The following is a 1,131,311-nucleotide window of genomic DNA, read 5'->3' as shown; positions in this document are numbered from 1 at the left end:
CTACAGAGATGGAAGCTGGGATCTGTGCTGTGCAAATAAGAGAGATTTAACAGAAAGTAAGCATATGCTAATCTTGTATAATACAGTGGAATTTATGAAGCCAGAATGCTGTTAAATTTTCTAGAGCAGTGGACTTCAAGGGCCTATTTTCACTACTGATTCTCTGCATGACTTTGGTGGACTAGGGTGGGAAAGATCAAAAGAACCTGGGGAACCTATATTCAAGCCTAACCTAACATGATAGTTTGCCCAGGCATGTCTACTCAGAAGTCAGTCCCATTTGTTAAGTGGGCCATATTACCTGAAAAGTGTACTTAGGATTGCAGCACTAGTCAACTGTGTCCAAAAGTGCCTTTCTAGATAAAGCTAAACTGCACCAGACCCAATGCAGTAAGATGCACAATATAAAGCATAGAAGTTGCATCTGTAACAAATGAGAAAGACCTTTTTCAAGAACACATTATGTAGGCTATGCATCTTGAGTGCTAGAAAGACATGTCTATGTTAAATCTCCCATCCTGACAGGTGTTTAATTTTGTTTTGTTGTGATTGGTTTTACTGGCTATTTCTAAAGATGATGGGTTTTTATCTTTCAGTGTCTCTTTGCTAAAAAAGAAAGGTAGGGTATGAAATTTAATACAGAATCTGTGGCCTAGGGACTTAAAGCAACTTGCAGCACAGTCCTGTGCAGTAGAGCTTACTCCCAGGAAAATGAACATAGGATTGCAGTCTTACTGATATCCGAGTCTTGCCAAGGCTGAGGGGTATCAAAACTGCTGTAAATCCACAGACAATACATGAAAAGAACAGAATCAAGGTTTAATGGCAAAGATGGAGAAAAAACAAGCTTAGTTCCTGTTTTTACCAAATGTTGTCATTTTACCAAATACTTAACACCATCATTTTTTAAAACCCAGTACTAAAAATAAAATGTGACTGTTTCCATAGTAACATCTTGCTCATGAACAGGCACAAAATGAATCAGGATTTTAAATCCCACATTGTATGTTTTCAGATTTGAAAACCTGACAGAAAATCACAGGTTGAAGATCATGGCTTGTGGCTGGAGGAGGGTAACCTGTAATTCCAATCTGAAACCCTCACCATACAGATGAAGTGTGACCACTTTTTATATTCTCTAGATAATGGTATAGATCTGGAAGTGCATTTGTTGTATAGCCTAATCTTTCTATGGACAAGCTTTAATAGTGTGCAGAACCTAGCAGTTTCAGCTTCATGGTTATGGAGACATGTCACTGGTCAGCATTGTTAACTTAGAAATCTGGTGGGTGGTGACCCAAGGCCCAATCCTATCCAAATTTCTAGTGCTGGTGCAGTTGTGACAGTGGAATGTGTGCTACATCTTCTTAAGGTATGGGAACATGTGTTCTCTTTCCACGGAGCTGCATTGTGACTATGCCAGAGCTGGAAAGTTTGATAGGATTGGGCCCCCAGTCCTTGACCCAAGCAATGCAATAGCAAAGTGAAACTTGGCATTTCTGTTTGACTTTAGTCAAAAGGAGGTTGAAAGTTTGTTAATTACAGATCCTAATAATTAACATTCTTCTACTAATAGACCAAACTAGTATTCACATAGCAAAACCAAGAGGACTGTCTTGGGCACCAAAACTTCTGTAAGAGTGGCCAGTTCAATCTCTTTGCAATCAGAATGTTTGCAAAGCACCAGTTACTCCCAGTCTTTGGATTACAAAGATGAACTGATTTTAGAGACCTCTGTAATAGTGTGTCTTCTGAATTGGTTCATACTGATTCTGATCCAATATTTACCATAAGTGGATTTTATTATACATTGGCAGCCTCTTCCCTTAATTTGCTAAATTAATTGAAGCATTTTGGTTTGCGCAAAGACTTAGGGCTGCTAAGTACTAATATTGCTAAATAAGCATCTTATTTAACTTCTTTCACCTTAGTGAGCAAAGCATCCTGTCTGAATTCTTGCAAGCTGCATGTGCTGACACATTGTCTAATGCTGAAGACAGAAGGGTTCCTATAATTTAACTGCTGAGTACAGCATGTTTTCACTTTCTGACTGCATTTGTCATTTCAGTTCCAACCAGTTTCAAATTGGCAAATAATATCTGCGGTATCTAAATGCTTGTTTCCTGTTTCGTTTGTTTTTTTGTAATGGTCTGCTGATAGTTCTGTTGGGTTGCAGGGACAGCAAAATGCAAAAAAAAGGGAAGCAGAGCTGGCTCCAGATTTGAAGTGATCCTGGGCAAAGTGTCCTCCAGTTACCTCTTTCTTGGGGCCCAATCCTATAACCTCCCAGTTCTGGTGCTGAGCTCCAGCGCTGGCACTGGGTGTCATAAATGTGATGATAGCAGACTTATAGCACTGAGAGAGCAAGGAGCACCAATGCTGGACCTGTACCAGGTGGTGCTGGACCCAGCATTGGGAGACTGATGCTGGGAGAGTGCCCTCAGTAAGGTGAAGCACTTGGTGGCAGTGTGGGGTTTTTGGGTGGAAGGAGAATCATTCTGGGGTAGGGCGAGTGCAGGAGGGAGGAACTGGCAGACCAGGGCTTTGCCGAATCCTATGCTCTGTGTTGGGCTGAAAAGCCCAACATCCTATGCTCTGTTTGTTCTGCCAGATATCCCAACTTCCTTCTAATGCCCGCTTTTTGGCTAATTAACACCCTCTTTATCTCTAGGAACAACAGCTGTGGTGTGCAAAGGAATGAACAGAACTTATCTATAGCAATTAACAAGACTTTATTGCTACAGACACATACACTCCCTGCAAGTCCTCTTGTCCAGAGGCTTTCCCTCCCCAAAACTCCACTTAACTTAGTGGGTAGAGGTCTGAAGCCTCCAGTCAAAGTCCAATCCCGTCTCCAAAGCACAGTTCAGTCTTCCCAGTCCAGTATTCCCAGTCCAATCTTCTGCAGTAGAGTTCCTCCTCTCCAGCAGTGTTCTCTCCAGCAGAGTGTCTCCTCCAGCAGAGTCCCCGTCCGGGTTTCCCTCTGGGTCAGCATCCCGCTTCTGGCTCTGGGTCAGGGTCCTCCCTCTGGTCAGCATCCTGCTCCTTGCTCTAGGTCAGGGTCCAGCTGGGTCAGGGTCCCATTCTTGGTCCTGGGTCAGGGTAGCTCTGTTTCCTTCCAAAGCTGCCTTTTATCCTTGGATGTCTCATGATCCAAATGCAGCTCAGCTGTGAGCTACCTCATTAGCTCCAAATTAGGCTCAGATGAGCCATCCCTTCAGTCCATGTCCATTCAGAGTCCCATCAAGGTCAAATGAAGCTCAGGTGTCCTTCCAGGTCTCCATTGGCCTTGATTGATTACAGCTGTGGAGCCAGCCCTGCCCTTCCCAGAGCTGTCAAACAGCTGTCAAAACAGGGAATCGCTGTCAACACCACATCATCCACCTGATGATCTTCTGATCTTCCATTACACTGTTGGGCTGAAAAGCCCAACATCCTATGCTCCGTGTTGGGCTGCAAAGCCCGACGTATCCCCTCCAGTCTGTGCTGGCAAAATAGCCAGTGCAGACTGGAGGAGACCCATTGCAGCCTCTGTGCCCTTACTCGGGGAAGGGGATGAAAGCTTGCACTCTACATGCAGTCCTGCCTTCTGTAGACAAGCGCCAAATGTGCAGAGGGCTAAAGACATGACCAGCAAGCATAGGGTCATGGCTAGCTAGAGTACTCCCTTCTCATGCATCAGTATCCCTATCACCGATAAAGTCTGAAGAGGGCTTCTGTCTTTTTCAAACCTTCTTTATTAATGAACTGTTGTTGCCCAGATCTGTACAGCTTTAGTGATTTGTGAAGATGACATAGACAATATGCCACAAGTCAAATCAGCCTTCCTGTCTGATTTGCTCCATGCGTTTAATGATATGTATGCTCACAGTGTGTACACCTCTAGGTCTCTCTCCTTATCCCAGGCCACATTTTTCAGCTCCTATGGGGATGGTTTAAAATAATGACTTGTCTCCCTCCCCATGTTTGAGAAAACATACCTGGGAATGAGCGGATGGTCCAGGAGATGTATGCAGTGGCATCACTATGGGGATGCAGGCAGCACCAGTGATGCGCACAATGGGAGTGACACCACTATGGGCCAAAATGATTAAAATTGCAGTTTTTAGGAATACCATCTTGTTTATGTATGATTTGATGCGTAATTTCATGCAAAATGCAATGAAACAAACTGCGTTGAAATATCTCTATTCCATCAAAACTGATAGCCAAAAAACCAGTGGGTGATGATGCGCTGCCACACCCACCACCCAGGGTGTTTCTACACCCACTGTATGGGAGGAAGTCCATCATGGGGGTGACATTCCGCCTCCTGCACTAGGTGACACAAACCCTAGTGATGCCACTGGATGTATGTACTGTGAGCGCATATATCTTCAAATGCCTGCTGCTCTTCCAGCAGGAAAGTACTATCTGAACTGGTCCACAATGTGAGGGAACCCCTAGAATTTAGAGTGTTTGAATCTATCCAGAACCCCGTTTGGGCCTTGCTGTGAGCAGAAGCAGGGTGCTTGGCCAAAGTAGGCCCTATGCTTAGCTGCTTAGGTCAGCAAGATATTTTTGAAAATGCCCCTTGAATGCTTTTGTGTGTCTGTGTAAAAGGGGAAAGGGTGTTGCTGACTAGGCTTGGCAGTCAGTACCTCAATAACAGGAAACTGCTGGCTTAACCGCAACTGGGCAGGAGGTCGGAGAAGAACAGGGACTTTTTGCAAGTGTGCTATTAGCCTATGCAGGGAGGAAGAGATGGGACTTTTTGCAGCTTAGAAAGATTTCACATATTTTAAAGTGCCATATTTAAATGGCATAAAACACTATATGGTTTTAAATGGCATAAAATACCATATGCTAGTAAGAACATGCTAAGCAGAATTTGAGTAGTGGGATATGAAGGCAAGGACAAAGCCTCATGTGATTTGCTGTTTGCCAATCAAGAATGTATCCAAGGCTTTGCAAATTTTGCCAATCAGAAGTCTGACCAATGCTTTGCAATGAAAGTTTGTTCTGTATATCAGCTCACAGCCCCTAGAAATTGGGTGTCACAGCTTGTGGAAGCTATTCCTCTGTGACCAGCAGCCGGCTGAGAATAAAAGCTTGTTTTCCTTGAATCTCCTTGGTGTCCGCTTCCATCCTTGCCTGAACCTGCAACAACTAGAGTGAATTTGGGCCTAATTTTTGAAACATTTAGAGAAATATGTGCAAATTTAGAGATGATAGTAGCATTAATTCTACCTTGATTTCCTCTTTTGGCTCATAAGCTTGTAAAATATACTGTTTTGCATGAGAATTTTGTAACCCTGTAGAAATATATTCTTAGGAATTCTTTAATTTTTTAAAGTTAATTCTGTGTCTTCTTGGATTTTTTTTTTTAATATGGCACCACGCTTCAGTTCTACAGTTAAAAGGCTGGCTATGCATTATTACCAAAATGTACAACTTATTATTTGAGAACTGATTGAATACCTTTTTATCATAGAGACTAGTTATCTATAATAAAATTGAACTGATTCCTTTGTTCATACATACATGTAATAAAATATGTCCCAGTCTCCCATACCAATCCTGCTGGTCTGTCCACCTAAAATGTCCAAAATGATCTTTGTCTCCCCATAAGAAGCAGGGGGAGAAAACAGACTTAGCACTGTGGTTACTTTGCTGTACATATTTAGAATATCAGGTTCCTATAGGCTTCAAGCCTCACTTAAGTGTGGAAGTGGTGCACTGGGTGGGAGAGGGAAGAGTTAACAGATGTATTGCACTGACTTCCAGTATGTTTCCAAGCACAATTCAAGGTACTTGTTTTCCACAAAGCCCTACATGGTTTGAGTCCTGTATACCTGAAGGACTGCATTCTCTCACATGAGCCTGCTTGCATACTCTAACTATCAGTTACTCTGTTGCACATTTGGTTTTAGTTTTGCAAATGTAAGCCACCTTGGTGACTCCTTTATTAGTGCAGAAAGTGTGTATAGGACTGCAGCCTTAGCCATCTTCCAGGTTAGATTACTTGAACATGCTTTGTGGGGATGGTGTCTGCTACTGAAGATTGTCTGGAAGCTTTAATTGATATGGAACGCAGCTGTTAATCTTCTGACTCAAGACTGGTAGATAGGAGCACATGGACTGATCCATTACCAAGTCCTCTGATTGTATCCAAGTTGACCTTCCAAGCCTTAAAAACTCTAGGTTCAGACTATTTCAAAAGTTGCCTGCCTGAGCACTTTGTTCTACTTCAGAGCAAACCCTTCTCTGGGTTCCCCTGCTGTTTGGAGTACAGTGGATGGGAACCAGAAATAAGGCCTTTGGAGTTGTGGGACTCATAACCTGGAGCAGCCTCCCAGGTGTGCCTGGCCCCATCACTATGTGCTTTTGGGTGAGCAGCAAAGATAATTATTTCCAAAGGCTTTTGGGGGGGTTTCTGTTTTTAATGAGGTTACTGCATCTGCTTTCTTAATTTGTTTACATGTTTTAGATTATAAATTACTACTGTTTTACAGTATAAAGTGCCTTGCTTATTTTTAATAGAAAGGCAGAGCATAAACCCTAGAAATAGATCTATAATATTAATATTCAGAAACCAGTGTAGGAACATTTCAGGCTCCCTGAAACGTCTATATGTTAAAAGTTGACATTCTTAAAAACAAAAGTTTCAAAGTGAGAATCCAATATGAAGCTGCTGAAGTTGAGGCACGGTGACCTTTGACCTTAGACTGTAAAGTCATTGGATAGCCCAGTAAAGTATAAGCAAAGACAAAATAATTTTAAAAGTCTGGCTAAAGCATAAAGGCATATAGAATAATAAAGCATAGTAAAAGCTTGGGAGTCTCACAAAAGGTTGTGTTAATAAGGTTATTTAGAGGCTGTTTTGCTAGTTTCACAGAAGCTGGGATTTTGGGGCCTCAAAGGTTGTGTTGATACACTTTGGAATTTGGAAAAGGGAGTCGTATCTAAGGCAAAGATAGATAGGCTTCATCACTGGCAGAAGCACACGTCTCACCAAGGACATTACAATGCTAAGAAGACACATATATGGAAACATTGTAGACAGTAGAAGTAAGTTTTAACTGCTTGATTTTAGAAAAGCCTTAAAATAGACAAAAGCTTTAACATTGCAAGGAAGGCTTATCGGTTGGCAATGTTTCTTGGCAAACTAACAAAGCATCTAAGCTAGCTAACCACAGACACCTGCAAGGGATGAATTCTAGAAGACAGAGGACAACACAAACTTCTGCTTTTAGAGTCTTTTTGTTTGAATTGCAACTGAAATGGAGAAATGTATGTTTAGAGGGATTGGTGCAGGTTTGTTAGGAAGGTGCAGAGAGAGGGGGGGCCTAGTGCATGTAATGTAAGGAAATCTAACTTGTTTGAAGGTAAATGGGAGAAGGATTTGTTAAAAAGGAAAATGTGATGCAGTGAAAGTTTGATATATGAAGAATCAAGCAGGGAAGGTGATGTTGTGATGCTTCAAGGATATAAGAGAGCAAAGAGCTGAAACCTTAGCTTAAAAAGATTACACTTTAGCAAGTGCTAGGAAAAGGGAAAGAGGTCACTTCTTAACAAGGATATACACCACTATAGATCCCTCAATACCAACTAACTGGTCACAATAGTCATATAGAATTATGTTAGTGAAACTGTTAAAGGAAGTTTAAAGGACTTTGCTTCGCAGAGGTTTGCAAAGGGACCAACAGTGTTTTACTAAAACCAGGAGAAGAAATGCAGAAGAGATGAGATAGGAGGCTCAAGCAAGACCATCCTAATTAGGAAGGGTCTGAAGGGAATATATGCCAATAAATGGGTCAGAAATTCTGCCAAATTGCAGTCTCCACAGCTGTGTTTGTATCCTCTTTAATGAGGATGTTACAGCGAACCCTACTGGTTTTTGAAAACTTTTGGAAATTGTGCAATTTTGGCTAAGTTTTAAGGTGAAACCCCACCCTTATGTAAATCAGAGCCAATCAATGGTTTTGCTCACTTGTTGCCCACCTATTTTCTATCTTCTATGTAAATAGTATTTTATCTATATCATATTAGGAATTAGCCCCATTTATTATGTCAAACTTTCAGCAAATGGGAAGTTTAGATTTTCAGACAAAGGGCCAAGAGTCGTATAAGAGTTCTGGACACAATCAAACCAGGACCCATGCTTTGGACATGAGTCCGTGGACCAATTGTATACAATTCAAATAAAAGCCTGTGAACCTTCAACCCTGTGTACTGAGTACTTCTGAGTTCCTTATCTGAGTTGCTTATCTGCCTTGCAACAAAGTCACTCATATGTAGCTTTGACACAGATTGCATAGAGACCTGAGTTACTGGCCCACTACAGAATCATCCTGCCATTTGTGCTATTCATCTTTCTCTGCCCATTCATCATCTGTTGGGCATGTTGGGTCACACCAACTCTATTGTATTTTTCACTATATCTCCTTTTCATTTAGGATGGCCATGGAAATGTAGCACACTTATCTCTTGCAGGGTGTGGCTTATTTTGTACTTGCTTCCCTCCCTTTTTCTCTTATTGTACTTTGCCATTGAGATTATCACTTTGTGCATGTGACAAAATGGGCCTTGGTTCATGAAAAGTAATGAAACCTTATGCCACTGTAATTGAGTTAGTCTTTAATAAGGTGCTAGTAGACTCTTGCATTCAGGGGTATTTGGTACTATCCTTCACAAGTCTGGGTTCACCCATTTAGGCTGTAATAGATAGCCATTGTTCCTGCCTTACTACTTTTGTTAATTGCAGTTTTCCAGGCTACAATGCATGAGTCATTTATCTACTGTTACTGCTGTTGTGATTGTCACTGTAGTCATCTGTACCATTTTAACTTTACATAATAACAGTCAGTGATGATCCCTGTCAGTATAGTTTTTTGACCCTATCTTTTACTATTTCTTGTCTTTGCATTGTATTGGCAACCTTCAGTCTCGAAAGACTATGGTATCGCGCTCTGAAAGGTGGTTCTGGCACAGCGTCTAGTGTGGCTGAAAAGGCCAATCCGGGAGTGACAATCCCTTCCACACTGGGAGCAAGTGCAGTCTGTCCCTGGTCTGTCTCCCTGGCTATGGGCCTTCCTTCTTTGCCTCTTAGCCTCAGACTGTTGGCAAAGTGTCTCTTCAAACTGGGAAAGGCCATGCTGCACAGCCTGCCTCCAAGCGGGCTGCTCAGAGGCCAGGGTTTCCCACTTGTTGAGGTCCATCCCTAAGGCCTTCAGATCCCTCTTGCAGATGTCCTTGTATCGCAGCTGTGGTCTACCTGTAGGGCACTTTCCTTGCACGAGTTCTCCATAGAGGAGATCCTTTGGGATCCGGCCATCATCCATTCTCACGACATGACCAAGCCAACGCAGGCGTCTCTGTTTCAGCAGTGAATACATGCTAGGGATTCCAGCATGTTCCAGGACTGTGTTGTTTGGAACTTTGTCCTGCCAGGTGATGCCGAGGATGCGTCGGAGGCAGCGCATGTGGAAAGCGCTCAGTTTCCTCTCCTGTTGTGAGCGAAGAGTCCATGACTTGCTGCAGTACAGAAGTGTACTCAGGACGCAAGCTCTGTAGACCTGGATCTTGGTATGTTCCATCAGCTTCTTGTTGGACCAGACTCTCTTTGTGAGTCTGGAAAATGTGGTAGCTGCTTTACCGATGCGCTTGTTTAGCTCGGTATCGAGAGAAAGAGTGTCGGAGATCGTTGAGCCAAGGTACACAAAGTCATGGACAACCTCCAGTTCATGCTCAGAGATTGTAATGCAGGGAGGTGAGTATGCTGCTGTCTTTGCATACAAGTGGACTTTAGTCCATGAAAGCTTGCGCTGAAATATAAATGTGTTGGTCTTTAAGTTATTTGAAGATTCAATATTTGTTTTTGCTGGTGCAGTCAGCACAATTCTATGCATGACCACTCAGAAGGAGGCCTCACTGAATTCAGTTGAACTTGCTGTCTGGAAAGTGTGTCCCCATTATAGTGAATGGGGCTTACTCTCAGGAAAATTTGGTTAGGACTGTAGCCTCAGAGCCCAATCCTATGCATGCCTACTCAGAAGTCCCATTGTAGTCAATGGGGCTAACTCCCAGGTAAGTGTGGATAGGATTGTAGCCTCAGAGTCCAATCCTACGAATGCCTACTTACAAGTCCCACTGTAGGGTCCCAGCCTACAGGTAAGGCCTCAAAAAGGACTATGGAATTTCAGCGTCTGGACCTGAAGTCGACAGGCCTGTCTGGCTAGGACCCAGGCAACTGGTTTCTGTTCTTTCTGGTGCACTATGAAGACAGGCTGATAAATTATTGACTAATGTTTAAATTTAAAATTAAACTCTGTAGTTGAAAAGTTAGTGTTTGGCCTTCTCTACCAGAGTGGTGTCACATCCCTGAACTAGCTGGTCCTTCCTAAGCATTCAGTGGCTGGCTTCTCCAGATTCAGGACAGGTTGTGGGGCTGGAGGCCCTTCCTGGAAATCTCTGGGAGGAATCCTCAGGCCAAGTGGCAAGGAGGTCTCAGACACCATATGGGGGAAGGGGTTTTCTAACCCTTTTGTCCTCCTCTTGGGCCAGGAGTCTTGGCCCTCCTGGCCTTTCACAGGGTGTTCCAGCAGCCTCTAGACAGAGGATTCAATTTTTTCTCCAGGTCCATTGATTCCTCATTGGGCTCCCTCAGCCCAACTATACCCCCTGGGCCATAGCTTGGCCCACCTCTTCTGGCCAGTTGCTAGGCATTAAAACAGTGATTTTCAACCTTTTTTGTCTCACGGCACACAGACAAGGCACTAAAATTGTCAAGGCACGCCATCAGTTTTTTGACAATTTACAAGGCACACCATGCTGTTGGTTAGGGGCTCATATCCCCCAATGGCCCTACTAATAAATGACCCTCCCCCAAACTCCCATGGCACACCTGCAGACCATTCATGGCACACCAGTATGCCATGGCACAGTGGTTGAAAATGGCTGCCTTAAAGCCTTTGGGACATGCTCTCTGTCCTTTCACCTGCCCTGTGTTCCCACCTGCACTATCTGGGATGCAGCCTAACACCCCACTGCAGCAGTGGGGTTTGGGAGGCTGCCCCTCACAAGTCTGCCCACCAGAATTGGACTCTTCATGGTCTCCTTAGTTGTGGTCTGCAGTGCGCCTGTGATGGACGCAGCCGGCTGGCCTGCCTCAATCATAGTTAACAGCGCACCTCTGCCTGCATTCTTGCAAGCCAGACCACACTCCAAGCAGATAGGTTTCATGGGGCCTGAAGTGCTTGCAGCTCAGCCTGTGTCAGCCTCCTGTTTCAATGTCTGGCCCTGCTAGATGTTTCCCTGAACAGTGGGATAAAAACAACAACACAAACTTAAGTAATACTGAAGCGTGTTTTTTAAAGTGGTAACCATTTTGCTTTGCTGTAAGACAAAGGGTGGCCAAACTTGCTTAATGTTAAGAGCTGCATATGATAAACTTCAGATGTTTGAGAGCCACAAGAGAGATGTCTGAGAGCCGAAATACTTAAGAAGCACTTAAATTCTTAAATATATTTACTTGCCATGAACATTGAACTTATGCTTTAATCAAGTGGACTCTCGGTTTATACCTGGCAAATAATTATTATGCTTGAAATTTTTTTATTTACCTTTTATATTAAATTGTGATGCAAAAAAGGAACTCAGCCAACATAGTTTTGAGAGCTGCACATTATATGTCAAAGGGCACAATCCTAACCAACTTTCCAGCACTGACTTAGCTGTGCCAATGTGGCATGCACTGCATCCTGCAGTGGGGAGGCAGTCAAGGGGGCCTCCTCAAGGTAAGGGCATGCTTGATACCTTACCTTGGGGGCTGCATTGCAGCTAAGTCAGTGCTGGAAAGTTGGTTAGGATTGCGCCCAAAGAGACACATGTGGCTCATGATAAGCAGAGGTTTGGCCATCTGGTATAAGAGCATAGCTTGATCGACACATAAACGTCTGAATGATAATACGTATATGGATAATCTATATACCTGATGGATAGAGAACCAGTATGGTGTAGTGATTCGGGAGTTGGATTTAGACCTGGAGATCCCAGTTCAAATCCCCCTGCTCAGCCACAAAGCTTCTTGGGTGACCTTGGGCCCGTCACTGTCTCTGAGCCTAACCTACCTCACAGGGTTATTGTGAGGACAAAAGAAGGGGAGGAACCATGTACACCACCCTGAGCTCTTTGGAGGGAGGGTAGTATAAAAATGTGAAACATTAAACATAATGATAACATTGTGGTATAGTATTTGCCCCACCTTCTTTATGTACAAAAAAGTATGTCTATTCATTGGGGTGTACTCTGTGTTAGCAGGGTGAGTAGACGTCCTCTTTTTCCAAGACATGTCCTCTTTTTTAGCCTCATGTCCTGGAAAATAACTTGAAGTTGCAATCCTATTCACACTTTCCTGGGAGTAAGTCCCATTGAACACACTAGGACTTACTTCTGAGTAGACATGCATAGGATTGTAACCTAAATGTCCTTTTCCCTGCGAGTGAGCCGCTGCAGGCAATGCATAACCTTCTCTAATTAATAAATTATATGTAGCAAATGATATGTAATATAATTTTAAAATTAATAACAAGTAATATAGTGTTTAAATTAACCACATGAAAGCAATATATGTGTTTTTCAGCTTTTATTTTGTCATGTCCTATATTTTTTTTTTGATGTCCTATGTTTTCAGATGCCTTGTTGTCTTTTGTGGTTATGATATCTGGTCACCCTGGTGCTAACCATTCTAAGCAAAGGAAGTTGTTTTTTAATTTGACTAGCAATGCTATGCAGAATGTCATAGGAAATAAAGGAAACAGTGTTTGTCTAGTGCAGTGTTTCTCAGCATTTGTTCATGTGGTCCACGCCCACCTATTCAAAGTACCACCAGAAGTAACTGGCTATGCCATCATCATGTTACTTCTGGGTTGGGAGAGCAGATGCGATGTGACAAACACCAGTAAGAGGCTTAGGGTGGACAGGAGAGCTTTTTTGAGCATGGAAAAGCATGCTTTGGAACTCTGCCCACTGAGCCGAGCCTCCTACCGCTGTTTGTTGTCTTGCATTCCTGGTCTCACTGCCAGGAGGCAGGTGTTCAGGGAGTACCACCAGACACCATTTCAAGTACCACTGGTTGTACCCATACTACTGGTTGAGAAACACTGGTCTAGTGCTTGCTGAATGAATTCCTTGGAGTAGGTGGGTGTGCTGGTCCAGGGTGATCAGGCTATGGCCAGGTACAGCGATGATATGGCTGGAACCTGCAGTGGGACATGTATAGCAGGGACATGCAGTGGATGGGGAGGCAGGTGAGGCAGAGCCTCCCCACCAGAGCCCTTCTCGTGGGTTGTTAGTGCTTGGGTGCCTCAAAGGTGGTGGTGTTTTTCAAAGGGCTCTGGTGGGGAGGCTCTGCCTCACCTGCCTCCCCACCCATCACATGTGGGTTGCGAGTGCTTGAGCGCCTCACACGTTGGCAGCAGCGTTCAAAGGACTCCACGCACCGCACGTCTTACAGACAGTCACAGCATGCCGCATGCAAGCACCTTGGGAGGCCAAGCAACGATGAGCCTCCAGCACCCTGCTCAGCCCCTGCCAAAGCCCCAAAGGTAGCTCTTGGTCACGTGTCCCCTCGCCCCACCCCTTGGATGAATGACAAGGCGAGCCCCCAATGGCGCTCCAGCACCAGGAGCGGGGGCAGAACCTGGCGAAAGGGAGGAATGGGATTCAGGAGGTGTGCGTGACGGACGGCGCCGCGGCTCAATAGGCGGGCGCGGTCCCTCGGCCTTCCCGCCCCCCTCCAACCAAGGGCGGGGGAGGAACAATGGGTGGAAAGGGAGGTGGAGGCAGGAAAATGGCAGCAGCGACGACCGCGGTGTTGGCGGCTCCAACGGCGGCGGGGCCAGGCGGCGCGCGGCGCCCGCAGCTCGCGCTCTTGCTGGCGGCGGTTCTTAGCCTGGGTGAGCGGGGGGGGGGGAGGCGACGGTTCTCGGGGACGAGCCGCTTCGTGGTGTCTGGCTGGCTGTGAGGAGCCTCGGGGGACGACCTGAGGGAGACCGCAGGCGGGCGTGAGAGAGGAGAGACCGCAGTGGGTGATGCGCGGCTGTTGCGCCAGTGGAGCCTCCCTCAGAGTCTGTGAGGCGCGTAAGGCTGCGACCCTCTCCACAGCCACCTGGGAGTAAGTCCATTGACTACAGTGGATTTACTTCTGAGGAGGCACGCATGGGATTGGGCTCTGAGGCTACAACCCTCTGCACACTAACCTGGGAGTAAGTCCATTGACTACAGTGGACTTACTTCTGAGGAGGCACGCATAGGATTGGGCTCTGAGGCTACAATCCTAACCACACTTACCTGGGAGTAAGTCCATTGACTACAGTGGAACTTCTGAGTAGGCATGCATAGGGTTGGTCTCTGAGGCTTGCAACCCTAACCACATTTTCTTGAGAGTAAGCCCCATTGACTATAATGGAACATACTTCTTAGTATGATACATGCATAGGATTGAGCTCTAAAGTGGTCCAGGGTGGGAGATTTCCAGCCTCTTCATGGCTCCTCTCTGTTTGTGATGCAACTGAGGGCCTCCCTTTCCCCCCTCCTTTAAGGAAGATGGGTGTGGGTTACAATGTACGTGTCATGATGGTGGCTGCTGTATGTGTGAATCGCCATTGACTATTATGGAACCTGTGTAGATATGCATAGGATTGGGCTCTCATTTTGTTTATATGGCTCTGCACAGTCAGATATGCATAGATGCTTGCTGAGCAAGGGAAGAAAGAATGGGGGTGGTGGTGGGAGAAATCACTTTGTCCTTGAGCTAGCCTCTCTTTTCTGGTTGGTAGATAAGCGGCAAAGTCCTTGTAGGCTGCTGATAGGAGTGGGAGAGTCTTATCTTTTTTGTGTGTTTTGCTTTGCTTTTAAAAAAATTTCCTGTATCAAAACAAATTACTTCGGAAGCACTGCCCCAAATATAATCTGAGGGTGGATGGGATGAGGAAGTGTGGCCATGAGAATAATCTCACAAACCAGCATGGCAAATAAGGGGTGAGTTAATCGAAGCTGATTTGGAACCTGTAATGGTGGAGTTGTTTTTTTTTTGTGAGCACACAACCAGATTTTATCTATGTGCAAAAACACCATATTCTAGCTATTGCAAATTTTTGGTACTGGAAGCTTTTGGGGTGTTTGAATAGAATCTGAATTTCTTCACTGCATAGGCTCAAAGGCAGCAGCTCAGTTTGTGTTGTCTTACAGCAGTTTTTCACTAAGAGTTGATGTATGAAAACCAATTGGAAAAGTTATTGCATTGCAGCTGGATTTTAGACAACCTGGTCAAATTGAAACCTTCATCCAAAAGTCATGATATCACCAGAGCACTATCCCGTTGTGAACCAACAAGATAGTTTCTAATTGTAGTTCTCTTAACCTATATTCCCTTACCTATGTAAATGGATTTCTTTTTTTTTCAGAACTGCTCTATATTGCCTTGAACATATCCCTATTAGGGCCTGTGTCCACAGTATACAGTATGTAACATAACTAGAATGCAAAATGGTTACTCTCATGGCCATCTACATTTAAAGTCCTATTATTCACAGAAATGGTTGATTTTTGTATCAGTCTTTCTATTCATTAGCTGGGAAGTGGATTTCTGTATGAAGCAGCTGTTTCTACAGAGGTCTGTGCTCTGGGCCTATATTCATCTGGTGTAAAGCTGTACAGTATTATCATCTGGAAGCTGCTTGTTATTCTGCTCTGTTAGAAAGAGGGAAGTGCATGCTATTAAATAGACACTTCCACATAGCTGTTCTCTGGCTTGGCTCAGAATTAGAACCATTTCAAGATGAGCAATTACACAGGCCTACAAAATTGAGGGTCAGAAAAGTTTTTCCCAAACTTTATGGTGGTTTGCTATAAATTTGGGGTGCTGATTCCAAAGATTGCATCCGTTTTGCCCTGTCACATCTAGTTTTGGAGATATAGTATAGCCTCATCAGTGAATGGTTCAAGCAGCTTCCTCATGAGGAAGCTGCTTGAACCATTCACTAAAGAGGCCATGCCGTGTTTCCAAAACTAGATGTGATAGGGCAAAATGGATGACATTTTTGGAATCAGCACCCCAAATATACCCAGGAATTGGTGTAACATTTAAAGAAGCAAAATGTGTGTTGGCCTGTGTTATTGATCTATGAGTTAAGACTCAAACTAAGGAACTAGTTGCATGTGAAGGATGGTTTAGAGTTAGACTTAACCAATATAGCCTTTTACGTATTTGAGCTGTGCTGTCTGATCGACTTGTTTGGTTTCCTTGCTTTTAATATGCTTGTGAGTACCTACACTGGTAAAGGTTTTACTGTTTTTATAATGGAAGCAGTTATTTCAAACAAAATATTTATGTTCTCAGGCTTATTGCTAGTCACAACAAGTTTTGTAAAGCTTGCATATCTGGTGTATTGTTTGTCTGATCAGAATTCAAACTTCTGCCTCAACAAGATCACAGAAAGAGAAATTGCAACTCAAATACTATTGGTATTATTGGGAGTGGTAGTTAGTAAAAGGAAAACAGTTTGTTTGTGGTTTAATGTAATCTCTTGCCCTGAGAAAATGGTTATGAAGTTGGATGGATTGTTCTTTTTGTAGGCAAGGCATGGCATGTGTTGAAATAGATTTGTCATCTCTTAGAAGGTCTTTTGGAGATCACTTTTAGGATTACTAAGCTCCAATACTAGAGTTTAAAAGTCAAATTTTAAACGTTCTTTGCATTCCTGCTTGATATGCTTCAGAATTTAGAGGTCAGTATTATTTCCATAACATGGAAGGGAAATGATGCCACAGAAAAACTGTGATATTTTGAAAGTTAATTTTATTTGCAAAATGGGAGTCATTTTTCTGGGCCTACATTTTAAGGACCAGACCCGTATTATCCTAGTACATGGGTTCTCAAATGCCTTCCCTTTGTAACCCACTTTATCATCTGTGGTGGGTCCTGGGCCTGCCATGACCAAGAAATTGCAGGCAATATGACCTGTGACTCAGAAGCTGCTTCTGGGTCATGCCAAATCACGTTATTGGGTGCATCACTTCCACAAGGCATTCTGGGATGTGGTGCGATGTGACTGGTGATGTGGGTTGCAGGCCAGCACAACCTGGAAGTAGCTTCTGGATAGCACATCATATTGCCTTGCAGCTTCCTGGTCATAGCAGACCCTTGACCCATCAAAAATTGGATTGTGACACATTGATGGGTTGCAACCCAGTTTCAGAAACTGCCAGAGTAGATGTTAACTCATCAGAAACGTAACTAATGGCACAATCCTATCCGGCCTTGTGCTGGTGGAACAAGCACATATGCCAGCACCATGCAGTGTCTGGAGAAGATAAGGTCTCTACAATCAGGCAGAAGGGTGGGGGAGGGTGGAATGGAAGTGAGGAGGGGGCATAACTGGGTGAGGGGAAGGCGGGGTCAATGGCAGTGGCTACTGCCTTATCCTATCCACCATCTTGGGCCTGATTTCCCAACATAGGGCTGCTTGGACTTGCTCCAATGATTTTGCTGGTGAAAGCCCTAATAAGCCCAAAGTGGCTGCTGGGGCTTACCTCAGGGGCAAGGGAAGAATGTTCCCTGTCCTCAGGGAGACCTCCAGCAGCCTCTGTTCTGCACTGGATGCAGTGGAGGCTGCATCAATGCTACTGCATCCCAGCACTGGACTTATTGGTCCACCCATGTTCTGTTCCATGCCATTTGTTTGGAACCATTGTTCCAAACTGTTTGGAACTATTGTTAAAGGCTTCACTCTGAGCCAGCGACCCCTCCCTTCACCCAGAGCAAAATAATCACTTTCAAAGTGATTAGGGGGAAGGGAGGGGTCAGGTCAGGTAGCTTGCTTTGGAGTGAAGCTAAGTGCCTGGAGAAAGAATGATTGATGGTCAGCTGGCTGCCCTCTCACATTAAGGAGGCTATTGTTAAATGACTGTTTTCCTTTAATTTAAAGGGCCCTTCAGAAAAATCATGTTGAGACTTCATATCAGTGGAAAAATCCATGGATTTTTCCATAATCCATGGATCCATGGATTAGGTTATACCTGTAATCACTTGCGTGACTGTCTCTCTACAACAGTAAGAAAAGCAGTTTTTTAAACTGATTTTAAAGGGATGCATTTTTCCCCCTTCTCCAGGGATCAGCATGTTCCTTCTCATCTGCAGTGGCCATTCCTGTTGAGTCAAATCCATATATAACAAGGTTGGACTGGTATTGTTAGTAACTTGATTTAAATTTAATGAAATGAGATCATAACATTTACACACACCGTTTTGGAAGAACAGTAGCATTATTTCCCACTATCTGTTCAATGTATTTTTGGTTTTATAAATCTAGGTTTCCTTCCCCCCTCCCCCAATATCAAATTTGGTAGCTAAATATTTGGAAATCCAGGTAGTATGATAGCTGTTGTTGCTAATTATGTCAAAACTGGAGGAAAGGGAATTTGCTCATAAACCAACAATTGAAACATGTGCATGCATATGCTTGCCTGGTTGGTCTGTCTTTGTATCTGTATATATACAGATGGTTACAGATAGATACAGATATTTACAGATATAGATGGTTGGTCTGTCTTTGTATCTGTATCTTTATTTTTTTATCTGTATAGGCATATAATTTGGGTTGGGCTGTTTTATGTAGTGAGAAGATGATTTTTTTAGTCTGATACTAATTCTGCAAGTTGAGGAACAGTTGGACAGTGGATGTATGCACTGAAAAAGACAATTGTTTCCTTTTTAGCTGGCTAATTATGAGTGTCTGTAGTATGACTGGGTGTCTAGTCATACTACAGTGAGTTAAAAGGGACTTGCTCCTCAGTATTTTTTTCAGTCTGGATGTCTATGTGAAAGAGGTGTATGGGGTTTTAAGGGGAATTGGAAGCATAAGGGATTATTTAATATATAAGATGGTGATGGGACAGGTTAGAGTAAGTAACTGAGGGAGAGTACTTGACATAGAGGGTAAACATGGGAAAGGAAGCTATGCCTTTGAAGTTAGAACTGCATAGTTAGGCAGAGTGATGGAGTGGAAAAAGTGTGAAGCAGCAGGAAGGGGGAGGAAGAGTTAACTTTGAAGTGGAAAGTAGAAGAAATTCAGGAGGCCAGATGGCCTTGGGAAGAAGAAGGGCAGCACCAGAGCTGGAGATAACACACAGGTGCAATTGATGAGATCACACTCTGGAAGAGAAGTACATGCAGGGGTTCTGATTGGACTGATGGCAAAAGTGGACTCAAGTGTATGATTGGTTGAACAGCAATGGGACAAGCATGACTCAGCAAGATTAGGAAATGATGATTGGCGGGTGTGTGTGTGTGTGTGTGTGTGTGTGTGTGTGAGAGAGATAAAGCTGCGCTGAGGCTGAGCTCTTGGTCCCCTCTGGGGTTGGCGAATGCCAAGTAAAAACTCTGAATACAACGATGAAAGGAGTATGTAAGTGTATATAGGCATGTGTAGAGTAGAACTAGTGAGGTTTGTTATTTTCTCTGTAGCTATGTATGTACTGACATCTCCAGTTGCCCTTGAGGAGCCCACTGTATTGGGTGGCAGCTGCTTAAGTTACTAACCTTAGTTACAATAAAGAACTTTTTACTCTGATTCAGGTGGGTGAATGTGTGTTCAAAGGTGGGATTGGATGGCTCAGGAGAACCCAGGGGTTTGCAAGGGCAAGCAGCGAAGGGAGCTGGGGCGACCCAAGCTCTTCACAGTCTATACAACAAATGCCTACAAAGATTATTTATAGTGAAAGCAGGACACAGTAAAGATAGCTTTTTAAAGGAATGATAGCAGTTTGGTGAAGGGAAAGGTTAATTGGTTATATTAAAACTGGTGGTGCAATTTAGAAATACTATACAAGTCTGTGTTGATTCAGGAAAAGCTTCATTGTGAAAAGAAAAGAGACTTCTGACTGTTGATTCTTCACTTGTATGTATGGAAGTCAACAAAAACTTGTCTTACTGTGATTTCGGCTTACGTGGAGGCATTAAGTGATTTAAAATGTCTTGCTTAGTTTGTATTGTGGTTGTGTGCTAGATTAGACTATTCTCCATAATTTTGCAGCAGTACCTTCATAGGCACTGGGTAGTACTTAAAAAATGTAAAGAACTTTCCAATTGATGATGATTTTAACATCACTTCTAACTCTCCATGATGCAACTCCTTATTGAAGAAGTTCCATCTTGTCAGAGGCAAACAGGCTGTTTGCACAAGAAGTTTCTTATACACGACTGACTATATTCATATTATTGAGTTTCTATTAGCAGCTGATCTAGAAGGGGAACTTTTTGCTATTACAATTATACACTTGATAAAAATTATTATGAATGGAATGTAGTCTGTATGGAATGTAGCCTGTATTTCTAAATTGCCTGAAATAAAATGCCTCTTTTTGGAAAATAATTTTACTGGCTAAGAAAAACTTTTATTTGGGGTTTAATTTGATGGAAATCTATACTGTATATATTTTCTAACTGTCCATGGTAGAACAAAGTACAGGTGCAACCTATTCACAGACTTTTTATCTTCAGATTTGTCTCAATGCGAATTGGGTGGGGGGAACTGAAAGGCAACACACCATTGCCTCCTTTGCCCTGTGCTGGCGTCTCACTCAGTTTCAAGGCAGCCCAAAACACTGCAAAAAGGCTCTGCCTCAAACAGGCAGGGAATAGCCCTGGAGCCCTGGAAGAGGTTCCCCTTGTGAAGAAACAGTAAGGCTCCTGGAGCCCCTGAGGCAGCAAAGAGGCTGAAGAGGGGAAGTGGGGGCGGAAAACCTCTGTAGCCAGAACACATGCTGCAAGGTGGAGCAAGCTCTCTCTCTCTCTCTCTCAAGCACACGCACACACACGGATAGGTGCGGTAGTAACAGAGGGGATTGCTTTAAAAAACCCAGGCAGTGTTTGCCCAATCCCCCCCTTCAGACTGAGATGGTGCAGGCTGTCCATGCTTCAGCCTACACAAACAAAATGGCCCAGCAAGCAGGTCTTCCCAGCAAGCCAAAGCATGAGATTTAGGCTAAAATCCTCTCCACACTTTCCTGGGAGTAAGCCCCTTGACTACAATGGGGCTTACTTCTGAGTAGAAATGCATAGGACTGGACTCTTAAAAGCTCAACATCCCACCTGTGAAAGAAGCTGAGAAAGCTGGCAATGGAGAGGGCTGAGTACAGAGCGGAGGAAGGGGAGGTAATTGAGAACAGCTGCCTTAGTTTCCTTCCATCCCCAAGTGTCAGGCTGTAGCATATTTGCGTAATTCTATGCAATTTAGCACAACACGTTTTTCTTAATCACGGTGGGTCAGGGAGCACATAAATAGGCTCCACCTGTATATTCTATTTTGCAGTGAGACGGTCCCCTCACTTAGAATCTTCAAGTCTACTGCTAGCACCACACTTAGACTTGAAGATTCTTGTTGGGGAGATTGTTTAGTTGCATAATAGAGGGCATAATTTGTACTAACATAGATTGTTGCTATATGTGCACATTGTGTTTGCCTTCTCTGGTATCTTTATTCTTGGTGTCTGTTGGGTCTGCTGTCAGGAAAAAAAAGGCTTTGTAATGTGAACTTAGAAACAAAATTGGACCCTACTTTGTGCTTATTTCTATTTAGGAATTCTAGTATTCATAACATAAAATATTTGCTTGGTATCCTGGAATAAGCAGCAATAATTCTATATTCCTTTTGTATGCATTACCGGTAGTTCTGATAAATCTTTCCTTTGGGAAATATCCTTATTTTAAGAGAACCTCTAGGTTTACGATGAAGCTGAAGTGACTTGTTTTTTCTTAACTAAGGTTAAGAAAAATAGTGAACTATCAAACTGTTGGTTCCAAAATGAGGCGAATTGGAGATCATGGGGAGAATTTCCATATGATCATTTAGAAACAAATTCTTGTTCTTAGATGATCAGATCGTGGAGGTCTGCAAGGAACCTGTTTTGTTTGGAAATGAAGGTAACTTAGGGCCAAATCCTATCCAACTTTTGAGCGCTGATGTAGCTATTCCAAGGGGGTGTACACTGCATCCTACAGTGGGGATCAGTCAGGTAGTCTTCCTTAAGGATTGTTTGTTCACTTACCTTGGAGCTGCATTGAGGCTACATCGGGCACTGGAATAATGGATAGGATTGGGCCCTTAAGCTATTGTTTCCATTAGCTGCAACACATCCATTTGGAAGAGGGTAATCTATTTGCATTAGAACTTTGAGAGGTTGAGGGATGCCTTAATATCCTGGTTTGTGAAGAGAACTCAAGAGTTTGGAAATACTATATATTATATATATTTCCATGGCACAAATACCCACGCTGGTCTCTGTGGTTTGGTAGGATAATATGTTTAAAGAAAACACAAAATAGTAATAGTGAACTAAAAACTTATGTTAACCTGTTTAAAAGGTGGGTGTATGCTGTTCATTTTATAGTAGTCTTTTGGTGTTTCATATGAAAGTGTACACCATAAAATATCAGAAGTTCATATTCCAGTGTATATGAAATCATACAGATTATGCCACTGGGATTTAGCACCTTCATAAATTTAACTTCTGAGTAAAGCATATACTTGGTTCTTGTGAAATGGATCATGTTGGATTTCTTTTGAATTTGTGAAATCAAGCTCTGTTGAAAGTTGGGTCATATTGGCTGCTACAGACAGTTCTTTCAATAACTAAGTTTAGGATCATAAGAAGAGCCTTACTGGATCAGGTCAAAGGCCCATCTAGTCGAGCTTCTTGTATCTCATAGTGGCCCACCAGATGCCTCAGGAAGCACACAAGACAACCGGAGACCTGCATCCTTGTGCCTCCCATGCACCTGGCATTCTGAGGTAGCCTACTTCTAAAATCAGGAGGTTGTACATACCTATCATGGCACCCCCCTATTCACTCTGTCCATCTCCTGCATAATTTTGTATGTCTCAATCATGTCCCCTCTCAGGCACCTTTTTTCTAGACTGAAGAGCCCCAAATGCTATAGCTTTTCCTTGTAAGGGAGATGCCCCAGCCCAGTAATCATTTTGGTTGCTCTCTTCTGCACCTTTCCATTTCCACTATATCCTTTTTGAGATGTGGCAACCAGAAGTAGACACAATACTCCAGGGGTGCTTTACCATCTATTTGTACAGTGGTATTGTAATACTAGCTGTTTTATTCTCAATACCTTTTCTAATGATCCCAAGAATGGAATTAACCTTCTTCACTGCTGCCACACATTGGGTCGACCAGCACTCCAAGATCCCTCTCCTGATCCATCACAGACCGCTCAGAACCCATTAGCCTATATGTGAAGTTTTGGTTTTTTGCCCCAGTGTGCACTTACTTACATTGAAACGCATCTGCCATTTTTGTTGCCCATTCTCCCAGTTTGGAGAGATCCTTCTGGAGCTCCTTACAATCCCTTTTTAAATTAAGAAGGTGGCAGAGCAGCTTTTAAACTGAACTCTGAGGGAAAGACAACAGGAGCCAAGGGTCGTCCGGTTCGAGACTCCTCATCCCTATGGAATGAGGATGGGGAGGTTAAAGAACAACAAGGTAGTGAGAGAATAGGAATTGGGAGTGGAAGTATGATGGGAAGTGATCATTATGATGGGAAGTGATTGTCCAGCAGAATGGGAGGCTGCAGGGAGAAAGGAGCAAATAAACAGACCATCTTGGGGGCTCTGTATAAAAGTGCTTTTATACAAATACTTGATGTCTTCAAGCAAAAATGGGGGACCTGGAATGTTTGGTGGCTAGGGAAAACATTGATATAGTGGGCATAATGGAAACCTGGTGGAATGAGGAGAATCAGTGGGATACCGCAATCCCAGGCTATAAACTCTATAGAAGGGACAGAGAGGGGCATGTTGGAGGTAGAGTGGCCATCTGTGTTAAAGAAGGGATAAAGTCCAGCAAAGTAGAGAATGACAGTGGATCTGACTCCACCATAGAACTGCTGTGGATTAAATTACCAGGCTCTAGGAGTGATGTAATACTGAGGGCATGCTATTGTTATCTGGGCCAAATACCTGAAGAGGACCTTGAAATGAGGAAACATTTCAGAAATGAGAGGCCTCTAAGAGAGAGAGGGTTGTAATCATGAGGGACTTCAATTGTCCTCGTATTGGCTGGGTCAATTTGTGCTCTGGTCATGGGAGACCAGATTTCTTGACTTACTACATGACTGTGCTTTAGAGCAGTTAGTCATGGAGCCCACCAGAGAACAGGTGACTCTGGATTTAATATTGTGCGGTATTCAGAATCTGGTTAGAAATGTAAATGTAACTGAACCATTGGGCAAATGTCACACTGATCTTTAAAAAAGAAAAGAGAGGGGACCCAGTTCCAGGTCAGATGGTGGAATACCTCATCAAAGATTAAAATCTTCAAACACATAGACAAACAAGCCTTGCTGAGGGAGAATCTACATGGGTTCTAGTAAGGGCAAGTCGTGCCTCACAAACCTTTTAGTTGGATGTGGGGGAACCTGTGAACGTTATATATCTGGATTTTCAGAAGTCGTTTGACTTGGTCCCTCACCAAAGGCTGCTGAGAAAACTCTAGTCAGGGAATAAGAGGGCAGGTCCTCTCCTGGATTAGGAACTAGTTGAGGACCAGGAAACAGAGAGTGGGTGTCAGTGAGCAATTTTCACAGTGAAGAGTTGAAAAGTGCCTTAAGGATCTGTCCTGGGATTGGTGCTTTTCAACCTGTTCTTAAATGACCTGGAGACAGGGATGGCCAAGTTTGTGGATGGCACCAAACTTTTCTGAGTGGTGAAGACCAGAAGCTTGTAAAAACCAGAAGCTTGTTAAAACCCATTTGGGAAAAAAATTGGGTTTAGGGTCAGCCTTTGTATGTAAATAGCACTGAATCTACTGAACTCAAGTCAGTAAATACTGTAACAAACAACTGAGTTTTGGTATCCATGCGGGAATTGATTGCCCCCCCCCCACACTGATACTAAGGTCCAACTGTATAAGCTAGGATTCACAACTTAAATGTTAAGCTTGATTAATGCAGTCTTTCTAAAATCTCGGGGTTGGATGTTCCATGGATGCTGTCAACACCAACTACCAGTACAGTAAAGAGATGACATCAGATGTCATTATGAAATGTACATGTGGAGTCTCTTGCTTCATTTGTTTAGCATCATTTGAAGTGGAAGCAAATTCTTAATTACATAATGTTTGAGGTGAAAAAATACTCAAATACAAAAGAAGTTTCTGTCTTTGGCCCGAAGTGGAATCAATACAAGTGTATCCTGGTATCCATGGGGCATACGTTCCTGCCCCCTGTGGGTACTGGAAACTGCAGATAAAAGGGAAGCCTATTTCCATGTGCCCCCGCACCCATTACTATTGCGTCAAGTAAAAATGTCTCTTCTTTTACAGACGCTATAAGCATGCAAGCTTATAGAAAGATAAGTGGTGGGCAGGAAGCCTGAACAGTAAGAACACAGGCAGTACATTAAAAGGAAGCCTGTTGCTCTTAACAGGAACAGCTTCCTATTAATAGGAAGTTCAGACCTTTTGCCTGCTTGTCTTTCTATATAAAATTGCATGCTTATAGCATCTGTAAAAGGAAGAGACATCTTTGTTTGGTGTGACAGAAACAAAGGTAATGGGTGCGCAGGACCAGATCTGTGGCTATGGGGGGGGAGGGGGGATTTTTGTAATTTTAGATAGTCTGGAAGTGGCTGTTACCATAGTAGAACAACACAAGTTCCTGGACAAGAAATATGTAAGCTTGGGAAGTGTCGACAAATTATATAAGACAAATTTATTTCAAGATGAGCTGCTGTTCTTAGTAATAAAAAATGTTCTGTGGCATTTTTTCATAGAGAAAAAAAATAACATTTTACATTTATCTTATTCCAACAGATTTCATCAGGCTAACCAGAAATACATAGTTTCTTCTATTTTACACCATCAAATATGCTAACTAATTGTAATGTTTGTGATGAACAGCATCTTGGCCACTAAATCAATGCAGGCCAAATCTCAGGTGGATAAATTGCAGAAATTAGGTACTCCTAATTTTCAGTATATGATGTGCAAGTTTAGAAACCAACCAGGTTCCATTCAGGCTCCCTTTCCTGGCCTATGACAATCCTTGCACTAAAAAAAGGATTTTTGTCTTTTTTTTTTCATAGCATCACTTGAAGCGCAGGTTCTAACTATTAAAACAGTTGCTTGGGTTGCAGGCTAAAAAGAACTAGTCAGTCACTTGAATATTCATATGTTGATATTCATATAACCGTTTTAGAAATTTGTGAAACGACTAACTTGTGTTTCAGTCATAGTTATGTTAAATATTGTGACTGCTTAATTGCCCTGTGGATTGGAAGATGACTGTGGTGTATGTTGGGGATGACTTATTTGGAAATAGTTACTCAAGTGAACTGTGGTTTCCTCTAGAAATTTGATAAGGAGGGTCAGACACACATGTGATCAGACACATGTGTGACACGCCTCCCTGGATTCCTTTCTGTCTTTCTGTGTTAAAAGCCTGTTCAGGATTCATACACTGCCATTGTATTGGCTCTGCTGGAAAAGGCCTACTGGTTCAGACCACAGGTCCATCTAGCCCAGCATTCTATTTTTCGTAGTGACCCACCATCCACCTCTGGGGAACCCACAAGCTGGAGAGAAGGCATGCTTCTCTTCTACTATTTCTTCTCTGCAACTGGTATGCAGTTGCATTCTGTAGCTAAACAGGAGGTATTGTGTAGTCATCATTACCAGTAGCCACTGATAGACCTTGGTGAACTTGTTCAATCCCCTGTTAAATTCTTCTAAGCTAATGGTGGTTACTAAATCTTGTGGCAATGAATTCCACAGACAGGTTATATACTGTGTGGAGACGTACCTTCTTTTCTCTGTCCTGGGTCTCCTGGTAATCAGTTTTGTTGAATGAATACATTCCTGGTTCTGGTATTTTGAGAGATAACTTTTTATCTAGCCACCCTCAGCTGCAACTTCCTTTGAGTCCTTTTAAAATACTGGGTACATTGTCTACCTTCCAGTTCTCTGGCACAGAGATTGATTTAAAGGACAAGTTACACATTTTTGTGCAAAGTAGGGGTGTGTTTTTGTTAAAAACGCATAAAAACACACCACCACCTTTTTGGTGTTTAAGATACTATCCAGAAATTAAAATAGATTACATTACCAGTTAGAAATAATACTATGGCTGCATCTGCTAACAGTATATCACCTACCTAGTACCTTTTTAACCCATATCTGCCAAGCCCACAGGTGTTCACATTTGATCCCTGTTGGGTATATGCAATGTTGGGCAGAAATGGCTTAAAGCGTTTTTAATTAAAATGTACCCTTGGAATAAAAACACATGATACCACAATTTGCTATTTTAATCAAAAAAATTTGGGGAAAAAATCACCAAAAAACATTTCACATTTAAGTTACTTAAGCACTCTTGGGCGGATGCCACCTGGACCTACTGATTTGTTAATCTTTGTTGGTATGCTCTAGAACAGGGGTGTCCAAAGTTTTTGGTAAGAGGACCATATCATCTCTCTGACACTGTGTCGGGGACCAGGGAAAAAAGAATTAATTTACACTTAAAATTTGAATACATTTACATAAATATGCATAAATGAATATATTAAAGATGAACTTATATGAATGAATGAAGAAGGTCTTGCAATAGCTCAAGGCCTATAAAAGGCCTTGCACAAAGCAAGACTGGCCTTTCCTTTTCTGCTGCTACTGCATCACAGACATGAAACAGCAAGCAGTGGAGGAAGCCCTCATCGCACAGCTCACGTGAGAGATCAAACAGTCGCCCTCACGCTGAGAGCAGTTGCATCGGGCCAGTGTGGGCTCCAACAAATCTCCAGAGGGCCAGAGGCTCATTGGAGACTGGGGTATCCTTGACTGCCGCATTGAGAGGCCTTGAGGGCCGCATGTGGCCCCAGGGCTGGGGTTTGGGCACCCCTGCTCTAGAACTGCATTCCTTGTTGCTCCTATTTGACTTATTTCATCACACTCCCTACTGAGGAGATCACTTCAGGCCCAGTTATCTATCTTTCATCTTCTGTTGCTGAAGACAGATGCAAAGAATTGTTCAGCTTCTATGCAATATCCATATCCTCTTTAAGCTTTCCTGTTGTTCCTGTGTAATCTAACTGTCCAACTGCCTCCCTGACAAACTTCTTTCTTTTGATGTATTTAAAAAAGTGTTTGTTTGGTTTGCTGTTTTTAGCCAAGCACTCCTCGTATCCTTTTGTTTCCCCCTTGTTCCACCTCCTCTCAAGGGGGTAGAGCAACATCTTAAAGGATGGGGAGGGATGTGATGGGGCTTCAGGGTATGGTTGGATAGAATAAATAACACATTTACTGTGACAAGTTGTTGCTCAGTGTGGGATTCAGGGATTTTAGTTGTATGGTTTCTTATGGTTCCCAAGATAGTTCTGCAGGCGCCCATCTGTCTTTGGGTTCCACAGGTTTCCTAGCGACCTCACTTTATCCCTGAAGAGAATTCCTTCACTTCAGGTGTACAGCTGGTGGGTTTAGGGGCCTTCTGGGCTTAACTAATGCGACCTGAGTATGATCTTGCACTTGGACTTCGGGATACAAAGAACTGGAAGTAGGTTGAGGCTCCTGGCAGCAGGGGGTTCACCACAGCCTTCTAACCCGTGCCCAGAGACAAGCTGTAGCCAGAGAGGAGCTGCTTCCTTCCTTTCTCACCCATCCTACCTTTTGATTGCTGTAGCATCCATGCGCTTTGCTGTCGTCTTCTGGTTCCTTTTTTATCCCTTTCTGGTTGTGTTTCCCCTCCTTTTGTCTTCTGCCCACTGTCCTGCCTCCAATTCCTCCCCCCTCAGCCCCAGTGTTCTGGCTTATCACCTTGTATTCTGCTGTCTCCTGTCTTGGTTCCTTCAGCCTTCTCCTTTTGGCCTTATACTCTGCTTCTCCTTCTCTTCCATTCTTTGTTTTCTCCCCTGCTCTCAGCTCTCGCCATGCTCACCTCTCTCATTCATTCTGTCCTTCTTTCCTTAATTCCATTTCCTTTCTCTGCACTCTCCCTCCTGTTCCTCCTTGCTCACCTCCCCATCTGCGTTTCTTGCTATTCTTAAATTCCTTGGTCTTCCAAAGCCTTGCCTCATCCTTCTACAGGGGCTGGGGTGGGGTCCCCTGCCTCAGCCTCCTTCCCTTGGCACTCAGCAATCCAATTGCAGAGCTGCTGGGGATAGAAGACCAGCTTCTCTTAGTACCCTGGGCTGCAGCAGGACACTGAGGTGCCTTGAGGCCTCATAGAGCCATATTAATCTCTTCCTAGACTTGGTACTGCCTTTCCTACTGGGCAATATTCATTTTAGTTAGGTTTCTGTTGCAGTTTTAAATAACCTTCATGTATTCTGAAGAGAGTTGATTCTCTTCACTTCCTCTTTCAGCTTCCTTTTCATTTGTCCCCTCATTTTTGAAAAGTCCTTTCTTCTGAAGTCAGATGTTGCACTTCCTTGGAAATCTTTCAGTTAAATGAGGGTTGAACTGGATAGCGTGGTGGTCACAGTTCTCTCTCACTTCAGCAGTACTTGCATCTTCTACTAGGTCCTGGATGTCACATAGAATTGAGTGTAATTTCCTCCCTTCTGGTCAGTTGTAAAACCAACTGCTCCAAGACACAAACATTTAGTATATCTAAACATCTCACTTTGTCATGGCCTGAACACAATTTTACTTGGTCTATATTAGGGTGTTTGAAGCAATTCATTTCTACTTTCTCCTCATGCTTTTCTGATTTTTCTTCAAGTCAAAATCACCCTCAATATTTTGATCAGGATGGTAAGAGCATGTTCCCTGTACTAAATTATTATTGTGGCTGGAAGTAGTAGGCTCAGATGATTCTATGGAGGAGCCCAGTTCCTTAAAGTTTTTGTAATTGGAATCTATACTAGCTTTGATAATAGAAAGCTACAGCATTTCCGATATGCCCCCTTTCTTTCCATAGAATTTGTATAACCATATCCCACTGGTTCTGTCTGTTCCACCAGGTTTCTGTTAGCCCTTGCAATCGAACACTCTAGCTCCTCTTTATTGGTTTAAACTAGAGGCTTTTGGCATTTACCATATAAACACCTATAAATTGTGTCACCTTTTTTGTCAGTTTGGATGTGTGTCTTTTCCTCTGCAATCTTTTATTCTCTCTAACCTGTTATCCTGTCCCTATTTTACTCTCATTTCCAAATCATTCCTTTTTTCTAGATGATTTGGAACATTTATGTATTCATCTTTTAGGGATGCTTTAGCCCAAATTAGATGCTGCTGCTTTCTCCTAGCAGTCAGTTTAGAAAGGTGGCAGAGCAGTTTTTAGTGTTAAGTGCTAGCAGTCTAATTCTGTTTTGGTTCAAGTGGAACCTGTCCTCTTTGTACAGGCTCAGATTGTCCCTAAATGGTATCCCATGCCTATAAATCCAAACCCCCTCCTCCATGTTCTTACCAGTGCTTTGAGACCTGTCAGCTCCACTTGCCTAACTGACCCTGTGCATGGAACAGGTAGCATTTCTGAAATAGCCACCCTAGGGTTTCAGGGGCTTAGCATTTGGAAGCAACCTAAATTTGGCTTCCAGGACCACCAACTACATTTCTCAGTGTAATTGGTGCTATTATACACTATGACTGTTGCCTCATCCCCTGCAGAGTCTGCCATCCTATGTAGATGCGCCTGACATCCACAATCTTTGTACCTGGCAGGCAAGTTACATATAGATTGCAAAGTATTTTTTTGTCTTCCTGTGGATTGAATTGCTTGTTAGTAGAAGTCTCCCTACCCAAGAGAACTGAGTTAGCATAAGAAGAGAGAGTTTTAAAGGAAACCATTCCTTGAATGATGAACCTATCATTTCCTTCTTCAGAATGGCATTGTCTTTCTCTGAGACTCATGAGTCTTCATGATAGCACAGCAAATGTCAACCTGGGAATATGCCCCCCTTTATCACATCCCTGAATGTCTTCTCCATGTACCTCTGATTCTCTCAGTTTCTTCAGGTCACCTTCCTTGGTTTTAGTGGAACAGACTTGTTTGCTGAGAACCACATGCTCATTGTTGCACTCAACATGGATTCATTTGTCACTTCTGCATAGTAGGAAGATAGTCATGAGTCACACTCTATGTAGTTACATGACAGCACCTATCCTCTTATTGATTTACAACTTTTGTAACATGTTCTGTTTGTGTTTTGATATTGTTGGGGGCTTTTATTTTAAAAAAAATGGCTGGTTTGCTTGGAAAGCCAGTACTAAGTATTTTATTTCTGTGTTTTGTTCTAGAGAGTTTGGTTTTTTTGGGGGGGGGGTGGTGGCTTAGTGCCCTGATCTGCTCACTCTACTGTGCTACTGGCCCAAATGGTTAATTCACTTGTTTCCCATTTACCTTGATGCTTTGTTGAGAAGCTTCATTGCTGGGGTTGCCTCATGCCTGTAGAGCTGGCTCCTTTGCAAGTTGGCTCCAGACTTATTCATCTAGGTCAGTGGTATTCAAACTGGGGCGTTGTGACGCCCCAGCCTGTGGGTCCTGGCCTCTGCCCCCCTAAGGGGTGGGGGCAGCCAGGAGACAGGGGGAAGGCAGCAGTGCTCAGGGGGGCTTCAGGGGCTTGGGTGCACTTGCCCAAGCCTGCAGCCTCCCAGGGGTGCAGGGAGCCCTGCGCAACCTTTGGCAGGGCTCCCCAGGTCAGGAAAAGTAAAAGCGGAGCAATTGCGCCCTGCTCCGCAAAACTGGAAGCGGAGCATGATAGCTCCGCTTTCCCTTTTGACCGGGCTGCAGGGACTGGGGTGCACCCTCCAGTCCCTGCAGCAGCTGTCCCTGTGTGTGGGAAGCCCTGCGTGAGTGCCTGCAGGGCTCCCCAGGTCAGGGAAAGGGAGAGTGGGGTGATCACGCTCTGCTTCCGCTTTTGCAGAGGCAGAGCAGATCGCTCCACTCTCCCTTTCCCTGACCTGGGGCGCCCTGCAGGCGCTCACTCAGGGCTCCCCGCGCACAGGGACAGCTGCTGCAGGGACTGGTGAGTGCAACCCAGTCCCTGCAGCCCCCTGAGGATTGTGTCGCTGCCTTCCCCCTGCCCTTTCCTCTGGGGAATGGACAGTGAATACTGATCAATGGCAAGATTAAGGCAGTATTGTCCTCCAGGGAATAAAAAGGTCTGGTTTACTTTTAGTCTGCCTGCAAATATTCCTGTTTCTGAATCTTCACTCTAGTATTTAAACTTTTAAAAAGTGGTCTAAGAGCTAAATATAACTTTAGTTACCTTTATGCGTAAATTGAGCTTGACCTCAAGTTGAAGTCTTCATTTACTTTTTTAAATTAACTTTTCTATAGCTCAGTGGTTCTCAAATTTTTTAGCATCAGGACCCACTTTTTAGAATGACAATCTGTCAGGACCCACTGGAAGTGATGTCATTAACCTAGAAGGGATGTCATGGCTGGAAGTAATACCATCCATTTAGGCTTCAAACTTAAGCTGTGATCAACCAAAGGTCCCATTACAGAGTGTACTTGTGCTGTTATTTTGCAGCACCCGGAATTCAAATATTCCAGCTCGGAAATCAAAACAGAAGACAGATTTGGGTCCTTCTCCAACCACACAGCCCTTCCCAGTGTCCCATTCTATTCAGGGCAAAGCACTAGGCTTCTCGCCCATCAGAAGCCCACCCTGCCCAGCAGTTCTGTACCCTGTATTTTCAGATCTGTCTTTTCATTGGTGGCTGAGCTAGGTGCTACGTGACCCACCTCAAATTGGCTTGTGACCCACCTGGTGGGTCCCGATCACAGTTAGAGAGAGACACTGCTCTAGCTAAGATGGCTCTATAACATTTCTCAGTTTACTATAGCTGTGTATAAAAAGTTTGCTTAACTGGTTTTTTTCCCCTCCAAACTCGCATCTTTACCCACTCTGAGGGTGATGAGTGAAGATGCCTATTAACCAAGTTTGCTGCTTCACAAGCTGCCTGCCAGCCTGGTACCTTGCTTACTAGACATCTTTTGTGATGCTGCTCTGTCCTCTTTCCTCTCTCACAGCAGGCCGTGTGAGGAAGGCAAGAGGGTAGAGTGCCATTGCATAGGGAGCCCTGTCCTATAAGCAATGGGGGAGGGGCGGCATCTCCATAGATGCAGCATGAGCTTTGTTCACTGGTACTAATGTCCCCTCCAAGCATGCAATTAGTGTGGGTTTCTGCTTCTCTGGCAGCCAGCCAAGCCTTAACTGCTCCTGCAGAGCTGAAAAGCTGGATATTTCTACAGAAAACTCCCTAGGTTTCAGTTCCTATCTTGCTTGCTGTGTCCTTACAAAACATTGATTTAAACAAATGCTAGTAAGGTTGGGCATCCCTTATCTGGAATTCTGATATCCAAAGTATTCCAAAAACAGCAACTCTTTTGAACGCCAACATGATGCCACAAGTGGAAATTTCCACACCTGATGGTTTGCACAAAATGCACACTATTATTAAAAAATATTGTATAAAATTACCTTCAGGCTTTGTGTGTAAGGTGTATATGAAATAAATGAATTTCATGTTTGGAGTTGGGCCCCATCTCCAAGATATTTCATTATGTATATGCAATTATTCTAAAATATGGAAAATCACATATCCAAAATGCTTCTGGGCCCAAGCACTTCAGATAAGGGATGCTCAACCTGTACTTTTCCTTGTACAGAAGTCTAACTTGCCTGCTTTCTTCATTGATGTTCCTTTATGTTCTAGAGCTGGTAACCTAAGCATATTAAGAATTGTTACTTAGTCTAACTGCCTTGGTGAATGAGCTCCATGTACTGATCTACCATTCAAGTCCAGTGTCTCTATTTGTATCTGCCTCCTTCAAGTCCTATTGCTTCTATTGACCAGCAGTACCTTCATCCAGGCACAGTGTTGTCTTGGATACATGGTGACTGGGACTGATCATCAACAGTCTGTGGAAGGAACTGAAAATACTCAGTTTAATGGGCTTGTTGGGAGAGGCTAATAGTACTGATGTGACCTCTGATTTACTGTTGAGAACCTTCTATAAGCCAGTCTTCCTTGTTTGTCTTGTCACTATCTCTTATAAACTCCTGATTAGTGCAATAACACGTACAGACACTGAAACATTGCAACTTTTCCTCTCACAGATTTCCGTTGTAGTTGCCCATAACCAGATAGAACAGCCATTTTCAACCACTGTGCTGTGGCACACTGGTGTGCCACGAATGGTTCCAAGGTGTGCCGCCGGAGTTTGGTGGAGGGTCATTTATTAATAGGACCATTGGGGAATATGGGCTCCCCCACCAACAGCATGGTGTACCTTGTCAATTGTCTAAAAACTGATGGTGTGCCTTGACAATTTTAGTACCTTGTCAGTGTGCTGTGAAACAAAAAAGGTTGAAAATCACTGAGATAGAAGAGCCAAAGCATTTTTAAAAGCTTGCTTTTGTGAAAGTACAAGATAATGATGGAGAAAGAGGCACTGACCATCTTTCCACTACAGCGCAGTCTTTTAAGGATAATGGGTCTAATCAAAGTTTAAACATGAAACATCAGTGATATTTGGGAACTGTGTCCTCCAGCTGGATGACCAGTCTTCAGTTACTACAGTAATAAGTCTGTTTTTGTCTTGGGATTTGATGCATTCTCTCACTTTTCTAGCATACACAGAGAGTGGAGAGATTGCAGAGAACTGTTTTGGCAAATGTGCTTATGGGGAAATTGTGGTGGTGTTTTGCAATCTTATTTGGCTGACGTCCAACTTGGACAGGCTTCTTCTGGAAAGCTTACTTGAGCATCTGCCTACATTGTTGCTTGAAGCCAAATCTGATGTCTTTAACTCCAGCTCTTTAGAATATTCACTTAGAGAGCCTTTTTATTCTACAAATTAACTTGCTCTTTAGATGGTCATAATAAATTGCATTTACTATGAGGCTGTACTGTGGCTTGGAGCCTGTACAACTCTAGTCTTTGCTGTAGTGGCAGATGAAAAACCTTGATGTGGCTGTGCTCAATTTACTAAGATTCACATTTTCAGTGTCTTTTGTGCTGTGAGTCCATTAATGTTCCAAGCCTTCCAGTTTTATGGAAGAGATTTGTGAGTAGGCTTGTACAGTATGTAGCTTTTTGCACCTTTTCCCTTTCTAGTCTGGACATCAGACAACCCCTGGCAGTCAGGTAGAGGATAGTAATGTGTGCTGCTCATGCAGTGATGGAGGCAAGGAGCTAATTTTCTGGGGAGGTGGGAGGTGGGAGGGACTTGGGGGAGGTGGCAGAATGGAGGAGCGGGCGGGCTTAGGTTGCCCCTACAGCAGGCACATCAATACAAGTTTAGAAGGTTGAGAAAGAATGCTGCAGTGCATTTTTAACAAAAGCTGGGCTGTTTGAAAACTGGGTTCTGTGCTTTGCTACTGGGCTATATGTGGAAAAAACTTGCTTCTGACCCTAAAATGCTGTTTTTATGTGCCTGTAATCGCTTTAACCAACAGTGCTGTTCTGTGCATGTCTGCCTCAAAAAGTAAGCCCCATTGGTTTCAGCAAGACATCTTCCTAGGAAAGTGTGTACAGGATTGCATCCTAAGTCACCTTGAAAGCTATAGAAAACCTCCAGGAAATAACTTGACTTAGTATGGTGAAAAATAAAATGCGTGGCTACAATGTGGAACAGTGTTTGAGCAAGCTACAGATCTATTCTGTTAGGTGCATGGGCTTGGGACTTTCATGTATGATCCTTTGAAAAACATTCTGAATTTTCAAGTCCTTCTCTTTAGTATCTCCTGCTCCCGTTAATTTGTTTTAGTTTTGCAATGGAAGTCGTTAAGAAAAAACACAATTTTTCTTTGTGTAAATTTACTAGAATTTATTGGGGTTGTGTGATCTTGTTTTGTGACTTAAATGACTCTTGTAGTGATGCAGTGTTGAGGCAGACTTTGCCCACACAGTTCACAAAAGTCTGAGAGCTACTTCCTTTCAGACGAATGGAACTGTAACTTCAGTCTGTTGAATGTTATATGTGAATTTTGGGACTGCTCACTGAAACAAACTTAACTGAAGGTGAAGGGACAAAATACGAGATTCTAATAGTTAAGTGTGTGTACTGGTTCTTAGGCAGAACTTGATGTTGGTATGTGTGAAGGAAGCTCTGTATAGATTGGGGGTGAGGACAACTCTTCAAAGCAACTAAGAAAAAGCATTCTGTGCAGTATGTTCACATCCTTGCAACACAGGAAAGCGTTGGAAATGAAGATGCAGACAGGAAACATCTGGCTGGCAAGCAGAAGCTGAGAATGGCAGTGGTCATTGTTGGCCAGTCAGGATGGAAGTATGCAGGTCTACAAGGTGCTTTAGGCTACAGCAGTTTGAAAAGGTTGTGGTTCATCTACTTGTCACCCAATTTTCATCATCTACTGACCCCTTTAAATTGCATGAAGACTGTGCACTCTCTGAAGCACTCATGTTTCATAGACTTGGGGACCAATCCTGTCCAACTTCCCAGTGCCAATGCAGCCCTGAGGTAGGTGAACATTTGTTCCCTTACGTTGATGAGACCTCTGTGACAGCCCCCCCCCCCGCAAGATGCAGCGCACATCTGTTGGCATGGCTGCATCAGTGCTACAAAGTTGGATAGGATTGGGCCCTAAACAGGAAACATACAGTATGGGTAGGGGTGTTACCAGGAGCTCAGGAGCTCACAGAGTGAAGTGACCTCTTTGTCCAATATGGATGCGCTGATTACATTTTCTGAATTAACTAGTCTAAATGATGTAAGATTTGTCTCATCTTTTTTGCATCTGTTGGAGGCATATGGATTAGTTTGCATATAGAATACCACAGTGTGTGCTATGGAGCTGCCCATAAAGAGCCTCTAGAAACTTCAGCTCATGCAAAATATAGTCCCTGGGTACTGCCCTCAGTGATCTTGTTAACACCATTGATACAACTACTTTGTTTTATCATTCAAGATTTTGTATCAAAAAAGATTTTGTTTTGTGATTCAAGATTGTAGTCTTTAGTTCTAAGCTATGTAGGGCTTCCAAGATATCTCAGGGACCACCGCCACCCACATGAATCTTTCTGAAGTGCATTTTATGATGACTTGAAAGAGGATGGTCTCTGTGATAGCTTTTGTGCTGTGAGGTGCATTAGATATCTGCCATTGCCAGTGTTTGGTGATTGCTGAAAACCTATTTCCTTTAGTAGGCCTTTAGGCTGCTAAAACGCCATCTAGATCTATCCTTTGAGCTGTCTGCTGTTCTATTCTGTTTATGCTCATCTTTGCATAGCAAACTGATATATCAATAGTATATTGTTTCTACATTGCTTGTAAAGTGCCCTGTATTCTGACTCTTGTGGTGGTATTGTTTTTGATAGTCCAGGTTTCAGCAGTGGAAGTATACACACCTTCTGAACTCTCTGTGGAGAATGGGACAGAAGCAAAACTTCCATGTACATTCACATCCTCAGAAGTGATCAGCAGTGCAGCTTCTGTTACCTGGAGCTTTCAAGCAGAGGGATCCAGTACTACGGTTTCGGTAAGCGGTGATGTTGGAAACAAAACTAGCTTTGAGTAACATCCTGTGACAATAGTGGATTCTGTATTTTGCTGATATCTTTACCACCTTCACTATTTTCACTTGTAGTAAGAATATTATTGTTACTGCTGTGCTGTCTGGTCAGAAATGATGGCAAATGATGATCATACTATGCTTATCCTTAATAATCTTAATGTTTATTCTCTGGGGCAAACGTTTTATTTAGGTTAAAGTGGTGCCACTTGTACAAATTGTATATTACATTCTTCTATATGTGTTGGGTAGCATAAAAAGAATATGAGAATTGATGATGAGAATGAGAATGTGTGTGAAGGTGACATGGTAAGCAAGATGAAGCCTTCCCTTGACTACATACTGTGTTTCCCCAAAAATAAGACATTGTCTTATTTTTTTTTGGCTCAAAAAACACACTAGGTCTTATTTTCGGGGTAGGTCTTATTTTTTAATGTATAACAATCCATAGCCATTCATGTACAAAAATATACCATATAAAAAATTCCCCCAGCACCCAGGAGGATGCCTGCCTACTCAGAAGTCAGTCCCTTGATAGTTAATGGAACTTACTCCCTGGAAAGTGTGGAGAGCCTCAGAGCCCGGTAGGCAGGGTTGCCTTGCTTACTGCTTCCCACCTCAGCTCTTCCCCAGCGTCCTCTGCCCAAAGCAGCACAGCAGGTGCTTTCTAGGGGGCATGCACAGAGTGCAGCGTTCCCGGTCACACTGTCCACCCGCCCTGCCTGAGGACCCCTTCCGCCCCCTCGTCCTGGCCCTGATCACAACTAGGTCTTATTTTCGGGGTAGGTTTTATTTTCGGGAAAACACGGTAACTATTCTCAGACCTTTCCTTATATATCACCATATGGTAGTGGTAGTAGAAGTGGTAACTGTAATCTAAGCCATACTAGTTGCTTCCTTGGCCTTTTCAAGGGGCTACAAAAACAGTTCCATAGAACATGGAATTCGAATTCAGATGCAGTAATATAGCACAGAACAATTGTTTGAATGTTGCATAATGTTTTGTGTTATTGGTTACAGTTCTTCTATTATTCTAATGGGAAAGCATATCCTGGGAAGGATGTACCATTTAAGGACAGAATCAGCTGGGCTGGAGACCTCAACAAGAAGGATGCATCTATCAGTATAGCAAATATGCGGTTTCTAGACAACGGCACTTACACCTGTGATGTCAAGAACCCTCCTGACATAGTTGTTGTACCAGGAGAAATTAAACTGAGAGTTGTGGAGAGAGGTACAGTAGTTTCTGGATAAGTGTGCTGGTAATGAGGCTTAATGGAGTGCCTCAGCTTTGTGATGAGTTATTTCACTGATATTGTTTTGTTTATCAAAATGTTTTACTTAAAGGAGTGTTACTTTGGTTGCTCTTGCATAAGATCCATTGCATTTTATTCATACTCTTATTTCTGAAAATCAAGGCCATTTTCAGTCAACTAAAAAGTGAAATAAATTTTGTTCTTAGGCAAGAGCTTAGGTCTGGCCACCAAATTAAAATCTGACCAGAGAAGCCAAAAATGGTGCAATCCTAACTTGTGCTGGAGCAGGCAGGGCAGTGGGCCTGCAAGTTTTGCACCAGAAACAGTGCAATCTGAGGCAAGGGGAAAACTCTCCCCTTACCCTGTGTCGTGCTGCACTGGCCCTAATGGGTCTACTCCGTAGCAGCCAGAGACTGCTGCATGCCATTTGGCAATGGGGTCAGGACCTGGCATAACCACTGGATCCTGGCCCCGCCTTCCACTCTCTGCCTGCCCATTCCCAGGAATGTCTGCTGCCTGCCCTCCCTTCCTATGCCCCTCCAAACCTCTGCATTGACTGAGCTCGGCTGATGCAAACTTGCCTTTCTGGGCCTGGATCTGGTGTGGAGAGGCCAGTGCAACTCCTTTTGCTGGCCTTTTCAACTCCTGAGTCTATGCCAATATGCCTTATGGCATATTTGCAACACCCTTGGGTTGGCTGTGCCGTGGGAGTTTGGGGAAAGGTATTAGTAGGGCCATTGGGGGATGTGAGCCCCCCACCAACAACATGGTGTGCCTTGTCAGTTGTCAAAAAACTGATGGCGTGCCTTGACAATCTTGGTACCTTGTCAGTGTGCTGTGAGACAAAAAGGGTTGAAAATCACTGACGTGGTAGATGTGGCAACTTGCCCTCTCTTCTTGATCCTGTGCCTATTTAAAATGTATCACTTATTGCAGCATTCTAAGCAAAATCTTGCCAAGAAGCAACACATAATTTGATTGTTACTAATGCAAGATCTAATTTGCAAAATACTAGACTAAGGGCGTAATCCAAACCCTGTGTTCACGTCATAAAGCACATTTGCGCCTCTTCGGGAGGAAGCCAGGCCGGTGCTCCCAGAAGCGCCAACCTGTGGAGGCCGATGGAGGGCTCCGTGCTGGCTTCCTTCCAGCTCCTTGTGTTGGCTTGGATGAGCCGACGCAAGGGTGACAGGCAGGCGTGGGGGAGGCAGGGAGGCATTCTTGGGTGTGGGGAGGGAGAGGGAGGGCGATGGGTAGCTGGAGGTGGCAGTTATGCCGGATCCCAATCCCCGTAACTGGGGAGAACAGAGCGGCTTTGAGCTGCTCTGCTCTCCTCAGGCTTGCACCACCTCAGGAGGTGGTGCAAGTCCAAGGAGACCCATTGATGCCAGTAGCCCTTACCCAGGGGTAAGGGGAAAAGTTTTCCCTTGCCTCTGGCTAAGCCGCTGCTGGCCACAATCCTGCGCTGGATATAGTGCAAGCCTCCTGGCTTGCCTGTTCCAGCACAAGTTAGGATTGCGCCCTAAATTATTAGACTAGCTTTAGCTTACCTTTGTTATTGCTGTGTTTTCAATTTTTTTCTTCAGAAAGCCAGTGCAATAACCTGATCAGTCCACATTTTAATTTGATTTTCAGTAGATATGATTAATGTGTTATATTTCTATTAAATCTGTAGTATCGATGAGATTTTGCTCTTAGTGTTGTGCACTTGCAATATATTTGTGGACAAAATTTGGCAAATTATGTAATAGGAGTGGTTGTCATCTGCTTTATATTAATATTATTAATAGTATTTATATACTGTTTTTCAACAAAAAGTTCATAAAGCGGTTTACAGAAAAGAAACTCAAATAATGGCTCTCTGTCCCAGAAGGGCTTACAATCTAAAAAGATACAACACCATCCGACAGCCATAAGAAAAGACACTGCTGGGGTGAGGTGGGCCAGTTACTTGCTGAAAATGCTGAGGCCTTCCTTGTTGGATGTATATTTGTCAACAGAGTGATACTAAGATCAAACTCTTCAGGCTTTTATTTGAAATGCAGCTTCTGGGGTGTTTCTGCTGGACACTGATTTTCCTTTGAGAAAGGGGAGTGCCCTTATGAGAGGCAGCGCTTGGAGAAGGGGCCTTGTGAGGGTTGCCAGTTAGATAGGGAGGTTACCCCTAGAAATTGTGGGTTACTTCAAAAGCAAGAAGGGCTGTTAACTTTTGCCCTGGCACTATCAGCTGTCTTAAGAGTTGTGTGACTTCTTTGAATGGAGATAAACACAGCACCTTTCCTAAATCTAGCAGCCTATGCAGGCTAGCACTTTACCAATAGGGAACAAAAGGTAGGCAAGTGAAAAAGGTTAGGCTACCCCATTCCCTTTGAAGTTAATTGTCAGAGTGGATGAGACTCTCCTTTAGACTGAGGGGTTCAATAGGAAAAGTGGTGGCAGCAGATTACCCAGACCAGCTGAGTACATCTTTGGAGGTAAGAAGATGTGGAGTGAGGTTTTCAGGTGCAAGGTCCCCAGGGGGAACAGAGCCATGGGCTCAGTTTTACATGTGCACACACTGATCCATCTGCTGATGTAGTTGCCCAGTAGTGTAACGGGGGGGGGGGCAAAACAGTAAGTACTGCAGGTGTACTGCAGTATGACATGCTGTGGAAGTGGCCCTTCCCACTCATCATTGCAACCATTCCAGGCAGTAACACAAAGAAGATGCCATTTAGTTCAGCAAGCGTCCATGCGTTGCTATTGCTATCTGGAATAGTTCAGATGGCAAATGGGAGGGGCCACTTACATGGCACATTGCAGTGCCTGCAGTACTTATCATTTTGCTCCCCCTCGCTATGCTACTGTAGATGCCGCCTACTTGTGAATTTGTACATATCTCTATGATATGGAAGTCAGTGGGGAAGCCAACTAAGGCAGTAGATCAATGTATCCTTCAGAGCCATGGTGTACATGTCATCCTTGGCACCCTCTTCTCTGAATTGGCTCACGCCTCACAATCTATCTTTTATTAGCAATATATTTGCCTGTCTGCAGTGCTCTGTACTAAGTAATGTCCTGCCTTTTGACAATCTGTTCCCATGATGTCAGGCCTTAAGTGGTGAGGCATGTTTGCATGTGCTTCATAAAAATACTCAGAAAGAGCAATCAGGTCCTGCTTCCAAGTATTTTCAGAATGTGTTACCTTGTACTGTTACCCATGGTGATTTTCTTCAATTTTTTATTTGTATTGCTTTTAATATAATGCATATAAGTTTATATGTGACCATGATGCAATGCTGCATCACTGAAGCCAAACTGCTTGCTTTTGCCAACCCCACACTATATTCTGGACTAGATGAATCAATGGACACTGTGTAAGAAACATGAGGCCTAATATTCAAGGCCTGTTGCTATCCTGTGAGTCCTATATCCTTAGAAGGAACGTGGGGGAGGGGTTAAGAGCACTGTGAGGCAGAGGTTGCTAGTTTGCTTCTTTTCTGTTTGGAGATTTGGGAAAGTGAAACATCTTTCACACAGGCAATCATGTTCCCCCTCCCTAAAAAGAACAGCGGATATACAACTAGCTAGGACTCTCCAACCTGCCCAGCCTCATTCTGGCCCATATATTGCAAGGCTCCTCTAGGGTTTTGGGAGGGTAACATCTTGCAATAAGGCAGAGACTCCCTGGCAACATCTTTGGGAGCACCACATGGTATTCTGCACCAGGAATTAGTCCAGCTGTCTACAGGTAGTTATCTATTATTACATCATGTTTGTTTTCCCTACTGCAAGTTTTCTTCCTTCTGCCCATCCTTCCCTTCTCACCAGCCCAGGGAAAGGGACCAGAGAGAAGAGCATCCCTATCCCCCTTTTTCCTTATACTTACCCCTTTACCCTTCTTATGGTGCACTACTACTAATGCAGATGCACGTCACAACCCAACCATGCATATAATTGTTAGGGTTCATATTTCTTGCTGTAGTTTTGATGTTTGTTCCTTCACAATAAATCTTCAGTGTTTGACTGGAAGCCATTGGTCTGTCTCAATTTATTTTTTTAAACAAAATTGGTCTTTCTTTCTCTGTATTGTACCAACTTGTAACCAGTAAAAAGAGTTTTTATCAGAGAGCAGTCTAACTAGTTCCCTTCACATTTCCCTTGATAACAGTATGCGTGCATGCCTTTTGCATTTGACACAAGAGGCGTATATATTTATAAGCCCATATGCCCATTGGCACCATATGTATATGCCCATTGGCACCAAGACCCCTTTTGAAGGGTCCAGTTGAACATGACCCTTCTTGCCCCATCCCTCTTTGCCCTGGCACTAGCCCAAGCTTCTCCTTGTTTTCTCCTATTCCTCATTCCTGCTGTTCCATCCCCTCTCTCTCCTTGGGAGCGTCAAGTGGCATAGCTTGCTGACTACAGCGGAGGGCATGGGTGGCCCTGCAGAGCTGGGAGTTTCTGTGCTTGTGAGCGGGCTGCAGTTGGTGTGAAGGTACAAGCAGCCTCAACAAGTGTCCGGGCATGCATTCTTGGGCTCCTCACCCTGTCCTGTGGAACGACCTGTGGACGGCAGGCAGCGTGCCATTTCCGCCCTTTGTTGACCTTGGAATGCTCAGTAAGTCCACGAACCAACATGTATATTTTGTACTCGGGTATGTATGGCAGAGTACAAAATTTAAAATGAGAATTAATCTAGAGTGGGATGCCTTATGTTTAGGCTGATAAATGACTTTATTTTCTCATGGGGCTGCTGTTGAGATGAACACGAAATAAACTGTAAAGTGTTTTCTATAATGAAGAAAATGTTCAAATTTAATAATAAACAAAGCAGAACCTGTCCATGACTCTGCATGCAGCTTATGCACTTTCACATTTTGTGAAGTGTAAAAGAGAAACAAATATATTTATGTAAATGCATCTTTTAACTTATGGATTTAAAACCCAAAATGTATGTAAATTTTAAAGATGAAGCAAACTGAGCTGAAATTTTTATTCTGTCCTCAGGTAACCTGCCTGTGTTTCCCATTGCCCTTGTGGCAGGGGTAGCCGTTCTTGGAGTTGTGGTTTTATTTTTGCTCATCGGTCTTATTCTGTGTGTCGTGTACAGAAAGAAGAATTCGAAAAAGCATTACTCTGGGTAAGGTTCTCCTCTGCTCATTTCTTTAGGAGTTGTTAAGGTTGCATTACTAAATTATTAATGACAGCTGGGAAACATCCCTTTTTAGTCCCCTGAAGGACTATTAATTTTTATATGTGGGTCTCACCTGGTACCCTTGTACATACTAGAAGGGCAAAACTTTGCACAAAGCTGTCAAGAGAGGCAGTTTTACCCTCTGTCTTACAAAAGTAACGGCTCTTGCAGTTTTCATGATGAAGTTAAAAGGTGAAAGCTGGATGTTCTCTACATCTTGGTTTGCGCAACTTTTATTGAGTTTGGGGTGTGGCTGCCAACTCCTTTACAACAGTCTGCTTGCCAGAGGTTTCCATCCTAGCTTTCAGAAAATAGTCCCTCTATTATCTTCACTGGCTTCACCATCTGCATGACTTTTTTTTTTTGTTGCTGCACTTGGGGTACATTTTAAATTTTGCTTTAAGAAACTTTTCTTATAAATGTGTTCAGAATACCAAGCAATTTTTTTGTTTGTTTTTGGAATGTTCTGAACTGTTTTGCAGGTGGATACCTGTGTGAAGTGGTGGTGGGACTTTATCTCCTGTATTGTTTGACTCCAACAGAATACAACCCTTGTGCACAAAAAACTGAACACGCATATGCACATTTTGGGGGGAATTTGTCATTTCACTTCCCAACTCTTTCCTGCTTCTTGTAGATCCAGTGATTGCCATCAATACAACCTTAAATTTTAATTCTTGTTGGGTGTATTTTGATTGGCAACTTCTCCCACTCTACCTTCTCTTCAGCTGGAAACTTTAGAGAAGGGTTTCGCTAGAGATCAGCGGTAAGATTTAATGCACTGCAGTTTGCTTTGTAAGCTCAGAATTCACTATGGAAAGCTTGGTTTCCTTTCTGCATGTGCTCTTTCTGTAACATCTTGAAGGCAGTTTACACTGATCTGCTCCCAGAGATCCCAAAACCTAATACAGTACATGAGTAAATAATTCTGTCTCATATTATTGCTGAAAGCTACTTTGAGATACTGGGTTTTGGACAATGACATCCTTCTCTCCCAGCAATGTAGTAATTGATACTGTTGCTTTGACTATTCCAACCCCTTTTGAAATGGTTACTAAATGATGAGGGGAGGGGAGATAACTACTCTAGCTGTGGATAAAGACCAAAGATATTTTTTGTCTTGATTTCTAAATGGTACTAACATTAGTGGTATAATGGATTGATTTGGGTGGTGCTGGGAACCCTTGCATGGCAGTACTGCAGCTTCTGTTCTTATTCTGACATTTTGGTTTTTTCTTTCCTGCTTTGGTGTGCTGGGATCGTATCCTGCTCTTATCTTCCTCTCCTTGCAGAGATCCTGATATAGACGCAAGATTGGGAATGTAACAGGGCTGGGTCTCCTCTTCCAGTCCCACTATATACCATGGTAACTAATCACATTGGTGGTTGCTCTTTGGTACTTTGTGTGTGTGTGTGTGTTCACATTTCTGCCTCCCTTGCTGACTACCCAGCTAACATAACTCCATCACTTGTGCTGGAATCCTGTTTTGTAGACTGTTGGTGAAGGGGCAGCGCATCTCATTTATTGCTTGAGTTTTGTTGTCTCATTTCTTCAATTGATGGCAGTGCTACTTCAGAACTAGTATCCCATCTCTTGGCAGCAAACTTAGGTGCATGAAAGAATTTGGACTCTGTACACTGTAAGGGGAGAAAATAATATACTAGGGCAGGATCTGTTGTGGTCAGCAGAGAATGGAAATTTCTCTATGCACAGAGCTTTGTTGCAGTGTTGCTTTTAGATTGCTACTAAGTTCCATGAATTGTTTACAATTCCTGGGATTTTACTTGTCCTTTGGCAACTTTTTAATGGTAAGTTTCAATCCCAGTAAGAATAGTAGCCCATTTACTGGTCTTGAAACAGCTTTTTCTCAATACTGTATTTCCTTGTGTGCTGTTGCATATCTTCATGTCTGCTTTTTTGAATGTTTAAATATTCCTTTTTGATAAATGGCAAATTTTTTGCAGAGAACTGCAGTCTGCTTAATGTCATTGTAACAGTATCATGATCCATGTGTACTTATACATGCTGTGTTTGTGATGTGATGTGTAGGGTGCAAAAACTATAGGAAAAGGTAGTAGAATCTGTATTCGTCTTAGAGCCAGACTGTATGGCAGATGTGTGTAACATCACCCTAACAATCTCTTGATAAACAAGAAAAACCACTTTTGAAGGGTTGAGGGGTCTTAATTGAGAAATAGAAGTTTCTGAAGTGTTTAAACCGTGTTAAGGAACAGATGTAATTTAAGACCCACACACATTTATCACAGGAATAATTCCTGCTTTCTTATATGTGAGAGATCATATGCTGGAAGACAAGGCCTTCTGCATAAATAAGAACCTAATAAGAGTCCTCTAGCTTCAGACTAAAGCTCCATCTAGTTCAGCATCCAGTTTCCTCCAGTGGCCAACCAGATTGCCCTCTAGCAAGGCCCAAATGTAAGCAAATGATTCTTGCCCATTGTTAGCAACTAGTATTCATTGGCATATTGCCTCTGAAATAACTTGTTCAAATTCTTTAAACAATAACAAAAACTAACCACTCTATAGTTCACTTTTATGCATGTGTTTTTTGGATGTAGGTCTCATGATGCTTACTCCTCCTCATGAGGCTTACTCCTAAGAAAAATGTGTGTAAGATTGCAGCAGTAGCCCTTTAACCAGATCTGTTTATTAGCAGACAGATTTCTGCAAGCATGCAGGCTGGTATTCCACTTATTAAAAATACGAAAAGCTTTGAAAGTCAAGTCATTCTCTTGGCTGAAGCTTCCCTGGAGGCACAATACAGTTGATTCAGTGACATGTCTTGCAGCTGGCCCACTCTGTTCTGGAAGAGTGCTTACAACACAAGTTGTAGTCAATAGGAAGGACACTTTCAAATGTGCATGTATCTGTTTGTGGTACAAATGAATTCTGATGCCTCAGGCAGATAAAGCAAGGATCTAGATTTTGATTCATATGGCTGAAGACCATAGGGCACACTAGCAAAAATTCTGTAATTGTGAAAGCTATGGGCCTCTAGCAGGGTAGCTTTCTTTTCTTCTAAGCCTATTTTAGGTGCACGTGAGAGAGGAGAGATATGGAAGACTATATTGAGCAGAGATGAGGAGAGAATGTTTGAGACATCTTCCACTGAGGTCATCCATTTTACTTTGGCATAAGCTGCCACGTCACCCTGCCATCACTTGCTTTTGTTTTTGTTTTGTGTTTTGTTTGGTGTTTTCCTCTTGAACATTGCCTGCAAACTCTGCTCTGCCACGTCATCAGCTGCAGTACCTCTGAGAGCTTGGTGTCTCCAGTTAAGCAGGCTCCACGGAAGTCTCCCTCCGACACTGAGGGTCTGGTAAACAGCGTGCCGATTCGATCACACCAGGTAAATGGCATCAAGCTGCTTTGAAAACTAACTTGGAGACCTTCCAGGAGACAGGCAAGGTGGTATCCTTGTTGTGGGGGAGGGAGAGGTGTCACTTGCCTGTGTTCATATTTCAAGAAGAAAAGGCTTTCTCCAGAAAGTGGATATAAGGCATGTAGCTCTTCAGTCCTACTAAAATACGCTGTTCAGTTCTTTGAAGAAACTGAAAAGATTTCATTGGTAAGGAGACTTAATCCCTTGCAAACTCATTAAGCCATTTCTGCCCAATATTCCATATTTGCAACAGGGATCAAATCTGTATGCCTGAAGGCTGTGCAGAAATGGATTAATCTTAGGTGAAGTGATGTTTCAGTGAAAGTAATCTGCTATAATACAGTGAGCTCTTGTTATCCTCAGGGATCTGTTCCCTAACCCCCCCCCCAGGTGGGTGCTGAATTCTGTGGATAATTAAATCTTCTGGGGGACCACACCGGCAACTGAAGTGCCTCTCCAAAGCATCCAGGAGACCTTCTGAGGTGTGGAGAGGCTGCACTCAACTTCCCTGCTCCTCAGAACGCCTCCTCAATGTGACCAGAAGGTGCATCTGAGAGGTTCTTGTGGCCTTCCATATCTGGGCTCAGCACCTATGTTGAGTGAAATCCATGGGTGCCAAGCCCGCAGATAAGGAGGGCCCACTGTAATGTCCCTCTTATATAATTCTCTACATCTTTCTCCGGAAGGTTAAGTGGGTTGTCCTAGGTTGCAGAGATTTGAACTAAGTGACTTTCTTTGCACTTCTGTGATCTCTGCAATGCTGAATATTTATAGTTCTAGACCAGTGGTTCTCAAACTCCCAGGGAGTCCCACAGAGCCCTTTGCAGGGCCCCCTTAGACTCAAAACAATGAAAAAATGCAATCATGACCCACTTTCAGATTGCGAAACCTGAAGTGGGTTGCAATAGCATTTTTTCATTGTTTTGAGGTGTGGGGAAGTCTGCAGAGTGCTCTGCAGGGCACTCTGCACTTTCCCAGAGGAGGTACAAGAAGGGGTAAGTTGGAAAAGTCCCTTGTCCCTGGCAGTGGTGTGATCCTGGGAATTGTGTTGCTGCCTTCCTACCTTTCCTGCCCCTTAAAGGGAAAGGGACAGTGCTTCCCAGGCTGATGGATTGTGACCCACCAGTTTGAGAACCACTATTCTAGACTATTACAATTAATGTTTATCTGAATAGCTAATATTAGTATTTGGGCTTCATTGTCTCCAGCTTCTGTGTTGGGATGACCTATTTAGACAAATGTTGCGTATTGATCCACTGTTTGAAAATACTGTTCCTAAAGTATTGCCCAACAAGAAATTAACCCTGTTTTAGCAGATTGCATGGAAATGTAGTGAAAACATAGAGGTTGTATCTAGAGTTGTGTGAGTATAAGGGAATGTCCCAGCCCCTCCCTCACAGCCTCCAGCCCCCCCCCCCCAAGCCTGTCCTCAGGGTTGAGACCCATCTGGAAGGGAATGAGAAACTGTGCAGTGGGAGAGGGAATTGCTGAATGTCGTGTGAATACATCTTCTGCTAGCAGAGCTCCACTTGCAGATTGGCTTCCACTCAGATATTTTCCCCTGCCCCAAGCTTCCTGTACCCCATATTACACTCTTCTGGAAGGTTTCCTAATCTGTAGGAGTGCCTCTTCAGGGGAGGGGGGAGTACAATTCTCTTACATAAATTTCTTCTGGCTCACTCATTGCTGATATAACTATGTGGTTCTTCTGTTTTGGAAGCAAGGGCATGGCTGTGTGATAGTGAATTTTAACTGAAACTGGGACAGGAATTGCCAGGTTTCTTTTCTTTAACACTGAATCATTAAATATAAAAATTGATTGGAAAAATTAAAGTATAACATCTTGTCTAAATTACATGATGACTAGTGCTTATTTACTGCTGTATTGCTGGATCTCTGTGATGAGATTTGAAATTTCTGTGGAAAAGAACCTTTAGTTCTCTTGGCAAACATTTATGAAATTGTCTATTGAAAATGAGTTGGAGGTTACATGAATTTCTGTAAATCTTTTGTTGGGATAGTGTGAGTCACACTTTGCATGATGATCATGAAGTCATAATAGAAAAGATCCTAGGCATCACTGCCTTGTAAGTTATGGCTCATTCCTGGTTGCCCTCCTCACTTTTTTTCTGCTTGGCCAAGCAAGCGTTGGCTGTCAGGTGAAGTAGGTTCAGGTTCAGATAATCCTTTGCCTGATCTCTACAATAATAAAATCATGGGATTTTGAACTTAGGACTGTTTCCTCCTTTTTGGGGGGATGTTGTATCCCAAATGGCTGTACGGTGTCTACACACTTAACAGGTTACATTGAATCTATTTCCTAGTAAAAATATGCATTTGGATGCATACCCTTTCTTTCCTCAGCATATAACGCTATTTGCACATATTTCAAGACATGGGTGTGGGTAACTACAGGCTGCTTCCTCAGTCTCTTTCATTAGGAATTTGAGAGAAGACCCAGTGAACAGTTTGTGCAAATGGAAATTTTAATGTTCTTTTAGCCCAAACAAGAATCAACAGATTCCCATGCCTAATTTATTAGCCTGTCTGCTTGGGATAGATCTGTCTGGAAAATATGGAACTGCAAATTGTTTTGCTATGGTACTCTTTTTAAAGAATACAGTATTATAAGAACTTTTAATAATTTAATTAAGAATCAAAGCTTCTGTTTCTTTTCTTACTGTGACAGTCATGCTGCTCTTATGACATATTAAAATATAGGAGATAGTGGAACTGGGACACTCCTCATTAACTGTGTTCTGTTTCCAGTTAATGTTCATGGTGTGCTGCAAATCATTATTGGTTAAAGCTTCAATATTGTCTTAACAATGTCTGTACTGCATTCTTATAAAAACTAAGGAAACAAACTGGAATGCACGGAAGGGTAATCTCTAAAGGAAAAAAAAACTTTTTTAGTACAATATTTTACTACCAAATCTTAGACTGGGTAGTAACTCATGCACTACCTTGCCCACTTTCTGTATATTTAAGTCCTGAATTTACTAGTAGCTGCTGGAAGTGGGAAGTTTGTTGCCTGAGCTTACATTTCAAATGGGATGCGCAGAATTCGTATCTTTTTGTTCATTGCATCTTCAGCTTGGCTTGATTATTCTCATCTGGTTTTCTTTCACTCTCATTCTTCTCAATAAAGTCACTAGAGGCATCATCTTCTCACAACTTTGCTTGTTTGTCTTGTATCTGGGTATCTTGTGGGCTTCATTCTTCTCTGTCTGATTGTGTGGTGTTTTGTTCATTTTGAATATAATTGTCCTTGATTTCTAGATCTAATGCTTAGTTGACTGTCTAGGTTCTTATATGCATAATGGATACTTTATAAAACTGTGTCCCAGTTATGAACTGTCTCCTTTTGAACTCCTTTTCCCTATATGATCCAACCTTCTGATAAGCAGATACAATGTCTGCAATCTAAGTTTCCACTTGTATCTTCTCAAGTCACACAGGTGTCCTTCTTATTAAGACATTGAAACTTCTGCATACCACTCCTCACTCTGTTTTTGTGCAGGATACATACATCTGGCAAAGTCTGAATAGTGTGCTAACATTGAGCTGTAAGGGTAGGCTTCCAATGCCTTGAGGACATTTAAATTAAAGACAAGGGTCCTTCATAATGAGGAACTCTTCAAAGGGATGCTTCCAGGGGAATTTTTGGAACCAAAGTAGAAACCCTCTATGGACTAGAGATTATTACAATTGGGCTCAAAGTAGTTTTAATTTCTATATAAAGTTGTAACATTTGTCTCAGACAAATAGATATACTGCTCTTTTTTGAAAGTTTCTTGTTATGTGAATGCTCTGTAATTTAGTGGACTCTAGCAGTGTGCCTCTCAGGAGACTTGCATAACTCAAAGGAAAACAATTTTTGTAGATACAAAAAATGCTAGTACTTTGATATAGAAGAAAAGAGTGATCGTTGTTAGTGTCTTGGTGGAGTTACAGGCACACATATTAGCCTTTGAGCGAGAAGTAGTTGATGTGAGTGATTCATAGTCTTTTATAGAAAAACAAATTTGTTTCAACAGCATATAAGAAGGTACATGTGCAGATCATGACTTGCTCATGTGATTTCTGTAAAAAAAACCTTCTTGGATTACTTATTCGTGCTGAAAACTACTGGTGAATTGAACAATTAATGAAAAAGGAAGTTTACTAGATAACAATTCTTTAAGAACATTAAAGTTCTTTATTCTCTTACCATTTCACCCCTTTTGAGGAGCACATCTTTGTCTTCAGTTGACTGTCTGTGAGTTCTGCTCCTTAGCCATATATTCCTGGCTAGTTCCTGCTTCAAAAATATTTTTAGTTGCCCTGTTGGTCCTTCAAGCAGCCCTTTACTCCAGTGGTTTTCCTCAAGAGACAGTGTTACTTTTCTCTTGCAGATACTACAATAAGGTCTACTGTGAAATTTTAATTGGTGAAAGTAATCCTAGGTTCTAGTGTTGTCGAACAAGCCCCCTTAAGCTGTGATTCATTTTGGACCTCATGATCTTATTAAACCTAAATGCTTATGGGTTATTCTGTGATGCTTTGCTTTCTCTTATAATGAGTATTGCTGCCATCTAGAGGAGTTAAGACAAAGTTGTTAAGCAGGTATTTGTGGTAAAGAAGCTTCCTTTTGTTGACATCTCATGCAGAGCCAAAAGACATTTAATTGTATCCTTGCCTTCTGTGAACAGAAGCAGTTTCTATTTGCACAGGAAATGTGTATTTGTGTCTTTCCTAGCCCCCCTCCAAACTATTTTGGAGGGGACTTCCAACCCTTAGGGCTGAGAGTGTGCAGGGGGGCTCAAAGTTACGGGGATAGTAAAAAAAACAGCTTCCCTTGAGTCAATGGAACTGGCTTCTGCCCATGGAAGAACTTGTGATACAACCTGTTAAACCATAAAACTACATATTATTTTAGAAAGCAATGATGTACTTGGACCACAGTTTGAATATTCCCATTTTGACGTCAAGATCATGGTGAAACTTAAAATGCACAGTTGAAATTGGTATGTAAGAACTGGTACTGTGAGTAACACAACTTGATGGAAATCTGTCTGATACTGCGTAGGTGGACAAATGAAACTTATTGAACTAGTTGACTTTTAGCAGGACTGTGACTTAGATGTGCTGTCTTGAATACTCGTCCATTCTCTGCTCTGTTGCAGCCTCCAGTCACAGTGCAGTCAACATGTAATTCCATTTATCTGAAGAATAAAATGCCTCAATAATATGTGCTGATGATATTGCATGATTTTATTATTTTAACAGGTTATTTCAAGACAAGCCAACCTAATACACATACTTTAAGTAGACCCAAACACTTTTAGATCAGTGGTTCCCAACTCCTTATGAGGAGGGTACCACTTAGTCTTCGTGGAGGTGGGGGGATTGTAGCAATGTGATCCCCAGCTCTGCTACCATGGAAAAGGGGGATTTCTGATTTACCTGAAACCAGTGCCAGCCCTGGGGTGGATGCAGGGAGCCCCATGGATACCTCTTCAGGGCTCCCCAAGCCTTGAAAGTAGTAAATATGGTGATCAGAAGCCATGATTGGAAGTGGCTTCTGATCACCATTTTTACTATTTTCAAGGCTTGGAGTCCTGCAGAGGTGTCCATGGGGCTCCCTGCATTCCTCAGAGGCTAGTGCTGTTTTCAGGTAAGCCAGAATCCCCCTTGCAGGCAGGGCGATTCTGGGGATCACATTGCTGCAATCCCCCTGCCCTTTAAGAGACCAGAACTGAGTGCTTCCCTGGCTTGTGGATTGTGACCCACCAGTTTGGGTACCATTGTTTTAGATGGAGAAAAAAAGTTGTGTCAAACATGACTTCATATGAATACAGTATTTTGACTACTTACAGTGTGGTCTGATGTATCACGAGGCCTAAGCTCTTGATCAACTTTGGCTTTATGGTATACTTAGTAGAGCCTACCTGCCTGCAGTGCAGTGAAAGAACCATGCGCTCTTCTCAGCTTGTTTATTCTGTATTTCTTTTTTTAGGGCCCAGTAATTTATGCACAGTTAGATCACTCCGGAGGGCATTACAGTGACAAGATCAACAAATCAGAGTCTGTGGTCTATGCTGACATTCGGAAGAACTGAGGAGATCCCAACCTACCCAAAGTTAAACACAAATTCAAACTGGAATCGCTTGAAGAAATTTGACCCAGAGAACTCACATGTGGCCTTTGATGCCTAGGCTAGGACCAATGCATGTGCATACAGAGAGAAAGAGATTATATATGTATTGTGTGTAAATAGTCTATTTAATCGTACAGAAATGAGACCAATGTTGCATGTTGAAATATGGTAAAAATCCTGCTTATAAATTGCAATTTTTTTGTATGTAGGGTAAAGGGAAGAAAGTAATTCATATTACAGCTTTAGAGAATTGTCTTAATTGTTTTATGGAAAAACTGGAAAATTCCTGGATGTTCTAAAGCAGTGTTTCCCAAACACATCAGTGTTTCCCAAAGAAAACTGTTAGCTGGAATGCTAACCTATGGTGTGAGGTAATCGTATCCCCAAATTAAAATGTCAATTTTCTGGTATCTTCTAGCAATTGGAGTGCGCTAGATCATGTGTGAACCCAGTTCTAACCTTTTGTTTGACCTGGAAGTCCCTAACTACAATTCAGCCTTCTGGGTTCATTGGAATGACTATAAAGGTTTGGGGGAATAGTCCTTGAACTCCATTTCTAGGGAGAGTCTAGCAAATGTCTACACACATGCTATATGTAAGGCCTCTAGCGGCTTTGGGACACAGGACCCCGAACATTAAATTACCGCAGATACTCAAGTATAAGTTGAGATAAATCACAGATAAATCGAGGGCAGGTTTTGAGCCATAAATCATGGAATTTTCTATGACTTATCTTTTCTATGAAAAGATAAGTTGGGGGTTAAACTTAGGGGGGTGACTGACTCAGTGGCATGCAAAGGTCATTTGGCATCTGGGGCCCATTAATTTTTGGAATGTCCCATATAATGAAATAAAAATTAAATAATCTACAATTAATTCAAATATATTATTAAGAAGCATTAATACACTATCAATCTCTTGCTGTGAAATTCAGCATGCTCTGACCTCACAATTTAGTCCAGTTATATCCACTTTTGACTATTGAAAGAGGGTGAGGTGAAGGAAGACCACTGGAAATATGGCAAAAATCAGGGATGGCAATTAATCCCTTACTCCTCCCCCAGGAGGGTTTCAGTGGCTCCTGCATGGGCACAGAACATTGCAATGGGATCTCAGAGGCAGCTAAACTTTGCTGCATAAATGCCTGATTGCCTGGAGATACTGCAGAAGCAAGTATGCTTTCCTCAAAGCTAACAACATAAGCAACAGTTGCAAGTGCTTCATAGCTCCTGTCAGCATACAGTGAGGATTTCTGGCTAAAATACCTGTTGCTGCAGAATAATTCTACTTTAAATTCTACTCAATGCTTTTCCTGTGTTTTTCATCTTTGCAATGTCTCCAGGACTCTTCCAGGGAAACACACACACACAGGGAGATTGCTTTTCTCTCTCTCTCTCTCTCTCTCTTTCTTTCACAGTTGCTCCCACCACATACACAAATGCAGGTACTTTTCCCCTCCAGTCCAACTTCATTGGTGAGGATAGGCGAAATGAGGTTAGCAAGGAGGTTTACAAAAAGTTTTGCAAGGGAGAGATTGAAGTGTGATTGTATACAGTAAGGGGGTGGAGGTGGAGAGGAAAACAAGAAGAGGGAATAGACTGGGAGCCCAATCCTAGGCATGCCTACTCAGAAGCAAGTCCCTTAATAGCCAGTGGGGCTTACTCCATGAAAGTGAGGATAGGATTGTAGCCTTAACTGTTTTAAGTTATACCTGTATAAATAAGTGCGCTCTCTCTCTCTCTCTCTCTCTCTCTCTCTCTCTCTCTCTCTCCCTTTTATAAAAGTTAACTCTTCCCCCCCCCCCACTACAACTTCATCAGTGGTGAATGATTATGGGGAGAGCGGTTAGCAAGCCTCAGCTTTGCAACAGAAGAGTTTAAAGTTTGGATTCAATAAGGGGGGGAGGGGGCAGAAACAAGAAGGAAAGAGGAGATTGACTTAACCCTTTCAGTGGCTTCTGCAGGCTGCCTCTCTCTCTCTCTCTCTCTCTCTCTTTATTTTTTAAAAAAAAGATAACTCTCCCCCCTTCCCAGCTTCATCTGTGGGGAGATGGAAAGGGGGTTAGCAAGTTGAGCTTTCCAACTTGCTTGAACTTTCCAATGGAGTGCTTGAAGTTTATGTACAGTAGGAAGTGGGGGAAGGGGGAACAAGAAGGAAAGAGGAGATGGACTCAGCCCTTTCAAATGACTGCTTCTCCCTTGCTCAGACGCCCCCTCCCACCACAGCTCATTGTCTCCTGCACATCCTGCTCTGTCTTGGGTGCCTCTCCAGCGATGCCTCCGTGAGCGATGCCTCCGTGAGCGCTGGTGCTGAGCGAGGGGGGGCTGCTGATGGCAGATGTGGCAGATGCCCCTGCTCTGCGCTGCCCAACCCAGCACATAGAGCTCCTGCAACTGGGCAACAGCCTGAAGGAGCACGTGGAGCGCACCCGCAGGCAGCTGCAAACACTCAGCAGTAGCCCCAGCCTGTACAATGCCTCCTCTTAGCAGATCACTTTCTTTCTCCCTGCTCCCTCCCTCCCCCCTCCCACAATAGAGATTGACTGACTGACTCACTCGCTCCCCCCCCTTGCTGCTTGCCTGCCCAGGAGATAAGGTGAGGCAATGATTCAGGCTGGGTTTCTGGGAAGAAATTTTTCGCCTTATAGGCGAGTATCTACGGTAATTAATTGTTATTAATTAAAAAAATGATACTTTCTATATATTTTTCTAGTGGATAGCGATAGTTTGTTTAAAAAAGTGGATCCTGGTGCTAAAAAGTTTGGGAAGCACTGTTCAAAATAGATTTGATATTGTTTTTACAGCTTTTCTCTTGATGAAACGGACATGACAAAAACTGTTAATGCATGATTCCTTTTTCTAATCTGGTGCTTTCCACACTCCAGTTTTCATATGACTTGACATTTGTCCTCTCACTCCAGCATCTAGCTAATCTCATTCCCCAAAGGAAAAAAGCCTTTGCCCTTCCTCAACTTCCAGTCTGTTCTTTTATTGGCTGAGGCCAAAGTTCTACAGGGCATTACACAAATATCTGTCTTTTAATGCAGTTGCTCATAAACAAAATAGCATTTAGATGTTCATAAATTTTCATGAGGCAACTTCAATAATGCACATGAACAATCTCTTTATTCTCTTTATTTGCTAAAATTAACTCTTTATGGATCTACTGCGGTTTTAGCGACAGAGGTGAATTTCATTCTTTGAGCAAATTAGGGTAGCAAATGATGGGTAAACCTCTTCAGTTAGATCTTGGTATGACTTTCTGTGAAATTTGCATTCGTTTGCATTAATTAGGCAGAAATGGGCTTGTTGGAGGTACTGCAGTTTGTGGAAAACAAAATGGTAAGAATTTAACAGCAATCACTTACTGCTTCATCTAACCCCATAGTTGTAGAGGGGGCACTTATGGAAGCCATGAGATGTGATCAGATCAGGAAAACAGCAGGCTGTCTACTTCAGAGATGGTTCTGGTGTTCTGTTGTCCTTAGGCATGTCTGAACACATGTTCAACAGGAATGGGTTTCTCTGCAGTGGGGAGTTGAATGTTCCCTCAGCTTCTGTAATGACATGCACATAACCTCCAAATCCAATACCGTTCTCTCCTCTCCCTTCCTATCCTAGGTGTTTCAGGCCGACTATTTGCTTTCCCCCCCAAACATCTTGTATGTATCTGCTTAAACACTTGTGCAGTGCTTGGTTTCTTACATTTTAAAAACTGTCCCAAGAGAAGGAGGTAGTTCTGTGCTATACACAAGGGTCAGGTAGTCAGCGCTAACTGACTAAGCCAGAACACAATTCTTGCCCAGATCATGCTCAGAAATGTGGTGAGTGCATTTTCATATCAGGCTTGCTGCAAAATGTGAATGTGTACCCTTAATATCTTGTTTGTTAACAGGTCTTTAAAAATGGAATAATGAGATAAAACTGTGTAGAGAGTCTTACATTGAAGTGTGAACTTCCTGCTTTCTCGACAGAGCTAAGCAAAATAAAACTCAGGGGCTGCATCTGGCCCTAGACCATCTCCAGTCGACAGATAACATTTCAGTTCTTGCTCATGTCTTGTGTATGTACACTCAAATGGTATAGATGACTTTCCAAATGTAGCAGCCTTATTTCCAGAGACATCACTGGGGGGGGGGGGGATGCATGAAGTAAAGGGCTGTTATAATGGTCTTTAGTGTTTGTCCCGTGTGGTGGTGGGGTCCGCTATTCTGGATCGGAGTCACCATTTCTCTGTGTCGCAGCTTAGTCCAGGTGTATGCAGGTGATCTTCATGTCGCCGTGCAGTGTATCAAGCCATCGTTGCTTTGGTCGGCTCTTCTGTTGTTTGCTGTTGACCTCCAACTGAAGGCCCTTCTGCACCAGTGTGTGTGCAGAACATGGCCATACCATTGAAGCCGGGCTTCTCTCAACTTGTCGGCGATTAGACCGACGCCATACCGCTGCCAGATGACAACATTGCGGACATGGTCAAAAAGAGTGATACCACTGATCCAACACAGCATCTTTGTTTCCATGATGCCAAGGTGACATTCGGCTTCTCTCGTTGCTGGCCAGCATTCAGCTCCGTAGAGTGCGATCATCCGGATGACCATCTGGTTGATCTTTGACTTGAGATGGTCACTGCCTTTCTTGTTGCAAAGAGAACTGGTCATTGTACGCCACTTTGTCCACGCTGCATTTACTCACGCAGTGGTGTCATGACTTAGGCTGCCATTAGCTGCAATTGTCAAGCTGAAGTATCGGAACACCTCAGTACATGGCAGGTCGATGCCATTTATTTGGATTGTCTTGCGCTCACTGGGGTCCATTGTCATTTACTCCATCTTGACGTTGAGGTGGAGGCCAAACATGCGAAACAATAACTTGTACTCATTGCTCGAGGTCTACCTTGTTGTCAGATGCAAGAAGAACATCATCCGCATAGAGAAGTGTTCATGGCACCAGCTCTTGCAGATCGCGGGTAATGACGTCCATCCTGTTTCTCTTTAGCATTGCTTTTCTCAAAGGGTACAAACACAGTAGCTTCCTGTAACTGGATGACACGTGCTGTTGTTCGTTCTTTCATTTCTAGTCATTGTCTTGAATTTCCTTCATTGTTGCAACAATTTATCTTTATGGTGGATGTGTGTCATTCTATCCATGTAGTCATCATCCACTCCAGTTAGATCATGTTGTGGTCCCCTATTTCCATTCCTGCTGGCTTGTGAAGGTTGCATTTAATTAATTGGGTTAGTAGGAGTAATGGTTACAACTTCAAGAATTCAACATTAATCTGGGAAAGAAACTATCTTATGGAAGAAGTCTTAACACATGAATGAGAAACTTGTGAATATTCGTTCTAGGACAGTGAAGGACAGAAGTGAATGAACTGTTAGTCTGCCAAACGCATTTCAGAGGCCTAATTTGTTATGCTTTTTTAACATTCCTGAAACTTTTATCTGTTAGGAATATATCCCCTTGACTTTCTTTCACTTACTGGGGGGGGGGGGGGAGAATGTAAAATCTTCAGGTGCTTTTTACAGCTTCTCTAGGGCTGCACCAAGTCATCTGTTGTTGTTTTTTATACTGCTGTATCTTATTGTCTTTGGAAAAGAGATAGTCGGAAGGAACAGCTTAGTCTACTGTTGGCATACTTCATGTAGACCTCATACATCCCAGCTGCTGGGATTCTTGCAAAAGACTGCTCGTCTGATCTGAAACATTACTCCTTATGCTCTTAAGCAAGATCACATAGCACAGGTGTGTTATATCTTAACTAGTATGAGGACCTGAGTGTACATTTCTGTTTTAGAAATATAAAATTGGTGGACTGTCAGGGGGATTTTTGATAACAAAGAAAAATGTGTACCATGCAAGACACTAGTTGAACCACTCCTGCTTTGGAACTATCTCTTGTGACATGTCTGTGTTTTTTGGAGTGAGTCTTGCAATATTTGTATGAGAGGAAGCCACATAAGATATTTGTTAGCAGGAGCAACAAAGGCAACAAAAGTTTAATGCAAGTGTTTTTAAGTCACAGTTGTTCTGTATCACTGTCTTGCTGCTTGATAAATACAAACTGAATTCTAGTAGAATTATTAAAGAAGGAAAACTTGTTTTAAATTTAGAGTATTAATCACTACTCTCCACATCAATTAGGTGCTAGTCACAATGATTGTGAATGATTGCTATCAAGTAATTCATTGTCACAGGAGGAAATTGCTTCTTTTCCCAGGCTTTTCCCTTTGTAGAATCTAGAATCTTCTGTAGAATAGAGAATCCTTTGGTTCCAACATCTTTTATTACAGTAATTGATTGGTATATTTTTTTCTTGACCCTGCCTTAACTCGGCGGTGTGTGTCTTGATACTTTGTATCCTGTTGCACCTAGTAACATGAGGATCCAGAATACCTCAGCAATTCCCCAAGCATTCTTTACAGATTGGATCCAAAGCTATTCTTGGGCACATCTAGTTGAAACTTTGTTGTCTTTTAGAGTGACATCTTGTGTTGTATCACAAACTGCTTTTGCATGGGGATCTGTCAATCAAAAAGAAGGTAAAGGTTCCACTGGTTGTACCACAACTTTGCATTCAGACTCTCTTCTGTGAGCTTCAAAACTATCTAGTTTATATCTTACCTCTATTTTAGAGAAGTTTGAGTATTTCTTGGTAAGCAAGGCAATGTCATTGTTGTTCTGTCCCCTCTTAACTGTGGAGATGATAAAGTGGTAAACTCATTCATGAACCAAAACATTCAGTGGCATGGGTACTGTTTGACAGACAAAATTGCAATGAGTGTAACTTCTGTTAGTTGTCTGAGAGCCCAATCCTAACCAAATTCTTGCACTATGGTGCAGTAAGGCCTGTATCTGGTGCAAATAGAGACTGCTGGAGGTCTCCTTTGTTCCCTACCCCCCCTCGGGTAAAGCCCCAGCAACCTCTGAGACTATTTGGATCTGCACAAGCAAAATCACTGGCACAAGTCCAAGCAGCTCCATGTCAGGCTTTCAGACTTGGGAGGAGGGAATAGGATATGGTGGAGAACTCCTCTGCTGTCCCTGCCCTCTCCCAGGCCTGATCTGTCTTTCCCCCAGTCTTGCAAAGTGCCTACCTGCTCCAGTGGGTGCTGGCCTTTGACTGGCAGTGGGAGACTGGTGCAGGCCCTTCTGCCAGCAGGATGGGCCTTTGCACTGATGCAGCAAGCCTTATGGCACTTTTGCACTAGTGCACATGCTTCTCTGGCTGGCAGAGGCTGGCATAGGATTGGGCTGCCGGCACAGAACTTCAGTTGGGAGGGGTGATAGCAGTGAATGGCAGCACTCTAAGGACTGATAACCTTTAACTGTTCATCTTTCTGAAATGTGTTCCATGCGCTATGCAGGCCAAACCCATTTCAAATCAGCTTGCCATCCCATTCAGTATAAATGGCTTGTCTCCTGTCTGGAGAAATAAAGAGGGCAGGTGTTGCTGCTGGGTCTTGAATTAATATCTGTGTCCTTCACATTGTATCCAAATAGCTTTTAGGATGGTGTGTGTTAGAACAGCACGGCAGTTGGTCGTGTCTGAGTGGATAGAATGATGTTGTAATGCAATGACATTCAGGGAAGGAATTCAGCATCTTTCAGACCATAGTAATGATCTTATTTGTGCATGAGGCTTTTGTCTCTTTATTGAGTGCTTTGTGTCTCTGCAGTAACAACATTTCAGTTTGACTATGGAAACTGGAATTTGTCTTAATTTTTGAAGTAGATTGGGTGACATCTGCTTGTGTATAACAGAGCACGTTAGAACTCAAACATTTTCCTTTTTCTATACTGTTAGTTGATTTGGAGGTGTTTAATCAATAGATAAGCCTCAATAGATAAGTCTCAAGTCCAGAGTTTACGGTATTCTTGTATCTCCTCAACCATATAAAACCCAAGATTTTGGATATGATGGGTGGTAGTGTTTTCTTCTTTGTGGTCCCTGTGCAGTCACACTAATGAGATCTCTGCCTGTGCAGAACAACCTTTGGAAAATTTTAAATTTCTAGCTGACAGTTTTGGTTACAGCTATCTCCAACTTTGAAGGAAGACCTTAGCATGCCCCCTGCTCAGTTTTCTGCCATTCTTACAGCAGCCTTCAGTTCTCCATTCTGAGGGAAAATTTCTTCAGGACACAGCCTGGTCAAGCCAGAATAAAATTGCCCTCTCTCTGTTACATCACCCTTGCTTCACCTCTTTTTCTTTGTAAAGATATACCGCTGCATAGGCAGCTATGCAACTTACAGCTAACTGGCATCTGGCACCATGTGAATGCATGCAATCTATTTTTTTCCCACTAGACAGGCATGTTAAAAGTTGACCCTATAACCTTTAGAACTGCTCTCTGGAAACAATCAAACATCCCACGATGATGGCTTCTTCAACCCACTCTTTAACTGCCTCAGCAGGACGGGAGATGGTCGTCTTTTTCTTCACTTCCATAGCTTTCTTTACATCCTGTATGATTGCCTTTCAGTTTTGTACTTGATAGGAAAACCTTTTTGAGTCACATGTCTTATATTCCCTGCCTCAGTTGACCTGTCTCTTTCTGAACCATCACCATATTTAAGGGACTAGCAGATTGTGTATTTTTCTGTGCAGATCACCCTTAACCTTACTTTGGTGGAACGACCAGTATCTTGCTATCTCGTCTCTTATGTTCTTGCAAGGTGTTCTCAGTGTCTCACCCAAGTCATGGTCATGTCTTTCCGTCACCTTTTAATGACATGGAGGAATCTTCTGTGCCTTAGATGTTTAAAGGGACTCTCCCCTTTTGTATCCCCCCAACTAGTCATAGCTTTGTTTACCTGCTCTACAAGACAGTAAAATAGTGTTAAGACACTCTCCTTAATGAACAAAATAGCTCAACCCCTTTGCAATCACTGCTGTGTTAAGAGCATTCATAACATGTGGCCATTCCAAAAGGTTTGCTTTTGCAAGAACAGGGCAGAACTGTTTATAACAACCCCTATTGCCCCTAGAACGTAGCAGTTTGTAGCTAACTGCTGCCATGACGAGAAGTCTACTTCTGGAAGAACAATGCAAAGCTGCTGTGTGGGTTATTCCTAACTACATCAACAGAATACTGTTTGGATGTATACTTGAGAATAGGACTATATTGCAGGGACTCTTCACATGACAACTCTGCATCCCCTTCCAAGTGTATCAGCTTACTAATCTCTCATTCCTTCAACTGTGCAGACCACAATGCTGCTTACCTATAATTGATCTTTCAGTGGTCATTGTGCCGTTACATAGTGCCCCCTACCCCACTGTCACTTGTTAGTGTTCTCATTTCAGTTTGTATATTCAGGGATGGTTGGAAGGAAATGAGCAGGAAGGCATTGGCTATGCCCTAAGCATGTCCATTACCATGGCCCTTGACTTAAAGATAGTTGCTCCAAATAGCTTCAATTGGTGCCTATTCCTCGTTATCGTGTGAAAACCGGAAGCGGGCTCCAGTTGCCAATCAGCTATTTGGACCAGTGGGTAGGCCCACAGAGGGGGCTACCAGCCTCCTGGAGGCCAGCATACCCCCCATAAGTTTTAAAAAAACAAACCTTGTTTGCTGTGACACTGTTGGGACCTCCCCTTGCCAATAGGACTTTGGGAGCCACTGGTATAGAATTTTCAGCAAGTAGCTCTGTGCAGATCCCATTAAATTGACTGCACAGATGACCACTCAAAAATCAGTTGGAAATAAGAATCCTGTTTTCCTTTCTTGAAACCTGTTTCCTAGTTAGAATCTACAGAATGCCTTAGCATGTGTAAGGGTAACTTTTCTATGGTGCTGTACTTCAAATGCCCTTTTTTGTGAAAGGCAATCATCATCTGATAAGACTCCCAGCTGTGAAACTTTACTCCCCAAACCTCAGACCAACTTCTCAAGGTCTCCCTTTACTCTGTAGAATTCTATATAATGCAGTTATTGAGCCCTTTTCTACTTTTATTTCTGCACTTTTGAAAAACTGGAATTGAACTTTGTATGAAGTTGTATAGTCTTGTTTCTTCCCTTATCACTTCCTCAAAAGCAGCTGTTGTACGGAAAAGACTCCTTAAGCAGTTTGCTCCTTTTTGGAAAGCACCACTACAAGGGCACCATACTACAATGCTGCTAGATTGGTGGGGTGGGGGAGAAAGGGGTAAACACCTATTAAATGGGTGTATAATTGGGGGGAATGGATTTATTCTACATGGTCTTTGTAAAATTAAAGCAGAAATCATTGGTAGCATACTCTGTTATGACTTGCTTTTAAGTTGGACACACATCATGTTGGATATTTACATGTTTTCTATTGTACTCTTGTGAACATTTTAATACACTTTTTTCATTAGTGGTCTGTGTGTTTCCTATATTTCATATTTGATGGGGGGGAAAGGATTCACTCTGAATCGGATATTGATATTGCCCTGGGGGTGGTGGTAAGTACATGGTTTTCTATAGATCTGTACTACAGAGAAAAGTATGGGAGCAATAAGTAGTCACCCTTATTACTGCCTTGCTACTGTTTAAGACAGTGAAGACTACTTCTGTCTAGTTCTTAAAGGTTCAGTAGCACTCATACTGCTTAGAATGGGAAGCAGTGATTAACTCTTGGCCTGTACAAGAAGTTACTGTAACAGCTTGCAAGAGTATAGAAGATGTTTTCAGTTAATCAAGGTTCAGGCAAAAGTCCTCAAGTGCACGCATTTATCTTCTCATATCTACAGGGAAGGAAACTACAGTAGGTAACTACAAGCTGAAGTTGAATAGATTCTGACATCTACTATATTCCAAGTATAAGTTTTCTTACAACATAAGTGTTATTTAGAAATAAGACTTCTGACCTCAGTTGCTTGTGATTTGGAAAAAAGGTCTGCATAATAGGGAATTTAGCAGCAGTTCTTCTGCTCCTTAACAGATAATGGTTATGAACTTATGAGATTTTTGGGTGCTGCCATGTTGGAGCTCATGAGAATTCACGAGAACCAAGATGGTGGTGCCCAGCTGAGCTGCAAAAAGGCTGCAGGGGTGTCATAAGCCAGGTAAGCTGGGAACCACTGGGATAAGGTATTGTTTAATATGAGGGCCCCCATATCCATGCTTTGAGTTAACCATGGATTGGGTCTGTGGGCCCCCAGTGGCAAGCAGAACTCCCCTTGTCACCAGATGGTTTTCTGAGCCCAGCAGAGGCTGCATGCATCTGCCTGTTACCTCTGCTGGCCTATGAATGACTGTAGGAGGTGAAAAGTCTTTTTTTTTTCCCCTGAAAAAAGCCAAAGTGACTTTTTATGCTTTTAAAAGACTTTGAGGGTGAGGGAAGTGCAGGAGGTGTTATGCCTTTTAAAGGCATAAAAATGTCACTTGTGTTTTTCAAAACTGGAAGTGACTTTTCACCTCCTACAATCATACTGAACCCTTAGAAGCTGCAGACAGATGTATATGGCCTCTGGTGGCTCAGAAGCCCCTTTGGAGGTAAGGGGAGCAGAGGTCCCATTACCTGTGCAGGGTGGGGTTTCTGGAACAGAACCCCCATAGATATAGGGACATACCTGTAAGTGGGGAAACTCCTCTTGTGGAAAAGTAATTTTTAATGAATCTGCTTGAAGGGGGTTTCCCCTTTTAGTCAGATTTTATTCTAACATCTGCAACTCTTGCTATAGCCAGTTTGCTGAGGCTAATCTGCACTCAGTGCCTAGACTGAATACCTGGCAACATGTATAGGCTGCCCTGCATTCTATCATAGCAGAAAGGCATGGTGTAAGTGATGGAACTATTAGCTACACCATGGAAGGGGCTTACAGGCCCAGTATATATTTGTGTCATTTTTATATAGCATTGGCCACCTATAATTGGCTACTGTATGTATTTTACATCTGAAGATGCTGATTTTGATGCCAGAGGCTTTGAAGTTTCCCTAAACTAAAATATTTGCTTGCTCCAAGCCCCCTTTCTTAATTCTACAATTTTTTGACCACAGTGAAGTCCCTACTGCAGTGGGAGGGACCTTTACACATCTTCATCTACCTTATATATTCATGTATAAGTAAAAATGTATGCCTTAAAACTGATCCTGAAAATAGGGGTTGACTTATACACAATATGGCAACTGCTTGGTGACATGGGGGTGGGACTAGGCTGAGAAGCAGGATGCAGCAACAGCAAACAAAAAACAATAGCAATTTTAACTTCTCCAAAGTGGAAGAGAAGGTACTTAAGGGAACTGTAGTCTGAGGGCTGCTGCTATGGAAGTGTAGCACTGTACTCCTCACAAACCCTACAATTTTTATAAACACTGTCATCTTTCTTCCTGTTTGGAGAAGGTAAATGGCTTTTTTGGCTTTTTGCTGCTGCAGAAACAGTAAGCTGTTTTCAACTAATTTCACACACCCTTAAATTTTATCCCCTACCCCACTTATCAGAGGGTGAGATCTATCTGAATTAGATATCAAAATACCAAAATCCAGCACAGCGTGAGTCAAGTCACACATCTTCCCCCCCAACTCATTAAAAATGAATCCTAATGGGGGAAATTTCCACATCACTTGGAGCGTTTTCATGACTCAGCCTTGAGTATCTGTTCCCTTGGAAAAAAAAAACTCAGCAATGGGGGAAAAAAGGCTGGTGCCTGTGTGTGTCAGAGTTCTCTTTAAATACTCTTGTGCTGCCCTGACCCATCTGTAAACAAGGCAGGAGGGGGTGGGATGGACTGTGAGAGCAGGGCCAGAAACAGCCAGAGCAAGGAGGGTCTCACACAGCAGTTGCAAGGCTTAGCAGGACAACCCAGTCCTTTGTAGCTCTACTCAGTAGTCCCACTGCCACCTGTCATTCGATGTGGCTTTCCTCCCCCCCCCCCAATATGGAGCTCACAGCAGCCATGAGGTTGGAAAGTATGATTGCTATAAACCTCTACTACTCTACCCTGGGCCTCTCCAGTCAATTTCAAGGCAAAAATCCCCTCTCTCTTCCAAAAAGAAAAACCAGACCACCTATCCTTCATCCAGTGATCATCATTTCCTTTAGAGATGGGCAAGAGAACACCCTCCCACCTGATGCAAAAGTAAACATGAACCCTGCCACTCATAGGGCCTCACTAGGTTTTTCACACTGTGAAAATAGTAAGCAAGCACAGACAGACTCAAGTCTGCAGGTGTGGGGACTGAGTACAAAGTCAGGGCCCTTGACATGAGAGTTTTTCCTGAGTCTTCCACATGAGTCAGCAAAAAAATGCTGATTTTTGCAACTTGAACTCAAGTCACATGAGTTGAGTTCCCATTTCTGCAAAATACCTCTAAAATATGTATTCTATGGAGCTGTGACAGATGCAGACCTGAGTATGTATCAATATAAAGGTGAAATAATAAAATCAAACCTTAACCAGAATTCTATCAGCTGCTGAGATCTGAAGATGCTGATTTTGATCTACTAGTATAGTCTTCTGTATTTCAATTGGACTGATTACTCCAGTTAAAAATCCTCCGAGAATGTAAATATGTCTGACTCCAGTAAGGCACAATTTAGCTGTAACAAACAAGCAGCTAGTATCTCTCTGCATATGATACCCTTTAACTAAATTGTACTCAGCACTTAAGTTCTGCCTCAACATACCTGCCATTGCAGTACATTAGAAGATCCAGTCTCTGCTTTATTATACAGCTTTTATTTCTCCAAAGGCAAGATACTGTTGTTGGAACCTATAGTCAAATTCTTCTATCAACTATTAAGGTTTCAGGGCCTTAATTGCTGTCCAAATGTAAATAGCTTTAGGAAACACTGTGTGTGCCCATGCCATAGTAGCATTAAAAAAATACAGCATTTTATTGTATTTGTTCAGTTGAATGGTTTATTTTAATGTAAAGAGACAGTTTTCCAAATTCCTAGAAAACCATACATTAGCAATTTAGTAAAAATTTATGCTGGCCACCAAGATTAAAACTAGGTCCCTTGGGAAGTTATGTTTACAGCTGAGATTAGAAGAGTTAAGCTATGATAACCCAGTATCTTCTGCTGATCCTTGGCTTAGCTATGATTGTTCCTTGGCTTTCAGTTCTTGGTTATACCTATTAAAAGAAAACAATTACTATCTTCTGCAGAAGTATTAAAGCAACAATAGGTAAAGTCACAAGCTTAAAATCTATCTAAATATATTTATCTAAATATCTACAAGATCTTCTAGCTGCCCCAGCATTTTTGGTTGTGCAAGTGTACTATCTGAAGCCAAGAACTTTTGTTGCAATTGGCAGGGTCCATGTCTAGCTTCTGGTACAAAGACATATTTTAGCTGTTTTCTATAGCTGAAGATGCTCCTTTCCCTCTTTTCCATGTGCAGTTAAGAGAGTTGCAGCAGCCTTAGAGCCATTATCAGTTTATAAATGCATAAAAGCAGAGGAGTAGTATATACAAATAGGAATAAGTATGGGTGGTTATTTAAGAAGTTATAGCTGTGACCACTGGTGGTTTTTTGCTTGTCTGCACATGCAATTCATGTCAGTGTCCCCTCTACATCAGCACTCAACTCTCAAATTAATAGACGACATTCCTAACGGCTGTCTTAAAAATGTCTGCTAGAAACTACTGAAATGGTTAGTGGTGTCTGTCTACTTTATCTTTAAGAAAATCCTCTCTCCCCATATTGCATTAATATTGAAGGTAAGCATATGAAAACAATTCCAAATAGTAAACCTTAGAACTGGTAGTTTAAATTACCATAGTTACAGATGATGCTAATTCCTTATAAGTGACCCAACAAAATAACTGATATCGTTTGTGACAACACCTGCAGCAGTTTCAGTGTCCATCCTTGGAATATGCGACTAAAGAGACCAATGTAGCAGCTGAAGTACAGCATGACTTCAAACACTGATCCATCATACCAAAAAGTCCAGTATAGCAATTGGTAGAACAAACCAATAAGGGAAGAGGGTTTTTTTGGCTGCCTCAGCAACAAAAGGAAGGTGCAACAAAGCAGTAGATGAGGGCATCTACCATGAAGCCCTGTTAGGCCAATGTAGCACTTGTGTTATGCACTTGCATGATCTTATAAGAGTGGCTGTTCTTCCTGCTACAGGGGCTTGACAGTAGCCAAAGAACTCACTTTGTATAGTTTACTAAACTGTCAAAGCTCAGGCTTTAAGGGCCGAGTGACCCTCCCCAAAGAGTTGCAAAAATGGAATGTGTGAAAGTTCCTGACTCATTAATGCAGGTGCTACATACAAAAGTAGAGAGAAAGGCACAGAAAGGTGAGAGTTGGATAGATACAGCTAGTCAGGTTTCTAAGTTTACGTAGCAGAGAACAAGATCTAAATTTGACCATTTAATAAAGCTTAAAGCTTCTACTAAAGTGGAAGCTGAGCATGATCGCTCCACTTTCACTTCTGAAGCTGTGGGGAGCCCTGCAGGAGGCTCAGGTATGTGCAGCCAAGCCCCTGCAGCCCCCTGAGTGATGTGATCCTGGGGATTGCACCACTGCCTTCCCTGCCCCTGCAAGGATTTACAGCGGTTTACAAACTCCCTGAGAGTTTGTAAACTGCTGGTGTAGGGGGTTGTAAGATTGCCAACCTTTCCCTTATTATGGTTACTGTACCTTTTAATAGCATAATGAGAAACCCAGCAATTATTTTCCCCCTAACCTTTCTCCCTGGAACAAATATCCTGACTTTTTAGTGTTAAGGCACATAGACTATACTAGGAAAAAAGTTGGCTTATCTTAGTGGGAAAATGACTTAAAATAAGCCATAACTGAAATTTTACCCACCTGCTTGTAATACCTACCTCCATATGCGATATAGCTGGGAGCCACCAGCACAGCCAACAAAGAAGTTAACAGTAAATAGACCCCAGTTTTTAGGAATAATAACTAGAGAGTATCTTGACCAGATAAGACCTGTTGGATTATGAAGAAAATTGAAATTTAACATAAAATGCAGTTAATACCTCAGGTTCAGCACTGATTATTGTATCAGAATTCAAGATAAGGAGCCGCAAATTATACTGTGATCCACGTCCTTGTGCATATGCCATTCTGTTTGAGAACATGCTCTTAGTGAGTGATGATGCTATTATACAATTTGTCATTTTCCCCCTGCTGAGAACTAGCATTATAATCCAAAATTCAAGGATTATGTTGGAACAAGTCCCAGTAAAATTATTGGGACTTACCTCCATGTAAATATTGTGATAAGCAAATTAGATCTACAAGTACAAGCAGTTCCTCTAATGTTTGGATGGATGGGGGAAAAGGGCCATGTTCTTGATGGGTTCTTCCAACCAGCATTGACCAATGCACTCCCTGTGTAGTGGATTTTAATTAAGTGTTTCTCATTGTGTGTCCACCACCATATCACTTCAGATGGTCCATCTATTTGAAGTACCACCAGAAGGAACTGGTGATGACATCACTGCCAGTTACTTCTCGGTTGGGAGGCCAGATGTGATGCGACCAACATCAATAAGAGGTTCAGGTGAACAGGAAGGCTTTTTTGAGCATGGAAAGTATGCTTTGGAGCTCAGCCCACCAAGCTGAACCTCCTACTGCTGTTTTCTGTATCACATTCCTGATCTTGGTGCTGAGTAGCAAATGTCCAGTGGTCCTGTGAGTATCATCAGACATCACCTCAAGTATCACTGGTGCTACCCATATCACTGGTTGAGAAACATTGCTTTAATTCATAATCTGAACAAGATAAAACAGAAGGAAGCACATGTTTGAATGCCCATCATGCAGCTAGAAACTTGGGCCCTCTAGCCTTTACTATAGATATGTTTAGCACAGTTTATCAGCAACAGTGCTGGGGTGTTGCACAGCCTAGCCTAAGAAAATCTTTAATATCTACTGGAAGACTAAGTTGATTAATAGTAGAACAAATGAAGACCTGTGCATGCAAAACTTATGTAGTTTGCTACCTATATATAGTACATTAGTGATCATAAGTTTCACAGTGCAGGTTAGGAACATGGCTTATTCATTCAATTCAATTTTTTTATTTGTCAGATTTATTTATTTAGCATATGGCATGTAATACATGTACTTATATATCAGTAATTTATGACTTTCATATTACCAGTGGAAAACACCTTTCTAAATTATGTATATTGACCTTCCCCCATCAAGCAAATCAACATTTATGGATTCGCGTTAAAGGTAGGTAGAAAATTGTGTTGATTATACATTTCCAAAACTGCATCAGCAAGCATGTGGTTGGAAAAACTTAGAAACAAATGGTAAAGGCTGCAAATTCAAATCCATCTTTAATTTAAAACACGCACTTTAAACTGCAAGGTGAGAATATACCTGTAGCCGTTAGCACCGCTGATTGTGATGTGCTCAGTTTTTCTGCTGGCCTGGTCATGTCAGCCATTCCAGCGCATACCAATCCCTGTAAAGAGAAGTAGGAATCTTTTAAGAGAGAGAATTCAAAAATGATAGCAATTTCTTCATATTCCAGTCAGGATTCAGACAACTTTTTCACTTTTAAACTATGAATACAATCCGTAGCCATGGCTATAGTTGTAGACACATTACATGTTCCAATGCATTTTGAGGAGTAGGTTTGTGGAAAAGCAATAGAAAGTCAGTTCCAATAAGTTTAATGGTGCAATGCTGACCATCTAGATCAGAGGTCTCCAAACTTCTTGGCCAGGGGGCCGCATGAAATACCTGGCTGGAAAAAAATTTAAATATAAAATTTAAATAAATAAATTAGAGATGGAACTTAGATAAATGAATGAGTGGGCTCATTCACTCAGCCTCTCCGGCCCTCCAAATGCAATCAGAGCACAGCTCTGGTCATGTTCAGTCGAGTGGGCCAGAGGCTTTCAGGGGACAAGAGGCTGGCCGGGGGCTGGATAGAGGCTCGCTGTGGGCCACATCTGGCCCCCGGGCCGGGGTTTGGAGACCCCTGCTCTAGATTGAGTTATACAAATAGTGCCTTCTGTCACTGCAACCGAGATAATAAGTAGCACTACTGTGAGTAATTCCAAAGTTTAAAATGATTTTAGGGATAAAGACCCATCCTTCCCCTATGCTACAATGGCATATCCCCTTGTATTGCTGGCCTAACAATTCTGTTAGGAAGGCAGAGATTGACCAAGGGGAGTGGGGCTTAGTGCATAGAACTTTGTACTCCCCTTTCTGCTTCATTAATTTATTGGGTCACTGACTGAAGGGAGAAAGGAGTTGGTAGATATCTGCTGCCACTATCCCATGCTCAGGACACCAGACAGAGGGAGCCCATTTGGGAAAAACCTCTGACCACAGAACCCCATGGTTCTTGTTTAAAATCCAATTGCAGTAGTGCCCAAGATCTGTCAGGCATCAGAACCCACCAAATTACCAGTGTACATTAACTAGGCAGGCAAGGTGCCTTTTTAAACTCAAAAGGAGATAATTTTTTTAAAATGAGGAAGGAGCGATGAGGAATGCAACAAGGAGGCTGCTGAGAAGTGTATGGACTTGGTTGGGTGGATACACAGAGAGACCTCTTAACACTTAGCAGGGTGTTACTGTTATCTGGCAACTACTTGAGAAATGCACAGAAAATCCCAACACTATTGCTGCACCTGCAAAGAAGTTTGTAGGCTGGCTTGGAAGTGAATGAGCAAGCAAAACAAATTCCCTAAATGTCTTTAGAAATACAGTTCCTATTGCTAGCTGCTACCAACCCAGGTATACTGACCTTCTAGTTTACTGGGCAGTAAATGGATTAAGATTAAAAATTAGAAGTAAGGAAAAATAGACCAAAATAGGAACATGTAGGGCATGTATCTCAAGTTCAAGAAAGCCGTGCAAGAATTGCCATTGCTTCAGATGTTTTGCACCTTAATGCGGTTTTAATTAATAAAATGCAAGAGATTCTGTGGAGAAAAAAAGCAACACTCATACAAGACAAATTTCAAAGAAGTCTCAAACTCGGCTAAAGATTTTTAGATATGTTTACTTGAGTTGAAGATGATATATAAACCATTTGGTGTTATATAAAACTTGCTATACAGTATATGGTTTATCTATTTAATATCAAAGCCAGCACAGTTTAGTCTACTGGAGCTTTAAAAAGGAACATTTTCATGTTTAGACTTAAAATTCCAATTGCATATTTAAACACATCTAGCCAAGATTATCAACATACAGATAAAAAAAATAAAGCTATGGTAGCTCAAAGTGAAGATATGCAGTGTATGATAGGGCAATGTGTGATATCTTCAGATTTTATAGCCACTAAAAAGTGACCTGCAAACAAAAGGGGTCATAGTTTAACCAATATATAATGCAAACATTGAAAGGATGGATTAGGGGAGATACTAATAATATACATGCATTGTTTCCACGAAGCTGTTGGATAACACAACAGCTGGTCATAAACCAGTAGAGAGCAGATGCCATTTCAACAGTGAACAGAGAGCATTTTTGTTCAACTAATATTTGACACATCTTTCTTTGTAATATTCTAGACCTGCCCATGAGCCAGCCACACTGAGACAGCACTAAGAAGCAACCTAGCTATTACACACCACACACTTCTTACCCATTCAAATATTTGTCACTTGCAATGCAAATATTTCAATAACACACTGCTATGTTAACTGTGGCCCAGACATAACAAACCACTACAGAGAACTACACACATTTTCTACTGGTCCCAGAGATCAACTTACCCATTTCATAATAGGTGCCCAGAAAAATACTGTTTTCGGACCTGTAAAAGAAGATTTTAGTGAGTGCATTAAGCTACAGCACTATAGCAAAATTAGCTGGAGTTACACGTATTAAGCCTATGGATCAGGCAGCAAACAAGGTACAGTATGTTCAAATTGTTCTGATACTAACTACTTATAACAGAGGGTGGTCCAACTTTCATCACTAAGGGGGCTGCAGTACCCTGGCCCCACCCTCCTGAGAACACAAATGAAGGAATAATTGATGATGTCACCACCAATTAGGAATAATTGATGATGTCACCACCAATTACTTCCAGGTTCTGAGCCACTTAAGTCACTCAGAAGGAGGCAGCAGCAGGAGAAGCAGGTGGTGCAATGAGTGCAATCGAAAAGTCACTGGAGGAGGAGGTGGGTGTGGCATGGCCACCAAATGTTGGACCACCATGGTATAAAGGCACAAAGTTACCAATTATGCAAATTATTCAAATAGCTAGTAGCCTTGCTGTGCTTGCCACATAAGTTTAAAAAGGTGTTATGTTTTGCAAATTCATTACAGCACAGGTCATACACTAAAAAAGGGCCTTGCTAGTCATGGGCTCTAGCTGCCAACTGCAAACAGGAATTCCTTGTCACCAAGCTTTTCCACAGTGAGGAGGAAATTGCAAATGGCCCCTCCCTCCACACACTGAAATGGTGTTCTTTGCCTGACATTGCTGTAGTATTTCCAAGCAGTGGTAAGAAAGGATGGAACCAGAGAGCACCCTTCTACCACAAGAGGGTTGGACAGTAGTTGCAATCCCTCGCATGGTCTAAAACAGATTCACACAGAAGCTTTATCACTACCAAACAATATTTACAGTCACATGATAGCCAGTTACTCCTTATGTGTAGAGGTGAGATTATTGGTTTTATGTGATTATTGTTAAGTGCTTATTAAAATTAAAACACATAACATTGCTTTCTGCACTTCTCATTTTTGGAAAAAAAAGAAACAAACCAAAATCTGAACAAGTAAAAAGATAATGGGCTGGACTGAGAGGTGGATGGGTAATGACTATGGCTGTGTTTGCTGACAATATACCACCTATATCACTTACCTAGTTCACTTTTAAAGCAATTATAATTTATAAAAATGTGCCCTTGGAATAAGAAAACATAACACTGCCTCCTGCAATTTTCCTCCTTGGGGGAAAAACAAAATCTGTGGGGAAAAAAGCTTATGAACACCTCTACTTATGTGCAATACTAATCCTTATTTTATGACACTCAACTGTTAAACACTCCATATGAAAAACTTAAAGATGTCAAACAACTATTTCTGGCTTGCAGTGTTGGACCTGTTTAAACTGCTTTCATACTTCCATTTCTTTTTGGCTATGCCAAAAACTTGGCAATCAATCAATTTAGGTTGCAGATCAAGCATACAAAATCAAACTGAATAGGTCATAAATGCTTACAGGTGTAAGCAAAAGAACCTAAATATTTTATTACAGTGATGACCAATTTCTGCCATCTCAAGAGCCACTATACTCCAGAGGGCAGTCCAAGGGTTAGAAAAATATTTTGTAGTTCTGTAGAAATTCTGTAGAAAGTGGCAGCGCCTAGCAGTAATGTTTCACAGTTATGCCCAGGGCATAGTTATGTACAATACATACAAAATCCAAGTGACTAAATGCATGACATAAATAAAATCTATTCAAACAAAAACTGGTTGGGTGTGTTTCACAAGCTGCAGTATGCAAAGTACATCTGTATTCTTGTTGGCAACCTTCAGTCTCAAAAGACTATGGTATTGCGCTCTGAATGGTGGTTCTGGAACAGCGTTTAGTGTGGCTGAAAAGGCTGATTCAGGAGTGACAATCCCTTCCACACTGGGAGCAAGTGCAGTCTGTCCCTGGTCTGTCTCCCTGGCTATGGGCCTTCTTTCTTTGCCTCAGTCTGTTGGCCAAGTGTCTCTTCAAACTGGGAAAGGCCATGCTGCACAGCCTGCCTCCAAGCGGTCCGCTCAGAGGCCAGGGTTTCCAACTTGTTGAGGTCCACTCCTAAGGCTTTCAGATCCCTCTTGCAGATGTCCTTGTATCGCAGCTGTGGTCTACCTGTAGGGCACTTTCCTTGCACGAGTTCTCCATAGAGGAGATCTTTTGGGATCCGGCCATCATCCATTCTCACGACATGACCGAGCCAACGCAGGCGTCTCTGTTTCAGCAGTGCATGCATGCTAGGGATTCCAGCACATTCCAGGACTGTGTTGTTTGGAACTTTGTCCTGCCAGGTGATGCCGAGAATGCGTTGGAGGCAGTGCATGTGGAAAGCTTTCAGCCTTAAGAAAACACAGGTCATGGTTCAGGATGTGGACTCACCTCCCTGCATTACAATCTCTGCGCGTGAACTGGAGGTTGGCCATGACTTTGTGTACCTCGGCTCAACGATCTCCGACACTCTTTCTCTTGATACCGAGCTAAACAGACGCATCGGTAAAGCAGCTACCACATTTTCCAGACTCACAAAGAGAGTCTGGTCCAACAAGAAGCTGATGGAACATACCAAGATCCAGGTCTACAGAGCTTGCGTCCTGAGTACACTTCTGTACTGCAGCGAGTCATGGATCTGTATTACCACTTGCTAAATAAATCACTAAACAATAGCTGCATCTGGAAAAAAACTAACTAAAGCTATCATCTGTTGGGATGTGTAGTATAGCATGGTGGAATGAATAAATAATAATAATAATACAGGTATTTATATACCGCCTTTTTTGGTCTTTATTCAAGACTTTATTCAAGGCGGTTCACATAGGCAGGCTTCTTGAAATCCCTGTAGGGATTTTTACAATTGAAAGAAGGCTCTATTTTTCAAGAGCCACAACAATTCAGATGTTTCGTTCTGATCTGGCCTCCATCCTCCCACGCTCAGAGCAGATGGAATAGCTCCGCTTCAGCTTGTCAGCTGCTTCAAGGTCGCATGGTGCCGGAGGCCTCGAACTGGTGACCTTGTGGATGTTATCTTAGACAAATGGAGGCTCTACCCTCTAGACTAGACCTCCTGCCCTTACTACAAGGACTCCCACAAAGAGTTAATTAGATTAAATAAGATCAACTGCTTATTGGAAAAGAAGCAAGAACCTTTTTCTGAAAACCATTTTAATCCACAAAATGTCAGTGAAATTAGCTGGAGAGTCAGGAGGTAAAGGGAAGTAGCACCTAGTACACTCTTTCCTGCTCTCCACTTTCCTTTTTTCTGGGTCAGTGGCTGAATGGGAAGAGAAACTAGTTATTTCGAAGTTAACTTACCATTTACATGTTTGCTTTTTTTTTTTTAATGACCTGGTCTGGTGCTCAATATATTGTTTTCCATGTGTAAATGTGGAAGAAAACAGGGCTTTACTGTGCTCTCCCACGGACCAATGCACACAGGCACTATGCCTATGGTGTAAATAGCTCATGCCTTTGATAAAAACAGCTCAAAAACCTTTCCACACTCATTAACAAGCTCTCAACAGAACAGAGTGGAGGAAAGAGGGTCTCTGAAAGATGGAGCAAACATTTCTTATATTCACTGGTTTTATATAACCTTTTATAATTGCTCCAACATCAATTGCACTAGAATGAATTCATAAGTAAAAGAAACATTGTGGAATTAGAAGATAAATTACTTGCTCTATTCAAACAATATAAAATTATTTCAAACCTCACCCTTCTTAAGTATACTGGATGCAAGTTACATATGCCTTTCAAGAAGTCAGTTCAGTTATTTGTGATGCCTTTCATGAATTCTAAAGAGCTTTCTATTCAGAGTAGCTACACAAAGAACGAATTGGAAGCACCAAGTCATAGGTTTCTGCTGCCAGCATCAGCTTTCTACTGCATGGCAACAATTACAAAAATGGGGGTTGACCTCTGGTCCCAACTTTTCATGTCCTTTAGCAAGACTGAAGAATGTAGGAAATTATGACAAGAACAAGAACTTTAAGTTGCAGTATGTTTCACAAACAAGAAGTAAAAAGAGAGCTGCCTCAGATACTGAAGCCTGAATTCTAGGTGAAATGTCACTTATCAAATTAGGTCATCAACCAACCTGTACCAAGGACAGAAACACAAACTTGTGTATTTCACATGGCACAGATTTCAAAAACATGCACAGGGAAGACTTGTACACTCAATTGAACTGATACAAACAAAACTGATCAGTATCAATACTCTCACAGCCTTGTAAAGAGCCAGTAGCTCTACAAACACTGCATTTTGGAAGGGAGCTTTTCAAAGATGCAAACTGTAATCTAAAAAGGAAAAAGCATTAGTCTTTCCTGTCTCGCACTCTTAACTTCCATGATAACACCACATGCACATGGCACTCTTCAAAGTCATATCCAGTTCTCAGAAGAACCTAATAAATAAGGCTGGTATTATATCCATATTGTACATATATGCAATATGAAGCCAAGAGCAAAAATCATGCTAAAGACTATCTTCAGGGTTCATGGCAGGGCCAAGCTTTGAATCAGGAATCTCCTGAAGTGTGGACTATAACACAGAAGTTATGAGACACTGTACCACTCCAAAATTTTGGATGTTCAAGATTAGGGTCCCAGCATTTTTAACCTCAACATTTTTTAAAGGAGACTGGCAAATTTGGCACTGCATTCACACAACTCTGCCAGTAACGTACATCACGGAAGGCACTAGCTTGATGTTTATTCCTTAAGGGTCTTTTCATAGGACATTTTTTCCCCTGTCACCAGGTCTTTAGTTCATTTAAATCACCTTTTCTGTTCCTCACTGTGTTCCTTGCTTAAGATAGCATAAAAGTGCAATACAATTTCTGCACAAATAACATCCACAATTAAACTATGCAAGTCATGATGTACAGATTTGCTGTTGCAGCAGCCCCCAGTTCACGTTCTGATGAACAATTTGTGTACATCATAACCCAGTTTACATCTTAAGAGATTTAACAAATTTTGTTACTGATTATTTTCCTTTTATATAGCCAGCTACAACTGGTCTCAAAGGTTTTACCCAGGTCAGAAACTGAAGCTGCAGAAGCCAGTTTCAGATAAAACAAGAAAGATAAACAGCACTTTTGTTTTAGAATGGATTATGGTTAAAGATTACTTCTAGTTTTCTCTTTCCCCCAGTGTGTAAGTCTAAGGCAGATCACAGATAACAAATTCAGCTCAGTGAAGGTGTCAGCAGGAGTTCAGGAGTTAGGATTAGCCAAACTATAACCATCCTGACATCTGTGTTGTAACCAAAGATAACACCACACAGTTTTGTTACAGGTATCTTATTGCAGATTTCCTAATGTATAGGTGTGCTTTAAGATACTGTTGAGAAAGAAAAGCTATGAGCACATTTCAATGATTAAAAAACCCAACAGTGAACTGCAGTTGCTTAAGAGCTGCTCACAACCAAACATTGTACCATGGAGCAGATATGAGGTGGGAGAGAAATCACTTCCCACAACTCACAATTTCTCATTCAACATACCAGTGAGCAGAGTAAAGCAGTGGTTTACTTATCTTTCAGGCCTCCAATACTAAGAATACGGCTCTGGGGTCATCTCCAGGTTTTGATGGGCCTGGGCAAAAAATCTGCAGTGACCCCTGGCTAGACAACAGTGACCTTCTAAGTAGTTTGCACACTCTAAAGGAGAATTTATTTACTAGAATGAGAAAATAGTTGTAAATTTGACTGAGAATAACCGCTCTGTACCAACTAGGCTGACCAGTTATAATGCAGGACCGGTCTCCTGTATTTCTAATAGTTGCAGAGGAGGAGCAATTTCAGCAGGTGCCATTTTTACCACTTCTGCATGATAACTTCTGTCTGCATCTGGGTCACTCTAGCAGGAACATGCGGTTTAGGGACAGCAGGTGAGGCAGAACTGCCCCATAGTAGTCCATGGAAAAACACTGTAGCTACCCCACTTGCTTACACCCAAGTAATTTCTCCTTACACCCATTTTCTCAGGTGTAAGGAGAGCCTCCTCAGGTTTAAGTGGGTGGGGCAGTTGCAGTGCTTTTCCATGGACTATGATGGGACGGTTCTGCCTCACCTGCCACCCCCATGCTGCACATCCCTGCACTCTAGTGTACTCTGATCCTAACACTTCTATAAAGCTAAAAAGGTTCCAGCTTCCTCCAAGTGCTTATGTCAGCGTATATAATAATACGTGTATACAATAATAAACTACACTTGCTTTACAATGGTAATCCAGTTCATAGACACCATTGTATTTTTGGCAATTCATTCTAAGACCTTGGAAATTGAATTTTCTGCCACAGAACTAAGCTATTTCCTTCTCTAAAAGGTGATTTAATGGTGCCTACTGGCAGAGAAGCTACAAAATATATGTGCATCACTGATTGACTTATCACAAGGTCCTGTTGACCTTGAGGGCATTGTCAAGCAATCTGATTGTAAAGTGACCCATTGTAAAGTGTGGATCTACAGTACAGGAGCAGGAACAAGAGGCAGCATCACAGAGAAACAATGTGCATCATACAAGCCAATCTTCTTGGACTCAGTCAAGCAAGTGGAGAAAACGCTGACAGAAAAATAACCCTCTCTTACAGGTTTATGACCACCATCCCAACAGCCATTTTAAACATGCCAAAATTTCACCACTCGTTTCAAGAATTCTCAAGGAGACCTTTATTGTATTGTTGCTTTGGCACTCATAAAAGCCCCAGCACCTGGGGAAGTGAGATTGTGAGGTCACAAGACATCATGATGTCACTTCCGAGTTCTCCCTGGAGGAGGTGCTGGTAGCTTCATGCCCTGTTTCCTCTCAAAGGGGAGCCTCCACAGGAGAAGGAATGGGTGTGTGTGTATGAAGTTACCACCTCCAACTTCAGGGAAAACCAGGAAGTGACTGCTTTACACAGACACGTGTAAGTGTATGGTGGATGGATTTACTAGGCATTATGTATACCAGTGAAGGTTACTGGAGTGCTTTACACTTTGCCCCCACCAGCGTAGCACCTGGGGCAGGTGCCCCTCAAAGCTCCACCCTAGTTACAGTACTGGTCTGACCAAAAACCTTATATGAGGGCAACAGGACAGGAGGACTAGATGCATACAGAGGCTTGGAGTTTTTTCTATAACTACAGCAGCATTCCTCATCGTTTGTCCCCTTTGCATGGTCCACCTATTGGAAGTACCACCAAAAGTAACTGGCAATAATGTCATCGGTTACTTTTGGGTTGGGAGGCCAGATATGACACAAAAAACACTAGTAGGACCTCAGGGTGGATGGGAGGGCTTTTTCAAGCATGCAGAAACCCTGCTTTGTGGCTCTGCCCGCCAAGCCAAGCATCCTACTGTTGCTTCATGTCAGTGGTCTTGCTGCTGAGTGGCAAGTGCCTGGGGGTCCAGGGGGTACCACCAGGCACCACCTCAGGTACCACTGGTGGTACCTGTACCACTGGCTGAGAAACTGCTCTAGGCAGCAGGTGTCAAGGGGTCTCAAGGACCACCAGTGGTGCCCACACCACTGGCTGAGAAGCCCTGGACTACAGGGATGTGACTTCACCCTGCTCAAGTGCCTTCCAGGTCCTCTCTGCCCCGACACGTGAGTGTTCTGCGGTCCCTTCCCACGTGCACACACCCCCGTGTCAGCCGGCCAGCCCTCCCCCTCCCTACCTGCTGGGTGGTTGTACAAGGGACGCAGCCGAGGCGGCAGCATGTGCTCGATCCTGTCCAAGAAGCGGTGGTAGGAGGCGCGGAAGCCCGCAACGGCGGCCGCCATTGTGCGTGCGGTGACGGCGGCGGTTGAGGATCGCGACGTCGCCCCTGCTCACCCCTGCGTCCTTCTCTGCTCCCGCAGCCTCCCCGAAGCAAGAGGCCCGCCTGGCGCGCGTTAACAGCTGGTGGGACGAGCCCGCTTTGCCGCTTCCTCATTGGTCGGCGGAGGCAGAGGGGGCGGGGCTAACAGCTGACCTTCGCCTTATTGGGTAACTCTCCCTAGTGCCGCTGCCGGCTTACTTTCCGGCGCCGAGGACTTTATTGCGGTCAACCGCTGTCCATTTTTTATGACGATATAGCAGCGGGCGACTAAAAATGACCTCATCGGTGTTTGCGCGAGTTCTCGCTCGGTTTCCCAAACCAACGTGTCCGCCGTGGGCCTCGTTCCACCCAACCCGCAACGGAAGCCGGGCAGAGGGCTCCGTGGCTGGCCCGCTTGCCTCGGCCATTGACCTCCCACGCCCCGACCCTTTGCGACGGCTGAGGGAAAAATGTGGTTGCCCCATTCAAAGATGGTTGCCCTGCTTTGACCCACGGTCACTACGTACGACGACGGCTCTGCGGCCATTTTGTTGACCGGGTGGGCGGGACGAAACGACAACTAGAGTTCTGGCGATAATGCTCCTTCGCCGCCCATTGGCTCCGGGGATGTGGGCGGAGCGAGGGCGGAGTTGCGGGACCTGGCCAGTGAGTGTGGTGCTTCCGCGCGTGCGCGCCGTCTCCATGGTGAGGGCGGAGGAGGGGGCTGCTGCTGCTGGGCGAGTGGCAGCGACTGATGTCGCTGGCGGCGGAGGGTCAGAGCGCGGTCCTCCCCGCCCGCGCGCGGTGCCATGTCCCGGAGCTGCTGCACCCACCTGCTGTGGGACGTGAGGAAGCGCGGCCTGGGGCTGGAGGACCCCGGCCTGCTGCGGAGGCGCTACCTAGGTGAGGCGCTGGAGGCCGCGGCCATGGTGGTCGCCGTCGCCGTGTCTCCAGGCGGTCCCAACGCCGTCCGGGCTGAGGGGACGGGGCACCCCACGCGGCGGGTAGGGCGCTCTGTTTGACGCCCCCCCGCCACCCGCCGCGCTGTTCTCTGGGGGGCTGGAGGTGGCCGGGGGGGGGCTGGAGGCTGCCAGCATAGGCCGGCCTCGACAGGGAGCGCCCTTTGCGTGACCGGCGCCCCTCGCCGGGGAAAGCGGCTCGCCGCAGGAGAGGACACGCGCGCCCCTCCCCCGCCTCCCTCAGGGACCGTTAAACTTGGGGGGGTGCTCTCCCCCCTCCCCACACGCAGCACACTGTTGAGCCTGGGCAGCGGGACAGTCTTGGCAGCGGCGCTCGGGGAGCAAATGGTCGCCGCTGTGCTTCCGAGAGGGCCCTGCAAGGCGAACTGACACAGGCACCGGGACAGGCTGCAGTCCCGTCCACGCTTTCCTGGGAGAAGCCCCACTGAGTTCAGTGGACTTACTTCTGAGTAGACATGCGTAGGGTTGGGCTCTCAGGCCTCAGTCCTGTACACACCTGGGCGTAAGACCCATTGAACGCAGTGGGGCTCAGTTCTGAGTAGACATGTGTAGGGTTGGCCCCTCATACCACAGTCCTGTACACCAGCCCTTTTCAACCACTGCGCGCACAGTGGTGTGCTGCGAATGGTCTGCAAGTGTGCCTTGGAGTTTGGGGGAGGGCCATTTTTTAGTTGGGCTCTTGGGGATGTGAGGCCCCCACAAACAGCATGGTCTGCCTTGACACTTTTAGTATCTTGTCAGTGTGTTGTGAGACAAAGAAGGTTGAAAATCACTGTTGTGCACACTTACCTGGGAGTGAAGGTCCATTGGAAGCAGTGGGGCTTAATTCTGCATAGACATACATAGGATTGTGTGTTAGCGTCTTTCTGTGCCAGAGTCGTTGTGTGCCAAATAGGCTCAGGAGGTGCTTAACTCGTCCTTGGGCTGTGGCTCTCCTACCCTTCTAGGGCAGCCGTTTTCAACCACTGTGATGTGGCACACAGGTGCCCCGCGAATAGTGCCAGGGCAATTTGGGAGAGGGTCATTTATCAATAGGACCATTGGGGGATGTGAGCCCCTATTGATAGCACAGTGTGCCTTGTCAATTGTCAAAAAGCTGATGGTGTGCCTTGACCATTTTAGTGCCTTGCCAGTGTGCTGCAAGATGAAGAAGGTTGAAAATCAGTGTTCTAGGGGTTCCCCACACCTGCTGATGACGAATGTGAAACAAATTGTTTCTGGAATAATGATCTATAGAAAAGTTTGCTGAATGGTTTTTGTTTGACTTAACCCATTTTTGCCCAGCCCACAGGTGTACACATTTGATCCCTGTTGTATATATGCAATGTTGGGCAGAAATGGTTTAACTCACCTTTTCGTACAGACTCATTTCTGACTGCAGCATCCCCTTGCCTTAGGCATTGATTGCAACTTAAATGTTTGGTTTTTATTTTTTATTTTTATTTTTAAAGGGGTTGTTTTATTGTGTGAGTTATTTTTCAATAATTATAGAAAGGTATAAATCAGTTTTAGAATGTTACCTGTAACTTGCTTGTATTTTATGTGTTCTTATTACATTTTTAATCCACAAACTTCAGTGTTCTTTGGGTGAAGGGCATTTTGGTAGATGTGCATCTTATTCCAGTCCCATTTGTTGGGTGCATCAGAAATAGTTGGCAATGGACAGGTTCTGCTCATGAACACTAAAGTGCAGCTGGAGCTCAGTTACGATCAGGATAAGAACATAAGAACAGCCCCACCGGATCAGGCCATATGCCCATCTAGTCCAGCTTCCTGTATCTCACAGCGGCCCACCAAATGCCCCAGGGAGCACACCAGATAACAAGAGACCTCATCCTGGTGCCCTCCCTTGCTTCTGGCATTCTGACATAGCCCATTTCTAAAATCAGGAGGTTGCGCATACACATCATGGCTTGTACCCCTTAATGGATTTTTCCTCCAGAAACTTGTCCAATCCCCTTTTAAAGGCGTCCCGGCCAGATGCCGTCACCAAATCCTGTGGCAAGGAGTTCCACAAACCAACCACACGTTGAGTAAAGAAATATTTATTTCTTTAAAGTAAAGAGAGGATTTATTTTCTTATATTTTATAGCTATTTCTAGAAGTGCGTTTTTCAAAAGAAATTGCAAGTAAAATTGAATATGGTTTAAACAAATTTTCAGATACTTTTTTTCTCTGTCTCTTACTCCTTGTCAAAATTATGTGTCCCAAAGCCCAATGAAACCAATAAACTTAAGTATAACTGTATAGGATTGCAGTGCAACTGACCCAAGTTCATATGGGTGCTGCATTTATAATGTGAATATATTGCCTTTTAATAAAAGTTCTGAAAGCTTGTAAAAACAGATGTGAAAAGTGGGTTTCATTGAAAAGAGGAGGGCAGCAAAAAACAAGCACACAAGAGGAAAGCAGGAGCCTCAAATTGTTACTCAAAGTTGCTACATGCAAATAATTCAACACTTTTTGAAAAGCCTTCCTATGGTTATAAGCCATTAGTTCTTTGATTTTCTTTTTTTGTGAACTTTTGTTGAAAAGCAGTGTATAAATACTGTTAGTAACAATAATAATATGCTGCAAGCGCTCTTCATCTGAAATAGCTCACTTGAAGAATACTCTTTCCTTTTGGTTTTTAATCTTACAGGGCACAGGAGCAATGGTAACTATTTTCTTTTAAAGAGTGATCTGTTGAGAAGCTTTCTTTTTCATTGCAATTTGAATTGGAGGTTTCATGACATTCTTCAGAGTTTGATTACTGTTTGAGGGTTTAGTTGAATTTAGATATGACTGTGTTAAGGTACAAGAACTCTGATGAACTTTGAGCCAACATAATTTTTAGATGGGGTTTCAAGATATTGATTTCTATCTCCCAATTAAACGTTAAATGTGTTTCTTTAGAGGAATAGTAAATAATTCATTGTAGCTACAGTCTTTTGTGTTAGTACTGTATCTGTAATGACTAGCATTCTTTAAAGCTAGCCTTTGCAAGGATTTACAGACTGTTTAAATGCTGAACTTTTATATTTTAAAACTGTCCTAATGGTAAGCAGCATCAATCTGGTAATTACAATACTTCTGAAATTGTTAAGTCACTGTGCTTGAGTGTGATGTTAGAAGGTACCATGTATTGACTTGTTTACATTTTGAAGGAATTGACCTTTCCCCTAAAGAACATCCCATCCTAGAGATAAGTACTGTATTGACAATATTGGATCAGAGCCTATCCAGTTAAAATGTCTGAATCTTTGGGGGGGAAAAAAAGATTTGAAGATTTTTGGGAGTTACCTTTGGGAAAAGGAAATACTAGAAATATTAGTACTTCTTTTTAAGTGGGAGTTGGGATGGTGATCCAAGGTGACCTAAGCAAGTGCAGATTAGTGAACCATAATTTACTATTGGATTGTTAAAGGTTTCAGTGTTTGTTTTAAGTGTCATGTTTTCTGTTAAGGAACATTATGTGTAATTGTTAATGAAAGTGGTATGTGATGCAGTACATTTGGTTTCTGAAAGAGAAATGTCTATGTTCAGTATGTTCAGAATAACTGATTAATTAGAACACCAACCAACATTCTAGCTTGGAACTGGCTTGGAATTTTGTTCATATTTTCTGTTTGTGCCTTTTCTTTATTTCCAGAAAAGATATAGGGGAACTGGAAAAGCTGCAGAAGGGAGTGACCAAAATGATTAGTGGACTGGGACATTTTCCTTACAAGGAAAGTCTACAGTGTTTGGTGCTCTTTGGTCTAGAAAGAAAGCGTCTGAAGGGAGACATGATCGAGACATATAAAAATATGCATGGGGTGGATAGAGAGAAATTCTTATCCATCTTACACAACCAGGGTGACCACTAAAATAGAACCAGGGGACCACTAAAAATGGCTGGTGAGAAAGTTAGAACAGACAAAAGAAAATATTTCTTTACCTAGCAAGAGCCAAGAGGGTGTCATGGTTCAGGAGTTGGATTTAGGCCTTCCAGTTTCAAATCCCTGCTCAGCCATGACACTTTCTGGGTGACCTTGGGCCAGTCACTATCTCTCAGCCTTGCCTACCTCAGAGGGTTGTTGTGAAGACAAAAGGAGGGGAGAAACCATGTACACTCATCTTGAGCATCCTGGAGGAAGAGGGAGCATAAAAATGTGAAAAACAAGCACAAACACAAAGTAATGCACTCACCTATAAGTCGACCCACATATGTCGAAGGGCAGGTTTTGAGCCAAAATCATGGAATGCTCTGTGACCCCCAGATAAGTCGGGGGTGGCGGTGGCTTTAAACTTAGTGGGGTGTCTGACTATAGTATTTTCTGATTTTTATCCGAGGCCAGATCCTGAAAAATAACTTACCAGTAATCGTTACCTTAGAACTGGACAGTTCCTAATTTATTAAAAATTTGTTGTTGTTGTTAACAGTATTTATATACCGCTTTTCAACGGAAACTTTACAAAGCGGTTTACAGAGAAAATCAAACAAGCAACTAATGGCTTACTGTCCCAAAAGAGCTCACAATCTAAAAACCCAATTCCTAAAGGTCCTGTTGAGTGCCCCTGTGGGTACATGTACCCCAAGTTGGGAATCACTATTCTGCTGGTATGTTGTTTACAGTGCACTTACTCTGACAGTGTTTACAAAAAGGTTGTGAAAACAAGAATTTAAACAGTTAAAGAATAAAAATGTATCATATGATCTTTTACTGCCAAGGGGTATGCAAGTGAAAAAGGTTGGGAACCACTGCAGGAAAACCATGAATCAAATCCTTCTTTAAGGTGCCTGGTGTGTTAAACCAGAGGCTCCACATACAACATACAACTTATAACACATAACTGGGAGTGTGCAATTCAATTCACAGCAGAAAGACAAGCAACAAGGAATTATTGTTAGTGCAGCTGCACATAGTTGCAACCCTATTTACTCATATGTGGACCCATTGCTTTCCATGGGTGTTATTCTTAAGTAATACTGCCCTGAATTGTAGCCTGGGACTTTGTTTCATATGGAAAGGAGGATTACATCCTGGTGTTTAAAAAAACAGAACTCTGCAAAGTATTTCCTGAGGCTGCAGCAGCATTTGCAAAATGGAACGAGATGTGCTTGATTTAAAATGAAACCTTTAGCAGGAGAATACAAAGTTAATTTTGGCTGAAGCTTTGCCCTGGAGATTGCCTTGGAGATTGACAGCCCTCTAATTATCTCTGCATTGCTTTTGCAGCTTTGCTTTCAGAAGTTGCTTGAAAAGCCTTGATGCAAAGCACTGACCCCTGAGTAATCTCCTAGATAAGGCGAGGTGATAATCTATGGCCTTGGGCATAGATAGGTGATATTGGGCAGGAGGTCTGGTCTAGAGGGTAGAGCCTCCATTTGCCTGAAGACAACATCCACAAGGTCGCCAGTTCGACGCCACCGGCACCGTGCGACCTTGAAGCAGCTGTCAAGCTGAGCCGAGTTATTCTATCTGCTCTGAGCATGGGAGGATGGAGGCCAGAATGTGAAACCAGATCAGAAAGAAACATCTGAATGTTGTGGTTCTTGTAAGATAGAACCTTCTTTCAATTGTAAAAATCCCTATGGGGATTTAAACAGCCTGCCTATGTAAACTGCCTTGAATAAAGTCTTGAATAAAGACCAAGAAAGGCGGTATATAAATACCTGTATTATTATTATTATTAATCTAAACTTGATTTATTGGAAAAATATTTTGCTCTGTAGGCGCGTATCTACAGCAGGGGTGTTAAACATAAGGCCCGGGGGCCAGATGTGGCCTGCAGAAGCTTTTTATCTGGCCCTCAGGCTTTCAGCTGCTGAGCAATGCTGAGGTGTTACTGCTGAAAGGGCAGCCCACATGAAAATTGCACTCTCCTGTATCTTGAAATATGATCAAGTTTTGTGTATTTTTTTTTGTCATTTGCAGCTAATGAGTTCCTAAGTGAGAAAAAGTGCTTGTTTTTGGTTATGACCTATTTAATGACATCACTTCTTGCCTAATGACATCACTTCCGACCCTCAGCAGGCATCATAAATGCTATTCGGCCCTCGATATGAAGCGGGTTTAACACCCCTGATCTACAGTAATCTGTGCAACACCTTACCTCAGGATGCTGTGGTGGCACCTGGACAAGATACTTTTAATAGGAGACTCACTCACTGTATCCTGCCTTTTCCCCCTGGATTGGACAGATTTATGGAAGAAAAGCCTATCATAGGTTACAAGCCTTAATGACTATATGCAGTCTCTGTGTATTGGAGGGACATTATCTCCAAATGCCAGATTCTTGGGAATAGAACACAATACAAGTATCTTGTTGTTTTGAGTGTTCCTTGAGGCATCTAGTAGGCCACTCTGAGATGCATATGTGAGATACCGGAAGGTATATACAGATTTATTGTATGTGTGAGATACACTGTAAGAAACAGGAAGCTGGACTAGATGAACCTTTGGGCTGATCCAGGAAGACTCTTCTAACTTTCTTACTTGCTGCATTTGTAATAGGCTATTCAAGCAACATTGTTTCAAGTTCCACCCTTCCCTGTGAACATTGGTTCTCTATGAGAAGTTCCAGGACAACTTTAGAGTCACTAGGAGATGAGAGCATGAGATTACTGAAGAACTGTAATGTTTTGTAATATATATTTGTAAATAAGCAGATAGGTAGAGAAGATGACAAGAATGCAGGCTCATAAACAGGCAGTGATAGTTGCCAATTAACCCTACCTGTGAAGTCTTAAGACGGTTTCTGCCAACCAGCTCCAAAAAATTAGAACTGCATTGTTTTTTTTGTGGCCAACTTCAAATGTCTTGTATAGTTGCTGAGGCATGCACATACACAGTTTGACCCAAAACTGGCTTTGGACCCCACCTTCACTGGTAGGCATGACTTGCTTTCTGTGTACATGGGGTAGCTGTGAACAATAACTCAGCTGTGTTAATAGTAACAGTGTGAACAATAATAACAGCTGTAAATAACACATTATTCATAATGAATAACCATTATGAAGATGAAGTTATGCTAGCTTTTTTGATAGAGCTATGTTTGCTTAAGACATCTTTAACCAGGGTATGGTTCAACTGTGAGGCCACCTGAAGTGTTCACATGGAGCTGCACCCTTGAAAGGGTGGGAAGTCTGCTGCCTTCTTCAGCCTGCTGCTCCATTGGGCGCTTCAGTTGTCTTACAGTTCGTTTCCTGCAAGTTGGAAGAGGATCACAGCAGCAGAAAAAAAAAGTTTTCATGCAGTGATAATGAGCTTGTGCTGACTGTGGGCAAAAGAGGGGCAGAGTGGGAAAGATGCATGCAGTGATCTGTAAGTGCAAGGAAATAACAGACCGGCTTAAAATCTCCTTTCTTTGCCTACTTGGTGCACCAAGTAGTTGGGGGAAAGTAATTTGGAGCTGGCCCACCCCTTCCCTGCACTTAGGAAATCATTGCATGTATCTTCCCCACTTTGCCCCTCCTCTGCAGTGAGTACAAGTTCATTCTGCCTGTTCATTTCAAACAGAAGTGCAAACCTAGAGGGTGCATGGCACATGCTTTGTAAGTAAAGAGAAGGGGGATGGAAACACACCTGCTAGTTTGCTGACCCACTCACAAGAGGAGGGAGTATGCACATGTGTGAGCAGAGGAGGCAGCGGGTGGTATATTCACATGACGTGGAGGCTTGTGTTGTCCCTGTCTGTGACGGTATTTATACAATGCAATAGCTTGTGTGGTGTTTACTGTGCAGTTAAGACTCAGGATCTCATGCTGTATTTGAGTTGAAATTGTCAAAACTAATATTTTGAACTCTGAAATCATGGAATAGTGAGCTAAAGTAGCACTGTTCTCGATTCTTCAGTGAGACAGAATTAGAGTTACTACTGCCTAATAGTATTAAAAAAGCAAAACTGATACCAAAGTAAAAAGTGTGTGTGTGTGTGTGTGTGTGTATGTATGTATGCATGTGTACATATAATTTACTTGAATTTACCTATTTAAATTGTGCAAATGCATGTATGGCATTTGCTTTTGGTAAAGTGGAAATTTTTAGTGATTCCACTCATATTTGCTTGATGTATCTTTATGTTCGGTTGTATCCTAAAGTTTCTTTCCTCCTGCAGTTGTGTGTGATAAAGAAAATATCATGATCAAAGTAATTAAAAGGGTATGTTCCGGAATGATCATTGACTTGTCTATCTTTTCACAGAGCAATCATAAAATTCTTCTAACGAAGCTAAAGCTTTTAGTTGTCTTGCCATAGATTTCATTATTAATGCAGTGACATTAGTTTGAAAGTAGCTCTCTAATGTAGTTTATAGGTCTTCTGAAAGTTCGTTGCTGAACATTTCATTTCTTTTAGTATGACACAACTGTTTGTTCAGCACACTTGGGATTCAGACTAGATTCACGTTAATATATTTTTGCTAGTCTCATATCTACTAATACTTTATTTGGGAGTTAGGGTATTGGTTTGAAGAAGGCATTGGGGTACTCCATTCAGTTTATGTACATAAACATGAGACTGTGTTGAAAAGGAATAAATTATATCAGTATCTTTGCCACATAGTTCTGTATATTTTACCCCAAACTGATTATTACCTGGGAGGTCCACTTATCTCTGAGGTTGATCAGAGGGCAGAGCAGTGCAGAGATCATTAGAGGGCTGTTAATTTCTATGGTAACCTCTCTAGGAAATTCCAACCAAAGTCAACCTTTTATTTTTCTCCAGAGAAAGTGCTCAACCTCTTTCCATTTTGTAAATGCTGCTGCAGCCTGGTTTTGCAAATGCTTGCATTTGGCAGAGGTCTGTTTCTTTAGACACCAGGATGTCACCCTCCTTTCCATTTGAAACAAAGTCCCAGGCTACAATTCAGTGCACCATTACTTAAGAATAACACCAATGGAAAGCAGTGGGTCTACTTCTAAGTAAAAAGTGTGGCAACTATATGTAGCTGCACTTGCTCATCTCTCTGCTGTGAATTGAATTGCACATTCCCAGTTATATGTTACAGGTTGTATGTCAGTGTTTCTCAAACTGTGGGTCGGGACCCACTAGGTGGGTTGTGAGCCAATTTCAGGTGGGTCTCCATTCATTTTAATGTTTTGTTTTTATTATATTAAACTTGATACTATCATGGTATGTGACTGAATTTGGGGAAATGTTACCGACCTGTACGTCTTACAAGCTACTATGTATATTCTTTTAACAATGACAGTAAATGGGACTTACTCCTGGGTAAGTGCAGGTAGAATTGCAGTTCCTGCTTGATGATGTCACTTCCGGTCATGACATCACTTCTGGTGGGTCCTGACAGATTCTCATTCTAGAAAGTGTGTCCCAGTGCTAAATGCGTGAGAACCACTGTTGTATGTTATATGCAGAGCTTCTGACTTAACATACAAGACACCTTAAAGAAGGATTTGATTCATGGTTCTCCTGCAGTGGTTCCCAACCCTTTTCACTTGCATATCCCTTGACAGCCTATTTCCATAGATTGTAGTATTATTGTTATTATTGTTATTGTTATTGTTATTATTATTATTAACAGTATTGTAAATTGTACCCTTCAAATTCGCAAAATGTTTGTAATTAATAATACAAACCCTCTTCTTCCCTATATGAAAACCCATACTTCATGTATTCATCACAGTATTTTCTCCTTTTTATCTGTTTGAAGAACAGAAGACTATGCCTTTGCACTGTTTTGCACCAGACGTGTCCTGAGAAATTCTGGGTTATTGATCACTTTCCATATTATGTTTCAACTTTTTCCTGTGCTTGTTTTCAATCACTGGTTCATACGTAAATTAATGACCAAAAACTAGCTATTGGTGGGGCTTTCACAACCAACTAGCTATCTCCCTTCCTTGCTGGCCCTGCAACGCATTGTGGAGCACTACCTGCCTTTTTCTGCCATTATTAAATTCTTTTTTTAAGTACCCTTAAAGGTCCTGTTGAGTGCCCCTGTGAGTACATGAATACCAGGTTGGGAACCACTGTTTTACTGGTATGTTGTTTACAGTGCACTTACTCTGATAGTGTTTACTAAAGGTGGTGAAGACCAGAATTTAAAAAAGAATAAAACTGTATCTTATGGTCCTTTACTATGATTTTAATGAATTAGAGACTGTACAGTTCTTGGGTAACAGTTACTGGTAGGTTATTTTTCAGGATCTGTCCTCATGTAAAATCAGACAAAACTATAGTCAGACACCCCTGTAAGTTCAACCCCTGACATATCTGAGGGTCATAGAAAATTCCATGATTTTTTTACTCAAAACCTACTCTCGACTTATCTATGAGATCGACCTATGGGTGGGCGTCTGCGGTATATTAATAATCTTAAACATCATCTTCACCCCAGAGCATGGTTTAAAGACACCTGATTCAGCAACCCTGCTGAAGGTAAGGAAGTCTTAGTCGGGTCTGTGCCTTAGTGGTAAACTGTGACTCTGATATGTGGTGCCTTGAGTTCCATCATGGTAGAAAGGCAATATATAAATGTAATAAATAGCATTGCTACAATATAGTAGACGATCCTGTGGATAAATGCAGATGGCATACCAGCTTGCAGTCATTACTAATGCTGAGGAGAATAGTGCCATACATGTTGCATCAAGTACATTTCTAGACTCTTATCAAATTTCAGGCATTGCTCTGCTGCTTTCATGGCTGAGGTAATCATTATACTGCATCTGCAATTATCTGAACTGTGCCATGCATCTGTGAATAAGATAATGTATTTGGCATTCATATCTAAACACCTTTTGACAGGATGGTAATGTGACTAAGGCCAGTGTATGAGTGATAAATCCTTTCTTAGTAGTATAATTTGACCTTTGTTACACAAAAGGGAGTAATAGGGAGAAAAGATGGGGCTGAAGGTGAAAAGAGTTATGGTGCTGCAAGATACATACAGATAATGATTCCTAAGCAAAGAATATAGAGAAGAGGGAAGTAGGTCTGTCTTCTCACTGAAGTAGTGAACATGTGTCAATGCTGTGCTAGTCCAGGTTGGGTTTCCTATGTTTAAATGACTGTGCCTTAGACTGTGCCTTAGAGCAGCTAGTCATGGAGCCCACCAGAGGACAGGTGACTCTGGATTTAATATTGTGCAGTACTCAGGACCTGGTTAGAGATATCAATGTTACGGAGCCGTTGGGGAACAGTGATCGTGCTGCGATCTGTTTCGACGTGCACGTCGGGGGAAGAATACCGGGCAAATCTCTCACAAAAACCCTTGACTTCCGACGGGCGGACTTCCCTCAAATGAGGAGGCTGGTTAGAAGGAGGTTGAAAGGAAAGGTAAAAAGAGTCCAATCTCTCCAGAGTGCATGGAGGCTGCTTAAAACAACAGTAATAGAAGCCCAGCAGAGGTGTATACCACAAAGAAAGAAGGGTTCCACTAAATCCAGGAGGGTGCCCGCATGGCCAATGAGCCAAGTTAGAGAGGCTGTAAAGGGCAAGGAAGCTTCCTTCCGTAAATGGAAGTCTTGCCCTAATGAGGAGAATAAAAAGGAACATAAACTGTGGCAAAAGAAATGTAAGAAGGTGATACGGGAGGCCAAGCGAGACTATGAGGAACGCATGGCCAGCAACATTAAGGGGAATAATAAAAGCTTCTTCAAATGTGTTAGAAACAGGAAACCTGCCAGAGAACCGGTTGGCCCTCTGGATGGTGAGGGAGGGAAAGGGGAGATAAAAGGAGACTTAGAGATGGCAGAAAAATTAAATGAGTTCTTTGCCTCTGTCTTCACGGCAGAAGACCTCAGGCAGATACTGCTGCCTGAATGGCCCCTCCTGACCAAGGAATTAAGTCAGATAGTGCTTAAAAGAGAAGATATTTCAGACCTCATTGATAAATTAAAGATCAATAAGTCACCGGGCCCTGGTGGCATCCACCCAAGACTTATTAAGGAATTGAAGAATGAAGTTGCTGATCTTTTGACTGAAATATGCGACTTGTCCCTCAAAACAGCCATGGTGCCAGAAGATTGGAGGACAGCAAATGTCACGCCTGTCTTTAAAAAGGGAAAGGGGGGACCTGGGAAACTATAGGCCACTCAGCGTAACATCTATACCGGGTAAGATGGTGAAATGTCTCATCAAAGATAGAATCTCAAAACACATAGACGAACAGGCCTTGCTGAGGGAGAATCAGCATGGCTTCTGTAAGGGTAAGTCTTGCCTCACGAACCTTATAGAATTCTTTGAAAAGGTCAACAGGCATGTGGATGCGGGAGAACCCGTAGACATTATATATCTGGACTTTTAGAAGGCGTTCCACACGGTCCCTCACCAAAGGCTATTAAAAAAACTCCACAGTCGGGAATTAGAGGACAGGTCCTCTCCTGGATTGAGAACTGGTTGGAGGCCAGGAAACAGAGAGTGGATGTCAATAAGCAGTTTTCACAATGGAGAGAAGTGAAAAGCGGTGTGCCCCAAGGATCTGTCCTGGGACCGGTGCTTTTCAACCTCTTCATAAATGACCTGGGGACAGGATGAGGTCTCTTGTTATCTGGTGTGCTCCCTGGGGCATTTGGTGGGCCGCTGTGAGATACAGGAAGCTGGACTAGATGGGCCTATGGCCTGATCCAGTGGGGCTGTTCTTATGTTTTTCCAATCCCAGCCAATCATAAGGTAAGAACCCCCTTGGGCTCCTCCTCCTGACCTCCCTCAGCCAATGGAAATACGAAAATGCCATCCTCAGTCCAAAGATCATCTGTTCCTTCCTTCCTATCAGAGTTGGGAAAACAAAGACCAGTCCCGCCTCCCCGGTCCTGCTCACATTAACCCTTTTCTGCCTCCCAGCTGGAACTTCCCTGCTGCTCACCCATCAGAATGCTGGCCCCACTAGGTTTTTCATGTGGTGAAGTAAGCATACCCCGACACAGGCAGACTCAAGTCTGCATGCGAGGGGATGAGTGCTGAGGCAGAGGCCCCTGACTTGAGTCCTTTTCAGAGTCTTCCACAAGGCAATGGAATTTGCTCAGCAGTGTGCAAGTTCTTTCTAGCCCAGGGGTGGGCAAACATTTTGGCAGGAGGGTCATGTCATCTCTGAATCAATTTACATTGCAAATTTGAATAAATTTACATAAATGAATACATTAGAGACGAAACTTGAATGAATTTTACTGAGCTTATTTATAATACACATGAGAAATAATACAAGCTTGTAGAACCACATGAGAGCTACAAACTGCCACACATCTCTTGCACACTGAAAACACGCAGACCAAGCCAGAACCACATGGAGACATAAGTTGTTCAGAGACAGTGGGCGGGTGTGTGTGTTAAAATACTGCCCAGGGAAAAGCAGAAAAAAATGGAGACTATAAAAAGGCCTTCTCTAGCTTGTATCTGGCAGTCATGATGGCAGTTGCAGGCCACTGCAGGCTCCAACCGTCTCCGATAGGTCAGAGGCTCACTGGAGATTGGGTGCTCTCAAGGGCTGTAAATGGCCCTTGGGCCGGGATTTGCCCACTCCTGTTCTAGACAACTGTGTTCTGGGCAACCCAAAAAAGGATCCAGATAGGAAAGCCATAGTGCACAATCACCCAATCAGTACACTGTTGCAGGCATACATACCCGTCCCCAAACATGAGCAGATTGCCCTACTGGTTTCACAGCACTTAAATTGTTCTAGTTTTCCCCTTGTGTCCCTTTCTTGAGGAATATCACATTCCACTGTGTCATCAGCAAGGACAAGAGTGAACACTTCCAGATGAGTTGTCTGTTTTAAGTAAAATATCCTTTTATAGAGTAACTTAACACACTAGATTTACTATGATACAAAAAGTGAAGATTATGACTTAAACAACAATATTAATTGTTCTATATCAACCTATTGGTAAGGATCGGTTCCAGCTATTTCTCATTTTCACCATAATCAGTTTATTTTTAGAGCAAATATTCATCATAAGTCCTAATTCAGATATCCATACTTTCTTCAATATGCAAATAGTTCTCTTTTGCATGGGGATCTCAAAGATAAGTGAATATATTTCAGTAAAGTGAGCTTAAACTTTCTACCCTCACATAACAGACTGAAAACACACCAATTCGTATGAGATTTGATATATTTGATTTGAGATTTGAGCCATTAATTATTTGATTTTTTCTGTAAACCGCTTTGTGAAATTTTTGTTGAAAAGTGATATATAAATACGTACTATTATTATTATTAATAAATTGTTCTAGTTTTCCCCTTGTGTCCTTGAGGAATATAACATTCCACTTGCTTTCACATTCCATCACATTCCACTTGGATTCCACATATTCAATAATAATAATAATAATAATACATCATTAGAAGTATTTATGCTGCTGGAACAAGATTTTCTATGGACACACAGACCCTTGTAATATAATATCAAACTGTAAGTCAAATAATCCTGCAGGTTGGACCTTCAGACTTTCTCATTAGAATCCACAAAATATTTACTTAATAAACTGAACAACATAAAAGAAATAGTTTCTGTAAACACAGGAATTGCTTAAATCAGACACATCTGTTCCTGTCATACCATTCCATTTTACTTTCGATGCACTGTTACCATCACTGACCAAACAGTTTCATTACCTGATTAACCATGAACACTTTATACTTGCCATAGGGAACATTTTGATCTCTGGGGATCCATCCTATCCATAATGGTGGGAAGTTTGTCTGCTGTGTTTTCCTAGCGAATTATTTAGTTGACCCAACTACATTATACATTGTAGACCACCTGCATCATATCTCATTTCTTCATTTGATACAATGCCACAAAGTGATTTTACACAAACTGTTCCATGTCTCTTTGGATTACTAGATAATTTTTCTTCACCATCTAGCACTGATGACTGATATGTAGCTGATATAATTCACAACAAACACGATGGCTGAGCTATAAAGGTCTTAGTTTTCATTGACAGTTCACTGAGTAATGAAATTATAATAGTATTGAATAGATTATATTCTATTCAAGCTGCTCATGCTGCCTTTTCTGAAGAACTCACCCCCAAAAATATTAGCCGAAACAGACTAAGCTTCTCAGTTTCTTCGCTACTGTACTGATTTTAACAGAACCTTCTAAGAAATAGTCAGTAGCATCCATTTTATTTTCAAGATACACATTGCCAGTCTAGTCATATAATTTTTTTTACTCTAGCTGTTGCACTTTTTTTCCAATTCCAGTGCCCCATTATTAAGTTAAATACAGTCACAGGCAAAAAAATAAACATGCTATTACAGTACTGGACCTCAACAAGTGGGAAACCCTGGCCTCTGAGCGGCCCTCTTGGAGGCAGGCTGTGCAGCATTGCCTTTCCCAGTTTGAAGAGACACTTTGCCAGCAGTCTGAGGCAAAGAGGTAAAGAAGGAAGGCCCATAGCCAGGGAGACAGACCAGGGACAGACTGCACTTGCTCCCGGTGTGGAAGGGATTGTCACTCCGGGATTGGCCTTTTCAGCCCCACTAGACGCTGTGCCAGAACCACCTTTCAGAGCGCGATACCATAGTCTTTCGAGACTGAAGGTTGCCAATACAATACAGTACTTTAATAGATTTTTACACTCTCTCTCCATAAAATGTCCGCTGGCTAGCTGCTCACTGTCAATGTTGACATTGTAAAACTCCCAGTTTGTTGTACTGAACAGTGATTCCAGAACTGTAGTACTTTCAGAAAAATTGTACCATCTTGTTTCACTGCTTTGCAAAATGGATCACTGAATAATGATATTTCTGTAATACAGACAATGTTGATTCATTCAGGCAGGTCAATCCCCATGTTTAACATACTGATGAAAACAAGGGGAATACCCCAAATAGAATTCAGACATAGTACCTAAGATATATTGGCCATTGTTTGGCAACCTTCAGTCTCGAAAGACTATGGTATAAGCCTACAGCACCTGGTACTCCCTGGTGGTCTCCCATCCAAGTACCAACCAGGCCTGACTCTGCTTAGTTTCCAAGATCAGACAAGATCAGGCATCTGCAGGGTAACAGTTGGCCATTATGAGACATTGAAAGGAAGAGGCGAGCTCTCAAGATGCAAAAAAAAAAAAAAACAAATTCTAAAAGATCTTTTAAATCGTAAGATAAATCACAATAAGTTTCATTTTGTCCATTTTAACTGTTGAGACACACTTCTTTCTCTCATTCCAGTGCAGAAAATAAAACCCTTTTCTGTAAACAGAGGCAATTTTGTTTGCAGAAATCTTGATATATTTATTACACCTTCAGGAATACCGCAGATCCTAAATGTGACCATGCTAAATATAACTTTCCTGTTTAGTAGCTGATAATGTTACAGGCACTTGAGCTACCAACCAAAGTAAACAATGATACAGCAACAAACCAAATGAAACTTTTAAAATGTAAACATACTTGAAAATAAAATTATTTTCACTATAAAGAGAAAAGTGCTTTTTGCCTAAAAAAAAGTTTGCCTTAAAAATGTTTTATAGGATTAAGGGATCTTGAAAACATGTATTTTATTTGAACATATAAAACATGATCAAAATAGCATATCGTTTCCAACACTAGCACAGTAATTTTCAACCTTTTCCTTCTCACGGCACACTGAGAAGGTGCTAAAATTGACAAGACACACCATTGGCAGCAGGGGCTCACAACCCCCAGTGGCCCTACTAACAAATGACCCTCCCCCAAACTCTCATGGTACACCTGCAGACTATCCATAGCACACCAGCGTGCCATGGCATAGTGGTTGAAAATGGCTGTTCAGCAGCTAGCCAAAACATAAGCAATCAAGCTTCCTGCAGTAGGTCATGGGCAAGCCTAAGAACCGAGTCCAAGTTCTGACTGAAGTGAAAAATTTGTGCTTGGATGTACTATCCTAAGACCGCATGGGTGCTTGCAAAACTAAGTAGTCTTCCATTTTAACACACACACACACACACACACAAACCCCTTCCACATTAAAAAATGTTCTGTGCTAGGCTCTTGCCTGACACTTCTACTTCTGAGAATTTACTTGTATGGAGGACCATTTAAGAACATAAGAACAGCCCCACTGGATCAGGCCATAGGCCCATCTAGTCCAGCTTCCTGTATCTCACAGCGGCCCACCAAATGCCCCAGGGAGCACACCAGATAACAAGAGATCTCATTCTGGTGCCCTCCCTTGCATCTGGCATTCTGACATAGCCCATTTCTAAAATCAGGAGGTTGTACATGCACATCATAGCTTGTAACCCGTAATGGATTTTTCTTCCAGAAACTTGTCCAATCCCCTTTTAAAGGCATCCAGGCCAGACGCCATCACCACATCCTGTGGCAAGAAGTTCCACAGACCAACCACACGCTGAGTAAAGAAATATTTTCTTTTGTCTGTTCTAACTTTCCCAACACTCAATTTTAGTGGATGTCCCCTGGTTCTGGTGTTACGTGAGAGTGTAAAGAGCATCTCCCTATCCACTCTGTCCATCCCCTGCATAATTTTGTATGTCTCAATCATGTCCGCCCTCAGGCGTCTCTTTTCCAGGCTGAAGAGGCCCAAACGCCGTAGCCTTTCCTCATAAGGAAGGTGCCCCAGCTCCGTAATCATCTTAGTCACTCTCTTTTGCACCTTTTCCATTTCCACTATGTCTTTTTTGAGATGCGGCAACTAGAACTGGACACAATACTCCAGGTGTGACCTTACCATAGATTTGTACAATGGCATTATATTAGCCGTTTTGTTCTCAATACCCTTCCTAATGATCCCAAGCATAGAATTGGCCTTCTTTACTGCTACCGCACATTGGGTCGACACTTTCATCGACCTGTCCACCACTACCCCAAGATCTCTCTCCTGATCTGTCACAGGCAGCTCAGAACCCATCAGCCTATATCTAAAGTTTTGATTTTTTGCCCCAATGTGCATGACTTTACACTTACTGACATTGAAGCGCATCTGCCATTTTGTTGCCCATTCTGCCAGTCTGGAGAGATCCTTCTGGAGCTCCTCACAATCACTTCTGGTCTTCACCACTCAGAAAAGTTTGGTGTCGTCTGCAAACTTAGCCACCTCACTGCTCAATCCTGTCTCCAGGTCATTTATGAAGAGGTTGAAAAGCACCAGTCCCAGGACAGATCCTTGGGGCACACCGCTTTTCACTTCTCTCCATTGTGAAAATTGCCCATTGACACCCACTCTCTGTTTCCTGGCCTTCAAGCAGTTCTCAATCCATGAGAGGACCTGTCCTCTAATTTCCTGACTGTGGAGTTTTTTCAGTAACCTTTGGTGAGGGACCGTGTCGAATGCCTTCTGAAAGTTCAGATATATATTGTCCATGGGTTCTCCCGCATCCACATGCCTGTTGACCTTTTCAAAGAATTCTATAAGGTTCGTGAGGCAAGACTTACCCTTACAGAAGCCATGCTGATTCTCCCTTAGCAAGGCCTGTTCATCTATGTGTTTTGAGATTCTATCTTTGATGAGGCATTCCACCATCTTACCCGGTATAGATGTTAGACTGAGCGGCCTATAGTTTCCCAGGTCCCCCCTCTTTCCCTTTGTAAAGACAGGCGTGACATTTGCTGTCCTCCAATCTTCTGGCACCGTGGCCGTTTTGAGGGACAAGTTGCATATCTTAGTCAAGAGATCTGCAACTTCAGTCTTCAATTCCTTAGTAAGTCTTGGGTGGATGCCATCAGGGCCCGGTGACTTATTGATCTTTAATTTATCAATGAGGTAAATTAAAGGGAGGCAGGGAAGGGAGGCAGAGAAGGCGGTTCATAGTGTTCACGCTTTCCACCGTGGCTGTCAGGGAGCGGGAACCTCATTGAATGATTGACTGCAGCGGGATACTTCTGAGTAGGGTTGGGTCACCCTGGTAAGCCTCCCAGCTGCGCGTGACCCTCCTCCCTCTTGCTGTTTCTGTCTCGGTTTTCTCGCAGTCCCACTCATTCCTCCTAATATCTGGGGAGTGTTGAAAGAAAACTCCAACACGCACACAGAGCCCGGCAGCAGCCTCATTTTCTCTGCAGTAGGCTTTTTAAAGGGGGGGCAACTCGATTCAAGTCGTTTAGAGTCATTAAGGGGTGATTCGGAGACTTGGAAAGTGCCCCTGTTAGGACTCTTTTTGAGTTGATTCACGGGGGATGGTGACATGGCAACTTGACTTGAGTTGAGCTGCGTTGGATTTTCCCATCTGTTTTAGATGCAATGCAATAAATGTTGTAGAAAGAAAGATTAGAGCAATGCATTCAAGATAAACAGTTAAAATGTAGTTTGTGCTGTAAGTACTAAAATGTGTTTGCTGATTTTGTTTGCAGGAAGAAGAGAATTTATCCAAAGATTAAAACTTGAAGCAACACTGAATGTGCATGATGGCTGTGTAAGTGACTACTTATGTGTATATGTGTAATTTGTTTTTAGAAACAGTGCTTAAACAAGATTAAATATTCTTGAGCTGTACTTTCCATGGCAAAATGAGTATGTTTTTGCAGTATACTTCGTGGTTTTATTTTATTGTAGCTGAACTAAAGATTCAGTGGCTTAAAATACAAGCAACTGAATCTTCAGTTCAGCAACAATAAAAATCAAAAAGTATACTGCAAACACATGCTCGTTTTGTCATGGATAAAATTACAATAAATGTGGTCACTTAAAATAGGTCTTTCTTCCACGAGATCAAGTTGCTTGTAAGTTTCATCTTAAAAGTACAGTATAGTAAAGCTGCAATACTACAGACACACCTGTGGGAGAAAGTTCTATTGAACTGAATGGGACCCACTTCTGATTAGACATGCCAAGGATTTAACTATAAGGGGTGGTAAAACTTTCAACTTTAGGGATCCTGGACATTTAACAATTGTATAGAGGTGGGAATTTCAGCAGGTGCAGCTTGCTATGTCGCAGATGACAAGCTGTACCTGCTGAAATTCTCTCTCCTACACAATTGTTAAAGGTCCTGGATCTCTAAAGTTGAAAGTTTGCCCACTCCTGCGTTATAAGATCGTGAATTAAAAATAATCCATGATCTTATAATACAATCCTAGGCATGTCTACTCGGAGGTAGGTCCCATTCAGTTCAATAGAATTTTTTCCCACCAGTGTGTCTGTAGGTTTGCAACTTTACTATACTGGTACTTTTAAGATGACCTTACAGGCAGCTTGATCATGTGGAAGAAAAACCTATTCTAAATGATCACATTTATAGTGAAAAAACGTCTGTTAAAAACCCTGACCGCTTATCTTCAAGGGTGTTTTAGAGCAGGAGTCTCCAAACATTTCAACAGGAGGGCCACATCATATACCTGACAAGGTGTTGAGGGCCAGAAAAATAAATAAATAACTTTACAATTTAAATTTAAATAAATAAATACATTAGAGAGAGAAGGGGGGGAGGAAAAGATCTCCTTGCAAACCAGTTCAAAGCACTTTCAAAGTAACGGAAGGAAAGGGGGGGAAGAAAATATATCTTTGCAAATGGGGGAGCTGATGGATCTCTGGGGCCAGGTGGACTGTCTCCACGGGCAAGATGTGGCCAGCGGGCTATACTTTGGAGACCCATGTTTTAAAATATCAGACCTGGTACAGGGGTTGCCACAAAGTCACTGTGTAGGATTCAATTCCAGATCCACACAATCTCATGCATAGGAACTTTGTGGCTGCTCAGTAGTTAGTGCACGTTATTATCTCTTAACATTTTTTCTTCTTAAAATTACTTTTTGTGTTAAATATTTGCCACAGGTGAATACAATTTGCTGGAATGATACTGGTGAATATATTTTATCTGGCTCCGATGATACAAATCTTGTAATTACTAATCCATATAGCAGAAAGGTAAGATGGTTTCCTTTCTTCTCACACATTATTGCATATGAAATTGCATGTATTGTAGTAAGGTTCTGCATGTATTATAGTAAGGGTTTCTTTTTCATGTGTGGCATCCATAGGGTTACCAGGTACAAAGTGGGACAGAGTGCCAGTACCTTTAACCATTGTATAGAAGAGGGAATTTTGGCATGTGCAGCTTTTTAAACCCTTCCATGTTGAGCTGTGCTGCCAAAATTCCCTCTTCTATATAATGGCTAATATGCACTCTGTCCCACTTAATATCTGGTAACCCTATGTATCCATGGATGTCTCTGTTACACTTTTAGTCTATTCTGCTATAACTAGAGGTATTTTTTGGTGTTATTTTTTCACAAATTTCAGTAAATAAAAAAATTAGAAAATGCAAAAAGTGGGTTGCCTTTATTTCAAGTTAACATTTCTTAAAATTTTACTTGTTGTGTTCAGATAGTGTATACATGCACTGGGAAGGTGATATACTGAAAGCAGGTGAAGACATTCAGGTGAAAGCATTCCAGAGTTCCTGGCAGGGTGTTTTAGGAAGCAAGGACGATGGCATTTAAAACAGCACAGGAAAAAATGCAGCTGCTTCAATGCAGAAGGGGGGGCATGCAAAATAGCGCAAAAAAACCCCCATGCAAAATCATACAAATGTAGAATATCCTTGCAGGGTCCAGGACAGTGGCATAGACCAATATTTACAGGAGGGAATCCATAGCATACATCAATAGGCAATTTTACTTGACCAGCCAAGAATTCTTTTAGCACAAAGTGGTAGGAACAACCTTTCATCACACAACCTCAGCTTGTGTGCTTGCGTGCAACACCCAGCACCTCATCTTCTTGCAGTTGGATGATGGGGCTATGAGAATAAGCCCCTAGGAGAGGAATGGTGCCTTCTGAAAGCCATGGTTTACTTGCTTGAGGTAGATATTGCTGAATGAAAGCTGAAGCCATCTAGCAGTGGAGACTTGTGAGCTGCCAATAAGATAAATGAACCCCTGATGCCTTGCTGAATTTTTCTGGCCTTCAGAGGCTCTGAAGAAGCATCTGTGACTCATTTGTAAAGGAACTAGGACCATGAGGCAATGCTGAGAGGGGTAAAATTGGGGTTATTTCGTTTTATTAGTAAAAATCATTTTATTTCGTGTTTTGATGCTAATTTTGCATTATAGTGTTACTTCAAATTTTAAAAAAATAACTAGCTGTAACACAGTAGTTGTAATCCTAAGGAACCTAGTGTTATAAAAACAATTTTTTAAATGGAAAGAAAAGGAGGTATGGGCACTGTTTCCTATAAGGGGTCCATGCTGGTGTGCGAACTCTTATGCTGCATGACATTGGGTCATGATGCCATCTTCAGATGACACTTGGTGATGATGGCCATGCGTCATTGCTGAGCTGCATGGAACAATGTTTATGTTGACCATTGACTTTCAGTTGACTGAGAATGTGCATGATGCCAGCCTTTGTCTTTATCTGTAAAAGCACTCAAGGGTTTATGGATTGTGGCCAATATTCCCAATCTCAGAAAGCACCTTCAGCTTTCTCCTTGAGGGAAGTGAACGTATGTGATTGTAAACGTGACAAATTATCCTTAACACATTTACTGAGGACTGAACCAAGAGGGCTTAGTCCCATGCGAGCAAGCAAGCAAGGGGTGGGAAGAGCAAGACTTGTTTGCCAAGCAGCATCACAGACTGGGTGGCATGGAGATTGCATCAGAGAGCCCGTGGCGAGGAAGAAGCTGGCCCTAGTGGGAGCCCTTCCTGTTTCCCTGTTCTGCCTGCAGCTGTTAAAGCTGATGGCAGCTCAAGTGCGCCAGTAGAGGTGGCTGGATCAAGAAAAACTGGCGTCACCTGCAATTTCTGCTGCCAGCTTCTTTCCTTTGCTCTTCCTGTTTCCAGCTCTGCTGTCACCCCAATTCTCCCACTTCTCTCTCTTGAGACAGTCAACAATAAACAAAAGAACTATCACATTATAACTGATACCAGTTTGCATGGTACAAATCATGTTCCCTAATCAGTCATCTTGTATCCATTTTGAATTATGAAAGCTTGTTCTGTAGGAGAAATGACTCAATCTGTCTTACGTGAGAGAGTTGTTGATTTCACAAAACACATATGGTTATTTGCTAAAGAGCACAAGCAGAAATGAGATTACGTTTTCAGCTGTTCCATATGTGGAAACACATATGAGGTCCTGATAATTTTCTGTATGACATCTTATGCAACCTACTGCACAAGTACCAAACAAAGTTAGGATTCAGTTCATATTTCTGTGTGTAAGACCTTCGCACTATCATTTCCAGGTGAACAAGCCTCCTTATATGAGTTGAATGAGAACTCAGGGTACAACCAATAAGGCCTACCAGGATGATATCTCATTATTCCTGGATGGCAAAAAAACCTAAAGCAAATCAATTTAAAACACAAAGTTCCTTTGCTCAGGTGATTGAAAAACAACCTTGTTGACCTTTTGAAATGCACACAGAGGCAGTCAGTCTCTCTCTAGTCACTTAGGTTTCCCTAGGAGGCAGCAATCCCTCCCTTCACCAGGAGCCCAGTGTTAATCACTGCCATTTAGCCTTCTTTCATGTGCTCAGGGGGAAGGGAGGAGTGAAGCCCAGAAAGAGAATGATTGATGGATTGTCACCAGGCTGCCATCTCTCTCATTAAGGAGGCTATTGTTAAACTACTTTTTCTTTTGTTTAAAGGGTACTTCTCATCAGCTTTAAGATAGAAAAATCTGTGGATAATTAGGTTATACTCGTAATCACTTGCATGACTGTCTCTCTACAACAGTAAAAAGCAGTTTTTTAAACTGTGATTTTAAAATTTAAAAATAATTTTAAAGCATTTTTTCAAGTCAGTGTGTAACAAGGTTGACCTGTACTTACAAATGAGTTTTACTAGTTCGATGCAAGATTCAAAAATCTGCTCTGAGGGTGCTTGTTGGAGTGATTCTAAACAAATATTCACATTTCAATTTGATCGACTTCAGATATAGTGAGTTTCTGAAGATAATGTGAAATACAAATTTTTTTATTTCACATTTTATACTGCCCTTTTCTTTCTTTTGTCTTCACAACAGCCCTGTTAGGTAGGTGTGGCTGAGTAACTAACCCAAGGTCACCCAGGAAGCTTCATGGCTGAGCAGCAGTTTGAACCTAGTCCAACTTCCGAACCATTACACCATTCTAGTTATTATGGTAGCCTGCTTCATGCTTTTTTGGAATAAGATGGAAGAGATGCATTTCCATTTTTAAACTATTATGAAAAATGTTGATCTCGTATCCCTTGTTTTCTAGGTTTTAACCACCATTCGCTCAGGACACAGGGCAAATATTTTTAGTGCAAAATTCTTACCGTGTACCAATGATAAACAGATTGTGTCCTGTTCTGGAGATGGGGTCATTTTTTATACTAATGTAGAGCAAGATGTTGAAACAAACAGACAGTGCCAATTTACATGCCACTATGGAACTACTTATGAGGTACAGCAACTTAATCTATATTCTGTTTTATTGTTATAAAGTTATGAATTACTTCAACTTTTGATAATTGTACAATCTAAAGATAAAGCAAATGAATCATCTTCTAGTCCAGATAAAATTATCTTTGTCTTCATTATTTAAGGAGACTGCATAAGTCTGATTTTGTAATTGCTTTAACTTTTCTATTTATATCTTGCCTTTAGATCCTTAAGAACCATCCCCCTTTAGACTTTGCAGTATAGTTGTAATGTAATGCAGTCTTGTCATTCTTTATATAAACTTTTAAAATATTTTCTATGTTTAAGCCTCTTGTGCCTTTAAAAGGGGATTGGACAAGTTTCTGGAGGAAAAATCCATTACAGGTTACAAACCATGATGTGTATGTGCAACCTCCTGATTTTAGAAATGGGCTATGTCAGATGCAAGGGAGGGCACCAGGATGCAGGTCTCTTGTTATCAGGTGTGCTCCCTGGGGCATTTGGTGAGGGTGCTGTGAGATACAGGAAGCTGGACTAGATGGGCCTATGGCCTGATCCAGTGGGGCTGTTCTTATGTTTTTAGAGGCTGATTCAATTAAAGTAATTCATAAACATTTTTAGAATTAGATAAGTCATTGTAAAGCAATACTTCTCAATGTGCATAGAAACTGATTTGATCTTGAAAAGTGCTTGTGCCAAGATCTAAAGAGACCCATCAGACTTTCTCAAAGGCTGCCATATACTGTATTATGTGGATTTGTTTTTACTTTGAGCTAGCTAACCGTCATGCCCTTGGCACAGCTTCCCTACTGTAACTAAACTTGCTATGTGTAACTGAAACAATCACCTGTTTTCTCTTTCTTCCCTTGTCTGCACTTCTCTCCCCTTCATCTGTTGTTCTCCTTCTCTATCTGGTTTGTCATCCCCCTGGGGAGAGCAAAGTGCCACGTACATTGATGGCACTGTATAAATAATGAATTAGTAATATCAAGAACAGCTCAAGAAAAATAAATCTCAAACCAGCTAGGTCTACAGAAGTAGTTACACAGTTTAAGATCCTGGCTTTTATTTCATAAGCAACTACTAGTTTGTGCCATATTAAATATACGTTTTTTATGTTGCAGATAATGACGGTCCCAAATGATCCCTATACTTTCCTGTCTTGTGGGGAAGATGGCACTGTAAGATGGTTTGATACTAGAATCAAGACAAATTGCACAAAAGAAGATTGTAAAGATGTAAGAGATGATTCTATAAAAGAGTGTGAATAAAGAGCCATAGTGTATATAGTCTGAGATCTAATAGTCATGACTGATTAGATTAAAGATTCTAGGGTGATGACCTAGATACAAGAGGATGCAGCTATATAAAAGGAAGAAAATTGTTTTTTTTTTTAAATAGGTTCAGTTTTGCTTGGGATACTTGTGAAACTATTTGGCAGGGTTTTTTACATTTGGTTTTTTTTCCATAGGTCTGGATTCACACTTGCCTTTAATAAATTTTATTTCAGAGGTGAACAGCTTCATAATAAATACAGTTACAGAACCACCATCTATTTCAGTGTATGAAAACAGTGTAGGAATTACTTAGATATGAGAGAAATCTGCCAAGTTCACTTTAGTAATTATAGTCCAACTTGTAAAAATATTCACTTTGATGGTCAAGTGTTACTTCCAAGTATGCATTTTTCTCATCTATACTTTGTCCCATCTTATACTCTGTCATTAGTATTGTTCCCTTTTATGTTGAAACTATTTTTGGTTCTTAATCTCATTGCATTGCTTTTACATCCAATTACCTGTACATACATCTGATCTAGCTCAATCCTCATAAAACAGCTTAGGCAATACCTTACTATTCATATTCTGACCTGTTTTCTTCAGGAAAGTCTAAACGTTTGCCAGATAATTGTTGATACATTTGGAAGTTGTTGGTCATGCATGCTTCTTGTTAACACCATTGTAGTCGTCTTTCATGTATGCCTTTAAGTAGCATGCTTAAAATCTATGTTAATGAGGGCTAAATTTAGTTCTTTAAAAAAAATGACCTTGATTTTACTTGGTAGGCTTAATGCTGCTGTTGTGCTTTTTAAACAAGTGCAGTATTTTCCTTTTGTTTTAGGATATTTTAATAAACTGTAGGAGGGCTGCCACTTCTGTAGCTATTTGTCCTTCAATACCATATTATCTTGCAGTCGGTTGCTCTGATAGCTCGGTAAGGATATATGATCGGCGGATGCTTGGTACAAGAGCAACAGGTAGGAGCATAGTTATGATATTATAAAATAACCTGCTTTTGGATAGGTACCATGAGTTTTGTATAGGTCATGAACTTCAATGAGGCCTTTTATTGAAAGTATATTTCTTTAAAAAAAAAAGCCTATGGCTATTTTATTTATAATAATGTCTTTCACCCTTTAGTTGAATAGTTAGTTCAGGGTTACTCAATCTGTGGTCACAACTGATTATGGGTGTGTTGCAAAGCTGATAGCAGACAAGCAAAATGCATTGAGCGCTAATGGAAAGTGAAACTGAATGACATCGTGTGTTTAGGCAAACATGCCTTGGTCCATTGCGAAGGGCAAACTGAGTGGTCCGGATCCAATGAACACAGCCCCCTGGGGAAAGCCTCAAGTCCTGCAGTGGGGTTTCTCAAATCTGCGCCAGTTATTTTGTCGACGCAGGGTTGAGAACTCGGTCGGCACTTCCGGTCTGACATAGAGGTCAGGATACTGTGGAGCAGAGCTCTGCTAATCTTACCCCCACCGCCCTGGTCCCTCCCTCCCCATGCCCTGCTTCTGCCCTCTTACTGCCCCCCAGAGGCTGTACCGCTGTCCGGCGGTTGAACTTGCCCCCAGTGGTGGTGTGTCCTCTTCCCGCACCTGACTGGTGCGGTCCTAGTGCTGGCACTCTATGGGTGCTGGAAATGTGCTTTACGGCACATTTATAGCACCCAACACTGGTGCTACCCAACACATTTATAGCTACCCAACACTCGGCACCAGCACTGGCCAAGTTGAGGATTGGGCCCTTTGCCTGTAAAGTGAGATATCATTTTAATAAAGCCAAGAGCTCAGAAGGCTTGTCTAAACAAAAGTGTCTTCAGAACTTGCTGGAAGTCTCCAAAGAGTGAGCAGTTCTTAAATCAAGAGGGATGGAGTGCCATAGGGTTGGTGCTACTACGGAGAAGGCTCTGTTTCTTGCCACCGCCCCTTGCACCTCCCTAGGTGATGGCACTTGTAAAAGGAAATTCTCCCATGACCTAAGGAGATGAGCCAGATTGTACAGAAGTAGGTGTACCTTCATAGCTGTTTGACATTTGCTGCCTGATCAATAGCTGTTTTGGTAATACCCTTCCAGGATATTTGATCCCAGCCAATTGGGGATTATGTAGCTGGTGCGATGATGTAACAACATAAGCACTTAGCCAGTTGGATGTGTGAATGTGTCATGAGGTCAATTCAAAATGAGGGCAGGAAGCATTTCCCTCACACTGAATGAGCAAAACCGTTTGTGACCCCTGTGAAAGATAATGAAGAGCAGAGGTGAAGTTTGCAGCTCCCGAATACCCTTCTCCCATTGTTGCAACTCAGTGCTAGATGGGATTATATTATATGTGTGCAATGGAAATGTAATTTATACTTTTTTATGCAGGTAATTATTCAGGCCGGGGTACTACGGGATTGGTGGCACGTTTTGTTCCTCCCCATCTTAGCAACAAATCCTGCAGGGTAACATCTTTGTGCTACAGTGAAGATGGCCAAGAAATTCTAGTGAGCTACTCTTCAGACTACATTTATTTGTTTGATCCTAAGGACGATACTGCTAGAGAACTTAAAACTCCTTCTGCAGAAGAGAGAAGAGAAGAGGTGCGTGTTCAAGGGTGACTGTTGCAATCACAAATATTAACATTGGATAGTAGCGGTGAAAACGTTCTTAAGAAATATTTTTAAAATAGCAGGTGCTATATGATTTTTATGCGATTATTTTAATATAAATTTAATCTAGTTAATTAGATGTTTCATTATCAGAGGAGGATTTACTTTATGATTCTGATCCTACCTAGAGAAGTAAATAGGCAAAAATATATGCTGTAAGACTAACTTCTGTGATAAAAAAGAATGAATTAACTATGTTCTTATCTGAACTATGTTCTTATCTGAAAGTTGATCTGAAGGTTCCCTCTTGAATGAATTAATGTATATACTTCTGTGTTATTTCGCATATAACATCAAACCATGTTAATACAACCAGGAAGCATCTGTTCAAAGGAGTAATTGCTTATAGAACATCCCAAACTTAGATGTTTGTGAATGGTCTTGGTTGGGGCTTTGGAACAAATGCAGTTGCGAAGACTTCAGTAAAGCAAAAAGCTGCTTTGAGACAACCAGCTCAATAACATTGAAAATCTGGGGATTCCTGTGGGTAGAAGGGAGAGAGAGAATGTAGGAAACACTCAGCTTAGCCAAGACTGATTGGGCCCAGAGAGAGCTGAGATAATGCGGGATGAAGGGGAGAATTAACACTATATGAGAAAAAGTGGATCCTGAATGGAAGTGATTCCAACAACAGAACAACAAATCACAACTACCATTTACCACTATCAAGTTGAAGGGGGGAGGATTAGAGCTGAATTTGATCAAGGCCTCCTACAGCTGCTATCTACTCTCTTTAAAAAAGCAAACAAAATTTTAGTCTAAATCTTATAATAATGATTGTGACTGAAAATTAAGACCGAAGGAATATTTTTTATGACAGTACCCTTCTGTGTTGTAATTGCTTTGACTCAGTGGAAACCCAACAGTTATGCTTTTGCCCACAGACAAGTCTTTGGAATTACACTGGCTTCCTGAATTATGGGCAGATGCATTTGCATTGGTGTGGTATCTATTTTGGTGGTGCTTTCACACAGGCACAATGATGCTAGGCTGGCAAGAACCTTATGTTTTCACTTAAGTTAGATACCAGGAACCTAACCTGTACTTAAGTAGGGCACTCAGTGTGTTAGAAATACGCTATAATTATTTTAGACACTCAAAATTTTTTAACAAAATTTTTTAATATTTAAACATGTACAAGAAGGAACTCTTCCTATACACTTAGAGTCTACGGATCAAATGTGAAAAAGTGAGAAGAGGAAAAGAAATATGGGGGTGACTGACGTGAAAATTTTCTGTTTTGTGCAGATTGTTTACCCAAGTAAATGAAGCAACTATGAATTATATTGCAATAAAAATTTCTTTAAACAATATCACATGTATAATTAATGTTTGAATAACACTATGAAATATACTCTTTTGGCTGCAACGGACACACAGCCATGTAAGTGACATATAGGCAACCAAATTTGTTCACATCAGGTGGCTATCAAAAAGGCCAAATAAGATGTGACTGGCTTTCCTTCTTATCTTTTCAACACAATTTTAGTGCTCTGTTGTTCTTAGTTGATTGCCTGTATCACTCAAGAAAGAACATTCTTAATATTAAATCATGAGTCGTAAGCTTAGGAAATGTCTGATATGCCATGATGAATAGGTATTCCGAGTGTCTTCATATCTAAACTGACTATCCAGAGTTACCAGTCTGTTCCGTGCTATGACTGCAGAACCTTTCTGGATTAGTTTACCAATATGAAATTCTACTCTAGATATAGAAGCAGCCATGTGTTGATAACATCATGTTTTCTTGAAGACAGAAATAGCAACTTGAAGAGTTCATCTGGCATTATTTGTAAGAATCCCTCAATACTACTTTCCCAAAAATGTGTTGTACCCTACATATGATAGAAAAAGGAAAATTAAGGGCACAATCCTAACCAGGTCTACTCAGAAATAAGTCCTATTTTGTTCAATGGGGCTTACTCTCAGTAAAGTGTGGTTAGGATTGCAGCCTAAGATGTTAACAAGCTACATGTAAACTCTGTAATAGTTTCTTCAGATATAATATACAATATTACGTAGCTAGATTGTAGAACCTGACATTTATTGATACGATTATAGCTATAAATTCTACAAAATTTATTTATTTATTTATTTATTTATGGGCACCCAAGGTGGCTAGAATGGTTAGAATTGCTCTAGTTTCTCACATGCCTAAACGCTTGTTTGCTGAAAAGCAGCCCCTTCTATATCTAAGTATCTTATGGCAAATCCCTTTTGAAACTGTGGAAATCTTCTGAAGCATTTGAAAAATGTTTTCACCCTCAAAACATGTATTGAAAGAGTTGGAAAACTTAAAATATTGGTCAACAGTGCCATGTTGCTTTGGTTGTCTTGCTAATGATTCTGGAATTATGCTAATGATTTGGAATGATTGCTAATGATTTGGAATAATGATTGCTTGCTAATGATTTGGAATTATGAAAGGAGTCACTCTTTCACTATTCATTTTTGACTGTAATGAGAGTACTTTTTTAAAGTGCGAACTGTAATACGATTTTAGTAAAACAGTTAACTCTGTGTTTCTATAGATATTAGTGTCTCGTAGAGTTTTCTAGTGGCAGAGTTTGAATAATTACTAAAATTACCCAAGTGTGTCATTTTTCTGTGGTGGACAATATAGCTAGGCACATTTACCATATAGCTGTTAAACAATCCAAAAAGGAGTGACTTTAAGCAAGGAACCTGTTTTAACCGCAATTAACATCTGTACTGATGTTTTCCTTAACCCAGGTCAAGAGGTTCCTAGCAATTCAGTTGGCTGCAAGGAGGGAACATACAGCCCTGCAGCCTGCTCCTGATCTTTAATTTGACCTGGATCTAAAGAACTCTGTGGCTAGTTCTGTGCACCAAGGAAGCTTTGGACATCTGTTGATTGAACAATAGTCCATTATGCTACATGGCAAATTTCTTTTGAGAAAAAGCAGTGTGAAAAGCAGTTTGTGATATGGCATAAGGGTTTGGTGCTCAAAGTAAAAAATCCCATTGGCTGAACCCTATGATGTTCCCAGTTAGTTCGTTCCATCCAAGGCCGTGGAGAAGAGATCAATCCCATGATATCCATATTGGCTCTGTAGGTCTTCTTTGCAAGTTGAATTAATTTTAAAACCAGGGTTTCCAGTTCATTTTATTTGATAGGAATTTTAAAAATATACATGCAATAAAAGTATCAGGGCATTTGGGCAATTTGGCCAAAATGGACCACGTGCCTCAAGGGGTCATGCACTGAGGCGGAGTGGAGCAGCTGGCACCTACCTCTGTAGCTGACGCTCTGGCATGGAATGTTCCGTGCCATGGCGTTGCAAGGAGAGCGCAATGAGCAGACAATTACCACTGGGCGGCCCTCGCTCCTGCCTGTCCCTGGAGCTGATTGGCTTGAAATTGGAGCCCCCAGAAGCTGTTGGCGGTGATGCCACTGCCAGATGCCTTGTCACTGCCTCTCATTCTGATGGGTTGGGGCCCCTGTGGAATAGGGAGTCCCACAAACATGTTTTGCATTGGGCCTCACATCTCCTGCTTTTGCTTTCTCAACATTTGTTGTTAGTAATGGAATAAAACAAGTACATTTTCAATGTTCTTGCTTGTCCTTGTTTCTCTAGTTAAGGCAGCCTCCTGTCAAACGTTTGCGACTAAGAGGAGATTGGTCAGATACCGGACCAAGAGCAAGGCCTGAAAGTGAACGAGAAAGAGATGGTAACTTTGTTTTGTTTTACAAGATCCTTGTTTCTTATCCAAAACACAGGCGAACACACATTTTGCTTCCTTAAATGTTACACCAATTCCTGGGTATATTTGGGGTACTGATTCCAAATATGGCATCCATTTTGCCCTGTCACATCTAGTTTTGGAGACATGGCATAGCCTCTTTAATGAATGGTTCAAGCAGCTTCCTCATGAGGAAACCTACACCATGGCTTCCTCATGAGGAAGCTGCTTGAACCATTCACTATTGAGGCAATACTATATCTTTAAAACTAGACGTGATAGGGCAAAACGGATGCCATTTTTGGAATTGGCACCCCAAATTCATATCAAACCACCATAAAGTTTGGGGAAAAACCTTTTTGACCCTCAATTTTGTAGGCCTGTGAAATTGTTCCAAAATTTGTCCAATATCACTAACATTAGAATATAATCCTGTAATGTTGTGAATTTTAGGCACTGTTAAAGTCAAATTAAAATGTGTAAATGCAAATGTGCCTAAAGTAGATGTCCTGCAGTGCCTTATGAATCACAGAAGGAGGAGTTAGAATATAGCCCTACATGATAATTATAGAGGTGTTTGGAAACAGTGTTATTTATTTTACTCAGAAGTAAGCCCATTGTGTTAATTAAGATTTAGACTTACTCTTAATTAAGATTTAGACTGTCTTACTCACAGGAAAAGCACTCTGACAATATTTGATAGCTACTTTATGAATTGTGACACATTCTTCTGTGACTGGAAGGCACTTTGTGCAGGGAGGGATTGTTGCCTATGTCCCTTAATCCTACAGGCTTCTGTACCCCATCTAGTCCTGTTCTGGAGAATCCCCTTAATGTTTTGGGGGCTGCTGTTCTGAGAAGGAAGTGGGGAAGTTCAGGTGCTTCCATTTCCTTACACTTCTTAGGATACAACCCATAATGTAATTGTATCTATTAAAATGTATTGTGGCATCTATGAAGTCAGAACCTTATTTTTTGTCTTAGCTATAAAATAGAAGAGTTTGGGTGGTATCCCAGCTAGCACTTTCGCTGTCACAATCTCTATGAATGGAACCTCCCTTCATGAAAGGAAGGACCCCTTCTGTGATCAGAACACTCCTTCTATTCACAGAGAGTACTCTGTGTTTATGGAGGGAGCTCTGAGCAGTGGAAGCACTAGCTGAGATGCCACCCATTGTATAACAGTCCAAGCATACTTATTTCTATAAATAAAGATAACAGAAATAAGAATGCTTGGACTGTTATACAATCCAATAAATAAATAAACCTGCTGGTCAGTCTCACTGTGTGTGTGTGTATATGTAAGAATATCTTGTGCTTTAAAGTGACCTTTTAAAGTCCATATTTACAAATTCCAACTTTCAGGCTTTTCTAGTAGAACCTTTTCTGACCAGTTCTGACTAGCATCAAATGAGCTTGAGATCTTTCAAATCAGTAAAGTTATAGGCCTTTACTAGAATGTATGTGGTAAGTTACTATTGAGCCATATTTTGGCATTATGGCCCTTATTTCCAGTGTATTAGAGCATTTTACTACGAAAGCTGTCCAACTGTTCTATCATACATTTGCATTCCATATTCACATGTTCTGTGGCTTACTTTACAGTCAAATGTGCAACTGTTATGCTGTTAGTGCTGAGTTCCTGCATTTAACCTGAAGTTAGACAGTAGGCTGCTACAGTTCTTCCTACCCAGTGGGCAAGTCCTTCTAAGTTGAGTTTCCACTGCTTTATTAAGAATGTCTCAATGTATGGGGAGCAATCAGTTATGCAGCCCACATGTGTAATTGGAAGTAATGTGACCCAGGAGTAGTTTTTACCATGTGATGAACTGTTTATCTTGTTTTTTTCATCTCATGGCACACTGACAAGGCACTAAAATTGTCAAGGCACACCATCAATTTTTTAAGAATATATTTTATCCCTTTAAAAACGAGTATTAAGATATATAAATAACAAACAAAAATATTGCACTAATGCATATAGAGAATAACACACCCGATCCAAACAATAGCTTACTGAAGAATGTCATGCGTTCTGCCCTCTCTAAATTCCAGTGGTCCAATTAATAAATGACCACTCCCCCAAACTCCCAGAGTGCCAGCACAGCAGTTGAAAATTGCTGATTTAGATACTTAAAGAGAATAAGCAGGACTTTGAATTGGGCTCAGAAGCAAATCAGATACCAGTGCAGATCAAATAATGTGCCCCTGACAGTATTCTTTCTGCATCCACCTGTATGAAGTAGCTGACATAGCAGGTGTTGCAGTGTTCCTGATTGATATGGTCATGGCATGTGTGAAAATGGTCAGCTCTTCCCCAGAAAAGGTTGCAGCTGGTACAGCAGCCAAAGCTATTCAAAAGTATTCCTGACCACAACTCACAAGAGCCAAGATGAATCCAAGAATACTCCCAGGCTGCAGAACTGGTCTTTTGGTGAGAATGCTATTCCATCCTAGACTAGATTTCAGTCTGACCAAAAATTTCAGATTGCATCTCAATTTAGTGTCTTCTTAATAAATTATTTTCACTCTATAGGGATGTAAATGTTCCATCTTTTCACTGCTTTTTCATTAAGTGAAAGTATACCGTGCGACTTTGCAGAGTAGGCTTTACCTAATCTCCTTTATATACAGGGGAACAGAGCCCGAACATCTCATTAATGCAAAGGATGTCCGACATGTTGTCAAGATGGTTTGAAGAAGCAAGTGAAGTTGCACAAAGCAACAGAGGAAGAGGACGGTCTCGGTCTAGAGGTGAGCTTTCTCTGGCTGCTGTCTATGGCTGAAGCTTGATTGGTGGCAATAGTGGGAACGTCCTTCTCTGTAGCAGCAGTGATATGGAACTCCCAGAGGAGTTGAGCTCTGAGCCTTCTCTGTTGGCCTTCTGCTTGAGGTTGAAAACTGTTGTTTTAGTTAGCCTTCCTACCTTAGTTTTTATCATTTGCTCTTCCTGTACTTTTGTTTGAATAGTCTACTCTGCTGTTAATGGAATTTTTGTATAGTAAAAGCTGCTCTTTAATAGATTTTTCAACTGCAGTCTGTGGAGCTGCATTCTGTCAGTGAACTGTGTTGAGCACATTTCTTGTTCTGAATAAATTGGGGTAGCGTAAGAACCTCCCATTAATTCTTTTATAAGTTATTGTTTACTTTTCAAAGGTGGGACCAGTAGATCAGATCTCTCTGCTGCTGGCAGTGCCTTAGCAGGTGCTGAAACAGATGCCACAATGGAAGTGGATGGTCCTGAACAGCTTCAGTCATCATCATCTACAATGTCTGCTCAAGCTCCCTCAACATCTTCTTCAACAGAAAGCCCCCCATCTACTTCTTTACTATCCTCTCCTGACAATGAACAAAGACCCTCCTTGGAAACCTCTGCACCTCCTACACTCCGTCAGTCTGGTATGCTGTAACTAAGCTCCCCTTTAGAACACTTAGAGTAGCTTATCTTTATCAGCTTGTTGAATGTGTGGTGGATTTATAGACTTGGTGAATGTGTGGAATATGAATTTAATGTACCAGTATCCAACAAAGTTGTGTGTGTGACTGTTGAAGAATATTTGTCCCCTGAGAGAAGCTCAGATGGAATTACTTTTTGTTATGAAGTTTATCAGAGTTTTTATCATTCTTTCACTAGATGCTCTGCCAGAATGGAGTTTGTCTGTAACTTGCTACAACACAGTCAAGTTATCTGTTGTGGTCTACCCCAGAAGTAATGGGGTAATATTTCTGCTTCTCTGTGCTCTGTCACTAGAGTACTTCTCCATCTCACTTTTTGGATATTATTGGCCCATTGATAACTGAATCCTTTGTCCAAATATTTGAATGAGATATCCATAGGTTTTCATGGCCAGCAACAATTCAACATATCTGGATGGGAAGACCATGGTTGTGTTAAAAGATTAAAATCCATGTAGTTGAAACAGTCCAACATTTTATTCTGTAACTCTTTCATCAGAGAAGTTAGCCTGGATAGGGTATGTTGCTAGAGAGAAAGCCAGAAACAGCAGTTAAAAAGCAGCACCCTCTGGGTGTTTGATAAGGAGTTAATTTCTTAGCTGTAGAGTTCCATTTTGCTGGCCGCATTCTTAGAAAACTCAGCCTAATTGCAGTATTCCATAATAGATTTTATTTCCCAAGACTTTACAGAGAAGCTAGAATAGCAACCAAAAAGAAGAGGTTCTACGTATCAGCAATACCTGGTTTCCAGTCTTAAAAAGAACAGATATTAAAGAGCTTTATAACGAAGAGATTTCCATCAGAAATGAAATACTGTGATTAGACTGAGTTTGCTTTAAGAATGCAGTCAGCAAAATGAAACTCTACAACTAAGCAATTAACTCCTTGTCAAGAACCTGGAGGATGCTGCTTTTTAACTGCTGTTTCTGGCTTTCTCTCTAGCAGCATGTCCTATCCAGGCTCGTTTCCCTGATGAAATTCTGAAAAAGTTACAGAATGAAATGTTGTACCTTTTTAATCACATGGATTTTAATCTTTTAACACAACCATGATCTTTCCACCCAGATATGTTGAATTATTTGAATGAGAGTTTTCCTATATGACTGGAACTTGTCGTAAAGCTACTCTGACCATACTCTGGTCATTTCAGCTAAAATCCTTTTTGCATGGGTACTGTATTAAATCTGAAGTAACTCCATTTTATAACTTTAATTAACAAGACTGTGCATGAAGATGGTTTTCTAGCACCGTAAGCAGAAATGTGACTGGAATCGAAAGAACTGCTATCAGTGTGCGCAAGGGCTGGAGCATGCTTGATTATTATTTTTTGTACTTTGAACATCTGTCCCCAGTGCCACATCACAAACTGCTTTTGAAGTCCTTTTTCAAAAGCTGCTTGCTATGTGAAATTGGGGTGTGTGTGTTACTATTTGAGAAGCACAAGCATAAAGATCTCTTGCATGTACATTAAACTATTTTGCAATCCTTCGAATCCTAGTCATTACTAAAGTTTGTTTAGTAACATTAAGTAATCTGACAAACAGCTTTTATCTTTTAATCATTCATTGTTTCTCCAACTACAGCATAAGCAAAAATTAAACTGCACATATTGGTAAAGTTGTAGTAGACTTTCATTTAGTGCCATTTCTTCACCTATATTCAATCTATTTGGTGTATTCGCTATCAAGATATAAATGAAAAGTGCTGTACCCCCCCCATATCTTTTGTACTTCCTTGTGCCAGGCCTTTCCACCTATAACTATAAAGCAGGTTACCCTTACTCCTGTCTCCAAGATCTTCAGCAGTAGCAGGTACAGATTCTCAAGTACCAAAATCAGATGCTCAGTCAATGTACTGTATCTCCCATTAAAGCTGACATTTCATGGTCTGAACATGAACCCCACTCTTTGTACTGCACAGGGAAGAATTTGTGCTGGGTAACAAGGAACTTTTGCTTCTAATGTGTGGCTTACCTCACTTTCTCAGCCTCTATATGTTGTCATCAATGATTATTCCATTATTCAATTGAATCAGCTTTCTGTGATCTGGATAGCGGAAAGCAGACGCAATATTGAATTTTTTCTGACCATGGAAGTACAGTTATAGAAGATGAGGAAGAATGTGGGCTTTAGTTTAAACAAATATATGGAAAAGAGGTTTAAAAGACCATAATTTCTGGCAAGCAGGAAATCCCAGCAGGGAAAGTGGTCTTGTTTAGTTTCATTAAGCTTTTCCACTCTTTACAGTTCGTTTTATAGTGTCATTCCATTGTTTTAATTTCAATTTACACTGCTTTAATTGTTTCAAATTATTGTGAGCCACCTTAAGGGCAGAAGGTGGTATAGACGTTCATTTTTTTCATACATAGAGATAACTTCTGCATAATGGAAAATGTGCATAGTCATATGCATGTGAGAAGATTATGCAAATATCTTATTTGCTGAAATTGTCTCTTTGGAATTTACTGCATGCAAGGGTATTTCTGTGTAGGAAAAATATTCTGCATTTAGAAGTTTCATCTATTGAAGCCCTGCAGTTGCTTGACTCCAGGAATGAAACTGAAAATGGTCTGAGAGCCACTTCACACTTAACAAGGCAGTATGTCATGTTAAGTGTGTATGTATCTCCATCATGTGTGCACAACAAACGAGTCAAAATGAATCTCAAGACCCCTTGTCTCACACAACTAGGTGCTTGGTGGTTTGAATCCTGACACCAAATTTCTTCAGTGTTTTCAGAGGAAAAATATTTAAAATACAGCTGTAAAAAGTTTCACTTGTGCTTGTGCAGTTTCACTTGTGCAAATGTATACATCCCTTTAGCTGCTCAAAATAACCAATTTCAGAGTTTTCTCTAAATACTCAGACTTGTAGGGTGCCATCCCCTTATGTCAGTACTTTCCAGCACTGGCATAGCAGTGCCAATGGGACGTGTGCTGCATCCTGCAGTTGGGTGTCACTCACAGAGGCCTCCTCAAAGTAAGGGAATGTTTGTTCCCTTACCTCGGAGCTGCATTGCCCTTATGTCAGTGCTGGAAAGCACTAACATAAGGGGTTAGGATTCCGCCTGTAGCTGTCTTTATGACTTGTTCAGTTATAACATGGAGTTACTCCAGATGAACATTATATTTGTGAATGTGATATACAGTTAAATGGTTATCTGGTTGAGAAGAAAATAACTATTGTGTACTCAAGGCTTTTTACCCAAGTGACACTAATGAGAGTTTTGGAATTCCAGAGGATTTAGTACCTTTTTAAGCACTAAAAGACACACATTGTCTCTATCAGAGGGGTAGTCAGAGGGGATTGCCTCAGAATTGTGGTCTGAACTAAGTAATGTAATGCAACTGACAGGACACAATTCTTATTTAGCTTATTCAGTGTGTGGATAGTATGTATTGTCGTCAGGGCATTGTTGCAATTCTCTGTTCTGATGCCCAGTATGGCTTTACTTCATTTTTTGGACACACTCTCATGAAAAAGCACATCTTCCAAATACGTTTAAAAATTAGCAATAATAATAGTCAACAGTTACTGTTTTTCACTGTGTTGTGGCCGTTGCAGTCAAACTTCTCTTGGGTTATGTAGCCCATGCAAACAATTATATAAATCTGTTTAATTCTTTGTTTCAAATGAAATTGGCTTGCATTTTGCCCTTTCAGCTTAAATGGGTTGTCACTGATTACCGATCTACATGTGACATCAAGCACGTTATTGAACCTAGCATGTATGTATGTATTCTCCAAAATAAAAGCTTTGGGCGTGGAATCTGAAATAGGACCATAGCAGGACAAAAGATTTAACACATACATGCCAATTGTGGTCCCTATCTTAACTGCCCTCCCCTATTTAAGAAAATACCCAGGGCTAATAACATGCTTCATATAATGTGTAGTTTGATTCTCAACCAAAATCAGTTAATGAGAATAATTCATTGCAATTTAAAGAGATCTCTTAATTAGCAATTCATTAATGAGAAACATATATACCTATATTAGTCAAACTCCTGGTCTTCTCTAACAAAAAAAAGTTTTAAAAATCTAATCACTTGAGCCAGTGATTTAAAAAGGGAGGATTATCACATTTTTTTTCTACATTTGAGTTTTAAGCTCCCCTTTTTTATACTCTCATTTTCAATCCATATTTCTTGGAAGCAGTGTTTTGACCAGTTTCACACAAATAATATTGGAGTTTGCAAGTAAAGTAGGCCATATTATTAACTCTGGTCTGCGTAATGTCAGCTTTGTTACAGAAGATACATTGCTGCTTTTTAGTAGTCTTCCAGAACAGTTGCCTTTTAACATTGTCACTAAGAGGTATTTTCTATATTATTTTCTATCTGTCCCTGAGATCCTCTACATGAAGGGAAATGTATCTGTAACATGGGAAGAACAAGGCAAGTGTGGAGTTCTTTTCTACAGGTGCACAGACTAGGCCACTGATTCAAGCAACTGTTACCCAGTCTAAGTATCTACACTATGGGGAAAAATGGGCCATTCTTCCATGTATTTATAATATACGCATCTTCCTACATCAAGGTTCTCTCCCTATATGTGTGGAAAATAAAGCATCCTTCATCTGAATCTGAGTAAAGGTTTCCCATTTCAGCATTAGTAGTCTTCAGGCTGCTTCCCAGTCTGTTTCATCACATCCCTACTCTATTTGCCTCAAATTTTTGATTTGTTAAATAGGGACTATAAATGCCAACCTTTTGGTTTGAAAATGTTTTCTGTTAAGGTTTTAAAGACTTTGATGGCAACAGTCAGTTAAAAAAATATAAAAACTAACCCCATTCTGTCAGGCTCTCAGTTTTCAAACCTTCCTAATTCGATGCTGATATTTTCATTCAAATGAAGATTTTAAGAGAAGTTGCCGTCCATTGAGTCACAGTTGCCAATTCTATAGGAAAGCTTCATGTGTATGTATTTCATACTTTCATTTTTTTGTTTTTGGACATATTTTGTTACATTTTTCTTCATTTAATTGTTTGGGCACTAGGTGGAGATATGAAGTATAAATAATGAGCTTCATAATGTATGCATTTTAGAAAAAGAAAAATCCAAGTGAAACCCATTTTATTTCCGTGCTGCATATTACCAATCTGCTTTTTAAAAACCAAATTTGCTGCTTTTATTCCTTTACACAGTATCTATTACCTCGCTCTTAGTCTTTATGTTCTTTTTATCCTATGTTCTATGCCTGTTTCTTTTTACACCCTTTTTTTCCTGTCTGTCAGAATTAATGGCGCCTGAGTTAGCTATACTCCGTAGGGGCCTGCAGCGGCTGAGGCTTAAGAAGGCTGAACAGCAGAGACAGCGAGAGCTAGCTGAGGGTTCAGCACAACAGTCCTCCAGCTCTGATCAGTCTTCCCCTAAGGGCTCCTCACAGGACCCTCAACCTACAGGTTGTCATCTGTCAAGGTTTATTAAGCAGCTGGTGTAGTTAAATAGTTTGTGCTGCTGTTGTTTGCTCAGATGCTTCCCCCTCAAGAACAAAAGAATGCAGTTGCTGCTTGCCTGTTCTTTACATTTAGTGGTGTTTATCATCACACTTGGCGGTATCATTCCTTATTTCTTTAACACTTTTAGTTGTAGTCTACAAACAGATAAAATGTTGTCAATAACAGGCTGTTCCAGTGTACACAGTCCTAAAATTGAAGGTCATCTCTCTCAGCCTAATGCAATGGCATAGAATGAACTAACTCTTTTAATGTTCAACGTTAACTTAAGTCATATCTGACTAGGGTCTCCTTTGCTTGCTCCCTGCAACCATATTAGCAACTTTCCTGGAAGAAATGAACAGCTTTTCCTTAAATGAAGTAAGGCACTTTAAGCAGTCCTTTCACATCATCCAGAGAGCAAAGACCTTCCTCCAGATGAAGGAAGGCATAATATTAGATCTTATTAGGTATCTCTGTTCTGGGCCACTTCATAATAATCCAGGGGTGTCCAGATATTTTGGCAGGAGGACCACATCATCTCTCTGACACTGTGTCAGTGGCCCGGAAGAAAATGAATTAATTTACATTTCAAATTTGAATAAGTTTACATAAATGAATTTATTAGAGATGGAACTTGTATGAATGAATGAAGGTCTTGCAGTAGCTCAAGGCCTATAAAAGGCCTTGCACAAAGCAAGGCTAGCCTTTCCTTTGCTGCCACTGCAGCATCACAGATGTGAAACAGCAAGCAGTGGAGGGAGCCCTTGTCCCACAGCTCAGGTGAGAGGTCGAACAGTCGTCCTCATGTTGAGAGCAGTTTCGTTGGCCAGCACAGGCTCCAGCAAGTCTCCGGAGGACCAGAGGCTCATTGGGGGCTCCCCAAGGGCCGGATTGGGAGCCCCTAAAGGCCACAAGTGCACCCCTATAATAATATAGCACAGGGAAATCTGTTTTTGGAACTGAAGTGTTTCTGGCCACACGTATATGGCTATACTTATTTATAACTAGAGATTATGCATTTATCTTCTAGCTACCTTTTGCTGTGACACCACAATTCAGTTTTGAATAGGTTAATCTGGTAGAACAGGATGACTTCTATTTTGAGGAAAAAACCAAAACCTTGTTGGTTTATGGGTTTAAAACCCACTTTTTAGAATGACAATATGGTCCTACTGGAAGTGATGTCATGGCTGGAAGTTACATCATCAAGCAGGACAATTTTTAACACCTCCATATGATAAAATCAAATCACTTAATTAAGTAAATTAAAAGTTTACAGTAAGTATTAAAATTTATTTAAAATGAAGAACCCTCCTGACCCTCCCAAGCAGTTGATCAGTTTAAAAAATTTCCCCAAACATTCCAAAGGCTGCAATCCTATCCACACTTATGTGGGAGTAAGCCTCACTGACTATCATTGTTAAAAGCATATAAATAGTAGCCTGATCTGTTACAGATCTGTAACAATAGTTATAGTTCTGTAACATTCCCTAAATGCAGTCATATACTATGGTAGCATCAAGTCTAATATATTACAGATTGCAATAAATGGGGACCCACCTGAAATTTGCTCACAACCAGCCTAGTGTCCCGACCCACAGTTTGAGAAACTGCTTTAAAGCATGTAGACTACAGTTCATGCTGATGATTCTATGTGTGATCAGGGAGGGTTATATGAGCAAGGCTTCACACCTTGCTGTGAAGCATGTACTAGGGCATGTATGAACTATGCAGTGTGTGCCTTAGGTATATTTATTCAGAAGCAAGTTTAATTGAGTTCCCTACAGAAGGTCCAATCCTATCCAGTTTTCCAGGGCTGGTCCAGTCATGCTAATTGGATGTGTGCTGCATCCTTTGGTGAGGAGGCAGTCACAGAGGCCTCATCAACGTTAGGGAATGTTTGTTCCCTTACCTCTGGGCTGCATTGCGGCTGCACTGTTGCTGGAAAGTTAGATAGGATTGGGCCCTAAGTGTGTTTGCGTACAGCTGTGTACAACCCCATTGCTACAGCTGTGTCAGTGCTGGAAAGTTGGTTAGGATTTGGGCCTCAGTAGGATAGATGAGTTTCTCTTTCCTTACAGAGCAGTATTTCCTAATGTTACTGATTGGCTTGCATAATCCAGTAGTAATTAAACAAGCCTGAAATATGCCTGAACTAAACCTTTTAAGTGCTTTATATATTTCTTAGGAGCTGGTTATTCCTGCCCCAGTGTTTTGTCTGGCATACTGCTATGCAAATGCAAGCATCTGTCATTAGCCTCGTCTACCATGCATAGTTTTGCTCCTTTGTTGCCTATGAATTGCTTTGCCCTCTTGTTTTTGTCTATCTTAGTGCAATCAGTACAAGTACACTATTCAAAAATTGGTTTTAAATTTTCCCAAATTCCTGATGCTTTTCCTCAGGGGAAACAGAAAAATGCAGTTTACTAAACAAATCAGTTCACAAAATGAAAATACAGTGTACCCTTCTGCAATGGTCAGTGTAAAAATATTAGAAAAAGATGAACACTTAAACCAAAAAATCCTGGTTAGGTATTCACAATTTTAAACTTAGTAGCATATGCAAACTTTACCATTATGTTATTACATATATTGTAGATACCTCCCAACTACAAGAAACAGTAAAAGAAAACTCTGTTTAGGGATAAGGCCGGCCAGCTTACAGTGCAACATGAAAGTGTAGTGTTAAGCGAAAGCCTTGGGGGAGGTGATTAATAGATGAATATGCTCCTATCTTTCTACTGCCGTTCTCTAGCCTGCTGATGAGGGAGAAAAGAGGAAAAGTGTTGTGGATACCTCATTGTTTCCCCCTCGCTCTGTCTGCCCATTTGGTGTAGCTGAATGGGCAGAGATGTGGGACACAACAATCCCTTCCCTTACATGCTGTCTCCTTACTTGTTCTGTTAAATTTTTGCTCAGTGCACAGCATCTAGCAGAAAGAGGAAATGCTTTTGAAGCTATACCTTTCTGTTTACAAAGATAGTCCTTCTATCCAAAAGAAAGGCCTATTCAGGAAACTTGTGTTACGGAATTGTGTGTGCAGCAGCTCATGATTAATCGAATTTTTTGTATATGCATTATGATACAGACTTAGTTCAGAAATCATACCAAACAATGGTTTGTAGAACTTAACAGTGCTTGTCATAACATGTGAAACTATGGTTTGAAGTGGGTTTGTAAACTGCAGTTTCCATGAAATCTTTGGTTTACTGTGATGCATGTTGTCAAACCATGGTTTTGGCTGTTGCTCTGTTTCCCTGAAGTTGCCATACTGCAGAAAACAAAGTCACTGAATTGGCTCTGATTCCCTAAGTACACCTCCCTCCCTCTCTCCCACTTGTCTGTACAGAGCCTTTTGTCTCCTCACCCACTGCCATGTTATGTATGTTTTGCTATATCCCACTTCCTAAAACAGTTCACAGTTTAAGAGCAATAGAAGGCTAAGGGCGCAATCCAGAGCACCCCTTCGGCTGGTGCAAGTCCCTTGCACTGGCAGAAGAGTGTCGCAAAAGAGCCGTAAAGCACTTTCATGCCACTCTTGAGGGAGATAGGCTGGTGCACAGACATATAGTATATACTAAATCAACCTGTAGATTCCTAAGCAGAAAGTCTTTGGCTACACCACTACTTTGTGATAGCCATCCAGTAGTAGTGATGTAGCATATGTGCTGTAACTTTGCGGGCAGGTAAGGCAATGGTAAGCAGTTTGGAATACTATCTGGGGATTCTTGGCAGAGGCAGGTGGGGGAAGGGCTTTAAGCCATCATTTGCTTCTATGCTTGGAACTAATATTTGAACTGAACCCAAGTGTTCACTGAAAGAGTTTCAAAAAACACGCAGATGTTTTTCTGTAAGAACCAATTTATGGGCAACCCAATCCTGTCCTGCACTGGAACTGGCAGGCTGGCTGTCCTGCGTTGTATCCAGTGCAGGTTAGGAGGTGGGTTCTGTGCAACTTGGAGTAAGGGAATTTATTTTCCCTTACCTCGTGTCATCTGGCAGCCACCAGCAATGGGGCTACTCAGATCTGCGCCAATTAAATTGCTGGTTCAGATCTGAGCAGCCCAGTGTAATGCCGGTCTGCTTGGGTGGAGGATTCGGATACAGTCTAACTGCCAGAGACAGGTCCCACTTCCCTTCCGGGTCTGTTCTGCCCTCCCCAGCTCTCTGGCCCCAAATGCTCCCGTTCCGCTCTCCAACCATCCACACCGACCTGTTTAGGCTGGCACAAACTTGCCTTTTGTTGGGCTGCAGCTGGCACTGGCACACTTTCTTGCACTGGCCTTACGGCATATTTGTGACACTCCTGGGCCAGCCCAGCCAGCACTCTGAATCATTTCGGCTTAAACTATTTTAATTTATGTAATCTTATAATTTTGAGGCAAGTATGGCTAGATAAAATTAATCAAGGACAAATGTAAAGTTCCGAATGCAACCAAATGGTGGTGTAAGCGGAGGATAATTGCCTAGATAGCAGCACTCTGGAGAAGATTTTAGGAGTCTTAGTGTATGGTAGGAGTCTATAATATGTTGTTGTCTTATAATAGGGCAGTGACACTTTTATTTGAGTAGACAGGAATGATGTTTCCAAAAGCTAAAAATTAGTAGAACTATTCTATTTAAAGCATGGCCAGCTGGTCCACCCTGCACAGTATTGTAATCTCTGACTGGCAGCAGCTCTTGAGGGTCAGAGTCATCAGCTGCTTCTTTGTCATTTTGGTTGGAAATGTCAGGGATTGAACCCAAACTATTCTGCCTGCAAAGCATACGTGAACTATGAACTGAGCTATGCCCTCTCCCCAGTTTTCTGGGTCTAATATTGAAAAGCAAAAACTTTAACAAAAACTTTAGGAATTGTTTGTGCCCATCTGACCACTGGTGCGACTGAATGTGTAGCCAGAAGTATTTAAAGTTGCCTCTTGCCTTATGTAGTTTCAGCTTATTAGCACGTTCTGTGCAGGAATCTGGTGTGGAGTATTGCAGATTTCTGATATTTGCTTTTTGGTCAACTTGTGAAAGACTGAAGAAAGTTCCAGGATGTTCTTACTACAACTTGTCCCACTATCCCAAGAACTCTTGGGAGAGGGTGCTAGCTATCTATTATATCTTTCTGGGATTACTATTGTTTATATATTGCTTTTCAGCAAAAAGTAATTCTTTACCTTGGTGCATACAGATTTAGCAGTTTGCATGCTGCTACATATTTGTAAGCTACTTATCTTGGACACAAGTCAGAGGGGGAATAGCCAAAACTTTGTGCAGCTATTTATCTCCTGTCTTGTACATGCAACCTATTGGTCATTTTGTATTCTATGAAATGTAATAATTGTGCTCTTCTGCAATTCCTCATATAAAGTAGGTTTTGATGCTCAGAGGACTGACTAGAGTCTTTGTCTTCAGAATATATTCAGCACCTAGTCTAGGAGGGTACCGTTCAGTGCCATTTCTGATTTGTATATTAAATGGAGTAAACAAAGACTGCATGAGAATTCTGCCAAAAAAGAAAAGTAATATGCATTCCTATGCTTTGTTTTTACCCTCCCTTTTATTTCTGGTACTTTTAGACCTCCTTACCAGAGTTGCAAAGTGATCATAACTAATATGCAGACATTTAATTTTGCACTGACCCCTTCTGATTAAATTGTATTAGAGCAAGAGCTGTGCTTTTTAATGAAAATATGAAGATAAACCAACTTGCTTTCAGAGTGATATGTAAATTCTCCCATGATATGTTCACACTTACCAATATTTTGTTTTCAGATGATGAAAAGGTGAGTCCACGATCAGGAACAGGTGAACCTGTTTTAAGTTTACATTACAGTACTGAAGGAACAACTACAAGCACAATAAAATTGGACTTCACTGATGAGTGGTAAGAGCTTACTGCTTTTTCCAGTGTAAGCCATGTCCCCCATTGGATTAGCATTCTTAGGGCGCAGTCCTGAATGAGTTCGGCCAGCGCAAGCCTTGCTCCAGCCCAGGAGGGTCACAAATGTGCCATAAAGCATGTTTGCGCCTCCTCAGGAGTAAGCCGCGTCAGCGCACAGAGGTGCGCAAACACGGAGGCTGAATCCAGCCTCCGTGGCAGCTTACTCCATGAACCTTGCATCGGCCTGGCTGGGCCGATGCAAGGCTCTGGGGTGGGCGGGAGGGAGGCATTCCTAGGCAGGGGGAAGACTGGGGGGGTGCAGGCGAGTGGGGAGCGGGAAGCGGGGCTGGGATCCAGCAGTCATACTGGATCCCAACCCCCGTTCCTGGGGAGATTGGTGTGGCTTCAAGCTGTTCCGCTCTCCTCAGACTTGTGCCACCTCAGGAGGTGGTGCAAGTCCAAGGAGACCCATAGGGGCAAGGGCGTCTTACCCAGGAGTAAGGGGAAAAGTTTCCCCTTGCCTTTGGCTGAGCCGCTTTGGGCCCCTATCCTGCGCTGGATACATCACAAGCCTCTCGGCTTGCCTGTTTTAGCACAGGGTGGGATTGCGCCCTTAGTTTTTTATTATATTTTATAGTGTTCGTGTAGTATATTATAGAAATAATCTCATTTGGAAACTGGACAGTGCATACATTAAAAATCTTTTAGAAAATAACTCTGTGAACAAAAGGTTGGAATTATTATTTAAAGAATTAGTGAGAGGTCTTTAACTTATTAGTTTGTTTTGTTAACTAGTATAGTTTGGTTTTGGGCAAGGAACATAATCTTTAGTCTGAAATATATTTCTTAGGCTTAAAAGTAAACCTTTTTAAATATTTTCTATAATAATTATATATATATATATATATATATATATATATATATATATATATATATATATATATATATATATATATGATTTTATAATTATGAATTTAAAATGTAGTAAAAATATATAAATGGTCTGAAGCTATGATTAGTCAGTATTTACTATATGCTTGTATGTATTTTAGCTTATAAATACAAGCCTGAATAGTGATTAGAGAGGCATAGTTTGTAGCAGCAGACTAACATCGCTACCTTTTGCAAGATTTTGCAAGAAATGTCTAATAAAAACTTAACAGTTGTAAAGTGAGGCAAGCAAAAGCAATATAACCATCAAAAATCACATCATTATTAAAGAAAATGGGCAACCCAGTCTTAACCTGCTCTGGAAGAGGACAGCCAAGTGGCTGCCTTGTATCCAGAGTTGGTAAGGAGGTGGCTGGAGCACAACTCATAATAAGGAACTATTTATTCCCTTACTCTGTGTTGTGCCTCAGCCACCCCTATAGGGCTACTCGAATCTGCACCAGCTAAATCACTGGTACAAATCCAAGCATTCACTGTTATGCCAGGCTGGTGGAGGGTGTTAGGATCCGGTTTAAGGTGTTGAGGCCATTCCCACCCCCTTCCAGGCCTGATTTTCCCACTGGCCCACCCTCCCCTTGCCCTGTTCCACCTTCCCATCACCCTCTCCAACCTCCCATGTCAACCTCCCTTGGCCAGCATGAACTCACCAGGTCTGCTGCTGGATCAGGCACTGGATTGTGCACTAGTCTGCCCAGCTCATGAATCATTGCAAATGTGCTTTATGGCACATTCATGACAGTCCTGAGCCAGCGCAGGGGACTTGTGCTAGCCAAGTGCACAGTTTGGATTGCACTCTTGGGAGTATTAAGAGTCTGTAAAAGATTGTTCCAAAATGATTTGTGGAAAAAAAGGTCCTTTACCTAGATGAACGGATACCATACTGTGATACCAATGTCTGATTTGTTAAACTTTTGAATAGCTGCATCTGCAGTACTAACTATTCTAAAAAAGCAAGTTGCCAAATATGTTGGTACATGATTATGTATGAAATGGTCCTGTAAGTTTTAAATTCTGAGTACTGTCCATATGGGTAACAGGAAGAAGGAAGTTTTACAAGAGTTTACTCAGAATTTGTCCTAAAATAATTTTTGGATTTTTTAATGACAGCCTAAAAAGTATTTAAAAGTTAAGATTATATATAAACTACAGTTCCTGTTGTGTTGTTTCATGTGTTTCCATGTTCTTGATACTAGGAGCAGCACAGCTTCAAGTTCCAGAGCGAGTGGAAGTCACAGCAAACATGAAGGTCAGGATGAGTCTCTAAGAACTCAGAGCTCAGAAGCACCAACACCAGAGAGTGAAGAATCAAGTAAGATGTCATTGCTGTTACAGCAAGGTCCATAATCAACATTAGTAACTTAGTTTATGTGGATGATATTGAACTTCACATAAACATTTGCACCTGTATCATGAACAGAATATCAGCCTGACTAAATTTTGGCTGGTATCCAAAGAACTACTTAGGCCCAAAAGGGGACTTGCATTGACCCAGTGAAATTGTTTGTTTCATAAACAGCTGTTTCAAAAGTAGGTTTCTATGTGTCATGAAGAATTGTTCTTTGAGGAGAAGCACTTCAAAAAGCACAACCTTGGACGCCTGGAATTAGTTTTATCGTTTCTTTACATTTTGACTTCAGTGTCTCTTTTGTATCCAGAAGCATGCATAAAATCATTCCATATAGGTTACAAAATATATTTGTTTATTGATATCTTACATGAATTTTTAAAGTTGTAATAGTTCTTGATAGATGTTTAATAGTAGTAAGATAAAGACCGAAAAAAATTATTATGCCTAAGCCATGTAAACTGGTCTACTGCTAAGGATTATTGAATTGTATGAGTCATATGAAAGTAACATTGCCAGTAATTTAGTTTGTGAACATTAAATTTTAAGAAGTGTGTTTGGATTTGATTTTATGATTAAGATTGAAGAAAAAATTACAAAACAATGCTATCTAATATGATCGGCCTAAGTAATTAGAATCTGCAACTACACTAATAATAAGAAATTGCAGTAAGACCACCTTCTTTTTTCTTTTCTCAGCTGCATGCGTTTAACCATGTAATGGTTTAACCATTTAATGCAGTGGTTCCAAAACTTTTTCAACTGGCAGCTCCCTCCCTCCCTCCTCACTAGGGCAGCTCCCTGTTGTATACGGCAGCAGGTTTTTCATGAGGATTCTGAGGCTCCCTGGATGTTTTTTGTGGCTCCCTGGGGAGCCGCAGCTCACAGTTTGAGAACTACTGATTTAATGAGATAACCATAAGCTATGAATAATTGGTAAATTGACAAATATTATAGTAATTCCTGTTACTATGTGAAATATGGTGGGCTTACAAGATCTTAAGATAGGAATGGCGATGTACCATGGGATCATTGCTACATGAACAGTGCCCATCTGCAAATTTTATAATAATTTAAATGCTGAATTTCAGGAATCCCTGGTGAATCACAAGAGGAAATTACAAATGTTGAAGAGTTGATACCTACAAATGAAAATGTTGGATCACCACTTTCAAGTACGTAACAAAATATTATACACAGGTATTTTCAAAGGACCTGAGGAACTGTAATTTCCTAATGTAAACTGAGCATGTATACTTCAGGAATATAGCTATTTATCTATGAACAAGTTATAGCTATGTAATGTATTTTTATACTGTGACTCTGTGAAAGTTTTCAAACGTGCAAAACTTCATTAGTGTGGTAACTGACCAATTTATTATTCCATCTGTTGATGCAGCTGAGCAGTCTGAATCTACTATGGAACAAGGAAATGATTTGCATCTTGACCGAGCCTGTCAGATTCCAGGGGAAGGTTTATCAAACAAAGACATGGAAGAGCAAGAAAACTTGAACCAGCGAAGTACAGAATCCACTGCCAACACAAATAATGAACCTCAGTCCCAACCAGATTCCTCAGGGCTTGCCTCTCATGAAGAATCATCTACAAGGACTTCTGCTTTTCAGGAAACAGATGATAGTGATGATGATCCAGTCTTGATACCTGGTGCACGGTATCGTGGAGGAGTAGGACATAGGTTTGTATTGTGGTTTTTTTCTCCACCTGTCCCCAAGTGCTTGATAGTTTGTTTAATTGGCAACCTTGTAGCAAACTAATTCAAACCTCAGGTGTATCTTGCTGGCAATTTGTAGACACTATAGCAGGGGTTAGCTACCTTCTGCATAGGGGCCAGAGGCCATATCAGCAAGTGGATTGTGGGCCACATTCACCTCTAGCTAGATTTTACATTTATCTCATGGAACAACATTGATATGGTAGCATGATCACTATGGCAATGCATGGAAAGTGGATAGAGTGATGCGATTTGTTTCCAGGGAGAGTGCAGTATGTGTGGACAACATAGCTGGTGCAGGTTGTCAGTGCAGTGTTGGCAGCAGTGTGCCTGCTGAGCAGCAGTACCAGTTCTGTGTGTGTGTGTGTGTGTGTGTGTGTGTGTGTGTGTGTGTGTGAGAGAGAGAGAGAGAGAGAGATGTTTCTATGTATGTAGATGCCAGTAGCAGAGAAGCCAGGCAGCTCCAGGGCCTGCTGCAGACAGTGTCGGCTGCTTTTCCTGACCCCTAAGTCTGACTGAGCCCCCTTCCTCCTCACCTTCCTTCTCATAGGCAGCACTGGCGAGCAGCCCAAGCATTACCAGCTGGGGAAGGAGGTGAGCTTTGGGGCAAACAAAGAGCAGTAGGAGCTGGGCTAAGTGGGCGATGGACCCAAACAGTTCCCATCCCTGTAGCCCCTCTCCAGAGTGGGGCTTACAAAGCTGGATTGGGCAGAGACAGTTCCTGACTGACTCTGAATGCTGTTGGCTGCCAACTCACACCCCCTCGCTGTGCAGCAGCAGCCCAACTCCTGCTTCTACCCTGATTCCTCCTACCTCCGGGAACAGGATTCCTGGGTCAGATTATTTTAGGTTCTGGACTGGATCCAGCCCACGGGTTGTAGGTTGCTACACTGTAGGCATGGGGACTTATTCCTTTATTTCACCACTTACCTCTACTGTCTCGACAGTTGTGGTTTGATATTTAAATTGTCTCTCCTTGAAGCTTGTACTACTCTGAGCTAGATTTGCATAAATTTTTGCACAGTTTTGTCACTTAGTGTGAGACTTAAATGGCTCGGACTAGGATTCCTTAAGAAGGGTCTCCTCTGCTGTGTATCATCCACATGCTATGTTTCTATGACCAGTGTGTACAGAGAACTTCTTCACAATTTTAGAATTTTCTCCCCTTGGACTTAACAGAGCTTGAGTATCTCCCAGAAGACTTCTGAAGCTTTTTCTAGTTGAGCCTACTTTTTGTGACTCATAAAAAATCTCCCCCAGAATGATGGTTCAGATTATAGGAATTTTAAGGTTTTGTGGTTCTTGCATTACTTGTGGGTGTGTATATATCATTTTTCTGCCATTTTCTCTATCTTTTAATCTGTTTGTTGCTCTGACAACTTCTTAGTTGTATGCTCCCCCTAACAATGTACATTAAAAGAGTAGTTCCCAAACTTTGGAATGTTGCAACCCACCTCATGCTTTGTGGTGGGTTGCAACACAGTGATTAAATCTGCACCAATCTGCCTTATCTGGTGTTCACAGAGACTTCTTCTGAGTCATGCTGGCCCGCTGCTGGCTTCCAATGCCCTCTGGGGACCTCAGAATGTGTACTGGACATGAGAGGAAGTCACAGAAGCAAATTGAAAGTAAACTAGAAGTAGCGTCCGCAAACCATGGGTCTGGGAGGCATTCTGAGACCCCAGAAGCTAGTGGAGGCCCACAGTGGGTCAGTGCAACTCAGAAGCAGCCTCAGGGACTCCAAGTAAGACTTTTTAGTGCAGATTTGAGCATTGGGTCACGATCCACCACACAAAAGGTTGTGACATACCAGTGGGTCACAACCCACAGTTTGGAAAACATTGCATTAAAGTAGATATATACCTCTAAAGCAAACTGGGATACAATTTTTAGGCTAAATGATCAAGTCTGGAGAATAGGAAATAATTGTTTTCCTGGAGAACAGATAAAATGTCAATAGGTGTTTCCTTTTTTCACTAACTTACTCTTTATCTCCCTCATATATTATAATCCTGAATGAGACTACATATGCCATTCTGCAATGGTGAATTGGATCTCTTCACCAACTTTAAATAGGACTATGTGTTTGACAAACTATGTGTGTGACAAAGGCCTTGCGGCTATTTTACTGAATGATAATTTATATTGTACAGATTGCAGGGCTGAAATACAACAAATAAATACATCAAGAAAACACTTGATATGTTTTCTCCAATCATGTAGATATTTTTCACTTTTCTAGAGATATGCTGGAGGAAATAGTTCTTGAGTTGCTTTTTATGGATAACTGTGGTTCATTTGCTGTTGGAATTTCTCTTCTGCAAATAACTTCCTCTGTGAACACTACTTTCATTCACAAAAGACACTTCTGTTTGTGGAGGGAGCTCCTGAAAGTGCTAGTCAGCATGCTACCTGTTCTTTGTAGGCCATTTTTTTTCAGCCAAGATTGGCTACCACAGCCAGGGGCAACTCGTCCGTTAAGTGAGGTTATACAGGTTGCATAAGCGGTGGATTGCAGGGGAGGGGGGATGAAGCAGATTTGGAGTGCCCTTCAGACTGCCACTACAACTACCTCCCTCCAGTCTGCCACAGATGCAAGTCATGCTGATCCACTTTCTGGCTGCTAAAAAAGCAAGCAAAAAGCAGATGACTTGCGTCCTTACTGTGTTCCTTGAGTGTTTTTTCCAGTTGTGGTAATACAGGACTTCCAGTTTCATTAACACAGGGACCGCACAAACGAAAGAGCTTTTTTATTCACTTGGTCTTTTAAAATATCCATAAATTCTGCACTTCCTCAATTGAAGAAACCACGAGAGGAACATAATAAGGGGCTATGGTTTTTTAATTGTGCAGAAGTGGCAGCAGAGGACTAGACCTGGCATCTGATAGCATTCTGGATAGTGCCACTCCTGCCCACAATTACTTCTAGAAATTAAGATCCATATAAGCTACTTATACAAGCTACTAGATATGCATGGATGAGTATGGCAAAATCTTTTGACCCTGGCATTTGATGACATAGTCGCCTCTAGAGGGATGGGCAGAAAGAGCTTCAACTCTGAGTGTGACAATAAAAGGCTATCCTCTTTTTGAATTGTTGAGAGAGCAATCCAGAGTACTTTTTGGGCCAGTGCGAGTCGCTTGCAGCGGCCCAGGAGTGTTGCAAATGTGCCCCAAGGCATGTCTGCAATGACTTGGGTATTGGCAGAGCTGGTGCAAGGATGTGCACTGGCCTGCAGAGGCCAGATCCGACCTCCACAGCACCCAGAAAGGTAAGGTTGCACCAACCTAGGGTGGCCAGTGTGGCAGATTGGGGAGAGCAGAACTGGGGTGTTTTTGGGGTGGGGGGAGGGCCAGTGGCAGACTGGACCCAGGAGGTGGGTGGGACCAGCCTCTGACAGTTAGACTGGATCCTAACCCCCTGAGCAGCCCAGCATTACACCAGGCTGCTCAGATCTGTGCCAGTGATTTAACTGGTGCAGATCCAAGTACTCCCATTGTGGCTGGGGCATTACTTGGGATAAGGGGACATAAGTGACTTGCACTCCATCCACTTCCAGTGTTGCGCTGGACACAGTGCAGACCAGCTGGCCTGCCTGTTTCAGTGAAGGTAAGGATTGGGCTGTGGTTCTGTAAGTAATTGAATTACAGGCGTGCACCATTTAACAACTGTTTGCTTAACAATGGACCACATATATAACAGTGATCAAAGCACAACAAAGATGCTCTTAATGAGGCAACTGCATCTCCCATAGCCTGCAGCAGACTGTCTGTTTACACAACAGAGAGGCTCTTAATGCAAAGAAGAGGCAATCTATGTCCAGTAGCCTGTGCAGCCAGCAAGTGTCTGGCAGGGAGTGTCTGTTTACACATCAAAGGCAATAGATTGGACCAAATGTTCACTTAATGGCCTAATCACATAACAACAGGAATAGGAGAACATATCCCTCCTGTTAAGTGGTGCATGCATGTACTATTAAGATGGTTCCCTCTTCAAGAAGTGACTTGCTAAATGTAAAATACACAAATGGTTCAGTTTTCAAAGTTTTGTGTGTTTATATGCAAGCTCAGTTTTGAACCTTTATGTTCAAATGCCCCATTCTTGTTAATAAGTATTAAGTTGAGAAAAGTGTGCTACAGTATTGTGATGGTATTGATTTAATGGTTTTGATGTGTTTGGGACTATTAGCAGACCAAGGGTAAATAAGACAAGAGGAATGCAGGATATACCAAAAATAATGTGGAAAATACCCTGTAACTCCCATCCTCTGCTCAGAAATAATTAGGAAATTATAATTGAAATCAAATTGTTAGATATACGATACATTCTTTATTTAACTCTTTATTTAAAAGCAATTTATGCACAATTTTGATTTGAATGACTTCAGCTATTATTCCTTTCACTAGATATATCAGAGGAACAGCAGTAGGTGATAGAATAATGAGGTAATTCAAAATCCCCATTCCATATGGAATTCTGATTTACTAGATTATTAGTGCAGTATCTAACCACCTTTTCTACTGGTTTACATTGCCAGTTTTAAATCTACTAAACTTCATATAGAGAGGGTTGCAGAGCAGAGTGATCTTAGCTGCATGTTGTGCACAGAAATAGTGAGAGAGAAATGTTGTGTCAAATTTTAACAACTTTATTAACCACTTTAATGTGTTCATTAAAGATGAATGCAGTGTAAAACGTATACAGTGAAACTGAAATCGAGCTACTTCTATCTCTTTTTGTTAAAGCACGTAGTGTATTTTGCATGTGCCATTGTTTATGTGGTTTATTAATTACTATTTTTTGTGAAATAAATCTTTGAACACAAGTGATTTAATTTTATTTTTGAGTGCTATCAGTTGACAGACTTAGATGTATGAATCAGGAACTGGGCACTAAATGTGAGTTCATGAGCGCATTCCACATATGGCTTTCTCCTCTGAGTTCCTTGCTTTAGTCAGGGGTCTCCAAACCCTGGCCTGTGGGCCAGATGCAGCCCGCAGCGAGCCTCTATCTGACCCACGGCCAGCCTCTTGTCCCCTGAAAGCCCTGGCCCACTCGACTGAACATGACCAGAGCTGTGCTCTGATTGCACCTGGAGGGTATTGTGAGGGCTGGAGAAGCTGATTGAATGAGCCCACTCATTCATTTATTCATTCATCTAAGTTCTGTCTCTAATTTATTTATTTAAATTTTATATTTAAAATTTTTTTCCAACCCTCAGCACTGTGCCAGATATTTCATGCGGCCCTCTGGCCAAAATGTTTGGAGACCCCTGCTTTAGATGATTAGTCCTTATTTTAGCTGTTTAAATTTCCCAAATTCAATATTCAGTTCTGTGATGAGACAGATTTTCTTTTTAATTGCCCTCTCTTCTAATTCTCAAACTCTGTTTTGAGCTTTGGGAAATGTAAAGAACAGTTTAGGAGTTGCGGAGAGGGTCACCTTTGAACAAGAAACTTGGAGAGGAAAGTCTAAGTGTGCATGGAGAATGTGCACATGTGCCTCTTGGATCCTGGCCATAGTGAAAATTTTGATGAGAATTTCTCTTGATCCTGAAAATGGGAAAGTGATCATTAGGGATGTATTTGCATCAAATAATGAAATGTCTGACCATGCTAAAGGGTTTTTTAATCAGTCACGTAAAATGAATGTTGGTAAGGATAAGTTTAATGAACCTAGTTAAACTTCATATATTGCTTTAATAATGTTACCAGTGACCATTTTTATCATGGAGAAGACAAATGCGAATTACCATCTTAGATGACTTACAGCCCAATCCTAACCAACTTACCAGCACCAATGCAGCTGTGCCAATGGATCAGAGGTCTCTCACTTGTGATTTTCTCAAAACTCATGACTTTTTATCAGCATAATTACTAGAATAACATCTTTCCTTCATCCTCACAACAAATGTGAGCCACATCCAGCCCTCCTCCCTGCATACAATATACAGAAGTGTGTTAAGGGTTATCAGATTGTTTAATGGCTCTCTTTCAAATCTACTTACACTTAACCTAAATCAAAAGCTCCCATTCAAGATCACCCACTGATTAAAGTTAAAAATACATTCATGCTTTGTTTTCCACTGCAACATGTTTTTGTGCCAATTCAAATTAGCAAAGACAGACATGGTATAGCACTTGCAAGTAACACTTAGTTCCCCAGTTTTAAATTGGAATTGCGTATTTGAAAGCACTTGCAACATACAAAAAATGTACTTTAGAATAGACATTTGAACTGGTCTTTTTATGCTAAGCTGGAAGCCAAGATACGTATGATTAAAGGTTGTGACGTCCCATATTTGTCTGTCAGTGCTTATGAAGTTGTCACATACTTGTTCTGCTGTTGGCACTACTTGTAACAGTCAAAGGAGAACGCACACAGACTGTCTTTATAGTCTCTAGTCTTGCTACCGCCACACCCTAGAGAGAGAGACAACTCGGTCAGTGGCAGACTTACCCTTCTCTGCTCCCCCAGCAAGGTTGATACAGCTGCCCCTACCATTCAAGCGTGATGCCTCGCATGATGTTAGGGTCGACTGGGGAAGCCTTCTTAGGCTTCGCTGCAATCTTAACTGTACTTCCAGAAAACTGGAAGTACACTTTCCCATCACGTCAGGAGCCTCAGTGAGGCTTCCCGCGCGGTCCTAGAATCGTGCAGGCTCAGTGCCCAGGGCATTTGCCCTGTTTGTCTAGCGCTAGGTCTACTGTTGAACTCAGCTGCTTCATCTAGCAAAGATTTTTTTCCATAGAGGCGGAGTTCCAACTTTGCAGATGTGCAACCTGCTTACATCCCACTGAAGTAATTGAGAGTTAAGAAGTCTAACTACACATGTTTACAGACCAAAGATTCTGATAGTGGTGATCTTTCTGTTCATAATTCTTAGACGATCTGCTGTTGCTCGTATCCAGGAACTCTTCAGAAGGAGGAAAGAGAGGAAAGAAATGGAGGAATTAGAAACTTTGAATATCAGGCGTCCTTTAATTAAAATGGTTTATAAAGGTCACCGGAACTCTCGGACAATGGTATGTTATTTGTTTCTAAGGTTCTATTTCAGTTAAAAATCTACTACAGTAATATGCTTCAGAGAGATTATAATGATATTTAAAGTATACACACTTAGATCGCAGTGCATTGACTATACAACATAATAATTTTTGAGACACTTTATAAAATAGCTTTGCAATCTAAAAGAAAAATAAGTGATAATGTTCCAATATCTGTGTACATCATCTTAAACTTATTGTAGATCAGAATATTTATAATCTATCAATAGTGTGTGAGGTCATGGGACACAAATAGTATCATTTGAGAAAATCCTTTAAAAATTGTTTTAAGAAAACAGTATGCACAAGTCTGCTCCAATCAATAGCATGAGTAGAAGTGTGTCTTGGATCCAGATTCTTCCTTTCTCATCATACATAAGTAGCATATTACAAGCGGGGCCTCCATATTTGTGGATTCTGTATCCGTGGATCTTACTCATCGTAGATCCCCCCAAGCTGTATTGAGCCAGACTTGGCCCAACCTGAGCCCTCCGGAGGAGACGAGAGCACAGCTCCAGTCGCTTCCAGAGGGCTTTCTGAAGCCCACAGAGGTCGTGCGCATCCTCTGTGAGCTTCAGAATGGCCGAAAAGGCAGAAAAAATGCAATGTCTGGTTTCCAGTGGGCAGAAAGTCAGAAAAAAACCGCAACTTCTGGTTTCTGGAGGGAAACTGGAAGTTGCTGGTTTTTCAGCCATTTTGAAGCCCACAGATGCCACAGGCTGTGTTCCAGTCACCTCCAGGGGCTTAAAGGTGCCACAACTGCAGATTTCATTATCCACAGTTTTCAGTATCCATGGGGGGGAGGGGGGAATGGATCCCCACAGATATTGATGCCCCACCTGTAGCTTAAAATGTAACCATTTCCTCTGATTTGTATACCAGTCTGAATTTCAAGAACCTGAAATTTAGGACTGACATGATTGGAAAAGTGGGTCCCTTTATATTAAACCTGATTTACTGAATGAATGTACCGTCTTTCATATTTTCCAATTAGGTATACCACAATAATAAAAATGTGTGTGAGATTTCTTAACTTATTTTCCCTGCAGATAAAAGAAGCCAACTTTTGGGGTTCTAACTTTGTTATGAGTGGTTCAGATTGTGGCCATATCTTCATTTGGGATCGACACACTTCTGAGCATTTGATGCTCCTGGAAGCAGATAACCATGTGGTAAACTGTCTACAGCCACATCCATTTGACCCAAGTAAGGTTTTTCTATCTATGTTACACACATTGTCTTGCATAGTTTGTAGAGAAGTCCTTAAAGCTGGCTGCTTCATATGTTTCACTAAAATGCTGGCCAGTTTTCAAATTGCTTGCAATCAAAAGAGTGTTGAGGTTCTGCCTTGCCACCCTAAATCTAGAAAGAGATCTCTTACTGACTTCTTTTGTGTTTCCCTCAATGCATCCTCATCCTGAATACAACCTTTCCTGAACACAGTGACCACATGCTCTGACTTGGGGTGTAGTTTCAGAACACCCAGTTTAAAGACAAACTGTGATCATTTACTAGGGCTATTCTGAAATTAAGTACTGCTTGGCTGTTAAAAAAACAAGGCTTAAGGAAAACAATTTAATACAGTTCAGAAGGTAAATACCATGACCACACTAAGTCTCCATGCAATCTTCATCTGAATTGAGGACTTTATCCCCTGTACAAAGACTCAGGCAGGCTCAGCCAGCTGGTAACCTGTTCTGCAGGTAGCTGTGTGTGCCTGCATTGTCATGCAGAAGAAACAGCCCATTCCATCTTTTGTTCCTGATTTCCTACCTCCTAGGCGATTATTCTTCCTTTAAGGTTCCAGAACACAATGGCCGTTCCTTTCTTGTTGGAGAAAGTTTGTTTGAACTGCAGTTGTCTTACAGCCTCCAGACAAACTTTATCTGTTTGGCCACTGTGTTCTGGGCCTTAAAGGATGACAATCACCTGGGAGGTAGGAGATCAATTAGGAATCAAAGGAGAGGAGAGGAGAGGTAGGATCTCAAAACACATAGACAAACAGGCCTTGCCGAGGGAGAGTCAGCATGGCTTCCGTAAGGGTAAATCTTGCTTCACGAACCTTATAGAATTCTTAGAAAAGGTCAACAGGCATGTGGATGTGGGAGAACCCATGGACATTATATATCTGGACTTTCAGAAGGCATTCGACACAGTCCCTCACCAAAGGCTACTGAAAAAACTCCACAGTCAGGGAATTAGAGGACAGGTCCTCTCCTGGATTGAGAACTGGTTGGAGGCCAGGAAGCAGAGAGTGGATGTCAATGGGCAGTTTTCACAATGGAGAGAGGTGAAAAGCGATGTGCCCCAAGGATCTGTCCTGGGACCAGTGCCTTTCAACCTCTTCATAAATGACCTGGAGACAGGGTTGAGCAGTGAGGTGGCTATGTTTGCAGACGACACCAAACTTTTCTGAGTGGTGAAGACCAGAAGTGATTGTGAGGAGCTCCAGAAAGATCTCCAGACTGGCAGAATGGGCAGCAAAATGGCAGATGCGCTTCAATGTCAGTAAGTGTAAAGTCATGCACATTGGGGCAAAAAATCAAAACTTTAGATATAGGCTGATGGGTTCTGAGCTGTCTGTGACAGATCAGGAGAGAGATCTTGGGGTAGTAGCGGACAGGTCGATGAAAGTGTCGACCCAATGTGCGGCGGCAGTGAAGAAGGCCAATTCTATGCTTGGGATCATTAGGAAGGGTATTGAGAACAAAATGGCTAATAATGCCGTTGTACAAATCTATGGTAAGGCCACACCTGGAGTATTGTGTCCAGTTCTGGTCACCGCATCTCAAAAAAGACATAGTGGAAATGGAAAAGGTGCAAAAGAGAGTGACTAAGATGATTACGGGGCTGGGGCACCTTCCTTACGAGGAAAGGCTACGGCGTTTGGGCCTCTTCAGCCTAGAAAAGAGACGCCTGAGGGAGGACATGATTGAGACATACAAAATTATGCAGGGGATGGACAGAGTGGATAGGGAGATGCTCTTTACACTCTCACATAATACCAGAACCAGGGGACATCCACTAAAATTGAGTGTTGGGCGGGTTAGGACAGACAAAAGAAAATATTTCTTTACTCAGCGTGTGGTCGGTCTGTGGAACTCCTTGCCACAGGATGTGGTGCTGGCGTCTAGCCTAGACGCCTTTAAAAGGGGATTGGACGAGTTTCTGGAGGAAAAATCCATTACGGGGTACAAGCCATGATGTGTATGCGCAACCTCCTGATTTTAGAAATGGGCTATGTCAGATGCAAGGGAGGGTACCAGGATGAGGTCTCTTGTTATCTGGTGTGCTCCCTGGGGCATTTGGTGGGCTGCTGTGAGATACAGGAAGCTGGACTAGATGGGCCTATGGCCTGATGCAGTGGGGCTGTTCTTATGTTCTTATGCTGCTTCTGCATGACAATGCACGCAAACATACAGGGACCTGCAGAACAGGTTACCAGCTGGCTGAGCCTGGAAAGTTGTGCAGGGGGCTTGTCCCAGGACATAACAAATGTCTCAATTCAGATGTCGATTGCATGGAGATGTAGTGTGGCCATTGTATTTAACTTCTGAGCTGCATTAAATTGTTTTCCTTAAGTCTTTTTTTTAACAGCCAAGCAGTACTTAAGTTTCACATATTTCATGCACTACTCTCTTTTGTCTGGATCACAACTGCTCATGGGCATCTTTGGTGCTTGGGTTTTCCAACCATGGATTGGAAGGCCTAAATTTAACAAGGTAATGGATTAAATAATGAAATGTTCTAATTTAATGGAGGGAATGTCATAATTGCTTCTATCAAATGCCATTTGCATTTGCAAATGTAAAAGTGAAGAAATCTTTTAAATCTACAACTGTATCAAAATTTAAAATAGATGTTTTAATTTTTAATTGAAACAATTGTTTAGTTTTAGCCTCATCAGGAATTGATTATGATATAAAAATCTGGTCACCACTAGAAGAATCCAAGATCTTTAATCGAAAGCTTGCTGATGAGGTAAGGACCTTTTTTCGGTAACTGCGTATTTTTAAACATTTCTTCCCTGATAATCACCTTGATGGTGCTGAAGTTGCCTATGTTTGAGAAAGCCAATATTTTCTCCCAAGCTATCCATGTGCAGCTGGAAAGGAAATACATAGATACGTAGCTATAAGAGTCTTATTTAACAGAGTGAAACTTGTCATTATTGAAGCATAGAGTTGGAATCTAAGGCAATGTGAACTGAGTAGAAATACTATTACGTGCAAATAATGTTTTAGAAATAGAACTGTTTTTCCTTGAACTAGTATTTAAACATGATGCATAACCTCAAATTGGCAAAGTGTGGGGGGGGGGGAAGCATAACTTGTGCAAAAAGAAATTACTAGCAGAGTATCTTTGTCAGCCATTAATACAGTGCTGAGACCATGCCTCAGAGGACCAACCGGATACAACCAGAAGTCACTTCAGGTACATGCCAGCAACTTCCTGTCACATCCAGGAGGTGTTCTGAGGTGTGAGGATGCTGCGTGCGACTTCCCACACTCAGAACACCTCCCGGACACAACCAGAAGTTGCCAGCACATACCAGAAGTGACTTCCAGTCACATACAGGAGGCATTCCAAGTTGGCTGTCAGACTGGTATGAGTTCTGGAGGACCTGCTGCAGCCTCCAGATTGGCTTTTGTGGCACCAGCGCCCTCCTCCCCTGTGGATTTCAGTATTTGGCAGGGCAGGGGTGTGGAATTGATCCACCACAGATACCAAGGGCCCACTCACTGTATACTGATGGCTATAAGATCTACTCTGATAAGCTTTTGCACAGTGATCATTTCACTTTCCCACTTCCCTGTAGGTTATAACTCGAAATGAATTAATGCTGGAAGAGACTAGAAACACAATCACTGTTCCAGCTTCTTTCATGTTAAGGATGTTGGCTTCTCTGAATCACATAAGAGCAGGTAAGAGGATTTTACACACACTTCTAGCCAGATTTGTTGTGCATGACTCTTCTATGTACTTTTCTAACCATTAAAAAACACCACTATTTACTTCCCTCATATTTGTATAAATGTGTGGGTCCTGTACATAGTAGGGAAAAGCCTTTGTAATCTAGGGATGGTCTACAGATCTTACACTTCGTTCTGAATAAGTCAAATGTTTTACTGATTATCCATACCTCCTATGTAAAATCCTGTTAAGCTCATGACCAATTTGCTGCCTGAGGTTTTCTGCTCAGTTATTTGTAATGCTATGTCTTTTTCCGGTCGTTTTCCCCATTGTAATATTTGTAGGACAATATTTTCCAGCAGTCTATTCTAAGTATTTCTGTTGGTTAATCACCAGGTACTGTACATGAGAGTGGTTTCGCAAAATGTTATGCAGTTTTTTATTCTAAATTGGAAAACTACTTCTTAATGTATTTGGTTGTTAAAAATTACTCTTGTATCTTTTAGACCGCTTGGAAGGAGACAGATCTGAAGGTTCTGGGCAAGAGAATGAAAACGAAGATGAAGAGTAATCGGCCCTTCTCTGAGAGCACCTAGATGTCATGAAATTTATATAAGTCATGAATTATATTTTTCCTTACAAAGCTTTAGTGCAATTTTAAGGTTTTGCTTTTGGGTAACCTAACATTTTGATTTTGAATGAATGTGTGCATGACTTGCGAGAGTGCACAAGTAAAATAAGCAAAATGTTTTTAAAATGTTTTGCCATGTATGAGGGGTGCTAGAAATGCAAAGTGCAATATTTTCCCTTAACTTACAAACATGGGAACTTGGATCAATGTTTAAAATAACTTACCGTATGGTAAAAACATTGGTTCAAATAAATTTCTATACCTGCTATTTGCATGTTTGTTGCTTTCTATTAAACGATGTGGTTGTTTTACATTTGTGTCTGTGTTTTCAGTACAGCAATTTCATAAAACAGACATATTCGTCTTTTGGGACACATCACATTTTTCATTTACTATATGAATGTTCTTTCTTTATGGTGACTGTTTTTGGACTTGCTATAGCTTCCAATTAGTCTAGAAATGTTCAGTCTTTAAAAGACAATTAAGTTTGGAATCTCAACTTTGTTCTGTTAAGTTTATATGTTCAGCTTTAGGTGCTTGTGCTAGATATTTTGGGAACTGCTTTTTCAGCTTATTTTAAAAGCAGTCGATCATGCAGTGCAAGGGGTATTGTTAGGGCAGTAACATGTCAGTTACATGTAACTCTTATTTCTGGGCCTGTAATAATTAATAAGGAATCTATAAAAAGGCCTTCAGATCACTGGTTTTCTTCTAGCTACTAAGTCATGGTCCACCACTCTGCTTCCTCAAGATGTACTTCTTTCCAAATCCTTGTGTTTGAGTATTCTAGAATAGTTTTCTGCCAGACACTTTAGTTCCATGTATCTGCCTTTTATATTTTCCAGTTTAAAATTCCAAGCCCTTTACATTTCGTAAGTTATGACAATTCTTGTTTGTTTCACAAAGTATCAGGTGCCAAGCATTCGTTTTCTGTGTAACTTAAAAAATGTAAATGACTGGCAAACATTATTGAAGCAGAAAAACTTCAAAAGAGTGAAATAGATTTCAGAATCAGGAACTATCGCTGTGACACCACCACTCCCTAGCACAGCATACTTGAATGAAAATTTTATTTAAATATATGGAGCACTGATATTACCATAATTTGATCATCTGTTGGTGTTGCAGTATGATCACACTTTAGCCTTTCCTTCTGGTTATATGCATGATGATTTGTAGAAAATAATCCTGTGCTCTTTAGGTCATTTTGGTGTTTTGTACAGTGTAAGAAAAGGTGCAGAGCAAAATGAGATGGTGTCTAATGTTTAGAGATGACACCTTTCCCCCTTGCTTTTTGCTTCACACTCTTACTGGGTGAACTGGGATTACACTGGAAACTCATAACGTTCCTGGATGCTAGTTGCTTCATTCACACATACAGATGATCTTTTCACAAAGCAGCAGCTACTTTCAACAACAGACCTGGGTATCATGCAACAGGATTGCATGTGCTTCCTCTTTCTATAACCAATAGACAATAACCCTGCTTTACTTGGAGGATTGGTCATTTGGGGTCACCTGGATTTCTGATACTTTGCTCTTGGGCATCAGATGAATTTCATGGTTTATTGAACTGGCTCAAATTCCTTTGTTTTACCAATTAAGAGAAGATAAAGCTGTCAAAACAAAGGGCAGTATCTCAGGATAATTTACTTCATTAGGATGACCCAGCACGCGTCTTATGATGTGGAGGCCATGGTGCCTTATGATGTGGACGGCCATGGTGCCAGAAGATTGGAGGATAGCAAATGTCACGCCTATTTTTAAAAAAGGAAAGAGGGGGGACCCGGGAAACTATAGGCCAGTCAGCCTAACATCCATACCGGGTAAGATGGTGGAATGCCTCATCAATTAAGAGAAGATAAAGCTGTCAAAACAAAGGGCAGTATCTCAGGATAATTTACTTCATTAGGATGACCCAACACGCGTCTTATGATGTGGAGGCCATGGTGTCTTATGATGTGGACGGCCATGGTGCCAGAAGATTGGAGGATAGCAAATGTCACGCCTATTTTTAAAAAAGGAAAGAGGGGGGACCCGGGAAACTATAGGCCAGTCAGCCTAACATCCATACCGGGTAAGATGGTGGAATGCCTCATCAATTAAGAGAAGATAAAGCTGTCAAAACAAAGGGCAGTATCTCAGGATAATTTACTTCATTAGGATGACCCAACACGCGTCTTATGATGTGGAGGCCATGGTGTCTTATGATGTGGACGGCCATGGTGCCAGAAGATTGGAGGATAGCAAATGTCACGCCTATTTTTAAAAAGGGAAAGAGGGGGGACCCGGGAAACTATAGGCCGGTCAGCCTAACATTCATACCGGGTAAGATGGTGGAATGCCTCATCAAAGATAGAATCTCAGAACACATAGACGAACAGGCCTTGCTGAGGGAGAGTCATGGCTTCTGTAAGGGTAAGTCTTGCCTCACCAACCTTATAGAATTCTTTGAAAAGATCAACAGGCATGTGGATGCAGGAGAACCCGTGGACATTATATATCTGGACTTTCAGAAGGCGTTTGACATGGTCCCTCACCAAAGGCTACTGAAAAAACTCCACAGTCAGGGAATTAGAGGACAGGTCCTCTCCTGGATTGAGAACTGGTTGGAGGCCAGGAAGCAGAGAGTGGGTGTCAATGGGCAATTTTCACAATGGAGAGAGGTGAAAAGTGGTGTGCCCCAAGGATCTGTCCTGGGACTGGTGCTTTTCAACCTCTTCATAAATGACCTGGAGACAGGATTGAGCAGTGAAGTGGCTAAGTTTGCAGACGACACCAAACTTTTCCGAGTGGTAAAGACCAGAAGTGATTGTGAGGAGCTCCAGAAGGATCTCTCCAGACTGGCAGAATGGGCAGCAAAATGGCAGATGCGCTTCAATGTCAGTAAGTGTAAAGTCATGCACATTGGGGCAAAAAATCAAAACTTTAGATATAGGCTGATGGGTTCTGAGCTGTCTGTGACAGATCAGGAGAGAGATCTTGGGGTGGTGGTGGACAGGTCGATGAAAGTGTCGACCCAATGTGCGGTGGCAGTGAAGAAGGCCAATTCTATGCTTGGGATCATTAGGAAGGGTATTGAGAACAAAACGGCTAGTATTATAATGCCGTTGTACAAATCTATGGTAAGGCCACACCTGGAGTATTGTGTCCAGTTCTGGTCGCCGCATCTCAAAAAAGACATAGTGGAAATGGAAAAGATGCAAAAGAGAGCGACTGAGATGATTACGGGGCTGGGGCACCTTCCTTATGAGGAAAGGCTACGGTGTTTGGGCCTCTTCAGCCTAGAAAAGAGACGCTTGAGGGGGGAAATGATTGAGACATACAAAATTATGCAGGGGATGGACAGAGTGGATAGGGAGATGCTCTTTACACTCTCACATAATACCAGAACCAGGGGACATCCACTAAAATTGAGTGTTGGGCGGGTTAGGACAGACAAAAGAAAATATTTCTTTACTCAGCGTGTGGTCGGTCTGTGGAACTCCTTGCCACAGGATGTGGTGCTGGCGTCTAGCCTAGACGCCTTTAAAAGGGGATTGGACAAGTTTCTGGAGGAAAAATCCATTATGGGGTACAAGCCATGATGTGTATGCGCAACCTCCTGATTTTAGAAATGGGTTATGTCAGAATGCCAGATGCAAGGGAGGGCACCAGGATGAGGTCTCTTGTTATCTGGTGTGCTCCCTGGGGCATTTGGTGGGCCACTGTGAGATACAGGAAGCTGGACTAGATGGGCCTATGGCCTGATCCAGTGGGGCTGTTCTTATGGAGGCATCACATAAGTCTTTGGTGAATTTGGAGAATCCAAAGTAGAAGAAAATAGGCAAAGAATAAAGGATTTTCAAGTCAGCACGTCTGCAGCCTCTGAGTCTGCATTTGTTCAGAACATTCAATAACTGTATAAAGTTGCCTTTAGCCTCTTGTTTCCTTCTTCCTTTTCTGTATCTTTTTTAAAAAAATTCAATTTTATTTGGTTAGGGCCTTGCCACTCTGTTAGGCTCCAGGCATGGGCTCTAAACTGTCAACTAGACTTTAGTCAAAGGTTACATTGTCAGGTAGTCAAGCAAGAACAAGGCACTACAATCCATGTCTTTCCACAGGTCTGAGCCAAGGATCCTTGTGTGAGATTCTTGCTTTTTGTTTTCACTTTCACCTAGAGCAGGGGTGCTCAAACTTTCAACTTTAGGGATGCTGGACCTTTAACAAGTGTATAGAAGAGAGAATTTCAGCAGGTGCAGATCTGTGCAAATCTGTGGGATGACAAGTTGCACCTGCTGCAATTCTCTCTTCTATACACTTGTTAAAGGTCCAGCATCCCTAAAGTTGAAAGTTTGGGCACCCCTGACCTAGAGGGTAAGCAGGGCAGCCCTCTGATTCCCTTTAACTAAGACATTTAAGCAGATTGGTGTAATTATGTTGCTGCTCTCTACTAACAATAAGAAGCATGCAGACTGCTTCCCAGACTGAAAAAGAGCCAAACAGCTCAAAATCTAAAGTTCATAAGTTGGTTGTCTGTCTTGGGGTTTCTGAGGAGTTATAGGCAGATCTCCCTTTCTATCCCATAATACTAGAACTTCACCATAGGGCAGTGGTTCTCAAACTGGGACATTGCCCTGGCCTCTTAAGGGGTGGGGTGGGAGGGAGGCAGCAATGTGATCACCAGTAAGTTCTTGCAGGGGAAGGGGAAGGCAGCAACGAGATCACCAGGATTGCATCACTTTGAAAGGGTGCAAGGATTTGGTTGGACTTACCACAGCCTCTTGCAGCCTCCTGGGGGTGCAGGGAGCCCCATGCGAGCCTCTGCAGGGCTCCCTAACATGCGGAGAATGTAAAACTAATGATCATGACCTGGTCTGCAATTGCAAAACCAGAAGTGGGTCACGATAGTTATTTTCACAGTCTCCGCATGTTTGGGAGCCCTGTGGAGGCTGGTCCGGGCCTCCCCGCACCCCCAGGAGGCTGCAGCAGGCTGTGGTAAGTCCAGCCAAGCCCCTGTGTCCCTTCGAAGCAATGCGATCCTGGCGATCGTGTGGCCTTCCCCTGCAAGGACTTACTGCCGAGCTCAAACTCCCTGCAAGTTTGGGAACTGCTGCCATAGGAGACAGCTGATAGCCTTCACCTCTGGAGCAGCTTAGAAATGCGTTTCCACCATGATAAAGGTTTCTCTTTAGTTGATAACAGTGCTCTGCAATTGTGCTGTTTTGGACTTCTTGCTTAAAGTCCTGTAACATTGCAGAAGGATGTGAACTAAAGTGCACTCAATTGTCTCCCCATTTTATATAAGTACTATGAAGAGTGTCTTGGTATGTTCAGTGAAAGGGTACCAGGGAAAAGTCCTGCTCTGTTCCATAAGGCCTGTATACATATTAAACTTAACCATCTCAGAGATGGTTGTTTTACATGAAGTGATTGTTTCAAACTTTTCTTCTTTTGAGGATGAGTGTTTCAGACTGCTCTAAAGCTTCCTTTTCTATTGTATGTCTTAGTACCGATTATGCCAGTTATCTGTCCCAGCTGTTCTTAAACATAGTTCCAGGAGAAGCCATTATTCTGCCGCCGCCCCCCCCCCGCCAACTCTGAAGGGGCCTTGGAGTATGATGCAATTGTAAGATATCCACTGTGCTGGGAGCTGCACATGTTGGGAGTACTATGTTGCCTGATAAGAACTTCAGGTTGAGACAGTACAGAACTTATGCTGGGAGTTTTATTAGAATTAGATTCCTTACTTTGGGAAAATGTCACTGGGATGGTGGGGCTGTTGACACAAAGCATTGGTTTGACACAAAGGCCCTGACAACTCATAATAAAAGTGCTACAGACCATGTTCACCTAAAGTTGCAGCCATGAGCCCAGTTGGGGACACAAAGAATGGACAGTCTTTCCTCTATGTGGACCATGTAGTACAGGGAGTCTTAACTGGGAGTTTCCATACCCCCTGAGGGTATGGGAAACAGATAATGGCAATATGGGTCTCAATGTCTGAACAGTTTAAAAAAAGTTAAATTATCACCCTTATCAATATAGGTTCAGGAATTCTGTTCCTAGCTATCTATGTAAAAAGTAAAACCAAGCTATTGACATATTTTGAAGTCATACTTGTAGCTAATAGGACTGGCACTTAAGATTTTGACAGCCTGGTGTATGGGGATGTATCGGGCAATCTGTTGAGGGTCTGTAATCATAAAAAGGTTAAGAACCCTGGTCTAGTAAGAAGTAACCACTGTGGTGGCTCCATGATCCTTCATAGACTTTTTTGTTCTTTCTCCCTAAGATCACATGCATGTAAAAAGCATGTGGAAAAAAGGAACATCTTCCTCAACTTCCAATCTAAATTATAATGTATCAGTGAATTCTTAAAAAAAATATGAGGCATAAATAGTAACTGCAGAACTTTAAATTTGGGGCCAGGAAAATAGGGGGGACAAATGTTGTACGAGCTGAAGGAACTATCATACCATACAAATGCTTCAGTCTCTGGCCTGGGAAATGGCTTCCTATCCAACAGTTTTCCTGCATTCAGTGGCCTGATGTTGATGTAAACTGGAATCCAAGTTTCAGCAAAAGGGGCCTTTACCCTCTTCTTGGATCAAAAGGTATCAACTGATGCTTCAAACAACATGGTGGATTTTCAGCAAGGTAATGTCACTTTATCAATACAGCTTTAAGTAAATTGGTTATTTGTAGGTAAGATCCTTCTTAAACTCAGATACAGTCTGTCTCTAAAAGGGCTGGAAGATGGAACTTGAAACAGTCTGTCATTCTGCCTCATGCACTCTGGTGTGGCTCAAAGATCCCACTGTTGTCCTAAAGCTTTTCTCCAGACTGCAGCAAACTGCTGCAGTAAATGTTTGTTTTTGCATAATGGAAGACAAACCATGAGCTGGAGGCTTGTCCAGCATACAGCACACAGTGAACCTCTACATGGAGCAACTGTGACTCAAAAGCAATTTTGGGGTGCCTACTAGATGGCTGCTTTATGTGAAATGACAAAGGCTGTAGACCAGCGATTTTCAACCAGTGTGCCATGGCTCACTGGTGTGCTGCAAATGATCCGATGTGCCATGGGTGTTTGGAGGGGGGGTCATTTATTAGTAGGGCCGATGGGGGTGCGAGTCTCCCACGGGCAGTGTGGTGTGCCTTGTCAATGTTAGAATAGTCAATTGTCAAGAAACTGATGGCGCACCTTGACAATTTTAGCACCTTGTCAGTGTGCCATCAGACGAAAAAGGTTGAAAACCACTGCTATCAGCAAACCTTTGAATTCCCCTCACAGATTCAAAGCTTCCTCTCTGACTGTTTAGTTCTCTTATCTTTTAAGAAGAGGCAGTCTCTCACCCTTTCATTTGCCGTTATGCAAGAGAAAGTATGCAGAACATATTCTACCCAGAATGCTGCTCAGAAAGAAGTAAAGAAAGTGAGCTAGTGTGTGATTTAGTGATTTAGATCCTGGTATGAATCTCTATCATGAATTTACAAGGTAGCCTTAGGCAAGCCACTCCCTATGAATCTCAGCCCCCTTCTGCAATAGGTCAAGGGGCAAGGTTTTGAGAGTTCCTGTATTTATTTATTTTAGCTCTTCACAGTCTGCTGCTTGGTTACCTAACTGTTTCCCCTGACTCCAGATCAAAAAATTTAATCCAGTATACTTGATTTTACTTTTTTACATAGATAGCTAGGAACAGAATTCCTGAACCTATATTGATAAGGGTGATAATCTAACTTTTTTTAAACTGTTCAGACATTGAGACCCATATTGCCATTATCTGTTTCCCATACCCTCAGATTTATTCCTGCCTACCTTCAGTTTTTTAAAGCAGGTACTGATCCATAAGATGGCCCATCCATTTGCTGATTTGCACATGATATCCTTGTAATACATGTGGAGTACACACTTCATTGAAGCGTTTGTGCTTGGAATATAGAGCTGTGGATACAGTTGCGTTTGTGCTCTGGTTGTAAGCATTTTCTCTGGCTCTGTACTGCTGCCTCCTGGCCTCTACTGCAGAGATTTTAACCAGCTTTATACAACCTCCCCTGTATTAGCTTTTCTTTTCCAAATTAATGTTTGACTTTCTAATGTATTACTTCCCCTTTAAAAAAAAAAAAAAAAAAAGCAATCACCGCACATGGCAAAAAGGCTTACAAAATTATTTTTGTACTCTGGCCCAGCCAACTTGATCGCAATTTTAAAAACACGTTCATATTTAGAATACTTACATTTATTAAACAGTGGACTGTTAACTTTCATTCTTTCAATGCATGTATGTGTTGATTAGTGATGCTACTGTTTGTGAATCAAATGGTGGTAGTTACCACTAGAATATTGGTTTTAAAACAAAAGGGAGGGGCCTTCTATATGCTTACAAATAATTAGTCTGTGGAACTCCTTGCCACAGGAAGTAGTGATGGCATCTTGCCTAGATGTCTTTAAGAGGGGATAGGACAAATTTCTGGAGGAAAAGTTCATTACGGGTTACAAGTCATAGTAGGTATGTGCAAGCTCTTGGTTTTAGAGGCAAGCTGTCTCTGATTGCCAGATGCAGGGGAGGGCACCAGGACGCAGGTTGTGTCTGTTGTCTTGTGTGTTCTCTGAAGCATTGGTGGGCCACTGTGAGATACAAGAAGCTGGACTAGATGGGCCTTTGGTCTGATCCAGCAGGGCTCTTCTTATGTTCTAATGCTTAAACCGCTTCCAAATGGGGAGGAAAGATCATTTGAAATGTATATGCAGTATTTGTGTTTCCATAGTAACACTCTTAAGATTACATAGCCAAATTCAGCTGCATCAGACACTAACTCTTTACAATCATGGTTCATGTTAATCCATTTATGTTTATTTCAAGGTCACAGAATACACCTTGAAGATTTAGATGAACTGAAGGGAATGTAAACTGGAGTTGAATTTCACACACATCACCATGTGCTAGCCCACCTCCATGTAAAAACTTTGCCTTAAAACAGCGGATGTTAGAAATGGTGTCCCCCCATTATGCTTGGTGTAGAAAATAAGTGAGGGGATTTAGGGATGAAATTAATTCAGAGATTGAATTTGCAAAGGCAGAATGGTGAAGCATCTTGGATTTCAAGGCAAAGCAGTTACGCAAAATTCTTGCTCTGTTCAAGTGATTTACACCTTCACACTGTTGTGCTAGTTTTGTATATTGTATAGGGATGGGTTTTCTTTAAATGTAAGGAAGCATTGAACAAAAGTAGCTTCCTCCCCACCCTGCTCTCACCTCCCACAGTCTGAGTGATGCTGCCCACTTAACACTCATTCTACTGTATGAGACCAGGCCCATTTCTCTCAGGTTTGTCAGAAATCACCAAGTGGGTAAGAAATATTCCTTTGAACTTGGAAGAACTCATGGTTCCCTTAATTGTGTATTAGAAGGCTATATCCACAGCATCAAAATGTGTTTTTCTTAAGAGATCTGGGAAGATAGCGTTTTCTACCATTAACATAATTATTTGACTTGCATCATAGCATACATTATTGGTTGACTATTGGTTTGTGGTGGAAATATGAGACAAAAAGGGTAACCCTCTTATCCAAAATACAGACAAGCAGGCTGGCTCTTTGGCAAAAGAGAAGCCAGTTTCTCAGGTTGACCAACCTTCATAATGTGGAAATTCATAATAAGCTTGTTCTTGGGTTAAATCTTTTGTTGTTTCCTCATAGAAGGATATTAAGACAATACAAAGAGGGGAGAATTTGTCTTAACGGGTACATATATGGAAGCATTCAGTGTGCCATTGGGCTCCTATGTTGAATGGCCTTTTATTTTCATTATTTTTAAATAAAATGCTCATGTGGCAAGAAGCTCAGACAGAAGGTACCTCTTAGGGCGTAATCCTAACCCCTGATGTCAATGCTTTCCAGCACTGGCATAGCGGTGTCAATGGGACATGTGCTGCATCCTGCAGTTGGGTGGCACTCTCGGAGGCCTCCTCAAACGGAATGTTTGTTCCCTTACCTCAGAGCTGCATTGCCCTTATGTCAGTGCTGGAAAGCACAGGCATAAGGGGTTAGGATTGCGCCCTTAGTTTCTGTGAGCAAAAAAATAAACTGTAGAAGAGGAGAGACAAGTGCAGTATAGGAAGTGCAGCTCAGAGAAGAGAGCCAGTAATTTCAGCTTACTTGCATTTTCTTATAATAGTATTATTATAATAGCATTATTATAGTATAATAGTATAATAGTATTATTATTATATATATATAGTATAATAGTATATATATTATATATATATACTATATATAATATATACTATATAATACTATATATATATATATACTATATATATATACTATAGTATATAGTATTATATACTATAATACTATATATATACTATAATACTATATATATATATATATATATATATACTATATAATATATACTATATATATTATAGATAGATAGATAGATAGTATAATAGTATAATAGTATTATTATAATAGTATTATTATTAGGAATACATACTGTACTGCTTTTCAATTTAAAAAAAAGTGGTTCACATAGCAAATAAATGGTTCCCTGTCCCAGAAGTGCTCACGATTGAAAAAAAGATGCAGAAGCACAGCAGGAAACAGCCTCCAGAAAATACTTCTGGGTTGAAGAGGACAGTTGCTCTAACCTCCCCACCCCCAACTAAATATGAGATGAGTACCACTATGAAAGTGCCAGCAAAGATAGGATCTTCCCTCAACCCCTTTCCCCCACACTTCCTGGGCACCATTTGGCATAACTAGCAGGCACTACGGCTTTGCTAATGATATGAATGTCAACCTCATTGAAAGGTTAATACATGGTGCAGAGAAACCAAATTTAGAAGCTCAGCCCTTTCTCCATATTCTGAAGAAAGAACCTAAAAGTATTTGGCTGTGCATTTTATTAGGCTGTCTTTGTGAACCTTCCAAAGATAAGGGTTTTAGCTCATGCGTGTCCACCACAAGATATCTCTATGAAGAGAACAGTATTTGTATAGAAGTCTTCTTCTAAGCCGAGTTTGCTGCTCTATTCTCAGATTTCTGATATACCTGTATTTGATTTGTAAAGGGACCACATCTCAGAAGTAGAGCACCATCCTTTGCATGCAGAAGGCCCCATATTTAATTCTGACACATCTGGTTCATACTAGCTACTAGAAGTTCTGTGCAAGTAGAGCCATTTCATCTGGTCAACATAGATAGACCCTGACCTGTAGTTCTTGAATGGGACCTTCCCATACCTCAACACCGGCTTAGCAGGTTCTGCAAAGCTCACAGACTGTGTGTGATAGTATGCTAATTGTTCTGAGTACAGTACCAGAAATTACAAGTAGGTTTTGGAACTATGCCAGACATTCAGAGGCAATACAAGCTAAGAAATCTAGTTCCGCCAAACACCTACCAAAGCAGAATCCAATGGTTCTTTCATGTTATTTTGATCATTTTAAGCCCCTTGTATTAGGACTAGCTTTTGATGTTCATAGTCAAACCAATAAAGGGTTATATGTGGCGTGGGATCTTAACATATCTTTTATTTTCTGTCTGTTTTTAATAGTTATTTTATAAATATGCTTGCTTTTAAATTCTTGACTTGTTGCATATTCTAGGCATAGGGAAAGCTACAAATCAAGCAAAGTGATTGTTTTTGGAATGAATTTCAATCTTTATTTTTATTCCCTACCCCCAACTGTGGATGTTTTGGTCTGTTATTTCCATTTGTAGGATGGCCACAGTCTATTACGTCACCCTTAAAAGCTAAGCATTAGGAGCTTTGCATGAGTAAAGAGTGAAGGGATAAAGTTAAGAAAACATTTAATGGCAGCACAAAGCCAGATGTTCAGTTTTAATTGTTTATGTTGTAAGCAGAGAAAAGAACTTCCCATGATAAACATTGTCCATTAATTCGCTTTTATTTCTCAGCACAGAAAATTTCTCTTAGGAATAATTACAGCACAAAGCTTAACCTGTTTTCTTAATGGCAGTTTATAATGATATTATATTCTGCTCTAACTAATACTCTGCTATTGTCTCTCCAGAGAAAAAGGAGAATAAGTCTATACCAGAGTCAGTTTGTTGTTGATTACCATGTCTGATTTAGTGTGATACTTTTTGAAAATGGAAGCTCTGTTGAAGACGAGCTGGCACTACTGAACTCTTTGTAAACATAATAAACATTTGAAATGAAATAGTGGGATAGTTCACACAGCCAATTTTTTTCGCTTCACCCAAGCACTTGTGACCTCCTTTGGGCATTAGCTAACACGGAAAAATGGAACACATGAACAGAACAGTCATAACTAAGGTGAGCACAAATGAGCACAGCTACTCCTTGATAACAATGGCTGGAAAGATATCGCTGTGATTTGCTGCTGCCCATATCTGCAATCATTTAACTCGCACGAGTTTGTCCAAATGACTTCATGGTCCTAGAACGGGTATCAAATTCGTTTCATGTTCTTCTTCTTGTTGGCAACCTTCAGTCTCGAAAGACTATGGTATTGCGCTCTGAAAGGTGGTTCTGGAACAGTGTCTAGTGTGGCTGAAAAGGCCAATTCGGGAGTGACAATCCCTTCCACACTGGGAGCAAGTGCAGTCTGTCCCTGGTCTGTCTCCCTGGCTATGGGCCTTCCTTCTTTGCCTCAGACTGTTGGCCAAGTGTCTCTTCAAATTGGGAAAGGGCATGCTGCACAGCCTGCCTCCAAGCGGTCCGCTCAGAGGCCAGGGTTTCCCACTTGTTGAGGTCCACTCCTAAGGCCTTCAGATCTCTCTTGCAGATGTCCTTGTATCGCAGCTGTGGTCTACCTGTAGGGCGCTTTCCTTGCACGAGTTCTCCATAGAGGAGATCCTTTGGGATCCGGCCATCACCCATTCTCACGACATGACTGAGCCAACGCAGGCGTCTCTGTTTCAGCAGCATACCAAATAGCATTAATGACACCTGCTAGGGGCCAGAAATTGCATCATTAAGCAGACAGTGATGTTAAGCAGAAGATGGCCAGAAATAAACACTTTGTTCTCAAATGACAGAAGAGAAAACATGCAAGATTTGATAATATTTTCAAGATATGAGAGAGCCACCCTTTCAGCAGCAGCAGTTCTGCTGAGTTCAGCTCAGCAACTGAGAGGTGCTCTGTGAAGTGATGCCTTGGCAGAAGCGGTGCTGCTGAATGGCAGCCTGCGTGATAACTGTACTCTCAGTGCCCTTAGGAGCATCTTCCTCTCTCAACCCTCTTGGTCTGCGCCTTCCCCCATAGTGTTTCTTGCCTTCTGATATCTCCTTCCATCTTTCCCTCCCAGCACCTCAGCAGAAGCGGCACTGCTAAAGGGTTGCTGGGACAGCCCAATTATCACATGAACAGGATAAAGAGCTTCTGTGGGACAGATACAGCCCACAGGCCTTATGTTTGATGCCTTATGAAGATTGGCTTTGCCTACCTGGAGAAAAAAAGGTTGTGTGAACAATACCATAGATGAAAAGAGACTCTTCTGATTTTTTTTTTTGGCTTTACTGTACTTTTGCTCCTGTGCAAATCAGGGCTATAATTTCTACTTGCTCCAACACCAAGAAAAATCCAGTTCTGATCTCTGTGAAAGTATACAAAAAGAAAATCAGGGTAACTAACGGAATCAAACATTGACTGAGAGCCTGGCGTCTGAGTTGAATTCAGTGCTGTATTGGGGCAAAAGTAGGTGTATGAAATAGTGTGGAAAGTTCTCCTGTTTTTTTTCTTCCTTAGAAGATTGCTGTTTCTTTGGTTCCATAATTGTTGTATCTAGTGGTTAGAAGGCCACAATATCCCAGTACTATGTTGCAGCCTGGTTTGGAAATCGCATTTTCTGTCATAGTAGGAACTCATGAAGGTGATGTGATGATGATGATTTATTACTGTGGTTCAACAGGAGAAGTTCACAAAGCAATTTACATAGTAAAATCAATAAATGGTTCCCTATTCCCAAAGGGCTCACAATTAAAAAAAACAAAACAGAACAGACACAAGAAACAGCCACTGGAAAAGATGCCATGCTGGGGTTAAGACGGGCAATTGCTGTCTCCCTGCTAAATGTAAGAGGATACCACTTTGAAAGGTGCTGCTTTACCCAGTTAGCAAGGGTTATGTGATATTATAAGCATTGTTGAATGGATGTTTGAGGAATCCTTCCTGAAGTGCAAGCATTTGCTCATGGGGAAATTGATATCCAGCACAAAATGCACTAGAACAGGGACCTTCGAACTATGGCTCATGGGCCAGATTTGGTGCACCAAGAAAGAAAATCCTCTTGGGTGCAGCAGTGGTGCACCTGTCTTCATGCCCAGTCTTTGTAGAAGTTTGTGCCAGGCTGCTGCTTCCCCCAGGAAATGGGGGTACAGAGTTCTCTGGGGTGAACAGCAGCAGAAGCAGCTCCCTGGTGCACGTTTCTACAAAGATTGGGTGCGAAGATGGAAGGCGGTGGAGCAGAATGGTAAGGCCTCTCCGCCTCTATGCCTAAGAGGATTTTCTTGGTGCACTGCGGGCTGTAGTTTGGCACCCCCTGCAAGTAGAGGAAGGAAAGCCACTAGTATGGGATAACTTCAAAGCAATTCAGTAAGGTGCACTTTTCTGGAATTTTGAGTTTTTCATTGTAATTTCGGTGAGGAACTGTGACATTTAACAAAATGGCTAATATGATCACATACTGTCACTTAGAAATGAGAATGTCATGCTTGTATTCAGAACCTTATTCATTCTCACTGAACGAGAAAGTGTACTGATTAACTATACAGGCATGCCCCCATATCCAAGGAGGTTCTGTTCCAGAGGGGGGTCCCCCCGCAGTTAAATGAAACCACAGATATGAGCGAACGCCTCCCCCCACCCTCCGAAGCTGAGGGGAGCTCCACTCCCCTTGCCTCCAGAGGGTCCTCTGAACCCAGTACAGTCTGCAGATGGATGTCTGCAGCCTTTGCCAAGCTCAGATTGAGCCTGACGGTAGAAAAAACAGTCATTTCTGGTGTCTCCAGTTTCACGGAGACACCAGAAATGACGGTTTTTCTACTGTTGGGCTCAGAGGACCCTCTGGAGGCAAGAACATAAGAACAGCCCCACTGGATCAGGCCACAGGCCCATCTAGTCCAGCTTCCTGTATCTCACAGCGGCCCACCAAATGCACCAGGGAGCACACCAGATAACAAGAGACCTCATTCTGGTGCCCTCCCTTGCATGTGGGTGCTCCCCTTGCCTCTGGAGGGAGGGGGTGCGCAGGGGAGGAAGAACCAGATCCATGGATGTGGCCTCTCCTGTACTGTCAGCTGATGCAGTTGAACACATGAAGCTGTTGTTCTGAGTCAGGCCACTACTCTGTCTAGTGCTATCGCTTCTGACTACTGGTGCTCGTGAAGATTATGGACTATCTTTCCCAGTCTTGCTGCCAGGGTCTGAACTTAGGACTTTCTGCAGGCAAAGTGTGTGCACACATACCTGTGGCACGCACTTGCCCCCCAAATTCTACTTCGTCACATAAGGTTGTTACAGCAAATAATGGAACATATTGATTAAATGAAGCTTTTAAAAATGATTTGGATTAAATGCACCATAACCTAAGATCACAGCTTTTCCTTTAAACTGTTTCATAAATACCTTACTATTTAATCAGAAATGCTTGCTATTTTTTCTCTACAATATATACCATAATTCCATTTTCCTCAACAAAAACAAATTCCTATATTGTATCAACAGCTCTGCCATATACATCTTGCAGGCAAGGAAACTTTGATATTTTCAAGCTGCAGATGAAATGCGAAATACATTGGCACCAGCTAGTTCTTCCACTCAAAAGTGATACTAGTTATCCCATAATGCAGCTAGAAATCATTTTCAGGTACCGTGAAGCAGAAATGCTACTTACCCAATTTAAGCGTTTTTATTTATGTGCTCAAAATGATTTTCTACATATGCAGTAAGTAAGATTAATTTCCTGACCTTTTCTCATTAATCACAGATTTTCATAGCGTAATCAGAGACTTTTTTTTTAACATGGTGTTGTACAGGATTAAGGGGATTAGATGTTTTGACATCACTCTTTTGTCTGTGCAAGAGCTCCATTGAAGAGCTCCCTGAGCGGATGATAAAGCACTGAACTAGGAATGGACTCAGAGACAACGAAAGAATGGATGAAAATGGGAAAAAGCCAAATATGCTGTTTTAGTTAGAAGATTTTTAAAGGTAAACACTGCAGCATCTGGACAACATAACCATATGATGTGGATTTTAAGGAACCTTAAAACTGCTAGGATAAGACAAAGGCCAAAGAAGAATGAAAACTGGAGTGCTTTTGCCTCTTCTAATCTGCGGTGCCTCATGTTACTTGCCATCCCCTTCATCACGCAATGTTCCTCAATAACCAGAGTGCTAGAATGAGAAGTTACTAATGTGGGTTGATTGAATCGGTTTTTATATCTGTGACGGGAAGACATGGTCCTTGCAATAAAACTGTTGCTCTTCACCTGTATCTGGCCCACAGCTCTTTTAATCAGTCACAGTGATCATCACCATTGCTACCACCACCATCATCCTCAAAGGTCGTTCATGAAAAGGCATAACAAGTGAGTAAGATGTGCATTGAATATCATGGCTGCCATTTTGTTTATATACTCTGTCTGCTTGTTGCCATCCCAAAGATGAGAATATGAAAAGAGCCCTTCGGGTTAAACCAAAAGTAAGTCAAGTAAAAGAGTAAGAGCTCTTCTTATGTGTTCATCTAGTTCTACTGCCAGAAATATAACAGATCAATTAGAGAGAGGGGACCAAGTGCCCCTACAGAAGCAGAACTTAAGCCAGTTCCATTTCCTTTTCCAAATGCGTTGGTATTTTTATAATCATAATATATGTGAAGTATGTACATATCCATACATAACAATCAAGATAAAAATTTAGTTATAATAAAGAAGTAAACTTGTAGAAAAATTGCTTCCCTGCTTCATTTCTTGCATAGGAAGAAAGAAATGAATAGGAAGAAATGCAAGGAAGCTGCATTTTGTAGGAAGCTGCTTTATACCAAATCAGACTATTGATATTCTTTTCCAAGGTAATTAGGTATTCATTTCAAAGTCAGTGCTATAATGGCTATATATGTTATCCTAAGCACCAGCCTCATAGCAGCCGTATACTGAGAGGGGGGAGAGAATATCATTAGGGCTTTTTTTTAAATCAGACTAAAATCTCATGGTAATCATGTTATAGGAGGTTTGCCCTTGGAATATAGTTCACTGTGCTTTAATGTGTGGAATTATTTTATCAGCATCTCTAAATCCCAGCCTTTAAGCTAGTTAATATATTTTATTTAGTTTCTAGTGGAGCTCATGAACTTAATGGAAATAATACTGTGCATTGTAGCTTTTGGAAACTTCTCATAGTCAGGCCATGGTGAGCTGGAGTTGTGCAAGAGCAAATGCTGGCGTTTTGAAGGAGATGTTCCCAAAAGATCATTCTCCTCAAAGACCCCAATTCATTGACAGGGATCAGTTTGCTGAAATAGGTTACTAACTGCAGCTTGCTTCTATTCTTCCCTCCCCCCCCCCCCCACACACACACATTTCAAAGGGTGGCAGCAGGTGAGAAAAGAGATTATCATTCTTTCCCTTCTGAGAGCTGATAGGGATGTGAGGAAGGGGACATACAACCCAATCCCAAGAAACTTTCCAGTGTTGATGCAGCTGTGCCAATGGGGTGCACACTGCTGAGGTGGGGAAGGAAGGAAGGGAATGTTTGTTTTTTTACCTTGGGACTGAATTGTGGCTACATCGGTGTTGGAAAGGTGGTTAGGATTGGGCTGATAGTCTTACTGATCCGTTTGTGAGAGAAGTTCTCCATACACATGTCAGTGGACCTACACACTTTTCTGCAGCTGCAGCTGTCTGGATTGAAGGGATGGGGTTTTGGACACTGAAAGAGAAGCAAACAAATCTTTCATAATAATGGATGTGTTTGCGGAGATTGACTTTGGGCCCAATCCTAAACAGGCCCAACGCCAGTGCTGGGTGCCATAAATGTGCCGAAAAGCATGTTTATGGTATCCAGTGAGCAGGGAGTGCTGGCGCTGGGCCCATGCCATTCAGGTGCTGGGCCCAGTGCTGGCAGGAAGAGGATGTACCAGGGGTAAGTGCAATTGCTGGGCGGTGATGCAGCCTCTGGGTGTCTCTGGGGCCAGGGGACAGCAGGGTGGGGGAAGAAACTGGGACAGGAGGGGGATGGGATTGGCAGAGCTCTGCTCTGCTGTACCCTGACCTCTGTGTCAGGCCAGAAGGCCTGACATTAAGTCTCTCAAGTCTGTGCTGGCAAAATAGGTGGCACAGACTTGAGAAGCCCCATTGCAGGACTTGAGGCTTTTCCCGGAGGCAGGGGACAAAAGTTCCCAGCACTCTGCTTCCCAGGCATCCACTGGATACAATGTAGCCATTTTGGCACTGTGGCTCCAGCAGGTGCCAGGAAGTTTAGGACTGGGATGCCCCTCAGGGGCTTGTAATGACTCCAAAGGCTGTGCATTCACTTCCAACCCAAAGGTTACTTATTTTATTTCTTCTATGGGCTAAATTAGGTATCTTGGATTTGTTGCCAATGGAGAAGAGACTCTAAAGTTAAAAGGCAATCAAAGTTATGGTATATTGGCAGACTAGTTAAATATGTATAATAACATTGTTCCCTATGAATTTTGCTTTGCAAATAATAGACTATTTTCTGAGCTGTTAAAGCCAACATTCGTTGTTTATATAGGTGTTCCTTTTGATAAATTCTGATGCTGAATTAGGCCACTGTAGTGGAAATAGTTTAATAATAGTTTAATAATAGTTCAACAACAACAACAATAGCAGCAACAACAACGTATTTATATACTGCCTTTCTGGTTATCGGATTACTCCTCTGACTTTATTCATGGCGATTTACATAGGCAGGCGTTCCTAAATCACTCAAGGGGATTTTTACAATCATAGAGGTTCTCTCTTTCAAGAACCAACAACATTTCAGAATGGATCTTCCTGGTTTGGTCTCACTTCTGGCCTCTAGTTCTCCCACGCAGGCTGACAAGTAGCTCCATCTCTAAGAGCGCTTAGCACCTTACTAGCATGGGGTGGTGGTGGTTCCTAGTTAGTCCTGAGCCTCCTATGTTGATCCTGCTAGTCTATATGAAGTAGCAGTTTTCAGTTTTCAGTGATAGTGTTCAGATTGAACACTCCATATACTGGCAAACTTTTGATTGAATTCAATCAAACTTCAGATTGAACACTCCATATACTGGCAAACTTTTCAATCAGCTCTGATAAACCCAAATAAAACAAGCCAGGACTGCTCCTTCAGGTGCTGTGTTCATCCAATGAGTTCAATATATTAGTCCCCTAGAGATGAACAGGATGCATGGAAAGAAGAGGGAGAACAGGTATATTACAGTGCTAGAATGTTTGAAGGTATATGCTGGTTCAAAGCAAGTCTAGCGTTAAAAAAAAGTAGGGGGAGGGATTTGAATCTCTGGCTGCAGTCTTATACTCTCTTACCTAGGAACAAGCCTCATGGAATACATTGGGACTTACTTTTGAATAAACATGTGTAGCATTAAGACATTTGAAGCTGATTTGTATTGTGTCAAGACTATTGGCCCACTTACCCCAGCATTTGTATACTTTACACTGACTAGCAGTGCCTCTCCATGATTTTGAATGGGCAGGTCTTTCCTAGCCCTACCTAGAGATGCCAGGGGTTGAACCTGGGACGTCCTGCCTGCAGTGTCACTGAACCACTGCAGTATCACTGAACCACAGCTTCTCCTATTTATATCCCATGAAGATGGTGCTGTCTGACTGTCTGCTATACACATTCTGATAACAATTCCACTGCACAGGATAGCACCTAAGCAGTGTTACTGTCAGTTAAAAAAAAAAAATTTACCTATGATTCCTTTTAGGAGAAATCCTAGAAAGGAGGCATTTACAAAGGTCTGACTTTTCTTCTATCTTTTAATTTTAGTTGTAGTGGGAATTACTATTAACTAGCACTAGATCGTTAACTGGTATGTAGCCTTTTTAAAAAGAGAAAACTCTGCAGAATTACTGTGTCTAACCTGCAGCTTCCACTGGTTTAACAGTGTAACCCAATTCCCTCTCTCAAAGCTGTTTCTCTGCATTCTCTGGCAAAGAAGATTTTAAAGCATTAACCAAAAGTACATGAGAGAGATTATTTTCCTGGTCCATTTCCTACAACAAAAAACAAAATGTTCTGGATGTTAACATGTAATGTGTTCAGACATCAGTCCCTTTTACTAAATATATTGTGCTGTCCACATGTGCATGGCCTATTAATGTGACTAACATTAAGATTCTATATACTAAACTAATGTTTTGGCTATTGACATCCCCTCATATCCATATCTTGGTGGGCAGCACTAGGAGCTTGAGCCACCATTGAAAAATTTGTAGGCAAATCCAGAGATATGTGAAATTGATAAGAAAAGGAGACTAATTTTAAAGTTTAAAATTTTTAAATGTTAGACTCAAGTCAATAATACATCTGACTGGGATATCTGATACTTTAAATGCTGCAGTATTGTACCATTATTGTCAATATTGCCAGTCTGCACTTACAGCCCAATGCTATCCTCCCCCCGCCCCCGCTGATGAAGCAGTAACAGAATGGCTACTGCTACTTCCTGCGGGGGGGGGGGGAGGTGGATTGCAGAGGTCTCCTCTAGGTAAGGGAACATTAATTCCCATATCCGCACTCCCCTCCCACTGTTGCTGCCCCATTCCACTCGCCTCCATTCTGTCCTTCTCCCTTCCTTACTATCCTACCTGTGTTATGGGTCTTTGTGAATTCACCAGTGTAAATGTTTACTACACCTCTTAAAACTTTCACAGTGTACTATTAAAATCCATGTTTGGAGCAAACAGTCTGGGGTATAATTTGGTTCCTCCCACCTTACATTTTCTCCAAATTTATAAATTAGTGAAGATGATTTTTATTAGAATTTATAGTTTGTTGTTGGTTCAGCTTGGTAGTACTTACAATATTTGAATTTGAAGAAATCTTTTAGCTCTTGTAATACCTTGTAAATGTGTAATACCTCACACATTTAGTACTGGGTCTCACTTTTTAGAATGAGAATCTCTATCAGGACCCACAGGAAGCGATGTCATGAGCAGAAGTGACATCATCAAGTAGGAAAAAATTAAACAACCCTAGGCTGCAATCCTACCCAGGAGGAAGTCCCATTTACTATCATTGTTAAAAGCGTATACATAGTAGCCTGTTAAAAGTACAGATTTGTCACATTTCTCCCAGTGCAGTCACATACCAAGGTAGCATCAGGTCTAGTATATTAAAAATAAAATATTGAAATGAATGGGGACCCACCTGAAATTAGCTCATGACCCACCCAATGGGTCCCGACCCATGGTAGTGTCAAGTATAATACTTTAAAAATAAAACATTAAAATAAATGGGGACCCACCTGATCTTATTAAATCATCTATCCTAACCTAAGACACAGCAGTGAGCTTCAAAAACATTTTAGCCAACTAATGCTTCATGGTAGAATCTCTAAAGTCCACATTCTGCCACTTTTGACAAGTCTTTACTGAGAGTAATACACTGATTCCTTAGACTGTAATGGTAAACCAAAATGGTCAGGCCATTCATAATTTTTTTTCCTAAAAGAGCCACAGCAGATCTGATTACATAAAGCAAATACTCTGCTTAACTCTGGATTTGCAGTGTAAGTTGAACCATAAATAAAGAAAGCAATTTCTAAGTACTCATTATATTAACAGTCAGTTAAATGTGACCAGGAATGACCTTTTGTGGGTGAGTGTCTGATTTTAAAAGGTTTTAATGCAGCACAGCTAGGACTAGCCACTTGGGATAAAGAATCCAAGTGATTGGATTGCTAGCAAAATTTTAAAGGCACAATTCTGTACAAGTGTCTGCTCCTGAGCAAACTCCATTTAAGTGACTTGAAATTATACAAGAGCCAGTCAATATGAAAGTAGCTGGGAGTTCAAGGTGGAAATTGAATGGCTCTAATCAAACTCCAACACAGTGGCATAGCTAATGATCATGTAGCCCAGTGCCAAGCTCAGAATGTTGCCCCGGAAGTGATGTCACAACCGGAAGTGATGTCACACCCGGGCTTTTTTAAAAGTGAAAATTGGGAGGAACCCACCTCCTTCCCCCAGCAACTTGCCACCTAATTGTTCTGCTGCCTCCCCCCAATCAGTGGCATAGCTAAGGCATCAGTCTGCTACCCGGGGTCAAAGAAGATTTGTAGCCCCCCCAGACCAAATCAAATTAATTAAGTAAATAAATAAAAAGTGTGCCCCTGATAGGTTTGAGACACTGTGCTGGGGTGAAAAGGGATGGTTATTCTCCCCTTGCTAAATATAAGATGAGCACCACTTGAAAAAGTGCCTTTTACCCAGTTAGCAGGGATAACTGTATTATGATACATGGAAATGAGAGCTGACTCATATTAACACCTTATTGGTTTCATGTTATATTATGATAACATGTCATTGCAACATGTCAATAACATGATAATATGTCACTGGCTCTCAGAGCAATCTGTCTCATAGGTCTGTTTGAGTTCAGAAAATCCACTTTTTTTCCATAAGGCAATTGTGTTTTAATTTTCTGCTTAATTGGTCAAAACTTTGATAGAATACAGATATTCCAATGCAGTTTGTTTCATTTCATTCTGCATTAAATTACCTTTCCAATGATATATAACATGATGGTATTATTCATTCATACCAAAATTTTAACAATTTTGGTCACTAGTGTCAAGCTCAGCTTGTTGTACCCCTAAAGCTTGATGCCAGGTACAACTGCTACCCCTTGCACCCCCTTAGCTACGCCACTGCTCCAGCAACTTTTCCAAACATACAATAAATGTTCAGATGATACTGATTTGCTTCAGGAGATTTAGAGGTAACTCTTATAAGTCAAACCAGGTAACTCTTGTTTGCTGAAAATCCAGGGCAAGACTTAAATCTAGTACCATAAATGTCTTGAAGAAAGACCTACTGCCTGCATTTTTGGAGGTGTCACACAGAGGCAATTTAGCAGCTATTTGGTGAGGGGATATTCCCATGCATTCCAAGGACTTGTCTGAGAATCCTCTGATTTCTATTTGCTGCTCAGGGTATAAAAGAGAAAGAAGTGAATAAGTGACAGACTCTAAAAATGAAAATGAGAAAATAATATATCGGCCATTTTCTTACAGCACAACCCTAGTCTTGTCTGCTCTCACAAGTTAGTCCCATTGTATTCAGTGGGGCTTACTCCCAGGAAAGTGTATAGATGATTGCAGCTGAGCAGCCCAATCCAAAACTATGCTGGCACGGGCAGGCCACATAGCTTGAGATACATTCTATGCAGTTTAGGAGGCAGCTGGGGGGCCTCCTCCTTGGGTATTTTTCTCCTTACCCAAATAAAACTCCAGCCATCTTCATGGAGTTTCTCAGATCCGTGCCAGCTATGCAGCTGGCAAAAATTCAGCTGAATAGGGCTGCCAGGCCTGGGATTAGGATGTAGGCCTGGGATTAGGATGTAGTTTGCACCACCATTGCCAATCCCACCCCCACCCAGGCCTGATCCTCCCGCCTTTCCACTCTGCCCCTCCCAGAAACACACCCTCCCTACCACCCTTTCCCATTCCCCATACTGCCTGGCACAAACTCACCTACGCCAGCTAGTGCAGGGTCAGGATCAGGTTCTGCTGAGCTTCTGTGGGCCTTTGTGCCAGCCTAGCCAGCTTTTGAGGTGCCACATTTGTTATTTTAAACGAATCCATATCACTCATTTCTGTTTTTTTTGTTGTTTTAGCAGGCTGCAGTGTGATTTCATTGTTTTGTTTTAAAGAGTATCTTAATTTAATTTTAACTCTTAATTTTTTAAAACTTTGTAGGCCTTCCTAAAGGCTTACTTGTACTATGTTGTGAGGTATATATATACAAGGTAATAATCATTTGTTTTTTAATGTAGCAAACGAGAACTTAAGATGCGAAAACTAGATAGCACCAAAGTACGACCTGTAAAATCTGAGCAGCTTCTCCGGATAGAGGACCATGATTTTGCAATGAGACCTAGTTTTGGAGGTAAGAGCAGTTGCATTTGCTTTTCCATAAGAATCAGTTGTTTCTTTGTGTATATTAAGCTGCTAAAGCCTGAGCCAACAGGTCATTTAAAAACTAAATTGCATGTTTTAACTGTGCCCCCGCTTGAAATTTAAACTGAAAACAACATGAGACAAAACACACTTTTGGTATTTAATGCATAGGACTAGCACATATTCAGAAGGCACACTGTTCTGAGCTCCTTAGAGGAAGGTGGTATGTAAATTAGTTAGATAAATAATTTTGTAATATAAGGGGATGACAAAAATTTATGGGCCCCAGGAGTCAATGACCTAGCTACATCACTGTCAGTATGTGCATAGATCTCAGAAATCCAAGTACAATCAGGATTGCCAAACCTATGTAAGAACATAAGAGCAACCCTGCTATATCGTACTACAGGTTCAACTAGCCAGCACCCTGCTTCCCATATTGGCCAGCTGGATGCCTCTGGAAAGTCCGTACAGAGGGTCTTAAGACAATAGCCATCTATTGTTTTTGCTTCCCAGCAACTGGCACGCAGAGGCATATTGCCTCTGAACGTAAAATTTCCATTTTGGCATTATGGTCACTATTATTGTTTTCTGTGGCACCTTCTATGCACATGGTACTTTATTAGTAATGAGAAGACAGGAACCTGTCTAAGGGCGCAGTCCTAATCCCTTATGTCAGTGCTTTCCAGCACTGACATAAGGGCAATGCAGCTCTGAAGTAAGGGAACAAACATTCCCTTACTTTGAGGAGGACTCTGTGAGTGACACCCAACTGCAGGATGCAGCACATGTCCCATTGGCACTGCTATGCCAGTGCTGGAAAGCACTGAAATAAGGGGTTAGGATTGTGCCCTAATTGAATTTGTTCAATTTCTCTCTAAAGCCATCTAGGCTAGCTGCCACCATCACATCTTGTGGCAGTGAATTTCATAGACTCAATTATACATTGTACAAAGATGTGGACATATCACTCATAATTTATAGATTTGTCACAGGAAATAACATTGTGTCTGCTAACATATAAAGCAGGGGTTCTCAATAGGTGGATCGCGATCTACTGGTAGATCGCGAGGCAAAATGAGTAGATCGCGGAGTGCCGACCCCCCCCTTCAGGTGCCTTTGGGAGGAAACGCCGGGAGTAAGGCCCATTGTACTCAATGGGGCTTACTCCCAGGTAAGTGTGGCTAGGATTGCAGCCTCACAGCCTAATCCAAGGCATGTCTACTCAGGAGTAAGTTCTGTTATACTCAGTGGGGCTCAAGGTACACCAACATACATTGTACACATAAATGTTATATGTTATGATGGCGCGAACATTGTAAAAAAAACTCTGGTAGATCTCCGGGCCTTGCTGGGTTTCAAAGTAGCTCTCGAGCCAAAAAAGTGTGAGCACCCCTGATATAAAGTATAGGGCTGTCTTATGTTTGGACTGTTTTACATGTGCTTTAGCATTGAGCTGTGACTTCTCCCTATAAACTCTGCAGCTTTCTTTCCCTTGGTTTGTTTCTTTATAAGGTTTATATTCGTCTCCATCTATGGAGCTCCGAGCAACTGACAAAGATGTTCACCATATTTATTTGAATTTTGATTCAAATGTTTCCCCACTTGCTAGGGAACTCAAAACAGAAGAGAGGTGTAATACAGAATTAAAGCAAATTAATAAAGTAATCAAATAAATCAATCATTCCCCAAAGGCCTTTTTAAAGAGCCAGGCCGTGATTTGGTGCCAGGCAACATTTAGTGTTGAAATTATATGGGCCTTCCTAGGAATGATGTTCAAAGTTTGTGATGGCATTATTTGTCTGATTGAAGTTACTCATGAGAAGGGAAAACACATAGCAAATACATTTTCCTAAATTTTCCTTGAGTGTTCCCTGCAAAGGGTACTGCCCAGTGCCAGTAAATCAGAGTATTTGGCAGATGTGAAGTATGTGTCATACTGTGGGAAAGGAGACCCAGACTTGTAGTAGCTCTTAGGGCCACACTACATGTTACTTTAAACATATAGTTTGCGCTCTCTCTCTCTCTCTCTCTCTCTCTCTCTCTCTCTCTCTGTGTGTTTTAAACTGTAAATAGCTATAGAGAGGTAACTATCAGGTTGGGACCATGTTATGTAGGCAGAAGGTGTTTAACCTTACTCTTCACATCTTGATCTCAATAAAAATGCCCCCTTTCTATTAGCTCCAGGAGATAAATTTCTTTTGGTGTCCACTGGGATGGCACAATCTTTTTGTGTGTGTTCAATCTAATACAGGGGTGCCCAAACTTTTTGGCAGGAGGGCCACATCATCTCTCTGACACTGTCATGGGCTGGGGAAAAAAAGAATTAATTTACATTTCAAATTTGAATAAATTTACATAAATGAATATATTAGAGATGGAACTTGTATGAATGAATGAAGGTCTTGCAATAGCTCAAGACCTATAAAAGGCCTTGCACAAAACAAGGCCGGCCTTTCCTTCCCTGCCACTGCTGCATCACAGGTGTGAAACAGCAAGCAGTGGAGGGAGCCCTTATATCACAACTCACATGACGGGCCGAAGAGTCTCCCTGAGAGCAGTTGTGTCGGGTCAGCATGCTCTCCAGCAAGTCTCTGGAGGACCAGAGGTTTATGGGAGACTAGGAGCTTCCTGTGGGCCAGTTTGGGAGACCTGAGGGCTGCAAATGGTCCTTGGGCTGGGGTTTGGGCATCCCCGATCTAGTACAACAATTCAGTTTAATTCTGTTAAACAATTTCAGTAGATGACCTGACTACAGTATCAGAATTCTCAGGCACAATATGATTTAAGTAATCTAATAGGAAAAAAAGAGATGCACATTTGCTCCAGTGCTAGAGTGGAGTAATTGAGTTAGAACCAAAGCAGTGTGACTAGCAATAGAGGGGGGTGCGTGCGTGTGGTGGCTTGTCTTGTGTAGTAATGGAATTATGAGTGTGAATAATTAATTGTTGCCCAACTTTAAACAACCCCCAAATGGCTAAGATAAAAAAATATCACCATCTGTATGTGACCTGATTTAAAAGCTTATGTAACACCCACATACAGTCATTACCTTCCTTCCAGACCATCTGAGAAAACAAGCTGAATTGTGTTAAGAGGTTTTAAGTGTAGAAAGCAGTGAAACAAGTTTGGTTTGTATTTCCAAGTCTTCAAAAATAGTGTGTGTAAATAAATGAATGATAAAATAGAGATGAGTTAAAACAGTTCAGTTTTTAGCTTTAAAATGTTGGTTTTCATCTTTCTCAGTAAGCCAGCTGGGATTACAAATGAATGCTGGGAACATCTGAAGAGGGAATATCTAGAGGAATGAGGAGTGAATAGGCAAAAATAGAGGAGCTATTACTGGAAGCTGCAGAAAAGGGAGAGGTTTGAAATTCACATTTTAATCGGGAGTAACCATGCAGAACTTTGTTTGGCTTTCTGAACTATAAGTTCTACTCTGAAATCTAAAGGTAACTCCTTCCAGTTCACACCATCTTAAGATAATTTTCTTCTGTTTCAAAACATCCACCAGAAAGCCATATTCTTTCCTTTTCTTTAGAATTCTAAGTGGAACCTCCTTCATCACAATATAGAACTTTGTTTGGATTGACTCAGGGAAGTGGGTTTCCTTTTGAGATGCTAGATTGCTATTTAACCTTTTCTTTATCTGAAGTACCTGACTCTTTTATTCACAGGGCATAGCAGGTCCCCCCCCCCACTTCACATGTTTAAAATTGAATATCTGAACACGTGTCCCCACTTTTCTCCATGCCATACATATATTCAATGCTCACACTAGGTTTTTGGGACCCCGCGTCAAAGCCCTCCACTATGCCTCCATGGTGCTCCATAACAAGACCTTGGGCATTACCATTGCATCAGAGAGGTTGGCCCAGCCAGGTGGGCCTGGGCCTATGACGGGCTTGGGCCTTGGGTTCAACCTGGCTGATCTTGGACTCTGCAAGTGAATAAAAGGAAGGCTTGGCTACAAACTTTGCTGATGATTATCAGGGTCAATGTTGTGCACTTACACTAATGCAGTGGTTCCCAAACATTTAGCACTGGGACCTACTTTATAAAATGACTCTATTGGAACCCATCTAAGTTTATCAGAGTTTTAAAAAAGAAGAACTTTATAAAATAGAAACAATAATTTCTTAATAATATTTATTTATTAGTAATAACAATAGGAAAAAAGACCCTCAAACATTTATCTCCCTTTACAGTTGTGTGCCACTTAATGACAGGAATTGGTATGGCAATCTCTGTCATCAAGCGGCACTTGATGCAATCCCCATCCTCTGCAGCGAAGGGGAGGGAGCGGAGCTGTCCTCGCTTTCGGGGGGGGGGTTGGGGTGTGCACCCCTGACAACCACGTGACCACATGTGGTTGCCGGTTATGCGATCATAAGCAGGTAGGTGGCAAAGTGGCACACACCTGAATTTACACATGCTTGCAAACTGCAGGAGCTGAGTTCTTTGCAGGGTTACAGCATCAGTTATAGTATCTGATTTTTGAACAGCCTCAGGGCTATTATTAGTTATCTGATCTTTCCAGCATCCTTTGGCAACCCATCAGTGGGTCTGTGCCCACAGTTTGGGAACCACTGCACTAATGTGTTTTCATGTGGCCTCCAAAGTAATGACCTGGATTTCAGAGATGACTCTAAAGTTTGATGAAGCTGTACACTTAACCTGTCCCCAACTGCTTCTGGATTTCTCTGCTCTCAATTGCTATCTCCTGAGGTATTCATTAAAAAGAAAGGAGTGGGCTGTTTGCTGATTGCTAAATGTGTTTGGCCTTATATGACTGCAACTTGCTGTAAAAGGGTTTATTATGTAACAAAGGACACAATCATAACCCCTTATGTCAGTGCTTTCCAGCACTGACATAAGGGCAATGCAGCTCTGAGGTAAGGGAACAAACATTCCCTTACTTTGAGGAGACCTTCGTGAGTGACACCCAACTGCAGGATGCAGCACATGTCCTATTGGCATCACTATGCCAGTGCTGGAAGGCACTGACTTAAGGGGTTACGATTGCACCCAAAATTATTTTAAATTACAGCAATACCTTGCACTTTCATCTGATTAGGGACCAGAGCATGGACCAAAGTCAAAAATGGGTGAATGTCAAAGCATAGCCTTATTTAGCTTGCACATTTATTTTGGCTGATGAAAAATGTAAATAAGTATATAACACTTGCAAATGCATGGAAACCTAAATAAGCAGAAATAAAAGAAATATAAACATAAGAATGTCAGCGAACGTTGTGGAAGGCTGAATGATATTGGACTATAGATAAAATCATGTGGATGAATTTGAAATATCATTAAAGTTGAAACAGCTTAAAGAGCAAAGCAACAAAGATCAAGTGGATGAAAGTCAAGGTACTGTGGTACTTAATATAATTTCAATAATCCCATGTAGGTCATTTCTACTGTTGATAGTCATTTTGTCCTAATTTTTTAAAAGTTTATCATTAACATACCTAATAATCACTTATCTGCTATTTTAAAGGTTCGCCCATACCAGTGGGTATTGACGTGCAGGTGGAAAGTATTGACAGCATTTCAGAAGTTGACATGGTAAGCTTTTCATCATTTAACTATAGCAGTAGCATCAGAACTAAAATTAGGGCATAATTCTATCCTGCGCTGGAACAGGCAAGCCAAGAGGCTTGTGCTGTATTCAGCGCAGGATAGGGGCCCAAAGTGATTCAGCCAGAGGTAAAGGAAAGCTTTTCCCCTTACTCCTGGGTAAGGCACCCTTACCCCTGCCCTCCGGAGGGCCCCAATGTGTCTCCTCAGACTTGCGCCACCTCCTGAGGTGGCGCTAGTCCGAGGGGAGCAGAACGGCTTGAAACTGCTCCAAACTCCCTGGGAATGGGGGTTGGGGTCCAGTATAACTGCCGAATCCCAGCCCCACCTCCTGCTCCTCACTCACCTGCCCCTGGGGCCACCTACCACCTGCCCTCCCCCCACCCCGGAACGCCTCCCCCTGCCTACCTCAGAGTGTTGCGTCGACCGAGCTCGACCAACGCAAGACTCAGAGCCTCCATCAGTGTGGAGACTTATTCCAGCCTCCACAGGCCGGCGTGCCTCTGCATGCTGGCCTAGCCGACTCCAGAGAAGGAGTTGTGCTGGCCCAAGTGCAGCTCAGGATTCTGCTGCAAGAACATAAGCCTGCTGGAACAGGCCAAAGAACCATGTAGTCCTGCATCCTGTTCCCCAGTCTCAGCAAGGGGATTGGCCAGAATACTTTGTCTCAGGGGAACTCCAGAAGACAGGGAATCCACAAAATACTTGCCTGGGATGCATGTGGCCCATGTAAAATGGTGCTAAAGTTGAAAAAGACAAGTCTATTGTAAGAAGTTGTCTCATCTGCTTTTAGATTGCAAAGACATCTCAGAAACCTCTGGGAGGTTAGAAAGGTCTGAAAATTAGGGGACACTCAAGGATTTTTTGCACAAAAACAGAGAGTGGGGGAATAATAAAAACGAAGAAGACAGGGAAGGTGGTACAAGAGAAAAGATGATACTATTGATGCTAAGATTATGCTAAGAGAAGGGCAAATGCTATTGACATTTGATTACAGAAAGCAAAATAATACAGTTAGCTCAAAGTCTGAATTAATGAAATCTTGTCTGCTGAATTTTTATTCACTTCTACTCTTCATTTCCTTATTTTTTTTTTTTCATGAAGGACTTCACAATGACTTTATATCTCAGACATTACTGGAAAGATGAGAGACTCTCATTTCCTAGTACCAGAAACAGAAGCATGACCTTTGATGGAAGACTAATAAAAAAGATCTGGGTACCTGATATATTTTTTGTTCACTCCAAAAGATCTTTCATTCATGATACAACTATGGAGAATGTTATGTTGCGTGTCTATCCAGATGGCAATATTCTCTTCAGTTTACGGTAAGCACAATGTTCTCTTATTATCCAATCATAAGAGACTAAACTTAGAAGAAGGGGGTATGCCAAGGGCTGTATTAACACACTGAGGAATATATGTAATATGTCAAACTTTCTCTTAAAGCTATATCAATGTAAACAGTTTGATACACTGAATCATAATCATTTGTAGTAGGACTTCTGCCTGGGGTACTGGTATAATGCTGTTGGAGTACTGGCACAAGGTCATGCAATCTTGACACACCTCATGCCTAAGCACTGACATACTGATACTTAGCCAGGGGTACAACTAAGGTAGGAAGCGTTAGTCTGTACTCTTCTGGTCCATGTTATCTGTCAGAAGGTTCCCTGATCAGTTACCCTCTTAAATTCCAGAGTGGGTCTGCCTATCCAGGTGGTCATTTTTCGTGTCTTGGTTATAAAATCATCCTGGTCAGGCATGGTTTGCCTCATCTACAGTTGTGATTATGCCTGCCTGTACCTGGTGGTATTTTTTTTTATTTATCAGACACTAGTCTTGGGGACTTGTGCCTCCTGCTGGTTCGCTAAGGTTGTCCAAGGCCCACTGTTATCACTGTACCAAATTTGAACTCATTTTGTCTGTATGAAATAATTACTTATAATAATAAACAGCCCTGTCATCCCATCCAAAGCATAACTGCACTGAAATTCCAGTTTGGGATTCTCAGAATGAGAGGAAAGATTAAACAGTGCACTATAGAATTGCATTTGTTTCCAAAGATAACTGGGGGTGCGTGACTGGGAGAGATCCTCTACTTACCCTTCCTCTGAAAAACTAAATCAGGCGTTAGGACCCATCTTTCCACCACCTGTTCTAAACCGCAGCAGGCAAGAGTTGTGCTTGCATGCTTCCCTTATGCTGCCAGGCAAATTGCTTGCCTTTACCTGCTAAGGCAGGTAAAGGGTCACAGAGAGCAGAAGAATAGAGTTCCAGGGACATGTGCCCTGTAGAATTCCTTCTTCCTCAGAATCCTTTGGGCGGTGAACAAGGTCTGTCCTATGTTGCCAAAAGAATCATGAGAGGGGAAAAATTGGGCTTCTCCATTAATTTCTTAGGGCCCGTCTTGGTATGGTCTACTTCTCTGGATTAAACCATGATGTAAAAGGTGCTATGAAACTTGCCCAAAAGAATAAATAGCCAGTGGCATTGCTAGAGGGGTGCAAAGAGTGCGGTTTGCACTGGGTAATGCACACGGGGGGGGGGTGACACCACTATTGGCCAAAATTTTTAAAATCTTGGTATTTTCGAATAGTACCATCATGTTATATATCATTCAATGTGTATTTTTATTCAGAAAGTAATGAAATAAATCATGTTGAAATATCTATTCTTTCAAAAGTTATAGCCAAAAAACCAGTGGGGGCAGGGCAATAGTGCATCACCACACCCACTGCCTGAGGCACTGCCCCACCCACTGGATGGAAGGTGATCCATCATGGGGGTGATGTACTGGCCTCCTGTCTGCGGTGATGCAAACCCCAGTGATACCGCTATAAATAGCTGCAGTCCTTTGAAATCCCTTTATCGACTGTTATACTCTAATACACAACAGAAACATTATTGTGAACAGTAAAGATTATCCTTAATTTTTTTCTGTGTTTCCTTTGTGACAGGATAACAGTTTCAGCCATGTGCTTCATGGACTTCAGTAGGTTCCCACTAGACACTCAGAACTGCTCTCTAGAATTAGAAAGCTGTAAGTTTTGCTTGGCGGATTTCTTTTAAGTATAACTTTGCATATCTTTAATTTTAACCAATGTAGTAGATGTCATAGCCTCAGGGCCCAGTTCTAGCCAACTTTCCAGCACTGATGCAGCAGTGCCATCGGGGCGTGTTCTGTATCCTGTGGTGGGGAGGCAGTCATGGAAGCTTCCTCAAGGTAAAAGAATGTTTGTTCCCTTACCTCAGGACTGCATTGCAGCTACATCAGTGTTGGAAAGTTGGGTAGGATTGAGCCCTTGGTTTAGTATTACTTGTGTATCTGTCAACTGAGGAGTGGATTGCTGTCATTTACAGCAACTTTGTGTCTAGTTGAGGGAAGTACAGGTGTCCCCCTGTGTCTGCAGATCCTGTATCTGTGGTTCTGCTTATCCACGGTTCTCCATGCTCCTGGTGCCCTTTACCTTCATTTTTATTCTTACAGGTAGTGCCAAGAATGAATGTCTCTTGTTTTTACAGAACACTATAAGCATGAAGCTTATATATGACAAGCAGGCATGTAGCTTTAAAGCTAGGGGACACAGGCAGAACATTAACAAGTAGCAGCAAGCTTCCTGTTAAAATTTGCTGAGACGTCCCCTCTAGCATGAAAGCTGCCTCCCTGCCTGCCTGAGTGGGAGGTGTGGAGATAGGGTTCTCCCATATCCATAATTTCCATATCCCTGGGGGACCCTGGAACATATCCCCTGCAGATAAAGGGGGACACCTGTAATAGAGGGCAAACTAGCCTAAAGGTTTTTGAAGGGCAAGCTGTCAGTCAGCTGTATGCCTTCCTCCCTCTGACCAGAACTTCTCTTCCTTTGACATTAGGGGCATAATTGAAATCCATGCTACAGCCTCACATTGTAACCCCTTTGGGCTCCCACAGGAAATTTTTTTTTTTTTTTTAAGAACAACATTTCTCTGGTGGGACTGTTCTGTCAAGACAGAACAAGGGAGTCTGGCTTACTTCTGATTGTTAAAAACCATTTGGGAGATAGAACTATCTCTCTCCATGTTAAAGACTGATCCACCAGTATGGGCTTCACTTATAAGGATTGGGTCAAGCAGACAGGATTTGAGTTTGGTATTTGGAAATTATTTATAATGTCATTAGAGTGAATGAGAGTGTATGCATTGACAAATAGTAAGTCCTTGTAAGTCTGAATAAGATAGTTCATTCAGCTTTGCTCTTTCACAGATGCCTACAATGAAGAAGATTTGATGCTGTATTGGAAGCATGGAAATCAATCACTCAGCACAGATGAACACATATCCCTTTCCCAGTTCTTCATTGAAGAATTCAGTGCTTCTAGTGGATTAGCATTCTACAGCAGTACAGGTATAGTGCCTAGTTCACAGGTGATAATAGATTTTTTAAAAATCTTAACATAATAGCAGCCTGCCTGCTGCCATACCACTAAATTGCCAAGAACACTTAAAACTCAAATATTTACTATAGTTAGTTAAAACGGTACTTTTTGCTTCATACAGGACTTTCTAGATTGTTTTGAAGAACTGATATCTAGAAAATCAGTTGATATTTGTGTACCAAACAGCTAGAAGTCAAAAAATCTTTTTGTCATTATGGTTAGGAGAAATTATTGCACGTGCTCACGTACACACACACAAATATGCAGCAATGGGACCACACTTTGCAACAGGCCCTGCTGTGACATGGAAGTGGGGGCACTGGAGGCGAAGGGTTGTAATAAGGAGGGAATCTGAAGGACAGGGAGGCAGAGTTTTGGAACCTGAGAAAAGGTCTGCATCGGGAGGGTGAGGACTCAGTGAGAAACGGGTGGAAGATCCTTGATTAAAGAGAAGGGACAAACAAAGTCTTGGGTCTGTTGTTACATAGGCTGTGCTGGGGAAGCTTTGGAAAATAGGGGGCAGATATGCCAGTGTACCTGTGAGGCCTTCTGCTAGGTTGGCAACCACAGAGGCCTGGCTAATGACTTTTTCTAACCACCCTTTTTGGATCCTGTGCTTATGTGTGTCCCCCAGGAGATTGCAAGCTTCCCTGTCTTGCCTACCCTATTAAACCATCTGTTGTTATAAGCCAGGTGTCAGTGTGATTGCTGGAACCCACCAGTGCTATAGCATAGGCTGCTATTTGGAAGCTAATTGTACAGCACACTGCTAATTCACCCTTACATTGCAATGCAAACTGTAGTTGGCAATAAACAGTGTTGCTTGGATAGCAATATGTAGCAGGCATATAATGTCAGACTCACATTAGTTTTTGCTGTGATATAATGTGGTTTGATTTCTACTATAACAGCTGGTTCCTAGTTTTGCAGCAGTATTTTTTGTCCTGTAATCTCATAGTATGCTGTGATTGCTACAGAATTATTATGCTGGTTCGCTAGATGGCACTGTCCTCTATGCAGTGTTCCTGATCTGCTGGTCAAATGCTTGGTTTAACAGCAAAGTAGAGCTGTCAACTAGTGAGAAACAACAAATAAAATCTAAGAATTTTTGATTATGAAATAACCCAGAAGACTTTTCACACAAGCAGGAGCACTAATCTTGCATGACACAGCTAAATTCAATATGGATTAATTGAAATTCTGTGTAGTTATGTTCTGCTTGTATGTGGATCGTGTTTTCTTTACTCTCCATTATTTAGTGGTACATTTTTTGCTGTTCCACATTGCTGTGATACTGTAATTTAGAACTGGGATCATTTTGTTAATGGGCATATGATATGATTTACAAAGTAGAGATACTGTAGATTGAAAATGGTGCACACATTGTTGGCCGGTCTCTGTGGTATTAAAGAGACTCCCTTTCTGACTCCCTTCTGAAAGTCTTACCAACAGCACACATTCCCACTCCCATAAATTCTTATTGACATTGCTTAAGGCATGCTGGCATGCTTCAAGAGGCCACCCATGTGTGACAAATCATAGATGGTAGTGCCTGTAAACTTTTGCATATTCAGTTCAAGATTTTTGTGTCTATGGCACTGTCCTCCTTTTGGCTTTGCCATGTTTTTGCTGTAATGCTGTCATATATTCATGCATAGACAAGATCAAAAGAACTGTGCATCTAGTTCAGCGAGCCCAAGGGGACTCACTGAGATTTCTCTACCAGTACCCTGTCAAATTTAATGACAAACTGCTTTTGAGCCTGCAGGGATTTCAGAAGCAGTTTGTAGTATGACATGGTGAATTGCTAGAAATGAGACAAAAATTCCACTGGATGTGCACAAGGCTTTCAGTATGCCTAAAGCAGCACTTTGGATCCCAACCACAGGGTGCAGGTAACCCCCAATTTAAGGGCATCCAATTTACAGATGCCCCAATTTAAGGACAGCTGTGCCAAGCTTTTGCACAGGCAATCTGTCTACTCTGCTGTTTCATGCAGGTGCAACAGTGCTGGTTTTGGAGATGGAGAGAGATGAGTTTTTGGATTGAGAGAGATGCTGTGTTTTTGAGCTAGAGGAGCAGTGGGTAAAGGAGATCCAAGTGCAGTGCTTGATAGAACTGTGCTTGTAGTCCCTTTCCAACTAACACAAATGCAAATTGTAACTTCTTATGAAATGCTGTTTTTAAAATGCAACTAATACAAAAGCAGCCACCTTCAGCTAAGTCGCACTAAGGCCCATTTTGTGCATTATGCAACAAAAACAGAAGGGTTACTACAGAGTGTATGTTCACTGGGGAGGTGAATTATTATCTACTTTATGGATTATTTATAGAAATAAATTTTTCTATATTGTTTTTCAGCTACTATAGAAGGTTGTTCACAATTTTTGTTTATGTTGCATAAATAAATAAATAATGCTTCATCTGAAACCAAACCTTATACTTAAGTTGGGGACTACCTGTATTTAGAAGTGACTGTGATCTAACAGGTTAGTGAGATCTCAAAAGAGCACAAAGTAAATAGAAATAGGGAAATGCTGCCTTTGAAGGCAATCCCAAATAATGAATTAGGTTATTAGCTGATTCCTATTCAAAAAAATCACAGTATCAAGGAGAGATATTTAAGAAATAAAGGACATGGGAACTTGTATCTCTGATGTGGCACAGTTTAATGCAGGGTGTCAGACCTGTTTCATACAGTGGGCTGAACAGCATTCATGGTGCCTACTGAGAGACGGAGATGATGTAATTAAGCAGGAAGTGATGTCATTAAGCAGATAACCAGATATAAGCACTTTTTCCACTTTAGAAGTGATTAACTACAAATAACAGAAGATAAAATATGCAAATCTTGATCATATTTTCAAGATATGGGGGCATTATCATGCTGGCTGCCCTTTCAGCAGCACTGCTTCTGCCAGTGCATCACTTTGCAGCTCAGCAGCTGAGAGCAGCTGATGGTGGTGCTGGGGGAGCACAGTTATCATGTAGGCCAAATTAAAAGCTTCCATGGGCAGTATCTGACCCATGGGCCTTCTGTTTGACACCTCTGGTTTGTTGGAAGGAGTACAAGAGCATGTATTAGGCTTATTAACTAACATATTTACAATTTTCAACAGGTTGGTACAATCGACTTTTCATAAACTTTGCTCTGAGGAGGCATATTTTCTTTTTTGTTCTACAATCCTATTTTCCATCTATGCTGATGGTGATGCTGTCGTGGGTTTCATTTTGGATTGACCGAAGAGCTGTTCCTGCTAGAGTATCACTAGGTATGTGTTCATCTAGAGCTGTTTTGGGATGATAAGACAAGTGTCAGAATCATAGGTTTTATTGGCCTTCTAGCTAGTGTTTAGAAGCTATATATCTGTTGATAAGTATCAGTCATAATCTATCATATTTGTCCTGTGATTATCTTTAACACTTTTCAATTAAATTGATAAAAGGAATGTAACCTTTGTCTGTTCTTGCTGAAATACCTTGTTATCCTGATTTTTTTCTAATAGACCAACACACTAACTACAAGTTTTCTGTGTTGAACAATACTGAATTCAGCCATCAAGGAGAGGATGAATGAAGTTGGACTGACAATGGCTAGAGTTTGAAAGGATGAGAAGAGAGAAAGAGGAAGTTAGGGCTGAAAGATAAAAAATGGTACAAAGCCTGCTGGGAAGGGAACTTAAGGCTGGCACTCACCCAGATCCAGACATCTCCATGGGTCCATTTTCAGACATATTCCCATCATCTGGTGACCATCTTGCTAATATACCATCTGAAACTCATCAGAGCTTGTGTTTTAAAAACCCATTTAAGATCATTAATGGTAATAGTTTTCCATTCAAATAAAGGTAGGGAAGAATATTCTTCAAGCAGTAAATAGACGAATGCATTTTAAGAAGCCAACAAATATATATAATTTTCTTAAATTATTCATTGTCTCAGTACATAGGAACCATGCTGCTTAACCCCTTTCTACCTTTTCCTCCTCAGGGATCAATAAGGTTAAAGTTAAAAAGCACTGTCTTTAATGGATATCTATTCCCAATCCTGTGAGTCACTGTTTCAACATAGCTGTTCATAGGAACAGGCCATGTTTAACTGCTGAAGATTTAAAAATGGATGGTAATTTCCTATTACTCATCCAAACTAACACAGCAACATTCCCAGAAGTGGAGCATATGTAGTCCTACTTCTTGTTAAGGGATACCCTTGAGAGACATAGGTTAAAGAGTCAAAAGCATGTGGTGTTTAACAGCACAAAAACCATGCTCTTAAAGTGGAAAGTAACATTTCTTATTAAATGGGAATTTAAAAGAAGTACTGTAGAATTTTACATGAAATACAAACAGAATGCTGAGTAGGAATGTGTATGTGTATATGACCATAAAGATGGATGTAGCCAATCCCAATATCCCCATCCTATTTTGCTAACCTCTTTCTCCTTTAGCCTTTTGCGTTCTTTCTGTCTATCGGTGTCTTAGGATACTAGACATTGTCTGCTGTGTCATGTGTACCATTACTTCAGCTGCTGCCGTCTCCGTTCAGTTTTATTCTGTTGTAGCCCATCTTTATGTTAGCAAGATGCCCACCAAATAATGAAGGTGGGTATGGAAATATGGTCTTAAAAAGGGAGATCTTGTATAATGAACAGAGTTTTTGTTGGGCCCCAAATCTTAAAAAAAAAGAAAGTCTCCCTATTTTCTGCAACTTTCAGACATTACCAACTTGCCTGTGCCAGGCAAGCTGTTAAGACAGTTCTGCAGAGGATTAGAATTACAGAAGATACTAATGCTAACAAGCATGTACCCTTTAGTAGTTTTACTGGACTGAATTCTTGGTTGTTGAAAGATGAGACAACTAGATACAAAGTGGAACAGAGTGCTTGTACCTTTAACCATCTTATAGAAGGGGGAATTTTGGCAGGTGCAGCTTTTCAAACCCTTCCATATTGAACTGCACCTGTCAAAATTCCCTCTTCTATACTGTGGTTAAAGGTATAGGCACTCTGTCCCACTTTGTATCTGGTAACACCATCTAAAGACCCTATCCTGTGAAAATAGGAGGGAAAATCTACAATTATTCAGGAACAATCTGTGGTAGATAACTGAAGTGAGATCTTATTGCAATGCCTTCTCCTGCTCCAGGAGTTAGTCCACAGTGTGCAGTGCCTCAGAGAGGCAACAGCAGAAGTACTATTCCCCTGAAATGTAAACAGAGAAGAAAGCAAGGTCCCAGATTGGTCATTTCAGTACAATTGTAATATTTTTGGCCACCATGGAGCCATTGCACTGGCAAAATGCTATGTATTTGGAATATGAATCTATTACACTAAAAAAAAAAAAAAGGATAAAATCAGTTTAGCATTGCTGCTTCAAACATTTGTCAGAACTAAATGTTGTTGAAAAGGGGCCCCACATTTTCTGATCTCTCTCCCATAGTATATCTACATTATTTCTTTTCGACTAGAAGAAATATCCAAATGTGGACATTTTGGATGAAAATGTGCAACTAGTGAAAATGATTTTTTTTTCCTGTCCAATATTGCCCAGCATATTATTTCCCAAAATTCTGGGCCTTGTAATGTGATAATATAATCTTGGAACCAGAATATATAGTTTTTGGTTCTGTTTAAATGTGTCTGGAAGAACAATAAAAATTAGCTCCTTTATGAGAAATGAGTTTGAGGAAATAGCTCTTCAAAGTAGTGACTGTTGGACATAAATTTTTTAAGATAGTGGCTGTTTGCACCTATCAACCAGTTATATTTCTAAACACTTACTGTCTAAGGTTCTTTGTATTCCAAAAGGTAACATGAAAAATGCAAATAGTATGGTCTCCAGTGCAGGGCCTCTGAGAAGAATTTTATCAGGGGGTACAAAGTTTCTTTTGGGCCCCTTTGCAAAGTGGGAGGGTGGTGACGGGTGGGCAGAATAGGGACAGGGAGGGGCAAAACAGGGTGGGGGGAGGGTAGAGACAGCTGGAAAAGTCTTTGGAGCCCAGGTCTACTAACCCATGTGGCATCAGTAGTGTCCCCAGCATCCCCCGTCATGGTCATGTCCCCAGCATCCCATGCCGGCAACAAGTCTGAGTAAATAGGAAAATGTCAGATCCCAGGAAATTTCTGGGCCCACTCCTTTGGCTCCTAGGCTTCCCTTTTGACCCTGGGCCTGGGTACAAATTACCCCCTATACCCCTCTCTCCTAGGCCCTGCTCCACTGCACCTTTCTTTAGGTTTTCCCCTCAACGAGCAAACCTAGTCCTTCTGAATGACAAGATTTCCTGGATTCTTCCATCTGGTCCACTGAGAACAACGGAGCTGTGTAGGGAATACTTTATAAAGGTAGTCATCTGGATGGCTCAGGTGCAGCTCTGGTGTTAACAGTAAAATAGCCGAGATGGCTTGGGAAAAACCAGTGGTTCTACTGAGCTGGTGTTGCCCCTGATTGTTGGACATTAGTTGAAAAAAACTTGGCGACAACATCACAAACCCAACTTCAATTCAGTGATTTGTCTTAGTGCATGCTGGGTATTTTCTGTCACTAAAAAGAGAGAAAGGACAGAGGCGCCAATCAACTGCACACACAGAGCTAGTATTATTGTGCATATTTTAGCAAAATGCAAGAACTAACAGGTGTTACCCTTTGATCTTCTCTCTCCCCCCCCCTTTTGCAGGTATAACTACTGTGCTGACAATGTCAACCATAATCACAGGAGTAAGTGCCTCAATGCCTCAGGTGTCTTACATAAAAGCTGTGGATGTATACTTATGGATCAGTTTTCTCTTTGTCTTCCTGTCTGTCATTGAATATGCAGCTGTTAATTATCTCACCACGGTGGAAGAGCGAAAGCAGCTGAAAAAAAGAGGGAAGGTATAAACCTGCATGTATTTTAGCCATACAGAACCTTTAGTAAATTGTGTACAATTGTCTAGTCTTGCTCTGTGATGTCTGTACTGTGACTTTATTGGGCAGTCCTTAGGCATTTTGATCCCCAGGGAACTGTGTTAAAATGGGGCAGCTTCTTACACTGGGTCCCAGAGCTCTTCAGCAGACATCTCAACAAACCCTGTAAGTTAGTTTTCTCAAACTGTTGGTCAGGACCCACTGAGCCAGTTTTAGATGGGTCCCCATTCATTTCAATATTTTATTTTTAATATATTAGACTTGATGCTACCATGATATGTGACTGCATTTGGGAAAATGTGACAGATCTGTACTTTTAAGAGGCTACTATGTATATGCTTTTAACAATGATAGTCAGTGAGGCTTACTCCTGGGTAAGTAGGGGGTAGGATTGCATCCTAGGATAGTTAAAAATTTTCCTGCTTGATGATGTCACTTCCAGTCATGATATCACTTCCAGTGGGTCCTGACAGATTCTCATTCTAAAAATGAGTCCTGGTGTTAAAAGTTTGAGAACCACTGCTGTAAGTTCTTGAACCTCAAGAGGGCTGCTTCATGAACCCTATTCTACTTGCTATCCCCCATTAATAACATTCACAAGGAATGTGTTCTAGATGTAAAAATGTTACGTTTAACAATAGCCTTGTTAATGTGAGAGAGGGCAGCTAGCTGACAGTCCAGACAATCATTCTCTCTCCAGGCATTTAGAACACTCCAAGGCAAGCAACCCCTCCTTTCCCCCTGAGCACCTGAAAGAAAGTTAATCACTTTGCATTCTTTCCCAGTGCTGTGCTCTGGGTGAAGGGAGGATCACTGGCTCAGAATGAAGCCTTTCTAAGTGCCCAGAGGAAGACTGATTGATGGATTGTCTGCCTAATATATCTGTCTTACATCACAAAGGTCAGCAAGGCTAGCAAAGGGACATTGTTTTTTAAATTGATTTGCTTTAATGTGATTTTTGCCATCCACATGAGTTCTGGGAATGGAACCCTGTGAATACCAAGACCTGTATTTTTAAAACCTGAGTTTTAATTGCAGCGGTTCTTCAGTTATACAGGCTGATCTAATGATCTCTTTTACTTTCAGGGTGCTGGATTGTATAATATTGATGCAGTGCAAGCAATGGCTTTTGATGGCTGTTATCATGACACAGACACTGACATTGACCTGACCACTTTTTCAGTACATTCTGAAGAGAGTTCAACACGAGGGCGAGCACCCAGTATCACCAATCTAGATACAACTCGTATAAAGAGGAAGAGATCCTTGAAAGGAAATGTGGGCAGGATTATTCTGCAGAACAATCATGTCATTGACACATATTCTAGGATTATATTTCCTGCTGTATATATTTTATTCAATTTTTTTTACTGGGGTTTATATATGTGAATGAAGAGAACTATAATTGATATATCTTGCATCTGGGCACACTAGAAGTATGTACTGAAATGAATATACACACAAACCCTAATCAATATAGAAGATGATTGTGATAACAGAGACTTTTTTCCCTGACTATAAAAGCTATTAACTTAAAAAAACAACAAAAAACCCCAGTAACTGGGTTTTTCATGTTCTTTACATTTTTATTTCTAAAACATAATTTTTAAAAACTGCTTTGCATAGATTTGCATATTCAGTGACATGATTATGTCAAATATTACAATTATAGGGTTTCCCATAATGCAGCTATATAGTTTACAGAACAATTTATAAAGCTGCCTGTAGTTGCTGTTTTAAGCATGCAGCTTAAATCTTCCCCCATGTGTGATAGATTATTAGTGTGATATAATCAACACTATGTTTTTTTCCACTTTTCACTCAGCTTATTGCCTTTTTAGAGCCTTTCAAATATATTTACACACATTTGAGAAGTCTGTGGAATTCCCGGGAGGAATTTGGATTGTCCAGTAGATTAGAGACTGGTTGTATTTAGGAAGGACACTGGGCCAGACTGAACATGTTGTGCAAGATCCTGTTTATGGATCACCTGTGATTTTTAAATATAATGAGCAGGTATGGAAATTTGGATCAGGAGAACTGTATGCTGGTGGGAGGATTACTCTCTCAGCTGTTATGAACCTGATCCAAGTCACCCCCTCTGTGCAATTAAATATATATTTTAAAAACAGAAGATACTGGTCACACAACTGCGTCAAGTCTAGTTTGGCTCTGAGTTACTGTGCATGGCACATCAGTAAAAATGCAGAATTTAGGCTACGCTGTGAGAATCTGTCCAGCTTTTAATAGATGCACATTGTGGGCTATAGTGGATACAACTATAGCGATGTGTAGTGATTGTTAAACTGTCATATTCCCCAAAGTTTCAAAACGACATACATTTTGGTGGAAATTATCCTTTGAATGGATGAGTTATAAATGAGCCCTAGTTTGCCCAAAATCAAAATTTCTTCAAGTAATACAAATCAATTAATGCGATATATGCCAAAATTTGCTGGCAACCCAAATCCTATGAGTGTTCAGAAATGTTTCACTAGTTTCAGTGAGAATTACAGGTGGTTATAAACAAGGCTGCACCCAAACTATATGCAGCTCCAGTTGCTTGCATCTTTTTCCCAGACTTTTTTTTTTTTTTAAACTAAAAGCAGTCTTGTGGGGCTGTGAATTTGGCAGAGGAATGATGGGCTTGGAAGTATAGAAATTGCTTAACTTTTCCCCCTAAAGTCAGTCTCTCTCTCTCTCTCTCTCTCTCTCTCTCTCTCTCTCTCTCTGCTTTTTGTGGAGAAAAAACGTCAAGGGGAAGATATGTGAATGCATGTTCCGTCTAGTTTGGCATCTGGGCTCCGGCACTCTCTCATTATGCTTCAAGACGAATTGACAGGCTGTAAAGGTGCAGTTAGATAGGATGGTGGGAGATGTGTTATTGGATGTCCCTAAGTTTTGTGGATGACAAATAGGTGCCTTTATATTTTATACTGCAGGGCAAATAGTAGTGTGGGAGTGAGGGGGGAGGAGCCGCTGCTCCCTGCACTGCAGTCCTACCCAGTCCCATTCTCTTTTAGCTTTGCCATTTTTAAAAATTGGGAGATCTAATTACAGATCTTTCACTGTCTTGTTTCATTGCTCTAAGTTGCTTATATCAAGTTATGACTTGATGTAGGGTCCTAAGCAGAAAGCACTCAGCCCCTGTTATGTGAGATACAATTTCAAAGGGCATTGGTGCAATAACAGAACACCTGTTTGGTGTTGAAATTTTGCGTGGGCTTGCTTCTGGGGCAGGTCAAGAATCCAATGTAAGATATTAATCATATTTACATACCTTCCTTTTAAAAAACAGAATTGTTTGTTGTGTCTACCCAAATGAATTGTGTCTTCCTGATATATTCTTGGTTGTAACAATCATATCTCAAACACTAGAGTGATACTGTTGACTGTAATGGAACCTCCTAGAAACTCACAGGTAGAGCAGGTGTTCTGGCAGCCAAAATTTTTCACTCTGCCAAAAAATTATCTATGCTAATGTGGTTTGGGATAATTGGAAAATATAACTTTGTGGGGGTTGATTGTGATATGAAGTTAGTACCGAGTTTCTTTTTGCACACACCACAGCAACACAATAATTGTACCAAGATTAGAAAATATTTAATACAACTTATAACCAAGTTTAAAATTGTTATATTCTGCATGTGTAGTAAATCTGTCTTGGAACCAACTATACATATAACGAACTGTAAAAGAATCAAGCTGTAAATGACTTGACTTTACATGTTATATTCATTTAGGGCAGGGGTTTCCAAATAAGAATAGGCCCTCAGTTTGGCTGTACTTGTCGTAAGAGGCGACTAAACAGCCACTGGGTAGATGGGACTCGATAGCCTGGGAAGGCAGCTCATCTGAGAGAAGGAAAACTCTGATTCCAAACCTCCACTGTCTTGTGGCTACATCCAGTTATGGAAAAGGCTTCAGGAGTCAACCTCGAGGCAAAATCCGGAGCCGGAGTCCCTGAGGCAGTTCATGGCTGAACACAGTCACGTTCTGGCAACTCCTGCGACGCCGCTGGAACCAACCGTATTGGCCTCTGCCTTTCCATTGGACCATTTCAGCGACGTGGAGAGGGGGGATTTGCTGCATGGGTAACAGCCTATCCTCCATACCTACTTTATCCAGGCTTCGCGCACTGGAGCGGACTCTGTTCCAGAACCACCATTCAGAGCGTGACACCATAGTCTTCCGAGACTGAAGGATGCCAACTTAAAATTGCGATGCCTTAGGGCATCATGGCACACTCACAGGGGTGCCATGGGATGTTCCTGGTGGCCCCACCTACCTGGTCCCCTGGGCACCACCATCTTGGATCTCATGAAATCTGGCGAGATTTGGGTGTTGACATCTTGGATCTTGCAAGATTTCATGAGATCCAAGATGGCAGTGCCTAGCTGAGCTGGGAAGAAGAGGCTGCAGGGGTATCGTGACCCAGTTAAGTTTGGGAACCGCTGATTTAAGGTATTATGTTTAATAATGATTTATTATAATCACACACATCTCTTACCCTTCTGGTTACAAGCCTGGTTGAGCAAGCAGATGCCTTAGCAAATGGTGCTATTGTTCTGGCCTTAAGCAGCATCTAAAAGTAATACCAGCACCTGCCTTCAAGTTATGCCCAACGGAAGGACACAAAGAACAGGATGGAATGGCAGCCCATAATAATATTGTTTTATTTGTTTGCTCTATGGCATTTTCTGTGCAATGAGTCAAAACATGTCTCAACTGCAAACTGAACTTTGCGTGATGTTCCTGCACGTCCATTTTTTTCAATGTCAATATTGTAATAGTTTATCTAGATGTAATAAGTATGTGTGTAGTATAGGTTGACATTAGGACTTGGCCAGATCAGAGATGCTCTTGAGGATCTTTGCCAGTGGAAAATCACAGTGAACTCCTGCCTCCACTGCCTGCTGTCCTGGCTTCCTTTGTGATGGTGGGTGGCAACATGGATGCCTCCTATCCACAATGGCCACCATTTTAAAATGTCCATGCCTCCTCCTCTTCTGCTGCTATGAACCAATGCAAGCCTGCATACTGGGTAGCAGCAGAGAGTGGAGGGAGGGGAGAATGCAAGTGGCAGTCACAGGGCTTTTTGGCCTTCCCCTGTCTAAACATTGGGTTAATGTACTAAACTTGTAACTATTACATACCCACAAAAAGAATCTAGGTGCTTTATTTTCTCTAGTGCTCAACCATGTAATAGTCTTGTTCCTGTGTCTGTCTCAACAGTTTTGAGGAGCTTGGCTAGGACAGGTGCAACTATTTTAAATTAGCTGTAAATAATTTTTTAGTTGAATGGAACTGTTCATACTTTTCTCTCACTGGGTTATAGTACCCCCCCCCCCCCCAGCCTGCTTGCAGACTTCTGGTTTTTAACAACTGATGTTGGCATCCTTCAGTCTCGGAAGACTATGGTATTGTGCTCTGAATGGTGGTTCTGGAACAGAGTGTCCTCTCCAGTGCGCGAAGCCTGGGTAAAGTAGATATGGAGGATAGACTGTGACCCATGCAGCAAATCCCCCCTCTCCATGTCGCTGAAATGGTCCAATGGAAAGGCAGAGGCCAATACGGTTGGTTCCAGCGGCGTCGCAGGAGTTGCCAGAACATGACTTCGTTCAGCCATGAACTGTTCCAGGGACTTTGGCTCCAGATTTTGCCTCGAGGTTGACTCCTAAAGCCTTTTCCATAACTGGATGTAGCCACAAGGCAGTGGTTTGGGATCAGAGTTTTCCTTCTCTCAGATGAGCTGCCTTCCCAGGCTGACGAGTCCCATCTACCTGGTGGCTGTCTAGTCGCCTCTTAGGACAAGTACAGCCAAACTGAGGGCCTATTCTTATCCCTAGCCCCCAGGGGATTTTAATAACTATATGGCAGGTAAAACTTCAAAAAGATGCAGAATGGCCCAGCATCATGCAAGAGCTGTGATGGTTTCAAGAAGACCTGAAAATGGTTTAGGAAACTATTCTTCAGATGTATGGAAGAAGCAGGCCTTTTGTTCTCAAAGAGCTTTTAATGATGCTCAAAGCACAATAAACAGACCTTATTTTATGAAACAATAATCCCTATAATGTTAATAATTATATGTTGAGACTAGATAAGCTGCTGAAAAGTCTGTGACCAGCTGAATTTTTGCACATCATACAGTGATTGGAAGCAGAACAGCACTGCAACCAAAAGAGTTCAACAAAGAGTGCTGTGGCACTTTAAACACTATAGATTTACAGTGCAATCCAATGTACGTTTACTGAGATGTATGCCCCATTGGGTTCAATAGGACATACAACTAGCCTGGCTGGACCAGGCCAAAGGCCTCACCACTCCAGCTTCCTGCATCTCACAGTGGCCCACCAGAGGCTTCAGGGAACACACAAGACAACCAAGATACCCACATCTTGTTGGCACTCCCTTGCACCTGACATTCTGAAGTAGCCTACTTCTAAAACCAGGCGGCTGCACATACCCATCCTGGCTTGTAACCTGTGATGGCGCTTTCCTCTAGAAGTATGTCCAATCCCCTTTTAAAGGCATCTAGGCCAGATGCCATCACCACATACTGTGGCAAGGAGTTCCATGGACTAACTACATGCTGGGAAAATATTTTCTTTTGTCTGTCCTAACTCTCAACTTTAGCAGGTATCCCTTGGTTCTGGTGTTGTGGGAGAGGCAGAAGAGCGTGTCTTTATCCACCCCCTGCTGTGTGTTGTATGTCTCAAACATGTGTCTCCTCCAGACTTTTTTTGAGGCTAAAGAGCTCCTACCACGTTCCCTTCCTCCGAAGGGAGATGCCCCCAGCAGCCCGGTCATCATTTGGGTCTCTGTCTTCCCAGGAAAGTGCACGCAGTGGCTGCGGCCTTAGTGGGGGCCAAGAACCCAACCCGAGCCGCATTTACCTGGGAGTAAGTCCCACTGACCCTCATGGGGCTTACTTCTGCGTGGACCTGCCTGGGATTGGGCTCTAAGACTTCGTGGGCTGAAGGCCCTGTGAGCCCGGTGCTATGCCTGTCTACTCAGAAGTAAGTCCCATTATGGTCAACGGGGTTTACTCCCAGGGTTGCAGCCTCGCACGTCAACGAGAGGGCCGTGCAGCGCGAGGGGACCCCAGCCTGCCTGCCCGCCTGCGCCGCGCAAGCCCTGCAGCTGACTCCGCACTGATTGGCGCAGAGAGCGCCCCGCCCGGCCGCTTCGGGAGGCGGGCGAAAGCAGCAACAAGTCCTGCTCGTCCGCCGAGTGGGGCCAGAGGGAAGACCCTCCCCTTTCCACGCCTTGCAGGAAGCGCCTGGTCCCTGCTCGTGCTGCAGCCCACGTGCGGAGCTTCGCCAGGTGGGTCTGCGAGGTGCGCCCCTCCAGGGGCCGGGCGCGCCTTGGCTGCCGGCAGCCCTCCCCGCCCCGCCCCGCCCCCGGGGGTCAGAGCAGGACCTGGGCAGCGCAAAGGCCGCGCAGCGCAGCCCGGAGCCGCGAGTGGGGGGCAGCTGCAGCAGCACCCCTTTCCAGCCTCCGCGTGGGGGGCCTCGCATGCCCATGAACTCCCCTCCTGGCGCCGTCTGCGCTGCCCACCACGCGCCCCCTGCTCCAGAGTGCACTAGAGCCCCCCTGCTACTCTGGTCCAGCAGCGACCCAAATGCCTGCTGGGCACCTCCCTTGGGGCTCCTCCGTCTAGAAAAAAGGTGCCTGGCGGAGGCGCACGATTGAAATGCACACAGTTATGCAGGGGATGCTCTTTTCCCCGCCACACAACACCAGAACCAATGAATGCTGGGAGAGTTAGGGCAGACAAAGGGAAATATTTCTTGACCCAGTGTGAGATGAGTCTGTGGAACTCCTTGCCACAGGATGTGGTGATGGCATCTGGCGTGGACAAACTTCTAGAGGAAAACTCAGTCACAGGTTACAAGCCAGGATGGGTGTGTGCAAGCTCCTGATTTTGGCTACCTCAGAATGCCAAATGCAAGGGAGTGGCAACAGGATGCGGGTATCTTGGTTGTCTTGTGTGCTCCCTGAAACCTCTGGTGGGCTACTATGAGATACTAGGGTGGCCTTTGGCCTGATCTAGCCGGGCTGTTCTTATGTTCTTACGTACGCTAGGCTTCTTGTTATGACAAATAATAGTGTTGTGGGCCATTTATTTGAGACATACAGGGGGTAGTTACGGGAAGCTGGACTAGATGGGTCTTTGGCCTGATACCAGGATACCTTTTGTTTCTAGGGCTGTGCTTTATGCTATATAGGGAAGCACCCTGGTTCAGCCCCTCGAAATATCTTTTGGATAAGAGTCTTCAATAGACTGTAGGATGGACAATACTTCTGTGAGATTTGCTGATTTGTGTGTGTGGGAGAAATGAAGAGATGCCATTGGGAAATACAACCTTTCATGGTGGAGGGAATTTACCTTTTGGTACTGTGGCCTCCCAGCAAGGGCTTTCCAGATAACAGCTCCTTTGCTTCCTGAATACAAGTGGTTGCAATCTATTAACTTCATAATGAACAATGATTTAGGTTTCTATGGAGAATTTCAGGACTGTTTAGGTATTTGTGTCGATCCATACAAGTTTTTTTATGCATCCTCTGTTCTTGCGCTAAAAAACCCAGAATTTGCTCTGTCTTTTATTTATGAACTTCTGTATTACCTCAGAAGCTTCTGTTATGTGTCAGTATCCTGAAGAAACTATCCTTCATGTGCGGTAGCCATCAGTTTGTTCTTTCTCTCCCACACTAACCAATAAACCAAGACTTTAGCTTTGGCCCACGTTGTTGTGCCATGAACCTGATCCCAAAGTATGTGAAAGTCAAGGGGCTCAGATGATTCTGGGTAATCAATCCCTCAGATAAGTCTGGGTTAACACTTGCAGGTTATAAAAAGAGAGGGAAATTTTCCTGAATTTGCCATCTTCTGTTTGATTTCCCTTGGACCTGGATGGTGGCAGTGATCTACTATCCTGGTTGAAATCTACTACAGGATGAGATGGTCTGGAAGTGGATTGTGGTTGTGCACCTGGCTGCACTTGGCTATTTGTGACCACAGATCTTAACTCCAGCAGAGGCTCATTAGGTTTGTTTGGAAAGAGAGCCTTGTATAAGTGCTCTATTTCCATCTCCAGTCTGGTAATTTATATAGAGCCATGAATGTTCATGTTACTTTACACAGAACAAGAGACTTGAACCCTGCTTTGAAGGACTTGCTGTCAAGATAGACACAAAGCAAAAAACAAAAGCAGAGGATGGAAATTGAGACCTGGATAAGGAGGGGAAGCCCATGCAGTTGTTTACTTGAGCTTAGTTAAAATATGGAAAGAATAAACATACATACAGGATTTTTTTTTAAAGGATTACTGAGATCATTTGTACAGATCATGTGTACAGAGTGCTTTGGGCTGCATTCCTAAACATGCTAGAGAGACAGCCCCACTGAACACAGTGGAACCTACTTTGAAGGAAACACACACACTTACTCTTGAATACTCAGAAATGCCATAAAAATGCAAAGACTGAAGTGCTGCTATTTTTGGAAAGGGTTGTTTATATTTCATAATGCAGATTTTCTTTTGAAAATGTTGGTCGCTGCTTACTTTCAAAAATCCAGTTTCCAGAGATGAACACTGCAGATGTACAATACCTTTTATTGGTCAGTGTTCTGATCTGGCAGCTCTAAAATATATAAAGGGGAACAAAATTCTTGCATGCTTTTTTCTTCACCATTTCACATCTGCATCTGTTGGTGTCTCTTAGCACAGTTTTCCTGTACCTGTAAGTAGGTTTAAATGGGGGGGGGGTTTTGAGGGCATAAAGTGGTCTCTATTAAAATATTTAGTTTTCAGATGTAGCAGACAGGAAAGGGAACTAATGTTTTATGAATTACTTTCCGACCCAGGGGGTCTGCACAAGTTGTTAAATGGCATGATGGTGACGTGTGCCTAATATCCTTGAGGTCCTTGTTTTAAAAATAAGTACTCTCAAAATGTTTTACATGATGTGTTTCTGTGGCACTGTTAATGCATCTTTGTTGGGTGAAACCAGCTGCTAACAGAGCGTTCTCCTTACAGAGAGAATGGGTAGGTGGATTGAGGACACCAAGCAGTTGCTATTGTTGCAGTAAATGCCATAGGCTCTAAGAGAACCAGAAAGAACAGTGTCTTAAAAGCTTTACTGCAAAACCAATATGTGTATGATCTGAAGATAGAGCTTGAGGAGCTGAAGTGACTCTGCTGAGATGCAGTTTTAGTTTTCCCAGACATCCCCTCTCAAACTTAGAATAGAAGTGGGTGTGTAACAGAAAAAAGGTCTGTGGACTCAAAAGTAGTCAAGCAGCAGTAAACCATTTAAGGCGTATTCAGACATGCATGTGCATTGCTCAGTGTCTCATCTTTCTGCATTTTTTTAATGTTGGGGAGAATGACTGGAGGAAGCAAGTCCTGCTACTCTTCCCTCCCTCCTCATGTGTTTATCTGAAACAAGATACTGTTGGCTAACTATGTAGTGAAACTGAACTGCACTTCAGTCTTAGACACAAATACTGTATTTGGAGTTCCATTTTTCCTGAAATGCATTTGGGGTTTTGGCTGTGCAGCGCATGTGTGTTCACTTGAAAGTAAGCCTTGCTGAATTCGGTTGGACCTACTGTCTAGACATCATGCATAGGACCATAATAAATACTGGCCATTAATTAGTTAATATGCATAGTTAATGCAGCCTGATCCTAAGCAGGCTTATACACAAGTAATCCCAAAATAGTTTGCATCCTTTGAAAGCCTGCTTTGGAGTATAAAAACAAAGGGTTTTATGTTATCTTAAAGGCTGGCAGGCTGCAGTCCTGTACAGACTCTCCTGGGAATAAGTCTTGCTAAATCCAATGAGACTTACTTCTGAGTACATATGTATAGGATTGTTCTGTAATTGCATAAGAATCAAACTAAAAGTTTTTTTAAAACAATAAATAGCATGGGGTTAACACTCTCTCTCTCTCTCAGACTAGAAACTGCAGTGGGAGTTAAGTGCTAAAGTCTCCCTACTCCATATTGTGTTTTCTGGCTGATTTATAATTCCCCCTCCTCCAGTCTATTTCATTTGCAGAAATAGAAAAGAATTAATAAATTGAATTCATTGTTTTGTGCCTGCATCTCATTTGATCTTAAGCCTTCTTAGACTACAGTATACTTACTCAGATGCATGAAGTGTTTTCTTCATCACTGAAAACATGTAAAGAGTAGGGCTGAATGACCATGAAATTCAGTAGGGCTGAATGACCATGAAGTTATGGATTGTAAAAGGTTACAGGATAGTTTTAAATGGAATCTGTGTGTGAATGACACACCCACTCCATCTGTGTCAACCTAGGAAAATGCATCATGTGTCTGAGAATTGGAACTGTAATCTATTAAAGCTTATGCTTCTGTTAGTCTTAAAGTGCCAAAAAACCTGTTGTTTTTATTGCAACAGACATGGCTTCTCCTCTGGAAATGGTTAGTTTGTACTGCTGAACTTGATGGGGCTTATCTCTCAGTAAACATGTAGTGGGTGGGGGACAGTGCAATCTTACACATGCCTTCTATGAAATAAGGCCTTTTCAGTTCAGTGCAGTTGACCATCAGGTAAGTGTGGCTAGAATGGCAACCTTAATTTTTTACTTACACAGGATCATGCCCAAGAAAGGAGGAAGACGGACTGGAACAGAGAAGGAACAATATATACCATGCAAACAAGCAAAACTGGAAATATACTACCCTTTGTTTCTGAAGAGTGATGGCCACCCAGAGAGTGTGTTTGAAGGTTTGATCTTTCCTATAAAACAAGATGAATTTTTCAGAGACTACTGGGAGCAGAAGCCACTGCTTCTTCAAAGAGATGACCCTGGCGTGGCATCATACTACCAGTCTCTGTTTCAATTAGCTGATCTAAAAGAGTTGGTCAATAAGGGCTTGTATTATGGAAGGGACATTAATATTTGCAGATGTGTGAATGGGAGAAAAAAGATTTTTAACAAAGACGGTAAAGTCAACTATGTGCAGTTGAAGAAAGACTTTGATCAGAAAAAGACTACAATACAATTTCACCAGCCTCAGAGATTTAAGGTAAGACTCAGAAGATGTTTGAAGTCTCTGGTTGCATTAGCAGTTGCAGTTCTTGACTGATGCAGACATGTAATTAATTAGGAGTTTACGCAGTAGACCGTGGGACAGAGCATGGCTGGCCCTCCTCCTGGGCTCAGTGTTATGTGCGGCTGACACCACTTTGGAGTGGCAATAGTTTAGGAGCACTTTTAAACTAAGAAGACACTAGTTGCTCAGTTTCTATATTGTATTCCATTGATTTAGTCGTAGTGGATACACCAGAATATGATATTATGTGCATTCGTTTATTGATAGGCTTTGACTCATTGAACTATGCAGTATCAACATAATCTTGTAATGCAGCATTTCTGCAGACCAGCTGTTCCCAAATTGTGGTTCTGTAGACAACCAGTGGGTCACAACCCAATTTGTGGTGGTTCACAAAACTGACAGGGTAGATTAAGCTATGTCAGAGGCTCTCAAACTGCGACGTTGCAATGGCCCAGCCTGAGGACCTTTGTCTTTGCCCCTTTAAAGAGGCAGGGAGGGGAAAATACAGTGACATAATCCCTGGGATAGTGCCACTGGCAGGGGTGCAAGGGACTTTCTTTCACTTACTTGGATGTAGGAGCAGCCTCCTGGGAGTGCGGGAGCCCCGCAGAAGCCTCTGCAGGGCTCCCAAAGCTGCGGAGAATGTCGAAATAACACTTGCGACCCAATTCTAGTTTGTGATTGTGAAACTGGAAGTGGATTGTGATCGTTATTTTGACATTCTCCACAGCTTTGGGAGTCCTGCAAAGGCTCCATACCCCCGGGAGGCTGTTGCTGCATCCAAGTAAGTGAAAGAAAGCCTCTTGCGCCCCTGGTAGTGGCGCAGTCCTGGGGATCGCATTGCTGCATTTCCCTCTCCCCTGCAACGACTTTTTGCAGCTCCCAAACTCTGGAAGAGTTTGAGAACCACAGGGCTATGTGAATCAAGGGTTAAACAAGCTGCTGCTTGAAAGGAGCACTGCTGCCCTGTCATAGTCACAGAGGCTTGAGTGGTTGGAGAAGTCAAACTTTTTTTTTTTAGGTGGGGTCCTGATGCTAAAAGTTTGGGAACCACTGCGATAGACAAATTTTTATGTTATGTAGAATTATCTACACTGCAGAATTTTGAGATATTGACCTAAAGCAAGGGTGGCCAGCCTTTCAACTTTAGGGCTCCTGGACCTTTAAAAATAGTGTCAAAGAGGAAATTTGTTGGAGATGACAAGCTGCACCTGCTGAAATTCCTTGCTCTACACAGGGGGTGCCCAAACCCCGGCCCTGGGGCCAGTTGCGGCCTGTGAGGACTCCCAATGCGGCCCTCAGGGAGACCCCAGCCTCCAGTGAGCTTCTGGCCCTCTGGAAACTTACTGGAGCCCGCACTGGCCTGATGCAACAACTCTCAGCATGAGGACGACTGTTTGACCTCTCACGTTAGCTGTGGGATAAGGGCTCCCTCCACTGCTTGCTGTTTCATGTCTGTGATGCAGTACCGGCAGCAAAGGAAAGGCCAGCCTTGCTTTGTGCAAGGCCTTTTATAGGCCTTGAGCTATTGCAAGACCTTCATTCATTCATATAAGTTCATCTTTAATATATTTATTTATGTAAAATTATGTAAATTTACTCAAATTTTAAATGTAAATTAATTATTTTCTTACCTGGCCCCTGACACAGTGTCAGAGAGATGATGTGGTCCTCCTGCGGAAAACTTTGGACACCCCTGCTCTACACAATTGTTAAAGGTTCAAGAGCCCTAAAGTTGAGAAGTTGACCACCCGTGACCTAAAGTTATTTTTAACTCACACCAAAATTAATAGCTATTCATTTTTCTATGTATTTTTTTGGATAGTTATGAGAGCTGTTTCAAACACTGTCTTGTATGCTGATGTGAATATTGTTGGACATCAGTATTTCATTTAATCTTGGATTGGCATTAGACATTTTGGAAAATAGTAAAGCGTGTACTGTACTGAACAGATCAGATGTATGTTTGTTGTGTTGTAAATGAACATTTAGAACACAAGAATGAATAGGTGGTCAGTATTTGTAGTGCAGAAGGAAGAATAATTCAGGATATCCTCTGAATTTTTGGAAGAAAAAGTCAACAAGAATTAATTGGAATATTGATCAGAAATTAGTACAGCTTCTTTTCTATATTTGTATGAAAGAATTTTTTCCAGAAGAAAGCATGCACAACTCATGATGAAAGCATAATTTTGAAAAGTTTGAATAAACTGACCTGCCTAAAGTGGAGAAGGAATGCTGTGGATTTACAATCACTTATGTCCATCTGTGATAACCGGTCTGATGATTTTGAGAGTATTGATGGCATCTTTTGCATTTCTACTCTCTTCTTCCAGAGATTGATTTGGTACAGCTTCAAAATTTGGGCTTAGTTTGCTCAAATAATGTAGCTATGTATATATTAGTATGGCACTAGGCATTCTTTCTGTGAGACTCCTTTCTGCACTTTTGTGCTTCTTTTCTACCACATTCTTTTGTGTTTTTGCTTTTTTTCCTACAGGTCTCCTGATGGTATATTTAACCCATTTCTGCCCAGCCCACAGGTGTACACATTTGATCTCTCTTTGCGTATATGCAACGTTAGGCAGAAATGGCTTAAAGTGATAATATGCATTTGGGACAATAGAATGCAAATACACTGGGGATGAGAGGAGACAGCAATGCTAAGGTACCTGTCCTACTTCTCCCATTCTTCCTTTTTGTTCTATTTTATTTTTTTAAAGGATGAATTCTGGAAGATCCAGGAGAAGTTGGAATGCTACTTTGGGTCATTGGTTGGATCTAATGTTTACATTACCCCTCCAGGGTCCCAAGGCTTGCCTCCGCACTACGATGATGTTGAAGTAAGAGAACTCACAATTGCCTATATGTTTCCTGATCACAATTGTTTTGAAATAAAGTGACTTTCTAGAAGTCATGTGTCCACACAATGACACATTATGTACAGGGGGATTCAGTTTCTAAAGTAAATCAATTATGCTGAGTCCTGTATTTGAATATGTGTTAGGTTCTAGGGATCTGTATTGAAGTCAAAATGTACTTAAGTTGAAACATCTGGTTCTTGCTGGTCTAGTGCTATCATGACTGCACTAAAGCACCACTGAAGGTCAAGCTGTGTCTGCACAAAACTGCCAACACATCTTTCCATAACTTGGACGTCCATAAGTTGGGAGGCCAGTTTACTTCCAGTGTTACAAGAATTATTGCCAAAAAGAGAGCTAGCTTGCAGCAACTGCTTGTTAGGTTAGGTAAAAGCCTGAAGAACTGTGGGGCTTTATGATGTTCATTGACTTGTGGTCCTTGCAGGTGTTTATCCTACAGCTGGAAGGAGAGAAGCACTGGAGGCTGTATAGACCTACTGTGCAATTGGCTCAAGAATACAATGCTGAACCTGAGGACCGGATTGGGACTCCAACACATGATTTCTTATTAAAGGTACTTGTGCCAAAAGCATCTCTTCTGTTCGGATTGTCTGAGTCATAGAGGAAGGTAGATTTCTTGTACCATCTAATTTAATTTGTTCAGTGCTGATGAAGAAATTTGCCTCTGAATCTTAAAAGAATGGATTAGTCACCTTACTTGACAGGGTTTATCCTTGCTTTCCAAAGAGGAAGCAGTTCTTAATTCCATGGGGAAAGTTTGATAGATGAGGTGCCACCACTGAGAATGCCCTGTTCTTGTCACCATCACCTCACTTCCATTAATTGCAACACAGCTAAAAGAGCTCTCTCTGATGATCTCAGATGGAGGGACGGATTATATGGAAGAAGGCAGTCCTTTGAAGTACCTTTGTTGCTTTTTTTATTCGTAAGAAGTAGCTTTTAGGTTGGTGTCCTTCTCCCAATTTTATGCAGAACTTGTACTGTAGGATTGCATGACATGGCAGAATTGTATAGTCAGCTGTTTGTTGGAAGAGAGTAATTTTTCTTCTATTTGCAAGCCCAGCAGTATAGCTCTTTAAAATTAATTATTTTAACCATCTAACCTCTTTTCTCCCTCTGTGTGTCCTTGCAGCCAGGAGATTTACTGTATTTCCCAAGGGGGACCATTCATCAAGCTGACACCCCTCCTGGGGTATCTCATTCTACTCATGTGACCATCAGCACGTATCAGAATAAGTAAGCATCCAGCATGGCCTTTGTGGTATTGTTTTCTTGCTGGTAGCTTTTATTTCTTCTTTGTCATGTTCTACCACCAGAAAGCTAGTTTTGGTGGCAGACCACAAAGATAGGATTGGGCCATTAGAGTGATAATTCAGGATGAGAACATAACTGGTACAACATTAAAGCAGTCTGAAGTAGCTGATGTTAGAGGTAGGATGTTGGGCTTAGATAGGCTTCAAGACAGTCATGACAATTGCCTATTTTTATGTTCATGAAAATTATCACTCTGGACTGATTTGCTTGTGACTTATATGTCTTGGTTTGTCTTCTACTTAATAGCTCTTGGAGAGATTTCATGTTGGATGTGATACCTCAGCTGGTTTTGGATACTGCAAAAAATGATGTTGAGTTTCGGAAGAGCATACCAAGGCAATTACTAATGGTAAAGATGCAAAGCTAAGAGGCAAAAAAAAAAAAATAGTCTGCTTTTGGAGGAAAGATTGCAGAGTTTTGTTAGAGGTGTTTAGTAAAGAAAGCCAATTTTCTCGCTCTCAAGATCACACATGTCTCTCACCATGAGAGTGACAAATAATAAAGGCTTAGAAATAGCAAGCCTAAATTTAGTATTATCTCATGAATTCTTAGCTCATTTCAATAATAATATGAAGGGGTTGAGTCCAGGATTTGCAAATTTAGATTGCACCATCCCAGAATAATTGTAACTTGTCCGTCACCCTCCTTGACTACAGTCACGTTCCTGGTAATAGGCAAATGTTATATGTGAGAGAAGAGCAAATTAAATGCAGTTCTCTCTCACCCAGTATATTTCACTGTGACACTTGAGTCCATGTAACTTGGTCACCCTTGCCTATGTCCACAGGAAGAAAAGCTTAAAGGAAATCATTGCTAGTTCCAGAAATAACTAGATTACTTTATTGTCGTATTTAATGCACAACAAAATTCAGTGCACCATCGAGATATGGACTTAAAGAAACTATATACGAGTACAATGATCACTCACATCAGCCACACTCCACACACTCACTACAATTCAGTGCTAGTGCAGCAGGCTTCACAGTAGCTTGGGAGCTAGCGTCTTAGTGGATTTGAACGTTAACATAAATTCTGCTTCTTCTTTATTTAGAAGGTGGATTTATCTGATTCATCCAGGCAGTTAAGTGACTTCCTGAGATGCCTTGCAGATCACGTGGAAAATGGCAAAGAACCGAGATCATCTGACATGAAGAAGGATTTCATTATGAACCGGTTACCTCCTTTTTTGGAGACTAGCTTGGACTCCTTGGCTCCAGGTGACTCTTGTTTATTGTGGGTGAGGGCAGGGAGGGGATTTATAGAAGGTAGGCAGACAATTTTATTTTGTTCAATGAATTTCTAGCCCACCTTTTGTTAAAGTGACTTGCAGATATAAAACATAGTCATAAAAATACAGCAACCAATAGAACAGAAACCAGCAGTTAAGAACAGAAGTACCTAAAAATAATTGAAAGGGAGACAACATAGCACATTAAAATGTGTTCTGTTTGGAAACATTAAGTGAAGGAGCCATATTAATCTCCCGAAGAAGGGAGTTTGAATCTTTTGGGGCTCTTGCCAAGAAGGCCCTGTCCCAGGGAGGGGCGGATCTGTGTTGGGGGGGGGCATGAGTAGTACCTTAACTCCAGAACCCAGGTCAACCAAGCTGGTAGACCTGGGCTCCTGGCTGAACTTTGGCCTCCCTGGCGAGGTTTACTGGGCAGGTAGATCTGGGCTACCACCCAGACTTGGAGCCCAGATCTACCTGCTGGGTAGATCTGGGCTCCTGTTCTTACTCGGCCCTCTGGAGCAACCTCTTCCAGCTGTGCTTGGGCTGCTCCCTGTCCCGATGGGCGCCCTTCCCTGCTGGCATGAGTTTGGGGGCACGCACCCATGGCCCCCCCAGATCCATCCAGTCCCAGGTTTCTGCTACTTGGAAGTATGGAATTGACTTGCCACAGATGACATGACGTATAGAGTCAGTACTGATGATACATTCTGAAGATTCTCTTTTTGTGTGTGTGTCTGTCATGATGGAATTGACCCATGGAGGATCTCAGCAGCTCCTTTGGCAGTAATCCCTTATGGGTTTTAACTTCAAATGTTACACTGCTTGTACAAGTAGACTACTTGTGTAAGTAACTATTTTCAGGTGCTAGCCGGCTGCAGTGACATCTGCACTAGCTCTTAGAGATGAGCAGCAAAGGATGGTTGTCTTTCTCTGATGTAATTGCTTCTCCTTTCTTTCTGTAGATGGAACACTACCAAAAGTAGACAGCACAATCAGATTACAGTTTAGAAACTACACGGTAATTACAGTGGAACCAGAACAAGATCCCCTGGTGAGTGCAGAGCAAATGTCTGGAGATACTGGCTTTACTGTGATGTTTTTGTGTTGCTACATGGGTTGTGTGTTGTTTTTAGATGGTTTTCTCTGACCTACCTCACAATTCCAGGGATTGGATCTGAGTACTTTGTGCAGACAAAGCATCCCACAGCACATTATTAGAATTGGTTATGACATTACTGTTCATTACTGTTCTGTAAAGGAAAGATGGTAGTATTTTGGTGAAGTTTAAAAATTAGACTCTGTAACTGTTTTTTAATATAACCTCATGCTGGTCTCTCCTCAGGAATTTACAAAAATTTGGTAAGAAAAGATAGTCAAACCATTAATCCATCTGGCTAAGGATAGAAGCTCTGTGGTTCCCTCCTGTTTCATATCCCCACACTAACTTGAAAAAACAAAAAACCCAAAAGAAACTAGGCCACATCATGATGTCCGTGTAATGTGTGGTATTGTCTGCAGACTCTCCAGGATGTCAGGCAAGCATCTTTCTCTGTCCTACCTGACGATTCCAGGGATTGAATCCAAGTATTTTCTGCAGACAGAGCATGTGCACTCAGCTACAGCAACATCTCTGAACTACTATGCATAAAGAGAGTGAATAGTGAAGTTTCTGGATGTGTCTTACAATGGAGGAATTATTTTGTGCTTTTATGTTGCTTGCTTGATAATGCATACAGTAACTATTTCTGTTGTTTCCCAGGATGATACCATTAAACAAATGGTTTATGTTTATCACTCTTTAAAAAACAAAAGGCAAGCCCATATGATGGGGGATGAGGATAAGAATGAGGAAGGAGTAACAGAGGTTGGTTCTTCATTCTGTTCCTGGGACTTGTGGTTTGTTGTCTGTGTTGAAGTTTCTTTTTCTCAGACTGCATTATGAAGATCTTTCCCTGTCCATCTGTCTGGTTTGGCCAGCAGTATGCTTAACTTTTGTCATGACCTTTTCTTCCTGTGTTCTTCAGAAAAGGCCTGCTGGATCAGGCCAAGGCTCCAACAACTGGTTTGTAACAGTGGCCAACCAAGAAGCCCAGAACCATGGTTTGAAGATAGTGCCTGCTTGCCCCTCTCTCAACAGTTGGTATTCAAACTACCACTGAATCAGCAAATTCCATATACTGTAATTTCATGAATAAGACTATTGTCTTCAATAGTGTCTTGAATCAGTTGCCCAGGAATTTTGTTGAGTGACCCTGAGTTCTATTATGAGGAAAATATTTCTCCATGAGCTTTCTCCACACCATTCATACCTGTATAAATCAGGATCATGTCCTCTCTCTCCTGCCCCTCTGCTAATCTTTTAAAACTAAAAGTCCCCAAAATGTTTATCTTTCCACGTAGGAGATGTATTCCAACCCATTGATGGTCACCTTTCCATCCAGCTCTGTGATATGCTTGTGTCTATGTCCAAAACAGCACACAGTATTCTAAATGAACCTTCAAGTAGGTTCCATGATTGTTTCTCATGCAGACATTTGAATTGTGTCTGCAGTAGAATCTCTCTGTACAGGTACAGTCATTAAGCTTGAGAGCCACAGGTCTTGCTTTCAAAACCCAATACTTGTACAGTTCAAATAAGACCTTTTTCAGTGGTAGTGCTGCAAATGTAAAATACCTTCCCCATGAAGTTCCTGGGTTCAATTTAAATGCTCAGTTAATTCTTTTTTCTTTTATCAGAATTGTTTAAAAAATAGTTGCATAGGTGGGTGTTTGTTATCTCTGCTGTAGTCTGCATGTGGTGTTTGCAATTGTCAACTTCCTTATAAACTGTCAATTAAAAATATATATGGCTATATACACATCCCTGCCTATCAGAGGGTCCCATTCCACAGTTCACCATTTCCACCATCGCCAAATGACTGTTCTGTCTGATTGCAGACAGGAACCAAGCAGGTTGGAGGGGTGAAAATGATCATAGAGATGCTAATCTCTATGAACTCTATGATAAGCATTGCTTTGTTTACAGCCCTCCAGAGACCTTCCTGTTAGCTTTTCTTGCTTCCTGTGAGTGTTTGCAGGCAACAGAGACACAGGAGATAGTGACAGGAGGATTGCAATCAAGCAAAGATAAGTAATTTGAACAGCTTGCTGTAGGGTTTGTTACTGTCCATGGATTCTGTTATCTGTGGTAACAGCAGGAACCTATCCCACAGGGATACAGGGTGATGCTTGCACATAATCTTTAGTATGTTTTTGTGGAAGCATGTTAGTAAATTTTTGAATTAAAAAATGAGGAACAAAAGTAATTAAACACATTATAAAATGTGTTTAATTTTGGATATGCCAAAGGAATTCACTTGCAAATTGCTTATTTGCATATAACCTCCAAATAAGGCTTAACATGAGGCTTTCTCTTTGGAGAGAGGGCATTTCTGCTGCTTTTAAAGTTAACAGCTTTTGTTCTACATACTCAAAAGGAGGAATGTGGTTTTATAGTGTGGTGCTGTGACTTGTACCTGCCTTGTGAACATAAAGGTTTTGTTTGGAATGTGCTGGAGTCAAGCTTATGTAAATGCAATATATTTGAAGTGCTAGCCCAAACATAATTGAGTTGCAAAAGTTGCCTTTCAGCTGGTATTTGGGATTTTTTAAAAATATCCCACTTTGCATTCTCATTTTGCTGCAAAGTTGCTCAGAATAACAAATTTCAGAAAATACACTTGGCTATATATTAGGAGGAGAAATATGAGCTAGCTCTTAAACACTCAGCAAAAGTTCATGCACAAATCTGTACCCCCTGTGTGAAGAAATTTGTAGATTTGAAGTTCTGTAAGTACTTCTCTGCAAGGGTATTTAATTGACCATAGGAAGCTGTCTTACACTGTGTCAGACCATTGGTCCATCTAGCTCAGTTTTGTCTACACACTAACAGGCAGTGATTGTCCAAGGTTTGGAATGGGAATTTTTTCCAGCCAACCTGGAGATGTCAGGGGTTGTGTCTGGGACCTTCTCCATGCGAAGCAGATATTCAAGCTGATCTATGTAATTTTTCTTTTTTTTTTTAAAAAAAGCCACATGGGTTACGCTTTCCCCTCTCCCATATGGATGCACTGAAGCAAATTTGGAGTGGAGAGAATATCCTTGTCAGGGAACTGAATCTTGCATCAGATGCAGAGAAAGAAAACTTGGCACTATCATTGTGGAGTGAATGGCTAATTGAAGTAATCTGACGAAAGAGTCCTGGAAAAGTGGATCCTCTGGATTTCAGTGGGTGAGCTACGCAGCATTATTTTCTCCACTGGAATAAAAGGAGAAGCCCTACTTTTGTACATGGAGTAACATCTGAAAGATTGATTTATTTGTCCTAAAATGCTACCTATTCTCAGGGTTTATTTTATTGACTGACCTATAAACACACACATCCAGTTCAAACATGCTGTACTTGATTTTAAATATAAAATAAGAACACACATTGGATTGTGAAATGAAGTACATCTCATAGTGTTTAAGGTCTCTCTCCTATACAGCAGCATTGGAACTTTATTGGGATGCCTGGCATGAGAGGAAGGCAATTACAGTGGGGTGGGAAGGAGAGCCTGGATGCTGTTGTGATTTGGGAGTTGGACTTGGAAGAACTCTGTTAAGCCATGAAGCTTCCTGGGTGACAATGGGCCAGTGCTATTGGCTTAGCCTCACCTACTTCACAGCTTGTTGTGAGAACAGAAGGAGCCATGTACTCTACCCTGCGCTTCTTGGAGAACGGCAGTATAACAGTGTGAAAAAAGATCCTCGTGATTAGCGCTACATGCCATAGAAGCATCTCCACTGGCACTGCAAGAGTGGGTCTTTGATTAATCATTCTTACAGGTGTAATGCCATGTTAGTCTGCTTTACCTCTCAACATCTGTAGTTATAACTAGCAGGGTCAACTGTATTATTGTTTGGCCTCTATGGTGCTGCCCAGCGCTCACCTGTAGTTCTTTCAGTGACTGGCTTGATCTAGCTTTTGTTTAAACTTTCTGTGATTCCTGCAAAGGGCTGTAGCTGCTACAGACCGTGATGACAAGAATCCACACCAACTCTTCCTTCTCAAGCACAATATTTACTAGTACATGTTCACCCCCCCCCCCATCAGTCACTAAGGCACAAAAAAGTCTTGTGGCTAATACCAAGTCACCTAGCCCTATAAGAACACCTGCATACATTTCCCCCCAATGGAGGAGCTAAATGGACAATAAACTTGCCCTTCATTACTGTTTACTTCAGAGTAATCCTACTGTAAGATATACCTTAGGAGGTCAGACAAAAACAGGATTGTCAAACTCATTTCATCCTGGGGACCATATTGGATTCATGGCACCTGCTGAGGCCCACACTCCAAATGTGGCATCTGGAAGTGACCTGAATACAGGAAGTGATATCACTTCCTGCTTTCTTTGAAGAAGCTGAGGCTTCCCCGTTGCTCTGCTACCTCACCCCACCCCAGACCCTCTCCTGTCCGCGCCAATCAAGAACCCTTTCTCTTCTGCCTAAGCCCACCAGCCAGCCCAGCTCCCTGGTTGCTCCCCAGCCCCCACCTACCTGCCACTGTAGTCACAGCTGGAGGGAGTTTCAGGGCTGGGGATGTCATTCCCAGCACCTCTGGCACTCAGAGGCCTCTGCTGGCTGCAACCAAAGCCCTGGCAAGCTTCTGTCACGCTCACAGGGAGGTCCAGGGCTGGAAATGTGCAACAGCTTCAGCCCTCAGAACGAGGTTCTGTGGCCCTATAAGACCTTGAAAGGTCATTTTTGGGTTTTCCAAAAACGCGGCAGTGACATTTCAAGGCCGTATACAGTCTCAGAATGTCATGCTGCGCATGGCGTTCCCAGCCCTCAGAATTTTCCTCTAGCTGCGACTGGAGCAGAGCTCCAATCATGGGCAGAGCAAGCAGGAATGCGGCAGCCCCAGAACACCCCCAGAGCACAGGGACACCCACAATGGCTCTGCGGGTCGTATGCAGCCTGTGGACCCTGGGCTAAAATCACTTCAGTCAGTGTGCTAAATTTTCCATAGACAGTTTTTTTTTAAATGCACAGAATGTTTTTTAACCCTAATTCTGTTCCTGTGGTTTGGTTTTTCCTGCATGCATAAACCACATTTGTAAAGTAGGGGCTAGGGGAGAGCATTCTAGTGATTGTAATTTACAGAATATAATGCAAGTGCATACTGTATTTGGAATACCTTGTGCAAATAAAAGAGAAAACATGGTTGTATCTTAAAAGTGTTTAATCCAGTGGCACTGAGGAGTCTCTTATCTATGTACAATATGTATAAGGTCACTTTTGGACAATGTGATACCTAGAATTATATAAAAAGACTGCCTTTGGGACCAGTACAAAATGAACCAGATAAAAACAAACCTTCCTGTCCCAGCAACATTTTATAAAATATAATCTACATACAGTGTTCCAATTACAAGGTTTCATTCAACTGCAGAAACATAATCCTGTGCCAGTGTTATGTACAGCAATTGTGCATAGGGCAGTGCAGCCCTGTTTTGCCCTCTTCCCCCACTCCCAATGCTGCCTGAAGTACCAGTTAATAAGGACTAGGGCAGTGGTTTTTCTGGTAATGATCCATTGTGCTGCCTGCATGTGTGTAAGGGACAAACAGGATTCTTTGTATGTACAAATCCTCTGCAGTTGCAAGCTGTGCCTGCAGTGGGGCTGCTTCATACCCCAAGAGTCTTGCTGTACTTAGTTACATAACACAGATACACGAGATGAAATTTACTCCTTATTTAAGGTTGACTAGATTTTACCTAGGCTTTACAGAACACATTTTACAGGAGTTGTATTAAATGTACTTCAAAGAAGTTATCATACAGAAAAATCTTTTTAAAAACAAGTGCTTTAGAGGAAAATATTCAGGTACTCTAGTTACATTTAATAAAAAACAAATGCAAAAGTAAAAACATGAATTTTACAATTTAAAGTGCCATTAGGATGCACTCCACACACCTATGCAACACTGTGTGGCTCCCTTAGCTCTGGAACATTCTGGAGACTGGTGCTTGCAGGCTGTGCAGCAGTGAATGACACCCTTACAAACAACCCCAGGAGCTGCACATTAAGTGGGACCTGCTTCTCTAGAATGTGTTCGTGCCTGGGGTTTGCTGGGTTGTGGATCAAGCCCTTAGGTAGATTATGTGAGGATATGGCATTCTTAATATATTAAAGAGACATTTTGCAAGTATTTACTTTTACCTGGTGGTAAACTTACAGCTTTGATGATTATAATTTTTTTTTACTCCTGAACAGAAGAAATTGTGCAGCTTTAGAAATCTAGGCTTGCACCTTTTGGTTTTAGCTTGTCAATCTTTTTCAGTCACTTACAAAATGACATTTTAAGGTTCACCTGAAACCAAACTTCACTGATGCAGCTTGGGGTACTAGGTGATCCAGTTTGCTAGTGCAGATCCCCAGCTAGATAGAGAACTGCTTGTGCAAACAGATCCTGAGCACATAGTTTTTCCTTCCAGTGCAATAGCTAGTGCTGCATGTAGAAGGAACGTGGAGTGGGGATTCATCTCCCCTTCCACCTCTTTACTGCCAAAACACTGCAGCAGTGGAATTTTGAACTGACTGACTCACTCATGCTGCTTTGGATTAGGGTAAACAGCTGCAAGAAACACACCTTACATTTGAGGTGTGTGAAGCAGTGTCTATCATGGGTAAAATTACTAATGAATGAAGAGCAAAAGGACCTCTTTTGACTTTTAATGGAGTTCTCACTTCCCTTTACACCACTAGGTAGGAATGGCTTCTTTTGCATATTTTTTGAAAATCCATTAAAAAAAAACCTGCAACCATTTTTTAAAATAATGCTTGAGAGACAAACTTGCATAGCTTAAAACTGTCTAGTGAATGTGATTTACAGTGCTGAAGCTTACCTGAGGTCGGAGCTTAGGATTTTCCAGAAGTGTGAGACATCTAAGCATAACAAAATAGTGCAATAATCAGTAACACCTGCAGAAGACAGGATGTAGTTCTCAACCCAAGCTGCTTAACTTAAGATAGTAAGTTGTCCTAACTATCTTAAATATTGAGGAAAAAGGGTTAAAGGACTAGAAAATGTTATAGGAAAACACCATTATTAAGCAGGGAAAAAAATTTGTAAAGTCACCACTGTAGCATTTTGTATTGGTCACTGCTTAGCAGGACAGTGTGCTGCTCTAATCTACACAAGAGAACATATGGTTAGTTATTCACAACCTATTTAAAGCTTTAACCTTGATAATTTTTTTTTACTCTCTGGCAGACGTTATATAATGTGCTCCAGTGCTGTGTGACTTCAGTAGTTTATTCAACAATGTTCTGTGCCCACATTGGTTCATATTTTTAGATGTATTTCCAGTTGTAAGGTGGACTCACAATATTTCAAAGTCCCATCTCTGTGTGCATTCACCAGTGTGGAACTGGTTTATAATTACATGGTTCCTGTCATAATAATATCCTCCTAAAATAAAAAAGTGAGAGACTGATGGTTAACACAGTACTTATAAGCATATTTTTGTTCAATGCAGTACATGCTACATATACATACCAATTTTTTTAAAATAATCACTTTGATGTGAACCCCTTGAAGTACACTGAAAACAAGCAGGTGACAATGTACAGGGGGTTCCCGTGTCTGCAGTTTCCACTTATCTGTGGATCGGGTCTGCATACCCCCCAGAGGGTGGTCTTAGCCTAGCAGAGGCTGCACACCCCTGCCCGCGGCCTCTGCGGAGCTCAAAATGATAGTCACAGACCAAAAACCAGAAGTGATGTTTTTATGCCTTTAAAGGCATTTTATGCCCTTAAAAACTCCTCTGGGGTTCCCCAGTCCTCATGTCTTTTAAAGGCATAAAAACAACACTTGTTTTCAGCCGAATCACAAATTAATGAATATACCATTTTAGTTTCTCATGTTTAGCAACAAAAGTTTGGCAGTGCTTAATTCAGAAAGTTACTGACTGAACCCAAAACTAATTTTGGCACAACTAAGTAAACAGCCAGAACCAACCAGGTAAGTACCTTTCTGAGTTAGATTTGTTAGTACCTTTGATATCAAGAACAAGCTGGTCACTGAGGTAGGAGCTGATGGTTCCATCCTTGTTAAATGTCCACTTCTGCCTTGCTTTCCCATGTTCTACCCACAATGCTACTTTAGCTCCAGGTGCATCTCTGCCTCCAATCACATCAAGACAGGCATCATTGACCTAGATGTTTTGGGCAAGAAAATAATGTCTTTCTAGTTTTGGTAGAGATACATTTATAGCCAAGTACAGAAATCAAGCTACAGCCTCCAGCTCATGTTCTTGTCTCATAGACCTGACAGAGAGTGAACAGAACCATGAGCGCAGGGGTTTCTGACCTTTTGTGAGTTACTGGAAAGGGTGCCCATCTGCATATGGCTATACACCTGTAGGCAGGTGATGCAAACAGGAATTCTGCTCATGCAGGCTCCCAGCCACATGGAGTGCATGTGCTTTGAGTATACAGCTATACATGTATAGCATATCTTTTCAAATCTTCAGCTTTAAGTGCAGAGGTGGGAAACGAGACCAGCTGAAAATATGCCAGGGCCAGTGGTATGCTATTCCTCCATGTGTAGACCACACACATAGACAAGATCTGAAAAGTCCTATGAGTAGATTGTCAATTATATATCTTGATACAATGGATACAAACTCAGAACAGTACAGGCTATCATTTTTAGAACTATTCAGTGTAACACTGAATTTTTAGAACTATTCAGTGTAACACACAACTTATCCCCCTTATTTTGCTGCTGAAAAGGGATCTATAAATAATACTACAAGATTGATACAGGGTAACATTGCAGTTCTAACAGCTAGCAAGGCACCTTGGATTTGATGAGTCCACAACTATAGCACCAGATCTGAGTATCCTTGCCATTTAATGGAGAAAGACACACTGATGTAGCTCTTGCATCCATTAGATTTCCAGCAACTGTCAAGTATTTGTCTTGGGATCTATTCTTTATTCTGAAGTATGCTGCTGGCTGAAATTGAAAAGAATAATGATCTCATACTTGGTGTATTGTATAATACATATATATATATAAAATATACATCCCCTCATAGGACCTACAACACCTATTCACATTTCAGTTGCCTATTGTGCTATCAAAATGATTATGGCATTTCCCATAACTTACAAAAAGCTGAGGGTAGGCACACTACATGTATACAAAAATTGGACCTTGTCCAAGGTCAATTTAGCAGGAAAGCTCCAATATCAAAACATTTGAGTGTTGGCATCCTTCAATCTCGGAAGACCATGGTGTCACGCTCTGAATGGTGGCTCTGGAACAGAGTGTCCTCTCCAGTGCGCGAAGCCTGGGTAAAGTAGGTATGGAGGATAGGCTGTTACCCATGCAGCAAATCCCCCCTCTCCACGTCGCTGAAATGGTCCAATGGAAAGGCAGAGGCCAATACGGTTGGTTCCAGCGGCGTCGCAGGAGTTGCCAGAACGTGACTGTGTTCAGCCATGAACTGCCTCAGGATCATGATTAAATATATCTATTTAGTCCCTTGGAAGAGACAGACAACTATTTCAAGATACTTTTCTACTGTACCTGCTTTACTGGCCGAAGAGAGCCAATTGCTTTCCAGCCACTAAACTGAGTCCAGTTTGAAATCTTGCTGGGTTCAAGGAGAAACTGTTTCCCTAAGAAATTACTTCCTTCATAGGCGATCCACCTGTTCAAAACAGAACACAAACTACGTTTGTGCAATTCTACAAAATAAGATCCAAGTAATACTTTTATCCTTAAAATAATATTCATGATTTCCGTGATAAAATGCCAAGATGTAAGCCACTGCTGAACAAAAATTGAACTATAAAAGCGGAGGTCTGGAAGGACCAAAAACAATTTAGTTGAACTCTTTTAACCCACATACTGCAAACATTTCTGTTCAAATTGGGTAGCCTGTTGGGAACAAGATGACAACCAAGGCCCATCTGAATCATAACTGAACAAGCAAGTTAAAGCACGCCAAACATTCACATAAGCCACAAAGAGCGTTACCTTTCAGTTCGTATAGGGCTGCTCTTATTTTAACAAATGAACAATTCCTACCCTGGAGGTATAGGCACATGGAAGCTGTCATGAGTCAGATTACTGGCCCAGTTTGCTCAATATTATCTATGCTGGGGTCTCTTTCAGCCTTATCTGGAGAGCGTAAGGATTAAACTTGGGACTATCTGCATGCAAAGCATATGCTCTACCACTGAACTACAGCTCATCCTCTAAGCCTTGCCAGCAGGTCATTACTGGTTGGCAACCTTCAGTCTCGGAAGACTATGGTATAAGCCTACAGCACCTGGTATTCCCCGGCAGTCTCCCATCCAAGTACTAACCAGGCCTGACCCTGCTTAGCTTCTGAGATCAGACAGTAAGGTCATTGCAGGTCATTGCATTGCCCCATGTAGGCATATGGGGAGAGAAGAGGAAAGCAAATAACTTGAACTTGAAATATTTGTTTCAGATTCACGAACTCCAAACAAAACTCCTCTGCGACAATCTCTTTTCTGAGCACCAAAGTCCTGCATGTGTCCAGCAGACTTTGATTCTTCTTTTCTTGGGAGAAGAGACTTCCCATTCCTTTACCTCAGTTGCTTTTAGAACAGAATCACAAGCTCTGCTCAGGATATGGAGTTTGTCATGTGGTTTTCTGTATTGCAGTTATCTATAACTTAGAAAACCACCTTGGTAAGAATGCATCAGTTCGTATCAATTATACTTTATTCATGCATTTTGTTTTGCTTATGATAGCATGTTAGCAGGCAATTCCATGCTTCTATTATTTCAAAAGGGTGGTACACCAATAGTAAAATACAGTTTGCCCATATCTTACATGAGGGTTACATTCTGAGGTCAGCATGTAAAGCCAAAATCATGTATAGTTGAAACACCCTTAAAGCCAACACATATGCACTGTCTCTTTAAGAACTGAGATGCTGGCATCCTTCAGTCTCGGAAGACTATGGTATCGCACTCTGAATAGTGGTTCTGGAACAGAGTGTCTTCTCCAGCACTCGAAGCCTGGGTAAAGTAGAGATACACTGTTACCCATGCAGCAAATCCCCCCTCTCCACATTGCTGAAATGGTCCAATGCAAAGGCAAAAGCCAATACGGTTGGTTCTAGTGGCATCACAGGAGTTGCCAGAACGTGACTGTGTTCAGCCATGAACTGCGTCAGGGACTCCGGCTCCGGATTTTGCCTCAAGGTCAACTCCTAAAGCCTTTTCCATAACTGGATGTAGCCACAAGGCAGTGGAGGTTTGGGATCAGAGTTTTCCTTCTCTCAGATGAGCTGCCTTCCCAGGCTGACGAGTCCCATCTACCTGGTGGCTGTCTAGTCGCCTCTTACGACAAGTACAGCCAAACTGAGGGCCTATTCTTATCCCCCAGCCCCTAGGGGAATTTTAAGAACTACAAGCACAGTATGATAGCCAAATGGGAACTGAGAGAACAGCAGCTTTATTCTCCTATTTCAGGCTCGCTCCAGAACATAAACAAAGTTCTAGGTGGGTGGAATTGCCTGCATTTTTTAAACCTGTTTTTCTCTTTCAGGAGGGGTGAGCACATATACTTGAATTCACACATGCAATAGACTGGTAAGATGCGGGCCAACTGTATTTTACTATTGGTGTACCACCTTTTTGAAATAGTATGTGCTTGCAATATACATACATAATAATTGTGTGCCCCATGTGAGCATTTCAGTGGAGCATGGAGTTTCTTCTTAAAGAAATACTTAACATTGCAATCAAAGCCTTTATAAAGAGCACTATGTCAAATACCAACACAAACCATTATTCAAATGAGCTCTGATCACTCACATTTTTAAAATTACATTGGTCAAGAAGCCTTTCTCCAAAACAAAATAGTGTAAGATTTTGAAACTGAAACTTTGCAATAAGTATTACCCGGAAGCAACTGTTTCTTTAAAATTTTCTTTTAATACAAACAGATAATGGTAATTTTATCACAAAGAAAAGTCTAATCTGAACTTGATGTGCATACTAACCGAAAGAAAATGTGGGTTGCAAGTAAACATGGCTTAGAATCAACTGAAAAGAAGACTAGAAGTAAGATAAAATCTGGAAATCTGTTCATTACAAATACTGGGTAAATCACAACAAACAACAGCATAAAGACTGAATAAAGGAGTAGATTCAAGTAAGATTTAATGAGGCCACAGATACAATTTTTTTTGCACTCAAAATGACTTACAGTGGCCCTAATATACTCTGAACTAGTGTATATGTAAGTCAGTTAAAAGTTACTACAGGATCTCCCTACAGAACAGTGAAGTCAGCAAAACAGGCTTTTAGATACAATATGTTCTTGGAAATGAAAGCATGGGATTTTAAACTAGGCAATTACAGCATACAAATTCATACAACAGATTCAAAGCATAGAGCAACATCTCATTAGCTTTGTGACACTTGGTATACTGCAAGCTTTATTATCAATAGTCAGTTTCAGAATGGATATTGTTGAAGAGTGTCTCAGAATTTATGAAGCATTTCATTTTTAACATATATACCCTGTATTAATTACTACCTGTTTTCATGTTAGCCAGGCTGAAGTTAAACTCCAGCTGATTCTCAGTTAACTCCAGCCATTTCTGAGAGGCAGTCATATAGCTACTTACATGTAAACAAAGGTTACCTTTGGCTCACCTGCTAAGGCAGTGATTTTTAACTGCAGTGCCTTAGCACACTGCTGCACTGCAAATAGTCCACAGGTGTGCAGCAGGAGTTTGGAGGAGGGTCATTTATTACTAAGGTCATTGGGGGACTTTGAGGGAGGGCAGAACCAGTGTAATTCTTCCATCAGCTGTTATTCGGTCAAATGTTTTATTCCATGTAAGCTTTTGCTTACACATTTTGCTTGTTATTTCTATTCTTTTTCATACAGAATATTCATTCCATTCATTTTTACATCATAAGATATATGCTTTAAAAACTGATGGTGTGCCTTGACCATTTTGGCACCTTGTCAGTGAAAAAGGTTGAGGAACATTGTAAACTAAGGAATAAGCAAATTCTGTATCTCAGTCTCTCAAAAATGTGATATTACACTGGAAACTGGGCTCGCATATAAACTTTGCTAACTCTAAAGTCTTAATTCTTTCTCTATTACCTTTGGTAAGATTCTCTACAGCAGCTCACTGGAAATTTCCAAAAGCCCTGCTAAATTGGTACAATGTTTGATCCATAACTCGAACATCAAAGCTTATTTATTATAAAAGGTTAGTTCATTTATAAATAAGGGTAGATTCCCTGAAAAAGTGCTTTATTTGTTAATCATTTGCATATGGAATTTCAGGCTGTTTACTCATAGGTAGAAGTGTTTCCGGTGAGCAAGATAGGGCTACAGTCTTACTGGACACATTGGGCTGAATAAATTAAATAGCACTGTTTTCAAACACCTCTACTAATATTTACTGTTCTCTCCTATAAGGTTATTGTGTTTTTCTACTTTTTGTTGGTACATTTTGATATTTTATAACAATACTCAAGAAACACAGTTCTTATCCCATATGTAAGACTGCTACTAGATTTCAGCTACATAATTCATTCAGAGTTTCCATAGGTAGGGGTACATCTTAGGTACATCTACATTATTATTAAGACTATTTATGTACTGTTTCAACAAAAAAGTTCAGAAGAAGGTTTAGAGAAAAATCAGATAAATAAATATGAGCTACTAAAAGTTGGGAGCTAAGTTAAGATGCAATTCCATAACTGGAGCTCCTTGCATCTTTTTCTTTTCCTAAAAACTGCTGCTCCAATTTGGATAGAGCCATGGCATAGGGAGGGTTTATAAGGGTAAACTTTGGGGGGAGGGAGCGATTCACTTCAGAGACTCAGAATGGAAACAAAGGAGCAGCACTACCTGGTCCAAACTAGTAGGCTCATGCTGCTTTTTGAAAATAATGAGGGGAGCTCCATTTGCAAAACATAATGCCTGGTTTGGCCCTGAGAGGCATTTTAATTACTAACTGGAGGCATTTAAATTCCTTAGAATGTATAGATAATATTCACTGTTATAATCTGAGACTATTTGGAGTTTATAGCTTTGCATCCCAAGTTAAAGTTACAGAAAGAGGGTAAGCAGCAAGAGTTCATTCTGTTGTAGAGAAAATAAAAGGAATTCCATTCTCAAAATTTACTTTATTTTAGAAAGTAGTTCATGATACTTACAGTCCGCTTCTCACCCACAAAGACCGGGTAAGAAAGTGAAGATCCTTGTTTAGAACTGAACTGTAAGCTTCTTGCACATTCAGCTCTCTGCCTTCACAATTCTCCAAAGTAAAAAGGCTGATGAATGGCTCAGCAAAAACCTAGGAGGAAGGAAAGGTCAAAAAATAAGTAACTAATGAGCAAGGTATTTCCCCCTCTCCAGCCTCTGCTTGCAAGGTAACAAGCAGATCTCAATGTTTTCTCCACATACACACCTTCCATAGTAGGGCTAAGCAATGTAAGCTAAACCATGATTGCACTTGAGGTCTGAAATCCTCACCTTTATCTTCATCTTTAGGGCAATAATTAAAATTACTACTATTTATATTTAAGCATTGAATCTGCACCAGACCACTTTAAGGGTAGTAGAAATAGGATCTCAAAGTTCTGAAAGCGGAAATAAATAAGTATATTCCCTTCATTTTCAGAGGTGTTCTCTAATCAGAACATCTCTCACAATCTGGCTGAACGTAGATGAAGTGGTTTTACAAAGTTAAAACTTTTGTGAAGAAGGAGAAACAGACAGACAAGAGCTCCTTGGTTATCGTTAGAGGGCAAGTAAAAGCATATGTGAAAAAACATGAAGAGATATACCGAGATGGGTTACCATGGATTCTGATCACTAAGCTAAGTCTCTGACTCAGTGGAGAATTCTGAATTCCAAGATCTCTGATCAAATTCATGTATACTTCCCTTAAGAATGTGATAACTTCCTTCCTTGCTCCTATTGATGATTCTGTTTCCTTTCAGGAAAGATGAAGGAAGGGCCTGGTCATCCTCACATTACCATCATGAATTGTATTGGTAAATTCCTTTACTATGATCTTGTGTATTACAAGGAATCTGCTTTACACAAGCAAAACTCAGAGAAAACTGCCTTTTATAATACCAGTATTTAGAGAGAATGTTGGAGGAACAAGGAGATCAAAGGCACAACTCGATAAGAAATGGAGAAAACATTCACCCACAATTTCTATTTAGGAAGCAATAATTGCAAAGTGTATTAAGATATACTTATCTTTATTTAGTAGGAGCTATTTGTAATATGATATAGTAATACAATATGAAACAGCATTGACAAAGCTGTATTTTCCTCAGCTGAGCTAAAGTTGCCAGCTAATAAGAGCTGCCAACTTTTGGGCCAGTTACTGTCCCTATGCTTTTAACAGCTGTTTGATCTGCAGACATTATTATCTCTAAGATGTGAAAGCCTATTTTATAATTCCTGCTCATCAAGCTGCCATTTCAGACATAATAATTTCAGGCCAGTTTATCCCAGTTCTACAAAACACTCTCTTAAACTTCAACAGAGAAGACCTTTCACACAGCTAAAGCATAACTCAAACTGTCACTTTGTTCCTGATAAGACTATGTTCAGAATGCGGAGGTGGTTTATGCTCTAGCAGACAAAGTAAGCCAAATAAAATTGGATTGGATTGATAAGAACTGATAAAGCAGCATCAATTGAGGATTCTACATAATTGGAAGTTAATAGGTTAATCATCCATCTATCAGGGATTGTTTAAATATAATTAACCTTGGTTTACTTAAAAGGGATTAGCAACTTTCCAAATGCCTTCCAGGTCAACAATGCTATACATTCTAGCAGTCAGTTGTACCAAATTGTGTAACCTTTTATACACGTGCAAAGGTACCGATTCAGCAATGGCTGCAAAAATGAGCACTACATAAACTAGTATAAATGGAGCCTCAAAATAACTGCACAGAAATAATAAATTAAGTCCCTCCCATTATTATGTTCTTGAGTATTTGGATCAACACATAATAGCATTACCAGAACAGCTTTCTAGAACAGCAAGTGCAGCACACTGATAAACTGAATGGTATTTGGAAATTAAATCTGGACAAATGCCTCCTTGCACAGAGGTCTTTATTTCTTGCCATGAATTCCCCCGTGAACTCACTATATAATGTTCTTAGCATTGCCAAGTGTCACTGGCAGCTATTAAATACTCCAAAGAATTTCAAATTAGCTAGATTCTTACTGTATGAATTTAACAAGAACCAAATGACACAACAAACACATTCACACCTAAAAGTTCATTTTCAGAGGAAACATGGATAATTAGGTAGTCTCCAGGGGCATACCAAGAATTGGGTTGGAAAGAAAGAGACTGACTCTTAAACTTTATGTCATACACTTTATGACATGTGTCCCCAAGGGGAACATGCAACCACATATAGACAAGCAATAAGATGAAAAGAACTAGGCTGCTCTGCTGTGCAGGCTATAAAACTATTTCAAACCATTTTTAAGCTCTTGTAAGACAGCAATACTAAGGCACAATGCTGAACAGAAAGGAAATTGCTAATTTGCTCTAAGTTGTAATGAGGGGTTTGTTAAAAATGTATAAGCAATATACATACTGCTAAAGCTAATGTCCATCCACCACGGTAAACAGTAAGGGCAAATTACCCCCAGTAGTGTTGTGAAGTTCGTTGTGTTGCATCTTTCACCCTCACTTTCCTGTTTGCTGAACAACTGAATTATGCCATTAGCCACTACACTGGATCTCTGCACATGAATTAGCTGTTCTCTATGTGTGAATGTTATGTACAACTCAATGCACATCTACGAACAACAAATAGGTGCTTTATGAGCTTCTCCAAACACTGCTGCTACTCCAGTGCAAGCCCTCTACTGAGCCTTCCTGAAATGCTCTGAAGGACTGTGGGCATTTTCCTTTTAGGATAATTAATCCTATGCATGTCTACTCATCTTATTGAATGGGAAAGCCTTAGTTTTCCTCTAATATCTGAACACATAATTGGTCTATCAAAACTTGTGAATTTAGACAACAATATCATTTTTCTCAGGATTGATTTCTGGAATTTAATAGACCTGAATGTAGCTGGATACGAAAATAGGCCTTTTAATAAAGTTCTTACATATTCAACTGGCTTCAGGGACTTGATAGCAGCTACTGGACAGCCACAAGAAGCAAGGTCATTGTAGAGGTCTTCTTCTAGCACACATTGATCATCAGTAGTTTCTCCCTGATAGTGTAGCAACCAACTAGAAGAATAACCCCCCCCCAAAAGCAGAATATTAAATGTGTTTCCCAAATTAAGCATTTATAAAACAGAAATCAGTAAATATAGGCAGCAGTAAATATAGGCAAACAGTGGGCCAGGACCCACCAAGTGGGTCACAAAATAGTTTTTGGTGGGTTGTGAAATGGACAAGTGGACAGTGACAAGGAAAATTTACTGAGCCCAATGGAAAGTGAAATTGAGCCACACATGCACATTTACTAATGAGTAGCCGAAAATGCCTTAGTCCAATTCAAAGTGCAGGCTGAAAGGAATGTAACACCACCAGAACGGTCCTGGTCTGATGAACTCAGGCACCAAAAAAACTCTTAGGAAGGAAGCTTCCTTGTCTGACAAGAAAAATGTATGAGCCCTAAGGAAAATGAAACAGTCACATGTGTGTTTACTCATGATTAAACACAACCTGTAAACAAAGACCATGCCTCAGCTCTCATCGAAAGCCAGGCAAAGGGTAAAGCAAGGCCACCAGAATGGTCCTGATCCACTGAATGTGGAGCTCAACAAATGCACCAGAAGGTGCCCCCCACCACAGCAAAAAGAATAAAGACAGGCTTGAGCAGCGGATGAAGTGAAAGTTTTTTTTAAGAAGTCTTGAAAAGCTAGATGGGTCCTGACAGACTGTCATGGGTCCTGGTGCTGAAAAGTTTGAGAACCACTGCTCTAAACTATTTCAAACTATTTCAAACATTAGCTGGAAAATCGATGCACATGCTGTAAAAATCATAAATAAGAACCTTACACAATTTCTGCAACATGACAAAAATTAGTTGTGTGCTGTTTTCATATGGGTGTGAACAGCTAATTATACCTGAGAAGTAAAATAATTTCAAATAAGTAAAACAACAACAAATGCCCATAATATAGATTAAAAAGGTTTTCTAAGCTGCTTTAAAAACGATGAAGAATAAATCAACTCACCATCCCCGCAGAACCTTAAAAGAACATGGTGTGAACGATGCAAAATCAGTAACTTCCGTTGTAAAATCCATGCACAATCCCTGGAAGTGCGTATTACTGAAAGCTTTAAGCTGTAAAGCAGCATAACAATTGTAACAGAATGAGTAAAAGGTAGCTAGAAAACTACAAATGGTGGTTTTAGGGAAGCAATGTTCTAACTATACATTCTAAAGCTGGGGGATAGGAGGAAGCAATATTTAAAAAATTCTGGATAGGATTGTGTCAATTTTGTCACTTATGTGATTATTCTGTTAATAGCAGAGATGGCAGTGTTGAGCTGATCGGAAGTATCTGTGTTAACAGTCTGTTTTACAGTATTGGCTACATTTTTGTTTATATTTATGGAATGCAGTAAACAGTACAGTGGTGCCTCGCAAGACGAAATTAATTCGTTCCGCGAGTCCTTTTGTATTGCGAAAATTTCGTCTTGCGAAGCGCAGTTTCCCATAGGAATGCATTGAAATTTAATTAATGCATTCCTATGGGCAAAAAAAGCCAGAACAAAGTCAAATTTGGTTTACAAAGAGTTTATTAAGTGCTCTTTAAAGGCATACCGTATTTTTCGCTCCATGTAAAGTGAACAGCAGTCAACAGTGGCATTAAGAACCATTATCACTGCCATTAACAAATGGAGAGACTTAAAGGTTTGAGTACTCTAGTTTTCTGGAAACCCCAAGAACTCATCATTGCTAGAGTCAGAATTTATGAAGCTCATTTGCTCACAATCACTGACATCACGTTCTTCACTGTCTTCCTCCCCCTTCCTTAGGGTGAATGTGAGCAAAAACTGGCATGAAGATCCTCCCTCTTCCTTAGGGTGAATGTGAGCATAAACTGGCATGAAGATCTCCCACTCCCTTAGGGTGAATGTGAGCATAAACTGGCATGAAGATCCTCCCCCTTCCTTAGGGTGAATGTGAGCATAAACAGGCGAGAAGATCTCCCGCTCCTTAGGGTGAATGTGATCATAAACTGGCATGAAGATCTCCCGCTCCGTAGGGTGAATGTGATCATAAACTGGCATGAAGATCCTCCCCCTTCCTTAGGGTGAATGTGAGCATAAACTGGCATGAAGACCCCCCCGCTCCTTAGGGTGAATGTGAGCATAAACTGCCATGAAGAACCTCCCCCTTCCTTAGGGTGAATGTGAGCATAAACAGGCATGAAGATCCTCCCCCTTCCTTAGGGTGAATGTGATCATAAACTGGCATGAAGATCCTCCCCCTTCCTTAGGGTGAATGTGAGCATAAACTGCCATGAAGATCCTCCCCCTTCCTTAGGGTGAATGTGAGCATAAACAGGCATGAAGATCCTCTCCCTTCCTTAGGGTGAATGTGAGCATAAACAGGCATGAAGATCACCCCCCTTCCTTAGGGTGAATGTGAGCATAAACAGGCATGAAGATCACCCCCCTTCCTTAGGGTGAATGTGAGCATAAACTGGCATGAAGCATAAAAAAAAATTCGTCTTGCGAAACATGGTCATTAAAATTTGTCTTGCAAGTCACCCAAAAATCGCTAAACGCTTTTGTCTTGCGAGTGTTTCGTTGTGCAAGGCATTCGTCTTGCGAGGCACCACTGTATGTGATAAAATACTGCTGAGGAAGTAAAGTGGCAACGCAAGTCCTAAAAGGGTTAAGGCCTTAGAGCGTAATCCCAAACAATTTTCCAGCACTGGCATAGCTGTGCCAGTGGGGCATGTGCTGCATCTTGAAGTTGAGGGGCAGTTACAGAGGCCTCTTCAAGGTATGGCATTGTTTGTTCCCTTACCTTGAAGTTGCATTACCCTTATGTCAGTGTGGGGAAATGGGTTAGGATTGCACCCTTAGTTGCTTTTGTATTTGATTAGCTATGACAATTGCTTTGTGAACTCCTTTTTGTGGAAAGCAGTATATAAATATTCTTAATAATAATGAGAATGTACAAGTGCTTAAACCCATTTATGACGTTATTTATGACTGATTCCCATGGATACCAATGGAACAAGTTAATAACTTGTTAATAAGTTTAAAAAGTTGACTCAAAGCCCAATGAGATTTAAATCATGGCTAACTTTAGCTGGATAGGAGCCCAAGTCTTAAACTTACAAAAGTTCATAAAATTATAAGGGAGGAAGGCTAAAATGTAAGCTTTTGAAGAGGAGAATTATTTGCTAGAAATTATGCTTTTTATGAAACTTACCCAATGTGTGGGTTCATGATTTCCCAATGGCTCCTGAAAAAGAAAGTTATGAACATAGCATTGAGTTCAGATCATGGAAAATGTGTAACTTGATTTTACACGTGCACATGAACCAGTAATGACGACTTTGTAGATACAAATAAAATGTACAGATTTAGAAATTCTGTATACAAATATGCCCTGGTATCCACAGGGGTTCCATTCTAAGACCTCCTGTGGTTAACTAAAACCATGGATAAACGGGAACATCCCTCCGAAGGTGAGGAGAGCTCTGCTCCCTTCGCCTCCGGAGGATCTTTTGAGCCTGGCAGAGGCTGTGTGCATCTGCTCGCAGCCTCTGCCAGGCTCAGAATGACTGAAAATATAGAAAAAAGTGCTACTTCCGTTTTTGACAGAGAAACCGGAAGTAACATTTTTAATGCCTCATAAGGCACTGGGAAACCCAGGGGGCATGCGGGAGAGGTTGTGGATCCAATACATGGTTAACTGAAACCACCCATATGGGATCAGCAGATATGCGGCCCGCTGTATTAGTACCTTAACACAAAAGAGAGATAGCTGTGTCACTGAAGCTGCAAAAACAATAAAACTTATGTTTGTTAGTCTTTAAGGTGCCACAAGACTCCCTGCTTTAATGTGATAAGAAAACTTTGGATTTCAAAATGGGAAGCTAGCCGAGAACTTTATGCATGACAGAAGGTCTTTTGTTTCACTGTTTGCATGGAACATTCTTAGCGCTTCTGGCTTTGATTCTGATATAAGAGGGTTTTTGTTTTGTTTTTAAGTACACATTTTATTGGCATGAGCATAATAAAACAACTTATTGCATTTTTAGCTTACAGTATGCCATTTCCTACCAACTCCCATAACTCACCAACTTAATGGGCCGAATTGACATGATGGTTTCACTGGATCCTCCCCAATCAAAAAAACATTTATATTTTCCTTTCTCCAATATGTACTTGTCTCCACAAAAGTACTTCTGCTGATAGGCAACCCACCTAGATATGACACACAAGATAAACCCTGAGGCATAAACTCATAAGACAACTAGTTACATTTATGCAAATAATTTACAGGACACTGCAGAAAAATTTTCAAGTGCTTTAACCAATATGCATTTAAAAGAGGCATTGAAAGGTGCATTGTTTGGCAGTTTAGTAAGCAATTGATACTGAACTGCTTGGTTCAGTTTTTCCTATACAAGTCAAAAGAAGTGATGTCATTTTGCTAAAGCTCCTAGCTAATGCTATGCTGTGCTGACACTGAGCCGGTTCCATGCACCTTACAATGGGATAATAGGTGGCCACTTGCTGGGACCCTACCTTAAACAAATTTTGTGCATCATGATCCTGTGCTGCTTAAAGGCTTCCCCATGAGCTGGAGGAGAAGCAGTGGCTGCTCCCAGCATTAGAGAAAAGGTCCACGTGTACCAGTGATAGAAGTTCATTATTAGAGGGTAGGATCAGACTTTTTAAGTTTCTAAGCATGAAGTTATATTTTGTCCTGTCATGGAGACAAATATTTCACAAACACTTCAGTACCACCTCTGAAGTCACTACAGGCATCCCCCGATATCCACAAATCTGGTATTCACGGATTCAGTTAGCCACAGTTCTTCATGGCCCCCTGCCCCCCCCAATCACATGTTTTCTTCATGAGCAAGCAGGCATATCTCTTGCTTTTACAGAAGCTAGAACATGAACTTGACAAGCAGTCAGGCAGCCTGTACTTTCCAGGAATACAGTCTTGTTAACAGGAAGTTTCCACATTCGTGGAGGGGGGGGAGGGATGGAATGAATCCACTGCAGATATGGGGAGATGCCTGTATTTATCTGCTCAAAGCACATCTTCAGATGTGACAGCTGGCAGTCTTAAAAGAAAAATTCATTGAAACACTACAGTGCATGTAAAATGAATGGCAACTAAAATTCCAATTATTATCTGAAGAATCTGAGTGCTTGATTTCAGGAAGCTTTTGCTAAACTGGGCCATAGCAATAGTTCTTACAGTAAGATAGACTGATTTCAAACTACTGGTTTTCTCTATCCCAAAATATGCATTTTTATCAGCTTATTTTACTATAGCCATGGCTGAAGGCCTGAAGTTGATTATGTATCACTATTTTCAATCTCATGTCACTTAGAGTTACCTTTTCATTTAGCTTTCCTAGAAGATTAAGCAGAGAAAGACAACAGAGAGAAAAATTAAAATATGGAATCCAAGCAAGTAAATTATTTCTCATTGCACAAAAATCTGAAGCAGAACTTACACCCCACTCTTCACGGTAACCGATCTTGTCACTAAACCAAAACCAGCCTGTTCTAAATCAGGAATTTCTTGATTTACAATATTCAGAAATTTTCCATTTTCCTCATCCATTTCAAAAAGTGTGATTTCAGACTTCATAAAATCCTGCAATTTAAAAATGAAAATTAGAAAACATTTGAAGCAGGTTTGATCTGTTGACACATAAACACAACGCTGTGAGCCTTTTGGAGACAGGGAACCATTTATTTATTTACTTATGTAAACTGCTTTGTGAACTACTTTTATATAAATATTCTTAATAATAATCATATATTAACACAGTGGTTCCCAAATTGCTGGTGGGTCCTGACCTGATTTTTGGTGGGTCACCAAAGGGTGATGGAAAGATCTGATAACTAATTGCCTCAAGTCCTGAGGCTATTCAAAAATCAGATACTGTAACTGCTAATTACCCTGCAAAGATCTCAGCTCCTGCAGTTAGCAAGCATGTGTAAATATATGGGAAGATAAATGTTTAAGGGTCTTTTTTCTTGTTATTACTTATAAATAAATAAATATTTCTTTCTAGATCACACAGGTGGGTCCCAACCCAGCATCATTTTAAAGAGAATTCCAGTGCTAAAAAGTTTGGGAACCACTGTATTAACAGAATCCTGTAAGAATTACAGGCGCCTTTATGGCTGACTTTGTTCTGAAATAAGGGCAGTATCTTCATCAAGTTGTTTGAATGAATCCCCTCCCTGCCCAGAAACTCCCCTGTTCCTCCAACTCCCCATCTTGTTCTGCCCACCACTGTTTTATCTTTGCTGCCAGAAGTAGCTGGCAGGGGCAGTGGGCCTCTTGCTCTGCCACTGTTTCTGGCAGTGGCCCCAAATTGGTCATTGCGTGGCCATTTACAACAGTGGAGCTGTTGTAAAGGGCAGCACGGGCCAAGTTTGGATTAGCCAATCTTATAATTTAATTGTTGGCATCCTTCAGTCTCGGAAGACTATGGTGTCACACTCTGAATGGTGGTTCTGGAACAGAGTGTCCTCTCCAGTGCGCGAAGCCTGGATAAAGTAGGTATGGAGGATAGGCTGTTACCCATGCAGCAAATCCCCCCTCTCCACGTCGCTGAAATGGTCCAATGGAAAGGCAGAGACCAATACGGTTGGTTCCAGCGGCATTGCAGGAGTTACCAGAACGTGACTGTGTTCAGCCATGAACTGCCTCAGGGACTCCGGCTCCGGATTTTGCCTCGAGGTTGACTCCTGAAGCCTTTTCCATAACTGGATGTAGCCACAAGGCAGTGGAGGTTTGGGATCAGAGTTTTCCTTCTCTCAGATGAACTGCCTTCCCAGGCTGATGAGTCCCATCTACCCGGTGGCTGTTTAGTCGCCTCTTACGACAAGTACAGCCAAACTGAGGGCCTATTCTTATCCCCAGCCCCCAGGGAATTTAATTATAATTTAATTAATCTTATAATTTAATTTGAATAATATGACCAAATATTAAGACCAAATATACATTCTTATGACAGCACCCTTTTGTGTTGCAATTGCTTTGGTTCAGTGGACACCCAAGAGTCGTACTTTTCCCCACATGCCAGTCTTTGTAATTACACTGGCTCTCCGAGTTACAGATAGCTGGGTTGTATGCAGGTACAGTATATCCTTCAGTGATGCTTTTGCAGAGGTACAATAGTGCTGCACTAGCAAAACTGGATGTTTAGACTTAAAATATATTTTGACAGATATAGACTCTTGGAACCTAACCTGTGCTTACGTAGGGGCCTTTCCGTCCAGTCATATTCTCCACCAGACTGTGCGATGCAGCGGTGCAGATGGAGTGCATGCTGCATGCTGAGTAGTGGTGGGGGACGACAAGATGGCCTCGGAGAGGTAAATAAAATCATTTGTACTTACTTCTTCAGAAGCCCTGTAAGTCGCCTGGCCTCTGAAGAGCCTCAGGGGGCATGTCGGGCAGGGAAAATGGAGAGGATCTTGGCATGCACAGCTGATCCTTCCCCCACCCCGTGCGTTCCGTTTGGCCAGCTATTTGGCATGATCCTTTCCTAAACCATCCCTGCTGCCATCCTACATGCTTTGGTGCAGGCTGGGTGAGCCAGTGGCACACATGTAGAGTATCTGGCCTTTTGTGCTGGTGGCCCTAAACAGAATAGTGGTCTGGCTTTTGCAGTGCCACACTAGGATTTACAACAGCGGATAGCGAGATCTGCTGCTATAGGCTTTGCATAAAATTAGACCATTACGTACTTAATTCACACCTCTGAAAAGCTCTTAGTAGATCGGGTTCAGGCCACATGAACTCATCGCTTACAAGAAAAACTGGTATGTCCAAACTGTCTCCAGAACAGCCAAGCACAAATGTAGCACAAATAATTATTTTCCTCACAGGAGCATGCTGTTCATTCTGGTTTTCCTGCAGTAGAAACTGCAGGCAGGACATTCAGAAATTCATTTTTAGAGAGATAAATTTCCGCCAACACACTCCCAACACTTCTACTTTAAATCGTTATAATTTCTCTATCAATAATACAGAAGTCCTGCATCCTATTCAGAGAAGGCAAACCATGAACAGAAACAGGTTTCTGCATGCCTATCAGGAATTGTACATGTAAGTCAGATGTTCAACTAAATGAATATCCAAATGTGGGGGTACTTCATCTAGTCTGCACTGCTTTCAGTGGGATGTTCATTGGATTAACATCCCCATACCGATGTACAAACGCACATTCAAGTGTGCATTAGAATTTACGACCACTAAAAGAAAGGACTTTCACAGTAAACAAATGCTACCAAAATAAAGGCACAATCATATCTATCAGTTAGGCTGACCCAGGAGGGTTGTGCTCATAGTGCTGGCCCAGGAGGGTTGCAAACGTGGCTTAAATCATGTTTGCGCCTCCTCGTGTTTCGGCTGGGCTGGTGCAGGGACCCACGCCAGCCCATGGAGGCTACATCCAGCGCCAACGTGGGGAGGGAAGGTTGTGTCGGCCAAGCTCAGCTGATGGAGGGGTCTGGGGATGTTGGGGAGGAGGTGGGAGGGAGGCGTTCAGAGGGAGGGGGAGGGCTGGTGGAGGGCGTTCCAGGGGGTGGGCGGGCAGGGAACAGGAAGGGGGGCTTGGACCCAGCAGTTATGCTGGATCCCAACCCTGTTCCCTGAGCAGCGTGGAGTGGCTCCAACCCACTCTGTTCTCCTTGGACTTGCATCACCTCCTGAGGTGGTGCAGGTCTGAGGAGGCCCATTAGGGTTGTGGTGGCTTATACGAGGGTAAAGGGAAGAACTTCCCTTTGCCTCCAGCTGAGCCAGTTCTGGTCCCAATCTTGAGCTGGATGCAGCACAGGCCTCCTGGCCTGCCTGTTCCAGCACAAGATAGGATTGTGCTGCAAATAACTAAAGGGAACCTAACTTCCTCGTGGGAAAATTAGTTTAAAGACTCTTTTTAACCCTTTGAACAAAAATCATGTAGCAAGCAATTCTTACTTTACACACAGGGGAAAAGAACTCTAATGCAAATTTCTCACGTGGAAGTCCCATGCAAATGAATGTGAATGTAAGTTGCTATGCTCTTCACAACTCCTAAAAGCACTTTAATCAGATGTGTGTGGGAGGAGGGTTAGCACACTGAATGTGACAAAGTAGTAAAGGAGAAGCATAAAGAAGAAAGTTTGGTCTGCAAATGTGGAAGTGCAAAGTTCAGATCTGGAAGTACTTACAGCCTGCAGAAATCGAAAAGACAGTAAGACACTATTCACTCCACCCCACGACTGCCAATCTTCATACTCTCCTTCCTCCAACAGGTACTGTTTGCCTTTATATCGCTCCTTCTCATATCCAACCCATCTGAATTAGTTACAAAACACAATGAAAAAAGTATTGGATTTTCCTAACTAGATTTAAGTAAGTGTAGCAGTTGCATTAAGTATCTCACTGAATATTCAGTTTTGACATACCACATTGCAATATGTTGAGTAGCCTCCGTTTTAATAGGTTATGCAATTGTCAGTGGTAAAACATGCATGTATTTCAAACATCTTTTCCTTAATCCAAAGAGATCAGGGCAGCGCACATGAGATTTACCTATTTTATCTTCATAGCACTGCTATGAGCACAGGTGTTTTTTTTTATGTGATAACAAAATAAAAACGCATAACACCTCTTTCTGCACTTCTCAATTTTGTTAAAAAAAACATCCTCCCAAAATCTGCTAAAAATTAAAACCATTTTCTAACACCTAATTGACTGTGTAATGTGGCTGCATCTGCTGATCACCTTTATCACCTACTTAGTACAATTTTAAAGCTACTATAACTTATAATAATTTATAAAAATGCACCCTTGGAATAAAGACACATAACACTAATTTCTGCACTTTTCCCTTGGGAAAAAACAAAATATGCAAAAAAAAGAAAATGTTTGAGAACACCTCTAGCTATGAGTTATGCTGGACAAATCACACTCTCTCTCTGTTAAAGAGCACCCAGTGAGCTTCATAGCTTTGCAGTCCAATACAGAGGATGGGATATGATGGAGCATAGCTCCACCAGTCCCATGTCCTCCTGCCCCAGTATCTCCACCTGCCCTGACCTCCCCCACCCCAGAATGCCTTCTCCTGTCCCCAAGACCCTCACTGCTGCCCAGAGCTCTTACTGTGTTCTAGGAGGTATCTGTCTGGTACTGGGCCAGTGCCAGCACTCACACCTCTCTGGGTGCTGCAGACATGCCTTATGGCATGTTTGTGACACCCAGCGCAGGAGCTCAGCACTGGTGCTGGGCCCACCATAGGATCGGGGCCTTAGGTGGTTGGCAACCTTCAGTCTCGAAAGACTATGGTATAAGCCTACAGCACCCGGTATTCCCAGGCGGTCTCCCATCCAAGTACTAACCAGGCCTGACCCTGCTTAGCTTCTGAGATCAGACAAGATCAGGCATGTGCAATGTTACAGTTGCTGCCGGGGCCTCAGGTAGGAGTTAGAGATTATGTTAGTTATATGCTCTGTGACATAATTAGTTGTCTCTGGACTAGTTTTCTTCTAACTTCCATGAGTTTTCTACAAACTATAAGGTGTGCTTAAGTGGTCCTGTTACTCATTTTCTTTTTGGATGTCCATTTCTAAATTTGGGTTATAACTATGAGCTGTATTCTACCTCCACACCCCTCACAGGGCGCTTGTTAACATATAACTGTGAGGTTCTTCAAATATTGTTTTGTTCTCAATCCAAGGACAGCCCCAAGAGAAAGTTTAATGACACCCAACAGTAATGACAAAGGTTTTTTTGGCTGAACTAACAAGTGCAAAATGTGCAGTTTTCCCTGTTAAATCCGCCTATAGCTTATGATTACAATGACTAAAACTTGTGGGAAAATCCCTTTGATTAAATGGAATCTTTGGGGAATTTTATTAGTGCACAAATTCTGCAAATAATGGAATCTGGCAAATAGATTTTAATAGTTGTCTTAAATTACTCCAGTCGTGGAAGTTATTGAAATTTAAAAACAAAACCCACCTCAAATGAAGGAATTACTATTTTTAAGATCTGATTTACTGTAATACCAAGCCCACAAGGACACAAAGCAGTGATATCTTTTTTTTCCTGCAGCTTAATATTTGTGAAGGTCTGCCGAAAGCCCAAAAATAATATAGAAAGCTATGTCTGACTCCAATAATTTTATTTTCTATCATTTGAAGTCCTGCCATGAATTCTAGTCATAGTCTTAACCACAGGATTTCTGATATCCTCATGAGGATTACCAGTTTTTTATGTTCAAATGATACTTCATGGGAAAATGTTAAAAGGAAGTACTCTAGGGCAGGGGTGCTCACACTTTTTTGGCTCGAGAGCTACTTTGAAACCCAGCAAGGCCCGGAGATCTACCAGTTTTTTTTACAATGTTCGCGCCATCATAACATATAACATTTATGTGTACAATGTATGTTGGTGTACCTTGAGCCCCACTGAGTATAACAGGACTTACTTCTGAGTAGACATGCCTAGGATTAGGCTGTGAGGCTGCAATCCTAGCCACACTTACCTGGGAGTAAGCCCCATTGAGTACAATGGGCCTTACTCCCGGCGTTTCCTCCCAGAGGCACCTGAAGGGGGGGGGTCGGCACTCCACGATCTACTCATTTTGCCTCGCGATCTACCGGTAGATCGCGATCCATCTATTGAGCACCCCTGCTCTAGGGGCATCAGGGAATAGGGATGCACACTAGCTCCAATGTCCAGATTCAGAATCCAAATCTAGAATTATGAGTCTTTGAATTTGAAATTTAAAAAATCCAGAATTTCTGAATATCCAGAACTCCTTGAAAATGGATATGAAAAGCCATTTTCATCTTAAACACATATACGCTCACACGTGCACCACTTCTTAGAAGGTTTTCCTCTGACTTCTTCAGGTTGCCAACTCCAAAGAGTTAATTCTTTTCTCTCACCTTTTCAGTGCTTGAGCTACAGACAGATAGGTAGCAAAGTCCTGAATGAAACCCACAATGCTAACTTCTTGCTCTCCCAATTTTAGCCAAAACAGGTGCCCATCTAGATTTTGATGGGAGCTAAAGGGAATGCCCTAAGGGAGACCACCCTCTGCCCCCTCCATGAGAACTCTTTTTCATATTCTGTTCTCTTCATTTCCCCCCTTAACCAGTGGGGAAAATGGGGCTAGCTGTTAGCAGAATACACATCAATTGCTTCCATACAACCTCACAGACACATGGAGAAAGTATAGAGTGGATGAATATATAGATGGTTGAATTGATGGGACTTGCCATCTCAAGCCATTACCCAAACTTTTCAAAAGAAACAAAACAGGTACCAATACTGGGATCAAAAGATTAATTAATTAATGACTATTGTAAGCTGTTTGACAGGGCATATGTTGACCAGGGTATAGAGCTAGGTATATCTATCTCAAATGCCATTAGAATGATTGATAGCATGAGAGGCTTTGAGCTTGCAAAAGGCTCAAGAGAGTCCTTGGAAGGAAATTTGAAAGTGGGAACTAAATCATACTTACATTCCACCAATGACACGTATTGATCCAATCCCCTGGAAAACATCAGCATTTCTGAAGAGTGTTGGAACACAATCAATATTTTCAGAAAGTTCTTTACACCTTCCTCCAAACTGTGGTCTTTCATATATTATAATCTGCAAAATACACAGAGCCTCAATCTATGTGCTGTTGGTCTTTTGTTTTTATTTTTAAAAATACACACATAAAGTTCTCCTGCACTGCATGACTTAGTTCAGAGGTGACAAAAAACCATAGTTGTCACTGGTATAAACCTGTGGATTCTATGTTGCGCTTCCCCTTTATGACTGACAGGAGAGAATAGAAAGCTTCCTTTCATGGTTTGCAAAAGACTGCAGCCTCCCAAATTTGGACACAATGAGCAACTGCAATCTGTAACAAATAAGACTGGGGGGAAAAACCTTTCAATCTCCTCCGCTCAACTGAAGAGTCCAAGCTCTGTGCTCACAACAACAAACTACTTGAATTGAACTAACACTTTGGCTTTTAATTATTTGACACTTTTCTCTGCAAGTACATTGCACTGTTCCTGTGCTCTAGTGAAGGACATGGGTAAGATCTGTAGGGAGCTTCAAAATGGCTTAGCTTGTCTTTGGGAAAGGGGTCAAACTGAAGTATTAGTGATTGAATTCAACTCTGATTCTAAAAAAAAAGAATAGCAAAAATAGAAATATGTAACAGCCTAAACTTTCCTGAATTTTCTTCTACTCTGCACTTAGGAGATATTTTCCTAAAATAAGTTTAAGAGATACTGGAAGGATGCAAAGGAGATAGTAGAGACTGATTCATGTACAACATGTTCTACTGTCTGCCCACCTCATTGGTAATTTCTAAACACACACACAAAGGCCTGTTTCAGATAACTGGGTAAACCACTCCACTCTCAACCATGGTCAGTCCTGGTTTGTTTTTGCAAATCACACTTAAAACAAACCATGAAATCATTGAGTTTGGATATAACAAGAAATTGCGGTTTGTTAAAAAAAACAGAAGAGGCAGCTATAAATCTCCTCCTGAGCATGAACAACTTTGTAAACCTAAGGTTCACGCAGAGATGTTTATGATAATCTAAACCATTTTTAAGACTATTTTCTGTATTGGGTCAGAGAAGATAAAGAGATAGCAGGGTCAGCCTGTCCATGATGCAAATGACCCCATGGTGGATTGGGCCTCCGAGTGGAGAGGTAGAGAACAGACAACTGCCATCAACCCCCCAACCCAACCCCCCCCCCGCAAATGGAGGCTGCCGCCTTACCAGCTCCTTCTTCCACACAGCTCTTTAATAAAAGCAGGCAATGCAGAGGACACTCCCAGCTCAATGTGCATTGCTTGTTTTTTGTCAGAGCCTGTGCAGAGGAAGGAGTGAAACAGCTGCAGTCCAGTCCTTGGAGAGCAGCAGTCTGGCTTCTTCACCTTCCTCCACTAGGTGCTTTAAAGGAGGTCAGTGGCTCTTCCATGAGGGTTCTTTAAGGAAATGTAGATCAATCCAGTCCTGGCATACATCACGTATCCTGCTTTGATTCAAGATTCCACATGGAAGAAGGAGGTCTGGTGGAGCTGGCAGGAGGTGGCAGAACTATGTGCTGCCTCAAATAGCTAGCCCTAAAAGATGGATTGTTTTAAAAACTTCAAGATGCTGTTTTCTGTAAGGGAATAACATGTTCTATACTTACCTTAATATTCATAGGCATCTGTACCTTTAGGCCACCCTAAAGTATAAAACAAAATAAAAATGATAAAATACGTAACATCTGTTTAGATGTTTTGACTTCTATTAATTCTATGCAAACATGAATAAACGTATTACACGAGTGATGATCTGGCCTATACTCGAATATCACTGTGATTTACAAGGCTTGATACACTTCATGTCTGAATTAATTTGTTCTCTAAAGGTCAAATTAGATGCGACCCTAAGCATGTCACTGGAGCTTCTGTGCTGTGTTTTTATTAAATAGCATGGGGGGGATGACAAATGGCCTAAAACTGCAGTAGGCAGTGAGAAGGGCTTTAGTATGTTGTGCCACTGTGGCTTCAATCCAGATCACAGCCCCTTCACATGCTTATTATTTAAAAAACCCTTTCATTGAACAAAATGAAAGCCTTTTTATTCAGGAAAACCTTTGAGGTACTATAAGGGCTGTTTTTATAAATTTATAACTTATAAGTAAAATTTCTTTTACTGCTTGCTTTCAGTCTGCTGCTATGTATTTTATCTTGTTTTAATTGTTTTTAAGTGTTTTGTATTTTTAATGTTTATCTGCCTTGTATTTTTTAACTTGGTTGTTAGCCGCCTTGGGTGCCCTTTGGGGAGAAAGGTGGAATACAAATCCAATCAATCAATCAATCAATCAATCAATCAATCAATCAATCAATCAATCAATCAATCAATCAATCAATGTTTATTGTTCGCAAGTGATTGAACATGGGGGCACATATGATCAGAATTGAAATCATCCTCCCATGCACTATTTAATTAATAAATAAATGTACAAGAGAAACACTCTAGTAACATGTTTAGGGTCATGTATAATTTGACTCCAATGCCTAAAATTATTTACATAAAGCCAAAAACTGGTTAGAGTACATAAGACTATTTCAGTGACTCATGCCATCAACCAGTAGCTTTTAAAACTACAGTACACAGTGATCCCCAAATGAGAAGCACTAGTTGTTCCAGAAAAATCCAAAAATTTTCAGCTGGTTTAAAATAATGAATGGGAACATTCTGAAGGAATGTGGGGTGGATCTGCGTAAAACTGAACAAACAGACTTAAAACAATGGACTGTACATTAGCATCTTCTGAAGTGTTCTCTATCTTTCATCAATTTTTTAGGCAGGAAGGGCTGCAAACATGGGCAAAATGTTGATAGGACACATGATTCAGGCACTAGACTTCAGCTGCCTCTGAAAAAACTGTATGGGGTATCTAATTCAGTTTTGGACCCCAGCAAATCCACTTCTTAAAAACTGAAAATGTAAAACAGAGTCAGGTTATAAGCAGCTCCTTTACACATTCATTTTATTCAGATGAAGGCAAAAGATAAGACAGCTTTAATTATGATGCCTTATACAGTGATGTTGTACAAGAGCTACTGAGTACTGGTAATTTCTGATTTGAACAATACCTCTGAATGAAGATATTGTAAATCCCTTCTAATCAGTTTTGATCATTTCAGAGAGCACCACACAAACTTGATTTCACTGAATGTTTCTTTCAACCTGGAGAAGTTCTTGACTGAACTGTTAACTCCATTCCTTATTTCATGACTTTAATACGGTGTCCTGAGCAGATCCATCCTTTGAGTCATTCAGTCAATGTGAATACCGAAACATGAAAAAGCTTCAGATCTAGATGAAGGACTGTGTGGGTGGAGAGGATGGTGTAGAACTGATTGGAAAATTAATACTTCCTCACCATTTTCAATGGATGAAGGGATTTTACATCAGCTGCTGAAATTTCACATGGGTTGTGATTTTCTTCCAAAATCATCACCTCTCCTTTGTAATTAACGTCTGAATAGGCAAGCCATCTATTACAGCGAGGAGAAAATGGCTTATTAACCCCATTAAATTAAATACTCAGTGTTGATTCATGTGCACTTTCACTCATAAAAACAGACCTTTAGTCTGAACTAGCAGGACTACTTAATCTAGCATTCTGTTTCAAGGTGCCAGCAGACACCTTGGGAAGTCTACAAGCAAAGCATTAATGCAACAATCCTCTCCAGTTGTTTTCCCCAAACATATGTTATTTAATGGGAAACTACCTCTGAATACAGAGGTTCCATTGAGCCATCATGGCTAATAGCTATTGCCCTGGTCTGACTGCTAGCATTAGAATCCTTCTTGTAATGTTTTGACCTTCTAAAGAGGTATTAGGCTCATGGTCCTATATATATATCATAGCGCTACTTCACAGCTGGTACTACTGACAAAAATTCAAGGAGTTGCAAAAGAGAGCAGAGTTTTTAAATTGTAGCTCATTCAGATTTAACAGGCCAAAATTTCCCTCTTAATGAATTCAAGGTATGTTCTCCTTCTAATACCTTTAAATACAACAACAGGAAGCCACCAACTGATTACAGCTTTTGATAATATAGGGAGCTGCATGTAAGGCAGCTTTTGGAAAACATTTTCATTCCCTGAATAACACGGCTTCCTTTTCCAGTGTTTATCTTCGGCCTTTGACAGCCCCTCCAAAAAAAAAGAAAGGCAAAAGTGATCACAGCACTTTTCTTCTCTGAAACACACTCACAATGAGAGTAATGCATTGCTTTCACTCTGAATTGGCTTTGTGACATCATCATGAAGTCAAATCAAGTGGATACATGGTCCACTTGCATCACCATGCTGAGAATGTTATCCTGTATTTTCTGACAACATGATCCCAGTCAAGCAATGAACACCTTTTGTTTTTAAATGGTGCAGCTTCTGAAAATTGTCACAAAGCCAACTGGTGTAAAAAACCCCAGAAGTAAACACAAAAGGTTGGCATTTAGGCCCAAATCCTAACCAACATTCCAGCACTGACATAGCGGTGCCAATGGGACGTGTGCTGCATCCTACAGTTTGGTGGCACTCATGGAGGCCTCCTCAAAGTAAGGGAATGTTTGTTCCCTTACCTCAGAGCTGCGTTGCCCTTATGTCGGTGCTGGAAAGTGGGTTAGGATTGTGCCCTTAGAGCAGTGGTTCTTGAACTTTTCCAACCCACGGCTCCCCTGATCCTTGCGACCATTGGCCACGGCACCCCATTACAACACCTCACCTCAGTTACCCCCAAAATGGGAATGAAGGTATTATAATTATACACTAGAAACAAAAAAACAGCTTCCAGCACTCTGAGGCTGCAATCCTAACCACACTTACCTGAAAGTAAGCCCCATTGAACAAAATAGGACTTACTTCTGAGCAGACCTGGTTAGGATTGTGCCCTGAGTTTGTTAGCAGCACACCTGGAGGGTTTTGGAAAGGAGGGGGGAAGTGATGAATTTGCTGGGGGAGGGGAAGACTTTGTTTTGTGTGTATCTACTAATTGCAAACTGATGCAAACTGAGACCTAGGGACTGTTTGGCTGGAATCCTAACCCCACTTTCCTGGGAGTAAGTCCCATTGAACACAACAGGACTTACCTCTGAGTTGACCTAGCTAGGATTGTGCTTTTTTGTCTTACAACAGCAGCCAACATGGGAAGTACCCCCCTCCTCTCAGGAGGCTGGGGGAAAAAGGGGGGATGGCTGAAAAGGAATTGGTATTTTTATTTTTTAATCGATTTTTGGAGGCAAAGCCATCAAGAGTGGCTTTTTTTTTTCTTTTTTGAAGGGGGAGGCAAAAGAGAAAGGTGAGATCCTTGGTTAACCTGACAGAGACCCCAAGCTTATGTAGGTCTACTCAGAAGTAAGTCCCATTTGAATCAATGGGGCTTACTCCCAGGAAAGTGCGGAAAGGACTGCAGCCACGCAGAGCAAGATTACAACTCACCCCCAAAGTAGATGGGGGCTGCTCACACACATACACCCCAACATGCAGATGCCACCCCTGTTCCCCCCTGGCAAGACGGAGGAATGGAGGCTGGGCATTTGGACACCCCCCCCCAGAGCAGGCTGGGGGGCTCTCTCCTTTCCAAGCAGAGGAAAGCACTGGGCTGCCTGTACTTACTCTTCCCTCCCAGTTTGAAGCCTGCCAGGAGTGGACCCTGTGCTGATGAGATGCAGCACCTCTACCTGCCCAGCCAGCCTTCTCTCCCACCTCCCCCCACCATGTTTCACAGCCTCACACTGCCCCACCCACCTCATTCACAGCTGCAGAAAAGCAGCAAGTCAGCAGGCAGCTGAGTAGCTGAGTAGAGCAGTGCAGCGCAGCTAAGGCCACCTCTCCCCAAGATGCCTCAGCCCCAGGCAGCTAGCCACGCCTCCCTAGGGAACCCTAGGGACCCTCCCTAGGGACGCACAGATTAATTCCCCAGCCTTAGAGGAACAATTGAGGGCCCCTAAAAGTCTCCACTGTGCCAGGCTGTTTGCTTTATGAAATTTTTGAGCCATGCTGTGCTCAATACAAGAGGAGTCTTGGCAAACAACATTAACTCTGGTAAAACATCACATTGGTGGCTCAAGGAAAGACCTATAAAAATACAGATCCTTCATAATTAAGACAATATATTTTGGAAGGTAAATTCTTCACTTTTAACTGAATTTGAGGGTTTTCTTCCAGAAAGTAATAGCAAAATGGTTGCCCACGTTCAATGTTGAAAATTACCACTGCTTTCGGAAACTCTTGTTTTGCTTCCTCTTTTAGCCTTATAAACAGCCAGCAACTGTTGATTGCAGTTGCTTTACTTGCTTTGTCTTTTCACAGGATTGAAAATAAGTATTTATAAAGCTGGTACTCACACCCCTGCTGTCACAGAAAGAGTAGGATTCATGACTTCCAGTTCTTCTAAATTAGCAACTGCACTCTGAATGCAGATAGGAAAGTGATCTGTGTAAATTTGTGAGTAAAGCACAACCTCAGGAACACAGCAATTCTGAAAAACAAATCAGACAGAAAAAAACATAGAAATTGGGAAACACTTTCTGCATGCATTTGGACAGACTTTGCTTTTTTTTGCTTATATATTTACTTGAAAGAAAGTAAAAAGGATGGAAGAGGCCTAAGATGGACAAGACCCAAGATGGACAAGAGGCCTAAGATAGAAGAGTTTAGAGTGCAGAAGTAGGAAGATATACTGAATGACTGAGAAAATGTATAAAGTTTGGGGTTCTAATACAGAGTTTCATAGACTAGTAAGCTACAGCATATGAGAAAGGGAAGGCAATTTAAAAAGGAGGAGGAAAGCTAGGGAAATGAAAATATCGTTATAGTACAACTAGGTTGCATTCCTTCTAATGTACAGCAAAATACTCACCTTTATTACTTGCCTGATTGAACCAATTGTGAAATGTCCCGGATGTCTCTCACAGTTAGGATTCCAGATATCATTTGTCACCTCCTCTCCATCTTCTAGAACATATTTCTGACCTTTGAATTCTGGTTCTTCATATAAAATCCAGCTATATTAATAAAGTAAACACAAAAACGGTTACCACTCTGCTCAAGAACAGCTAACACAGCACAAATAGTATTACGAAGCCATTGTATTTTTGAAAAGCCAGAAGCACCTTTTTAAAGCTATTTGGAGGCCTTAGAACAATGGTTCCCAATCTTTTTTCACTTGTGTACCCCTTGGCAGCCAATTCCCATAAATTGTACCCGTCATATTAGCCCCACAAGGCATTTTAATACAGACCTGCCTTTTTCGTCATTATTCAATTATTTTTCATGTACCCCTAAAGGTCCTGGCAAGTACCCCTGGGGCTACACGTACTCCAGGATGGGAATCATTGCCTTAGAAGACCTCCAGACATGACCCAATGGGTGGCCCTTGGATCCACCCGGGAGCACTTGCACCCAATGCCCCCCCCCCCGGTATGCCAGTACAAAGAAGCAAATTATTTTATTCCCTATACCAAGATGGTATACTCTGTCATGTACACACAAAAAACCCAGATGTGCAGTTGCATGTGCATGCACACACATGGTTTTTTAAATTCATTTTTGAAAATTTTGTTTTTCATGATGAACAGTTACTATTTACAGTAAATAGTACTATTTACTATTTACAGTTACTATTTAGAAATTTAATTTCTAAAAATAGTATGAAATATGTATGCTAGAGTATATATTAGCAAAGTTGCTGTCAATATGGTATTCCCTATTCAGCCTCTCTATTCAATCTCTTAAGGCTAAAATAGGTAGTGCCAGCAGCCTCTTGCGGAGCCCCAGTGCAGGTAGATCAGCACAGGGGGTGGGTGGGTGGAATGGGGCAGGGAGGAGAGGGGGAAGATCAGGGAGGGAGGAAGATCAAGGGCAAAAAAAGAGGTTGATAACAGCAGCAATGGCACAGCCAATATCCTATCACCTTTCCCAGCCTTGATCCCTTCCTGGATCTACTTGGACTTGCGCTAGAAGTAGACTCAGCAGAGCAGTGAAGGCTTACTTGGTGCAAGGGAACAAATGTTCCCTTACCTCAAGGAGGCCTTTGCAACTTGAAACTCACTCATGGGATGCACAACACGCTCCACTGGTGCAGCTGCATTGGTGTGCGGGCAGTTAGGTAGGTTTGGACTGCCCAAGACAGTATCTGAAATAGATATGGGGTGCCACAGAGCTGTCCTCCATTTTATTCAATATGAAATCCATGGGGGGGTCATCTGAGGGTTTTTAGTTGGGTGTCATTAATGTAAAGCTGATATGTGGCTCGACCTTTCTTTGTCATCTAATGCTCAAGAAGTAGTTGAAACCCTGGAGCACTGCCTGGCAGTAGTGAGGATCTGTATATCAGCTAACAAGTTGAGATTAAGTCTGGACAAAACAGAGGGTTTGGAAATCGATGATGCAGGTATTTGGAACACTGGCATGTTCCAAGAGGGGTTGCATTGACTTTGCAGGAACAGCTCCGATGGTGTCACCGTGCTGCTCCTGGGTGGCAGGAGGCAGTGGTAGCCAGGAAGGCCTTTGCCCCAATTACAACTCAATTCTATACAGGACTGGTCTGCTGGCAGTAGAACTTTGCAACAGTGGAACAGAGTTCCGCTGTCACAAAATGGCTGCCGATGGAATGCAGAACATTCTGGTGGTAGTTTTGGTGGCAGGCAGTCCAATCCTGAGTGCCCAACGTGTGCGGCTGCAGCGGCACTAAAAATGGTTGCCACTTTATCCAGCATGCCCCAGGCAGCCACTGCTGCCTCTTCGGGAGAAGGTGACTTTTGTTCCCTTCCCCCAGGTAAAGCAAGTAGCCTTGCAATGGCTGCAGTGACCTAAGGATTGATATAGAAATAAGAGCCCCCTTGTCAGGTGTCAGCCTCCTGAGCACCCTGACAGAGGCTCAGGATTTGCTCCATCAGTGCCACCTTCTTCCCACCCCATTCCCTCTTCTGGCATACCTCCTCCCCACCCTCTCCCCAACCCCAGAACGCCACCTCCCCCTACACCTGCTTCTCTGCTGTCCAGCAGTCCGTGTGACTGCTGAGTGGCAGAGCTCTGGCGCTCCACCGGTGCTAGGCCAATGCCAGCCAACGCTGGGCTAGCACCAGAACTCCACTGGTGCTGAGCACTGCAAATGTGCCTTATGGCATGTTTGTGACAACGCACACTGGCGCTGAGCTGGTGTGCACTGCATAGGATTGGGCCCTAAGTAGCCTGACACAGCCCACCTGCTGCTCCTGCAATTGCTCTGGCTGCCGATCTTTTTCAGGGCCTTTTTCAGTGGAGCCTCTCTTAAAGAATTCCCTTAAATGGGATTAAGAACTGCTGAAGGCTTCTTTTTCTCCCTGGCTTTTCTATCTTCATTAGTTGCTTTGGAGTTTTGTGCTTGTATTTTGTTTTAGTTTTCTTTTAATTTTTTTTGTGATTATTGCACTTTATATTCCTATTTTGGCGTTCTACAGTTTTTCTCAATATGCTGCATGCCAGCTTGGGTGCTTCATTTACTCAGAGGGATAGGAATTGTACGTATAAATAAAATTCCCCTAAGATATTCACATGCACTTCTTATATTGATAGAAAGAATGCCCCAATATCAACTTTTGGAAATATAGACTACGCCTTTGGCTACATTTCCCAAAGAAATTTCCTTTAGCATTAATGCTAGCAGAATAACAAAATCAATTTGTTCAGTTTCTAATAGATCCACTATGAGCTATCATGCAGTGGTGTTAAGTAAGGACCTATAAGTCAGGCTGATAGCATAAAGAGTGTTTCTTACCACCCTCTAACAACTTTGATCAAGACTCTGTTTGAAAAGACCCATTCTGTAGCATCTAGAACATCATGGTAAATTTCACGTTTATTTCTGTTGCCACGAACATCACAAATAACCACCTGAAACAACATGCAATGATGTTAAGTAAATACAAACACATTCCATTTCTGTTTTTTATCTGAACTATACCAATCCAATTTATATACATTCATAAGAACATAAGAACATAAGTACAGCCCCACTGGATCAGGCCATAGGCCCATCTAGTCCAGCTTTCTGTATCTCACAGCGGCCCACCAAATGCCCCAGGGAGCACACCAGATAATAAGAGACCTCATCCTGGTGCCCTCCCCTACATCTGGCATTCTGACTTAACCCATTTCTAAAATCAGGAGGTTGCGCATACACATCATGGCTTGTACCCCATAATGGATTTTTCCTCCAGAAACTCGTCCAATCCCCTTTTAAAGGCGTCTAGGCTAGACGCCAGCACCACATCCTGTGGCAAGGAGTTCCACAGACCGACCACACGCTGAGTAAAGAAATATTTTCTTTTGTCTGTCCTAACCCGCCCAACACTCAATTTTAGTGGATGTCCCCTGGTTCTGGTATTATGTGAGAGTGTAAAGAGCATCTCCCTATCCACTCTGTCCATTCCCTGCATAATTTTGTATGTCTCAATCATGTCCCCCCTCAAGCGTCTCTTTTCTAGGCTGAAGAGGCCCAAACGCCGTAGCCTTTCCTCATAAGGAAGGTGCCCCAGCCCCGTAATCATCTTAGTTGCTCTCTTTTGCACCTTTTCCATTTCCACTATGTCTTTTTTGAGATGCGGCGACCAGAACTGGACACAATACTCCAGGTGTGGCCTTACCATAGATTCAAGTCACTGTCTTTAGTTTAACAGAGGCTTTAAGATCCTATGCATGTTTACTTAGCATTAACTTCCACCAAGTTCACTGGAACTTACTCCAAAACAAGTGTGCATAGAAGCACTGCCTATACCAAAAATTTACAGGGGTCATCCACATAACATTTGCAGAAGTATAGTGCCACTGGTTTAAAGGGGTCAAAACCAGCATTTAGCAGGGATGTAATCTGCCCCCTAAGCAAACAACTCATTTAACAACATGCCCAGGCAAACGTAGTTAAATATGATTTGTTTTCAAGACTTAACTGCGTCGTTCAAATGTTTCTCCCTTCCTGAACACGTTTATGGCAAAACATTTAATACTCCATATTTACGTACAGTGAAAATGTCACACTTACTTTTCCAGGCCTTGGATTGCATTTGAGTTCCTCCCTGTCAACAGGACACTGAAATTAAAATGAAGAGAGGAATAATTTTACAATGAACCAGCAAGAGATATTTTAAGCCAATAGGCTTTTGTGCAGTGTGACAAGGATTTTTGGAGAAGGTGGTACGCCAGTGGGTGGGTGAGGAGTAAGCAGTTTTCAATTTCTTCTGTCCCATCCATATTTTATTACTGACAGAGAGGAGTGTAATCAAAATTTCCTGACCATAGTGAGTGTTGTTCCCTCAGGCTGGGGCAAAAGTAGCAGCAAGGATGCACAGAAGCTTAGGAAGGGATGTGTGTCTACCCAAGCAAGTATGGCCTCCTAAAATTTTTAGCTGTCATGTAATGTTCAACCAATGTATCAGGTTAACATGCAGGTAGTGTGATAATATGGCTGATATTTAAATCCCCTTCCAAAGCCTTCTGTTCTGTATATTCTTAACAACAACAACAACGTATCTCTTGTCATTTCACCTGTCTGGTGTACTACAGATTCCTCCACAGTGTGCTTGTAACAGCTCACATTCCATTTGCAGAATGAATGCAACAAAATCAAGCTTCTTCCCAGGGACAATAACCCATGAAAAGAATTCCTCCATCTCCACAATGACTTCAATCCAAATGCATGTGTTCATTTCTAATAATCAACTGTGAAACTGGTTCTGCTATGTTTGAATTAGTGCAAAAGCCAGAAATGCAACAGGTTCATTACACATGTAAAATTAAGGAGAAGCACCTACCATCCCAGATGTTCCCAATTTTTGTAACCCTTCATCTTCAGACTGTTGATCCTCTGGCAACAGAGTGCTTCCAAATCTGGTTCCCTTCTCACCGGAGTATCTTCTTGAACTCTGCAAGCATTCATAATACAAACTCCTGGAGAACGTCTTTGTGCTAGGGTACGATTTTTGCAAATGCAGTGTGTTAAACGATAAGGCTTCATCTGTGCTAAATGCTGTTTTAGGAAAAAGAGGCGAGTGTCTGGAAAGCAAAGTCTTCTCATGAATGTTTTCTGAGATTGCCACGCTTAAGTTATGTGACCAGTGACTAGAAATGTGCCTTCCTTTCTCATCCTCTAGTTGGTTTTCTTCACCTAACTCCTCTTCACTGCAATGCTCACTGGATTTTAACCGTTCCGAAACTGACTGCAGAAGTGATAAGACAGACAAGGACTGGTTACCGCAATCTCTCGACTTTTCACTAGGGCACCTTGGTGAGATGTCAGCAGACAGCAAGTCCTCTTGTGAACTGTCATCCTCATATATAGGAGACAAGGAGAAGGGATAAACCTTGAACCTCTTTGCCTCCACTGTCATGAATGATTCTGAAAGAGCATTATCAAACTTTGAATTAAATTGGTTGATTTCTTCAAAAGGCTGAACAGATTGAAGCTTGCCTTTTGCTGTCTCAGACATCAGAAGATGCTTAATATTATCCAGAGAGAGGTCAGGAAGGGATGATAAGGGATGCTCTGAGTCTTCTGTTAAAGAAGGAATGCTTTCATTTTGAAGAGTGCCTTCATATAAAATGGTGAATGAAGAATTGCCTTCCCACTCCTCTTCTGAAGAGGAGGCAAAACATTGGGAGGATTTCCTTCTACCATCATCATCATCGTCATTATCACCACCTTCCTTGAGCACAGTAGCCATTGTTAAACCTGGCCCTATTATTGCTGCCTCTTCACAAGTAAAATCTGAGTTCAAGCCAATCTTTGCTGAGCTTCTCATTACAGAAGATTCAGATATATGGAACTGGGAACTGAAACTATTTTTATCTTGTAGCACTGTGCAAGCTTTCTCCACTTTGCCACCGCCCCTTTCATTGTCTGTTTCATCATACTTCTCATGCAGTTCCTCTGGTACAAATGCAGCAGTCTTACTCTCTTTGCAAATGTACTTAGGCAGTTCTGTCTCTTCATTACTTCCAACTAAATCTAAAAGCCCATAATCATCTTTGGCTTTGCTACAAAGACAGGTATACGAGTTAACATTTGAGTTAAAGGGTAGCATATTACCTGGCACAGATGAGCATGATGGCAACTGCTCTTCTATCACAACAGCCTCTCCATTTACTACATATAAAGAATGCTCAGATTCACTGTCACCTGTCCAGTTACTAGCTTTGTCACTAACGTCCATCACGTGTGTATCACAGATGCTTTTCCCCTTCCCTCTTTCGGCAGGGTTGGATTCTAGCCTGGTTGCAGAATCAAACCATTCATCTCCTTCCTTTGAGGCAGGAACTAAATTACTTGGTGCCATTTCTCCCGTTGTGATCCCTTTACTGTCATTTTTAGGGTTAATATAGAAAAGCGCTGAGGAATTTGCAACCTCATGCTCACTGATTATGGTGTGTACAACAGCTGGCAATTCTGGACTTAAATTCAGAGGATGCTCAATTATTTTGGGAGGTTTAACAGTCAATTCACTAGCAGTGGACAGCCTTTCTAAGGCATCAGTCTGAGACCTAAATCCTGTATTTTGAAAAAGGTCCATGCCCACATGGTGCTCAGATTGATTATATGTCAGTTTTTGCTTGGCTCTAATAAGAACATCATCAACTATTTCTTTTGCTTGTTGTACTATTGAACTATGTAGGTCAATTTTATCATTAGTGTCAAAAGGAATGGTCTCATCCTGAATATCTGTGCTAACTGTGCCTTCCCCTTTAACTCCAGAAAGCGTTTCAATACTATTCTCATTAAAATGTTTTAATGACAAGTTCCTTAACCTAATTTCTTTTGATTTCAACAGCATTTCTTGAGTTTTCTGATCTTTTTGAAGGCTGGGTCCTAATAAACAGTCCTTAAAATCATTAGTCTGGCAGACGCCAGCTGCTTGCTTTGATCTTATTTCTTCTATGGCTAAAAGCAGAACTGCATCAACTATTTCATCAGCCTTTTTCAACAAAACAGTTAAATCTTGGGATTTAATATGTACTTGTTTTCCGGTTTCAACATCTTTCAGTATTTCTCCAGAAAACTGACTGCTTGGTTTTGTAAACAGTGGACTAATTGCTTGATCATCTGTTTCAACAGGGTTTTCTGAAATAACAGCAGCAAGGTAGTGATGATTGGTTTGCCCTGAAGCGATCAGGCACTCCTCTTTCCCCTCCTCTGCCATTTCTAATACCTTCTTCACAGGTTCTCCAGCTTCATGGGCAACTGAACCAGAAAATGGAGCTGTATAAGCAAGTTCAGATGTCAATTCAGAGGCTAAATTATTGGATTTATGTTTAGGAGGCATCTTGCCCTTATTATCAGAATTAATACTAAGATAATTAATTTTGTCCAAAGCAGCATCTGTTGGTTCACAGGCAGGAAAACAAAGTTCTGAGGTGTCTTTAAAGTAAGTAATAGGAGAAGTAGGTTGGCTAGAGTGCACATCATCAGATGCAGAAACAGTGACGTTCTCTCTTATTAGGTTGGACCCAGAGCCCAGTGGACATATTCCTATTGTATCCTTACTTTCTTCAGAGCAAGGCAAAGTTCTAATATCAGCACGAGTGTCAAAAATAACCTTATTTTCATCTCCAGATTCCAGAAAGGGATTAGAAATTTGATCCACACCGACTGATTCAGCAGCTGTAAGAGGTACGTAGACCTCTGAGTTTTTGATAGCTTGGCCTGTTTCATATACAGAGGCAGAACAATGTATGTTGCTGTAGCACACCTCTGCAGAATCAATTGCCCTCAGGTATTCAGCTCTGTTAGTGTCTTCCTGTTTATCAGACAAACATGAAGTTTTCCACAAACTCTGATCTTCAGAATTCGGCACAAGTTTAGCCATATTGTCCAAACCGATGATCTTATCTTCAAAGATGAAAGAATTATTGGCCAAGTAAGATGTTGAAGGAGAAGAAAAAGCTGAAGAACTATTATTCTCTGGCTTTGCAGCAGGACAGAAGACTTTGGGCAAGCACGTAACTTCAGGAGTGATGGGAGATAGGTCAATTGTGCTGAGTTCTTTAATTTCAAAAACAGCAGGTGCCATCTCCACTTCAGAATGATTTTTTACTTCAAGAACTAATGGATCATTTATTTCTGCAGATGTAACTGGACTCTTAACCACAAAAGCTTCTGTCATTTTAAGAGATGAAGGAATAGTTTTGGTCATGCCTGTGTTGCTTACAAGTCTTGTTTTTTCAAATTCAAGTAGCATGTCCTTGTTTTCAAGGGGAGGAAGAGAATCATCTAAACTGTTGAAGGTTTTATCCTCATCTCTATGAGTAAGATGATGGTAGCTGCCATCTTTAGCCTCAAGGATTAGTGGGCCATCATTCACAGTCAGTGCTTTGTCAGTGTGGACACCTTCCGTTTCTAAGGAAGACGTACATACCGCATGGGTCTCCACATTTTCAGATTCAACAGCTGATGAAGATGTGCTGACATTGATCTCCGTAGCATTAGGCAAAATGTTTGTCATTTCAACATGACTGAATTCAGTCAAGGGCACAGAACAATTCTCAATGGTAACATTCTTAATTTTCATCTCTGAAATCATAGCGAAGCTATGAGTGTCGTGTGTACCTCCATGTATCACTGATTCTGTGGCTTTTTCACTCGCTGAATCATTCTTGTATTCCATGTCTAACCCGTGAACAGTTTCTGTGGACTGGGCTGAAGTAGGTAGATCAACATCAGCCATTATGTTACTGACTGCAGTGCATTCCATGCCCTGCGAGGTCAACAGCAACTCTTCTCTTTGTTTGTAGGGAGGTACGCATGTTTCTGATGAAATAACTTTTGGGACTTGCTCCTTCTGCTCAGTTACCACATTTTTAAGTGCATCTTTATTTCCATTCACAGTCCTGCCAGCTGCCTGCCCACTACACCCACTGCTATTCCAATACAATGTCTGGTCATCTGATTTTAGCTGGAACGGATCCTCAGAGCATCTATTACAGGAACATTGATCTTGCAGCAGCTGCCTCTCATTAGGAGTAGAGTCTGGTTTGGGATAAGAGGAAAACTCACTTTGCATGGTTGCTTTTGTTTCTGTGTTAAAAAAGGCACCCAAATGCATTCCTTTTTCAGAGCCAACAATGGTAGCATTGTTTGACTGAAGCTCCAGTTGTATTTCCCCCAGCTCTTCCCTCTCCTTTTCAGCCAATCTGCTATTTGCTGAATATATTTTAACGGGATCTATATTCTGGCAACTGGAAGTGGCTTCTTTTGGCAACAATATTGGCTCTACGGGAAGGTTCTTATTAACTTCTGGTGTATTGGAAATTGATACATGTTTCACAGAGACTACTTCTTCACTGAAATTTTTAATAGTTTCCATTTCAGGCAACAATGTAATTGAGTTCCTTAGTTCTGTGAGCTCACTGCTGTCCAAGACATTCTGAGAATTTTGGTCCAGGCCCATTTCTGCCAAAAAGATGTTTGCTTGTATATCTTTTTTATCATCTTTAATCTCGGGTTTTGAATTCCCTTTCAACGAGCATCCTGTTTTTGTTGCAGCCGTTTCTGAGTTTGGACTGCTTACAGTCTGATTTTCTTTGTTTTTGATGTGAGAATCATTGATGCTGGATGAAGATTCTTCTGTTTGTTCCAATTCTGCTTGCTTCTTAAGCAACTGCTTAATTCTTGCAGAGCCTCGATAAGTTGAATAAGTAACTGAAGGTGCAGCCAACTCACATTCTGTTTTTCTGGAAGAATACAAAACATTATTGGTATGTTAGCAAAACTTGCTAGATACACAAAGCTATAATGTCATATTTTTATAAATAACACTACAGTACATTTTACGTCTGTGTACCATCGTAACTGTAATTAATGGTACTTTTTTTGCATGGTTATCTTCTTATGAATTGTAGAACCACTGAGAGGGGGGAGATCTTGTGGGCATTGAAGCCCATGCCAGAAACAGGAATTTATTCAATAATTATGCACCCTACTTCCCATGACAGACACCCAGTTCCAATGGATGTGGTTTGCAGAGGGAAAAAATTAGAAACTCAAAAGCATTTACTTTTATCCCACAAAATTCTCACAATCCCTGTTTTAATACATATGATATAATACATGTATTTAATACAAATAAGGGCAAAAAATTCTCTAAAGTTTTCATGTTGCTGAATTACTTGGTTTTAATGGACTATCATGAGACTTCAGGGTTAATCGATGGATCTTAACTATTGTTCTGATGTTAGGCATTAATCATTATTATTGAGAGGTTCCCAGGTCCTAACTGAGAAATTTTTTCCTTTGGAGCTAAAGAGAGTACTAAGACTTGGTCACATGCAAAATTCAGCCTGTGCGCACACATGCATTTATGATTCATTAACATTTTAATTTTTAATATGTTAAACTATGTGTCAAAAAATAAATCTTCTCTCTATTACCGTTGCTTCAGAATGTTATTTCTCCCATACAGACATACACCATGTAGCATTATCATTTATTACTCTCCAGATTAAGAGCCCAATCCTATCCACACTTACTTGGAAGTAAGTCAAGGAGGAAGTAAGCCATTGAGTAAACCATTGGAAGTAAGGCATAGAGTAGGATGAGACTTACTTCCGAGTAGACATGCATAGAATTGGGCTCCCAAGTCATTTTGTACAATCATTTTTAAATACATCAGGACAATACTTAAAGTTGTGGACAGGGTGGGATCAAAGGTTAGGTCTTGGTCAATGATCCATACCCATGAGAGGGCCCATCTGGCCAGGCTGACCTTCAAATCCTCAGTACTGGTGACAGAAGTAGCACCCAATATGTCATTATCACCCAATATGGCAGCCTGGTGCCACTAGTGCTGAATAGTGACTGCTTCCGCATGGATTAATACAAGAAGTTGATCCTGAGTACGAACTGTGGCCCTTTATGCCACAACACAACTCAAGTTCATAACTTTTATGCACAGTCCAATGCTACGAATCCCCCACCACAGATGCACCCATGTCACTGGAGCACATGCTGCATCCTGTGGGGGAAAGCATCCCAGAAGTCTTATCTGGGTAAGGAAACATTTGTTCGCCTGCTTGGGAGTAAGCCGAAATGGGCCTACTCAGAGCTGTGCCAGTGATTTTGCTGGTGCAAGTCCAAATGGACGTGGGCAAGCAGATTGAGGCTGGAAAAGGGGAAATCAGTGGTGTCTCTGCCGCTGATGCTGCCCCCTTCCCAACCCTTATCTGCCCTCCTCCCTGACCTGGTCTCCATGCCCAGCCTCCCACCCTACCCCCTACTGACTTAACACTGCTGGAACTTGTTGGGAGGCCACTGAAGCATGGCCATCTGCAGTAGTAGCCTAGCTGTGAAAACTGCGTGTTGCCATTTGCAACAACTGTAAAGCATAATGTGCCACCAGAACATGAGTTTCAGTGGCACAATATGGCCACAAAATTGGGCTGTGTGTTACCATTTGGACCTGTGTTAAAATAATCAGTATTCATCATAAACTCAATGACCCATATTGCGGCGTGTTAGAAGTGTCACATACATAAACTCTATGGGGACTACAGAGGGCCAGCAGCTCTCCCATTAGGTATACTTACCATCTGGATGTAAAAATTAAAAAGGAAAGATGTACAGTCTATCTGCAGGACTCAATGTCATTTAAAGCCAGTAAATCTCTCACTCTCAAGATAAAGAATTTTTTAAAGAGATCAAACACAGTCTAGACTAAAATAAATATGATAAATTATCCTTGCACAAACACTTGAAACCCTAGTTTATGCTAATGGGAGCTTTACAAATGCAGCAGGGACAGATTATCTGTACATAATTCAGGTGCCATTCTCAGTCTCCAGAGGGGGAAAAAAAGCAGATTATGTATTCCAACAGCTCCATCTGCCTATCCACTTCAAAGCTGCTAAGATGGTAAGTCTCCTGTGGCCCATGTTTTGTCATCCCCATGAGGGTCATAACACAGATACCAAAAGGCTAACATCTGGGGGGAGGGGGGCAGAATTTAATGCCTATAAAATGAGGATTTGCAAAAAAAATGAGAATGAACTTTTTGATTTTATTATTATTCCAAAAATGTTTGCATTGATTAAACAATTCAATCACAACCAAATTTCAAAACATTAATTTGAAATGCACAATCAGAAAGAGTTGAGCTTATTCTAGTTTCACTTTTTTTCTCCTGTAACATATCACATAAAGCCTTTTTTAAAAACTGCATTCCATATATTTAAACTGAAATTGTTGGAACTCCTGGAAAACATTATTATCAGTCTGCATCAGAACAATAAGCAAAACCAAAAGCAAGCCAAGATGCTCCACACCTATTTTTTAGCTCTCTGATGCTGTAGTAGTTCAATACGTGAACTACTTATTTTGCTTGTTCACTGCACTATTGACAAATATACCCAGAGAGGAGACAACAGTCTTTCACTGCAGAGATGATGTAACCAGTTTGCACAGAACAATGCTAAGGATATCTATGCAGAAGTAAGTGTTCAGTGGGGCTTACTCCCAAGAAAGTGTGCATAGGATTGCAACCATAGTTTCGTACTAAAATGATACAAACTGAACTCTAACCCTGAACTTCAAGTGGTTGCAGAAGGTGGAGGCAGGCTCTGGCTCACGGGTCAAAATAACTTTGTCCACCTCACCTTATGACTCTCAGCTGGGCTTCAAGTTGCTTTTAGTCTAACCATATTTCCATGTGTCATTTAGGTAATGGACTCTGTTGGGCCAGCGGACAATACCAGTGCCAGTTAGTTGGAGAGGGGGTGGTGGGAGAAATGGGGGTGCTTCTGGGAAGGCATGGCGGAGAGAAACTGCGGGCGGGGATATAGTGGCAAGGATGCACACTGGATTTTATCCCTTCCTTTGTAAACCTCTTTGCTCCTTTCCCCTCCTTAGATGTATGCCACCAAAACTGGTGACCGTATTGTTTATCATCTGAATACACTTCTGAGAGTGAAAGAGGACACTAAAATCATTAATCAGAAGTATATTTTTTTGAAATATTTATTAGTTCACAAACAAATTGGTCTTTTATTTAGATCTTTATATTGATTGCCTGACCATTAAAAAATAACATAAGCAGAATCATTCTTCTTGGTACATATTCATGTACTTTAAACCAATTAATGCATATCACGAAATGCTTACAATCCTCCCTTTAAGATACTCAAGCTTAATCAACCTAGTATTTTAAATTAAGGACCAAATAAACTGCCTTTATGAAGAGGTAAAAAGCAATGTAACAGATATGAGTGTAATAGGACAACCAAAAAGAGAGAGCAACCAGACTGAAGACACAACAGAAAGAGAAATAGAATGAAGGAAAAAAAGGGAGAAGACATACCTTTATGAAGAGGCAGACATAAAAGTACTAGTGTTATGACACAACCAACCAAGAGGAGAGAACAACCAGAATGAAGACACAAAACACAGGAAGTGGGGGACTGCAAAAAGTGAAAGGAAATGGCAAACTTCCCCCCTTCAAAAAGGGAGGGGGGTAGGAGACTAAACAAGTAGGAAAATGGAACTGTGAAATGCTAATAAAGGGAACACAAAGAGGCTAGAGCAGTGATTTTCAACCTTTGTCATCTCATGGCACACTGACAAGGTACTAAAATGGTCAAGGCACACCATCAGTTTTTGGACAATGGACAAGGCACACCATGCCAATGGTGGGCGGCTCACATCCCCCAACGGCCCTACTACTAAACGACCTTCCTCCAAACTCCTGCAGCACACCTGCGGGCCATTCGCAGCACACCAGTGTGCCACAGCACAGTGGTTGAAAATGGCTGGGCTAGAGGAACATGAAAATTAAAGGAAATAATACAAGAAAAAGGGGACGGGATGAACTGCAAAAAGTGAAAGGACTTCATAAATGGAATGAAGAAAACCATGCTGCTTCAACTGGCAAGGGCTGAAAATGAGGTTGCAACGAGGAAGTCCAAATACAGTGGTTCTCAAACTTTTCAGCACCTCTCCCCCTTTCCAAATCCCATCTTCCCACCTATTCAGGACAAAGCATCATGCCTCCCTCCCCAGCAGCTCTGTACCCTGTACTTTTCAGCTCTGTATTTTCAATGGCGGCTGAGCTAGGTGCTACATGACCCACCTAGTGGGTCCCAAGCAAGGGTCTGAGAAATTCTGCTCTACCAAAATTGTGATAAAAGAAAGCACTGGCAGTCTCCAGAAATTGAAAAAGCAGGATGAAAGTCATAAGACCAAGAAAACACTACGGCTCTTTTAAGCCAGGCACCAGTCAGGTACAACACTTGTCACTTCAGCCAATTCTGGGACAAAAGAGACACCAGAGGGGATACCAAGACAACATGCAGAATCTGGGATTTTCCCGGGCAAACAGGGAATCTGGGCACCCTACCCATAGGCAACCTGAGGGTTTACATGGATTTAAGTACAATATTTTAAAAACTTACCTCCAGTTTGCCCCCCTCCCACTACAGGATGCAGTACCTGCCCCTTTGGTATGGTTGTATTGGTACTGCTGGTGGGGTATAAGATTAGGATGTTAGTGTTAGGTTCACATGCCATGTATTCAGAGAGAAAGGCACAAAAAAGAATATCAGACTTTATATCAAAGTCTATCACACCAAAAACATTTTTGATAATTTTATACATTTTCTGTATTTATTGTTTACTGTTTTATAAGCTGCCTTGAGTACTCCTTTTGGGAGCAAGAGGCAGCGTAAACATTGACTAAATAAATACATTCCATAAAGGGAGTGAAACTGCTTGAAATCCAGGTTGACCTATTCTATTTGAATTCTGAATATAAGAAAATTGGGTTGTAAATTTTGCTCTGTATCATTGCTCTTGGTATCCCGGTCTCTGCTGCTGAGCTGCAACCATTCCCAGAGCCATGGCAGACATAAACTAAAGATATGACATGGCCCAGAATATCCTGATCATGCAGAAAACATTGCTCACAATGTCCGACTCAGATGCTTCACAACATAATATAAGTACAATTGTGGAATATTTTTATAATAAGCTACATCCAGTTATTGTTAATTGACCTTACAGAACTGTAATAAAGAATAGGCATAGTCAAAGAGGCAGTAATAAATGCTCTGAGTCATACGGTTTATTGAATATATACTGTTTAATGACAATGTCTTTACAACTGCAGTTCTACAAACAGAAAAAAGACCTGAATTTGAAACAAAAATAATTGTATTTATTAAAGTTTAGGAATATAAACAAGAACTGCTGGATTAGGCACAAGGTCCACCTAATCCAGCTTCCTGTTTCCCACAGTTGCTAACCAGTTGTCCCTTTTTTTGTATTGGCAACCTTCAGTCTCGAAAGACTATGGTATCGCGCTCTGAAAGGTGGTTCTGGCACAGCGTCTAGTGTGGCTGAAAAGGCCAATCCGGGAGTGACAATTCCTTCCACACCGGGAGCAAGTGCAGTCTGTCCCTGGTCTGTCTCCCTGGCTATGGGCCTTCCTTCTTTGCCTCTTAGCCTCAGACTGTTGGCAAAGTGTCTCTTCAAACTGGGAAAGGCCATGCTGCACAGCCTGCCTCCAAGTGGGCCGCTCAGAGGCCAGGGTTTCCCACTTGTTGAGGTCCATCCCTAAGGCCTTCAGATCCCTCTTGCAGATGTCCTTGTATCGCAGCTGTGGTCTACCTGTAGGGCGCTTTCCTTGCACGAGTTCTCCATAGAGGAGATCCTTTGGGATCCGGCCATCATCCATTCTCTAGGAAGCCCATAAATGAGAAAGAAAGCCATATGCCTCTTTTGTCATTGTTTTCCTGCAACTGATATTCAGAGGCATATTGAATATTAGGGGAGGGCACCAGGATGAGGTCTCTTGTTATCTGGTGTGCTCCCTGGGGCATTTGGTGGGCCGCTGTGAGATACAGGAAGCTGGACTAGATGGGCCTATGGCCTGATCCAGTGGGGCTGTTCTTATGTTCTTATGTTCTTATTGCTGCTACCTGGAGGTAGTGTGTACAGTCATCATTTGACAGACCTGTCCTTCGTGAATTTGTACAAAGCCCCTTAAAGCCATCTATCACCACATCTTGTGGCAATGAATTCCACAAACTAATTATGAACTGGGTGAAGTAGGTCCTTGTGGCTGCAATCCTATCTACACTTACCTGGGAGTAAGACCCACTGACTATAATGGAGCAGACATGAATAGGATTGGGCTCTGTGTCTACTAAATCTCTTGCCAAACAGTTTCATCAGATGACTTCTAGTTCTAGTATTATGAGAAAGAGAAGCATCTTCCCCTTTCTCCACACCAAGCATAATTTCACAAGTCACAGTCATGTCTTGATCACCTCTTCCTCAAGCGGAGAAGCCCCAAATGTCATATCTTCCTCATAAGAAAGGTCCAGTGATACTTCTGGATGCCTTCTTTTACAACCTTTGCAGCTCTACAATATAACTCTTGAGGTGTGGTGACCAGAACTACACAAAATTCCAAACATGGCTAGACCACAGATTAGACCACACCTTCTAATATTATAGGGGCACTATAATATTAGACGTCTAATTTTCAAATCCTTTCCTAATGACCCCCTAGCATGAGATTTCCTTCTTCACATTTGATACTCACCAGGTTGACATTTTCATCAAGCTGATTACCACAATCACAAGATCTCTTTCCTGGTTTATCACCAACAGCCCAGACCCTCATTAGCGTATATGTGCAGTTGAGATTTTTTGCCTCAAGGTGCATCACCTTATACTTATATACACTGATTTTCAACTGCCATTTGTTTGCCATTCACGCAGTTTGGAGAGATCCTTTTGGAACACTTCATATTCTGTTTTGATTTTGAATACAGGTATAACCTAATTATCCACAGATTTTTCATTCATGGTTTTATCTCAATGCAATGAGAAGGGCCCTTTAAAGAAAAAAAGTTGTTTAACAATAGCCTATTAATGCAAGAGAGGGCAGATTTTTTTAGATTTAGTGCTACACTAGACTACAGAGTGCTAATTTGAAAATCAGTAGAATGACAGCCCTTGGGAAAGGGGTTTCTCAAGAGAGTGGACAATGTGCTAATCAAAGAGGGGATATAGGCAGAGACAATCCCCAGAAAATTAAAAGGTCTGGCCTACATTTAGTTTGCCTTTCTCTTCAACTGTACTCTGGTTTTTAAACTCAATGAAGACCTAAGCCCACAACTTTAGCTAGCTATAGACAGTGGTTCTCAAATGTTTTAGCACCAAGATCCACTTTTTAGAATGACAATCTGTCTGGAATGTGCCAAAAGTGATGTCATGACTGGAAGTGACATCATCAAGCAAATTAAAATAAATTATTACAAATAATTAAAGTAAAACAAATAATTAAAAAGGGGGAGATGAGATAGGGAAGCCAGTCCTGTTCCACCAAGTGAATTCTCTCTGTAGCCTGTCTGTTCCCCAAAGTTTGGGAAACACTGCTATATAAGTGAGTACAGAACTAGACTAAACTTGACATGAAGACTGACAGCCTAATCCTAACCAAATTCCTGTGCTATGGTGCAGTGGAGCCAATGTAGCCTCCGTCATACCCAGCACAAGGATTGTGGCTGCTGGAGGTTGAGGTAAGGAGGGGTGGGCTAGATAAGGGGAGACCTTGGGTAAAGCCTCAGAAGCCTCTATGGGCTAATCAGATTCACCAGAAGCTAAACATTTACTTACAAAGTACAGGTAGGTCCCTATATCTGGTATCCATGGATTCAATGAACCATTGATCCAGGGGAGCCCCCCCCAATTACATTACCTTTTTGGGGGGGTAGAGGAGCTTGCAGCACGGGTGCTACTTGTTAACTGCCTGCATGTTGGCCCTACAATCAAGCTGTATGCTAAAGAACAGCTAATAGGAAGCAGGAGTTCCCACTTTATGCTAGTCTTTCTGTAGCATGCAAGCTAGTTGCCTGTATGTTTGGCTCATGCTCTCTGGTAAAATTGAAAGTGGAATCCACATCTGTGAAATGCACAAAACTTTCTTTGCTTTAGGAGCATGCACACTATTGTAGGGACACAGCAAAAGACATACAAAAATTCCACTTTAAACATTACAAAGAAGTCCATGAGTCACTCTTTTCTGATCCTTGCAACATATAACATCTAAACACCCTCTCAGGTCGTTAGTGCAAAGCAATTACAAAACACATGGTATGTTTTAGCACTGTAAAAACATGTACATCTTCCATTTGCAAAAAGTACTACACAAAAGATGTGACAAATCTGGATTTTTTTGTATCTTGATTGCGATGAAGTAAACATGCATCTCTAAACATCTGGAGATTGAAAAAGCAATAAACTTTACTTGGTAGAACCTCAGCAAATTAACTCATTTTCTAAGAACTGCACTATAAAAAGTGTTTCCCAAAACACTATACATATCTACTTTGTGCTTTTAAAGCAATACACTGTTGAACTAAGAATGCTTAATAAAAAGTGTCAAATATTCATCAGGGATGACTGCTTCTAAGAATCAGCCAGCCTGGTTTGCCCTCTGAAAATATGCTGCAGGCTGAACTCATAAATTTCACCATTCTTGGCTCAAGGCCTGGAAAATTGAGTCTTTTCCGAAAGCACGTTCTCCTCCTTCAGGCTGAGAAATTAAGATCAACTGTATAGGTCACACAGTAGTTTGACTTCCTTGTTTTGTCAAGAAAAGATTGCTACAAGAGCAAAGGTGTTAAACAGATGGCTTACTGCTTATTTTGAACATCAAAATTGCAAATGAAAACCACACATACAACCCCATAGCAATTTCAGTGCTGATTATCCTTTCATAAGTTGTCTGTTATTTGCCATCCTCTTCTTTTCCGCAAATTAGTCTAAACCGAGCTTTAATATTTTAGAATTCCTATTTAAATATATGCAACAGGAAGCCTATTAGAATTAGAAACAAATGTACAGAACAACCTATTACAAATATCTAAGCTCAGTAAGAGTTTGACTTTCAGCTGCACAACATGACTAGATTTCCAGATTTTTCCAGTGATCTTTCCAAAGCACTTCCTTGAGGGCCTTAGAGAACTGAAAGGTAGTTCTATATTTATAATATACATATGTGTATATTTAATACACATAAAAGGCCATGTCTCACCAAGATTCATTATCATCACGAAATGTGGATGGCAGCATTCCACTTCCACCTAAATCTAAAGTCACGCTGTGATTTTAAAAAATGGCATAGATATGTGGATTTATTACAGACTTTAAGGTCTTCACAGAAGAGAACATGGAGAAGTGAAACCAATTAAGAATAGGGAACTGGTCAATATGATCCCAACATTCCTGTGCCTGTGCTCTTCATGTATCAATGTTATTCTAGTCCAAAACCCTGGAAAGCAAGCCAGTTTATTAGGGAAAACCTCTTAACTTCCTTAGGAAGTGCCCTCAGGCAAGTCCACCTAATGGTATGCAACTATGATCTTGTAGAAATCTATAACAATTATGCTTCAGAGCAAGTGAAACCCCAAGTTTCAAGAGTTACGACCATGACTATCACACTGAGGCATCCTGGGAAGGATCTGCACAGGGAACAAGTTCAGCCAGCATGGGGCTCCCCAATATAGCCTTCTTTCCATGCCCCTCTGTTCACACCTGACATTATCCCTGTTCTTAAACCCCTTTGTCTTTTCCTTCTCACACAAAAACTTTGGACTACTTTCATTTCCCTTTTAATCGGTTTCCACTTTTTCGCTTTGCTATAATGCGGAGAAAGGATTTAATTTACCTTTGCAGTTAAGTTTCTTTATATGATAACACTGATGGGAGTGTGATATGTACTTTCAGATTAAATAAAAACTAACTTGTATAGTCATCAGCATGGCATGAAAATCTGTCATAAATTCCATACTAATGTGGCATGCAAGGTTGCCAAACTAGTTTTCATACTTGGCAGTCTGATGCAGTAAAAACTTGTCTCCTAAAACATTTATTCAAATGGTAAGAATTAGGGCTGCCTAATGTTTTAACTATACTTAGCTACAGGGTGCGGTAGGACAGAAATACTGTATTTTCAAGAAATGCACTAATTGAAAACACACAGCTATGATCCAAATACACTTATAGGAGTAAATACTTCAATACTCTGTCTATGCCCTTAGAGCAGTGGTTCTCAAACTGTGGGTTGGGACCCACTTGGTGGGTCGCAATCCGATTTCTGGTGGGTCGCGAGAAGCTAGCAGCAGCCATCTTGGAAGATGGCAAAAGACCTAGGTGGCACCATTTTGGAAGTGGGCAAAGCCTGGGCGTTGCCATTTTAAGCTTCCCAGCATTGAGACGTAACTGAGAGCGGCTTGCACATGTGCAAAGAAAGCAGTATGCCGCTTTTCTCCAGAAAGCGTGCTGCTGCCTTCCAGCTGGACCTCCCTCTGCACTTGGAGGCTTCCCTCAGCGGGGCCAATCGAGGAGTGCAGGCTTGGATTTCAGGCAAAGAAGGACTGGGAGAGATGTAGACAAGCCAGCCAGGCTTCTCCCTACCAACCTTTGTCATCTTGGCTGCCTTGATGGGATGGGCTGCCTTGGGGTTGCAAGACAGAGCAGCCCCTCCCCTGCAGCTGAACTGGGCTGGAGAGTGTAGGCAGAGACCTGAACACAGGGCTTGGGTGAGTAGAGGCAGACCTGTGTGATCTCCCCTCTTGTGAGCCTGCCTTGAAAGCAGCATCGCCGCCGCCACCACCCCACTGCTGTTCTCGTCCTCTGCATCACAACCTCTCTCCCTCTCTGAAATCGCCTGGAAGCCATGATCCTTTCCTGCCCTGGCTTGCACGTCCTCTCTTTGCTGGGTTAAGGGGGGGGTCCCTGGCTGCCTGGCTGCCAAGAGAGCAGCCGGGGGGGGGGGAGAAGGGCAAGCCTGGCATGGGGGGAGCACCCAGGGAGAGTGCTGCTTCCCCAGCCACTTCTCTGATGTGCACCTCCCCCTCTTCTTACTTCTCTCTTAGGCTGCAATTCTGTCTACTCTTACCTGGGAGTAAGCCCCATTGCCAATAATGGGAGTCAATTCTGAGTAGACGTGCTTAGGCTAGGGAGATGAGGGGAAGCTTCCCTGCTTATGTTCCTTCTGAGGGGGATACTACTGTTTTTATTTCCTTTATTTACAAAAGCTGAAGCTACTTCTTGTATTGAGGTGCATGAGTAGGGTGCGCTTATTTCTGGCTAGTGCTGAGCACAGTATCAATAGCCACATCAATGTTTGTTAGTTTCAAGCGCAATGCAAGAAGTAGCTTGAGATTTTGTAAATAAAGACAGAAATAAAAACAGTAGTAAATAAATACACAGATATCTTATTCCAGATGTTTTATTTTTTGCTTGATAGCAATGGTAGCGAGGGCAGGGAGAATTGGAAGAAGCTTCTGAGCTGGAATACTGTCTCTTGTCATTTACAGTTTGAGTTTCTAGATAATAACTTCCTGCTTGATGACATCCCTTCAGGCTCTGACATCACAGTGATGTCACTTCCTGTTTGATGATGTCATTTCTAGCTATGACATCACTTCCAGGTTGCTGACATCACTTCTGGTGGATCCCAGACAGATTGTCATTCTCAGAAATGGGTCCTGGGCTAAAAAGGGTGAGAACCACTGCCTTAGAGAATTTATAAAAGTGCAAAATTTTAACGTCACTGTCTATGTACTATAACAGCAGTTTACAAAATGTTTTAGGAAGTATTTCAACATCAATGTTGCAATAAGAACTGTTTGGGTTTATTGGCCATGGTCTGTGAAGATTTTCATTTCATAATGTTTCATCCACAACTATGGTGGGCATTTCCAAAGGACTAGAGGTTAGACCCACATGCAGTTCATCTCACCCCAGAACAACTGACAGTAACTGTCTACTGATCTTTTTTACCATGTGTTCCTTAAAGAACTATGCTGGCTTCCAGCATTTCTAAGGGCTTTCCTTAGGAGGAGGAGGAAGGAGGAGACTTTGAGCATCAGCAGTGCTTGGTTACCTGTCCTCAGAAACGCTAGGATCCAGAAATTTGGAAGAGAAAAAGAACTGGGCTGTGGAGAGAAAGCTCATAGTCCTTTAAGGAACACACAGTGAACAAGATCAGTGGACAGTTACTGTCAGTTGCTCTGGGGTGAGAAACGGTATGTGGACCTTAAAGGACTATGTGCTTTCTCTCCACAAACCAGTTCTTTTCCTGCAAAAACTTAGTGCTGTGACCTCCCCAGCTATGCTACTGAGAAAGGCTGGTATAAAAATGTAAAAAATAAAATAAACTGCTGTTAACAGCGATGCAAGTGCACAACATTAAGTACTAGGATCTGGACTTCTACTACAACGTAAGCCTGTCCCAATGGATTTGCGAATGAAAGGGATGCCACTGTAACCCAATGACTATGCTGCAGCTACAGCAGATTGAGCTGTAACTTTTTCCATTACCCAAGCCAAAACAAATCTTGTACTAGTGAAGCATGCAAAAAGCTTCAATCCTCCAGAGTGCAGAAAATCTGATCCAATAGCTCAGTGACCTCACAGCAAGGATGAAATCCTATACACACTTTTCTGGAAGTAAGCCCCACTGAACATACTTCTGAATGGACACACATAAGATTGCTGTAAAGCTTCTTTCCCTTATTGCTGTTGATGAGAACCAAGGACACTTAGATGATTTGTTTTTGTTTTTTTTAATGGAAAATGGATGTTTCAGCAGATAGCCTTTTTGATACTAAAGAAGCCAATGTGGTATAATGAGTAAAATGTAGTACAAAGAGTTCAGTGTGAAATGAAACATTATTAAAGGGTTGTTAATAGATAAGACATCCGGTCTGAACTGTTGTCTGTTAACTATTAACAACCTAGTATTTAGTAGAATATTGGCCTAAAGGCAGCAAGAAGATGAGGGTTTTCCCCACTGAGTTTCCCCACCAAGTAAACACATAGACGAACAGGCCTTGCTGAGGGAGAGTCAGCATGGCTTCTGTAAGGGTAAGTCTTGCCTCACGAACCTTATAGAATTCTTTGAAAAGGTCAACAGGCATGTGGATGTGGGAGAACCCGTGGACATTATATATCTGGACTTTCAGAAGGCGTTTGACACGATCCCTCACCAAAGGCTACTGAAAAAACTCCACAGTCAGGGAATTAGAGGACAGGTTCTCTCGTGGATTGAGAACTGGTTGGAGGCCAGGAAGCAGAGAGTGGGTGTCAATGGGCAATTTTCACAATGGAGAGAGGTGAAAAGCGGTGTGCCCCAAGGATCTGTCTTGGGACCGGTGCTTTTCAACCTCTTCATAAATGACCTGCAGACAGGGTTGAGCAGTGAAGTGGCTAAGTTTGCAGACGACACCAAACTTTTCCGAGTGGTGAAGACCAGAAGTGATTGTGAGGAGCTCCAGAAGATCTCTCCAGACTGGCAGAATGGGCAGCAAAATGGCAGATGTGCTTCAATGTCAGTAAGTGTAAAGTCATGCACATTGGGGCAAAAAATCAAAACTTTAGATATAGGCTGATGGGTTCTGAGCTGTCTGTGACAGATCAGGAGAGAGATCTTGGGGTGGTGGTGGACAGCTCGATGAAAGTGTCAACCCAATGTGCGGCGGCAGTGAAGAAGGCCAATTCTATGCTTGGGATCATTAGGAAGGGTATTGAGAACAAAACGGCTAGTATTATAATGCTGCTGTACAAAACTATGGTAAGGCCACACCTGGAGTATTGTGTCCAGTTCTGGTCGCCGCATCTCAAAAAAGACATAGTGGAAATGGAAAAGGTGCAAAAGAGAGCAACTAAGTTGATTACGGGGCTGGGGCACCTTCCTTATGAGGAAAGGCTACGGCGTTTGGGCCTCTTCAGCCTAGAAAAGAGACGCCTGAGGGGGGACATGATTGAGACATACAAAATTATGCAGGGGATGGACAGAGTGGATAGGGAGATGCTCTTTACACTCTCACATAATACCAGAACCAGGGGACATCCACTAAAATTGAGTGTTGGGCAGGTTAGGACAGACAAAAGAAAATATTTCTTTACTCAGCGTGTGGTCGGTCTGTGGAACTCCTTGCCACAGGATGTGGTGATGGCGTCTAGCCTAGACACCTTTAAAAGGGGATTGGACAAGTTTCTGGAGGAAAAATCCATTATGGGGTACAAGCCATGATGTGTATGCGCAACCTCCTGATTTTAGAAATGGGTTATGTCAGAATGCCAGATGCAAGGGAGGGCACCGGGATGAGGTCTCTTGTTATCTGGTGTGCTCCCTGGGGCATTTGGTGGGCCGCTGTGAGATACAGGAAGCTGGACTAGATGGGCCTATGGCCTGATCCAGTGGGGCTGTTCTTATGTTCTTTTGAGTTTACTCCTGTTGATTTGGACACTGGAAAAGGACACTGTTGTCTTATGTTGCTGAGGGCCCAATCCTAGCCAACTCTCCAAAGCCAATGCAGCTGTAATGCAATGCCGAACTAAGGGAACAAAGGTTCCCTTACATTGAGAAGGCCTCTGTGACTGCCCATCCACTGCAGGATGCATTGCACATTCCATTGTTATGGCATCCCATTGGCACTGGTATGGCTGTGAGCTGGAAAGTGGGATAGGATTGGACCCTAAGGATCAGAATGGAGATACTTGGTTTGGTATCTCTCCAGACAGAAACTGTATGCCACATTTGGGATTTCTGTACCTTTCCCTGCACCCAATTTTACAGGACTGTTAGAAAAATAGTTAAGATTACAATATTACGTACAAAAAATCTTTGTCCTTCTCAGAAACACAAAGCAGAAAACTCATGTAAAGGGGGGTAAGCGGTATATACAGAGTTAAATTCTTCTCATCTGCCCCTCCCAGTTGATAGTTGGGTGACAATTAAGCAGATGAGCCATAAGGGGAGTGAACCGATTGGCTGCTCTGCTGAAGGTTCTGTGGGGCCAGAATATGAAAAGAGGAGCAAACTGCAGCTCAAGGTGGACAGATCTCTGTTGGTCTGGGGGCTGAGAGTTCTAACAGTTGGTTCCCTGAGCACAAAAGGAAGGAGCCTCCAGCCAAGACCCAGACTTCCATCCATCAGTGGTCCCATGTGTCCACCAGAGACTGTTCCAGTGTGGAGATCTAGCTTTAGCTTTGTAGCAGCTGAACACCCCATTTACCCCTTCCCTTCCAATAACCTGCTCAGCTGTGGTTCAAGGAGGGAAAGATTTGCTTAGGGGAATTTCATTAATGTAACAAACAGAGCTTTACTGTTATCTCTTTACAAAATAAACATCCTTGACCTTGTTCAATTTCATTCTGGTGTCTGTGTGTAATCATGTCATTTCTCTATCCATGGCTGTTTAACAGTGGCTCTCCCTGGTGGAGCGGAGTTCAGCAGTCAGTGAACAGAGGGGCCATCGAAAAATTTGGCTAACACTACTATAGTATTTCCCCCCCCCCCCACTGCTTTGTGGAAATTGAACTCTGAACCATTCTACTGAAGTAACACTATACTATTGTTTTGACAGAAATAAAATAACTTCTTCAAACCATATTGCTCCTTAAGTTCTTCCCTTCCTTAAGTCTTTTCTCACACCCCATATTCTAACTCTCCTATCCCAACTGCCACTAACTGTCATTTCTAAAGAACCATACTCCCTAACTTCTAAGATCCAATCAACTCTCTAGTCCAGTGATTCCCAACATTTTTACACTTGCATACCCCTTGAAAGCCCATTTTCATAAAATGTACCCCTCATATTAGCCCCACAGAGCATTCTAATACCAGCCCTGCAAGGTATTCCAATACAGACATGCCCTTTTCTGCCAAGTACCCCTAAAGGATCTGGCAAATACCCCAGGTTGGGAACCACTACATCTAGTCCAATCCCTAAGCAGTTCTAATTCCTAGGAGCCAATGAGAATGTTGCATTTTTTGTAGCTCTTCTTCAGCCTGGTCAGCAGAGACGGCCTCTTCAAGATTCTCCCCAAGATTGGATGTCCACCCAGGCTCCTCAGCATCATCAGATCTTTCCACAAGGACATGAAGGGCACTGTTGTCTTCGATGGCTCCACATCAGACCCTTTTGACATCCGAAGCGGAGTGAAGCAGGGCTGTGTTCTTGCACCAACCTTGTTTGGGATTTTCTTCGCTGTCCTGCTGAAGCAGGCCTTTGGAACTGCAACAGAAGGCATCTATCTCCGGACCAGATCAGACGGAAAGCTCTTCAACCTCTCCAGACTGAGAGCAAAATCCAAAGTCCAGCTGAAATGTCTGCGTGACTTCCTCTTTGCCGACGATGCAGCTGTCACTACCCACTCTGCCAAAGATCTCCAGCAGCTCATGGATCGTTTTAGCAAGGCCTGCCAAGATTTTGGACTGACAATCAGCCTGAAGAAAACACAGGTCATGGTTCAGGATGTGGACTCACCTCCCTGCATTACAATCTCTGAGCATGAACTGGAGGTTGTCCATGACTTTGTGTACCTTGGCTCAACGATCTCCGACACTCTTTCTCTCGATACCGAGCTAAACAAGCGCATCGGTAAAGCAGCTACCACGTTTTCCAGACTCACAAAGAGAGTCTGGACCAACAAGAAGCTGACGGAACATACCAAGATCCAGGTCTACAGAGCTTGCGTCCTGAGTACACTTCTGTACTGCAGCGAGTCATGGACTCTTCGCTCACAACAGGAGAGGAAACTGAGCGCTTTCCACATGCGCTGCCTCCGACGCATCCTCGGCATCACCTGGCAGGACAAAGTTCCAAACAACACAGTCCTGGAACGTGCTGGAATCCCTAGCATGTATTCACTGCTGAAACAGAGACGCCTGCGTTGGCTTGGTCATGTCGTGAGAATGGATGATGGCCGGATCCCAAAGGATCTCCTCTATGGAGAACTCGTGCAAGGAAAGCGCCCTACAGGTAGACCACAGCTGCGATACAAGGACATCTGCAAGAGGGATCTGAAGGCCTTAGGGATGGACCTCAACAAGTGGGAAACTCTGGCCTCTGAGCGGCCCGCTTGGAGGCAGGCTGTGCAGCATGGCCTTTCCCAGTTTGAAGAGACACTTGGCCAACAGTCTGAGGCTAAGAGGCAAAGAAGGAAGGCCCATAGCCAGGGAGACAGACCAGGGACAGACTGCACTTGCTCCCGGTGTGGAAGGGATTGTCACTCCCGGATTGGCCTTTTCAGCCACACTAGACGCTGTGCCAGAACCACCTTTCAGAGCGCGATACCATAGTCTTTCGAGACTGAAGGTTGCCAATACAAATCTTCAGCCTTAACCTATCACACCTCTGTTTCTTTTGAAAACATCAGTATGAATATTAATACCAAGACCACATTAAATAACTTTCAAAATAAATCTACGTTAACGTTCAACATTTTACTCTGTTTTGCCACACTTGGGCATGACGATAAAGAGACACTCAAAGGCTGCTAGTTAGATTAAGGCTGAGGAATACAGGCATTAAAAAGCTGGACTGAAGAAATTTCATCTTGACTGCCACCATTCAGTCTCGACAGACAGTTTGTGAAGAACTGCTCTAAACAATGTGGTGTGCAGACCAGCAATTTTCCCCCCTAAATGTCAGGGACTGGTACCATATCTGTGCCATATTATTATTGTATTCATATACAGACACTTACCACATCAGATCAGGAAAAACTAACATTCTGAGGGCCCAATCCATCCAACTTGCCAGTGCAGATGCAGCCCTGAGGTAAGGGAACAAATGTTCCCTTGCCTTAAGGAGGCCTCCATGACTTGCCCTCCACCTCAGGGTGCAGCACATGCCCCATCTGAACAGCTGGATCAGTGCTGAAAAGTTGGTTAGGATTGGGCCTTCTCTGTAATAATTGGAATGGGAGTGCAGATATTAAGTGTAGTGTACTCATGGACTGTGGAGGATAGGATTGGGCCATAAGATACGTTCATATCGTATTTAGGTGTAGCTGATAAGTGTTGTTAACATTATTAGATGTTATCTTTGATTGGGTTATTTTTCTGTTACTGTTCTCTAATGAATAAAAATTAAAGTTCTCCTACATGAACTCATAAACCAAAGGGCAGTGATTCTCAAACTGAGGCATCACGATGCCCCAGCCCAAGGAGCTCTGCCTTTCCCCCTTTAAGGGGCAGGGGGATGGTGGCAACATGATTGGACCGATCACACTGCCAGTGGGGAACCAGGGGTTTGGTTTCTACTCACCTGTCTGCTGCAGCATCCAGGGGGTGTGGGGAGCCCTGCTGAGTCCTCTGCAGGGTTCTCCACATCTCAAAAACGAAGAAATGCAATTGTGACCCACTTCTGGATTGTGATCACAAAACTGAAAGTGGATCGCAATTGCATTTCTTCAACAATTTGAGGTGTGGGGAGCCCTTTAGAGGGGTTCCCCGCACTCCCTGGATACTGTAGAAAACAGAGTAGAAACCAAGTCCCTTGGTCCCCATTGGCAGTACAATCATTCTGATCAGGTCGCCGCCGCCGCCACCCCCCCCGCCCCCGCAGACACTTAGAACAGCTCAAACTCTGTACAAGATTTCAAGAACCGCTGCCACAGGGTGCGAAAAAACTTCTAAGTAAACATGCTTATGAACACACTACAAACTCAGCTGAGTCCAGTGGGGCTTGTTATTTTGACCTGGCTGGTTTTCCTTATAACATTTAAGAAAGCACAAAAGGTGTGTCTACAGTTCCTATTGGGAGGGAACTGTAAATGAATATCAATGAATATTTAAGGCTCAGAACTGCAGTAATTCAACACTGTGAACAGTTGTCAACATCCTTCAGGACTGAAAAATACGTAAACTCAAGGGAATCTTCACATGCACAGTGCTGAACACAACTTTCTCTTAAGTTTCCACATGTACAAATGAGAACACATATTTTTAGATATCACATTTGAACTTACTTTGGTGCTCCATCAGGTTGCTCCTGTACTTTCTGCGATCCAGAACTGGTACTTTTAATTAAGCCAGTCTCTTCATTTTTGTTCAGTGCTCCCTGTGCACATCCAGAAGTCGAAATGACAAATATTTCTTGTTTAGGATGCTCAGTATGTCTATTTTCATGGTGATCAACTGGACTTTTAGAGTCCTTTTCAGTTCTGTTGAGTCCAGCTCTGAGGGAGGACTGCTCCGTTTCTTTCCAGGATGATTTTGAAGGAATACCAAATAAACTTCCAAGATACTGGAAAAATCCTTCTTTGATCTGTCTGTCATTACTGGCAGTTTTTTCCTCATGAGCCAAACTAGGAAGGCTATTAGCTTTCTTTAATTCTTCCTGAGTGATGGAGATATTCAGGTCTTCTGTTGAAAGGTTCTTATTTTCACATAGTGGAATCTGTGAGGAAAGGAAGAGATGGTTTTATAAATACTAAGAATGTCACACTACACAGGATTTATTGTATTTGCATCTCTGCAAGCAGCTCAGGTCAGCTTTTTATCATTACAATAGCTTGATGGCATAGATTATTAAAATGAAATGGAATGGACAGACTGAAAGTAACCAAGAAAGCTTCATATATGAGTGAGATTTGAACCTGTCCAGTCAACACGCTTAACCATAACACTAGTGGTTCCCAAACTGAGACCATGGCCCACCAGTGGGTCATTTCTAGTGGTTTGCAAAACTGGCAGGGTAGATTAGGCTATGTGCATCAGGGGTTAAACAACCTCTTACTTGGAGGGAGTACTGCTGCCCAATCACCATTACAGCCACAGAGACTTGAGTGGCTAGTAAAGTGAAACTTTTTTTAGGTGGGTTCCAATGCTAAAACATTTGGGAACAACTGCACTATCCAATATTAGCTGTCTTATAAGTGAGACAGAACGCAATCATATACAGTACACACTGTTTTAATACATGGGCTTTACCTACTGCATCCTAGTGGCATATCTAGGGAAAATGGTGTCCATGGCAAGCACTGAAATTGCGACCGTCTAAACAGAAAAAGGGGCCAGCCCTGTCCATCTCACCAAATGAATTTATTCAGCAAGCTACACAGAGAAGGGGTGATGGGGAAAAACCCAGCTTTATTCCATGGAGTGAATTTATGCAAAAATTTGTGGATGCTAAACCGACCCTAAAAAAAGCAATGAAAAATAGCGTTCATTTACCTCTTTTTAAAGGTTCCCTGAAACTGATGCAAAAAAATGCACAATTGGTTGTGGTGCGGAAACACACCATCAGTAGAATATGATTAAGTCTGTGCCTAGCCTGTGCCCTTCAAGTGCAGGGCAGACACCCCCACTTGCCACACCCAAGATATGCCACTGCTGCATCTGTACCATGAGTCATAATCTGATTCAATTAGTGGTACAAACTTTATGGAAGACTTACAAGATGCCTTTAGAGTTGCTTTGAAAAAACATCAGATAGTTTTTCAGGATCAACAGATATAGCACTGCATAAACTCTTGTGAAAGCTCTTGCACAGTGCAAGCTGTTGCAGAACAGTGTGAACAGCTGTTTTCTTTTCAGTCAAAGTTTTTTGGACCCAATCCTTAAAATTAATTCCATACTTGATGACTTATGACAAATGTGTTGTATCATGCTAAGGCTTAAAAACATTCAACCATGAATTTTGTAACTTTCCAGGAAAAAAATCACATTTTAGAAGCCAGTGCATTCAATTGTAAACGTTTGTTAGTGGTTCTTAACCATTTCTGGGTCACAAACCTCTCTGAGAATCTGATGAAAGCCACTCGCCTCTTCCCCAGGAAAAGGTCCAGGGTGAAGAAACCATCAGATCCTTTTATCAGGGGACACTGGACTATTGTTGCCCCAATAAACCCAAACTTTAATACACCTTAAATCCAAGGTGAATCCAGCTCCTTCATCATGAATGAGATGTTGTACCCTGCCCTCCAGGTTGTGGGCTCTCCCACCCCCCACCCCCAGTGAGGGAGAGGAGGGCTGCCTGCCTGCAATAACATGGAACACATTTAAGTTGAACAAGACGAACACTGAACTTGTGGGAGGCAGGGATGGGGTTTGGGGAGCATGTTGGTAATGAGGCTTGCCAGCACACTCCCAGTGAGTTTGCAACCACTGACAGTCACCACAGTTGCAAATGTCTGAAGAGCACTAGTGAATTGAGAGCATCAAGCAATAATTAACAGTATTTATATTATTAACAGTATTTATATACCGCTTTTCAACCAAAGTTCACAGAGCGGTTTACAGAGAAAAATCAAATAACTAAATGGCTCCCTGTCCCAAAAGGGCTCACAATCTAAAAAGATGCAAATGAATACCAGCAGTCAGCCACTAGAACAGACAGTGCTGGGGTGAGGTGGACCAGTTACTCTCCCCCTGCTAAAAAAAAGGAGCACCCACTTGAAAAAGTGCCTCTTACCCAATTAGCAGGGGTTAAATGCAATAATGCATTTAAATTTCTTACTGATCCACAAACTTAAAATAATAATTTGCACATAACATTGATTCTCTGGTCACAACCTTCTTACTAGCTGTTCATCTTCTACCTGTTCTTTTTTAAATGCTAGGTTAATAGCTTGCTGCTGTTCCATAATGGTCTAATACTTTCTGGGATAAAAGCCTACCTGTTTTATCATTGAAAGAGGCACTTTCAGGATATATTTAATCACATGTATACTTACATGTGTACAGTTTCCTGCATCACCTCCTTCACCATGGCCTCTTCAACTAGTAATCATTTAAAAATGGGAAGTAATCAATACCAGCCCCTTTAAAAGTAGCAAATAAAAAGATACCTTTAACAGTACAGGGTTGATTTCCTTTCTCTGACATATCACACTTGTAGATTCATTTTCCTTAGTTTCACAGCTAAAAAAGAGAAAACAAAAAGTAGATGTTTTGAAAGTTCAAGTTTATTTGGACCAGTGCTGATACCAGACATAAGACATCAACCGGTTCCCACCCTTTTCTCATTCTGGTCATTATCTCACTTGCTTTGGTCTGAACATCTTTCCCTAATCTTTCCTCAACTTTCCCCAATCTTTTTCACCTTCAATCATTTATCCAAACTCACTATTTAAAGAAAAGCCTTCCTTGTACCAATGCTTCTCCTTTCTGCATTCCCTTCTGCTAGTGAACAGTTCCCTAAATCAGTACATCCTCAGAATTGCTTTATCAACTCTTGTCTCTCACTTCTTCTTTGTTCTGCCTGTTCAACTTGGTTTTTCAAATAATAATACAATGACACATGGAAAATAATTCTGCACAGGCAGATTTCTGATGCATATATGTTCCTAGGGAAGCTGTTTTGGGTCACGGTTTTCCAGTACATGTACATCTTCTATAAAAGGAGACAGTTACATGTAGAATAATTACAATTTACACACTAACTTCATATTAGTTCCATGCTAAATTCATACTAGAACTGAAAAAAGATTGCCTGTGATGAAATATATCCATTATCTTAAGCTGTATGAAATTTAAGGATAATATACAAAGGCTGGTTAATCTACTGCATTTGTAGAGACATATGAGAAGTTTTTCTATCCTATAGTATACTGGAGAATGACATTATCTCCTGCACCTTTTCCCACTGTAAGTTGATTAGGACAGAAATGAGCTTGAATCCTTCACAACAGATAGCTTACTCCAATATAGGAACTGAAGTTCTGTGGTTAGAGTGATCAGGGAGTAAAAAATTCTTTCCATAGGCTTTAAGACCACATTCAGCTCTCCTAAGGGAGAGTTAAACTAGTTGAATGTGGTCTTAAAAGCCCATGAAAAGGATTTTTTACTCCCTGGTCTACTCCAGTATTACCATCAGAACAGTGGTTCTCACACATTTAGCACCAGGACCCAATTTTTAGAATGAGAATCTGTCAGGGCCCACTGGAAGTGATGTTTTGACAGGAAGTGACATCAAGCAGAAAACTTTTTAACAATCCTAGGATGCAATCCTACCCACACTTACCCAGGAACAAATCCCATTTACTATCATTGTTAAAAGAATATACGTAGTAGCTTGTTAAAAGTGCAGGTCTGTCACATTTCCCCAAATGCAGTCACATACCATGGTAGCATCAAGTCTAATATATTAAAAAAGAAAACATTGAAATGAATGGGGACCTACCTGAAACTGGCTCGCAACCCACCTAGTGGATCCCGACCCACAGTTTGAGAAACACTATATTTGAAGATTAGAGTAAAATTGATGCACGCAGAATGATTCAATTAATAAATCTTTTCCACATTTACTAGTTCAGTACATTAACCCTGCTACTGATGTTGCCAAAAGGGTATAGATGTGCAGAAAAATCCTATGCGTGTTAAATTGGAATCAAGCTCCATTTTATTCACTGTAGCTTACTTCCAAATAACTCTTTAGTATTACTGCTTTAGAGATTCTGAAAAGGTTTTCATATTAGTGCAGCTTTTATGCGACTGAACTGAAAGTAGCTACTTATTCTATTGCCTAAAAGGCAATTTTTAAACTAAAAAGAAAAGAAAGGAAATGAAGGATTAATTCAGATTCTAAAAAAACAATATTTGAAAAATTTATAACCCGCCTTTCCCATGCCAAAACAAATGCCCATTACAAAGCTCTATAATAAATTTATCACAACAATAGGTAAAAACGTCAGAGCACGAAAACATTAATCTTAACATGAATACAACAAAGCAAAACTCAACAAACAACATTGAGCCATGGGTGGGGGGCGGGCAAATCAGTCTGGGAATGCAGTCAACCAACAGCACCATTACAGAGTGTAGAAGTAAACATCTTCCCATCAACCAAAAGCCAGACAAAACTGGTATGTTCTCAGCAGCGGCATAACTAGGGTTTGCATCACCTAGTACAACACCTAGTGCATCACCTAGTACCCATGCGTCACCCCTATGATGGACCTCCTCCCATGCAGTAGATGGGGCACTGCCCCAGGCAGTGGGTGTGGTGATGCACCACTGCCCCATCCCACAGGTTTTTTGGTTATAACATTTGATAGAATTGAGATATTTCAATGTGGTTTCTTTCATTGCATTCTGTGTGGAATTTCGCATCAAATGATGTATAACATGGTGGTATTATTCAAAAATACCAAGATTTAAAAAATTAAGGCCACTAGTGAAATTTTGGCCACTCATTTTAAGATGAACTGAAAATAGGAAGATGCATGTACAGATGTAAGCAAAAGGTTTAGTAACATTGTACATCAATAGCAAATTGACGTAAATTTGCTCCAATAAATTTGACATTTGTTGCCTGAAAGCGAGTTTTGCATTTTTGCCTGCTTTATAACTCATTACCAAATTGGTACACCAACACAGTTCCCATTTTCATGAATAGAATTTGTTCCTGAAAAACACTTTTGAAAGTTGGCCTGCCAACTTTTTAGAGGCTAAAAACAACAACTGTGAGGTGTACTTAAGTGCATGCAACTCTGTGCTGGATTTTGATCATTATTTGTACAAGGCCCTTAGTGTGTTATTAGATGACTCACAGTATGTAAATAAATAACTGAAAATCCAAGATATTTCTTTGCAGAAAAAAGCTATCAGCTTTGTCCCCAAACTGTACTTTTTCCAGTTAACTGAAGTTACCTTCCAGGGCAGAAAACATTAAAAAGACAACTGTTGATACCAACATTATAGGCAAATTGTTGAACAGATTCTTCATGACCTAGATTAACATTGCAGTACAAAAAAAAATAGGACAGTTTACAGCTCCTGTTACAAAATGTTCCATAAGCAAAACATTTGCAAATACTGGAACCATTTCTGCAGTTTTAAAAAGGAAAAAAAATCTGGCTATTAATCATTATTTTTGTTCTTACAGGGTATCTACAAAACCCTGTTCTACAATGTTGAAGCCCGAAGACAGCAAATGGGATATGGTGTAAGGTAGCTCTCTTTCATAAAAGTTTGTCCACTCACAAGGAACTATACAAAACAAACTGTGCACTGGCAGGGACACAATAAATGGGAATAATTACAATATAAACAACTTTATCACTACACAATCTCAGTTTCTTATAGAAAATGTAATTAACATTGCTTCTGTAAAATCACTTCTGACATTTCCATCATGTTTGAGCATCTTAGTTATTCATTCTCTAATTCACCAGACTGTAGTCATTTGGGTGACTAACCTTATTTGTTGCTCATTATAACAATGACTGCATCAATCTATAACAATGTTTCACAAACTGTGGGTCACTACCACATTGTTGGTGGGCTGTGAAACTGACAAGCTGATAGCTGGCAAGGAAAATATATTGAGCCCTATGGAAAGTGAAACTGCCGCATGTGTGAATTTACTCATGAGTAGGCAAGCATGCTTCCGTTCACTTAGAAGGGCATGCCAAGAGAAATGCAATGCCAACAAAGTGGTCCCGTCTTGCTGACCATAGGCCCCCCCAAAAAACAGACAAGAAGGTCAGATCCCCCAAGCTGATAAAGAAAATGCATTAAGTCCTATGCAAAGTGAAACTGAGACACATGTGCATTTACTCATAAGTAGGCAACCATGCCTCACTTCCTATCAAATGCCAGGTAATGAGGAATACAAGGCCACCAGAATAGTCCCAATCTGATGAACATGGAGCCCAAACACACACTTCAGAAGGCAGTCTCCCCACCATAGTAAGAAAGATAAAAACAGATGCTTGGGCAGCTGGTAAAAGGAAACTTGTGTTTTTTTTTCCCGTTAGGTGGGTCCCCATAGAATGTCATTTGTAAGAGTGGGTCCCTATGCTAAAAAGTTTGGGAATGACATTATAATACACAAAGACAACATTGCATATTATAAGTTGAACTAAACTTAAATGCCAAGGGAGGCTTTCTATGTAGAAGGAAACACCTTGTTAAACACCAAACCACAATACATATTCCTATAATTATTATTTCACATTTATTTATTTATTCCCTTTCTCAAAGCTGTGCTCAAAGTACAACTCAGTGCAATGATTCTGTCACTCTGGTATATTTCAACCTGGCATCTTGATAACTCAAATGTGATCAAACAGCACTTGTGGTTCTACCCTAGCCGTTTTGTAACATTTAGAGCAACTCTCTGCAATTTCCTGAACATGGAGTCTAGCTCAATGTTGACAAAACTTAAGAAAGTCACTTATGCGCTCTCTCAAATGAATTAAGTCCTGAAAAATGAAACGATAACCTGCTTATCCAGAAAAAATTGATGGATTTGACAAGTTGTTTCTTTAACTGAAACGGATCCAGGAATTCCTTAAGCACACCCTTCCCATCAGATGAATATCAGTATTGTGACATTCACAATACAATTTTTCCTTGCAAACGTCCACTCACTACTATTTATCAGCAACCCATATTTGGGAAACTTAGGTTCACAAGTAAACAAGACAGAAAGACAGAAATCTATAAAGATAGATTATTGTTCATCTTCTGCAGCATTGGGCATTTTTTTTAAGCGTTGAAGGTCCCAATATGAAATATATAGACTGAGGCAGAAATCTGGTCACAATCTGCAAGTTTATTAATATAATTTGCATATCAATGTCATAAAGATCAAAGAAACTAAATTAGTATGAAATTTTACTACTTAAATGCAAGTAACATGAAATCAGTCTTTGAAAAGTCTTAACGCATTGACAGAAAAAACTCATTAGGAAAAATGAGATTAAATGAAAACACAAAAACATAATCATTCTAGCTTGATGGAACATTCATAAGAACATAAGAACATAAGAACAGCCCCACTGGATCAGGCCATAGGCCCATCTAGTCCAGCTTCCTGTATCTCACAGCGGCCCACCAAATGCCCCAGATTCAGAAGCAACTCAGTTCCGTTACAAAACTTTTCTAGAGTTCTCTGCAAAACATGTACACAACTATACGACTAAATCTTCAAAGCCAGTCCAAGCATCTGACCATCTGTATTTCCCCTTCTTTGTTCTTTGTAACAATCACTTGGAAGTACTGTATAAAGAAAAAGCCCATCCCATTTCTTCCTTTATTAAGCCACTCCACCCACAATACATACACAAAAGTTTGTTTGCAATGCTGGGCACAAATGCTTGGAATGTAGAAGGAAACAGCACTGGCAGAAAAACTGAGATGTATTGGTTTTGACAACACAACTGGGTAGATCTGGGAAGAATAAGGCAGAAGACAAAAGTTCTACAGACTATGTTCACTTCAAGACTGAAGCTGGACCACAGTCTATTCTAGCCACACTATTAACTGTGCAGAGTACAGGTGTCAGTGTTCCAAATTAACACAGGTAGGACAGTGAGTAAGGAAAGGGGGCTGATAGTAAGTAAAAGGGGAGATGTTCAAATGATAGAAGTCAGTGCAGCATGGAAGTATGCCGGCCAGCTGATGCATACGTGCAATTAAGAATATATTCATCTCTGTTAGCTACTATGGAACTTATCCCAATTCAGGTATATTTACTCACATTCTGTAATAAGCTACTCCTTAGAGCATTTTAAAGTCCTCTGACTGTTGAATTATTTGAAATTTTATGAAATGGTTCTCAGGCTCTTTGCAAAGAAAATTTAACAGGCCAGGCAACCAGCTACATGAGATACTTAGTTGCACCAGAGTTATGTACTGCATTGGTGTGATTTATAAGAACTGTATTTCTATAGCTATAAGCCATTTCTGCCCAACATTGCATATACACAACAGGAATCTAATGCGTACACCTATGGGCTGGGGTGTTAAGGGTCTTTTTAACTTTACGGAATGACGTGGACAGTGTTAATTTTGATCTTTTAGTTATTACTAATTTTCTTTTTGTATACAATATGTTTAATTCTTGAATTCCATTCTTTGATGTTTTATTTTTTGGATTCATGCTCTGATTCATTCATTCATTCATTCATTCATGCACCATTCCTTATTTCCAGCTCACCTTCCCCAATGACTACATTTAATACGAACAGAGAATTAAGAAAAAGGAGTTAAACAGAGTGGTAGGCGATACTGGCTTCTCCATCAACACTTGGAAATGAAAAGGAGCTAATAGACAGAGCTAGTAACAGGACATCTACATTAGAAGGTGGTAAATGACGGCAGTTTAAAGGAGGCAATAGTTTTGTACTGCAATGCAAACACCTGACCTGATATAATGTCCTGCTCCAATGCAACTGTCATTTGTAACTGAAACATAGCTAAAATAGGATATAGAAGGTATAGGTATAGAAGTGCTTTGAACTGCCATGTGACCAATTTAAAATTTATCAGAAAAGAAGTGAAAAAGATAAAAGTGGATTGCCTCTCTCAGACACATAATGCAGGCAAGGCAACACTCATGTAAATTGTGGTAATTTATCAAAAGTGGCTTACACTGGTGTAGGGATGGCCAACATTTCAACTTCAGGGTTTCTAGACCTTTGTGTAGAGGATGGAATTCCAGTAGGGGCAGCCTGTCCCCCCATAGATGACACAGATGCACCTGCTGAAATTCCCACCTCTACACCAGTGGTACTCAAACTTTGAGGGAGCTTTACTCCCTCAGTAAGTCTTTGTGGGGGAGGGGCTAGGGTAGCAACTTGATACCCAGGATCGAGCTGCTGAGGGGGGGGCGAGGGGGGTGCTTGTGACTTACTTTTAGAAGGCAGGGCTGCAGCAGGCTGCAGGAGGTGTGGGGAGCCCTGCGCAGCACTCCCTGAGGCTTGGAACTTTCACTGAAAGCGGGTGCAAAGCGCCTCCTGCAAAACGAGAGTGCTTTGCACCTGCCTTCAGGGAATGTTCCAAGCCTTGGGGAGCGCTGTGCAGGGCTATGCAGGGCTCCCCGCACCTCCTGCAGCCCTGCCTTCTAAAAGTAAGTCACAAGCACCCCCCTTTGTCCCCCTCCAAACGGACACAATCCTGGGGATCACTTCCCTACCTCTCCCCTTCACCTGCCCCTTAAAGGGAAAGGGGAACCTTTACACTAACTGGTGGGTCGCGACCCACCAGTTTGAGAACCACTGCTCTACACAATAGTTAAAGGTCCAGGAGCCCTGAAGTTGACAAGCTGACCACTCCTGGTGTACACACAGCAACTGTCTTCACCATGTCTATTGCTCCTCTGAAACTTTGTCGTACTAATAATGACTCTAGGCTAAGCAGATGCTAAGCCCTGATCACACCATTCCATGGTCTTCAGGGAAAGAAGGGAAGAAATGAGAATCCAAGACCAGTAGCTGCTGACTGTGTTGTCTCACTTCAGGCAGTGGCCCAGAGGCAATGAAAACATATGCTCCCCCTTCTAGTTTATGAAGTTGGTCATATTAAATTTAGAGAGGTGAATAGGAGGCTTACAGAGGGGTGAGGGGAAATAATACCCCCTTCCCCTCTAGAGCCTCCCCATCCGTCCCCTGCTGAATACAGCATCATCTTTCTGGCACAGATGTGGGGGGGAGGGGAGGATATGATTGGGCCCTTAATCTGCATTACACAGGAACACCAGAATTTCTGGTTTTTGTGTATAGTTGTGGGTCAATACCATGCCCCAGGATTATTGCAGATTACACTGAGATTTTTCTTCTAGCATCTGTCAGGCATAGTAACTAATATTAATATAGCCCTTGCATTAGACAAATAGGTCAGATGAAGTTCTCAACATGCTTTCCATAACAGAAGTTATGCTGCGGGTACCAAAGTATAGGGCTTTAGAATAATAACTTTGAGAGTATTTAGCTTTGATGAAGTTTAAACAATAACATTTCAGAGCAAGCAGGAGCAATAATCTATGAGTATTTGAAAACAAGATACGGACCTTAATTTCCTACAAATAATGATATTCAGCTCTAGGTTAAAACAAGATTGTGTAAGTGCTTAAAGTGTCTGTGATATTTATAAAGTTCACTATTTAAAGAGACGTTTATGCAAAAATCATGATTTTTTGCATAATTTAAAATAACAATTTTAAATATATAGCAATTTTATTTCTTCCATAAAATAGTGACAAACAATATTCTAGGTTACACTTTAAAGTCAAATTTTCAAAAAATGTATCTGAATTGTTTAAAGAAACTGTAATTTGTTACTCCCATGGTCAAAGTAAATTCTAGGTTTTCACTTCTTTATCCTGTACAAGACTCGTGGCCCAATTCTATCCACCATTTATGCTGACATAACAGCTTTATGGCTGTCACAACTAGCTGCACTGAGACTAAGTCAGTGTGTGGGGTATGGCCACCACTGCAAACAGCTGGCTCCCCATGAAGCCAGATGCCTACTGGTGCAGGTAAGTCAGCACAGGGAGTTGGAGGGAGGTGGCAGAGGGGTTAAACAGGCATGGGTTAGCAGAATGGGGCAGATCAAGCCACAGAGAGGGGACAGTTCTGAGGCAGAGGCGCACACTGAATCCTGACCCCCTTCCCTGGTCTGATCCGCCTTCACAGATCAACCCAAACTTCCTGGCTCAGGTCCAAGTTGCTCTGTAGTGGCTGCTAGGGCTTACCCTGGGGCAAGGGGACTAATATTCTCGTACCCCAAGGAGGCCACCAGTGGCCAAAACTCCCCCAGCAACAATGCTGCTGCATCGCTGCACAGGGATTTAATTAGGATTGGGCTATCAATCCCTTATTTTCATAGGGATCAGCATCATGTTTATTCACATTTATCTGTTGCCTTTTTAAAAAAAGAACAAAATGACTTACAGAAGCACAGACCTTTTGCAACCCTGGTTTCATCTGTACATAAGTAGAGGGAACATGCAACACAGGAGATGATTTTCACCAATGAAGTCCTCCTCAAATTGCTCAAAACAATAGAGCTGAAACCAAGTTCTCACTTTTACCTAGCATACATGGCCAGGGCCTTTGTTAATCTCTGGCTGACAGGAGATACATCCAGCTAGGAACTGAAAGGGTAAAAAAAGCTGGGATAGAGGAAGTCTTCCATTGACTTCTCACAGTAATACGGTAAAACTTTGCCTGTCTTCTCCTGGTAAGGGCACGCTTATGGCACTTTTCACAAGACTGCTACACTTTGGGATCTCCTAGGGCTCAGAAGACTCAGAGCACATGGTACTTCGGACATATGACATACAACATGGTACATAAACGGACATACGACAACAGTCACTATTGCAGATCACCTGCTGTTGGATCTCCTTGGGGGACAGCAGCCACTAGACTCTTTGTCCGGGGATTCTATGAAGTTGGTAAGAAAAGGGGCTGATCACTGTTGCATGTTTGGCAACTATTTCATTTTTGGGTTTCTGTTTCCCAATCTATACATTTCAATTTCACCCACATGTGGACCAATATTTATGTTACTTCTTCTATAAGCACAGCCTAGAGAGCTGTGCTTTTAAATAAAAAACATATTCAAGGTAAGAAATAGCAAAATTGGAAGGAATTGTTCGATCCAATGGATGTGGTTTTAACATGATTATGGTGCTAGTTTATATGGCACATCAGTGTACATGTGCTTTTTAAAAAAATGCAGGACTCTGCCCTTAGAGAGCTTACAGCCTAAAATAGACAAAGAAGAAAATAATAGAAGGCATGGAAGAAAAAGACATGGGTAGCAAGATATAAATGCCAGCATTTAAATATGGTGGCAACATTAAAATAATCATTAATGAAATGATTATTTAAATATAATCATTAATGAAAATACCCAATTAAAATATAATTGTTAACTGTAAGCGAATACTAACATAGGGAGATTTTAAGAAGTTAATACCAATCTTTCAAAATTAGATGAATGCACCAGTTCTTAAACGCATATACCTGGATAGTTTTTGTGTTTAAGAGTGCATATGACAATGCTATTTTTAATCAAAATCACAAAATTAGTTCACATTAGCTATATGCTACAACAACATTGCTAAGTATGTGACATCGGTTTATTGCATCCAAGGTTGCTATACAGTGAAATCTGTTAACATAATCTGAATCAAATGACACACTCTCACAAGACTGTGAAGGGCTCAATTAACACTGTGCATATTGTCTTAACACTTTCCTCATTAATCCACAGGCCTGGGAAAAAAATGTTCCAGAGTCATTGCTTCCACTGTGTTACTCCCTAGTATTCATACACACTAGGCCGTTATTTTATGAACGAAAGTCATGGCCAGAAACTGTTCAAAGTCATTCAATGGTCTCCAACGGTCTCCACTACAAAGCAGTTAGATGCAGGAATAATAATAATAATACATGTATTTATATACTGCCTTTCTTGGTCCTCAGATTTCTCTTCAGACTTTATTCAAGGCGGTTTACATGGGCAGGCTGTTCTAAATCCCCGTAGGGATTTTTACAATTGAAGAAAGGTTCTATCTTTCAAGAACCACAACATTTCAGATGGATCTTTTTGATCTGGTATCACATTCTGGCCTCCAATTTCCTCCCACGCAAGGAAGGTGTTAGAATTATATTTATTCCTGACAAAAGGAAGGTATTCACTCCTATCAAATAAGAGAGGTCCACACATGTAGCTTAGATCTAGTTCAGTCCTTACTGAACTTGATCCCTGTATCCAAAACAGATGCATATCCCAACCTAGACTCTATTCTCATATCGTGTGTGAGCACAGCTGGACAGCAGAGTTAATAATATCTACAGAATATTTTGCTTCAACATGCATTTTCATTTGACCTATGAGTGGAATACATAATAGGTTTCTTAAGAATATTCAGCAATTTCCTTCTATTTTACACCCAGGGAAGAATATTCCACTTACGGCAATCAGACAAAAACATTAACCATATTCTGAAGTTTTATTATTTTTATCTATTGTACTTATAATAAAAAATGTATAAGTACAAATTCTATAAATCAATGTGAGCTGACTCCTAAACAAACAGCATTTCAGTCTACATAATTTAATAAACTAGGTCTAGGAAATATTTTTGTCATCCCTTAGCCATGCTTACTGAGCAACAACAAAAATCAACAAGATGCCAAGTTGCTGTACAACTTCCTGTGCAGTAATGGAAATTAAAATGCATTTGTTTTTGGAGATTTCTTCATCTTAATCTACAAAAAAAAACTTGATTTCATTTGTTTTTGCAAAGAACCAAACACAGTGTATTAGAAAATCCACTGTAAGATTCACAGTCTGTTGATCAGATGAAGCACTAACCAATAAGAAAAGTTTCCTTGCTTTAAAAATGGGACCTATTTCGACTAACGGATATTTACAGTTCTTACTAAACAAATAAAATGGATTATAGATCAGGGATTGGCATAATTTAATGTTTTTGTTTTGCCACAGGCGTATGTGAATGGCCAAATCTACAGCAAGTACTTGGCAATCTAAGCCACAATTTCTTAGATTTGGACTACTAAATTAACATTTGGCACTGAAATAATTTCACGTATAACTTCCTATTATACCCAAATTATGCAACTTCATGGTACAGTATAGTGTTCTACAGGCTTGTCCAGAAGACTGTAACAGTGCAAAGATAACAGCCAACACAAACAATACCAAGTTAATTCAATAATTAGTTGCTAAGAGAATCTCAAACAGGTCTATGAGTAAGTTTGGGAAAGCACCATCCTGTGTCAGAAATAGAATTATGTTGCTTTCCTGTTCTCCTTTGCCCCAGCCATCCTGTTGGAAGAATATCTGCCTCTACAGAAACTTCACTGCCCACATGGAATAGCAAAGTCTTTAATTTAAATGATACACTTACTCACTCTTAACTGCTTATATCAACACACAAGACAGAATTTGCCCTGCCATGCCCTCTAATTCTGTTTCTCCTATAATCACAACTCACTGAGGCTGCAATCCTATCCACATTTACCTGGAAGTAAGCACTATTGACTATAATGGGACTTCTGAATAGTCATGGACAGGACTGGGCTCTAAACTTCACTTATTTGTAACTCCATTACACACATGCTAAGGCTTTTCTTTTTTAAATAATCACCTTCAAACTGGAGTTCAGGACTTTATTATCTCCATGATGTGTTAGCAAATTGCATGCTGATAGATGAGGCAATCATCTCATCATATAGATGCCAATGGATTAGACTGCTTGAAATCTGAAATAGTTGGGGGGGGGGAGGGAAGAGGACATAATTCACCAGGTCCTTGTGACCAAGACAGATTTCAGACAGTCCCTCTCACAAGGTATTGACCAAGGGCCCAATCCTATACAACTTTCCAGTGCTGATGCAGCCATGCCAAGGGTGAGGAGACATCCTCTTTTTCCAGGACATGCCCTCTTTTTAAAGTCTTGGGTCCTGGAAAAGAACTTAAATGTCCTCCTTTTCCCTGTGAGCAGGCAGCACATAGCCTTCTTGGAATTAATGCTTTATATGTAATAAAGTACAGAGTTTTAAATTCAATAAACTATGTGCAATATAGTTTTAAATTCAGTAAGTAATATAGTGTTTAAATATGAAATCAATAGGCAAGTGTCTTTTTTAAGCTTCTATTTTGTCAAGCCCTACATTCTCCTTGGATGCCCTACATTTTGGGGTGCTTCGTCCTCTTTGGTGGTGATGAGCCCAAGCCTATGCATGTCTACTCAAAAGTGCTCCGCTATAGTCAATGGGGCATACCCTCTGGTAAGTGGGGAAGCCTCTGGCACCCGGGCACCCTAGCTCTGCCAACAGGACACGCACGCAGGCTGGTGGTGGAGGGCAGCGGCGGGGACGCTGCTCCCCTGACCCAGAGGCTTCCTCGGTGCTGCAAGGCTGGACGGGGCAGGAGTGGGACCCCACCGCTGGCTGCGCGGTGCCACCTGGAGGCGCCTGTGCTGCGCCCCGCGTGCTCTCCCCCGCTGGGGGCGAGGAAGTTGGGAAAGCAGGGCGCAGAGGAGCGCTCCAGCGACTGCGGCCAGCCGGGGACAAGCGGGGGGCACCCGCTCCCTGCCCTGCCTCCTGGCCCTACCTGCGTGCGCTCGGCGGAGCTGCTGCGCCCGCGTCCTCCTGCTGCTCCTTGGACGCGCTCCTGGAGAAGAACCGCGAGAGGCTGCTGTGCCAGGGGGAGCCCGCTCTCCTCCGGCCGCTCCCGCCAGACATCGCCGGTGCTGCTGCGGTGCAAGTCCCGCTCCTCTTCCAGGGCTCCACGGGGCACTGGAGCGTCCGCCCCCTCCGCTCTGGAGGCAGCGGGGACGAGGAAGAGCCGCCGCCCCCTTCCTCGCGCCTCGTCCAGGGCACGCCCGCCTCCGCCCTCCCTCGGCGCAGCCAAGAACTTCAGGTCGGTCGAGTTTCGCCGCGCCGCGCCGCAGACAAACAAGGAGCGCCCGGCCGGCGAGCGCGGCTTCCTCGGCAGGAGGAGGAGCCTCGCCCTGGAACGCCGAGGGCGCCTGCTGACCCGCCAAGCCAGCGCGCGGGGAGCCCCGGCTGTGGTCTGCCCGCGGGCTGCGACCCGGGACCCTTCAGAGCCCAAGCCTAGGCGGGTCTGCTCGGAAGGAAGTCCCATTAGAGTCAATAGGGCTTACTCCCAGGAAAGTGTGGGTGGGAGTGCAGCCTAAGAGCCCAAGCCTATGTATGTCTACTCAGAAGTAAGTTCCATCATAGTCAATGGAGCTTACTCCTGGGTGAGTGTGGAGAGGATTGTAGCCTAAGAGTCCAATCCTAGGCATGTCTACCCAGAAGCTTACTCCTAGGTAAGTATGGATAGGAGTGCAGCCTAAGAGCCCAAGCCTAGGCTTGTCTGCTCAGAAGTAAGTTCCATTATAGTAAATGGGGCTTCCTCGCAAGTAATTATGGATGAGATTGCAGCCTGACAGCCCAATCCTATCCACACTTTCATGGGAGTAAGTCCCATTAACTCTAGTGGGACTTACTTCTGAGTAGACACGCATAGGATTGGGCTGTTAGGCTGCAATCCTATGCACTCTTACCTGGGAGTAAGTCTAATTGAACTCAGTGAGTTCAATGCATAGGATTGGACTGTAAGTTGCATTAAACTGAATAGGGCATACATCTGAGTGGGCCTGCATAGGATTGCACTCTTGGTGTACTAGAAACGGGAAGAGGGGAAACAAAGGGGGCTTCTTCTTGTGGGAACTTACAAACTTGAGGCTACAATCTTGTGCACACTTACACAGTGCAATTTGCTTCTGAATAACGCATTCACAGAAATGGGTTTGAAGAGGTTTATTATGGCATAGAGGTGGCCCTCAGGCTTGTGCCTGAGGGGACATGCCAGATGTTGTCTCCTTTTACCTCATGATGCCCCAGTGTCTCCTCCTCCTGGGATTGAAAAAGAAAATGGAAAAGCAAGTGTGGAGGAGACAACCAGCACATGCTTCTCCTGCACACTTCCTGTTCTGCTCTGCCTTCTCTTCCAATCCAGAAAAGAGGTGCTATGGAGAATCTATAAAAATAGGTCTCCAAAATGTGATTTGTCAATAAAGGTTTGATATGCTTAATTGTCCCTATTATAGAATTAACTATCATTGTTTCTACTTTCTACTTAAAAGAGGAAGGTATTATTGAAAGAAATAAAATGCAGGGAGTAAACTAAAGTCTACTGGGCAGTGTGTGTGTTTTTTTAAGCATTTTACTTCCTTGATTATTGTAAATAACTAATAGCTGAAGCAAGAACTACACCCATTCATTTTTTTTATCATCATGCCTCCCTGAATGACATTGTTTTATTGAATTTTAATGAAAGGTTCTTTGGCGATAATAGGACAATGAAAGCATTAACTATCATGTTTGAGTGCACTCGATTGACAACTTGTAGTTCTGCTTTTTCAGTTCTTGTAATTTCTGGAACTAGAACTGCTTCTAACTGCTCCAATATTTCCAAAATCTTAAGCTGTAGAGGCATGGGGTAGTAGTTACAGATTGTAGGCATGAATATATGTAAATGTCATAGTGATCCTGGAACATATACACTAAGCAGAGAATATTGCTGTGTCCAGATTCTGTTAAGTGTACTCCACATTGCTTAGAAAGGTCATTGGAAGGGAGCATGAGCCAGTAGTCTTGCTGTTGGCCCAAGAGCAAAGTAATCAGACTCAAATATGGAAATCTGATTACTCATGTGGAAACAATTCCATACAAACCTCATTTTGGGGACTGGACAAAAGTTTTCCTTGTGTCCTTGTTGGGTAAACACACACACAACCCACTAAGAAGCAGTATTAACTTGCGTAGAACACCAGTTCTGCTTTTGAGGTACAGTACATGAGTCACAGTTTTACTCAAAGCAGAAGGGTTGTAGTCCTTGAACTACACAGTTTGGAATAATGAGAGACTTACAGCCTAAAATAGTTCATATTGCTTCTGTGTTCTCTGCTGTAGGTAAGCTAGATAATGTCAGATTCACAAGAAATATGTTGATGAAAGTGGGCTATCAGATAGTGGGTGATCAGATTTGTTTTTGTGCTACCTAACAGGTTTCTTTTCCTCTGTTCAGGTTTTTTTAAAAGCTGTTTCTTTTATTGTGTATTTTTGTTTGCTGTTAGATGCCCTGAATCAGTAACAGAATAGCAGAGTAGCAGAATACTATATAACAGAGACACTCAGACCCTGGCCTGATCTAGGATTCGGACAGATTGGTCTGCCCGGTGAGTAGACCTTTAAGTTCCGCCTCCATGCAGCTCCTCTGCTGGGTAGATCTGGGCTCTGGGACACTCTGGGCAGTTACGTCTGCCCAGACATCCTGTTGCGCTGCCTTCTGTGACACTGGGCAACAGATGCGACTGCCCAGAGTATCCCAGAGCCCAGGAAAAACACAGAGGTGGAATGAAATGCTGTGGTTTGAATGGGGATCACATTTTCATCAGCAGTTGTGACAGCAGTTGTGACTTTGAGCACCACTATAATATAATAAAGGACACCACCACTCAGTAGAGTTATTTTAATTCAGCCTTGGATACAGATTTTTTCTGTATCCGTAATCTGGACTTTTTAGTATTCCAAGTGTGTGCACATGTGGGTAAAGCTTGAGGTAGGTGTCCAAAATAAGAATTAAGATTGGGCACCCTTTTGGATGGTTCCCCAGAGTGTTATCATAGTCACTAAAAGACTGAAACAAAGGCAGATGTAGCAATATAAATGTATCTATTAACTATCCATTCATATTTTCTACATAAGAGGATATTTATCATGTGGCAGGTGGCAGTGCCCTCTGAACACAGCTGTCAACATTAAGAACCATGACAATGCATGCAAACCAAGCAGATGGTAATGAGGCCTTAAGGTGACGTGCAGATAATATGATGCAACAGCATATGGGCTGGCAACCAGCAAGTCCCTAAAAGAGTTACTAAAGAGGATAGGGATGAATCTTATACTTAAGGTCATTTTGCCAAAGTTTTCACTAGAGTCACTCTCTCAAATGATAAAGAACATTAAATTCACATGACAAGCTATTTTCTGCAGTCATTCAGTCTAGAATGGTTTGCATACATGGGGAATCTCCTAGCTGATTGCCATTTCACTATGAACAGATGGTAGAATTAAATAATTCTGGTGTTGTTTTTTTTAATTTTTATGTCACATGGGACCTTTGAAATGTTTTATTACATCTGCCCAAAGATGAATAGGAAAACATTGTAAACTGCCTTCTGACAAAATGCATTGAGGTTTTTCCATTTATCTAATTTTGATTAAAATACAGAGTGGCATAATTTAGCACCAAATTTTTTTTTTAAAATCCACAATGTATAATTGGAAAATGCATTTTAAAGGCTGAAAAAATGTATACATATTTGGAATAAATCTGACTGAACTCTCATGCCTCAATCCAGCTACAGGCACCATGCATGAAGAAGCAGACTTTCATGTATATATCCCCTAGCTGGATAGGAACCATATGTGCATTAAATGTTGTGGAAAGGAAGCCCTAAAAGCTAAATTCCCAACAATCAGCTGTTTGAGGGGAAAAAAACGGTGTGTGTGTGTGGGGGGGGGAGAGACCTAGATTTAGCCTTCCCTCACCAAATGGCTGATTGGCTTAAAAACAGATCTGTGTACTGGATCAGAGCAAGAGTGTTTAGTTTTTAAGAAACATGTTTAGAATTTTACCTTATGAAAGGCTAAATTTGAGCTAATTCCTATCCTGTATTTTTCACATTTGAACTGCCCTTTCTCCAAGGAATACAGGGTGGTATACTTCCCTACTTTTGTCCTTAACACCCTGTGTGGTAAGTTAGGCTGCCAGATAGTGATTGGCCCAAGGTCACACAAGAAGCTTCATGGCTGGGCAGGGATTTGAACCCACATCTAACACCAGTACCACTGTATACCATCATTGATCTCAATCTTGTGTTATATAGCAGTAGCAAAGCATAAAATAAGGCATTAGGTCTCCAGCACAACACAGAGGGACATCTTGTACCACATTTTGGTATCAGAAGGTATCAGCAAAGCAGTCGGAAATCCCTAGATGTGACACACAGGGCTTTTTGGAGGCAGAAAGAGGCTAGGAACGAACACGGATGAAATCTTACCCTGTGGGTGGTTATAGCAGTAGAACAAGTTCCAAGGCATAATAGCAGTTTAACTGTCAGTTTCCTCTCAAAAATCTTTGGCAATTATATTTTTGGGAAGCACTGAGAATTTGATATTAGGTATCCCCTGTGAAAAGCTCCTTGATGACAAAACAAACTTGAAGCTGATGCAAGTTCATGGTGTAGACATATCCATCACCTCTGTTAAGCTATTCGGGATAAAGCTCAATTCAATCATTTTATTGAGCACAGCCACTAACATATTGATATGTGCAGAACATGGGCTCAGGACTGCTGTAAATTGGCCTGAGGGGATCATAGCCTGTGCCTTTCATGAGCCAATAGACAGTCAGTCTGAGTTTGTCTGAGCCAATCATTATAAAGCTTTGTTTGAGCCAATGGGCTCACTGTTGAGGAAAGTGAACTGAGTACCTAGTAACAAGTCCTTGAGAGTTGGAGGACCAAATGGAAAACTGTTGCAGGAGTACCACTGGAGGAAAGGTAGAGGCTGCTGTGTGCAGAGCCACTGAGGCTAAAAAAGGGGCTGCACCAGCACAGAGAGCTCAGAGACCACCAGGGAAGAGCTGCCAAGAGGAGCTTCAAGCTGCAGGACAAGAGACCACCAGGGAAAAGCTGCCAAGAGGAGCTTCAAGATTGAGCTGCAGGATGAGAGACCACCAGGGAAGAGCTGCAGAAAGGAGCTGAACTCTGCGGGAGAGCTGCTAGAAGGAGCCCTGGGATAGAGAGCCTCTTGCTGGAGCTGAGAACCAGAGGGGAACTTCCATCAAGCCTCCAGCCCTTGGCCTGCCTCAAGTCCTGCTACTTCCTGCCTGTCTAGTGCCTGCCTGCCTGCCTGAGGTCCTCTCTCAATTGGGGGAATTTGAAAAAAGGTCTTTCCATTTGTTTTGTTCAGGTTCCTCCTAATAAAAAGCCTTAAACTTAGCTTGGTGTCAGTGATCTCTTTCAATCCTGCATAACAATATCATATTTGTATATCTATGAACACACCAATAAAACTGGGCCAGTGGGCTTTGGCCAATTGGCCAGTGGGTTTTGGAAACTCCCCCCCCCCATGAGCAGCACTTACCATTCTACATTTCTGTGCCCAGATCAGCTTGAAAGAAACATGGCACTGCAGTAGAACTAAGTGCCGTTTGGGATGGGGAGGGCTTTTTTGGGACACAGCGGTTTCCAGTTTGGAGATCTCTGTCCTAGAATTATGTTTCAGAAAATTGGAAAGGTTGGAAAATTGGAGTACTAAGGCTCACCAAGTCTTAACACACCATGTGCAGGTTTAACAAAGTATCAGTGCACTGGTTATTAGAAGTGCATAAGAGCATAAAGTGTTGAAGCCATATGAGTAGGCTTTAACCAAGTCTTTGCACTGCTCTTACCCAGATATCTGAAAATTGTTTTGCATTATTACAATAAACTGATAACATACAGTTGTGCTGCACAGCTCAACTGATGCATTTAAATAATGTGAGGATGAAAGTGGGTACAAATGTGGACAAGACAGGAGTGTCAGAGGTGTGGCCAGTTTAGTCAGCATCCTATCCATTATGCACCCTTAAATATTGGGTGTAGAACACTGCAATGCCTCAGTGACAAGGTAAACTTGGGGACAGGCAAGAGAAAAAATGTTCTCTTAAGGAGGCCTCCAGGACCCAAAACACCCCTGGGGGAGGCAGCACATGCCACCTTAGCACAGCTGTTTCTGTTGAAAGCTGTGAGCAATTCTCTGACATTTCACTTGTTTTAACATTTTTCCCATGATTTTTTTTGTCTTCTGTTCTTTAAGACACATATTCACATAACTCATAGAAACATAGCACAAAAACAGCTACATTGTAAACGTGTGTAATGCACATGCCTTGAAAGCGTGAGTATATGCTAGCTCATGTGTGGGGCAGTGTATCTCATGCGGAACTGCTGTGCTTGGTTCTCCTTCAGGGTCCTGAAAAGCGCTTCCCCTAAAAGCCCACAGGTATTCACCTGAGGAGGAGGTGGACCTCCTTCTGGACCTCTGTCCTACCAGGGAGAGAAATCCAAAATTTGATCCGACCTCCTGGAAGTCTTTCTTGGGCATGTGAGGCAAATGCATATCATAAGAACATAAGAACAGCCCCACTGGATCAGGCCATAGGCCCATCTAGTCCAGCTTCCTGTATCTCACAGCGGCCCACCAAATGCCCCAGGGAGCACACCAGATAACAAGGGACTTCATTCTGGTGCCCTCCCTTGCATCTGGCATTCAGACGTAGCCTGTTTCTAAAATCAGGAGGTTGCACATGTACATCATGGCTTGTAACCCGTAATGGATTTTTCCTCCAGAAACTTGTCCAATCCCCTTTTAAAGGCGTCCAGGCCAGACGCCATCACCACATCCTGTGGCAAGGAGTCCCACAGACCACCCTTCTCTGTCTCTGGAGCTAAAAGCAGGTAGGAGGTGGGAGAGAGGTGCAGTCATTTTTCTTTTCCACCATTCCTGGACCTTATATCAAAAACCTTGGTATAGGTAAAGAGGGATAGCCTTAATATGTGTAATATGGATGAGGGAAAACCTGTATTGTGAGAATACTTATAAAGAAGAAGGAGTGTAAGTTGCTATACAGATTAATTTGGTCTAGTGTAGGTTGCTGTGAAATTTGAGAATGGACTTCTGTACTCATGTGAAATAGTAAAAGTATATTCAATCTCCAGATAAAAGATTAACGTAAAATGGATGATATGCAAAGTTTTAAACAAAAAGAGACTTAAAAAGTTCACGAAAGTGTAAAAAAGTCAGACTGTGCATCTCCTAGGATTCCACTGCACATAATACAAATACAACCACTTTGTTAATCATATGCTGTATTTTATTTACCAAAATATTGTTTCAGTTGTTACAGAACAGAAATTATAATTAGGTCATAGCAACAGCAAATTACATCCACAACTGCTTATTAAAAAAAGAGAATCAGTATATCTCCAGAGATGGTATGGAAAAATGAAATGGTATAGATGGTTTTTGTGGAAGATAAAATTAAAATTCTGAAACAAATACATTCCAACATGGGTTTCTTATAAACCATATCCAGGCAATCAAAGTACTAAAGTTCTATAGTATCTCTTCTTGGGTGTCTACTTAAAAACACCAGAATTTTTAGATTTGTATACAGTGATTTCTATGTTCTATCCAACCACACCCAAATTTTTGATCAGTATCACGACTATGCATATAAGGAACTGTTTTCTTATAATTTTTTTATACTCTTAATGGGCTTTTATAAAAGCCAACAGAAGGAAGCAAACAGACCTAAAAAAGTCTTTATCTTCAAGGCTCATCACGTACTTCTACAAATGATCTTTTTATGCAATGTTCATAGCTTATTGACTTTTCATGTCTTCAGTACTTGAATCTGATCTATGTAAAACAAGAAAATTCATATTAAAATGTTTTCTTCCATTACATAATAGAAAAAAATTACAGTACTATAGAAGCTTCTGAACAATTTTAGAGACTTGGATAAGCACCATATTGAGAAAGCATAGCTTTTTCACAGAAAATCTGTAAAATCTTCAGGCTAAGATCAGATGTAATTAAATCATCATTTGGTGATAAGAGGGCTTTAGCAAGATCACACACATGCTTTCTCTCCCCCCCCCCCCAGTTTTTGCTAACCATAGTTTGCCATGGCATTTGAACTGGCGTTTGAATGTTTTGCAAACTGCAAACCAAATTGCAGTTTGAAGTGCATTTGCAAATTGTGCTTGGAGACAAAGCACAAATACACAGTTGATCAATTCAGGTATAATTGCAAACTATATGGTTTATAAAAATCAGGAAATGAAGGAAGGAGGAAACCATGCACAAGAGAGGAGGAAGGCAGTAGTGATCTTTTGTTGCCAACAAACTGATCCTTTGTTTCTTTTTTCACCTTTGTAGTTAGAAAACTTCACTTGAAACGTCTTGTAACTTAACTTTATACTTTAAATTACTGCACTATAAAGGCCTTTCCTCAAGCTGAAAACATTTAACAGAGTTACAAATGTATTTTTAAAGTTTAGAAATGCTTTCAACCTTGCTTAGGCCAGAAAACAAACAGAATAGGGTTTCCTCTGCTTTTTGAGGTTCTGCTGCCACCTAGTGGTTTCATGAATGAAATACTGAAATGACGCCAACACACCAATGTAAAACCTCTTTTAAAGTGCTGGGCATGTCAACAGTGTAACACCTACATTTGCTATAGAATGACAATGACTATTCCACTGCAAAACAGCTAGTGCTGGGATGAAACTGCACTCTGCCCCAAAGATCAATGCGGATGTGGCCTACTTATCTGTATTCTGCTTCTACATTTACACAAACCTGTAAAGTCTGATTTCCCAAATTAGACCAAGCCCTGCAAGTGTAAATTAAAATGTTATCTTCTAACTAACTGAAAAACAGATTGAGCCATTGTCTAGTAATTTCAAGAGTTCTCTGGTATATCTTGAACAAAAGCTATCACTGAAGAGATTTACAAACTGCTCAGCTCTAATTTTCTCATGAAGTACAAGAACATATGTTCTCATATATAGAACAGTAGTTCTCAAACTCCTACAGGGGAGTTGGGAACCATCTAAGTCTCTGCGGGGGAGCGGCATGGCCTCTGAAAGTGTAAAAAAAGCAATCAGAAGCCACTTCTGGTTTTGTGACTGAAAACCAAAAGTGGCTTCTGATTGCTTTTTTTACACATGGAGGCTTGGGAATCCTGCAGAGGCATCTGCGGGTTCCCTGCACGCCCCAGGAGGCCTGCCCTGGTAGAGGTAAGTACTTAAAAAGCCCCTTTGTCCCTGGGAGCGATGTGATCCTAGAGATGTGTCACTGCCATCTGACAGGTACTCACCTTAAGGGAGAATGCCTTGCTTTCAGTTCCCTGGTGGGTCACAACCCACCTGTTTGGGAACCTCTGATATAGAAGAACAAAGCATACCTTCAATAGTAATTTGCTTCTATGATAACAAATGATTGTATATTCCATACTATAAATACTGTCTTCAGACCATGAAGGTGTTTAACTGGTTTACATATTTTAGGAGTGAAAGTATTCTCTATCCACTTGCTTAATTTAAATGCATATTTCAAAGGGAAAATTCTTCGTTGGAATGATAAAAGAAAGAATGATTAACAAAGGGTGAAATAACTGAGTGTGATATGGGTACTCACTGTGTAATTTGATCTGATAGCAGAAATAGGCAGAAATAAAATAAAATTGTGAAAAAAACCAAAAACCAAAAAAACAGATCAATGGAGTAAGGAGATAGATAGGATAAAATATGACGAAATCTACCTTGAAGCCAGTCAACACCTTCTTGTAGTCCTTCTCCCTTAAGAGCATCACTAGCACTAAAATGAATAGAAAATATACTTTTACAGCTCAGCCAAATACAGTTAGTTCAACCACATAAACAGAAGAGCCAGACACTGAGAATAGCATGTTGGTATAGCAAGATTGAAACTAGTCAATATGATAGATTAGTGGCTGCTGCCAAAAGCAACAACTGGCCATTGCTGTGGGATTTCTCAGATGTGATTAAAAGTTATCATCAGTCACTGGACATTTTTCTGCTTTGAAAAAACAGTTAATGTTACAAAAGTTAGTAATTTTAAAACATTTCAAATTAAATATGGCAAGTTAACACAGCTTTACCAGATATGCCATGGCTTGTCTTTTATATTCTCTAAGGACAACAACTGAGACACTTTTACTGATGACACGGCATCCCTGAGGTCCATCTTGTTTGCAAAGAACAAAATTGGTATTCGTCGATGTTTAATGTCTGTGAGTAACAAAAATCAGAGCAATATAATATTTTGTTGCAACTTGCACTGTTTATAAGCAACAGATTATAGCTGAACATCAGATTAACAACAGGTTAAGCCTAACATCTATACCGGGTAAGATGGTGGAATGCCTCATCAAGGATAGAATCTCAAAACACATAGACAAACAAGCCTTGCTGAGGGAGAATCAGCATGGCTTCTGTAAGGGTAAGTCTTGCCTCACAAACCTTTTAGAATTCTTTGAAAAGGTCAACAGGCATGTGGATGCGGGAGATCCCGCGGACATTATATATCTGGACTTTCAGAAGGCATGGTCCCTCACCAAAGGCTACTGAGAAAACTCCACAGTCAGGGAACTAGAGGGCAGGTCCTCTCCTGGATTGGGACCCTGGTTGAAGACCAGGAAACAAAGAGTGGGTGTCAATGGGCAATTTTCACAATGGAGAGAGGTGAAAAGCGGTGTGCCCCAAGGATCTGTCCTGGAACCGGTGCTTTTCAACCTCTTCATAATTGACCTGGAGGCAGGGTTGAGCAGTGAGGTGGCCAAGTTTGCAGACGACACCAAACTTTTCCGAGTAGTGAAGACCAGAAGTGATTGTGAGGAGCTCCAGAAGGATCTCTCCAAACTGGCAGAATGGGCAGCAAAATGGCAGATGCGCTTCAATGTCAGTAAGTGTAAAGTTATGCATATTGGGGCAAAAAATCAAAACTTCACATATAGGCTGATGGGTTCTGAGCTGTCTGTGACAGATCAGGAGAGAGATCTTGGGGTGGTGGTGGATGAAAGTGTCAACCCAATGTGCGGTGGCAGTAAAGAAGGCCAATTCTATGTTTGGGATCATTAGAAAACGTATTGAGAACAAAACGGCTAATATTATAATGCCATTGTACAAATTGATGAGAAGGCCACACCTGGAGTATTGTGTTCAGTTCTGGTCACCACATCTCAAAAAGGATATAGTGGAAATGGAAAAGGTGCAAAAGAGAGCGACTAAGATGATTACTGGGCTGGGGCACCTTCCGTATGAGGAAAGGCTACGGCGTTTGGGCCTCTTCAGCCTAGAAAAGAGGTGCCTGAGGGGGGACATGATCGAGACATACAAAATTATGCAGGGGATGGACAGAGTGGATAGAGAGATGCTCTTTACACTCTCACATAACACCAGAACCAGGGGACATCCACTAAAATTGAGTGTTGGGAGAGTTAGGACAGACAAAAGAAAATATTTCTTTACTCAACATGTGGTTGATCTGTGGAACTCCTTGCCATAGGATGTAATAATAATAAATAATAAAACTTTATTTTTATCCCGCCCTTCTCCCTAACGGGACCCAGGGCGGCTAACAACATATTAAAAAAAACAGATTTTAAAAACATTAATACATAGCAGATAAAAACATTTAAAAAACGCATTACAGAGGCCATAAAAACAGTAGTCAGATTAAAAGACAGAATAAAAGAGCAAGTCACCGAGGAATCAAGCCTGTGAAAAACTAAAAGATGTATAAAAATGTTAAGAAGGCCAGAAATCAGAAGGCTTGTTTAAACAACAGTGTTTTCAGGCCTCGCCGAAAACTCTCAAGAGAGGGAGCCATTCTCAAATCAAGGGGAAGGGAGTTCCATAATGTTGGTGCCACTACCGAGAAGGCCCTATTTCTTGCAGCCGCCCCCCGGACCTCCTTGGGTGGCGGCACTTGCAAAAAGGCCTTCTCTGATGACCTGAGATGGCGAGCCGGAGTAGGCAGTCTCTAAGATATCCTGGCCCAGAGCAGTATAGGGCTTTAAAGGTCAAAACCAGCACCTTGAATTGGGCCCAGAAACGAATGGGCAGCCAATGTAGCCCCCGGAGAAGCGGACTGACAGAGTCAAACCGCCTGGCTCCGGTGACCACACGGGCCACCGCATTTTGTACTAATAGTAGTTTCTGAACCGTCTTCAGGGGCAGCCCCACATAGAGCGCGTTACAGTAATCTAACCTTGATGTCACCGTGGCATGGATCACCGTGGCCAGGTCTGCACGATTCAAGTACGGTCGCAGCTGGCGCACCAGCCGAAGCTGAGCAAAGGCCCGCCTAGCCACAGCCGCCACCTGGGAATCCAGGAGCAGCTGCGAGTCCAGGTGGACCCCAAGCTGCGAACCTGCTCCTTCAGAGGGAGTGCAACCCCATTCAGAGCAAGCCGATAATCCAGCACCTGCATCGAGGATTTCCAAACCAGGAGAGCCTCTGTCTTATCCGGATTTAATTTCAGCTTGTTAGCCCCCATCCAGATCCTCACTGCTTCCAGACAGTGCTCCAGGCCCTCAACCGCCACCCTGGAGTCTGGAGGAAAGGAGAGATAGAGCTGGATGTCATCAGCATATTGATGACACCTCACTCCAAATCCCCGGATGACCTCTCCCAGCGGTTTCATGTAGATATTAAATAGCATGGGGGACAGAATTGAACCCTGCGGCACCCCGCACCTCAAGGGCCAGGGTGTCAAACAGGCATCCCCCAGCCCCAACATCTGGGACCAACCCTCCAAGTAGGTGCGGAACCACCGCAAAACAGTGCCTCCAACTCCCAACTCGGCCAATCGGCCCAGAAGGATACCATGGTCGATGGTATCGAAAGCCGCCGAGAGGTCCAGCAGGACCAACAAGGACGCACTCCCCCTGTCCAGTCCCCGGCGTAGGTCATCCACCAAGGCGACCAAGGCAGTTTCCGTCCCAAAGCCCGGTCTGAAACCAGATTGAAAAGGATCCAGATAATCCACTTCATTCAAGACCCTCTGGAGTTGGGCCGCCACCACCCGCTCAATTACCTTGCCCAGAAACGGGATGTTGGAGACTGGCCAATAGTTGTTCAACACAGTGGAATCCAGGGAGGGCTTCTTCAGGAGGGGGCGAACCACCGCCTGCTTCAAGGCGAGCGGCAATGTCCCCTCCATCAAAGAAGAGTTGACCACCCTCCCTGTCCACTCAGCCAGTCCCCCCCGGGCCGCTCTAATCAGCCAAGCTGGGCAAGGGTCAAACAGGCAGGCAGACGGCCTCACACTCCAAAGGAGTCTGTCCACATCCTCAGGCTGCACAAGCTGAAAAGAATCCCACAATACTGGACAAGCAGTTGCCAAGGGGACATCATCAGACATTGTCAATGTGGCATCCAAGTCGCGACGAATACGATCGATTTTATCTGCAAAGTGTTGGGCAAACACGTCACAGCGGCTGACCGTGTATTCCTCCTGGACTACCGAAGGGGCCTGATGAAGGAGGCCCCGCACCACACGGAACAGCTCTGCCGGACGGCTATCAGCAGACGCAATGGTAGCAGAAAAGAACGATCTCTTCGCTGCTACCACTGCCATGGAGTAGGCTCTATAATGAGCTCTACTCCGTGTCCGATCGGATTCATCACGAGTTTTCTGCCACCGTCGCTCTAGACGCCTGCCCTGCCGCTTCATCATTCGCAGCTCCTCAGTAAACCAAGGAGCCGCTCCGAGTCTGCAGCGTGGCAGAGGTCGCTCCGGAGCAATCTCATCCACAGCCCTGGACATTTCCCCATTCCAGAGGTCGACCAGGGTCACAGATAAGGTGCCAGTCTTGGCAGTGGGAAAGTCCCCCAGGGCCCTCAGGAAGCCTTCAGGATCCATTAGCCTCCGGGGGCGGACCATAGAAAACGGTTCCCCAACTCTGCGGAGGTAGGAAGTCGCAACAAGCCTAAACCCTACCAGGAAGTGATCTGTCCATGACAACGGAGTGATGTTGATCTCCTCTACCTCCAGATCATTGCCCCCATGCCCAGCTGTAAACACCAGGTCCAACACGTGTCCTGCTATATGTGTCGGGGCCCAGATCTTCTGGGACAGGCCCATGGTTGTCATGGCAGCCATGAAATCCTGAGCTGCACCTGCTGCAGGGGCCTCGGCATGAACACTGAAGTCCCCCAGCACTAACAGGCGGGGGGCCTTCAATGCCAACCCCGAGATCACCCCAGTCAGCTCAGGCAGGGAGACTGCTGGGCAGCAGGGCGGGCGGTACACCAACAGAATCCCAATCCTGTCCGGCCCTCTCAACACCACATGCAAGCACTCGAACCCAGGAGACTGCTTGACAAGGCACCTGGTAAGGGAGATGGACTCATGATAGACCATTGCAACTCCCCCTCCCCGTCCCTGCAATCTTGGCTGCTGCAACACCTGGAAACCTGGCGGACACAGTTCAGAGAGACTAATGCCTCCCTCCCCGTCCAACCAGGTCTCCGTAATGCATACCAGGTCGGCTTTCTCATCTAGGATCACATCCCGGATGATAAGGTCTTGTTATTCACCGACCTGGCATTCAAAAGCAGCAGCTTCAGATCCAGGGACTCACCGCCAGGACCACCAAGTATCCGAGAACTGGGGGAAGGACCAGAAGGGGAGATGATCTGCCTACGATGAACTCTCCTTCTCCTGTAACGGCCTGTCCGACCCCCACCACCATATCTCCCCTGTGAATGTGATGATGGCATCTCGCCTAGATGCTCTCCGCCAGTGCTAAGTGTCGCAAATGTGCCATAAGGCACGCCCGCGAGACTCAGCGCTGGCTTAGCAACAGTCTGTGCTGAGCCAGCGCCAGTCAGAGACCTGCTGCACATTGCCTGGAGCATGACCCAAGCTCTGGACAGTGGAGAGGTGAGTTGGGGTGGGGGGAGCAGGGCAGGACTGATAGAACTCTGCTCTCCCAGATCCAGAACCCCATGGACTGCTCATCTCTGCACCAGCTTAATAGCTGGTGCAGACTTGAATAGCCCCATTGCAGGGCTTGGGTCTTCCCTGAGGGAAGGGGACATTTCCCTGAGGAACTGCCAGTGGCTGCCTGAAGCCCTTAGGATGCAGTGGTCACCATTTTGGTGCCGCTGCTCCTCTGGGTGCTGGGCAGCTCAGGATTGGGCTGCCCATTGACAAATTTAGGAAAATTTTGTTTTCAAAAATCTAAAATTTTATGTCAGTTCATTTAATGTTTGATTTCAGAAATGTGTTTCAAAATATTCCTAGATTAATCTGGTTTAATTTTGAATTATATCAGGTTTGGAGTTGTGCTACTCCCATTGACAGAAATATGTATAAAAAGACATATCAAATCTAGTTCCTACCGAGGGGGGGAGGAAAGGAAAGGAAATTTTATATAAATATGCAGAATTACTAAGAAAAGAATTTTATGCCAACACTGCGCTGAGTAAAAAGTAAAGGGTCTCCTCACCTGGATGATTCAGGAGTGTGTCAAGTTCTTCTCTGGCCACAACCATTCTGAGTTTGTCACTGCTATCAATGACAAAAATAATGGCTTGGCCTTCTCTGTATATAAAGCAAAGAAGCAAAATTATTGACTTTCGAAAACACCGAGTCACAAAACAACCAATCAGAAATCCTACGTCAATGTGCTGTCCTGTTGCACTAAGTACTCAATTCCTTCCAGAATACCAAAACAATTCCCTTGTGTGAAACTTGGCCTAGTTTTAAAATACAAAATTGATTTTTAAAAAATATATAAAACAAATTCTAATTTACGGTAACATATTCATTCATATCATGTAAACTCATAATGTGTACATGTAGTATTTGCATTGTATCTGGAGCTGGCAGGTCAATCACTGGCTGTTACTGTGTTAACAATCCTGGTGCTGACTATCAAAGCCCTAAACAGTTTTTGATAATGTTACCTTTAGAACTACCTCTTCTCATAAGATCTTCTACTCTGTGTCCCTTCATGGATGGAGGCGCTGAGGGTGGATATGAGGGGCATAGTCACTCCTATGGTGGTGCCAACACTCTGGAACCACCACCTGAGGAAGGTCTGTCTTTATAGACATTTTGTTCTTGTTCACAGTCTTATACTGTGTACTGCTCTTTCACAGTAGAGGGAGCGAGCTCTCAGCATCTACTGGCTGTTTCAGGGCAGTAGTGCTTAGCGGTTACCACACTCATTCCCCTCCTGTTTCCCTCCCTCCCCTGTATGAACCCACAGCTGAATAGGAAAAAGCCTTGGCAGAATGTATACTCTGCCACCAGGCCAGATAGAGGAGGGCCATCTGAGCAAAATGCCCCTTCCAAGAAAATACTGAACCTCAGTTTCCTATCAAAATCACTCTCACAGTAGAACCTGCAGAGTTAGTAGATGTGACAATCCACTTACTTCTTCTACCAAGGATCAGGCAGACCCGGGGTAAAAGGAAAGCAGTTTATTAAAGTCTAACCAAAAATGGATAAACAAAATGGGCAAGCAGGCAAAAAGATATAAGTTTAGCAGAAAAACACACAATGTTTCCAAAAAATGAAGTAATAATTGATGCCAGCAGATGGTTCATGATCTCATGCATTGCGCATTAAATCAGAACACTTGCAAGTTAAACGGAGACTTTGTATGCGTGCTGGAACGACTGCAAGCAAGCAAAACAACATAAGTCCTTATGATGGCTAGTTAGATTTATTTTCTGTCTTAGGGACCTGCACGTCAGCATACTGGCAGCATGCACTGTTGCAAACGTAAGGCGTGTCTGCAACCATTACTATGGGCCCAGCACTGGAGCTAGCCCAGTGCAAGCCCATGATGGGCCAGCTCTGACACTGGGCCTGCGGTCTGCCACCTGGTGGTTCGCCCATACCGCCAGATGGCGAAGAGGTGAGTGGGGGTGTGGGGAGAGGCGTTTCAGGGTAGGGGAGGGTGGGGAGGAGGCATGGTGGGGGAAGAGTGGGGCGGGCGCATTAAATAAATGCTTTAATTGAGAGGGAAATCCTGTGGACTGGGCCGTGCCTCCGTGGCGTGGACCACAGTCACAAACATGCTGTAAGGCACATTTGTGGGGCTTACCACCAGGCTCCGGCTGGAGCTGGCTCAGCTCCAGCCGGCACTGAGCCAGTGTGCGGCGGGTGCCTGGGTTCCGTGGCTCGGCGGTCTCTGTGACCGCCAGGCTGTGGAACAGGAGATAGGTGCGTGGCCGGGGGCGTGGGGGAAGCGTTCCGGGGAGAGGGGAGGCGTGGCCGGAGGCATGGGGGAGGCATGTCAGAGGGCGAGGGAGAGGTGGATCCGCAGAGCCAAGCTCCAGAGGATCCAAGGCGCTCGGGCAGGGTTGCTTGCCCTACATGAGCGCCTTCACTTTCGCCGCTAAAGTGAGTAGCCCCTTTGCGGGGCTGCTTCCCTTACTCGGGGGAAGGGGACGAATGTTCCCTTCTCCCGAGGAGCCTCCTGGGGTAGCGGGAGCCCTCCGTGGAGCTGCCGGGTTCCGCAGCTCTGGATTAGTCTGCCCGTCATTAATATCTCTTTTAGGAAATTACAGAGCATTAGTGTCCTCTTGTCCTGCACTGGAGAAAACAGTGCAGAGGGGTTTCACACCTCTCTACGTGGTCTACCTTGTATCATTTTAAATAACATCAGTAAGAAAATCTGAATACTTTCTGAATGTTAGATTACTTCTATATGCTAGGAGTATTAAGGATATAAACAACTGTTTTATTTATTTTTTTAATGAAAAGACAAAATCATAATAGTCTAAAATGTAGCCTTTCACCAGTATGCTAAACATCTTTTTGTATATCTTCTCATACTATAGCTTTAATGCTACACGTTTTAATTATATGCAATATTAATTTTAACCTTTTCTTTAATTGAAGCACGCACAGCTATTATATGGATATGGCATCTCCAAAGATGAAACCTTCACAATATACATACTGGATAATCCCAAGACAATTACTCAGAACCGCTCTCTTGTTTTTGTTCAAGCTTATAAAGATTATCTGAATCACAACAGCAGCATCATAATCACATTACATTGCAAGTGCCCTGAGCACACAGAGAGTCATCTTCATAAATTTCATGCAAATGTTATCACAGGCTTGTAGTTTCTAGGAGCCCAATCCTACCCACACTTTCATGGGAGTAAGACTCATTGACCATCAAGGGATTTACTTCTGAGTAGATATGAATAGAGGTGGCCAGAAAAGCCCAGGACTGCCTCTGGTATGATAGGTGAGCTTTTGCTGGCAGAAAAGAGAATGCAAACACATGAAATAGCAGTTCACACTAAGTTCCCCATGTTTAAAGAAGGTTGACTGACACAACTTGGGCTCACATCTTTCCTTGGTCTTTCAGCTCCCATCCTTCCCAGGTTTCAGTTTCCACACCACATGTAAATGAATGCATAAAAACCTAAATTCTTAAGCAGAAGTTTCTTTGGTCCAAGAAAATACCATCAACCAGATTTGCAAGGACGCTGTTGTCCATGACTGGGGGTTCTGGCCATGCAACCTGCCCACAAACTATATGTAGAGGCCAGGACCCAACAGCCTGAGGCTTGTTCCTTTCTCCTATCAGATACAGGATATTTATTTATTTATTTATTTATACATACTCTGAAGTCTGCCACAGGCGAGGTCATCCAGGATCGGGCGCAGCAGATGGAACGCTGGGTGCAGCACTACTCTGAGCTATATTCCAGAGAAAATGTAGTCACCGAAGAAGCACTGAACAACATTGAGTGCCTGCCTGTGCTGGAAGAGCTTGACAGTGAACCAACCCTAGAAGAACTTCACGTGGCCCTGGACTCCCTTGCCTTTGGCAAGGCACCTGGAAAAGACAGCATCCCTGCTGAAGTCCTAAAATGCTGCAAAGAGATCATCGTCACTGAGCTGCATGAAATCCTCTGTCTCTGCTGGAGAGAAGGTGGAGTACCTCAAGACATGAGGGATGCAAGCATCATCACGCTGTACAAGAACAAAGGTGATAGGGGTGACTGCAACAACTACCGCGGCATCTCTCTCCTTAGCGTTGTAGGAAAGCTGTTTGCCCGAGTTGTACTAAAGAGGCTCCAGGTACTTGCAGAGAGCGTCTATCCAGAATCGCAGTGTGGATTCCGAGCCAACAGGTCCACCACTGATATGGTATTCTCCCTTAGACAGCTGCAGGAGAAATGCAGGGAACAACGACAGCCACTCTTTATAGCCTTCATAGATCTCACAAAGGCTTTCGACCTGGTCAGCAGAGACGGCCTCTTCAAGATTCTCCCCAAGATTGGATGTCCACCCAGGCTCCTCAGCATCATCAGATCTTTCCACAAGGACATGAAGGGCACTGTTGTCTTCGATGGCTCCACATCAGACCCTTTTGACATCCGAAGCGGAGTGAAGCAGGGCTGTGTTCTTGCACCAACCTTGTTCGGGATTTTCTTCGCTGTCCTGCTGAAGCAGGCCTTTGGAACTGCAACAGAAGGCATCTATCTCCGGACCAGATCAGACGGAAAGCTCTTCAACCTCTCCAGACTGAGAGCAAAATCCAAAGTCCAGCTGAAATGTCTGCGTGACTTCCTCTTTGCCGACGATGCAGCTGTCACTACCCACTCTGCCAAAGATCTCCAGCAGCTCATGGATCGTTTTAGCAAGGCCTGCCAAGATTTTGGACTGACAATCAGCCTTAAGAAAACACAGGTCATGGTTCAGGATGTGGACTCACCTCCCTGCATTACAATCTCTGAGCATGAACTGGAGGTTGTCCATGACTTTGTGTACCTTGGCTCAACGATCTCCGACACTCTTTCTCTCGATACCGAGCTAAACAAGCGCATCGGTAAAGCAGCTACCACGTTTTCCAGACTCACAAAGAGAGTCTGGTCCAACAAGAAGCTGACGGAACATACCAAGATCCAGGTCTACAGAGCTTTCGTCCTGAGTACACTTCTGTACTGCAGCGAGTCATGGACTCTTCGCTCACAACAGGAGAGGAAACTGAGCGCTTTCCACATGCGCTGCCTCCGACGCATCCTTGGCATCACCTGGCAGGACAAAGTTCCAAACAACACAGTCCTGGAACGTGCTGGAATCCCTAGCATGTATTCACTGCTGAAACAGAGACGCCTGCGTTGGCTTGGTCATGTCGTGAGAATGGATGATGGCCGGATCCCAAAGGATCTCCTCTATGGAGAACTCGTGCAAGGAAAGCGCCCTACAGGTAGACCACAGCTGCGATACAAGGACATCTGCAAGAGGGATCTGAAGGCCTTAGGGATGGACCTCAACAAGTGGGAAACCCTGGCCTCTGAGCGGCCCGCTTGGAGGCAGGCTGTGCAGCATGGCCTTTCCCAGTTTGAAGAGACACTTTGCCAACAGTCTGAGGCTAAGAGGCAAAGAAGGAAGGCCCATAGCCAGGGAGACAGACCAGGGACAGACTGCACTTGCTCCCGGTGTGGAAGGGATTGTCACTCCCGGATTGGCCTTTTCAGCCACACTAGACGCTGTGCCAGAACCACCTTTCAGAGCGCGATACCATAGTCTTTCGAGACTGAAGGTTGCCAATACTAGATATGAATAGGATTGGACTGTAAGTATGTTCAAATACTGCAAATAGCAATAGGACAGAAAAAAAGCTACTTACTTGTAGTAGTGTTCCCAGAGATTTCTGTATCTACCCTGACCTGACATATCAAACACAGTGAATGACAAACTATAAAAAAAGAGAGTAAAAGATAAAATTGGAACTGAAGTTCATATCAGGTTAAAACCCTATGCACATTTACATGGGAAAAAGGCCACTGAACACATCAACATTTATTTTTTTGATAAACTTTCATAGAGCAAAATCATCCAGGCAATTTGGTTTTTTAAAATGGAAGTTTAAACACAAAACGGTTTTAAGTCTACATGTTATTAAAGTAGACTGATTAGGAAATAAGACTCAAAATGACAATGATCGTAGGTTCTCCCAAAATTTCCGCTGTCTGCGCTTCTGTTTTTCTATTGCTGGTACAATAACTGACCCTTTTGCTTCTTTACAATGTCCCAGTCAGATTCTAAATTTTATATATCGTCCAAATTTTGAAATGGGAATCTCAAATTTCTCATGGTTGTTTTCTCATGATTTGTTCAAATACAGAATTCCAGGTTCATTTTACACATCCCTTCATCAATTGCTATAACAATAGCTCAGATCCCATGGCCCAGATCTTGAGTTTCATGCATCCAGTGAGTTCTGAGGTGTTGTATGATGAGCAGAGCCCATGAACATAGCAAGATACATTTGAAACTGATGGAACTTTAAAAAGTATTCTGGTACGGCACAAGGGTCAGCAACCTACAGCTCACATGCCCAGCAGAAAGATGATCCTAATACATAATTATGTAAAGTATAAATATTCAGATAACATGGTCTTACCTGGATGTCTTGAATTTTTCTATACTGAATCCTATTGTGGGAACAATATCTTGAGTTTGAGCCTTCACAAGAGAAAATTTGTCTTAAAAACAAATTCATATTCAGTTTTAGTATATGAAGTTCAGTACCTCATATTCCTCCCAGATCCAAATATTAACAAGTTCAGATGATATCACACAATGATACTCCAAAACATAGGACATGCAATGAAACTGGCAGTAAGAGGAGGAAATCCCTCCCTATCACCTCAGTGGGTTGTATCTAAAGAACGCTGGCTATGACTACTGAAACCAACTGCACAAGTTGGTCATAACTAACTGAAATCCCATTCACTTTAATCAGATTTAGTTATGACTGACAGCCCATTCCTAACTTACTTTCCACCTTGTGATGCAGTGGTGCTGGAACAGCCTCGCCTTTATCCAGTGTGGAAAGAGAGGCTGCTGGAGGTCTTCCCAAGGTAAGAGGAAGCTTGTCCCCTTGCCCTGGGAAAAGCTCTATGGGGCTACTTGGGCCTGCACCTGCAAAATCACTGGTGCAAGTCCAAGTAGCCCTATATTGAGAAATCAGGCCTGGAAAGGGGGAATGAATATGGTGGTAGCCACTGATACCTCCACCCTCTCCAATCTGTTCCAATCTGTTCTATCCCTCCAAGACAGGACTCCCAATTGGAGTGTAAGTAAGTGGGACTTACTCCTGGCATGGCACTTGCCTAGCACTGGTGCCAACCTGCACAGGCCTCTCTGCCAGTATTGCAATGTTCTATTTTGCCACAAAGTGCTTTATGGTATGTTTGCCATAAAGGTTGGTGGAGTGTGTGCTCCGACAGTGTTAGGCGAGTATAGGACTGTGCTGTAATTTGTGCTTTAACTTACTTTGACTACAAACCAATGTTTGTAATTAAAGGAAAAAGAATACTATTTTAAATGTCCTTCTCACATGTTATGTGGAATGCTGGCTCTCATGCAGATTTTTTCATTGCTCTGAATCCAAATCAACAGACATTTGTAAAATTTTCCAACATTTATACGTTACCATATTATATAAAAAAAACTATTTAAGGAAAGTTTATTTATTTACCTAAGAAATGTGTGTGTGTCATATGACCCTTTGCTTTCTTGCTAGAAAGCAAAGATTTAATTAGGCCATAGCAAAAGCGATGCCTTCCAAATTAAACTATGCATGGCTCATATTACATCTTAATTAGTACACTTTTAATCTCAGCTATTTCTTTAAATTTATCCTCTGAGAAAACTCATACTATATTAGTGCTAAATATTTTAATTTAATTCCATTTGAGATCTGCTATGTTACTTTACATTAAATTGATAAGAAAACTTGTTTTTACTTTATTGCATGGTTAAATCACACACAGAAAGAATATCTAAAGGCAATGCGTATCAAAATTTAACAGAATAATCAAGTGATATTCTCTTTAGAGAAGAGAAAATAGTACATATGATGAACATTGTCTTGAAAGATAATATTCCAACATGTAAACGATCTATCTTTCCGCAAATTTATTCAGTGATTGGCTTTTCAATAAAATCTGACAACCTAGCAGGCAACATCTAAAAAAAAACTACTTACGTTAGATGGTTTCAGCTTATTGATAATTGTTGTTTTGCCACTGTTATCCAACCCAATGCACAAAACATGAACTTCTTTCTTCTTCAGGCCCAGCCAGCCAGCTAACTTGTCAAATAGTCCCATCACTGTGATTAAATAGTGCAGTCAATACCTGCGTTTGTGAAAAATATGTCTATTTAATAGTTGCAGTTATTGTAGATGGACATGAAAGCAAAAGGTCCTCAGATGTTAAAGACAGAGAAAAAGAACCCAAGAAGATGCTTTCAAACAGTTTTACATAGGTTGGTTAATATAAGTAACTGGAAGGTAAGCTGATTATTTAAGAAGAGCCTTGATGCCAAAGCAGATTGACTGCTTATATCACCACGACTAAAGCACAATGTCCTCAGTTCAATGGATAACTGTGCTGTCATGGTTCTTAGCATGCAGAACCGGCTAGTGAAGTTATTTGCAGCAAATAAGTTCTAAGGCAATAACAGGTTGCAACTGCAGTGTCCACTGCAGTCCAAGGTTAGTCCAATACAACAAGGATACCAAGAGTATGTTTCCACAGCTGTGATGGAGAAAGTTTCACCCAAGAACATTAAATCTACCTCATGCATTAGGGCAGGATGTTTTATATACAGATACACATCTCCCATCTTAGAGTTTAACAAGCAAAAAACAGGAGCAATAAGTTGCCTTATACCAGAAACATCATAATATTGTGGCAATGATTAAAAATGAATTAATGTGTCTCAGCCAAGGAAGTCACATAGCACTCATGGCTTAACACAGAAATTGATTTATAGATACTACTTAAAGGAGTCTGAGCTATAAGTTATATCAACATTTAATGAAACAGCTCCATAAAAATTGCCTTCCCAAATCTAAGTGGGGCTACAGTAGAACATCATGATGTTAGGTCTGTAGGCTCTTTTCTTCATCTCTACCCACTTTGCAGTTTACCTGTCAATTGATGCATGCACAATACTATCTACCTGCCTTGGGAGCTGTGTACTGAATTCTGACATGCTGAAGATGCTCTTATTTTAGAGTGAAAAATGAAAAAATGTTCCAAAGCAAAATCAAAACACAAAAATGTATTTTATCTATCTATTTCTCTATCTGGTACAGTACCTTCTGGTCTTCCCATAAGGTACTATGAGGCAACTGTCTCTAACAGCATATTTTGGGCACAACTAAGGGCAGATTTTTGCCTGGGATTTTCCTTAGTAAGTTTACTAAAGGTCGGGGCAAGCACCTCTATGGTTCTATTGGGTATGCACATTACATGCAGTTAACCTAAGGCAGAACAATCTTTGAGAAAACCAGCTAGTATGGAGATACAGAAACACATTTACCAAAGATTACAAGGTCACCAGACACCTACTGGTGTCTGTGGTGGCATGTGGTTTAAGATTTACCAACACAATGCTGTTTTTTTTCCTTGGTAGGACTCCAGTGCTTTTAACAGCTGAATAGTTCAGAGCAATTCAACAGGAGAAACTTTTACCAGCTTTAAAATAATGGGGAAAACTCCACCAAACTGAACTTTTGTATGTCATAATAACATTAGAGTCCCATTAGAGAAAAAGATCAATTTATGAAAATATGACAGCCTTTGTTAACATATAGTATTGAGTTGGATAGGAAGAACGATGTGGAAAGTGGTCTGGATTGTTGGTCTTTAATTTTTTAGGTAATTATAACGTTCACAAAATTGTTGCCTTGGGAGATCAAGGCATTTCCTTTCACTTTGAACATGAGTTCTCAGATAATGTTAATGTATACTAAACCTTCTGTTCTGATTGTTTTGGGAAGTCTTATGGGTCTTATGGCTTTATGGGAAAAATGAGTTTTCAGTTAGTGATTAGTGTTTTTTTGCTGGAATGCCAATGTGTTTTGAACTTAGAAAAAAAGAATATTGTGGAAACTGAAGAACCTATCTATATGGTCACTCTAAATAGATTCCTTTTGTTCTAATTACAAAATTCTGTACTTGATGCTTAAAATAAAAAAAAAAATTAGAGAAAAAGAGGCACCAACACCAATTTCTCTTACTTGCTGTGAAACCCTCTTCACTTTCTTCTGCAACATTAAGGGTGAGTATAACACATCTCACAGTAATAAGGCAGCAATATGCGTAAACTGTGCTTTGAGAATGTGGAGGCACCAACACACATCAAAACACTCCGCCAATCACTGCCTGACTGGTCTGAGATTAAGTGGGCCTCCCTTTGGCTATGTACATTTGTGGGTTTCCCCATCTTCTTTGTCAACCCCTCCTAACCACATTGCCAAGAAAAAGGGGGTGAAAGCAAGTGGACAGAAAATGGCAAATCACATGCTCCACCTTTCTGAGTGAAAGTGGGGGGGGGGGGAGGAAGGCATCAGGTCTTGCAGTGCTGCCTAGAGGCATAACTAGAAGCCCTGGTGCCTGTGGCAGTGACGTCATATGACATTGCGATGTCACTTCCATGTTCTCCCTGGAGGAGGAGGTGCTGGTGCCTTCGTGCCCTTTCTCTTTTGGAAGCCTCCACAGGAGAAGGAATGGAGGGGGCACAAAGCCACCAGCAACTCCTCCTCCAGGGAGAACCTGGAAGCGACTGCCTTGCATGTTGTGCCCCCCCCCCCCGGTATAGCAAACGGGACAGAGTGAGCAGTTGTCATGACTGCAAAAGAGGACTAGGCACCCTAAAATGTAGGACACCCAAGAAAAATGTAGGACACGGCAAAACACTCACAGGGAAAAGGAGAACATTTAAGTTACTTTCCAGGAAACAAGATTGACAAAGAGGACGTGTCCTGGAAAAAGAGAACATCTGGGCACCCTGGCCCAGGACAGGTGCTTCTCAGGTTCCACCCTAGTTACATCTCTGGTGTGGATGCCCATAGAGTGCAAGTTGCCACTCCTGCTGGCTTGCCTGCCCTCTACTTAGTGCAGTAGAGACGACCCAGTCTGCTTGAAGCAAACCATAGCAGTACAGTGCACAGAGCACCGAGAGTGTGTGTGTGCATAGAGAAAACCAGAGATGGTGAGTGAAAGGAAGCAGTGGCAGCTGCTCCTGCCTCTGTACACTGCTGTACCTCCATCTCAAGGCAGCACAGTTCCCATTGGAGGCAGGTAGGAAAAGCAGGCATTTATTTTCCTTAAAAAAAAAAAAAGTTTTATTCTGCTTCTCATTAGTCCCTTCAAAGTACCATGTGAACTAAGGAAGACAGAAGCAGCAGCTGTCTTTCACTCTCCTCTCTCTTTCAGGGAAGTGCAGTGGGTGGGGAGGCAGGTGAGGCTGAGCCTCCCTACCAGCATCAGTCAAAAATAGCCATGCAAATGAGGCATGCAAGTATTCACAGCCCATGTACTCTGTACTCCCTCCCTCCTTGCTCTCAGCTTGGGTTGTGAGAGCTTATGCGCTTCAGACAGTGGTGGCGGTGCTGCTTTGAGAAGGACGGAGGCTCTGCCTCACCTGCCTCTCTGCCCACCAGCACCCCTGCTCTCTTTGGGGGCAAAGCAGGAAGAATGGAGCTCTTTGTGGCTGCACTCCTATCCACACTTACCTGGGAGTAAGCCCCATTAACGACAGTGCTGCTTACTTCTGAGTAGACATGCACAGGACTGGGTCGTAGGGCTGCACTCCTATCCACACTTACCTGGAAGTAAGCCCCACTGCCTACAATGCCTCTTGCTTCCGAGTAGACAGACATGGGACTGGCCTCTGTCTGCCTTTCCAGCTGACGTAGACGACGTGGCTCGAGGATGAAAGGGCGGGGGGGCTGGCAGGGAGCAGAGGGACAGAAGCGCGCGGGTTGCCCCAGGCGACCCCCCCACCCCTCGCTCTTGAAAGCTGTCAGCCCCTCCCCAGAGAGGGAGGGAAAAGCCCGCCCGCTCGCAGCACTACTCACGCAGAAAGCCCTCCGCAGGCCTCGAAGGGGCAAGCCTCGCCCCCATCCTCCCCCCGACGCTTGCGTCGTTGCCAAGGCGACGAAAGCTTCCCTCTCAGGCACGCTCGCGCCTGCGCGCTCCAGAGAGGGCTCCGTCCCCTTGGCGGTGGTCCTCCGCGACGCCAGAGGGCGCTGCGAGAAGGAGCAGCTGCTCCTCCCTTCCTTCCCCCGTTCTCTCTAGGTCGGGGCTAAGGTCTAGGTCGGGTGGTTGGTCTGTGGAACTCCTTGCCACAGGATGTGGTGACGGCATCTAGCCTGGATGCCTCTAAAAGGGGATTGGATAAGTTTCTGGAGGAAAAATTCATACGGATTACAAGCCATGATGTGTATGTGCAACCTCCTGATTTTAGAAATGGGCTATGTCAGAATGCCCATTGGACTTTGCTGCGAGCAGTTTGGAGGACCTGCAGGTTGCGCTCACTGGGACAGGCCTTGTATGCTGCTTGAGCTCTCCTCTTTTCCTCAATGACTGGTGTCAACTCCTCAGAGTGGGCTTCAAACCAGTCTGCCGCCTTGTTGGTCTTCTTGCCGAATATGGACAAGGCGGTGTTGTAAACGGTATTCTTGAAATGTTCCCATCTGTTGGATGCGTTTGTGTCGGCCGGGCCTGGAAGAGATTCCTCAAGCGCTTGTGCAAATTCCTCCACTTTTCTCTGATCCCGGGTCTTGCTGGTATCAATGCGAGGTCTTCCTTCCTTTTTCGAGTGATACAGTCGCTTTGTTTGCAGTTTCACTCTGCTGCACACCAGGGAGTGGTCAGTGTCGCAGGCAGCACCATGATAACTGCGTGTGATCTTGATGCTGGGAAGGCTGGAGCGTCTGGTGAGGATCAGGTCGAGCTGGTGCCAGTGCTTTGATCTTGGATGTCTCCAAGAGACTCTATGTTGGGGCTTTGTGTTGAAGAATGTGTTGCTGACACAGAGACCGTGATGACAGCAAAACTCTAGCAGGCGTTGGCCATTTTCGTTCATCCTCCCAGTGCCAAACTGACCTAAGCAAGTGGGCCATGAACTGTTATCAGCACCAACTCTAGCATTGAAATCGCCGAGGATGAACAATGGCTCTTTTACAGGGATTTTCTTGACAGTGGTGGCCAGGTCATCATAGAATTTGTCTTTGGCTTCTGCTGGAGACGACAGAGTCGGTGCATAAGCACTGATGAGAGTGATAGGTCCTGCTGATGACTGGAGCTGCAGGGACAAAATTCTTTCACTTCCCACAGTAGGTGGGATGATGGATTTCAGCAGGGTATTTCTGACCGCAAAGCCAACGCCATGTTCCCTGGTTTCGTTTGGTGGTTTTCCCTGCCAGAAAAATGAGAAATTTCTCTCCTTGACAGATCCGGAATCTGGCAGCCTAGTCTCTTGAAGGGCGACGATGTCCATCTGCAGTCTGCTCAGCTCCATGTCGATGACAGCTGTTTTGCGTGCGTCGTCTATTTCTTGCAGGTCATCAGAGAAGCCAGGTGTCATTGTCCTAACGTTCCAGGTGCCCAGCTTTAGGGCAGTAGTTTTCTGTTTTCTGTTGCATGGTGCAGAGTTGTCGATCCGCTTGTCGGTTTTCACCCTAAACCCCACGCACCCCATGAGGTTAACGGACCGTGGCGAGGCAACACCTTACTGGCTGGGGACTGCCCAGCTTAAGGCGGGCGGTAGCTGCCCAATGAGATGCAATGATCTCTCCCACCGTCGGAAGCAGCCCCTGGCGTCATGCTCTACGCCAATCGAGCAAAGACTTATAACCGGTAAACTGCTGCTTCCCGTGTTGTGCCGACGCCGTATGGCGAAGTTGGAGTGTCCTCTCCAGTGCGTGAAGCCTGGGTAAAGAAGGTATGGAGGATAGGCTGTTACCCATGCAGCAAATCCCCCCTCTCCACGTCGCTGGAATGGTCCAATGGAAAGGCAGAAGCCAATACGGTTGGTTCCAGCGGCGTCGCAGGAGTTGCCAGAACGTGACTGTGTTCAGCCATGAACTGCCTAAGGGACTCCGGCTCCTGATTTTGCCTCGAGGTTGACTCCTGAAGCCTTTTCCAGAACTGGATGTAGCCACAAGGCAGTGGAGGTTTGAGGTCAGAGTTTCCTTCTCTTAGATGAGCTGCCTTCCTAGGTTGACGAGTCCCATCTACCCGGTGGCTGTTTAGTCGCCTCTTACAACAAGTACAGCCAAACTGAGGGCCTATTCTTAGCCCCCAGCCCCCAGGGTAATAGGCACAATAAGCTACAGTAATTAATATAAACTGAACCTGCCAGCCAGGTCTTAAACCAGTTGCTCTTCAGCTACTTTCTGGTTGCCATTATAATACAGTCCCACAGGATTATAACTTGCTGGTATTTATATTTTGGAGTGACATTTTGAATTGGCAGTGTGATCCTGAATAGATTTTTTAAAAAGTAGTCTCACATTTAAAGTCTCTTTTTCTTAAAAAGAGCTCAAGAAAAATGGAGGTTTTTCTCTATTTGGGGGGGGGGGGGGTGGAATAGAAACATGCCACCACCACTATGCTGCATGGCACCCTTCATTCCACCAGTAAAAGAGCAAAGAGCAGCAGGAGCTATTGACTCTTCACATCTTTCTGCTTGCTATGGTCTGAGAATGAGGGGGTCACAGACTACAGGGCAGCAGATCCATCAGGAGGGTCTCTAGCTCTGCTTTGACCCTGCACTGTTGCTCTTAAATAAAACAGACAGGTGAGATGCTATAGGGGATTTGCTTTGGCATTTGATCCTCAGATTCTCAGCACTTGCTCATCAAGCATTGGCTTGAAGCAGACTTGGTTTTGTCCTCACTATGGGTTTGATAAGATAACTGGTTTCTTCACAGTCATGTATGAACTTGCCTTGCCATATGCATATTAGCCCCAGCATATATTAGATGAAACAGAAAACTTCAACTCTGAAATAACCACCAGTACTGTACTTTTATTTGCTAATAAATATCTTAATAAACAGGCTTACTCCATTTGTAAGACCTGATAATGCCTCTTAGGAAATCATAGAAAAATAAAATACAATAATCATCAGTAACTTGTACTTTGTACAAATATCTTATTATGTTGCTCAGCATGTAGCATTGCCAAACCCCATATTCTTTCTGCAAATAAATGGTATATGAATGCAATTCACCTTAAAACGCCCTAGTTATGAGAGCTGAGCATTTTCTTACACTACTAACTTATAGGCATGCCATCACATGAAAATTTACATGGAACATCATATCATCATAGTAGTAGATCTCAAAGGAGGAAAATAATGACATCTTTCAAGGAAATGTGGATTACTTCATTTGTAATTTAAAGTAGGAAAATTACTATGTTTCCCCTTGGGATTTTGGATCAATATGCAATGCAATCTTTCAAACAAATATTTCTGCCTTATTATGATAATCTAAAATAAAGAAAAGTGCAAATGGAGTGGGAGTTATATCTTAAAAAATAAAAAAAGAAATAACTAAACAACAGGGCAGTCCCAAGAGGAAAACAAATGTGGGATAAAAATAACAACACCAAATCCTCCTCCTCCTCTGACATGATTTCTTATTTGTAGTTAGCAGTAAGACACCAGCAGATAAGTATTCAAAATTAATGATCAACATAGCTTAAAGAGCAAAAATAACTCAATCCAAAGATCCATACGTACTCAGATTCATTATATGAGGGTAGGGAGAGACATTCACATCAGTTGAGGGGAGTGACCATATACTCAAGGAAATGTGTGTATGGCTTGACTTCTTCCTGTGAAATTTACAGAGAGCTCCATGCCTGCATCAGAGCTTTTACATCCAGAGCACATTGCTGGATCAGGCTGAATCATTTCTTTTTGCCAAAGTGAATCATAGCAGGTATAGGTAGTAGTTGTAAAATGTCAAAGAAGTAAGAGCAAAAAACAAGGGCTAACTAATCTCAAAGGTTGTTATTGTGTTATATGAACAAAGATTGCAATGTGCTTAGGCTTTTCTGACTCGCAGAGGATTTGGAGTTTTTTTTTAAGATTTGATAATACTGTACTGCAGTTTTTGATGCCTTGTAATATGTGTATGGTCATGGCTGGTTTAATTATTATTTAAAGTGCCTCCTTTGTGTGTGTGTGTGTGTGTGTGTGTGTGTACATGTGAGGGAGAAATGGGAGTGCACTAATTAGCCACACCTGCCAGCCACCCCTCTAGCAACTTCATGTGCATGGTTTCCCACACAGGGCAGAACCAAGTACCTGGAAAGTCCATCCTTGCAATTGTAACCTTCCATGCATTTGGAAGAGTTGTGTGTGTCCTCAATCCCATTGCCCTTTTTAACCCATTTTAACCCTTTTCTGCCCAGCCCACAGGTGTACACATTTGATTGGTGTACAACGTATATGCAACGTTGGGCACAAATGTTAATTTGTTCACGTATATGTATGCCTGCTACCGAGTTTACTTCATTCATTTGATGATGTGGACTGGAGTCCCTGAAAGCTTGTGCTGAAATAAATTGGCTAGTCGGTTTTGCTGCTATATGAAGTTACTACAAGAAATGTGAATAGGAAAGCTATTATATTTAATATTTTGTTTCAATAGTAATATATATCAAGCTTTGGTTCATCTACTTGAAGTAAGCTCCACTGAAATAAATGGGCTTTATCATCAAGTGCATGTGTAAATTGTAGACAAGTATACACATATTGATTCTACACTGCAATCTCAAGCAATAATTATTTGCACATAAATCTATTAAAAGCAGTGAAAAATATTTCCATGTAATAAGTTTAAGATCAGGTATGTGTTAAGTAAAGTACAGTTGTTCAAGTGCATGCACTTTATGACTTATAAGAGTCGCATGTATTAATTGATTCTAAAGGAAATTTGAATTATTTGTGGTTTAATCTGTTCTGGACATAAGAAACAGGAAGAGTAGATCGAGGCTGTAGGAGTGACTTTTAAGATTGGATCTTCTCTCAGAGCTTAGCACTTCTAGTATAGCTCCGCCACAAAATTTGCATTGTGATATCAGTTTTTGGATATCATGGTCAGGACCCAGAATGGGCTCAGAAGGCTGAAGAGGCCAGAGGGCCTAAATTTCATGAAGATCCAATCCCTGTGCCATCCTGGAAAGCAGTCACTGGAAACACATTACTGTGGATTGTTTTACAGAATAGGAGGCAAAACAGTCTTTGGCAACCATTCCAACAATCCATGGAATTGCTTCCTTTACAGGATTTTTTTCAGAAAACACTGCAGTCCACAGCATCCTGCTTTCATTGCCATGTCCTAGCAGCAATGAGTAGGGCCAAGCTATTACCCTACCCAAGCTATTACCAAGAATTACCAAACCCAGACTCAGAGTGATGCTCCTTTAATTGTGAGTTAATCTTTCCCTAGGGTGGTGGGACTTCACACGTGCCTGTTTGTAACGATATTTTAAAACATAGCGTAGTGGGCTCCTGCTTAGGGCTGCTGGGGCAATCATTAATGTTACTTGGTTGGTGGCATTCGGAGCTCTTTGTGCTCTGTCTATGGGGCTGATGCCTTGCCTCCAATCCAAGATCCCTGACTTCAACTCTTGCTTTGAGTTCAGTTAAGTGAGAGAATCCATCTACTTCCAGTATTGAAGGTACTTTCCATTGGGACTGGTGTTTCAGTTGACAGCAACTGTTACCCTGCACATGCCTGATCTTGTCTGAACTTGGAAGCTAAGCAGGGTCAGGACTGGTTAGTACTTGGATGGGAGACCGCCTGGGAATACCGGGTGCTGTAGGCTTATACCATAGTCTTTCGAGACTGAAGGTTGCCAACCATTTGGTGTTTCACATTACAAAGAATTTCTGACACTGATGGGACAAATGCCTTTGTTAACCCCATTCCCAATTTTCAGTGATTTTCATCAGCAGTTTTCAACCAGTGTGCTGTGGCACATTGGTATGCCTCAACTGGGCTTCAGGTGTTCCACGGGAGCTTATTTTATTGGTAGGGCCACTGGGGGATATGAGCTCCCCAAAGGGTAGTGTGGTGTGCTTTGTCAATTGCCAAAACACTGATGATGTGCCTTGACAATTGTAATGCCTTGTCAGTGTGCCATCAGATGAAAAAAGGCTGAAAATCATTGCTGTATGGCCTCTTAGCAGAGAACCTGACCATCTCATTCTGCATCAGAATGTTATACAGGAAACGTGAATAGAGGATTCACAGGTCATGTGGCCTTTTTCTAAACATAAGGAGATGATAAAAAATGAGGGACACAGAAAAAAAGAAAGGTAAAACAGGAAGCTTGATATGATTATGGATTGATATTTTTATTATAAAACTTTCAACATCCTGAGTTTTGATTCAGTTAAAAAAAATCTTCATACATTTATTTAAAAAATGAGATGGTATGCCTCTTTGAACAACTGAAGCTGAATTGGGAAGGCTCAGAGATGGTGGTGTTGGTCAACCTGAAAATATAGATATCTGCTATTCTCATGGATTGGTATCATTTTTAATATTAAAAGAAGCATTAACACTTTCCTAGATTTGGTGTAATTTTATTTCAACACAGGCCTACATTTGTTTCAAGTTATGCAATCCTAATAGTTAATTCCTTTAGGGGGTACTGAAATAATGTTATTTTGGGAGGGGAGACGTTCCTATCAGACCTCGATTCAGAATTCTGTAAAATAAACAACCACAGGCTACTGTTTTTATCACCTGTTTATCTCATTATATAGTTTCTCATGTTCATAAACCCTGCCAATTTATGATTTGATAACATCTTGGTAGCATTTGTATAAATTGCTGAAATGAAATTATATCTACTTTTAATGTTCTTTTAATGTAGTTACTTTTGTTCAGCACCTGGGAAAAAGGAGAGCCAACATCATGTGCCAAGGCAGCACAGCAAGTTGAAGTTAATTCTTAGATTTTTTAATTCTGAAGTTGTATTTTAAGAATACAAAGATTGATGTTAATATTAATCAAAGCATACTAAGTGATCCTGAAGTTCTGTGCTTCAGATTGAAGTCTTACTGAAGTATAAGGGGGTATCAAGAGCTTCTTCAGGACAAATGTTGTGGATAATTGTTTCAGGTGTTTTATTGTAAGCTGCTTAGATGGTCTTTTATGGTAAGAAAAGTGGCATAGAAATGCCAATAATATATCATTGTCTTCAAAACACAAACCAGATACTGTATAATAATTAACTGAGTAACAGCACAATAATATGCATGTCTATTCAGAAGTATGTCTATGGGACTTACTCCCAGGATTGCAGCCTTACTTAATGGATGCACTGGATTCTGAATCAATTCACCCTGATCCAGCAAGGCTTTTCATGTACTGATCATCCTTTTGGATTTGGTTACATGTGCATAAAAGGAGCAATGCAAAGTGGCAGCATAGAAAAAACCTCCATAGTCCTGCATGGTCTTTGTTTAAGTATGAAACATTGCCCATGTTATCTTTTTTTTTATATCAGTGAGAAGCTCTGAGAGCCCAAAAGATGCCACTTCATCCATTGGAAGGAGAATATTTATAATTTGCAGTTTCTGTTACACAGGCATGGGTCTAAAGCTGTTCTTTTCTGAGTGGAAGGTTCATCTGTTCATGCAAGATAGGTTCCTGATTTTCACAATTTCCCCCTTCTTCAGGAGCACAGCCCCTTCCACCACTGTGGGGGAATTTTGGGGCTGCAGTAAAGAGAAGGGTTTGGAAAGCCCAGGTGCATGAGCAGAATTCTGCTTGCATATGTTTCGATTCAAGCCAGAATGGGCTCAGTGAATCTTCTAATTGCACTGCTTTTAGTATTTATGCTAAAAATAATGTGGCAAGTGGCCCTGAATGGGCCTTTAAAAAGTGAATGGTCATTCATAAGAAAGGTCACAAAGGAAAAGGGTTAATCACCTATCTTTTAATAATTTTTCCACAATTTCTTAGGGCTACAATCTAGTATATACAGTATTTAAGCATGCGAAAACCCAGTGGGTTTCCTCACACTTAACCCTGTGCTAGACCGTAGGCTTTGTCTTTGAATGCTAACATTACAATCCTATACCTATTTACTCAGAAGTAAGTCCTGTTCTACTAAACCAGGGGTGCCCAAACCCCGGCCCTCTCAATGCATCCCTCAGGGAACCCCCAGTCCCCAATGAGCCTCTGGCCCGCCAGAGATTTGTTGGAGCCCGCACTGGCCCGACACAACTGCTCTCAGCGTGAGGTTGACAGTTTGACCTCTCATGTGAGCTGTGGAATGAGGGCTCCCTCCACTGCTTGTTGTTTCATGTCTGTGATGCAGTAGCGGCAGCAAAGGAAAGGCTGGCCTTGCTTTGTGCAAAGCCTTTTATAGGCCTTGAGATATTGCAAGTCCTTCATTTATTCATATAAGTTCATCTTTAATATATTCATTTATGTAAACTTATGTAAATTTATTCAAATTTTAAATGTAAATTAATTCTTTTTTTCCCCCGGCCCCCGACACAGTGTCAGAGAGACGATGTGGCCCTCCTGCCAAAAACTTTGGACACCCCTGTACTAAACGAAACTTACTCCCAGGAAAATGTACATAGGATTGCAACCGAAGGCATGTATGTGCATAATCCTTCTGCATGAATGTGCAGAACCCAGGCATGAAGGGATTCCCAGATGAATCCCGTTTCGCCCACCCTTGGTGCACACACATAGATTTACATCTGAGCAGTATGCCTGGTTAATCTTGGGATGGGAGGTCAGCGTTGCCTCTCATATCCCCATTTAGCTCCTTCCTGCCAAGTGAACTAACTTGAGCTTCAAAGTTTAGCTCTCCCATTCCTTGTTGCCCTGATGTGTTGAATGACTGGGCATATGTCAAGGAGAATTCCCCCCACCCCCCCAAAAAAGCACTTTAAAGTTTGAAAACAAAAAAACTATGCATTACCCAGGCATAGGAGAATAAAGTGTATGATAATTTCTGTTCTGCTGACATTGTCCTTTTGTGTGGACAGTTATCTTAGTGTAGTGATTATTAGGGAGCAGTGATGTGGTCATCTGTGTTCAGCTCCTGCAAAGGATTTTGCCTTCCTTTTCACAGAACCCTTGTGGACAGACAAAGAAATCAGTTCAGTTTGGAAGCCTATTCAGTTAACAGCCCTGTGTGCACACTGGAGCATAAGCAGGGTTTTGTTTAGGGTGAAGCGTCTTGCACAGCAGGCTATAGCATGATGATTTCAAGTAAGGCTGACCTGTTGTAAAATTTCCAGCTCTCACAATTTCTTTTAAATTTTTTTTTTACAAGATGGTGCATTTCCCCTTTTAGCTGCAATCCTATACACATTTACATGGGAGTAAGCCCAAATGAGTTGAATAAAGCTCACCTCTGAGTAGACATGCATAGGATTGCATTGTAAGTAACTGACTGATCATTCTTTTGAGTATTTTCTAGAATACCTTGGCATATCTATTTGATTTAAATTTGTGCAAAAAATATTTGAAGCAAAACGTATTTTGACTGATGAAAACATGAACCTATCTGAGTGGAAGAGGAAAGCAGTTTTTACATATTGAAGGTTCACAAATGTTATTTCATAGAAATGTGTACCTAAACTGAGGAGAAAACTACTTGCATTTGCCTTGTACTTACAGAGGGGTCTTACCATCAAAGAACAAACACAGAAAAAAACCTCCCAAAACACAGCTTCTAAAACATGAAAACTGTATTTTGAATGAGGCCATTATTATGAAAAAAAAAATTACAAAGTAAGAATGAGGGATAGGGAGGGGGAGTGCAGGTGAACCAAACAAATTCAAAACCCATTCACAGTTAGCAAGAAAATCCAGGACAAGGGTCAAAAGATTTTTTTTTTTTAAAGCCAAGATGGTTACTAAAAGAATTCTCATGTCATTCCTTTCTGATTTATTTAGATGCTTATCATTACAAAAATATATCTAATAAATGTTTATTCTATGATTTTTTCCTCTATCCTTTTCTATTTAAAATATATTTTCCATAGGGTGATTATCTGGTAACATATACTGTAACTAGGTTGAAGAATGCACAATGTGCATTTTTTCAGCCCCACGAATGGAAATGTGCACACATGAGAAAGACTTGTCCATACAGTTCTGATACATTATGAATGACCATATATATTAATTAAATAATTTCAATCCCTTATATATATATATATATGTGTATATGCACCTAAACACTCATATATTAACATATATATATCTGTCTTAAACACATTTACTTGAAGGTAAGGCCAATCTATGTCCAGTGCTTTCAGATCTTGCTAAAAATTTACCCCTCAGTCAAATGCACATTCACTTCTGCATTCCGCTGGTGCTGCTTCTTGTTGCGTACAAAGTAGAAACTCGCACAGGAGAAACCAACTGGCATTTTGGTTGAAATACACACACCTATGTAAGTTTCCTTCAATGTCAAATAAGTGTTGTTGGCTGAATGCAGATCTGACAGTGCAGTCCTATGCATGACTATTCAGAAGTAAGTCCCATTGAGTTTAATGGAATTTACTCTCTGGTAAATGTATATAGGATCAGAGCCTTGCTGTGTGCTTGGCAGGGGTGCCATTTTAGATATATTCAATATTAACTGCCCAATCCTATCTCTGGGAAATGCCAGTGTACTAGCCCAAAGGCAGCCCTGTCATTGCAGAAGCTCTGGAATAGCAGCTGGAAAGCCACATGCCACTGTCAGTAGGGTGCAGACTGGCCGCGAATACAATCCCATCAGTGGAGAGGCAAAAAAGGACAGAGGGTGAGGACAGAGACAGCGGCTGTTGGATCTCGAACTCCTTTCCTGAACTGGGCATGCCCCCAAAGTGATATGCCAGCATCAGAGGTGGCCTAGCTCAGAAGACTCCCATAGTTGGTATATACAAGTTAGTCTCATTCTCCTCAATTAACCTCTCCACCACAATGCTGTACTGGATTTGGCAGTCATCACACTGCCAGTCCTGTACTGTCAGTGCAGCAGCTGCATAGCAATGACGTGTAAGTTGCACCAGCCGTGTTAAAGGGTACAAACTTTGCTAGAACTCACTACTTACAATGTTGTTGTCAACACAGCTCAAAACATACCTTTATTAAATAAAGGGATTTTTGCCTCTATAAATAGTTTCCCTGGCATTTAGCTCTTAGGTAATATTCAAAGATGCCCTCCCAGACAACTAGCCTCATGATGGCCATTTAAAACCAAGTCATGTGGAGGCTGCTTCATCTAGCAAGCAACCCATGTGCCCCATGGATCTGGTGATATCCTTGTAAAGATCCACCATGCTACAGAGATCTCCCTGTACTAGTGCAAAATTGGGTTACTGTACCATGGTGGATCTTTATACTGTATTGAGCAGCTGTAAACAAGTAGTTTGTTATAGAGAGAAGCTTTCTCAAAGCTGTGTTAAAAGTGGACTGCACATGGCTGCTTGTTTCTGTGTACTAGTCTTCAGCTCCAGTGTTTCAGCAAAGTTTCAAAACATTATTGGCAAACCTATCAAATGGGCAAAAGGATGAGCACCAAAGCTATGACAGGCAAGTAGTAAAACTAAACAGAAAAGAAAGATGTCTTTTATATCTGAGGCTGAACTCCTAAAAAATTACAGTTTGTATGGCTGCTTTCCCGTAAGAGATAAAGAGCAACCCCCATAGCATAAAAGACAATTTTTCATAAAGAATGTTAAAATACACATGAAGCAAAGCATGTTTCTTCCAATCCTGCAAACAGAACCTAACACAGAGAACAGGAGTGCAAATATGAAGTGAACTTGAATCTGTTGGACTCAATTCCAAACTTGCAAAGGATACTTGGAATATTAGCAACCATTAAATATATAGGGAAAACTGTAGCAGAGTTATAATAAGAAAAGTTGATTCAATTGATTCCATTTCATAGCTTTAGAAAACCTATTAAAAAAGGGATCAAGAACTTAAAGCAAAAAAAAAAAAAATTAACAGCATGTTACAATGATACAAAAAAAAAAATCAGAACAATTGTGTGGCAAGCCAACTATAACTTTTTCCCTCCCCCTGAAACTAGATAAAAGGATCTACCTTTCAGGATCATTTTGCAGTGTCTGTTTCACACACACAGGATGCCTTTTCCAGCATCTCTAGCCTTTAAACTGTAAATTAAACTGTAGTTATTGTGAAACTCTTGTATAATGAATGCATTTTAACTTACTCTTGCTTAGGAGCTGTCCATTTGCATTCCTAAAGCATAACTAAGAAGTGATTGAGTATAGTGTTGCTTCACAAAACTGTATAAAGGCATTGTGCTGTCTCTACATGTGACATATGTGTAATTGTGCATGGCTTTCAGGGCATGCAGAGATATTCCATTTCTAGTACATAGCAGCATATATCCCATGCAGAGTTTGGAAGATGTAGCCCACTAGATCTATTAAGGTTTTGTAGAGATACAGATATCTTAGAGCATTTTTTTCAGGTATATCATATGGCTATCAAAAGTTATAACTGGAAGGATGAATTTATCTAAGGTTTCCATTTAAATGGCTATTAGTGAGCACAACCTGATTAATTACACTGTATATGAGCCTGGTTTACCTCTCAAATGGACAAACTTCTTGACACTGCTCTTTTCCCTCTGTAGCTTGAGAGACATTTCTGCACAGCCTAGTGCACTGTACTGATTAATTTGTGGAAAGTAATGAATACTAGCATGATTATACACATAAGAGTGAAGCTCTCTCAGAATTCTTTCTCATTTACACAGCCTGGAAATCCTGTCAAAAAGAGCCAAGACAAATGGAAAATATTCCCAAGATGGAAAAATGTTGGCATAAAATTGACATTTTTCAAGAAATTGTATTTAGAAAAATGCCCTTTCACAGTGGCATCACTAAGGGGGTGTGGGCTGCATTGGCTGACGCACATGGGAATGTGTGTGACACCAGAACTTGCCCAAATGTTTAAAATCTTGGTACCATCATGTTATATATCAATTAATGTGTAATTTCATGCAGAATGCAATGAAGCAAACTGCGTTGAAATATCTCTATTCTATCAAAAGTTGTAGCCAAAAATCCAGTGGGGGTGGGGCGATGGTGCATCACCATGACCGCTGCCCTGGGGCATTGCCACACCCACTGCATGGGAGTAGGTCCATCATAGGGATGATGTGCTGGCCTCCTGCACTTGGTGATGCAGACCGTAGTGACGCCACTGCCTTTTCAATTTTTTTTTTTTTAAATAAAAAATTGGCTGGTCCACAGACGATAAATGCACCATAATAAAACTACTATAGTTAATGAAGAATTTCCTTGTGCACAATTAGCAAAAAGTTTGCAGCATAAGTATAAATTTATAACTATAAAGTCTGCATAGCTGCATTTTGCAGAACAGCTGACTGTAATAATATATTGCATGTTGCTTAAACAACATTTCTGGAGATAATTCAGTATTTTGTAGGAGGCATATACAGAAGATTAAAAAAAAAATAGCAGTAAAATTTGCCAAGAAGGAAATTAATTTTCAAAGTTACTTGCAACTGTATATAAAGAAACCTGATGTCCAAGCAAATAAATTTAAACACACAGCATCACAAAAATGTGATGGCCCATCATCCTCACCAGTCATCCACTTCAACCTGTCCACACACAAGTATTCACTTGAATAAGTGGTTGTTGCTCATTTTCACCAAGAATTTTCTCACAACTTCCAAATCAGCATACCAGCAATTAACTATTACAAAGTAAATGTAACAATACAACCCATACATTTGGGATTTAGTTAACAATAAAATAAATATTTATGTCAAACTCTTTCTCTTGATTGCACATTTTATATTGGAAGCTAAATGGTCACAAAACATGAAAAGAAATGTCAATTTACTTTTAAAAAAAATCTACCATCAAACTCTAAGACATCAAGAAGGTAGCCACTCTAAACCAAGGAGGCTTCAACTTTCCAAGAAGTCACTGGAAGTTTCCAAATACCGTACTGTTATACAAAGTTATACATCCATGCCGAGCTATTCACCAGTGTGCAGCTACAGTCTGCAGTGGGCTGAGATGTTATTGGTAGTTAATTGAGGGAAGAACTATGCAGTGTGGTTAAAAATTCCAAGTTTGAAGTATTAACATAAACACATGTTTATAATATGAATAGGAGGTTGCAGGTCTTGAAGCTGGGAAGAGCAGAAAGAAGGAATGGGAGTATCTTCTAGTTTAGAAATGCTGAGGCACAAAACACAGTCGCTTCTAGAACTTTCATACGTGAAATCCTTTCTCCTGTATGTGCATCATATGTAATCGCAAAGTCTGTAAACTGCTCACTATTCGTCTCTGGTGTCCAATAAGTACAACACCAATTCTTCTAATATCTCTGTAAGACAAGACAAAAAAAAGTTGAGAAAACACTTTAGTAACAGCAAGTGTTGCAAATCATGAATACAACATTCAGGTTTTCCTATGATTTCTGCCTTAGCCTTTGATTCTGGGACATACTTGGGCTGATGCAGAACCACTAAGAAGTCAGGTCATCACCAACCGAGAAACTTGTAAGATGAAATCCATGGAGAATCCAAATGAATACCCAAATTCATGGGTATTCATGGGCCCTGCAAAATGTATATTTGTGAATGATGTTGCAAAAATGGAAATTAGAAAACTTCAGAATGTGTAAAGAGACTTCCAGACTAACCTTGTACTGTAAATAAACAGTCACCTTGTTGCTTGGGTTAAGCCATTTCTGCCCAACATTGCATAGATGCAACAGGGACCAAACGTGTACATCTGTGGGCTGGGTAAAAATGGGTTAAGTAAAAATGGCCCTAAACAATTAAGAGCCAAATCCTATCCAATTTTCCAGTGCCGGTGCAGCTGTGCCAGTGAAGCATGCACTGCATCCTGTGGTGGGGAGGCAATCATAGAGGCCTCCTCAAGGTATGGGAACATTTGTTCCCTTACCTCAGGGCTGCATTGCAGCTGCCACGGTGCTGCAAGGTTGAATTGAATTGGGCCCTAAACCATTACTCATGAAGTGTATGCTGAAGCTGCATGCTCTCTTTCTCTGAGCAGAGAGAGTAGTGAAAGCATTCTACTGTGTTTTTACTGGATATAAAAACAGAGCAGCGGGTTATGACTGCATGCCTCTGTGGTTTCTATGCCACTTCCAACCACCCCAATAAATTTTTTTTTAAATGATGTGGGATATGAAAACTCTTGAGAACCTCTATTCCTATATGGTTTGCCTTATGAAAGCGTTAAAACAGGGGTGCCCAAACCCCAGCCCGGGGGCCACTTGCGGCCCTCGGGGGCTCCCAATCCAGCCCTCAGGGAGATCCCAGTCTCCAATGAGCCTCTGGCCCTCCGGAGACTTGCTGTAGCCCCTGCTGGCCTGACTCAACTGTTCTCAGCATGAGGACGACTGTTCAACCTCTCACCTGAGCTGTGGGACGAGGCCTCCCTCCACTACTTGCTGTTTCACATCTGTGATGCAGCAGCGGCAGGAAGGAATGTCTGGCCTTTTTATTCAAATTTTAAATGTAAATTAATTCTTTTTTCCCCAGCCCCCAACACAGTGTCAGAGAGATGATGTGGCCCTCCTGCCAAGAAGTCTGGACACCCCTGTGTTAAAAGATCCATCTATGGCCCCTTGGTAAGATTAGGAATTTGAATGATTACTCAGGTTTTGATTATTCATTGTGCTAAGTTCACACATCAGCTTTTTCTTGCTGCAGGTGTGACATGAAAAGAGAGTTGTGCTTCTCCTTTATGATGATATGTATAGGTTTGTGTGCATAGAAGATTCATCAGCTATGTCTCCATGTATTCCTTGCCACAGAGGTGATGCGTGATTTCTTGCTGTCTTACTATTCCCATTATAGTGGAAGCATGAAAATGCACAAGTCAAGCACCTGCTCTTTCTGCTTGGTTGTAATATCCCAAACAATGAGGTTGACAGACAACTGTTGCTCAGTTTCTTTGACCAGTCAGGAGAAAAGAACACAACAGACCATGAAGTAGCATTAATGAAAGCATTTCAACAGAAGCAGTGTCCCTTCTCTACCCAAATTCTAATGTTCAAAGAATCATAGAGCTTTTGCACTTGTACTTTTGTAATGTTCAAAGCAGCTTATGCAGCTTGTAGGGACCAAAAGCCATCTAGTCCAAGTCTTCTGCTGCAGAACAGCCAACATAAATTTAAAGCAGCCTTCTAATATCTTTTCCCCCGTTTCAACATACATGAACATTATTAAAAGATGGAGGAAGGACGGGCATGGTGTCTAGTGGTTAGTGACCTGCACTCTGCAACCTGCTTCTCACTTCAACCTTTAAACTAGGGAAAGGTAGTTTGCACTGCCACCTCCCAAAGTTAGCAAGGTCCAGATGGAGAAGGTGTCCCTTGGGAAAACCTCCCAGCAGGATGGAGAACCCCAAAAACCAGGGGTCTCCCTAAAACCAGACAGGAGTGGAACATGGGCAGTCTAGGAGATGACTTTCCTGACAGTAAGCCCCATTTCCTTTCCTGAGATTACTTTCCTGACAGTAAGCCCCATTGAACAAAATAGGACTTACTTCTGAGTAGACCTGGTTAGGATTGTGCCCTAAGAACGCAATCCTAACCAACTTTCCAGCACTGGCATAGCTGTGCCAGTGGGGCATGTGCTGCATCCTGCAGTTGGGGAACAGTCATGGAGGCCTCCTCAAGGTTGGCAATGTTTGTTCCTTTACCTCGGAGTTGCATTGCCCTTATGTCAGTGCTGGAAAATGGGTTAGGATTGCACCCTAACTTTTCTGGGTACTTGCCATATTCTACGTACTCACACTAGCCCAAGAACTTGGTCCTTTAATCAACCCCTGCTCAGGAAGGCAACCCTTAATGGAGTGTCAGATGTTTTCAATGCAGACCAGAGTAAATGTGCTAAGGGGAGAGGTTCATCTGCTTTTTATAGCCTCTTGGCATTAACCCAGTTTTACCTGTGGGGCTGGTTATTTGGGATTGCCTGGGTTACTTAAATTTCCTGCTCCTGAGAAGGGGGTGAGGATTCAAAATCCAATGAGCTGGCTCAAAGCCAAGTTCTTTGTGAGGGAAGAGACAATAAACAGCAGGGCAAGAAAAGCTACTGCTTCTGAATGACTTGGCATGTCTTCAATGATGCTAAGGTACCACAGAAGCCTCTAAGGCAGGGGTGTCCAAACTTTTTAGCAGGAGGGCCACATCATCTCTCTGACACTGTGTCGCGGGCCGAATTAATTTACATTTCCAATTTGAATAAATTTACATAAATGAATATATTAGAGATGGAATTTGTATGAATGAATGAAAGTCTTGCAATAGTTCAAGGCCTATAAAAGTCCTTGCACAAGGCAAGGCTAGCCTTTCCTTCACTGCCACTGCTGCATCACAGATGTGAAACAGCAAGCAGTGGAGGGAACCCTTGTCCAACAGCTCGTGCGAGAGGTCAAACAATCATCTTCACACTGAGAGAAGTTGCGTCAGGCCAGCATGGGCTCTAGCAAGTCTCTGGAGGGCCAGATGCTCATTGGAGACTGGGGGCTCCCTGCGGGCCGGATTGTGAGTCCCTGAGGGCCGCAAGTGGCCCCCGGGCCGGGGTTTGGGCACCCCTGCTCTAAGGGGATGGAAAAGTACAAAACAGATGGCAAAGCAGGCAACAGACAGGTGAAAATGCCTCAGTTATAAACAGTCATAGTGGAAAACTAATAGATTTTTAAAAAACATTCCCCACTGAGAATTCAAGGGAGGAGGCAGGCCAATACATCTTTTCCAACAAGGCACATCTCTGCAGCAATGTAATGGGTTACTTACTCAATACTCATTCTTGAAACAAGATCCATAGTTGTATACCCTGCTGCCATGAAGTTATTTTTGTATTGGCCCATTTTAATTGAGTCCAGCCAATCACTGACTGATACAAAGAAAGGGTATTCAGGAATTTCACCAGGTGAATCTGGCATTCTACAGAAACAAATGGAAGTATAAAATGTAAAAATACAGGGACAAAATATACTCCAGTACATGAACATCATAGTTTTCTGAAGACCACTTGTGACATAAATCAGAAGAGCCAAGCAATGAAGTTCAGATTCTAACCTAAAGGTACAGCCATATTTACAATTGGAATTTGTTTACTAGAATTAGGCCCACATCCTAAACCATTTTCCAGCACTGGCATAGTTGTGCCAGTGGGATGTGTGCTGCATCCTGCAGTTGGGGGGCACTCATGGAGGCCTCCTCAAAGTAAGGGAATGTTTTTTTCCTTACCTAGGAGCTGCATTGCCCTTATGTCAGTGCTGGAAAGTGGGTTAGGATTGCACCCTAACAGCCCAATCCTATGCATGTCTACTCAGAAGTAAGTCCCATTAGAGTCAAAGGGGCTTACTCCCAGGAAAGTGTGGACAGCATTGGGCTGTTAGTCAACTATAATGTCACTATAATTTCCAGTAACTAAAGTTGCTTTCACCTTCAGATGCTGTTTAAAATAAATTCCCATTAGCTTTTTCAATGTACATACAGTTAATTCAGAACTGACCATTCTCAAATTGTAATTCCTCATATAACGATGGTGTGCAACTCCATTAGAAATCAATGAAGTGTAGTACAGTATAAGCATAACTCAGTGTAGGATATAGGCTAAATTACTGTGACTTGTACATAGTCACTACTGTGTGCATTTCACTGACTTGGCACAATCGTAGAATGGCACAATTGCTGGTAGAAAGCAATCATTCTGGATGTCAATCATTCATTATTTGGACTTTCATTTTCCAGTGCTGCTACTTAGTTTCTTTTTTGTGTTGTTTAAGCACCTGAATGTCATATCAAGAATACACTTTGTCTCTAAATTAATTCAATTCAAAACTAAAAGATGACTCTTGCTGCATACGTTTAGGCAAACTCTCTGTTAGCTATAACTACAGGAAGTTTCTGATGGAAATTTTCACAATCATGGCAACATGTTTTTTTAACAGCTATGATCACAGAAATTGCTTCCATGCATCTCAACTGTATCCAAGGTCACACTGCATTCCACTTGATCAATGTTCATATGGAAAACCTCCTTTGCATATGAAATATTGCAAATTAACATGGTGGCATTCTAATGGCATTTATAATTATCACAAAGCAACATGGAGGAAGGCTTACACAAGTACATCCTCCACTAGTGTATGTAGAGAGCTGGGGTTGCGTATCAGTTTGTCTAGGAAGCTGACTATGTCAATGAACTTTGGTCGGTGGTTTCTCTCCTTTTGCCAGCAATGGAGCATTAGTTGGTGAAGAGATGCTGGGCAGCCCATGGGAGCTGGAAGTCTGTAACCTTCTTCTATGGAGAGAATGACCTAAATAGGAAAAAATGAGGGAAGGTGATATTCCTTTTTTTCAGAGTAACTCAAAGGTAGGAATACAGATGCAGTGGCTGATTTAGACTTGGGCTGACATGGAAACCCAGGAACAAATGATCCTGGATAGGGCTTGATGTCATAACTTTCCATAAAGAGACAATATGTAAGCTAACTCAGAGTGATAAGGATAGTAAGGTAACCCAAATGTTAATCATACTCTGTAAGGTTTTAATACTAAAATGATTACTAATACAGCTCAGCAATAAAACAAGAATTGTGCCTTGGTCCTAAATGTTTTACTTGATTTCAGTGTTGGTGTATGGTCTTGCCCTGCTGCCCATTAGTCTAATGTCCTGAGCCTCTAGTGGTGGTCAGCAGTGGTGTTGTCTTCTCCTGGCTGTTTTTACCTTCCATGCTGACACTCCCACATATGCTGCCAATCAGGAATTCAGGCTCATCATGGCAGCCATGGGTCTATCAAATTAAATCTGGTCCCACTCACCAGGGAATCCTTGGGTCTGGTATTTACTGCCAGGCAGGATAATGATCCATGGGTGCGGAGGACTGCAGGTGCTCCCTTTGTAATGGATGGATGATTAACATATAAGGTTTAGATTTAGTGTGGTCTTGGGCCTCTGCAAGGTGGGGGACTAATCATGATGGTCTGCCTTTGGAGAATTATGGATCCTAAAGACTTCCTGATGGTTCTGAGTTTATTCTCCTGACTTCTTGTCTGGTAGGTCCTGTACAAGACCTGGTTGATTCTGGAAGGGGTAAATGATGAGGGTAGTTCACATGAACACTCCTAAATGCTCTTTTCCACTGATTAGAGCCCAAACTTGCTGGTTTACCAATGAGTTACAGGGAACAAAAACAATCAAGGAGAACAGCTAGACTGATGAATGATTTGTGATGAATCTGAGTGTGGGCAAAATTTCCATGATGATTATTTATTTGTGAAGAAAGCTTACTTCTCTGCCAAGATTGCATTGCATTAGTAGAGAGTCATCCAATTGAGCCATTCAATGTGGTAAAGCTCTTGTTTCATCTCAGCCACCATGACAATGGTGAGGAGACATTGGAGGCCTGCTGTGGACAATTTGCCAGACACTTTGCAGATTAAGGGCCCAACTGTGCATTGTTGCCATGAGGCATTTTTGTGCTGGAGATACAGGCACACCTCTGGTGCCAGGCCCAGCAGCAGTCTGCACAGGGCCGTGGTGCTGGAAGACATGTGATGAGGGCTCCCAGTGGTAAGTTTTGCCACCAATCGGCAGCACCAATGGGTCAGGGGGAGGGCAGGGAAGGGGTAGAACTGGCTTAGGAGGGGGGGAGGAACTGGCCCAGGAGGAGGGGGCTCTGCTGCCATATCCCAACCCTCCCCCTACCAGGCTGGGAAACCTGACATGGGTCTCATTGAATATGTGCCCACTAAGTAGCAGGTGCAGGTTTGAGGAGACCCATTGGGGCCTCCTGGGTCTTGCATGGGATAAGGGAATGTTAGTTCCCATACCTCTAAGAAAACCGGTGGTGCTTCCCTGGCCCTATGGGATGCAGCAGTCGCCATTTCAGTGTTGTTGCATCCCTGGGCACTAGGGAAGCTTAGCATTAGACTGCCCATCGCTTATACCCCTTCTAGTTCTAGAGCCGAGTATGCCTGTGGTGTCTGTTTGCCCTATTCTTATAAACCCATTGCAGTTTATTCAATCCAAAGATGTGGACAGGTTTCTAAGTTGAAGTCCTGTAACCAACCATGTGCCCATTCAAACTTTGCCCATCCTGGAGGATTAAAGCAGGCAAGGAGGAACTAGCTGGTCAGGTTGGGTAGATCATGAATGAACAGGGGAATTCTACCACACTGAACAGTCAGAAAGCAGGGGACACCTGTGTTTTGCCTGAATTTTGATTTTTAATATATTTGCTGACCTGTGATGTTTTTGTCTTTTATATCTTGTTTGCACTTGTTTTTGTATTTATAAGATTGTTTTAAACCCTTGTTAAAGTTCTGGCCTAGTCTTAAAATAGTTGTAAGTTCTCCTGGTGGGCCCCATGGGGGTGCGGAAGCATGCATGGAATGCATCTTTTAAATAAATAGTTTCCACTGAAAGTTTAGTATTCTGTCTAATGCTTATTATAAGCAATAAGCTATGAAAGTCTATGCAGGAGCCATAATGAATTGGTATCTCTAATGTCTGACACATGCCATAAATATGCTTTAATCAACACTACACAGATTTGAGTGAATGCAATAATAAAACAGTTATCTACTTGAACAAGTAACATTTCTAACACTGGAGTAATAAAATGGATATTAAAAATAATTTTCATGTCACAGTGAATTCATTGTATCAGGGAAATTCACATTCACATACTTAGGCCAGAATTCCACTGTTGATTCTCTTAGGATGCAATCATATCCATACTTTCCTGGGGCTAAGATCCATTAACTATAATGGGACTTACTTCTGAGTAGACAGGAATAGAATTGGGCTCCTAATATAAGTAATTTCTTCTTCTTCTTTTTTTTTTTTTTTGCTATATTGCTTTTACCAAAACCAGCTGGCACAACTGTTCTTGTATACTGTGTATCAAATTCTGTTAATACATTGAAAAAAATACACTGATAGATTTGCTAAATGAATATGTACAGATAACAGTGGATTTCTAAAACATGAAAACAGGTGACATTCAGAAATGGCCCCTGTTTTAATGTGGAGGAAAGTAGCCATGAACAAGTACATTAGAACTGCTTTTCATATTTGGACCATGAAGACTACACAAGCGAATGTTCTGTTTCCAATGTATTTTACTTTTTTGCAGTCTGCCTTTCTGCTTTCTCACTTAAATGAGCTATCTTTATGTTCTGGGACTGCTTACATAAATTGTACATGATGGGCACAATCCCACACATCATACCCCATAATCATGTCGGTATAGACCCATAGACATCAGCAGGGTTATTTCAGGTTTGGTACACAGGAAGCTTTCTTAATCTGAGTTGGACTATTCTTCCAGCTGGCTCTGTATTATCTTTATTCTCCAGAGTTTCAGGGCCCAATCCTATCCAATTTTTCAGTGCTGGTGCAAGTATGCCAATGCAGCATGCGCTGTATCCTATGGTGTGGAGACAGTCACAGAGGCCTCCTTGATGTGTGGGAACATTTGTTCTCTTACCTTGGGGCTGCATTGTGGGCTGGAAAGTTGGATGGAATTGGACCCTCAAACAGGGATCTTTCCCAACTCTGAATGGAAATGCTGAGTATTGAAACTGGGACCTTCTCCATGCAAAAATGTCTTCCCTCAAAAAAGACATAGTAGAAATGGAAAAGGTGCAAAAGAGAGCGACTAAGATGATTGCGGGGCTGGGGCACCTACCTTATGAGGAAAGGCTATGGCGTTTGGGCCTCTTCAGCCTAGAAAAGAGGCGCCTGAGGGGGGACATGATTGAGACATACAAAATTATGCAGGGGATGGACAGAGTGGATAGGGAGATGCTCTTTACACTCTCACATAACACCAGAACCAGGGGACATCCACTAAAATTGAGTGTTGGGAGAGTTAGAACAGACAAAAGAAAATATTTCTTTACTCAGCGTGTGGCTGGTCTGTGGAACTCCTTGCCACAGGATGTGGTGATGGCGACTGGCCTGGACGCCTTTAAAAGGAGATTGGACAAGTTTCTGGAGGAAAAATCCATTACGGGGTACAAGCCATGATGTGTGTGCGCAACCTCCTGATTTTGGAGGTGGGCTATGTCAGAATGCCAGATGCAAGGGAGGGCACCAGGATGAGGTCTCTTGTTATCTGGTGTGCTCCTGGGGCATTTGGTGGGCTGCTGTGAGATACAGCAAGCTGGACTAGATGGGCCTATGGCCTGATCCAGCGGGGCTGTTCTTATGTTCTTATTATGTTCAAAGCAGATGCTCTACCAATGAGCTGCAGCCCTTGCTCAGTATGTGTTCAGTGTAATGAGGCTATAATCAATATAGTAAGGCAACAGTGGTATTTTAGAGAAAGTTTGCTTTATAACTAAGATTTTTGCTTGAAAATACTTACATCCTGGTTAGACATCTCCCAATATGGTCTTTCTCCATATGACATCACTTCCCACATGACAATTCCATAACTCCATGTATCACTGGCAGAAGAGAACTTTCTGTAGGCGATAGCTTCAGGAGCTGTCCATCTAATGGGAATTTTACCACCCTATAAAAACGGTAAAAAAAGATCCTCAATACATAGATTTTAGGTCTAGCGTTTGACTGGTCATAGAGTAAGAACGGAATGTAAAAATAAGCAGAATATCCATTGACAGAAACAAAAGTTTTCCCCTGTAATCTCATCTACTAATATGCCACTGCTCGAATGCTATCATAATTAAGAATCAAAAGCATTTTAGTTATTTGAAATGTTATGATCTTTAACATTCATATAATTAATCAGATCGCATCTTGTGACATCTTTAATAACTTTGGAGTCGTATCTGAAAACCCATCAGACATCACAGGAATAATACTTATTGAGGAACCAGAGCACACAAAGCAGACTGCATGGGATGGAAAGTATTACCTTTAACATTTGCCATGATTAAACTTTCATTTTTAATATTTTCCTAAATCCCTTCATAGGTTATAAACAAGCTGCATTTCTGCAAACACTGGAGACAAAACCTCATTAAAATTTATGCATACAGTATAGGTTTGTCCAGAACACATTGACACTTTTTGCAACTTAAAAATTAGTATTTAAAAAAAATGATAACCTCATTACAGTCCATGATTATCTGGTAACTTTCCAGATGGTTAGTCATATTAGTGCCAAACAACACACTGTGTGTCACAGGGTGTGACAGGCTAATCTTACTGAAGGAGGAACTGTGATTTACAAAGGATTTGCATTGTAGTAGCACGTGCTATAAAAATATTGCGCTTTTGATAGCTTTAAGCTGAAAGTTTGTAGAGTGGTGCAAAACTGTGAGTAGGCACTGGTCTAGGAACATTCCTTCAAGAACATGCAGGAGCCAGAATGAGAATGAATGAATGAAACACATAATTTATTACCTTCCTAAAAAGGGGACAGATGGCTTATATGGTTACTGTTTCAACTTAATACCACATTACAGTATTGCAGCTTCATGCTGGTCATAGACAATTTAAGTGTAAATGATTACAGTTTGACCACTGAGGGGAGCAAGAGAGCTCTTGATTCAGAGATTATATTTCAGAGTGTTTCCTTTGCTAGTTCTACAGTACCTTCTATTTCACTGAAGCTACTGTTTATGGTTAGGCTTTATTACCACCCTGGGGATATACATCAGGCAGGTCCTCCATATGCGCTTCACAGTATAGAACACCCATATAGACTATTCTACAGTATATTGTTTTCTTTTGCAAGAAAATCATTCCTACTCTTGTCTGCCCTTTTACACAATGATAGATAGGGTTGGGGCATAAGATTCTGGATAATCTAACTCCCCGTGTGGTGTAGCAGCAGCGCCAGCATGGCTCCCACTGCATCCTGCAGAGGAGTTTTGGCTGCTGGAGGTCTCCTTGGGGTAAGCCCCAGCAACTGCTAGATAAAAGTGTGGCAGCTCAATTGCTGGTGCAAGTCTGTGTTGACCTGGGAAACTGGATCAGGCCTGGGAAGGGGGTTGGGATTCAGTGTGCTCTGCTGCCACTGATACTGCCCTCTGGCCTGATACGCCCTCTTTCCCAGTCCATCAGTCCTGTTCCACCCCACCCCACCACCCCACACTGTTCCGTCCGCAGCATGGGCTTACCTGTTCTGGCTGGTATCCGTTGATCTGCCAGTGCACATGGAAAGGTTCTGGTCTTTCCGCTGGTCCTCTGATAGCATGCGCTGCTGGAGTGTGCTTTACAGTTTTTTTTGCAGCAGCCTGCACTGGCAGAACTTGCGTTCTGCCAGCAGGGCAGCCCATTAAGTTTGGACTGACAATCTCTGAACTCCCACTCCAGCTAAACAACAACTTCCAACTCTGATGGGAGACACTGATAGTTGTGATCCTCCCTGACTGCAGCAGAGCTGAACTCTCACTCTCACTCCAACTCAATGTCAACTCTAACCCCTTAAAACATCCTTTTACTACCTTTGTGCTCTTTTCCCCTCAACCAACCATGTTACTCTGAATGCATATTTCTTGGCTATACTCAAGCCTTGTATATTCCATCTCTGGATGGAAATTGATAGGCTTAATATTTTTGGATAGGTGGAACATTGCCCTGTCTGTCACATGGGACTTTAACCCTACCTTCTGGCATGGTCCTACTGATAAATCCCCCCAACTACTATTTGACAAAAAAAGAAAAGGCTTCCTTTCATGCCCAGAGCACCTTTTTTCCCTTGGTTGCTTGGGGAGAGGTTATTCCAGTTCAGAACTGTGGCAGGAAGAGGGTTAAAGCCTCCCCAACCCCATCATGGTTCTGATTTGTGTGAGTAGGTATCACAGGATTCCTTGATGAATTTGGTCACTGTATGGTCAATGATTTATTTTTTTGCAATTGACAATCTTAAACCTTTTTTTGTGTTATTCTTAGGTTCATAGGATTTTATGTTTGCTCCATAATCCCTTCCCACTCTGTCAACTTTGGTAAAACAAAGGAGCAGTTGGTTCATGTGTTGAGTTTTCTTTGCTGGAGCCATTCATGGCTGATGGCTGCAACCCAATTGCAGTTACAGATACAATCAGTTCTCATTAACTGCTAGGGTTAGGTTCCTGGAAAACCTAGTGGATACCGAATTAGCAGATACTGAATCATTGAGCCTATGGGGAAAATGGGGTTAGATTCCAGGGGACCATATTCACCACACACTCTATGAACTTTATGAATGTTGAAGGTTGCTGGCCCAACAATGATGCCTCAGAGTTCAGCGGTGAGGAGGAGGTTACTTCACTCATTCTCTTTCTTCACCTGTTTCTTGGCTTCTTCCCTGGGCTTGTCCCAGCCTCAGACCAGCCCTCCCAGAGACCTCTCATCATCAGCCTCTCATCACCACTAGGGTCGTGAAGGCTCAGCTAAGGTCCCCAAGATGGTGCCTAAGATGGCGGAGCAAGGCTGGAAGTGTTTCTGACGATTCTCCATGGGTCAGTATCAATGCCCATTTGATGTGGAAAATTCACCCAATCCAGACTACCTGCTGCTTGTACTTGTACAATATTTACAGATGACAAGAACAGATAATGAGAAATAGGTGGCAATTCTGCCATTCGCATATAGCAAATTTGCGTTTAGGGAGAACTGACTGTACTTGGGCCCCTGGACTGTGAGGCAAAGCAGGTGTTACCGAGAACATACTGCAATCAATGGGCGCAGTAACTTAGAGTACAATCCTATATATACTTATCAGGAGTAAGTCCCATTGAAATAATCAGAACTTCTGAATAGATATGAATAGGATTGCTCTGTTAGGCACGCTAAAGTTTAATGTAGGCTGAATCTTAGGATATTTTAGCCACATTTTATTACTATTCTCTTATTTCCCAGTGTGCTTTTTGTAAATCCTGATTTCCTCTCAGCTCTGAATATCCAAGAGATGACTTGTGCTTTTCTGTATACAAAAAGGGAATCTTGTGGCACATCGAAGATTAACAATTTTATTGGGGCATAAGCTTTTGCGAACTACAGCCCAATTCATCAAAGGCATGAAGTGTTATCCTCAGTTGGCAGATATATAGATACATGGGTTTACGAGAAAAAACTGTAAGCAGCAGGGCCAAAAAGCCATGAAATGCAAGAGATACAGTGTGTGACATTTCTATGCAAAGCTCAAATGTTTGTGTTTATGGAGTCCTCTCCAGAAATGAAAGAGAAAAAAAAAACATGAGTCATGATCCCTTAAATTATTCAGGGACTCTATTTTCTTTGGTTTGAGATCAGTTCAGTCTTTATTATCCCCATCGATGATGGAAAAAAACAAACAAATGGGTCACAGATGTGAAGTAAGGGCTAAGGAGCATTGTTAGGATAACAAATCCTTTATAGAGTGGAATAGTGAGCTATGAAGTTCAAAAGATTGCACATTGTCACCAACAAAATAATATCCAAGTTATGAGAGCAGTGTATTTACAACTATGTTTTAAGTATTTCCACTTACATCCTGCCTTTCATCACAATTGGACCTAGGCAGCTAATTTCACAACATAAAAAAAAATCATACATTAAAAAAAACACACCACACAGAACGGAGACAAATCATATTCTAACTGCAGCAGGCACCAACCATTAACCTTCAGAGCCCAAATGCCTGACTAAACAGATCAGTACCTGCTTAAAGACAGGGAAATAGGAGGCCCAAGATGCTCCCCACCTTGGGGGGGGGGCACCACTGACAGAAATTCCCATATTTTACATGGATTTGCAGCACTTTAATAAATACGTTGCTTTTTAGATTAGCCTTCTGAGGGCCCAATTCCATCCAATTTTCCAGGGCTGGTGCAGCGGTGCTAATGGGGCATGCGCTGCATCCTTTGGTGGGGTGGCAGTCACAGAGGCTTCCTCAAGGTAAGGAAACATTTGTTCCCTTACTTTCAGGCTGCACTGCAGCTGCACCAGTACTGGAAAGTTGGATAGGATCGGGTCCTCAGTTAATAGTTTTTTTATACTGGACATTTGGGGTTTTTTTATTTCCATGCTGATGAGATTTTATGGGTTTGTCTTTTCTTTAGAGGTGACTGTTGCTGGTTTTGTGTTTTATTGTGATTTTAAGGTTTTTTTTAATTCCATAATTTGAAATAGCCGGTTGCAGCTTGGTGTAATGCCAGGATACAAGGCAGGAGGGGGGTTAGGATCTGGTCTAAGTGCCAGACCTGGTTAGAATCTGGTCCCACCCCCCTCTAGGGCCTAGTCCACCCACCAGCCCTCCCTCCCCTGTCCCCCAAATGCCCTTGCAAGTCATTATATGCACAGGAATGGGAAATTTCATTACTTAATTACTTTTATAAAGTATATTTTTATGCAAATTTTTTACGTTCCTATAGAGTAATGTGAAAGGCTGAGACTAAATGTGTGTTCATGAATAATAGAAGGACACATTTGCTTCAGAACTGCTAAAATAATATTTCCAGTGCTTGATGAAAGTAATAAAAAACTCTAGCCCTGCTGGGCATTTCGTTCTGATAATATTGATATAATTATAATGAAAAATATTTATTAGACTTAGTATTGTAGACCAAAGATCTTCATGACCAAATTAAAATAAATGTCCATTGTTACCAATGTGTAGTTCCTATGGTAGATTGATCAAAACTGTCACTGTCCATGTCCAATCAGATGTTACACAATCAAGCATTTTTGCTTGTTGGAAATTGTGCTGCATTTTTACCTCATTTTTACAATTTATAATGAGCTTAGGGAAATGCTAATTCTGCTTTCCTGTTATAACATGGCAGTAATGGTACTATTCAAATGCTTATGCTGTAGCTTGTTTTCATCTGCTGCTTCCTGAATTATTCTTGATTGCAGCTTAGAGACAAGATGCCACCCCTTATTTAACAAGTCCCGGATCATTCACTCAATGAAACCTATTGTTTCAGCAGGACCATCTATTGAAACGAAACATTTAAGGCTGAAACCCACAGGGTAGAAACAGAACACGTTGTCCTAAAGATAAGTGATGGAAATAAACCAAAGGTAACAAAAAAATTTTCTGGTTCCAACAGTCCAGCTCCTGAAAATCCAAAGCTACAGCCATGATAAAGTGTCAGTTTATGTCCCAGTGCAGACCTCTTTTAGGATGGAGGGAAACAAGGATGTAGCAGTACACAAATGAAACTGATACGTCTATCATTTGCTATCATCATTATGCTTATCTATCATTTGAGTTAATTGGAAGAGAAATTGGGTCATCTGCACAGCAGCACTGTGAAATGCATGTATTCATAGTGTGGTTAGAGGTCACAATGTCCTCCATGAAACCAAGCTTCTCTAGTTCAAAATTTGCCTCCACCATGCAGAACTGGCCTTTCCAAGAAGAGACCTGAAATGGTCACACCGAGTGGCAAAGTTGGAGGGGCAGCGAACAGACAAGCCCTTTACCTGTCTGTCTGCTGCCCCTTCCAGCCTGGGCACTCCGATCCTCTTCCTACTTGCTCTCAGCAAGTTGGAAGAGAATTTTGATGGCAGCAGCCCCATTCTCCCTTCAGTGCTGCTGGAGGCAAAAGGGGGCAACAATCCTAGTTGTTTAGGACCAGAGTCTTAGGGTGCAATCCAAACCAACTTTCCAGCACTGGCATAGCTGTGCCAGTGGGGCATATGCTGCATCCTGCAGTTGGGGGATAGTCATGGAGGCCTCCTCAAGGTAAGGCAATATTTGTTCCCTTACCTCGGAGTTGCATTGCCCTTATGTCAGTGCTGGAAAGTGGGTTAGGATTGCAGCCTTATTAAGTACAGCAACAAGGGGGAAAAAGGTATTAAAATCATTTTGTAGATGATTTAACAGAGTCAAACAACAGTGCCAAACTACAGATCTTTTGCAAATTAAATTTCAGAAGCTTGTTTTTCTTTAACAGTCATAGGTTGCATTATATGACAGTAGTTTAAAAAATGACACCTCTGAAGTGTCACTCTTCTGTCAAGATGAATCACTCTAAGTAGCATTTCTTTCAAAGTGCCTACAACCTATTTCAGTGAAGTTTAGAGCGCAGTAAACAATTTAATAGAAATAATCCCCAAGAGATCTTAGGACTTGAGGTTACTCACCTTGTGGATTTTATTCCATAAACTTCAATGTTAGCATGAATAAGAAATGGATTAATGATATGGTGTGAATGGCATGTTTAGCTGTTCGATTTTATAGCCACACAGTATTTGATATATACAGGATAATCCTGACAATGACATGAAGCAAAGGAATCAGTCAGACATTTCAGTTAGAACTGAGAGAAATCTGAGAGGTCATCTAGTCCAACCACCTGCTCAGTACAGTCAACTGCTACAACATCCATAAATATGGCCAACCAGCCTCTGTTTGAAAACCTACAGTGAGGGAGAGCCTGTTTTAATGCTGGATCACTCTTACAATTAAACTCTTCCTCATGTCTAGCCTAAATCTACTTCTTTGTAGTTTCAACACATTGATTCTAGTTCTGCCCACAGGTCTACAGAAAGCAAATCTTCCCCTTATTCTGCATGACAGCCCTTCATATACTTGAAGATGGCTAACACATCTCCCTTTAGTCTTCTCTTCTCTGGGCTTAAATATATTGAGCTTCCTTAATTGTTTTTCATAGGACTTGGTTTCTCCTCTCATCGTCTTAGAGCTCAATCCTAAAGGCTCTAGTGCCAGCAGCAGGCTCGTAGCACCAGCGTTGGGTGTTGCAAATGTGCTACAAAGCACATTTACAGCACCTGGAGAGGAGGGTGTGCCAGCGAAGGGCCATTGCCAGTTGGTGTGATGTCTCAGTGCCAGGAGGAGGATGATGACGAGCTGCCAGCTGTAAGTAGCACCTCTGGGCACAGCCTTGGGCTACTCATGTGTGCACCAGCTATTTTGCTGGCCTGGACAAGAGAAGCCCCATGTCAGGCTTTACTCGGGGAAAGGAGACAAAAGTCCCCTTTCCCAAGGACACCGCCGGCGGCCTCCCTGGCCCCACTGGATGCAGCTATAGCCATTTTGGCGCTGCTATACCCAGCAGTGCCAGGGACCTTAAGAACCTAAGAACAATAGCAAATGCCAATGACACAGCACATGACAAAGCAAATGACAAATGCCTTTTAATAGCATTTGTTTGGAATTATTGTTCAACCAGCTTTGAATCCCCAGTAGTATCCTCTAGCCCACATTTTTTCCATTTTATTCCCAAAATATCATGGGAGTCTGACAAATGCATTACTGAAATCCAGGTACACTATGTCAATGAGTTCCCATTGTCTACCAGATTAGTCACTCAAACAAGGAGATGAGATTAGCCTGGCATGAGTTATTCTTGACAAACCCATGGTGGTGCCTAGAAATCATCCCATTATTTTCTAAGTAGAACCCCTACTAACTGGGTAAAGAGGCACCTTTTAAGGTGGTGCCCTCTTATATTTAGCAGGGGGAGAGCAACTGTCCCTTTTTGCTCCAGCATAGTGTCTTTACCAGAGGCTGTTGCTGGTAGTTCTTCTGTATTTTGTTCTTTTTAAGATTGTGAGCATTTTGGGGACAGGGATCCATTGATTGATTTTGGGCACAATCCTAACCAACTTTCCAGCACTGACCTAGCTGCAATGTAGCTCCAAAGTAAGGTAACAAACATGCCCTTACCTTGCGGAGGCCCCCTTGACTGCCCTCCACTGCAGGATGCAGCGCATGCCACATTGGCAGCTATGTCAGTGCCGGAAAGTTGGTTAGGATTGTGGCCTTTACTGTGTAAACCACTTTGTGAACTTCTCTGGTTGAAAAGTAGTATATAAGTATTCTTAATAATAATGCTTAATAATATTAAGTGCTCACAGACATTATTCTTACTCCCTTATTCTTACTTACTACTGCTATATTGAGCTATATTTTTAGCTGTTGCAGAGATCCAAGAAGGTCTTATTTACATAATCTGAGGAACCAGTTAACCCATTTTTGCCTGGCCCACAGGTGTACACATTTGGTCCCTGTTGCTTATATGCAATGTTCTTAATACAATGCCCTTTGCCACAGATCTGCACAGGCCTCTCAACTGAACTTCTTTTCTGAGCCTTGAGATGCCATAAAATATAAGCATATTCTAGATCGAAGATCAAGGCACCCTTCACGCTATAAATCAGCCAAGTCTTCTTCTAGTTTTCTATAGATGTGTAATTCTTTGAGTAATATGCCATCAGATCATTGTTCTCTGACTATGTATCAAATTAAATCATCATCTGGGATGATGATAACATGATGACAATGACATATTAGTGTAATATGTCATCAGCATATCTTCCTCAGGAGTTGTTTTACTGTATTCTATAATATATTAGATGCTACTTTAATGATGTATTGTGCTAAGTTCTCAGCAGAAAAAAAGTTTAAGTCATATTTAGCATTAGATCATTTCTTCCAGAAATACACAGGCTTTAAGGGTGTTTTCATATTGCTGCAGCTATTGTTCTCTACTTGGAAAAAAATCACATTAATTTAAGAGTATTGGAGGCTGATGGGGATCTTACAGTTGTGGCAAGTAGCCGCAATAAGAAGAGGGGACTGGACAAATTTCTGGAGGAGAAGTTCATTATGGGTTACAAGTCATAGTAGGTATGTGCAAGCTCTTGGTTTTAGAGGCACGCTGCCTCTGATTGCCAGATGCAGGGGAGGGCCCCGGGACACAGATTGTGTCTGTTGTCTTGTGTGCTCCCTGGGACATTTGGTGGGCCACTGTGTGATACAGGAAGTTGGACTAGATGGGCCTTTGGCCTGATCCAGCGGGGCTCTTCTTATGTTATGTTATATGCTCATGGGAGGGGGGAGGTATTTCTATCTGTGGTTGATGTGGTAGTTGTTGACCCACCAAAGCAAATTCACAACCTTGAGATGCTTCTGGTCCTGCTTTGTACCTGGAATAACAGGTTGTTGATGTGGCAAGCACAGAGTGCTGTTTATCAGTTCTGACTATACAGAGGTGGTGATCTTTATTACAACTGCTTTCATCCAGATCTTTTGTAAACTCTCAAATTGATTACTGTAAAATGCTTTAAGGGGGCTACTCTTCCATGATGCTTCAGAAGCTTTTATTGGTGCAGGATGCTTCTGTCTGCTTCCTTTGAGCTGGTTGCAGTGGTTATCGTCTCAGTGTTTAGGCCCAGTTCAAAATAATGTGTAAAGTCCTTCAAAGCCTGAGATCCACATACATTTGGGACTTGCCTCTTCCTGAACGGGCACTGCCAATGTGCCCCCTGGCAGTTAAGGTATTCTTTGAGTGCCCTGCTTAATATATTATTTTTGCAGGAGTCAAGGACAGTTCTACAAGCTAAGCATTATAAGTCACTGCTGCAGGGTTGTAGACTAGCCCCCAAAGAAACAGGTGGCCAGAATACAACTTTGCTGAATTAGATTTCAATAAATGAGTAACCAGTCAAAGGTAAGCACAGTTAAGTCACACTGGTTTCAACAGAAGAGGTAAACACATGCAAAGTCCTCTCCTATTGAAATCAATGTGGCTTAAAAGTGGCAGAATTCTGCCCAGAGTTTTTAAAATTGATTTTGAAGTAGCTTGTCATTACAGTAAACGCACACTGTAAACGCACAGTAAACGCACACTGAAACGCACATAATTATGCCACTTCTAGCATTTCCCAAAAACATTCATACAACATGCAGAAAGGAGGTGGAGATTAAAGTACTCTTGCCAAATATCCAGAAAACACACATTTTCCTCCTTCTAGATATTTCCCCTTTTGATCCAAACCAGGTCAAAAATGGTTATTTTCCTTATTTTTGCAGGTTAATTGAACACTGGGTTAAATTAGAATAAGTGCTTCATTTGAGGTACAGGTTTCACTAATGGGTTTTAGTAAGGAATACTGCTCCTAGCATTGAGGCCTCATGTAAATAAAATGTGTCCATCTGGCTAAATTACATTCAAATTAGTATGACTGTTGTCCTGGGGTTGAGGCAATTGTCAGTGATAGGATTATATGGACATTCTGCCTAATAGGCCAAGTGCTGTTTCTGTGGGGAGCCCCTTCTGTGTGCTATAAAAGAAGCATATGTTCTCTATTTCTCCTCACTTCAGTGATCTCTGTTAATGTGTTGACTATAATGAAAAGGGGCTGAATTTTAAAGAATTTGGGGATGCCAACAAGTCATCTTGTGTTTTGCTAGATGAATAGGACACCTGCTTCTACAGTGCCTGAGTATTTGTGTACAAAATCCTGTAGACAATGGAAAGAAGATGAAACAAAGAAGTTACGGATGTTCATTACAGACCAAGAATTCTCATCTATTCGCACACAGAAAGAACTTCCGATTTGGCTGTCAAGTTGGAAAACATGGTGATTTGTAGGCAGCAGCCTCGTTCTCAAGTAAATTAAAATGAAATATTGCCTTGTAAGGGTAATTCTAGAATGAAGTATGAAAGGACTGATTAATAGCGAGTATGATACATGGGATATATGCAGCTGCTTTTTCTAAATCTAGGACTGCTAGGCCAAGGCAGCTCTAGTTGCACTTAGGGTTCCTCCCTTTCACTAACAGCCTCTTGTATTGCATCTGATGTCTGTCTCAGAGTTGTACCGTACTGTCCAAAATGTGAAAGTAACTTATTGAGTACTACTGAGAGATCCTTTAAGAAGTTGGAAGGTCTGCTGTGTACAGCTCAGAAAGTCTGCTGTGTATGCGAAGCTCACTGTGTGGATCTTAGCCTTAATGTCCAATGTGTTTATAGTTCTTAAGTCCCAGAGGTGTATGTTACCTCTGTGACTGTGTTAAAATTTTTCATTTTATAGCATGGGAACTAAGGTTGAAAACAGTGACTTGCTGAGGTGAGCAGAATTTTAAACCCAAGTTTTCCAGACTGAGATGTTTTCCATTGGACTATCCTAGCTCTCTTCAGAAGAAGGAATACATTGCAAGCAAAATCATGATTATTAGCTCAGGGTTTTCACATGTTACATAACTGATCTAAAAGGCAGACAAAAGTTGAAGTTTACAATCCAATCAATTGTTCTTCTTGTCTGTTATGTAATATTTTATGTTCTTAGAATCAATTTTAGAGGCCCTGCTTGAAGTTGAGGACCAATTGGCTATGATGATAGTCATGAGCAAGTTCAAGGTGTGAGCTGCTCTAGAACTACAAAGCAGCTTGGTTTCTTGGCATCAAGTGATGAAACAAGTTCTGAACTATTTACTTTTCCTTATATATTCTATTGGTTCTGCTTTTGAACTGAGCAGCACAACATGTACTACGTTAGGCAAGATACATCATATATAGTTTTTACAGATGTCCATGTGGGTGATGTTGTTACTGAATTTTTTTGGGAGGGGAATCTCTTGACTAGGTCAGAGCTGAATTTTCATGTGGTTTAATTTTTTTTAATTCCTTTAATTCCTCTCTTGCTGAGAGATAACGGTTTTGTCAAAAATTGATAACCAGTGCACCCCCCTCCCCCCAAATGCTGAAGCTTCCAAAGCTGTTCATAGGGACCAGTTTATCAGCCCTAAGGCAAATGAATTGAGAAACCTAAAGGGACAACTATGGAAGCTCCACAGCTTCAGCTGAAAAAGTTATACCCTAACTATCCCTATCAGAACATAATGAAAGAGAAAACTGCATTGTCTGCAGACCAACCCCATCCCACAGTCATACTATTAACAGTATTTATATACCGCTTTTCAACGGAAAGTTCACAAAGAGAAAATCAAACAAGCAACTAATGGCTTCCTGCCCCAAAAGGGCTCACAATCTAAAAATGGACTAGGGCACGGGTGTCAGACATAAGGCCATGTATTGGATATGACTCATGGAAGCTCTATATCCAGTCTGTGGAAGCTTTTCATGATATCATGATGTAGCTGCAGCGCTCTGCATGGCCAAGGTTTGGAGGCTTACAGTGCTCTTCCAAGGTCTTCAGAACTCAAAATTTTGTGGAATCTTGTGAGATCTTGGGGGACCAAAGATGGCGGCTCCCAGATTGTAGCAGAGGAAGGAGGACTAGGAGGCATAAAGGGAGGGAGGAGAGAGGTGGGGAGTGGAAGGAGGAGCTGTACACTTCCAGATTTCCACTGTGACAGTGAGGGGGGAGCAGCACCTGACAACAGTGAGTTGCAGTGAGGACAGAATGGGGTGGGGGAGGGTGGAACAGGGCAGAATGGAGAGAAGGTGGGAAGCGTGTTGGAGATGGGTGAGGGTGGCACTCATCATCTGTGACTAAAGAGCTGGTGTAGGTTCAAGGAGACCCACTGGTGATCGGGAGGCTTATGGAGGGGTAAGTGAAAATATTTCCCTTTTCCCTCCCAAGCCTCCTGATCTGTCGCCCCCCCCTCACGTAGCATATAGTGTGGGTGCTTGCTATGGCAAGGAAAAGGATAGTATTGGGCTTTAAGAAAAACTTAAGAGCCCCTTCAGTTGTTGTTTGAGCATTAAGATTTTATGTACCGTGGGGGAGTGGGCTTGCACCTCAAAAATGTATTTGCATACAAATCTGTGAATCAGCTCATTCTGTGAGTGCAGCATTCATGTAAAATTCAGCTCCTCACAATTTTTCCCTCCTCCCAAAGGGGTTCCACATAACAAGTGTTAGTGAAATGTTGTGCATATGTTTGCATGCAGGAATGCATGAGTCACATGGGATATCCTTCATTTGGCAGCAGACAGATTTGGCAGCCTGAGTGCACTCCACAAATCATTCAAGACCATGACGCCAGAATGAATGGCTGGACTCTCCCTCCGTCTTTGAGTATTCACATATCATCAGGCATAAAACTGATTGAAAAGCACACCCTGGCCAGCATCACAGTTGTTTTAGCAAATCTGAAATGGAGGTCAGCGTCAACAAAGGCAGCAAGAAAAATCAAATGACAACTTTGCAGCCTTGCACTTTTGAAGACCTTTTACAGCATAAATAATTCAAGGCTTTTAACAGGATGTGATATTTCTGGACACATCTTTGAAACAAGAAGCAGCCCTGGCTGAGTCTAGGCATAAGAAATGCAGGCACCAAATTTTTGGTCAATAGTCAAAGAGCTGTGGATTGAAGTTGCCATATTGAGATTCACAGCATTTGAATCAAATGTACCATAACAAACCTTGAGTCAGAAAAAGCAAGAATGTGTTTATTGTTCTCAAAATGTCTCTCTAATTACATGGAAGAGAAAGCGCTAATATACTGATATGCCCACACTTCTCCTACCCTGAAAAAGGAACAGAAACATTTGACATATAGCTGTTTTACATACTACTTTCCATAAGTATTTCTAATTATAAAGAACAGTTTATTGGAAATTGGAAGCTGCTTAAACTGCAAAATTAATTTTCTCCAGTCAGAGCTCTTGGCACTTTTAATCTTCATAATTGCTCCATAACACTTTAGCTCTGAGGTATTCAATCTGTGCCCCACCTCCTTAGGGAGGCATGGCTAGCCTCCAGGGGCATCAGGAGGCATCTCGGGGAGAGAGGCTGGGCTGCTCTGCTGCATGTGCTGCCTTGCTGCTTTTCTGCAGCTGTGAATGAGGTGGGTGGGGCAGCATGAGGCTGGGAGGGCTGTGAAACATGGTGCGGGGAGGTGGGAGAGAAGGCTGGCTGGGCAGGCAGAGGTGCCGCATCTCAGCATGGAGATCTCTCTTGGGTCCAACCTCGACCCAAGGACTACATTTCCCAGTGTGCCCATCACCCTGGGCATCCTGGGATTGGTCAAGGCTGGAGGAAAGAAGAGTGCAGAGGTGCTGCATCTCATCAGCACAGCTTCAAAGTGGGAGGGAAGAATAAGTCCTCCACTTGGGGAGCCCAGCCTGCTCTTAGTGTCCAAATGCCCCAGCCTGCATTCCTCCGTCTTGCCTGGGGGGAACAGGGGTGGCATCTGCATGTTGGGTGTATGTGTGTGAGCAGCCCCCATCTACTTTAGGGTTGAGTTGTAATCTTGCTGGGTGTGGCTGCAATCCTTTCCACACTTTCCTGGGAGTAAGCCCCATTGACTCAAATGGGGCTTACTTCTGAGTAGACCTACATAGGCATGGGGTCTGTGTCAGCTTAACCCAGGATCCCCACCTTTCTCTTTTTCCTTCCCCTCCAAAAAAGAGAAAAAAGCCACTCTTGATGGCTTAGTCTCCAAATTGATTAGTCTTAGTCTTCAAAATTGATTAAAAATTAAAATTCCCATTCCTTTTTAGCCATTCCCCTTTTCCCTCCTGCCTCCTTTTGGGGGGGGGGGGTACTCTGTTGGCTGCTATTGTAAGACAAAAGGCACAATCCTAGCTAGGTCTACTCAGATGTCAGTCCTATTGTGTTCAATGGGACTTACTCCCAGGAAAGTGGGGTTAGGATTCCAGCCAAACAGTCTCTAGGTCTCAGTTTGCAATTAGCAGATACACACAAAACAAAGTCTTCCCCACCCCCAGCAAATTCATCACTTCCCCCCTCCCTTTCCAAAACCCTCCAGGTGTGCTGCTAACAAACTCAGGGCACAATCCTAACCAGGTCTACTCAGAAGTAAGTCCTATTTTGTTCAATGGGGCTTACTCTCAGGTAAGTGTGGTTACGGGGCTGGGGCACCTTCCTTATGAGGAAAGGCTACGGCGTTTGGGCCTCTTCAGCCTAGAAAAGAGACGCTTGAGGGGGGACATGATTGAGACATACAAAATTATGCAGGGGATGGACAGAGTGGATAGGGAAATGCTCTTTACACTCTCACATAATACCAGAACCAGGGGACATCCACTAAAATTGAGTGTTGGGCGGGTTAGGACAGACAAAAGAAAATATTTCTTTACTCAGCGCGTGGTCGGTCTGTGGAACTCCTTGCCACAGGATGTGGTGCTGGCGTCTAGCCTAGACGCCTTTAAAAGGGGATTGGACGAGTTTCTGGAGGAAAAATCCATTATGGGGTACAAGCCATGATGTGTATGCGCAACCTCCTGATTTTAGGAATGGGTTAAGTCAGAATGCCAGATGTAGGGGAGAGCACCAGGATGAGGTCTCTTGTTATCTGGTGTGCTCCCTGGGGCATTTGGTGGGCCGCTGTGAGATACAGGAAGCTGGACTAGATGGGCCTATGGCCTGATCCAGTGGGGCTGTTCTTATGTTCTTATGTTCTTATGGTTAGGATTGCAGCTTCAGAGTGCTGGCAGCCTTGTTTCTGGTGTATAATTATAACACCTTCACCCCCATTTTGGGGGTAACTGAGGTGAGGTGTTGTAATGGGGAGCCATGGCCAATGGCTACAAGGATCAGGGGAGGCGCGAGCTAGAAAAGTTTGAGAACCACTGCTTTAGCTAATTATTCTTCATAATTTCTGTATATCTTTGCTGATCCCTTATCAGAGTGTGCCCAAATCTGCACTTTACTCACTTTTCATTCAATTTTTTTCTCACTATCTGGGAACAAATTTTTGCATGTTTTCTGTATACATTTGCCTCCTTTGCTGTGGAACTGGGTCTTGAGATCTTAAAAATAAAAAATAAAAATTTGTACCCATACAGAACTAATAAAGGGTTCTCTAGTACTTTAGACAGAATTTGTTCTTTGGCGATACAAGGAATTGAACTTGGGACCTTCCAAATACAAAGCATGTGTTCTACCACTGAGTTATAGCCCTTCCCCAAATATAGGTTAAGATCTGGCTTATACTGACCTTTGGGGTTCTGTTTCTCCTCCCCCATTTCCACTTCCTCCCTTTTCTCCACCCTAGAAAGCCTCTTCTGGATCACCATAGATTTATCTTTTCAGAGCTGCCTGCTATATACAGGTTGAGTTTTGTTATTCACCCTGTTTGTTTGTTTGTTATAGGGTTTGTTCCCAGAACCCTATAACCCAGAGTTTGTTATAGGGTTCGTTCCCAGAACTCATGGATGGCAAAAGTTGCATTAAAGTAAATCAATTTAAAAAACAATGTGCTAGGGACATTTAGAAACAGCCTTGCTTACCTTTGTGATGTAAGACAGAGTCATTAGGCAGAGAATCCATCAATCAGTCTCTCTCCAGGCGCTTAGAAAGGCTTCACTCTGAACCAGCTACCCTCTCCCTTCACCAATGCAAAGTGATTATCATTCTTGCATGTGCTTAAAGGGAAGGAAGGATTGCTTGTCTTGGAGTGAAGCTGTTCTAAGTGTCTGGAGAAAAAATGATTGATGGATTGTCAGCCAGCTGCGCTCTCTCACATTTTCAAGGCTATTATTAAATTACTTTTTTCCTTTAATTTAAAGGGCCCTTCTTATCACATTGAGATAAAACTGCAGGTGAAATAAATCCGTGGATAATTAGGTTATACCTGTAGTTAACTGTTTCTCTTCATCAAACTTAGACTCTATGTTGAGTTTTGTTTTCTAACAGTGTTGTTTGTATTGCAAACCCACTGGGCAGGAAAATCATTTCAGTTCTTTTTTCTACACCCAGAAACAGTGTAAAGATGTAAATGTTTTGTAGTAATACTACTAAATAATAGTGGTGGTAGTAGCAATTTACCCACACTCACACCACCCACACTCTCTTGGAGGAAACAGTGGCAAAACATTCAAAGATGTGTGTTTGACATTCAGAGGAACCAATTACGCAGTGCCCCTCCTAAATGGCTTACTGCAGGAACTGAACAGCAAAACAATGCCAGAAGTGGGAGCCCTGCTCTTGAAGCATTGTCCCCAGTCAGTTCTCACAAATTAAGACTCCCAGGGCATACCGCATAATCACCATAGTCCCCACCATCATCACAACCTCTTCAGGCAACTCCTAACTTCATAAAAGTCATTGTCTCTAGCCTAGTTTCTTTTCATGCAAGGAAAAGAGTGATTATGTAACTCAGTGTCATTTATACTAGGCAGACAAAACAGAAACCTGTTGCTTTGATCAATGAAGTGATGTCCTAATAATTACTCATTATAGGAAATGATTGTTTTACAAGGATGTAGAATAATGGATCAGAGTAAAAAGGATTGCTATTTAAAAATGCTATCTGGAAAAAAAACTCAGTACCTCTGATCACTAGGTTCTAAGGCAAAAACTAGAGATGACTCACACATCAGACTCTTTCTGTCAATTTCTAAAGCCAAACACAGCCTCAGGAGGCATTAAACAGAAGAATGGGAAGAGGGGCTACTTAATCCTTCCCACTTCATTTATTTTGCCCTCTGGTTTTCTTCCAATGGGGCAAGAGAGGAAGTGCTGTATCTTTTATTTGTTAAAACCTGTATGACAGTGGTCTTCAACCTTTTTCATGCCATGACCCAAACAAACAAACAAACAAAATAGACAAACAAGCAAATAAAGTATGAGGGTAGGGACCCACCATCAATCCTGTCCCCATCCCAGGATCCTATCCGCTTGCCCTAGACCCATCTCAGTCCCCCTAACAAGATATGTTCACTGTGACCAAATTTTAGAGAAAGCAGAAAAAGTTCCCATGAAGCCTGAAAGCTATTTTAGCACAATTTCACAGAACCTGAGCAGAACTGGGACACATTCTTCTGGTACCTGAAGAGGTACACCAGATGCCTCCCCTTTTACTGGTCTTCAACCTTGTTCATTCCTATAAGTTGCTAGGACTCCACAACTGAGGTGTCATGACCCCATTGGGTTTGCAACCCAGGGTTGAAGAACACTGCTGAATGACATCAAGCAAGATCTGGAAGCATAGCTGCACAGTGCTGAGGAACTTTGTGTGTTTGCCCTTGCTTTTTCCACTTTTTCTACATTAAATAGAAGATCAATATTGAGATGATGGGAAAGGGTTAAAGTCCCTCCAACCAGTGCCCAACCATGATACCTGCACTTCCACATGCAGCTGCTATTAAGAAAGAAAGAAAGAAAGTGATGTGATTATCATCATGTTTTATTAATTTTTTTCCTCTGAGATGCCAGCAAGCTATATTGCTTAATTCTTGGTCATAGTGTTGGTCTGGTCCTGCTAAAACCCACTATGTGTGCCCATTATACCAAAATTTTGCCATGTTCTGATCTTGAACAGACTGTACCAGTTCTGACAGCTTATGCCCTGGTTGCATTTGATCTGGTAAAAATGCCTTTCCTTATTTCACCTTGTCTCTCCATTGTCAATTGGTCTTTAAATTCAGCTGGTGTACTCCTAGCCTCCTCTGGCACTCTCCTCTTTCATAACTTTTTCAAAGTAGTTAAAACAAGCTTGATTAATAACCATTGGTATGCACTTCAAAGGTAAGCAAACTCCTATCATCCTGTTAGTTGTTGTTCTGAAAATTCAAAAGGTAATATTTATGACAGCATTCCACAGTCCTTTATAACGCTGAACTGCAAGTGTGCTTTCGTCTACACATCTTGAGTAGAAGGTTTCTTATTACCCATGCTTGGGCATGGTTCTCTATTTTATTCTTAATAGGAGGAACTTAAATATTTCAAAACGTGGCTACAAGAAAGAGACAGAAACCGTGGGAACCCGGAAACCATTTGCCTGGCTCCGTGTCTGTTTGGTGCTCTCCATGATGCTGACAGAAAGAAACGTAATTAGGCATTTGCAAGTTCAACCTGAATATATTCACTCTGGGCTTGCTGAAATATAACGATACGGATTAAAATGTATAGCAAACCCTTCATTGTAATTTTTGATCCTCACTGTTTGAATTTAGCATTTTTCTCTATGCAGGTATGTAAAGAATATTATGCCTGCCTTGTGTGAGTGTGAATGTGAGTGTGAGTGTGAATGAGAGAGAAGAAAAAATTCACATTAGTAGATTTTATAGGTATCTAACAAAAAAAAGTATTATTAAATAGTATGAGTGGAAATCCATTCTGACCAACAGCTGATGAGCTACATTAGCTGATGTCCAAGAAGGGAAGGCAGGTGGCAGTCGTTGGTGTAGCACAGTTGTTAAGAGGATAAGCTATCAGTTGGATGTCTTGAGGTCAAGTCTCACATCATGCATAAATTCAGTGGGTCACCTGGGCAAGTTACTCTCTCTCTAGCTGTACATATATAAGCTTCAATATGAGATCTGAAGGTGAAATCACAGAATAACCTACTTGCCCATAATCATATTAATGGGAAAGGAGGATGTAAGAGAAGTAGAGTTGGGCCAAGTTTGCTGTGACTGTGGAAGAGGGATTTGGAATGAGGAACAAAGAGGGCCTGCATCAGGGGTAGCATGGCTCAGCAGAGGGTCTACTGCTGACCAGAGATGCTGGATAAAATTTATGTTTTTCGGGGGAAGAAGTGCCTGATGGTAGTGCAGGAACAAAGCACCAGAAAATCATGCACAGCTGCCTCTTCCAGGCATCATTTCCATTAGGAAGTGGAACACCTGCACCAAGAGTAGTTTGGTTTCAGGTAATCTTTCATTTTGCTATACTGCAGAATTACTGCAGTCAACCGGGGTCTATTGCCGCTAATCAAATTTTACACAATTTTACCATTAAAAAAAATTCTCTTGCTCCACTTGGCAAAGATGTGAAGAACTGCCATGTTTTTAGATCTAGCAGCTAGATCTAAAGATATATGTGGATACCAATTTTTGCTACTTGAAGAAAAACATTATCAGCTGATCAAACTGCTGTTAAAAGCACAGAAGCAAGAGCCAGTTAAAAAGCTGGCAACTTTTAGATCTGCAAGGACTTCTTCATATAATACTTGGCAGTCATACAGCACAAACACAAAAACAAGATAAGATGGTACTCAGTTATGCTGTAAAGCACTAATTGATTGTTACCAGTGGTGGACCTGCTATTGGGTTCTATGTGGCAAATGCCCTAGGCATGAGCCTCTAGGACTCTGCAGAAGCCTCTCTGAGGCTTCCAGTTTCCCAGAAGCATAGTTTATAGCACCGGGGAACCTCACAGTGGCTTCCCCGACACGGGTTCAGGTCACGTGAGGCTCTGTGAGTCTCAGGTGAGTAGGGGGGGTGGATTTTTGCACAGGGGGGGCAGTGACAGCCCGTGGGTGGCACCATCACAGACCTTTGCCCTGGGCATGGGGCTGGGGAGGTCCGTCGCTGATTTTTACACATATATTGCCCAACACCTGTAGATAATCTTCAGATGTTGCAAAATGCTTAAAAAAGATTCTACCTTAAAATAGAATATATAATATGGTGTTAGGTTGACAACTCAGAGCCCAATCCTGTGCTCGGTGGCACGGCTCCGTGCCACCGAGCACTGTCACAAACGTGCCATAAGGGATGTTTGCTAGCCTCGGTGCCTGGCTCCCAGACTGCCAGGCCACAGCACGGTAGGTGGGGGCGGGGACGGGGAGGAGGCTTTCCGGGGAGGGGGGAGGCCGGCAGGGAGCAGAGAGAGGACGGGGGAGGCGTGGCGGGGAGGTGTGACGTGGGGAGGGAGGCGGGCTGGAGGCGTGCCTGGGGAGGTAGGGAGGCGGGTCTGCAGAGCTCCGCTTTGCAGGTTCCAAGGCGCTTGGGGAGGGCTCCACGCCTTACACGAGTGCCTTTACCTTTACTCACTTTACAAGTGTGTAGCCTCATTGTGGGGCTGCTTACCTTACCCGGGAGAAGGGGATGAAAGTCTTCTTCTCCCGAGGTGCCTCCTGCGGTAGCCCGGGGTGCACAGGATCCGGCGGCACCTGTTCTTGGTGCCACCGAGTCTGGGCGCCCCGGGCAGCTCAGGATTGGGCTGTCAGAGTCTGCAATAATCAACACTCATGTATCACTGTCTTGTAGCACACACTGTCTTGTAGCATACAGGAGAAACACTGATAAAACATAATGAAACAAAGATATGTCATCTCAATTATAGTAGTACTAATTGCTTCCTTCTTATCCAAAGTAATAGAGTTGAAAATCTTAAAATACTATCATTATTTTAAAAAAGCTAATATCAATAACATCTAACTAAAATAAAGCATTTAGAAATTGGGTCTCAAAGGTGGCTTAAGGCAAGACCCAAAATGAGGCATGGGACACAAAACCCACAATGGTGTGATAGGCATAAAGAAACCACATGTGAATATAGAGCCAGAAGCCTGCTTGTGCATTCCAAGAATCATAACAAAAGTTAAAAACCTATCCACAAGGATAGGTACGGGATGCATACTGCCACTAGCAGAGGCATAAATCATGTAAGTGGAAACCATTCTGTGAACATACTCTCATTATGTTTATACAGCAGAACACACAAGTAAAAGCTTAAACTAACAGCAAAATGGGAAGGATATCCACACCCAAATATCTATGGCTGAATATACCATGATAGCAAGATAATAATTCAATTCTGTCATTTTACAGCATGTTTTACAGCAAAGGTCAAATATCAGCTACATGAGAAAGAAAGAAAAAGATTTCTTGTTCACAAGGTCCTCATGCATCATTTCAGGGCTAAACTACTGTAGATGCTACACCTATTGAGTAACTGTGGTCATTTAAAAGAATGTGAACAGCAGCCACACGGTCCCAATCCAGATTGGAACCATAGTCCAGAGAAGAAGGACTTGGGGCGCAATCCTAACCCCTTATGTCAGCACTTTCCAGCATTGACATAAGGGCAATGCAGCTCTGAGGTAAGGGAACAAACATTCCCTTACTTTGAGGAGGCCTCTGTGAGTGACACCCAACTGCAGGATGCAGCACATATTCGATTGGCACCGCTATGCCAGTGCTGGAAAGCACTGACATAAGGGGTTAGGATTGCGCCCTTTAACACTTTGTCCTTGCTGTGATCCTGGTCAGACTGGGGCTCCCCAGAGCTATTTGCCCAGGAAGAAAAGTTCCTGTTGGCATCAGTAATACATTACTAAAACAGCCAACTCGAAGGATATTCTTTCAAAATGGCCACTGCAATGGAGGGTTCTTCCATGCCTGCAATCTACAGGTGCCACAGACCTATGTAAAGTGGAGAACTTAAGATCCCAACAGTGGAAGCCCATACATATCTACTCAGAAGTAAGTTCCACTACGTTCAATAGAGCTTACTCCCATTTAGGGGGGACAGGATTGTTACCTAAGACTGCAAACTCCCCATATGCAGACAACAGAGTAATTGCAATTAAGACCAAAGGCACCTTCTCCTATATAAGCATGAGAGGAAAGAGAAATAACATTCTAATATTACAGGCTTACTAATGGTCTCTCTGAAATTTGGAAATGTGGACTTTTGCATAGTAAGTAGGATTTATTTTTCCATGCTGCAGATGCAAATGTGTGTTCTTAACACTGGAAATATATAGAAAATTATTCCACTTATCAAAATACAAGCAAAACAGCCGATTTTCCTTTTAGTACATGAGAAATATGTTCATCCCCCCCCCCCCAAAATGATGGCTGGAGTGTACTTTCCCACTGACTGTAATCGGCTTTAAAAAAAAAAAAGACAAAGCCCATGTATTAAGTTAATGGATTCCAAATATTTATTTGAGGAAACAAGCAGCAAGACTTTTTAATACTTTATTGTTGCACGGTGGTTGCTTAATTGTTGTGTCCGCAGCAAATTTCAAACAAGCTCAGAGTGAGCTTGAAGAGCAAAGTCGAAAATAAACTCAAAAATAGACTTGGTAAGCAAGCTTGGTGAAAATGAGCAAACATTTATTCATTGCTAGCAATGGGCTTCTCTTGGTGGTTCAAAATGGGGAACACAGAAAGCTGTGGTCTCTCAGTGTCCCAGAGAAAAAGCAACATTCCCTGCTGGGTGTGACCTTATATACCTGTAGGTTCTTTGTCTCGAGAAAACTCTAATCATATTTGTTAGAGCCCATGATGTCAGAAATGGGGATTTTTCATTGGCTATTGCCATATCTGGTCCAATGCATTTAAATATCTCAGGTTACTGTATTCGCCATTTTGGAGAACTCCTCCCCTTTCTGTAATGTCAATACTATTCCAAAGGGGGCAGTGTGCCTCTATCTTAATTTTCCCAATTACACTAATCTGTTATTAATCTATTTATTTTAATCCGTGTTTATACTTATTTTAATCACCATTTTATCTTCTCTTCTAATCTAATTTAAAATATTTTGTATCTTTTTCCCATAAAAAGTTATTAAGACATTTCTGATTTCTATAAAATCTCTCTTCTCTGATATAAGTTGCATTTTCAAGAGAAATCTCTAGCTGGAGGCCTCTCTCTCCCACATTCCTGAGGCTTCTTCCTTATCGGATTCTGCCAACTTTGATATGTAGTTCATATCTGTTCTGTCAACTTTGAAAATGCACAGGCTTTCTGCTAATGAGTCCAAGTCTACCAAGATTAATTATTCTCATTACTAGTAATATTCTTAAATTCACTATCTATTCTGGCGCCTAGGAAAGTCTGGGCATTTTAGTTAGTTGTCAAATTTGAAATATTCCTGCTTAGATAAGAATTCCAAATTCCATATTAGCTGTACTGCCTTTATTTTGCAAGCCTCACTCTAAGGCAGACTTAAACCCTTTTAACTTAGGTTTTCCCTTATTAATTTAACTAATATTCAGCAAAGAATATACTTGCTAACTTCTGAGTTTACAAACAATAAATTTTGTAACATTCTATGTGCTACTTTCCCTTTTAAATGACTTCAGAACAGCTTTTAAAGTCCCTATTTGGTGCTTGAGCGTCTGAATCAAACTGTTCAGAAGCTGGTATTTTCATTTGTGGACCATGTGGCTTCTGTTGACCTCTAATCTATTCCTACTAATTATTTTACAACTTTTACCCAAACAAAACACTTCTGCTGGCAGCAGAAGCTGTCACTCTCTATCTACTGTTATTGCTCTGGCTAATTTGCTACTGTTTCATAAAAGGCTCTCTCTGTCTAAATGTAGACCTTTCTTCTGCAGCCTAACTCTTAGATGTTACACTGTTTCTCTGTAAATACATTATTTTAAAACTTTATCTTGGTTTAACAATGTCTTTTGGCTTTTAAAATAATCCAATGTGCTCTTCTGTGTGTTTTCCCTTCTCTGCTTAATGCTGTCTTGGAATTGCAAATGAAGAGGGGGGGATTCCAGCAACAAGCAGTTAGAGCTCAGATGCCATAAATCTTGTCAAGGGGGATTCTTTGAAGCTTCAGCTTGACTCTATAAATTTTACTAGTTAGCTTGACAACTAATTGCTGTTATCTTGATTGTGTCAAATTGGTTTATTGCTTAAGCAATTAACTACCTCTGTTTATCTATCTGGGACCTCTATGTGTTAGGCTAGCTCTGACTCTGAAGGGTGACACAGAGTTCATTTGATTTTACTGTATTCTCTATTTCCAAACTAATTCTTTTATTCCCTAACTTATTTACCCATTTCCTCTACTTATTATACTTCTCCTTTCATTTTGTTCTTATAAAAGAGCAATTAGGATGTATCCTTGATTCCTTCCTAACAGACTTTCCCTTGAGGACTCCCAGCTCGTAGTCCTTCTTCTAAGGCTTCTGGGTAAAATGGATCTAAACTCTTCTTGGCAACTGTGCTTGTGAACATGCTAACATACATATTTCTCTCTAACATAACATAACATTTGATTCATACATACATTTGAACAACATTAGCACATGAACATGTATACAGTTTGGATTACCTCTGCCAGCTTGCCTCATTATGAGAAGGATTCTTCCTTGAGCCGTTGCTTTCAGTGTTGCCCATTGAGAAAAGGCTTTAAAACAGAACTTTGTATGCACAGCATCCATTACTTTTCTTTAATAATTTACAGTGAATACAAGGATAAGATTTCACTCTTTTTCTATTGCTAGCTATTTTTAGCATGGTATTACACAGTGAAGCATTGTGTACTTTTTAGTTCCTACCATTAGGCACATCTTTTAATTTGCTTTTTATTCCAATTCACTATGGGGATGAGTGGCACACTATCCTTAATCTGAAGACAATAAAGACTGGCTTTGCGTTACTAAGCAAAGTGGACAAATAAAGAGTATAATTGTAGTCAAGCTTTCACAGTGCTATTCCCTTTAAAGCAGCCAGGGTGGCCAACCTTTCAACTTTAAAGTTCCTGGACCTTTAACAATTGTGTAGAGGACAGAATTTCAGTAGGTGCAACTTGTCATCTCACACAGATTCAGAAAAAATGAAAGGCAGTACTTCACACAATGCATATAATCTGTGGAATTCATTGCCACAAGATGGGGTGATGGCCACTTCCCTAGATGGCTTGAAAAAGGAAGAGGAGAGAATTCATGGAAGAGGACAGATATATTGCTGGTTGCAAATCATCATGGGTATGTGAAACCTTTATGCTCAAATGCAGAATACCTCTAAATATCAGATGCTGGGAGGAGCAAGAGCTGGAAATGGTTATTCTTTCTCATGGGCTTCTCAAAGGCATCTGGTTGGCTGCCATGAGAAACATTGCTGAATCTAATGAACTTTGGTCTGATCCAACAGGGCTCTTGTTTCCCAACCTGGACTATGGGGCTACTTGGATCTCCACCAGCTATTTAGTTGGTGGAAGTCTGAGCAGCCCAGTGTAACTTCAGATAGGATTGAGTTCTTAATCTCATAAGGACTTCCTCATGTTTTGTATTAGGAAATGAGACTAGATTATCAAAATCTAAACAAGTAGATTTTGATGTAAGACACCTCCTAGTGAAATCTATTAAATAGTTCAAGTTCACACGCACTCTTCCAATAAAATAGCAAAATAACTAGTGAAGAGCCTGTTGCTGTATGTATGTATGGGGTACACTGGCATTCCTGGGGGGGGGAGAATGCTAAGTTTTGCAGGCTTGTCAGCCCTGGTGTAAAGCAAAGTTTTTGGTGCAGCAACTGGCTCTGAAGATGAGGGGGAGGAGCCGCTTCCCACAGCTCAAGTGCCTGCAAAACTTAGCATTTTGCCCCCATCCTGGCATGCCAGTGATGGGGTAGATTCATGCAGCCAGTCACAATACAGAATACTTTTGAACTAGATTGTCTGAAGGTGACCAGTAGGGTTCTGTGACCTCTGTGTGTTGAAATTTTTTTTTTTTTAATTCAGGTAGTCTAAAACACTGAAACAAAGCTACAGTTGTCAACTGACCAGGGGCAGAAATGGCCTTACCATTTAATTTAATTTAATTTAATTTAATTTAAGTTAATTTAATTTTAGTTAGTTAGTTAGTTAGTTAGTTAGTTAGTTAGTTAGTTAGTTAGTTAGTTAGTTAGTTTGTTTGTTTGTTTGTTTTTAGGTCAGTTGCCAGGAAAGCAAAGAAAAAACTGGGAACTTCTACCTACAATGCATGCACTCTATAAATGAACTACAGCCCCTCCTCTTGGATACCATGTATCTGAACACAAATGAAAAATAAAGCAGAAGTAACTGCATGAATGACTTACAGCCCAATCCTATGCTTCCCTAGCCCCTAGGGCTACAGCAGTGCTAAAATGGCTGCTGTTGGCAAGGTAAGGATGTTCTCTTACCCTGTGTAACACCCAGGTGACCCTGATGAGTCTCCTCAAATCTACATCTGCTATTGAGCTGGTGCAGAACCGAAGAGACCCATGTTGGGTTTCCTGGCCCAGGAGGGTGTCAGGATATGGCAACAGAGGTTGCCGCCTCCCGCTGCCCCCTCCTGGGTCTGCTCCTCCTCTCTCATCACGCTTTCTTCATCACGCCCACTTCCACCTCTCTGCCCTTGAAAAACCCTGCTGATGACTGGTGACCATTCCTACTGGTGGGAGCTCTTGGCAGCAATCTTTGGGTACTGAAGCCCAGTGCTGACTAGTGCAGGGATCAGCACTGGTGGCTTGTCAGTTCTGCTGGCACAAAAGTGCTGTATGGCACTTTTTGCAACAGCCTGGGATGACAGAGAGTGGGCGTCATGGTTCATAGAATTTGCCCCTTGTCGCGGGGCAGCTGGCCCCAGCATGATGAGGGGGTTTACCTGGTCTCCTCCACTGCCAGTGGGGGGCTGGGATGCCACATAAGGGGCCGGGCAGCCATCGGGAGAGGTCGCTCCTCTCCTGGCAGCTGCAGCATGGGAGGGATGGCCATGTTCCTGGCCATGTTCCTGGCCATATGGGCAATAGCCCTGTTCCTTCCTCAACCTGTAGCTAGCCTTAAAGGGGTTCTAGGGACCCTGGCCTGGGACCAAGGAGAACCCAGAACTGGGACCCTCTGGGGCTCCTTCTAGCTCAGTGCCAGACAGGGAGGGTAGGGGGCTCAATCCCCTGGGGGACTGACCTCTGCCTTTGAGGCCACCCAGGCTGACCCAACTCCAGCCAGCCCACTGCTTTGGACACCAGGTCCGTCAGCAACCACTCTCTCCCAGGACCAGTGTCTCCGGAGCATCCCTCTAGCACCACCACCCAAGTCCAGCTGTGGACGGGGCTGCAACTGCATGAATTTTGGGAGGTGGTGGAACCAGGGCCGAGCTCTACCAGAGGCTAGGCCGATGCTGTTCTTGTTGAAGGGGACCCTGTGAGGGAACAGGGCTTCATGAATGTAAAGAGACCGACAAAATTAAATCGCATCTGCAGAGCAACCTTCTCCTTCTATCTGCCAGATCCTCACAACAGCAGTCCAGGTAAGCCGCCCCTCAGTGTCCAACCCCCCCGGGGGAGGGGAGGGACCAGCACCTGGCATGTACTTTACATCCCACAATATCTTTTAAGCCAGGGGTGCTCACACTTTTTTGGCTTGAGAGCTACTTTGAAACCCAGCAAGGCCTGGAGATCTACCAGAGTTTTTTTACAATGTTCGCGCCATCATAACATTTATGTGTACAATGTATGTTGGTGTACCTTGCATAACCACATGAGCCAATATTGCACAACACAACATAATTAACTATAAACATTTTTTTGTAATTACTTGAGTTTACTTTGATGACTTGCACTGAAGTGAATCAGCCAAGGATGCATAGTCCGGACAATAGCTTCTGACAGCCAGCCTCAAGCACACTTCCAAATGTTCATCAGTCACGGTGGAATGGTACTTGGACTTAATGATCTTCATGTAGGAAAAGGCTGACTCACATAAATAAGTGGAGCCCTTCCTGCCTCAGGTGCTCTTATATCCCTGAGGATATATTGCCTTCAAGTGGCTGCAGCTGTGCAGCACACTCTGCTGGATGCCCAGGCCTTGCCCTTAAAGGGGCCACTGCAGACACCACATCTACCTCCTCAGCAGATCTTCCTCAATTCCAATACAAGTGGGGGGGGGGGAGCAGATCTCTATATAGACATCACAGCAAGACCAGTGCAAAACCCCTTGCACACAGAACCAACAGATGGAAGTTGGGGGGGGGGGCAGATCTCCATACATACCAGTGCAAAAACAGGGGAAAGGTAAGTCAGCTCCAGTAGAGTTAACGGGGCTCACGCCCAGGGATGCGTCACTCCCAGGGATGCGTGGACAGGAGTGAAGCCTGCGATCGACTCATTTTGCCTCGAGATCGACCGGTGTATCGCGATCAGCGTATTGAGCACCGCTGTTTTAAGCCACAGTCTTATGCACACCTACCTGATGAGTAAGTCCAACACTACAACTTCTGACCAATCACAGAAGTTGATTACTCTAGGAAGGGATATGCTCCTTTAGAAATGAGTAGGAATTTAATGCACATATCTGCAGAGGGATTTTAAAAGCAATTCTTTTTTGAAGCCTTGATTCTTTTGAATTTCTTCGGCTGGAACCCTCTCTCCACTAGGTTTCTTACCCATTAACTTCCCTGGGATTTGAAGCCTAATTGTGCATAGTATTGCAGAATTTGTTTTTGGAAGCCCAATCCATTATGCTCCAGCTCTGTTCGGCAGTTCCTGAATGATGGATATTTGAAAGTGTTACAGAATGTTTGCATGTTTTCTTAAATGAAAGTCAATTCATATTCAAGTATCATCACTTCACAGTACAAAATAATCAAGCTATTAGAATTGCTTCTAGTAATCAGTTACATGGTGTTATTAATACTAAAATCAACACCTTTAACTGTGTCTACTTGAGGACTAATGGAGAATCCAATTGTGTAAAATCTTTTTTTCGCCTTGATGTCTGGTACATGTCCTAAACCAATCTAATTTTACATTTCATTTAGAGTGCTCTACTTTAGATAAGGCAGTGAAGAAAATGGGTTTATTATTATAACTGTTACTTATAAGGCACATTAAAAAAGGAAGCACTGAACAAAAGATAAAATCCGACAAACCTTTGCCCTCAGGCTTACAATGCAAGCAAGGCAACATGAAAAGAAGAAGAGCAGAAAAGATCAAAGATGAACAAAAGTTAGAGAAGGAGACAATCATCTAAAAATATATCCTGATTTCCTGCTAAGAAAAGGCTAATTAATTCAGTGTTGTCAACCAAATTGTTCCAGTGGCTAATGTACCAGTTCAGCTAACTGCCCCAGATGCCCCACATGTGAAATCCAGGTAGTTGAATCACCTTGTTACCAGCCCTTCACAGATAACAATTTCTGAAAAGAGTTACGTAGCTTTAAAAAAAAAGGGAAAATATTGCAATTGTTTCTCTCCCTAGCCCTGACCTATCAGGACTAGGGAGAGAAACAATTGCATCATTTTCCCATCTTATCAAACTGGAGAATCTCTGTGGTTACAGGGTTAATGCCACAAACACCTGTCCCCAATGCCACTGTCCTCCATAGTCCCTCCCCAAACTGTGCCAGGAGGAAGAATCCTCCTGTGATTTGGAACACTGGAACCCTGTGTCAGTGTGTGCTGGTGCTGGGGGCAGGGTTTTCCAGCACACTCACATTAGCCTTGCAACAGTGCTGAGTATCCATGGTTTGATAATCTCTAAACAGGACTCCTGTTGTGTGCATACAGACCACAAAAGGGAGCTGGAGTGTGAATGATTTAATTCCAGATACAAATGCCAGATAGAGATTTTTGTGAAGATGTTGACTCTGAAACCAAAGTTTGGCATTTTATGCATCATGTGGATTCCACCACACTTTTTCATGTTTAATGAAGATAATAAACAGAATCCACAGAAGATCCACAGAATCTGGTTACGACTTAGGGTGAAATGGCTTTGAGGAGATGAAAAGACAGAGAGGATTCAGAAAGAGGGGAGCGTCTCCAGGAGATTACTCAGTTCAGTTGTGGAGTGTGCCAGTATACCACCAACCTCTTTAACAATAACAGTTCTTGGGTCCACACACATTTGGCAAATGTCATCTCTCCAGATACAAAACCACCTGGCTATGCTGTTGGATAATTCTGCAAGATTACACAGCAATATTCTTAGCGGAGAAGGTAGTGTAAACCTATATGACCTCAGGAACATGAGTTCCTATATTAACATGCTCACAAATGTTTAATAAATAGTCTCGTTATGGCATTGTTTGCTGAGGCCATTCTCAAGCCAGTGCAAGTGTATCAGAGATAACTTAAATATTAAGGTTATTTTATGATTGCTGGTGACAAATGTTTCCATCAGTGATTCCATATGTGGGGTGGGGTGGGGATGGGACAAAAAGTTTATAAGCTTCTGATTACACAGACCACGTATATTGTCTGAAAAGTCTTCCCAATTTCTCCACACCACTCATCCTTGATGGCTACTGCAAGTTGCATGGAGACCTTTATCTTGATTGGATTAATTCACATGGTAAGTAGTAAATTCACCATTATGAGGGAGGTCATAAAGTTTGAACTGAACCACAGAATTATATCTGAACGACATGACCACAAACACATCCAGCCTTCTACAGACACCCAGACAGAAACAGTGGAGGAAACTGAATAATTATTTTAATATTCTCTGTAAAAATGCAAATACATTTCAATCAAACAAGAAGCTGTTTAAGAAAACCTGCAGAGGATACACTGTGACAGCTTAATTCACAAGATGTCATAAATGAAGGATGATAAAAAGCAAATGGGTGATATATTGACAACAGGAAGTGTAAAATGACAGGTAGTCAGAGTGACAGCAGATATATGGAATATGCATAATGTTGCCAAAAGCACTGAATATAAAGATACCCAAGTGATCTGCATTTCAGGCTCTAATCAGCGAGGCAATTCATTTTTTTGTTTTCTATTTTTCCAGCATTTTCTGTCCAAGTGAGGCAACTGTTTATAAAAGAACTTAAGGGTCAGATCACTTAGGGTGAAGGAAGGGTTTTTTTTAAGTTCTAAAGTTACCAATTTATTTCTATTGTGCTCATTTAATGTAATCTTGTGAGGAAAACTATTTCAGGCAAATTGTTTCTGACTAACTCGACTTTTACTTCTATTTCAATAATCTCACAGAAGAATCTCACATAAGTATAATTAAAGGAAATTGTATTGGAAGTACTGTACTCTGATTCATACAGCAACAACCAATCAACTCATCAAATCTTTGGGGAACAGGTTCACAGAACAGTAAGAAAATGATTATTTTGAAAAGAACACATTTGTCTTCAATTTTTAAAAAATCTAAAATAAAGAACAAGACAATGAGGGATAATTAAGCTTAATTGTTGAACTGCATTCTATTTCCTAATCACTCTTTTATTTTTATTTTTTTAACTATTCCTAATTTACATAGTAGAAAGTTATTTTACTATTTTCAAAAGAAGACTTGGAATACTGCTTTCATTTTATTTTCCTTACAATGCAAGAAGACAGCCAAATGTTTTTCATGTTCAAGTACAAACCTAGTGCAGCCACAGAGGGGCAATCAAAGGCAATGAATGACATCTGTTCCTAAATTGTACCTTGGCAATACAAAGAGACAAAAATGGCAAAAATATTTAGCACTCAAACAGGCATGTATCTTGCTGAAGTTGCAAGTCAAATTGGTGCTATGAGGCAGATTTACCTGCAGCAAATTAAATCTGAAATCCACAATCTAAAAGAGTCCAACAAACCTACTTGCTTTCAAAAGGACTTAAATGCACTTAAGTATGTTGGATTGGGGCCAAAATATTTTTAATTGTCCACAATGTGTCTCTGCATTCTATTATGGGGAAATAGCAAATTTCTATTAACATTGTATCTAACCTTAAATTACTAGTGAGCAACAAAAACAGAATTTTATCTCAGGCATTCAATGGAAAAATTAGGGTTCACTCACACAGTTTAATTGAATGATTAACAGCTCAATCCCATGCAAGAGCTGGTGGAGCTCAAGTTCCACAGGTGTGTGTTGTCGAAAAAGCACTGTAAAGTGCTTTGTGACAGCGCAGAGGGCCTTCCTGCGCACACCGGTGGCTGTCAGGATGCCTACCAACCAGGTAGGTTCAGCACAAGAACGTGTGGAGGGCAGGGAGTGGGTGGGGATGGGATGGAACAGGAAGGGGATGGGGTGAGGATGGGCAGATCGGGCCTGAGAACGGACTGGCGGTGCTGATACACACTGTGTCCTAACACCCTTCCCAGGCCCTATCCACCTGCATGGATCACCTCAGGCTTGTGGCATAGGTTTCAGTTGACCCATAGTGGGCTGCTGGAGCTTACCCTGGAATAAATGACCCAGCAGCCAAAAATGCCCTGTGGGATTCAGTGGTAGCACGCCGGTGCTGCTGCATCACTGCATGGGGATTTAAGATACATTGGGTTATAAAATTAATATAGGGCAGGAGGTCTGGTCTAGAGGGTAGAGCCTCCATCTGCCTGAAGATAACATCCACAAGGTCGCCAGTTCAAGGCCACCGGCACCGTGCGACCTTGAAGCAGCTGACAAGCTGAAGCCGAGCTATTCCATATGCTCTGAGCGTGGGAGGATGGAGGCCAGAATGTGAAGCCAGATCGGATTGAAACACCTGAATGTAGTGGTTCTTGAAAGAACCTTCTTTCAATTGTAAAAATCCCTATTTAATAAGGGATTTAAATAAGCCTGCCTATGTAAACCGCCTTGAATAAAGTCTTGAATAAAGACCAAGAAAGGCGGTATATAAATACCTGTTGTTGTTGTTGTTGTTGTTATTATTATTATTATGACTGAAATTATTAGTTTTTAAGAATTGTTTGATTCTTGAATACCAACACTCAAAGTGATACATTTTCCTGGCCAATTTCTCTTGATTTAGGAATATCGCACATGTAAGACTTTATATGAGGCAAAAACATCAAATATTATCAAGCCCGTATGTCTTTTGTACTTGGGTATGCTTACTGCAAAAAAGGAAAGTGACAATCTGTTGTTAAATGGGGAAATCCTGAAAGTGAAGGCATACATAGTCATGCTTATACAGGTGGGGCCTCGGTTTCTGCAGGGGATCAGTTCTCAGACCCCTGTGTATATCAAAAACTGTGGATAATGAAATCCATTGTTTTAGGCCCTTAAGGGCGCAATCCTAACCCCTTATGTCAGTATTTTCCAGCACTGGCATAGCGATGCCAATGGGACATGTGCTGCATCCTGCAGTTGGGTGTCACTCACGGAGGCCTCCTCAAAGTAAGGGAATGTTTGTTCCCTTATCTCAGAGCTGCACTGCCCTTAAGTCAGTGCTGGAAAGCACTGACATAAGGGGTTAGGATTGCGCCCTTAAGCCCTCAGAGGTGACTGGAGCACAGCTTCGGTCACCTCCTGAGGGCTCAAGTTGGGCCAAGTCTAGTTCAACACGGGTCTGTGGAACCCGTGTTGAGCCAGATGCACAGATACAAAATCTGCAGATATGGAGGCCCCAGCTGTATTCTAATTCAGTACACATTTACTGCATTCAAAAGTGTGTTTTTAGGGAAGAGAATGTATGTTCAACACTTCTGTCACACCTACAGCCTAATCCTATATCTCAGAAACAACATTCTGAATGAGAAGGATATGGCGTACAACCTCAGATGTCAGCACAACAACAGCTCTGTTGGTGTAGCTCCATTGGCATGACAAAGTCATAGCTCTAGTTCTGCTGGTGATGTGCCATGAATGCCAGTGCATACTATTCTAATGTACTTTCAATGCCCGCACAGCCACTGCCAGCATAACCCCCCAAATGGGATTGACATTTATTTATTTATTTGATTTATTTATTTGCGTTATACTCCACCTTTCTCCCTGAAGGGCACCCAAGGCAAGATGTGGACAAGACAGAGATGTGTCAACTCACATCATATCCTAAATCCCCTCTGAGATGATAGACATGCCACAAACACCAGCACAACTCCATGCCGATGTAGGCAAAGGATCCTCACCAAAAGAAAAAGCCACAGAAAACCACCGGAAGAGGATAAACTCCTACCACCAGCACCCTTGCCCTGCCCACTTTTCTACAGCAGAGCATAGAGCACAGATTGCACTCTGCAGTCAGTCATAGCACACCAATCCGTGTACTAAAGACCCCGCCAGGGAGACTGTTCAAGAAGAAGATGTCCATGCATTAGCAAAACATTGCTTCTATTCATGGAGGGAACTTCTGTTTGCAGAGGAAGTTCCTGATAGAGGAAACATTGTTTAGAAGGCGACCCCACACATCCTAACTGTGTTCTAAAAACTCTAATAGCAAAGCAATTGTTCTGCTTCTGTTTTGTTAAAAGAGGTTAAAATTCCTCCAACAGCTTGTTTGCTTTCATTTCAGTGTTACCAGCTGTGCTTTGACTATTTCTAATTTCAGTGTGGAAGGGACTGTCACTCCCGAATCGGCCTTTTCAGCCACACTAGACGCTGTTCCAGAACCACCATTCAGAGCGCGATACCATAGTCTTTCGAGACTGAAGGTTGCCAACTAGTAACTAGTAGAGTTATACATGACAAACATTTCCTTTAGATATCCTCCAATCAGTAACTTACAGCCCAATCCTATTGGATCTACGTACTACAGTCAAAACTAGTGTTCTGGCAGTGGTACCTTCTTTAACAGCTGTTGCAAATGGTGTTCTGGCAGTGTGCAAAAGCACCAGCTTCCAGAATGCTACTGAGAGGCTGGAGCAGCCCCATAAATGGCAGAGGTTGGGTGAGGAAAGCCTCTAGGACCACAAGGAAGCCTCTCTGAGGCTTCCAGTTTGCCAAACACACAGTTTAAGACTTCAAGCCTCAGGAGGCTTCCCTGGTGCATCCTGGAGTCGTGAGAAACTCTGTAATGTTGTGGTGAGTGGGGGGGGGCAGATTCATGTGCAGGGGGTGGCATCTTGCGGGGGGCACCATCACGGACCTTTGTCCTGAGCGCAGGGCTAGGGAAGTCCACCCCTAGAGAGAAGGGGGTCAAAAAGTGTTATAGATGTGTAGCCAAACTATGACCAGAGACATTAATTCAGAATTAATATAGTAGCCATGTTAACATAGTAGCCTATTAAGATAAAACTGCCATTCTGAAAATTTAGGTCCTAAATAATAAATATATTAATAAATAATTAAGCTTGAAAGAAAGTACAACTGATGGCGCCAGGGCAAATAGGCTGGCGCAGTGGGTGGTTTGTGGAGAGAGAGAGAGAGAGTGAGGGCAGAAGGTGTACCTGGGTGAGGGGGGGAGGAACTGGGGGGGTGTCAAGGGCAAGAGAGGTGTATCTGGCAGCAGCTACTTTCGCTGGATCTTATTCCGCATTTTGCAACACAACATACCCCCTAGCTCTCCTTGTGCTAGCAAAATGGCAGGCGCAGATCTGAGGAGACCCATAGAGCAGGAGGTAAGTAAAAAGTATGTTTATTTACCTTCTACAGGCTGTCCAGTTGCCCCCACCATAACATGCAGAGTGTACTCCTTTGGTAGGGCTGGATGCTGTGATGTGGCAGGGGATTGGACTGGGCTGTGAATGATAACATGGCAGTGAACACAGGTAGGGGAGTTCAGGATGATAGTTAAATGCACCAACATTAATTAATTAATTTAAAGGACCAATCCTATCCTTTCTCCCACCTCACTGGTGGAGCTGAGCTGAAAAGGAGCACACTGTATCCAGTAGGGAGGGGGAGGGGCAAATTGGGAGGCTTCAGAGGGAAAAGGAGTTTTAATTCCCCTTACCTGCCCATAAGCCTCCTGCAACACAATCGGTCTCCTCAGAACTGTGCCAGGTTTTTAGTTGGCGCAAGTCCAAAAAGAGAAAGGGGGCAGCTCCACGAGGGAATTGAATCTGGTGAACGCCATTGCTGCTGGGTCCAACTCCTTCTTGCTTCCTGTTCCTCCCTCCCCTTGCCCAGTTTTGCCCTGCTCCTTTCATTGCATTACCTGCTCTGGGGTCTGGCAACAGACTGGGAGTGCTGCCATCTGTTGTGGCAGTGCTCCTAAAATGGCCACCGATTGAATGCTCCATACTGTTCAGATATTTTAAAATGGACATCACAGGACTGGCTATCCATTTTAAAATGGACATCACAGGACTGGCTATCCATTTTAAAATATCTGTATCATGATTCTTTTCTGAAGAACCTGACAAAGCTAACAACATAATCTAAAAATATAAAAACCAAGATAAACACAATAAATCATTAAAAGATTTTAAAATTACAGCAGCAGCCAGAGTATTAACATAATATAAGAAAGGAAGAAGGTTTGATGCAATAATTGGGTCTTTAACAGCTTTCTAAAGGAGAAGAGGGAGGAAGCAGAAGAAGAGGGAGGTCGGTCTGTGGAACTCCTTGCTGCAGGATGTGGTGACGGCATCTGGCCTGGATGCCTTTAAAAAGGGGATTGGACAAGTTTCTGGAGGAAAAATCCATTATGGGTTACAAGCCATGATGCGTATGTGCAACCTCCTGATTTTAGAAATGGGCTAGGTCAGAATGCCAGATGCAAGGGAGGGCACCAGGATGCAAGTCTCTTGTTATCTGGTGTGCTCCCTGGGGCATTTGGTGGGCCGCTGTGAGATACAGGAAGCTGGACTAGATGGGCCTATGGCCTGATCCAGTGGGGCTGTTCTTATGTTCTTAAGCACAGTTAACATCCCATGACAGAAAGTTCCACAGGGAGGGGGCCAACACTGAGAGGACCTTCTAATACTTCCCTTCTGACTGCACTTCTGTTAGTTGAGCCTGCCTAGAAGACCTCATGACATGAGCCGATCCATGTCAGGGCAGGTGGTCTTTTAGGTATTTTGGTCCCATGTTATTTAGATCTTCAAAACCATTATACTGAATTGCACTCAGAACCAGACTAGCAACCTGCAGTTGGAACAACAAGGATGTGACACAATAATAGTATCTCATGCCTGTTAATATTCTTGTAGCTGCATTTCACACCAGCTGTTGCTTCTGGATGGTGTTTGTATTTTTTTTCTTTAAAAGTCAAATTCAACACTATCTGAAATGAGAATCAACTGTATGTGGTTGGACAGTGAGCATGTATCTCTCTTACTGAAGATGCAATATAAAGATGACACAGGATGTGAATTCATGGATTCCATTTTTTTATGAGGAAGAATGATGTGAATCAGGCCATGTGTGTACCTTATCATCACATGTTATATCACACATTTGGGAGGAAGAGCTCACAAATGTGTTGGCTACGAAGTGATACACAAATTAAATAAACTGAAATTAAACCAGTAAATGGTTGCTATCCCATCATGTGTAGTGCACATTCAGATTTGGTGGCTACATGCACACCAGCCCTGTTCATCTTCTCCTTTGAGAATGAATCAAACACTGTGACAGAGGAAATTAATGTATTTCCTAGAATGTGGAAATTTTGATAAGTCAAGAAGGGTTCAAGAGCTTATACTATTTTTGTTCTGATAAGTGTTCCTTCCTGTTCATAAAATAACATGTCATTGTGTTCATAGCTGTTGTCCTGGCAACATTCAGCATGCACTAAAATAGTGCTCTGATGGCAAAAAACAACTTCTTGTGCTATCTTGGATATTTCCTTATCCATTCCTGCCAACAAATGCCATAGGTAAAATGTAAAATGTCCCTAGCTTGTAATTCGTTCTTGTTTTGTTTTGTTTTAAAATTATAGGTTGCTACATGCCTTGCCTTCAGTGACATCAGGCAAAGAATTATCTCTTATTCTCATAAAACTCAGTGTCAGGCATGTGAACGCTATCTGGCTTCTAAAGAAACAGGATAAATGGACAGAAGGGCAAAATTTCTTATTGTAAGCAACAAATGAAGGGAAGTCTTACAGTGAGTTTCACAAACAAAGCAAAAATATTCTGATTGCTTGGGTTCAAAAAACAAACAAACAAAAAGAAGCAGGTGGGTGACTACTCAAGAAATGTTTATGAAACATCGGCTCAACAGATTGAATGTTTTTGTTCAGTCTTGAAGCGGTAGTTATCCAGTGGAGTCAAATAGTAGTTGGAGATGGCCAATCAAGACTGCATTAAGTTCTCAGAAAGATCTTAATTCCATTGCTCGAGAGAATCCTCGCAGGATTGTGCCACTGAAATGCTGTTACCAAATTAATCCAAGAAAGTTACAAATGAGCCCTTGGTTCAGGCTGCCTTCCATGAAGTCATTGCAATGCAGGAAAATGCATGCATCGTAAGTGCTCTTCTATGTGTATTTTAACAGCATGTAGCATCTGTTTGACATGCATCCCAACTTTCCTGGTTGTCTGTTATCTATGGAACATCAGCGTTAGGGCCCAATCCTATCTCCAGCACTGATGCAGATGGGAGGGCATGCACTGCATCCTGCAGTGGGGGGGGGGAGTCGCAGAGACCTCCTCAAGATAAGGGAATGTTTGGTCACATATCTTGGGGCTGCATTGCAGCTGCATTGGCACTGGAAAGTTCGATAGGATTGAGCCCTATATCAGTCCAAATGGACACAAACAGGGTCTGCCCGAAGTTGCAAGATTTCAAGAGTCAGCATGCCTTTCAGACCTGAAGAAACTGGATTCCACACTGATTTCTCTGGAAAGCAGCGCTTCTGAAATCTGATTACAGTCTGACACACTGAGGTGTACATGTTGTTAGGACCATTATCAGAACTGCCACAGGAATGCTATGCAACCTTGTATAGTTTTGACCATGAAAAAGATCTCAAGACCTGCTGTGGTAATGGCACACAAATTCTGCAATGCCAGTTTGTATCTTGGAGTCACCAAGTCTGGTTTTAAACTTGACAGTGACATGCAGAGAGTTCCCATGCTGGACAGGCCAGCGCCACAGACCTCACTGACCTAGAAGGATGGGGGTGACCTGATGACATCACTGTCAAACTTCCGGGTCACAAACTCCATGTTTTTTGTTGACAAGCAGACTTGAAAATGTAAAAAAAAAAATTTCTCAAGATGACAAAAGGCTTGTTGTTTAGAGGGCAGAAATTGAGAATATTGTGTTAGGTAAGAACCTGGGTATGTCCTACTTCAGGGCAGGGTGCAGTCAAACATGCAGACACAGCAGAGTCTTCAGGTGCAATTGTATTTTGAGTACAGAGCCATACACAGAATAGTTAGAGCAATCCAGGTCATACACATGTAATACAGTAGTTCAGAGTTACCTAGTTATAGTCCAGTTTCCTTAAGGCAAAGGCAAAGTCAGTCCATGGCCATTTACAGTGTTTGTTCTGACAAGGCCTCCAGCAGTAACTTCTCAGTTCACCCACTGCTGAGGCGGAGCTGCATGGAGAGGCTTAAATGGGATTCAGCACCCAATCTAGTTTTTGCTGGGTTAATTAGGGCGTGGCTACACAGGTGTTCAGGTAATCATGCTATCACAGCTGTTTACAACTCGCCCTGAACCAGGCCTGGCTGTGCCAGAGCAAAGCACTAACATACACAAAAGGATAAAATTCAACAACTCAGCCAAGGGATGCAGGTGCTTTGATGGCTTCATAAGGAAGCAAAACACACAAATGATAAAGGGGGAGAAGGAGACAAGAGAAAGCAGCAAAGCCCTGAGAAACACAAACACGGTTCCCCTTTGCTTTCTCTTTCCCAAGCCCATTCTGGTTGTTTAAACCCCCTCCCCCCCCCCCCAAACAGAAGGGTGTTTTTTTTTTTGGGTGGGGAGATTCATCTCTGATCATGTGCTATTTTAAAAAGAAAAGCACATTAAGAGCATGAGTAATTAAAGGAAGTTCTGTCAAACTCTGAGACTTCACCATTCTCTGTTACGAGCCTAATGAAACAAAGGCAGTTCCCTACACAGAGTTGATATAAAATTGTCTCTTTGTTATAAACCAGTTGCAAGGCTTCAGGTAACACTAAAGTGCATTTCGATATAATTTTTATGTGCAGCTTTGGCCAAGATCAATTTTACACAGAACCCTGTGCCTTCTTATAAAAAAAATGAATAAAAATGTCATTACTTAAAGTTACTGGGTAATAGTGAAACAAATAGAAACAAACTGAATGAGAAGGAAAAATTTGAATTTGGAAGCATATGCATGAACAGCATCATATTCAGGTCATGCCATATTTCCAGATTTAAAATAATTCTGAAATAAAACTAACCATGCCTAAAGACTGAGAGTGCAAGTGTTTCACTGTTTTGTCATTATACTGGCCATGGAACATGAAGTAATAATATAAATACAGTAGGTTTATTCGGTTTGAAACCAAAATAAAATTCCCAAGCATTTGCAAATAAATTTAGGTGACTAGGGAGCAATGGCCCAAGAAATTGAAGAGAAAAAAATAAAAATAAAAGCTTCTTATATGAAAAAAATATGTACGTGAATACAGCTTACTGATAAAGAAAGATTAGTAACACCCTGTTTTATGTTAAAGATAGCCAAGACACAATGATAGCTGATACAAAAACCAGACAATCTGACCAGTAGCTACAAAAGTAAAGCCACAATCCTATGCAGGTCTTATGCTGCTAGAACAAGTGCTGCAGCAGTGTATGATCCTTGATGGTTTTTGTGCAAGTAGTCAGTGACGTCCCACCAGTGGTCCCTTCATGTCCCCTGGTGCTAGTAAGTCAGTGTTGGGGGCAAGAGGGAGGTGGGAAGAAGGTGGAATGTGGCAGATAGGATAAGGAGACCAGGGTGGAAGGAGGGTGGGAGGAGACCAGGGAAGAGACCAGGATGGAAGGAGCGTGCGGAAGGATGCTTGGAAGGGAGTGGTAACCACAGCAGTGACAACACTGTTAACTTTTCCCCCTTCTAGGCCTCAATTCATCTTCCTGGGTCTACTTGGACTTGTGCCACCTAAATTGTTGGTGCTGGTCTGTGTAGACCTGTTTGGGTGCCAGAGGCTTAGCCCCGGGTAAGGGAACAAATATTCTTTTAACCAGAGGAGTCCTCTGTGAATGCCCCCCCCCCCCACAGTTTGTAACGTGCACTCCGGCAGCACAGCTACATCAGTGGAGGACAGAATGGATAGGATTGGGCTGTAAATGAGGCAAAAACGAGTGTAATAGAAAATAAGGAGAAATGTCTAACCCAAATCAATAATCTTTTCACATTAGGGAAAAAAAGACTCACGCTTGTTGTATAAGCTGCTTCTGGATCATCTTCTAATACTCGTGATAATCCAAAATCAGAGACTTTACACATGAGATTACTGTTGACCAAAATATTCCGAGCTGCTAAGTCTCGATGCACGTAGCCCATATCGGAAAGATATTTCATGCCAGATGCAATTCCGCGTAGCATTCCAACCAACTGGATGACTGTGAAGTGGCCGTCATGTTTCTGCAGAGAGGGTAGAATGTCAGCTTCATGTAAACTTTTTCAAGTTTTGTTGGTCTAACTCAAGTTACTTCAGGTGACATGATTAAAAAAAATACTTAACCATGCACAACTCAACTACACCTTTCTAATCCAGGCAAATAGCCCAACTATATAGGACTTTTGCTTTTTTGGATGGACCCTTAAAAAAACAAATTGCACCTTCAGCATTTTTATTACTCCAGCTGCTACTGTTAAGATCTCAATATGTACTCACTCAGAAGTAATTTGCATATAAGGACGTTGGGTTGACGCTTTTCCAGAGCATGCTTTTCACTTTCCTTCAGTTTATATGCGTGTCCATGAGTGGAAATAATCCAATTTCACACAAAGGCTCGTGCTGAGACCAGCAATTGCTGAAGCTCCTTTACCTTGCATTGCTCCTTCACTCCTGATCTCATGTAGCAAAGGTAGTAGAGCATCCTCTGCATGAGTTCAGTATGGATGAGACATTATTAGGCAGTAGCCTGGCTACAGGGGGGACGTGGAGATGACACTAACTGTCATGACAGACAGTGGATTCTACCTTTCCCAAATTGCACATTGAGCAGTCAGTGCCTTTACAGCTACCTCTTCAGAGTTCTGAGAGCTCTGCATGAGTGTAGCAAAGGAACCAACAGAGTGGTCTTATTATTTGAAGGAGTCATGGGATGCCGAGGAGACATATAACAAGAAAGAAAAAGTTGGAATGCAGAAGATAATTTTTTCTGAATTTGTGTTTCAAAATATTTTATTGATTACATTATTAACTGTTACTGTTTTAAGTGGTTGTTAGCTGACTTGAACACTTCAGCAGAAAGACAGGATATAAATTCTTAAACAAATTTATAGGATATTTATTAAAGACATAAATTATAAAAAGAAAGAAAGAAAGAAATTTGCTTTCGCTGGTGTGATAGGATGTGGTGGGTAATCCTGGGGAAAATGAGTTCTGGTCCACTCGCTAACCCAGCATGCACGCTAACTGTACATGCAGTGGGGTGCAGGAGTGATCCTTGAGGCTTCTTATATGGCTCTACCACATCACTGTAACTCCTCCTGCACATCTCCTTTAGATGCCTATCAATGGATCCATTACTATGTCTGCAGCCCAGTTTCTAGCAACCAGTTCTAAGACAATATCACTGACATTTAAAACTGTGTACACAAACAAGTTTTTTTTTTAAACCAATAACACTACAGTACTGATCAAATAAGCTTGTTGAAACACATGAGTGAAAATGCTGTATGCGCAATTACAAGTCATCTCTTTCTTAAACCTCTGACAACAATCTTTAATTAAAGATAAATACCTCAGAAACTGGGGAAAAAAAATCCTAGAATTGCTTTTTTTTCCAAGGTTATCTATTTAGGATGTCGCCATGGAAATGGTATTGGAAAGATAACTCCAACAGGAAACACTTCAGTGTTATTATTTCCTCACATTATTAATCTGTTTTTGGGCAAAGAAATATTGGTTCAAGGACTGCCATTTCTGCACAACGCTGCATATACGCAACAGGGACCAAATGTGTACACCTGTGCGTCAGAAAAAACGGGTTAATATCAACAGTACTAGCAATTAAGGGCCTGATCCTATTGCCGGGCAGTGCCAGTTTCCTGTGCACTGTCCTGGCAATGGCCAATGCAAATGTGCCATAAGACATGTTATGGAGGCTAGGAGGGGTTATGCACCAGTGGGAAGGCCAGCACCAGTCAGCACTGGGCCTCTGCGCCGGTCCAATGAGTGACGAGGCCCACCAGTGGTAAGTTCCCTACCAAGCAGCAGGGAGACATTCCAGGGCATGGGGAGGGTGGTGGGGAGGCAGGGAGGAAGCATTTCTGGATGAGGGAGGGCAGTCCATGGGGCGGTTCAGGCCCAGGAAGGGAGGACAGGGATGGCAGCAGAGGCGGCCACTGCTTCCTATCTCCCCTCCCTGGCCTATATGCCTCTTTTTAACATTATAAATTGAACTTTTGCAGATTTTCTTATCACAATCTATAGACTTTGAGCCTTTGCATACAGCTGCTGTAGAATTAGAACTGTATTACTGCAATTAATTTGGTTGTACTTTTGTTATTATTTTAATTCTATGTTAGGTCACCTCATTTTTATCTTTTCCTGTGCACTATACACGGTCATTAATGTCATTTCTTCTCTCTGATGGGTCACTTGTGTCTTCCACTGTGAATTGTACATGTCTTGTCCTTACTATTTGAAAGGTTTTGCCCAAATGCATTTCCCAGTGGAGTGTTTGCAGATGCCCTTCAAATATTAAGAAAAAGATATGAACAACCCATGATAAAAATGTAGAGTTTCATTAAATCTGGAACGTGGGACATTGGAAACACAGTTTGACAATAGTGTAGTTGACCAAAAAGCTTGAATACATATATTCACAGATCAATAAGGAAGAGAAATTAACATTCTGAAGGTTTTGTAATATACACAGCGGTTGCAACACCTCCCCTTCTCATTTAAGATGAGTTGGCAAGTGAAGTTAAATTGGCACACAGTTTGAACGCTTAAGAGCACAGACAGTTTAAACAGCAATTTCAACACAGTAGGCACTTTTCTTTTGCTGGAACAAGTCATAAAATCTCTGGTCTTACTGTTGGCTTACTAGCTACCGTTCCAAGCATTTGCTTAGCATGGTGTAAAATAGTGTTATATCTCAGTGTACGACTCAATAGGGTTGTTTTAATGCATTACTTAAGCAAATTTATATTTTGCAGCACTTCTCTCTCAAGAAATAGTCACATATCAATCCATTTCCTGTTCCTTTTTTTATGCTAGAAAGCTTTGCAAAGCTGTTCATGTTAAACATGAACCAGAAGAACTGGTTCACGCTTAACAACAAACCATGGTTTGTCATTATGTGCACTGCAAGAACTCCATTTTCCCTACCCTCCTCTTTCACATACAGTTAGAAGCTTTCTTTTGAAGTTTATAACAAAATGCACTTACCTATTTTGTCCAAATATGGGAAACTGTGATTTCTGCAAACCGCAGTTGGTTTGCAAATGAGAATATCAAACCAGTATGTATTTCTCATTTGGTATCCTGGTTTATTACTGACTAAATTTTGTACATATCATAGTCTCCTGTATTCAGATGAAACAGGAAACTGAAATTTGTTAAAAATCAATAATGGAAGCTTTGAATGTTCCTAATATAGGCAGTAGATATGGTATGCAAGTTGAACTTGCCAGAAGCTTAGCCTTGCCAGAAAAAGCTAAACAGGATCAGCTGCTTGGATGGAATACCAGGAGGCCACTGGCGTTTCTGTTTGGAGGAGTGTGGACAACTCAGCTGGCAAAAAGGGACAATATCTTTGAGAAACAAAGTCATAGCAAAGTCTAGCAAGAGGTCTGTGCCCCTTGAAGTTGTAGCCCCTAATTTAATCTATCCCGTGTTGCCTGGAGTGGTCCTCTTCTGCCTTCCATCCCTGCCTGGCCTCAGGGTTAGCAGGAGCTTGGTCACCGCATACAGCCTTCATCAACTGCCTCAGGATAGCGCTGCCACCTTGGGAGAGGCTCAGCCTCCTTTCTGGGTCTTGCCGAGCCAGTTGCTACCTGAGCCTTGACCCAGCTGACCTCATCACTGGCTTACAGAAAGCTTTTTGAGCAGAGCAAGGGGCCTATCTTCCATGCCCCTTCCTGCTCTACCCCCTCTGGTACCTTCCCCATTTCCTGGCCATGCCCTCCCACTGGGAACTTCACTCCTCTCCCCTTCAGAGGGGTGGGTCACAGTTGACTGCGTACTCTCTTGCAGTGTGACACAGGAGCTCCTCCCCCCCCCAGTCGATGATACATCTGTCAGCATGCTCCCTCCCAGCTCCTGAGCTCAGAAGAACGCAGCTGCCCCAGACAACTATGCAGCCTTCCTGGCCAAGGAGGCCTCAGCGAGTTGTGTAGGCACACACAGGGAGTCAACCAGGCCAGTGGCTTGCTGGGTGATGATCCCAGTTGACCTATGGAGACTTGTGCCAGGCCTCATCCCCTGCCCACACTCTCCTACAGACCCGCAAGGGAAGAGTCTGGATCTGGACATAGGACAAGAGAAAATTCTAGCACTCAAAGAAAGGGCTTCTGGAAATCTGTGCCCAACTTCTGAAGAAAATTCAAAGAGCCCCTCTGAGTTTCTTAAGTATTATATCTGAACTGTGGTAATGTATTTTCTTAGTTTTTCTTTAAAAAAATTCAATTGTCACCTTATTCATTTTTTCTAAGTACCACTATATTACATTTCAAGAATCTTTTTTCCCTATCGACAAACATCCCAGAGTTTCACACCTACCTATATATAGTATATAATTTTATCCGACTGTCCTTATACCATATGTCCTTTTTCTTCTAAGTGCTGCCTTTGTTTCTCCCACACTTAGCTTTCCACAACATTTCATGCTACGCCCCCACTTGGAACAGATTGCCTTTTTCTGTCCTTCCTCTTCCAAATTTTTCCTTAATCACTTATGTTGCAAAAAACATCTCAACACTGACTTTTTTAGCTACCTTTATCCCCTCATTATCAACAGTGCTGTTTCTCCAAGCATTATGCTGGGTTTTGTCTGATTTTTTGCATTCCACAAGGTGCCCTCAAGTTATGTAGTAAATTAATATCTGTTCTGTAGGTCCTACCAGAAAATGAATTTGGCCCTGTGTCTTTATCACTGAACGTCATGGCTGTTTTTTCTGAAAGTTGAAATCCTAAGCACAATGACAAGGGAATAAAAGCACAAGTCTGAGCTCCTAATGTCAGCCCTATGCCAGTGCTGAGTGTTGCAAGCATGCTGTAAGGCATGTCTGCGACACTCAGCGCCAGGTTGGTGCCAGTCTGCGCTTAGCTCAGCACCAGCCAGAAGCCCACCACATGCCACTGGGAACAAAGGAAGAGCTCTGGGTGGTGGAGAGGTTTGTCAGGACAGGAAGAGGTATTCCAGAACAGGGTGGGGTGAGTTGGGGGGGGAGGGAGCAGGGAGGGGTTGTGACCTTACGGTCCAACATGGGAACTCTCAGCTCTCACAGCCAAAAAGCCAGCATAGACTTGAGTAGCCCCACTGCAGGGCCTGCTCCCTTATTTGGGGGAAGGGGACAAATGTCCCCTTCCTCTTGAGGAGATGCTGGCAGTTGCCCAGCATGCACAGTGGCAGCCATTTTGGTAGCTCTACTCCTCTGGGCACCAGGCAGCTCAGAATTGGACCATTAGTCCCATTTAAAACAATTGTTCAATATATCTGAATTAATATTTATTATTTATTTATTTGAAGAATTTATAATCTGCCTTTCCCTTGCCAAAGCAGATGCCCAAAGCAGCTTACAAAATGCTCACAAAAAACAACACATCAACAAAACAACAAAACTCTTGGGCCAATGCTGGACTCGATGGGAGCCAGTGTTAAAGGCTTCCTCTGGCCTGGGCATCTCTTCTTTCCTCCCTCAGTATACACAGATCCTGGGAAGGTGGGGAGGGGAGGCACCAACAGTCCCTCAGGTCCGTGCATGGGAGCTGGTGTAATAGGCTGGGCCTGGGCACTCTACGTATGTACTCTGTATGTGGCCTGGGCATTCTGTGCTCTGGATTGGGTTGTAATTTGTGCTTATACAGTGTTTCTTAACCAGTGGCACAGGTACCACCAGTGGTATTTGATGTGGTTTCTGATGACACTGGCATGACCCCTGGACACCTACTACCCGATTGTAAGTCCAGGAAGGTGACACAACAAGGGGCAATAGGAGGTTCCAAAGCATGCTTTTCTGTGCTTGAAAAAGCCCTCCCAATCATCCTGAGTTTTTGATTGGTGTTTGTTGCATCACATCTGGTCTCCCAACCCAGAAGTAACTAGCAATGATATAATCATCAGTTACTTCTACTGGTACTTCAAATAGGTGGACTGTGTGAAGTGGTACGGTGGAGGACAAATGTTGAAAAGCACAGTGCAAACATGTATACAAAACTCTGTGAGGAGGGGGGTCCCCTTATTCATAGGTTTTCAGTTCTCTGTTGCTTACTCCCAGGGTTCTTAGTTAAAACCTTGGGCAATTCAGCTACACTTTTATGTGTTTGCATGTAATGTATGGTATGGCCCTAAACTGCACCCAGAAAGCACACTTTCTTCCCTGATACAAACAGTAATGTCAACTTCCAAACCAACTTTGAGAACTACAGATGCAACCTATTTATCCACAGATTTTTTTATCTGTCTCAGATTTGTCTCAAAGCAAATGGGGCGGGGTAGGGGGGACTGAAAGTGTAACACACCTTTGTCTCCTTTGTCCTGTGCTGCCATCTCACTCTGTTTCCAGGCAGCCCAAAACACTGCAAAAAGGCTCCACCTTGCCCAGGCAGGGAAATAGCCCTGGAGCCATGGAAGAGGTTCCCCTTGCCAAGGAACAGTAACACTCCTCGAGCTCCTGAGGCAACAGAGAGGCTGAAGAGGGGAGGGGTGTGTGGAAAACCTCTGTAGCCAGAGCAGGTACAGCAAGGTGGAACTCACTCAGGGGCAGGTGTGGTGGCAACAGAGGGGATTGCTTTAAAAAACCCAGGGAGTGTTTCCCAATTCTCCCCCCCCCCACTTCAGACTGAGATGCTGCAGGCTTTCCATGCTCCAGCCTATGGAAACAAAATAGCCCAGCAAGCAAGTCTTCCCAGCAAGCCAAAGTATGAGATTTAGGCTACAATCTGATCCACACTTCCCTGGGAGTAAGCCCCATAGACTAAAATGGGACTTACTTCTGAGTAGAAATGCATAGGACTGGACTCTTAAAAGTCCAACATCCCACCTGTGAAAGAAGTGGGGACAGCTGGCAACTGGGAGGGCTGAGTGCGGAGTGGAGGAGGGGGAGGCAGAGGAGATTGATAACAGCTGCCTTAGTTTCCTTCTAGCCCCAAGTGTCAAGCTGCAGCCTATTTGCTTAACTCTATGGAATTTAGCACATTTAGTTTTTTCTTGTGCTGGGTCATGGAATGGAACTAACAAGTATAAATAGGTTCCACCTATATATTCGTTGACTCCTGGAACAAACAAAAGCCCTGTTCAGATGTTATAAAATCTATGGATGCAACACCCAGACCCACCTCCCTGCACTGAAACACTCTTAAGTCATGCACCTGTTGCCACATTCTTTCTGAAGGACACAATCATGATTTCTTAATTTAAATCACTTCAGAAATGTGCAGCTAATCTGGTGAAGCACAAACAATTGGAGAAGTGACTGGTTCGGTCACTGTGGAAAACAGGATACTCAACTAGCTGGACTTATGGTCAGGTCCAGCTGGGCTTTAATATTCTGTTTTTATAAAACAAAGATGCATGAGGTCTTAGTCTCAGGGAAAAGGATTCCTAGCTTGCCTAATGGATCTTCATCAGATTTTCCTCACTGGTCAAATAATTTAAACTGTGATTTCGTAAGAACTCATTTTGAGCTAGGCTTACAGCCTTTGTTAATATATTTGGATGTCTATGCAAATAAGTTCAAAACATATACATATTTTGACATCCCTGTAGACAGAATGGTTTTATTTATCTGTCCCAAGAGAATACAAATCTGTTTCAATCAAGCATCTAAGAGATGTGGGGCTCTTATCTAGGGCTTAGTTCTGACTCCTGGGGATGAATACAAGAAGTACTTTTGATAAAATTCCCAGTTGGCCGCTGAGGGTGTTTATCAGCCTTGGCAACAATTCATAGCACAGTGAATTTATCCAAAGCACTGTTCCATCAAATTCCAAACAGCCTTTAATAGCTTTGCCAAATAAACTACCCTTGACAGCCAAAGGTATATCTAATGCCTGGCTGGTTGCACATTTATGCTGCCTATCCAATGAACATAAAAGAAATTGTTTTATATTCAGCATCTGATGCTGTTTGCAAAATCTGACTCGAGAAATATTCCAGTTTGGTTACAGAACACTATATAAAGTATTATGGGCAACAAATCAAGACTCTCCCGTTGAAGCTTTCTCTTCCACATCAGAGTTTTGATTTTAAAGTGTTCCAAGAGTGCAACGAGCTTACATTAATAAGTTGGACTGAAATCTACGTGGCTCACTTCGAAATTGGGAATCAGAAGTGCATTCTGATTTCTGCAAGCTATGTATTGCTTTAATTATGCATTGCCCATAACACTGTAGGTAGAACTGAGGGAGTAGCAGGGATGTTGTTTTCTACTCTCTCTCTCTTTCCTCACATATATATGTAAAATCTAAAGGTCATATTTATTAAAGCTATTTCTGTCCCACCTTTTATAACAAGGTGGCTAACAGTAATAGAATGAAACACCCACCACCAGAGAACAATTAAAGAGTAAAATAATTTTACAGCAATTTAAAAGCAGCAACAGTGATAAAACACAGTCAAATTGAGTTTAGTTAAACTGTTCCCAGCAGACTGCTTCAAAGTAGCAAAAGTGGAGAAGTCTGGCAAACCACCTCAGACAAAATTCCAGAGCTGCAGTGCCACCACAGAAAAAAGCCCTGTTTCTGGTCTTTAAATGCAGACCCACACATAGCACATTATAGAAGTCTAACCTACATATAAACAGTGCATGTGAAGGCCAGATCTGCCTTCTCAGCGAAGGGCTGTGAATGGTGCATCACCACCATCTCTGATTCTAGTAATGCCAACATAAAATGAGAAGGGGTCCTCACTACACAATCTACCAACGTCATGCGCGTCATCCTTGTTCAGCACTACATAGCGGAATAGCAGAAGCTATGCTCCTTTCTCTCTATATGTATAAGGAAGGCCAGAAGTGAGCTCAAATTGTTCTAAGATGGTTCTAGAAATAAACTTGGATATGAACATCATGATAACACAGAAGGGCTAGTAGTAATTAATTTTATCATTTCCATTAAAAACTCTCCAGAAAACAAAGCTTAATTATTGTCACCTACTTCCATTTATCTCTGATTCCTTAGAACTTGCATCCACCGGTACTTATATTTCCTACTGTTTGGTTTCAGGATTGTATGGAGTGGCTATTCAAATGATTTGTATTGTGATGGAATGTGGCAAGGTTAAAAGCTACTTATTTTAGAAATACAAATGCTTCATTTGAAGAGGGAATGAAGCATTTGTATTTCCAAAATAAGTAGCTATTTGATTTCCTTAATAGTCAGGAATATAATATTATATTATATTCCTGACTATATAATATAATAGTAATATAAACAGTCCTTAATATTCAGGAAATATCTTTGATTTCCTTAATAGTTTGATTTCTGGATCCCACAGATTAAATCAGTCCTATTGTCTGGATTGACCAGTAAAGGAAAGAAAATCAACACTTGTACAAGCAGTAGGGAATGTACTTTCTTCAGAACATCCAGAACTACTGTGTAGAGCTAGGATTCCCAACCCATAGTCCATGGACCACTGGTGGTCCACAGCATTCCCCCAGGTGGTCCGCGACATCTCTGGTGAAAAAAAGAAAAAAAATAATAACTAATAACTAGGTATTTATATACTGCCTTTCTGGTCATTGGATTACTCCTCTGACTTTATTCAAGGTGGTTTACATAGGCAGGTGTTTCTAAATCCAGGGGATTTTTACAATCATAAAGGTTCTCTCTTTTAAGAACCAACAACATTTCAGAATGGATCTTCCTGGTTTGGTCTGGCCTCCAGTTCTCCCATGCAGTCTGACAAGCAGCTCCATCTCTCACATGGAGGGCAGCCAAGACGCTTCCTGCTCACACCAAGAGCAGGTGGAATCACTCAGCTGGGCTTGTCAGCTGCTTCAAGGTCTTGCCACTCTCAGCTGTTCAGGGAGCTCCTGGTGTCCTGGAACTGGCGACCTTCTGATGTCATCTTCGGGCTAAAGGAGGCTCTACCCTCCAGACCTCCTGCCCTTCCAGGTAGAAATGCCTTTCCAGGCAGAAAAAAAGCCTCTGCAGCGCCAGCAGCCAATCAGAACAGCTCAGAGCCAATAAGAGCATAGCCTTTCTCATCTCCTGCCTCCCCCCTCCACCTCCCTTCCCTCCTTGTCTGTGAGTGCCCAGACAAGCAAAAAAGTGAAGCACAGGTGCCTTGTAAGGTGCATGTGTGTTTGTGCAGCCTCCTGGCTCAGCTGCATGCAGAGGAGAGGTGCCCTGCCACCTGCTGCCTAGAGCCTGCTGCCTCCATTCCTTGACCCTGTGCCTTCAGGTGAGCCCTGGCAGCCTGGTTTCTCAGTAGTCAGATCAGGACTCAAGCCAGCCTAGGGAATCCCTTTTGTGGGCGGGCGGGTGGGTAGAGGGGGGGGCTGGAGGAGGGAAGGAATGGGAGTAATGAGGAGGAGAAGGAACAGGCTCCCAAAGGCATCGCTGGCTGGCTGGCTGGGGGGGTTTCCTTGGGAGTGGGTTTCTCTGGATGTGATTTTCCTGGGAGTGCAGACTCCAGCTGGCCAGGGAATACAGAGGAAGGAAGTTGGAGGCAGTGTGGCAGCAGGAGAGGAGAGAAACAATATGCTCAACCCCCAGCCCTGGTACCCCTTCCCCAGTTGGCAGGATTGGGCCCTCTGGATGTGCTCTTCTAACGCCCAGGGGTGGAGCAAGGGATCCAGGCAACCAGGTTTTTGCACCCCTTTTGGAGAGGGAAACAGGCAGCATCTCTGCTGTTTTACTGCAAGTTGCCCACCTGGGGAGAAGCAATTCCAGAAGTTGCAGAACAGGCACCACTGTAGCCAAGTACAGCAGGTGTAACCCCTGACTTTTCCTCTTCAGAGAGCAGCAGCAGCTTTGTCCATGGGGAGCCCTTCCCCACCCCACACTTGGCCAGTTCCCCTATCTCCTCAGATTGCAATCCTATGAATGCTTACCTTGGAGTAAGCCCCATTGACTATAATGGAACTTACTTCTGAGTAGACATGCCTAGAATGGGGCTGTTAGTAATGGGGTTGTGATGGACTTTTCCAGAAATTTCTCCAATCCCTTTTTAAAGGCATCTAGTCTAGACACCATCATCACATCTTGGGGCAAGGAGTTCCACAGACTAATGGCAGAGTAGGCAGCTGTTGTTTTGTGGCTGCAGCCTACAGCCAAAGTAGTCCACAGCTAGAGCATGACAACAATTAGAACAGGAAGTGAAGAGAGGCTTTCCCCCCTAAAGACCTTACAGTGCACACCAAAAGGACTTTTCTTCCTGAGATATGCAGCAGCCATTCTGAGATGTCGCTCTGAGCTGGCGCTTCTCCTTCAGGACCGACCTCCCTAAATTGTGTTGAACACTTTCCTGAGGACTCTGGACTCACAAGTGGGGGAAGCAGGGCCAGGGCTGTGTAACAGGAACTGTGGAGGGATGTGTGTGCTTTTTGTTGGCTCATTTAACTACCTTGCATGACTTGCCTATAATCCCCTTGTGCTTACCCTCTCCCTTTTTGAGGTGTTTTTCCACACTTAAAAGAGGCAAGGGCTGTGCGTAATGTGGTCTGGTGTGGGGGAAAAGAGAATGGATTGAATTGGGTGGGTATGAAAACCTCTGAGTTGGGGAGGAATTATTTTGTGTTCCATGTATTCCATGTAAACCCAAGACTTTCACAGCTAGTGAAGCAAATGCAAGCACAACCATCACATTAATTATTAAGTAATCTTCTTATGTATTACAAATTCAATTGTATTTTTTATGTGCTGGGGGGGGGTGCATGGGGTCCCTGCCATCTCCAAATTTTGCCTTAGTGGTCCCTGAGCTCCTAAAGGTTGGGAACCACTGGTGTAGAGTTACACATAATCACATTAGGCCTGCACAACATGATCTACCAAGCCAAATGCTGCCCATTCCAAAACTCCTTGATTTTGCTCCCTGCCTGGGAATGCAAAAACATGAGTGAGTTATCAAGTATCTTGCAGGCTACAAAATGTAGCTGGTGGCTTGCATGTGGCTTGATGGCTATCGATGTGAGCTATGCATGTCATTTATATCACACTATAATATCATCTAGCGTTTGACTGTGGAGTAAGAGTCCAAAAAAACAGAATGGTTTTGATTGTGCCATAGCAGGGTCCTGAGAATCTGATGTTTCAGTTCACACATTGTGCTTGAGCCTACAGTAATTGCAGTTAATATTTCAGAGCATCCTTCAACACACAGTGAGTCACAATGTACTGCTTCTTATCCTCACAAGCTGTTAACCAAAATGACAGCATCTGTGCAGACTTACTCATATGATGTATGATGGAATGCATGAACATCTTTAGCCTTTAGTATTCTAAAAGAAACTCTATATGAGTAATTTTTGCTAACGCTTGAAATATATGGGAGTCTATATAGGGGTCCCAGGACTCAAGGACTGGGACCTCTTTATTCATCTCTGATGATATATCTATCTCTACCAGCACAGTGTCTTTGCCCTACTGCTGCAGCTGTGATATCCAGGACTATCCACTGACAATGGTGAGAAAAGAAATTATTTTGGCATAAGCCTGCATACTATGGACAACCCTGTCTCTGTCACCCCACCTCTCTGAAAAATCTGTTGTCTGTTCCTAGGTTGATAGAAAAATATTAAAACTCACCTTGAATTTTAGGGTATGTTGTAAATCAAAGTAAAATCCTAGGGTATGACTTTTCAAAAATAAGAGAGAAAATGTTTTCAAAGCCAAAAGGAAAAAAAAGGAGGGGGAGAATGCTACTGTTTTGCTGTAAGCACCGCTTATACTACAAGGAAGAAAAGAGGGCACACGTGCATCCTGCCCGTGAGGGAGCAAGTACTCATTTTTAGCATCTCCTACAGCAGATAAATAAAGATGGGCACTATTAAACTTTGCAGTGGCATCTGGCATCCCCACCCATCCACCCAAATGCTCTGACTAGAGAGGTTATGCTAGATGGATTTATAGCATACACTTTGTGCCTTCATTCTATGGAACTCTTTCACTTTCCCCAATATTAATTTAACGTGGGCTTCTATGGCAGCACGTAACCTCTAGCTGACAAGAAGGATGAGGTTAATGGCAAGACTGTACTGGGAATAACATAATGGCTGCTTCACTGAAGAGCAATATATTCTGACACTTCTTCCTTACAGAAAAAAATATTTTTCACTTCATTTCCTTGGCCTGTTCGAATTTGACTTTAGGAATTCAAGTTTGGTAATAAGCTTTGCTGTACAGCCTGTTGTTAATAATATGCTTTGTTTAATTATGTTTTGCATTATGCCGGACAGTACTGAGCTGCAGCAATAAAAGGTGTTCTTTCTATATTATTTTACTCCAAATGTTAATCAGGCTTCCTTGATATTTATCTTGAAATAAAATGCCTGCTAAGAAAAAAGCATTGTCCCTTTAAGATATCATCCACTTTGTCCAGAAATACCGATTAAAGGTTAGGAATATAATTGCAAGAGTGACAAACATACAGTATTGGTGAAATTGGATCCCATGCTACTTTTATTAACTTGTACAAAAACACAAGCTAGAAATTATCAGGAATTTATTTTTTTTTAAAAAAGATGACATGTGCAGCAAAGATCCTTTATATTAAATATTACCCACCTTTAAGGAATGAGAAAAATGGAATGTGCTATTGTAGCTAGACTAATTTATTACATAAAATCCCAAAAAGGTAAACAATGTAACCAATTTATTGGAAATTGGTAATAATTTATTATTGGGAAACATATCTCTCAGTAAATGTAGATCATGTATACAATAAAAATAAATGTTGGATATATTTCTGAAAACTTCACCAGTCCACCTCAAGAAAAACTTCACACTTTTCCTCAAGCAACTATATATGAATATATATCAATGCCTCACATGGAAATTATGGAATTATGGAACAGGCCTTGCTGAGGGAGAGTCAGCATGGCTTCTGTAAGGGTAAGTCTTGCCTCACAAACCTTATAGAATTCTTTGAAAAGGTCAACAGGCATGTGGATGCGGGAGAACCCGTGGACATTATATATCTGGACTTTCAGAAGGCGTTTGACACGGTCCCTCACCAAAGGCTACTGAAAAAACTCCACAGTCAGGGAATTAGAGGACAGGTCCTCTCGTGGATTGAGAACTGGTTGGAGGCCAGGAAGCAGAGAGTGGGTGTCAATGGGCAATTTTCACAATGGAGAGAGGTGAAAAGCGGTGTGCCCCAAGGATCTGTCCTGGGACCGGTGCTTTTCAACCTCTTCATAAATGACCTGGAGACAGGGTTGAGCAGTGAAGTGGCTAAGTTTGCAGATGACACCAAACTTTTCCGAGTGGTAAAGACCAGAAGTGATTGTGAGGAGCTCCAGAAGGATCTCTCCAGACTGGCAGAATGGGCAGCAAAATGGCAGATGCGCTTCAATGTCAGTAAGTGTAAAGTCATGCACATTGGGGCAAAAAATCAAAACTTTAGATATAGGCTGATGGGTTCTGAGCTGTCTGTGACAGATCAGGAGAGAGATCTTGGGGTGGTGGTGGACAGGTCGATGAAAGTGTCGACCCAATGTGCGGCGGCAGTGAAGAAGGCCAATTCTATGCTTGGGATCATTAGGAAGGGTATTGAGAACAAAACGGTTAGTATTATAATGCCGTTGTACAAATCGATGGTAAGGCCACACCTGGAGTATTGTGTCCAGTTCTGGTCGCCGCATCTCAAAAAAGACATAGTGGAAATGGAAAAGGTGCAAAGAGAGTGACTAAGATGATTACGGGGCTGGGGCACCTTCCTTATGAGGAAAGGCTACGGCGTTTGGGCCTCTTCAGCCTAGAAAAGAGACGCTTGAGGGGGGACATGATTGAGACATACAAAATTATGCAGGGGATGGACAGAGTGGATAGGGAGATGCTCTTTACACTCTCACATAATACCAGAACCAGGGGACATCCACTAAAATTGAGTGTTGGGCGGGTTAGGACAGACAAAAGAAAATATTTCTTTACTCAGCGCGTGGTCGGTCTGTGGAACTCCTTGCCACAGGATGTGGTGCTGGCGTCTAGCCTAGACGCCTTTAAAAGGGGATTGGACGAGTTTCTGGAGGAAAAATCCATTATGGGGTACAAGCCATGATGTGTATGCGCAACCTCCTGATTTTAGGAATGGGTTAAGTCAGAATGCCAGATGTAGGGGAGAGCACCAGGATGAGGTCTCTTGTTATCTGGTGTGCTCCCTGGGGCATTTGGTGGGCCGCTGTGAGATACAGGAAGCTGGACTAGATGGGCCTATGGCCTGATCCAGTGGGGCTGTTCTTATGTTCTTATGTTCTTATGTTCTTATGTTGTAATCTGGGTGACTCTCATCAGTACAGCTACAGCCCAATCCTATTCAGCACTGGCACAGCGGGGCCACACAGCCCAGTGTATGCTGTATCCAGTGCTGAAACTGAACAGGCCAGAGGTCTCCTCAGGGTAAGGGAACATTTGTTCCTTTACCCTGTGTACAGCTCCAGCCTGCTTGGATCTGCACCAGCTAAATCACTGGTGCAGGACTGAGTAGTCCTGTGTAGGGCTTTCAGGCTTGGGATGGGGGTTAGGATACAACCAGCCTGGCCCTAAGCTTGCCAAAAATAATTGTGGTGATGTCACCACATCACTGCAATTCTTTCCAGGGCAGAGGCGTGGGGGCGGAGGGGTTGTCAGGATGCCCAACGTGCCCCAGAGCAGCACGCCAGTCTGCAATGCTGTTGTGTTATTATGCTTTACCTTGAGAAGAGCCAAATATTTCCTCGAGTAACATTAAACAATTACCTCTGAATGTGCTTTCTTTCAGGTACTACAACCAAACTCATCAATTTCTGATAAACAAACCACTGGTTTATATGTAGGGAATTTTGAAAAGACAACAGAGAAGCACGACATGTTGAAGTGTAATCTTTTCAAGCTGCTTTTTAGTCTTTTGGCTTTACCTTTTATTATATTTCTATAAAAGTGCTTGAAGCTATAAAAAGGTGTTATTACACATGAAATACTGACTTTGTGAAATCCTTTGAGATCATTAGATAAAAAACCCTTGTAAATGTAACAGTTTATTATGGTTTAGAGAAACTCACAGAGTACTTTTTTGTACTCGCACAAAGACATTTCAAAGTTTAGTCTTCAAGCAACGGGCAGGGAATAACGTTTTTTAAAAGTGGTAAAGTGATTTCTTTTTAAATACTGTGTAGAACTTTCAGTCTCTTGCTCTGCTAATTATTAATTGCTATTGAGATGAAATACTTACTTTCCTTTCAGATACTGAATGTAATCCCAAAACCATATCAAATGACATTTAAACTGATAAACCACACCTTATCCAAGAAAAAGCAGTGTATATAGTAGCATATAACTGAGAGAAATAAAGAAATGCCTGAAACAGTAATATGTACTGTTGTGAGCACCACTACTCCCTACACGTGACTCCATCTGTCACATGTCAATAAGCACACAAAATGCCACATTCTAAAAGCAGACATCAAGGAAGCCAATTAACACTGAAATCTTGTTTGATGTTGAATATATCCAGGAAAGTGAGTTATACACAGTGCAATCCTAGGCAAGTTTACTCAAAAGTAAGTCACAAAATATTCACTGGGGCTTAGTACATGGTAAGTATGCATAGGATTGTAGCCACAGATTGCAAATTTCAGTTGCAAAAACAATGGTGAACTGAAGGTAGATGAAGCTGTATTTGTAAAGATGAGGTATTACATATATTGTAAAAGGTTTATTATAAATGTTATTATCAAGGGTGTATATACTGTTAGGATAAATTCCCACCCTGTCTTATATTTCATAATTATCTTTCTGGCCTTCAAACAATATGCATCATCTTTGTTTGCCTTTCCTTTTGCTAAGGAACTTTCATTTCTCTCTTGTTCCCTGCTTCAAATTCAGTTGATTTTCTTGCTTAACACTATTGCTTTCTTCTCTGCTTTTGAAAATTGTCATGCTGTCTCTCTACCCTTCTCCACAAACATCATCATGGAATTCTGCTTATTCACTTTTGCACTAATACTTTCAAATGGTTTTTCGTATCACCACTGATATACTAAATGGGTATTAACAAGGTGCATACAACCCCCTTCTACTCTCTGACCATTCTTTCAAGGTCCACCATGATCTCACAACCATTTGCTAATGTGAATGAAAATGGTTACATTTTCCCCCCTAAGAATGTCCCAGAAGCTAGAAATGAATGACTCTATGCAGAATTTTAGTTCCATTTGGAGAATGTGTATGGACAGGCAAGCCAGTGTGGAACTTTGCCCTGTCCTGTCCCCCTCCTCCAGTAACCGAGTGTGGATGTGAGGATACCATTTGTTGTTGTTTTTTTGCCTCAGGAAGCAAAATGTCTTTGGCCGGACCTGCCCATGCTTCTAATTTAATGTGTACATGAAGCTACAGGAAATGACTATACAAAGATTTAGAGTGTGGCATCACCAAAGAACTATGGCACACAGCTCTATCAATCTTTATAATGACAACGGGACGCAGGTTTAGTGCTTTACTGTCTGACACACCAAAAATCTAAATTCTGACTCTCTAGAGTTAGCTCTCCATTACCAAAGTCTGAACATTAGTAATTTAAATGTCAGTAAGGAAACAACATTATTCTAATCATGTTGTTCAGGTGACCCACATTGCTAGATGCCGTAGATCAAAAAATAGCTCTGGAGAGACTGTTGTGTAAATGGTTCCCCCAAAAAACTGTTTATAATGGTTAGGCTCATATACTTGTATTCTACATTTCCCATTAATTTAAAAGCATATAAATGTATGACTTGGCATAAGGACTGCTGTCGTATTGTAGTGCCATAATTTCTGGCATTCTAAGGGAGCAATCCTGTCTTGCGCTGGAACAGGCAAGCCAAAAGGCTTGCACTGTATCCAGCGCAGGATAGGTGCCCAAAGTGGCTCAGCCAGAGGTAAGGGGAAACTCTTCCCCTTACCTCTGGGTAAGCCACTGCAGCCTCAATGGATCTCCTCAGACTTGCACCACCTCCTGAGGTGGCACAAATCCAAGGAGAGTGGACTGGCTTGAAGCTGCTCAGGGAACAGGGTTGGGATCTGGCATAACTGCCGGATCCCAGCCCCACCTCCTGCTCCCCCTGCCCGTTCCTGGGACTGCCCTCTGACCGCCCTCCCCCTGCCCCGGAACGCTCAGCAGTTGTGTGGACTGCCGGATAGCAAAGAGGTAGGTGGGGCATGGGGGGAGGTGGAGAGGAGGTGTTCTGGGGCGGGGGGAGGAGGAGAGAGGGTGGGGAGGAGGTGTGCTGGGGGGAGTGGGGTAGAAGGGAGGCAGGACCTGTGGAGCAAAGCTTCTCTGAATCCTGAGCCTCTGTGTTGGGCTGTCTGCCCGACATGAAGGCTCTGAATTCTATGACAACCCTCAAGTTGTAGAATCAAGTAGCCCCATTGTTGGGATACTCGCTGTACCCAGGGAAAAGGCACGAAAGTCCCTTTCTCTTGAGGAGTTGGTGGCGACTGCCTGGGGTGTGCTGGATGCAGCTGCAGCCATTTTCCACGCCGCTGCAGCCCGTGCACTGGGTAGCTCAGGATTGGGCTGTAAGTCAGCACAAATCACTCCCTGCACTATTAGAACGATGCAGATCTACATTGTAAATCATAAATAATGATTTACAGTGTAGGAGGCATGGTTGGTATTAATATCAAATTCTGTTGCCATTTCCTGTCCCTGCTTTCCACAATTATTTACAGAAGTTCAGCAACTGACCGTAAGTGGAACAAAGTTATCATCAGATCACTTCACTGGTTTGTAACTCTATTTGTTAAAGGCAAGTAACTGTAAATAATTACAAATCAGTCACTGAGCTGAGCTATACCACTCTAACAAAAAAGGAAAAAAATGGCAAGGCATTTGCATTCCAATTTCTCTTTTTGTTCATAGCACCATTTGAAATTCGTTTTGCTAAATATGGAAAGTGAATTTGTAGAAGGAATCAATTATATTCTTAAGTTTAAATCTTTTTTTTCTAGTTATGCTCTAATGTATCACTGTATGTAAGTAGTGCACCCTGGGGAAAATGCTTCTCTTCAGCTAAAAATCCATGAATAACATTATGTAAAAATTAATGTATGATAAATGATTTAGAATCTTTACTTAGAATGGCTGCTTATTCAAACGTCCTGAGAAAATGACACCTTACCCGTAGAAAGGAGTCAAGGGATCCATTCTCCATGTATTCAACCACAATCATGACTGGTCTGCCTGCAAAGACAGCAAAAGAGTGCGTTAGGATTATAGGTATATTAAGAGTTTGCTGCATTTCCCAGCTGTTAGGAAAAGATTACTTGCATTAATAAGGTATGTTGCTCATTTTCCAGTCCTCTGTTCCAAAAGTGTACCTCATTGTTCTATTATTTCTAAGCCGTATTTTCTCTAGTCATGTTGATGGATTAACTGAAGGCATTTCTTTTATTTTGCTTGTTATTTAAATGGCACCAATCGGAATCTAACAGCCATCGCCCCAATATTCAGTGCAAACATGCACCTTCGTGCTCAAAAGGGTGCTGAGGTGGTGGTGCTCCCATGTCCAATGCCTTATGAGTGCATCTACACTGTGTAGATCAATCCATTGGCATCATTAGCACTGATCTCTTGTTGGGAAAGAAAATAAAGGGTGTTTATTCTAGGCACCCCTCCCCCAGAGAGGACAATGTCAAATATTTTTGGGGTGGAGCGAACATCACATTGTAGCAAGCTGGGCAATCTGAATTGGGACCAATGGTTTCACCATGTCTTTTTCATTGGAGAAACCATTTATAAGAAATAGCTCATTATGAATGCTCCACAAGTTGCCATGTTAGAATAAGTACTGGTGTGCTAGAGCACTTCAAGTGTTCGAATGCCTTTCCTTTTGTGGAATTGTACTCAAATCTCCCAAATCCAAACCATTATCTTCTAGACCAGGGCTCTCCTAACCCCATCTGGGGTTCGGAAAAAGCCCCCCCCCATGAGTGGCATTTGCCATTCTGCATCCCTGTGCCCAGATCAGTATGAAAGAAATGTGCTGCTGAGGCATAATAGTAAGCGCCGCTTAGGACAGGGTGGGCTTTTATGGGACACAGCAATTTCCAGTTTGGAGAACTGTTCTAGACCACACTCACTTTCAATGACAAACAGCCCAAGCCTATCCTTTCCCCTCTGCACTGGGGCAGCCATTCCAAAAATGGACATGCTGTATCCAGGGTGGTAGTGGCGGGCTGGGTGGATTCAGCAGGGAAAGGGGATTTAAATCAACCTACCCCTGCATAAACTTCCTGCTCCCCAAAGGGTCTCCTCATACCTGCGCTAGCGATTTCGCTAGTGCAAATGCAGGGAGAGAAAGGGGGCAGGGAGGCTGCTGGCAGAGGGGATAGGATGTGGCCTGTGCCATCACCACCAGATCCACAACTCCTGCAGCCTCCCCATTCCCATTAGAACATAAGAACATAAGAACAGCCCACTGCCCATTACGCCCCCTCTGCCCAGTTTTGCCCCCTCTCTGCCCCCATTCCACCCTTGCCCTCTCCTGCATCCCCCACCATCTTACCTTCCTCTATTAGTGGCTGGAGCTCTGGCCATGGGAAGGCTCCAGCCTTCCTGCTCTTGCCCCTGCAGCATGCTACTCAACACACTGCCAGAAAGTGCTTCATGGCTGCTTTTTAGCATGCAACAGTGAATCCAAAATCATCTTCCTGATGTTGCTATTAACCACAGAAGGGATAATTTACAGACACCAATCATAGCTATCAATATTAAGGGCAAGTCGAGTTGTGTGTAAAATAAACTGATTAAGTATCGGGGGGGAAGGGTTGGACACTCCCTCTGTCTTGGCTCCAATTCAAATTGACCCCCTCCAACTATAGTTCCAACTATTGACCCCCTTATCCCAAAGGTTCAGTGTAATATGCATCTTGACACACAGTCACCTCAGATTATTTATTTTATTTTTCACATTTTTATACCACCTTCCTCCAAAGAGCTCAGAGCTCAGGGGTTTACACAGCTGCTGCTGCTCCCCTTCTTCTTCTTGTCCTCACAACAACTGTGAGATAGGTCAGGCTGAGAGAAAGTGACTGGCCCAAGATCACCCAGGAAGCTTTGTGGCTGAGGGGGGATTTGAACCTGGATCATCCAGGTCTAAATCCACCTCCCAAACCACTACACCACCCTGACTCTCACCACACAGATTACCCACCACACAGAGCTTTTCTAATACCCAATATCAAATCAAGCACAATACAATTATAAACAGGTGTTTCACACATTGGGCTAAACTACCAAGTGTTAATTAATGAAATGATGTGTGATCCAGTTCTGAGTGGTATAGAGGTCTCTGTTTAGTAAGTCCCACAATTATCCCGATCGCCCCCTTTAAGGAGGTGGTTGGAGTTTGTTTTGCCTGGCCAGGACACGAGAGTCCCTCCCCAAGGGAGGGCGAAAGGGGGCTGGGTCGGGCAGCTAAGGTGGACCTTTAAAAGGGGACGAGACCCAGCCCTCTTCCTCCTTGTGCACGTGGGCACCGTGGGAATACCCGCCCGCCCGCCCTAGAGGCAGTCTGAGTTTAACTGGTCGCCGTTTGGGGCTGGGTAGGAATTTTTTGCTGCCTGCCAAGATTGGCCGAGAGGTAGGCAGTTTTTTTGCCTACCCCAGACTGTTATGGGCTAGGGGGTTACACCACCCCTGTTTACAAGCTGCCATTGGTCACTTTAGGAGGGCAGGCGGTGCAGGTTAGGAGGCGTGAATGGGACTCTGGCATGCACCTTCAGGCGGCATAGGCAGGGCAGAACCGTATTTCAGTCCTCAGGGGCTTGGCGGCACGAGGACTTAGACGGGGCACTGGCTGGGACCGCGGGGCACACCTCAGAGGCTCAGCGGCTCGAGGTGGCGCAGTCTGTGGTCTGGCTGCCTTCCCCTTAAGGGATAGACATGGATGAGACGCGCCGTCCCAGCAGCAGGGCGCGACTCGGAGTCGGGTGCATGCCCGCCTGGGGGCAGAGGTTTCTGGTACCGCCCAGAGGTGCCTCCCCGCACCACAGGGGCTTTCGCTGCCTCAGATACTGCAGGTCTCAGCCTCTGCTCCTCTTGTTAATGTGCAATAAAGTGGCCCTTTCTTCCATATCTGTTGTCTTGAGTGTTCATTGGACAGTGCGGAAACAATTCTAAGGAATTATTCTCTCTCCCAAATTCAGCTTGCCAGTTCTCTCTTTATAGGAAAATATAGCTTAAACTAGAATATATAATTAACATTCCATGTTTGTGACAAATACATCCAAATCATTCAGGAGCAAATTTTAGCTTCTAAATTTGCTTGACAAGCCTTTTACTGTTTGTGTTCAGGAGTAAGCCATCACTCCAAAACTACCTTGGAGAAATGGTCCAATTTACATGCTAATCAGGGCATCCCATCAGATGTTATTTAGGTAATGCTAATAATACAAAGGAGTGAATAATATATGCAGAGCTACAGTAATGAATCATCTTGCATGCTAGACTGGAAAGAATATAATAAAATAACAAACACATTTTGTGAGAATGCCTGAATTCTATCTGAAATGGACACCAGATAAAAGGATAAAAAGAATAAAGAACATGGGTACTTTTCAGAGAACCTTGTATACACTTTGCCCATTACTGTTGTTTTTCATTATGTCTGCCATCAGATATATAGTTCGTTTAATTGGAATTGCACACAATATTCACACAGCAAGCCTTACAAAATGGTATTATTATACTTCTAGCAATTTCCGCAGCTGAATTTTCTTCCATTTTGTTTGGGAACAACAGACACAAGGCCTTGAAATGATTGACCAAGCAAGAGTCAAAGGCCAGACTCTTTGTTTGACCAGTACAGAGGTATCCTACCGCTTGCCTACCAATGATATTGACAGTGCCTTTTCATCATTGAAGTAGTTCATGTAGGTCACTTCCCTCATTAGATCATGTTGTAGCTCGTTATGTCAGGTCTCAGGGTTTAGCCATTCCCTTCATAGTAAACATGAAACAAGATTTTAGTATCTTGTACATCTTTACTATATCTGAACAACAGTATATAATCAGATATATATTTACCTTCATGTATCTTTCTTTCAGAGAAAGGTAGTATTTTTTCAGACTTCTGTTTCTCAGGCTACCTCAGATGATGAATGTTCCACACTTCCATGCAGAAAATTGTGTGTACACCATAATGTATAATACATTCATTCATGATAAACAGCCCAATCCAACACAGAGCTTATAGTGGCAGATCTCATGGTCCTCTTACAGCATTGAAAAAGCTGTGGTGCTGACATATACTATGAAGTCACTGGTGCAAATGGATGGAGTCTCTATGCACACACCAGCAGCTCCTGGATGCTCCACTGGAGCAGGTAAGGTGGCTGAGGGGAATTCAGGGAGCACTGGGCTGAACTGAGGGCAGGAGGGGGTGGGAGGGGGTGGATCTCAGCAGCAGCACAGGATCCTATCCCCCTTTCCTGGTCCAGACCCACCTCCTGAGACTCCTCAGACTCATGCAAGTGAGACAGCTGGCATAGGTCCAAGGAGACCCACTAGTGACCAGGCAGCCTGCCGTGGGTAAGTAAAAAGTATTGTTACTTATCTCTGAAATAAAATATATTTTGCTGTGTATATATTAATAGTATACATGAAGGATTCTCAACCACCTTAGGTATCATGGAATCTTAGAAAAGAGTCTGGAGAACTTTGGCTTACCACTTCAGCTATTAGTACAGTGATAGTCTCATCTTTCAGTAAGTTCATACTCCAGGTGGCTAAATGAAATAACATCATTTTTCAATTAGACAATTGCACTAATTCTGAATTAATGTGTCTGGTGATAGTTTGGCTACACATCTAAAGCACATTTTGACCCCATTCTCTCTCTCTCTCTCTCTCTCTCTCTCTCTCTCTCACACACACACACACACACACACACACACACACACACACACACACACTTACTATCACTGTCTAATTAATCCATGGTTTAGGTAAAATATGAACCTAAGTCCAAGAAGTATACTGACTGCTCTATCCAAGCTCTACAATCTATGTCATTAACATGTTCAAATCTAAAATCATAGAATAAATCCTTTCAGTATTCTGGTGCTGAGAATATACAATAGATTTCAGCCAGTGAAAGCAAAACTGGGTTGTAGTAAGATGCATTTTAAATTTCAAGACTGAAGCTAAATTTCAAGACTTCAGATTTTAATCCATTTCTGTTACTGATAGCTTGGTCAACTCCAAATCAGATAGAAACATGTATTTTTGGATACACAGTAATAATTATATGCCTTTTTTCAACAAAAAATGAAAGTTCACAAAGTGGCTTACATAGCAAAATAAATGGGTCCATATCCCCAAATGGCTCAACATCGAAAAGGAGACCCAACAAAGACACAAGCAACAGCCACTGGAAAAGACACCATGCTGGAGTAACTCTCATGCAACACAATCTGATGCAAATTTTATTTAACAGAAACATTATAGAAACTCAGAGTGCAATCCTATACATGTCTACTTAGAAGTAAGTTCCAATGAATTCAATAGAACATTTCCAGGTAAATGTGCATAGGATTGCAACCCTAATCCAGTTTTGTATTAATTGCAAATATACTAATTATCGCTTGTAATTTCTGGGACAATCTTCAAGATTTTGCCTAGCATAATCATGAATCTGAATGCTAAACTTAAACCAACAGAAGCATTCTTTCAGATCATCTCACTTATACATTCCTGCAGAAATACAATAATTGGGTCAGGGTGTGCAGAATTAAGGCTGCATACTGTGCATATTTGCTTGGGAGTAAACCCCACTGAACTCCAAGTGAAGTAATAGTCAGAGACAACATAATACAGCCCCAAGCCTGACTTTGAAAAGAAACGCTGAAGGAATTTTAAGTGTTATTTGGCTTTTAGGCCAAACATGCGTTACTCACAGTTATAAAAAAGAACTCTGAATCCCTCAGCACAGTTTTGGGGTCCATTAATCACTTCACTGAAATGTTCTCAATTTAAAGTTTGTAGTAGAGCAGAAAAAGGTTCTCAGGGAGTATGGTCCCTGACAAAATTTCCCCACACGCTCTGTGGGATGGAGCTGCTGTCTAGATAAGGCTGGTTATTGACACTGGAATGATAATAAGAGACACTGTAGCGAACATCACATTCTGCCCTTGTGTTTTAGGTGCAAGGGATCACAAATGGCTGCTAATTCAACATGGTAACAAGGAATTTATTGTACTCAAAAGATCTGAACTCAGTAGGAACTACTGACCTCAGTGCAAGAAATCAAGGAAAATTTGAGGAATGGACAAAATTTGCCCCTCTAGGACCTTAGTGATCCAGATGGGGCAAGTGAATTGGTCCTCTGTCTAATACAGAGGTGACCAAACCCCGGCCCTGGGGCCACTTGCAGCCCTCGAGGACTCCCAATGCTGCCCTCAGGGAGACCCCAGCCTCCAATGAGCCTCTGCCCCTCTGGAAACTTGCTGGAGCCCGCACTGGCCTGACGCAACTGCTCTCAGAATGATGACTGTTTGACCTCTCGAGTTAGCTGTGGGTTGAGGGCTCCCTCCACAGCTTGCTGTTGCACATCTGTGATGCAACTGCAGCAGCAAAGAAAAGGCCAGCCTTGCTTTGTGCAAGGCCTTTTATAGGCCTTGAGATATTGCAAAGTTCCATCTCTAGTATATTAATTTATGTAAACTTATGTAAATTTATTCAAATTTTAAATGTAAATTAATTCTTTTTTCCCTGGCCCCTGACACAGTGTCAGAGAGATGATGTGGTACATGCGGTGGGCAGAGTAGAATTACAGCTATAGCCCAGCCTGATATATGAATTCAGCAGATGGTGTGAATACAATGTATGTGCACGCAAGACTATGCATCTAGAGCACTCTCAATGTGATCAAGAACCCTGGAAAAGCAGGGTTCCCGATTGTGTGGAGACAGCCCTGCTCCTATATAGTTGGCAATTGAGTAGGCTCTCATTACTGTCTAATAATGGGGTGGAACTGATTGCCCTGCTCCCATCCATAGAGTGAATGAGTGAAAAAAGCTTTCAATTGCTAGAAATGGGTAGAAAAAAAGCCAGTTGTTATTTGATCAATTGATGGACGATTTTTTTTTAATCTCATTTAGATTTGCCAATGTTTAAAAATGTACAAGAAGCTAGCAGTTCTCTGAATGAACATATTTTGGAGAGAATGGTAAAAGGGAAAAGGAGCAGGCATCACAAAATGAGTCAAAAAGAGGTTAGTAGAGAAATCAGGATGAATTAAAATTTACAAGTGTGAGTGAAAATGATATGCAGCATCATAAACGAAGACATGACCCATGGAGGGTAAAAGAAGAAAAGGACTAAGCCACAGAATTCTAAACTACCAGAGATGGAAATAGCTCTTTCGAGGCAAGATTTTTCTCTGTCAAAGCCTCAGAAACAAGGCCAGGTTGCAGGGAGCCTTAGATGCAAAAGAAGGTTGCATGAACTTCTTGAGGAAAGTGAGAAGTTAGTAACAAGGTCCCATGTGGCAAAGGTGTACAGCTAGGAAAGTGGACTCACAATATGAAGGTCAGAGCCAATCAGAATGCTCAAGACGATGCCTGACTTCTGTGCTTCCCCTGCACCTCTGCATAGTACAGTTTTTTTTCTTCTTATCTAACCTGTTTGTTTTCTTGCTGTGACCTGTTATTTATATGGCTCTCCATTCATTTGGGCATGATGACTGTAATAAACTTCGAAAGGAATGCCCATCAGGGCTTTACAGAATAGCACAGCCTATGCTAGTCTGTCCAATAGCCAATGTGTCATGTAAGTGTGGTACATTTACTTTTCTTAAAAGATCATCAGATTGCTTCTCATAAGAATGTCACTCCTAACAATACAACTTACTGTTTCTACTAGAGCAAGGCGTTCCAAACCCATGCCTGGGGGCTGGATTCGGGGTTTGGACTAACCTGTCCATCCCATAAGCAGACTTTACCGTTCTGCTGAGTCGCCACATGTCTTCTATGTTGCTGGGGAACAGGGACACTCTGGGCAGTTCTCTCCGCCTAGATGCCCTGTCCTGCAGCCTTCTGGGATGCCAGGCAACAGACGCTACTGCCCAGAGTGTACCAGTCCCATGAACAAGATAGAAGACATGCAGCAATCCAGCAGAATGGTAAGCTGCAGCCCAAACGGGGACCACATTTTAGTCACACAGCGATCATGAGTTTGGCAACCACTGTACTAGAGAATTGACTTACATTGCTTGTATTGTGTGGTTCTTTGTGTGGAGAATCTGTGTGCTATAGTGGTTAGGGTGTTGGATTTTGGCTGGCAAGATCAGAGCTTACATTCTCACTTAGCTGTGAAGTGTACCAACTGATGTTGGCCCACACATTCTCTCTCAGCCTAATCAAGGGTTCTTGTGACAAAAAAAGTGAAGTAGCCCAAGTCTATGTATGCCACCTTGAGCTTATTGGAAGAGCAGAATACAAATAAGGTAATAATTCAGATTGTTGGCATCCTTCAGTCTCGGAAGACTATGGTATGGCACTCTGAATGGTGGTTCTGGAACAGAGTGTCCTCTCCAGTGTGCAAAGCTTGGGTAATGTAGATATGGAGGATAGACTGTTACCCATGCAGCAAATCTTCCCTCTCCATGTCGCTGAAATGGTCCAATGGAAAGGCAGGAGCCAATACGGTTGGTTCCAGCGGCGTCACAGGAGTTGCCAGAGCGTGACTGTATTCAGCCGCGAACTGCCTCAGGGACTCCGGCTCCGGATTTTGCCTTGAGGTTGTCTCCTGAAGCCTTTTCCATAACTGGATGTAGCCACAAGGCAGTGGAGGTTTGGGATCAGAGTTTTCCTTCTCTCAGATGAGCTGCCTTCCCAGGCTAACGAGTCCCATCTACTCGGTGGCTGTTTAGTCGCCTCTTACAACAAGTACAGCCAAACTGTGGGCCTATTCTTGTCCCCAGCCCCCAGGGGACGATTCAGACTCTCCAGTTCAGATTGGAGAGTAAACAGCTGGGCACAGACATGCTGATGAAACATGTATAGATGCAACACCAATATATATACATATCAATTTTAGCTACAAAAAAAATTGTAACTTAGGCTGCAAACCTGAACACATTTACAAGGGAGTAAGCACCACTGAAGAGAATGAAACTTATTTCAGAGTAAACTGTACATAACTGTACTTGCATGAGCACAATCCAGCCAAAGTTAAACATTTTGAAACTCATTTGATTACAGTGGAAAATGCAGAGCAAACGAAATCGGTGGGTATTCATTTAATTTTGGCTGGATATGCCCTTAGCATTTTAAAAGACAGAATGTTATACTATCAATTGGCACTCAGAATCATGTAATTTTAAAAGCTCCTTTATTAACAATTCATATAATATTTATTTTTAATTTTACTGATATTTTTCATGGCAACACAGGAGCTTGTCAGTTTGTAATGTAACTGAATGGTGGAATGATGAATGAGAATATAAAGTACCAAATCAATGACAGAATATTCAGGAAGTCATATTCTGTCATAACGTGAAATACTGAAGCAAACCCCACGTTAATTTTTTAAATATTAATTTCCTCCCCCCACCAAAAAAAACCTCCACATTTGCTATTCCACATTTGGTATAAGGAAAGTCATGTGGTATGGGAAAGCCTTGGACCCCCTGAATATGGAGATTTTCTGGACTGAGCTAGCAGGCCAGGCAAGGAGATAGTTTAAATCTTTACTTTTAGGGGTGTCTAATCTTCTCTGCATTTTCACCAATGGTTTTCAGATTTCATCATTCTAAGAATTTTATTTAATGTACTCGTAGTATTCTAAATACTTGCAGTTTACTTAGGGTGCAATCCTAACCAACTTTCCAGCACTGACATAGCTGTGCCAGTGTGGCATGCACGGCATCCTGCAGTGGGGAGGCAGTCAAGGAGGCCATCTCATCTCATAAGGGCATGTTTGTTCCCTTACCTTGGGGCTGTATTGCGGCTAGGTCAGTGATAGAAAGTTGGTTAGGACTGCGCCCTTAAAAGTACAGTTGCAAGTAAAGTATTATACTATAATACTTGTAATATAAATACTTGCAGTGAGAAAGATTTTATTTTTTCCTTCTGGTGTATGAAGTCAATTAATTGCATTTGCAACGTCTACAGTTAATATTGTTCAATTTTTATAATGTGTCCAATTTCTTTAGAATGCTTTCACACCATTGAGTTATGAGCAGATGTATATTCACAGTACTTTTTACTGTGAGTTATTTTTTAAAGGAACTAAAAATGAAGGCAAAATCATCTCCACCACCAGGTATAGTACTAGTACAATTCCACTTATGCATAAGGAATTGATTACAATTTTTTTTAACTAGGTGTTTTTTTAATAGAAAACTACATTCTCATAAACAAAACAAAAGCCAACAGGAAAATGTTTTGCTGAAAACATTGTCTATTTATCTGGAAACCAAAGACAGTCAATAAAGTATTGTCATTGAATTACTTTTTAATACAGTGAAAAACCATCTCCTTTTATAAACGAACAAACAATGGGGAATGGGGAGACAACCCCTTTCCTCACCGCACAGCTTGCTACAACTATTGAAACACTGCTGTTGGCCACATCCACAAAGTAAGTGAAATTGAAGGGAGGATGGGGCTTGGGAAATCAGTGTGTGTGGGGGAGAAAAGGAACTGGGTAGATGAGTTAGAAAGAAAATGTTTAGGGGCTGATGGTTATTGTTGTGAGTTTGAACTGTGTCTGAAAAAAGCTATCTCTCAGTTTTTTGGGGGAAGTAGCTCAGTTTATTTCTGAAATAATTCCCCATCTCTAGAAAGCAGCAAGCTTCAGTTTCCCATAAGGTAAGATGCTCTATATTAGTGGTTCCTAAACTCCTACAGGGTAAGTAAACCAGGTAAAACCAGGTGTTTGCATGGGTGGGGAGGTGGCGGTGATGGCACAACCAAGGGGCTTGTTTACTGGGGGGAGTGGTGGCCTCCGGCAGGGTGTGGGAGGCTTGCAACCCCTTGCTGCTGTAAAAAGCTCTTATCTTCAGTAGGAACCCCCTTCAGTTTTCAATCAAAAAAGGGGCTTCCTATAGGAGATAAGGGCATTTTACAACAGCAGGGAGGCCCACAGAGGGGAACTGGGGAGGCCAGCACTACCCCCAAGTGAGTAAAGCCCCTTGGTCATGGCTGTGGCACCATTACTACCATCCCTGCAGGGCCACTCCGCTTAAAGGAGAATGCTCAGCTTCCAGTTCACCTGGTGGGCCAAGTCAGTGGCATAACTAGATCATTTGACACCCAGGGCGCATAAATTTTTGTCATCCTCATATGACTCAATCAATCAATCAATCAATCAATCAATCAATCAATCAATCAATCAATCAATCTTTTCACATTTTAAGTAAGGAAACAAGTTCCTTCGTCTAAGGACCTCAGGGTGGTGTGCATGATACCTCCCCTTATTTTGTCCTCGCAACAACCCTGTGAGGTAGGTGAAACAGAGATAGTAATAGTCATAACATGAAATGATTAATAATAATGGCCAAAAATAAATGCAGTGAATATTTCCCCACAATGGATGAAATTCTGCATCAAATGGTATATAATCTAATGATATGATTCCTAAAAGTCATGATTTCCACAATTTTGGTCACTAGGGTTTCACCCTCCCCCTCAATGATGTCTCATTGATTTTGAGTTAAAGCAGCGGTTCTCAAACTTTTAACACCAGGACCAACTTTTTAGAATGACAATCTGCCAGGGACCCACTGGAAGTGATGTCATGGCTGAAAGTGACATCATCAGGCAATTTAAATAAATTAAAGAAAAACAAATAAATAAGGGGAAGCCAGCCCTGTTCCACCAAATTAATTTTCTCTGTAGCCTGCCTACAATAACAAACAGTATTGTTCCACAAAAAAAATCAGTAAGATTTTCAGCCCTACCCAGTGTTCAGTTTACTTTAAGTTCTTATATTTCAAGCATATACTATCAGGACCCACCTAGCTTTACAAGTGTATAAAAGAAAAAAAAATTCACCTTACCAGCTCAAGCCTCTGTTTATTCTTTTTATTGGGGGGGGGGGTCTGCATTCTGGAGTATTTGTTGAGCTCCACTTTCATCAGATCAGGACCATTCTGGTGGCCTTGCATTCCCCTATGCCTGATCTGACCTGTAAAAGGTATGTTTGCTTACTTGTGAGTAAACACGACAGTGTGGCTGTTTTGCTTTCTATAGGGCTCAGTTCATTAGCCAGCTTGGAGGGAGGGACTTCCTTCTCGGGTGTTTTTCGGGGACTGTTCATCGGATAGGGACCATTCTGGTGTCATTGGATTCCTCTCAGCCTGCCCTTTCCGACAGACTAGGGCAGGTTTGCCTACTCACGAGTAAACGCACAATATGGTTCAGTTTCACTTTCCATAGGGCTTCATGTATTTTTGTTTTCTAGTTGGCCATAACTTTTGATAGAATGGAGATATTTCACTCTGGTTTTTTCACTGCATTCTGCTGTAAATTCTGCATTGAATGATGGTATTATTCATGATGGTATTATTCCTAAAAGCTGCAATTTTAGTGATTTTGGTCACTTGTGGTGTCACCCCCCCCAAGGCTGGTAACTAGGGCAGACCCCCTCAACCCCTCACTAGCTATGCCACTAGGCCAGAACCCACCAACTTGGAAACCACTGGACTATAATCATTCAGGGTGTACCAGCTATTCTCCAGACCTTCTTCAGCCCTGAATTCACTATGTGGTCTTGGTGAACCTGCTATTTCTTAACCTCATCCCCTGTGTAGATTTATTTAATATTTTAGACTGCTCATATATCCACATCCCTCCTTTTTGATAACTTGTAAATAAGTAATGATCACATTTACGTAATGTTTGCTCTTCTTTTACTTTGCATAGAATAAAAAAAGCATTAAAAAACCCTCATCCCCTATGTCATAATTGAAAAATGTGTAATAATGCTACTAACCTACAGGTTTGTTGTAAAGATGGCTGAGATAATAGATGTAATGAGCTTTCAACACATTCAACAAACTAATTACCAGTTAAACAATATTATTTATATTGATTCTACAATTTCCATTTCCACCAGCTTCCAGCAGTGCCTCTCTGCTTGCTGCTTACATGAAATAAAGCAGCGTGGTTGCTAATAATTTGAGATAGATGAACTCCTGCTATCACAATTTTGAATGGACTCTTTCTTCTATGTTTGATAACCCTGAGATAAAGCTTAGGTTTCTTCCAAACGTTCACAACAATCTTGGAAAAGCATAGCTCAAAAGCTCTCCCCACCTTATCTGTAGTTGGTTTCCCATCTCCCATCATTGTAACTCCTCTCCTTCCCTGGCTCTTTTCCTTTCTTTTCTGTGAATGTTGCCCTTGAGCAGCAGATCAAGTGAGCAAAGGAAGAGTTGCTTCTCAAGCCTTCAGTAAGCCTGAAGTAAGTCCTACCAACAGGAAATTCCCACACCAAAGGTCTAAGGTAATTATTGTTTGATAAGACTTATATGACCCTACCCAATCCTTCGTTAACCATGAGATGTGCCCATGCAACAAAAGCTCCTCTGGTATGGAAGCTCCTCTGTGGATCTGCGCCATGGTGCTGCCATTCCCTCTCACTACTGCTGAAAAGTATATTTTAAGGAAAGAAAAAGATGAAGGCAACAGTATGAAATGCACCAAACTTACTGACATGACAAAATTCAAACCTATCTAATGGCTTGTCCTTAACTGAGCAGATGCCAACCCAGATTCCAGCCCTATTCCTTCTCCCTTCCCTCAGATGTGACCACATCACTTCAATGAATTCACAACATGTCATCTCTCCCTACTCTTTTTATTTCCCACTTTTCTTCCATCGAACATCAAACTCAAGACATAAGAACAGCCCCACTGGATCAGGCCATAGGGTTCCTTGGAATAGTGTTACTAGGAATAGTGCTATTCCTAATGCTAGTTCCTAATAGTGCTCCTATTAGTTCCTAATAGTGCTCCATAGGGTTCCTAGGAATAGGGTTCCTAGGAATAGTGCTGCCCCATCCATGAGGTTGGCAGGGATCTATGCAGATTGGCCCCATCTCCATCCATCTACTTGCCTCCACTGATCTTCCTCCTCTCACTCTTTGGATTGGAAAAGAAAGTTGGCAACAGAGCAGAAGTGTGGAGGAGAGGAGAGTAGAGGGCTGGAATGTCAGAGGAGCAGAACCTAGTTAGCGTGATGTACTGCCCAGTCTTATCTGAGCCTTGTACTGATAGAACTCATCCTCCGTCAGCACAAGTCCTGGGCTGCTGGTGCAGTAGCTGCTGTGATGGCACACAGGCTGGGGCTACCAGTGCAAATGACTAGCAGCTCCGTGTGTGTGCCAATGGAGTGCTGAGTTCCTGCCAGAGCAGGTAGATCTGGGAAAGATTGGGGTGGGGATTGGGCTGGGCTAGGGTCATGTTGAAGGCGGGCTGGGGTGGATATCCGTTGCAGCAGTGGCACTGATATCCTATGCCACTGGAATGGGCTTGACATGCCCCTTTGAACCTACTCAGATATATGCAAGCAAAAGAACTGGTGTGGACTGATGTAGGCTCATTGAGGACCAATGTGTTGGCAAAGTAGGTATGTATACAAGTTCTTTACTTACCTTTCCACTGCTCTTTGGTTCCTGGCTGACCCACAGCATGATCAAGTGCCACTGAATGCTCTGGGCTAGCCTTGGATAGAATTGGGTGGTTTGCTCAGGGGCACCCCAAGGATTCTGACAAGGATTTTATTTGGTCTCTATAGTACCCATTTGCACATGCAGAATTAGATTTAGATGGGTAATCCGTGTGATTGTGGATGGATTGCTCTTGCTGAATCAGCTTGCAGATATTTACTTTAAATTGGTGTATTAGCTGCCCCTTTTACAAATGAAGCAACTAACAGAAGCATTCATCTTGATGTTCCAGGCAATGTGCATTTATTATTAAAACACACAATGCTGCATTCTGCATTTTTATTACGTAAATATTACCAATGGGAAAGAATTAATGATGCCTCAGTTTAAAAATGCATATTAGAGTAAGGATAAACAGATTTGATCAAGGAAAACGTATAAAGACTAATTTTCTTTGTACTGAAATACCACAAATTGTACTTGAGTTTCAGAATGAATAATTGCTCCCTTACGGTAGTCAATGAATAATTTTTCAAGCGAATATTTGTTAATTCAATCTATCCTTAATTGTCAATGTATACCGTATAAGAATAATCTATTTATACTATAAAAGAATAATGAACTCTCAGGTGCACGTGGAAATTTAAATTCCTTTGAATTCCTTTTAATACCATTCTGTTAGGAAATAAAGTAATATTTTTTCCTCATGGAATTACTATGTCATGATTTGAAAGGCTCTTATGACCATATTCCTCAAGTCATTTGCTGTGGTGTAATCCCACTAACTACACTTCATATGTATACCACAGTAGACACCAAATAGCCCAATCCTATCTAAGACCCTGTGTGGTGACATAGCAGTGCTGGTGCAGCTACCAGTGGATTTTTGGCTGCTGGAGGTCTCCTCGGGGTTAGCCCAGCAGCCATTCTGGATCTGTTTGGACTGGTGCCAGTGATATCACTTACACAAGTCCAAGTTGATCTGTGCAGGTGATTGGGGCCTGGGAAGGGGGTTAGGATACAGTGCATGCTAGTGCCACTGATCCTGCCTCCTCCAGGGCCTCCTCTCCCCCTCCCTGTTCCACTCCCACCCCACCCCCCCCAACTCTGCACTGAATTTATCTGGGTCAGCATGTGTGGGGAGGCTCGGACCTTCCTGCCAGCACACCAGTTCTCTGCATGTTACAAAGCAGCGTTTGTTAATCTTATAGTTAAACAGTTAATCTTATATGGCCATTTTGGACAACTCAGTGCACATGTTAGGTACATCCAATAACCCATGACTGCACAATGCTATATTCTATTCAAGTGTACAACTAGTCCAATACCTACTATCATCTTTTCCCCCTTGAGACATTATTTTAAAAACAAGAAAAAGTTTATTTTGTTTTACTTATTTGAGTTTCACTACATTCTTGTTAACTTCTTATTTTTCCTGTGACATAAGCTTCTTGATTCCTGGTTGTCTAATCTGCAACACACATGCAATATCAGGTATTGTATGAAACAAGAAGTGGATCACGCAACATCAATGCCCTGCATTCCTCATTTTGGTCCCAAGAACTAAAGTTCCCTAGTGCTTTCACGTTCACATGGAGTACCTACCAGAGGATATCCTGGGGGGCAAAGATCCTCCTCCTGACAGAGGATGTGGGGCTGGAATGTTATTTAAAAATCCTTCCCTCAGGAATCTTGGGCAAAGAGACTGCACCCCAATGGTCGGGAAGGATCCTTATAAAAGATAAAAATTGTCATTAATTAAACAGGCAGTTTTAGTTGCTGAAAGAGAGAGCCCATGAAAATATGGTTAAATATTAATTTGCAACTAATTATGGTCAGGTGAAAAGCTGTAAAGCTTATGCAGTCCAAAACAAAATGAAAAAACCAAAATCAAAAGAATCAGCATATGCAGGCCAAATGCAGAATGTTATTTCAGGGATAACAGCACAATGATATACATTTCAAGGGAGGAAATAGGTGAGATTCAGAGAAGTTAAATCAGCTTTATATACGTTTGTCCCAAACTCAAGATCCTGCACCTACTGGGTTTTGAGGGTCTAAATTTTCTAACACAGGTCAATATGTTAGAGATAGGCTGTAAGTTAATTTCTTACACAAACCTGCAACATGTTAGAAAAGCAGGAGGTTTTAGTCTGTTTCTCTTTAAAGAATTTTTTCCAAAAAATTGAGACTGCTATCTTAAACAGCACAGGAGCCATTGAAAGTTTGTCTCCTCTGTGTAAGGTGTTGATACAAGCAATCATGAAACTCAAGAAAGGTCTTTGGAATTATTATCAGATTCTATTGATGAAAGTTGATAATGAAACACTATCAATCACAACAGACAATGGAAACACCTGGAAAGCACCTGGAAACCTGATTGGCACAGTATTCAAGCAGTATTACTGTTGAGGATGCAAACATTAGAATAGGATCAAACTCTCACTGATATTGTGGCTTTAAAGCCCAGCTTTCTCAATGCCCAGAAAGCAGTCACAGGCTACGTAGAATTGATTATTTTGGTAGAGCAGTGAGAATAACTTATTTGCTACTGAGGTGACACTAGTCTTAACAGAGCATAAGTAGCTTGATTACTATACAAACATTAGGGGGAGGGGAGAGGAAGAGCCTGGGGGGGGGGGGAGGAAGCCAGTTCATTCCATTTTCCAAACATTTAATTGCAATCCTAAGCAGGTCTACTAAGAAGTTACAGCCCAATATTCTTGAATCTCCACCGATGTAGCCATGCCAACAAAACACAGGCTGCATGTTGGGGGGGGTGGGGGGGAGTCACAAAGACCTCCTCAAGGTAAGGGAATGTTTCTTTTGTTCTTTTGCTGGTGCAAAACCAAGGTGAGTAATGGAGAGGGAAGGGGAGATGGAAGGGGCATAGGAAACTGGAACATGCGAGTGCCAGCAGTAACCATCATCTCCTGCCTCCATTCCTCCTCCTGCCCTCTCCAACTCCCCCATTCCTCCCCTCCCAGTTCCACCTACCATCTGCTCCCACTGCTAGCTTGCTATAGCCAGCAGATGGTGGTCTATCCACCACTTTTACCAGTATCATCTCACTTCCGCCAGTGGAACTCATGTTCTGCTGATGAAAAGAGAGCATAGGATTCATCTGTAAGACTCACTAAGTTTCATGGGACTTACTCCCAGGGAAGTATGCACAGGATTTCAGCCTTATCCAGGGCCTATGACAGTGGATCTCACAATCCCCTACTGGAAGTCATGATCTGGTGCCGCAAGAACTGTGGTGCTGTTGTGTGGTTTGGGGCCACCTGTGCAAATGGCTGGAGGCCCTGAATGTGCATCATGGCTCACTTAGCATGCGTGGAAGCAGATAAGGTAAGGAAGTTTGGGGGAGGATTTCAGTAGCAACAATGCACACCAAGATCCTATTGCTCTCTTTTCCAGCCTGACAATCCCCCCAAGGCTCTTGGACCTATGCCTGCTAAATAGCTGGTGTAGGTCTAAAGCAGGGGTGCTCAAACTTTCAACTTTAGGGATGCTGGACCTTTAACAAGTGTATAGAAGAGAGAATTTCAGCAGGTGCAGCTTGTCATCTGTGGGATGACAAGTTGCACCTGCTGCAATCCTCTCTTCTATACACTTGTTAAAGGTCCAGCATCCCTAAAGTTGAAAGTTTGAGCACCCCTGGTCTAAAGAGACACAATGGTGGTCAGGCAGCTTGTGGGAGGTAAGTAAAAATGACTTATGCTTATCTCTCCTAGGCTACCTGGTAGTCCCTACCACAGCATACAGTACATGCTTCTTTGGTGCTGCTGCATCACGCAGGTTGGAGGGGGATAGGATTAGGCTGTTAGTTGCTGTTTTTTCCTCAAGCTCCATTCAAGTAAGCAGACCGATGAAACTGAATAGACAAGGTTACCACAGCAAAAACTACTATGTAGATGGCTATGCAGTGCACCCATCATGTTATGGATCATATAAATGTAATAAAAAACTTTAAAAGCATTTCCAAATATGATCCACATATAGGAGGTGAGTATTACTTACAAACTCTATCCACAAGTCATACACGACAGTCACACCAAAATGTACATATGCAACAGAATTGACAACATTTCTGAGCATTTGTTTTGGCTTTTCAAGGTACAGCTTAAGAGTATTCTGAGAAGTTTGACCAGGGGCCATGACAGGTACAAAAAAAGAGAGCATGTGGACCATGGGCAATGACACTATTACAGAACTACAGTATATCAACAGCACAATCCTGCTTACTGATTCTGTTCAATGGGGCTTACTGCCATGCAAATGTGTATAGGATTGCAGCCCAAGTCATTTAAAACATTAGCTTGGCCAATTTCAATGACACTTCAGAGAAATGTCACTTTCCATTCATAATCAGTTGGATTATACCCAAGCTATGTAATTAGTATCTATCATTTATAATTGTCACTAATAAAAAAATCAATAACTGTACAGAATAAAACAAAACTATCACCATGAGTTTTTGATTTAGGTACAGATCCCTCACCCCTCCAAATAGGCAGAAAGAAATGAAAGGAGGCATCTGTTACATATCTAACAAAGTGGAACTCCTCAAACAGTAATCTCTTGGCACAGACATATGCTGAGAAATTCATTCTTCAATCACTGCATTTAACCGATAACTTCAGGGGATAATGACTGAGCTAGAAAATGCACAGAGCCAAGTTCTACTTTTTTGTTACACAAATTTTGGCAGGGTTCTTCTTTAGGAAGTGGTAGATCGTTTACAGCCCAGTCCTATCCAACTTTCCAGCACTGATGCAACCATGCCAGTGGGGTGTGTGCTGCATGTGGTGGAGAGCCAGTAACAGAGGCCTCTCAAGGCAAAATAATGTTTGTTCCCTTACCTTGGGGCTGCATTGAGGTTGTATCAGTGCTGGGAAGCTGGATAGAATTGGACCCTTAGACAGGTAAGTCATGTAGCAGTTCTCTTGAGGTTCCTGACCCAAGAGATGCCAACCTGTCTGGATTTTTTTCCACTGCCACCAGTGCCTATCTTACCAGGGCTTTGCACTCTGTGAGGCCTTGAGGGAGGAGCAGGTGATCAGGGGCTAAGCAATCCTATATATGTTTATAGGCGCTACAGGTAGATTATGCTTATCTGGACATCCGAAATCTGAACTATTCTGAAATCTGGACATTTGGACAAGCCTTGGAGAAGTCTTTGTCCAAGACTTGTTTTCTGTAGTGTGAATAGTAGAAGATCTTGTGCTCATTCACATGTACAGTACAGGTACAGAAGTAAGTTTTGTTCTATGCTCTGTGTTGTGTACCTGTACAGACATTGTTGAAAAATATCAATGAGGCCAGCAGACACCCATATTGGTAACAGTGAAAAGAACAAAAGAAAGAATTTCTCATTATGCAATTCTAGACTAATCCAGATGAAATCCAGACAAATCTGAAATCCAAACACCTTCCCATCCTAAGCAGTCCAGACAAGGGATATTCAGCTTGTACTATGCAATTCAGGTTAGTGTGCACTTGATTGATGCCTGAAACAACTAATAAGAATAATAATTTTTAAAATGGTAACAATACACTATAAGATATCTTACTACTGCTGCAGCATAAGGAATATAGTTGCAAGGAGCAAATTGGAAAGATTTTATCCCTGTACTATTTAAAATAATTCAGCATTCTCGCTTAAAGTGAAAAAACATGGTGCAGAATGTTGATGGAGAAAATGAGCAGGAACAAAGTTTAGCAACATGATGAACAAGTGATTTGAAGGAACTGTTGTAGTCCTTCTTGATAGCCTTCTGTACTTCATCCACCAAAAAAAATCTGTAGAGAGTATATTGGATTACAATTTACTTGGAAGGGAGATTTATCAGCTTAACAATTGAAGGATGTAAAGTGAGGAACACCAGATGTGCCTGTGAAGTTTCACAGGTGAAGGCAGAAGTTAAGGAAGACCTCAACTGCAGCTCCCTATCCATCCCTCTTTATCCATCAGCCATTTGCCCTGGATCTTTGCCCAATTCACACATCCCACAAAGTGACCACTCTAGCTGCATAAGTACTTTTACTTTTGAAAAAGGAAACATCACAACACAAAAGTGACTGTAACCTTGTGCAGTCATATCATCATCTAATGATGGGGAGAGCAAGAATATGCTGTTAGCCATCCCCCTGCATCAACTTGCTCTTTCTGTCTCATACCCAAAATGATCAATATTCATCTGCAGTGACAATACTGAGCACAGACAGAACTTCTTCCTGTGCGCCCCACCCTGGGAAGCACACAGATGAGGGAGAAGTTCTCCTTGCACTCAGTGTTTGATGAACATGTAAGGGATGGGTCTTGTGTATAGATAGGATTTGCCTACCAGTGTGCACTTGTGACCTCCCCATCACGTGGGTGGTGACCACACAAATAATGCCTGCCCAGGGTTTGTGGCAAGAACAGCACAAGGAAAACTTGGTTGGAAACACATGAGACAGAGGAAGGAGGCTAGACAGGATAGACAATAGAATGGTTGTAAAATATGGACTGTATAATGTAGGACAAGTGGATGCAAATCATGTTGGCTATGCACTATGTCCAGTATGCATCTGAATATCAGTTGTAGGACAGCAAAAGTGGGAGATAAGTTTACTTTTTTCTCTTATGGATTTCCTGGAGGCAGCTAGTGGGCCATTGTGGGAAACAGGAAGCTGGACTGGATGGCCCTTTGGCCTGATCCAGCAGGGCTTTTTTGTCTTCTAATGTTAATGGTTTATGGTTTCACTGTTTTACAACCAATCAAAATATTAAGCGAAACATAAAATGGTATTTCTCCTTCTGTTATCTATCCAGGTATATTCTACAGCAGTGTTTCTCAACCAGTGGTACAGGTACCACCAGTTTTACTTGAGGTGATGTCTGGTGGTACTCATGGAGCCCCTCGAACAACCTGCCACCTGGCCGCAAGAGCAGTGAGGTGACAGAACAAACAGCAGTAGGAAGCTTGGCTTGGCGGGGAGAGCTCCAAAGTATGCTTTGTGCAAGCTCAAAAAAGCCCTCCTGTCCACCCTGAGCCTCTTCCTATGTTTTTCATGGCATATCTTGCCTCCCAACCCTGAAAGTAACAGACTATGACATCATTACTTCCGGTGGTACTTCCAATAGGTGGCTCATGCAATAGGTGGATCATGAGAAGTGGTACAGCAAGAGCTTTCGCCACAATGAGAATATTCTGTATGAGCCCCAAAATGGATGCGTGGCTGATTAAATTTCAACATTCATTGAAGAATACAAAACAATAGCTTTCATGAACACAACACCATGCATTTCAAATCCTACTGTATTTTGAAGTGTGTCTCAGGTTGATGTTTATGTGGTGACCTTCAGTCATTTTGAAAAATCAGCAGACGCCCTATGTGACAGCCTAATATACTTTATGTTTTCCAAAGAAATTGAAAAATTCCAAAATTACTGCACATAATTACTTCAGGAAGTACTAGTTCCAGAGGTATACTTGCCACAGAGGTATACTTGAGCTTCTATTATGGGGAGGGAACAGCTAAAAAAGTGAAGAAGTGGTTTGCCAGGAAGCTTAATAATGCGTTTTGCTAACTCTGTCTCACACTTCCATTATTTTCAGAAGGAACTGCATGCTTGCTCCTCAGAGACAGACAACACCTGCCTCTCATTATAATCAGGAAATAAACAGGTTCCTTAATCTTCATGGGATGTAATTTAGTAGTGATTAACAGAAATGCAGAAAAAGCCCAGGAAGAAAATTCAGATAAAACATCATTCATTATACTGTATCTTCCTAAGTTTACTTAGGTGCAACAAAAAAAAGTGGTGTTGGGTTGAAGTAAACTTAGAAATATAGAAATAAATAATAAGTCACTAAAGTTCCCCCCCCCCCAAAAAAAAAATCTTGTAATCATTTTTTGTGCAACATGTACTTCAGTTATTTGTTTCAGGATGATACATAACTAGTATTTACCTTGAAGAAACATATTTGCTGTACTGATTTTCCAGGCACCAGACCTTTAGTATACATATTTTAAAAACTCAAGCATAAAATATATCGTCAATCCTTGCCACCAGATAATTTGCTACCTGCCGATTTGCTTATCTGCATGGAGCAGGAATGCCAGGGCCCAATCCTGACCTGGGCAAGTGCCTGTGCTGATCTCCAGTCCCGGCGCTGGATGTCGCAAACATGCTGTAAGGCACATCCACAACACCCTGTGCCGAGTCAGTGCTGATCCAGCACTGGTTGGCACAGAGCCCAGAGCTGGCTTGACGCCATCTGGAGGTAGGTGAGAGCTCTGAGCAGTGGTGAGGGTCTCGGGGTTGGGGGAGGGTGTGGGAGGGCCTCCTATCCAGGACATCTCTGCAGCCATCATTACACTATTAGAGCCATTTCGGAGCTCTCTGCAAGCCTCCTGAAGCTGTACGCCATTTTCACACTATCTGTGCAATTCTAAAGGCACTGTAATTGCTGCTGGCATTCCTGACTGGGTTAGTACACCTCCCCTTAACTCCACTGATCCCATAGGATCAATGACTCTCTATCTGCAGATTCAGTATCTGCTGGGTTTCCAGGAACCTATTTCCTGTAGATACTGAGTACTGACTTTACATATGTACAAGTACATTAAATATTATCCTGTTTAAGGAAAGGCTGCTTCAGGTGGGGGCATTTAACTCCAAAACATCCCTCCAACTGGAAGAGTTTTAAGTGCATATTTCCCTTGGGGGTGGATTTGGAGCATGGAAAGCACAAAGAGTTGAGTGTTCCCTTGTCCACTATTTCAATAGTCTATAAAGATTACTAGTTCTCCTGTTTCTAAATTCCTTCTGCCAATTAGAACTCATAGATGAATGCAGATCTATGTATAGATGTATGAAGTCTTCCTTCTGTTTGGGATTCTCTGCTGAAGACTTATCTGGCCTCAAAGTCATCCTTCAGGTAAAGACTTGCTCTGATAAGGTGTTAGGAAAGCGAATGTAGCTGAGTTGTTCCATGAAGCTATCTTAAAGGACTATTTCCAGAAAATTCTCTTCCCTCAGTTCCTTTCTCTGATTCCTCTTTCAGGACTATAGCTTTTTTCTTCCTTTCTTCTCCAGCCTGTTTCTTGCCTGTCAGTCCCAGTTTTATCTCTTGCTCCTCTGGTCTCTCTCAGAGCTGTATAAAGGCCTTGACAAAGGCCATCCAAATTAATGCAGATGGCCCAGTTTGCTAGACTGATCCCTGACAGTGGTAGCACTCAATATTCCAATGGGAGCACGATGGGGTGAGTCAATACAGATCTGTGCTTCCCGCCCCCCCCCACTGCCCCAGCAACCCAATGCTGGCTCTGCCTTGTATATTCTCAGGATCTGATCTTTTCAGCCAATCAAAACATGACTCCTCTCCTGCCTAAGACTCAGTGGCCTATAACAATGGGCAAACTATATTAAATAGAATGTCAAGATATTGACTAATCCCTAGTTGGCATTTAGACCCTTTTTACTTCCTCTGTCCCATATAAATGCAAAGAACAGCTGTTGGCGCCAATCAGGCGCTAGCAGCCGATTGCCCCCTCCCTGCCTCCAGGGCTGAGGCTTGAGCTGCGATTGGGCGAAGCGGCTGGGGAGGTGGGACTTGAGCTCCAGCAAGGAGTGTGTGCTCTGGCTGGAGCTCAGTTTGCTCCCGGCTGGCAACGAGGACGGATGGAGCAGCTGGGCGAGCGCGTGGCCTCTCCCTGTTTCCCCTAGGGAGCGTGGGTGGCCTCAAAGGCGGGGAAGAGCAGCACAGAAGTGGCTAGGGCGCTGGAGCAGCAGCGGAGGCTCTTCGTTGAGGCTGTAGTGCCCTGCCCTGCTGGCATGGTGGTTCCTGCAACTGGCTTCTGGCAGGAAAAAGCAGCCAGAAGCGGCTAGGGCGCTGGAGCAGCAACAGAGGCTCTTGGTTGAGGCTATAGTGCCCTGCCCCGCTGGCGTGGTGGTTCCTGCAACTGGCTTCTGAGCGAGTGGGAGTGAAGGAAGCACACCTCCCCCCCCATTTTGTGCTGGTGTAGCACTTGTATGTGAATCTAGTACATGGGGGTGGTGGTTTTCACATGGCGGTCAGCGGCAGCACTCCGTTGTGGGACCCGGGCCGTGCAGAGGACAGCGTGGAGGACGCGGAGGACCGTGCGGAGGACAGTTTGGAGGACGGGGTAGGACAGCGCAGAGGACAGCGCGGAGGACCCAGAGGGCTGCGCGGAGGACGCGCAGGGCCACACGGAGGACACGGAGGACCGCGCAGAGGATGCCCTGACAGCGTCCACCTGTGCCCAAGAGGAGCGGAGAGCGTGTTGTGGGAGCGCCGGGGAGGGGGCTTCTTCGGCCTCCTCTGTTGTTTTGTGCTTTGTGCACCTGTATCCTACTGTGAAATTTCGCACTTGGGTGGGGACACTTCGTTTACAGGTTCCCTATGGGTAAGAAAGCCAGAATAAGGGCGGTAATGCCCCCCCAGGCGTCCGGCACCCCCTCCCTCCCCCTGCATGCCTTCTCCGGAGGATGAGGAGGTTTAGGGCGAGTTGAGGGCGCTTCTTGCGCGCTCTGAGGCTAGGGAGAAAGAGAAAGCTCTCCGAAGGGCCGGTAAAGGCGATGGAGGTGGAGTTCCCGGTGCAGCCATGCCGCTTCGCAGGTCTACCTGAGAGGGGCAAAGGAGTCGTCTCAGGGAACTCTTGTCTTCCGGGAAGCGTGCGAGGGGACAAGGGGGTGAGGGCCTTTCAGATTCTTCCGTGCAGGGGGACATTTCTCCTGATCACAGGTACCACGCTGGCAGCACAGAAGGGTGCTCAGCCCGCGCCTGGCGCTGCAGATGAGGCGAGGATGGATGCTGGCAGTAGCATTGGCTCTGTATGGCACGAACAGGAAGGCATTGTTGGTGCCTTCTGCCGCCTCAGGGGCGCAAGGGTGGCCTTGGTCTCCGTGGGGGGCCCCTACCCAACATCTGCCTGGAGGGTCTCCAGGCTGGCGTGGGGTGCTCACTCCGATGGCGGGCACCTTATAGCCAGGAGCAAATCGGAACCCAGCAAGGCACCTAACAGTGCCGCATGGATTCATAACCCGTGGTCTTGCTTCACATTCCACGCCTCGGGAAAGTGTGGTAGGAACAACTGCACATTCCTGCACGCATGTGGTCTGTGTGGGGCAATGCATCCGGTGTTTTCCTACCTGAAGCTGGGGAGGTCCAGGCCAAGCACAGGGCAGCAGCCCAGGTGGGGCCAAAGGGGGGGGCTTTTCCCCCCTTCTCCCCCCCAATAGCAAGGGGGCCAACACCGATTAAATTGCCCCAGTTCACGTTTGTAGTGGGCTCGTCGCCCTGATAAAGTTGCAGCTGTTCGTTTGGTGGAGGTTTTTTCCTGGGGTTTTTGAATTCCGGCAGTAAAGCCAGTTGGGCCTGCGCTGTCCGAGAATTTACGTTCTGTTAAAGACTTGAGCATATTTTAGGAATGAGATAGTAAAGGAGGTTGAGGCTGGTAGGGTGGTCGGCCCCTTCTCGACCCTTCCTATTCGAAAGCTGAGGGTCTCCCCGTTGGGGGCCGTTTCTAAGAAGGCTCCAGGGGAGTTTAGGATGATTCATCACCTTGTCCCCGGAGGGTAGCTCCGTGAACGACGGCATTCCGAGCACTATGTGCTCCGTTAAGTATACTTCATTAGATCACGCTATAGGGTGGCGGTGATCCTGTGGTAGGGGCGCATTGATGGCCAAGGCAGACATTGAGTCAACCTTTCGCCTACTTCCGGTCCATCCCGAGGACTTTTGTCACTGGGGATTTTGTTTCAAGGGCGCCATTATGTGATAGGGCGCCGCCCATGGGGTGTGCTATCTTGTGTGCCCATTTTGTGCGTTTAGTGCCTTTCTGGAGCAGGCGGTCCAGTTTAGGACTGGAATATTTTTCACGACTCATTATCTTGATGAATTTTGTTTATGGGTCCGGAAGGTATTGGAACGTGCGAGATGCTGCCCTCGAGTTTATGTCTTCATGTGAGCAGTTGGGAGTTCCCCTAGCATGGGATATAAACGAGGGCTCTGCCACTCAGCTTATATATCTGGGTATTGAGTTGGACACGGTCAATTAGTGTAGCAGGCTCCCTGAGGCTAAGCTGCACAAGCTGGAGGAGTTGCTCAGACTGGCTCTGGTGGCTAAGAATCTGACTCTAAGGGAGTTGCAGGTGCTCGTAGGTAACCTGAACCCTGCCTGTCAAGTAGTGGCACCGGGCCGTGCCTTTCTAAGGCGCTGGGTGAGGCTCTGGCCGGATTGCACGGGCCTTTTCACCGCACCCGAGTCACGGCTGCCCTGCAGGGCGGCGTGGCGATGTGGCTTCAGTTCCTCATCCGGTTTAATGGCGTCTCCTTCTGGAGGACTCAGAAGCTGGTCGAGGCTGAGCTGCAGGTGCAGTCTGGCGCGGAGGGTGGTCATGGGTTTAGAGTTTATGTTAGGGGCCGCTGGTGCACTGCGCCCTGGCCAAGTGACTGGGTGCATGGAGGGTTCGCCAGGGACCTTACGTTTTGGTCTTTTTCCCATCCTTGTGGACATGCATATATGGGCTCATGAGTTGACCAACTCGGTTTTTTGTTTCTGATGTGATAACTAGGCAGTAGTGGTGGTTATCAACCAGCAGACATCCAGGTCCCTAGTGTTATGCGCGGGGTGAGAGCTTTTGTTCTCCAGTGCTTGCCAATTAATGCTCTCTTTATGCAAGGCACGGCCCGGGGTGCAGAACGGCATTGCTGATGCTCTCTCTCGTTTTCAGGAGGAGCGTTTCTGGCTGCTGGCTCCAGTGGCTTGTGTGGACCCAGAACCCATGCCCCTATGGCTGTGGAGCCTTGGCTCAGTTCTGCCCAAGATTTGATCTGGGCATCCCTAGCGTCCATTACCAGGGTCAGTTAGAGGAGGAAGGTTCAGGATTTCCTGGCCTTTCACGGGCAGCAGCGTCTGGCGGACGCATGGCTGATGCCATGCACCACTTGATGCACTTGGTTCTTGCCCTTAGGACAAGGGGGCTCTCAGCGCGCTCAATCTCAGTCTATTTGGTGGTGTTCTCTTTTCAATTCAAGGCCCTGGGGTGGGCTGTTAGCACCTCTGCCTTTAGGGTCCGGGGGATGCTGGAAGGAGTCAGGCGCCATGCCCTGGTGGTTTGGGATGCCTGGAGACCGGTCACCCCAGACCTATCGAGCAGCTTATGTGTGGATTTCAGTCTGCACTGTGCATCGCGATATGAAGCCATGCTTTCAAGGCTTGTTGCCTGGTGCTGTTTCGGGGCTTTCGCCCCAGTGAAGTCTTGTCTATTTCCGAGGCTTCTCCTGGGGGCAGGGCCTTGCGATGGGATGATTGTCAGTTGGGTGTTAACCATCTTTTCTTTCTTGTTAAGGTACTCTACAACTGACAGAGAGGTAAGGGCCAGTGGGTCCATCTGAAAAGAGTGGCCTGTGAGGTCATCTGTCTTGTCTGGGCGGTGGTGGAATACTGCTGAGTGGCGCCCTGCGGAGAGGGGCCTTTCTTCCGTCACCAGGATGCTCCCCCGCTGACTGTGTACCAGTTTTGGGCAGTGCTCAACGCCACCCTGTGATGGCTGGGTGTAGCAGCCGGACAGTTCGACTTGCATCCATTCAGATTTGGAGCCGCATCGGCGGCAGTGGGGCTGGGCTTCCGAGCGGGAGCTGTTCAGAGGATTGGGCGGTGGCGCTCTGTGGCGTTCAAGTACTATGTGCATTGAGGCCTGCCGGGTGGGGGCCGGAACGCAGGTTATCGGGCTCCCCCAGTGGTTGGGGGGGCGTGTTGACTGGCATTGCCAGCCTTGGTGTTAATTCCGGAGGGATGGTCCACATTGGAGTCCCTGGTTTTGTTGCCTAGCGGCATCTTGTTACAGGGGAATCAGGAGCTTATGTCACCTTATCTGTTGCAAGTCTGCCCTGGTGACTCTGGTGAGGGTCCTAATCTGCGGTCATGCAATTGTCTTTTGGGCCAGGAAAAGAGTGCTGGCGGGCAGCTTCGGATCCCAGTTGGGACTGGGGTGGCCTGGCCAGCGTCACCCGGGGCTGCCAGAAGGGGCATGCGCTAGGAGCAGTTATGCCCATATTGTTCGACTGTCTTAGGTGGCACCCCCCCGCCCCAGGTAATCGTAATGCATTTCGGGAGAACGACTTGGGCCAGAGGACTTCACTGTCATTGAGGCTCCAGGTCCGTAGGGAGTTCTCGTTGATTAGAAGTTGGTTTCCGGGGATCGCCATCCTCCGGTCCGATCTCCTTCCCCGTCGCGTTTGGCACGGGGTACGGTGTCTCCGTAGGGTCAATGTTACCAGAAAACGGGTGGACGCTTACCTGGGGAGGGTCGTAGTCGGGCAGGGCGGGGCTGTGATTCAGCGCCCTGCCATTGGGTTCCATCAGCCCGCCCTGTTTTTTCATAGTGATGGGGGTACCTTTAACCGACAGGCAATGATTTGCTTTTGGCCAATCTGCAGCAGGGCTTGGGGGATTTTCTCCTTGTGGGGAGTGGTGAGGACAAGCGCTAGGCTGTCTCTCCCCTGTGGCAGGGTACGTGCAGGGCTGGGTAGGCAGGTACTTGGCTCGGTGTTTATCCAAGGCAGCAGGGTGAGGGGTAAGTCTGAACCGCTCCTATGATTCCTGACCGGCTCCAGGAGGCAGGCAGGCGAACCCCTTGCCTGGACTGACAGGATGGTGTGGCTCGGCCGACTAGCCTGAAGTCCAGCTGCCTTGCCCCCCTTTGGGGGGTGGCGGTGACAGACCTAAGCTGGCATCTGACGGCTGGGGCCTCGAGCCAGGTAGTACGCCCAATGAGTACGCAGGGGGAGGCAGACGGCTAGGACCGTTTCCCCCATATGGCCCTGCATGATTGATGTTCAGTGTTATTGCCCTGCTGCAGTTAAAGTTCAATAAAGTGGCCCATTTTCATCCAAGCCGAAGTCTGGTGTCTTTATTGCGGGTGTGGGGGTAACAACTGCAGTCTCATAGGACTAACATGTAGCCTTGTCATCATTCACAGCTACACCCGTAGCAACAGGCTCTATTTATGCTACACAGGATATCAACAGAGGACCACAACATGCTTACATTTTAAAGATTAAATAAGGCTGAACAGCAACACCTTAACCCCAGAATAAAACTGTTTCTCTACTGTTTGAAGCTCCGGGGAGCCCTGGGAGCCTATGTCTGAATGCCACCATGAGCATAAAGCACAGGGCTATAGCCAAAGTGAGAAACAGATAATGGTCACCCATTGCAAATCATTCCTGTGGGGAAGCTGCAGCTAATAAATAAGGAAAAAAAAAAAGGCTTGGATCCAGTTCTGAGGTAGGGGTGTGTAGCTGACCAATCAGAACGCACAACTGGCAAGACTAACTGTCCTACACTAACAGGAATTGTGGAGGAGGAAGAACTTGTCTCTACCCAGAGTGCAAACATTTTATGCCTTTGTCCTGTGAGATTTATAAGCTAGTACTACTTTTTGTGCCTTAAGTACAGCTAAGAGACAGTAACTGGCATAAAACCATTACATGACTTTCAGTGTACAAGATCTCAAGCAGAAATGTGATGCGAATTAGTCCCAAGCACACAGTAAAGTCAGGCCTCAAATTGTTGCATATTGCTGCAGCTTACTTATCTGTACTAGCTTTGTGGCATGTACAAGTGGCTACTAACTCATTCCTCCAATTAAGCATTTGTATACAATTCTTCAGCATCATGTATAAAAATGTATTCTAAGGAGGTAAAATTGTCCTCAATAACTGTTTATGTGTGTTATCTTGGGTGTATCTAATCATGCAGCCTAGATAATCCTATTGCAGTGTTCAGCAGTTAAATTTTGCTCAGGCTTCCCAGTACATAATGAGAAGAGTGAGTGGGAGTCTGGCGCATTCAATTCTAAGGATCAAGTAATGCTGTTAAAAAGATTCATGACTTTCATTTAAGCAAGTTTTTTTGGCAGAGGTGTGCATTGTTGATAAAGACCTCATTAATGGGTTCCTCTGAGTAAATTACAACTATGATTTTCTGGAGTAAAAACAATTACTGTACAATTGCACCTGGTTGCTTCTATATAGTGGTATATCATTTTAAGTCTTCATAAAACTGTGGAGTTTATTGCTGTATCAAAAGTTTACATTCCCCATATTATTACAATATCAGCACAACGAAACACAGCATGACATACGACCTTACTATTCCTCAAGGTGTTGGTGCAAACTCATTTTATGTGATTTACCTTGCAAGTTCTGCAAACCACAACCTGTTTCACGTCAAACTGATATTTGATAAAAACAAACATCTGAATGCAATCTTAAAGCAGAGTTTGATTCTTCAAAAACTCCTTTGTGAATGTGCAACCATCAAATCAGGAAAATGCTGACAGAAAACTAGAGTCAATGGACTGTAGACCTCATATGTTCTGAAAATTATATCTTTGACAAACAGGAAATAGCACACACCCACAATTTGCTGGGTGAGCAAGTAAGTTCTCGGGTTGTATCATCGGCTGTGCAAGCAGTGGACCATGACCTTCTGTTTGCATTACAGTTACTTTATGTCAGCACTGGGAACTCAATGTAAGAATATATGCAGTTGGTTATATGCAGTTACTTTATGTCAGCACTGCACCATTTCAGACTAGTTCAATGTTTAGGAAAAAGTAGCAGATATTTTCTCAAGTTATGTTAACAGATTATTTAAACAGACACAGGGCGCAATCCTAACCCCTTATGTCAGTGCTTTCCAGCACTGACATAAGGGCAATGCAGCTTTGAGGTAAGGGAACAAACATTCCCTTACTTTTACAGCGACACGCAGCTGTAGGATGCAGCACACATCCTATTGGCACCGCTATGCCAGTGCTGGAAAGCACTGGTTAGGATCACACCCACATTTTTTTACATTACTATTTTTGACCATCAAACTTGACATTTTTACACATATCAAAAATACATAAAATACAAGATAACAAAAAAGAATAAGGATAATAAAAATATTTAAAATGTCTAACTACTACTGTAGTACTACAACCCCACCACAAATAACAAATCTAACCAAGATCCAACTGCTCCCAACTAACCTCATTCTGTGATATCTGATTACATGAATCTCACAATTGCCCTTTTCTCTTCTCTTCTCGATCCTATTCTTCTGCACTGGGCAGGCACATCTTTTTGGTTTCATTCCATATACAGTTATAGTTGCTGCTTAATGAATGGTGAGAACAGTGTTTCTCAAACTGGGGACCCACTAGGTGGGTTGCGAGCCAATTTCAGAAGGGTCCCCATTCATTTCAGTATTTTATTTTTTTATAAAGTAGACTTGATACTACCATGGTATGTGACTGCATTTGGGGAAATGTTACAGATCTGTACTTTTAACAGGCTACTATATATATGCTTTCAACAATGATAGTAATTGGGACTTACTCCTGGGTACGTGTGGGTAGGACTGCAGCCTAGGATTGTTACAAATTTTCCTGCTGGATGATGTTACTTCCGGTCATGACAGCATTTTCAGTGGATCCTCACAGATTCTCATTCTAAAAAGTGAGTCCAGGTGCTAAACGTTTGAGAACCACTGGTGTAGAAGTAAACTATCTTGGATACATCCTAAAATTTGGAAGCTTATTTTGAGATTGGAGCATGAAGAATACTGTTGCCTATACTGCCCCTGTATGGCCATATGACAATGCTTGTACATCATTATTATATAGGTCTCTGGATAGAAAAGTTAGCACCTAAACAAAGTTAAAGAGTGCAGAGGTGCATGGAGAAAGAGTTCTCCCATATCTGCAGTTTCTGTATCCATGGGGGCGAGGACATGGCAGCAGTCCTGTTTTTATCTGTGATATCCTGTAGGATTCTGCTGGAAAATATTTTCAATATGAAATGAATTCTGAGCAATAAAGGTTTAGGATATGTGCATACAGAGATATGCTGCACTTTAAAGCTCAAACAAATCTTAAGGGAGATGGGGAAATAGGATTAGTTGTTCCTACCATTGTAATTCTAGTGCACACATGTGGAGTCTATATTTTCCTTATAAAGGTCAAGATTTTGAAATGCGATTTTATAATACAACATCCAGTTATAATCTTAACAACGTGAATAAGGCTAAACCCTTCATCTTTGCTAAAGAAACAGAAGCACTGAAGAAAAATAATGCAAAAACTCTACAAGAGTCTAAATTCATGAAATCTAATGTATTTTCAAGAGAGACGTGATCATGGGCAATGCAGGACTTCAACTGGGCAGTCACTGGAAACTGCTCCAATTATTATTTGACTGCACTGGCATGACCCACGTCTGATGAACTTTACCACATTCCTCTTCACAGCCTAGGTTTCCCCTGATATGCTAGTATTCTACCTGGATTGAAATGTTTTTAGTGTGTGGGAATGCAATCCACCACTTGCAATATAAAGAGGTACATTCTCAACAGGTTTATGTAATATGAATATTCTGAGTGTAGATTGGCTCATATACCAAAAACATCTGGCAATAATGCGGAATTCTTTATCGCTCAATGTTGCAAGTTTTCTAATTTTTTAACATGACTACCATGATGAATCTAGCATTGCGGAAATGTCTTTTCCAGTGCAAAAAGTGGGGATGGTTGACTGTTCACTGTTCAGAGATCCATCTGAATGCTGATATGAGTGGGATTGGGACTGCTTGTTCCTGCTGCTCCTGACGATTTTCAGAGCAAACTAATTTGAAATATCGTTGGTCTGGATGCTCTGCAATATGTTTGTAAACTGTGATCATTCCCTCCCTGTTGATGTTTTCACACCAGACAAGAAAAGGTATGATTACAAGCATACAATTGTAAAACAAAAATAACAGCTTATGTCACTTGATCTTGCTTTTTAATAATGTAATGACTAGATTCTATGGAGAATATTACATTTCTAGTAGAAAGAAAGTGTATGAGAGGTGGAAACCACAATCTAAGAATTATGATTTTTTTTTTTTTAAAGAAGAATAGAAAACCTCAGGGAAAAAGCATTATATGTCACTTGAATTTCTAGTAACAGAAGAAAAACAAAGTATAACCGAGGAAGCCAAATAGCAAAATTATTAGAAGGCAAACAGAAATGATTGACATTTTCTTTATTTTCTGTGGCAGAAGATAACTGAAGGGCAGTTTTATTTAATAATCAGTGGCTTTTTTATCCATGTGATGCTATTCCTCTGTTTCCTCTTATATTATCAAACATCAGCAACATATCATGTGCACTGATGGCACATGTTCACTTCACTGGGATTTCTCAGGGTTTTCCATTTAGGTCACAATCCAAAGGGCGCCTTATGCCGGCCCAAGTCCCTTGGGCCAGCGTAAGAGGGTTGCAAACGTGCCGTAAAGTGCTCATACCGGCACAAGTGGAAAAGGTAGGCGTGGGGAGGAGGGAAGGAGGCGTTTCTGGGCGGGGCGGGTGGGCGATGGGCAGCCCTGGGGCGGGCGTGCGGGGAGCCGGAGGTGGGGTTGGGACCCGGCAGTTACGCAGTTATGCTTCAAGCCGCTCCACTCTCCTTGGACTTGCGCTACCTCCAGAGGTGGCGCAGGTCTGAGGAGACCCATTGGAGACAGCAGCCGTTACTCAGGGGTAAGGGGAAGAGTTTCCCCTTGCCTCTGGTTGAGCCGCTGCTGCCCACAAACTTGTGCTGGATGCAGCGGAAGCCTCCTGGCTTGCTTGCTCCAGTGCAGGTTTGGATTGCGACCTTAATCGTGCACATGGAAGTGGGATAGGATGGCAAAGCAGCACTCTTCTGTGCTCTGTGAAGTGTGCAGTGCAATTCTATCTTGCGCCGGAACAGGCAGGCCAGGAGGCTTGTGCTGTACCCAGCGCAAAACAAGCGCCCGAAGTGGCTCAGCCGGATGTAAGGGGAAGAGAAACTCTTCCCCTTCCCCTTGGGTAATCTACCACAGCCCCAATGGGTCTCCTTGGACTTGAGCCATCTTCAGAGGTGGCAATAGTCAGAGGAGAGTGGAGCAGCTTGGGAATGGGGGCTAGGATCCAGCATATCTAGGATCCAGGGGCTAGGGTTTGGGTCCCAGCCCTGCCTCCTGCTCCCCATCCGCCTGCCCCCGGGTCCACCCTCTGCCTGCCTTCCCTTATCCCGGAATGCCCCCCTCCCGCCTCCCCCCCACCCCAGAGTTTTGTGTTGGCTGAGCTTGGCTGATGAAAACCTCCCCATCAAGGTTGGCGTGGAGGCTGGAATCAGCCTCCATGAGCCAGCACGCATGCCTATGCTGGCCCAACCAACTCTTGAGAAGGTGCAAAAGTGCCTTACAGCATGTTTGCGTTCCTCCTGAGCCAACACATGGAACATGCACTGGCCCGAGGCCGCCTTAGGATGCGTCCTTATATTTGACATGAAATATAAGGACACTTTTGAAATGAAAAGGATGGGAATGCTGTATAACAGCATAAAAACCGAACTAAAAGCCACATGTAGAATTAAAAAAAAATGTTTCTAGTCTGCACCTTATGGCCCTACAAAATAAAAATATCTTGAACAACTTCCAAAATACAAAGAAGGAGCTGATGTGTCTCTCATGTCAGATTATTGTATAGGCAAGTGGTTCTCAAACTGTTGGGTTGTGACCCACCAGAACTGGAAGGAGGCCTCTCCCCCTTAAGAGGGTGGACAAGACATGACTACAGCAAAGGCACCACTATGATCATGCTGCCACCATGAACAAGGGGCTTTATAACATGCCTGGGGAGTACCGCCAATAATCTGGAGGGTGTGGGGGCCTTGTAACCCCATATGTGGGCCTCTTCACTACTCAGAAAGCCTCCTTTCTGAGATTGCAACCTACTTCAGGTTTGCAATTGCGAACATGGAAGTGGGTTGCGATCACAGCAAGAAGCCTTTTTGAGCAGTGGGGAAGCCCGTAGACGGGGCTATGAGCCCCCCTTCCAGGTGGTCATTGCTACCCCAGGCATGTTATAAAGCTCCTTGTTTGGGGTGGTAGTGCGATTGCTGTGATGTTGTTGCTGCTGCCTCTGCAAATACTTTCTGGGGTTTCAACATTGGAGTAGGATTTTAAGAACCACTGGTATAGGGTATGCCAGCATCTCAGAAGCCCTGCTCCATAGGAATCCAGGAAACTACCTCACAGCCTATCCCTATGGGCTCTTTGCACTGGCGGATCTAGCATTCGGAAAAGCATAGCTGAAAAGCAGCCATAAAGCAAGCTCTGGCACTGTGCTGAGCAGTGTGCTGCCAGAGCACTGGAGGGAAGACTAGAGCCCTGGCTTTGCCCACCCTGTTTGTTTGCAAAAGCAGCCAGATGAACAAGGAGGCGAGGACATCCAGTTCTGATCATGCTTGTAGAAGGAGAGCAATCAGAATAGGATTGCTGTGGGTCCTTGCTGCTTCTTTCTCCAGCACTGCCACTGCAATTGTTCATGGAAGCTGTGCAGGAGGAAGAGGTGGTTTGCCATTGCCCCAACTCATCTCTTGCCACTGGTGAGCGAGAAGAGAACTGGAAATTAGGATGGAGTGACTGGGGGAAGTGGCAGGCAGGCACAGGGTATGGAGCAGCCCTCATCCAGTCACTTCAGGCTGCCTCATGGATGAGTCAGTCCTGATGGTAGAAGCTACATTTCAATTTCCATAGTTCTTACTTTGGATCACCTATGAACAACTTTTGGGTAAGAAACAAACCACTGATTTTTCAAAGCCCAGTGCTACAGTGACAATCAAAATGATCCAAAGTGCAATACTGTGATGAGTTACATAAATGTGCAGTAATTAAACCATGCAAGGCTCATAACTTCACAGTAGTAGTTGTAAATTTACCTCAAATTTGTTCTTATATGTTGCCCTTTGAGCTACATACAGAACAATCCTAGGCATGGCTACTCAGAAGTAAGTCTCAGTTTGGTCAGTGGAACTTACTCCCAGGAATGTACAAATAAGACTGCAACCTTAACTACATAAGACAACAATGCAAGAAGTGCCATTACCTTACCCAAACTATAATGGTATCACAGCGATTTTTTGCTATCAGTGTTATACCAAATCCAGAGTTTAGACAAGCACAACATTTTTCCTTTTATAAATATGATACAATGGCCCAAGTCAGAATCAAACTACATGTAATAATAGAGCGTCTGTGCTCAGATCTCCTGATTTCATTTTTACTTAAGAACCATTATAAGGAGCACTGAATCAGAGGATCAGTTATGTGGGAGAAAGTGTTTCAACCTGTGCCATTTTCCAGATCTAAAATGTCCCCACAGCTGCTATTAGTCATCCAGCAAAACAAACAAAAACAAACCAAAAATTGCCTACATTAAATGTCATTTGTCCCCCAGTTCTGAAGTGACTGTAATGATATCACTGTTAACAAGCTGGAGAAAAGTTCCACTATCCTAGGAATTCAAACTGTAAACAAAATATCCTTCTCAAGTAATACAAAAATTCACTGATGTCAATGACTGGCACAATTGTTAGGAGGAAAGATCTCCAGCGATTAGTTCCTTAGTTCACAGTGTGACACATTAGGATCATGCTGTTTCTTTCCTTTCATTCTTTGCCAAGCAAGATGTACTGACCCCTTCACTTTCATCGTAAAGACCAGTAGAATAAAACAAGCACCTCTGATCAAAACACTGAGGATTTCATTTCCTCCAGATGCCTGAGTAAAACCCATCAAACTATTCTTGCATTCAAGAGCTGAAAATCACCAGAGCAAAACACGCGGAGGAAAATTTTTACCTCAGCTTTATAGTTTCATACAAAGTTATATGTATTGTTGTATTGTAAGATCAAACACACTATCAGAGACACAAGAGAATGTTTGATTTCTAAATTGGTATTTCTCAGTTTCCATGGCTAGGTCAATAGATTTGAATCTTTATGGAGAATGGTACTTATCCTATTCTAATAATGATCAGTTTTTTAAAAAAAAAAAATCCATGTAGACTGGTCTGAATAACCTTTTAATTTTAAGCACGATAATTCTTCAAGAACCTAGTGCTTTGCAATAGGCCTTTTAATAAGTTAGATTTCTAAGCAAAAAGAAAGTCAGTTTAAGGATTCCATTGAATGAGGATTTTCAGGGCTCACAGAACTTCAGTACCTCATGCCATGTGGAATTTAAATTATTATCTTGCATCCAGGGGAATTAATAGTCTGGCTTTGTCAATATTTGCTCAAGATGCACGTTCTTGCACACCCATTCTGGAAAGGTTGCAGCTCAAGACATTTTAAATTCAGCCAAACAAGCTCAGTGTGAAATCCAAAATTGGCACACGAAGATACACTTCCAAAGGCAGGATGAAAGCAATCACACTGCACATTGACCTCAAAGAAAAACACAGGCTTCCTCCACTACTTTCAAGAAGTGCATCAGTCAATGGATTTTAAATAAAACAAATGAGTCTTTTTAAACTAAAACTCACAAAATCAATACTGTTTCTGAAGCAAAAACAGTCTGAGTGAAGCCTTGCTTTTGTTCTTTATTGAATGGCTGTTATGTGAATTTTAGGGCATATACTTTGTGTAATATGTAAGGTGACTACAACAAGCAAGTTCTAAATGCAAAGCTGATCTTCTGAAACCATCCACTTTACAGATGTCTGTTTCAAGTAAATTGACAATGCTTTAAAACAGAGGTCTCCAAACCCCAGCCCAGGGGCCAGATGCGACCCGCAGCGAGCCTCTATCCGGCCTGTGGCCAGCCTCTTGTCTCCTGAAAGCCCCTGGCCCACTTAGCCGAACATGACTGGAACTATGCTCTGGTTGCATCTGGAGGGTGTTCTAAGGGCCAGAGAGGTTGACTGAATGAACCCATTCATTCATTTATTCACATATCCAAGTTCCATCTCTAATTTATTTATATAAATTTTATATTTAAATTTTTTTCCAGCCCTCAAAACCATGCCAGACATTTGATGCGGCCCTCTGGTCAAAAAGTTTGGAGACCCCTGCTTTAAAATACAGTAGAACCTCCAAGTTGACCACCTCTCTATAATGACCACCTCCTTAAGTTGACCTAATTTTCACAGTATGGACAGACACTGATTATACACTATGGGAGACCAACCTCTCTATATTGACCACCTCATAAGTTGTATCTTGACCACTTTGACCATTGCACAGAGTATTAATTTACCCTCTGTAAGTTGACCACTGAACGTGATACTGTGGGCCTGTGTTTTGTCTGGTTTGTCCCATCTTGAAAAAGCAAGAAGCCACACAACAATCCCTCCCCTACGCCTGCTAGTGCGTGTGCGAAAGGGTTTTTATAGGTGAGCACACTGCACATAGCCGTCAGACCTGTGCCGGCTGCTGATTGTACCTGGACATGTACCAAGTTGTGAGGGACATGAGGTTACTTGTGCATAGTGAAGCCACTGTCCTTTCACTTTGGTTCCCATCACCAGTGCATTACTTTACACTTATATTGAAACACAACAGCTATTTTGCTGTCTCCCAGTTTGGAGAGATCCTTCTGGAGCTCTTCACAATCCCTTCTGGTCTTCACCACTCAGAGAAGTTTAGTGTCATCCACAAACTTGTCCACCTCCCTGCTTATCCCTGTTTCCAGGTCACTTATGAAGATGTTGAAAAGCACCAGCCCCAGGACAGATCCTTGAGGCACTTCACTTGCCACCTCTCTCCACGTTTTTGTCAATTGCCCATTGACACCCACTCTCTGTTTCCTGGTCCTCAACAAGTTCCCAATCCATGAGAGGACCTGTCCTCTTATTTCCTGACTGTGGAGTTTTCTCAACAGCTTTTAGTGAGGGACTGTATCAAACACCTTCTGGCATTTAGTGAATCTGAGGAGACCCAGTGGAGGCCAGGCAGCCTAAGGTAAAAAGTATTTTTTTTTAAGCTGTTGGGGCTATATCACATGCTACATGCTATGGGCTGGCAAGGGATAGCATTGGTCTGCCTGTCTGCTATGAAACCAAGTATTTTTTTTTAACTTCCAATTTTTTTTAAACTTATTAATTCTCAGGGTTTTTTTAAACACTGATTGTGGGCTGTTTATTCTCTGTCTCTTGATATAGATATAGATGATATAAATAGTAAGCATCACAAGAGGATCAATTCTCATTGATATTCGCAATAAAGCTTTTTAAAAATCCAATCTAAATAATAACTTGGCCTTGTATTTGTTGTCCAGGGAGCTAAACATGATAATATTTAAATGCCTTTTTTCCCCATATGTTGACCACTTCCCTATGTTGACCAATTCCCCCAGTCCCTTGGGTGGTCAACTTAAAGAGGTTCTACTGTATGCACTTTCAGCATTACAGAACAATAAACTAGACTAGGTGGAATCATTATTTGAATTTTTCCCAGGAACAGAAACTTGTTGAAATAGGCCCCATCTAAGGGCAGAGTTAGCAGGTTGGGCATTAGAAATGACATGGTAGCATTTCTTTCCTTAAAAAGAAAAAATGAAGGAATCATTCAGGGTTCATTCAGGAATGATTTACAGGTCAGCCCTATCCCTGGCAGCTCTCCCAGGTGCAGCAGCCTTAAAATGACTACTGCTGCAGCCAGTGGCACCATCAGGGCTGCCAGAGGCCTCCTTGAGTAAGGGAACTTTCATCCCCTTCCCCTGAACAGGGGACGAAATAGGACTCCTCTGTTCTGTGCTTGTTATTTTGCTGCTGCAGGCTGGAGGAGCTCCGTGTTGGGCTTTTCAGCCCAACAAGGAGCACAGGATCCGGCGAAGCAGGATTTCCACTGGTTCCACTCCCTCCCGCCCAGGATCCTCCCCCACCCCACCCTCCTCACCTCGGAATGCCTCTTCTTGCATTCCCCAATGTCCTCACCACCACCTGGAGCTCTTACCATGCTTCAGGCGGCATCCAGCCGACGCTAATTTCAGCGCTGACTGGCGCTGGGCCGGTGCTGACTCCTCACAGGGTGCCGTAAATGTGCTTTATGGCACGTTTGTGACACCCGGCATCAGCACTGCAGCTCAGTGCTGGTGCTAGGGCCAGTTAGGATTGGGCCCTTAGTACCCTAAGATTTGTCATTTAGAAGATAACATATCCTGCATTTGAATGGCACACTAGGGTAACATTGGCTTGCCTGGTATTGGTGGGGAGGAGGTCTTATTCGCGCAGCGTGTGAGAGCCTTTGTTGTTTTGTTCATCAATAATTATTGATTGGTTAGAACTCTCAAATTTATTGCAATCAAGTAATTTGTTTTTTAGGTCAGTAGATTAAAACTCTGTGATAGATCACACTGCCTACTAACTGCAGCAATATATACAGGCAAGGGTAACAGCTTAATAACTCATGGCTAACAGAGGGGAAAGTGTGTGCCTAAGCACTAGAGATCAAGTCTGTTTCTCATTGTCAAAGGGTGATTCATTAACCACTTAAAGTGGTGTATGTCTCAGTGAGTTTGGTGTCAGGTTCTGTCTGATAATTATCCAATAGTGGTGATGTGTTGCAACTCCGAAACTGCTCACTCTACAGTATTCCCACAGAATTGAATCGAACTACTTCTGTGTAAGATATTTTCAAAATGAATCTCTACATTTTAGAGCAGATAGCCTCTAAGGCTTTTTAGATTAATATCTGGTTTTTATTAATTATTCGATTAAAATTAATTTAAATTTAATATTTATTTAAGGGCGCAATCCTGAGCTGCTGATAGGCCGGTGCAAGTACCTTGTGTTGTCTCAAAAGTGCTGTAAAGCACTTTTGCGCTGATTCAACTGCACCAGTGCAGGCCCTGTGGAGGATGAATTTGCGTCAGTCGACACAGGGATCTGGGGGAGCGTGGGAGAGTGGGGAGGAGGCAGGAGGGAGGCCTTTCAGGGCAGGGGAGGGCAGACGGTGACATTCCTAGGGGCAGGTGGGCGGGAAGTGGGAGGTGGGGTCAGGATCCAGCAATTATGATAGATCCTAACCCCATTCCCAGGTAGCCCAGGGCGGTCCAGGGCTGCTAGGTTTGCGCCGCCAATTTCAGTGGTGCAGATCCGAGTAGCCCCTCTGGGCTGCTGCTGCTTTACCCAGGGTAAGGGGAAGTGATTCCCCTGGCCCCGGGATGACCACTTTCAGCCGCAGCCCTGCCTTGCATGCAGCTCAGGCCTGCTGGCCTGCCTGCTCCAGGGCAGGTTAGGATTGCACTGCATGTTTCTTAATAATGTTTTAAAAAATCAAGTATTTATACAATTTGTTGCAAGGTTGAAAGGCAACTCAAGAATTACTCGGTACTCAGGAGTGAAGGTTCACACGCTTTTATTTGAATTGCATACAATTGGTCCACGGGACTCATGTCACAAAGCATGGATACCAACCCAATGATGTCCAGAGTTTTTATAAATTTCTCAGCCCTTTGTCCCAAAATCTAAACTTCCCATTGGCTGATATTTGACATCAGAGATGGGGCTAACTCCTAATAGGATACAGATAAGATACCATTTACATAAAAGATGGAAAATAGGTGGGCAATAACTGGGTAAAACCATTGATTGGCTCTGATTTACATAAGGTGGGGTTTCACCTTAAAACTTAGCCAAAATTACACAATTCCCAAAAGTTTTCAAAAACCAGTAGGGTTTGCTATAGTACCATTTATCCAGTGTTGGATCTTATTCACATCCATCAATCCAATTAAAGTTACTCTGACAGGTCTTACCAACCTCATTAAAAGAGCAGGTGTGAAGATTTCATCTTGGCAGAACTTCAGACCCGTACTCATCTCTCATTAGGGTAGCCTTGTTCGAGCGCCCTATCTTATCTTTTCTGCATTCCATAACAGTTACACTGTAAGACCGTCTGCAAAACTGAGGCTTCTTTTATTAAGTGGTTTTAAAAGTTTTCTAAAATTTTGGTTTCCTATGGCCTTCTTGTATGATCATTATATGATTATTATGTTCCCTTATATGTGGGTTACAGGTTACTTGATCCCTTTATTGCATATATGTGCTTTTGCTCTAAAAGCATAAGAGTATAGTTACAGAGCTTTCCTGGTAGACACAGGTGTGTTTAACTTCTACCAAGGCATACATCTCCAGCCTGATACTGTTATCTAAGCTAAATTCCAAACTCTGAGGCCTATGCAGCTTCTGTAAAACTTCTGTGAAACTAACAATCAGACTTGCAAAATGATTCTTTCTTAACATCAAGCAGCCTTTTCTGTTACCATTGTATGTGTCGCTATGCTTATACTGGGCTATCCAGTGGCTTTACAGTCTGGGGTCAAAGGTCACCTTGCCTCAAATTGGCTCCTTAAATATAACCAAATCTCATTGTAGCCTACTATTTTTAGGTGCTGAAGGAGTGGACAACTTACAACAAACAAAAGCAATCTAATATTGCAGTTTTCCTTCCCTCTTACAACAGATGCATACTTACAATACCAGAACCAAAATCACAAAAATAAATACATCAGCCTCAGCAAATTTAAATAGATGCATACGTTTTAATTAATATGACACAACCAAACTGGAAGCAGCCAGTGAATGGCTTGCAAGTTCAAAAATATTAGCCCTGGAACAAACAGATACAAGAGTCCCTACATGCCGTACTGTCTGTGATTTCAGACAATATGCTTTTTAAAAAGCAAGAAAATAAATTAACTGTGCAGTTGTGAAGAACTGGAAAGTGTAAAATGAAAACAAGGTTCCAATCTTTATCCTTTAAGACCTGTTTTATATATTTTCTATAAACATATCTTGACCCAGTGGTTCCCAAACTTTTTAGCACCAGTACCCACTTTTTAAAACAACACTCTATTGGGACCCATCTAGGTTTACCAGACTTTAAAAAATTGAGATCTAGAAAGATATCCTATTTTATATATAAGTAGGAAAAAGGCCATCAAACTTTATCTCTCTATATTTATACATACTTGCAAAATGTAGGAGCTCAGCTCATTGTAGGGCAGTTAGTAGCCATCTTGCAAATTGCAAGAGCTGACCACTTTGCAGGGTGATTAGCTGCTACAGTTTCTGATTTTTCCCCATGTTTTTATTTTATTAAACACAAATACAAATTTTTTTTTAAAAATAAAGATATTACAAGTTGTGTGGCAAACGTGGAAATCTCAAACTACATTTCTTTGCTCTACTATAAGCATACAAAATATTAGTTATCAATTCTTACACAATCTACACTTATTGAAAAATACATTTTCAATAAGTTTCTGATTTTTAATAGCCTCAGGGCTTGAGGCAATTCGTTATCTGATCTTTCCATCACCCTTTGGCAATCCACCAAAAATCAGGTCGTGACCCAAGTGGGTCCCGACCCACAGTTTGAGAACCACTGTCTTAGCATATAAGACATGTTTTCTATATTCAGGAGCCTGAATGTCCTGGGAAATATAAACATTTGGAAAAGAAATATTCATGAAATTGGGAACGAAAACGTTTGTTATCCAATTTCTCTTATCAAGAAGCAGTAACTAAGATGCAAGATGCAAAACTTTCCTCCTATCAATATTTTGCATTTTGTGATATACTACCGTAATTGTATACTAGTATATAATTATGATATACTAGACAATTAGTATACTATATTAGTATACTAATACTAATATATTATTAGTATAGTATATATAGTATTAGTATATACTAATATACTACTAATAAATATAAATATATTTATAAATAAATATTATTTATAATAATAAATAATAAATATAAATATAAATAAATATTTATTTAAATATACTAAATAAATATATTAGTATAGTAGACAATTATGTGATATACTACCGTACCAACAGCATGAAAGCAGCACTGCTGTCATGTCCACTGAGGTTACCAGTTCCAATGGCCAGAGTTAAGATTGGGCCCTTAGTTTAATTTCTTTCCTCATGGTATGGGGTTGCAGTTAAGTCTGCCCCCCACCCTGGATCTCAAAGTCCTGAAAAAGTGCATCCCTTCCCCCATGCTTGGGCACTGGGCACCTGGCACCTATACTAACAATTCAGATATCATTATGGTTGCTCTGGCACCCAAAATGCTGCTGTTGCAGCAGCATTCTAGGTGTGGGAGGGAGGCGTGCATCAGCTCAGATTACAGTCAATGCTAGATAACTTTTGGAAAAAATGCAGTGCCACCAAGTACTAACTGGCATTCTGAAGCAAGTAAATACAAACTTTGATGCCATCGTTGCTTGTTATGTTATGAGAAAATAGTTTTGATTAGGTTATATGTTTTTCTCAGGTTTTTTTTAAATCTTACGTTGTGTTACTGTATTGCTTTGTATTTCAGATTTAATAATAAAAACCAAAGTTTAAAAAAGGAAGGATTCATCATATTGCAATGAGGACATCACTTTCTCATGTTGTCAACACATCATTTTTCAGAAGCTCTGAATATACACGTTTAAAATAGCAATGAACATAAGGAAGCCTTGCAAATCAGCAAACCTGATGGGATGGTGATAGCAAAAATTATGCCTTGAACACATCATGTCTGCTATATAAGCCTTGGAAATAAGTTAAATAACTTATCTTTAAGAGATTTTTCCACATATGTACACATTGTCAACTGATGAGCAGCCCAATCCTGAGATGCCCAGATAGTGGGGCTGCCGTGCTTTTGTCCCCTTCCCCCAAGGAAGGGAAGAAGCCCCACAATGGAACTACTCAATTCTGCAGTGGCTCTGGAGCTCGCGCAGAATCAGAGAAGCCTGGCATGGGGCCTCGGATTCAGTGAAGCCGAGCTCCACTGGTCCAGCCTTCCTCTCACCCACTCCCCACCCTCCCATCCCCTCACCTCCCCCTGCCCTGGAATGCTTGCTGCCCACTTCCCCCCACACCCTCACTGCCACCTGGCAGTCTAGCCAACTGCCAGGCTGCAGATCGCAGGCTGGTGCCGGAGCTGGCCCAGCACAGGTGTGCACTGGGCTAGCTTTGGCACTGGGCTCACAGTAAGGTCTTGCAAATGTGCCTTCCAGCATGTTTGCAACAGTGCATGCTGGCGGTAAGCTGGTGCACGAGGGTCTGGATCAGGCCTTTAAACAGCTGTCTGCAGTTGCCTGATCTAACAATGGGAAAAGGTTCATAAGAGGCAAAGGTTTAAAAGGAATTTCAGGAAAGTAGCTTTACGGGTGTGCAGAAGCTTTCCAAATATTAAAGTGAATATTTTTACTTACTAAAGTTTAAAAACAGGGCATCTGCAAAAATGGATCTCCAAAAACAGATAATTATTGTGAGGACTCAATTTTCTGAATTACCTTTCTGGCTTTTTGGATTCTATTTCACACACACAGCAGGCTGACTGACTTGCTGTTATTCATACCATCTCCTATTCAAATAACTGACTGCTTTGTTACTGTGCATTGACCTGGTATAATGCATGATCTTTCTGCATTCTAGACAGTTTGCTTCATTCTGCAATAGCTTATCCAAGTTACTTTATCCTATTTTGTTTTGCAGATGCATAACTCTGCCGAAGCCTGTTGCAATATTTAAGACATTTATCTACAACAATAAGAACATAAGAACAGCCCCACTGGATCAGGCCATAGGCCCATCTAGTCCAGCTTCCTGTATCTCACGGCGGCCCACCAAATGCCCCAGGGAGCACACCAGATAACAAGAGACCTGCATCCTGGTGCCCTCCCTTGCATCTGGCATTCCTAAAATCAGGAGGTTGCACATATGCATCATGGCTTGTAACCCATAATGGATTTTTCCTCCAGAAACTTGTCCAATCCCCTTTTAAAGGCGTCCAGGCCAGATGCCATCACCACATCCTGTGGCAAGGAGTTCCACAGGCCAACCACATGCTGAGTAAAGAAATATTTCTTTTGTCTGTCCTAACTCTCCCAACACTCAATTTTAGTGGATGTCCCCTGGTTCTGGTGTTATGTGAGAGTGTAAAGAGCATCTCTCTATCCACTTTATCCTTCCTATGCTTAATTTTGTATGTCTCAATCATGCCCCCCCTCAAGCGTCTCTTTTCTAGGCTGAAGATGCCCAAACGCCAAAGCCTTTCCTCATAAGGAAGGTGCCCCAGCCCAGTAATCATCTTAGGCACTCTCCTTTGCACCTTTTCCATTTCCACTATGTCCTTTTTGAGATGTGGCGACCAGAACTGGACACAATACTCCAGGTGTGGCCTTACCATCGATTTGTACAATGGCATTATAATAGTAGTCGTTTTGTTCTCAATACCTTTTCTAATAATCCCAAGCATAGAATTGGCCTTCTTTACTGCTGCCGCACATTGGGTCGACACTTTCATCGACTTCACCACCACCACCCCAAGATCTCTCACCTGATCTGTCACAGACAGCTCAGAACCCATCAGCCTATATGTGAAGTTTTGACTTTTTGCCCCAATGTGCATGACTTTACACTTACTTACATTGAAACACACCTGCCATTTTGCTCCCAAAATACCTGTTGCATCCCTAGATAATTTTTATCTTCCTTGAATTTATCAGTATACGATAGGCGTGAAGATTCTGTATAAATTATACTGAATTCATAGAAGATAATTGTGTTCATTTTCCCATCTTTATGATGTTATGGAGAATTTTTCAAAATACATTAGATACTCATTATTTTTCACCGATAATGAAAAATGTATTTTGAATAGATGAAGAGTAACCAATATAAAAACAATTCTATTACATGAAAGACAATGGCCCAAACCCAGAGATGTGAGAATGACTGCCTACGAAATAGATGCTCAGCACTGTACATGTGGTTCCAAAACTGCAATCCAAGAATAACCCCAAGCACCCTTTTGTGCACACTATGCACTTATTCAGCAGCAAATCCAGATGTGGAAACCTCAGTCTGCATGTGAATTGCCCTTGCTAGACCGGGGTAAGTGCAGAAAGAATACACAAATGCTCGCAAACAAAACGTCTTAAGTAACTTACTTTTCGTAACAACTCCTTCAAGACGGATAATGTTTGGGTGGTCGAACTGTCCCATGATACTTGCTTCCCGTAGGAAATCCCGTCTCTGCCTGTCCACATAGCCACCTTTCAGGGTTTTTATGGCCACAGGAATTTCTCTTTTCCCAGGTGTCTTTAGGCGACCACTACACACTTCTCCAAATTCACCTGAAGTAAAAAAACAGCAATTGTCAGACTTTTATATGTCTGCCTTTTATCATGACATTGTATTTATACAGTATGTAATGCCTGAATAAGTACAAGCAGCTTAGGTTTCCTTTCAACAACACATGGAATATGTGTAAAAGTTTATAAATTACTTATAAAATGTTTATAAAATTATAGAATTATTTTGCAAATATATGTGTGCAGTGTTGGTAACAAATGGTGCAATCAACGCACCCCTGTTCACTAGTGGAAAACTATACACCGATGTTAATGGATCTGGATTGCAACACAAAGAGTAGAATAAAATAGAACTATCTAACAAAAATTCATGTTAGAAATCTTAATACAGAATGTATTGCTGAATAAGAACAGAATATGAAAGGACTTGCTATTCTTCTGAATTTAACAAATGAGAAATACTCAGCCAAATAGGATTAACATTGAACTATGGTTGCCACTAGCATCTGGTAATCTGCAAGTCCTATCAAAGGGATGCTGAGAAGGCGGTCACCTTATTCCCCTCTCCATGCATGCAGGGAGGATTATCATCAGTATTCCAAATGTTTTCATCTATCCCCAATTTACTACACTCCTCAAATTACAGGGGACCAGTGACAACCCAGCCCCCTGGGTTTTGTGTCAGTCCCCTTTGCTATTGTTTTATTTTTAGAAGCTACAGGAGGGCTATTAATTAACTAATATGGGCACTTATGGATTCCATTACAGGTGAACCCCCTACTTTTTATCCTATAATTTGCGCTGTATGACTGTTAAAAGGAAGGTTCCAATTCTGCACTACGAAACAGTAGGGAAGAGGAGAAACTGTAAACTTCACAGCAGAATTATGGAGGCACACATATCTGTATCTATGCAAAAAATGACCGAATGTCTCCATTAGATGTGTCCTTTAGAGGTGCTGCTCTGTTCTTGCACCCAACCCCCCCGGGAGAGTCTGCCACCATCTCATGAATGGTAATTGAGCCCTTTGCTGGGGTCACCTGCACAATACAGTGAGTAGTGCACTGCTACCAAACCGGTCACCCCACAGTGAGCACTGCAGCCAGTAGGTGGGTCACAGTCAGGTCCTGCATCTACTTATGCTTCTCCTAAGGGAGGTGTCCTGGTTTCTAGGGTAAAAGGGACACTAGAGAAGTGGGTTCTGGGTTGCAAAGGCTGTGGGACCATCCATGCTCATAAGACAGGCCCTAGTACAAATGGTCAGTCAGGGCCAGTAATGAGGTGGTAGCAGCAGGATGCAAAGTTGAAGGCTTGGTCTCCACAGCCACTGGAGAAGGCACTATAACTGACAAGGTGGTCTTATGGAGGAGGAAGTGGGTGCTGTATCACCCCCTACACTCTCAAAGCCAAACTGAGGCAACAGGGGAAGGCTCTTCAGACTGGGTAGCAGAATTATTTCCATATGGATGGATGACTGTGAGCAGTGGTGTAGCTAAAGGGGTGCAGGGGTAGCAGCTGCACCAGGCATCAAGCTTTAGGGGGGCAACAAGCTGAGCTTGACACTAGTGACCAAAATTGTGAAAATCCTGGTGTGTATGAGTAATACCATCATGTTATATATCATTGGAAAGGTAATTTAATGCACAATGCAATGAAATAAACTGCATTGGGATATCTATATTCTGTCAAAAGTTATGACCAATTAACCAGAAAATCAAAACACAACTGCCTTGTGGAACAAAAAGTGGATTTATTTAACTCCACACTGACCTATGAGACTGATTGTTCTGAGTGCCAATGAGATGTTATTATGATACAGCATGGAACCAATAACTTTTTAATTATTTACTTAATTAAATTTGATTTTGTCATGCAGGGGGGAGTTACAAAATCTTCTTTGATCCCAGGTAGCAGATAGATGCCTTAACTATGCCACTGACTGGGGGGAGGCAGCAGAGTAAATGGGTGGTGAGGTGCTGGGGGAAGGAGGTGGGTTCCTCCCAATTTTCACTTTTTAAAAAGCCCAGGCGTGATGTCACCTCCGGTTGTGACATCACTTCCAGGGCAACATTTTGAGCTTGGCACTGGGCTACACAATAATTAGTTATGACACTGATTGCGAGACCCAGCAAGCTGGTATTGGGAGTGCAACAAGGGAAGATCCTCTCTCCAACCTGAGTCTGGGAAGCCCCACAGGAAGAAATGTGCTATAATTGACAGGATTTATTTGTATCCTATTTTTGGAATCCCATTTTTACCTTCCCTCAGGTGACACATCCTAAGGGCTTAAGCAGTTCTAAAACAACTGAAACCAATGAACAATATATAAAAAGTAATCACAGCACAACAAAACATCACGAAAGGAAAAAAAAAACATAACCAAGTTATGCAGCAAAACTAAAGTGAATCCCCAAATGCTAAAGAAAATAAATGCGTTCCCAGTCACTGTCAGAACACAGGCAGAGAGGGAAATAATCCAATGTCCAATGAGAGGGAGTTTGTTTTACACAAAAGCCCTTTCTTGCATTTGCAACAGTCGTAAAAGAGGTTATACCAGTGGAATATATGGATTGGGCTGTAAATGTAATAATTTAACTTTGGGGATTTATCAGAATAGATTTTAAAAATAGGACAAATTGCACATAAGGAAATCCTATCCTAATAATTATATAATTGATTTCTTCTACAGGCACTGATAAAGCTTAACTACCACTTATGCCTAATTTTGTTGTGGCTTGATAGAAGAAATACAAAACAATTCTGATATGTCTCAGAGTGCCACCTCAAGATTGGTTTTCATTATGAGTTTTCTCCCCATCTCTTCTTTAATCATGCTTCGTGGTCCAGAAGGAGCAAAAGGTTTCACGTTTTCAGCAGTATATTTAGCTGATACAGCTGTAAAATACCTACTAGATTAATTCCTGAGGTAAATAACATCTCTGGTGGTGAACACTTTGTCCAAAAGTGTAATTACTTTGCAAGAAAATATGTTTGAAGTACATGTATGAATAAGACGTTATCCTAGAAATATGCCTTGGAGTACGTAAGTTCCAGGGATACAGAGCACAACCAGCGCATTTATGACACAGTGATGTCTGCATTGGGCAGCATATTGAGGGGAGTAGCAAAAGATGCCCACAACCGCTTTCCTGTCTGGAACCAGCCCCTTACCTTGTTTGTTCCTCAGCATGGGCTCTTTAAACAAAGCAGGGAATGTTCTTGTACACTGAGAGGGCCACCAGTGTGTTCCACCCCTTGCTGCTTTGTTTAAGGTGCTGCTTTGCTTAAGGCCCATAAGGTGGAAGGAGCAGTGGGCCAGAACACCACACTCCTAAAGCAGGAAGTGCTCCCAGTCCACTCTCACCTGCTCTTACAGAAACCAGTAACAGTTTTTGTTTTAAATAATCCAAGTAAGAAAAAGGTTGCATTTAGTAGGAAATGAATTAGAATAATTAGAATTATGAAATTACTGTGAACTGAGCCAAATGCTACTTCTTGTGTATACACACATAGGAGCAAGTATTTGTACACACTAGATGGAGGCTGCAATCCTATATACACTTTCCTGGGAGTAAGACCCATTGAATCAACAGATTCTGAACCACAGCTGTAAAATATTTTCTTCTCCTAGGGCCCAATCCTATCCAAATTTCCAGAGCTGATGCAGTCGTGCCAATAGGGCAGGGCTTTTCAGACTGGGGCATCACAACACCCCAGCCTGTGGGGGCTTTCACTTTCAAAGCTGCGGGAGCCCTGCAGAAGGTTGCGCAGGGCTCCTTGCACCCCCAGGAGGCTGCAGGAGGCTCTGGTAAGTGTACCCAAGCCCTTGCAGCCCCCTGAGCGGTGCAATCCTGGGAATCGTGCCACTGCCTTCCCCAGCCCCCGCTGCCTTTCCCCGCCCCTGCAAGGACTTAGAGCGGTTTTCAAACTCCTGGAGAGTTTGAAAACCGCTGCAATAGGGTATTTACTGCATCCTGTGGTGTGGAGCAGTGATGGATGTCTCCTCAAGGTAAGGGAACATTTGTTTCCTTATTGATAGGCTGAATTGCATTGCATTGCATCAGCACTGGAACACTGTATGGGACTGGGCCCTTAGAAACCTATCGACCCATGACAAATGTATATGATAGTTATATTTTAGAAATGCTTTGTACTATTAGGCAGCTCATCTAAGAGAAGGAAACTCTGACCTCAAACCTCCACTGCCTTGTGGCTACATCCAGTTCTGGAAAAGGCTTCAGGAGTCAACCTCGAGGCAAAATCAGGAGCCGGAGTCCCTTAGGCAGTTCATGGCTGAACACAGTCACGTTCTGGCAACTCCTGCGACGCCGCTGGAACCAACCGTATTGGCTTCTGCCTTTCCATTGGACCATTCCAGCGACGTGGAGAGGGGGGATTTGCTGCATGGGTAACAGCCTATCCTCCATACCTTCTTTACCCAGGCTTCGCGCACTGGAGAGGACACTCCAACTTCGCCATACGGCGTCGGCACAACAAGGGAAGCAGCAGTTTACCGGTTATAAGTCTTTGCTCGATTGGCGTAGAGCATGACGCCAGGGGCTGCTTCCGACGGTGGGAGAGATCATTGCATCTCATTGGGCAGCTACCGCCCGCCTTAAGCTGGGCAGTCCCCAGCCAGTAAGGTGTTGCCTCGCCACGGTCCGTTAACCTCATGGGGTGCGTGGGGTTTAGGGTGAAAACCGACAAGCGGATCGACAACTCTGCACCATGCAACAGAAAACAGAAAACTACTGCCCTAAAGCTGGGCACCTGGAACGTTAGGACAATGACACCTGGCTTCTCTGATGACCTGCAAGAAATAGACGACGCACGCAAAACAGCTGTCATCGACATGGAGCTGAGCAGACTGCAGATGGACATCGTCGCCCTTCAAGAGACTAGGCTGCCAGATTCCGGATCTGTCAAGGAGAGAAATTTCTCATTTTTCTGGCAGGGAAAACCACCAAACGAAACCAGGGAACATGGCGTTGGCTTTGCGGTCAGAAATACCCTGCTGAAATCCATCATCCCACCTACTGTGGGAAGTGAAAGAATTTTGTCCCTGCAGCTCCAGTCATCAGCAGGACCTATCACTCTCATCAGTGCTTATGCACCGACTCTGTCGTCTCCAGCAGAAGCCAAAGACAAATTCTATGATGACCTGGCCACCACTGTCAAGAAAATCCCTGTAAAAGAGCCATTGTTCGTCCTCGGCGATTTCAATGCTAGAGTTGGTGCTGATAACAGTTCATGGCCCACTTGCTTAGGTCAGTTTGGCACTGGGAGGATGAACGAAAATGGCCAACGCCTGCTAGAGTTTTGCTGTCATCACGGTCTCTGTGTCAGCAACACGTTCTTCAACACAAAGCCCCAACATAGAGTCTCTTGGAGACATCCAAGATCAAAGCACTGGCACCAGCTCGACCTGATCCTCACCAGACGCTCCAGCCTTCCCAGCATCAAGATCACACGCAGTTATCATGGTGCTGCCTGCGACACTGACCACTCCCTGGTATGCAGCAGAGTGAAACTGCAAACAAAGCGACTGTATCACACGAAAAAGGAAGGAAGACCTCGCATTGATACCAGCAAGACCCGGGATCAGAGAAAAGTGGAGGAATTTGCACAAGCGCTTGAGGAATCTCTTCCAGGCCCGGCCGACGCAAACGCATCCAACAGATGGGAACATTTCAAGAATACCGTTTACAACACCGCCTTGTCCATATTCGGCAAGAAGACCAACAAGGCGGCAGACTGGTTTGAAGCCCACTCTGAGGAGTTGACACCAGTCATTGAGGAAAAGAGGAGAGCTCAAGCAGCATACAAGGCCTGTCCCAGTGAGCACAACCTGCAGGTCCTCCGAACTGCTCGCAGCAAAGTCCAACAGACTGCCAGGAGATGTGCTAACGACTACTGGCTCCAGCTCTGTTCCGAGATACAGATAGCAGCTGACACGGGCAACATCAAGGGGATGTATGATGGTATCAAGCAGGCCCTAGGTCCAACACAGAAGAAAATTGCCCCTCTGAAGTCTGCCACAGGCGAGGTCATCCAGGATCGGGCGCAGCAGATGGAACGCTGGGTGCAGCACTACTCTGAGCTATATTCCAGAGAAAATGTAGTCACCGAAGAAGCACTGAACAACATTGAGTGCCTGCCTGTGCTGGAAGAGCTTGACAGTGAACCAACCCTAGAAGAACTTCACGTGGCCCTGGACTCCCTTGCCTTTGGCAAGGCACCTGGAAAAGACAGCATCCCTGCTGAAGTCCTAAAATGCTGCAAAGAGATCATCGTCACTGAGCTGCATGAAATCCTCTGTCTCTGCTGGAGAGAAGGTGGAGTACCTCAAGACATGAGGGATGCAAACATCATCACGCTGTACAAGAACAAAGGTGACAGGGGTGACTGCAACAACTACCGCGGCATCTCTCTCCTTAGCGTTGTAGGAAAGCTGTTTGCCCGAGTTGTACTAAAGAGGCTCCAGGTACTTGCAGAGAGCGTCTATCCAGAATCGCAGTGTGGATTCCGAGCCAACAGGTCCACCACTGATATGGTATTCTCCCTTAGACAACTGCAGGAGAAATGCAGGGAACAACGACAGCCACTCTTTATAGACTTCATAGATCTCACAAAGGCTTTCGACCTGGTCAGCAGAGACGGCCTCTTCAAGATTCTCCCCAAGATTGGATGTCCACCCAGGCTCCTCAGCATCATCAGATCCTTCCACAAGGACATGAAGGGCACTGTTGTCTTCGATGGCTCCACATCAGACCCTTTTGACATCCGAAGCGGAGTGAAGCAGGGCTGTGTTCTTGCACCAACCTTGTTTGGGATTTTCTTCGCTGTCCTGCTGAAGCAGGCCTTTGGAACTGCAACAGAAGGCATCTATCTCCGGACCAGATCAGACGGAAAGCTCTTCAACCTCTCCAGACTGAGAGCAAAATCCAAAGTCCAGCTGAAATGTCTGCGTGACTTCCTCTTTGCCGACGATGCAGCTGTCACTACCCACTCTGCCAAAGATCTCCAGCAGCTCATGGATCGTTTTAGCAAGGCCTGCCAAGATTTTGGACTGACAATCAGCCTGAAGAAAACACAGGTCATGGTTCAGGATGTGGACTCACCTCCCTGCATTACAATCTCTGAGCATGAACTGGAGGTTGTCCATGACTTTGTGTACCTTGGCTCAACGATCTCCGACACTCATTCTCTCGATACCGAGCTAAACAAGCGCATCGGTAAAGCAGCTACCACGCTTTCCAGACTCACAAAGAGAGTCTGGTCCAACAAGAAGCTGACGGAACATACCAAGATCCAGGTCTACAGAGCTTGCGTCCTGAGTACACTTCTGTACTGCAGCGAGTCATGGACTCTTCGCTCACAACAGGAGAGGAAATTGAGCGCTTTCCACATGCGCTGCCTCCGACGCATCCTCGGCATCACCTGGCAGGACAAAGTTCCAAACAACACAGTCCTGGAACGAGCTGGAATCCCTAGCATGTATTCACTGCTGAAACAGAGACGCCTGCGTTGGCTTGGTCATGTCGTGAGAATGGATGATGGCCGGATCCCAAAGGATCTCCTCTATGGAGAACTTGTGCAAGGAAAGCGCCCTACAGGTAGACCACAGCTGCGATACAAGGACATCTGCAAGAGGGATCTGAAGGCCTTAGGGATGGACCTCAACAAGTGGGAAACCCTGGCCTCTGAGCGGCCCGCTTGGAGGCAGGCTGTGCAGCATGGCCTTTCCCAGTTTGAAGAGACACTTTGCCAACAGTCTGAGGCTAAGAGGCAAAGAAGGAAGGCCCATAGCCAGGGAGACAGACCAGGGACAGACTGCACTTGCTCCCGGTGTGGAAGGGATTGTCACTCCCGGATTGGCCTTTTCAGCCACACTAGACGCTGTGCCAGAACTACCTTTCAGAGTGCGATACCATAGTCTTTCGAGACTGAAGGTTGCCAATACAATACAATACAATACAATACAATTTGTACTATTAGAAAATCCCCTTCATTTTTCAACAAAATGTTTTGTTTTCATACAGGCTTTGTTAGTAATGTGAGTTCTTTGTTTCAAAAAGCTATTTATCAGTTGTAATTGTAATTATTTTTTACCTGCCCCAATAACTCTCTCAATACGAATTCGTGACGGATCTATCTCCTTTGCAAACTCATGCACAGCGAGCGATGGGTCTTCATATGTGTCTGGATCAATATATGTTTTGGTTCCTGGGAAATGCACTATAAAAACCAAAAGGCAGTTTTTTGCATTAGTAAGAAGACAAAAATTAAGGCACACTGTAAAAATAAATTAAGGCATCAACAGGGAGATAGACTGACCTGAGAGAAATGGAACTACTGTGAAATGCTGCAACTACAGTACAACCGTCATGTGAAATCTGTTGCCAGATTTTGCAATTTTATGTTATTCAAAATGCATGTACTGATAAGTACATACAACTAATGTTAACAGAACATTCTTTTTAAAAAGCATGTTAGGACAGCATCCCAAATATTGTGACTGAAGCGTTTATGGAGTCAACTAGTATTTGGTGTTAAGACAGTACGCAAAAAAACCCACAATTATAATGCTCCAGAAGGACCCATGAATTGTATAGCTCAGCATACCTTCATTACCAAAGGGGACATTTGACCCCTTCCCCTGGATAAGGGATGTGGCCCCGCAATGGGGCTTTTTACCTCTGCATTGGCTATTTAGCCAATGCAGAGTCAAGACGCCTTGTGTTGGGCTGCGAAGCCTGACACGAGGCTCTGGATCTAGCAGAGCTAAGCTCTCCCGGTTCCCCCCTTTCTGCTCTGCTAACCCCCTGCCCCGGAATGCCTCCCCCCATGTTTCCACTCACCTCACAGCTGCCTGGCACTCTGGGCAAGTGCTAGGTGGCAGACCGCTGGCCTCTGACCGACACTGGCCCAACACAGACTTGTGCTGGGCCAGCGGTAACAGTCACAGACGTGCCTTATGGCACATTTGCAACAGTGAACACCAGTGGTGAGCTGGCGTGCATTCTTCTGAATTGGGTCCTTACTTCTCTGTAGGCTGCCTGGTCATCAATCTGTCTCCTCTGACCCAAGCCAGCTCTTTTGTTGGTGCAAGTCTGAGAAGAGTCAGGGGATGGGTTCAGGCCAGGAAAGGGGGAGATCCAGTGAGCGCTTTCACCGATGAGATTCACCCCCTCCCATCTTCAAACTGCCCCAGGTCCTTCCCTGAACTCGCCATTGACACAACCTTATCTGCTCTTGGTGGGCTGTTGGAGGTTGTGCAGAGCCTCTGGCCATGTGTGCTGATGATTCTCAAGCATTCAATGGCAGCGTGCCTTTAATGTTGCTGTAAACTGGACATATGGCAGCAGATTGTAAGGTCATAAGATCTGCTGCATTAGGTCCAAGATACGATTGGGGCCTAAATGCGTGTTTAAAAAGTGATGTACATTTTGAAATTTTTATGTGATCCATTCCTAATTTGTGTGTGTGTGTGTACAGGAAAGAATTCCACTGTGGAGACGTTGGAATTGAGGAATAAATTGCAAGTAAAAGTATAAGCATTAATTTTTAGCAAATAAGCATGCTACAGCTCCCAGCAGACAGAACTTGGAAAGTTCGGTGGGGAAAAAAAAATCACATAATGAGGAGCAGGTGGAAAGTCATGAGCATATCTTCAGTGCTGATGAAATGCATTTATTCTGAAGTGCAAAAAGGTGGCAGAAACTCTTATCTGAAAATGAGTGCACTGAATAAATGCAGCTTTGAAAAAACTAAAAAAGACAGTAGATTTTGTGTGGCACTTTGGTTCTGTGCATAACCAGAAGCTCTAACATACACATGGACCTCTCTGTAATCAGGAATTGCTCTAAACACTTCAACATTTAGGAAAGTTTTTTGGAGACTGCATAGCACCCTCAAGTTGCTCCTCAGTTCATGTGGAGCTCTACATAAGAACATAAGAAGAGCCCTGCTGGATCAGGCCATAGGCCCATCTAGTCCAGCTTCCTGTATCTCACAGCGGCCCACCAAATGCCCGAGGGAGCACACAAGACAACAGACACAACCTGCGTCCTGGTGCCCTCCCTGCATCTGGCAATCAGAAGCAGCCTTGCACATACCTACCATGACTTGTAACCCATAATGAACTTTTCCTCCAGAAATTTGTCCAATCCCCTCTTAAAGGCTTCCAGGCAAGATGCCATGACTACATCCTGTGGCAAGGAGTTCCACAAACTATATACACGCTGGGTAAAGAAATATCTTCTTTTGTCTGTCCTAGTTCTCCCAACACACAACTTTCGTGGATGTCCCCTGGTTCTGGTGTTATGTGAGAGGGAAAAGAGCATCTCTCTATCCACTCTGTCCATCCCCTGCATGATTTTGTATGTCTCAAGCATGTCCCCCCTCAGGCGCCGCTTTTCTAGACTGAAGAGGCCCAAATGCTATAGCCTTTCCTCATAGGGAAGGTGCCCCAGCCTAGTAATCATTTTTGTTGCTCTCTTTTGCACCTTTCCTTTTCCACTATATCCTTTTTGAGATGTGGCGACCAGAACTGGACACAATACTCCAGGTGTGGCCTTATCATCGATTTGTACAATGGCATTACAATATTAGCTGTCTTTTTGTCAATGCCTTTCCTAATGATCCCAAGCATGGTTAGCCCTCTTCACTGCTGCTGCACATTGGGTTGACACTTTCATCGAGCTGTCCACAAGGACCCCAAGATCTCTCTCCTGTCTCAGACAGCTCAGAACCCATTAGCCTATATGTAAAGTTTTGATTCTTTGCCCCAATGTGCATGACTTTACACTTACTTACATTGAAGTGCATCTGCCATTTTGCTGCCCAGTCTCCCAATTTGGAGAGATCCTTCTGGAGCTCCTCACAATCTCTTCTGATCTTCACCACTCAGAAAAGTTTGGTGTCGTCTGCAAACTTGGCCACCTCGCTGCTCAACCCTGTCTCCAGGTCATTTATGAACAGGTTGAAAAGCACAGGTCCCAGGACAGATCCTTGGGGCACTCCACTTTCCACCTCTCTCCATTGAGAAAATTGCCCATTGACATCCACTCTCTGCTTCCTGGACCTCAACCAGTTCCTAATCCAGGACAGGACCTGCCCTCTAATTTCCTCTATAGTTTTCTTAGCAGCCTTTGGTGAGGGACCATGTCAAACACCTTCTGAAAGTCCAGATATATAATATCTACAGGTTCTCCTGCATCCACATGCCTGTTGACTTTTTCAAAGAATTCTAAAAGGTTCATGAGGCAAGACTTACCTTTACAGAAACCATGCTGATTCTCCCTCAGCAAGGCTTGTTCGTCTATGTGTTTTAAGATTTTATCTTTGTTGAGGCATTCCACCATCTTAACTGGAACAGACATTAGGCTGACTGGCCTATAATTACCCGTGTCCCCTCTCCCCTCTTTATAGATCAGTGTGACATTTGCTATCCTCCAATCTTCTGGCACCGTGGTCGTTTCAAGGGACAAGTTGCATATTTCAGTCAAGAGATCAGCAACTTCATTCTTCAGTTCCTTAATAACTCTTGAGTGGATGCCATCAAGGCCTGGTGACTTATTGATCTTTAATTTGTCAATTAGATCTGAAACATCTTCCCTTTTAACCTCTATCCGACTTAATTCCTTTAATTAAAGGGGCCATTCGGGCAGCAGTATCTGCCCGAGGTCTTCTGCTGTGAAGACAGATGCAAAGAACTCATTTAATTTCTCTGTCATCTCTAAGTCTCCTTTTATCTTCCCTTTCCCTCCCTTACCATCCAGAGAGCCAACTGCTTCTTTGGCGGGTTTCCTGCTTCTAACATATTTGAAGAAGCTTTTATTATTCCCCTTAGTTGCTGGCCGTGTGTTCCTCATAGTCTCTCTTGACCTTCTGTATCATCTTCTTACATTTCTTTTGCCACAGTTTATGTTCCTTTTTATTCTCCTCATTAGGGCAAGACTTCCATTTACGGAAGGAAGCTTCCTTGCCCTTTACGGCCTCTCTGACTTGGCTTGTTAGCCATGGGGTACCCTTCTGGACTTAGTCGAGCCCGTCTTCCTTTGCGATATACACTTCTGCTGGACCTCTATTACTGTTGTTTTAAACAGCTTCCACGCACTCTGGAGAGATTGGACCCTCTTTACCTTCCCTTTCAACTTCTTCCTAACTAGCCTCCTCATCTGAGAGAAGTCTGCCCTTCAGAAGTCAAGGGTTTTTGTGTTAGATTTGTTTGGCACTCTTCCCCTGACATGCATGGTGAAACTAATTGCAGCATGGTCACTGTTCCCCAACGGCTCAGTAACATTTACCTCTCTAACTAGGTCCTGAGTGCCACACAATATTAAATCCAGAGTCGCCTGTCCTCTGGTGGGCTCCATGACTAGTTGCTGTAAAGCACAGTCATTTAGCATGTCAAGAAAACCGGTTTCTCTTTCCTGACCAGAGCATGAATTGACCCAATCGATGTGCGGATAATTGAAGTCCCCCATGATTACAACCCTGTCCCTCCTTGACATCTTGCTGATCTGTTTCCTCATTTCAAGGTCCCCTTCTGGTTTCTGGTCCAGAGGACAATAGCATGCCCCCAGTATTACACTGCTCCTCGAACCTGGTAATTTATGCACTGAAGCTTATATACATGTGCATTGAAGCTTCACAGCAGTTTGGCTGAAGGTGAATATATTTAAGCAATAAGCCCCTGAAATACATAGATCTTTTTGTATCAGACATAGTGAAAATATGGGAAAATACAGTGGTTAAATCTTTATTAGAATATGAAACATCAAGGGGTAACTTTGCTTACAATGTCCATTTTGCAAATGAGCTCTTCGTTTTTCTTCAGACTTCATTTTGGCCTTTATATACCACTGGCACCTTAAAAATGAAAATGAATGTATTTATCTCAACATCTGAATTTGCAAAGATTATTTAACTGAAGAGAGCAGACTGAAAAATATCAAGCAAATAAAAAATCTCTTTGGTGTGATTAGTGATAAAGTGAGTTACACTGAACATGAACATAGATAAGAACATAAGAACAGCCCCATTGGATCAGGCCATAGGCATCTAGTCCAGCTTCCTGTATCTCACAGCAGCCTACCAAATGCCCCAGGGAGCACACCGGATAAAAAGAGACCTGCATCCTGGTGCCCTCCCTTGCATCTGGGCATTCTGACATAGCCCATTTCTAAAATCAGGAGGTTGCACATACACATCATGGCTTGCAACCCGTAATGGTGTTTTTCTTCCAGAAATTTGTCCAATTCAGTTTTAAAGGCATCTAGCCCAGATGCCATTACCACATCCTGTGGCAAAGAGTTCCACAGACCGGTGGTGTAGCTAAAGGGGTGCAGGGGGTAGCAGTTGCACTGGGCAATGAGCTTTAAGGGGGCAACAAGCTGATCTTGACACTAGTGACCAAAATTGTGAAAAAATTAGTATATTTGAATAAAACCATCATGTTATATATCTTGGAAAGGTAATTTCATGCAGAATGCAATGAAACAAACCACATTGTAATATATGTATTCTATCAAAAGTTATGACCAATAAACCAGAAAATGAAAACACAACTGCCTTATGGAACTAAAAGTGGATTTCCTCAACTCAAAACTGACCTATGAGACTGATTATTGTGAAAGCCAATGAGATATTATTATGATACAGCATGCAACCAATAAGGGTGTTAATATGTGTCAGCTCTCATTTTCATGTATCATAATACAGTTACCCCTGCTAACTGGGTAAATAGGTACTTTCAAGTGACGGTCCTCTATTTAGCAGGGCAGAATAACTGCCCCTGTTCACCCCAGCACAGTGTCTCTAAACAATAAGGGGCACACCTTTTATTTATTTAGTTAATTAGATTTGAATTTGTTGTGGGGGGGCTACAAAATCTTCTTTGACTCCAGGTACAGATAGATGCCTTAGCTATGCCACTGGCTGGGGGGAGGTAGCAGAGCAACTGGGTGGTGAGCTTCTGGGAGGGGCGAGACAGATTTTCCCCAATACTCACTTTTTTAAAAGCCCGGATATGACATCACTTCTGGTTGTGACATCACTTCTGGGGCATCAGTTTGAGTTTGGCACTGGCGTACACGATCATTAGCTACGCCACTGCCACAGACCAACACACATACTTATAGAGGCACATACATAATAGGTGTACTGTGTTTTGCTCATGTTTGTGAAAACATATATCTAGATGAAAACATCAGTTCCCAGGAGTCTATCACATTATAGCATGACCAAGAAATAGAACACAGGATGGGGCCAGGTTTGCAATCTGAGATGTAGCTGAGATGGGCTAAACTTGCCCTTCTCTCATGAAACTAGGGTCACTGGGGCAGGGCTGACCCTGTACACTGGTATCCTTGACTGCATCTTTCTGTTTTCTCCCATATAAATGAATAGATGGAATTGACCCCGTAGGGCAGTGGTATTCAAACTGGGGTGTCGTGACGCCCCAGCCTGTAGGTCCTGGCCTCTGCCCCCTTAAGGGGCGGGGGCAACCAGGAGACAGGAGGAAGGCAGCAGTGCATCTGCAGGATCGCGCAGCTCAGGGGGGCTGCAGGGGCTTGGGTGCACTTGCCAACTTGTGTTGGAGGTGGGGTGGCCCTTTATGTTAAGAAAGGGATAGAATCCAGCAAAGTAGAGATTGAAGGTGGGTCCGACTCCACCGTAGAATCTCTGTGGGTTAAATTACCAGGCTTGTGCAGCGATGTAATACTGGGGGCGTGCTATCGTCCTCCAGACCAGAAATCGGATGGGGACCTTGAAATGAGGAAACAAATCAGGGAGGTGACAAGGAGGGACAGGGTTGTAATCATGGGGGACTTCAATTATCCTCATATTGACTGGGTCAATTTGTGTTCTGGTCACGATAAGGAAACCGGATTTCTTGATGTGCTAAATGACTGTGGCTTAGATCAGCTAGTCACGGAGCCCACCAGAGGACAGGTGACTCTGGATTTAATATTGTGCGGTACGCAGGACCTGGTTAGAGATGTAAACGTTACTGAGCCATTGGGGAACAGTGATCATGCTGCGATCCGTTTTGACGTGCACGTTGGGGGAAGAATACCAGGCAAATCTCTAACAAAAACCCTTGACTTCCGACGGGCGGACTTCCCTCAAATGAGGAGGCTGGTTAGAAGGAGGTTGAAAGGGAGGGTAAAAAGAGTCCAATCTCTCCAGAGTGCATGGAGGCTACTTAAAACAACAGTAATAGAGGCCCAGCAGAGGTGTATACCGCAAAGAAAGAAGGGTTCCACTAAATCCAGGAGGGTGCCCGCATGGCTAACCAGCCAAGTTAGAGAGGCTGTGAAGGGCAAGGAAGCTTCCTTCCGTAAATGGAAGTCTTGCCCTAATGAGGAGAATAAAAAGGAACATAAACTGTGGCAAAATAAATGTAAGAAGGTGATATGGGAGGCCAAGAGAGACTATGAGGAACGCATGGCCAGCAACATTAAGGGGAATAATAAAAGCTTCTTCAAATATGTTAGAAGCAGGAAACCCGCCAGAGAAGCTGTTGGCCCTCTGGATGGTGAGGGAGGGAAAGGGGAGATAAAAGGAGACTTAGAGATGGCAGAGAAATTAAATGAGTTCTTTGCATCTGTCTTCACGGCAGAAGACCTCGGGCAGATACCGCTGCCCGAACGGCCCCTCCTAACCGAGGAGTTAAGTCAGACAAAGGTTAAAAGAAAAGATGTTTCAGACCTCATTGATAAATTAAAGATCAATAAGTCACCGGGCCCTGATGGCATCCACCCAAGGGTTATTAAGGAATTGAAGAATGAAGTTGCAGATCTCTTGACTAAGGTATGCAACTTGTCCCTCAAAACAGCCACGGTGCCAGAAGATTGGAGGATAGCAAATGTCACGCCTATTTTTAAAAAGGGAAAGAGGGGGGACCCGGGAAACTATAGGCCGGTCAGCCTAACATCCATACCGGGTAAGATGGTGGAATGCCTCATCAAAGATAGGATCTCAAAACACATAGACGAACAGGCCTTGCTGAGGGAGAGTCAGCATGGCTTCTGTAAGGGTAAGTCTTGCCTCATGAACCTTATAGAATTCTTTGAAAAGGTCAACAGGCATGTGGATGCAGGAGAACCCGTGGACATTATATAGCTGGACTTTCAGAAGGCGTTTGACACGGTCCCTCACCAAAGGCTACTGAAAAAACTCCACAGTCAGGGAATTAGAGAACAGGTCCTCTCGTGGATTGAGAACTGGTTGGAGGCCAGGAAGCAGAGAGTGGGTGTCAATGGGCAATTTTCACAATGGAGAGAGGTGAAAAGCGGTGTGCCCCAAGGATGTGTCCTGGGACTGGTGGTTTTCAACCTCTTCATAAATGACCTGGAGACAGGGTTGAGCAGTGAAGTGGCTAAGTTTGCAGACGACACCAAACTTTTCCGTGTGGTAAAGACCAGAAGTGATTGTGAGGAGCTCCAGAAGGATCTCTCCAGACTGGCAGAATGGGCAGCAAAATGGCAGATGCGATTCAATGTCAGTAAGTGTAAAGTCATGCACATTGGGGCAAAAAATCAAAACTTTAGATACAGGCTGATGGGTTCTGAGCTGTCTGTGACAGATCAGGAGAGAGATCTTGGGGTGGTGGTGGACAGGTCGATGAAAGTGTCGACCCAATGTGCGGCGGCAGTGAAGAAGGCCAATTCTATGCTTGGGATCATTAGGAAGGGTATTGAGAACAAAACGGCTAGTATTATAATGCCGTTGTACAAATCGATGGTAAGGCCACACCTGGAGTACTGTGTCCAGTTCTGGTCGCCGCATCTCAAAAAAGACATAGTGGAAATGGAAAAGGTGCAAAAGAGAGCGACTAAGATGATTAAGGGGCTGGGGCACCTTCCTTATGAGGAAAGGCTACGGCGTTTGGGCCTCTTCAGCCTAGAAAAGAGACGCTTGAGGGGGGACATGATTGAGACATACAAAATTATGCAGGGGATGAACAGAGTGGATAGGGAGATGCTCTTTACACTCTCACATAATACCAGAACCAGGGGACATCCACTAAAATTGAGTGTTGGGCGGGTTAGGACAGACAAAAGAAAATATATCTTTACTCAGCGTGTGGTCGGTCTGTGGAACTCCTTGCCACAGGATGTGGTGCTGGCGTCTAGCCTAGACGCCTTTAAAAGGGGATTGGACGAGTTTCTGGAGGAAAAATCCATTATGGGGTACAAGCCATGATGAGTATGCGCAACCTCCTGATTTTAGAAATGGGTTAAGTCAGAATGCCAGATGTAGGGGAGGGCACCAGGATGAGGTCTCTTGTTATCTGGTGTGCTCCCTGGGGCATTTGGTGGGCCACTGTGAGATACAGGAAGCTGGACTAGATGGGCCTATGGCCTGATCCAGTGCGGCTGTTCTTATGTTCTTATGTTAAGCCTCCTGAAGCCTCCCTGGGGTGTGGGGAGCCCTGCGCGAGCACCTGCAAGGCGCCCCAGGTCAGGGAAAGGGAGAGAGGGGTGATCGCACCCGCTTTTGCAGAGGCAGAGCAGATCGCTCCACTCTCCCTTTCCCTGACCTGGGGTGCCCTGCAGGCGCTCGCACAGGGTTCCCCGCAAACAGGGATGGCTACTGCAGGGACTGGTGAGTGCATCCCAGTCCCTGCAGTCCCCTGAGCGACGCAATCCTGGGGATCGCATCGCTGCCTTCCCCCTGTCCCTGCTGCCTCCCCCCACCCCCGCAAAGACTTACTGCGGGTTTCAAACTCCCGAAGAGTTTGAAAACCGCAGCAGTAGGGAAAAAAGCAAAGTGCTATATTTGGGAACACTACTGCAGTGAGGACAAATATCTGACAGTGAGGGGGTTCCTAAAGCAGAGTACAGGTTGAGACTAATTATTTGCATGGGTTCCGCTCCAAGCACTCACATGGATGGCAAAAAACGCACTATAGCAAATCAATTTAAAAAACAAAGTTTCTTTGCTCTGGTGATTGAAAAACAACCTTGCTGACCTTTTGACTCTAAGGTAAGAGTCATTAAGGAGACAATCCATCAAACAGTCCTCCTCCAGCCAATTCACTCAGCCCCTCCCTTCACCAATGCAAACATTGGTGCATGTTGGTGCATTGCACTGCATGCAATGCAATGCAGTGCTCAGGGGGAAGGGAGGAGTCGCTGGAGAGAGAAGGATTGATGGATTGTCAGCCAGCTGCCCTCTCTCTCTCTCTCTCATTAAGGAGGCTGTTGTTAAAGGACTGTTCAGTTTTTTTAAACTGATTTTAAAGGGATGCATTTTCCCCCTTCTCTAGGGATCAGCACATTCCTTCTCATTTGCAGTGGCCATTCGTGTTGAGTCAAATCCGTGTATAAAAAATCCATGTATAAATAGGCTGGACCTGTACAATACATTGCTGTGCACAAAGCACACAGACATATATCAAGGCCGTGTAATATACTGGCTCTCAAGACAACTGGCTTGTCATAACAGGAATTTGGTTAGTGTTTAATACAAAGTAATGTTTAAAATCCTGTGCTAGTCAAGGCACATAAAAAGAAAAAAAAACAGGTACGTTTCTAAAATCAGGAACATACTCTAAGAAATCTGAATGTACTTTGTAAACAGGCTTATTTCCCCCTTTGACTATGACTATGTTATTGACCATGCTGAACATGTTCCATATCTTCCCATTCCTACATGCTTCATTACCAGCATATTAGTTTGAGTCAAGGGATAGTGTGGCAAGGCTCCCAAGGAATGAGTTTGGTCAGCCTAAGGGTGTTTTTGACTTATTTTTCTCAAACGGCAATCCTATCAACTTGAAATTGAGAAGCAAAAGCAATTTGTGATATGGCATAAGGGACCATGCGATTTGTTTAAAGATGTCTTAAAAAATTCCACTGGGCTAGCACAAACATGTGTGAAAGTCTAAGCAACTTTTTGATTCAGGTCTCGGATGCCTGCTCCCAAAGAACTGTCTGGTTAGTTCAAATCAATGTGTGAAATTCAGGCCACTAGTCCACTTAGCTATTGCTCTCTTGACTTCTTAGGGTTACCCAGTGGCATAGCTAATGATTGTGTAGCCCGGTGCAAGCTCAAAATGATGCCCCAGAAGTGATGTCACAACTGGAAGTGATGTCATACCCAGGTTTTAAAAATGGGAGAATCCTCTCCCAAAAGCTCACCACTCACTTGCTCTGCCGCCTCCCCCAGCCAGTGGCATAGCTAAGGCATCTATCTGCTACCCGGGGTCAAAGAAGATATTGTAGCTCCCCCATGAAAAAATCAAATTTAGGGCACAATCCTAACCAGCTCCACTCAGAAGTAAGTCCTATTTTGTTCAATGGGACTTACTCTCAGGAAAGTGTGCTTAGGATTGCAGCCTTAATTAATTAAGTAAATAAATAAAAAGTGTGCCCCTTACTGGTTTTGAGACACTATACTGGGGTGGACAGTTATTCTCCCCCTGCTAAATGTAAGAGGAGCACCACTTGAAAAAGTGCCTCTTTACCCAGTTAGCAGGAGTAACTATATTATGATACATGAAAATGAGAGCTGACTCATGTTAACAACTTACAGCCCAATCCTGAGCTGCCTGGGCTGCCTGGGCTAGCATGGGCGGGAGCCTGGTGGTGAGGCTCACAAACGTGCCTTATGGCACATTTGCGACAGTGCTCAGTGGCCCTGAGCCATGCTGCCAAGCACAGGATTTGGCTCTTATTGGTTCCATGCTGCATCATAATAACATCTTATTGGCTCTCAGAACAATCAGTCACTTGGTCAGTTTTGAGTTAAGAAAAATTCACTTTTTGTTCCATAAGGCAGTTGTGTTTTCATTTTCTGGTTAATTGACCATAACTTTTGATAGCATACAGATATTCCAATATGGTTTATTTCATTGCATTCTGCATTAAATTACCTTTCCAATGAAATACAACATGATGGTATTATTCTCACATACCAATTTTTTCACAATTTTGGCTGCTAGCGTCAAGCTCAGCTTGTTGCCCCCCTAATTATGGATGCCCGGTGTAACTGCTACTCCCTACACCCCCTTAGCTATGCCACTGGGGTTACCAGAGAACAGTGCAGTAATGAGAACACAAGAAGGCAATCTGACAGAAGTATTTCCTTTATGCAAATACTAAAAGATCCAGGAGCTTTCCCAAAGTCTAAGGGCACCAATGACTGAACCGTCAATGAGTGTCATGAACATGTTGTAAAGCATGTTTACACCTCCAGTAGAGTCAGCTGAGCTAGTGCATGGATAAAGGTAAGGTTGCGCTGGCTGAAGGCGGCTGGCACAGATGGTTGGGGAAGGCAGGGGAAGGCAGAACGGGGGCGTTTTGAGGTGGGGGAGAGTGGGCCAGTGGGTGAACTAGGCTCAGGAGGTGGGTGGGATTGGCCTGGGTGACCTAGGCCAGATCCTAACCCCCCTCTCAAACAGCTCAGCATTACACTGGGGTGCTTGGATCTGTGACAGCAAAACCACGGGTGCAGATCCGAATAGCCTCATTGGGTGGCTGCTGTGTGACACTGGGATAAGGGGAAATAAATCCCCTTACTCCAAGTTGTGCAGCAGCCACCTCCTACCCTGTGCTGGATACCGCACAGGCCAGTTGACCTGCCTGTTCCAATGCAGGATAGGATTGAGTTGCCCATGTGGCAACTCTATGCCATCTTGAATTTCTGGCTCATGGCCCTCATGCCTACAAAATTCTCTTGTCTTCCTATCTTCCCACCTATTCAGGGCAAAGCACCAGACCTCTTTCTCACTGGGAGTCCACCCTGCTCAGCAGCTCTGTACCCTGTATTTCCAGCTCTGTATTTTTAATGGCGGCTGAGCTATGTACTATGTAACCCATCTGAAATCAGCTTGTGACCCATCTAGTGGGACCTGACCCACAGTTTGTGAAACACTGTTCTAGACTATATATGAGGTTTAATTAATTCACAACACTTTAATTTAATTTAATTTATTTAATTAAATTTAATTAATTAATTAAATTAATTCACAACACTTTCACAATTGCTCAAGGTAACTCACAAAATCAAACAATTTATAAATAAATAAAACAAAATAAACATAATAATAAAACAAGATAAACATAAACATTAACTTCCACTGTGATGGACAGCTTCATTCCTTCAGTAGCTAAAATGTTCCTGAACAGTCCATGACATTGCAGTGTTTTGGGCATTACACAGCTTCTGTGAAGCCTGTGAAATTCCATATCCCTTACAATAGCAGTTCTGAAACTGTGGGTCTGGGACCCAGCAGTGCGTCATGACCCAAGTTTTGGTGGTTCACAAAACTGACAGTGCAGATGAGGCTATGTGCATCAAGGGTTAAAGAAGCTACTACTTGGGGGGAGCACTGCTGCCCAATTACCATTATAGTCACACCTCTTGGTATTTATCAATCAGGTAGCAGCCTCTACAGCCTCTAAAAAGTTTGAGAACCACTGCAATTCACAATAAAGAATTCTTCTACTGATCACACTAAACTGAAGTGTTGATTTCCTGAAGTTATCCTATTTATAATTTTTTTTTTTTTACTTTTAATCCTTGTATTTTAATGCCTGAAACTTGGCAGAACTGTTTAGCAGATGAATCGTTCACTCAAATACAACAGCAGGTGCTTATCTCCTCACGACTCTTCAGTATGAATTGACTTATCAGCAGCCTCATGATTCAATTGTATGTCAAATTGCTAATTCTACTGTAAATAGTGAGGCAGAACACATCTGTAGGATACCAGTCCAATCTTGCACCTGAAATTTGTTTCAAATCCTATAATGAATTGCATAGTTATTCTGAACTGTCTTGCCCTGACTCCAAATATTAAGTGCAGACTACCTTATTATAGTGACTTCAGAAAATGAATTCATATCTCATCTAACTGCTAGATTCCATGCAATATGGATAGGTTAAAAAACTAAAGCACTAAACACTAGTTCCCAGTGTTCTTATCATTATTCAATGCATCTAACAAAACAAGAAAGAACCCAAGATGGTTCATTATCTTCTCACCTTATTCCATTCTTAAATTCTTAAACAAGGCATTAAGATGACATACCAGAATGTCATTTGCTTGTTATAGATAGTCATTTCTTCTAAAATCTGTGTCTTTGAAGATTGTATCTATCCTGTTTGTCTGATCTGATATCTGCTAGTGAAGTTATCTATGTACAGTCATGGTATGTAGAATTTTGTCAAAACTTTTGTCAGTTGACATAAATGTCAAAACACATCAGTCAAAATTTTGTTCAGATATTAATACCTGTCAATCTAAATGGACACATCAGACTTACAGATCGCGTAGATTTACTCTCTGACATCGCAGACTTCACAAGAAAGTGGTAGAGAAATTCTTACAATGGTGAATAATTGCAAGGCAGAAGCAGAGCACGTGCTAGATCAGGTGCTAGATTAGAGATGTGGTAGGCAGCTGAAGATGTAAAGTATTGGGAAAAGGGGGGGATTGTATATGTTTTTGGGCAGCCCAGTACTAACTAGCACTGGCACAGCAGGGCTGCATGGCCTCCACTGTATCCCGTGCTTGTTGGGAACAGGCTTGGGGTAAGTGGGTACTTCCTCCCCTCACCCCAGGTAACGCTCCAGCCTACCTAATAAAGTCACTCAGATCTGCATCAGCTAATTTGCTACAGCAAGTCCAAGCTGTCCTGTGTAGAGTGATCAGGCCCGGGAGAGTGGATAGGATATGGCAGATGCCTGCTCCGCCAATCCTGCCCCCTCCTGATCTAATCTGCCACCCATTCTTGTCCTCCCCCCATCCAGAAACATTCCACCCTTCCGCTGCCCCATCACTTCTCTAACCTATGCTGGTGCGTGATCCTCTGTTTGCAGCATCAGCAGGGTGGCACAGGCCTCCCCACCGCTACTGCTTGCTCTCTGGGTGCTCCAAATGTGCTTTATGGCACGTTTGCAACACCTTCGGCCGGTGCAACACCTTGATCTGGTTTAACATCAGGTTTGGATTGTGCTGTGAGATCTATAAATTTCATAAATATATCAAAACAATTTTAAAATAAATTTAGGTTTGATAAGGAAGTATTTTGTTTCCCAGAGTGTCTGTTAGATGGCTCCATATCTCCTGGAAATTTTACATCTGTGGGGTCAACACAAAAGGACTTTGTTGCTTTTCTTGGCACTCAGAGCTAGTTTGATGGAGAAGAAACAGCTAGTGCTGGTACAAAGGAGTACTACAGAAAAATCTGAGAACTTTTATCAGTTGTGAAGAGATAAAGAGGGGTGTACGTCTTCCAAGGCTGCCTTACACCTCATTCAGACCAAAATGACATCCTTCAAGCAGTGCTAACACACTATAACTGACACACATTAATGATAGACGTGGATGACACTGAATGAAGAACAGCATCAGTGTTAATTACCTTCCAGTGATCAGGAAAAAAAGAGTGAGAATGACCAGGAGAGTAAATCCACCAACAGCAGCAGTGGCAATGACGAGAATCTGCCCCTGCTCCGCTGCTATATCGGAAGCTGAAACAGAAACACACAGGAAAAAATGTCTGAGCAATGGCTGTATATAGAAAAAAAAATACATTACCAGCCAAATCTATCAGTTTCATCAAATAACATCAAATACTATTAATAATGAAATATGCCGCGATTTGATCGATATTTCAGTCAAAACAGAAAAGAGAATTTGCTTCGGGAGTAAAACGGTGGTGCCATGATGGTAAAGAAAGAATGCATGTGAGGGTTTGCTATGCTGCCTGACACCTGATAGCAGGACAGGCATAAAGAAATATAGGTGCTGTTGCCTTTACAGCAGTACATTATCTACAGGTTGAGTCTTGGTATCCACAAGGGTTCCACCACAAGGGTTCACCATTACCCATGTGGATGCCAAAAATCGAGTTAAAAGAAATCCATTTATAAAACAATGGCCCTTTGCTCAGTGATTAAAAAACAGCCTTGCTAACCTTTGTAATGCAGGACAGAGGCATCAGGCAGACAGACATTCTTTCTCCAGACAGAATTTCTTTCTCTGCCTCTCCTTAACTTTGAGGCAGTGACCGCTCCCTTTACCAGGAGCACAGCAAGAATGCAAGGAAGTGATAATCACTTGCATTCTTTCATGTGCTCAGAGAGAATGACTGATGGATTGTCTGCCAGATGCCCTCTCCCCCATGAAGGAAGCTAACGTTAAACAACTTTTTTCCTTTAATTTAAAGGGTCTTTCTCATCATATTGGGATAAAACTTTGGGTGAAAAATCCGTGGATAGTTCGGTTGTACCTGTATACCATTTATTACTTCTATAGTATTTTTTTATTCTCACAAAAATCTTGTGAGGCTGCAGTAAGAGAAGAGTGATCCAGGGCCCAGTCCTCTCTAACTATCCAGCGCTAACACAGCTATGACAACAGGGTGTGTGTGCTGTAACCTGTAGTGGGTGGGCAGTCATGGGGCCTCCTCAAGGAAAGGGAGAATTTGTTCCCTTACCTTGGGGCTGCCTTGTGGCTGCACTGGTGGTGCAAAGTTGGATAGGGAAATGCTTTGAACCCAGGCCCAATTTCCAAACCTCTCAGTTTATAAATCTGAATCAAAGTATACTGCTTCGTAATGACAAGGCTATGGATGAAAAACAAAAAAAATTGTCACACATACATGCACACCTCACTTTCCTGAATGCTGAGAAGTTCAACAGGCAGAGCTACCTGGGTTTCGCTTTCTTTGAAGAAATGGGATCAATTGTGTCTTCGTAATATTTGGTTTATTTAGGGAACAATCCTAACCAGGTCTACTCAGAAGTAAGTCCTATTTTGTTCAATGGGGCTTACTCTCAGGAAAATGTGGTTAGTTTTGCAGCCTTAGTCACACACACCAAAATTCTGTATTGGATGTAAGCAAACAGCAGTCCATTCCTGCGAATCAACAATGGATGACAACACAGGCCTACACACATTCTGCTGTCGTAAGAATTAGACATATTCTCGGGTATATTTGGGGTGCTGAATCAAAAAATGGCATTGGTTTTGCCCAATTGACAAACGGCATTGACTTCCTCACCAGGAAGCTGCTTGAATCAGCAAATAAGGTGGCTATGTCGTACCCTCCGCCAAACTAGAGCAAATTGGGCAAAACCGACACCATTTTGGGGATTCAGCACCCCAAAAATATCCTAAATTTGTTCAAACTAAAAAGAAATTGTTGTTGGGGTGTGTGTGTACGCGCATGTTTAAGGTCTGTGCAATTGATCAATTGTTGACAACAATGAATCAGGTTCCAAAAGAGTGGCCTTGCAGTTTAGGGTGCTTCCATTCACAGCTCATTCTCTCCCAGTTTCTCTATTCCATACGTGTCTATCTACTCAGAACCTTCTAGTCACTATTTCTTTTGTTATTCCTTTTTACATTTTAACACCCCAGCCTCCCCTCTTAGCTGAAAGGGGCTGCATACATGTCACCTGATCAAAGTCTCTGCCTTAAGAGATGTCTGGATATACTCCATGAAGGAAGCATCTTAAACTATCATCAGTAATTTGCTTAACCAAGGGATGGCCAGCTGTAACACCATGGTAGCAGAATGAACAGAAAAATATAAGAACCATTACTAATTCCAAGAGAGGGTAGGAAAGCTGGAACTGGATTAAGAGGCTTAGTTTGTCATTTTTAATTTTCACTAAATTCAGCAGAATTGAATCAGAACTTTAAAAACAAAGAGAACATTTTTGCATTTGTAAATGCAAATAAACTCAGTAGTAATTCATGTCCAATTTGCAATGCAAACTATTATTGTATGTCTGGCTCTATTCTCCTGGTATGTAATGACAGTAAACCATGCATTTCATGTGCTTCATAAACTTTTCACAGAAAAATCAAGCATGTGAAGGGATTCTACAATAAATGAAGCACTGAAGTCGTTCATCAGCTACTAATCTCCCCAACATGAAATAGCTAGTTATGTTGGAGCAATTAATTTTACACTGCACATCATGTTTTGCACCCTAATGTCTCAATGGCTTGAAAAATTCAGCATAACAAACTTGATATAGCACAAGAAACTACGCATATGATAATAATATTCCCAGGAATGCAGTCAAAACATCAGATACAATCTTTGAACTAGCAATAGCTGCTTCAGTGGCCCATAAAGACAAAGACATTGTAAAGCAATACAAAGAAAAGGAAAAGATAACAACTGAGTGCACTCTGCTGTCATCTAAAGCAGAGAATAAGCACAGCCCTCTCTACATAAGATCAACAGAAGATGAGGACTGTCTGGACTATTAAAATTAATAAGTACAAAAAAAATCAAGTGTAATTTTGACTTCTGCGACCGCAGTTCCATTAACTTCAGGTGCCCACCATAATTTTGGGTTTGCACTTTTTGTACATCAGCCTTGTATATCTGCACAGGTGGCATTTTAAGAACTCAGGGAGCAAGTACTGGTCCAAGACCTTCTGATGTCTAAGGGCCCAATCCTATGGGCCTCTAGTGCTGGCGCTGATCTCCAGCTCCAGTGCTGGGTGTCTTAAATGTGCCATCAGGCACATCCGTGACACCTGGAGAGAAGGGAGAACTGGCACCGGTGCCAGCCCGGCACCAGTTGGCGCTGAGCTCAGTGCAAGGCATACACTGCCCAGAGCATGGTAAGAGCTTCAGGTGGTTGTGAGGGCTTTGGGGGTGGAGAAGCGTTCTGGGGCAGGGGGAGGACAGGGCAGGGGAGGAACCGTGGAAGGAGGGGGTGGGGACCTGCTCTGCTATATCCTATCCTCTGTGTCGGACTGCAAAGCCTAGACAGAGGCTCTCAAGTCTGTGCCGGCAAAATAGCCAATGCAGACTTGAGAAGTTCCGTTGCAGGACTTGGGACTTTCCCTTGGGGAAGTCTCCTTCCTCTGAGGAGACTTCTGGTGGCTCCAGCAGTGCTGCTGGATACAGTGGTTGCCATTTTGGTACGGCTGCACCATGCAGCAGTGCTAGGGATAGGATTGGGTTGTAAGGCAACATGGGAAATGCTGCCTTCCTTCCTGGATGATGTGCCAGACTCTGCTTTTCCTATTCTCCAGTGTTCTCATTCAGAATCCCCTTTTCTCTATGTTTCTTCTTCCTCTCTGTGCCCCTCTTTCTTTTCCAATGCAGGGAGTGGAAGGAGGAGGAGAAAACTGGAGACGAGTAGGCAGGCAGAGATGACACCCTCCCCCTTCGGCAATCTGCTACCAGAGGCAACAGCTTCAGTTGGCCTCATGGATGGACTTGCCTTGCTGGAAGTTTTCAAAAGCCCAAATTTTGAGAAAACATGGGGCAGGGAAGGAGGTATCTGCTGTTGCAAGGGCAATAGCATATGCATATGCAAGTACAACGGATTCCTTGTTTGTAAATCTATATTTAAAATTGGCTGTGCAAGCCACATTTCTCTAATATTATTTAATACAAATTAATTATGATATAAACAATGTAGCACCTTGCTACCTTGGCATATAATTTCTGCAGTTAGAGATGATGGTTGGTGTATATTGATAAAAGCAAAACAGAATGTTGTTACAGGTGGTTAGGAATTAAGTTTGCAGAAGTATTTGTGATTTATTGCCCAATCGTATCCCAAGCTGGTGTGCAGGGCCACTGATGCTACATTTGTTGCATCCCACACACCTACTGGGACAATGCTGGTCAAAAAAGGTAAGTAAAGAAAAATGCTTACCTTTGCATTGGTCTCTGGATGGTCCCCTATGGGGCTCCTCAGATCTATACCAGTACTGTTGCTGGCATAAATCTGAATTGCCCCAGGGAGCATGACAGGCTCAGGATATGGTGGCTGCCACTACCGCTGAGATTCCACCCTGTTCCTGTTCCACGCTGATCCTCCCCATTCTGGCCTGATTCCAATCCTGATCTTCCCCGACCTCCAACAGAAACCTGCTGGTGGCTGGTCTGCAGGATACTGATGGCAGTGTGTGGTTCCTTCTTTTCAGTCAAGTCTCCTGATCTCCATTAAAGGGTCTTGCAGGTAGCACTTCATACATGTATAAATCAGTGAATCTCCACCTCAGGTGTAGAATGGGTGAAGCAATAATAAAAGAGGGCCCCAGTTGCATTTTGGGAGAAACTCATAAAGGGCCTGCTGGGATTAACATGATGTTGTTACTCTAACAATAAAGTTAGTGACCCGTTAAGCCACATGGGACTTGATAAACCTTTTCATTTTGTTTCTTGCCAGGGACTGCAAAACAGGATTGTTGTCAAGCTCCTGGGACACTATTGTTTGGTTTGGTGGATTGGAGCAAACATGTAGTCAAACAAGTGAGCGGAAACAGTCCAAAACATCATAAAATAGTGATGATGAACCTATGACATGCATGTCACAGTTGACACACCACAACATCTTGGATGACATATCAAACAACAATTATTCTTCCAGTTTGAGTTACCAAAGTGAACAAACAAAAATACAAGAAATATGTGACCCTGCCCCCAGGGATGGTTTTAACTCAATTTTATCGATGGCACCAAATTGGGTCCTGCCCATCATGGGGCTCAGCGCTAGGATCGTGGCGCGAGATCATCAATGAGCCGCTGGCGGACAATTCCAGCATGTCACTAGCCTGCCCTGGAGTCTGCCCTGGAGACTATTAAAGAGCAGGGCACATGTGTGACGGCCTCCTTGGTTTCCCACTTTTGTGCCCTCCTACCCTCTCCTGAACACGTGCTTGCAGATTTGGCTAGCAAATGCCACTGCTGCCTATCCGCCAGAGGTTTCCCACCTCTTCTCGCCCCCATGCTCAGTCCCGCAAAGCAAAGAGAAGCAGTGCAGAGGCGAGAGACAAGCTGTACATGATGCCCCGGTAAGCAGGGCTTTTCTTCTAATGGAACGTGGGGGGACGGAATTCCGGCACCTTTTCGCAGGGGCCCCTCCCCTTTGGAGGCATTCCGGGGGGGAGCAAAACAGAGGCATTTGCTGGGCGGGTGCTGGGGGGGCAGGGTGGGTGGGCACCTGACCCCTGCCTGACTGCACAATGACCCCCTCCTGCCCCCATTCCCAAGCTCTCACCTGAGCCCAGCCCGCCTCCCCTCCCCCCACGCTCTGCTTCCCTGTGCAGCTTCCAAGCCAGTGGAGGGTGCGGGGGACATGCGTTGAGGCCGAGGAGGAGGACGGACAGCCAGCCAGCCAGCCAGCCAGCCAGGGAGACGGGCTGCAGCACCCACAGAATGCCCAGGTACTGGCTTGGTGGCGGAGGAGGGGAAGGAAGCTGGCTGGTGCAACCCCTGTGCCAATCTGCAGCATGAGCCTAGGCGTGTCTACTCAGAAGTAAGTCTCACTGTGCTCAATGGGGCTTGCTCCTGGGAAAGGGTGCATAGCCTTGCAGCCTGAGAGCCCAAGCCTATGCATGTCCACTCAGAAGTAAGTTCCATTGTGTTCAATGGGGCTTACTCCCGGGAAAGTGTCATAGCCTTGCAGCCTGAGTAGACAGGCAGAGGAAGGGCCCTGAGGCTGCAGTCCTCTCCACACTTTCCTGGGAGGAAGCCCCACTGCCTCTAGTGGGACTGACTTTTGAGTAGACAGCCACAGGCTTTGGCTCTGAGGCTGCCATCCTATCCACAGTAAGCCCCATTCACTAAAGTGGACTTCTGAGTAGACATGCATAGGATTGGGCTCTTAGGCTGCAATCTTAGGCACTTTCCTGGGAGTAAGCTCCATTGACTAGAAAGAGACTTACTTCAGAGTAGACATACCTAGGATTGGGCTCTTAATCCTGGCAGAGCTATATATCTGCACCCGTTTTCACATGCTAAGGGCAGGTGAAAAGGGATTCTACGTGTGTACAATGTGCTGTCCAGCCTTGCCAGAGATCCTCCTCATCCTTCCCCCACAAGCATGCCCTCCGCCAGCCAGCGTTTGCAGCTCCTCTCCAGCAATGCCCAGCAGCTGCTCAGGGCAGCAGAGAACATACAATTGCATGCCAAGCGCCTTCTCAAAGACACAGAGTATTCTGATACCTGAATTAAACCCTATTTAATTGCTTGTTCGCAAACATAGCTGTTTCTATGTGCACCTAAGGACCCCTCTCGTGTAAGAATTCCTTTTTTGTTCTTACTCCCACAGTTGCTTAGAGTAATTTTACTACATGGAACTCATGTAAGCCATTTTTCAGAATCCATTCACTGCTTCCTCTCCTCGAAGTCGTGCCACACTACATACTGCAAGCTACAAGTGCACCTGTACAGTATTTTTCCCCATGTGTAGAAAAAGTAGCTAGGGGGTGTGGAGATTGACAGCCCAATCCTATGCATGTCTACTCAGAAGTAAGTTCATCTTTAGGGGGGAAGCATATAAAAAATATTTTATTTCTCCAATTAAAAATGGTTTAAAAATAAATAAATAAAAAAGATTAACAAGTTGTGAGTTCCTGCACCTTTTTTCCCTTCCTTTTTTTTTTTTTTTACAAAAAAAGCACTGCCGGTAAGTAAAGGGAAAGGGAGGTGGGGATGCCTCTGATCTTCCTCCTTAGTCACAGGGAGAGGGTACCCATCAATTTATCTACTTATGGGTGCTCAAAGTGCAGCCTTTCTTCCCTGGGGCTTCTGCCTGAATAGGAGCAGCACCCACTGTCCTCTACTGATTTCATAGCTACAGTACTATTCTTGTTCTCTGCACTGGTCCAGCAGAACAGAGAACAAGTCAGTGGGTCCTTTCTTCAGCAAGATGCCATGGCAACACAGAGAAAAAAGCACTGAATCCCTCCACTAGAGACACCGGTTTAAGACCCCTGGCACCTTATAGCCATGGTACATGGTTGGCAGGCTGTGTCAAATTTAGTAGGTCACAAGTTAGGTGGGCTTGCTCTATCTAAACTACTATTTTAGTAATACCAGCAACATATCTGGACTGCGTGTCGCACTGAATCTCAGACTGGCAGTGTGAAGATACGTATTTCTCCACCAGTGATATGAACTAGTACCAAGTGACAATGTAAACGAGTCCACATGCAAGCACAAGAAAGAAATTCTTTCCCTTTTGACAAGCTTTGAGCGTGTCCAATTTCTATTGTATAGCATGAGAAAAGGTGACTTGAAATTAATTTTAAGGGTGCAAGGATTTTTCTGTAGCATGTTGACCATTTAGCCATCTGCGAACTGGCACCCTATTACCAGCACAATTTTGTCTGTTAGCTACATGCTTTAGTTATTGCAATTTGACATCTATCAGCTAGCAGACCCTCCAGCAGAGCGAAAGATAGGAAAGTGACAGAAAGACAGCTGGACAGATAAAAAGGAGCAGCTGTAAGACATATAGCTACAAACTGCAGGGACTAGAGCTCTAATGGACATGAATTAACTGTCAGCAGTTTAGATGGATGCAAAGGACCTTAGAAACAACGGAAACAAAAATTATGTTTTTAAAAGCATACACTGAAGGTCTGATATAGTAACCTTTAATTCTCCGGAAACATTTTAGCTGTAATATTCCTCTGGATCTCTAATACAACCGGAGACATAGGAGAGAAATTCATGAACAGAATTTGCAAGCTGAACAAGCCAGAGATTTGAAACACTTGGATGGTAACCCTGTAGCCACTGGCAACCAAGCCTGCACTGGCAACAATCTGCCTTACCATTTTTTCATAAAAATAGCTTTCACATCGCGACACTGTGTGAGGGCACTCTGTACTTTTCTGGTGCAGGGCCCCACTAGTGCTCCATGTTCTGGTGACTAATACTACCCATATGCATGGAGCCACACAATGCCAGGCACTCCTAACTGTATCCACTTCATAGAGAAAAGTTGGGTTATGGAATGATATTGATTGATCCCATAGGTGGAATCCCAGGATAACTTAGGACATTTTCCAGGATGGCCTGGTAAAATGATGGTTTGAAACTGTTTTAGCAGACTGGGACTGCTGAATCTGAATCTATAGCCAGCGTCTCTACCCAGAGAGCTCCATACTTCATGAGCTGGGCCGGTTCACCTTGCATCTGGAGATAGGAGGCAGAACTCCAGATCAGGAAAATGGTTGTTTCCAGAAGGCTGTGCTCCATTATCTCTCATTCTACAAATTAAACACCAGCATATCCCGTCCTTTGAATATTGAGAAGGCAGGCTGTGATCAAACTATGCATATGCATTTCAGCTGGGGCTGTGTGTGTGGAGCCCTAGCAACAATCACACTAATCAGCATTTGGATAGAAAAGAGGAAGAACGAGAGAATAAATCCACCCCTCTCCATCCGGAACAGCTGAAATGTGCAATTATTGCTTTTTGAAGAGGGCTTCTTATAAACAGCCCTAGCAGCTGGCTTGGAGAGCAGCATTGCACAACACCTGCTTGTGTGCTTTGTTCCTTGTTGGCTGGAGATTTGAACACTGAAGTGACTAAGTGACACTGACTAGTGACTAAGTATGGTCACTAGCTAGACTGAGGGGAGTCTTGCACATGTTGATTAAGTAGCTGAATGGAAATAGCATACTTGCTATTCAGATTCTCGTCATTGCCAGGTTTGGATCTCGCTGTCAGTCACTTATCATCTTTCCATTCACATTTTCATACAGTATCTCACCATTTAGCATAATCAGACTTTATTTGGGGCTGCATCCCAGACAGACGTGCAAGTCTGTTATTGATTAGAGATTATTTCAAAAGATATTTAATGCACTACTACACCTCTGAGTAGTCACATAATATAAAAACTACATACTTTTTGATTAATTAACTTTTATTTTTATTATTCCTGCAGGGTCAGAGAGTCCTCTTTCTGCTTCATGCGCCACCATTAATAACCATTCCAAAATTTCTGGCTGCTCCTTGTAATGATGTATCTAATTTTATCCTAAATAATTGAAGCAGCACAGATTGCATTCCATCCAGCAAACTGGAGAAAAACATATCAGAAGTCACCCACTAAGGGATAAGGAGCCTTTAGAAAATAGTTAAAGAGAACTCCTTTCTGAAACATATTATATTCTACCTTATATTCCTTATTACCTCCTTCAATAGATTATTTGCTAACTGCAGTAATCTCAGGCAATACTGTTCCTTGATCTTTATTCCCTACTGCACAGGCTAATCATTATTTTTAGTCTTATCGTAAGTTTTTTTACAATGCAACTTGAAAAAAATCTTTCTTTCTTTACAAAGTACATGACCTCTCCCATTTTGCAGAATTATTAAGAACTACTGATGCTACTTGGCCAAGGGAAGGCAGACTTTATTGCCAGATATGCAAATGACTAAGGGCCCAATTCTATCCAACTTTCCAGGTCTGGTGGAGCCACAATGCAACCCCGTAGTAAGGGAACAAATGTTCCCATACCATGAGAAGGTCCAGTGGCTGCCCCTCCACCACAGGATGAAGTGTGCACCCCACTGGCACAACTGCACTAGCACTGGAAAATTGGATAGGATTGGGCCCTAAAAGCTGTGTTTCCAGATTATGGGCCCAATCCTATCCAATTTTCCAGTGCTGGTGCTGCTGTGCCAATGGGGCATGCACTGCATCTAGTGGTGGGGCAGCAGTCACAGAGGCCTCCTTAAGGTATGGGAACATTTGTTCCCTTACCTTGTGGCTGTATTGCGGCTGCACCGGTGCTGGAAAATTGGATAGGATTGGGCCCTGCGTTGTTAGTCTATGATTTTGTAATTACCACTTCGTAATTTTTCTTCCAAAAACAAATTAATGAGTAATGGATTATACTTTCTTAAAACAGTTTGAGCCCGGGGTTGCTTGAGTGAGTTATACTGTGGACCCAACTTTCCAGTACTGATGTAGCCAATAGGATGTGTGTTGAGACCTCCTCAAGGTAAGAGAATGATTGTTGCCTTATCTCAGGGCTGCTCATTGGCTCTGATCTCTGATGTCATTTGTCACAAAATCTGCCACCTAAAAAACTTGTCACAATGAGCAACTGAACAGATTCTTCGCCTTCTCTAAACTTGACCTTCAGCCTGGTTCCGACTATATTCTTTCCACTGGTTTTCTGAGTTCTAATCTGTTTTCTTCTACCTCAACTGCATTATTTTGAACCAGACTCTTGCCTTGGCACCAGAGAATTCAGAACAGTTCTGGCCTCACTACTTAGGATGCGCATAGAGGCAGTGGCATTGCTAGGGTGACATACTCAGGGCCCAATCCTAAGCTTTGCATGCTGGCTCACCGCCGGCACACAGTGTTGCAAACATGCCATGAGGCACATTTGCGGGCCCTAGCACCAGTGCTAGCCCAGCACTGGCCAAGGCTGGGCTAACGCTGGGTAAGTGCCGGAACTCTGTCGCTTGGCGGTCATGCGGACCACCGAGCAGTGGAGAGGTAGGTGGAGTCATGGGGGGGGCAGGGAGAAGGTATTCTGAGGAGGAGGGAGGCAGAGAGAGGGCGGGGAGGAGGAGGCATACCGGGAGAAGGGAGTGGAGCAGGAGGAAGGTAGGACCAGTGGAGCTTTGCTCTACTGGATCCAGAGCCTCCATGCTGAGCTGGCCGCCCGACATGGAGGCTCTTGATTCTATGCCGACCTTTGGGTCACTGTAGAATCAAGCAGCCCCATCGCGGGAATACTCACTTTACCCAGGGGAAGGAGACAAAAGTCCCCTTCTCCCGAGGAGCTGCCAGGGGCTGCCTAGAGAGTGCAGGATGTGGCGGCAGCCATTTTCAGCCCCGTGTGCTGGGTAGCTCAGGATTGGGCTGTCGGGAGGGGGATGTGACACCACTATTAGCCAAAATTGTGGAAACTTTGGTATTTTCAAATAATACCATCATATTATCTATCATACAATGTGGAATTTTGAATGCAATGAAACAAAATGCATTGAAATATCTGTATTCTATCAAAAGGTATGATCAGATAACCAGAAAAAAAACATGCCTTATGTAACAAAAGTGGATTTTCTTAACTCAAAACTGGCCAATGAGACTAATTCTTACGAGATCCAATGAGGTATTATTATGACACAGCAGGGAACCTATGAGTGTAGCAGTGAAAGATGCTGCTCTGGGGAGCACCCAAGGCTTTTGGGGGCCTTGGTGCTTGGTGGGAGACACACAAGACTGTCTCTTGTGGCCTGATCGAAAGTTTGCTAAAGCAGAAGCACTCTGAGGGTTTGAAAGTTAAATCTCGAGGCAACAAAGCGTTAAAGCAATAAATACAACAGACATGGATAGAAGCGAGATGGCAGAAGGAAGGCCAGATGCAGAAGAAGCGCTGCGCTTCTGAGATTCAACCTTTTCTGCCTTTTATTCCTTCTCCAAACATTACACAACAAGCTGGGGTTTTCCATTCTCTCATCTTGTTTACAATACTAAGCCATGAGTCAATAGTCTGCATAATAGGAACTTTTCCAAGAGTATGCTGAGACTAACCACAATCACATTCCTAGATATGATTCTCTACAACATCTTCAAGGACTCCAGAGCTTCAGACCTAGCATGTCACTAAGGCCGCGCCGAGTTTGCTCTTGCGCATGTGCAAAGTGTGCTTTGCTTCATTGCCACATACTAAGGCTAAGGCTAGCGCTTCTGTAGATAACCACTACAAATGAGGTGTTAATATAAGTCAGCTCATGTATCAGAGCTTATACTAGAACTTTTATTCAGTTATGTGAATGCCATCGAGTTGGCCACTGGTTTTTTTTTGTTCTTTACATATTAAGATGAGTAAATAAATATTTATTAAATATTAACTTTAATAGGGGTTACACCAACCCTAATGATGTCACTGCACTTAGGTTGTGCATTTGATATTGCAATATATTCTGTATAATCTGGTACAGGAGGCGGTCCATCATGGGGGTGACACAATGAGCTCTCACACTGAGGGCACAATCCTAACCAGGTCTACTCAGAAGTAAGTCCTATTTTGTTCAGTGGGGCTTACTCTCAGGAAAGTACGGTTAGGATTGCAGCCTGAGTGATGCAAACCCTAGTGATGCCTCTGTATAGAGGCTCCTAGTGTGCTATTATAGTTGCAGACAAAGTGCTAAATTAAATTGACTTGGACAAGTCAATTCTTAAATTCTTGTGATCACAGTAAATATTACCTCTGCATTGATTTGCATCCCAATATGAGTAAAACCCATAAAGTCTTATTGAACGTACAGCCTATGCAGGATTGGGCTGTTGCACATAAGGGTTTCCTTAGGCAAAATGGCCGCAACCCCACAAGTGGACCCCACTACACCTGTCAGACAATAAGACAGCTATGGAGTTGGGGAGGGGGCGAAACTGGGTTAAGAGGAGAGAGGAACAAGGTGCGGAAGCGGCAGGAGGGGGTGGGTCTGACAACAATGGCATGCACCAGACACTATCCCCTCTTTTCCTAGCCTCTCCACCCCCTTCTTCTCCTTGGACTTGCACCAGATAAACTGTGTGTGCCTTTTTGGTGTGGCTCATGTGTGGGGACTTCCCTTATGAGGAAGCACCTCCCTTATGAGGTGCTCCTTATAAGCACCTTCCTTATGAGGAAAGGCTACAGTGTTTGGGCCTCTTCGGTCTAGAAAAGAGGCGCCTGAGGGGGGACATGATTGAGACATACAAAATCATGCAGGGATGGAAAGAGTGGATAGAGACGCTCTTTTCCCTCTCGCATAACACCAGAACCAGGGGAAATCCACAAAAGTTGAATGTTGCGAGAGTTAGAACAGACAGAAGAAAATATTTCTTTACCCAGTGTGTAGTTGGTTTGTGGAACTCTTTGCCACAAGAAGTAGTGATGGCATCTTGCCTGGATGCCTTTAAGAGGGGATAGGACAAATTTCTGGAGGAGAAGTTCATTACGGTTTACAAGTCATAGCAGGTATGTGCAAGCTCTTGGTTTTGGAGGCAGGCTGCTTCTAATTGCCAGATGCAGGGGAGGGCACCGGGATGCAGATTGTGTCTGTTGTCTTGTGTGCTTCCTTGGGCATTTGGTGGACCACTGTGAGTTACAGGAAGTTGGACTAGATGGGCCTTTGGCCTGATCCAGCGGGACTATTCTTATGTTCTTATGGGGGAAGGTGGAAGGATAGGAATGTGCTTTTTAGTTTAGTTTAGAAGCAATAGGAGCAAGGAATTATCTGCAATAACAATCTGCATCCACAATGTTTGGTTTTTTTTTTTTAAACTAAAAGTTTAAATACACTATTATTTTTTATTCGTTTTACTGTATGATTCTACTGAAACTGCTTAAGGAAAAGAAAGCCAAAACTTTTCATTGTTACTTCAGGCCAAAACTCATTCAATTACATCCCTTGATTGTGCTTATGGCTTGCATAAATACATCATCAGTTTTTTGTTCATTATGGAAACTCACATGCACCTCATCTACCCTTTAATTGTACTGTATTGTTTTGCTGGCTTTACTTCTTAGCTCTATAATTCTCCTGTTATATCTTCACTAAACAACAAATGAGTTTTACGCAAATTTCTCTATTGCACAATTTCTTTTGTCTGCATTTTGGATAGCTTGTCATCATATGAATCTTCCTCAAGAAAATAAACAGGAGAATAGAAGACATTTAAACTATGGACACCCTAATAATATCAGCATCCATTTAGCTTCAGGCCACCGTTTTAAAAAACCATATTCATTTTGAATTTAGAACTATTAACAGAGAATCAATGCAATTTTTACCCCAGTCTTAAGGCAAATGCATGTAGGTCCCGTTGAATGCAATGGAGCTTACTTTCGAGAAAGTGCCCTTTGATTCCAGGGTTGTGAATTGGTATTTACGGTGATTTGTTTAAAAGAGGGAAACTATATGAGGTCCTACATGTATGCTAGTTTCATCCATGTACACACACACTAATGCAAAACAGTAAAAGCACTGAAACTATCAAGTGGTGATGCATGGCAGGAATGTTCTTAGGGTTACTCTAAGTATTACACATGGCAGTGTCTGCATGCAGCAGCCATCATGTGCAGAGTGGCTTGCCACATGGGTTGCCCCAGTTGCTCCATGCCAAGTTCAAATATTCCTGGTGGCAAGTGATAGTGGCATTGAAACTACATGATGGGAATTATTTCTATATATTGTGGTGGTACTCAAATTGTGTGCAACTTTAGGCCCTGCGGCAAACTCACAGGAGTGCTGTGGAATGTCCCCACTAGTCTCCTCTCTCAGCTCTCCCAGACACCACTGTCAGGGTTCCCCCATTCCTCACAGGCACTGACTTACCAGGGCAGGGGTCCCAAAAGGCAGAGACCAGCAGCTAGGGCCCCATACTGGGTCATGGGATACCAGAGGCAGGGCCAGGAATGCCTAAGGGCCAGCAGCTGCCAGCAGGTGCTCTCAACACCTCAGGCAGGAAGAGGAGGGGTAAGAGGAAGCAGGAAGCCCCATAAGAGGTGGGAGGCTGGTGATGACAGGCAGAGCAGAAAGAGAGATGAGGCAGGAGGCTGTGCAGTCAACAGGGTCTGCCCAAGACCAGGGCAAATGAGGGAGGAGGACGACCAGGGTGCCTTAACCCCCTCCCCCTGAAGCAAGTCTGATGCCCCTTGCTGGGGCACGCCTGCCTCAAACCCCTACAACTACCATGTGGGATCTTGTGCAATCCAAGATAGTGGCACCTGGAAGAGCCGGGAAGAAGATGCCACCACAAAAGGTGGTGTGTTTGCAATAAGTCTGGAAACTGATATATTGAATCCACTAGTGAAGATCCCATCACCTGTAGGATGTTTCAAGTAGTTTACATTTTGCAGTTTACAGTTTGCCGTAAGCTGTTGTTAGATATGGGTCTCCCCTCTGCATTTGATGCATTCTTGGCCTGTTTTCAGAAATTATTTTTGAGGAAAGGTCTGTCAGGCACCTGTTGGCAGTTTTACTTCATTGCAGTATTGTTCTAATAACCAGTTGGCTCCCTTCACACTGTACTCTATATTTCTATGAAACATCCATGCCTGTTTCCATTACATTATTCTTAAGCAAAATAATACAAGGATCTAGAATGTTGAAGAACGTGCAGCAAGCATGGGAAACTGCATTTCATTAACCTATTGCATGTTGTAATGGCATGGACTGGTGGGTCCCAATTCATCAGCTGCCTATCCTTTGACAGTTTCATCTCTTATCAACACTGTATGTGCATACTGTGATTCACCTTAAGTCTACAAAGGTATGGATTTTCTCAGAGAATAAAATTGGTATGTTGTGACTGGTGAGTGCTAAACTTCAAAAATAAAAAGACAGAAAATGTCAGAGTTGTATTGATGTTCAGAGTTTGTTTTCAACAATTCACATTTAAAATGAATGCTTTTAAATGCAATGCAGATTTTGTGCCAATGAAAGAGTATAGACTTCATTGGTTAATATTTCCAATGTGCAGCTCTCTAATAGCCCAATCCTGCTGGGGTGTTTTTGCAGTGGATCCCATGACTTGCTGTCACAACTCTTGGTGAGGCACCACAAAAATCACACCACTGTCATGTGCTTTGGAGCTGCTGGCCAAAACAGTCAGAGATTCCATGCATATGCCAGTGGCTCTTAAATACTCTGCTGGAGCAGGTGAGCGGGTGGTTCAGGGGAGGACTTGGGTAGGGAGTGGGCTGAACCAGGCATGGTTCAGGGTGGGAGGGGACAATCTCAGTGGCAGAAGCACATGCCATGATCTAACTCCTCTTCATGGCCTCAACCTGTCACCTGGAATCTCCTTGGACTTATATCCTTGGACTATTCCAAACAAGCTGGAATAGGTCTGAGGAGATCCACTGGAGGCTAGGAGGCCTATGGAGAGGTAAGTAAAAAGTGTTTTACTTGAGGCATGTGGTTGCCCTCTCCCCCAACATATAGCACATACTTCATTGACGTTGCTGCATGCTCTGGGCTGGTAGTGGAATAGGATTGGGTTATTAGGCTGCAATCCTATACACACTTACCTGTGAATAAGCCCCACTGACCACAGCAGGGTTTAGTTCCAAAGAAACATGTATAGGATTGTGCTGTTAGATGCTACTTCTGTCATTCATGCCACCTTGAGACTTACTTTCATCTCCTGTTTCAAATTCAAACTTCTGGCTATAGCCGCTGAATCCTGTTGCCGTCCTGACTCTGATATGAAATATATACTTGGTGGCTGGTTTGAGGCCTGTGACGATAACACTTGGAGCCTTCGACCTTGTGGAAGAATAGCTGAGCTGCTCATTCTCCTGTAATGAGGGACAAAAGAGGGAAAAAATGATGTCAGGTTGAGTGGTGAAAGCTGTATAGGAACAAACTTTCAAAACTAAATTTCTTATGAATGTCAATGTGTGTCCATTCATTAAATGGGTGAAAGCTATCACCATGATATATGGCACAACCTTGGCTTAGATATATTGTAAGAAATGTTGGGTTATCATTCATATGGTGAGGACTGGGCCCTTGTGAATTGGGTTAGTAATTATACTGGAGGCAAAATAATATGAAAATTAGTATAAGTCTACATTCAAATAAAATGGAAGCTAAAATATATTTATAAAAATGACCGTTACATATCTGACATAATGGACAAATTGGTATTTCAATAAGTACTAAGAAAGCATAACATATAGATGTGGGAGTATTCAAATGCCCGCTACTCACTTCTACCCTCAGGTAGTGCCAAAATGCCGGCGCTATCCGTGGGTAGACCTGTGGGTAAAAGAAAATGAAAATTAACTCTTTCATGCTTAGATTTGCAAACCAGAAACAGAGCACTACTGTCTCATTGGTTTGGAAATTGATTTTTAATACCCTTTCGTCCTTAATGCAGTTGCACAAAATGTCCATACTAATAAAATTGGGAAAAACACAATTCTTTGCCAGATTCAGGTTTCAAAAGAACAAAAAACAAAAACAAACAAAAACAGGCAACTATGACTGAGCTGAGATGTCTATCTCAAATTTACTGCTCTTTTCATATGCTGCAAAGTTTGAGGGTCGCATTTAGGAAGTTTGAGGGTGGAAAAAGGCAGAAATCATGTAGCAAACTTACTGATAGCAATAGTGTCATTCTTGGAAGTTAACAGCAACCATGCTTTTCTCAGCAGGCCCTAGATTGAGGATAGGAAGCACTACCTTCACTTGGATTGGCTTCATGATTATGCTCTGTGATGACATACAGTCACCTTTAAACCAATCAGAATAAGGTAATGATTCTTGACCTCATTCTAAGATCCTTTTGGAGGGGGGGGGGAGGAGTGACCACTAGATATCAGAACTCCTACAAGCACCATCACTACTGCCATAGGCCAATCCTAACTCCTCGCATGGTGATGCAGCTGCGCTAGTGCAGATACTACTGTAACCTGTGGAGGAATTTTGGCCACTGGAGGCCTCCTTGGGGTAAGGGAACATTACAGTATTGTTAATATCAATAATAAGAATATTTATATAATGCTTCTCAGCAAAAAAGCTGACAAAGCAGTTTACAGAAAAAATAAAAAAATTAAATGGCTGACAAGTAGTTCCCTTGCCCTGGAGTAAACCCTAGCAGCTGCCATGGGTAAAACTGGATCTGTGCCAGCTCAATCACTGGCATTAGTCCAAGCTGATCCATAAAGGTGGATCAGGCCATAAGAACAGCCCCACTGGATCAGGCCATAAGCCCATCTAGTCCAGCTTCCTGTATCTCACAGTGGCCCACCAAATGCCACAGCACATCAGATAACAAGAGACCTGCATCCTGGTGCCTTCCCTTGCATCTCTCTTGCCCAGGAAGGGGATCAGCATTTGGTGTGTACTGCCACTGCTAAAACCACCCCCTTCTCAGGCCCAATTGCCCTCTTTCCTGCCTCCATCATCACCCTGTTTTGTCCATCCCACCCCATTCAACCCTCTCCCCGCCTCCCTCCAACCCCTTGCATGGGCTTACCTGCTCCAACAGGTGGCCAGCTCTCCTCCACCAGATGCAGGAGGGCTGCCAGCAAGTGCTTTTTGGCTGCTTTTCAGTTGCCAGCACTGGCAGAACATGTGTTTGGGCTATGAGACTATGAAATGTGTAGCAGCAGCAGCAAAGTGAAATGGGGGCAGTTTCATAAAACCCTTGCAACATCCATATTTCAAACCCAAGAAACTCTTAATGAACTTTATTCCCAGACCCAAATTATTAGGAAGTGTTTAATTATTAGGAAGGGGTTGTTTCATATATATTGCTATCTTTATTTGGGTGTCCGTGGCTATAGGAAAAAAAACCCCATATATACCTATGCATAAAATTACATGTGAAGGTTTCATATCTTGCCGCATATAAATACATTAGAAGCCCACAGTACACATGGTAAAATAGACATGTGCTATGGTGTGTGTGGAGTTTTCTCTAAAACTATGAGGAAAAATATTCATGTCCAGTATGATGTAAAAGCTACTCGTTTATCCAAGGCTAGAAAGATTAGGGGAGATGACAGCAGCTCAATACTAGGATGACACCCTGGTTAAAACGTTGAATTCATCACATTATTGATTCAGTCTTTTTTCTCCATCTAGAACCCACAATGCAACACAGAGTTAGGCATGCTTTAACCTATTAACATTGGTAACCTTAAGTACATCTCAGTCTGTGCTGAACTGTGTCCAGCACTGTGTCCAGAACTGTGTCTGATGAGTTATATATATTTATATATGTATGGCCATGTTTTTCAAGGCTCACAGAGGTTCACTGACAGGACCAAAAATTCACATGATTAATAAAACAAGAAACATGTTTTTAATTCTCAAATTCTGTCATCCCAAAGCTTGCTGTCCTTTCATATTTTTCTGCCTTGCCTCGAAGTGCCCTCCAATGTGCTAATCAAGTCTCTGGGCACCTTAAAACAGAATTCTGCATAACATATATAAGTGGTAACCACAGGGCACCATATGAATATGTAATACGATACACCAATGTTCAGAAATGTGGTGTACAAAGTTCTCAGAAGGCACTCTCAACCTGCTAACATGTATAAAATAAGATTCACTGAAGACAAGTCAGAGAGAGAGAGAGAAAAAGAAAGGATTTATAATCTCACCTGGGAAGACCAGCCCCGTTCAATCAATAAGGAGGGAGGGAGGAGGAGCCAGCTAGGGGTATAAAGCTATTGCCTGCCACTGCGTGAGCCTCTCTGCAGAAACGTGCATGGCCTCTGGGAAAACCAGTGCCTCGGGAACAAAGTGCCAGGTAAGGCACCGCAAGTTCAGCAGCAGGGCGAGGAAGCCAGGGCCCCAGACACCGCCCTTCTCTTCCCTTGAGAAGAGGGCAGCAAACCAGTGAAGGGTATTTAAGTACCCTTAAACAAAATAACAAAAAAAAAAACTATGCAGTCAGACAGCCAGCAGCAGGGTGGGTGGGGGCTATCCAGTGTTCTGCATCGAGTGCAGCATGTATGACTATATGCCTCTGGGGCATAAGTCATGGGTGTGTCCTCGGTGCAAGGAGCTCCAGGGACTCAGGGGACGCATCCGCTCCCTTGAAGCCTTTGTGGCCAACCTGGAGGAGCAGAGGCAGGCAGAGAAGGACCGTGGGGAGACTTCCAGGGACGATCAGGCTTTGTCCCAACCTCAGGCGTGCAGCTCCTCAGCTACCCGGTTGGGAAGTCTTGGGGCTGCAGGACATCATCCTAGAGAGGAGGGAAACAATCCCCTGGGGGGACCCCCTTCCCCAGGGGATGGGCCCGTATCTGAACGCACTCAGGATACTCCTCTGCAGGAGGGGGATAGGGGGATTCTTGTAGTGGGGAATTCGATTTAGAAACATAGAGAGGGGGGTTTGTGATGAATGTGAGGACTGCATGGTGACTTGCCTGCCTGGTGCAAAGGTTGCGGACATCACTTCTCGTCTAGAAAGGCTGGTAGACAGTGCTGGGGAGGATGTAGCGGTTGTGGTGCATATTGGCAACAACGATGTGGGCAAGTGTAGCCGGGAGGTCCTGGAGGCCAAATTTAGGCTATTAGGTAGGAAGCTGAAAGCCAGGACCTCAAAGGTAGCGTTCTCTGAAGTGCTATCTGTTCACGTGCAGGGCCAGCTAGGCAGGCGGAGATCAGGTGTCTCAATGTGTGGATGAGATGGTGGTGTAGGGAGGAGGGGTTTAGATTCGTTAGGCACTGGGGAATGTTTTAGGACACGCAGGGCCTGTACAAGAGGGACGGGCTTCACTTGAACCAGAATGGAACCAGACTGCTGGTGCATAACATTAAAAAGGTGGCAGAGCAGCTTTTAAACTGATCCCTGGGGGAAAGCCGACAGGAGTTGAGCGGCATCCGGTTCGGAACTCCTCATCCCTATGGGACGAGGACGGGGAGGTTAGAGAACAACAAGGTAAAGGCAGAGTAGGAGAAGAAATTGGGAATGGTAGTGTGATGGGATGTGATAGACAGTTTGACACAGTGAGAGGATGTGGGGACAAAGGAGCTAATAAGCAGCCCATCCTGGGGCATTCCATGTACAAATGCTTTTATGCAAATGCCCGAAGTCTCCGAGCAAAGATGGGAGAACTGGAATGTCTGGTGACAAGGGAAAACATTTACATAGTGGGCATAACGGAAACCTGGTGGAATGCGGAAAATCAGTGGGATACCACAATCTCAGGGGCATGTTGGAGGTGGGGTGGCCATTTACGTTAAGGAAGGGATAGAATCCAGCAAAGTAGAGACTGAAGGCAGGTCCAACTGCACCATAGAATCTCTGTGGGTTAAATTACCAGGCCTGTGGAGTGATGTAATACTGGGGGCGTACTATCATCCTCCAGACCAGAAACCAGAAGGGGACCTTGAAATGAGGATACAGATCAGGGAGGTGACAAGGAGAGACAGGGTTGTAATCATGGGGGACTTCAATTATCCTCATATAGACTGGGTCAATTTGTGTTCTGGTCATGAAAAGGACACCAGATTTCTTGACATGTTAAATGACTGTGCCTCAGAGCAGCTAGTCATGGAGCCCACCAGAGGACAAGTGACTCTGGATTTAATATTGTGTGGTACTCAGGACCTGGTTAGAGATGTAAATGTTATGGAGCCATTGGGGAACAGTGATCATGCTGTGATCCGTTTTGACATGCATGTTGGGGGAAGAATACCAGGCAAATCTCTCACAAAAGCCCTTGACTTCCAGAGAGTGGACTTCCCTCAAATGAGGAGGCTGGTTAGAAGGAGGTTGAAAGGGAAGGTAAGAGTCTAATCTCTCCAGAGTGCATGGAGGCTGCCTAAAACAACAGTTATAGAGGCCCAGTGGAAGTGTATACCGCAAAGGAAGAAGGGCTCGACTAAGTCCAGGAGGGTGCCCGCATGGCTAATGAGCCAAGTTAGAGAGGCCATAAAGGGCAAGGAAGCTTTGCAGATAACACGAAACTTTTCTGAGTGGTGAAGACCAGAAGTGATTGTGAGGAGCTCCAGAAGGATCTCTCCGAACTGGCAGAAGGGCAGCAAAATGGCAGATGCGTTTCAATGTAAGTAAGTGTAAAGTCATGCATATTGGGGCAAAAAATCAAAACTTCACATATAGGCTGATGGGTTCTGAGCTGTTTGTGACAGATCAGGAGAGAGATCTTGGGGTGGTGGTGGACAGGTCGATGAAAGTGTCAACCCAATGTGCAGTGGCAGTAAAGAAGGCCAATTCTATTCTTGGGATCATTAGAAAAGGTATTGAGAACAAAACGGCTAATATAATGACATTGTACAAATTGATAGTAAGGTCATACCAGGAGTACTGTGTCCAGTTCTGGTCGCCACATTTCAAAAAGGACATAGTGGAAATGGAAAAGGTGCAAAAGAGAGTGACTAAGAGAATTACTGGGCTGGGGCACCTTCCTTATGAGAAAAGGCTACGGTGTTTGGGCCTCTTCAGCCTAGAAAAGAGACGCTTGAGGGGGGACATGATTGAGACATACAAAATTATGCAGGGGAAGGATAAAGTGGATAGAGAGATGTTCTTTACACTCTCACATAACACTAGAACCAGGGGACATCCACTAAAATTGAGTGTTGGGAGAGTTAGGACAGACAAAGGAAAATATTTCTTTCCTCAGTGTGTGGTCAGTCTGTGGAACTGCTTGCCGCAGGATGTGGTGACGGCATCTGGCATGGATGCCTTTAAAAGGGGATTGGACAAGTTTCTGGAGGAAAAATCTATTACGGGTTACAAGCCGTGATGTGTATGTGCGACCTCCTGATTTTAGAAATGGGTTATGTCAGAATGCCAGATGCAAGGGAGGGCACCAGGATGCAGGTCTCTTGTTTTCTGGTGTGCTCCCTGGGGCATTTGGTGGGCCGCTGTGAGATACAGGAAGCTGGACTAGATGGGCCTATGGCCTGATCCAGTGGGGCTGTTCTTATGTTCTTATTTCTATTGCGTTTGCAGGCTTGAAGATTTTGGAGAGTACAGCTTTACCATGGATCACTGTCCTGTAACTACAGCTGGGCCAACATTTTCTTCATAATGTAATATAACTGAAGTGCAGTGATTTATGGTAAGCCAAAATTTTTAACACAGCTCAGGAGAAATAGTGCAGTACAGCTATCTCAAGAACAAAAAATGTACATAACAACTGCTGTATGATTAAGTTGTAGTGTTCAGGGAATTGAAGCACTGGGGAAAAAAACCCTTACATGATCTGTAGTACTCATAATTCAAAATTGGGCCGGCAATTTGAAAAACAAAAACAAAACTGTACTATGGGGTGTCTTCAGGCTGGTATTTATTTTTTAATGAAGTCTCCCGCATATTACATTTTGCAAAAGCAATCAACATGTAAACTGAACAAGGAAAATCTAAAATATTTATGTACATATAAATGGTGTATACAAAGGATACAAACAGCAAACAGAATATTATAAGGTGGTATTCCCTAAAAACCAATTAAATTTTGCCTGCTCAACAAGTGCTATGATTATGGCATAACTAAAAAGGCAATCAGGGTCTGCTACAATTCAGACATGCTTGTAAGTGAAATATAGCATCCTAAATTTTAGGCATTTCCCTCCTGAAATGCAGCAAAATGTTTATTCCCTTAGAAGGTGGAAAAAAATGAACACACCTTTAGGTCTCCAAAAGCTTTACTCAGTAGGAAGATAGCTGTTCCAGTATTTTAAATGACAGAGGTCCAAATCTGCACTAAAAACAGGTTGTGCCTCAACCTTTCTTAATTTCTTAAAAAAAAGAAAAAAAGAAAGAACCATGTCAGTATCAGGACTGTGGCATGGTGGACTGTTTTTTAACTCACTCTTCTCATGAAAATCACCCCTAGAGCAATTTGCCTTAGGAAAGGTAGCTGTCATTGGTGGCAATACAGCTTCTCTTCAAAGGCAAATAACAAGGGTGTAATTTTTCTCTTGACTGTGGTGTGGAGGGATTCGGATTGCTCCCCCCATGACTGATATTTTTAAAAGGAAGGAAAGAATGTAATCATTCCTTAGGTATAGTTCACCTATTTACCTCTAAGAAACAAGTCATGTTCTTTAATAAAACAACAAAATGGCCCTTTAAGAGGGATTTTGAAAAACAGGGAGAAATCAAAATATTCAGAAATAACATAGATTGTGGTCCAGTTAACAAATGGTTGTCTGGAAGAATTAAGTCCTTCCATATAACATGCAGAAAACAAAAAGTAAAAAATTACAGTAATTGAGGAAAAAGTGGAAAATACCATCTAGCTTTGTGAACTAATGTCTGCTGAAAGTCTAACTGACAGTTCCTGCTGTTGTCACTGTCTGAGAAAATCAAAGTAAAATGAGAGCAGTAATTACAAGGAAAGGGTACAGAATGAAATACAGAGAAATGTAGCAACATGGTACAATGGCTAACTTGATAGTGCAAGAGAGACAGCACAAGAAAGAGAGGATACCATTTTGTAGACAGTGGAATGAGGTTTTCTAAGCAAAACTAGAAGTAAAAAGAATTAGGCAAAAAAGGAAAGTGATTTTTTTTTTAGAGCCAGTGTGGTGAAGTTGGTTGGTGGGACAGACTAGGACCTGGGAGACTGGGCTGAATTTCCCACTCAGCAGAAAGTTCACTGAATGAATCAGGTGAATCACTATCTCTCAGCCCAAGCTATCTTGTTGTAAACCTAACCTACCCAGTTGCAAGCAGTGCCGTAGCTAAGCTGGAGGATGACTTGGAGCCACAATGTGGCTTTGTCAAAACACATAGACGAACAGGCCTTGCTGAGGGAGAGTCAGCATGGCTTCTGTAAGGGTAAGTCTTGCCTCACAAACCTTATAGAATTCTTTGAAAAGGTCAACAGGCATGTGGATGCGGGAGAACCCGTGGACATTATATATCTGGACTTTCAGAAGGCGTTTGACACGGTCCCTCACCAAAGGCTACTGAAAAAACTCCACAGTCAGGGAATTAGAGGACAGGTCCTCTCCTGGATTGAGAACTGGTTGGAGGCCAGGAAGCAGAGAGTGGGTGTCAATGGGCAATTTTCACAATGGAGAGAGGTGAAAAGCGGTGTGCCCCAAGGATCTGTCCTGGGACCGGTGCTTTTCAACCTCTTCATAAATGACCTGGAGACAGGGTTGAGCAGTGAAGTAGCTAAGTTTGCAGATGACACCAAACTTTTCCGAGTGGTAAAGACCAGAAGTGCTTGTGAGGAGCTCCAGAAGGATCTCTCCAGACTGGCAGAATGGGCAGCAAAATGGCAGATGCGCTTCAATGTCAGTAAGTGTAAAGTCATGCACATTGGGGCAAAAAATCAAAACTTTAGATATAGGCTGATGGGTTCTGAGCTGTCTGTGACAGATCAGGAGAGAGATCTTGGGGTGGTGGTGGACAGGTCGATGAAAGTGTCGACCCAATGTGCGGCAGCAGTGAAGAAGGCCAATTCTATGCTTGGGATCATTAGGAAGGGTATTGAGAACAAAACGGTTAGTATTATAATGCCGTTGTACAAATCTATGGTAAGGCCACACCTGGAGTATTGTGTCCAGTTCTGGTCGCCGCATCTCAAAAAAGACATAGTGGAAATGGAAAAGGTGCAAAAGAGAGCAACTAAGATGATTACGGGGCTGGGGCACCTTCCTTATGAGGAAAGGCTACGGCGTTTGGGCCTCTTCAGCCTAGAAAAGAGACGCTTGAGGGGGGACATGATTGAGACATACAAAATTATGCAGGGGATGGACAGAGTGGATAGGGAGATGCTCTTTACACTCTCACATAATACCAGAACCAGGGGACATCCACTAAAATTGAGTGTTGGGCGGGTTAGGACAGACAAAAGAAAATATTTCTTTACTCAGTGCGTGGTCGGTCTGTGGAACTCCTTGCCACAGGATGTGGTGCTGGCGTCTAGCCTAGACGCCTTTAAAAGGGGATTGGACGAGTTTCTGGAGGAAAAATCCATTATGGGGTACAAGCCATGATGTGTATGCGCAACCTCCTGATTTTAGGAATGGGTTAAGTCAGAATGCCAGATGTAGGGGAGAGCACCAGGATGAGGTCTCTTGTTATCTGGTGTGCTCCCTGGGGCATTTGGTGGGCCGCTGTGAGATACAGCAAGCTGGACTAGATGGGCCTATGGCCTGATCCAGTGGGGCTGTTCTTATGTTCTTATGATGTGATGCCCATGTAACCCGGGGGGGAGGCAGATGGTTAGCACTGCTTCCCCCAACTTAGTTGCCTGCACGTTGGGGGGTGGTGGTGGTGGTTTAGTTAGTTCCCCCTGCTGCAGATTTTATGGTTTTGATTAATACGTAGAAGTGACCCTTTATCCCAAGCCTTTGTCTGGTGTGCTTATTTCAGAGGTGCAAGTTGTAATTGTTCTGAGCCCTCGCCCAAAATCCATGAAGGAGGGAGTAGTTCTTAGTTCCCCCAGTACTATAGTTGTGGCACCACTACAGGGAAGACTTGCCCCCATTCTGCCATCCCTCTAACTTGGGATAAAGGCAGCACTTGAAGGAGCACCCCCTCAGATGAGCTAAGAGATTGGTCCAGAATGAAAAAAAACCAGAAAATTAAAATGCAGTACATAAAATTAAATAATATTAAATATACATTTTATAAAAATACTAAAAAGTATAAAACAGTCAAAAACTAACTGAAAACAATGCAGCAAAAAGAAGAGCCCTCAAAATTGTTATTATTATTAGCTGTATTTATATACCGCTTTTCAACAAAAAGTTCACAAAGCGGTTTACAGCAAAAAAATCAAATAACTAATAGCTCCCTGTCCCAATAGGGCTCACAATCTAAAAAGATGCAAAAGAACACCAGCAGCCACTAAAAAAGACACTGCTGGGGTGAGGAGGGCCAGTTACTCTCCCCTTGCTAAAAAAAAGAGGAGCACCCACTTGAAAAAGTGCCTCTTACTCAGTTAGCAGAGGCAAATGGAATTTAAAAAAGCAAAGGGAAAAAGATAAGTTTTCAAGCACTATTGAAACACCTGCAGAGAGAAGACCAACCTAATTTCAGAAATATTTCCACTTAGAAAGAACACAAAGAAGCTTTTCTTTTCATTGCCACCAATCAAACATCTGACAGTGGAAGCACCCACAGGAGGGCCTGCCCAGCTGACCTAAGGGTGTGGGCCATTTCATGCATGGGGGAGGCTGTCCTTCATGTAGCCTGCCTCTAAGCCATATTGAGCTTCAAAGGGAATCACCAGCACCTTGAATTGCATCTGGAAACAAACGAGCAGCTAATGCAGCCGGTACAGCAGTGGTATAAATATAACTGAATGAAACTTCCTGGCTCAGCCACCACACATGCAACCATATTCTGTACAAACTGAAGTCCTTGGATGGTCTTCAAGGGCAGCCCCATGTAAAGAACATTTCAGAAACCCAAATTTAATCACATAAGAGATAACAGCCCAATCCTAACTCCCCATGGCGGTGCGGCCTCTGTTGTATCCCATGGGGAAGTTTTGGCTACTGGAGGGTTCCTTGGGATAAGGGGACATTTGTCCTCTTCCCCCGGAGAAAGCCCCGTAAGCTGCTATGGGTCAGCTCAGACCTTTACCAGTGATATCACTGACACAAGTCTGCATTGATCCATGAAAGCAGATTAGGCCCAGGAAAGGTTTTAGGATTAAGTAGGTGCCATTGGTGCCAAACCCATTCCCCCCTCCCGGGCCCAATCCATCCTCCACCTTGCTCTTCAGGAAATGTTGCCTGAAATACTTCTGAAATACCAAACATGCGTTTTATCCTTTGGATGTTTTAGATTTGATTTACAGGAAGTTCCATACTTCAACTCCCAATAGGATGAAGGCTAAAAATACAGACAAAAATATTAAAAAATGTTAGTTCTTGTGAAATATTATTTTAATTGAAGTATTTAACAAGGAAGGAAAAAAAGATAAAATAAATAGAAAGCAAAGACAAAAGTGAGATGAGATTGGGAAATCATGTAGAATGCAGATGGTGTTTACAGACTTCTGTGACCAGCAAAATGGGTGATGAATGATAACTGTTATAGAAAATTATTAAAGTACCTACTACTGGTGACCAATTGTTAAAAATATAGTAGACCTCATTTGCATGTTTCAATAATGCTGAATGGTTAGGTTCATGCATTAAATCATCCTTAGAACAGACCACAATGAGAGTCACATCCCAATCCTAACCAATTTTACTGCATCAGTGTAGCCACAATGCAGCCCTGAGGTAAGGGAACAAACATTTCTTTACCTTGAACAGGGCTCCATGACTCTGCCCCCCCAACTGCAAGATGCAGCATGCAGCTCATTGGCATGTCTGCACCGGTACTGGAAAATTAGGATTAGGCTGTTAGTCTAAGTGGGAACTGCTTGCTAGAAAAGACAGAAATGGCTCAAATATTGATTGCTACCTTTCCAGCTGCCATATAATGCTCAAGAAATACCTGTTTTCCTACATGAAAGCTTCAGAATCAATATGTCAAATATTATGTTGTGTATGTTGATGAAATTGGTCCAAAATAATACAAGTGATGCCATTAATCCCAATTCTCAGGTGGCACACTACTGAATTGAACTAAAGGAGATAAAGCAACGCTAAAGGTAATGACAATTGAATTCTATAACATGCTTGAACTACCACAGGTATTGATTCAAGAGCATTCACCTCCATTATCAGTGTAATCTCTGGGATTTTATAAATTTGGATCATATTTCTTCACTGAATTTAAGCCCAGCTATCTAAATTGAGCCGACCATAAACAAGCCTTTATTTATATGACACTGTGGTGCTTTAAATTCCTGCTATATGCAAGGTATTACTATGAATGTTTTTCACAGTAAGAGCCCAATCCTATGCCTGTCTACTCAGAAGTAAGTCCCATTATAGTATGGGAGTATAGTAAGCTCAGTGGAGCTTACTCCCAGGAAAGTGTGGATAGGATTACAGCCTAAATTATCTAGAACCAGAGTTTACTGAATAATTCTCCCACAGATTCAGAACTGGAGACAACAAGCAAAGATGGAAGCAAAAACAAACTCATAATCATTGCATTTATTTATTTTTTAAAAATCATAATATCAATCTTTTTAAAGAACCAGCCCATTTTTGTTTCATATCGGAGGACAACAATGTCTAGATATTGTCAACTAGGAATTCTCATGCCAGTCTAAATATGCAAATAAACTAAAATGTTTATTTGCATATTCAGAAAAAGGACATGTACTTTATAGAATGATTGCACGTTATATGCAATTAGAATATGCAAATTAGCATTGGTACTCTGCCACGTGAACATGCTTTATTTCTGTGTTGCTCACAATGTTCAATAAATTGTTTGCTGTAATAGAATGGGCACCATATGATCTTCTATGCATTTCTCACTAGTCCTGCCTCCTCCACTCATGAGATAAAAGCAGACCAAAAGCATGGAGAAGAACTTTCTGACCATTATAGAAGGTAATTATGGACCTTCAGTTTTCCAACACACTTTCACAGAGTAACTACTAAAGTAAACTGCTAAGTGGTTTAGTAACTGCTAAAGTAATCTTATACTCACTGGCTGCTGGTGGTACGCCTCTTCTGCTGATACTGACTGTCAGTGCTAGTTGTAAAAGGCATCTCAGCAGCATTCCGCTGAGCAATACCATTCCGCTGAGCAATCTCAGCAGCATTCCACAGCAGCAATACCGCTGCCCGAATGGCCCCTCCTGGGAACTCCTTGCCACAGGATGTGGTGACGGCATCTGGACTGGATGCCTTTAAAAGGGGATTGGACAAGTTTCTGGAGGAAAAATCCATTATGGGTTACAAGCCATGATGTGTATGTGCAACCTCCTGATTTTAGAAATGGGCTATGCCAGAATGCCAGATGCAAGAGAGGGCACCAGGATGCAGGTCTCATTATCTGGTCTGCTCCCTGGGGCATTTGGTGGGCCGCTGTGAGATAGAGGAAGCTGGACTAGATGGGCCTATGGCCTGATCCAGGGGCTGTTCTTATGTTCTATTCAAAGTTGTGCACTGCTTGAGCCTTCCTGCACACTCCAGAGCAGCACAAAGACAACGATGAAGGTATGTTGGTGGGGGAGATGGAAGGAAGTTGGGGGTGGGCAAATAGAGGAGAGAGGACTACAGGATCAGGGACTGGGTGGTTGGGGTCCAGGAAGGGGCAGGTTATACATCTGTGACCCTTGGCCTGCTTATGCATTGAATGGCAAGAGTGAAGAGACTTGGTGGCCAGCCTGATGCCTTGGTGCATGGCAATGATATAATTGCCAAGTGTTGCCAGCTGGTTGAAGCAGGCAGCCATGGGAGAGGAAGACCCAGCTGAAGGAAAGAAGGTGGTCTCTTGGTACCAGCCTATAAGAATGGCTGGGAACAGTGCAGGCAGAATCAGGAAGAAGAAGGAGAGAGACAGGAATGAAAGGGGATGACTGAGAGAAGAAGGAAATAATTTAGAGAGAGGTGGAACAGAGGACAGCAACAGAAGGGAAGTGGGCAAGGGGTCAAGGAAAGAATGAAGAAAAAAACTCACAAAGTAGAGGGGGAAGAGTGGGAAACAAGGAAGAAGCAAGGAGGCGAAGGATTGTCTAGACTTGGGCATGGGTGGAAGAGGTCAGGAAAGACAGGCTAGTGAGTCCTCCTCCCAACATAGAGCCCTTTACCCTTGGTGTGGCCCACGTCAGTTTTCCTGGATGAACAGTGTCCAGCAGGGATCTAGGAAGGATAGCCATAGGTGCATGAAGGCCTAGAGGGCATGTGCATAGCTGGTCCCTTTCTCCCAACTGGCAAGATCTCACCTTAAGCAAGGACCCAGGACTTCTCCAGTTTAGGCTAGGCTGGGTGCTGTGACACCTGCACCAACCCCTGCCTAGCTTGGGACCACGAGCATCTGCCTAAAGGGAGACTTAGATCCCAGGGGTCAGGACAGAGAGAACAAAGGGGTGAAGAAACCCAGCAGAGTGTTGGATACCCCACTTCTTCTGTTATATTTTGACCCCTTCCCTTCATATTTGAGTTGAATCACAATACACTGCTAATTCTCCTCCTGTTGGTGGTAACTGTGCTCTATATAACCAGCTATGTCCTTCATCAACTGAGACTGAAATTCCCCCCTGAGTGGAAGGATGAGGAAGCCACCAGGATGACATCAAAACCAAAATAACCCAGAAAAATAAATTGTACCCTTAACTTGCAACCTCTCCAATGAAAATTTCTTCCATCAATTCAAGGCCCAATACAAATACCAAAATAGAAAATCAAAGTAATACAAAAAAAAATTAAAATAGTAGCAATAACTGCTGCAAAACAAGCAGCACGAGTTACCAAAAAAAAAAAAAAAATCTGAAAAAGGGCAAGAGATTCTTCTTAGTGTCATCAAGATACTTAGCACCCTTTTACCTGTCTGGGAAAGGTAAGGTAGATGGACATGTCTCTCCACACTTCCAGGATATTTAGAAAGAAACGTATAACTGCATCCCTTTCATCTCTCCCTGATGCTCATCTCTCAGCAACCCAGCAGGGCTGAGAGATGAATGTCCAGTAGCTGGAAGAGTTTTGCCCTTTATACCTGTGAACAGGCTTTCTAGAGCAGGTGTGTCAAACATAAGGCCCACAGATATGGCCCCCAGAAGCTTTTTATTGGCTGTAGTGATAACTGGACTCTCCCATACCATCATCAGCCGCTTTCAGTTGCTGAGCTATGGTGATGCCTCTGCAGAAGTGGTGGTGCTGAAAGGGCAGCCTGCGTGATAATTGGCCTCTCCCATATCTTGATGATCGAGATTTGCATATTTTCTCTTCTGTCATTTGTAGCTAATGAGTTCCTAAGTGAGAAAAAGTGCTTATTTCTGGTCATGACCTGCTTAATTACATCACTTCCCACTTAATGACATCACTTCTGTCCTACAGCAGGCAACATGAATGCTATTCAGCCCACTGTATGAAATGAGTTTGACACCCCTGTTCTTAAAGTCCCCTGAAAAAGCCCATTCACAGATGCGCAGGACAGAAGAAACCACTTAAGGCAGTGCCCCACTTAAGGAAGGCAGTCTGCAGGCTTTAGAGGTTGGTTGCATGGATTATCAAGGGCCCATGGACAGTGCCCTATGTGGCTGACCTTTGATACTGCCTATGTGTATATGCGTTTATAAGCCAACATAATTTCACAGATGTGTGACATATGAGTTCGCACTTTAGATATTATGGAAAAGTTTTGAAATGAGAAATAGAGAGAGATGCAAGAATCATCTTTCCACATCTGGGTAATGTCTAAGGGCCCCATCCTATCCAACTTTCCAATGCTGGTACAGCAGCAATGCAGCCCCAAGGAAAGGGAACAAACATCCTCTTATCTGGAGGAGGCCTCCATGACTGCCCCTCTACTGCAGGATGCAGCCCATGCGCTGTTGGCATAGCTGCACCAGTGCTGGAAAATTGGATAGAATTTGGGCCTAAAACTACTATGAACCCATCAAGTCTTCCCAATATAATTTTTTGAAGGGTGAGACTCCATGACATGAAGAAAAGCCTCATTGTCTATATCTGCCCTGAGATCAGGACAGTTCTTGATAATTCTCCTACCTACCTATTCACATACCTATCCACCCACCCACATAAAAGTTAAAATGGGTGCAACATGCCTGTGACATGTCTGCTTTTCAGGGTCTATTTTAATTTTTCTAGGTTTTTACTGTCTATCATTCATATATGCCCAGTTGTGCGGGAAAAGTTCCCAAAAATTTATCATATCTACAACATGCTCCCAGGCACGCATGCCTGAATACATCTAGGAGAAAACAATCAGAATTTGGTGTGGTAAAGTGAAGTGCAAACCCATTGTTACATAGTTATGGAATCAATCATTTCCAGGAAAATATCTCTTCAATTATAAGTGCACCATTGCTAATTTGATAAAGTAAGCTTCAGCATCTACCTGCCTATGACGAAAGACACAACCATTTTACTTAGAAACCTTTTAAGTGGAGGTCTGTTATTAAGATCAGAATAGTTGGTACAAGGTCACTGACAATACAAAGCGTTTCAACCGAGTCAAATATCTACTCTAACATAAATGTTTTTATGAGCAGCAGGTGCATTCCTGAAAAAGACTATAAAGCTATTAACTGCTCAGTAAGGAATACGTAATAATAGGCTCAACTGCTCTGACAAGAGCAGTGCGAAAGGACACTTTAAAATCATTAGGAAGGCCTGCAGAAAACAAAGGTATTCTATGTAATATGTTTGAGTCAATAATGGCTTTGAGACGCAGCATCTTTTGCTTTATCAGTATATGTTAGTATCAACATGTGATTTGTTTTCACAATATAAGAGTGCAGTTGAGAAATGTTTTAACCTTTGTCAAGTCTGGTCCAAGACCTTTCTAGACCCATGCCAAACGCTGCCTCCTTTTGCTGCACCTCACCACACCGAACACTGACCTTCCATTCCCAGTAGCACATTACGTACAACTTTCACCACTCCTCCACAACTTCAGTTCTCTGGATTTAAAAAGGACAAAGGGTACAGAGTGGACAAGGAACTGTGGAGAAAAGAAGAGTGGAGGGCTGGAGCATCTCTGATACTCTTACATCCTATTCTGTTCTGTTTTCCTATTCCTTTTTTAATCCTTAAAAGATTGGGAGGAGGAGTGACAGAGGGGCACAGAGATGGATAAACGGAGGCATATGGCAAGTACCTTCCTACAATTCCCCACCTGAGGCAGCAGTCCTCATGGATGGGCTAATCTTGACCTTTGTTTCTAAATTAAATTCACCTGCCATTGTCTAATGTAAAAAAATTCACTGTATTGATCTGTGTTAGATTGTGTGTAGACTGATGGTAATTTTTAAAGAGATTAAAGTGGCGTGTTAGAGACTTCATTACCCATAATGTGCACACAAATTTTGTTTGCTTTGCTACTGATTTCCATCATGACCTTGACCTTGAAAAGTAAGATGCCTCCCAACATTGGGGAGGAGGTGTTAACGTAGAAAGAAGTCCAACAACAACAGTGGCAGAGGAGCCTGGCCAAGGCCTCATCTCCAAACTTGTCTGAACCCAAGCCTGAGCCTATTATTAAGGAGTCTCTCAAGCCACAAGTCCCTGAGATCAGAACCCCAGAAACAACTCCCCCTGCCCAGATTTGTCTGATGGTTTGGTCCCTCCACACCAGTACCTTTGCACACCCAAGTGTCTGCTCACCACTGCAGAAAATGCACTTTGTGGAACTTAGCAGAGAGGTGAAGGACAGATTCTGGGCCAAGAGTCTGTTTCTTTAAGAATCACCAGTCTTCAGGAACGAGACAAACTAGTGAGTTTGTCTCTAGGATGTTCTTAAGGGCCACTCTCACAGCAACTTGTTTGCATGGAGCTGCAGATCAACCTGGCCCTTCTCCAATCTCAGACATTCATATTGGCTCACGTTGGTAGCTAGAACAGGACAGTTTCTGGGCAAAGAGTTTTTGCTCTTTGAGTACCTGGCTGCCTCATGAAAATACTCAGGGTCAAGCTACACGTTGTGTCCAACTCAAATATGCTGGCAGTTTTGTTTTTTTAAATTTAAATAGTTTCAGGGCACTCCCAATCAGTCTACAGGAGAGCAAATTAAACATATTCTACTATGGTTCCAACAATAAACACACTCCTGCAGTTGCTATTAACCCTGAATCGAAAGTGTACTATGGTGCAACTGGAAAGCATTAAATGCACCCTTCTGGCATGCCTCGATGAGAAGCTTTATAAGATCCAAATGTGTAGTTTCAACTTTAACATAATGTGTAATTTGGTCCAAAAAGTGTATTCTGCTTCTGCCAAAGCAGGGTGTGTGGAAGGAGACTGTGTGACTAGGTCACTTATAGAAAGCTCAGCATTTCAATATAATGTTGCACACCAATTCTGAGTAGTAAGATATTTCTAAAGACTGGCCTTTCTAATAATCATTAAAGATGACCTTTTGGGGTTGGTTACAATCTGCAAAAAAGAAGTTCTGTGCAACTGCAATCAAGGAAGATCTAATCTCATTCAGGACCATGGTGGGGAGGATTAAAATCTCCCATCCCTCCATTGTACATTCATGGTAGGCATGATCCATCTACTACCTCCATCCATGGTAGGCATGATCCATCTACTATTTAATTTAAGAGGAACAACTAGGTTGGGATTAAGCAATTGCTTAACATAATGTGTGGTCTGACCCATGAACAGTGTTACAGATTCAGTGAAATTAGTTAAAACTGCTGTCATTTCTTTTCTTCAAAAGTCTGTTATTGTAGGTAATCAAATAAGCAGAATAATACCAGATATTATTTTGTAATCACTTGTGTAAAAAAAAAAAATCTTGTCCCAATGGATTATTAGACTTTACCATAAAAATGCAGCAACACTGTCATTTATCACCTGCTATTGTCTTCAACAGAATATGAATACAGGCATTCATCATATACCATCTCAACAACATTCCTTGCATTCTCAGCACTGGTGTAGCTGGGGGGGGGGCGGCGCACTAAGTTTTGCAGGGAGCCTCCCTGAAGTGTGCAAGTGGCTCCTCCCCCTCCCCTTGGGAGCCATTCGCCTCCATTCCCCCCCCCTCATGGCTCCAAAGGGGAGGGAAGGAGCCACTTGCAAGCTTTGGTGAGGCTTAACAGAGGTGAATGGCTCCCAAGGGAAGGGGTAGGAGCCGCTTGCACGCTGCAGGGAGGCTCCCTGCAAAACTTAGTGCGCCACTGCCCCTCTAGCTACCCCACTGATTCTCAGCAGTATCAATATACATTAAGGAAAAAAAAAACACATATAGAAGAGTTTTACTCTCATTTACTCTCATTTATCAGTATTCATAATTGTCACCATCAAGAGGTTGAATGATATTGATAGTGATATTGATAGTTATTTATTATGGTATCCAAGTGGGATGGAATTAACATTTACAAGAAGTGAGGTTGTGCATTAAGACCAAAAAAAAAAAGAACACTATTGAAACTCATGTTATCATTTTGACCCTGGTATGCTGCTAATTTTTCTCCAGTCCATATGACATTTTCCTATGGTGGTCATATGAAGGTTTCAACACACATTCAGATGCTACCTGAGTAGACCACATTTTATTTGATGAAGGTTTATGATTGGATAGCTGACTACAAAAGGAGCCCATGGTGGAATATTTAGACCAGTAATTCCCAAACCACTACAGGGGAGTCTGCATAGATGGGGAGAGGGGAGGGGGGAGGGACAGAGACAGTGATCGCAGTGCCTCTGCTACCAAGTGCCACTTACACAGTGTGGAAACCAGAAGTAAACAGTGCAAAAACTAGAAGTAGCTGCTGATAGGAGAGAAAGACTGTTTACAGAAGCCTTGGAGGACATTGGAGGGGGCTGCAAGCCTCCAAGACCTTTCAGGAGACTAGTGCTGCCCCCAAATAAGAAAGAAGCCTCTTGGTAGCAGCGGCACTGCTATCCTGTGTCGTTGCTGCCATTGGAACAGGGAAACTCCCCTTAAAGGGGAATGTCCTGCTTCCAGTTCCCCTGGTGGGTTGCAACTGACTAGTTTGGGAACCACTGATTTAGACAATCATTCCACTGTTAAAAAAAAAAAAAAGAAAAAAGCCAGGCTGACTATATCACTGGCAACTGTAGGCAGAAGGTCTACAATTAAAAGATATGTTATGAAAAGGTTAATTATTTTAAGTAGGATAATAAAAATAAGACTGTAATACTGTATTTTTATTTATAAACAATAAAAAACAATGTTAAAACATTATGCTTGAAGGGTTTTGTTTCATTTTATTCAAAACCTACTTTCTCATAGTACTTGATCTCGTAGTCCAGAATGGCTCCATTGGGAAAATCAGGCTCTTGCCATGAGAGGGCAATGCTGTTTTGGGAAGCCCAGTCCTTCCTGACCATACCTATCAAGGAGGGTGCTGAAAAGGAAAAGGATAACTATGGGTTAAGGACAATGCAATAGATTTAGAATATCATAATTCTTTGAATAATAGGCAAAGAATGTGGTCAAGTCACACTGGACATTTCAGAGAAACTGTCACAATGAAGATAGTGTGAAATTATACATTAATAATTTTATTGGATCCACCCTGGATAACTTTTGACATACAAACCAGCAGGTTTCTGTACTCTTCATTATGTTTGCTTATTTCTACTCCCAAATTAAGTTTACTGCACTTTATGGCAAGATTCTTGGTAAGAAAAAACAAAACAAAACTAGATATTATCCCTTCTGGAGTGTTGTCAAGTGTTGTAGTAAGTTATATCTGTGCAAACACATTCTAGATGTCCTCAAGAGGGTACAGTATATATAATTAGGAGTGGAATCAGAAATGTGAAAAATAACTCAAAACTTCTAAAAACTAAAAGAAAAGCCAAATATTCTGTTTGAGAGATCCAAGCATGTATCTCTCTCTTGCCCACAAAGGCTGCCTAATCCATGCCAATTGAGAAAGCACGTTCATAGATAAATGAAAGCACATATGGATCAGCTTCTTCCCCTGGAATGAGTGGGCAGATACAGGTTGAGTCTTGGTATTTGTAAGGGTTCTGTTCCCAGAACGCCCGTGGATAGCAAAAATCGCATTCAAGCAAATCCATTTAAAAAACAATGTCCCTTTTCTTAGTGATTTAAAAATAGCCTTGCTGATCTTTGTAACGCAGACAATTAGTCTCTCTCCAAGTGTTTAGAACGGCTTCTCTCAGAGGCAGCAATCCCTCCCTTCACTAGGAGCCGCAGTGCACGTGGGGGGGGGAATGGAGGAGGTGATAATCACTGCCATTTAGCATGTGCTCAGGGAGAAGGGTTGCTTGCCTTGGAGTAAAGCTGTTCTAAGTGCCTGAAGAGAGAATGATTGATGTATTGTCAGCCAGCTGTCCTCTCTTGCATTAATGAGGCTATTGTTAAACGACTTTATTCCTTTAATTTAAAGGTCCTTCTCATCATGTTGAGATAAAACCACAGGTGAAAAACTTGTGGATAATTAAGTTATACCTGTAGTCTGTAAATGCACTGAATATCCTGCACTAGTGTGGAAAAATTATACCTCCAAACTTAAGGCTGCAATCCTATACATATTTTCCTGGGAGTAATAAAACTTACTTTTATTTTAGACATGCATATGCTTGTGCTGTAAGTGAGTCAAGCAACAATATTTTTAAGCCACCGTGCAAATGTCACACTTACATACTAGAGTACAAAAAACTGAAAAAACTTTTAGGGTCTTTTCACAAGTACTATTTCTGAAATGTTCTATACAGTCTCTATTATTTTACCCATACTATAGCCAATGTCAGTGGTATTCAAAGTGGGGCGTCCCTGTGGGTCCTGGCCTCTGCCCTGTTAAGGGGCGGGGGCAGCCAGGAGACAGGGGGAAGGCAGCGGAGGGGGGCTGCAGGGGTTTGGGTGCACTTGCACTTGCACTTGGGTGCACTCCGCTTTTGCGGAGGCAGAGCAGATCGCTCCACTCTCCCTTTTCCTGACCTGGGGCACCCTGCAGGCGCTCGCGCAGGGCTCCCCGCACACAGGGATGGCTGCTGCAGGGACTGGTGAGTGTATCCCAGTTCCTGCAGTCCCCTGAGCGACGCAATCCTGGGGATCGCATCGCTGCCTTCCCCCTGCCCCTGCTGCCTCCCCCCTCCCCAAAGACTTACTGCAGGTTTCAAACTCCTGGAGAGTTTGAAAACCACAGGCCAATATGAATATAAGTTAGACAAAAATCCACCATGGGAGAACTAGTTAGCAAATATTTAATTCTTTTGACTAAACAGCATATGTTGTACAAAGGCCAAGACACTGAGCTATGAATCAAGACATCTCTGGTTTGAATCTTGTCTGAACCCAAGGTTAACCACTCTCTCTCAGCTTCACACCCTTTTCTCATCATCTGTAATATGGGGATAAAAATACTTCCTATACAGTGTTGTGGTAAAGATTCTATCAAGATAACACTCCAAATACATGCCAAATGAATTCTTCTTTGTGTAGGTCAAGTTGATGCTAATCTCAAAGGACCACACTGAAACAAGTCTTCAACAGGATGTGCCGCAACGAATTCAAGTATATTCCCAATGGACATGAGACTTTGAATTTTTTTCACTACATGTATTGAATTATAGTATATCATATGAAGAAAGGTAGTATAAGAACACATGATAGCCTTTGCAAATAAGTCCACATCTTGTATAAATTTGGCTTCTGCAATGCAACTGCAACATGACTACCGCTTTCATAAGAACATAAGAAGAGCCCCGCTGGATCAGGCCAAAAGTCCATCTAGTCCAGCTTTCTGCATCTCACCTTGGCCCACCAAATGTGCTTCAGGGAGCACACAAGGCAACAACACACAACCTGGTGCCCTCTCCTTGCATCTGGCAATCAGAGATAGCCTACCTCTAAACCAGGATCTTGCACATACCCACCATGACTAGTAACCCGTGATGAACTTCATGATCTTCATGAACCAGCTGAACTGTTTACATTTTTTGTCTGCACCAATGCATGTATGTCTCTGTATCTGGCAACTGTGGATAATACATCATGCATCTCATGAACTGGGCTCTTGTTTATATCCTCAAATAAATCTGTTAGACTATAAGATGCCACAAGACTCTTTGTTGTTCTTCCTGCAACAGACTAACACAACTACCCCTCTGGAATTTGTTACCTTGCTGTAGCCATCTGCCAACCCACAACTCTCCAATTACTTTTGAGAATGCCATCTGGAATTGTCAAAGGCCTTGCCAAAGTCACATTATATACACTGCATTCCCCTTATCCATCAAACCAATTACCCTGTCAAGGAAAGGGATGAGATATGGTTCGTGATTTTTTTCTGCTCCGCCTTCCCCAAGAGGTGGAAAGTTAAAGCAACCTTTAAGGGACAAGCAACAGTTGAAATCTAAGGTGACTGTAGGAGCTGTTTCTTTACAAAAGATTTACAGGTCCAGGCACTGCTATTACACATAGCAAAGAGAGTGAGTCTTACTACTCCAGAAAGATTGGTTCACAAACAGCTTGGATCCATGCATTTCCAACAGAAGAAAATTATCATTCCAAAGTCAAACATCATTTACTCTCCCCATCCTTCAAATGACCTAACATACCATTTAAAATGTTTTTAAACTGTTAAGTCTGTTTAAAGTCAACTTAAAAAAAAACAACTCTTTACAGCACATATAGTTTATGCTATGCATATTTATTCAGAAGTAAGTTCTATTTTGTTAAATGAAATCTGCAACCCTAGTAATTTAAAATGCATTATAAAGGCTATTATTGCTGACAATCACCATACAGATATCACACATAGAGGGCTTTGCTTTATACATCAGAATACGGATGCATGGTTTGATTTTCACTCTTATTTATTCTGAGCAATACATTGATGATTATCATTGATGATAATCATCCTGGTGGTGGACCTGCCATTAATGGAAAGAGGCAAATGCCCCAAGCGCAAAACCTCGTGCGCCTCTAGGACTGTGCAGAAGCCTCTCTGAGGCTTCCAATGCAGTTGGAAACTGTGTTTCCAGTTTGCCGGAAGCACAATTTAAGAGCCTGGAAAAGCTTCAGTAGGCTTCCCAGTGCATCCTGGAGTCGTGCAAGGCTCCGTACACTCCAGGTAAGTGGAGGGGGGGCAGATTTGCGCACCGGGGTGGTGGCATCCCGCGGGGGGCCCCATTGAGGAACTTTGTCCCAAGGCATTGGGCTGGGGAGGTCTGCAACTGAATCATTCGTGTTTTTTTAAAGATTTTTTTCAGAAGGTTTTGAACTTTGTTTCCCAGAAAAGAAATTAACATTCATATTGATGTGCAAAAACACAATCCTATCCCCCACCACCACCACTTGCAGAATGTGCGTTCCGTGGGCAGGAGGAAGATGCTGGTGGAATATCACTTCCGCCAGAAACCACAGCAAGGCCACCTGTGCAATTGCTGGTTGCCAGATTTGTGCCTGGGACAAGACTCCATCTACTGGTGGACGGTGAGTCACAGTGAGAACAGGAATGGGGTGGGGAGAGGGAAGAACAGGGGCAGGAAGGTAGATGAAATGGGGAGGAAAGGTGTGGGATTGGTGGCACTCCCTCTTCTTTTCTGCTGCTATTACACTCCTTTGTTCTGGGCAGCAACATAGCTAGCAAAGGACAAAGAAGATCTATAGTGAAAGTGGACGCTTTCCCCTAGGCAAGGGAACAAAAGTTCCATTACCCTGAGGATATCTCTGCAACTTCCTCCCCAACAGCAGTGCGCACTCCATTGGCGTGCCTGCATTGGCAGTGGGGAGCTAGGTTGAATTGGTTGCAACTTATATTTATTTGTTGAAAACCATAGGTCATCAAAAAAAAATTAATATAAATGTGTAACGTCCATCCTTGCGGCCAATTAAATGTGATAAAATCAAAGACAAAATAAAAATAACTACAATTATTCATCATGACATTTATACCCACTATTCACGAAATAACCTAAACAGCTTGCACAAAGAGCAATAAAAACAATAAAACAACAAATTATTGTGGTAATTTGAAACAAATCATACATGCAGCAGCCATTGTAGAATCAAGACAATAGAGTGGGGAAAGCTGCTTTGAACAGAAGAAGTAGAAAACAGGGAGTAGATTGGCAGGAGGCTTCTGCCTCCATGAGCCCACTTGCCTCTGTTGCCTGGATGGAGAAGGAAGAGAGATTTCTTCTGCTCTGTCTCACTCTTAAAAGCCAGGAGGAGGGAAGATCATAGGATGGCACAAGGGACTGACAACAGGATGCAGGTATCTTGAGAGTCTGGTCCAACAAGAAGCTGACGGAACGTATCAAGATCCAGGTCTACAGAGCTTGCGTCCTGAGTACACTGCTGTACTGCAGCAAGTCATGGACTCTCCGCTCACAACAGGAGAGGAAACTGAATGCTTTCCACATGCGCTGCCTCCGACGCATTCTCGGCATCACCTGGCAGGACAAAGTTTCTAACAACACAGTCCTGGAACGTGCTGGAATCCCTAGCATGTATGCACTGCTGAAACAGAGACGCCTGCGTTGGCTCGGTCATGTCGTGAGAATGGATGATGGCCGGATCCCAAAGGATCTCCTCTATGGAGAACTCGTGCAAGGAAAGCGCCCTACAGGTAGACCACAGCTGCGATACAAGGACATCTGCAAGAGGGATCTGAAGGCCTTAGGGATGGACCTCAACAAGTGGGAAACCCTGGCCTCTGAGTGGCCCGCTTGGAGGCAGGCTGTGCAGCATGGCCTTTCCCAGTTTGAAGAGACACTTTGCCAACAGTCTGAGGCAAAGAGGCAAAGAAGGAAGGCCCATAGCCAGGGAGACAGACCAGGGATAGACTGCACTTGCTCTTGGTGTGGAAGGGATTGTCACTCCCGGATTGGCCTTTCCAGCCACACTAGACACTGTGCCAGAACCACCTTTCAGAGCGCGATACCATAGTCTTTTGAGACTGAAGGTTGCCAATATATGTGTGCTCCTCTAGACATCTGATGGACCATTGTGAAATGCAGGACGCTGGACTAGATGGGCTTTTAGCCTAATCCAGCGGGGCTCTTCTTATGTTCATATTACCATGCAAGAGGGGGTCAGCATTCAGAATGCTAGGTGCAGGGAGATCTTGGACCAGCAATTGTCCTTAAAGTAACCCAGTTCTAGGCTGTTAAGAGTTTTATATAAGTTAAGTCACACAAGTTAATGTTAAGGGGCTTTCCAACTAGGCTTAGATCAAATGATCAGTGGCATAGCTAGCGGGGGGTGGGAGGTGGTCCGCCCTGAGTACTACCCTTGGGGGGGTGACAAACTACAAATGCCCCAACTTCACTAACATCATGAAGTTTAGGAATAACCCCATCATGCCAAATACTGTTCGATGTGGAATTTCCAGCGGAACGCAATGCAAAAAACCAGGGTGAAATTTCTCCTCTCCAACAAAAGTTATGGCCAAACAACCAGAAAACCAAAAATGCACGGAGCCCTATGAAAAGCGAAACAGAGCCATATTGCGCGTTTTCTCATGAGTAGGTGGACTTGCCTTAGTCCGTCAGAAAGGGCAGGCTGAGAGGAATCCAACGACACCAGAATGGTTCCTGTCCAATGAAAGCAGCCCCCAAAAAACACTCAAGAAGGAAGTCCCTACCTCCAAGCTGAGGAATGTATTGAGCCCTATGGAAAGCGAAAGAAAGCCACACGGTCGCATTTACTCCCGAGTAGGCAAGCATGTCTAGGTTCCTGGTCAAGTTGGGCAAAGGGGAGCACAAAGCTACCTGCATGGTCCCGATCTGATGAAAGTGGAGCTCAACAAATGCTCCAGAAGGCAGCCTCCCCCGCCAAAGAATAAAACAGAGGCTTCAGCTGTAAGGTGAATTTTAACTTATTTTTAGACTTGCAAAGCTGGGTTAGTCCTGATAGTGCTATGCTTACTCTTCCCCCCTGCAAGCCTGGATCCCCCACAATCTCCCTTTCATCCCCCCTCCAAGCCTGGATCCCACAATCTCTCCTCCCCTCCAATCCAGGGTCCCCCACAATTTCCCTTTCTCCCCCCCCTCCAAGCCTGGATCCCCCACAATCTTCCTAGTGACCAAAATTCTGGAAATTGTGGCTTTTAGGAATAATACCATAATGTTATCTACTATTTTATGCAGAATTTCATCCATTGCTTGTGGGGAAATATTCACTGCATTTATTTTCTGGCCCTTATTATTATTCATTTCATGTCATGACTATTATTATCTCTGTCTCACCTACCTCACAGGGTTGTTGTGAGGACAAAAAAAAGGAGGAACCATGTACACCACCCCAAGCTGCTTAGAGGAAGGGTGGTATAAAAATGTGAATTAATCAACTAATAACATAACATAATATAATATAATTAATTAATTACATTATAATTATATTATAATTAATTGATTGATTGATTGATTGATTAATTAATTAAGTCGTATGGGGTGACAAAATTTTATGGGCCCCGGGTGTCAAATGACCTAGCTACACCTCTGCAAATGATCTAGAACAGGGGTGTCCAAACTTTTTGGGAGGAGAGCCACATCATCTCTAACACTGTGTCGGAAATAACACTGTGGCCGGAAATAAAATTTGAATAAATTTACATAAATGTCTATATTAGAGATTATATGAATGGATGAAGGTCTTGCAATAGCTCAGGCCCATAAAAGGCCGTGCACAAAGCAAGCCCAGTGTTTCCTTCACTGACGCTGCTGCATCACAGATGTCAAACAGCAAGCAGCCCTCATTCCACAGCTCATGTAAGAGGCTGAACAGTCACCCTCATGCTGAGAACAGTTGCGTCAGTCCAGTACAGGCTCCAGCATGTCTCCGGATGGCCAGAGCCTCATTGGAGACTGGGGGCTCCCTGCGGGCTGGATTGGGAGTCCCTGAGGGCCGCAAGTGGCCCTCGGGCCAGGGTTTGGGCACCCCGATCTAGAGCACAGGAGAGTACATGGAATTGCATGTTTTGGGGATCAATCTTATCCAACTTTCCAGCAGCAGTGCCAATGGCACTTGTGCTGCATCCTGTGAAGGGGGCCTCCTCAAGGTAATGGAATGTTTGCTTCCTTACCTGAGGGCTGTAGTACAGCTGTACTGGCACTGAAAAGTTGGATAGGATTGGGCCCTTTGTCTGATTTGATTTGAACACTACTACTGTAAATAATATGGCATGTTATCATAGGAAGCACTATAGAATTATTGCCATATATTTTCTTGTGCTCTGCCATCTAGCAATGATGAGTCATCATGTGTACTTTTTAATGGAAAACTACTAGCAGTTCCACATTGACTTTCTTCGTAGTAGACTGTTTTGGTTCTATACTGTCTTGCTTTAAAAGTCCTTTTTTTTTTTAGAGCTCTCTACTTTCTTATGAGAGCTAGTTTCGGATGCATTCAATCTCACAGCCCACTTTTGTGTCAACTAGAAGTATAGTACACCCATTTTTTCAACCTGAATTTTTCTGGCCGAACACACTGCTTGTGTGAGTTGATATTTAATGTTATGGAAACTAAGGGTGTGTTAGAGGTGTAGCTGAGGTGGGGCTTACCCCCCCCACCACAGAACGGTGATTTTCTGCTGAGGGGAGTGATCATGTTTACCTTGCTTGTGCAGTAAATGCTGCTAAATCAGGGCCTCCCTCCCTTGTCTTTGTACAACTAAAAATGGAACCATTTTTGGAGGCAAGGGCTACAGATACACTGGTGACAGTGCAAGTGCAGAGGGGAGTGCCATGATGCTCCATGACATCACACAGCTCCGGAAGCCACCAGGCCTGGCAAAGCAACTGGAGTGAGTTCAGACAATTGGTTTTTCCCATGTAACTTTGAGCAGAAGCGTATGTTGCATTTGCCATTCCAACAACACCAAAAACGGCTTTCCAGTAGCGACTTAGGGTCCAATCCTATCCAATTTTCCAGTGCCGGTGCAGCTTTGCCAACAGGGTGTGTGCTGCATCCTGTGGTGGGAAGGCAGTCACAGAGGCCTCCTCAAGATATGGGAACATTTGTTCCCTTACCTTGGGGCTGCATTGCAGTTACACTGGTGCTGGACAGTTGAATAGGATTGGGCCCTTATTCTCTTCATTGTCATGACAGAAAGTTGTCCAATATCCTTGATACTCCTTCAGTTTTGGTATGTTATTGCAAGTTTAAAAAAATGAGTCTACTTGTAGATAGAAAGTTCTTGATTATTTATTTTCTGCATTTACAATCATTGTTCTAAACCAAAACACTAAAAGACTTTATTTCTAGTCAACACTATAATTTTTAACATATCTGTCTGTCAAAAACCTTTCACCAGATTTGATAGGAATCAGCTGGAAAATATAAAATAAGTACTGCTTCATCTAGTCATTTTCCCCCCTTACACAGTACAATAATGTTCTCTTTCTGTTTTCAGATGATCATCTCTAACCACTGATAATAAAAGATTGAAAGTCACATAAATCAAAAACTTCATTTTGTAAAATAAAAAAGTGGCTGTTGTTTCTTTGATAAATACATATAGACAGGCTAAAAGGAAGAGAGTGCTGGCATAAATGAAAATTACAAAAAAATTGTTAATTACAAAATGTGTCATACAGTTTTGTGCAGTGCAGCTTTGCAATTGAGGTTATCAGCAGAAATGTGTACTTTCACTGCTGTCAGAAAACACTATTATTCTTCTAAGAAATGCCTCAACCCTGATTTCTATAACTGGATTACAAAGTCTGAAGTTTGACAGTAAGTATAACTTTATCTCATATATAGCAATAAACAGAGTCTAAGGTCATTCACAGTCTTGTGCTGGGAAAAGTGCTATTTCAGTGCACGGCTGCAAAACTATTTCATTTGTTATTTCGAAAAGTTGGCAAGGGAACAGTAATAAGATTTTTTTTTCTTTAAAAAAGACATAAGATTCTTAGCAAAGAAACTAAGAACACTGCAACTTTGTTACATAAAAGTGTCCTGTTTCAACAATCTGTTCCATGTTTACATGGAGCTCCTTTGCCTGAAATATTTTCCCTATACATTTCAAGGGGAAAAATGATCCAGGTAAAAATTTCATAGTGGAATGAATGCATGCTACAATTGCGCATGTATCCATGTGTATATATGAGTGCACATAGATCTCCGGACCATCTATTGTATCATTAATACTTCATTTACAGTCCAATCCTACCTAACTCCTTGCATGCGGATGTAGCCAGTGTGGTATGTGCTGCATCCTGTGGGGGTGGCAATGGGATAGGAATGGTGGCAGTGGACAAATCCTAACTCCCTTCCCAGAACTGATCCCACAGTGCAGGTTCACACAAACCTGCATCTGGTATTTAGCTGGCACAGATCCTAGAAGACCATCCCATGATATGGGGCTTGAGCATCCCAGTCCTAATCTCCCTGGTACTGCAGAGTCCAGCAGTGCTGAAATGGCTGCTGCTGTATCGTGCAGGGCCAGGGAAGCCACCGTAAGTCTCCTCAGGGGAGAGAGACATTACCTTACCCCACGTAATGAGGTAATGAGACCTTACCCCAAGTAATGCTCTAGCTAAATCACTGGTGCACATCAGAGAAACTTCATGTTGGGCTTCCAAGCCCAACATGGGGGAGAGGATCCAGCAGAGGAGGGCTCTGCCAGTCCTACCCACCTCCTGGGCTGATTCTGCCCCCCCTTATGCATTCTTTCCACCCTCCACCCACCCAAGAACACCTTCCCCATGTCCTCCCTCCACACCAATGCCTCTCAGTGATCGTCATTAAAATTCTAGTATGATAGCCTATTGGATCACTGGCAATGGCAGAATCAGTTAGTCGGCCTTAAAATTTCATACTAATAACTGCTTTGTGAACTACTTTTTGTTGTTGTTGTAAAAAAGTGATTTATATATATATATAAATATCTTATCTATATTATAAGATACTTATATAAATGCTTATATAAATATAAGATATAAGATACTTATATAAATATATATATGATAGTTATATATATATATAAGTATCTTCTGTGTATATATATTGGAACGTGCTGGAATCCCTAGCATGTATTCACTGCTGAAACAGAGACGCCTGCGTTGGCTTGGTCATGTCGTGAGAATGGATGATGGCCGGATCCCAAAGGATCTCCTCTATGGAGAACTCGTGCAAGGAAAGCGCCCTACAGGTAGACCACAGCTGCGATACAAGGACATCTGCAAGAGGGATCTGAAGGCCTTAGGGATGGACCTCAACAAGTGGGAAACCCTGGCCTCTGAGCGGCCCGCTTGGAGGCAGGCTGTGCAGCATGGCCTTTCCCAGTTTGAAGAGACACTTTGCCAACAGTCTGAGGCTAAGAGGCAAAGAAGGAAGGCCCATAGCCAGGGAGACAGACCAGGGACAGACTGCACTTGCTCCCGGTGTGGAAGGGATTGTCACTCCCGGATTGGCCTTTTCAGCCACACTAGACGCTGTGCCAGAACCACCTTTCAGAGCGCGATACCATAGTCTTTCGAGACTGAAGGTTGCCAATACATACATATACACACACACACACACACACACACACACACACACACACACACACACACACACACACAGAAGATACTGAAGTAAATAAATGAAAGATGCTGAAGTGCACACAGGTGAGCAAATCAGTTTAAAGATTGTTTTCCATTTCTCCAAAATATTTATTTTGAAGTTCTTTTTTATTCATCTACAATATGTTATATAAATTTGCCTTAATGATGACATGTTATAGCTTAGAAAAAGGATGGTAATTGAAAAGCTATTTTCTTGCTCAGTCTTCCTAATTAGAAGCTGATTAGCTATTAAGGATTTTTATTCAATGATTTGTCCCCCAATGACTAATGAATGTTAATGAATTTCATATGGACAAATGCTGCATGCATTTCTGAAAGGATCACACTGATAACAACTTGAGATAAGACATTTACTTTATCTTGCACAAGCTCCAGGACTTAAGTTACGCATATGATTAATGCTAATCTACACAAATGTTAACAACCTAGACACTAGGTATGCAGACTATGAAAAAAGATGTTTTAAAAACTACATTGACCCACCAAAGGTAGTTGAACTCCTCTATCTTCTTTGTTTGCAACTACTGTATTAGTAGATTGTCTTCTTTTAAATTCCCTTTCCTCAAATGTAATTTTGATTATGACCCCATAAACAACCCAGAACTAGATAAAACAACTACATGACTTGGGAATTTTTCATTATCACATGACAACCCCTGAAGCATGTACATTAGAGAGTAATGTACTCCTAAATTCACAGAACAGTTGAAATGTTATTTCTTTTTAAAATTATGTTCTATATTCCTTATGATGACTTATTTTTTTAATGAACTCAATGGCACCTGAAGTCTCATCACCAGCAAGAGCTACCATTTCACTGAATTAAAAATGGCCTGCAAGTCAGTGTGTTCCTACAAAGAGAGTTATTACTTAATAAATCTTGCACTATGCACTCAGGTAGCAAGTAAATCATGAAATCTTGATTCACTACTACAAGAGATACTATAAGGATTATCCACAAATATCTCAAGGACAAAAATGTATTTTAGAAAATGACTAAAATTACTAAAATTTTAAATGCTTTTGGAATGATCAAGGTGCTATTTATTTTTTTAAGTCTCTTTGATTATGTGCTCAGGTTAGTGAATATTGTAGAGTCCTGCTGCTGCTGTAAGTCCCTGTCTGATGTTGCAAAAGGTGTGCTGCTGTTGTGTGGACTCCCAACACAAATGTTTGGAGGTTCCGCATGCATGCCAACAGCTCACCCAAGCTGTGCTGGAGCAGGTAAGATGGTAGTGGGGCAGTTAGTTGGTGGTTTGGGGTAGGATGGGACAGGGTGCAGTATGTGCAGAGGTTAATTTGAGAGTGGGAGGGGATGGATCTTGGCAGCAATCATGCACATCAGGATCCTATCCCCTTTTTTTGGTCTGATAAGTTCTAAGTCCCCTTGGATTTACACCATCTGAATTGCTGGTGTGGGTATGAGGAGATCCTCTGGCAGCCAAGCAGCTTATTTTTACTTGCTGCTCTCAGGTAATCTGGTTGACACCACCACCAGCATGATTGACTTTAAGGACATAATCTATGGCTATTGCAGGGCTTATAGAAAACAAAAAAGAAATGTTGCAATAAACTGTGGTTGTGTACAATTAAGCTTCTGAACAATAGAACCTCAACAGAATCTAATCCTTAAACTTCAGAACTTGTCCCATTGCTCTTTTTCTTTATGACTACATCCTGACAAATGTCAAAATTCCTCTGGATAGAATTCTTCCGGTTCCTCTAGATTTTGCTTTTTACATTTTGACTCTTTACTGGTTTGGTTTAGCACAACAGATACATAAACAACATAAAGGAAGAATGACCAAGAGCTAGATGATAGTAAGCACATACTTTTCTATAGTTATATATAGGTCTATTGCTCATGAGGTAGTAAAAGAAACCATCTGAACACTTTCAGTGAAAGAGAGTCATAGTTCATAGTTGCATAGAAATAACTTTCTGATATCAGTAAGGTCACAGTCTTCATCTTTGGTCACAGCAGTAACATAGGAAAACCGAAGGAGAAAACATAAGAGAAACAAAAACATCTCCAGAAAATTTGAATGTTGAAGCCTTTACAGAAAATTTGAGCCCTACAAAGATGGTCTAATTTATGGGCGGGTTGAGGAGATTGTGATTTGCCAGCTGAGACCCAACCTCAGTGTGCCCACTGCATGTTGAACAGCACATGTGTTTAGTGTTCCAAGCATACAGATTTTGGGTGTGCATGAATGAGGTATACAATATGCAACACTCCAATATTGTGGGGCAAACTCACATGATATGCTCTACACCTGTTGGGCATTATGTACACATGCTGGTCAATACACTGATGCTGGAAAGTTCAAGAAGTAGGTGACTATTAGGTGTCTCCATTGGGCACAATCTGCTTCACAAACAGAACAATATGGAATATACCATACGACAAAGTGCTATACAGTTTGAGAGCCCAATCCTATGAATGTCTACTCAGAAGTAAGTCCCATTATAGTCAATAGCTTTTATTTCCTGGTAAGTGTGGATAGGATTGCATCATGAAACGGATATACGAAGACATCCTATTGTGTGGCGGGCAATATATATATGTAAACTGATACATTAATGGCCCAATCCTATTGAGCCTCGCTATCAGTGACTGCAGAAAATCAGCCATAAATTATGCTCCAGCAGTGCACTGCGCAACGTGTTGCCTAAGTACCAGCAGGAAGATCGTAGTCTTTCCACCCATGTCACCAGACTCAGAAGGACCCGCCAAGGCAGGTAAGAAGGCAGGGGAGACTGAGAGAGGCAGGGATTTGGTGAAACTGGGCACGGAGGGGGAGGAATGGCGTAGGAGACTACAGGAGGGGATGGATCTGGCAGTGACAATGTACACTGGATCCTATCCTCTGGCAGCAGCCTCCCATTTTCTATTTGTATTTAAATCCTCTTTCCCTTATGACACCTCCACTCCTCTGCTGAATAGAGCTTGTGCCTTTTCTGCGCAGCTGCACTAGTAGGGGGAAAGGATAGAATGGGGCTGTAAGTCAATGCAATAGTAATCTTTTATTTCTTTTAATCAGAGAAAAAATTACTTCTCTCACTTGCAGACTTTTCCTTCTCATATATAATCCTTCAAGATGGTTTTTTTGGAAGGTCCTAAAATACTGAATCCTTTTTTAGTTAACAGTTCACTTTCTTAGAGGTGGGGGGAGAACTCTGAGGAAGGAAAAGGCCCAAACCTTGCTGGAATGAGGCCAAGGTTGGCAAACTCCTTCAAGGCAGCAAACTCCTTCATTGGACATATGAACCATGATGGTAGCACTTTTGAGCACATGTAGAGTGTTTTTGTTGCAAGTGACAGTGAATTACTATCACAGGATAATAATTTCATAGTTATAGTTTCTGTATGGCTTTTATTGTGATTGACGGAAAACCTATGGTTGATTTTGCTGTGGCTGCTGGACAAATCCTAATACCTAAAAGCTGGACAAAGCCTTAGTTCAGTATTTGATTTCAGATTCATTTTAAAACATAGCCAGTCATGTTCACTCCTTTTGTAGGAATTATTAATTATACAATTGAATAAATCTGCAATTGATACTATGATTAATAAATATGCAGTTTTAATAGAAGGAACACATAAAAGATTTTTAGAAATAGCCAGCACTAAAAAAACAACAACAAAAAGAGCCTGGACTGAAACAAAGCAAGTCTGAAAACAGCATAAGTAAAAAGAAAGAAGTAACATATTTGGGTTGACAAAGCAGTCATCTTTTTTTTGTAATCAGCTCAACAGCAAATTTATTTTTTAATGTAGTGTTAAGGGGCTGGCAATCACCTATGGTGCAGGGGTGTCTTAGACACCAGGAATCAACCAGGTGGCATTCAAATCATCAGCTGACTCAAGCCTGTTTTCCAATCTCTAATCATTTTCTGTGAACCACTATGCCATACTAAGCAGGCTGTGTCATCCTTTTCCAACTATATCAGTGTGCCTTCTTCAATCAACAAATTGCACTTTGGCACAAGCAGAAGGTTTTGAATGGACTTCTGCCACCTTCACAGTCCCAGGCTAAATAGCTACGAACATATGCAGAAAGTGTGCTATTCGTTTTCAGGGTCTTTTGATGGCACCGTTAATTGTACTAAAAGCGCAATTGATAGAAAGCGAGTTACAGATTGGATAGGCAGTGCAACAGATGTAGAAGGTCATTCAACAAGGACTACTCATTACTTCAAATTACTACCCTCGAGGAGAAACTATGGTGTATGCCAGGATGGAGCACTTTCACTGACATCTCATCTTTCAGCTTCATCCCAGAGGCCATCTTTTTCTTCTTGCTACTAACATGGCCCAATTAAAACTGGTTGCCTAAATTTACAAGAAACCTATTGCCATTTTAAATAGGATTTAGTTTGCCAAATTGTACTAAAACAGGAGATTTGACTTCCAAAAGGATCATAAAATATTTTTGTATTATGGATTCATGCTATATTTTCTGCCTATCTGGTAAGAAATAATGTTTAAACATATGATATGAATATAGGAGTTAGATACAAGAAACAGAGAAATGGTTTATGTCTTCAGTTATGCTATATACAATTCCTTTACTCTCTCTTAAGACTATATATGTCCATATGTCAAAGACATCCTTTGTGGGGTAGAGATTCCACACATATCAGGAGCTGAGGTCTAGAGAGAAATCTAGTGACTCGATCAAGGTCAGAAAACACATTTATAACTGCACATTCTAGGAGCTTCAGCTTTTCACTTCAGAAAACAGCCTACTGGCAGGACATCATTCACTCTTGAATGATGGTCCTGAAATGGAGAACATCAGAAAGTTGCTTACTTGAACTCAAATATATAAGTGTTTGCACACACATGTACAAAATTCAGCCTGCTGCCTTTTATTCAATTACTGTCACTATATGACAGAGTTAAGGCTACAGTAACTAGATCAAATATATCAGCAGTGTACCAATGGTATAAACGAATTGCTTATTCTGCAATAAAGTGACAACTAGTGTTCTACTAATGTTGCACAACACATAAGAACATAAGAACAGCCCCACTGGATCAGGCCATAGGCCCATCTAGTCCAGCTTCCTGTATCTCACAGCGGCCCACCAAATGCCCCAGGGAGCACACCAGATAACAAGAGACCTCATCCTGGTGCTCTCCCCTACATCTGGCATTCTGACTTAACCCATTCCTAAAATCAGGAGGTTGCGCATACACATCATGGCTTGTACCCCATAATGGATTTTTCCTCCAGAAACTCGTCCAATCCCCTTTTAAAGGCGTCTAGGCTAGACGCCAGCACCACATCCTGTGGCAAGGAGTTCCACAGACTGACCACGCGCTGAGTAAAGAAATATTTTCTTTTGTCTGTCCTAACCCGCCCAACACTCAGTTTTAGTGGATGTCCCCTGGTTCTGGTATTATGTGAGAGTGTAAAGAGCATCTCCCTATCCACTCTGTCCATCCCCTGCATAATTTTGTATGTCTCAATCATGTCCCCCCTCAAGCGTCTCTTTTCTAGGCTGAAGAGGCCCAAACGCCGTAGCCTTTCCTCATAAGGAAGGTGCCCCAGCCCCGTAATCAGCTTAGTCGCTCTCTTTTGCACCTTTTCCATTTCCACTATGTCTTTTTTGAGATGCGGCGACCAGAACTGGACACAATACTCCAGGTGTGGCCTTACCATCGATTTGTACAACGGCATTATAATATTAGCCGTTTTGTTCTCAATACCCTTCCTAATGATCCCAAGCATAGAATTGGCCTTCTTCACTGCCGCCGCACATTGGGTCGACACTTTCATCGACCTGTCCACCACCACCCCAAGATCTCTCTCCTGATCTGTCACAGACAGCTCAGAACCCATCAGCCTATATCTAAAGTTTTGATTTTTTGCCCCAATGTGCATGACTTTACACTTACTGACATTGAAGCGCATCTGCCATTTTGCTGCCCATTCTGCCAGTCTGGAGAGATCCTTCTGGAGCTCCTCACAATCACTTCTGGTCTTTACCACTCGGAAAAGTTTGGTGTCGTCTGCAAACTTAGCCACTTCACTGCTCAACCCTGTCTCCAGGTCATTTATGAAGAGGTTGAAAAGCACCGGTCCCAGGACAGATCCTTGGGGCACACCGCTTTTCACCTCTCTCCATTGTGAAAATTGCCCATTGACACCCACTCTCTGCTTCCTGGCCTCCAACCAGTTCTCGATCCACGAGAGGACCTGTCCTCTAATTCCATAATTCTAATACAAAAGCTTCTCATGTATTTCATCTAACCATCTATTACAACATTTGTGGTAATCAGCTACACAGATGTTCAAAGTAAAGCCCTAACAAGATGTGATATACCAAAGATGTACTATATACCTTTTCTGGCCTGGAAAGGTGCACAGAACATCATTTCCCCACAGGGGCTACTAGGATTGGTAATCCCAATGCAACCCTGATGGGAGAAGATTTTCTGCTAGGACTTGGAGCACCAGCTCTGCCTCTGCTGCTAGTGCCTTCCCCCAGTCCAAGGTGAGTGTTTGAATATGTGTTTGTGCTGGGGGAAGGGGTGGCAACGGCAGTGAAGGAAGGAAGCATGCAGGACAGGGGCAAACCAAGCTCTGATTGCTTGTGCATATTTGCCCATGATCAGGGCCATGTTCAAACTGCTTCTGCTCTCAGGAAATTGATTCTAAAATCCCAACTGTTTTAATTCCATGCAAGGACATCTCAGTTTAATAGTAATGGGGAGAAACTCCTAAAAAGTTCCCCTTTTCTTCCCCACTATAGAGCAGTCTCCCATTCTGATGTTGATGAGGTTCTATGCTGAGGATTTGGTAGGTTCAGTGATACACATTTTGCATTAGCCATTGATGTGAGTTTCTTTATTAGCACTGAGATCTATGAATAAGTTCTCAATGCAAAGGTGCTCTTTCAACCAAATCAGTGTTTTTAAACAGTTTTTTTTATGTTTATTGTATTATTTGTTTTACTTAAAATATTCCTATCCCAACTTTCTCCTCCTGTAAGGAATGTCCCCAAGGTGGCCCATGTATTAAAACAGCACAATAAAATACAATAAAAATTAATTCAGTATTAGGAAAAAGACAACATTAAACAATATACAACATCAGAAAACAATATAAATTGTGTGGGGGATAATGTATGGATGGCGGAGAGGTTTTTTTTTTATAATTATATTGTACAAGTATGCTTCCTAAGCAAGTCAGGGCACTATTACAACAGCATTCAGTCTTAGTGCCAAACTAGATTTTATATTAAGAGACCAATCCTATCTGTTCCCTCTGCCGATGCAGCAATGCCAAAATGGCTACCCACAGGGGGTAGCTGCAGAGGTCTCCTTTGGGTAAGGGAACATTAGTAAGCCTTTGCAGCTCAGAGAGTCTACTTGGACCTACACTAGAGAATTTGCTGGCGTTGGACTGCGTGGCACACCACAGGATTGGGTCCAAGAAGTGGGCTAGAATTCAGGGGCTGCCGCCGCCAATAAAACTACTCCTTCCCAGACCCAATCAACCATCCTCACCCCTATTCCACCCTCTCTTACCCCATCCCACCTCCCTCACTGACCTACCTTGATCGGTAACTGGCAATCCCCTCACACATGTCAGAAGGCTCTGGCTTTCCCACCAGTGCTGTAGCTTCATGCTACTTTGTGTGCTGCCAGAAGCAATTTTACAACAGCCATAAAGCAGAAACAACAGCCATACTGGCAGAATGCTTGCTCTGCCAGTGCTATGAGCCCGCACAATTGGGTTGTTGATGTGTCATCATTAGCAATGCCACAAGAAATCTATCAACAGGGCTTGAAACAAGTTACGTAGCAGCTTTCTGATGTTCTCTATTTCAGGACCATAGTTCAGGAATGAAAAATATCCTGCCAGCAGGCTGTTTTCTGAAGTGAAAGGCTGAGGTTTCTTGAAAGAACTGTTAAAAATGTGTTTTGTGACCTTGATCAAGTCACTAGATTACTCTCTAGACCTCAACTCCTGATTTGTGTGGAATCTTTACTCACAATGGATGTCGCAGGTATATATAGACTTAAGAGAGAGCGAAGGAATTGTATACGGCACAGCTGAAGACATGAACATTTCTCTGGCTATACATATCTAACTCCTATATTCATATCATATGTTTAAACATTATTTCTCAGCAGATGGGAAGAAGATCTGGTCAGGATCCATACATAAATATTTTACAACCCTTTTGGCAGCCAACACTTCTGCTAATTTGATCTCAACCAGTGTTAGTACAATTTGGCGAGCTAAATCCTATTTAAAGTGGCAATAAGTTTCTTGTAAATGTAGGCAGTCGGTTCTAATTGGGCCACGTTAGCAGCAGGAAGAGAAAGATGGCCTCTGGGATGAAATTGAAAGATGAGATGTCATTGAAAGTGCTCCATCCTGGCATACACCATAGTTTCTCCTTGTGGAAAGCTACCATTACTCTGTTGTGCAGCTGCCACATTCAGCAGATGCCACTGGAAGATGTGCAGTGGAATATGAAGCATCAATGTCAAGGTATGTGTTCTATGAATTTGTTGTGAGATGAGTGAAGGCAGGAGTTGTGGTTGGGTGAACAAACAAGATAGCGATAGCAATAGCGACAGGATAGTGAAAGCATTAGAGGAGCACCATGCCAGGGAAGAAAGTTCAGCTCCACAGGTGTGTTGTTGACATATTGATTAGGGCACAGTGAAATAATGTATTAGTCCTACCAATTTCAAAGAAAGTTCAGATTGCTTTCAAAGCTACAGCAGTAATTTTATATTTACACCTAAGAACCACATTTCAGAAGGAAGAGTACAAAATTTACTGAATAACAACTAGTAAAGCAGATTGTGAAACACACAGAGCTACAATACTTTGGAATTTCCACTGTCACTTTTAGTACATTTCTATAAACAAAGTCTCTTACAGTGCAATCCTAACTTGTGCTGGAACAAGCAGGCCAGTGGACCTGCGCTGTATCCAGCACAAGTTTCGGGCACTCAGCCCGGGGCAATAAGGAATCGCTTCCCTTTACCTCAGGGAGAGCCAATGCAGCCCCAGTGGGACTACTTGAATCTGTGCCACCTCCAGAAGTAGCATAAATCCAAGCAACCCAGGCTGCCTGGGAACGGGATTAGGATCCGGCATAACTGCTGGATCTTGGCCCCACCTCCTGCTCCCCATCCTCGGTCCCTCCTGCCAGCCACCCCCTCCCTCCCTTGGGAGGCCTCTCCCTGCCCTCCGCAGACCCTGCATTGGCCAAGCTCAGCCAACGCAACGCACCCCTTCCCTGGGCCCCCGAATTCAATTCACTCAGTGAAGAAGCTCACTAGGCTAGCCTTGGAAAAATCAGTATCTTCCAGCCTAATCTGTAAAGCACTTGGGAAAAACAACAACAAAAACACCATCATTTTGCCTGTAAGACATTTTTCCCCCTAGAAGACAACAAAATCTTGTTGACTGGGCTGATGAAACAAGAGTTCAAAATCCATTATGCCTCTCATTGACTTCTGCACATAATGATGTGCTTCTCACATACTAGCCTGTTCACTGTCTCTGTTAGAATGTGGGATAAAGTGTTTCTTGCAGAAAGTTGTTTAGTTGATTGAATATGCTGAGATGCAGAAAATCTATTTGGGATGTTACTGATAGCTTCAGAATTGAGTCAATTAACTTTTCTGTTTTTGTTTTTTTTTAAAAAAGGACATATTGGAAAACTTTAAGAAAGAAAACACAATGTATTGACTCAACGCTGAGCCAGTTCAGCCCAGATGCATCCTGCCTACTGTTTCAAAAAGATAAGTAAACGATTTCAAACATTTCTCTAGCCAAACAACGAGAATCAGCCCTCACACTTGACATTTCCAACATGATGAATCTTAAATTAAATCATGGGAAATGTCAGAATGAAGGGGGAAATCAATATGTGTAGAGACAAAGCTATGTGAGGTCAGTAATCTTGTGCTACAAGTGACAATCTCATGTCTTTTTAATGGAAAGTTTTTAAATGCACAAAAGCTGCTTTTAAAAAAGCTTTTTTCTTTTTGAGATTGAACAGATTATTGACAGAAATTATTTATTTATTAGGCTGTATTTCTTTAGTGTGCTATAAACCTGTTAGAAAAAAGGGAAGTTTCATGGATTTTTAAAGTTTTCTTATAATTAGTTTATTGGCTGTTGCCAATTTCATATCCAGTTCTTTCTAACAGAAACTCTAGACCAGGGGTGAGCAAACCCCGGCCAGTGGGCCATTTGTGGCCCTCAGGAATGCCCAATGCAGCCCTCAGGAAGCCCCCATACTCCAATGAGCCTCTGGCACATCAGAGACTGTTGGAGCCTGGTTGCAACCACCCAGTGCAAGCCGTGAGTGTTTTCTGCTTTTGCCTGGGCATTATTTTAACCCCCTCCATTGCCTCTGAACAACTTATGTCTCCATGTGCTTCTGGCTTGGTCTGTATGTTTTCACCATGCAAGAGGTGTGTGCCAAACAGTACATAGTTCTCAAGTGGTTCTACATGCCTGTATTATAGTTCTCATGTGCATTATAAATAAGCTCAGTAAAATTCATTCATTCATACAGTTCCGCCTCTAATATATTCATTTATGTAAATTTATGTAAATATATTCAAATTTGAAATGTAAATTAATTCTTTTGTCCCCAACACAGTGTCAGAGAGATGATGTGGCCCTCCTGCCAAAATGTTTGCCCACCCCTGCTCTAGATTGTTCAACTACATTTTAAGTGATTAACCAAAATTGAGGCAGAGGACACATGTTTCAGAAACATTTTCCCTCCTGGCTTCTCAGCAGTTTTTCAGACCTCTTTATGAAAGCGTACAAAACTGTATTTGAGGATGAGAGTGTTGGAGGAAAATGGGAAGCCATCCTTGTTCATGAGACAACCAAAGTGATACCTCCACAGGACTACAAGAGAAGTATTAACTCAGTTGCCTGGGCAACAGAGATGCCTACTATATCATAGTCTGAAGATGTGAACCTGTTTCTGAGATCACTTCAGATTGTATGTAGGGATTCACATGATGGAAAGCTTCTTCATACTATGTATATATATATTTTCCAAATATAACTATCATGTCACACTATGCTAGCCTAGGCCCTTTCTATCTGACATCTATTTTTGTATGGGCAGAGATTTTTTAAAATACAAGAGCAATCAAATCATGTGAGATCTCAGTGTACAGTATGGTACAATCCAGACACAGGTTTACTACTTTATGTGCTGTGTGTGAGAATTAGGTCTCAGTTTTATGTTAGAATTGGTTAATTGGGCTTTACTGATGACATCTGAATTTCATTCTTGAAAGAAGTTCTGTAAAATCAATAGACTTTTCAAAAATGCACAACTGCTCAGATTATGGCATCTTATTGCCATTTTGTGGGTTTAAAGTAACATTACAGTGGTAATGTAATAGGCCCAGTAGAAGCAAACTGCAGCTCAGAGGTGGAACAAATCAATGACCTGTGATCAGACTTAGTACAGTCCAATTATTTGGGGGAGGGGGCTCTGAATAAAGGCAGGGTCAATCACCTCTGGTTACTACTGTCAATTCTTTTGTCATTAACACAGTCTGCTGACGAAGAAAATGAACACTGCTTTTCCATCTGGAGCAGAAATTATGGAATTGCAGCAGAGTCCATTTTACAATATTGGGCAAATCTGTACCAGATGATGAGCACAAAACATGTACAGACTTGCCCCCACAGATGCCTGAAAAACAAGTGATGTTTTTATGCCTTTAAGAGGCATTAGGAGGGCTTCCTGGCTCTCCTCATGCCTTTTAAAACATTACTTCCGGTTTTGCAAAAAATAAATAAAAATACAGAAATGATTTTTTCCCCCTTGTTACAGTCATTCTGAGCCTGGCAGAGGCCATGGGCAGACACAGGCGGCTTCTGAGGGGCTCAGAAGACCCTCCAGAGAGGAGGGGAGCAGAGTTTCCCTCTCCTCTGGAGGGAGCGTGAGGGCGAGGTGCGGATCCCCAATCTGTAGATAAGTGAAACCATGAATTTGGGATCTGCAGATATGGGGCCCCCTTGTAATTGCAAAATGAAAAACCCCTGATCAATTAAAGAGCATTGACCCAGAAATATTAAAAAATGGAAAGCGTATGGAAGCGTAGTGTTTTGAGTATTGTTGAGAATTGCTTTGAGCCATATACCACCTCTGAAAGCAAGATGGAAAAATGCCCTCCTTCAAGAATGTTTGAAGATTATTGATAATTCTCAGATGGCAATATTGAATGATGTAGCCTGCCTGGAGCAAAATAGGTTGAGATCTAGACATCCTGCCATTGTTACTGCTAAAGCACTCATAGAGGAGTGCTTGGCAGAGACTGCGGATGGATGTCCCCAGGCTCTGCTGACCTCAGAGACCACTCTGGAGACGAGGGGAGCAGGGAGAGCCCCCTGACATTGCAGGGATGGGCATGTGCCTATATCTGCATTTTCAGCTATCTGCAGGGAGGGGGGGGGGTTCCAGAATGGAATCCCCTGTGGATAAGGGGGCATGCCTGTAATAGTATTGAGCTGTTATTAGCCTGCAAGTATGCAATCTAAATCTAACAAAATATATCTAACCCTGTTACATAACTCAAGAGATGGACTGCTGAATACACAGTAGGCTTATTTTTTTCCTTTAAGGGCTAGACAGCATGTTTAACATTCATATCTCTTTTAGTGCTATTTATCAGGAAAACGAGGGGAAAACATACTATGAAAAATAGGTGAATTCAACACCAGAAGCTGTCCTCATTTGGGGGCATTACTTACAGCTAGCGAAAAGTCATCCAGCTTTCAAAATGAAATTTTTCATTCCTCCGCCTGCTGTAGCTCTAGCACAATTATAGTGTCAAGTTATCCCCGTCTGTGTCAATTCTCTCATTAATGACTGAGCAAACTAGGGCACTTGCAACATGACAGATAGACTGCAGCTTTTCCAAACCTGGTGGGATTTTTTTATTATTCTACTGAACATGGTCAATAAAATTCAGAGTGAGGTTACATTTATTATCTTTGAAGAGTCCAATACTTCCTTTAAAATATACTTTGGCTTTTGCTGTGGCAATTGATTCACAGTCATGAATTTCAAAAATGCCATTAGCAAATAAATAGAGATGTGAATGTGAATTGATTTCCTCAAAACAATTGTAATGCAGGAATTAGGCTCTGGGGTAGAAGGCAAATGTGAAAGAAGAAAACTGTAGAAGGCAAATATGAAAAAAGAAATGACATACTGTGGTGCTCAGGTGTCATTCATTTTCAAGCTTTACACAAAAGTCAGAGATCAGATAATTATAAGAAAAAAGGGGCAGATGTTTCCTTCTGATCTAATAGGACAGTCACTAGGTTGCATCCAAAGAAGCCCCCATAGGCTGACTTCCCCTTTCCTTCCTCCCTACTGCAGTCTAAGGAATGATGTCAACTATGGTTCAGGCACTTATAATGATTGGTTGGCAACCTTCAGTCTCGAAAGACTACGGTATAAGCCTAAGCACCTGGTATTCCCAGGTGGTCTCCCATCTAAGTACTAACCAGGCCTGACCCTGCTTAGCTTCCAAGATCAGACAAGATCAGGCATGTGCAGGGTAACAGTTGCTAGGAGCAGGACAATGCCCAGAAATTGGGCCCAGCTTCCAGGGCTGGTCTAAGGCCTCTTGGTGTTTGTGGTGGCCTGCCAACTGCTGCCCCTTTATGTGCCACTACATGCACTATGTGCCACTGTATGCATCTACCACTCATCCTTCTGCTGCTGGTTTCAAAGAGAAAGAGATGCTTTGGCACACCACTTTGTGCCACAGACCCTCTGTTCCCCTCTCCCATTTTGAATCCAGAAAGTGGGGAAGAGAAAGCGGAAGAGTGGGAAAGGTGGGTGTGCAGAAAGAGGCGGGTCTCGCCTACCAATCTGCTGATGAGGTGATCACCCCCATTAGTCTCATGGATGGGCCAGTCCTGGGACGTTCCATGCACATCCAATGCCTCTGTCTAGTTTCTGCAGATTTTCCCTTCCCCTACAGTTTTTCCCTTCCCTTCTCTCCAGGCCACAGCACAGGCCAGCTCTGAGGACCTCTTGATGTTCAGGAGTATTGAGGGCTGCAGTGGGGAGAAAGGGGAGGACAAAGTTGGCGCCTATGAGCTTGTGCTTGTAGTACTTTGGATAATCCGGCCAACTCCTGCAGGAAAGTGTCCTACAGATAGACCACAGCTGCGATACAAGGACTTCTGCAAGAGGGATCTGAAGGCCTAAGGAATGGACCTCAACAGATGGGAAACCTTGGCCTCTGAGCATCCCGCTTGGAGGCAGGCTGTGGAGCATGGCCTCTCCCAGTTTGAAGAGACACTTGCCCAACAGACTGAGGCAAAGTAGGAAGGCCCGTAGCCAAGGAGACAGGGACAGAGTGCATTTGCTCCCAGTGTGGAAGGGATTGTCACTCCCGAATTGGCTTCTTCAGCCATACCAGACACTGTTCCAGAACCACTTTTCAGAGCGCGATACCATAGACTGAAGGATGCCAATGATGAATGACTTTGGATGAAACCCACCAAAGCTTGCAGTAGCCACTAAAGTACATATGGGCAGCAATTAACCCAGGAAAATAAGCACGGACAAAATTTCCATATAACCCTCTAAGAAAAAGGCATAGGGAGCTCTGATCATCGAACTTCCACATCATGTTTAGTTTGACCTTAAAAGCTGATCCTATGTATATTTAATTAGAAATACGTGTCACAGTGATCAATGAGGGCAAGCAAGTATGAGTAGCATTGCACAAGATGTTTTCTATCCAATTATTCTGAGGACTATGTCTGAGGTGTTTCTGTGGGACACCTTGAAGAAAATTTATTTAGAATAGTAGCATAATGTCTCTAATGCTACTTTAGTGATCCGTAGGGGAAGAAATACTTTCATTTTAAAACAATAACACAATGCACAAGCATTAGTTTTTCCTAACAGAAGGATAGCATACTACTGTATTAACTTATACTCCTTTTGAGCAGAAGAATGACATCTCTCATTACAAAATATTTGGATACTATGTAAGCTCCAGACAGAATGCTGCGTCATCTGAACAAAACTTTGGTTCCCTGCAAGAGGAAGAAGAAAGCCTGAACCTCTCTGTATTTCAAGAAGACAAAAGATTTGGGTGCAGCGACGTGCAGGTAGGGGAAGCAAAGGCTCACCAGATGCAACAAGTAAAGAAAAAAAGCACCTTGCCTTCCCACAAAGCTTCTTTCTTCTCCAGCATATTCAATGAGGTAAGCAGCACACACACAAACACATTATAATACACAGGAAAGCAGCTAGCAGGTGATTCACTGCAATCATGGCTGGCTTCCACTGAAAAAAGGCAGGGTACCTGCATCAGCAAGGTCTGGGGAGGCAGCAGACAGATTTGCCTCAGTTCTTCAGGAAGCCATGGAAACGCAACAGAGCCTGTGTGAAGGACTAGACTTTCTAAAGCATCAGGACAGACAGCTATCCAGTTGCCTCAGGGGGTATGTCGCTAAGCTCTGGGGGGTGGTGGGAAGAAGTGAAGTTTTTTTAAAATTCATTTCTGGAGGGGGGAGAGAGAGAATTTCAAGGAAGGTAGGATCCACTGAGATATACTGAGTTTAAGGGGGAGGGAGGGGAGAGGGGGAGGGAGTATGTATTAATGTGGCTGTGCCTCCCTGGGTCTGGACCTCACTGCACATCACTGTTTGAGTGTCCTTGTGAAAGCAGACCCCATATTAAGTGGGAATTGATACTCTTGTGGTCCTCTGGAGCTGTATGCCTTTCTGTCAAAAAAAAGGTCAGGTGCCATGAGTTTTTGTATCATCTCAAAATTGGGCAACTGGAGTGTGCCTGATAGTTAACTTAGAGTAAATTCATCATTTGATGCTTGATAAGAGACATAAATATCTGGAGTATACCATGCAATAAGCAATTCCCTTCCTCAAGTATGATTTATGGTATATTTTGGTTTTGCTGCCTTGGATTAAAGCAGGTGTGGGCAAAAATTTTGGCAAAGGGGCCACATCATATCTCTGACACTGTGTCGGGGGCCAGGAAAAAAAAATGAATTAATTTACATTTCAAATTTGAATAAATTTACATAAATGAGTACATTAGAGATGGTATTTATATAAACAGATGAATTTTACTAAGTTTATTTATAATATACATGAGAACTATAATACAGGTATGTAGAACCACATGAGAACTATGAACTGTTTGCCACACACCTCTTGCACAGTGAAAACATATAGACCAAGCCAGAAACACATGGAGACATAAGTTGTTCAGAGGCAACTGGGGGTGGGGGTGGTTAAAATAATGACCAGGGTAAAGGAGAAAACACAAGACTATAAAAGCCTTACATAAGAACATAAGAACAGCCCCACTGGATCAGGCCATAGGCCCATCTAGTCCAGCTTCCTCTATCTCACAGCGGCCCACCAAATGCCCCAGGGAGCACACCTGATAACAAGAGACCTGCATCCTGGTGCCTTCCCTTGCACTGGCATTCTGACATAGCCCATTTCTAAAATCAGGAGGTTGCACATACACATCATGGCTTGTAACCCATAATGGATTTTTCCTCCAGAAACTTGTCCAATCCCCTTTTAAAGGTGTCCAGGCCAGATGCCATCACCACATCCTGTGGCAAGGAGTTCCACAGACCAACCACACGCTGAGTAAAGAAATATTTTCTTTTGTCTGTTCTAACTCTCCCAACACTCAATTTTAGTGGATGTCCCCTGGTTCTGGTGTTATGTGAGAGTGTAAAGAGCATCTCTCTATCCACTCTGTCCATCCCCTGCATAATTTTGTATGTCTCAATCATGTCCCACCTCAGGCGTTTCTTTTCTAGGTTGAGGAGGCCCAAAGCCGTAGCCTTTCCTCATAAGGAAGGTGCCCCAGCCCAGTAATCATCTTAGTCGCTCTCTTTTGCACCTTTTCCACTATGTCTTTTTTGAGATGTGGCGACCAGAACTGGACAGAATACTCCAGGTGTGGGCTTACCATCCATTTGTACAACGGCATTATAATATTAGCTGTTTTGTTCTCAATACCTTTTCTAATGATCCCAAGCATAGAATTGGCCTTCTTTACTGCCGCCGCACATTTGGTCGACACTTTCATCGACCTGTCCACCACCAGCCCAAGATCTCTCTCCTGATCTGTCACAGACAGCTCAGAACCCATCAGCCTATATCTAAAATTTTGATTTTTTTGCCCCAATGTGCATGACTTTACACTTACTGACATTGAAACGCATCTGCCATTTTGCTGCCCATTCTACCAGTTTAGAGAGATCCTTCCGGAGCTCCTTACAATCACTTCTGGTCTTCACCACTCGGAAAAGTTTGGTGTCATCTGCAAACTTAGCCACCTCACTGCTCACCCCTGTCTCCAGGTCATTTATGAAGAGGTTGAAAAGCACCAGTCCCAGGGCAGATCATTGGGGCACACCGCTTTTCACTTCTCTCCATTGTGAAAATTGCCCACTGACACCCACTCTCTGTTTCCTGGTCTTCAACCAAGTCTCAATCCAGGAGAGGACCTATTCTCTAATTCCCTGACTGTGGAGTTTTTTCAGTAGCCTTTGGTGAGGGACCGTGTCGAACGCCTTCTGAAAGTCCAGATATATAATGTCCATGGGTTCTCCCGCATCCACATGCCTGTTGACCTTTTCAAAGAATTCTAAAAGGTTTGTGAGGCAAGACTTACCTTTATAGAAGTCATGCTGATTCTCCCTCAGCAAGGCCTGTTTGTCTATGTGTTTTGAGATTCTATCTTTGATGAAGCATTCCACCATCTTACCCAGTATAGATATTAGGCTGACCGGCCTATAGTTTCCTGGGTCCCCCCCTTCACTTTTTAAAAATCGGTGTGACATTTGCTATTCTCCAATTCTCTGCACCATGGCCATTTTGAGGGACAAGTTGCATATTTTAGTCAAGAGATCAGCAATTTCATTCTTCAATTCCTTAATAACTCTTGGGTGGATGCCATCAGGGCCCGGTGACTTATTGATCTTTAATTTATCAATGAGGTCTATCTCTTTTAACCTCTATCTGACATAATTCCTTGGTCAGGAGGGGCCTTTGGGTATAGGTATCTGCCCGAGGTCTTCTGCCTTGAAGACAGATGCAAAGAACTCATTTAATTTCTCTGCCATCTCTAAGTCTCCTTTTATCAGCACATTCCTTCTCATTTGCAGGGGCCATTCGTGTTGAGTCAAATCCGTGTATAAAAAATCCGTGTATAAATAGGCTGGATCTGTAATTACTTTTAGTCAGTATGTTAATTTTTTCAATGCATTCATTTTTTTGTTCTTGACTGGACTCTGAGTCACTTCCTATTATCCCTCTGTTCTTATGGTGATAGTTTATGGGAATCTGCATCATGACCAAACGCAACAATCACTCTAGATGTGCATGTTTGGGGGCATATGTAAATGCACAATGCATGTGTCTCCAGAGCATGTGTGTTCAAACATGTAGAATATTTATACGGTTTTCACATACATTACCTTTCACATACATTACCATACATTACCCTTACAAGAGACCTGCAAGGGACTTTAGTATTATACTTTCCCATTTTGCAGATGGGAGGCTGAGAAAGAATGGCTTGCCTATGGTCCCTGCTGAAGTTCATGGCATATACAAGATTCAAAATAGGAATGGAAGACTTTCTGAATGGCTCTTAGGACACAACCCGAAGGTTTCCCTGCACTGCCAGAACTCACATTCTCGCAGCACAGGGCACTTTGTGGTGACATGAAAGCTGGGCCACTGTCACGTGCTGTTGAGCCGCTGCTCAAGTTGGTGGTTGGTGTAAGTTGGTGGTGGAGGTGTGTTGAAAGCAGGGAGGGGAAGGGTGAGGACAGTTTCTGGGCAGGGAGGGGGCAGGGATGCGGAGTGAAAGAGAGGGATGAATCCAGGCAACAGTGACTTGTTCCAGGATCTTATCCCCTTTTGTTCACATTGAAAACCTCTGGGCAGGAGGTCTGGTCTAGAGGGTAGAGCCTCCGTCTGCCTGAAGATAACATCCACAAGGTCGCCAGTTCGAGGCCACTGGCACCGTGCGACCTTGGAGCAGCTGACAAGCTGAAGCCGAGCAATTCCATCTGCTCGGAGCGTGGGAGGATGGAGGCCAGAATGTGAAGTCAGATCGGAATGAAACACCTTGAATGTAGTAGTTCTTGAAAGAAAGAACCTTCTTTGAAATTGTAAAAATCCCTATTTAAATATAGGGATTTAGATAAAGCCTGCCTATGTAAACCGCCTTGAATAAAGTCTTGAATAAAGACCAAGAAAGGCGGTATATAAATACCTGTTATTATTATTATTATTATTATTATTATTATTATTATTATTATTATTATTATTATTATTATTATTGAAAGGCTTCACTGCATAGGAATCTGGAAAAAATGTCCAGGTGGCATGGCCACAGGGCAACCTGAAATCTTAATTTAGTATGCAGTAGGATTTGTTTTTGCAGCAAAAATCTATCACAGCAGGGCACCCAGATTTGCAAGACTTTAAAGAAAAGACACACAGATGTCCCACAGGCTCCAACCTCTCCCTTAAAGGTTCTTGATAAGCATGACCTGGCCTGAGTGTTGAGCCTAACCTCACCTCTTTCAGATTAAAGTCCTGCCCGTCTCACAGCAATGTCAGCCAGGGACAAAAATGGAGTGAGGCTACACTACACAGGTGCTGGGAAAAAAGAGGATGTTTGTAATACACCATACCATGCAGCGTAGCCTCTGCTGGTGCAGCCACATGCTGTAACATGGCAGGGCATAGGATTGGGCAGTTAGCCATTCTGTTACATCAGCAACACAAAACATATTTGTGTTTACAAAAGTGAATCACCAAGGCAGTGTGAAAGCAGTTCCTTCAAGCTCATCTGACTGCAGACCCAGGGGAGAATTTGACAATGGATTTTGTTAAGAAATGTACGAATCCATTCACTCAAAATTTGTGTATTTTGTTGTTGTTGTTTTTTAAAATGAGAACATTAGTAATGCTCCATTTTTCACTGAGATAATTGGTTTTCCTTGTTGAGGAAAATTATTCCCAATCTGTGTCTATAAATACGTTCACTCAAAAGCTAGAACAAACAGTTGTATAAAACAGAGCCTCCCTAGGAAGGTTTTGCTTTTTAAAGAAAACACCAACCTAACTGAATACATAGAAACACCAGTTAGAAAAGGCAAGAAGAAGCCTCTTTGGGTATCTTGTGACTCTTATTATATGCCTTTCATCACTCCCTATGTGCAGACATGCAGCAAGAGCCTCCCTATATTGTTACATCTTTGCCTCCTAATGGGCACACAAACATTTAATATAAATTATTTTCTTTCATCTTTCATGGGCACATCCTCATGTAAGGTTATTAGAGCTGGAAATCAGATTTTTTTTTTATTTTGCTGTACCATGCCTGAACAAGGGAAACCAATGCTAAGCAGGAGATCTGTGATTGCCTATCTCAATATGTTTTAAACTGAAATGTGGCAGCAGATGGGGTGGGGAGCTTGGCAATTTCCTAATATCAATTTTGTGGGTTTTTGTGTGTGCATACTGGGAAGCAATTTTGATCAGGAAAAAAAAAATGTTTGGGGGAGGACTGTCTACCTCACCCTGCTTCAACAACTGCTTCAACAAAATTTACAGTACTCTGCAGCTGCATTTCAGGGAAGAAAGAGATCCATGACTGAACTTCCTGTGCAACATGTAACTTGGTTTGTCAGAGTTCCAAATCAAATGGAGAAGCCCCTGACACATTAATGTGCTGTTTTGCTGAAAAATGCTGAATGTGAGAACACTGGCGGAATGGCTAGCAGATGCATTAATGTAGGTGTCACTAGCCAACATGCTCCTTCTTCATACGTTCAGAGGCTAACTTCTGTCACAGGATTAAACTGTTCCCATAATCAGGGTGATTGTTATAGATAACAATTGGAAAAAATTTAAAAGATTTTCTGTGACTGACTACCTTTTGATGTTTGTTCCACTGGTTGATTAGTATCTTTGGAAATTATTTTTCTCAAGGAAAGAGTGTGTGCCATGTGCTTGAAAAAACCATTGGTATTAATCTTTCTAATTAAATCACTACATTTGTATAACTTGCCTTTTCTTACATAACTGTTCTGCAGTGCCATTTTGGATCATGTAACCAAAAACTCTGTTAATCTATATCAACAAAGATGGAACCACTTTTTCCAATTTCATCCCTCATCAACAAACAACACTAAAATCTGAGTTACATCTAAATAGCTTGTTTAAAACCGTGGGTAACACAGTGTCTTTATGATAGCCTTTAAGTTGAAGGCCACCACCAGGGGTGAGGACACAGACCAGGGGTGAGGACATATCAAATATAAGGACATGACCTGGAGAAGCTCTTTAACTGGACTGCATGATAATTGGGCTCTCCCAGCACTACCATCAGCTGCAGAGCTCTGAAGTGACACATTGACAGAAGCAGCACTGCTGAAAGAGCAGTGCTGAGAAAGCCCAATTAACACGTGGGCACCATTTCAGTGGCACCGCGGGGAGAGAGAGATGGAAGACCAGAGGAAGGCACAGACCAAGAGGGTGAGAAGGGGACAAGGAAGATGCTGCAGAGGTACTGGGAGAGCCCAATTATCACACAGACCATCCTTTCAGGAGCACCACTTCTGCTGAAGCATCTCTTTGCAGAACACCCCTCAGCTGCTGAGTTGTGAAGTGATGGTTCAGCAGGAGTAGCGAGGCTGAAAGAGTAGCCTGTGATAATTGGGCTCCCTCATAACTTGAAAGTATGATCAAGATTTGCTTATTTTCTCTTCTGTTATTTGCAGCTAATGAGTTCCTAATTGAGAACAAAGTGCTTATTTCTGGTCATCACCTGCTTAATGATTTCACTTACTTAGCAAATGACACGAATGCTACTCAGCCCACTATATGATGGGAGTTTGACAGCCCTGGCCTAGACATTAATATATGCCCCTATGCAAATTTCTTTGCTTCCTGCTGAGCTTGATGCTTCTTCTTGGTTAAGGTCCTTTGATAAAATGTCAAAGGCAGCACCTGAGCACTCCTGCTGACAACATCACTCCACCTGCTGTAGCTCGAAGCTCCACTCCTCCCTGTTCCCTCTCAGCCACACTCCTGCTCCTTAAGCATTTGTTTACTTCCTTTCACATGAAATATTTGATCCAAATGCAGAAAACCGATAATTAATTTATGGAAAATTAGGTGTCAACACTGGAGTCTCAAGTGTATTTACGGTGTTTCATTACTTATAATAGCAAATTACTTGAACACCTTGGTAAAAATAGTTCCAAGTAGCCAGGGGAAATATGCAACAGTTTTGGTTTAAGTCAATGTCAGAATGCTGAAAGTAGAGCCTTCATTCGCTGTTTATTCTGATATGACAGTCAATATAGCAATTATGGTACTTCATCCTGGGAATCAGCACATCAATAACCTTCCCAAACTCACTCTCTGCATACATACAGCTACACTGGAGTTGCTAACATTTTTTTTTTTAATTTTATGGGAAACATCTGAATTCTACTAATCATACTGAAGTATACTACTAATAGAAATAACAATGGTTTTAAATATAAGTCTCAAATTCTGTGTGAAAACACTTCTGATTAGCATGACTTCAATATGCCAATTAATTGATATAAGTGCTGTGTCAAAATATTATTTTCAAGCATAATTCATCTTAAAATTGTAACAAAGGATGTACAGAAACCCTAGGCAGCTTATCCAGTGCAAATTTGTGTCACAGTAGAAACAGAATAGATCAGTACTATTTATGTACATGCTGGTCAGGAACAACTGAGAACAAATTAAAATTAAACAGTGAATTCCTGGCAACTGGAATGGGATATGAAGTGTGCTTGATTGTCTGGAGTCTGCCAGTGTACGAATGCCATGATTCACCAAGTAGGGAATGAGCTGATAGATACCCTTAGCACAGGCTGGCTGGTTGCCAGTGAAGCTACAGAATAGGAACAGACAAAAATGGCTAGTTGAAACCTGACAAGCCTGACTCGTTCTACAGCTGGGGAACACTGAGTTTCAGAGCTATGCAATTTGCTCATGGAGCAGGCAAATAAGTGTGCACAGGACTGTAGTCTTTAGACAATTGGAATTTCAAAATTCCAATTCAATCCAATTCAAAATAGACAATTCAAAATCCTTGCTGGTCTACTGCACATTACCCAGTGTAGACTGTGATTCAATATACATATACAACAGTATACTGCTATGAGGAGATTCTGGGCACAATCCTAATCCCTTATGTCAGTGCTTTCCAGCATTGACATAAGGGCAACGCAGCTCTGAGGTAAGGGAACAAACATTCCCATACTTTGAGGAGGCCTCTGTGAGTGACACCCAACTGCAGGATGCAGCACGTGTCCCATTGGCACCGCTGTGCCAGTGCTGGAAAGCACTGACATAAGAGGTTAGGATTGCACTCTCTGTCTATGCATTCTGGTGGTAGAAGGCACTTTCCAGCTGTCATAAAAGGCAACATGCCAGAGTGCATGGCCTGGCCACCGCTGCTAACACAGAGTGGATGGCTGTGTGCAGCAGTGGACTCCAGATGCCCACTGAACAGGTAAGTGTGCTCAGGATGTGGGATGGAGTGGGGGGTGGGTGGAACAGGGTGGCAACAGGGATGGGGAGGAGGGTGGATTGGGACCAGGAAGGGGCAGTTTGGGGACAGTACATCCAATGGATCCTAACCCCAGCCTCAATCCCCTGACCCGGGTCCATGTGAATGTGTACCTGCTATAATGTTGGCACAGTTCCAAGTAGACCCAGTGGTCTGGCATGGGCTTACCCCAAGGAGGCCTCCCTGAGGGATAAGAGGGCACCACACTGGCGCCACTGCATCACCATGTGTAGTGTTAGGATTGGTTTGCTAGTTTTTTAAAACTGGGTTTAAGAATTATATAATAGAAACAATGAAAACAACCTTAGGTTACAATTCTATGCACCCTTTCCAGAGAATAAGTCTCACCAAACACAATGGGAGTTACTTGTGAGTAGACATGCATAGGCCCGCACTGTTAAATATATGAATTCTTTCCAAATAAAACCAAGTAGCTTGGTAAGACATCTTCTATCTATGCATAATAAGAATGTGAACTCTTTGAAAACATTTGGCTGTGTTTGAGGCTTGAGCTGGTCACATCTCTCTTATTAAACACATGAAAATGGTTATTTCAGCATCACAAGGACAAATGGCTACAGTTGGTCAACTTTCATATCTTATTTGGTAGTAAAATTTTCTTCATTAATCAGATAACCCACAGGACTGCATTAGACAGTCAAAGAAGTTTACTGAAAACACCTTCAAACAAACACGTCTGATGTCATTTGTCAATGTCCATTTTTAATCAAGTTCTTTCCTTGTGGACTTCAAAATATACCTCTGTGATTACGCAATTTTGTTGTCCTAACTCTCACTTGTAATGGAATACGATAAAAATGGGTGCAACACTTAAGTGTGACATTGAAGCTCAACTGAATTCAGTATAACTTCTAAATCAGTGGTTCTCAAACAGGTGAGTCATGACTCACAGCTTGTGTAAACCTTCCTTTAAGGGGCAGGGGGAGGTAGCGACATGATGACACTTTTGCGACGCTCCCGGGTCTGCACAACATAGTGCAAGTCTGGATTGGGTCCGTAGTGACATATTTACTAGTAAATAAGCAACTATGTAAAAACAATGGGATAAGAATGCGCTGCATGAACCTTCTGAGTGTATAAAAAGCTGTTGAAAGACGGGTGGCAAGCAAGCTTTCTAGGCACCTGCCAACTTGCATCCTTGTTTTGCAATATAAGATTTTAAAACTCAGCACTGGTATTTTTGTTTATTTCTTTCCACACTCTGAGCAGAATCCTCAGTCTTCTAAGTCCCTATGCTTCTTCTCACAACAATGAATTACATTTCATTCAGAATTGAATAGAGTGCTAAATGAGTACAGAAACAAGCTTAAATTACTACGCTAGCTTCTTAAAAAAAGTCCTTACTAGTTATTTAAATGCTATTATCTATATTAACAGAAAAGAAATATTCACATATTCAAAATCCATTATTACTGAATTTAGAAATATTTTGCAGGCATAAAATACAACCAATTAGTATTATAATGGGAGCAGAAACAAATAGGGTTTTATTATGATATATTAAATAATTAGAACTAGGATGCCAACATAGTGAGAACTTCAGCTGTTATTTGCACATGAGTAGCCCAATTAATTGTAGTAACCTTGTAGCCCCGGGTCACTTCTGAAGAAAGAGTATAAGAAAATGCTGAGAAGATACATCATACAAAATTTTTCAAAATTCCAGTTCTGCTTACAGGTTTAGGTCTGTGTATTGGATTCATTATTGAGATTTGGTTTCAGGCCTTTTGTATATAGCAGTGGTACTTAAACTTTTTAGCACCAGGACCCACCTTTTAGAAAGGCCAATCTGTTCTGAAACCTTTATTGGCATGTCAAGAAAGGCCAATCTGTCGGGACCCACCGGAAGTGATGTTATTAATCTGGAAGTAATTTCATGACCAGAAGTGACAGTATCAAGCAGGAAAATTTATACAACCCCCCCATATGACAAAATCAAATTCCCCAAAGTTCTCAAAGGATACAATTTTATCCATACTTACCAGGGATTGAGCCCCATTGACTATTGTTGTTAAAAGCATATACAGTACATAGCAGCCTGTTAAAAGTATAGATCTGTAACATTTCCCCAAATGCACATACCAAAGTAGCATCAAGTCTAATTTATTAAAAATAAAATACACATTGAAATGAATGGTAACCCACCTGAAATAGGCTCGCAACCCACCTAGTGGGTCCCAACCCACAGTTTGAGAAATGCTGGTATATAGGACACAATCCTCCTCCTGCTATTTCACCCTGCAAAGCAACTCTTTTCCCCTCATCCCGTGAGATCCAGTTACATGTTTCCAAAAGTAAACATGCAGCTGGAATCAGGAAGAGGGAGAATGCAGTTTCATGTGTGCATGCATGTGTGAGTATAAAAGAGACAGGGAAGAGGCAGAAAAATGGGACAGAAGAGTTTATGCACCTTATCCCTTCTGCCACTTTCTACACAAATACTCCTCCTAAGGTTGTCTTACTTTACAAAAACAACCCACAGGGCCTTACACTTTTCTACCAGCCTGTCTGGTCAAAGTTGTGCCCCCTGCATGCGCACTATTGATTTTCCCACTCTGTGCACATAAAATGGCATTGACCTATCGCTAAAATCAATTGGAAACCTTCTATTAATTTTAATTGTTGTGGGTTATACTTACAAATGCCTCTAATTTTCTCAAATTTCCACAATCGCTCTTAATGTTCCTCTAAAGTTCTTAATAGGAACTAAGCTTTACAAATTAATTCAAGTTTATAAAAGAAAAGCCCTCTTCATTGGAAAGTCAGTTTGAATCAAATGACCAATATTTCATAATTCAACAAACCCTTGTTATGGCTTCACAAAGAGCTATATAAATCATACAATCACAAATGGTACTGCACAGAGCAGAGAGGTTTTATAGCATTATCTTCTAATACTGTTGCTTCCTCTTTATCCAAAGAAGAAACAGTTATCATTTCAGGAAAGTCTATTAACTTCAATGAAAGATAAAAGCCAAATTAATTAAGGGAATTCCTTGATATTAAATAAAAAGATAGAACCTTGGTATTTTGCTTTTCCTGCTACTCTGTGTATGCTGCAGTATTCTTATAATTTCACCTCTCTGATTGTTATTGTGATTAAGAAAAGATACCCCAAAGGTCCGAAACTCCAAATGTTACTCTCAAGATAGCTTCTTAATGTGCTGCTGTAATGGAATTTGGGAACAGGTGGCTAATAAATTAACCAAAGGTATGCAATCTATTATTGACTGGCAGCCTTCCAAGCACATAGCTCTCATATGACAGCTTGTTTCATGTAAATTTTATTGTATTGAAGGTTTCATTTGTCATCAAGGGACTGGCTTGTTAATAGGGAGAAAATGCAAATGGTATTTTATCCTTTAAGCAGATCCCACTAAACAAAAGGCAGGTGTGCAATATTTTACTTACCATGTTTCCCATTATGATGTAAATTGATGAAAAAGTTTCAGTATGGCAAAAATATTTAGTTAATGAGTCTACTGCAGTGGTAATCATACTGGTGGGTCCCGACCCACCACTTAGTGTGAAGGTTCCCCTGTCCCCTTAAGGGGTGGGAAAGGAGAGAGGAAGCAACAGAGAGAGCAAGGAGAGAGGATGCTTGTACTTACAGATGGCCAACACAAGCAGCAGGAAGAACAGGGGACAACAGCTCTCTGCAAGGCTCCCGATGCTTACGGTGTTAAAAAAAAGCAACCACCACTTATGGTTTGTGAACACATGCAGGGGGTGGTTTTGCGCTCACTTTTTTGGAACATTCTAAGCCTTGGGGTGCACTGTGGAGGGCTGCATGGGGCATCCCATTCTTCCTGCTGCTTGCATTGACCAGCTGTAAGAATAAACATCCTTCCTTGCCTCCCTTAGCTGCCCTCCCCCCTCCCCCGCAAAGACGTACTTTGGGAGTAAATCTCCCAAAACGTTTGAGAACCACTGCTCTACTGAAAATGTACACATTTAAACTAGTTCTCAGTGTTGTTTTATGTTAAAGTAACAAGCTTACCCCAAATGAAATCTTTGTTTTTCCTGGTATTGACAAAAACAAAACATTTGAGAAAATACAGACTATGGTTCAATTCATGGCATTATAGAACATATATTTTGATCAATAATACTGATCAAGATAAATTACATGGCAACTTCTATTTGCGATCCATGTGGGAAAAATTCAGCAGTACTGTAGGGTATATTGACAAACTTCTATTTACAACGAACTTCTCCCCTTAGGGCCAAACTACAAGTTATTTTTGTGTTTGTCCCTTATGTTCCTTTCTTTGAAAAACAAAAACAAAGTGGTATGGAAATACCAGAATGGTATTAAACACAGAGTGGTATAGAAATGCTGTGAATCATGGCGGGTGCTGGGGAAGGAGTCAACATTTTGCCCCCACCAAGATTATGACCTGGGCATGTATTCAACAGCAAGTAAACTGAAGTATTTTAAATATTGCAGAACTGAGACTGTAATGAAAGCAGAGGCAAAGTACTAATGCCCCCTACTCTTTCTGCTGCAGTTTCATGACATGACCTGATAGTGGCAGGCCGTTCTTTTAAAAAAACAGACAAGGGCCAAACATTAAAGTGTCTGGTTTGGTCCTTATCAGCCCTTTTCAGTCTTGTAGGTGAGGAAGAAAGCCATAGTGCTACATGAATGAACATCTGAAAGAGTCTACTGTCAATTTCTGATTCACCACTTATATTGGTTATACAAATTAGCAAGAGAAGATTCATGATTAGCCATAAAAGAACTTCGAAATTAATAAGCAAGCAGGGTTTTTTACCCTATGAAAATACCTTCACCTCTCTTAACAGTCCAATCCTGAGCTTCCTGGCGTCCACTGGAGCAGTGCGTCAAAGTAGCTACCACTGTATCGAGCAGGTGCTGGGAAGCAGCTGGAGGTCTCCTTGGGGGAAAGGGACCTCCCTTCCCAGGGAAAGCCCTAAGCCCTTCAACAGGGCTTCTCAAGTCAGCTATTTTGCTTCTCAAGTCAGCTATTTTGCTGGCACAGGCTTGACAGATTCCATGTCGGGCCTTATGGCCTGACACAAAGTTCATGAGATGGTAGAGCAGCACTCCACCAATCCCACCCCCCTCCTGCTTCAGTTCCTCCTGCAACCTGTCCTCCCCTGCCCTTGTTCTGCACTCCCCCCCGCTCCCCAGAGGCCGCATCACCACCTAGCAGTCACACTTACCCACCGGCAGCATTGCATGTCCTTCTTCTGCCAGCGCTGGGCCTGGTGACTGACTGGCATGGGGTCGGCATCACCGCTACCTACTCTGAAGATGCCATAAACGTGCTTTATGGCACATTTATGGCACTCAGTGTGGTGCTAGGGCTCAACGCTAGCAGAGGGCCACTTTAGGATTGGGCCCTAAGAAGGGTCAGATAAAAAGATTTGCACATCATGGAATAAATTATGCTTTCTGTAACTTTGCAATTTTTGTTTTTGCAAACCAGATCAAACAAAATGCTATTTTGAATCTATAGAAGGTTTACTTCACCATTTCAAAATGTGGAGATTTTGGCTCTGGTCTCATGAACAGAAGGAAAAAACAACAACATTTTTTAAGATGTACCATATCAGGCAGCAGGTGTGAGAGGGCCTCACATTACTGTGTCCTTTCTATAGGCAAACAGCTAAGGTGAGCATTCTCCAGAATCTGACACTTCAGAATCCAGAAATTCCAGTTCTGTTTACAGATATTTACAAAAAAAAGAAAAAACAACTTTTTTGCTTTCTCATTTTTGTATCTAATAAGTACCACCACTTTCTGGCAAATAAACAAGGGCAGTGAGTGCCTCCTGCGGGCCAGAAGTCTAACTACTTAGGATGAAGCAAAAAACTACCTGTTCTGTAAAAAGAAACTGTAAGCTGCAAAATCAGAGCGAATCAAATATTTCTTATCTTGTCTCTTGAAGGTTGCTCCCACACTAGGACTTCCCATCCAGAGGAGGAAAGGGCAGAGCCCGAGGGGCACCTTCCAGGGCAATATGCCAAGGGGGGGGGGTGCATGACTCTATAATATTTACTCAGAAGGAGGTACTGTTCAGCAAAAGGTCCCCTGCAACTTTAATTAGAAACTGTTTTTCCTTGTGGCTTTTGCCTTGACTTTCTTCCTGTTCAAAAGAGTCATAGCATGGCTGATGAGTAACCTACAGTAACAAGACAAGAAATATTTGACCAGCTCTGACTCTGCAGTTTATGAGTAACCCATTAATAATAGTAAATTAGTCAGTTTCTGTTCCCTGTGGTGTAGGGGCTTAATCTACTGGTTTCCTTAATTTGATTGTTTAATGGTGGAGAAAAGGGCCTGGTTAATTAAGAGGTAATTAAGGGAGCACTCATCAGTAATGCCATTGCTACCTTGAACAGTGAGAAATTAGAGACAAAAACTTCAAAGAGGAAGCTACTAATTAAAGTCACATTAGCACTGAAAAGCCTCAATAGCACTTTATTAGTCCACATTGGACTGCACTGCTAAACTGTATTTTTAAGTGAAAATTATGGTAAATGGAAAAATAAATCAGTCGTTTTAAGTGAAGCAAGATAAACTTGAAAAAATGATGGAAGGAAACACATAAAACACTGAAACCCAATGGGTTGGCAGCAACATTGTCCGAATTTTCCATGAAAAGTGTGTGAACTAAGGATAGCAGCTCCAGACTAAGTGGCTGGTGTGGAAACAACCCAATACTTTGAATTCTCCCTTGAGCAGTGGTTCCCAAACTGTGGGTCTGGACCCACTGGTGGGTTGCAACCTGATTTTTGGTGGGTTGCCAAAGGGTGATGGAAAGCTCAGATACTTGCCTTATGTCCTGAAGCTATTAAAAATCAGATACTATAGCTGCTAACTGCCCTGCAAAGAGTTGAGCTCCTCCAGTGTGCAAGCATGTGTAAACATAGGGAGATAAATGTTTGTGGGTTTTCTTTATCATTACTTATAAATAAATATTTCTTTCTAGATCTCCTTTTTTAGAGCCTCAGAATGCTAGGTGGGTCCTGAGAGAGTGTCATTTTTAAAAGTGGGTCGTGGTGCAAAAAATTTTTGAAACCGTTGCCCTAGAGCAACTTCTCCTTTCATTTCCTTGTCCTATAGTAACAATTTCCAGAGCAGTAGAGGTAAATGAGGCTCAGGATTGTGCCATGACACAATGTTCTCACCATCTCTTCCTTCACAATTCCTTTACTTTTTTTTTTTAAGCAGGTTATCTTGAAAGACTTTTGGAAGCAGTTTTGATGCATGCCATCTTGAGGCCTGCCCACTGAAGAATCCCCCAAGACTCAATGAAAATGGCAAGTTAATGTCAAATAGGCCAGGTAAAGAGTTTTTATGTCCTCGTGTTATGTCTTAGCCCAAAAAACTTCCTTGACTGAATTAAGAAAGAGGTAGGCTTTATTCTGCCTTGTGTCTTTGTCTTTTTAACTGGTTCAATAATGTAAATAAGATAAATTAGTAAACGGTTTTACGCTAATCAATAATTATACAACAGATCAACAGATTTTATTCATTTAGATTAGAATACCTAAAATGGGAAGAGGTGCATCTAATTAACTCTGTTTTCTCTACAAAGATATGTTGGAAGAAACTGTAAAATAAATAAAATAAAATAAAAAGCATCTGATATGGCAAATCTTGCTGAAAGCAATGTAGATTTAATATCTCAGCTTGGCCATTTTTGTGTTTTACAGCAAATTCTTAGTTTACATTTTACAATGTAAAGGGCCCCCAGAAACATTATTATTAGAGATTCAAATAAACATGATTATTTTGTTTATATTTCAGAAAGGAATAAATCAAAGTTAAAGTAAATTCAGTAATAATTATTGAAAACCACCATACTCTGCTTTGTGGCAAGTAATTATGGCATTTCTATATCAGCCATGAACATATTAGATTGGGGATTTTACTTGACTATCTTCTCCAGGCTTCATTTTTCAAAATCTAATTTCTGGCCAAATGTGAAATGGGGACAGTTAGATCTGCACCTTTGTAGTAGACTAATGTAGAACCTTTTATCTTTGCTCCAACAAATAAATCAGCTTGGGGACGTCTCTGTCTAATTAGAGGCAACTCTACCCCAGCTTGGCAGGAAGATTCTGTAAGTTCCAGGTAGGCACCAACAGGCACCTGTTAAGCATTCTAAAAATAACATTTACTCCAGCAACCTTTAACTTTATAACTTGTCTTTTGTAAGAGAAATGCTGTGATTCTGCTTTGCTAACAGTTTGCAAAATACAGTTAACCACCAAGTGCCAAAATATATATTGAGCAAATGTTGCCATTGAGTATATGCGTGGAAAGAATGGCTGACTTTATATTTCCAAGGCCTGAAAAGATCAACAGAGGTGCTAGGAAGGCTGGCATCTGGAGAAAAGTGGAACTGCAGTAGAACAAACAACAGATGTGAGGAAAGTTGGGCGCAGACCCATTGTAGTTGCAAAATTGTTCTTTAGGCCATAAGAAGAGCCCCGCTGGATCAGGCCAAAAGCCCATCTAGTCCAGCTTCCTGTATCTTACAGTAGACCATCAGATGCCTCAGGAAGCACACAAGACACCTGCATCCTGGTGCCCTCCCTTGCATCTGGCATTCTAAAGTAGCCTACTTCAGGAGGTTGCCCATCATGGCTTGTAACCTGTGATGGACATTTCCTCTGAAATTTGTCCAATCCCCTTTTAAAGGCATTCAGGTCAGATGTCATCACCACATCCTGTGGCAAGCAGTTCCACAGACTAATTACATGCTGGGTAAAGAAATATTTTGTCTAACCTAACTCTCCCATCATTCAATTTTAGTGAATGTTCCCTAGTTCTGGTGTTGTGTGAGAAGGAAAAGAACATCCCCCTATCCACCTTATCCACCCCCTGCATACTTTTTTATGTTTCAATCATGTCCCCCCTCAGTTGCCTTTTTTCTAGACTAGGCCAAATGATAATCAGAAGTATGATACAAAATCTTGCCTATTAATCAAAACCTTGTCCATAAGATGATTTGGAAGGGGGACTGTACCTCAAATAATGGTCTGCCCCAACACCACCCCTTGGAAATCCCTTACTGCAGCAATAGCCCAACTGCTTGCAAACGCCTTCTAGCAAGGAGCGCCTTTTGCTTAAGTCCAATGCTAGTCCATTGTCCACTTCAGCAAAAGATGTGGCAGTACCAAGATCAAGGCAGTGTAGGCACTGCCAGTGTAGTCTTCCAACCTCAACTCTTCCAGAGATGCGCTTGGCCAATCATTTTGTATGTCTGTGTTGAGTAAGATTGGTTAGGGTCCTGGGAACTTAAGGATTTTACTCCTGATAGTAAGAACATCAATAACAGCTTAAACTTTTTAATACATTTTAATTTATTTCCAATTTTAATATATTTCCAATTGGTGTGGTTCCACTTCTCACTCCTTTCAGTGAGGTTGCTCCACAGGTTTGATCATCCTGTTGAATTTGGGCACAACAATTTTCTTTCTTTCATATACTCATCCCCTAATTCCATCTTCTGTTATCCTGTTTAAATGTTAGGACTGAAGTAAATCGGGCCAGGAAGCTACAGGTGGTGGCTTGATAGAGGTGGGGGATCTAAAAAATACATGGATACAAAAAAAAAAAAGCAGATTAAAAGTCTGCACTGATAAAAAATCTGCACCACTATTAGGCACTCCTTAAAGACTCTGAAGCCTCTTCTGAGGCCTGTGGAAGCCTCCACAGGTCTCAGAAAGCCTTCTAAGTCCTCTGGGAGGTCTTAGAAGGACACTTCTGGTATTGCATCAGAACTGATGCAGCGATGTTTAAAGGCCTTATAAGACCTTCAGAGGGCTGCGGAAGCTCTCCCAGGCCCTCCAAAGGCCTTAAAACACAATACTAGTTTTGACGCAAAACCAGAAGCGTCCCTTTAGAAATGTCCCCTTACTCTGTGGAGACTTCCAGCCTGCAAAATTCCTCCGCAGGATGTAATACAACACACACTGCACTCACTTTCTTCAGTGAACTAAGAAGAAAGGAACTGTAGCTCAGGGGTAAGGAACCTGTTTTGCACGTTGAAGACCTTAGGTTCAATCCCTGGAATCTGCAGGTAGAGAAACCCCTGTCTGAAATTCCAGAGAGTCAGTGCCAACAATACTTAACCAAGTGGACCAACAATCTCATTTGTTATCTTGCAATTTCATGCAATTTCCTATGTTCCAGTGGTTCTCAAATTGTGGGTCCTGGATCCACCAGTGGGTCATGACCTACTTTCTGGTGGTTCATGAAACCCACAGGGCAGATTACATTATGTTTATCAAGGGTTGGACAAGCTGCTGCTGGAGGGGGAGCTCTGCTGCCCCATCAGCATTATAGTCACACCTCTTGGCATTTATAATTCAGGCAGCAGCTTCTAGGGCCTCTAAAAAGTTTGAGAACCACTGCTACATTCATATTAAAATACTGGAAGGATAAGTGCCCCCTCATAATTATTCAATGGGTTGAGGACCTTTGAACTTTATCAATATTCAGATATAGGGCTTATACATGGCAACTATATAGGGGCATATTTTTGAATATCTGGAAGCCTTTTTTAGATATCTATGCATAATTAATTGTTTATAGCTTATTAATTTTCTGTAGCTTATCATTTACAGTATAGATTGCTTATTGTTTACTAATTTTTTGTAATTTTCATGCAATTCAATTATGTATTTTTCTTTTTTTGCTGTTTAATTTTTGTTATAATTCAATAATAAAAGAGGAAAAAAATTCCTATATTTACATATCTATTGATGAACATGAGTTTATTTGTAATTTATAAAATTCCACCTGTATTTTGAAACTGGAAAATATAGTTTTCACATCATGACTAAACACAATGCCTCATCATTACCTACTAGTACAAGGCATTAAGCAGGACTTCAAATACTTTGCCAACATTATGCCTTGAGGAATAACTTGCTAAATTCCAGAGACAAAAGCCAATTGTGAGTTACACATTTACTACTTGCTGAAACTCATGGGGATTCTCAGAACTATGCCTGAATGAGTCATTAACAAAGAATGTTATGTTCCAGATCAAGCTCAGAGCAGATGATATTACCAGGCAAATGGACCTCATGGCGGTTTATGACATTATGATGTCTCCATGGTATCTTTCTGCAAAAACCACATAATTTTTGCAAAGCACCTTGAAATTGTAAATTACAGGAATTTTACTGGGGCTTTTACAGCCCCCAGATTTCAAGGACTTGCAGTCTACCTTTCTGAAAAAGAAGACAAAAAGTGTGTGTACTCTTATGATTCTAAGAGCCCAATCCTATGCCTGTCTACTCAGAAGTATGTCCCATTATAGTCAATGGGGCTTACTCCCAGGAAATTGTGGATAGGATTGCAGCCTAAGAGTTTTTCTGCTGTAGCTTTTAGATTCCTCTAGGAAAGAAGTGATGGAAGTATTACCTAGCCTTGAGGTTTTTTGTTGCTCTAATCCACTTATTAGATTGTTTACTATCTTTGTGGGTATGATTCCCTCCTCTTTCTCACGGGGGGGGGGGGCATTCCAGTTCCAGAGGGCAGAAGAAGGACATTAGTGCAATCCAATGAATACTCTGATGCCTATAGTGATGCTCTATGGATTTATTAGAAGGGGTCAACGAAAGCAGGATAATTGGTACAAATGAACATGAAGTTGCTTTGCCTGAGCAGGTCCCCCTTTATCTTCCTTCATTCTGAGATCAGCTTTCTTTGAGGATCTGTGTCCCAATGTCTCCTTGGCAGCTGGTGATAGCTCAAGGCCTAGCAGACTGGCTGAGACAAATCGAGGTCTGTGCTGGTGGGGTTGACCCAGCCTGTGGGGTACCATTGTACAGTAAGACACACCCATGGTCTTCTCTAATCTGCCTAGGATGCCAGGTGAGATAATCCTCACCTTCCCCTATAAGGTTGCCAGCAGTGGCTCCCCCCTGGCCTTTGCCCTGGTTAAGCTCTCTCCTTTCCTCTAGGGCAGTGGTTCCCAACCTTTAGTGGGAATCTCCCAATCTGGCCCTCGGGGAGCCCCCAGTCTCCAATGAGCCTCTGGCCCTCCGGAGACTTGCTAGAACCCTTGCTGGCCTGACTCAACTGCTCTCAGTGTGAGGACAACTGTTCGACCTCTCACCTGAGCTGTGGGATGAGGGCTCCCTCCACTATTTGCTGTTCCACGTCTGTGATGCAACAGTGGCAGTGAAGGAAAGACTGGCCAGGCCTTTTATAGGACCTGAACTACTACAAGACCTTCATTCATTCATATAAGTTCCATCTCTAATATATTCATTTATGTAAATTTATTCAAATTTTAAATGTAAATTAATTCTTTTTTCCCCCCCGGCCCCCGACAGTATCAGAGAGATGATGTGGCCCTCCTGCCAAAATGTTTGGACACCCCTGTTCTAGAGCACCAGCTTTTCCTGTTTCCTGCCTTCTTTCCAACCAGTTTTCTGTTCTCTTTCCCTTCAGACAAGCTCTTTTCCTTCCAAGTCATATTTCCTCTTTTGCACGGTATCTTTTCACGTTCTAATTTCCCTCCTCCTCTTCTAATTTTTCTTCCTCCTCCTCTGCTCTTCCCCCAGCTCTATTTAAGGGCAAATACCACCTATCCAATCTCTGACTGGAGTGATTGTTGTGTGGCTGACAGTATCTCTCTGATTAGTGGTGTCTGGCACCATTGCCAAGGTATCATGGGAACAAGCTGCTAAAGATGGTGTCTCCTAGCAATCTTCCTGGAGTCCCCTCTGAACCTCACAATCTGGAAAAGAAAATTTTGGTAACATTTTGCCATCCTGAAGTTGGGACAGTGGTCAAACTCCCAATCATACATATCAGGAAATTTCAATTTTGCATGTACGAAGTACAGCTATTTTGGTCAACAAGTATCTATAATATTTTGGTTATAGGCACTGCAAGTACTGGGTTGTGTGCATGGGAGATCATAATAATCATAAGACCATAATAGAATCTCCCTACTTTTACCTTATAAATTGATTCCATGGTGCAGAACACACAAGGTTCCTTAAACTAGAGGTTCCTTAAAAATACTCGTAGTTTCACAGCAGAAATATAAGCATCACTTGAAGTAGAAAATGAAACCATTCCACAACAGAAATAGCTTCCTTCTCTCTTGCTGTTTTTTCTCTATTCTGATAGTTTTTTATTAAAGAAAACCATTATGTTTTCCAAACAAAGCAAAAAGAAAATCAGCATTATGTTTTCACATTAGTCAATCTTTGCTTCAGCACATGATCATTCACTGTCAACCTTTGTTTAGCTAATGACTGACACTAAAAGGCTACATAATTGTTGAAAATGTCAACCCATCATTTAGCCATGATGTGAAATTCTTGTCAACGGTTAGAGGCCATATAAATACGGTCTAAATATTGTTACTGCCTTCTATTTCTTTAAATAGCAAATATGTTGAGTAATTTCTTTGATGTTGGAACGTTAGATAAATGCAGAGCCAACACAGTTCAGATGTCACTCGGATGTCTGCACAATTCTGCTGGTGGAGAGACCAAAACGCGGATTGGAGTGTGACATAGGAAGGACGAGGCATTGTCAATGTACATGTACACTATATCCTAACCCTACTTCAAACAACAGACACACCTCCAATAACAGGAATATAGTATGCCAACAACAGAGCTGGCTTATGTAGGAGTAATCACATAAGGAAAAATGGGAAAGGGTAAACAGCAAGTAACAGCACCTTTTGTCACCCTACTTCCCTTTCTAGTTTCCTACAATGGACTATATCAGTGGTTCTCACACACTTAGCACTGGGACCTACTTATTAGAATGAGAATCAGTCAGGACCCACCAGAAGTGATGTCATGATCAGAAGTGACATCATCAAGCAGGAAAATTTTTTAACAACCCCAGGCTACAATCCCACCCACACTTAGCCAGGAATAAGTTCCATTTACTATCATTGTTAAAAGATTATACATAGTAGCTTGTTAAAAGTACAGGTCTGTCACATTTCCCCAAATGCAGTTGCATACCATGGTAGAATAAAGTCTAATATATTAAAAATAAAATACTGAAATGAATGGGGACCCACCTGAAATTGGCTCACGACCCACCTAGTGGGTCCCAACCCACAGTTTGAGAAACACTGGATATATGATACAGACTATATTCAGCAGCCAATCACAGCACACCAATCCCAGCACATCCATCACCTGGTGGGCTTCAACATTGGCAAGGCTGTCATTGTGCCAACATATGTGGAGATAAACTGGCATATCTCGAGGATAGGATTGGGCCTTAAGAGAATAAAGAAAACTTTCAAAGGATGTTTTACTTTCCTCTGTAACTTGGAGAAATTCTTCTAGTTATTATATATGCCCATTTTATGAAAACATTACTATGTAATATAAGAAGTTAGAAATGTGTTCCCACTTTTGACTTAGATTCCAAACATTTATGACTTCCACTGAGACAAATGTGATTTTAACTGGAAAGCTACCATATACATGTAATGCGTACAAATATATGATGAATGGACACAAAGTTGCTGAAATGAATGTCTGTGCCTTAGTGTGTGTGGGGTTTGAATAGACCTATTGGGTGCCCTCAAATACATTATTATAGGGGGATTCCAATTACTCCTATACAGTATATTATTAGTGCCTGACTTTCAAAGGTGCTATTCAAGTGATGGATGGTGCTAAAGCAAAAATCCATCTATTGGCTCTTTTCTTTCAAGCACTGGAAATTCACTTTTCCAAGAATTGGTACCCCTGATGACATCTATATTTCAGAGTTTCAGGTAAAACAAATCCTTGACAAATCTCATTCAAAGTCTTCACAAAGGCATCCTAAAAAGATATTACATGGTATTAAATTTAGACGAAAAGCATGCAAAGACTGATAGAACTCATAGTAGTAATTTCATACCAGTAAGATTTTTAATATAGATTCAGCTGCATGCTATTAACTATATATGGGTTGTATAATATAACACAGTAACAAAGGTGAAAGAGACAAAAGCCTAATACCCTAGTTCCTTTCTCTCAAATGCATTGAAAGATTTATGACAATGGACACGGATATTTTAATCTGCTTGGGACTGAACCAACCTTGTCAGGAACTGTATGGACAGGATAGTGCCTGTATATTAAGGTGAGGAGAAAAAAAAATGCATTCTACCATTATAATACCTGAACAGTCTATGGGTGCAATTCTAACCCCTTATGTCAGTCCTAACCCCTTTCCAGCACTGGCATAGTGGTGCCAATGGGACATGTGCTGCATCCTGCAGTTGGGTGTCACTCACGAAGGGCTCCTCAAGGTAAGGGAATGTTTGTTCCCTTACCTTGGAGCTGCATTGCCCTTATGTCAGTGCTGGAAAGTAGAAAGATAATTAAAATTCCACAAAGGTAAATTAAGCTGAGGAGATTTTTGATAAGCAACATTTTGCTTTTCATTATTTAGATCAGAGTTAAGCTACCTCGTAAATACATTCTAAGCAAAAATAAATTGACTCCAAAACGTGCAAAATAAAAAGCGACATAATGAACAGAATCAGCAGTTTTCCATTTCACTTTGCTCAGAGATACAAAATTGCCCACTACCAAGTCTTACATATGAAAAATTGATGTGGACAAAGTATTTTAGCTTGAAAGTGTGTCATTAAATTGTCACAGTAAGGGCTTCACTGAAAATTCCCAAGCAGGTTCCACAATAACTTCCTTCTGTAATTCAGGTGTGAATAAATACCTTTCTTATAAAATAATCTACATTTGATTAGTTCCAAGGGGGTTTGCAACTTGCTCAGGCTCTGACCTGTTACATGAGCATGTGTATGTGGTTGACTTTTTTCTTTTCTATTCTAGGAGCTCAGAGAAGTGTAGGTGGGCCGAGGCCCCTATCGGTGGACGGCACTAGGGAGTACAAATTGTGTATTAGCCCCAAAAATTCTGCTGGCAGTTCTGAATGACAGCCACTGCAAAATTCATATGAAAAGGATCTTAGAGAATATGGCAAAAAGCTGGACCACTATATCAAACCTATCCCACTACCGGCATCAGTTGTTAGTTCTTTGAGCCATTTCAGTTTTGTTTTTTACTAACAGAAACACAGAACAAACTTTTTTCAGCAACTGTCCTTTGTCCTTTTTTTTCCTTTTGCTGAAAAAGGGGGCTAAAGTCATGCAGTAATTTCAGTGCTTCTAAATATACTGACATTTCAAAATGCCTCTATTTAACATGCCAGTAATGAAGACGTCTCACAGCGCTTATGTCTTTTTCCATAGGCAGGATCAAATACATCAATTTTTCACAAAGAGGAGGACAAATCTATTTCCAACCAGGCCAAATGAAAATCGTAGCTGCCAAGCAGTGCTTATGTGAAGTACATGGAATCGTATCGCTGAATGGGAACAAAAGGCCATCTAGTTCAACTCATTGCTATGAGGCAGGAACAACGTCCATAGATCAATCTACGTAATCAAACCCCAGTGTGGCAAAAGCCAAGAGGAGGTGAACTATTGAAAGGTGCTTACCGAAGAAATAGCTCAAGGTGACCAAGGCTAAAGAGCAAAGGCTATAGAAAAAGGCATGCAGCAAACTGTTCCCATTAAATTATAATGCACCTTAGTAAATGTCTCCCTTGCTATGTTTAACTGAGAGACGGTTACAATTTCTAACCTGCAGGCTTGTTGACCTTTAACCTCTTGTGAACAAGGTGACCTTCTTCAATAAGAAAGACTCAATACAGATAAATTACATTATTTGTCTCAAATTTGAGAATTACCACTAAATAGGAATGAAGGTTCCATTAAGCAGTGCTTAATTGGGAGTTTGAACCCATACTGGTCATGGAGTCCCATTTCACTCCTAATATTTGGCTCATAAGAAGAGCCCTGCTGGATCAGGCCAAAGGCCCATCTAATTCAGCTTCCGGTATCTCACAATACCAATGCCAAAGATCTCCAGCAGCTCATGGATCGTTTTAGCAAGGCCTGCCAAGATTTTGGACTGATGATCAGCCTGAAGAAAACACAGGTCATGGTTCAGGATGTGGACTCACCTCCCTGCATTACAATCTCTGCGCATGAACTGGAGGTTGTCCATGACTTTGTGTACCTTGGCTCAACAATCTCCGACACTCTTTCTCTCGATACCGAGCTAAACAAGTGCATCGGTAAAGCAGCTACCATGTTTTCCAGACTCACAAAGAGAGTCTGGTCCAACAAGAAGCTGACGGAACATACCAAGATCCAGGTCTACAGAGCTTGCGTCCTGAGTACACTTCTGTACTGCAGCGAGTCATGGACTCTTCGCTCACAACAGGAGAGGAAACTGAACGCTTTCCACATGCGCTGCCTCCGACGCATCCTCGGCATCACCTGGCAGGACAAAGTTCCAAACAACACAGTCCTGGAACGAGCTGGAACCTGGAATCCCTAGCATGTATGCACTGCTGAAACAGAGACGCCTGCGTTGGCTTGGTCATGTTTTGAGAATGGATGATGGCCGGATCCCAAAGGATCTCCTCTATGGTGAACTCGTGCAAGGAAAGCGCCCTACAGGTAGACCACAGCTGCGAATACAAGGACATCTGCAAGAGGGATCTGAAGGCCTTAGGAGTGGACCTCAACAAGTGGGAAACCCTGGCCTCTGAGCGGCCCGCTTGGAGGCAGGCTGTGCAGCACGGCCTTTCCCAGTTTGAAGAAACACTTGGCCAACAGACTGAGGCAAAGAGGCAAAGAAGGAAGGCCCATAGCCAGGGAGACAGACCAGGGACAGACTGCACTTGCTCCCGGTGGGGAAGGGATTGTCACTCCCGAATTGGCCTTTTCAGCCACACTAGACGCTGTTCCAGAACCACCTTTCAGAGCGCGATACCATAGTCTTTCGAGACTGAAGGTTGCCAACATCTCACAATGGCCCACCAGATGCCTCAGGGAGGAGCACACAAGACAAGAAGATACCTGCATCCTGCTGTCACTCTCTTCCACCTGGCATTCTGAGGCAGCCTATTTCTAACAGATACAGTAGCAGGATTAGATGGGTCTTTGGTCTAATCCAGTGGGCTCCTTATGTTCTTATAGTCCAATACCACAGAAGGCAGCTACATGTGTTCAAGAGTGGAGAAAACTAACAGCCTAATCTTATGCAAGTCTGCTCAGAAATAAGTCACATTGAGTTCAGACCTACTCTCAAGTAAGATTTCAGCCTCAGTCATCTTACTTATTTCATTCAAGACTGTCAGACTCTCAAGACTTTAATTGTGCCCAGCAAGGCGACAATTCCAAATCACACTTTCTGAGAACTCCAGTCCAAGAACTCCAATCCAAGAAATCAATTTGTGGTGAGCAGACAGAACACTGAAAATGACAACCCTGACCTTAGTGAAATTATCTGCTCTCTTTTGAACAGTATACTGAAATCCTTTAGTACAGGGTTTCTCAAACTATGGGTCACAATCCACTGGGTGGGTCATGAAGCTGCAGCCTGCAAACGGATAGGAAACAAGCAAAATGCATTGAGCCCTATGGAAAGTGAAAGTGAGCCACACTGTATGTGTTTACTAGTGAATAGACAAATGTGCCCTGATCCATTACAAAGGGGAGGCCTAGAGGAATCCAACACCACCAGAATGGTCCTGATCTGATGAACACAGTCCACAAAAAGGAAGGAAGGAAGGAAGTCCCTCCCTCTAGCTGATGAATGTATTGAGCCCTATGGAAAACAGAACTAAGCTACATGCTCATGTTTACTCATGAGTAAGCAACTGTGCCAGCTCCTGTTGATGGTCAGGTGAAGGGGAATGCAAGGCTACTAGAATGGTCTAAATCCGATCAATGAGAAGCTCAACAAGTGCTCTAGAAGGCAGCCTTCCCCAACCACCATAGTACAGTTAAAAGAGGCTTGAGCGGGTAAGACTTTTTTCTTTTTCAGTCTTTCAGAGCTAGGTGGGTCCTGGTGGTGTGCAATTTTAAGAAGTGGGTTTGGATGCTAAAAGGTTTGAAAACCACTGGAAAAGGTTGTTGTCTTTTACCGATTCCTCTTCCCCCTCTCCCAATTAGAGCCTCATTTCCTCTCCTCATCCCTCTTGGGTTTTAATACTGCTTAGAGGGAAGCTCTGAATCTCTATCCAGCCAAAACAAAAAAAACATGTTGGATTTAAAATGGATTTTGTACCCAATCACACAGAAGTGGCTTAAATACAAGAACTTAAATTGAACTGGCACTGAGTAGGGCTGAAAATCTCACTGATTTTTTGGGAAGGGGGGCTTGAGGTTTTTGCAAGCAGGCTACAGTTGTAATTTGCTTGGTGGGACAGGGTTGGTTTCCCCATCTCATCTCCCCTTATTTAATTATTTGTTTACTTTAATTATTCATTTTAATTTACATAATTATTTATAGCCCACCTTTCTAGGGGAAATGGTACCATTTCAGAGTTTGCTGCATACTCATGAAATGATGATGTCACTTCCAAATTAATGACATCACTTCCAATGGGTTCCAGGCAGACTGTCTTTGAAAAGCGAGTCCCAGTGCTAAAAGTTTGAGAACCATTGCTTTAGTAAATATCACAACCTTAATTGTACAGCTAACCATGAAAACCATGTTGCCTGCATATGGTCTGTTGGAATGTGACCTGGAAAGTCAACCATTTGAAAATGTGGCACCACCATTAATGAATTTTTTAAAAAATGGAACTAGAATGCCACATTGTTTGAGACCTTTGGTGATACAACTAGCCTAGGAAGTTGGCCTTTATGGCAGATTCTGATTCTATAGTCATAGACTTTCCTGATTACGGTAAAGAAATATCTGTTGAGATTGATATCTGTCATTCTCCTACTTCCTATCAAGTGTGGCAGTAGGATTGACCAAAGCTCCATTTTTAGACTCTTTAATTAGTTTGCAAATCAGATTCTTTGAATACAAAGCACAGGTCAAAAATACTCTTGCTTTGCCTAAATCCACTCTGTGCCTAAATCCAGTCTGTGCCTTTCAGACACTATTATTTTATTCAGCCCATTCTTCTAGCTATCCCTTGAAGATCTTGACAAAGGCATTCGGGCAGGTGAACAATTTCAACAGAGCTGGTACACACCAGTAAGGAGTTTTCAAGAAGTTCTTGGGAGGAAGCATGAATTCAAACTGCTTCATTTAGCACCTATTCACATTAACCCCTGAGCCTATGGCAGCCCCAACTGTTTTATTAGGCTGGGTTAAACTGTCTGTTGTCAAAGTCTGAGCTAGTTATGTCACTGCCAACCTCATGAGCTGAACTCAGAACAGATTGGATGTTTGCTCCGACTTGCAACCCTGAGCATAACCTCAACGTTGAGATAATTCTGCAGTAAGTTATTTGTTTCTGAAACAGCTGTACTCATCAGCTTTCTTTATGGGCAACCATGCTGAAGCAATGTATTTGTCAAAAGACCAGGTTGCAGTCATACACAAGGAAAATATTTTTGTAAACAGGTATAGCAATTTGCTTGATGATAAAACCAGTCAAATAAAATAGCTTTTAAATTGGTATACAAGGGGGCCCATATCCACGGATTCACTTATCCAAAGATCTGGGTCACCCCAGTGCGCGCAACCCTGCACTTGCCAGAGAAACAGGAAGTGACTTTTTAATGCCTTGTAAAGCACTAGGAGGCCTGGGGAAGTCTTCTAGGTCCCCAATTTAGTTCAGGACCACAAACATGGGGTCCATACATACACACTTTTCACTGTATTATTTTCCCACGAAAAATCATTTCCATCTCTCCCATGGCTATTTGCTCCCTCAAATTACTGACAAATGAAAATTAGCTAATTTGGGGCAAATGGCTCTAACAAAATGCCTAAGGTGGAGTAGAGCATTTTTCATCAGGGCTCTGTAGTCTAACTATGCAAACATTATTTTTGCTCTTCTTTCATGGCATAGTTATGGCATCAAAATCCACAGCAATATTCTCAGAGAAACATTCTTGACAGGGAAAGCCACCTGTTGTATAGTCCTCAGCTTCCTGTTATCTCCTAGTCTAGTGAATATAGAGCAAAATGAATGTTAAAGTACTTAAAGAGACATGTGATTTACAATGTCTTTTGCTCTTTAAGGTCACATTCACTTTAAGAGCAATTGTTAATCTTGATGCTTGCTGCCAGAAGAGCAGCTGACAGTAACTCTAATATCTAGCAAGTAATAATAATAGAGATATATACACTTCTCAACAACCCACACAACCTACATAAACAAACTTTAATGCAGCTTCCAATTTCTTTTTCTTTTTAGTGTGGCAACCATTTCTTTAAAGGAGAGTCACCTTTGCTGGCATTTGCATGCATGACCACACAGGATCAGCAAATGCTTCCTACATCAAATACATCTCTTCTCATTAGTGATCTTCCATTTTTCCAAGGTGTCTGGAATGTTGTTGGCGTAACAATAAACTGTGGCATTATGATGCCTCTTCCAATCAGCAGTACTGTATTTCTTCCAAGCTAGCAATTAACATCACCACTAATTTGTCACACTTAATGTGAAACAAAACATGCACTGATTGCTAGAGCCACAGTCATGGTGTTTGTCTGATGTCACTGGCAGCTGCCTCAATTTATCACTTGCCATTTCGACTCTCATGCCAATGATTTTAGGTCTTAAAAGCTATGGCAGGTATGGATTTTAAAAAATCAAAGGGAAAATAAACTCAAGTTAAGAATTCTACAGCTTTGATCAATGAAAAGCTGTTTTATAACTGGATGTACTGTAGTTAAATCCCAGTGGCCTGGAAAAAAGAGTTTAGTGTTCCAAACAATTTCTTTCCCTCCAGAATAAATTTTCATTACAGCAATAAGCCACTGCAGGGCGAGTGCAGGTCGGACATTAAAGTACATCCTGAGTGTGTTTGGAAACAAGAAGCCCAGGGCAGACTACAGTTAATCAAAGAGAAGTATGACAGATCTCTACCAACTGACTTCCATGGAGGGGTTTACTTCTCTTCGGGCATGATTCATATTTTGATTGTACTAAAAAAATGTAAGGGGTTTTAACAAAATAGACCATTTAACTAAAATAAGTCACTCCTAGCAGAAGGATAAGTATTAGCAAGGGATGTTAATGGCTCCTTTCCAACAACAATGGAATATGAAAATGAAAACTTAATTCACTCACTTGAGTTATCTGCAGTGCCCTTGCTAGTTGCTGTATTTTGGCTTTGCATCAGCTGCTTCTGTACATTAGGGCTGGTGGCCTAGAGAGGGGCAGGAGGAATAAGCAGGAATTCAAACTGTGATCAGTTCAGCTAAGGAAATTGACAGAGTCAGTTGCTCTACAGGGCCAGAGAGTGGCTTGATTATCTCTTTGTATCACCTGATCCCTGTTGGGGCATCTCCACTGTAGTGTATGTGTATGTCAGGCATGAGGTTCTCTCTTCTACCCAACTGCCATGGTGATAGAAATCTAGGGGCAGTCTAAGGTATCAAGTGGTAGTGGTCTTAAACTCAGGTTTTATGAAGTAGGGTACAGACTTCCTGTAATAATAAATAAATAAATTAATAATAAATAATAATAAATAATTATTATTTATTATAATAATAAATAATAATAAATAATAAATAAATAAATTCATTTACATAAATGAATATATTATAGGTTGAACTTGTATGACTGAATGAAGGTCTTAGTAGCTCAAGGCCAATAAAAGGCCTTGCACAAAGCAAGGCTAACCTTTCCTTTGCTGCCACTGCTGCATCACAGTCGTGAAACAGCAAGTAGTGGAGGGAGCCCACATCCTACAGCTCAGGTGAGAGGTTGAACAATCATCCTCATGCTGAGAGCAGTTGTGTTGGGCCAGCACGGGCTCCAGCAAGTCTCCGGAGGGCCAGAGGCTCATTGGAGACTGGGGGCTCCCCAAGGGCCGGATTGGGAGCCCCTGAGGGCCACAAGTGGCCCCCAGGCCAGGGTTTGGGCACCCCAGCTCTAGAACTAGGCACAGGTTTATCAATAGCGAAAATATTACGTCTGTTAAGGGAAGCACATGTATACAAAAGGCTTGTGTATGTGAATGAGGTACCAAAAATGCTATGAAAATATTGACATAGTGGGCATAACGGAAACCTGGTGGAATGCGGAGAATCAGTGGGATACCGCAATCCCGGGCTATAAACTCTACAGGAGGGACAGGCAGGGGCGTGTTGGAGGTGGGGTGGCCGTTTATGTTAAGGAAGGGATAGAATCCAGCAAAGTAGAGATTGAAGGTGGGTCCAACTCCACTGTAGAATCTCTGTGGGTTAAATTACCAGGCTTGTGCAGCGATGTAATACTGGGGGCGTGCTATCGTCCTCCAGACCAGAAATCTGATGGGGACCTTGAAATGAGGAAACAGATCAGGGAGGTGACAAGGAGGGACAGGGTTGTATCATGGGGGACTTCAATTATCCTCATATTGACTGGGTCAATTTGTGTTCTGGTCACGATAAGGAAACCGGATTTCTTGACGTGCTAAATGACTGTGGCTTAGATCAGCTAGTCACGGAGCCCACCAGAGGACAGGTGACTCTGGATTTAATATTGTGCGGTACGCAGGACCTGGTTAGAGATGTAAACGTTACTGAGCCATTGGGGAACAGTGATCATGCTGCGATTCGTTTTGACGTGCACGTTGGGGGAAGAATACCAGGCAGATCTCTAACAAAAACCCTTGACTTCCGACGGACAGACTTCCCTCAAATGAGAAGGCTGGTTAGAAGGAGGTTGAAAGGGAGGGTAAAAAGAATCCAATCTCTCCAGAGTGCATGGAGGCTGCTTAAAACAACAGTAATAGAGGCCCAGCAGAGGTGTATACCGCAAAGAAAGAAGGGTTCCACTAAATCCAGGAGGGTGCCCGCATGGCTAACCAGCCAAGTTAGAGAGGCTGTGAAGGGCAAGGAAGCTTCCTTCCGTAAATGGAAGTCTTGCCCTAATGAGGAGAATAAAAAGGAACATAAACTGTGGCAAAAGAAATGTAAGAAGGTGATACTGGAGGCCAAGCGAGACTATGAGGAACGCATGGCCAGCAACATTAAGGGGAATAATAAAAGCTTCTTCAAATATGTTAGAAGCAGGAAACCCGCCAGAGAAGCGGTTGGCCCTCTGGATGGTGAGGGAGGGAAAGGGGAGATAAAAGGAGACTTAGAGATGGCAGAGAAATTAAATGAGTTCTTTGCATCTGTCTTCATGGCAGAAGACCTCGGGCAGATACCGCTGCCCGAACGGCCCCTCCTGACCGAGGAGTTAAGTCAGATAGAGGTTAAAAGAGAAGATGTTTCAGACCTCATTGATAAATTAAAGATCAATAAGTCACCGGGCCCTGATGGCATCCACCCAAGGGTTATTAAGGAATTGAAGAATGAAGTTGCAGATCTCTTGACTAAGGTATGCAACTTGTCCCTCAAAACGGCCATGGTGCCAGAAGATTGGAGGATAGCAAATGTCACGCCTATTTTTAAAAAGGGAAAGAGGGGGGACCCGGGAAACTATAGGCCGGTCAGCCTAACATCCATACCGGGTAAGATGGTGGAATGCCTCATCAAAGATAGGATCTCAAAACACATAGACGAACAGGCCTTGCTGAGGGAGAGTCAGCATGGCTTCTGTAAGGGTAAGTCTTGCCTCACGAACCTTATAGAATTCTTTGAAAAGGTCAACAGGCATGTGGATGCGGGAGAACCCGTGGACATTATATAGCTGGACTTTCAGAAGGCGTTTGACACGGTTCCTCACCAAAGGCTACTGAAAAAACTCCACAGTCAGGGAATTAGAGGACAGGTCCTCTCCTGGATTGAGAACTGGTTGGAGGCCAGGAAGCAGAGAGTGGGTGTCAATGGGCAATTTTCACAATGGAGAGAGGTGAAAAGTGGTGTGCCCCAAGGATCTGTCCTAGGACCGGTGCTTTTCAACCTCTTCATAAATGACCTGGAGACAGGGTTGAGCAGTGAAGTGGCTAAGTTTGCAGACGACACCAAACTTTTCCGAGTGGTAAAGACCAGAAGTGATTGTGAGGAGCTCCAGAAGGATCTCTCCAGACTGGCAGAATGGGCAGCAAAATGGCAGATGCACTTCAATGTCAGTAAGTGTAAAGTCATGCACATTGGGGCAAAAAATCAAAACTTTAGATATAGGCTGATGGGTTCTGAGCTGTCTGTGACAGATCAGGAGAGAGATCTTGGGGTGGTGGTGGACAGGTCGATGAAAGTGTTGACCCAATGTGCGGCGGCGGTGAAGAAGGCCAATTCTATGCTTGGGATCATTAGGAAGGGTATTGAGAACAAAACGGCTAGTATTATAATGCCGTTGTACAAATCTATGGTAAGGCCACACCTGGAGTATTGTGTCCAGTTCTGGTCGCCGCATCTCAAAAAAGACATAATGGAAATGGAAAAGGTGCAAAAGAGAGCAACTAAGATGATTACGGGGCTGGGGCACCTTCCCTATGAGGAAAGGCTACGGCGTTTGGGCCTCTTCAGCCTAGAAAAGAGACGCTTGAGGGGGGACATGATTGAGACATACAAAATTATGCAGGGGATGGACAGAGTGGATAGGGAGATGCTCTTTACACTCTCACATAATACCAGAACCAGGGGACATCCACTAAAATTGAGTGTTGGGCAGGTTAGGACAGACAAAAGAAAATATTTCTTTACTCAGCGTGTGGTCAGTCTGTGGAACTCCTTGCCACAGGATGTGGTGCTGGCGTCTAGCCTAGACATCTTTAAAAGGGGATTGAACAAGTTTCTGGAAGAAAAATCCATTATGGGGTACAAGCCATGATGTGTATGCGCAACCTCCTGATTTTAGAAATGGGTTATGTCAGAATGCCAGATGCAGGGGAGGGCACCAGGATGAGGTCTCTTGTTATCTGGTGTGCTCCCTGGGGCATTTGGTGGGCCGCTGTGAGATACAGGAAGCTGGACTAGATGGGCCTATGGCCTGATCCAGTGGGGCTGTTCTTATGTTCTAAGCAGTCTTTTTCAACATCTTTCCACCCCCACCCCACAGGAACAGGGATTGATCTTGAAAGAAACAAATCATCTCTTAAGTTTTACTTCCAGCACACTAACAGTTTAAAATAGGAAAATGCCCTTCTTGCATAGGGAGTGTTTAATCCAGGGGTGTCAAACTCACTTCATACAGTGGGCCAAAAAGTATTCATGGTGTCTGCTGAGGTGAGGAAGTGAAGTAATTAAGCAGGCAATGATCAGAAATAAGCACATTTTTCTTACCTAGGAACTTATTAGCTGCAAATGACAGAAAATATGCAAATCTTGAAAATATTTTCAAGATATGGGAAAGCCCAATTATCATGCAGGCCACTCTTTCAGCAGTGCCACTTCTCCCCAGGTGTCATTTGGCAGTTCAGTAGCTAAGAGCAGCCCAATTATCACTTGGGCCATATAAAAAGCTTCCACAGGCTGTATGCAGCCTTGATGCCTTATATTTGACACAGTGGCTTAATCTGTGAGCTTGTTGAAAGTAATCATGTGGTAAAGATTTCAATATCTTACCTTACAGGTGTCAATGTGTATCCCAGTCACTGACTCCCTCCCAGGAATAATCTACCAGCTTGTCTAGACCGGGCACATGTTCACAACTTTTGCATCAGATACTCAAAACATCCTACAGAACACAGTCATCACAATTCCATCTGTTCCTAATTGAATCACCACTCACCCTCACCTTGAAGTATATCTTCAGTGTAGGAGGATATAAGTGCATTACCTTAGACTTGAAGTCTTTTAAGGGATAATTATCCTCAGTATAATGCCATCCTGTCCCAAGACCCACATTCTGGGTCTTAGCTAAGGAGTTATCACAGGTGTGGGACTGCTTGCAGTGATCCTGAAGGCTTCATCTATGCCTCTCAGCTTAGCTGTTTGTGTTGATAGGACTAGGAATTAGAACTGCTACAGGAGTTATGCTTGGTGATATGAAACACTCTTTTCCCCGTCTACATAGCCATCTTCCTTATGGATCCAGGTAGTTTCAATTTCATTTTGATTTCTTTTAGTTTGTCTCCACTTGGAGAGAAATTGTTTTGCTTATCATGTTCATTAATCTGGGGAATGCTACCTCTTGATTTAGAGAGGCTGACTCAAACCAAGTTTGAAATGAAGGCCCTGATTGCAAGGATAGTTTCATTAAGTGGATGATTTGCACATATTACAGTACCTTAACACCACACATTATAGTCCATAATTCAAGCTACATATCACTGAATTGAAACTGGTGCCAAAAAAACCCAAAAAACACTACAGCATATTTTAAAATTCTACATAAAAGACACAGGACTCAATTCTATCCAACTTTCCAGTGTAGGTGCAGCTGTAATGCAGCCCCAAGGCAAGGGAAAAAAAGTTCCCTTACCTTGTGGAGGCCACCATTACTACCCTCCCACTACAGGATACAGCACACACCCTATTGGCACAGCTATACCAGGGCTGGAAAGTTGGATAGGATTTGGCCCACAATCCACAAAGCAAGCACTACAGTACACAACAGTTGTTAATGACTTACATCCAAGATCTAGAGAATATTCTATAAACATAGTAACATACAGGGCTTTTTTTGTAATGGAACGCACCGGAACAGCACCTTTTTTCCCCTCTCCTCCTGGCCCCCACTTTTTTCCCTCCCTCCCTGCGGCACTGCTGGCTAGGGAGGGATTCAAACCAGCACCTTTCCCCCCTCCTCCTGGCCCCCACCTTTTTTCCCTCCCAGCGCTGCCCAGCACTGCTGGCTAGGGAGGGATTCCACCCTCCAACCTCGTGCTCCACAGCCCAGCACTCTCTCCATTGGGCTATAGGAAAGCCTAGAGTTAAAGTGTTCAGAACTAATATATAAGGTCTTGAGCCCAGCTGGTGGCTATCAGTGCCCCAAGTATTAGTTCTAAACATTTTGAGCCTAAGACTTTCTATAGCTCAATTGTTAAAGTACTGGTCTGTGGAGCTAGAGGTTGGGAGTTCAAATCCCCATGAGGAATAATTTTTCTTCTTTTTTTTTTTTAGGTGGGGAGGTAAATAAATAAGTAAAGAAAAGATTACACTTGTTAATCTTAAACTTGTTCTTGTAAGTGAGTTCCTGGACCTTTTTTTTTTAAAAAAAACAAACAAAAAAAGCATTGCCCCTGCCTCACCGCACTCACAGCTCTCCCCCTGAGTCCAGCCCGCCTTTCCTCTCCCCGTGCAGCTTCCAAGCGGTGGAGGGTGCAGGGACATGTGCTGAGGAAGGGACAGCCAGCCAGTCAGGGAGACGGGTTGCAGCACCCAGGTACTGGCTTGGCAGAGGAGGGGGGGAAGGAAGCTGGCTGGTGCAGCCCCTGCACATGAGACAGCCTAGGCATGTCTACTGAGAAGTAAGTCCCCTTGTGTTCAGTGGGGCTTACTCCCAGGAAAATGTGGATGGGATTGCAGCCCAAGCCTATACAGGTCTACTGAGAAGTAAGTCCCCTTGTGTTCAGTGGGGCTTACTCCCAGGAAAATGTGGATGGGATTGCAGCCCAAGCCTATACAGGTCTACTGAGAAGTAAGTCCCCTTGTGTTCAGTGGGGCTTACTCTCAGGAAAATGTGGATGGGATTGCAGCCCAACCCCAGGCAGGTCTACTCAGAAGCAAGTAATTAATTCATTTTTATAGTTATTAATATAAGGCTTGGATGATCTAAATTAAACAAAAATTATTACTAATAATTTAGTAGCTTTGTAATGTCATCAACAGGAGATTTAGGTTTTTAACTATAAATGGGGAAGCTTAAGTGTCCTTGCTGCATTATAATAACACTTAGGAAATATGTATTCCTCTGTGCAGTAGGTCAGATCACTGTTGTCTATTAATTTTTGGTTTTTTTAGACTATATTTAATCACTATTATTATAATGGGGACATAGTACACAGGGGAAAGGGGGGAACCACAAAAGATGGGTTAATGAATTGATTAAGTTATGAAGTTATGAATCAAAAATCATGTGGTCACACACCCTCTATTGGTTCAAGATGAGTTGTAAAATAGATTATATTCTGGTATTATATAATTTATCTATTTTACAATTCATCTTTTGTGTTTATTCTTCTGCTCCCCCCTTGTGTGCTTATATTGCGCATTCATTGTTATCTGATCACATATTTCTCTTTTTTTTGCACCAATCATGTTTCAGTGTCTTGAGCCAATAGAGGGTGTGTGACCACATGATTTTTGATCCATAACTTGTTTATTAATCAATTAATTAACCCATCTTTTGTGCCCCCTCTCCCCTGTGTGCTAATTGATTTGGGTTCAAACAAATCTGTAGAGTGATGTAATGTAATCATTTTTTATATTTTGCCTTCATCAATTGTTTTAACCAATATTTATTAAATGTTTTAAAAGTTTTAATTAATTTTTTTGGTTGTTACATATTTGCAAATACATGCAACAAGCCGTGATATAATCCTTGGTGTGCGCTCCCGAGGTGGTCCGTCTCTTTTTGTTCTTCTCTCTTGAAGATCTCCCCTCATTTTCTAGTTCTTAAGTAGTTGGGGAATGGGGATTTAAAGAGAGAGAAATGAGATGAATAAATAAATAAATAAAAGATTTATTTTATTTTAAATAAAAAATATTATTTTTATACACACACACACACACACACACACACACACACACACACACACATATATATATATATATATTAAATAAAATATTTTATTTTAAATAAATTTAAAAATAAATAAATAAATAAAAGATTTACAAGTCGTGAGTTCCTGCACCTTTTTTTTTTTTTTACAAAAAAAGCACTGGTAACATACATGAGCGGATAAGAACAAGAAGACTTATTGAACAACTCCTGAACCAGTGGGGAAACAGAAGTACTCAATTGTATCATTAAGCCTATCATTATGATTCATGAATAAAGATGCGCATGGGCAGAATTAAAGTTATTTTTAATTGCAATAATGCTAAACCACTCCAGGGAATGAATTACTATCTAACAGATATGCCTCCCTTTTGGATAAACACATTCTGTTTTGAACTTAATCCAGCAAAATGCAACTTGCAACTGTTTGGTTTAACATTTAACCAAGTCTGAAATTTTAAGCATGTTTGTTTCGAAGTTATGTCTAAAATGGTTTGGATTCAAATATCTATCAACCAAAATGTATCCAACCCCTTTTCCTACAGCTCAGGAAAGACACAATGGACTTAAAGCAATCAAAAATAAACTGAGAAGTATCTCTTAAAACACTACGGTTAATATTATGAATTTACATAATTTGACAATATTAAAATAAAAATAAACTATCTCCTATAGCTATCTCCAGATAAATCTAGTCACTAAAATGCAGCCTAACAGCAGTTCACGTGAGTCTCCAAAAAGAAGGGAATTCACAACTGTGAAACAACCAAGACCCTTGGCCAGTGATAGTGAATGATAAATGATAATAAGATACAAACATGGTGATCACATAAATGTGCAATGATATTTATAAGTCAAAAGTAGTTCTGTGAATTGTACTCCAAGGAATGTAGGAACCCACTGAAGATGCTGAAGAACTGAAGGTAGATTGTTGCACTGTGCACCTGCTATGCCCTCTGAATTTTCAAAGGCAGTTCAAAATGGAACACTCTAGAATAGCCTAGCATGAAGGTTGCAGTGGGATGCAGGTCAATGAGACTGGCAAACTGAGTCTGAAGGTCTAATTCAGGGGTGTCCAAACTGTTTGGCAGGAGGGCCACATCACCTCTCTGACACTGTGTAAGGGGCCAGGAAAAAAAATTAATTTACATTTCAAATTTGAATAAATTTGAATAAATGTACATAAATGAATATATTAGAGATGGAACTTATATAAATGAATGAACGTCTTGCAATAGCAATAGCCTATAAAAGGCTTTGCACAAAGCAAGGCTGGCCTTTCCTTAGTTGTCACTGATGCCTCACAGATGTAAAACAGCAAGCAGTGGATGGAGCCCTCATTCCACAGCTCACACAAGAGGTCGAACAATTGGCCTCATGCTGAGAGCAGTTGCGTCGGGCCAGCATGGGCTCCAGCAAGTCTCTGGAGGGCCAGAGGCTCATTGAAGACTGGAAAGCAAAGCAGCCTCATGGTTGTGTTTACTCACGAGTAGGCAGACGTGCCTTGGCTGGTGGTCAGGCCACCAGGCTTCACTTTCCATAGGGCTCAATAGACTTGCAGCTGGGAGGGACTTCCTTCTTGGGTGTTTTTGGGGGCTGCATTCATTGGATCAGTACCATTCTGATGTCATTGGAGTCCTCTCAGCCTGCCCTTTCCGACGGACTAAGGCAAGTTCACCTACTCGCGAGTAAACGCGGCCATGTGGCTTTGTTTTGGGCTCAATAGACTCGCAGCTGGGAGGGAGGGACCTTCTCGGTGTTTTTTTTGGGCTGCATTCATTGGAACAGGACCATTCTGGTGTCACTGGATTCCTCTCAGCCTGCCCTTTCCGATGGACTATGGCAAGTACGCCTACTCACGAGTAAATGCACAATATGGCTCACTTTCACTTTCCATAGGGATCCATTCATTTTTTCTTTCCAGTTTTTTTGGCCATAACTTTTGAATGAAAGGAGCTATTTCAATTCTGTTTTTTTCATTGCATTCCGCTGGGAATTCCACATCCAACGGTGTATGGCAACACAGGGCAGTTCCTAAAGCCGCGATTTTAGCGTGTCACCCCTCCAGGGCATGTCACCCCCCCGGTGTGTCACCCGGAGTGGCCCGCACCCCCCGCACCTCCCTAGTGACGCCACTGGTGCTGTTTGTTAAGGAAAATAAGCCATATATTGTTTCAAAGAACGGTGATTAGAAACTGCCCATTGTTAGGTATGGCATGATTTTATGCTGATCTTCAGAAACTTTCTGGCATAATATAAAACATGCTTTTAAAAACTGAGAAGGAAATCTGGAAGAGATACCTGATGTTCTGCCAAGAGAGATAACTCATGCCATCAAGCATATGAATAATGGCAAAACATCACAGGGAAAATGAAGCATTGGTTAATATAATTTATGAGGGGAGTTGAATTAACAATTATCTCTTTACAGCTTTTCCTAAATTTGTTAAACAAAGAAAATCTCCACAGGGTTAGCACCATGCTTTTGTTATATGCTTGCAGTAAAAGAGGCTATTACTACATGCATATATTTTAGCTTAGTAAGTTTTCCCAGTTACTGAGTACCAGTGAGGATCTTAATCACTTCTCTCTGTATTGAATTGTAGAGGATATCTCTTGTTTACAATCAATTAGGATGTGAGCTATTCCACACTGAATAATCCCTTAGAACTACAGCAGTTATTCCTGAACCTGCTTGTACAATACAATTTTAAACACAAGGTTGAAATTCTATGCATACTTTGAGGGTGAATTCTAAATGTACTATAAAGACTGACTGCAATGTGAATAGGCATATTTCACTTTATAAAAACTGCAGAGTGATTTCCCCATGTGAATAAACTAGGGAGCAAAAAAGTAAGATCACAATAGATTTATAGACTCAGTAATATACGGACAAATCATAATTAAAATACACAGCAATATACGTACGTTCCAAAAGGACTCCACACAGAGCAAACCATACAAAGCAAATATACAACATAAATCAGGACAATACTGACAATACTCTCTAATAACTATAAAAATAAATAATTATACAATATGTTTGTATTTTTATGAACATGAAAAAGGTAGTGCCGTGGTGCCCATGAGTTATTACTTACTTGGAATAGGGGACAGAAAATTTTGACATGTACATTAATATTTTCTTATACAACAAGCTTCTCAAAAAACAACCTTCAAAGAGTTACTGTTCTTGTAGGAAAGAACAATATGTTCCATCCTGAGCCCCTTGGAAGAAGGGCAGGATATAAATACAATATATAATTTTGTAAACCTTCCCATTGATTGTCCCAGTCTCTTTAGTCTTTCTTCATAGGAAAGATTTCTGAACAGGACTTGAACAAGACTATATGTGCAACAGCCAGCAAAGCAGTTGTTTCTGCAGTGCTGCTCAGCTGCTGAAAAAAGGAAGGAGCAATGTCCTGGCTGCTCCATGGACCATGACTGACTCTCTACAACCTGCTCTAAGTGAGCATCTACCAAGCATATCTATCAAGGTTCTCCCATATGGGGATAGAAGCAGGATAAAAATACAGTAAATAAATAAGCATCACCCTGAATTCAGAATACTTTTATTAATCCCAGAGTGCACACGTCTGCACATTTCTGGGCAAAACAGCCAGTGCAGACTTGAGAAACCCCATTGCAGGGCTTGGGGCTTTCTCCAGGGGAAGGGGACCACTGGCTGCTTCCTGATGCCTGCTGGTTACAGTGGTACTGCTTTGGTGCTGCTTCTCCAGCAGGCATCAGAAAGCTCAGGATTGGGCTTCCCAGGTGCCTTTTAACCCAAATCTGTCATCTAGTCTCTCACACAGACAGAGCCTCATCGATCTGCTTCCTGTTTGCTCAAAATAAGTGCTAAGTGGATCCATTTCCCTAATTATGAACCTGGCCCCTGTGTTGCCTTGCACAGGTCCGCAATGCCATGCCCCCATATCACGCCACCCTCCCGGGATATTACCTAGCTGCACAGAACTTCGCACGGCATTCAAGACTGCTCTGAACATCTTCTGAGGCTTCCAGAGTGCTCTCAAACAGTACTTCTGGTTTCCTGGAATTACTGCTTACTAGTGCTCTGGAGGCCTCAGAAGGCTTACAGAGCAGTCCTGAACACTGCCTGGGGCTTTGCCCACGGAATGATGCCAGCGGGCAGGTGGCAGCGGCACTGTGGGCAGAAGTGACAGTGGTGTTGTGGGTGTGATCAGGCTGCACCCCACAAGGCTCATAGGCGTGATGCCTGGAACTTCTGCCTCCCCTGCCCCCAGGCTAGCCACTGCACTTACCTTACCCACACACCCACCTCACTCCTTCCTCATGCATTCTCTTTAAGCTTAAATGGACCACACAAGGAAGGAGCAAAGTGAATGGATAGGGAAGTCGATTACTAACTGTGCAGGCAGTGGCAATCTGTTTCACTCACCTAACCTTCTCTGTTTGAGTAAAGTGAAGGGGTAGGGAAGCAGATTGCCATTGCTGCACATATTTTTTTGGGTACAGGAAGTGGCAATCTGTTTCACTCACCTAGCTTCTTCCTTGAGGAAGGAACAAGAGAGTAAGGAAGAAACCAATTACCTCCTGTCTTCTTTGCAGTTCCCTTAAATAAAACAGAAAGTGAGGGCAATCCCAGCATGACCTGTTCTGTTGAAAAGGATCAGAAGTAAAGGAGAAAGGAATGGTTGCTTTTTTTCTTTCACTCTTTCTTTGGGGAGGGGGGGGGGAAGAGGCAACAGCAAGGGGCAGATCTGGTTGGGTCATCTCTGAGTGGACCAGTAGGTAGCTTGATTCAGTGTAAGTCAGCTTCCTGCTGGACTTTATAGTAGTGAGCACTTGTACTATCACAACAGTACTAAATGGGCTAGTTATGAATTAGCATTTAGAAAAAGCAAGTTCTAACAGCATATTAGTTTTCTGACTCAAAATAATGCTGAAATATTGTACCAACTATTTTTCTTGTATTTTAGGACAATGTTAATTCAGTTTGTCAGGCCTCTGGCATCCCAGGCGCTGAACTGTTGTAAGCCAGGATGTGGCAGGAGGGGCCTTGATGTCCAGACCTGGTATGAAATGCAAATAAAGGAACTGCTGATGCAATCAGCTGCACCTGTTGCAGGTGGGAGTCACGTGATTTGGGGAAAGATGAGTGCAGAGTCACATAGGCTATGGTGGAGTGGTGTAATGCACCACTGGATAGCAAATCAGAAAGGGTCACAAGACTGTCTTGTGACTATGAGGTTGCCCTATTCTGATTGGCTGGCCCTGGTATCTACGGGGGCAAGAACAGACACCAAAATTGGGTTGTTGTGGTGGAGTTTCTGCGTGTTGTGCTGCTGGTTTGTGTACTAACTTGAACTGCTTATCGTGACTGTGCCTCTCTGTATCCCTGACTTCTGGACCGTTTGACTGACTCCTCTTCTGCCTGCTCCTTTACCAATACCTGCTTCTGCAGCAAACAAGCCTGTGTCTGCTCCTTTGGCTCTGTTTGGGATCGCCTGCCTCTTGTGCTGTCTCCCTACGCTCCTGTGCCATTCTGCTACCGGGAAAGCAAGGGCTATCCTCCCCTGCTGACCTGACACAGTTGTTTATTTTTATTGATCTTCAACTTCAGCCGAAAGCCCGCATTAATGAATGCACCAGATCCTATCCCCCTTTTCAGTAAACTCCCTGCCCTCTTTCTCTCCTTGAACTTGCACTAGTAATTTTGGTTGTGCAAATCTGAAGAGACCCATTGTGGGTCAGAAGGCTTACAGAAGTGTAAGGAGATTTAAAGGCTTTGCCTCTGAAGCCTCCCAATCTACTCACCTTCGCTGGATACAGCATGCCTGTTTTTGGAGCAGCTGTACCAGTGGGAGAGGGGAGAGTTTTGGCTCTTAATAAAGAAAATGGTTATATTTCCAAATGGTTATGTTCCAAATTAGAAACTGACAGCAGACCATGTTAGTACCTTTACACAATTGCATATCAAATCATTCAACTGCATAACTGGTCATAATTTTTATAATTAAAGGTAGAAATATACAATATACAATATTTAATTCTGATGATATACAATATAATGTATCTGATGATATACAATTGATGATATACAATATCATCAGTTGCATTAATGAAAAATTGTACACCCTGTTCCAGCTTACAAAATGCTATTGTGCACATCATGAAACCTGCATTCAGCACCTGTGCACATAGCAATCCTTTCTGGATGGCATTTGTATAAGCATCATCCACTGGATGACTACAGTGGTCACCTTTGATAGTGCCAATTTAGGAAATGTGGAGGCTGAATCCAGCCCAGACTTGCCACAGATTACAATCAGTAGATCTGATGGAACTGCCTTTCATCTACTACCTTTCCCCCTCTCTTTTGCACATTTCACAGCATTTTCATTCTATATTTATGCAGAAACGATAAGGATGCTGGCTTTTCCCATAAATAAAAGAGGACAGAATATCCAGTTTATGATTTCTTTTCTTTTTTTGCATTGAGGATCCATTTCCATTACAACTCATTTAATAGCCAAATACATTTGCATACATAATCCAATTAACCAATAACACAAATCGTACATTACTCAGTTAATTCTCTGATTACTTCAACTGACAGAATCTGCCAACAGCTAACTCTAGTCCTCCAGACATACTGTTGTTCTATTGATAACACTGTGCAGCTGTGTGCTAGTGGCCTAAAATTAATCCTTCAGACCAGTAATTCTACTTCTTACCCTAAAATTTCCAGCTTCAACCAAAGTCTCCGTTTCCTTCAGACCTTTATTACAGTTTCCTCACATTTCAATTACTTTTAGTGTTAAAAAAGAAGCAGCAATATGGACATAGGTATCTGACAGCTGATAGGTCTGGCCATCCATTTAGCTGGGGCATAAGTATATGTGGACATGTTTTTAGATAGCAATGCGCATGCAGTCCATTGCTCAGTGCAAGGATCTGCATATTAGGATCATGATTTAGATACAATGCCTTAAAACAGTGGTCCTCAAACTTGTGGGCCATGACCCACCAGCCTGAAAACCACTGTCCCTTTCCTTTTAAGGAGAGGGGAAGAGTAGTGACGTGATCCCCAAGATCGCGCCACTGCAGGGAAGTGGGGAGGCTTTTTAAAAACACAACTGTCCCTTTATTATTATTATTATTATTATTAATGGTATTAATGGTATTTATATACCGCTTTTCAACTAAAAGCTCACAAAGCAGTTTACAGAGAAAAATCCTTTCCTTTTAAGGGAAGAGTAGTGACGTAATCCCCAAGATTGCACCACTGCGGGGAAGGGGGGGCCCTGCACTGCCGGGGTCTGGGAGGTGCAGGGACCCCTGCGGAGCACTCTGTAGGGCTCCCCACAGCTTGTAGAAAATGAAAGTTGCGATTGTAATTCACTTCTGGTTTTGCTATAGCAACACAGAAGTGGGTCACAATTGCAACTTTCACTGTCTACAAGCTGCGGGTCACCCTGCAGAGCACTCTGTGGGACTCCATGCTCCCCTCCCAGACCCTAGCAGGAGGTACGCTGTGTTTTTAAAAAGCCTGCCTGCCCCCACAGCAGCAGGATCCTGGGAATCACATCGCTGCCCATTTCCCCATCCCCGCAAAGACTTATCTTGGGAGTTTTACTACTGAAAAGCTTGAGTACCACTGCCTTAAGGGTATTATTTAAGAATTGTATTTTATGCATATTAAAAGACACATTCAGAATATCTCAGTAAAACAATACTATTGCAGAATTTTGGGAATCAGAGTATCCATGGAGTCGGAGCTGGCACATCCATGAGACCAATTGATTTAGTTGCCTCAGGCAGCAGATTGTGGGAGGGTGTCCATCTCTGCCTGCCTACTTGCCTCCACTTCTTCTCCTTCCATTCTCTCACCTGGCAGTCATGCCGGATCCCAACCCTGTTACCTGAGGAGCATGGAGTGGCTGCAAGCAGCTCTGTTCTCCTCAGACTTATGCCACCTCTGGAGGTGGCGCAAATCCAAGAAGACCCATTGGGGCACCAATGGGTCTCCTTGGATTTGCACCACCTCCAGAGTATTTGCCACCTCCTTGGATTTGCGCCACCTTATCCAGGGGAAGGGGAAGAGTTTCCCCTTTCCTCCAGCTGAGCCACTTTGGGCATCTATCTTGCGCTGGATACAGCGCAGGCTTTCTGGCCTGCCTGTTCCAGTGCAAGATAGGATTGTGCTGTAAGGCAGTTACATAAGTTATTTAGATAAGGTTACTTAGAGTCTGTCTACCCATAACAGAACATACCAGTTTAATTAACCCCAAATTTATGCTTATTAATAAAAACACTGAACATATAATTGTAATCAAAGAACAAAACAGAAATGTTGGATGTAACCTCTAATATTTGTCATTACTGTAAAAATAGACAACAATGGCAAACAGACGATGGTAGACAACAACAGATGATGTATGAATCATATCACCGCAACACTAGATTTGGGCTAGAAATCAAATGTCCTTTTCTTAGCCCTCCTCACAGAAAATACAGTTCTGTATCTAGTGAAAATAGATTCTTCAGAGAAGATTGGATAGAGGGATGTTCTTTTCCCTTTCACACAACACCAGAACCAGGGGACATCCACTGAGTGTCCAAAGAGTTAGAATAGAAAAAAGTATTTCTTTACCCAGCATGTGGACAATCTGTGGAACTCCTTACCACAGAATGTGGTGATGGCATCTGGCCTAGATGCCTTTAAAAAGGAGACTGGACAGATTTCTAGAAGAGAAGTCCATCACAGTTTACAAGCCATGATGGGCAGCCTCCTGATTTTAGAAGCAGGCTACCTTAGATTGCCAAGTCCAAGGCAGTGACACTAGAATGCATGTCTTTTGTTGTCTTGTGTGCTCCCTGACAGCCCAATCCTATGCATGTCTACTCAGAAGTAAGTCCCATTTGAGTCAATACAACAAACTGGACTAGATGGGCTTTTGGCCTGATCCAGCAGGGCTCTTCTTATGTTCTTAAGATCTTATTCAAAAGATGTGGTTGAATATTTAGAAAAATTTACTTGTGAAATTGATGCAATGGCATAATCTGCTTTAGTATATAGGGCATATATTATATAGTATATATTATGTAGGGCAGTATATTTTTAGTATTATGAAAAAAAGCTGAACCAATTATTGCAACATGCCTTTTTGCCCTTCAGGAAGGAAAGCAAGTGGGGCTGAGTGAATCAGGCATGAACTTGCAAATTATATTTATTTTCTGCAAGTTAAGCTCCCACATGCCCAACACTGTGTGAGATAAGATTTTTGTTATTCCACCATACAATGAATGGTTTTGATACATTGTCAAAGGCTTTGATTTTCAGTGGAGACAAAGGAATGAAAATATGGTATAATGGCTACATAAATTGATTGCTATGGGCGGAGGGTGTATTGTTAGAAGGGGAAATTAAAAGGGGAAATAGTTAGATTCTGCCTTGAAAAGTCAAAAGGTTAAGGACACCCCTGATGCAAGCCTTGGCATTTTACTATCTATACAGAATAAGGCAAAGTTTCTTGCATAACATCAGAGGGCATTTGAATCCTTAATGGTGCAAACAAGCCTCCAGTACCAGATATGCTTGAAAAGAACTACCTCTGGGTCAACATGCATGCAGCCATTTTTTAATACATATTTAGCAAACCTCTTACATCTTTGATACTGCATTATTTGTCATTCTGTAAGTTTTTGGCATAGAATCTTCTGGTGCTGAACAAAAATGAAATTGGGGCATACTTTTGCCTGAGGTTCTGGAAATGCCATACACATTTCTAAATGGAATGTTTACTGTTTATTTTCTAAGTGAAGGTAATATTTCTACAGAAATGATCTCTGTTACTCTTGCCTAGGAGGCAAAGCTTGAATTTTACTTAGAGGTGAAAGCATATTCAAAAATGAAATCTAAAACTGAAGCCGAAAGACAAACCTTCTTCATTATAAAATCTGGTCAGGAGTAGGTGAGAGTATGTTATTAGAAATACTATTGTGAAGCCAGCTCAACCATAAAACAAATAGATTTTGAAAGGCTGCAAAAATATAAAAACTTTGGGTAATTTTAAATCTGCTTTCAACACTATTCCAACATGCACAACTTAATGCCATCAGAATATATAAATGAAAACTGTTACCAGGCCGAAAGCCTTAGGCAAATCCATATGAAAGAAACACAAGTTCATAGAGAGAGAAGAGGTTATGGAGCATAATGAAGAAACCGCATTTTAAGAAGCAAATGAATTGAAGCAACCTGTTACAAGCATTATTGCTTTAAAGACCCCACAGCAAACATCAGCAGAATTGGTCTGTAATTTACCATGTCCTTCACTTTAAACATGCTCCCTAAAGGTTTGTGTGAAAGTCATGACACCTACAAGCACAATTTTTTTTCAGACTGACTAGCCATGATTAATGTCTTCCTTTACTGCTTTTGACCAAACTAATTCCTCTTGCTAGGAAAGGAAAAGAAGCCTTCAGTTTGCTTGTCATGAATTCAGAACACCAGAGACCGAAGTTTAATTGAAATCCCTTTCAGAAATGTTTAGGTAAACTCTGAAAACAGAAGACTGCTAATGTGACTGAAGAATTTCAGTAGTCAGTCAATTAAGTATTGTGGCAAAGGTTTCTAATTACAGTACTGAAGTCACAATCTTATCATGAGAATCCCGATCGCCCAATTACAAGCAGGGAGATCGGAGTTTGTATGGCCTGGCCGGAACACAGGAGCCCCTTCCCCTGCGAGGGGATTGGTGGAGGGCTCTTGCTGGGGGGAGCAGAGGTATTTGCTGATGGGCACAAGCCAGCTACCCCCAGCATCATGCGCGAGGATTAACATGAAATTTGCTTACGTTGCCCTTTGGCTTGTGAGGCTTCACTGGGCAGCCTAGTATCTGGGTATCTTTAAGGGGGCACATCCCCCCCCCAACGAGCTGCTTGCCAAATCCAGGTTTACATCCCCCCTAACAAGCATTGTGGCATGATGATTGCAGTTGAGTCTTAACACAACATACTGGCACCTCCAGATGGATGAGGCTGACCAGAAGGGGCATGGACGATGGTGCAGTTGTGGCTCCCCTAACTGTCACATCTGCCCAGCTTACACCAGTCTAACCACCCGCAACGATCTCCTCCCAAGTTAATACTTCATCAGTTTCAGAGGATATTTAGAGGCACATGGGGAGCCTGTGGCCATCTCGGATTGCTTACAGCATAAGAACATAAGAACAGCCCCACTGGATCAGGCCATAGGCCCATCTAGTCCAGCTTCCTGTATCTCACAGCGGCCCACCAAATGCCCCAGGGAGCACACCAGATAACAAGAGACCTCATCCTGGTGCCCTCCCCTACATCTGGCATTCTGACATAACCCATTTCTAAAATCAGGAGGTTGCGCATACACATCATGGCTTGTACCCCATAATGGATATTTCCTCCAGAAACTTGTCCAATCCCCTTTTAAAGGTGTCTAGGCTAGACGCCAGCACCACATCCTGTGGCAAGGAGTTCCACAGACCGACCACACGCTGAGTAAAGAAATATTTTCTTTTGTCTGTCCTAACCCGCCCAACACTCAATTTTAGTGGATGTCCCCTGGTTCTGGTATTATGTGAGAGTGTAAAGAGCATCTCCCTATCCACTCTGTCCATTCCCTGCATAATTTTGTATGTCTCAATCATGTCCCCCCTCAGGCGTCTCTTTTCTAGGCTGAAGAGGCCCAAACGCCGCAGCCTTTCCTCATAAGGAAGGTGCCCCAGCCCTGTAATCATCTGTCAACAAACTGCTAACAAGTACGGAGCCCTTATTCTGTTGTAGAGAAGAGCGATGCCACCGACTCACTTAACAGCGAGCAGTCCCTGCTCTGGTGAGGGAGGGGCGACGTTCTGATGACAACCTACTTAGCTAACCCTACTCCTTTAAGAGAGGGGAGATGCTTTCCAACCTGCTTTCCAACCTGCTTGACAAGTGGGTTGCCACTGTGCCCAGTTGAGGCGCTGCAGAGTACGTAGCACATTCAGTGGCACGAGCAGGAGCCCTGATCCAGCATGCGAATGGCTCACCACTGACTTTATTCCAGTCTAGGGTTGTCTTTTGGTGTGCCCTTATAGCCCAGGAGTTGCAGCCAAAGGAGTATAGCCTTCATTCCCTGCGTATAAAAGTGGCTTCTGCAGCTGTGACATTGTGCCTGTCTGGGGGCGACATTCAGCGGATAGGATGTCGGCTTATAGGCGCTAAGTTCCGATTTTTTAGAGGCAGGCTCCTTCATTGGCACCCCCCTTTATGGGGGGCCACTGCAAAGAGCAGGGGTTGTGGCAATAACTTCTCTTTCTCCTTCTGCAGGATGCGGTGAGAAGCCGATTCATGAACTGTCTGTGGCCATTCCATGGTAGTTTGGGCCTGCAAGTGGGCAGCCACAAGGCAATTTGGAACACAGCTCGGGGTTGGCTCCACTATGCAAGTTGGCTGGCTGGCCAAGCGGGGGATGCGTTGGGGCAGCTGCTGCCCACAATGGCGGAGCAACTGAAAGATAACTTGTCGCCTGACGTATTGGTGATCCACCTGCATGAAAATGATCTGTGTGGGATTTCCGGGCTGCCGCTCAGGCCCAGAGCAGGCAAGGAGCTCGCCACCCTTCAGGGTTGGCTGCCTGGCATCACGGTGGTCTGGTTGGACTTCCTATAGCGGCGGGTGTGGCGTGGTGCCAGCCGCTGTGCTAAGGTGGAGAGGATGAAGAGGAAGGTTGCCAAAGAGATTGGCCAGTTTGTGGCACAGACCGGTGGATGGGTCATTGTGCATCCAGCCATTGCCTTCTCGATGCCTGCTCTCTACAGAGGAGATGGGACTCTTGTCTGAGCAGGGGGCGGGCATCTTTCTGAGAGACCTGCAGGATGGCCTTAAGGCGCTTCTCCCCCTGTTTGGGAGCAGGGGGTCAAGCGCTAGACTGACCCCTCCTTGGGCAGGTGGTGCGGTAGAGGCATGCTTGGGACCTTGGAGTGCATCTTCAGACAGCATAGGCAGGGTAGAACCCAATAGCAGTTCTCAGGGGTTCAGCGGCACGAGGACATTGACTGGGGCCCTGGCCGGGACCGCGGGGGTCCTCCTCAGAGGCTCAGCAGCACAAGGTGGCACAGCCCGCGGTCCGGCTGCCTTCCCCTTATGGGACAGACCTGGATGAGCTGCGTCGCCCAAGAACAGGGCACAGCTTGGAGTCGGGTGCACATCCAGCCTGGGGGACAGAGTTGGTTTTGAGGCCGCCCAGTGGCCCCGCCTCCGCAACACAAAGGGGTTTTTGCTGCTCCTGCAACTGCAGGTCTCAGCCTCCTTTCCGTATTAAAATGCTAATAAAGTGGCCCTTTCTCCCATGTGTGTTGTCTCGAGTGTTCATAGGACAGTGCCCAGACAATATCTTGTACTAAACTGAAGTTGGATTACTCAGTAGTGATTCTTAAAACTATATCAGCCAGTATGCTAAAGAGTCTACATAAATTAAGTGAGTCTGATTACTTTAACTCAATTCTTTGCCATGGCTGGAATCTATAACATTTTAGAAGGAAACACTCAAGATGCTGAACAGTTTCAACAGCTTCAGTGTCAATGCATCAATTTCACTAGCATACCTGTAGGATGCTGAACCAAACTGCAAAAACTTGAAAATTGCCTGGTGTTTTTTCAATCTTCAATTAAAAATCTCTAAAAACCAAGTCTATGTTTTCATTTCCTAGGGATGTCAATTATATACTATCAGTTCTCCACATATATTATTCCTTTAATATTGATTTATAACCCATTCTATCTCAAGTGGTGCAGTTAAATATATTAGAAAAAGGGCTGCATCCAATATTTCATGGATATTAACATAGTTACAATCACTAGTGACCTTTCCTTTGCTTGGTACACAGTGAGCTCATCTCAACTGAGCTGATTTAGGTTTAGTTCAATTTTCACACAAATTACACAGGCCAACACACATTTTGATTCCTTAAACATTACACCAATTCCTGGGTATATTTGGGGTGCTGATTCCAAAAATGGCATCCATTTTGCCCTATCACGTCTAGTTTTGGAGAAACAGCATAGCCTCTTTAGTGAATGGTTCAAGCACTCATGAGGAAGCTGCTTGAACCATTCACTGATGAGGCTATACTATACCTCCAAAACTAGACGTGATAGGGCAAAACGGATGCCATTTTTGGAATTGGCACCCCAAATTCATATCAAACCACCATAAAGTTTGGGAAAACTTTTCTGACCCTCAATTTTGTAGGCCTGTGTTATCTATTTCAAACTCAGTGTCATACTGTTGCATCTTGATGTAATACAGAACATGAATAAGCTTTCTCATCCCAATCCCTTTTCTCAATCCTAACTCCCTGCATGGCAATGCAGTGACACCTACTCAGCTTCCACTGTATCCCATCGGGGATTTTCGACATGTTGAGCTCTGTCAGGGTAAGGGACCTTTTGTTCCCTTGCCCTGTGATAAGCCCCAGCAGTTGCCATGGGTCAACTTGGACATATGCCAGCAATATAGCTGGTGCAAGTCTGTGTTGACCAGTGAAGGTGGATCAGACTCAGGAAGGGAGTTTGATGGCAGCAGCACCTGCTGAACCCTAACTCACCCCCTTCCAGGGCCCAATTCGCCCCCACCCCATCCCTGTTCCATTCATTCCCCACTTCACTCCTGACCTCTGCCCAGCCATACCAGATCCAGTGGATGTCCAGCATTCGTTTTTGTTTGGAACTGGCCACTTGTCGCAGTGGCCAGGCCATGCACACTGGTGCTGTCTCATTTGCGACAGCCGTAAAACTGTTTACGCTGGTGGATAACGCATTTGGCTGGCGTAAGTGGCTAATAGGATTGGGCTGTAAAAGTACCCCATTGAGAGTTGGCAGTAGACAAGGTCTCAGACTTCAGAAGTGAGTGCCCTTCCATTACCACTGCGATGCCTGGGACAAGCAGTTGCAGGTATTTCTTGGCACAATTCATTAAGCTGGAAGGAGTCTGAAACTTCATATTCAAAATATCCCAGTGATAATGGACATGATTTGCTGTTGGAATGCTTGAGAAGTGAAATTGCCATTGCTTCCTGCTCAGTGGAATGGGGAACAACCTGACTTGGTTTGCTGAATGAACAAATACAAAAGCTAATTTGCCACTCTAAGTTGAAGAAGAACTTTGAGTGGCAGTGCTCATTTCAGATACCAATTGAGCATTATGAGCCAGTAAAATGAGTTTATAAAGAAGGAAATTATGAACTCTGGCAACATAATCTCTTTAATTGTTCATGCTTCCTAGGTACATAGAAAATACTTGCAAATTAAAAAGGAAACCACAAAAATGGTTGAGCATGAATATACTCATTATTCTACCTAGGAGGCACTGAAGTTTCAGCTTTGGGGATAAAAAAATGTAAAAAAAAAGAAGGGGAAGAAATTAACCTGGTTGAGCCTCTATCCATTTATGGAAGGAGATGGGGGACATTGTGCATTCTCCAACTCAAATTCCTGTGCTGGATGATGTAAATTTTTAAAACTTTAAAGCTTAAAAATAGAATCAGTGGAAACACATTTCTTCCAGTCCCAATTAATTGCTCATAAGAACATAAGAAGAGCCCCACTGGATCAGGCCAAAGGCTCATCTAGTCCAGCTTCCTGTATCTCACAGTGGCCCACCAAATGCCCCAGGGAGCACTCAAGACAACAGACACAACCTGGATCCTGGTGCCCTCCCCTGCATCTGGCAATCAGAGGCAGCTTACCTCTAAAATCAAGAGCTTATACATACCTACTATGACTTGTAACCCGTAATGAACTTCTCCTCCAGAAATTTGTCTAATCCCTTCTTAAAGGCATCCAGGCAAGATGCCATCACTACTTCTTGTGGCAAAGAGTTCCACAAGTTAATTACATGCTGGGTAAAGAAATATTTTCTTCTGCCTGTCCTAACTCTCCCAACACTCAACTTTCGTGGATGTCCCCTGGTTCTGGTGTTATGAGAGAGGGAAAAGAGCGTCTCTCTATCCACTCTGTCCATCCCCTGCATGATTTTGTATGTCTCAATCATGTTCCCCCTCAGGTGCCTCTTTTCTAAACTGAAGAGGCCCAAATGCTGTAGCCTTTCCTCATAGGGAAGGTGCCCCAGCCCAGTAATCATTTTGATTGCTCTCTTTTGTACCTTCTTCATCTCCACTATATCCTTTTTGAGATGCGGCAACCAGAACTGGATGCAATACTCCAGGTGTGGACTTACCATAGATTTGTACAATTGCATTATAATATTAGCTGTCTTATTCTCAATGCCATTCCTAATGATCCCTAGCATGGAATTAGCCTTCTTCAGCTCCTCCAAGGACTCTTTCAGCTATGAAGCTGGCAGAGCCAATAACAACTTAAAGCATTCTGAGACAGGGTTACATTATGGCTGGGATATGCACATCTCTTGATGCCAATTCCCCCTCCCCCTTCTATCTAAAAATATTGTCATCCCCCCCCCCCAATATATTACTCAAGTTCAGGGTTAGATGAACAGCTTCCCGCTCATTCAGTCCCAAATCACAGCAATCAGAGCTCTACATGCTATGGCTGTGTTAGTGGTGGGGTGGAATTTTCCAATTGTTTATTGTCTTTCCCACCCATGACTGATTGTGGCTAGCTTCTTGCTATGTAGCTTCAAAGTTCTTCTTCAAACTACTTCTTCAAAAGTATAGAAAAGCACATAAACTTAATACTGATATGTAAGCAATCTGATAAGATTATACTTATAAGTATACATATGCATTAAGCATACTTTATACTTAAAATATTGATAAGTAAGATAAGTAAGGGTGCAATCCTAACCAATTTTCCAGCAATGACATAAGGGCAATGCAACTCCAAGGTAAGGGAACAAACATTGCTTTACCTTGAGGAGGCCTCCATGACTGCCCCCCAACTGCAGGATGCAACACGTGCCCCATTGGCACAGGCTATGCCAGTTGGTTAGGATTGTGGTTAGGAAGTTGGTTAGGATTGTGCCCTAAGATTATGAAATTGATCTTATAGGAATCTTTTTTTTTTTTTTTGTAATCTGGTACACACACACACACACACACACACACTAATACAATATATAATACATTATATTAACAAATTTGTGCTTGAAATACTCTAGCACCCTAATTCAACTGTACTTAAATACTGTATACTTGACATCTTCCTTCAGCCTTTCCTTTCACCATGTTTTTGAGGGGAAAAAAACCTTCAGCACTTCAACATTAAAATGCTTTTCTGTGTAGCTCACAGCTTTGGGATGTCTATTGGCCTTGCTACATAATTTCTATCAATAGCAAAAGAAACGCCCATTAATCTTTTTCACAAAGATACAGACATTACAATTTTCCATTGATCTTTTAAATATATAGTCTCCAATGATCACTCTGCATCCACACAATTTCTAATCCAACAAAAATGTTGCTACATTCATAAATGTGTTTTGTGGAGGTTTGCCATTTCATTTATCACAATGTCTTTTTTTGCAAAGCTTTCCCTTTACATGTGCAAACCTATTTATCCATGCATTTTTTATCTTCGGATTGTCTTCAAATAGGGTGGGTGGAACTGAAAGTCACTCACACCTTTGCCTCCTTTGGCCTTTGCTGGTTTCTCAGTCCAGCCCAAAACACTGCAAAAAGGCTCCGCCTGGCACAGGCAGGGAAATAGCCCTGGAGCCCTGGAAGAGGTTTCCCTTGCAAGGAACAGTAAGACTCTTGGAGCCCCTGAGCCAGCAAAGAGGCTGAAGAGGGGAAGTGGGGGTGGAAAACGTCTGTAGCCAGATCAAGTGCAGCAAGGTGGAGCTCTCTCTCTCTCTCTCTCTCTCTCTCTTTTTCTTTCTTTCTCTCTCTCTCTCTCTCTCTCTCTCTCTCTCACACACACACACACACACACACACACACACACACACACACACACACACACACACACACATAGGGGCAGGTGTGGTAGCAACAGAGGGGATTGCTTTAAAAAACCCAGGGAGTGTTTGCTGAATCCCCCCCCCCCCCATGGTGCAGGCTCTTTGTGCTCTAGCCTACGGAAACAAAACAGCCCAGCAAGCAAAGCATGAGATTTAGGCCACAACCCGATCCACACTTTCCTGGGAGTAAGCCCCATTGACTACAATGGGGCTTACTTCTGAGTAGAAACGCATAGGACTGGACTCTTAAAAGCTCAGCATCCCACCTGTGAAAGAAGCGGGACAGCTGGCAAAGGGAGGGCTAAGGGCTGAGTATGGAGCGGAGGAGAGGGAGGCGCAGAAGGGAGGGGATTGATAACAGCTGGCTTAGTTTCCTTCCAGCCCCAAGTGTCAGGTTGCAGCGTATTTGCTTAACTCTATGGAATTTAGCACAACAGGAGGATAAATAGGCTCCACCTGTACATCCAAATAAACGGACCTCTGAAAACCAAACCTTAAATTCTCTGAATCTATCCTAGTTGCATTTTTTGTAATGTAAGAATTATTTGGGGAATGTCAAAAATACAGAAGAGCTTTTGGAGGAGAGGGGAGCAGAGGGCAGGGGGTGTCCCCAGTATCCGTGGTTTCAAGTATTTGTGGGGGTTTCTGAACTTTTGCACCAGTATATATTAATATGTGTTGCTTGCATGGTAGATGAACAGTGGTCAAGGAATAGTTATTGGTAGTTTGGTTAGGATTAGGAATTCATGGAATATTGGACAACTTGTGGTCAACAACTGATCGCATATATACTATGAGTTCAACCTGAACGTTTAATTGAAATGTTCTGGAATCAGAAAAAGTCTGGATACTTTGTAAATTTCAAGCCAAGAGAGGCTGAGTCTGTAAAACAGATTTCAGATCTGAATTTTCCTAGTTTTAGTCTGACTCTCTCTCTCTCTCTCTCTCTCTCTCTCTCTCTCTCTCTCTCTCTCTCTGCTGCATCTCAGTGGCTTAACATAGAAAGAATACTTTGAACACACATAAGCATGGAGACTGAGCCTGCAGTTAGGAAACAGAAATGTTGTCATTGACCTAAATGGATTGATTGCTGCATGTTTAAGTCAAAATCCATTGCATGCTGCTTATGTGCACTTGATAGTGAAATTAGTGTCATTTGCACAAGAGGAATCCTTGATGGATCAGTAAATTCCACAAGACTCTATTCTTTTGATAAAATGAAAAACAATTTCAGATATGCCTGAAATTAAACATACAGTAATAATGTATGACTTTTCAGCAAATGGTCTGAAAATTGTGGACATCTAGCAATGTTCAACAATTGACAAAATATATCATTAAATATATTTAAACCGAAATATTATTAAAACAATATTATAGATTACATTACAACTATATAAGGTGTAACTGATGCCAAGTAGCAGAACTTACTTACCATCTTGGTCTGTTGTAATTGTGATAGCTGTGAACTGTTTTGGAGAAAAACTTAGTGCAGAGACTCCATTCATGGCTTCGATTTCAAAAGTGTAGTTCACATGGGACACAAAATCAAGCACAGTCACGGAGGAATTGATTAGCCCAGTGTGTCGCGGAATGAACCGGATCCCTCCTCCACATATCTCACACTGGCTGGTATCAGACCCACATTTCTTACAAATTACACTGTAGGTGAGATCTTTTCTCCCTCCTGTGTCACTTGGTGGGCTCCACTCCAACATGAGAGCAGTTTCATTTATGTTAAAAATAACATTCCTTGGAGCAGAAGGGGGTCCTAAGAAAAAAAAAATAGTAAGTTTGCACTAGAACTATTATATACTATTTTTTATATAATCACAAAGAACTTCCAGAGAAGTAGCCATGTTGCACTGTAATCCTATGCACTGCTGCTCAGAAGTCAGCCCCATTGAGTTTAATGGTGCACATGCCTAGGTAAGTGTGTATAGGTTTGCAGTCTCAACGTTGTAGGAACAACAACAATTGTGTACCACATTGGTTCTCAAAATCCCAGGGAGTTTGAGTCCTGCTGTAAATCCTTGTGGGGGAGGGGGGAGGCAGCGACAAGATCACCAGGATCACATTGCTTTGGAGGGGTGCAAGGGCTTGCTGAGACTTACCACAGCCTGCAGGACTCCCTGCACCCCTGGGAGGCTGCTGCAGGCTGTGGTAAGTCTCAGCAAGCCCCTGTGCCCCTCCAAAGCGACACAATCCTGACAATCACGTTGCTGCCTCTCCCCCCCCCCCATTAAGGGGGCAGAGGCCAGGGCTCTCTGGCTGGGGCGTTGCGACACCCCAGTTTGAGTACCACTGGTGTAGCACCTTAATAAAGACTGACCAATTGATTTCAGCATAAGCTTTTGTGGATTGGTATTAAAGTTTATGCTGATAGAAATTTGTTAGTCTTGAAGGTGCTTGTTGTTCTCAATAACTTTTAGTGCTTTATGGTGGCAGATTAAATGTACCAACAATCTCAGACCCAAAGGCTAGAAATCGTTTTTCCCATTTTGTACAAGACCCAGAACCATATGGAAAGGAAGCCAACTTACTCATGGAACACTCTTATGAAACTTGCATGGGAATGTGTCCCACAGAAATGAATGTCAGATTCAGAACTATGGCACAAAGACACACTCAAGATAAGCAATAGTTTTAAAAGCTGCCATAAGCAAAATTACTTATTTTTAAATTATTTACGTTGCGATCTGCTATTAATCTTAAATCAACTCACACTGTAATATACAGTTTCATAAATTAAAAAGCAAAATCAGTAAAATGATACAAAAGAGCAGCATCATAAAAAGAAAACAGTAGACACAAACAGAAACTAACTGAATTGTGGAGTACAAAGCAATGCCCATCTTAAAAGAATCAGTTTCACCAGCTTGAAGAATGCTAAAAGAAAGGAAGCCAGATGAACCTCTTGGGAGAAGGCGTTCCAAAGACTGAGAACCACAACTGAGGTGACACTGTCCTACATAACCACCAATCTCACCTGAGATGTAGAAGCAACCTGAAGTACAGATGGTGCTGGACCTCCCCCCCCCCCCAACGCAGATAAAAAAATACTGCAGATAAAAATCTGTTTGGCTGTGCTCTGGTCACCTCCAGAGCCTCTTCTGGGGCCTGTGGAGACCACATGCAGCCTCTGTGAGCTTCAGAAGGCCTTCTAAGGAATCTGGGAGGCCTTAGATGGTCACTTCTGGTTTTCGCGCAAAACCAGAAGTGACATTTTAAGACCTTATAAGGCCTTTGGAGGGCGGGGGAAGCCCTTCCAGGCCCTTCAAAGGCCTTATACAGTCTTAAAACATCACATCCATTTTTTGTGCAAATGGACATTTCTGGAAGTGACCTTCTAAGGTCTCCCAGAGGTCTCAGAAGGCCTTCTGAGTCCTGTGGAGGCCACACATTGTCTCACAAGCGTCAGAAGGGGCTCCAGAGGCAACCAGAGTGCAACTCCTGTCACCACCTGGAGGCTCCAGGTTGGGCCTAAACTGGCTTAACCTGGATGTGGGGGACCCATGTTGAGCCACATCTATGGATAGCTAATCTGCTGATACAGAGGCCCCACCTAGCCTCTCCAGAAGATATGCTCATTTGTCTTTTAGGTATATAGAGCAAAGCCATAAAGGGACTTAAAGATAATAACTAGCACATTGAATTGGGCTTGGAAACATTTCAGTCAGTGCAGGTCACAAAATAATGTGACAAAATAATGGAAATCACATGCTCCCAGATCGTCATGGGCAACCAGAGTGCAGCTCCTGTCATCACCTGGAGGCTCCCATGGGAGCATGTGATTGCCGTGAGGGGGGTTAAGTAGGATTGAGCTGTTTGTTTTGTCATTAAGTTCAGGCAATTTCAAAACACACAACTCCTTCGCACAATGCTTTTGCTCAGCAGTCTCCAAGCTAGAAACCGCTGTGGCCCACAAAAGCCAAAACTGATCTGGGTGGGCACAAGGATACAAACGGTAAGTGCCACTCAAGGGGGGAGAGGGCTTTCTCCAAACCCTGGATCCCACCCATGGGCCAGGGCTTGGAGTGCTCTGCTTTTGATGGATTAATGCAAATTAATGAACATTTGATAGTTCATAGTCTATAAATTATTATCATAGTTATAAATTATTGGGATGTAGATAATGGCTTTAGATTTTCAGATCCAAGTTTTGTGATACAATTCTCATTGATATAACCACGATAATGGAAAATTGCTACTGACAGGTACTGATGTACCTTACTGACAGCTCAGAGCCATCAATCACAGTGTTCCTTGTTGACTCCTCTTTCCTGCCCCCTGACTGCTTGGAAGCTTCCAAATATGGAAGAAAAGAACCCAGCAGGTAAAGACAAAGAAAAACCAAACAGAGCAGTGATTCACACAGAGTTGCTTCAGATGGCTTTGCTTTGGAGGAACCTTGCTTCATTTAGGGCTGTCTCTGAAGTGGCCCTGAACAGAGATTTGCACACCCCTAGTATACACTCAGTTATTGCTGGACCTACTTGCTGGATGAGAAAATATATTGTATGGATCAACCTCATTCAAACTAAAAACAATAACAAAGATAAGCATAGTCTACTTCTATATTTCTGCTATCGGAAAAGAAAAACTATACAGAAATCAAGTGTCTTTTGCTATGTTTTGTAATGTTTGCAAAGAATTTTGGGCAGCAGAATGCTGTACTTATGATTTGGGACTATGTCACAAGGATATGATTTATTGTGCAGTCATATTGCTGTGAATAGGAAAATTGTCACCAATTGTGGTAGGGGTGTTTTGAAGTTTATAACTGTCCGCCGGCAGTTATTGAAGAAATAGGCACCTATCATACTCAAGGGCCCTCATGCCAATTTGCATGATGATTAAATAGGTTTTTAATTGCCATTAAATTATGCCATCTAAACTGTGATTTCATGCAAATATTAAGCTGTAATGACACGCAGTGAATCATTTACTAAGATTTAGAACTTGGAACAAAGCGAGACAATTAATTCTAATCCTCAGATTCTGCTAAATTATGTGTCACTGGGATTTTTATGAATGTGGCCTGATTGCTTTGTTATCACTTATAAATTATGCATAGATTATATGTCACAAAGAAAAAAAACTGACATTCGTAACCTTTTTTTGCAGACATCTGTGTGCAGTATGCTTAGGAATTTTCTTGTGCTATAATTTTGATTAGGCAAGCAAGATGATTTTAAATGATTAATGCATTTCAGCTACAGACAGCAAACATCATGACTTTTCCAGCTTTTGTATAGTAAAGCTCTAATAATTAGACTAACACCTGCATAATTTATTGTATGGAATAACATTATTTACTGTGTAAGATCCAGAGAGCAATACTAGACATACCTGAGGTCTTTGACGTAACTCAAGGGAATGTGATTATTTTTATTTGACTAGCAGATCCCACCTATTTTTCACATTTGTTTGTTTCAAATGTTTTTGTGTTTCACATTTATATACTGGCCTTCCTCCAAGGAATGTAGTATACCTGGTTCTCCCCATCTTTTAAATCGTCACAACAATCCTGTAAGATAGGCTATACTGAAAGATCATAAGATGCCCAAGGTCATCTAATAAGCTTCATAACCGAATCAGGGACTTGAATCTTGGTGTACTTGGTCCAACTCCAACACCCTAACCCAGCAATTTTCAACCAGTGTGCTGTGGCACATTGGTGTGCCGCAAATGGTCCAGAGGTGTGTTGCGGGAGTTTGGGGGAGGGTCATTTGTTAGCAGGGCCACTGGGGGAATGCAAGCTCTCCACCAGCAGTGCAGAATGCCTTGTCAATTGTCAAAAAACTGATGGTAAGCCTTGACAATTTTAGCGCCTTGTCAGTGTGCCGTGAAATGAGAAAGGTTGAAAATTGCTGCCCTAACCGCTACATTGCACTGGCTCGCAACTTCATGCTATATCTCAAACACTTTTTGAACCTCTCTTAAGTTTCAACACTTGCCTGCTGCATGGGGCTGATATTTGAGAAACACAAATACAAAGCTCTGCTGCGTCTACAGAATTTGTTGTCCATTTTTTAACTCCTGACCAGCATATGGATATTTTCTACTTGTTTTATTAGGGCAATGTAAGCTGACCTTAGGATACAGGAAATTGAGGCAACCACCCCCAATTCCACACTTGGGAGGCCCCATGAAGTGGAAGCTGCCTCCTATCATTTCTGCTACAATTGGAGAAATTGTTAGGGGCTACTGTCTCCTGCACAGACAGTGCTTGGAAAAAAATTGGACCCATAGCTAATTGTCGATTAGATCAGAAAAGGTTGGAAAATAGTTTTATACTTCTATAAAGTCAATATATTATGTTCATTCATTCATATCAAGTAATGGCTCAATTCTATCCCTCCGCCCTGCCACTGGAACTAGTGTTCTGGCAGCGGGGTTTGTCCTATGGCAGTCGTAAACAGCCTACAGAAGTAAACGGAGCTGTATGCTTCTGTCCTGTTGCCCAGAAAGGGTGCATGTCGTGGAAGGGACTGGAGTGGCCACTGTTGATTGGGGGTGGGAAGGAAAGAATAGGGCAGGTAGGTAAAGGGAGGGTGAATCCAGCAGCAGTGGGGTGTGCTGGATTCTATCCCTTCTTTTTCAAACCTTCCTGGTTTCTTCTCCTCAGACTTGTGCCAACTGAAGGGCTGTCGCAGGTCTGAGGTGATCCATTAGTGAGCAGGAAGCTTAAAGAAGGGCAAAGGGAAATAATTCCCCTTTCCCCTCCCTAGTCTCCCCATCCCTCCTCACCCCCATGCTTGAAACAAGCCTCTTTGGCATGGCTGCATCGATTGGGGGGGGGGAGAATAGGGCAGTGTCAAGAAGTTTATAGAAAGATTGTCACTTTTTGTTATATTTTAGAATAAGTGTTCAGATAGAGTTCAACAGTATTCATGTTTGTCATTATTAATAACACATTATATATTGCTTTTCAACAAAAAGTCATTCACAAAGCAGTTTACACAGCAAAACATCACATCAATAAATGGCTCCCTGTTCCCAAAGGGCTCACAATATAAAAAGAGACGCAGAAGAGACATCAGCCACTAGAAAAGATGCCATGCTGGGGTGAAGAGGCACAGCTTCTGAGTCTCTCCCTGCTAAATATAAGAGGACACCACCTTAAAAGGTGTCTCTTTGCTCAGTTGTTATAAGTAAGTTTTATTATGGTTTGTTTCTGAAATAAATTTATATCTTGTATTTTTTTTGTTGCTTAAGCCCAATAATTTTTTTTAAAATAGTCATTTGTTTGCACATGAGGCTGCAGGTAATTTGATCAATGTTTCTTTGTCTCAGGGAAATCACTTAACTAATCTACTGTCCTCAAGTATTTTACTTCCACAATCGTCTTTTCAAGATTATGTACTGACATCCCAAATAAAGTTAAGAAGCAGGTCTCAAGGAATTTACTTCAGGAGTTCTGTTTGCAGCCTAGTTTTCAACTATACCACAATAATAACAATTGAAATCTTCTGGAACATGACAACCCACCTTTCTTAACACCTTGCCAAATAATGGCAGTGAATAGGAATTTGTGTGTGTGTCTCATCTGAACTGGTCATTGGAGATGGGTTCTTTTCACCCATGTTCACCTGTCAGATTGGTACAATCCTTAAATTGTTCAGGGGGTTACCATAATGTAATCTTGGGAAGAGTGTGGGTCAGTAGCACTTGCAGGCTCTCCTTGGTGTGTGCACTGTGACTGGCCATGAGCAGAATGTGTTTGACTATTTGAGGATTCTCAATCACAATAAATGGCCAGAGACCATTTATTTTGGCCAAAGACCTTTGGAAATGCTTGAGGTCAGAGTGGAGTTCTCCAAGAACACGAGCCATCTGGAGGAAGCATTCCTACTAGCTCACTTAAGGGGTTGTATACACCTGCAACAGGGAAGGATTTGAGTAGGTAAATAGGACATTTATAGAAGATCAATGAATTTATAAAGTTGTGTGTTTATATCTAATTTCTCACATGCCTTCATTCTGGGCCAAGAGCAATATAATAATTTGTTTACTTTTCTCTTGCAAGTGCCTGCTTTGACCATCAAGCATCCCATTCTGCTAACAAACACCTTAGGGGGCATGTTGTTTGACATCTTCCTAGTTAGAGAGGCTGGTAGCAGAGTGTACAGGCAATATGGTCTCTAGACATAGGATAAACTGACCTAAATTACTATAGTAACACAGCCTGCAGAAGTAGTTTTTGGTCCACGCTTTCAAGTGACTTCCCAGGCTGGATATTAAGACTTGCCCTTTTGACTCTGAAGTAACTTGGATGTTGGTCTGAGATTATTAAATTGTATACTTGATTCTATAATGGAAGTTCCAGATGACTTTTTACACAGTTGGACTATCTTACTTGCCAGCCAGGACTGTCTGTAGGGATGGCTGATGGGAACTGGAATAACATGATTTTGTTTTAATTGGTCATTTGATCCTGAACAATAATATTATGGCCCCATTTTAAGCTTTAAGCAGTGTGCTTATTCTTGGGTATATGGAAAGGTATTTTCTCAAGAGTGTAGTATTTTCAACACACACACACACACACACACACACACACACACACAAAAGATATATTGCAGTGCATGTACATCTTTTGTTCATATGTTCACTCATTTTCAAAAGGTTTTTGTTTTATAGAAAAAAAGCAAATAGGATTTAAATGCCAGAGGTTTTAAATATGCATGCAAATGACTGATATGCTTTTTTCCTTTTCTTTGGGATACTTAATTTTTTTTATGCCAATATGCCAGGAGATATATGTTGGATAGTTATAATGCTCTGCTGAAACTTTAGGAAAGGAGGGTAATATTCCTTTTTCAGAAGTGTTGTATTTTTTACCAAGAGATCTCAGTGAATGTTTTGTGTAAGGTTATTTTCTGCACTTAATATGTATTGTATATACTGGCACTCAAATTTGAAATTTGTGGTCAAGAGTTTTTGTAATTTTATTCCTAGTACTTGTTTAAAAAGCACTTTACACTGAGAATATTTTTTCCACTTATTTAAAAGGAGCATTGGGACTAATTGAAAACCTGATTTGCATACTTGATTAACACAAACATGCTCTCACGCTTTTAGTTCTTTGAGAGGATTATAAAATAAGTGCTATTTTTATCTGCTGAGATAATGAGAGAGACAAGGGAAGAATTTCAAACACCAATTTGGATCAAACTTACGGGTACATGCCATAGTTGGTGGATCCTTCTCAGCCCGAAAGTAACCCTTTTCACACTGACACACAGATGTTGCTTCTACGAAGGTCTGACTGTGTGGAGGACACTTGGAGCACTTTATATTTCCAGCAAATGCTTTATAGAATCCTGATCTGCAAGCTGGAAAAACAGAAGAACAGTCAAGTAAGTAACTCTGTCTCGATAATAAATAATATATATAAATAGCAAACCAAGGTGCAAGGCTGGCTGAAGCTATTGGGCTTCCTGAGGCAGCACATTGCTCCACTGCCCCCCTTACCTAGCTCCTTTCATGTGGACTCTTGAATCAAAGCAGGAAAGGTGAAACATGCAGGGATCACTCCCAGACCATTCTATGAGTACATTTCCTCCTTTGTTGAAACACCCACATGGAAGAAAAAACAATCTTTCTCTATTCTCCACTGGGTTCTTCTGAAGCATCCAGAGGTGGAATATAAGGGAACCAGATCTCTGGGCTTCAAAGATTGGAATGCAGGGATCTCACTCCTTCTTCTATGTTGGCTCTTTACAGAAAGCAGGCAATGCAGGGCCTGCTGGGAGCAGGCCCTGCATTGCCTGCTTTGATTTAAAGAGCTGCACAAAGGAAGGGGCTGGTAAAGGGGCTGACTCTCTGCCACCAAATGTGAATGGGCTCATCTGCATCTTGATGGACCAGCCCTGCTCTGGTGGCTGAGCACTCTGACTGTAAAACAGGGGTGGACAAACATTCTGGCAGGAGGGCCATATCATCTATCTGACAGTGTGTCGGGGGCTGGGAAAAAGAATTAATTTACATTTCAAATTTGAATAAATTTACATAATTTTGCATAAATGAATACATTAGATGCATAACTTATATGAATCAATGAATTTTACTGAGCTTATTTATAATACACATGAGAACTATAATACAGGCATGTAGATCAACATGAGAACTATGAACTGTTTGCAACACACACGTCTTGCACAGTGAAAACATACAGACCAAACCAAACCAAGCCAGAAACACATGGAGACATAAGTTGTTCAGAGGCAATGGGGGGGGGCGGTTAAAATAATGCACAGGGAAAAATAGAAAACACATGGAGACTATAAAAGGCCTTGCTCTAACTCGACTCGCAGTTCATGTCTGGCAGTCGCGACTGGTAGTCATGGGCCAGCGCGGTCTCAAACAGTCCATAGTCTCATTGGAGACTGGGGGCTCCCTGTGGGCCTGATTGGGGTCCCCAAGGGCTGCAAATGACCCACAGGGCCGAGGTTTGTCCACCCCTGTTGTAAAGCATGGCCACCCAAAAATAAGATAGCTCTTTCTACTTATTTGGGGGACTGCCTTGGCACAGAGAATTATAAAAATATGTAAATGAAAACAGATTTAAAACTTTAAAAAATGACCTGTGAGTTCTTGTCTTAGTTTTCATGATTTTTCAAAATATTGAATACACAGAGATAAGAAAATGATATAGTTAGCTCATTGAAATGCTTGCTACTGGGGGTGGGGGATATTCTTGCCACGAGATTTAAAGGCTTCCCTCCCTGCACTGTACAGAGATATTTTAGCTATTAGGAGAGTTAAAAAGGCAACTTTTTCCTTTCCCATGTCCCTAGAACACTAACACCGTGACACATTGGTGTGCTGCAAATGGTCTACAGGTATGCCATGGATATTTCGAGGAGGGTCATATATTTGGACATTGGGGGATGTGAGCCCCTGGCTGGCACTGCGGTACACCTGGTTAATTGTCAAAAAACCTGAGGAATGCCTTGACAATTTTAGCACCTTTTTGGTGCGCCATGAAATGAAAAAGATTGAAAACTGCTGCTCTAGAATCACAATCAACATAAGAACAGCCCCGCTGGATCAGGCTAAAGGCCCATTTAGTCCAGCTTCTTGTATCTCACAAGGGCACACCAGATGCCTCAGGGAGCACACAAGACAAGAATTCTGCATCTTGGTGCCCTCCCTTGTATCTGGCATTCTGACATAGCCCATTCCTAAAATCAGGAGGTTGCACATACACATCATGGCTTGTAACCTGTGATGGATTTTTTGTCCAGAAATTTGTCCAATCCCCTTTTAAAGACATCTAGGCCAGATGCCATCACAGTATCCTGTGGCAAGGAGTTCCACAGACCAACCACACACTGTTATACAGTGATGACAGACGACATTTATGTTTTCATACATATACTGAAATATTTACAGAGCCACCAAAGATACGGTATGGCCCCTTTCGTCTGTCTGCCACTATGCAAAACAGAGGACTCTTCAGGGAGGTTTGGGGGTGGTACTCTTCCTGCTTCCCTTCTGTGTATTCCACTTGCCTCGGGGCTGCATTGCCTTTGGGTTGGTGCTGGAAAGTTGGTTAGGATTGCAGCCTTTGTAAACCGCTTTGTGAACTTTTTGTTGAAAAGCGGTATATAAGTACTGATGATGATGATGATTGATGATGAAATTGTTCCACTAAATTGAGCATGAACCTCCTAAATACAAATGTGTTTATTTTTAATTTGTTATAGTTTCTGTAATTCTCCTACCCTTTTCTTTGTTCACCAATTTGCAGCCATCATTTCTGATAATCTTTTCATGCAAAAATACACTCGACTTTCCCAATGCAGTTGTTATTTTTGCATTTGTTATTTTTTCTGTGTTCATATGCATTTTAATGGAATGTTTTTGGTTTAACCACAATTTATTTATCTTACTTTTGGAAAAAGAAAATATGTTTAACAATACATTTCATGTGAAAGAAACACCTGTGTGTGTGTGGGCACAGATGCTGCACCTGTGCTCAGTTGGAATTAGAGTGCATGAGTCCCTTCCCCAGGAACGATGAACAACATGGTCGGAGTTCAGGAGGCCATATTGTCAGGAGACCATATTGGTAACATATTTGTAAAAGTCATCTAACTTTTTAAATGTAATGCCTATAAAATCTGTGTGAACTCTGTATTCCAGAGTTACATGTAATCTACAGTCTCAGATATATTTTCCCAGAACTCTAGCCTACAGGAATTACAAGTGCAATTGATGTCCTGATGTGAAAATATCTAATATAAACGTGTTTTGGAAAGTAAGGTAACTTCACTTCACAACAAAGTCAGTTCCTATAAATATTTCTAATAATCTCCTTGTAGCCTTTTGCTAAGCAGAAAGACCACAAACATTATGGATAATTTTACAAAATATTGAAAAACTCCAAGGCTGAACATAAAATGAAACCATTATGCTTACTGGATACATTAAAATAAAAACCAGTCCTTTATAGATATAATATGATAACATGCTGAGAAAGTCCAAACAATCACATGCTCCGAATAATTGAACTGTACAGAACTCTGATTGCCAGATTCAAGATGAAAAGAAATAAGCAAGTCCTTTCTACAGGCCAGTGCATATGCAATCACAATCTGAAATAAGCATCTCTGCGTCATGTGTAAAGGCTGTTTGCAAGTGATTTTCAGTAGCAGAATTCTACCTTCAGATGAAATAAATCAAGCAAAATGGAAAGATTGTCCATAAAGAATTTACTATGACCAGAATTACTCCTGAGAACTTAAAAAGTGTATTTCAGTGTTCATCAATAGGAAAAAGAGGAGAGAATTGAAGTGTACTATATTATACAAAAGAGAATTATTTAGCTTTTGCTGTAAGGGAAACATATATACTAACATGGATGCAAAGGTCCATGGAAAGGCACTTATATGGAAGGCACTTGTTCTTCTACAATGTGCCCTTTATACAGTACTTGCTAATTCTCCCCACCCATGTCAGGTCTGGACCCCCATGGACCCCATGCTACAGTGTACTGGAGTGCCCCCAACCTTCAAGAGCTGTTTTTGTTTTGCATCAGGGGGCTGCAATAAGGAGGACAGGTTGGAAAAGCACATTGCATGAACACAACACAATTCTAGTTGTGGTTCTTTGGAGACAACCCATTTTCTCAGGCTCTTTCTAATTTGAGGAATTGCAGACTTTACAGTACTATCATTGCTTCAAAGAAAGAAAATATTAAAGGTTTGCAGTGTTTCTATAATGGTTTATTTACATGTATAGAGGTTGTAGAAGTTCAGTATTACAGAGGAAAAGAAGACAGCATACTGGTAGACAGAACTACATTTACACAACTCCTGGCTGCTTCTTTCAAATCCTCTCCCCTAAGATCACTCTCCAAAACCTACAAATTTTGTCAGGCAACTTCTTCCTCCACCTGATCCTAATGTTATGCTTTTTTTTTTTCTTGTTGACTTGCACATCTGCTGTTTCCCCCATCCCTGAGCACTCTTTTGGTATTGCAGGAGTTGGGATGTCACATCATCAGCATCCTGGTATTTCCTGGCCCTAATGATCACTACTGTAGATGTTCAGATTTGCAGTCATGTTCTTCAGGCATTCTTTGTCCTTTGAGTCCCCTTTTAAGACCATATACTGAGCCTTGCTGCACCCAGCAGCCCCTCCCTCTCCCCCTTTCCTCCCAGTGTCTTCCCTCAGTTTTGGTTGCCTGCTGTCTTCTGCCCACTGTCAGGCCTCTTCCTTCCAGTCCCATCCCCAGTTCTTGCCTCTCTCACAGCTCTTTTTCTTCCTTCTTCAAGTTTCTTTGGCCTTCTTCTTGCTCGGTTTCTATCCTCAGCGCATTCCTGTCGCCATCAGTCTCCTTCCTCTAGTTAGGTTCTCCTACCATTGAGAACAGTCTCCTCTTCCTTTCACTCCCTTCCTCAGACTCCACAGGTCATTGCTTTGTCCTCTCTCTTGTCCTTTTCTTTGCTCTTCAGTCCCTTCCCAGCCTAGTCCCTTCTCTTTTGTTGCTGGCTGCCCTTATGTTCTCCAAAAGCTCCATCAGTGTGTCGTTCCCCCCCATCTTCTTTCCTTAGCATTGTCTTGTCCTCCCACTGCTTCCTTACTGCACTGGCTCTCCCTCTCTGCCAGTGTCACTTGAGGACCCCTGACTCCATCAGCTTCTCCCTGCCTGCCTTGTGCTCCCCCCTTCCAACTCAGTCCCTACTCTCTCTTTTTCATGCTGCTTCTTGCTTTCCCCTGGCCCTGACTCTGTCTGTTCTTCTTTATTATTAACAGTATTTATATACCGCTTTTCAACTAAAAGTTCACAAAGCGGTTTACAGAAAAAAATCAAATAACTAAATGGCTCCCTTCTTTTGCACCCTTCATCTCACCTTCAACAATGAAAATGAGTGAAGAAATTTCAGTTTCTTGATACTTGAAGGTGGGTGTGAACAGATCAGTGCTAAAATGGCACGGATCACCAATTTGTCAGAGCCCAAGTCATAGGGATGGCCTAGCCACAATGCTAAACAAAGTGCTGGGTTGGGGGAAGTAGAAATGGCAGCAAATTCCTCTCATTCCATGGCCACCTATCATCTCTTCTAGACTTCCATGTGTCTGTCCATGGTTTCTGGTCACTGCACATTCTTTTTTCACATGGTCTCCTTAAAAGAGATGAGTGGCTGTTTTCACTCACTTGCAACAAGTGAGAACAGGATCGGAACAACTATTCATGAGTCTGGGTTAATGGCAGGCTGGGGGGAGGTGATGGGAAGACATTAGATGCGCCTCTTTGTCAATCTGCGTCCTTCTCTAGCCATTGCTCAAAGCAGTCACTTCTGTAAGACTCAGAAAAAACTTTCAATTCATTATGCCGGTATTCTTGATTCTGCTCATTGAAACAAGTTTATATTTATAGACAAAATGTACAGGTAAAAGCATGTCAGAGCTGAAATCTACAAACACACATTTGCCAAGAATGAAATTTGTAGCTAAGAATAAGTTTCTGCAGCCGGCTCCCTCTCACCCTAAACTCCCATTTCCCTTTGTACAAACATCCAATCTATACGGAGAGCAATGAAAATTTATTACTTGTCAGAAGCACTCAAGAGACAACCTCAGGGGGTTATTGGAGATAACACAAGAGATTAAAGTGATCATATCAAGTTTTTCATAGCTTCTGATAGATCTTATTGAAAACTTTATTTTTATATAATTGGTCCTCTGACATCTAATGATTCAATTGCCTCGCACTGCCTGGAAAAATGTAACAAGTCATGAGCACTAGCAACATGTGGGGAAAAACACTCGGATGTGTGAAGGGATAACCTGGCCATACATTTTTATCAGTTTGTTCTATTGGACATTTTTCTTTTGCTTTTCTTTTTCTTAAATTCTCGAACATTAACTGCATAGAGGAAATTGGCTACTCCTTTAACTAGTTAGATATACTGGTAAAAATTCATATGTCAGCGAGATTGGCTCCAACTTGCAAGTATACTTTCCTATGGAATAAGGTCATGATCATTGTGGTGATCAACTATACACAAGTTCTCACGTGGCTTAAAATTTTCATTGAAAGACATCTGACAACTTCACTAGTCCTATTATTACATTGCCCAGATAATCCCACAGGCAGTACTGAGTAAGCACAGTTAATTCCCATAGGTTCCAATCAGAGAATTAACCCATATTTGCCCACATGTCCTACAGGCAACACCTATATGTTGCATGTACACATCCATGGGCACAGATGGGCTCAAGCATATACTTACCGCAGACACTCGTCTATAAGTCGATCCCACAGATAAGTCGGGGGCAGTTTTGGGGCCAAAATCACGGAATTTTCTATGACCCTAGGATAACTTAAGGGGCTGTCTGACTATAGTTTTGTTTGATTTTACCCGAGGCCAGATCCCAAAAAATAACCTACCACTAATTGTTACCTAACAACTGTAGTCTCTAATTTATTAAAAACATAGTAAAAGATCATAAGATACATTTTTATTCTTTTTAAATTCTGGTCTTCACCACCTTTTTGTAAACACTATCAGAGTAAGTGCACTGTAAACAACATACCAGTAAAACAGTGATTCCCAACCTGGTATTCATGTACTCCCAGGGACACTCAACAGGACCTTTAGGGGTACTTGAAAAAGAATGGAATAATGGCAGAAAAAGGCAGGTCATGCTCCAGAATGCCTTGCAAGGCAGGAATGCCTTACCAGGATGAGCAAGGCAGGAAGGGAAGTAGGTAGTTGGCTGTGAAAGCCCCACCAATAGCTAGTTTTTGGTCATTGATTCATGTATGAACCAGTGATTGAAAACCAGCACAGTGAAAAAGCTGAAACATAATATGGAAAGTGATCAATCACCCAGAATTTCTCAGCACACTTCTGGTACCAAACAGTGGAAAGGCAGAGTCTTCTGTTCTTCAAATAGATGAAAGAGAAAACATTGTAATAAATACCTGAAATCTGGGCTTTCATATAGAGAAGATGAGGGCTTGTATTACTAATTACAAATATTTTGCTAATATGAAGGGTACAATTTATGGAAATGGGCTGCCAAAGGATATGCAAGTGAAAAAGGTTGAGAACCACTGCAGGAGAACCATGAATCAAATCCACCTTTAAGGTGTCTGCTGTGTTAAGCCAGAAGCTCTGCGTACAACCCATAACTGGGAGTGTGCAATTCAATTCACAGCAGAGAGATGCAGTTGTATATATTTGCAGCCCTTTTTACTTAGAAGTAGACCCACTGCTTTCCATGGGAGTTATTCTTAAATAATGGTGCACTGAATTGTAGCCTGGGACTTTATTTCAAATGGAAAGGAGGATCCCATCCTGGTGTTGAATGCAAATCCTGGCATTTGCAAAAAGGAACCAGGTTGCAGCAGCATTTGCAAAAGGGAAAGGAGGAGAACAAAAGGTTAACTTTGGCTGGAATTTCCCAGGAAAGTTACTATAGAAACAAATGATCTCTGCATTGCTTCTAATGAGCCTGCTTTAGCAAGAAAGAAACTTTTCAGAGTAGAAAGGTTCTGCCCTCTGACCAGGAGATAAGGCAAAGTGATAATTGGAGCTTGATTACTTGGCAAAAATTTTAGGTACTATAAGGTACCGTATTTTTTGCTCCATAAGACGCACTTTTTCCGCCCCAAAAAGTGGGGGAAAAGTGTGTGCGTCTTATGGAGCGAATACAAAAAAAACAAAAAACTCTGCCCTGGCGCTGGCCCTGCCCCCTGCCCGCTAGCTCTGCTCTGCTTCCCCGGGCAGTCAGAGGCTGAGCTGGCTGGGGGGCTCCTGCCTTCCCTAAGTGCCGGCGCGGACTGTGGCAACTCTGGAGGGCGCCCAAGCCCGTGTGTCTACTCAGAAGTAAGTCTCAGAATCAGTGGGGCTCACTCCCAGGAAAGCGTGGGTGGGGTGGCAGTCTCGCTGCCCAATCCTGTGCATGCCTACTCTGAAGTAAGTCCCATTAGAGTGAGGGGGGCTTACTCCCAGGAAATCCTCTCTCTCCCCCCCAAGCCTGGAGCATCACAGCCTCTCTTTCCCCCCACCCCAAGCCTGGAACATCACATCCTCTCTCCCCCCAAGCCTGGAACATCACAGCTTCTCTCTTCTGCCCCCCAAACCTGGAGCACCACAGACTCTCTCTCCCCCCCCCAAAGCCTGGAGCATCACAGCCTCTCTCTCTCCCCCCCAAGCCTGGAGCATCACAGCCTCTCTCTCTCCCCCCAAGCCTGGAGCATCACAGCTTCTCTCTTCCCCCCCAAGCCTGGAGCATCACAGCCTCTCTCTCTCTCTCCCCCCCAAGCCTGGAGCATCACAGCTTCTCTCTTTCCCCCCAAGCCTGGAGCATCACAGACTCTTGCTTCCCCCCAAGCCTGGAGCATCACAGACTCTTGCTTCCCCCCCCAAGCCTAGAGCATCACAGACTCTTCCCCCCCAAGCCTGGAGCATCACAGCTTCTCTCTCCCCCCCCAAGCCTGGAGCATCACAGACTCTTGCTTCCCCCCCCCAGCCTGGAGCATCACAGCCTCTCTTTCCCCCCACCCCAAGCCTGGAGCATCACAACTTCCCTGCAACACAAACACTTTCCCCCCTCTCTCTCACACTCAGGCTGCCCCCTTCTCTTACACACACACTCACATAGCAGGGGAAGGGCACTTTCACTCACCTCATCCAGCATCTGAATGTAAGCCCCCCCATCACAAAGAAAAAACTGTCTCCTTGGTCAGAATGCCAGTGTTTGCTTATTGCACAAGCCCCAGGTATCACCATAAATTCAGAGGTTTGTTGTGTCTTGAGAATTCAAGTTGTGGTTGGACTTTCCACTTGTTCATTTGTATTGGAATCACGGAAGAACTGGCAAGGAGGTAGATGTGGTGTCAGCAGTGGCCCCTTTAAGGGTAAGGCCTGGGCATCCAGCAGAGTGTGCTGCACAGCTGCAGCCACTGGAAGGCAATAGGGCCCTCAGGGATATAAGGAGTACCTGAGGCAGAAAGGGTTTGTGGGTTTTGAAGGAGTGCAGGTTGGAGGTAGGAGAGGAGACTGACTGACTGGCTGGCTGGCTGGCTGGCTTTATTGAATTTGGAATCTGACTGTGGATTGTGACTGGACTTGGATAACCTGATGGATTTGACTAACCTACCTGGAACCTGACCTTGGACTGTAATTTGGCTTATTGGCTCTGGACTCTGATTTGGCAACTCTGATTGATGGGACTGATTTACTTGGCATCTGTGGACTCGAACTGGACTCACTTTTACTTGCTGCACTGGTGAGTTGCACAAGGGGGACTGATCAGCCTTAAGCGGGCACGAGGCCCAGTGGATTGGAATTTGGCAGAACATCATTGTAGCAGAAAGATAATGTGATCCCCTATTTGTGTGCACCTGCTTTTGTGAGCTTCATAAATTCTGACTCTAGCGATGATTTCTTGGGGTTTCCAGAAAACTAGAGTACTCAAACCTTTAAGTCTCTCCATTTGTTAATGACAGTGATAATGGTTCTTAATGCCACTGTTGACTGCTGTTCACTTTACATGGTTCAAATGTTGTTCTGTTATAGTTCATTAAATATTTTATTACACTGTTTGGTTCAGAATATTTTTTTCCTGTTTTCCTCCTCTAAAAACTAGGTGCGTCTTATGGTCAGGTGCGTCTTATGGAGCGAAAAATATGGTAAGTTCCTTCCATTGAAATCAATGGAAACTAGAAGTGCTTAACTTGGACCAGATAACACCATGTAATAAAACACCAAGAGTTTTATTAGTGTAAATCTGTATACTAGTTTTATTTAAAAAATGTGAATCCCAGCTTTTGTAAGTCTTCTGGATTTTTGTCTTTATTGCTGTATAAAAAAATTATCTGTTGGAAACAGCATGTTTATTTTTCATTTTTGGTCAATGTGACACACTCCACAGGTGTATGCTAGAAACAGGCTTAAAAAAAAAAAAGAATCTCAGAGATGCAATTAGATTGCTTCCAAGAGTATGGAACAAATTTGTCATAGAAAAGGTCAGAGAATGCCAAACTGGATTCTAGTTATTTGCTGTACACTTTGACTTCTACACCCCTTACGATGGACAAAGTAATCTTTCAAAATTGCTCAGAAGAACAGGAAAGTAACTTTTTTTCATGAAATACACACTTTTCCCGACACATAAAAGAGGTACATTACAGCATAAAGCACACTCATGTCCCATTTATTTCAATGGGATATATTATTAGTATGCTTGATCATACTAGAAGATTATATTACTGCAAAGAATTATTATGAATTAAACTGTGTATGCAAGAGAGGGCCTTTGACTCCAGAATTAAGAAAAAAACACCTGTTATTTTAAATAGTCCTGTAAATGACCTGTAATCATCCTTCAGAAAATAGAAGCTTGGGCCTAAGACACTATGTGCAACAGATAACTTTTCTGAACCTCCTGCTTTGGTTTTCAACATATCTTTATCTAGCTACGCAAGCGCAACACACAACTTCTGTATGGAAATTTTATGGATGAACGCCATGAATTCTCTCCAACCCCAAACTTTCTTCTGCTTAATTAAAAAAATTATAAATTTTTTTATTAAACTTTATAAAATAAAGAAAATTTAAAATTATATATCACTTTTTGGAAGTGTTTCAAGACATTTACAATCAACATTTAAAATTAAATAAATACACCACAATAAAAAGAACAACACAACCATTGTGTAAAAACACCATAAATGGTCGAGCTAAATAAATGTAGGGGGAAAATTCAAGGAACACATGAACCTCTTCACTAACCTCTAAAACTCAGAAGGGAAGCAGCTAGATAAGTTTGCTGGGAAAGGAGTTGTATAGTCTATAGTAGCCTGGTCCTGCATATCTATCAGTAGTGATGCTTGTTTCTGGTAAGATAGGATTACAGCCTAAGTCTTACTGAACACAATGAGCTTACTTCTAAGTAAGTTAAATAACACCGTTTTCAAACACCTCTAGCCATCAACCATATTTCAGTCAAAGTATGGTCACAGAGCAGGGCCTTTCCAGCTGATGTCAAAGGGTAGGCAGGATCATGTGAGAGCTGATGGTCAAATATTCCAGACCTAACAACACAGAACAACAATGGTGTCACATGCAATACATTAAGCCTGCTGTTTTCAAACTTGCAGGGAGTTTGAATCCCGCAGTAAGTCTTTGCGGGGGCAGGGGGGAGGCAGCGGTGCTTTCCCCAGGATCGCGCCATTCAGGGGGGCTGCAGGGGCTTAGTGCACTTGGCAAGATCGTGCCCCGCTCCGCTAAACCAGAAGTGGTGCGCAATCGCTCCACGTTCCCTTTTGACCGGGCTGCAGGGATTGGGGTGCACCCTGTAGTTCCTGCAGCAGCCGTCCCTGGCTGTGGGGAGCCGGGCGTGAGTGCCTGCAGGGCTCCCCGGGTCAGGGAAAGTGAGAGTGGGGCGATCGCGCTCTGCCTCCGCAAAACGGGAGGTACCAGTTTGGCAGAGCGGGGAGCGATCGCTCTGCTGTCACCTTCCCTGACCCAGGGAGCCCTGTCGAAGGTTGCGCAGGGCTCCCCGCACCCCCGGGGGGCTGCAGGGGGCTTGGGCAAGTGTACCAAGCCCCTGCAGCCCCCCTGAGTGGCGCAATCCTGGGGATCGCGCCACTGCCTCCTCCCTGCCTCCTGGCTGCCCCCGCCCCTTAAGGGGAAAGGGACCAGGACCCTCAGGCTGGGGCATCGCGATGCCCCAGTTTGAATGCCACTGCATTAAGCCCTATAGTGGCTGTATGGGGATGGCTGTGGTCAGCAATGATGCGATCGTCATCACCAAGCTCCAGACTGAAGCTGCATGTTACTTCTTAAGACCTATAATGCTGCTCAGCTTACAAGGAAGGCTGGCCATATGCTTTAACAACAGAGATATATGAAGTACAGTCATTATAGCTTGTGTGAAAAGGTTATAATTTAGGTACACCAACGAGTATCATTATTTTTAAGTATGCTGGAACTATGATTAATCTACAGAAATATATTTTAATTACTACTTTGCCCAATTGACATTATGAAGCCATGGCAAGGAAGTTACACAAGGCAGATGAAAATGAGTTAGTAAAACTGATCAGACACTAGGCAGAAAAATACAGTGTATCTAGGTATATAGGAAGCTGTTTTACAGTGAGACAGATGGTTGGTCCATCTAGGTCAGGGGTGCTCAAACTTTCAACTTTAGGGATGCTGGACCTTTAACAAGTGTATAGAAGAGAGAATTTCAGCAGGTGCAGCTTGTCATCCCACAGATGACAAGCTGCACCTGCTGAAATTCTCTCTTCTATACACTTGTTAAAGGTCCAGCATCCCTAAAGTTGAAAGTTTGAGCACCCCTGATCTAGGTCAGTGCTGTCTACAAAGACTAGCAGTGGCTCTCCAGTGTTTCAGGCAGGGGTCTTTACCTGACCTGTCAAGGATTGACTTTAGGCCTTCCACATGTAGTAGGATGTGCTCTCCTATTTAGCTACAGTTGTCATGATTATTAGTCAGGGCAAATTAGGGGAAATTTCAAACCTTGGCAGGATGCAACCCGCACCCTCTTTCACCAGCCTAATCCACCTAACACTTGAGGATAATGTGGTCCACTTATACACCATAAAAACCCAGGTTCTTTTGGAAAACATTCCCTTGGTCAATAAAATGGATTGTACTTAATCTTTAAAATAGAAGAACTTTATTACAAGACAAGGTTGGTTCTTAAGGGAGACCCTATTGCTCCATAAACATTAGTATCATGCATTTAGAGTAGTGTACAAAAACAAGAATAACAGCCCAATCCTATCCACACTTTCCTGGGAGTAAGCCCCATTGACTCTAATGGGACTTACTTCTGAGTAGACATGCATAGGACTGGGCTGTAAGTTAGCTAGTTTATCTTACAGGAAAGTAAGGTTACTGAATTACCATTGCAGGCCAGTCAGCAGCAAAATACTGCATAAGCTGCCTTCTAACCAGTTTCAACAGAAGGGGTGCTAATCCAAGCTTTCCTCCCCCCCCCCTTTGAACCTGATAGAAGGTGGCAGAATGACCAGGGTGACATGCCATTTGAGCCAATAGCCTAATAACCACGCTGCTAAAGCATAGCAACAGCATAGAGGCCCCACAGAAATGGTAAAAAGCTGTTTGGCTTTATTAGAGAACAATATTGCTAGTCTACTTGAGGCTGCTTGGGCCTCAGAGTGTAAACACTTTGGAAAGTAGCCTAGATAAGAGGTACCAGGCAGCTGCTGGAAAGGATTTGGCACAGGTTAAAACATACTGATTTATGTCTGTATCCACCAGAGAGAGACTCTGCAGCTTTTTTGCTTTTATACTTGTATGCTTTTAGAGCAAAAGACACACATAGACGGAATTAGAACAGAATAGTCCTTGCCCCAGATTGTAACCCACATAGAGGGAACACAGTAGTCATTAGAAGCAGGCCATAGGGGACCAAAGTTGCTTGATTTTAGAAAAGTCTTAAGAGACACTTAAAGACAAAAGCCTTGGTATAGCAGAGAGGCCCCACAGCTGCTGCCTCAAGCCTGTATAAACACATAGGAAAGGTATGCAGATAAGATGAGGAGTCTCAGGCAGATCACACAGTACCTTTTCTTTTAAAATTTGTCAAAACAATCTGTATAATTGGCTTGATTTACGTGAATGTGATTCAACACTGGGTAAATGGTATTATAGCACACCCTGCTGGTTCTGAAAACTTTGTAATTTAATATGTTTATGCAAAATGTAACCTGAAATGTACCTATCAGGTATCCTTAATGCACACTGTACCTTATCTGTAACCCTGCTGTTTTCAAACTCTCTGGGAGTTTGAAACCTGCAGTAAGTCTTTGCGGGGGCAGGGGGGAGGCAGCAATGCGATCACATCACTCATGGGGCTGCAGGGACTGGGATGCACTCACCAGTCCCTGCAGCAGCCATCCCTGTGTGCGGGAAGCCCTGCGTGAGCGCCTGCAGGGCACCCCAGGTCAGGGAAAGGGAGAGTGGAGCGATCTGCTCTGCCTCAGCAAAAGCTTTCACTTTTCCTGACCTGGGGAGCCCTGCTGAAGGTTGCACAGGGCCCCCCCCTCCACCCCTGGGAGGCTGCAGGAGGCTTGGGCAAGTGCACCCAAGCCCCTGCAGCCCCCCTGAGCAGCACGATCCTGCAGATCGCGCCGCTGCCTTCCCCCTGTCTCCTGGCTGCCCCCACCCCTTAAGGGGGCAGAGGCCAGGACCCACAGTCTAGGGCATCACACCCCAGTTTGAATACCACTGCTATAACCTATTAGGTGTTTGCCCCATCTCTGATGTAAAATTTCAGCCAATGGGATGTCTAGATTTTAGGACAAAGAGTCAAAAATTGTATAAATGGTCTTGACAATATTGAAACCCTGCTCCCATGCTTTGGACACTAGTCCCATGGGCTACCATTGCATGCAATAAATAAATAGCCTGCAAACCTTCACTCCTGAGTACAGAGTCTTACTGAGTTGCTTTCTTCAACCTTGCAACAAACCCACACCCAGGTCTTATACTCCAAATTACAAATTAACGACATCTGAATAACCTCAGTCTTCTTCTGCTTCTCTTAAAGGAAAGGGCCACTTGCCTAACCCCATGAAAACAGTCCTTCCCTTGATGACATGGACACAAGTGCCCTAACAGTACCCACAAATCACAGTTGAAAACCCACACTGCCTGCCTGGAGTGGAGAGGAAGACAGGAGAGAAATGAGTGGTTTACAGCAACCAACATACATGCACCAGGAAATATTTCTAGGGTGGTGAGAATCTTGCCAGTGTGTGTACCTTACCAGAATCCCAGGTGCAGCACTTATAGTGCTTGCAGCTATCTTGCTTGACCCCATCCATAGCACAGAGAGAATACGGGCATCCAGTTGGTGCCTTGTTGACAAGGGGTGTGCTCCCCCCCCCCCGCCTCCACATGCCTTAAAAGGCATGAAAAATGTGAGTTCTGGTTTTTCCATGAAACTGGAAATTGTGTTATTTCTATAACAGAGCTCAGTAGCCCCTTTAGAGGCAAGGAGAGCAGAGCTCACTGAACTGCAGGGACAGGAGTTCACCCGCATCTGCAGTTTCAGCTATCTGCAGGAGGGGTTCCGAAACGGAACATGTCCACACTTAAAAGCAAGCTCTTAATTTTTAAAAGATCTAAGCAGGATTTATGTTCCTTTCACAATATCATTTGCTTGCACAAGGTAGAAATAAACTGCAGATGTGTGTATGGAGGAATTTTAATATAAATCTTGGCTAGAAAATGGAAAGAACATCAGTAAAGCATTCCACTTGATATATTAATAGCCAGATTAGTAATCAGTGCTTGATTAAGTTTGTAAATTGCTAACATATAACGTGACCCCACTTAGTTGTACCCATTAGTGCTAGATCATGTCTTACCAATTGGTAGGGTAAATTAAAATATTTCATTGTCTACTACAGTAAGGAACAAGCTATAAGGATGCATTTAAAACAGGTTCCTGCTGTTCAAGTGAGTTCATTGCCTGGCACTGCCTGGCAGTAAACTCTGTAGAATAAGAGGGAACACAAGATCAGAAATTATTTTGGCAATTCTGAATCTTAGAACTCGAGCTCTGAATAGACAACTCATTTTGAACATTGGTACTCTGTACAGAAATGTAGGACTTGTAAGGCAGTTATAGTGAACTTGATGATTTATGTTTAGGCGCATATTTTCCTTGTTAGCCATAATGTTTTAAACTACAATAGCTGCAAAACGTACACTCCTGTATTATGGTAGGTAGGAAACAGCTGAACATTTTTACTAGTTCTCCCTTTAGGATAAGCTAGGTCCATTAATTTGTCAGCCTTCAGAAAATGGATGCACATGTTTGAGGCACTAAGTGTTATATTACAACTTTGCTGAGCACCAGTGCATCTTTCTGCTTTGATGCTCTGCTTATAAAACAGTCCCTGTACTTATTTCCCCAACTGGAAGCATATTGGAAAATTAAGCAAAGGTTTTTGGACATGGAACATCAAAATCTATATTCTATTGCAAATAGGGTCTGCCCCCCCCCCTTAAACCTGATGGTGGCAGTGAAACAAGGGCAGATGGCTGCATATTTCCCGTTCCTAACTAACCTGAGGAACACTGTGTTTTCTCACTTGCTAGATTAAGGGTGCAATCCTAACCCCTTATGTCAGTGCTTTCCAGCACTGGCATAGCGGTGCCAATGGGACGTGTGCTGCATCCTGCAGTTGGGGGGCACTCACAGAGGCCTCCTCAAAGTAAGGGAATGTTTGTTTCCTTACCTCAGAGCTGCATTGCCCTTATGTCAGTGCTGGAAAGTACTGACATAAGGGGTTAGAATTGCGCCCTTAATGTTTTACCATTTTTTACCATTGGAAGTCCTGTAAAGTAGGTTTAGAGGGATGACTTATTCTTCTAGATCAGCAGTTTTCAACTAGTGTGCCATGGCACACTGATATGCCATGAACGGTCTGCAGATGTGCCATGGGAATTTGCGGGAGGGTCATTTATTATTAGGGCCTTTGGGGCATATTAGCCCCTCACCAGTAGCATGGTGTGCCTTCTCAATTATCAAAAAGCTGATGTGTGCCTTGACAATTTTAGCACCTTGTCAGTGTACCCAAGATAAAAAGATTGAAAATTGCTGCTCTAGAAGACCCAAAAGATCCAGCAAGTCATTATGGGTTAATTTACCTTATTGTTGCAGTACCCAGTTTCCACTGCTAGATGGCTTTAGCTTGCATTATGCACTATCCACCAAAGGCAAGGAAACTGTGGCTTTCAGAAGGGACCATTCAGTGGCATCACTAGGGTTCGCGTCACCCGATGCGGGATGCCAGCACGTCACCCATCATGCAGTGGGTGGGGCAACACCCCAGGTGGTGGGTGTGTTTGACAGAACAAAGATAGAACACACTCTGCATGAAATTGATTGATATATAACATGATGGTATTATTCCTCCAAACTGTGATTTTAGTGATTTTGAAAACTTGTAGAGTCACACGCATACACACACCCTGTGTCAACTTACTAACACCTTATTGTAGCAGTTCTCAAACTTTTAGCACTGGGACCCACTTTTTAGTATGACAATCTGTCCAAGACCTACCAGAAGTGATGTCATGGTGGAAGTGACATCATCAGGCAAATTAAAATAAATAAGTATAAATAATTAAAGTAAAACAAATAATTAAATAAGCAGAAGCCAGCCCTGCTCCACCAAGTGAATTTCCTCTGTAGCCTGCCTGCAATAACACCCCCCTCCAAAACCAGTAAGGTTTTCAGCCCTACCCAGTCCCCAGTTCAATTTAAGAACTTCTGTTTAAACCAGATCACTGTCAGGATCCACCTGGCTTTGCAAGTCTCAAAAAGGTTCACCTTATCAGCTGAAGTCTGTTTTGATCCTTTTTAGTTGGGGGGGGGGGGAGGCTGCCTTCTGGAGCATTTGTTGAGCTCCAGTCCCATCAGATCAGGACCTTTCTGGTGGCTTCACATTCCCCTTTGCCTGGCCTGACCACCAGCCAAGGCACTTTGCTTAGTCACAAGTAAATGCGACCATGAGGCTTAGTTTCGCATTCCATAGGCCTCAATACATTCATCTGCTTGGAGGGACGGACTTCCTTCTCAGGTGATTTTGGGGGCTGCATTCATTGGATCAGAACCATTCTGGTGTCGTTGGATTCCTCCCAGCCTGCCCTTTCTGATAGACTAAGGTAAGTTCACCTACTCATGAGTAAATGCGCGATACGGCTCAGTTTCACTTTCCATAGGGCTCCATGCATTTTTTGTTCTCTGGTTTTTGGGCCATAACTTTTGATAGAAAGGAGATATTTCACTCTGGTGTTTTGCATTGCATTCCACTGGAATTTCCACATTGAACGGTATATAATATGATGGGGTTACTCTTAACCACCGTGATTTTAGCATGTCACCCCCCCAGTGTGTGTCACCTCCCCGTGTGCATCAGCCACTGCGGCCCACACTACCTGCACCCCCCTAGCGACGTCACTGGGACCATTCCTCTCCCAGGGGCTTATTTTCATAGCCCCATCATCCAACTACAAGAAGGTGGGTGCTGGTGTTGCAAGTAAGCACACAAGCTATGGCTGTGTGATGAAAGGTTGCTCTGACCACTTTGTACTAAAAGAATTTTGGGCTGGCCAGGTAATATTGAGGTCCAATCCTAAGGCCTTCAGATTCCTCTTGCAGATATCCTTGTATCACAGCTGTGGTCGATCTGTAGGGCGCTTTCCCTGCACAAGTTCTCCATAGAGGAGATCCTTTGGGATCCAGCCATCATCCATTCTCACGACATGACCAAGCCAACGCAGGCGTCTCTGTTTCAGCATTGTATGCACGCTGGGGATTCCAGCTCGTTCCAGGACTGTGTTGTTTGGAACTTTGTCCTGCCAGGTGATACCGAGGATGCATCGGAGGCAGCGCATGTGGAAAGCATTCAGCTTCTTCTCCTGTCGTGTGCGAAGAGTCCATGACTCACTGCAGTACAGAAGTGTACTCAAGACTTGGATCTTGAAGTCTTTTGAAGAAGTGTACTCTGTAGACTTGGATCTTGGTATGTTCCGTCAGCTTCTTGTTGGACCAGACTCTCTTTGCGAGTCTGGAAAACGTGGTAGTTACTTTACCAATGCGTTTTAATGATAACTTGGAATAAAAACACATAACACTGCTTTTTGCCTTTTTCCATTTTATAATTTACTGAAATTTGAAAAAAAAACAACCACAAAAAAAACCACACCTCTGCTAATAAGCTAAGCTGGGCAAGGGTCAAGCGAGAGGCAGATGGCCTCACACTCTAAGGATCCTGTCCGCATCCTCAGGTTGTGCACATTGAGAAGAATTCCAGATAACAGGACCAATACATGCCATGCGAACATTGACAGCGCTGTCAATGTGGAATTCAAGACAAGACAGATGTGAGCGATTTTATCTGCAAAGTGCCTAGCAAATTGATCACAGTGAGCATCTGAGCTGTCCTCCTCTCTCCCTTGGGGAACGAGATTGAGCAAGCCTTGGACAACTCAGAACAACTCAGCTACACATCTCCCCACAGACACAATGGTGTCAGAGAAAAAAGCCTTCGCTGCCATCACAGCTATGGAGTAGGCTCTAATGTGAGTCCTAAGCCATGTTTGGTTAGATAGTTTATTGCTTTTATTACATTACATACTCCATTTTATGTAATTTGATTGATTGTATTATTTTAATTTTTATGTTGGCCTCCTTGAGTACCTAAATGTAAGGAGAAAGGCGAGATACAAATGTTTTTAAATAAATGAAGAAATCATGATTTATTTCTGAAGATTGCATATAAAGGCAATGTACTGAAAGTTTTTGAATATAATACCCCAGCCTTACAGCAGAAGTTGCTTCAGTTCAAACAACAATTTCATAAGCCACAGGACTAATGAGACCCCCCCTTTAAATTTTTATTAACTCAAATAGTGCATTAGAAGTCAGAGTTTTGAACAGTGGTGTAGCTAATGATCATGTAGCCTGGTGCCAAGCTCAAAATGATGCCGTAGAAGTGATGTCACATCTGGGCTTTTAAAGAAGTGAAAAGGGGGGAATATCCTCCCCCCAGCAGCTCACTGCCCACTTGCTCTGTTGCCTCCTCCCAGGCTCTCCCCTATATTAACACTGTATTGGTTCCCTGCTGTATCATAATAACACCTATTGGTAACTGTCTCTTAGAACAATCAATTTCATTGGTGAGTTTTGAGTTATAAAAAATCCAGTTTTTTTACATAACGCAACTGTGTTTTCATTTTCTGGTTATTTGGCTATAACTTTTGACAGAATAGAGATATTTGATTCTGTTCATTTCATTGCATTCTACATTAAATTCCACATTGAATGGTGTATAACATGATGGTATTATGCAAAAATAGCAAAGTTTTCACAATTTTTGCCACTAGTGTCAAGCTCTGGTTGTTGCCCCCCTTAGCCTTGTTGCCCAGTGCAATTGCTACTCTCTTAGCTATGCCACTGGTTTTGAAAACTGTTTTAACAAATGCCCTAATTGCCACTGTACATCATCAGCTACCTTTTAAGATGACTAGCTGCAAGAATAAATGTTTGAGCTATATATGATTTCAAATGTTCCATTCTAAACGCAATAGCTTGCATTAAAAAGATTTTTAAATTTTAAAGCAATATGAAGATTTGACCTCCTTGTTGATCCCTTGTTGAAGAATCATAGGTGGCATTCAAAAACAGAAGAGGTACAGTTTATGACCCCTTATCATGCCATCTGCATTGAACTGAATGCGCATATTGGCTGCAATGGGATTAGATTAAAAGTATCAGAATAGACCTGTATTCCCATATCTATTTACAGTTTAATTGCGCTATCTTGGCTCATCAGCAGGCTAATTCTGATAAACGAATTAAACAAATTTCAAAGATCGAAAGATGAATAAAAGGCCACTGTTTCACTTTGTTAGTGAAAAGAACATCAGGGGTTCCTAATGACAAATTAAACCTTGAATGCACTTTGCAGGCACAGAACTTCTATGGAAGGGATTATTCCTCCCCCCCCCCCCCCACTAATGTGATAATGTCGTCAGAGGCTCTCCTCAGTAGCTTTTGGCATTGTGCTATTTTGGTGACTATTGGAACACTTGCTCAAGATTGTCCTCCAGTGAGAAGCTACCTTGGGTAACAAAAATTGGCCAGAGGCTTCCTTTGCAAGTTTAAGAGGCAGGAATAACAAATTTTAGATAACTTTAGTCACACCTCCTGGAGGCCAATTCCCTGCACCCCCTGGAGGCCAGCTCAGGAAGGGGTAAGTTGGAAAAAAGCCCCTTGGTTCCCTGCAAGGGTGCAATCCTGGGGATTGTATTGCTGCCTTCCTCCCACCCCCAGGGTCCTCAAACTGGGAGTTTTGAGAACTGCTGTCATAAGTGATTCATACACAACTGCTTTGACTAATTATTGCACATGATCTACAATCTTTCTGTTCACACAGTCTTGCATTCGTTGCTTAAATCAGAAATATCTACGTACCAACACTTTAAGCCAAAACTGCCATATTCAGCAACACTCAAGATAAATAAATGTTAAGTTTTAATAAATCATACCTTTTTTTACACAAATGAACAAAGGAGCTCCTTCATTTGCATGGTTCCTTTAAATAAAATCAGAAGTTTTATACTATTGCATTTGAAGAAATCATGTGAAAAGCACAGAAATTGTTTTTGTTTTTGTTTTTTTGTAGTGCAGAGGCAGCAGCAGGGGCAGACCTAAGGCAGATCAGGAAGTGCTGCAGGTTGTGCCAGTTCTGCTTTCCTGGCCTTGTTCTACCAAGTACAAGAATACACTTGCTTCCTGCTAAGCTTTGTGGCTCAGTCCGATCCCTGTGCTGGCCCCAGTCCTGCTATGACAATTAGGCCCAAATCTGAACCCATTTTTCAGCACTGGCATAGATGTGCCAGTGGGATGTGTGCTGCATCCTGCAGTTGGGGGGGGGCGACGATTCACAGAGGCCTCCTCAAAGTAAGGGAATGTTTATTTCCTTACCTAGAAGCTGCATTGCCCTTATGTCGGTGCTGGAAAGTGGGTTAGGATTGTGTCCTTAGACCAGTGGTTCTCACACTTTTAGCACTGGGACCCACTTTTTAGAATGAGAATCTGACAGGACCCACCGGAAGAGATGTCATGAAGGAAGTGACATTATCAAGTAGGAAAATTTCTTACAATCCTAGGCTGCAATCCTACCCACACTTACCCAGGAGTAAGTCCCATTTACTATCATTGTTAAAAGAATATACATAGTAGCTTGTTAAAAGTATAGGTCTGTCACATTTCCCCAAATGCAGTCACATACCATGGGAGCATCGAGTCTAATATATTAAAAATAAAATATTGAAATGAATGGGGACCCACCTGAAATTGGCTTGCGACTCACCTTGTGGGTCCCAACCCACAGTTTGAGAAACGCTGCCTTAGACTAACAAAATCAATCCATCAGGCACTTTGTGTATAAAGTCTAGATCAGTCATTCTCAACTCCCTCCCCCCCCCCCCCGTGGCCTCTTAGGCGCTCTTCTCCTGTCAAATAAGGATACAGCATGAACAGATAAACATAAAATTCCCCACTTACAGTGTTCAGTCTGTGGCTTCCTCCAAATATGCCAAGACTCCCCAGGGGGCCATGTGGTTCTTGTTGAGAGTGGCTGGTCTAGACCCTTTTATAAATGCCTTGATTCTGCCACAAGTTCCCATTCATGCTAGTCTGCTTCCAAGAGTTTTTGTGTCCACAGTAAGCTTTCCTTTTTAGAACTTGCAAAGATTACCCATCTCAGGCCCAATCCTATCCAGTTTTCCAGAGCCAGTGCAGCCATGCCAATAGGGTGTGCACTGCATCTTGTGGTGGGGAGGCAGTCTCAGAGGCCTCCTCAACATATGGGAACATTTGTTCCCTTATCTTGGGGCTACATTGCAACTGCACCAGTGCTGGAAAGTTGGATAGGATTGGACCCTCAGTGTGGTATGTAAGGTATATTTTCCTCCAACCCAAGTAGTGTACAGCTACAGTTATTGTTATTCAAGGGGTATCAAGTTGGTGAGCTGGGAAATTGGTTAGATAGCTGAAGTAGGGGGAAACCAAACACTCCTATAAAACTGTACTAACAGTAATGTATTATGAGTTTAGGATAATTTCTTCCCATAGTTCTGCTTATGAATCAGCCATTCCAAAAGTGCTGACCTAAAAGATGCAAGTAGCATCTAGAGAAGTAGAAATTGTCTGTCAGCAACCCTAGAAGAGAAACCATTGTCATCTTTTCAGCACCACTTCATTTGTCTAGTACTACATAAAGATTCCTAAAATAGAATGGATGGATAGCATGAATATTTTGATCATTTTTTTTTCTCTTAAAGTCTGACCAACTTGTTTGATGATTCTCTTAAGGTTTGGCCAGCCAATCATATATCAAAACATTTTTCATATCATGCACTCCAATTTTATAATTATTTACCCAGAAGCAAGACCCACTGAGTTCAGGGTGGTTTACTCCCAGGTATGTTTTCACAGGATTGTGGCCTTAGGTTAGCAAGACTTTTCATGTAATTATTTATATAAATGATCATCACCCAGTGCCAGCCCGGCCATGAGGCCAGTTGAAAACTTTGACTCAGGTGTGGGCTGAACCAAGTGGCAAGCTAGCAGGTGATGTCTCATATTCAGTGCCAGCCTACAATCTCCCCTCAACCTGCCACCTTCTAATGGCTAGTCCTAGTCTCTTCTTGTGCATGTAGCTAGCTAGTGTGCAAAAGGAGGATGGGGAAGGCTTGCTTCCTCTTTCTCCAACAGTAGCTGGCAGAAGAACTATGGGAGCAAAAGCTAGAAGAAGCAATGTCTAAAGTCGACCTTTATGAAGGGAATAAGTGGTGCTAAAGGGGGCAGTGGCAATGACTTAGCTTTTCCAACATCCAGAACCACCACTGCCATGTCTTCTAGTTGATGGTGAAGGGAATTACCAGCCACCAGCCACTAGAAGGAGCAGTGCTAGATGTCAATGGAACAGGTAAGCTCTCTTCATCCTCCTCACTGTTGCGCATGGTACTTTCCCAGAAGGACAGATGCTGCATTCCTAGAACTTCTAGCTTGTGGCTACTCTCTCTCTCTCTCTCTCTCTCTCTCTCTCTCTCTCTCTCTAGGTCAAAGCTATTAGTTGAAAAAATTTGGGAACTACTGGCCTAATCCAATTTCTTACTGAACATAACCAGTCCTAAAGGAATTCTGCTCCCTAACCAGCCAATAGGAATGATGGATTCTGCATTCCATTTGCTCCCTAAGCTCTCTTTCCTCCCTTTCTTTTTCTTTAACAATGATTATTTTTATAACTAAAATCTGCAGATAACATAATCTCTTAAGCTATTTGCTACATTGGGGACATGCAGTCTTTCTTACACTGTGAATGTGATTTCTAGCAGACCTTGGCCTTGTACAAATAAGTTGTCAAAAACCAGCCAAGCACACCACATAAATATTTCTATATCACTGCTTTTTAGTAGTATTATATCCCAAACGTTTGCTCACCCTGCAGATGAAGAAAATTGCCAAGCATATGACCATATGGTTGTTTGCTTTATATAATGCAGTCAAATATTTGGTTTTTGACATTGTTACATGAATATTTGATGTATGGCAGATTGCACTTTGGTGCTTCCCAGCAGAGCTGTTGTATCAGACTCTGACAAGACCAGAGAAATACATCCCAAAAACAGAGCATTCTACTTTGTACTTGTCATCCATCACTAGATTATAACAGATCTGAAACACAACAGTAAAACAGGAAGTAGTAAAATAACTTGTCCACAAATAACCTGCTGTGAAAAATTTCTATAACCATTTTGATGGGTGCTACTGTGCCCATTCGTTAATGGGGTTTATTCTTCCTATTTTGCTATTGATAAACTATGAAATTAGTTCGGCTTCCACGTGGTATTCTTATCCAGCAGCAGTTTCACTTGGCTGCTGTCAGACCAGAGAAACCAGGTCCTCGAGAGACCCCAGAAACAGGCAGGTCGAGAAAACTCAGGGGAGGAATGGACTCCCGGAACAGCAGTTTAAGACTAAGCACATTTGGAGTTCCTTCATTTGATTTGGACACATTTTTCACTTGCCATCTTCCATTCCGCCGAGACGCCACTAAGCATACAACACAGAAGGGTTCTCATTGTTGCCAGTAATGAGAAAGAGCAAAACAAAATCAAAACAATGATCTCACCCCTGTGCAGAACTACACTTTCTGCTTTCTTGATCCCTCCTGTGATGAAGGCCAATTTATTTTTCCTTAGCTATGTTTTCATGGCAAAATCCATTATATTGTTTTATAATTAACAGAAATGTAAAGCAGAATTGCCTCAACTATGTGAAATCTAATTTTTACCAGGAGAATGCATTGTTTTGGTTACAAATAATCTTTTAAATAAAGGTGTGCGCCACTTTGCGACGTTCTGGCTTGCGCCAAGATGGCATAATCAATTACTATGTGTGGTCATGTGGTCGTTGGGGGTGCACACCCAAACCCTCCAAAAGTGAGGGCAGCTCTGCTCCCCTCCCCTCCAATGGGTTTTCTGAGCCTCCCACACATGTGAGCATGTCCACACATTGCCTCTGCAAGGTTCAGACTGAGGGAAATCATGTCTCTTGTGTGATTTCCGGTTTCCTCCATGAGATCAGAAGTTGCACAAGAGATGCTATTTCCCTCAGTTTGAGCTCTGCAGAGGCAGCATGTGGACATGCACTGCCTCTGGAAGGCTCAGACAACCCTCTGGAGGGGAGGGGAGCAGAGCATCCCCTTCCCTGCGGAGACTCTGGATTGTGTCAATTGCCACTTGACAACACTGATTGCGGTCCCGATTAAATGGCGCATGACTGTACCAATAATCAGGTTTGATCCAAGCCAACAATCTTAACATCTCTCACATAAGTCAATCAACTTCAGTTGAAGTTAACTTACAAGAATGAGAATGTAACAAATACATAATACTTGTACTTCTGGAGGTGAGAGACAGTCTCCTGGACAGTTTTAAACTTTATGGGAATGGGGCTGCAGCTCAGTGGCAGAGTAAGTGCATTGCGTGAAGATGGTCTCAGGTTCAATGCCTGGCATCTGCAGGTAGGACAGGTAGTTTGAAACCCCAATGAAGTGCTGTAAGTCAGTGCTGAAAACACTGAGTTAGATGGGCTAATGATTTGACTCAGTGTGATAGCTTGATCCTGTCCTTTCCCCCACTATAGCATGCAGCTGTGCCAAAACAGGTTGCACTATATGCTGTGGGGGGGGGGGGGATCAGGAGGATTGGGAAGGAAAAGGGAAAACATTTTCCCAAACAGTGTTGTGATGGATGTGAATTTGTCCTGCTTGCAAAAGCTATTCTGCCTTAGCCATAGACTGTCGAGCTTGTCTATCTAGATAAAGAGGTGGGATGGTAAAGCCAAGTGTGTTCCACTCATTCAGTTAGGTAACTTGATATCATCAAACCAAGGCTTTTAAAGCCCATGCATGCAGGAAGCTCATGTGTTCTGCCCAGTTCTGTTGTGGAAATCTACAGCAGGTACACAGAAGCACATCCACTTACTCACTAGTAAGTGTAGAGAACTAGGATTCCTTGGACAAATGTTAGTTGCTAGGATAATTTATAGCAAGCCATGTTCAGAGAATTTATTTTGTTTTGTCTGCTTACTCCAAGTCTATCTGACAACTTACCTGGTTAATATAGTCATGGCTGTGGGGGGGTCTATGGGGTGCTTTTCACCAATTTCCCAGTACCATTGTTACGTGAAAATCTCCTTTTCCAAGTTGTGATTTTGTATGTATTATGGACTAAAACTCATGCAGGTCAAACCTCAGAATACAGGACACCCTTCCCCCAGTACAATTTTCCAAGGCCCTGGTAGAAGTCACAAGTTTGCACAACCTCGAGCAATGCAGGGATACCTCCTGATCCAATCACTGTTATGCAAAACAAGCATGCACTAGAGGAAGAAGTCTATTGTTCTATTGTTGTAGCTTTATCACTCTTAAGCACCTTATGCAAACTGCCTCCCTCCCCCAGGAGGCCAGTCATGGCTGATACCCAGTCATCCTTTTCTTGCATGCTCCACGTGTCCCACTGTGTGTAGTGAGCATGCGCATCCAGGAGGCCACATCCGGGTCATTCACATCCAGCTTCCAGGTCAGCAAAAAGCCTTTTAAGAGAGAACTTCACCACATGTGCTCTCTCTCTCTGGCTGCCCCCCAAGGCACAGGTCCTCCATAGGACTCTTCCACCCCCCCCCCAACTGCTTCCCAGGACAGGTAACTATATCTTGCATCTGGAATCTTTTCCCTTCTCCCCCACCTATTTCTCCCATTCTCTCCCCATCTTAGTTAGCAACTGGGTTATGCAGACCAGGGACCCCTAAAATCCTTCCCTACAACCTATCCTTTTCTGAATCCTTCTCGGATGCACCAAATACACAACACATGCAACCACCATAAAGCTAGGTACACTAGACACAAGTACTAGAAATCTATACTTATCAATTCTCCATATGCATTATGTTTACCTATGTGTTTTTGTAATAAAAATATAATCGTTGATTGAAAGTTATCTTTCTCCCAGTCTCCTCTTTAAGCTAAACAAGGAATTTCTTTGCATTACGCTGTCTTGTTATCTAGCCTGCGATCCTGAGGTTTCCAAAAGGGTAATATAATAATTCCCCTTAAAACATAACAGCCCTTTTTGGTAACATTATCTGCTAGGCATTCATGGTTACTCTATCTATTTCAGGGGTGCTCAAACTTTCAACTTTAGGGATGCTGGACCTTTAACAAGTGTATAGAAGAGAGAATTGCAGCAGGTGCAACTTGTCATCCCACAGATGACAAGCTACACCTGCTGAAATTCTCTCTTCTACACACTTGTTAAAGGTCCAGCATCCCTAAAGTTGGAAGTTTGAGCAACCCTGATCTATTTGATCAAATCCGGTCTTTGTGCTCATCCAGCAGAGTACAGGCATTAGCTATCCCTATCAGCCTGCCTGTAATTTTTCTATTCACCCTTCCCCCCTTTTTGCTGAATTCCTTTTAATAACTTACATTTTGACCCTATTCTATGATCATGAGTAATTCAGTGGGTGGTCACTTAGTGCTGCAGATCCTATTGTGGGTTTGATTTTTATTTACAACCCATGGAGTTCAGTGTTCTTCTAGGAAGGTTTTTTTTCTTCCAGGTTCTTCTCTGCCTGGGTTAGTGGCAGTGGATGCAAACTACCAAGGTTTTTCCTTCATTCAGCTGCTGGTCCAATAAAGTGGGGAGCAGGAAGGTGTGCATGCATGCTAGACCCTGGGTGCTAGTCCCATTGGTCAGCCTGCCTTCTCTGCTTGGACCCCTCTTCCCTGCCACATTGAGGAGGGAATGCTATGCATGAGACATGACCCAGAGCTCTGGACATAATGGAGACGGTGACAAACTGATTCCTAAGTCAGCAACAGTATACACATATAACTGTTATTTAGGGGAAATATATAAGAGCTTCCCCAGAAGACAGGAGCTTCTTCGTGGTATCATTGCTTAAAGGGAACCAGCATTTTCTTAAGCTAAAGAACAAAGTTTGAAACATGCACAAATCCTAAAGGAATATCCTTCCCATTTCTCTCTGTCCTAGTCAATGTCATAAGAACATAAGAACAGCCCCACTGGATCAGGCCATAGGCCCATCTAGTCCAGCTTCCTGTATCTCACAGCGGTTCACCAAATGCCCCAGGGAGCACACCTGATAACAAGAGACCCTTGCATCTGACATAGCCCATTTCTAAAATCAGGAGGTTGCACATACGCATCATGGCTTGTAACCGGTGATGGATTTTTCTTCCAGAAACTTGTCCAATCCCCTTTTACAGGCATCTAGGCCAGATGCCATCATCACATCCTATGGCAAGGAGTTCCACAGACCAACCACATGTTGAGTAAAGAAATATTTTCTTTTGTCTGCTCTAACTCTCGCAACACTCAATTTCAGTGGATGTCCCCTGGTTCTGGTGTTATGTGAGAGTGTAAAGAGCATCTCTCTATCCACTTTATCCACTTACGTGTATAATTTTGTATGTCTCAGTCATGTTCCCCCTCAGGTGTCTCTTTTCTAGGCTGAAGAGGCCCAAACGCCTTAGCCTTTCCTCATAAGGAAGGTGCCCCAGCCCAGAAATAATCAGATAGCCCAATCCTGAGCTGCCCGCAGCGCCCAGGCTCGGCGGCTCCACGGAGGGCGCCTCCCATGCTACCGCGGGAGGCTCCTTGGGAGAAGGGGATGTTCGTCCCCTTCTCCCGAGTAAGGGAAGCAGCCCCGCAATGGAACTACTCACTTTAGCGGCGACCAAAAGGTCAGCGCTAAAGTAAAGGCACTCGTGTAGGGTGCGCAGCCCTCCACGAGCACCTTGGATCCTGTGGAGCTCAGCTCCGCGGATCCGCCTCTCCCCCTCCCTGACACGCCTCCGGCCATGCCTCCCCCCTCCCCGGAATGCCTCCCCAACACCCCTGGCCACGCCCCCACCTCCTGTTCTTCAGCCCGGCGCTCTGGGAGACCGCGGAGCTGTGGAACCCGGGTGACTGCTGCGCACCAGCCCAGTGCTGGCTGGTGCTGGGCTAGCTCCGGCAGGAACCCAGCAGTGAGCCCCACAAACGTGCCTTACGGCACGTTTGTGACTGTGGTCCGCAGCGCGAAGTCGTGTTGCGGACCTCAGGATTAGGCTCTTCGTCGCTCTCTTTTGCATTTTTTCCATTTCCACTATGTCCTTTTTGAGATGTGGTGACCAGAACTGGATGCAATACTCCAGGTGTGGCCTTACCATCGATTTGTACAATGGCATTATAATATTAGCCGTTTTGTTCTCAGTACCTTTTCTAATGATCCCAAGCATAGAACTGAAAGTCCATTCTGCTGAGGCGTATCTGATGAACTGTTCTTTAAGAGTTAAGAAAAAGATAATGTGCATATGAGGAAAAGGAGAAGCAATCTGCTTGTACTACTTCTAATTTCATATGCATGTCATCAATGCACTTTCTCCAGGCTTGTAGATATGCCTGAGGATCATGTTAGAGCACAGGCATAGATGATTCTGCTTTAACTGTGCTAATATTACTGGATATGTTTCTGTGCACCTTCAAGATGGGAAGCTATTATTAAGCTAGAGGGAATTCTGAGAAAAAGCAAGGATGATTTAGATGGTAGGAAAACCTGACAAAAGAACTAAATATAAGTAATTTGACTATGAGAAGAGAAGGATTAAAGATGGCATGAAACTCATCAAACTCTTCATAACGAAGATAATTATCTTACAGATGAGCTTTCCTTTGTTTGTTAAGTATTGCTTACAAGTTATGAAAAAAAACAACCACACATGATGTTAGTTTTCTAGACTATTACAAATGATGGCTTAAAATAATTGCAGCCAACACTTTACATGTGTATTTGTACGAATGTACCCTAAGATGCCAAGGTGAAAAATCCATCACTGGCTTTACTGGTTTGCTAATGGAATTATATTGGAATGCACTCCTTCCCTTCTTACCCAAGCAGTGGCAGTTTAGGGTTAAACTGCATAACATCATCAGAAGCCGCAAACAAGCAACCATCTCCCCAAGGCCCCCTCCTTTTTCTCCTAAAACATAGTGCTCTGTATACAAGGAGGCTGACCTAAGAATCCACCATTCTATCCAGAGCTCTGTATTACACCTGGAAACATCTGGGTCACATATTACAGGCAGCATCAAATGTACACTGGAGTCCTGTATTTGTCTGGTATCACTGGGAAATAACAGCCTTGGCTGGAACCTTCCTAAAACTTCACTGGGCCTAGCTCACATCTAGTCATTGGTCCATTCAGCCTGCCTGACTTAGAAGCACAGCCTATTAATTTCAGACCTATTTATCAGGGCTTGGGAGGAGCTAGTCCTCCCCAAAATGAGCTTAACTGGTTGGGTCAACTTGTGAGATGCCAACCAAGGGAGAAGGAATCCTGGTACTATTCAGCCAGGACAGGGTTAATTCCTGAGCTGTCATTTCCCTCTCCAGTCAAGGAGACAAGGATGCTGCCCATTGCTGCTTATAAGTTGATTTCTTTCCGTCAGGGATAATTTAGTTAGAATCTAAGAAGGCAGCGACGCAATCACCAGGATCAAGCTGCTGCCAGGGACAAAGGATTTTTTTTGTATTTACCAGTTGCAGTGCCGGCCTCTGAGGGGAGGTAGGAGGCTGGAGCTCCAGCCTTCCTACCAGTGACCCAAGAAGCCTGCCTTAAGCCTGAGCGGGGGGACCAGGGTGCTGTCAACCCCCCCTCATGGCAGTCTGAGGCCAGCCCGACCAAGACTTCTGGACACTTTAAAGAGAGAGAAGCTGGACTGGCAGCTGGGCCTTCTGGCCCAGGGATCCTTGTGGGACGCCCTATGCCCTAGCCCCACCAGGCACCAGGATCGCCACAAATATATAAGTATCATATAGAAAAGATACCCACCAGAAAAGATTGGTTGCAGCTCACTGCTGAATGTATAATTAATGACAAAGCCACCCGTTTTGCTATTTAATAAATGAAACAGCCCTAATAGGGCCTGCAATTTCAAGGACCTTGCATTTCCTATAGTCACAGATAGGGAAGAAAATATTCTATATATGCCCTGAACATGCATGGAGTTTTCACTGACCCAAAAGGATCTACGGGAAAGATGGATGATCATGCTTTTTGGAGCTGTGTGTATCTGCTAGTCATGTGTATGCATTCTTCCACTTACACTGGTGTCAGCTATATATTAGAAGAAATGCAAGACAACAATTTCAGAAAGGCGTTCTAAATGAGAATACTTCACTTGCTCCACAGCTGAAGCTCCTTGAGCAAGAGAAGCCTGGCAAAATCAATTTAAGCAGTGGCATGAAATTTGGCAGCTTTCCTTCCCTTCTGTGATTAATCCAGCTGCAGTTGAACCCATTGATCCTTTTACCCATCGATTGGTTAATTTAATGAAATATCAAGCATTAGAAACTGAACAAATTCACACCGCTGACGAGACCAGATGCTGACAGAGGCTGCGTCCAAAGCAAAGCTTCAGCACAAGAATCAGGAAGGAAACAGGCCAGCTTCCTCTTAACATTTAACCTGATGAAGTATTATTAAACTGTGCCTTACTGCTGTAGAAATTGAAACGCAGGGTAAATTTTATTCTTTTACAGCCCATTAGTGTTGCATGTTAACAAATTTGGGATCACCCTCCAACAAGAGACATCAAATAACTCCCGCCCTACAAATCTGTACATCTTTTAATATATATGTATATGTTGCTTGTTCAATGGTGCAAGTGGAAAGCCTCTTCCTGCTGCTTCCTCTCTGCTGCAGCCTAGTGAATCTTCTCCCAAAGCAAGTTGCCTTTGCACTCCCCCCCCCCAATAAACATGACAGAGACGTGGGTTAAACTAGGACACTTCACTGAAATAACAAATAGTGAATCTGCACCAGGGGGAAAAAAAACCTAGAGATTCAACTCCCCCCCCCCCAATGTGAGGGCTACTAAATGGAGAAATGGTATAGACCAGTGGTTCTCACACATTTAGCAGCGGGACCCACTTTTTAGAGATATTTCAACAAGGTTATCACGGTCAATTCCAAAGGGTTGAGGCAATTGGACTGTGTAGGCTCCCCCTAGCCCAGGGCTTCTCAAACTAAGGCATTGCCTAGCCTGAGGGCCCTGGCCTCTGCCCCCTTAAGGAGCAGGGGCAGGGGGGAGGCAGCGACACAATCCCCAAGATCACGTCGCTAAGGGGGGGCGCAGTGACTGGCATGCACTTACCAGTCCCTGCAGCAGCCTCCCAGGGGTGTGGGAGGCCTGTGCGACCCTCTGCAGGCTCCCCGAAGCTTAAACAGTGAAAACACAGCGATCACACTCCACTTCCAGTTTTACGGCGGTAGGGCGCGATTGCTACACTTTCACTTTCTAAGCTTCAGGGAGCCCTGCAGATGGTCGAGCAGTGCTCCCTGCACCCTTGGGAGGCTGCAGCAGGGACTGGTAAGTAAATGCCAGTCCTTATGCCCCCCTTAGTGACACGATCCTGCTTCCCCCTGCCCCGCAAGGACTTACTGCAGCTCAAACTCTCTCAGAGAGTTTGAGAACTGCTGCCCTAACCTGAAAGCACTTGAGATTGCCTTTCAAAATGCCAACCAGCCTCACCAAGCCACTAAAAGCATCATGTGAGCTGTACTGGTTCATCCTCTGACCCTGCTTACCTCAGGATTCACACCAAACCGCCAATTCTTGCCTCCCTGGCCCACTCAACACGTGCCTAAAGTGACCAAAAAAGGAAAGTGAAAAGAGAATCAAAAAGAACCAAAATTTTGCTACCAAACACCCAATGGCAGCCTGGCATAGGGGAAAAAACTGAAAACCAGTCTGGTTAACAGCAGAAAAATGTCTACCCAGCTCCTGAAAGATGAGTCATCTACTCCCAGACCCAGACTGTTCAAAGGGAGAGGTGGGAGGAGGTTCCCAAACAGAACCAAACTGAAGAAAGAATAAAGAACACTGCAAATAATGTGCAGCACACATCATCACCAAACCCAGGAACCAATAAGGTGCTGGGATTTTCACGCCTCTGCTCAATACAAAGGAGGGGGCCAGGTAAGAGTGCCTGATGTGCAAGCAACATGTGACACCATAATTCTGAGGGTTGGGATGAATCCCTCAGCAATGGTGTGAGTTGGTGCAAAGGGAAGGGGGAAGCCTCAGAAACTAAGTGGAGGCATTTTCTGTGAACAAAGTTATGATTTAAGATTCTGACTGAGATACATCTGTATATACTGGAAAATTGCTTTATTTGTTTATGGAAGCACTCCAAATTCCTTAACACATTTTGGCCCAAATCCTATCCAACATTCCAGTGCTCAGGCAGCCATTCCAACAAGGTGTACTTTGCATCCTGCAGTGGGGAGGCAGTTACAGAAGCCTCCTCAAGGTAAGGGGAATATTTTCTTACTTTGTGGCTGCACCAGCACTGGAAAGTTGGATAGGATTGAGCCCTTTGAGTTTAGCATACTCTTCAACAAAGGCAATGTCAATTCCTGTGTACCAAATTAAAGAGTTTCTTGCGAGCAGATAAAGAAGTAAATATTGTCTCTGATGAAGCGTACACTGTATATCAGTGGTTCTCACACATTTAGCACTGGGACCCACTTTTTAGAATGAGAAACTGTCAGGACCCACTAGAAGTGATGTCATGACCAGAGGTGACATCATCAAGCAGGATAATTTTTAATAATCCTGGGCTGCAATCCTACCCACACTGACCCAGGAGTAAGTCCCATTAACTATCATTGTTAAAAGCATCTTCATAGTAGTCTGTTAAACGTACAGATCTGTGAAATTTCCCCAAATGCAGCCACATACCATGGTAGCACCAAGTCTAATATATTCAAAATGAAATATTGAAATGAAAGGGGACCCACCTGGAATTGGCTCGCGACCCACCTAGTGGGTCCTGAACCACAGTTTGAGAAACATTACCATATTTGAATCATATTAGAACCCCTCCCAACTGCCCTGCATATTTTGCACACAACATATGCTTCATCAGTGGCAAGGGTCATGTCTCACCTGCTGATAAGGAAAAGAAATGGCTTAATCAGAAGTGACAATTGTCTTTGATGAAGAATATTGCTGCACTCAAAAAGCATGAGGGAATTTCAATGTTTCTTTAAACAAACTGTGCCATTTTTTTTTTACCCAAGCACCTTTTGGAGCTTGGTTTCTGTGAGTGTAAAGATTGGTGCTGTCCTCTCTCTCTCCCCCCCCCCCAGGATATTTCTGTACCATTCCTTCACAAGTTAATTTGGAAGGCATAAAAACTAAATTGCGGAGCCTTGGAATCCAGACTGTCACCAGCTGAATAATGAGACCTATATTAATAATGATTGTATCTTCTACTTTGGGACTTGGCTAATACCCTGTACCTGACTTTTATTACTTACAATTCAATTCCCGGTCTGTGGGGCCAGAAATCAAATTGCAGCTTCTTGAGTGGAATGTTTTTAAAAGACACAGGGATTCATTTTGCCAGGTCTCTCTTAAAAGAGAGCTCTTTAAGAACATTCTTAAAACCAAGTACTGAGGGCCCAATCCCATCCAACTTTTCAGCACCGGTGCAACCGCAATGCAGCCCCAAGATAAGAGAACAAATGTTCCCATAACTTAAGGAAGCCTCTGTGACTGCCTCCCCAACACAGGATGCAGTGCACGACCCGTTGGCATGGCTGCACCGGCACTGGAAAAATGGATAGGGTGCCCTGAGACATCTCCTTGATGGTAAAAATCTCAATGTGTTTTAAAGCACATGGAGAAAAATGCAAACTTTTTGATGGTTCATATTCTATATAGGATTTTCCATTACTGAAAACATTTGTGGACAAAAGACACGTACAGTATGCGTAAATCTGTGGAATCGAAGGGCATCTCGATACATTGGTTGACTTGCATGATCTGAAGTTGATAGTAAGTGACAAAACCTGGGAAGTCAGGCTGCTGTAAAAGTGAACAGACCCTCACACCCCTGAAAGAAATCTTTTACCTGTCTGCAGCTTTAGCATCCCAAGGTCAAACCCATCACTAATATGCTGCTTGCCCAATAAAAATGTAAATATCTCTACTCTTTGAAATAGTCTGAAGAATTTAGTTTCATTGCAGAAGACTCCAACTAATAGAACAGTAAGGAAGCAAGATTGATGAGACTATTCATAATGTCAGTTATGATACTGATCAATAGTACAAAGCTAAATGCATTTCTTGCTTTCATTAGGTTCTTTCTTTATATTAGGACATGGAGCCACCAGCACCTTCAGAGAGTGGAATTAAGTGTGCATTGATCAAACAGGGCACAGGGTAGTGTACCGATGTCTTAAAATGATACCTGCAACAATCAGAGACAGTTACAGAAATAACACCCCAGTTCCCTCCCACCCCACTGCTGATGCAGAGAAGTAAAAATATCAACCACTGCATACTGTGGGGAAGCAGGCTCTCCTCTGGGTGAGCCTCCAGAGTACAGAGGGATCTACTCAGACCTGTACCAGTGAAATCACTGGCTCAGGTCTGCGTAGATCCAAGCCACAGAATCGGGCCTAAGATTCAGTGGACACTGCTGCAGCTGAACCCACCCCCTGCCTGGAGCCAATACATCCATCCCCCGCCCTGGTTGCCTCCTTGTTCCACCCTCTCCTGACTCACTGCACTGTCCTCCACTCCCTTTCTGCCTCCCCCATCAACTTCTTGGCCTTGGCAGGACCTGACAGGGATGTGGCTATGCATGGCACAGCTGTGGCTTTCCCACCAGCACTCCAGCAGCCTGTGCTTCTGCGCGTTTCAGGGTGCCTTTCACGATTTGCCATAAGGCAGTTAATGCTGGCAGAACACATGTGAAAATTCATAATTCTGACTCAGAGACCATTCAGCACCCATTTCAGTGGTGTCACTAGGAGGGTGCAGGCTGCACTGGGTGACATGCATGGAGGGTGACACCAATACTGGGTGACAATACTGGGTGACCAGTACTGGGTGACAATACATGGAGGGCGACACAAAAAGAAAAAACTGCCTTTCCCAGGATGCTTTGGGAATTTTTAAAATCTTCATATTTTTGAATAATGCCATCATGTTATATATCAATTGATGTGTAATTTCATGCAGAATGCAATGAAACAAACCATGTTGAAATATCTCTATTCTATCAAAAGTTATAGCAAAAAAAAAAAACCAGTGGGGCAGGGCAATGGTACATCTCATTGCCCTGCCTGCTACACGGGAAGAGGTCCATCATAGGAATGACCAGCTGGCCTCCCTTACCTGGTGACACAAACCCTAGTGACACCACTGACCCATTTTGCAGGGTTCCCTGAGGGAAATTATGACAGTGAAGCCAGTCCAGTTTTGTGGTGCAAATGAGTCCTGATTCTGAAACTCTTTTATATCCAAGGTCTTTTGTGGAAGGCTTTGCAGAGACTCTGATCAATGTAGTTACTTTAACATATTGTCCAGCACAGACGAGCATGCTGAAGCCCTCTAAAACTAAAATCTCTATATTGAATTATGATCATTGTCAATACGTGGAAAAGACAGATCCCTCTGACATGTATGCAATAAAAAGTATTTCTATGTCTTGTTATCAATTTAATGAATCTATGTGATTTTTTCACTATAGCATTTCCTAATCTTCCTTGGTGGACAGCAGCAATCTCATGGATGATACGTCTAGTAGTTGTTAAATCATCCATCTTCTTGGAATGGGCATTCCTGTTCATACAAATCCCGAAATCATATTACATCTTCTGGCTACCGTACAGCAGTAAATGGATATGTTGAAAGCATTATTGCCTACAGGTGATGCCTTGGTATCTGCGAAGGATGTGTTCTCGGACCCTCTGCGAATACCGAAAACCACTGATAAGCAAATTCAGTTTTTGGCCCCTTAAATGCCCCCCAAAGGGGACCCTTACAAGGCATTGGGAGGTCTGGGGAAGGCTTCCTAATGCCTTATAAGGCATTAAAAACATCACTTTCAGTTTCCCTGAAGAAACTGAAGGTAGCTTTTTTTGCCTTTTCAGCCATTATGTGGGCAGATGCACACAGCCTCTGAGGGTTTCAGAAAGCCCTCCAGAGGTGAATGGAGTGGAGCCCTGATCCCCTTCAGAGGGTTCAGGTGGAGCTAAGTCTAGCTCAACACAGGTCTGGGGGGCCTGCAGTGAGCCAGACCCACAGATACAAAATCTGTGGATAAACAGACTCCACCTGTATAGTAAATAGCCCTTACTATTTATGAGCTGCCTCTTCCTGTGAGACAAAATGAGACATTCACATTCAGTGATGTTTTAAGAAAATTTGAATAAGCCAGCATCACCAAATTACAGATATCATGAAAATGCCCTTTTATTTACTGTTTTGGTCATTCCTGCTTCCTCTCATTATCACAGGACAGTGAAAAATTACTTCTACTATAGGCAAAAAAAAAGGGAAGATTGCAACAAGTAGAGGGCACTCGAGAAAGTAGGACAGAGCATGTTGGAGGCAGAGACTGCTGGAAAGGAAGGCTAAGCTAGATGAATAACCAGACAAGCATCTTTTCAAGATGCAGTTTCCGATAATGGATTGCCTGCCAGGTAGTAACTCCCCTTCCCCAATGTCTTCTGCATTATTAACTTTAAAAAAAAAAATTTAGTCTGCCTTTCTGTCCCAAAAGGATCATCAAGGTGGTTTACAATAATATAACAAACAATATTAAAACACATTTTAAAACTAACCTCGGTAAAAATAAATAATTCAGTCAAGAACAGAAAAGCATTCTTGGATTAAATCTAACAATAAATGAATAATAGTTATCAGAAAAATCTATATGCAATCTCTAGAAGAGTAGCCATATTAGTTTGCAGCTGCAATATATACCGCAGGTTATATAGGTATGTGCTCACAGCCTTTGTGATGTGTTTGTCAATGATAATAAGGCTGCAGTTGACAATCCTTCCACGGTGGAATTACCTGTGAAATCCCCATTGTGTTAAAACACTTATCCTGCTATCTTGGTATTGAATTTCCCTGAACTTCCTTCTGCTCAAAATCAGGGAATTTCTCATTACACACAATGGGAACTGCAGCTACATTTCCATCTCTGGGGGTGTTATAAAATATTTGTAACTGTGCCAGTATGAGAACCAGAGTAGCTGATTGTACTGTGACTGAGTTACTGATAAAAAGAGGAGAGCTCACTTCTATGTGCACGTCGGTGGGTCTATGTTAGTGAGTCTTGGCAGAGAAGAGAGAGTATGGACAAGTAGGGCTGCAGAATATGGCTCAGCTAACAGTTTCCATGCCAGTAATCTGGCCATGTCAAAAGCAAATGGTATGCATAAATTTCTGGAGGAAAAATCAATCACGGGTTACAAGCTATGATGTGTATGTGCAACCTCCTGCTTTTCGAAATGGGCTATGTCAGAATGCCAGATGTAAGGGAGGGCACCAGGATGCAGGTCTCTTGTTATCTGGTGTACTCCCTGGGGCATTTGGTGGGCCACTGTGAGATACAGGAAGCTGGACTAGATGGGCCTATGGCCTGTTCCAGTGGGGCTGTTCTTAAGTTCTTAAGTTTTGGAGTGTGAAAATATGCAAGGGGGAAAACCTATGATAAGAAGGGAATCAAAGTGGAAATGACTGGATAGGGAGGTGTAAGACATCTGAGAAATATCTAGCCTTTAGATGTTGTGTATGAGCTTTTTATGTGTGTCAAGTCAGCAATACACTAGAGATCTACAGTATATAATATGCTAGAATTCTAAACTGTCATTCTAAGTGAGCCATCAAATTCTGAAATGAACAGGCATTCAGTATGCTTAAGCATTTTTACAAATATTAAAATGCCTATAAGTATAAAGTCAACAGGTTGTGAGATGTAGTGGGTTTCTGCCCTCCCTTTTTTGCCACTGCCTTCTAGTACCTCCAACTTTTGTCATTGCTACATAATTAACTCACAGCCCAATCCTATGCTCCTCCTGTAGATGCAGCCACGGCAAAATGGCTTGAGCTATATCCTGTGAAAGGGCAGCTCTGGAGGACTCCTCTGGGTAGGGGAATATTTGTTCCCTCACTTGGGAGTAAGCCTTAGAGGTGTGGACGGGTCTACTTGCACCTGAGCCAGAGTAATTGATTGCTGAACTTCCGAGCTGCTGAGTTACATGCTGCAGCTCTTCAGTTGTACATCCTGTAGGAAGCACTGAGATTGACAGTAGCAGTTTGGTCTGCAGCAGTGTTTGTGTTTTTGTGGTTGGCAGGGGGAGATTTACAAAGTGCACCAGACATTCCCACCCCATGCATTCCCATCTAATCTCCTATCAGATGAGAAGCCAGCAATCAGCCTGAAGGGTTTTCCTCCAGCCCCTATTCCAGAGGTTTTCAGACTGGGGCATCGCAATGCCCCAGCCTGAGGGCCTTGGCCTCTTTGCCCTTAAGGAGGCAGGGAGGAGGCAGTGGTGCGATCCCCAGGATTGCGCTGCTCAGGGGGCTGCAAGGGCTTGGCTGCACTTACCAGAGCCTCCTGCAGCCTCCCGGTGGTGTGGGGAGCCCTGCGCGAGTGTCTGCAGGGCTCCTCGAGGCTTCCAAAGTGAAAGTGGGGTGATCGCGCCCCACCTCTGCTAAACTGGAAGCGGAGCGTGATCACTCCACTTTCTGACAGGGCTGCAGGGACTGGGGTGCACCCACCAGTCCCTGCAGCAGCCTTCCTGGGGTGCGGGGAGCCCTGCACAAGCCTCTGCAGGGCTCCCCAGGTCAGCAGCAGTGAAAGTAAAAGTGGGCGCAAATCGCCTCCTGCAAAACGGAAGTGCTTTGTGCCTGCTTTTAGTGAATGTTCCAAGCCTCAGGGAGCGGTGTGGAGGGCTGCGCAGGGCTCCCCGCACCTCCTGCAGCCTGCTGCAGCCCTGCCTACATAATGTGAGTGAGAAGCACTCCCCTCGCTCCCCCATAGGGACGCAATCCTGGGAATCTGCCTCTCCCCTTCCCTCACCCCTTAAAGGGACAGGGGAACCTTTACTGGTGGGTCACGAGAACCACTGTGGTACACATTAGATCCAGTGTAAAGCATGGAAGCGTTTTGTATTGAAAATCTATTTCAGACTTATTATTTATACTTAACTATTGTTTTCCTTTCATGTTCTGAAAAGGCCTGATAGGTGAAGTTCAGATGAATTTATCTTGTTATACTGAGTGAGCTAGGTGTATAAGTTCTTTCGCTCACAAGTCACAGGGGAATGCAAGTCGGAAGGTCATTCCTTCTAATTCTACATCTTAGTTACATCAGTGACAACCCTTCTAGGCTCCACTTGACATTAAAAAAAAAGAATGTCAAGCTCCTCAGACTGGAAAAAAATGCTTTTTTGTTCCTTCTTTTGGCAATAAAGGTGCACACCTCTCTGTCTGTGCAGTTTAATCAGGAAGTTCAGAGAGGAATCTATTTTCCCTTCAGTGACTGTGAGGTTGCAGAAGGTGTCAAATTCAAAATGACAACAGTAGCCCGTAGTGCTTCCACTTTTCACAATGTTTCCCTTTTATTTCGTGCCCCCCTGCTGTTGCTTTGACTGTCTCACAGTAGCCGCAGCAGGAAGCAGAAATGGAAGCAAGAGCCCTGCACACACATACAGGTTGGATTTCCTTACTGGAGCAGCAGGAGGTAAAAATGAAACGAATTATGTTGCCACTTATACTTAGGCAAACTATTAATATATGAAGATGCAAAGTTGCATTATTTGCCCCTCCCTTTAAAAAGAACTACAATATCTCTGAATTTAGGAAATTGACTTTTCCTAAATATTGCTGTGTGGCATCATCAAAATCTGTGATGGGTGTGATTTCATTTGCCTGTGAAAAAGCAGAACAAGTCTTCCTAGGTTTCAAGAGGTGCCACTAAATGTCTCCTTTTAAAGAAATTACAGATATAAACATTTATATAAGAGTATTGTTAGTGTCAAGCATTTTCTTAATGTCTCTAAGGGCCCAATGCTATCCAATTTTCCAGCACCGGTGTAACTGCAATGTAGCCCTGAGGTTAAGGAACAAATGTTTCCATATCTTGAAAAGGCCTCTATGACTGCCCCACCACCACAGGATGCAGTGCATGCCCGTTAGCATGGCTGCACTGGCACTGGAAAATTGAAAAGGATTAAGTCCTAAGCAAACTACTGTCTCAAAAAGAAACAAAGCTGAAAGTCTATTTTCCTGTTACCAAAACATCATTAAGAACATGTCCGTCTGCATTTTAAGCCTCTTTCTCTACTCTTTATCCAATGCACAGTGGGCAAGTGCTAATGTGTGATTTGCTCCTATCATTCATTTATTCATTTATTTATTTAAAATTAGCACCTGCTGGAACTGCAGTGAAGGTAGGGAAGCATTTAACAATTTGTCCCTGCAGCGGTTCTGATCAATTACATGTGCCTTTGTGTGCCATTCTTTGTGTGCCTTTTTTCCCCTAATGAAGATAGCACATGCAAAGAGGAAGGTGCATGATTTGAATTGGAATCTCAAGAGCATAGAGATATCCCCTACTCTCCTATTACAATTCTAATCCTCTTTGCATACCCCCACAATTTATTCTGATATGATATACTGAGTAGACTGCTTCTGGTGGAAGCTTAAATAACAAGAATACCAGAGGAGATATACCAGAGGAGATGCCAGCATGTGGCAGACTGGCACTTCTGAGACAAGAGCATAGCCAAAGTTCTAATAGATGACAATGCCTACAAAAGGCACCATTATTGTTTCTCCCATCAGGTTAGTCCTCTAAAGACCAGAGAGTCTGAATGATATTTCTAGATGCCTGAATCAGCGCTTCAGCTACATAGTTTCTTGAAATACAAAGCTACCTTAGAGCATTTTGCCACTCTGAGTTCGAAGTTCACTAATAAGAATTCTGCCATAAGGTAGTGGTTGTCAACCTTAGTTAACACTGGCTGTGTGCAGACAATAGCTTTTCAGATCATTTTCAACTGGTTTATTGAAATATGAGTAGCCTACCTTTCATCTGGAATTCTTCAAGGTAGCCAGAAATATACATACTAAAAGCAATACAAAATTATAATAGAAAGCATACACAAGTTGTTTTTGTTTTTTTAAAAAGCAGTCTTATACAGTAAATCAGTCATTTTCAACCACTGCCATGGCACACTGGTGTGCCGCGAATGGTCCCCAAGTATGCCGTGGGAATTTGGGAGAGGGTCATTTAGCAATAGGACCATTGGGGGAATGTGAGCCCCCATTGACAGCACAGTGTGCCTTGTCAATTGTCAAAAAGCTGATGGTGTACCTTGACCATTTTAGTGCCTTGCCAGTGTACCCTAGATGAAAAAGGTTGAAAATCACGGCAGTAAATGCTGCCTTCATGTCTGCCATACTCTGAAAGGGGGATGATATGATGTCTATGAGCAGAAGTACTGCTGGGACTTGAATCAATCTGGAAGTCATACAGCACAATCCTACGCATGTCTACTAAGAAGTAAGTCCCATTGTGTTCAATGGAGCTTACTCCCAGGAAAGTATGTGTAGGATTGTAGCCAAAGTCCTATTTGAGAATTCCTCTCTGTGTACCCAATTGACCATAATGTGTATGGCACTTTTTGTAGTTTGTCTCTTATTTTTTTTTTTTCAATTTGATAAAAAGTAAATGAATTTATAAAGAGTTAAAATACAAAGAGTTAAAGGAGTTTCTAAAATTTACATGTAAACTGCAAGTTTAGAATGGAAGACTAGAAATGGGAGGAAGAGATTCTTGGGCCCAATCCTATCCAATTTTCTATCCAATTTTCTATCCAATCCTATCCAATTTTCACCACAACTGGTGCAGTTGTGCCAGGGGTGTGTGCACTGCATCCTATGGTGGAGGGGTAGTCACTGGGGCCTTCTCAAGGTATGGGAACATGTATTCCATTACCAGAGGGCTGCATTGGGGCTACACCAGAGCTGGAAAGGTGGATAGGATTGGGCCCCAAATGCTTTTTGCCATGTGCACTTTTCCCATTAAAAATCTTGTTCCATATGCAATTTCTGTCTCTTCCTTCATGTTTGCCAGACATGTATACTGAAATTTATGACACGTTTCTGTGATGTTTATCTGGGCTGGGGGGCAGGCTACTGATTTTTTTTTTTTAATTAGTAGAGGTTATGGGTTTATTTGCAAAACTAAAAGAACCTATTGATTGGAAATTAGTAATGAAGTCAAATTAATTTAAAGCCAAAGCTATATACAGGTTGGGCCTCTTTGTCCATGGGGGTTCCATTCTGCAGTTTTCAGAGCCCACCTTTGCTCTGAACATAACCAAAGCCATTCTGAGCTTCGGAGAGTCTGTGTGCGACCTCTCCAAGGCTCAGAATGGCACCCAGAGAGTTTTTTCGATGACAATTATAAAACCAGAAGTTGTTTAAAAAATGAACCAGGTGGCTGTCTTAGGTGGTTTTCTCTCTGAGGCTCAGAAAACATTCTATATGTGACCAGAATGAGGTTCCGGTCACATCTGGAAGGTCTGCCGGGGGGGAGGGGGAGGCGATTCAGAGTTTCAGCATTTATGGTGGGGCAAATATGTGGATGCTGAATCCGAAGATAGAGGTCCCACCTGTATAGTATTTTCCATTGCAACATCAGAAAGGGTTAAAGTGAGCAATTCAGTGCACTTAAGATGCAGTGTTATTTTAAGAATCTCAAGGATGCCACGATTACATTAAGCAACAACATATAAATTGCAATAACATAACACTGATGAGACAGAAGACTTTTTGTTCTCAGGGCATATTAACCTTGGTCTTCTGAGAGGACACTTTGGCCTTCATTACTTACTGACAATTGCTGGCATCCACTGAAGTGTCAGAAGGATAATTTATGGACTGAGAAGGACTTTAATTAAAGTAATAGACATATTAAACAGTCCTCTTTGAATTGATTTTCAAAGGTTAAGTGGATTAAGTTTATTTTTTATTGTATGTAAGTCCAAGACAGCTCTTCCTCTGCTTTGTTATAGAAAATTTTGTTGTGGGAAATATTTATAAGTACATATGACATATATATGTTTGTGAAATCTAGGACATGTATTGCTAAGCTTTAATCCCCATATATTAAAAACAGCAGCCATAATTTCTAGTAACTCATCAAACTCTTCCTTTTGTGTTGTATTCAGGCACAGTGAATTCCCCTTTAGTACAAAACAGGCTACTCTCTTCCCTTGGACTAGAATAAATCCTGCTATGGTCTGTATTTAGGGAACTGCCAGTGGGCCATTTATAACGCTCTCAGTTAATAAAACTGAGAGTTGATAAAGCAGGGGTGCTCAATAGGTGGATCGTGATCTACCGGTAGATCGCGAGGCAAAATGAGTAGATTGCGGAGCCCTGTCTCTCCAAACAGTTAATATGTCAGTGTCGTCTAGTGACTAGACAAAACTGACATATTTAGCTGACACTAAACTGACACTGAAACTGACACTTTAGCTGCTCTTCAGGCATGTAGCAACAAAACTGACGAAACTGACTAGACTCCAGCAGGGGCTCCATACATTAAAGGGGGTGTCTATCAGAGGCTTCCTTCCCCCCTGGTAGACCTCCAGGCCTTGCTGGGTTTCAAAGTAGCTCTCGAGCCAAAAAAGTGTGAGCACCCCTGTGATAAAGCATAGTGGTGAAGGCACTGAGCTGTGAACCAGGATGTCCATGGTTCAAATCTTGTCCCTAACATAAAGTCACTGGGCAGCTGTAGGCAAGTTTCAGCCTAAACCTCTGTCAACAATATGGAGAAAATACTGTTCACTTGCCTTAGTTACAAAGATAATATGTGAAGTATCTTGAAAACTTGTAAGAACTATAGAATTATTTGTTACCAGCACCTGTGTGGAGTTGGGAATTCAATAGTCAAGGTGTCATACACTTTTGTCATACACCCAAAAGTTGCCATCACATTATGGCTGTGCGACATCACCCATTTGCCCTGTGTGTATGTGTGGGGGGGAGGGTTCCACATTGTTGGATGAAGGGAATGACATCATACGGAATCTTGGATGATTGAAGGTAGATGCTATCAGAGAGTTTTATTGGGGGCAGTATTTACAGAGGGCACATGCTGCCCCTAGTAGGATCCAAGCAGCTTCTTCAAAGTGTGCCAAGGTTTTCAGTGAGAATTTGACGTTTTTTCTTTGATCAGCCAGCCCTGTGCTATATTTCAAACTGCTTATGAAACTCAGGGCGCAATCCACAGTGCACCTTGGGCTGGTGCAAGTCCCTTGGGTGGGTGGGGAGGGTCTGGGTGAGCAGGGAGGAGGTGGGAGGGAGGCATTCAGGGGTGGGGGAGGGCAGGGGAGGGCAGTTCAGGGGGCAGGCAGGCAGTTGGGGAGAGGGAGGCAGGGCTGGGACCTGGCAGTTCCCCAAGGCTGTAAGCCACTCCGCTCTTGGACGTATGCCACCTCTACAGGTGGTGCAAGTCCAAGGAGACCCATTGGGGATGTGGAGGCTTACCCAGGGGTAAGGGGAAGAGTTTCCCTTTACCTTTGACTGAGCCACTCTGTATCTTGTGCTGTATACAGCGCAAGCCTCCTGGCCTGCTTATTCCAGCGCAAGATAGAATTGCACTGTCAGTATAAAAAGAAGTTTGCCACTGTGGCACAGGGAGTGATGTTTGAGAAACATAAGTTTCAACTTCTCTTGGGCAGATGGAACTAGCCATAAGATTATCATTTTCAGATAATACAAAAGACATAGGTTGAACATTGCAAGCCAAGTTTCTCAAGAAAATTCAAGTAATGTCACTCTAATATTATTTAACACTGTCCCCTTTTTGGCTTAGCATTGCCCTCAGCCCATATTTCACTTCCTAAGCAAACGTCTTTTGGCAGAACCTCTAAGACATTGTGTCACTATTGTGTCTAATTTAATAAAGTAACTTGTCAGGACATTCTGCATACTTCCATTCTTCAGTGCTCAGTACTCTCTAACTATCTTGATTAAATCAGGACAAGAGATGCCCTACTTTTGAAAATATGTTTTATAACCTGAATTCAGTTGTATTCTTTTGCATAATCAAAATAATCTATAAAGTGCCTCGGCCTGCTGAAACAACAGAGTCTATTTGTACGATGACATGCAAAATAGTTATGAAATATTTATTACAAGCCACTGTAGTGGGTAAAGACAGAACAAAAATATCATCACAAACTTCCAACAGTATACTGAGAATCCCAGGGTAGCAGAACAATGGAGCTGCCTTATAATGAGTCAGAGCATTGAGCCACTTAGCTCAGTATTCCTTATTTGCAACTGCAGCAGCTTTCCAATAATATCCCAATTTATCCCTGGCGCGGTCGCTGGGTACAGCAGTGCCAAAATGGCAACCACTGTTTCCTGTGGCCCCATGGAGGCCACCAGAAGGCTCCACAGGGTTCATCCCTTTCCCCTGGGTAGGAGAGGTTTGTCCATTTCCCCTGCATAAAGGTGCAGGCCCTGAAATTGGGCTAGTCACGTTTGCATCGGCTGTTTTGCTGGTGCAGACTGGAGAACCTCCGTGTTGGGCTTTGCAGCCCACATGGAGGATAGGATTTGGCAGAGCAGGGCTCCACCATTTAAACCAGAGCCCAAACATTTTCTCAACAAAGAGGTTAAACAGATGCCATTTAAATGGGCTGTGCTGCGAGTCCCCCTTTATCTATGTGGATGTAGAAAAATAGTGCACATAGGGATTTTGCCATATACAGATGTATTTGGAACATTTATGGAAAAAATTGGCAAGAAAAAAATTCTGTTTTATGCTGGTGTCCAGGAAAGAAACTAAAAATTTCAAAGGAAAATTTCAACATTGTGATCTGAACTTGGTGTTTTGTTTTTCTCCCTTCACCACTTGAAGTTTCACAGAAATATCTCTTACAACTCTTGCTTTCCAGCTGTCATTCTCTACTTGGCATGAAAAATAAAACTATGATGGCACACACCATTTATTATGTTAATGACAGGAAACAAAAGCTTTAGTAGAAATACAAATTCTCCTTACACTAAAAATTAACAATAAATGCTGGAAATGTATGTGAAAAGCAGAATATAACAGCTGTTGCCTTTTGGCTGTCAGGCACATGACAAATAAATCCAGCCTACCCACCCACCCCTTTTAAATATAGACCATGTGTATGGCATATCGACAATTGCATTTCTTTAGTATGAATTAATGATGCTTTTCTCTTTTAAAATATTTGAGGTTTCGAGAACCACAGCTTAAGGAACTGAAAAATGAAGTTGCTGATCTTTTGACTAAAATATGCAACATGTCCCTTAAAATGCCTCATCACACCCACCCATACCCACCCAATTAGTTTTCTTTGATTTTAAAAAAATATAGTTATAGTAACTTGTAGTTATAGTAACTTGTAAAAAATGGGACTAACCACAAGGCATTATTGGGAATTAGCATTTTGCCACATCCTCCATTGTCCAAGGCAAGCAGCAAGGTGGCAGCCTCTTGGTGTTGCCTGGATGATGGGGGCAGAGCCTGGGCAACTTGTGCTGCTGCCCGAGTGTCTTTCAGTCTTCAGTTCTCTGGAAATGGTCCCTCCCACCCACTCAGGAGGTCAGTCTGGGATTAGCTGATCATCCATACGACGCCAGGTAGGAATGGTTTGCTCCACTAACTGATTAGCCTGGATAAGGGATAATTTTTTAAGTCTACTTTGGACTGGCCAAGTGGATTTGGTGGTTTTGTCTTATCCAGGTGGTCACAACTGGCAGGTATGGAGTGCGTAGGAATTAGGGACTAATGTGCATCTTGGGGAAGTGGAGTGCAGAGCCTTCTGATCTCAGGGATGTTGGCTGAGAGCCCTTGACCATGAACTGTAAAGACAAACCTCAAAGGCTTCTAGGCTGGGCAGGGGAATGGTGCAATCCAGATCTTCCCTGTCCTTTGTTGAGGTTGGTGTCAATAAGCAGTAATCATGATAGGTGATCATTTATTTAGAACTAGGAGGGAAATGTTCATAGGAGGAATAGACTTCAGCTGCTATTCCTTCACAGAATGAAATCTGTCTCAAAAAGGGGTGGAGTGGCAATACAGTTAAGACCAGGGGTGCCCAAACCCCGGCCCTGGGGCCACTTCGGCCCTCGACGCCTCTCAATGCGGCCCTCAGGGAGCCCCCAGTCTCCAATAAGCCTCTGGCCCTCTGTAGCTTAATTGGAGCCCACACTGGCCTGACGCAACTGCTCTCAGTGTGAGGGCGACTGTTTGACCTCTCACATTAGCTGTGGGATGAGGGCTCCCTCCACTGCTTGTTGTTTCACATTTGTGATGTGGTAGCCGCAGCAAACGAAAGGCCATCCTTGCTTTGTGCAAGGCCTTTTATAGGCCTTGAGCTATTGCAAGACCTTCATTCATTCATATAAGTTCATCTTTAATATATTCATTTATGTAAACTTATGCAAATTTATTCAAATTTTAAATGTAAATTAATTCTTTTTTCCCTCGGCCCCCGACACAGTGTCAGAGAGATGATGTGGCCCGCCACCCAAGAACTTTGGACACCCCTGCTCTACACCATAGCAATATGTGTACATGTATATTTATCCAAATATATACTCTCACAAGTATACCATCTCTCTCTTTCTCACTATCTCGCTATCTTTAATGCCATATTGCTTACAGTTTCCTGGAGTTCTACTCTTCCTCCCCCCCCCCCCCCGTGGTGCCAGGTAAGCTGGGGGTTCCTGGACATGCAGTCTAATACCAACTTCACCAGGGTCAGACTGTCAGCTGTAGTGGGATAAATTGCTGGAGGGGGCCTGAAGTACCTGAAAGCTAGGGGTCCGGTCACCGGTTAATGCAGCCCTGAGTAGCACAGGGTTAGCAATCACAGGAGTAAGGCCACACAATCTTTGTTGAGTCAATCAGACCAGGAATGTTAAAGCAAAGAGAAAGAGGCAATAGCTAGTTACAGTCAGGTCAATGCAAAAAGACTTAGGCGATGGAGAGCTTAGGCATAGTTTTTACCATGCAATGGCAAGTAGGGAAAAGGCAAGCATGAAAATGAACAGCAGAAGTGGAGCCAGGGGGGCAGAGTTGTAAGTGTCGCATGGCTCCAATACTCACCATGTAAGCTGCCCCTCCCCCCACTCTTAGAGCCTGTCCTGGGACGAAAGCAATGCAGAGGAGATGCCTCCACATTGCTTTCACTCCTTGGAATGGTCCCAAGAGTGAGGGGGAGGGGCAGCTTACATGGCGAGTTTATGGCGAGTTATGCGAGACTTACAGTTTTTCCCTGCCTGTTTCTGCTACTAATGAACAGAAATCTGCAACTTCCTAAGTGCGTAGTGCGATCCTATGCATCTACTCAGAATAATATCCCATTTTGTGCAAAGAAATTAATTCCCAGGTAAGTGTGTATAGGAGGAAAAATTTGCATAAGATTCCTTCAGTCTCTTATCATCCCACTCTAGCCAAGAGGATTTGCTCCCACAGTCCCTTACATTATTGCTGTAGGAGCAAGGCCTGGTTCTGGAGAGGGGAAGAACTGTGTCCTTGAACCTGCTGATCTGATCCAAGCTCAACTCAGTAAGGAGAGCGGAGAGAGGTGAAAGGAAGAGGGGAAGAAGACAGGGAAAGTCAAGGTGATGTCTGGAGCACACATAGTCTATGTGCAGGGCCCCCAACCCTTCTTGGGCCATAAAACCTGATGCAATCTGACACTGGCCCAGTTGCCAAGAGTGGATGCCAAATAACAACCCCATATGCAGTCAGATAACTAAGCTGTTCATGACACCACTCTACTAGTATCTGAATACAATAGGGGGTCCTTCTTCAGTTAACATTGTTTAAAAAGGGAGAAAAGCATGTAGAAAGCCATTTGATCTTTTCAAGGACTGAATAAAGAACCATACAAATCTAATTGTGAGGTCACACCCAGGCTATACAGCAATCTTCTGCTTGAGTTCCTCATAACAATTTGTATTTTGTTGCTAAACTGATCCTAATGTAATCTAATTCACATTAATTCTGACAGCTGGAGGGGGGGGGAACCCTGCATTTCAGACAGCTGATTTAATTTGAGAGATTTGTGAACGGGAACTGTGGCTAACTATTCTGACAGTCCTTTATGTTTGAATATAGAAAGAACCTATTAGAAGAAAACAAAACTGAATGGGCAGGTAATACATTCAATTACTAATGGCTTTCTGGAAGAAAAAAACTTTTAATAGTTGTTTTCCCTTTTTGCAAAAACTATTCATATAGAATCTGATGAAAATGTTACTTCTGCTATCACACAGTTATTCATTACATTAGAGTCTGACAAAAAAAATAAAACCTGGCCAATGCCCTCATTAGCATTCTTATGATGTGCAAAGGAATCTGGTAGCACAGCTGGGAGCAGGTGGCATATGACCAGGCTTAAAATGAGCTGAAAGATTCATTAAACATAGACTAAGTAACTGAAAGCTGTAGCATGAGTTATGGTTGGGTTTGAAATAACGGTTCAAATACTGTGATGGGACAGGCCACTCTGAACCAAAGTAAAGTGCTACTTCGGTACAAGTTCCACTGACATTACTCAGAAGTACCTTCTGAATAATTGCTATAGGATGAAAGCAATATGCTCTCCAAGGACAGACACACCTAGGAGACTTCTTAATGCTTTTTCAAGAACAAAATAAGGCAGACAGAGATTTACTGTGTTTTAAACAATTTGCTTGGCATTAGGATTGCCAAATTATTGGCCAGAGAGCAGCCATTGCAGAAAAGGTGGGCACGACTGCTGCAGTTGAGTCCTGGCACCCACCACTATCATATTCTGCAAGGACTTCTATTTCTTTAAATCTCTGCAGGGGTGTGTTCACCTGCAGCCACTGCAGGGTGAACACAGAAGCGTACCCAACATGGCTTGGGACAATATCCATCACCTGAATTAAGTGCCCAAGTTAATGTTTACCTGTAAGACTGAAGGTCAACAGCCAACTTGGACCATTCTGCACTAGATGTCACTTCCTGCCTTGGGTTTTGTGTACCTGCAGACCACTGCCAAAAGTGATAGCTGCTTCACATATGGTGTACACTCAAACCAAACTGAAATACTTTTATTGTACTAACTTCAGTTGTCTACTTCCCATTGACTTCTCTGGGGCAAACGCCCCAGGTGCCAGCTGCTATGACCCTGTGGAAGCCTTTCTGAGGCTCCCTAAGGGGGTGGAAACTGTGCTTCCGGTTTTCTGGAAACACAGTTTAAAGTGTCGAGGAACCTCACAGAGGTTTTCTCGATGCAGCTGGAGGTTGCAGGAGGCTCCGTGAGCCTCAGGTGAGTGGGGGGGGGGAGTTTTTTCTACGGGGCAGCAATAGCCAGCTTGGGGTGTAATTGCAGAGTTTTGCCCTGGGTGCAGGGCTGTGGGGGTCTGCGGCTGACTAACTCCAACGGAGTAAGTGAAGTACAGGCTTGTGTATCTCCCATTGATTAGGGAAAATGGGTTTATAATTATTTATTATAATTATAATAAAGATTATAGATGGGCTGGTGAGGATGAGATTTCAGTGGTGAGGCAGTTCCTTAACAATAACCTCAGTGTTTCAAATCCTCATGGTAAAAAAACAGGGGACACCTGGGTTATTTAGTGGTTACTTTAAACTCACTGCTATGGTGCCAAAAGTCATAGTAAGGTGGTGAAATTAGGAAGAAATTAGGAATTAATTAAGGAAGAAATTGACAGGTGAAAAACTGGACCATCTTGCCTGGTAAACACATACACCTGAATGAACGCACTTTTTCTCTATAGCTGGTGAATCTTTTGCAGGACTTGCTTGCAGTCACTGGGTGCTCAAAATTAAGTAGAAACCAACTGTCTGCAGAGAATCCTTGGAACTGGGGACAACATTTTCAGGCCAAGACTGCACTGGAGAACTCTGCTTAAGACCTCTGTTTAGCAATAGTAATTAATTACCAAGGCGTTCAATTTTAAGTGAAATGTACTGCAATTATACAGTCATTATTGTACCCTTTTTGGAAAGATTTGGCAACGATATACATTGAAGATAATATTCACATAAATGAATAAAAGATGTGGTCTTGGCCAGATAAGCAAAAAGCAAAGAAAAAAATGTGCCTGTCTTTGGGCATTTCTTGCTGATTTGGCATGAGAAATTTATTTGGGGAAAACTGCTAACTCAGTGCAGATCAAAATGACCACAACATATTCTAATTGCTCTGCTGGAGAATGGAGATGATGATGTGAACATGAATGTTACCAAGGTTCTTCTCCCTTTTACCTTTGTTTATGTAGATGTGTCCTGAAATCACAGCCTTTCCCTATGCAAATCAGGGACAAGACATTCATTATGCATTAAAAGGTTTAATTAAAGTAATGTTTTCTGATTGCAAAATTGAGAATTATTCTGGTATCTAGTATAATTCCCCAAATGGTACAGTGGTGTGAAATTACACTCTGCAGTTTATAATAAATGCAATACGGCATTTCATTCTTGATGGAAAGCAGATCTGCAGTACAGTATAATTAATTTTTTTCCCTTTTTTCTTTTTGCAATGTGGAATGCTTAAAAATATTATCACAAATATTTCCTCCTTGGGACGTTTAAAGATAACATTAAAAGTGATCAAATGTTATGGTTGGCAAAGCATGATGGGTAGGTTTTCAATCTGCTTGCTGAAAATAGATCTCCCAACTGTGATTAACAATGAGAGTGCTTATACTGAACTGATGAATATACATGTTGACTTTCAGCTTCAATTCACTGGAATAATTAATTCACATTAACATATCAACAAGCCAACAACTCTCTAAAGTTACAGGTCACTGACTATGTATGTATAACAAAGGGTTTTCTTTTGGTAGCTTATTTAAACAGTCCCAATACACATTTTCTACTTTACCTTTCTAATAGCAAGGATTTTAATAAAATAGTGTCTATATGCAATAAATGAAAACTGTAAGCATGCTCCAGTCAAAGTTAAGCACTACCCCATGCCATTGATTTCAATGGAAGAGAGTGTAATAATTCAGAGTTAAAATGTGGTTCACTTTAGTGGATCGTGACCAATATAGAGATATAGGGTGAAGACAGACAAACCCTCAGGGATGGGAACTCAAGTCAGGTGACTTGATCCGACTTGCAAAAACAAGTGTTTTTTTGCTGATTCCTCTACACTTGAGTCAGGAATGTCAATGACTCCGGCACTGACTTGAGTCTGAGGCCACTGACTATGAAATGCATGTCCCCATGCGTGCAGAATCGAGTCTGTCTGTGTCTGGGCGTGGTTGCTTACTTTTTTAGCAGTGTGAAAGACCTTGTGGAGTCATCATTCAGATCGGGGAAGCAGCAAGGAAGTTCCAGCCAGGAGGCAGGAAAGTATTAATGTTCTGGTTTTGCATCAAGCCGTTTGTACCCTTTGGATTTAGTTTTACTTTCAGAGGCAGCTGAGAACAAATTTGTCTCTTCTTCCATAGGAGAGCCCTTCAGGTATTTGAAGAGCATGATCATGCCCCTCTGAGCCTTCTCTTCGCCAGGCTGAACCACCAAGTTCCTTCCACCTTTCTTTGTAGGGCTTGTCCTCCAGGCTTCAGATCATCCTTGTTATGCTCCTCTAAATCTGTTCCAGTTTGGCTGCATCTTTTTCAAAGTGAGGTCTCCAGAATTGTACACAGAACTCCAGGTGAAGTCTAACCACAGCAGAGTAAAGCAGAACCACAACTTCTCGCGACTTGGAAGCTATGGTTCTATCAACTTGGTTTTTGCTTACAAATGTTACCCATACAAATGCTAAAAAACGTAATTCAGTATTTTGCACTAATTGACCCCTAAAGAGGCAAATATAGATTCAGGAGTGAATTATAGAACTGCCTGGCTGGCTTTTTAACCTGTGCCACTGCCTGAGAGAGGCTTGTGGCCTACATGCAAGGACCTTTTTCCTATGCTACTGCACAAGGGAGGTCTGTGCCTTAGGACTAACAGAAGCCTTTTTAAGTCAGTATGGCAACTGAGTATTTAAATGTTAATGAGGAGATGATGCCCCACACTATTGTTCCCCTCACAGGAGATGGAGCCTGACTCTTCCTGCCCCTCATGTATGATGCTAAGCTAATGGCTAGGGAGGTGCTTGAGCTCATCATGAGGCATGTGGTGAACAACTGGGAGGGGTACTCCATCATGTCCCAGGGCAGCAAGGGGGACAATTACACCAGCTCCACTAAGTACCTTGCTCACATGTTGGTCATGTCATTCAATGGAGCTATGACTTTTAATAATTTAATAATAATTTATCCAAATCACTGCAAAACTCTAGGCATCTTGCCTAGGATAGAAAGTCAGGTGTTGAAACCTGAATTGCTCCAGATTGCTAGCAGAATCATTTAAATCTGCACAGCTGTTTTCTCACAGGAGCCAAGACTTCCTGGCTGATGGTATGGTTGGGAAACAGAACTCCTTTTTAAGGAAAGAAAAATAGATATTTTAAAAGAAATAAATGTGTTCCAGTGCCTTGATTTTACAGAAATAATGCTCATGAGGACACAATACTTTCCTTAATATTATGTAGAATTATATATAAGACTTTTTTGTATTCCTGTACCTGATAACATTACTCAGTTAAGGACCCAATCCTATCCAACTTTCTAACCCTGATGTAGCTGCAGTGCAGCCCCTAGGTAAGGGAATAAATGTTCCCTTACCTTGTGGAGGTAACTTGTGGAGGTAACTACCCTCCTTCATAACTACCCTCCCACCACTGGATGCAGCACAAACCCCATTGGCATGGCTACACCAGCACTAGAAAACTGGATAGGATTTGGCCCTAACATGCAGTGAAAATGCAGTCATTGTTACAGGCATACCTTGACTTTCAGATACTCAATTTTCATCACTTTGCTCTTTCACCCACTTTCAATTACAACTACATTGCAAATTTCATCCACATCCTTTCCTCTTTCATCTAATTCCATCCAACCTTCCAAGACATTCTTCAATGTTCTTATGTATACTTTTATTTCCATTTATTCAGGTTTCACATGCATTTGCATGTGTTATATTGTTATCTATGTTTCTCACTGGCCGAAATAAATTTGCAAGTTAAATAAGGCTATGCTTTGGCATTCATTCATTTTTTTTTACTTTCATCCATGCTTTGCTCCCTAACCAGATGAAAGGGTAGAGTTGTACAGTATGCTTGTGCAGGGCACCCTGTGTTATCTGTGGGGGTTCCATTTCAGGATCCCCCCATGGATAAGGGGGCCCTGTGCTCCCATCACCTCTAAGGCCTTAAGGAGGCCTTAGAAGGTCACTTCTGCTTCTTTCTTATAAAAGGGATGTTTTCTTAAAAGGACTTTGGAAGCCCAGGGCAGCTCTGGTCCATGTAGATCTGTCCCCATGGGTTCAGGGATCCACAGATAAAGCGGGCCCACTGCATGTTTACCAGAAGCAAGTTCTCATCAAGGAAGGCTGGGAACTAATTAAACAATATTACTGTCAATCAGATATTGGGGTAAAAAAATCCGATACCATCAGAAACCCTCCAGGAACTGGCTAAGCTTTGACACTGCCCCCTCTCTTTCTCCACTAGTAGCACAATCTGGCTGGTACAGATAGTTAAAAAGTGAAAAGTAAAACATTTAAAAAGTAAAATGTGAAAAATGAAGCATGTGGTGGGAAAAAAAATTGGGGTTCAGTTTAGAGCAAACATTCATGGTATTTGAGATGTGAAATCAAAGAGAAGCTGAGCTCACTCCACGGTAGACAAAAGCACAAATCCTGTTATTTGTATGCACCCTAAACTCTCTCCTTTCCTGCTGCATAGGTATTGCTTTAAAAAAAAAATGTCCCCCTCCACTTTCCCATCAAGTTCAGGAGTGCCCTTTCATTTTCTGCTTTTAAATACTTGGAACTCACTAATGGAATTCATGATTTTTAAAATTATATTGAGAAGATAAAAATTGTTTCCTTGTCATTTTCAGAGAATAGCATAATGTCATGAATACCCATTTCGGCCTTTTCCTTCATAAGCAGAAAGTAATAATCTTTTTAATATTTCCTTATACAAACTGTATTTGATATTTCTCATGATGTTTATTGCCCTTTTCTGAATTCATTTAGGTTAAAATCCTATACAGACTGAGGGCCCAATCCTGAACAGTGCGCACCGGGTTACTGCTGGTGCACACTGTCGCAAATGTGCTGTAAGGCACATTTGCGGACCCTAGCGCCAGGTGAGCACCAATGGTAGCCCAGCGCTGGCTGGTGCTGGGCTACTGCCGGGCGGCTACTGGAGCTCTGCCGTTCAGTGGTCCTGCAGACTGCTGAGCAGTAGAGAGGTAAGTGGGGGCTTGGGAGGAGGTGGGGAGGAAGTGTTCCATGGAGGGGGGAGGCGGGGGAGGGCGGGAAAGGGCAGGGAGGAGGTGTTCCGGGGAGGTGGGTGGAGGATGGGTAGAGGGCAGGGTGGAGGTGTGCTGGGGGGAGAGAGCGGGGAGGGAGGGAGGCGAGACCAGTGGATCCAGAGTCTCTGAGTTGAGTTCACTGCCTGACACCGAGGTTCTTGATTCATCACTGACCTTTGGGTTGGCAATGAATTGAGTAGCCCCTTTGTGGGGCTAATCTCTTTACCAGGGGAAGGGGAAGAAAGTTCCCTTCTCCCAAGTAGTCGCTGGCAGCTGCCCGGAGCATGTAGGATGCGGCGGCAGCCATATTCGGTGCCACTGCAGCACCATGCACCGGGCAGCTCAGGATTGGGCTGTTACTTGGTGTAATTAGCTCATTGAACTCAGTATAGCTTCCTTCTGAGAAGACATGCCTAAAATTGCAGTACTACTATATACCAATGGTTCCCAAGCTGATGGGTCACGACCCATCAGGGGAAACAGAAGAAGGCCATTCCCCCTTAAGGAGAGTAGCTAAGAAATCAACATCACCATGATTGCATTGCAGCTGGGAAGAAAAGGTTTTTAAACTTACCTGGGTGTCGCTATGGCTCTCTGGAGGTTTGGAGGAGCCTGCCACTTCCTCTGCAGCCCTCCCTGCACCTCCAAAGTACTGCAAAAAGGAAAAAATTTAAAAAAAACCACTTTTGGTTTTGTGACAAAGAGGAAATGCTTTTTTCCCCTTTTTACAGTATTTTGGAGGCACAGGGAGGGCTGCAGAGAGTATCACAGGCTCCCCAGACCCTCCAGAGAGCCATATGAACCCCCAGGAAAGTTTTAAAAAATGCTTTCCTTCCCAGCAGCACTGCAATCCTGGCGATCCTGTTGCTGCTCCCTCACCCACATAAAGACTTACAGCATTCTCAAACTCTGAGTAGGACATACAGAACCACCGCTATATGCTATTCCTTTTGTGGAATTCCAGAACAGCATATACCAGCAGTTCCCAAAGATCTACTTGGACTTTGGGACTGCAGTAAGTATTGGCAGGAGTGGGGTGGGGGAGGCCCTGATGGTGTTGCAGCAATCCTGCTGCTGTCGGTAGCAAGGATTAAAAAAACAACAACTTTCAGGTGCACTGAGCCTTCCAGAGGTGCACTGGCCTCTGGAAGGGTCCGGAAAGCTCACAGCTCCCTAAGTGGGCCATCCTGCTGCTCACAGAGAGAGAGAGAGAGAGAGAGAGAGAGAGAGAGAGAGAGAGAGCGAGAGCGAGCGCGTGTGCGCGTCTGCGCACTTGACACAGTGCACAGTAGAAACACAGTGTTGACAACAACTATGACAAACGTAAGGCCATGGAATAGTCCCACTTCTATGATTTTGTCTAAGGCAGACAAAGCTGAAAGACAGAAATGTCTTGGATTTGTAAACATCAATAAGAATGCTACATGACAAAGACTATTCACCTGTTTAATTAGTAGCACTGTAAATATTCATAGGGCTTTCTAAAGTTCTAATTATTCACAGAAGTTTTGAAAAAAGCATGAATGTTTTAGTAGGGCGTTAACCTGCTTTTAACCCTTTTCCAAATGAGTAGCTCTTTCTGGCAAAATATTCAATCAGCCTTTCAAGATTTACTACTCATTAGGACTCGGAGAGACTCTTTCATGTAAAGATTGGTGCCATGCATGACCATCTAAGTGCTTGCAAAGCATGATAAATAGCAGAAAAATACCTAGTCAAAAATGGGATAATCTCTTTTACACTCCAGCAGGAACTAGGCCAGCTCGAACTTTGGTGGCCTTTGTGGTGAGAAATGGCCACAAGAACGTGAGGAAGCTCTCAGGTAGCAGGGCTCCACAATGGGGATTGTAGCATGTTAAATATTTTTACCTCTTATATGGTCACAATTGTCAATAATAGTGTTTCTCAAACTGTGGGTCAGGACCCACTAGGTGGGTCTTGAGCCAATTTCAGGTGGATCCCCATTCATTGCAATATTTTATTTTTAATATATTAGACTTGATGCTACCATGGCATGTGACTGCTTTGGGGAAATATTACAGACCTGTACTTTTAACAAGCTACTATGTATATTCTTATAACAATGAGAGTAAATGGGACTTACTCCTGGGTAAGTGTGGGTAGGATTGTAGCCTAGGATTATAGGCTAGGATTATATTATTATAGGCTAATGGGTACTGAGCTGTCTGTGATAGATCAGGAGAGAGATCTTGGGGTGGTGGTGGACAGGTGAATAAAAGTGTCGACCGAATTGCGGTGGCAGTGAAGAAGGCCAATTCTATGCTTGGGGTCATTAGAAAAGGTATTGAGAACAAAACTGCTAATATTCTAATGCTGTTGTACAAATCAGTGGTAAGGCCACACCTGGAGTATTGCGTCCAGTTCTGGTCACCACATCTCAAAAAGGACATAGTGGAAATGGAAAAGGTGCAAAAGAGAGCGACTAAGATGATTTCTGGGCTGGGGCACCTTCCTTATGAGGAAAGGCTATGGTGTTTGGGCCTCTTCAGCCTTGAAAAGAGACGCCTGAGGGGGGACGTGATTGAGACATACAAAATTATGCATGGGAAGGATAAAGTGGCTAGAGAGATGCTCTTTACACTCTCACATAACACCAGAACCAGGGAATATCCACTAAAATTGAGTGTTGGAAGGGTTAGGAAAGACAAAAGAAAATATTTCTTTACTCAGCATGTGGTTGGTCTGTGGAACTCCTTGCTGCAGGATGTGGTGACGGCATCTGACCTGGATGCCTTTAAAAGGGAATTGGACAAGTTTCTGGAGGAAAAATTCATTATGGGGTACAAGCCATGATGTGTATGTGCGGCCTCTGATTTTAGAAATGGGCTAAGTCAGAATGCCAGATGCAAGGGAGGGCACCAGGATACAGGTCTCTTGTTATCTGGTGTGCTCCCTGGGGCATTTGGTGGGCCGCTGTGAGATACAGGAAGCTGGACTAGATGGGCCTGTGGCCTGATCCAGTAGGGCTGTTCTTATGATTGTTAAAAAAATTTCCTGCTTGATGATGTCACTTCCAGGTCATGACATAACTTCTGGTGGGTCCTGACAGATTTTCATTCTAAACAGTGGGTCCGGTGCTAAATGTGTGAGAACCACTGGTCTATAACATTTGCCCATGTCAGCTGTCTTACTAGTTCATGTTTATTAGAAATGTATTTTATCTATAGCTAGTATTACTTAGTTATTTAAAAATGTATTTACAATTTCAGTCTTATAATCTGATTTGCTACTGCACAGACAAAGGACCCTGACACATGGGTGCAACTAATGTGTTGGAACTGTGACAACTGTTTCCCCAGCTTCTCAGCCACGCAGCTGTAATAGAAGCCCTGGACATCTGAAAAAAGTTGCTGTGTGCATATTTCTTCGCTTTGTTCTCTCCTAGAATGATGCTCTGAAGCCTGCTTAAGCAGGAAGCCAGGCATGTGTGCAGTTCACTGCCAGAAGTGATGCTTTTGTTGACTTCCATCACCCTCCCTCTGCTCCCTCAACATTGTAAGGAGGGAAGCCAGGAGTGCTTGCTGGGTAGTCCACTGATAGAAGGATGCTACAAGGTGTGGATCTGTCTGCACCATCTACAAAAGGATATCATGGGAAAAGGAACGAAGAGTCTTGTATATTGTGCAAGGAAGGTCTACTAAAATGATCAGGGCCTTTTTTACTCTGAGGGGAAAAGGGATGAGGAAGGTGGGTGGGGAAGAATATAGAGGTTTATGAAATTAGATATGATTTAGAGGAAAAAGGAAGAAAAAACATCAAATAATATAGTACAGCCCCCCCCCATTACCTGTGGATCCCGTACCTGCAGTTTCATGTACCTGTGGATGCTGGAGCCCCAGCATACCCCCAGTGGCTTCCCCAACCCTCATAATGCCTTTTAAAGGCATAAAAATGTCACTTCCGGTTTTGCCAGGTTAGGATTCTAAGTACCACCCGCCCTCAGCCCGCCCTGCAACGCCCCAGTTCCAGCCTCCACTTGCCTGCCTGAGACACTAGCAGCCAGCCACCGGTGTGAACGTGCCTGTCTCAGGGCTTGCTCCAGCACAGGGAGGCTGGCACATGTCCCTGAGCTGGCCTCTCCAACCATGAAGTCCTCGCAGACATGCCTTACAGCATGTTTGTGAAATTCCTGGTTCTTACATCAGCCCAGTGAACTCTCTGGACTCTCAGTGAATGAAGGGAAATGTCCCTTTTATTTGTTCTTCTGAACTAAGTTCAGTGTCTCAACTCAAGACGTTCAGGGACTCTTCTGAACCAAGCGCATGAACTCTACAGTCTTGAATCCCAAGTTCAGCCTTCACCTGACAGAAATGACATCCAGGTGGGAATAATTTCAAAGGTTAATCCTGTACATCCTTAAGAGCAGCTACTATGAGGAGACATTCTCTGCAGTAGGAAGCTGCCCAATGAAGGATCAAACCAATGGTCAATCTAGCTCAGTATTGTTGACACTGACTGGCAGCAGCTCTCCAGGTTTCAGATCTGAATGATTTTGTACCTTACCCAGAGATGAAATGCAAAACAGTGATCTTCCACTGAGCTATGGTCCCTCACTGTACAAACCCTCCTGACCCTGCAGATTGGAATAGTCTTGTTAGAATGCAAGAGTATTACAAGAATGAGTTTCATTCAGTGTTAAGACTTCTACAGGCAGGGCTTCTTTTGGGGGGAGTCAACCCAAGACTCCTCCTTGCCTTAATATGATAGAAGACTTCTGGGGAATTCAAAGCTGATTTATTACTTTGTGACCTTTATGATTGATTTGGTGTTTCCCCCCCCCCTTCTCTTGAACTAACATAACTACCAGAAAAACATAGCGCAGAGAGAGAGAGAGAGAGAGAGAGAGAGAGAGAGAGAGAGAGCATGTGATTTAAGTGAATTACATAGACATGGGCTAAATTCTAGGCTGTCTAGATTTTTAATTTTTAACCAGTTTTTAACCAGTTCATGTACCATGAAAGGTCCACAGGAGTACTGTGGGAATTTGTGGAAGCATCATTTATTTGTAGGGCCATTGGGGAATGTCAGCCCCCCACCAGCAGCATTGTGTGCCTTGTCAATTGTCAAAAGACCGATGGTGTGCTTGACAATTTTAGCACTTTGTCAGTGTGCCATGAGATAAAAAAGGTTGAAAATTGATGCTCTGAAATCAAAAATTCAGTTTGGTGCAATTAAAGTTGCTGTATAGATCCCAGCTGCCAATTCCATTTTTATTCAAATTTCAGTTAATTCTGAGAGATGTGTGTGATACATGTAGCAAGGATTTCTGGTACCCTTGGACAGGAGCTAGTGGCCCCACAGAAATGGGGGCAAAGTGTCAGGCCTACACGTATGCGTGTCTGCCCTCCCTGTGCACCTCTTTCCTTCATATACCCGAAGCAATGCTACACCAAGGTATGGGGTTACATCGTACTGTAGTGTGCTCTAAAATATGGAAGTATGAAGCAGTGTTCATACTTCGGATTTGACTTGTGAGAAACTGGGGGAGAAAAGCCACTGCTGTTACATACCACAGGCTGATTCAGAGAACCTGGTGACTGGTTCTAAATGTCCAAGGGAACTTTGGACTTCGGTTTCTCAAATGGAAGTCAATTCTGCAAGACAAATCTCTAAACTACAGGCATAGACCTGAAATCTGTGGATCCAGAATCAGCAGTTCTGTGGATTCCGGGGACTCAGTTTTAAAAGGAAGGGAAAGTAAAGAATGCATTCTGAGGTGTTGCATTCTGGGGTGACAGGTGAAGGAAAGTGCCTCGCATGACCAGGAAGAGGCTTCAGGCAGCTTGGAAGATTGCCTGGAGCCCTCCAAAAGCAGATGTTTTGTGCACAGGACCAGCAGAGCTACCTTTAGCTTTTTTCATTACTTTCCCTTCCATTTTAAACTGTGTTCCTGGTATCTATGGAATCCCGGTATCCATAAGGGGCCTGGAATGGAACCGCCTCAGATGCAGGGGTATGCTTGTACATTCAAAAAGCATGGTGTGGTATGAAATTGAGGCTAGAGAAGGCAAGCAGACATTCAAGGAAAAGGAGTAAAACTGGGCACACCGAAACACTCTGATGCACTTAGAATAGCTTTTTGGATCCTGTTTGTGCTTTTCCAAAGTGATCATGTTTCCGGATCATTGTTTGGTCCCTCAGCTTTTCAACATAATTTCAGAAAACAATAAATTGCACCAATGATACAAATATAAATCAGTCCTATGACCTTCTTCGCAAGCACACTTTGAAGCCGAATAAAGCTTAAGTGTAAACTGATTTTGTTAAATTTAGTATTTGCTTCAAAGCATTGTGCTTTATTTGCATATCAACTGTAAGCTTAACTTTCAAGCCATATATTACATTGAAGAAGGCTGCCATGAAACTCTGGACGTTTATGAGATACCACTTCCATACCTAATGAATTTTAAGCACTGTGATATGGAATGATAAAATGTTCCAGATAAAAATAACTATCAATATGCCTTTTTGTTACACAAGGGATGTCCTGTGGAAAGAAAGAGCTGGCAGAACAATATGGATAATGGAATGAAACGCATAACTGCTCTGAAGAGAAGATTTCTGTTTTTGAAGCAGTAATTGTATTGGATTGCAATTAAATAAGAAATGAAAACGGTAAAAGCAAACCAAAACCATCCCACCCCAAATGGGTCATTATATCTTTGTAATAACAGACAGACACAGTAAGTTTGGTGCACATGATATGTAGAAGAATGTGAAAATCTGTGAATGCACACTTTATGCATTAGTTTAATTTAGATTGACATTCATATGTCTTTATATGTTTCACAATTATCTTTCTTTACCACCATCTGTAGCTCATGTGGAGTGTGGTGGATTCCTTTCTTCACTGCACATGTTACTCAACTTAAATAATTGTTTTCAGTTATCCTTTCACTGTAGTGGAAATAGAAGCAGAAACATTGGTGGAATGGAGGTAACCTATTTAATATTTCAGATTTCCAGTGTGTAGCCACAGTGTAGCAGGCAAATGTGTAAGCACTCACCCTGTGTGCAAATCTTGCTTTTGGTGACAAGGAAAGCAAAATGCATTAGGCTATCTAGCCCTGATCCCTAGGGGACATTTGTCCACATCAGAAAGTTACTGCACAATTCAACACGACTGCTAGTATTTTGCTTAAGAGAGGCTTGGGGCTGAAAGTGGAGGGTTGTTTCAGGACACGAGGAGTTAGGTGAATCAACCCAGTATGGGGGCAAACACTGAATATTCTAAATAACAAAGTCAATACCAAGAGTTTACTGTGTAGCTAATGGAAAGATTCAGGAATATTTCCTTGAGATGTCAGCTGGATAAACAAAAGTACAGTGTTCACAAATCTTTAGCTTTTACTTTACCAAAAACATTAAGGTGGTGTTACATGATAGAAAAGACAGAATATATGTCCAGGGTACCACAAGATGGAATTGCATAATATAGATTTTCATCAGCCCATCCTGCCCCTACACCTCTGTTCTGATTGGTCATTTTTTTAACGGAGGGGTATATGTGGGAGGAGGGAATACAATGTCACTATCTCCTCCTCAGTCACTTACTGGTCAGATCAGAAATGGCTGTGAAAATGTCTGGTAGTTGCTCATCACCCCAGAAATGGCCAAGGAATCAAAACATATTATTACTAGCCTTTCTCCTGGCCCCTTAAAAATAAAAGAAATGCAGGCTTAATGACAGTTCTGAAAATAATAGGTATGCACATACTTGATGTGGAAATTACATATGTACAAATGAATTTGTGAACAATCTTAATATTGTTTCATCACAAGGAATTTGGACCATTCTGTGTTCTTATTTTTCTGTATCTCTTACCAACAAAGGGTTCAATCCTATCCAACTTTCCAGCCCCGGTGCAGCTGCAATGCAGCCCAGAGATAATGGAACAAATGTTCTTTACCTTGAGAAGGCCTCTATGTCTGCCTCCCCACCAAAGGATGCATTGCGCACCCCACTGGCACGGCTGCACTGGCCCTGGAAAATTGGATAGGATTGGGCCCAAAGTTATTGAACAAAAGTTATTCTGGCTGATGAATGAAGTTGCTACAGTGTTACTTTTGTGCTAAATATTGAACAGATGTAAACGAAATGTCACATATTGGGAGCCATTATCATTTCAAGCTGTCTTAATGCTTCTCAAAAGCTTTACCCATCAAGAGAATAGATTTCCAGATACAGTTCCTGAAGCACAGTCAAGAAAGGAGGTGAAATGCACCACACAGTGCATTTCACCAGATCAGTTTCTAGAATTACTTATACTGCAAGGTTTGAGCTATTCACTGTAACATATAATAAATGAACAACAAATATATAAAAAGCACTTTCTCAGATATTATCATAGAGCAGCGAAATGAACAGAAACAAAGTACTGTAGATGGCAGTTGCTTCTGATGTTGCTGATGACTCAGAAACCGACTCAAGTATGAGATTTCCCTAGAGCAGACTGAGAAGTACGTTTACTGCTCCTTCAGAGCTGTTGCATTTTTTGTTCTCAGTTCATTCCTCTGCTTGATCTTTGTCCAAGAATGCTGCCCTAACTTTTTCGAGGGCCAGTTTATACTACTGAACCAAAGTTTATGAGTGGAACTAAAATTGTCCTAGAGCGTTCTACTTCAGATTCTACAAGATTCTTCAGATTCACTTGTTTAAAGGTTCAGTTCTGCCCTCAGGATACACCAGGGTATCTCCACGTACACTGGTGCAATGAAGCCCTACTAGCATAGACGCCCCCCCCCCCACATATACATCACAGATCACAGATGCTGGCCCTCACAACTTTGTATGGCCAGCATACAAATTACACACAACATTAAATTTATTATTGGGCTACTTCAGATGACATTTGCTAAACCAATGGTGTCGTTTTCCACATAGTTGTGTGTGTAAGTGTATGTGAACCTAGCAGAGAATTAAAGGGTTAAACATCCTCTGCCTGCATGTTAAAGTCCTAATCAATTGTAATTTCTGATGTAAGTGAAAATAAGACCCAAAGGCTGCAATCCTGCTGTATACACTTCCTGGAAAAAGTCCACTGAATAGGACTTACTTCTGAGTAGGCATGCATAGAATTGTGCTGAAATAAATAATAAATGTAACATTATGTACAGCTTGATCCTGAGCCTTACTTGACAATACAAGTGAGCATCTCTTAGCAACGTTCTGACCAGCAACAGCCCGCATATGAGACTGGCCATTTTGGCTGAAAACACATGACTTCTGGTTCCCAGGAAAACGACAGTTGCGCCTTTTTACCCGAAATGGGCGTTCTGAGCCTTGTAGAAGCAGCACATGGATGTGTACTGCCTTTGTGGGGTTCAGAAAAGCCGCTGGAGGTGAGGGAAGCATGGCTCCCCTAGCCTTCGGAGGCTTCACATAACGTTACTTGGCAACAGGGGTGCTAGTCTGCATCCCTGTCACTAAGTGACGCATGACCGAACTGTGAAAAATTAACTGGAAAATAACATGGACAAATTCATGTGAAGCAAATTCACATGACCAATATGCTGTATTGAAGATGCAATTTGATCTATGTAGATGTGGCATAGTATGTCCATGCAATTGCTTGTCATATGCCCAACTCACAACTCAGCTTTTTTTTTACACCATCATAATGCAGAGAGAGAGAGAAGAGTGGCAATGCAGTGTTCCACATGTGGTAAAGGAATCCAGTGACCATTTCAGATTGAAGTGTGTGGCATCCATCAAGTTTTAAAATAGTTATAGGTGCAATCGGTTCAGATATTTGTAAGTCATTCCACGTGAAATAATGCATCCTGCTTTTGTGGACACACACCTGGTATTCCTATAGAAACAGACATGTCATCAGCAGGGTTCTAAAGGCCCCTTGCTCTCTTTTAGTGGGCTGGTGAGGCCTATTGAACCCCCACCCTCTGGGAGGGGTCCTCTGACTCCAGGAGGGAGGAAAGGAACACAGTGACTGGATAGGTAATGCGGGGGGGGGGAGAGGAAGTGGAGCAGCAGAGGAGGAAGTGAAGCCCAAAATGGAGACCCGAAATGCTGAGCTTGAAGAATCAGCCAAGCACAACCTAGCTCTGTGCAAGGCAGACATGTTGCTGCATCCACACAATTAGTAATTACAAAGAAACAGCTATAGAATTTGGACATGTCATGCCAAGTATTATTTTTGTCACATGACTGCCCTGGGAGCATAGAACAATTTACAAACATCTGAACAAGCTCTTTGAGTATAGTTTTGCAGCAAAAAGTCTCCTCCTTTCTCTAGCAAAGAGCCTTGTATTAGCAGGGACAAATCCAAACAATGGTACTATATATAATGCAGCACTTTGGTGCAACTAAGATCTATGTAGAAGGGCCAGACATGGCAAAGGTCAATATTACAGTGCTCTGTGCCAATGTGATGAATCATTGCTTCTCTATTAAATATGTGCATGAGTCTTTATCTGCGATTTTCAACCAGTGTGCTGTGGCACATTGGTGTGCCATGACATCGCAACGTTTGGGGGAGGGTTATATATTAGTTGGGCCATTGGAGGATGTGAACTCCTGGCTGGCAGTGAGGTGTGTCTTGTCAATTATCCAAAAACGTGACCATTTTAGCACCTTCTTAATGTGCTGTGAGATGACAAAGGTTGAAAATCTCTGGTCTATGTTTAGGCAGAACTTGTCCAGGTTTGTGACACAGTCTCTAATCCTCTAACTCAGCAGTTCTCATGACCCACAACCAGTGGGTCGTGACCAATTTTTGGTGGTTTGTGAAATTGACAGGGCAGATTAGGCTATGTGCATCAAGGGTTAAACAAGCTCCTATGGGGTGGGGAGCACTGCTGCCTCATCACCATTATAGCCACATCCCTTGGCATTTGTCAGGTAGTGGCCTTCTGGGCCTCTAAACCATTTGGGTACCACTGCTGTACTATTGTGTCTGTTACTTCTTTATCCCACCCTTCTTCCAAAGAGCTCAGAGTGATGTACGTGATTCTCATCACGATTTTATGTTCACAACACTTTTACATAGGCTAGGCTGAAGAGATAGTGCCTCACCTCAGATCACCGAGAGAGCTTCATGGCTGAGCAGGGAATTTCAGTCCAGTTTTCCCAGTCCTAGTCTGACACATTAACCACTAAAACACAATGGTTCAGTTACTGCTCTGTTGTTGCAAGCTTCTTCATATCAAAGGAACTTGCAACAATTAATTACTTTGAGGATTGAGACTAGCTTTCCTTTTACCCTAAGGAAATGGTCAGGTAGAATTAGACTCTACTGCATGTCCACAAAGTTGCAGACTATGAAAATGCCACCCTTATTGTCTTGCGGTTATTCTACCCTTAGCTACATAAAACTAGCAGTCTAATCTGAATAAACTGCTGCAAATTCTCAATTCACATTTTTATATGACAGGAAGATAACAGTTTTGTGAATAAGACCTCTATTAGAAGATATGAGTGGCAATTACAATCATTAAATGTAATTACATTTAAAATGATTAGCACTTTAGCTATCAATTATTGTGCATTGCACAGCAATTAAGGAGACAGGCCAAATTTCAATTTAATTTTTATTACTCTATTTTCCATTCAAAACATTAAATGGTGCTGAATAGTTTCTTTTTATAAATGCCATGTTCTTTGCTAAATCATCACCATACTTTTTCTTAATAAGACAGTCATTGCCAATGGTATAAATGTCAAAACAATACATTTTGGACTTTTTTTTCTTGATGAGAAGAACTAAGTTACCAGCTGTGGTTATTTTCTTGTGAAAACATATATTTAAATACCTGTCTTCTATCCCCACTGTTAAATAGTTTATTTTTCTCATCAAATCTGAGATGTATATAAAGGATTAATTGGTCAATTTTGATTAACAAACCACTGATTCAAATTTGGTGCCTGGCATTGATTCTGAAAGAAAACTACATTCCAATTCTCTTTCCTGCTTATTAGGAATCATTCAGCTTTTAGGATTGTGTGGCTCACTTCTCCGAATGCTTATTTTAAGATATTTCAAAGCTTCCTCTAGCACTTGGCATGGCTAGGATTGCAACATTATTATAAAAAATGATATAACACAAAAATGAAAGAGTTTTTGTTAGAACAGAAAAAGCTTGCAAATATAACTTAGATATACTGAAAAAGCAAGGAAACTCATGGTTGCTTCATATAGTACTTTAGTTGACACTGAACCCAATCCAGAAAGTTGGGTATTGCCAAACATAAGAAAGTGATTGCCTTCATGCCCAGCTTGTGGGCATCTGATTGACTACTTTGAGAAACTGTCAGGGTTAGAAAATAACCTGGGGAAATTTGGCCTGGATAAGGTAGGGCCCAAGCTGTGTAAAAGGCTGAATCACCAAGAGTCAGGTGGATAGAGAGCTCGCTAATTGAAACAGGTGTTGAGCTAGCACCAGGAGGAGGAGACACCATCTTCCTAATTCACGCACCGTGCTTTAAAAGGACTGCAAGAGCCCTCATGTGTGGGAAGGCAGGGGAGGCTGGTGGTCATGTATGTTGCACGTTGTGCCGTCTTTATGTTTCTTTGCTATGCTGCTGTTATATCCGTTACCTTGTAAATACAGACTGAAATAATGAAGGATTTATGTCTGAAGTGCTCTTTATTGTGTGGGCTGAGTCTTTGAGGCTGCATTCCGCAGGCAGCAGCAGATAAAAAGCTGCTCCTTCCTCGACAGAAACGAGAACTGAACTGACTCAGCTGAGCAATTTTTTGGTTCTCAAGTCCCACTGAACTCACATTAACTTTGTGCTACTCCATGCAGTACAGCAAAATGCAGAACCCAAAAAGAGAGAAAAAGAGTCCAAACATAGCGAAGAAGAAATTCCGTGATAAACTTCTCCAAAGCTATTTGGTTTGGTGGGTCACAAGTCGGTCATGACTACTATGTGATATGATACAGCATCAAATGTAATCACCGTCATTCCTTGTAACACTATTTGTTCCTGAGGCTATTAGCTGGGTACTAAAGAAATGGACACCTGTAGACAAGACAGTATGGCTTATGCATGCTCAGTATTTTTAGATGACAAAGAATGTTGATGGCAGTTGAGAATCAACTGAAAAAAGGGCCGGTGGTGTTAATGTGAGAGCCAGAGAAAGGAACTGGTCTGTTTGAGCCCCTAAGATAGTATCCTGGGGGCTGGGGAGGATTGAATCAGGGGGATGCCAGCCATGAAGTTAAAAACTCTCCTTTTCACAGTAGATTCCAGGAAGGGGAAAAGGAAAATGCATTCTTTTTTCTTTTTCCAGTCTTCAGAAAGCTCTTAGCACTGCTCCCTGCCAATAAAATATTCAAATTTGGGGCAAGCACTGAACCAAGTCTTTATGCATTATACGGGTGGGGTTTCAGTATCCACTGATTGACTTACCACTGATACTGAGGTCCACCTTTAAATACCTTGTAACAAGGAAAAAAAGCACCAGAATGATAGAATCCAATTTCCTACCTTTGACCTGTTAAATAATTATAATTTCATTAGATTCCATTATTCACTGCATCTAGTGGCTGAATGTAGTATAATGCCTATACCAATGCATTCTGGAGTGACAATAGAGGGGCAAGAAACCTGGAAAAAGGTCTTTAAAGCTATTTTTCCAATGATTTGGTATCCACTGATTTTTTTTAATGCACTAGGCCTTCTGAAACAGAATCCCAGTGGATAATGAGGCACAACTTGTATAGGAAAATGGTAAAGAAAAGAAAACAGTTCAGTTCTCTTTCCATGAGCCTTGAAAAGAGCTACAAGGTTCCTGTTCCAGGCTGGTGGAGCCCTGAATAGGAACAGGCTTTGAAAGGTATGGCAATATAATACAACATTTTGTTGTGAGTTTTCACTTATAGCTGAGTCCTATCCCCCCTGTGCCATAACACACCTCTGCACCAACTGAGGCCACAATGCATGCTGTGGAGGGAAACCAGAAGGCAAACTGGAGTAAATAAAAAAAAAAACTTTTTAACTTACCTCCACATAGACCAGGACAGAGTTCCAGGTAAGAACATAAGAAGAGCCCCACTAGATCAGGCCAAAGGCCCTTCTAGTCCAGCTTCCTGTATCTCACAGTGGCCCACCAAATGCCTCAGGGAGTACACAAGGCAACAAGACATAACCTGGTGCCCTCCCCTGCATCTGGCAATCCACTCCCTGCCCGTTCCATCCCCAGATTCAAATAACCAGCAGAGAGTCTAGCCAAGTGTGTGCGCAGAGCAGCAAGCTGTCTCTGCCAGTGGTTCTGTCATTTGTGACAGCAGCACAACATTTCTGCCATTGCTGGGCCTTGCTGGATCTTGCTGGATCACAAGATGTGCTGACAGAGAAGGCCCATCCGATTGGGCTGTCAGTCTTCCGCAGTTTTTCAGAATTTTCCATCTCATGCAACATTCGAGTTTTTCACATTTAGAGCAGCCTCCCTTTTTCAAGTTGGAGTATCTTCCTTGCATTTACAAATTCAACAAGTCTAATAAATAAGTGATAGAAGCAATACTCTGCAAGCTCAGGGATGAACTGGAACATACGGTGCAACTAAATAAGTTTCAGTGTGAAGTATTCATACTCATGGATGCTAAAGCTCTATAATATAGTCTTTGAAATTCTGCATTTATACTCCAGGAATCAAGCTCTCGTCATGGTTACAGATGCAATCCTATAATTAACCTAGCTGCAAGGAGTTCTATTTCTCTCACAAGATTTGAGATTGCAGCCATTAGGCACCCTAGAGCAGATAATGAATAAACGGAAAAGACACCTCAGCAATCTGGATCCAGAAATATACAGACTGAGACATGATTTAAAGTTATTATAGCAGTATGAGTGTGGCAAAACACTTAATAGAATGAATTGCCATTTCAGTGTGCTGCATGGTCAATATTATATTTCTGCTTATTTCCCTTTAATTCAAGATGTGCAGGAGACAAGCTTTTGAGCATGTATACTTGGTGCTAAGTGCTACCTGGAAAGCAAGGGCCAGACCAGTAATGTGGTTCTTTGCAGGACTGATGGCCAGGAACCACAGATCCACAGACCTAACAAAAAATCCAGCACAGATCCTGAGCTAGCAATAGAGGATCCCCTGACTGAATCTCATAGGATTCTATGGATTAAAATGTATACAAATTCAAGGTTAGAGTATAGCAGCTGTGTTCCTTCCCTTCTTTGTTCTCTCTTTGCCTATTGATTCCTGCCTTGCTATTAGCCTTTGCTGCGGCATTTATTTACCAACATTTCACCCACAATTCAAGAAGTGCCATGCCAGCCAGCACCCAGGATTGGTAACACTGCAACATCCTTGTCTTTTCCCTTTCCTGCTGCTATTTCTTCAACACAATGCTCTCAAGTCTTGCAGAATAAGGTAACTGGTCCACAGTGCAGCCTCACCAAATCGCCACCAACTCCCACAATTTTCCTTGTCATTGTCTTGTGTGAGTCATATTGTCTGCAGGCTTAGTATCTTAATTTACCTCACTTGTAAGTGCTGTGTGGTTGAACATGTGTGAAACCATTTTCTTTGCTCCATTTGCTGGAGACCAGAGATCAGTGTCAGGATTTCCCAAACAATCTCCCTTAACCAATTCCACAAGTCCTCCAGAATATGAAAACTAAATTGTCATCCCTTCCAGAGGCTGGAGACATTGGTTAAGAGTGCTTGTTTCATGGGATCGACATGCTGCTTCACTGCAAGTGGTTGAAGTGCTTTCGTGGCTAGTTGGGAAATTGTTCTTTCGGTGCAGAGTGATCAATATAAATAATGTTCTTTTAGTTGCATGGGCCCTGGGACTTTGGGTTGGGGGCTTAGTTGTGAGTGCAGATTGAGGAGGGGGGAGCAGAGCGTGCAGCTTGGCCCATTCTTGGCTGGTTATTACCTCCTGTTACACTTCCTCTTCTTTTTTTTCATCCCTCTCTCTCCATTCCCCTGACTAAGTTCTGTTTTTCTGACAGGTGAATGTTTGTTGGCCTTGGTGTGAGGGTTGTTGGACACTGAGGGTGTAATCCTAACCCTTTTTATGTCTGCATTTTCCAGCACTGGCATAGCAGTGCCAATGGGACACGTGCTGCATCCTGCAGTTGGGTGGCACTCACGGAGGCCTCCTCAAAGTATGGGAATGTTTGTTCCCTTACCTCAGAGCTGCATTGCCCTTATGTCAGTGCTGGAAAGCACTGATATAAGGGGATAGGATTGCACCCTCAATCATCTTTGGGCATATAAGAAAATGAGCACCAGAGACCAAAGCATACAGGTGGGTCTTGGCCTGCATGTTTAGCCTGTATACATTGGTTAGCAAATTGGGAGGGGAGGGGTGTTAGGTGGACAATTGTTACTGATTGTTGAGAGATTACTTGCAGCAGTACCTTCCTCCTCAAGTCCTGTCTAACTGTTTTGGTGAATGTCCTGGGGCAGCGAACAGGCATGCCCTTGAGCTCACAGGATCTTCCTCAAGCCCCTTTAGTGTTGATTAGCTGTGATTACATTTTTCACGTTTCTGCAAACAGGGATATATGTTCCTTGCTACAACTGTAAATGGTGCCCCAAATGTAGAACTGAAGAGAAAAATGGATCATCATAATCCCAACATTCTTCTCCTCGTCAGTTTGAATTGTTTTATGCTAGAATGTTTCATGTATCTTTTTTACCAGTGTAAAAATGGGACAATTTGTCAATTTTTTTTGTTCTTATGTTCTTAATCAGAGGTTTCATTTCTCAGTTTGAGTGCATCCCCCCCATGCCACACTGTACACCATTCAGAACATTCTTTGACTCTCAGGAGCACACCAGGAGAAAACTCTGGTGTGCATGAAGAGTCAGGTAGATCTTTGAATGTTACCTAATATGTCTTGGATTACATGCATGTCACAGCAAAATATCTAGATTAAAAATGGATTATTCTGGGAGTACTTTAATCACTGAGAGTATAATTCTTGTTCCCCTTTTCTAGGGAGAAACAACATTCTTTTGTTTCCACTTTTCTATCAGTTACCATTTCTTGAACTAATCAAGGGCCACTTTTCAGCTATCTTGGTTGGCTGGGGTACATTTTAAATACCTCATGTTTTGAGGGAGAGATATGCAAATATCTCATAGTAATTGTGGTGCTTTGTGGTGGCCAAATATCAGGGCTCTATCTTATCAGAAAAGTACCCTAACCATTTCAATACTTCTGAGAGTCAAAAACAGATAGAACAAAAATTCAGTTGCTTATTGTTGTTTTGCAACTTGATATGTGGCCAAAAGGAACGTCAAACTATAATAACACAGTAGAGTGATACCATGTCATAATATCTATACTGAACTGATGCGATAACAATTTTGAAAAGTAAGGCACAACAGGGGAAGGGTTAGAAGAAATTGATGTGATTAATCTGTCAAAAAGCTAGAGGGATAATGGCAAATATGAAGAAATCTATTCTCATTAGTCAATGAATAAGGTGTAATGGCTTCAAAATTACTGCAAAAATATGTCAGTTATTTAGAAAAATGATATAGCTAGGGGAAAAAAAAACATTAAGCAGTGAAGTGGAAAAGTTGTCAAAGGTTACTGAAGGCTTATTCCCTGCATGTCCCTAAGACTTGAAATGGAAAAACAAACAAGAGTAAGAATCAAGAAACTTACAATACTTAAAAATTATTGTCTTTTATACATTTGTGTTCTGCTAGAATGTTTCATCACTCAAATTTTGACCAATGTGCAACTGTCCCATTTTTAGATGCTATCTTTATTGATTCTCATTGATAAAAAAAATGATATATCACTCAAAAGAAAAACTGTTGTGTAATGAAGGCTTTCGGAAACCACAGTGTTACTGCTCTCTGAACTAGCATTGATAGAAATTTATTTGGCAGGTACTAAGGACAGGGCCTCCCCTGTGGCAGCATCTTCCTTATGGAATTTCCTCCCTAGTGAGATTTGTACGGCCTCCTTCCCTGTTTGTTTTCAGATTCCAGGTAAGCATGTTTTCCTAAAATCTAAAATCTTAGGTTCTAGATGTTGATGCTTTGTATTTTTATTGCTTTGTATCTTTCACACTTTGTATGTACCTGGTTACTGTAAGCTGCTTTACAACTTTTTAAGAGGAAAGTAAGGCAAAGAATGTAAAAACCAACACCGCCACACAATCTGATGCCCTGCAAATGAATAGTTGGTGGAATGGGCAACTATTACTGCCTCGTCTGCAAACACTACTTTAGGGAAGTGGGTGAGAACAGATGCCTCAGCGTGCAGCAAATTCATCTGCTCCTCAGCTGAACTGGGTGGTGACGAAATAAGGGTCAGGTAAATTGACTTTGGGCAAATGAAATTAATTCCATATGCAGTAAGATGAGTGCTGGGACAGTAGAAAAGTAAAAGAGGCGACAAACTGGAAAAGATGAATACTGTAAAAAAGGACTCCTTTCTTGATACAGAGAAGAGGACAGAGATCAGAACCACAGGTGGGTGAGCCACTATTTATGACTGCACTGCCTTTTAAGTATCTATATCTAGATAGAGTGGGCCCTCAGGATCTGCGGGGGATCAGTTCCCTAACACCCTATGGATACAGAATTCTGCAGATAATTCTGCACATACATCTGCATGGGGGAGGGCATGCTGGCAACTGGATGTGCCTCTCTGAAGTGTCCAGGAGGCCTTCTAAGGTGCTTTGCTGAAAAACCAGAGGTGCATTTCCAAAGCACTCAGGAGGCATTCAGAGGCATGGGGAGGTCACAAGCAACCTCCCCACACCTCAGAATGCCTCCCGGATGTGACTGAAAAGCACTTCCAGTAGCGACTGGGAGATTCTTGAGGCCCTCAAGACATGGGCTTGGTACCTGCGTTGAATCAAATCTATGAGCGTTGAACCTGTGAATAAGGATGGTCCACTGTATAGCCAAAAGAAGCAATTGGGGGGGGGGAGGAACTACATATGCAAGTTATACAAGTTAAGCTGTTGACAATTTAACGGCATGTTCATCTAGTTCAACTCATAGATCATAAGAATTGCTAAATACTTCTCAGTAGTCACCAGGCAGCTTATCTAAGGCAAGGTCATACGCAAGCATTAAATCACAAAGACACGATGTGCGAAAATGTTAGCTATATGATGCATCACTTAATATTTACAGCAGTCGTGTTACTTTATTTTTATGACCCAGAATGTTCTGTCATCTAGGTTGTTAGTCAAATTCTGTTATCACATCAATCAACATACGGCTGTGACAGAAGACAGGGCTTACAAAAGGAAATATCTTCCCCACTCATAAGAAATGTACTAGCTAGTTTAATAATAAAATCAAAGTGACAGCAACTATGAAGCAATCATTGCCATTTTCACAGAGTTAGTTTTCAGGGCATAAACACAATTTGCCTCATGCTAATTCTCTTTTCAGCTAATATGTTATGATAGTCCCTTGAAACACAAACATATGCATACCCCTTAGCTGAGAAATGCTGATTTGATGTCTGGAATGTAAGGGAAGATCTGTGATTTAGTAGTCCAAATATAAGACAACCATTAGTTGCAATAAATTCCACTACTAAAAATAAGGCATGTATGACTTTTACAAATGGTCAATAATTTGCATTTGCTAGCTATACTTTCAATAATAATAATAATAATAATAATAATAATAATAATAATAATAATGTGTATAAAGATTAGAAAATTGTGTTTTTCTTTCATTGCGGTGGAACTTTTCAGATGAAACTGATCAGATTCACAAACAAACTTCTAGGATAAGTGTCGTTTGAGATACACCAGGGAAAAAGAATACTGTTGGCAACCTTCAGTCTCGAAAGACTATGGTATCGCGCTCTGAATGGTGGTTCTGGAACAGCGTCTAGTGTGGCTGAAAAGGCCGATTCGGGAGTGACAATCCCTTCCACACTGGGAGCAAGTGCAGTCTGTTCCTGGTCTGTCTCCCTGGCTATGGGCCTTCCTTCTTTGCTTCTTTGCCTCAGTCTGTTGGCCAAGTGTCTCTTCAAACTGGAAGAGGCCATGCTGCACAGCCTGCCTCCAAGCGGGCCACTCAGAGTCCAAGGTTTCCCACCTGTTGAGGTCCACTCCTAAGGCCTTCAGATCCTTCTTGCAATGTCCTTGTATCGCTACAAGAATACTAGTTTGTTGTCAATGAAATAATCCTGAAATGAATGCTAAATAAAAAGAAGGAAGGAAATTGTTGAACTTGAAACAAGGTACTGTGTGGTTGTGGGACATCCCTGGGTTATGGTGAGACATGATCTGGAAGAGAGTTGAAAACAGTGGGTGAGGGTTAATCATGCAGCAGGAAGCAGGAACAAAAAAGATGTCCAGGCTAAGGCTAGAAAGGGGTCTGAGGCAGCAATGCACACCGTATCCTATCCACCTTCTTGGGCCAGGTATGCCGACAGGGATCCACTCAAACTTGCATCAGTGATTTAGCAGACGTCGGTCCAAGAAGACCTGTGGCTGGGGCTTTTCCTGGGGCAAGGGGGAAAATGTCCCTTTAAGGAGAGATTCAGCTTGCAGAATTACCCCGCAGGATGCAACACAAACTGCGCATCAGTGCAGGGGAATTTCGTTAGGATTGGGCTGTAACTTACATTGTTCACTGCTATTAAAGCAATGTTCCTGTGACACACTTTTCAAAAGTGTTCAAGTCTGTATCTTCCCTGCTTTCTAATTTTTTCTTAAAAGAGAAAGAAAGTGGTTCTGCTCCAGTTCTTGTTTTAGCTACCAAACCTCAATAAAGCCCTAAACCTGCCCTCCACTCCCCAGGCCAATTCTCGATGATTTTTGAAGTACTGAAATACAGTGTTTCTGACATGTTCTTTTTGTTCTTCTGACTTTTTCATACCACAGAAGCTATAATTTCTCTAGTAACACTCAGTTTGTATTATTTGTCTTTGTTCTTAGTCAAACCTCCTGTTAAATTTGGAATTCTCAATTCCTATCCCCTTCAGTTACTAGTTAAATCGATGGTGAAACAGAAGGCATCTCAGCAGAATTCATTCTGCTTTTGACATGACTAACAGAGAAACAAATTCGAAAGGCTCAGGTGTCCCTGTTGGTAAGCCCAATTCCACAGCACTGTTGACTTGCTAAAGCCTTTGTTTCCTAGCACTATTGAATTGACTTCTGGAGTTAACCTCAAGGTGAACAATTACATTGAGCCCAAGATAGTAGGGCATACTGGAACAGTTTCATTGCTGGACTTTTAGATGATCAATATAGCAGACCTGCTAGTTTTTTATCCTAGTACTTGTCACTTTTCATAGCAATGGAACAGCAAAACACTATTGGAGATGGTACCAAAAGTGAAAACTGTGTTTCAAAGACAGTCTTATGAATATTTAGTCCATATGTTTGCACACTCAGAATGAAGGAACATTGCAAGTTTTGAGTAGTGAGACTATTCTGCTGTTTGGTAAAAGGTTTCAGTAGCATAAACATATACAATAGACTTAGAGCCCAATCCTGAGCTCAGTGCTCTGGCTTTCTGCCGGGGCATACTGTCACAAATGTGCCATAAGGCACATTTGCAAGGCTTACCACCAGGCTACCGCCTGTGCTAGTGCCAGCCGCTGTTCTGCGGTCTCATAGGCCACCGAACTGTAGAGAGGAAAGTGGGGGCGGGGGGGAGAGGCGAGGAGGAGGTGTGATGGGGAGGGGGGAGGTGGGTGGAGAGAGAGCAGGGAGAAGGCATGATGGGGAGGCAGGGGCGGGGAGAGGGCGGACGGGAGGTGTGCCAGGGGGAGAGAGCAGGGAGGCAGAGAGGTGGGTTGGGTGGAGTTCTGCTCCACTGGAACCTGTCTGTTCATGTAGGGCTCGGTGCCCTACAGGAACGTATTTACCTTACCGTCGACCTTTTGGTCAGCAGAAAAGTGAGTAGCCCCATTTTGGGGCTGCTTCCCTTACCCGGGAGAAGGGGATGAGACAATGCTTGCGGTAGCCCAAGGCATGCAGGATGCGGTGGCAGCCGTTTTTGGTGCCGCCGAAGCTGGAAGCCCCGGGCAGTTCAGAATTGGGCTATTCAATCCTATTCAATTTTCAGGCACCAGGGCAACTGCACTGCATTTCTGAGGTAAGGGAACAAATGTTCTCTTACCTTGAGGAGGCCACTGTGACTGCCTCCCCACTGCAGGTTGCAGTGTCCACCCCATTGGCATGGCTGCACCGGCACTAGAAAACTGGATAGGATTGGGCCTTAATTCTATCTAATTCAGTCCTATCTAAACTGATAGCCAGCAGTAATCTAGGGCTTCAGACACAGCAGTATTTTTCAGCTTTATCTGGACATGCAAGGACCTAAATTTGAGATGTTGTGCATGCAAAGTATGAGCTTGATCACTGAGTGATGGACCATCCCCAAATGACATATCAAGTGGCTTTTTTTGCATGATCCTTACTTCACAGGCTTCTGAAAAAGCAAACTGTCACTTCAGAAATGCTAATTCTTATGGTGCTAAAGGGGTCTTTGGCTATATCTAAACTACTGGGACAATAAACAATCCTTCCATCTCCCCAGGGAAGACTGGTAACAATAGTTTTGGGAATAGTCTAGGAAGCTTTAACAAAATAACAAGAAGCCCCATCACCAAACTAAAATTCATAGGATTCTATTGTGTAAGCCATAGCAAACTAGGCAAAAATCTGCTATACAAACTGTTGTATCAATATGCTTTTAGTTGCTCTCACTTCAAGGTTAGCAGGTGAAATAAAAACAGGATGCTAGATGGACCATAAGTTCACCTTCCAGTGGTTTATCAGCATTCCCAAAATCCACACGTAGGTCACTGCATTCATAGCAAAGTGATCCTGCTGTAATTTTGCACTAAATAATATTAATGGTGGTGTTTTAGTAAAATGTTAATATGCATTAACATGAGGTGAAAAGTTACTGCAGAGAGATAAGTGATGCAGATGTTTTCAGATAAGAGCTGTCTAATATAGGGTGACACAGTGAAGGTACTTCAGTGGAAGCAGTTGTTTCTGGCTGTACCTTCAGAGCCATAGAATGTGAATTACATCCTGGCATGTATATAGTAGGTCTTTTTGCATAATGGATCTTGGTTTTGCTGCCACCTACAGTATGACATAGGATTAAGAACTGATGCAAGAAAGCATTACATTGTATTACAATATTTGGGTCTAGCCATTTTTCATATTCCCCCATGTCAAAGAAATAAATGATATATTAAGACATTTCAGGCGCAATCCTAACATTAACTTGGGCCGGCCCAAGTCCCTTGGGCTGGCCCAGGAGGATTGCAAACATGCCGTAAAGCACATTTGTGCCTCCTGACGAGGAAGCCGCATCGGCGCATCTAGATGCGCCGATGCACAGAGGCTGACATAAGCCTCCGCCCCGGCTTCCGAGCAGCTGCTTGTGTTGGCGTGCCCACGCCAACACAAGCAGCAAAGGTAGGCGTGGAGGGTGGGGAGGAGGCAGGAGGGAGGCGTTTCTGGGTGGGGGGAGGGTGGGCAATAGATGGCCCTGGGGGTGGACGCGCAGGGAGCTGGAGGCAGGGCTGGGATCCGGCAGTTATGCCAGATCCCAACCTCCATCCTGGCAGAGAATGGAGCAGCTTCAAGCCTTCCAGAGGTGGCGCAGGTCCAAAGAGACCCATTGGGGTCAGCAGCACTTACCCAAGGGTAAGGGGAAGCGTTTCCCCTTGCCTCTGACTGAGTCGCTGCTGCCCACAAACCCGCACTGGAGGCAGCGCAAGCCTCCTGGCTTGCCTGTTCCAGTGCAGGTTTGAATTGTGCCCTTCTTGTCTGTTCCAAAAGTTACAAGTTGGTAGACATGTTACCATATTCCCAGGATTGCAAATGGCTTTATTGCCCCACAGAGTTAGTGGTTACATTTTTAAAATAATTAGCAGAGCAAAGTGGGGCTTTTGGTTTTAACTATTGGCTAATTACATTTTGTTTTCTGGTTTGTCAGTTTGTTTGCAGTGCAGTAACTTGGTTGAACACTGAGATATCAGAAATAAATTTGGTACTTACATTCAGGGTGCTATGGGCAAAATTCTAATTTCAAATTTGAATACCTGCTCATTTTCATTGCAAGGAAGAAAATGCAAAACACAGAACAGTGCAATATGTCCTCTGAAGACTGAGTCATTGTCTTGTACACTTAGAGCAACATTCTGTATTACAGGAATAAGCCCAGCTTGATCCACACACAGATTTTCAAGGGAAACAAGAAAGATGTTTTTTTAAAAAGGTAATAGTTCCCTTGTTGACAGTTATCCAAATGAATGGTGTGTATGTTTAGGATAACATTCTGCATTATGAGGATGAACCTCAACCTTCATTTCAAGACTGAAATGTCCGAATGAACATTGATGTGCATGTTAAGGAAAAACACTGCACATTTTAAGCTGGATTCTTCCATAAACCCTGTGATCTAGAGATTGAGGGCCCAATCCTATTCAACTTTCCAGTTCTGGTGCAGCTGCAGTGCAGCCCAAATGTAAGGAAAAAAATGTTCCCTTACCTTGAGGAGGCCTCTGTGACTGCCTTTCCACCACAGGATGCAGCGCACGCCCCATTGGCACAGCTGCACCGGCACTGGAAAATTTGATAGGATTGGGCCCTGAGAAATTGCATGGAAACATGATATGCACTTTTATGACATAATTCCTCCATTTGAAATTCAAACACTGGTCTTCTGCATTCATTTTTAAAGCGGGAAATGACAAAATACATTATAATTAAATATATGCTGGAAAATTGAGATACTGGACTTAAAGTTGGTTCACGTTCAAGACTCAATATACATTACATATGTGAGCTTAACCACCACAACCCTTTGCAAACAAACAAAAAGGCAGGGAGGTTCCTCAAACATGAAGCTTTACCGGCGATGTTACCTAATTACCTGTCTTGGACCCCTTCTTTCCTAAAAGCAACCTGTAACAGCCATCAATGTAGGACATAGAAAGGGGGTTGCAGAATAAAGACAGGCCAAGTATGAACTTAGGGGAGATGCTCCAGACTTGCTGCCTTGCAAATTTTATTATTAAAAGACCCTTTGCTGACAGCTAACAAAAACCGCAGACAATAGCATCATCATAGCTAAAAACAGAAATAGCAGGACATGTTCAACAGGCAGACCGAAACCAGACTACTTACCTGTTGGAAGGTGAAGGACAAGAGCCATGAGAAGGACAGTGAAGAGAGGCGGGCGCCGAGTGTATGAGAAGGTCAGCAGAAAGTTACCAGGGAAGGTTAACACCCTTTTGGGGGGACTTTGTTTTGAATGACAACTGAAATGTATAAAAGGAGGGTCCCACCCTTTTGACATTGCCTTTGAATTTGAGTGTGCAAGCTCTCAAAGGTCACAGACATGTCTTGTTGAATAAAGAACCTTCCTAGCCTTCCACCTTCTAGTGTCTTGCTTATTTGTTCTCAGCGGCACTGGACAGAATCCACCCATCGGACCAACTGACGCTGCCCTTCTGGGCAGGGGTACGACAATGTTAAATCTCTAATGTTGCCAGCTTAAATCCCACTATTCCTTTCTCAGTGCTTGAGGGTGAATGGTTGGTTTTCATCTTTTTACTGTACTCTTCTGCATAAACAGTCCATTACTTGGGCCTGCTTTCCTTTCTGTTTAATTAAAAATAGCAAGTTCTATAGTAGTCTCCTCAGGTCTGGCCCAAGCCAAACTGGCACCTGAAGTGGCACTCAAATACTGTGCTCTTTGGGAGGGGGGAACCCTGCTCCCCTCATATCATTGCCCATGACCACTTCTTCTATATTGACAGGCAAGGGAATTCCACTCCTAGGGTTCTTTCCACTCCGTCAATTTGCACCAGAGAGGGAGCACCAGCGAGGGAGATAAGATAATGGCAGACAGTAGTGGTAGCAGTCTGTTCTGCCATCACAATCTTTGCAGTGGTCTTTGGAGACAGGTCCCCTAGTCCACTCATTACCTTTTCCTTACCTTTTTCCTCCTCTTTGGTCTGCCGATTTATATTTTGCAACAGAGCAGCAGAGCCAGAACAAGAAAATGAGAAGAAGCATCACTTTCCATCCAAAAAAGAAAGTTATTTTTTTTTGTTTTTCCATTTTTGGAGGTGACAGAGGAATAGCCTGTTGTTTGCTAGGGCAGAGCTAGAAAAAACTCTTCCTTTCTTAGAATGAGGGCAGTGCTTCTCCCACCTTCTGCCTTATTCTACTGCTTTGCACAGAAAAATATGGAGGAGTAGACCACTTTGTAGACCACTCTGAGGTCCTTGGAGGAAGGATGGGATAAGGTGAGGTGGCTGCAGTGGTGGATGCAGGGTGCTGCCTGCATTTATCTGTTGCAGAAGTAGCCAAATCACCTCTCCTCATAGTTAGCCCCAATAGCCTCTCATATGTCTTTCTATGTTTTACAACCTTGTTGATTTATTCTAAAATTTTTTTACCACTCTTCTTCCAAGGAGCTCAGAGTGGTATACAAAGTTCCTCCCCTCCTTTTGTCCTCACAACAACCCTGTGAGGTAGATCAGGCTGAGAGATAATGTCTGGCCCAAGGTCACTCAGTAAGTTTCATGGCTGAGCGAGGATTTGAACCTGGATCTTCCAGGTCTAAGTCCAACTCCCAAACATCATCCTGGCTCTCTTATCCTTTCTGTCATTGTTTATGTTACTCTTAAAGGGCTGTAACCAAATAGGTCATTCTTTTCTAAAGTTACGATTTTTAAGTATAAACCAAAGATTAGATTATATATTCTCATAATCTCAGACCAGTTCAATTTTATTCTATTGTTTCAGCCACTGACTATTGTAAAGATGAAAATCTTTACAATATTGAGAAAATTGAGAAAATGAAAGCTGATATTTTTACCAAGTTTTTGAATACATGAACAAGTTCAAGGTTGCAAAAGTTCAATATTCCAAACAATTGCTTTCCTTGGTGAAAGAGGAACTCTACTGTGCTTTAGCCACATCTCCATATTTACCAAGCTAGGTAATATACAGGTGATTATGTATCTTTAGGAATTTGGGGTAAACTGTACATCTTTCCATAACAGAAATAACAATCTTGCTAATCCTTCCATAATTGCTCATTGCAGGATGAAAGAGAAGTGTTTTAAGAGCCTCTGATTTTTCCAGGGAGATGAGATTGAATCTCTTTCTGCTCACTACAAAATTAAATTCACCTCTAGAATATGTGAACACGCCTATCTGTTCTCAGAATTTTACCAAGCGATTGTGTACAAAAGCAAGCTTGGGGGCGGATTGTGTAAATTCCTATCAATATTCTATTTACCTGCTCTTTTCCAACTATCCTTCCTACTTGTCTTTCCTAGCAATTTGGGACATGCAGTATACACTACTATTCCTTAGGACAGAACAAGATATTTCAGAAGATGGGTCTCCACTGAAGTTACAAAGCAGCAGATTTGAAGTGATGAAGCAAAGAATGCTTGGGTAATTAACTGTTTCCAATCCACAGTTTTTTCCCCCCCAAACATTTCTTTCCTTCAACCAGGGTGGCTGATCCTGATGCAAATAAGTCCACTTGCATTGTGTGTCGGATTGGTTCCTGAGAAGATAGACCGTGAACAGATGCCTGCCACGTTCCCCCATTCCACTCCCAAGGATGGAGCTGGCCTCCTTGTCCCTTCCTCCATGTGGCTCTTTAATCAAAGCTGGGAAATACTTGCTTTGTGTAAAGAGCCTGTGTGGAGTGAAATTGCTGTGTTCCAATCCGCAGAATGCAGCCATCTGGCTCGCTAACTTTTCTCCACCAAGCATTTTTAAAGAGCCTGGTAGGAGCTCTTTAAAAGTTTGCTCTTTGAACAAAGAAGAAAATGAAGAACACTCTGGGAACGATTTATGGCACACTTCACATTTCTTGCTTTGATTCAAGAGTTGGCACGGAAGGAACCAGGTTAGGGGAAGCAGCAGAACTATGTGCTACCTGAGACAACCCAACAGCTTCAACTGGCCCTGCCTTCAACCCATGACGGTGGCAAAGATGCATCTGGAAACTTATCTGGGAGAGGATCTGCAAGAGGTTGCAGAGGAAAAATGATGGTGGATGGTAGAAGAGTTAAATATCCCTCCCATCTACTACATCTCCATTTCAAATTGATATTTCCCCAGCTATTTTGCAGCTTTTTTTATACTTCTCAGATCAATGTGTCTGCGAAAATCCTATTTCCATCCTGCTTTGGATTTTGCATAAGTGTGAAATTTTATTCAATGGCGTTCTTAACACAGTCAAAGAAACTACCTGCCTAAGTAACCTGAGTCAGTACAAATTCCAAACTTGCAGATCACCCTGTGATCAGCCAACTCTGCTGCTGGTGCCATCAACTTGGTCCAACTTAGCCCCCCCCCCCTTCTGCCACCATTTCTGTTCTTCCTACTGTTCACCTATTGTTCTTCTGCTTCCACAGCCGCAGGAAGCTCTTGCTACTTCTTGTCTTACTTGGTCTCACTTCACCCCAAGTGAGCAAACAAATCAACCAAATGAGACACTCAAAAGGTGTGGGTCTGAGCTCTCCTGTTCTCTTCTTCCCACCTGACACCACAGCAGTGCAGCTGCTCACTGTGCCACCTGGGAGTGAGGAAACCAGGCTTCTTCTTGCTATACCTATCCCAATGGTAAGTCTAGCCTGAGAATTATACATTAGTTGTGGGTGGAATGCAGACATTTCAAATTTTGTGTGTGGCGGCCAACTCCATGTGCGCACATACATTCATACCCTTATGGGCCTCCCTTGTGCAGCAAGAGATAATCCAGGCCTTAAAAACAGCTGGACTGGGTTTTGTCCAGTTGATTGGCCACCCTAGTGGAAGAGCTGCTTCAGAAAGACAGCTGAAGACATAAAGTTGGCACTACATAGTTGCATTTCAGTTGGCTAGACATGCTGCCAGAAATGGCGGCCTAAGGGGGAGAAAAAAAAGATATCCTAGAAAATATCAAAATGGGAATTAATACTTGAAGCCCCATTAAGCCTTTGTTGTGCTGTCTGCAGCTGCTACTGAGCAGCTTAATGGGAACCCAGCCAGTGATAGCTGGTCTCCATCTGGAAAAGAGCTGCTAGAGGGCAACGAGGTGACAGAGCACAATACATCTTTCTCCCATGGATTCTGATCACTTGTGAGCTTGGAAGGTTCCAAATTCATCATCTGAATGTGGCTGCATCCCAGGTGTGTCCATAATGAAGCTCTCTCTTGCTTTCCTCTGTAGTCTTCTCCCCTGTGACATCTGCCTTCTAACTTAAAGGTGACATAAATCTGTGACAACAGTGGAGCTGACTAAATTTGCATGTCATGGTGAATGAAGTAAAAATATTGCTGAAAAGTCTAAGGTTTGAAAATCAGTCTGAATCCTGCTGTCTTTGCAGTGTTTGAAAACTGTTTCTAACTTTTGCACTGACATAGCTGATACGAATTGATGACAAGCGTGGCAAACAGGAACCCTGGGTAGAATCCATGTGTTTAACATGGAACTGCTTTGACTTACTCTGTATGCGCAGTTCCACTAATGAATTCAGTGTTTCTCAAATTGTGGGTCAGGACACACTAGGTGGATCACGAGCTGAATTCAGGTGGGTCACCAATCATTTCAATGTTTTATTTTAATTTATTAGACTTGATGCTACCTTGGTATGTGACTGCGTTTGGGGAAAAGAATATATATAGTAGCTTGTTACAGGTCTGTAACAACCTGTACTTTTTAACAAGCTACTATATATATTCTTTTAACAATGACAGTCAATGGGACTTACTCCTGAATAAGTGTGGGTAGAATTGCAACCTAGGATTGTGAAAAATTTTCCTACTTTCCTACTTTTCCCAAATTTTTTTTAGGAAAAATTTCCTAAATTTTCCTACTTTCCTATGTCACTTCCGGTCATGACATAACTTCCGGTGGGTCCTAACAGATTCTCTTTCTAAAAAGTGGGTCCTGGTGCTAAATGTGTGAGAACCATTGCTCTAGTCCTCACATCCCATGTTCAGGTCAGAAAATCTAGGATAACACACTGTTTTCCTGCATGCAAATGTTTTTGCATCCTGTATGCATGTTACAAGCATTTTGAAAAGCACAGCTAGTAAAACACCTGTCTATTGGCTACAGCTACCCTCCTCCACCATGACTTTGGCTAAGGAGAGCCCAGAGAACAGGTTTTCTCACTCCTGGACTAGCCAATGAGAAAAGTAGAACCTAACCTTCAAGGCGCCATAGAAATGGGAGGTTGGCTTGAGAGGTGGCATATTCTGTTTCAGTAAGTTCAGAGTTTTCAGCTTGGGAGATGAACATAGATCTTCAGCCTGCATAAGTGCAGAGACTGTTTTGTTAGACTTGGTTTTGGATTTCTTTTACTTTACCTCTAAGCTCAAGAAACTGAGTTTGCTTTAGTCTTCTCTCTCTTTCCATCTTTAAGAAGCTGTCTGCTATCTTGTTACAATAACAGCTCCGACCTACTGCCGCCCACCCTCCAAAGACAGCTCTCAGCCAAAAGCTGCAAGGGTTTATGTGTGCAAGCACACAGAGAGCTGGTGTAGCTAACCCAGCCAAGGGGTACCACTTCACCTCCAGCAACTGACTTCACTGCTGAGGGATGCCTACATTAATGGGCTTAAAGCTGCAATTCCCGAACTCTCCTGGAGTTCAGGAGCTGCAGTAAGTCCTTGCTGTGGAGGAGGGAATGCAGTGGCACAATCCCTAGGATTGTGCCACTACCAGGGGCACCAGGGACTTTCTTTTACTTACAAGACGAAGCAGCAGCCTCCTGGTGGTGCCAAGAGCCCACAGAAGCAGGGCTCCCGAAGTTGCAGAGAATGTGAAACTAACTGTTGCAACCCACTTCTGGTTTTGCAATCGCAATGGCATAGCAATAACAATGAGGAATAGCAATAGTAAAATATACTCCCAGGTTCAAATAGCCAGTGACTATCGCCCAGAGAGTGAGAGCTTCTGAGATCCAGCTCAGAAGGAAAAGGGCAAAAGGAATAGAAATTCTTCCAAGATTTTTTCCTTCTTATCTAAGCCAAGCAATGAGAAATTGCAAATCTCCATATGTTTAAATAATGCACACATATGAATGAGCACAGAGTGACTTCTTTTCTTTCAGAGAGGTGACTATTTAACCTCTCCAAAGCAAATTTATATTTTAATCAATTCTTCCTCTAGGAGGTCAGTTCCCATGAAAGTGTTCTGCAATAAACTTACTGGTGGAAAGACTGGAAAGATAGCAGATACAATAAATTTTTTATTAATAGCTTTCTGATTCAAAAATTAATTTAGAAAGTTTAGTAACTCAGGTCATATTCAGAACAAGTGCATATAATGCTAATGTTGCAATGCTTACTTTTAACCAGATTGTATCTGACCGAGGTTTTGGAACAACTCTACAGCTCATTACAGCTGTAATTATATATTAAATAAAGTATTTATAGATCTTATAATTATCTGAGTAAAAACAAAATTCCTCCCACTCCTTAACGGTACAAGATCTAAAAATCAAACAAAACTCCTGTTTTGTATTTGAACATTTTGGGGTCCTTCTACTATAAACTCTGTTAAATAAAAAAGAATCTAAAGGACCATTAACTACTGTTTAGCAGAAATCAAAAAATCTCTCCCTCCACATTGAAATTGATACTGCAATAATTTTGGTGAGGCGCCTAGCGCATCACTGCATTTTGCCCTGTCTCTCTGTGCGCACCACAGAGAGGTGCAAAATTGAGCTGCGCCTAGTGGCTACGGCTCTGTGAGGAAGCAGGGCGGCTGGGGAGCTCGGACCTTCATAGCTCCCTCAGTCCAGTGCCAGTATTCCAGACCGCCCCCTTCCCAGTTGTCAGTCTATCTGGTTGCTGTTTATGGGAGCCAGGTAAGTACTTTTTGCTAATTAGTATTTGGCTGGTTATTATTATTATTATTATTATTATTATTATTATTATTATTATTATTATTTTGCCTTTTCCAGACTGGCACTTAGTTTGCCCTTTAATTTTCCTTGCTGTTTTAATTCTAGTTTCCTTGGTCAGTTTAGGCAGGTGACATGTGGGCTGGGTAGACAGGGTAAGTTATTGGCATACATCCTGAGGCCACCAGGGGGGTCAGGGGGTGAGCCAGGACTCCTCAGACTATACTGGTCCAGTCAGTGAGGTTGGCTGGCAACCCCCTGGATGGAACATTCAAAAATCATCACAGGCTTGGCCTCTGGGAATCTGTTCTGGCCAGCTGCCCTGATCCTTCAGAGTTGGCGGTGATAAGCTCACTTGGTCTATGACAGCCATTTTCAATCACTGTGCCATGCCACACTAGTGTGCTGCAAGTGGTCCACAGGTGTGCCACAAGAATTTGGGGGAAGATTATTTATTAGTAGGGTCAGTGGTGATGTGAGCCCCCCCACTGGCAGCATGGTATACTTTGTCAATTGTCAAAAACCTGATGGTGTGCCTTTGACAATTTTGATGCCTTCTCAGTGTGCCACAAGATGAAAAAGGTTGAAAATCGCTGGTCTATGACCAAGCACGGCTTGGAGTCAGGATGTGACACCTCTTATGACCTGGGGGAGGCAGACAGTACTGTTTCCACCAATCTAGTGGCCTGCACACTGGGGTTGCTGAGGTACATTTTTTCCTGCTGCAGGTGTTTGTGTTTAATGTTAACAAAGTGGCCCTTAACCCAAGGCTCTGTCTGGTGCATGTTTTCTGGGGGGTGCACAGGTAATAAATAATGCATTTGTAGGTTTGTAGAAAAAAAGGAAGAAATTGTTTCCCCCACTGCCATAATTTTTAAGAGGTTTATTTTTCAGTTTTCTTCTTTTATAATATTCTTTTTGCAGATTTTATTTAGAGATGTTTTATGTGAAAAGAAATAGTTGAAAGTCTTTTCAGCAGATAAAATGTGCCAGAACTCACTGTAAAATTCAAAGGAAAAACAGCATGGACTTGAAGGACAAACATTTCTTCACTAGTACTCTGTTCTTACTTTAGGTCTCAATGGGAAATGAAATCACAGATGGAACCATGAAGTATGTTTACTCATACCAAGCCTTTGATATGCAAATGACTGTTCAGAGCGAATTAAAAATTCACTGACCAGTAGACACTCTTTTAGAAGACAGAAAGCCATCGCTACCTAAGGGAGAAGGGAGATAAACATTTCTCACAGCAGACACATGGTGAATAACTGAATACTGACTGCTGCTAGAGTGCTTTCCTAAGGGAGTTGTTGTGTTCTCAATGCAACATATTTTCCATGTTTAAATGCACAGGGAAGAAAAGGTTATAGAAGACAGAGGGATATTACCTAAAGGTTTTCTGATAAGCATTAAAAGAGAATCTTTCCTATTCCCATAGTTTTTTTTTTTAAGCCGATTTATTCTCTGGTAGTTAAAGAAAGAATCAGATATTTCCTGCATTCATGTTTTCAAACTGGGCAAAGGGGTACTTTTTCGGTTGATGCTCATATTTAGCAGGAGGAGAGTAACTGTCCTTCTTCACCCCAGCAGAGTGTCTTTGCTTTTCCAGTGGCTGTTTGTAGGTTATGTTTTGCATGTTTTTTTTATATTGTGAGCCCTTTTGGGACAGGAGTGGGGGTATTTCTCAGCAAAGGATGGGAGGGAAGGGGGAGGATCGAGCCCAGGAGGGGGCAGGATCAGCAGCAGCAGTGCATGCTGTATCTTAACCCCCCCCTCCTGGACCTGGTACCTTCACATAGACTGCTAGGATTTGTGCCAGCTAAATAGCTGGTGCAGATCTGACTAGCCCCATATGGTAGGCTGGGGCTTGACATGGAATAAGGGAAAAAAATATTCCCTGAGGTGATGTCCAGTAGCCTCCCAACCTGCACTGGGTACAGTGCAGGCCACTATGGCCTGGCTCTACAAGCACAGGTTAGGATTGAGCTCTTATTTATTTGATTTTCTCTGTAAACCGCTTTGTGAACTTTTTTGTTGTTGTGAAGCGGCATATAAATATTCTTTTCCTAATAATAATTTTGAACTGCCAAATCTTAACGTGATTGTTTACTGGGCAGGAAGTTCTCCGCATCATCTTCCAATTTTTCCTTCCCACCTTCAAATACAGGCAAGTGAGGAGGAAGGAAGGATTCATCACTGCATGCTGCCTGCCAAGCAACAGTGGAGGGCGAGGAAGTGGAAGGCTGCCAAGGTGAGAGGAAAGGTGTTGAAGTGGCCCATGGAGCAGTGGCAAGGCAGATGGGTAAGGGGCTATAGCTGACTCCTGCTCCACAGAATCCATTGCCTCACTGACCACAAAATATTACTTCTGAATCATTTGCTCTTTACTCCCACATAATATAGCATTTTAAATTCCAGTATTTTAAATACCTTTTTTTAAATAAAAGCTCAGCTTTTATTTAAAAAAATTGTTGTGACAATAGCATTTAAATGTTGTAGAATTGTTTTAAATCACAGTACCAGTTTACAGTTATCATCTGCACGCAGAGAAAAGTTCCCTTGGTAGATACAAACGCGCCTTTTCCCTAAATGTGCTATTTGTTCTACCAGTTTTGTGAACCATAATGCAATTCCTTCATCCGCCCTCAGATGTCACATTTGTGGATGTGATAGCCACTAAAACAAATGGAACCACCTGGATCCCTTTTCACATGAGAAGCCATTTGGGTGGCACGACTCCCAAGACAAATGTGGAAGCTTTGCAAAATCCTTGCTTTTTTATTTGTTTGTTTATTTTTTTGCTGGTATGGTTAAAAAGAAATCACCATACTCATGAGGTGAGACACTTGCTCATGAGGTTTCCCAACTTGCAATTGTGTACATAAAAAGATGAGGTAAAAAAAAATGAAACACCCAAAGTACAGAAGTATAAGTTGGGCACACATTTCCAAAAGGATTCTTGCAAGCTTTTTATGTGCTTCATCAGTAGCGATGCACAATAGTGCATCTTCATGGGATTGGGATAACTAATTGTAAAAATTCTGTCTAAGGATTGGATCCAGTCCCTGTCAGTTGAAGGAAATAGCTTCCGGTGCTGTCCTGAAAATATTTGGGAAAGAATTCATGCAGAGCTATAACAGATATTCTTTTCAGTGATTCTCCTTGCACCTGAGGTCAGGTAATTTGGTCCTATAGATTGTTTTTGTTTGAAGTTAGATAGCCATGCAGCCAGATATGGTCTGGGACTGCAACACATGAGGAGGGGATATTTAGCCTTCTCCTCTAGTGCTGTGGGTCTAATGTAAATTGTGTCCACCCCAAAGTTGCTAACAGCGTCCTAAAAAAATAGCCTCCATGGTGCCAATGGGCTTTTCCTTCCTAGGGTTAATATTTGAGGGAAATATTTTCCTGCTTGTCCTGCAGTTCCAGTCTTGCAATTACTATTTAATTTTTTTAAAATGCAGGCAAAACTATGTATTGAACCAGTGTAGTTTGGCTCTAAGTTTCTCATGCATTGCTCTAGCACAGGGGTTCTCAACTGGGATTAAGCATACCACCAGTGGTACACTGGGCGGTGTTGGGTGGTACATGAAACACCAGTCATCTGACAGTGAGACCATGATGGGAGCTTCAGATGGTGGTAGGAGTCTCAGCCCAGTGGGCAGAGCTCCAGCACACTGTTTTCATGTGCGTGAAGAAGATTTCCCATCCACCCTGATCCTCTTATTGCCATTGGAAGCTCCTGTTGCAGTCTCTGGACCTGGAAGTAACTGGTGATGACATCATTACCAGTTACTTCCAGTGGCACTTCTGCAGAGAGCATCAGAGCAAGTGATATGATGGGGGAAGGAAATGGCACACAGTAAATGCAGCCCTTCCATGAATGAAAGACACTTTCTCTTATGCAAAGGGCACAATGGGTTGGATCCCACAGGTTTTTCCTTTGCACTGAGTAGTATGAAGTGAAAAGTTAGGATACTATGAAAGATACTTTGGCATATAAGCCATATTTATATTTAAACATATGCATTTCTGCAATGACTCCCTAATCTAATAATATTATGCTGGCATTGTATATTAATGCTCTGAAAAACTTTTGATTGGAAATTTATTTGGAACTCAGCAGCTTCAAATAACGTTAAGCAACTGTGTATTTCATTTCAACTCTAGTTTGAACTATGGGTTGTTGTTTTTTTTCCAGAAATTAGCCATCCTGAAAGGTAAGTAGCTGTTATAAAATGTCACTGCAATACATATACATGCAAATGTCAGATGGCTGATAAAGCTGATGTTTACAACAGATCTATAAAGCCTTGGTGACTTGCTTCACACACAGGCCATTTAAACAATGCATTTATATGCCCAGTGGGCACACAAATAAGAGCGTCTACATATGTATAAAAACCAACAACTTACACTAACGGGAAATTATGAAGGTCACACTACCTACTGACCCGACCTCAGTGCTACTCTCATGATAGGTCAGACCCAAATCCCCTTTTTATTTGGTTTTACATTTGGTGACAAATGTTATGTCCTTTTCTTCCCCCAACTCGTGTACAGCCTCACCAAACTCCATCATAGTTTCTGGCTGGCATTTCTGAGAGCCAAGCAGGACTTTGCTCTGCAAGAGGTGAAGTCAGGCTGAATTCTTAGGACAGGTCATACTACTTCAGGGCCATTAAGAAGAAGGTCATTTGGAGCCTGTGGGATGTCTGTATGTCTCCTTTCCTCTAAGGCAGCAGTTCCCAAACTGTGAGTTGGGACCCACTGGTGGATCATGATCTGATTTTTAGTGGGCTGCGAAACCCCAAGCAGAACCTCCAGTGAAAACACTGGTGATTGAAAGATCAGATAATTAATTGCCTCAAATCCTGAAGCTATTCCAAAATCAGATAGCTGCTAATTGCCCTGCAAAGAGCTCAGCTCCTGTAGTTTGCAAGCATGTGTAAATATAAGGAGATAAAATGTTTGAGCGTCTTTTTTCTTGTTGTTATTGCAAGTAAATAAATAAAAATTTTATTTCTTCTAGATCTCTTTTTGTAAGTCTTGTAAACCTAGGTGGTTTACAAGTATCGCAACACAGTAACATTTTAAAAAGCAGGTTCTGGTGCTAAAATATTTGGGAACCATTGCTCTAAGGTCTTGCAGATCTGGGTGCTTCATTATGACAAATTGCTGCAAGCACAAGTGCTGCAAAATAAATTAAGTTTCAAATTGTCCGGTGGCCAGACCACTTGGATCTAATATCACACCACCATCTCATGTTTTAAAATATCACTAATATCCCACATGTACATTTCCATTTTACAAACACCTTGACATGACATTCTACTAACAATGAAGACAAACGATATGGGTTGATTCTATAAGTTGCTGTAAACCAGTTCAGATTACTCATTTAACTGACTCTGCTTCCCTTTTCAGTGAGCTGTTCCCACTTCTGTATAATTTGAACTGCCTCTCATATACAGTATGTTAACATAGGATTTAAATTTTGTGTGGGGATTGGTTTTGACAAGGTGAGCAAGGCCAGTCAGATATACCATCTGAACTGACCCCGTGTGTTGGATGAGGTGAAAGGACTGCTTGTGTTGTGAAAAAAAAAGAATGTGTAGTCAAGTGTTACCATCAGAACATGTGTTTTGCTGGTGGTGTGGATCAACCACGCATATTAGACTTGTGGATTTACATGTTTTCACATTCAATAGGTATATACATCAGTAGATACACTCATTGGACAAAGTTGTTAAGCAAGCTATGTTTTGTGGAAGCACTGGGGCATTTTCTTATTACCGCCACAAATCTATAAGTTTATGTTGGGGCAGCATGCAGTTCTCCAATTCTTGTGCTGAACATATGGCCCAAACTTATGGGCTGTTTACAATGGTGGAACTTGTGTACCATATTCCATCAGGGGTGACCACACTGAGACTCGCGAGCCACATGTGGCTCCTTGACATATAATGAGTGGCTCCCAGAGATATGTTGACTTAGCTCCTTTTTTGCATCACAATGGAATAGGTGAATAAGAAATTTTCAAGTGTTATAATTTTTAATCAGGTATACACCAAGAATTCATCGGATTAAAACACAAGATTAATGTTCAAATATATTTTAAAAATTTAAATGCTTCTTAAATATTGCTGCTTTCAAACATCTCTCTTGTATCGCTCAAACATCTGAAGTTTATCGTATGTGGTTCTTACATTAAGTAAGTTTGGCCACCTCTGTTCTGTATTGTATTTTTATTATGTACATACTGGGACCTGGGCATGGGAGGAACTGACTTCCCCTATATATAACAGCTTCCCCTGAGGTCAGTTGAGGCAGTGGCATCACTAGGGTTCACGTCACCCGGTGCAGGAGGACAGAGCGTCACCCCCATGAAGTGGGCGGGGCAACACTCCAGGTGGTGGGCGTGGTGATCTACCATCGCACCGCCCCCACTGGTTTTTTGGCTGTACTTTTTGATAGAATAAAGATATTTCAATGCAGTTAGTTTCATCGCATTCTGCATGAAATTACACATTGATTGATAAATAACATGATGGTATTATTTTTGCAAACTGTGATTTTAGTGTTTTTGGTCACTAGTGGTGTCACCTCTCCTCAGGGTGTCAACTTACTAACACCTTATTGGAGTAGTTCTCAAACTTTTAGCACTGGGACTCACTTTTTAGAATGACAATCTGTCCAGGACCCATCATAAAGCAAATTAAAATAATTATAAATAAATTAAAGTAAAATAAATAAATAAGGAAAAGCCAGCCCTGTTCCACCAAGTGAATTTTCTCTGTAGCCTGCCTGCAATAACACCCCCTCCCCCCAAAAAAAGAATCAGGAAGATTTTCACCCCTATCCAGTACCCAGTTCAATTTAAGTTCTTATATTTCATGTATATCACTATCAGGACTCACCTGGCTTTATAAGTCTGAGAGCCCAATCCTATGCCTGTCTATCCAGAAGTAAGTCTCATTCTAGTCAGTGGGGCTTACTCCCAGGAAAGTGTGGATAGGATTGCAGCTTAAAACAGAAAATTTTTTTCACCTTACCCTGTCAAGCTTCTGTTTCATTCTTTTTATGGGGCTGCCTTCTGGAGCATTTGTTGAGCTCCAGTTGCATCAAATCAGGTCCATTCTGGTGGCCTCACATTTCCCTTTGCCTGACCTGCCCAGGAGCCAAGACATGTTTGCTTACTCACAGGTAAACGTGACCATGTGGCTTAGTTTCGCTTTCCATAGGGTTCAATACATTCACCAGCTTGGAGGGAGGGACCTCCTTCTCGGGTGTTTTTTTTAGGGCTACATTCATTGGATCAGGACCATTCTCATGTTGTTGGATTCCTCTCAGCCTGCCCTTTCAGACGGACTAAGGCACGTTCGCCTACATGCGAGTAAACATGCGATATGGCTCAGTTTCACTTTCCATTGGACTGCATGCATTTTTTGTTTTCTAGTTTTTTGCCAATAACTTTTGATAGAAAGGAGATATTTCACTCTGGTGTTATGCATTGTATTCCACTGGAATTTCCACATCCAATGGTATATAATATGATGGAATTACTCCTAACCACCGCAATTTTAGCATGTCACCCTCCCAGTGCGCGTCACCCCCCCTTGTGCGTCACCTGGTGCAGTCCCCACCCCCGCACCCCCTAGCAATGCCACTGCACTGAAGTCAGTTGTACATGTTCCACTTCTGGCTGAAGCCAGATTGGCAGCAATGAGGGTTAGGGCCTTTTCTGTGACAGTACCTTTACAACAGAATTCCCTCTCAGTTAAGAACCACTGATTGAGTCTCAGTATCCATGAGGGTTCTGTTCCCAGAACCCACGTGGATGCCCAAAATTGCATTAAAGGTAATCTATTTAAAAAAAACAATGTCCCTTTGCTCAGTGATGAAGAAACAGCCTTGCTGACCTTTGTAATGCAGGACAGAGCCATCAGGCACTCAACCAATCATTCTCTCTCCAGACACTTAGAAAGGTTTCACTCCTAGGCAGCAACCCCTCCCTTCACCCTCAGTGTGGAGTAGGGAAAAAATGCAAAGAGGAGGTGATAATCACTTGCATTCTTTCTGGTGCTGGGGGGGGGGCAAAGGAAGGGGTCACTTGCCTTGGAGTGAAACTGTTCTAAGCTCCTGGAGAGAGAATGATTGATGGATTGTCTGCTGCCCTCTCCTACATTAACGAGGCTATTGTTAAATGACTTTTATCCTTTAATTTAAAAAGCTCTTCTCATTGCATTGAGATAAAACTGTGGGTGAAAAATCCATAGATAATTAGGTTATACCTGTGTGTGCCCTCCCTCTTAGCCATCTGGCAAGGGCTGAAAACTTTTCTTTTTTGCGTGGGCTTTTCCTTCTTAGTTTCATTGGTCTGGGGCTTTTTTTTGCCATTCCTGTGTGTGCTTTTAAAGGGTTTGTACATTTTTTTTTTTGTTACTTTGCTGCTGTATTATTTTTATTTTGTCTGGTTGTTGCAGGTACTATTTTAGTGTATTTTATGTAAGTGCCTGGAACATCCCACACATTGGGGTTCTAAGTAAAACTATGGGGAAATTATTACTGTGGGAAAATAAAATTAATTTCTTACTATTGTATGGTTGCAGTTCAGTTCTGAATATTACATATGGGTGTTTTGTAGCAATAATAGGCATCATCCATCATTATTTTCATCATCACATTAATTTCTAATTTTGCTATTTGAACACATGTGAACCCACCCAGAGCCAGAAACGCATGACTTGAAATCCCCAAATAAAAATCTGAACATTTGTTTTTGCATTAAACACAAATGTCTTTTCAGATACAACTCATTAAAAATGCATTCAGCAACCAAACAGCTTGTGTTAAATATTATATTTTTCAGAAACACAGTGGTTTGAGGAAGTAAACTGCATGAAATTTTGACCCACATTAGAGGTCATCCTGATGTTTCTGTAAACATCTGATGGTTATTATGGATGCTATTGGACTGTGCATCATTTTAATTAGAATTAACACTTTCATCTTGGCTATGAATACATGTAAGATCAGCTTTAAAATATTTAACATGTGGGAATACAGTCAAGCTGTCATAGCCAAATTAAGACATTTTACATACATAGCAAGTATTATATAATAAGTAGATTCCAAATAACTAAGTATTCATTGTTAACATTTGGAGTAAAACCCTTCTGTGCACATATTCCCACGTCCTCTGGGAATTTATGCAAACTTTGATCATTATCCCTTTGAAGTAACTCTTCTTTAAAGAGAGACATTTCAAGTGCAGTCTTCAACTCTGTTAGATGTTTTACTGGAAAGGTAGGAGACATTTTGCATAATTTATTCTGCACTTAGGAAGCATATCCTGGTGAAAGCACATCGCAAAGGATAAGTCTCAAATATCCATCTTTATCTCTTTGGGGTGCTTATTCTGTGGGTTACACAGAAATTAGAGATTGAAAGATCATCCTTGTAAGGTCATCATCCTGTCTTCATCACAAAGTTGATTATTTTACAATGTTCACCATTGTTAAAACAAGCATAGAAGATGTTTAATGGATGCCTCTTCTTCCAACATAACCTTGGATGCAATTCCAATTTTCCCTTACATTCCATTGTTGAAATATAAAATCATGTCTTTGAAATTTCCAACATGCACCCATATTGTATGAGTGTTTACTCTGTGTACACAATCATGCTTCACATGGCAACATTCGCTCACACTGAAGTAAAAAGGGCAGGTCTTCCTCGTGCGGCATTCTGCATGCCCAGAAGAGTTTATTAATTAGATCCCACAGAGTTTTGATTTAAAAGAAAAAATCCCAAGAGAATACCTCATCTTCTTATCCAGATGGAAGGTTAGGGATTTTTTTTTTTTAAGTTGGAGCAGTAGCTCAAGATCTTCTTGAGCAGAGTTTACATGATGTCTGCATAGGAAAAGCTGGAATTATTTATTTTTCACATTATTATATACCACCCTTCCTCCAAGGAGCTCATGGTGATAAATCTGAAGCTTGCAATACATGGAGGGGGGGGGGGGCTTGAAATCATATTATCAGCATAATCTTGAACTCTAAGTAAACAACTTTTAGGAGCCTGCATATTTTCTAGCCACCTCACCTAAATCAGACAGAGATTAAGGGCCCAATGCTATTGGGTGCAGCACGATGCTGAGTGTTGTAAGAGTGCTCTAAGGCTGTTTCCTGTTGCCCTTGACACTCAGTGCCAGTGGAGACGTCAGCGCCAGTTGGTGCTGGGTCTCTGCACCAAGATGACGTATCACTGGAATGGTCAGTGGTAAGTTTCCCTGCCAATCGGCAGAGAGGCTTTTCAGGGTGGGGGGAAGGTGGGGGTGGGTGGAACTGGGCAGAGGGTGGGTGAATGGAGGGGACAGTCAGGCCCAGGAGGGGGCAGGAACATAAGCCTCCTCATATGCCCCTCCTGTGCCCAGAAGCTCAACACAGGCCTCCTTGGTTCTATGCTTGCTAAATAGCAGGCACAGATCCAAAGAGACCCATTGCCAACTGTGGGGCTTGAAATGGGGTAAGGGAGACTCTAACGGCTGCCCCAGCCTCGTAGTATACCATGGTGGCTATTTGGGTGGCACTGGGGCAGCTTAGGATTGGGCTGCCCATGAAGTAGAAGTAAAAAAATTACACACTTATCCTTGTTTGCATTACCAAGTGAACCAATTTCCTATTAATAAATTTATTTTTGGTAAGTGCAAGTCACTTGTCTTTAGTCTTAAGGCATTCTTGCCTATTATGTGACTGACACATTCTAGTCTTTAAAGCTACAGAAAAAGGAAATAATTTTACATGTGAAGGTTACAATGTGAAACCTTTAATGATAATAAATGAGATTTAGATCAATGTGCCCAGAGTACAGAGCAGTGCTTACTGAAGTGGAGATAGGTCCTAGTTGTCATTGTTTGTTATTTTAGTGAGAATTAACCTGGACATAGCATACCTAGCAAGGCCTGCTGATCCTGTATTATGAATCAGGGTGTTGTAGAAATGATTGACAGCACGATCCTATCCATGTCTACTCAGAAGTGATTTGCACTGCGTTCACGTGAAAAGTACAAACAAAAAGTCTTGCTGGTTTCCTCAGGTAAGTAGCAGCGCTGTGCTGACCAGGCACTGAAAAAAACTTAAAAAAAACAAACTCATGGCCCCCAAAATTTCCAGATTTCAGAACAGTCCTGATAACAGATAAACCAAGATTAAGAGGGCCTAACTAGAAACTCAAATTCATGAAATGAAATAAACTTCTATACAAATAAACCTGAGCCTATAACTTCATTTTTGTCCTTGACTCCAAACCAGAATAGAAAACTTAAACACAAAAAGTAGTTAACTGGTTAACTTAAACTTAAATACAAAAAGTTCTTCTATACCAGTAGTTAACTGGGGCAGAAACAGAGGCCTCCTCAAGATAAGGGAATGTTTGTTCCCTTACCTCGGAGCCCCATTGTGGCTGCACCTGTGCTGGAAAGTTGGATAGGATTGGGCTCTAAAGTACTAAAGTATTTTGTTTGTAAGAACTTTTAAAGGAAAAAAAGATCACACACGAACATTTATTATTATTATTATTATTATCATCAACAACAACAACTTTATTTTTACCCCGCCTTTCTCCCCGAAGGGACTCAAGGCAGCTTACAACAGGTTAAAACAGATTAAAAACATAATTTAAAACAAATAAAAACATATTAACACATATCATAAAAACAGCAGTCAGATAAAAAAAATAGGTAAAAAGAGCATAGAGCAGCAGCAAATCATAAAAGAATCAGGCCTGTAAAAAATATTAAAAGATGTTAAAAAGGCCGAGAACTCAGAAGGCTTGTTTAAATAGAAGGGTCTTCAGGCCTCGCCGAAAGGTCTCAAGAGAGGGAGCCATTCTTAAGTCAGGGAGAAGGGAGTTCCATAGCGTTGGTGCCACTACTGAGAAGGCCCTATTTCTTGCCGCCACCCCACGTACTTCTCTAGGTGGCAGAACTTGTAAAAAGGCCTTCTCTGATGACCTAAGAGGAGGAGCCGGATTGTATGGGAGTAGGCGATCTCTAAGATACCCTGGCCCAGAGCAGTATAGGGCTTTAAAGGTCAAAACCAGCACCTTGAATTGGGCCCGGAAATGAATGTGCAGCCAATGTAGCCCCCGGAGAAGCGGGCTGACAGAGTCAAACTGCCTAGCTCCAGTGACCACACGGGCCACCGCATTCTGCACTAGTTGCAGTTTCCAAACTGTCTTCAAGTGCAGCCCCACATAGACCGCGTTACAGTAATTTAACCTCGATGTCACCGAGGCATGGATCACCGTGGCCAGGTCTGCACAATCCAAGTATGGCTGCAGCTGGTGCACCAACCGAAGCTGAGTGAAGGTCCCCCTAGCCACAGCCGCTACCTGGGAATCCAGGAGCAGCTGTGAGTCCAGGTGGACCCCCAAGCTGCGGACCTGCTCCTTCAGAGGGAGTGCAACCCCATTCAGCGCAAGCTGATAGTCCAGCACCTGCATAGAGGATTTCCGAAACAGGAAAGCCTCTGTCTTATCTGGATTTAATTTCAGCTTGTTATCCCCCATCCAGATCCTCACTGTCTCCAGATAGTACGCCAGGCCCTCAACCGCCACCCTGGAGTCTGGAGAAAAAGAGAGATAGAGCTGGGTGTCATCGGCATATTGATGGCACCCCATTCCAAACCCCCGGTGACCTCTCCCAGCAGTTTCATGTAGATGTTAAATAGCATGGGGGACAGAATTGAACCCCGTGGCACCCCGCACCTCAAGGGCCAGCACCACCATCTGGGACCGATCCTCCAAGTAGGAGCAGAACCACCACAAAACAGTGCCTCCAACTCCCAACTCAACCAATCAGCCCAGAAGGATACCATGGTCGATGGTATTGAAAGCCGTTGAGAGGTCCAGCAGGACCAACAGGGACACACTCCCCCTGTCCAGTCCCCGGCGTTGGTCATCCACCAAGGCGACCAAGGAGGTTTCCGACTCAAAGCCCGGCCTGAAGCCAGATTGAAAAGGATCCAGATAATCCGCTTCATCCAAGACCCTCTGGAGTTGGGACGCCACCACCCGCTCAATTAGCTTGCCCAGAAACGGGATGTTGGAGACTGGCCGGTAGTTATCTAACACAGTGGAATCCAGGGAAGGCTTCTTCAGGAGGGGGCGAACCACTGCCCATTTCAAAGCGAGTGGTAATGTCCCCTCCATCAAGGAAGAGTTGACCACCCTCCCCGTCCACTCAGCCAGTCCACCCTGGGCAGCTCTTATCAGCCAAGCTGGGCAAGGGTCAAGCAGGCAGGCTGATGGCCTCACACTCCAAAGGAGTCTGTCCACATCCTCAGGCTGTACAAGCTGAAAAGAATCCCACAACACTGGACAAGCAGTTGCCAAGGGGACATCGTCAGACATAGTCAATGTGGCATCCAAGTTGTGACGAATACGATCAATTTTATCTGCAAAATGTTGCGCAAACACATCACAGCAGCTGACCATGTAAAAAAATTTAATATTTTTTCCTCTCAAATTGCTATCTTTGGTTTGGATCCCAATTTAAATTTCTGCTCATGATAACTACTTCTGTTCTCTGTAGGAAGCAGTAAGCTAGGATTCAAGCCAATGCATTTATTTTATGCTACAAGCAAGAGTGTGATGTTATCCTACAAGAAATAAATTTAAACAAGTTCAATACTAATTCAAAGTGCCTGAACTAGATCCTGACCCATGTTTCTGTCTGAGCTGGAAAAGTGAAAAGTTTTGATGAATGGGAATAGTGATGTTTAAAAGTTTGATTCCCTGTCATCACATAGGTGATGGTGTTGTTATAGGAAACTTACAGACTTTGTGCATATGTGATGTCATTAAAAAATTATACCATTTTTGGCCCAAAAAATGTTTGCTATAAAAATAGTTCAAGTGATTATGAGAGATGGAGTCCTTTGCACATCATAGTTAATATTGTTAAATGAGCCAAGGCAATATCTGAGAAGGGAAAAAGAAATTGTTAGTGAGAAATTTGTAGGTAAATGCAAAAAAAATTACCCCAAACTTGAAAAGTCTTGAAACCATCATTTCTATTTTGTCTGCACTTTTCAAAGTTTCCTTTTATGCTCTTCTCCTTCCACTAAAAATTCACAAATAAGCATTCAGTTTCCTTACTCCATAGGAAGGAAACTGTGGATGCAAGCCACAGTGCTTCTGTCATTCCTGAAAAAAAAACCCATGCTAATATACATATATTTTTTCAAGCACTTTAATGTGCTTTCTGCATGTACATGGCCGGTGCAAAAATATGTTGCTGACTGCACATTTAAATACATCTGTTTTCACAAACATGGAAAGCATAGAATTTGTAGACATGTTTGTAACTTATAAAAAATTATTTTCAGAGCAAGGGAGCAGGAAGTGTCCAGAACTATACATTTTTTCTAACCAAAGTATATGCAGTTAAAGAAAGAACAATGATCAGTGTTGGGAAAACCCAGAGGGGCTTGACTCGAGTAGAGTCACTGAGTCACCACCCCCCACAACTTGACCTGAAAAAAGTCCTAATGGGGGCACTTTCCAAGTCTTTGAATCACCCTTTAGTGACTCTAGCCGATGAGTCACACACCCCCTTTAAAGAGCCCACTGAGGGAAAAATGGGGCTGCTGCAGGTTAGTGTGTGTGTTGGAGTTCTCTTTACTCACTCCCCTGCTGCCCCTGCCCATATGTAAACAGAGCGGAAGGGGGTAAGAGGGACTGCAAGAGAGTGGGAACAGAAGCGGTGAGAGGAGGGTCACACACAGCAGCTGCGAGGCTTACCAGGGCAACCTGATCCCTGCAGCTCTACTCAGACGTAGTCCCACTTCAACCAGTCATTCAATGGGGCTTGCTCCCCCAAATCACAACAGAGCCAAGAAACCACAAGGTTGGAAAACTGAATTGGGCAAAAGAGTTTTCTCCTGCTTCCCTGGGCTTCTGCAGACCACTGTAAGGCAAGAACCTCCTTGGGCTCTGCCTCTTGCTCTCCCTCAGCCAATAAAAATATTAGAATGCCCATAGTTTGTCCAATGATCATTGGTTCCTTCCTTCCTAACAGAGATGGGGAAAAAGAGCTCACTCCCCCCCTTCCGTCTAATTCATTAATCCTTCATTACCTCCCGGCTGGAACTCCCTGATGCTTGCTGGTCAGAATGATGGCCTCATGAGGTTTTTCATGCTGCGGAAACCGTAAGCAAGCACCCCAAGACACAGGCAGACTTGAGTCAACATGCATGGGGACAAGTGCCAAGTCAGGAGGGCCCTGACTCGAGTCTTTTTCAGAGTCTTCCATGGGTGCAACTCATGAGCAGCCGAGTCACTGAAAAACATGCATTTTCGCAACTCACATCTGAGTCACTTGACTTGAGTTCCCAACATTGGCAATGATTTTATGGAAATATAAAGTGAAGGACATTACATTGTTGTATCCCAGGAAATCCCAGGAAAAATACACATATAGAAATATTTTCAACAGATGTAGCTGATTTGCCTAAAACAAATACTTCTTAGTACTTAATATTTTGTTAAACTGTAAAAGAGTTAAAGTACTTCTAAAAAATCATATGTCAAAAATTGAATCCAGCATGGCAAAAACAACAAGATCCATTCATTAACACTTAAAGATGCTAACCTAAGAACATTCAGTTATACTGATGAAATCTGCAGCTATGCTGCACAATCTAGTGTTTGAACATGGTAAGGAAGGACAATAAGAGCCTAATCCTGAGCTCAGTGCTCTGGCTTTCTGCCAGAGCGCACTGCTGCAAATGTGCCGTAAGACATGCCTGCGAGTTTTACTGCTGGGCCAGTGCCCGTCCTCCACTGTTTGGAGGTCTCACAGACTGCCGAGCTGTGGCACAGTAAGCGGGGGCGGGGAGGGGGGCGGGGAGGAGGTGTTCCAGGAAGGGGGGAGGCAGGTGGAGAACGAAGAGAGGGCGGGGAGGTACTTAATTATATAGTACTTGATTATATTACTAGGGCTCAGTGCCCTACAGGAACGCATTTACCTTATCGCTGCCCTTTTGGTCAATGGTAAACTGAGTGGCCCCATTGTAGGACTGCTTCCCTTACCCGGGAGGAGGGGATAGAAGTCCCCTTCTCCCAAGGTGCCACCCGCGGTAGCCCAAGGCGCACAGGATCCGGCGGCAGCCATTTTCAGTGCAGCCAAAGCTGCGCGCCCCAGGCAGCTCAGAATTGGGCTGTAAGTTATATTAAATGTGGGAAACTTGGGTATGATAACATTGAGTCAAATGCAAAAAGAATCCAAAAACCCTGGTAATAAGTTTCTCTTAGAGATTGTTTGGTAAGCTACCATGTTGAACTTGGTAGAACATGGACTACTGAGATACAAATAGTATCTGATTATTTTCAGAAATTATTTCAGACATTTTCTGACGTTATCAGACACATCTGATTCAAAACATTTTAACTTACTCTTTTTCTAAGCACTGAAATATTCTCATTAACTTTCAAATATGTACGCATTTTCTTGAAACCATGAAATGAAATATAAAGCCATAACAGCAAGTGATTTGGAAAACAGGACTGTACTTTATAAACCACTACTTAACACTAAATATTGATTTTTTTAAAATCAGTGCGCCATAAAAACAACCTTTAGCAAATAATAACTCAATTAATCAAAAACAGAACTTAGAGAAAACTGGTACACTAGGCAGTTATGATTATGTTGACTTTTATAGGTAATATGGATTTCTGTAGCTGATCGTTAACTTTTTGAGAATAGCTGCCAAACAGCACTCTTTCAAGTTAATTGGAGGTCCAAAAACGTAAAGGGACAAATTTAATATACATCAATGTCTGGGCAAACACAACTGCCCTGAGCGTCCCTGTGCCAGGATAGGCTTGAAACAAACATGGCACCATGGTGGAACAGAAAGTTCCGCTCATGGGGGAGGGCTTTTTCTGAACCCCGGATCTGGCGTGTGGGCTGGGGTTTGGAGAGCCCTGCACTAGATTGTAGTAAACTTCCCTCCAGCATCTGTTTCTTGGGGTTCCTTCCAATGTTAATTTTTATGATGCAGATGTGCAGTAGACTGACTGGCTTCTGAATAATGTCAGGTTCAAGATCGCATTTGAGACTTGTCTTGTAACTGGCAACTAAATGACAACTCAGATAAGATGCTGCTGTTTGGGTTCAGGAGAAAAGAGATGGTTCCCAGAAAGATGTTCTCTTTCACCTGGGTAACCTAGCCTGATATCTGCTGCTGCTCCACTGCATATTTTTTTTCATGACTTTACACAGAATTTTCAGCCTCTGTATAGCATGGCAATTGATTACTTATATACAGTGCTGACAAGTACCGTATTTTTCGCTCCATAAGACGCACCTGACCATAAGACGCACCTAGTTTTTAGAGGAGAAAAACAAGGAAAAAAATATTCTGAACCAAATAGTGTAATAAAATATTTAATAAACTATAACAGAATAACATTTGAACCATGTAAAGTGAACAGCAGTCAACAGTGGCATTAAGAACCATTATCACTGTCATTAACAAATGGAGAGACTTAAAGGTTTGAGCACTCTAGTTTTCTGGAAACACCAAGAACTCATCATCGCTAGAGTCAGAATTTATGAAGCTCACAAAAGCAGGTGCACACAAATAGGGGATCACATTATCTTTCTGCTACAATGGTGTTCTGCCAAATTCCAATCCAATGGGCCTCGTGCCCGCTTAAGGTTGATCAGTCCCCCTTGTGCAACTCACCAGTGCAGCAAGCAAAAATGAGTCCAGTTCCAGTCCACAGATGCCAAGTAAATCAGTCCCATCATTCAGAGTTACCAAATCAGAGTCCAGAGCCAATAAGCCAAATTACAGTCCAAGGTCAGGTTCCAGGTAGGTCAGTCAAATCCATCAGGGTATCCAAGTCCAGTCATAATCCACAGTCAGATTCCAAATTCAATAAACCCAGTCAGTCTCCTCCCCTACTTCCAACCTGCACTCCTTCAAAACCCACAAACCCTTTCTGCCTCTGGTACTCCTTATATCCCTGAGGGCCCTATTGCCTTCCAGTGGCTACAGCTGTGCAGCACACTCTGCTGGATGCCCAGGCCTTACCCTTAAAGGGGCCACTGCTGACACCACATCTACCTCCTCACCAGATCTTCCTGGATTCCAATACAAGGGGGGGGGGGAGCAGATCTCTATACTGACCAGTGCAAAAACAGGGTAAAGGTGTGGGGGAGGTAAGATCTTTGTATAGGCATCACAGCAAGACCAGTGCAAAACCCCTTGCACACAGAACCAACAGATGGAAGTGGGGGGGGGGGGTGCAGATCTCCATACATACCAGTGCAAAAGCAGGGGAAAAGTGTGGGGGAGGTAAGATCTCTGTATAGGCATCACAGCAAGATCATTGCAAAACCCCTTGCACACAGAACCAACAGATGGAAGTGGGGGGGGGGTGCAGATCTCCATACATACCAGTGCAAAAGCAGGGGAAAAGTGTGGGGCAGGTAAGATCTCTGTATAGACATCACAGCAAGACCATTGCAAAACCCCTTGCACACAGAACCAACAGATGGAAGTGGGGGGGGCGCAGATCTCCATACATAGCAGTGCAAAAGCAGGGGAAAAGTGTGGGGCAGGTAAGATCTCTGTATAGGCATCACAGCAAGACCATTGCAAAACCCCTTGCACACAGAACCAACAGATGGAAGTGGGGGGGGGGTGCAGATCTCCATACATACCAGTGCAAAAGCAGGGGAAAGGTAAGTCAGCCCCAGTAGAGCCAATGGGGCTCACTCCCAGGGATGAGTGGACAGGAGAAAAGCCTGCCAGCGCCTCCTCTCCCAGGGAGGAGCCCGTCTCAGTCCCTGGGCTCCCTGGACTCACTCCCTAGGCTCGCTCCCTGGGCTCACAAGCCTGCCAGGGGCTCACTCCTAGGGATGCGTGGACAGGAGAGAAGCCCACAATTGACTCATTTCGCCTGGAGATGGACTGGTAGCTCGAGGATCGACTTAATGAGCACCCCTGCTCTAGGGGCTTGCTCAGCAAGACTGCCATCCCACCCACGCTTTCCTGGGAGTGAGCCCCAGTGACTCTGAGACTTACTTCTGAGTAGACATGTGGGCTTTCTCAGCGAGCCTGCCATCCCCCCCTTTCCTGGGAGTGAGTCCCAGTGACTCTGAGACTTACTTCTGAGTAGACACATGGGCTTTCGCAGCGAGCCTGCCATCCCACCCACCCACCCCCCCCCCCGCTTTCCTGGGAGTGAACCCCAGTGACTCTGAGACTTACTTCTGAGTAGACACGCGGGCTTGCTCAGCAAGACTGCCACCCCACCCATGCTTTCCTGGGAAGCGGAGCCGAGCAGAGCGGGCAGGGGGCGGGGCCAGGGGCGGAGGTTTTTTTTTTTTTTTTTTTTGCAGTATTCACTCCATAAGATGCACACACTTTCCCCCCCACTTTTTTGGGGGGGGGAAGTGCGTCTTATAGAGCGAAAAATATGGTAAATCAGAAGGTTTGAGCTGTTCGCTGAGCGTGTTCATTTTATAAAACAGTCTGTGAAAAAAGTGCTACAGTTAATCCTGCAACTGCCATCAGAATCATTCACACATGTAAGGCCCACACATGTACTTCATTTAAAAGATATAGCAAATATAGCACCAAGCTAAGGGTTCATTCAAAGACGAACAGATGTATGAAAATGTAATTCACCTTTAAGAATAATTTATAAAACCACTTATCCCTACAGCAAGCCAAACTGAGGAAGCACTAAAACAGTCATCTTATAAAATGATCTGGTTAAACACTAATTATTCACCCCCTGAGCAACTAAATAAAAATACTTGTTTAAATTATTTTAGTTACTCCTACAGTTCATTATACTTCTGCACAGGTACTTGTTCAACAGCAGGCTATGTACTCATACTGAATATACACAGTCAGAAAGTATGAGAGAAAATAAATAAACTCTCTGTTTCTGTCTCTCTTCATAATTACACAAGCTGGTCCATGATCCAGCTTGGATCAAATACTGGATCAGAATGATGACATGTTCAAAGAGGGCGTGCCTCTCATTTTGTTTTTATTTAGAGCAGGGGTCTCCAAACCCCGACCCAGGGGCCAGGTGCGGCCTGCAGTGAGCCTCTATCCAGCCTGTGGCCAACCTCTTGTCCCCTCAAAGCCTCTGGCTCACTTGACCGAACATGATTGGAGCTGTGCTCTGGTTGCATCTGGAGCGTGTTCTAAGGGCCAGAGAGACTGAATGAATGAGCCCATTCCTTCATTTATTCACTCATCTAAGTTCCATCTCTGATTTATTTATATAAATTTTATATTTACATTTTTTTCTGGCCCTCTATACCGTGCCAGATATTTGATGTGGCCTTCTGGCCAAAATGTTTGGAGACCCCTGATTTAGAGTTTGGGAATTGAGAGAATGGGAATACAGAGAGATCTGACTTGAATGTCCACATGTCCATATGCCAAGTACCAGAAATTGTTTCCTTTTTGCATTTTCTGAGCTGTACAAAGCACTGGGAATCAAATGGTACTAGATTGTTTGAACAGATTTAATGCTGTTCACAGGACAAATTACAATATTTTGGCTTTCTGGAAGTGTGGTGAAAGCATGGTCTATCACATGTTGTCACTCTTCAGGCAATTTAATTCTACTTGAACCCTTGGCATGCTGACTGGATGAAAAAGCCCCAAGCTAGATATAGTGGACTGAGGGCGCAATCCTAACCCCTTATGTCAGTACTTTCCAGCACTGGCATAGCGGTGCCAATGGGACGTGTGCTGTATCCTGCAGTTGGGTGTCACTCATGGAGGCCTCCTCAAAGTAAGGGAATGTTTGTTTCCTTACCTCAGAGCTGCATTGCCCTTATGTCAGTGCTGGAAAACACTGACATAAGGGGTTAGAATTGCGCCCAAAATCCACTAGATCAGCAACATAACTTTCCAGTCAACAACAACAACAACAAAATAAACTCCTGTCATCCACTACATTCAACAATAATCCTCCATCTGAAAGAAATTACATTTCACTATTTTAATCCATCAAGGGAAGTTATCCACTAGAACAGGGGTGCCCAAACCCCGGCCCTGGGGCCACTTGCGGCCCTCGAGGCCTTTCAATGCGGCCCTCAGGGAGCCCCCAGTCTCCAATGAGCTTCTGGCCCTCTGAAGATTTGTTGGAGCCCGCTCTGGCCCGAAGCAACTGATCTCAGTGTGAGGGTGACTGTTTGACCTCTCATGTGAGCTATGGGATGAAGGCTACCTACACTGCTTGCTGTTTCACCTCTGTGATGCAGTAGCGGCAGCAAAGGAAAGGCCAGCCTTGCTTTGTGCAAGGCCTTTTATAGGCCTTGAGTTATTGCAAGACCGTCATTCATTCATATAAGTTCCATCTCAAAAATATTCATTTATGCAAATTTATTCAAATTTGAAATGTAAATTAATTCTTTTTTCCCCTGGCCCCTGACACAGTGTCAGAGAGCTGATGTGGCCCTCCTGCCAAAAACTTTGGACACCCCTGCACTAGAAGTAAAAATAAATTCCATTTTGCACCATTATCAAGCAGCATCATTGATTTCAACCAGCACAGAAATGAACTAAGGCTGCTATCCTATACACATTTGCTGGGGAGTAAATTCCATTGAATTCAATGGGACTTACTTCTGAATAACCATGCATAATAGAATTGTATATTCATATTGTATACAATACACAGTTCTCCAGTCTTTTTTACATACTATTGCAAATATAGGAATAATTCTATAAAGTTTCACAGTGAAAAAGATATTTTATGTGCAAACACAGTAACAACTATTACCAGACAAATATACAGCACTGACTTTCTTCCAGCAAATGCCTGAGGTGCACAGTCTACCTGTTTCCTAGTTTTTCAACTGAAATTATTGGAATTCTTTTCTAGCAAATAAATATTCCTCCCAACTTACACAACATACATTATTGCAAAGAACTAGTGCAGGCTTTATATATTACATTGTGTCTCACTTATGTATTATTTCCAAATTCTGTGGGCACACAGCAGTCAATCTTTCTTTTCCATTGAATTCAGCACATATATTGCACTCCTAATCACATGGTATTAATGCAGCATCTTAAATTCCTTATTTCCTGAATAAAACACTCTGCTTTACCTGTGATTTTCTTACAAGCCAACAAACTTCTTCCCCCCAAACATATGCTTTGCACATTCTCTGTCACACACAATCCTAAACTGAATATATCCGGAGCAGCATCCAACAATGGAATAGATCAGCGATTTTCAACTGGTGTGCCATGGCACATTGGTGTGCTGTGAATGGTTCACAGATGCGCCATGGGAGTTTGGGGGAGGGTCACTTATTAGTAAGGCCATTGGAGGATAAGAGCCTCCCCCCCCATCAGCAGCATGGTGTGCCTTGTCAATTGGCAAAAAACTCATGGTGTGCCTTGACAATTTTAGTGCCATGAGATGCAAAAAGTTGAAAATCACTGGAATAGATCATGAGCTCAATTCAACTTCAATTAGAAACCAATGGAAGTTTGCCGTTCAGTTCAGTGAAAGCTGGACTACAACCCATGTGGTTAAACGGAACACGAACATTGCACTGGACTGGAAATATGAACAGTTTTCTTACCATGACAGGAACCTTCCACTTCTTCATACCCAACACTGCAGATGCATCGTCCTAGTGGCACAAGCCAATCCCCATCTGCTCCACAATATAATTTTGGAGTGTCCCGCTCCTCAGCACTCTTCACACAGGAACCTCGTACTTCCACTAAAGAGGAAGAATCAACCCTTGGAATGGTATCAGGAAACGTAGCCAAGTTCCGAACAGTGGAAGGGCACTTTTTGTAGTAAACACGGACAGAGACCAAAGCAATGCATGCACCAATGTCTTGAAAAGCAAGGAAAAATCCTTTCCTGTTTATTGGTCCCACCTCACGAACTTCTGTGTTCAGCTTAAGGATGCGATCACCCAAATCCATCTGAGTAAAACTCTCATCAGCTGCAATAGTATCAATTTTACTGTATTGGTTTGGCTTGAATTTAATTCCATGGGATTCATCTGATTCCAGGTAGTAGAGGTTAAATGTTTCTTTGCATGCTCCCAGTACCCACGGAATGCTATTGCAGTCCCTCAGGGTAAACTTCATTTCCACATAAATTTTCTGGGCTGCATCCCGGGAGATCCAATTGGTACGAAGCCAGTTGTTTTGGTTTGGTTCTATGACATTACATACCTGGTAGGTGTGGATGGGGCGATTATATTCATCCATTTCTGTTATGGCATCCCACTGAAATGGAAGTACATTAAATGAGAAAAAAACCTTGACATATCATGCACAAATTACAGAAACACATAACTGAATTAATAACAATCAAAAATTGATAGCAGTGTGGAAATCTACACTTTAAAGCGTCAAAGGCTTGAGTGACAGTGGGAGATAGTGAGCACAAGGCATCCTAATAATTAATTCTTTATTTGAAGGAAGTATGAACTCAAGATATAGTTGAGCCAGGCATGCTACTGTGTGTTAACATTCAGCTGTCTTCATAAAGCCATTCTGCCTGAATCTTAAGATACTGATTACAGCAGCGTTTCCCAAACTGTGGGTCACAAGCCAATTTTTGGTGGGTCATGAAAAGTTTCTGAAATATATTTTTTAAACTTTGCAAGCATCCTTGCCCAGTTCAAAGAAGAAAATCACAGCAGTAGGAAATCTGGATGGAGTGACTGCTCTCATGACTGGAATGCTAACTGGTGATATGATATCATCTTCATACCCCCAAATTAAAAAGTCACATTGTCTGATTTTCTCTAATAATTGGCATGCTGTAGATCACGTGTGAACCCAGTTTCAGCCTTTTCTATGGCCTGGAAGTCCCTAATGCACATCTTGCTCTGTTGTTCAGCCTTCCAGGTACCCTAGAATGATGAACAGTTTGGGGGAACAGTTCTTGAAGTCTGTTTCTAGGGAGAGTCTAGCAAATGTCTACACACATGCTATATGTAAGGTCTCTAGCAGTCTTGGGAGCACAGGACCCTGTTTATTATTAATTAATAAATACTTATGAATAAATAAAAATATTATTTCTTTCTAGATCTCTTTTTTGTCTAGTAAAGCTATGTGGGTCACAATAGATGATTGTTCTAAAGAGTGGGTCCCAGTGTTGGGTCACATTCTGAGTAAAGTTAATGTGAGCACAAATTCCCTTGAAAAAGAAAACAGCATCTCACTCATGCAAAGGGACCTTGCCTGAACACAATGCTCCTTCTATTCTCAGAGGTGTGAGTGGAAGTGTTTCTCCGGATATGACTAGGTGGCAGTTTGTGGGCAGGGGGATAGTTCAGGTTAGAGAGGGGGAGGGCAGGGGCTGGTTGGAGAGGGTGGATCTCAGTGGCAAAAGCGCATGTCAAATCTTATCCCCCATTTTTAAATCTATCCAGTTCTTTTCTCTCCTCTGATTTAGGCCAGCTATTTAGCTAGCACGGGTCCAAGGAGACCCATAGATAGTCAGAAGGACTATACAGAGGTAAGTAAAATATTTTTTACTTATCTCTCCTTGGCCTTCTGGTTGCCCGCCCCCCCCCCAACCTTTGGATACAGGGCTCACTCTCATCGCACTGCATCGTGTACAGTGGTGGGGAATAGAATCAGTCTGTTAATACTATAGTGATGCAGGGGCTGGTTATTGAATAGTAAAGTTTACACAGAATAAATAAAAAGTCATGATACGTGTAAGAAATTTTTAAAGGTCTTGAAACATGATGCACGAGCTGACTTTTGTATACAAATCTTATTTCAAAATCTGAAAGCTAACAGTCCAATTCCTTAGGCATGGATGAAACTTTTACTCTATGTATAAGGAAAATGAAAAAAAGACCTTATCCACATCTTATCTCAATAATGGTTTGAAGATCTTTCACTTCCATAAAAATAAAACGCTTTATTCAAGGGCAAGAAGTTATCATGAAGGTTTGACTTCCACAGTCTCATGCAGAGTCTCAGATCTCTAAATTACTGTCCAATTCCACCCCCCACCATTGGAGCCAATGCAGCGAGGCTGGTGGAGCATGTGCTGCATCTAATGGGGGAAGACAATTGGATAATCAGTAGTTGGATCAGCAGTAAACCACTGGTAGGTGGGTCAGAGTCCAATCCTATCCCACTTCCCCACACTGGTGCAACCGCAATGCAACCCTAGGGTAAAGGAACAAATGTTCCCTAACCTTGAGGAGGTCTCTGTGACTGCCTCCCCACCACAGGATGCAGTGCACACCCCATTGGCATGGCTGCACTGGCACTGGAAAATTGGATAGGATTTGGTCCTCATTTGCCTACAACTCTTCTCAGACCCATGCCATTTTGCTGGAGTATGTCCAAGTAGAAAAAAGGGTGGAGATAGCTTGGAAAAGAGGGGATAAGATCTGGCACATGCTAGTGCTGCCAGGTTCCACCGCTCCCTCCACTCTCCTCTCCACCCTGGACCTACCTCTGATCTTCACTGAAAGTCCCCTTGCCCTCCTCTCTCCTAACCCACAACATGCCTTCATTGCCAATTTACCAGTGCCAATGGAGGCCCTCTGGAGCTGCTACTGTGTGTGCTGCACCACTGCCCTTTGCAGCAGCAGCCCAGCAGCACACAATGGTGGCATCACCATAAAGGCTAGTTTTAAAAAACATGAGTTCCAGCAGTGCAAGGGTCCAATAGGATTGGGACCTTAGTCATATAATATTGCCTCGGTTCTCCTTGAAGTTAGGTACAGAAAGATCTCAGGAAGCGTCCCTGCTCTTGAAGCAAGGCAAAATGGTTTTGGACTCATTTTCACAGGAGTGCCCTTCATTGGATAGAAAGGCAGGATATAAATTCTACAAATAAATAAATATTACTATGTGCTCTTTCAAGCCTGTAGCCCAATGGTTCCCAAACTGTGAGCCATGGCTTCCCAAGGACCCATGGAAACCAGCCAAAGGAGCTGCAGAATCCTTGCAAAACACTTGCCATCTTATACAGTATATAGGCGTGTAGCCCTAATGGGGAGCTGCAGCCAAATGACCCATTATGTCAAGGAAGCCATCTGTCGAAAAAAGTTTGAGAAGCAGTGCCATAGCCCATCCAAGTTTCTTATTTTCCCATTTTTATACCAAGGAGCTAAGGGACCATAATGTACATGGTTCTTTCTCTCCTTTTAACCTTACAATAACCTTGTGAGGTAGGTTAGGCTGAGAAATAGTGACTGGCCCAAGGTCACCCAGGAAGCTTTGTAGCTGAGCCAGAACTTGAACCTGAAACTTCCAGGTCTAAGTCAAACACCAGACCCATTACACCAACCCAGCTAAGTGGAGCCAACTAACAACTCAATCCTATCCCCCTCCCCCCTTTGGTGCAGCTGCTCCCTTCTACTCTCTAGGAATTGCAAACCCAAGAGGCAAGCTGAAGGCAGTCTCTAGCAAGGTAAAACTTCCCAAACCAAGAGACAATCGAAGAAGAAGAAAACATGCTTTCACTTGATTCCTAGAGGCAATGTTATGCTATATGCCCCAGGCCTGTAGAGAATTTACAGGCTGGATAGAGCAAGGCCCTGATGTCTTGGCCTGCATACAGTGTAGCATCATGGGAGTGGCTGATGCAATACCTGGTCACCAGATTTGTCACCAGATGGTAAGTCATAGGATCACCAGACTGTAGCTCGCCTCTGATTGGCCAGTGCCAGTATATACTGCAGCCTGTGCAAGCTGCGTTGTGGGAGATGTTATGTGGATTGTCTGCGGGAAGCTACGTCGGTGTGGATCGTGATCAGAGTGTGGAGAAGGAGAGCTATCTGTGCTGTTGCTTGCTAAACTGCCTATTGAACTGTAAATATTGTACATATCTTCAAGTAAAGGACAACTGGTGGTGGAGCACTGCCGTGTGTCTCGTTATTTACCGGGAGTACTTGCCTGACCTTGAGTCTCTGAAGCTGCGGTGTCGGTTACGTACTGCAGCAGGCAACAAGCTTAGAGGAGGAGCCAGTGGCCAACAGGCTTCTTGAAACTGCACTAAAGTTATGCAACTGCAGTAACTAAATAGGGGAGATGTAGTATTTGCCAATAAGCTCTTGATCATTGGAAGGCCTACTTGATGCAGGCCAGATGTGGCTGTCATCCCCACTAGTTCTCTCAAGCTTAACAGTTGAAAGCAAACATGCCTCTCCAATCAATGACAGGAAAAGGGAAAAACCCTATTATGTATGTATTTATAGAGGATGACAGCAAATGCAGTAAAATGGAACTTATTATGTTTACTCTTACCACTCATATGAAACCAGAGTCTCCAAATGAGTACACTGTTTTACCCTAAAGAGAAAACCACTAACAGTATGCACGTGATCTAAGAGGCATTAGATTTTGTGTGGCCTTTGAGGTAGGCAATAGATGTGTGGCATTCTGTCTGTATATTTATTGATATACCGCAAACTTGAACATCTGTTCCTAAATACCACTTAAACTATCAGAATTGTTCTCCTTACTGCAATAAAACTTTATAATGTCTTTTATTAACTTTTACCGCTTTTCATATTTGCAATAGAGGTAATCTGAGGAAAATGGAATACAAGTCGTTTGCATGCATTTTTCCATACTCAACAGTCATCAAAGTAAGGCTTGAGAAACATGTAGTGCAACCTGTGTTTCATGTAGCATCCTTGCTAAAGCACTCATTATTAGCAGCTTTTTAAATGTTCAGGTACTCCACATTTATTCAACTAATAATCAGCGTTCACCTTTTGCTATCAGGGGTTTGCAATCTTTAAAAGTGTAGCTGCTTATATTTAACACAGGACCCAATCTTATCCAATTTTCCAGCACCAATGCAGTCATGCCAACAGGTTGCACTCTGCATCCTGTGGGGGGAGGGGGTGCATTCACAGTGGTCTCTTCAAGGTAAGGGAATGATTGTTCCCTTATCTCAGGGCTTCACTGTGGCTGCGTCAGCATTGCAAAGTTGGATGGGACTGGGCCCACAATGTCTGAAACATGCCATCCATTTCATAAAAGTTAAATCAAACTAGGCAGACAATTTACGGACCTACAATTGTGTGAGAGTAATTTAAATACTAAAATACATTATTTGGTCTCAAAGATAAGCAGATCAGTTTCAAAACAGTAGAGAAAATGTGCTTTGCTTAAGAAAGGTGGGCAGTCTGATTTATAGAAAATCATCCAACCTTTATACTTCATCTTTGAAGACTAATTCTGATTATCCCTCTTTGTTCTATGGCAGTAGTTCTCAAACTTTTACACCGGGACCCACTCTCTAGACTGAGAATCTGTCAGGATCCACCGGAAGTGATGTCATGACCGGAAGTGACATCATCAAGCAGGAAGAGTTTTAACAATCCTAGGCTGCAATCCTACCCACACTTACCCAGGAGTAAGTCCAATTGACTATCATTGTTAAAATCATATACATAGTAGCTTGTTAAAAGTACAGGTCTGTAACATTTCCCCAAATGCAGTCACATACCATGGTAACATCAAGTCTAATCTATTGAAAATAAAATAGTGAAATGAATGGGGACCCACCCGAAATTGGCTCGTGATCCACCTAGTGGGTCCCGAACCACAGTTTGAAAAACACTGTTCTATGGTATATGCTTTTAGGGTAGCTGGAGATGGCACATTAGTGAGACACTTCACCCTTATGAATAAACCGTAGAAGCAGGCACAATTTAAACTTTTACTGGAATGGTAATAGGTTCCTCAATAATATTATGATTGCATAGTCTGTGTCAGAATGTTAAGGCAAGATGATGTCATCAAACCACTATTAACAAGCATATGTGTTAAGGTGTTTTCAACTCAGAATCTAAATATGGATCTTTACAGACGTTTTCCTGACATTGGCAGTTGGGCAAAGTATTGGGAAAATCTATTGGGAAATACTATTATTATTATCTAGAAAGGACAACAAACTTGTTCAAGACATATTTGTCTATTATCACATGGAACTCCATGGGAACAGTGATTATTATCACCTGGAATTATCATAGGAACAATGGTTGGCCTAGGTACATATGTAGTCCTATAGATGTCTAACCAATTCCCATGATAACTGTTTAACTTATGTATCTGCTGAGAAATATACAATGTATCCAATGTTTGATATTCACACATGACAATACATTCATGAAGGAAAAGAGAGAGAGGCACAATGTTGAAAATGCCGTGTTAAGCCTACAGCAAAGAAAGATAAAACATAGAACCAAATATTTAAGAGACTGTCATCACAATCCTATCCCCCTCCATAGGATTGTGTTGGAAGTTCACTGAAGGTATATATTTTGCATTTTCTGAGCTGCACAAAGCACTGGGAATCAAATTGTACTAGATTGTTAGAACAGATTTAATGCTATTCACAGGACAAATTACAATATTTTGACTTTCTGGAAGTGTGGTGCTGGAAAGTACTGACATAAGGGTTTAGGATTGTGCCCAGCATTGCTTTGTGTGTTGCTTTAAAAAAATTCTAATATGCTACATCTGACATTCAAAAACTATTTCCAATAATAATTGGCTTGACTGCTTCCCTGGACTAATTGTTCCCTCCTCCTCCCCCCCCCCCAAGGCTCGATGGTGTGTTTCAGGTTTTGCTTAGTCTTAATTTTTTTTTAACATTTTAGTATTTAACTGTAAAATTAATGTTTTAATGCCTTGTTTTGATGTTTTCCCCCATTAATTGTTATGTTGCATTGTACATTTATTATGGAGTTTTGTAAGCTGCCTTGGGCATTTGCTTTGCAAGGCTCTTTTTGATTTGTTTAATCAAACAAAAAGTTTGATTAAAAAGGCACTTTCTTTTTATTAAAAAGTAGAGTTAGAACATAGTAATAGTAATGATTGAGATCTGAATGGCTGAACCACTGTACATTGTCTTGCTGCAGGGAATTACTTTTAAAGCCAACAGTTACAAAGTGATTCCTTCTCCTTAAAAAGAAAAATGGTTTAAACCATCACCCTCCTAATACGATAGTTTCCATGAAACTACTTAAATATTCACTTTGAATGGTTTCAGCTTCAAAAATTAGAGCTTTGAATCCTGCTCCTAGCCATTTAGTTAAAGTGCAAATCCTCTTGCTTCAGGAGGCAAGTAAGGATTCTGCATTTCTATTATGCCTAATTTCAAAGAAAAAAATAATGGTGGGGTGGGATGATTTATAATATGTCAATAATTTCTATTACATTCATAGCAGAAATTAAACTCCCCAAGTTTTTCTTATACAGAGATTTCTTCCTGGTCTGGAGGCAATGGTAGGATACTACCATATATTAAAAAGGATTAGGTATCCATCGTTCAATTTGTTTTCTTAAAATTAATATATTTTTGGGTGCAATCCTAACCCACTTTCCAGCACTGACATAAGGGCAATGCAGCTACAAGGTAAGGGAACAAATATACCCTTACTTTGAGGAGGCTTCCACGGGCACCACCCATCTGCAGGATGCACCACCCATCCCATTGGCACAGCTATGCCAGTGCTGGAAAATGTGGGCCTTAATTAGATAACAAAAACAAATCTAATGACGAATGTCATCTACTTTAATATATGACATTCTGCTGGTAGCCTACTTCTAAAATCAGATGGTTCTCTTTATGTCTGTATATAGTCACTTTAATAAAAATAGGTAATAGAAGAGATCAATATTTATTGTGCAAGTGATTATAGTGAAATAGCTTAAGTTGTTTTTTTGTCCTTCTGTTGACTTTGGGTGCAAGCCCTGTAGTCTTCCTCCTCTCTGTATCAAAACAAATGGAGAAGTCTTCTGAAGCAGAGAATTATGACAGCCACAGAGGAAAACTACATTTTAAAGGAGTTGGGAAAAATTATAATAGTAGCATTGCAAGCCACATTTTATCAACTTTTGCACCAAGGCTGTCTCACTAATAATAAAGTTTCAAAGACAAATCACTTTAGGAAAGATTGCAATCACAAGAAAGCCAGCAACAGGCAAAATTCTCCTCCAAGCTAAATAAAGAATCTTCACTGTTGTAATGGAAATCAGTATTTCAATGTGTGAAAGAATAAATAAGAAGAAAAATGTCAGGCTAGTATCCAAAGCTACTATTTGCAGGAATTTTGCATTGTTATCTGTTACATTGCAAAGGATTTGTTTCCCCTGCAAGACTTCACTAGCATTTAACAATTAAATAAATAGCAATATAAATGGCAAAGATTGATTACCTTCCACTAGTGCTGTTCTAAACATTTTTACAGTCTGTGACTATTAAAAGTAAATGCAATACAGGCGACCCTTATTATCTGCTGATTCAGTACCCACAGATTTCTCCATCCATGGGTTCAGAACTTGCAGGGGACAGCTCACCTGGACCCTATGAATGCAACCGGAGCTGTGCTCCAGTTGTGTTCACAGGGTGTTCTGCCAGCAGCCTCTGTGGGTCTCAGAATGCCTAAAAATCAACCATGGTGTCCTTCTGGGTTGGCTGGCTGAGTTGGGGCTTGGAGGCACTGTCTTGTAGTGGTTCCGCTCCTTTCTGGCTGACAGATCCCAGAAGGTGGTGCTGGGGGATGCTTGTGCAACAATGTGCTGCTGTATTGCCATCACTGCCCGGAATGCCTCCAAAGGGGCTGCTTACACGGTGTGTTGTGGCACCTGCAGTACTTACCTGTACTGCCCCCCTGCAGCTTCATGGGCTGGCTGCTTTAGTGTCACCACTATGGGTGGCCAGAGAATTGCAGCTACCAGCAAAGCAAGGATTAGGTAACTTAGGCTGCAATCCTATCCACATTTACTGGGAGTATGCCCATTGACTATAGTGGGACTTACTTCTGAGTAGACATGCATCGGATTGGGCTGACAATGGACTAATAGAACACCACTTGGTCATACGGCTTGACTCTTTTATCTGAGCAACTGGCTGGCTGACCTTCAGTCCCAACACGGATTTAAATGGGTAAGAGGAAAAAGCATTGAGTAGTACTGAAGTAGCCAAGTTTTGGATTTCACTTGTGGTTAAAAATGGATGTAAATATGTTTCTATTTTTATAGCAGGGCCAAAATAACAATAGTGCAAAGCAGTTTCATTTAAATTTTAAATTTTCAGGTGTAATTCAAACTAAGGCAAACACACTGAAGAAGCAAAATTAAAGTTAATAAGAAGGTTAAAGTAACACATTCCTCATTTTGCAAACACATTAAAAGTTGTGTGCGAAACGTCCGATCTGTGCTTGTGATCGCGCTTGAAATGGCAACACCATGAGAAGAATTGGAAATTTCTGAGCTCTGAAAGGACTAGTTCAAAGTGCTAGGCTTGCGCTGTTGCAAATTAAAGGCACTTCTGAGTCATGTCATCATCAGTGTTATTTCTGCTGTTCAGCAAATGTACATTATAGTTTGTAATTCCAATCACCTTCCCAATGTACAAAGTAATTCACAGTTTCTTATTCTTATACTCTGGGAAACCAACACACTCTTTTGATCTTACAAAAGGGTAACCAAGTCTAAGATTTGCGCATCTGCTGCAGGACTGGCTCAACTTGGTCCACTGCCCGCTGCTTTCACTGAGAACACATGTGTGCCCACACATGTACACCCCCTTCCAAAAATAAAAGCTTCTTACCTCACTGTGCTTTATCCTTTATGGGGTTTAAAGTTTAAGGGAACATGTCCCTTTGAACATTAAATATTGCATGAGAATGGAGCCAGGGGTGGGGGTAGCAAAGTACTCCTTCCTTGTACAACATTTAAAATGTAAAGGGATGTATTCCCTTTAAACTCTGCAGAGGATGGAGTGCAGGGATAAAAATGGATAATGCAATTCTTGCTTCTTTTTAGTTACAGGGGATCAAAGTGGGCTGCAGAGGTCTGGAGGCAGTGGCAGACTTATGGTGAAGGACACCCTGAATCTGCCACCCCTTTGCTTCCCCTGCCATCCACAACTGATGAAAGTGCATATGGTAGCTTCATGCTGGGCCACCCACATTCTGCTGAGTAACTATTTGGACTCTATAACTAAAGCAATATAGTCTACATATTTCTATTCTGTTTTTGAGCAACCTGAATTAAACTTCTGATCAAACAAACCTGAGTTCCAGCAAAGTACTTTGATTGCCATATGGAAGAAGGGAGAAATTTTTACTCAGCTGCCTCTGAAAGTAGAACTAGATCCAAACTGCAAAAGAAGAGATGCAAATTGGATATCAGGAAAAAATTCCTGATGGTAAGGACAGTTCGGCAGTGTAACAGATTGCCCAGGGACATGGTGGGTTCTCTCTCACCAGAAATCTTCAAGCAGAGTTTTGACAAGCACCTGCTGGAGATGGTCTAGGAGGAATTCCTGCTGGAGGCAGGGGTTGGACTAGATGACCTTACAGGCACCTTCCAACTCTGTTTCTATTGTCACAGATCTGCAGCAAGAAAACAGAGGCACTGTGAAATTATTGGCACAGGCAGAGTTCTGATGAAATAAATGCAAGTAATTTGAGGTCTGTTTTTCTTCCATCTTTTGCATGGGGAAGCATCCCAAAGGCAGGGTCAGAACTATTATTTAAACATGATGTGAAACTTCTGCTGAAACATCAGATCTGACGTTTATTGGTCTGCATGGGAAACTTGTATATAAACGCAGCTGAAGTCAGCACTATTTTGTCCTTCGCTTAAATACAGCATGAATTTTTTATGAATCGAAGGGTAGTAGGCTGAAAGATTCACAACAAGGTGAAACATTTTGAATGAAATGCTCAATTTATTAGCATCACTTCTACGTTTAAATCAACTGCTGTTTCCTGAGTTTGAATGTAACTGTGGCTCAAAGATCCTCCCACCTTATGAGGGATTCAGCAATGGAACAATTGATTCTGAGTGTTGTGGAACTTGTTTTCTTTGAAGAGGTAGAGAAAAAAAAGTGAGAGACAGGGAATTGTCAGATATATTCTAGCTGTTTGATATACGGATGCAGCCGAAGTGGATTAAACACTTGAGACCCATTCCAACATTATGGTCAAATTAACTTCAAATTAACTAGCCCTTTTACAGAGGGCTAACTCATAGATGTTACTGCTTATAGAGGTGGCTGTTTGAAACAGAACTATGTGGTCACAGCTCCACCCAATAAGCTACTTATAGGAGTGGCATCACTTTTAATTTTGGATTTTTTTTATATATAAAAAATAATCTCCTGAATAAAAGAAGTTGCCCTGGTTGAGTTAGTTGCCCAGGTTGTATGGAAGGAGCCAGTCAGTAATGGAATAGGCTTTAGACCTGTAGCTCCATTTCAAGCAGCTGCTGCTAGGAATATCTGGACAGTCACTGCCAATCGCTAAACACAGGGACAAGCAGAACCCCTCTCCCTGTGTGCCACAGAGCCTTACCGCCAGGTAAGGGAATGAATGTGCCCTTACCGAGAGAAGACCTCTGCAACTGCCCCCTTATGGGATGCAGCAGTACCCATTCTGGCATTGCTGCATCAGGGAGGGGGGAATAGATATGATCGGTGTCTGAGTTAAAGTGCATCTCAGGCACTCACCTTAGGTTGGGACAATCTTTAGACAAAGCAATCAGGGTTTGATTGCAGGGCTTGATTGAAATACATGCTTGGCTAGGATCCAGTGTAAGAGCAAAAATTACCCTTTGCATTAGAAATAAGAAGACTTATTTCATTTCTCTGCCACCTCCCCCTCCCCCTCACAAACAACATGAGGCCAGGCACATTTGGGAAAGAATGGACCACTTTATTAATAAACAGAACAAGTGGTAAGCACTGTGTCTTTTTTAAGGATACTTCTCTGTGATCAGAGGTGTGTACTGTGTCTTTTTTAAGGATAGCGTGAGCACCTATCCTGGAAGAGAAAGGGTCCTTCTTTTTTTCCCTTCGGTGTTACCACACTGGCTTAAACATGGGGTCGCCACAAAGTAACCAAGCTCTGGAGTCAAGGCAGTCAAATTGTTCAGCATATGTCAACCCAGACAGCTTTCGAGATAAGACTTCATGATCCAAGTCTGATGGAGTCACAGTCCACATGTGCAAGCCAGACAGTCTCTTGAGATAAGACCAAGACCCAGAGTGCATGTCAGACCTCCAATCCTAAACCTGTTCTGCAACGTTCCTTCCAGTGTGGCCACCTGCCTAATCTCACCAGCTGTAACAGTCCAGGATAGGCAAAAAAAAATTTCCCTAACCTTGGCCAATCAATTGAAGAGTAAAGAATTTCTATCTGTCCTCAAAAATGGCCATCTACTCTCCAATTGCCCTATCAGGTGAGTGGATTAGGTCCACCATGCAGCCCAGTGTTGGAAGGCTGGGGACAGGGCTCGGTATGCCAGAAGACGGCAAGACTGACCCCTTTCCAATAAGCAAAGAGGAGCTGCATACCTATGTTTCCTCCTGGCACTCTCCTTGGCCAAAGTTTGGCTTGCTTCGGCCAAACTTACATGCCTGTTAAATGCTTACATGCTTGTCATCTCAGAGGAGAAGCCCAAAGAGGCAAACTGGGCTTGTCTGGCAACACAACAGAACTGCAGAAAGTACTGCTAAAGTGTAGCGGTGATAGAACTACCAGCTACAAATCTACCTACTTTTGATAGGCAGATTGCTTGTGATGGCCAGGAGAGGCCCTTCCTTTAGGGACATGGAGATTGGATGTGATTTGATGCTGATATAGGGAAGCAGCAACAGATCCCTATGATGTTTTACCTGTACATTTGTAAATAAATCAATTCGTACTAAGATACCATTAGCTTCCAGTGATCTCTCTTCCAAAGGATACCAGAATCCAAGTCGCATTGTCTCTTGAGCTTCTCACTACTTGCAGAAGTGGGGAAGGCACACAAATTGACTGATTTGCACAGTTAAACCTTTTGCAGAGTTTTGCAGTTTCTAATTTTAAATAAAAGTTTATGCTAATGTTACTGACATTCTTCAGCAGTTTTATAGCTCTGCAACCAAATGTGCTTAAGTAGGCATTTCAACATTCATGGTAGCCTTTGAAATGCTACTATTTCTTTTTAATCTCTGTGGATAGTTTGCCTTTATGATAAAATAATCTGTAATGCAATTCCCACCTTCCCCCCCCCCCTTAAAGATCTGTCAAGTAATGAGATACTTATATTCATATAATATGCTGGAGAGGATACCAGATATAAAAGCTACAGAACATTATAGACTTAAAACCTTGAATACTTATTCTCCATGATGGGGGTCATTAAAGTTAATGGGTTCTGATGTTACCTGTGACCCAAGGGTCACAGTCATGTTCCACTGATGTTACCCATATGAATGGAGTTGATAAAGTATGAGGATAATACTAACTTCTTTTTCTCTTTTACCATATATTTTTGGTTTTGGACTATATTTGGTTTATAGGAGAGACCCAGATAAATCAAGGGCTCTGGGATAGCTTGCATATATATGGAACAAAACTAGTAAGGAAAACTAGACCTTGCCTGCAAGAGTTCTAGAGCATAGTTCAACTTGTGAAACCATTGTACCATTTTTTGATTTTCAACAACTTGAAGACATTCTAAGTTGAGTTACACATATACAGAGAAAGAACAGGCCCACACTGCACAGTCAGGTCCCAATCCTAACAAGTACATGCTGGCTTACTGCCAGTGTGCACTATTGCAACTGTGCCATAAGACACATTTGTCGGCCCTAGCACCAGTGAAGCACCGCTACTAGCCCAGTGTTGGCCAGTGCTGCGCTAGCGCCAGTGGAATACCAGAGCTCTGACACTCAGTGGTTGTGCAGACTGCCAGGCAGCGGAGAGGTAGGTGGATGTGTGGGGGGAGGAGGAGGGAGGGCAGGAGAGGGTGGGGAGGAGGCATTCGGGGTGGGGGAGAGCAGGACAGGAGGGAGGCAGGACCGGTGGAGCTTCACTTTACCAGATCCTCAGCTTCCATGTCAGGCTTTCTGCCTGATAAGGAGACTCTAAATTCTATGCCAATCCTAGGGTCATTGTAGAATTGAGGAGCCCCATTGTGTGGTTACTCGCTTTACCCAGGGGAAGGGGATGAATGTCCCCTTCTCCTGAGGAGGTGGCAGCGGCTACCTGGCGTATGCTGGATGCAGTGGCAGCCTTTTTCTGCACCGCTGCAGCCACGCGCACCAGGCAGGTTAGGATTGGGCTATTAGTTGCAGGTCACAGTACTATATTAGTTTTTCATTTTCTTTATCTAGTTCTTTAATACTACTGGATGTAGTAAGCTATTTTGTTTTCTTTTTAAGAAAGTAAGGCTGAAATCCTATAACACATACCTGAGAGTAAGCCTCTGCTGAGAATAGATATACATTGGATTGCTTTGGAAGGCTTTTAATTGCTAAGGAATTATTTCAGTCTTCTGTCATATTTCATTATGGGTTTTTTTTTCATTTCTTTAATGTAATCATTACAACTTGCATTTTTTTTGTAATCATGCAATACTTTCTTTTAATTTATTTAGTAAAAGCTCTTCTTTTCTTGGGTCTGAGCACTTCCTTGGGTGATAGCACAGCCTCTTCAGAAAGAACACCCACAACAGCTGGTTGCAATAGCTGACAGCAACAAGAACTTTAGGAACATTTAGTACTGTGTGCATATTTACTTTGAGCACACGTCTGTGTCCTTGTGCATATGGCATGATTCACACACGCAATTTCCTCCACTGCTATCAGGTATGCATTTAAACACATGGGACATGCACAGGAGGAAACTGATTTGTGTGTAGTGAAATGGCACAGCTTTGTGGTTGGCAGGGAAGGAAAGCAGAGGCTAGAGTGAATGGTGCAACGAAAACTGAAGGGGACAGCAAAATAAAGCAATGCAAGGATGTTTAGGCAGTTGCTATGAAGTGAGAAAACAAGGAAGCGGAAGAGAGCAGATGGAAAGAGAAAGGAGGTCCTTAGAAAGAGAAGGGGGGCAGGGTAATAAAGGCATGTGGAGGAGAAGGGGCACATGAAAATGATGGGGCTTCTGAAAAGAACATGAAAAGAACAAGCACTGTGTGTCAGTTTGACTACACATAATGAACAATAGTGGGGAATTTGTGGATCAGTGGAAAGACTGCACAAAAGATGAAGTGTATGGATCTGTTTCTTGAGAGCTCGAGTGCAATGAGCAGCAGGTCAAGCATGCCACAAGAGTCCATTTCAGAGGAAGATTTCAAAGGTACCAAGATGATCTTGATGCTGGCCCCAAAGGCTAGGATGTAGCCTAAATAGAGGAAGCAGGGCAAGAAAGCCGGAGCTGGTCGAAGGGGCTCTCAGTGAGGACCATAAAAGTTGGCCCAGTAGCTTTGATTGGGTCAGGGAGTGGAGGAAGGGGGATAAGCAAAAGGAGAGTTGGGCTTATAAATCTGGGTGCTGACTGGCACAGTGGTTCTTGGATTGCAGGAATGGGGAGGGGGTGACTTCCCTTAGCACCAATGGGTCATCCGCGCAACAGACCAGCAGCAAGGCAGGATAAAGATGTGGAATGAAAAGAGTAGTGACCAAAGTTCCTAAAGGTTTTTTCTCATAGACCCCTGTGGGCTCTTTTGTGGTGTGAGATAATCGAGGGACTTTCTTTCGCAAGGTGATGGCTTTTGATGGGTGCTATCTTTGTACCTAGTGGAAGGTGCAGTAGCTTCTTCAGGAGTTCATTGCCTTCCATGTTGAATTTAGCAATGGATGGGCTTCTCTGTCGTTGTACTCAATGAACCTCCTTGCTTGATTTCGGGGTTGTCAATCTCCAGGGCTGTTTGGGGGGGGAGGGGATTATACAGCACTCGCTTCCTCCTCTCTATAAGACAGCTTTACTGGACTACTTCTTTTTCCATGACTGTAGACAGAACCCTCAGCCTCAAATCTTGCCAATAAAACCTCATCACTGGCAGTAGTGGAAGCTTTTATGGTGGAGCCTGCCTTATGGGCATGTGTAGCACCACCCTTTTTCCAATCTGGAGTCTGCCTCTAGTATTCTTGTTACCCAAGCAACCAAGGAATCTACTATGGAAGCCTTTGGAGATGTGCAAGTAATCGCAGGACCTTATGGTGGCTTAGAGGGTATAGTGTTAGCTGTGGGCAGCTAGTTTATTGGCAGCTACCTGGTCACCCAAGGGACCGGGCATTGAGGGTGGACAAGTTTCCAGGTATCTTGGTGGGTACAAATCTGAGGATGGCTGTGCTCCTCCCAAACAATTATTTTGATCAGGGTTTACTTTTATTTATATATATCATAAGACCAGTTTTGTCATGGTATCATATTTGAAATAAATTATGTTTTACTTTTTTCTTGCTACAGAGATTTACCACAAATGCCTTATTATATTTTTGACTGAAAGATCCATGTAAAGACACACGCTGTTATCATCCAACTCGTAACTAGGCTGATGTGCTATTTACTTCCAGGATCTGAGAACCAGTATTTGGTAATAGCACATTGTGTTAATAGAAATAATTGAAAATGTTCCATCAAACTCTAGGCCCTATTCTCAAGGGAAAAATTATCCTGGTCTTCACAATATGTAATATAGCATACCCTTGTGTAATGGCTTTCTTTTCTTTTCTTAATTTAATTTTTTTTTTTTTGCTTAAATCAATTCTACATATGTTTATTCAGAAGCAAATTTTACAGAAAGGCATTAACTCACAGCAGTGTTCAGAAGATCACAGTTTTACTACGCTTTCATCCTTTGATATCTAGGAAAACTGTACTAGTTTCAACTTGCCCAAAATACCCTTTGACCTAGGGACTAAACATAAACTGGACAACACTACAAATGACTATGACTGTGTTTATATAACGATCCAAATGAGATCTAAAATGCATCAGTTTATGTATGTATTTCTGTACTATGTTTTTATTGATGTAATATGCTGACTTCTCTCTTTTTCTTACCTTTCACTGTTTTTTACCCTTTCACCTTTGTATTTTAATGCATGTTATGAGCTGCCTTCGGGGCTTCATGTTCAGGGGGAGGGGCAGAGTACAAACTTTCTGAATAAATGAATTTCCCAGTAAATTCATTTACTGGGAACAAACTTGCCTAGTTGGTCAAAGTCACTCTTACCCTCAGTTTCATTCATTTGCTCCCAGAGATATCACCTTCGTAGTGAAACATTGACAACATAGAACTAGAGCGATGTCCATGATTCCAGCTGGCTATCTGACTAATCCAGGAAGACACAGTTATAAGAAATGGTGCAGAAAGAACAATAGACGAGGAAAGAGGACTGGAAATAGACAGTGAAGAGGACTGGAAACAGAAGCATATTCCCACAATCAAACATATAATGTTGACAACATTTTTGGTCAGTATTCCACATTGCTGCTTGTTACCTTTGCCATGGCAAGTGTTCTATTATTCTAGAGAGTGTGATGTATGGGACTCCATTTTCTCTCCAATTTGGAGCTGGGAGAAAATGGGATTATCTTCCTCAGTTGCACTGACCTTTGGAGGGTGCAACTCAATTACAAGGAAGATTGCCCCCCTGTGATGCCCATGGGCAGGGCCCTCGGGGTTGAGTTTCTTCCTGGCTGCTGGGAGCCCACTCTGACTTACCCCGCCGTGGAAGGAGACACTGAGGCTGGACAAGAGGTTGGGATAGACAATTTAATTGAGTTAGGGATTTTACATTCATGAGGGGGCCTTGTTACATCACAGCAGCCCCCCCAACACAGTCTTTAATGTGACCAGCGATGTTGCCGAGGCACAAGTAAGCAGAGCGGGTCGATGGTGGCCCCCGGTGGGCTGGAGCAGCTTCTCCAGTTGGGGTGCAGTGGTCCAGCTGATGGGCAGGATTGGGGGCTAAGTGCCCCAGCTCGGGGCCTCTCCAGCCCCTTGCAGGCCAGGGAAAGGCAGAGGAATGGGCCACAGGTTTCTTTTTCTTCCCCGTGCCGCCCTCCCTAAAAAGGAGACCAAGGAGCAGCCACCTCTTCCTACGCCTGCTGGGCTCCTTATGAGCCCAGTAGCTAGCCCAGCCAACCCCACCCCTTCTGGCCAAGTGACCAGCCAGGAAATGATATCTCATTTCCAACTCCCAGGGAGATCCTTTGCCTGGGGGCCAGATCCAGACAGTAATTGCTCAGCTCTCCTACTTCTGAGGAGATCCTTACTCCTGAGGAGACCCCTACTCTCGAGAAGACCCCCCCACCTCGACCCAGCCCAGGTAACACCCTCCCACCCTCCCAGCTTCAAGCAGAAATGAAAGGTCATTTTGGTGCTCAACAGTCAAGGCAGCCCACCTCCCTAATCCAGGACTTTTCAGACTGGGGCGATGCAATGTCCCAGCCTGTGGGCCCTGGTCTCTGCCTCCCTTAAGGGGCAGGGCAGCCAGGAGACAGGGAGGAAGCAGTGGCACGATCCCCAGGATCGCGCCACTCAGGAGGGCTGCAGGGGCTTGGATCTACTTGCCCAAGTCTCCTGCAGCCTCCCTGGGGTGCGGGGAGCCCTGCATGACCTTCTGCAGGGCTCCCGGCAGCTTCAGAAGTGAAAGTGGGGCAAACGCGCTCCAATTCCACTTTAGCGGAGGTGGGGTGCGATTGCTCCACTTTCGCTTTCAAAGCTGTGGGGAGCCCTGCAGAAGGTCGCGCAGGGCTCCCTGCACCTCCAGGAGGCTGCAGGAGACTCAGGTAAGTGGACCCAAGCCCCTGCAGCCCCACTGAGTGGCGCGATCCTGGGGATCCTGCCTTCCCCCCACCCCCACTGCCCCCCCCCACCCCTGAAAAAACTTAGAGGGGCTCAAACTCTCCCAGAGAGTTTTAAAACCGCTGCCCTAATCCATTGCCAAAAGCACTAGCCCCCCTCTCTAGCTCTGGCAAGGGAAGTTGGCACTGCCAAAGAGGCAGTGAAGTGACTCTTCTATAAGGCACGTGTTTAATGAAGAAGGGTGTTCTGGTAAAGAGAAATGTGGTGGGAACAACTATCCACATCCCAACCCTTTGCTTCCAAGGTGTTCCATGGTCAGTGAGCAAGCATCAGAAGTGGTGCTACAACTGCGTAACTGCAAAGTGCAGCAGTTCTAAAATGAGACATGAGTTTATAGTATAATAGACAAAGAAGCCAGAGATGTGGTTTGCTAAAATCATTTCCCATTTCCAGAATTCTGCTAGTGAAACACTAGCAAGTAACAATGCTTTTGTTTATTTTGCTTTGTTTGCCACCTATTTTGGTGAGCTAGGACCAGTATAAATTGCTTTGCTTGATTAGTAAGCAGAGTCATATGTATCTGGAAATAAGCTGGCTGAACTAGACCAAGAGCACTAATGAGGAAGACAAAACAGAAAGTCTATCAGCATTACCAGCCTTCAGCATAATTTAACCTAGCCTGCTGTGGCCTGAGGAACAATTCAAGTCACAAATAGCAGTGGTTAGAAAGGGCATGCTCAGGTCACACCAGCAGGTATTTCAGATATGCAAGACAAACAGACAGGAAGTTAAGATGGCATCAGCCCACAGAAAGTATCAGAATGTCAGGAGGCCACTTTACTCATTATGCAGGGCGGACTTAGGTCTGTCACTGAGTCAACTAGCCTTGACTCCCTGTTCAGTGTGTATCTGCAAACTATATTTGCATTTATTCTTCAGGTTTTTAGATGCACACTCAAAATATCTTCTGGGTGCATCTAAAAATGTAATCTGTAAAGGTGCCCTGATTGATAATAAAAGCTACTAGCAGATGTGATGTGATGAAATGGTAGTTCAATGGATCTTAGTACAGGCATGAAGCCATGAGTCATTGTGAACAAAATCAGCGCCAAAAATGTATCAGGCTGCCCTAGATGAGCAGCATCAATATTCAGGTTGTGAATAATGCCAGAGCTTCATTTCAACATTATGAATCATACATGGTGCTGAGTGACTCTTCAGTTCTTGGACTGTAGTATACGCTGACTCTAGCCTGAGAATTTTGAATTATCCTCTCAGTGCTGGTGTCACATTGCTGAAAGCCTGGGACAAAGATATTCAAAGCCACCCACCTTACGGTGATGGCAGCACCTTATTTTACCTTCCATATGGCTGAATGGGGGAATCTGTAGTGGTTGCCTGGTACTGGTGAGTTCAGGGAGCCTGCTGACCGAGTGGGGCATGGCAACTCTGCAGGTACCTAACTTCTGATGCTACCACTGTGTCCACTATATTACTTTAGTCAAATCAAAGCTATCAAGATGTGAGGCAGCATTAAATGAAATATTTGTCATGCAAAATTGCTTGGAATTAAGATATTCAAGGCTTCTTCAATTCCTGGATGGGAGACCAGTACTGGCTCCTGCCAGAAAAGGTGGGATACAAATGAAAACAATAAATTAATCATGGTATTAAAAAAGGCACATTATAGTAATGTCTTATACTTCTAGTTCCAAAGTGAAGTAGGTGCGCTAATAACGTCTGGTTCTCCCACACAGATTTGTTTCCATGTGATACTGACTTTTTCACTCTCACACATATATTCTCTAAGTGGTCTCAAGTAAAGTTTGTCCTAGACACATTGACATCTTGTTCTCATCCTCCTGCTGCTTCCTTTTCCTTTTGACTCTATTGATCAAATCAATATCTTCCCATAGTTTGTACTATGCGACAAACATTCAGTATCTCTTTCATGGAAGCTGACCTCTCCAGTCTTCTCACTGTCTGTGGCATTTTTACTTAATGGCCTGTTTATATGCAAGATCATCCTCAGATCTATTCTTTGCTGGATGACTCAGAAATCCTTGTTACATGATGTGAAACTGCAGAAGACCAGTGCACATATTATGACTTGACCTAACTCACAATCTTCGGTATGGTTACTCAGAAGTTAAGAACATAAGAACAGCCCCACTGGATCAGGCCATAGGCCCATCTAGTCCAGCTTCCTGTATCTCACAGCGGCCCACCAAATGCTCCAGGGAGCACACCAGATAACAAGAGACCTCATCCTGGTGCCCTCCCTTGCATCTAGCCTTCTGACATAGCCCATTTCTAAAATCAGGAGGTTACACATACACATCATGCCTTAAACCCCGTAATGGATTTTTCCTCCAGAAACTTGTCCAATCCCCTTTTAAAGGCGTCCAGGCCAGATGCCGTCACCACATCCTGTGGCAAGGCGTTCCACAGACCAACCACACGCTGAGTAAATAAATATTTTCTCTTGTCTGTTCTAACTCTCCCAACACTCAATTTTAGTGGATGTCCCCTGGTTCTGGTGTTATGTGAGAGTGTAAAGAGCATCTCCCTATCCACCCTGTCCATCCCCTGCATAATTTTGTATGTCTCAATCATGTCCCCCCTCAGGCACCTCTTTTCTAGGCTGAAGACGCCCAAACGCCGTAGCCTTTCCTCATAAGGAAGGTGCCCCAGCCCTGTAATCATCTTAGTTGCTCTCTTTTGCACCTTTTCCATTTCCAGCCCCACAATGGTCAATGGGGTAGACTCTCAGCTAATTGTGTCCAGGATTGCAGTCCTAGCTTGTGCAAACAGTTCACAAGAAGTGGATTTATTTCATGAGCAATGTAATCTAAAGTTTGCACCCTGTACTCTGTGGGTATTTCTCTCTATGTTGCTCTGCTTACATGAATAGAACACACTCACAAGCTATTATTTGCATAAATCAGGTCAATTCACAACTTATTAATTCTCAACTTAAAAGAGTCACTTTAATTTTATATCATCTTTAGTTCTGAATATCACACTAACTGAACAATTTGCTATTTTACCCATAACATCTCCTTATGCATCCCACCCTTGCATAGATCAAAATACTCTGTCTCTTGTGGGGCCATTCTGGTGTGGTAAGTTGAAAGACTGGGGTCTAATAAAAAATCTCATGGTAAGACAATTCAGATCCAATTGTTCCACAAGCAGAAAGCTTGTCTCTAAACTGCTTTGTGAACTTTTTGTTGAAAGCGGTATATAAATACCAATAATAATGATGATACTAATATACAGTATTGCCAACACTCAGACAGAAAAGGATATCAACACATTTGATTGTACCTAAATTATGCTGGAAGCACAAAGTGCTACAATTTAAAACTACAAAATATTGTCTGCTGATTCTTCACTTCTTAATACCAAGGAAATATGTGTTTTGATGTTCTGAAAAAGTTGATACTTGGCAGACCTGTTTACATCTAAGAACAGATTACAAAATAATATCAAGAAGATTAATTAGCTCTCTCTTGTGATAATTCTGTCATTCTTATATTTTATTTAATTTATTTATTTATTTATTTATTTAAACATTGTTTTTAGAGAACTTGCTACACTGTTGTGCATCAGGAAGTTATACAAGAACAAATATGCCCCCCAAATTATTTTGTTGCATTTTCCCCCATGTTTGCAAAAACAACGTGTAGTTTATTTACACTCATTCCCATGAAACTGGGTAAAAATATTCAATGGACTGCTAAGATTTCCAATACACTGAACTGTTCAAATGCCATCAAACAGCGTGCCATGAATTATTCCAAAAACCGCTCTTTGCATTAATCCTGGACTTGATTCTCTCCACATATTTTCATAAGCAGATCACATATGCACTCTCCATTAGACCCCTTAGACACTGTTCCTGTTCCTCACATGCCCAGTCTTCCACAACCAATAGCCTGAACTGATTGCCGAAACTTACATTAACTTTTCTCTCTAGGGCCATTAATACCAAATGGCATTTTAATTGCAGGATTGTGGGTAGGCTAGGCTTTATCCTGGCAGCAAAACAGCATCCTTCTGTCTGTGCAGTGGCCACAGTCCTATCCCCATTATCTATCTATCTATCTATCTATCTATCTATCTATCTATCTATCTATCTATCTATCTATCTATCTATCTATCTATCTATCTATCTATCTATCTATCTATCTATCTATCTATCTATCTATCTATCTATCTATTTTCAGAAGTAGACTTCACATGGTCACACATCAGTGTGACGAGGTATCATGCTAGCTAGTTATTTTTCCTTAATTAAAATTCACTGAGGTGAAAATCATTAGCATGGTATGAAAATGAAAACACACACGCAAACCCTTAGTCTATTGGGCATGGGTAATAAAGTTTTGTTTTTAACTCTGTGCGAATCGCCTCTGAAGGTTAAGTTGAAGGTTAACGCAGCGGAAAGAAAATAAAACCAATTTTTGGACCTTTCCTTGCTTATCGTTCAAGGCTTCTCAGGCAAGAGCAGGAGTTTTCATTTGAGGATTGTTTTTGCATACATATTTTTACACTCAAGATTATACACACAGTGGCTTGAACTGCTGTCTAATAGAAGTCTGCCTATAAAAATGCAAATTCAAAGTATGCATCAATATAAATGGAGCATGTTTAAATTTAAAATTAAAAAAACAACAACATATACATGGACTCTTTCAAGCCTCCAAGTAATTTAAATTCTGACAATGTAACAAGGGTTGCTATTCAGAATGACACAGCTGAGACAAATCAGCACTCAGGCAAGTTTCAAACCAAACAAACAAAATGTGCTTTGCCCTCTTTAAGGTTATTGAAATATTTTCATTTTTTCCTCCTAAAATTATAACTTCGCTTTTCAAATTACGAAACGGAAGTTCTGAAATATACCTGCACAATAAAATGCATAGAGGGAAGTTAATGTAAATGTACTGTAATCAGTACAGTACTGTAGTAATCAGTACCAGTAATCAGTACTTCTTGGGAAGTACCTCTTGAGGCTGTAGGAAGGACATGGCATTTTAAAACTGTACACACAGAATGTTAGACAGAAGGCTAGACTGAGTTACTGTTGACATACTAGTCCTTAGGTTTCGAGGGGAGCATTTAAAGTTCAACCATTCACCTACAGACTGGAAAAAAAAATTAGGTCTAAATTTGGTTGATTGTATAAGCAGACCCGATGCATTATAGTTTTTTTAAAAAAAAACAACTATTTCAGGATATAAGTTATTGTTTCTGTCTGAAGCATTCAATATTTGAGTGTTTTAAAAATGTATCATTGAGATATACACCTCAAGCCCACGCACTCTCAATTTGAAAAGCAAAGATAGCAATTCAATTCTTTATATATTCAATTAATACTGTAGATGCACTTGCAGAGACCAGACTTGACCAAACCAGCACTGTCCACTTGGACAACACTTGCCCAAATCCTAACCAACTTTCCAGCAGTGGCATAGCTGTGCCAATGGGTCTTGTGCTGCATCCTGCAGTGGGGTGGCAGTCACAGAGACCTCCTCAAAGTAAGGGAATGTTTGTTCCTTTACCTCAGAGTTGCATTGCCCTTATGTCAGTGCTGGAAAGTGGGTTAGGATTGCGCCCACTGATAGCTATTTTCAGGGAAAGAGAATGCAAGGAACTGGAGGTCTCAGCCAAGTTCAGCTGCAAGGAGAGAACTCACAGTTGGGTGCATTGGAATAAGCAACAAATGCCATAGCTCTGAAGACTGTACAATAATTGTTTGGTTATAACTTATAGCTATAGTTTCATAAATGCAACTTACAAAGGTAACATGAGATATACTGCTTGTATTTTATAACATATTTGCTGCTATACATACTCAGGGACATGCATATGTTCTTACACTCATGCACCCAAACATGTGTGTTCTGTGGGTCTTAGGGCCACTGGCTCATTGCATACTCCAGAAGAAACAGGTATTTCTAAAAGATGAGAAATAAGTTCAAAACACAATAATATTTAGGGGGGAAAAGGAGAGAGCTAGCCAACCAGCCACATTTCCCTACGGAACATATTTCAAAGTTGTGGAATCACCATCTAAAAGGCCCTGCAAGCCAACAACAATAGAAAATAACCAATAAGTAGAGATGTTTGTTTCTGGTAAGACAGCTTTACAGCCCAAGTCTTACTGAACACAGTGGGCTTACTTCTGAGCAAAAATAAATGGCATTTTCAAGTATCTCTACCAACAAGTCAGACAGTCAAAACTTACGCAGGTAACATAGGCACCAAGGGAACAAACAAAGAAAGGCACTATAACCAGAGACTGAAAAGAAAGCCAACTGAAACAGAAAGGTCTTGACAGCACACTTGAAAGTGGGCACTATAGGGCCCAGCTGGACTTCCTGTGGAAGTGTGTCCCATAATTTCAGAATCACCACTGAGAGAGGCCTTGTATGGTATCCACACCAACTGTATCTTGGTTGGTGATGGGAGACAAAGAAAAACCCCTGATGTTGTCTGCAGAGTGTAGGCAGGTTGACATGGGAGGCGATTATTCTTCAGCTGTCAACTGACAGTTGCACTTACAGGAATAGTTTAGCAGTTATGGAGTCCGCTGCACTAGGATTATGAGGCTAATGCATAGAAAAATGGAAGTGTAGAAGAAAGCATGAAAATCAAAGAGGAAAAAATAAAGTAAACTGAATGCCGAGTTTCATATCATCGGAAGCCAGGCACTGGGAGCAGGAATTCAATAAGGATGGAGATTTGGAATTTTGTCTGGGTCACAGTTTAAGCAACATGAAGGTGAGGAGAAGAATTTTAAGTCTCATATGGTCAATAAAGGCAGTCAGAGAAATTGTGTTTCTTGATTGGCAGTACAGCAAAATCGTTTTGGGTGCTCTGGTTAAGAGCGAGAAAGAGAGAGAGAGAGAGATGTTCCATGAACACAGGAGGAAGGAAATAGATTGGAAGTATTTTACAATTTTGAAGCTCTTTTTTATGCTAGGTCAGGGTTTGTTCTAGCTATCTACCTGCAGATTTTGGCACTGAAATATACTTAGCATGCAATCATATAGCGTGAATTACAGCAATTATTTCACTTGGAAGATACACATTGATTGTCAGAGGAGTGTTCGTCTTCTGCTATTTCTTACCCTACTTGAAGCCAGTGCTAGAGTATTGTGTTTTACTAATTACCTTGTGCATCTTAATACTTAAAAATTTTTTTATCAGGACGCCAAGAAAATATGGAACTAAAGGGAACCATGCTCTGATCTCTGCCATTGGTCATGACTGAGAGATATTGAGAGGTTGGCAAATCCATCTCCCAGGAAGAACACCATCACAAGCAGGAGGTCACCACGAACTTTCTCCCCCCATGCCAAAAAGAACCACCCTGACCCAATTACCAGCTGTTTTGAGACTGCAGAACTGAAGGGAAGTAGGCACACTGTGGCCTCTACTATTGGTCAAGAGACAAGGGCTGCTGAGTTGTGAGCAAATGAATGGGGGGGGGGTCTGTTTACTTGAATTACTTTAGAGTAAGCCCCAGCAGCTGCTATGGATAAACTCCACACCAGCTCTATAGCTGGCACAAGTCTGAGTTGATCCATGCAGGCAGCTCAGGCTGGGAAAGGGGTTTGGATTCAGCATGCACTGCTGCCGCTGAACCATCCCCCTCCCTGGCCCAATCTGCCCATTCCCCTCTCCAGACCCTTCCCCTTTCACCCTTCCCATGCTCTGTTCCACCCCCTGTGCCAGGCTTACTTGCTCCAGCAGGATTTCCAATTTCCAATACTTGTGACTCTGCTTCATTAACATACAAAACAGGCCAAAGTCCCATTGATTCAGTGGAGGAGCCTTGAAAGCAAGTGCAGTTAAAGATTATAGTCCAAATGTGGTGTCATAAAAACTATAACAGTTAGTATTATGATCCAATAAATAAAATCACATCAAAATGACCTATCAGCATTTGAAAATGCTGAGTATTTCATCTCAATTGTCATTGTATAGTTCACATTGTTTTATTATATCTGATCAATAACAGCCCCAATACATTAGTAATCTGCAACAAAAATATGTTTCCTACTACAAACTATTGTACCTCACTTACATTCTGGTTATTGTCTATTTGCAATGAAAGGGGAGAAGCAAATTAAATACCACACCACATCCATTTTGAATTAATGAAACTCTCAAAGTTAGACTGGATAGTTCAATATATCTTTCATGACTCTTTATATCCAAGTAAATGGTAATTTATTTAGCTATGAATGCTTTATTACTTGAATTCAATAAGCTCGAAATGGTTGATCCGTAAATGGCAGTTCAAATCTGCCATCTTTAATTTAAAAATGTAATACAATAATAAACGCTTTAGTCAAATTGATAGACTAGTCTAGTGGCAGTATGATAAACTGAAATATTCAAACTCATTAAAATGAAATCCCCAAATTCCAGCATAGGAAAGGCTACAAAATATCAGTTCACAGTGAACAGAATACCGAAATTTACTCTCAAATTACCTCTTTAAACTAGACTAGGTGACCTGAGGAAACATACATTTTTTATTACAGAATCACCAAACTTGTCAGTGGTGGACCACATATATTCTGTAGCTTGTCTCATAGGAGGCTCTTGATGGTGATTGTATTTATTGATTGTAGCTCAGTGGTTCTCACACATTTAGCACCGGGACCCACTTTTTAAAATGAGAATCTGTCAGGACCCACAGGAAGTGATGTCATGACTGGAAGTGACATCATCAAGCAGGAAAATTTTTTTTGCAATCCTAGGCTGCTATCCTACCCACACTTACCCAGGAGTAAGTCCCATTTACATCATTGTTAAAAGCATATACATAGTAGGCTAAAAGTAGTTAAAAGTACAGATGTGTAACATTTCCCCAAATGCAGTCACATACCATGGTAGCATCAAGTCTAATATATTAAAAATAAAATATTGAAATGAATGGAGACCCACCTGAAATTGGCTCATGACCCACCTAGCAGGTCCTGACCCACAGTTTGAGAAACACTGATTTAAGTATCAGAAGCATTGTAAGTGCAACACAAGCCATGGTAGCATCAAATCTAATATGATAAAAATAAAATATTGAAATGAATGGGTACCCACCTGAAATGGGCTCATGACTCACCTAGTGGGTCCCGACCCACAGTTTAAGAAACACTGCCATAGCTGTTATACCCCAATGGCCAATGTAATTTGTCATGTGGAACTTCAGAATTGTGCAAACAGTTTCTGAATCACTGACAAGTCCCTATTGGCCCATATATGTTCTGGTGTGGAAATTCTCTACAAGTTTAGAAAGTTTCATGTGGCAAGCGATGTTGCATATTACAGCTAGAGCAAGAATATCCCATGCGTGGGATAAAATAATTTATTATTTACATTTATATCCTGTTCTTCAGAGTATGGTCTAATATTCACAGTATGGTCTAATGGTCATAGTATGGCTAATATTATAATGCCATTGTACAAATTGATGGTAAGGCCATACCTGGAATATTGCGCCCAGTTATGGTCACCGCATCTCAAAAAGGACATAGTGGAAATGGAAAAGGTGCAAAAGAGAGTGACTAAGATGATTACTGGGCTGGGGCACTTTCCTTTTGAGGGAAGGCTACGGCGTTTGGGCCTCTTCAGCCTAGAAAAGAGGCGCCTGAGGGGGGACATGATTGAGACATACAAAATTATGCAGGGGATGGACAGAGTGGATAGGGAGATGCTCTTTACACTCTCACATAATACCAGAACCAGGGGACATCCACTAAAATTGAGTGTTGGGAGAGTTAGGACAAAGGAAAATATTTCTTTACTCAGCGTGTGGTTGGTCTGTGGAACTCCTTGCCACAGGATGTGGTGACAGCATCTAGCCTGGATGCCTTTAAAAGGGGATTGGACAAGTTTCTGGAGGAAAAATCCATTATGGGTTACAAGCCATGATGTATATGTGCTACCTCCTGAATTTAGAGATGGGCTATGTCAGAATGCCAGATGCAGGGGAGGCACCAGGATGAGGTCTCTTGTTATCTGGTGTGCTCCCTGGGGCATTTGGTGGGCCGCTGTGAGATACAGGAAGCTGGACTTGATGGGCCTATGGCCTGATCCAGTGGGGCTGTTCTTATGTTCTTATGTTCTTTTCAGGCCTGATCTGCTGAGATGGTGTAGGTTCAATTGTGATCTGCTATATCACTGGTGTGAATCTGAGTTGATCCACAGTGGTGGCTGTGGCTTTCCTCAGGGCAAGAGAACAAATGTCCCCTTACCCTTTCTGCTGGCTAACCCCCCTGCAAGATGCAGCGTATGTCATGCCAGTGCCACTGCCTAAGTGTGGAGAAGTTTAGGTAGGATTGGGCAGCCCAACGCACACATACACATGATTTAAAGTGAGCTGAACTCCAAAAAGTCATCTTAGTATGTCTAAAAATTGCCACCAACAGGCAGTACTTCCTAGTCTATAGCATTTTTATAGCATGTCCTTGGGAGAAAAAAGTTTACCACATTATACATTGTGTATCAGGAAGAATTACAGAAAATAAAACATTGAGATACCATAGCTGAACGATAACAGAAAAATATTACTGCTACAGCAAACATAGTATTGGCCTAGTGTAAAAGAAGGGATTGATAAATGTGTCAGAATGAATTGTTAGCTCTGAGATAAAGTTGATGGAATAGTAGTTAGTGAACATGTGCAGAGAATTTTAGGATTGCTCTGTAAATAGATGGCTTCCATCATAAAGGAGAGCATTCTGTTATTTGGCATTACTATCAAATACTAGACCTGCCAAGATGTCACACTGCGTAATCAGATAGCATGTTTAGATGCAAGTTTACTGGAAAGAATGTACTGAATTTGGGTCAATAGATAAAAAAAAAGGTAGAATAGGTTTCTTCACCCTGCTGGAAAAAATATTTTGACAAAGAATTTGTGGGAAAAGATTCTGCTAGAATTAGAAATAATGAAAAATATTCCAAACAATGGAAAGGACACAAAAAATGTTGATACTCCTTTAGCAACACAATTGTTCAAAGGCTGTTTAGATCCACAGAAGAATAGACTATTTGGCAGCTGAAATTAATATCATAGGAACTTTCCTTGAGTTGGTATAAAATGGATAATCAAAGAGAATTTTTTAAAAATCCAGAGATGGGTTTCCAAAATCCTTTTTCTCCAAGATGTTTAATGATTGAGGGCCAAATCCTGTCCAATTTTCCAGTGCTGGTACAGCTGTGCCAATGAGGCATGCACTGCATCCTGCAGTAGGGGAACAGCTATGGAGGCTTCCTCCAGGTAAGGGAACATTTGTTCCCTTTCCTTACGGCTGCACTGTGGTTGCACCAGCACTGGAAAGATGGATAAGATAGGACCCTAAATACTGATATAATTTATCTTCATTTGGGTATTCTTTACTGGCTCCATTCCTTACCTTTACCTCCATGCTGCAGTCCCTATCTCATTCAAGTACCATGTAGCTGCCTCTTTAGAATAAAAAAGACAGCCCCTAACTAGACAATGATGTTATGTCTAATTTGACCCTCACTTACCTGTCAACAAATCAATTAATGTTCATGAATGTGTGAAGCAATACAGAGACTAGCTGTAGTGAGCTTGGGAGAAAAGCTTGTAACCAGAGCCAAAGGTTTGCTTGTATGCAGACTGCCACAGGTTCAAAGTTATTAAACAACTCAACATTCCTCAAATTTTCTTTGACCTATTTTTTAACACCTGAAGACCCATCACACACTGGTAATTTAGATATCTACTGAAATCAACACACACAAAAACCCCTTGATCCATAAATATTTCATAGGTCTGAAAATAGTTGACACATTGCTAAAGACAAATACTTGATTTGGAAAGAAGATCAATAGAACTATAGAGGTTTAAATAAACATCAACAAAAGCATGTTCTCTTAGCTATCCTTGGAAGAGTTCACAATTAAAATAAGATGTAGCAATATAAGAAAAAAACACAGTTGACTTTAGAAAGTTTGAGATAAAATTCTGCCCAATGTGATGTTACTTAGCAGAGAAACCAAGATTGTCAGTGTCTGTGCATGCACATTCTGAGAAAAGGACTAGTTAAACAGAGAAAATAGAGTAGCTGAAAGGAGATTTATATCTATATCCAGCAAAGAAAAAATACATTGTGAGGAATCCTACAATACATATTACAGCACTTCAGAAAAAGCAGAGATAAGGAAGGACCAAATCAAGCAAAGATTAAAAAAAAATGAACAAACAGAAAAACCAAGAGTGCAGACAGGTTAAAACAAATTTTTCACTGACATAGCATGGCAAGCATCTGTTCAGATGTGTTACACAAAGATAGACAATGGTAAAACATATAAAAATGCAAAATATGTTGGCTGAGTCAATCTGGCTTACTTTTTTTAATCTTAAAAGAGACAATCAGACAAAATAGCTCAAAGTGAGATTAAAGACAAACTCAGGGTTTAATACTAGTTTTTTTTTCCAATAAAAATGTTTACAATGGCATACATATGATAAAGACCATGAAAGAAAACCACCAACTATGATAAGCTATAGCAAGAAAAAAAAATGTTTCAAAGCACCACCATTAAGTAATAACAGCTTATAATAGTTATTCAAAATTAAAAACTGAGAAGTCCAGCGGAACTAACAAGGATGCGCTGCTCATCTAGTTCCGGGTGGAGGTCAGCCACATGGTACTTGAAGTCCCAAAACTGGGTTGAGCCCAATGCTCTGAGCATTGGTGCTGCAACTGTAGCGCCGAACCTGGGCGTTGTAAAAACACTGTAAAGCACTTTTAGACACCCAGTAAGTAAGCAGCACCGGCAGGAAGGCCTGTGCAGGAGCCACATCCTGCCTGAGAGCTGCCGACAAAGGTAAGGTTTGTGCCAGGTGGTAGGGGGCAAGGGAGGGTGGCAGGAGGGTAGTTTGGAGGCAAGGAGGGGATGTGTCTAGGCAGGAAGGGCAGAATGGGGGCAGATTGGGCCTCAGAGAGGGTGGAATGACAAAGCAGGCCTTTGCCATATCCCAACTTGTCCCAGCCCTGTCTGCGTTACCCGGGGCTTCTTGATTCTGCACCAGCTATCTGAGAAGCCCCATTGAGCAGGCTGGGGTGCTACATGGAAAAACATTCCCTTACCCCGAGGAGACCTCCTGCCTCCTCATTTGCAGCACTGGATACGGTAAGAAACTGGTGGCCTCGCTGCACTAGCACTGCAAAAGATTGGGTTGCCTGACTGAGAAGGATACAGGGCCAAATCCTCTTCAATTTTCTAGTGCTGGTGCAGCTATGCCAATGAGGTGTGCGTTGCATTCTGTGGTGGGAAGGCAGTCACAGAGCCCTCCTCAAGGTATGGAAACATCTGTTCCCTTACCTTTGGACTGCACTGGGGTTGCGCCGGTGCTGGAAAGTTGGATAGGATTGGGCCTACAGGCAATAATTTTTATCCAGGAAAGTTTGGAGTTTTGTTGCGGCTACTAGCTTAAGCCATTTCTGCCCAACATTGCATATATATGCAACAGGGATCAAATGTGCACACCTGTAAGCTGGGCAAAAATGGCTAAACATCTTGCCCAAACATGGGAAATTGAATAATTATAATTAGCTAGATTAGGTGGGCCCAGGGATACTTTTTAACATCTTACAGTAATCTGTTTCAAATTTGATGAGGCCTTATCCTTCATTAGGGAGGCATCCAACATCTCTACCATCCAGGTACACATGCTCCCTCTAACCTCTTTAAGGATTCAAGTAGAGTAAGGGTCAAGTTGGCAAGCGGTTGGCAACAAACGTCAAGGCTTGTTCACATCCTTGTTTTGAGCAGCGCGATCCTGGGGATCACGTCGCTGCCTCCTCCCTGCCCCCACCCCTTAAGGGGGCAGAGGCCAGGGCCCTCAGGCTGGGGCGTCGTGACGCCCCAGTTTGAAAAGCCCTGCCTTAATGCTTCCCCCCTCCTCTGGGAACACCACTGCCTCAAGGTAAGGAAACATTTGCTAAAAGTATGTACATTAACTAAAAGTAAGAATTCATTCTATAATCAGAATTATCAAGCAATAGCTTGTGGTTTTCCACAAGGTTTAATAACAAGATTTGTACAAGTGTAGTTGTATATAATATTTTGTATAAACATATTTATATATAAGTATATTTTTCATATTTACACAAATATATATGTTTTATATTTTTTGTATATTATTATATACAGAGCCAAAACCATGACTACATGACACAGTGCTCACAACAGCCATGAAGGACATGGGCACCTACCAAGTTGGTCTTGCTTTACCCAAAGCCCGGGCAAAACTAGTCATTCTCTGGCTGACCTCGTTATTCGTGAACAAAACCTTTGTTGTTAGTCTGACCAACGCTCATGTCCTTAGAGCAGCACTCAGGGAGGAGTTTTGTCCTCAGACTCTTTGTAATGAAATGGCAAGACAAACAATGCAGCAAATCCTCAGTTTTCCCACTTTGCAGATAAAATGAAAAACAACACCACATTATTAGGAATATTGTGATCTCTTCCTTCTAACAGCGCAGAAAGCATTAGCTGAAATCTGAGAAAGTAAAAGCTTTCCTCAGGAGTGCTGTTATTCAGAGTATTTAGATAATTTTCAAGGCCATGCTGACATTTAAACACCGTGCATAGAAGAGCTAGGATACTTCTGCTTAGGAGCAGAAAAAGTGGGTGCAAGAAAATAGTTTATTAAAAAAGCACCACGCAAATTGATAAATCTGCACCTGATTAGCAGGTGCTGAAAATCGGGCAGGGCTGAATTTGTTCTTCCACGCAAAATTGGGAAGGCTTTCCCCTGGCACAGACAGCCCTTATTTCTACAGAGAGAAGAGCAATTTCAGCTCTGAAAAAGGATAAAGCATGCACCTGGTTATACCTAATATTACTTTCGCAAAAGTTTATATCAAGATGATTTTTCCAATACTCTGTGCAAAAGAATAAAATTCCAAATATTTTGGTAACCTGGAAATATGAATGTCAAGTGGGAGGAATTGTTGTTATGTGTCCTAAATTTCTGGGATAATTCAGTAAATTCTTCTTACAGAATTAAAGCAGTCCCACAAGCAATCTGAAAGTTCTGTCTGGGTAAGGGAAATGAGTATACAGAGGCAACATTTTAATACACAGATTTTTTATCTGCGGATTTGTCTCAACTCGAATAGGGGGAATTCAAAGTTGCACACTCCTTTACTTCCTTTGCCCCTCGCTGGCTCTCACTCCATTTGAAGGCAGCCCAAAACATTGCAAAAAAGCTGTGCCTTGCACAAGTACAAAAGTAGCCCTGGAGCCATGGAAGAGGTTCTGGAAGATTAAGACTCCTTGGAGCTCCTGAGCCATTGAAGAGACAAGCACAGTCTCATTCACACAGGTTGTAACAAAGGGGGATTGCTTTTAAAAAAGCATGGAGCATTTTCCTCCAGCTTGTTTGGTTTGTCTTTCACAAAGTCGAAAATGAGAAGGAAAACCAGGCACCCTCTGCAGAATTCCCCCCTCCTTCAGACTGAGATGCTGCAGGCTCTCTGTGCTCCAGCTTACACAAGTAAAACAGCCCAGCAAGCAAGTCTTCTTAGCAATCCAAAGCATGAGATTTAGGCTACAACCCTATCCACACTTTCCTGGGAGTAAGTCCCATTGACTAGAATGGAACTTACTTACTTAGGAGTAGACATGCAGAGGCCTGGGATCTGAGGCTGCAATTCTCCCCACACTTTCCTGGGAGTAAGCCCCATTGACTAGAATGGGGCTTACTTCTGAGTAGGCAGGCATAACACTGGGCTCTAAGGTTGCAGTCTATGCTTTCCTGGAAGTAAGCCCTACTGACTACAATGGGACTGACTTCTAAGTAGAATGCATAGGACTGGACTCTAAAAAGCTCAGCATCCCACTTTTGAAACAAGCGGGGACAGCTGGCAATAGGGGAGGGCTGAGTACGGGAGAAGGGTGTGGTGAGGGGGGAGGCGACTGAGAACAGCTGGCTTACTTTTCATCCATCCCCAAGTGTCAGGCTGTAGCGCTATTTGCTTAACTGTACACAATTTGTGTAACTATGCAATTTGTGTAAAATCATGTGTTTCTGGTTGATTTGGTACAACACGTTTTTTCCCAATGGCGGAAGTTCACAGAACAAAACCCCACGCATAAAAAGATTCTACCTATAATGTTATCTACATAGAGCCCTGCAGACAATTCTGTCTTCCCTGTAATTGAGGGAGGGACAGAAGGCTAATGTTGTCACATCTGAGATATGAAACAATATCATGTATAAAAAATTGAATTTGGATGGACACAATGCTCAACCATGCTTCAACTCACCTCTCCTGATTCAGAAGGGGTCCAATCTTTATAAACGTTCTTTAAGTGTACTTTAAAATACTAGAAAGAACAGACCCGGTTTTGGGGGGGGGGGGCTCCGTGCCAGTCCTTCCCCTACCACTCTCTGCTTCTGTGCCATTGTTTTCCTTCCTCCTCCCTTAATATCCGTTATGCTCACAATGGCCTCTACTAATGCACTTCCAAAAGTTGGCTCAGTGTTTAGTTTAATTGAGCATTGTACCAAGCAGTACAAAAGAAACCTTTCCTAGGTGAGCATTTTTACTTTCCATAGTGATTTGTAATTTGTAATTCTTTTTTTGTCTCTGTAAGAAATTTAACTGCAAACAAGAAATTGCTTTCCTTAATTCTCCTTCCAGCATGGTTAACCCTTTTCTCAGCAGCTTTGCACTGTTGGTTATGGTGTAATGCTTCATTACCTTTTACTTTAATGCGCTTATCTAGAGCCACAGTAGTAGATTTGATGGCATCAACTCTGTTCTAACTGATATAGCACATTACAAGCCTGCAGCTGCAAACAAAAAGGACTGGCCTTCAGACATACGTCTTCAGGGCAGAAAAGGGCAGGGCAGAAAAGAGCAGGCCTTCAGATTCAGTGCGGAGGAGAGATCGAATAATATTAGCCACATAATCATGCCGTCTTAGATCTAGAGCCTATAACTCAAGTTCTGCTTCCTTACAAGCTTCCAATAACTCAATCAACATTTTAAAATCCAAAATGACTGGTGGATCACTGTAACAATAAGGTGAGATAGAAATTTTTAAAAAATCATCCAGTGAACACATTTATTGTCTGTCATGCTGGTGGTGCCTTTTTTTTTTTTTAAACTTTTTTCTGTAATTTTGTATGAGGTGATCATTTTAATGAAAAGAATCCTTTCTATCTATATGGAGCTAATTTTCGCAACTGGATCAGTTTTAATAGGAGTTTCAAAATCAAAATCCCAGCAGGGCTACTAAGGTCACACTTGAGATTGCTTGCTGGGAAAAATGTGAAGAAGTTTTTTCTTCCAAACATAAAACCAGAGTTACTATCTCATCATTGCTACCAGTAAAGTCATTAAAATCAGCACTCACCATGATAACTGAATTGGGGAACCCTTGATTTATGATCAGTTGCAAGAATTAGCACTAAATAGAGTTTTTAGAGTTCTTGCGAGTAATTACCCTAATAAAGGAAAAAATAAATTTCCATCAATATCCACACTACCAAGACAGACACACTGTTCAGAATGGTTGTCTATTAATAGCCCAATCCTATCCAGCGCTGGTGCAATGGGTCTGCACAATCCACACGGTATCCAGAACTGGAAGTGAGCAGGCTGGAGTTCTCCTCATGGTAAAGGAACATTTGTTCCCTAACCCCATGTCACACTACAGCCTACCCAGTGGGGCTACCTGGATCTGCGTCAGCAAAATTGCTGCTGCAAGTCCAAGAAACCCCGTGTAGGGATTTCAAGCCCGGGAATGGGGTTCGGATATGGTGGCAACCTCCTCCACTGACCATGCCTCCTCCCAGGCCTGAAATATCCCTCCCTGCTTCCATTCCGCCACCCTGTATCAGCACTGTATTTAATAGCAGATGGCGGGCTGGATTCAGCCAGCAGGACAGTGCAGTCCTTCCTGCTGGTGCTCCCTACTTCCAAGTCATTACAAACATACTTTATGGCATGTTTGCCCTAGCTTGCACTGGTGCAGCAGCCACTGTGCCTACACTGTGCGAGAAATAAGATTGGGGCATTAAGTTTCAAGATGGTAAAAGTAGCTGTGTCAAGATAACCAGTCTCACCCTGAAATTCCTGTAATTGGTTCATCACTACTCATTCAACCATCTTAATGGCCTTTGAAATATTGCATTTATTTCTTTCACATCAGTCAGAGATCGTTGTCATCATGTCTGCCTATGCAGCGACTTAGGGCTCAATCCTATCCAATTTTCCAGCACCTGTGCAGCTGCAGTGCAGCCCTGAGGAAAGGGAACAAATGTTCCCATACCTGAAGGAGGCCTCTGGGACTGCCTGCCCACCACGAGATGCATGCCCCATTGGCATGGCTGCACCGGCACTGGAAAATTGGATAGGATTGGGCCCTTACTTGCTGCAAAAGCAAATGATGCCGCTATCCAGCTGAAAACCTCAAGGTCAGGTTGTAATACTACTAATGGGTCAGAAGGTGGGGGTGTTTTATTTCTTTGCCAGCTACTTGTCTCTGCTGTGCTTTCCTCATAAATGGATTAGTTTTAAGTGTTTGCATCCAATACATTATGCACTAGCAGGGTTGTGTGCTGGCACCCACTTTGTTCATCCTTTTCATCAATGATTTGGCCCCCTTCTTAACAAAGCTTGACTCGCATTGCCCCAAACTGGGATCGGTTGACGTCCCTTTACTTTTATATGCTGACGACATGGCTCTGATCTCACGTACAAAAATAGGCTTACGGAGATTGGTCAAAGCCTGCATTGAATATTTTACAACAAATTCTTTGCAGTTAAATTATGAAAAGTCTAAAATTGTGGTATTTGGGAACTCTTGGAAACCACAATCTTGGCTTTTCAGTGGAAAATTAATACAGCAGGTCAAGGAATTCCAGTACCTTGGTCTTCGATTTCATTACAAGCATTCGTGGTCCTCTCATCGATCAATTGCAATTAATTCATCTAAACCAGTGGTTCAAGCCATAACTCGCTTTTTCTTCTCCTGGGGCAACCGGTTTGTACCAGCTGCTTTACAAGCCTTTAATGCTAAAGTTATACCACAAATTTTATATGGCATCCCAGTATGGATGCCAGCATTAAATAACACAATTGAAAGGGTCCAATCCAAATTTCTTTACAAAATTCTCGGCTTACCGCATTGCGTTCCCTATGCGGCACTCTGCCTGGAATCAGGTCAACACAGGCTGGAGTTACATGCATGGTCCAGTTTTTTAAAATACTGGGCCAAAGTCTTTTTTAGGGCTGATCACGACTTGCTGCTAAAGGGGATGTTGACTGATTCAACGTTATCCCCTTGCCTAGTACTTTTCTGTAAAAAAACTCAACAGATGGGCCTTGAGGTCGATCTACAAGGAGCTCCTTCACCTGAGGTTATCATCAGACTTGTGAAAACCAGACTATTTGATATAGAAAGGCAAGAGATTCTAGGCGCAGCACAGAAAAAATGTTCCCCTCTGAATTTTCAACTTAAAATCACAAGTGGTCAACAAACAAATTATCTGTCCCTCCTAATACACCCCCTGGAGAGAAGGGCTTTTACCTTGGCACGCTGTAATGTGACCCCCTCTAATGACTTGCATGGCAGATTCAGAAACGCCTCCAGGGAAGAGCGTTTATGTTGCTGCAATTTAGGCAAAGTAGAATCATCCACACACATCATGTTGCACTGTCCCAGATATCAAGTACTAAGGCAGCAATTTCTCTCTCCCTTGCTCCATTCCAAAACAGGGCATTCTGAGAAAGATATAATTCAATTCCTTCTAGCAGGTGATGTAGAACATACAACCCTCTCAGTCGCACAGTTCTTAAATTTGAGTATCCTGAATCGAGCCAAGCTTTCTGTACCAAGTAATCACTGAGTAGGCTACATTCTGGCAAGATCCGCAGAGTAACTGACTGTTTCTGTCTTTTAAATAATTCATGTTTGTTTGTAAAATGTAATGTACGTTGTATCTGTCTGTACACATAGGTGTGCACTGATACGTATATTTGTGTACTATTTAGGTTTATACTCTCTACGATTTCTGTACAGAGTTCTCACCTATCAAATGTTTATGCCAAATAAAGGTTTTGTTGACTGTTGACATTATGCACTACCTATAAACACATGTCTGTAGTTTGTAGATGTGTAGGAAGTCGATTTACTGACTAAGCAACATAAAATTTACCTCCCACAACTACTATTACCTTCAAAACATATTAAAGCCATTCAGATGTCTGAATGGTTGTGAATATGCAACTGCATTTCTCATGCAAACAGATGGGGAATGGTCTAGAGAAAGTTAAAGTCACATTGACTTCAACAGGAGAGAATAAGCTCATGATCATGCTCTCATTTAAATCAACAGGATTTTAAAAAATGCTTACGTTTGCCAGAATCATGGTTAGGCCTATCAGCTTTGATACTGCAGGGTCATTTGCTAAACAAAGAGTGCCTAGAATCAGTTCTTCCATTTTGCCAAACTAGGTTATTCTGCTAGTTTACCTGAAAGAGCCAACCATCCGTTCAGTAGTGCATGCTTGGTTGAGATCCAGGGAAGTGCTGTGCCTGCAGAGCTGAATTCTGCATCTGTTTGAAATGTGAAACATTTTTCTTTTATCCTATTGATCACTAAATGGATTTTTTTTACTTTTTTCCCCTGTAGACTACATAACTTTTTCATTACAGTTTCAAGCTGTCAACCGATAATTGTTATTCCCGTACAGTAGCTTTGCAGTGCATGAAATCCTCTTCAAAATAAAAATACTGATCATTTATGCAACTCTTCCAGCAGACAAAGTGCTGAAAGGTTTCCTGATTGAAGCAATGTTGGGGTGGGGGGAGGGGAAATGAGGGAAGGCTCATTTCCATGTTAATCAGAAGTTAACAACTGCCACGTATCTAAACCAGAGTTTGTCATCCCCATTGATACTAGTTTCCTAAAGATGCTAAATTTGGAGATCAAGCCTTCTCTTTGGTTAAGCCAATAGGAAAATCACACATGCACACAATGTATATTTTTACAAAAATACAGTCCTGTGCCACTTAACAACAGGGATCAGGACCACAATCCCTGTTGTCAAGCGGCACGATGCAATCCAGACCCTCCCCCTTCGGAGGGGTATGCAAACCAGACCCCCTCCGGAGGTTCATCTGAGCTTCCCAGAGGCAACACGCCTCTACGGAACTCCAACTGAGGGAAATCGCTTTTCCTGCACGACTTCTGGTTTCATAGACGAAACACGAAATCACACAAAAGATGTGATTTCCCTCAGTCTGAGCCTTGCAGAGGCAGCGGGGGGATGTACACTGCCTCTGGGAGGCTCAGACAACCCTCGGGAGGAGAGCAGAGCTTCCCTCGCTTTTGGAGGGTTGGGGTGTGTGCCCCCGATGATCACACTGTTGGTAGTTAATTGAAATTCAGCCTCAAGGAATTATCCTCCTGATCTTGTTTTTCTGTTACACCTTGACCAGGCTCTGAGACACTGTTAACCGACCCGCAGATGTATACATTTGGTCCCTGTTGTGTATATGCAACGTTGGGCAAAAATGGTTTAAACAGAAAGAAAATCATGTTGGGGGGAGAGGGGTGACCACAGTCCTGGCTATTATTCACTTCATATGCATAGATTCAAATAAATCTGCTGTCTCTTAGTTGTGGTATAAAATAATTTTCTTACATCTTCAAGATACAGAGGCAGCAAAAGGTGGTGTTATACTCCAGAATTGTGCTTTTGTTACAGCCATATATTAGTCGTTGCTAAGTCCCTCAGCTCTGCATTACATACTAATAAGTTAACATATCTGAGGTCAGAGAGGACCAAGAGGAAAAGTAGGCAGTGAATACTGTACCAACAGTAACCAATCAGCGGACAGAAGGAGAATTGGCTGTGTTAGTTGAGCTCAAGGGAATGTAGAAAAGCATGATTAGTATTCAAAGACTGCAGCAAAGAAAAGTAACAAAGAGATAGTGGTTGATAAAATATGGTTGGCATCCCAAAGTGTTTCCAAGCTGTCTGGATTAATAAAGTGCATTCACCTGCCTGTACACACTTGTGTTCCTTGGTTGCAATCATCTGTATTCAAGTGGATAAAACTGGGAAGGAGAGGACAAAAACTAGGCAGCTTTGAATACAAACAGAAGCTGGAAGAGAGTATAATAAGCAATGAAGAATTGACAGCAACAATAAAAGAAAGCCCGACTAAGAGAACTTAGTAGCAGTTTAACAATACAGATATAACAGGTGGCCAGCCCTCGTCTAAAGTTAGTTGCCATATAACAGTTAGCTAATGCTCTGCTAGGAGGGTAAATTGTATTGACATCAAAGCTTCTTAATGTAGCTGCCAAGATCAGAAAAAGATGAAAGGCAAGAGAGGGAAGCCAATTTTAGACAGGAATTACCCGTCTAGAATAAAAAGTGTGTCGGACAACTCAAGAAGAGAGAGAGAGAAAACGAACAGTGTAGCCATGGTGGCGGAAGGAAATAAATTCAGCGTGCACACAGAAGACACATAACTTTGCATGAAAAAGCTCCCTGACATGGAAAACGCAAGTTCAGTCTTCTTTGTGATACAGCATACATTGCAAAGGAGCACTGCAGTATGAATGCAGGTGGACTGTCATATTTAGAGAAGCGTTGACTCCTTTGAGAAATCTCCCTAACTGTATCAAAATGAATTTAGTTTCTCTGGTAATTCCTTGGATATTTGCCTGAGCAGGAACTTCAAAAATGTGCCTTCAATTTCACTTTGGATGAAATTCAAACACAGTCTAAAGATGCAGAACCACCCTGAACATTTTTGCTGGTATTATCAAAATACTTGTAGGTTTCTTCAATATTCATCAGGTCTTTGTGCTCAAATTTGCTTTCAGCTCCAGTCACAGAACCATAAGTTTCAGGTATGGCACAGAATGGGAGGTCTGAGGTATGAAATAATGGTTCTGGTGAGCAAGACAGTTCAAGAAATAGTTCCTACAGGACAGGGTTATTGGAAGAGTGACAGCATGAGAGCTAGATCTGCACAGTATCAATGGGTATGTTGTGTGTTCATCCCCACCAGTAGGGGGAAGCCGACACTTATTCAGTCCCTAGTGAAATGGCTTGTAGGTTGCTTCTTTGACCAGGCTTTTCATTAGCGTCTCCTGTCCTGTCTTGTCTTACGTGTCCCTGCCCAAGTGGCCAGGACTGGTTATATTTCTTGCTCTTATTTTGCAGTATCTGCTTTGTGAAACTCAGCTCCACTATGAATGAGTTTGTCTTTTCCTTAGCTTTGCTAAGGAGGCTGATAGCTGCTTAGCAAAGACAGAGAAAAGCCACTTGCTAAACCGTCCTATTGACGGAAGAGGGAAATGGTTAAAGTAGTAGAATAAATCAAAATGCCAAAAAGTGGAATTAGAATAAACCCATTTTGAATTCACTGTGGGAAATGTCTGCAGAACCCTTCACAGTGGAAGCAGGCAAATCTGAGAAAAACAGGAAAGAAATGAACAGGGTTGGTGCAACCCAGGTGGCTTGGAGCTTCTTCATAAAGTTATACTGCTATTTCAAGCCTATATGTTATTACCAATTCTCAAGTGCCCTTACAAAATCTGGCAAATATCCTATAATAGGTGTGTCAAACTCGTTTCAACACAGTGGGCAGAATAGCTTTCATGATGCCTGCTGTGGGCTGGAGGTGATGTCATAAAGCAGGAAGTTATGTTATCGGCTGATCGTGACCAGAAATAAGCACTTTGTTCTTGCTTAGGAACTCATTAACTGCAAATGACAGAAGAGAAAATATGCAAACCTTAATCATATTTTCAAGATATGCGAGAGCCCAATTATCCAGCGTGCAGCCCTTTCAGCAGTGACATCTCAGCACAGCTCAGCAGCTGATGGTTGTGCTGGGAGAGCCTGAGGCCAGATATAGAGCTTCTGGGGGCCACATAAAGCCCACAGGCCTTATGTTTGACACCCCTGCCCTATAACAAAAATCAGAAGCGCTCCAGACATATATTGACTATAAGAAACACTTACAGATTTAAACTGGCAGACTGTGCCAACTGATAAGATTTAAATCTAGCAAATGTTCAGCAGCAAAAAAAAAAGAAAAAAAAGAAAAAGAAAACCCTGAATATCAGCAACTTAACCAAGTAGAAACCCAAGGTTTGGATTCCCAAGGCATCAGGTTAGGGAACTACATGCCAAGATCACTGACTGTAAGTACAGAGCAATGACAAGTTCAGGAAACTGAACAATAGTCAGGAATCAAGTTTTCAAAGTGGTGAGGTATGCTGTCTAAGAATGTGAATGTGGCAGACACTAATAGTTTTTGTTTGGGACCATATTTTGTAAGGCAGGCATTCTGATGACTCAACCAAATGCCTGAATTGTCATTTAAAATAAATGCTTAATAATGTATTGTCAATGGCTAGTCAGAATGCCTTTCAATTACAGCATGCAGAAGATGCTGGGGGAAAACCAGAGGCTTTTATCAACCTCCATTTAGGTTAGGCTTTTACTAACCTTTTACTAACCAGGGAATGGAGTAAGCAAGAAAAAGTTACTGAGATCGTCTTTTACTAACCTCACCTGGCTATACTTTAAAAACAAACAAGCCCATTTCAGGTGTTGGGATGGACCCTGTGTGTTCAATTAATGTGTGCAGGATGAGGGAAAGCATTAAGGTAGCAGGTTCCACCACTACTATATGCACATTCCATCACATTTTGGCCTATGCACGTACAAGCATACTCATCTGGCAACAGAAGTGCAACAGAATGCACAAACAAGTGGGACAAAGACTTATCCTTTCCTATGTGCAGTGCCTCCACTAAAGACTTCTGACAGGAACCCTCCACCTCAGCTGTGACCAAGTCTGCAGCTGTTGTCTCAGAACCATTCAGCCGTGGTTTGCTGTGGGATGCCAACAGCAAAGGGACATAAGATTGCTTTGCTCTTTTGCCATTTTGCTGTTAACCAATAAACCATCACATAATCTAATACTTCATCCAAACATGCTCCTTCTTTCACTAGAATACATGAAAGAGCTCTAGCTCTGGCAAGGCATGGCCATGCCAGCCCTACCTGTAGGCATTTTTATATGCTTTTTTCCATCAGAGTCCTGTAACTGCAGTAACCTTGGGAAGCGCTTGCAGGAGATGATCATGAAATATCAAATGCATACTCCTCTATCCTTCCAATACCCCTATTCATGTTCAGAGCCCCTTCTATATTTTGGCAAACCTGGGTTTGGGAACCCAAATTTGTGAAGTTAAAACATAGTTCCTCCCTTAAGTTTACAGGCATCTCCACCCTTGTCAAGATTCTGGACCAAGTTGTAGTTTTAGAGTCAGAGACACACAAAAGAGAATATATTGTAATTTTAAAAAATATGTTCTCAAATCAATGCTAGAGTTCCACTCCAAGTTAACAATGTTCTCCTTTACAGAAAAAAGGGGGAAAAGTGGAAGAATGGTAGAAAGATTATGTTGCCTCTTATATTAATGCTCTGTAAAAACACTTTTAACTTTAAAGGAGATTTTAAAATCCCAAGATCAATATAGTCTCACAATCAATACTGGCCTCCAATATCGTGTTTGTCAGCATATCAGTAATGTTACTTTTGGCAAACTCAGAATTTGAATAGAAAATATTATATTTCAAATGTCACAATCTTCAAGGACTACTTGTGCTACTACAGCTCAATCTGACCTTGATCCAGAGATGCAGGAGCAAGCTACGTGCAGAAAGAGCCTAAAGAAAGGCAGCTAGCGTGCCTGTATGGGCACGCTAGCAATGATTGCCAGGCTGATCCCCCCTATCAGCCGGCAGCAGGGCTTTGCTGCCAGCTGATTGGCTGGCTGGCATTGGGGGATGGGACGACTGAGCCTGATCTAGTGCGCAGGCGCTAGACCCGGCTCAGTTCCATTCCTGGAAGCGACCAAGTAGGTTGCTTTTCCAGGAGCGGAGGAGAGGCTGCCCCACGACGGGGCTTGGAGCGCGGGGACCCGCGCTTGCAGGCTCCCGTCTGTAGCGGCAGCGGGTAGCCTCTCCGGGGGGGTGAGCTTCGTGCTCTGCAATTGCTGCGGGGCGCGGAGGACGCGGAGCCCCGTGAGCGACCACAGCGGGGACGACCCGTTGCGCGCTCTGCCTGAGCGGCATTAGCAGGGCGTTTCCCGTTGCGCGCTCTGCCCAAGCAGCAACATTAGAGGGTGGCCCGCTGTGCACCCTGCCTGTGGCGCTGCGGGGCGCAGCAGCTTCGCGCGCCCCGGGAGTGGCGGCTGAGGGCGCCTCACAAGGGACCCTTGCCTGCCTGGGGCGCTCAGTTCAGGCTGCATTTTGGCGGCCATTGGGTGGGGCGCCCGTGGCTGGGCGCCATTTTAGGCTCCTGCCTCATGGTGCGCCGCCATGATACAAATTTAAAAATTAGCCCGATGGCCATTGTAGGAGCTTTGCATCCCAAGGGGCCTTTTCCTTTGCAGGGTTGGGTGGTCTACCAGCAACCAACATGCAAGCACGGTGGGGCGAGACAAAGTGCTGCTGCGGCGTCACTGCTGGGATCGTTCCCTTTCGTGGGCTACTGTATTGTATACTGTCAAATTAGAACACAGGGGGTGGTGGGCCCCCATTGGGGATGTTCAGTCACTGGGGGGTGGACATGGGGATGAAAGTTCGGAAGTTGGGCGGCAAGGCAACAACAACAACAAAAAATTGGTTCTAGCATGGCCACCCTCTCCTTATCGGATGATGAGGAGTAAATGGCACAGTTGCAGGCCTCCTTGGCTTGCTACGACACGAGACAAAAAGAAAAGGCCCGTCAAAAGGCGGGGCAGGGGGAGGCTGAGGCTCGCCCGCATAGTCGCACACCCGGTGTGGAGGCCCCGGGCTCCGCACGCCTTATGGGCAGCGGAGGCATTTTAGGGTGGCCGCATGGCACGGGGGGCTGTAAGGGCCCAGGGCCATTTTGTTACTAGGCAAGGGCCAGGCCTGGTTACTACTGGGCAGGGAGAACACCTGGGAATTCTGGGTGTTGTAGGCTTATTCCCCAGACTTTGAGATTACAGTTGCCAAGCATTTTAGGGTGATTAGTGGGAAACACAGGTGCTCATAAGAAGATAAGAACATAAGAACAGCCCCACTGGATCAGGCCATAGGCCCATCTAGTCCAGCTTCCTGTATCTCACAGCGGCCCACCAAATGCCCCAGGGAGCACACCAGATAACAAGAGACCTCATCCTGGTGCCCTCCCCTACATCTGGCATTCTGACATAACCCATTTCTAAAATCAGGAGGTTGCGCATACACATCATGGCTTGTACCCCATAATGGATTTTTCCTCCAGAAACTCGTCCAATCCCCTTTTAAAGGTGTCTAGGCTAGACGCCAGCACCACATCCTGTGGCAAGGACCGACCACACGCTGAGTAAAGAAATATTTTCTTTTGTCTGTCCTAACCCGCCCAACACTCAATTTTAGTGGATGTCCCCTGGTTCTGGTATTATGTGAGAGTGTAAAGAGCATCTCCCTATCCACTCTGTCCATCCCCTGCATAATTTTGTATGTCTCAATCATGTCCCCCCTCAGGCGTCTCTTTTCTAGGCTGAAGAGGCCCAAACGCCGTAGCCTTTCCTCATAAGGAAGGTGCCCCAGCCCCGTAATCAGCTTAGTCGCTCTCTTTTGCACCTTTTCCATTTCCACTATGTCTTTTTTGAGAATGCGGCGACCAGAACTGGACACAATACTCCAGGTGTGGCCTTACCATCGATTTGTACAACAGCATTATAATACTAGCCGTTTTGTTCTCAATACCCTTCCTAATGATCCCAAGCATAGAATTGGCCTTCTTCACTGCCGCCGCACATTGGGTTGACACTTTCATCGACCTGTCCACCACCACCCCAAGATCTCTCTCCTGATCTGTCACAGACAGCTCAGAACCCATCAGCCTATATCTAAAGTTTTGATTTTTTGCCCCAATGTGCATGACTTTACACTTACTGACATTGAAGCGCATCTGCCATTTTGCTGCCCATTCTGCCAGTCTGGAGAGATCCTTCTGGAGCTCCTCACAATCACTTCTGGTCTTTACCACTCGGAAAAGTTTGGTGTCGTCTGCAAACTTAGCCACTTCACTGCTCAACCCTGTCTCCAGGTCATTTATGAAGAGGTTGAAAAGCACCGGTCCCAGGACAGATCATTGGGGCACACCGCTTTTCACCTCTCTCCATTGTGAAAATTGCCCATTGACACCCACTCTCTGCTTCCTGGCCTCCAACCAGTTCTCAATCCATGAGAGGACCTGTCCTCTAATTCCCTGACTGTGGAGTTTTTTCAGTAGCCTTTGGTGAGGGACCGTGTCAAACGCCTTCTGAAAGTCCAGATATATAATGTCCATGGGTTCTCCCGCATCCACATGCCTGTTGACCTTTTCAAAGAATTCTATAAGGTTTGTGAGGCAAGACTTACCCTTACAGAAGCCATGCTGACTCTCCCTCAGCAAGGCCTGTTCGTCTATGTGTTTTGAGATCCCATCCCTGATGAGGCATTCCACCATCTTACCCGGTATGGATGTTAGGCTGACCGGCCTATAGTTTCCCGGGTCACCCCTCTTTCCCTTTTTAAAAATAGGCGTGACATTTGCTATCCTCCAATCTTCTGGCACCATGGCCGTTTTGAGGGACAAGTTGCATACCTTAGTCAAGAGATCTGCAACTTCATTCTTCAATTCCTTAATAACTCTTGGGTGGATGCCATCAGGGCCCGGTGACTTATTGATCTTTAATTTATCGATGAGGTCTGAAACATCTTCTCTTTTAACCTCTATCTGACTTAACTCCTCGGTTAGGAGGGGCCGTTCGGGCAGCGGTATCTGCCCGAGGTCTTCTGCCGTGAAGACAGATGCAAAGAACTCATTTAATTTCTCTGCCATCTCTAAGTCTCCTTTTATCTCCCCTTTCCCTCCCTCACCATCCAGAGGGCCAACCGCTTCTCTGGCAGGTTTCCTGCTTCTAACATATTTGAAGAAGCTCATCCCCAATGCCCAGCTTCGATACTTCCGATCTATTTCACCTCCTGCGTAGTCAAATGCTCATGCCCACCTGACGTGTGCAGGATGTCAGATTTACATTTCCTCAGGAAATGCCCTTGTTTTGAAGCCAGAAATGTCATTTTATTTGCATTAGGAGGGAAAACTGTTAGACCCTTTCCCTCTTTGCATTCTTTGTGCTTAAAATAGGTTATGATAAAACTAGCTCAAAGATATAATAGCACAAATCCATAAACCCTCTGCTTTAATAATATCCTTTTACATGAATCCCTGCAATCTTCTTGTATGGAAAGGGTTTCATTGTCGGTGACAGTGAAGATTTTATAAGGCTAGGTTTTTCGCAATTACTCCTCATAGGTGGATGATGCCTTCAGTACCATGCTTAACAGGTATGGCCAGGCTGCTGCACATTTACCAGGTGTGGAGCCTTGTGCACATAGGCACAAATGTAATGGCTGGCGGTTTTGCAAGTATTAACCCACCTTTGTGGGTTAACCCACAAGTTATTAATCCACCTAATGAGTTTCCCTGCCTTTATTCCTTGAGAGCTGCTGCACATTTAACAGGTGTAGTAGGCACATACGGATAGACATAAAAAGTAATGAACTTTTCAAGGCTTGTGGTTGGAATTGTTAACTCACCCACCTAATGGGTCCCCTGCCTCTAGTCCTTGAGAGCTGCTGCACATTTAACAGGTGCAGTAGCCATGTGTGAATAGGCATGAAAGAATGGCCTTTCCCAAGGCTTGTAGGTGGAATTATTTACTCACCCACCTAAGGGGTTCCCTGCCTTTATTCCTCGAGAGCTGCTACACATTTAACAGGAATAGACACGAAAGTATGACCTTTCCCACAGCTTGTGGGTGGAATTATTTACTCACCCACCTAATGGGGTCCCCGGTCTTTATTCCTCGAGAGCTGCTGCACATTTAACAGGTGCAGTAGCCATGTGCGGATAGGCACAAAAGAATGGCCTTTCCTAAGGCTTATAGGTGGAATTATTTACTCACCCACCTAATGGGTTCCCTGCCTTTATTCCTCGAGAGCTGCTGCACATTTAACAGGTGCAGTAGCCATGTGCGAATAGGCATGAAAGAATGGCCTTTCCCAAGGTTTGTGGGTGGAATTATTTATTCACCCAGCTAATGGGGTCCCTGCCTTTATTCCTTGAGAGATGCTGCATATTTAACAGGTGCAGTAGCCATGTGCAGATAGGCACGAAAGAATGGCCTTTCCCAAGGCTTGTAGGGGAAGTATTTACTCACCCACCTAATGGGTTGCCTGCCTTTATTCCTCAAGAGCTGCTGCACATTTAACAGGTGCTGTAGCCATGTGCGGATAGGCACAAAAGAATGGCCTTTCCTAAGGCTTATAGGTGGAATTATTTACTCACCCACCTAATGGGTTCCCCGCCTTTATTCCTCGAGAGCTGCTGCACATTTAACAGGTGCAGTAGCCATGTGCGAATAGGCATGAAAGAATGGCCTTTCCCAAGGTTTGTGGGTGGAATTATTTATTCACCCAGCTAATGGGGTCCCTGCCTTTATTCTTTGGAAGCTGCTGCACCTTTAACAGGTGCAGTAGCCATGTGCGGATAGGCATGAAAGAATTGCCTTTCCCAAGGCTGGTAGGTGGAATTATTTACTCACCCACCTAATGGGTTCCCTGCCTTTATTCCTTGGGAGCTGCTGCACATTTAACAGGTGCAGTAGCCATGTGCGGATAGGCACGAAAGAATGGCCTTTCCCAAGGCTGGTAGGTGGAATTAATTACTCACCCACCTAATGGATTCCCTGCCTTTATCCCTGGGGAGCTGCTGCACATTTAACAGATGCAGTAGTCATGTGCGGATAGACATTAAAAGAATGGCCTTTTCGCAAGGTTTATGGGTGGAATTATTTACTCACCCACCTAATGGGTTCCCTTCCCTTATTCCTTGAGAGCTGCTGCACATTTAACAGGTGCAGTAGCCCTGTGCTGATGGACACAACAGTAATGGCTTGCGGTTGGAATTATTAAATCAACCACCTAATGGGTTCCCTGTCTCTACTCCTCATAAGGAAAGGGTAGTGCTGCTGCACATTTGCCAGGGGCAGTAGCCCTGTGCAGATAGGCACAGCTGAGGGGCCTTTCCCAAGGCTGGCATTTTGGAACCTTTAACTCACCTACCTGAGGGGTCCCTACCTTTATTCCTTGAGAGTACGGGGAGCAGTGCAGGCTCCATGTGCAGCGCCAGTGGGCGTGTGCATCGCCATGTGGGTGCGAGAGTACGGGGAGCAGTGCGGGCTCCATGTGCAGCGCCAGTGGGCGTGTGCAGTGCCATGTGGGCACGATGTGTCGGAGCCGCGTAGGCTCTGTTGGCAGCGCTTAGTGGGCGTGTGCCGCGCCAGTGTTGGCGTGATGTGTAGGTGGGGTGTCCTGTAAGTTTAGGTAAGGCGGACCAGGTCACTGACCGTGACTGGCCATGGGGATGAGTATTAGAGTGGAGGAAGGATTCCTCCTTTCTCTTGGCCTGTCCAGTGAGCTTATCTCATGATGTGCTTCTTTTTCCAACAGGTCCATGAGGGAGGTGCCCAGCCAGGGTCTTGATCTGCGGACACTCCATAGTTTTTTGGGCTCGGAAGCATGCCATGTCATCCAGTTTTGGCTCTCAGCTGCCGCTGGGTGATGTTGTGCACATTGACTGGTTGGCCAAGAGGGGTATGTGTTGGGGCCAATTTTTCCCAGCCTTTTTGGAATACATTGCTATCAACCCCCTGCTGCAGGTAATCGTGGTACACTTGGGCGAAAATGACCTGGGTCAGAGGACGTCCATGTCCTTGAGGCTCCAGGCCCGCAAGGATTTTAACTTGTTAGTCCGTCAGTTTCCCGGGATCACTATCCTGTGGTCTGACATGCTGTCTAGGCGAGTTTGGCGGTGGGCGAGTGGTGTTAAAAGAATTGTCGTAGCACGCAAAAGGGTCAACGCTTACCTGGGCAGGGTCGTCACGGAGCTTGGTGGAGCGGCTATCCATCATCCCAGTATTGGTTTTGAGGAGGCTACTCCTTACCGTGGTGATGGAGTTCACCTTTCCCCTATGGGTTATGGGCGCTTTCTTTCAGATTTGCAACAAGGCTTGAACCTCTTTTTGGGTGCAGGGAAGGCCAAGCGCTAGGCTGACCTCCCCTTGTGGCGGTAGAAGTGCGGGGTGGGTAGACAGAAGACCTTCTCAGCGTCCAATCTAAGCCAGCAAGGGCAGGGGTGAACCAGAACCGCTCTTTGGATGCTTGACCGGCTCGGGGAGGCAGGCTGGCTAGCCCCTGGTCTGAACTTTGGGGCCTTGCAGGGGTGACCTGAAGGCAGAATAGTTTGGCTGGCTTACCCTCTTTGGGCAACAGTGAAAGGCGGGCTTAATAACAATTGAGCTACGCCTGGAGTCGGGTGGACGCCCTATGAGACTGGGGGACGTAGACGGCTAGGGCCGTTTCCCCCATTTAGAACCCTGCACTTAGTTTGGGTATTGTTACCTATTTTGCCTTGTAGCGCTTGTTGTAAGTTAATAAAGTGGCCCATTTAATCCCATACCTGTTGTCGGCTGTATTTATTGGGGAATGCATGGTAAAGTAAATACTTCCAGAAAGGTAGCTATGGTTGTCTGTTTCAGCAAGGAACAATCTTGACATTTTTTAAACTAACACATTTAAATGCAGAATAAGCCTTCATAGACAGGAAGTCAGTTATCAGATACAAGGGAAGCGAGTAAGAAAGAAAAAGTTACTGAAATAGCCCAATTCTATCCATCCCCCCTGCCAATGCAGAGGTGCATCCTGGGCTGCATCCTGTGCGGGGGGCAGTCATGGAAGTCTTCTCTGGGTAATTCTTCATGGTAGGGAGGTGTCTATTCAGACCTGCTTTGGCTGGCACAAGTCTGCGTTGACTTGGGAGGATGGATTGGACCTGGGAAGGGGGGTTAGGATTTGATGGATGCCACTGAAACTGCCCCTTACCAGATCTGATCACTCCTTCCCTACACTGTTGCCTCCCCATTCTGCCCTCTCCCACAACTTATCTGGTAAACCATATAAAGTGAATATGTTACAAGTTCCATGTTTTTCACTAGATGTAAAGAGTTGCCTATTACTGATGGGTAGATGAAAAGACTATTGTGACTAGCAGTGCCTTTCCAGTGACTTAGGCTTTTTTCCATGCTCACCTCCCGAGTTGCGTGCATGAACTTTTTAGTATGCAAAACATGTGCTCTACTTCTGAGCTATTACTCTCTTACTCAAGTAAGATATATCTCCCTCCCTCTGGTCCAAATATTCCTGCTTTCAGGGTATAAGATGTACTTTGAATTTTAATAAAGGAACATTATCTAGTAGCAGTTCATCAAAATCATGAACAGTTCATCAAAATCATCTTGCCACTGGCAAGAATTTAAATGTCCATTTAGTGTCCAGTCTAGAGAGCCCAATGATGACTCGCAAATAATCTTGACTGTAATATATAGCCTCTTACTTTCTTTGATTTTGTACATTTGTACTTTGCAGTTTGTATGGGTAACATCTACAAGCAATCACATCTCTAGTTGTGTATACATAAGTTCTGTTGAGGTCAATTATGTTCACTGGCCCATATGGTAAGACTGCTTAAAAAAAAAATGTAAATTTTATATGTGCATGCTGAAGCAAGATAATAGAGGCTGTGTTTTATTATGCTTTAAAAGTCTAAAAATCAAGGGAATGAATGCAAAAGTTAAGAAGTCTAATTCAATCCATGAAGAGTGATCCCTAAAGAAAAGATCTTGTGGGAGCCTAATGACATTGCAGCAATGCCTCCACTATGCTCGTCACTTCTGCATGTATGCCATCATGAAATATTCAGGATGTGCTATAGCTGCAAGTTAATGCTTCTGCATACAAAATATCTAAATTTTCCATTTCAAATCTTATTTCCAGTGTTGAAAATTTTATGCTACATGGCCAATTGTATTCTTGCTTTGCTTTTTAAAAGGAAAGAGCTAAAAACAAATAATGTGATCCCATCAACTAGTGTTGGGCAAGACGCAGGAGGAATCTGGGTTCTTGTTCAGTGTCACTCAGGTTCAAACCAAACATGCACTCATTCCATGGGAAAATACATTCACGAGTCACATCCATCAGTTTTGAATCATGTAGGATTCAGGACAATATATTCACTACAATCCATGGCTTTCTTTGTGGAACAAGCCACACCACCAGTCCCTCCTACTGCATGGTCAATCATCCTCTGAGGCTTTGCCCTTCTCAGGGCAGTATACTTCCTGGTTCATGCATACATTGTACTGTGAGATTCCCCACCCTGATGTTCACAGGGGATTACCCCCCCCCCCATTTCTACACTTCTGCTCTTCAACCAAGGAAAATGGGTTTTCCTCAAGGAAGAGTATCAGTCAAGAGTGCTTGTGGTAACACCATTTCACCTCAGATCATAGAACACTGCCTACCTGTTGCACTCGTGCCTGATGAAACATTGCCTCTCCTCTCCCATTTCAGAGTGAGAGTATTGATTATATCCTGAGCTGGTGCAAGATGTCGGTGAAGAGAGCCTTTGGACAGTTGAAGGGATGGTGGAGGATTCCACTGAAAAAACTGGACTGCAACAAGCAGCTGGTCTCGGTGGTGATGATATCCTGCACAATTTTTGCCTTTCCCAGGGCAAGGTTCTGTTGGAGCAGGAAACTAACATGGCAGAGAGGGATGACAACATCTGCTGCCCCCCCCATTACACTTGAGGGACAGAGCACATGAGGAGACTGCCAAACAACCATAGAAACACTCTGCAACTACTTCAGCAGTCAAGGGTTGGAGCAGCTGGTGATGCAAACGAAAACCATGGGTTTTGGGGGATAAACAAGGCTTTATTTTGAAAAACTGTTCTGATAAAGTCTTCACTGGCATGGTTAATAGGTGTTTCGCTTGTGCATGTGTGTAAATAGCTATTTTAACAGACATGCAAGCTGCAGGAGGAAAGTAAGCCAATAGACTTGGAAAGTAAGCCTATAGAAGGTGCTGGACAGCAGACTAAAGACAGTGGTGGAGGCATTGAATGCAGACAATAGACAAGCTTTTGCTGAATGGAAGAATTGAGAAAGGCATAAAGGCAGAGATGGGAGGATGTATAATAAGTGCTGAGAGGTGGACAACTGTACTATGGATTTTTGGAAATCCATATTGTTAGAAGGGCGATGCAATTTTTTAACCCCTTTAATGAAAAACCAAGCAAAACCCCTCTTACAAGACAAAGTGCCATGGAAAGTGTGAGCTCACTGTAACAAATATATTTTCTACTAGGATCAGATAAAATAATTAAAGTAGTTAAAAAAGGCAGCCCTTAGAGCAACTAAATGGGCAGCTCCAGTAAATGCCCTTAGTTATTGTGGCATGAAATGAGGAGCGAAAGCTAATCCCTTTAGCTATCCCACATGAAAATGAGATCTAAAGCTAATCCTTTTACAGTAGCTATACCACATGAAATGGGGTATTTAAGCAAATCCCCTTAATCATCATGGCAAGAATCAGGGAGCTAAAGTCAATCCCCTTAGCTATCCCACATGAAACAGAGAGCCAAAGCAATCACTTTAGCTATGCTAGAGTTAAAAAGGAACTCCATCAGCCTTTTAAGCTATTGTGACTTGCAATGGATACTAGCATATTTCTCAACATAAGAAGGCCCTAATTAGGGAAACAATCATGTCTACTGGTGCAATAAGCTGATTTGGTTGTCCTCATAAATTATGTGTTCTGTGCTTTCCTTTTTTTATTACTCTATTTTGACAATATAAATCACAATAAGAATATGTTGAGCGAAACGGAACAAAAGTAATTAAAAAGAGTCATTGGATGAAGATTGCACACCAAGAATCTTGAGAGTTATGGATGAATAGAACTAGCCATGTGTTTTTAGTGTTAATAAACTGACTAGTTTTGGACATTAATACAAATGATGTCCTACAGGGCATGTTTTTATCACTACTTGGATCCATGCACTGTGCAACTCTAAAGGCACAGTCCTATTCAGATGCTGCACTGATGTTGCATGAACACCAGCACAATGTCTATAGTATTCTGAGCCCATCTAGGCAATGGCATATTGGCACAGCACTCTCAATAACACTAAAAGTATCCATGGAAACTCCGACACATCATGTCACCTGCCGAGCAGTGTCCAGTCGTTGGCGTGACCTTAGTGCAATGGTTGGGGCATCATGATGCCCCAGTCTGAAGGCCCTGGACTCCGCCCCCTTAAGGGGCGGGGGCAGGGGGAGGGTGTGACGCAATCCCCAGGATTGCGTTGCTAAGGGGGGCGCAGGGGCTGGCATGTACTTACCAGTCCCTGCAGAAGCCTTCCGGGAGTACAGGGAATCCTGCGTGACCCTCTGCAGGGCTGCCCAAGCTTTAGAAATTGAAAGTGGAGTGATCGTGCCCCACTTCTGGTTTGCAATCCAGTGGCCAAAAATGAATCACCAGGGCGGGTGCAGGGCCAATGAGCAGCCAAAGCTGGGGGGACTCCTCTCCCCAGCATGCACTAGGAATAAGCAGCATAATGGTAGAAGCCCCAAGACACCACAAACATACACAATATGACACCAGCATACTACCCACACCTCCTATGGCACCTACAGTGCCAACACAAACCTACTAGGAATCGTGCACCCATGATTCAAGTCCCCTAATCACACTCACAAAAACATACACATTCAAGTAATATATTTTGAGCACAGCATGAAACAGGCAGAAAGATAGCTCCCTCTGAAGAGCACAGCCATGTACAAGTCCTTCCATGGTGAGGGTTCAAGTCCCTGTATACCCAGGGGGTATTTACCACCTGTAGTGAACCTTTTTGCCAGGGGAGGGACAGCAGAAGAGGTGATATCTTTAAAAAAAGGAAAGTCAAATATTACATTTAATTGGTATAATTTTAAAGATTGAATTGACACCTGATTGAGTCACACAATTGATTCCCTGTGAAGGGACTTATACTCACAACTTCTACCTGGCAAATAAATTTTGGGAAGGCAGCCTAAAGTGGTACTGAAGAGATCATTATTTACCCATTCAAGAAAACAGTGGATCAGTCACATCCCAGAGTACATTAATAAACCTGTCTTGCCATTCAAAAATTGTAAGGAAAACAAACATTAATGTGTATAAAAAGTATAATAAGGATCTTATATTAACAAACTCTGAAAGGACTCCTCTCTTTAAAAGCTGTACAGAAAGAATTGTGGTTTTTCTCCATCACTGTACTACACTTAATGGGAAACCTGCACCTTGTTGTATTTTATGTTTTATGCCCCACCTAAGCTCAATTCAGACATCACTCTAAATATAAAAATAAGCAAAGAATCCAACAGAAACTAAAGAATAAGTCTTGTTTTGGGTTACAGTTTGGTCCTTTAACATAGTGTAGTAGCCTGATATAATTATAATAAAGGTGTTTGAGCTCCCAACCCTGATTCTAGGGTTGTGGGGACTGGATCCTGTAACATACTTTCTTCCTCCAAATTGAGGGACGAGGTTGAGACTCTAGGTAACCACTCTTTCTCCCCACATACTTCCATCATAAAAACAAACTAGATTAGTGGTGGGAAGAGAGGAAAGGAGGTGGGGGTAAGGAGGGTGGGAGGGAGACAGAGGCAGCCAGTGAAGGTGATGGGTAGGTGAAAGGTGTCAAGACAAATCTAACACCTGAGGCTACTGCTTCTACCAGCCTCATAGCGGGCTACCCCTGGAACCAGCATAAACTGTATTGTCATGACAACTAAAGCCCTGGATGACCAGATGCTTCTTTTGTTCCTGTTTAAGTTTGTGGGTTCACTCACTGCCTCAATTCCCCATTTGTAAATTGGAAATCTCAGAGGCATATCTGTAAGGATGGATGAGATAATGAAAATCATGGATTCATAGTGGTGGCTGGCACTGGGCCAGATCAGCAGGCAGAGGAGGAAAGATTATGATTGACTGCTAAACACTCAAAGTGACCAGTTTACCTGATCTTATCAGTTGGCCAGCCCTGGTTCCAGCTTACCACCAGACAGCTCTGTCTTGATAGATGAAATGGAGTTGTGCAAAATTTAACACAGACACTTGAATTTAAGTTTCCAGAGGAGGGAGGAGGGTTTGAATCTTCTTATAAGTAATAGAATGTCTAATGGCTAGTGCTTGAACTTTGCTCTTGAATTACTATATCTGTGGAAACTTGGTAATTCCTGAAGCAATTCTAAAGCAGTGACATGCAACCACTTCACTTGATGGCTTCATGAAGGTGATGCTGAATAAAATTACTGTCAGAGGTACTTTTCTAGCCTCTAACATACATCAGAACATACACAGCTCATTCCTCATCTTTTTCCAGGATTTCAAATACTCAGGTACACTTGTTATTCTGTCTTTTTGCTGCAATGCATGAATATAAAACACTTTTTGGATGAATATAAAACACTTTTTGGATGGAACAGATTTCATTTCTTTCAGTGAAACTGTTTTCTGAAGAGAGCATTTTGGGGTACACAAACAGGTACTTGAGGGCCAAATCCTATTCAACTTTCCAGCCCTGGTACAGCCATTGTAATGGGGTTTGCACTGCATCCTGTGGTGGGAGGGTAGTTATGGAGGCCTCCACAAGGTAAGGGAACATTTGTTCCCTTGCCTAGTAGCTGCACTGCAGCTGCACCCGGGCTGGAAAGTTGGATAGGATTGGGCCCTCAAGCTCAGGGCAAGTTCTGAGTGAGCACACTCTATAGAAGAAAGTACAGCTAAGTCCAGTGGAGAAGGGGAGTTGTTGTTTGGGTCCATTAATCAGGATGGTTGTAAAGGAGATGAACATGTTTTTCACATTTCTGTAGTCTTGGATGAAGGTGGAATATGCATGCTTCTTCCATAAATACATGTGTGTTTTAACCTTGTATTTGGATCATTTGTATTTTTTCTTTACAAGAGGTCACAGAAGCATGGAAGCAGCAGGGATGGGAAAACGTAGCATGGCTTGACTTGAGTTGAGTCACCAAGTCACTGCCCCCCCCCACGACTTGACTCAAAAAAGAGCCTAATGGGGGCATTTCCGAGTCACCCTTTAGAGACTCTAATGGACTCGAATCCAGTCACCCCCCTTTTAAAAAACCCACAGTGGAAAAAATGGGGCTGCTGCCAGGGAGTGTATGTGTTGGAGCTCTCTTTACTCACTCCCCTGATGTCCCCACCCATCTGTAAACAGAGCTGGAGGGTATGGAAGGGACTGAGTGAGCGCCGAGACACAAGTGGCAAGAGGGAGGAGGGTCACAAGCAGCAGCTGGGAAGCTTATCAGGACAACCTGATCCTTTGCATCCCTTCTCAGAAGTAGTCCCACTTCAGCCAGTCATTCAATGAGGGTTGCCCCTCCCTTCCTCTTCCTCTTGCCTTCCCTCAGCCAATAGAAATGCCCATCCTTTGTCCAATGATCATCCATCACTTCCTTCCTATCAGAGACAGAGACACTTCATGGGAGGAGATCCATCATGAGGGTGACACACTGGCCTCCTGCACCAGTGATGCAAACCCAGTCAACACCACTGCTTAAACACAGATGTCCTAGGTTTCTTCCAGGATTCTCAACTACTACTTTGGTTGAGACATAGAGTTATGGAATAAAGCCTCTTGATATTAAGGCCAAGCTGAAACAACTTACTGTATTTTTCCATAGCAGTCTGACAGCCCAATCCTATCCAACTTTCCAGCACCAAGGCAGCTGCAGTGCAGCCTCGAGATAAGGGAACAAGCCCCTTACCTCGAGGAGGCTTCCATGACTGTTACCCCACCACAGGATGCAGTGCACACCCCACTGGCACAGCTGCCTCAGCCCTGGAATGTTGGACAGGATTGGGCCCTCAAACAGCATCATCTCTTTTAATGATATTTCAGCTATGCCTGCAAAAGTGCTCATCTGTTCATTAATATCACCTTCTCTGATTTAATATACCCTTTGGAACATTGTCATTTAGCCATATCTAATTGATTATATAGTGTCACAACATCATCCTAGTCACATGTCAGAAAAAAAATATCTAGGAACGGTTTCAGTCAGAGGTGACAACCCTAATTATGATGGCCATTCAACCTTTGTTTCCCCCCCCCCTTCTCTGCTTAGTTTGCACAAGATGCTGTGTGTGTGTTATATACGTATATCCCTGCTGGGAAGTAAGTTGGATAGAATTTGATATAAGGAATGTTTGGGACAACTGTCTCCATCAGTGGAATAGCATTCTCCTCAGTAGAAATGGAACTGGTGAGTAACTGCAGTTTCCCTGTCCCTGATCAAGTGATTGTATTCTGCAAGAAGGTGTCAATTTACTTTCCTGCAGGGAAAAAAGTTATATAAGAAGCACAGATGCAGGTGTGTGCAAAATAAACTCACATGTTTATCATGTCCTGTTAAAATCTCCAGGATTGCCTTTAGTAATCATCGGGAGATTGATGTCAGTTCCTGGGGACAATCCTGGAGACTTGGTAATCCTATTCAGAACGTGCATTCCTATGTAGGTATATGTCAACGTTCTGTTCGTTTCAATGAGATAAGCATTCTCATCCACAAGTAGTGCAACTGCTCATATGTAACAATGGCAAATCAGAACTGGACTGGGAATTTATATTGACAAATCCTAATATAATCCTAATATTAAAAAAAGCAAACAAGTTTTTTCTGTTTTGTCAAGTTTGTTTTCTGTCAAGTTTTTCTGACTTGTCTGCCTGTTTAGTGGCAGGATTTTCTATAGGTCCAGCCTTACAGATGCAACTTTGATTATTCCTCACTATCAAATCGTGCATTGCTCATACAGCAAGGCTAGTCAGCAAAATGGAATGGTAGTAGTTGTGGTACAGCTAGAAATACTGTGCATGCATTTTTAGATTTAAAAGCTCAAATTACATACATTGGCCCACCACCCTAATGCAACAGTTAAAGTGTGCAACTGCTTTGTCAGGGAAATGTATGAGAATTTATCAAGCACGTAAGTTGTTCAAACCAGAACAAGGATATATGAGATGCTGTGTGGTTATTTGAGAGGGCGGGGAGGTAAAGTGGAAAAGTATCTGGATATGAAGGGATAAGGTTTCATTTCCTTATTAAGCAATACAATTTCAGATAAAGTGAAGAAGTGAAATGTCAGTTGGCTAGGAAGAGCTGTGACAAGTCATGGTGACAGATGCAGCCCTCTTGTCCGATGGACACAAGGGAGCTGAGGAATCCAAATAGGAAGGGAGTCCACAAGACAGGACAACCCACCAAGAGAGAAACAACTTAGAATTCAGACAATTGAAGAAGAGGGGACTGTAGGTTGAGAACCAAGTACAGATCTGAAGGAAGGGTGGAAGAAGAACAGGGTATGGCAGAAAAGTGGCAGAGGAGAGGTGTGGTGTGTCATTCTAAGAATAAAAAAAAAATGTTGTTTGAAGTATGGAAAGCTCTAAACGGAAGAAACAAAATGCATCTGGCATTTTGAGGTAGCCCACTTCTAAAATTTAAATCCATTCTGGAAACAGGACTAGGTAATGCAAAACTCCATAATCTGGGGAGCAAATGGGTCAGGCAGCAACTGTTACCCTGCAGATGCCCAATCTCATCTGAACTCAGAAGCTAAGCAGGGTCAGGCCTGGTTAGTACTTGGATGGGAGACTGCCTGGGAATACTGGGTGCTGTAGGCTTATACCATAGTCTTTCGAGACTGAAGGTAGCCAACCAATCAAATTTAGGAAGCATCTGTAACATTTCAACACAAGAGAAGAGAACTGATGGCAACTTGGACACTTAAGATAATAATGGTGATAGCTTTATCCATTTCTCATAATAGGAAGCCTGTGTACATATTACCCTTTTCCCTTTAAATAAATGAGGCTGCAATACCGAAACCTGTTTCAGGCCTTCTGCCACTAGCAGCAATGTTTGATCATTCCTTCAGTGGATAAAAATCCCATAAAAACAGCAGAAATTTTATGGTGCTTGAATGATATTTAAAACAAGACAGGGTGGATGTGGAGGCGTACCAGAATACACTGTTTAAAAAACCTCGAGATGCCACATAAATATACTGCGAAAAGACAAATGGCCTTAACCAAATACACTGCTAGTGGGCTGACAGGTATGGGATAAACAATGCAGTAGGAAAAAAAATGCCAGGGAGCCTAACAATATTATCAAACAATAGGAAGAGACAAATATCCTAGTGTCGAGTGAAAAATATACTGTAGATCATTATAAGAGGAGAGAGCAAAGCCATACATCAACTGGAAGGAAACAACAATCCCCCAAATTCTCCAGACCAACAATACCAAACAATCATTTGTATAAGATGACAAATTTAGAACTCTTTCCTCAAACTTTTTTTTATAAATCAGAAACTGGAAATTATTCAAAACCTCAGAAGTGCTCACCAGAGAATGGAACACATTTCTGAAGTGAAGTAATTACATCTGTGGTTAATTTCATCGGAAGCTTGCTAACTGACAAGGAAGCATTTACAATAACTGCAATCACTGGGATTACATGTTCTCAGGAGTTCTGCTGTAGCCAAACAATCTGGGGTGCTCACACTACACAGTTCAATGCAGATGCGTTCTAATTAGCTCTTTTAGACACAGGTGTGCATACAAAAAAAGGTAAGCACAGCTTACTGATGAGCTGGAAGATTAACAAGGAACTCCCCCTTTAACAGTGGTACAGTGTGGATAACAGTCTCAGAGGCATTCATTAAAAAATAATGTTTGTTGCCCTTTTCCTTGTAAAGTTAGCCTTGGAAATATAAACTGCAAATTGATCCACTAAGATGGGAATTATCATTTTGAAGCTGTGACAAGAGTAAGCACCCTTACTCTTTACCAGCACCCTTCTGTATAAGGGTCCCTGTGTCTTCAACAGCTGTGTAACAGGCAGACATTGTCAGGTACAGCTTTCCCCAACAGTGGAACTCCACCCCCTGAAAAGTTTCACCTGTTACATTTCTGCATGCAGGGCTGAATCCAATGTTGGGGGGGGGGGGATGAGCACAACTACAGAGCCCAGGTCAACCAGGTGGGTAGACCTAGGCTACTGGTTGAACTTCTATGGCCAAGGAAGGGCGAGGTAGACTTGGGCTCTGGCCCAGATCTGGAGCCCAGATCTACGTGTTGGGTAGACTTGAACTCCCATTCCAACTGTACCCTCTGTGGCTGCCTTTCCAGGGGAGTAGAGTTGGGCTCCTGGTTGAAATGGACTCCATGGCCAAGATTTGCTGAGCTGGTAGACTTGGGCTCCCACTCACACTTGGGAGGAGGGGCAGAAAACAGGACAGGAGAGTGAACTGCAGAAAGCACAATTTGCTTTTCCCATTGCATCATAATATGTAAAAGGTATTAGTATGGATGACAAAATGGAAACTCCAAGCTGGAATCACATGGATGGGTCAGAGAGTCAATATTATTAAGGGCACAATCCTAACCTACGTTCCAGCACTGGCATAGCTGTGTCAGTGGGTCATGTGCTGCATCCTGCAGTTGGGGGGGGGGGACTCACGGAGGCCTCCTCAAAGTAAGGGAATGTTTGTTTCCTTACCTAGGAGCTGCATTACCCTTATGTCAGTGCTGGAAAGTTGGTTAGGGTTGTGGCCTAAAGCTTTCAGATATTGCTTATGTTAAGCTTGCCACCAATTCCATAATAGACTGCACCTTTATTTCAGATAATCATTGCTCTGAAGACAAAAAAAAAAAATTGGTTTTTCTTGTTTCTGAACTGACATCTCTGAAACATCTCCTGTTTTTGGGAAGTCTGAACTGGCAACAGTCTCGTAACTTGCACTCTGCATGCACATTTCACAAAACAGCCTTCTGATTTTTGTACGTCCGATGACAAATAGCTTTACTAACACTTTTTTTAAAAATAGTGCACCAGGCATCCGCTTACAGAATTATAATAGCAAGAAACTGACAAATGATTGAAACATGAGAAAAACTGTATTTTGAAACACTGAGAAAAGCAGCATAGCTAAGAAAACAAAACCTTTATTCATCCTCCCAGCAATTCTGAAACAGTGGCCTACCACAGGAGAATTTTTTTTTTATCCTCCCCTATTCAGAAGTGGTAAAATGATAATAAGGTAACTTTCTAATTCGAAAGGTTTGAGGGAGGAAGAAACAGTTGAGGTATTGGGGGAAGATGGGGGCAGCAAATGAATTGTTCAAACAGATAATAAAAGCAAGCAAGAGGGTCTACTCTAATTTACTCTTAGCATTTGCATTTATAAACAATATTATAAATATTAGGTATTCATTTCTTCTGAACAAAAAGTTAGCTATTTTACTGGTTAACAACAACTAACAAATTAAATTGGGGGGGGGGCTGTAGTTCAATGCAAAGCACATGCTTTGTATTCAGAAGGTTCTAGGCTCAAACCCTGGAGAGTCAGTTCCCATCAGTAGGCAATAGTGAGCTATATGGGGTAATACGGTTCAAATCAGTATAAGGTATATGTTCACATGGCTGATCTGGAAGTAGGTATATTGCCTGTGTCAGATGTACTCATCCTTAAGATTCAGGCTAAAACTTTGGGGCCCCTCTTTCATTAGATACTGATTCTGTATATTCATGGAATGGTGGCAGCCAGGAGTGGTAGCCAATGGTGGCAGCAAATGCAGAGGTCTGGGTGAGTGGGGAGGAGGCAGGAGGGAGGTGTTCCAGGGTAGGAAGGGCAGGGGGAGGGCAGTTCTGGGGGCGGGCAGGCAGGCAGGCAGGTGAGTGGGGGCTGGGGCTGGGACCCGGCTGGTATGTTGGATCCCAGCCCTGTTCCCTGAGCAGTGTGGAGCAGCTTCAATTCACTCCACGCTCCTCAAACTTATGCCACCTCCAGAGGTGACCCAAGTCGGAGGAAACCCATTGGGGCTGTGATGTCTTACCTAAGAGGAAGGGGAAGAGTTTCCTCTTGCCTCCGACTGAGTCACTTCAGACCCCAATCTTGTGCTGGATACCGTGCAGGTCTCCTGTCTGTTCCAGCACAAGATAGGATTGCACCGCACATCATCTACAGGGGCCTTTTTCCATGTCTCTTCCCATCTGAAAAGCAAGCAGTGGTCACATGGGATAGGGCGTTTTATATAGTCGCACTAAGATTATGGAAAAAAAAAAACTACCTACCAAAAGAGGCTACCTTATTATGATTTTTTGATGCAAGGCTAAGATGGTTTTTGCGCTGTGAGATATTGAGGCTGTTTATGTTTGTGGATTATCTGGTGGAAATGTGCTCCTTTGTTCTGGCTGGTTTTTGCATATTGGTTTTATGTTGCTTTATTATGCTTCTAAATTGTGTTCTAAACCACCTTCTGGATCCATGGTGGATGGTAGAGTAGGATGCAAATCCTTTAATACAAGTATTTTAAAATTAAATAAATATGCATCATTGCATTATAATGGCGTTTCTCCTTTGCAGGTGCAACCCTTTTGATCAATAAAAACAAGAACCAGAAGGCACATGGGAAACACCCTGCTACTGCAATTACAAAAAAGCCTAGAGCAAGGGGTCAACACAGCTGGTTTTCCAAGATAACATTTTTCTGTTGCTTTCTAGCTGCTGCCTGCTTCAAAATGCTTGACAGTATTTTGGCATAGTTTGTACTACTTATACCAACCCGCATTTGTGGTTGGGCATATGACTGAAATCCACTGGCCTTTAACAGGAATGCCAGCTAACACGCTCAGGTTGCTGAGTGTGTCACCTATGTACAACCTCAGTGTCTCCATCATTAATGCTGATGAATCTGGGAGGCCCTTCTATACCATATATATCTGTTGAAGTCAGTTGAACAGTTCTACAAAATGAAGTCTTTGGACTGCCATGGTTTTTATTGATTTTAAGAGAGATTTTTTTTTTTGCTGAGAAATATAATCAATGAATAATGATATCTGGCCATTGGTGTTCACCCATATTTTGTGTACATTTTCCAACAAAAATGCTCTTCAAAATTAAAACTCCAAGGTACAGGGGATTGCAAAAGAAAATTTAAAATCCTATCTATTAATAGACTGGAAATACTATCCGAGAATAAAAAGGATTGTAAAACTTGAAAAATGTAATCCATAAACCTGAAAACAGGCTAAGATTAAGAAATGTCATATTGTTTCAAGTCCCTGAGGGCAGAGTCACTAAAAGGACTTTTAAAATATATATTACAGTACTGAGGAAGGATAATATATTTTTCTTTCAAGAAGAAAATAGCCCCAAAGAAGGAAACAAAAATTGTAAAAGGCAGCACTTTCAGTATTCTATGGGCACAATCCACAAGGAACATATCCTGTGCAAACCACACTAAACTGAATGATAGCAGCTCACAAGCACACTTTGTGTAGGATAATTTCCTAACAAATTGTGTCCCACACCTCCATTTGTCTGTACCATCTCAAGCATCATCATAAATATTCAACAATGGAAAGACAATACCAACACATAAAAATGAATTATATACCAGGAAAGGAACTGCTTAATTTAAAAGAGTTCCCAGGATAAGAAGTTAATCTATAAAATGGATTAAGTGCTTAAATATATTGCATCTTAATTAAAAGTTGAACTATACAAGTTCCTCCAATTTGCTATTAAGTGAACTGGCCAAGTGGAAAGCATAACCTGATCTTTGAAGTGTAGCCACTTGAGAATGGATCGCTTCAAACTGGACAATTTTTTTGTGTGCTCTTTTGGTTGCTTTCACATGAAGCAAATTGAATTACGAACTCAGAGCTTATCCCCATTTTATACGAGGGTCGCCCAGAAAGTAATGCACCACATTTTTTTTCTCAGCCTACAGTAATGGTACGAATGCAAAACTTTAGATATACATTATTTGAATTTTCAGGAGTGCGCACACATATTTTTGGTTTCTTCAGACAGATAGCGTAGCTGCAGCAGTGTTTCGAAATGGCGTCTGTAAGTGATGTACGTTACAAGCAGCATGTCGTCACTGAATTTCTCACTGCGGAGAAAGAAACTGTTGGGAACATTCACAAACATTTGTGTACAGTTTATGGAGAATCTGCAGTCGACAGAAGTACGGTTAGTCGCTGGGCACAGAGGGTGAGGCCATTAGAAGGCGGTTTGGCAGAGCTCCAAGATTTGCAGCATTTGGGGCGGCCATCCACGGCTGTCACACCTGACAAGACGCAGCTTGCTGATGTGCTCATTCCCGAGGACCGACGCATAACAACTAGGCAGTTGGCGCTGAAGCTGTCAATCAGCAAAGGAAGTGTGGATGCAATCATCCGTGCTCTTGATTACTCAAAAGTGTGTGCACGATGGGTTCCGCGCTGTCTTACGGTGGACCACAAATCTCTCAGAAAAAACATTTCTTCTGAGTTGCTGAAATGTTTTGAAGATAAGGGGGAAGCATTCTTGTCCGCCTTGAGTCCCTTCGGGGAGAAAGGCGGGGTAGAAATAAAGTTATTATTATTATTATTATTGTCTAGGATTGTGACAGGTGATGAAACCTGGGTTCACCATTTTGAGCCCGAAACAAAACGACAGTCGATGGAATGGCGTCATCCTCAATCTTCACAGAAGAAAAAATTCAAAGCAACTGCTTCCGCCGGTAAGGTCATGATCACTGTGTTTTGGGACTGTGAGGGCGTCATACTCATTGATGTGATGCCAAGAGGCAGCACCATTAATTCTGAAGCTTATGTGAAGACATTAACCAAACTCAAGAAGCGCTTCCAGCGACTTCGGCGCCATAACAACCCAGGTGAATGTTTGATTCAACATGATAACGCTCGGCCTCACACAAGTTTGAGGACTTTGGAACACATCACTAAACAGGGTTGGACTGTGTTTCCCCATCCACCCTACAGCCCTGACCTAGCTCCCTCAGACTGCCACTTGTTTGGGCCATTAAAGGATGCCATTTGCGGAAGACATTTTGAGGATGATGAAGAGGTGATTCGCACAGTGCAGAAATGGCTTCGTGACCAGAACAAGGAGTGGTACCGATAGGGCATACATGCCCTTGTGTCTCGCTGGAGGAAGGCCATAGAACTGGACGGAGATTACGTGGAAAAATAGGGAGTGTAGAAGAAACATCATTGCAATTGCAAGAGTGCTCCCTACAAGTTACGTGTACTTCCATGATTGTAGGTTCTGCTATGCACAAGAAAGCAAACTAGTTTTTTAATGTTATATTTTTTACAGAAAACCTGTTCTTTGTCCATCTGCTTCTCACATATTTCTAAGGAGCCCTGGTTATCTTATCAGTATGGGGGCTGCTACTACTGCATGCATCTTCCCTACGGTACTCTGATGTCTCCTGTCTTAAGACGTCATGTGGCAGAAACTGGTAAAATGGTTTCTTCTTCATTTGAGTTACCATTTAGAAAAACTGGTTCAGTAACAATATACAGATAAACAATATACAGGTCCAGCCTATTTATACATGGATTTGACTCAACACGAATGGCCCCTGTAAATGAGAAGGAATGTGCTGAACCCTAGAGAAGGGGAAAAATGCATCCCTTTAAAATCAGTTTTAAAAACTGAACAGTCCTTTAACAACAGCCTCCTTAATGAGAGAGAGAGAGAGAGAGAGAGAGAGAGAGAGAGAGAGGGCAGCTGGCTGACAATCCATCAGTCCTTCTCTTGCATGTGGACCCGTCCCTTCCCCCAGCACCTGAAAGAAAGGTGATCATTTTGCATTGGTGAAGGGAGGGGCTGAGTGAAGTGCTGATGGACTGTCTTCTTAATGACGCTTATCTTAGAGTCAAAAGGTCAGCAAGGCTGTTTTTCAATCACTGGAGCAAAGAAACTTTTTTAAAAAAAAAAATTGATTTGCTATAGTGCCTTTTTTGTTATCCAAAAAAGTGCTTGGAACCCACATGAATAATTAGTCTCATCCTGTACTCATCATCGTGCATGATCCTGAAATTCTGACATTACCTGACGAGTGTAAGCAGCACACATGTAGTAGTGGCTCACACACCACCAAAATGATGTCCAGAAGATATTGTTTGTATGTATTGGAATTGCGCAAAATATTGTGAGGAAATAGAATGTGGTGTCCACAGTGGCCCTTTACTGTGGTGAACTTGGGAAAATGGGGTTAAAGCTTGGGCTTTCAGCAATGGGTGTGCCGCACAGCTGTAGCTACTAGAAGCAACAAGGTCTTTAGAGATAAATGTAGCACCTGGAGGTTGTGGGCGGGAGAGAGGACTAAAGCTGGATGATTCACTGGCTGACAGAGCAATGGATGGACTGTACACTGACTTATGGATGTAACTGATTAATGAACTAACCGATGCTGGGCAAAATAGTGTAACAGAGACTGCCGGAGATGGTGGAGACTAGTGTATGGCTGCCATGCCCAAGAGTTGCTGCTTGGAGAACTGGGTGGAGGGACCCTGCAGCCCCACAGGCAAGCTACCTACCAGTTATTCAATGGCTTCCATGATTATCCCATTTTTGTACCATTTTCATGTGACGTTTTCAGACTATACAGCAATTTTAAACAAGCACTCATTAGCCACAAGCTCAAAGGAGGCATCTCCCAGCCACTATCCTTATATTCACACCTGCGTGGTATCATGGGCTGGGATCCAACAGGTAAGAACTACATGCTCAACTGAGGTTATCCTTTTGCCATGAAGCAGCTTGCATTTGCTGAACCATGACTTCTGTAGCTAGCAAAGGAACCTTGTTCTGGTAAACCAGGTTTATGTTTGCATTACTGATCTTTTTAACCTTATGAACGGTGCTTCAAAAAACATTCATAGACTTGATATCAAGCAATCAAATTTTCTGTTATCTACACCTTGCAAATAGATCTTGTATATTATTATTATTATTATTAACAGTATTTATATACCGCTTTTCAACAAAAGTTCACAAAGCGGTTTACAGAGAAAATCAAACAAACAACTAATAGCTCCCTGTCCCAAAAGGGCTCACAGTCTAAAAAGATGCAACACCAGCAGACAGCCACTAAAAAAGACACTGCTGGGGTGAGGAGGGCCAGTTACTCCCCCCCCCCCGCTAAATAAAAGAGGAGCACCCACTTGAAAAAGTGCCTCTTACCCAATTAGCAAGGGTATACAACTTAGATCATGTCCAATATGACTGAAGTGTAAGCTCCAATTTCATTCATATGCATTTGTAAATCAGCACATACTCAAAAAAGAAATCTTGAGAGATGGTTAGTATATGATGCTGTTTTGAATGTGTAGTCTTTCACTCATGCAGTTCTGTTATTTTTTAAGGTTTGCAATTGTTCAGTTTCTTCTTTAGTTGGCGCACCGATCCCTATTTCATGGGGCCACAAAGCAGATATTGTCCACTCATTTGCAATGTTTTAAAGGTGCATGATTTCAGGGTACATGCAGAGTGACTTACCCCATTTAGAGGATACGTTTTCCATCCCAGCTCTCCAATTGCAGTGGTTGTATCTAGCAACACAACTAGAAATTTAAAAAGAAAAGTTAATTTAGGGTGTTCTTGTTCAAAAGCTCATAAGCTAACAAACAAAAGAATCCTTTCTCTCACATCTCTACAGACTTGATCTGACAGTTTTATGTAAGTGGTACTACTAATAGAAGGTTTAGCACTTAAAATAACTTTATATATAAACTAAAGGTCCCTTCTGACATTATCAGCAGCATGGAAACCCCCACAGTGTGCTTCCTTTTGATGCCCCATTGGAAGAGCCCATAATGTGACTTCTTTTCATGGCAGTGCTGCTCCATTTCCCAAGAAGGATGACATGGTTATATGAAGGAACAGAGGTGTTGATACTCTGCCCTGACATTACTGTGTCACTTCCGAGTTCTCCCCAAAGGAGGAAGTAATCACTCCAGCACCTTCATGCCCGCGTTCCTTCTCCTGTGGAGGCTTGGCTTTCCTTGAAGGGCAACCTCCACAGGAGGAGGAATGGGGACGAAAGCCACAAGCACCTCCTCTGGGGAGAACTTGGAAGTGACTGGCTTACAGTGCAAGGCAGTCCCTGATTCTCTCCAGAGGAGGGAGTGCTATCTGTGGCAACTTCATGCCCCCGTTCCTTCTCCTGTGGAGGTTCCCCATTGAAGGACAAGTAATGGGGGCATGAAATCACCAGCACCTCCCTCATAATTAGGGCAGTCTGAGGGACAGTCATGTGCCCTCCCTTTTGTGTAGCGCCCAGGAATGTGCCCCTCAGGGTCCAACCTAGTTATGCCTCTGTGAAGGTGGTATAGCATATGTGATCTTGTACTTCCAGTGGTACAGAAAGAAGCATGTGCTGCCAGGGGTGATGTTGGAAGGAGCTCTAATTATTAAACCTCTTTCCTGGAAAAATTCTGCTGCAGTCACTCAATAAGGGGAACAAGCAACCTACTTTTCCATTGAAAACTGGCTTTCATTTTTAGCTATGTGACTGGATAGAGAACTTCCAAAGAAACTCTGGCTGCATGCATACACACACTGCCCCCAGCTCATCACTCTTTGATTGCATAAGATTGTGGTTATAAAATAAAGTTGAGCCATGAGTAGTAAAGGAAACCTCATATTCAGTAAATACATATCTTCACGTGTGCTGATCTTTTTAAAACTTCATTTTTACTATCATGTATGTCTCCTATGCTTTACTGCTGTGTATAGGGGATTTATGGGAAATGGGGAGGAGGGTTGAATGGGGTGGGGTGAAATGGGGGAGAGGTGGGTAGAATGGGGTGCTGATGGCACAGGGAGGAAGGCAGATCAGGACTAGGAGGGGATCAGGATTGGCAGCAGCGGCACACCTTTCCCAGTCTTGATCTCCTTTCATGGAGCAACATGGACTTGCACCAGCAAGTGACCTAGCCAGGTCTGAGTTACCCCATAGCGGCTGCTTGGGCTTACCCTGGGGCAAGTAGACAAATGTTCCATTACCCCAAAGAGGAAATCTCCATCACCCAAAAATCCCCTGTGGGATGCAGTGGAAGCCATGCAAATGCTGCTGCATCACAATATGGTTATTCAGGTTGGATTGGGCTGCATGTCACTTAGGAGTTAGGGTCTAATCCATGACTGGATAACGTGAGCTCCTTGGAGGATTGTGGGACAGAGACATCTTTCATATATTTGGAACATTTGTTGTTCCAAGCAATAAAATTGAACAAGTGAAACTTTTTTTCTGGCATAGAAATGTACTATTGCAAGCGGTTTAATGAAGACCCTGCACATAGTGGCCAAACCTTGAATTTCCTAGGTCCTAAGGACCTAGCTAGATCATAGTAATTAAGTAACATGATTTCATTGGAAAAAGTAAACAGAAGCCACAGACAGGAAAGGCAAACAGAAAAATATATTCAGCACCATAACTCAAGTGATTCAGAACAAGGCAATACATCAGAGCAACAACATCAACAGGCACAAGATCTGCTTGGCCCAATCCTTATCAGCCTTGAGATAGGGAGTGAAAACGTATTTGCTTCAGCTAGACTTCTGATTTTATTTTGTAGTTCTTAGTTCTGCTTATGTTTCCAGTTGTCCCATCAAAATCTTTATCTAGAGGTCTCATGCCCACTTTGGGCTAATTAGCCTCCATTCCCCCCCCCCCAATAGTCCTAGTTCTGCAGAAAGCACTGCTGGACCCCACCACCATTGTAGTTTAGGGTTGCAGAGGTCCTCTTTCCCCTGCTCCTTGTCAGCAGCTTCTGTGGCCGTAGCAGCAACACCTCAGTTCTCAGCAGCTCCTGGGCAAGGCAACCACACACCAGTCTTCAACCTCTAGCAGTGGAAAATCCAGCATGGCTTGACTCGAGTCGCAGAGTCATCACCCCAGCGGTTTGATTCAAAAAAGAGTCATAAGGGGGCACTTTCTGAGTCGCCTGGACTCTTTAGTGACTATAATGGACTCAACTCCAGCCCCCCCCCCCTTTAAAAAGCCAGCTACAGAAAAAATAGGGCTGCTGCCAGGGTGTGTGTCGGTGTTGGAGTTCAGGGAAAAAGAGCTCACTCCTGTCTCTCCTCCTCTCGCCAGATTCATTAACCCTTCCCTGCCTCCTGACTGGAACACCCTGCTACTTGCTGGTCAGAATGTTGGCCCCACAAGGTTTTCCACATGGCAAAAACAGTAAGCAAGCACCCCCAGACACAGGCAGACTCGGGTCAGCACGTGTGGGGATGAGTGCCAAGTCAGGGGGCGCTGACTCAAGTCTTTTTCAGAGTCTTCCACTGCATGACTCACAAGTTGCTGAGTCAGCAAAAACAAACAAACAAAACAAAACACACTCATTTTCATGACTTGCGTCTGAGTCACCTGCCTCAAGTTCCCAACACTGGCTTCCAGCCAGTCCTCCTTCCAACCTTTCTCCTTCTATTCCTACACTGTCTGGCAATGATTCTTTCACCTTTATCTTCAAGGTCCTCATTATCCCTAATAGGTTGCAGCTGTGGACCACACCCATTGCAAGTCAAAGTTTTAATCCTATACCTTCGATGCAATGGGCCACTGCTGACACCATACCCCCATCTCCTTGGGGGAATCCTTTGCAATTCCACCGCATCAGCCATGAACTTTGGAACCTGGCATTTTGATGGGTGCCTTTAGATTTTATTTTCATTATTAACTGAATGAATTTATGATATGATGTGTGATACTGCTGAAAAAGGATTGTAGGCTGACCTCCTGGTCCCTTCAATGAGATGGAGAATGCAAGAAGTAAATGTTTTATATAAATAAAAATACTAATTGCTGCTTAAGTCCTTGGTCCATCTCAGAGGTTGCAACCCTATTGTGAACATTTAAATTAAAGCACAAATGAGTGTGAATGACGAGAGAGGCACAAGCTTGGATGAACAGTAAAGGCAATTAAGTTTCAAGCAGAAAGTGCAAACATTTATTTGCATTATTCATCCTGCATAGTTTCTGGTATTTCATAGAACTTTGAAAAAGTGCCTAATTGCTCTATTGAGAAAATAAAGTTCAGTTTCAGAAGACCCAAGGGCAGTGAATTTTGTCTTCAGCAATTTATTTTAAAATTGCAAGCCTCGGTAGATATTGCATTATGTGCTTACTATTTTTCTAAGTAGAAGTGACAGTTCAATAGCGGCATTAGGTGACCACAAAGTCTAATCTCTGTGGTAAGTTTTCAATTTGCTTATTCATTGGGGAAAGTTTGATAGAAGTCCATATGCATTGTTTGAATAATAAGTACCACCAGAATTAGAGAATCAAATCACAAAGGTACGGATATGGAAAATGCAAGGCAAGACAAGTTCCAACAAGTTCTGAGTATGCAAGCTGGCCCAGGAGTATTCTAAATGTTTCCCATGTTCCATTGACTTCAGTGGACAGAACTACCTTTATTGTCCTGTTTGACTTGCAAATTTAATCAACATATAGTCAATTAATTCCTTTCTTTTTTCTCTGCCCCACCCCCAGAGAGACTTATTGTTTGGCTGGACATTGGAGAAATGGAGCACAGTCAATAGTAGGAAGGAAAACTTCCTTTAATTTTGTATTTAACATTTATTGATGGCAATGCAACATGAAAAGGTGTATCTTGCCAATGAATCCAATAGTAACTTTTCCCGTTTTTTAGTTTTTGCGACCTAATACACTGCTGTGCTTTGATGCCAAAAGTAGATGGTTTCTGAAAAGATTGTATGAATATCTAGGATTTTTTTCCCAAATGAAAAGAATATATGATTGAACAATGAAAGAGTCAGAGTCAAATGAATGGTCAGTCTTCGGCATCTCTCATAATCTCCAATGCACACTTACCTGAGAATAGGTCCCATTGAACTCAGTGGTTCAATGAGTAGAGATGCCTAGGATTATGCCCTGAGTTATGGATGTCTGATTTACTGATGCCTGCGAGCCCAATCCTGTGCTCAGTGGCACGGCTCCACGCCGCCGAGCACCATAAGGCTCAATTGCCAGCTTCACCACCAGGCTCCTGCCGGTGCTGGCTGGCCGGTGCTGGGCTAGTGCAGGGCGGTCGCCCAGCTTCCGCGGCTCGATGGTCTCCTGGACCGCCGAGCTGCGGCACAGTAGGTGGGGGCAGGGATGGGGGTAGGGAGGAGGCATTCCGGGGAGGGGGGAGGCTGGCAGGGAGTGGAGAGATGGCAGGGGGAGGCATGCCAGGAGCAGGCTGGAGGCGTGCCGGGGGAGGGAGGGAGGCGGGTCTGCGGAGCTCTGCTCCACAGGATCCAAGGTGCTTGTGTAGGGCGTGGAGACCTACATGAGCGCTTTTACCTTACTAAGGTCGGCGATAAAGTAAGTAGCCCCATCGCCGGGCTGTTTACCTCACCCGGGAGAAGGGGACAAAAGTCCCCTTCTCCCAAGGTGTCTCCTGCGGTAGCTCGGGATGCGCAGGATCCGGCGGTAGCCCCTCTTGGTGCCACCAAGCCTGGGCGCCCTGGGCAGCTCAGGATTGGGCTGCCCATTAGCAATTTCACAAGGTGCAATCTGTGTGTTGTGGTGCTTTTGTGCAGATGTGATAGCACTGGGCCAGCAAGAGCCTGGTGTTTTGATATATGTACATTCTAAGTTCTGGATACACCTCTGGAATGGAACTAGTATGTATCTTGGAGACGAAGTATCTACGACTGCAGTATCAGGTATACATCCTAAGCCATTGTGTCCTTAGTCAAGGGAGTCCTTATAGATTAGACTTCGGTTTCATGTTGTTAAGATGCTTGCGTAGGCAAGTCATTTTATAGCACAATCACAGGAATGTCTACTCAGAAGTAAACACCATTGAATTAAATGGGACTTACGCTCAAGTGTGTATAGGATTAGTTTTAGAGCAATTGGCAGGAGAATCCTGTGTATGTCTACTCAGAAGTAAATCCTAGGGAATTCAATAGGGCTACTCCCAGATAAATGTGCAATGGGTTACGGCCCCAGAATTGTGGTGCACTGGATTGCATTGAATTCCATGAGATTTACTTCTAAGAAGATCTGTATAGGATTGTATTATTAGTCAAATTACATATACTTTATTTTTTGGTGTCAATTTATTCTTCAACAACTGGTTGCAACGTAGATTACAAGCTTTATAAAGCAGCCTGCGCTAGTGAATAAAAATTACCGCTTCTTTGGCATGTCATATTAGGCAATTAAAATGAGGAAAATAACATCCTAACAGTGCGACTTTTTAAATTTCCTTTTCCACTAATCACATTTTGATAGTCATTTTTATACATGCCAAAGGACCAACCAAAACAACTGTAAGGGCTTAAAAAAATGTTCCTGCTATGCAGAAATTTTTGACAATATTTGCATAGAAATTTTTCAAGGATAATGAGTATAATAGATGCCTACCTAGGGTTAGTTTTTTTAACTATAATTTTTACTGCTGTGCAAATTGTTCTGCCAAACAATGCATTAGGAATGCATTCAGAAGTCCCCAATTGCTGCCTGTTTTCCAAAAGAGTCTAATCCACAAGCATAACAAAAAGTATAAAAAGGATTTGAAAATTTACATTAACACCAACGAAGAGTTGGCCTTTAGGCTTGAAAGTGTGGGCATAAGCTTCCCATATTTTATATTAACGGAAGGGAAGAAAGTCTGGCTGTATTTAACTCAGCAGAGTGATAGAATGTTTAGGGAACCTACGAAGCTACTCTAGTAGTTATCAGTAGAGGTGACCATGTATTCCTGAGCACATGAGTAATTAAAAGCTAACTCCTGATCCTTCTATTTGTGGTGGACTGGGAGTTTCTAGTGTGCATACAAATTTTCCTACCATCAAAGGATACCCCATATTGGACATTGCCAGAAAGTCTTGAGAATGAGTCTATGTGAGTAAAATAGTCTTCTCAATGTGCAGATTTTATTGCCAAGGTTCTTTCTCTGCAGATGGCTACTTCAAAAGAATGACTTGATCACAAACGTCATCCCATTCATTTCAATGGAGGGGAAAATTCTACTTATATGCCCGATATCCTCTGTAAATGTTCTGTATGTGCATCAATGCATGTGCCTTTGTTAGCGTAACAGCAGCAGAATGAACAAGTGAACAGGATTTGTACTGGTAAAGGCCTTGTTGAGACAAATGTGATTTGTAACAACCTCTCAAGAACAAAAGTAGTGATTTCCACTCTGGTGGTTTAAATGTTGTATTTGCATCCTATTACATATGGAACGTTTGCTCTCCAGGGTTTCCCTGGACCTCCCAATGCCTTATAAGGCATAAAAAAAATCACTTAGTTTTTTTTCATAAAACCGGAAGTGATTCTCCCCCCTTCCCCGTTCTAAGGCTCAGTCTGAGCCGGCTGCGACAGACATGTGTGGATGAGCTTCCCTTGCCTCTGGAGGGAGGGGGCAGTGTTTGCCCATATCCATGGTTTCACTTAACCACAGAGAGTTCCAGAATGGAATCCCCATTGATACAGGGACATGCCTGCACCTATTTTTGATTCCTGTCCCTGCTCAATCCCCTTATTTTGTGCTTAGTGGAGATAATCTTTTAAAATTTTGTTAGCATACACACATATGCATTGGAGGCCATTTTGGGGAATCACAGCCCAATCCTGAGCTGCCCAGCAGGCAGGGCTGCTGCAGCACCAACATGGGGACAGTTCTTCCCTCCCCCCAGATAAGGAAAGTAGCCCTGCAATGGGGCTACTCAACTCTTCACACCATATGATTTTATAGCTCTCCATCATATCCCCTCTTCAGTTGCAATCTTATGCACATCTTCCTGGGAGTAAGCCCCACTGAATACATTGGAACTCACTTCTGAGTAAAGATGCATAGGATTGTGCTGTTCTCCACCCAACCCCCCCTGCTAAAAAGCATCAGATGCTGGAACCTTTCCTTGTAGGGAAAGGCTCCAGGCTTCTGAACAGTTTGGTGGCCCTCCTTTGCACTTTTTCCAGTTCTACAATTTCCTTCCTGAGGTTAGATGACTAGAACTGCACACAATATTCCAAATGCAATGGCCCCTAGATTTGTATAAGAACTTAAAAGAATTGGCACTCTCATTTTCAATCCCTTTCCTAATGATCCCAGCATGGAAATAGCCTTCTTCATAGCTGCTGCACACAAAGTCAATATTTTCAATGAGCTATCCACCACATACCTTCTGTGCTTTTAAATCATGTTACCAGACCTAGATTGTGGTCAAGCTGATACCTTGGTTATCAGTATGATGCCAGCATACTGCTTCCTTCCCATTTTTTTCCCAAATCACTGACCCAACAGTAAATGCTGCTGAAAGTGTCTTATATTTCTCAATAAGTACACTTAGGGCACAATCCTAACCCACTTTCCAGCACCGACATAAGGGTAATGCAACTTTGAGGTAAGGGAACAAACATTGCCATACTTTGAGGAGGCCTCTGTGACTGCCCCCCAACTGCAGGATGCAGCATATGCCCCACTAACACAGCTAGGCAAGTGCTGGAAAGTTGGTTAGGATTGCGCCCTTAGTCCATTGAGATTAAACATATTAAAACTTTTAAGAAAAAGGAAACTGTTATGATCAATTTACTGCAGCAGCTTCAGAAGCCAATGCAGGTACCAGTCACTGCAGAGTAAATGATTATAGTGTCAGAGGCAAAGAGCTTTCAGCAGTGGGGATGCTCTGCTTGGTGTGAGAATACAGATGTTGCAAAAATAAAAGAGCATCCCTGTTATCGCTGTGAAATGTTAGAGCAGATCTGAGTAGAACTAAAACCTCCCAGAGCCAAGGGAGAGCTGTGTGGTAAACTGAGATGATTCACTGCCTCAGGAGCCAGAGAAACTCACCCAACGGCCTATTGTGTTGTAGCCATTTCATTTTGTTTATGTTGGCTTTCTGATATTTTAGGCCTAAAATAAGGCTTTTATCAATTAAAATCTCCACAGTATACAGCTTTGAGATGTATTTAAATTTATAAAGGCCTTATTTTATTTCTATATTTAGAATATGTACATAAAGCAGGCAGAAGGGCCACATTCATAGCAGACAAGAGATATTGAAACCTGATGAGGAAACTAGGTTAGAGACTGGGGTCTGAGGGAAACACATGCAAAGACATCAAGGAATTGAGGGGCAATATTAAAAGCTTTCACAGGGACTAAGGAGTAGAGTCAGAAGCTGCTGACTACTGGGAAAAAAAGAATGGAATGAAGTAATGGGCAGAAAAAGCCAGAACCGGAGCTAGTGGAACAGAATAACTAGGTCAAAACTTGTCAGATATAAAGCCTGTTTGGGTCCCCAATAAAACCCACAACATCTTGAAGACTCCACAAAATCCATTTCAGAGCTAACAAAAATAAATGTATACAATCATACTTACAAGAAGACCCCCTATCAATATACCACAGGCCCTCGCCTATAAGTCGATTCCACAGATAAGTCGAGGGCAGGTTTTGAGCCAACAACCATGGAATTTTCTATGTCCCTTGGATAAGTCGGGGGTTAAACTTAGGGGGTGTCTGATTATAGTTTTGTCTGATTTTACTCGAGGCCAGATCCTGAAAAATAACCCACCACTAATTGTTACCTAAGAACTGTAGTCTCTAATTTATTAAAAACATAGTAAAAGATCATAAGATACATTTTTATTCTTTTTAAGTTCTGGTCTTCATCACCTTTTTGCAAGTACTATCAGCACTATCACCTTTTTGTAAGTGCACTGTAAACAACATACCAGTAAAACAGGGGGTTCCCAACCTGGTATTCATGTACTCCTAGGGACACTCAACAGGACCTTAGGTGTACTTGAAAAAGAATGGAATAATGGTAGAAAAAGGCAGGTCCTGCTCCAGAATGCTTTGCAAGATAGGAATGCCTTGCAAGGACCAGCAAGGCAGGAAGGAAAGTAGCTAGTTGGCTGTGAAAGCCCCACCAATAGCTAGTTTTTGGTTATCGATTCATGTATGAACCAGTGATTGAAAACCAGCACAGTGAAAAAGCTGAAACATAATATGGAAAGTGATCAATCACCCAGAATTTCTCAGCATACTTCTGGTGCAAAACAGTGCAAAGGCAGTCTTCTGTTCTTCAAACAGATGAAAGAGAAAACACTATGATAAATACATGAAGTCTCCCGAATTGGCCTTTTCAGCCACACTAGACGCTGTTCCAGAACCACCATTCAGAGTGCGATACCATAGTCTTTCGAGACTGAAGGTTGCCAACAACATAATGGGCTTTCATATAGAGGAGACAAGGGCTTGTATTATTAATTACAAACATTTTGCTAATATGAAGGGTACAATTTATGGAAATAGGCTGCCAAGGGATACGCAAGTGAAAAAGGTTGGGAAACACTGCAGGAGAACCATGAATCAAATCCACCTTTAAGGTGTGTGGTGTGTTAAGCCAGAAGCTCTACGTGCAACATACAACCCATAACACATAACTGGGAGTGTGCAATTCAATTCACAGCAGAGAGATGCAGCTGCATATATTTGCAGCCCTTTTTACTCAGAAGTAGACCTACTGCTTTTCATGGGTGTTAATCTTAAGTAAGGGTGCATTGAATTGTAGCCTACTTCAGATGGAAAGGAGGATCCCATCCTGGTGTTTCAAAAAACAGACCTGCTTTGCAAGCATTTGCAAAGCAGAACCAGGCTGCAGCAGAAGGAAGGAGAATAAAAGGTTAACAAATTGCTTCTAAGGAGCTGTGCCTGCCTGCTGCTTGAAAAACTTGGTGCCTGTCTGCCCTAGAGAAACGAAATTGTTCAGAATTGAAAGGCTCTGCCCTCTGATTGACCTGGAGATAAGGCAAAGTGATAACTGGAGCTTGATTACCTGGCAAAAATTTCACGTAGGCGAGTATCTATGGTAGTTCTAGCTTACTATTTAAAGCTGCAATCCTATGCACATTTACCAGGAAGTAAGCCCCATTGACTATAACAGGACTGGCAGCCCAATCCTATCCACACTTTCCTGGGAGTAAGTCCCATTGACTCCAATGGGACTTACTTCTGAGTAGACATGCATAGAATTGGGCTGTTAAAAGGAGAGGCTGAAGAAAATAGCGTTTTGCCTTTTAAAAAATTATTTATTTAGGCAATGAGTGTGCCTTTAAAAGCTTCATGACTAGCAAAAATGCAGCTAGTTTTTTCCCCATCACCTTATGTTGGGAAAAAACGGCAGCTGTTATTTTGTTCCAGCCTGTCATTCAGGTTTTAAAGGTACAGAAGTAGCAATCTGATTTTTAAAAAGTCTTGTAGGATTCTTGTGGGGAAAGTGCTACAAATTTGGTACTTGTATAGAATATTATTTAGTAAATTCTTTACAGAGCAAGTTATAAGAGCACAAGTGTGGTGTGATCAGTTGCGCTGGGTGTGGAGACCTGTATTGCAAGTCTTGTTCAGCCATTATGGCCATTAGGTGACTTTGGGACAACTATTAATTCTCAGCAAGCATTACAGAATTAGAATGAGGTTAAAAGCGTGGGTGGAGAGAAGAATGATGCTGTACTGGAGAGAGGAAAAAGATGATGTAAAATGTACCCAAATGCGCATATATATATATATATATATATATATATATATATATATATATATATATATATATATATATATATATATATATATATGTCCTTTGGTTATGCTGATGACATGTATTAGTGTTATATACTCTAAAAATTTCTGGAAAATTATTTAAAATATAATTCTGCCTGATATAGTTGATTAGAGATTTTGGACTGTAGAAGAAGTAAAAACAAATATCAGCCCTCAGGAACTCTATATTACTCCACTCTCTAGTTGTCAGTAAGCCCCTCCTATCAGGTAATCAGCAGCTCTGTTGTCCTTGGAGATGAGAGGAGATGAGAAAAATTTACACTGGATCTAGATTCTCCTTTCTTCAGCCCCACTGACTGAACACAGAAATGAAGCTAACTAATGTCTAAGCAGACTGCTGGTCCAGTGTTGTCTACACTGACTCTTAGGCTCTCAAGGGGTCCTTCCTGATGATGCCAGGGATTGAACTTGAGACCTTCTGCAAACAAAGCAGATACTCTACCATCCAACTTTAGGCTCTCTAATTGTGTTGGGCTTGGAGGAAAAAAAAGAGAGAGAATCCGAGGATACACATCCAAATGTCAAACTGAAAGGAGCCCCCACATACTTTCAGAGCCCCCCTCTGATCCAGAGCCTTCAGAGCAACATTTTTCAGGATAGATAAATAACAGTGAAACCATAATCCTATAGAGATGGAATGATACAGAATATTTTGTATTCTGTGTCAAAATACAAGTCAAAGCTGCAGCCCCATAAAACGTTAATGCAGAGGGGAAGCCCCTTTTTCTGCCTGCTGCTCATCTCACTTCATCCCCTGAGATCAATACTGCTGGGCTCCAGTACTGAAGGAATTCTGACTAGGAGAAAAGGTTGGTGTAGGGAGAGAGCTGGAAAGTGTGAGAGTACTAGGGGTGAGGATTCAGTCACTCTGTGCCCTTTCTGTTCTTCAAGACTGTAATCCTGTATGCGCGTTTCTGAGAGTAAGTCCCATTGAACATCATAGGGCTTATTTCTGAGTAGACATGCCTCAAACTGCACTGTAAATCACATCTCTCACCCTTACTTTACAGAAATTTGTCAGACACATTTAAAGACATGGGGGAGGTATCACCATCATGTGCATTTTGACCCTTTGTCTTACCAATAATGGATGAAACGACAGAGCTGACAGCCCAGAGGTGGAGGCATTCAGATTAGGACAGGGAATTAATACAAGTATAACAAGGCAGAAAGAGTTCTAGCAGCTTTCATGCTCTGACATGAAACAAGGCATCTTACATAGGCTGAATAATCAACAAACACAAGCAATATGACCAAGAGCTAGGCAGAGGGAATACAGATCTTCCTCTGTGGCCACTGGTAGCAACATAGGCTAGGATCTAGGTCTGCGGGATGTCACTTCAGTGATATAAAATAAAATATAAGAAAGCATGATCCTTATTCTGCAATAATATTCCCAAAACATCCCACAAAAGAAGTAGGGAAAAATGTATTGGGGGTTTAAATGATTGGATATAGCCCAATCCTATACATGTTTAGCCTGAAGCACTTGAACTGTATGTATGGGCACTTGAGCCCATAGCCAGGGAGACAGACCAGGGGCAGACTGCACTTGCTCCCGTTGTGGAAGGGATTGTTACTCCCGAATTGGCCTTTTCAGCCACACTAGACGCTGTTCCAGAACCACCATTCAGAGTGCGATACCATAGTCTTTCGAGACTGAAGGTTGCCAACTAACTTGAACTGTATTCCTATATACTCTTTTCTGGGAATAAGCGCCATTAGACATAGTAGAACTTACTTCTGGGTAAAAATGTATAGGATTGTGCTGATGGTTCACTTATTTCCAAGGAAATGCACATAAGATTGCAACTGTACATAGTGCTTCAACATTCTAATGAAAGTTCAGAAATTATTAGTTTAATGGCATTTTTATGCAAGCTGTTACAAAAAGCCAACCATCACAGCTACATTTGTTGATCCAATGGGGAAAAAAGGGGGAAATGTGTAGAAAAAATAGATTTCCTTGTGATTCAGTATTTCTTATTCTCTCTGATTAAATGTCTACTACATAGTTATGCATTGTGATAATCCAGTCTGTCACGTTTTGCACTCACACTTTATTTATAATTTACGGTGTTAAGCATCAAGCCCTAACAACATGCTCACTTTACAGGTGTTGGGCCAGGCTGGCAAACTGAAGTAACTACTAGTAACTGGGAGACTGGCTGCTTTTCTACAAAAAGAGAAATAGCTTTAAAAAGACAACCACCAGACACTTTGCATAATACTAAACACTATCTGCTTATATGTCACACATTCCTCTTGTACAAGCTGATAAGAACCATTTTGTACACCCAGGGGAAAGGAGTGCATGGAAACCAAGTTCTCAGGACTTGTGATATGTCAGAGAACACACATTATTTTCCCATTTACCCCTGTTTCCATTCTTCTCCCCTTCCTCTGCCACTTTATGGCAAATGTAAGTCTGTATGTTCCTTTGAAAAGGGACCTGTCTTCTTGCTATTATTTTATGAAGCACTGTGCATAATTATGGTGCTATAATATTAATGTCACATGTAAATTGATACTGCAACCCACCAATAATCTCACCATGCATTTGTGACACATCAGAACATTCAATCCAGGGAAAATGAAGTTAGTTATTAAACAACTCTTATGTTGCTCCACTACTGTAGCTGCTCATCTGAATTCACCCAGCTACGTTGTACAGCAGCTTTAACAATGTTTGAACTTGTGCTGCTTCCCTTAACAAGTGATATCAGCAGAGCCGGTGTAGGTCCTGTAATTGGTTCAAGATGTCCGTCATGATTGGAGCACAGTGGGAGTAAGAAGCAGCACTGACCTATAGGGTCAAGGTAGGGGCTATTCTTTAATAATTAAAACTGTACTTAGTAAAAAGTAAAGAGCTTAATATCAAGGAATATAGAAGAAAAAGAACACTTGTAGATACTTTTATAATGTTAAGATGCTTTATAAACTACGTAGTGCCCATAGTGGAGACCTGAGAAATCAGACTGTCTCCCAGATGTTGCCAGCGGGCAGCACAATCCTGAGCTGCCCGGGGCACCCAACCTCAGCAGCACCGACAACAGCTGCCGCCAGATCCTGTGCGCCCCGGGCTACCGTGGGAGGTAACTTGGGAGACGGGGACTTTTGTCCCCTTCTCCTGGGTAAGGTAAGCAGCCCCGCAATGGGGCTACTCACTTTACCGACGACCAAAAGGTTGGTGGTAAAGTAAAGGCGTTTGTGTAGGGCGCTGAGCCCTCAAACACCTTGGATCCTGCAGAGCGGATTTCCATGGTCCCGCCTCCCTCCTTCCCCCCGGCATGCCTCCGTGTCATGCCTCCTCCCTCCCCCTCCTCCCACTGCAGGCCGCCCCCCTCCCCAGAATGTCTCCTCCCCGCCCCCGTCCCCACTTACCATGCTGTGGCTCGGGGGTCCAGGAGACTGCCGAGCCATGGAGGCTGGATGACTGCCCCACGCTAGCCCAGCACTGGCTGGCACTGGGCTAGCATGAGCGGGAACCCAGAGTGAGGCTCGCAAACATGCCTTATGGCATGTTTGCAACAGTCTGCAGCAGCACGGAGCCCAGGATTGGGCTCAAAGACATTTACAGCACAATCCTAGGCATGTCTGCTCAGATGTAAGACCCATTAGGGCTTACTCCCAGGAAAGTGTGTATAGGATTGCAGACCAATTTATTTAATTTCCCCATGAAGGTTCAGGGCAGGTGACAATATTGCAAATATATCTGTATATAAGGAGAATCAATTTGAACATATGGTGAAAGTAAATAAAACTTTTACTTTTATTTATTTTCTTTTAACCAGGATAAGTGGAGCCAGTTAGATGTCATTGGAAGCTTTTAAACACTATAATGGTGCATAGGGGGATTGCATTTGGAGTTTGAAGTTAGCAAACTAAAAGGTGAAGCTCTCCCTCCAGTTTTGTGCCATTTTCTGTCTTTCTTTCTGTGGGTTAAAAGAAAATAAATTTTTAAATGCAAGCGTTCAAACGCTTCATAATGTGTACTTTGGCCCTAGGTAAAACAGCTCATCCCAGCACAATTTGAAGGCAACTCCCAACACTTGCTTCCTGCATGCTAAATACATGGTGTTTGGGGTGTCAAGAGAATTCTGAAGTATGCCATTGACACCAACACCATTCTGAAACTGCACTGCCCTTAACATATTACTCACTTTTTGATCTCAAGGAATAGGGCATCTGCCCTAAGTTGTATCTGCCTTGTAGTGATTGTTCCTCCAGCCTCACTACCCTCCAGTACAGTATCTGTTCTTTAGCCTTTAAGGTTCCCCTTTTTTTGGGCCTCTGCAAATTGGGACCATTCAACTAACCAGTTAGCTGACCAATAAAATAAAACAGCAATTTTCACAACTATGAGTTGGCAAGCCTCTCAAAAAACAAAGTGATCCCAAAGCTCCCTGCTAAAGCCATTCATGGATCAAGGGGAAGAAATTTATCTTAGCATAGTGGTCTGCTATAGTCTAAATGCTACTTAAAGCCTCAAGGCATGCAGGGAATGCCTCTTGAAGGAAAACTTCAAATCCTGGAAAACTGTCCAGGATTAGGAAGTATCTGCATCCTTGCCTTTTTCCACCCTGATGCCCTTTTCGCTGCAACCCTAATGGATGCAGCAAAACTCCTTATGTCTATCCTCAGGGAGCTAAAATAGTTTCAGATGCAAGGGAACATTGTATGCTGCCACTAAGTAGGAAAACTTAGTTATGCATTCAGTGGGTCAAATAACATTTGTGCACAATTTAATATTTCTAATGGGAATCTGTGCCTCAATAGTCACGGGCATCAACATCATGTAGAATGATGAAAACCCTGATGCTTTCCAAGCAAGGGATTTGCGAAAAAAATGTGGCCTGAGAAAGCAGTTCTTCTATGACTGCCAGTGGCCTGTAATGAATATGTCTGGGGGAAGGATGATTAGGCAGGTAGAGTGCAGCAGAAGTGTTGCATCACTACTCTTGAAAATGAAGTAATGTCACTTTGAGTGACTTGGTTCAAAGTAATTCTCTAAAGGTCCACTTCAGCCTTAAGTGCCTCTTATGTAACCCAGTGAGGCAAGGGGAATGTCACGAAGAATCTCTGGAGTGCTGCTGAGGAGCTGTAGAAGCCGAGCCATATATATATATATATATATATATATATATATATATATATATATATATATATATATATATATATATATATATGCATGCTGCATGCGGCATCAACAATACAGAATGGAAGGTTTTAGAAATTCTATATTTGCAGCCTGTCAGCTTCAGCAAGATGTGTTTTGCATAGTGACTAACTACAGAGAAAGAGAATCATTCTGGTGAACAGTTCTCTTCACGGGGGAAAAAAAAGCTTGAATATTTGACAGATGTAAGCCTTTATGGGGAAAAATGGGTATATGATATTTGTTAACCTTTTGTGAGTAATCTGACCTCTATGAAGGTTAGGATAAAAGACACTAGACTCTTACAGGGGTGCCAGTAACTTTTGGAAAGAAGTTAAAAAACAACATTTTACAAACTAAACAAGTGCTACAAAAGTACAGAGCAGTACAGAGTGTAAGTGCTGAAATGCTAGTTACTTTCCAATCAAGATGGATTCAGATCAGGATGGATTCATCGTCATTGTCCATGCCAATGGTAATTGACAATGGTTATTCCACATGCAGGCCAGTGTAATGCAACACATTACCTCAGTGATTATCTCAGTTATCTCAGTGATTCTCACACATTTAGCATCAGGACCCACGTTTTAGAATGAGAATCTGTCAGGACCCACCAGAAGTGATGTCATGACCAGAAGTGACATCATCAAGCAGGAAAATTTTTCACAATCCTAGGCTGCAATCCTACCCACACTTATCCAGGAGTAGTCCCATTGACTGTCATTGTTAAAAGAATATATACAGTGACTTGTTAAAAGTACAGGTCTGTAACTTTTCCCCAAATGCAGTCACATAAATGGTAGCTTAAAGTCTAATATATTAAAAATAAAATATTGGAATGAATGGGGACCCACCTGAAATTGGCTTGCAACCCACCTAGTGGGTCTTGACCCAGAGTTTGAGAAACACTGGGTTATTTGAAACCTCCTGAGCACAAATCAGGATGTATTGCAGCCCTTCTCAAAGAGAATTAATATTGGGTATTGAAATATCATAATTTGTTCTTGTATGAGCCATTCAGACTATTTATTTAAAATGACCATGTTGTAATTCTGTGTTTAGCCTCCTGTCCTTCCTCAGCCAGGGATGACAGACTAGTCATATGAAATAGCCGCGCCCCCTCCTGAGACATGTCATCTGACATCTTAGCAACTCCTTTCAGATCTGTTAGCTCAAAACACAGTAGCATTAGGCAGTGTACAGAGTTGCCACTCACTAGGGTTTCAAGAGAAAGTTGAAAGCATTTTTTTAAAGGGGGGAGGGGTTCAGATGGGCAGTGTGAGTGTGTATAATGCTCCCCAAGTTGAAACAGAAGCCCCAAATTCTCATAAAATATATAGTTGTTGACAGTGCAATTCTATGCATGCCTACTCAGAAGAAACTGTAATTGAATTCAGTTGGAATTACTAACTGCCTCACACTTACCCCCAAATAAATGTGTATAGGATTGCAACCTTAGTCAAGAAGGGTTAATTTTCTGTTTACACATTATATAGAATGCAAATAAGAGCAAAATATATGTCTGCAGACATATTTAACTTATGCATGCATGCTATGAAAGCCAGAGCTCTATGAAAAATCCATTGTATTTATCTACTGAGCAGACAAAATGGATCCTCCTGTCTGTTTCCATACCAAGGGGTACATAATCAGTTTGAATTTATCTCTTAATATATTAAACTACCTGATTTACATTATATCAAATTAATTAAGGAATTTGTTTGAAGTTATCTCATAGTAAAGATCAGTGTGTGTGGGGGTGTGTGTCCTGTTTTCAGAGAAGTTGATCTTGCATTCAAATAAAGTTTGATATAATAAATATTGAGATTGTCTTAATTTGTGCTGAAACTGTGATATGAATATGGATTATGCTCACAGCATTTTCACCCTCAGTGTTTCCCAACCAGTGGTATGGGTACCACCAGTAGTACTCAAGGTAGTGTCTGGTGGTATTTGCAGGGTTCCTGGACACCTGCCGCTTGGCAGCAAGACCAGGAATGCGACACAACAAACAGTGGCAGGAGGCTTGGCTCAATAGGCAGAGCTCCAAAGCATGCTTTTATGCACTCAAAAAAGTTCTCCTATCCACCCTGAATTTCTTACTTTGTTGTGTTTGTTGCGTTGAATCTGGTCTCACAACAAATTCTGAGTTGTGAGACCAGATTCAATGCAACAAACACAACAAAGTAAGAAGTGATGATGTCATCACCAGTTACTTCCGGTGGTACTTCAAATTAGTGGATGTGGACCAGGTGAAGTGGAACAGCAGAGGACAAACCTTTAGAAACACTGACTTTTTTTAAATTAAAAAAAAGAAAAAGAAACACTGACTTAGCTGAGTGATGTCAGAAAGTCATTGTGTCATGCAGAAAGTAGTCTTGTAAATTAACCTTACAGAGTCAAAGAACAAGATCCAAAATTAAATTTACAAGCTTCAAAAACAGACTGCATGCAAATGCAGGCAGTATCTAGGCCAGGAGGTTCTATTTTTTAGAATTAAAATTATTAGTACTTTGAGATCTATATTGCAGCAGCATTTGTCAATTTTTTAAACACTAAGAATAGCAAATTAAAATGGCAATAGGAAATGAATGATCATGATGTAAATGTATTGGGAGACAGTAGATCTTCGGTGACATCCCAGAATGTATCCAAAAAGATATACATTTTACACACTATGTTATTTTATAAGAACCCCAGCAGGCTAAGAACTCAGCAGGCTGAATTCTCAACTACGTGAACGAGTTTTATCATCACAGGTAAGTTAACTTTTATAAACCATGTTGTGTATTTGAACAAAGAATAAAAGTATCACTGCAGATGAGAAGTGTTTTGTTGTCAATCAGTTTTAACATCCTGGATATGTGGTGCTAAATGCCACCGTGTAATCAAACCTAGTCTATTATTGATTCTGTCTTCTTGCTTGCAAAATATCCATCTGTGTCACTGGTTTCAATAAGCATATTTTTCTGGAGACATAACTTTCTAGTATGATGCATGGTCTATCAGAGTGATAAATAAAAATAAGTACAGGTGGAGCCTATTTATCCATGTTAGTTCTGTTCCGTGACTCGGCTCGATTAACAAAAAACGCGTTATGCTAAATTCCATAGAGTTATGCAAATACACCGGAGCCTGACACTTCTGGATGGAAGGAAATGAAGGCAGCTGTTATCAATCCCCTCCTCTCTGTACTCAGCCCTCCCCATTGCCAGCTGCCCAGCTTCTTTCACATGGGATGCTGATCTTTTAAGAGTCCAGCCCTATGCGTTTCTACTCAGAAGTAAGCCCCATTGTAGTCAGTGGGGCTTACTCCCAGGAAAGTGTGGAGAGGATTGTAGGCTAAATCTCATGCTTTGCTTGGTGGGAAGGCTTGCTTGTGTCTGTGATAGCCTGCACCATGGGGGGGGGGGTTGCTTGTGTTAGTGATTGCCTGCACCATCTCAATGGGGGGGGGGAATTTGGCAAACACTCCCTGGGTTTTTCAAAGCAATGCCCTCTGTTGCTACCACACCTGCCCCTGTGTGAGTGAGTGAGAGTGCTTGCACTCCACGTGTTTTGGTTACAGCGATTTTCCGCCTCCCTTCCCCTCTTCAGCCTCTTTGCTGGCTCAGGGGCTCTAGGAGTATTCCTTTGCAAGGGGAACCTCTTCCAGGGCTATTTCCCTGCCTGGGTGAGGCAGAGCCTTTCTGCAGTGTTTTGGGCTGCCTGGAAATGGAGTGAGACGCCAGTGCAGGGCAAAGGAGTGTGTGACTTTCAGTTCCCCCACCCAATTAGTGTTGAGACAAATCCGCAGATAAAAAAATCCGTGGATAAATAGGCTGCACCTGTAATGCATAAATGTATTGGTTATGTATTACAGAATTTTGACTATATGCATTGCCTATCTCTCTCACCTTTTAGTAAGGAAAACATGTAACAAAAGTAAAAGTGGTGACTTATGTATATGTTCCATGTGTTCTAGTTAGTACAGGCAAAATGAGGGTACTAAGAGGACGCCTGAGTTCTAAATTTCCTTTGTCTTATGGACAATTCAAAGATTTTGTACTTGCTGGAAGCCATTGAAGAGTATTTCTGTGTGCTGATGTCACCTCACTCAAGGACTATAGACAATGCTTGAAAATTGCTCCTCACATGAATATCCTCAATGATTAGAAATCTCTATAGTGCCAGTAGTCACCCAGAATTCTAATGCTGCCATAGAGACTGTACTCATTCAAAGATATATATATGATGGGCTGCTTTTAAACATGGATGCTTCATGGAGGATGAAAAAAAAGCAAGTTGTGTAGGTGTTGGTGCAATTAGGGGGAGCAGACCCGGAACCCAGTGCCCTCCGTCTTACTGTCCATTTCACTGGGTAAGAAGAACATGAAGCCTAAATATGACCTAGTGCTTGAAGAAATCAGAAATATGTAGAGTTTATAAACAACAATATATGGTCTGCTTGGTACTGGTAGCAATCCTACCCTTGTTTTTAAAGACTTGGAATTTGTGCCACTGAATATTTCTCTATTTTGGAATACAGAGTCACAGTTCTTGAACCAATGCTAATGATGCATCTTTCCGATTATTTTCTCTCCATCCATCTAATTTTCTTTTTTTGTTCTCTTCAATCAGTCTAGCGTTTCAAGTGTTTAGACTGTGCGGTCCATGAGATACCAGATATAACAAGTTTGAATGGCATTATCCAAGGGGATTATGGCACGAATCCCGTCCCCAGTCTCTGCAGATTGCTTTAATAATCCTGAAATACAGTTAATGAGACTGCTGGGGGCTTCCTAATGCATATAAAAATTCTTCTCAATTCTGAGACATTATTAGGGCTTCACAGTCATTTACTTGGCAGTTTTCACTACTAGGGAGTCTAGATGAAAGATCTTCAATTTGAATCTCACAGAGGCAGGATTTGGAAAAAGGGGTACATCCTTAACATATTTCAATTTAAAGGACCTGGGGGCATTTTGCTGACCCATATGCCACACTCCATCTTCTGCTAATACTAACAGAGGTACTAAGGAACTACAGTACTAAGGAACACAATCGGGATCATTCTCTTCTCCAGGCTGCACTGGCTACCAGTATATTAAATACATAAGTAATGGGGAAAAAATGGCTTCTACTGCATACTGTGCACAAATGAAGCCATCTCCATGTTTGCCATCTCCTCCAGAGTTTAAAAAAAAGGCCACTGCTCAATTACCTATGCTAATCAGTTCAAAAATGTATGCACATTTAAATTTGCCTGCTGTCTGCAAGGGAAGCTGAGCCATAAAAGAAAATGTGTCAGAGTAACAGAAGTGCTAGAAAGAATGGTTGAAAACTGGCTAGATGACAGGACTGGCAAGGCTGTGGTGTTCTCTGCTGTGAAATGATCTCAAAAAAGCCGGTGGGGAAAGCAGGATAGATCTATTCTGCACAAACTGATCGTTGCACTATAGCTGGGAACATTAGGTGCATCCACAGAGGATGTTGGAACTTGGAAACATAGGAAGTGCTGCTGGTTTAATACGAATACATGGAGTCTGGGATTTACCACAGCTGCTTAGCTGTTTTCCCCATGTTGATCATGTAACTTGGACAAGTCCTTCCTTGTGGATAGGTGGAGAATCAGAGATGGTTCTGAGCATCTACTGTGTTGCCTGAAGGTCTGTGAGAGGATGAATGAGGCCTTATTTAAAAGTGCTGCAGGGAATATAAATTTGCTCACTTGGAATGGCACAATTCTAGTGTAATGTTTTTATTATGACGCCAACCCCTGCATGTGCAACATTAGCATGCCAGAGACTCATGGCCCAGGTGCATACTGCACAGGCCTGCCAGTGCCAGACATGTAGGAATCAATTTAAATATGACACAGGCTGTGCGTAATGATTCTGTTTTAGATAACAATCATCACTTTTTAAATCGGTTCTGAGCCCAAGACCTAGAAAAATGAATACAGTATGTAGCACTTTGTTTTAGTTTACAGTAGGAAAACGGCAATGTGTCAAAGGCTTCACAGAAAAGGTAGGGTTTTTTTTTTGTTTTTTTTTAATAAGGATGTGAAAGAATATATAATGTGACTTGGTGAGGTATTTTTGTTTGGTTTATTGTATATACAACATGTGAATGGGACCACAAAATGTGGTGAATCCTTGGCTGGGCTTAGGGGGTTTTAGCATACTACTCCTACTGGAGTAGATGTGGCGCAGATTGTGGTACCCCCATGCTCTAATGTGTCAAGACAGGGGTGTCAAACCAAAGGCCTAGGGGGCCAGATGTGGCCCACGGAAGCTTTTTATCCAGTCCTCAGACTATCAGCTGCTGAGCAGTGCTGAGGTGTTATTGCTGAAAGGGCAGCCCACATGAAAATTGGGCTCTCCCGTATCTTGAAATATGATCAAGATTTGTGTGTTTTTTCTTCTGTCATTTGCAGCTAATGTGAGAAAAAGTGCTTATTTTTGGTTATGACCTGTTTAATGACATCACTTCCTGCCTAATGACATCATTTCTGGCCCTCAGCAGGCATCATGAATGCTGTTCGGCACTCAGTATGAAACAAGTTTGACACCCCTGCTCTAAGATATAGCGGGCAAGTAACCCTAAGTGAACAAGAGATTCAAAATATATCACAAAGCAATGAGCTATTTCTGTGAGATGGGATCCTGCGCAGCTGAAGAATCTATGAATTATTAATCTTCAAGAAGACACTTCAAACAAGAGACATTTTACATTTAGAGTTCACAAGCAATTTTTTGATCACAGCACATTTAGTCACCCTATTATTAGAATCCTAAAATTCAGTACACACTACCAAGGTGGTTAAGGCTTTTCTTCAGAAGTGCCAGATACACAGTACAGAATGCAAGAAAAGGCACAAAGAGTGTTTTCTCAGAAGAAATCCTAGGTGTGTCTTCTCAGAAGAAAATCCCATTGTGTTCAATGGGTCTTAGGCCCAGGAAAGTGTGTATAGAATTGCAACCTTAGTGATGCAAAGTACCTATTGAGCTTTAAAGTGATGAAAGTCAGCAAGCATCAGCACCCTGTACCTTGATCCAGGAAATTGGTGCTGTACCTAAACAATAGTTATAGTTGAAGGATACGCAACATAGGTGTGAATTTCAGTGTCTTGAAAGGGAAAAGAAATCTCCCAAAAGGGCTATGGGGTCCGTAGAGACTGCAGTGTGCAGCAGAACCTGAAAAATCTGCTGTTGGGGTAATCTTTTCAACATAATGCATATTCAGGCTAGAGCTGGAGGATTGCCCAATTTCCCATATACCTTATTACTAACATAAAAAAATTTAAAAGGCAAAATACTGATAGGGTTTTGCTGGAGACAGGTAGCAGAGAGCAAGGACTGTTCTTGGTAAATAGGAACAGTTGGCTCATATGTGTATTGGAAGCGGCAGCTCACCTCCCACAGTTAGCTAGGAAGCAGCAGCTAACATTTAGAGGATATAAATGACAGCTGCAACCTCACTCTAACCAGAGGGCCTCAGCCATGGCAAATCACTTATTACATGCACCACTGATACTGTTTATTATATGTGACTTTTCCCCTTTTGTTCTAGGTGCAGAAACCATAAAATAGATTGAGACTCCAGGGCTCTGGGCAAATCGATCTTTTACAGTCCCATATTTTGTTTGTGCATGTAACACATTCACACTGTGATTTGTTGAAGATCATGCTGACTGGCATTCATTTCTTTCCCAAATACGTTGTTGTCACCGGACTACATATACCCGCCCCCCCCCCACATCCTTTCAATAGTATATATGGAGTTCCAGCATGATCCCTGGGACAAGCGGCTGCACTCTCCCAAGCTCTCATACAAGGAAAGAAAATCTAACACAATCTGTCAATTTAAAGAGAAATGATCACTGATCCAGGTGATTGTCCTAATTTCCTGCATTTTTACGTACTTGCCTATATCCCAGTCACTGGAAGCCACTGGAGATTATCCCCCCCCCCAATTATTCCCTCCTGATTCTACCATGCCTAAGGGCAAACACCAGATCCCAAATTCTCCTCATACTCCTAAACTGTCTTGCTAGTCATTGCCTAACTAGCAACACACCACCAAAGAAAACAGTCTGGGGTAGGTGAAAAATGGTTCCTTTGCCAAACTGGAGCAAAGCAAAAATTCCTACCGGACCACTTCCAGGAGTCAGTGAGACAATTCCAGACAAAGCATAAAGGGTGGGCAAGTGAACTTGTCTGAAACCCACCTGCCTGAACTGCAAAGGGAGGGCACAACACTGCCTAGCAGCCCTTAGTGGACTGCCTTTTCTTCCTATTTTTTTTTTCTTCAAGAAAAGACTGCCTTTTCTTCCTGAGATCCAGTCATTGGCTGGCCCTTATTCACATGTGTGGGGGAGGAGAAATCTGGCAAGAAACACCTCCTTCATATGCATGGAAGGTGGAGAGACATTTTGTGAAGCCTTATCACACCCTGGCAGATGAAAAGAGAAGGTCAGCTGTGCCCAGGTCCTTCTATGATCATAGCAGAGCCTCTTCGGCAAGCCTACTTCTTCCATCACCAAAGCAGTTCTTAACCTTCTTTGTGAAGTGATGCAAGACATGAAAGAGCTTAAAGGAGAAGTGGCTGCATTTAGCTTAGAAATGACTGAAATCAAGACCTCCCTTAATCAACTCGCTGTCAGATTGGAAAGAGCAGAACCAAGCATATCAATGCTAGAAGATGGAGCAATAATTTAGAAATACTGGAGAGGCAAGGAGGGGGTTTCAATGCTAAACTGACACTTAGAAGGGGGAGCCTGACATTGCAATCTTTGATTAGTTGGTGTGCCCAAAAAGGCAGAATGAGAAAATATGATAATTTTCCTGACTGTCTTTGGGATGCCTCTGTTTCCCAAGTTAGAACAATGCATAAGCCAGGCAGCCCAATTCTATCCTTCCCTGGTGCCCAGGCAGTGCGACGGCACTAAAATGGCCACCACTGTATCCTCTGGGGCCAGGGAAGGTGCTGGAGGGCTACTTGGTGTAAAGGAACATTGGTTCTCTTACCCCATGTTGAGCCCTGGTGGCCCTGATGGGTCTACTTGGATCTGAACCAGTTCTTGAACAAGTGCAGAACTGAAGACACCTGTGTCAGGCTCTGCGGCTTGGGAGGAGGGATAGAATTCAGCAGCAGCTTCTGCCACCGTCCCCATTCCCCTCCTGGGCCTGATCCTCCCATCTGTTCTGCCCTCCCTCCAACCTGTTCTGCCCCGTCCCCGTCTTTCCCCTCCCCCCACCCCAGAACGACTTCCTGCTGCCCAGCAGAGATACATCAACATGTCCTTCCAGCACTGAGGCCCAGCGCCAACTGGCACTGGCCTCTCCACCAGTGCTGGATGTCTTTCTCCAGTGGAAAAGTGCCTTATGACACTTTTATGACACCCATCACTGGCAGTGGGGCTGGAGCACCAGTGGTGTGCCGCTTAGGATTTTGCCCTTAGACATAGAGTGGGAACACTAAGCTTTTCCACATCCACTGAAAAGTGTCCACCTAGGGCCATAATCTTTCATCTGCTAAAATTCTCCGTCAAAGTGAACTTGCTTAGATTAGCTCATAATCTGGCCTCTCCATTTCTCCCCATAGGTACATATATGCAACACTAATTTGAATCAACCTGACAATTTTTTTTCAAATACTTAGGATCATTTTTTTAATCTGATTTTTTGGTTTTAAACAGTTCAAAGGATCTACATTTCACTTGATTTCTCCCCCCAGACTGTTAGAGTTATGATTTCAAAGGAAAAAAATAAGGCAGAAATGACTGTTTTGAGGTTTTTTAATTTTTAATTTATTATATATTTCGTTTGCTGCCATAGCTAATTAACACTCCCCCTCTGCCCCTCCAATTAAATTATACAGGTGGGACCTCAGTATCCACTGATTTGGTATCCACTGATTTGTCTCACCATTGATACCAAGGTCCACTTTTAAATGCCTTGTAACAAGGAAAAAAAGCACTAAAATCCAATTTCCTACCTTCATGCTGTTAAATTATTATTTCATTCCATTAGATTCCATTATTCACCCCATTTAGTGACTGACACCCCAGTAGTAGTCTAGTGGTATAGACACCTCATCTATTGTCAGTACCAATGCATTCTGAAATGGAATACAATTGGATAACAAGGCACAACCTGTAGTTGTAAATTGGGTGATTTGTTATAGGTTTGGTTCTACCCTTCATAGCTGAGTTGAACTGAAACCTTTCAGAGAAAGATAAGTACCTGTGAACAGCTGTCAACAATAATGGTGCCTTCAAGCAACATTGGGTGATGCCAAGCAAATCAATATATTGGTTTCTCCTGTGGTTGCATTTTCATGTTGTCTGTATTTTGCTGTCCTCAAACATTCACAGGGGATGTATCTTGACATTTAGGAGCAGCAAAGACACATTACAACTAAACCAGGCATGCTCAAACTTTCAACTTTAGGGATGCTGGACCTTTAACAAGTGTATAGAAGCGAGAATTTCAGCAGGTGCAGCTTGTCATGACAAGCTGCACCTGCTGAAATTCTCGCTTCTATACACTTGTTAAAGGTCCAGCATCCCTAAAGTTGAAAGTTTGAGCACCCCTGAACTAAACTAAACAAAGGTAAAATGTCTGGACAACCCAATATGTTACAATTTTTCACTCTGGAGAGATATGACTGGACAATAATTCACTGGACAATATTCCTTCAGTTGCTTGAATTGAGCCATTGTGTGTAATTACTTGGAATATTAAAAGACTTGACTCTCCAAACATGTGCGCCCAGATAATCTGATACCTTAGGAAGTTGTGCACAGAAAATTAATGTGCTGTTTTGAAAGTTTTATTCTAATTTATAATCAAAAGATTCCACTGTAAAGGAGGAAAAAGAAAACCAAAGCTTTCCTAAATAGAATTTGACTTCCAAAAATTAAGGTGTTAGTTCTTCATTAAATGCCCAGATAAATGTTCTGCACTTAATGCCAAACTAACCCCACCATGGAGAAGACTGACTGCATAGGTGAAAGATGAGGATTGATTGTCTGGGTCATTGTATAAAGCTCACATCTCTTTAATTCTAAAACCAGGCAATGATCCCTTATGGCATGGTAGGTATTGGCCTCAGGGCTGACCTCCTGACACCTAAGGTGGCATGTCAACTGCTGCCGCCCTTGCCAATGATGTGCCTGTCTCTTCTCCTCCCACTCCCTAATGCTCAAGTTCAGCACTCTTCTCTGGAGACATTTCTTCTTCTTCTTCCCTTTGCCACTCCAGAGAGTAAGGAGAAGGAGGAGCAGTGGAAGTAAGTAGGTGGCTAAAGATGGGCACCTCCCACCATTCTGTCTGTGGTGGCCTTGTGGTTGGGCTGGACCTGGTTTACCCATAAACACTGACAATAAAATCCAAGTGCTTCCCAAGTACCTAAGCCTCTCTTCTACTTTACATACAAAATAGAAGCCCCAGGGCAATCACTTGATGCTGCTTCCCCATATTATAGCTTTAAGCCAGAAATTCTCCTCACCTCATGGTTTCATTGGATGCAGCAAAGGTATTTGATAGACTGCACATATAATAGTTTTATAATGTGCTAGCTGTAGGGAATAGAATTTCCTGGAGAATTAATACATGAGATATAAATCCTTTATAAAGCATCTGCAGCAAGCATGACTAATGGTGGGATAGCTTCTCTTGTCAGTATTGTCCAAGGAACATGTCAAGGATGCTCACTGTCTCCCCTACTGTTTGAATCCCTGGCCTGAAGCCAGGGGCAGCCAATGGCTTGCTGACACTCAAATCCCCCCCCCCCTCGGTTTTGCTGTTCCTATGCAAACTAGCCAGCTCTTCCCCTTGGTGGATAAGGAGAAGGGATAAAGAACCTTTTATTTGTTTGTTTAGCTATGTAACCTGCTTAACAAACTACTTTTTGTTGAAAAGCAGTATAGTGGAAATGGAAAAGGTGCAAAAGAGAGCGACTAAGATGATTACTGGGCTGGGGCACCTTCCTTATGAGGAAAGGCTACGGCATTTGGGCCTCTTCAGCCTAGAAATGAGACGCCTGAGGGGGGACATGACTGAGACATACAAAATTATGCAGGGAATGGACAGAGTGGATAGGGCGATGCTTTTTACACTCTCACATAACACCAGAACCAGGGGACATCCACTAAAATTGAGTGTTGGGAGAGTTAGGACAAAGGAAAATATTTCTTTACTCAGCGTGTGGTTGGTCTGTGGAACTCCTTGCCACAGGATGTGGTGACGGCATCTGGCCTGGATGCCTTTAAAAGGGGTTTGGACAAGTTTCTGGAGGAAAAATCCATTATGGGGTACAAGCCATGATGTGTATGCGCAACCTCCTGATTTTAGAAATGGGCTATGTCAGAATGCCAGATGCAAGGGAGGGCACCAGGATGAGGTCTCTTGTTATCTGGTGTACTCCCTGGGGCATTTGGTGGGCCGCTGTGAGTTACAGGAATCTGGACTAGATGGGCCTATGGCCTGATCCAGTGGGACTGTTCTTATGTTCTTATAAATATTCTTAATAATAATAATGAATGAATGACTGCCCAATCCTATGCATGTCTACTCAGAAGTAAGTCCCATTAGTGTCAATGGGGCTTACTCCCAGGAAAGTGTGAACAGGATTGGGCTGCGAGACTGCTTTTTCAGTGTTGCAACTTCTCTAGCTTGAATGACGTAAGTCCATTTTCAGGCTTCTGGATGTCTAGCATCTTTCAGATCAAGTGATTCTTGTAGTCTTAATAGTTAATATCACTGGTTTTAGTTTTCTCAAATAAATCTTAGAGATAATCTTTTTTCAGATAAAAGCATTGAATTGCTAAATGAACATTGTAATGTAATAAGATACTGTTTATTTAGAATATTTACGAATGGCTTAAAAAAAAAAAAGGGTTCCCATAGCAGTCACCAGGCAAAACTATGACCCTGCAAGAACTCTTGATGTACTTACTGTATTGATTAAGAGCCCAACCCTGAGCACTCCGGGCGTGCGGCTGTGGCGGCCCTGAAAAGGGCTGCCGCCGCATCCTACGCATCCATGGCAGCCATGGGCGACACCTCGGGAGAAGGGGACTTTCATCCCCTTCTTCTGAGTAAAGGGAGTAACCCCTCAATAGGGCTACTTGATTCACCACTGACCAAAAGGTTGGCAGTGAGGTAAGAGCCTTCGTGTCAGGCGCTGAGCCTGACGCAGGGGCTCAGGATCTGGTGCAGCATTGCTCCACAGGTCCCACATCCCTCCCTCTCTCCCTGCCCTCTCCCCTGGCACACCTCCCCTGGCTTCTCCCCACCAACCAGTCACACCCCCTCCCCACCCTCTCCCTGCTCTCTGCCCACTTCCCTCCTCCCCAGAACTCCTGCTTCCCATCCCCCTTTCCTCTCCGCTGCTTGGTGGCCTGTGTGACGCTGCTTGGTGGCCTGGGCTAACATGGGCGCTTGCCCGGCATTAGGGTCCGCAAACGTGGCTTTTGGCATGTTCGTGACAGTGCGTGTCGGTGGTAAGTCAGCATGCTGAGCTCAGGATTGGGCTCTAAATCTCTCCCCCCTTTTTTTTTTGGGGGGGGGGGACTGAAAATAAATCACTGTACAATGCACATAAAAGAAAAGGAACAATTCTCTTTTTTAAAAAAAAAAATATTAGATGTGGTTTTCTATAGATAATTCAACAGTAATAACTGGATAAGAGATTTAATTGAGTAGGAAGGGTTTTTTAATGATCTGAAATCTTAAAGACTTGTAGACGTTTCTCTGCTGAGATCGAGGAGGGGTACAAATGGAATCATTCCTCACTGGGTCTCTGAAGAATTTATGTGTATAATAAATTTAATGGAGTGTTCTGAATAATTTTCTTTACAACCTTTCTGTCACCTTAAAGCTGGTTCAGGCAGGAGAAAATTTATGTAAATATCTGTATCCGCCGACATTTTCTGTGTCATGGCCAAATCCTACAGCTACATTTCTACATGAAAAACAGCTTTCCACATTGGTTGTTTTGGACTATAAACTGCCACTAGACAATGACAAAAGAATTATACTGTGGAAAGGGTTCTTTTCCAGTGTAGCACACACAAAATATGTGCTGACATTTCATCTCAGCTGAAACACATAAGTACCTTGCTTCTACTGTCCCTGTTTACCATGGACAGACTCTATTTAATGGTACCTGTTTCTGATATAACACTCTCCATGTTTTGCTTTTAGGGAAGATGCCATGGATACTTTTAAAAAATTTTATTTTTATTTTTTGTTAATAAAATGTTTTTGTTACTTTAGTTTATGGAGGGCCCTGTATCCATGGATCTCATATCCATGGTTTTCGTTAACCACGGACGTAGGTGGGCCCCCTGTTGCTCCCACTCTCTGGATATGTGGGGTCTGTGAGTTAAGCCTCTGCGGGCCTCAGAATGACTGTGAAAAAGCCACTTCCCAGGCCTTTATAATACCTTTTAAAGGTATCAAAATGTCACTACCAGTTTTGTCAAAAAACCTAAAGTGAATTTTTCATTCTAAGTCATTCTGAAGCCCACAGAGGGCTGTGGGTGGATACACAACCCTCTGTGGGGCTCAGAAGATCTTTCAGAGATGAGAGGAGCTCAGCTTCCAGTAACCCCATATCCGCAGATTCACCTATCCACAAGAAACCCCTCTGGATACAGGGGCCCTCTGGATACAGGGGCACATCTGTATATGGTCCAAAATAAAACAAATTGACCATAAAGCTCCAAAGAAAATGAATTATACCCCTGTCCTGTTTCAACCACTATCTATCAGTATACTATCTGTGCTACCAGTGTAGAAATCGTAACCATAAGGAACAATTTAAAGAGTATCCTGCAAAGACATCAACGTTCAAGCAGTAGAAAATAGGAAGAAAATCATTTTACTAGAGACTGTAAGTTTGAAATTCTCAGTGTTTCCACAGGGAAATAAGTCAATGATATGAAACGACTTTCTGCCATAATTCAGCATAACTCTAAATGATTCTTCTCTATATTGCCTAGCGTGAGTTGATGGCCATAAGATGCTGCAGATTCTGGCTCACCAAACACTACTATTCCTCCTTTCACTATTAAGGAGAGCAAAACTCCTTCTCCACTGGGCCCCTGTGGTTTTTTTTTATGTTGTGTCCCCTCCCCCCACAGTTTCATGTACATGCTATACCACAAATCAAAGGTAATGGTGCAGAACAGGATTCTCCCAGTATTCCAGCAAGAAAGTCCTCCCAACCTAGAAGGATACCATGGTTGATAGTGTCAAAAGCCACTGAAAGATCTAGCAGAACAAGCAGGGATGCACTCTCCTTGTTTAGTTCGGCCCCCCCATGTGTGTGCATATTTACATCCCCAACAAATATACTGTGTTGCACCCTTATCTTTGTCTCACTCATCCTTATTCCATGCCAAACCAATGAGGGTTGTAACATGTGTTTGAATCCTCCATGTTACACGTCTCAGAGCACGCCTGATGACATTTATTGAAAAAGAACTTTAGGCATGTCTTTGGGCTGTGACACATTTTAGGATCACTGATGAAGTAGAAAATTTATTCTGACCATGAACCTCTATCAGCTTTCTGTATCACAAGAGGTTCTGGTCAGTCACCCCCAAAAATAATAAATGGAATGTGAAACTGAAACACTTTGTTCACTTTTAGCAAAGTCTACATAGGATTGCAGCCTCACTTACCTATACCTTATTTAGAGGAAGAGGTTTAATTGGATGAAGAAGGCGAATTTATCATTACAAGGATTTTTGCATGCACTGAAAGAATAATTTCAGCACTGGAATTGGCAGCACCTATAAAGGAAGACCACAACACGTATGAGCCAAAGGCTCATATAATTAAAGGGGGTTTGTGTAAGAAGATACCTAAAAACCTATAGCTATTTCAACATGTTTTCCAGGGCTTTTCTATAGTGGGCAAATGGGTTTTGAGAAATGATTTTCCTGTTTTCCATCAAACCTTTATGACCATTTAATTCACTTGTTCCATTAGTGTCATCTGGGAATGGGTCTAGCTAAACAGATAGGAATTTTGGTGGCCAGGAATGGATTAATACAGTGATTCCCAAACTTTTTAGCACCAGGACACACTTTTTAAAATGATACTCTATTGCAGCAATTTTCAACCTTTTTCAACACATGACACACTGACAAGGTGCTAAAATAGCCAAGGCACACTATTGGTTTTTGACAATTGACAAGGCACATCACGCTGCCGGTGGAGGACTCACATCCCCCAATGGCCCTACTAATAACTGACCCTCCACAAACTCTTGCAGCACACCTGCGGACCATTCCGGGCACACCAATGTGCTGCAGCATAGTGGTTAAAAACTGCTTCTCTATTGGAACCCACCTAGCTTTGTGAGACTTAAAAAAGTTTCACCTTACCAGCTGCTCCATCCTTTTTTTTTATCCATGGTTGGGGAGGGGCACCTTCTGGAGTGTTTGTTGAGCTCCATGTTCATCTGATTGGAACCATTCTAGTGGCCTTGTATTCCCCTTTACTTGGCCTTCCATAGGAGACAAGGCATGTTTGCCTACTCCTGCGGTTTTCAAACTCTCCAGGAGTTTGAAACCCGCAGTAAGTCTTTGCAGGGATGGGGGGGGGAGGCAGCAGGGGCAGGGGGAAGGCAGCAACACGACCCCCAGAATCGCGTTGCTCAGGGGGCTGCAGGGACTAGTATGCACTCACCAGTCCCTGCAGCAGCCATCCCTGTGTGCGGGGAGCCCTGCGTGAGTGCCTGCAGGGCGCTCTAGCTCCGGGAAAGGGAGAATGGAGTGATCTGCTCTGCCTCTGCAAAAGCGGAAGTGGAGTGCGATCGCCCCACTCTCCCTTTCCCTGACCTGGGGAGCCCTGCAGGTGCTCGCACAGGGCTCCCCGCACACAGGGATGGCTGCTGCAGGGACTGGAGGGTGCACCCCAGTCTCTGCAGCCCCATCAGAAGGGAAAGTGGAGCGATTGTGCTCCGCTTCCGGTTTTGCTGAGTGGGGCGCAATCGCTCAACTTTCACTTTTCCTGACCTGGGGAGCCCTGCCGAAGGTTGCACAGGGCTCCCCGCACCCCGGGGAGGCTGCAGGATGGCGCTGCTGCCTTCCCCCTGTCTCCTGGCTGCCCCCGCGCCTTAAGGGGACAGACGCCAGGACCCACAGGCTAGGGTGTCATGATGTCCCAGCTAGCTTGAATACCACTGGCCTACTCAAAAGTAAATGTACATGTGCTGCTCCATTTTAATTTACGTAGAGCTCAATACCATAGTCTTTCGAGACTGAAGGCTGCCAATACAAAAGAGCTCAATACATTTTTCTTATCAGTATGGAGGGGGGATTTCCTTCTGAAGTGTTTTTTGGGCACTGAATTCATCAGATTGGGATCAGTTTGGTAGCACTGTTTTCCTCTTAGCCTGCCCTTCAAAGTGAACTGTAACATGGTTATCTACTTGTGAGTAAACATATATGTGCAACTTAGGCCCAAATCCCAACCAACTGTCCAGCACTGACACATGCCAAAGGCATATGTGCTGCACCCTGCAGTTGGGTGGCAGTCATGGAGTCCTCCTCAAGGTAAGGGAAAGTTTGTTTCCTTACTTCGGAGCCGCAATACCCTTACCTCAGTGCTGGAAAGTTGGTTAGGATTATGCCCTTAGTTTCACTTTCCCTAGGGCTCAATATGTTTTCATAGTTAGCTATCAGTTTCAGTTTCATGACCCACCAACAATAGATCACAACCCACTGGTGCGTCCCAACCCACAGTTTGGGAAACACTGGATTAACAAGTTCGTAATAATTAGGAAATGTGTATCATATCCCAGAAATGACAAATCACAGTAGACATACTGTAGTTCTTTACCATGAGTTGTTAACCCCAGTCCTGCTATTTGATGATTAGTCAACATGACAAGGATTTCTGTAGTAAATGAAGGATACCATTCAAATGGCTTGAAGTTACATTTGCTGTAAAAGTCAGATGGAGTGATGAGTTCTTGTCTTCAATTTTTGCCAGAGAGGGATTCCCTAAATTACTCATGGTAGGTAATGGGGTAAATTATACTCTACATCAGTGAAGAAATATCTCTGCAGTAGTGGCATCAAACACAAAACCATTTCCTTGTATCACCCAAAAGTGAAAGGCATGGTTGACAGAATGAACAGATTGTCAAAACAGCGCCAAACAGCTTGCTAGTCAGCAAATGGTACCGTGGGAAGATTCCTAATGAGCAGCTTTCCTTGCTTGCAGGACTATTCCACACTTGATGACAAAAGTACCACCCTTTGAACTGCCAAGAGGAAGCAAGCCAACACAAGACTAATTACCTACCCAGCGCTCACTCTGGCATGCCCACCTTCTGATATGGCATGTCATGAATATGCAAGAAATATATTATAAAGGACAAGCAAGAGAAATAAAAACAATACATAAAAGGAGATAGAGCTCTCAAATTTGAAATTGGACATTGGGTGAAATTACCCTACAGAGTTAGAAAAGGTCATGCTAGATAGTGGCATCCCATACAGTACAAGGGATTCAGCTGTCCTTAAAATGGCAAGTAACGGACTTGCTAAGCAAGCAAGTCAGATGAAGAAGCTAGTTTCTCTTTTGGACTAGAAAACCTAGTGTCACTGATGATAAAAAAAGATAAGTCATGTTCTAGGACAGGGATCTGGCACATTTCCAAAGTCCTCCCGCACATGACCAGTGCTTTACTGGTCTTTAGGGGAGCCTCAACTAAGCATCTCCATTCGCTCCATTCCTCCTTGAGTCCAGCTGCTTCTGATCTCTGATGCGCCAGCAGACTTTGCACTCAGTTTTCTGGGCAGAAGCAGCTGGACACAAGGAGGAATGAAGGTGAATGGAGGCACTTTGTTGAGGTTCCCTCATGAAACGGTAAGCACCATCCATGCTGAGAAAGCCTTTGCAGGTGTGCAGTGGTCTCCACTTTGGAGCTGGTTGTTCTAGAAGCTACTTTGCCTTCCAACCCTTCAGATATTCACAGTTGGAGAACTGTAAGACAAAAGAGGCAGATCTGAAGAGTCTAGGACAGTGCTTCCCAAATTCCTGCAAGGAAGATGGGAGTATGGTAAGTTGTTGCAGCGGAGGAGGGAAGGGAGCAGTGCGATCCCCAGGACTACACTGCTGCTGGAGATGGGAGGGTTATTTTTTTATGCAGCCAGCACTGCAGTCTCAGGGAGTCCAGGGGGTCTGGGGAGCCTTCTGTAGAGCTCACCGTGCCTGCAAAAGCCTAAACAAAGCAAAAAAAATGGGAACTTCCAGTTTTAGCGACGAAACCAGAAGTACCCATATTCCCCATATTTTTTAATCTTTTGTCGGCACAGGGAGCCCTGAGGAGGTTTTCTGGGCCCCTCTGACCCCCCAGGACTACAGCGCTGACTGTAGGTAAGTAAAAAAAAAAACCCTCCTGTCTCCAGCAGCAGTGCGATCCTGGGAATCGCGCTGCTGCCGCCTTTCCCCCTCTCACCCCTTAAAGGGGCAGGAAAAAGTGCTTCCCTTGCTGGTGCGTCATGACCCACCAGTTTGGAAACCACTGGTCTATAATTTATCAACTGACTTTTCTAGTTTATTGTTGCATGTGCCACCCTCCATAAAAGTGTGAGACAGAGGCTTGTGTTAAACTAGGCCGCTTTATTGAAATAAGATAATGAACCTGCAGCAGGGGAAAAAACCTAAAGGCTCAACACCCCCACCCCCTGTGTGTGTGGGATAGTAAACGGGGGGCAATGGAAGAGACTATATAGTCCCCCAATCATATGGATGAGACTACCCTGACTGAGAGCTGTGATATCTCAAGACAGAGTGATCTGTCATACAGGGCCATACAGAGTACATACATACAGTGCCCAGTACTGAGCAATGAAAGTTGCTGTAAGACATGTTCATATCCAGCCACAGAATCACTCAACATATGCTTCAATAAGTTACAAAATGCTACTAATTAGAGCCCTCATCAGCAACTTTATGGGAATCGCTTTGCAGTGTGTACTACTCATTTTGGTTCAAAACTTTATCTCATAAAACAAGGCTTCAGTTTGAAAGAAGAATGTTATGAGGTACATTGAGAAAGCTGTCAGCGGGGCTAAAGTGTATGGCTCTCTCAGCTCCATCTCAGGTTACGGTATGAACTGAAGCAGGTGAAAGTTGTTCATCTCTCTCACACACACACGTTTATTTTGTCACATTTTTATACTGCCCTTCCTCCAAGAGCTCAGGGTGGTGTACAAAGCTGCTTCCCTCCTTTTGTCTTCACAACAACCCTGTGAGGTAGGTGAGGTTGAGAGAAAGTGACTGGCTCAAGGTCACCCAGGAAGCTTCGTGACTGAGGGGGGATTCAAACCGGGATCTTCCAGGTCTAAGTCCACCTCCCAAACCACTACATCACTCTGGCTTTCGCTGGCACATACACACACACATTTTAAATATAAGACTGGCTGAGATGACTGATATGCCTAAATCTTCCCACTCAAGGTGTGAGATGTCCCTTGACTATATAGGGTGTCTTGGCCTGCGAGCTCCTGACCTGAAGAGAACCACAGTTCCTTCAACATCTGTATGCAGGGAGAATATGGTCGGCGTAGTTTCTCCTGCTACAGTGTTACAGAGGCCCCATGGGGGAGAAGACAGATGGAGCCCAAATGTGTCCAAGAGTTATTAAGGAATTGAAGAATGAAGTTGCAGATCTCTTGACTAAGGTATGCAAATGGAGACAGATGGAGCCCAAATGTGTCCAAGAGTTATTAAGGAATTGAAGAATGAAGTTGCAGATCTCTTGACTAAGGTATGCAACTTGTCCCTCAAAACGGCCATGGTGCCAGAAGATTGGAGGATAGCAAATGTCATGCCTATTTTTAAAAAGGGAAAGAGGGGGGACCCGGGAAACTATAGGCCGGTCAGCCTAACATCCATACCGGGTAAGATGGTGGAATGCCTCATCAAAGATAGGATCTCAAAACACATAGACGAACAGGCCTTGCTGAGGGAGAGTCAGCATGGCTTCTGTAAGGGTAAGTCTTGCCTCACGAACCTTATAGAATTCTTTGAAAAGGTCAACAGGCATGTGGATGTGGGAGAACCCGTGGACATTATATATCTGGACTTTCAGAAGGCATTTGACACAGTCCCTCACCAAAGGCTACTGAAAAAACTCCACAGTCAGGGAATTAGAGGACAGGTCCTCTCATGGATTGAGAACTGGTTGGAGGCCAGGAAGCAGAGAGTGGGTGTCAATGGGCAATTTTCACAATGGAGAGAGGTGAAAAGCGGTGTGCCCCAAGGATCTGTCCTGGGACTGGTGTTTTTCGACCTCTTCATAAATGACCTGGAGACAGGGTTGAGCAGTGAAGTGGCTAAGTTTGCAGACGACACCAAACTTTTCCGAGTGGTGAAGACCAGAAGTGATTGTGAAGAGCTCCAGAAGGATCTCTCCAGACTGGCAGAATGGGCAGCAAAATGGCAGATGTGCTTCAATGTCAGTAAGTGTAAAGTTATGCACATTGGGGCAAAAAATCAAAACTTTAGATATAGGCTGATGGGTTCTGAGCTGTCTGTGACAGATCAGGCGAGAGATCTTGGGGTGGTGGTGGACAGGTCGATGAAAGTATCGACCCAATGTGTGGCAGCAGTGAAGAAGGCCAATTCTATGCTTGGGATCATTAGGAAGGGTATTGAGAACAAAATGGCTAGTATTATAATGCCGTTGTACAAATCTATGGTAAGGCCACACCTGGAGTATTGTGTCCAGTTCTGGTCTCCGCATCTCAAAAAAGACATAGTGGAAATGGAAAAGGTGCAAAAGAGAGCGACTAAGATGATTACGGGGCTGGGGCACCCTCCTTATGAGGAAAGGCTACGGCGTTTGGGCCTCTTCAGCCTAGAAAAGAGATGCCTGAGGGGGGACATGATTGAGACATACAAAATTATGCAGGGGATGGACAGAGTGGATAGGGAGATGCTCTTTACACTCTCACATAATACCAGAACCAGGGGACATCCACTAAAATTGAGTGTTGGGCGGGTTAGGACAGACAAAAGAAAATATTTATTTATTCAGCGTGTGGTCGGTCCTTGCCACAGGATGTGGTGCTGGCGTCTAGCCTAGATGCCTTTAAAAGGGGATTGGACAAGTTTCTGGAGGAAAAATCCATTATGGGGTACAAGCCATGATGTGTATGCGCAACCTCCTGATTTTAGAAATGGGTTATGTCAGAATGCAGATGCAAGGGAGGGCACCAGGATGAGGTCTCTTGTTATCTGGTGTGCTCCCTGGGGCATTTGGTGGGCCGCTGTGAGATACAGGAAGCTGGACTAGATGGGCCTATGGCCTGATCCAGTGGGGCTGTTCTTATGTTCTTATGTTCTTATGTCCAAAACAGCAACACTGTCAAGTTTCTCCTTTCATGCATATGTTAAAGGAACAAGACATACCTTAGGACTGGGAGCTGATAACTCTAACGGTATCTGTTTGCCACCTATACCCCTTAATGGTGTAGAGGGGCTATTCCTAAAATGTAAGACAGGATAAATGTGAGATTCTTCATTCTAAAGAAGAATAATGAGGACAATTTTATACCAATACATTATGCCTTTAGTGTTTTTAATGTGCAGCACTCCATGATCAAGTCTTAACATCTCTCACATAAATTCCAGTGCTCATAAAAAAAAAGTTCCTCTCAATTTATACATGCAGGTCAGCACTCTATCTTTAAAAAACAAACAAACATCTAAATGCTCCAAATGGAGCACTATATTTTTAAAATTTGGCTTATAATGAAAAAAAACCCAATACAATTATTTTACAGAGAAAAGTAATACAATAGAATTAATATGCCAAAAACAATATAAAAAACTCCCAGGTTTATACAAATGTTCTGAAACGAAAATGATCAAGAGCAATTTCTAAAGGGAAACATTCAAATATGCAGAGAGACCATCTGAAAAGAAAAAAAAAATGCAAGCCATTTTAAAACTAGGAGTAGGTCATTTAGGGATCATGTGGAGAATGTGATGGTTTCTAACTGGCACCAAAAACCAGTTAGATTTGGAAATGAGAAGAGAAGACAAAGCCAAAGAAGAACAAGTGCAATGCTATCTGCCTTCCCTATGAAAGGAAGAATATTTTTTTTGCCCTGTTTAACTGATTTCCTGAATTGCTAAAATGAGGGGGGTTGTGTAGAGAGTGCATCTTTAATGTGAAGCCCTTTTGATTCAACCCTCGAATAGTAACAGTGCTGTGCCTGGACATAACAGCCTTTTACTAGCTCAGATTATTTGGTCCATTTAACTCAGCAGTTCTCCAGGTTTCAGATAGGTGTCTCTACCATTCCCAGTCCTACCTGGTGATGTGAGGGATGAAACCTGGGACTTCTTGCATGTGTAAAGTATGTGTTCTACTATGAGCTATGGAAATGGTCCATACCACGGAATCGTGATAATTTTTCAAATATGTTCTTAGTCTTGGCGGCAGTGAAGCAGTTCTACTTGATGGGGTTGTTGTGAGAACTAGAGAAGCAAAGGAATCATGTACAACACCCTAGCTCCTTGGAGGAAGGGCGGTATAAAAATGTGACAGATAAATAAATAACCAAAATGATACGTTTGTAAATAGTTGAAAATGAAAGAAAACTTTCCTGATGAGATTTGACAATCAGTTTTTGATGGTCTTGGAATTTGTCACTACAGTCTTGTACTCTAATTCCCTGTAGATGGCTATGCACTAACTCAAATGTTAGTGTTAAATGAATACATGGTGGTGGTGATGGTGGTAATAGTAGTAATAGTAAGGGCAGGAGATCTGATTGCAGCCCCTGTATCCTAATAATAATATGTAGCATTTATTCATGTATTTATTTATTCCATTTTTATCCTGCCTTCCTCCCCAATGGACACCTAAGGAGGCTTACAATAATGTTAAAATACATACAATATAAAAACTAAGTAATACAAAACAGAACATGGCCTTAGGAGCTGTGGGACCCAATTGGAAACATTTTTGTGGGCCCCCCTCTAATTTTGCAGGGGCCCTTCTACTAATTTTTTGTTGTTGTTGCTCTTAGCTTGAATGGAGCCAGGTGAAGACAAAAACATCTGTAACTTCTGTGCAGGTGGATAGAACTCCTGTACTTTTGATGGTGTCAGAATAGGTGCCTGATAGGTCAGCTTGAGGAAGGGAGGAGTGCGCACCCAGTCCGCAGTGCTCCCCAACTCTCGCCCATCATTGTCCTGTCCGCAGCAGGCCACTCCAGAGCTAGACGAGGAGAGGATGGCAACAGAAACTGCAAGGGGGAGGGAAAGAGCAAGAAGTGAATACTGCCACCTGCATGGCCCCAGTTTTAGGCCAATTGGAAGGAGCAGTGGGTGGGAGCTGCTTCTGAAGTGACCCAATTTCAAGCCAATTGGAAACAGCACTTGGTGTAAGGGTAGCATGAGGCCCCCACAATGTGCAGGGCCCAACTGAGTCATCTTAATCTTCTTCACATGCAGATTACCGTCCACTTCTCTAGCCACAGAAACCAGGACTAACATGTGCCCTGCCTCGTGGGGGGCAGGCCCATGGTTCTCATGGCAGCCATTCACTGTCTCATGGCAACCCTGTTCACTGGGACAGGCCCATGGTTCTCATGGCAGCCATGCAATCTTAAACACTATCTACTCCTGAGGTATGAACAGTGAAGTCCCCCAATACCAATAGTTGGGAGATCAATCCAGGCTGAGATCAATCTAGTCAGCTCAGTTACAGGGCAGCAAAACTGAAATCCCAATCCTGCCAATCCCAATCCCAATCCCAATCCTCCAATGTGACATACAGAAACATGAACCTAGTGGATTGCTTGACAGGGCACCTGGTAAGGGAGAGGAATTCCTGATAGTCCGTTGCACCCACCCCTAAATTCCCATTTCTGCAGTCACAGCTGCTGCACTATTCTGAGTCCCAGAAAATCCACTCCTCCCATCTCATCCAACCAGGTCTCCATAATATTTGCAAGTGAAGCATTCTCACCCAGGATTAAATTCCAGTTGAGGCAGATTTTATTATTCATTGACCTGGCATGCATGAACAGTACCTTCAAAAGTAGGGTGTTACTACCAAGACCATGGGCCATCAGAGAGCTGAGAAAAGGGCTGGAAAGAGGGACAATTTGTCTATGAAAGACCCTCCTTTCCCTGGCATGGCCCACCTGACCCCCACGGTTATATTTTCCATGTCTTGCTATTACATTGATAATAGCATCCTTCCCCTCCCCTGAGCTAATTAGTGAAGATAAGTACATTCTCACCTACAATGCTGCAACACATAACACAGCCACCCAGATTTTATCCTATCATATATACCTAGCCTGTCATCAGATCTGCCCCAACAGAGCGCACAATGAAGGAAAAAGAGAGGAAAAGAGCTAAGATCACTAGTCTGAAAAACTTGACCCTTAAACACAATGGGTCTGGGCTGTCAGCCCTCACCCCACCTCCTCCATGTCTAGTCTGGTCCTGGCATGGTCTCTCTCTCACACACACACACACCACCCACTTTCCTCTCTCTCACAAATTCATACGCCACACTCACCCTCACCCTCACACATACACCCCTCAGGCTCACATGCCCTCACTGTCCCCCTCTCACAAAGATTCAAACTTCCACACTCTCCCTCATCCTTTCTCACAGAGATTCAGGCTCATAAACCTTCCCTTCCCTCCCCTCCATGAAGATTCAGGATCCATTTACCCCCTCTATACATTTATACGAGCTTCCAAAAGTTCAAAGTTTTATATACATTATCTTGTAATGTTATTATTGCCACACATTACAGATATGAGGGAAGCTGAGGCTAAGAATGTGACTTGCCTGCAAACCTGAGATGAGTTCAAGGTAGGGGTGATATTTGAACTAAGGACTTTCTGATTCATAGCTCACAGCCCAATCCTCTCCTCAGCTGGCCTATATCATACAGCGGTGCAGTGTGGCCTCCACTGCATGCTGTGGCTATCAGGAGACCACGCTGCTGTAGAGATGTAAGTAAAACAATTTTTTACTTACTAACTCTGCCACACTATGGTCCACAATGGATCTACTTGGACACATGCCAGCCATTTGGCCCAAGTCTGAGTAGGCCCAAGGGGATGTGCGGAGGCTTGAAAGGGAGCATTGGATATGCCACCACTGCCACCAATATCCACCCTCTGCCCTCCCCCAGCATGGCCCCAGCTGGCCCCAATCCCTATCATGATCCTCTCCCTATCAGCACAGTTCTCTCCTTCTGCACCCATGGTCCACCCCTGCTACCAACTTACCAGCACCAATGGTGGGTGGCACATGCATGTGGTTGCCAGCAATTTGTACTGCTGGCCCTGTTCTGCATGCCATTGCTGCAGCTGAGGTGTCAGCAGCCCAGGTCTTGTGTTGATAGAATGTGAGTTCATCACTGGAAGGCTGAAATAGGATTGGGCCAGTAGTCTCTTACACGACAGCAGCTCTCTAGGATGGAATGTCCTTATTTACAGCCAATCCTATCCTTCCCTTGTGTCTAGGGCTACAGCAGTGCCAAAATGCTGATCGCTGTATTCTGTGAGGCCAGGGATGCATCGCCAGGTCTCCTCAGGGTAAGGAACAAATGTTCCCTTAAACCATGTAACAACCAGATGGCCCTCATGGGTCTTCTTGAACCTGTATCCGCTATTGAGCGGGCACAGAACCGAGGAGACCCATGTTGGGTTTCCTTGCCTGGGAGGGGATCTCTGCCCCCCTCCCAGGGCTGTTCTTCCCCTCCTCTCCCTTCCCCTCCCCCACCCCAGCCTAGTTCTGCCCTCTTCCCACACTCCCCCCACCCTGAAAAGCCCTGCCACTGGCCAGCAGCTGTACTCACCTCCAGAAACTCTCAGTGTCTCTGGGCACTGAGGCTGACTGGCACTGGGCTCAGTGCTGGCAGTGCATTGTTAGTGCAGGTGCAAAAGTGCCTTATGGGACATTCGCTACAGACCGGGTCAGCGGTGCTAGGGGTGCACCAGTACCACAGCCCATAGGTTTGGGCCTTTAGTCAAGATCCTAACCCCACTGCATTGACCGCAGCACCTATCATGTGGTTGGATAATCTATTGTTAGCATTTTTAGTACACATTCATGCCTTTCTTCTTCATATGTTCAGAACTGAACAAAACTCTTTACTCCATTCAGAAACAAATCATGCAACTTCTATAGTTAGCAAATGTGTTTAGTTGGTTCTCATTTGCCTTTTCTGGTTCTTGGATTTGGAATATTTCTGTATAAAATTTGAGCCCTTTGCTCAGTTTGGAGAGGAAAAATAAGGTCCTGTAACGAATTTGGCAGGCAAATAAGAAGCTACAACAAACCTATTGTTTTTAATATTGTGTTTTTAAACTAACCCAGTCAATGACTTGGCTATTGGTTGAATACTAATGACAGAGCACTTTGAAGTGGGGGGGGGGGGAAGATGGCTATTTCCAAGCAGAGCTCACACAGCCAGGAGGCCTTGAGTTGATTTTTGATGCAGTTCCTGTACACAGTTCTGTGAGCAATTAGATAGGCTGTCCACAGATCTTTTCAATAGTGGAAACCAGTCCTTACCTCGGTCACAATTTATTTTTGAAGTTACCACTCAATTAAGATGAATGGAGAAGTTCACTCCTTTGTCAATACTATTGTTTCAGTCTGCCTTGCCACAGATGGAACAAGGCACCATCCATTGATTTACAAGGGAGGGAAAGCCATTGAAGAGCACAGACAAAATCTGAAGAACTAAAGCTTCCATTCGACTGGAAGAGCACAGAATCAAAGAGCGGTCAACTCAGGAATAAAAATGTTTAAAAACAGATAAATAAACAAGCACACAAATCTGACTATGGATTTCAAAAGCCCATTAGAATTCCATTGCAATGGTGCTCTGGGGGAGGGGGGAGGGGAATGAATGCTGTGTTTTTCAGGTGCCTGAACACTCCTATAAAGTGGCCCCTCCTCTTCAGAGCTCTTTGTGGCTGCAAAGCAAAGCAAAGCAGAGGTGTCTCCTCTGCTTTGCTTATACAGCCGTGAGTGGCTCTAAAGGCAAGGGAAGGGTCCACTTTACACAGGTGTTCAGGTACCTGAGAAACTTAAATTTTTGCCTTCCCTGGGGGATGCCACTGTGCTTTTGCCATATTCTTCGAATTATATTTTTGGAGGAGGAGAAAGAATTTTGCCTGAGAGAGTGTGGTTTATTCACATTGCATGGGTGTACAGTTTATGCAGCACCTATACGCATCATCATCAGTAGTAGTAGTAGTCAATAATGTCATTATTAAGTTAGGGATGTCAGTGTGCCTTTGAAATCAACAAGACTTAACCTTATGCTCCCATACAACTTTACTTGAAAATAATGCCCATTGATTCCAGCAGGACAAAGTGCAGGATGTAATGCATTCCTTTCTCTGGATGGCACCCAGTATTTTTACTTCTCTTGAGATCATTCCTGTGCAGCTTTTATTTTGTCTCTAAATTAAATCATTACTGTTGATACTTTGGAACAGGGGGAAAAAGTCAGCTCCTCAAAGCCAAGCCAAGCTGAAGCTTTCATCACAGCTATAAGAGCAGGTTGCAAAAAAAAAAAAAAAAAGATTCAGCCCTTTGCTCATTGTCTTGAAAATTAATTTGTGAAATTAATGTCCTGAAATGTTATTGTGAGATGATTTCATTTTCACTCTCTGTGGAAGAAACAAATACTAAAAGCTTGGGTTTCTTTCTTTTGATCAATTAAAAATAATTAATTGGTACTTATCCAGGCACATTTGTGCAATCAATGGCTCTGCCTTTGCAATTTTCCTTGCTAAACTGTCCCACCTCAGAGCTAAGCATACCTGCTTACTTTTTATCTTCTTCAGTTGGACACAGTCCCATTAAAGCACAGTTTCTCTGGCAAATATTTAAAATGGATGCTGGGTTTTTTCCTGAGATATTTTGCAAATTTCTTACTAGTGATCAATATTTAGAAGGCTTCTTAAAGAAGTGTAAAAGGAGAGATAATTATAAAAATATGCAAAATATCTCATTACATATTTTATTGCTGCCTGAAATGCATTCTTATTCTTATTTTATTACTACTACAGCAAAGTAAAAGGTATTTTATATAGTAATATAAGCCCCCAAAAGGACAGACCTGTTCTTTCAACCATGCAGTCCTCAAATTATCAGTATTAAATCCACTGAAACCACCTCCTTTGGATTCACACACTGAAAACCCAATCCTATGCTTGTCTACTCAGAAGCAAGCCCCAGTAGAGTCAATGAAGCTTACTTCCTAGTAAGTGTGGATAGGATTGTAGTTGAAGGAATGTAGTTGAAGAGTGGTAGAAGGAGAGATTCCCCCCCCCACACACACACTCAACCTCTAAGTGTAGTTGCATAACAATCTGTATCAGTGATTGTGAATACAAAATCAGGAGGTGATTGGGAGAATATGTTTTGTACTCTTCATAGAAAGATTGCATGTCATGTCCTAGAATAAATCTATACCTGCACATTTGTGGGGTGTACATTAACATCTGAATGTAGAATTATGTCTTTAATTTCTTTCTGGGTGGTGGTAGAACTTGTTTTACAACAAAATCTTATACGTGTCTATTCAGAAGTAAGCATCATTGTGAATGACTTAAAACAAAATTCACAGAATCTTCTACACTTTAGTAAAATGCTCTGGAAGGAATTGCTGGAGTTATATAGCATTTTCAAAAATCTATTAACTGAGCAGAATAAAAGAAAAATGTTCTAAGGAATGAAGGTTGACATTTTATTTTAATCAGCCATCATTTCAGAGTAAGTATATGGAGTCTGATCCATGTTTATGGAAAAACAAGCCTCCCTCCAGAATTAAACATGATGTAGTATTGCAGCCTTTAAGTACAATCCTAGGCATGTCTACTCAGAAGTAAGTTCTACTGAGCTCAGCTGGACTCACTGCTAGATAAGTGTGTACAGCCTTAGACTGCACTCCTATACACACTTTCCTGTGAGTAAGTCTCATTGAATGCAATGGAACTTACTTCTGAGTAGACATGCCTAGGATTGTGCTATCATATCTCCATAGTATACTATAATTATAAGATTTTCTTCTTCTAAACACTGCTGGTTTAACATTACCACTAGATACATCAATTGTTGGGTAAATATGACACCAAAATAGAATTTTGTGGTAGTTCATCCTCCCCATAATACATGTAGCTATCATCAGAAGAAAAGAATATCTTTAACAATTAATAAAAGAGAAGTCATACTTTGATTATGTTTAAATGTATCAGCAGTTAACTGACAGGTCTTTAGGTCAAATGTCAATTCAGCTATGAACTATCTAGGTTCATAGAGAGTTGGCCTTAGGCAACCCAATATTGGCCTTAGGCAAGCCAATATCTCTCACTGGCAGACCCTCTCTTGCTTGATAATATGGAAATTAACATGCTTGCTGGCATATATTACAGGTTTCATGCATGAAATATTAAGGTCTTGGTCTTATGGTATCAGAGTAACTTGGTCACTATTTCCCTTTAACTTTGCCCTACAGAGTTTTTCAGGTTAACCCAGACAGTAAATCCATGAGATGGGACAACAGTATGATGACTGACTAAACATAACCCTATTTTGGTAGTGGTTGTTGCTGGTGCAGGGAGTAAGTGTATCATCAGCCTGTCCTATAATTTCCACTACAGATATATTATGGAACAAAATGGGATGAAGAAAAGAAACAAATTACATTTAGGAATGTTTTTAATTCTAGCACAATACTGGACAGCACACAATATATGATTTTCATCATCATTTTGAATTTTGGGTTACCTCCTTCCATTTTTTGAACCAATGATGTGTAGATGGTGCACTGAACACAGAAGGAACTCAAGCTTTGCCTGAAAGTCTTACAGATGTTAGTTAGTTTGGTGATCGGGCTTTAGGTCCTTAATCACTGTGCTTTTTTCATAAGGCTAAGTTAGTGACATGTTGGTGTCTAACCATGCCAGGGATGCCAGAGAACTAAAAAATAGCATGGTAAGTAAATCACAGCCAACTTGCATCATACAGCAATGATCACAGACTTAGCAGTAATCCTGTGAACACTTCCCTGTAAGTAAATCCTAGTGAACTCAGTGGGGCTTAGTTCTGAGTAGACATGCATAGGATTGCACTGTTAAGCTGCCATCCTAGACACACTTTCCTGGGAATAAAACCCAAAGAACACAATGGGACTTTTGAGTAGACATTCATAGTAGTGCACTGTAAGGCCCTTGTTTTTAAAAGCACATAAAAAAACTCTAAAGCATTTATGCATGTGTTTCAGATTTCAACATTTATGGGCTTGAATATTCACTATATGTATGTTATCCCATCAAAAGCCTTATGTTATTTGTTACCAATGGGTCAATCACTCCATGTTGGAGTGCAAGACCTGTAACACTAAACTCTTGGTGGCAAAACTGAAGAAGTTATCAGCAAAAGCCAAGCCTACTTAAAAATATTTTTTTTAAATAATTTGTTGTACTTCTGTACCTTTGTTTTCAATCCAGGACAACTTTGCTTGTACAATTACACATTTCTGGAAACCAACCCTTGAAAAAAAGGATATTTTACTTAAAATTTCAGACTTATTCTTTTTTTCATTCCACATTTCATGTGTCTTTGTTGCACTCTAAAAATTTGTTGCACAGATAAAAAATGAAGATTTCCCTTGTATACCCTTGCTTGATGAATCATATCTTTTTACCCACTGTCTTCTCTGTAAGGGTAGGATTCTGTACTTACAGAAATCAATCTGTTGACATTCTGTGGCTTTTCCTGTTCAGCATGAGTGACCACAGATCACTAAGTAGTAACAAGACAAGTTGCCATGAGTCTTCCAAAAGAAAGAAAAGGGGGATCCAGAATGGGTCAGATGATACCTTTTATCAAAACAATTTATAAGGGTAGTGCATCTCATGCTTTTGACTTCCTCAGAAATCTCCTGAAAAGAAGACAGACTTGAAAACTTTGCTATTGTACCCAACCAACATAACTGGTCCTATAAAAGCTTTCATCCGACCCATATTGGAAAACAAGAGAGCCAATATAATCCATTGGATACACTGCTTGGTTAGGCTCTAAGGTATTTGGGTTTAAACATCAGTGTAGTCATAAAGCCACTCACTCATTGAAAGTAAATCTCTTTGTCTCAGATTCTCATTTGTAAAGTGGGAAAAAACATGATAACCTGTATGCAAGAATGATGTGAAGATAAACCAGATAAAGGACGGTACAGCATTTTGCATAGTAATAATATTGTTTAACTAATGGTAATGAAGACAATAATAGTAAAAACCTCTGTTGCAAACATCTGGATGGTAATGTCCATATTTCTGTTTCATAACAGACACATTTGTCACCAAAAACAAAGTCCAGGATCCAAACAGTCCCATGTACACACCCAAATGCTTCTGTATATGTACTGGGGCTCACTTGGTTTTTTCCTGGCAACTGTACCTCATTGTAGTACACTCCTAGGGTCTCCTGACTTTATGAAGTCGTTTTTCTGAGCATATGGAAAGCTGAACCACCAAGAAGCCCCAGACTGGAGTGGGTGCTCTAGTGAAGTTCTGGAAGCCATGCCAATGGCTTTTGAACGTCCTGCAAAGACTACTACGTATTATTATTATTAAGTTTTTTGCTAGAGGGGCTGCCAGAGGGTCATTTTCTTGTTAGGGTGATGAGAAAGAAAAGAAAAGGAGAGTATAATGAGCAGAAGCCTAGATGAGGCTTTCATCCTACCATTCAGGTTGCACTACTGAAGCAAAATGCCTCTTGGTTGCATTACAAAAAAATGCATTACAAAATCCACCCACCTTCCCATGGTAAAGGCAAAAATGCCTTTGATCAGGAGGAACTATTGTAAACTCACAGTCTATTTTCAGGCTCTGCCAAACAGTTCTCACCTGAGGAAAACAAGGCGTGATATTTATATAAAATAAAAATGGAGCACCAAGTGCTTCTCAAGTTTCACCGAGGTTTCTAATCAGTTGCACAGCTTCCGATCACTCTTCAGCCATAGACTAATTGACCTGCCACTGTGGCCAGGGCCTGGGGAATCCTGCAATTACCACCTCATCTTGTCACCCTCTCTAGCTGAGCATTAGAATGCAAAAGCTTCCCCCCCTCCCATCAGTCACCTAAGTGGGGCAAGTCAATTGACACTCATAGATGAGAGGAAACAAGGCTTCCGCTAGCTGGTCAGAAGGAGCCAGTGATTCTTTCATGCCCATGAGGGTTGCTCTTTACCCAGCAGCCATCCTGCAGCCTCAGAATAGAGACAGCCTGAATTTTTTTTTTTTTTTTTGCACATTCAGAAATACTCCCCCAGACCCCATACTTTACCTCCCCTCCACCCAACAGCTTCTCTTTACCTTGATTGCTGGAGATGTGACTGCAGACCCCAGGGCAAACTGTCAGCAGAGGGAAGACCAGGCTAAATTTCCAAAGGAGGCGCCTCATTTCACAGCTCCCCATGGCTGGTACCTGAGCCCCTTGTCCTGGCCCCGGGGAAAGGGGCGGGGGCTTCACGTTCTTGTCCTCCTCCAGGCTAAGAGGCAATGCCTGGAGCCCAGAGAGAGAGGGAGGGTCCAGGTTCCCAGGTAGTGCCAAAGCTGGAGAAATCTCATCCACAGTGTGTGTGCGGGGGGGGGGGGAGACGGGGGGCAAGCGTCCTGAGTAGACAAGTCTCCCCTTCCAGCAGTGGCAAGGGCCGAGGGGCACAGTTGAGTCTGGAGAGCAGAAGCTGGCTTGGAAGGCAGCAGGCAAACTTTCCCTGGCTCAGGTGCAGTGTGTGTGTGTGTGTGTGTGTGTGTGTGTTGGGGGGGAGGGGCTGCCCAGGCTGTTGGCGCCCACCTGGCGGTCTTGCTCCCTTCTGGCGGTCTTCTTCAGCCTCTCAGCAGCAGCCTGCTCTCTGGCCAAACCCCCCACAACCGCAGCAGCCTCCCCGGGATCAGCATCGCCAGCGGTGCCCTGGTAGCTTGCCCGACCCCACTACTGCCCATCGGCAACCAGAATTTCCGCCCTTGGTGGGAAGGTCTCTCTCCGCCCGGCCGCGGCTGGAAGCTCCTGAAATGCTGGACAGCTCCCCCGCGTCTCCGGCGGAGCCGTCAAGGAAACTTGCCAAGCAGGGCTTCCCCGCCGCCGCCGCCGCCTCCACGGACTCCCCTCGGCTGGGACGGGGGGTCCCTGCTGACGCCCAGCAGTGGCGCCCCGGACTCAGTTGGGCTGCTCTTCCTCGCGCCCACCGTCATGTCCCGGGCTGTCCCATCGGCTCGCCTCTGCGGGCTGGACCTCTCTCCCTTGGAGCCCGGCAGGATGCTGTTACCTGACGTCCGGGGAGGCAGGAGGGCTGCTGCCGAGGCTCTCCGGGCAGGCATACATCGCAGGCGGCGGTAGCCACCGCTTGCTGCAGAAATCCCTCTCTCTCCCTCCTTCCTCTTCCAAAAAGGGGAGGGGGATCCCAGTCCCACCAGCGACTCCTTCCGTGGGTGCGAGGGAGGGGAGAAGTGAGCCAGGGAAGAGCTGGACTCTGGGTGTCCCTTCCACGGTTGTTCTCCTGAGAAGAGGTGAGATCGCTCTGGCACTGGCCGCGAATGGAAGCTGCCAGCAGCCCGCAGGTCAAATGCAGCCTGTTCAGCACTAGAGGGGGTTAGTCGACAAGACAAAAAGGGGGAGAGGAAGAGAAAAAGATTCCCCTGCTCTTCTTTCGGAGGGTGGCTGTGGCTCAACTTCAAAATTGCATTGGATTAAAAAGCACACCGGCAGTCCTTAGGGCATCTGTGGCCGTTTGTCCTCGGTGGCTTTGGCATCCTTGCCCAAGGCATCCTTCTCTAGGCAAGAAGCATTGGTCCTTGTTTTCTGTTGCTCAGAATGCTCAAGGCTAAGGTGGGGAGGGTTATTTTTTGGAGATGGCTGCTTGGGTGCCTTTTTTCTTTGGGTGGTTGTTCTTTTAAAGATGATCTTGAGGAGGGGAAATGGAAAAAGAAACTGCTTTCCCATGCCACTTAACACCCCCCCCCCTTCCCTAGAGCACTATGGGCTGGTTGGTATCTGTGAAAAGATTGCACAGATGTGAAAAGGTTGCATGATTTTCAAAGGAAATTGGAGTAGCTGCAATTAAACAATAGAAATACAGTATTATTTTTTTTGCCCCAAATATAACCAGCTGAATGTGTATTTGATGTGAATTCCACCCCCATTGAATATGTTGTTGCTATACAGAAATTATTTCTTCTCTATCATTTCTCCCTGCTAAATAAGATAGAATCCTTTCAGAAGGTGCAATGCAAGTGCAATGAAAGTGCAATGCTAGTCTACTCACTTAAACCTAGTGAGTTTAATAGGACTAAGAGCCCAATCCTGCCCCTCCTCCCCCACTGGTGCAGCCATGCCAGAAATGGGTGTGCTGAATCAAGTGGATGGGTGGATGGATGAGGAGGCTTCAGCAGGGAAAGGAGATTTAAATCTCCTTACCCTTGTGTAAGCCTCCTGACCTGCAATGGGGTCTCCTCAGACCTGCACCGGTGATTTTTCTGTGGCCAGTCCAAGGAAAGGAAGGGAGCAGAGAGGCTCAAAAAACAGGAGATAGAATCAGGCGTACATCATCGGCACCACATCCACCCCTGGCATAGCCTCCTTGCCCCATCACACCCCCTCCCTGTTACTGCATTACCTGCTTCAGCAGGTGTAGAGAGCTGCAAAGATGCTCCAGGAGCACTACCACCTCGCTTGACAGCACTCCAAAAATGGCCACTGAAAGAATGCTGCGTGCTTCATTGGTGGCCATTTTGTGACAGTGGAAGGGCTGTTGCAAAGGGCTCAGTGCAATGGCAGACCAAACAACAGGAGTGGGCCGTTACTCTCAGATATGTGTGTATAAGTTTAAAGCCAAAGTGAATGACAAGTACATGACTATTGCAAGTGATGAGGGCTCTTAAACCCCATTGTTTCTGATGGCAATTCAACCTGTTTAACAATAAATGTGCTGGGCTGTTAGAACTATTCAGCACATGTGGGGAGGTAGGTAAGAACCAAAGCAAGCTGACTCACAAAATGGTGTGATGTAATGGGTTAGTAGCATGAGCTCTCAACTAACATCTCACTTCAGTCATGTGGCTGCAACTCCATAGCCCCATATGTGTGACCTTAGTCTCCTAGCTCAGTAATTGAGAACTTGTTTTGCATGCAGAAGGTTCCAGAGTCAGTCTGCATCATGTTCAAGGAGGGCTGAAACCCAGGAGCTCTGCTCCTAGTCAGTGTCGATAGTACTGACCTAGACAGATCAGTGTCTAGTCTGCTTCATAAGGGAGCTTCTTCAGCAATATGGGAATAATAATGCAGGATAATTGTAAGGATGGCTGACGTTATGAACACATTTGAACTCATGAAAAGTTCAAATTATCCCCAATGGTGATGGTGATAGCTAAGCCTACAAGCAAAATGAATGGGTTCAACCAATATGATGAATGGAAAAAAATAATTGCAGAGGAACAATGGGAGAATGAATAGAGCAACATAGATAACAATAAGAATGAGTAGAAGAGAAAGCCTAGAGTAGAATAATGTCATTAAGTGAGGTTGGAATATCTCTGTCTAGAGTGAATGGCGATAGACTGATGGGATTCCAAGTCAAGGACATTCAATAAGATCCACAACTAGCAATGGATGTTGAATTCAACACAAGGGCAATCTAAACATTTGATTTTTGACCCAATCCTAGACTCCCCTCCCCCACCAAGGCAGCGGAACCAAAATAGTGACTGCTGCATCCTGTGGTGGTGGTGGGGCAGTTGCAAAGGTCTGGGGATAAGCCTCCACATTGCTTGGGGGGGGGGCTACTCAGATCTGCACTAGCTAAATAGCTGGTGCACAACCATGTGCACCTGCACTGTGAGATCAGGTCCAGGAAGGGAGATAGGATTCGGCAACCAGGACTCAATCCTGCCCTCTCCTCACCCCATTTTCCTCCTCCCCATACTGTTCCACCCTCCCTCCACCCCTCCCACCTGCCCCACTGACATACTTGCTATGGCAAACAGCAGAGGACATGATGGCATGGGTAGGAAGGTGCAGCCTTCCTGCTTGCACTCTTGGCACTGTGCTCTGTTGTGACTGGTACTAACTGCTTTATAACTGCTTACTGCCTTGGGTGTCCTTCGAGGAGAAAGGTGGAAAATAAATAAATAAATAAATAAATAAATAAATAAATGACAGCACCAGCAAAGGTCCAGGAACTACATTGCTCAATAAGGATAGAATTTGACCCTTAATGACATGCACATTTACTCAAAAAGATTGAAAATATATCTAGTGGTGAGAGATCTTAGACATATATAAAGTATGAAGTTGCCTTATACCGAGTATTGACTGCTTTGTTTCGCAGTAGTTCTTCAAAGTCTTAGGAAGGTCTGTGTTTCATTAATCTTATCTCTGCAATTGAGAGATTTTTTTTTTTTTTAACGGAAGATTCTGGGGATTGAAACTGGAACCTTCCAGATGTGGAATTAATGTGTTTAACCACTGTTTGACAGCTTCTCCCTTTATAACTTTGAAAATATAGTCATTGTGACATTGGAATTCAAGTTTGCCAATTGACAGCTACCACAAATGTCTGCATGGTTTGAACAGTCCAAACAAAAAAAAAAAAACTCCAAGTGATTAGTATGTAATCACAATAATGGTTACCTGAATAATTTTAAGGAAGTTGAGGATGTTAGCAAGTTGCACTTAGTCAAAAGTTTTAAAATTCTTTGAAAGAGATTGGTTCCTTTAAAAACTACAAATCCTGCTTCAGATCTTTTATCTATTTCTATATTTATGCTCACATGCCATAGGCAGAAAAAGCAATTGACAATATCACAAAAAACAAGAACACCAACAAACGTCTGTTTTCTCTACCAAACTGAGTAGAGGCTGAACTCCAAATAACCTTGAACTCTATAAGACATAAGCTGCAAGCTTGCAACTGTACTGTGAAAAGAGCAAACAGGACAATTCGTTTATTAGTGAATTTTTAATTCATTCCCTTTTATCATTTGAAGAATCACATTAATATCTCTATTCATTCTCTGTGAATGCATTCCAATAATTTTCTTTGGGTTAAAGTCAAATGTAATTATTATATGGATCCTTTAAAAGCTGTGGAGCTCCCTCGAAGATCTTTAAAATCTCACAGCCATGTGAAACAAAGCTCAAGTTCCTTCCTTGCAGAATGGGCGGAGGGGGTTCACATTCAGCATTTTAAGGAAGAAAAAACAACAATCCAGAATACAGGCCTTTCTATTTAAAATGTAAATCAGTTTGGCAATGACCACATGTAATTGTGGAGTCACTTTGGGGACTTAAATACAATTTTGTAAAAAGTAAGAAGGTTCCAGAATCAGAGCAAAGCTGGGCATGCTGGGTTCACAATAACCAGAAATGTCCCCAGACATTTTAAAACCTATTTTGAATTGTTATATTATATACAAAACTAAAATGCACACTGCAAAATTTTTTATTTCATTTGTGCCAAATCGAAGGAAATGTTTTATTCACACAGACCTGCCCGTGGCAGCCACATACAAGTTTCCTTGCACACTTCTGATGTTAATTAACTGTCCTCAGAGCTAACAGGAGCTATCAAACTATTTAGTTTTTCAGTGATTTCCTCCTGCTTTAAAAAAAAATGTATACAAAGCAAATTTGTCGACTGACACACACTGATGGCATGCTTATAAAGCATTTATTAGTCAAGAAACTATCAAGGAAGCAGCTGTGTGGAGCATGCTTTGTCTGCAATCTTCTTTCAGCAACTTGTCTAGATCTGGAGGGAGCACAATCATTTTTTTATTCTTTACCATGCTGGATGGATCAAAATTCTATGTGGTTGTCTTGTGAGCCATTCTTCAGGATGTAATCTGCAATGAGATTACTACAATGTTTGTCTGTCCCAGGTATTAAATAATACTGTGATCCAAACCCAGCTACATTCTCTTTTTAAAAATGTGACATGCTGGAAACAAAATCCACAGAATAGTCTACATTTTAGTAAAATGATCCTAAAGGAATTGTGGGTTTTATGGAGCATTTTCAATAATCTATCAGGAGAGCAGAAGAAAAATATTCTAAGGATCTAAGGTCGACATTTTATTTTAATCAGCCATCATTTCAGTGTTAGCACATGGTTAGTCTGATCCAAAGCATTTCTACATATAAATAATTTCCCCTCCAGAATTAAATATGATGTCGGATTGCAACCATTTAGTGCAAACCTAGGTGTGCCGACTCCGAAGTAAGTCCCATTGTGTTCAATGGAACTCATTCCCAGGTAACTGTGTATAGGAATGTTGCCTTTGTTTCTAAAAATAGTTTGGCTCTAATATAGTAATCCCTTTTGAAAACAGAGGGTAGAAGTGCTATGAGAAAAATTAGGTCTATTGTTCATTTCATTGTTAACCTCAGAACTCCCTATTTCTCTTGTATCTCAATCCAACTCATATGTTGTAGGTGTTCAAAGTCCTGCCTAGCTATCATGAATCAAGAAGCTATTCAGTATTTATTATACAAAGAGAATGATATGTGAAAGATAAAAAATTGTTGCAGAAGAGAAAGGGGTTGATTATTTAATTCAGACCTTAGTCTTCATAAAATACAATCAGTGTACTCTCAGTAGTCTGTGACATAAATTGTTTTTATAATAAGTTAATGTCACTGTTGGTGTCTCTAAATCATTGAGGGTTTAATAATATTAGTAATTTTCAAATTCCATGTTTTGGGAAGGAATAGTAATATGTTTCTCGGGATAGAAATAACATTTGACAGAAAGTTCGTTTATCTTTTGTGGTATGTGAAAGAAATAAAACACACAGCAGTACACAGTCAAAGTGAGCAGCTTGAATATTAGAGATAATTTTTAAAACTGATTTCTTCTGTAAAGGGATGTAAAACATAGTCTACTTAGGGCTATTGGACATAAAACAGAGCTCTGTTCTATCAGCTCGAACAATCTTTAACATTAAATTTAAATTATATATTTATTTATATCCCACCTTTCCCATGCTGACACAAATGCCCAGAATGGCTCACAAAGCTCCACAGTAAAGTAAAACATGAGTTTTTACAATAATTGTTCTACAGGCAGCTTGTAGAACCCTTCTCTCCCAGATGGCATGGTCCTCACATTTGGTAGTGCCTTCTGAGCTTTGACCAAGCTGTAAATGGTGACTCCTCCTGGCTCTATTGTCTCATGACAGCTTTATCAGCTTTCAGTCTCCCATCCATAAGAACATAAGAACAGCCCCACCGGATCAGGCCATAGGCCCATCTAGTCCACCTTCCTGTATCTCACAGCAGCCCCACCAAATGCCCCTGGGAGCACACCTGATAACAAGAGACCTGCATCCTGGTGCCCTCCCTTGCATCTGACATAGCCCATTTCTAAAATCAGGAGGTTGCACACACAACATGGCTTGTAACCAGTAATGGATTTTTCCTCCAGAAACTTGTCCAATCCCCTTTTAAAGGCATCCAGGCAGATGCCGTGACCACATCCTGTGGCAAGGAGTTCCACAGACCAACCACATGCTGAGTAAAGAAATATTTTCTTTTGTCTGTTCTAACTCTCCCAACACTCAATTTTAGTGGATGTCCCCTGGTTCTGGTGTTATGTGAGAGTGTAAAAAAGCATCTCTCTATCCACTTTATCCTTCCCATGCATAATTTTGTATGTCTCAATCATGTCCCCCCTCAGGCGTCTCTTTTCTAGGTTAAAGAGGCCAAAACGCAGTAGCCTTTCCTCATAAGGAACGTGCCCCAGTCCAGCAATCATCTTAGTTGCCATCTTTTGCACCTTTTCCATTTCCACTATATCCTTTTTGAGATCCGGCGACCAGAACTGGACACAATAGTCCAGGTGTGGCCTTACCATAGATTTGTACAACGGCATTATAATATTACCTGTTTTGTTCTCAATACCTTTTCTAATGATTCCAAGCATTGAATTGGCCTTCTTTACTGCTGCCGCACATTGGGTCGACACTTTCATCGACTTGTCCACCACCACCCCAAGATCTCTCTCCTGAGCCATCACAAATCCAAAATTCAACCAGGACCACTCCTGCTTAGCATTCTTCAGATAGCCTTCCACTCAACCACCAGATCATGCCTGCAGACTATAACATAGTGGAATATAGTAACACAGTCTAAACTCCTCCCTCCCCAAAAAATAAAAAAAAGTTTTGTTCTGATGCTTCAGAAGTTAGACCTATTTCTGTGTGTATACTTGGGGCACTGATTCCAAAAAAGTCCATTTTGCCCTGTCAGTTCTAGTTTCATAGATATGGCATAGCATCATTAGTGAACAGTTCAAGCAGCTTCCTCATGAGGAAGCCATGGTGTAGGCTTCCTCATGAGGAAGCTGCTTGAACCACTCACAAACAAGGCTATGCCATATCTTGTAACTAGAGCTAATAGGGCAAAAAGGATGCCACTTTTGGAAACAGCGCCCCCCCCAGTATATCCAGGAATAAGTCTAATTTTCAAGGCACCAAAATGAGTGTTGGGCTGTATAACTTTAAAGTAGGTTCTCCAGTTGCATTTGAATCCAGAGTCATAATTATGTCAGTTTTATGACATAAAGGACACCTCAAATTATTGTCACGAATCAATACTGACTTATTGTAAGATTATTAGCTGCAATAAGCCAGAAAGCAGTAAGAAAACTTACTAAGTTGAACTGGGGAAGTAAGATGAGTGACATAATTTGTTTGATAACCATGGAAAGCATAAGGAACAATTGTGATCAGTCTTAGGTATATAGTAAATAACATTCACAACTTTTTTCACTAATTGTTTGTTCAGTTTGGTTATATGTAAAACTTATTAATACAAATATTCAAATATTGATAACAGATTAAGTTTTTTTTTTTTCTTACATAAACTGAACAACATTGGGAGTGAGGCATAAAATTCTTTGTTGTCACAAATACGGAATGAATATATATAACATTCCATGTGAAATACTGACTTAGGATGCAATCCTAACCTGTGCTGGAACAGGCAAGCCAGGAGGCTTGTGCTGTATCCATCACAGGATTGTGGCCAGAAGCGGCTCAGCCAGAGGTAAGGGGAAACTTTTCCCCCTACCCCTGGGTAAGGACTGTTAGCCATAATGGGTCTCCTCAGACTTGCATCACCTCTGGAGGTGGCACAAGTCCAAGGACAGCAGAGCGACTTGAAGCTGCTCTGTTCTCCCCGGGAACGGGGGTTGGGATTCGGCATAACTGCAGAATCCCAGCCCCGCCTCCCGCTCCACGCCCACCCACCTCCAGGGCCGCCCATCACCCGCCCTCCCCCGCCCAGGAACGCCTCCCTGCCCCCCCACACCTTTCTTTTCCACTTGTGTTGGTGCAGGCGGGCCAACACAAGCGGCTGAGGGAAAGCTGGCGCGGAGGCTTATGTCAGCCTCCACAGGTCGGCATTTCTTGGAGTACCGGCCCAGCTTCCCCTCGAGGAGGTGCATACATGCTTTATGGCACGTTTGCAACCCTCCTAGGCAGGCCCAAGGGACTTGGGCCAGCATAGGCTGCAGTTTGGATTGTGCCCTTAGAAAAATAAAATCAATTCTCTTGAGATTTCTTTAGCTACCTGAAAGCTCGTATAATATTATAAGTAATAAATAGAAAAATGATGTATTCACAAGTCTCCTCACAAAGTAGTTAAACTAAAGCTTAAGATCTAATATACTTTACAGTCTGAGCCTCAATGTATTTAGTTTAGTTCTATTGGGCTCAGCAGTAATTGCTTCCTAGATGTTAACCTCTTAGCAGTTAGCTAAGTGTTCACATTCCTCTTTGGACTCTCACCTAAAGTCTTTAAAGGCTGATAGGAAACAAACCCCAATCAGTAGACTATGCTTAAAATACTTTGGGTTGTATCCTAAAGTCTTCCCTGATGAATACAAGAAGCTCCATTTGCACAAGGAGGGGAGCAATTTTTGCCACTGTTACCTTCCCTCTGCAGCTACTTTTGCTTCCTGAGTATGTGTTCTTGAGAGTCATAGAACCATCAAGAACCAATTTATGGGGCTGCAGAGAGAAGATGAGATCAGTGAAATTTGTCCTTCCCCCCCTTGCACAAACTGGGCTTCTTCCCATGAACCTTAAGGTTCAACCCATACATGATCTTTCTCTTATCACAAACAGTAGGAGCTGGTTGTGATGATCTTGATTCAAGCATACTTGCACACACCCTTAACTAGGTGCACTATGCCAACAAAAAATACTTGTGCACACCTTTAAACATAAGTCCAATATTGTTCCTTGTATTCCAAGGAAAATTCAATTTGTGTTTAGAACTGGAGCTCAGTTGCCTTTTACAGCATATAGTGGTAAATGTGGTAGTGCCTTTTACAGCATATAGCCATAATTTATTTGGGGTTATTATGCATCTTAAACTGGTTTTAATAGGGTGGAAATATAAAATTGCAACAAAATCTTAATTATTCACAGAAATAATTTGATATTGCATTAGCATACAGTTTGTCTGCAAGACTGTGAAAGTAGCAGTATCTAAAGAGGAAAAGCAGGAACTGAGTAAGAAAACACAGAGATACTAATCAAAACTTTCAAACCCCTTCCCAAATTAGAATTAACATAATAATCAAATTAATTCTGAAATCCTATACACACTTACCTGGGATAAACCTGTTATATATGATGTGGATAATTTAAGAGAAAATTTAAAAAAAGTTCATGGAGTCCAACTGGAAAACACCAGGGGTAGTATCAGAATAACTGACTTGTGTTACAGTCATAGGATGTGAAATTCTAGTTTACATCTAGTATAAAGGAAGCTGGTTTCTTACTTTCCACAACCTAAAACAAAGGAAAGTGTAAGGGCCATGTCTCATCACAATTGGATTTCTAGTACATTCTCCCTCTGAGTAACACATGACTATTTTGAATGGGAGTGCTGTCCTCGAAAGTCTGCTGATAGCGAAGGCCCCACAAGATCTCATTTGTTGCTCTCTTCCTAACACTTCTCACTCCCTTTCTAAGCTGTTAATACTTTCCCCCTTTTAAAACTTCCAGAAGCTCAACATCCACAGATATGATGTGGGACTATGTTTCCACACCCATACTAACCCCTGGTCTCTTATTGCCCTTGTGGTTCAATGGTCATTCCCCCTCCACTTTCACTATCCTTCTAGAATCAGGGTGAGTCTGGAGGAGTGCTGTTGGCATGCATGCATTAATGGTGATGCCACACATAATTCTGAATTAATATGCATAAAATATGCCGCTTTTCAACGGAAAGTTAACAGAGCAGTTTACAGAGAAAATCAAACAAACTAATGGCTCCCTGTCCCAAAAGGGCTCACAATCTAAAAGCATGCAAAAGAACACCAGTAGACAGCCACTAGAGAAGACAGTGCTGGGGTGAGGAGGGCCAGTTACTCTCCCCCTGCTAAATAAAAGAAGAGTACCCACTTAAGAAGTGCCTCTTACCCAGTTAGCAGGTGTTAAAATACCTGCTGTTTTAGGTGATTAGTGTAACTGTTACAGATAATTAGTGCTATGTTACTGCTGTAGTCTTTTCAATCCAAATCTAAAACTAATAGCCCTGATATTTTTAGATGAAACTAAAATTGGTTACTATGTAGCACTCCTGGACAAACAGTCACTTTTAAAGTGGTGGCTTTCTTGTTCCCAGAATTGGGTCTCATCTAGTGAAGCACCTCCTTCCTATGAAAACCACTCTGCTTTTAGATTGCAAAGTGATTTGTAATTATTTCTGACAATAATGTTGATTCAGGTATTTGAATTTTACAATGAAATGGACTGATTTCAAGCTTCTGGAGATTTTTATTTTTAGATGTTTACTAGAATCCTCAGGTCCACCACCTCTGGAATTTGCTTTCAATTCATTTCAACTGAATGCATAGTCTTTTCACGTACTTGGTTTTTCTCCACAAGCTTCTTTGCTTCAGCACTTTAATATAGAAAAAAAGACAACCTTTTAGTTGCTACTATTATTAAAATTCGAGAAGTCCAAAACTCTTGTGGATGGAGCTCCTCAAATCTTGATCTGCACATCTTAAACTACCTGGTGCCCACCCCTGTTTTACAATATGCGAATAATGTATTGCAATGAATACATGCCATGCTTTGTGTGATATATGTTGTTTTCAAATCAAAGTGTTTAACCAACATGGCATCTGTTTACAGAATTTAATCTTCCTGACTGTGTTTTCTCCTCTCTTTTAGCCCAGTTGTCTTGCAGATAAAAATGAGAAGACACCGAAGTTGTAAACCATGGTATAGTACAAATGACAAGAAATGCAAACAGCCAGACTTATTACCAAGACATATATCTTTGCCCTTATTCAACTGAAGCATAATGAAGAAAGTGCTTCAGGCCCAGGAGCAGGCATGGTTATCATCGCCGCAGACGAATGTTCTATTTGAACAATAACTCTGCTTTTTGTTGTGCCTGTATTATCGTAGTGTGGTGTGATGTGACACGTATAATTCTATGCACTAGGCTGGGATTGCCAGCAATAAAGAAAAGCAATTCTTCCCATAGGACACTATGCTAATGTGAGGCACGACTGTAATCCTTTGCACATGTCTGATCCTGACTCCAAATGGTTTTTGCTGATACTGAATTCAGAGATTCCTTCTTCTTGCAGTCATGGACAGGTGTCTGTGACCATCACCCGCAAATGAAAATAAAGCTCTCAATCAGCAGGTCGGCCCTATAACACTGGCAAAACACTGTGCAGCACAAATAATTAAGGTAGCCTAATATCCAGCTTGTAGAAAGACAGGCACATACACTCCCCTCTCTTCAAAGTGGTAGGAATTACAAACAATTTCTCATTTTGTCATGTAAGGAAGAAGTAATCGCTTTCACAAAAACACATCCATGCTACTAGTTAAGGGAAAGTTTCTCCTCATAACTGGGCTAAGAGGCACCTTTTAAGTGGTGGTTCTCCAGTATTGAGCAGGGGAAGAGGAACTGTCTGTATTCATTTCAGCATCGTGTCTTCTCCAGCTGGTGACTCACATCCTTTATAAAACATCCATTGTGCTATCCTTGAAAAGGAACCATCTTCTCATCAGTTTTGCTTTGTTAATAGCTTAATGATTTTTTGTTGTTGTTGTTGAAAAGTAGCTTACAAATATTTCTCATTGCCATCACCATCTTCACCTTTCCCTTCTCTTTAAATGCTTAAAAAATTATCAGTAAGATTTTCTGGGAGCACATAAACAAGGCATTATGTTCATTCCAAGCACCCTATCACCACTTCCCTTCACCTAGTTTTTAGAGCAAGAGATAAACATTATTTTTCACATTCTCTAGGCAATTTGTATTTTATAAACTCCCACCATGCCACTCTTTTGTTGTATTTGTCCTCAATGCAGGAGAGAAAATGATAGAACTGGACTCCACGTTGGGGGAGGTGGTGGGTGGGCATTGGATCCAGGGGACCACTGCCAACTCACCACCCCCCTGAACTCGCCTCCTGAACTGAAGTTTTCATCTTGCCTTACGGATGGGCTGGCCCTGTGTAATGACCAGCAACCAACCAGCTAACCAGCCATTTTAAGATGTTGAGCTTAAAACAAATGATAGTAACATATATCACTTTGGTTGCAATCCTAACCACACTTTCCTGAGAGTAAGTCTCATTAAACAAAATAGGACTAGGTAGGTCTAAGTAGACCTGGTTAGGATTGTGCCCTTAGTTATCAATTAGTCTGTTTTCTGCTAATTAGCACCAATTTCCTGAGAAATCAACCAAAGTAAACACTTAGCCTATATAACCTTAGCTTCTTGCCCCTGACCTTGCTGATGGATGCTTGCTAGCTGTGCTACCTGGCGGGTTGCCTGAAAATTCTGTAAGGCTTATACCTGGAGATACCTCTGTATATTTGGAAGTGGTCCTGTAAGTTGATGCTCTTATTTTAGGGCACAAACCTAACCAACTTTCAAGCTCTGACTTACCCATAATGGAGCCCCCAAGGTAAGGTAGCAAACATGCCCTTCGCTTGAGGAGGCCCCTGTGACTACCTCCCCACTGCAGGATGCAGTGCACACCACATTGGCACAGCTATGTCAGTGCTGGAAAGTTGGTTAGGATTGCGCCCTTAGACAATTAAAGCTCTTTTAAAGACAGCTTTGAACTAGACTTGCTTCTTTTTCAGAACCCAAAGAACCCCAGCCCCTAGCTAGGGCCCAGAACACCCTCTGTTTAGGACAATCAACCTTCTGAAAGTGTTTTAGCAATTGCACTTGAATTATAACTATGCAACGTATTATAGAGATTTAAAATATGTTACCACGTTTTTATTAAAAGTGTGCCTAAGGCACAGCACCACATGACTTCTCTTACTTGCGGGAGTCCTAGGAAGACACTTTTCAAGGTAGTGATATTTTTAAATTCACCAGATTGGAGGCAATAGCAGAGTCAGCAGAGATGCTGAGCTTGTTCACAGTGCCAACAATATCAACATGGCTAGAAGCGATGCAAAGAGTTTTCTTCCTTTGAACTCCATATTCCTTTTCTTTCCCAACCAAAGTTTCTCTTGCAACATAAAAGAGATTTTTCCATAAAGCCGATAACTTTCCCAATTAACTAGCTGGTGTGTTTTTAAAATCTCTGATTAAGCTCGAATTAATTAACCTTGCCACTTAATTAAAACTTGCAGCCCTAATATTTTGCATATTGGAAACAGCCTTGAACTGAACTCCTAGGGTGGAAAATAAGTTTAAAATAAGTTTAAAATAGCAGCAGTAGTAATATTAATAATAGTAATTATGATCAAAGACATCATCCTGAGGGCATGATGGACCAGCATGAACAGAGCTGCATGAGCTCATGCTTCAGTGTAATGCCCATTGGAGTCCTCTTCCCTTCTTAGATACTCCTTAGATACATGTTCATACATTCATGTGCACTGCAGTAGCCTGGCCATTATCCAAAATGGGAGCTGTAAAAGAGGATAAAACTGTGGTCTGCTTATCAGCATTTTCCTGAGATTGTAAACCACGGAGTTACCAGTGGTGTCCAGCATGGAGATTGTTTGCACCTGTATTTAAGTTGGTGGCCTCTCTTCCTAATCCCTGCAGTGTTTGGAGGACATTCTAACAAAGTGGAAAAGGATTTAAACTAGCCACTTGTGAAATGCATGGCTGATTCCATTCACTCGCATTTGGCATGGATAATTTTCTGTAACACAGTTGTGGAACTACAGGACAAGCCTGTCCCCCTTCAGTCTGGCTTTGCCTTCTCATCCAGAGCTTGTACTCAGTTTAATAGAATCTTTTCTATTTCTATCTCAATTATCCTTGCTGCAGCCTTGTGCTGTAAGTTAAATGATAGATGGTGGCTTACCATGCGCGGAATGTACCTGTGAATCTCCTAGTGCAGGGGTGCTCAAAGTTTTTGGCAGGAGGGCCACAACATCTCTGACACTGTGTCAGGGGCCAGAAATAAAAAAAAGAATTAATTTACATTTCAAATTTGAATAAATTTACACAAATGAATATATTAGAGATGGAAAATGAATGAATGAATTCAATCAAGTTTATGATTACATTCACCCTAATAAGGCGGGGGGAGAATCTTCATGCCAGTTTATGATTACATTCACCCTAATAAGGGGGGGATCTTCATGCCAGTTTATGATCCCATTCACCCTAATAAGGGGAGGGAATCTTCATGCCAGTTTATGATCCCATTCACCCTAATAAGGGGGGATCTTCATGCCAGTTTATGATTCATTCACACACACACAAATGGAGGGGGGATCTTTCACACTTTCAGACACATACACCCACCTGCTCATCTGCCCCCTCGCCCTCCCTCCTTCTCTCCTTCCTTTGCTTGGGCTGCCTGCCTGCTTGCCCAGCTGCATGCCTACCTGCCTGCCCATGTGCTGCTGCTGCTGCCTGGCTGGCTGGCCAGCCAACCAGCCCTCCCTCCCTTGGGAGGGAGATGTGCTGCGAGCTGGGCTGGGCTGGGCTCCCCTCCCTCGTGATCTCTCTCTCTCTCTCTCTCTCTCTCTCTCTCCCCCTGGCTCAGGTTGCAGGAGGGGAGGGGAGGGAAGGGGAGCTGAGCCAAATGGAGCAGATCCCAGCCCTGCCCAGCCCCTGGGTAAGAAAGAAGAGACTAGCAGGCAAGCGCGCAGGGTCTTTTATAGAGGGAAGTAACGCGAGACCTGCAAGTCTCACATTACCTTCCCACTATAAAAGGCCCTGCATGCTGGCTGGGCTCGTCATTCCTTTGCTGCCACTGAGCTCAGCAGCAGCGAGGGAAAGCAAGGTGCGGAGCTTGCACGGCAGGCCAGAGCAGGCTGGGGTGAGGGCCGAGTGCCCATTGGAGGTGGGGGGCTGGATGGGGACCCACAGCGGGCCGCAAGTGGCCTGTGGGCTGTAGTTTGGGCATCCGTCCTAGTGGATTGTGCACAAAAACTTTGGTTCAATAATCAGCTGTTTGAAATGAATGTTGTAGTCTTAACACCAGTGAATTCTCTGTGTATGCATCTGTCCACAAATGAATGAGAAAACCTCTGATTGAGCATGCACACTGTAAAAGGCTACAGAGATTTCAGTTGGTGATAATCTCTGGCAGGACAATCCTTGCCATGCTTACTCAGAAGTAAGCCCCCCGAGTACAGTAGAACAAATTACATAGTACATGTATTCAAAACAGCAGTTTAATTGAAGTTTGCAATCCTCTAGCCCAGGGGTGCCCAAACCCCGGCCCTGGGGCCACTTGCAGCCCCTGAGGCCTCTCAATGCGGCCCTCAGGGAGCCCCCAGTCTCCAATGATCCTCTGGCCATCCAGAAATTTGTTGGAGCCCACACTGGCCCGATGCATCTGCTTTCAGCATGAGGGTGACTGTTTGACCTCTCACGTGAGCTGTGGGATGAGTGCTTCCTCCACTGCTTGCTGTTTCACATCTGTAATGCAGTAGCGGCAGCAAAGGAAAGGCCAGTCTTGCTTTGTGCAAGGCCTTTTACAGGCCTTGAGCTATTTCAAGAACTTCAATCATTCATATAAGTGCATCTTTAATATAGTCATTTATGTAAACTTATGTAAATTTATTCAAATTTTAAATGCAAATTAATTATTTTTTCCCCGGCCCCCGACACAGTGTCAGAGAGATGATGTGGCCCTCCTGCCAAAAACTTTGGACACCCCTGTTCTAGCCCATACCTGAAAGTAAGCACCATACCATTTAACATAGTGGGGCTTATTTCTGAGTAAACATGTATCAGTGCACTGTTAATTTAATTTAGTTTTGCCTTTACATGCAAGATTGACTTACATAATTTCTTAAATTATTCCATGATACTATTCTCTGTTGATCTAGATTATTTACCATTATTTAAAATCTCTTATACTTTTTTTGCCAATCAAGTTTTCAAAGAGTGGCTAGTTCTAATTGCTCATTAAACAGGAGTATATATAACAATCCTACAAACCCTCCTCTTTTAGTTGCCAAGGATGTTGGAATGAATTTAGGATATGTTGGGAGTGCTGAATCCCAAAATGTCATTGGTTTTGCCTGATTGGCTCTAGTTTTGGGGGTACAGCATATAATAATAATAATAATAATATAATAATAATATACAGTATTTATATACCGCCTTTCTTAGACTTTATTCAAGGCGGTTTACACAGGCAGGCTTATTAAATCCACGCAGGGATTTTTACAAATTGAAAGAAGGTTCTCTCTTTCAAGAACCACCACATTCAAGGTGTTACACTCCGATCTGGTTTTAACATTCTGGCCTCCATCCTCCCACGCTCCGAGCAGATGGAACAGCTCAGCTGCAGCTTGTCAGCTGCTTCAAGGTCGCACGGTGCCGGTGCCGGTGCCGGTGCCTCGAACTGGCATAGACACCTTATATGCTGATGGGCAGCCCAGTCCTGAGCTTCCCGGCATGCGGGCCTGCCATGGTACTGAAAATGGTTGCTGCTGCATCCTGAGCACAAACCAGGCAGCGCTGGCAGCTCCTCGGGAAAAGGGGACGTTCATCCCCTTTTCCTAGGTAAGCGAATAGCCCCACTATGGGGCTACTTGATTCTATGGTGACCCAAGGGTTGCCGTACAATGAAGAGCCTCCATGTCGGGCCGGCAGCCTGACACAGAGGCTCAGGATCTGGTGGAGCAAAGCTCCACCAGTCCTGCCTCTCTCCCACACCGCTCCCTCCTTGGATGCCTCCTCCCTGCCCTCTCCCTGCCCTTCTCCCCTCCTCTTGCCCCAGAACACCTTCTCCCTGCTTCCCCCCATGCCCCCATCTATCTCTTTGTTGCCCAGTGGTTCGGGTGACTGCCAAGCAGTGAAGCAGATGTGATCCACCAACGCTAAACCAGTGCCGACCAGCGCAGAACTAGCACTGATGCTGGACCAGTGCTGGGGGCCACAGACATGCCTTATAGAGCATTTGTGATAGTGTGCACTGGCGGTAAGCCGGCGCGCACTGTTTAGGATTGGGTCCTTAAACAGCTTCCTTGTGTCACCCCCCACCAGTGCTGAGGCTGCAGTGCCAGTGGTGGGCATCACAGGACCAGACCTTAAGTCTTATTTTCCTCATATTGCAGCTGGGGAGTTGAGACTAAGAGGGTATAACTTACCGAAGGCCACCTGGAGAGTTTATGGCTGGGATGGCATTATGGAAGTCCTGATTCACAATTCTTCATTGCTATGCTCCTGGATCTACTGTTGATTTTCAGGTGAATACAATTCAATACAATCTTGTATAGTGTACAATCTGAGAGCCATGATGGTGTAGTAGTTTTTGAATTTGAGCAGGAAGATCTAAGTTCAAATCACTACTCAGCCAGGAAGTTTCCTTAGACAGTCACTATCTCTCAGTCTAACCTACTTCACAGGGTAGTTATGATGACAAAAGCTGGGAAGGAACCATGTATACCATCCTGACCACCTTGGGGGACTGGTGGTATAAAATTGTGAAAAATAAATAAATCTTAAAATTTTTTTACAAGTGGTTCATTTACTCCTTGAGGTTCTTTATTCAAGTAATTCAACAGTGTAACAAACAGATCTAACCTTAATTTTACATCAGTTAGCTGAAATATAACTTCCATTATTTGAGACCAAGGAGATTGGTCCATGTTATTACACATATATATAAGCACACCATAAGTGGACAAATAATCTGTCTCTGATATACTTGACACTCTCAGCATTTAAAACTGTTAGCATTAAAACATTTTGTTCAAAAATGCAGCTGTTTATATAGTGCCTTCCTCTAAGGCTAATACGGGCTTGCCTCTGTATCCACAAGGATTCTGTTCTGGAACTCCAGTGGATACATGAATTCACAGATACAGGGGGATGCCCCCCAGAGGCAACAGATGCTGAGTTCTTCTTGCCTCCAGACAGTTCTTCAGAGCCTAGTAGAAACTATGGGCAGATACTTCCTAGACCCAATCCATCCTCCACCCCGTTGCTGCACCATTCCACCCACCCTGCCCCGTCATGAACCAACTGCAGAAGATCTCCCTACATATGTTTGGTTCCCCATATATGCATGCTATTACACTTGGTTTGGAGCAGATCTAATAGTAGTAGAACCTGAATTCTATAATCAAGGTAAGGTTCAATAGGCAACGTCCATTTGTATATATTTAGCTGGTGCAAATCCGAGCACCATGAGTGGGGATCAGGATGTGGTGAGTGCTGTCACTGCCAGTCCTGCCCCCCCCCTTCTGGGCCTAATCTTCCCCACGGTTCACCCTCCTCAACCAAAAATGTCCCCTCTCCACTTTTGGCATGCCCTCCCATCACGATCCGATCTCCCACTCTCTGTGCCACCCAGGTCAAACTTACTTCCTCCAGCTGGCATAGAGGCTGAATCCACCCAGGTGAACTGGTACAGGTGTCCGTGCCGGCCCAGCCAACTCCCGAGTTGTTGCAAACATGCCTTATGGCACATTTGTGACACTTGGGACCATGTGCAGGGGGGATGCACTGGCTCAAAGCTGCAGTTAGAATTCAACTGCCCATGTATAACCCCAAGCTCAGTGGTTCCCAAATTGGTGGGTCACAACCCACCAGCCTGGGAAGCACTGGCCTTTGCCCCTTTAAGGGGTGGGGAGCGGGAAGGCAGCAAATAAAGCTATTGGAACCCACTTCTAGGTTCACAATCAAAAACCAGAAGTAGGTTCTGATTGCTTTTTTTAGTTACTGAGGCTTGGGGAGCTCTGCGAAGGTGTCCACGGGGCTCTCTGCACCCCCAGATGCCAGCACTGCTTGTAAAAGGTAAGCAAACTCCCCTTCTGTTTCCGACAGCGACGTGATCCTGAGGATCACATCGCTGCCTTAGCCCCATCCCCGCACCCGCTTAGATGGTCCCCAACTTCCTTGTAGGAGTTTGGGAACCACTGCCCAAGCTGAGTCATGACACTTCTTTCTTATTTTAAGGTGGCAATTTTGGAGAGGAAAATTAGGGCGCAATCCAGAGGTGCCCGTGGGCTGGCACAAATCTCTTGCACCGGTCTAGGAGGGTTGCAAATGTGCCATAAGGGTCCCAAATGTGTTGTACTCCTCAGGAGTAATCTGCGACAGCACACAGAGGTGCGCCAGTCCACAGAGGCTGAATCTAACCTCCATTGCAGCTTACTCCATGAGCCCAGCTGGGCCGACGCAAGGTTCTGGGGTGGGTGGGAGGGAGGCGGGAGGGAGGTGCTCCTGGGAGGGGGGAGGGCGGGGAGGGTGGGCAGTGAGCGGCCCTGGGGATGGACAGGTGGGGAGCGGGAGGCGGGGCTGCAATCCGGCAGTTATGCCGGATCCCAATCCCTATTCCCAGGGAGATCAGAGCGACTTCAAGCCGCTCCACTCTCCTTGGACTTGCGCCGCCTCAGGAGGTGGCGCAAGTCCAAGGAGACCTATAGGGGCCAGCATGCTTTACCTGGAAGTAAGGGGAAAAGTTTCCCCTTGCCTGGCTGAGCCGCTTTGGGCCCCTACATTGCATTGGATGCAGCGCAAGCCTCTTGGCTTGCCTGTTCCAGCGCAGGGCAGGATTGCACCCTTAGCAGAATAGGGGGCACTACTGTATGATTGAAAAAAAAGAATTAGAATTCCCTTTTTTGTGCAATCTGCCTCCCATTGAAGCCACCAGGAAAACTTGTCTTCAGTGGTAATAGTTATCTTTAATGTGCAGCAGCAATTGTTACCCTGCAGATGCCTGATCTTGGAAGCTAAGCAGGGTCAGGCCTGGTTAGTATTTGGATGGGAGACCTCTTGGGAATATCAGGTGCTGTAGGCTTCTACCATAGTCTTTTGAGACTGAAGGTTGCCAACCAATGGTAATAGTTGTAGAACTGCACTACTATCAAGTCAGAGTTATGTGTTGACACTAACATATCTTCAAGATAGTAGTTTCTGCCAAGGACAATTTAGCAGCATCTTGATAGAGAATGTGTGATTGTAAAGAACAGCTTTTGATATTGCTAAACCACAAGATTGATATAAAAATTTTCTGGGAGTTGGATCTGTACGGCTTTTATAGCTATAAGGCAGTTATGTAGGAACAAAAATAAGGTCAATAATGCAGAAGACTTTGGAAACTCATGCTTGCGCACTGCCTCTGTGAAGCTCAGAAAAGCCTCCTGAGGTGAGGGGAGCACAGCTTTCCCTCGTCTTTGGAAGCTTGGTATAATGTCAAGCCTCGCTTGACGACAGGGGTGCCGGTCCGCATCCCTGTTGCTAAGCAACGCATGACTGTATAGCTTTCTTCTCAAAGTTTTTTATTGTAGTATATTTGAGTGCTGGAAGCCAGGCATTACTTATACTGAGAGTCTCTTCTTTTTTGTTCAAATTGTTTTTATGTTCTTGAATTTCAATGGCCTCTCTATAGATTCTAGTATGGTATGGTTGCACAGTAGAAAGAACCTGATTGAAATGTATTTGGTGGCCAGTTCTCATAGCATGCTTTGCCGCTGCTGATTTTTCACTTTGCTCTAAGCTGCAGTGGCGTTTGTGTGCCATAGTAAGCAACACTCCTATCTGTGGTCCTGTGTAGACTTTCCCACACTCGAAAGGAATACGATATACACCAGCCATGGAAAGTGGTGGTCTTTTATCCTTCACGGACGGCAACACCTGAGATATCTTTTTGGTAGTCTATAGATGGGTGTGAGGTTGGCTTTCTCCAATCTCCCAATCTGATCTGTGATGTTCCAATATAAATTGATCATTGATAGCTCAGGACCCAGTCTTATTCAACTTCCAGCAGTAATGCAGACACAATACAGCCCTGAGATAAGGGAATGTTTCCCTTATCTTAAGGAAGCCATGAAAATGAGCAGCACACATCCTGTTGGCATGGCTGCATCAGTGCTGGAAAGTTGGATAGGATTGGGCCCTTGGTCTCATAGTGCACTAATGCGGTCTGCAAGGTCAGACTGGACTACAGTGTATGGATCCAAGTCACTCAGATTCCAGCTACTCAATATTCAATAGGCAGTCCTAACTTGACATACTTTCTAAACTCTTCACTAAACTTAAACATTCATAACTTGCTTAACAGGGCTGAGAAGTGATAAGGGAAATATTGTTATACGCCCTGAACCATAGGAACGGATTTAGCTAAAAATTAATACAAATCCTTTCCATTTTCAAAATTCTATCAACATAGCAATAAAGATTCAGACATTTTCCCTGAATGGGCTGAATTTTATAGCATGACCACAGCTAAACCCCATGAGAAAAATCTGTGCTTTTATTTGCCTTCGGCTAAAAACTTTCTATACTGCAAATGTTTGATGAACTCATCTTGAAGACGGCCGTGAGTCATCTCATGTAAGCACTACATTTCATGCTAATAAGACATCTTATTGGGAAGAAAATAGCTTTACTTCTTGGAACTCATGTAGAACAGTGTGATCGATAGCATTCACAAACATGATCACAAATCTGCCTGTTAAAACTATTGTGAAATGTTTGGTGATTTTCTTTTTTTTAAATTGGAAATCTAACCATGTTGAAGTACACTGGTTCATTCCATTGCAAACATATCAAAATGTGCAGACGTTCTCTCACTCCAGGCAACTACATTCATCTATCAAGGTATACATGGAAATAAGAATGGCATCGTTATTTGGTGAGATGTAAGTCATTCTATCCAGATGCTCAATTTATTCGTTCATATAATGTCAGTACTTGCAGGCCTTCATCATAAACACACCATCACTATCCTCAGGAGAAGAGACATTACTAAGAAAAAGGAAAGTGCATCTGTTTTATCATGGGGAATATCTTTTGTGGACAATTGGGAATGTGGTGATTTTCCCTTGAACTGAATTGTTCAGGTTTTTTTTTTTAATTTGTTTTTTGCTTCTCTTTATAAATAACATGGACCCTTAATGGCAAAGCTGTTACTGTAGTTTAGTACTACTTGTGATTCCGGATGTCTGTAGTTGCATCCAGGAAGTAGTCCAAATAAGTTCTTTTTTGGTTGTAATGCAATTTTCAACCGTTTCTTTCTTCTTTTTCTTTTTTTTTGGTAGTGGATGCTTGTTCGTACAATCTAGCAATCAAAAATAGTGGACAAGGGATGCAACAAAGTGACTGATAAAGTTCTTGTACATTTATGTAAAAATTTCATTGAAATGGAATTGAGATATTTCAAGAGACTATGATACAGTGTGGGCACCATGTTTAGAGGACTGAAATGGAATTCATTAAAATCAAAACAAAATTTGATTGTATGAGAAAAGGAGTCTGCATAGAATCCAATCCTAGCCCCCACTATTAGTGCCAATGCAACTGCACCATAGAGATTTATGCTACATTTTATTATGTGTGTGTGTGTGGGGGGGGATACAATCACGAGATCTGTGAGAGGTAAAGAAAATAATTTTCCCTTATTTCTGCATAGACCCCCTGATGGCCTTGGATCTACACCAGCTATATAGATGGCACAATGCCGTTGTACGAATTGATGGTAAGGCCACACCTGCAGTATTGTGTCCATACATTTATGAAGTAATATCTTTGTAGTTAGCAATGATTAGTACATGTCTGCCGAGGACTCTATGGACCCAATCCTATGCAGTGCACACCAGCTCACCAGTGGCACGCACTGTCGCAAATGTGCCGTAAGGCACATTTGCAGGCCATAGCGCCGGTGCTCCACCGGCACTAGCTCAGCGCTGGGCTAGCACTGGTGGAGCACCTGAGCACCACCACCTGGCAGTCACATGGACCACCAAGCAGTGGGGAGGTAGGTGGGGGCGTTGGGGAGGCAGGGAGGAGTCATTCTGGGGTGGGGGTAGGCAGGACCAGTGGACCAACCTCTGGACACCTGACACGGTGGCTCTTCATTCTGCGCCGACCTTTGGGTTGACGTAGAATCAAATAGCCCCATTTGTGGATCTACTTTCCTTACCCAGGGGAAGGGGACAAAAGTCCCTTTCTCCTGAGGAGGAAGCGGTGGTTGCCTGGAGCATGCTGGATGCAGCGGCAGCCATTTTTTGTGCTACTGCATCCCCAAGTGCCGGGGAGCTCAGGATTGAGCTACTTGTCACTCCGAATCAATGGGAAAGGACTATTTTTTGTTGCTGTTTTCATGTGCTAAATATTCAGCATTTACTAGTTCTTCGTTTTTATATGCCTAGCTTGAGGCATGATTTAAATGTGTATCTTTTCCACATATAAATATTTCTCCTGTTTTGCAAACTGGTTCCTTGTAATGTGATTGTTTTGGAGATGTAAATCTGCAAGCATATAAACTTCATCTAGTGCTGGGGTACAAACAACTTCATATAATTGTTTCCCTTCGTGTTGATGCACATTTAATTTAGGCCGTCCCATTTCGCATGTATTGGGAGAACAAAGCTGGTTACCAACACACACACGGAACAAATTTTATAACCATTTTTGCTCTGTGAGTAGCTTTCCAATCTGCCTGATGCAGAATTGTACAACAGTCATTCCAAGAAAATAGACTGTCTTATCTGTTTTGTTGCTCTCAATGATGCATGTTAATACAGACACACAAAAGCTTTCTGAGTGCTGCCATTGTACATCATAAATTTATAAAGGGTTTCTTGAAACGTGTGTGTGTGTGTTGTGATACTTTATTGAACATATTTCCGCAATATGGAACTTGGAAGTGTGAAATGAAACGAAACCTTTATAATCATGGATTTCATACAGGACACCACTAGAGGGACTTGTATAGCCAAAAGTCTCTTGCATGAGCCTCAAAAAGACAATGCAGCAAACAGATTATTAACAGACAGTGGACAAATGGTTCATTTCTATATTTAGGCTGTAATTTCAACATGTGAACAAAGAAAGGACTTTTACTACACATTGCTTCAATGATTGTGTACTCATTTAACAATATGCTGTAAGATAATTTATGTTATTATATTAGAATATATATATTTGTACATTTGTTCAGCTTTGTGAGTTTGTCAAATACTTTCAACACTGTAGAACAAATAAGGATCATGGCTATATTGTTACATTACACAAGGAGATCCCTAATAACAGAGCCTATGTGAAAAACCTATCAATTACAATGATCTATTTGCTTGGATAATGAAGGAATAAGTTTGGCAAGGTCAAACATCATCACAGGCTGCAATCTTATACACACTTTCCTGGGAGTAAGCCCCACTAAGCACAGTAGGACTTATTTTTGAGTAGACATGGTTATGATTGTGCTGACAAGGTGTTATAAAGTAAGCAAAAAAGCAATAGTAAAAAGATTTTTAAAAGAGATAAAACTGTCAACAACACACTTCTGTTCAATTTCTCACTCTCCAAAATGTGTTTGCAACTATATGTAAGGTTTATGAGGAATGCCCTGTATAATTTTCAACCCATGCACAGGACCATCTGGACAGGTGGAGCTGAGGGGTGGATGAGATGGTGGTGTCAGAAGTTTGTATTCTGTAGACAAGGAGGTATTTTTGGCCAAGCCTAAACAAAAGGGACATGCTCCTGTTGAAGCAAATTGGAACCAGAGTTCTGGAGCTCTGCATCCAAAAGATTGCAGAGCAAAGTGACCCTGAGGAGGAGGGAACCTGATAAGAACTGGGCAGGATCTGGTTTGGATGAAGGTGTAAGCGTTCTAAATTATCCAAAAAGAGAATGGGTACAATTGGGAAATAAGTATGTAGGACAGGACAGCACACCTGGTCAAAGAATAAAGGCAGCAAGGGAAAAGGCACATGCCAACAACACTTGGAAGAGGGCACAATGTTTAGATGTTTATATGCAAAAGCCTGAAGCCTCTGAGCCAAGATGGAGGAGCTTGAATGCTTGGTTGCAAAGGAGAACATAGATACAGAGGATATAGCATAAAGTCAGGTGGAGCAGAGACCACTGGTGGGACACAGTTAACCCAGGATAAAAATGCACTAGAAAAGACAGGGAAGAGCTTATTGAAATTGGTATAGTGGTGCATGCAACTGCAAGAGAGCAGTTTTCGATTAGACATCAGGAAAAAATTCCTGATGGTCAGGGCAGTTCAGCAGTGGAACAGATTGCCGAGAGAGGTGGTGAACTCTCCCTCACTAGAGATATTCAAGCAGGGGCTTGACAAGCACATGTTGGAGATACTCCAAGAGGATTTCCTGCCTAAGGCGGGGGGGTTGGACTAGATGACCTATTAGATCCCTTCCAACTCTATGATTCTATGCCAAAGATGGTACAGGTTCAATAAACTAAAACATTTAGGGGGACATCCACAGGAACTCAGAATAAAGATGTGCAATCTAATTTGCAGAATATGAATAGGAAAAGAAATAGGGAAGTAAAACAAGCGAATCCAGGTATCAGCTCTTGCCGTGCGGCAAGAACATGTGGGATGGCCAGTGCTGGAGGCACTTCAGGAAGGAAGCAAATGGTAACTGATCTCAGCCAAACCAACACAAGGAGCCTTACTCTCTTTCCTTTTCTTTGATGCATCATGGTAATTTCTGAGAATAGGGTTTATGTTGGATGAGCAAGGATGCTATCTTTGTGCGATTTATAGAGAAGAACTGTGTTTTTCTTACCTCACAGTACCACTGCCTCTCTGTTTCTTCCTGCTTCATGGCCTCCTGCATCCAAGATGAGTGATGCCTTCATATTTATCTAGTGACTACTAGTCCTGTTCTCATGTCACATCCATGGCAAATGAACATGTGCAGGAGAGATCTAAATGCATTCACTGGGATGTCTGGCATTACAAGGAAATTAGTGCTACCAGGGAAACATAGGCTTGGAAAGCCAGTGTTTCCTTCATAATGTCTAGTTCTGTCTTTAGTTCTAAGAATATATAACAATGTCGTATATCCTCTTTTCTTGCAAGAAGAGTCAGCAGATAGTGCGACAGTGAATATCTATGCATGTTTAATCAGGAATAAGTCCCAATGTGTACAGTGGGACTTACTTCCATGAAAGTATGCAAAAGATGGTATTATGAAGCACTCATATGGCAGGGGGAAACCCTATGCCTGGCACATCTCACTTGGGTTCTTAACATACAACATGCAAGACAAGTTAAACCAATATGGCTGGTTAATTCTATCAAGCAATCAGTTAGACAGCTAGTTCAATTTTCGGAGCACTCTGACATGGAAATGGCCATTGCACAAATTCTTAACGGTTTATGTTCCTGAACGTAAATATGCTGTTCCAATATGCTTTGAGGCAGCAGTTTGTTTAGCCCTCGGTTGCTGCAAATCTCACATTGCCAGGGCTGTACCAGTTTCAGACTAGACATATTGTATTTTATGTGCTCTCCTGATTATTGGCTATTCAGCTGAAGACCTCATCACAGCTAAATTCAGACTTCAACTCAGAAAGCTCTTCATCTGGCCCCTTCCAAATCTCAGCTCCATGCCCAGAGTTTCATTTCACTGTCAGCCAGTAAATCCAACCAATTGTATGGAACTCCTCACATTTTAATCACGAGACAAAGAGTACAATTGTTCATTGAATCTTGGGCTTCTGGATTGTCACATTCTTTTTTATTATTTGCTTCACCTTCACACTTCAGAGATCTTTGCCTGTGGGCAGAAATAGTAATCATTGTTCTCAGAGTGGCTTCAGTTTGTTACAGAAGACATACACAGACTGTGCCTCCATGAAGAATTCCATTTTCTCATTTTTAGAAGTAACTCACTTTAGAAGGTAAGATTATCAATAGTACCAACATTTGGCAGTGGCTCTCTTTCCTCATAAGAGTAACAATTCACAGTCTCACTTAACATAGCTAATGTATGTCATGAGGACTAATTAAAAGTCTTCATGACAGCCAAACACTTGCAAAAACTGCAGTTAACTTTTTGTTTCTGAAAGAAGTGCTTCACTGATAAGCAAGAATGTCTACATTAAAGGCTCCAGTCCGTGACAATTTTCTGATATTTGCATACAGAGCCGGACCATGCATGAGGTCAACTGAAGTGGTTGTCTCAGGCAGCAGATTGATGAGGGGTGCCCATCACTGTGTTCCTACTTAGAACACAAGAATATAAGAAAAGCCTCACCAGATCAGGCCAAAGGCCCATCTTGTCCAGCTTCCTGTATCTCACAGAGGCCCACCAGATGTCTCAAGGACTATAGAAGACAAGAGACCTGCATCCTGGTGCCAGTCCCTTGCACCTGGCATTCTGATGTAGCCTACTTCTAAAACCAGGAGGTTACACATACCCTCCATGGTTTGTAATCTGTGATGGACTTTTCTTCTAGAATTCTGTACAATACCCCTTTAAAGGCATCTACCTGCCTCAGTTGCTTCTCCTTCTCCTTATAGTCCATGATTTGGAAAAGGAAGAGAGGTCCAGAAAGGAAGAGGAAATGTAGAGGGGAGGAGACTGCTGAGCTAGAACATTCCAGAGTGGGAGGAGCAGTGGCTAGCCTATCATCAGGTAAGGGAGCAGCATGCTGTATCTTGTGTCAGGAGGTTTTGGGCAGGCTCTGTTTACATATTGTGTGTGTGCTCAAACCAGGCACCCATATACATGCATGGTTCTGGGATTACCCATACAGTTCAGTATCTGAGCACAGACCTTGCATGCAAATTCCATGTTCAGCTCTCAGTAACTCCAGTTAAAAAGATCTCTGGTTGTAGGGCCTGGAAAAATCATGGATAGCTGCTGCCAATTAAATAGCACTGGGCTGAAACTGACCAATGGTTTAAGGCTGCAATTCTGTCCAAACATCCCTGGGAGTAAGCCTCATTCACTGTAATGGAACTTGCTTCTGAGTATTGGATTGCATAGGATTGGATTCTGACCCAGTAGTTTTTTTTGAACATGTGTATGTTCACATATATTGCTTGGTTCCACAGATCTGTATTGGAATTTATGCCAATGTGATTGTCTTTTTCCTAAGGAAGTGACCTGAATTTAACCAAAGTTACAAAAATGCACAGACAAATGATGTCATATGCTTGTTTAATTATGCTTGATGTCTGAACTGTCATGCTGTGACACCTCTGCAGCTTAAAATGAGTTACAAAATGTTGTTTCATTATGCTATAAATGAATATGGATTCTAGCCTTCTGCAAAACAAGAGTTCTCCAAATAAAGAACAAGCATTTGATATGTCAAGCCATGGTTTCCTTTACAAACCAAAACACAATTGCTAAAGGATAACATGCATAAGCACAGTTTAATAATGGACTTTGATTTGTTAAGTACATTCTGATTAAGTATTCAAGAGACACTGCAGTAGTTTATGTTTTCCACTAAGAGCAGGCCTATTGCGCCATTTCCAGGTTGTAAATTATTTATGCCAGTTGAACATTATGCCATTAATAATGTATTTACTTATGAAATTGTAAATTATAATGTACTGACAAATTCCATGCAAGCTAGTATAAGCAATCAGTTATACTGGGCATAATCCACAGAAATCTAAGTGTGTCTTTGTGAATGCCAGTGTGATTAAAATGCTTTTATTTCAATGGTATGTATGTGTGACTTCATTTGGTTTGCGCCCAGTGAATTTTGAATATTATGGATTGTAATTTTTTTTAACTAACATGCATGTGCATGCACACAGTGGAAATATAAAATACCTTTACATTTTTCAAGTACTGTATATTTTCAATTATACATTTTTATATTTACATATAAAAATAATGAAAAACCCTTTGTGTTAAAATAAATGAATCTTGTTAAAAAGCTGATTTGGGATATCTTTCTATTTAAAAATTTTTTTTTTTCACGTATACAAATGTTTTCATGTTTAACAACATTCCTACTTGATCATCATGCATTTTTAAATTTTGTTTATACCCTGACCAGGCACTGCAGTTTTAAAATCTGCTCGGAAAAAGGCAGGAGGTCTGGTCTTGAGGGTTGAACCTCTGTTTGCCTAAAGATAACATCTGAAGGTCGCCAGTTCGAGGCCACCGGCATCGTGCGACCTTGAAGCAGCTGACAAGCTGAGCTGAGTTATTCCAAGTGTGGGAGGATGGAGGCCAGGATGGAGGCCAGATCAGAATGAAACATCTGAATTGTTGTGGCTCTTGAAAGATAGAGCCTTCTTTCAATTGTAAAAATCCCTACGGGGATTTAAATTAGCCTACCTATGTAAACCGCCTTGAATAAAGTCTGAGGAGAAATCTGAGGACCTAGGAAGGTGGTATATAAATACCTGTATTATTATATATAATTTACATAGACCAAAACAGATTTCATTTCATTTTACTTTTTACAATGTGCTTTTGTTTTGATTTTAATGTGGAAGGCAATAGGTCAGTGAACGGCACGTCTAAAACTGCAACCTTTAGTTTGATTTTCTTGAGATCTGTTAATTGCAATGTCATGTAGTATTACTGTACATAATGTGGTGTGATTGGGTGTTAGCTAACGGAATAACAGCCAAATCTTATTGAACACCCCTGCCGATGCAGCTGCAGGGAGCACACTCTGCATCCTGTGGGAGGGGGTAGTACTAGAGGTCTACTCCAGGTAAAGGACTATTGGTTCCTTTACCCAGGGGAAAGCCCTTTATGCTCTGTTGGTTCTACTTGGACCTGCACCAGTGATTTAGCTGGCACAATTCTGAGTGGTCCCAGGAAGATGAATTGAAGCTGGGAAGTGGAATAGGATATACTGAAAGCACTGCTACCACTGATACCAGCCCCTTCCCAGCTTCGATCTGCCCCCTTCCCTGCCCTGGTCTCTTCCCCATTATGTGTGCTACCCACCCTGTTCTGGCCATCCCTTGCCTCCCTCTCACCCAGGTGCTGACTTACCAGTGCCAGGGGTTGTTCACAGGCCACTGGTGTGCAGCCATGGCTGCTCTCCGCAGCAGGTGCCCAGCTGCATGAAATGGCATGTTCAGCAGGTATGGTCTACTGGTTGAATGGAAGGCTGCCCAAAGAATGCTGAACAGGAATGGTCCTGGTTGAATTTTGGATGGGTGACTGAAAGCGGATAAAGCTGTCATGACACAACAGAGCGAGGAAGAGTTGCTGTTTACAGCTTGGCCTACCTTGGCTAATGATCAGTCACGTGTTAACTTTATTAAGTCTAATTTTCATTTGACATATAACTTATTCTAAAAAAGAGGCATGGGGAGAAGGGGGCATGACAGGCGGGAAAACTGGCAGCATCTGCTGCTCCGGTGCTTCTGTCTTGTTTCTCTCTGTGTCCTGGCTGGAGGTGCTCTGGAGGTGCTTGTGTGGGACCCATTGATAAGTTGACCCAGGTTTTCAGGGCAAATTTTAAGACTTAAATGTCTAGACTTATACAATAGATTTCCCCTGGGAGCTGGGGATAAGAATAGGCCCTCAGTTTGGCTGTACTTGTCGTAAGAGGCGACTAAACAGCCACCGGGTAGATGGGACTCGTCAGCCTGGGAAGGCAGCTCATCTGAGAGAAGGAAAACTCTGATCCCAAACCTCCACTGCCTTGTGGCTACATCCAGTTATGGAAAAAGCTTCAAGAGTTAACCTTGAGGCAAAATCTGGAGCCGGAGTCCCTGAGGCAGTTCATGGCTGAACACAGTCACGTTCTGGCAACTCCTGCGACGCCGCTGGAACCAACCGTATTGGCCTCTGCCTTTCCATTGGACCATTTCAGTGACGTGGAGAGGGAGGATTTGCTGCATGGGTAACAGCCTATCCTCCATACCTACTTTACCCAGGCTTCACGCACTGGAGAGGACACTCTGTTCCAGAACCACCATTCAGAGCGTGACACCATAGTCTTCCGAGACTGAAGGATGCCAACAACAACATACAGTAGATCAAGATCATGGAGAGGGCAAAGAGTTAAAGCTGACACTTCCCATATCATGGTAATGATCTGCATTGGGTCTCCTGTAGCTATTTAGGGGGGGAACTAAGCACTCGAGAAACAGGTTCTGGGTAGGTCTTCTGCACCATGGAAGTTTACCCCTAGATAAGGGAACAAATGTGCCCATACCCAGCGCAGATCTCCGGGACTGTCCCTCTGCAGGATGCAGCGCAAGCCATTTGGTATGTCTGCATTGGCGGGGGAACAATGGCATATGATTGGGCTAATATATGAATTGTGACCATTTCATTTTTCACTTACTTCTTTTATCTGGCTTTTAGCCATTCATTAAAAACAAATAAACACACATGGATACACACAGGCTCATCAGCAATGAGACCTGTATCATTGCTCTGGTAAGAAAGAAACGTAATTAAAAAGAAAAGAAAAGACTAGATAAGCACTGCAGGGCAAAGGAGCACCAGCCCAAGCCATAGAAGAAAGGGTTATGCAGTATTTCTGATTATCACCTACATTATGTCAAGATCCCCTTCTCTCCAGTTTCTGGAACCCGTACAGTTGTATATAATCGCCATCATCATACAGGATATGACAAAATCTCTTGGGTATTCCTTCTGCCTAGCACCAAACTCTCCCAGATTAAAACTGTACAGCTCATTAAACAGGTGGGGAGGAGTATATTGCCTCCGAAATATTGCAGTCTGTCAGGACTCCCTCATCCCAGAGCAGAAACTTATCTGTAAAACCTGCACACAATTACATTTTAATGATTTTTATCTTGGCTCATTAGGAGAGCAGTCACCACAGAGACTTTAAGAATAATCATGCAGATGGACCGATGAGACAGCTATGGTATGGCACATCTTTTTGAGAAGATAAGCGTTTACTGGCTGGCATAGAACTGCAAATCCAGAACTCTTTAATGGAACAAGAAGAAAAATGCATGTTAGCATGGTCTGTTTCATGACCACAAGCCCAGCTGTAACAATTCAACCTGTGCAGAGCAACAAGTGAACAAAGCATAGAACTGTAAGCAATGGAGCACAGTCAAACAAGGCAAATCAATAGTTAAAGAGAGCCAGATGATGCCACATTGCCTCCCCTGGATCACTTGATCCTGGTAGGCCGAACACTTCAATACATCTGCTGGTAAGATACTACAGTAGCAATCAATTCAACAGTTCCCTCACTTTCCCAGTTACCTCAGTAGTACAGGGTGTAGGGTGCCCTACTGCGAGAGTTCAAGGACCCCAGTGCCTTAGAATGTTTTGATGACTTTCTCCCATATTGAAGGTGTAACCTTGATGTTTATTATCTCCATAGATAGTTAATAGAATTTCCCTTAATCGGATAGGCCTGTTTGGCAAGCACTTTGAAAAGCTATGCAGCAATTAGTATTGCCCATTTATTGTTTGTATTAAATGTAAGAAGATGATACGGGAGGCCAAGAAAGACTTTGAAAGGTCAGCAATATTAAGGGGAACAATAAAAGCTTCTTCAAATATGTTAAAAGCAAGAAAACTGCCAAGGAAGTGGTTGGCTCTCTGGACGGTGATGGAGTGAAAGGAGAAATAAAAGGAGACTTGGAGATGGCAGAGAAATTAAAGGAGTTCTTTGCATCTGTCTTCACAGTAGAAGACCTCAGGCAGGTACAGCCCCCCCCAACTAAGGAATTATGGGCACAATCCTAACCATGAGTTAGACTGGTGCAAGCCCCTTGCGCCAGCCTAGGAGGGACACAAATGTGCAGTAAAGCTCTTTTGCGCCTCCTTGGGAGCAAGCCGCTCCAGCGCATGGAGGTGTGCTGGCACACGGAAGCTGTATCCAGCCTCCATGGCGGCTTGCAGAGGGAGTCTTGCGTCGGCTGAGCTCTGGGGTGGGTGGGGAGGAGGCAGGAGGGAGGTGTTCCAGGGTGGGGGGAGGGCGGGCAGAGGGTGATCCTAGGGATGGGTGGGCAGGGAGTGGCAGGCGGGGCTGGGATCCGGCTATTATGCTGAATCCTAACCCCTGTTCCCGAGCAGCGCAGAGTGGCTTCAAGCCGCTATGCTCTCCTCAGAGGAGAGCGCCTCAAGAGGTGGCGCAAGTTCGAGGAGACCCATAGGGGCTGCAGTGGCTTACCAGGGGTAAGAGGAAGAGTTTCCCCTTACCTCTGGCTGAGCCACTTTGGCACCCTATCGCACGCTGTTTCCAGCGCAAGATGGGATTGCGCTGCATTCAACCTCACATTGAGGTTAACAGATAAGACGTTTCAGACCTAAGTGACAAGTTAAAGATCAATAAGTCACCAGACCCAACTGGCATCCACCCAACTTAAAGAACTGAAGAATGAAGTTGCTGATCTCTTGACTAAAATATGCAACTTGTCCCTTAAAATGGCCACAGTGCCAGAGAATTGGAGGATAGCAAATGTCATGCTGATCTTTAAAATGGAAGGAGAGGGGACCTGGAAAACAATAGACCGGTCAGCCTAAGATCTGTTTCCAGTAAAATGGAGGAATCCCTCATCAAAGACAAAATCTTAAAACACATTGATGAACAAGACTTCCTGAGGGAGAACCAGTATGGCTTCTGTAAGGGCAAGTCGAGCCTCACAAATCTTTTAGAATTTTTTGGAAAGGTCAACAAGCACGTGGGAGTAGAAGAACCTGTGGATATTATATATCTGGATTTTCAGAAGGTGTTTGACAGTTTCCCTCACCAAAGGCTTCTGAGAAAACTCCTCAGTCAGGGAATAAGAGGGCAAGTCCTTTCCTGGATTAGGAACTGGTTTAGTACCAGGAAACAGAGTGGGTGTCAATGGGCAATTTTCACAGTGGAGAGAGGTGAAACATTGTGTGCCTCAAGGATATGTCCTGCGACTGGTGCTTTTCAACCTTGCTTATTAATGACCTGGAGACAGGGTTAGCAGCGAGGTGGCCAAGTTTGCTGATGACACTAAACATTTCTGAATGGTAAAGACCAGAAGTGATTGTGAAGAGCTTCAGAAGGATCTCTCCAGACTGGAAGAATGGGCAGCAAAATGGCAGATGCATTTCAATGTAAGTAAGTGTAAAGTCATGCACATTGGGGCAAAGAATCAAAACTTCACATATAGGCTGATGGGTTCTGAGCTGTCTGTGATCAAGAGAGAGATCTTGGGGTACTGATGTACCAATGTGCGGAGGTGAAGAAGGCTAATTCCATGCTTGGGATCATTAGGAATGGTATTGCGAATAAAGGTATTGCGAATAAAACAACTCATAAAACAACTCAACATAATGCCATTGTACAAATCAATGGTAAGGTGACACCTGGAGTACTGTATCCAGTTCTGGTCACCACATCTCAGAAAGGACATAGTGGAAATGGAAAAGGTGCAAAAGAGAGCAACCAAAATGATTACTCGGCTGAGGCACCTTCCCTATGAGGAAAGGCTACAATGTTTGGGCCTCTTCAGTCTAGAAAAGAAGTGCCTGAGGGGGGACATGATTGAGACATACAAAATCATGCAGGGGATGGATAAAGTGGATAGGGAGGTGTTCTTTTCTCTCTCACACAGCACTAGAACCAGGGGCTATGGCCTGATCCAGCAGGGCTCTTCTTATGTTCTATTGCAGCTGGATTCATCTCTCCTGCCTCCTTCTCACCATTAGTTCCACTGTAATACATGGTCATACCCTGGTGGGCACACCACGTCACCAGCAGCCATTTGGCAGCCATTTTGGAACTGCCACAACAAGGCCACAGCTGCAACTAGTTATATAGACTATAGATAAGCTGGTACAGGGTCTGGTGGTGAGAGGAATGGGGTAGGGAGGGGAAGGAATGCAGGAGTGCTTGGGCAGGAAGGGATAAGGCAGGAGGTGGAATGGGAAGGGTCCTGCACCAACATCCTAGCCCATACTCTCCCCTTCCCCCTCCTTTTCTTGTATCTGTGCCAGTAAAATGGCTAGCGTAGATCCAAGGAGTCCCATGGCGGCAGTAGAGGCTTGCCCCATTTGTTCCCTTACCTCAAAAGACCTCCATGACTGCCCTTCCACAGGATGCAATGCACATTCTGTTGGCACGGAAACATCAGCAGGTGGGAGGTTTAGTTAGGATTAGTCTATTAATCACTACTATCCTTTACTTCTGGGCTTTGAGAAAAATATAAGATGTTTAAACCTGAAGAAAAAGCAAAAGTTCCTATAAGTTTCATCTTGTTTACTTTCTTTGCTCTATTGGATGGAAATGTTCCTGAGCTGCAGAATGTATTCTTTCCCTGTTGATTTTTTTTTTTAATAAATTCACATTTACCTCTGGCGATGGCATTAAAAAATCATGAGAGTGGTGTTTCTGCTATTTATAGTCCAACACAAAAGTGCACAGCATGGATATCAGAGTCTGGTGCAACTTGTTCAGTGTCTCAGCTCCCGAGCTGGATCTCAAGTGATCTGGAATCAAGTGATCCAGTTATGAGGGATGCTACCTTCACTCTTTTAAAGAGAGCTTTTTGTGGCCCTTGTGTTTCCTACAATAGCCATTCCCTCAAGAATGAACAGAAACCATTGCCCTTTTCAGATATGCCACAAGCATGAAGAGAACATTGTGAATGAGTTGATGAGCCCTGCCGCTGGAATGTGTCTTTGGGCTAGGAACTGTGGCAAGCACTAAATGCTAACTAGATGCCATTTTGCATGCCCCCCCCCCCGGCCCAAGGAAAATATCAAGGATCAAATAATGAATCTGTATGGCATGTAATTTGACCCTTGACGTAGGAAGGTTTGAATGTGTTGCTGTAGAAGTAAATGCAAAATAGCCATTAACTAAAATATAGGCGTGCACAGCTTAACAACCGTTTGCTTAACGATGGACCACCTATATCACGGTGGTCAAAGCACAATGAAGCTGTCTTAAAGAGGCAATTGCATCTCCCATAGCCTGCAGCAGAATGTCTGTTTACACAACAGAGAGGCTCTTAATGCAAAGAAGAGGCCATCTAATCTCCAGTATCCTGTGCAGTCACCTAGTGTCTGGCAGGGAGTGTCTGTTTACACAACAAAGGCAGTAGATTGGACTGAATGTTCACTTAATGACCTAACTGCATAACAACAGGGATTGGAGAACGTATCCCTGTTGTTAAGTGGCACACAGCTAAATAACACTTTAGCTAATGCTGTGAAGATTAGCGTCACTAGAGCTGTGTGTGTGTGTGTGTACAGCAATAGATCTTTCAGTGCAAGAGGTGACAAGGTGGGACAGGGTTGTAATCATGGGGGACTTCAATTATCCTCATATTGACTGGGTCAATTTGTGTTCTGGTCCCGATAAGGAAACCGGATTTCTTGACGTGCTAAATGACTGTGGCTTAGAGCAGCTAGTCACGGAGCCCACCAGAGGGCAGGTGACTCTGGATTTAATATTGTGCGGTACACAGGACCTGGTTAGAGATGTAAATGTTACTGAGTCATTGGGGAACAGTGATCATGCTGTGATCCGTTTTGACGTGCACGTTGGGGGAAGAATACCAGGCAAATCTCTAACAAAAACCCTTGACTTCCGACGGGTGGACTTCCCTCAAATGAGGAGGCTGGTTAGAAGGAGGTTGAAAGGGAGGGTAAAAAGAGTCCAATCTCTCCAGAGTGCATGGAGGCTGCTTAAAACAGCAGTAATAGAGGCCCAGCAGAGGTGTATACCACAAAGAAAGAAGGGTTCCACTAAATCCAGGAGGGTGCCTGCATGGCTAACCAGCCAAGTTAGAGAGGCTGTGAAGGGCAAGGAAGCTTCCTTCCGTAAATGGAAGTCTTGCCCTAATGAGGAGAATAAAAAGGAACATAAACTGTGGCAAAAGAAATGTAAGAAGGTGATATGGGAGGCCAAGCGAGACTATGAGGAACGCATGGCCAGCAACATTAAGGGGAATAATAAAAGCTTCTTCAAATATGTTAGAAGCAGGAAACCCGCCAGAGAAGCGGTTGGCCCTCTGGATGGTGAGGGAGGGAAAGGGGAGATAAAAGGAGACTTAGAGATGGCAGAGAAATTAAATGAGTTCTTTGCATCTGTCTTCACGGCAGAAGACCTCGAGCAGATACCACTGCCCGAACGGCCCCTCCTGACCGAGGAGTTAAGTCAGATAGAGGTTAAAAGAGAAGATGTTTCAGACCTCATTGATAAACTAAAGATCAATAAGTCACCGGGCCCTGATGGCATCCACCCAAGAGTTATTAAGGAATTGAAGAATGAAGTTGCTGATCTCTTGACTAAGGTATGCAACTTGTCCCTCAAAACGGCCATGGTGCCAGAAGATTGGAGGATAGCAAATGTCACGCCTATCTTTAAAAAGGGAAAGAGGGGTGACCCGGGAAACTATAGGCCGGTCAGCCTAACATCCATACCGGGTAAGATGGTGGAATGCCTCATCAAAGATAGGATCTCAAAACACATAGACGAACAGGCCTTGCTGAGGGAGAATCAGCATGGCTTCTGTAAGGGTAAGTCTTGCCTCACGAACCTTATAGAATTCTTTGAAAAGGTCAACAGGCATGTGGATGTGGGAGAACTCGTGGACATTATATATCTGGACTTTCAGAAGGCGTTCAACACGGTCCCTCACCGAAGGCTACTGAAAAAACTCCACGGTCAGGGAATTAGAGGACAGGTCCTCTCCTGGACTGAGAACTGGTTGGAGGCCAGGAAGCAGAGAGTGGGTGTCAATGGGCAATTTTCACAATGGAGAGAGGTGAAAAGTGGTGTGCCTCAAGGATCTGTCCTGGGACTGGTGCTTTTCAACCTCTTCATAAATGACCTGGAGACAGGGTTGAGCAGTGAGGTGGCTAAGTTTGCAGATAACACCAAACTTTTCCGAGTGGCGAAGTCCAGAAGTGATTGTGAGGAGCTCCAGAAGGATCTCTCCAGACTGGCAGAATGGGCAGCAAAATGGCAGATGTGCTTCAATGTCAGTAAGTGTAAAGTCATGCACACTGGGGCAAAAAATCAAAACTTTAGATATAGGCTGATGGGTTCTGAGCTGTCTGTGACAGATCAGGAGAGAGATCTTGGGGTGGTGGTGGACAGGTCGATGAAAGTGTCGACCCAATTTGCGGTGGCAGTGAAGAAGGCCAATTCTATGCTTGGGATCATTAGGAAGGGTATTGAGAACAAAACGGTTAGTATTATAATGCCGTTGTACAAATCGATGGTAAGGCCACACCTGGAGTATTGTGTCCAGTTCTGGTCGCCGCATCTCAAAAAAGACATAGTGGAAATGGAAAAGGTGCAAAAGAGAGCGACTAAGATGATTACGGGGCTGGGGCACTTTCCTTATGAGTAAAGGCTATGGCGTTTGGGCCTCTTCAGCCTAGAAAAGAGACACCTGAGGGGGGACATGATTGAGACATACAAAATTATGCAGGGGATGGACAGAGTAGATAGGGAGATGCTCTTTACACTCTCACATAATACCAGAACCAGGGGACATCCACTAAAATTGAGTGTTGGGCGGGTTAGGACAGACAAAAGAAAATATTTCTTTACTCAGCGTGTGGTCGGTCTGTGGAACTCCTTGCCACAGGATGTGGTGCTGGCGTCTAGCCTAGACGCCTTTAAAAGGGGATTGGACAAGTTTCTGGAGGAAAAATCCATTATGGGGTACAAGCCATGATGTGCATGCGCAATCTCCTGATTTTAGGAATGGGTTATGTCAGAATGCCAGATGCAAGGGAGGGCACCAGGATGAGGTCTCTTGTTATCTGGTGTGCTCCCCGGGGCATTTGGTGGGCCGCTGTGAGATACAGGAAGCTGGACTAGATGGGCTTATGGCCTGATCCAGTGGGGCTGTTCTTATGTTCTGTAGTACAGCGAGAGTCTAAAAAGGCCAGGAATGGAGGCTGTGCGTAAATGATTGGAATTGTTGTTGGAATTCAGGACAAGAATGTACTGCTACTTACCCCCCCCCCCCCGTCACTAGCTCCAATTTTCTAGAAATCTATCTGCCTTACCCAAAATTCATGCAGTGGTCACTAATGCATGATCCATTGTAGGCATGGAGGAGACAGGTTGGCTGAAGGTAATGGGGCTGTTTAGACCTGGTAAGGCTGGGGTAAGGGAATAAATGTTCTCTTGCTTCAAGGAGGCCTTCACAGCTTGAAACGCCCCCTGTAGGATGCAGCAGACAAACATCCCATTTGTGCAGCTGCATCAGAGTGTAGGGTGTTAGGTAGGATTGGGCTGATTTTTAATAAATAATTTCCGGTACTTTACTTTATCCATCAAATATATAGGCGATGAAGAGAGGATTCCTTAAGTGAGTTCACATCTATCTTCCAACCACTGTGAGAGTATTTGACGATACATAAGAAAAGCCTGGCTGGATCAGGCCAAAAGTCCATCTAGTCCTGCCTCCTATATCTTACGGGGGCTACCAGATGCCTTTTGGAGCACACAAGACACCTGCATCCTGGTGCCCTCCCTTGCATCTGGTGTTCTGAGGTGGGCCTACTTCTAAAATCAGGAAGTTGCCCATCATGGCTTGTAACCCGTGATGAACTTTTCCTCCAGAAATTGGTCCGCTCCCCTTTTAAAGGCATCCAGGCCGCATGCCATCACCACATCCTTTGGCAAGGAATTCCACAGACTAATGGCACAAAATATCTTCTTCTGTCTGTCCTAACTCTCCCAACACTCAATTTTAGTGGATGCCCCCTGGTTCTGGTGTTGTGTGAGAGGGAAAAGAACATCCCTCCATCCATCCCCTGCATAATTTTGTTTATGATAGTGCACACTTGATCTTATCCCCTCTTTCCTTAACCTCATTCCCCCTTTCTCTCCTCAGACATATGCCACCAAAATAGTGGCATGTGCAGAGGAGACTCATTGGCAATTGGGAGCCCCACCAGGAAGTAAGTGCAAAATGTTTTCACTTACCTCCTGCAGTCTGTTGCCACCGCCCCGCCCCCCCGCATAGGATGCAGCATGCCTTTTTGGTACAGCTGCATTGGTGCTGGTAGGGATGGGGATGCATTGATGCATTGGTGCATGGGATGGGGTTGTTACTCTGCACTGGGAAAATGAAACAATTTTGAGTCTTCAAATCCACTACATCCTGCTTGTCCGAGAATGTTCACTGTTTTCAGCTCCTGTGTGCACGATTCAAATATTGGCCAAATTAAGACAAATACTTTCTCTTGAATACTTTTCTGATTTCTGATTCTACGATAGATGAATGCTGGAATGTTGTATCATTATTAGGCTGAAATGACTTTCACCTGGGATTATTGCTAAATAAGAAAAAAAATTTGACTAATGCAGTCGATACAGGAGCATTATTTGTATTTCTAGCTTAAAATATGGAAGGGGTGACTGGAAAGAGTGAAGACGGTGGAAAGGCAGGAGGGAAAGAACTGTTAAGTTCTGAAGAGAAAAGAGCACTTCTGTTCCATTTAATATGGGAGCTCTTAGTGTGATTGTCTTAACCATTTGCAATTTGAATATATTATGTCTCCATTCAGAAAACAATAACTATCTCTGTGAGATAGTTTCGAAAGGAGATAATGCAGTCTTGAAATATGATGCCGAATTACAGTTAGCTGTGAATGTATGGGAACTAATTACAGTGACATAATGAATTGTGTTCGGTTGTGTATAAAAGCAACAAGCTTTAAACAAGTTGGAGGGTCATACATTTGAAAAATTCCCTGCATACTTCTACATATCCTTGGGGAGGAAGATAAAATTAGCTGTAAGCGGAGCCGAGCCCAAATGGGTGTATGTGTTTTTCATGAATCTGCTTGGTAGCCTTGAAGAATGTCCTACTTTTGCACGTCTTTATAGTGATTGCTGCAAAAGTGCTCAAAGTGTCCGTCAATTCAAGAAGCACTGGCCTTTTTCTGAATTGGTTTCTTGAATTGTGATGAAGGGGATGGGAAGAGAAATGACTTAAGTTTTTATCCTTGCTCTAGACTTATGTCTCTTTCCACCCCTCCTGGTGTTACCACTGGTGCTCAAATTGTTTATTAGGGGAAAGAATAAAAGAATGCAGGGTTGGCATCTGGAGGATCAGGCTAGGTGTCTAAGTGCTCTCTAGCTTTGATGTTCTCTGTAGGTAAGAGAAGCCACTGAAACAAGAGGCCTTTTGAGCTAGGTCAGCATCAGTGAGAATCTATTCAAGAGACTGTCAAGGGAGCATTTTCACAGTTACGGAGAATGTGTTTGCAAAAGGGGTTTGGTTTTGCAAAAACAGTAATGGTTAAAAATCAAACAAAATTGTGTAAAGTGTATCTGATCTATGATAACTGGATGTAATGAGCAAGGATGGGGGAATCCAGTGCGGCTTGACTTGAGTCAATGAGTCTCCGCCCCCTGCAACTTGACTCGAAAATGAGTCCTAACAGATGGACTTTCTGTCACCCAGAGTGTTTTGGTGACTTGAGAAGACTCGAGTCACAAGTCTTTTTGATACACGTGTCAGGCATGGTTCCATGGGGAAAAAAAACGGAGCTGCGTGTGTGTGAGTTGGAGTTCTCTTTAAACACTCTCCCGATGTCCCCATCCCATCTCTAAACAAGGTGGGAGGGGCTGGGCAGCACTGCATGAGAGCGGGGAAAGGAAGTGGCAAGAGGGAGGAGGGTCACATCCCATTTACACCAGTTGTTCAATGAGGCTTCCTCCTTCCAATTAACAACAGAGCCAAAAGGAGCCATGCGGTTGGAAAGCATGATCACTACAAACTGCCTCCCCCCCAGCTTTCCTGCCCTCTTTCTCCCCCCCCCCCCGATTCTCCAGCCAATTCTAAGGCAAGGACCCCCTTGGGCTCCTCCTCCTGCCCTACCTCATCCAAAGAAAAAAATCAGACCACCCATCCTTTGTCCAAAGTTCCTTCAGAAATGGACAAAAGAGCCCACTCCCACCTCCTCCTCTCTTGCTTGTTGCAAAAGCAAAACATTAACCCTCCCCTGCTTCCTGGCCCCATAAGATAAGTGATCAACCATGAGATCATGAGATAAGTGATCTCATGAGATCACTTTCACACCATGAGATAAGTAAGCAAGCACACCCAGACACCGAAGGACTTGAGTCTTCATGTGTGGGAATTGAGTACCGAGTCAGTGGCCTCATACGCAAGTCAGTGCCTGAGTCATTGATATAGGTGACTTAAGTCTGCATGAGTCCATGAAAAACACGTTTTTGCAACTCAGACTCGAGTCACCTGACTCGAGTTCCCATCCCTGGTAATGAGCTTATAATTGATGCACCAGAGAAGTAGGAAAGGGATTGATTTACAGGGAGGAAGGTTTAGGGAAGCCCTATACTTTTGGCCCTAAATTGAGATGGGAGAATTGAGGGTTGAGAATGAGGAAAGGAAAGTTGCAAAGGTAAAAAAAAGGTTCAAAATGTTTTATTTTAGCAGTTTACAGAGTAGTTTCAGGAAAGCCTTACAAGGGATGAGAGGGTTCCAGGCAGCTTTGGAAACTGACTTGACACAAAATATGCACCAGGTGGAGTCACAACTTATTTGTTGAAAACCTCCAGTATTTAATGTGTTTTGGAGTTGCTGCTTATATGCAATTTTTGGGGTAAGCCTGTTAATTTGGTTATAAGAGTGTGAAAAGGACTCTGGAGATTTTTGCATTGGTGTATTAATGTGTAAACTGGTATGTGAATGACTTCAACTTGGGTGCTTATCTACCTGTGTCCTGGAACGCAATCAAGGGAAACGTTTCTAATTAAAATGCAGGCTTGCAGGGTACATTACACATTTGCAATGCAGCTATAGTTCCAAAATGTAGGTGTGACAAGAGGATGTCAGATAGGTGCCAACAGAAGATGAAGATTGCAATATAGGGCACAATCCTAACCAACTTTCCAGCACTGACCTAAGGGCAATGCAGCTCTTAGGTAAGGGAACAAACAGTCCCTTACTTTGAGGAGGCCTTCATGACTGTCCCCCAACTGCAGGATGCAGCATATGCCCCATAGGCACCGCTATGCCAGTGGTGGAAAGCACTGACATAAGGGGTTAGGATTGCATAAGTTACATTATGACACTTAGGGCACAATCCTAACCCCTTATGTCAGTGCTTTCCAGCACTGATGTAAGGGCAATGCAACTCTGAGGTAAGGGAACAAACATTTCCTTACTTTGAGGAGGGCTCCATGAGTGACATCCAACTGCAGGATGCAGCACATGTCCCATTGGCACCGCTATGCCAGTGGTGGAAAGCACTGACATAAGGGGTTAGGATTGCCTAACAGAAACAGGAAGTGCATTGAAAGGTCACATAATGGGATTAGATTTTTTTCCCAGAGTGGATTGTGCAAAATAGCAGAGTGTAAAATGGAGGTTTTTGTGCTTGACCTGTGTTTTATGAAAAGCAGTTTCCAGAGTTCATATTGTCCATTTAGGTTATATGAATCCAATATACTAGTATATTGTTCCACGATGCAATGCAAGATGGGCCAATGGTCAGCATGGGCAGGCAGGTTTGGTTTGGAGTGGTGCTGCTTGGCATTGGATATAATCAAACAAAAAAGGAGGGCATAACAGAAAAATTAGGAAAAGTAATACAAGAGAAACATTAGTCCCAACACTGGATCTGATACCAATTTTACTTCAGTTGCCATTATTCCATGTTGAGTGCAACCTGAAGGCAGTCCACAAGTTTTCTGCTCACTATTACAGATGCATTGCCCTCTTGTAGTCGAACATAGTTTCTGAACTGAACAGAGAAGAATCCACTTGCGATTCCAAGGAAACCGAAGGCACATAGAGAATTGTGTTTCATGGCTTCTCACCATGGAATTTTGTACCTTCAGGAAACCTGTGGAATTCAGTCGTAGATGAGCTTATATGATCTCAGTACATGGAGACATCTCACCTTGATAAATACATACCTGTAATTATTCTGCAGTTTTTTCTGATAGTATTTCCCAATCATTGAAATATCTGTGTATTTATTTAAATTAAGATTAATACTTTTCCCTCCCCCCCATAATGAGGTGCTTAGAGCAGCTTACAGAATTAGTTAAAATACAATAAAATGCAATACCAAGTAAGAAGCAGTGGCATGTAATATTTTAACATATAGAAAATATATTAAATTCAGCAGCAATAACAACAATGGGTGCAATCCTAACCCCTTATGTCAGTGCTTTCCAGCACTGGCATAGCGGTGCCAATGGGACGTGCTGCATCCTGCAGTTGGGTGTCACTCATGGAGGCCTCCTCAAAGTAAGGGAATGTTTGTTTCCTTACCTCGGAGCTGCATTGCCCTTATGTCGGGGCTGGAATACACCAACATAAGGGGTTAGGATTGCATGAATGAAGCATACAAATGAAGCATACAAATAATATATACAATTATTGTGTGGGTAAATCTATGAGAACAAGAGTCCATAGAAGAATTACAGACACCTCACGTTTCAGGGAGACATTTCCCTCTAAAAATATTAACAACTATTAATAAGAGTCACAAATCTGTCTTTTGAAGCGACTGCTAACATTTAGTAGTGGCCAAAAATAAATATTTTAATGAATGGGGTATATTCGCATACAGGCTGTATTTCATGAAGGACTTTTGAACTACCCTGAGCACTGGGAATGGGTTAGTCCAGTTATCCAAGGAATTAAATTTTTTTTTTAAAAAAGACTGTCCAATGTTAGCTGGTAGAGTTAATTCTAGGCAAAACTTCAGGCAGCTACCTGGTACAAAGACAATGTGTTCTCTTACACCATAAAGGAACTTACTACAAATAATATTTATGTTTTACTGACTTCCATCCCAAAAGCCAATGTAATATTCTATTTAACAGTACAACTCTAAGGCAAAGGAGATACTCAAACATCTTCCTTAAGAAATAGGGCTTCAGGGCTCTGTCTTATATTAAAGTTGCTACATTTTTGTATGAGTCCCATGAGGAAAAAAAAAAGAGAGAGATCATTTACACATCAATTCCCAGACTCCGTTTATTGAATCCATGCAGAGTGACTAAATATAGTGTTCAAGAGAGCAGTGACTGAGCTGTAGCTTAAACCCTCTCACTACAGCTACGAGATGATTTAAAGTGCAATTTTTCAATCTTGACACTTAATCCATGGGTGTAAATTACTCCAGGGACCAATCAGTGCTCCATTATTTAATATAGAAGCTAAATATGATGGTGGCTTGCTTGCATCCTACAAGTTCTTGTACATTGCCCTTATCAAGCCATATATCACATGGGAAATTTTGAAAGCAGGCAAAGAAAATGAGCTTAACCATTTGAGCAATTTCAGAAGAAATGTAAGCCCAACAATTCTTTGGACAATATAACTAATGGTGCACTTGCGGAACTTCACCAAAATCTGGTAAATAAAATAATGAACTCATGAAACTTTCCTGGACTGAAAAGATTTATAGGTATGACTGCAGAAGAACAAGGCAGTCCAGATAATTAAGCAACTGCAAGTCCAATCCTATGCATTGTTACCCAGAAGTAAGCTCAATTATAGTCAATGGAACTTACTCCCACATGTGGATAGGTTTACAGTTTCATGTCTGTTTACCTCAGTGGGGCACACACTTTCATGCTAATCTGCCCAATACCATCATCATATGAAAATTGAGCTCCCCATGCAAATTAATATTACCTGGGCATTCAATAGTGCTGTGGTGTGTGAGATTTGCATCCGGCAACTGAATGGAAATGCAGTGCTCCTGCCATCACCCTGGCCTCCTGAGTCAAAAATTGTGTGTGTGTGTGTGTGTGTGTGTGTGTGTGTGTTGTGTATCTATGGCTACTTGGAGGTCTGGTCTAGAGGGTAGAGCCTTCGTTAGCCCTAAGATAAACATCAGAAGGTCGCCAGTTCAAGGACACCGGTAGCTCCCTGAACGGCTGAGAATGGCGAGACCTTGAAGCAGCTGACAAGTCCAGCTGAGTGATTCCATAAGAACATAAGAACAGCCCACTGGATCAGGCCATAGGCCCATCTAGTCCAGCTTCCTGTATCTCACAGCAGCCCACTAAATGCCCTAGGACGCACACCAGATAACAAGAGACCTCATCCTGGTGCCCTCGCCTGCATCTGGCATTCTGACATAACCCATTTCTAAAATCAGGAGGTTGCGCATACACATCATGGCTTGTACCCCATAATAGATTTTTCCTCCAGAAACTTGTCCAATCCCCTTTTAAAGGCGTCCAGGCTAGACGCCAGCACCACATCCTGTGGCAAGGAGTTCCACAGATCGACCACACGCTGAGTAAAGAAATATTTTCTTTACAAAGATGCTTAACTCAAAGATGCTTACCATTGCGTCTGCTGACAACCGTCCGGCAGAGCTGTTCCGTGTGGTGCGGGGCCTCCTCCATCAGGCCCCCCCAGTAGACCAGGAGGAATACACGGTCAGCCGCTGTGACGTGTTTGCGCAACATTTTGCAGATAAAATCGATCGTATTCGTCACAACTTGGATGCCACATTGACAGTGTCTGACGATGTCCCCTTGGCAACTGCTTGTCCTGTGTTGTGGGATTCTTTTCAGCTTGTACAGCCTGAGGATGTGGACAGACTCCTTTGGAGTGTGAGGCCATCTGCCTGCCTGCTCGACCCTTGCCCAGCTTGGTTGATAAGAGCTGCCCGGGGTGGGCTGGCTGAGTGGACAGGGAGGGTGGTCAACTCTTCCTTGATGGAGGGGACGTTACCACTCGCTTTGAAACGGGCGGTGGTTCGCCCCCTCCTGAAGAAGCCCTCCCTGGATTCCACTGTGTTGGATAACTACCGGCCAGTCTCCAACATCCCGTTTCTGGGCAAGGTAATTGAGCGGGTGGTGGCATCCCAACTCCAGAGGGTCTTGGATGAAGCGGATTATCTGGATCCTTTTCAATCTGGCTTCAGGCCGGGCTTTGGGACGGAAACTGCCTTGGTCGCCTTGGTGGATGACCTACGCCGGGGACTGGACAGGGGGAGTGCGTCCCTGTTGGTCCTGCTGGACCTCTCAGCGGCTTTCGATACCATCGACCATGGTATCCTTCTGGGCCGATTGGCCGAGTTGGGAGCTGGAGGCACTGTTTTGCGGTGGTTCCGCTCCTACTTGGAGGGTCGGTCCCAGATGGTGGTGCTGGGGGATGCCTGTTCGACACCCTGGCCCTTGAGATGCGGGGTGCCACAGGGCTCAATTCTGTCCCCCATGCTATTTAACATCTACATGAAACCGCTGGGAGAGGTCATCCGGGGGTTTGGAGTGGGGTGCCATCAATATGCTGATGACACCCAGCTCTATCTCTCCTTTCCTCCAGACTCCAGGGTGGTGGTTGAGGACCTGGAGCGCTGTCTGGAGGCAGTGAGGATCTGGATGGGGGCTAACAAGCTGAAATTAAATCCGGATAAGACAGAGGCTCTCCTGGTTAGGAAATCCTCGATGCAGGTGCTGGACTATCGGCTTGCCCTGAATGGGGTTGCACTCCCTCTGAAGGAGCAGGTCCGCAGCTTGGGGGTCCACCTGGACTCGCAGCTGCTCCTGGATTCCCAGGTGGCGGCTGTGGCTAGGGGGGCCTTCGCTCAGCTTCGGCTGGTGCGCCAGCTGCGGCCGTACTTGGATCGTGCAGACCTGGCCACGGTGATCCATGCCTCGGTGACATCCAGATTAGATTACTGTAACGCACTCTATGTGGGGCTGCCCTTGAAGACGGTTCGGAAACTGCAACTAGTGCAGAATGCGGCGGCCCGTGTGGTTACTGGAGGTAGGCGGTTCGACCCTGTCAGTCCGCTTCTGCAGCGGCTGCACTGGCTGCCCATTCGTTTCCGGGCCCAATTCAAGATGCTGGTATTGACCTTTAAAGCCCTATACTGCTCTGGACCAGGGTATCTTAGAGATCGCCTGCTCCCGTACAATCCGGCTCACCCTCTCAGGTCATCAGAGAAGGCCTTTTTACAGGTGCCGCCGCCTAGGGAGGTACGTGGGGCGGCTGCAAGAAATAGGGCCTTCTCAGTAGTGGCACCAACGCTATGGAACTCCCTTCCCCTTGACTTAAGAATGGCTCCCTCTCTTGAGACCTTTCGGCAAGGCCTGAAGACCCTTCTGTTTAAACAGGCCTTCTGAGTTCTTGGCCTTTTAACATTTTTTAACATCTTTTAATATTTTTTTTTACAGGCCTGATTCTTTTATGACTTGCTGCTGCTCTATGCTCTTTTTACCTATTTTTACTCTGACTGCTGTTTTTAGTATGTGTTAATATGTTTTTATTTGTTTTTAAATTGTTTTTAATATGTTGTAAGCCGCCTTGAGTCCCTTCGGGGAGAAAGGCGGGGTAGAAATAAAGTTATTATTATTATTATTATTATTAACTCACCTTACATTCTCAGCTGACTACTACAGAACCAAAACAGGAATTCAAGAAATCTCCTTCTTGTCCTAAAATCTACTATTGGAGGAGCCATAGGTTAATTAACAAATCACTGAAAATTTCGTTCAGAAGACAAGAGCATGGATTTGGGCAAGACTTGCTATTCCATTGCATTTGAAACAAGGTATTCTTTTTACAGTAAAGTCTCCAGTTTATACCAACATTATTCCTCCTATAAGCAAGATGATCGAATCCAGTGAATACTCATGCACAGCAGAGTATGAAGTTCAGCACATTCAAATGCAAATGAAAAGTGAAGAATGGAGGCCTTCTGAATGGGATTATTGTACAGAACCACTTCCTTGGGGTTTGACTGAAGCCTCCAGACAATCACATTTCATACAGTAATAAAGCAAGCCATGGTAGGGAGCCCTGTAGTTCCACTAATATTGTTCAAAATCTATTGTGCTTATACTAAGGCATTGTGTAGGAAAGAGGTAGAACTGGGTTATCTTTTTTCCTAGCAGAAAACCCTGAAAATAATCTTTTCTCAAATTTTTTTTTTTTAAATCTTTGTTTGATAGTCCTTGTTTTAATAACAAGTCTGACTTTAAAAACAGTGAGTCAGAAAAGTATGGGCCTATAAGGAATTTCTGAAGATAGTTTCAAAGCCTAAAACTTGTTCATGTACTATTTAATTTATTTTATTGTAGTTTTTGCTTTTAAGTGATAAAGAAAAATGATACTTGGCTGCAGACACATTCATTCTAAGTAGATGGCTCATCTAGGCATTCATCAGAACCCGACAAGACTGCATTTGCTCTTTAGAACTAGCAACTTAAAGAACTAAAATTATTCTCCACCCTGTCTTTTAGGATCGATATGTAGCTATGGTAGTTCATAAATTTCTCTCCCCTCCCCCCAACCATTCCAATTCCCAGTGTATGTTGTAGATAGGCACCCTATTGAGACACTGCTCTGGACGCATGGACATTGAAGGAGTAGAGCCAGTGTGTGCCTGGGGTGGGGGTGATGAATGAATTCCTATTTCTTTTACTACACACACGTTGGTTGTGTGCGTGAGTGAATCGGCCTCATGTAAGAGCGATTAAGTTCAAAGCATAGGCCTCAAACGAATCATGTACAGATGTAACATTTGTTATTTTGCAGCCTTCATCAGGAGAGCAGAATCATGCTGTAAGGGCCTGCTAACAGTTGGTGCTAACTAGAGTTCACCTCTTAACTAGGGTTTAAAACTAAGCTTTTGAAGTGGGATTGCAAAAATAATTTCTAGGGAAATTGTGTTAACATTAATTATGTGCTGTAATGATGCAAAATGAATGCTGCACCATTAGTAAGACAAGCCATGGAAGAGGGGGACTGCATGGGGTTGAAGCATTGAGGGACAGAAGCTGTGCTTTGCTCTTCTAATCATGGTAAGGAGATTTGAAAACATTGCAGTTGTACACAGTTGTGCGTTGCCCCTGTGGTTGTACACAGACAAGCATTTCTCTGAACCAATGAGATCAACTTTCTCCTTACTAATATTATGGCAATATCACAATGTCTGTGCTTAATGCAAGTGACATATATATCTTTACTTTTGGAAATCTCATTTATAGAAATTGAAGATGCAATACTTTAGAATATTATTATTAATGTCACTGACCTTTTATTTTATTTTACTTAGGGCGTAATCCTAACTTGTACTGGAAACAGACAGGCCAGCAGGTCTGCGCTGCATCCAGCGCAAGTTTGGGGCTAACTGCAGACCAGCCCAGGGCAAGGGGAAATGTTTCCCTTACCCTGTTTCATGCTGCAGCAGCCCAAATGGGTCTACTCAGAACCGTGCCACCCAATGAGGTAATGCAAATCCGAGCAGCCTGGGACTGCCCTGGGGCTCATGTCAGCATAGAGAGGCCAGCGCATGTCCATGCACCGAACTATCACCCCTCAGAATGGTGCAAAAGTACTTTATGGAACCTTTGCGACACTCCCAGGCCAGCGCAAGGAACATTCATTGGCCCAAATGCTGGTCAGGATTGTGCCCTTACTTACTTACTTCTCACTTACTTAAAGCCCAATCCTATCCAATTTTTCAGTGCTGGTGCAGCCGTGCCAATGGGGTGTGCGCTGTATCTTGTGGTGGGGAGACCGTCTCAGAGACCTCCTCAAGGTATGGGAACTTTTGTTCCCTTACCTTGTGGCTGCATTGTGGCTGCACCAGTGCTGGAAAATTGGATAGGATTGGGTTCCTACTTACTTACTGGATTCATATCCCACCTTTCTCCCTGAAGATTTTATTTTATTTATTTTATTTGGAAAATTTATATCCCGCCTTTCCCATGCTGAAGCAAATGCCTAAGGCTTACAAAGCTCCAAAATAAAAGTACAATATTTCACAACAATGCACAGTGAAAACATCAAAACTGAGCATTAAGGGCCCAATACTGAACAGTGCGTGCCGGCTTAACCTCCTAGTGCTGGGTAAGCGCCGGTGGTAGCCTGGTGCCGGTTAGCGCTCGGCTACTGCTGGGCGGCCACCGGAGTGCTGCATGGTGGGAGGGGGGAGGAGGCGTTCTGTGGAGGTGGGAGGTGGGTGGAGGGTGGGGACGAGGCGTTCCGGGGAGGCGGGAGGCAGGAGGTGAGGAGAGGGCAGGGAGGAGTCATGCCAGGAGGAGGGAGTGGGGAGGGAGGGAGGTGGGACCAGTGGAGCAAAGCTCCACTGGATCCAGAGCCTTGTGTTGGGTTCACTGCCTGACATGGAGGTTCTTGATTCACCGCCAACCTTTAGGGTGGTGGTCAATTGTGTAGCCCTATTGTGGGGCTACTCGCTTTACCAGGGGGAAGGGGACGAAAATCCCCTTCTGAGAAACTGCCAGCAGCTGCCTGGAGTGTGCAGGATGTGGCGGCAGCCATTTTTGGTGCTGCTGCAGCCCCGTGCCCTGGGCAGCTCAGGATTGAGCTGCCCAACATGAATTTTAACATTAAACCCCAAAACATTGAAGGCATCAAACAAAGCAAAGCAAAACCCAACACACATCATCGAGCCATTGGGAGATGGAGCAAATTAGTTCAGAGAAGCAGTCAAGTCACAACACTATTAAAGAGGCACAGCAGTCAAAGCCCTACTTATCAACAAAACGTCAGATGAATAGGTATGTTTTGAGTGCTTGCCAAAAAGCCCTGAGTCACCACTCCTCTAACTTGGAACAGAGGTGGCCTCTTGAAGCAGAGCCCCTTCAGATGACCTAAGAGGGTAGGCTGGAATGTATGGGAGAAAGTGATCTCTCAGATAACCTGGACCTAACCTGGGAAGGGCCTTAAAGGACAACACCAGCACTTTGAATTGGGATCAGAAATGAATGGGCAGCCGGAGTAGCTGCTGAAGCAGTGGTCCAGCAGAGTCAAATTGTCTAGCCCCTGCCATTGCATTCTGCACTAATGAGATATTTAAGAAAGCATATAGCACAAATTGTTGGTGAAACACTGACATTATTCTACTGATCACTTTTAACTACAGTGCTTTATTTTCCATTAGGGCTGTTTGATACAATGCTAAAACACAGAAGTGAAAACAAGTGTTTCAAATTCTTTAAAGTGAATGAGCATGTGATAGGATATGACAATTTTTCATGCATTGTGAGACCACTGTGGCACCCCACCTGCCTGAGTGAAAAGGTACAGTTTTTCACAGCTTTGAGTAGGAATCTTCATTTTTTCTATTTTCCAGCTGTAGATGTCAGTGATAAAGAGCAGGAGGAAGAATGCCTTTATCACTTACCATTCCCTAATGCATATATAAAATTAGCCTACATTTCAAGTATTGACAAGTGTTTCAACTACTTGATGAAAGAAACCAAAAAGGGGTTTAAAAGTGTATACGCAGCAGTTTTCGGTATATAAGGTAAAGGCAGTGCTTTTCTTGTAAAAAAAAAAAAAAAGGTGCAGGAACTCATGACTTGTTAATCTTTTATTTATTTATTTTTAAATTTATTTAAAATAAAATATTATATATATATATATATATATATATATATATATATATATATATATATATATATATATATATATAATTTATTTATTTAAAATAAAATAAATCTTTTATTTATTTATTTAATTTATGTATTCATCTCATTTCTCTCTCTTTAAATCCCCATTCCCCAACTACCTAAGAACTAGAAAATGAGGGGAGATCTTCAAGAGAGAAGAACAAAAAGAGATGGACCACCTTGGGAGCGCACACCAAGGATTATATCACGGCTTGTTGCATGTATTTGCAAATATGTAACAACCAAAAAAATTTAATTAAAACTTTTAAAACATTTAATACACATTGGTTAAAACAATTGATGAAGGCAAAATATAAAAAATGATTACATTATATCACTCTACAGATTTGTTTGAACCCAAATCAATTAGCACACAGGGGAGAGGGGGCACAAAAGATGGGTTAATTAATTGATTAATAAACAAGTTATGGATCAAAAATCATGTGGTCACACACCCTCTATTGGCTCAAGACATTGAAACATGATTGGTGCAAAGAAAAGAACATCCCCCTGCCCACTCTATCACCACATCCTGTGGCCAGGAGTTCCACAGGCATTCAGTGTGACGTCCCCTGGTTCTGGTGTTCTGTGAGGGGGAAAACAGCATCCCCCTATCCACTGTATTTATCACCATGTCCTGAGGCAAGGAGTTCCACAGACACTCAGTGTGAGTGGACATCCCCTAGTTCTGGTGTTGTGCGAGAGGGAAAAGAGCATCCCCCTATTCACTGTATTTATCACCATGTCCTGCGGCAAGGAGTTCCACAGACACTCAGTGTGAGTGGACATCCCCTAGTTCTGGTGTTGTGCGAGAGGGAAAAGAGCATCCCCCTATTCACTGTATTTATCACCATGTCCTGAGGCAAGGAGTTCCACAGACACTCAGTGTGAGTGGACGTCCCCTGGTTCTGGTGTTGTGCGAGAGGGAAAAGAGCATCCCCCTATTCACTGTATTTATCACCATGTCCTGAGGCAAGGAGTTCCACAGACACTCAGTGTGAGTGGACGTCCCCTGGTTCTGGTGTTGTGCGAGAGGGAAAAGAGCATCCCCCTATTCACTGTATTTATCACCATGTCCTGAGGCAAGGAGTTCCACAGACACTCACTGTTCCAACCCCTAAAATTCAGCCAATGAATTGAGGGCAACAGATTCAGAACAGTCCAAAGAAAGTTCTTCTACACACATGTGTAGAATTTGCAGCCACAAGATGCGGTGATGACCAATCCTAGGCACGTCTACTCAGAAGTCAGTCCCATTAGAGTCAGTGGGGCTTACTCCCAGGAAAGTGTGGACAAAATTGGGCTGATGGATGGCTGCGGGAAAGTTGGTTAGGGCCGGGCTTGCCAGGCCAGCACCTGCTGCAGAAACAGACTGGAATAAAGAAGACAAGCAGATCAGCCTGGATGCTGCAGAAGAAAAGTGCATGGAGGGGGAGAAGAACACTGGACAAAGGCAGACCAAGAGCCCCAGCCTATGCATGTCTACTCAGGAGCAAGTCCCACTGTAGTCAATGGGGCTTACTCCCATGAAAGTGAGACTTCAAATATCTTCTTCAAATATGTTAGAAGCAGGAAACCCGCCAGAGAAGCGGTTGGCCCTCTGGATGGTGAGGGAGGGAAAGGGGAGATAAAAGGAGACTTAGAGATGGCAGAGAAATTAAATGAGTTCTTTGCATCTGTCTTCACGGCAGAAGACCTCGGGCAGATACCGCTGCCCGAACGGCCCCTCCTAACCGAGGAGTTAAGTCAGATAGAGGTTAAAAGAGAAGATGTTTCAACCTCATTGATAAATTAAAGATCAATAAGTCACCGGGCCCTGATGGCATACACCCAAGGGTTATTAAGGAATTGAAGAATGAAGTTGCAGATCTCTTGACTAAGGTATGCAACTTGTCCCTCAAAACGGCCACGGTACCAGAAGACTGGAGGATACCAAATGTCACGCCTATTTTTAAAAAGGGAAAGAGGGGGGACCCGGGAAACTATAGGCCGGTCAGCCTAACATCTATACCGGGTAAGATGGTGGAATGCCTCATCAAAGATAGGATCTCAAAACACATAGACGAACAGGCCTTGCTGAGGGAGAATCAGCATGGCTTCTGTAAGGGTAAGTCTTGCCTCACAAACCTTATAGAATTCTTTGAAAAGGTCAACAGGCATGTGGATGCGGGAGAACCCATGGACATTATATATCTGGACTTTCAGAAGGCGTTTGACACGGTCCCTCACCAAAGGCTACTGAAAAAACTCCACAGTCAGGGAATTAGAGGACAGGTCCTCTCGTGGATTGAGAACTGGTTGGAGGCCAGGAAGCAGAGAGTGGGTGTCAATGGGCAATTTTCACAATGGAGAGAGGTGAAAAGCGGTGTGCCCCAAGGATCTGTCCTGGGACCGGTGCTTTTCAACCTCTTCATAAATGACCTGGAGACAGGGTTGAGCAGTGAAGTGGCTAAGTTTGCAGATGACACCAAACTTTTCCGAGTGGTAAAGACCAGAAGTGATTGTGAGGAGCTCCAGAAGGATCTCTCCAGACTGGCAGAATGGGCAGCAAAATGGCAGATGCGCTTCAATGTGAGTAAGTGTAAAGTCATGCACATTGGGGCAAAAAATCAAAACTTTAGATATAGGCTGATGGGTTTTGAGCTGTCTGTGACAGATCAGGAGAGAGATCTTGGGGTGGTGGTGGACAGGTCGATGAAAGTGTCGACCCAATGTGCGGCAGCAGTGAAGAAGGCCAATTCTATGCTTGGGATCATTAGGAAGGGTATTGAGAACAAAACGGTTAGTATTATAATGCCGTTGTACAAATCGATGGTAAGGCCACACCTGGAGTATTGTGTCCAGTTCTGGTCGCCGCATCTCAAAAAAGACATAGTGGAAATGGAAAAGGTGCAAAAGAGAGCGACTAAGATGATTACGGGGCTGGGGCACCTTCCTTATGAGGAAAGGCTACGGCGTTTGGGCCTCTTCAGCCTAGAAAAGAGACGCTTGAGGGGGGACATGATTGAGACATACAAAATTATGCAGGGGATGGACAGAGTGGATAGGGAGATGCTCTTTACACTCTCACATAATACCAGAACCAGGGGACATCCACTAAAATTGATTGTTGGGCGGGTTAGGACAGACAAAAGAAAATATTTCTTTACTCAGCGCGTGGTCGGTCTGTGGAACTCCTTGCCACAGGATGTGGTGCTGGCGTCTAGCCTAGACGCCTTTAAAAGGGGATTGGACGAGTTTCTGGAGGAAAAATCCATTATGGGGTACAAGCCATGATGTGTATGCGCAACCTCCTGATTTTAGGAATGGGTTAAGTCAGAATGCCAGATGTAGGGGAGAGCACCAGGATGAGGTCTCTTGTTATCTGGTGTGCTCCCTGGGGCATTTGGTGGGCCGCTGTGAGATACAGGAAGCTGGACTAGATGGGCCTATGGCCTGATCCAGTGGGGCTGTTCTTATGTTCTTATGTTCTTATGTTCTTATGAGACAGGATTGCAGCCTGAGAGTCTGCTCCTAGGCATGTCTACTCAGAAGTAAGTCCCATAAGAGTCAATGGGGCTTAGTCCCAGGAAAGTGTGGGTAGGATTGCATCATGTGAGCCCAATCCTATGCATGTCTACTCTGAAGTAAGTCCCATAGTGGTCAATGGAGCTTACTCTGTAGCCTTTACTGCAATAACCCCCCCAAAAAAGAATCAGTGAAATTTCCAGTCCTCCCCAGTGCCCAGTTTAAAGTTCTTCTATTTCAGGCAGATCAAGATAAAGACCCTCCTGGCTTTGTAAGTGCAAAATAGGAAACTTTCCCCTTACCACCTTACCACATTCCCCTTTCCCTGGCCTGGCCAACAGCCAAGGCGTGTCTGCCTACTCATGAGTAAACACAACGTGAGGCTGCTTGCTTTCCATGGGGCTCAATAGATTGCAGCTGGGAGGGAGGCAGGGGCCTCCTTCTCCCTTTTGTGTTTTTGGAGGCTGCATTCATTGGATCAGGACCATGCTGACGTCCTTGGAGTCCTCTCAGCTGCCCTTTCCGACGGACTACTAGCGAGTAAACGTGGTCACGTGGCTTCCTTTCTGGCTCAGGCTCGCAGCTGGGAGGGATGGGACCTTCTCGAGTGTTTTTGGGAGATGTCTCAAAACATCCCTCGAGGGATGTCTCAAAGCCGAGGGAGCCAGCATTGTCCAAAGGCATCTTCCATGGTCATGCGGTCAGCATGACTAAACACCGTAGTGTGTATACGTTGAGTATATATGTCTCTCTGTCTCTCTCATATAAACACATATAGAGCCCAATCCTATCCAAGTCGGCTCAGAAGTAAGTCCATTACAGTCAATGAGGTTTACTCCCAGGAAAGTGTGAATAAGATTGTAGTCACCTGCAGACAAACACACACACACTAATGCAGTGCTTATTCTATGCTTTTCTTCACCACTGCATAAGTAGACGGCATAGCTCCCCAATCCATAAGCATCTCCCCACACCAGAATTTTTTGGAGACAGTCAGAGAAGAACCAAGAATGTGGAGGTTTGCATGCAGATAATAGGAGAGTAACAGTCCAATCCTATGGGCTGCCCTAGGATGGTGGGACAGAGTCCTGCTGTTGTAAATGGCTTTATGACACTGTGTGCAGCACACTACCAGCAGGCCATTCCAAGCTGCCACTGCTTTGCAGGGGTGGCATTAGAGGAGCACTGCCATGACTGCCAGACCTGGTTGGTTCCACTATAACAGTGCAGAGAGGCTGTGTTGAGGAAGGAGAGTGCAAGGGCAGGTGGAATTACTGGGTGGATTGGGGATGGGCAGGAGCTGGGGACCAGGCTAGAGAGCGTGGATTTTGGTGGGAAATGTGCATGACAAATCCAGTTCCCCTCAGTTTGGCCTGCACTGCCTGCTTACTCTCCTTGGACTTATGCTAGCAGTAGAGCTGGCTTCAGTTTGAGGAGACCATCTGGGGGCTTACCCCAAGGTAAGGGAACACCCTTATCTCAAGGAGACCTCCTGTTACCGCCCCTCCATCACAGGATGTTGCTGCAACAGTGCCAGTGCTGGTGGATTAGGGCATACCTTTATGAAGCCCAAAAGAAAACTGTATTTATCTTTATTTTCTATTTCTTTTTATCTTTGTTTCTCATTTATTTTTAAAGAAGCAATCTGGCTCGTCGTTAAACTCCATAGGCTCAGTGGCACAAGCTTAGTTTGCATCGTACAATTTTTTTCATATCGTAAAATGTACAGCTGCATATTAGAATAAACCTTGCATTAAAGTAATGAAGCACATTCAATAAAGCAACAGTGAGTTACTTTTTTACAAGCTAATTCTGGATGACAAATTTGTAGTATATTGAAGAACTAGAGCGTTGCTCACTTTTTTCCCCTATGCAGTTCAAAACACTTAAGAACATAAGAACATAAGAACAGCCCCACTGGATCAGGCCATAGGCCCATCTAGTCCAGCTTCCTGTATCTCACAGCGGCCCACCAAATGCCCCAGGGAGCACACCAGGTAACAAGAGACCTCATCCTGGTGCTCTCAAACTTGTTCATATAAAATCAGTGAGAGCATATACATGGTACACTTCATTTTCTAAAACAGTATGTCATGAGGAACTAACAGGTGTCCACAGGAAGAAAGATTATATATCCTTGAACTTTTAAGTTCAAGCCTAGAACTCACCTTTTATCTGTAAACAAAAAGGGGAGTAAAATATGCTTCAGTGCCACAAGAAATATGCATATAGCTAATTCATACTTGAGATGTACATTTACATAGAAGCTCACTGTTTCAGCACAGGTCTCAATGATGGTTGTATTCAGCCTGTAACTTGTAACTGCTGTTATCCACTGATACCAGGATCAGGCTTGCAGAAGATTCTCTCCTGGACACTGCCATCTTGGATCTAATGAAATCTTGTGAGATCCAAGATGGTGGCTCCCAAATCTCATGAGATATGGGTACCATCTTCTTGGATCTCAGGAAATTTGGGCACAGCCATCTTGGATCTTGCAAGATCTTGCAAGATGTGAATGCCACCATCTTGAATACCAAAATATCCAAGATGCTGGCACTAGGCTAAGCTGGGAAAAGGCTGCAGGGCTTCCATAACCATGTTATTTTTGGGAACTACAGGTCCAACTTTGTTATACACAGATTTTTTATACACGAATTTGACTCAACATGAATGGCCACTGCGAATAAGAAGGAACATGCTGATCCCTGGAGAAGGGGAAAAAAACCCATCCCTTTAAAATAACTGTTTAAAAAAACTGCTTTTCTTACTGTTGTAGAGAGACAATCATGCAAATGATCATTCCGTTCTTCAACAGAGCCAGGCAAAGGCAGGGGATCCTTTGCATTTTCTAATTACTGACTGCCTCTCTACAACTGTAAGAAATGCTGTTTTTAAAACATAGTTGTAAAGTGATGCACTTTTTAATTTTTTTAAACAGCTTCTATTTAACACATTTTATGGTATCAGCAGGGAGTCCCAGAATCAAACCCCTGTGGATGTTGAGGCACAACCTTATTCCATTAAGAGCAATGGAGGGGCAAGAAATCTGGGTCTTTAAATCTACTTTTCCACTGTTTTTTTATCCACTGATTTTTTTTTTTTTAAATCTACTAGGCGTTCTGGAACAGAACCCCAGTGAATAACGAGGGACAACCTGTACTGGCATAAAGTATTAAAGGAAAGGTTAATTATTAATCCTTCTTTTGTTTACATTGGGTTAAACTTTGATGGAGAACTGAAGGAAAGAAAGCAGTGTAAAATTTCTAACTCTTTCCTTACATGCAGTGCACTGCACACTGACAGCCATAATTTATTACTTAAATAAAATGTGTGATTTCCTCTGTGGAGCTGTTCAACATTCGATAAATTGCCATAGCAGACTCATAGAGGGAAACTTAATATTTGCTATTGATTAATTTGTTATGAATGTTTTAGTGAGTTGGGGCTATAACATTTTTTGCTGGATTTTTAGGACTCAATCCTATCAGGTTTACCACTGGCTCTGGGCAGCGGTGCAGGGGCATAGGATTGGGCTGTTAGAATATTAAGGTATCCATCACCTCTGTCTTCCTCTAAACATCATCTGACAATAATTTTGTAGTCAGATGGGCTGTATGTTATTTACCTGTTAATATACATGCACTGAATATTTTAGCTCTGCAATAAATTTAAAAAGTGATTGTTAAAATAAAATACAAAGAAAAAAACCTCTTCTTAACAATAAAATGTGATTACTTTTTCAGTATGATTAAAATATTTGGTTGCTTATTCATTGACACTTTCTCTGTCTATGTAGTTGGGGGGGGGGGGGAATATCCAAGAGCTCCCTCTGTTATACAGCTAACATAAGATTGAACAAACAGAAGGTTTCTGTAAATCTGAGGTTATGTTATGATGTATTTCAATTAATGACCAATACATGTGTCAAAGGAACTGTTGAATTGGTGCAGTGTCATAAGCAACCATAGTTACCATGTTCCATGGATAACACCAGGACATTGCACCAGTATGGTAGTTTTGGCAGTAGGTGTTATATTAGGTTCATCCATCATCTTTCATACTTCTGCTTAACCCACAGAAGGCCATTTCTTATTTTTAAATGTATTGATACGTTTTATTTGGGTTGCTTATTTTATGAAACCTGTAAAACTATGACAGTGGTTAATGAAAATGTATGTGGATGTTTGTAAAATCTAGCGCTGCACTAAATTCACTTTTAATAGCTGTCAGGTAGAAAGGGTTGCATCAGGGAGGAAAGTTTCACAGCCCTCCTTAACTTACCATTTTGTATACCTGTTCATTTGTACTCTTCTCTCCCAAGTTTCAGTTTCAGGTTTAATACCATTTAAGGGTCAAATGAGATGTTACACTAAACATATACTGTAGACTGGTGAGTATGTGTGGTTGTTTTATTGTGGCTGGGGGGGTGCAAAACAAAGCAGGGTTGTTGATGGGCGGGTTTACGACTTTGTTGGCACTGTGGTTACACACAGCATCCATCCAAGGTGCACTCTAAGACACATGCAACATATGCACATGGGGGAAACTACTGCATGTTCAGGGACCAAGTGAAGTGGCCAATGGCATGAAATGGGGAGGTGCAACCACAGAGAGCTTTTATATGGGAATAAATACAGGTGGGCCCCCATGTCCATGGAGAATCTATTACAGGGCCCCCACAGATACAGAAACCATGGATACAGGAAACCCCCTCCCCCTTGCCTTCTCCCTCGCACCCATTAATGTAGTTTAGAACCTTACTGGAGAGAACTTGTTCTTCCTTCAAGCTTATAGCAATGTCAAGGCAGGCTGCTAGCAGTTCGAATGCTTGTAAAGACTTGATTGAGATTAACAGGAAGCAGTTAACTTCCTGCTTCCTGTTAACCTCAAGTCAAGTCTTTTTAAGCATTCAGGCTGTTGGTAGCCTGCCAACATTGTTGGTTGCAATGTACACAACTCAGGGCGCAATCCTATCTTGCGCTGGAATTTGCATGCCAGGAGGCTTGCACTGTATCCAGCGTGAGATAGGGCTGTAAAGTGGCTCAGTCAAAGGTAAGCGGAAACTCTTCCCCTTACCCCTGGGTAAACCACTGCAGCCCCTTTGGGTCTTCTCGGACTTGCGCCACCTCAGGAGGTGGCGCAAGTTCGAGGAGAGTGGAGCAGCTTGAAGCTGCTCCATGCTGCTTGAGAATGGGGGTTGGGATCAGGCATAACAGTTGGATCCCAGCCCCACTCCCCGCCCACCCCCCATGTCTACTCCATTGAGTTCAATGGACTTAGTCTCAGGTAAGTATTCATAGGATTGCAGCTGAAAAGAGTATGAGAATATTACCCAGAGTGCCACACAGGGTCATTCCCTCTGTATTTGTGATTGTCAGAATTTTTTTTTTAAAGTGATATCTTATCAATTCCAATAAAAGCATTCTCTCTGTGGGCCAGATCCGGGGTTTGAAAAAAGCACCCCCCATGAGCTGCTCTTACCATTCTGCATCCCTATGCCCAGATTAGCTTGAAAGAAATGCATAGCCGCGGCAGAATGGTATGGGACCACTTGGGATGGGAAGGGCTTTTTCAGGACACAGCAGTTTCCAGTTTGGAGGTCACTGCTCTATGGCATGCCTCTGAGAAAAGGATGCTGTTTTAAATGTATTTCATCATGCAAAATTGTATCATGACATCTGCGAGTTGCAGGTTCCAAATTCTGGGATAAGTAAGAAAATGAATAAATAAATATGGTGTTAGGAAAGCATACACAGTGTACACACACCCCTTCCCAGTAAGTTTCTCTTTTACATTCATCCAGTGACTAGATGGGAGTATTGTAACTTGATATGTGCACAATACAGACATAACACCTGGACACAAAATCTATTCCCTGTTGCTCTCTGGGGATGATATACTGAATGAAGAAAAATAACACAGCAGAAGCTTCAATGTGTTTAAGCCTCTGGCTGACACAATGTAATATAGGAACGAAGGCTTGGGTTGGGGACACTTCATTGATCAAGGAGTAACAGTGGCAGTACACTCTTGGTACTCGCCCAGAATAAATGCCTGAAGTACAATAAAGAAAGATGATAGAATCAACAGCTTGTGCTTGTTAAAATTCAAAAGAAGCCGAAACTCAGAGCAGGCAACGACAATCAGAAATGAGAGGCCATTAAACTGGATGAAAAGGACATGCAAGTGTGCCAATTAACTAAACTGTCATCAGCAGAGTATTGAAAGTAAAGTACCAATTCTTAGCTCAGTTAAATTGAAAGTGAGTACCACAATGAACTCGATCTGATGCATACTGAAGTAAATATGCCTGAGACTGGGGTGCTGAAAAAGAAAAGACTCGCAGGAGAGACGTTAAAACAGAGGCACTGAGGAAGCAGGGCCTTTAAACTGTTCCAGTAAGAAGCTATTTTTTCTGTTCTTTTTTTCTTTCCACTGCTCTTTCTTTCTCAAGGTTTGTGTAGCTTGCTTCCTGTAATGAAAACCAGGCTGTTCGTAATCCAGGCAACAGACTGGTTCCCTGGTTAAACCTCTCTCTATACCTTTTTCCCTTCTAAAATGCCAAAGACTCTGTTGGTTAATATCAGCCTGAACATCTCATCATTTAGATTTGAATTCTGCTTTGAACAGCTCAACCTGGACAAAAATTCTTGTGCCTGAGCCATTTCTGCTCATTGTTGCTTATACGCAACAGGGACCAAATGGGTACACCTATGGGCCGGGCAAAAAATGGGTTAAACAAATTAAGTCCAGAGGGACGCATTGTGTACAGGGAGAGAATTAGAACAGACAAAAGAAAATATTTCTTTACCCAGTGTGCAATTAGTCTGTGGAACTCCTTGCCACAGGATGTGCTGATGGCATCTGGCTGGGATGCCTTCAAAAGGGGACTGGACAGATTTCGAGAAGAAAAATCCATCATAAGTTACAAGCCATGATGGTATGTGCAATCTCCTGGTTTTAGAAGTAGGCTGCCTCAGATTGCCGGGTGCATGGGAATGGCAGCAGGAAGCAGGTCTCTTGTTGTCTTGTGTGCTCCCTGACTCATCTGGTGGGCCACTGTGAGATACAGGAAGCTGGACTAGGTGGGCCATTGGCATGATCCAGCGGGGCTCTTCTTATGTTCTTATCTTTTTTAATATTACATGTTGTGTTTTATCTTTTATCTAAGGAGCTCAAAGTCTGTAGTTTCCATTTTATTGTCACAACAATTATATGAGGTAAGTTAGGCTGAGACAGAGTGACCGGCCCATGTATGCTTTGTGGTTCAGGTGTTTCTGCTTTCAACCCAACATGTGTTTCTTACCATCACTTGCATCACACTTCTCATTGTGTAGAACCAAAACAGTAACTATTAATTAGTAGCGGCACAATCCCATTGTTTTCTAGAGCCAGTCAGTGACTGCTGTGCTGGAGTGTGCTGTGGCAAATGTGCTGCAAAGCATGGTGTAACAGCACAGAAGAAAGGGGGACCAATGGGAAGGCCTGTGCCATTCTGTGCCAGCATCAGTGGAGGAAGGAACACAGCTAAGAGCTGCTAGGAGCAGCGCCGGGGCTGGGGAAGGAAAGGGAGGGGGTATAACAGGGGAGGGGGAGGGGAAAGAGGAGGGGGAGGTGGGCGGATCAGGCCTGGGAAGGGGCGAGATAGGTAGCACTGGCACCATATCCTATCACCCTTCCCAGGCAATATCTGCTGACATGGATCCACTCAGACTTGCACCAGTGATATTGCTGGCGGAGGTCCCATTGCCATGGATGGGGCTTTCCACAGGGCAAGGGGACAAATTACCCCTTACCTCAAGAAGCCCCCAGCCTGCTCAATTCACGCATAGGAAGCAGGGCAGCCATGCTGGTCCCACCCCATCGGCACAGGTTAAGATTGGACTGCCTATCTTGGTATCCCCAGTTGAAGATCTGTGCTGTTACAGACCAGGAAAGGTGTCCCAACTAGAGGTTCCTTTATCAGGAGCTCTCTTTGTGAGTAAAAGCTCCCTTTGTAAATAGAAGGAGTATTCTACTCATGGACAGGTCCCTTGCAGAAACACAATACCCCTATTCATAGCAGGAGATTCTGATGGCAGAATATAACTCCACATTAGCACCTTCCCTTGGACTTCTATTTTTGTTTGGCAAATGGTGGCTGGATTTTTTCTGGCCATAAAATATTATTTGACATTATGGTGAAGTCTATTGGCAAAGGAGATCTGATATTGTAATTGCGCTGGCTTGTAAAACATCAAAGGTATCAAATTACATAACCTGCCAATAGGATTGAGCACAATAAGTGCTTTTGGGAACCATAAGGGCAGTTGAGAGATCTTGCAACTACAACTGAAGCATCAAGAAATGGATATTGATCCTGATACCTTTGTTTAAAAAGGGCAATTGATTGCTATGTTATGGACTTGTATTTTGAGATGCGTCATGAGTGACAAGAAAATTCTTACAATTATTGTCATTTAAGTAAGCCTATATTTCTTAATTCACCTGCAGCGCTTCTTCATGGGCAGTGTACCAACGAATGGTGCGATTTGTAGGCCCATCACTCATTTATTCTCTATTTTTTTTAAAAAAACAGCATTTTTGTCTGCCTAAAGTGAGAAGAAAGGGGACATAAAGGGTTTTCATTCTCTGCAAAATTGTCAAAAAGTCAACAGAGTATCTTTTGTAGTATCAGATCTTTTCACTTCTTGTTTGGAAAAGACTGAAGTTGGAATCCTATATGCACTTACCTGGAAGGAAGTTTCATTAAACTCAATGAGATTTACTACTGAGTAGGCATGCATAGGATTGTGCTGTGCGTTACCTATTTTACCTGGCCATGACCACTGCATTGGGATTCACTGTTAGATCTTCAGCTTAGTTTAACTCTTGACAGTGTAAAGGAAGAAAATGGCACTCATTCACTAATAAGCAGCAGCAGAGTGTATTGATTGATTGATTGATTGATTGATTTTGCAATACCAAAATGCATTGTTTTTTTTCTGAGATATGTACCAGATGCTTTTCAACCATTGTGTCCGGCGCTTAGGTGTGCCATGAATGGTCTTCTGGTGTACCACGGGAATTTGGGGGAAGCGGTTTGGCCCTATATTAGTAGGGCCATTGGGGGATGTGAGCCTCTGGCTGGAAGTGCAGTATGCCTTGTCAATTGTCAAAAAAACTGGTGGTGAGCCTTGACAATTTCAGCATCTTCTCAGCATGCCATGAGATGAAGGAGGTGGAAAATTACTGTGCTATCCCCTCCAATAGCAGACAGCGTGACCAGCTCCTTGGACAAAGGAAACCCTTTGGCAATCAGGAGGCCAGTGGAAGGGTAAGAAAATAATTTCCCTTTTTACCCCCAACCTTCCCGATCAATTCCTCCACACCACAGCATACAACACAGCCTGTTTTGGTGCGAATACAAGTGATGGTGAGGAAAGGATAAAATTGGGCTGTTAGGCTACAATCCTGCACACCTCTGGACTGTAGCTTTGTTCAGTATATTATGTTGTGTGTTTGACACGTTCATTGTTCAGTTGTTCATGCAACGAAAATACAGATTCATTGTCACATCTTTTCTGCTTGGGCTGCGAGGAAATAATTTCAGCATGAATGTGTAAGAAAGGCACCTTTATAATAATGAGGAATCTGCTGGTGCAGTTTGTGTTGCTGTCACAGACAAAAACTTTAGCTGGCACCTACAGCTCTCCCCAGATATGGGAATGAGCCAATTATCCTATGGTCTCCCTTGGCTTGCACAGCTGAACTGCAGGTATACAAAGTAATAGAGTATGTAGACATGTGGCAGCCAGACCTAGTTCTTCTTCAAATATTGTTTTCTGGCTTGACCTCCTTGCTGTAGCTGTGTCTTACCACAAGGTTCCCTCAGGCTTTCTGAGCTCTCCTGGGCTTTTTCCCTCTACCTGTAGCTGACAAAAGGAAGAAACAGAGAGCAAGTGCAGAGATCTGACAGAAAGTTTCCGATTGCTGAAGATGCAACAACTAAGATCTGCCCCAAGTCCCACTTGTTAAACCTGTAAAAGGTTGCATTTCAGGACCTGAATGGAAAGAAACAAGCAGCAACAGTGTAACATTCTTGAGTGCCCTGACTTCCAACAGGCTTGCGCTCAGTGAGAATCAGCCAGGTTCAATGCATTCAATTTGTTTGATGTCTTAAGCTGGTGGTACCTGCTTAACCAGTTCTGATAATGCTGCTCTGATTTTCTGAGGGTTACAGGAAGAAGAGGTTTTCTAGAGCTATACTGTATGTAGATGGTCTAGAGCAGTGGTTCTGAAACGGTGTGTCGCGACCTAATTTTTGGTGGGTTGCAAAACTGACAAGCTGATAGCTGACAAGGAAAATGTATTGAGCCCTATGGAAACCGAAACAGAGCAGTACGTGTGCATTTACTCATGAACAGGCAAACGTGCCTTGGTCCACTTCGAAGGGCAGGCCAAGGGGAATGCAGTGTCTCCAGAATGGCCCTGATCCAATGAACGCAGTCCCCAACAAAGTCCTGAGAAGGAAATCCTCACTCCAAGCTGACAAGGAAAATGTATTGAGCACTACAGGAAGTGAAACTGAGCCACACATGCACATTTATTCATGAGTAGGCAGACGGGCCTTGGCTCTTATCGAAGACCAGTCCAGAAGAATTCAAGGGCACCAGAATTCACTGATCCACTGAACCTGGAGCTCAACAAATGCTGCAGAAGGCGATTCTCCCTCCCCTTTAATAATAGAAAAGATAAACAGAGGCTTGGCTTGTAAAGAGAAACTTTTTTTAGTCTCATAAAGCTAGGTGGGTCCCAATAGTGTGTCGTTTTAAAAAGTGAGTCCTGGTGCTAAAAAGTTTGGGAACCAGTGATATAGAGGATTATGGTCCCCACAATGGAAACATCTTTAGAATGTAGTATGTGAAGAAAAATATTTTTCAATTCCCTTTTCACCTGAGTAATTAGATAATTCCCTAGAAGCCTTATTATAACTCACAAGCCTTGATAGATTCTGTCAGTTTTAATTAGCCATATCCCGATCCTTTACCCACAGAGGTCAGTGACAAAATTGCCTCTCATTGATGTTTTTGTTGGCAGCAAGACTCCCAAATTGATATCTGAACCCTATAAGTGATGCTTTCACAAGTCCATTGGTAGGGATGAGACTCCTGTCTTAATTTCTTCTGTCCATGAAAAAGTTATTTAATGCAACACTGTCCTTTGATGGCAAAATTGTATTGTAATCTGTATAACCAATATTAGTGTTCAATAAAATACTGAGGAAAAAGGGACCATATAAGCTATCTCACCACATGTTCAGTTGCCAGTTCATTCTTTGTTTACAATACATTTGCTAGATGAAGGCATTTGTTACAGATTTCAAATTACTGGTTCAACATGGTATTCAGTTTAAAAAAAAAATAATTGGAGTTATCGGTTTCCTAAACTTTCACCTTGAAATTGTATACATATATACAGAAAATGTCATGATCTTAAATCTCAGACAGTAATTCTTGGGCTGAGATTTCATCAAGCAAAAAAGTTATCAATCAATGAAATCAATGACAGCGCAAGAATCAATGAAAACTTCCCTCCTAAAGAAATAGCAGCGGGGTGTGTCCGTGTCCACTGGGACTGTAGTCAGAGGAGAAAAAGTTAACCCCTCCTTTCACCATACCACCAGACTGATCAGCTTTGCATGATCTGGCCTTGCCCCCATGACTGCCCCCATGACTGCTATTTACAAAAAAACAAAAACAAAAAGTTCAAACCATGTGTATAAAGATGTGTTTAAACGTGACAGACTTATCTAGTTTGGTCCATAGGCTTAAGGTTACATAAGCCCTGCTACCAGCTTCCTTGGTTTGTTCTTGCCAACTTTGACAACCATTCTGAACCCCCCCCCCCCATAGCCAGAAGTGGTCTGTGCCAGACTGCTGTCTGAATCCCAAAGCCAAAATTCTACTGCCAGCCAATTCTGCCACTCATCGTCCTAACCATCAGCCTGCACACACTCCCTCCAAGCATGCAGCATTCCTCCAAGCACTCCCCCATGCAAGCACACGGGGAAATGTCAATTCAGCTGCCTGCCTAATGTCTTGTGTGCATGTGACAGCATGTGAGGAACATACCACCCTCCTTTGAATCCAGCACTACGACCATGTCTGCCATAGCATTGTCTCATGACTCCCAGCTTTCTCTCTGCTGGCCACTAAAGGAAGTGTTGGCAGACATGGCAGAGCTGGATGTGTGTGTAACATTGCACCATCTTAACGGGAAAGTGTAAGCCCTGGAGAAGCAGAAGAATTCTCCTAAATTCTGCTGACCCCTGGCACTCCGCACTCTATCCATTTTATTTTAGTTGTGTCCACTGGTAAATAGGTTCCACCAGTGCAAGGGAGACACTGCACCATTGTAATTTTGAACTCATGTGACAGAGAGTGATTTAGGAGTGTTTCACTCTTCCAGTGGATATAACTCAGGGATAGGATTATGCTGTAAATTACACATCCTAACTTTCTTATTATTTTTGCCATATGCTATTATGCTATTTGTACAGAGATAGCATTACACAGACCCCTGGGAGCTGGGGGATAAGAACAGGCCCTCGGTTTGGCTGTACTTGTTGTAAGAGGTGACCAAACAGCCACCAGCTAGATGGGACTCGTTAGCCTGGGAAGGCAGCTCATCTGAGAGAAGGAAAACTCTGATCCCAAACCTCCACTGCCTTGTGGCTACATCCAGTTATGGAAAAGGCTTCAGGAGTCAACCTCGAGGCAATCTCCGGAGCCGGAGTCCCTGAGGCAGTTCATGGCTGAACACAGTCATGTTCTGGCAACTCCTATGATGCCACTGGAACCAACCGTATTGGCTTCTGCCTTTCCATTGGACCATATCAGTGATGTGGAGAGGGGGGATTTGCTGCATGGGTAACAGTCTATCCTTCATATCTACTTTACCCAGGCTTTGCGCACTGGAGAGGACAATCTGTTCCAGAACCACCATTCAGAGCGTGATACCATAGTCTTCCGAGACTGAAGAATGCCAACAACAGCATTACACAGAAGCTAACAGATTAACGATTTGTCATTAAAATGATATTTTCAGGGTTCATGTTGAGTACGTTAGAAATTTTAAGAAATGCAGTGCTATCTTTTGCAGCTTTACTAAGAAACAAGTCCCACTGTATTCAATGGATCTGAGGGCCCAATCCTATCCAACTTTCCAGCACTGGTGCAGCTGCAATTCAGCCCCGATGTAAGGGAACAAATATTCCCCTATCTTGAGGAGGTCTGTGTGACTGCCACCCCACTACAGGATACAGTGCATGCCCCATTGGCACAGCTGCACCGGCACTGGAAAATTGGATAGGATTGGGCCCTTACTCTCTAGTATGTGTGTTTAGGACTTCAGCCTTGTTGAATTTTTATTCTGGGACAGTAGGCAGTGACTATCAAATAAATAACCAAGGTACCCACATGACTTTTTGTGTAGAATATTGAGAAGATAAGCTATTAGGAAAATGAATATAGAAGTTACATACTCACACTAAGGCATAACTGCACGGTACAGTAATTTTCATTGGCCATAAATAGCAAAGAAATTTTGGAGTAGAATGCTATTTTTACTAAGATAGTTATTTACATTCCAAGCATCTTAATATATGTGGATGGGTTGTTTCCGGCTTTAAAAACCCTTCTATGTCAATTGGAAAATATCAGACAAGCGTGATTTCAGATTTATAGTAACTTAATATCTCATACTAGTATAATAGCAGAATACCTGAAAAGTGAAAGTAACATGCAATTCACAGGAAGCTCAATCCTCTAGCAAAGCAGTGCCTGGGATCTTTGTGGCTGGGATTTGCTGGTTGCATTTTCTAAGACTTGTACACTGTACAGACTTGTACACTGTCTCATTTATTGATTTAAAACATGTATACCTTGTTTCCTCCCAGTAGGAGGTGTTCAAGGCATCTCTCAGCATACTCAAAACAATTCATATAGTATCACTGAAAAATAAAACATCTGTCGAAATTGATATGGTAGCAGCCAGGCAGAGGGTAAAAAAAAAAGGTGCCAAAATAACAGAACCAATAAAGCAATGACCTTGATAACTAGCAGAATTCAAACCCCAGACACAAAGTGCTTTAAGTGCAATGGAATATTAAGTGATGACTCCAGTCAGATCTCTGGAGACAGGGAGTTCCACATACTGGTGCCACCACAGAAAAGACCTTCTCATACGTCACTTCCAGATGCACTTTATTTGGCTGTGAAATACCCTAGAAGCCCTCACCAACTGACCATCAGGGACTGGCAATTTCATGTGGGAGTGCAGGCTGCATGCTATGAGTGGAGAGAAACAAGTACAAATCTTTCCCACTTACCTCTCTGTAGGCTACGTGGTCTCCAGTTCTGCAAACTACGCCAGCTCTTAAACAGGTGCAAATCCGAGGAGACTCCCGGAGAAGGGGCCAGGCTGGGAAAAGGGGATGGGATCTTGATGTGTGCAACTGCTACTGAGATCTTCCCCCTTCCACCCCTGGCCTGGCCCATTCCCTGCACTGATCTCCCTACAATCCTCCTGTGAAACATTCCCACCACTAACTTACCAGTGATGATGGAGATGGAGGATCTTCCGTGAGCCATTGTCAACTGTGCACAGCCTTCTCTTACAGCCCAATCTTGGTGCAGCCTCCATTATGGGCTGACCAGGACCAGGCAGTGACAAAGAGGTAAGAAGAAAACATTTTAACTACTCCACTGCATTATGTTGCCCAGTGGGTTTACTGGGATCTGTACCAGCTGGCATAAATCTGAGTGGGTCCAGGGGTCAAGGCTGGGTCAGGGACAAAGGATACCTTATCTTTGAAGAGAACCTGGAATTTTCTCCAGGAGTCTTGCCTCGGTCTTGCTATTATTTTCCCCACAGTCCTCTTTTTTTTATCTTGAACGTCTCTTTGCAATATCTTCACAGGGAATCTCTCTAGTGTTGCCTTGCCCTGGAACAGCTACTCTTAACCCTACTTTAAAAAAAACAAAAACTAATTATGTGTCTTGAAAATGTCACTAAGATGCCTCCAGCTATACATTGCTATACAGCTATACATTTTATTACATTGCTGCAATGTAATAAAAGGGACTGCCTTGTAATACATCTTCATTGCATCCCTTGCACATCCAGCTACCCAGAAGGAAAGTGGATTCAGCATCATCCATAAGTGAACTGTGTTGTGTGATTGTTCTTAATTCCAAACATATGTACTGGTGCAACTCCTAAACATGCTATAATGCTGTTGATGCAACTCATTCAAGATTTATTATGATATATACAATTATTTTATTATATTTAATTTATTTTATTATTTTTTCTTATATTTATTCATTTATTACAGTATTTATGTACCACTTTTCTCATAGATTTAAGGAGGTTTATATAGACTGGCTAGTCATAAGCCCATCTTTCAATGGGGATTTACAAGTATTGTTCCATGAGAGAGACTCATAGAACCCTCCATATCTCCAGATGTTTCCCTTCAAAGTGCAGTCATCATTCTTACTTTCCAGCTCTTTGTGCTTCCAAACCTCTGCAGGCAGCTGCAAATCAAGCCTTAGGTGTTCTCTTACCCTATGACTTCTCCTCATTCCTTCTCTAGAGAGATCTGCTAATTGCTAACCCCTGCTAACTGCTAACCCCTGCTAATTGGGTAAGAGGCACTTTTTCAAGTGGGTGCTCCTTTTTTTAGCAGGGGGAGAGTAACTGGCCCACCTCACCCCAGCACTGTCTGTTCTAGTGGCTGTCTGCTGGTATTCCTTGGCATCTTTTTAGATTGTGAGCCCTTTTGGGACAGGGAGCCATTTAGTTATTTGATTTTTCTCTGTAAACCGCTTTGTGAATGTTCAGTTGAAAAGCGGTATATAAATACTGTTAATTAATTAATTAATCTGTCAGAGGCTTTGGTCCTTGGCTCCTTTTGTTTGGTCTCCTGGCAGTCTCCCAATCAAGGTTGCAGATCCTGCTTAGCTTTTCCAGGCAAGGCAACAGCTCAACCTGCAGACCACACCTCCTGCCTCACATTATATATAATGATATTTAATAATTTTATTATATTTATATACCACCTAACATTAGGTAAAGCATATCCCCTTCCATGCTTTAGGGGCAGCCCAATCCTGTCCTGTGCTGGAACAGGCAGGCCACTGGCCTGCACTGCATTCAGCGCAGGATTGGGGCTGGCTGCAGAGAAACCTGGGGAAAGGGGAAACAATTCCCCTTCCCCTGAGTAACGTGGCAGTGGCCCAAATGGAGCTACTCCACCACCTAAAAAGGTGGAGCAGATCTGAGCCGCCTGGCATTAGACCATGCCAACCGGGAGGTGGGTTAGGATCCAGCCTAAGTGCCACATCCTAGCTCCACCCCCTCATGGGCCCAGTTTGCTCACAGACCTGCCCACTGCACACACTTCCCTGCCTCAGAATGCCCCCATTCCACCCTTCCCCCAAGCTCCCCAGAGCTCTGCGCCAGCGGAGGCAAGCCGGTGCACACTTACCTGTCCAACAGTGCAGCAGGATTCAGCCTCTGAATTCAGCCTACTTCCTCCTACTGTGACTTGTGGCACCTGGAGGCCTGCACAAGTTGCTGGCTTAGGATGCACTTTGAATTGCACCCTTCTTCTGATTGTTTAACAAGGCTTGTGTTAAAGGAATCTTTAGTTCAGTATGGGGCAGAAATGGTGTCCAAGGGTGTTCACATCAGGTACCAGCTGAGGGCTCATGTTCATTGGAGGTCCCACTTAACCAGACCAACTGGAGCCCTCAATACCAACTGTAGCACCCATGTGCCATCAGGGGGTACCACAAGGATCATGGAGTCCATTGCAGGGCTTTGACCCAAAGCTTCCAGCTACCTGGTTGCCAGCAGTACTCTAAAGCCTTCACATTTTTCAGAGCATACTTTTCAGTCTTGGTTTCACAAAGCAGAAATGAGAAAAACCTAAGAGCATGGAAGGGGCAAGAAAATATGGAAGTCTGCATCCCTCAGAGTTGCCTCTTTCAAGAGCAAGAAAGATCAGTAGGAGGATACCCATTTACAAATAAAAAGGGAAGCTGTTAGGAGCATCCACATTTGCTTCAAAAGGTCCTTTTTTGAGAAAATGGATATATCAAAAAGTTTTGAATGTACTGGAAATATCAGTAGAGTTGCAGGGTATGCAGTCCTAATGAACTTCCCAATTTCTGCAAAATCAAAATCTGTTTATGTGGTGATATGTATAATATTAGGAAAGTTATCCTCCAATGCTACATGCCTAGATTCTACTACATCCTGAAAGTGTGAAAGTATATTTTCAAAGAATGAAAAGTGTCAGTAGTTACTAAAACAATTTGGTAGGATTGTGGAATAAATAAGTGGAAGGAGCTATAGGTTGGTGGTAGAACGTGCTTTGCATGCTGAAGTCCAAGGTTTGATCTCCAGGATGGACAGAAGAAAAATTCATGTCTGAAATCCTAAAAGTGCCAGTTGCTGTGGACAATACTGAACTCGGTGGCCCAATGGCCTGGTTCAGTACAAGGCTGGAAATACTGCAGTGTAGCAGCCTGGTTGTATTTTGTTGCAATCAGCAGCCATTATGAACAACAGATAAATTAATAATAAAGTTGAAGCAAAAGTATTTTCTTTTGTAGAACTCAGGGAGGCAGTTTCAGGAAATTCTCCATAAGGAAAAACAAACACGCAGCTCAACACTATTAGGAGTAAATGTTTCCTCAGAAGTAAATTGCAGAACCTTCAGTGGTACTTACTCATAGTTAAGCGTGCATAGGATTGCAGTCTTAGAACAGTAGCTATGGTACTCCATGTAGCAGTTAGAGCTAATTGAAATAAAATGTGGGATTCATAAACCTCCTGCTTCTGTGTCTGTAACTGTATAAAGTTTGAAGCCGGAAATATTGCAGAGCAGGTGATTATGAAAAATAAATTGCGAACCTTGTGAGGAAAGAAATAGGGATTGACACAATTGCCGCAAAGTGCCGCAAGGTCAAGAGATTCTGTTGGGTATGAATATAAAAGACAGGAGTAAAATAGCAGCTTCGAATAGTCTTACAACCCAATCCTAACCTGTGCTGGAATAGGGAAGCCAGCAGGCCTGCCCTGCATCCAGAGCAGGGTTGAGGTGCCTGTGGCTCAGCCCGGAGCAAGGAGAAGTCATTCCCCTTACCCTGGGTAACGCTACAGCAGCCCCAATGGGGCTACTTGGATCTGCACCACCTCTTTAGGTGGCACAGATTGGGCAGCCCAGAGCTGCACCGGGTCACCTAGAGTAGGGTTAGGATCCAACTCCAATGCTAGATCCTGGCCCCACTGCCTGCTTGGCCCTGGCCCGCCCATGGATCTGCCCACCACCCGCCCTCTCTAGACACCCATGATGGTCTGACACAGCTGGCATGGACGTATCTTTCCTTTGGCCCAATGGTACCAGAGGCAGCCTCCTGACTCCCAAGGTGGCGCAAAAGTACCTTATGGCACTTTCCTGAAACCTCTGGGCCAACGCAAGGATCTTGCACCAGTCCAAGGGCCACTTTGGATTGCGCCCTTAATATTTTAACATTCACATTCCTTAGAAGCCTGAATGCTTCCCATGGAAGAAAGGCATTCCATTTTTTTTAAATTGTAGCCTTCCTTAATTTCCCATGTAAAAGTCATGCACTGGCCAATGGAAATTCTGAAACAACTCAGTCTTATTCTGTAGTGTAATGGCTTCCCCAGTATATTTGTGTCTTCACGCATATACCTCGTATACACTTCTGTCTTTCTTTCGTTTTATTGGTGTCTAGTGTCTTACTTTAGTTACTAGTTACTCTAGTTACTTTCCCCTGGGGGCTGGGGATAAGAATAGGCCCTCGGTTTGGCTGTACTTGTCGTAAGAGGCGACTAAACAACCACTGGGTAGATGGGACTTGTCAGCCTGGGAAGGCAGCTCATCTGAGAGAAGGAAAACTCTGATCCCAAACCTCCACTGCCTTGTGGCTACATCCAGTTATGGAAAAGGCTTTGCCTCGAGTTATGGAAAAGGAGTCAACCTCGAGGCAAAATCCAGAGCTGGAGTTCCTGAGGCAGTTCATGGCTGAACACAGTCATGTTCTGGCAACTCCTGCAACGCCGCTGGAACCAACCATATTGGCTTCTGCCTTTCCATTGGACCATTTCAGCAACGTGGAGAGGGGGGATTTGCTGCATGGGTAACAGCCTATCCTCCATACCTACTTTACCCAGGCTTCGCACACTGGAGAGGACACTCTGTTCCAGAACCACCATTCAGAGCGTGACACCATAGTCTTCCAAGACTGAAGGATGCCAACAACAAAAAGTGTCTTACTCAAATTTTACCAGCATTTCTTTGACAAAAGGCTACTAATGCAGTTTCTCCTCTTGGTCAAATACGTACTCTACTGATAGGAAATGACTGAGCTGGAAAAATTTTCCTGTTGTTGTCAAAGAGGCCTATTGGCTACAAGCCACTGTGGCTATTTTTACAACCTTTCTCAATCTCTGCAACTGGGAGGAAAGAGTGAAAAAAGTCTTTTCAAGAATGTTCTTTTGAAGTTGCTTTCACAGAACTAAATGGAATGAGGGACTTCTCACCATTTCTCCTAAACTATGTCTTCAAAAAGTAGGGGTGGGTTAAATTGATTTGGAATAGAAAAAAGAAAAGAATCTAAACTCAAAGCCTCTCACCACTTACAGGCAGTGGTTCCCAAACTTTTTTGACTGGAAGTTTCTTTGACATTCTGGACCACTGGCCGCAGCTCCCCATTAGGGCTGCAATCTTATATATTGTATAGGGCAGTTTTTTTGTGAGGATTCCATCAATCCCCTGGCTGGTTTCTGAGGTTCCCTGGCAGCTGTGGCTCACATTTTGGGAACTACTGGCTTACAGGTGAAAGAAAATGAAGGGTATCAGCAAGATTTCTCATGCTTTTTGACAAGGAAAATCCAGTGGAACATCAGAAGAGAGGGCATCTTGTCTCATATGAGATGCCACACTAAGATCCTTGAAAGGGAACCTGCACTGAGATATGTGAGGACTTGGTGAAGACCTTTCACAGTTGTGGCACTTCACTTGGGGATACTCTGCTGTTTGAAATAAAATGCAAAACTGCCCCCCCCCCCAAAAAAAAATCTATAAAAGGCATGTTGAAATTGTTCTAGATGGAAGCTTTTCTTTAAATGCAAGGTGTTGAAGCCTACGCTATGCAAATCATATGAGGCATGTATTCATGAATTGTATTTACACCACACTTTCTAGTTAAGATTGACTTCAAAAATAACTGAAGTCCTTAGACATCCATGTGTGCTCCTGCTAATTACTGCTAATCCAAATTGCTGCTAATTCAGATGGTGGACCAGAGGACCGCACAGAGTGGGGAGCACAGCCTAAATCAGCAGCCGGTTCTGGTGCAACACCCCTGTTGCAGGTTGTTGGTGGACTGTTTTTAGACCCTACTTCCTTGCCTAATTGGCCCCACAGGACAACAGGCATGTGTGCACAGACTGTGTGCATGCCCTGCCTGCTCCTCTTGCTTCCTGGTTAGTTCTATTCATCACAGGGTTTCTCTGAACCACCACACACACAAGAAAACTGGAAAGCAAGGGGAGGGGAATAGGATGTACATACTGTGTGTGCATTCCCATAGATAATTTCGTGGTGCTGGTTCAGGAGGGGGAGTGTCATTGAAACCAGCCTGGTAAACTCTTTCTTGCAAGTATCTGTCTTCCCTGGTTTAGCACTTCACCCAAATTCAGCTGTGGGGGAAATGTTCATCTGGTTGTAGCCTCATTGCGCTGCCATATGTTCTGCCCTCCTGCTGCAGTCGGTTTTCTTTTTCAAGTTTAACATGGGTTCAATTGGTTCTTGTTTAGGCAACCCACTTGATTTGGCATCTGTTTTCTTGTGAGTACAAGGGAATTTTGAAAGAGAAGCCGTCAACTGAAATAAATGGACTGTCAAAGGGATTTGAATGTTTTTGGCTTCAAGAAAACTTTGGTTTGATGGATAGGCTGTGCAGAAAGCCCATTTTCCAAACTTCTGAAGCTTTTGACAGGAGTGAGTGAGCCTCGCTACCGTATATCTGTGGCTGATTAAAGAACAGTTAAGTGTAAGGCTAAATCTGACATCCACTCTTTGGCAATACTAAAAAACAACAACAACGAAACCTTGATTATATATATATAAATCCCCCCCCCCCCCAATTTTACCTATGTTGCCTCCTTTCTCTCCTACAACTTACACAAGCTATAGAGCCAGTGTAGGTCCTAGGAGATTCATTGGTGGCTTACCTGGATGAAAGGAAAAAAAGTTTCTTTGCTTCATAAAGACCATTTGATGCCCCCCCCCATGAAGCGTGCACCTCTATGACACAGGTTTTTTGGCCCTGGTGGCAAGGGATACAATTGGACTGTTAATATATTAATTATATTAATTTATTAAATTATTTATTATATATTTATTAATTTATGAATCTAGCCAACTCATATTATATTAGCAACGAGGATTAATTTATGGATCTAGCCAACTCATTATATTAGCAACGAGTATAAAAGACAAACGTTAAAAAAAAAAGACAAAAGTTAAAAAAGAAACCAATCCAGAGCACTTTTTACCAGTCACTCGATATTTTTTGTATTTGGAATGATCTACTTTCCTTTTATTTCACTAAATTACCAACACATCCACAATAAAGGCTCAGAACATTCATCCCCATGAGCATTTGCTCTCAGAATAAGGCCTCTCTGATCCACAGTTCCATACAGAAATAGCTAATAAGCTTTCTCCAATAAATCAGGACAGCCTTCTAGGCTTTGGTTAAACGTAGATCTGAAATAGAGTTTGTTGTTGCCATGGTTGGTTTGGAAGAATGGAGATGTAAACATCAATCTAAAGATTATAAGTAGTTTCGTTATATTGCTGAAATGTGGGTTGGCAGACAGGCACATCATTAAGTATGATGCACAATAGCCAGGCATGCTCATGCTTAAATCAGTCTAATGAAGTTCCTATGGTCTGAGGTCTCCTCATCTCCTTTTGGCAGATGTATGGGCAATGATGTATTTGGCAGTGAAAATGTAATGAGAAAAGCTAGTTATAACCCCACGTTGACAACAGCTTGTTCCTGTGAAATTTGCAAATAGAAGCACATATTTATACATCTGGACAAGCTGGAGCATGAAATGATTTCTTCATATTCTTTAATCTGCTGTGTGTTCCTGACCTTTGAAGGGTCCTAGAGACATCCTCTTTTTAGTGTAATTAACAGCCCAATCCAGAGCTTCCTGACTCCCGCTGGAGCAGTGGTGCCAAAGTTGCTACCACTGTATCCAAGTGCCAGGAAGCAGCTGGAGATCTCTTTGGGGGAAAGGGACTTTTGTCCCCTTCCCTTCGGGAAAGCCCCAAGCTCCGCAAAGAGGCTTCTCAAGTCTGCACTGCCAGCACAGGCTTGAGAGACTCAGCCAGGCCTAAAACAGAGCTTTATGGCATGTTTACAGCACCTAGTGCCAATGCTAGGGTTCAGCACCAGTGCTGGCTGAGTTTAGGATTAGGCCCTAATTCACCCTGTTCTGGAGAAGGCTTTCAGCCCATAGTTAAGCTTACGAGTTTTGTACACTGGCATGACACATGATACATATATTTGACTAAGAACCATGTATCTTAGTACTGTGATCAATGTAGAAGTTTTCCTCTTATTTGTCCTTGATATTGTAGGTTCTTATCTGGGGCTTATGCCAAAGATCTCATGATCCATCAGCGTAAGTCCCCGACCAATGGCGGGAAAACCAGCCCACTGTTTGACAGACTGTGGCCACAAGGGCAATTGGTTGGAGGCTATGCATGGGCAACAGCGACCTGTCGAACCACCTCCATCCCCTGTCACTACAGATAAGTTGGTGATGGGAGTGTGTTGGGGCTGTTTGGGTCAGGAGCAGGCCAGGCCAGGGCAGGGGCCAAGAGGAATATGTTGGTAGCAGCTGTGTACGCCAAGATCGTTTTGCCCTTTCCCAGCCTGGACGTGTCCCTAGGAGTCTCCTTGAACATACTCTAGCAAAAGAGTTTGTGTATGCTTAAGGAAACCTATTGGAAGGCAGGTGGCCTACAGAGAGGGAAATAGTTTTTACTTATCTGTCCTGGGCCATTGTCACCCCCCCCCCCAGGATGTTGTGTATGCTCATTTGGTGGCACTGCATAGTATGGGCTTGAAGGGGATAGGATTGGGCCCTTAAAGACATATCTAACATATCTCATAGGTAGCATAAGAGGGGGAGAAGTAATTTATTTATTTACCATAGTAATAAATAACTTCCCCCCCTACCGCCCCATTACTGGGCTCTGTGGTAACTTACACATACTCAAGTTGAGTATGAGTACTTATTATCAGTCAATCAATTAATGTACATAGCATCCATATAGACAAAGATATTTCCGGGGGAATGTGAAGAGTTCACTGGTCTGGGGTCTGACTCAGCCGAAGGCAGAGTTATATGTTTAGCGAATGATGTATCTTTCCAGCCAATCAGATGCCACAGGGGAAACAGGATGTTATGCTGACACATGGAAGATCGTTCACAAGGTAGCAAATCAGGAAAGCAGGCACCATTGGATTTGTACAGCTCCAGTCTATCAATGCTGATTTGCCTGCATCAAATTTCTAACAGGCCAAATTGTTAGGGTTTTTGTTTTTTGTTTTGTTTTTTTTAAAAAATGGGAATGAGGCTAGAAAGGCAAGTAATAAACTATTTTAAGAAGGGATGCATCAGAAATTCACATAGTGAATTAGCCCCCTGTGGAGCACCTAGGGCAGAAAATGTTTTGGCCTTGTGGAGCTGCCATAGGAGAATGGATGGAGGTGATTCTGAGTAGGTTCAGGGAGGGCAATTTGGAAAAGAGAGAGCAAGGGTTGGAGTGTGGGGAAAGAACAGTGAGCCAGTAGACTGAGTCTATTCTAATGTACAAGGACAAAAACAGCAATAGCAGTGATTTGTTCTGTTCTTTGTTCTTGTAGGCCTGCGCCTGGCTCTGATTTTAGTGTAACTCTCTCTCTCTCTCTCTCTCTCTCTCTCTCTCTCTCTCTCTCTCTCTCTCTCACACACACACACACACACACACACACACACACGCACACAAGACGACTAAGCATGCAGCTTGAACAAATTACACCACCTTTTTTGGTCCACTAGGTGGCAACCACAGGAAAAGCCCTCCAGCTGTGAATGCAGGTGGAGGGAAACTTGTCTGGTTCCGCGCCTGCATGACGTGGTGAGCAGCTATTGGTCGGGAGAGGGGGGCAAGCTGGGGCGTAGTTTCAAGGCTGGCGCCCAGGCTTTCCCAGCCTCTTTGTTCCTCGGCGGCAGTGGAAGGAGCAGCGGGAGCTACAGCATTGAGGCGAGGAGGGACTAGCCTGCCAGGCCAGAGGGGCTGGGGAGGGAATTCTGGTGACAGGGGTGGGTTGCAGCTTTCCTCTGGAAGCTGCTGTGGAGCTTTGCTGCAGATTCCCCACCAGTGCAGGGCGGCACCCGTGTGGCCTTTCTATTCATTTTCTATCCCAGCTGGGCAGCCACCCCTGCCCCTCCCGCCTTCTTCTTTCATCCTTCTTGCCTCATTGCTTATCCTGGGCTGGGCAGCCCCCCCGCCTTCTCCTCCTCCCCGGTTTCTCTCCCTGGGCGGAGTGACTTTGTTCCCTAGCCCCCGCCCACGTGGTGTTCATCTGCTTCCTCCTTGTTTTTTCAGCTGGTGCAGATTGTTCAGCTGCTTCCTCCTTGTTTTTCCAGCCGTGACTTTGCACATGCACTCCCTGTTTAACCCTCCCTGGCCCCTGCCCACGTGGTGTTCAGCTGCTTTCTCCTTGTTTTTCCAGTCGTGACTTTGCACGTGCGCTTCTTGCTTACCCCTCCCTGGCCCCCGCCCATGTGGTATTCATCTGCCTCGTATTCACCTGCTTCTTCCTTGTTTTTCCAGCCTGATTGTGCATGTGTGCCTGTATATCAAGAAGGTAGCGGAGGTGGGGCGGAAGGAAGCTCAGAGGCTCTGAGCAGGGAGGCTCTGAGCAGCGCTCTCATTTCAGTTGGGGGAAAAGGGGGGCTCCCCACCAATTTAGGATTTAATCTGGGCTTAGGCAACTGGTGATTGTTGTGGGTGGATCCTTAAGCATGCCAAAAAGAGTTCAGAAATCAGGGAGGGGGGCAGCCAGGCCACCCCCCAGTAAGGTGCACTTGCATCTTCCTCCATCTGATGAGGGGGACGAGGAATCTAACCGGAGACTCAGTGTAAGGGTGGAATTTTTGGAAAGGACCCTGGAGGAAAGTGGGGGGGGCGCGTTTGTCCCTTCAGTGGCTTCTGCTTCTCTGGTGGATCCCCCAACATCCTCTTCTTTTGCTCCTTCCCACAGCGGTGGGCCATAGCATGGGGATGGAACACTCATGCATTCTCTCCCAGCTTTCAACCATTACAGGTCTGCTGCACAGACTGCCCGGGGAACCTGTTGCACAGTCATCAGAGGCTCAAGACTTCAGGATTTCAACTCAAAGGCAGGATGCAGTGGCACAGATCCCATTAGGTGAGCATGCAAATGCACACAACACAAGGGAGGGCAGTGCCCAGCCACATCAAGGCATGCAAGGCCTGCCTTTAAATGAAGGAAGTACAGGGTCCATGGAGGAGTCTCTTGGAGCACAGGAGATTACCGCCCTCACATCCCAAGGGGTGGGAGGGCATGAGGGACTAGCTACCATGGCAGTAGCCATCACACAACCTGGGCTTCTACTACCACAGGGTGAGGGGGCTCAGGGCTCTGTGGCAGAGGCTGCAGTTTGCGCCCAGGTGTGGCAGGACAACGGAGGCCCCCCAGACTTGGTAGTGCAGGATGCCTTGCCTGCCAACTCTTGAGGTCAGGTGTGCATGTACATGCAGTTTGGTGGCTCAGCCACCACAGCCTCTCACATTTCAGCCAGCACCAGCAGGGGATTCAGCTACAGCACTGCAGCTGTCCAGTTTCTTCTCCACCCCTCTCGGGGATCACCTGGCCTTGTCAGTGAAGGAGAAAATCTGGAAAGGGGAGTTTGTGGATATCTTCTCTTTGCTTCATAAGGAGCCTGAGACTGCTCCTAGGATTGGGGAACCCACAAAAGACCCTGATGTTGTGAAGCGCAGGAAAATTGACAAAAATTGGTCAAATTGTTTGGCTGGCTACCTCATATACGCAGGGTAATGGGCAGCGCAGGATCCCTAGCTGAGCTGGGATTTCGAAATGCTGGGGTTATGGCTCCAAATCATGATGCCAGCAAGGTCTTTTGGGGGTGATAGGGCAGACAGTGGGCACATTATAACCCGTAATTCTGGCTCAGTTATAACCCATAATTAGGCTCAGGCTCAGCTTCCCAGGCCCCGCAAAGGGGCCGGGGGGTTCAACACCCCCGTGTCTGCTGGGAGTTTAACAACTCAGGTTGCTGCTCCAGGAGGCCCTGCAGTTTTGCGCACAGTCGCGGAGTCTGTGGCGCACACCACCCCAGCTGCAACTGCACAAAAGCCCGGAACTCTAAAGCAAGTGGGGACTTCAATAACGGAGGGGGTTTTGGCGGCACTGCTGTGGATAAAGGGTCCTAGTCCAATTAAGGTGGGTTGCCTTCTCCGTTGGCTGGCCACATACCCTGATCGGGTAGCCGCCAGGTTTATTGGACATTGCATATACATTGCATGTACCATCCATCCTTCTGCTCTGACAGTGATGAAGGTTTTAAGTACAGATAAATTCTGAAAGTTTACAGATTTTGAGGAGGCTTGTGTGCCTGCACAGACCTGGACCCCTTGCAGAGCAGGAGGGGTGGTGGTGGAAGTGTCACAGAGCTTCTGACAACTCACAGCATGCCCTGGCCAGATCGGAATGCCCGAGTATGACATTCGGAATTAAGATCAGAATGCCAGAATCTGTTACATCCTCTGGCTACGCACACTGCTTGTTTCCAAACTTTGTTTTAAGTCTTGTGCAGAGTGGAAATGGTGCGGCTGTTGTTTCAGGATCACAATGGGCGCTCATTGACATGGTACCACTGGTCTGGGATTACCAGGAGATTTGGATTATATTCCTCTTGCATAAATGCAGCCAGCACACCAGCATGGATAGATTATATTGTGGGAAGTATTGTGCATGTAAATACTATGTATGTATGTGCACTGTAATTCACAAATACTTATGATGCATTCTTCTGGTTTGCTACGATCGCTGCAGTGCGACTGTGCCTATGGACAGAGTCCACATGTACTTTGAATGACATGTAATGTGAATGTTGCATATTCCTACATCTATTAAAACAATCTGTTCCTCTGTGGAGCAAATGATCAATAGATTTAACATAGCTAAATTGAGGAAAAGTTATACCATCACTCTGCTTTTTTTTTTTTTTTAATTAAATAATCCAGAACAAATTCCTCTCTGTGGATCTTCCTGACTGACTTCACAGTCCAGCATTCCTATGTGGTTTACCAAGGATTGTTTAAACATTAATGTGGTTTAAATCATCCTTTTGTGGTAATTAATGTGGTACAAAATGATTTCTATTATTTGTATGTGTGTTTATGAGAGTACCCTTCCAATCCTAATCCATGGTTTATAGTCCAGATTAATTCACTTGGGGTGCAATTCTGACTTGCGCTGGAGGAGGCAGGACAGCTGGCCTGCACTGCGTCCAGCACAAGTTTGGGACCAGAAACGGTGCAACTCGAGGTAAGGGGAAAACTTTCCACTTATCCTTTGTCACGCTGCACTGGTCCCAATGGGTCTACTCAGATATGAGCCACTTCAGAAGGTGGCACAAATCTGAGTAGAGCGGAGCAGCCAGAGGTTGCTCTGTGCTGCTTGGGAATGAGGTCAGGATCCAGCATAACTGCCAGATTCTGGCCCTGCCTCCCACTCTCTCCCCGCCCCCGGGAACGGCTGCTGCCAGTCATCCCTCTGCCTTGAAATGCCTCCTCCCCACCCCCTATGCCTCCCCAGACCCCTGCATCGGCAGAGCTTGGCAGACACAAACCTACCCCACCACATCTGGATCCGGTATGGGGAGGCCAGCTCAACTCCTTGCACTGGCCTCCCCAACTCTAAAGTGACTTGTGCTGGTCTAACCCAGGGATTAGGATTGCGCTGCACTAGTCTTCAACAATCGAACACTCCCCAACGTGTTGTAAAATTACCACACCATACATTAAACAGTCCTTGAGAAAACGTATTTTTGTTTCTTAATTATAGCAATCATATGAACAAAATTGATTAGAGTGAGTTGGTGAGCAAACAATTTGTATTCTGAGATTAAATAAAACTGTATACTTAGCACAGTTGGATGACAAATTGCTTTGTCTAAAAAGTTGCACCCTCTACTGAGAAATATTCGGTCACAGGATGTTGATCATCGCCTTTTGATTGCAGGTATCAGTAGCGGCATGACAAAAATAAATACTGGAGTTAGCTTAAAGGGGGCAAAGAGCATTTTTTTTCAGGGGGGGGGGATGACACAATGTTGTCCTTCATTGTAGGTTTCCAAAAGAATAACAGTTTATTTCACTTTGATGCTACCATCCTAGCCTTATACAGATGTGGCCCATGGAGGTTAATTCTCTGATTCTCTTTTGTGCTCCATATTAATGTTCTTACATTGTAATACCTACAGTGAAAATAAATGCTGCAGATCTACTGCTGCAGATCCTTTTGAATCTGTCTTGTACTAGCTATTGCATACCTAGAGATCAAGTACTTTATGCTCTGGCATGCTTCAAAATGCCGAGATTCCAGTAGCAGTCAATTTTTATCCCAGTTCACATGCTCATCCAGAGTTTTCATGGCACTTTGTCTGCTTTGAGTAACATAAGTACTACTCCTTTTTCTTTTTCTTTTTTAATGATAATGCCCATGGAAGCATTCTTGAACAGCTTTCATACAAGTTTTGTACAACCAGTAGAAAACACACACACACACACACACACACACACACACACACACACACACAGCAGTTCATTTAAAAAAGCTTTGTTAATATGATGAACAGAGTGCCTGTACCCTTAACCATTGCATAGAAGAGGGAACTTCGGCATGTGCAGCTTTTTAAACCCTTCCATGTCGAGCTGAACTTGCAAAAACTCCCTCTTATATACAATGGTTAAAGGTATAGGCACTTTATCCCCCTCTGTATCTGCCGACCCTACTCCAATGTCATGTTATGTGGAGTTCATTCCCAATTTTTTTTTAATCCAAGGCAGCCTGGGGCAAGCTGCAGATGTAAAAATATGGCTCCCTCAATTTTCCTTATATCAGGCAGTATCAGGAATTGGCCAAGCTGGGCACTGGAGGCCAGAGGCCAGGACTATCAGAAGGCTCACAGACCAGCCCTGAGCTTGTGTCCATTTTCCAACTCAATTGAGAACCTGAGTAGTGATAAGAGTGCTTCTAGGTGGCTCACAGGCCATTGCCATCTTCTTGAACAATAATGCACCACTCTGTTGTGCCATTGCTGAATGACTGTAGCATAGTGATGGAAGCCCTGCACTGTTGTTAAAAAAATAATAATAAAAAGATGGTAGCAACTAGCAGATTCATCATGCGGTGTTTTGCATCACTGCTACCCAGTTAAGATCCTGCAAACTTTTGCTGTAATGCTTTGCTGTAGCCAGTACGGGCATTCAGCTATGGGGGTGAAAACGTAGAGAAGAATGACAGGCAGCCCAGTCCACAGCAACTCCCTGCATGGCGATGCAGTGGCGCCAATGTGGCTGAAACACATGTTGTATTTTCATTGTTATCACTTGACAAACATGAAAACATACAGAGATCAACTGAATTTATAAGCTTCGTTTTCAGATAGGTTCTGCTTCCCCTTTATGTTCTTTATTAGCTGTTATTTAGATAGGGATTTTGAAATTGGGAGACTGTTCCCTCATTTTAAAATATAGCCCAATTTGATTGTGTAGTACTCTAATCCAGTTTATATCTAGGATCCTGTTAGTCACTGGTGGTGTCTTCATAAAGCAGGACACCATGTCCCTTAGTTTAAGTGCCTGGGTTTACAATTCATGACGCATCCAGCACACAGCACTTCAGATTTATATACCAATGAACATTTAGAATTCAGGCTAAGTGAAGAACTGTACACTAAAAGCTCTCTCTAGCCTTCTTTTTTTGTCCAGTGTTTCAAAATAACGAACAGTCTGGCAAGTAGATTTAAGGATCAGAACTTTGCCTTGAACAATAATTAAGAAATCTACCTGGTGGACCCTAAAAGCAAGGTTCCCTGATATGAAAGATTAACTTCCAGTGCTTCTGTGTGTAGGAGGTGTGGCACTGTCAAGGAGATTATCCAGCGACAGAACTTATCCACATGGTTAGTTCATATTATTAATCCACATGATGACTCTCTTACTGTCCCAGGGTCCTTTCCATTCAAAAATGGGTTTGGCTAGAAACTAGTATTGGGAGTGAATCTTGGATGAGGGGTTGGAAATGAGCTCTTCCTTTTGGGGGATACTAAACCCATTATGAGATTATCCTAAACCTCTTTTTGGCACATAACAGGCTTGCTTCTTTCTGCTAGTGCAGGGTTGACCAATCTGCTATATTGCCTAACTGAATCCCCTCTACCAGTGCAACCACAACAGCAGAGAACATAAGAACATAAGAACCAGAACTGGACACAATACTCCAGGTGTGGCCTTACCATCGATTTGTACAACGGCATTATAATATTAGCCGTTTTGTTCTCAATACCTTTTCTAATGATCCCAAGCATAGAATTGGCCTTCTTCACTGCCGCTGCACATTGGGTCAACACTTTCATCGACCTGTCCACCACCACCCCAAGATCTCTCTCCTGATCTGTCATGTGCTGAGCATGTGCATGTGCTGTCATGTGCAGAGCATGTGCTGCATCCTGTAGGGCAGGGGTCTCAAAACGTTTTGGCTAGAGGGCTGCATCAAATATCTGGTGTGGTGTTGAGGGCCAGAAAAAAATTTAAATATAAAATTTAAACAAATAAATTAGAGGTGGAACTTAGATGAGTGAATAAATGAATGAATGGGCTCATTCATTCAACCTCTGGTCATGTTCGGTTGAGTGGGCCAGAGGCTTTCAGGGGACAAGAGGCTGGCGGCGGGCCAGATAGAGGCTCGCCGTGGGCCATATCTGGCCCCCAGGCCAGTTTTGGAGACCCCTGCTGTAGGGGGCAGACCCAGGGGTCTCCCCCAGGTAAGAGATTCATCATATGGATTAATAACTAGTTCTCAAATATATGAAGTAAGGAGCCAAGATTATGGAGCTTGAAAATAGCTTGGATGTGTGAAAAGGAGGGGCTACCTTATGAAAGAAAAAAATCCTGGAACTCTGTATTTGGTATTAATTTATTCCATCATATCTGACTAAATTATATTCCTTTTATAAGTTCCTGTGCAGGACTATGGGGAAAAACCCACCTTTACTTGTAGTATGAATAATCATTTTCTGAAATGGATTTATAAATAATGGAGGTCAAAATCCTCCATCCTATAATTGTCAAGATGAAATACAATTTAAAGTATACTTTTACAGAATGATCATATCCACAGATTTTGCCTGCTGATATAAAATTAGTTACTCCCAACCCACACATAAGTTAGAGAGGTGTCCCCTGAGTGACAGCTACAAACATACAGCAGCACTACGTTGAAAATGTTCATGTTGTAGAGAGTTCAAGTTTAGAAATTATTCTAACTGTATAGATCAGTGGTGAGAAATGTACCATGGAAATCCAAATTATGTTCAACTGTGGAAGTCCAACCGGGTTTCAACTATCTTTCAGAGATGAAAACACACTTCTGCAGTTTTTTTTCAGCACCAGCCTCACAACTTACTGAATCACCTACTGGGTGATTACTCTTGCTTCCCACTCTGATCTGCCCATCATCCTCTCCCAAACTGCCCTTGCCATGGACATACTGGTGACAGGGGAAGATGGCCAAGATTCTGTAGGCTGGTGGTACCTGCACACGATCTCTGGCCATTTGCGCTGGTGTGTCTGGCCCACAGAATGGCACAGTGGCTTTTGTGCCATTGGCATGGGACTTGCAGTGGTACCTCACAAAATCTGCCATGGTAAGGCCTGGATAAATTTGGACCATAAGAGATTAAACTATGAATCAAGACTTTGATGATGATGATGATGATGATGATGATGATGGCTTAGAATATTTCTATATCAATCCCCCCCCCCCCAAAAAAAAGCCTTCTCAAAGGAGTTTATTTTGGAATGATAACATTTGCAATATTGTGTTCTAGCTGAAGTTTCCAAACCATTTTCAAAAGCTGCCCCCACATTGCACCCCTACCCACATATTGCATGGCAGTCATCTGATCTGAATGTGCTTCGTGTGTTACCATGCAAAGAACCATGCACCAAGATTATTTACTGTACATAAATTATGCTCTGCTTGCATATGGTGAGGCAACAGTGACCTTCAGGAAGATATACAGCTGGCTCATTTTGCAGTACAAGAGTTGACCCAGCACAGCAGTAGCAGCTTGTTTTCTGTCAGCTGAACACGGAGCTAGCTCTGCCTTTAATCCCTGCAAAATGTAAAATGGATCAGTCTGCGTCAAAAGATAATCAGGCCTTCACACTCTGCTCGTGGGCTTTCTGGAAACATCTGGCTGGAAACAGGATACCGGGTCAGATGGACCCTTGGCTGGATCTAGCCAGTCTGTTCTGTTCCTTTTATGTTGAACTGCACTTGCTGTACTCCAGAAAAATACATACAGGGTGACCCAAAAGTAGGAGGACAGTAGGTGGAATAAATGTGATCATTTACTGTCCACCTACTTTTGGGTCACCCTGTATATATTTTGATACATTACCAACAGTGTAGTCTTAGGATGAGGCTGTTAGAGAAAAACTTAAAAACTGGTGTTTGCTGTCCTTGCTTATTTTTCCCCTAAATGCATTGCAATGACACATTTGAAAAGGTATGGAAAGGAGAATTGCAAACATTGAATACTGTCTACAACTATTTACATTTCAATGTAAAAAAAAAAAAAAGTTTGCTGGGTATTTGTATTTGTATTGGCAACCTTCAGTCTCGAAAGACTATGGTATCGCGCTCTGAAAGGTGGTTCTGGCACAGCGTCTAGTGTGGCTGAAAAGGCCAATCCGGGAGTGACAATCCCTTCCACACCGGGAGCAAGTGCAGTCTGTCCCTGGTCTGTCTCCCTGGCTATGGGCCTTCCTTCTTTGCCTCTTAGCCTCAGACTGTTGGCAAAGTGTCTCTTCAAACTGGGAAAGGCCATGCTGCACAGCCTGCCTCCAAGCGGGCCGCTCAGAGGCCAGGGTTTCCCACTTGTTGAGGTCCATCCCTAAGGCCTTCAGATCCCTCTTGCAGATGTCCTTGTATCGCAGCTGTGGTCTACCTGTAGGGCGCTTTCCTTGCACAAGTTCTCCATAGAGGAGATCCTTTGGGATCCGGCCATCATCCATTCTCACGACATGACCAAGCCAACGCAGGCGTCTCTGTTTCAGCAGTGAATACATGCTAGGGATTCCAGCACGTTCCAGGACTGTGTTGTTTGGAACTTTGTCCTGCCAGGTGATGCCGAGGATGCGTCGGAGGCAGCGCATGTGGAAAGCGCTCAGTTTCCTCTCCTGTTGTGAGCGAAGAGTCCATGACTCGCTGCAGTACAGAAGTGTACTCAGGACGCAAGCTCTGTAGACCTGGATCTTGGTATGTTCCGTCAGCTTCTTGTTGGACCAGACTCTCTTTGTGAGTCTGGAAAACGTGGTAGCTGCTTTACCGATGCGCTTGTTTAGCTCGGTATCGAGAGAATGTGTGTCGGAGATCGTTGAGCCAAGGTACACAAAGTCATGGACAACCTCCAGTTCATGCTCAGAGATTGTAATGCAGGGAGGTGAGTCCACATCCTGAACCATGACCTGTGTTTTCTTCAGGCTGATTGTCAGTCCAAAATCTTGGCAGGCCTTGCTAAAACGATCCATGAGCTGCTGGAGATCTTTGGCAGAGTGGGTAGTGACAGCTGCATCGTCGGCAAAGAGGAAGTCACGCAGACATTTCAGCTGGACTTTGGATTTTGCTCTCAGTCTGGAGAGGTTGAAGAGCTTTCCGTCTGATCTGGTCCGGAGATAGATGCCTTCTGTTGCAGTTCCAAAGGCCTGCTTCAGCAGGACAGCGAAGAAAATCCCAAACAAGGTTGGTGCAAGAACACAGCCCTGCTTCACTCCGCTTCGGATGTCAAAAGGGTCTGATGTGGAGCTTGGTAGCTTTGTAACAAGTGCAGAAATGTCACTTAAATATATTCACCCCAGCAATAGTGTTGCCATTTTCTCAAGGTGATTCACAAGTGTGTATTTGCAGCAACCCATTAAAAGGTGCTAAAGATTACCCAAGACTAGTATTTTCTGGTTTGTATCAGTGTTTTTGTGCATACTCAATGGGAAACCAATGTTAAAGCATCACGTTGTTCTAACGGGAAGGACTTAACAAAATGCCAGTTATCCTTTTGTCTAATAGCTGTGTCTCAAAGCAGTTGCAGCTGCTCTGCTCCCTTTTCTGTTATATTCAGAGGTAAGATCTGTCAGAAAATACGGCAGGCCTTTCTCAATGGTGACACTCTCACTGTGGAGCATCCTGCCAAAAATGAGTCATTCAACCATTTACTTGAAAATTCTGCTCTTACGGTGAAAGCATTTGCTGCAAACCTGGAAATTCCCAAAATTCCAACATCTACTTACCTCTGACTTCTAAGTTGCCATGTCTGCAATTTTATCAGGGCTCAATCCTATCCAATTTTCTAGCAGTGCAGCCCGGAAGTAAGGGAACAAATGTTCCCTAACATTGAGGAGGCCTCTGTGACTGCCTCTCCACCAAAGGATGCAGCACACGCCCCTTTGGCATGGCTGCACCGGCCCTGGAAAATAGGATAGGATTGAGCACTCAGTCTTTTGTTTCTGCTTGTTGGGTTTCTATGCTGGTTTTCTGGTTTTGAAGTTAATATTACGTGAACAGGTACATCACTTTGATCATTTTGATAAATAGAAAACAGTCAAATGTTTAGATACATATTTCTGTGGGGTAACTGCACAAGGGGGATTTGTACGATTGGGACCTTCCAGCGTCTTAAAATTTCCTGAGAAATGAACATAACCACAAACAAAGGGGGAGATCTGTAGCATCTGCCCATCTAAGTGCAGGATTTCTACTTCATCATTCCTTCATAATTCCAGGGAATTACAATAATGATAACATGGGTTTAACCACTTCAGGCTACAGTTAGTTGCCTCCACATGTCATACAAGTGCCATCTCATAACACCTTCTAAACAGATTGATTACCTAAGATCAATACCCTCTAAGCAGATAGCATATCCCCCACCTTCCAGCATCTCTCCTAGTTTTAATGTATCTAAATAAGGTTAGTCATGACTCAGTACCATTTAAATAAATGAAGCTACAGTATTTCATAGTCATGACTGAATCAATTTAGTCATGACTCAGCCTGCAGGCAACATTTTTTTTTTTGTGGCTTAATTTCAGCAATGCCCCTGCCCAACAATGATTCCTGAGGGAAATATCAGGATACAGTGCTCATTCAATGGGATTTCCTGCTCCAGTATAAACTTTTCTTTATATCTGAAGCTGCAGTCCTATACATACTTCCCTGGGAGTGAAAGCACATTCACAACCCTCAGCGCTAGTCCAGCACCTGTGCTTGCTCAGCACCAACCGGTGCTAGGCTAGCGCCAGTGGATCACCGGTGCTCTGTGGCTCGGCAGTTGCGTAGACCGCCTGGTGGTGGAGTGGTGAGTGGAGGTGAACAACCCCTTCCTCCAAGGAGCCACTGGCAGCTGCCCAGTAGCGCTCAGGATGCCGTAGCAGCCATTTTCAGCGCAGTGTCAGTCCCGCCAGCTCAGGATTGGGCTTTGAGTCATCAGAAAGGCCTTTCCCTGAGCATTTTATGCATTCCATGATGTAATCTGACATCATAGTTCTGATGTTAGGAGAATGACTGCCATGAACAGACTTCTCAATGATAACTTCTCGCTATAATGCATCCTGGCAATATGGCTTAGGGATGCTCATCACATGAATTTTCACAAGGAACCTGCCCAAGACATCTTGAGCTCATAAAGCCTTTGAGAGAGATGGCTAAAATGCTATAATTTCTACCGATGCTAGGTTGGTGTGTGTTTGTGTGTGTTTCACAGTTTTAGTGGTTTGGTCGATTGTTTCTTTGCTTTGTATATACTGTGTTAATTCATTTTTATGTAAGCTTGACAGGCCTTTTGAAGATGGAACGCACGTATAGTTCACGTTAATTCTTCTTCAGCAACAGAAAACAACCAAAAGAACCCATGATCTGGTGGTGAGAATTCATTTGTATATGGACACTTGGAAAGCACAACAAGGGAACTGTATTGAACATATCACTGAAACGTGGGACAGAAATGAACTGAGACCAACAAATATCTGGGGTCATCATTGCATATTACATAGTATTAAATGGTGCTAAACTGGTTGCAATGCATTTAGAGCAGCATTCCTCAAACTGGGTTGGGACACACTAGGTTGATCACGAGCCAATTTTGGGTGGGTCCTCATTCATTTCAATATTTGATTTTTAATATATTAGACTTGATGCTCCCATGGTATGTGACTGCATTTGGGGAAATGTGACAGGCCTGTACTTTTAACAAGCTTCTATGTATATTCTTTTAACAATGATGGTCAATGGGACTTACTCCTGGGTAAGTGTGGGTAGAATTGCAGTCTAGGATTCCTAAAAATTTTCCTGCTTGATGATGTCACTTCTGGTCATGACATCACTCGTAAAAAGTGGGTCCTGGTAATAAAACTTTGAGAACTACTGTTCTAGAGGGAAAGAGATCAAGGCATTACCAAAATCACATGACCGCCACTGATACAAGGCACCTGCATTGTGATAGAAACACATGGTACGACATCACCATGTCACGGATTTCTCAGCCCCATAGTGCCCGGCCCGCCAATGACATAGAGTGGGGATGTGGAACCATGTGTCATAATTATGACATCCCTCACTATTTACCATAGTGTATGTTACAGGAGAGAAGGGAAGGAATGGGAGATCTATTTTAAGGCATAGCCCCATGTTTAGGATAATGTCTTGTTTTCTTCAGGGAATGCACTGTACAAGCTAATGAAGGCCTGAATGGGATAAAAAGAACCATGACTTTCCTGATCCAAACCAAGGAATGCTTGGACACTGTGGAATATAGGGCGATAATTACTGTACTGGTGAGAGGAATAAAACTCTATGCTGAAAACTGTTTCCAAATTAATACACATTTCCTTGTCTTGCTTGTAAGGGAAGGAAAAAATTAGCACTCTAGCTGTATATGAGACAGATGCTCAGCCTCTAGCTACTGTACCTCCTGTGGCTTTCATGATACCAGCCTGATTGAATGTGAGCACAGCAGTGCTTTCTCTCCTTGAGACAGTCTGACAAATGTTCTTTGTGTGAAGGGGCATTTGGTTGCTCTAGTAAACAAAGCCTTTCTCCTTTCCTCCAGATGTCTGGAGGAAACAACGGCACCTCACAGTTCTCATGCAATCCACCATATCGCATTCTCTCTAGAGATATGGGGATGTGCAGATGCCATAAGATAGCTCTTGTCGCCTATGCAAAGATGTTTGCAGCCATCAGACTAAATGCTCCCTAGCTACACACAATCCACAGATGATAGAAGCAGTCCTCCCCCCAAGCCCTTTATCATGTCAGTGATAGCAACAAACTGCAACAAATTCTTTCAATAGGAATGACTGGCAAGCTGCAAAAGAGTATCCTCCCAAGTTTAAATCTCACCTCAGCCACAGATTTACTAGGTAAGAGGCGTGCTGTAAAATATGAGGCTAGGAGGGTATATCTGCTCAGATGGGTTATGGTCTGAAAGCCAGGATGGTGTAGTGGTTTGGGAATTAGTTCGGGAGTTGGACCAGGAAGAGCCAGGTTCAAATCTCTGCTCAGTGATGAAGCTTGCTGGGCGACCTTGCGCCAGTCACTCTTTCCCTGGGACTCAAAGCAGTCTCACTTAGCGTCAGGTCAGCATACATCAGTCTACCCAGCAAAATAAGAAGAGCTAATTTTCCCTTCTCTCTCCTTTCTCCAACCCCCTAACAACTATTCTTCTAAGTCCTCCATTCTCCAGTACCTGTTTTAAACCTCCTGGTAGTTTAAATTACATACAATTACTGTCTTGTGATGGAGTAGCCTCAATCCTTGGTATTTCATTGTGAAGTTTACTAAATTTTCCTTATATGAATAGCTCCCTGGTGCTTTTAGGCTTTGGAAGAATTCAGTTTGATCTGTAAAGCTGGTCGATGCAAGAGTCCCTGATTTTTTTTTTTTTCCTAGAATACCAGCTTTCAATTCTGCTGGCAGGTTGAATCATGTACCCGCATTGTCAATAATATAACAGAAATAGTAGTAGCATTTTCTTTGTAGCTAAATAGGGGAACAGGATGAAATACGCTCAATAACAAAAACTGTTACCTTCGAAGACTCACAAAAGTATTGTGAGGAAGAGACTGGAAGGATCACAACCAAAGACAAATGCAAACCAGGCACATTTTTTTTCTTTGAGTCAGTAGGCTCTAAAATTCTAGTCTTCCCATGACATATTAATTCACATTGGAAGGGACTCCTTGACAATATAGTTTCCCATGACAGAATGAGGCCTCTGTTTCTAGTACCAAACCTGTCTAGAATCAAACTCACATGCAGTGCTAAAGCATTCAATGTGTGGATCAGAATATGCAAGTATTGTATACTTAATGTTGGTCAGAATTTAAATTACTAGAAAAATGTTGGTCAGAGTCTAAATTACTAGCAACAAATTCTTGCGGATTTGCTTGTGCCTGCTATCTTGCTCAACAATGGACTTCTTTTCCTACATATACTTTCTTTAGGATTCAGTTGTTAACATAAGATTGCAATTCTATGCATGCTTACCAGGGAGTAAGGGCTCAATTCTAATGGCCCATACCACTGGCATTGAGCTCCAGTGTTGTAAATGTGCCGTAAAGCACAAATATAGCACCATGGGAGGTGGGAGTTTCAGCACCAGTCCAATGTCAGTGTCGGTTGGTGCTGGGCCTAGTGTCGGGAAGAGGAGGCCACACAGCCGCTGGAGGAAGGTAAGACCTCCGGGCAGCAGTGCAAATTTTTGAGGCAGGGAGAGGCATTCCATGGCTGGGGAGGGTGGAAAGGGGAGAGAGAGGTTGGGCCTCCTCTATCTTCATGTTGGGCTGAAAAGCCCAAGACAGGGGTTCTCAAGGCAAAATAACCAGTGCAGACTTGAGAAGCCCATTGCCATGTCTGGGGCTTTCCTCGGCGGTAGGGACGAAGGTCCTCTTTCCCGAGAAGACCTCCGGTGCCTTCCCTGTGCCCGCGGGATACACCGGTAGCCATTTTGAATTGGGCTGCCCATCACATTGGTGTCTGAATAAGCATGCCTTGTTGTGTTATAAAAGTGTTGAAAGAATGAGCTGTGAGGTTCAACCCTTGCTGTGTGGCTCGACAAGGCACTCTCTACCCAATCTGTAATATGGGCATAACATTTTTTAGCCTGCTTCACAGGGCTGCTGAGATGGTTATTGACAGAATATACGTAAAGTGATTTGGGCTGTTAGGTGAAGTCCTAACTGGTTACCAGATTAATGTTGTATTCCAGAACTATGTTATATCAAACAAGGGAAACTTATTGTACTCTGTTGAGATGTGATGACCTGCATGTCTTATCTTCTGTGAAAACCTTATGATGTGGAATGAGGGACTCCCAATAAAAGTCCAGTAGGCTGCAATCCTAACCACACTTTCCTGAGAGTAAGCCCCATTGAACAAAATACTCCTGAGTAGAGCCGGTTAAGATTGTGCCCGTAGTCTCTTAAAATCCCATAAAATAAGATATATTCACCAGTCCGCATGAGAGGAATATGATATGAAAAGCATGTCCAGATTATCTCTGTAAAATCAATTCCCTGTTTATTATAAACAATTAATTCAGCTCTTGGGAATGGTTTGATGTTCTTTGGAAACAAATTTTCTGACCGACCAGAAAAGTGGAAGAAAGCCTCCCGCTGACTTTATCAGCACAGAATAAGACAGCCTGATTCTTCTCCAAACTGAGGGGAACTGTCAGATTTTGTTTTCTCCTTAAAGCTCTAGAAAGGATTATTTTTAAACTGAAACAATCCAGAGTCAATTGAAACTCTCTCTATTGTACAGTAATTCTTTCATGGCAGTACAATCATGGGATGGATGTTTTTTTTCCAATTTTTTGAACATTGAAGAAATCTACAAAGTGCGATGACAACTTAAGTATAACAAAATAGGGAGAGTTGAAAGGACTTTGACAGTTTTCATTAACCGTGTTGTCTGTGGAAAAATGCCTACTTTGCCACTTTTGGCAGTGAGCTAAGACAGCAGTACAGGGAACATAATTACTCTGGGCCCAAAGCCAAGCAATTCTATGGTGGCATTATCATGCAAAACACATTAAAGATTTGATGGAAATTAGAGAATCTCTGTCTGTATACCTCTGTTTAAAAATGTCATGCTCTTGACTGTAGAACTTGCTCTGATGCTATAGGTAGAAGTTTTCTTGCTTCCCAAACTTTTGTGATCAAAAGCGCAAAAAAAAGCTTTTCATCAACAGAAAGTACCATGAGAGTTGTGTTTTCAAAACTGTATGTGCTGTTGTGATTAGCTCTATTTTTGCAAAGTAACCATTATAGGTTTTTTGGGGGTGGGGGGTATTGTTTTAATTGATTAGTTCTCTCTCACACCAAGGGCATAATTCAGTGAAAGGTGAGCACTTGCATCTAATTGAAATTAATGGTTCTCAAAACCACAGTTAAGCATTTAGATCTCATTAAGTTGAATTTAAGCTCATCTGGGTTGCCCCCGCCCTTTCTGGGTAGAGTTTATGGCTGTATTCCATAAGCTATTTATTCTAGAGTTGTCCTCCTTAGGCCAACTGGGTTACTTGTGAATACATTAGCATCTGATGTAATTTATATCAGGGCAAAGACTTGGTCGCTGCTGCACCAAAGGGCAGAACTAGGATTGCAGGAGGGTAGATTTTCATTGATCATTAGAAGAACATTCTTAATTGTAGGAGCAGTCTGATAATGAAACAATGACTGCGGAAAGGGGAGGTAAGCTTTCTTTCACTGGAGGTTTTCAAACAGAAGTTAGACAGGCATCTGTTTGGGGGCACAGTAATTCTGGATTTCCTGCATTGAGCAGGGGAAGTGCTGTAGGTTCCATCCAGGTCTATAGTATAAATGACGTGCAATCCTACCTTGCGCTGGAATAGGCAGGCCAAGAGCTTGTATCCAGTGCGAGATTGGGGTCAGGAGTGGCTCAGCTGGAGGCAAGGAGAAACTCTTCCCCTTACCCCTGGGTAAGCCACCACAGCCCCAATGGATCTACTCATAAGAACATAAGAACAGCCCCACTGGATCAGGCCATAGGCCCATCTAGTTCAGCTTCCTGTATCTCACAGAGGCCCACCAAATGCCCCTAGGAGCACACCAGATAACAAGAGACCTGCATCCTGGTGCCCTCCCTTGCACTGACATAGCCCATTTCTAAAATCAGGAGATTGCATATACACATCATGGCTTGTAACCCATAATGGCTTTTTCCTCCAGAAACTTGTCCAATCCCCTTTTAAAGGCATTGAGGTCAGATGCCATCACCACATCCTGCGGCAACCACACACTGGTAAAGACCACATCCACAGACCGACCACACGCAGAGTAAAGAAACATTTTCTTTTGTCTGTCCTAACCCTCCCAACACTCAATTTTAGTGGATGTCCCCTGGTTCTGGTTCAGACCTGCACCACTCAGGAGGTGGCACAAATCTGAGGAGAATAGAGTAGCTTCAAGCTACTCAGTGCTGCTCGGGAACAGAGGTTGGGATCCCACATAACTGCCAGGTTCCAGCCCTGCCTCCTGCTCCCCACCTCCCTGCCCCCTGGAATGCCCACTGCCTGCCCTCCCCCTGCCCCGGAACGCCTCCAGCCGCCTCCCCACCTCCTCCGCTCCCTCCCCAGACCCCTGCTTCGACTCTGCTTGGCCAATGCAACCTTCCCTTTCCAGGTTGGCATGGAGGCTGGATGCATCTCTGTGCTGGCCCAGTCGGCTTCCAAGGAGGTGCAAACATGCTTTACGGCACATTTGCGACCCTCCTGGGCCTAACACAAGGTTAGGATTGCACCCTATGTTACATGCACAATGCAATTATTTAACTCTTCATCTGTCTTTGAATTTATTCCATTTCAGACAGCAAACTCTCCACAACAGTGAATATGTACTTGACTTGTCATCCACTTGCTTCAGTTCCCTGCACGATTATTTCCTGACAAGATGAGAGTCAATTATCCTTGGTTCACATCTCATCAGTTAACAATATGTCTAGTATGATTCATAGGGTCAGTTCAAGTGGTTTGTGCAGTTGTATGTGTATATAATGGCTAAGCCTGTCCTTTGTTGGTGCAACTTGAATTTAAGTGAACTATTGTTTCTATCACTGACTTTTCTTCTCGGATTAGGTTGGGCTCACTTTTTTCAGCCAGTTGGCCACAGATACTGGGAAAGATGCGTATAGGATGCATTCAAAAGAACTTATTGCTACAGGTTATGATGATGTCCAGTTGCTAAAATAACTTTTAATTTAATGTATTTATATGTTGCATTTGAAATGCAATTTCACAAAGCAGTGAACAGAAGACAATAAACACAAGAGCCATTTGAAACAAGAGCTACACACAAAAAATTAAAAAAGCAAGATACACAGTAAGACATTTGAACAGACAGTGAAATCCATTACAAATAGTGTTAAAATTAGCAGTTAATCAGTGAAAAATGAGGTAAAAGACAAATGTCATCAGAACTTGCTTTAAGAGCTTTAAAAGGGAGATTAAACCAATTAATGGAAGATAGGTCCATCACTGGTAAGACAAATCCCCCACAATGTTCTGCCTATTTTTCCCTTTTTTTTTTTTTACACTTCTTACTCCCCAAAAGCTCCTGTGCAGATTTAGTTGTTGAAGAGCTGCTGAAAAATCCTCCATGGCAGCCTTTTGTCCTTTGTCTGAAACAAAGGACTAAAGGCCATTTTCAATCAGCCATGTGTTCTTGGGGATTTGAGTCATTCCTTCCTCGCTGGAAGAGCCAACCCTCATACTGATAGGCATGCACTTATCACTTGGGCAGCCAAACCTTTCTGTCTAGGTTGATGGGTAGGATGGAGGGGGCAGGTGGGCTCAATTTTTCCAATCTGTATATTGTATTGGCAACCTTCAGTCTCGAAAGACTATGGTATCGCGCTCTGAAAGGTGGTTCTGGCACAGCGTCTAGTGTGGCTGAAAAGGCCAATCCGAGAGTGACAATCCCTTCCACACCGGGAGCAAGTGCAGTCTGTCCCTGGTCTGTCTCCCTGGCTATGGGCCTTCCTTCTTTGCCTCTTAGCCTCAGACTGTTGGCAAAGTGTCTCTTCAAACTGGGAAAGGCCATGCTGCACAGCCTGCCTCCAAGCGGGCCGCTCAGAGGCCAGGGTTTCCCACTTGTTGAGGTCCATCCCTAAGGCCTTCAGATCTCTCTTGCAGATGTCCTTGTATCGCAGCTGTGGTCTACCTGTAGGGTGCTTTCCTTGCACGAGTTCTCCATAGAGGAGATCCTTTGGGATCCGGCCATCTTCCATTCTCACGACATGACCAAGCCAACGCAGGCGTCTCTGTTTCAGCAGTGAATACATGCTAGGGATTCCAGCACGTTCCAGGACTGTGTTGTTTGGAACTTTGTCCTGCCAGGTGATGCCGAGGATGCGTCGGAGGCAGCGCATGTGGAAAGCGCTCAGTTTCCTCTCCTGTTGTGAGCGAAGAGTCCATGACTCGCTGCAGTACAGAAGTGTACTCAGGACGCAAGCTCTGTAGACCTGGATCTTGGTATGTTCCGTCAGCTTCTTGTTGGACCAGACTCTCTTTGTGAGTCTGGAAAACGTGGTAGCTGCTTTACCGATGCGCTTGTTTAGCTCGGTATCGAGAGAAAGAGTGTCGGAGATCGCTGAGCCTAGGTACACAAAGTCATGGACAACCTCCAGTTCATGCTCAGAGATTGTAATGCAGGGAGGTGAGTCTACATCCTGAACCATGACCTGTGTTTTCTTCAGGCTGATTGTCAGTCCAAAATCTTGGCAGGCCTTGCTAAAACGATCCATGAGCTGCTGGAGATCTTTGGCAGAGTGGGTAGTGACAGCTGCATTGTCGGCAAAGAGGAAGTCACGCAGACATTTCAGCTGGACTTTGGATTTTGCTCTCAGTCTGGAGAGGTTGAAGAGCTTTCCGTCTGATCTGGTCCGGAGATAGATGCCAATCTGTATGATTCCAATAGATTCCAATCTGTATGATAACATCAAACCAACATTGCTTAAGACCAAGCACAGAGACCTTCATGATGTGTTTCTGCCAGGTCTATTGTGAAATCTAACGTTGATTTGTGGAAAGTGCACCCATTTACTCTCCAGTAAGTGCAGGGGACAGGATTCCCTGGACAATGAAAGTAACTTGTGAAAGTAACTTGTAAGGGACTTCAGCCCTAGCTGAATGTATCAATGAACTGCATTTTACTTTGCTTGAATTAATTTTATTTTGCTTGCCCTTCTGTACTCCAAACCTAGCCTCCAACTTCCAACTGTTTAGCAAAGTGATTTATGGGATGGGGGGAGGTTTGTGAACATTGCTCTTTAGTAACACCACAGTACCATCAGCTGGGCATTGTTAATTATCTAATTAGGTCATGCTATTTCTTCATCCAGCCAAGTTCATGCATTTGCCATTAGTCTGCTTGTTCTGCTCCCCTTTCCCTATGTGTTTTAATTCACTTTCTTAAAGATTTTAATAAATTAGTTATATTTTGACTCTTTTTTTGCCTAGTCCCTGTTCATAGACTAGTGGGCTGTCATGTTTGATTGCTCTCTCACAGCACAATCCTATCCACACTTTCCTGGGAGTAAGCCCCATTGAGTCTAATGGGACTTACTTCTGAGTAGACATGCATAGCATTGGGCTGTCAGACACTATTATGGTTTTCATTTCTAATAAGAAACCCTGGAGTTCAGTGCTGTCTTGGGAGATGGGTTTTTTCCCCAGATGGCTACTCTCAGCCTTATCTCTGTACCCTGGGATGATAGAATCGATTCAATTTCCCTCCATTCAGCTGTTGACCCAGTAAAATGGTAAAGTAGGAGCAGGAAGAATTGTGTGAGTACTAACCACTACTTTCCTTAGTTGGTCTTCCTTTTCCTGGTAGCTGCTATGACAACGAGATATTAGGCACAATGACTATGTGGATCCTTCATGTCCATGCATCTAAATACTAATAGCAACACTGGGAGGGGGAATCTTGCTTGTGGACCTTCTGGAAACAGAATACTGGATCTGATTGACCTTTGATTGAGTCCAGGATCCTGCAGTATTCCTTTAAAGTTCTAAAACTTATTGAATCAGATTATGAGGGTATGCATGGTACCCACAGTAAATTCTGCTGATGTGGCAGCATGTTGATACTGCCTTTAGGAGAGGCAAACATTCTCAATAGCAATCCTAGAAAAGTCAAGGTGATGGCCTATTTTACAAGGGTAAAGTGATTTGATTTCTATTGATCTCCATTTCCTTGCATTAGAGCTAGTTAGAAATTGGAAAATGTTTTTTCATGATAGGCTTTGTGATTTCCCTCTCAGTTTTCTGCCCATCAGTTTTGCAATTATCCAACCAATGGTACCTTATACTCCTTGCAGATAAGGCAGCATGAACAGATAAGGTAAGGGTTATTGGTGAGCCAACCAATGCCATCATTTCAATGTCTCGGTCCTGCATAGATTCTTGCATGATGCTCAGAACTTCTGTGTCTTCCCTCCTCTAAAAAACACATAGACCTGCAGTTGACAGCTGTGGCTGACTGCTGATATTCCCAAGTCATATTTAAATCTATATACATAATGTACAAGAACAATTCAGTGTGGGGTATGCAAGACTTTGTTACATTCATTAGGTCTCTGTGCATTTAGTTATTTATTCTGTCATTATGTCTCACTACTCCCAATTTTTGGTTCTGCTTGTATGATGATCTCAGACCTCTCTGTTGACCTAACCCCTGCAGGCCACCACAAATTTTCCTACAATGTTTCTAAAGCAGCATTAGGAAAAAAAAATGGCAGTCTGCAGTGGGATGCTGCCATTTTTGTGGTCTCTGCCTTTTTCCCCCCTAAGTGCCCTGGAGCAAAGCTGTATCTGGCGATTGTGCAAAATAATATGGAGACTACAAACAGGCCGATTTGCTGCTGCTACTGGGAGAAGGTAAGCTCTCCTTCCTTGACTTCATAACAAGTGGTCACAATTCAGTTTCCAAAAGCAAGCCCCATTTGTATCATTCATTTCAGCAGGAAGAAAAATTGAACTCTGTGGGTCTGATTCAGTTTAATTTTTCTTTTTGTTTTTGAAACAAATGCACATGCCTAATCTACAGTATAAACCAGTAGCGTAGCTACATAAGTGCGGGGTGTAGCAAATGTACTGGGCTACAGCTGCTGAGAGGGGCAACATCGGGGCAACTCTGCCCACACACGAGTTGCCTTGGGCTGCTGCAGGCCCGCCAGGCACATTGGCCAGAAGCCGAGTAGACACGCTTGTAAGGCAGTGGGCTACACTGTTGCCCCCCCAGCAGGGGGGGCAAGTAAGTAGGAGGGAGCGGGAAAGCTCCTTGGAGGGGGGTTGGAAAAGCCCCGTCTGAGCCACCCTCATTCTGCATTTGGGCAAGAAGGAGCGAGGAGATATGCCGCGTGTTTGTCGCTGGCGGAGCCTGGACGGGGTCGAGGCAGCAGTAGCAGGCACTGAGTGGAGAAAGTTTGCAGCTCTGCTCCACTGTGCCTGAGACCTCGGTGGGGCTTTAGAAGGCTTTCTGGGGTGCTTCAATGTGGGGAGAGGAGGTGCAGGAGGAGGTGGTGGTGGCAGGGCCTCCTCCCCCTCCCTCCCTCTGCTGAGAGCCAACAGTTGCAGGCGCTGAAGGCTTCGTTTGCCCCTATCCTACCAGAGCCAGCAGCGGGAGGGAGGAGGAGGAGGAGGAGGCGCTTCGCCCCTACCACCACTGCCGCCGCCGCCGCCACAACCATCACCACCTCCTGCACGGCCTCAGAGCACAATCCTATGCATGTCTACTTAGAAGTAAGTCCCATTGTGTCCAATGGGATTTACTTCCAGGAAAGCATGGACAGGATTTCAGCCTCAGTCAGTCAGGCACAACTTCCTCCTGCCTGCCCCAAGACCCAGGTCCTCCTCCCCCCAGCCGCAGCAGGAAAGCCTTCCTTTCACTCACCCACTCAGAGCCTCTACTCAGAGGTAAGTCCCAGTGTAGCCAATGGGGGTTACTCCCAGGAAGGTGTGGAGAGGATTGCAACTCAGAGCCCAAGCCTGTGCTGGTCTACTCAGAAGTAAGTTCCATTATAGCCAGTGGGACTTATTCCCAGGAAAGTGGGGCTGGGACAGGAGCCTAGCCCAACCCAGCCCAGGCAGGCCTACTCAGAAGTAAGTCCCAATATACCCAATGGGACTTACTCCCTGGTAAGTAGGATTGGCGCCTCAGTCAGTCAGGTGCGACTTCCTCCCCCCTGCCTGCCCTTAGTTCTCCTTCCCCCACAATCAATGTGAACCAGTGAGAGGGCTGGTGGCTTCTCCACAGCCTCCTCTCTTCCTCCCCCCTGCAGTGGCTGGACCTGAGCTGTGCCACCAAACAAAATGGAGGCGGGGGGCCATGCCCCACCTCCCCTCACACGCGCGGGGCTCTCCTCAATGTAGCCCATTGCCCCCTGTGGCCCAATGTGCCTGGCTGGTGGTGTGCGTGCCAGTGGTGGCAACTGCTTCTTCCCCCCATGAGCCTGATGGGGCTGCAGGAGCAGCCCAGTGTAAGACCTTAGAGGGAATGGAGGTGAGTAGGAGGGAGCTGGTGCTGGGGGGAGGCAGCTTGGGGGATGTGGCAGATTTTTTATTTTTCACTTTTTAAAAAAGTGGCTGTGAAATCAAAACCCAGGAGTGACGTCACTTCCGGATGAGACATCACTTCCGGGGCAACATCATGAGCTCTGCACCGGGCAGTAGGATTGTTAGCTACACCACTGGTATAAACTAGTGTGTACACTACCTAACACTAATCAAACCCTCAGCTTTTAATAATGTCCTTTTCTAGTTTATCACACTTCTACCAGAGGAATGGTTGCCTGGTGCAGTGCAGACTTTTTAGGCTAAATGCTGAACACTTGGCAATCCAGAACACTTGGACAGAAAGGAGAAAGGTACCAACACCACCATTCCTCCTCTTGCTCAAATTCCTTTCACTGTGAGAAGGAAAGTGAGTGTGAAGAGGGTTGGGGTAACCATAGCCAGCTGGGCAGTAGGCCGCTGGAGCATGGGTTGTGCCCTGCCCCAGTTTGCTGGCTCTCCAACCACTGCTCAGTGGAGTTGCCTGATCCGGTCTTGTGAGTGGGTCAGACTTGAGTGCTAGAAAACATTCATAAAGATAGTCTTGACTCATTTTTGCCCACAGGTGTACACCTTTGGTCCCTGTTGCATATACGCAACGTTGGGCAGAAATGGCTTTAATGAAGGAGCAGATTGTCTGCCTGTCAAAGCTAATGACTGAGAGAATCTGTCTGAGTGCTTCTGGAGGCTGAAGGCTTCAGTTGCACACATAGCTACGCACGCATTTGGAATTTGGAAAGAGTAGTGGCCAGAGCCTTTAACTCTCACAAGTGCTCAGAATAATTTCAGTAACAGCCATGATAGGTAGCAAATTGGAGTTCAGAGTTCATTGCCTCCTTTATACTGAGAAATGGTCCAATTGACTGATCTTTATGGCACACAATTTATATACAAGTGTCATAAGCCAGAGACCTGTGTGTGCTCTGTTGAGTTCATAGACTACTTGTGCACATGGAATTTCTCATTCCTTTAAAAGAAAAGACCCATATTCCTTTGTACGCATGGCTTACAGCTCAATCCTGAGCTGCCTGGTGCATGGGGCTGCAGTGGCACCAAAAATGGCTGCCGGCACACCCTGCACACTCCAGGCAGCTGCTGGCGGCTCCTCGGGAGAAGGAGACTTTCATCCCCTTTCCCCGGGTAAAGCAAGTAGCCCCGCATGGGGCTACTCTATTCTACGGCGACCCAAAGCTCGGCATAGAATCAAGAGCCTCCATGTCAGGCAGCCAGCCCGACACAGAGGCTCTGGATTTGGTGGAGTGAAGCTCCACCAGTCCCGCCTCCCTCCCACCCCACTTCCTCTTCCCAGAACACCTCCTCCCCCTCTCCCCGCCCTCCCTTCACCTCCCCCATACATCCACCTACCTATCCGGTACTCGGCAGTCCGAGTCTGAGTGGCAGAGTTCCGGCACCGGGAGCTGCTTGTTTAAAAGGGAGCTGCTAGTTTAAAAAGTTTGGGAACCACTGTCCTAGGGAATAAGGGGCTATAGTGTTAATGACAGGGGAAATATTAATGGCCAGATTAATTATGACATTTATAATATTCTACATTAGGTAGTTGGATGTTTCTGAATATGAACTTTTGAGTTACCCTGAACTTTCTTCCTCAGGTTCAGTTACATACTTCCCACTTCCTGGAGTAGTGAGATATCCCGTGGGTAACAATATATGATGCATCCTTTGGATGAAAAAAACCTGGAAACTTTCTTGGTAATATTTATTTACAGATCTACAGTGGAAGCAAATCCATATATCTTCAACAGGTAGCATGTCTGCTACCCCTTTGTCACTTTTCAAAAAAGCATTTGTTGTAACTCTTCTGAGGATGAACCCAATTGACCTAACTCAAACTAAATCTCTCTCTCTCTCTCTCTCTCTCTCTCTCTCTCTCTCTCTCTCACCATACTGGTCCAAGCTGTTTCTCTTCCCTGTCCTACCAGCTGGAGGAGGTTACCTTCCAAACGCAGTTGGGTATCGCTTTCCAAAAGTCCACAGCCATCAAGGCATGCCACTCCACCACCCACCCTTCCAGGCAGAGAATGCTCCTTGCCCCACCCTGCCATCATGTGTGACAAGTGTAGGAAGATTCCTGCATCCCATTTGATGCTTTGTTGGAGTGGGTGGGACTTGGGGTTGTTTGTTGGTTAGTGTCCTTCTCTGTGTCTGTGTAGTTTGGATTCCTCACCCCCCTTCAACCACCCTCTCGTTGGGTGGTCTGAGATTAGCTAGTTGCATTTGGAGCCAGGGAGAAAATTTCTATAGGTCACCTGATTGGCCTCGGATGGCATTTTTTCCACCTACCCTAGGCGGTTGTATTTGGGTCAGGTGGTTTTTTTTTCTGTAGCTGGTTTATTCAACTGTTGATTGACTTTCAATAAAATGGGGCCCAATTTATATTCCCAACAACCCGTCTCATGTTGTTATTGGGGCTGCAGGGATATACATCTCCTGTTATCTCCCACTGACGAGATAATCAACCAATGATCTTAAACTTCTAGCATACCAACAGCCTAACAAAGGACAGTCTCTCAGAATCTATAACACCACAAATAGGTATTAAAAGCATGCCTCTATTAGACAGAAATGGGCACATTATGTTCAGCAATGGCAGATAACAGAAATTTCTATAAAAAGCACGATATGCAGAGCGATAATATGGCCCTGATAAAATCTAGTCATATCACTAGAAATTCAAAAATTATAATTCCACAGTTGTTCAGATGACAGAAGCATACTAATACAACAACTGTGCACAATTGTGTAGTTGTGACATTCTGTTTTTTAAGCCATTCCCGTTGTTTTTAATGATTTCTTTGTTTCCTTTTTTGATGCTTAAGTAGCTTTTTTATTTTCCCAATGTGGAATCTTTTATACTCCCAGCTTTATGTTTTGCTCTTCATTTTGATGTCTGTAGATTTTCTCCTATTTTCCATCCTCTCCCCTCACTGCTTGTCTGCCTTTGATTTCTTCTGCAGAGAAATATTTTAAAGAATTGTTTCTTGAAGATAGTCGCTTCAGGGTTCAACCTCCATAAACCCTGATTGAAAAAATTAAAAACTTCATAATGGTGTTTTTAAATCCATATTTTATTGAATTTTCCCCATTCTTTTTAACAATAACCATAAAAATGGAGAAATAATAAATAACAAAATTGCACAGAAATTCAGAAAAGCTCTGGGTTTGTTCTTTAGCTTTTTGGTAGTCCGAAGATGGTTGTGTTTAGTAATATATGTGCAGTACTCATGAATGATTACATTGTCTTCGCTAAAGTTTGGTAAAGATGCACTGTTGATTGTGAATTAATCATGCTCCTCTTCTCTCCTCCTGCCAGTTAGGATATCTAAATGCAGGGCCGACCCATCCATAAGGCTAACTGAAGCCGTTACCTCTGACAGTAGTTTGAGCTAAGCCTCCTACTGCTTTTTGCTGCGTTGATGTCTCACTGCCTAGCAACAGGGGTCTGGGGGTGCCACCAGACACCACCTCGCATATCACCAGTGGTACACATACCACCAGTTGAGAAACAGCAGTTTGGTGATGGTGGGGTGCTCATTTCTGTCTACCTACTTGCCTCCACTGCCCTCCTCCTCCTTCCGCTCCCTAGTTTTGGAAAGGTAGAGAGGGATAGTGGAGAAGAGGAAATGTGGAAAGGAGGAGAGTGCTGAGCTGGGGAGTGGGAGGGGCATGGGGTGGCACAGAAGAGCAGGCAACATCTGGCATGCTTCCTCAGGCATCAGGGCCTGCCCTGGCTGAATGTTATAAGGTGCCAGACTTAAGAGGCTCCTACATGGGTGATCTGATCTCAATGAGGAAGCATGCGTTCAAAGCCTATTCTTGACAGCCTTTTAAGAAGGTAGGACTGCAGTTCAGTGGTACACTGCATACAGAAGGTCCTGTGTTCAGTACCTGACATCTCCAGTAAAAAGTAGCCGGTGATGGGAACAACCTATATCTGAGAGTTGTCTATGGACTCTTTGCTCACAACAGGAGAGGAAACTGAATGCTTTCCACATGCGCTGCCTCCACCGCATTCTCGGCATCACCTGGCAGGACAAAGTTCCAAACAACACAGTCCTGGAACGTGCTGGAATCCCTAGCATGTATGCACTACTGAAACAGAGACGCCTGCGTTGGCTCGGTCATGTCGTGAGAATGGATGATGGCCGGATCTCAAAGGATCTCCTCTATGGAGAACTCGTGCAAGGAAAGCGCCCTACAGGTAGACCACAGCTGCAATACAAGGACATCTGCAAGAGGGATCTGAAGGCCTTAGGAGTGGACCTCAACAAGTGGAAAACCCTGGCCTCTGAGCGGCCCGCTTGGAGGCAGGCTTTGCAGCATGGCCTTTCCCAGTTTGAAGAGACGCTTGGCCAACAGTCTGAGGCAAAGAGGCAAAGAAGGAAGGCCCATAGCCAGGGAGACAGACCAGGGACAGACTGCACTTGCTCCCAGTGTGGAAGGGATTGTCACTCCCGAATTGGCCTTTTCAGCCACACTAGATGCTGTTCCAGAACCACCTTTCAGAGCGCGATACCATAGTCTTTCGAGACTGAAGGTTGCCAACACAATATCTGAGAGTTGGCAGAACCACGACAGTCAATACTAAATGGACCCAAGTTCTGATTCTGTAGGAAGCAGCTGCACCCATATATCTTAGTTTGGTGAATGCAAGAACCATCTACTTTACATTCTTCCTTCTACAGTGGATATTCACATCACTCATGCAAGATCTGTCAGTGAAAGAGAAAGAATGGTTGGTTGGCAACCTTCAGTCTCGAAAGACTATGGTATAAGCCTACAGCACCTGGTATTCCCAGGCAGTCTCCCATCCAAGTACTAGCCAGGCCTGACCCTGCTTAGCTTCCAAGATCAGACGAGATCAGGCATGTGCAGGGTAAACCTAAGAATATAATCCTGGGTGTTAGATAAGCTAGCACAGGCCTCCTATTCTGGCCCAAGAGTCTTGTGAACAGGCTGTAAAGCATGTCTGCAGCTACTCAAGAGCTGGTGAAGTCAGTGCAGAGGTCCGTACCAGCTCCCAGAGGCCAGATCCAACCCTGGAGGGAGTAATTTTGTGCCAGTCCAGGCAGGCTGACACAGGAGATGGGAGAGGGTGATGAGAGGGCCCAGTGGGATGGGGTTGGGGTGTTTTGGGATGAGGAAAGGCAGATCAAGATGGGGGTGGGACGGACCATGGCAGGCCACACCGGATCCTAACCCCTGTCCCTGGCCCAAAGAGTCTTACGTGGGCTTCTTGGATTTGTGCCAGTAATAAATCCCCTTACCCCAAGTTGCCTTCCAGCCACCTTCTAGCCTGTGCTGGATACGGCGCAGGCCAGTCCAGTTGTGGTTGCAATGTAGCCTTGAGGTAAGGGAGCAAACATTTCCTTACTCTGAGGAGGCTTCACTGACTGCCCTCCTCTGCAGGACGCAGTGCATGTTCCTTTTTGCATGACTGCATCAGTGCTGCACAGTTGGATAGAATTGGACCTTAAGTCCAAGAGATTATTTATTGATTTAGAACCTTCATATCCCACCTTTTGAAAAACTCGACTTACAAAATTGAATACATAAAACACAGCATAAAATGATAGAAATCACTTAAGATCTAGAACATTTAAAACCAGCACAGCAGTCATGTAATAATTCTAAGAGCCCATAGGTGGTGACAGGTAAAAAAAAAAGCAATACACAACCAATAACATGTGAATATACAAAACTTCTTTAACCAAAAGAAGTCTAGAACAAATAATGTTTCAAGCTTGAAGCAGGAGCCAAGCGTCTATATTGCACTAAGGATGAGTTCATACCTGCATGCTCATTCTTTGATGATTGTGACTTCAGATTCTTATGTCTGCCTGAGTTTTCGGAAAGCCAAAACAATCTCTCAGGTGTCAATTGCCTTGGATATTTTGATGAGGTGTAATTCAGAGACAAATGATGCTTTAAATGTCAGCATTTTAAGCTGTTTCACTGGTCATTAACTCCTAAGTCTCATTAGTTTTTCTAAGGTGCAAAAGGTGTGGGAGGCTAATGGATAATGAATGTTTGGGAAGAGCAAGGGATGGAATATACACAGGACGTTTATGAGACCTTTGCTGGAATTCTCAGAAAGTTCTGCTGAGCCAAATCTATAAAAGAGAATGGACCTTCTGTTGATGGAATGGTAGCAGAAATAAAGGTTAATGTGGATTACTCATGAGCCACCCTTTAGGAGAGTCATAGCACAATCCTATTCATGTGTCCTTGGAAGTAAGTTCCATCCTGTTCAGTTGTGCTTACTCCCAGGAAAGCATGCAAAGGCTTGCAGCCTCAGTAGTTGTTTGATCAACTAGACAAGGAGAGTGAATTATTTGTATCAACTGATTCAATTATTATTATTTTTTGGTGTGTGTTTGTATGTGTAAGTTTTCCTTAATAGGGCAAGTAGAAGTTTTCCTACTGGAGAGGGGATTATCACTGGAAAAACAGCAGGGATGGGAACCCGAGGTGCATGGAAATGGAAAAGGTGCAAAAGAGAGCGACTAAGATGATTACGGGGCTGGGGCACCTTCCTTATGAGGAAAGGCTACGGCGTTTGGGCCTCTTCAGCCTAGAAAAGAGACGCTTGAGGGGGGACATGATTGAGACATACAAAATTATGCAGGGGATGGACAGAGTGGATAGGGAGATGCTCTTTACACTCTCACATAATACCAGAACCAGGGGACATCCACTAAAATTGAGTGTTGGGCGGGTTAGGACAGACAAAAGAAAATATTTCTTTACTCAGCGCGTGGTCGGTCTGTGGAACTCCTTGCCACAGGATGTGGTGCTGGCGTCTAGCCTAGACGCCTTTAAAAGGGGATTGGATGAGTTTCTGGAGGAAAAATCCATTATGGGGTACAAGCCATGATGTGTATGCGCAACCTCCTGATTTTAGGAATGGGTTAAGTCAGAATGCCAGATGTAGGGGAGAGCACCAGGATGAGGTCTCTTGTTATCTGGTGTGCTCCCTGGGGCATTTGGTGGGCCGCTGTGAGATACAGGAAGCTGGACTAGATGGGCCTATGGCCTGATCCAGTGGGGCTGTTCTTATGTTCTTATGTTCTTATGAGTCAGGTGACTCAATTCAGAGTCACGAAAATGCATCTTTTTTGCTGACTCGTTTACACTCGAGTCACATGCATGTAAGACTTGGCAAAAAGCTCAAGTCAAAGGCCCCTTGACTTGACACTTGTCCCATGTGTGCTAACTCGAGTCTGCCTGTGTCTGGGTATGCTTGCTTACTGTTTTTGCGGTGTGAAAAACCTCGTGCGGCTATCATTCAGATCATGCGAGCAGCTGGGAAGTTTTAGTCAGGAGGCAGGGAAGGGTTAATGTTTTGCTTTTGCATCTGAGCAGGAGGGGAGGATGTGGGAGTGGGCTCTCTTTTCCTTTGATGATCTCTGGATGAATGATGGGAAGTTTTATATTTTCTTTGACTGAGCTAGGGCAGGAGGAGGAGCCCAAGTGAGTTCTTGCCTTACAATTGGCTGGAGAAGCCCAGGGAAGGGGAGGGAGATGGAAGGAGAATCTTTTGCCCATCTCTGAAAGAACTAATGATCATTGGACGAAGGATGGGAGGTTTGATATTTTCTTTGGCTGAGGTAGGGCAGGAGGAGGAACCCAAAGGGATTCTAGCCTTATGATTGGCTGGAGAAGCCCAGGGAAGGAGAGGAGGCAGGAAAGCTAGGGGAGGCGGTTTGTAGCAGTCACACTTGCCAAGTGCATGGATCCATTGTTACTCGGGAGGAGGGAGTCTCATTGAACAACTGGCGCAAATAGGACTACTACTGAGTACAGCTGCAAAGGATTGGGTCATCCTGGTAAACCTCACAGCAGGAAAACAACTTAGTGCTTTGTGCTCCTTATCTGGAAATCACATACACATTGGTAGATGCGATTGGTCTTACTGAAAGAGGCAGGATTTCATCTTGTTTAGCTGAACATGACAACATTTAGAAAGCAAATGTGTTTATTTACTTCAAATTAGACCATGCCGGTGGCATAGCTGAAAGGGGGGTGGAACACTCAGCCTGGTGGGGAGCCTCAGCAGGGTGGGCAAGTGGCCCCCCCTTTTGGAGCAATTCCCTGCAGGGGGAGCAAAACGGACCCATATGGCTCCGTTTTGTTCCCCCTGCCAGGAATGGTTCCGAAGGGAGGGGCCGCTTGCCCCCCCTGCTGAGGCTCTCCACCAAACTGAATGCTCCGCCCCCTTCAGCTATGCCACTGGACCATGCCACAACTAATTTCCTCTATACCACCAACAGCATTAAAATATGTATCATATAAATAATAGATGCATGAATCAAGTATCTTAAAGCAATTCTGCGAGTATCAGAAATGCATGTAAAATACTTGCACATTTCTGATTTCCCCAAAGTATTGAGGTGTTCCTGGAGCAGCATTACCTGGATTTGGCTTCCTTTTGAGGTGGGATCACTTGTGAAATATTTGGTGAAATATTTGTGAAATATTTGGTGTATTTCTAAATATATTAACAGAGCATAGATGGAGACAAGATGGAGACATCGTTGGAGCAGATCCACTACTCTCTGGTCATCAGATCCCCAGAAGGAGATTCCTTTACACCTCAGGATGCCTTCAGCCAGTCAGTCTGTTCTCCAAAAGCTGCAAATCTCTCTCTCTCTCTCTCTCTCTCTCATATTCTGGTGTATTTCCTGTTGTCTCTCTTGGATTGTAAACCACCTGGGATCAGGTATCTGCATAGTTTCCACATGTAACTCTGAAAGGCGCCTTGTGAAGATGCTTTATAAATCATTAATAACACAGGCCTGTGAAACTGAGGATCAGAAAAATGTTTTTCAAAACTTATGGTGGTTTTATATGAATTTGGGGTGCTGATTCAAAAAATGGCATCAATTGTGCCCTATCGTGTCTCGTTTCAGAGATATAGATAACCTGGTTAGTGAATGGTTCAAGTGGGTTCCTCATGTGGAGGCTACTAGAACCATTCACTAAGGAGGCTGTGCAGTATGTCTGAAACTAGATATGATGGGGCACAACTGATGTCATTTTTGGAATCAGACACCAAATATACCCAGGAATAAGTCTAACTTTTAATACAGCAAAATGTGTGTTGGCCTGTATTACCAATAATCATAGTAATTATTAATAATTAATAATGAGTATATTAAGTATAGTGGGCATGCTTCAGATTGCCAAAAATCATGCTAAATTATGTGACCTGTTTTCTGCTATTTACTATTAGGGATTTTAAAATTCAAAGAATTTACACGACATGACACATTAATTTTTTTAAAATGCTCATTAGGCTATGAGCCCAAAGGAGTAGAAAATGTTTTTCCTATCCCAGATTCTGTTGATCCAGCTCTGTTGAGATGACTGCAATCTCTGTGGGCATTTTCTTTTCTTTTTACTACTATACAATAATGGAACAATTAATCAATATGAATAAAAACAGTATTTGCATTGGACTTCTATACTGTGTACGGTCATTTTTATGAATGATGATAAAAAACAGAGCTACAGAGTCTGAAACAAAGTATATTTAAGCAAAAAAGAAAGGCCTAAAAGGTAATATAATCTAAAAGTGGCTTGCAATTACACTCAAAGCTGGTTTCATTGCTCCAAAGCATCTAAATGACCCTCTCACATCCAGAGACTGCTTCAGTAAGCAAAATTTTCCTGTTCTGATCAAGATGTCTCAAATTTCTTGGTTTTAGCAGTATTGCTTGAGAATGAAACCAATAAAGATCTACTAATCCAAGTGATACGTCCTCTTGGTTGCTACTCTATAGGTAACAGCATGGCGGATTTTACAATAAAGCTGAAGCTCCAAGTATTGCATTTCAGATTTGGATTAATGTTATCAATTATCTCCTGCCATGAAAACTTCTGAAACATGAACTTCACTATATGAAGAGCCTGATATGGGTAGAGAATTAATGGTTGAAACAGAAGTCAAACAATTGATCTGTGTGCATTGAGTACTGATGGCTATCAGGATGCCCCATCTATTGGGCAGGATGAAGACCAGGAAAACGTGGTCTTCACGTTTAAAAAGTTTAATGGGACAATGCCAATTACTTAATATTAGAAATTTAGGTTAATGTAGTTTCAGATTAAATTATGCTATAATAACAATCTGCATGACGGACTCCAGACAGAGAAGGCGTGATTCCGGAGTTGTGGGTGCAATGGCCTAGAATCAATAAAAAATGTCTCTATCAGTATCTTGTTTCCATTGAATACCTAAACTACTTCTTAGTGCCCTTCAGTTTAAACTGCAAATTGATCTTTTGATGTGAGAGGGGGTGAAGGGGAAAAAGCAGTGTGGAGTGCAGTAAGGACCACTTACTAGTGATATTAATTAATCCAATTAATACCAGTGTCCTGTGCCTTCCTCTAGAATATGGCCACAGGCTGCTACCCTGTTTGCAGTCAACATGTATATCAGAGAAAACTTATGGATATCCTACTTCAGAAAGATAACAGGAGAAACTGAAGTGCATTCATTGGGAACATTAATGTATGGGAATGTTACTGTACCTATTAAAATACTTACTAATTTAAATTCCATGCGAAAGAAATAACTTATTTCAAGAATACAAACTTCACCTTAACTTACCACATTTAGGGTGCAATCCTAACCCCTGGGTTAGGCTGGCACAAGACACTTGTGCTGACCTGGGGGTGTTGCAAATGTGCTGTAAGGCACATTTGCGGCGACTTTAGAGGGGCAAGGGGTTGTGCTGGCCTCCCTGCGCCAGATCCAGGTCCATTGGGGTAAGTTTGCATTGGTCCATTGGCCGATGCAAGGGTTGGGGAGGAGGAGTTTCAGGAGAGGGGGAGGGAGGGCGGTGGGCGTTCCTGGGGGTGGGCAGGGAGCAGGCGGCGGGGCCAGGATCCAGCAGCTATACCAAATCCTGTTCCTGGGCAACGTGGAGCGACCCTTGGCCGCTCTGTTCTGCTTGGATTTGCCCCACCTTGTCAAATGGTGCAGATCCAAGTACACCCATTGGGGCCAGTGCAAGTTTTCCCCTTGCCTTGGGTTGTGCCGCTTCTAGCCCCAAACTTGCACTGGATTGCAAGTTAGGATTGTGCTGTTACGGTTTTGCACTGCTACAGACTGATACATCAGTTAGAAATCAGGCTTGTTATAATTCTGTATGTATCGCTCTGAAGTCCACCAATATGTTTAGCAAATTGGTGGAGTTGGTTTTTCCTTAAATTGTCCAATAACATACATGCGATGCCTGCATTCTGTCACTAGCTGACTAGCAGCTCTCCAAGGTTTCAGCAGCAAAACCAGGAAATGAATCTAGGATCTTTCAACAAAGAGCCTGGGTTTCATCACTGAGCTGTGGCCCATCCCTAATGTACATTAGATTTGTCTACTATGTTGTGTTCCTCATTAGCAACAAGCACCACATGGCAGTACCAGAAGAGGGAGATACAGCTTTGGCCTTCATGTGTAATGGAATTATTGTGAAGCATGAACAATGTACTCAGGTCTGAAACCTCTGGTTAAATGAAGGTGAGAAATAATGACCAGGGAGAATGTGACCTGGGTGCCGTCGCAGCAAAAGCTTGTGTAAAGGCCCACATAACACAACAACCTGATACAATCAGGAATAAGGGGGAGTGTATAAAATTAACATTATTTCAGCTGAAATAGAGGTTTATTCATCATGAGTGGTTTTGAGGTCTGCAAAATTTCAAGTCCTAGAAGCTGATGCAAGAGGTCAGTTGTAGATGTACGTTTTTCTAATCTGTAGTGGTCTTATCTTATGAAGCTCAATTTCTCCTTGCAGCTTCAGTACTCTACATGACATTATTGTCCTTGGATTCTAGCTGCAAAGCTGCTAAGTAATGCTGCTGTAGTGCCAAGGTCAGAATGCTGCCTGGGATCCCAGTGGCTGTCAGCTCTGCCCTGGGCCCGAATGGCCCCTCTTTACCCCCTAATGGTTCAGCAGGTGCTACTACTCCCATTGTAGAATTTTCTGCAGAGGCAAGTGCTGAAACCGGGAGACCAGGGGGCACATTCTTACCCCTCCTTGCCCTGAGTATAGTATTCTGTATCCACTTTCGGATACAGCTGTGGCTAGAAGTGGGCGACAGATGAAGCTGAAAAACTTGGAAAGTAGATACATATTGAGGTGACTTAGGACCCAATCCTATCCAATTTTTCTGCACTGGTGTAGCTGCAATGCCACCCCAAGGTAAGGGAACAAATTTTCCCATACCTTAAGGAGGTCTCTGTGACTGCCTGCCCACCACAGGATGGCACGCCCCATTGGCACGGCTGCACTGGCACTGGAAAATTGGATAGGATTGGGCCTTTATTCTAGCTATCAACATGGCAATCAGCTTAATTTATTCTGAACAGAGGTGGCAAAGTGCAGCCTTTAAAAAAGCCAAATTAGTGAACACAGTTAAAAGGGAGATGGACTGTAAATGCATTTGGCAGGACTTTCTTTTAGCTTAAGTTGCTTTACCCTCAGTTTGGCTGTACTTGCCGTAAGAGGCGACTAAACAGCCACCGGGTAGATGGGACTCGTCAGCCTGGGAAGGCAGCTCATCTGAGAGAAGGAAAACTCTGATCCCAAACCTCCGCTGCCTTGTGGTGACATCCAGTTATGGAAAAGGCTTCAGGAGTCAACCTTGAGGCAAAATCAGGAGCCGGAGTCCCTGAGGCAGTTCATGGCTGAACACAATCATGTTCTGGCAACTCCTGCAACGCCGCTGGAACCAACCGTATTGGCTTCTGCCTTTCCATTGGACCATTCCAGTGACGTGGAGAGGGGGGATTTGCTGCATGGGTAACAGCCTATCCTCCATACCTTCTTTACCCAGGCTTCGCGCACTGGAGAGGACGCTCCAACTTCACCATACGGCATCGGCACAACACGGGAAGCAGCAGTTTACCGGTTATAAGTCTTTGCTCGATTGGTGTAGAGCGTGACGCCAGGGGCTGCTTCCGACGGTGAGAGAGATCATTGCATCTCATTGGGCAGCTACAACCCGCCTTAAGCTGGGCAGTCCCCAGCCAGTAAGGTGTTGCTTCGCCATGGTCCGTTAACCTCATGGGGTGCATGGGGTTTAGGGTGAAAACCGACAAGCGGATCGACAACTCTGCACCAGAGGCAAAGAAGGAAGGCCCTTAGCCAGGGAGTCAAACCAGGGACACACTACACTTGCTCCCAGTGTGGAAGGGATTGTCACTCCTGAATCGGCCTTTTCAGCCACACTAGATGCTGTGCCAGAACCACCATCCAGAGCGCGATACCATAGTCTTCCTAGACTGAAGGTTGCCAACAACTACTCTCATTGGTACTGTGAATTAAGGTGAGCCCTTAATGGGCCAAATGTGGACAACTCTGACATCACCCTGGCTGGATCACTGAAGATCTGGCCCTAGGGGTGTAATTTTACCAGCAATGTTATCCTGTACATCTGGATCAATGTGAAAGAATACAAAATACTGGACTGTAGTCAGGCACCGGTTCCAGACTGATTTGTGTGAATCTGCTTAAAAACAATTATGAAAATAAAAGAATTTGCATTGTTTTTCACTCAAAATCTTTGAATAAAATATATATTCCTATATAATGATCAAAATGTATAAAATAAGTGTAAAGATTTTAAGAAAGTGAAAAGAATAAAATTTTCTTACAAAGATGGAATCAAAAAGCATGCATACAGGAATGAAACGTAGGCATTTTCTGAGCTGTAAACATAATTTTATTAAATTATTTGACAGTGAGCTTGCTGCTAGAATGTTTACAAACCTACCCTATGAACTCAAATGATATCAAAAGAACTCTTTTCTTTTCTCGTACATCTACTGTGTGATCAGTTTCAGTAATGACAAGGTTAGCCTAGAGCAAACAAGCAGAATGAGTCTTTCCTGAACTGATTTTAGGAGATAAAGGAAGTTAAAAGAAAAAAAAAGTCAATTATTATTGACTTTTTTCATAAAAAGGGTAATAGAACCTGCTTTCCGTTTTTCATAAAGCAAGAGCTTTTTTTTTTGCACTGCACAAAAGAGATTTTTTTGATATTACAAACACTGAGCTGAATTCTAGCTTTGCTGACTTCAATACAGCTGTAATTTCATTTGTACCTTTTGCCATTTTCACTGTAACCTTGAAAGCTTTATGCTCACATAGTTGGATGGGTGCAATGATTTGAAATCTTAATATTATTTATTTATAATAATTTATTATTAATTATTAATTATTTATTATATATCTTATTGTATTGGCAACCTTCAGTCTCGAAAGACTATGGTATCACGCTCTGAAAGGTGGTTCTGGCACAGCTTCTAGTGTGGCTGAAAAGGCCAATCCGGGAGTGACAATTCCTTCCACACTGGGAGCAAGTGCAGTCTGTCCCTGGTCTGTCTCCCTGGCTATGGGCCTTCCTTCTTTGCCTCTTTGCCTCAGACTGTTGGCCAAGCATCTCTTCAAACTGGGAAAGGCCATGCTGCACAGCCTGCCTCCAAGCGGGCCGCTCAGAGGCCAGGGTTTTCCACTTGTTGAGGTCCACTCCTAAGGCCTTCAGATCCCTCTTGCAGATGTCCTTGTATTGCAGCTGTGGTCTACCTGTAGGGCGCTTTCCTTGCACGAGTTCTCCATAGAGGAGATCCTTTGGGATCCGGCCATCATCCATTCTCACGACATGACCGAGCCAACGCAGGTGTCTCTGTTTCAGTAGTGCATACATGCTAGGGATTCCAGCACGTTCCAGGACTGTGTTGTTAGGAACTTTGTCCTGCCAGGTGATGCCGAGAATGTGTTATTATATATATTATAAATACATAATTATATTTTATAATTACATATAATAATGTGCAGGAGTGAGAATAATACTTTACCATCAGAGGTGCTCTCCGTCAGCATCTCCAGCAACAGATGGCACCAACCTTTTTCCATCTCCCAGGAGTTACTGAATTCTTCCTGAAAAAGGTTGCAGGATCCAGTTTGTTTTTGTTTTACATGATGCTGGGAAGAACACTTTTATAACTGGACAGGCACATTTTAGATATCAGTTATCAGTAACCAGCAGCAGGATGTGGGTCTAAATCTGTTTTAACCTCTTGTAAGCCACTTGAGTCCCTTTGGGGAGAAAGGCAGGGAAAAAATAAAGTTGTTTATTATTATTATTATCTAAGACACCTTCCCCACCTTCTTCAATGCAAATTTCTGATGAGAATAATACTAGCATTCGTATAATGGTTTTTGAGTGTGCAAAATGCTTTGCATGTATTGTCAGTTCTGTAAGGTAACTACCATTACCCCAAATTACATATGGAGAGCTGCTGCTGAATGACTTGCCTAAGCTTGCCTAGGACAGAGTGAGATTTGTACCAGAGAATCATGATTTGCAGTTTAGGCTGCAATCCTAACCACACTTTCCTGAGAGTAAGCCCCATTGAACAAAATAGGACTTACTTCTGAGTAGAGCTGGTTAGGATGGCATAGCTGCATTGGCACTGGAAATTTGGATGGGATTGAGCCCTAAGAGACTAAGGGCACAATCCTAACCCACTTTCCAGCACATAAGGGTAATGCAACTTCAAGGTAAACATTGCCATACCTTGAGGAGGCCTCTGTGCCTGCCCCCCAACTGCAGGATGTAGCATATGCCCCACTGGCACAGCTAGGCCAGTGCTGGAAAGTGGGTTAGGATTGCACCCATAGTCTCTTAGGGCTCAATCCCATCCAAATTTCCAGTGCCAATGCAGCTATGCCAATGGGGCATGTGCTGCATCCTGCAGTGGATGGGCAGTCATGGAGACCTCCTCAAGGTAAGTGAATGTTTGTTCTGCTACCTCAGGGTTGCATTGGTGCTGGAAAGTTAGAATTGGGCCCTTAGCTACTATGTACACCAGTTTCCAAATTGGTACCTCATTGGTGCTGGAAAGTTAGGCCCTTAGCTACTGTGTACAACAGCTTCCAAGCTGTTACCTCAGATGATCAGTTCATCCATGTGCACTCCAACCTGCATGCAGTTGGGTCTTTGGGTCATTGGCTTGTAGCATAACTAATGTATATTGGCTTAGGAACACAAGTATCAATTCACACATACCAGCATTTATTAGGAACACAAGTATCAATTCACACATACCAGCATTTATTAGGAACACAGATATCAATTCACACATACCAGCATTTATTAGGAACACAAATATCAATTCACACATACCAGCATTTATTAGGAACACAGATATCAATTCACACATACCAGCATTTATTAGAGGATAATTGCACAAGTATAGAGAAGGGGAAATAAGGATGAAGTCGCAATAAAAGAATGTAGTCTTCTGAATAGTTAAATTATTATTGCTATTGAGGAGATGTGAAAGCATCTTAAAGAAGGGAATAGCCCAATCCTATTTAGTTAAGGATTTAGTTAAGTTTAGTTTAGTTTAGTTAAGGGTAACTAAAGCTGCCAGAACAAGCATTCCAGTGGTGTTAGGTGCTTTCCAGCTGTTGCAAAAAGTGCCCTTTTGTTCTATTTTGCCACCACAAGAAGTGAGCAGTTGACTCAGTGAGCCAGCAGAAGACAGATCACTGGTGGCACTGGTGTGCACAGAGAGGTGGATGGGAAAGAATTGGGGTAGACAGAACAGGGTGGCAATGGAAAGGCTAGAAGGACAAAGAAGGACCAGGAAGAGGGTGGTTTTGGCTGACAGCAGCAGTTACTGAATCCTAACCCCCTTCCCAGCTTTTCTTTCCTGACCCAGGTTCATAAAGATTTGAAGCAACTATAGATCTGCCACAGGTCCAAGTAGACCTAGCAACCCAGCACATGGTTACCACTGGGTAAGGAAACAAATGTTCCCTTAGCCCAAGCAGGCGCCATGTTGGCACTGCTGCATTACTACATGGGGAGTTGCAGCTGATTGAACTGTCCCATGGGAGGGAAGAGTTAGGAGAGGCAAGAGCGGTGGAGTGCTGGAGTGGAGAGATGCTAACATCTTATGGAAGAGAGTCAGCCTATTCAGAGGGGTCAAGAACACTGGAGTTAGGAAAGGAAATGCAGGTTCATGATCTGAGCAAAAAGAGGGAATGAAACTCTGGGACTGAAATTCACCGTCACTTGAAACAGTGGTTAGAGGCAAGAAGAGAGCCTTTGGGCAATTGTAAAGCACTTCAATTGACTAGACCTCTCCACCAAAAGACTACCCTTCACTTAACACACTATGTGATACCCGTGGAGTGGATTTATTTTAAAAAGAACTGTAATGAAATCAGAATCAAGTTCCACTGCAGCAAAGTGAAATTTAATTCTCTACTATAACATTAAGGTCATAACTGCGGCAACAGTAGGAAAAAAGCAAAAACATTTATATTGGCTAAAGTATACCTACTTTTTCTTCCCTGCCCCCCCCTCCATTTTCTTTAACTTTTCCAAGTTTAAAAATTGCTTCTGAGCAGAAAATTAGAGGACAAACTTTTCTAAAAGGGAATGGTGTTAGGAAGCTGTGGGTAAATTAGAAGAAGGGCTTATAATTTAATGTGCTGTATTAGGTCTAGTGGTGATCATGAGACAGCCGTGATTCTGGAAAGGTCTGATTCTCCCTTAGGTCATTTACGGATATGCTTAATAATGCTGGTTGAAGCATCAATCAATATGTGGTTCCACAGGATATCTCTTCATCTTTTGATTTGACATAATTAGATAATTGTTTTTTCTCCTCCATCATCATTTCCTCCACTTATCACAACATTGTACAGCTTTGTGCAGTTTCTTTTTGCCATCTAATGTGGCACTTTTCAAATTTAGATGAATGGTAGCCATGCTTTCTCTTATCCTTGCATCTGCTGGGACACTCTTATCTTCACATGCACTGTGTTTTGTTTCTCACATCAATTGTACTTATGGTGTTCACACACACACACACACACACACACACAAACACAGAGAGAGAGAGAGAGAGAGAGAGAGTGAGAGAGAGAGTGAGAGAGAGCCTTTTTACAATATTTACTTATAGAATTACACTGGCACTTGGAGGTAGGCTCAGAGGGTGACGAATTTTAGAAGCATGCAGGCTATGAATATTAAGGTGGAGGTTCTCCAACTGGCCTAATGGATTTGGGCAGTGGTATTCAAACTGGGGCATCGTGACGCCCCAGCCTGAGGGTCCTGGTCCCTTTCCCCTTAAGGGGCAGGGGCAGCCAGGAGGCAGGGAGGAGGCAGTGCACTTGCCCAAGACCCCTGTGGCCCCCAAGGGGTGCAGGGAGCCCTGTGCGACCTTTGGTAGGGCTCCCCGGGTCAGGAAAGGTGACAGCGGAGCGATCGCGCCCCGCTCCGCTAAACTGGAAGCAGTGCGCGATCATGCCACGTTCCCTTTTGACTGGGCTGCAGGGACTGGGGTGCACCCTGCAGTCCCTGCAGCAGCCATCCCTGGCTGCAGGGAGCCGGGCGCAAGCGCCTGCAGGGGTCCACAGGTCAGGGAAAGTGAGAGTGGGGCGATCGCACTCCGCTTCCCGTTCTGCGGAGGCGGAGCGTGATCACCCCACTCTCACTTTCCCTGACTCGGGGAGGCCTGCAGGCGCTTGCGCCCGGCTCCCCACAGCCAGGGACGGCTGCTGCAGGGACTGGAGGGTGCACCCGGTCAAAAAGGAATGTGGAGTGATCGTGCACCGCTTCCGGTTTAGCAGAGCGGGGCGTGATTGCTCCGCTGTCACCTTCCCTGACCCGGGAAGCCCTGCTGAAGGTCGCACAGGGCTCCCTGCACCCCCAGGGGGCTGCAGGGGGCTTGGGCAAGTGCACCAAGCCCCTGCAGCCCCCCTGAGCGGTGCGATATTGGGGATCGCGCCGCTGTCTCCACCCTGCCCCCGCAAAGACTTACTGCGGGATTCAAAGTTTGAAAACAGCAGGATTTGGGTGTCCACTTCCAGTACAGTTAATAAGAAGAGGGTGTATGACTTTCTTTAGGCAGCTGATAGATTTTCAACATTGTGGCCTGGTATTAAAAATAAAAAGGCATCTATCTGCCAGAAGATGATGTTAGAAGATACGTCTTGCTATCATATAGATCTGATTTCCATGGATATGGTAAAGCTTCACTCTTATGAAGTTTATGTATAAAAATATGTAGCCAGGGCAAAACAGTTCCATAAATTAGTGTCACATTTGGAGTGAACTGTAAATCCTTCAGAGAATGATGACCTAGTCAATCATGAAGGCTGTGATAGCACAGAAACCTTCTTGAGAATTGCCTATTAAAGGAGAAGCAGCACTCAACTTGATATAAGTAGGGGCATGAAACTGCATATTCTTCAGGCGTTTTCAAAAATCACTTCTCTGTTGAAGAACTCTAGGTATGTGTTGGGTTATCATCTGTCCAAACACTTCAAAAGGAAAATGCAGAGTTATTGTAAACCTCCTGAGCCAATGCAAGAGATCACATTTTGGCAGTCAAACGGTAACATGGGTGCCACAAGAGGCAAAGACTGAGGAAATCTAGATAGGAGGCACATGGTCCTCAGGGTACTATGTATATTTTCTATAGTTTGTATTAAAATGACAATACTATTGTTTATTGATGTGAGTTCTGGTATCATCAGTATGCTAATAACACTGGGATCAATCAATCAAATATTAGGGAGGCAGTGGAAGTCCTAAATGGGCATTAGGAGTCAGTCAGGCTGAAGGTAAACAAAATGAAAATCAAACCTGACAAAAGTGCAAGTACACTGGGGCACAAGTACAAAAATGACTGGGAAAATGTCTGATCCAGAATAGGTATTTTTTGTGTTAGATGCATTTTCACTCCCTCTATAGTCAGTCTCAAAGGTTGAGAGTGCTTTGGAATTTGCTGCTGCATCTGTGTGTTCAGGTGATGAAGGTAGCCTAGGTATGGTGACTCATTCCTTCATTATATCTAGACTAGATGGCTGCACTGATGCCAGGTACATGACATCAATATGTCATCTACATGTAAATCTACATTGCATGAAGAGGTTTTGGAAATGTGTCCCAAACATCAACTGTTCAGGATGTGACTAGTGGTGTTGACTGGTGCAAAACATGTTTAATGTGGCATAGCTAAGGGGGTGCAGGGGGTAGCAATTTCACCAGGCATCAAGCTTTAGGGGGCAACAAGCTGAGCATGACACTAGTGACCAAAATTGTGAAAATCCTGGTATGTATGAATAATACCATCATGTTATATATCATTGGAAAGGTAATTTAATGCAGAGTGCAATGAAACAAACTGCATTGGAATATCTGTATTCAATCAAAAGTTATGGCCAATTAACCAGAAAATGAAAACACAACTGTCTTGTGGAACAAAAAGTGGATTTGCTTAACTCCAAACTGACCTATGAGACTGAGTGCCAGTGAGATGTTATTATGATACAGAATGGAACCAATAACTTTTTATTTATTTACTTAATTAAATTTGATTTTATCATGCGGGGAGGGGACGACAAAATCTTCTCTGACCCTGGGTAGCAGATAGATGCCTTAGCTGTGCCACTGATTGGGGGGAGGCAGCAGAGCAAGTGGGTGGGGAGCTGCTGGGGGAAGGAGGTGGGTTCCTCCCAATTTTCACTTTTTAAAAAGCCCAGTTGTGATGTCACTTCTGGTTGTGACATCACTTCCGGGGCAACATTTTGAGCTTGGCACTGGGCTACACGATTGTTAGCTATGTCACTGTGTATACTGCCAACCTTGCAACATTTCTACTGGTGTCAAGTTGGTTTCTGGGCCCATTTTAAAACATTGGCATTGACTTCTGCAACCCTGAACAATCTCAACCAAGAATATCATCTGCTCCTGAACCTACTCATCCTCCTTGGACATCCTGCTTCATGCGTCCCTATCACGTGAAGTACAGTGGATGGTGATGCAGGACAGGTTCTTCTTTGTGGTGGTACCAAAAACCTGGTTCACCCCTGAATTGCACTTACCACACCATGATGGCCATCTTCCAAAGGGCACTTGAGGCACTCTGATTGGATTTAAGTGAAAATTAATTCTTGCCTTGGTTAATGCCACTGCTAGCTGGAATTTTAGAAAGTTTTGTTAACAGAGCAGTTCTATGCACAGTGGTGTCGCTAGGGGGTGTGGGCCGCACCGGGTGGTGCGCAAGGGGGGTGATGCGCACTGGGGGGGTGATGTGCTAAAATCATGGTGGTTAGGGGTAACCCCATCTTTTATATACTGTTGGATGCAGAATTTCCAGTGGAATGCAATGCAAAAAATGGGAGTGAAATATCTCCTTTCTATCAAAAGTTATAGCCAAAAAACCGGAAAACAAAAATGCATGGAGCCCAATGGATAGTGAAACCAAGCCGTATCGTGTGTTTACTCATGAGTAGGTGAATGGCCTTAGTTCACCTGAAAGGGCAGGCTGAGAGGAATCCAACGACACCTGAACGTAGCTCCCAAAAAACACCTGAGAAGGAGGTCCGTCCCTCCAAGCTTGCAAATGTATTGAGCCCTATCGAAAGCTAAACTAAGCCACATGGTTGCATTTACTTGCGAGTAAGCAAACGTGCCTTGGCTCCTGGGAAGGTCAGGCAAAGGGAAATGTGAGGCCATCAGAATGGTCCTGATCTGATGAAACTGGAGCTCAACAAATGCTCCAGAAGGCAGCCAGGGTGGGATTGGTAATTCATTCATAAAATGAATGAAACAGAGGCTTTTCAGGGTAAGGTGAATTTTTTTCTGTTTTAGGCTGCAATCCTATCCACACTTTCCTGGGAGTAAGCCCCACTGACTAGAATGGGACTTACTTCTGAGTGGATAGCCATAGGATTGGGCTCTCAGACTTGTAAAGCCAGGTGGGTCCTGATAGTGATATGCTTGAAATATAAGAACTTAAATTGAACTGTGTAGGGGTGAAAATCTTACTGATTCTTTTGGGGGGGGGGGTGATTGCAGGCAGGTGACAGAGAAAATTCACTTGGGGGAACAGGGCTGGCTTTCCCTTATTTATTTATTTTACTTTAATTATTTATTTTAATTTGCTTTATGATGGGTCCTGAACAGATTGTCATTCTAAAAAGTGGGTCCCAGTGCTAAAAGTTTGAGAACTGCTCCAATAAAGTATTAGTAAGTTGACACCCTGGGGGGACGTGACACTACTAGTGACCAAAATCACTAAAATCACAGTTTGTAAAAATAATACCATCATGTTATATATCAATCAATGTGTAATTTCATGCAGAATGCGATGAAACAAACTGTGTTGAAATATCTTTATTCTATCAAAAGGTACAGCCAAAAAACTAGTGGGGGTGGGGCAATGGTAGATCACCACAGCCACCACCTGGAGTGTTGCTCCCATTCCCCACTGCATGGGGGTGATGTGCTGGCCTCCCATTCCGGGTGACGTGAACCCCAGTGATGCCACTGTCTATGCATGTCTATGCACTGTGTTCAATGGAACTTACTCCCATGGAAGTGTGTGTAGGATTTCAACCTGATTTTTTTTAGGTGTTGTGCATACCAAAGATGTGAAATGAATTGAGTGTTTTTTAGTTTGTTAATTTAATTTTTTAAGATGATGAAATGCAATTTTGTATTGTCTTAGTGTGTTATGCAAACTGCATTAGAGATTTTATATCAAAAGGGGGGCTTATAAACTATTTACATATGTTTATAAGTATGTGAGCAAATAAATAATTCACCTACTTACAGAATTTTGAAACACTCCCTGAAAATCAAAGCGAAGGAAAATTTTGAAAGCTGTGTTTTTTTTCTCTCTCTCATTGCTGATTACTTGTTTTTCTACATTTCCACATGTATTAAATAATTTCAGCATTTGTTCCACGATTTCACTTTTTACTGTTTTCCAAAATACTGTTTACCTGGACTGTTTTTCCACTAACTGCTGGAACAGTGTATATGGCATGCCTAGTTTTAATTCCTCTTTTATAGCAAAGGTGAAGCTGACAGTAATTATTATATCCACCCTTGTTGTAGTCATTGTTCTTGACATCCATGTGCGCTCCTGACATTTTTACAGCAATCCAATTTTCTACATTGTTTGCGTTGGTTCCAGTAACACATGTACACATGACATTTTCAAAGGAACTGCCTTGAAAAACAATAAAAAGTTGTGCATTGGCCGTTTTAATCATGACTCTTCTACCATTCATAGGGCAGGGGACAACAATGGCTGATTGACAGAGAGAGTTCTAATGACATTGTGGTGAATCAAAGCTATAAATGGTCATAAAACAGAGAAGCTTGGATTTGGGAGGATTTGGTATGTGATTGCGAAGTAACGAATGTGGGAATCCTTATAGTAATCTTCTTTAATTAAAAGATCAGACGGCATGGGGGAACTAGGTTCAGGTCATGGATTCCATACTGCAGCTGCATAACCTGCTTATGTTTTGTTGCAATAGATTCTTCTCAGTGGAGAAACTGTATAGCGGCAAGCTAACAACAGATACCCTGATGACTCTGGATAAGCACAACTAAGGGGACAAAAAAGCTCATTAGGTTCCTTTCACTGCATTTCCTGACAATGTAGACAGCAAGTAACATGGTACAACTTTCTTGGATTAGTAGAGATTTTGAATCCTGATGTCAGAATAAAAATATCTTGTTGATCTCTTGATCTAAGGTGGTTCTATATAGCAGTTTTTTCCAGTATTAGAAAGCCTGCTGTTCTCTAGAAATTCTTAGCAATCTCAGATATGTTTTGTGAATAGAATTGTCTACATGGAGGAAAAGAACACATGTTCTTGCACTTGAGAAAGAGTTCAGTGATATTTTTGAGGGTGATATTCTTCATTTTTAATTTAATATATCAATGTATTTCCTCCACACCCTATTGCTTCCTTCTCCTCCATCAGATGGTCTTGTAAAATTTTGAATTCTGTCCAATTGCGAGATTTTCATTTTAGCCAGTTGTTAACACCCTCTTATTAGATTCAGAATTACAGAAAATGGAATTAATATAGTAGTTTAAAGCTACTTTCTAAATATCCCTGGTCCAAAGGGTTGTGTGTGTGTGTGTGTGTGTGTGTGTGTGTGTGTTTGTTTGTTTGTTTGTTTGTTTGTTGGGGGTGGCTCTCTAATGTGCTCTATCTGTTCCATGCACATAATAGCAAATAAAGCATGTGCAAGTCTTTTGCAGCATTTGCCACATACAGAGTTGAATCTTTGAGTGTTCATTGAAGTCACATACACATGCACACACATCCCAAGATTATCTGGCAAGGATATAAAATTAATAACTCAAAAACAAGCAGTGTAATTAACTATGATTTTAGTAACACCTATAAGTATGAACTTTTAGATTTATTTTCATCACACGTCTAAGATAACTTTTCAATATGTGCATCTCATCCTGTCTTCAGGGAGTAATTTTTTAAGCTTCAAAACAACTGCCGTAGGGCAGTTTGACCAAGAAAAAATGACTTCTCTAATACTACCAAGACCTTCACTGCTGAGCACATATTTGAACCAGTGTTTTCCCAACAGACTAGCCAGTGAACTGCACCTGCTATCAAGTTTAAGAATGTAAGACGAGTCCTGCTGGATCAGGCCAAAGGGCCATCTAGTCCAGCTTTCTGAATCTCACAGTGGCCCACCAGATGCCTCAGGGAGCACACAAGACAAGAAGATACCCTCATCCTGTTGCCACTCCCTTGCACTTGGCATTTTGAGGTAGCTTACTTCTAAAACCAGGGGGTTGCACATACCCATCAAAGTTTGTAACTTGGGATGAACTTTTCTTCTAGAAATCTGTCCAGTCCCCTATTAAAGGCATCTAGGCCAGATGCCATCACCACATCCTGCAGCAAGAAGTTCCACAGACTAATTACATGCTGGGTAAAGAAATATTTTCTTTTGTTTGTTCTAACTCTCCCAACACTCAAGTTCTGGTGTTGTGTGAAAGGGAAAATAACATCCCTCTAACCACTCTGTCCATCCCATGCATAATTTTGTACTTCTCAAACATGTCCCCCTTCAGGTACCTTTTTTCTAGACTGAAGAGCCCCAATTGCTGAAGCCTTTACTCATAAGGGAGGTGCCCCAGCCCAGTAATCATTTTGGTCACTCTCTTCTACACCTTTTCTATTTCCACTATATACTTTTGGAGATGTGGTGACCAGAACTGGAAGCACTACGCCAGATGTGGCCTTACTATTGATTTGTTCAATGGCATTATACGAGAAAAACTGGCTGTTTTATTGGCTCGTAAAATTGGCTGTTTTATTCTCAATCCCTTTTTTCATGATTTCAAGCATATAATTGCCCTTCTTTACTGCTGCCGCACATTGGGTCGACACTTTTATCGAGCTGTCCACCAGCACCCCAAGATCTCTCTCCTGATCTGTCACATACAGCTCAGAACCCATTAGCCTATATGTGAAGTGGTTAAGAAACTGAGCTATGAATCAGAATTTCCCCAGAATTGGATCTTGCCTCTGCCACAAACTCACTACGTTGCCTCTTGCACAAACACTTCCCTCTCAGCCTCAGATGCAATATGAGCATAATATATGATTGTCTTGCAGGGTTGCTATTAGGTTTATAATATGAGAATACATGTGATTAGATAAGAAAATCATACATGCTTTGCACACTCAGAGAGTACTATACAAATCTTATTATTTTAAAATGGAGTTATAATATGACTTTTTGTTGATATGTTCAAATATGCTTTATACGACAGTGTCAAGAGATTCTTGAATTTTTTTCATATATCCTACACAATGTACATGGCATGTCATGCTTTTTGTTTTTTGCTCTCCTTTCTTGCGAGTTTTAACATTGTGTATTTCACAGCTATTTTCTTTCAGACATTACGTGATAATGAAATGAAATCCATCTCAGGTCAAACTAGGTCAGCAGGATGCACTTGAACTCTAATGATGACCAGCAAAGATATAATATGAAGAAATTTCCTTTGAAAGTAAAACTGTCAACAGAAAGAACATAATACACATCTCTGGATGTCATTCCTTAAGATTCAAATCAGCTAAAGAGGCAAAAATATAGATACAAATAACAGGGTAGGAGATCCTCAGAATGATTTGTGGGCAAATCCTACTAGAATTGAGTATGAGGGTGGAATTTGGCCTGGGGAGAACACAACAAAAAAGAACATTGATTTTTCTTCTCTTTTGGAAAATGGTCTGATGATTTGGTTATTTCATCCTATAGTAAGCCCTGCGGCTTGATCTATAGCTTCTGTACCACAAACCACAAGCAACCCCAGTCTTAGATGTACGTAGCTTTGGACAGTCAATACATTCCACATATATGGTCCCTTTTTTGTGTTGTCTTCTTTGTAGGTAAAACAGAAAAGAAAGTAATAAAGCCAGGGAAGAGATCTGTCAAAAAAAACAACGAACATGTGTTTATAAGATGGGGAATTTTGTGGTGAATAAACAGGTCCATTGTTTTAGATTGTTTGTGCAAGATAACAATAGTACTGGTCTGAATGAGTTTTAAATTCTTTTTATGACCTGACAGCTTGGTTAACAGCATTTTGTCACAAATAAAACCTTAAGGAAAACACATTAACAGAGCCTAGCAACTGCTGGAGCTTCATTGTTTCAGAAGGTTTTGAAGTAAATATGGCAGTGTTTCTCAAACTGTGGGTCCGATCAACTAGGTGGGTTACAAGCCAATTTCAGGTGGGTCCCCATTCATTTCAATATTTTGTTTCTAATGCATTAGACTTGATGCTACCATGGAATGTGACTGCTTTGGGAGAAATGTGACAGATCTGTATTTTTAACAGGCTACTATGTATATGCTTTTTACAATGATAGTCAATGGGGCTTACTCCTGGGTAAGTATGGGTAGGATTGCAGCCTAGGATTGTTAAAAAATTTTCTGCTTGATGATGTCACTTCCAGACATCACTTCTGGTGGGTCCTGACAGATTCTCATTCTAAAAAGTGGGTCCTGGTGCTAAATGTGTGAGAACCACTGAAATATGGAAATACCTGTTCAGGTGACCCAACTAAGGAATTCTGAGGAAAGTTAAAACCATTTTGATAGAACGAGTCACATTTTAATATGGTTTTCACATATTTCAAATTTTTAACTTTATCAACAAATATCTCCTTGAGAGAGATAGCAAGGAAATCTGGTATAACATATTCCAGAGGCAAATTGTGAAGTAATTGATGTGAAGTTGGATTTCTGGAAATAGTTTACAGAACCCCAGAAAACATTCAGGTAGGATCTTGAACTTCCCTCCTGTGTTGGGCCTTATTGTGCCCAGATCTGGCAGGATTAGTGTTACCATCATTACTTCAGAAAAGTTTTCCTTCATCCATGGGTGTGTTGGGTCAAAGCCTGGGACCCTGAGCCAAACTGTTTACCTCGGGGTTACTATGCCCATCTTAGAGCCCAATTTTATCCCCCACCACACTATATCATGTAGCCGTGCCAAAAAGTTGCATACTGCATGCTATGGTAGAGGACAGGTGACCAGAAGGCAAACCGGAGATAAGTAATTGCCTCTACATAAGCCTTCAGGAAGCCTATGGGTCTTCCTAGACCCATGTGAGTTATATAGCTGGTGTAGGTCCAAGGAATGAAAAGGGGAAGGATCAGATGAAGGAGAGGGGATAGTATTCTGGCACATGCTGGTGTTGCAGGGATCCATCTCCTCCCTTCCTTGATCCACTTCTTGTCCTCCCACCCCCCACCCATGGCATGCACCCACTGCCAACTTTATCATGAATGGCAGAACATTCTGTTGCAAAAGGCTTATGGAATTTGGGTCATAAGTATATCAGACCTGGGCTTAAGCAAAACCTGATATGTCTTGTCACAACCTGTGCTGATGTGCAGAGAGCAGTGTGCAAACTTTATTAACTTTTGTTAATATAACTTTATTTAATAATAACTATTAAAATTTGTTCCCTTACCCCAAGTTGACTCTGGTGGCTTCCCTGGCCCTGCCTGATACAGCAGCAGACATTTAGGCACTGCTGTTATTTGCGGTGCTGGGCAATTTAGGATTGGGCTGCATATCCTTCCTACCTGTTTTGGGGTGGGGGGTGGGAATGTAGAACTGAAGTAATACTGGTCACTTCTGTGTCAATTTCTCTTCTCTTCCCTGGGGTTAAATTTTGCTTAAGATTTCTATAACAGCTTATTTTTTACTTAAACATAATGCAATGGATGCCTTCTCAGTATAATGTAAATGAGCAGTTTTTAAGGTCTCTCCGATGGCATATACGTATTTAGAGCTAGGATAGGGTCAATCAGTAGTGACCCTTTGGAAAAGTAGACCTTGTAGAACAAACAGATGAGAGCTATCTGGGATACAGGAAGGGCTATCTGGGATACAGGAAGCACATACACTTTAGGGTATGTGGATCATTAGGTGGAAGATGGGCTAGCTGGAAACTCAGAAGGACAAGTTTGCAGGATGTTCTTTATATTCCTATAGAAAGCCAGAACCCTTCAAACTCAGTCTGGCCAATAGGGCATTTCTTGCCATAGGGAAATTATTATGCTATTACTTCAGAATCTCCTCCAGGTTCCTTTCCATTTCAAAGCTCGCAGTCAGATTGGCATGTCAGCTTTCTAATCTGAATTTTGAGCATGTCCATGTACTCGCTTCTCTCTGCCTTTTGGGATTCGTTTTGTAAGCACACATCCCTTTAAAGTAGACTAATTTGCCCAGTAAATCATCAGCATGATGGGCTGTAGCTGACATTGCTACATGCCTCAAATGCTGGGCCATTTTAATTCAGTAACTAGCCTGGGTCAATGACGTTACAAAATAAATATACTGTGAAAACAAAATGGTTTTAGTATATTAAATCTTAACTGCCTTTAGGGTTTTACACGCTTTCCTAAATTGAAATTTCATACAGCAAAGATACCTCCAATATCATGGTGGTTCCTAATCCCATGCTTTTGCAATAATTTCCTTCCTAGGGAATGAGGGGGGAAAATGAACATAATTGCTTAAACTCTGAAAAACTGCTTTTCTTTGAACTCAATGAAGCACAAAGATGAATAGTGTATTACAAAAGGGAACTCGGCTCTATTTATGTCTGCTTGTACTGTGAAATTGGTTGTGTGTGATCTCTAAAGACTTGTTTTCTTTTCAGCATATTGCACTATAGCTCAAACTAAACAGGAAGTCCAGATTGTGAAAAAAAATTACATCTGTTGGACACAGTATTTCTACAATTATGAAAAGCCTTTGTGTTTGTTTTATTAACTTTGCAGGCCTGGTGCAGAAAATGTGATTAAGAACCCCTAAAAAGTGACCTACCTAACAGCAGCAGTCTTAAACCAGACTCTTTTCGTGATGTATTAAGGATGAAACCACACATTGCAAAAAAGCATGCGGCCGACAACAAACACAGCCAATGAGTTCTCCCCATATCATTTCGTTCAAAGCCTTTTGCTCAGTAGAACAAGTCCTTCATATGAAGGAAGCCCCAGGTTCAATCTCCAGCATCACCAGGTAGGGTAGGGAAAGCCTCCTATCAAAGTATCAAGGTATCAAAGTAGCCACATCCAGCCCACAGGCCTTATGTTTGACCTAAAAAAAAATTGAAAGAAAATATTTATTTAGCCAGCATGTAATTAGTCTGTGGAACTCCTTGCCACAGGGTGTTGCTGACAACTTGTCTAGATGCCTTTAAAAGGGGATTGGACACATTTCTGGAGGAAAAGGCTATCACAAGTTACAAGCCATGATGAGTATATGCAACTGTCAGGGTCCCCCTGACTTACCTGGGGGAAACAGGCTTGCAGGGCAAGAGAGGGACTCAAGGCAAGGAGGAAACAGGCTCCAAGGCCAGCAGCAGGAGGATGAGTACTGGCCTGGAGAGCCAGAAATGAAAGAAGGAACACCAGGCTCCAGCCTTTTAGCTATCACAAGCAGGGGGTCAGGCAGCTGGAGGAAGCAGAATCCAGCCTGTCCATGAACCAAGACTGGCTAGGAGCTAAAAAGCCCTAGCAGCTGGGGGCAAAGGGCCCCAGTGATGCAACCCCCTTTCCCCCACACTCTCTGCTGAGGCCCTGGTGGCTGTGTTGTTGTTGTTCTGGGCACTGGAACCTCCAGTGCCCCACCACTGCCTCTTGCAAATACGAGGGTCCCCCTCAAGCCAGGACCCCACAGCAACCACCTGATTTTAGAAATAGGCTACCTCAGGAAGCCAAGTGCAAGGGAGTGGCTCCAGGATGTGGGTCTCTTGTTATCTTATGTGCTCCCTGTGGCATCCGGTGGGCCACTATGAGATACAGGAAGCTGGACTAGATGGGCTTTTGGTTTGATCCAGTGGGGCTCTGTTCTTACGACACCCCTGACTGAGAGTGTCTGGTGTGTTTTTAAATCTCTCTGTTAGCTTCCTGGAGTGGTTTGAGCAAGAAAAGTGAGATCTAAATAAATGAAATGCATTATTAAAACCTAATTTCTAATAAATAAAGAAATGTCCACTTCTTTTACTATCCATGTATTTACATCTAGTTACCATGTCCCAGTTAGGGCTCCCATATGCAGTAACAGAAGCTTTTCTTAAAGAGATGGGGATAAGATCCACCCTAAATGTATTTACTGCAGGAAATGCTGGTGTAATAGCCACATATATAATTACTGCATTATATGTGAACATGCCTACAGCCAAACTTGTTACAAGAAATGAGATCCAAAATGTTGTATGGGGATCCATATGATGTGTTCTGTAGCCCTGTGTCTTTAAAAGCTTGATAAAATAAAGGCTCTGCTGGATGAGAAGCTTCAAAACTGATTTTCAAAGAGGCCAGTGACACCATTACAGCACCAAACCATTAACATTTAAAATACATTAACCACTCGCTCATATATTCCAGGGGCCACTACAGCACACAGGTTATGAGTCTGAAGAACAGGTGTGCAAACAGCTTCCTTCCATAGGCTTGAATCTTGTGCTGGTTGACATAGTATGTCAGAATTGAGAAATTAAGACTGCAGTTTAAAACACACTTATCTGGCAGTCAGTCCCAATGAACTCAACAGGGATTACTTCTGAGTAGGCATAGGATTGTACTTTCGAAGTGTGGCAGAGACAGGCAGACTGGACCTGCTGGTCACACTATAAAGCTGGTGGCCTTTTTGTAGTCAAAGTGCTTATTTTGGGTAAAAACACGTGTAACATTTTTTAACTACATACCGTAGTTATTGAAGCATGCATGGGAAAATGGGTATACTTACCAGTCCGGGACAGCATGGTTCGGTCTGCGAAGGCAATACTATGCCCCTAAAAGATACTACATTGTAGATTGTGTGCTTAAGAGTGCTTATACAAACTTATTTCTGTTGCTATATGAGGTGTGCAGAATTGTTGGGGTCAATCAGAAGCAATGTTAAACTGGAACTGGCTCAGAACTTCCTCTAGGAGAGGAAGGATTTCTGTAAGATGTTTAGTAGTTTGAGAGGTAGTATGATGTTTGCCACCCTGTAGCCTATTCGGACAATCCAATGTGCTCTTTTGAACTGGGAACGAACTATGTGTGCTTGTTTTCCCTTCCTCTTGCTTTTATCTTTGCCCCTCGGGCATCCTGCTGAATTAAAAGCTTCCTTGTTTGCTAAGCTACCGTTTTCAGCTGTGTCTGAACTGAGAATTTCCCAGCACTCCTTACACAGCAGAATTGAAAACCAGGACCCAAACCATGTGAGGCTCCCATTAAGCTTGTGGGTGGTGCAGAAGCAGAGGCTGTATGAAGACATCAGAGCAGAACACATGTTGACCATTAATTACAGGATTACAGTGGTCCTTTTGGAATCATCACAGCCCTGCAATTCATAGGGTTTAGCTCCTACAGGAAGGCACCCAGTATCTAAATGGTGCCTTCAGGAACACTTTATCCAGCCCCACAGAGGCATTGTGAGTTTTCAGCTACAGAGAGCTATCCTTTTGAATCACGTTCTTGGAGGCACTGAGCAAATTAGGCGTAACTGTGGAATATCCTGTGTGAGTCAGCCAAGGGAGTTGAAACATGTGGAAGGACATTCATTCCATTTATTATGAAGTCAACAAGATTTATTCTGCTAAATCAAGGGCCACCCTGTAAATCTTTCTTTCACCAAAAGGTCAATATCTAAGTGAAAATAATTCCATCTTGGACGAAAGGCATGCTGAGTTCAAATGTGATCTATCACTACTAAGCAATCACATTCAATTTCTCAATATTTTATTTTCCTGCAACTTGCACTCATTCAGTGCATTTAGAAAATTGTGATTCACTCCTAGTTGTTCAGGAAGCAGCAGGAAATTAATTCAAGCCACTGCATGCATTCTTCACTGAAAATTATTTGCACATATTTCCCACCCCCCAATGTTCATTTTCCCATGATGACAGTATTATATAGCCCCTTCCCTTTGGTAGCATTCCAAACAGAGGAATTTATATTCAGCGAGAATGTAGTGTGTTTCTGCTGTTTTAAATAGTTTGCTTTCACATAGAGAGTAACTAATTCTCTGCAAAATTCTCTTTATAGTCCTGTGCAGTATAAATAGAGCATCTCAATGCAGTAAAAGTAAAGGTGAGTAAACATGATTAACTGCTAGCTATGGTGCTAACATATGCAATTATTCAAGCAAATGTTTTTCTCTGTTGGGTAATGAGAAATTTATGGATTAGTCCTTTCCTCCCTCTCCGATGATTCCTCCTTCTTGATATGCCGGATTGAGGAAAACTATGATGAAATGCTCACTTGATTTCTGTCAATAACACTTCATAATTTCTATTTTCAAGATTAAACTCCAAATATTGCTGAAATCAATAGAATAATGGTTACATGAAGGATAAATTTGTTCAGATGAAGCTACTTAAAATTCTCAGTTCAGTAGTTGGCTCTTTTCATCAGGGGAGTAATTAAGGTGTTTTGAGAGTTATAGCCCATTCCAACGCCAGGGCAGCGCCAGCGGCCCATGTGCTCCTCTGGCAATGGCTGTCACAACCGTGCCCTAAGGCATGTTGCGGAGGTTGGGCAATGAGCAGCCCTGGCAGCAAGGCCAGCGCCAATTGGCAATGGGCCTTTGTGCTGCTCCAACAGCTTGCAGGATGTACTGCGGTAAGTTCCCCGCTGAACAGTGAGGAGGTGTTTCTGGGTGGGAGAGGGTGGGGGAAGGCAGGGAGGGAGTGAAACTGGGCAGGGGAGGGCAGATTGGAGGACAGTTTAGGCCAGAGCAGGGGGCAGGAATGGCGGCACAGGCTGCCACCAAATTCTATTGATCCTCCCAAGCCTCAGAGTCCAACACGGGTCTCCTTGGATCTGTGTCAGCTAAATAGTTGAAATATTGAAACCAGGGGTATGGGATTCATGGATAAGGCGTTCTGCCTGTACCTGAAAAGGCACCTTTTTGAAGAATCTAGCCAATCAGAGCCCAAAGCTCCCTGAAAGTACCAGAAGGATGATGCACTCTGTTTGTGAGTAGCCTTTCTCCTGCCGATGGATAACTCATAGCTGAAGCCAATTTTTATTTATTAGGCCAAACAATTTGGCCTTGAATGCCTAGTCAGCCTAAGTGACATAGCTGCCTCTCCTGAGAACATTCCCAATTAGCAGCTATTCCCATGGTACTGGGAGACAAAGGCTGCCTGCCACCTGATGAATCCTCAAGTGCCTCAGGATGGAGTTTCAGACTCAAAATGGCATTTGCAATGTCTTCACACTACTCCACAGGATTGTAGTGAGGGTAAATCTAGTAAAGTTTGACAAAAAGCATTTTTAAAAATTGTTTATGCAATAGACCATTTCACTGATCTAGGATCAATTCTTCATCATCAGTCTTCAGGTATTAAAGTTGGGGTCTCCAAAGGGGTCTCCTTTCAGTATGAGGACCACACTGTATATTTTACACATTGTTACAGGATGAAAAAAATCAGTTTTATAAATGAATGAAATTTAAATGAATGAATAAGTTCTACTTGGATCTTTTTTGTAATCAGCATATTTTATTTACTTACTACATTTGTATCCCGCCTTTCTCCCTGAAGGGACCCAAGGTGGCTTACAACAATAAATAAAAGGATACAAAAAACATGAACACATTACAAACACATCTTCTGATATGATTCAGAACAAAAGAGAAATGTGACAATTACAAAGAAACGATGTGTTTAAACTGAAACAAATGAGTGAAATAAATGAGTAAAAATGTCAAACATTAACAAATGCTTTGACAAAAAAAGAGTTCCTGTGGGCCAAATAAAATCTTGTGGTGGGTGAGGTATGGCCCCTGGGTTTGGAGACCCCTATATTAAAGAATAAGTCATCTTCTCTTTCTCTATGCCCCCTTTTTAATGACACAAGGACTCCCACACACAAAAGCAATTGTTAAGAATTCCTAGAAAACATGGTACTAAAATTCATATAGCAATCTCTGATTTTGCTACCCATGTTTGCATTTACCTTGTATGAAATATGATTTTTTCCCTGGTTTTTAAAATAAATTGTTCTTACCAGCTGACGCTGGTTCTACGGCAAGCAAAGGGGCTTTCACTCATCTCTAGTTTTTGCAATATAGACTTTTCTGGTTCCGGTAGAATGCGTAAAATTAATTTTTACATTTTTATTCCACCCTTCCTCCAAAGAGCTCAGGGTGGTGTACACAGCTGCTCCTCTCCTTTTTTCCTCACAACAACCCTGTGAGGTAGGTGAGACTGAGAGAAAGTGACTGGCCCAAGGTCACCCAGGAAGCTTTGTGGCTGGGGGGGGGGGAGGAATTTGAAACTGGATCTTTCAGGTCTAAGTCCAGCTCCCAAATCACTACACCAGCCTGGCTCTGACATGACACATGACCTATAAAAAGTTAAATGTCCTTACTTGCACCTTGAGAAATAGTTCTGTTGTTCAGAGTGGGTAAAGGTCTGGACTGTGCAATGTTCCCTTGTACGGATGGTTCAAAAGGCCCATTAGAGCAGTGTTGTTTCCAGAAGTCTAGCAGTTAAGAATGTTTACAGACATTTAATTGACAGCTGCAGCATTGCTTCATGCCTTTGTGATAGCTGCAATGCCCATGATGTTCATTGTGTGAACCTGTTCACACCACTCCATCCACACCACCTTAGGTTGTATCTAAAGAAGGTTTAAGAACCCTGAAATCAGTGAAAGAAATTATTTCTGACTGACTTCAGTCCTGTTGATTTCACTTAGTGATAATCATTTCTCATTATTTTTAGATAATACACACACACACACACACACACACACACACACACTCTCTCATTCTGAACCTATATGTCTCCACATATATGACTCATAATAGTGAGTCCTGTGGAGACAGAAATATTTTTGCCAGGAAGCATAATTTCTTCTTTCCTCCCTCTGAAAGAAATACAACACAAAATGAATTGCAAGTTTAACCTTTTTTAAAAAGCATGTTAAACTCTGATTTTCTAAATGTAAAAATCTGGGTGGTAAAAGATGTGAGTTTTAAGGATGGCTCAAAATAACTGAAATTCAGAGAAATATGACATATTTGTAAGGCCTTAGGTCATTCATACAGCACTTTCTGCAGGCTTGAAGGGAACCAGGATTTCTCTTGGGTCTGATACACAATGTAGGTAGCCAGTCTGGTCTCAGGTAGAATAGCTTACAACAAGAGTGATTCCTTGAGCTTATGCTTCCTGTCTCTGTGATCTTAACCTCTCAATAGGACCCACCCCCCCCCACCCAAAAAAAATACAGGCATTACTGACCTTCTGTAGAGTGAAATTTTGATAAATTATGCAATTCCTCTCCAAACCCATTGCAGTCAATCTGCTATGACTGACCAACATGAATTAGCATGGTATATCACCATTCATTATAACAGGATCTCCATTGTGGACTAATAATAAATAGTAATGTCCAGCTAACAGCCAAGAAAGTGTAATGTCTGAGCACTGAAAGAACATAAATAAGGATCTGAACTAATCAGATCCTGTTCTGAATAGAGGGATTGTTTGCCCTGTGGGCTTCTATCATGGTGATTGATGAAGGGTTTTCTTTTCTGACTACTGAAAATTCAAAGTAATAAAAAATGTATCCAACTCCAAGACTTTCAATCCTCCCTGCCTGTTCCGAGTACCTCCCTTTCTAGAGAATGATTGAAGACCCAAAATACAGAATATGAAGGACAGCCAACCCACTAAGGATATATGAGATAATATTCCAGGCAGCAGTAAAATCTGAGTAATTTAAAGGGACATAGTTGTAATGGGAATATTTTACTATAGGGTGCTATCCTAGCATTAAGGCATCCTTAAATTCCGTTAAAATCAACTTTAACTGTGTACTCATGTTTCTCTGATTCACTCTTAGTCATACTTAATTTTTTTTAAATTTGTGTTGTTACTCGCTATTGTTCTTATACTCATACCATTTTAATAGCAATTTATAATGTAATATAATAAAATATAAAATAGCAATCCAAAAATATTCATTTCATCAGTTTTGCTGCTACACCTGTACATTGTTAGGGTATCAGCACTGATTGCAGCTGCTAGCAGATTCCATTTGGTTTTTGGACTTTTTTAACCCCTAGGTTCCAGAGTCAGGATAAGTGTGAGTGCCCTTACTCTGATTTGGTTTCCCAATGAGGCTATGAAAGCGTAATCAGGTATAAGATTTATCACAGGTGCACTTTAAATTGTACTAGACATGTTTAAAGAAACAGGAACACATGTTTCCATGTCACACAGGAACACTCTTTGGGAGTACAGGCTGACTGCAGTTCCCCTGTAGAATTCGTGCTTGGGGACAGCCTGCTGCTTTGTAGAATGTGAAACAGCCCCCAAAGAAATAAATGTTGCAATGGATTTGGAATGCAATCCCTCTAGTTCCAGCTTCAACATATTTATTTAGATTTCTATGCTTTGGGAAGGTGACTACACTGTAAAACAACAAGCAGCTCAAACAGCTAACTACATATACCTTTCATATTTGATACCAATGAGAACTGATGCAGGATAGTGACTAGAAGAGCTCTATCTCTCCTTTCCTCCAGACTCCAGGGTGGCGGTTGAGGGCCTGGAGCGCTGTCTGGAAGCAGTGAGGATCTGGATGGGGGCTAACAAGCTGAAATTAAATCCGGATAAGACAGAGGCTCTCCTGGTTCGGAAATCCTCGATGCAGGTGCTGGATTATCGGCTTGCTCTGAATGGGGTTGCACTCCCTCTGGATTCCCAGGTGGCGGCTGTGGCTAGGGGGGCCTTCGCTCAACTTCGGCTGGTGTGCCAGCTGCGTCCGTACTTGGATCGTGCAGACCTGGCCATGGTGATCCATGCTACGGTGACATCGAGGTTAGATTATTGTAACGCGCTTTATGTGGGGCTGCCCCTGAAGACGGTTTGGAAACTGCAATTAGTGCAGAATGCGGCGGACCATGTGGTCACTAGAGCTAGGCGGTTTGACTCGGTCAGTCCACTTCTCCGGGGGCTACACTGGCTGCCCATTTGTTTCCGGGCCCAATTCAAGGTGCTGGTTTTGACCTTTAAAGCCCTATACTGCTCTGGGCCAGGTTATCTTAGAGATCGCCTACTCCCGTACAATCCTGCTCGTCCTCTCAGGTCATCAGAGAAGGCCTTTTTACAAGTGCCACCGCCCAAGGAGGTTCGTGGGGCAGCGGCAAGAAATAGGGCCTTCTCAGTAGTGGCACCAACGTTGTGGAACTCCCTTCCCCTTGACTTGAGAATGGCTCCCTCTCTTGAGTTTTTTCGGTGAGGCCTGAAGACCCTGCTCTTTAAACAAGCCTTCTGATTCCATGGCCTTTTTAACACTTTTATACATCTTTTAGTTTCTTTTTGACAGGCTGGATTCCTCTATGATTTGCTGTTTTATGCTCTTTTTATTCTGACTTTATTCTGACTACTGTTTTTATGGCCTCTGTTAATGTGTTTTTAATATGTTTTTATCTGTGTTAAATCATGCTTTTTAAAATTGTTTTTACATGATGTAAGCCGCCCTGGGTCCCTTTTAGGGAGAAGGGCGGGATACAAATAAAGTTTTATTATTATTATTATTATTATTATTATTATTATTATTATTATTATTATTATTATTATTATTATTATTATTATAGGCTCTGCTATGCATCTGGAAGTCCCCAGTTGAAATCTCACACCTGCCATTACTGCACTTCATAGGCATGCTACTCTCTAACAGCCCAATTCTATGCCCCAGCGGCACCCAGTGGAGCAGTGGCGCCTAAATGGCAGCTACTGCAGCCTACGGGGCCAGAGCAGGCACTGGAGTCTCCTTGGGGTAAGGAAACATTTGTTTCCTTGCAGCAGGTACAGCCCTGGCATCCCCACCAGCTATTTTTCTGGTACAGAACTGAGGAACCTATGTAGGGTTTTATGGGGCAAGAAGGGGCATAAGATTTGGTAGCAAAGACTGCTGCCATCTCCACACCCCCTCCTGGGCTCAATCCTTCCTTGGATCCACCTCCCCTGCCCAGTTCCTGGCCCACCTAATGCCTTTTAAAAGTATAAAAATATCACTTCTAGCTTTACTGAAAAAAAACAAAACAGAAATGACTATTTTTGGCCTAAATGGTCATTCAGAGGCCCGCAGAGGCCATGGGCAGATGTGGGAGGCCTCTCTGGGGCTCAGAAGATCCTCCAAAGATGAAGGGAGCACAGCTCCCCTCACCTATGGAGAGTGGAGACATCCCTGGTATCCACAGATTCAGCAAAATAGAACCCCCTGAGCCCTCTGATACCAGAGCACACCTGTATTGTGTCTTTTCCCTAGAATGCTTCTGTTCATTGCCATTTTAATCACTGGAATATCAGTGTATACTGCAGATGTCCTTTCTAGCCCCCAGACGTCACAACAAAGATACTTGCAGATTTTCTCCAGCAAATGCTTTGTGACAAGTATGAGACTCTGATCTGAAACTTGTTTTATGAACTGCTATCTCAGACTTGCTTTTTTCTGTGAGTAAAATACAACATCAAGATTTTTGTCCATCAGCCTGAGTCACAAGCCATTAGCATTGGAGTGCATATATTTAAGTTGACCTATTCACTTCTTTAAATAAATACTGTATGCATATTTACTGTTCCGCAAAGTATGTTAGTTTAAATCTTTGTCTCCTTGACAGAGGGGTATGTATAAGGCACTTTGTGTTCACTTTGCACAGTGTGTGGGTTTCAGAATAGAGGATGCATCTTATCTTTTGGGCCCAATCTAAACAAACACCCTGTGTAGTGATGCAGTAGCACCAACACAGCTACTGTTGTATCCTGCAAGGGAGTTGTGGCCTCTACAGGCTTCCTTGGGGTAAAGGAACATTTATTTCCCTGCCACGGGTTAAGACCCAGAAGCCGCTGTGGGTCAACTTGGACTTTCACCAGCTCAACAGGTGGTGCAAGTACAAGATCCATGCAGGTGGATCGGGATCAGGGTTGATGGGTGCTGCTGTTGCCAAACCCGCCCCTTTCTGGGCCCAATCTGCCCATCCCCACCCGTTGCCTCCCTGTTATGTTCTCCCCCATTCCCATTGCTGCCTCATTCCACCCCCTTCCCTTATACCGCCCTCTGCCACCCCCAATCCCTCTTGCCTCCCCTGTTAGCTTACCTACTCTGGCAGGTGGCCAGTGGTCTGGCAACACACAGAGGAAGGCTCTGGCCTTCCTTCCAATACTTGTACAGGGTGGTAATCTGTGTACTGCTGGAGCACACTTTATGGCAGCTTTTCAGCAGCCAGTGTGGCACATGCATTCCACCAGCATGAAGAGTTCATTGGGTTGGGTTGTTTAATATATAAAACTCTCTAGGTTTCTACATTGGGGTTTCATTGAGAGGCATTGTAACTAAACCATTGCCAATAACCAATAAAGACATGTGACAAGTTGCCATTTATAAATGTAATTAAAACAGCATGGGGAACTCCAACCTAAAACTCCAGTGCATGTTCCTACCTGGGGAAGGGGGACAAAAGCAACTGTCCTATACTCCCTTTTGGGAATTTCCACCCTGACTCAAAGCCAAGGATCACATACAGATAATCCCCAACTTTTCACCATCCACCCCTTGGGACTAGGGTGAAGGATGCTACGAACTGAATCTACATCCAGGTTCTAATTTAAGTCACAATGCCACACTGGCACTTCTACATTGTTGTGGTCTTCGTTGTAAGCAACTGCTGTTAAGCATGTGGAATGTATCTAGATTGGGGTGTCAACCTGCTAGGGTCATATTCTGTCAATATTTATCCTCTTGAATCACAATGATTTCAACAAATCATGAGATTAAATAAAAATGGACTAATAATATAATATAATATACAGTATTTATATACCGCCTTTCTTGGTCTTTATTCAAGACTTTATTCAAGGCGGTTTACATAGGCAGGCTTATTAAATCCACGCAGGGATTTTTACAAATTGAAAGAAGGTTCTTTCTTTCAAGAACCACTACATTCAAGGTGTTACTCTCCGATCTGGTTTAACATTCTGGCCTCCATCCTCCCACGCTCCAAGCAGATGGAACAGCTCAGCTGCAGCTTGCCGGCTGCTTCAAGGTCGCACGGTGCCGGTGGCCTCGAACTGGCGACCTTGTGGATGTTAATCTTCAGGCAAATGGAGGCTCTACCCTCTAGACCAGACCTCCTGCCCTCCTGACCTAATGCAGTCTAGTGTTCTGCTTCCAGGAGCAAAATCCGCAATTGAAATGCTCCAGCTGTGCAATGCCGATCAAACAATTCCTCCTGATGATATTGGGAAAAGGTCCTATATTGAAAACACAATCTTATGAAATCTATTGATACATGTGCCCCAGAGATTGATTCCCATTTCTCACATAAATCACTAGCAAAACAGATTGCACCGGCACTCTGGAGTGTGTGATCTAAACATTTCCATTTAGTTTTACTATACAACCTGCTTTTAAATATTAGAACTTTTTTGCACAGGCATTGCACTGATTTAAAAAAAAAAGGTGTGTTGGCCTGGACATACTATGTAGAATGTATTATGGACTTTAGGCTTCTATCTTATGCAGTGGCGTAGCTAAGGGGGTGCAGGGGGTAGCAGCTACACCGGACAACAAGCTTTAGGGGGGCAACAAGCTTATCTTGACACTAATGGCCAAAATTGTGAAAAAATTGGTATGTATGAATAATATCACCATGTTATATATCATTGGAAAGATAATTTAATGCAGAATGCAATGAAACAAACCTCACTGGAATATCTGTATTCTAAAGCTTCTGTAGGCCGCATCTGGCCCCTGGGCCTTAAGATTGACACTCCTGGTTTAGCGTAAGTCTGAACAGCACCAAGCATAATCAGATGTTCTGTTTCTTCCATTTTTAAAGAACATTACAAAATGCCAAAGGCAAGGGAATGCCTGTCCAACATGTTCAGTACTAGTAGTATCCATCAGTGTTCTTATATTCTGTTGCCATCTCCTTTGAAACAACAATGTCCTAATTTAACCACAAATACTAATTGCCCTCAGCATGTAAATAACCTTACAGGGTCCAGGTAGCACTGTGTTTTTATTGAATCCATTTAAATACATCAGAAGAAAAGCAATTCAATCCCAGATGCCTGCTCAAGGAAACATAGACTCCCTATTTTTCTCTTCCATTAGACAGAATGATTGAGGGGAGTTTTGAGATTCTACATGCAACTGAAAGGTGTCCCGGAGACCAGAGAGAGAGAGAGAGAGAGAGAGAGAGAGAGAGAGAGAGAGAGAGAGAGAGAGAGAGAAAGTTAAATTATTCATTATTCATTTATATCCACAGACTCTTGTGGAAATTGTATTCCACTGGCACTGCACCAGGGATGAAATTGGCCAGTTGCCTTTTTCATTGCTGAACTGAATGTGTGTCTCTGCTAGTTATGTAGAAATTATTTGTCCCAATTTGGCTGCTGTATCTCAAGGTGGTTGATAGTCATCTGGAGATTATACAGTTTGTAAATAAGTGTGATCAAGAAAGATATAACCAGGGTTGTTTTGTCTTTCCAAAGAGAATAGTAATCTGGGATGCGAATCTGGTGGGAATCCTCTGTAGCAACCAGAGAGTGTTCTGTTTTCAATCCAGGGTAGGAGGGGGATTGTAATGGAAAGGCACAAGATCCCTTGAGGAGATAGGGTGTGGTGTCAACAGTGGCCCCTTGCTCTGACAGGTCTGGGATGTGGTTAACACCAGGGCCTTAGAATGCAGTGAACATGCTACATAGCTGCAGCCACTTAGAGGAAACAAGAACCTCAAAAAAGCAGCACCTGGAAGAGGGAAAAGTTATTGTGGGGTGTAGAAGAAATAGCTTGGAGAGATTGAGAGAGCAGAAGGAAGGAGCTTGGAGGAAAGAGGATGGACAGACAGATGGGCTAACTGACTAACAGACTGGCTAGCTGACTGATGGATGGACTGACTGACTGACAACTGGACCAAACAGAGACTACACATGATTGCTGGAACAGAGACTGCTGGAGACTGGTGTGTGGCTGCCATGCCCAAGAGCTGCTGAGGACCAAGGTGTTGGTGCGGTGGCCAGAGAAGCTGCTAGTGGGAGAAGGGAGGAAGGAGGACCTCTGCAAGTTAAACAGGCAAACTACAGTCGGGGTGGGGTCCAGCCGTGCTGCAGTATAGTACTTGGGCCATTGTTGGGGAAAGAAGGGTAACTAATTAGCTCAAAGTGGGCATAAGTTCTATAAGCAAAGTTTGGAACAATAATTTGGCAAAACAGGGATGAAGCAAGCTCTGCGGCTGACTGGCCATGCCAGTGCAATACTTTGAATAGCTTCAGCTGGTGCAGCATTCCATACATTGAAACTAAATAACAGGGCAGTGATCCGGGAATCTGTTGTGCAGAATGGAATGTCTGGTGTGCACCAAAGCTTCTTCCTTTTACAAGAACCTCCCCAACCATTTCTGCTGAGCAGTCAATTCTTATAATGCATGTGCAGATTGGCTCCACTGAATCCACTGAATTCCATGGGGAAGTTCAGATGTGCCAGAGACATCTGTGCACATTTCAATGTACTCTAAAATGGAGTTATAGTTGCACAGGTATGTATGAATCAGTTAACAGATTCTTAACAAAACCCAAGTGTGCATCCTTTATTTCAATTGCAGAAGCTCGTAGAACTGCACCCTAAATAGTCTTTGTTTACAGTGTTAGCACTCTGTAAATCTTGGTGGAACTAACAAGCTTTATTTTTTAAAAAGTGTCCATTATTCATTAGTCATACAATCAAAATCATATAGTCAACAAGGTGTATACATCACAATTCTAGCATTCCTTGGCACCTAAGCTTTTTCTAATTACAATCTGTGCAATTGTGTAACTCATGTGAATTACTAGGGACAGGTTAATTTAAATATTGTAAACATTTTCTAAAATGACAGTACTAACACAGTACAATAATCAAAATTAATCTATTTGACAGAGTCCGTAATTACCAACTTGAACTTCAATTAGTTCTGAGCAGCTAGGCTAATTCCAGCCTTTTTTCTTTGATTTAGCAATAATTACCGTTTTTTTCTTTCCAAACTTTCCTAAACATCCATAGGGGGAAAAATGGCAATGATCTATTATGTAAAAACAACATGTGTATTTAGCACCTGCCTTTTCAGTAATTCCATTCTCAGCCATGAGAAAATGCACATGCTGATAAACTCCATCTGCTAGAGACAGACAGATCATTATTCCTTTGTTACATTTAAGTAACGAAGACCTCCAGTGAGAGTCCTGCAGGTAGGGGAAATGGATCCAAATAACACAGCGAACAGTGTGAAACTGATGAAAAGCTGCTAAAAACAAGCCTGGAATATTTATTCCTAATGTACAATACATTTTTTTCCCCTCTCGTCAAACCCTCTTGGTGCTCAAATCCTGTACTAGCATATTTTGACTTTCAGTGTTACTGTTTATCCTGGTGTAAACAAGAAGAGAAGTGTGTTCTATGAATGTCTCTCATGGGTAGATTTAAATTGCCAAGCAGAAAGTTACCAAGCTGCCTTATACAAAATCAAACCATTGATCCATCTAGCTCGCTACTGCCAACTCTGGTTGGTGATCACTCTCCAGGGTATCAGACAGCAATCTTTCTTTGTCCAATTTGGAAATGCTAGCGATTAAACCTGGGAAAATCTACACACAAAGCATGTGCTCTATTATGAAGTCACAACTATCCCCAAGGTTCAAATCAGGGAAGTCCTTGAGTCCAGTTCAGCATCTTAGGGCACAATCCTAACCAACTTTCCAGCAGTGGCATAGTGGCCAGTGGGGCACGTGTTACATCCTGCAGTTGGGGGGCAGTCATGGAGGCCTCCTCAAGGTAAGGCAATGTTTGTTCCCTTATCTTGGAGTTGTGTTGCCCTTACTTCGGTGCTGGAAAGTTGGTTAGGATTGCAACCTTAGTTTTATACTATAGTAGCTGCTCCCTAGCCCTTTTTTTGTACTGCTTGGTCAACCATGGATAGGCATGGCTATGCCACTTTCAGGTGACCATGTCCTCTTTCAACCTTCAGTTCACAGACATTGCAGTCATCTGGTTGGCACAAAAAATTCACGCAAAGTGAAACTTGACGTGAATTTCAGGGTACCTTCCAAGAAGAAATGTCTGAGAATTTTTAAGGGAAACCAAACAAGTTTCTATGGAGCTTCTCAGGGGAGTTCCTAAACATCCCTAAGGTTGTCACTGAAATTCACTCAGAGTGAAACAACATGAGTTTAACAGTTCCTTCCAAGAGGAGGCATCTGAGAATTTTCAAGAGAAATCAGATCAAATGAAATACAAATCAAATGGATTTGTGTAAGATTGAAACTTCTAAGGAGCAATCCACCTAGCTTTAGCAGAGATGGACACCAGTAGGGCCTTGGAGGAATGGTTGTTGTTTCTAAATTGCACAAAATGGTGGGCAATTAAGCATAATGAAACATGTGAAGCATTCTTTATGGAAAAGAAGGATGCAGAACAGATAGATGTGAGTGGGCTTCATTTGTTATTGTCACTTCTGCTGTTCTCTCAGATTTGGGTAGAAGGTGTATAAGGTATTTTGTGGTATAAAATCCACTTATTCCAACCAGTAATTTCATTTTAAAAAGTGAAAGATGGGATATAATTGTTTCAATGAAAGAAAACAATATGAAGAAAAACTGGAAAAATATCTTTTGCTGACTCAAATACATGTGATAGTCAAATCTAAATGAATTAATGTGGATGAGAAATTAATTATGACATGAGAAAATATGTGCTGATTCCAGTATATCCTTTCAGGAACACCAGGAGATTCTTGTTAGCAATTTTTTTTTTGGCAGCATTGAAAGCTGTGGCAGTAAGTCCATAAAATCTGTGTGATCGTGATGCTGTCCTAATTAAAGGCATTCCTATTTCAACACAGCTGTTAAATGTATGCTAGGAGACCTTTGAAATGCTGTTCTGTTTTTCTGTACTTTCTCTGGCAAAGTTATATTTTCTATAAAGCATGTCAGAAAGTTGTGCTGATTATAAAAAAAAAAGATGCCATATATAAACAGCTGATGACTTATGCTAGAGCATTTTACTTTGTATTTTGCAGAATTTTTTTAATTGGAAAAAGAGTTTTGTGATGTTCAAAAGTTTATCCAGTTAACAGGAACAAAAGTAGCAGCACAACCACGTAAAAGGTATGCATTCCCACTGTAGAAAAACAGCGAAACCTCAAAGCCTGGGCAAGTTCCAAATATTTGCAAACACTATATGCCTAGGTGAAGAGACTTATAGGTGATTAATATAGTAATGAATAATTGTATAACTATTCCCTTCCCTTCCCATAATGCATCCATAATTAGATATTTCAGAAAGAAACAAAGACTCTGGAATTGAAATATATGTAATGAATCACATTGTATTTGGGGAGAGGGCACAAAACTATTCATGAGAAAGATTAGGGATAACCAAACCTGGGATACAGACAGGTCCCTGTAACTGCAGATCCTGAATGCACAGATTCAGTTAGCTGTGAAACACCACCCCCATGTGCTCCCCATGCACTTAAAAAGCCTACCGGGATGAAGTTTTCTTGTTTTAAGAGGTTGCTATAAGCATGGTGCTACAGAGCAGGCTGTTGGCGGCCTGAATTCTTGTTGAAACTATCTCTAATGCCAAACAGGAAGCAGTTAACTGTTTTTATAGGGTCCCCCATGTCCACAGTTTTCGCATCCATCTGGGGTCCGTGGAATGGATCCCCTGCGGACAGTGGGGCATGCCTGTATATTGAGAAGGTAGTTAGATGTAATATTTTGGACTACTTGGCTTTGAGCTTTCCAAAACTGTATACTTTCATGTGGCCAGATGCAAAGGGGTAACATATTCTAGATCAGGAGTGTCAATCTCGATTCATTACGAGGGCAGAATAGCATTCATGATGCCTGCTAAGGGCCAAACGTGATGTCATTAGGCAGGAAGTAATGTCATTAAACAGGTCATAACCAAAAATAAACACTTCTTCTCACTTAGGAACTCATTAACTACAAATGACAGAGGAGAAAGTATGCAAATCTGGATCATATTTCAAGATATGGGAGAGCCCAGTTTTCATGTGGGCTGCCCTTTCAGCAGTAACAACTCAGCACTACTCAGCAGCTGAGAGCCTGAGGGCTGGATAAAAGCTTCCATGGGCCGCATCCAGCCCCTAGGCCTTATGTGTGACACCCCTGTTCTAGACATATAAGATGCATGGCCTATATGAAGAACAGGAACATGTACAAGTCTAACCTTGTTATACACTGATTTTTTTATACACGGATTTGACTCAACACGAATGGCCCCTGCAAGTGTGAAGGAGTGTGCTGATCCTTGGAGAAGGAGAAAAATGCATCCCTTTAAAATCAGTTTTTTAAAACTGCAGGAGCAATCCTAACCCACTTTCCAGCACTGACATAAGGGCAATGCAATTCTGAGGTAAGGGAACAAGCATTGCCTTACCTTGAGGAGGCCGCTGTGACTGCCCCTCCCAACTCCATGATGCAGGACATGCCCACTGGCACAGCTATGCCAGTGCGGGAAAGTGGGTTAGGATTGCTCCCTACTTTTCTTACTGTTGTAGAGAGACAGTCATGCAAGTGATTACAGGTATAATCTAATTATTCACGGATTTTTCACCTGCGGAAAAATCTATAGATTTTTCTATCTCAACAGAATGAGAAGAGCCCTTTAAATTAAAGGAAAACTTGTTTAACAATAGCCTCATTAATGTGAGAGAGGGCAGCCTCTGACAATCCATTAATCATTCTTTCTCCAGGCACTCACAACAGCTTCTAACGCCAAGGTAGTGACCCACTCTAACTCTAGCTCCAAGGCAGTAACACTTCCCTTCTCCCTGAACATGTGAAAGAAAGATAATAACTTTGCTGTGGGTGAAGGGAGGGGTCACTGTCCTGGAGAGAGACTGATGGATGGATTGTCTGCTTAATGACTGTTTTGCATCACAAAGGCAAGCAAGGCTGTTTTTAAATCGCCTAGCAAAGGCACTTTGTTTTCTGAATGGATTTGCTTTAATGCGATTTTTGCCATCCATGTGAGTTCTGGGAACGGAACCCTCGTGAATAGCGAGACTCAACCTGTACATTGAAAAGAACTTCAGGTTGAATCTTATTTTTTATTTATGCATTTTTATTATTAAGAATATTTATACTCTGTTTTCAACAACTAAAAGTTCATGAAGCATTTCACATAGCTAAATAAATAAATAGTTACCACTCCCCCCCCCCCCCCAAGGCTCAGGCTGCCCTTATCTGGGGCTTATGGTGGCCGTTTTCGCAATCCTAATTTGTGTGTGAATATGTTCACTCTGTTTTTATTCTGACTAGCTAGCTCAGAGCATCAATATACATTTTTCCTGCCCCATTCTGTTCTCAGCACAACCCTATGAAGTCGATTAGTCTGAGAGAGAGTGACCAGCCCAAGGTCACTCATTGAACATCATGGCTGAATGAAGGTTTGAGTCTTCCTGGTCCTATTCCAGCAGGGAATCATAATACCAGACTGGTGCTTTGTTACAACTTTTTCAGTTTTTACACATTTGCAAACCAGAGACCAACCATGCAGAAATATACAATTTAAAGAACAATAAAATTAATAATAGCAATTCTGTCTGCATTTGCAAGAAAGAACTTGTTATGAGAAAACCCTGCGTTGGTATTGCATTCTCATCTCCACCTTCAGTGCACCTTATGATAGGACGTGATAATTCCAGTATATCTTAGCCATTATATTGAAGGCTACAATTCCATACAGGCTTAAAGCTACAGTTTATTTAAGGCTACAATTCCACGCGTGCTCAAGTAGGAATTCGTCCCAGTGGACTCAATAAGACCTTAGTCTGAGTAGACATGCATAGGATTTTGCTTATTGTCTTTTATCATATTTGTGTTAGGCTGCAGTCCTATACTCCAGTGGTTCCCAATCTTTTTTCAACTTGTGGCTCCCCTGACCTACTGGGCCATTGCCCATGGCTCCCTATTAGGGCTACAATCTTATACAATGTATAGGGTGGCAAGTTATTCGCAAGGATTCCATGGCTGCCAAGGCTGGTTTCTGTGGCACCCTGGGGAGCCACAGGTCATAGTTTGGGAACCACTGCTATACACACTTACATGGGAATAAGTCCCATTGGACTCAATGGGATTTACTTCTATGCATAAATTGTGCTCTAGCATTTTTTATTGGCTTGACATGTGCTGCCCTGACAGACTTGTGATGAATTGAAAGTGATAACAGTTTATTTTGACTGAACAATGGGATAACCTGGGGTCCAGTTTGAAAAAGAGAATATTTTTCTTCGAAAAAGCCCATTCTACTGGACATTATAATTGTTAATTAAACTTACTTAAAATATGTAATATGGATCAGAATTGAAAGCATGTCATGTCCATGCTGATATCTGTTTTAACCACACATTGCATTATGATGCTATGCATTTCTCAAAATAATAATGTTCATTTTTGCTACCAGAAGACTGTTAAAAATGACTGCTTAAAAAAATATTTGATGATGCTGTAAAGTGACAAAATGAGAGTTTTCAGTCCTTGTTTTGAATAGACCCAAAATATCGAAGTACGACTAACTGTGCTGTGCAGCCACAGCTTGTGGAGAGCTGCCATTTTTATCTCCAGGTCTCCACTTTCGTGTAGCCAAACAAAAGGCAAGATGAACAGCCATGTTGTTGCTAAGTGAAGATTGTTGAGAAGGGGATTTTGTGGAGAAATTAAATTGCCTTAGAAGCAGCATCATATGAGTTCCTGTGCATCAGAATAGTCTACAATTTGCTCAGCAAACTCTCAGCATGCCAGACAAGGAACAGTTGGGAGGAGGCATCAGCTCTCCTGAGAAGAGAAGACGGTCTTAAGACCAAATCTGCTCTGGCTGGAGATCTTGCTGATTTCCCGTCTGTTGATTTAGCCACTGATTCAGCTATATACTTTGCTGCTGTTCACGTTGTTCGCACTCATTATTTAAGGGTCAACGGTCCTGGATTTTCTACATGACAGGAAGATGAAATCCTTTTAAGCCAACAACAACTGCAACTGCTGATCAAGCTGGTCAAATTGAAATCCAGCCCAAATTTCAAAGCAATGTCACCTTCCAGTCTTCTTGGAATACCTCTTCACTGAAATATCACAAATGGGGCATGTGCTGTTTATGAGAGCGGAAAAGGGATGCTGCAGACCATCATCTCTCAAGAAGCACTTTTTGAAGGGTCAGACCATGACCTTAGTATCTCTCTGGCATCACAGTATCACCATCATAGCCTCCATTTAAGATGTACCAGGTATGCCTCAGCAGTACATTTTTAACTGGGTTATCTGTGACAGTCAGGATGACAGTGGCAGCAATTGCGTGATGGGCCGAAGGGCATGGTGGAGATGTCAAAGGGCATTGAGGCCTTACTGTATTACCAGTATCTTTTCCAGGCTGCTGCTTTTTAAAACAGGCCCAATTCACATTTGGCTCATGTGATTTTCACTGACAGCCCAGTCCTAAGCTGAGCTGGTGGAGAGGCCACATGGCCTCTGATGAATCTATTACAGCTTAGGAGCAGACTGGAGGTCTCCTCCGGGTAAGGGGACTTTTTTTCCCTTACCCTGGATAATGCCCCAGCCTGACCAGTGGAGCTACTTGGATTTGCACTGCCTATTTAGATGGCACAAGTCTGAACAGCCACTTGTAAAGCTGGCAGGTCTAGAAAAGGGGTTAAGAAGCCTGCACCTTCTAGGCCTGATCCAACCCTGTTCCAATCTCTCTCTCTCTCTGTCCAAAAATGCCCCTCATCACCTCTGTACCACCCTCCCACCACCCCTCCACCACCCAGTGTGTTTTTTTACCTCTACCAGTGGCCAATCCAATGAATGCAGTCTCCTCACCAGTGCGGCCTACTCTCTAGGTGTAGGCAGCCTTGGCTATGGCAGCAGCCACTGCACCAGCAGAACGACAAGTTTGGGTTGTACTGTCAAATGACTTCATTCACGAATGTTTGTCTTCTCTCTTTTGGAAACGCATCAGTTCAGGAAGTTGGGGGAGTGGCTTGGTCATTCCAGTTGGTCAGCCCAACCATTAGAATTGGTCACTCCAAGGCCAACCCATTCATGACGTGAGCAAACTGCCTCGTGATAGAGATGTGTGGTAGGGAAGCAACAAATTTCCCCTGAGTCTGCCTCTGCCTCCCTCCAGCCTGCTGCGAACAGAGTTGCATCAATCGGTTTCTACGCCACTTCCCCATTCTCTCGCCTCAATGGTCACTTTGCAAGGTGGGAGGGTAAGAAAGTAGCCACTTATCTGGCTCCTTCCTTGCCATCTCTTTTAATGAAACAGAAAGTGTGGGAGATGCTGGGAGTTTCCAGCATGTCCCACACTTCCTGTTTTGTCAAAAAGATTTTGCAGGAAAGAGTCAAGTAAGAAGCTGTGGTTATTTTTATTTCTTGGTGGGGGGAGCATCAAGTGGTTGTATCATGCGGCAGCTCTGGTTCAACTGTCTTTGTGTCACTCAGTTAGCCAGTAGCTCAGCAGAATCAGGCAGGACCCTCCAGGACAACTGTAACTATTAACTCAACCTGCGCCAAGGAACATGAGCATGAGAAAGAAGTTATATAAGATCAATTCAGATCTTATTGGATGCCTAAGTCACATGATTCTGTTGGGTATTGAGTGCAGTACATCCTGTGGCCATCTGCAGCACTGTGCAAAGCAGCAGACATTGGACCAGTGATTCTCTCTGTCTTCCACGCTGCCCTGGTTGTACAAGGAGTAAGATGCCTAGGTTTTATTGCCCGATGGTCTAGTTCAGGCCATTAGGGCTTTAATATCTTGACACTGATCCAAATGTTGCTGCTGTTAAAGAGTTTTGTCCCACCTTTCAGTTGCCTAAGGTGGCTTGCAACAGAGTTTAAAACAATCAACAACAACAACAACAACAAAAAATAAAAAGCATAGAGACAATGATCCATTTAATGAAAAAGACTTTGACAGATTTCCAGTTGGGGAATGCTACCCATATGCAACTTCTTTGTGCATACCAGAAGCAGAGAATAAGGCAAGGATGTCATACAAGATCAGTATGGCCCTTACTTTCAGTGAGGGAAAAGGCCAGGTAAAATGCATGCATTCCTGCTGTGAACCTACCATAAGGTCTGATGGGGCAAAAATCTGAAGCTCTTGATGGGGGTTTCCCAGAAACACAGTTTATAGCATTGGGGAACCTCACAGAGGTTTCCCCGACATGTTCCTGGATTGTGCAAGTCTCCGTGCGCCTCAGGGAGCCTCTGTGAGTACAGGGGCAGATTTTTGCACAGGGGGCGATGGAGATAGCCTGTGGGGGGGTGCCATCAGGTGTGGGGCTGCAGAGGTCTGCTACTGCAATCCTGACCATTCGAGACTCACAGTGCACCAGCTCCTCAGATGGAATAATTTAGTGCCCACCAGATGGAGTTAGTGGCAGTCCTCCTGTTTTGCCATCCTGTGGCTCAGAGCAAATGCTTAGGCCACTTGTCTATGCAGCGATCATGGCCCCCAACCAATCCCCCCCCCAGGCTTTACATTGCAGTCACAGAAGAATTGCTGCTCTCTGATTCGATAGCACCTGTGACATGGGGGCTATCAAATGAGACTGACAGCTCTGATGCAGAACATTCCAGAGCAACCTGAATGCAGGCACAAGGCAGGTCTGCGAGCATTTGGTGAAACAATGGAACGTCATGCACTGTCTTAACACGTCTGATAAATTCTGCAGTGAGATCATGGCAAAATCAAGAGCATGGCTGTTGCGATGCTGGTTCTGGTGGCATGACAGCACATCAGAAATAAAGGCATCTGATGTTAATAGTTTACAGTTTACTTAGTTTTCAGTTGTCCTTGTTCTTTATCAAATTAATATACCTTTCCCTCTTGTTTTCGTGATGCCAAGCTGGCCGGGACGTGTTTACTTTTATTGTCAAGAGCCTTAGGTGGATGAGTATCTGTCCTTTCCGGCGTATAAGCTAGTAAAGAATACTTTTTTTAAAGTTTGTCATGCAGCATTTAATAATTTTCCCCTTGAATTTAGAGTTTCTTGAAATGGCCTGAAATCTAAAAATATTTCTGGCAGAAGCAGTTATACCAGACATCTTAATTATTATGTTTCCAAGGAAATGACAGCCTGTGTAAGGGAAGCTGACAAGTCTCCCTGCAGCTATGTGCTTTTTATATTGGAACTTTAGGCTATTATAAATTACCTAGGCTTGCGACTGGCATGAGCACAATACATCAGATTTAAACCAGCTGCCACATGATGTACCGAGACTGTTAACCCTTTCCCTGCCCACTTGCCCACCCACCAGTAGCTGGGAACTTCAAGGCAGTGAGCAAGAGCTGTTTAAATTGCACCCTCTGTCCCTCCTCTTACCAGTTCATAACTATTCATTTCAAATGATCAAAGTGAGCATGAAAGCTCAGTCGCTGGGCGGCTGTTGCTCACCCTGCCTGCTGCTCTTGACAGCCGTTGTTTGATTTGAGGCGCTGCTTGATATGCTGGCTGCCAGATCTTCGAGTCGTAAGAAGCACTCGGTCTTCATGCCTGCTGGCTCCAAGTTAGAGGTGCAGGGGAGAGGCAGTTCAGCGATCGGCTTTATGCTGCGTGCAGAACAATATACAAACTCAGGCAAACAGGGGAAAGCAGAGCCTGCTGTGTAGATGCTTTTGGGATTCCAATACCATGCTGAGAGATGTTGGCTTGCCAAGTAATTCTGACTTTCTTTGTATTTAAAGGGTCTAGAGGAAGAAAGAGGAAAAATAGCATTTCTTTGTAAGATTATATTTGGCTTGTGGGTGGATAACACATACCATAAATTATTCGTTTGCTCTGAACATTCCCTTTTCCTGGTTTGATCCGTATTGCTGTTCCAGCACTAGCATAGGCCACTGTATGTCCCGAAAAGAGCATCCTGTCCTTGCCTCTCTTACTTTGAAATGACCTAAATCCCCACAGGTACTGCGTTGTGCCTGCTCAGTGTTGCATTGAGGGAGAATGGTACTGCCATGGCTTTCAAGATGCTTCAAAACCACCATGGTTTGCTTTTAAGGTTTTGCCCTTCCTGTAAGCTGCCTTGTGAGGGTTTGCTTGCTGCTGCTTTGTGTTTAACCTAAATGGTAGAATAAATGTCTCTTAAAATCTAATAGAAATTATTTGATTCATTATATGAGCTTCGCGGTGCAATTCGCATGCAGTACTTTACATTATGCTTACTCAGAAGTGAGACTCATGGAGTTAAATTAGCTTACTCCGGAGTAAATCTGCCCCTTCTTGTTTTGAAGCAAGAAGCGTGTGTGTGTATACACAAAAAACAACAACTGTGTGTGTATGTTTATATATAGTTTTTGTGTATATGTGTTGCAGCAGTCCTTGATGTACACCACTGCCTCTCCATCACTATTATTAAGGTGGGGCATTTTTTCCTCACATGAGGAAGAATGGGAAGATTGCACCCACTTGGATATTCACATAATCAGGGGGCAGCTTCAAATGCTCATTTGAATGTGTCTAGCCACGATCAACTTCTAGTGTTTTGAGCCTTCGATGGACACCCTCCCACCCACTTGTGAATCAGTCTGAGACTGGTTGCCACTGTAGCTGGGTAGGAATTTTTTTTTTTTTTTAACTCTCACATGTTTGGCTGTTGGTTAGTTTTTTGTTTGTTTGTCTACCCCAGTCTGTTCTAAATGTGTGCTGCCATTAGCCAGATTGGTCACACTGGAATGTATAGTGCAAGTCATGAGGTAGGAACAGGGGTCTTGGTGTGTACTCTGAGGTCAGCAAGCATGGGGCTTGCTTGCTTACCTGGCTTACCTAAAGCCATCAGTGGGGTCTGGGGGGTGCTGAGATAAACTATGGTGCAGTGCTTAGACTTGTCAATAGAGTTTCTTCTAAAACAGATCAAAAGATTTTCTGTACCCATAAAACTATTAAAACATAAGGAAACTAGAAAGTTTGTGGTTAGTCCAGTTAAAAATCATGAAGACTTTTCATTATATGTTTCCTAGGAAATAAATCTATGCTTTCACTCAGCTCTCCCTAACTCCCATACATCATTTTAAATGATGTATGATTCATGTTTGTACTTAATATATATTTAGTACTAAAGTTTTTGTGCGAATTTTGGTCTCAGTAATGAGTATGCAGTAATACTTATTAAGCTAGCCGAGATAATTGAAGGAAAAATTTTGGTCAATATTGAATGAATACTATTTGGTACAAATGTATATTTAAAATCGAGACAAAATATTATAGCATGCTGTCTCCAAAGCATACAATAATTTGCCTTTGTTTCCAAAAATGCATTTATAACAACCCCCAGTCCTAGGTTGTTTACAAAGGAATTCAAAGGGCAGATTAGCTTCTGCAGTAAGAAACCAGTCTAAACTGTTAACAGTTATTTAGAAGGAGTTGAAAGCATCAGTGACCTTTAAACTTTTGTTCAGCATTCCTGGTTTATCTTGTAAGCTAGCAGTTCAAAGGAAACATGTAATGAAGAGAATTTAGTGTCAGCTGATCACATTGCTTTGAATTCAGCACTAAAGCCCCAAAAGATAACTGCCCTCAAAGTCACTTATATTCTAGTTCATCCTATCATCCTGCAATTAACTTTGGGAATATTGAAAGAGAATTGGTGATGAAAACACCTTCGAAATTTGGTTCAATTTTACTAGAATGCTTCTCTTGTGCTGCCATTTCCCCCCTTTCTTTTCAAGTTTTTTATGGTATTGCAGAATTGGAATTTACATTACTTACAGCCCAGTCTTATGCACCCTATGGCATAACCTGGGGTTAATTTGGTGAGTAATTGCAACTTGTTGACTCGGAAAGAGCCCCTGTTATGACTTGTTTTTGAGTCGAGTCACACAGGGTGATGATTGGTTACTGCAGGTTGAGCCTTCTTATCTGTGGATTTTGTATCCATAAATCTGGCTCAACGTGAGTGTTGATTTGGCCCAATCTGAAGCCCAATCTGAAGCCTCTGAAGGTGACTAGAGTTGTGCTCCGGTTGCCTTTGGAGTCTCTTCTGAGGTCTGTGGAGGTCTCTGTGGGCATCAGAAGGCCTTCTAAGTTCTCTGGGAGGCCTTAGAAGGTCACTTCTGGTTTTGCATTGTTGGAGAAATTAGTGGTTTTCACCCATTTCCATATACTCTTACATTCATAATCTTCTCTTCATATAATGGAAGTGAGTTAGGTATTATGACATCAGTATTATGACTTCATTCAGAGCTCACTTCTACCTGCTTATGTAGCAAAATAAAGTGAAAAGCGTGTTTATGACCAAGGTCTCAGTTGGCCGTGGGCCAAGGACATTTCTGGGATGTGTCAGAAGGATGTTGATAAAATGTTGTCAGAAGGATGTTGATAAAAATGTTCAAGGCAGAATGACCTCCTATGAAAAATCCAAGACCAAAAGCCAGAAGCTGTCATAATAGGCCCAATAAGGAGGTGAAAGTGACATATAGTGTCACATGGGCAGCTTGTTTACACGGGCCTATATAATTCTTGATCTTCGGGTGTGGTTCTTTGGAAGACAAGACTGTGTGGCAGACAGAGTGAAGTTTTGTATCCTGAGAGATCTGTAATTGGCTTGTAATTTGAACTGCAATTGTAAAGAAATAAAGCTTCCAAACCTTTCTAAAAATCTTTAACTGTTTTAGTAGTGTGTCAGAAAAGGAATCCCAAAAACGTTCTATCAGCGTCAAAACCAAAAGTGACATTTTAAGGCCTTATAAGGCCTTTGGAAGACCTGGGAGGGCTTCCCCAGCCCTCCAAAGGCCTTATTAGGCCTTAAAACATTGCTTCCTGTTTTGACGTAAAAGCGGAAGTGACCTTCTAAGGCCTCCCAGAGGTCTTAGAAAGCCTTCTGAGGCCTGTGGAGGCCATGTGTGGCCTCCATGGATTTCAGAACAGCCTCTCGAGGTGACTGGAGCACGGGTCTCATCACCTTGGAAGGTTTTAAGGGGTGCCTAACCGTGGATTTTTTATCCACACTTGTTTGGTATCTGTGGGGCATTCAGGAACCGATCCCCCATGGGCATCAAGGCACTACATGTATTATTATTATTATGTTAACCAGTTGATAAGGCACTTTAGGCCCAATCCTGTCCTCAAGATACATTGGTACATCTCCATGTACCCTGGTGCAATGACAGCTCTACTGGCATAGAAGTCTGCCAACAGATAGATGCACCATGGAAGTTGGTAGAATGTCAGAAAAATGCTGCACCAGTGTAGCTTGGACATCACTTGGATGCAACTCTGCCAGCAGAAAAGCCAAAACTGAGAGAAGATTGGTGCAGTGGCAATCCACCTCTTGTTCCATTGGGGCTGCTGATCCTGTCCCCGCCCAGACCCAATCTGCCCATCCCTTGCCCGTCTCCTCCCTGTTGCATGCCCTTCTCTGCTCTCCCCCATCCCTTTGCTGGACCTACCTGGTCCAGTGAACAGCCTTACTGCTGGTGTGCTGGCTCCCTGTGCTGTCACAGAGCGATTTATGTGCTTCTGTGACAGCATGCGCTGGCGGAACACATCTTCTGCAAGTGCATGTTTTAGTAAGGATAGGGTTGTTCGTTTCTTTACATTAATAAAGAAATAAATACACGAGTATCTTTCTGACTGACCTCTGGGTTTTCTTTTGCTTTTAAACAGAATGCCAGGGTAGAGAATGGTAACAAGCATATGCTTCTGTAGAAGTGGTGCATTTGATTCTTGCCCTGTCTTTCTAGCTGGTAGTCTGCCAAATATCATTTTATAGCATAGGTCCCCACAGCTGCCAGTCTTCTCTGCAACCATAATGAACCTTGTTTAAAGTTTAATAAGTTTGCAGGCAACGGTATTTTAGTCATGGACAGTCCTCTGCGCTATTACCTAGCAATGGGGAGGTCTTTTAGAGGGATTGTGTTACATGGTTAATATTTTATTTCTGTTTAGTTCTATTTGATGCAAGGCATGTAGGAAACACAGAGTGCAAAAATGTAGTTGGTGCTGAGCACCTTCCTGGAGAGCAAAAGGCCAGACTGGACCAGTACTGTGACTATTAGAAAGATTGATGGCACAAGGCCACAAATCCTCTGGCCAGGAAGGTCACGTTTTTGATGAAAAAGGGGGAAGGCTACACTTCTGATCTTGAGCCATGTAACCAATTCTGTCCCACCCGAACTGCTTAATTAAGTCTGGAATTCAGGGCTGTATATTGGGATGAAACTCATTTATACCGTATTTTTCTCTCCATAAGACGCACCTGACCATAGGACGCACCTAGTTTTTAGAGGAGGAAAAATTACTTTTAAAGTAAGCCTGCCCTCCCCCTGTGGCACCTGTGCAAATGAGGACCTTGCCGCCGGTGCGGACCTTGCCCCCAGTATTCGCTCCATAAGACGCACACACTTTTCCCCCCACTTTTTTTTTGGGGGGGGGGGGGAAGTGCGTCTTATGGAGTGAAAAATACAGTACCTTAAATATGGTTTCCACACCCCCAACATGAAGATTATACTTTCTGGAACAGCAGATTTAATAGTTTATGACTGTAGCCACTTCCCTGGATTCTTGAGTTGGGAAAAGCATCTTTGGAAAGACAAAGACCAGGTTTCACACCACTGAGGGTCGTCACCAACCTTGCAATGAAGATTAATTTAGGAGATTATCCAATGGCCATCCACCTGGCCACTGCACCCCAACTGGGTGGCTAACTCACTATAGTGTGGGTGGGGAACACACTATATCTTGTGATATATTTTATGATCCTTACAGCATACTATGGGTAATTCCAGTTAATGCCACTTGCCCAAATGTTGAACTTTAACTTCATATTGTTGTTGGCAACCTTCAGTCTCAGAAGACTATGGTGTCACACACTGAATGGTGGTTCTGGAACAGAGTGTCCTCTCCAGTGCGCGAAACCTGGGTAAAGTAGGTATGGAGGATAGGCTGTTACCCATGCAGCAAATCCCCCCTCTCCATGTCGCTGAAATGGTCTAATGGAGAGGCCAATACGGTTGGTTCCAGCGGCGTTGCAGGAGTTGCCAGAACACGACTGTGTTCAGCCATGAACTGCCTAAGGGACTCCGGCTCTGGATTTTGCCTCGACTCCTGAAGCCTTTTCCATAACTGGATGTAGCCACAAGGCAGTGGAGGTTTGGGATCAGAGTTTTCCTTCTCTCAGATGAGCTGCCTTCCCAGGCTGACGAGTCCCATCTACCCAGTGGCTGTTTAGTCGCCTCTTACGACAAGTAGAGCCAAACTGAGGGCCTATTCTTATAGTGAAGCAGAGAAGCGCATGTTGACTGCTTAACAACATAAAGACTATCAGAGCTGTCTGAATGAGGCTGGAGTGACATTTCTGGAGCAGAGAATGCTTTCCCAATATCAGTTTCCCCCAGTTTCTGTAGTGCTTTTATGTGTACACTGATACATTAGAAGGCTGGCGAGATGAATTTAGACATTTACTAATCTCCTTGATGATTGCTCCTAGAAGAAGGAATCAACAGTGGGAAGGGCAGACAACAACATTTACACAAACCTGGCAATGGCAGTTCTCAAGTCCTGTATCAGGGACTTCTTCGGTGAAATATTCCTTCTTTCAAGTTTGCACCTACCAGGTTAGCAAAAGCTAATCTCAGGAAGCAGCTATATTTGAGAGCTACAATCTAAATATACTTACTGTATATTAAATAAAATTTTACTTTCCCATAACCTTTTTTCCTTGAATAAGTGCGGTACAATTAATTCAGTGTTTCATACAAACCTTCAGTATTTTTCTGATGTTCTATGTAATTCATTGTTAAAATAGGAATTATTCAAGACAAGGAAAAATTAATTATAGGCCCAGACCCATCATTTAAGCCAACGCACCTCAGTCGAACAATAGATTTTGAAATATTTTTGGTGCATTCAAGACACCCTGTGGTTACCAAGCTATAAAATACTTATGAGAGATGTACTATTTATCCATCAAATATAACCCCTCCCTCCATGTTCTTTTCTGGTGCAAAAAAATCAGGTGTACGTATAAATGCTTGTCAAAAAGTTTCTGAAATACCTTTCCATCCATCCTTCCAGTTAAAAAGTAATGAGTGTTCTGCTGTTGTAAAAGTGTGACAGCAAATATCACACTGCTACTGGACCAGTTGCAGCCAGCACCACAAAGTGGCAGCAGATTTGCATGCCCACAGTTAGAGAGCCTGGGCTGCGCTGACTCCTGTAAATCAGCAGTGGTGGCGTGTCGCGGGCAGGAAGGGGGAGGGCAGACAGAGTTTTGGCGTGAGGAGGGAAGGACAGGGACTGGGCGGGAAAGGGAGGGGTTATAAGAACATATAAGAACATAAGAACAGCCCCACTGGATCAGGCCATAGGCCCATTTAGTCCAGCTTCCTGTATCTCACAGCGGCCCACCAAATGCCCCAGGGGGCACACCAGATAGCAAGAGATCTCATCCTGGTGCCCTCCCTTGCATCTGGCCTTCTGACATAACCCATTTCTAAAATCAGGAGGTTGCGCATACACATCATGGCTTGTACCCCGTAATGGATTGGATCGTAATGGTTGGATCGTTGTGGCACCAGTGTGCACCAGGATCCTATTTCCTTCTTTTTGAGTCTACCCTCCCCTTTTTCTTTTGCACTCCTGTATAGCTGGTGTAGGTCTGAAGAGACCTGTACCCCACCAGGAGGTCTACACAGAGATATGTAGAAAATACATGTCTAGTCACCACATGAGGGATATGAATAAATACAAAAGGATGCCGTACAGCTAGAAAAGATGCAGGAAATGAGATCAAGGAAAAGTGACAACATTTGGGGCTGTTTTGTAGCGAAGAAAGCGCCAATATTAACAAAATGATACTTCAATTATGCGTGATGTAAAGAAAGTGGACAGAGGTTTTCTTCAACTTTCATGAAAGCATGGAACTTTCCCTGCCTCTGGATATGGTGGTGGCCATGAGTTTAGATAGTTCTGAAAGGAATTGAAGAAATTCATGAAGAAAAATTATCAATGGCTACTTGTCCTGATGGCTTGATACTACCTCCAGGTCTAGTGGGATGATCATATACCTCTGTTGCAGAAGAGTAAGTGAGCATCAGTGAGAGAAGGCTGTTGCCTTCATCTCCTGTTTGCAGGCTTGCCTGATGCCTCTGGTTGGCTATTGTGAGCAACAGTGTCCTGGCCTAGTAGGTAGATCTTTGAACTGATCTGGGAAGACTCCCCTTATGTTCTAAATAAGTACAGCTGTGATTCTTTTTTTGGTGATGACAAAATTAAAACACATAATGCTGCTTTTTGCACTTTTAATTTTTGTAAAAGAAACATAAAACAACCTTAAAATCGGTGAAAAAATAAACTTGGAAATCTACAGGAAAAACATAATGGGCTGGATGCTGGGCTGCATGGGTGATAACTGTGGCTCCATCTGCTGACACTATACCACCTATATCACCTACCTAGTACCCTTTTAAAGCAATTATGTTATAATTTATAAAAATGTGCTCTTGGAATAAAAACCCATAACTCCACTTTCTGCACTTTTTCTCCTTTGGGAAAAATGAAATCTGTGGGGGGAAAAGTAAATATATTGAACACATCTCTATATAAGGGTTATCACTATAATTAGCATGGTCATGGCAGACCCAAAAAGGAATGCTGTGATTGCTCAAATTGCAGTAACAATGCAGGTAGTCACCATGTAGCCAGAACCTTGTTGCAGCCCCGGCACATTCCCAAGATTCGAGCTAGAGGCTGCCATCAATATGATCTGGGCCTATGTCTCTAACACTTTTCATACAATCAAATCCAATATTTATCTTTCATCATGCTTAAGGATATAGCAATGGGACAAATGAGCCATGGGATTTTTCCCGAAGCTATGCCTATTCTGTGAAATCTGCCTTATAAGACAATAATTTATAGGAATTACTCAAGATTTAGGGGAAAAAAGATACAAGGACCATACCACAATTATCAGCCCAATCCTACCCAAATCCATTCCCCATTGTTCGCTTACACCGGGGAAAGCCTCCACTGCCACCATGGGTCTCCTTGGATCTACATCTGCTGTTTAGCAGGCGTAAGTCTGAAGCATATAATGGTGGCGGTAAGGAAAAAGGACGGGGTTAGGATCTGCACGCATGAAGTGTATCGGTGGTGAGTGCCACCGATATTGACCCTGTCTGCCTCCCTCCTCACCCTCTGCCTCACCCAGGATGACCCCCATTCCTCCCCTGACCTGCCCCATTCCACCTCTACTGCCATTGCACTTACCTGTGCCAGTCCAGTGGTAGGTTTGTTGAGGCAGTGCACTCAAAATGGCTGATGGAGGCACATTGTATGCACCACCAGAAGACATTTTACAATAGTGGAACCCTGTTCCGCTGTCATAAATCCCTGCATGTGCCAGCCCAAACCCGGGCCATAAATCAGATTCATCAAAGGTAAGCTACGTAGAGAAACCTAATCACTATTGTGTTGTGGATGATTGATTTTAAAACACTGTGCATTTTCCTTTGGGTATACCTAGGAAATTTGACCTGACATACTCCAAGACAGTAAAGGTTTACCATCTGTGGGTGAGGCCCATCCATTCTGGACTTGAATAAACAGTTATTTAGCAATTTGGGAACTTTATGGTCACAATTGGACTCTGTGCAGCTAAACCCATTAGTAAAACTATCACCTGAGGTATGTTTCCAATTGCTAAACAGCTTGGGCATTATCTGAACCTCTTATCCATAAAGCACTTAAAAAGACTTTGTAATGAGATTTTAGAAGGACATGGATTGATTAGCTCTTAGCCTCATTTAGGAAATGATACCCCTCCTGGATTTTAACGTCTGTTTTCACTAATGCCTACAGTTTAGAATCTTATAATATATTTAACTCTGGTCTAGCGATGCACTGTCTCTGCAACAGAAGAAATACCATTAAGCTTCAAATGAACTGGATTCAAGTTGAATCTTTCAGTACAATGGATGTTGTAGGGCTCCATGTATTTGCAAATAACATTACTTTTTTAATTTCCTTGCTTCTTGCCAATATGGTAGTAGTATCTAATTAAAAACGGAGCTCTCTTTTATTTTATTGTAAGCCTGTGAATCTATAACTTGCACTGGATGCCTGACTTTTTGGTTGGTCTTATTATCGTTATTAAGATTTAAAACCTTGTTTTCCAAAACAGAACATTGCTCAGTTTTGGTTGCAACATGTAAATATATAAATATTACAGAACATTCAAGACAGGTGAAACAATCCAGGTTGAATTTCCAGGTGATATACAGCCTTTTCAGTTTTCACTCTGGATTTTGTATTCATGTCTGTCTTCAGAGATCATTCCACATGTAGACCCAATTAACACTTATTGCTAGATTCTAGAAGATCTTCTTCCAACCTCTGACAGCCAATATCTGGCACAGGCTCTCCCACTTAAGTCTGGGAGCCAATGGTTGCATTCTTAGAAAATCTCCATTAACTTAAATTTTTAGATAGGCAGAGCTTTGGGATCTTAAAGTATGATTGAGACACATACATGGCCCATACATGATTGAAGGCTGTACATGGCCTTCAACAAGTTGCTTATTCCTCATCTATTGCTTTATCTCACAAGGCTTTTGCAAGAACTGTCGGAATACTATAAGTTAAGTGCTTTACACATGCCCAAAACTGTACCTCCTGGCTTAAAACAAAGGTTCTCTAGGTGGGTTATAGAATATCTTGGTTAAACAAAAGCCTGTGGTGTTATTAGACCACTGGACCCTTTTCAAGAACTGGCTGCCAATGGCCCACGTAGTCAAGGTCTATGTTTTATTAACAGGTAAGTAGGTTCACACTTCATGAAATCAACTTTGCTTCTAGTTAGAGGTTAAACCATTTGTGATGGGAGAAAGAGGCTTTAAAGACCTTGAAAACACAAATAGGTCTTGTGAGTAGAATTGTTTAAAGCATTGCTGCTATTGATCGCTGGCACACTCCTTTAATTGAAATTGCCTTTGCATGTAATAGTCTTCAATAAGTGTTTTTCTTTGTTTACAGTATAACGAATGACTTTCTAGCAATTGTCCCAAGTGTCTGGGCAAATGATATTGCCGCTTATTTAGGGTTAGATGTTGTACTTCTCCAGGGATACATACACTCTGGCAGTTGTGGGAGGCAAGGTCACAGACTTGTGGTTCAGATAAGGGAGTTAAATTAATTTTCCAATCAGGAACATAATTCTTGATGACAATTTTCATGGAATCATCTAATAATTGTGCATCTGAAACTTAATTTTTAATGTTAAAGTTAAAGCTTAATGTTAAAGTTAAGTTAAATGTTAATGTTAAGTTAAACTTAAGTTTAACTAATGTTTAACTTAAGTTAAAGTTAAAGTTTAATGTTAAAGTTAATTTTTTAGCATTTTGTTGGCATCCTTCAGTCTCGGAAGACTATGGTGTCACGCTCTGAATGGTGGTTCACAGAGTGTCCTCTCCAGTGCGCGAAGCCTGGGTAAAGTAGGTATGGAGGATAGGCTGTTACCCATGCAGCAAATCCCCCCTCTCCACGTCGCTGAAATGGTCCAATGGAAAGGCAGAGGCCAATACGGTTGGTTCCAGCGGCGTTGCAGGAGTTGCCAGAACGTGACTGTGTTCAGCCATGAACTGCCTCAGGGACTCCGGCTCCTGATTTTGCCTCGAGGTTGACTCCTGAAGCCTTTTCCATAACTGGATGTAGCCACAAGGCAGTGGAGGTTTGGGATCAGAGTTTTCCTTCTCTCAGATGAGCTGCCTTCCCAGGCTGACGAGTCCCATCTACCCGGTGGCTGTTTAGTTGCCTCTTACGACAAGTACAGCCAAACTGAGGGCCTATTCTTATACAAAGTACAAAATGAGTTGCCTGCTAATATTTTTATGCTGGGGCTTCAAAGCTATAAACACCTTTCATGAACAGAAGGAGCAGTGCACTCGTGTAAAGACTCCTTCTGTTGCATGAAGATGGTTTTCTTTCAATTGCTGCTTGACAATTATATGCACATGCACTCAGGAAGGTACCAGACTTTCCTTACAAACCCTTCTCTTACAAACCCTCTTCTCTTCATCCCTGCAGCCCTTCTCTGAGCACAGCTGCAAAATGCAGCTCCAGCACCCATTGGATCTCTTCTCAAGGAACTCTTCGATCAGGAAAGCAATCTTGGCTCCCTTAACTTGCATTCCTTTCTGAAACCAGCCAAGGCTACTTACTGCCTAGCCCTCCTGGGTTTGCTGTTCAAGACCTTTTCTGCCTTTTTTCTTACCTTCAAGCAAAGAAATCACTGTATAATGACCTACTTGGTAGGTTTAGAAATGCCCAGAAGGAAGAACGATTTTGCAATTGTGGCCTCAGAGAGGTAGACTCTCTTCCACTCATTGTTCTGCATTGTGCTTTTAATCAGGTGCTCAGAGACCAGTATCTCCCCTCATTGTTAGGAAACAAAAAAGGTCTCTCTGAGATCACCTCTTTACAACTTTTGCTGGCAGGTGAATTTGAATTTGTGACCCTTCCAGTTGCTAAATTTCTACATTTGAGCAACTTGAAGCGGGCTAAGTTGCTGGTTCTAAGCAACTTGGAGTAACTATGTAAGCAAACTGGTGTGTTTTAACCCTTATTTCTTATCTCTCTTTTAATATATACCTTCATACATGACTGTTTGGAGATATTAGTTGTAAAACTATATGCCTAATAAAGGTTTGTTGTATGTTGTATGTTGAAATCACTGTATCTTGGCACCCTAGCCCTATGAACTCTGCAACAATACAAGCTCATCCCAGAAGTCATGGGTAAGTAACTTTGGCCTTTGACACCCCTAACTCACACATCTTCTCTAGCTGCTGTGTTTTGCGTGCAGTCAAACTGATGAAACGCATTGTGTCTTTTCCTTCTTTGGTCTGAGTGTTGTGAGAGTATGAGAGTCTAGCCTTCCTTAATTTATTTTTTTCACTAGTTAAGGGGAGGCTTAGAGATGAACCCAAGACCTCTATTTTTTAATCATTGCAGCAACTTTGAAACATCTGGGCTGCTTTGTAACATAAAGGAGCACCTGTCCAAGCACCTGCAGTGCCAGAAGAAGGTTCATTCAGTGGAAGAGGTTAGCCATTCAGTGGAAGAGGCTAGCAAGAGAGTAAAGTGCTTTTGCAGTCAGCTGAGGGTCTCATCTATGCCTGAAGCACTAGTTCAGGCTGCACAATTCCCACTGGGTAACCCTCCTGATTTCCCTATATTCTGCTCCCCCACTTTTTCCTCCACCTCCATGTGCATCATTACCAGTGTTGGGAGCTTGAGTCAGTGACTCGGACTCAAGTTGCAAAAATGTGTGATTCGGGGTGATTCAGCAACTCATGAATCATGCACGTGGAAGACTCTGAAAAGACTCTAGTCAGGGCCCCCCTGACTCAGCACTCATTCTCATGCATGCTGACTCGAGTCTACCTGTGTCTGGGGTTGTTTGCTTACAGTTTTCACGGTGTGGAAAACCTCGTGGGGCCAGCATTCTGACAGAGAGCAGCAGGGAGTTCCAGCCAGGAGGCAGGAAAGGGTTAATGAATTGGGCAGGATGGGGAGGCGGGAGAAAGATCTTTTCCCACATTTCTGATAGGAAGGAACCAATGGTCACTGGACAAACTATGGGTATTTGTATGTTTTCACTGGCTAGAGGAGGAGCCCAAGGGGGTTCTTGCCTTACACTTGGCTGCAAAAGCCAGGGAGGTGAGAGAAAACTCTTTTGCCGATTCTGCTTCCAACCTCCTGGTTTTTGCCTCCATTGTTACTTGGGGGAGCAAGCCTCATTGAATAACCAGCTAAAGTGGGACTACTTCTGAGTAGGTCTGCAAAGGATCAAGTCATCCTAGTAAGCACCTAGTAAGGTGCAAAAGAGAGCGAGTAAGATGATTGCTAGGTTGGGCACCTTCCTTATGAGGAAAGGCTATGGCGTTTGGGCCTCTTCAGCCTAGAAAAGAGACGCCTGAGGTGGGACATGATTGAGACATACAAAATTATGCTTGGGAAGGATAAAGTGGATAGGGAGATACTCTTTACACTCTCACATAACACCAGAACCAGGGGACATCCACTAAAATTGAGTGTTGGGAGAATTAGGACAGACAAAAAAAATATTTCTTTACTCAGCGTGTGGTTGGTCTGTGGAACTCCTTGCTGCAGGATGTGGTGACAGCATCTGGCCTGGATGCCTTTAAAAGGGAATTGGACAAGTTTCTGGAGGAAAAATCCATTACAGGTTACAAGCCATGATGTGTGTGTGCAACCTCCTGATTTTAGAAATGGGCTATGTCAGAATGCCAGATGCAAGGAAGGGCACCAGGATGAGGTCTCTTGTTATCAGGTGTGCTCCCTGGGGCATTTGGTGGGCCACTGTGAGATACAGGAAACTGGACTAGATGGGCATATGACCTGATCCAGTGGGGCTGTTCTTATGTTCTTAAGCCTCCCAGCTGCTGCTCGTGACCTGTCTCCCTCTCGCTGCTTCTGCCCAGCTCTCACTGAGTCCCTCCCATCCCTCCTGCGCTATTTACAGATGGGCAGGAACAGCAGGGGAGTGTTCAAAGAGAGCTCTGATGCATACATACACTTCCAGGCAGCACCAGCACTGTTTTTTCCACTTTTAAAAGGAGGACTTTTTAAAGGGGGAGCAGCTCAACTTGAGTCCATTAGACTCACTAAAGGGTGACTCAAAAAGTGCCCCCGTTATGACTCATTTTTGAGTTGAGTCATGGGGGACAGTGTCTCAGCGACTCAACTCAAGTCAAGCTATGCTGGGTTTTCCTAACACTGATCATTACATACCACTTTTCCAAGTAGGGATTTCCTCTTTCCTTTCCTTTCCCTCTTCCTAAAAACAATGGTGATTAGGGCCTACTTGCCTGAGTGATCATTGTGTCCATTACTTTGCATTTTCTTTGTGATTCTCCTTCCCAATTATTGTATTCTTATCCCCATAATAAAAGCTATCTATTGTTGCACTTTTAACTCTGCACCCATCCTCATTTCATGCCATTCCATTAAGCTAGTGGTTCTGAAACTTTTAGCACCGGGACCCACTTTTTAGAATGAGAATCTGTCAGGATCCACCGGAAGTGATGACATGACCAGAAGTGACATCATCAAGCAGGAAAATTTTTAACGATCCTAGGCTGCAATCCTACCCACACTTTCCCAGGAGTCCCATTGACTATCATTGTTATATACTTAGTAGCCTGTTAAAAGTACAGATCTGTAACATTTCCCCAAACGTAGCCACACATCATAGTAGCATCAAATCTAATGTATTAAAAATAAAATATTGAAATGAATGGGAACCCACCTGAAATTGGTTTGTGACCCACCTTGTGGGTCACAAACCCACAGTTTGAGATACACAGTTTGAGATCTCAGACCCACAGTTTGAGATACACTGCATTAAGCTGTACCATAAGCCACTGCATTTGGTCCCTGCACATACAATAGCTTTCCCTGCCCTGAGCGCTCATGTTTCATGAGTCTCAGAGCACATGTACATGTAAATGCATAAATGCAGCTCTCCTTCTGTTCTTGGAAAGAGCATGAGGCCTTTGTGTAAGAGAGTAGACTGTAAATTTAAGGCTACAAACCAGAGTACTTGGTACTGATCTAATGATCAGCATTTCTACATACTGCTGCCGGCACAGCTGTACAAATAGTAGGTCCCATGGTTGCAGCATGCCTGAAATGCTATGCTAATGTTATCTATTCACCCCTGGGCACTTAACTTTTTGAAGCCATTTGCAAGCTGGAGCTAATTTCCTTTGATTTAAGAGGTCCTTGATGTCTCCTGCTTTGTTTTGACCCATCCAATGTCATGAAAAATCCCATTAGGTTCATTGATCTATGGCAGGGTGTAACCTCTTTAGAACAATGCTGAAAACTTCTATGTCAGAACTTGCCACCCTGTGGGGTCCCAACACTAATATAATAGCATCAGTTGAATCTTTGTGTTGGAATCTTAACTTGTAAGACTGATCTTCTGGACTAGCCGCCCAATTCTACCCAAGGGCCCAATCCTATCCAACTTTCTAGCACCGGTGCAGCTGCAATGTAGCCCCAAGATAAGGTAAGAAATGTTCCCATATGTTGAGGAGGTCTCTATGATTGTCTCTCCACCACAGGATGCAGTGCATGCCATTGGTACAGCTGCACCAGCACTGGAAAATTAGATAGGATTGGTTCCTAAATCCCTGCGAGGCAATACAGCAGTGCTGTCACTGTCTACGCTGCATCCTGTGGGGGATTTTGGCTACAGGGGGTCTCCTCGGATTAAGGGGACATTTGTCCCCTTGTCCTGGGATAAGCCCCAGCAGCCACTATGGGACAACACAGACCTGCACCTGCAATCTTGCTGGTATAAATTTGAGTTGATCCACACAGGGAAATTGGGCCCAGGAAGGCAGATAGGATTCAGCCTTCAATGCTGCTGCCAAACATGCCTCCCTTCCAGGCCCAATTCACCCACCCTGCCCCTCTTTCCCCTGTTCTGCCCTCCCCATGCCCCATTCAACCCCTTCCCTGCCCCATTCTGCCACTACACCTAGTTCACCTGCTCCAGAAGGCCTCCGTTGCTTTGCAGGTACATATGGGAAGGCTCTAGTAGAAGTTGCATTTCAGCCGTTAAGGTCTTGGATAGAATTGGGCTGCCAGTTGCCACTGCAGAAAAACTGGATCATGTCATTTATCCCACCAAACCAAATGAAACGAAATCCAAATGCTCTCAGCTTTGCTGTTTTGTTGATTAGGCTGTTAGAACATATGGCTCCAGCAGTGGAATGCTAGATAACAAGAATACATTGTACAGTTGTGAAGAGAGAGTAATTTATAAATAGGGCCATCTTTACTTGAAAAATACCAGTCATTAAGACAAGCAGATAGCTCGCTATCAGTTTCTGCATTTTAAGTGTGAGATTTCTCTCTCTTTATATAAACATATCCATTTGCTAATAGGCTCTGCTGCTCTTTTTTTCAAACCGATTCACACTTTTTCTTGAATATTATAACATTTACAATTTTCTGAAAGCATTTTGGCTATTAATGTCTTTATATCCATTCAGAATAAAAAGGAGCGCTTTTTTTTCCACAATTCCACACAGATTTTACGCGGAAGAGTCACCAAGAAGTAGTTGTTTAAATAGCAAATCCAAATGCTGCAGATGGTTCCCCTCTTTTAAATAACGTTCCTGAAGGTCTGGGTATGCTAATGAAAATTATTTAGGAAACTGCCATTGCATTTCCTTCTGAGAGAAATGATAATATGCCCTTTAAAGAAAGAGTCCCTTCTGAGCTACAGTAAACTTCGGATGCTAATATGGCAACCTAGCTCTCAAATCCGTGACCTCAGCAAATACCAAACATATTTATAGTTGGCGGAGGGTGCGCTTCTTAAATATGTCAGTCAACCCAATCTTTTTAAAGTTTGACCTGCTGTTCCCTCAAGTGTCCCTGTGACTCTTCTCCATAAACCAAACCCACAACCAGCATCAGTCAACACCTAAAAATGGATTCCCAAGTGAACAATTTTTTTCACTTCACAGCCACTGCTGATGCAGTCCATTAAATTTCCTCACTTACATGTTTAAAAGGCATTCCACAGTCTTACTGTCACCCATTTTCTTTCTTTCTTTTTTCTTTCTTTCTTTCCTTTTCTTTTTTTTAATTAAGCAGATTGTTTTGCTGTTAGGATCTAATGAATGTGTTTGTATTAAATAATGTAGCAAGTGATCAAGAGATGAATATCTAATTCTCTACTTTGGAGAAATTAATTCTGAAGAAGGACAATGCTAAAAGGAAGGGGATGAAACCATTAACTTTAAATGCTTTGGGTACATAATTAAATATATGTATATCCAGTCTGTATACCAGGGAAAGGATGGCAGATAGATAGATGTCTTCATTTAATTGTGTGAGATATTTTAACAGGCAGAAAGCTGGAATTTTCCTGTATATCAAAGAAGTCTAAAAATAAGATAAAAAAATACATTTCCTTTGAAATCTGACTCATAGTAGTAGCCAGAACTCCAGCAGTACAAACCAAGCTATGCATGCAGCAAGCTGTAGGACTGATCTGACTTTTATTTTAGTTGATCTTGAATTAGAGTTAATAGTGACAGCCAGAAACATGAAATCTATGGTAGGCCATTTACTCACTTGAGTTAGCCCTACATTAGGGGATTGGAGGATTTGCAGCAGTTGCCAGGAACACAGATGATATGAAAATAGGATAAACCATACATCCAACAGGTTGCCAGAGTGTGAGACTCCTATTTTAAGGCAAACCTATTCTATCCTAATTCTATCAGATTAGGATAGAAGCAATTTTCAATGGCAGGCAGCAACATACATACAATTGTAGAACTACAGGTATAACCTAATTATCCACAGATTTTTCACCCATGGTTTTATCTCAACACGATGAGAAGGGCCCTTTAAATTAAAGGGGAAAAGTTGTTTTAGAATAGCTTTGTTAATGCAAGAGAGGGCAGCCGGCTGACAATCCATCAATCATTCTCTCTCCAGGCACTTAGAACAGCTTCACTCCAAGATAAGTCACCCCTCCCTCCCCCCAGCACCTGAAAGAAAGATAATCACTTTGCATTGGTGCAGGGAGGGGTCCCTGGCTTGGAGTAAGCACCTGGAGAGAGACTGATTGAAGGATTGTCAGCCTAATGACTCTGACTTACATGACAAAGATCATTTTTGCTATCCACACGAGTTCTGGGAACCCTTTCGAACAACCAGACTTAACCTGTACTGCTATCTCTCTCTCTCTCTCTCTCTCTCTCTGTATATGTGTATATATATATATATATATATATATATATATATATATACACACACATATACACACACACACACTGTATATATATATACAGTGGGTGGGGGAGCTAGGTAATTAGAATTATGCTGTACAATCATTTTTGTTGTTTACAATACTAAAAGCAAACTATTTTTCATAGAAAAAAAAACTTTTATAAGGAGCCAGGTGCAATGTTCATTTCTTCCTATTTTATTTTTACATTTTAGGAATCAAATAGCCACAGTGATAACATGTTTTCAATACAATACTATGATTGGAGAGCTAATATGAATGTTAGCTTTGTCACAGTAGCCCCACATCTTTGTGTATAGCAGGGCTGCCCAAACCCAGGATCATGGGCCATTTGCTGACCCTGGCGACCCCCAATCTGGCCCCCAGGGAGCCCCTGGTCTCCAACTAGCCTCTGGCCTGCTGGAGACTTGCATGAGCCCTCGCTGGCCCAACGAGGTTGCTCTTCACAGCATTAGTGAGAGAAAGGCTGTCCTTCTGATCTCCCACAGGAGAGCTCTGCAGAACCCTGCCCATCTGCAAACACTCCCATTAGGTTGGGGAGGCTGCAACTGAGTCCAGGCGTTGGATGGGGGTAAGAAGTCATGGGTCTGTTTGTACTGCTTGAGTTTGGCATGGGAGGGCATGGGGTGGGCACTGAGGAGGGAGACAGAAACTGTGAGTCTGGTTGTGCTGCTTGAATATGCTTGGGGTAGGGGGCGGTGCTGCAGGGGAGAAATTGCGGGATGTTTGAATGGGGAGGAAGCCTGATGCTTTTGCTTGTTGGGCTTGCTTCTCATCCCCCCCCCCCAACCCCACATATGAAGTATTCTGAGAAATACTTGCTGAACCATTCCGCTGGGGATCAATGTTTCACACTACTTATTGCAGCAACTTCCTTGATCTAGCTCTTTTATTTACTAGAGCTGCTTTTACTTCTGTTCTGAATCACTACTTGCAAAATGACTGTAACTAGCTTCTTTAACTGCTTAACATACGTACGGCTTATTAAAAGAAAATGAGACGGAGCTTTGAATAAGATTCTCCGAAAGGTCGCACATTAAAATACAAAGTTAGATTGTCAAACATTACATTTGTTTGATTGACAAATGTAGGTTATTTGCATTTTGTAGATGATTAAATTTGATACAAACGTAGGTGGTTTTTTAAATTTGCTGGCTTAAGAGTACTATATCATACACATAAAATCTGTGCACGGCCCTGCTTCATTAACATATCTGTGTTCCTTGTTTGAATTTCAATAAGACTGATGTCTTTCCTTAGGCACAACTAATTATCAGGAGTGAACCCTATTATGCTATAGAGAAACAGACCACTGGGTTGACTTGAGCTGACATTCATACAAAATTCCCTTATATACTGAGTTAGACTATGGCTACTCCTAGCTAAGAATCTTCCTTGCTGCTCAGTAGGAGCTTTCCAGAGTTTTAAGCAGTGGTCTTTCCCAGTCCTGCCAGGAGATACTAGGAACTGAACATGGGACTCTCTGCAGCTAAAGTGTATGCCTTACCGCAGCTACAGGCCTTAATGAAGTGAAAGGAATCTTACATTCACACACTGAAGTTCCATGACATACTAAAAAGACTGGCTGCCCAATTCGATCTCCTGTCATGTTATAGCATGCAACTACATCAACTGAAGCTGTGATGTATGGTATGGTGGTGGGGTGGGGATGTTCGGAGAGCCTGCAAGAGGTTGCCTTTTGGTCTCCTCAGACCTACCTCAGCCATTTTGCTAGTATAAGTCTGAGGAGCTAGGGGGTGTTCTGAGGAGGGGTTTGGGGGATAGGATCTGGGTCCAAGTTGCTGCAATCAGATCTACCCCCTCCCCCAACAATCACCATCCCCCCAACATGCCATGTTACTCCCTCTCCTTGCCCATGGCCCCCCTGCTGCCAACTTACCGGTGCCTGCAGAACCTCATGGAGCTGCTGCTGCGTGTGCCATGCCTCTTGCCATTTGCACCTGCAGCCTGGTGGCATTCAGCAGTAGCCGAGCTTTGTGCCATTGTAAAGTGCTTTGTCCTGCACAACACTGGTTTTGACAGCACAAGGTCTTGATAGGATGGGGGCCTATGAAACATGAGGCTGTCTAAAATAAAGACTTCAGTTGATTCTTCATTTTTGTGTACTAATGATCTCCCATGTCCTTCCAAAGGGTACAGTTTGCTTTTGAGTTGAAATCCTATGTGCATATACTTTGGAATCACACTGAAATCATGTTGTTCCAGGCCTGTGTATATGCATCTCATTGGCTTGCAGAGTGTGCTGCAAATATAACCTCCTCCCTGATTCAGTTATACAGTGGATCCTCATTATCTGCAAGGGTTCTGTTCCTTGACCCCTTGTGGCTACTGAATTTCACGTGAAACTGAGTCACGCGAATTTCAGGTACCATCAAGCTCCAAATGCAGCCAGAGCCTTGCTCCAGTTGCATCCAGAACTGTTCTGAGGTCCGTGGAGGCTGCACACAGCATCCACGGGCCTCAGAATGGCCACTGTAGGTCCTAGAAGGGCACTTCTGGTTTTCAGTTGAAAACCAGAAGTGCCCTTCTAGGACCTCTGGAGGCCTTCCAAGGACCATGGAGGCTGCTCATGGCCTCCATGGGCCTCAGAAGAGCATCTAGAGGCATTGGAAGGCCACTTCCAGTTTTCAGCAAAACCAGAAGTGGCCTTCCTACGCTTTCTGGGGCCTTTCAGACGCCTGTGGAGGCTGCGGGCAGAAAGGCCTCTGGAGTTCCTAGAAGGCACTTCTGGTTTTCAGCAGAAGGTCATTCCGAAGGCTTCAGGTTGGGCCAGAATTGGCTTATCAGGGGTCCAGAGGACCCACGTTGAGGCAAATCTACAGATCCAAAATCTGTGGATAAGTAGGATTATTACCCAACCCAATCCTACTACACAACCTATGTTTGGCCAATATGGTGTATGACTTGACCATGGCATGCTTCTCCATAATCTTGCCCTGCAACACAAAGAAATGGCTAGATTTCACAAAAGGTAGTCAAGGTAGTATTATGACTGGGAAGAAAAGCAGCTTTACCACTTGACCAGGATGTAAAAGGGAATACATCTGAGTGGATAGGCCTGTGGAAGGAATAACATCATTACTTTCAGACAGCTTGAAGCTGCATTATATATAATAAGAGAAGAGGTCCAAAATACATGGAGAAAAATACCGCTGAGAACTCCTTCTGTGCTTAGAATTAAAAAAAAGAAGTCTGTAATATCTGTAGACTTACTGGTGCCATTGTATTTAGAAACCAGAGATAGCCAGAATATATAATGAATTTGGCTCTTAAGAATAGCGGGTATAATGTGTTGAAAGGCAACGATTGACTTTATCCTTGCCAGTGCTGATTGCTTGTATCTGTTTTCTTTATAGAACCATTTCTTTAGGGGAATCTTAATAAAATAGTGATACTTCGGTGTAACTGTAAGCCAAATGCCAGGAGTGTTGGGAGATGTAGTTTTCACAGCATTACTGACATCATCAGATCTGAGAAGGGATCCTATTTGGTTCAGATTTCATCTATGAATAAATTGAGTCATTTTCTATGTCTGTGAGAAAAAAAAATTCCACTTTCCCAAACCCAATTCTGACTCGGACTGCAGCAGATGATCCCATCAGTACTGTTCTTAGGGACTCTGACTTGCCTTGACCTAAATAACTCTTTGATTGGATTTGGAAAGGATTACATTTATTTTGTTATATTTACTAGAGAGGCAGTATCTCTGCCAGATAAATTATAACTCCCCTCTCAGACCTAAAAACCTTTAAACAACATGTTTAGATGTATTATTTTAGTTAATACGTGCCTTCTGCAGAAACGATGGTCTTTCCAAAGAAACTGAGAAGTGGGGAGAGGGAAAAATAGATTGTTAATGTATTTATATCATTCCATTAATTAGTAATTTGCTTGAGTGTAATTGGTATTAATGCCTTAAGCTTACAATAATTCTTGGATCTAAGTAATTGGGTAACAGCCCAACAGTGGGGTAGCTAATGAATGTGTAGTCCGGCGCGAAGCTCAAAATAATGCCCTGGAAGTGATGTCACAACCGGAAGTGACATCATGCTTGGGCTTTTTAAAAAGTGCAAATTGGGGGGAAACCTGCCACCTTCCAGCAGCTCACCACCCACTTGATCTGTCACCTCCCCCCAGCCAGTGGCATAGCTAAGATATCTATCTGCTACCTGGGATTAAATAAGATTTCATAGCCCCTCCTCCATGACAAAATAAAATTTAATGAAGTAAATAAGTAAGAAGTGTGCCCCTTATTGGTTAGAGACACTGTGCTGGGGTGAAGAGAGACAGTTATTCTCCCCCTGCTAAATATAAGAGTAGCACCACTTGAAAAAGTGCCTCTTTACCAGTTAGCAGGAGTAGCTGTATTGTGATACATGGAAGTGAGAGCTGACTCATATTAACACCTTATTGGTTCCCTGCTGTGTCATAATAACACCTCATTGGCTTTCAGAACAATAAGTCTTATAGGTCAGTTTTGAGTTAAAGAAATCCACTTTTTGTTCCTTAAGGCAGTTGTGTTTTTGTTTTCTAGTTAATTGGCTATAACTTTTGATAGAAAACAGATATTCTAATGTAGTTTGTTTCATTGCATTCTTCATTAAATTACCTTTCCAATGATATATAACTTGATGGTATTATTCGTACGTACCAAGATTTTCACAATTTTGGCCACTAGTGTCTAGCTCAGTTTGTTGCCCTCCTAAAGCTTGTTGCCCGGTGAAACTGCTACCCCCTGCACCCTCTTAGCTATGCCACAGCAGCCCAATTTCTTCCCTCACCAGAAAGGCACACGATGCATCCTTTGGTGTGGTGGGGATGAGCTAAACTGTAGGTAATTAGAAAACATTTGTATTTACCTCCAATTAAGCCACCTGGCCACATATGGGTTTCTTCAGACATACACCAGGAATGGGAACTCAAGTCAGGTGACTGAAGTTCAAGTTCTGAAAATGCACATTTTTTGCTGACTTGTGTATACTTGAGTCACATACTTGGAAGACTCGGCAAAACACTTGTGTCAAGTGCCCCTTGCCTCAGCACTTGTCCCCACACATGTAGACTTGAATCTGTCTGTGTCTGGGTGTGCTTGCTTCCTGTTTTCATGGCATGAAAATCCTCTTGGGGCCATCAATCAGACCAGACAAGCAGCAGGAAAGTACCAGCTAAGAGGCAGGGAAGAGTTAATGTTTGCTTTTGCAGCAAATAGGAGATGGGAGGCAGGAGAGGGCTCTCTTGCCTGTTTCTGAAAGAATCAATGATCATTGGACAAAGGATGGGAGGTCTGATATTTTATTTGGCTGAGACAGGGCAGGAGGAGGAACCCAAGGGGGTCCTTGCTTTGGGATTGACTGGAGAAACCCAGGGAGGGGGAGGAGGCAGTTCGCAGCAATCACACTTTCCACCAGAAGGTTCCATTGTTACTTGGGAGGAGAGAGCCTCATTGAACATCTGGTGAAAATGGGACTTCTTCTGAGTAGAGCCGGGCCTAACCTGCCCATCCCTAACATACACTACCTATTTTTAGTGGCATATGTCTGAGGAGGGGAAAGGGGTGAGGAGGTTTCCAAAGGAGGAGATAAGATCTTGTGTGCACCATTGGCGCAGCATTCATCCCCTCTCACTTTTTTCCCATCACTGGTTCCTCCCCTTCCCTGACCAGAAACACCCCTGTTCCTCCCACTCCCTCCCCATTCCTTCCACCACCCACTCCCACTGCTGCCTTATCTACCATTATTGGACAGTGGCCTCACCACCAGCAACTGCACTGACTACCTTGTTGCACTCAGCAGTGGCACTGAAGAGTGCCACAACATCATGCATTGCACACTGGATTCAGGCACTTCAGCCTGGATCCTGATGTTTCCACCAATGGAACACACATTCCACAGGTAGCTCCACTCCAATAGAATTGAGATGTAAGTCACTGTTTTTCTTTATAAATATTTCATTTATGATACAGAATTTGGTCTGCAAGTCATATTGAACTTGGAACTTCAAGAGGCATGGTATAACGGCTCTGCTGATCTTTTCTTCTGAATGTGTTTTATTATTATTACTATTATTATTAAGAATATTATGCAATTCAACTGGATGAAATTCCTGATGGAGCAGACGATGCTGTAAATTAGTACAAAACTAACAGATCAGTGTAAGTGAAGCTACTGCCACTTGTGGTGTTAGATATGCCTACTGTGACTTGTTAGCTAATTCTCTCTCAGGATGAGTTGATGCAGGCTGAAGCTATGACCCATGGTAGCAGCTTTGTGATTTGTCTTACATGTGAACCTTTAAGATAGGACTACGCTGAGCACTGAATACTAATTTCCAGAGTTCCCTAATGAAGATATTTTTTTTTAAAGATAATTTGTCAGTTTTAAGATTTCACACCATAGCAAGTCATTATTCTGAAGCTGGATTAGGATGTTTCCCCACCTCTGCCTAGAGTGAAAGGCAGATGTTTTGAATTAATGATCACATCATACTGCTAAATGAAGCTTTGGGATTGTTTGAATCTCAGTCTGTTTCAGTCATCAACTTGAAGAGCATTTGAGCAGATCTTGCTACTTTGACTTAAAAAAACAATTAACTAGGTCTTGTGCCCAAATGTCAAAGATTGAAATTCAAACTGGATTGAATTTCAGAGTTCTTCCCAAGGAGAAGCACTTGAGAATGTTCATGAGAAGCCAAGTGAGTTTCTGTCAGTTGAAATTTCTAAGTGGGGTTAGTATTATTACAGGCCTCTTGTGTTACCGTGAATTCAGCACCTGTGGATTTGATCATCTTCAGGTTGCAACTCACCCCAAAATGGACACTCCTGAAGCAACCGAAGCCACACGTGGCCTCCATGAGCCGCAGAACACCTAAGGCCTTTGGGAGGTACAGGTAGTTCAGACAATGGTTAAAGGCATCCTTTCCAGGGGTGCTAGAATGGGCTTAACTTAACAGATCAGTGTAAGTAGCAAGGCAAGCCATGGAACAAATTCCTTTACCTATGTATAAGCCTCCCGCCCTGCAATGATTCTCCTAGGACCTGCACTAGCAATTTTGTAAGCAGAGAGAGGCTGCACAAACGGGAGATGGGATTTGCCATGTGCCAACGCTGCTGGATCTTCCACTTCTACAGCCTCCCTGCCCCCATTATTCCCACCTCCTGCCCAGTTTCACCCCATTCTCACTCCCCTTCCAGCCTCCTCCCTTCCTCACCCTCCCTCCTTCCCCATCATCTAACCTGCATTGGCAGGCCTCTGCAGATCTAGTGATGTGCATGGGAAGGCCTAGGCCTTCCTGCCACTGCCCTGGTAGTGCACTACTGAGGGCATAGCCGGATGGTGCTTCATAGCAGTGTTTTTTTGGCAGCAAACGCTGGGAGAACGTGTGTTCCACCAGCACTCACAGCCCATAGGATTGGGCTGTTAGGTGTTTCGTGAGAGAAATAGAGATGCTCATCTTCTCAAATCAGTCTCCGTCAAAGGAAAAAAAAAGCCTTCATTTTTTTTTGGGGGGGTGGCGAAGATTTTTTTGCTGTTGTCTGCAAAAGACACTCTCACCGTTGGACATGTAATAAGATTCCTCTCAGCTGGAAGATTAATATCAGCTCACTTCACCTCTCTTGTACAGTAGGCTGAGAATCACGTACCAAGCTGAAATTTGTTTCAAACTTCTCTCAATAAATAAAGGATGAATGACTTTAAATAAAATCAATTTGACTTCCAAATTACTGATCGTTCCATCCATTTTTAATTTATACATTTTCTATTGACAGAAATAAGCTGATAGTTTCCTTTTTTTTTTTTTTTAAAGCCGGGTATCTCCTGCGCTTTCCCATTTATCGCTCATCTTTAATGATGCAGCCGGCGCGCAATTCGCAATTCTATTCTGCTCCAAACAAACAAAAACCTCTTCGCTTAATGATTCTGCAAGGGTCATGCTAGGCATCTTAATCTGAATGGGGAAAGTGCATTGACTAAGCTTCCCTATTGGAGCTGAAGTTCACAGAATATTTGGGTTGCGGGCTCTGGTAATCTGCAGGTCACAAAAACAGCAGACTTGGTGTTTTAAAATATTCTCACTCCATTTTGTAGAATGTTCAGGTTGCCACATAAGTTCATATTCTACTGAAGATAAGAAAAAAAAAACACTCCTTCCGAAAGGTAAGTTTGGATATTTTATTGATGCAGAAACCAAGATTTGTCTCTCTTGCTGCTTTTTTTGAGATGACTAATATCAAGACTTCAGAATGGTTCTGGAGACCTTGAAAGCTGACTGACTACCTTGGGATATTTTCATTGGTCTTAGTACAGTTATTGCCCTGCTCTGGTTTTGGTTGTTTTATCTAGGCTGGGAACTTACACAATGGGACTGACTTCTGAGAGGTCATGCACGGATTGCATTGTTAGATAAATTAACTTGCTTTCAATCAGATTTTTCAAAGCATGGTATGAAGAATATAATTTAACTATTACAATAAAATGTTTAGGTGGGAGGGGCAAAACTGAGTGGGGAGGGAGTGGAACAGAGGTGGGGAGGTGTGGATCTGGGGGTGATGGCGCACAACAGATTCTATCCCCTCCATGGGGAGCCTCCCTGCCCCCTTTCTCTCCTTGGACTTGCTCCAGTTAAAGAGCTGGTGCAGGTCTGAGGAAACCCACTGCGCATTGGGAGGCTTACAGTGGGGTAAGGGGATTTAAACCCTTTCCCCTTCAAAGCCTTCAGCTCCACCCACCCCCACTGGATACAGCACATGACTTTTTGGTGTGGCTACACTGGGGGGGAGGGATAGAATGGGTGCTAAGATTATTATGGATGTGACACAATAAAAGTAGCTTTCTCTCTTTTCCCTAGGCCCTGTGTTGGGCATTTGAGCTGGGGGATTGGATTCAGCAGAGGAGGCCTCTTCCAGTCCCACCCCTGTTCCACCCTCCCTTCAACCAGGAATGCCTCTCACTATCCTCCTGCCACTCTTCCCATGCCCCTGTGCCTCTTGATGCTTATCTTGTCTCTACAGCATTGACAGGTTGGCACAGGCCTCACTGCCAGCATCACATACTCCTTGGGTGCCACAAACATGCATTACGGCAGATTTCCGACACTCAGCGCTGGTGCTGGAAGCACAGCACCAGCACTCAGGCAGCATTGGATCAGGCTGCCTATTGGCAGACATGCCAGAGAGGGTCTTCTCAGTATTGATCCTGCCAGATGTGGCACTGTGTGTCATGGAAGGTGTGGGAGGCCACCTGTCTCCCTTCCCCAAAAGAGGGCACTGAGTGAAGACCTATTTGTTTTGCCACATTTTTTAATTCTGAAGATCAATGGCTGTGAGGGGGACAGGTGGGGTTTATCCTCCATCTTTCATATGTAGGAGAATCACATAGATGCTAAGAGAGAGCAAAGCTGATACAGCAAGAAGAAAGCAGCTTTACTCTTGCTAACCACAACAAATAGATAAGGTGGGAATGTATCTTGAGCTAATGCAAACAACTACAGCTGTGTTAGCTATGTCAGTCTGAACTTTGTGACTGTGGTTTTTTTTGTTTGTTTTCCTTTTCTCTGATTCTGCATCCCAGGCACAAAAGTCCACCTAAAAGGGATGGCTTCTTTCAGGTCTTGGTGTTTTAGGATACCTATCAGGGGAAACTGCAGCCAAAGATAATTTGCATTTGCAGTCTCTTTTTCATTGTTTATATATGATATGTGTTTTTATGAAGTTGTTTTATATTTTTAATTACATGCTGTTAGCCACTGTGCTTTCGACCTGGTCAGGCTTTCGACCTGGTCAGCAGGGATGGCCTCTTCAAGATTCTCCCCACGATCGGATGTCCACCCAGGTTCCTCAGCATCATCAGGTCTTTCCACAAGGACATGAAGGGCACTGTTGTCTTTGATGGCTCCACATCAGACCCCTTTGACATCCAAAGCGGAGTGAAGCAGGGCTGTGTTCTTGCACCAACCTTGTTTGGGATTCGTCCTGCTGAAGCAGGCCTTTGGAACTGCAACAGAAGGCATCTATCTCCAGACCAGATCAGACAGAAAGCTCTTCAACCTCTCCAGACTGAGAGCAAAGTCTAAAGTCCAGCTGAAATGTCTGCGTGACTTCCTCTTTGCTGACGATGCAGCTGTCACTACCCACTCTGCCAAAGATCTCCAGCAGCTCATGATTTGTTTTAGCAAGGCCTGCCAAGATTTTGGACTGACGATCAGCCTGAAGAAAACACAGGTCATGGTTCAGGATGTAAACTCACCTCCCTGCATTACAATCTCTGCGCATGAACTGGAGGTTGTCCATGATTTTGTGTACCTTGGCTCAACGATCTCCGACACTCTTTCTCTCAATACCGAGCTAAGCAAACGCATCGGTAAAGCAGCTACCACATTTTCCAGACTCACAAAGAGAGTCTGGTCCAACAAGAAGCTGACAGAACATACCAAGATCCAGTTCTGAGTACACACCTGAACCCATTCATGGCAGCCCGGTGCAGCTCTGGGCTGCTCAGATCTGCACCACCTCTTTAGGGGGCACAGATCCGAGTAGCCCCATTGGGGCTCCAGCAGCTCTCCCTGGGGTAAGGGGAAGTGATTCCCCTTGCCCTGGTCTGAGCCGTTTTCAACCCCAAACTTGTGCTGAATACAGGGCAGGCCTGCTAGCCTCCCTGTTCCAGTGCAAGTTAGGATTGCACTGTTAACTTGTCCCTTTGATGGTGGTGGGACGTTGTTGTGAATGATGGAGGAGGAACCATAAGTCAACCGATGTTTGGCATGTAGAATGTTCCAGGTGAAATCCCTGGCATCTGCTGGTAAGGCTGGAAAAGACCTTTTTCTCTTTGAGATTCTGGATAACTCAAGTTTAGATAGTATTGAGTGACAACCAATGGCCTGGCTCACAGCCCAATCCTGAGCTGCCTGGTACCCAGAGGAACAGCAGCACCAAAATGGCAACCACTGCATCCTATGGACTTTGGGCAGCCACCTGTGTCTGCTTGGGGGAAAGGGACATGTGTTCACCTGGGGAAAAGGCCCAAGCATTGCAATTAAGCTAATCAAGTGAGAGGCCCCTGTTGGGCCAGGAGACCTGACATGGGGTTCTGGACCTGGCAAAGCAGAGTTTGTCCCTTGCTCTGGACGGCGTGCAGTGGCCTCCGGCTGATGCTGGCTCAGCATTGACCGGTGCTGAGCTGGCATCAGCACTGACCTGGTGCTGAGTGCCATGGCACTTACAGCACATTTGCGACACTAAGTGCCTGTACAGGGCCAGCACACAGAACTCAGGATTGGGCTCTCAGTGTACATTTACTTCATATGTGCACGTGATTATGCCAGATTAGACTAATATATGGTATATTCCATTATAAACTTTAATTTCTTCCCCAGGCCTCCCCTGTTTGCCAGGTATAAGATGGTGATGGTGATTCAATTTTGTCTCAGAGATTTAAAGGACTGATGCACTGGAATTGGGAGGGGGGGGGAGAACTGAGAAGTGTCCTTGAATGGCACTTGACAATGCCATTCAATTCAATTCAATTCAACAGTGGATTGAATGGCACTTGACAATGACAATGCTTCTCCTTTCAGGACACTTCCCAGTATGGTGGCAACAAGTCCATCCATCAACTCCCCACAGGGTCCATGTATGAATTTCTTTTGGTTCAGTTCTCAGGTTGGCAGCAGAAGAGCTTTCATTGCCTACTCTGCTGTTAGCCAGAACAGGTTCTTAATGTGGTTTATATATATTTAGTTTCCTTCTTTCATTGCATAAATAGCTCACAACTGGCAAGTTCAGTGCAGGAGTGTTTTGCTTTCTAATCTTGGCCTAGAGAACTTATGCCCACTTTCAGCTAATTAGTTCCCCTCTTCATTTGAAATAGCCCTAATTCTGCAGAAAGCACTGCAGGGTACTGCCTCACCATCAGGGTGGCTCGCCTGTTCAACCTGCAGAGGTTCTCCTCACTTCCCTCTCCCACCAGCAGCTTCTCTGGCCACCACAGCAACACCTTGGCAGCCTCTGTTCCAGCAGTCTTTCACAGTCTCCCATCCTTCCCTCTATCAACTTCTCTCCAAGCTCCTTCCTTCTACTTCCACCTACTCTCACTGCTCCAGGTGCTACTTTCATCCCTGTAATGACCTGGCTGCTTCTAGTGGCTGCAGCTGTACAGCTCACCCACTGCTTGAAGTCTAGGTTTTAACCCTATGCTTGCCTGCCAGAGCAAGGGGCTACTGTTGACACCACACCCTATCTCCTCAAGGGATCTTGCACATTTCCATTACAAGGAGGGATGAAAGGAAAGGTGAACAGGCATAAGGAGGAAGGTTTAGTCAAACCAACCTCTCCTGGCTTACTGGATCATGGAAACCTGAGGCTGGGAGCCACCTGTTCTGCCAAATCTCCCAATTCCCTTCTAATGCCCGCTTTTTGGCTAATTAACACCCCCCTTTTCCAAGAAGCACAGCTGTGGTGTGCAAAGGAATAAACACAGAAGTTCTTATCTATAGCAATTAACAAGAATTTATTGCTACAAACACATACACTCCCTGCAAGTCCTCTTGTCCAGAGGCTTTCTCTCCCCAAAACTCCACTTAACTCCGGGGGTAACGTCTGAAGCCTCCAGTCCAAGTCCAGTGTCCAAAGCACAGTCCAGTCTTCCCAGTCCAGTATTCTGCAGTAGAGTTCCTCCTCTCCAGCAGTGTTCTCTCCAGCAGAGTGTCTCCTCCAGCAGGGTCCTGGCAGTCCTCTCTTCCTGTAGGTCAGGTAGCCCTCTTGGTCAGCTTCCGGCTGGGTCAGCGTCCTGCTTGGCCAGCCCTTTGCTCCTTCTGAAGCTGCCTTTTATCCTGCAGCTCCTTGTTAAGTCCAAATTCAGCTCAGCTGTGAGCTATCTTGTTAAGTCTAAGTTAGGCTCAACTGAGCCATCTCTTCAGTCCATAAGTCCACATTCAAAGTCTCATCAAGGTCAAATGAAGCTCAGGTGTCCATCAGAGTCTCCATTGGCCTTGATTGATTACAGCTGTGGAGCCAGCCCTGCCCTTCCCAGAGCTGTCAAACAGCTGTCAAAACATGGGATCACTGTCAACACCACATCATCCACCTGATGATCTCCTGATCTTCCATTACACCACCCCATGGAACTTGATGGTCATATTAATCCCAATACCATCAGGGCTTTGTTGTTGGCAACCTTCAGTGCCATAGAAAGACTATGATATCGCGCTCTGAAAGGTGGTTCTGGCACAGCATCTAGTGTGGCTGAAAAGGCCGATTCGGGAGTGACAATCCCTTCCACACCGGGAGCAAGTGCAGTCTGTCCCTGGTCTGTCTCCCTGGCTATGGGCCTTCCTTCTTTGCCTCTTTGCCTCAGTCTGTTGGCCAAGTGTCTCTTCAAACTGGGAAAGGCCATGCTGCACAGCCTGCCTCCAAGCGGGCCGCTCAGAGGCCAGGGTTTCCCACTTGTTGAGGTCCACTTCTAAGGCCTTCAGATCCCTCTTGCAGATGTCCTTGTATCGCAGCTGTGGTCTACCTGTAGGGCACTTTCCTTGCACGAGTTCTCCATAGAGGTGATCCTTTGGGATCTGGCCATCATCCATTCTCATCAGGGCTTTATTGATATACATATAGCACACTGAGGTGGGACAAACAAAAGGTGAACAGATGGAGATTGTTTCATTAGCACAAATGCCTGCACTGGGCAGTGTGTGTGTGTGTGTGTGGGGGGGGGGGGTTGTTTGCTTTAATTAGATGCTGAAGAACAGGCATGTAAACGCATTTGTGTTTCACAGTTTAACACGACTGTTTCAGTGTTTTTATTTGGGTGATGTAGGGGCCAGGCCATGTTTTGCTGGCATTTTACACTGCATGCTCTCTTTGCCTTTGATTATTGATTGAGTTATTAACTATTGCTCTCATTTAGTACGCAAACAGGAGTCCAGAGTTTTTCTCCTGGGGTTCATTCAAAACAACCATATGTCTATGTGGAAGGGGAGGGGGAACAGAGCCATTTCTGACAAGCAGCTGCAGTTCATGAATATTGAACCACAGGAATGTGCAAGAGGTTAATTTCATAGCAATGTCCGGAAAAGTTGTGCAAAAGACACGCACCATTCAGAGACTCATTAAAAAAAAACAAAAAACTCTTCTGGGAATTAGAAAAGTGGCATTATTTCTTACTTGGGAAATACCTTCCAGAAAATATTGCTCTTCCCAAGATGGTGGCTACAGACTGTCTACCAACATATCATTTGGGGTATGCCCTGGAGCCGTGCCCAGAAGTTGTGACTAATGTGCATTGCCTACTGAGGCCAGGAGACAAGCCTGACATCAAAGGCAGAAATGTGTTTCCAGCAGTTCATCAATAATTCAGCCATCACTGAATGAAGCTGTATCCTCTGACCTGGCAATGTAGTAGAAAATTGCCTTCGCCCACCCTGATCGAGACGGTTCCCATTGGACACGTGCCACGGCCTTCACTTCCAGTAACCATTAATCCATCCGGAAAGGAAGACATAAAATGAGCAGCGAGAATCTGCCTCAAAGTAAGGAATCCTAATGGCTTTAGAAAGTATTCACAGTAATTCAGAGAACTTTGGCACCATTTGTTTCCCCTCCAGATGAATGGAAGTTGGGTGCAGGGCTAGGGCACAAGAGGCAGTAAGCTGCCATCTTGGCAGAAAGACAAACAAGTCCTTGGTTTGAGTGAACTGAGTGCAGCACCTACCAAGCTCTCCAATAGAACCTTGTGCAATTTCAATACTTGCAGTCTCGCTCTTACTAGCTCAGCTCAGAAAATCCCGTGTTGGCATGGTTCCTTCCACCCAGTTGACAAAGCTGGCAACAATCTTTTAGGGTGTGACTTGGCAAGGCAGCCTAGTGAGCTCCTAGCTCAAGCCTCACAGGCATCTGAGACCAAAGTCTAGTGCGTCGGAGTGCGCTAGGCACTGTTTCACCACCACTACCCTGCTTTTTGTTGCCATCTCCACCATCACCCCAGCTGCTTCCTGCTTGCTTCCCTCACCCCATTATTGCATCATAGCCCCCCGTCTCCTTGGTCTCCTGCTGGTACTCTCCTCCTCCTCCTCTTTTTTCTCCTTCTCTGAGTCCCTACCATGGTGGGGAAAGGTAGGAGAAAGTCAGGAGAGTGGAGGTCTGGCAAGGCTCCTCTTCTCCCTTTCTGTCTCCATTCCCTGCCTTCTCTACATTTTGAAATGGCAGGGAAGAATTTGGGAGGAAGGGAAGGGCAGATGGGGGTTTCTCCTCCATCTTAATCATTGTGTCACTGGTACCAGGTAGGCTGAATGCCCCCATAGGCTGCAGTGGACCCATGTTCTCATCAGGGTTCATTAGAGAACCAGCCCTGCTTAAAGACAGAAAGATTATGGTGTGTGTGGCTGGGTGTAGGTGTGCAAGCTCTGTCATGCAGCACCTAACTTTCTTAGGTGTTCACACACAAAATAACAGTAATGGAGTTAGGGATAAGCAGATGCTCCCCATTCTATAGTTATTCCATGGGTATGCACTATGCATTTCCCAGTTCTAAATTCTTCTTTAAATAGGACAATTTCTAAAATTATTTCCTGGACATTTTCAAATTGCTGCAGCTTTCAGATTTTTCCCCTGCAATAGTAGATGATTCATGATGAACAATACTCCCTGGTCAAAAACTAATCTTGAAGTGACTATAAGTATGATGACATCAAAATTCTGCTTGTTGGGGGAGGGGGGAATCTAGGCACATATTAAGATAGCGGTTTTCAACCACTGTGCCGTGGCACACTAGTGTGCCGTGAGGCAGCCTCAGGTGTGCCACAGGGCCAGAGGAGGCAGACAGCAGGCAGCAGCCGCGTGGGGGAGAAGCATCTGCTTTGACCCTCACATGGCAGCAGCGAAAAAGGAGCAGCCACAGCTGCTGTGCATCTCCTGCTGCTGAGCAAGAGGAAGGCTGCAACCCAATCCTCATTTACCTGGAAGTAAGCCCCACTGACTATTATGGGGCTTACTTCTGAGTAGACATGCCTAGGATTGGGTATCAAGTCCCTTGTCTGCCCTGTGTGCTGATTGGGCAACCAGAAAAGCCTGGAGGATGTCTGAGCTGAGTGAGAATGAGGCAGCCAGGGGCAGGCAAGCAGGTAGGAAGCCAGCGAGTCTGCTGAGGCCACCAGACTAAGAATGGGCTGGCTGAGGGTCCACGAAAATCCCTTTTCCTTGCCACAGTTACCTGCAGCTCCCCAAAGCGACCCTCCCTGCCTTGCCTTTGCCTTTCAGAGGAGGGGTGTTGGGCCACAGTCCTATCCACACTTTACTGGGAGTAAGCCCCATTGACTATAATGGGACTTACTTCTGAGCAGACATGCCTGAGCTGGGCTCTCAAGTTCCTCTCCTAATCCCAGTTTCCTGGGAGTAAGCCCCATTAACTATAATGGAACTTACTTCTGAGTAGACATGCCTGGGCTCTCAAGTTCCTCTCCTAGCCCCACTTTCCTGGGAGTAAGCCCCATTGACTATAATGGGACTTACTACTGAGTAGACATGCTTAGGGTTGGGCTATTGGTCACTTTTTTCTGAAATACAGGAGCAGGCAATTGGGGGGGAGAATGTGAGGCAAGTGATTCTGGACCTTTGGAAGGTGCATGTTCTGGAAACTTTGGAGTGAGGGGAGGGACTGTAGGAGAGGTGCTTAGTGCAATTATGAGATGAGGGGGGAATGTGCCTGTGGGAGGGGGTGGGGTGGGGGAGAGGAGGAGAGAAGTGCTAATTGCCTGCTCCTGTATTTGAGAAAAAAGAGTGCAACCAAAAGCCCAGTCCCAGGCATGTCTACTCAGAAGTAAGTCCCACAGGCACATTCCCCCCCAATGTCCCCCCCTCCCCAGTCTTTGGCTGCAATCCTAACCACACTTTCCTGAGAGTAAGCCCCACTGAACAAAATAGGACTTACTTCTGAGTAGACCTGGTTAGGATTGTGCCCTTTGTCATGTAATGATTTAATGGTATTAATTATATTAATTAAAAATTAATTGTAATGTAGTAATTTAATGTAAGTAAAAAACTGGGAGTGTGCCTTGACAATTTTAGTGCCTTGACAAGAATCTTTTCTTGAAACAAGCCACCAGCGCTTGCTAGATTGCTGCTGAGAATAGAATAGGAGTAGAGGCAAAAACTAAAAAGTTTAGAAGAACAAAAAAGAAAAACTATACTTACAGTTCACCAGCATGTCCATCTTTGTTATACAGGTCCCAAACTATGGAAGAGGAAATTCTAGAGCTATTCCCTTTGCATAGATATATGAGATCTCATTGCATGATGGATTCCATGTGTCTGGTCAGAGCTCATGAAAAGAGGAGGGGAGAGAGAAAGAGAAGATGAGAGAAGAGAAGAAAGAAGCCTGGTCAAACCATCACAAGTCAAAGAGGGTAAAATTAAAGGTCTGGGACAGGTAGCCTCTAGAGACCAGTACTTCTCAATGTCTTCTGTGGTGGACAGCAACTTTTATTTACACACACACACACACACACACACACACACACACACAGAGGTGCAGGCCTTCTGGCATCTTGAGAAATTGAAGCCAGGGGCAGCCTGATCCTAACCCATGCTGGAACAGACAGGACAGCTGGCCTGCCCTGTATCCAGCATGGGGCTGGCTGTGGCACAAGTTGGAGTAAGGGGAATGAACTCACCTCCTGTTATGCTGCAGTCAGCCCTATGGGGCTACTCGAATTTGTGACAGTGAAATTGTTGATGCAAATCTGAGTGGCCCAGGTTGGGCTGATCCAGCCAGGGACGGGGGTTGGGATCCAGCCTAAATGCCAGAGTCTGGTTGCACCCCCTCCCTGAGTTGTCCTGCCTATAGGCCTGCCCCCACATTGGAACACCTTCATTCTGCCCTCCCTCACCCTCCCCAACCCCCCCGCACCAGCCACCCATGGATGGCACAACCTCACCTCACTGGAATGGTGTGGAGGCTGGATGCAGCCAACTCCAGAGGAGATACAAACATGCCTTATAGCCCATTTGCAACAATACTGGGCTGGTGCAAGGGACATGGATGTTTGTTTCAACTTGGTCTCCCAGTCTTTCCCCCATAATTCTGGTACTACTGACTTCTCCAATTTGTGGAGTGTAGCCTTGCCATTTGGCTGCAAAGTATAAAGGCCATCCCTGCCCTGAACATTCAGTTTTCCATGAATTATGGAACAGAAATAACAATAGCAATTGCTGTAATTACTGCTATGATGACTACATTTATTTGGCATTACACAGAATATTCCTGCCCAGTGTTTAAGGAAAGTAGTCTCACAATACTGTACAATTTCAGGATTATTTTCCCTAGTCATGGATTTAATACACATAATAGATATTTGCTTCCCTGTATATTTATGTTGTGCAAATCATAATTTCTAGATGATTGACAGAATTATCTCAAACTTGATGCAGAGTTCTCTTGCTCAGTTTCTATGATCCAACAAATTTTGTTGACACATCCTGCTTAATTTTTCATTTATATTTATATTCTTTGCCACCACATACATATACCCCTGCAATTTCTTTAGCCTCTTTGGCTAAATTCTTTTTTCTCCATATTTCCTAGTTCTAAATCTAAATAAAGCATTGCAAAGAATATAGATAGTGCAAAATGATCCACTTGCATCAATAATGGCCCAATTCCACCTAACTCCCCATGCAGCAATGTGTAATGGAAGATCAGAAGATCATCAGGTGGATGATGTGGTGTTGACAGTGATCCCATGTTTTGACAGCTGTTTGACAGCTCTGGGAAGGGCAGGGCTGGCTCCACAGCTGTAATCAATCAAGGCCAATGGAGACTCTGATGGACACCTGAGCTTCATTTGACCTTGATGAGACTTTGAATGGACTGAAGAGATGGCTCAGCTGAGCCTAACTTGGACTTCTCACAGCTGAGCTGGATTTGGATTTAACAAGGGGCTGCAGGATAAAAGGCAGCTTCAGAAGGAGCAAAAGGCTGGCCAAGCAGGACGTTGACCCAGCTGGAAGCCGGACGCTGACCAAGAGGGCTACCTGACCCAGACCTACAGGAAGAGAGGACTGCCAGGACCCTGCTGGAGGAGACACGCTGCTGGAGAGGAGGAACTCTACTGCAGAAGACTGCACTGTGTTTTGGAGACCGGATTGGACTTGGACTGGAGGCTTCAGACGTTACCCCTGGAGTTAAGTGGAGTTTTGGGGAGGGAAAGCCTCTGGACAAGAGGACTTGCAGGGAATGTCTGTGTTTGTAGCAATAAATTCTTGTTAATTGCTATAGATAAGAAGTTCTGTGTTTATTCCTTTGCACACCACAGCTGTTGTTCTTGGGAAAGGGGGTTGTTAATTAGCCAAAAAGTGGGCATTAAAAGGGAGTTGGGATATTTGGATGGGACAAATTGCCGTGGTCGGCAGGAGTCGAGAATTTGGCAGAACACAATGTGATGGTGCCAATGTGGCACCCACTGAATCCTGTAGAGGAGCTTTGGTGTCAGGAGGCCTCCTTGGGGGAAGGAAACATTTATTCCTTTTCCAAGCAGTAAGTCCCTGCTGGCCTATAGTGGGTCAACATGGACCTGCACCATCTATATTACTGGCGCAAGTCTGCATTGACCGGTGAAGGTGGATTGGGCCTGGGAAGGGGGTTTGGCTGCTACGGAACTTGTCCTGTTGCAGACCCAATCTGCTCATCCACTTGCCTTGTTCAGCTTTCCACCCCCCCCCCCGCTCCAACCTCCCTATCCTGTCCCACCTCCCCTGCCATCCTACCTGTGTTGGTGGGCCTTCTCCTGTTCATCAGAGTATACAAAGGAGGCTCCAGCCTCCGCATTGGCAGCATGCAACTTCATGCACTGCCAGAATGTACTTTGCGACTGCTATAAGGTAGTTCATGCTGCAATATGATTTACACTGAATGAGAACGCTTGTTCTGCCGGTGGGTAGCCCAATAGGATTAGGTTGCACATGTACTTCACATACTATTGAAAAGAGAGCTAACTTGTTCCAAAGCCTATCAGGGACAATTAGAGGAACCCCAAATTGTCTCCCCCAAATCATCAGACAGTAACAGTTTCTAGTCACTAATGAAGTCCAGCTTAATACCATAGATCAAGATCTTGTGCAAGAGGCACTGATGGCATTTAAAGCTATGCCTAATCAAGAACAGAAGAAGATCATCGGCAACTTAGATGCAGTCAAACAGCAATTACTACAATCTATTGAAGAAGGTCGTATACAGGTTTGTCCTGCTTCCCAGTGTGGTTTGCCTAACACTGTTTGTGTAGAAGAACTTGTGCACAGCTCGGATGTGACTGCACTCCAACAAACAGCGAGCAGTGATGTTATAGACTTCCGGGATTGGGATGAAAGGCGAACTGATGGTACAAGGAGAGGAGAGGGAGGGAAGCGATCAGGACACAAGCAGAATCTCAGTGGCCCTCCAATGACATGTAGGCGACCAGCATAAAAATATGATTGAACTTATAACATGGAATGTGCCTGGCTGGTGTGGCCTTCACTGGGACCCCACTTTAAGGGAATTCTTAAATAGCAAGGACATAATAATGGTACAAGAGACTCGGACACCTGGAAATTTACGGTTAAATGGATATCAGGAATTTTCTATGGAAGCAAGCTTGGGCAGTAGAAGGGGTTGTCGGAAAGGTGGTTTGGGTATGTTGATTGCCACCTCAATGTGCGTTGATGCACGTCTGCTTACATCATTTAAACAACATGCAATGTCAGTCTTGGTTCAACTTCCCCAGTTTGAGTTACTATTAATCAATGCTTATTTACCCCTTCTATCAAGGAAGTCACAAACTAAGGAGTTATGGGTGGCCTTTGAGGAGTATGTAGAGACACTGCTCAGTCATCATCCTAGGGCCCATGTGGTACTTGCTGGAGACCTTAATGCGAGGCTGGCTCAAGATGATGAGACTCTTTGTGTGCAACAAGGATTCTACCTGCCCTCGCCTAAAGGACCTGGTCTACTATACAAACACTGTTCCAAGGATCAAAAGTCAAACTATGCGGGTCTCCTTCTGAAACAACTTACTTTAAGACTCAATGTGCATATCCTGAACGGGGCCTTTGGAAAAGACCATCCAGCTGACTATACTTATTTTGCAGGGCCTAAAATGAGTCAAATTGATTATTTCATTATCTCTTCTAACTCGTTTCCTGTTTTAGATGAGCTGGAGGTAATACCTAAGTTTGATAGTGATCATTTCCCAGTGGCTTTGACCCTAAAATTCCCTAGCCAACAATTAAGAAGTGTGAGCCATTACAAATTTATGCCATCTGTGGAAGGAGGAATATATCGCCGCCAAAGATGGAGCCCATGTATTGATCAGGAGATAAAAGTATTGCTTGCTTCTGAACCTCTGAAACACGTCTAGGTGTTGTTATGTAATAGTGATAGCACTACTAAGGTTGTTGACAGTATCATGAACTAGTGCATAAGTTGAAGCAGGTGCTCTGTGGTAGAACATCTGACCTGCCTCATTGCTATCAGAGTGACCATCCCCTCTCTAAACAGTGGTTTGATGAGGAATGTATAACTGCCAAAAAGGCGTTATACAACGCGTACCAAACTTTCAATCTGAGGGGGGATTGGGTGCTGCTCAGAAGCTTCTGTGGCTTAAAAAGCAATATAAAAGGCTGGTGACCTACAAAAAGAAAGTGGCTATGAGAAATGAGTGGGCAGGATTGATACAGGGAGCCAAGGATTCAGGTCAGTTTTGAAGGTTGATAAAGAACGCAACAAATTATGGGCCAACTTTATCCAATTGCTATATACAGCCAGGTGGCTGGGAGAAGCACTTCCATGAATTATATAATGACCCAGACTTTGTCCCTAGTGAGACTCCAAGTGATCTGGAGGAGACTGCTCCTTGGCCTCCAGTTGCTGTATCAGAGATACATAGTTTGGTCGCTCAGTTGAAGGATGGAAAGGCTCCCGGAGAAGACCTTATTCCCCCGGAGTTAATTAAAAACAATCTAGATTGGTGGGCACCAGTACTGGCTTCGCTATTTTCTTATATTGATTAAACTGGTCACATACCAACAGACTGGGGGATGGCAATTATTGTCCCCATTTTCAAAAAGAGGAAGAAAAACGACCCCTCCAATTTTAGGCCTATAAGTTTACTCAATATTATCAGCAAATTGTATGCAAAGCATTTGCAGGAGAAGTTCAAGGATTGGTTCAATCAAGAGAACATAATAGCAGAGGAGCAAGCAGGTTTCAGGGAGGGTCGATCCACAATCAACCAGTGCATGGTACTTCCACATTTAGTAGAGAAATATATGTCCTCTAGAATGATCTCCCTCTATGCGGCCTTTATAGATTTAAAGGCTGCTTTTGACTCCTTCTCAAGAACTAAACTATGGGAGAAGTTGAAGGCTACTAATATTGATCGGCACCTGCTTTTTCTTATACAGTCCTTGCATAGAGATACTGCACTAAAAGTGAAATGCAGTCTGCAAGGTCACCTCACTAAAGTGGTACCAACTCAAAAGGGGGTGAAGCAGGGCTGTATTCTGGCCCTGCTTCTTTTTAATTTCTATATCAATTCAATGGTTGACCATCTACAAAATCCCAACTTCCATCCCCCTAAATTAGCTGGGAGGCCTATTGCCATCTTACTTTATGCAGACGATGCAGTTATTCTTTCTAGAACACCTATTGGCCTTAAAAGAGCTCTGAACTCCCTGAATGTGTATTGCAAGTAAAATCAACTGGTGATAAATTATAGTAAAACTAAGAACTTGGCCTTCTCCAGGAAACCAAAAATTCGGTGCTGGAAGATCGATGGCCATAAGATAGAACAGGTATCCCACTTTAAATATTTGGGTGTGGTATTCCATACAAATGGTTCTAGGAAAGTGCATGGAGAATATGTAACTTTAAGCAGTCAGCAAACCTCTTCTGCTATTCTCCAATTTATGTGAAGTAAAGGAGCCCAATATCTGCCAGCAGCCCTTAAATTGTTTGAGGCAAAGGTGATGGCCCAATTATTGTATGGAGTGCAGTTGGGACCTTTTCCCAACATCACGATAGTGGAGCGTGTCCAGTCTAAGTTTATTAGGGCCACCTTTAGTGTATCCAGTACTGTCTCGAACACTTTTTTTACATCTGGAATCAGGCCTGATTAGGATAGAGGCCCGTGTCTGGATAGCCATTTGCTCTTACTGGTTAAGACTGCACCTATACCCATTAGGGATTGCTCCCCTAATCCTCCAAGATGAGTATAAATCCAGGTGGAATAAACAGCTGGAATGAAAACTGTCCTCTCTGGGATTTTCCATGCCATTTTTGTTTGACATGGGACTGGCTCAGGTGGGAGTTAGGATTAAGCAGCGGATCTTTGACATAGAGCGCCAGAAAGACCTTAATAATGTCAGAAAGATTTGTATCAAGGAGGAGCTCAGATATATAGCCCCAGCTCCCTACCTTTTCCAGTTAGAAATCCCAAACCACAGAAGGGCGTTCACATTGGGGCGGTGTGATAGTTTGCCCTCAGCTGTAGTGGAAGGACGCTTTCGGAAGGTCCCATTTCTGGAGCGACTGTGTCCTTGTGGAGCAAACCAGTCAGAAACCACCAGTCATGTTTTGCTGGATTGCATTTTTTATAAGGATATACGGTTATCCCTTATCTCCCCATTGTTAGAAGAGCTCACCAAATGCCCAGGTCAAGATTATAGACATTCTCTTCTATCGATTGCAAATCCAGAGGTAATGCAGAGGGTGGCTAAATTTTTAGCCGCTGCAGTTAGCATCAGGAGGAAGAGAGTGGATTGTGGCCTTCCAGATTGCTCATAGAGGAGCATTTATATTCTGAATAAGTTTTTAATTCAATATGGACTAAAAGACTTTCAGAAGTACCTTCCTCAGTTACTGTACTCCATTCAATCCACAATAACTAGACCAAACTTAGTCTTATCTAGACTTAGGTCTATTAATTGTTAGTATTTTATGTTGTTAAGTGCCTGAGTTAGGATGCTGTGATGGGTTGTATGTATGTTCAGCTGTATACTATGAATGTATTGTTATTTTTATGCTGGCCAGTGACTGTAATAAAACTGAACTGAACTGAACTAATGAAGTCCCCTATATGCAGAAACCAAAGAAAGATGAAAGGTTCCGTCAAGTTTCCATCTGAGACTGCAATCCTATACACAGTTTTTGGGAGTAAGGCCCATGGGATTACTTCTGAGTAGACATGTATTGGATTGTGTTGCAAGTTATGGATTATCTGAGGGCCCAATCCAATTTTCCAGTGCCGGTGCAGCTGTGCCAATAGGGCATACACTGCCTCCTTTGATGGGGAGGCAGTGACAGATGCCTCCTCAAGGTATGGGAACATTCATCCCCTTACCTTGGGTCTGCATCACAGTTGCAGAAAAAGTTGGATAGGATTGGGCCCTGAGTCATGTTTCCCCTTACTTGTACCCTCCTTCAAGGCAAATTTTTCAGTTTCTTCTTGAAACCAGCAAGAATTTAAGACAATCCTATCATTAAAACATAACTGATAAATATGCAGGGACATCTATGTTCTAATTTCTATCCCCTCCCCCCCATATGGCCGGGTAGCCAAAGCCCAAGCTATCTCCCACAATTGGCAAAAATGCAGCTGCACCAAAAGGACATTGGAATGCATTGGTTTGAGAGGCCTGAGAGAACTAAGTAAAAAATATAGGTGGCATAACTCAAAGAAGTAAAAAGGGGTGGGACAAATGCAAAAGAGCCTTTGGGAGCTGCTGCCACGTATGCCATTTGTGGCAGTGGCTCAGAAGCCTGCACCAGATGCCTGGCTTTCAGGTCACTGTAAAGGGCCTTACCATGTGAGAATGTGAGTTCTGGCAGCATTAGGCCCGGTTAGTATTGGGCCTTTAGAATATCAAGCCTAAAAGCAGGTGAAGGAAATTATTCCCTTGCAATCAAGTAAGAGACTGTATTAACAAAATATTTTCCAGGGTCTGCCTTTGGCTCTTGCTTAAGCTACAGCAATGAATTATGCACTACCCAAAGCAAGCTTTTGAGTCAAGGTGCAAGCTGTGTCCTCAGCTTACCTTGTCCTGCTGCTCCTACTATGTTGTAAGTGAATTCACCTGCTGTTTGGAGACCTTTTCCTTTCTCACACAACACAAAGAGCTGAGGATAAAGTTTCAGCCTGAACTTTGAGTTGTCAAGCTTCAGTGCTTACAGGTCCCGTCTTTGAAATGCCTTGCAAGCAGGGGATTTCAGATGTACTTGCGCTGAATGTATAGGATTAATTTATTTATTTAATGGCCCAATCTTATGTGGGGATGGCATGTTTGAATGGAGGGCCGCTAGGGAGATGTCAACTGCACCCCATGCCTCCTTCAGTTAAATCTATCATTTTCTTTGGCTCCTGTATCATCATCTACTGCTTACTTTGCCCCCTTCCTTTGCACCTACTTGCACCCTTCCTTCATTTATTTTGCTTCTGTATGACTTCCTGTTTCTTAGCTGCCCTACCTTTCAATACCTCTTCCCAGCTGGCCATAGGCAACTAGCCTTGTGTATAATGTGCATGTGAGATTTTAAATTGAAATGGCTCCTTTTCTCTGGGAAAGGATGTTAGGCTACAAAATGTTAGGCTACAAACATTTGGATAACTTTGGGCTCAATCCAAACCTGCACTGGAGCAGGCAAGCCAGGAGGCTTGCGCTGCATCCAATGCAGGTTCGTTGGCTGCAGTGGCTCAGGCAGAGGCAAGGGGAAACTCTTCCCCTTACCCCTCGGTAAGGGCTGCTTGCCCCAATGGGTCTCCTCTGACCTGCGCCACCTCTGGAGGTGGTGCAAGTCCAAGGAGAGCAAAGTGGCTTGATGCTGCTCTGTTCTCCCTGGGGATGGGAGTTGGGATCCAGCCCCGCCCCCGGCTCCCCGCGCGCGTTCCCCTGAGGCTGCGCATTGCCTGCCCTCCCCCCACCCAGAAATGTTTCCCTCCCACCTCCTCCACACCCCCCACACCTACCTTCATCGCTTGTGTTGGCTCAGGTGTGCTGGGACAAGCGGCAGCGAGGAAGCTGCCGCAGAGGCTTCTGCTGGCCTCCGTGTGTTGGTGCATCTAGATGTACCAATGCGGCTTCCTCCCACAGAGGTGCAAACGTGCTTGACAGCACGTTTGCGACCCGCCCGGGGCACCTATACCGGCATAAGTGCCAGTTAGGATTGCGCACTTTGTTCCCTGAGAAGGTGAAATGTTCATGAACATTTTGTGCCATCATTCCAATTCAGCAAATATATATCAGAGGCTTAATACCACATGCATAATACACATCAGAATTGATAATCTCTTCCTTTTTTGATTCTGTGAGTGGCTGCATCTGTGCAGTGTGGGACTTTCACACTGTATGAACATCATAAGCTGGCACAAATCAGGACAGCAAGAATCTCTGTATCTTGATTTCTTCACAGGGGCTTCTACCCTAACTCTGCAAGCATGCTTCCCTATATAGAAGGGACAGGAAACCATGTATCAGTTTTTAATCACTGGTGTAATCAAGGAAGTCACTGAAACAATATTGATCAATGTCACGTTAAAAAAAATTAAGAAAAACGGATGTGGCATATCTCAGGGAATATTAAATTAAAACCTTTCATTTAGAAATTAAAACCTTTCATGTCAACTGATATTAGTAAGTAACATGAAGAAATGGAGCACTTATCTGATTAATAGCCCAATTCTATCCCCTGTCATGCTATAGCATGCAGCCACATCAAGACAGCAATCACTGCCTGCTATGGTGGAGGAGAGGGGAGATCAGAAGACCAGTAAAAAACCTTTTTCTTCCTAATTCTGATTTGAACTTCTGGCTGCCCATGGATCTCCTCAGATCCACATCATCTCTTTTGTTAGAAAGATGGACTAGAAAATTGGGGATAAGATCCTGTGTGTGCCTTTGCCATTGAGATCCACACCCTCTAGCCCACTTTGAAAACAAAGGGCTAAAAAATGGCTGGCAACCTTCAGTCTTGAAAGACTATGGTATAAGCCTACAAGCACCCGATATTCCCAGGCAGTCTCCCATCCAAGTACTAACCAGGCCTGACCCTGCTTAGCTTCCAAGATCAGATACGATCAGGCATGTGCAGGGTAACAGTAGCTAAAGGGCTAAAAATGAAGGTGAGAATATAGTGGTGCCAAATGAAAGAAGCTGGGTCCTGCACTGGTCCATTCACTCTGCTACAGTCCACACTATGGTTATACAGGTGGGTCCCCATATCCGCAGATCCCGTATCAGTGGATTCAGTTATCCACAGATCGGGTCCAGGCTCCCCTACCTGCACACCCCCTCCAGCGCTCAGCAGAAGCTTCTGAGCTCAGCAGAGGCCTGAGCTCACACTGAGTTCGGCAGGCAAAAAAAAAAAAAAAAAAAAAAAAAAAGCAACTTTGGGTTCTACAAAAAAAACTGGATGTTTTTAATGCTAAATCAGGCTTTGGGAGGCCTGGGGAAGCCCTCCAGGGGCTTCTCCTGAGGAGGGGTGGGATTGTGGGGATGGGCGTTCGCCCATACCTGAGGTTTCAGTTATCAGCAATGGGTTCTGAAACAGAACCCACCTCAAATAAAGGGGCACACCTGAATTTCCATGTACATTTCTGTTATTTGGTGGATGCTTTTTACTTAGCTTGCATATTTTATTTTTATTTACTTCATTTGTACCCCGCCTTCCCCCCCCCCGAAGGGATCCAAGGCGGCTTACAATAATTAAAAACACAATTAAAACATGAATTAAAACAAGATAAAAACATTCTTAAAAACAGCAATCGGATAAAAAGATATAAAAGGACAGACAGCAGCAGTTTATAAAAAGGCCGCAAGCCTGTAAAAGTTAAAAGATGTAAAAAGATGTTAAAAAGGCCAGGAACTCAGAAGACTTGTCTGAAAAGAAATGTCTTCAGGCCTCGCTGGAAAGTTTCAAGAGAGGGAGTAGTTCATAAATCAAGGGAAGTTCCATAGTGTTGGTGCCACTACTGAGAAGGCCCTATTTTTTGCTGCCGCCTCAGGTACCTCCCTTGGCGGCGGCACTCGTAAAAAGGCCTTCTCCGATGACCTAAGGCTGGGATGTCAAACATAAGGCCTGGGGGCCAGATGTGGCCCACAGAAGCTTTTTATCCGGACCTTAGCTGCTGAGCAGTGCTAAGGTGTTACTGCTGTAAGAACAGCCCACATGATAATTGAGTTCTCCCATATCTTGAAATATGATCAAGATTTGTGTATTTTCTCTTCTGTCATTTGCAGCTAATGAGTTCCTAAGTGAGAAAAAGTGCTTTTATTTTTGGTTATGGCCTATTTAATGACATCACTTTCTGCCTAATGTCATCACTTCTGGCCCTCAGCAGGCACCATGAATGCTGCTTGGCCCTTGGTATGAAACGAGTTTGACACCCCTGACCTAAGGGGATGGGCCGGATTGTATGGGAGTAGGCAATCACTAAGATACCCTTAGTGGGTATCCTTGAATTGGGCCTGGAAACGGGCAGCCAGTACAGCCACTGGAGAAGCGGCCCAACAGAATCAAACCACCTACCTGCACCTACCTGCGGTAACCTACCTACTTGTGGTAACCACATGGGTTGCTGCATTCTGCACTAGTTGCAGCTTCCAAACCATCTTCAAGGGCAGCCCCACATAGAGTGTGTTATAATAATCTAACCTCGATGTCAGTGTGGCATGGATCACCGTAGCCAGGTCTGCACAATCCAAGTACGGCTGCAGCTAGCGCACCAGCCAAAGCTGAGCAAAGGCCCCCCTGGCCACAGCTGCCACCTGAGAATCCAGGAGCAACTGTGAGTCCAGGCGGACCCCCAAGCTGCAGACCTGCTCCTTCAGGGGGAGTGCAACCCCATTCAGTGCAGGCCGTTACTCCAGCACCTGCATCGAGGATTTCCGAACCAGGAGAACCTGTATCTTATCAGGATTTAATTTCAGCTATTAATCTATATATCTAAATATATCTCTATATTTCTAAATAGAGGCAGAAGTGAAGCACCAATATTTTCTTCTTGTTGGTTTCTATGTCATTTCTTCTTTCTACAAAATTAAAAAGCACGATGCAAGTCCATAGTGAACTTTGTACTCTGTTTTTTCTTGGCAACTACTTTTTGGCCCTTGCTTCTTCTGTTAAGGTGAGATTGTAATTGTACACACCAAGTCACATTTGAGATTCCTGAAAGGATATAGGTTTCTTATCTTTTAAACATTTGGCTGCTACAGTAGTTACACACAGAACTAGCTACCTGTCTCTTGTCAAATTAGGCTCTTCACAATAAAAAAAGGCAACATTTGCTGAGCCATATGTGGACTGGAAGGCTCCCTGGTGATGCACTAACCCTTTAGCCCAGAGACTTGAAATTCTAACGTTTATATGAAGAATATGGCAATACAGTAAACCACTGTCAGAGATGTGATGACTATATGGGAAAAGTGCAGCTGTGAATGAGCTCTTACTGAACTGTGAATTAGCTCTTACAGCTGTGAATTAGCTCTTGGTCAATGTGTGTGCCAAGATTATGGTTACAACTATTTTATTGTTCATACCTACTGATAATTTACTAGAATGGCAGACAGATCTGGATTTGAACAGCATGCTGAATCACAGAAATGTATCTCTAATTGTTTTCTAAGGAACAGCATATCAGGTGAACAATTTAACCATCACATTATAATTGTCAAGGGATTAAAGAATAGTGAAAATTTAGAATTATAGGTACATGGAGTTATTAGATTATCCTGAGCATTAACTTGTTAAAGAGGAAATCAGTAAAATTACCAGTAATCAGATGACGTTTTTCTTGCAAAAGATTCCTAGGAACATATGAAGGTCACTTATATGGAGACAGACCACCAGTCTCTTTAGCTCTACAAGACTAACTAATCTGACTAAGCTCTACAAGACCTCTTGTGGTGATTAACATGGGGGGGGGGATAGATCTGGTGTTGGTGCCTCCCTTCTTGTTCTATTCCAGTACCAAGGTCCAAATAAGAAGACTCAACTACCAGGTGGGGGGGGGGAGGGAGAGAGAGAGAGAGTCTTTAAAAAAACTCTTTCCCAGTTACATGACTAAGGGCCCAATCCTATCCAATTTTCCAGCACTGGTGCCGCTTCAACAACCCCAAGGTAAGGCAGCAAATGCTCCCATTCCTTAAGGAGGCCTCTGGATTGCCTCCCCACTACAGGATGCAGTGCATGCCCCATTGGCATGGCTGCACTGGCCCTGGAAAATTGGATCGGATTGGGCCTTAACAGCCCAATCCTATCCACACTTATCTGGGAGTAAGCCCCATTGACTATAATGTGACTTACTTCTGAGGAGACATGCTTAGTATTGGGCTGTAATTCCACACAAATTTAAGGATGTAGCATGTAGGGCAGAGTCTAGGAGGAGCAGGATAAAGCTCTGATTGAGTTCAACCAACTACAGGCAGATAACGATGTTATCAAGGGAGCTGTCTGAAGAATTATTTACTGGGATCTTCACTAAGCAAAGCATGATATCTGTGCCTGAGCTCCAGATGCTCCAAAAAGTAACATATGAAGTTGTATGCACTGACTCAGATCACTAGTCCAGCGGTTCTCAAATTGTAGGTCCATGGCCCCTCAAATTGTGGGTCATGACCCAATTTTTGGTGGTTCATGAAACTGACAGTGTAGATTAAGCTATGACATCATGCCTAATCTGCTACTTGGGGGGAGCACTGTTGCCCAATCACCATTATAGCCACAGAGGCTTGTGTGCCTAGTAAAGTGAAACTTTTTTTAGGTGAATTCTGATTCGAGAAGGTTTGAGAGCCACTGCATTAGTCCATCTAGTTCAGTAATGTCAATTCTGCCTGGGAGAGATTCTCTGAAATCTCAGGTAAAGGACTTTTCCCACCCTGCTACCTGAGATTATTTTAACAACAGGATTGAACTAGGGTCTTCTTTCTATGCAAAGCACAGTGTCCACTGAACTATGGCTTCCCATCATATTGCTGTTGAGACAGTGTAGTTTATGTCTGCATGCTTCTTTAGCTTTCCAATAAATCAGGATATAAATTAAATCAAGGCAAATAGAATGTGTAATGCTTCCAAAAGAGTGAAAAGTGATGTTTTAACTCTGAAGGTTGAGTTCCCTGCCCACCTATTTATCATGGAAGGAATCCAAAGAAACAAGTTGTGAGCAAGCGGGGGAACTTGCTCCCCCACTAGGCAGTTAGCCGACAAACTACTTAGCAATAACAATGTGGAGTAAAGAATAAAACTTCCAGAATGCAAAGTTGCTTCTAAGTAATATCTCCAGTTATGTAGAACTCTTTTTCTACAAAGACCCCCATTTATCACACCCTGTAGGCATTTAGGAAGCAATGTAAAGGCTTCCTATTTAGTTTTCAAAGGAATTTGTTTGATTTATTGTTTGTTGATATTACTTTCATTTTTAGTTATATTGACTGAGTTTTCATTATGGTATTTTAAAACTGCATGTATAAAATGAAATGTTTATTGTCTGTGCATTTTTTAGGTATATCAGTGGATAGAGGTAAACACACACATACAGAGAGAGAGAGAGAGAGAGAGAGAGAGAGAGAGAACTGATCTTAAAAAAATAGTACTCATGTATAGAACAATTGTTTTTTAGTTAACACAGAGGTGGAGAGTAGAAGGGCAGAAACAAGCAAGGGAAAGGATCATGTTAAGATGAAAGGAGTATCTGAGTGAGTGGATCTTTTGTGAGACTTTTCAACCTGTGGCAAATCAGACTTCTTGATAAAAATGGCAAATTACAAGTGTGTCACAACCACTGAGCTCAGTTCAATGGGACAAACACTAAGGGTCAAATCCTATACCCCGCCAGTCCATAGCATGTGGATAGCATAGCTGATGACGGAGCATGGTGTCTGCGTGAGGTGACTAGATTGCCTAGGAGAAGTACAAATCATTTTTCTAACCTCTCCATAGGCTGCCTGGCTGGTAATGGATCTCTTTAGCTGGTAAAGGCAGATAGGATCTGGCACCAAGATCTTCCTACCACCCACCCCTGAACTGCCCTCCCCACCCTGATCCTCCCTAAACCACTAAGGAACTGACTCCGTTACCATCTTGCTTTCTCCAGAAGGGTGCCTTGGAGATGCTGCCATGTGCATGGGAACTCCAGCCATTTGCACTGGTGGCCCCACAATGCACAACAGCTGTGTACCTCTTATAATACTGCAGTGGCACTTATAGTAGCTGACTAGGTGCCCTGTTATAGGATTGGGCTGTAAAGGACATTTTACTATTAACCAGTATCACTGAAAAGTGTTTTAGTCTGAGAGCAGTTCCCAAACTCTCAGGGAATTTGGGAGCCACTGTAAGTCTTTGCAGGGGAGGGAGGAATGCAGTAACATGATCCCCAGGATTGCATTGCTGCTAGGGGCAACAGAAGCCTCATTTTATTCACCGGTATCAGCAGCAGCCTTTTGATTGCAAAACCGGAAGTGAGTTGCAATCTTTATTTTTACATTTTCTGAGGTTTGGGATGCCCTATGGAGTGTTCTATGGGCCTCCCTGCACCCCAGGAGGCTGCTGCTGATACCGGTGAATAAAATGAAGCCCTTATCACCCTTGGAAATGTAGCAATTCTGGGGATGGCATTTCACTGCATTCTCCCCTGCCCACCCCTTAAAGCAGTGGTTCCCAACCTTCAGAAGCCTGCGGACCACTGAGGAAAAAATTGGAATTGTCATGGACCACTTGTGGCTATGGAGAGTCTGATCTCCATCCACTCTGGTGGTCTGTCTCCCAAGCACTTCCCCATGGACTATCAGAGAAGATGGAGAATGGCCTGCCCACAGCCACAGCTGACACTTCAGTGGTTGTGGCTGTGGGCAGTCTATTCTTCACCCTCTTTGGTGGCCCATGGGAGAGGGATCACTTCCAGTGTCTCACAGTGCAAGCAAAGGTATTTTTTTTCTGAGACCTCATGGACCACCTGTGGTCCCTGGACTACAGGTTGGGAACCAGTGCCTTAAAGGGACAAAGATAGAGCTTCTCAGAGTGGGGTGTTGTGATGTCCCAGTCTGAGAACCTCTGCAGTCTGAAATGAAACCTGTAACAAACATCATAAGCATTATTTGTTTGGAAGGTGTTTTGCTTGGCACAAAAAACGAGAAACAAAGCAAAGGCTGAAAGTTTGCCTGTTGCAATGAAGTTCAGCAAGAAAACTCTGTAGTCAGGCAACAGCGACAAAAGAACACTTATCTTTTCTTGAGATTTTCTTGCTGTGAAGAAAAACAAATTAGGCAAGGCAGACTTTGCAGGTGGAGCTGGCTTCCTGGTGATCTTCTTTGCACAGAGTGAAAAGATGTGTGAGAATGAACAAAGGCTTGAAATGGAAGCAACTAGTTGCTTCTGGTGAATAATGTCGTATTAGAATGTGTTCTCACGTGAAATAGTTATTGGGAGCAAGGTGCACTGCATGAGGTCCCTAATAAATATTGGCATTTATACCTGGTATACCTTTGGATTCCTGGGTAAGTCAGTTATAGATGTTGTTAAGATAAAAAGCTCTCAGGAGGATACTAGGGAGCCACAGTAGGCTGTTAATGAGTTTCATCGACCACTTAGATAAGAATTATTTGAAACCTGTATTTAAAGGGACTGTTAATACCTTTGGAGATTTCACGGAAATCAGGTTTGTACCTAGTTTGGATATGTTTGGGTACAGCCTGGGTGTGTATTCTCAGGGGTTTGTACCAGGGGACATCCACTAAAATTGAGTGTTGGGAGAGTTAGAACAGACAAAAGAAAATATTTCTTTACTCAGCGTGTGGTTGGTCTGTGGAACTCCTTGCCACAGGATGTGGTGATGGCGACTGGCCTAGACACCTTTAAAAGGGGATTGGACAAGTTTCTGGAGGAAAAATCCATTACGGGGTACAAGCCATGATGTGTATGCGCAACCTTCTGATTTTAGAAATGGGTTATGTCAGAATGCCAGATGCAAGGGAGGGCACCAGGAAGAGGTCTCTTGTTATCTGGTGTGCTCCCTGGGGCATTTGGTGGGCCGCTGTGAGATACAGGAAGCTGGACTAGATGGGCCTATGGCCTGATCCAGTGGGGCTGTTCTTATGTAAGTTGAATGAAATGTATATTGTGTGAATGAATGAGGGGATGTGTATACAAGCTGGATTATCAATGTGGACACGGAATTTGATGGTTGGAGCATTACCACTTCACTTGATTTTGAGGCAATTCAGTGCCTGGATCCAGGTATGTATTTTGATAAACCTACATTATACTGAGGAGGATGCAATTCTCTTTCTGCAACTTGATTAGGCACTTGCAAAGAAAAAAAAAATTGCCAATTGTTTTATATTTGTTTTTATTTGTTTTATTCTTTTTGGGTTTTTTGTGTACAATGAAAAAACCTTCCTTGTTCATGAACTCAGCATACACACATTTCAGTATTCATAGACGCTGAGCCCGCTGCTGGAGGGCCTCAGAGGACCCCCGGATGTGACCAAAAGTGGCTTCTAATCATGTCCAGGTGGTGTTCTGAGGCAGGAAGGGACTGGGAGATAGAGATTTTTCTTTCCCTACCTGAGGATGCTGGAAATGGGACTAGGACCTTCTGTGTGTGAAGCAGAAGCTCTTCAACTAAGCTAGGGCCCTTCAATCATTACACACAAAAGTCATCCTTGAAATAGCTCTTTCTTTATTAAAAAAAAAATCACAGACACACAACACCTGTGCATAAGAAAAAATGGGGGGGGGGGACCCAAGCCCAAGGAAAGTTGTTAGATTAGAGATTAGTATTTGCAAAACAAAGGTCTTTTTTGGTGCATCAAAGCATGGGGAAAAGGCACAGGTGAGCCCCAGAGGATATCTGTACACACACTTTTGAAAGCTTCAGGAAGATACAATGACTTTAGATAAGCTCTTCAGCTGGTGGTTTGATAAACATCTCTTCTTTTTTCAAAGGGATTGTGTTAGACATATGGATTTTACAAAAGCTCACACAGCAGCCTGTACAATGCGTGCTATGCCAACTCATAAAATGTCACCTCTATCCAGAAAATGCCACTCTTCACATCACTAATCAGAGAGCTCTTTTTTCAGTTTCTTTACTACCTGTAGAGCTAAGTCTCCTGCGGTGATCAATAATAGCGTTAGTTGATATAAAGAGGAATATTCCTGTTTATATCTGAAATGAGTCCACACCATATGTTTACAAAAATACTCCATTTCATATGTATACGAAAATAATAAAACATTTGTGGCAAATATTCAGATCAACAGTTTCAAATTTTATCTCAATACTCTTTTGTATACTTGCATGCAAAATTGAATTCAAGGACACTTAAAGCTGAAGAGTTGGGACAGGCTTATTTATGTGTTGGTTGCAGAGATTTTTAAAGATATTGGACTACTATAGTAAATTTTTTATGACCAGTAGCCCTTATGGCTACTCAGCCACCCAAAGAAGTTGTATACTATATTTGGGCATGGAAGAGGGCAGATTTGGACCAGGAAGAGGGTGGTTTCGGCAGCAGAAGTGCACACTAAAACCTAACCGCCTTTCTGAGCTTAGCCCCCCAACTTGGGTCATGTAGCTATCATAAATTTGAGGAAAAGGGGTGGGGCAGCCAGGGGGATATGACACTGGTGCAAAGTTGCTACTCCTGGGATCCACCCTTTCGCTCTTCAAACTTTCCCATGCTCTCCACCTCTCCATCCCAAAACTCCCCCAAACCTCCCCACCCATTACATACCTCTGCCACCAACTTACTCAGATTGGCACAGTCTGGGCTCCATGGCTTTGGGCACACAGAGCTGTCAACACTTTACATCCATGGGTCCTAATTGCCTGACAGCAGCACAATTTTTGTATCAGCACAAGACTGGACCTTTTATGACAGCCGAACTGAAGCTCTGCTGTTGTGGAAGGCCCATAGGATTGGGCCATGGGGTTGCAATCCTATTCACATGTACACAGGGTAATTGCACTGTAAAAGTTCTTTTTAAAAAGCTATTTATAATGTAAAGCTGGTGTGAAGCAGGTCCAGATTTTCCCATAAGTAGCTTGCAATTTCTAAAAGTAGGTTAGGGAGGGAGAATTGTACAAACAGTTGCAAATTATTCAGCTCAGCTCAATTTGGCATATAGAATGTATGTATACATACAGTACATCCTCTGCTGTTTAATGACTTTCTTTGTAGACTCTCAGACTGAACACATGTTGGGGGGGATGACTCTATGCTTACTTCTGCACTAGTTTGCTGAAATATGTTTCCATAGCTGCAGGCCATATAATCATTTTCTGCCTTATTCTCAGCTCAATTAAGATGTGACATATTTTTCCTGCTCATTGGTTTCTTTTTATCTCTTCCTCTTCTCACATTTCTATGGTGTTTTTTTTTTTTCTCCTTCTTGCAATGAACTGATATTGAATAATGATGAGGTTAACATTACTGTTAACTGTGATGAAAATATGTCAGCTATAGGCAGTCTACATTTCACAAAAATTGCAAAGTCTTTCTCAGGAGGGGCGGGGAGGTTAAAAATTAATACAGCCTTTGCTCAGTTATTTAATCCCATCATTATTAAGTGTTAAAAGGTGCTTATATTAAAAGGTTTCATCCCTGATATTTTTCTTTCCTTTGTTTCTGTATACCACTATTCCTTGATAAATGTTAGCTCTTTTGTTTAGTCTGGTGTGACATCACATAATTCGTCCATTGCTGTTTTGTCAATCAATCAGAAGACATTCTCAAGTGCTGCTTGAGGAATTTTGATTGGGCATCTCCTTAATACTATACTTCAGTTGCTGCATTTTACCAGCACATGCCAATAGGGTTTGTTGCATGTTGCGCTTGCAGTGTCAATGAGGACCTGAGGTTGGATTTGACAACTCAAGATGCTAAATCTCATAGGTAATAAAAATCACTGCTGAATCTTGATTCAGTTTTGTTTGAGTTTTCCAGTTTTTATTTTCAAAAAACCTTTAGAGTAAAGCCAAGCCTATGGGATATCAATATAGCAAACAACCCCTTGATGCCGTGGGCCAAGAGCGCTCACTAAACTCTAACCAAAGTAACGCCATTTTAACATCAGTTCTGTCTCTGGTCCAAAATGCTTGTGAGCCTAAAATGCTTGTTAGCAAGGAACTGTGAGCCACCCCTGACCCACTGCCTAGCTCTCTAGTGCCCTAGTCCTTGAAGACCAGACAGAGCTGGTCTGCGCTATCTTGCCAAAGCAACAACTAATAGGAAGGGTAAAGGGGGTGTTTGAGGGTGGCAGGGATGATTCTGTAAGTCTGTGGACAGACACTAAAATATACTTATGAATTTAAATAAGCTTTCAGTTTTAAAATCAGTTGTCTCATCACATCCTGCACTGGACCTTTTTCACTCCTTCAGCTCTGCCTGCAAAGTGTTCATTACTATATTTTTGCTTTTACACTGTCTTGTCAAGATTCTCCTAATTGGAATGCAACCTAACAAATTCAAGAAGGCACTTTTCAAGGCATATTTTTATGAAGCGGCATAAGAATTTTTTTAAAGAATTATTCTTTTGCCTATGCACTCCCCAATGACCATGCAAGAAAAAAACCCAGTTGAATGGGCTACTTTATTAACAGATACAGAGAGGGGAAACAGGAGATGTGCAGCAATTAAATAATGACAGTCTGTAGTGTGAAGGCTCATTTGCTGAAAAGGTGTCAGACGATTGCCGCACCCCAGGCAGGCATTCCCAACCTGACTCCAAGCTATGCCCCCTGCTACATGAGCTTATCACAACCAACACCATAAGGGGCAGAGGCTGCCAAACCGCACAAGACTGCCCCAAGCAGGGAAGCACCTGGCCATTCCTTCGTGCCCATGTGCAACTGAGGAGTAGAAGTGGCTAACCAGCCAAGCCCAGACTCTGGCAACAGGAGGGTGAGTGGGGACCCAAAACAGCATGCCGCTTGTCCACATGCAGAATGGCCACTGGATAAAGCATGGCTGATAGAGTCAGTCTAGGTTCCACTCTCATACACCTCAACTGCCAACTATATTAGCAGGCAAAATCTTGTAGGATAGGAAGGGTGAGCAAAGGCGATCCTCATGTGAGAAGTGGTGAGGATTGGGATAAGCAGGACATCTGATGCTCCTGCTGGTTCAGTGGGAGTGCTTTAGGATTTGGGCAAAATTCCCTAAGGCAGCGATGGTGTGCTGACATTGAGATTACACCGGCAGATCAGGGATACACAGGGCCTCTGTGAGGAATTTTATAAGGGGTACAAAATTTATTTTGGGCCCCTTTGCAAAGGGGGAGGGGTGAAAACAGAGCAGTGGAGGGTGGCGATGGGCAAGCATAATGGAGCAGGGAGGGGTGAAACAGGATGGGGGAAGGCGGAGACAGCTGGAAAAGTCTTTGGAGCCCTTGTCTACCCACCCATGTGATATTGACAACTAGATACAGTACTATGGAAAACCAGACACACTCAAGTCTCTCTAAAATCTTTTAAACATAGAAAATCATTGCAGAAAATTTGCACTATCATAGACTCACACTAGACGAGAAAGTGTCCTGTGCATACCAAAACTTACTTCTGCAGCAGCTGTAGTCTTGTAGCTATGTCCCTGAGCTTCTCTACACTCCTTTGTGGTAAGCAGATCCATAAGTCAAAGAGCTACTGCAGCAGTCCAGTTTCCTCCCAGATTTGACACTCTGTTAAGGAGTTTCATTTATGCATTAGTCAGCCCAACATATATGGCTTGCCAGTAGCTGCAGCCGCGCTCTCATGGTAGTGTCCCCAGCATCCTGTGCGGGCAACAACTCTGAGTAGATAGGAAAATGTAAGATCCCAGGAAGTTTCTGGGCCCCCTCCTTTAGCTCCTGGGCCTGGGTACAAATTATCCCCTTTAACCCCCTCTTCTAGGCCCTGAGGATACACCAGTGTAGTAGGAGGCAGTACTGCCAGCAGAGTGGCAAAAATGGATGGGGTGGGTGGAGTATCAGGAAGGAGCCAACTTACTTCAAATTCTAAATTTCTTCAGACTCCACTCCATCACCTATGCCACAGAGTGGTGAGGACATTTCCTGGGTCTAGTGCAACTCAATGGTTCTCACACATTTAACATCAGGACCCACTTTTTAGAATGATAATATGTCAGGACCCACCAGAAGTGATGTCATGACTGGAAGTGACATCATCAAGCAGAAAATTTTTTTAACAATCCTAGGTTGCAATCCTACCCACACTTACCCAGGAGTAATTTCCATTTACTATCATTGTTAAAAGAATATACATAGTAGCTTGTTTAAAGTACAGGTCTATAACATTTCCCCAAATGCAGTCCTATACCTTGGGAGCATCAAGTCTCATTCAGGTGCAGCCTATTTATCCACAGATTTTTTATCTGTGGATTTGTCTCAACAAGAATGGGGGGAACCAAAAGTCACACACACCTTTGCCCTGCACTGGCATCTTGATCCATTTTCAGGCAGCCCAAAACACTGCAAAAAGGTTCTGCCTCACCCAGGCAGGGAAATAGCCCTGGAAGAGGTTCCCCTTGCACAGTAACACTCCTGGAGCCCCTGAGCCAGCAAAGAGGCTGAAGAGGGGAGGGGGGGGGCCTGAAAATCTCTGTAGCCAGAACACATGCAGCAAGGTGGAGCTCACTCACTCTGTAGGTGAGTCTCACTCACTCTGTAGGCTCACTCTGTTGCAGGTGTGGTGGCAACAGAGGGGATTGCTTTAAAAAACCCAGGGAGTGTTTGCCAAATTTCTCCACCCCCCACCCCCATTGAGATGGTGCAGGCAATCACCGATACAAGCAACCCTCCCCCATGGTGCAGGCTATCACGGACACAAGCAAGCCTTCCCACCAAGCAAAGCATGAGATATAGTCTACAATCCTTTCCACGCTTCCTGGGAGTAAGCCCCATTGACTGGAATGGGGCTTATTTCTGAGTAGAAAGGCATAGGGCTGGACTCTTAAAAGATCAGTATCCCAACTGTGAAAGAAACCAGGCAACTGGCAATGGGGAGGGCTGAGTACGGAGGGGAGGGGATTGATAACAGCTGCCTTAGTTTCCTTCCATCCGGAAGTATCAGGCTGCAGTGTATTTGCGTAACTCTATGGAATTTAGCACAACACATTTTTTGTTAATTGCGCTGAGTCACGGAACAGAACTAATGTGGATAAATAGGCTCCACCTGTATATTAAAAATAAAATATTGAAATGAATGGGGACCCTCCTGAAATTGGCTCATGACCCACCTAGTGGGTCCTAGTTTGGTACCCACAGTTTGGGAAATACTGAACTAGACTACAACTGAGGCACACGGCTTGACCACCAGAAGAGAACGATTTGATTCTAGTCATTCCTGGCTGGGTCAACCATTTTGTTCTTGTGGGTTCTGGTATTTTTTCAAGCTGCTTGATATTGCTCATGCACTGGTAGTCTCCACAATGATCTTACAAAGCCTACATTGATTTTACATAACAGTGCCCTGGGTTTCATTGTGTCAGGCACCTTTTGTCTTGAAGAATCAAGACACCTATAAACTGAGAACCATTTCAAGGTATTGACATTGTACATTTTGCAAAATATTTTGCTGCAGTCTGGAGGTATGGTCTACTGGACTGTAGCAGCATCAGATTCAATTCTTGACATCTGAATTAGGGTCTGGAAGTAGGAAAAGACCCAAGTAGGGTCTGGAAAAGATGCTCTGAAACTCTGGGGAACCTCTCCAAGTCAGTGTAGCCAATATTCAACAATATGGGTTTGATTCAGGTCATTCTTCCAGCACTAAAAGTTTTGACTCTGCCTGAAAGTAAGTGAATGCAGAGTGTAAGTGTCTACAAGGGATTAGTGCCACTAATAGGATTACTTATGGAATACAAGCTAAAATCTTTGTAGGGTTGCTAAGACACTCATAGTATTATCCCTTGAGGCTCTACCACCATATTTGGTACTAGGCTCTGTTCTAATAATTTGCAGCAAAACGGTTTAACTGGTTTTCTTGGGATAATGTTTCATCCAAAAAGGTATGGATAAATTTGTATCAAATTCTCACACCAAAAAAAGACTATTTTCTCCACTTTCTAAAATACTCTCAGTTTATTGCTCCAAGAAATTATCTGTGCAAATCTCTCTCCCATGTGGTAAATAATGGCTCTCTTTTGGATTGGTGATATTATTTCTCCACATTTTAAAAGGGCATCGAAAACTAAAGATAATTGAGAAGTAAAACAAGATATAGTTTTTAAAAACATTTTGATAGTGTTTGATAAGAATAGAATACAAAAATGGTATAGCAACCACAGTCAGATCCAGTGACAGACTTCCCCCTGCCTGCTCTCGGGGCAAAGATTCGCAAAGCCACTTCTGCAAGATTGGAAGTGCAATGGAGCCTCGTGTGACCATAGGACCAACTGGGGAAGTGTTCTAAATGCTTCCTCGTGATCTTAAACTGCACTTCTGGAAAACCGGAAGTGCAGTTTCCGACCATGTCGAGAGCCTCACTGAAGCTTTCTGTGTGGTCCTAGAGTATCAGCGCCTGGGCATTTGCCCTGTTCGCCTAGCACAGGGTTCACTGCTGATCAGAGCACATTCCTAACTTCCGCTGGAACAGTCAGGTTGAGTGACCTGTGCCTTATCCAGCACAGATTAGGTGCTGGCTAGAGGTGAGCTCAGGGTAAGATACTTTTCCCCTTACCCTGTTGAGCCCCAGTCACCCCTGTAGGGCTACTTGGATTGGCAGTAGTGATTTTCTAGAGCAAATCCAAGCAGCTTGTGTAAGTCTGCTCAGGTCAGGAGTGGGGGATAGAATTGGCTGACCTTGCCCCCTTCCAGGTCTGTTCTGCCTCCTGGTTTGCCCTCCCCCACCCAAAAATGCCCCCTCCCCCCTGCTTTCCTCCCACCCACCCCCACCCTCTCCCACCCCCTGCTCCACCCTGCCCTGACCAACACAAACATACCCTGTCCAGAGCTGGATTTGGCTTCTGGGAGCTTCCCTGTCAGCACTGCAGGCACTTTATGGCACTCCTAGGCTGGCACAGGGGACCTGGACATAGTAACAACAATCACAACACACAGTGATGGGTCTTGATTGCTCTGCCTGTTAATTGAGATGTTTGATGATGGGCACCTAATGTATTATACTACAGTTCTGTGGATAATAAGATTATGCTAATACAAACTTATGCTAATGGTTCTACTTCTACTGGAGGTTCACCAGAAATGTCAGGGCAAGATGCAGTGGTAGAGCCTTTCTTTTCTATTTATATTTGCCATTGACCTGCTAGCTACAGCTGCACTTGAAGCTCTGAGTGTTTTCTCAGCTGACTCCAGTCACCTTTTTATAAAGTAGAATGTGCAATTTAGGGACATTTCCTGATGCATTCTAAATTAACAAAATGCTTTAGGAATGCTATTAGAGTTTCAAGTACTGCTGAAGTCACCTCTGAGCATGGAGGCATGGCAAGGAAAATTTAAATGAAAGGAAAAAAGGTCCCTGAACAACACTAGTAGGACTCCTCAAGCAGCTGTTGACAGTTGGCAGGGTTTCATTCTGAGCAGGATGCTTTTTGTGCCTAGAAGACCTCTTTCATAATAACAATCCACGCATGGAACACAGAAGGATTCCCCTTGATCAGGAAAAAAAATGCTCTTCTAAATGGGTTTTATTTCATTTGATTTTGAAATGCATGTGTGTGAAAGTTTTTTGTACAGTGCTGCTTTGCCTTTTAGTTTTAGCTATGTGTTTTTTAAATTACTTTAGGTGGCAATCCTGCACACACTGGGAGTAACCCGGGAGTAAACCCCACTGAACATCATGAGACTACTTCTGAGTAAACATTATAGGCTTGTGCTCCAATGGCCCAATGCTATCTAGGAGTTGCAGGGCTTTACAGCAATAGAACAGATTTTGGGAGTGCTGCCACAGGAGGCAGCAACATGCCCAGATGGTTACTGGCCTGTCCAGTACCCACTTGAGGAAGTAAGGCAACAGTGGGTGTGGGGAGGAGGTGAAATGAGTGAGGAGAGGGCAGAATGGTGGTGAGGAGGCTGCGGGAGGGGGTGGATCTTATCCCCTCTTTTTCAAGGTTCCATACCCCCTTTGGACTTGTGCCAGTGAAATTGGTCCAATTGAAATTGGTGTAGGTCCAAGGAATCCCATTGCAGAGCAGGAGGCTTATGGGTGGATAAGGAGAAATAATTCCCCTTTCTCCTCTAAAGCTTCCCTATCTCCCCCCCCCCCTCGATACAGCACTTCAGCTGGGTGGGAAGGGTAGAACAGGGCACTTAGTGTGCTTTTAAGGTTGTAAGACTGCAATCCTGTATGCCTGCAGTTTTCAAACTCCCAGGAAGTTTGAAAGCCGCAGTAAGTTCTTGCGGGGGTGGGGGGAAGGCAGTGGTGCGATCCCTAGGAACATGTCGCTCAGGGGGGCTGCAGGGGCTTGGGTACACTTACTAGAGCCTCCTGCAGCCTCCCAGGGGTTGGGGAACTCTGTGTGGCTTTCCGCAGGGCTCCCCGATGCTTCAAAAGTGAAAGTGGAGCAATCGCGCTCTGCTTCCGGTTAAGTGGAGCAGAGCGCAATCTCTACACTTTCACTTCTGAAGCTGTGGGGAGCCCTGCAGAAGGTTACGCAGGGCTCCCCGCACCCCTGGGAGGCTGCGGGAGGCTCTGGTAAGTGTACCCAAGCCCCTGCAGCACCCTTGAGTGGCGCGATCCTGGGGATTGCACCGCTGCCTCCTGGCTGCCCCCACCCCTTAAGGAGAAACAGGCCAGGGCCCACAGGCTAGGGCATCGTGAAGCCCCAGTCTGAAAAGCCCTGCTGTATGCTCTTCCCTGGGAGCAAGTCCCACTGAGAAAGACAGAATATAACAGTCCAGTCCTGAGTTGCCTGATGCACTGGAGTGCTGTGTTACCAAAATGGCTGCCATGGCATCCTAAGTGCATTGGGTAACCACTGGCGGGTCCCGACATTCACCCCCTTTCCCTGTATAAGGAAAGTAGCCCTGCAATAGGGTTACTCGACTCTTAGAGAAATGGAGTTCTGTGTCGGGCCGAGAGGCTCAACATGGGGCTCCAGATCCGGCAGAGCTCAACTCTTGCCTTTTGCTGCTCTTGCCTCATGCAGGCTGGGACTGGGAGGGAGCCTCCACCTCAATCTCTATAGTGATGGGCTGCATTTTCCAGAACTCCAGGAAGAATCTTATGTTTCTATGGTTTCCTTGGTTGTTAATATAACACATCAATTTCTCCATTGTTGCTATCTTTCCTAGTCTTGATAAACACTCCTTCCATATTCATCCACGTCCAGAAAACATTTATCATCTGAGATCTTAAATTCCTCTTATTCAGCCTATAATTAGATGGGGGAAAAATGTATGTTGCTTTTTCAAATCTACGCTCCCGGTTAGTTATATATTGCTCTAAACTGGTTTTGTCCACAATGGTTACACTTATGCATACTTTATTAAAAAGAAGTTGGGAAGGATTATTAGAAGATTTTGAATAAAATCCCTGCTAAGCCACAAAGATTAGGAAGGGCTTCTGAAAGTTACAGTCTTTCATACCTATTGATCTCACAGGGCTGTATCAAGGATAAAATGGAAAAAAAGGTATATTATAGAACTTGGATTAGAGAAGGGAAATTTAAGTAAATACATAAACCTGGCCGTATTAATGTCAAAAAAGCTTCTCTGATAATGATAGATCCTTTTGCATCTGAATGATAAGACAGGACACTTAAACCAGTGCAGCTCTGATGGCTCTTAAATGTTGTGTTTCTACATTCCTAATTGTGCAGCATGTGGGTGGGAAAGCTTGTTCAATTGTGCACTGAAATCTTCATTAAGGTAGTTGTAAGTATCCCTGAGGGTTACTTATGTAGGAGACTGGGCTTTGATTCTCCAACCGGAGAAGCAAGTTATGTTTTAAATTGTAAACCATCAGAACAGGGACTTGTTTATTCCCTCTACAGAAAGCACCTGACGTAAGGGTGGCAAAATAATAGTGACAATAAAGAAGTGATGAAGTGCATTTAGATGGTACCCCTACAGGCAAGTGAATTCTCTCATTGATTCAATTCATGCCTCTAGTTTTGGATTCAGTAAGTGATATAAGTTTGCCTACATGTATAGATTTCAGGCATGTTTCTCAACCCCCAACACAACAATATATCGACTTTAGTATTAAGACTCAAGCCAATATGGTATACAGCCAATATGGTATACCAATAAAAAATGGCATATATACACCCACTTCTCATTTTAATACATGCTTGATTTATAGCCCAATCCTATCCTCGAACCCCCTCTCGCTGATGCAGTTGTGCCAAAAGTCATGCATTGCATCCAGCTGACGGGGCGGGGGAGGGATGACCTGAGAGCTAATAGGAGGTAAGTAAAATTTATTTCTACTTATGCCTGAGTCAGTCACATATGGGTCTCCTTTTGGTGATGTATGTCTGAGGAGAGAAAGTGGTGAGAACAGGATCTGGTGTGTGCTTTTGCTGCCGGATCCACCCCTCTTACTGCATCCCCACCCCTGTTCATGTTCAACAGAAATAATAATAATAATAAGGCCTCCAGTTCTATCAGACTACTGCTCCAGTGGCTATACTGGCTGCTGATTCGTTTCCAGACACAATTATAGGTGCTGTTTTTAATCTTGAAAACCCTTGACGGCCTGGGACTGGGGTATCTAAAGGAACACCTCCATGAATATTGGAGGTTGCAGCAAGAAACAGGGTCTTCTCTGTGGTGGTACTGTAGTTGTCAACCCCCCCCCCCCCGATTATTTGAGAAATCTCTTCTCTTTAGAATTGTCCCTGTGGAAGGTTGTAGACCTTTTCATTTGGAATAACATCTACAGCCCAATCCAATGGTCCAAAATGGCCGATGTTGCATCCTGTGAGAACGGATCAGCTGCTGGAGCCTCCTCAGGGTAAGGCAGTGGTTCTCACACTGGGGTGTCCCAGCCTAAGGGCCCTGAACACTGCCTCTTAAGGGGCAGGGGGAGGCAGCGATACAATCCCCAGGATCGTGTCGCTAAGGGGTTACAGGGACTGGCATGTACTTACCAGTCCCTTCAGCAGCCTCCTAGGGGTGCGGGGAGCCCTGTGAGACCATCTGCAGGGCTCCCCGAGCCTAAAAAAGTGAAAGCAGTGCGATCACAGCCCAGTTTGTAATTGCCACCTATGGACCAGAGGGTCATGCAGGGCTCCCTGCACCTCTGGGAGACTGTTGCAAGAACTGGTAAATACACACCAGTCCCTGCACCCCCCTTAGCGATGCAAACCTGGGGGATCATGTTGCTGCCTCCCCCCCATCCCTGTCCCCGTAAGAAATTAGAGCAGCTCAAACTCTCCCTGAGAGTTTGAGAACCACTGGGGTAAGGAAATAAATGTCCCCTTACCCCATGTCAAGCTGCACTGGCAGCAATGGGTTTCCTCAGATCTGCACCTATTTAGCAGGCACAGAATCAAGGAGGCCTGTGTTGGGCGGAGCAGCCTGGGAGAGGGCTTAGGATTCGGCAGCAGACTCTGCCACTGTCTCCACCCTCTCCTGGGCCTGATCCTCCCTCTGGCTCTCCCTCCTTCCCTCTCTCCACCAAGTTCTTCCCCCTCCTCACTTCCCCCTCCCCCATTCCGAAAAGCTTCCCCGCTGCCTGGCAGGGAAACTTGCTGGCCGGCACTCCCGTGGCACATCCTCGTGGTGCTGAGGTACAGCGTCAACTGCCAGTGGCACCCAGTGGAGTGAGCATACCACCAAGCTGGGGAGCTGAGGATTGGGCCCTTTGAGGTAGGTGAGTTTGGGGACTTCTATTGGAATTTTCCCATATCCGATTCTGAATATTTTTCAAGAAAAATACTCTTTGATGTGGTTGTTTTTAATGCTTTTTTAAACATTTTAAATCCTTTTTATTGTTCTTACTTAGTGGCTGATTTTTAAATTTCATGTGCTGTGTTTTCTGCCATCTGCTGTGTTATGCTACTGCTGTGGGCTTTATTTCATTGGATGGATGCTTTTTATCTTTCTATTTTAATCTTTACATATTTACAACTCTTGCATTTTTATGCCAATATTGTTAGCCATTTTGAATGCCTTTGGGGAATGGAGGGATGGAAATATTTTAAATAAAAGATATTAATAGCAAACACTTGTAAATTTTATTTCAATTTTATTTCTTAATTAAAAGAATAATTTTCTATCCTGCCTTGCCAACCTTGTGGGACCTCAAATCAGCTCACAACAGGAATAAACAAAAAATAAGACAGTAAATAAAACAAGTTCACAAAAAGAAAACCAATTCAATAAACCAAATAATAGCTACCACCAATATTGTCTGTTGATTGTGCTTTAATTTTTATATAGTATTATGTTTGATTTTATTGTAAGCCACCTTATACAATTTTTAACTGGAATGTGGGTTATAAATAAATAATATATTAAGGCCCCAAACCTAATCAACTTTCCAGCGCTGACGTAGCTGTACCAGTGGGGCATGTGCTACATCCTGTAGTTAAACGGCAGTCATGGAGGTCTCCTCAAGGTAAGGGAATGTTTGTTCCCTTACCTTGGAGCTGCAATGCCCTTACCTTGCTGCTGGAAAGTTGGTTAGGATTGTACCCTAAATCACTAAACAGAGCCAGAAGAATGAAAATAGTTCATATGTGAACTCTGATAACTTTCCAGTTTTGGCACATGTGAAACTCAGCTACAAATAATGAAATCTCCAGTTCTTACCTCTCCCATGAACTCACTAGGTGGCCTTAGGCAAGCCTCTCCGTCTAGCCCAAAGGTCACCAAACTCGCGACCACTGTGCACCACAAAAGCAGTCCCCGTTCAGACTAGTGCTTACCCTTTGCTCACAAGAAGCCCCTCCGTTCTCTACAGTGTGATGCTTTGGGCAGTTGTGAGCCCAATCTTGAGCTTGGCATTCTGGCTCACCACCAGCGCACACTGTTGTAAATGTGCCATAAGGCACGTTTGCGAGCCCTAGCGCTGGTGTTCCCCCAGTGCTAGACCAGTGCCGGTCGATACTGGGCTACCACTAGGCAAGCACCTAAGTTCCACTGCTCAGCGGCTGTGCGGACTGCAGAGCAGCGGTGAGGTAGGTGGAGGCATGGGGGAGGCGAGGAGGAGGCATTTTGGGTCGGGGCAGGTGGAGGGAGGGCAGGGAGAAGGCAGGGAAGAGGCATTCCGGGGGGGTGGGAGCATGGTGGGAGGGAGGTGGGATTGGTGGAGCTTGGCTCCACCCGATCCAGAGCCTCCATGTTGGGCTCACCACCTGACACAGAGGCTCTTGATTCTCTGCTGACTTTTGGGTTGACAGAGAATTGAGAAGCCCCATTGTGGGGCTACTAGCTTTACCCAGAGGAAGGGGACAAAAGTCCCCCTCTCCTGAGGAGCCGCCGGTGGCTGCCTGGAGTGTGTTGGATGCGGTAGCAGTCATTTTCGGCACAGCTTGCAGCTCCATGCCCCGGGCAGCTCAGTATTTGGCTATGTCTGTAACCCACTGTCACAGTAGACTTTGCACCCGGATTTCTGGGCAGATGCTACTGTGCAGAGCGGCCACACTATGGAGGTCAGAGAGGCTTCTTGTGAGTTGCGTGGCGGAATGGTAAGCGCTGCTCACTGTGGAGAGGGATACTGGATCTGACTTGCGGGCCATACTTTGGCGAGTGCTGCTCTAGCCCTTCTTTGCAATATGGGGCTAGTAATATTTACTTTATGCAGTCATTGTAAGGGTTATATTAAGACACTCCAATCAAAGTATTTTGAACACTCAAACATGCAAAAACAAATGCAATTTTCTTTTCAGTGTCCCCAAATGCATATTTTGTCTTAAAAAAATAATTACAATTCAGTGCAATCTTATTTATTTTATGGCTCTGACTATCCCTCCATTATTCCCACTGAAATTATGTTTAGTCACTGATCTGTGATTTTGGGCTTTCTTTCTTTCTTTCTTTCTTTCTTTCTTTCTTTCTTTCGAAATCTGGAGATTACCTTGAGCCTCTTCCTTTATTATAACTTATTATCACAAGTTGGAACTTTAATGAACACAAGGGGAAAAAGTCTGCAAACCCAAACAGAGAGCATGAGAAGTTGGAAGTTTATAAAATGCACATGTTGACTGCTCTTCTCCGCGCTCCATCCTTCCGTGACTCCTGCTGAGAAACTGGGCTGATGCTAATCTGGGAGGACAGTCACACCTCATGAAAGAATCATCACTGCTAATCAAATCAGAGTGAAAACTCACCACTCTGCATCACTGGAGACATTTCATGTGCTGAATATTTCATGCCATGGGGGCTGTGGCCATAGACAAAACACTCGGAGCGGCTTCCTGTTGCGTGCAAATATTTACTTAGACATTCCAGTGCGGTCAAAACTGGTGTGCAGCAACACCAGTAAGCCCTGAGTGATCCTTATAAATAATAGTAATTACACGTGACACCAGGCTTGCTCGGTCACAGTATCCTGCCGTCAACCTTCCCTTGCATTGTCAGGGCTCCCCTTGTCTCATGGTTAAGTGGGCAGTATGCCATACGAAATCTGATGCATATGAGATGACAAATGTCTGTTTTGGCTGCTGAGAATTGAACTCAATCATAGAACTGCAGAAACATCAAAACACAATCAAGGATTGACATCAAACCCGTGAGCCAGGAGATTTCCTCAGGCAAAAGGGTTGAACTTGAAAGCACCAGAAAAAGAGGGCTTTAGTTCTTCTTAAGCCACTACAGCAATTAATTTCTGCTGAGTTGTTACAAAAATATTCCCTTCCATCTCTGCCCTTGTGGTGGTTCCTGAGATTTCAGTTGTAGCGTATGATTAGCAAAAGAGTGAAGTACAACAGAGCACGGAGGTTGCCCGCAATTAAGTCTGTACTCACCTAGAATTTCCAGCAAATGGTCTTGGAACATTTTATATTTTTCTCTCAATGGATTGGGATTTTCTTCCTTTCCTGTTTATTTTTTAAAATTTTTTATTTGTTGCCTATCCTGAACGAAAGAAAATAAAAGAAAAAAGAAAATGAAATGAAATGAAAAAAAGAAAGGGGTCTGAAATAGTCATTTGTTAGTCAAGGTCACAAAGTGCTTATCCCCATATAAATGAGGGCCCAATCCAATCCAATTTTGCAGTGCTGGTGCAACTGTGCCAATGGGAACAACACTGCATCCTGTGATGGGGAGGCACTCACAGAGACCTCCTCAAGGTATAGAAGCATTTGTTCCCTTACCTCGGGGCTTCATTGCAGCTGCACCGGTGCTAGAAAGTTGGATAGGATTGGGTCCTGAATTGTGTTTTTTTCAGAGGAAGATTCGCCTTAGACTTTAGACTTTCCTTCTTTCAAGACTCTGGAGGAACAGCAAAAAAAGGTTCAGGAGTGCCAACTCCTCTCTCATCGATCCTGTTTGCTTCAGCATTCTGTCTTATTTTCATTACCTCCTGAATTCAGGTTTATGGAAGACAATTTCAAACATTAGTTCAGAAATTGAAAGTATAGAACATAAGAAGAGCCCTGCTGGATCGAGCCAAGGTCCCATCTAGTCCAGCTTCCTGTATCTCACAGGGGCCCACCAGATGCCTCAGGGGGCACTCAAGACATGAAGATACCTGTATCCTGTTGCCACTCCCTTGCATCTGACACTCAAATATAGGCTACCTCTAAAACCTGGAGGTTACATATACAGTTCTTTCTTGGTATCCACAAAGGGTCCATTCCTGGACCCCCTGCAGATACTGAAATCCATAGATAATCAGTCCATGGGTCAGGGTCATCGGAAGACCTCTGGACACAGTCAGAAGTGCCTTCTGGTCATGTCTGGAGCCTTCTGAGACACAAATCCAGTTTAAAAAAAAAACCAGAAGTGCCTTTGGGAAGGCCCCAAGAGGTCCTCCAACACAGGTTTGTGATCTGCATTGAATCAAATCCTTGCTAATCTTTTCCACCCAAACCCTTTCTCCTTATGAGTGCCTCGATTTTTATCCTTGTATTTTCCCACCAATGTTTGATGTTCTTTGCAGCCTTATAATAAGGCTTCTGTAGCTTTACTGTCTTACCTCCCTCACCCCACTTTGTTCAGGAGGGAGCATGTGGCTGTATTTCCCAGACACAATCTGCTATTTTTATTTTGATTTTAAGGAGACTCCTTGCTTTGTGGGTTCCAGGAAGCATTTTCCATGTTCAGTTCTCCTCTAACTGAACCCTCTAGCCTTGGTTGTTGACTGACAGTACTACCTTTTCCCAGTTCACCTAGTTAAAAGCGTGAATGGGGAAGAAGGGAGGCAGGTGCTAGCCGCTAACTTCTGGGTGCTGTCCCCATCTTACCCTCTGTTCACCTTAACACATGGATACCAGCTAACTTTGTTCCTTTCTCAAGGTCTTGTGATAGGATTAGCGCTGGAAGCCATTAGCAGTTTCCAAAGCAATGAGCGTCACTCAGTCTGATGAGTGTAAAGACTCTGGTAATGGTTACAAGCAATGTCGGCTTCTCGTGACAATTACAAAATTAAGGGGGTCATCACCGTGAATGCCAAGCAGCTTGCTGTAGAAAGTCATTGAAAAGGATTATCCTGAAACTGGCCTTTTTGCAAGTTGCTAAGAGAGTATATAAAATAGCAAATAGCTCAAGCATATTTCTTTCAAACAAATTAAAAGAAAATAGGTGATGGTCTCGTATTTTACTGCTTCAGTATAGGCCACCAAACTTTGTTCCCTCTTCTCACATACACTACACAATCATTTTGTGTAAAGTGTTCCAACTCAAAAATTCCTGGCAGAATCCTCAGTCCCACATATGGTACAATAAATTAGATATTAGTCTAAGAAGGGATAACACCCTTGCCAGTTGCTAGCCAGAGTGCCTTCCTTTCCATTGCTTAAATCATTGAGCTCAAGAGGCAGAACTTTCCTTTATGGTTGAGGTGTCTCATTTGTAGATTAGGCTTCTGAAGGAAGTTCTCGGCTCAAATGTAATTTCTGTGGCCAGTGAAAATGCATTCATTTCATCAGGCTTCAGCCGAATAACTAATAATCACCTGGGTGTTGTTTTAAATTATTACTTACTGTATTGAAACATTTTGAGATCTTTCCCATATCATTTCTCAACAACATTCAAGGCATCTCCCAACAGTCTGAAGATGAAAAAATAAATACAAATTCTCAGTCCAATAAAAACACATGAAAAATCAGAAATAATCTCAAACGGTGTGAAAAGCAATTAAACGTTGAAATCTTGAGCAAACTTAAACCAGTGCCTGGTGTTGAACGTACTAATGGCCCAATCCTATCTGATCCTTTCGCTGCCAGGATTTGTGTTCTTTGCAAGGCCTTCTGGTGCAGCACAAAAGATGGGCAGCTATGGCATGCTTCCAGGCCACTGCCACAACTTCCGTAGGGTGCTTGCAGCCCCACTGTCATTTGCACTGCTCCCCCTCTGTGCACGAGGCAGAGGTGGGAAAATGTGGGCAGACAATTGGCTGTCCATTGGAGCAGGGGACGTGGTGCAGCTGTTGCTGGGGCTGTTAGGCTGCCCGGCTTCTGTCCATGCCTATTTGCCAATCCCTTCCTACCCACCTGATGTTCGGTATGCGACTAGCTGGTCGCTTTTTAAGGGGCCAGATAGGAATTTTTTGCTGTTAACCTGATTAGCTGTTTGGTAGCGGTTTTTTTGCCTACCCCAGACTGTCATTTGGATGTGGTTGAATTGGGAGTTTGGGCAAGTTTGTTTAGGGTTAGGCAGGTGGCATGCTGGCTGGGCAGCCAGGAATGGGGACTGGTGTACATGCTGAGGTTAGCAAAGCCAAGGGATAAGCCAGAATCGCTCTGACAACACTTGCCTGGGTTGGTGAGACTGGTTGGCGAGCCCCTTGGCTGGTTTGAGCACAGATTTACTTGAGGTTTTCCGGAGTGGGTCTGTGCTGGTCAGCTGCCTCAATCCTTCAGGGTTGGCCGTGATAGGATAACTCAATCCTCGACTAAGTGATGCCTTGAATCAGGCTGTGATGCCCAATTGGGATCGCAGGGAGGTTTTCCTCTCTCTAGCACCATTTTCCCCAGGCAATTAGATGCCAGCATGCTGGGGAGTTTAGATAGGTTTTTCCCTGCTGCATGTCTATTGTTTATCAATAAAGCTTAATTCATTGCAAGCCTGTGTCTCACATGCTTCTTGGGGGGGGGGGGGTATCAGTGTGAATAGGTAGAGTGTGGCAATGGCTCCCAGAGGTCCCACTGCTCTTGGTAAGTTGGTGGTGGGAACATGTCATGGCAGGGCAAGGGGAGTTTGGGCTGGGGAGGGAGGTGTGAATCCCAGCAGCGCTATCCCTTCTTGTTGGATCCACCCTGCCCCTTTTCTTCCCTCAGACTTATGCTAGATATATTGCTGTCATAGGCCCAAGGTGTCCTAAAGGCCACCCGGAAGCCTATACAGAGGCAAGTAGGCTTATCTCTGGCAGGCCTCCTAATCACTCCTCCCACCATTGGATGCAGCGCATGTTTCATCAGCAAGGCTGTATCATCATTTATGATGGGGGAAAGGAATGGGGCCTAAGAGCCCAATCCTATGCCTGTCTACTCAGAAGTAAATCCCATTAGATTCAATAGGACTTACTCCAAAGAAAGCGTGGATAGGATTGGGCTGTAAGACTGTAATTTTCCTGGAAGTAAGTCCCATTGAACACAATGGTTAACTTATTTTTAAGTTGACGTGCAAAGATTGGACTGTGTCATGCAAGCAGCCCTGGGGAGAATGTTCCAAAGTCAGGCTCTTATTAGAGACTTGGTTTCATTAACCCCCCCCTCCCCCAACCCTGGGGAGGACACCTAGAACTCAGTTGGATGATAACCTTAGAAGATTAACCGATACAGGTTTAGCATTCGACACTTTTGCTGAATGCTACCGAACTCTCAGCAACAGTTTTTTGGGAGGACTCAAGAAGCAGGGAGGAGATACAGAGATGAGATCTTGCGTTAGCAATACTCTGGATGCTACCCAGGGAGCTTTTCTTTCCAATTTTGAACAGTATCTGTGCGTGTTAGGCTCTTATATCTAGAATAATTGACAATCAGAAGATCTGTGCAGATTATTTATGGCAGGAGGTGTGGACTGATGGTTGAGCCGCTGGTGCTACCTGCAGAGCTAAGCAGGGGAAACTGTTGCTGTGTTTTCAGATGGGAGACTGAATGCCAGGCTGTGACAAGCTGCAATACCCGTTATGGCAGGACAGAGTTGGTGTTGAGCTATTTAGCTATGCGGTGAGAAAAGTGTGGGAGTGTGTGAAAAGGCCTGCCGGCAAAGAATGGAGAACAACCTTGGGGACCTGTCCAATCCACATTAAGCGCGCACGTAGCACTTGTAAGTCGACGAATGCCAACGGCCTATTCTTTGAATGTCTTCCCCTGATAAACCTAAATCAGCCAATGCAGAGGCTGCCCCAATGCAGAGGGAGTGCAGGCTGAATTCCTTTGGCTGCAACCCCAAAACCCTCAAGGCACATGAAAAAATTGCCTGAAACTGGAATAAGGTGAGAGGAGAGCCAGCCATATGCTGGAACAGGGCTCCCATGCTTGCCCCTGAGAGCGCTAAATATTCCTGCAACGCCGTATCCAGGCACAAGGGCATCCCCACCACTTCCTTAAAGGTAACCACAAAACCTAGGCCCCTTTGATCCGTCTTAGATCTTCTGAGAGTAAATGAAACACCTCCAGGCACCCAAACTAGGTCCGCCCTCTGCAGGGCCTAGGCAGATCTATCAGCCTTGTTTTTCGCTAAGACCTCACTGGGTCGAAAGGTGCCAAAAAAGGCCGTAAACAGGGCCTCGCACGGTGACGAACAGAGGGCCACGAAGGTCCATTCGATGCCCCCGAGTAACTCAAGGGTGATAGGACGCCTGAGGTCCTGGACAGGGGGGTTGTCCTGGAGAAACCCTCCAGTATCCTCTGCACCCTGAAATCCTGTGTGGAGTCAGGGTATCCTGCTGCTTTGGAAATAAAGGCTATAGCAGACATGAAGCCCAGAAGGGAGCTAACGGCCCTCCCGGACCTTCTTGCTATACCTGCAGCAAGCAGCAGGTGTTCTGCTGGCACTGGCCAGAGACTGGGTAAGTTGGCTGCTTGTCTAAACTCTGCGAATTGTGTTACCTTACGGGAGTAGCCCTGCTGCGTGCTGGGCGCCAGTGAGGCACATATAACTTCGTTTCTTTCTGCAAGCCAAGGTCCCAGAGCCAGGGAGGCATGGTGTCCGGGGAATGTCATCGCCCCAGGGGCGAGTTCCCGAAAACATTCCTCCTGAAATCGAGACAAAGCATCCGCAATGCAATTCTCCACCCCAGGAACGTGCTGAGCTATGAAAAGAGTGTTGATGTGTAGGCACTGCAGGACAAACTGCCATACGAGTGTCATGACCCTGGGGGATTTGGAAGACATGGAGTTCAATACTGCCATGATTGCCTGATTGTCGCACCAGAAGCGCACAGTGGCATTCTTGAACTCCAGTGCCCAGATATGCACTGCTACTAATTTTGGGAAAAGCTCCAAGAATGTCAGGTCGGCCGTGATGCCGCCATGCACCCAGCTCCGGGGCCACGGTGCAGTGTAAGAACGACTGCAGAAGAAGATGCCAAACCCAAGACCCCCAGCTGCATCCAAATGCACCTGTAGGTTCACCCTAAGCAGCTGCTCCAAATGCCAAAATGAAATTCCATTCAACTCTTCCAGGAATTGGAGCCAGATGACCATATCTGCTCTCATGGCTGATGTAACACACACCTTGTGGTGCGGCGAGTGCAACCCAGCCATGGCGGCGCACAGCCAACACAGGAAAGTCCTCCCTGGGGTGACCACCCTAGAAGCAAAGTTCAGGTGTCCCACCAAAGCCTGCAAATCGCGCAGCATAACCTTCTGCGCCCTAATAACTGCTTGCAAGCGGGATGCCAGAGCCGTCAACTTGTCTATCGGGAGCCTGCTTGCAGCTGACACCGAGCCAAGCTCAACACCCAGGAAGGTCATGCAGGAGGAGGGACCCTCAGTCTTGTCCTTAGCCAGTGGGACCCATAAATCATGTGCCAGGGACTCAAAGTTTTCTAGCAGCATCTGGCACTGACCTGTGCTGGCTGGGCCCATAAAAAGAAAGTCATCGAGGTAATGAGCGGTAGTGCGTGCCCCACACTGCCTCCTTAGCGCCCATTCCAGCAGAGTACTAAAATGTTCAAAAGTGGCACAACTCAGCGAACACGCCATCAGTGCAACTGGTCCAAATAGAACTGGCCCCCAAAAGCAAAACCCAACTGGCAAAAATCACCCAGATGCACCGGGAGCAGGCGGAAAGCAGACTCAATATCGCATTTCATCATAAGAGCACCTGGCCCGCAGCGTCACAATATGCGAACTGCTTGGTCAAAAGAGGTGTAGTGGACCATGCAGAACTGGTCAGGAATGTCATTGTTCACCAATGTCCCAGCGGGGTAGGACAAATGGTGAATGAGGCGGTATTCCCCTGGGGCCCTTTTGGGCACCACCCCCAGCAGGGAAACCTTGAGGTCAGGCGGGGGGGAGTAGGGAAGGGGCCCAAAACTTGCCCCAACCCCACTTCCTTGGCAATCTTCTTGTGGACAATGTCTTCCATGCCCATGACTGACCTCAGGTTTAGAGCTAAAATCACGCCCTGGGGGTGCAGTGAGTGGATGCAAAAACCCTGCGTGAATCCTTCCCACAGGAATGCAGCCGTAGAGCGATCAGGGTACTCACTCAGCAGCCTGGCCAACTCTGCTAGCCTAATCAGACTTGGCCCCTTTGGAAATGGCTGCATCGCCTGCACCTCCTCCCTTCCTCTGACCTGAGCCTTGGCCCCTCCATCTCCTGGCCCCATTACCCCTTGGGCAGGAGGTGAGCGGGTGGCTTGCGCCGCACAGGCCGCAAGTGTGCTGTAATGTATAGCTTGCTCTGGAAAAACGCTTGGAGGAGACGTACTCATAGCAAACTTGCGGGGATTGAACCTGCCGGCCTGGCACCCCCGTTAACCTGCTAACTGGTTAAGAGGCGCTTTTTCAAGTGGGTGCTCCTCTTTTATTTAGCAGGGGAAGAGTAACTGGCCCACCTCACCCCAGCAGTGTCTTTTCTAGTGGCTGTCTGCTGGGGTTGCATCTTTTTAGATTGTGAGCCCTTTGGGGACAGGGAGCCATTAGATATTTGATTTTCTCTGTAAACCGCTTTGTGAACTTTTTGTTGAAAAGCGGTATATAAATACTGTTGTTGTTGATGTTGTTGTTGTTGGAGCCAGCCCTGCAAAGTGAGAACCCGTGCTCCTGGCAATCAAGTGACTGCTGTCCGATCGCTCTCCCACAGCAGCACGACCCAGCAGCATGAGCTGCATCCACAGCTTTGAGTTCTTCCTATCCCAGGAGAGGTGCGGGTTAGTTCCCACGTGCATGCGGACCTGAGTAGGCCAACAAACCTGAACCTGAGTACCCCCTAAAAGCCCTGTGGATCAAGTCCTGATACTTCACAAGTGCCAGGCAAGTCCTCCTGTAGTACAACCCCCATTTAAATGATAAACCCTGTTAACCAATTGGTCCAATTGCGATCAATTTTGGGCTATGCAACGTCTGTTGCTCTCGATTGCACTCTCCTGGCCTGCTCTCAGGTTCCGGCTCCCTATGGAGAAAGTTGAAGAGATCTACATACTCACCTTTCCATATCTTTTCCTTAACCGCAGGGGCCAGGTGATCCCCAAGTGGAAGGGCCTCCTCCCCGTATGGCATGGGGGAAGGGGGGAGCCCCTTGAACCACCACCTTGGAAGCCGGTGATGATAGGGGCCAAGCGCCCGCTGCCAGCCCAGCCCCGACCTGCGCAGACAGTCCCGCATGCCAGGCTGGGGCTGCATTGGCCAGCTGTGATGCTGAGTAAACCTCCCCTTGCGTAGTTGGGAGCCCTCCCGGCCCTGCCACACTCGCAGCAAGCTGCACGCTCACCTCCAGGACGCCCTCTTGCACTTGAGAGGGGCCCTAATACAGCACTGCTGCCGCTTGCTAGGGAAGAGCCACTTGCGTCATACCACCTTGCTGATACGCAGTATGCTGGGCGGCCAAGCCCTGTAGGAAGGCTGCCTGCCTGCCATCTGCCTGGATGCCCCCAGGCTGAGCAAGGAGTTGCAACATACCATGGGCTGGCAGCTGTGGAGAAACTGACAGGCAGGGAGGCTGCTGAATCTTCCCGACTCCTACAACAGGCAGGGGCTGAATCGATCTTGGTTGTCCCCCTACGCCAGCCCTCATGGCCCCTGCCTGCCCCTGCTGGTGGTGCGGGATGTCCTACCTCCCCAAACGTCCCCTGCCCCCGCCAAGCTACCCCTTCCATACTCACCCGTGGTGGCCTGGGCCCCAAGGGGGGATTCTGGAGCATCAACATTGTCCGAAGAGGCCTCTGGAGGTTCCTGAGCTACTGTCAAACCTGGACCTGCGGGTGGCCTTGCAGCTGCCACTGGCATCACCGCTGCCATAGGCCTGCAGCTCTCCAAGGCTATAAGCCTATCCAGAATCCCTTGCAGGATATTGGACAGAGAGGTGCATGCATGTTTATCAGGCACGGCATTGCCCCCCACTTGGGGAGCACCTGATGAAGGCACCATCTCCCCCTGTAGGGCCATGACCTGCGCAGCTATGCTGCCCAGCCCCACTGTGGGGATCACTAGCCCCGCCATGGAAGCCTCCACACTCCCAACAGGCACTGCGGCAGCGGGCACCTTGCGGCCGGTTCTGCGCCAAGACCTACACATGTTGACAAAGAGAGACTGAAGCAAAGAAACAAGGTGCTAACCTGAAAGGAAAGTGATGAAGACAAGCAGTTAGTGCCAAGTTAGTCTCTCCTATATAAACCCACATTATCAATAAATCACCCACCGAACCTGCAAGGTGGCACATGCAGCACTGCACCTCCCAAGCGCACCCCCCCAGGAACCCGGGTGGAGGTGGAGATGGAGCCCAACCAGCTCAGGGGGATGAAATGGGGCCTAGCCCAGCCAGCTCTGAGGGGTGAATACTGCACCCCCCCATCAGGCCAACCAGCTGTGAGGAGGGAAAAAACTCCAGAACCTGCAGTGCACACCCCCGCCACCCGGAAAGGTGGGGTGGAAGGAGCGCCTTCAGCTCCAGGGGGTGAAAAACATGGCGCCCCTTCACAAGGAGCCCTTTCAGCTCTGAGCGGGAGTGAAAAACCCCTCTCCAACATTGTCCCCCAAGGCACCTGGGAGGGTGACATGGACGGAGCCCAACCTGCTCTGAAGGGGGGTGAACCCCCCTAAGATGGCACCCTGTAATGTCCCACAAGGGGACCTGTCCCTTCTTGCAGGGGCCCTGATGGCACCCAGCCAAGCATTGGAAAAAAGGGGGCGGCCCCCCCAGGCACCGATCTCCCCATGACCAGTGCCGTGAGGAGGTCCAACGTGGGCCTGCACCTGAACCCCACCACTCCCAGCAGAGCACTTGGAAGCGGCTGGCCACCCCAGGCACTGATCGCCCCGTGTCTGGCACCTTAGAGAGGCCCAACATGGTCCCAAGCCGGAACCCCACCACACAGGCGTGAGGAGGGGACCCCACTAATATGGTGCCCGCAAGGGCCTGAAGAGGCCCTTGTAAACATGGCACCGGCTGCGCACGCGCTAAGCTGGCACCTGAGTTTTACTGCACAGGTGCAGGGAGGAGACCTTCTCAATATGGTGCCCGCAAGGTCGGGGAAAAGCCCTCCCCTCATGGTGCCAGCTGCGCATGTGCAAAACTGGTGCCGTACCTCTCCAAGATGGTGCCCGGGCATTGCAAATGCGCAGAGGATCTGCACATGCACAGAGGCCACCAAGGCCGAGCCGGGGAGAAACCCCCCCAACATGGTGGACGCGGACCACAGAGGCCGCTGGCTGGCCTCCTGAGGTGGCTGCTGCACCTGTGCCGAGGCCGCCAGCCTCCACGGCGAGCCAGCGGCCAGCCCCTGCAGTGGGGTGATGGCCAGGGCACCCCCCCAGCTTATAGGCCGCAGGCCGCCACAGCGAGCCACCGGCCAATGTGGCCAGCCCCTGCAGTGGGGTGATGGCCAGGGCAGCCCCCCACCAGCCTATTGGCTGCAGGCCCCCATGGCAAGCCAGCGACCGGGGCAGCTGGCCCTCTCAGCAGGCCAGCTACTTCCACCCATGCAAGCAAGGTAGGCTGGCCAGGGGTCACCCAAGGGTCCCCAAGTGGATGGGGTTGGGTCGGCTGGGACAGGAGGCAAGTGGGGGGGATGTGGTGGAAAACGACCAGCTGGAGAATGGGCTGGCGGTGGGTGAAGGGGGGACAAAATTTGCCCCGGGGAATGGGGAATGTGATGAGGGGAAGGGGTTGGGAACCCCCCAAACACCCATCCCTGCCAAAACAATCCACCTTGTCCCTGCCTCCACCGCCCGAAGCCCCCACGCCCTACCGCTAGCAGCGAGATCTGACGATCCTGTTGTTCCCATGGCACCCACGTGCAAAGGAGGAAGAGGGCTGGGTATTGTGCCTTTTAAAAAGGCTGCCCATAGCCGCCAGCTCCAGCTCTCTTCCACTCCCCCACTGGGAGGAGACTCTTGTGTTCCAGGTCAGGCTAAACAAACTCCTATCACCCTTCAATTGGGCGATCGGGAGACTGAGGATCTGTCATTCTCAGAATATATTTGTAAAAACCCTGTTGGAAAATGGTGTTTTAGACTAGCCTCCTCATGTAAACCGCCTTGAATGCTGTTTATACAACAGGCAAAGGTGGTATATAAATACTGAAATAAATAAAATAAATAATGTGTTCATTATATTTACTAAATTTGTATTCCGTTTTTCAATCCGAAAGGTCTACAAGGTGGCAGTAACAATAACAGAGATAATGTAAAACATTAGGTAACATAAAGCTACTATAAGGTAAGTAATGTAAGATAACAGTAAAATAAAACCAGCCCCAATAAAACTCTCAAAGAATACCAACATAGCAGAGATTCAGCAGAAAACCGCAGCCTCAACAATTAGTGAGCTGAAGTACATCAAAACAAATGGCAGAGACTCACTTAATCCTCTGGTTTAATTACACTGCAACCCTATGCATGCTTACTTAACAGTAAGATCAAGTGTACTCTATGCACCTTACTTCCAAGTAAACATGCATAGGGTTGCACTGTTAGTTTTTGCATTAATTGTAGGCTTTATAAAAGTTCAGCACTGAATAAATGCCTTTGAATCCTAACCAAGTTTACCCAGTTACTCAGAATTAAGTACCGCTGTGCCCAGTGGGGCTTACTCCGATGTAAATATTCATAGACTTGCAGCCCTAAGTTGATGGGCAATGGCAGCTACTGATAATTTAAATCTGGCTCTATTAATTTACTCCAAGAATACAGGCCTTCATCCCCAGAAGACTCTGCAGAGATTGGTGCATTCAGGCTTAATATGTTGACTATTTACTATTTCTGCTGATGAACAGGGTCGCTGCATTAAATCTGCCTTAGCAAGTGGCAATCAAGTTTAAAGCAGTAATGAGGTCAGTGGCATCTCTCATTGACTCCTGAAAGTCAAGCATTGCTGAGTCCTGTCACTGCTTATAAATAAGGCTGCTGATGTGATGTTGTTAGGTGCCGAGATTGTAACCCTAAGGATCCACTCAACCTTTGCATGGTCAGAAATGGCCCTTTGATTCATTATCATATTCCAGATGGAGCTTTACTGTGCATGCAGATGGCAGGCTGTGTCAAAGAGCCTACACATTTTGAAAAAGCAGCGACACCTCCCCCAATTTCTGTGAGAAACAAAAAGTCACGATGCCATAGTCAGAGCTGACAGAATATTCGCGCATGGAAGCAAAGGGTCAAAGCACTCAACCCACTTAGCGTAGCGCAACCAAAAAGCTGTGGTTCAATTGCTGCCTGTGCTTCAAAGGAAAAACAATAATGATCTGTTGTTAGTTTACAAGCCCTTGACGTGCTGGTCAAGGTGAAGTTTTTGCACACAAGGCATTTGCTGTAGATTAGGAAAAGAATAAGGGAAAAGGAGGAGGGAACATGCACAGTCCAGTCACATGTGACTGGCACAAGGCTCCAGTTCATAAGATAAAAATGTAACAGTAAATAGAGGCCCTATATCCATCACAACCTCATGACAAGTAGAACTCGAACTCTGGGTCTATTTTCTATACCAGAAAAAATGGCAGTAGTTGAACTTCTTGTCATGTAGCTATTAAAACACAGAGTAACAGGAAAAAGGTAGCAACACTGTATTAGTGAAGGTGAAAGAAATAGTTTACACTTCCTGTGTGAACTTGGAAGGAAATAACTCGTGTTTATTTGTCCTCAGCGGAGTAATAAGCTATGTGTTATGCTAAGCTTGTCATTTGGAGTTGTCTATTTTTTTTTATTGTAAATGAGTTGGGGTGACATGGGGGCTTGATCAGGATCTAGTCATCAGAGCAGGGGAGGGGTTTTTATTTAGGCTTAGGAATAGGTATTTGTTTTTGTATGCATGTATGTATAAACACATGCTCACGCACATTTTAGATTTTTCTTTGTTTCATTTTGTGGCCCGATTATTTTAATGGGCTGATTTCATGTGCTGCATTTTGTACCCAATTTGGATTGGTTGCTTCATTCTGATTTTGATTCATCTTTTTTTTTCCAGATTGTATTCCATTGATTTCAATGAGAAAAATCCATGCAAATTAAAAAAAAAATACCGAATGAAATTCACAGGACAATTTGTCCCAACATCACAAGAAATGCAGAGATGATCCTAGGAAAGTTTTCTGTAACGTTTTGAAGAGATAGGTGCAGGAGTTTCCAAGAACATGAAATACGTCTGTGTACAACTAACACAGGCACAGAGGTGGTAAATGGTCTGGGATGGTTGGGTTGGACTAGGAGTTGGAAGAGCAAATCCTGGAAATACACTAACAGAGAGAAAAATTAATGAATCTCGCACACACAACTAATAAGATAACGTCAAGGGGAACAATTGATGACATAGCAGCAGTGGAATGGGAAAGCATTTGATTTAGAGAACACACCAAAATGCTTGTGAAAGCATTCACTCCAAGAGAAAACTCACATGGGGCAGAGAAAACAGCATAAGGCCTTCACAGGATTGGGCTGAAAATTATGAATTTTATTTATTCCTATGCATTTGTCTTTGCATTTATATTCCATCTTTCTGCTCCATGGAAAACTATAAGGTGACTCACAGCATCTCCAAAAAATAAAATCATGATATACATATCAAAACAGAATCAGAATACAATAAATCAGGGATTACAATAAATACAATAAACCAGGTATAGCCCTGCCCCTTGGGGGTACTGGTACCTAATGATAGGGATATGGGACTCCATCTCTGAACAATTAAAAATATGTTGTTGGGGGGGCGGAGTCAACTCTCAGCAATGTAGCAGTGGACTTTGGGGGCTCCTGAAGGGACTGCCAAATAGATGTGTTTTCATGTGCCTAAACAACTAAGGCACGCTTCGGTGCCAGGAAAACGGTATGAAGAGCTGAGAGCTTGAACGGGGGGGGGGGGGGCTCCTTAGAAACAGGCAATTTCAAGGATTTCTCTCTGTTTTGCTCTGATTGCTGAATCATATCTATCCCGGGCGCCATCTTGGAGAAGCTCGGAAAGCTGAGAATTCGCCCTCCCACGGCCTAGATACAACAACATCGCAGCGAAAAAAGCTATTAAGAGTGAGTAAACTTGGCTCGTTAAACAGTTTTACCGAGAACTGTAAGTAAGAAGTCTGGAGGAGGAGAAGATAATTCAAGATTATTCACGCTGGCCGGTAGCCACCTAGGGGGAAAATAGGTGAATTGGTATTTCCTCTGCTGGAGTAAGTACAAGATTATTCTTTTTTTAATGGTATGTACTGAAGAGAAATAAGTAATCCTCAACGAAGGAAATAAAGTCTACTTTCATTTTCCCAGCAAAAAGCCTTGATTTAAGCTTGGTTACTGTTACTTTCGGTTTCTCAGCAAGAGGCTTGAATTTTTTTGGTTATTTAAAGGCATACTAACCTAATTTTAGTGTGTTGACTTGATTGAATTGTCATTGATTCGTCATTGATATTGACTGGACATGGAATATTGATTTATAATTTGTTTTTGGATACAAAAATTGGAAAGTAACCCTGGATACAAAACTGGAAAGTAGCCCTGCAGGAAGTGGTTCGAGTTGGTGTTGATAAAAATGGCTTTTGAAAATTTAAAAGATGTTCGTGAAAGCCAGGCCTTGTTGGTGGATTTCATGATGGATTTTAGAAGAGAAATGGAGCAACAGGTCAGAGAATTGTCTGAACAAATTGGGCAAATAAGCTCCTCCCTTGTAAACTCGCAGGAACAGATTATAAACAATAGAGAAGAAAAAAGAATGGATCAGATGTCGGGTGAAGTTAAAGAAGTGGAGTATTTTGAAATGGGACAGGAGATGGAAGAAGCAATTGTCATAATAACTAAGAACCTTAAGGAAGAAAAAAGAGGAAATGTTCAGAGAGCAAGCTGTCTCAAGAAGAGGAAGAATTTATGGATTGAATTCAAGAAGAACAGAATGAAAAAGAAGAAAGAAAAACAGAGGGGGGGGCAAGAAATTTAACAGACTTAAGAAGAAAAAGAAGAAAAAGAAGAAGTGGAAGAACCAGTCGGAGGAGTAAGAGGGAACACCAATAAGTTAGAGTATAAAGTAAGTAGTAAGAAGAACGTTAAAATGGTTGAATAATAAGTAGAATTTTTTTTAAATTAAATTAAAATAGATGTAAATGAAAATTTGAAATATAAAAATTGCAGAAATTAAGTGGTATTAAGATAAATATTTTATTAATTATATTAAATTAAACTAGATGAAAATGGAATTTGGAATATAAGTGTTGTGTAAACTAAAGTGGTATTAAGATAAATAAAAGGGTTATTTTTTAAAATAGAAGATAAAATAAATTATAGCTGTCGTTTTGGAGAAAATATTAAACCTGTATTTTTGGGTTAATAAATATGTGGTGGATAGGTGAAGTATAATACCATTGTAATTGGAGATATTTGTTTTTAGATGTGATATTAGAAATTAAGAATCAGATAAGAGATTGTATTTTAGAGGTTAGTTTAGTGGTAAGAAGAGTCTATAAGTAAAAGTTTGAAGCCTTTTTTGATTGGATAGATATGGAAAATGGTATATAATATGTTATAAGAGATATTGAAGGGGGTAATACCATTGTAATTGGAGACTTCTTTTTTAGATGTGATATTAAAAATTAAGAATTAGATAAGAAAGATTTTATTTTAGAGACTAGTTTAGTGGTAAGAAGAGTGTATAAGTAAAAATCTGAAGTTTTTTTTTTATGATGGGATAGATAAGGTTAGAGGAAAAATATGGACTGTTTTGTTAAAGTATTAACCAGTTGGTTAATGAATCTGATAAATTTTGTATTGATGAATAATTCTGTTTGGATTAAGGTTTGTTGTAATCGATGGCCACCACCCTTGTGTGTAACCTATGTAGTCCTAGCCCTAAGTCTATCCAATTTTCCTTACCTGTATCTATAATAAATAAATAAAGCATTGTGAAAAAAAATAAAAAAAATATGTTGTTAGATTTGATTATTAACTAACCACCATCACCACCTGTTCTGCCAGATTCTCAATCCAAGCCTCACTTAGGGAACTTATGCCCACTCTAAGCTAATTAGCTCCCCTTTCGTTCCCCAACAATGGCCCCAGTTCTCTATGGCAGTACTGCTAGCCTCCACCACCAGGGTAGCTTGCCTGTTTGAACCGCAGGGACCCAGTTCCTAAGGCAGCAGTCCTTCCAGGTATAGCAGCACACCTCAGCTCTCTGCAGCCTGTTCAAGTAGTCCGTTAGTTAGTGAGCCAGATAATCAATTAGCCAGAAGGTCAATCCACAAGGCAGAGCCATAAGTCAGCAGTCCAGTAGGTCCGTTAACCACAAAGTCAGTCAGAATATCCAGTCCAAAGTCAATAAGCCAAGTCACAGTCTGAGGTCAGATTCCAGGTAAGTCAGTCAAATCAGCCAAGTCCAGTTAGTCTCCTCTCCTACCTCCAACCTGCATTCCTTCTACAATCCACAAACCCTTTCTGCCTCAGGTGCTCCTTATATCCCTAAGGACCCTATTGCCTCTAGTGGCTGCAGCTGGACAGCACACCCTTTGCTGAGAGCCCAGGCCTTAACTCTTAAAGGGGCCACTGCTGACACCACATCTACCTCCTCGCCAGATCTTCCGTGATTCCAATACACACACCCCCCCCCCCAATGTGGCAAGTGGTTTCCTGGTTGGGTAGTCAGGAATGTGGACCAGCATACATGCTGAAGTAAGCAAGGTCAGGGAGTGAGCCAGGACTGCTCTGACAACACTTGTCCGGGATGGTGAGGCTGGCTGGCAAAACCCCTGGTTGGATCTTGCAGGTTGCTGTGCAGGTTGGTGCTGACTGGCTGCCTCAACCCTTCTGAGTTGGCAGGGATTGGCTAACTTGGTCTCTGATTGGGTGATGCCTTGAGCCAGGATGTGACGCACATTGGGGTCTGGGGGGTAGACAGCTAGAGTCATTCCCCTGAACATTAGTACCAGCATGCTGGGGGTTGTTCTTAGTTAGTGTTTTCCCTGCTGCCATTTTTCTTGTTGTATTTAATAAAAAATTAAATTAACCCAAGCCTGTCTTGCATGCTCTTTGAGGGGTGCTACTGTAAATGCAACTGACCTCTCTCCCTTTGCCCTGAAGAATGAAATGTGGAAGTAATTTAGGGCACAATCCTAACCCCTTATGTCAGTGCTCTCCAGCCAATGGGATGTGTGCTGCATCCTGCAGTTGGGTGTCACTCATGGAGGCCTCCTCAAAGTAAGGGAATGTTTGTTCCCTGACCTCAGAGCTGCGTTGCCCTTAAGTCAGTGCTGGAAAGCACTGACATAAGGTGTTAGGATTGTGCCCTAAATCTCTTTCACATTCCATTCTTAAGCAAGCCAGGAAAGGCAGGGGATGACTTGCATCTCTAATAGACTACCTCTCTACAACAGTAAGGATAGCTGTTTTTAAACCATGACTGTAAAGGGATGCGTTTTTTGTTTTTTTTAACTACTTTTATTTAATGAAGTTTTGGTATCAGCGGGGAGTCCCAGAACCAAACCCCCATGGATGCCAAGGCACAACTGTAAGCAAAATCAACCAAATGAATATTAAACCTGAACCTTATAATTCCATTTTTCCTCATACAACCAAAACCCAACAAGTGGGATTCATGCTAAAACAAGATTTTTGCAATTGGAAGCTAAATTTTTGAAATTCCATGTGTTCTATGTTTGAAAACAGGTTCTTAATGAACCATTTGAATTGACTTCTCTTTGTTGCCATTTTTGCTGCTAACTTGAGCTCTGATCTAAAAGTGGTGAATTGTTTTCAATGCACTTGTCCGGTACCCTTCACTTTTACATCAGTCCTTAAAAGAATATATAGAAAAAAATCTGTGGGTAATCGTATCCCACTGGCGTCGCTAGGGGGGTGCGGGGGTGCGGGCTGCACCGGGTGACGTGCCAGGGGGTGACACACCCTGGGGGAGGATGCGCGAACATCACGGCATTAGGAGCTACCCCATCATGCCATACACCATTGGATGTGGAATGTCCAGCAGAGTGCAATGCAAAAAGCAGAATTGAAATAGCTCATTTCCTTCAAAGGTTATGGCCAAAAAACCGGAAAGAAAAATGAATGGATCCCTATGGAAAGTGAAAGTGAGCTGTATCGCATGTTTACTCGCAAGTAGGCGTACTTGCCTTAGTGCATCAGAAAGGGCAGGCAGAGAGGAATCCAACACCAGAATGGTCCCAATCCAATGAATGCAGCCCCCAAAAACACAGAAGGGAGAAGGAGGTCCCTGCCTTCCTCCCAGCTGCAGTCTATTGAGCCCTATGGAAGGCAAAGCAGTCTCACAGGTGCATTTACTTGCGAGTAGGCAGACATGCCTCTGCTGCTGGTCAGGCCAGGCAAAGGGGAATGTGAGGACACCAGAAGGGTCCTGATCCGATGGAACTGGAGCATAACAAACGCTCCAGAAGGCAACCTCCCCCCTCCACTAAGAAGGCTTGAACTGGTAAGAGGAAAGTTTTCTATTTTGCACTTGCAAAGCCAGTAGGGTTTTTATCTTGATGTGCCTAAAATAGAAGAACTTTAAACTGGGCACTGGAGAGGGCTGAAGATCTCACTGATTCTTTTTTTTTTTTGGGGGGGGGGGCAGGTGTTATTGTAGGCAGGCTACAGAGTAAGCTCCATTGACCACTATGGGACTTACTTCTGATTAGACATGCATAGGATTGGGCTCACAGGCTGCAATTCTACCCACACTTTCCTGAGAGTAAGCCCCATTGACCAGAGTAGATTCACTTGGTGGAACAGGACTGGCTCCCCCTTATTTAATTATTTCTTTTCTTTTAATTTAATTATTTATAATTATTTATTTTAATTTGCTTGATGATGTCACTTCCAATGGATCCTGGACAGATTGTCATTCTAAAAAGTGGGTCCACTGTGCAAAAAGTTTGAGAACTGCTGCAATAAGGTGTTAGTAAGTTGACTCTTAAGGTGTGTGTGTGTGTGAGAGAGACTCTACAAGTTTTCAAAATCACTAAAATTGGAATTTGGAGGAATAACACCATCATGTTATATCAATCAATGTGTAATTTCATGCAGAATGCAATGAAACAAACCACATTGAAATATTTGTGTTCTAACAAAAGGTACATCCAAAAAACCAGTGGGGGCGGGGCGATGGTACATCACCACGCCCACCACCTAGGGCGTTGCCCCGCCCACTGCATGGGGTGATGCGCAGGCCTCCCACATTGGATGATGCAAATTCTAGTGATGCCACTGCCGTATCCTGATGGAGTTGAATTATCCCACACCCCTTCTGTTGAACAAAAACCCTTCCTTCTCTAAAGTACCATATGTCTAGTAGTACATCTACTATATACTTAAGAGGTATGCATACACCTGTCTTCGTGAAGGCAAAAGTCAATGATGAGTTCGCTAACAGTTTGCTCAACTGACAGCACTTTACAATGGAACCGAGGAACAATGTTGCCTATGGCTAATATGGATTTCAGTGGCTGCTTGTACCAAGAGTCCTGGAAAAGAGATATTAATCTCTTCTCAAATTACTTGTCTGTGTGGTTTCAACCTAGCACTTACAAGAAATGTAAGTTTTCGGGGGGTTTTCAGGTCTCTCTCTAGGTACCTTAGCTCAGAAGCCATCTCTGATGGCTAATGTATGCCTGCTTCTTTCTCAGCCTCTTATGGAACCTTCAGCTGTATAACGGATAGGTACAAGGAGCATCTGTAATCAGTTTCTGTCTGCTTCTATTCCAGTCTTTCAGCTAGTTGCTTGCTGTCTAGCAGAACTCTATGCAGTGGCAAACCTTCCCTGTCCTACGCCCTTGGGCAAAGGTCTGAAATGGTGCTCCTCTGTGGGATGCCACCACCCCCAGCACGCAAATTGCCCCCCCCCCACTTACCTAGAGCACACAGAGCTTCATACGACTCCAGGACGCACTGGGGAAGCCCACTGAAGCTTCTCCAGACTCTTAAACTGTGCAGTTCACAATACAAGATTTTTTTTTTTAAATTCCAATAGAAATCAATGAAGCACATAAAAATGAAGAGCATTGGCAAGGGCTGAAGCATTTCAGTCACAAGCTCATTTGGTGGATATAAGTAACCCATTCTCTAGCAATGCAATGGAGCCCTAAGCACTGGTCAGCCCCATCTACCCATCCACTCACTGGCCATGCCTCCTAGCTTTTCGCATGCTATTGATCTATTGTATCTCGCTTTATATGCTGAAGTGGTGCAGGGAGCGATCTTCTCTGTGGCTGAATTCCAAGAGTTGCAGACCACACTGAAAAACCTTCCTTTACCTTCAAGGCTGTCCTTGACAGAGAAATATTAAACGTGTGTGTTGGCTTGCTGTATAGCCAGAGGATAATGATTCTTTTTAGATATGGAGGCAACGAACACACCAATGGGCAAAGGCGGACATAATTTATTCATTAAGCCAACATACAAGCAATCATTGGACAGACTGAATAACACAGACAACCCTACACCCTTTCCGCTATTGATAGAATTAATAGTATGCTAAACAGTTAAATGTTTGCTGTTTGATAGAACAGCAAACATTCCAAGGTCATGGGCATAGCACCTGCTGTAGCTTCAGTCTACACTGGGGTGGCTACCCTTTCAACATTAGGGCTCCTGGACCTTTAACCATTGTGTAGAGGCGGGAATTTCAGCAGGTGTAGCTTGTCATCTCACAGATAACAAGGTCCAGGAGCCCTAAAGTCGAAAGGTTGGCCACCCTGGCCTGTACTGATGCTCACTGATGATATGGTCTTGGGACTTTCTTTATTGCTTTCTATGCCTAATATTAATATACTTTAATTAATTAATTAATATACAATTAATATACTTTAACCTCCAATAATTAACAAGAAAGGAAAGCTTGATTTCAGAGGTACTTTACCCAAACAAAAATAAACTTCTGCTCATGCAAAGCCAATCTTCACCAGTTACTGTCTCCCAAAATTTCATGCCCCACCTTGGACTGTTCCAGAGTGTCCAGACCCCAGAAGTGAAGTTTGGGAGCTAAGGGGGCTATAGTAGGAAGGAGGAGCAGGAAAGTTCCTTGTTCCTCTGTGAATCCAACCCAATATCTCCAGTGGCTTATGAAACTGGTACAATAGAAAAAACCACTGTGCTGGAATTCATGTGCTGTGTTTACTGGTTGCTTTCTGAGGTATTGTAGTTTTGAACTCTGTTTATTCCACCTCATCTAAGCCCAACCCTATCCACCACAGAAACAGTGGCTCTAAATGGCTACCGCTGCATCATGTGCTGGAGGTTCCCCTTGGACTAAGGGCCTAACCTCAAGTAAATTGCCAGCTTGCTAAATGGAACTTCTTGGAGTTGCACGAATTTGAGAACCCCCATGTCAGGCTTCTGAGGCCAAGAGGGGAATAGGATTCCCACCGCCTTCTGGACCTGTTCCACCCCCGTTCCACCCTCTCTACCCTCCCCCATCCAGGAATGCATAAGAACATAAGAACAGCCCCACTGGATCAGGCCATAGGCCCATCTAGTCCAGCTTCCTGTATCTCACAGCGGCCAACCAAATGCCCCAGGGAGCACACCAGACAACCTCATCCTGGTGCCCTCCCTTGCAAATGCCTTCCACATGCCCACATGCCACTCTCCCCATGCCGCTTGGTGCTTACCTGGTCTCTGGTGGCAGCCGGGTTTCCAACTATGGCATCGATGGGACTGCACAGGCCTCCCTGCTGGTGCCATTTACTCCCTGCATGGCGCAAATATGCCTTACGGCATTCATTGCCACCTCTGTGAGACCAGGTACACTCAATACTTTCAAGTAAGCGTGGATAGAATTTTTGCCTTGCTATATGAATAAAAAAAAACAACTCCTTTCATGTACCAGGCTATAAAAGAAACTTTTAAAGCACTCATACTAATACTAATAGACTGCATTTGCAAAGGTGATAAACAGCCCAGTAAAGATTCAGGCATACTCAAGCATTTTATCTTTTCTTTTTCATTTTCTGATAAATTAAGCTTCATGAAATTGTGCATAAAGTACTATATTTAATAATGCTAGGCAGACTATGAATTAAAAACAAATGTATGCACTTTGCACATATAAATTCTATATCCTAGATAAGTTAATTTGCACAAGTTTGTTATGTTTGATTGGCTAATCGGGAACAACTATGGTTGAGCTTTTATGCCCATTCGCTTTCAGATGCTGAGTTTCCATTTTCTGTCTCTCCATTACATCCTGTTAAAATATCCTGATGCTTTTGACCAGATTTATTATTCCATCTAGTGTGAATCCAGGTGCATGACCAACGTCAAATGATCACCTTTTGTTCAACGCGTCTTATTGAAAATATCCATTTGACCTATCAAATTGTCATTTAGCATTTAAATTGCTTAGTGAAGAGGCAGAATCCTTGTTATAACTTGGAAGTCTTAATGATGACATATCAAATAAAGATGAGCATCTATTCTTTCATTCATGATTTTCCTGATGGCAGCTGTGCATGTCAAGTAACACAAGTCATTGTTTCTCATCGTTCATTGTGCAATTTCATGGCACGGAATGGTTTTAGTTGAATGCTCTTATGGCCTCTCATTGGTTGCACATTTTACCCTTCAAACAAGTGTTAAGAGTTTTTCTTATTGATTCTTAGATGAAGCTTTTTCATTTTCTTTTGTTTCCATCCTTTGACCTGTAACCTTAGCATCCATTAGGATACTGAACCAGCAAGGTGTAGACACATTGACTACAAAGGAATAGAATGAAAATGACACTGTCTCCAGCTAGGGATGCATTAATAGACCTGAATTCAAACATAGAAAAGGCAATTTTTTTCCTGCTGGGAAGCGAAGTCCTCAAGAGAGTCATCTCAGACTGAAAAACATGATATGAAAATCAATAAAGGCCCTATTGTGCTAGTGATGTGTCCGGGAAGTGTCATTTTATATCTTGCTAGTGGATATCTGAAGGAAGTTAAAGCTACTTTGCTGATAATAATTGGATAAATCCTCTTTCATCAGTGGTCTATTTTGCTGTTCAAAGTAAAAGTGGAAAAAAAAAACTGTGTAGAGTCCATTTTGAAACCAGATCCAACACAGCTCAATGAATACGATTGCCATTAGATTTCCTCATCAGTATAATAGTATTAATTTTTTCAGGGCTATTGCCATCGCTATTCTTTGAACAGAGAGCTGTAATACAGGAAATAAAATGGTCTCATCTTGGGACACTAAACAACACTTGGGGAACTAAATGATAGTTCAGAAATTGGAAGAGAGCTTGTCAAAATCCTGATTTTTTTTTATACATTGAAATAGGATCTTGACACTGAAAATTGGATGAAATGTGAAATTTAAACTCCTTCATCATCTTCTTGGTCACACAGTCAGCTCTTTAAGTGTTGATACCTGAGTGCCCGCGTCAGATTCCTGTTTTGTCTCTGTAAAGCTGTGGAAGGATCATATCCTAAAAGTGAGAATATCCAATCTGGACAATCTATGTATCTAAGAAGGAATTTTTCCTTGATGATTCAGATTAGGTGCCAAATGGCAATGCAGCATGATACCAGAGCTCTCTCTCTCTCTCTCTCTCTCTCTCTCTCTCTCTCTCTCTCTCTCTCCTTTTCTCAAGATGATACACTTATTGTATGATTAGGGATTGGGTGCTTAATTTTTAAAAGCAAATAGCAGCTGCATGGGGCCCTGATTTGGATCTGAAACTCCATGTGTGTGTGGAGGGGATTTTAACTATCTATTCCCACCTCAGTCCCAATATTGATTATCCGCCTGTGGCTGTTTGTCCCTGGAGAAAAACTTCCATTGGTACCAATGGGAGATTTTTTATCCTAGGGCAAATAGCAGTTGTAGGGGTAATCTGGATCAGGACTGGGAGTGCCAAAGAGTTAATTCTCCCTTTGTCCATGCTGTGGCATAAGTCAATTTGGGCTGCAATCCTATACACACAATCCTGGGAGTAAGCCCATTGCCTTCAATGAGACTACTTTTGAGAAGACATGCATAGGATTGAGCTGTTCAGTATGGATCAGATACTGTCAAGTAGTGACTGATTCTGCCTATTAGCCACACATCAGATACTGTCAAATGGCTCCAGGAATATTGTTTCAGGACATATTAAATATAGCCATTTTGCCCAAACTGAGGCTAAACTAGCTCTGGTCAGTGTTTGGAGGATTGAACACCTGGGAGTTGTGTTTATACTACCTTGAGGTCACTGGTGGAAGAAAGGCAAAATGTAAATTAAAAAAAAAACACATCACATTTACTATGTTATATGGGCAAAACTACATATTGCAATATGCGCATTATTAGAGATCACGTGCTTGCATGTTTGTTTTTTCGCCCCCAAATTGGGCTGCACATGTCTTGTCATGCCCTTGAGTGGAAACTCATGAGGAGTGATGGGGATCAGACATGGTTGGCCCTATCTATGACGTGAATCATGTGGCTTGTTTTGAGTGCGGATGTTAGGTTATCTGTTTTTTTATGGTGGTGATGGCAGGTCAGGGACAGTAGTTGGTTGATCTTGATGGTTCATTTTCAAGGCGACCAGGCCTTGGAGAGCTCTAATTTATTGCTCTGACATGATCCAGATCTCAACTGAGCTCTTAAACTAGTGATTTTCAACCACTGTTCCACGGCACATTGGTATGCTGGAAATGATCCACAGGTGCGCCATGGAAATTTGAAGGAGTTTCATTTATTAGTAGGGCCATTCAGTAATATGAGCCTCCAACCATCAGTGCAGTGCCTTGTCAATTGGCCATGAACTGATGGTGTGCCTTGACCATTTTAGTGCCTTGTCAGTGTACTGTGAGATGAAAAAGGTTGAAAATCACTACCTTAAACATTCTACTGGCTCCAGCTCTGTTCCGAGATACAGATAGCAGCTGACACGGGCAACATCAAGGGGATGTATGACGGTATCAAGCAGGCCCTAGGTCCAACACAGAGGAAAATTGCCCCTCTGAAGTCTGCCACAGGCGCAGTCATCCAGGATCGGGCGCAGCAGATGGAACGCTGGGTGCAGCACTACTCTGAGCTATATTCCAGAGAAAATGTAGTCACCGAAGAAGCACTGAACAACATTGAGTGCCTGCCTGTGCTGGAAGAGCTTGACAGTGAACCAACCCTAGAAGAACTTCACGTGGCCCTGGACTCCCTTGCCTTTGGCAAGGCACCTGGAAAAGACAGCATCCCTGCTGAAGTCCTAAAGTGCTGCAAAGAGATCATCGTCACTGAGCTGCATGAAATCCTCTGTCTCTGCTGGAGAGAAGGTGGAGTACCTCAAGACATGAGGGATGCAAACATCATCACGCTGTACAAGAACAAAGGTGACAGGGGTGACTGCAACAACTATCGCGGCATCTCTCTCCTTAGCGTTGTAGGAAAGCTGTTTGCCCGAGTTGCACTAAAGAGGCTCCAGGTACTTGCAGAGAGCGTCTATCCAGAATCGCAGTGTGGATTCCGAGCCAACAGGTCCACCACTGATATGGTATTCTCCCTTAGACAACTGCAGGAGAAATGCAGGGAACAACGACAACCACTCTTTATAGCCTTCATAGATCTCACAAAGGCTTTCAACCTGGTCAGCAGAGACGGCCTCTTCAAGATTCTCCCCAAGATTGGATGTCCACCCAGGCTCCTCAGCATCATCAGATCTTTCCACAAGGACATGAAGGGCACTGTTGTCTTCGATGGCTCCACATCAGACCCTTTTGACATCCGAAGCGGAGTGAAGCAGGGCTGTGTTCTTGCACCAACCTTGGTTGGGATTTTCTTCACTGTCCTGCTGAAGCAGGCCTTTGAAACTGCAACAGAAGGCATCTATCTCCGGACCAGATCAGATGGAAAGCTCTTCAACCTCTCCAGACTGAGAGCAAAATCCAAAGTCCAGCTGAAATGTCTGCGTGACTTCCTCTTTGCCGACGATGCAGCTGTCACTACCCACTCTGCCAAAGATCTCCAGCAGCTCATGGATCATTTTAGCAAGGCCTGCCAAGATTTTGGACTGACAATCAGCCTGAAGAAAACACAGTCATGGTTCAGGATGTGGACTCACCTCCCTGCATTACAATCTCTGAGCATGAACTGGAGGTTGTCCATGACTTTGTGTACCTTGGCTCAACGATCTCCGACACTCTTTCTCTCGATACCGAGCTAAACAAGCGCATCGGTAAAGCAGCTACCACGTTTTCCAGACTCACAAAGAGAGTCTGGTCCAACAAGAAGCTGACGGAACATATCAAGATCCAGGTCTACAGAGCTTGCGTCCTGAGTACACTTCTGTACTGCAGCGAGTCATGGACTCTTCGCTCACAACAGGAGAGGAAACTGAACGCTTTCCACATGCGCTGCCTCTGACGCATCCTCGGCATCACCTGGCAGGACAAAGTTCCAAACAACACAGTCCTGGAACGTGCTGGAATCCCTAGCATGTACTCACTGCTGAAACAGAGACGCCTGCGTTGGCTCGGTCATGTCGTGAGAATGGATGATGGCCGGATCCCAAAGGATCTCCGTTATGGAGAACTCGTGCAAGGAAAGCACCCTACAGGTAGACCACAGCTGCGATACAAGGACATCTGCAAGAGGGATCTGAAGGCCTTAGGGATGGACCTCAACAAGTGGGAAACCCTGGCCTCTGAGCGGCCCGCTTGGAGACAGGCTGTGCAGCATGGCCTTTCCCAGTTTGAAGAGACACTTTGCCAACAGTCTGAGGCTAAGAGGCAAAGAAGGAAGGCCCATAGCCAGGGAGACAGACCAGGGACAGACTGCACTTGCTCCCAGTGTGGAAGGGATTGTCACTCCCGGATGGGCCTTTTCAGCCACACTAGACGCTGTGCCAGAACCACCTTTCAGAGTGCGATACCATAGTCTTTCGAGACTGAAGGTTGCCAATACAATACAAACATTCTGAGGCCCCTCCAATGCTCTGACCTCACTATCTGGAGAGATGTCTTTAAGAACCAACCTTCTGGTTTGCACTCCTCCATTATTTCTTCCTGGCTCACTGAAGGCTGTGTTGACCAAGCAAGGGAGAGAGGGAAGTCTCCTATATGAATGACAGTGGTTTTGGTGGGCAGGCTCAGGGGTTATGTATTCTGAGTTTTCTTGTTCCTGAACCTCTTAGCTGATGGGCACAAGTCCTTCCCAATATCAGGGACTGGATTCGGGTTCAGTACTGTTCCAGTCAGCCCTTCCCCCTAAGGTATGAATTCAAGCTCCTGCTTGGGGTAGGACTCATGACAAAGGAAGAATCTGGATTAGGATCATGGTTGGAACAAATAGTGAAAGCCATGCTTCCAATCTGGATCACCTTTTGATGTGTTTTGGGGAAGGGGATCAAGTGTGCTAACCCTAATGATGCACTTAACGTGATGTATAGTTTGGTCCTTTATCACAAGTCAGATCAATTGACTTCATATCCATTGTCAAATATTTTGATTTGCTTGTTGATTGCTACATGTGAGATACTGACACATTTTGACTGTTGCTGCTTACTATTGCTCAGATACTGTCAAATGCTGAGCCCTACTGTAAAATCTTTAGGTGTCAAGTGATGATACTGAGTATTTGTTCCTGAATATTATCTTTGTCATATGTTACCTTGATCATTCAGCTTCTGAGCAGGAAAGCAACTCATTAAAACATATAAAATACTAAATAGTTGCCCATCCAGAATAACAGTAGATTGTTCACCATTAAAATTCACAGAGGAGGAGACAAGTTATTTTCTTTGGAAAGTTCCTTCATGAATCATGCACTTATATACAGGTTGTCTAACAGCTATATCTGGGTGAAATCTGTCAAGCATATGTTGAATATAGTTCATTTATCTCAGAAAGGGCTATATGACATAGGGCCCAATCCAGACCACTGGCGTAGCTAGAGGGGGCGGCGCACTAAGTTTTGCAGGGAGCCTCCCCCAGCGTGAAATTGGTCCCTCCCCCTTCCCTTGGGAACCATTCGCATCCATTTTGGCCCCCCCTCAAATGGCTCCAAAGGGGAGGGGAGGGGAGGAGCCACTTGCACGCTGTGGGGAGGCTCCCTGCAAAACTTAGTGCACCGCCTCCTAGTTACGCCAGTGATCCAAACCCCTTTGTGCCAGATCAGTGCCATCACGCAGTGCCACAAACATGCTGTGGGGCATGCCTGCAACATTTACTGCTGGGCCAGCATGGGTGCTGGCTCAGCACAAGCCAGCGTTGAGCCAGTGCCGGGCAGAGGGTGGGTGACTGCTGCCCGGAGCTCCAGGCGAACACTGGGAGGCAGAGAGGTGAATGGGGGATGTGGGGCTTCCCAACCTGACATGGGGCTGCTTTACTCTGTGCCGGTGCAGAGTTAAGTAACCCCATTACAGGGCCACTTTTCTTCCTTGGGGGAAAGAGGACAAATGTCCCCTTCCCCTGAGGAGACGTTGGATGCAGCCATTTTGGCACCGCTGTAGCCCTGGGCACTGGGCAGCTCAGGGTTGAGCTGATAGTTGCATACAGGAGCAAGGGAGATTATTTCCTTCCATTGACAATACAAATGCCTTTCCCATTCTGTTGTCCCAGTGAAGCATCCATATCTTCATATAAGGCAGAACCGGTGATCACATCTACAATATGTTTATTTGTTAAAGTGTGCTGAGATATGTGTTTGAATGATTTGAAGCATGTCTACTCGGAAATAAAGGCTATTGGGTTAAATTGTATTTGCCTATTCAGCACTTTGTTCTCACCTGTACTGAGGAGACAGGTGTAATTGCCTGTGCAAGCCCCAATAACTACATGAGACAGACACTTGGTAGAAATGGGCCACTTTATTTGCAGAAAGCTACAGAAAGAAAAAAGCCTGCAGTGGGCAAGTTCTGGAATCTTCTTTTCCCTCAAGTGTGGGCTGCTACCTTAGGGACATCAGCAGCTGATTGCCCTCAGGATGAGCGTTCCTACCCTGACTCAAATCTGCACCCATTCCCTGATGGTATGTGCTTCTGAATGCCAGCTCCACTGAGTCAAATCAGCTGGACCACACAAGCCTCCCCTCCCTTAAGCCAGAAAGCCTTGTCAGAGGGCTTCCCAGCCAGCCTCCTTGGGCCTGCAAACCTCTTAGAGTAAGGGAGGTTAACTGCCCCTGCTGATCTCATGGTACACACCAAATTGTCTACTCCTGCCTCCCTGATCCTCTCTAAACCTGCAAAGGGAAAGTGACCAAGGTGACAAAGTAACCACTGAAGCTGATTACAGTCTTAGGTAGCCAAGAAACTGCTCACTAAAGTCAATCAAGCAGAAATTCTTACCTGGCTCCAAAGGCAACCAGCTAATCCCACAATGTAAAGAGTCTGCCCCTTAACTGCAGGAACCAAACAGGTACGTGCATAGGCCCAAGTCTTATGAGATGGCAAGACCAGGCAAGATCAATCAAAATACAACTGGCAATGCACTGTTTGGATTTTTTTCAAGGTCTTTTCATACACAGTTGTTTTTGTGTTCACTGTATTTTCTGTTGACTTTATTGCTGGGATCTCAATTTAATGTTACTAAACACAAAGGGCACTGGTGTGGCACAGTGACCTCTTTTGCTGTTTAACCCTTCTGTGGATGTCTTTTGTGGCCCTCGTTGAAAATAAATGCATTCAAACAATGTGAATTAAATCTCCTATTCATAGCCACGAAGAGCAATTTAATACGTCCTTTCAACATGCTCATTAATTTGAACAATGCATTTTGTTAAAATCTGATTCTAAATTCAGAACTATCCTTGTCACAGTGTCATCTCGTTTCTCATTTCACCTTGTTCTCTGGTGGAAAAAAAATACTTAGAAGAATGCTGGTCATGGCACTGTATTTAAAGGATTAGGATACTTGCCCAGGTGGTATATTCTATTGGAAAACTGTCTACAACATTAGACTTTTTGAACTTACACACATGATTCTTCAGAAAAGATTGAGTTCATTTTCTGAGAGCAGAATGTTAGGAAGGTGGGTTTATCATTATCTGTTGGTGGTAGGAGAATAAATGTTTTTGTGGCCATGCACATGAATATCTATTTGTTCTTATACTTCAGAGACAGATCACAGATCACAAAGCCACATAAACCTTTCTCAGTTGTTACAGCAACCATGGACATTATCTGTGGGTAAGCCAGGATAGGAGCACATTGGCAAGCCCTGTCTTTCCACCACTGTGATCCATAATTCTCAATATGACAATATGCACAGTGGTGTAGCTAAGGGGGGGCAGAAGGTTGCAGGCCCCTGGTACCACATCTTGCGGGGTGTCAAAGTATCTTCTCTTGCTCTTCTCTGCAGGCACTCAGAGTGGTTGTGAGCCACACTGAGTGCCCAACCACTTTTTTTGCAAAAAAAAAAAAAAAGGTTGGCTGCTCAGAGTGGCCTGCAGGGTGCAAGAGAATGAATTGTGGTGGTGAGGAGGCCTCCTTGCTGCAGTAGCTTCTACTACACTCCTCCCTCTTGTGAGCACTTGGGATGGTTGTGCACTTCTCTGAGCGGATAACCGCTTTTTTCACTCCCCCTCCGAAAAAGTGGTCAACTGCTCAGAGCAACCACTGACTGCCCACAACCCAAAAGGTATTGGTGGTGACATCATCCAGTGCCATAAAAAATGAGATCTTTAAATTTAATCGACATGAATGCTAGGTTTATGCTTATGTGGAAGGACTTATATGTATGTAAATTTGAATTAATTTGCTTTTTTAAAAAACGAAATAAAATGCTGTTTTTACATGAAAAGTCAGGGGGGGGGGGTAAACCTCAAATGCTTCTGAAAGTGTTTTGCAGCCTAAAGCTTTTCTTGTTTTGCTTGAAAGCATATAAGTTCCCCATCCTCCATTTAACCAGTTCTGAGCACTACATTTCAGGGAGCTGAGACTTAGGAAAAAGAATTCCTCCAGATTTATTAAGAAGTAACGAGATAATGGCATCATTTCTCATGAAGTCAGGTGCAATAATTAGCTTGGAAGAGATTCTTTTACAAATTAGTTGTAGCTTCAAAAAATATTGCTGATGTCCGTCTCCTAAATTAGTCTCCTGTAGTAACTCCACTAAATAGTCAGCAAATATATTGAAACTAAATAATAGGACTCAAGACAGAGTAAATGTATATAGAATTTTTCCCTGCTTTAGATGAAAATTCCAACTAGAACTTTAATTACAGGATGAAGCTCTGTTTATATGTCCCATTCACTCCCTCGGCTGTACCATATGTGGGAAGTTAACAGACAGTGAATTAGTTTTAACATCTGTCTTAATTAATTTACTACACACAGAAGCTTTGCACTAGATAATAACTTTATTTTAATAGCTGTAGAATTTACACTGTTGCCTTTCCAGCCTACTGTCTGGTTTCAGTCGTTCTTGAAACAACTGAGCCACACATTTATGACACATTGATTAGTCAGTTCCTCAAAACACTTACTAGGGAGTCAGCCCCAATGGAATGTATTTCTGAATCAGGGCCTGCTAATTGGACCAAATGTCTGGAAGGGACCCATCCTGGGATAGCAAGCAGAGCTACTGCACACAGCACCTCACTCTGTAGTGAGGTGTAGTGTAGTGTAGATGGAATCATCTATGCTGAGGCATCACAAGGAGAGCATGGTGTGCAGAGCATTGTCGCTAGATAGAACTCCCTCCTGCCTGCCCATGGGACTGATTTGCATGAAATGGCCCCACTGGAAGCAGTTGGTGGTGACGCCACTGCTGGATGCCTCACCACTCTTCCTGGTGAGTAAGGGGGTCTGCAGAGGTGGAGGATCCCCACGAAAAATCTTTTGCATTGTGTCTCGCAGCTGCTGAGGCTGGCCCTGACTATCAAGGCTTTTCTCCATTCAGCTGTGTGTGCAAACAGGGGAGAGAAGGAAGCAGGAGAAGAGTGAGCATGCTAACCACTAGGCACTACTGCCCTGAATCTGCATGAAGCTGCTCGCAGCCCCTCTTTCGTCCCTGGCACTCACAGTATTTCAAGTCACTAACATGGGATTTGAAGGTTATTTGCTTGTGAAAAACCAGCAAGGTGAATTCTGGAATCCTCAGGGTTTTAATAAAAGCTCACAGCACGTTCGACAGCACCTAAGCAACAACATGCAAAATAAAAGCTTCACATAATTTTGCTCATCATCTGAAAGCCATTTATACAGTTGACTTGAACAGCATGCTTTCCCCCACATCTGTCAGTAAGTGCTTCAAGATTTTTACACCCCCCCCCACACACAGAGTGACACAGACACATACACACACTGTGTCACTCACTAATGATTCATGCTTAATGTTCCCTCTCTATTGATAAGACAGTATATTGTTACCACGAATGCTTTTAAACATGTGTTAACATGTGCACACAGGATAAATCAACTGTGCATTCTGGGACCCTATGTACTGGCCAATGGCACAGCTCAGTTGTTTGATGCGGAAGTGAGGGTGAGGGTGAAAGGGCAACAAACTTTTATTTTGGGTTAATTTTACAAACATAGGAAAGGAGAATCAAAATAAAAACATGCTTCTTAGCCATTCATACTACTAGCTGTAACACAAGCTCCTATGTCCAGGCAGAAGAGGAGGAAATGCTTTCAAGGAAAAGGGTGCAGAATGACACAGACAGGGAGAGGAAAAGAAGAGAGAGTGAAGAATGTAGGGATATTAGGAGGGTATCCCAGGGAGAACTGGGGCTGAAAAAAAAACCAAGTTGAGCAAGAATGGAAGGCAATAGAAAAGGTGGGGAACAGAAAGGAAAGAATGTAAGCGAGGTCCCCATTATCCTGGCCATGGCCAAAGGCTGTGGCTGCATTCAGTTTGCTGTAATGTGAACCAAAGGCTACAAGGAAGGAAGCACCTTAGCTGGCCACGAAGTCACTTTACTGACATGTGGTGGGGAGCAAGCCTTCTAACCAGCACCACTAACAGAACTCCCCATTAGTGCATCGCAAAATCACCATCAAGTTCTTTGCAGCAGCCGAGAGTCTGTTTGGTAAGCTGCCTAGAGTTGCTCTGTGGCAAGAAAGATGGGATAAAAACATTTTAAAATAAAGCATAAAACTGGGAGCATTTCCTGTAGTTATCCTGTAGTCACCCTACCCTGTAGTTATCCTGATGGGCAGCCCAATCCAGAGCAAATTCCTGCACAGAGGTGCAGCAGGGCCAGTGTGAGCTGCGCTTCATTCTTCGGGGAAAATTTGCAGGCTGGAGGTCTCCTCAAGGTAAGGGGACATTCAACCCCTTGCCCCAGGAAAAGCCCCAGCCCACACAATGGGTCTACTTGCTTGCCTGAGCCATATGGCTGGCACAAGTCTGCATGCACCTGTATTGGCAGATCAGGCCCAGGAGGAGGATAGGATTTGATGCACCTCAGTTCTGCCGATCCCACTCTCTCCTGGGCCTGATCCACCCCACCCCACCCCTCCACAGCCTCCCTCCCCTCCCCCTCCTCTACCCCTGTACAACCCAGTGGGGGATTCACCTGTTCTAATGGATGTTCTCTGCTCTACTGTGCCAGCTTGCATGTGAAGGCCTCCACCTACCATGTTGTGGCATTAAAAACAGATTATGGTAAAGACCTCTAAATCAACACACCCTCAAGAAACAAAGTGCTTAGCAAATGTAATGTAGGAGCATGGGTTTCCATCTGATATGTACTCTGATTTAGATGATACGATCTGGGCAAACATTTTCTAACATACACTTATGGAAGGAATGAAAAGGAATCTTGAAAATGGAAACTGTACACACAAATTAACACTCTGGGACCCAACATGGCAAAACATTTAGTTTCAGCCAAGCCAACAGTAAGGTGTTAAAGACAAAACACATAAAGACAAAACAAATGGGTAATTCTGAAAGCATTTTCCAGATTGGAAGCAAATGGCACAATACTGTTAAAAGGAGAAAATTTCTGATGGACACAGATTTAGTTCACTCACTTAAGAATTGTTACATAAAACACAGAGCGCCTATTTCTTGCCAAAGGTCCTTTCTACAATATTCTATGAAGCAGCTCAGTATTTTTCAGTGTCATTTGGAAACAGTTGCCCTCACCTTTTGATAGGTTCATTAAATTACTTGTGGCATGGAATCGTAGAGTTGATACATACCAACAGGTCATTCTGTGAGTTAGGACCATCTTCTCTAAAGCTTCATCAGCAATCCTATACAGATATAACCTAATTATCCACAAATATTTCACCTGCGGTTTTATCATAATGCGATGAGAAGGGCCCTTGAAATTAAAGGAAAAATAACATTTAACAATAGCCTCATTAATGTGAGAGAGGGCAGCCAGCAGACAATCCATCAATCATTCTCTCTCCAAGCACTTAGAACAGCTTCACTCCGAGGCAAGAGGCACTTCCCCTGAGCATGTGAAAGAATGCTAAGTGGAAGTGATTATCACCTCCTCCATTCTTTCCCTGCACTGTGGCTCCTGGTGAAGGAAGGGGTCGCTGCCTTGAAGTGAAGCCTTTCTAAGTGCCTGGAGAGAAACTGATTGTGTGCCTGATTCCTCTGTCTTGGAAGCTCAGCAAGGCTGTTTTTAAATCACTGAACAAAGTGACATTGTTTTTTAAATGGATTTGCTTTAATGCGATTTTTGCCATCCACACGAGTTCTGGGAACAGAACCCTCATGGATACCGAGACTCAACCTGTATGCACAACCTGTGTGCACTCACCTGGCAGTCACACGGGAGTCAATCAGACTCTGAGTAGATTTGCAAAGGATTGTGCTGAAAGTCAATCAATAAAATACAATACAACCTCTGAAAATGTTGCAGGTAAAATTCAACAAAACCGTTAAATGGTTTCCCCTGAAACTTTGGCCAGTTTAGAACAACTAACAGCCCAATCCTATCCAGCACAGCAGCAGTGTTTCCAAATGGCTACTGTCTAGTACCAAATGGCTACCACTGCATCCTTTTCTGGAACTGAGCAGGCTGGAGATATCCTCAGAGTAAGGGTTTGCGCCGATGTGAACTATTTTGCTTCGGTTTCCCCCCTGTAATTATTGCAAAGGAGTCATGTTTCTGTTGTTTCACAATGTATTTTTGAAGGAACGGAACCTGTACAAATTTCAAGTGTCAAAACTACAGTTCTTCATCCTTTGCCTGAGTCAATGGCTGCACCATTTGCTCTTTTGAAAGAGTTACATCATAATTATAAGACAAAAATCTGAATTTTGTTGTCAGACTATAAACTTTGAGGAAACAAAATGGCTGAGTCTGACAAAGGACTTAATCAGCAAAAATTCCCTCATTGGTATGCTTTATGGTGAAAAAAAAAAAAAATTAAGCTGTGACAGCATGTTATTCAGAAAGTTTGCAAAATGTGACATTTTTATTGGAGTTACTCAAATTTGATGAGCTGTATTTTGTAGGCCTTACCCAGTAGCAAGTGGTGTGATGTTGTGGGAGGCACCAGATGTGTGTTGCTGCTGAGAGTTCCAGAGATGCCCCAGAGCACATCAGAGTGCTCCCCCCCCCCCAGTGTTTGAGGGAGGGAGTGCTGGAGCTCTCCAATGGCCTCCAGCCAACCCTTCCTCCTGACCAATGATAGGCAATGTTTCCTCTAATTTTTTCCCTACCATGAGGAACATTTAATGACCCAGACAGTATATAACCACTGTAAAGTTAAAATGGGCAATGGCCAGTTGGACTACTAGACAGTAAGAGAGGTACTGCTCATGCATCCCAGCTAATGCGGGTAGGTGGCATGTTTACTTGTTGATCAGGCATGGCAATTGTTATTGCTTGGCATCATTGCTCATTGCAAAGTATTGCTTTTTTGTGTGTGTGATATAGCTTGCACAAGTCCTCATTGCCCCATGTCAGTGGATCAGACCTGGGAAGCAGGATAAGATGTGACACGTGCCAGCATTACCGATCCTACCCCCTCCCAAGCCTGATCCGCCCACCTCCCTCATTGTTGCCTTCCTGTTACACCCCCTCCCTGCCTTCCCCCCACCAATGCATTGCTCAGTGGGCGCTCAGCATGGAGCCTACCTGCACCAATGGGTGCCGCTCCTTATTCCGGCGCTGGCTTACTGGTGCTTACACTGGTGCAGGCTTAGATGCTGTGCTGTTGAAATGTGCTCTGCAGCATATTTGTGAAAGCGCACACCAATGAACCGCTTGTTCCCTCAGCGCAGCCCTCCGTTAGGATTGAGCTAACAGTGTGTTAAAAGACGAATGAGCCAATTGTTAATAAAAAGCCACATTTTGAAGACAGAATGTATGAAATATTGAAAATAATGTTCAAAACCAATGGCTTGGTGATATGCATATAGTATTCAGACTAGTCAATACTTACTTTTAAACCAATTTTCTCTATTACACAAAGGAGAAGAAAACCTAAACTGGTTGAAATGGAAATATTTAATTTAACCACTTTATGTGCTGGCTTGTAATTCATTTAACCACTTATAATTTATTCATTATAATCCATTTACCCAATATAATTCATTTACCACTTTTATTCATGTACTCAGTATAATTAAGTCTTTTGAAATGAATGTATTTGTAAAGATTCACTGTGGGTTTTTTTTTTTTGGAAAAGCATTAAGATGTCTCAGTTAAGTCAAAAGAAAAATAGAGACTATTGTCATACAGATTAGCTCTTTCATAATAACTTCTGTCATTTATAACTCAGATCTCCTCTGAATTGATATTAATATTGGCTGGCTTGCAGTTCTACCAGAGCTCTACTAAATAACAATTTCCTCTTCCCCCCCCCCCCCATTAATTAGCTGGCACATTAGGTAACAATGGAATATTGAGGGTAAGTTAAAAATTTACATTTAAAAAAAACAAAACTGAAGACCAAATATTATTATTTTAATAGTTCATAATGGTCAGTTGATGTCTTGACAATAGGAGCAGAAAGTTGGGGGATAATCAGAGCAATCTACTCGTCCTTCTGTCATGTTGGTTTGGATATAGACTTTCCTGCTCCCAAATTCCACTGAGTGGAATTGGAATCACTTCGCTGGTAAAGCAAATTTGATCCTGTGACTAAAGTCACCTCCTAGGGCAGGGGTCTTGAAACCCCAGCCTGGGGGCCAGATGCGGCCCACAGCAAGCCTCTATCCAGCCTGCAACCAGCCTCTGATCCCCTGAGAGCCTCTGGCGCAGTTGACCAAACACAACCAGAGTTTTGCTTGTGGGATTGGGGAATGGGGGTTCATTTAAGTGTGTGTTTTTTCTTGGGCTATGTTCATGCTTGAAGAAGTCCTAGACATCTAAGCCCATTCATTTATTCATTCATCTAAGTTCCATCTCTGATGTATTTATTTAAATTTCATATTTATTTATTTTTCCTGTCCTCAACACTGTGCCAGCTATTTGATGCAGCCCTTTGGCCAAAAAATTTAGAGACTCCTGTCCTAGGAGCTTCCTGACTTAGAAAAAACGCAAATTGTTAGCAAAACAAAAGAAGGCTCTCCCATCCTAGCTGTCCCTACTAACAGCCCAATCCTGAACTGCCTGTGGTGTGGGACTGCCGCGGTGCCAAAAATGGCTGCTGCAGAAAATATCCTGCACACAACCCGACAGCCAAACTTACTAGTCCTGGACCCCTGACAGTGCACAGAGGCTGGTGCACATCCTTGCACTGGCCTCCCTGACTCACAAGCTGGTGCAAACGTGCCTTGTGGCACATTTGTAACAGTCCTGGGCTAGCACAAGAGACTTGTGCCGCCCACGGGTGCTCTGAGACTGCACTCTTACCTGCATATGAGTTTCTAGAGAGTTAAATGTGACCCAAAACACAGAAAAATAGGCAAAAAATTCAAGGGGAAACAGGGCATTCATCACATCCTCAAAAGGCCACCCAATATTACTGGGCAATGAAACCAGGGCAGCACTCTGAGTAGCACTTCTTTAGGTTCCTGTAATTTGCTATTCCCAAAAAATATTTAAACCAGTTGTGTAACAGTGCACAGAAAACTACACTTTCCATTTTATACTAAAATGCAGAAGAAGAAAATTATTGTAATAATGCAGTACAGATTGGACATCCTTTATCCAAAGTCCTTGGGACCAGAAGTGTTTTTGATTTTGGATTCTTTTCCATATTCTAGAATATGTGTATATACATAATGAGAAATTTTGGGGATGGGGCCAAAATCTCAACACAAAATTCATTTATGTTTCATATACCCTTTATATACAAAGCCTGAAAGTAATTTTATACAATATTTTTAATAATTTTGTGCATGAAACACAGTTTGTGATTTTTTTCTAAGGCAAAGAAGTAAACAAAAAAGTCATATTGGCATTCAAAAAAGTTCTGTATTTGGGAATATTCTGTATTTCGGCATTCCAGATAAGTGATACTCAACCTGAACTAGTTAGTACATTTCAGTTATAAGAGGCAGATTGGGTCTGAAGTGTGGGGAACTGAATGCTTTCAAATACAGCATTTCTGGGACTCTAGAAATAAATGTTGTCTGGAAAAATGAGTTTTTTGTTTCTTTCCATTTCAGTCAGTCTTTTAGCAATGATGAGTTGTAACAATTTATTATCATGGCAGAAAGCATGCAGTATAAATGATACAAGTCATGACTGGAGGTGAGATGAGAAGCAGAATGGGAATTTTTTTTTACTGGAGAGAGGTTTACCAGGAAGACAGATTTTGCTATTAAAAATTATCGCTAAAACAATAATCTTTATGCAGTTGTCACAGCTTTGATTTACCAAAGCAAATGTATTTTTTGAGAGAGCAGAAGACATTTCAGCAATATTTAACAACAGCAGATGTGTGGAATCAGAATAGGAATTACTTAACAATTCACACTTCAGTGAATAGATTGCTTTATTAATTTTGGAAAAGTGATAAAAAAAAGCATGAATATTTTTATGGAATTCTGGAGAACAAAAATGAACTGCACTTCAGGAGAGAAAAAAATCAGTTTCAATATAGCAGATTTAGCAATGATTTGCTCTTGTATGGTTGATCTCACTATGTAGACACACAATCTTTACAAATATTTGTAATCCACTCTGTCAAATAAATTAGCTTTGTCATTTCTCTTTGAACACATGAAAAGGCTGAAAGAATTATTCTTATTGTGCTTTCCTCTCTTTTTCAAATGAAGTATGTATTCAATTGAGGACACAGCGATTGCTTCAGACAAGAATGAAAAACTTGATGTGCTATTTGTCTTCTCAGATAAATATGCATAATAATGCAACATTAAATTATGTTCACTGCCACATTTCAATACAGCTGTGTTTTGGAATAGATCCTCCTGAGTAAAACCCAAAGCTATTCCAACAGTGCGAGTCTATGCATGTCTAGGCAGAAATAAGGCCCACTGATTTCAATGGGACTCACTTGGAGATAAAGTTTGAGCAACCTGCATCGTGTTGGCATAGTGTCCATATGCATTTTCAGAATTCCCAGTGGAAACAAAGAGACATGATGTACACTGGATAGTACAGGTGTCTGTGGAATAATGCACAAATTTAAAAGTTGCAATGTCTCAAACTCTATGAATTTAGCGCCATATTATATGTTATGCTAAATGTGTCATTGCCCTACATTTTCCTTAGTAAATAGCAGCCATACTTTGGATATGGGGCATGGTGGGGGGCCAGAAGAATTAACTCTTTGCTGCTTCCATGTTCCCAATTCAAACCTCCCACTCCAGTTCACAGCTGCTAGTTGACCTGAGAGAGAAACTTCAGGTACTGCCTTCCCCTGTCGATAGTTACCTATTCTCAAAAGTAAGGGAGTTGCTTCCAAAGGTGTGTGATTGGTGAACACTGTGTCCTTGACCTGAACTCAAAACTGTCTGGACCAGAGGTGTAACACACTGCACAGGTACCCGGGACAGTTATACCACAGTCATGTGACAGTGTGACATCACTTCTGGGTTCTCGTCAGAGGAGGGGGCACTGGTGGGTTCATGTCCCCTGCTCCTTCTCCTGTGGATGTTCTCCTTTGAAGGAGAAGGAAGAGGGCAACTAGAGTGGAGTCTGGGGGGCTGCCATGCTCCTCCCTTGGCATGACACAGTATCCGAGGCAGGTGCTTCTCAGGCTCCAACCTAGTTACACCTCTGGTCTGGACCCAACTCACAATGCAGCGAGGCTTTTTGAATGGGGGAGCCGGTGAATGGGGGAGCAGGTGGATATGCCAAACTGCCCCCATTCAAACTTTTGTAGTCAATATTTGGGTGATTCTCATGGATGTTGTGGAGGAGCTGTTTTTTAATGGAAATGACCTGGGCAAGTTTAGGTTCTGGAGGTTTTGAGAGGACTGATGAAAGATGGAGAATTCTTGTTTGTTCGATATTTTACTTTGAGGCTTACATTTGAAATCAAATTCTTAGTGTTTACTTTGAAAATAGATAGCATAACATTTTAATAAGAGTACATTGTTTTATAAAGAAGTTTAATTTTGATTGCCATCATATAACCTTACCTGCAAGGACATCCAAGGAATGAATCATTGGAGTTTATTTTTTGACCAAACAAACATGGGACTGAAATACAAGTTCCAATATTTTACCTTTTCACCTTAACTGTTCATTCAGTAACTGCAGGTTTGCATCAGCCAGTACATTTCATACAGACTTTAAGAACACAGCAGCAGGCACACAGATACTTTCATCTTTAAAAGAAAAAAGAGAGAACCCTTTTAGGAAACTTATTCGTCATCAAGAGCTACAGAGCATTTCTGAGATGATGCATTCTGCTTGTCAAAGCTATCGAAGGGCATCTGCCTCTGTGATGGTTAAATGGCTTTTCTTGCAATGGATGTGAACCATCTCAAGATAATCTCTTTGGAAAAAAAAAATAGAAATGCTGTAATCTTTATTCTCTCAGGGGGTATGAGATTTCCTCTAATAGCACCAAATTTAGAATAAGTTGTTTGAGATAATCTCAAAGAAAGGATCCTGAAGTTAAAATCTACTTGTAGGCCCAAGAGAATGATTGATAAATGTGTACAAGGTCATTGCTTTGGCTGGATTTGACACTGACAAAAGTTGAACAGCATTTTTCCTTCTACCTTCTTTTTCTTTCTGGTTATGCTTCCAAGGTTTGTCAGAAATAACCAAAAAGCAGCAAAATTCTATGGGTCTGAAATTATCTAAAGTCTTTAGGTGTGACTCAGAGAACATTTGAGCTGAGTTGAATTTTGTGAATGTTTGCTTTCATGTCAAAGTGCATGTGTGATAGGGCAAATCGGTCCTTGGACAGTTAAGCAAATTGCATGCAAATTGAAAATTTCTGTGCTTTCTGTCCAAATATGAGCTCTGCGTTACTTCTACAAATTCACAGGAAAGCATGTATAGGACTGCAGCTGGGTAGCCCAATTCAAAGCTTCTATGGCGCCCAGGGCTCCAGCAGCACCTAAATGGCTACCACTGATTCCAGTGGGGCTAGGGAAGCAGCAGCACATCTCCTCGGGGTAAAGGAACAAACATTCCCTTACCAGTGTAAATCTATGGTGGCCCCAATGGGTCTACTTGGATCTATGCCCGTCTTTGAGAAGACACCCATGGCAGTTCTCCCAGCTTGGGAGGGGGGATAGGATATGGCAGCAGAGTGTGCTGCCATCTCTACCTTCCTCCCAAACCTAATCCTCCCCTCCCTCTATTCTCCTTCCACCCAATTCTGCCCCCTCCTCACCTTCCCCCACCCACCCCACCCTGAAAATCCATTGTGCCTGCTGGTGTCCACACCTCGGCATCAACATCCCAGGTAGACATGATATAGCCATCTTGCTGAAGTAAGCAGTTTCTCATTGGTACTTGGACAACAGAGTGCCTGGGAACTCTCTGTATGTGGCCTTGAGCTCTATGATGGAAGAAAGTTGAAGTCACGTGATACAGTAAATACAGCAGACCATACAATGTTATTGGTGATAGATAAATACATTTTGGAGCCAGATTGAACAGCGTAAAACAATATGAGTAGAAAAATTGTGGTCATCATGTAGTGGCAGTTGCCTGCTGAAGAGATGAAACAATCAGAAAATAGTTTTGTTACACAGCCAGCATCTACAGTACATGTTGAATTTGCTGCCTAATCATGTGGACTGGTCTATATGTAAAGAACAGGATGTACTGAGATGCTATTGTTCTGAACTCACTTTGAAGCGAATGGGAGGTGTGAAAAAAATTGCTCAGCTTCCAGTCATTTCAATCAGGCTGCAGAGGAGAATGTGGATCCCACCCTAAATGTTCCCTCTTTCTAAAGATAGAGTCATCTGTTGACTAGCTACCTCTCCCTTCTTCTGAATGCAAATGTACCAGAGGCCTTAATTAAATTGGATCAGTTGTTAACAACAATAGACCAAAAATAAAGTACTTAAAATTACAAGCAGTGGCTTGAAACTAAGCTACTTCTTCACTGAGCTATCAGAGTTGAGACACAGGGGAGGCAAGTGGAGTATGTGAACACATATTGGGCAGAACAAGTGTCTCTGGATGTTGTTGTGAGTAGTTTAAAGGGATTTCTTTTAAATCTTCACTTCATTTGCTCACTCCTGCCACTTTTACTCATACAAATGACTTTTTCCTCTCATATGTAAATACCAAGGAAAGTTTTTTCAATGCAGCACCTGGAATTGTAAGCTTACGTGTTCCCAGACTAGGCAGTAATTAGTTTCTGACTGTCAAGCACATCTTTATTATTTACACAAACGACAGTGTTTAATTCACATCAAGTCTCATTTCTGTTTCAGTTTAAGCAAGCTGTGGAACAGGCAGCTCCATGCTGCACTGTAAACAACAGATAGCCCAGCTGCTCCTCAGAAGGCAGTTTTTAATTTCTTCTGGTTAGAAACGTTCACAGCTAATTAAAAATAAACTTTCAAGTTTGACATTTTCTAAACAGGCCCCATATTGTATGTCTGCTTATATCACTCTGTGGGCACTTGACTTCCAGCAGGGAGACCCAGTTCCTGAAGGCAGAAGATTTCACTCTATTCCATTCCGCATATCTTTACAAATGGTGTGCATGCCTCTTTAAGTTGCAGGTGGGGCTTGTCCTAGGACTAGGGAAGGAACTGAATGGTAACTGGATAAGAGAGTGTATGCTGAACCCTTGACGGTCTTGGAAGGGGTGTTGTATCTCTCAGGCCCAAATCCGCACCAACTTTCCACCACTGACACAGCTGTGCCAATGGGGCATGCGCTGCATCCTACAGTTGAGGGGAAGTCACAGAGGCCTCCTCAAGGTAAGGGAATGTTTGTTCCCTTACCTCGGAGCTGGAAAGTTGGTTAGGATAGCACCCTCATTAATGTAATGGTTTTACAGCACTTGCTCTCAAACTTCCTGGAAGATTTACTCCTGGGGTAAATCTTTGTGGGGCTGAGGGCAGGGGCAGCAAAGCGATCCCTAAGATCGTGGCCCTGTGGGGGAAGGGGGGCTATTTTTAAACTAAATGTATGTGCTCTCAAGGTCTGGGAAGTGGTGGGAGCTCCTCAGAGCACTTGCAGGGCTCCTCAAAGCTTCTAAATAGTGAAAGTTGCAAGCACAATTAAACCAGAAGTAGAATTTCCAGTTTCATCGAGCTTGCAACTTTCACTGTTTAGAACTACGGGAGCCCTGCAAGCACTCCATGGGACTCACCACATACCCCCGGACCCTGAGAGCACATATGTTTAGTTTAAAAATAGCCCCTCTTCTCTTGCAGGGGCATGGTACTGGGGATCGCTTCACAGCTTTCCCCCTGCCCCCACCCCTTAAAGGATATAGGGCATTGTTACACGAGCTGGTGGGTCGCGACACACCTGTTTGAGTACCACTGATTTACAGAAACCTTGTAGCATAGATCTGGGGACCTCATTCTTATTTTGAAATATATTTAGAGCCTTCAGAACATCACGTGACTAACTTATAGGTCTTTATGCCAATAAAGGTGGAAAGAATGAATAATTTATAGGTGTCAGCAAAATGTTTGAAAGTGATTTTAATAAAACTTTTAATGTTATATCCAGAAAATTCTCAGAAGTCACCATCACACACCATCACACAAGTGTCAATTAGTGGTATTGGGTGGTCTTCCCCACAGCTTGTCTAGTAATTAGTATCTTGATTTTTTCCTGAGCTTTCTTGGAAATTCCTGTAGATCCTCAGGTGTGTGTGTGCATATGTGTGTATCAGACAGGGCCCAGAGAATATCCTGCTTATCAAAGAAGCAGGGATCAGAAACCAGTGCTGAGATGGCTGATGAGGGCAGAGTCTTCTAGGACACATCCATTGCATCAGGACACATCCATTGCAAACGCAGTGACTGTGAAATGTAACTTTAAATTCCTTCCCGTCCATTTCAGTAGCTTTGGAAGTTCACCATTACCCCTGGAAGCTACAGTTATTTGTCTCAGAAGCCATGAATTTGCCCAGATTTTAAGGATGATGTCTAGGATCTCTGTTCTGTACCTTTAACCAAGACAAACTCCACCCCGTTCTTGGTGTATAAATCAGAGGAAGTAGGCCACTTAAGGAATAAACGAGAACATGCAATCAGCCAGGTAGTGTGCATCTTTCAAAACTTTGCAATTCTTTGGTGGGGCTTGCAAAATTATCCTCGGTTGATTTGTTACTCGCATATTTTATTTTGATCTATGAAGTATGGAAAGGTAAGCAAAATAGAAAATATAAATTAAACAATTGCAAGCTTCCTTATATTGAATTGGGCAAAAGAAAAAGAAAAAAAAGAAAAAAGAAAAAGCAGAATGCTATGATGACAATAATGGGAACTGATGGCAAAGAGGCCCCATCCAATTTCTTTGTGCTGAAAAACAAATCATAGCCAAACATTTGTAAATTGTTCTTCATTAAAAATACTTTAGATTTCCTTTCAATGGCCTATTTTTTTTTTTAAATACCATAGTATGTGATGCTATTCAAGGTATACAAGGGTCCCCTTTTCAGATTTTTAATGTTTGTAATTTGACAGCACAGTTTATCATTATGTACCTGTTAATGAGCCATTGCAAAAACTGCAGATTTGCACTGAGAAAGGATGACATGCAGATAGCCCTACCTGGTAAACAAAATACGTTTTAGCTTACATGTGACTTCTATCATCCGCCCAGGGTCCTCTTTCAATCATTTTAAATGCGCCATTAAGTAGCACTGAAGGGATTGGAAGACGTGTCCCTGATTGTAAAAATGACTCTAATATTTCAGCAAGTGCTATGATACAGTATTAGCTGCACTCCTTGTCAAATGGGTCACTTACTTTTTCATAAACACAGACCTTAGTGGTTTAAAGTTGAAAATTATCCTCCAAGAGTGTCAAAAATGCCATTTTCACAGGACTTGGGAAACAAGGTATAATTTGCGGAAAAAAGCAGATTAATATAAAAGTGATCCAGTGGTCGACCTCCTTCATTTCATTAAAATTGAGTTCCTGAAAATGAAATGACTTGCTCGAAGCAAAGCTTTAATAAATCTCCAACCAACTACGAATTGCATTAATTTTTCAGTAGCGACTTATCTTCCAACTTTCAGCACACAGAGATAAGATAAACTAGCAAAGGGGGGGGGGGGAGACAAGGAAAAAAAAAAAATAGGGGAGGAAGGAAGTTGTCAGCCAGCTATGGCCAAATAGTCAGAGAACTGAGGAGATTTAAAATTTGTGCTTTATTCCCCTAGCACTGCAGATGGTTAGACACCTTTCCAAAACATTTTATCTGAGTGGCTTAATCCCATGGTTCTCACACTTTTAGCACCAGGACCCACTTTTTAGAATAAAAATCTGTCAGGACCCACTGGAAGTGATGTCATGACCAGAAGTGACATCATCAAGCAGGAAAATTTTTAACAATCCTAGGCTGCAATCCTACCCACACTTTCCCAGGAGTAAGTCCCATTGACTATCATTGTTAAAAACATATACAGAGTAGCCTGTTCAAAGTAAAGATCTGTCACATTTCCCCAATGCAGTCACGTGTTATGGTAGTATAAAGTCTAATATATTAAAAATTAAATATTGAAAGGAATGGGGACCCTAGTGGGTCCCGACCCACAGTTTGAGAAACACTGGCTTAATTAATTATAACCAGAACACACGTAAAACAGGATAGCACCAAAGACAAGAACTAAATAAAAGGAAGAAGCAAAGCTTCAAAAAGTTGCATAGAATGTGGTATTTGCTGAGAAAATCCAAAATGTCCAAAGGGCTTTCGCATATACTTTCTTCAAGAACACTTCAGAACAGAAATTCTGAACAAGTGCTCAGAATAACAGTATCCACTAAATCCAGGACAGTATCACGTCCAAATCTCCAGATAAATATCTTTTCTTTAAAAAAAAAAAATTCAGTTGTTTTAGTCTAAAATAAAAAAAGTGAAAAATTGTGCTAGGTGCCCTGAGAGAGCAGTTGAAAAGCAAGTGACTGCAGGACGGAGCAAAAGCTTTGCACATGCTGTGACCATGGCCATAACTCTGCCTGCTGTGAGTCTGGAGTGGGGAGTGTTTTTGTCTCATGCCCTATTTGAGGCAAGGTGGTGCTGGGACCAACCATTTGGTCTATTTTGGCTGGGGGCAGGCTTTCTTGGGCCTTTTGAGCATGATGACCTTTATGTCCTTTCCGTCAGTTCAGAACGCCAGGAGAGCCCTGAAAGCAGTGCGAGATTAGCTGGTTGCCATGTGGAGCCAAGTAGGAATTTTTTGCTCTCTGTGTGGTTTGATAGCTTTTTTTTTTTTTTTTTTTAACTTACTCAAGATTGTTCTGGGTCTGGGTGGGGTGTTTAGCCAGGCTTAAAAACACTAGGGCTTATTCCTGGTTGTAAATTGACCTCCCTTTTGTGTTTGCACTTAGCACCATAGCATGTTCTCAAGCTAAATGTATACAACCAGGTTACCTTTATCGTGTGAACTTTCCAAGTTTATCATGTCTCACTCCTATATGTGTGAGTATAAACTCTTCCAAATCTGAATACAGTGAGCCCATCTGAATACGGGAGATCCATTCCAGGTCCCCTCTCCCCCCATGGATACTGATTTTCATGGATACTGGGATCTGCAGAAAGCTTTCAAAGGACTTTCCAGTCCCACTGGGAGGTGTTCTGAGGCCCTTCAGATTGCACCCATGTCTGATGCACTTTCTGAAGCACCTGCAGTGACTCAAATCCATGGGTGCCAAACGTGTGGATGAGAGGGGCCAATTGTATGTGCTCATTTTGTCTTGCAATGGAGTCCCGCCATCACTGCCAACAACCTTTGTTCTTTTCCCTGCCTCCATCTCCCAATCTTACCTGGGAGCAGGCTATGAGCAGTGGCTCTCTCTTTCTCTCCCTCCACACCTCCCATACCTGCTCCCTCAGGGTACCTAGACTGCTGAAAATATAGCAACCCAGGTACAAAAACACTCAGGACCCCTGACTGATTGTCCCTGGGACACTGCTGTTGCACTGTTCTCAGTATCTCCAAACAACAGAAGGAGGGGTGTTGGAGGACAGCAATGTCTCTTTTTTCTAACAACTTCCTGCTGCCACTGCCACCACTCTTTCACTGTCAGTTAACTTTGGCAAAAGAGATAGGGCCATTTTGGTCTAGAGGTTCACTGGGGTGGAAGGATTGTGAGAGATAGGATTGTGTAATCCACTAAATCCACTACTCTGCTGAAAAGTTTGCAAAATGCCTATGACCAATCCAAAGCTGCAATCATATACACTGAGGATAAGCCCCTCTGAACACAGTAGGGCTTACTTTAAAATAAACATGTTCAGGACTATGTTATAAGACACTCCGAGTTCTTCTCAAGCAGTTGCAGTGAAAGATGGCAAAAAGCAAGTGGAAATCTAGGAGTGCCAACAAAGTTTTACTCCTCACTAGTGGAATATTCTGTGAATATTCAGATGCTAAATACTGGTGCAATTAGGTTCTTGAGCCCAAGGTTGATTTAGGGCCCAATCCTATCCAATTTTCCAGCACCGGTGCAGCCGCAATGCAGCCCCAAGGTAAAGGAACAAATGTTCCCATACCTTAAGGAGGCCTGTGTGACTGCTGCCCCCCCTCCCATAAAATGCAGTGCATGCCTCATTGGCACAGCTGCACCGGCACTGGAAAATTGGATAGGATTGGGCACTTAGGCTGCAATCCAAAGCGCACATACCCAGGTGTAAACCAGATTGAGCATAGCAAATCTTACTTCTTAGTAAACATGCACAATATTGCCCTGCCTATCTTGTGTTTCTCCAACAGGAATCCTTTACTGCTACATGATGAAGCACATTTAAAATGGGGGTGATACATCACGTTGATTGGTTGTTCAAAGAGGGTAAAGTAAAAAAAATTCACTAAGTGCATGTAAGCCCTTAGGTACTCTAAAGTAGATCTTTGGGTCCTAATCTTTGTACTTATCCATATCTTACCAAAGGAATAGTAGTTTTTGGAAAATGTCCAAGCAGTGGCTGAGAAATTATGCTTCATAAGCAGGACTCAGTTCTTGCCAGGCATTGGTAGCTAAAGGTTCCATTACAATTACTGGCTCAGGTATAGTCCTAAGGGGGATTTTATTGGTTCAGGAAGGTAATTTCTCTCTTTTTCAGTGCAGCTGTTAAAGGGTTATTTCTATGACAAGTGGCCTTCTCACTGTACAGGGTGGCCTAAAACCTCAGCAGCAGCTGAAAATGAAATGGCCTGCAAGAAGAGAACCTTTTCCTTAATTTAGCATACAGAAATAAATGACCAAAAGTAAAATGACAGACATAATTACCAAGTACTCATATCATGATTCCTTTATAATTAGGCTCTCAAGACTAGCAAATAGCTCTCAGATGGATAGCATCTAGAGGAAATGATTGCTTGAGATAAGTACAAAAATAAAATAGCACTTTCTTAAAAATGAAAGACAATCCACGTTATCTACCTGTTATTTATGAGCATGAACAGATAAGTCCATGTACAAACCGGTAGCTAGGGAGTTAAAACATTTTGTACTAGCTACTGAACCCATTTTTCTTGCTATAAAAATATTGTCTGTGAGACACTTTGATGCATGTACAGAAGAGAATAAATTCTCTGTTGAATAAGGACAGCACATGGAGCTTTCAAGTCCCACTGGAGTTGGTCCAGGAATTCTTCATGTTTTGATCCTCTTCAAAAGAAATATATCCATGGATATCCAGAATGTTCATGCTTTTTGCCATTGCTGTCATGCCTTTGGGATATTTGCAATTCGATTGTTCTTTACCTTGATCAGTCTCATTTTCTTTCTTGTATTCTTTCATCTCTATATTGATCCTGTTTCAGTTTAGCTGTGTTCTAGTCCAGGGGTGCCAAACATAAGACCCAGAGGCTGGATATGAACCATGGAAGCTCTTCTGGCTCATGTAATATCTCACCTTTCTGCCTTTGAAGTGGCTCACATTTAAAATGCACAAATAACATAAAAAATTATCAGTGGCATCACCAGTGTGGGCACAACCCAGGGCAGGTGTTACCTCCCCTTGCTGCATGACACATGCCATACTCACAAGAAATGAGGTGCAGCAACACCTGGAAATAGTTCAGCAGGCATGCAATGACATCATTGTGTCATCACGTGCACTACCAAATTGCTTCTGGAGCAGCTATTTCTGGCTGTTCAGAGACTTGGGGAGGACCCATCTGTTGCAAAACATGACATGAGCCTCTACTTGGCGAGGGCTCAATGGTGTACCTGTCACCCCCCCCCCCAGGACATATCACCTGGGGTTGACCACCCCTGCCCCAATTGCTACAATACAGATAAGTCATTATGAATCAATCCCCAAACCTTCCCTAACAAATTTAACTTAGACATTGACTAATTTTAGGGTCAAATGAGACCAAAATTATTTCACTGGAGACCTCTTTACGAGTTGCAACGCTGTTGTGGTCTTGGTTTATCCCCTCACATACAAAATTCGAATCTTTATTCTGAGATCTGTGAGCAAACTGATGTGTAGCATAAAGGTACATGCAATGGCAATTTAATGATCTTCCGTGGGTTCGAGCTTAGTACGCTAAGGCGCAGTGCCTGAGAATCTCTTTGCATACAGAAAGAAAGAACCTCTTCCTTTAAAATACATGATATGGTAAGTAGGACAGCTCAGGCCTTTAGGGTAAGCTTATACATGCAGTCAAATTTACAGAGGCATATCACCAGGCATATAGAGCAAAATAGGCTTTTTCATTATATATTTGCAAGAAATAATAGCACACAAAAAATGGAAAGATCCTGGCATGAGTTACATTTCTCGGGAAAAAAAAAATGAATTCTCATTGTCCTGATAAATCAGATTCTTTAACAGTGACCCTGCTCTTGAAAAGGAAACAGCACACATTTTGGTGTTGCTTGCTTACAAACTGTTTGAAGATACTCTTCTGTATCACTGCCAAGCAAGCAATTCGCTTGGTGCCAAATCTATGTATTCTTCCTCTCTGGTGTGAAAGGGTATATTTTTCCCCGCTGTATTGTCAGTCAGTTTGTTTGTTTCTCTTCCTAATAGATCATAAAAAAGACCTCTAAATTCTCCATCAATGTGTCTTTGCTAGCTGTCAAGTGGCAGTTTCTAAATCATCACTCATGGAAGGATGACACATTTATTACTCGATTTTTAGGCGGCAACGTGATCCCTTTAACGTGTGCCCGCATGAGTCAACGTGGCAAGAGGATATTGTTTGTAGTACAATGTATGCAGTGCTGCGGTGAGCACTTTTCAGCATCCAGCTTACACAGCAGTGCCATTTCTGAACTTTCTTCCTCCTTTCTTCTAAACACTCCATGGAACAAATACTCTTGCTTTGGATTGGGGCAGAATGGACATCATGCCAACATTAATTTAAATTAGAGCCCAATCATGAACTTACTAGCTGCTGTTGGGTTGGGGCTTCTACTGGTGCTGATTACCATACAGCAGTCAGCACCAATCACAAAAGGTGCTGTGCTGGGAGCACTCAAAGAAAGGCCTGCACCTTCCCAGCTAGTCATTGTTGGTTCTCTTGCTCACCAGAGGACATAAGATTATGGAGGAGGTGGGAGAAGGTGACAGGAGGGCAGAATAGGGAGAGATGGGAGGGGTGAGGGAAGGGCAGATTGGGTCCTGGGAAAGGGTTGGGATCATTGCTATTGGCACCACCAAAATCCTAACCTCCTTCCTGGGCTCAATCCTATGGTGCAGGTCCTCGCAGACTTGAGACAGCAAAATAGTTGTTGCAGGTCCAAGAAGACCCCTCCACGCCATGAAGGTGCACCTCTGGGTTAGGGAATGGTTGCTCTCTTACCTGAGGAAAAGAATGACAGGGAAAAAATATAACAGTGAAAAGTTAGAACATCTTCAAGAGTGAGAAGGAGAATGGAATTGGGATGTACATTAGGCATCAATGCATAAACGTGTTAGATAAATGTGCGTACTAGCCAATTTTCAAGTTAATTCACTGCTGCTAGGAAGCTTGTTCACCACTCAGTCTAGTGATTTGATTTTTCAGTAGGATAGGTAAGAGCGAGGTTTTTCCTCTTCAGTGAACCTTGGTCAATGTCATTATCTCACAGCCTCAGTTTCCCTGTTGTAAAACTAGAATAACAGTGACCTACTAGACATTTTTTTTTCTCTAAGCTGAAAGCAATGTCAATACCAGATACTACTTATCAGAACTGAGTTATAGCAAGTCACAACACAGAACAGTATTAGAAGAGTCATCCGATTGCTTCCTATACAATAAGGGCATACCCCTCTGCTATGAGGTTGCCATACAGAATGAGAAGAGAGAAGCATCTCCTTGTTTTCCAGGTAGAGCAGGCACAAGATCTCTTCCAGAAAAAGGGGATAAGAACAATACCACTTGCATAAACTGAAAAAGCAGCACAAAAAGAGAAACCTGAAGAGGTGCTAAAGAAAATGTGGTGTTTGATTCATAAAAGCACTCCAACTTATTCATAAAAGCAATCCAATATTCGTAACAGCATACCTAAAACATTTGGAGTGTAAGTACACCTCATCTAAAGCAATAATCCTTTCTTTGTCTTTCAAATGAGGACTCATTTGTCTTCTTAGGGTGATACTATTGCTTCTGATGAAGAGTCTCTATGCTCAAAACTCTTTAACAGCTCAATCCTAAACTACCTGGGATCACTGAGTGTAGCAAAACCAAAATGGCGACTGCTGCAACCAGCGAGCCAAGGAGGTCACTGGAGGTCTCCTTGGGGGAAGGGGACAAAACTCACAATGGGGCTACTTGAGTCTGTGCCAGCTATTTTACCAGTGCAGACTTGAGATGCCCTGTGCCAAGCTTTGCAGTCCAATGCGGGGGGGATAGGATTCGGTGGATGCCTGTGTCATCTTCAGCACAGGCCTCTGCATGTCTATGCAGAAGTAAGTCACATTGTATTCAATAGAGCTTACTCCCAGGAAAGTGTGTATAGGAATGTAGCTCTTGTAATTTCTATTATAGTTTAAGCATGTGCATGGTGAGAAACTGGGATTCAAATCTGATGTTTCATTCTTACCCAACATTTATATAACTGTGCAAAATTCTACGTGGTGAATGGGTTCTACTAGGATTTATTTTCGCAAAATGTTTGTGTGTGAACTATTGGACTGATAGAATGTCATCATCTCCCTGATCAGGGAAGTGGTTTTTGCTTTATTTTTTTTTAAAGTACTAAAATGTGTACAAAAAAGAGAAACTAGAGTAAAATTAGAAAACCTTCCCATTGAAAAGGGCTTAGTCAGTGTAATGGAAGATCAGAAGATCATCAGGTGGATGATGTGGTGTTGACAGCGATTCCATGTTTTGACAGCTGGTTGACAGCTCTGGGAAGGGCAGGGCTGGCTCCACAGCTGTAGTCAATCAAGGCCAATGGAGACCTGGTTGGACACCTGAGCTTCATTTGACCTTGATGGGGCTTTGAATCAGCTAAGGAGGTAGCTCACAGCTGAGCTGCATTTGCACTTAATGGGACACAAAGGATAAAAGGCAGCTTCAGAAGGACCAAAGAAGCCAGACGCTGACCCAGAGGGGGAGCCGGAAGCGGGACGCTGACCCAGAGGGAGACGCTACCTGACCCGGAGAGAACCAGACCAAGAGGACTACCTGACCCAGACCTACAGGAGAAGGGGACTGCCAGGACTCTGCTGGAGGGCACAGAAGACTGGGAAGACTGGACTGTGCTTTGGAGACCGGATTGGACTTGAATTGGAGGCTTCAGACCTTTACCCACTGAGTTAAGTGGAGTTTTGGGGAGGGAAAGCCTCTGGACAAGAGGACTTGCAGGGAGTGTCTGTATTCATAGCAATAAATTTGGGTAGTTGCTATAGATAAGGAGTTCTGTGTTCATTCCTTTGCACACCACAGCAGTTGTTCTAGAGATAAAGAGAGTGTTTATTAGCCAAAAAGTGGGCATTAGAAGGGAGTTGAGATATTTGGACGGGACAAATTGGGGTAGTAGGCAGGATTAGAAAATTAGGATAGGGCAGTCAGTATTTTAGACATCCAAATATCAGAAGGGAGGAGTGGGAGGGGGAAGGTGGAAGAGAAATATAACTCCATACAGATAGTTTGTGTCATTCCATAATATATGTTTCCGTGACCTTTGTTAAAATCTTGCCTTTTCACGTAGATAAAGTAGCAATTGCCAATGAAGTATGCTTCAAAGGTGAAAAAAGTCTCAACTTCCTGTATTTCTTTTTCTCTCCTCATATCAAACCAGACATCTCCTTGTTGCATTGTCAATCATTTGATAGTTTTACCCATATCTGTTCTGCCTCTTCCAGCGCTTCAAGCTCTCCTTGTCTTTGACGAAGTAAGCACAGTGATCTGGGCATGACCCTGCCACCTCCAGTTCATAGGATTTCCAGATGACAGTTGTGTGAGTGATAGAACCAACTGATCAGTTCTAAGTGGAAAGTTTCCTGACAATGCACAAATGCTCGTTCCTTTCTCAGCATAAGCCGCACTGGGGACAGGGTTGTGGGAAGAATTAATGGCACATGATTGAAAAGCCGGAATAAGAAAGAAGCATTTTATTTATTAAATGTCACCATTGGGATCACAGCAGGGTATCTTGTAAGCTTACAATGTTTTAAGAGACTGGTGAAATTGCAAAGATTAATTAGGATGTTAATTAGACAAAAAGAAATGAACTCCGGGTGTCATCCTACATGCAATAAGTTTAGGAATGCATCCTTTCCCCCAAGAGCTGGAAATATTTTAAAATCTGGCAGGCACTCTCCAGGGAAGCTTATGCTTTCAGCTTGTTCTTCCCTCTACTACTTGCTTGTCCTGACTGTAAACAAGAACCTCTCAGGGATTATAAAGAATCATGAGGTTGATTAAAATGATCTGGAGTTCAACTATGTAGTGTACCTACGGAAGTATCTGTTCAGTGTCTTTGTGTTTCTTTGACCTGTCTGATCAAATAATTTGCTTTAGAATGATGACAACCAAATCCTTGTTTTTCCTTCCCTCCTTGTTTTCCCTCATGAAATAGTGCAATATTTATTTTCAGCTTCACATCTGTTCTTTCCTAGCACAAGGAAAGTATAGGTTGAAGGAGAGGGGAAGAGGACTTGCAGAAAACAATGTACATGTTCACTATTCTCCAATTTTATACCATTAGAAGCATAGCAAACAAAGGAATTAATTATAAGTGAAATGTTCCTATGCTCAAATAAGACTGCCTGACTGATGATTCTCTCTCTCTCTCACGCACACACACACACATGCACACACACACAAATACCTGGTTGGATGGATCCAGACGATTGCTTGCATGAGTGAACAATTAAGCCCTTATGTACAAAAGAAATAACCTACTGAATTAGGCCAAAGACCCCTTTAGTCATAGTTTATACAACTACTGGGCAATTTCTGTGGTGATTCGGAATGCCCATGAGGAAGGCCTTTCTTGATCTAATCCATTTGTGCTATGGATGGGATGGAATTCAGGCTCTCTCCCAGTTCCCTTATCCCCCCTGGAAAACAATATTTTATTATTATTATTTTATCTGTTCAGCAGGAGAAATCCTTGGGCTCAGAAGTGTACATGCAAACATCCTATAAAAATACTCATGTCTGATAAATTTTAGTACCATCCCGTCTTTCCAGTAAAATGCTGACAATGTACTTAGGCATTTTCTGGATTAGTCATACCCTCAGTTTCTGTTTCTAAACAGGCTACTGTTAGGCATTAATGAGCTATTAATCAGATGTTGGTATTATTTCATCTTTTCTTATTGCACATTAACCTCCTTTCCATGGATAACCACTGACCATTTTACAGCCATGGAGCAACTTGAGTGAGGTCCTTGACCTGGTAAATGACTAATCATTACTAAATTGGCCTCAATCAACTGGAGTATAATTGAAGTAGCATGCATCCTGCATAGACAAGCAGTTTATTTACTGCCTCATTCTTATATTTCAGTTTAAAGTGCTGCAACCCATAACTTAATGAATCAATACAGGGCCTTACATTAGTTATCACTGTTGTTTTCTTGTTGATGGGAGCACTACACATTTTGATTTGAATTCCCATAACAGTAAACATGAATTTTGTCCCATGGAATGCAGTTCAAACATGTGACAGTAACCTCCTGTAAATGGGATTACATTTTCAAGAAAATAGGCATGAGATTGTTCTGCAAACTCTGTTAGGGGATCCAAAAGAAAACATTACCAAAACCAGAAAAGAACTAGAACTGCCTTTTGGAACTCTAGGATGAGATATGGAAGAAAAGTAAGTAATCCGCCCCCTAATTCAGGGGTCTCCAAACCTTTCGGCCCCAGGGCCGCATCATATATCTTAACATGCTGTTGAGGGCCGGATGTGGCCTGCAGGCCAGGGTTTGGACACCCCTGCTATAATTTATGAAAGAAAATGCCTGCAACACATCAAATCACACGAAGTCTCATCCTACATAGTTGTAGCTGCAATGGCACTGTGCTGCTGCTGCTGGGCAGTACTGGGAGGGAGGTAGCATGATAAGTTTTGAAGGCAACACAACATGCCATGTAAGCAACCCCTCCCACTTGCTATCAGAGTCATTCTGACCAGATCCATTCTGGGAACACAATTCTTATGGTACACTTGCGACACTCCTAGGCAGGGGCAAGGGACTTGCTCTGGCCCATTTCATTTTCAGGATTACACTCTATGAGTTTCATATTCTTTCCAGAACAACAGACCTACTAAGAAAAGAGTACTTTAAAATGAAAAATTACTTGCTACCTTCCGATTATTTTTATGTATGAAGCACTGGGGAATTTCTGGCAATTGAGAAATCTCATAAGCACTTAATTTGTCCTTTGCCTTTCATGTGGCGCAGTAATGCCATTAGAAAGGGAAAGTATAAATTGGCCATTATGGGCTGGCTGAATGAATAGAATTAATAGTTGTTAAAGCAACATGTTAGGACAGCATATTTTTGGTATCATTTGTATTCCCGGTTATTACAAAAATTACAAATAATTTTTTACAGGGAGGAAAGCAAATAATACCATGTTGAAAGATTGTAAATATACTGAATATGAGCATCATAAAGAAAACTTGTTCCCAGTGAGTTATTACTGGGCAGGTAAGTCATTGGTCTGTTTCTGAGAGTTCTCTCCTAGCTTGCAAGGTTGGTGTATTTATTTATTTATTTATTTATTTATACAGGTATTTATATACCGCCTTTCTTTGGTCTTCAGACTTGTCCTCAGACTTTAATCCAAGGCGGTTTACATAGGCAGGCTGTTCTAAACTCCTGTAGGGATTTTTACAATTGACTAGTTCTAGTCCTTCGTAGAACTCCTCGTTCCAGCTGGATTCCTTCCCGGTCTGGCCTCTCTCTGGCCCTTTGCCTCCCACACTCCACTTGACGGCAACTCCTCTCTGCCGCCGAGGGTCAGCTCATCAGTATATCAGCGTGTCCTCAATTTCGAACTGGCAGCCTCAGATCTTCAGGCATATAAGGTGGCAGTTCTACCAACTGAGCCAGACCACCTGCCCTCCTGTATGTGAACTGTTGGTGCATGGTCCTCATCATACTGCTCCTTGAGGATTGTAATTTCTAGTAGTCACTATACTGGAAAGTTGCTTGAAAATTTATCCTCCTCCAACTCACAAAAAAAAAAAAAAAAGAGAAAATATCTGGAGCCTAGAGAGCGCTTTAGTTCTGGATGCAGTAGCATCACTAGGAATTGCGTCACCCAGTGCAGGAGGCCTGCGCGTCACCCCATGCAGTGGATGGGGCAACACCCCAGTTGATGGGTGTGGTGATGTACCATTGCCCCGCCCCCACTGGTTTTTGGCTGTAGCTTTTGTTAGAACACAGATATTTCAATGTGGTTTGTTTCATTGCATTCTGCATGAAATTACACATTGATTGATGTGTAACATGATGGTATTATTCCTCCAAACTCTGATTTTAGTGATTTTGAAAACTTGTGGAGTCACACACACACCCCTGTGTCAACTTACTAACACCTTATTGCAGCAGTCCTCACTGGGACCCACTTTTTAGAATGACAGTCTGTCCACGACCCATTGGAAGTGATGTCATGGCCAGAAGTGACATCATCAAGCAAATTAAAATAAATAATTATAAATAATTAAATTAATATAAAAGAAATAATTAAATAAGGGGGAGCCAGTCCTGTTCCAGCAAGTGAATTTTCTCTGTAGTCTGCCTGCAATAACACCCCCCCTCAAAAGAATCAGTGAGATCTTCAGTCCTCCCCAGTACCCAGTTTAAAGTCCTTCTATTTCAAGCTTGTCAATACAAAGACCCACCTGGCTTTACAAGTCAGAGAGCCCAATCCTATGCCTGTCCCATTAGAGACTGTTAATATCCTTTTATCTGTTTTTAAATTATGTTTTTTAATTTGTTTTAACCTTGTTGTAAGCTGCCTTGAGTCCCTTTGGGGAGAAAGGCGGGGTAGAAATAAAGTTTAATAATAATAATAATAATAATAAGAGTCAATGGGGCTTATTCCCAGGAAAGTGGGGATAGGAGTCCAGCCTCAGAACCCAATTCTATGCATGTCTACTCAGAAGTAAGTCCCATTAGAGTCAGTTGGGCTTACTCCCAGGAAGGTGTGGGTAGAATTGGGCTGTGAGGGAAACTTTGCAAGTGAAAAATAGAAAACTTTCCCCTTACCAGTTCAAGGCTCTTTGTTGGTCCTTCCTAGTAAGGGGGGGGGGAGAGGCTGCCTTCTGGGGCTTTTGTTGCACTCCAGTCCCATCAGATCCAGACCATTCTGGTGTCCTCACATTCTTTGCCTGGCCTGACCACCAGCCAAGGCACATCTGCCTACTCATGAGTAAATGCTACATGAGGCTGCTTCACTAACCATGGGGCTCCATACACTCGCAGCTGGGGGGAGGGACCTCCTCCTCAGGTGTTTTTGGGTGCTGCACTCATTGGATCAGGACCATTTTGATGTTGTTGGAGTCCTCTCAGTCTGCCCTTTCTGACGCACTAAGGCAAGTGCACCTATTCGCAAGTAAACGTGCGCTACGGCTCACTTTCATTTTCCATAGAGCTCCATGCATTTTTTCCTTCCGTTTTTTTGGCCATAGCTTTTGAACGAAAGGAGCTATCTCAATGGGGTTTTTTGCATTGTGTTTCGCTGGTCATTCTGCATCCAATGGTGTATGGCATGACATGGTAGCTTATAAAGGCGCAATTTTAGTGCATCACCCCCAGGGCATGTCACCCCCCCGGGCGCGTCACCTGGTGTGGCCCGCACCCCCCTAGCGACGCCACTGTCTGGATAGGAACAACAACAATGAAATAACAGTTTTCCAATAACAAATTGAGAAAATTCACTTGAATGGAAAAGATTCTCATCAAACAAAAGGCTTCATATTCAAGCAATATGTCACCACATAGCTTGTTTTGTAGTTTACATAGATATACAGGAGAGATCTTTGCTAAGGAGTTTAATGTTGAAGAACTTTCAGTTAGCTTTGGGTGTCTAGCATACTCAATGTAGCCCAGGAATTTAGCTTTACATTCTCGGTCAGCGAAGAACTTCTGGAGGAGATATCACTTGATTCAGAATACTGAATATTATAAGCTGGACAGATTCATATTCTGACTGCCTAATCCTATCCCACAGGCACCACCAGTGAAACACACAACCAGCCAGTGTCATTGATATGCTCACTAAAACCACCAGCAAATGTCATTTGCCACCAGCTGCCAGTACAGTCATTAGAGGCTGTGTCTGTGGGCCAGCGGTGAGGCCAATGTCCACCAGATCGGATGAGGCAGGGGTTGGGGAGGGCAGTGGAAGGGAAGAAGGAGGGAGTAGGAGGAACAGAGGCATTTCTAGGTGGGGAGGAGGAAGGAACCAGGGGAAGTGGGAGAGGTGGATCTGGCAGCAATGGTGCATGCCAGATCTTATTTCTCCTTTTCAAATTTCCAGCCTCTTTTCTGTCCTTGGACATACAAAATAGGTAGTGTGTGTCTGAAGAAACCCATTGGTAATTGGGCGATCTACAAAACGTCTACCTCCTGCAGGCTGTCCAGTTGCTCCCCACCACCACCATAGGATGCAGTGCCCACCTTTTTGGTGCAGCTGCATCAGCACTGGTGGTAGAGGATAGGACTGGGCTGTGAATCATATAATTGCCAACTTAGGGCCCAATCATATACAATTTTCCAGTGCTGGTGCAGCTGTACCACAGGGGCATGCGCTGCATCCTGTGGTGGGGAGGCAGTTCCAGAGACAACCTCAAGGAATGGGAACATTATGGCTGCACTGATGCTGGAAAGTTGGATAGGATTGGGCCCTTAGGCAGCATCACTTTTGTTTTCTTGTTTTTTTTCTTTGCCAAATCTTACAACATAGTTTGCACATGCTCAGGTTTATGCACTGAGTAGAAGTAGATTGCTTTCATGACTGTTTTGCACAGGAAATTGCATGTGCAAATACCTTGGTTAAATTCACATTTCTGATGCTAAGTTCTGCCAATCTATTGTTGGGGTGAGGGGGAATAAATTTACATTTAAATGCACTCAAGCTAGAAGTTAAATCCCAATTTAACTCCTGTCAACAAAAATTAAGCTTACATATACACAAAGAACTAGCCTGATAGATTGACAATCATGTATGACGCATATGACTTTGACTCTGGTGCCGGTTAGCGCTATGAGAATAGGCAGATAATTATATGTTATATACCAAAGCCCCAAGAACTTCAATGCTGTTATTTAAAAAGTTACCAAATTGGGTTTCCCAGGTTTGAGATGAAAAAATCTGCATTTTTTCGTAAGTCAGTGCATAAGGTGATGGGGCAGAATGAAAAAGAAAAAATCCTGAGGCATAAGGTACTTCGATCAGAACACCAGAATCAGAAGCAAGCACTTGGTATGGCAATTCTGGAAAGTAAATTCAGAAATGAGAAGCATGATAAATTCTTTCAAAAATGCATATTAGCATTTTAGATTTCATTTGAGCATCAAATGAGGCTTGATTATAGGTCACTGAATCTGCATACTAAATAGATCTGAGCAATGCTCTAGAAAGCACAAGTTTAAAAATGTCTATTTAATTCTGAGTGCTTATTCATTTATGAATAATAGGACTCTCTCCAGGCATATGTAAGCTATGGGCAAGAATCATGCAGACTACCTTCCATACATGATAGTCCAGAAACAGGTTGGTCTGGTGATGGATTCATGGGATTCATGAATTCATGGGATTCGGGCAGAAGGTCTGATCTAGACGGTAGAGCTGTCATTAAGCCCAAAGACAACTTCTGAAGGTCACCAGTTCAAGGTCACCAGGAAACAGAGAGTGGGTGTCAATGGGCAATTTTCACAATGGAGAGAGGTGAAAAGCAGTGTGCCCCAATGATCTGTCCTGGGACAGCTTTTCAACCTGTTCATAAATGACCTGGAAACAGGGTTGAGCAGTGAGGTGGCTAAGTTTGCAAACAACACCAAACTTTTCTGAGTGGTGAAGATCAGAAGCAATTGTGAGAAGCTCCAGAAGGATCTCTCCAAACTGGCAGAATGGGCAGCAGAATGGCAGATGCGTTTCAATGTACCGTATTTTTCGCTCCATAAGACGCACCTGATCATAAGACTCACCTAGTTTTTAGAGGAGGAAAACAGGAAAAAAATATTCTGAACCAAATAGTGTAATAAAATATTTAATAAACTATAACAGAATAACATTTGAACCATGTAAAGTGAACAGCAGTCAACAGTGGCATTAAGAACCATTATCACTGTCATTAACAAATGGAGAGACTTAAAGGTTTGAGCACTCTAGTTTTCTGGAAACCCCAAGAACTCATCATCGCTAGAGTCAGAATTTATGAAGCTCACAAAAGCAGGTGCACTCAAATAGGGGATCACATTATCTTTCTGCTACAATAATGTTCTGCCAAATTCCAATCCACTAGGCCTCGTGCCCACTTAAGGCTGATCAGTCCCCCTTGTGCAACTCACCAGTGCAGCAAGCAAAAGTGAGTCCAGTTCCAGTCCACAGATGCCAAGTAAATCAGTCCCATCAATCAGAGTTGCCAAATCAGAGTCCAGAGCCAATAAGCCAAATTACAGTCCAAGGTCAGGTTCCAGGTAGGTCAGTCAAATCTGTCAGGATATCCAAGTCCAGTCACAATCCACAGTCAGATTCCAAATTCAATAAACCCAGTCAGTCAGTCAGTCAGTTTCCTCTCCTACCTCTAACCTGCACTCCTTCAAAACCCACAAACACTTTATGCCTCAGGTACTCCTTATATCCCTGAGGGCCTTATTGCCTTCCAGTGGCTGCAGCTGTGCAGCACACTCTGCTGGATGCCCAGGCCTTACCCTTAAAGGGGCCACTGCTGACACCACATCTACCTCCTCGCCAGTTCTTCCGTGATTCCAATACAAATGAACAAGTGGAAAGTCCAACCACAACTTGAATTCTCAAGACACAACAAACCTCTGGATTTATGGTGAGAACCTAGCCTTACCTGGGGCTTGTGCAACAAGCAAGCACTGGCATTCTGACCAAGGAGACAGTTTTTTCTTTGTGATGGGGGGGGGGGCTTACATTCAGATGCTGGATGAGGTGAGTGAAAGCGCCCCTCCCCTGCTGTGTGAGTGTGTGTATGGGGGCAGAGCATCTCTGTGTGTAAGAGAGGGGGGAAAGTGTTTGTGTTGCAGAGAAGTTGTGATGCTCCAGGCTTGGGGTGGGGGGAAAGAGAGTCTGTGATGCTCCAGGCTTGGGGGGGGGAAGAGAGAAGCTATGATGCTCCAGGCTTGGGGGAGAGGGAGAGGCTGTGATGCTCCAGGCTTGGGGGGGGAGAGAGAGGCTGTAATGCTCCAGGTTTGGGGGTAGAGAGGATGTGATGCTTCAGGCTTGGGGTGGGGGGAAAGAGAGGCTGTGATGCTCCAGGCTTGGGGGGGAGAGAGAGGCTTTCCTGGGAGTAAGCCCCCCTGACTCTAATGGGACTTACTTCAGAGTAGGCATTCACAGGATTGCGCAGCAAGACTGCCACCCCACCCACGCTTTCCTGGGAGTGAGCCCCACTGACTCTGAGACTTACTTCTGAGTAGACACATAGGCTTGGGCTCCGTCCAGCACTGCCACAGTCCGCGCGGGCGCTGAGGGAAGGCAGGAGCCCCCCCCCCCCGCCAGCTCAGCCTCTGACTGCCAGGGGAAGCTGAGCAGAGCAGAGCGAGCGGGCAGGGGGCGGGGCCAGGGCCAGAGGCAGAGTTTTTTTTTTTTTTTGCAGTATTCGCTCCATAAGACGCACACACTTTTCACCCCACTTTTTTGGGGGGAAAAGTGTGCCTTATGGAGCGAAAAATACGGTAAGTAAGTGTAAAGTCATGCACATTGGGGCAAAAAATCAAAACTTTGCATATAGGCTATTGGTTCTGAGCTGTCTGTGACAGATCAGCAGAAAGATCTTGGGGTGGTGGTGGATAGCTCGATGAAAGTGTCGACCCAATGTGCGGCGGCAGTGAAGAAGGCCAATTCTATGCTTGGGATCATTAGGAAGGGTATTGAGAACAAAACGGTTAGTATTATAATGCCGTTGTACAAATCTATGGTAAGGCCACACCTGGAGTATTGTGTCCAGTTCTGGTCGCCGCATCTCAAAAAAGACATAGTGGAAATGGAAAAGGTGCAAAAGAGAGCGACTAAGATGATTACGGGGCTGGGGCACCTTCCTTATGAGGAAAGGCTATGGCGTTTGGGCCTCTTCAGCCTAGAAAAGAGGCGCCTGAGGGGGGACATGATTGAGACATTGTGCATGGGAAGGATAGAGTGGATAGAGAGATGCTCTTTACACTCTCACATAACTCCAGAACCAGGGGACATCCACTAAAATTGAACATTGGGAGTTAGGACAGACAAAAGAAAATATTTCTTTACTCAGCATGTAGTTGATCTGTGGAACTCCTTGCCACAGCATGTGATGATGGTATCTTGCCTAGATGCCTTTAAAAGGGGATTGGACAAATTTCTGGAGGAAAAATCCGTTACAGGTTATAAGCCATGATGTGTATGTGCAACCTCCTGATTTTAGAAATGGGCTATGTCAGAATGCCAGATACAGGGGAGGGCAGCAGGATGCAGCTCTCTTATTATCTGGTGTGCTCCCTGGGGCATTTGGGGGGCCGCTGTGAGATACAGGAAGCTGGACTAGATGGGCCTATGGCCTGATCCACTGGGGCTGTTCTTGCGTCCTTAAGAACACCGGAAGCTTCCATGTGCTGCAAGACTTTGACGCTGACGAGCTGAGCTCTTGCATGAGAGACAAGAAGCTGGTTGCAGCTGTTTCTCAGTGTGGGAGGTGACATGGCCAGAATGAAGACCAGACAGAAAAAGATCCACCTGGAATGTAGTGTGTTCTTGAAAGACAGAACTTTTTTGTCTATTGTAAAAAAACCCCTCTGGGGTTTAGAGAAAGCCTGCCCATGTAAACTGCCTTGAATAAAGCCAAAGGAGCATCCAATTGCCAGAAAGGCACTATATAAATGCCATTATTGTTGTTTGTTGTTGTGATTCACACCAGAAGGCAGTAAGGTGGAATTTCTCTTGAGTTCCAGAAGAATTGGCCACCCCCTGCTGGTCCAGTTTAAGAGGGATGAGTGGGCAGATGTGAGTCAGAGAACAACAGGTAGGACTGTCTCACGCGCACACACACACACAGGACCTCATGCAGCCCATTGACTGGACACCATCACCGACCATGTACCACAACCCTTCCTCTCTCTCCTTGCCAGAGACATGTCTGCTACAATATTTTCAAAATGCATATTTTTGTTTTAGGGCATCAAACATGTTGAGAGTATCTGAGTTCTCTCTCTGTCTCCCTCTTTCTCTCTCCTGGGTATTAAGATTCAATGCAGTTTTCAAGAGAAAACATCTGTGGACTGCTCTGAGAATTGTGCTGACAGAAGGTATGGATGAACCAAATCTCGTAACAAGTTGCATCCAACAATTATGCGTTTCACCTGAAACATGACATGAAAATGGCCCTGAGCTTGGTGGTCTGCAATTGACTTGTGGTGAAAGTGACAGAGAGATGCTCCACTAAAATTGTCCCTGAGAGCTACTTGGCAGTTGGGAGGATATAGTAAGGAAGAAGTAGGTGCAATTTTCTTACCGTCACACTGATTGAACTGTACTTTCAGACAGATCGTATTGCGCTCTGAAGCATGTTTGAACTTCCTCACTTTATCAGTTGTAGCAGCCATCAATCTTTCCATTGTCAAATTTGTCTTCTGTCTCAAAAATCCTCTGAGGTACATGGATGGTGATAACAGAACCACACATTTTGTTTTCTTTACAAAAATATTTACAGTTCCTAGATGTATAGGTATCTGAGTACTTTTAGGATGCCACTTTCCTTCAGATGAGTATAACTTACTTACCATAGTTTATTTACAAGTATCATCATTGTGAATGTGAAATTCAAATTATTGCTTTGGACCATTCCAGTCACCTAGTGCTTATAAGTTCAGGAGCTCGATGTACAGCAGGATCTGGACAGGCAGCCATACACTACATTAAAATATGGAAGAAAAATGTGAATTTTTCTTGTGCCCCATTTTACCCTAATATAAGGAAGGTCAGACCAGGTATGCAGCATCTTACAGTATCTACTGACCAAATGAATGGTGGTGGGGATAAAATCATACAATTAAAATCAAAGAACAAGATGTCACCAAAACATGCTCAGCCCTTAATTTATTTTCAGTACCAGAATTGAACTTTCAGATAAAAACCCATTCCTGTGTGCGTGCGTGCGCGTGCGCGTGCGCGTGCGCGTGACCAATTCTTTCTATTTCAACAGTCTAATTCAGGAAAACTTTTTGCTGTTGCAAGATAATCCTGAAGTCTACCAGATGATCTCTGATAACCTTCTGCACATTCTGCCTCTGTGAACACCACACGTTGCAAAAATCTTCAGCTTAATTCAGGAGAGTAAACTATAGCATACATTCTAGGTAAGAATTGCCTTGCTGGATGAATGGTTATCTGGTTGAGCAACACTGTCTCTAGCAGCTTCATCTCAGAAGAAGGGCATGAAGGCAACAGCCCTACCCTGCCTTTTGCCTCTAGCAACTGTTAATTAAAAATATATTCTCTCCAATACAAATACTCCACTTTAAATATTCTGGGTAACATTCGTTCTTTAGATTTGTGCCCCAATCCTATTCCCCTCTATTGGTGCTGATGCAGTCATGCCATGGAGGAGCATGCTGTAGCCAATGGTGGTGGTGGGTGGTCATGAGGCCTCCTTGAGATTAGGAAATATTTGCTCCTTTACCTCCGGGTAACCCCTCTGATGCCCTATGAGTCTCCTTGGACTCACACCAGCTCTAGAATTGGCATAAGTCCAAAGAGAAAAAGGGAAGGAACTGGATGAAGGGATAGGGATAGGAACCTGGTGTACACCACACCAGTGCTGGCAGGATCTACCCCTCCCTCCCCCAGTTCGACCTCTGCCTATCCCCCAATCTATCCTGAAACTCTCCCTCGCAGCCCCCTCCCTGCCTCCCTGGCATCTTATTGGGACCAGCGGAGCTCCAGCAGCCATTGCCCCACATACCCTGCTGATTACCATTTACAGCAGTGGCATAGCAGCAGGTAACAATGTGGGACATTTTGAGATGTCATAGTGCACTGCGTGTTGCCAAATCACAAGTTCCAGCAGAGCACATATCCCATAGATGCTACAGTGGGGGTAGCCACCATCTTGGCTGGCCTCATGTGGCATCCCCTCACATGATGCTCCAGGGTGGTACCCATGGCAGCCCGCCCTCCGCTAGCTGCACCACTGGTGAATGGGTTGAATAGAGACATAAGAATCTTCCTTCTACCGAGTCAGATCATTGGTCCATTTGGTTCAGTATCACCACACTGACTGACAGCAGCTTCTCAGAGTTCCAGAGTCTTGTCATAGAAGAAAAAAAATCCAAATATATATTTTTGCTAGTGTTATATATTTAACTCTGTATGCTTTCATTTTTTTTATTACCACTAGCAGCTTTTGGAACTCAATAGCATCTCAACTTCAAATATACCATTCTGCCAGTTTGTCTGATGGACAAGCGATAGCCTGTTTATTTGTCCCCCTGATGGATCGCTGTGTTCCTAAATATTGCAAATATGTTTATGTACACTGGCAAATAATGATGTTTCCCTCTTCAAAGAAAATCAACTTCTCAATAAAATGATTTAATCTCTAAAATGCAAAAAGCTCTAACGATAGCTCGATATCTTTCACTGAAATGAATGAGAAAATGATTCCATTTTAAATAATATTAGCATTTGTCTATTGTTTATATGCAAATTAACAGAGCTTCCATTTTCATATAGGAGAATGAGTTAAGGCAGGATGGAAGTGCATATTCCTCAAACAAGCCAAATGTTGGATTTCTTTCCTATTTAAGAATCATGCACATTCACTGCAAAATCATGTACTTCTTTATTAACTAATTTGTTAAGTTATTCATTTCTGCCAGAACCCAAGTCCACAACGGATCTTAAATGCAACCTGAGGGGGTTTCATATGGGAATTCAACACAACCCAGGATGTCCTCTGACTCCTGTGTCACTGTTCCACACCACAGCAATTTTCCCAAGATGCCAAGAGTGTTGATATGTGCATTAGGACATAAGAATGGCCTTACTAGATCAGAGACAGCTCCATGCATTCTAATGCTCTTTGTTCAACAGTGACCAAGCACTTATCTCTGAGAGCTTGTAAGCAGGGAATGAAAGTAGTGGTGATTTTCTGGGATTTTTCCCCAGAGTCTGGTACTTAGAGGAGTACTGCCACCGAACATTGCTGTTCTCTGCAGTGTTGTCCCATGCTAAAAGGTATTTGCCTTTCCCCAACACACTTTCGGCACTAATAATTGAGCTGTAATGAGCTGTTCTAAATTACTTTTAAATTACAACTTGAGTCTCATGGCACTCATCTGATGGAGGTCCCATTCTTCTCAAGAGGACATTCATTGGCTAGCCACATGGAGGATCAGTTTGTTTGCTGTAACAATTAAAGTTGGAAAATTTAAAATGACCCATTTAATAAAGCCTCAGTTTAACAAGCCACATCAATTACATTTTATTTTGTGCCTCTCTGTTCTTTTCTCTCTCTCTTTCAATGGCTGAGAAGGACAGCGTGCTCATTTGTGATTGAACAACATGGCCCCCAGTGCTAGTGGAATTGGATAGTGGGATCAGGATTTCTGTCTCAGCCTGTTTATTATTTTAGTGAGGCTAGCAAATGATCACATTATTATTATGCATATTTAAACAACAGTGTGGCATGACATCTCTACAGTTTGTTTATTCTGAATCTTCCTCTTTGACATAAATTTGTTTTTAAATAGGGGTAGCAGTTTACTCTTGCTTTCATGTCAAATAGCTTGGGTTGAAATTAGACATACACAAAACTACTGTCTGACTCTATTCCTATATATTTTCAAAGCATAAGAAAAAAGGAACTTAAAGAACCAAACGTAGATATCCATGAATTTTAACTGGAACTGCCTCTAAATTCTACATAAATTCTACGTTTATCAGAAAAGGCTGTTTGGAAATGTGCAGTTCCACCAAAGCCAAGCACTGTTCTGAACTTGTAGGCAGCATTATTAAAATCCATTGCCTTTTTAAAATTAGTCTTGCATTTCAGAGAATGAGCTCCGAGCTGGGAAGTCTCAGAACTATTTGAGGTACACTCAAAAGCTTGCACATGCTAGATTTGTCACATCTGAATGTTTTCTTTAAACAGCCAAGAACAGCGTGCACCTTTTCCCCTGCAACGTTTTACTCTCATCATATCATAGAATGTTAAAAATTGGAAGGTTACTTGAAGGTCAGTGGAGACAACCGTTATACCATCCCTAGCAGGAGGCAATCCAAAAACCCCAATGAGGAGAACTCACTACCGCATGAGGCAGACTGTTCCAATTTCGGACATTCTTCCTCATGTCTAGCCTAACAGCCTGATCCTATCTTGAGCCAGCCCATGGCATGTCACTTACCTGGAAGTAAGTCGCATTGAAAACAATAGGACATAATTCTGAATAAACCTGTATAGGACTGAGCTGTTAGTCTCTTGAACACTTATTTGAAATACAGATGTACCCTGGTATCCGCGGATTTATCTATGGTTTCTGTAATCTGCGAGTACTGGGGAGACCTTTTAAATGATGGAGAAAATGAAAGGGAACACTAACAATAGCTTTGTTTACCTTATCGCCATGAAACCACTGCATTTTCAGGGCTGCAGGCAACCTTCTGAGCTGTCTGCCGCTTCTTCCTGATTGCTGGATGCTCCTCCAGGAAGGGGCTGCAGGAAGCTTGGAAGGCTGCCTACAGCCGTGAAAATGCAGGAGTTCCACTGCAATAAGGTAAACAAAGTGAGTTTTCACAATCCCCTTCATGTCCCCTGCCTTTTAAAAGGGAGTCCCTGGTATCCACAGATCCCCATTGTCTGTGCGGGAGGGGGAGTCCAGAATGGAACCCCTGTGGATACCAGAGCATACCTTGTCCAATGTAATATGAAAAGATGGCAGGAGGAAGCTTCTACTGCACTAGAAGCAGCATACAGAGTCTGTCTTATCTGGCAAAAATCAATGCCTAACTTTGGGACTAGCCTTCTGCAATGCATTGGGGAGGAAGGGGGTACTCACGGGGACCAGTGGTGTGCAGGGGACAACTGAGATGTCATGCTCCCCTTACATGGTGCTCTAGGTGTTTCCCAGGTTTGTTGCAGGGGGAGCACATGCAGCGAGTACCTTGAATTGGTCCCCTCTGCCCACCTATGGGTCCAAATGGCTTCTGGAAGCAGTGGGCATGGCCAGTGCATGGCAGAAGTGACATGATGATTTGGGGGGGCGACATTTCCATGTCACCACGCCACCCAGCCCCAGGAGCCAGGAGGTTCCTGTATGCCACTTCTACATTGTTATGCATCAAGGGGAAGTAGATCTTGTATGCAATGAAATAAAGTTGCCAATTTAAAAATGGTCTATTAGCCCTGACCACCCGATAGTGTGTGTAGAAGAAATTTTGTTTGCACACAGATCAAATTTATTTGCGAGCAACTCTCAATGACTCTGTAAATAAGTTGTTTTATATGTTTAGGAGTCTGCCAAAAGGATTAGCACTATCAGCCTTTTCCATTTGGGCAAAAAGAATTGGCTCCATTTTAATGTTACATAATCATATCACATTGCTAAAGATGTCGTAAGAACCATGTAATGTGACAGTTGCTATGTTACCGCCTAAAACCCCTTATTTTGTAAATAACAGACCTCACAGCATAGTAAATAAGTGTATAAAACGTGTATAAACTGTCAGCTTGCAAGTTGCTGCTGTTCCCACCGCAGTAAATCATATATGTTCTTTTTCCAAACCTTTCCTTTTTATGAATAATGTATATCTCCAGAACATTAATCCATAGGACTGCCTGTTTGTCATCTATGCATCAACTCCTTTTCGAATCAGGCAAGCAGAAATGCCTAAATAGCCAGTAACCATTTGCATAGATCTAATTAATATAGGGCAGAATGACTTATAATGTGAATTTTAGTGTGGAAGTATTCTGGGATACTTATTTTGAGATACCAATGAGAATTTAAATGAAAGAAAATAAAATAACTTTCTCCACTGTATAATATTCCCCAAGGTTTCACAAGTCCTTTATATACAGTGTAATCCTGCTTGTACTGAAATCAATGGCAGAACACCCATTGATTTCAGTGGAGGAGAACTGCAGCCATAATGAGCTATTTCATATATCAATACACTTCAAGTTCTCCCAACAACATAGTCATATAGTTTTTCTCTATTAAATCTCTCTACATTATCTCCTCAGCACTGTTGCCTTCAAAGTCAAGAAAGAAGAAACATAGTTTGGGGGAAAACACGGGGCGGAGAGCACGTGTGTTGTGATTTCCACTCGCAAAATTGAAACCATATGCTGACCCTGCAGAAGCTAAATCCTACTTTAAATGCCAATTCCCCTTAAGCCTGCTTCACAATAACCCAAATAACAGCCCAATTCTGAGCCCAGTCAGTGCCGGGTGTTTCCACACTGCCTGGGCAATGGCTGTCACGAAAGTGCCATAAGGCACTTTGCTGCTGGTAGTTAGTCCACACCGTGGGTGGAGAGGACAGTGCCAGTTGGCTCTGGGCTTTCGAGCCACCCAGATGCCCAAAAGGAGCATGCAGCAGTAAGTTTCATGTGCACGTGGACCTGCATGTCCACACATCCCTAAACTGGATGACAAGGAGGGAAAGCAACAACAGCATGCCCATGTTAGGTTTGTTGCAAACAGTTCCCCCATATCCTGGTGAAAAGAGACCAAGCTGCAGACACTCTAGCACACTGGAATCGCTGTGCAACTATTTTCACCATTGTAATGACTGTGAATTTATTATTGCACCATTCAACTTGTTTGGTTACCTCATACTAAGTTTTCACCCAGCAAAGACCTGGCTTGTCACAAAGTGGAGACATATATTGGAAAATGCCATGTACCCAATGGGTTTCAGCATGTTCTGGGGCAAAAAGGTTTTCATTGCCCTTATTATGGTGTGTTGCTCCAGAATCATCTGCAATGCACAGGGCTTCTGTCAGGGTCAAGAGAGGGGATGCCAGCGATTGAATGGCTGATCCAGGGCAGTAGCACATAGGGTAAAGTTTTGAATATCTTCCTAAACATTTTTGCTGACTAAACGTAACCTCCTTTCAGAGTACTGAACCAGTATAACATTGTGGTGACTTCAGTTTTGAGCTGTGTATTATACATTCACTCACCATGACCCACTTCTTTAATCTGTGCTACTATTATATCCAAATGGTGAATCAACTGACTGCACAACACACCACAGTGTCATATTTTCCTCCAAATACAACAAGGTTGCAGGGAAACCAAAGCTTACCAAGAGATTGTTGTAAAGGTTGCTTTAAAGTAGATTCAGAATACAGCTTCGGTGTGAAGGTTGAATTTACTCATGATAGAATAACCTTATCTCTTCCCCTGTCTAAAACATAGCAACGCTACATTTTGGGGAGGGTATTGCAAGTTATAGTATCACAGAAAAATATTTGTAGTGAAAAATAACATTTGTTTGTTTAATTCCAGCAAAGGACCAAGAACTGAAGAAAAAATATACATTTAGGCAGTTGGAAAGGGAATTCATAGACAACCTACTGATTTTTTTTTTAAAAAAAACCAACGTTAGTAGATTAAAAAATGTCAGCATTATAAAGCTAATAATGTCAGATCTTTTTGAGAAGAAAGCATTTCTTCATCTTAATTAGAGTTTGGCAAAAGTGATCAAAAGGAACTAGAAAACATGTGGTTGTTTAATAAAGCACAAAACATTCAAGGAAGGAGGACAAAGGGCCATCCTATACTTGCTTTGTATGGTAATTCCTGAAAACATTGGAAAAGTGAAGCATATTTAGAAATTTCATTGGGCTTTTCAGTTTTATGGAAGAGCAGTCATTTTGGTCCTTTCTTTCTAAAAGCCCAGAGGTCATGTAGATATCATTTCAGAGCAAAGGGTGGCTCGTCTCAACAAATGAAATGGCTTGGGTATTTCCATTTTACTTACTTCCAAATAAGCTGCCTTAATGGCCACCGCTTTAGTTGGCTTTCAAAAGGGATTCAACAAGTTCATGGAAGACAAGTCTATCTAGGGTTACTAGCATGCCCCTTAATACCAGTTGCAGGAAAGCAATGGTGGAAGAGGTGCTTTCTTTATCTCCTACTTGTTAGCTTCCCAGCAGCATCCTGATGGCCACAGTGAGAAACAGCTTGGTGGTCTAGATGGGTCTTTGACCTAATCCCACTGAGCTATTTTTGTGCTCTTATGCCTGAGTGATTTATTGAAACATGATTTTTGGTTCTGAGTTAGTGAGATACATTTATTTTTTATCTCAAGACTTCAAAACATTCCAAGTGTTTGAATCCAGACTAATCAATGCCTTTCATGCTCGACATGTTGTTGAGCTGGGATTTAGTAGTCCAGTTTGTGAAGTGATGACACGTTACCTAATGAGGAAGCTACAGTACAAGCCTGCTCCTTGGTATAGACATTCATCTCACTACACTGAATTTTCATGTGCAGGACAAAGCACTACACAGAGTTTCTGTGCATGCATACCTAGCCCTAGAAGATTATCAGAATGACCACCTCTGCAGCACCAATCACTTGCAAACATGACTGAATTCTATGCACCACTATCAGGTGACTGTGGAAAATTTGTGCTGACATACTGTTCAGTAGGTAGATGTATATAGATCAACATGAGCAGGTGCTTGTATGTGATATGCAGGTCTGTAACTCAGACCTGTGCATACTGCTGGCTTTTTGGCAGTTCCAAAATACTAGTCTTTTCCACATGTGATTTACAGGGAGAGAAAAAGATCTGTGTCACTAAAGTCTTCATTAAAAGGGAGCAGCATTAAACAGCAGTAAACTGGTTAGCTGAAATGCAGTTAATCTGTGGGAATATATAAACTGGTCTCTTTAGACCAATTGTAGCATAACCATTTTTCTTCATAGAGAAACTATATAAAAAGGATCATTATGGAAGATCTGTGAATAAGAAACTGTACACTTGCCTGTTTCAGCAATGAAAATATATATATGGATATAACACACACACACACACACACACACACAGAGGGATGCAGACTAGAATCTCTGTCATCAAGTGGGGCGATGTAATGCGATGCTCCAGAGGCTCAGAATGCAGGAGTCATGAGACACCTGGAGGAAACCAGAAATCATGTTTCTTGCGCAACTGGGGCATTCTGAGTCTGCATGCTGCCTTTTGGATGCTCAGAAAAGTGCGCCCAGGTTCAACCGCCTGACCAATGGTGGCCATCGCAAATGCAACCCAGGTTTGTGACAAAAACAGGGAGTGGTTTTTTTCTCCTCTTTTCCAGCAGTTTGGAGCTGCTGGGAGAACTGCAGAGGCAGTCACAGGCTGCTCCCCGGACTCTCCAGAGAGCCATAGCAACCCCCGCATAAGTTTTAAAAATTCTTTCTTCCCTGGCAGCAGTATGATTGTCCCAATCATGTTGCTGCCTCCTCCTCTCCTCTGTAAATCCTTACAGAGTTCCCAAAGACCGAGTAAAACTTTGGGAACTCCTGTTTTAGGGCAGACATTCAGGTGCAGATTCAAGTAGGCCCACTGGGGACAATATCACAACACAGTCGCTTCTGAAGCTGCCAGCCTTGCTCTGAACGACCTTGCCAAGAATGGCAGCAGGGGGAGAGAGGAGGGAGGGAGAAGAATGCATGCTATAGCTAGGTGGATCATGGTGAGGGTGGCATTGCACCCCCACAGAGTGCCACCCGGAGTCACAGCATCCCTGTGACCCTCCCGTCAGCTATGCAATTGTCCCTACCCCAGTTTCCTGTTTATCAGAGATAGTGAATAGCAAGACACCATCCAGGCTAGGATACGTGTGGGCTTCAGGAAAGACTCATCTCCATGTGCATGTATTCCCATCCATGTATGAAGCATCTAGGGATCCCAGGAGCTAGAGTCTGCCTCATTCATTATATGCAGAGGAGCATTCATTGTGTTCCACTGATAGCAGTACTCGGGGTCTTAAGAAATCTAACAAAGCTTGTGAACATGCTGCAACTGTCAGACATTCCACAAAATCCAAGCTGTACATACAGAGAACCTGACTTCTTTGCTGTTTCTCCATTCGTACACAACACGCTTTTTGTACACCCAAGCATTCTGAAAGCAAACTTTTCCCCCTAGCTCAATTCCAGTTTTAGCTTTAGAATTCATCTTCTAAGTTCTTTAATCACAATAAGACAAATTTATGCTTCTGCCCTCCATTTCTGTTTTTATCTCACAATGGTGACTAATTATTTTGTTAAGATAGCATAATTTTTAGTGAAGTCTCACAAAACATTTCTCAAAATGGAGGCACTACAATGAACAAGTTTCCCCAGAGGCCATCATTAGTTATTCAACACTCGAGAGTGGGAGTCACCATGATTTTCAAAGTAAAACTCCACTTAGATCTGTTCTAAATCAATGCAAAACAGTGGTGAATCAGTTTTCATGTTAATCAAGTTCGCATCATGGTGAATGACTGAAATCTATTTTTCCCCAAGTCTTCAAGGCAAGAAAAGTAATAGAAAATCTACAGCTTTGTCCTTCCATGTGTGTGTTACATTCCGACTGCATCTTTGTTGTCCTGATCTGGACAAGTGCAGTGGATTCGGAGAAGTAAAAAAACTCTCTCATCTAAACTTGAAAGGTTGAAGCTAGAGTTGCCTTCAAGCAAAACTAGAGACTCCTCTCCAGGATGCATATAATTAGAGGAAAACCAATAGAGTTTCAATAATGTAAGTGAAATATCCAAAGGAATTTCCCTGTGATTTATTTTACTATGTAAACTGCTTTGTGAACTACTTCTGTTGACAGTGGCATCGCTACAGGGGTGTGGGCCTCACTGGGTGATGTGCAGGGGGGGTGGTGACACCTGCTGGCCAAAATGGTTAAAATCACAGTTTTTAGGAATAAGACCATCATGTTATATGTCAATCAATGTGTAATTTACAGCAGAATGCAATGAAATGAACCACATTGAAATATCTCTATTCTATCAAAAGTTATAGCCAAAAAATCAGCGGGGGCAGGGTGATGATGCGCTGCCATGCCCACCACTGGGGGCATTGCCCTGCCCACTGCATGGAAGGAGGTTCATCATGGGGGTGAGACACTGGCCTCCCACACAGGATGGGACAAACCCTAGTGAAGCCACTGATGAAGTGGACCTGCCTGGTCAATCGGCCACCTGAGGCAACTATCTCACAGCCCAATCCTATCCGCACTTTTCTGGGAGTAAGCCTCATTGACTCTAATGGAACTTCTGAGTAGACATGCATAGGATTGGGCTCTCAGTCATCCTCATCATGACTAATAAGGATGACATAAGTCATCCTTATTATGATGGGCCAGCCCTATCTCCAACATTGCTATGCTTTGTTATTAGCAGTAAGTAAACACATACATTCTGACTGTTTTTGCTAGGGACCAGTCTGAAGGGGCTAGTGCTGAGGTATTCAGTCTGCACGTCCTGCCTCACTAGTGAGGCGTGCCTAGCCTCCAGGGGCGTCACCAGGCATCTCTGGGAGAGAGGTGGCTGCAGCTGCTCTGCTCAGCTGAACTGAGCTGCAGGTGCTGCCTCCTGAGTTGCTGCTTTTCCAAGGCTGTGAATGAGTTGGGTGGGGCAGCATGAGGTGGGTGGGGCGTGTGAAACATAGTGGGGGAGGTGGGAGAGAAGGCTGGCTGGGCAGCTCAGAGGTGCTGCATCTCATCAGCACAGGGCTTGCTCCTGGCAGGCTTCAAACTGGGAGGGAAGCCTGACCTAGAGAGAGCAGCAAAGCGCTTTCTTCCACTTGGGAAAGAGGGAACCCAGCCTGCTCTTGGGGGAAGGGGGTGTCCAAATGCCCAGCCTGCATCCCTTCATCTTGCCGGGGGGGGGGGAATAGGGGTGGGATCTGCATGTTGGGGTGTATGTCTGTGAGCAGCCCCCATCTACTTTGGGGGTGAGTTGTCATCTTGCAGGGTGTGGCTGCAATCCTATCCACACTTTCCTGGGAGTAAGCCCCATTGACTCAAATGGGACTTACTTCTGAGTAGACCTACATAGGCTTGGGGTCTGTGTCAGCTTAACCCAGGATCCTCACCTTTCTCTTTTTCCTCCCCCTACAAAAAAGAAAAAAAGCCACTCTTGATGGCTTTGTCTCCAAAAATTGATTAAAAAATAAAAACACCCATTCCTTTTTCCTCCTGCCTCCTTTTGGGGGGGGGGGGTTACTTCCCATGTTAGCTGCTATTATAAGACAAAAGGCACAATCCTAGCTAGGTCTACTCAGAAGTAAGTTATATTGTGTTCAATGGTACTTGCTCCCAGGACAGTGAGGTTAGAATTGCAGCCAAACAGTCTCTGGGTCTCAGTTTGCATCAGTTTGCAATTAGCAGATACACACAAAACAAGTTCTTCCCCTCTCCCAGCAAATTTATCACCTCTTCCCCCCTCCCTTTCCAAAACCCTCCAGGTGTGCTGCTAACAAACTCAGGGCACAATCCTAACCAGGTCTACTCAAAGTAAGTCCTATTTTGTTCAATGGGGCTTACTCTCAGGTAAGTGTGGTTAGCACTGCAGCCTCAGAGTGCTGGCAGCTGTTTTTTGTTTTTGTTTCTAGTGTATAATTATAACACTTTCACCCCCATAACTGAGGTGAGGTGATGTAATGGGGAGATCAGGGGAGCCGCAGGCTGGAAAAGTTCGAGAACCACTGGGAAAGTGTTTCCTACCATGAAGAGGGACTCCCTGGATACTGTACACTATTCTCACAGGGGTGGAGCTTAGGATCACAGCAACACGGGGTTGGTTTCTTTGGGTGCAGAGTTGTAGACGCTGTGCCTAGTGAAGTATCCATGCCCTAACCAATGCCTAGTTCAATTTCAGTTCTTATATTTACACCATAACACTATCACTAGCACCATACACCATAACACCAGCTTTACAAGTCTAAAAAAGAAAAGAAAAAATCACCTTACCAGCTGAAGCCTCTGTTTTATTGTTTAGGGGGAGGGGTGGCCTTCTGGACTTTTGTTCCAGAATTGGGAACCATTGGATTGGGACCATTCTGCTGGCCTTGCATTCCTCTTTACCTGAGGTGACCACAAGCCAAGGCAAGTTTGCTTACTTGAGAGTAAATGCAAATGTGTATCTTAGTTTTGCTTTCCATACAGCTCAATGCATTTGTCAGCTTGGAGGGAGGCATTTCCTTCTCAAGTGTTTTTTGGGGACTGTGTTCATCAGAGTGGGATCATTCTCATGTAGTTGGATTCCTCTCACCCTGCCCTTTCCAATGGACTAAGGCAAGTTTGCTTACTCATGAGTAAACACACAATATGGCTCAGTTTCACTTTCCATAGGGCTCCATGCTTTTGCCTTCTCAGCAAAAAGATTATCAGCTAAAGCTTCATGACCCACCAACAATCAGGTCATGACCCACCAAGTGGGTTTTGACCCACAGTTTGAGAAACCCTGCTATAAACAATCATTTAGTTATAGAAATATTTCTATGCTTTTTCAACAGTCCAACATTTCCTCTTGGACCTACCAGATTTATACCAGCAAAAGAGCTAGTATATGTCTTGTCACAGCTCCTCCCCACTGGGCCTTGTGCCCGCTTAAGGCTGATTAGTTTTCCTTGGTTGACTCACCAGTACAGCACACAAAAGTCAGAGTCCAAAGTCAGTAAGCCAAGTCACAGTCCAAAGTCAGTCAGTCAGTCAGTCAAAGGTGCCAAGTCAGAATCCAAAGTCAGTTAGTCTCTCCTCTCCACATTCACTCCTCCCACAATCCTTTCTATCTCAGGTGCTCCTTATATCCTGAGGGATCTCCTTTAGCCTCTAGTGGCTGCAGCTGTGCAGCACACCTCCAGCTACCACCTGGGCCTTAGTCCTGCATTCACTTAGAGCAAGGGGCACTGTGGACACCACACCCTATCTCCTCGGTAATATCTTCCGCAATGTCACTACAGTATAGACCGGGGTAGGCCCATTGGGACCAGGGAGTGGCACAGGTAAGTAAAAAAAATTCTTTATTCACTTCTCTGCTGCTGCCTAAGATATCCTGCCTTCCCACATGTTCTCAATGTTTTATTTTTTCCCTGTTTGTCTAACAGGCTTGTGACCCCACAACCAGGCCCTCAACGAAGCAAGAGATAAGGACTGGTGAGCAGCCTATCTCTTAGTCAGAGACCTCATGGGAAGTGGAGGGTCCTTTGGTTTCTTCACTTTCTCACATCTGTTCACATGGTCCTTTGTCTCATCTTTGCAGCATTACTGATCTATTCCAACATAAACTACAACAATGTGTTCTGCAAGATATACTGCAGGAAGAAGAAGGATGCAAGTAAGTGGTAGCATGTCCCCCTTTTGCAATTGCCCGAGTGGTTCCCAAACTTTTCTGACTGACGGCTCCCTTAATCAGTAGGGCCATTAGCCGTACCTCCCCATTAAGGCTACAATCCTATATATTGTATTGAGTGGCAGATTTTTCACAAGGATTCTGAGGCTCCCCAGGCTGGTTTCTGTGGCTCCCTGGAGAGCCATGGCTCACAATTT

General features: G+C 43.0%; 8 protein-coding genes and 1 pseudogene across 18 annotated transcripts; 4 read left to right on the top strand and 5 right to left on the bottom strand.

Moving 5' to 3' along the window:
- The first annotated feature begins 13,802 nt into the window (after nt 1-13,802).
- Nucleotides 13,803-55,502, top strand: MPZL1 (myelin protein zero like 1). Its single transcript, XM_066622632.1, has 6 exons — nt 13,803-13,937; nt 37,333-37,493; nt 38,547-38,760; nt 43,775-43,907; nt 47,227-47,332; nt 53,367-55,502. Exons 1-6 carry the CDS (start codon nt 13,832-13,834, stop codon nt 53,466-53,468), a joined length of 822 nt encoding a protein of 273 aa, XP_066478729.1. The 5' UTR covers nt 13,803-13,831; the 3' UTR covers nt 53,469-55,502.
- An 11,805-nt stretch (nt 55,503-67,307) lies between these two features.
- Nucleotides 67,308-81,013, bottom strand: MPC2 (mitochondrial pyruvate carrier 2). Its single transcript, XM_066622426.1, has 5 exons — nt 80,789-81,013; nt 73,143-73,183; nt 70,783-70,867; nt 69,264-69,375; nt 67,308-67,552 (listed from the first exon to the last, which is right to left on the bottom strand). The coding sequence occupies exons 1-5, from the start codon at nt 80,892-80,894 to the stop codon at nt 67,516-67,518; spliced, it is 381 nt and encodes a 126-aa protein (XP_066478523.1). The 5' UTR covers nt 80,895-81,013; the 3' UTR covers nt 67,308-67,515.
- A 581-nt stretch (nt 81,014-81,594) lies between these two features.
- On the top strand, nt 81,595-145,458 carry DCAF6 (DDB1 and CUL4 associated factor 6). Of its 4 annotated transcripts, none has more exons than XM_066620574.1 (21): nt 81,595-81,814; nt 101,122-101,183; nt 102,542-102,634; nt 105,957-106,142; nt 107,245-107,358; nt 108,242-108,377; nt 109,774-109,988; nt 113,657-113,750; nt 116,397-116,516; nt 116,919-117,161; nt 122,454-122,621; nt 128,418-128,529; nt 130,671-130,786; nt 131,914-131,997; nt 132,222-132,519; nt 136,963-137,001; nt 139,443-139,581; nt 140,652-140,808; nt 143,495-143,583; nt 144,422-144,527; nt 145,023-145,458. In XM_066620574.1, exons 1-21 carry the CDS (start codon nt 81,721-81,723, stop codon nt 145,085-145,087), a joined length of 2,730 nt encoding a protein of 909 aa, XP_066476671.1. In that variant the 5' UTR covers nt 81,595-81,720; the 3' UTR covers nt 145,088-145,458. The 4 variants fall into 4 exon arrangements, with proteins under 4 accessions (XP_066476671.1, XP_066476674.1, XP_066476673.1 ...); XM_066620578.1 differs by lacking the exon at nt 81,595-81,814 and adding an exon at nt 99,108-99,170; XM_066620577.1 differs by lacking the exon at nt 122,454-122,621.
- A 16,126-nt stretch (nt 145,459-161,584) lies between these two features.
- On the top strand, nt 161,585-187,554 carry GABRR3 (gamma-aminobutyric acid type A receptor subunit rho3). The gene is made up of 9 exons (XM_066621203.1): nt 161,585-161,715; nt 169,139-169,251; nt 174,766-174,833; nt 175,950-176,173; nt 177,806-177,888; nt 179,092-179,232; nt 182,383-182,535; nt 185,936-186,132; nt 187,252-187,554. The coding sequence occupies exons 1-9, from the start codon at nt 161,585-161,587 to the stop codon at nt 187,552-187,554; spliced, it is 1,413 nt and encodes a 470-aa protein (XP_066477300.1).
- Nucleotides 187,555-193,421: 5,867 nt separating this feature from the next.
- RIOX2 (ribosomal oxygenase 2) lies at nt 193,422-276,330 on the top strand. 5 transcript variants are annotated; one of them, XM_066619311.1, is made up of 11 exons: nt 193,422-193,491; nt 197,798-198,233; nt 200,987-201,106; nt 201,570-201,698; nt 202,278-202,381; nt 202,706-202,808; nt 203,511-203,676; nt 204,653-204,741; nt 205,450-205,554; nt 207,761-207,960; nt 276,224-276,330. In XM_066619311.1, the coding sequence occupies exons 2-10, from the start codon at nt 197,802-197,804 to the stop codon at nt 207,917-207,919; spliced, it is 1,407 nt and encodes a 468-aa protein (XP_066475408.1). In that variant the 5' UTR covers nt 193,422-193,491; nt 197,798-197,801; the 3' UTR covers nt 207,920-207,960; nt 276,224-276,330. The 5 variants fall into 5 exon arrangements, with proteins under 5 accessions (XP_066475408.1, XP_066475407.1, XP_066475409.1 ...); XM_066619310.1 differs by lacking the exon at nt 276,224-276,330 and having other exon boundaries at nt 207,761-209,930; XM_066619312.1 differs by lacking the exons at nt 200,987-201,106; nt 276,224-276,330 and having other exon boundaries at nt 207,761-209,930.
- CRYBG3 (crystallin beta-gamma domain containing 3) lies at nt 211,760-249,174 on the bottom strand. 2 transcript variants are annotated; one of them, XM_066619307.1, is made up of 19 exons: nt 246,358-249,174; nt 245,589-245,636; nt 244,326-244,441; nt 241,428-241,572; nt 240,913-241,046; nt 237,942-238,056; nt 236,196-236,231; nt 234,505-234,638; nt 231,200-231,326; nt 227,482-227,624; nt 226,084-226,210; nt 225,210-225,242; nt 222,991-223,100; nt 221,908-222,034; nt 218,959-219,098; nt 214,315-214,438; nt 213,580-213,738; nt 212,773-212,932; nt 211,760-212,187 (listed from the first exon to the last, which is right to left on the bottom strand). In XM_066619307.1, the coding sequence occupies exons 1-19, from the start codon at nt 248,860-248,862 to the stop codon at nt 212,099-212,101; spliced, it is 4,572 nt and encodes a 1,523-aa protein (XP_066475404.1). In that variant the 5' UTR covers nt 248,863-249,174; the 3' UTR covers nt 211,760-212,098. The 2 variants fall into 2 exon arrangements, with proteins under 2 accessions (XP_066475404.1, XP_066475406.1); XM_066619309.1 differs by having other exon boundaries at nt 244,329-244,441.
- On the bottom strand, nt 232,321-232,440 carry LOC136646686 (5S ribosomal RNA; annotated as a pseudogene).
- Nucleotides 276,331-293,624: 17,294 nt separating the features above from the next.
- Nucleotides 293,625-313,280, bottom strand: ARL6 (ADP ribosylation factor like GTPase 6). 2 transcript variants are annotated; one of them, XM_066620797.1, is made up of 8 exons: nt 313,193-313,280; nt 309,308-309,458; nt 307,718-307,779; nt 306,941-307,009; nt 301,778-301,872; nt 296,419-296,548; nt 296,059-296,114; nt 293,625-294,149 (listed from the first exon to the last, which is right to left on the bottom strand). In XM_066620797.1, the coding sequence occupies exons 2-8, from the start codon at nt 309,428-309,430 to the stop codon at nt 294,124-294,126; spliced, it is 561 nt and encodes a 186-aa protein (XP_066476894.1). In that variant the 5' UTR covers nt 309,431-309,458; nt 313,193-313,280; the 3' UTR covers nt 293,625-294,123. The 2 variants fall into 2 exon arrangements, with proteins under 2 accessions (XP_066476894.1, XP_066476893.1); XM_066620796.1 differs by lacking the exon at nt 313,193-313,280 and adding an exon at nt 312,941-313,186.
- A 14,116-nt stretch (nt 313,281-327,396) lies between these two features.
- On the bottom strand, nt 327,397-827,073 carry EPHA6 (EPH receptor A6). Of its 2 annotated transcripts, XM_066619606.1 has the most exons (19): nt 826,971-827,073; nt 777,316-777,380; nt 707,887-708,550; nt 596,622-596,777; nt 588,872-589,207; nt 504,929-505,053; nt 485,393-485,440; nt 484,815-484,977; nt 468,298-468,406; nt 457,716-457,786; nt 453,023-453,148; nt 444,767-444,952; nt 413,544-413,669; nt 397,440-397,501; nt 378,174-378,383; nt 336,550-336,699; nt 332,297-332,490; nt 330,959-331,108; nt 327,397-327,511 (listed from the first exon to the last, which is right to left on the bottom strand). In XM_066619606.1, the coding sequence occupies exons 1-19, from the start codon at nt 827,071-827,073 to the stop codon at nt 327,397-327,399; spliced, it is 3,159 nt and encodes a 1,052-aa protein (XP_066475703.1). The 2 variants fall into 2 exon arrangements, with proteins under 2 accessions (XP_066475703.1, XP_066475704.1); XM_066619607.1 differs by lacking the exon at nt 485,393-485,440.
- Between the last annotated feature and the right edge of the window lie 304,238 nt (nt 827,074-1,131,311).

This window comes from Tiliqua scincoides, chromosome 3, assembly GCF_035046505.1.
Source record: "Tiliqua scincoides isolate rTilSci1 chromosome 3, rTilSci1.hap2, whole genome shotgun sequence".
NCBI classification, from domain to species: Eukaryota; Metazoa; Chordata; class Lepidosauria; order Squamata; family Scincidae; genus Tiliqua; species Tiliqua scincoides.
This window is presented reverse-complemented; position numbering and strand designations above follow the sequence as displayed.

Coding starts and splice junctions, on each gene's coding strand:
- MPZL1 (XM_066622632.1), top strand. CDS start 13,832: ATGGCAGCAGCGACGACCGCGGTGTTGGCGGCTCCAACGGCGGCGGGG. Junction 13,938..37,332: donor GGCGGCGGTTCTTAGCCTGG/GTGAGCGGGGGG, acceptor TGTTTTTGATAG/TCCAGGTTTCAGCAGTGGAA. Junction 38,761..43,774: donor ACTGAGAGTTGTGGAGAGAG/GTACAGTAGTTT, acceptor TTCTGTCCTCAG/GTAACCTGCCTGTGTTTCCC.
- MPC2 (XM_066622426.1), bottom strand. CDS start 80,894: ATGGCGGCCGCCGTTGCGGGCTTCCGCGCCTCCTACCACCGCTTCTTG. Junction 73,184..80,788: donor CTTGTACAACCACCCAGCAG/GTAGGGAGGGGG, acceptor CTTCTTTTACAG/GTCCGAAAACAGTATTTTTC. Junction 67,553..69,263: donor CAGCTATATCGCATATGGAG/GTAGGTATTACA, acceptor TTCTTTTAATAG/GTATAACCAAGAACTGAAAG.
- DCAF6 (XM_066620574.1), top strand. CDS start 81,721: ATGTCCCGGAGCTGCTGCACCCACCTGCTGTGGGACGTGAGGAAGCGC. Junction 101,184..102,541: donor TGAATGTGCATGATGGCTGT/GTAAGTGACTAC, acceptor TATTTGCCACAG/GTGAATACAATTTGCTGGAA. Junction 108,378..109,773: donor GCTTGGTACAAGAGCAACAG/GTAGGAGCATAG, acceptor TTTTTTATGCAG/GTAATTATTCAGGCCGGGGT.
- GABRR3 (XM_066621203.1), top strand. CDS start 161,585: ATGGTCCTTGCAATAAAACTGTTGCTCTTCACCTGTATCTGGCCCACA. Junction 176,174..177,805: donor AATATTCTCTTCAGTTTACG/GTAAGCACAATG, acceptor CCTTTGTGACAG/GATAACAGTTTCAGCCATGT. Junction 179,233..182,382: donor AGCATTCTACAGCAGTACAG/GTATAGTGCCTA, acceptor AATTTTCAACAG/GTTGGTACAATCGACTTTTC.
- RIOX2 (XM_066619311.1), top strand. CDS start 197,802: ATGCCCAAGAAAGGAGGAAGACGGACTGGAACAGAGAAGGAACAATAT. Junction 201,107..201,569: donor CGCACTACGATGATGTTGAA/GTAAGAGAACTC, acceptor TGGTCCTTGCAG/GTGTTTATCCTACAGCTGGA. Junction 204,742..205,449: donor AACCAGAACAAGATCCCCTG/GTGAGTGCAGAG, acceptor GTTGTTTCCCAG/GATGATACCATTAAACAAAT.
- CRYBG3 (XM_066619307.1), bottom strand. CDS start 248,862: ATGCCTCCTAAACATAAATCCAATAATTTAGCCTCTGAATTGACATCT. Junction 245,637..246,357: donor AATTGGGAACATCTGGGATG/GTAGGTGCTTCT, acceptor TTTTAATTTCAG/TGTCCTGTTGACAGGGAGGA. Junction 212,933..213,579: donor GTGGACTCATCAAATCCAAG/GTGCCTTGCTAG, acceptor CAAAACATCTAG/GTCAATGATGCCTGTCTTGA.
- ARL6 (XM_066620797.1), bottom strand. CDS start 309,430: ATGGGACTATTTGACAAGTTAGCTGGCTGGCTGGGCCTGAAGAAGAAA. Junction 307,780..309,307: donor ATAAGCTGAAACCATCTAAC/GTAAGTAGTTTT, acceptor TCTCTTGTGAAG/GCTCAAACTCAAGATATTGT. Junction 301,873..306,940: donor CTCTGGGAACACTACTACAA/GTAAGTAGCTTT, acceptor CTTTATATACAG/AGAAGGCCAAGCCATTATTT.
- EPHA6 (XM_066619606.1), bottom strand. CDS start 827,073: ATGGGGAGCTGTGAAATGAGGCGCCTCCTTTGGAAATTTAGCCTGGTC. Junction 484,978..485,392: donor GGCACTACCTGAGGGTAGAA/GTGAGTAGCGGG, acceptor CCCTCATTACAG/GAGAATGAGCAGCTCAGCTA. Junction 453,149..457,715: donor TCATTTGCAAAATGGACATT/GTAAGCAAAGTT, acceptor TGGTTTTTATAG/TGCATTTCCCAGGAACCAAA.